The following is a 1,060,397-nucleotide window of genomic DNA, read 5'->3' as shown; positions in this document are numbered from 1 at the left end:
TTAATGACAAATATATGTATCTACTTATGATAATAATTTATTTCTAAATTCTAAATTATAATTTCTAGAAATTAAGTTTTAAGAACAAATATTTAGTAAAGTACTCTAATAATAAATGCTTATCTTAAAAATCTGCACATCTTTGCAGGGACTGTGATATCTATTGTAATTAAGAAATAACTTAGTACAATTAATTGGCGACTAATCTTGAATAGATTGTTGGGTGGCCTAACATAGATAAAAATGTTTTATAAAATAACTCACCTAGCAGGTATGGAACAAAAACGCTCCTAAGGGCCCGATTTACCAGTAGATATCCTACTAATTCAGTAATGAAGCAGATTCTCGTATATTATGCGGGCTCTTTCAGAGACTATTGTAAGTTATTGGGGACGCCTACTGTTGCTGGAAAGATGCAACCAACAAAATCAACCAACAATTTCTACTAATTTCTAATTATTGAGATTTTTATTTTTGGATTCCCTCATATTTTAGACCCATAACAGGGTTCAAGTTAAAATTGAAGAATTTAATTAATTTTGCGATAGTTATGAAATTCTTCAGAGGGACAAATTGCGTATCAAACCAGTATCCAGTAGAGTGAGTGAACGAAGTTTTCAAATCTTCTAGTCGGCACTAAAATCAGCCAGACGGAGCCCACCTAATGTGTCTAGAGGGCAAGCTTTGGCTGATCCTCGGTTTACGCGACCAGATGGATGAAAGGTAGGTACTTAGAGACATTGTCCATAACTTTTTGAAGCCCAATCAAAAACTTTGAAAGAGCAATTTATTTTTCTTATAAAATATTATAGAAACAAGAACTCAATCAACTCCTCAATATCAAGTTCTATGAGAATGCTGAATAAATTTGGTTGCGGATTACATATCTTTGCTATACAAATATTAAACGAATTATTCAGTTAATTTTTACATAGTATTTGTCATTTGTTCGTTCTTACCTTATTTTATTTTGGTTTTTTTACTTTATTTTATATTGTGTGTGCGCCTTATTGATGGTCTTTATGTTTATTGACCCACTTGCTCATAGAACTTGTGCAATAAATAAAATAGTTTTTAAGAATCCATTATTATTATACAGACTGGCACAATCAACTCCATAGAGTTTAACAGATCTTGAATATAGTTAAACCAAATCATAATTAAAACAATGTCTCTGTAAGATAAATTTTCACACATCTCCAAATGTTTATTAGATTATTTAAAGGCAAATCTACTGCCTTGAATAGCAGTAGATTATATATATATATATTAATAATTATTATTATTAATAATAATATATATTTTTTATTACTTTTTTTTTTTATGATTTAAGGCGCGTCAACATCTGAAGTTATTGGCGCCCGGAGCTTTTTTCAATGCAATGCCGGCTGTCTATCACTGAACAGTGAGCTGAAAGAAGCTCCTAGAAAGAGAAAACCTAAGGGTCAGCAGCTGGATTCGAACCCGGGATCTCCGCGTGGGAATCCAATACGCTAACCGCATAGCTAATCCCTTCCCTATTATATTCATTGTTTTAAATACCTTTTTAGTTAGAATTTTCAACACCTTATTTTATTTTTTAAATTAAATTTCTTATTTCAAACCAAAACCATGAAAATTACTGTGATTGAATTTTACAATATTATATATATAACAGACTGTTTACTGAGCTTGCATGCAACTCTTTACATTTTTTCTATGATGAATGACTGTGTTGGTAACAAGGTTGATTGTATGTACTTATTTCCTTTACTTGTACTTCTTTGCAGACTCTCTGAGATGTGTCTCGAAATAATTCAATAGACCTCTTCTCTCTTCTGAAACAGTTTAAAAAAAACTTGCTGGATGAAAATAATTTTGAATCAACTAACAAGAATTATAATATTCGTTTTATAAATGTTTAAAATTAAGGTTGTATAAGATACAAAGTTTTCGAATTAAATAGTACCGCGGAGGAAAGAGATTATTTGGTAATCAGTGTAGTGGACTCCTACACAAATATGCCGGTTTCAGTCCAGCGGCTGGCCTTAAATTTTCTCTTCTTAGTTACGTCTTACAGCTGTTGGTGGAAATAATCGTTTAATTTGAATTATAAAATGAAAGTGTGGAACTCGTCTGACGATCATTTGATCAAAGCGCTAAATGTATGAAAACAAAAACATGTAACACATTATTTTCTAATAAAACATTTATAATAAATAATAATACTTTATCTATGTTTATCTTATCTGTGTTTATCTAATCTTAATTGGTCATACCCCTTAAAACTGTTCATGCAAATGGATAATTAGTCAAAGGGAGAATTCTTGCATAAGTCACTACATCAAGGTAGGAAAGGGAATTATTAACTACACTTAACAAAAATTATGTTGTGTTAATAATAAGCACAGAAAACTTCGAACTTTTTACCAAAAATAAGTAACAAATAAAACATGCATCAGTACGAATGTAATAGCCAAATAAACTGAATCTCAATATAAGTTACCCTCTTTCACAGGCTTTTCCGAGTGAACCAGTTTTAGTGTTGGCACAAATAGTAGTAGGCATATAAGAGCAAAAAATTTCACGAACAATTTGAATATAACTAGTTTTAACAAAATTTTTCCCAACAATACAAGTATATCAAGTGAATGTGGAAATACAGAGGATGAAATCTGTGGCATTTCTTCAGTCGGTTGTTTGTAAAAGTAGTGTCCCTTCTTCTCGTGTGATAATTTCAACGCTTCTAAATAAGTGTCCGCTCGGCATGCCACGGCTACACACAAGATGATACCTGGTAATCTCACCAACATATCTGCAAAAGATAAATCCTTAATGTTAATTTTGTCATTAGAAATTGAGCGAGAAAGCCCTAATTTCAGGATGTTTTATAGGTTTTACTTTTTTAAAGTAAGACATTAATAGTTTTAAGTATTATGACTTTGGGCGAGTCCCTGTACTTCTATCTGACAGGAATGAAGGTTTTGTTTCGCTTGTAAAATATTACAGATGCTGTAAGGGTAACACATTTATTTCTAAATAGTCCATGTTTAATTTATTGGAATTAACAATAATCATGAAAAATTAACCCTTGACTGCATTCTGCAACTTACATGCTACATAATTTTGTCATAAGAGAGCCATCTATTGAATATTTTTCGAACTAAATTATGTACGTAGCTGGTATTTAACGATTAGCCTGTTTTCAAATTATGAAGTCTGGAGTCTCGTTCTAACGTGATTACTTTTTTAATAATAGATATTTGTTGCTTTATATTTTGATATTATTTGATTATTATTAATTACTTTTTCTTATAAAATTAATTTGATGAGACTTAAAGAAATTATAGCCCCAAATATGCAACATTATGCACGTATTTTATAAGTCTTAAAAATGTATCTCCAGCGAAATAAATTAAAAAAAAAACTCGATTTTCTTCTATGTACTGATTTTGCTATCCTTTGAATATGAAAAAGAACTTTTTGAAAATAAGTCTCTAGCAAGAGAAATTATTTATTTATTTATTTATTACTTGTTACAACTAGCAGTTTTACAAGAGAGTTGGGACTTCACAAAAGATAGTAAAAATATAATATACATTACGAAAAAATAGAAAAATTACACCTATAAAAAACAACCAATAGTGCAGCACAATGTATAAGAAAGATATCCTCTGGACACATCATTTGAAAAAGTTTAACTAAATCACAAATTTCTATATTGTCTAATTATTCATTCATAATAAAAGATCTCAACTTCAAGGAACCCAACACATAATACACAATGTCATTGATCTTGTCTGTACTGTCAAATGCGAACAAACTTACAATATCAAGGTTCATTGAAGGGAAATATTTTAGTATATACTGATCGCGTAGAGGTCCGTATACAGGGTGTTCAGCATAAGACTACGGTAACTTAGGGAGGCGATTCTGGGCATCATTTGCAACAAAAAATTCCATATAAACTATGGCTCGATTCGGCTCCGTTTTATAATATTTTTAATTTTGTTTTTTCAAGGTGTTACTACTTTTTAGCAAAAAGATGTCTATATTTCTCAAACTATAAAAGCTACAGCTATTTTAATAAGCTCATTAGAAAGAAGGTTAAATTTCCTTTTAAATAAGCTAATTTGTATTCCAAAATAATAATTATAAGTATTTTACTTTGTGGCCCAAACATAAGAAATAGCAAGTTTCTAATTTTTTCCAAAAACTTTGACTTCATTTTTCTCAAAAACATTTCATATGAAAAAACCGTGCACTATTCAGGAAAAACATCTACATACAATCACCTTTCGAACGGTATACAATAATTGGGTTTATGTTAAAAAGTGACGCAGAAATCTGTTATTAATTGCAAAAAAGTAGGCCTCAAAACAGCGTCTGCATTATGAAAGGAATTCACCTACCATAAGAATATAACTGATCAGAATCATCAAATCCAGTACGATTTTTTGCAAACGTGTAATTTAATAATTAATTAATTTAAGAACTATATTCAAAAATATAAAATTTACATTATAAACAATTCTTTTTTTCTTGAACTACTCAATAAACTTTTGGAATTAACAGGTTGTGAAGAGCTAATGAATAAGCCGAGAACTTACTTATCGCTCTAATCTCCAAGTTAAAAACTGACATGTTTTATCCTAATACGGCTTACCAAAACAAATAAATACAACAAGAAGAAATGATAGTTTAAAGTCTATATTTTCATTAGATATTTAGTTGTCATTTTGCTATCATTATGCCAACGTATTCAAATATTGAATATCGCGATATGTTATACATCTACGGTTTCGTAGATAGGAATAGTGGAGAAGCTAGGCGGGATTATTCTAGATGTTTTCCTGATAGGGTGTTCCGAACGCTTAGATGATCGTGGAGGTGTACTGGCGGTCCCGTTAAGTATTCCATCCACTATTATTTAATTTGGGGATCAGAGCGAGTAATAAGTTCATGGCTTATTCATTCACAATCTCCTGTGTTCGGCTTATTCATTAGCTCTTCACAACCTGTTAATTCCAAAAGTTTATTGAGTAGTTAAAAATGATGATTTATTCAAATTATTTGGCATATTTCTTTAATTAACTAAAGAATAACGCACAGATCTAAACTCGTTAAACGAAAATCCTTTCTTTTGAAATTGGTACCTAACACTCATTTAACATCATATTCATTTTTTTTCTTTTTATTTTATTTTATTATTTATAATGTAAATATTATATTTTTGAATATAGTTTTACTACATCCTTACTACATTTTTATGAGAAAGACGAAGTTGAACTACAATTCTATTTTTTGTAATTGATAAATTTGCTTTTAAATAAGTCTCTCCATCGCCCCAACAGACTATGCTTCTATAAATGTTACTGTAGCGGGAATTCAATACATTTTCAACCGCTAGGCTGTACCAGTGGTTCGACCATTTCTCAGTAACATCTTTATTAACATTTTGCACCAACTGAGGGTTAGTGGCATTCCACAACTCTTCAGAACCAATAGGACACAGATGGTTTTTAATTTGTAAAGCCCAAATTGTACGTATTGTATTTGTTGAGGCCACATTCACGAAGTTTATCAAAACAAATGCGGGGATACCTACTTGGGCTCATATGCAACAACTTGACCCACCAAGACATTTTTCTTTTAAAAATAGCAACTTTAAGTGGTTTACAGCCTGTTTCTATTAACACATAATGATAAGGCGTATTACGCGGCCACAACAGTAATGTTTTGAAAAAGTGCTGCAGTACCTTTTCCACCATTTCCAGATAGATATTGAATGGCCCATATTTCGGAGCAGTACAAAGTTATGGCAGACACTACGCTTTCTAAAAGTTTGAGTTTACATTCCCATGAACTATTCTTGCCTTTAATGAGAATTTGCTTTATTCTGCCTACTGCTTTGATAGGAGAAATTATGTATTATAACTTATAAAGTTATAAAAGAAAAAAATAGTTCAAAACTTATTACTCATTTGCCATCAGGAAACGTTTCGTGTAATACGGTTATATTCAAAATTTAAACTAGCCACTTTAAAGATTAGATTTGCAATTTCTTGTTTTTGGTTATTGCTATCGGAAACGGTTTTAACGAGGAGTTTCTTTTAATTTTGTGAGCACAATAAGTTCTTACAGTTTTATTTTATTTTAATTATAATTTTATCAGAAGTTTTTTTTGTTTAGAGGGGTTCTTGGAAGATCTGGTACCTCAAGCTTCTTTCATAATTAATAGTTTAATGCAGTAACTGGAAGATCTTCGAGTGCAGAATTTGCAACGGATAATAATAAGTTTTGTGGCTTAAATTTTCTCAAAAATTAAATTTAATGAAGAAATTATTAAAAAAAAAATGTTGAACAGTATTTATGTTTCTTGTAGTATGCATACTATTTGTTTGTGACTGGTACATCGCGACGGTGACAATATCAGACGAGACGACAAACAGTAGAACATTTTTTAACGTCTTAGATACATATTATTATCGGTTCGTGACTTGACGATTAAAAAAAATTCTTTTCTCTGCATTCGCAACAATCTAACTTGATTTCTTTACTATTCTCTCAATCCTACAAGACAAGGTAATGCTGCGATCGGTATATACGTAGTTTTTATTTTGAGTTTTTACAGGAATACCTGTTTTAAGAGCATTGAGAATGCAAAATTGGTTTTTAAAAATTTGGTCTGAAATAGAGTATGTTTGTTGGTGTCTGTTACTGCGTGCGTTCAGCAAAATTCAAAAAATAAAAATCGTATTGTTAAAATTTGATATTTATTTCACATGCCACGTTGCTAAATAGATTTTTTTTTTTTTAAAGGCTGTGAAGTTTTTTTTTTTATTTGATATATTAACTTGATATACTTATTGTGTACTTTTATTTGAATAGATTTTTACTCTTTTTTTTCTAAAATGATTTCAAATAAATGTTAAAACTTTGTACATACATCGCTTATTGTTAGTCTATTACTTTAATTTTAAATATTTTACCAGGAAACATAATTTATGCGGGTTTCTTAATGTGGAACACCGTTAAGCTCTCTAAAGTGTCTCTTCAGATTATTGTACTGATTTAACATAAGTATAATTTCTATGTGAACGAAAGATCTAACCGAAATTTAGAGTTGGAAAAATTTAAAGAGATTTTCTAAGTAGTACTCAAAAGAGTATTATCTGATCTTTTGGACATTTGCATGAGAATATTGAAGTCAACTATTTTATTATGTTTAACTATAATTTTAAGTTTAATTACATAATAGCAGTAAGAGAAGTTGGTCGTCTACATATCGCTTGTTAAATTTTCCGTGGAGCTTTTTTCATTTTGATAAAAACACTGATGTGCAGAGTAGTGATTTAATTTTAATATATATATTTTTTTTATACCATAATATGAAGTAAAATTTTGTTTTATTTTTAAATAAGTTCAATGATATAAGAAGAAACTTATCATACGCAAAGGGAATGCGGAAAAAATATGCAAAATTAAGAAACAAAAAGAGGATCTTGCTTAAATATTTGAAGTCGTCTACACAAAGATCAAGCGAAAATGTGTGAAATTGACGAAAGCAATTATTTTGAACTTATTGCATGCATTTCTGATTGTGATCCTAGTAATGTCAACATTGCTAACTCAGGTGAATAAATTAAAATATAAATAAAAAATATTTGACATTGATCTGCTCCAACAAAGTTAATGAACTCAAAAAGTACAATGATCCGGGAAATGAAATAACTCGTCAAAAAAAAGAAAAACAAAAAAATAAAAAACAATCCTTATCAGAGAACCTATAAAATATTGAAGTCAATAGAACATTTAATAATTTCTAATTATGAAAGAACTTTAAGAATAGCCGTAAAAGAAAGTCGTATGACGTACCATGAACTTATTTTTTTCTCATTTCACCAATTTAGAAGACATTAAAAATTACATTGTGTAAAATTAGGTGTTTACTGACCTGTCATGTTAGTAGGTACGCTGACGAAGGGTCACTGACAGTTTGCAGTCCTCATACACTCGGCAGTGCATACACTAGCCAGGCTTTTTTAAAAAAATTAATTATCATGCACACCGAGTATTTAGCCCGTCCTCAATCAATTGTTGAATAGTTTGTCTCTTTGGGTCAAGTGTTAATTCAACTAATTGCAGCATTATGTGAGGATAATCAGCTAAGAATCTAGTACGGAAAAAGACATTAATTCTAATAGAAACAAATTATTAAGTACATTATTTCTATGTAATTCAATCCTAATCTGTTAAGTAGAGCTAAGTATTAACTATAATAGGGTGTTAAAAATAATTGTTGCGAACAAACACAACAATTTTCCACAAAAAAGTTCAAAATCTTTCGATTTCTGCGGGCTAGAGTTTAAATTTGAAAACAAATTTTATTATAGGGCCGCGGCATTCCATCCTCCAACTTGCCCTTTTAAGGCTATATATTGTTCCATCACTTTGATTGCTATCACTGGCTTTTTCATTTTTCTTTATCGTCTAGACATGAGAGATTCCTTATAGAAAAATAGCTATAGAATTCTTATAGAATCATAGCTACAGAATAATACCACATTTAGTGCGTGTTACTTACTACCTACATATATGAATGTTCACTTTAAGTTCAGAAACGACTAACTTAATAATATTCCAATTCATGGATGTGTTCAGAAGATCAGGTTGGGGCAGCTACTCTTCCCCTAGAGTTCTTGACAAGGTAATCATGTCAATAATAAAACGAGAATAGAGAGCTGAAAAAAAGAAATTATCACTAAAGCGAAAACTAAAAATCTGTTTGTTATTGCTTAATTTTAAGCAAGTAAAAAGTGTTGAGGTGATAAAATTTACGATTAAATTCAAATCTGCGAGTATACTCATACAATATACCCATCAATTGCACTAAATTAACTACATGTGAAAGTTTCACTACCCAGAAATAGATTTTTAGGCATGCAACTTTTACACTTTATTTTCAATAACCTGGTAAATGATTTCAATTTGGGATAAAATTGTAAACAATTAAAGACAACGTTTATTACACAAAGGTCTAATTGGTAAACAAAATACTTTTTTAATGAAGATTTGACTCAGCAAAATAATCAACTCTTTTTTTAGTCTAGAATTTTATGTAAAAGCAGATCATTGAACCTAAAGTAAAAAAAAAAAAATTCTATGAATTACAAAAACCTGAACGGAATAAACGTCTTAAGTACAGGACGAATTGCAGGTTCGCATTAAACAGATATCTCCTACTTTGAAATCACCCATCGTTTGCAGCAAAACCATTATTTTGTGCACAAAAATTCAAATCTATTGGAATCTGTAATTAAATTAAATGTATAATATTTTTATTGTTGGTAGGGTTTAGGCAAACATAATTATAAGAGAAATGAATAAATACTAATGTGTAACAAAATTTATAAACTACTATGTTTATTAGCAACGCAATCCATACCAGTAATTAAGAAAAATAAACCACTCCTGAGCCAATTCCAATTCTTGGACATTCACTCCTTGAATTCCATATTTTCATAAAATCAGTTCATCAGAAGTAAGAACAGAATATTTTTCCGACTACACTGAAATTTCTTCTTTAAAACTGCTTAACACGTAGTAGATAGTGCGTACAAGAATATGAATTGTAATACTAATAAAGGAATACTTACTAGCATCCATATGTAAATAAAATTAGAAAATGTCGGATTTATATTGAGCAACTTGCCCAATTTTCGTGAATTCATTTTCGATCAAATAACAATATCTCTAACTTTTCTGCTCCCATATACATTAAAAATATAAATAAAAAAAATAAATGTAATGGGGAAACATTTTTACCTTTGTTTTTTGGGGGGGGATACAAAATTTTACTGCGTGATTTAATAATTGATGAAATACCTATGAGAGGAAAATTATGAAGACAAATTTTTATAGTACTTTTCATAGAAATAGTTACCAATAACTAAAATCGACCAACTACAGTGGCACATTGGAAGAGTGAAAATATCGACAATCTGTAGGCCAATAAAAATTCATTGAACTTTGTGATGATTTCGAGCTGATTATTCTTAAAGGCCATTTTTCCTGCTGATCTTAAAAGAGAATTCACTTTCTCTGGCGCCATGGGCAACTCTGTAATAGATTTTTGTTGAGTTCCTCTAGACATTATTTCAGTGATAAGTGTAATAATAATAGTAATTTTCTTACCCAACCCCTGGAACGCAGCCAGTATGGGATCATTATTATCATTTCGTATTAATCTTTTTTTGTTTGAATTAAAGCAACAATGCTATGGCAACAAAAAATGAGTGTAAGCAACTTCCAGCCAGTACTGGATGACACAAGTCAGAGAGAGAAATCTCTATTTGGGTCTGATATAGTATCGATTGCTCTGGAGAAAGTATAGTTTCTAAGCATTTTTCATGACTCCATACTATGAGCTGAACACTGAACTCTGATCAGTGCTAAATACCTCTTCACTGCATTGCATAGCGTAGCTGTTTGGCTACCAAAATGATTTTCTGTGAATTAATTTGCCTTAGGGTTGCCATTTAGTTACTTTTTGCAATTATCTTTAAAAAACATGTTATAGTTGACTCAGTTCAAAGGAAAATCAACAGAGAGCAATGTAAGCGCGGCAACATTCATTTTTATATTAAAACTCGAATATGATTCGGAGATTTTGCTATTACTTTTCTTATCATTTACTTGTTTTTATCGTGACATGTGCTTGAATTGTTACCGTGAAAACGCATTTGTGATGGTATTTCAAAGCCTCTAGATCTTTTAAATTTTGGATCAGAAGTTGTAAGCGAAATTGGATAGTTGTCTTGCACAAGAAGAGTGAGGCACTGATTGATGAAAATACCTCTTCTCTTACGAAAATACATCGGCCTTGTCGAGAATTAGGATACAACCAAACAAACATCCCTATAGTTTTGTTCCAGATATTTCTAAAAATATTGGAAAAAAACTTATTATTATTATCTTTTAGAATTTGTTTGTTTTCTATTTTTCTATTGTTTTTGAAACAATAGTAAATGAACTTTCGTCAGATACAAACAACTTACAGTTCAAAGAAATCGTTATAACGGTCAAATGTTATCACTGCTGTAATATTCTTACAGATGATTTGTATAACACTTAAAAATCCGACGGTCCCACCGCATGTATATTCGGTGAAAACACAAATTTGAAAATAAGTAAGAAAAGTAAACTCCCAATTATTGGAGCAAAAGTAAGTAAAGTAATGAACCAAATCAATTCCAATCCGGCAACCCGTCAGTAAGTCTGGGTCAGTAACTTACTATTATTACCCACGTGCCCTACAATAAATTGCCTTTAAAATCCACAATAATAAATAAATTATATCTGTCCAAACTCCTACTTAAAAGTTGGATATTAAAAATACACGTTTCTTAAGGATTAAGCTCTTAAACATTAATAAATACGCATCTCAATTTCTTATTAATTATTATTATTATTATTATTTTTTTAAAATTAATTTGAACAAATTTTTAGCACATATAAAAAATTTAAGAATCCATCTATTTTTGTATTTCGTATTTAAAGATTATTCCTTAATTAATAACATCATTTGCAAATACAGTTTTATACAAATTAAAAGATTCAAATGTAGGAATGTATTTTATTTTCTTTGTTAGTAACTTTCAATTTTATTTTTATTTACTTTTTTAGTTATCTTTTTTCTCTATAATCATAAAAATTTACAAGAAATTCAGATATCTACATTTTTTTTTTTTTTAGCACAGAGAAGAGAAATGCAATATTATTCAATTATTCTTTACAATATAAGTCATTAATTATTTAATGATTCCATCTAGTTTCTGCACTATTATTATTTTTATTTATTTATTCAAATTCATTTCAATCTAATTTGCAATCCCATTCCATTATAAACTGTTAAGTGAGTTACATAATTTCTATCATATTATTTAAATTAAAAAAATAAAAATAATTATATTTTGAATTTTGAACTGCCTTGCAGCCTATAAAAATGCGATAACGTAGGCGTTTAAATTATTTAAATTATGTTGGATTAAATAATTTAAAAAGACGACCTCAAAGATAGAAAAATAATCTATCAATTTAGATATTGGCAGGGATTCTAGATATCATTTATAAAATAAATAGCCAATTGGGGAAAATAAAAACATTCTTTAATTGAATTGAAATACTGTTCTTTTAAGACTATTTGCTAAATACTGTTCGTTTGAGACTATTAGCTAAATACTGTTCGTTTGATACTATTGGCATAATTATAAATAATAAAAAACTAACAATGTCCAACTGTTACTGAGAGTAAGAAATTTTATCCTTAATGTAACAGTTTCATATCTTATTTGTTCTAATGAGGCATAAATCAACATATTCATTCTAAGGAAAAGAATAGGAAGAAATTGCTCAATACTGTCCAATGTGATTTGGAATTCATACTGTTCACAGATTCAAAGTAACATGCAGCCTATGTATGCATATTTATAACAGGAATTTCAACACTTAAAAATTGTGAAAATGTTTGAACTTTTTATTCAAGTGTTAATCAATATCACCATATCTATGGACTAAATAATTCCCAAACCGCTTTGATCTGCAATGAAAATGTCACCCAACTCTTATTAAAAGAAAAGGCACTCTGAAAGAAAATGTCAGAAAATATCTGAATAGCAAAAATTACAATTGAAATTATCACTTTAGGGTTAAAATTTCTTTCTTATCTTGAATATATTTATTGAGTAACTAATTGAATAAAAAATAAACGAATTTTAGTTGACTAGTTCAAAGCAATTAAAACTGAATATTGATCTCAGAACCACGATCTGCACAGCCATCCCGGCTGGTATGAATACAAAGCAATTCTCTCACGTTCAGATTAAAAAATAATGACATGCACGAATAAAGATGCAACTTTTTAGCCTAATAATGGCTAAACAAACTCAACGCATCAAGACTGAACTGAAACAGCCAAGCATACTCCACTTGACACTATGAGAAGCGAACTAAACTGTTTTTGTACCTGACAAGATGCCAAAAAAATGTTTTGACTAAATGACTAATTCAATTTAATTAAAGTAATTGTGATTGCAAAATTTTATTTATAATATTCTATCCGACATTTAATACTATAGAAATTATGCAACAATCCAGTATTACATAAGTTCATTGGATTAGGGTGACCATAATTTTTTTTTTGTTTGGTGCAGTAAGAACCGCGATATTTTTGCAAAGAAAGCAAGACCAGAGGACATCTATCAGGAGTTCAGGGCAGGATAAAACTATCAAAAAAGTCCAATGAAATTTAAGTAAAGGTTCGTTAAAAGTTTATCTACTGAGGCTGAATATTTTCAAGAGAGTGAAGGGCAAAGAATATGTAGATTTATGGAATTGAAAAAAAAAAAAATAACTTGTATTCATTCATCATCAATGGTAGATTAATAAGGCAGTCAACCAAGTGTAGTGAGAGACGGAACCATAAGTGAATCGAAATGCCTATATCAAACTGATTAATCCATCTCTAAATATAGATGAAAGTACGAAAGCGGTCAAGGATACAATAAACAAGGCTTGATTGAGGACCTCTGAAGGAATGGTCCAATAATCAAAAAGTTGCAGTCAATAGACAAGTTCGCAGGACTTCAAGAGGAATTATTGGCACGAGAGCCTTCTATAATAATTACAGCCTAGTAATTATTGTACTACTGGTGACAGAAATAGTCTGGCATCAGCAAACCTTGGCATAAATGCTAGAGCTCTGGCTAGAAAGCGCCCGTTGTAATCCTCTTTCAAAGGAGACCCAAACTCACTAAAAAGCTGAAATAAATCAGTGTGAATAATTACTCATTCACAGACTCTTACTGCAATTATATTCCAAGCAATTTTCTTTTAAGCTCATTTATTTAATATACCTAATTTTTTTTAAAGTATATATTACTTTAGTAAATATTTCAAGAATAGTGCAATGCAATATTGTACCAGCTACTTTCATTAGTATCCAAACATTAATTGATTTTATTATTTAATAGTTACAATCTCATGAATGTTTTGATAATTCTAATTATCATTTTCAGCACTGAAAAAATGTAATTTTGAAATTCCCCCTTGCAAGTATTAAAATGTTTAAATAAACCTTATATTAATAAGTATATTTCGTATATTGAAAATGATATGTGTCACATCTTATATTAAATATTTTAATACAACTTTCAAATTATTGTATATTATATTTTTATTTTTTTCAAAAATAATTCTACCCTACAGATAGAAAAAAACAAAACTTTTTTTAACATTCAACTTGCAGAAATTGTTTTTGGTGAGTTCTAAGGGAATTTTGAATTTGATTACTACTTATGGTGAAGTTGCTTCCTTACCATATGAATTCATGATAGATCATAGCCTGAAATTTTCAAGTCAATTTCCATCCTCCTGAATATATTTTTTATTTTTTAGTGGTGTACACTTTTATGGTTTGTTTTAAGAACATTTTTAAATTTAGAATTGCATAAGAGAAAGTGATAAGTGTTTCTCACCCAGATTTCATTCCGATAAAATCTAAAACCATCACATTTCACAATCACCATTTAACAGTCATTCAACTTTGAACCTGAATGATCAATTCACTTGACGTCTAGCAGACTGCAGAAGTATTTTCAACCAACACTCAATCATAGAGAGAGAACAAAATGTAAGGAAACTAACTTGGGCAAATTTCAGAAATTATCTGTCTTACTGACATTACAGATAAGGTCACCCTATAATTTTTGTTTGTTTGTTTTTTTAATGGTTAAAAAATAACAGAAATATTGTACAGTACTTGTAATATATTTCTTATGGAGAATTATTCAAGCACTACCTACTTCAAAAGCATTACTTTTTTCCACTCTAAACGTAAGCAACAGGCAGTGCCCTCGCCAAGAAAAAAAATACATTACTTATTTTTTCAAATCGTAAAGACCAAGTTTATGAATGGTTGTAAAGTGTATTCTTTTAAGAAATGTGATATATGTAGCTATCTTTGGAATGACAGGATGAGCACAAAGTCCCCAAGTTTGAAGACAAACTTTAAACTTAATTTCTTACATCCAGTGAGGGCGAGCATTAGCGAAAATCATCGATATAGCATAAAGAAATTATTATTTATGTACACATTGGGTGTATGGAGTCGGTAACACCGGGCAATGGCAACCATCTAGGCGTGGGCGCTTGAACAATTTGTCCTGGCCTTCCACGAGTAGGAGATTGAGCGTTAGAACTATTCCCAAACAATCTTGCCAATTCGCAAGATATATTTAGCCTATTCCAGTTATATGTCGGTGTTCAGTCGAAAAAAGTAAAAACTTGAAAAGGCTTTAATTTTGAATAAAAAAAAAGAATTTTGTATTTTTAAAACAGTGTGGAGATTTTGTTTTAAACGCCGAGTAATTGTGGATACGAACCAGCTGGTAAGCTTCAAATCTCTTTCCTGTTTCTGTATGATTCTCAAACTGGTAGTGATTACACTCTTAGTGTTCTTGCAAATTAAGTAGGTTTCAGCTCCCAAAAATTGTCAATTCAGTGATGATAATCTCATTATAAAAACCTTATAAGTATTACTTCTAGTATGAAATATTTCTACACAAACTTAATAAAATAATAAGGTATATTGACATTTTCTTTTTTATTTTTTAGAGATAAATATTTAAAATCTATCTTTTGGAATATGTGGCCGGTATTTTTTAAATTATAATTTAGTAACCCTGCACCAAAGTTATATAAAATAATAGATGCGTAAGAAAAAAGAAAATTTATTATTCCTTTGTTGAGAGTTTCCTACTTTATAGCGCAGACACCTGGGACGACCCACAACAAGAAACAAAAGTTAAAAGACACTGTAAAGAAATTCTTTACAATGTGTGTGGTGCTTTAAGAAATCGAAGAGTGTTTTTGTGCTCACCCTTACACCTTGAAGTGATTAACATCTTTAAAAAAATAAAATCTTTAGATTTTAATAACACTAACAAAATAACGACGAAAATTAAAACAAATATAAAATTTTAATCCAGCACTGTCTTCAACTCTTATTAACGATGTATCATGCTTACTAGGAACATAATTATAGATTAAAAATCAATTAACACAGAGAGCCTTAAAAAATAGTTCCTTAACAAAATCAATTGACATTATCACTTAAGTTTCGTTACTTGAGGGAGAAAATGGAGTTGAAATTAACATAATATTCTTGAAGCTAACTAAAGAATTAAACTTTTTATCGACCAAATTTAGCCTTCATTGCACTGCATTTTAATTAAGTTTAAGGATTAGTCTAGTTCAGCACGCTGTTCTTGAACCGAAACAGCTCCGCGGGCTGAATTACCGCTACCATTTAGCTTTTCCCAATTGATATTGAAAATGATATACATTTAAAAAGAGAGAAGTCTTTATACATATAAATTAGTATATTAATGCAAAATTATTATTATTATTATTATTTGCATTAAAACGAGTAATATAGGAAGCGCCAACGAAGTTCTGATTAAATTGTCAAATTTATTCATTTTTACGATATATTTATACATTTAACTGTAGCGCGATAAGCTTCTCAGTGCATAACTCTGTAAACATGTTGATTGATTTAACTAGTACGCTTGATTATAAATTATAAATATTACTTGATAATACATGTTTCTTCCAATTTTTCTTCACTACATTGATTCATGTTGGGTAACTGCTCGCTGTGGATCACAAAACAGGTAGGGTATCTCACTTTGTGAAACTCATTGCTTTTTTTTTTCCAGCACTTTTGGGTACCCAAAAGACCTTCAAGTTACTTTTCTGAGTAAGGCCGGTAGCCTTGGATAATCAACCACTAAATGAAGAGATCCAACATAGCTTACTTTGAAGCCTTTAACACTGCTTGATTGTTCGAAAATATTCTCATCCCCAAAGCCTCTACTCCTCCTAGTAGCAGTGTTCAAAAATGCTAATGATCGCAGCCTGTAAAACCAACAGAGCTATAAATCTCTCATTTTTTAAACAATGAAGCCAAGCAGAGTATTGTTTTTCTGACAGTTCAGTTTCTCTGTCTGGAACTGTCATAGTCCTCCTTTACGATATTAAATACAGCGTTTGGATGTATATATCCATTTTTTTTAATAACAAATACCTTTAAAAACAGATCTCTTTCAATTTTTGTAAAAAAATTACTTTTAAATAAAAGCTACTTCAGATTCCTGGGCGCTCAGTGATCAGAGTACCTTATCGTTGATCCTAGGTTCTGAGGCATCTGCCACAATACCAGCGGAACCCATAGAATTGATTGTAACTTCCATTTGGTATTTCAACATTACGCTTTTCCGCGCAGTTTTTGACGATCAACCCTTATAAAATTGTGCTAGTGGACAGTTTTAATATAATCGACCGATTTAATGAAACCAGTTTGGATAAACAATTACCATGTAATTAATCCAATAAGGTAAACTCTTTAAAATCAATTTCGTTACAACATGTCTACTCGTATTTCAACAGTCTGACATCATTTCCTGAAACAACTGCCAATAAAAATGAATATATTTACTGATTCAAATAACCTTTTTATCTTCATTAAATTTCATTGTACGTATATTAAATTTGTATTTCATCTAAAAATAAATTATCTATTGAGATTTAATTTTTCTTAGGCCTACTTAATTAGTTTCTAAATTTTAAGTTTAAATAAGTGTGGCTACAATTTGGTATGACTTTTACTATTTATTTATTTAATAGAACAACCACACTTTATGTAGATTTTTAATTAATAGCTTTAAGAAGTTAATTGCAATAGACCAATTTTTGGTGGTACACTTAAGATAGTTAGTTTCATTCTAACAATTGATATGTTAATTTTTTAAAATTATTTTTTGCAGATCATATTTAAAATGCAAATGCAAATCTTCTTTTTACCAAACTATCTCTTTTAACAGCTGCTTAAAAATTAGATTCTTTTTTAGAAAAAGACACTTATAATTTCAATGGATTAAATACTATTAAAGGCCTCAAATTGTAGACTAATCAACCAATCACATAAATACTTGCTAAAAGCTTATATGCAGATATAAATTATCTAGTAAAAACAATAGTTGCAAGTAAAAATAAAATTGACAAATTAATAATATGTAAGATAAATTCGTTGCATTAATGGCTGTTTTTATAATGAATTCACAAGCGAATATTGCTTTTATTTATAAAAGATTTATTTTATTTGGTAAATTATGGTTCCCTTTGCATTGATTAAAACATATAGGGTGTTCCAAAAATCTTTAAAACATTTTCAAATTCATCATAAACGTTGAAAAAAATGTTAATTTTTTTAAGTACTGCAAATTTTTGACAATGAGTTTACATAGGAAATATACATTTTGAAGTCCTCGGAGTCAGAAAAAGTGATTTTTAGAAAATGATTGGATGTGTATGCCTGTGCATCTGAAAACTTCAAAAACTAAAAATCGCTTTACCGAAATACCAGTTTGTTTTTTCTCACTTCTTTGAGATTTTATTTAAAATGTTTTCGTATAAAAATACATGTTGATCTTTGAATTTTTAATTGCATAATTCTTTGAGAAACATTTTTGGACAATATGATGAGAGGGATGGGAAAGGCTCTCGTCTAACGTTCCACCTATGTAATATACGCTTTTACAAACTACAAAATGTTACAGGATAAAATATGTTTAAGAAATTTGAGTGAGAAGAAAATATTAAAGTTGGAACCTCAGGAATTGTAGTAAGAGGTTTACAGCACATTTTTATTGTTTTAAAATGTTTACTATTTCATTATGTGAATGAAAAATTAATATTCTTTGGGCAGAAAACTTTTATTGACGAGACTTCTTAACAGTTATATGTGTAAAATGCGATTAAGCCATTTGTAATATTTATTAATTTTTTTAACCCACCGGGCAGTCACGTTCATCCCTTTTTAATAATTTAGTAGCAGTTTATCTATTTTAACAGAGTTGGGCTGTAGCCTAAGTAACTCTCCAATAATCCTAACACAATATCCTAATAACGGACATATCAGAATATTTATTAATTTCCTGGCAGAAATATGTGGGAAACCATTTTTAGAAATAAAAATGATTAAAGAATTTTTATTAATAGAATTTATTAAAATACCTTTTAATTTTTTTTTTTTTTTCAATTAAAGCCATAAGATATATATATAAAATTAAAACTATGAAAGCAAAGATACGCTTGACAGGAATTGAACTAACTTTCTAATTACAAAAATATCAATGCATTTAGGTTTTCCATTGATAATTAGGCGTAAAACAAATCATTTTCCATTGTCGATGCGCGCCTCGCCTTTCCGAAAGCAAACAATGCGAGCCTTTGTGGCGGTGGGTTCGTATCCTTAGAGGGCATAATTAAAATTAACATCAGAAAAATCTGCATTTGTATATAGTTCATACTAAGTGTATTAGCCATGTATTCCCGACTTCTATCTATTTTAAAGGCAATACATTTTTGAAATTGCCAAAAGAATGTTTTATGAACCTATTGTATTTGTCCAATTAAAATCCCAAAATAACGGTAATTAAGAATTTGACATATAAATATACAACATATTTGTATTAATAAGCAATAAAAAATCAAATTTGTAATAATTTTGTAATAATAGTAGAGAAATTATCCATCATAAAGTTGTTTAATCTCAAAATGCATTCATCTGGAAATCGGCGTTTTACTTCATTCATTTGCAGTTTTATTATTTACATAAACAAATAAATAAATGACTTTGTTATCAAGGTATTCTAAATTCAAAATATGATTTTATACCTGTTCCATACGTATATCATCTTTACAGATAATTCTCGAATTGGGGTAGGTTTTGCTACATTTAATTTCTTACGGCAGAGTTGGTTGTTAGCGAGAAAAACATAAAGAATGATGATGGATGTCGAGAAAAACTTCCTTCGCAAGTTTTCTGTGTGCTCGAAATGTACACTTCAGTTGACAAAACGTATTGGTAGTTTGAGTCGCTAGGTTGGATTAAATCTCAGACAGGACAATGTAAGAGTTGACTCTTGCAACAATGTTGGTATCATTTAACAAAAAATCGATACATTACTTTTTGAAAGATGGCTCAAGAATCGTCTTGAAGAATCTGGCCTTATAATCAATTGAAACTACTCTTTCCATGAATAAATTGCTAAATATCGAAAGCTACGTTTATTCAGGCACACTTGCGTTTAACTAAGGTTAACGAGTCATGGAAGGAACGAGTCACTACCCAGCAAAATACATGAAAACTTTTGCGGAATTGATCTTTGCTTAGGCAGAGGCACGCCACAGATAAATTCCAGTTACGATTGCCCCGGAAGATTTTCGCCTTCCTCAGGCCACGAAAACTGGTCCGGAGTGTATAATTCTATAAACTTCTTCCTCTTTTTGCAACTCTTTATATACACAAAAAATACTGAATATTTGATCATTTGGGTAGATGATTGGCGAAGGCGAGTAGTATGCACTCCACCGCGTTCAAATCCCAAAATCCAAAATGAATCCTTATAAAATTCCGTAAAGGCTGTGTTGAATATAAAGTTGAAGAGATTATGGCCGAAGCTACTACAAATTGTTGTTCTCGAAATTCCTCTGAAATAGCAATAGACTTTCTCCAAAAGTTTCTTGTTTTTGAGTAAAAGTGTTAATTACGGTTTCAGTTCCAGATACACACCTTTTTCTCCACAGCGCCCAACTTCTTCCTCTTTTCTAAAGGTAGTGAACATTTCCCCCTTATTGCGAAACTATCTTGATTTTTGTATATAATAAGAGAAAAATTAATTTTTCTTACAATTACGAACAAGAAACATTACTCAAATTTAATTAATTCTATTAAAACCATTTCTGATTTAAAAGAATATTTGTGTCCCACTTTTTCATTATTTTGTTAGTGTCCCACAGTACCCTAGGGAAATGAATATAGATGATTAATTTGAATGTTAAGTTTTGTTTTTTTTTGCTCATAGAAAATTAGTTTTAGAACATTTTCTTGAGGAGGGGGTAAATTATAGACTTGTGCAATAAGTATTCCTGAATAAGTCTACTTAAAGATCAATTTTTATGTAACCAATTACATCAGAATACTTTTGAATTTTGAACACTATTCTTAGAAGATACACTGCGAGCTTCAAACGTATCTTCGTATCACATCAAAGCCACTCAAGAAAGCATACATTCTTGTCGGATCATTTGTCAGTTGTATAAAAACGAACTTTTAAGACATACAACACTAATAAAAGATTCAAAATATAAAATGGGAAAAAGAAAAGCTCGACAAGTCACCACCCACGTACACTTGAATATCAACAGGAAAGGTATTTTTGCTTTACTAAATTCCTCAAGAAAAAGAACATTTAGTACGTATTTTGTTTTTGTTTTTTGACGTGAGCATTCATTTAAGGCTTTCAGTGACTTAGCGGTAAAAAAAAGAGGATGTAATTTTATATAGATATATAATAATTTATTTAATTTAGAGCAATTTTATTTTAGAAAATGATATGGATCATTAAAAATACAGAAAATCTAAACCCTTAAAAATTAAATTTCGGCTCTTAGATTTGAATTTCTTATTATTTACAAGATATTTAATTAGCACAATAGCGATTTTTTATTTTAATTTTTTTAACATAGAAAATTAATACTGACCAAAACAGTTTTACCTTGGGAACTCAAAGTTTAAATGGACCTCTCTGCTTGGGGAATTTCTAAAATGAAATTTTTGCAACTTAAAAAAACATGAAACCTTTCATAGAATTATTGAAATTTTTATCACTTTATTAGAAATGCTTGATTATCATTGTATTGATTTATTATTTATAATAAAGAATAGATACCGATACAAATATTTGCTCTGTATCATTATTGGCAGTTATTCTTTCGAAAGAGTAGAGGTATTTATCATTTTGATTCATCCGGTTACACTGATGAATATTCAAGTATTAGATGGTTTTTTAAATGTTAAAATGAGAAGGCAGTCTAATATTGAGGAGTGCTTATCGTCCCTTGCAGAGGACAAAGGGCTTTCTGTTTTTGAAAGTTGAATTTTCTACACAACCTATCTGATCAAAATTAAAAAAGAGATAGGCCAAAAAAGATAATAACTTGGAAACTAAGGATTAGAGGAAAATGCAAGGAAAACAGTAGTCCCAAACTCCTAGGGGAAAGTGGTGACTAGGAATTCTTAAAAATCGAAAAACAGTAGCTTCTAAATAAATGTAAATACCTAGGAAATATTTTGACGAGTTGATTATGACATGGTCACGACAAATGGTATGGCTTGGGCCGGTAATAGATGCTAAGCTGCTTTACGACTGATCCTAAGAAATAAGAACATTTTCCGAAGCACTAAATGGATCATCTACTGCACAATTCAACGACCTGTTGTTCTGCATGGTGCAAAGACAACACACAAACCTATGCTAATGCAGATGAGTTATGTCTGAGTAGGTGAATGCAAGCACTAACTTACGAGCTAACTTTTGATCCTTAAGGAGCAAAAAAGTCCTTATCTTTGAGGAGGATTTGGGATCGAAAGAGAGCAGCAGTGGAGAAAAAAAGGCAATAGACTGCAAAAGAATAAAAGAAACCGTAATGTCGTTTTCTGCTTTTAGGGTTAAAACTTAAGATGACCCAAAAACAGAATGAGTTTCCAAGAATTTTAATTGTTTCTATATTGGTCAAGTAGTTTAAAAAATAATGAAAAAAATGTACAAAAATAATCTAAAAGTTTAAAAGACAGTGCTGGAAAGAACTAATTAACTAACATATTTTACATATAAAAATTTAAAAAAAATAAATTTAAATTTTAGAAAAACAAAACGTTTTGTTAAATTCTTAAAATCCCGAAAATCAGCAACAATACATAGAATAAAGCAATATTTTTCTCTATACTCTTACTAAATACGTTTTTTTTTGCTTTTTTTTAATAATAATTTTAGGCTACACTTGTGTTTTTTCATTCTATTAATCTAATTTTAATTTTTTATGACACATGGCATCACATAATAATAAAAAAAAGTACCTATTTTCTTTTAGAGCAATTATCCTTTGGAGTAAAAATTTCCCAAAGTATTAGCATTTTTTTTAAAACTTCTGCCTAGTTATTACAAAATAAAAATAATAATAATGATAATAATAATAGTAATAAAATAATAATAAATACGGACTCAATATTTGTTTATAGTTACAATTTTTAATTAAATATTTTTTCTTTAAGTAGAGAGAATATTAGTGCCTATATATTTTGTAATGAGGAAAAAACAAAGGAATGTATACTATTTCAGAAATATCAATTTTTTTTTTTTTTTAAATATAATACGTATGAAATTACGAAAATAGTTTTATTCCATTAAAAACTATGCCCTTAGATAAACTGAAAAACTAAAAAGATTATTACAGGAAATGTTAAATAAATGAAATGTATAGGAAATATTTGTAAAATTTCATTTTTAATTAGATTGTTCATTTGAAAAAATAAAATAAAATCAAAATATTAAAGAAGCTTTAATATCAGAACTATTTTAAAAATTTCCCTTTCTTAAAATCCTTACTCAAGGAATTTTACGATTTAGTAGAATGTTTATTTTTTTTATTTTCATACTAATATAAAAAAGTTGGCAATGAAAATTTTTAATTAATCTAAATAAAGTGATTGTTGGGGATATTTAACTATCACAGTTTGGATTAGGGTAGAGGGAGAAGAAAATTAAAACATTTAAAAAATGCCTAATTTATAAACTATAATGTAATCAGTCTGGATCCGGTATTATAGTAATAATTATTTTTTGTTTGTTTAATTTTCCTAAAAGTCCAGAAAAACACAACCCTCTACAAATTATTATTATTTCTATTTACTATTATTATTATAATATTATTATCATTATTTTAAATATATTTATTTAAGTATTAATTACGTTTATTGTTCCTCCCTGTACCCTTGTGTAAATGATGATAGTAGAGGCCATCTTTTATTATTTCATTTTTTTTCTTAGCTGTTGCAACGATTCCATGGTGTGGTGGCCTTTGTTTGTTTGTTTTTTTTTTCAAATTATGTTATGGCTACTCTAATATTAAAAAGAAATTATTTTGAGTATTTTATCAAGTTTATCGACCTTAATAAGATTCCTAACTATACTAGTCAAAAATCTGTCCCAAATAACATGGAAAAAAATAAATAAATAAAAACAACAGAAGAAAATAAAGTGTAAAATATTGATCAGTCAATAAAAGCAAATGATCATGACTAATCAATATTTATTTGCCATAGTTAGTTGACTAGTCATGTCAACACTATTTTTTTTATTTTTTAAGATCTATGCGAATTTTATTATTTATTATTTTTGTATCATCCCCCATCATTTTCTTATATTTATTATCACTCATTCCGAGCTAGACCATGGGCCGTTATTGGCTCGGCCAAATGTCTGCTCCTATTTGTACGATCATTTACGAAGAGAATCTTTTGACGAGGTTAGTGAAGTGGAAGCTGAAGATGGTTGATCAGTTGCCGTTTCACCATTAAGTACTCTTCTTCTTGAACCAGCAAGTTCTTCTACAGAAGTTGGAGTACCAGGTGCGCTTCGACCTTTTACCTTGCCAAGTGCTTTGTCTAGCCGATGTACGAATAGATCAACGTCTGATTTTTTCATACCAAGACCAGCGGCTGCTGTCAGATAGGGACATGGTGAGGTAGAATGATGTGCACCCCAACCTAAATCACAACAGGAAAATTAACAAAAGAGAAATAAGGTTTACTCTTCATCAATGAAAAGGTGATGAAAGCCACATTATTAATTAGTAAGTCACACCATGATTGTATTGTTTTAAAACTACATGGTGTAATTATAAAGTTTTTTTACGGAAAATATTTTTTGAAAAATAGAAAATAAAAAGTAGCGGAAATGTGGAAATTATTGAAAAAAGAGAAATAATATTTATTTTAAGTATTAAAAACGTTTGATGTCAAATAACACTCAATGGCAATTTGTAAAAAGGATATTCTATGTTAATATTAGCCTAAATTTAAAATGCAGCTGATCTAGAATCACAATTTTCTTTATCATTTTGAATCAAGTGTGCGTAATGAGGTAATCTTCTGGCAGCGTTTGCATGTACGAGTATTTCTATGCTAGTTACGGGACTCTCCTTTTTGTACTTGTCCTAAATTGGACCTACTTTCCCTCGAGATTGGCAAATTACTTGTAAAATTATAAAAATGTGAACTTTTATCTCACTTGATGAGGATCGCTTGGTCCACTGCTACAAGGAAAAGCACGCTCATTTTAGCCACTACTGCTCTTTCAATTAAAGTAAATCTTCCATTTTGCCCACATCAGAAAGATTTAAAACATAAGTATATTTGTATTCCAGATAATGCGAATAAAATATTCCCTTTCGGGTAATGCCAACACTTTTAGGTTTTGTTGGCTCATAAATTTAGAAAGTTTATCTACCTCACAATAACAGCAGCATTTCTTATAAGTAGCAGCTGCTGGGTCTAGACGTCATTCAAGTAATTTAATCATGATTGACCGCTCACAAGTCGTATGAGTGTTCAAACTAGATTTTTCTACGTTGAGGCGTCCAGTCGGTTCAAAGGTTTAATGGGGAGTAAAGTGGTCCAAAGAACATATAATGAATTTGAATAGTTCAAGTGAAGTTCCCTGAGCTGTAAACGAGGGTTTGATGTGGTATAGAAGTGTTCTCAAATTCTATTTTTGGGTACGAGTATTAGACCCCCCATTTGTAGAAATATACAGATAGTAAAATTTAAAAAAGGAGTTTTATGTGGAGGTTTTCCTGAATGTTTTGAGTAGAATACACAAGAGTATTCGTAATTAATGCAGCTTATAAATATTAAAACACAAGGAAAGTGCAGTTCTGTATCAACGCTCAACACGAGTATACGAGTAATACAGTTCTGTACTCAGTGCTGAGACTGCCTAAGCGAGGTTTCACTTGTAGTATGTTGTTAGGTTTATTATACTGGTTTGAATCTTTTTCTCAGGTAATACTGATTCCATTGGGGGATCTAAGGAGCTATGGAGTTTTAACTTTTCATCATGACTTTAAATTAATCATCTTGCTAGTTACTCATGTATTGATCACATTCGTGATCGTTCGAGTGATCACAGTCGTAGTCACAAGTGATGCTCGTTACTACACTCATCACTGATTACCGCGAGTAATGATTAATTTACGTATTAATCATCAGTCAGTGACCTGATTTAACAATTGCCCAATTCTCCTGGAGTGCATGACCGATCAAACACTGAGAACTAAGGTTCAGTTGAAAATATGGTTAGGTCTGCACTGCTGTATAATGCAATGATATTTAACGTAAGTGTAGTGCGACGGTTTGGCTATGAAAATACCACCGGACGCCTAGGCCCCTGCTTGAACTGGCTAGTACTTTTCCATCTAGGAAATTATTTGAAAGTTTACTTGTACAGATCTGTTTTTTACCTTCAAAATGGTATGATGCAACATCTTTATGCTCGGTGCCAGTGATGCAACGTGTTCCAGAGACATATCTAAGGAACAACATTGATCCTAGTAGAGTAACTCTCTTGTTATCACCTCCAGAATTTAGACTTGACAGAGTCATTGCTAAAAATGAATATCATTTGTTTCATGAAAGAATCGGAAAAGGATGAGCAACTGGAACTGATACACTTAGGATATTTGGATTGGTGCACTTCTTTTTTTTTCTCCAGGCGCATCGAAAACTTGGTCATTAGCACCGATTGGTGCACCAATGTTTTCAATTTTAAGCTATCAACTTTCTTGTTAAAGAAAAAATGACAAAAAAAGACACGCAAATTAGTAAAGTGCTCAACTTTATCAATTTTTTTGGGGGGGGGCCAAACTGCGGCTACTAAATACATAAAGCCGCTATTTTGAAGAGAAATATACATATTCATATAAGAGAAATATACATTTTATATAGAAAAAATATTCTTTAGAGGGTGAGCAAATTTCCTTTGCAGGCGAATTAAGCTTATTAAGCTTCAATAACTGGGCAATTCAAATCTCTCCTAATTTCTAATCCTCAAACTGTGTTACACTCTAAATCTAAAAAGCTTTTTGTGTTCTTCACATCAGCAAAAACAGAACCTTTATTTTTGGTGCATCATGCATTTAGGCAACATTTTAAAATGTTTCACCTGTCTCAAAATAATTCGTCGTTGCTTTCACGTTTGATAAACTGGTTCTAAATGAAGAGGAAAAAGTTCGGGAAGTCCACACCCCTCAAATGAAAATGCGCGATGAATTCTTGGAGTCTGCGTGATCATCCACGAAAACTCAAAAGCTGAAAAATCTAAGAAAGCTCAAATTTGGTATTTCGTTGCCACTGAGGACAAGACAGAATGGTTTTGGATAAAGTCGATCAACTGGAAGTATCACTTTGCTGAATACTTGAAAAATAAAATAAATTACCACAACGATTTTCTTTCGACTTGACGTACTGATTGCGAACATGTAGAGTATAACTTTTTTAAAAAAAATTTACCCAGGAATATTTATTCTTAGGGCACTTTTAGAGGGAAAGTTTTCAGCTACCTCCTAAAGTTCCATTTTAGTTTTATGAATAGGCTTAATAAAATATGTGATTTTATGAGTTGTAGTGAAATTTTCAAGATTTAGAAAATAATACAACCAAAAAGTGAAAATTTCCTGGTGTTTTTTCTACTTTCCGCGATTTTTCTCAAAACCCATACCAGATGATTTATTTGTACTCAGTACTTAAATGTATATGTAAGAGGCCATAAATTTTTATACTTTAATTTTGGAACACTTCCTCTGAAATGACATTTCATTGAACTGCACGGCACTATTACCATCAATTTAACAACGGGGAGAACGAAATGTAATCCTAAAATTAAGAGCTGGAAGAAAAACTTTTCGCCAGAAAATTGAAGTTCTTGAACATTTTTTGTTTTGTAAAAAAGCGCCGTCTACTCAGACGAAGGCCTATCATTTTTTTAAGAAATCATTTTAAATTACTTAAAGGATGGGTTCTGGGACGTCACACTTCTAATAAAAATTTTTTAAACCGAAATCTACCGCTCTCTCGTCAACATACTATCCCGGTGTTTGACCATCTGAGCACTTGTAACAAACCATTTATAAACTGTAACTAACAAAATCACGACAAAGATAATGAAACCTTTGAAAAGTGCAGTAATCCAAATTAAATAAAAATTACACACTAGTGGCATGAAAAAAGAGTAACATGAAACTTACCCATAGATATTGGATTATTTCTTGTATCAAGTATACGTTCTCCATGTTTGGCAGCAATTTTTCCAAGTTCTTCTTTCAGATATTTAAACATTTCTTTCCGTTCGTATATTAAATTTTTATAGCCATTACTTCCAAGGGAGAGTAAAGTCATGAACACATCGATTACAGGGCTTGCGGAGGCTCGTCCTGTAAAATAGAAAGCAAAATTTTCTAATATGATAGTTTCAGGGGAAACTATAAATATTGCAACAAAATTAGTAGTAGTAGAAAGCTTTATTTACATACAAAATATAAACATAAAATAAACTTACAAAATTTAAACTGTAAGCTTGCAAGGCATGGTATAGTAACCGTCTGCCAGGAGTTGTTATATTGAACTAAACTGAAGTTGATAAACTAAACTCAATAACTCAAATAAAAACAAAAAAAAAACTACAAGAGAAAGGAAAAGCTGCATAAAATGAACATAAACATAATTGATTAAGAGAAAATAACACAATAAATAAAGAGAAATAAGAACACTAAAAAAAAAAAAAAAAATAAATAAAACCCTAATTGAACAAAATTACATTGACTTCTTAATAATTAAACTTAGAAACGTTTTTTTTGCGGTCCCCGAGCGCTAGCTCATACCCGCTCTATATACCACCTCTACCGTTCAACTAAGCGTCCACGCAATGACCCCTCAATACACACAGATCTTGTCAACAAAACCAACAGCCACAAACAATTACCACAACAATAACAATAACAACAATATAGGGAATGGATTAGCTATGAGGCTAGCATACTGGACTCCCACGCGGAGGTCCCGGGTTCGAATCCAGCTGCTCACCCTTAGATTTTCTTTTCCTAGGAGCTTCTTACAGCTCACTGTCCGGTGATGGACAGTGTTGTCTGTAACGAGAGAACACTGTCCGGAGGCCGGCAGTGCACTGAAAAAAGCTCCGGGCGCCAATAACCTTAGATGTTGACGCGCCTTAAATCATAAAAATAATAATAATAATAATAACAATAGAAGTATTAACAACAATCACATAATTACAAATAAAATAAAACAAACACTCGCACACACCCAACACAAACTCGAAAAACATGCACAAACCAAACCCCCAACAACACGCTCCAGCCAACCAACCAGATCCACGACATCATCTGCCAACCACCGAGGTCATTCGCCTCTCAAAGGCCGCCTGCGCGAATTCGCGGAAAGCCGCATATGCCGACGCGTTCTCCAATAACAAGGGGAAAACGTCTCCAGCTACGCAGAACGGGAATCCCACCCTCCGCCACATAATACAGCGCAAATCATTATAAAGATCACATTGCGTAACAACGTGCTCCGCTGTCTCCGGATCTACACACTTAAACTCAGAAACCAAAAAAATCTCTACATCTACTGGCAACATTAACATATTTACATAGGCTGTCCCAGTCTTTTCCATTTAACGCATGATGCGTCCCAGCTTCCGCTCGATCAATCGATTTACACCTTAATAATTATTTATTATTTATATACCCATTTATCATTTTTTCTAACTGCTCTTTTAAATTTGGCGCCTCTAAATCAATAGACATCCCCACCATGTTTACTGTTTCTGTCCAGTATTTGTACAAAAGAAATATTGCGCTTTACAACCCCCTTTGCCACCATTGTGCAATATCTATTGTTACCATAATTCAATTTTCTCCGAACATAATCCACATGCAATTTAAACGTGTAAATATGAATTAGATTGTATGAGGTTTCTGAGTTTAAAATATAATTTGGTGTATAGTATGGCAGTTGTTATAATGTTTTCAGGAAAACCTCTGAAATTTTTCCAACACCTCGGAACTTTGATATCCCCACGCCTGTGCACCATAGCATAATATGCTTTTAACAGTTGCCTCGTATACCCTGGTTTTACAAGATAAGGGTATCTCTTGCTTCATAAAAATGAAATCATACATTGCAACGTCAGCTCACTATCTGCCTTTATTACTTAATCGTCGGCATATGCGAGCATATTAATTTGTTTACCCTCAAAGCTGATACCGCCACCCAATATACTAGACAGGTCGTTAATAAATAAATTAAACAAGTCTGGGCTTAAATTACCATCTTGTTTCACCCCCGTATTAGTTTTAAAGAATGGAATAACTCCATCTTTACACCAAACCACGGCCTCGGTGCTATCATATAAACTTTTTACAGCAGAAATAAATTTAGTGGACACACCTTCGCAGTATAGTTTATAGAAAAGAGCTCCCCTATCTATTGAATCAAATGCTGCCTGTAAATTTTTAAAAAAAGGTATATATCTTTTTATAGCCAATACTCCTACTTGTATTCAACTAAATTCGTCAAAGTGAAAATGTGATCAGCTGTGCTCCTCCCCTTTCTAAAGCCGCACTGCCCCTCACATAATATGTTATTATTTTCCATCGATTCACTTAACCTTTCCGCGAGAAGAGCCGTATATATTTTAGAGACTGAATCCATAAATACAATTCTCCTATAATTTTCTACTTTTTGACTGTCACCTTTTTTGTATAGTGGGAATATTATAGCCTTCTTAAAACAATTAGGAGCTCTACCCTGATTAAAAAATGAATTAAACAGATCGACTAAGATAATTTTAAAATTCTGTGAGGCATTTCTATAAAACTCATTTACTAAGCGGTCCAACCCCGGTGCTTTATTATCTTTAAATCTACTAAGTAAACGGTTAAGATCGCTCAAAGTAAAACATTTATCCAAATAGTCATTAATAAATAAGGGCTCAGCATAGTGTACTGGATCAGAATAAACAGGAATATTATATAAATCCTCAAAATGTTTGACCCATTCAGAGTTCTCAATATCAGCTGTACGCGTATAATGTTTATTTCTTATTACCTTGTTTACTTTTTGCCAAAAAGATTACAATCTTTACAGAGTTCAATCCCCACCAATATATGTCTATAATAATTTTTTTCTGTTAACTGCACATTGTTTTATATTCTTTTACCTCCTTTAAATATTTAACTTTAACCACTTCTGAATTTGATTCCCTAAACAAATTCAATAACTTGAATACTTTACTCCGTTTATTATTGTTTTCAAAATCAAACCATAAGGTTTATTTATATTTTACTTAATATTCTTTATAGGGTAGCTATTTTTAATTAAATTTTTTAAATCCTCAAAATCATGCAAACCTATTTCCTCTTTTTCCGTTACCCACTTATCAACTTCCCTCTCTAGATTTTGTTTATACAAATTTTTACAATCTCTTTCTCAAGGTAATTTAGGCAACAATTGGTTGCACGTAACTTTATTGTAATTTAAATTTATTTTTAATAACAGCTCAAGAGGCATATGGTCTGAATAACACTGTTGACCGACTCTAAAATCCGATACACTATCCATTATATGCCATGACACCGCACAGATGTCTATCACAGAGGCGCCGACTTTACCTACAAATGTTAACTCTCCGCATCTATCACCCTCCGATCTTCCATTCATTACTATAAGATTGTAACTCTCGAATAGCTCTAAAATAGTACGGCCTTCACTATTCAGTTTTACATCTTCAGAATTTCTTTTGACATTCAGATCTGGACTATTACTTAACTGCAGGTATTGTTCACCTAAATCTTGTTCTAATCCTATTCTCGCGTTACAGACACCGATTAATATAAAATTCAAATTGTTATAATCCAATATTATACTCTTTAACAAAAACTTACAGTTTAAAATGTTAAGTATAAGGGTTGATTAAACGCCAAAAGGTACACAAATCAGCAAGCACCCAACATTTCATTAATTCTTCATTAATATTTAAGTAATTTTACTGCATTAATATTCATTAATATTTTTTAGAATTTATTAGATGTCACATACCCTTATGCTGGCCATTTTCGTCTACAAAATATATGTTTCAAGTAGCACTGCAGATTGACTGTAATATCTAGTTATTTATAATAATCAAATTGTTAATTACTGGTTAAAAAGAAAAACGTTATAAAAAAAAAAAAAATTTTGAGTATAAACAATTCAAAATCTTTTTTAAAAAATGCTTCCACCAACATACATCAATGATTTTGTTTATTTTATTTATCTATTTTTATTTTTAAATAAAAATCGTCGGTTTAAGTTCATTCTTCGATTAAAGTAATTGTTATTTTATGTAGTAGTCAAACGTTTATAATAATAAATAATAATTATCTGGCTTTATCGCAAATAATATAGTTTTCTTCAATTAGATTCTCAATCTAGGTATTCATCCCACAGTGTTGTATACATGTAATATAAAATGAATAAGATATGCATATTTTTAGGACAGCTGATTATTCCAGTATTTTACTATAAGTAAAATTAGGGGGACTAAATTGAATTACAATTGAGAAATCAATAAATGTTGAATAATCTACTTGTTATAACTGTGTGTTATTTGTGCTCACGAATATTTCGGTAAGACGAATTCAAGACAGTAGCCGACTCGAACTTTGTCTTTTTCTACTTTAACATGCATGTACGAATATGTGATTTATCATAATTATAACAAAAAAATATTATAAATGAAGTGGCCAGCATAAGGGTCTGTGACATCTAATAAATTCTAAAAAATATTAATGAATATTAATGCAGTAAAATTACTTAAATATTAATGAAGAATTATTGAAATGTTGGGTGCTTGCTGATTTGTGTACCTTTTGGCGTTTAATCAACCCTTATACTTAACATTTTAAACTGTAAGTTTTTGTTAAAGAGATTTTTGTACCTTTTGGATAGATTTTCCTTTTTGTCTATTTTGCAAAGTTACATATCTGCTTTACAGATTTTTTTAAATTTGGAATTCTATCATTATACCCTGATAAAGTGTTAAGTCAGAACCGTAACTACTACTAGAGAGATCTTTTTAAAGAATGATTATAGTTGCGGTCCCCCAAACCATACTCAATAACAATTTTTTTTGAAAAAGCGTTTTGAATAACATAGGAAGGTATTTGTACGTTAATAGCAAAATTAAACTGCGATTTCAGTACTTCCTTTTAAGAGGAGTAAGAAAAATAAACTGCGATTGCAGTACTTCTAGGCAAAGAGGCAATGATTTTTTAATCGAACGACAATTCATTGATTTAAATCGGTTCACTCATTTAAAATTTAAACGATTACAGTACTTCCTCTTAGTAGGTGCAAGAGCATGATAGCACTTCACAGCCACGTAGAGGAGCTTTAACCACTTATTTGAGCTGAATTTTATCAAAATCGGACTAAGCGTTGTAGAAATATTGGTAATAATAGTTTTAGAAAGGGCCTTGCTTGGGTGGGGCAAACTCCCCTCCTTATGAGGCACAGCGTCGAGGCTTTTAAAGTGCAAATCTGTACAAAATTTCGATTCGAATGACACTTCATTCATGAAAATCGGTTCACGTGTCGATAATTTGAAACGATTGCTATACTTTCCCTTAACAAGTGTAAGAGCTGATCGTCGCTTTAATGTTACGTAGGGGAGCCCTAACTCTATCATCCTACCAAATTTTAACAAAATCGGGCCAAGATTTACAGAGTAATTAGTAATAATAATTTTGGAGGGGGCCTTACATAAAGGGGGCTAACTCCTCTCCCATTCGATGTACAGCGTCGAGACCCCCAAAAGGCACATCTACATAAAATTCCGAATCGAATGATACCTCATTCATGAAAATCGGTTCTCGCGTTTAGGCGCTACGTTGTTTACAAAAAAGGTAACAAGAACAAGAAGAACAAGAACAAGAACATTTTTTGAAAAAGCAGTTTTTGCTCATTTTCGGCAACTTTTTTCTCAAAACCTATAAGATCTAGGTTGTTGCAAAAAAATTACAGTTTTAAAGGAGGATTTGCCCTTTATTTTAAAGAAAATTTGGGGATTTTATCTTTTATAGAAAAAGAGAAAAAAATTGTCAAAGTTGGGTGTTTTTCAATGTTACGCTTTTTCGTGCAGTTTTTGATGATCAACCCTTATACAACTGTCCTACCGGACAGTTTTAATTATATAAATTTTCAAAATCAGTCATCCAATGATTTGGGTACATACTTACATGTATTTGATATATTCGCAGAATATAGACTAAGCCGAAATTAGATTTCATTGCAATAAAATTATACTCCTTAACAAAAACTTACAGTTTTAAAAGTTAAGTATAAGGGTTGATTAAACGCCAAAAGGTACACAAATCAGCAGTTCCCAACATTTCATTAATACTTCATTGATATAATTTAAGTAATTTTACTGCATTAACTTTTCCTTCACATTTTTTAGAATTTATTAGATGTCACAGACCCTTATGCTGGCCATTTTCGTCTACAAAATATTTACTCAAGTAGCACACCATTTAACTTAGATTGACTGTAATATCTATTTATCTATAATAATCAAACTATTAATCACAGGTGAAAAAGAAAACGTTATAAAAAATATAAAAAAAATAAGAGGCTAAAAAATTCATAAACTTTTTTTACATCAATGATTTTATGCATTTATTTTTATTTTTAAATAAAAATCATTGGTTTAAGTTCATTCTTCGATTAAAGTAATTGTTATTTTATGTTGTAGTCAAACGTTTGTAATAATAAGTAATAAATAATCTGGCTTTATCGCAAATAATATAGTTTTCTTCAATTACATTCTCAATCTAGGTGTTCTTCCCACAATGTTATATATATGTAATATAAAATAAAGAAAATAAAGATATGCATATTTTTAGGACAGCTAATTATTCCAGTATTTTACCATAAGTAAAATTAGGGGGACTAAATTAAATTACAATTGAGAAATGAGTAAATATTGTTGAATAATCTACTTGTTATTAAATGTATGTTATTTGTGCTCACGAATATTTCGGTAAGACGAATTTAAGACTGAAATATTGTTTTGAATCCTCCGTGATTGAAATTTAAAAAGTGGCCGACTCTAACTTTGTTTTTTTCTACTTTAACATGCATGTATATGTGACTACTCAGAATAATTCATCACTCATTTTATCATAATTATAATAAAAAAATATTATGAATGAACTGGCCAGCATAAGGGTCTGTGACATCTAATAAATTCTAAAAAATGTGAAGGAAAAGTTAATGCAGTAAAATTACTTAAATTATATCAATGAAGTATTAATGAAATGTTGGGAACTGCTGATTTGTGTACCTTTTGGCGTTTAATCAACCCTTATACTTAACTTTTAAAACTGTAAGTTTTTGTTAAGGAGATTTTTGTACCTTTTGGATAGATTTTCCTTTTTGTCTATTTGCAAAGTTACGTCTGCTTTACAGATTTTTTAAAATTTGGAATAAGCTATTCTATCATTATAACCTGATAAGGTGTTAAATCGGAACCGTAACTACCACTGGAGAGATCTTTTTAAAGAATGATTATAGTTGCGGTCCCCAAACCATCCTCAATAACCATTTTTTTGAGAAAGCGTTTTGAATAAAATAGGAAGGTATTTGTACGTAAATAGCAAAATTAAACTGCGATTTCAGTACTTCCTTTTAAGAGGAGCAAGAAAAATAAACTGCGATTACAGTACTTCTCCCTAAAAGGCAAAGATTTTGAATCGAACGACAATTCATTCATAATGTAAATAGGTTCACCCATTGATAATTTTAACGATTGCAGTACTTCCTCTTAGTAGGTGTAAGAGCATGATGGCACATCACAGCCACGTAGAGGAGCTTTAATTACTGCTTCGTGCTAAATTTTATCAAAATCGGACTAAGCGTTATAGAAATATTGGTAATAATAGATTTAGAAAGGGCTTTACTTGGGTGGGGCAAACTCCCCTCCTTATAAGGCACAGCGTCGAGACTTTTAAAGTACAAATCTGTACAAAATTTCGATTCGAATGACACTTCATTCATGAAAATCGGTTCACGCCTCGATAATTTGAAATGATTGCTATACTTCCTCTTAACAAGTGTAAGAGCAGATTGTCGCTTTAATGTTAGGTAGGGGAGCTCTAACCCTATCATCCTACCAAATTTTATCAAAATCGGGCCAAGATTTACAGAGTAATTAGTAATAATAATTTTGGAGGGGGCCTTACATAAAGGGGGCTAACTCCTCTCCCATTCGATGTACAGGGCCGAGACCCCCAAAAGGCACATCTACATAAAATTCCGAATCGAATGACACCTCATTCATGAAAATCGGTTCACGCGTTTAGGCGCTACGTTGTTTACAAAAAAGGTAACAAGAACAACAACAACAACAAGAAGAAGAAGAAGAAGAAGAAGAAGAACAAGAACAAGAACATTTTTTGAAAAAGCCGTTTTTGCTCATTTTCGGCAACTTTTTTCTCGAAACCTATTAGATCTGGGTGGTTGCAAAAAAATTACAGTTATAAAGGAGGATTTGCCCTATATTATAAAGAAAATTTGGGAATTTTATCTTTTATAGAAAAATAGAAAAAAATTGTCAAAGTTGGGTGTTTTTCAACGTTACACTTTTTCGTGCAGTTTTTGATGGTCAACCCTTATACAACTGTCCTACCGGACAGTTTTAATAAAATGTTTTAAATACATTGGTAAGTATCTTTGACTTTATCCGTCGTAACACGCATAATTATTGTACCCTGACCGGTTTCGGACTTTCATCCATCATTAGCCGTAATTGATAAGGTTAGTGTGGAGATTTTTTCACTTCAGTTGTCATCTCGCACTACCCTTGCTGACTAGTGCCAGGGATATAAAAAAAATTCGTGCTACGACGGACAGAATAAAAGATATTATCCAGCACTGCAGACCTAACCAAATTTTTAAAAATGACACACTTATTTGTGACGTTAAGTCAGAAGATGAGCCTTTAATAGATTTTCAATTTGTTAATTCTCCTTATAAAACCCTTTATAATTTTTTAAGATGATTTTCACGACTTAATAAAATATTAGAAATTCGTTACTTTTCCAATGGCTCTCTCAATGGTATCCAATGTTTCCTCTATGGACGACATTTCCCGATAAAGGAGCGTACACTGATCAACCTGCTCCTGTTCCTACTCCTTTTTCTACTAATGCATTACAAATTTGTCTTTTCTGGAAATGGTCTAAAATTGTACTTCGTTTTGTTTCATCGACTTTTGTTTTAATATTATAATTATAACTTTTACACACAATACTCCAAAAGAGTCTACCTGGATAGTTTCTAGATATTCTCTCTAGAAGTCCTTTATCAAAACCTGATATGATAGCACCACCGACAGGTACAAGCAAATTCTTATCAGTGCTTTGTACAAATGCGTCAACTCGACCTTTCCTGAAACAACACAACAATTACTTTCTCAATGAAATTTGGCCAGCCTAAAACAAATAAAAGCTCACGAATGGTATCGAAATTAACTCCTGTATGGATGATTGCTGTTTGAATATGACAAACAAATTTAAGGTCGGGCAATCATTCACACAGATTTCGGAATTCTTCAATTCTGTAGACGTGAACTAAGTGAACCATAACATTTAATTACTGCTGGGAAGGAGAGAAACCATTTTCGAAGTTGTTAGTTATTTGAGATCACTATTAAAAAAATAACATCATCCAATTAAATAGCCAACAAAATAACCAATTTAAATAAATTTCATTGCACTGTGAAAATTAAAATTTAATACTTCGTTTAGACTGTAGACGGACTAAGAATACAGTTTTGATCAAGTTGATTAAATGTAAGTACCGCTTTACTGAATTGGTATTACACCAATACCTATTTTTGACTTTCTCAAAAATAACAGAAATAATTTTCTTTAAATTTGTTATATTAAATGTAAATCTGAAACTTCGAAACAAATTTCCTAAATTCATTTTAGGAGGTTCTGGTGTAGAGGTGAAGTCGAGCTTCCCACAGTAGGAATTAGGTATGGTACGAAAAACTATGAATCTGAAGATTACTTTTTCCCAGAAGTGTGACTTATTGATACATCTTTTCAATTTTTGTTATTTTCCCAAATTCGGTAACAAGCAGTTTACTTGCTCTTTAATGTCTATTTTTCATGCGGGTTTTACAGGTAGGATCTTAGACGTATTTGGATTTTATTATTGTGTACCTACTTAATATTGAAGCTGATTAACATAAGCAAAAATACCAAGTTTGAAGGAAATTTTAAATTGGACTTTAAAAACTGCATTAAAATAAAATCATGTGAATGTTCACATAAATTTTAAAAAAATAATTTTCTAGCATGGGGTAGGGGTAGAAGTCCTTTCCTGCATTCCGATTTCGCCCATATTGTACTAGCTAAAAATAGACTATTAAAATTATACTGACTTTGCAGCTTCCTGAATCAGATGCATGAGACGAGCACTCTGTAAACCATATGCATTGTTGATCAGGTGAGGTACATTGTATCTGGAACACAATGCCGCTATCTGTTCAAGGGAGTCAGAAGCTCTGGGAGCAAAACATGAAGTTGTTGACAGTACGCATACAATATTATTGGACCCTAAGGTGGATAATTGAGTCTCAAATGCATTAACATCTGTTCGAAGTTCGTCTCCGCTCATTACCGGTTCAATAATTATTGGTTGGAGACCTGGAAACACAAATACAGTAAAACACTTGTTCAATACAGAAGAAATAAAGTTGCGTTTAGAATGAGTTTAATTTAGTAGAGTCCGCAACAGTTCATTACTTTGACTATGAACCTCGAGTCCGCATGAGCATTATTTATTTCTATCAAATAAAGGAGAAGGTTTTATCGCTTACAGAAAGATTAATTTTTTACTTCATTTTTTGCTTTGGAATAAGTTAAAAGTTTCCAAACAGAATTAAAAGTACCCTATTTGGTAACTTATGTTTAATAATAATTATTATTATTAATAATTAATGATAATATTAGCTAAGTTGAAAGGTCAACTTCAGGATAAGAAGGAACAACGGAGTCCTTCAGTTTTCTTATTTACACAACAATTAGCATTAATGGCTCGTTGTTAAAACAAAAATAAGTTTATTAATGTCCACTATAGTTTAAAATAAATATAAATATAAATACAATAAATTTTGTACACATTTTCGACAAAATAATTGGAAAACTAAAGCGAACATTGATGGGCAGTGAAAATTGTCAATAAATAATTGTTGTTGCTGCCTACTTGTATCTACCTTAAAATATCCTCAAACAACTTGAAGACAAAAAAGTGAGATGGGAGAAAAAAGGAAATCAAAAATCTTTCATTTAAACAAATTTTGTCATAATTGTGCAGAAAGAAAAAACTAATGGCTCTAATTTTCAATTTAAGTACTTATTCTTTGTATTTTCTAACATAACTGTGTAAAGATTAAGACTAGTGTGAAAGTTGAGGTATTCTTTTATTTCAAGTCTTTTTACGGTTTAAATAAAACATTAAAAATAATAATAAAAACAAAAGCGCTACTGGTCGTAGCAATCGCTGTACCACAATAATAACAACATATCAAGGGAAGGGTTTACAGTACAGTAGTTTACGTACTGGATTCGCTGAGATCTCGGATTCGAATCCAGCTGCCGACTCTTACATTTTCTCCTTTTAGGGACTTCTTACTTCTCACTGTCTGTGATATAAACAGTTTTGTATGTAACGTTAAATAAAAGAAGAAAAATAAAGAACAATACTGCATGTTACAGGTCGTATGAATGAGCCAATGTCTTTTGAAAACAGAGACAATCAAAAATTAGAAGATTTAAATAACTTTAAATGTAAAAGATTACATCAAATATTATCCGTGGCCTCAGAAGAGCAAGCCTATGAACAGCATTGCCCAATTTCTTAAATTCAAGGACTTATTCCATGATAATATTCGAAGCCAGTTGGAGACCACAATTTGATGCCATGCTACCTCTGAAAAGTTTCTAATCAAGATGTCATGTAGATGTTAGATGCATGGAGAGAAAGGTTTTCAGCCAAACCACTAAAAAAGTATATTTTGTCAACATTTGGTGTACAAAGGAAACTTATGCTTAGTGTGCATTTATTTGAGTCGGTAAGCTAGAGTTTGTCTGGGGACAATCTTAAAAAAAACCTAAGTAGTTGCACCCATCAAAGATCCTTTAGCTTGTTCATGTTGTTAGATTGGAATTAAAGAAAGGGAAATCAGGATCCCTGAAGAAGTGGCTAGCCACTTTTCTCAATGGGGTTGCCAGTCCTGTAACATCAGTTAATGTGCAAATTTACTATGTATGGTCAGCATACTAAGTACAAGACTCATGCCGGTGGCCGTCCTGCCGAGTTATTTACACCTGCCACAAACCAACAAATAATTTATTTTATTGGCATTTTGCAAAAATGAATTTCAACTTTTCAACATTTCATTTCATATCAGATGGAATTTTATTTATTTATTTTTTATTTTAAGGATGGACATGTTTTTAGCACCGTAAATTAAATATACATTAAGATGAAAATCATACCCATATTCTGTTGAAGTAATGTAAGTTATATAAATAGCTGACCTGCTGTAAGTATAGATTTGAAACAAGATTTTTGATCAATCCTCGACCATAGTACAAATTTCGCGCCAGGACGATCTTGTTTAATAGTCAGCATACAAAGTACAAGACTCATGCCAGTAGCCATTGGTACGAGGAAACATCCAGCCGAGTTATTTACACCTGTCACATATCAACAAAAAAATGAAAACAAAATAATTTGTTTTAATTGATATTTCGCAAAAATTAATTTAAGTCTCACATAGTTCGTAGAAAGAAGCACTGCGACCGAAAATGAGAGTATGGTGAGAAATATTTTAACGGTTTTCTTTTGGTTCAAGTATTACGATTAACTGGAACATATTCTTATAATGAATTTCACTGACTGTTCAAGCATCTTTAACGAAATTTGAGTTCAAAATAATGCGGCTCCATTTACAATCCAGGGATTCTGATTCAATTTTACTGTCATAATTTTTTCGGAAAATTTCTTCAAGTATCTTTTAACCGTTTTTAAGGATATAACTGAGAAACATATAGTGTAAAATAGCACTTCTTATGACCGTTTATTTTTCAAATTTGAAATTAAATATACATATATTTATGTAAACTCAAAAATCAAAAGAGGTTTTCCTAAGAGTTTCCAATCATAACTAGTTTGAGATAAGGTGTCCTATCCTGTCACCTATTCTTTTTAATTTGTTCTTAGAGAAGATTATTTGCGCCATCCGTACCAACCGCTGTAAATCCTTTTTTTAACGTAATGACAAAACATTTAGCTTATGTGGACATTGTTTTCTGCAAAAATCGCAGTTACAAACATTGGATAAAACCGCTGTTAAAATGCATTTGTTACATTCAAATGGTATAAGTTAAACGAAATTCCGGTGATAAGTCAATTTCGAAAATTTGACCTGATCGCAACACTCAGAAAAGTGTTGATGATTTGGTAGAAACCAAATCTAACAAAGGAATAAAATGTCTTGCTAATCAAATTAAAATAAAGTATATTAACCCATTAGCTTGATGGTGTCTAACAACAAGGCGTTCGCAAGCTTAGTCAGCAGAGATGAACCTGCAGCCTTCGGCTGTACTTCCCCTATATCTCCAGACCGTCCAATTCCGTGGCCTAATCTGTAATGTCTTCTTGCTACCAGTGCTAAAAAACAAGAAATAATATTAAAACATAAAAAAATCTGCACAACTTTATGTAAGTAGCAGAAATGAATAAATATTTTTTCACATTGGTTTACTCTAATGATTTAGATTTCAAATTTTGAAACATTTTTATCCAATATCCACACTAGGACGAAAAATAACTTGTTTTAGCGCTGCCCATACAATGTCACTCTACCCTTAAATGGATCTGCCTAAACGGTGATACTGAAAGATGATTTTCCAAGTGGGGACCAGATGTATCTTCCACCTCACAGACGACTCTAGAACCTAGAAGTTTTTGCCGTTAGCTGATCTTTCTGTGAAATGAAAGGTGGAAGGTATAAGAAAGCCCAAATAATTTATCCGGCCTAGAATGTGACAAAATCAATGACCATAGCAAAATGGGTGTGGCTATTAAATAACGAGACTGATGATGCTACAGAAGAACTATGCATGCGCCAAATCTTAACGACTGACAGCTGTGCAGCGCAAAGCCCTCTCTTTCGATCTGACTGACCGGAACCGTCGTTTGTGTAAGAGGTATTAGTTTCGTTTTGCCTAAAACATGATACTACACATATAGTAGAGCAACGAATTGTCGTGAAATTTCACATGGAACTTGGTAAAACCGCTCTGAAACTTATCTTTTATTAAAACAAGTTTATGGCGATGAATATTGCTACTGGAACTTATCTTTTATTAAGTTTATGGCGATGAATATTAATCACGTGCGCGAGTTTTTGAGTGGTTCAAGCGTTGCCAAGATGGCCGAGAAGACGTCGGAGATGATGACCGCCCGGGTCACCCTTCCACGTCCAAAACGGATAAAAATATCGATTATAATTAATCAACATTACTACCGTGATGTGCTTGCTCAACTCCGTAAAAGAGTAAGGAAAAAACGACCCAATTTGTGGGAAGAACAAGTCATGGGTTCTCCATCAAGACAACGCGCCGGCCCACACTGCATTGTCTGTCAAGACGTTTCTAGCCAAGTACAACATCCCAGTTTTAGGCCATCCGCTTTATTCGCCTGACTTGGCCCCATGTGATTTTTAGATAAAACAGATGTTCCCCAAAGTCAAATCTGCATTAAAAGAGACACGATTTCAGTCCGTTGAAGCTGTGAAAGAAAAAGCGGCACGCGTCATGCTGGGGCTCACAGAAAAAGACTTCCATCCAGCACGGTTTCTAACAATAGTAAATTCGCATGGAGCGTTGTAGGGATAAGGGAGGGGTGTATATTGAAGGTGATAATAACTAAATATGCACAAATTTAAAATGAAATGTTTTACAGCAATAGTCTCGTTATTTAAAAGCCACACCTCGAAGATTTGGTCTACCAGGGAATATTGAGTAGCCAAAAAAATTACGAGTCTACTGCAACCACTGTGTGGAGAAGAAATCTGTGAACATAAATTATCTACTTTTCTGTTTTCTTTTATTCTAAATCGTTTTATAACTTTCGAAATCTTCTCTCACTTCATTCAAAACACACAGATTTAAAAATAAATTTTGTTGTTTATTTTCATAAATTTTTCGAAGGGTTTGATTTGAAATGGGTTAAATAATTGTACACTAATTAAAGGTTTAGTTAATAATCAGGTGTTTTACGTGTTACCAGCTTATACCAGAGGTTCTAATGGGTGTAGCGATTTTGAAAATATATGTGATGTTATTTACAGCAATTTAATTAAATTAATTCTTATCGGGGATCTCAATGTAAGAATTGGGGACTCCCAGGTGATACCTGAGGAATCGATGGAAGGTAAATTTAAATTTAGTTTACTAGTCCGTCAAAAATGCGTGATGTGCAATGTACAAAACTAAGAGTTAAATATTTTGCTTTATTAAATCTGTTTTGAACCACGAATATTGACCTTATCAGACGTATGTATGTTATAACTAATAAAAAATATAAACAACTTAGTAAAAACAAAAAAAGAGAATATTAGGAAGAGATAAATAAAAAAAATTTTGCGATGTAAGGGATTCACTTAGTGTATATTGGTATTAGTATTATTAATGTATAATATACACTTAGTGTATATTAGAATGTAATGTAAATTATGCGATAAGTTTTGGCTGCTATTTTATTTTATATTGTAAATTTTTAAATAGAATTTGGTCAAGCAGATGGACTGTTTGTCCATGCTTTTGTGTAAATATGTTTTGTTGGTTATAAGATGATGTATATATTAATTCAAATAAAACACTTAATTATTATTATTATTATTATTAAAAATAAATAAATACAATTAACCAGTCCTAATTTACTGAGCATAGATCACTTCCAAATAATCCTAAATGGAAAAAGAACCTTAAAAATTATACAAAGAAACAAAATTTGTATTTAAAGAACTAAAAAAGCCGGTATAAAAAATAAAATAAATAAAAATAGGAAGAAGAAACTTATTTACTAGTCTATTACAAATTACAGAAAGCATGTGTTTTTCTCCCTTCATCCTCAACAATATTTTGTAATGAATTTGGGGAATATTGAGGTGCGGTCATATGACCTCAAAATTCCCCAAACTCATCAATTAACAACAAACGAAAACCAAAACCATCAATATTTTGCAATGATGACAACTATGATTACTAAAAGCTTCTAGTTATGTACTTCTTTTATCTTCAGTTTACTTGAGAATCAGCTCATACAAAGATCTGTGCGATTTAAAACTGGCCGAGTAGCATAAATCAATGATCGATTTTTAGTCACTCCTTTATTTTGCCCCTCGCTGCTTTCCGAGAAGACTTTCAACTTTGGATGCTAAACTTCGGACGGCAGCTGTAAAGGAGCTGAACCTCAATGCCTAAAACTTACAACCATATAGCTTACGAAAGCTGCCAAAGTAAGCCACATCATTAAGCCTCAGCACGCAGCCGCTTGCCAATTTCAAGGCTGAAAACTTACTTCAAAACTCGAGAGACCATCATCGATTCATTAAATAAATTATTATTGCAATTTATTTCGACAATCTGCTCAAACAAAATCACATCATACTAAGATGAAAAAGTGATGCAGTGCAAGTGGCAGAAATAAGACGGTTTCGTTCATTTTGATCTGGCTTGTAATGGTCGTACAAATTGAGCCAAACTCTACTTTCGACGAAAAACGTGCCCATAGTTTAGATTGAAATATTTTTCTCTTTCGTTAATCGATGTAATGGCAACTGCTATCTAAATTTTTATACACTAAAGTAGAAATTATATGTAAATGTTGGGAGATCAAATAAAAACACATTCAACTATTTCTGAATACTTTACAATGAAAACATGAAGATTTAGCATAGTCGGTAGGTCTCACACATTTGTGATTATCATTATTTAGCCCTAAGACGAAAGCAAATAAGAATTAAATTAAATATCTGCTAGGAAAGCTAATGAACGTAAATCAGGAATTTATGGGTACCACTTTTTCAAACGATTGGTTGATGGTATGCAACGTAGAGTTCGCACAGACCATAATTCAACTGACAAAAAGGGCCGGAAAAAATGGATACCAATAAATTTGATGGGAAAATGAAGATCCATCAATGTGGTTGCAATTTCATTAAAAGAGTCTGTGAATCCAATACTTGTCCTATAGTTACCTCAAAAATCAATGAACTTTGTGACGCATTTGGCATCTCATAGTAAGGCAGACAGAATAATTGAACTACTCAGTATACGCAAGGTAAACTAAACTACTCTGATTGAAACAGCTGAAAAGTTTTATTTCTAAAATATTTCGAACAAAATTATCTTGAATTAGCTACACGACGTAACCTATTTAACGATAAAGGTAGAACTTTTTTGGTGTACTACTTACTAAAATACTAAAAATCCCGTTAATATACATCGCTTGTGGTCCACACCCCTACCGAGCTTTACCCGTAGTAACTACTATTTAAATGTTTATAAAATGAAATATAGACTATACGTAAATGGAAAGTGTAAAATACAAACTCGTTTAACTATTTCTGAGAGTTTCTAATTAAAATTTTAATCGAAAAAGATGGAAAAGAATGCGCAAGGCTGCAATCGTCACGTTAAATTTACTCAGTAAAGGAAGGTTTAAATTCTGAGCTTTTCACTTACCCAGCTTTTACAGCTGATCTTATCCAGCTGGACAGATCTGGCACTTTCTGATTAGCCGACCTCTTCTGTTCCAAGGCACTTATTTCACTGGTTAAAAAAATTAAAAAACATAGAGGAGGTGAAAATGGAGTTATTGGAGTTTACAGCCTCCAAAGATGGTTCTTGATATAAGAAAGAAATGATATTGCAAACTCACAGTCAGGACAAAGTGACAGAAAATGATTCTCTACATTTCAAGGGGGAGCTAGAAAACAACTATTTTAAAACTGTATGGAGTACAAACCCCCAGGCTTTTGTTGTAAATAAAAAAAAACAAAATTGAGTACGATTTAGCAATTATCAATTAAATCCGATTGCAAATAAATCAGAGCTACGAAAAATCGCGCTTTATTAATAATTAAAAAAGAGCAAAAATCTTGTTTAATTAATTGTTTGCAAACTGGAAGAATGATTTTTCATCACCCAATAAAATAGTTTCATCTACTCTTACTACACTAACAAATCCTGAAGGCATTAATCTAACAATAATTCATAGGAGGTATTTTTTTTCATTTTGCATATACATTTATATTTCCCTCCTCAGTGAATATTTAATCGTAAAGTCTCCGGCTGAATGCAGCTGAAAGTTATAACAATTAAGATTAATGTTAGAATAAACAGATTTTACCTGACGCAAACCTAGCTTCTCTTTCTCCTACCCCGCAGTTACCAGGAAAATTATTACTATCCATCTGGGCTAGATCGGCCAAAAATAGTTCTATAGTAGCATCATCCCAACCCTCTTCTGGCCATTTTCTCTGCAATCAAATAATTTATTTGACAATAACAACAACCCTACTCTGTAAAGCCATGCAGCTTGCGGCGTGAATAAATTATTATTTATGTTTAATATCCTTATCAAAGGCAAGTGCCAGAATGATTTATGTGATTGCAACTGTAATAACAAAAAAACAATTAATAAAATAAATAGTTGTAATTGAGAGAGCGCTGATAGCAGAGGGGTGCCAAAACGGTGCAAAATTAACACTTATTTTGATACGCTTCACAATTATACAATATATTTTCGTTGTGTTATTAATCAAAATAAGGAAATGTAAAAATATTAAAATAAACAAGTCACAATAAATGTAAAAAAAAAGTACCAGAGTTCTCATATCGCAAACTGACGATTTCAGCGCAATCAAACAGCGTACAAGTTTTTTATTCCCCCATTTCTTCCAATCGTTATATTTATTATTATGAAATAGTTTTCGTTATCGTTTAATAAATTACCTAGAGTTTATTTAGGATGCCAATTACTGTTTTGTATATTTCCAGTGAAGATCTTTTTTTCTCTGCCTCTAGTTACATTCATGATTACGACTGTAAGAACAACAGAAGACATTGGTCCGTACAGCCGCCAAGGTGGCAAATAAATAGGAATTATAGCCAGGAACTCTGGATGTCAATAATATCATTCAATAACTTTATTTAAAAATAAATCTGCCTAACATCTTCTCGCTTCCAAGGTATAAAAACTCACTTCTTAATGAACCGAGACTGATCTGCTCAAGTTTATTATGTTCTTTTTTGTTGGATGGAAAAGAGCCAAGGCCAGTTAGTTTATTTTCATTTTGTACATATACAAATAAAATAAAATGTAGTTTATGTACTACAAAAAAAAAAATCAACTTCCAAATAAAATAATGAAAACGCACACGAATTTCACTTGCCAATTTAGTAACTACATTTTCTTGAAACTTACAATTTGCACTAAATAAAAAGTAGCTGATTTCAATATTGTTTAAGTTCACTTCATTGGAACCATTTTCTATTCATTATGTTTGGTTTCTGATTCCTTATTTCAATAGGATGAAAAAATAAATGCCAATTTCAATCGTGATATTTATTTATTGTGCCGAGCTTTCGACCTAGGGACTAGGTAATCTTCAGGGTTCATTGTCTACGATGACATTTTGCATGGTTACTGTTAAGTTGGTGAATTATGTGTTCATAAGCAGACAAGGCAGAAGATACATCTTGGAACATCAGGGAGCGTTTGAGGGGAGAAAGTGGTGTAGTTCAGGAAGTGGTGCCTTCTCCAAATGCCAGCTCCTTTATAGGGTTTTCTTGGAGTAGTGATCAGGTTTAGAAGGTCTTTACCTCATGTATAACTGATACAGTAGCCAAGCAACTCACTGAAGGACTTAAGATTTAAAAATAATGCCAAAAATGGAAACTGTGCATCATTGACAAAAACTGAAGCCTCATGTTCACTAAACGCAGGCCGTATATTACACGAACAAAAAATGAAACCTTGGGACCTAAGAAAATTATAATTAAATATTTGGGCATACTACTACTGGGCTCGAAACTCAACTTCACAGCACACAAAAATGATTCGAGAAGGTACCGGTGAAAAAACAATATGGCTCCTTTTTCCAATCCTCTTTCGAAATTCCAATAAGTTCTCCAGAAATAAATTCATGAGCTGCATAAAACAGTTATCAGTCCTGTACTATATTCTACGCCATTGCAACCAGGAGTTACACCACTAAATCCAACCTCTCCAAACACAAAATTACATAAAATAAATTCCTTCGCTCCGCTACAAACTATACTAAACCTGCATTCCTACCTCCACGACATTACGGATACCGCAAATATTGATGACTGCTTTAAACTGAGACTGATTAATTTTTGCCGGAGCTAGATAAAATTCAAACCCCTTCATTGTCAGAGCTTATCTTATAAAACGTAATTTTCATCTTTATTTTTTCAAAAGTCACGAGTATTTTATTACTGTATTTACTGGGTGTTTTCTATTTTTTCGAAAAATTTCGTTTTAAAAAAAAAAGTGGGTGGAGCATGTAACTCTGGTCACCCTGTATAAGTATTTGTACTTCACGTTTTAAAATATTTATATATGTATACAAGAAATAAATCTAATTCTTCAGTATCATAATTTTGTAAACAATATCTAAATGATGAGAAAGGAGTTAAAAAAACCAGAGGCATGAACAAATTTTGAAAATTGAAATTTTTGAAAAATAGGCGTAGTGTTGTTCATTTGAGTATTTCATTAAATAAATAGATTCGTGCAGGGACAACATAAATATTCTTAACAATAACCATTTTTAAAAAAGTGATAAAATTTAGAATAACATTAGATTTTACAATTAAGGATTGCTGAAATGGCCACTTTTCTCTAATTTTTACATCGCTAAACCTTTTATTTTTCTATAATAAAATATCCAGTAGAAAATGTATTCAGAATTTAATTTTTATTTTTGAGGGCGTTTACTAATAGTGAGTTTTCTAAATTTATTTGACGCAAAATTAGAAGTAAAACTTTCTTTTGAGGTAAACTGAGGTTTGTGTATGTGCGTATTAATTCAGAAAACACTTCTTTTTTTTATTCGTCTTTAAATATTTTTTCGGGTTGTAATTATAAGAAAATGTTTTTAAAATATCAAAATATATATTTTTATTTACTTTGCCCGGAATTCACATTTTACTATTTCTCAGCAGTTCTAGTTTAATCAACAAAATATTATCACAGTAATTGAGAACAGCCCTGAAATTGCATCGGAAAGTTCCTACATTCTTCCACAGTTTTCACCCTTTTCTCCCAAAAACAGCTTGACTCTCCTTTTATTTTAATTAGAGGAATCTATTATTTATTTTTTTTTAGAGGAATCTCAAAGTTGTTTTTTATTCACCCGTCTCAAATGTCGAGTGGATGGACAACATCAGTATTTTATATTAAACTTAACACTTCCCCCCTCGTGTCAGTAGTAAAGTAGTTTAGTTTCAGTAAGTCATCAGACTAAAGAAAAAATTGAAGGATTTGATTGCATTGACGCTCATAACACCTCAATCGTTTTTGATTCATGGGTTAGTTTCTTGGAGAGAAAATTTATTACTTCATTGATGTTAACTGTGAAGCGTAGGAGTTTTAAGGTTCCAAATCCAAGAAACCGAGTGAGTGAAAAAACAGCAAATCAAATGCTGGGGTCAGAAAAGGATTAAAAAAAAACTTCAATCTTATAAAAAAAAAATCAAGTTGTGATAGAAAATTTATATTTATTTAAAAAAAATAATCAATTATTGCTTACACGTCTCATTAAATGTAGAGTTTTAAAGAAATATGGCGATCAGAACAGTAAAATGGACTAAAATTCTATTCTCTGTTCTAATTTGGCTAATTTGTTGGTCACGTAGATAGCAGGAAATTATATACCAGGAAAATGGGGATAAATAACTGAATGAATGAAAGAAAAAAATATTACACCAAAATAAATTGTTTATTCAATAAAAATAAAATATGGGAATTTTAAAAACAAAACTGAAAAAAAATACGCGTATCATTACAACAAAAAATAAAAATTAACAAAATGAAATGAAAAACTTTTTTCATTTATCAATTTAAAAATGTACTTGTATGGCTTTAGCCACCTATATAAAATCAATACATGTAACAACACAAATCAGCAAGCTGCTGGTTTCGGGATGCTTTCAACACAGCTGGCCTGAAAAAAACTGACTATACGGTTAAAAAATAATACAAATTAATTCAAAGACAAAAAAATGAAAAATAAATTAAAATACAAAATAAAACGTAAATTTCTAACATTTAGGGGAACGCCTAAAGATAATTAGATCCATACTTCATCTATCCCTATAATGGTATAGGGATAGATAGGTAACAGATAGAGTCATGCGGCTCACAGAGAACAAATTCGAAGTCGATTTTCTTGATTAGTTTTAGTATTTTTAAAAAAAAATTTCGAACAAATTGGTGGAAGCCATGGGTAAACAATTTTTACTATCGTGCTCGATATATTGGAGTCGTTCTTGTGTCCAAACTTAAACTGAATTTTTAAAATTAGAAACGGATGTTAGATTTGAATTCTTTATCGATTCCAGCTAGAGCATTAACACTTTATTTTATGATATGGATTCAATGTGGGAATAGATCGCATCTATGTTGTCCAGAAATATTATAAACATTTTGGTGATTTAGAGAGACTACAGACACTCACACAAACGCGCATACAAGAGTGTAATAGATAAAATTTAGTATGTGCGATTGTTGCCTCTTTATTTCGATAAAAACTTAAGTCTATCTTAATTAAATAAATAACAGTTGGAGTTTTACTTCAGTTGAATGATGAAATAATAATTGCCGTCAATAACCTTAAATACTGACGCGCCTTAAATAAAATAAATAAATAAATATATTAATATTATTATTATACATTACTTAAATTTAATAATTATGAAGTAAATGGTATAAGGTGAAAGAGTGAAGTTGTTTTGATGTTGCTTTCTAGTGTTAGATTTAATATTTAAAATACTGGTTAACTAGCAATACGCATAAGTTCCTATTCATCCTATTCAGTTTTAATTCAGTATACATAAAAAATCTGTGGGCTACCTAAAAGCTTAAGAATTATTGGCCTTGAGTGTAGATGATTGAGGACTGGTTTTGTGAGAGCCTGTCTGCATCACTAATTAACTCTGGGAATATTCAGTTCTACTCTATCGAATGAATCATGTCCTGTGTACTGGTGCTGCATCTTCTACAATATCTTGTTTAAATAAGATCGGAAGAACAATTTCGATTGAAAGTTTTTAAAAAAATTCTGATGAACCTTTTAGTAATACTTTACTCCAGTTCTAACACTTTTTTCTCAAAGCTATATTTCTGTTATCCCCAGATACCTTTCCACTTTAATTCGTAACAGAACTATCCTTTTTTAAACCGATCATTTCTTGTTCTTCTATAGATGGAAGTATTATGATTGGCGGTTTCTTTAATAACGAACATTTTTGAAAATTGAAAAAAAAAGAAGATTTTAAAGTTACAAGAAGTATCTGATCTGTTATCACCTATAAGCAACCATCTCCAGATCGCTACAGTTAGTACAGTTAGTTAGATCGGTACCCAACATTTCATTCATGCTTCAGCCCTTAATTTCAGCCATTTAGAAACATTCAAAAAACACATAGAAACTATTAATGTCTAGAGATGTATCTGGGGATAACAGGAATCTAGCTCTGTGAAAAAAGTGTTAGAACTGGAGTAAAGTATTACTAAAAGGTTCATCAGAATTTTTTTAAAAACTTTCAATCGAAATCATTCTTAAAATCTTATTTAAAAAAGAATTTCAGAAGATTCTGCACCAGTTCCAGGATCATCCGATACAGTAAAACTGAATATTCCAAAAGTTTATTGATTGTAGCACTTGTAACTTGTGAACTATTTTACTTATTAACTATTTTACCATAGGAAATCAGTCAGTGTTGAAGTGGGTTATGATTCAATTTTATTTTATTTTTTAATATCTTAGTTTCTACCGTTCATACACTTGAGGAACCTATTTCATTATTCTTCTTATAACCTGGAACCATTTTTAAACCTCTTTTCCACAAATCAGAAGGTACCCAACATTTCATTCATGCTTCAGCCCTTAATTTCAGCCATTTAGAAACATTCAAAAAACATGTTTAATAAATTTTCATTGTTATTAATAATAGTTTAAACAATTCTTAAAAGCCTAGTGATCGCGGACAATGTGACTAGAAGAATTAATAGCAAGAAAAGAAGAGTAAAAAAGAATTACGACTAGCACTCCACACTTCTACCAGCGCTAGCCATCAGCGATGCTATAAGGATGAAACTCATTCCAGCGCCTAGTAAAGAGTACCGGGCTGAGTTGTAAGCGTGTAAATTCACCATCTTATCTCGTAGAGGTAGCCTGGATTATTTATCGTCGAAATCATGAATTCACCCTTCAAAACGAAAAGAAGGTAGGAGGAGAAAACCACAACATACCAGGCGAGTGATTATTAATTTTTACATAAAAATGTTAGTTTTTATCAATATATATTCAATAATACATATTTATTACTTGTTTAGAGTCTAATTCTAATTAATATAAGTAAACAGGCCGGATAAATGATTTAAAACGGAAAGGAAAGTACAGCATTTTGCATTCCAAATGGCATTACAAATACTCAGTGCCTCAGAGCACGAGAACTAAGAAGATATAAAACTATGCAAAATACATCTAGTGTGTAGACACTTTTCCGCTGATATGTCTTCTACTGGGAGTGTTCTGAAGTCTCTGTTAAAAGATTTGTGGTCTATGGTTTGTAAAATAATTATTTGCCAGTTTGCAGAAACTGGATGATCCCGAATTCTAGATTCAATAAAATATTTAAAAGGATCTACCTGTTCTATAAGCACTCTTATTAGATTTTCCCTTGATCTTTTAGAAGAAGCTGCCTGCTGTAAATAAGTAGACGGAATAAGCCTTTCTGCTAACGTAAAACTCTGACTGTTCATCCTTTCTCCACTTTGAAAAAGTTACTTCACAATTACAACATTTAATCACTAATAATTTACAAACCTGTAACAAGAAAAATACATCACAAAAATAAAACTGCGCAATTATTTCTATAAAAAAAACTTACTGAAAATTATAGACAGAAACCATAAGTTCTAAACTTTGATTCTATTTACGCCTAAGAAAGAGACTAGGGAAATCTCCCCCCTGACCTTCTCCAGGCTCTTATACATCCAACGTGTACCTCCAGGTAGTAACAGGATTTTATATGAAAAAAAAATTTTCGTCTTCCCACTTCGCACAACCCATTTTCTATGGCCCATTTGCTCATCTGAACTCAATGAACCGACGTGAAGCAAGTTTTGATCCGTTTTGAGCCGATCCGCGGTAGGAACAAAGACATTGAACCTCACGAGTACCTGATCCGGGCCTTCTGCATTTACACCGTCTATTTCCTTTCTGCGTTGCCCAAACATTATAAACAATAACCGTCAATTAGGCTGCAAGGTGAGATAAAGCGCAATGTATCGGTTATCCTGACTTCCAACAACCCCACAGCCTGGGTCACTCTTCGGATGTTAAAAACTCATTTTACAATAAACAAACAATCCAAAGAATTTCTACAAAGAGAGGTAGGTTTGTTTTGAAAGATTTCTGATGTTCATTATTCTCTACAAAGGACTAATTTCACTTTTCGAGGTCTTTATTGCCTTATATCTCTTCCTAGTCACATAAAAATTTAAAAGCAAAAATAAAATCAAACGTAGGTTGGAACTGTAGCACTAGACCTCGGCAAAGGAACAAGAAATTTGGAGAATGTTGTCAAACCTATTTCACAAATAACCGAAGTTTTTCTTCTTGTATCCCGGTGAGTCTTTTTTTATGTTAGATCATACTGCGAAATTTAATGTAAAGAAAAGCAAAAATTAGAGCCATTATTTAAAAGCAACACTTTGGCCACATAAATAAAGAATTGTGGTGTTATTTTATGAATGGTTATTTATTACTAGCAGAACTTACTACATACATACATCACTTACACGTAAAAACGTTGAATTTTGTATTGCCTTGAATTACTACCATTTATAATTTACACCACACTGTAAACAAACCAATAAATAAAAAATATAGAAATATTCAAAAATTCCAACACTTCCCAACCATTACAGAAGAAAACTGCACTGTTTTAACATTAGTAGAGGTTAGCACAGTGTTGTTCCACAGTTAGAGCAAACTCAAAACTTAGAAATCTATTCGCCCTTGTTGACAAGGTTAAGTCCATTCACATCACATTTATATTATTTATTTAAGTTTTGATTATTCATATATGCCAATATTAAAAGCTTAAAATTTTAAACAATACAATATTCTTATAACCCAACATGTAAATGCTGAAAATATTTTTTAAAAAGCCCTTAAAAATTTGAAGATTTTATTAAAGCAAAAAAAAAAAAGAAGACTTTACTCGACTTCCTCTACTTAAAATTATTTATTAAAATTTTGCAAGTTTTCTATTCAAACATAGTATTTTTACTGAAAGTTGCCATGCCATAAAACAGTTTTTACCTTGATCTCCACCCACAAAAATCAAATTTATTTGAAGAACATATTTCTTATGAAACGTTACAATCTTTCATTCATTAGAGGTTTTATGAATTTTTGAGGACCACTGAATAACTAGTAATTAAAAAATTCAATCAGAAACCTCGTTATTAATTCACATTTGTGAATTCACAAATGTGGCAGATAAAGTTAATACAGTAATGAATGAAATGTTTTTCTATATGATAGGCTTAAATTACTGGCAAACCGAAAAACCTACAAGAAAATTAGGGGAACAAGTGCTTTGGACCGATTTTTAAAGCACCGTATAAAGATTAGCAGTTCGACCACTGTTTATCATAATTTTTACTCACACATAGTTTTATGAAGATAGATAATATACATAGTTGTTCAGTGTGAAACTGCAAATGGTAGTTTCCGAATTTTTCATCTGTTGCTGTGGATGTAGTAAAGATTTGGAAAGACATAGTTCAAGCGAAAGAGTTGAGTGTGAGGAGTAAATTTACGTTTTTGTGGCTTCCAAGTGCCAAAGGACTCACAACGTAAACCAGAGATTGCATTGCAATCGGACAGTGTTTAAGAGACGTTTCCTCTACTCCTATCGCAGTCACCAAATAGACTGAAGGCACCAATGGCGGTATCCTTGAAGACTTTTTTGACCTGCCGTATCTTATAGGAAGACATAAGACCAGATATAGTAGTACTTAGCCAATGCCGAGTCAAGAACCTCGACCTGCTACCGGCGAGATCACTTGGAGGTATACCATTAACGTTGATTAGCAGAAACTACTGTAATGAACTTGTATGACGCATACTGGTCGTAAATAACTCGCTCTCCAGCCCAAAATCTCCGAGGGCTGCTGGTGAAACAGATATTTGCTCCAAGGCTAATAAAGGATTCCTGACAACCTCTAAAGAAATCCTCTATATCTGTCCAAATTTAGATAGCAAGCATCCTAGGCTTGAGCCTAGATAGTGATATCTAATTCTTAAAAAATAGTGCCTACTAACCTCATTGACACTGAAGTCACAAAAGTGAAGGAAGAAACTTGGGCATGAAGAGAACAGCTCCTTCCAGCAAATCTGAACCTAAGGCATTTCTACCTATCAGTGTGTCTTTCTTCTTAAAGAATAGAATTGTAAATTAGTAAAGGGATACATTACTTATGGACCTTTAACAACCAACCACCCCCATTCAAACCGATGTGCACAAATTGAATGAGGACTGCATCAATTAATAATTCTTAAACAGTTACAAGCAATTACTAGGAGTATAAACTGCCAGCTGAATTTTTAAGCAATTATAAACTGGTCAAATCATGTTAAGGTGCAGAATTCTCACTCGGAAATCCAAGACTGGGATCTAGCTGCTGACCCTTGTGCTCAAAACCACGCCAATTTTTGTCGTGGAATTTAAGTTGATAATTCTCCCACTCTTTGTGCAGGTGCAAAACCTGGCAATGTAATAGTTTTTTGGCTAGGAAGCGATATGGTCATACTAGCATCTATCTCGAGATGATTTCAAAGGTTCCACAGGTTTAGCATATGACAGTGTGACAAATACGTTAGTTGTTTTTTTTGCAGGATTTTATTCCTTCCAACAGGCTAACCTACGGCCGCTACTGCTATACCTAGGTATAACATTTGAATTTGTACTCCAGCGTATTTTAGCGAATAATGTAATACAAAAATTTGCATTCAAAAATCAGAAATATTTAAAAAGGGGATCCGCTTTTATTGTTGAAATCTATTAAACTACAATAAGCGTAAGCAAATAAATATTACTGATAAAAATGTTTGGACATAAATGAAATCTGTATCAAATAAATTGCAAAATTAATTAGGGTTTTTTTTACTGATCGATTTGTAAAGTGCAATGCATTCTGATGTTTAAGGATTTTATAAACTCCGTTATTTAGGTTAAGGCGGTTGAGAAGGTACACTTGTCAACTTAGAAATTTAGTACAGTTCGTTTCAGGTTTCTTAGATTGATTTCTGTTTGTATCGAAACATGGATGTGCCACTACTTTCAGAACAAGCTGTAAAAAAAAGAAAAACTATTATAGATGAGCAAACTCTTGATATTATCGAAGGAATTCGAGAATTACGGCTTTTCAACAAAAAGCTTCCAGATTTGGTAAGTGTTTACCTACATTAAGAAAACATTTAGTTAAAAAACAATCTTTTGCAAATAATTGTGTGAATAGAAGTAAATTAAAAGTTGGGTGAATGTCGCAAATGTTTGCAGTTCATATATAAATTGTTGAAGAATAAACAAAAAAACTTTTGGGCCTTTCGCTTTGATATCTAATGTCACAAAACTCACCCACTATCTATGATTGTTGTGGAGTTACTCTGGCATTACAACACAATTTATTTTCATTCATTCGCATATTCGTACTTCACAGAGCATAAGAACCACTGTTATTACCTCTTGGCTTACTCACTAAACTCTACGAAATCCCACACGTTAAATCCCTTTACGTTCAACAAGTTCCTAAACATCACAGGATTTTACTCCAAAATATACTCACAAAAAGGCACTGTTAACTCTTCCTGTGAGGCTCTTATGTCTCTTACAGATTGCTACCTCATAAGAAAAAAAGAAAGTTATTCTGTATAATGTTGAAAACAATTAAATAGTAGTGAAATTGAGTGTATTGAAAACAAGTTTAAGAAGGCAAAAAGAATAATGCCAATTATTATTCTCTTATGAGTTCATAAGCAGACAGGACAGAAGATACACCAACTTTATAGTAACAATGTAGAAATATTATATTGCCCTGTAGATGATTCTGTAAGTCGAAAGCTGGGCAAAATAATAAAAAAAATAATGTCTGAAATTGGCATCATTTTTTCTTCCTTCTGGATTAATAAATCAGTCACCTAAAACAATGAGCAAATTTTAAGTTATATTGTGCATGGGTGGAATTCGTGCGGATTTTTCACACCTTTGTGCTATGCCAGTAAAGATCAGTAACTTTTTAACAATCATTTTTGCAGATAAATGGCTCAATAAGAATTTCTGAACCAGTGCTTACTGAATTAAGTTTATTCTTAAATCGCAAATACGATTATATGGTTAAACAAACGAATATAGGTCACGATGATGAGGTAATTAAGAGTTTAGCTATATTGATCAATGCTTTAATTGATGGAAAACGCCTTGATGAAGTGTACTGTTATAAATTGGTTATGAACAATTTAGTTAAATTTCTTTCATTAACCGGTTTAAGTGATCATATTAAAGATTTAATAGCTAGTGTTTGTGAAACCTTTTTGGTTATTTCTATGGATTTTGTGATAGATAGTAGCATTTGTACATGCACGCTAAAGTATTTGTTATATTCAATAGTAGATGACACTAAAATAATTCACACCGAACATGTACTGAGGCTTTGGAAAATTAAGAACTTGATAAAAGATATTGATTTCACAAATAATAGTGATGAAGAGTTGAAGCATTTATTTTTTAAAGTATTAGTTAGGCCAAAGTTTGTAGATAATGAGGAAGGACAGATGATTGTATCATATGTATTGTTAAATCCAACAATCAGCTTAAAGAGTATGCAAACGAATATTTACAAAGTAGTGAATATGCTAAGCGAAAGTCAAGACGCAAGTGTATTCGGAGAAATATACTTCAATGCATGGAACCTGGCCGAACCTACTTTAAGAGAGGTAAGTTACAAATTTTATCTTTTTATGTTTTACTACGAAAGATAATTGTGTTTTCCCCTCATAATTCTCAAACATGTGCGTTAAGTTGGAGGCTTACCTTCGCTTTTTCAATGATTTTTTGCATATTGTTGATACCGCCGATCTGCCATACTTAAGCATTTGTGTGCACGCCGACTTGATGTCAAGTTACAGTGCACAATTTTTAGTTCTTTGACTTCTTATAATTTTCTCTTTGTCACTCGTTAGTGCCGCTGAAATGCTAAATTTCGGAGTTTGTGGTACCAAAAGGTTTTATCTGGAAAACGTTCCGCCCTCCAAGTAAATTTTTTCAAGCAGCCTAACCTGCATATGAATGATTAGTGTATCTTATTTTTAGCACTACACTTTAAAAGATACTGTTATATTCAGCATGAAACTTAATAAAGATGTTAGGTGAATAATATTGCAGCCAAAAGAATGAAATTTTACTAATTAGTAATAACTCGATCAATTTTGCGACCCAAACGCTGTAACTTAATAGATCGACGGCATAAAATCAACACTATCGATTTACAAAATATTTCCATAAAAATTGGTGGTAGTTGTCTTAGCCCTCGTATTTAATATTAGCTTCAGGAGAAACTATTTAGGAGGAATTTTGGCGTAACTGAGTGTTGGGAATAACTTTAATGGTGAAATTGATAGGAAACCTAGTACAAATTCTCATGGGTGGAAATAAGACTTCGCGCTTTTGGACCTAATCATAAATCTTAGCTAGATGTAACTACATTCCCAACCTCCTTATATACGTAGATATTTAGAAAATTTAATTGTAATCATTGCGGTAAGAGAAATACTTGCTAGTGTTTTCCAAGACTGGTATTGTTTAAAATTCTCAGTTTTATTTTTTATTTGTTAATAAATGTTTTTTACTTAACAAACAGCAGATTGAAAAAATTTGCATTCAAGACATGATGGAGAGAGTTTTAACAAGTGAGAGAGATGGCTTGAACATGACCTCCTGGGCGTCCAAAGTATTAACAGTTTTGTTTGCTCTACGTAAAAAGAACATATACAAGCTTAATATTACTCTAACTAAATTATACCAACCTTTCCTATGGCGCTATCTACAAGTTAGTATTTTTTATTATTTTTAAGCTTTTATTTATTAACGTTGTAAGGTGGTTGAGTCAAGTGCCCTAACCAGGGCTCAAATTACTTCCCGTAGTTACTTTTATATTTATAAACCTATTTCCTTTTTTTTCACAGAATCTTTTTCATCTCTACTTTATACTTTTTTTCCCCAGGGGTTTACTTAGATTTCCTAAAAACGCTGTAGCACTAGACCATTTTCATGATATTCCTGGAAAATCTGAATAATCGCATCATTTGAGGCCTGCTACTGTGTAAGAGAAATTAATACTGGCCACTCATGCCTTCTCAAGCCTTTTCGCCACCCCATTATTACTGTCACGACTGGTACTAATATTCGTGCGTTTAAACTGGGTAGCATAACACTTTTATGCATTAAATATATCACGTTCATCTTGTGTCTCATAATTTAGCTTTTCTTCACTGTGTCCTTTTTGGTTAAATCTATATTTTTTTTTTTTTTGTTCTTGATCACTTCCCGATCCAGCTTCTTCCACCAACTTTGGTTCTTTTGCCTAATTTTTATTTTATTTGAAAATTTACCAGTTACAGAAGACTTGCCTGGAGAATTCGAAAAAAAAAACTTGAAACTTTTATAATATTTTGAAGGCACGATGGTAGCCGAGCAGTTAGAGGTGTAAAGCTCAGATGTAGAATAGAATCGGTAAATTCTTTATTTAGTCTTATAGAAAACATTACAGGGGTTCTGTGCTTGCCAACTGCCACTCCCTCTTAATTAATAAGAAATTAAACCACATACCTCATGCAATCTAGTGTTTAGAAGGGTTTCTATTAAAAGCACTAATATGAGCTTCAACCCTCCTCTCATTGGCGTTGGAGCGTTGTAGAAAACCGGTAAAGCTATTATCTACGAAAAATGTTCTAGTGACGGTGCCATGTTAGGTGGGAATTTAGGGAAAATGGAGAAGTTGAAAAGTTGACCAATCAATTTAAAAATCTCTTATCTCTTCCTTAGGCCCAAACCTAAGGTGGTACAAGGAATAACTCTTCATTACTGTACACACACACACACACACACACACACACACACACACACACACACACACACACACACACACACACACCTCTTCCAAGCATTTATCATTAAAAATGAATGGACATCACTCAATTTTCTGACTTGATTGCTTTTTACTGGGTAGGTATTGGGTGTTGTATTGGGTATTGGGGTTAGGTATCCGGTGTTGGTCTAGTGATCAAGAGCATGGCTTTGTAAATGGGAGATCCCCTGTTCGAATCCCGCGTATAGCTACTTTTTATTTGTTAAAAAAAATGTTAATAGTTAAGCATGTGCTTTAGCCCCCGTCTCGATATTGGTAGATGGACATTAAGACCCGCCTGAATAAATAAACGATTACTTTACTTCTTTTTTTTTTTTATAAGGATAGCTGGACTCGTAACCAGATTTTCCGCGTGGCAGTCTGTTGCGCTAATTATTCTCTTCCCTATCTAATCCGTGGTTCTATTTTGACAAAGTTTTTTTTTTTTATCGCACTAACACTATACTTATATTGTTTACATTTTTTAATGACAATTGGTATTTACAGAGTAATATAAGTCATGAACGGTGCAATGCTGCAGAAGTTTTATGTGCGTCCTTTCCATTGATGGTGCCAGGTGAAGTGCGTGTAGTATTATCGTCGCTGAGAGAAAAGCAAGTTAGACTCATGTTTGATTTATTAGAAGACGCTTGCAGTAATGTCCGAATTATTGCTTTGAAGGTATGCTTCATTCTTATTGATTATAAAAGTTATTAAGTTGAATAAAAAAGACCCATTTTTCAATTAATAAAAGGTTATTTTTACAAAAACTATATAATTATAATCCATATTTATGTAGCCCACTGATTGCTGTAAAAAATCTCTGCCAGCTGTTGCATCCCTCTTTGATAACCCTCAATAGGTTTGAATTTAAAAAATGATATTTGCGGTAAAGTTATTAAATTTTCCCCTCAAAGAAAGTGTGTCATGGACCGTGAAACAAATGGTAGTTAGAGAAATCTGTATGGTGGATGTAAAAGAGGTTTAAAGCTATTCAACCATCACTGCGGGAACAGAGTTATTTCTTAATGGACGCTGCAAAACGCTGTGACTATTTAAAATTTGTGTATACTATCTAGCTATTGGCAGTAAAACTCCGAATTCTTAAAAGTTCATCGTGGTTGAATTCGTGTTGAATTCGCACATCGTCCATTTCTCAAACTACGACGCTGCTCAATCAGAAGTGTTTTAAACTGAAATTGTATTCAATTAATTGTATGTAACTAATTTTGTTTCAGGGGGTTTGCCAATGCTTAACTCATCGTATTGATTATTTTGGCGATGAACATGTGACCCAGTTTGTGGAAATTATTTTACAAAAATTGGCCTACGACAAAATACCTGAAGTACGAGCTGGCGTTTTTAATGGTATGGAAACTATGACCACGAAACCACAGTCAGCGATAATACTCATTAAAGAGTTGGCAAAAATGAGACAGCATATGCGAGATGAAAATGAAAAGGTTTTGTAAAACATTAGAAAATATTCTTTATATTAAATGCTTCTTGTAAAAAAAAATTGTCTTACTTCCAATATCTTGAAACTTCGTGCGTCTTAGCGCCTACTCTTAAAAGCAATGTATTGTTTGAAATTTTAGAATTGTGTACTTAAAATTGGGAATACATGTATTTACATCTCTTGAATAAGACTTCGTCATTTGGATGTTAGGAAGAGGTATTTCCTGAAAGGGCAAAGGCATGCAATTCAAAACCGAATACTTTACTATCTTAATGCTTACAAAAGTTTAGATTTTTTTATAGTTTATGAAAAATGTGTACCTTATCAGGATTTAATTACTTTAAAGCCTCGATCTCTTCTAGCTGTAAAACTAAATAGTGTTGTCATTGTAAATTGCATTCAGTGACGCTGCAAATATAACCCTCAAAATATTATGTTAATGTCTTAGAATCGTCCAGCAATATCGTTTTAACGCTGTTTTGGATTGATCCACAAAAATTATTTGTTTGCATATTTCAAATTTCTGAATTTTTAAAAGTTCATCGTGGTTGAATTCGCACATGGACCATTTCTCAAACTACGATGCTGCTCAGTCAGAAGTGTTGTTAGACTGCAATTAATTGTATGTTTATACCAGGAAGTGAATTTACATTTTAATTAGATAGTTTTCAAACAAGATCAAATAAATTGCGACAATCCTCAAATATCTGGCTGAATGTGATGCTGTCTTTAGAAAATTATTATTCTTTGAAATAGTCCGGAATATAGTCCGAAATAAATTGAATTGCATGCAGTCTATTTCCACGTGAACTTTTGGTTTTCGTTTTTTGGAAAGAGCGTAACTTTTGGATTTAACCACAACTCTAAACATCTGAGTGACCGTTGCATTTTAATAAATTTTGAGTTCATTTTAAATTGTTTCTAGACAAAATAAGGTGTAATTAGTAAAAGAAACTGATTAAAAAAGCAAGCGAAGACGGAAAAGTCTCAGATATTGGACTACTGGAATAGAGTACAAACTAAGAATTTTACTTATTTATTTATTTATTTTTTATACAAATAGGTGAGATCCTCATTCTTATCGTTTCTAATTAAAATGAAAGAAAACTTATCAATGCCATTCAATTTCTGGAAAATATTCCCACTACGTGAACAAATTTCTTTGTTAATCGTAAGTACTTTTTCTTTGTACTTATAATTAGTCATTCTTATAACGTTTTTAAATATTTTTTCTGGTTTGTAAAGTTTATTTAGTCAGAGCTCTGTGATCACTCTTGTCTATCATTTTGTTGAGAAAAAATTGCTGTTTTAAGGAACTCCAGTACTAATTTGATTCAAAGACAGTTTAGTGGTGATTGTTTTTAAGATTGTCTAAGCAATCTCCTTAGCCAAACGCGGATTCAAGGATACTAAGCGTTAAGTATACTAGACTACCACGCGAAAGGAATGAGTTCTAGTTCTGGCTATATTCAGATTTTTTCTTCTTAGGAGCTCATACAGCTCACTGAAAGGTGACAGGTAGTGTTGTCTGTAGTAAGAGAACGCTGACCAGTGGCCGACAATGCACTGAGAAGGCACGGGCCGTCAGTATTCTCTAATTGGATCTTTCTAACACACAGCTGAACTCAAGAAAGTGTCCTAACGTTAAGGCTAACAGTATTTCCGGGTACTGAACTGTAGTGGCTCCTGAGAGAAAATCTAATGAACAGTGTGGACTAGGACCCGGTCATCCACTGTTCTATCACTGAGCTACTTTATACCTCCTCAACAAGTATTATTAATTATTACCATTATTAGTTATTTTCATCATTTTTTTTTTTTTTCAGAATGATACGTCAGTCATAGCTAAGCTTGTAGCTAAATTTATTATTGATTTTTTTTATAATAAAAAACATTGTGAAGAAGTTATATTCAGCCGACTAGTAAAGTTAACAAATATCAATGTAAGAGCTCCCAGATTACTGTTCATTCATGCTGAAGGTTTAATCAATTCAGCTGATGCTTTTACGGTAAATATTGAATTAGTCACAATCAAGTTTTTAAAATCTGGTACGAAACACTTACACAACTTTCTCTTACTGCAATTGTTGCCCTGTAAATGAAAAGTTTTCTACAATTAAAAATACAAAAAAAAAACCTTTAGTTTCCTTTCACAGGTTTTCGATCAGCAGATTTTCGATTTTGAGATGACGAATTTTGAGACTTTCGAGTGTAGGCAGCTCATAATATAATAACAAAAAATCGCAGAAAGATTCGCAAAGATTCGAATTCGATATTTGGATTAGGTGCCACTATCTGGCCCGACAATAAATAACCGGTTGGACAAAATATATCAAGTGGTAGCGCCACTTTTCTGAATAGATCTTCCAGTTTTTCAAATCCGAGTTGAAAGATTATCAGTCCACTGCAAATGCAACCGTACAGAACGGTATTTTCCAGTTTTGTGTTATTTTCTATGAAGTTGTCAAAGTGGTTAATTTCTGCTTGTATAGCAGGTTATCACTTTGTTTTAAAACTTTTTCCAGGGAACATTGATTTTAGCGGGGCTTCTAAGGGAACGACGTCATGATTCCAATAGAAGTATTATTTTCTACATTAACGTGTAAAATGTAGAGTTCAACGTTCTTTTTTGTACAAATTTTCTTCAAGTAAGAAAATTGAATTCGGTAAAATGTGATAAAAGTAGTGCATGTGTCTTCACCAGATTTTATTCATTAAAATATTTATTTGCTTTTTAAATTATTATTTTACATTGTTTTAAAAGAAATATTGATTAAAACTATGTAATCATATCTTGAAATTTTCAAAAATAAAATTAATATTACAATTAATTACAAAGTACAACTTACTAATTTTTTCAAAAAATACTTTTCGTTTTCAGATAATTAGCTGTATTATAAACAAACTGTATGCACTGCATGGCACCCAGATTAAACAAGACACTGGTAATATCAATCCTGGCCAGAATTTAGAAGATGCGGATATAAAAAATATTTTTTCTAAATTAGGTGTTTTTATTTATATATTATTTGACATTTTTTAATTCTCTTCGTTCATTGGATTGTGGAATTTGATAAGGGATTGGGCGTTTTATGCAGGCATTTCGATTATATTTTTATTCAAAGTGAAAAACAATACATTTCACAACAGTGCGCCTCAGAAATTAAACATATTTTTGGTTCCTACAATATAATAATGTTTAAATACGAATCTAATTTAAAAAAAACTTTCTGAAGAGGTAATATAATTTAAGGGGATTAATTCATGCTATCCACTGGCAGAAGTTGCTAGTCTTGAACTGTCATATACAAATCTGATAAACCAGTCGACATTTTGATATATTTTTTAGTAGGGCGTTGCCCTTAGAACAAATAAAGACATTATTTTAATTAAACTTCAAGTATGAAATTTATTGTTCTGATCAAATTTATTATTTCATTATTTGTGTAAATTTGGCAAATTTCCTGTCGCGACGCGAGGTGCAAAAGAGGCATTCAGTGGGCTAAAAGAAGTCAATTGTGATGAGGCTGAAGTTGTCGCGCACTGTATTGTCTGGTATTTGCGTCTCTTCTGTGCAATAGTAGGGGCGAGTTGCGGCGCTTTTATTGCTTAAGACCTCGCAACTAGAGTTCAGGTCAGCGAATTGGCAATTAGAAGAATATTGAACGATGCTAGCTCAAGTTTATGGACACCTGCCAGTAGTGCAGAACTTCTTATTCTGACTTAAGTTTGCTTATTTAGACGAAGCAACCATGAAGAAGTATGTTTTTCAGAGATGAGATCCGGCTCTGTCTTAAGTCACCGGACTGACGCAAAATTTGAAAACCAGGAAGGAGGGATTGCCCTGAGAGTCTCTATAATATCCGATATTTCCTTTGTTTTTTGAAATTTTCTTCGTCAATTATTTTAAGGAGTGCTTTTGTTTAGAGGATGGTTGCTGATGTGCTATTTATGGCCGTACTGTTTTTTTTTTTTATTTATGCCGCTCTAGCAATATTGCCCAAATGTTTAGAAAGTAATGCAAAATTGGTCGGGCAGTCGTTAAAGTTAATTTTACAAGTATGTAAATTCTACATATATGTAATAATTAACTAAGTATTTAAATATTTAAGATTTTGTTTTTATTTTACATTTTTTTGTATGTTAATACTATATTCTTTTGTGTGCCTTATGCTTCACAAGTTATTTAATAAATAAATAAATAACTAGACATGTTTAGGCATTTTGTCCGTTAAGTTAACAACGCAGTTCACTAGTAGAAAACAAAATCCATATTTCTTAGTAGACCAGTGGTAGATATGTCCAAATCTTCAAGTTTACAATCTCTCGGGAAACGTTTATGTAGACACATAGAGTACACAGAGTACTCTTGACATTGCAAATCCTTTACTTTGTTAACCTGATTTTAACTGATTATAATTTATAAATTTCAGATGATGATAAAGATGTATTGCCTGCAAGCGAGGATATTGCTTGTCTCACTAATGAACCACGGTAAGAAGTTACTCTTGTTTTAAATGTATAATTAGAAAAAAATTAATAACTTTACTGCTCGTAATGTAAAGTATGCGATAATATGAATTTCAATTGCAACATAAGTTCTGGGATCCGCTGAATACGTAAAATGATTCTCCTTTCCGATGCTAAGGCTTCGGCGGAAATCTAACAGCCTGTTAGAAATGGGGCTAGTTACGAATTTTATTGTAAAATAAAAGTGTTGTCTAGTTAAAATAGTATGGGGTTTACAAACCAGCGTACGAAAGTACGTTTTTACTGGATGGATTTTCCAGTTTTTCACGATTACTTTGAAAATGCCACCAATGGCTTTTTTTAAAATTGTTTTTCCTTTGTTAACTATTTAACCATCTAAATTTATTCACGTTTTTTGAAACTTTTTCTAGAAAAAGTGTTTTTAGCTGGTTCTGTATCCTGGAGTAATTGGACGTGATTTCATGTGTTTTGGGGATTTGCTCTGACTGCTGGATCACAATGCAATTACTTCTCGCCCTCCTTGCGAGACAAACAATATTTCTTTTTGCTAAATATGTACGGGGTGGATTATTCCCCTAACTATATGTCTGAAGTTTATTTAAACTCTTTCGCAATAAGTGTTCACAATAATTTGATTTCACAGAATTATATCTGGATTGATTTTGTCAGCCTCTGCGTTGTTTGGAGTTTTCAAGAATAACTTGCTCAACAACGATCAGTATGAAGACAAGTTGTATGGTTTCTCATTACCGTTCATAAAAAGATTTATTCAGATGTATAAGGTACGGTACACAGTAGGCATGAAATTCAACACTTGCGGTGTACAACAGAATGAGAGGTTGTTTAAAAATATTCTTTGTGTTAGCAGGAATCGCAGATATACTATGCTGTTATGACTTATGCGTCGAATATTCCACTGGCCAAACTAGGGCCGACGTGCAACTTAGCAGAAAACTGTATGACTGAATTAAAACAGGTGACTACATTATGATACAATCTCTAACTTTTTCCTTTCTTTTGGACGGCCAATGTCCGGTCCAAGCAATTGCAAAATATTGGATAATAAAATTCTTCCCGTATTGCAGTACCCGCAAGTGCGACTTTAAAAAAAAGCTTTTTCGCGCTATCAATAATTTTCTTGACAGTTGCCAAAGGAATTACTTATTTGAACTTTGACAAAACTGTGTTGGCCTATTTGTTTGTATTTAAACTTTCTTAGAGAATATATTGTAGTTCTGGGAGATCTGTGAGTCATTTTTTTCAACAGAAATATTGTAATAGAAATGTATGATGTGGTCAACTAAATTTTGAAAACTAATTATAAGTTAAAAGAAAGTTAAATTACGTGAATTGTGATAAGGGAATGTTTTTACACCAGATTTTTCAATTTTTAAAAATTAAGGTGCATAGCATTTCTTTAAGATCGAGATATAACTTTGTAGTAATAAGGAAGAATATGACTTTGGTTTGTGGTTCCGTATAAGTTTAAAGTGGTTAACTGTAAAGGGTTTTAACTGACAATATATTCCTCGCAATAAATCTAAGCTATAGCTTGTACTTCAGTCACCACCAACGATATTTATGAGTGTTTCGCACTAGGTTTAATTTTAATTTTTTTCATGTTTTAGATAAATGAAAAAACACCAGTATACAGAATTCAAGCGCTTACTAATTGTTTGAGCTGTTGGGACCGAAATGAAGATTTGTTCAGTTTGATCATCAGCTGGTTAGACAATCCTTTGAAATGTAAAAACCTAAAATTATTGAAAACGGTAAGCTTCGTGGACTTCAAATTTTTGAGATTTAATGTTTTGCATTGTTCGTTTTTAATTTTATTAAGTTGATTTTGTCTTTCTGCTCGTAACAGGATATATTTTTTTCTCAGTTCGGACTAGATCGGAATATTTCAAGGCCTCCTCAATTAGACTAAAACTTTTTAACGAGTGTTGATGTGAACAATTGCCCAATTTTTTTCATTTTGCATTTTAGTTCAAATGGCTTGAACATATTCTTTAATACTTTGATTACTGTTTTTTCCCCCCAAATAATTACACAGGGTGACCAGAGTTATATGCTCCACCCACTTTTTTTTTTAACGGCGGGAAATTTCGAAAAAATAAAAAACACGTATTTAATCATTTTTAGTCTAGTTTATTTTCAGTGATTGACCCATTTTTTTAAACCCTTGTATCTCGAGATACAGCATCCAACTTTTGTTTTTCAAATGGAACATTATATTTTTTGTTTCATATTTTTATAGTATTTAAGCTCCTTAAAAAAACAAAAAAAAAGTTTTTGAAATCGGTTAGGTTTTTCAAAAGTTATGGTAATTTAAAATATGAAAAACAAATTTCAGTTTATTGTCAAAATTACGTTATTTTTTTCAAAGAATCTGTTCAAACTGGGCACAATCAACGGATAGGCAAGCCAAAACTTTAGATCCACACTCTGTTTGTAGCAGCACTTATGGTGGCAAAGTCTACATATAGGCACGCTAGAGTTATTCGACGTTCAGGTTGTTTTTTCTATTGTACAAACGTTTGGTGTGGAGTTTTAGGAAATCAACTAATCGGCCCATACTTCTACTGAGAGAACTTAACTTTTTTTTAAGAGACATTTTGCCAGTTCTGCTTGAAGATGTTCATCTACAACGTCGGCTAGATATGTATTTTCAACAAGATGGTTGCCCGGCACATAATGCGAGAGTGGTTCGAAGTTACCTGGACAGAAATTTCCATGAAAAGTGCTTAGGGACACATTGTCCCATCCAATGGCCACCTCGATCTCCGGACTTAACCCAAATGGACTATTTTTGGTAGGGATACCTAAAAAAATAAAGTGTACAGTAACCTTAATCCCGTGGCTTCAGTCGATGATCTGAAACGTCGAATAACTCTAGCGTGCCTATATGTAGACTTTGCCACCATAAGTGCTGTTACAAGCAAAGCGTGGGAGTCCAGAGTTTTGGCTTGCCTATCCGTTGGTTGTGCCCAGTTTGAACAGATTCTTTAAAAAAAATAAAGTAATTTTGACATTAATCTGAAATTTGTTTTTCATATTTTAAATTACCATAAATTTTGAAAAACCTAACCGAATTCAAAATTTTTTTTTTAGGAGCTCAAATACTATAAAAATATGCAACAAAAAATATAACGTTCCATTTGAAAAACAAAAGTTGGATGCTGTATCTCGAGATACAGGGGTTTAAAAAAATGGATCAATCACTGAAAATAAACTAGAAAAAATGATTAAATACGTGTTTTTTATTTTTTCGAAATTTCCCGCCGTTAAAAAAAAAAAGTGGGTGGAGCATATAACTCTGGTCACCCTGTATATTTATTTAAAACTAAAATACTTGATCTTTTTGTTGTTCTCCCTGATAATTACTTGATTGTTACTGAAGTAGTTGTGATCATCTACCTTGTGGTGTAGAGGTAATGTGATCAGTTTCTGAGGAGCGTTAATTAATGCATTACTTTATTTTTGTTCCTATAACATATGTGTTTTGTCGATTTTTTTTTTCTGATTAGCCTATCTATGTATTGGTTATTTATTAAAAATAATAAGTAAAGAAGTAAAGGTCGGACGAATCCGTGATGAATTACACCTCAACAGAACCAGAAAACGAACAACTTGACAAATTAACTTCATAATCCCTTGGGAATGTGGTATAGCTGTGACCCATTACATGTCCCAGTAATTCCGGCCACTCACTATCATCGCATTCTGTAGAAGCCCTCATCTAATGAGTTTTTAAAGAAATGTTAGAAAGTTTGTACATATGTTTTTCTAATAGCCTATTGGAGTCTGTATTATTATGCCTTTATTAAAATCTTTATTTTATCTTTCACTAGTTTATAAGTGGAAGCTAAAGGTGTCTTTAGACATCTTGTTCAGTTTTACTGCTGTTTCCCGTAAACTATCACTCATGGTGGCCAAAATCTGTTATTTTTATTCTAAGTTCCTATCACCACAAGTACATTCATGGAGCGAACATGAGTAGTAATCAATTTAACTAACTATAATATGAACAGAACCTATGGTATAAATACCATAAATAAATATTAATAAAAATACAATAAAATACAAAAATAAAATAAATACCATAAATAATAAGAACATAAGAAAATTACTGTTTGAAAATATCAGTGAAAAGCTTACCACAGTTAGTCGAAATACCTCAAGTGGTGGAGTTTAACTGTCAGCACTGACGAACTATTCTAAACTCAGGTAGGGATTATAGATCCTTTTACTTTTTTTGTTTCTAAGATTTCACAGGTTCATGAATCAGTGATATTATTTCGAATTATTAAGTCAGCATCAATGGGGTCTTAATTTCATTCAAAGACGTACATAAAAAATGGAAGCTTATTTTTGGGATGAATAAAATTGAAAAGAAGGAATTTCTGATTATTTTTACCAATCATTCAAACATATAATCGAAAATAATATATTTATAATAAAATCAGAAAATATAGTCGTGTAAGAATAATTGGTTACTATGACTAGTCGCTTCCAAACATGCAAATACTAATAATGTGATAATTTCCATAGTAATAAATGTTTTAACCCTTCTCGATGACAACAGTAAACTATGAATATTGGAAAAAATATTTATTTTTTCTGCTTCTAAGGCTAAAAGGAACATAATTGTAAACAAACAAGCAGACGCCACTTAACAATCTGACATGCTCCGTTTTACTAGATTTTCATTGAATTCAGTTAAGCTGCATCCTTAACTGGTAAAGCTTGTCTCGTTAATCTAGAAAAGCAATAAGTGGATGGGCGTTAAAGTAGGAAAAGTAGTTTGAAGAGGCGGTTGTAGATGGTAGCAAAAAAAAACTAGAGTAATTAGTGAACTAAGTACATACGTTTCATAAACTATCTTTATTTTACTCATCATTTTATTTAAAATGTTAAAATCTCCACCATCTAAATTGTTCAATAGTAATATATTGTCATGTATATTTTTTAATTCTAACTCTGTATCGTATATTCTAGGAAAGTTGTAAAACTGGCAATGCAAAAGGTTTTAAGCTTACAATTGCTCTTAGATTGTTAGACTGTATATTTGATGAGAGTTGCAGGCAGTACGAACTGAGTGTCTCTAGCTGTACATTATTCCATCTGCATTGTTGTTTGAATCAAGTAAAGGTAATTGTACAAATAATTAATAAAATATTTATAAATTTATTATTTTAGCTCTTACATTTAATATTATTCAACTGGCAAAAAACTGATATCTACGAAATATGAAGATGAAGCAATAAGTGACGCACTAGAAATTTTAAAGAAAAATGGCTATCCCAAATTATCATAACCAAAGTTAAAAAATATGGTATCAGCAAGTGAAAACACAACCCCCATCCATGAATGTTTGCTGTCTGTTTGATTAAAAGAAGTAGGAAGAGAGGCTTTTGGATAACGCTTAAAAGATAAGATTTTTTTTTTCATAAAGCGCATTCTCATCCATATACAAGCCATTTATACTGACACAATAAATGTCCGATTCCTCAAATCCTGACAAAACTTGTGTCTAAGGCTCATTCATTTCTTGTGTTTCCTCTGAAAGGAAACTTACAGACATATGAATGAACGCCCGGATTTGTAGGAAGTAATAATGAAGTAAACTTTTACAAAAGTATAAGTTAGAATTTTCGCCGAACCTTTCTTAATATTATTGAACCTTATTTCTTCGTACTATGTTATTAATGATTAGATATTAATTATTTAAAGACTTTAAATTGACCTAAAAGGATTTAGGCCCCGTAATTCCTATGGCCCCTATCGGACTAGGCGATCCTTATTATCCTTACGTCCCTTGATTTCCGGGCTGCTAGAAGAAAAAGGATCTTATTTTGGTTACTAGTTTTTGTCAGCATGATAAAGCAATCTCCTACTCGTCTTATATTGATTCATCTTTATAACATTTAGGTTATAAAGATGTGTGCCAAGATGTTAGTTTAGCTTAAATGTTTGCGAAGATTACAGCTGTGGATAATAACTACTGTTGTATGATCTCAGCATCACAAATGATTGCATCAAGCTCTCCCTGGAAGTTTAGTATCTACCTCACCTGGGGTTTTGTAGGTGTTAAAACATCTACATTTTGACTCTTCCATTCAGTTCCCATTTTTCCTTTCGTCTTGGAGCCGTCCTTGTGCGGCATAGAGTCGCCTTCTAAGCCTTTTTTCTCGTATGAGCATTTTCAGAGTTGGTCAAAGCTGAATTTACCAGGTCCTGGATTCTAACTCGAGACCTCCGGCTGGCCAGTCCAGCGTGCTACTCTTTCCTATTAAATTATAATTAACATTGTTAACAAATTCTTGCAGGAATTAATTGTGATACGTTCAAATGAGGGATCAGCAGTTTATAAAAGAATAGATCCAATTTTAAATCATTGTTATAAAACATTAATTACTGTACAGTGCTATGTTCCCACAACATGTTCACTTGATGAAACATCCTCAGAAGAAAAATCTTTTGTTGCACATCATCCAATTAAGGAACACGTTAAATGGTTAAAGAGGTAATGTGTAACTTATAATTATTTTATGTTGTTTGTTTCCATTTAAATATGCCACTTTACTCAAAATCGAAAAATAGTAGAGTTCAAATTTGATATTTCGGTTAGCTGCAAACAGAGGACGCCACAATAAGGTTTACATTTCACTGTAATGTATGACTTTACAAACTGTTTAATTTTGGTTATAATTATTAAATATGTTTCGTATGTTCGGAATTTGAAGGAAAATGTGTGAGTGTTCATATCAGATTGTTTTTCTTACAGTTACATAGCCAAGAGTTTTGACGTTCCAACGAAGAGTGTTAAGAACTGCATCAATTGTTTACCAATGAGTTGCTTGATCGTGTTTTTATCGATGGTAAAGAAGCATTTATTGATACAACAAATTGCGGACAATGAATATATCGAGGCTGTGGCAGATTTAGTATTGCATTGTCTAAATTTTGGTAATTTTTTTATTTATTTATTTTCTTTTTGATTATGCAGTTGAGTGGGAGTTGGTCGCCAGTGCGAGTTGGGAAGTAAACGGCCTCTACTTGTTTGAAAGAAAACAATACATTTTTAAATTTACTATTCTGGTACTAAATGCTAAAAATAGTAAGTTTTAGATTCAAAACTAATTCAATGTGTTAGGTACCTCAAAGTTGGAAAGGACAGTGTTCCGAACGTCTGGCGAAAAGGATCAAATATATTGTATATTCATATATTTTTGAAATCATAGAATCACATTTTAAAGTATTGCAAAGCATGTACTCTCGGCAACACAATCTAATCATAACTAATTGCTTTCGGGCATGAACGAAATTCAAACGAGGCGAACTAAGGCATCGATTAAAGCTCCCTGTTAAATTTAAATCAGTCGTTCCCTGCAGGAGGCTATGTATTAGCCATTTCTTCAGGATTCTCGGCATACATTGACCCACTAATACTCAATTCCATACCTTTAGGAAATGCTAAGGTAGTTTGAGCAGCTATAGCGAATCTACAGGCAAAATTCAGTTTTCTGAAGGGAATCTTTTAAGAAAGATTAAATTCTACTGTTTAAGAGAATATCTTTGGATAGATGAAGGTGTCCCGATTAAATGTCGTAGGATTTAGTATGAGTGGTAAAGGCTTGGGTATTTTGAACAGAATAGAAAGGACTTTTTCACAAAATTTTGCCGAAGGAGATGGGAAAGGTGAAAGACTACCTAAGTCAGTGTTGCTCTCAAGTATTTGAAGCTAAACGCGGATTGCAGGCTGCCTCTGGGAGTTGAGAATGAAGGATAAATCCTTGGCTCTCCGCCGGCCAGGCACCCCATAATATTTAAAATTGTTTTCCGCCGTATCTGCAAGAACTACAATATGAACATTTTCGCTCCTGTCCACTTCTATACAGTACAAGTTATTCAACGATTCTCTTAGAAAATTTGTCCCACTCCACGATTCGTTCTAGGAACCTTGATTTCCTTTTTCGTATTTTTAAAACTACACTATTCAAGTTCCAACTACTATTGCTCCACTCAAAATTATGAACTTCAGCTGCTGTACCCAAGTTCATATCACTGCTGTCGGCCTTTTTCAAATTCATTTCTCTACTTTTTTTTTTATATTTTTTCAACAGTGCCCCCTGCCTAACCATTGCAACACTAAAATGTTCTGCTACTCGAAGTACGTGTATTATTTCCGCTCCAAAATCGTGTTTGTGAAACACTCATCCTTTATTTTTTAATGAAATTCAAGATTTAATTTAACGGGAAAATGCTATACATCGTACGGACCAGGAACAACCAAATGAAAAGCATGTTGTGTCCTTGACCTGCACATCGAATCGCCAGCCGTCATTGACATAATTTAACTTCATTAACTGTTCCTAGACTTACGGAAACATTTTATTAAAATAGAGTGTAGATACTTGTTGCTGGAAGCTAGCGCAGAGCTGCTGAAGGATTTATCAGAACATTGTGAATTACACAACGACGGAAGTAAGCCGTTGCAGCCAACAAACGCACTGGATCAGTTGCTTACTAAAATATTGGCAGTGCTGAAGGAGGGGGACTTTACAGCTCAAACTTTGCTAAAATACTGTGAGGTATGTGTGGTTTTCAGTTTTACCTTCTGTTGCAACATCCTGTTCAGAGCACCCTTTTCCGACAAACCGTATCTCATTTTATCTTTCCTAACTCCAAGTCAACCTTAGTCTTCGCTCTTCGTTCTGCCCCTCGGTTCCCATCCCATCATTAATTTCAAGGATCCTTGCGACCTCTTTTCACTCTCAGACGTGGTCATACTCATTTCTATTTTCATTTGACCTTAAAATTCTTCTTAGTGAGCGAGGAGCTGACCCAAAACAAGTGGCAAAAAATATGGCACTACATGTCGATCAAATGACCAGAATACGGAAACTTGTTTATGGTCTGCTAAACAATTTTGCCACTTCAAATTTCAATCAATGGCATCAAAAGCTTTGGTAAAATTTGCATTATCTTTTCTATTGTTAATTACTTGTCAGTGAACTACGAGGTCATAGTAAAGATGTTGTCAGTGCACCTTCTATATTTGTGGAAATCGTTTTGGTTTTCACCTAGTGGGTTGCCATATTCTGCCAATTCGGATAATCTGTTACTCATGCATGTGTAAATAATATTGTCATGTGTTCATAAGGGTATATCTTACTAGGTTGAGAGGGATTGCCGTATGTTTGGTTGTAATATATATTTGTTTGTTTTGTGTAAATATTATAGCTTAAATAAACTTCCGAATTATGTAATTTTTTAGAATCATTTCATTAATTAAGTTTCATAAGTTTTTGACTGGAACATTGGATTCTTTATTTTTTATGTTATTTTCAGAACGTAGACAGAATGATGGACAGCTTATTTTCTTATCTTAAAACTACCACGTCCCGATGGGCTCCAGTAAATGATCAATTTAAAAAAACTTTAAGAATATATATGACAGCGGTTGTAGAGATGATACTAGTGAAAGAAGAAAGAAAGGTAAGCTTTTTATTTTTTTGCCCATACCTTGATACTTCTCTTGTGACAAGAACAGAAGCCCGCCAAGCTCCGGTGAGCAAGGGCCTAACCTAGATCCCACTTGTGGCGGAACCAGGCCAAGCCTCACCAGCGGAACCCATGATAAAGACGAGGCTCTGTGCTGGCGAAATCTAGTCATTAAGATAAATTGGTAGTCAATGAGGGCTACAACGCCTAAACGTAACGCTTCCAGGCCACACTACGTGAAAGGGTTGGTTGGTTGCCTAAACTCAGGAATAAGCAAAAGCTTTGCTGAAACGCATTTTATTGTGTTGTTTACTAAGCTTACTGAGAGTATAAAAATGATCTACGAGATATCAACTTCTTTAATTTCTTCTTTATTTGAAAGGAGGTGTCAGACTAAAATCGTTTTAGAAGAAAAATTCTTTACGATTAAAACTGGATAACGCTGCCAATGTTGAATGCATTCTACATATTGGCATAGAAAAACATCAGAAACGAATTCTTGTTGACTCTAAGTGTCCCTATGAAGTAGTCCCAAAGAAAATAAATTTTTGTCTCTAATTTCTCTTTTGCACCAGCCATACCAGTTCTCAGGATTTAAGCAAGTCAATTCACTTCTCATAATATGGCACATAATTTTTTCGAAGCGCAAGCAAGCTGTATTTTTTAAGAGACGTTGCCAAAGTTCCATTCGTCTGATGGTTGCATATTAAGGAGACAATATCTCAATATCTCTCAATTTTGTAGCTTTCTGTTTTTATGAAGAGTGGCTAACGATATTTTTTTTAAACGCCGGATAGTTCATTGATCAAGGACACATTTATCTTTGATTTCTTATTGAGAGTGCGTTTCTACTACGACTATATTTACTTTTTTTTTCTCCAGTAAGCCGCAAAGGTTTACTACTACTTTACTACTTGTACAATTAAGATACTGTCTTGGTTTTCTAAACAATGCTGAACATTGTATGAAGGGGACAAAATATTAATCTCTATTTTTAAGATAAATATAATGTCGTGATTGATAAAAGTTACAATCTGAATTATAATATAATATTACGATTACAAGTCTGAATCCACTTATGTGGATTGTATGGTCTATGGGACTCCTTTAGTTAAGACAAACTTTTTGTTTACATGAACTCTACATTAATTGAAAAAAAAAAAAAAAAAATTAAAAAAATAGATTTAAGTTGTAATTTCTGTTTCTTTACCAGATAATAAAACTCACTACGCAGACTAAACTTGAGAAACATCCGTTTGTAGCTACAACTATCATGAACTATTTATTAGGACACGAATTATTTGCCCCTCATGTCATTACAACAATAAATGATCTCATTACGGATCACAGAGAGGTAAAATTATTATCTACTCTAGAAGTGCTAATTTTTTGTTGATAGTTATCCTTAACTAATGTATAATGTTTTGAATCTAAAATAGGACGCATGGTTTGTACTTACCTGTTTAAGTCTGACATTTACTTTAGCACATTGTGCTACGAATAAATTTCCAAGGGATGAATATGAAACCTGTTTGGTGAACGCCAATCGCATTCTCGATGATATTAAGACACCAATCGCTTGCAGCTGTTCTTCAAAAGATTTGCCGCTTAGGTAAGAAAATATGTTAGAAGTTATTCTTATCGATTTTTATTTTTGCTTACTGTTTAAAAGAAAAAGTGTCTAATGTTTTCGCAGTTGAGGTTTTACTAGGAATTCCATTTTTAAGGTTAAATAAACTTTAACAAAAATCTGATGTGAAACACGACGAAAAGTAGTACTTTAAAGTTTAAAGAAAATTTTTGGAGCATGATTCCTTATTTAAAAACTCAAGTGTAACTTGAATGTGCGTGTCCGCGTGTGTACTTTGTAAATGAGCTTTGTGCGTTTGATTTTGCCTGTGGTTACGGTAAACTCAAATACAATTGCATACATCAACCAACTCTGCAGGTCCTAAATGAATTGTGTCTATCAGTGGTCTGTAGCTAATGCTTGGTTGACTATGGGAACGCCATCCGTGAAGAAGTGGCTATTACAGTACTTCATATAACAATTTATTAATTTTATTTATTAAATTAGACAGTTTTTTGAGTATAGGATTTGCCTTTGCATTTGGTTTTGGTTTTTTATTTTTGCGGCGAATGATATTTTTTTGTAGTTTCTAAATAAATTTTAATTGAGAGATTATTGTTTTACAGAGATGTCATTGAACATGGAAAAGACATTGTTAAGCAAATATTCCAACAGGTTGCAAGAAGTACAGGAAGCTGAAGTCCTACAGTGATGGCATGCATTTTATTGATATTAAATACTTGATTTTTTTATTTAATTTTATAAAATTAAACATAGTTTTTCCTATCCATGTACAGTTATATTTTATAAGTTAAAGTATTCGACCAAAGATAAGGCTGTGTCTTTCTAGGATTTTAGTATCTTTTTGTAAGGTACTTTGTGTTTAAAGTGACAATAAGTTTGGATTTTATTATTGGTTAAAGAAAACGTTTTTACATTTAACGATAAATATGTTCAAAAAAAATTAGACAGTTTTTTGAGTATAGGATTTGTCTTTGCTATTAGTATTTGGTTTTGGTTTTTTATTTTTGCGGCGAATGATATTTTCTTATTTCTAAATAAATTTTAATTGAGAGATTATTATTTTACAACGATGTTATTTATCGGTGAGTAAAGTAAACTTTTGGTGAGAATGTAAAAATATTTGAGTGTTGAATGTAAATTTTTCAAACCAGAATGTTATATTTTTTTAAAGGGGGGTTATAGAATTATTGCTAATTTCTTCCTAAAAAAAAATCCATGGGCAAAAACCCATTTCGGAAAATTTCACAAGATAGGTTTAATAAACTTTAACAAAAATCTGATGTGAACACGACGAAAAGTAGTACTTTAAAGTTTAAAGAAAATTTTTGGAGCATGATTCATTATTTAAAAACTCAAGTGTAACTTGAGTAAAAAATAAAACTGGTCCAGCGTTTTACAGGTTTTATAATTAGCATATTAGGCAATGTGCTACATTTTTGATTGTTAGTAAAAAATAAAAGTGGTTGACTCATAGAAAACAAAAAATTAAATTAAAAGTAAGTTAGCGTTGGTCTTGTTTTTATTTCTCACTATTATTATAAAATTATTAATAGTCGTAATGAATACATGAATGCGTAAATGAATACGTAATGAATACATACTTTTAGTGGTAAATTTGTTATTTACCATATTCTTAAAATGATAAAAAATGGCACTGCTTTTATATATATTTAAAATGTTACCAAAAAGACTAAATAATCTGTGATAACAAATAATATTGTAAGTAATTAAAATTTTTTATCCTTATTGTGTTCATCTATACTTAATTCATTGTTAAATAGGATAACTTGGAGCTCAGGGTATCATATATCACTATAAAATACTCTCGGGTGCAAAAAATAAATAAAAAAGAATCTCTATTTATTTGAAATATCGCCACAGTTGTCTCGCCTTAGAGAGTGATACGTGAGGAAAACGTTTAGGGGTCAAATATTTCTTTAACACTTACATAGTAAGGGCAATTTCAGAACTGATCTAGAAGTAGTCGGGTGTTCAGCGTCTGTTTGGTAATTGAAAGAAGGTTTAGGGCTCAAAGGATTTCTTTGTTTTGTTGCTCTATTCAAATGAGCAAACTCTTTAGGGAATGGTTTAATCTTTTGAAGAGTTTATTTTCTCATTACTTTTCCGCTTGTTTTTTTGCAACCGAGAGTAATTGTGACATCACAAAAAAATAAAATAAATAAATAAATAAATGAATTAAAAAATAGATAAGAAGAATATTTTCTTAGTTAAAACTTTTTTTTTTTAAGCAATTAATTTCAAATTCTCATTTTATAATCTTGTATTTAATGCTTTTGTTTTGCAGCATTTTTATATTTAAATTTTAAATAAATATTTGTTTTATATAAAAAAAAAAATGACTTTTTTAAAATTTTTGCATTACTTCTTTTTTAAGTTCAGGATGTGCCCCGATCTTATGTTAACGTTGGAATATTTTTTTTTAAACGTGTGAATTTTTCAATCGTTTAATAAAATGTCATTAAAAACCTGTGCCTTAATAGTTTGATACCTCCTATTGCAATCAATATAAGTTAAATGGAGTGCTACTCTTCACTTAACAAAAATATTTTATAAATTATGGCCAGGGCTTATGACAACTAATAAATTCCCAAAAGTATTAATGGAAATTTAATGCAGTAAAATTACTTAAAATATATCAATCGTTACTATAGTACATTGGATTCTTAACATATTTGTTTTTAATATTTTCTGTAAGGATACATGAAAACTTTGTTCACAGGCGAATGTTAATGTACTCAGAACATCCCAATTGTTAAATAAATCAGTTTAGAAAAAATAAGGGGAAAATTTTAATAAAACACATAAGCTTTTCCGAACATTTTCATAACTGACTGAAATTATGAGCGGAAGTTTGAAATCTTGGGCACTTGCTGATTTGTGTACCTTTTGTCGTTTAACTTACTTACTTACTTACTTATTCTCTTCCTCTTCTACCTTGCAGTGTAGAGGATTGCAAAAAAAGTTTCCATCCGTCCCTATCTCTGGCCATTGTCTTGGCTTTGTTGACTGTTATTCCAGTCCTATTAAGGCTCTCTGTCACATTGTCCGACCATGTCGTTCTTCTCCTTCCTCTCGGTCTCTTACCCGAACATCTGGCTTCATAGGCTCGTTTAGGATGTCTTGTGTCCTCCATTCTGTTCATATGTCCAAACCATCTTAGTTGGGTGCGCATAATCCGCTCCACCACTGCTTCGCAACCCAGATTACTCCTAATGGTAGTGTTCCTTACGCGGTCCCTTCTTGTTTTTCCCTCAACTCTCCGGGGTGAAGTCGGTTGCCTCCTCGTGGTGCCCCCTGGAGATTAGCTTAGGCTATGAGCCAAACAACCGACAACAGGTGCATCCTGACTGGATCAGAACAACGGATTGTCTCAGGTAGTAGGTGTTTGTTATCGTAAGCAACACTGAAGCACCAAGGTGAGTATAGACGCCTAAAGGAGGCAGCCCCTCCACTATGCTAGGGTATATGGGCCAATCCCCCATAAACCTGAAAATTTCTGATTAAAAGTAAGCAAAGAAAGACAAATACCGGATCCAAACAAATGGCTTGTCGTTTAATCAACCCTTATACTTAATTTTTTTTAAACTGTGAGGTGTTTTACCTTACTGGTAACATAAGGAATTAGTAATTTAAACTCTTGTCCAGTTTCATAAGTATTTAACAATTCATTTCTTACTATGAATAGTTTAAAATAAGTTACCGTTGTAGGAAAACAATATTAAAAAAATTAGTTAAGAGTTTGATGTCGATAATTAACAATAATGATCTATTATTGTATTACAATAACGTGTAAACACGAACCCTTGCGTGCACCCACTTACGCATGCACTTAACTAAACTTGTCCATTCGCTGATTTGGACTACTTTTAACTGAGCTCACGAAGGCCGATCACAGAAAATAACGTGCAGTGTTTTGATTCAGCGTGATCATTTCACTTGTACTGAATAATGTCTGATTATCCAAATTTCGATGAAGTATTTCATTAACCTGATACTACGTATTTCCGCTGTTTTGTTACATCAACATTTTGTTGAGGTAGTTGGAAAGCTGAGGAAGTAGTACTTGAACATTTTGTGAATTTCTCACATCCTGTATAAGTGTGTGAGTGTGTGGGTGTATGTACAGAGTAATCTCGTTTCTTGGTTTAGGAAGGGATATCTTAGTAGAGTTGAGTAGACTAAAGGGTCTACCTAACTTTCACAGCGCACATTTATTATAATTTTTGAGATAGCTAATTTTATCACTAAGGACATCGTGACATTTCAAACTAGGGAATGATTTAAAATTTATATTATTATATTGTAAAGTTTTTCCCAAAAAAACTTTACTTACACAACTAGTGCCTGCCACTAGTTATTAAATATGTGGGTTTGATTAACTAATAAAACTCGCTAAAGTTGTAAGTAATAACCTGATTTATTAACACGTTAACATTACTCACATTAACATTTACAAGCAACTAACGCTATTCATTACAATCACCATTTACAACAGTCACAACAGTTTACTGTTACTTACTCACTTCGTAACGCCACAAAACTGTTCCCCGACTGACCACTGGTCCGCACTGCACCGAATTGCACTAGTCTCAGCTACACTAACCCAGCTCTACTCATCAACTGACTAATTGCCCAACTAGCTACCACTGAAGCACTCCGCAACACTGACTCTCCAAGACTAACTCATAAACTTGACTAATAACTATAAACTCTAATAACTCCTTAAAACTTGCTTAAAAACTTAATTGAAACTTAATTGAAAACTCTTCTTAAAAACTCGATTAAAAACTGATTAAAACTGACTTCTCCAGCTGTGTCTGCCTCTTTTTAACTGCGTGCCTCCCTCCAACTGGGACTGCCCTCCTCCAACTCTCTGAGCATAAGTTTCCACGCCCTCCTGACGTTCATTGGCTGGAGAAAACATACTGCCACCACCTCAGCTGTGAGCCGCCTCCTCCCATTCTCCGTCTCTCTCCAACTCCGTCTGTCTCACTCTCACCTGTCAATCACAGGCTGGGAAACACATATGCCACCACCCCAACTGAGGCCTTTCTCTTAGCTGGCTTTTACACAGGTCACTAACTCCTTGAACAATCTAGCCCCTTTCCTTTCTAGTTCAAGTAAAGACCGGCCCTTTTGTCTACACAGTGGTGGCCTGTTACCGGCTTTAGTCGCTTAACCCCTAGAACAATCTAGGCCTTTCTTTTCTGCCACAATTAGATACCGCCCCTTTTGTTTATGCAGTGGCGGCCTGTTACTGACTTTGGTCGTTCAACCTCTAGAACAATCTAGGCCTTTCTTCTCCGCCCAGGTCAACTTCGTTACAATATTATTAATTAAAACTGTCTGGTAAGTCTTGATCGTCAAAAAACTGTACGGAAAAGCGTAACGTTGTTATACTCCCAACTTTAACGTATGAATAACAGAATCTATACAGAATTTTTAATTTACCACCAAGATCTGCTCCAGCAACAGCATAGACTGGCTTTTGCCCAGACCGTGCTTTATCAACACTGCAGTCAAGACAGGTAGTGGTACATTAATTAACACAGTTTCAATAGGATGAAAAAGTAAATGCCAATTTCATTCATGATTTTTATTTATTGTGCCGAGCTTTCTACCTAGGGGATAGGTCATCTTTAGGGCTTATTGTCTATGTGATATTTTTACATGGTTATTGTTAAGTTGGTATATCCTCTGTCTTGTCTGTTTATGAACTGTGGCTACAAGTGACAAGACAGAGGATATACCAACATTACAGTTAATTGTTCTTTTGTTTTAAATGATTTAAGGCGCGTAAACATCTGCCCCCTGGAGCTTTTTCCAGTGCCGGTCTCCGGACAGTGTTCTCTCGTTACAGACAACACTGTCCATAAACGGGCAGTGAACTGTAAGAAGCTTCTATGAAGAGGACATCTGAGGGCCAGCAGCTGGATTTGAACCCTTGATCTCTGCGTTAGAATCCAGTATTCGCTATCCATTGAGCTAATTTAATTCCTAACACTGCTTATTACTCACCTAACTATTTATCTTTAAATATTCAAATTATTACCCACCTAATTTGGCGATTCAACATGACTAAAAAAAAAGGTTTCTGTCTTTTAAGGAACGTATTCTTTTTTCATTTTCAATTGGTGGGGTTGTCAGAGCTTCCGCTTATGCCAAACGACTTCAGGCTCTCTTCGAGTTTTTAACTGCTTTTGACAAATCACTGAAAACTTGCGTCACAAAAGTGATAAACGAGATTAGTAATAGCACAGAATCTTCTCGGACTAGCTGGAAAAAAGTTGATGCCAGAAGTCAAATTACATAATTCAAGTTTCTGTTTATCAAGAAAAAGTGAAATATTTTGTATAGAGCTATTCTGGTGCTTTGCATTCAATTTGCATATGTATAAGCCGTTCGTTCCGGACTAAATCAAAGGCCTCACCAACAGCAAGCAGCAGCTTGGCTGATATTTTCTTTTTTGTATATATGTTTTATAGTATGAAGTGGTACTGTTGAATCCCTATTGGATCTTTAGATAATTTTTTAATACTTTAATCATCCGCTTCACAAATTATTTTTCGGATATTTAAAAAAAGGGGTTGAGTAAGCTAATGGATTAATTTACAGGAGGGCAAATTTGTTTTTTATAAGGTTTTGGTACCGCCGTATTAGAAGGTCAAATGTTAAACATGGTAATATTTACTTCATTCGATTAAGAAATCTCAATTACAACTGATAACATCTATAAGTAAGAAGTGCTTGAAAAAAAAGATAGTACATTACCTTTTTTTTCGTAAGAGTGTCTGATTTCTTTAATTTTCAGAAATAAATAGGTAAGCAGTTTTATAAATAATGTTTCAAACAGATCAGCAATGAATACTAGAAAAACTGTTTTGAATATAAATGATTAGTAGCCTACTTTCTGAGACCAGAAATTTACTTTTTATTTCATTTCTTAAAAGATTATATCTCCTAATTTAGATGATGTTAAGCTGATTCGCTTTTCTTTAAATGTTTTATTTTTCACTTTCAGAAGATGTACTTAGCGAAATATTTCTTGTGACACTAATTTATTTTTTCTGAGTAAATGCCCAAATTCAGGGCTCTCTTATATGCTCAATAAATATGTTCTATAATTTGGGCTGTAGTATTAAACCTAATTTCCAAATAGAAGGGAATCCTGCAGCAAAAGGATGCGTTGGTTAAGGAAGCTATTCTGCTTCTTTTTTTAAAATTTTTTAATTGCTATCCGTGAATACTATCACTTCTAGAAAATTCGTTTTATAATTTAGAAATTATTTGGTTTATTAAGTAGTGTTGAATGTTATATTGATTACTCCCAATGGGTGTGCCTCCTTAATATTTCTATTCTTTGGAATTAATGTGTTCTTTGAGGGGCGAGTTACCCCTAGCCAGCCAGTGCCGATTCATGCAATGAGAGAAATAAATCTACCTGAATGTTAGATTTTTATTGATCCTTATTTCTTTTTGACCAGCTTTTAAAGTCTGTTTTTGTCCTGAGCCACCTAATATTTGTGCCACTGTTTGCTAGAGTGATTTTTTAGTCGTATGTTTACCAGTATATCTTGTTCCATGAATGTCATGAGGGATAGATTTTGGCAGCTGTCTCCCTTTTAGAGCTCTAGGTAAATTAATCACGAAAAAATGACAGGAAAAGAAAGAGCTTACGAAGAAAATATTTATAACTGACGCGAGTACTAAAAATCTGTTATTGCTTGATATTGAAGGAAGTAAAGAGTGTGGTAGAATTTATGATTAAATTCATAACTCGTATGAATATACATTCGTCTTCTGCCCTGAGGTTACATTCTGTTTTGAACAACTTCTCGAAATTGTCCTGGTAAAAAGAAAAAAAATTATGGTAAGTTTAACGATACTATATTTATACAACCTCTTACTATTGCTGAAGTAACTCTAACGATGGTATCAATTCCGTAGTTCCTTAAGTTCGAAAAAGTGGTATTTAGAAAGTGATTTAGTTATGTTTAAAAAAAAATATATCCAAAAACCAGCAGAAAGCTGGAACTTAATAGTTCTATTGGGCCACAGCCGACTATAACGTAGCGATCGATAAAAAATGCTTCAAAGAACGTACCACTTTACAAAATTGATTTTTCACTTTTTTTCAGAGTTTCTCGATTTTCTATAACGATTTTCTTTAAACTAGGTATGCTTATTCTACTCATGTTAGTCTTCAACTCTTACTTTTTTTTTATTTAAAAATCTTTTATTGAAATTTATAACTGCAACAAGTAAATGTGGTACATGATAACTAATTATCAGGATTATTTGAGCGGAGAAGGCACCAAGTGGTGTCAGTCCATTATCGTGAACTCTGCTGTCACGATAAGAGTATCGTAGATCTGGAGGCCATCTTCTCTTCAATTACTTTGTAAAGCGGAAGAAGATAGATGGTGTTCGATTAAAGAATCAGAATGAGTAGCTGTAGAGGAATGAAATTTAAGAACACGAGTTTTCGCAAGATCTTTTATGAAACAGATTTTGAGGACATTATAGCTTGTGAAGTTTAACACAAACTTTTACTTGAAACATTTTTCCGTAAAATTTTATTAGGTACGTTTTCTGGTGGTGGTGGGTGGGTAAGTTTCCTTCTGAGCTTCCATTTCAGTATAATGTACGGTAGTGTGTCTTAATTAACATTTCGACCACCAATGTGTTCAGTATCTTTTTTTGCTTTTGTGTTCTTTTCGATATCCTATAATATTTGGCCAGTTTAATTATTATTTTTAATTTTCCTCTTTCTGTCTGATTAAGGAGGGTATACTAAGAGATATGCAAATAAAATATTAATTTTAAAACTAATAACAATTTGTCTCCCACCCACCAGATTCGGTATCCTTGACACCACACATTTAGATAATTTCTTAGAAACGTTAAGCGACTATAAAGGACAAATACACAAGTTAAACATGTAGTTGCTGTATAAGTTTACTTCATACAAAACTTGCTACAAATTAAAATTTATTTTTCTTTATGAGATTAATATACTAGAGCAGAAGCACACACATTTGCTCTGAGTACTTTCATTGTTCGTTTTATACTTAAGTGTAATTAGTCAGTATAATCTGGGAAATTCAATTCTTAATTCCAGAGAAACAAAAAAATCAACTGGATATGATAATTTATATCTAATATGATATTTATCTAATTCATAATTAGATATAATGAGTCTTAAAGTAAAGCAATATTTCAATAAAATTATTAAAGCAATTACAATAAAATTTTTGTGGCACGTGTCAAGGTTTGGATTCTATTATACTTCAAAGAAAATAAAATTTAAATTTGAGTAAGAAACTGGCGATTAACAGAAAATTGACGGTTTTATTAAGTAGCGTAAGGGCTTTATAAATCTCCCTAAGGTCTATTAGCACCACTTTAATTTGACACGTCTTTGGTGTTTCTAAAGAAATATTTAGAAGAATAGCTGGAAGTACAAGTAATAAATTTTAGAAACAACGCGGAAATTATTGGACAGGTATTTGATACCGCTTTGTTTTCGAAGGGTGGAGTTGCTAAATGTGCAGTTAAAATTAGAAGTTTTAAGATAATTCTGGAATCGGAAGTACCACTTTGTTGATCGGGTTTTCACTTTTCAAAAATTGTATCGGAATAGCTCCTACGATATTCTTCAATTTCAATTTCTATATAGCGTTCTGAGATGGGCAAAATTTTAATCAATTAAATTCCAATTGAATTAAAACAAAAATTAATTTTAATCATGATTAACAAATTTTTATCGGCCTTAATTAGTTGATTGAATTAAATTCACTTTTAATTTAATTGGAATTTAATCAATTAAAATTTTTAATCATAAAGAACAAGATTAAAATTAAATAATCAGAACTTAATTGATTGAATTGAATTCCAAATTTAGTTTTAATCGCTTTAGACGATAATTTTTTTAATTTAATCTAAATTTAAGTGATTAAATTTTTATAACCACAACTTTGCCAATGGTTGAAGCAGGATCAGGCCATTGCACCTTCATTCTATCTAGCTGGTGCCTCATCACTATCAATATAATCACTTTTCTAAAACTCGAAACCTTCATTCTAACAATCTAATGTCTCATCTATATCAATATAGACTTGGCACTTTCACTGTACCAATACGAGGCTATCAATTGTAGAAAGTGCTTGGAGAATCAGGAAAAACTTTTGAAATATCTTCTCTCTAACTATTGTTCCCTTCCCAATGATTCTTTCCAAACATTGTGAGGTTGACTCCCTTTATCCACATCTCAATATATTGTTGAAGAGAGTGCTTGAAGATTATGGCAATCCGGTCTTTGAAATAAGTTCTGATGACGTCTCTATTGCTGGAGCAATTGTTTGGTGGGGGCACCATGATCAATAGGATTTTTGTGATTATAATCTGTGAAACGCATAGCCATAATAGATAGTTTACTGGAGGAGTTACAAGTAATACTTTTAACTTGCAAAGTGATGCCAGCTCACTGAAAACACTGATAAATTAGGAATAAAACATATACTCTCTATCCGCATTGAGTAACCAAGTCTGTTCAAAAAGATGAAAAAGAAGGTTGCAGTTAAGTAGTGTTCGCCTACTTTATAAGTGGCAAGTCAATCCAGCGTTAGTTCAATACAACATGAAGTGAGAATTACTGTAATGTATGTATAAGACTAAAACAATTACTCACAAATTAACTGAGTAATGTAGTCTTACGTGAGATCTTTCTAATCCAGGAACGTCCTACAAAACGAGGTCCACCTGGGTGGTTATGCAAAGAAGAAAAATAAGTAGCTCAGTAACATGGTGATGTGTAGTAGATAGATTGACAAAATAATAGACCAATACATAAATAGGTTACATGTAATGCTATAAAAAAGTAAGTTAATATGAGTGTAGTAGGATGGTCCTATATAAGTCTAGTGAGTCATCAAAATTGTGTAATGTGAGTGTAGGATGGTCCTATATAAGTCTAGTGAGTCACCAACATGGTTAAATGTGAATGTAGAAACTGCATTTATGTTTACAGAAATTGCCACTAGAGTTCTCCACCGGATGGAGTATATAGTTAGCTTACAGCCTATGTAATGGCGGTTTACAAGTCTACAATATGCCAATTCCTCTTTTATATATTTCACGATTAAACAATAAAAATTCTCACGTTTTTTGTTTCTGTTATTGATAATCGTGTAAAACATAGAGTATTATTGTAAAAGAAATATTATTTATGGTATTTTTAAAGAGTTTTTTTTTCTTTCTTAATTCGAAAATTTATCGAATACCTATGGGAGAAATGTTGAAAAAAAGAAATTAAATTACTTATTTCATTGAAATTATTAGGTTTAAAGTATTGGCCAATCACAATGTAGTATGGTTGCAGGCTGTGGGCGGGTCATGCCCACGTCTAAGGTAACCACGCCCCGTCCAATGAAAACGATTCATGGCTAATCAAAGCGAATTAACAATGGTGCTTCCAATACCTTTTACTTATTTTCTCTTACTTTAATAACATTTTTTGTTATTTTAGAAATAATAATCTTAAATAAATACTAAAAAAAAAAAAATGCCAACAAATTATTAAAAAAAAAAAAATTATCATTCTCAATTTTCAAGAAATTTTTATTAAGTTAATATCGTTTTCGTCAATATTCGACAGTTTCACTTTACATTCTCATGAAAAGAATCTCGTATGAACACTCACATGACTTTTTGTTACCATAATTCACGAGTATAATTGAATTTTGTTGTAACTTAGAATTGCATAATACGTTCATAGAGAAAAGAGATCAAATTAATAATAATGTTGATAGGATGCGATACCTTCTCTCTGAACCAAACTATTAATTAAGAAACAATTACAAGTCAAACTGACATTTAAGCTTAAATACGCCATTAGTTCAGCTTCAAATGAATCTGTTTGACAAATTCATAGTAAATTACACAAATCGTGCAAGAGCCTTTCTTTAAAATTGCATTTCAGTGTATTGATTTTCTTTCTTCTTGGAAGTTTGTTTAGAAATTTAATAATTAAATACTTAGAAGTACTAAACCTTAAAATATGTTTACTAAATGGAAGTTTAGATAACCTTATTTAACCCCTAGTAAAATGATAAGATAAGATGGTCCTATGTAGGTCTAGTGAGGTCACCAACTCGGTTATATGTGAGTGTAAGGGTGGGCCTATCTTGGTTTAATAAATCGTAAGCTTGTGAAGTCCAAGTCTGAAGAAATTATCCAAATGCTTTTGTTGGAGATACACAGAAACGTGGTCCGAACCATTTGAAAAGTCTTATAGTGAATGATTGAATCAATTTTATTGACGATTGACATTAAATTAATTCGTTGATTAAAATTAAAGTTCAATTAAATTCTCAGATTTAATAATAATTTTTTTAGTTTGATTAACGATTAAATTTGAAATTTAGTTCACTAATTATTTGCCACATGATTAAAAGTACGATTAATTTCGCCCATTAAATTCTGATTAAAATTAAAAAAATTAATCAATTGAAAAATTTAATCAATTAAAAAATTTAAACAATTAAATCTATTATTAAATTGTATTTTTAATCAGTACCCATCTCTGATAGCGATTATTATATTGATTTTTTATTTTTATATAGTGATACATATTCTAAATGGAGTTCAGTTCTTCATAGATTTTGATACTGTTTTAGTTTCAGTCTTCTTGAAGCTGTAGGCTCGCCAAGGTGGTAGTGAGATGGCAGAGTGTGAAGGGTGAGGAAGAAGTTGTCTGTTAGTTTGGTCATGTGAGTGTGAACTGGCTTGAATGTCCAGTTCTCTGTGTATTTGTGGGTTCCCAGTAAACCATGGGGGCGTTCAGTCGCTATTCCATAGTACTTTATTTTGGAAAAGTCTGCAGGTCTTTTCGTGCAGTGTGTTGCTAGCTGTAATCTCCAGACTGGGCAGGCTGGATGTTAAAAGAGGTCTAAGGAGAGCGTCTTGTAGAGCAGTACAGTGCCAGCAGTGTTTAGAGCGGTGTGTTTCTGTTAATTAGTGGGTATAACTGTTTCACTCGCGTGTATGCTTGTTTTGTGTTGATGTGCAGTCTGCAGGTGAATTGTTTATCAAGGATTGCAAGCGTTCTTAATATTTTTGACCAGTTTTCTGATTTTCATCCATTATTAGACGTTAATATTAGTATCAATAAATCATACTTCTGTATATTTAAAGTTATATCTGTGAAACACGCCAGTTTTAAAAGCAATTTTTAAAAATATCACATTATTTGCCTGGTAATGTGGAGCGAAACTTATTTAAATGGGTTAAAAGAAGGAATATAATTAATTTCGAAATGAATCAGCCCAAACTGCAGTTTTTTTTTTTTCTGTAACTCAACCAGCTTACAAAACAACGCTCTGAGGAAGACAATAAATTTGTCGAAACGATGGCGAAAAGACGGAGTTGCTGTTTTTCATTTTGACCGAATCCTCGCTAGTTCAATCCTAAATACTACTTGCATTGTTAAGAAGTTTTTCTTTTAAAAAAAATTAATAAATGTAATTAAGCCTAGGTCTTGAGGATAATCTGGTTATGCTACTAAAATTAAAATAGCAACCAACCTTTTGCCAGGAATTCGTCGTCAAAATAAATAAAATCTTTATAAAAAAAACATTTCACATGAACTCTCAATAGTATAGTTCACAATATGGCAAAATTGATTTTAAAATCGCTTTAAAAAAAAAAGTTTTATTATCGTCTCTAGACCTGTTTTATTTACTAAAAGTTGGTTAGGATTCTAATTTTGGCCATGATTGCGTAAGCATGAATAGTTTTGGAGATTTTAAATAAGCACAATACTGCAATCAACATTTAGCTTAAGTTTGTAACAACAGTTCGGTGATCTTTCTCAGATCCTTTTTATAATCTATGCTCAAATCAGAGTTTTCTGACTCTAACTTTTTAACTTTTCAATAAAAAAGTTGTACCTCTCAATCACTTTCTCTCATTTTTTAAAAATAATAATTATATTTTTTCAAAAGAAACTTTCAGTATCCTTTATCATAATGATAAGATCTGCTACCATTAACCGATAAATTTTGGATAAGTAGCAATCATTGAAGTGGTTCCATATGCAGTTTCAATTGTGTTGAATAGATGCACCACTTAATGGCTGAGTGCCCTAAGCACAATGACTTTGAGTCTAATACTTTGGCAGTTCAATGCTTTGCACTTCTATTTATCTATATCAATAACATTATTGACATTATTATTGGTAGGGACTGGCCTGCACTTGCTGCCTATTTCGGAGGAAGGTCATCATTGAAGATCGCTAGTTATTAATGAGTTAGCTAAACAATAAAGTTTGATTATTAATTTCAGTTCACTTAAGTTTACTTATTTTATTAAATTTTTGCAGGAACACGCCTAACCATCTGAAGGCAAAAATCCTGCCCTTGTTGATAAATTTATTGTATTGTCTAGTATTTTATTTTAATTATGCTTATTATTACAATTTTATTAAAACTGTAAATGATAAGCTAACCTTTCATAAAAGGTTTTTGAAACATAATTCAAGTTCTGATTGTTCAGTCTTTTGTTTGTTTTATGGCATGAAGTACAAAGTTTTAGCAATTTTAAACGTAACTATAAGAAGCTGTATATTGCAGCTGAAGCTAGCAGTAAAATATGTATAGTTGAAATTAAATTAACCTTAGTGCTAACGATTCTAACTTTAATTATCAATTTAAACTTTAATTGTGGCAACCTTCATATCATATACATTTAGTATCTAAAACATATATCCGCAACATCTATAAAAATTTAAGGCAAGCGAACGACAAATTGCACAAATATTTTGAATTTTAAAAAGTGTAATTCATAACATTTATTTTTATTTCATTTGATACTGATATTTGGTCAGTCTTATGAACCAAATTGAAATAATCAAATAAAACAAACCATTCATTAAGCGGATGCTTGTTATAACTTGAGTATGTCTTCTTTAAAAATAATTTAATCACTTCTAATCTTAAACAAATAAAATTGAAATGTTTACCCACAAAACTAATGTATTAGATCCGCTTTTTAAATTCATGCAGTTAAATTCGAAACATTAGTTAACTACCCTCAAGGTAGAAATCTTCTACGTTATGGTAATACGAATGCATTAAAAACAAAAAATTATTTGCCTAATGCAAACAAAAGACAACCTGTAGCAATTCACTGCAGAAAAATTAACTGTTATGGACATAGAATTTTATATACATATGCTGTTTCTTAATATTAAAATCATTCGAAACACTACAAGGGTTTGGCCGACTAACTTACTACAAAAGCATTATACGAGGGTCGTTTGAAAAGTCCGTGCAAAGTCAGAGAGATAGCACCACTGGCGCGTATCGAGGTTATGTTTAGTTAGTAGCATCTCTTGGAAGAACACACACCAAGTTTCAGCCAGATCGGTCTATTTCTTTGTGTTTGGCATTCGTTTGAATCGAGGAATTCGAGTGATTTTCAAAAAATGGGCGAAAAAGAATTTCGTGTGTTGATTAAACACTATTTTATGAAAGGCAAAACGCCTCAGGAGACTAAAGAGAAGCTTGATAAACATTATGGTGACTCTGCACCTTCGATTAGAACAGTTTATAAGTGGTTTCAAAATTTTCGGAGTGGCCATATGGGCACAAGTGACACTGAACGTTCTGGACGCCCTGTTGAGGTTACTACTCCAGAAATCATTGATAAAATCCATGATATGGTGATGGATGACAGAAGAGTGAAGGTGCGTGAGATTGCTAGTGCTGTGGGCATCTCGAATGAACGGGTACATAATATTTTGCATCAACATTTGGACATGACAAAGCTATCCGCAAGATGGGTGCCGCGATTGCTCACGCTTGACCAAAAACGAAATCGTGTGAAGTGTTGCAAGGACGGTTTGCAGCTGTTCCAGAAGAATCCGCAGGACTTTAAGCGTCGTTTCGTCACTGTGGATGAAACATGGATACATCACTACACTCCTGAGACCAAAGAACAATCTAAACAATGGGTTACCAAGGGGGAATCTGCGCCAAAAAAGGCGAAGACCGTTCCTTCGGCCGGAAAGATTATGGCGACTGTCTTTTGGGATTCGCAAGGAATAATCCTCATCGACTATCTGGAAAAGGGTAAAACTATCACAGGTGCATATTATTCATCGTTATTGGACCGTTTGAAAACCGAGCTGCAAGAAAAACGCCCACGATTGGCCCACAAAAAAGTCCTTTTCCATCACGACAACGCACCAGCTCACACCTCAGCAGTTGTGGTCGCAAAATTAATGGAAATAGGGTTCCAACTCGTTTCACATCTCCCCTATTCTCCAGACTTGGCTCCCTCGGACTACTATTTGTTCCCCAATATGAAGAAATGGCTGGCGGGAAAAAGATTTTATTCAAACGAGGAGGTGATTGCAGAAACGAATGGCTATTTTTCAGACTTGGACAAATCCTATTATTCGGAAGGGATCAACAAACTAGAGCAGCGTTGGACGAAGTGTATAAGCCTATAAGGAGACTATGTTGAAAAATAAAAAAGGTTTACCCCAAAAAATTAAGTAGTTTTTATTTTTGCACGGACTTTTCAAACGACCCTCGTAAATCCCTAATTTGAAGCCCATGTGTATTGGAAATTGCCTAAAACCTTGGAAGAAGCCTAGACATTCGTTTACACATTTTTCCACCAACCTTTACCACCCGCGGAATTTCTAATTCTACATTACATTATGTTTGAGCAAACCACAAAGATTTCTTTTGGACTGCAAAACATGCATTTTCAAAATAACTGTGTGCACATATTTTAACTTACTAATGCGGTTATTTTTCGTTGCCATGGAATACTATTCTGTTTTACTAAACCAGAGATTTTTGCACTGGTGCTTCGGATTTCTCTCCATCAATGGTTTTGTTTGTGTTCATTTTCTTTTATTAAGGATGTGTACTCCACTAAAAGTAAAGTACGGTAAAGTAAAAAAAAAAAAGAAATGCCTATTTTTCAGGCAGGCTCTACGATCAGGTAGACCGTGGCGGACAGCCATAAATATTTATTATCCACCATTAAGTAAAGTCCAAGGCCTAGACCGAGAATCGAATCTAGTATAACAATACATCTTACCACTACGGGCATCGCCTCTAACCGTTCGACCACCGTGGCGCCCAAGAGTACTCTCCGTAAAGACGACTAAAATCGATCAATTGAAGCCTGTAGCACTCCCAGGTGATGAATCCTTTCACCCAGGTTTTCTAGGGAGGTTTTAGAAAGAGTGGAGGGAGCTGGCAGTTAGGAATCACCTCTCGCTGTACACCTACTAATCCTTCATCTTCAACACTTACACAGATATTTTGAAGAAGACTATCTTAAATTAAAAGAAGCTACAAGGATGTTTGGATAAGGTATATCTCCCTCTAACAACTAAAGACTAACCAGACACATCAAAGAAATCCTAGGAAGGAGTCGTCAGCCGGGTATACGAGGTGTGGCTATTAAATAACGAGATTATTTCTGTAAAACATTTTATTTTAAATTTATACATATTTCGTTATTACCACCTTCAATATACACCCCTCCTCTATCCCTACAACGCTCCATGCGAATTTACCATTGTTCGAAACAATGCTGGAAGTCTTTTTCTGCGAGCTCCTACATGACGCGTGCCGCTTTTTCTTTCACAGCTTCAACGGACTGAAATCGTGTTTCTTTTAATGCAGATTTGACTTTGGGGAACAGATAAAAGTCACATGGGGCCAGGTCAGGCGAATAAAGCGGATGGCCTAAAACTGGGATGTTGTACTTGGCTAGAAACGTCCTTGACAGACAATGCAGTGTGAGCCGGCGCGTTGTCTTGATGGAGAACGCGTGACTTGTTCTTCCACAAATCGGGTCGTTTTTTCTTTAATCTTTCACGGAGTTGAGTAAGCACCTCACGGTAGTAATGTTGATTAATTGTAATCGCTATTTTCATCCGTTTTGGGCATGGAAGGGCGACCCGGGCGGTCATCATCTCCGACGTCTTCTCGGCCATCTTGGAAACACTTGAACCACTCAAAAACTCGCGCATGTGATTAACATTCATCGCCATAAACTTCTTGTAATAAAAGATAAGTTTCAGTAGCGGTTTCACCAAGTTTCATGTGAAATTTCACGACAATTCGTTGCTCTGCTACTTGTGTAGTATATCATGTTTTCGGGCAAAACGAAACTAACACCTCTTACACAAACGACGGTTCCGGTCAGACAGATTTCTCTACAAACACGTGAGACGTTGCAATCGAAAGAGAAGGCTTTACGCTGCACAGCTGTCGGTCGTTAGGATTTGGCGCATGCATAGTTCTTCTGTAGCAGCATCAGTCTCGTTATTTAATAGCCACACCTCGTACATAGAGTACCGTGACATAGGGATTGCGGAACTTTGAGGTAACGCATTAGTAGAGGCATTGAATTCAACAATTTTACAAAAGGTTGACAGTACTATACATCAAACTGTCAATGTTGCGAGCTAAATTTTAGATATTAGCATGATTCTTTTTAAAAAACCAAACTCAATAAAAAAATTAATAATAATTTTTGCTTCACCCTTATAAATATTAAATGTAGTACATTCTTAATTAATTTAACTTACCTTCCAAGGTATGGAAACGCTACAGGTCCTGTTTTTAATTTCTGTTACTGTACTGTACTATACTTACTGTTAATCGTGCTAATTTTCGATTTTGAGTTTCATTCAGTTATATTATTTTTTACGAGAAACATCAATTTAATCCACATTGTGCTTTCTAAATTTAAAAGATAATCTTTACCATTTCATTTTTCAATGTCCAAAATTTTCATTGCACAGAGATAAATATTTAATTCAGTACATCTTGAAATACATATCTAAATTTACCGATCAAAGCACCTCATTAATTTTAAAGCATTTTGAAGAATGTGTGTATTGTAAGAATAACGAACTAATGGACTGTTTTCATTTTTACGTTAAATGTCCCCTTTTTGCCTCACAAAGAACACATTTTGTGCCCGAGTTGGTAAATGTAAATTCATCTTTTTTATTTGTTACCACAATGAAATCACTCTTAATTATCCAAGAGTGTGTTATTTTTTTTTATTTTTATTTTTTTTTTTATGCATAAGTTGTAACTTTTCTTTTATTTATTCTTAGTTCCTAGTTTTAGTTTAACCCAGAATTGTATACTCCTTAACAAAAACTTACAGTTTAAAAAGTTAAGTATAAGGGTTGATTAAACGCCAAAAGGTACACAAATCAGCAAGTACCCAACATTTCATTCAAGCTTAGTTGATATAATTTAAGTAATTTTGCTGCATTAACTTTTCCTTCACATTTTTTAGAATTTATTAGATGTCACAGACCCTTATGCTGGCCAGTTCGTTCATAATATTATTTGGTTATACTTATGATAAAATGTATATCTTCGTTTTTAAATAGGTACTTTATTTTAACTCTATTCCAAATAATTATTATTCTTCTGATTTATCTTTAATATGCCCTTTATTCTGAAGTTGTCACATCTTATACATGCATGTTAAAGTAGAAAAAGACAAAGTTAGAGTCGGCTACTGTTTAAATTTGAATCATGGAGGATTTAAAACAATATTTCAGACTTGAATTCGTCTAACCGAAATATTCGTGAGCACAAATAACACACAGTTAATAACAAGTAGATTATTCAACAATTATTCATTTCACAATTGTAATTTAATTTTACTTACAGTAAAATACTGGAATAATTATCTGTCCTAAAAGTATGCAATACTTATTTATTTTATATTACATAACATATATATAACATTGTGAGAAGAACAGCTACATTGAGAGTGTGATTGAAGAAAACTATATTATTTTCTATAAAGCCAGATAATTATTACCTATTATTATAAACGTTTGACTACTACATAAAGTAACAATTACTTTAATCGAAGAATGAACTTAAACAGACGATTTTTATTAAAAATAAAATAATCGAAATCATTGATGTATGTTGGTGTAAGCATTTTTTTAAAAAAGTTTTTAAATTTTGTAGCCTCGTAATTTTTTTTATTTTTTATAACGTTTTCTTTTTAACCTGTAATTAATAGTTTGATTATTATAGATTAATAGATATTACAGTCAATCTACAGTGCTACTTGAACAAATTTTTTGTAGATGAAAATGGCCAGCATAAGGTTCTGTGACATCTAATAAATTCTAAAAAATGTGAAGGAAAAGTTAATGCAGCAAAATTACTTAAATTATATCAACTAAGCTTGAATGAAATGTTGGGTACTTGCTGATTTGTGTACCTTTTGGCGTTTAATCAACCCTTATACTTAACTTTTTAAACTGTAAGTTTTTGTTAAGGAGATTTTTGTACCTTTTGGATAGATTTTCATTTTTGTCTATTTTGCTAAGTTACATATCTGCTTTACTGTTTTTTTTAAATTTGGAATAAGCAATTCTAACATTATAACCTGATAAGGTGTTAAATCGGAACCGTAACTACCACTGGAGAGATCTTTTTAAAGAATGATTATAGTTGCGGTCTCCAAACCATCCTCAATAACAATTTTTTTGAGAAAGCCTTTTTATATAAAATAGGAAGGTATTTGTACGTAAAAAGCAAATTTAAACTGCGATTTCAGACCTTCCTTTTAAGAGGAGTAAGAAAAATAAACGGGCGATTACAGTACTTCTCCCTAAAAGGCAAAGAGGCAAAGATTTTGAATCGAACGACAATTCATTAATGTAAATAGGTTCACCCATTGATAATTTTAACGATTTCAGTACTTCCTCTTAGTAGGTGTAAGAGCATGATGGCACTTCACAGCCATGTAGAGGAGCTTTAATCACTTCTTCGTGCTAAATTTTATCAAAATCGGACAAAGCGTTATAGAAATATTGGTAATAATAGTTTTAGAAACGGCCTTACTTGGGTGGGGCAAACTCCCCTCCATATGAGGCGTAGCGACGAGACTTTTAAAGTGCAAATCTGTACAAAATTTCGATTCGAATGACACTTCATTCATGAAAATCAGTTCACTTGTCGATAATTTGAAACGATTGCTATACTTCCCCTTAACTAGTGTAAGAGCAGATCGCCGCTTTAATGTTACGTAGGGGAGCCCTAACTCTATCATCCTACCAAATTTTATCAAAATCGGGCTAAGATTTACAGAGTAATTAGTAATAATAATTTTGAAGGGGGCCTTACATAAAGGGGGCTAACTCCTCTCTAATTCGGTGTACAGCGTCGAGACCCCCAAAAGGCACATCTACATAAAATTCCGAATCGAATGTCACCTCATTCATGAAAATCGGTTCTCGCGTTTAGGCGCTACGTAGTTTACAAAAAAGGTAACAACAACAACAACAACAACAACAAGAAGAAGAAGAAGAAGAAGAAGAACAACAACAATTTCTGAAAATGCCGTTTTTGCTCATTTTCGGCAACTTTTTTCTCAAAATCTATTAGGCCTGGGGGGTTGCAAAAAAATTACAGTTATAAAGGAGGGTTTGCCCTATATTTTAAAGAAAATTTGGGAATTTTATCTTTTATAGAAAAAGAGAAAAAAATTGTCAAAGTTGGGTGTTTTTTAACGTTACGCTTTTTCGTGCACTTTTTGACGATCAACCCTTATACAACTGTCCTACCGGACAGTTTTAATTATGTTTATTTGTTTATATATTAGAAAGAGAGGGAGAATGAGAAAGAAAAAATGAGATTATAATATTATATGGAATTTTCTATTATATTTATAAAAGTTATGTACTTATTCTTTATGTTTATAATTTATACAGTTTTAGTTTATTTCTTTTGTTGGGTCAAATTTCACTGTTATATACAATTGTATTTAAACAGTTATCAATAAATAATAATAATAATAATAATAATGAAATCACTCTTAAACAGTAAGCCTGGCAATTTATTTTTATTTACAATTCATTCATTAAAATTTAGAAATTTTCTATTTAATTGATAACCACAGTATTAATGAACTTTATCTAATCTAAATAAAAATTATTTAAAAATATATAATTTATAGTTTTTTAAGATATAATTATTATTTCTTTTTACTTTATTTTCTTTTGTTAACAGGGAAGTTAATTTAATTTTTGTTTATGAGAATTGTTTTTAGTTACTTCTAATTTTGTTCCATAATTTTGAACTTTCATAGGTATGTTTGGAAATGTAAATACGGGTCAATCCCACTGTTATATACAGAATTGTATCGGAACAGTGTTTAATAAATAAAAAAAAAAATTCAGTACATCTTAAATTACAATGCCAATAGTGACAAATTAGTTAACTTATTAAATATTGAAAATGAAACTCAGTTGAATAATATATTCTTATATACCATCAAATGTTTAAATCAAAGAAAATCTTGTTTAAGTTAATGTATTATTTCTGCAAGGAAGCCCCTATTTGGTTTTTCTTCCGAAATTTTTATTTCACCAAGGTAATAGCTGGTATTCTTCCAAAAATGTATGTTTTTTTTTTTTATGGTTTATATAATAAGAAGTTTATTATTTATTTAGTTTTTCATTTTATGATATAATTGGAATATTGTATTTATTTTCATTTTCTTTTACGTATAACACACTCCTTGCTTATAAGGCAAAATGTTCTTCAAAGCAATAAATAAAATAAAATAATAATAATAATAATAATAATTATTATTTTTTACATCCCTTGACTTCGAAAATATGGTTTTTCCTAAGTGATCTGTATCTTCGGTAACTAAAAAAATAGAGGGAAAAAAATTGAAATGTTAGAAAATTTAAATTTATAATTTCGTTTAGATGGTAACAAAGAATGCAATTGTAAAAGGTTAAAATTGGTTGTCCGAAATTACCACTTTTTTCATATTAATTGAATATTTTCTTCTTTTTTTAAATTTTTCGCAAACCGCACTAACGATTTGCTTTTAGCTTTATGTACTAATTGTATTTATGTAATTCCAAAACATTTATTTGAAACATTTACTGAGGAAAATTCGATTAAAGATACTTTTGAGAGGTGGTTGCGCTTTCCTCTAACGTGCCATTACAGTTAATTGTACTTTTTTTTAAAATGATTTAAGGCGCGACAATATCTGAGGTTATAGATTTCAAGGGTCCTCTTCTATGTTTAATTAAGAACCGATATCTCCTGACAATTGTAGACGAGTTTTCAAGGTTTCCTTTTGCCTTTTCCTGTAAAGATGTTACTTCATCCACAGTAATAGAATGTCTTCGTCAGTTATTCCACGTGTTTGGGATTCCTTTGTTACATACATTCGGCTAGGGGCTCATCATTAATATCTAACGAAATATGGAAGCGAGAATGGAAGCAATGTCAAGGGTTGTGAAATCAGTATTTATCACACGTGTCAAAGCGGTGCAAAAATAAGGTTAAAAGAAGTTGAAGCCTGCCTACCAAAGATGTTGCTTACTGAAGATGACCAACTAACAAGTTGGCTACAGAGCAAAGAGCAACAAAAATTCAAGTGTGGTGAGTAGTTATTACCAAAAGCAAAACTCTGAAAACCGAAAGCAATGAAGCTAGGGAAAAGGAAACCAAATAACGGAAGGTAAAAACGATTAAATCCATTCACCCTGGCAACCAATTCTACTTCATTTCGGATCTTCCGTCGCCGTCGCCTGGCTTTTGCGTCCACTTTTCTATAGCCTCAACTTTGCAAGGCTTGTCGAAAGCTCCTTACATAGCCTTATATTGCGAACTGGGAACAGATAGGCCTTTTGCTCCTTCTGCAGCCGAGTAGCCACAACTCGGGCTACTCCTTGAATGTAGCTGGTGAAATGGTTGTAGTAGATCTTTTTTTAGTTTAAGGAAGGTCTTCTCTTTATTTTTACACACAAAACATTAAACAAAGATGGGTTCTAGTGGCTATTTTAAAACCGATCAGGAATGCTGATAGATTTATCGTTATATGAACATTGTTTTATTTAGCTATATTGTTCTTTTGTTTGTTGAATGACTCTCGTATTCTGTATATACTACATGAACAAAATTTTTGGACTTGTAGTATCGTTGGCTATCGTAGAAGATCGTGAACTATCGGGCTAGCGGCCGGCCCTCCTGAATGGCAGCGTGCCGCCCCCGGCTGGCGCAGTGTGCCGCCAGTGGTCCGTATGCGCTTGCTCTTGTCTGCCGTACTTACACAAGATATTACGTTTTGATTTGTTTTCTTCTACATTTGGTTATTAGTTTTTTAAAATAATAATTAGAAAAATCAATAAAATAAAGCTTCGCGTCAATTCGGCCATAACGTAAATAAAATGTACAAATACATTTTGTAATTTTTATATAAATTTCGTTTATATTTAAAAAAAAAAATATAATAAATTATAAGTTTTAAGTAGAGAAAGAAGGAAAAAACAACGGAGGGTACAATTTAAACATTTAAGAGGAACAGAAATAAGTTTTCAAATTTAAGAACAAAACAAAAACACAATTTCAACAATGATAACTGCAACAACAGAAAATTGTTTACAGAATTTACACAGCAGGTATAGTCTTTTTTTCTTCTTTTAACTTTCATCTCATCTATCTTTGTACAAATTATCATTCTCTTCTGAAATTCTTTTTAATAATGATTTATTTTCTTATATTCTATTTTACACGTGTTAATAACAATAACAAACTTGATTTTCATGTAAAATGTTAAATATAACTTGGTAAATAAGTATTTACATTAAGTAAAATGCAAAATAAGGAAAGATAAACAAGACTGTTCTAGTGTGATAACTCATAGCATTCTCAGTGCCATTAATATTTACAATATTTTCCACAAACTTTTAAGTTTTACAAAAACTTAGTTGCTTATAAATTATATGAAGTAATATGGATTTACATGGCAAGAAAACCACTTGAGAAACGAGTTATGTTGATTCCCTTAGAACCTATTCAGAGTTATTTACTTATAAATCTTTTAAATAAAGCTGATAAATCTTTAAACAATAAACTGTAAAACTAGTCAAAAATTATAAATTAAGTAAAGTACCACATTCAAATTCAGAAAATGAGGGAAATTTTTCCAATAAAATTGTTAATTCCAGTGTGTGTAAACAAAAATGTAGTTATTGTGCCAAGATTATTGAATATCGTTTTAAGCTTTTTCCGAAACAATTATAAAATAAAATATATAAAAATTTTAACTTTTGCGCTACTTTTCCAGCTTTGCATTAAGCTTTTAATTAAGATGGCCACAAGACAACAACACTCCAAACACAGTGGTCTATTTCTAAAAAAAAAAAGCCCTTTTTCCGTATTCAATGGACTATAAAACTTGCAAAGGAAATACTTCCAATTTTGGAATGGTGAGAAAAAGTATAAATTACACAAAAGATAATTTTTTGAGTAAAAAAAATAAATAAAAAATCCCACTTATCATTTAATAACTTCAAATTAGAAAATTTTAGTTCTATTTTGATTCTTGTTTATAATACAGAAAGCCGACGCTATCGTTAAACCGAGAGCGTCTCGCTAACTATAAATCGAGAGCGTCTCGCTATCTATAAATCGAGAAAATTATGAATAAATCCAAAATTGATTTAGTAAAAAAAGAGTGGGCATGCAGGTTAATTGATTTTGACCGAAATATTACCACGTTCGGCTGGTGGTCAACTAAATGAAATCAACACTTTCAAATCTCAGCGGATTTTTTGTATTCCCATTTTTTTTTTTTTTTTGAGATATTTTGGACACTTACAAAGATTGATTTCTAAAATGAATAAAACTTTTTTGCCTTACTCAGCAAAGTGTATATTTTCGATGTAAACTCGAAATAGAGACTCTGAACGAATTGTAATACCTTTTTAGCGAGCGGTAATAAATTAGCAGGATCAACCTTAGTTTTAAAGGGAAGCCACCCCAAATTTGAGATTTCTGCTGCTACAATAAGAGAAACTGTTGTGACCATGTTATGATTCCTTTTAATGTCCTGTTTATTCAAAATAGGAAGATCCTACTTGAAAACCAGATAATATGTATTTTCAAATCAGTGGCGGATCTAGAATTTCCATTTTGGAAGGAGGATCAGCAAAACTAAGATCTGTCACTTCGATTCCTGATTCCCCTGAAGTTTTATTTAACGTTTAATTGGAACGATTTATATAGTAGATTGTCACCTCCGTCCACGACACCTAATTTGGTAACTGGACGAAATATCGGCCTGAGAAAGTACGTTTTACTTTACTAACAGAAGTGAGAAGTACAGTGATTTAAAATTTAATTCATCCACTTACAAGCTGCCGAAGTCATGAATCAATTAAAACTTAATTTTCACATTTTTTGGAACATTTAACTAACTTATGCGTTTATTTAGTACATTACCTACTAATATTAACCATATAAAATTTAGTCTGTCAATCAAAATTAACCAAAAAATAAAGTAACTAAAAAAATCCATTTCAGATAAAGGCGGCACTGTCTGATTTCGTGAATTTTACTAAATAGGGGGGCCCCAAGATAGATGTATGGAATTGGTTGGGCAATTTTACCATGTATATCGTGAAATTATTAGATTTAATTGATGCGCCACGGTAGCCGAACGGTTAAAGGCGAGACTGCAAAGCTAATATGTATTGTCGGTAATGGGTTCGATTCCCCAGTCAGTAGCTCTTGGATTTTATTTTAAGTTTAATATGAGAAATTTATAGCTAAGTATTTTTGCTAGTCGCCTCCATTCATGGCATCTAATTAAATGTAAAGCCTGTTTGAAATAATTAGGCATCACTTTACTTTTTTCTTTTTTTTATAGGATTTACATGTAACTTCTTGCGAAAGGTATAAGGAGTGCTTAAGTACTTTCGCTATTATTCTCGAGTGATGTAAAAATAACCCTTCAACAAGTGCCCAAGTCAATTTGAACTTGATAAACTCCCTTTTCTGTGGAATAAGTTACTTCTATGCAGCAAGCCTTACTTTTACGTCACTTGACCTAAAAAAAAAATGGAAAAGTAACTTAATCGCTTCTTATACCAAGCCGTTGTAGTAAAGAGTTTTTGCTAAAAACAAAAAAGTGTAAGTTCATGAACATGAGGATGAACAGCTAGCGGATAAAAGTTAAACAAAATAAATCTGGTGTGACCCGAACACCACTTTATGCTACTACTATTCTCAAAGTTCTAACTAAAATATTTTCTTCAAGATATCGAATATTTTAATCAAATTGAATTCATATTACTTTAGAAGGAAAACTATTCATCCAATTTCTCATAAAATTTGATTAAGAATTATTTCTGAGAAAAATGTTTCAAGTAAATGCGTTTGCGAGAGAATCGAAAGAATAAAAAATAACATCTGCGATCAATCGATTTTCGTCAAATTTAGCAATTAACTCTTTATAAGAGTATTTACTTTATTACAATATTTACCAGTACAGTAATTACACTTACTGTATAATTACAGGTGGGTAAGCTAATACAACAAACAGTAATGGCATTTTAAAGAATAGCCCTAACTACCCCTTATCGCTAAAGTGCCGTTAATCGATTTTTTTCCTTAGAAATATGTTTCAGAAAACGTGTGTGGTGACGAAACCGTGCATATTATTAATAATAAATTATTTCAATGAACAAAAAAGTGGAAAATGAGTGAGGAATTAGAAAAAAAAAATTATTTTCATTTTGCCCATTTTCCAAATGGGCTTATTTTCACATTATTATCAGCCTCAACATTTCCATCTTCTGAAGACCTAAATACATTTAATAATAATAATAATAATAGCTTTATTAGGTCAATTTAGGAAAATAAACAAAACATGAACATTAATAACATAAATATAATACTCTTGGTTATAAACCATCATGTATTTGCGGCCAAAACTCTATGTAGAAAATTTGACGCACAATTTCAATATTTGCCTCTTAATTAAGAAAATTATTGATTATATTGTTTACAAAGTCTAATAATATATTTTAAAGGATAAATTTACAATAACAGAAATAATTAAATGAATATATTTTGATACTAATCAATCCTCTTAATTTTGGATTAATTTATTTTCTTGTTCAAGTTTAAAAAGTTATTTAATCCATAATCGGAAAAGTTATTTCCAAAAAAAAAAAAAAAAAAAGAGCGTGTACAAACTATAATAAAGCACACGCCCATAATTTTAATATTTAAAATTTTCACTCTGAATTTATTATTTTTTAATAAATCGAGTAAAATAATAAAAATTTGATTTGATTATTTTGAAAAAGATTTCTTTTTAAGCCTTTTTGAATGCCACAATAAGAGGGATGTACTGTAATTATGTCAAATTCTCTAAATAGTTTTTCTCAAAAGTACACAGAATATGGGGGAAAAACAAATTTTAAGTGCACAGTCATTGTGCTAGCATGAGCATATCACAAACAATCAATAATCTCAATTATGGTATTCCATTTTAGTAAAATACTGTCTTTTTACTGAAATAACGAAATCCATCAACTTATGGAATTTATGCCGCAATTTTTGTTTACTTTTCGATGATTTTTTAAAAAAAATATACTGTTCCAAAAATTGTGCATTAAAGGCGTTTGTTACAATATTTGTTTTATTTGAGGGATGTCTTAGAAAATGATAAAATTACAAAGCAAAGTGTGCATCTAAAAGGTCATTCCTGATCAATCACCGCTTTTAACCTTCTTTTATATTCTATTTTACAAAGAAAATAACTTGATTTGCTTGATGATGCATGGTAAAATTAACAATGTTTAGTTTGGAATCTGTTAGTTTCAGTCTTAAATCGCCAGAAGCTCTACATTCAATTTATTTCTCTGCTTTGTTAAAATAGAATTAACCAGACTAAAAACAGATTCAACCACATACGAAATTGGGAATGCAATTTAAAAAGGGAAATGCCGCATTACAAAGTTTTGGATATTTTTGCATAATATTTATATTCGGCCAAAATTTTACTCATAGTTAAATTATTAAAAAGCATCTTCAAGATCAACTAATAATTCTATGACTTCATCTTGTAAATGACTGTCCATATTTTCTACTTAAGCAGAACGTAGTGCGATAATCTATGCGCAATTTGAAATCATCGTTTAATTTTTGGAGATAAATTTGTATATATCAATGTAGCATTGGAATGATTGTCGGATGAATAACTTAGTAGTAATAAATAACTACAGAAAATAAATAAATCTGGAACAAATAAGTAGAAAATAAGCGACCAATAGAATTCAAATAAAATACAAACCAAATAAATGCTAAGGAAGGAGATGTTGTGGGCGGCTCTTGCGATTCAATCAATTGAATACTTTAAGCTCCCTGTTTAACTACGAGGTTTTAAGCTCTGTATTATATACAGATAATATTAAAACCCTGAATTGAAATATCCTTGAAATGTATAACGTTTGGAACTAATAGTCATCTCAACTTTCCTTGCACTTGTAATTGCCGGGAAGCACCAATCCATTATGAAGCTTGTGGTTCTGATTTTGTCTTGTAATTTTTCAGATTTTTAATCGAAAAACCTGTAAAATTTCTTTGTATTTGACAAATTTATCTTCAAACTTAAAAGACTGAATTAAATGCTGGCCATATTATAAATAAAAAACGTTCAGTCAGGAATTTTACTACATCAGCGCACTCCGGCAGCAAGAAACTTACTTAAGTTTTTATCCTGAGAGTAATGTTACATAGCATTGGTACAGAATTTCTATTTTTAGTTTAACGCTGAAAATACTTGTTTTAATGTCCAAGGAATGGTTTTTATTTTGTCTCTTCACTGAAGAAAGTGGAACGTTGCACTGAAAGAATTGTTTTACCTAAAAGTTACTAGCCAAAAGAAAAGGTTTTCGCAAATGTAAACCAAGTATGCAATTTTGGTGGTGTTTTTTTAATTTACAGTTTGCTCAGTGTAAAGTTCTTGCGCAGTTTCTTTCCATTCTGTATTTAATAATGTTCATCAATTAGATTTTCTTGTCAATAAAAGTTTTTTGTATGATCTATAATTACGTTAAAAATATAATGTTTCACTAGTTACTCGGAAATATTTTTTTGTGGTATTCTGACTGCGGAAAAATGAGATAGTTTAATATTACGACATCTCATGCGCGCGCCGCTTCTCGAGCACTATATGAAATTATCTAATCGAATTTAGACGGTTTAATAAATATGTGCTTCTAAATTTCTATTATTGCATGCTAAATGCGTCTACTATCGTATAATTCGCAAATTTCAATCCTTTTTTTAAGAATACTGCGCAATAGTGCTTACATGCATTTCTTTCAAGCTGACATTACCGTTTAAATTATTACTCGCGTCAACAACACCTTATAATACCAAGGACGGACATGGTTTCCTTTATATAACCTCAACATTTTGTTATCTAGTAAAATTATCTCATTTCTCAGTTTTTGTACAAGAATTATCAATAGTGCAAAGAAAGTGAATAATCTGTGGTAGTAATTTGGCCACTGCACTAGTTTGCAGTCATATATATACATACATATATATATATAGAGTTTATATACATACATATATATATATATATATATATTACCGTGAAAGACCGAAATTGGAGAATGTCAAGATTCACTTGGTTAATGTTTCACCAAATGCGTCAGTGAAAGACCGAATATTTTGGTTTAAGTTTTGCAATAAATAAAATTTTATGATGTCAATCACATAATTAAGTTTATTATTGATTTAGAAATATATTTGTCACGTTCTTAAATCATACATTGTTATTAAAACATAAGATCTATGTCAAAATAGGAGGAAGCTTAAGTGGCACTCGTGTAAATAAACTGATGAACTTAAAACTAACAGTTTATTGAAAAAAGAAAATAATATCAATAATAAACTTAATTATATGATTGGCTTTATATAATCTTATTTATTGCAACAACTTAAACCAAATATTCGGTCTTACACGAAACGTCTATGTGAATCTCAACATTTACCGTGTGAATCTTGTACATTCTCCAATTTCGGTCTCTCACGTATATATATTAAATATTAAAACTGTCCGGTAAGACAGTTGTATAAGGGTTGATCGTCAAAAACTGCACGAAAAAGTGTAACGTTGAAAAACACCCAACTTTGACAATTTTTTTCTCTTTTTCTATAAAAGATAAAATTCCCAAATTTTCTTTAAATTATAGGACAAACCCTCCTTTATAACTGAAATTTTTTTGCAACAACATAGATGTAATAGGTTTCGAGAAAAAAGTTGCCGAAAATGAGCAAAAACGGCATTTTCAGAAATTGTTGTTCTTCTTCTTGTTGTTGTTACCTTTTTTGTAAACCGCGTACCGCCTAAACGCGTGAACCGATTTTCATGAATGAGGTGTCATTCGATTCGGAATTTTTTGTAGATGTGCCTTTTGGGGGTCTCGACGCTGTACATCGAATGGGAGAGGAGTTAGCCCCCTTTATGTAATAAGGCCCCCTCCAAAATTATTATTTCTAATAATTTCTCTGTAAATCTTGGCCCGATTTTGATAAAATTTGGTAGGATGATAGGGTTAGGGCTTCCCTATGTACCATTAAAGCGACGATCTGCTCTTACACTTGTTAAGAGGAAGTATAACAATCTTTCAAATTATCGAGACGTGAACCGATTTTCTTGAATAAAGTGTCATTCGAATCAAAATTTTGTACAGATTTGTACTTTAAAAGTCTCGACGCCATGCCTCATAAGGAGGGGAGTTTGCCCTACCCAAATAAGGCCCTTTCTAAAACTATTATTACCAATATTTCTATAAAGCTTAGTCCGATTTTGATAAAATTTAGCACGAAGAAGTGATTAAAGCTCCTCTACGTGGCTGTGAAGTGCCATCATGCTCTTACGCCTACCAACAGGAAGTACTGCAATCGTTAAAATTATCAATGAGTGAACCGATTTACATCAATGAATTGTCGTTCGATTCAAAATCTTTGCCTTTTAGGGAGAAGTACAGTAATCGCAGTTTATTTTTCTTGCTCCTCTTAAAAGGAAGTACTGAAATCGCAGTTTAATTTTGCTATTTACGTACAAATACCTTCCTATTTTATTCAAAACGCTTTCTCAAAAAAATTGTTATTGAGGATGGTTTGGGGACCGCAATTATAATCATTCTTTAAAAAGATCTCTCCAGTGGTAGTTACGGTTCCGATTTAACACCTTATCAGGTTATAATGATAGAATTGCTTATACCAAATTTTAAAAAAAATCTGTAAAGCAGATATGTAACTTTGCAAAATAGACAAAAAGAAAAATCTATCCAAAAGGTACAAAAATCTCCTTAACAAAAACTTACAGTTTAAAAAGTTAAGTATAAGGGTTGATTAAACGCCAAAAGGTACACAAATCAGCAAGTACCCATCATTTCATTTATACTTCATTGATATGATTTAAGTAATTTTACTGCATTAACTTTTCCTTCACATTTTTAGAATTTATTAGATGTCACAGACCCTTATGCTGGCCAGTTCATTCATAATATTTTTTTGTTATAATTATGATAAAATGAGTTCTGAATTATTCTGAGTAGTCACATATACATGCATGTTAAAGTAGAAAAAGACAAAGTCAGAGTCAGCCACTGTTTAAATTTGAATCACGAAGGATTTAAAACAATATTTCAGTCTTGAATTCGTCTTACCGAAATATTCGTGAGCACAAATAACACACAGTTAATAACAAGTAGATTATTCAACAATAATTATTCATTTCTCAATTGTAATTTAATTTAGTCCCCCTAATTTTACTTATAGTAAAATACTGGAATAATTAGCTGTCCTAAAAGTATGCAATACTTATTTATTTTATATTACATAACATATATATAACATTGTGGGAAGAACATCTAGATTGAGAATGTAATTGAAGAAAACTATATTATTTGCGATAAAGCCAGATAATTATTACCTATTATTATAAACGTTTGACTACTTCATAAAATAACAATTACTTTAATCAAAGAATGAACTTAAACCGACGATTTTTATTTAAAAATAAAAATAAATAAAATGAAATCATTGATGTATGTTGGTGTAAGCATTTTTTTAAAAAAAGTTTTTGAAATCTTTAGCCTAATTTTTTTTTTCTTTTTAACCTGTAATTAATAGTTTGATTATTATAGATAAATAGATATTACAATCTACAGTCTAGAACAAATATTTTGTAGATGAAAATGGCCAGCATAAGGGTCTGTGACATCTAATAAATTCTAAAAATGTGAAGGAAAAGTTAATGCAGTAAAATTACTTAAATCATATCAATGAAGTATAAATGAAATGATGGGTACTTGCTGATTTGTGTACCTTTTGGCGTTTAATCAACCCTTATACTTAACTTTTTAAACTGTAAGTTTTTGTTAAGGAGATATAGCATATGAAGAATGGTAGGTTTAAACTTCAGAGACCTTAGCTAAGATTGGAGATATTAAGGTTAAATAGTGTACCTTGGTTGGAGCGGCAAGGTGATGATGATGCTACGTGTTCTTTATGGATACAGGAGGGTCTCTATCACTTCCTGACTTTATGTCCGACTTTAGAGGAGCTACGACTCCGAATCCATGGGTAGTTCTAGTCTTTCTGGACTTTATATTGCTAATTTGCCAGGAGTGCCTGCAATTTAAGATATAAAATTACAAATGGAAAGCTTGAAATTTAACTACCTTTTATTTTTAATTTCAATAAATTTCATGATTTATTTTGTTCTTTTGTAGAAGTTTTAGAGTTTGGTTTGCTGCACTTTTTTTTTTATTTTTCATTGCACTTCAACCCTCATCTTCTTTGGAGTTACGTTCTTTTCTTTTTCTATCTAAAAGCCAACTCCTGCAGACAGCTATAAACTATAACTAATAACTAAAATTGTTAGTTGAAACATTTTAAAAGAAAAATTTGGTTAAAAGCTGTTCTGGAACAGAGGGATGATTAGGCTTGCCATCTAAAGTGCTATTAGTGTTATTGTAATAAGAACAAAATATGAGACTAATTTACCAAATTTCATGAAAACCGGCAGTCATTTTAACGAATAAATTTTTCGGTATTTTTAAGATTTTCTCGAACACGATTTCTGTATACATTTTTTAAAAAAAGCTTGTATAGAAATCATAAACATAAATGTTCTACACTTAATTAAAAGAAAATTCCCTGAATTTGATAAAGAGTCCTTAAAGAAAAGCGAACGAATAAAGTACTACTTTTAATTTAAAGTCCTCTATTACACTGATAAGGAAGGCTATATTTGTTGTTATAATGCCAAGTGTGGAGAAAATTCTTTAATCTTAAAAAACCTCTTTACTCCATAGATTGTGGACTTTTTTTTATTTTTTTAGATTTTCCCGGACAATGGTTGCTAGCATTTTTGGCAAACTTCATATGTACTTTACATTTAATTGTAATGTAAGTTAGATTCCTTTTAACGTTTTAGTGTTTTTGTTTTACAAACAATGCTAGTAAGAAGTATGTATAAATATTGTTCGGTCGCCTAGATAAAGAAACCCAACGATACATTATCTGTTCTCACTAAACACCATCTAGACTTACAACACGAATTTTTACTTTGGCAACACTTCCTTTACTTACAACGAACACCTACAGAAACAAACGTAACATATAAGAAATGATCCACATTAAACAACCAAAAAACATCCATTAACTTTAGGACAGATACGAGAATAACCTTTCAAATTTCTACAAAAACATTCTTCAAAAAGGTGCCTCAGATACAGAGAGCAGTTGATAAACTCCTGGCTAACCTGGCTTGCAAGCCAGAGGAGGCACCTTTGGAGGCACAGTACATGCTTCATAAGTTGAGTAAAGAACGTTATTTGATAAATTAAGGAATAAGTTTGATCCTTTACATGAAAGATATTGATCACTTAAATATGTGGCAGGAGGTTTCCAATATTTTTGGTAATTAAACGCAACTCTCCAAAAATTACCAAATAATTATTAAACCTTCTTGTTTGTAACAGATGTAAAATTAATTTTTAGCCATTTTGTGTATGCTTGAGAACATCTAAAGCTCTTAACATTTGATTTTTCTTAGAAAAATCACTCGGAAAACGACTTATTTCCTGATATTAAGAAAAATACTAGCTTTACTGCCTTGGCAATATTTTTAGTAGAAAGGGGATGAAAAATACATAAAAATGACCTATCGCGTGCTCTTCTTTCTCTTTAATAACAAGTTAAAAAAGTTTGAAATATGATTAATAAATACCAGATTTTGAAATGGCCTAGCACCTTTAATTTTGAAGATATCGAATTGCGGTTTCCGGTTTCTTTCATAACTTTTTATACTCTTTAAACCTGTGTACATGAAAATGGGGGTCAACTGCGAACCCTCACTTTTGGTCGCGCGTCAGCCGCGTATGCGGGCAGAAATCTAAAATCAAGTCACATATTCTGAAACTAGAGGTGACCGGCAACAAATTTTTCCTGTACCATTTTTCGCTCAGACCAACCGTTTAAGAATGAAATGCATTTGAGCCGTCTTAAAATGAACACCCTGTATAGTATACGTTTATTACAAACATAAGAACATTTTATAAAAATAGTAAACAAATTATAAATTACGTATAGTACTCATAAACAATTGCATAAATATCTACAATAATACTCGTACATTAAAAATAATAATTTTTATAAAATATTCCAAATATGTTCAGGATCTTTTGGTTGAGCTTTCTTTATTTCGTTGTCATCTGTTGAACGATGAGACCTCAACCAAATTTTTATTTTATTTATCTGGATTAAGTAATTGTTGCGGTGGACCATTCATTTTTATAAATAGGAGATTTGATAGATTTTCAATTAATATTCTATTTCTTTGTTCATTTAAAATAATATTCTTATTACTAAATCCTTGCTCGCACTCTGCTGAACTGCAAGGAATAGTATTTATATAGCGAATTAAAATTTGTAAATCTTCAGGAATTTCTTTGCCTCCATTATCAATATAATCTCTAAACGCATTGATACATCGTGTCGTTGATGTTATTAGATTAAATCTGGTGCATAACGACTCGATTTCATTTTCTCCATAGTCAGTTTCAATATCCGTCAGCCATTTTGTTGGATCTAATACTCAAAATTCATTTATTAAATTATTTTCTGTCATCATGCAATGCAATAATAACCACATACAAGACTTACATTTACATAACGACTCGATTTCATTTTCTCCATAGTCAGTTTCAATATCCGTCAGCCATTTTGTTGGATCTAATACTCAAAATTCATTTATTAAATTATTTTCTGTCATCATGCAATGCAATAATAACCACATACAAGACTTACATTTACATAACGACTCGATTTCATTTTCTCCATAGTCAGTTTCAATATCCGTCAGCCATTTTGTTGGATCTAATACTCAAAATTCATTTATTAAATTATTTTCTGTCATCATGCAATGCAATAATAACCACATACAAGACTTACATTTACATAACGACTCGATTTCATTTTCTCCATAGTCAGTTTCAATATCCGTCAGCCATTTTGTTGGATCTAATACTCAAAATTCATTTATTAAATTATTTTCTGTCATCATTCAATGCAATAATAACCACATACAAGACTTACATTTACATAACGACTCGATTTCATTTTCTCCATAGTCAGTTTCAATATCCGTCAGCCATTTTGTTGGATCTAATACTCAAAATTCATTTATTAAATTATTTTCTGTCATCATTCAATGCAATAATAACCACATACAAGACTTACATTTACATAACGACTCGATTTCATTTTCTCCATAGTCAGTTTCAATATCCGTCAGCCATTTTGTTGGATCTAATACTCAAAATTCATTTATTAAATTATTTTCTGTCATCATTCAATGCAATAATAACCACATACAAGACTTACATTTACATAACGACTCGATTTCATTTTCTCCATAGTCAGTTTCAATATCCGTCAGCCATTTTGTTGGATCTAATACTCAAAATTCATTTATTAAATTATTTTCTGTCATCATTCAATGCAATAATAACCACATACAAGACTTACATTTACATAACGACTCGATTTCATTTTCTCCATAGTCAGTTTCAATATCCGTCAGCCATTTTGTTGGATCTAATACTCAAAATTCATTTATTAAATTATTTTCTGTCATCATTCAATGCAATAATAACCACATACGAGATTTACATTTACATAAACTAGAGAATTCAGAGCTGGATCTGACCTCCAAGCGACCAGATGTAGAATATTGTATTCACGTAATTTTTTTATTTTATTTAATATATCAACCAATTTTCGTTAGAACAGAAATCATCTTTAGTTCCGGAACGCGTTCCTGTCCAAAAAAGAAGTACCGGAACGACGTTCCGGCTCGAAGACACCACTGGGTACATCATATCAACTTTCCGGACTTTGTGAGCGGACATCATACTAATATTCTTCTAGTTCACCATTCATTCTTTCTAGAAAGGTGGTCACAGACCCACTTCCATTTTAATCTTTTAGTTTAGTCCCTACGAATCTTCTTACTTCTGCTATTCTTATTCAATACTTCGCTCGCGAAGAAAAAGCACGCCAGTTCTCCATTGATTATTTCGTTACCAGAAGCTTGTCACAGAATTTCTTCATCCTAATAGAGGGTCGCAGCTGTGGCAATAAATCGTAGTCCTTACTTTAAACACTTATTTTACATTTATAAAAGTCAAAAGTCTAACAAACATAAACAGTTTACTATTTGGAGGGGTATTTTAAAGAAAACATAAAATCCTGCATTATTTTCCGGACAACCCAATAGCTTAACATATAACTCTACAAATTTATATTATAAGTCCAGTTAAAATATTTTTTATAATTGTCATTTTTTGTGTATTTTTCCTGTAGGTACATTTTAAATTTTCAACCGTTTCTCTAATTTCATTTATTATTATTATTTTAATTTTTATTTGCTCAGTTTGTATTTACATAAATGTTGTATTATTCCTTTGTACAGATCCTGAAGCATTCTTCGGCAATAAATTTGCCAAATCGTTAGTAAAAAGAAAAAAAAAAGTATCTACAAAATTTGACTACTTCTCAATATTCCCTAGGATAAAAAATATTGTTGTTTGAAGCAAAATTGTGAATTTAGTAGCTTAAGAGTAAATGAATGTCGTTTAGAATGTTCACAAGAGATATTTTTTTCAGTAGTGTTAACAGTAACTAACTAAAAATGAGATGTTCGGTCAACCAATCAAAGTGGAGCTTTGATAATTGGCCACTATTGGTGGGAAAAATATTTTACAGATCAGCCGTCAGCCAGATATAAACCAATGTTAGATAGAATTTTATTCATTAATTCTAATGTTATAAAATAAAAAAAATAATTTTTTTTTGTTGCGACAACTGCTGTTGCTTTTTTTTTTAAAAAAAATGTAAACAAATTTGTTGTACGTTGTTGCAGCGTTGTTTGTTTGTGGGAGACAAAGCGCTGAATCGATTTCGCTGTTTATTTTGTGTTTTTTTTTTGCTGACATAGTTCAAAAAGTCTTTTTACACGTATAGGAAGTCGAAAAAACGACCAATAAATTGATGATTTTACAACTCACAGATGCACCTTATGTTTAGATACCCAAGCCAATCAGCTTCTTTTTTTTTGGAGGGTAAAAATAATTATTTTCGCAGAAATAATGTTTAAAGCTTTAAATTAACGCTCCTAAATTTTGCATTATTAAGTAAATTTGGACTAATCGATATCAGGGGCACCATAAATGTTTTTACCAAAATTGGAAAAAATTTCTACATTTTTTGTAACTATCCCAAAGAGCCAGCTTCATTCATTTTATTTCTTAGAGTGAACCGTTAAAAAGTTGTTTTATTAATTAATTTATTTATTTGCAACTGTACAAAAGTATACATTTAGCAAAAGTGAAATACTAATAAACATTCGATTGTGCCACTGAGCTGGCTCAGTACCACAACCAGGATGACAGGATGAGAGAAACCAGCCAGCGCTGGAGCTCTCTCAACGCCGCTTTAGACGACGTGGAGGATTGTCAGGATGGGACGATGTGGATAGTGATTGAGCCAGAGGATTTGGGTGATCACAGAGAGTTTGCTGTGGAAATTTAGGAATCGGGTGTGGATTAACTCATTTACGTAGGGAATATTGAGATCATGATGGAGGGTGCGGTTGGAGACATAGAATGTGTGCGTTAACGATTCGGCGGAGGACTTTAGACTGGATAAGATTGGATAGGTTGGATGTTGGATGGTTTGGCGGAGCCTCACAATTCTGCTCCATATGTCCCCATATTGGTCGTAATAGTGTTTTGTAAAGTGTAAGTTTGTTTTGTACGTTCATGGAGGATTTTGGTCTAAGGAGTATCCTTAGTAGTCCGTAACGTCTGTTCAGTTCTTGTCTTTTAAGTCTTGTGTGAGGGTTCCCAGGTTAGACGGCTGTCTAGGTAGAGCCCTAGATAACGAACCTGTGTGGAAGTCGGTAAGTCAGTATTGTTAATAGTGGAGGGCAGGTCAGTCTTCGTAATGTGAATGTCACCTGTATACATTTGGTAGTGTTAAGTTTAATCCTCCATGTTCGGCACCAAGCTTCTATGAGCTCAAGGTGTTCTTGGACAATATTAGCGACTTGAAGAGGATCAGGGTGGGAAGATAGTATGGCGGTGTCATCGGCGTAGGTTGTGATTAAGGTTTGGGGATGGGTAGGGATGTCAGCAGTATAGGTGGTGTATAGGATCGGTCCAAGTATGCTGCCCTGTGGCACGCCAACCGTGTATTGCTTGAAGATCAGAGACCTCTCCACCGCATCTCACTCTGAGCGATCGGTAAGGTGGGATTGCAGGAGTAGGTAAAAAGGAGTGGGGGAGGAATTTTTTAAGTTTAAATAGTAGTCCTGGGTGCCAAACTCTGTCGAAAGCCTGGGCCACGTCGAGGAAGACATCCAGACAGTGTTAAAAAGTAATGTAGTTTTATTAAGTTGTTTAAATATGTGCATCAAAAAACGCTTGCACAACTAATTCGTACGATTTATGGTTTGCATTCTACAATGGTTACACTGTCTGGGACGGTCTCTTGACAGTGCTGATTTCTACACTGGCCAGGAATTTCCATCTGGATACTTTTGTGTACCGGTGTAGCTTTAAGGTTTAATAAAACTGTCCAATGTTAGTGAGAATTGAATATGGATTAATTATTCGGAGTTGGAATTAGAATCTTGAGGTCTAGGGGTTCGAATCCAGCTGCTAACACTTCGCCTTTCTGTACTGATGAGCTTCTTACAGCTCAATGTCCAGTGATGGACAGTGTTAACGAGTGAACACTGTCCTGAAGCCGGCAGTGCACAGAAAAATGTTCCGAGCATTTTGAAATGAAGAAAAAGTAAGTCAAAGCAATCAATAAGAATCTTTACTTTATTTATTTTTTAATTTAGGGCGCTAATTTTTTTTTGCTGACCATACCTCGATGTCTAATTTGAAGTTCATCAGTCCTCAAATTAAGAAAACAAATACCACATAAAATAAACAAAACGAGTTCAAATAGCAAGCGAAATTCTTCTTTTCGTTTTAACTTAATTTTTTACTTGAGAAATTAAGTTTTTTGTTTTTTTTATAACAAAAAAGAAATTATCTCCATGTGGAATGAAAGTCTGCCGGGCGCATGTTGCAAGCTAGTTTGGACCAGGCAGGTCCCTGATTATGGGCTATAAAGTTGAGGGTTATTACACAAAAGTTAATATTACTTTAGAAAATTCTAAAATTTAAGTACACAAGGCAAAACTTTTATGTTTTGGTTTTCATTGTAAACATAACTTACATTAAATACCCAAGTATCTAACTTAAAATTTCAAAACAAACTTTATTAAGTGGGTATGTCTCGAAAAGTAGAAATTCCAATATGAGCACCACTTTGCATTAAGTTTTTCTCTAAAGTATTTAACATAAACCTCAGATTCCTGGCCTAATTTTCGTGAAATCAATTTTCCTCAAGACAGAAATATTTTCTTGAATATAATGTGTTTTGTGTTAGTGGATCAGTGTTTGGAAGTTTATAGTAAATCGATGGAATCATAGAAATCGCTCAATTATGGACATTGTCAAACATATTCCATAGGAAAGTCTTATATAGGCAGTACTCATTTAGGTTGGATGAAATTCAGAATTAAAGCTGTCCAATAGGGACAGTTGTATGAAGGTTGATTGCCAATAATCATCTATAAACTAAGTAAGTCAATTTTTTTCAGCCAGGCTTTACGCCCAACAACCAAATTATGTGTCATGGACGGAGGTGACTAGCAAACATAATTTACTATGAAGTTTTCATATTAAACATTAAATAAAATCCAAGGCCTAGAGACCGGGAATCGAACCTAGTACCACAATACAATATTAGCTTAGTAGGCCAACGCTTCTAACCGCTCGGCTACCGTGGCGCCTCATCTATTTAATATAAATAAGATATTTTCTCATAATGTACCATTCAGAATGATGTGATTTTTGGGCGAGCTATTAGCGTAATACAAGATGAGTGTTATATTAAAATTTAAAGAAAAATTAATCGGAACAGTTTTTTGTTTTTCATAAAATTAAAGGAACAGAAGTGAAATAATAACTTTGTTAACCAAGCGAGGTTTATTGTTTTGTTTTCCTTGATTGCATACACGGTAGCATCAATGATAAACAACAGGCAAACAAGTACGTAAAGTAGTGGGGCTACAGATATAGACTCTTATTGATGGAGGGGGTGCCAATGACGCTGTTAAATGATTAAATGTCTTGAGAGTATATCCACTACAGAGAGTTTAGTATCATCACAAGACTTGTGTTTGTCGCCGTTTAAACGGAACATCAAAATGTTACTTCATCAGTAAATGCATTTAAAAAATATGTAGTTTTACTCAAAACTAGTCTTCTTACTGTAGAACGAACTGAAGCATGTTTAAAAGTCAACTGTTTTCATCTTCAAGTGCAAATAATTACACAAAACTATTAATTCATTATGATGGGCTAAGATTAATACATTTAAATTATTAACAAGGTGAGAATTTTGCTTCAAATTATTTTTTAAAAAATAAAATAAAATCTGAATTTATAAGCTAAAATTTAAACGTGTACTAAATAAAAATTGTTTAACGTTTAAAGAACAAATCTAATACCTTTTCATCACCTATTATTTTAATTAGTATTCAATAATACAGTTTCTATAGTTATTTAACAGTAAAAATGTACTAAGAAAACAAGTGAACTGAAAATGTTACAAATTGTTTAGTATGTGTGGTTCAGCCGCACCAGTTTTCTAATTCGTCTTCAAAAGGGCTATCCTACTGAAGTAATTAAAAGAAAAAAAAAAATACTGAAACGAGAAATTGAAGCTAAGATCCGTAAAAAGTTGAAGATATATATTTTTTTTTCTCGGGCTACTGTGAAGAGTTCGAAGACATCACATTCCAAGCATCATAACTTTTATGTTCGAGGTATAAAAGCAAACTTATGGGATACAGCCAGAAAACGGTACCATTAAAAATGATCCTATTGACCCATTTTTAAAACTCCGATGACCATCCAAGCAGCAATCAATTTTGATGAAAAACCCCAAAGGTAATTTGTCTTGAATTATGTTTTTGGTATGTGAACGGTTACTCTACTATTATTAATTCATCCACTGATGAAAAAAATAATCTAATTAATTTTTAATACTACTGGTATATACAAAACTTGGAATTTATCTGAGAAAATTTTAGTTCGTTATTGATTAAAACTATTTTGCTGTACTTGCAAAAAAAATAAATAGGTGAGGGGAAGTGGTGGTATTATTATTGCTATTAAAGAGAAATTGAAAATCTGAAATTAATAACGAAAGATGTCACTTTTACTAATTCCATTTATTTCAATCGTAATATGGTTAATTCATTGGAAGCGGGCAAAGAGTTTGATGTAATTATTGACAACAAGCAAAAACCATTTATATGACAAATTACAATATGATTCTAGTACTTTAATTTGTGCTAAATATGTCTAAATTTATTGGAAGCCGGGCAAAGAGTTTGATGTAATTATTGCCAACAAGTAAAAACCATTTATATGAGAAACTACTACATGATTCTCGTACTTTAATTTGTGCTAAATATGCCTAAATTTATTGGAAGCCGGGCAAAGAGTTTGATGTAATTATTGCCAACAAGTAAAAACCATTTATATGAGAAACTACTACATGATTCTCGTACTTTAATTTGTGCTAAATATGCCTAAATTTATTGGAAGCCGGGCAAAGAGTTTGATGTAATTATTGTCAACAAGTAAAAACCATTTATATGACAAACTACTACATGATTTTCGTACTTTAATTTGTGCTAAATATGCCTAAATTTATTGGAAGCCGGGCAAAGAGTTTGATGTAATTATTGTCAACAAGCAAAAACCATTTATATGACAAATTACAATATGATTCTAGTACTTTAATTTGTGCTAAATATGTCTAAATTTATTGGAAGCCGGGCAAAGAGTTTGATGTAATTATTGCCAACAAGTAAAAACCATTTATATGAGAAACTACTACATGATTCTCGTACTTTAATTTGTGCTAAATATGCCTAAATTTATTGGAAGCCGGGCAAAGAGTTTGATGTAATTATTGATAACAAGTAAAAATCATTTATATGACAAACTACTATATGATTTTCGTACTTTAATTTGTGCTAAATATGTCTAAATTTATTGGAAGTCGGACATAGAGTTTGATGTAATTATTGTCAACAAGTAAAAACCATTTATATGACAAACTACTACATGATTTTCGTACTTTAATTTGTGCTAAATATGTCTAAATTTATTAGAAGCCGGTTAAAGAGTTTGACGTAATTATTAACAAGTAAAAACCATCTATATGACAAACTACTGTATGATTCTTGTAATTTAATTTGCGCTGGCGATTTTAATTTTAAATTAGGAGAGCTAAATTCTTTGAACAGGAATTGCATCATGGGATCGTCTTTTAAAGGAATTAGGTTATCTAATAATCAGTTTGATAAATTTTCGAGGCAGAATGTTAGTAGAAATGTTAGAGCAAACTTTCTTATTTGTATTAAAAGGCCGCACCCCAGGAGATCGTTCCGCTAAACATGACTTATAACGGAAAAATTGTACTGTTATTGAGGCTCGTGTCATTGATTGATAAATTGGAGATAACAAATAACCCCTGATTTATCAGATAATCTTGCAGTCTTCAGTTCTTTATCATTAGCCCAGATAAATGCAATTAGTTTTAAATGAAGATAAAAATGTATCTATTTATATTCTCAGAGATCAGTGACATATAAATAATTCTTATTTTATGTTAAAAAAAGTTGTAATAAAATCTATTTTGACAGCATTAATAGTAATGAACTATATGCCAGTTTTGAATCAGCTGTATTAAATGCTTTGAATTCCCGCCTTCTATCTGTATTTTTGAAGGAGATATAAGGTGATAAAGTTTGGGAGTTTTACATCTCTTTCATATTTCGAATTGCTGTATCTCCTATCCTATTGGTGTGAACTAAGCGCAAATACAGGCAATTATAGTACTCATCTACCTCTACAATCGTGCACAATTCCCGCTTTCTATCTGTATTTTTGAAGGAGATATAAGGTGATAAAGTTTGGGAGTTTTACATCTCTTTCATATTTCGAATTGCTGTATCTCCTATCCTATTGGTGTGAACTATGCGCAAATACAGGCAATTATAGTACTCATCTACCTCTACAATCGTGCACAATTCCCGCTGTCTATCTGTATTTTTGAAGGAGATATAAGGTGATAAAGTTTGGGAGTTTTATATCTCTTTCATATTTCGAATTGCTGTATCTCCTATCCTATTGGTGTGAACTATGCGCAAATACAGGCAATTATAGTACTCATCTACCTCTACAATCGTGCACAATTCCCGCTTTCTATCTGTATTTTTGAAGGAGATATAAGGTGATAAAGTTTGGGAGTTTTACATCTCTTTCATATTTCGAATTGCTGTATCTCCTATCCTATTGGTGTGAACTATGCGCAAATACAGGCAATTATAGTACTCATCTACCTCTACAATCGTGCACAATTCCCGCTTTCTATCTGTATTTTTGAAGGAGATATAAGGTGATAAAGTTTGGGAGTTTTACATCTCTTTCATATTTCGAATTGCTGTATCTCCTATCCTATTGGTGTGAACTATGCGCAAATACAGGCAATTATAGTACTCATCTACCTCTACAATCGTGCACAATTCCCGCTTTCTATCTGTATTTTTGAAGGAGATATAAGGTGATAAAGTTTGGGAGTTTTACATCTCTTTCATATTTCGAATTGCTTTATCTCCTATCCTATTGGTGTGAACTATGCACAAATTTAGGCAATTATAGTACTCATCTACCTCTACAATGGAGCACAATTCCAGCTTTCTATCTGTATTTTTGAAGGAGATATAAGGTGATAAAGTTTGGGAGTTTTACATCTCTTTCATATTTCGAATTGCTTTATCTCCTATCCTATTGGTGTGAACTATGCACAAATTTAGGCAATTTTAGTACTCATCTACCCCTACAATCGTGCACAACTCCCGCTTTCTATCTGTATTTTTGAAGGAGATATAAGGTGATAAAGTTTGGGAGTTTTACATCTCTTTCATATTTCGAATTGCTGTATCTCCTATCCTATTGGATTCAACAATGCGCAAATATAGGCAATTATAGCACTCATCTACCTCTACAATCGTGCACAATTCCCGCTTTCTATCTGTATTTTTGAAAGATATATAAGGTGATAAAGTTTGGGAGTTTTACATCTCTTTCATATTTCGAATTGCTGTATCTCCTATCATATTGGATTCAACAATGCGCAAATATAGGCAATTATAGCACTCATCTACCTCTACAATCGTGCACAATTCCCGCTTTCTATCTGTATTTTTGAAGGAGATATAAGGTGATAAAGTTTGGGAGTTTTACATCTCTTTCATATTTCGAATTGCTGTATCTCCTATCCTATTGGTGTGAACTATGCACAAATTTAGGCAATTATAGTACTCATTTACATCTACGATTGTGCACAATTCCCGCTTTCTATCGGTAGTTTTGAAGGAGATATAAGGTGATAAAGTTTGGGAGTTTTACATCTCTTTCATATTTCGAATTGCTGTATCTCCTATCCTATTGGTGTGAACTATGCACAAATTTAGGCAATTATAGTACTCATCTACCTCTACAATCGTGCACAATTCCCGCCTTCTATTTGTATTTTTGAAGGAGATATAAGGTGATAAAGTTTGGGAGTTTTACATCTCTTTCATATTTCGAATTGCTTTATCTCCTATCCTATTGGTGTGAACTATGCACAAATTTAGGCAATTATAGTACTCATCTACCTCTACAATCGTGCACAATTCCCGCTTTCTATCTGTATTTTTGAAGGAAATATAAGGTGATAAATTTTGGGAGTTTTACATCTCTTTCATATTTCGAATTGCTGTATCTCCTATCCTATTGGTGTGAACTATGCACAAATTTAGGCAATTATAGTACTCATTTACATCTACGATTGTGCACAATTCCCGCTTTCTATCGGTAGTTTTGAAGGAGATATAAGGTGATAAAGGTTGGGAGTTTTACATCTCTTTCATATTTCGAATTGCTGTATCTCCTATCCTATTGGTGTGAACTATGCACAAATTTAGGCAATTATAGTACTCATCTACCTCTACAATGGAGCACAAATCCAGCTTTCTATCTGTATTTTTGAAGGAGATATAAGGTGATAAAGTTTGGGAGTTTTACATCTCTTTCATATTTCGAATTGCTGTATCTCCTATCCTATTGGATTCAACAATGCGCAAATATAGGCAATTATAGCACTCATCTACCTCTACAATCGTGCACAATTCCCGCTTTCTATCTGTATTTTTGAAGGAGATATAAGGTGATAAAGTTTGGGAGTTTTACATCTCTTTCATATTTCGAATTGCTGTATCTCCTATCCTATTGGATTCAACAATGCGCAAACATAGGCAATTATAGCACTCATCTACCTCTACAATCGTGCACAATTCCCGCTTTCTATCGGTAGTTTTGAAGGAGATATAAGGTGATAAAGTTTGGGAGTTTTACATCTCTTTCATATTTCGAATTGCTGTATCTCCTATCCTATTGGTGTGAACTATGCACAAATTTAGGCAATTATAGTACTCATCTACCTCTACAATCGTGCACAATTCCCGCCTTCTATTTGTATTTTTGAAGGAGATATAAGGTGATAAATTTTGGGAGTTTTACATCTCTTTCATATTTCGAATTGCTGTATCTCCTATCCTATTGGTGTGAACTATGCACAAATTTAGGCAATTATAGTACTCATTTACATCTACGATTGTGCACAATTCCCGCTTTCTATCGGTAGTTTTGAAGGAGATATAAGGTGATAAAGGTTGGGAGTTTTACATCTCTTTCATATTTCGAATTGCTGTATCTCCTATCCTATTGGTGTGAACTATGCACAAATTTAGGCAATTATAGTACTCATCTACCTCTACAATGGAGCACAATTCCAGCTTTCTATCTGTATTTTTGAAGGAGATATAAGGTGATAAAGTTTGGGAGTTTTACATCTCTTTCATATTTCGAATTGCTGTATCTCCTATCCTATTGGATTCAACAATGCGCAAATATAGGCAATTATAGCACTCATCTACCTCTACAATCGTGCACAATTCCCGCTTTCTATCTGTATTTTTGAAGGAGATATAAGGTGATAAAGTTTGGGAGTTTTACATCTCTTTCATATTTCGAATTGCTGTATCTCCTATCCTATTGGATTCAACAATGCGCAAACATAGGCAATTATAGCACTCATCTACCTCTACAATCGTGCACAATTCCCGCTTTCTATCTGTATTTTTGAAGGAGATATAAGGTGATAAAGTTTGGGAGTTTTACATCTCTTTCATATTTCGAATTGCTGTATCTCCTATCCTATTGGATTCAACAATGCGCAAATATAGGCAATTATAGCACTCATCTACCTCTACAATCGTGCACAATTCCCGCTTTCTATCTGTATTTTTGAAGGAGATATAAGGTGATAAAGTTTGGGAGTTTTACATCTCTTTCATATTTCGAATTGCTGTATTTCCTATCCTATTGGATTCAACAATGCGCAAATATAGGCAATTATAGCACTCATCTACCTCTACAATCGTGCACTATTCCCGCTTTCTATCTGTATTTTTGAAGGAGATATAAGGTGATAAAGTTTGGGAGTTTTACATCTCTTTCATATTTCGAATTGCTGTATCTCCTATCCTATTGGTGTGAACTATGCACAAATTTAGGCAATTATAGTACTCATCTACCTCTACAATCGTGTACAATTCCCGCCTTCTATCTGTATTTTTGAAGGAGATATAAGGTGATAAAGTTTGGGAGTTTTACATCTCTTTCATATTTCGAATTGCTTTATCTCCTATCCTATTGGTGTGAACTATGCACAAATTTAGGCAATTATAGTACTCATTTACATCTACGATTGTGCACAATTCCCGCTTTCTATCGGTAGTTTTGAAGGAGATATAAGGTGATAAAGTTTGGGAGTTTTACATCTCTTTCATATTTCGAATTGCTGTATCTCCTATCCTATTGGTGTGAACTATGCACAAATTTAGGCAATTATAGTACTCATCTACCTCTACAATCGTGCACAATTCCCGCCTTCTATTTGTATTTTTGAAGGAGATATAAGGTGATAAAGTTTGGGAGTTTTACATCTCTTTCATATTTCGAATTGCTTTATCTCCTATCCTATTGGTGTGAACCATGGGTATCCTCCTTAAATAATTTTATGGCAGGCTATATTCATCGTAATTTTACAAAAAAATTTATTATCTCCAAATGGAACTGATTGACTTACAGAATTAAAATAAACGTATTAATTAAAAATATATTTTTAAAACGCCTGTGGCATAAAAGAATAATTAACTAATTTGAGATAACTGGCAAATAAAGTTGTTAGCGCTTTGTGATTTACTTTTACCTGGGATTAGTTTTTGTTGAAAATGAAATTTTCCGTACATAGATTATGTTCAAAGTTGTCTTTTGAAAACCTGCATTTTCAATTACTTTGTGCAAATACGAGCATTGAGATCAACTTGCAAGATATAAGCGACAGAGCTGAGAAACTATGTCACTAATAATTTACATTTTATTTGACCATCTCCTAATTGTCATTATAATATTATCTATGTTTATATGTATGCATAATAATAAAAATCATAATAATAATTTTATTTTGAATTTTTATTGCAAAACGTTTTAGCCGGTGGACCATTGTAGCAAGATATTCATATAATTTAATAAGCGGCCCGCAGCCTTATAATGAATTCCCAAAGTGGCCTACAAGATTACTTTTGGTTGGCCACCCACTGATTTAAATTCGTAAGATTAAATGCACATATTTCCAAGTTCAGAATCATCTCTCAATTTAGATTAGCCTCCAACATTTATATAAGATTACTTTTTAATCGTACAAAATATTTTTTTAAGAATAGCAACTGTACCTACGGTTTTTCTGCAGAAAAACATAATCTAATCTATTTTTTGTTAAAATGTAATAATGTTACTTGAATTTTGTAAATACATATCAAAATGATAAATAGCAATTGGGACACAGATCAATTTAAAGTTGCCTGTATGTTAAATACGTATCACTTTAGTAGAGCTCCATTATGACTATAATAGCTTGAAATTAAAGAAGTAGTCGTTTCATTTCACATTATTATAAAGGGTGTTCATTTTAAGACGGCTCAAATGCATTTCATGCTTAAACGGTTAATCTGAGCAAAACATGGTAGAGGAAAAATTTGTTGCCCGTTACCTCTAGTTTCAGAATATGTGACTTGATTTTAGATTCCTGCCCGCATACGCGGCTGACGCGCGACCAAAACTGAGGGTTCGCAGTTGACCCCCCTTTTCATGTACACACTTTTAAAGAGCATAAAAAGTAATGAAAAAAAAACAGGAAACCGTAATTCGATATCTTCAAAATTACAGGCGCTAGGCCATTTCAAAATCCGGCATTTATTAATCATATTTCAATTTTTTAACTTGTTATCAAAGAGAAAGAAGAGCACGCGATAGGTCATTTTGATGTATTTTTTCATCCCCTTTCTACTAAAAATATTGCCAAGGCAGTAAAGCTAGTATTTTTCTTAATATCGGGAAATAAGTCGTTTTCCGAGTGATTTTTCTAAGAAAAATCAAATGTTAAGAGCTTCAGATGTTCTCAAGCATACACAAAATGGCTAAAAATGAATTTCACATCTGTTACAAACAAGGTTTAATAATTATTTGGTAATTTTGTGTGAGTTGCGTTTAATTACCAAAAAAATTGGAAACCTCCTGCCACATATTTAAGTGATCAATATCTTTTATGTAAAGGGTCAAACTTATTCCTTAATTTATCAAATAATGCACTTTACACAACTTGTGGAGCATGTTCAAAGGTGTCTCCTCTGGCTCGCAAGCCAGGTTAGCCAAGAGTTTATTAACTGCTCTCCGTATCTGAGGAGGGATTTTGAAGATATCAAATTGTGGTTTCCGGTTTCTTTCATAACTTTTTATACTCTTTGAAACTGTGTATATGGAAAACGGGGGTCAACTGCAAACCCTCACTTTTGATCGCGCGTCAGCCGCTTATGCGGGCAGGAATCTAAAATCAAGTCACATATTATGAAACTAGAGGTGACGGGCAACAAAATTTTTCCTCCTACCATTTTTTGCTCGGATTAACCGTTTAAGCATGAAATGCATTTGAGCCGTCTTAAAATGGAATACCCTTTATATTTTATTACAGGTATCTTAATTAATTTGTCTCACTCAAAACTGTGACATCATTGCTAGTGGTAAATGATGAACATAAACTGAAAATATATGTTTTTTTGATTATTTGTCTGAAATTAATGAGATTTTTAATCGATTGTTCTAGATTTTTTTTGGCCATTCTATAATATACATTATGTAACATAAATATGTTCAATATAATAATAACGCCATGATTTATATCTAACGATATTTATATTATAAACTTTTTCAATTTTATACAAAATAGTTTTTTTATTTTTGTTATATTAAGAGAATTTTGTTCTGGACCTATGTTCAAATAATGTTTTGTCAAACTCTTTTTATAAGACCAAGTCTTTATTAGCAAATAAATATAGTATATAGTAAATTATTTTTTTCCTTGCATCACTCTTGAAATTGTTATGTTTGTATTACAGCAACTCCTTACTAAAAGCCAACGTTTTAAACTTCATAAATAAGTAATAAGGGTAAAACATGTATACAGAATTCCAAATATGAACTGAAAATTAAATAAAGTGAGCGTGAATGATGAAGTATGAACTATTTTTATTATTATTTTTCTTTTTTAGAACTAATTGTAAATTTTAGGAAAAAGTTGAATTACAAAAAACGTCGGTATTCTTGAGCAGGGTCAAACCAGACTTCTTTTCACTTATAATTTTGTTTTGTGACAGATGATTACGATGTGCGGTTCAACAAGTCACAATAAATTTTGAATTTATTTATTTTAGTATTTATTTTCTCATTAGTTATATTTTATTGCAGGATATGTTGAGAACTGGTGACATGAGAACATTGAAACCGCCGGACCAAAAGGTAAGTGACTTTAAACACTGTTATCTTAAACTGAAATCTAATCGAACAGATTATATTATATTACGTATATATTATTATATTATAAAAATATGTTGAAATACATTATATTGGCTAGATTATGTTGAAAAATATTGGGAAACAATTCTCAAAATCTTTTTCTTATACGGGCGTTTTAAATAATATGAAAATAGCAAATCTATTTACGTATGACGTAGAATTCCTTGCCTTTTTTGTCAATCCAGCTACATTATAAGCCAAAATGTCCGGTCACCTAACATTTGTTGCGATAATTGCTATTCAACAGAGGGAAGAATGTCTATTGTTATCGATTCCTGATATTCTCACGTGTAGATGATTTAGGACGAATCTGAACGCGAAACGTTCTAAACTGGCCTGAACCTCTTAACATCAGTTTAAGTTCTGTTCTTCTTGCTTAGCGCTACTTTATCCCTTCTTACTTCTCTTCAGTGGAGCTGAAGGTGGTGAATCTGAGAGTAACCATTTCTTGTTTGAAGCTAGCCGAGAAATTGCAAATTTACGAGGGTCGTTTGAAAAGTCCGTGCAAAGTTAGTGAGATAGCACCACTGGCGCGTATCGAGGTTATGTTTAGTTAGTAGCTTCTCTTGGAAGAACACACACCAAGTTTCAGCCAGATCGGTCTATTTCTTTGTGTTTGGCATTCGTTTGAATCGAGGAAGTCGAGTGATTTTCAAAAAATGGACGAAAAAGAATTTCGTGTGTTGATTAAACACTATTTTATGAAAGGCAAAACGCCTCAGGAGACTAAAGAGAAGCTTGAAAAACATTATGGTGACTCTGCACCTTCGATTAGAACAGTTTATAAGTGGTTTCAAAATTTTCGGAGTGGCCATATGGACACAAGTGACGCTGAACGTTCTGGATGCCCTGTTGAGGTTACTACTCCAGAAATCATTGATAAAATCCATGATATGGTGATGGATGACAGAAGAGTGAAGTTGCGTGAGATTGCTAGTGCTGTGGGCATCTCGAATGAACGGGTACATAATATTTTGCATCAACATTTGGACATGACAAAGCTATCCGCAAGATGGGTGCCGCGATTGCTCACGCTTGACCAAAAACGAAATCGTGTGAAGTGTTGCAAGGACGGTTTGCAGCTGTTCCAGAAGAATCCGCAGGACTTTAAGCGTCGTTTCGTCACTGTGGATGAAACATGGATACATCACTACACTCCTGAGACCAAAGAACAATCTAAACAATGGGTTACCAAGGGGGAATCTGCGCCAAAAAAGGCGAAGACCGTTCCTTCGGCCGGAAAGATTATGGCGACTGTCTTTTGGGATTCGCAAGGAATAATCCTCTTCGACTATCTGGAAAAGGGTAAAACTATTACAGGTGCATATTATTCATCGTTATTGGACCGTTTGAAAACCGAGCTGCAAGAAAAACGCCCACGATTGGCCCACAAAAAAGTCCTTTTCCATCACGACAACGCACCAGCTCACACCTCAGCAGTTGTGGTCGCAAAATTAATGGAAATAGGGTTCCAACTCGTTTCACATCCCCCCTATTCTCCAGACTTGGCTCCCTCGGACTACTATTTGTTCCCCAATATGAAGAAATGGCTGGCGGGAAAAAGATTTTATTCAAACGAGGAGGTGATTGCAGAAACGAATGGCTATTTTTCAGACTTGGACAAATCCTCCTATTCGGAAGGGATCAACAAACTAGAGCAGCGTTGGACGAAGTGTATAAGCCTAAAAGGAGACTATGTTGAAAAATAAAAAAGGTTTACCCCAAAAAATTAAGTAGTTTTTATTTTTGCACGCACTTTTCAAACGACCCTCGTACCTTCCTTCCGGTTATCTCATAAACTGTGGCATCGATTTCCTACGTTCTTGAAGCACCTGCTTTGGAAAATCATCTACCATGAACATTTTAGTTTCTTTTAACTTGAAGACATTTTTCATTACCAACAGTTTTACAGTGAAACCTAAAATTATTAATCTATCCTTATTGCCTAACTTTCCTAGCCGTCTTAGACAAAAATCTAAGTCAGTAAAATCTACACTGGGCTCCAATTTTCGTCTTTTAATGAAATCAAAAACAAATTTTTCTAATGCCCAGTAAGTGGAATATATTCTTGCGAGACTCCGAATAAGACCATATTGCTTTTTCTTATCTCACGATCAAGTTTGCTTTACTTTGCTTATAACAGCTTAAACTTTACTGCCAATTAAAACCAGTTAAGCGTGGAATTTAGTTTTTAAAAAACCCACCACAGTGTGCGGAATTTAAAATCAGACAATACACTAAACAACCAAAAGTTTACAATAATCGTAATAGTCACTGCAAGCGACTTTTTCTGCAATCTCTGAGATTACCAGAGCATTCTGTGCTCATTCAAAAAAATCTTGCACCGCTTCACGTATGCATTGCTCCTAGTTAACTAGAGGGACGCAAGAGCTTTTACAAGGAAGAAGAAAAGAGCTTTGAATTCTGTGCAAAATGAAATCATGCTCGTAGGGAAGTCTGAACCTCTATCTAAGGTAAAAACGGCATTGCACAAGGGTTTTGAGAGCTTTTATTTGTGTGCGTAATTCCCTAATCTCTAATGCGGAGACCAAACATGTACCAACCACTTATCATTTTGGCTGGCTCCCACCGCAGTTCTATTGGTAAGATAAAGGAAACATCCCACCAAATAATATTCTTATTGTATTTGAGTAAAATTTCTAGTTTTTACAGTTAATGGCAATTTTATATTTTTGACAACGAGTATACACGTCGAACGCGCTGTAACAGAGATTTGGTTTGACGTGTATACGTACACGTCAAACACGCTTAACAGGTTGTGTTTTTTTATTTCTTTAACTGTTTTAAGACTGGAGTCTTCCAGATCCTTTTTTTAATCCAAGCGCAATTTTTTAAAAAGCCCCTCTAAATCGTTCATTTTCAATAAATGTATGCTTCACTAAGCTAATCTAACTAGTAAGATAAGTAATGAAACAGTGAAACAGTTTTGATAGAAATTCTGTTCTAATGCGAATACTTGCTAGTCGAGGTAGCGTTTGTAAACAGCCAGTTGACAAACAATTAGAGATCCAGGTAACTCCTTCTCTAATGTTCTTTACTTTTCTACTAATTAATTACTTCTTTAATTACTCAGCAATTAAAAGTCATATATTTTGAAAAATTATATTTCATTTAAAACTAACTAGACACGAAAGTATTATACTGAAAAATATTGAGTCAATTTGAATCAACTACACGTATTTGACAAATTTTTCAAACATTTTCATTAAAAAAACCACTCGGTTGAATTTCGTTCAAAATCCAAATAATTAAGGCACCACTTACATTGTCCAGTATATGGATAGTGTTGTCTCTAAAGAGAGTACTTTATCCCGTGGCCGGTGTGCCTTGAAAAGTCTCTGAGCGTCAGAGATTTTTTCAAAAATTAACATGGCTAAAAAAAAAATAATAAATGAAATAAAAGATGGCGATATTAAAATATGTTTTTAACATTTAATACAAAATATATTCATTTTTTAATGATAAAAGTACTATTATACATTATTTGATAAAATTTTGTTTTACAGGAACAAAAATAAAAAAAAAAAAATTATATAAAATTAAAAAAAAGCTTAGTTGTATCTCAAAAACAATGAGCTATTAAGGATATCGTAATCTCTTAGGGCTATGTTCTCATTTTCTAATTCTCTGCTGGGGTAGGCCGTCACAAGGGTGAAGCTACCACCGTGTAGAAGATGTGGTCGTTGTCTTTAAAAATTGATTAAGGAAATCATTGCGGCAGATTATCGAATAGAATGCGAAAACGATTACACTTTAGGTAGATTATGTTAGAATTAAGCATTTCTAGTTAGAAGACAAATCGTTGAAGCTTTGTTTAAGGTAAGACCTGACTTCTTTTTTATAAAACTGTACTTCGTGTCAATTGATTTTGCTTCAAACTTGAAATACTATACAGGGTGATCCATTTAAAACGCACCAATCGCTAATAACTTTTTAGGAAAACGGAATTTCGGAAAAAAACCCACTATGTAAACTATATGTTTTTTTGGGTCTAGTTTTCAAATTTTCCACTCCCGACGCTATATCTTTATTTCTGGCGGAGTTACGGCCAATAAACCGATTGGGGTTTCATAAAGACCAATGGTTTTAATCCCGCGTGTGCAGTCGTTCTTATTACTTCAAAAAACCATAATCCTTTTTTAAATGAAATGTAGTCATACGCGGGATTCGAATTAGGGATCTCCCATTTACAAAGCCACGCTCTTGACCACTAGACCAACACCCGCCCATCCCTAGCAAGATATTCTTACCGTAATCATAGGTCAAGAAGTCTTGCATACTGGGTGCATTAAAATGATGGGTGCTTTTATTTGATGATAAAACAAATTTATCCTGATTCGCCCACTTCCATTACATGGCTCTACATGTTTTAAAATCTTCAATTATCATTATTTTTTTACTTTGCGTCACCAATAACATTTTTTGCAGCCAGAGGACCTCCCCAAAACGTGTATTCCTGGTGGAAAATTAATATCGAAAAACGATCACGAATAGATAAAATTGTAACTTTGATCTTAAGTATCTCGACTAATATTAGGGATATCAAAACGGAGTTAACGTCATTTTTCACAGTTTTCTATGTAGTTTTCATAATTATTGTCAAAACCAGTGGTCCTTATGAAACCTTAATCAGGTTTTTGGCCGTAACTCCGCCAAAAATAAAGATACAGCATCGGGAGTGGAAAGTTTGAAAACTAGACCCAAAAAAACATATAGTTTACTTCGTGGGTTTTTTCGAAATTTCGCTTTCCTAAAAAGTTATTAGCGATTGGTGCGTTTTAAATGGATCACCCTGTATAACAATGATTTAGCATTATATGTTAAAAAAGTGTTATAAAAATCTAGCGTGAAAGATTTGGATCATTTTTCTTAATATTAAGTCCAATTATAAATGTATACATTTTCTCAGTGGAAATGTTTTAAATTAAAATGATCGGTTTTTATAGTGCAATCAGCATCCCGAGTTGAGATGAATTTCCTAAATTCTATTCAACTGTTTGGTTTTATTAGTAATTTCTTAAGCTCAGAATTCTGCTATATCTTAATAAATGCTACAGAATTCTAAGTAGGTTTGCTTAATAGTCAATTATAATGGGTTGGCAAATAAGTTCGTTCGGTTTTTATTTTGGTACAGATTCATTCCGATTTTCTATTTTTTTATTTTCGGCGCAAGCGCACAACTCGATTGTTCATTTGAAAGATTATGTTAAGCTTAATCTTTCTATGGATTTCGGTTTAACAAACATTACTATTGTGCTTACTGCGTAGCTGTAAAGATGAAAGAAAATAAAGTGCATTTTCGTCATATTTTGCTCTATTATTTTAAAAAGGGTAAACGAGCTGTAGAGGCTCATAAAAAGATATGCTGTGTACGAGGTGTGTTCAAAAAGTAACGGGAATTTTTAAATTTCGCGGGTTTGGAGAGTCTGATTGTATAAATTTTTTTTTTATTATGTTGGTACACATGTCCCTGAAGTACGATAAAATTTTCAGTAATATTCATTGTTTACTTCTTAAGTGGCAGCCGTTAAGGTTAGACGTGTTTTTCGAGCTTGGCGATTTTTGTTTGTTAAAAAAAATGGATCAAAGAATTTGTATTAAATTTTGCGTAAAAAATGAAATAAAGTGTAATAAAGTGTGTGAAATGTTAATAAAGGCATATGGTGAGTCTGCTATGAGTAAAACAAGGATTTACGAGTGGTATAAGCGTTTCCAAGATGGCCGCGAAAACGTTGAAGATGACGAACGACCTGGACGTCCAAGCACATCAACAACCGGTGAAAAAAGTGAAAGAAATGGTTATGAACGATCGCCGAATCACAATCAGAGAAGTCGCTGATGATGTTGCCATATCAATTGGCTCATGCCATGAAATTTTTTCGGATGTTTTGGGTATGAAACGTGTGGCAGCAAAATTTGTTCCAAAATTGTTGAATTTCGAACAAAAACAGCGGAGAATGGAAGTTGCTCAAGAGTCACTCAATGAAGTCGACAACGATGCGGATCTACTGAAACGTGTTATAACAGGTGACGAAACATGGGTTTACGGATATGATGTCGAAACTAAGGCTCAATCGTCCCAGTGGAGGCATTCTGGATCGCCAAGACCGAAAAAGGCTCGACAAGTGCGGTCGAATGTGAAGGTTATGCTCACTGTGTTCTTCGATTTTAATGGCATAGTGCATCATGAATTCTTGCCACAAGGTCAAACAATCAATAAGGAGTACTACCTACAAGTTCAACGCCGTTTGCGTGAAGCAATCCGAAAAAAACGCCCGGATTTGTGGCAAAACAATTCATGGATTTTGCACCACGATAATGCACCTGCTCACACTTCATTGCTTGTTCGTGAATTTTTGGCCAAAAACAAAACTTTAACGATGCCCCAGCCTCCATATTCGCCAGACATGGCTCCATGTGACTTTTTTCTATTTCCAAACATAAAGAGAACATTAAAAGGCCGTCGTTTTACAAGCATAGATGACATTAAAAGCGAATCGCTGAAAGAGCTGAAAGCTATCACAAAGATCGAGTTTCAGAAGTGTTTCGAGGATTGGAAAAAGCGCTGGCACAAGTGTATTGTATGCGAAGGGGACTACTTTGAAGCCGACAATATTAATGTAGATGAATAAATAAATATTTTTTTCAAAAAACGGAAATTCCCGTTACTTTTTGAACACACCTCGTATACGGTGATGATGCCTTAACAGAACGCATATGCTAAAAGTGGTTCCGTTCTGAAGATTTTGACATTAATGATGCGCCCCGCTCCGTAGGAGATTAATTCAGATGATGTCAATAGCGTAATCGATAAAGATTCATGCGAATCGGTGAGAGAGATAGCAACATCACTTAACATATCCCATACAAGCTCCAAAAATCATTTGCGCCGGCTGGGATACGTTTCTCGGCTCAATGTTTGGGTACCGCCATGAATTAACCGAGGCCAACTTAGCCACTCGCATATCCATTTGCGATTCGCTGCGGAAACGTCAATAAAACGACCCATTTTTAAAGAGGATGGTAACGGGAGATGAAAGATGGATCGTCTACGATAATGTAGTGCATAAAAGATCATGGAAGCAGTGCAGTGAGCTGCCGCAAACAAGCTAGAAGTAGGGAATTGCATCCGAAGAAGATATGAATCCGAAGAATCTATAGAAATGAAAAGGATACTCCATTAATGCGGCCCTTAGATCTCCAAGAGTATGATCATGATTCAGGACAACCTGTACTCTATCACCTTGTGGTAGACGTACCTGTAAATTAAAAAAGTAATGAATAAATTCAATATGCTTTTATTTACGATTAACTATCAGATATTTACCTACTGCTCTCATTAATACTAATTATGCTAGGAAACTAGAACAATTCTTTTGTCGCTCACTCCATTAATATAGAGAGAAAACATATTTCTCTGATACCTCTTAAAGATACCAAAATAAGTTTCAATTATTTTTTGAAATAAGTCATTTTTTTTTAGCCTATTGAGAATCAAACCCTCCAACAGGGGGCCATTTGTTTGTAACACCATGGGGCGCAACTAATCTGTGAGATTAATGACCCAATAGCTGTTAATTTCATCAAAAATGTTTTGAAAACGTATGAAAACTTTTAGTTTAAGTTTTTCTTTAAAAAAAAACTAGTAAAGTGGAACAGAACATTAATGTGAATAGAAAAATCAGTCATCCCTAATTTTGGGGTGCACATTTATGAATGAATGTGTGAGATGGTGTATTAGCAATATCCAAGAAATTTTTTTACGCATTGATGCCCGCCTATGTTCTCAGAAGAGCGAAAGAATGACCATGAACCATCTCCTAACGTTTCCTGTCGACGTTGTCACCAACTATACCAGGCAAACGCCATTTATGGCTCCTTCGTCTAACACTAAAAGTAGGTTTTTTCATCCGACAATTTGGTTACTTTATCCTGTACATACGCACTCAAAATCATCCGCATCTTGATCTTCTAACAATTAAAAAAAAAAAAAAAGCTTCTTTAGTGTCCGAATCCCCTTCTCTTTCTTCTATTCAATATTATTCAACAAAAGACACTCGTTGCAAAAATAGTCAATAAGTAAGAAAACTGTCTTTTAAATGATAATATGTACTTTGTAACAGTTTTTTGATAAGAAAACTTGAAAAATTTCAATACCCTAAGAGTAAGTCCATCGGGCGCAACTAATCTGACAGATTACGCGGACACTAAGTAACACCACATAACTCAGAGCAAAACACCGACAGGCCGTTCGGTTAGAAGAAGGTAAAAGAGGAAGCTACTGAGAGCCATGGCTCATTCTAAGAAATACCTGAGTTGCTATCAACAAGAAAATGCCCTCTTCATCTCACAGATTAAATGCGCCCGATGGAGGGTTAACACCAGCTAAAAAGGAAATCATGTTCGGACAGACCTAAAAGTCTGCTGCTGTGAATTCAATTAGATGAAATAATTTTCTACCACAGAAAAATTCAACAGCTCAAATGATAGGATATGTGAGCCCCGTTCTAAAGAAACACAGGGGAAATTAGTAGTAGAGTTGAACGAAGTAGTGCTGCACGAGACCGAGACGAGGCGAGACTTTATGTAGATCTCGCCTCGGTCTCGTCTCGGTCGCTCAAATCTCGGTCTCGTCGAGATATCTCGGTTTTTTGAATTTTTGTTTAAGTATTAAAAATAAAAAAAAAATGAACCCAATATCTGAGGCAATCAAAATGAATAAAAAAATGGTTTGCTATTAATAATCTTTTCAAAAATTGTTATTATTTTCTAATAATTATTTTTATTTATATATTGATATTGATATAACGTTGACATTTTAGAATGGTGGAAAACACATGAGAATTCCTTCAAACATTTGTCTAGAATGGCGAAAGATATTTTTAGTATCTGTACAACTTCAGTGCCATCTGAAAGATTATTTTTGCAAGCTACGATGATAATGACCAATAGAAGATCTTCTCTAACTTCTGACTCAGTAAAAGCTCTTTTATGTATCAATGCTTGGGCAAAGAGTAACTTAAAAACGAAAATTTGTGGCAATATTTTTTTAGATGCATAGATAGTCTTTTTTTTTCAAATTCACTAATTCTAAAATTCTAAAATATAATTCAAATAATATCAAAGTTCAAAGTATTAGATTATTAATAGTGAAATTTATGAAATTGAATGAATGAATGATATGAATAATGAAATTTAGTTAATTTATGTAAAAATTATGTAATTTGAAGTCAAATATATGTAGTATTATTGAACATAGAGTTATAATAAAATCGTATCTTTTATAATTAATCGGTACCGAGACCGAGACCGAGACCGAGATTTGTCTCGATTCTAGTGCAGCATTAGAACGAAGGCATCATCCCGAATTGTGTTATTGTTTTGGTAGGGCGGAAGTCATTCAGGTCACTGTTAGGGGACGATAGTAATCCGTTTTCGTTAAACAAAAGGGTTAATCCACATAATATTTATGTTTTTCGGTGCGCTGAATCCGAAAATTTCCTCCGTTTTATCAAAGGACCATCACGTTTTCTGACAATTTAGGTAACTATGCTAAATAAGGCAATATCTCACAATAAATGAGAAAAGTCTTATAAAATTATTATTTTTTTATTACAAATTTTTCATGTAAATCATTTTTTCAACTGGAATGAGCTCACTAACACACGCTGAAATCTAGTCTTCTTGCCTGTGAGGTTCTTGGTACATTTACGCTGGTGCCATCATTGCAATGCTTCATCTTCCCAGGTATCTTCTTCCCATCTCTTTAATGTCCTGGCAGAATCGTTCATCTTGTGTCTTCACTCACAACTCCCAAATTTTGAGAAAAGTTGTCAAAAAGAGGAATGGAAGGAAATGCATTTTCAAACTCATTAGGCAACCTAAATGCTTTCAGCATTCGTCCGACGAACCTTTTTGTAGTCCAAGATCTTTGTTATTGCCCAAAAAAATTTCTCTATGACCTCTTTAAAATGCAATTCACCCTTATTCTTGAGGATCCGTCATGCCATTAATGAACTCTTGATCAGCTATAAGCCTTCTAATGTCCTTGTTCCTTCAATTTTGCCTCCGAGAGAAGCCTTAAAACTTAGTGACTATGTATTTGAAGCAGTCTCCATCTCTTTTGGAGGTGTTTTTTGCTAATTGCATCATCAATCCCAATGGATTGATCAATCCCAATCAAAGTTACTCAGAGGACATTTTTTTGCTAATAGCATAACTTTTTTTCTTTGAGAGTTATATTTTTTTTGGCATTGTATATGTTGAATGCACTGATGTGAATTAATTAATAGTAATTTTGACTTCAAGTTAAAGCTGATCTCAAGTTAAATATGAAGAGCTTGGTGCAATAAAGGAGATCATCTACAGTTTTTTTAAAATTTTTAGTAGGGACAAAAAACTAAATATGCTTTAAGATGTATTCCTTATGTTGTGTCTGCTGTAAGGATTAGTTAATATATTGTGATGGGGGTCATTTGGGGCTCAATTTGAACTTTCTAAGGCATTTTTTAAGCTTGCTATAAGCAAAAGTTATTTTGCAGCTAACTCTTCTTTTTTGCACCAAAATCATAATTTTCAGTAAAACTTGAGTACATATTAAGTTACTTTAGTCAACAAGATTTCTTGTTTTTGAGCTTTTCAAGTGGCATTTTGTGTCTTGTCGAAGCGAATGTTAGATATATTATTATGCCTGTCAAAAAAAAAAAAATAAATAATAATATCTACCTAATATAAACATTAAATAAACCTAATATAAAAATTTTTGTTTGATTGATGGCGTCATCTTTTCTGTTTGGAGTAAAAGAAAGTTATCTGCAGTAACCTAGGTTAGAGAATAAGTAATTATAAACGAGTCTGCATAAAGACTCGTTTATGCACCAAAAGATGTAGAATTGAACATACTTTTAGGGGGCGCCACTAAACACATTTTCTGCAAAAAAAAAATGTAGATAACTCCTTTTTGCACCAAGCTCTTCAATTGTTACGCTTATGAAAGCTATTTTTAATTATTTGAGAAAGCAAAGTATTGAAAAAATAGGTCCCCTTTAAACAAAGAGCGTAGTATATTCAGGTTAATCAGAAATTTGGTGAAACTAGAGGGAAACTGCATCACAAGAAATGAATTTCACCAATGTAAAGAGAGGTAATAGAAACAACCACGGTTGAGGAGTTGGCTGAGGACAGGAATGAGAAGATTGGTGGAGTGGTTCTTCATCCTGTACAACCCGCTAAGAAGAAGAGTAATGCAACTTACGGCAACTAGTATACCCATGCTTAAGGATATTCAACTATGTAGGTCTTGTAAAGCAACAAAACCAGAACATCTCGAAAATTTGTTAATTATCACAATCACCTGAATATTTGTTGTTGGTAAAGACTCGTCTACTCTAACTGTTCTGGCCACTGGTGGGTGAATACTTCCCGCTCCTTGGTAGTGTTGCTCTTCAGTTGGTAGTGATTCGGTGCTAGAACATTAATAGACATTTTGTGTAATTTAAAGTATTATTTCGTTGAAAAGTAAAATATGGTAAATTGGCCTAATTTTTGTAAAGAACATGCGAGTAATTTGGCATGATCAATGCCTTGTAAACTTTCTGTGTAAAAGGCGTAGCAGGCACTTTTAGCAGTTTGAGCGACCATGCCATCCAGTATGCATGGGTATTGACCAAGGATAATGAGCGACTTCTAAATATTTGGGAAAGAAAGATTTTAAGAAGGATATTTGGTCCTGTAAAGGTAAATAATATTTGGAACATCAGAACTAACAATGAGCTTCGTGACTTTATATGGCGAACCAGATCTGGGTAAGTTTTATTAAAGCCGCCAGTTTAAGATGTTTAGGGCACGTAGAAAGGGATGCCCGAAACAAGAATGCCCCAAAAAAATTGTTATATGGAACTCCAGTTGGAAGAAGAAAAAGAGCACGTTCTCGCTTGAGATGGCTGGACGATGTCGAAACCGACATCAGAAGTCTTGGAGTCAGAAGATGGAGGCTCCGAGCTTTAGACAGGGACTAGTGAATGCCTTACAGGACCGTAACGCCCTATAGTAAGTAAGTAATAAAACAAATAACAAATAATACTTAGTAAGCACAAATAAATACACATAAGGCACCACAGGTACAATCGCTAATTTAAGGGACATAAGATAAGATTCTAATAGGGCGGCCCTTAAGGCCTACGCCACTGCGACCCCTTTGGATCTATTTTGGCTCCCCTCACTCTAAAGCTCGCCCTCCAGACCCGTCCGTTTATTCAGACTCTTAATTCTGGAGAGCGACTCTTGGGTAAAGGTTCTCAGGGTCTTGGTTTTTCCTCCCCGAGAAGTAACATCCTTAGCCCAGACAAGCCCCTCTCACTGACACAACACCTGCAGTGCCGTTTCCTCCTCTTCCTGACAGAACCTACAAAGGCTATCATCTGCCAGGCCCATGCGATGCATGTGTTTTCTGAGCCTGCAGTGGCCGGGTAAATTGGCCTACAATTATCCTTAAAGCCCCCACGGCCTTGACGGATTAAATCTGCAGTTAGCTTTGGCGAATAGCCCTTGATGAACTCCTTCGCCTGTCTCTGCCCTGTGGTGGCAAGTCACCACTCCTGAGATCTAGTCTGCACCCATAGTTTAATGGCCGCAGTCTTAAGACACTTGGAGACACCAAAATAGGGCTCCAGGCTAACGAAGTGTCCCACAGAGCCTTCTCGGGCCAATAAATCTGCCACTTCGTTTCCTTTATATCCTGGATGACCAGGTACCCTAACCAGAAAGACCTTATTATGGTCACTGATTTCCTTCAGGGCGCCCAGACAATCCCAAACCAGCCTTGAATTGACCTGGTATTTAAGGGACTTAGATTGCGTATTTCAGTTGAAAAATAAAATTAGAACATCTGGTACATCCTCATTGTTTCTAATAAGAGAAAATACTATCCTTTCAAATAATAGCACAGATTTACCTTCCTAATCTACGCCCAGTTCCAGGAAAATCAGTAGGCGCTGTTGGAGAAACATAATTTTCAAGTCTGTGGTCTTCTAGACTTACAAATATGGCTCCCCTTTGAGTCCGAGGAAATATTTCAGCTAATACATGTCTGAAAAAAGATATATAAGTTAAAAAAGAATAATAATAATATTACTATCTTTAAATATCACTAATGAGAAAACGAATTCAAAATTAGACTAACCCCTGCTGAACCCTCTCACGTAATTCGGTGTACGAGCGTAACGCACCGTTGTCCACGCTAAATCCATCGCGCCACATAGTGATGGCCACTTCGCTGAAACATGGTGGGTAGCCTGCGGCCATCGTATCAACAACTGGTGAAACAAAACATATGCTCTGTTATGAAACATTTAAAAATGACTCTCTAGCTGCAATTAAAACGCTGTAGCTTTCGGACAATGTTCAAAAAGATAAACGATTATATTAAGGATTCAAATTAGCTAGGAATCGGTCCAAATAAAAACAACAACTTCGTCTTTTTTTTTGTCAACGTTTCGACAAATACAGGGTGTCCCAAGCTATATGGATAACGACTTTTTCTCGGAAACTAAGATAGCTAGAAAAAAAACTAAAAAATACGTGTTCCCTTAGTTTTTTGTTAAAAATCCAAATTTAATTTGTAAATTTTTTTCGGTGCTTCCAGAAGCGAGATACAGGCACCAACTTCATTTTTTCAAATGGGGAGGTGGGGTTTTTATTTCAGAAATAGATTCCTCTATTTTTTTAAAGAAACATCTACTCGAAAGGTTTTTTTCTGTGAGCGATATTTTACAAGTTATGAATGAAAACATGATTCTTATAAGAAATGTCAAAATGATAATATTATAACGGTTTTTTGATTGAATAAGAAGAAAAGTACTATTTTATCATAAATTTTACTCCTCATTAATATTACAGATCATGCTCGAAATGGCCTCCACCATTAGAGATGCATAGACATGCACTTTCCTGCCCCTTACTGCCAAAGAAATAGATTCAGCTTTAACCGACTTACAGGCATCTATTATTCTCTGCTTTAGTTCATCTACAGATGCAATTCCGGCTTGATTCTGATACACCTAGATTTAGAAATGCTTTTAGATAAGCAGAAATAAGGAAAGAAAGAAAAAAGTTATGAATAATCACCTTGTTTTTCAGGTATCCCCAAAGGAAATAGTCCATAGGTGTCAAGTCCTGTGAGAGAGGTGGCTACTGAATAGCCCCCGTGTCGATATAACATGCCCATCAAATTGCCTATCGAGATATCTCTTTACATGCCTCATGGTATTATATCGACATGGGGGACGATTCAGTGGCCATCTCGTTCACCGGATTATTCATAACTTTTTTCTTTCTTTCCTTATTTCTGCTTATCTAAAAGCATTTCTAAATCTAGGTGCATCAGAATCAAGCCGGGTTGGCATCTGTAGATGAACTAAAGCAGAGAATAATAGATGCCTGTAACTCGGTTAAAGCCGAATGTACTTCTATGGCAGTAAGGGGCAATTGGCAGGAAAGTGCATGTCTATGCATCTCTAATTGTGGAGGCCATTTCGAGCATGATCTGCAATATTAATGAGGAGTAAAATTTATGATAAAATAGTACTTTTCTTCTTATTCAATCAAAAAACCGTTATAATATTATCATTTTGAAATTTCTTATAAGAATCATGTTTTCATTCATAACTTCTAAAATATCGCTCACAGAAAAAAACCGTTCCAGTAAATTTTTCTTTAAAAAAATAGAGGAATCTATTTCTGAAATAAAAACCGCACCTTCCTATTTGAAAAAATGAAGTTGGTGCCTGTACCTCGCTTCTGGAAGCACCGAAAAAAATTTACGAAGTAAATTTGGATTCCTAACAAAAAACTAAGGGAACACGTATTTTTTAGTTTTTTTCTAGCTATCTTAGTTTCCGAGAAAAAGTCGTTATCCATATAGCTTGGGACACCCTGTATATTGCCTTCTTCAGGGCGTGGCTATGCGGGTTGGTTGAGTTACAGAAAACGAGTTACTAAAACCAATGTACAGGGTGATCCATTTAAAACGCACCAATCGCTAATAACTTTTTAGGAAAGCGGAATTTAGAAAAAAACCCATGAAGTAAACTATATGTTTTTTTTGGTATAGTTTTCAAATTTTTCACTCCCGATGCTGTATCTTCATTTTTGGCGGAGTTACGGCCAAAAACCTGATTAAGGTTACATAAGAACCACTGGTTTTTGACAATGATTATGAAAACTACATAAAATACTGTGAAAAATGACTGTTGTTCATTATTTTTCGTGACTAATTCATAGTTTCAATAGGATGAAAAAATAATTGGCATTTCAGTCGAGATAATTTTTTTTACCGTGCTTTACACAACACAGAAAATCATCACACTTTCGATTTCCCAAAACACAAAGATACTTAAATCAGAAAACCAACACAACAAAAAAGGAAAGTGCTAGAAATGATATACTTACATATCTAAGACAGAAAACAGTTTAAATTTCAAAACAGACACGAACAATTTAAACAACATATACGCAAACTTACTACAAATTGCTTGACAATTGGCAACACTGACTTCCACACAACCTAACACATATCACACACAGGACTGATCACACCCAGCCCATGAACAGACAAGACACAAGACACCCGGTAATGTAAAAATATTACTTTGTAAACTAGGTAAATAATTTTTGTAAATTTCGTTACATTATACATATTCATTTTAATAGAATCATTGTTAACAATCTGTAAATATGTTCCACAGCCGTGAAGATGACCTAGTCCCTAGGTCGAAAGCTCGGCAAAATAAATTTATCTCGACTGAAATGGCAATTATTTTTTCATCCTAGTGAAAAATGACGTTAATCCCGTTTCGATATCCCTAATATTAGTTGAGATATTTAAGATCAAAGTTACAATTTTATCTATTCGTGAACGGTTTTCAATATTAATTTTCCACCAGAAATACACGTTTTGGGAGGTCCTCTGACTGCAAAGAATGTTATTGGTGATGCAAAGTGAAAAAATAATAATAATTGAAGATTTTAAAACATGTAGTGAATTGTAATGATTGTGTTAATAATCAAAGAATGCTTTGACACACGTTTAGTTTGATTTGCGTTTTACAGTTAGTTTTATAAGAATTTTTACTATTGTCACTTCATGTACTGTTACCTGAATATTGTAAATTCTAATAATTGTTCTCACTGTACTTTTAAGCGGAAATAAAATAATAATATTCTCTTTTTCTAGGAGCTTCTTACAGCTCACTGTCTGGTGATGGCCAGTATTGTCTAACGAGAGAACACTGTCCTGAGACCGACAGTTTACTGAAAAAAAGCTCTGGGCACTAATGATCTCAGAAATTGGACACGTCTTAGAATAAAAGAAATAAAAAAAATAATTGTAAATGCTAGAAATATACAGGGTGAACCAGTAAGTATTGTCCATAGGCCTACTGTGTGTAGTACATCTAAAGTGGAGTTCAATGACATATTGGCGAACTTCATATTTTCCACTGTTCTTAAACTTGCCTTATCTGTTAGACTTGGTCTTTCAAAATATTGGAAACTAAGCAAATTAACCTTCAATTATAAAAATAACACTTGTTTAAAATATTTCCTAACAATTTGTCAAATATTTCAGAGAGATCAGAAATAAATGTTTAAAGTGCAATTTTTAAACTTGGACATCCTTATTTTAAGACAATCTACTTTAAAATCTGACTACTGGTCCATCTAAAAGAGTTTTCAATATAAATTAAACAACTTGATAAACTAACACTGTTGAGTGCTCATGAACACGTTTTCTTGTAAAACAAACGTAATTTCTCGAACGAAGATAAAAGGAATCCTGGAAAATGATATACCGTTTGAAAGCCCATTTAGGCAAGGAAACTTTTATAAAAAGTGCCAGGCACCTAGGTCTGATAATGATCACATAAGGGCCTAATGAGTTTTCTTCAAAAATTTCGATTACTTTTATTTTTCCAGCATCCGGAAGAAGATTGAGGCTGTTTGGAGAATAACGTATGCTTTGAAATGGTGTCATTTTTTAGAGAATTTATCTGTCTTTTTAACCGTGTCATCAGAATCGAATTCGGACTATAACTTTCTGAGTAATAACATTTTTATTGGAAAAAAGTAATGTTTTTAGAAAAAAAAATTAAGTGGGCGTCACTTAAAAATAGTGGAAAATATGAAGTTGGCCAATACGTCATTGAACTCCACTTTAGATCTACTACACACAGTAGGCCTATGGACAATACTTACTGGTACACCCTGTATAAGGGAATAGTATTTACCGTAGGGTCCCTCAGGAGGATGATCATGTCCATGTGGTTCCTGAGTGACAACTTCTTCATCTTCACCCTCACTGTAAAACAAAGACTTTAATTAGATGAAATGGTAATAGCTAGCGCCAAGGCGACCTCAATGTGTCTAAGGAAACACCCACAATTACAGCACTATCTCCAGCCCAGTTAGTTTAATCTGAGTTAACAGATGTGAAGAGTCTCCTGAATTAGTATACCTTCCAGAAAAACTAAATTCTTAACTCCATCAAATCCTTCACGTTCACCCTGTGCAGTATTGTTTTCTCTTATTCCTGACAGGACACAGGGTACCTGTCCACAGTTGGTCCCTGCCTCAGTTCAAAGTTATTCCACATTCTTGTGTGGGTAGTTCGAATAAACTCCAGCGAATAGTTTTAATGAAATAATTTCCTTTTTCATGGTCAGGTTGTGCAATCACCATTCCTGCGACCAACTGAACTGAGCTGCTGACCCACATTCGCTTATAAGGCAATGCCACAAGGGTTAAGGTCTAATGAGATTTCAAACGAAAAACGTAGAAGCCTGTAGAAGACCAAGGGAGTGATACTAAAATTGGACGTATTCTTTTTGCATTTAAAAGTAAAAGCATTTAAAAAAACGATGCACAACCGGTTCTTGTAGATTCATGGTCTTCTTCCCTAAAAGCTGGGTGTAGTTACTGAAAAGCGATTGCAATTACTCGACCTGATTTCTTGTACGTAAGATCTCAAAAGAAACAGGAAAATGATAATTACAGATAAATAGACAGTGATTTCGATTGCCAGCAAGTTAAAAACTTATACCTTGAAGAAGGATTTACGTTGGGATTAAGGCGATTCAGGGGTAAACTTTGAGCGCTGTCGCTGGAACTAGTTTCCGGTTCCACGCTGGAGGATTCATCGCTATCTTCTCTGGCATTATTGGAATCTTGGAAGAAATCTCTACTTATAGACGGATTTCTTGGTGGCTCTATAGGAGGTTGAAGTCTGAACGTGCCGGCTCCTTCACGATATGTCGTAGATACTATCTGTAATAGTAAAATAACATCACGAATTACATAAATAACTGATGAATACAAACGATCTGATGTGTGATCAGTGATTGTCGAAACGATATAGCGAAAAAAATGCATCAGACATCAACTTACACTAAACGTTGGTTTCACCATTACAAAGGCGATTACAAATTAAATTATACTTTTAAGAAAAACATGTAATACCAACCCCAATACCGAAACTTCCAATATAAAATTATTAACAGAGATATAAAAACATTAATCATGTTCTTCACGTCATTAGTAATGGAATACACAGAAAAATAAACAATATTAAACTTTTCATAGTGATTATATCAAAATTGGATTCATTCTCTGAGATTGCGACTTGTTTTTGATTCTCATATTTCTTCCTGCAGTAAAACAACCATCAGACAATTGACCGGAAAATTTAATGTGAAAGTAAATATAATAATCTTCTGTCTATACCAATATCTATATTACGTATATGAATAATGATGTAAATATTGGTATGTTCAAAATCTTAAATCTCCGGAAGTTTTTTACCGATTGCTTTGCAATTTTGATAGTCAAGATTAATGCTTTCGACAACGGCATTACCATATGCCACTTTCCGCGTGTGCATATCAAGTACTGAATTTACTAGAAGAACGACCGACACTGGGATCTATTCATTAATGACACTTTCAACACGTCACATCTAAAACAAATTCGTGCATTGCTTACAAATCAACCTTCGTGTTCTAGAGTCGAGAAAAAAAATCAGACAATCTCTATATCTGACACAGACAATGGAACAACACAAAATATTTTATAACCACAAGCATTGTGAAGTTCAACATATTAGAAACGAGCGTTTTCTCTGCTCTATTCCATTTAACCAGACTGAGCCACAGCAACGCGTGGCCGTATGATAGAATACTAGGTGTGGCTATTAAATAACGAGACTGATGCTGCTACAGAAGAACTATGCATGCGCCAAATCCTAACGACCGCTTTAAGCTGTGCAGCGTAAAGCCTTCTCTTTCGATTGCAACGTCTCACGTGTTTGTAGAGAAATCTGTCTGACCGGGACCGTCATTTGTGTAAGAGGTGTTAGTTTCGTTACTACGGTGATACTTCACATGTAGTAGAGCAACGAATTGTCGTGAAATTTCACATGAATGTTGGTGAAACCGCTAGTGAAACTTATCTTTTATTAAAAGAAGTATATGGCGATGAATGTTTATCACGTGCGCGAGTTTTTGAGTGGTTCAAGCGTTTCCAAGATGGCCGAGAAGTGATGATGACCGCCCGGGTCGCCCTTCCACGTCCAAAATGGATGAAAATATCGATTATAATTAATCAACATTACTACCGTGAGGTGCTTGCTCAACTCCGTGAAAGAGTAAGGAAAAAACGACCCGATTTGTGGAAGAACAAGTCACGGGGTTCTCCATCAAGACAACGCACCGGCTCACACTGCATTGTCTGTCCAAGACAAGTACAACATCCCAGTTTTAGGCCATCCGCCTTATTCGCCTGACCTGGCCCCATGTGACTTTTATCTGTTTCCCCAAAGTCAAATCTGCATTAAAAAGAACACGATTTCAGTCCGTTGAAGCTGTGAAAGAAAATGCGGCCCGCGTCATGCAGGAGCTCACAGAAAAAGACTTCCAGTACTGTTTCGAACAATGGTAAATTCGCATGGAGCGTTGTAGGGATAGGGGAGGGGTGTATATTGAAGGTGATAATAACTAAATATGTATAAATTTTAAAATCAAATGTTTTACAGCAATAGTCTCTTTATCTAATAGCCACACCTCGTATAAATAATGAAATTAATGAGTATAAATCGAAAATTTATATTCTAGAATATATTTTGGGCTAGGGGAATTAAAAGAAACATGCATATACATACTTCAAGATTCCATAGTGCGGCCTCCAGGTAATACCTCCTGAAGCGCCTTAATTCAGCCAGGGGGTCCGCTGTTTCTGAAAATCCAATTATAAGTCTTCTTCAAGTTGATCTGATCTCATTTTAATAAATTATTTTGGATAACGAATTAAGTAACACCGGGCAGTCGAGAGAAGGGGAAATCTTAATCAGTGAAGTTTTTGTAGATCTTAATTTTAATTCATCTTATCTTTGCTTTCTTTAGTTCATCTTAATAGTCTTATTCTTATCTTATCTAATATCTTTGACACACGTTTAGTTTGATTTGCGTTTTGTTATTTGTTTTATAAGAATTTTTAACCTTGCTATTTTATGTACTGTTATCCCAATATTGTTTTTTTTTTTATTATTATTTATTTATTTATTTGCAACTGTACAAAATATACATCTAGCAAAAATGTAGTACAAAGAAACATTTGATTATGCCACAGAGAGATTATGTGGCTCAGTCCACAACCAGGATGACGGTATGAGAGAAACCAGCCAGCGCTGGAACTCTCTAGGAACTTATTGGGGGTTTAGGAGGCAATGAGGTCACGTGGCCAACGCCGCTTTAGACGACGTGGATAGTGATTGAGCCAGAGGATTTGGGGTGATCAGAGAGTTTGCTGTGGAAATTTCTGGAATCTGGAGTGGATTAATTCATTTACCTACGGAATATTGAGATCATGATGGAGGTTGGTGCGATTGGAGACATAGAATGGGCGCGTTAACGATTCGGTGGAGGACTTTAGACTGGAAAGATTGGATAGATTGGATGTTGGATTGTTTGACGGAGCCCCACAATTCTGCTCCATTGGTCTTAATAGTGTTTTGTACGTTCATGGAGGATTTCGGTCCAAGGAGTCTCCTTAGTAGTCCGTAGCGTCTGTTCAGTTCTTGTCTTTTAAGTCTTGTGTGAGGGTTCCCAGGTTAGACGGCTGTCTAGGTAGAACCCTAGATAACGAACCTGTGTGGAAGATCTCATATTGTAAATTCCTATCATTGTACTCCATTGCACTTTTAAGCGAAAATGAAATTATAATATTTTCTTTTTCTAAGAGCTTCTCACAGCTCACTGTCCGGTGATGGCCAGTATTGTCTAACGACAGAACACTGTCCAGAGGCCGACAGTTTACTGAAAAAAAGCTCCGGGCGCCAATGACCTCAGCAATTAGACGCGCCTTAAAATCAAAGAAATAAAAACAAATAATTATCAGTGCTAGAAATATATAATGGGAATAGTATTTACCGAAAGGTCCCTCAGGAGGTGGCTGAACATGGCTGTAATCCTCTTCTTCAGTATTATACGTATTGTATTCTCCATCACCCTGGCTGCAAAACAAAGACTTTAATTAGATGAAATGGTAATTGCTAACCCCAAGGCGACCTCAATGTGTCTAACTAAACACCCACAATTACAGCACTATCTCCAGCCCAGTTAGTTTAATCTGAATTAACAATTTGAAGAGTCTCCTGAATTAGTATACCTTCCAGAAAAACTAAATTCTTAACTCCATCAAATCCTTCACGTTCACCCTGTGCAGTATTGTTTTCTCTTATTCCTGACAGGACACAGGGTACCTGTCCACAGTTGGTCCCTGCCTCAGTTCAAAGTTATTCCACATTCTTGTGTGGATAGTTCGAATAAACTCCAGCGAATAGTTTTAATGAAATAATTTCCTTTTTCATAGTCAGGTTGTGCAATCACCATTCCTGCGACCAACTGAACTGAGCTGCTGACCCACATTCGCTTATAAGGCAATGCCACAAGGGTTAAGGTCTAATGAGATTTCAAACGAAAAACGTAGAAGCCTCCACGCTTCTAAGAAGACCAAGGAGTGATACTAAAATTTGACGTATTCTTTTTGCATTTAAAAGCAAAAGCTATTATCTGCGTGTCCGCAATTTGGGAACTAGAATATCAATATTTTTTTAAGCTCCTTTAAAGTAGAATGAATGGTCAAATCCATCGCCTAACTTCAAAAACGCAAAAAAAATCAGTAAATTAGCATATGAAGTTAACCAATTTAATGCATTTATTATTCTGAACATGGTAAGGACTCTATTAAAAATGCCACCGTTTTTTAGATTGAGATCATCGGTATAACAGAAGCTGCTGGCTGTTGGAGAAGTTGCAAGGCTAAGCGTTCTTGGCCATCTCATAATTTAGTTCTAAAATAATAAGGAAGGAATTAGCTCCGTGCTTAGTATACTGGATTCCCACCGCGGAGATTCCGGATTAGAATCAACCTGTGTGCCCTTAGATTTTTCAGTTCCTAGGAGGCACTTACAGTTCACTGACCCGTGATGGACAGTATTGTCTGTAACGAGAGAACACTGAACAGTGCACTGAAAAAAACTCAGGACACCAGTGAACTCCGATGGCGCCTTGAGTTTTACTATCTGGGAAATCAGGACGCATCAGTTGTAGTAAAAGGAGCCTGTCTAGGGTGTGGGTACCTGTTAACTCGAATGCGGTACTTCTTCCCTTAAAGAATGCTGGGAACAAGAGAACAACGCCGAACAAGATAGCACTGGGTGGACGATTGTCTGTTACTGTTGTATCTTACATACATTCAGACCGTTCGAGCACCCTGACTGGCTTAAAGTTCTAAATCTCGAAGGTTGAAATACTCGTACGTTGTCTATCGTAAATAAAGCTTTACCAGCGTTCCTAAACCGCACTCTCTACTCTAATTGTTATGATGCCAAGTAAAAATGAATCGTCACAGGCGCTGAATACTGGGGAATCAGCCAGGAATCAGCTAAAGGCAGAAATTATCCTCGGGGAGAACCATGCGAGGTGATCTCTTGCAGACGCTCAGGGAAGGATACTACAACGCCCACGACATGTTTGCCAGCAGTAAGATTCTAAAGATATCACCCATTGCTGCACCCATACCTGACGAATGCATTTTTTCACTAATGAATGGTTCACGATCACTTAAGGCAGAGTCTACAAGAAACTACACATCACAGTCTGGGGAATAATATTCTGACTTCCCAGTCAGACAAAAGAGAAGAAAGAGTAATTTTTTGGGGGGGCCAATAATCAGAACTGATGTCCGCGTTAACAGCTGCAGGCACAATGAAGCAGACCTCCCCAATGAGGGTCGTTCGACTCTATCTGAATGCTGCTTGAAGGGCGAACGCCTTGATGGGTAATATACAAAAATGTTGGGCAGCATTAATATTTACTAATGGGGCGCAATTAGCTTGACTACGCGAGAAAACATATTCTCAGAATCAGAAGTAACTCATGGCCATCCAAGACCAGGTTGGAGCCACAAAATATTACAGGACGATAGGATGTCGCCTAATGCCAAGGACTTCTTAGATGGATCTGTTTTCCTCCAGTCTAATGCTACTCTTAAAGGGAATAACTAAAATTGTACAACATCATAGAGGAGAACTGGCACAATATCTAGTGGCTGTCCTAGAACACTGAACCCTATTAGAAAGAACGATGCACAACCGGTCCTTGTAGATTCGTGGTCTTCTTCCCTGTAAGACTGAAGTATAGTGACTGAAAAGCGATTGCAATTACTCGACAATGATAATTACACGTAAATAGACAGAGATTTCTATTAACAGCACATTAAAAACTAATACCTTGAAGAAGGATTTTCGTTGGTATTAAGGCGATTCAGGGGTAAACTTGGAAGGCCGCCGCTGGAACTAGTATCTGGTTCCACGCTGGACTCATCGCTATCTTCGCTAGCTGGTTGTTGACCGCTAACAAACCCGGCTCCGTCACGATATGATCTTGACACAATCTGTAAAAGTAAAATTACATCACGAATTAGTTACATAAATAACTTTGATGAATACAAACGATCTGGTGTGTGATCAGTGATTGTCGAAACGATATAGCGAAAAAATGCATCAGACATCAACTTATACTGAACGTTGGTTTCACCATTACAAAGGCGATTACAAATTAAATTATACTTTTAAGAAAAACATGTAATACCAACCCTAATATCGAAACTTACAATATAAAAATTATATAACAGAGATATAAAAACATTAATCATGTTCTTCACGTCATTAGTAATGGAATACACAGAAAAATAAACAATATTAAACTTTTCATAGTGATTATATCAAAGTTGGATTCATTCTCTGAGATGGCGACTTGTTTCATTCTCATATTTCTTCCTGCAGTAAAACAACCATCAGTGAAAATAAATATAATATTTAACATAATATTATAATATGATATAATATAATGAAATTAATTAATAGAAATAGAAAATTTATATTCTAGAATATGAAATTTACACGAAACTGCTGAAGGAGGAAAAAAGATGCACCCATTTTGACCGAAAAATTTACAAATAATTTGCATTTTAATGAAATTGTATACTCTAGTCATACTTTACCCCATATATTCTTCCCAATACGAACCACTTTTTTACCAATTCAATTTTAGAATTTCAGCTGAACTCAGATGTAGTACCTCTAGAATTTAGCAACGTTTTGTTCGTAGAATTTTGTACAAATAAATAATTTGGTTGCAAAGTTATAGAATATTTACTACAGATTGATTTAAATTTGTTAATAAAGTGTTAGGGTCTTTTTACTTTCAATGCGCAAATAGCTTTTTGGTAAGAATATGGTAGATTGGTTGGCTATAAGTATGTAGTTCAGTTCTATCAGCTTTGTGACGCATAGATATTTGATTATACGAGTATTGTATGGCTGTAAGAAAAAATGTTAATGCAAAATAAATAAATAAATAATCATTAAAAATATATATAATTATTTAAAGATTATTCTTTTTAATTGAAATTGTATCATACGAACATTAAAATTTCATGAATACCAAATTTTTGTAGAAATAATTACAAAAATTGTAATTTGTAAATTAATCATATAATAAGCTCCATTCCAAAATTATATCCCTTAAACATTCTTTTAAAAACATTAGAAAAAAACAACCCCAAATTTGAGAAGAAAAAAAAATTTTTTTTTTTTTGTAAAAGAAACATGCATAATACATGCCTCTAGATTCCATAATGCAGACTCTAAATAATAACGTCTGAATCTTCTCAGTTCTACAGAATCATCTGTAGTTTCTGCAGAACTGCCGGAATTTGAATTTTGTCCAAGTTGATCCTGGTTCATTTTTAAATAAAATTTTATGGATTACGACCTGTAAGTAGCAACTCGGGTGCCAAGAGGAAAAGAGAAATTTTTGTAACCTCCACTTATTAACTCGAAAAAATTAATTGGATTGTAGAATATTAATCGATTAGTTTCAATTATCCAATTAGTATATTAGGTTTATCTATTTATATTTTTAAATATTTATTATCATTTAGATTTTAGATGAGTCTGTTCAATTACATATATGTATGTCAAACTTCACGATAAAAGTAGTACTAAAAAAATTTTATGTAGTGTATGTTTTCTTTAATTGATACAAATTAATAAATTGAATGATAAAATTTAATTCAAATTTTAAGATTAAAGTTTAAGCTTCTTAGTTTACAATTTTTAAGCAGTTATTACCCGAATATTATCATTCGGGAAATAAGAATGGCAATAAATTTCGATTTATTTATTTTTTAAAGGAAACTTCTTCTAAATGTTTAAACATAACAATGGTTAGGGCTAAAGACTTAGTAGAGTAATTTGTTTATTGTAAAAGAATGTTTTTTATTGAATAGAGTTCTTTGTGGTCCGCCGAACGTCTAGAGTTCAGTGCGGGCAATAAACAAAAAATTTAAAAACTAGTGTGCGCGGTGACACTAGGGTGAGAAATGCAGCGTACAAGCGTTGCACGAGTAAGGCCGCCCTGTAAACAAACGGCCGGCTTTTTTCATCTCTTTAAAAGTCAAATATTAAATTGTAATTTCAAAACGATTTCCCAAGAAAAGTCTAAAAATATTGTATGCATTTATAAATAATGCACACATGAGAAATACTTATTATCTTCTACATAAATAAAAATGTAAATGTTCGTTTGTTTAAAATATTAAATCTCCGAAAGTACTTCTATGATTGCTATGAAATTCTGACACAACATTGCATTCATTCGAATACGGGCGTGTTTTTATATGTATACCTATTAAAAAGATGTCTCACCTGTGACAGGTAAAAACATTACACGATATATTAAATATTTTACGATTCCATTTCAATGGAATTTTCATAATTTCAATGTGCAACAAATAGCCCCTGAATACACCGGCTACAAATGTTAACTGCTTTCTTCATGTTGCATTTACGAAAACACTGCTGTATTCGGAAGTGCCTACGTGCTACACGTGGAATGCGAGTAGAAAATCATTTGAATAACACAAACAAGGAGAGCAAGTCGACGGACAATCTGGCGCATATTTAAAGAAACAGCGATAGGCATACTCTGTACACCGTGCATATCCCAATCAAGAAGAATGCTTCTTTTTTAAATAAGCCCGGTCGGACGTCTTGCAACAATTGAGAATTTGTACAAACGTGTGTTATAAATAAGGAACGGATTTTTATGTATTTAAAAATGCCAAATATTTAATTAAAATATGCATTTATTTTCGTCAATTATGTGGAAAATATGTGATTTTCTTAAAATATTTTCTGGAATATTTAAGTAAAATGGACATTTTTTTTATGAAAATGGATTTTTTTTTTGGGGGGGGAAGTTATAATTATTTATACAAGAAAAGAATATTTTTACAATTTATAATAATTTATTAGGAACAAAATAATTTGTTTTTACAAGTTAAAATGATTTATACGACAAAGAACATTTTTACTATTTATAAAAAGATGTGTTAAATTTTCAATTTTGAAAACTTCACTCTTCGAAATTGTTTGCAACCACATGAAATTTCAAATGTTGGAACGTAAAGTGACGACGGTCTGGGCGTAAGATGGACTTGTAACGACTAAAAGATCGTTCAGCATCTACAGATGTTATAGGTGCCTTGCTGAAAGAAGTTATCTCGTTGTAAAGGGTACACGATGTTCTGAGGTGACTTCTGTTCCACTGATAATATCAGAAATCTGGCAGATGGTCTCCCACCCTTTGTTCTTGCTCAGTACTTCTACCAGTTTTGATCTGATCAGATCTTCCTTACTCCCAGGTATTCCTTCCACCTTTTCGATGACTTTTTTAACGTTGGACACGTTTTCTGTCAGTCGAACATTTTGGGACTCAAGTTGGGTAATGGCTTGTGCAAGAAATAAGCAATTGTCAGAAATGAATGCAAGGTCGTTCCTTAAATTTAGGTTTCTCGAATAAAGACTTGGCTGTATTTATCGCTACTACTTCGTCTTCGAGATGTGAAAGGACATTCTTGATTTTATTGTAGTTTTCATAGTAATACTGAGCTGTTTACTGTTAATACTGTAATGCTGAGCAACCAGTTGTTTGTTTGAGGCCGATGTTCGTGGCATTTCACCCAAAAAAGTATACACTAAGTGACCAAACGAAATGAATTGGACACTTCAACGAACGAGCTGAAAGAACAGACAACGTCAGACAACTTCAAAGAACTAACAAGTGCCCGTCACTGTTTAGCAGCATTCTGTGTAAATTACAATAACCATTGTACCCACTGTGATTCACAGCCCTACTGTCTGTGGTTCACAGTTCCTGTCAACCACCTCCCAATTATGAAAATATGCCCAAAATGAAAAATATGTACATATTTTGATTAAATATGTAGAAATATTTATTTATTTTAATCAAATATGTATAAATATGCGATAACATCCAAATATGTGGAAATATGTGAAATAAAAGTAGACTCAAACGGCTTAAAAAGTGTCAGTATGAATACTTCTAGTTGAAAAACGTCTGTAAATTGCCTAGAAAAAAATATGTAAATACATACGAATCCGTTCCCTAGTTATAAATAAAATAATACAATGTTATGAACAGGCACTAGAACAATGTATACACAAAAGGCCGGCTAGGGTCGCAAGTAGAGGTCAGGAAAAAAGGAAAATAAAAAATCATCATTTCCTCGAACATTTTATTTTTATGACGAGCGTATGTTATAAACATTTGGTCGGTTATTTTTTGATCCAGTAGTTCAGAAAATAGGGAAAAATACTCCACCTTGGCGGAGTATAGGTTGCAATACTTTGAGGGATGTGATCATTACAAACGAACAATGTTTAGAATTAGTCAATGGTAAAAACTGGTCTGCGCTCGCATCATTTATAAAGCACGCATATAAATTTAGACAAGAGAAGATCAGTGAGATTACCCTCTAGAAAGAATTGTATTGCCCGCTATTAATTCTAGGATCACTTTCCAACAATAGTTGTCTGAAGGAATTGCACTGAAATTATTTGTTCACAAGTATATTTATGCATGTAATGGAGGAGTTTGTTTATTAAGTTTCTTTGATTGTTATTTTGGGTTGTAAAAGCCTGTGTGGGCATAATAAAATTGCCAAACTATTAATTAAGTGAAAATAATTGGGTGATTAATAATTGTTTAATTTGAATTATAAAATTAAAGTATGGTACTCGCCTGACGATCATTCCATCAAGGCGCCAAATGTATGAAGAAAGAAAAACATGTAAACATTATTTTCCAATAAAACATTTATAATAATAATAACAGGGAAAAATACAAAATCATCATTAGTTTTGCTGGGATTTCCATAATTTCTGTTTCTAACATTGTACTTTAATGCCAATGTGTTTGGCATTCGTTTGAATCGAGGAAGTCGAGTGATTTTCAAAAAATGGACGAAAAAGAATTTCGTGTGTTGATTAAACACTACTTTATGAAAGGCAAAACGCCTCAGGAGACTAAAGAGAAGCTTGATAAACATTATGGTGACTCTGCACCTTCGATTAGAACAGTTTATAAGTGGTTTCAAAATTTTCGGAGTGGCCATATGTGCACAAGTGACGCTGAACGTTCTGGACGCCCTGTTGAGGTTACTACTCCAGAAATCATTGATAAAATCCATGATATGGTGATGGATGACAGAAGAGTGAAGGTGCGTTAGATTGCTAGTGCTGTGGGCATCTCGAATGAACGGGTACATAATATTTTGCATCAACATTTGGACATGACAAAGCTATCCGCAAGATTGGTGCCGCGATTGCTCACGCTTGACCAAAAACGAAATCGTGTGAAGTGTTGCAAGGACGGTTTGCAGCTGTTCCAGAAGAATCCGCAGGACTTTAAGCGTCGTTTCGTCACTGTGGATGAAACATGGATACATCACTACACTCCTGAGACCAAAGAACAATCTAAACAATGGGTTACCAAGGGGGAATCTGCGCCAAAAAAAAGCGAAGACCGTTCTTTCGGCCGGAAAGATTATGGCGACTGTCTTTTGGGATTCGCAAGGAATAATCCTCATCGACTATCTGGAAAAGGGTAAAACTATTACAGGTGCATATTATTCATCGTTATTGGACCGTTTGAAAACCGAGCTGCAAGAAAAACGCCCACGATTGGCCCACAAAAAAGTCCTTTTCCATCACGACAACGCACCAGCTCACACCTCAGCAGTTGTGATCGCAAAATTAATGGAAATAGGGTTCCAACTCGTTTCACATCCCCCCTATTCTCCAGACTTGGCTCCCTCGGACTACTATTTGTTCCCCAATATGAAGAAATGGCTGGCGGGAAAAAGATTTTATTCAAACGAGGAGGTGATTGCAGAAACGAATGGCTATTTTTCAGACTTGGACAAATCCTATTATTCGGAAGGGATGAACAAACTAGAGCAGCGTTGGACGAAGTGTATAAGCCTAAAAGGAGACTATGTTGAAAAATAAAAAAGGTTTACCCCAAAAAATTAAGTAGTTTTTATTTTTGCACGCACTTTTCAAACGACCCTCGTATAAGCCTCTATCTGAGCGGTTAGTGGCGAGACCTGCAAAGCTAATATGTATTGTGGTACTGGGTTCGATTCTCGGTCTAGGCCTTAATTTAATGTTAATTACGAGAAATTGTTGTGAAGTGAACCTCCGTGTACGATACCTAATTGGTAGTTGAACGTAAAGCCTACCTGAAAAAATAGGCATTACCTTTACTTTACCTTTGTTTTTTTGATAAGCCTCAAAAGGAATTCTTACGCTATATATATTTGACCTGAATGAGCGTCACTACCTTGGAAGTGCGTTATCATTATAGCAGATGAAAAGGTAGATGGAGGTGTACAAAAATTGGGCAACACCCTTCCATTTCAAAGGGTTGAAACAGTAATCTGTGAGTCATGTGGCGAACAGATTCAGGACAGGGTACTACCTAAGCATTCTCGCGATTTGTACCAGATTGTGTGAATCTCGATTAGAACATAATGGGCAAAGAACGTCTAGAAGGCTAAGAGAAGATAGATTTTCGTTAAATGGCAGTGACTGGCTTGCATTAATCAAAATATCGTATAACAGCCTACATTATATTAGATTAAATTATTTCTAGTTTATGGCCGTAAGTAATTTTGTACATCATATACCTCTGGCAAAAAGAAAAAAGTGTTCTGGTAAAGGCGGCGTTCACAGTGGTGAGAAAAAAAAAAATAAATAAAAGGAATATCAAAAGGGCTGCAAATCGCGGTAGCAGCTTTCCTCAAGATTTAGGAGTTGGTTTGGTATTCATGTATGCAGCTCGACTGTCAAGGCTAGCGTACCGCACCTTCTAACGCCTTCCATATTCACCACTAGCCAAGGTGTCTTCAAAATAATAAAACTAAAAAAAAATATAATATTAATACAATTCTCTTTCCTAAAGATAGATTTATTGCATTACTTTCTTTGGCTGCCATCATATCAAATTTTCACGTCTTGGGTTTTTTTTTAGCCGCCTAAAGGGAACAGAATGGACAGTTTTTCATGTCATACAAATAAGCTATGAAATATTTGATTCATTGAAATTTGAAAGGATCAAAGGGTTTCTTTTTACCACAGTTGACGTAAACAAATTCTTTTGAAACTTCTAATTTATACAGAAAAATAGCTGACTCAATAATATGCACGTTAAACTTACTATTTTTAATAAAATCGTTTCCACAAACTACTAAAAATTCTGTTTAATAAATGTCACTTCCGTTCTGCAATTTTCTTTAGGGTAAAGTCGGGTGAGATGGCCACCATTTTATTTGGAGGGTGCCTGCAAAATTTTGGTAAGGGCTAGGCTTACTTTATTATTATTTTTGGAAACCTCACACGCTCACAAACATAAGATAAGGTAAAAATTTCAGAAAAAACGCTAAGGGAAACATTTTTTTATTCTTACAAAAAATAATAGCAATTGGCCATCTATCCCCACTGGGCTGGGTGAGTTGGCCAATGTAGCTTCGGAGAGATGGCCACATATTGTAAATGAAATTGCATTAGTAAAACGTAAAAATAACAGAAAAAAATGAATGGTTACTTAATATTTACTTTTTTAAATCTTTTCAATAATATATATACATATTTTTTTATTAATTTTTTTCGGTATTTCGGTAATGACTATAAAGAGATGGGACAGATACAATACACTAATTACAATGTTAAACTTTGACAAAAGAGTAAATACAGTAGATATCGGGAAATTTCTTTTAATACAAAAACGTTAAACACAAAACATCGGAAAAACCAAAAACCCTTACGAACCCTTATATAGTTACAGAATTAGTAGTCAACATAATTGCCCAAAAAATGGAACAATATAAAACAATACACACAGATACCGCTACAGAAGTTTGGTTTTTCCGATGTTTTGTGTTTAACGTTTTTGTTAATTGTTAATATTGTTAACTGATTTTCTATGTTACTGATTCTATAAATTGTTTGTATTTTTGTATTTGTAATATCTAGGCCCTGAAGAAGACAATATATTTGTCGAAACGTTGGCGAGAAAAGACGAGTTCTTGTTTTTATTAGACCGATTCATCGCCAATTGTAAATCCTTACTTTAGCAATTTACGGTCACGAAACCAATATATTCAAAAAAATAAAAATAAAAAAGTAAAAATAATTGGCCATCTATCCCCACTGTTTGATGGCCATCTGTCCCGAATGCTAGGAAGAGATGGCCAACATGATAAACATAACTCAACGCGTACTTTTTGACAGTTTTAGAAGTTAGGATTCATTAATGTATACTGTACTTTCCTAATATGTAGAAAACCACACTAAATTTCGACACATACATTCGCTGCAGCGCGCAATATGCAACTATCATAAAATTTTTTGTTGAGGCGATAATGTTTTTATTCTCTGAGTTAATTAATAACGCTTTGACGCAGACTAAAATATACTCACTGTAGTCAGACATGAAGGTTCATCACTGGAGAGGTCACACAGCGCCGTCGGGTGACATTTCGGTTAAATTTCGGCTGTTGGCCATCTCTCCCGATTGTTTAACACCAGGTAGATGGGGTAGATAATTGTAGCAGAGAATTTAATTGTACTTTTGGCTGTACGATCTGGGCCAGTGAGATATCAGTGAAGTTTATGGAGAAAACATTATAAGGATTGTAGTTTGTACGGAAATGAGTTAATGCTTTTTAAGATGGCCGCACGTATCTTCATATTGTAGAACGAATTTTGGCGGTCCATTACTGGATATTTGGTGCAGAATGGACTAAATAAGAACAGACGCTTTACGATTTCATCATTATTAACACTGCATTGCCAATCCGAAGTCAATTTTGACTCCAACAAAAAAAAAATAGGAATGGTCTCTGTTTCCCCACATCTCATAGCTATCCCGAAATGCTCTTAGATTTGCTATCCCCACTCTTTCACCATTTGATAGTCACGAGCTGAAGATTGTGGAATTCTTAGTTTCCTTTTTGCGGATTAGTTTACTGGTATCATAAGAGTCATTTTGACTCCAGATTGGCGTTACACGTAAATATATCGGAGTCATTTCCACTCCTGATTGGCAATATAAGTAGATTTTCAGTTATTAACTTGACTCCAGATTATTGCCTAAATGCTTATTTGATAAATTTACATAATTTTCATAGAAAGTATCAAGGCACCAAAAAAAAAGCCTCTTTCTAGAATTGATTTTCTGTCCGAATTGCAGCAAAAACTTGTAGCGAATTGGGTAATTTCCGATCCATGTCAACAGCGGCACAGTAATTGAAAAAAATGAAAAAGTCCCTGATCAGAAGGCAGTCCAGTCAGGGTTCTAGAAAATACTGAAATTACTGTGATCCTAAGTTGAAGTTAATTCCTTCTGCGTGAAATGTTTTAAAGCCGATTTGTGGACAAAATTTGTTTTTTCGTCCTTAATTCCTATTCTTTCTCATCCTTTAATGCAAATTTTATTATTAAAATTGAAAAGACTCCACATTAGCAATAACTGACTAATTCGAGCATTGGCAATGAAGTGTTAAAAATGATAATTCTTTTAAAGAAAGTTAGGCGATTCCGATTGCTTTGCACATCACAGTTCGGAAACCATTGAGAATGCATTGCTATAGACTTGGGGATCGGCAACGTTTCTTACAAGTGAGTCTTCAGTCCATGAACAGATAAAGACAGAAGACACACCAACCCTGTAATGTAAAAATATTATTTGTAAACTAGCCGTGAAGATGACCTAGTCCCTAGGTCGAAAGCTCGGCAGAATAAATGTATCACGACTGAAATGGCAATTATTTTTTCATCCTAGATTAAGGTGCTTGGCTTTCATGTAAAAATAAAACTGTTACTAAAAGTATACTTGTTTTTCTTTTATTTACTCCCGAAATTGAGTAAAAACTAGTTTCAGGTTGAAAAATTTTCATGTAACTCGACTTTAACGATATAATTGACCCTAAAAATTAGGGTCAGATAAATGACAGTTCTTTTGTTTCGAATTTTGCTGAAAAAAAAATTAACTAAAAGTTATATATTTGCGAATAAGGGTACGTTCACAACGGAGCTGTGAGCATAGATGATAGCAGAGATGATAGGAGTGATGTATCAGCGCTTAAAGAAAAACATAGTACATTCGAATGTGAGCGTGCACAACGAAGTGACTCATACGCGCTGCTATAAACGAGCATAGATGATAGAATTAAATTTTTCATTTTTCTGCTAGCTGAACTCCAGTATCGAAGCTTCAAAATGGACTCGAAAAATTATTTAGTGCTGTCTTTACTCATTATTTTTGGTTATTATTTTATTATTTACTTTTAAACAATATTTTGTTTTTTAAATCGTGCTTACATTTATTTTCATGTGTATTTATTTGTTTTTTCTCAATAAAACCATTACCTCAGAGTTATCACTAGTTTTTCTTCTATGGTTATAGGATTTCCATGACAATTTTTCCGTTTTCTTAATTTTGACCTTATTTTTTCTAAAATTTAGACGAATATGGGTGGACCCATCCTCACATATTCAAAAAAACGATCCGGGTAATTTCTAAGTTCCGTATATAAATAGTGAAATTCGCCCAAAGTACTTCGTTTTTTATTTATGGGATGTACATGATATTTTCTAAAGCGGTTTTTCTTTAAAATATACCATTTCGTTGCTGCTGAACATAAAAACTCTTCTTCACTACTCGGACATGTTGCATGTATCACAGCTCCGTTGTGCACACTAATCAGCGATTATATTTTACTCTATCAGTTATCATCTCTGCTATCATCTATACTCACAGCTCCGTTGTGAACGTACCCTAAGGCGCCACGATAGACGAGCGGTTAGAGGCGAGACCTGTAAAGCTATTGTGTATTGGGATTACTGTGTTCGATTCTCCGGTCTAAAGGCCTTGGATTTTATTTAATGGTTTAAAAAAGAAATTCACAGTAAAGTATGTTTGCTAGTCGCCTCCGTCCAAGACAACTAATTGGTAGTTGGACGTAAAGCTTGCCTGAAAAAAAAAGGCAATTACTTTACTTACTTACTAATCTGCGGATAAAGTAAATCCAGTTCAAATATTAATCGTTGGAGCCTTTTTTTTAAAAAAGCAAAATTTTAAGTTGGGTAACCTCTTTTGGCACAAATAAATATCAAATTTGTTGTCTCCTCAGGGGATATTTTCTACAAAAATACAAAAAAAAAAGTCAAATTCGAAAATCTGGACAATTATAACACCTTCTCTTGCCAAGAAAAACAGGAATTCAAATTGATTTTTACTAAAAAGTAATAATTTCTCTTTTATATCCACACTAAATTCTTAGGTTATTCGCAATCGAGCTACTACATAGTCTGGTAAAACTTACTGGTAATTTGTATGACTAATTCGTCCGTAATTACAGTCAAGTTGAAGGCTAGGAATAATGGTCATTGTATTTAGTAGGAAACTACCTAACTAGTTCTAGTTTACCCAAATGCAATTTGTTCTTGTTTAACTAGTGTGATCCATAAGCAGCCTCCTTTTATAAATAAAGAATCTAATTGCATTTAAGTCTACATTTCCTATTTTTACTATTTGTTTTCCCCGATTAAAAAGGTTGTATACAGGGTGATCCATTTAAAACGCACCAATCGCTAATTACTTTTTTAGGAAAGCGGAATTTTGGGGGAAAAAAAACCCACGAAGTAAACTATATGTTTTTTGTCTAGTTTTCAAATTTTCCTCCCCTGATGCTGTATCTTCATTTTTAGCGGAGTTACGGCTAAAAACCTGATTAGGGTTTCATAAGGACCACTGGTTTTGACAATTGATTATGAAAACTACATAAAAAACGGTGAAAAATGACGTTGGTCCCGTTTCAATATCCCTAATATTAGTTGAAATATTTAAGGTCAATGTTACAATTTTATCTTAGATTAGATTAGATTGTACAAGACGGGCGGTTCCACCAAAAAAAAAGGGGAAGGAACGCAGGCAATCCTGATACCCATTGTTCCCCGCCCACCCCTCATCTCATGAGAGATACCGGGGTTTAAAAACAAATCCGGCTAAAAATTACCAGATGCTAATATAATAACCTAACAAAGTAGCAACAGGACACTAGGAAGCTTGACGACTCAATCGCCCAGTGCACTGAATAAACCTAGAAAGTTCTTTAAGATTACCAGATGCTACAATCTACGGTAGGGAGACATTTGACCTTCCGAATACGAGGAATCTAGTTTTAGAATAAACTGGGCACACCTCAACAAAGTGCCTCACAGTTTCATCGGACTCACCACAGCCAGCACAATTTGGCGACTGGATTAGGCCACATTTAAAAAGATGATATGCTAAATTCGCATGTCCACTCAACACCTGAACCAACTGGCGGATCCGGGACCTGCTAAAACCAACCATATCCGTTCTTGACAGGCCAAGGATTTCCTTAGCCTGGCGGCAGTCAGTTCGGGATCTCCACCGTTTCCGATGTTCTTTCAAAATCCACTGTTCCACCTCTGTTCTACAACGTCGATAGGATACAGGGATAATGGGCTGAGGAGTCATTGTTATCAACGCAGCTCTTTCCTTTGCTGTTTCATCAGCCAGTTCGTTACCTGGAATCCCAGAATGACCAGAAGACCAAGCAACCGAAACAGTATTCAAAGCTCCTAACAAATTGAGAGCAGCATGACAAGAATTGACCGAAATTTGGTTCCTACTAGGAGAGGCCAGAGCTTTAATTGCAGCCTGGCTATCCGTGAAGAACCTAACATCAGTGTCGGCAAATCCCTTCCAGCGGAGTAAAATAGCCGCCATCTCAATGGCAGCCAACTCCGCCTGAAAAACAGATGCATAATTACCAAGATCAAGGCAGGTGCGTTCCCATAGGAACCCAAACTGGGGTCTCCAGATGCAGAGACCAGCACCTGCCCTATCCATCAATGAACCATCCGTAAAAACAGAAATGGCGTTTGTTGATAACTCGACAGCCGAAGCACAAGCCTCCTCCCTCGCAAGTATCTGAACCCCATAATTCCTACTGAAGTCCAGAGTCGCAGGGATGAAGTCCCCCGGCATGGAGAGCACTGCAATATGCTTTTTATCCTCTCGAACCAGATCAGCATGACTAATAAGCCTGCCTTTCCGACCGAGAAGGTTCATAGATGCCCACGTGCCGACACTCTCAAGTCTACGAGCGGCCACAAAGCCTCCCCTCTAAGAAAAATATCCAAGGGAGGAAGCCGTAACATAAATTCCAAAGCGGCTACAATTTTATCTTACTCGTGATCGGTTTTCAATGTTAATTTTCCACCAGAAATACACGTTTCGGGAGGTCCTCTGACTGCAAAAAATGTTATTGGTGACGCAAAGTAAAAAAAAAAAAATAATTGAAATTTGTTTTATCATCAAATAACTTAAAGCAATCATCACATCATTTTAATGCACCCAGTATGCAAGACTTCTTGCCCTATGATTACGGTAAGAATATCTTGTCAGGGATGGGCGGGTGTTGGTCTAGTGGTCATGAGCGTGGTTTTGTAAGTGGGAGATCTCCAGTTCGAATCCCGCGGGTGCAGTCATTCACAATACTTAATACATCATAGCACTTTTTTTTTAAAGTAAAATGTAGTCATACGTCGTATTCTAACTGGGGACCTCCCACTTACAAAGCCACGCTCTAGATCATTAGACCCAACACCCTACGGACAGTTTTTGGATTTCCCCGTTTTACCCCTATACACTTTCTATATAAAAGAACCTCCGTCTAACGGACACTCTACATAGCGACCGCGGATATTGATTTTAGGGAACGGATTAAATGTTTCACCTCCCACCAACGATCACCTTATTCTTAAAAGTTCGTTTGACGCGGTGATAAAAAGAATTATCCCCTCTCAAGTTTTTGATTTTTTTTCTGGTTTTTCCTAAAGTTTCCTATATAAGCTCCATACATCTTGTACCATTTTAATCATTTTTCAATATTACTTTGGATGAACAATATTATTTTTTCCCGATATGTCTCTCAAACGAAAGTGGTTAACTCTAGAAGAGAAAATATAAATGTGTTGGAAGATTTTGCAAAAATCAAATCGGAGCCATCGTCAACTTGCCGAAAGGTTTGTTCTATTTTTCTAATAATAGATTATAGTATGATGATAATTTTACCATACATTATTATTGTTATGAATAAATGTGATGATTATTATAAAAATTATTAATTAACTCAATAATATGCAGTTTTTTGGATAATTAAGAAAAACTTGATGCATATCATATAGCTAAATAATTATGCAATTCTGCACTTTTTTAAATCTATTAATAATAAACAATTTTTAAATAGATGTTTGGAAAAAAACCCATATTTTCATTATGAAACTTGCCTACCTCCTTCTAACGGCCACCTCCAAACAGCGGCCACTTTGCTTTCCCCCGCCAGTGTCCGTTATTGAGAGGTTCGACTGTAGTTAATTTAGTTTATTTCTTGTTCATAGTAATAATAATAATTATAATATTAAATAAATAATCAATGATTAAGGAGTGCATTTTAGGTTTGTACGAGGGTCGTTTGAAAAGTCCGTGCAACGTCAGAGAGATAGCACTACTGGCGCGTATCGAGGTTATGTTTAGTTAGTAGCATCTCTTGGAAGAACACACACCAAGTTTCAGCCAGATCGGTCTATTTCTTTGTGTTTGGCATTCGTTTGAATCGAGGAAGTCGAGTGATTTTCAAAAAATGGACGAAAAAGAATTTCGAGTGTTGATTAAACACTACTTTATGAAAGGCAAAACGCCTCAGGAGACTAAAGAGAAGCTTGATAAACATTATGGTGACTCTGCACCTTCGATTAGAACAGTTTATAAGTGGTTTCAAAATTTTCGGAGTGGCCATATGGGCACAAGTGACGCTGAACGTTCTGAACGCCCTGTTGAGGTTACTACTCCAGAAATCATTGATAAAATCCATGATACGGTGATGGATGACAGAAGAGTAAAGGTGCGTGAGATTGCTAGTGCTGTGGGCATCTCGAATGAACGGGTACATAATATTTTGCATCAACATTTGGACATGACAAAGCTATCCGCAAGATGGGTGCCGCGATTGCTCACGCTTGACCAAAAACGAAATCGTGTGAAGTGTTGCAAGGACGGTTTGCAGCTGTTCCAGAAGAATCCGCAGGACTTTAAGCGTCGTTTCGTCACTGTGGATGAAACATGGATACATCACTACACTCCTGAGACCAAAGAACAATCTAAACAATGGGTTACCAAGGGGGAATCTGCGCCAAAAAAAGGCGAAACTATTACAGGTGCATATTATTCATCGTTATTGGACCGTTTGAAAACCGAGCTGCAAGAAAAACGCCCACGATTGGCCCACAAAAAAGTCCTTTTCCATCACGACAACGCACCAGCTCACACCTCAGCAGTTGTGGTCGCAAAATTAATGGAAATAGGGTTCCAACTCGTTTCACATCCCCCCTATTCTCCAGACTTGGCTCCCTCGGACTACTATTTGTTCCCCAATATGAAGAAATGGCTGGCGGGAAAAAGATTTTATTCAAACGAGGAGGTGATTGCAGAAACGAATGGCTATTTTTCAGACTTGGACAAATCCTATTATTCGGAAGGGATCAACAAACTAGAGCAGCGTTGGACGAAGTGTATAAGCCTAAAAGGAGACTATGTTGAAAAATAAAAAAGGTTTACCCCCAAAAATTAAGTAGTTTTTATTTTTGCACGGACTTTTCAAACGACCCTCGTATGTATTGGCTAACTAGAGACAGACGGACAGATTGTCCATTGTCCTATAAGTGTTATAATTTTTTTGTATCATTATATTTTTAATGTACTTATTTTTAATAAAACACTATTCTATTCTATTCTATTTCAATTATAACAGTTCAAAGCAAAATCAACAGTGATGAATACCAAACACGCTGCACTGATTTTTTGTTTAGAATGAACTACATTTGTCGGATTTTTTCGACACCTTTGTTGCTTTTAAATAACTCTCGATGGGATTCAAATGAATTAATGAAGATTTAATAATTATTAGTCCATTTCAAATATATCCAGGTTCGTTTTCTAACTAATCTTATACAAGTTAGGGAACTGTACTTAAAGTGAATTCAAGGTGAATGAACAAAATGAACAAGATGCGAAGGCATTTTCTTATTTGTTCAATATTTTTTTTTTTTTTTTGCAGTCGTTTCAATAATTTAGTGGACAAACTCTAAATATAGACAAAATGGCTACCCGCTGAAGGATGGGTAGGTGGTTCAATTTAGAATATTAGATTAACTGGAGCTTTAAAAGTAAAACTAATATTAGATATCTACTAAGATTAGTTAATGCTTAGATAGATTTTAATTCCATACAAATTAATTTTTTTAAAAGTTGATTTGCATTTAACAATAAATTAAATAACTGACATCCTGCTATTACCACTTTTATGTAACTTTTTGGTAACTTTTCAGTAATTACATTAATAATAATGATAAAAAAGTAAAGTAATTGCCTATTTTTTCAGGCAGGCTTAACGTCCAACTACCAAATTAGGTGTCATGGACGGAGGTGACTAGCAAACATACTTTATTGTAAATTTCTTTTTATTAACCTTTAAATAAAATCCAAGGCCCTAAAGACCGGGGAATCGAACCCAGTACCACAATACACATTAGCTTCGTAGGTCTCGCCTCTTAACCGCTCGGCTACCGTAGCGCCTAATAATAATGATAATTAAATATATTATTTTTCTGCAACTAATTTAATTTTAGGAATAATAATATCAGAAAAATATATCAACATGTAGTGAAATTGGTCAGAATCGTATATCAGTTGGGTAAACGCACAAAATGGCGGCGTAGATCTACCAAAGAACCATAAGTACTAAAAATAGAATTTCCAATAGCAGCAGCTAAGTTAATAGATTGAGATTGGTCGGCCATTTAGCTAGGATGGACAATGAGGAGATCCCAACTGTAAACTTCTGCAAAAGACAGCGGATCGAAAACTAAGGCCTTTGGCTAAAGATGGCAGGACGGTGTAGCCCAAGATATAAAGACTGTCTTCTGGTTCAGCTACTGGGTGGTAGCTGCCAACAAATAGAATCTGCATAGTAAGAGATACCATTTAATGGCGTACTAAAAGAACAAACTTAAAATTCATGTGGTACATTACAATAACTAAATTCTGTTATTACAAAGATTTAGCTATTTTAAACATTTCTAAAGAATCTACAACAAACAAAAATTAGGAGTTTAATTTCCGAACACTGTCAATATTTAGCAAATATTTTAATTTTGTTTCATTGTCGACAAGTATAAAATAGTTTTCTAGGAATTTTTGGCGTGAAATAGAATTACTCGAACAATAATTAAAAGCAAATAATGCAAGGGATCAACAATAAGGCCTTGGGCACACAGAAAGCGGTCTGTCGCTGCGGGCAGCGATCCAGCGGTCGTCGCGGCGGTCTGCGATATGAGGACGTCACACAGGACGCCATATCTTTGTTTGAGCGGTCCAGTATGGTCGTTTTCTTCTTGAGAAGTAGTAGTGCGTTTTCTTGTTCTTTATTTTAATTTTTATACAGAGTGTATACGGAGGAGTGGTCGAAACTTTGGGAGGTGATTCAGCAGCTCAAATGCAACAAAAAATATTCTATTCACTTTGGCCCGATTCTCAATAGTGTCCAAGATATTTGTATTTTTAACTTTTTCGACCATACTCGCGTTTTTCACCAAAAAACTTTTCTATCATCTGTCTTTGAGTAAATTGGTAATGAAAAGTCAGTTCGCAAAATCCCAGTTTTCTGCATTTACACCCCTCTGTTCAGGGTAGGGTTTTATTAAAAACCAAAAAAAAAAAAATCCATATGATCTTGAAGCTCAATAAATGCGCAACTTTTTCTGAAATTATGTGATTCCTTGATTCATTAACCATTGAGAAAATGCAGTTGAAAATTTTGACAAAAATCATCGAGAACGAATTTTTTAGACATTAAAGTAAATATTTCATTGTTATAAGAAACGTTTTGAGAATCTGGGTTACGCACATTTATAGGAAATTTATGGCGAAAAACGCGAATATCGACGGAAAAGTAGAAAAATGCAAATATCTTGGACACTATTGAGAATCGGGCCAAAGTGAAGAGAATATTTTTTGTTGCATTTGAGCTGCTGAGTCACCTCCTGAAGTTTCGACCACTCCTCCGCATACACCCTGTATATTGAGTATGAGCTCGGACGAAGAGCAACTCCTTCTGCTATTAGCTTTGCAAAGCAAAAAGAAGAAAAGACGAAGTTGGGAGCATGAAATTGATAACATGAAGATAGGTTTTTCTAGTATTTTCGTATGTCGCGAGAATGTAATAAAAAATGAGTAATAAAGTTTCTTAACATTGGAATCTTTAGGCGCCACGGTAGCCGAGCGGTAAAGCTAATATGTATTGTGGTACTGGGTTCGATTCCCGGTCTTAGGCCTTGGATTTTATTTAATGGTTAATAAAAGAAATTTATAGTAAAGTACGTTTGATAGTCGCCTCCGTCCACTGACACCTAATTGGTAGTTGGACGTTAAGCCCCGCCTGAAAAAATAGGCGATTACTTTACTTTTTTTTACTTTACATTGGAATCTTTATTTCGTACTTACTAGGTGGCAAGGCGAAATCTGTAATTTTTTGTACTACCAGATCGCTTGTCGTCGCGACAAAGACTATCCCACGGCGGTAGACCGCGTTCTGTTTGACAGAAATGATGCAGAATTGTGTACAATACAATTAGACCGCCTGACCGTTTCGGTCGGACATCGTTGCCCGCCGCGACAGACCGCTTTCTGTGTGCCCAAGGCCTTAGTTTCTGACAGAGCTGGCAGTCTTAGTCTGACATTAAAGTAAGGGCGCAACCGTTTAAAAATAGTTTTCATATATTATTACCGGCAAGCCTCAACTGACCAACAACTCTCGACTTATTAATATTAAGGCGGTACAACAATTAAGACGGAGGCTGGTAATAATTATAGTCTACTATTGATCTATAGATGGAACTAAATTTTGAATTTAATACTCTGTTAATATAACTCTGTTGGTTTTTTAGTGTTTGAATAAGAAAGTTAGTTATATTTTATGACATTCTTGCTAAGAATATCGAATTCTGTGTAAAGGTTCTACGCGTTGCAATATATCATCCTGATGACAGACTTTCTAAAGATAATCTGGTAAACCTTTTAGTAAACAAGTTGTTATCCTTTTTAGGTTATGACAATGGGAAACAGTCGAGCGAGGATTATCTGTATAGTTAGTATACAATATTAAAGAAATCTTGATTTCTGAAATTTGAAATTTGAAATTTTAATGGAAAGTGTCAAAATGAAACAGGAGCGCTCTTAGTAGAAGTGGCGGAGGTTATAAATTGCACTTAATTTGCCATTTGGTAATGGTCTCGACTGCAATATCTATTCTAGTGCAAAAATAACGTTGCGCTAGATACTATCTACTTCATAGATACAACCTCTACATTAATATTCCAGAGCGGTTGATCAATTATAAATGTAATTAAAACGTGCCATTGATATTCAAAGCTATCTCACACCCTAGAGCACAGAGTGGGATTTTAAAAGGAGGTCACTTGCTGCAGGATTATTTTCTACTACAGCTGGAAGAGCATCCCAAAACGGTCTAAGTTTTCTAAATTGAGGTCTCTGAGGACAAAAAGTGATGTAGTTCCCTTAAATTGTTTAACATCTTACTGCTCCTAACGGGAACTATTACGATTCTTCTAAATGTTTTGAGTTGAGATTTGTAGGCAACGTATTTTTTTTTGGTTTTTATCGGTCCTTCGAATAAGGAAAACCTGTTTTTAGCGCTTTAGAAGTTAAAATTCGATGTATAATTTAGGTGACAACAGAGGAAAGTCGTAGGGTCGAAAATCTAGACAATTCTATTCTAAATCTAAAAACATTAATTTGGCAAGGTGATAACACCAGTTGGCCGATTTAGACCAAAATCTAAAAATCTTCGCGTAAACAGTGAGATTAAGATTAAGATTAAAGACAGCGGGCCGGGGGACCTGTGCCCCATGGCACCGCAGCCAACAAGAGGTTTATTGTGCCTTCCTCTTTTTGGATATAGTAGACGAAACCTCCCCTACTAAAGAGGATGAGGTCTTTCCCTACTAGTTCTTTTTGCGCTACTGTCTTCTTTGGTCTCAAAGTTCCTAAGGTTTCATAGCGCATTCTAACAGCAGGTGAGAGGCCATTCCCTCCTCTTCCTGACACAATCTGCCCAACGGTTCCCAGCTAATAAGCCCCCACCTTAAATAGATGCTTCCTGAACCAATCATGTCCTGTGAAAAGGCCTGTAATCAAAGTAATCTGATTTCTACTCAAACACATGGTATCTTTGGCTCTCTGCAACATGGTCTTGCTATGTTTGACTCCCTGGACACATCACCCAGTTCTTTTCATGTTCTCTTCAGATCCACTTGCTGAAAAGCGCACGAACTGCATCCAGGGCAGGCTCCGGAGTATTGGCTCCATTCATGGGCTAGTTCATCGGCTGTCTCATTCCTCACATGATCTGGCACCCATTCCAACAGAGGAAAATCGTAGGTTCCGTTTTTGAGACAAAAAACTGAAAAAATTAATTTGGTAAAGTGATAATTCCTGTGGACCAATTTAGACCAAAATCGAAAACTCTTCACGTAAACAATAACTTCTAAGAAAAACTTTTTAGGGCTGCTTAGGGTTGCCAACTTTATAAAGTTCCAAAAAAAAGACACCCTAAAAAAAATTAGGTACATTCAGGGCCGTCGACAGGATTTTGGGGCCCGGGAATATACAGGGTGTTCAGCATAAGACTACCGTTACTTCCGGGGAGGCGATTCTGGGCATCATTTGCAACAAAAAATTCTATATAAACTATAGCTCTCGATTCGGCTCCGTTTTATAGATATTTTTAATTTTATGTTTTTTTCAAGGTATTACTACTTTTTAGCAAATAGTTGCCTATATTTCTCAAACTATTAAAGCTACAGCAATTTCAATAAGCTCATTAGAAAGAAGGTTAAATTTCCTTTTAAATAAGCTAATTTATATTCCAAAATAATAATATCAAGTATTTCACTTTGTGGCTCAAACATAAGAAATAGCAAGTTTCTATTTTTTCCAAAAAATTTCCGACTTCATTTTTCTCAAAAATATTATATAAGTTTAAAACGTGCACTATTCATGAAAAACATCTACATACAATCACCTTTCGAAAGGTATATCATGAATAGTGGTTATTTTAAAAATTGATGCAGAAATCTCGGATTAATTGCAAAAAAGTAGGGATTCACCTACCATAAGAATATAATTAATCAGAATCATCAAATCCTGTACCATTTTTTGCATTTTGTTCATCGATACATCAATAACCTGTTGACCTATTCAGTTCACTTGGAACAGAAAAACAACACGCCAAATGAAGAAGTCAGAACTTAAATCAAAAATACAGTAAAATAAATTAGATTTGTGTGAATAATATCTGAAAAAAGGACAAAAGGCGTCCTTTCCTAATTTAAGAAAAGGACAAGGACAACCAGGTATTGAAAAAGGACTGTCCTTTCCAAAAAAAAGGGGCAGTTGGCAACCCTAGGGCTGCTGTAAAGGAAAATAGATGTGAAAATTAATATAAGAGAAGAATGGAAAGGAAAATTAGATTTTTAGGGAAGAAATCTGTTGAGGTTATGTTGGAATTGATGGAGGTTACGTCGGTGTTAAATACGGCCCAAGACCTAGGTAATGATCCAATCTACCCATATCTTATTACCCAATTCTTGCGCCAATTATTTGATAAATATTATAGCCAACAATATTTCCCTCTTTATATCTCTTTCTCAGTATGATGTCGTCACAGGCGTACGTTTTTTTTCTCTTTCTTTTCTGTATTATTATTTCACCATCCGCTCTCCTAAAAGAGTAAATTGACAAAAGGTGAGCCTCTACTTCTCACTGAATCCAATGAAAACCACTTCGTTTTTCAACTTACTTTCTCCCCTTTGTATCGTTATTTCTGGTTATACCGAAAACGGTTCATTCGTTCTATTAGAATAAGCAAAGCCTTATCTCTTACTACGCTCTCAATATCGTTTTTTTTTAGCTCGCTTTTAAGTCGCCAAGGAGCTGAAAAAAGAAAAGAAAATATAATCAAATAGAAAACTCATCTGAGAGAATTCATTAAATAACTGAATCAATTTTGAGAGAAGAATCAGACGATTTTTAATTAAAGCAGTTTACTTAACACTAAACCTACCACGACCGGTCAATTGACCGTTTTTTAAATTTGATTTAAATTTTCTAATTACAGCGTTATCATACCGCCATTAAACTTCACGACTTTTCCTAAAATATGTATACAATTGTTTTTTTAATATTTACTTCTTTTCCTAATAGTTGATTTTTGAGAAAAATTTGTAGTCCGTCTTAACTACCGCGACCGGTCATTTGACCGGCTGAATATTTTCATTTTATTTACTTATTATTTAATTATTTAATATTTTATTTTATTTATTTTTGTAACAGAATTCTCTCGAAAATTCAATTTGATAATGCATTTATCGGATTAGTGTGCATGTGGTGCATATGAGGTGAAAAATGTACGATATTGCCCTTTTTACTGGAACAAAAATAGGGACGAGCATTCTTCTCAAACACTGTGAGCAGAAATGTATAGACGGAAATTTTCGAGGCTTATTCGAATGAATCAAAGAAATAATCGCTTACAAACCGATAAATTTGCTTTGATTTCTAAATTTTGGAACAAATTCGTAGAGAACAATCAAAACTGTTCTAACCAAGAGCATGGGCAAAAACCTTGCAGGTGGGTGGAGTCCGGGCGCTCAGTGGTATTCAAAGGCTAGCTTGCCTGAGTGTCACTGGTGCCATGAGGACCTCCCCTACTGCGGCCTTGGAGGTTTTGTTAAATCTGCCCCCACTGCACATATACATTCAAGGCGTTGCAAGGGCCGTTGTCGTTAGGCTTATGGAAGGACAAGCCCCTATTACCGTCAGGCATGGAGGAGCATATCAAGAGTTATATGAGGAGCTGGAGGCCGATTCTATTTTGGGCCTGCCTTCGGATTCTATGACTCCCAAATATAACTTCGACAAGCCGTTCAAAGTCTGTATTGGAGACCGGGAGGCTTGGAGACGTGGACCCCAAGTGGTGGGAGATTCAATGTGGTACACTGATGGCTCCAAGATGGAGGAGGGAGTGGGAGCGGGAGTGTACGGGGTGAAGCCGAAATGTAGCTTTTCGGTTAGCCTAGGGAAGCTAGCTACAGTTTTTCAGGCTGAGCTGGCTGCAATTAGGTTCTGTGCTACCGAGATTAACGGGCAAGGAATTATTAATTCTAAAGTCGTAATTTTCTCGGATAGTCAGGCTGCTCTACGGGCAATTAGTTCCTATCAGGTTAACTCAAAACTGGTTTGGGACTGTCTGGGTGTCCTGAAGGAAATTAGTGACCAAAATAAGGTCTTTCTGGTCTGGGTACCTGGTCATTCAGGACATAAGGGTAACGAAGCGGCAGATTTATTGGGCCGGGAAGGCTCTGCGAGATACTTCGTTAGCCCGGAGCCCTGTTTTGGGGTTCCGAAGTGTATTAAGACTGCGACCATTAACTTATGGGTGCAGAGTAGGTCTCAGGAGTGGTGGTCTGCCACCGCTGGGCAGAGACAGGCGAAGGAGTTTATTAAAGGCTATTCGCCGAGGCTGACTGCAGAATTAATCCGCCAAGGCCGTGGGGCTATTAGGATGATTGTAGGTCTATTAACTGGCCACTGCAGACTCAGAAAACACATGCATCGCATGGGCCTGGCAGATGATAGCCTCTGTAGGTTCTGTCAGGAAGAGGAGGAAACAGCACTGCACGTATTGTGCCAGTGTGAGGGGCTTGTTTGGCTAAGGATGTTACTTCTCGGGGAGGAAAAACCAAGGCCTGTGAGCTTTACCCAAGAGTCGCTCTCCAGCATTAAGAGTCTAATTAAAAGGACAGGTCTGGAGGGTGAGCTTTAAAGTTAGGGGAGCCACAATAGACCCAAAGGGGTCGCAGTGGCGTAGGCCCTGAGGCCACCCTAGTCCAATCTAATCTAATCTAACCAAGAGCATATATCTCTTCCAAGGACATTTGTTCCCAACAAAGTCAAGATGCAGATTTACTCAGTACATGCCCAAATAAACCGGACAAATTAGGTATCAAATCTTGGCTAGCGTTCGATGCAATAAAAGGCTTTCCATTTTTGGGAAAACTTGAAAGCAGAGAACCTTCAGTTCCGCTTGGGGGAGTTTGTCGCTCTGAAATTAGCAGAAATGTATACAGCTCGAGGAGGAAATATAACCGTGGAAAATCTCGGAGATGACCTCAACAAATAGTTCTCAATATCTAGACTTAGCCCCGGGATAAATGCATGGATTTTGTATCAAAAAAACTACCGGAAGTGAAATTTCAAGGCAAAATTTGTGTTACCATTGCAAAAGCATGACAAATATTAGTACACGAACAAGTGGTCGGAAAATAGCCAAATAAGATACTGCAAAGGCAATAAGACTAAAAAATGCTGTCTAAAACGTAAAAACTAAGTATGCGGGAAATTTGCAATTGAGAAGCCTATAATTATAAAAAATGATGCAAAAAAGAGTAAAATCTACGAGATTTATTTTTAAACAAAAGAAACTACGCTATTTTCATTGATAAATAATTATTATCTTCATTCTATAATAAGAAATTTAGGTAATTTTAAAGTCCGGTCATTTGACGCTCACGGTAGGAACAGTTAGGCTAAAATGTCGTTAGGTTTAATGTTAATTTACTTAAAGCAATTAAATTTCAATTTAAACGAAAAAAATATTGCTAAAAACTATTAAAGTAAAACTGCTGTTAACACAATTCGGTCAGTACACTATAGTCATCGTCTTCCATTATACTTTCTAAGGCAATCACTTTATTGCTCATTCCTTGTACATTCTGATGCATCACATCTTTTGTTAGAACTCTTTCGCCCATCTGTCCAGAGAATAAAAAAAGCGTTACCATTAAAAAGGCCAGACAGGGCAATCTTCAATATACACCCCTCCCTTATCCCCTAAAACGCTCCATGCGAATTTACCATTGAAACAGTGCTGGAAGTCTTTTTTCTGTGAGCTCCTGCATGACGCGTGACGCTTTTTCTTTCACAGCTTCAACGGACTGAAATCGTGTTCTTTTTAATGCAGATTTGACTTTGGGGGGGAACAGATAGAAAGTCACATGGGGCCAGGGTCAGGCGAATAAGGCGGATGGCCCAAAACTGGGATATTGTACTTGGCTAGAAACTTCTTGACAGACAATGTAGTATGAGCCGGCGCGTTGTCTTGATGGAGAACCCTGTGATTTGTTCTTCCACAAATCGGGTCGTTTTTTTTTTACTCTTTTCACGGAGTTGAGTAAGCACTTCACGGTAGTAATGTTGATTAATTATAATCGATATTTTCATCCGTTTTGGACGTGGAAGGTCATCATCTCCGACGTCTTCTCGGCCATCTTGGAAACGCTTGAACCACTCAAAAACTCGCGCACGTGATAAACATTCATCGCCATAAACTTCTTTTAATAAAAGATAAGTTTCACTAGCGGTTTCACCAAGATTCATGTGAAATTTCACGACAATTCGTTGCTCTACTACATGTGTAGTATCATGTTTTCGGCAAAACGAAATTAACACCTCTTACACAAACGACGGTTCTGGACAGACAGATTTCTCTACAAACACGTGAGACGCTGCAATCGAAAGAGAAGGCTTTACGCTGCACAGCTGTCGGTCGTTAGGATTTGGCGCATGCATGCATATTCTTCTGTAGCAGCATCAGTCTCGTTATTTAATAGCTACATCATCTCTAGTTCCGGAACGCGTTCCTGTCCAAAAAGGAAGTACCAGAAAGACGTTCCGGCTCGAAGACACCACTGACAGTTGCTACACATAGATTCTAGCTTAGTTTTAGCAAAATTCCTTCTTTGGAAATATTTAATAATGACTTTCAAAGCTTGACACCTTCATTCAATTTACCGACCATTCTTACTTTAATTTGGAGAACTTCCTATTTTCAAGTTCTTTCTTTTCTTGGTACCGTTTTGTTGAACCTCCTTTCCTTTGAAATTGATTCTTCCACTTCTATACATGAGGTTACCCATGTTGTTGTAGTCGAATATCTTTTTCTTCAGTAGAAGCCCGTTTAATGTTTTTTTAAAATTTTCATTTCGCAGATTAGTTGAATATTTTGAATGGAATAAATATTTATTTCGACAAATGTATACATAAAATAAATAATAAAGTGTAATGTATAATACATTTTAACCTTCATAACAAGTGAAGATCGAGAAAGGTTAAGTGAGCAGGATAGGAATGCAGGGAAAAAAGGAGAGGAAAAACCTGCAGCTGGTGTAGAAATTTAGAGGAGTATCTGTTTTAGTCTTTTGTAGAGAATAGAAGGATCTGTAGGAGCCTATGTCGCGGCAGAGAGGATCGGGATGGCAGTCTAGGATGGAAAGGAGTTTCAGCAGACGATTTTGGATATTGGAGTGTACGGGGGATAATGGACGCAGTCTCGTGGAGTGAATCAATTCTAGTGCGTCGTGGAGAGTCTGTTGCAAGTCTCAGAAATTTGTTCTTGTGTTGTCCTGGAGTTTCTTGATGTTGCTACTGAAAGTCCAGGCTCCAGGCGGAGCTGGCGTAGAGTAACAACGGCTTAATGACCCACTTTGTAGAGGAGGAGTTTGTTGGTCCACAGTCATTTTGGAGTCACGTGAGATTAGAGAGGAAATAATAGTCGTGTAGTCCAGTTTGCCTGAGTATACTTCGTCCTGAACGTGTGTAGTGAAAGTGTCAGTCTGTTAGTCCAAAGTTAGGCCTAGGTACTTACGTGGGTAGACCAAGGGATCAGAGAATTGTTGTGTCTAATTTGTCGGTTAAAGGAGGGTCACGCAGGTTAGTTTTTAAATACGAACCCCGCAGAGAGGTTATATTATCAGCCGAGCGGTTAGAGGAGAGACCCGTAAAGCTAATATGTATTGTGGTACTAGGGTTCGATTCCCCCGGTCTTAGGGCCTTGGATTTTATTTAATGTTTAATATGAGAACTTTATACGAGTAAATTATGTTTGTTAGTCACCTCCGTCCACGACACCTAATTGGTAGTTGGACTTGAAGCTCGCCTTAAAAAATAGGAGATTACTTTACTTTTTACTTTTTGGTCAGAATTATTAAAAAAAAAACACAGAACTTATTCATTCCTCAACCCTAACTTGTCACACTCTTGACATAAGCCAATATTGCTGATTTAGTCTTTTGTAGAGAATAGAAGGATCTGTAGGAGCCTATGTCGCGGCAGAGTGGATTGGGATGGCAGTCTAGGATGGAAAGGAGTTTCAGCAGACGATTTTTGATATAGGAGTGTACGGGGGATAATGGACGCAGTCTCGTGGAGTGAATCAATTCTAGTGCGTCGTGGACAAGGTTTTCTTTGCATGTCATTCTTTAGTCTTTTTATTTCCTTTAAGTACAAACAACAAGAAAAAACGAACTACAATATATCAATTATTCAAGACAACACTATGGTAATTACCGTCGGTGGAATCAATAAATACAGTTACCAAAAACAGAAAGCAAAGTACAGTTATCATAAAAAGAGAAAGCAAATTATTAATTCTGGTACAAAATTAATAAAAGTAAAGTAAAGTAATTGCCCATTTTTTCAGGCGGGCTTTACGTCCAACTATCAATTAGGTGTCGTAGACGGAAGCGACTAGCAAACATACTTTACTGTAAATTTCTTTTTATTGACCATTAACCTGTTAAGAGCGTTTGACGTGTATACACGTCAAACTAAATCTCTATTACAATGCGTTCGACGTGTATACTCGTTGTGAAAAATATAAAATTGCCATTAACTATAAAAACTCGAAATTTTAATCAAATACAATAAGAATATTATTTGGTGGGATGTTTCCTTTATCTTACCAATAGAACTGCTAAGTATTTTATACGGAGTTTGGTGTCAGCCAAATGATAAGTGGTTGGTACATGTTTGGTCTCCGCATTAGAGATTGGCAATTACACACACCAAATAGAAGCTCTCAACACTTGTGCAAGGCCGTTTTTACGTTAGTTAGAGGTTCAGAGCATGATTTCATTTTGCACAGAATTCAAAGCTCTTTACTTCCTTGTAAAAGCTCTTGCGTCCCTAGTTAACTAGAGCAATCCATACGTGAAGCGGTGCAAGATTTTGAAAGAGCACAGAATGCTCTGGTAATCTCAAGCCCCCAGAGATTGCAGAAAAAGTCGCTTGCAGTGACTATTATGACGTTGTAAACTTTTGGTTGTTTTGCCCTGCGTTCGACGTGTATACACGTCATTGTCTGATTTTAATTCCGCACACTGTGAGGGGGGGGGGTTACAACTAAATTCCGCGCTAAACTGGTTAAATAAAATCCAAGGCCTAGGACCGGGGAATCGAACCCAGTACCACTATACATATTAGCTTTACAGGTCTCTCCTCTAACCCGCTCGGCTACTGTGGCGCCTAACAAAATTAACATATCACTGGCAAAGGAAATCAGAATAAACTCAAAAAACTGTTTCCATTAAATCAGATGATATAAAATTATTAATAATAATTACTGCAATTAAACATAAATAATAATTATATAATACTGGGTAAAATTCTTTGCATGTTGTTTCATATCTAAATTCTGAAAATGTGTCAAAGTACCACTTATACTACTACAAAAAAAAAAAATTAAAAAACGTACTACTCATACACAACAGAGAAATACCGACCTCCACACAAGTACGCTACCTAGGACTGTATTTAGACAGTCGACTAACATGGAACCCCGTACACTAGACTGAAAAGAAGAACTCAACAGACGATACGGACAACTACGAAGAATGCTAAGGCGGAGGTCAGCCACAAACTGACTCTATACAAGACACTAGTAAGACCCATCTGGACCTACGGAGCTGAGCTGTGTGGCTCTGCAAAACCTTCCAACATCCAAAGAATCCAATCCTTCCAATCTAAAGTCCTTCGGCATATCGTCAAACGCTCCTTATTATGTTTCCAATTTAACCCTCCATACAGACCTCAATATCCCTTTTGACAATGACCTAATCCATTCTCGGCTTCCTTAATTTCCATAATAGCCTAACCATACATCCTAATCCCACAGCACAAGCCTTATCCACAACAACCCATCCCGACAATCCTCCATGACATTGGCCCCGCGACATTTTACCACTTTCCTAAACTTCCTTCCAACCTCTAGAGAATCCCAGCGTTGGCTGGGCCCCTCTCAGCATGCCTTCCCGATTGTGGCGCTGGATCCTCAGATTCAGCCTACTATCTGTGCATAACTAAATGAAGATCACATTTACTTGATGTATATTTATATGTACAGGCTGTAAATAAATAAATATATAGTACAGGGTGTACCAAGCTGTAAGGATAACGACTTTTTCTCGGAAACTAAGATAGCTAGAAAAAAAACTAAAAAATACGTGTTCCCTTAGTTTTTTGTTAAAAATCCAAATTTAATTTGTAAATTTTTTTCGGTGCTTCCAGAAGCGAGATACAGGCACCAACTTCATTTTTTTAAATGGGGAGGTGTGGTTTTTATTTAAGAAATAGATTCCTCTATTTTTTTAAAGAAAAATTTACTTGAACGGTTTTTTTCTGTGAGCGATATTTTACAAGTTATGAATGAAAACATGATTCTTATAAGAAATTTCAAAATGACAATATTATAACGGTTTTTTGATTGAATAAGAAGAAAAGTACTATTTTATTATAAATTTTACTCCTCATTAATATTACAGATCATGCTCGAAATGGCCTCCACCATTAGAGTTGCATAGACATGCTCTTTCCTGCCAATTGTCCCTTACTGTCAAAGAAATAGATTCGAATTTAACCGAGTTACAGTCATCTATTATTCTCTGCTTTAGTTCATCTACAGATGCAATCCCAGCTTGATTCTGATACACCTAGATTTAGAAATGCTTTTAGATAAGCAGAAATAAGGAAAGAAAGAAAAAAGTTATGAATAATCACCTTGTTTTTCAGGTATCCCCAATGGAAATAGTCCATAGGTGTCAAATCCGGTGAACGAGGTGGCCACTGAATAGCCCCCCGTGTCGATATAACACGCCCATCAAATTTCCTATCGAGATATCTCTTTAAATGCCTGATGGTGTTATATCGACACAAGGCATGATCTGTAATATTAATGAGAAGTAAAATTTATAATAAAATAGTACTTTTCTTCTTATTCAATCAAAAAACCGTTATAATATTTTATTTCTTTAAAAAAATAGAGGAATCTATTTCTTAAATAAAAACCGCACCTTCCCATTTGAAAAAATGAAGTTGGTGCCTGTATCTCGCTTCTGGAAGCACCGAAAAAAATTTACAAAGTAAATTTGGATTCTTAACAAAAAACTAAGGGAACACGTATTTTTTAGTTTTTTTCTAGCTATCTTAGTTTCCGAGAAAAAGTCGTTATCCATATAGCTTGGGACACCCTGTATATATATATATATATATATATATATATATAAAAAAGGAAGTATTTTCTTTTGCATGGAAATATAACATTGAGGCGCCATTTTGTAAGATTTAATTCACTTCCATACTTTAGACTGCAATTAGCATTATCAAATTGAAATAATTCTGAAACAGTATGGACGACAAAAACTTACTTGCGCTATAATTTTATATCTATTTATGGTGTTCTTAAATGTAGCTAAAGAAAGTAATACTCTTGCCAATTTTAACATTAGTATGGAAGTTTATTTAGAATTATATCTTTATTTAGTTCTAATGTATAACTTTAAACGATCTTCTTGAAGCCTGGAGGGCGATACAAATGTTACAAACTTTTATGTTTTAGTATATAAAGTTGGTAGGTAGAAAGCTAAAAGAAGTTGTAGAAGGCATATGTTGTAATAACAAGCCCCCAGGGGAGCCAGCTAAGACCGTGTAAGTTCGCTTTTTGAAGCTGCTTTACTCGTCGCAAGCGCACAGTTAGTAAGTCTACCGTTTGTGCTTTAAGAAAGTACATATATATATATATATATATATATATATATATATATATATATATATATATATATCGTAATCCTCTTGGGCTCCAGCGCATGCGTATCTCTCATCAATTACGACTCATACACTTCTACTAGCTCACCAACTTCTTATAACGATGTTAGTTACTGTACACGGCTCCCAGAAATAATCATTCCCTCTCCCACTGCCACCCATATTGTTATAAATAAGATTATATTGTTGTAAAGTTTAGAACAAATATATATACCCAAAAATTATTTTCAATATTACTATGAACAACCACAATTTGTGTAAATGAATTTTATTAAAACTTGATCATAATTTTGTTATAAGAAGTTTCATTTTAATTACAATAAAATATTACTGTTGGTAGGAAGATGATTTCACAGCTGATTTTATCCAAATTTAGAATTTAAATTTCAAATTTTATATTTATTGGTATTGAGTAAATTAAAGTAAAGTAATTGCCTATTTTTTTTTCAGGTGGGCTTTACGTCCAACTACCTAATTAGGTGTCGTGGACGGAGGCGACTAGCAAACATACTTTACTGTAAATTTCTTTTATTAACCATTAAATAAAAATCCAAGGCCTAGAGACCGGGGAATCGAACCCAGTACCACAATACATATTAGCTTTACAGTTCACGCCTCTAACCGCTCGGCTACCGTGGCGCCTTTATTAGTATTGAATTAGTGATCAATTCAATATTACATTAAAAAATGGCTTTTTAGAGGAAAGCCTAACCACATCCCTAAAAATTGCCTTTAATCGAATTTTCTTGAATTTGTTTTTAAAAAAATAAATGTAGATGTGCGCATAGTAATAGCAAAAAATCTTAAACTTTTTCGAAAATAACTAAAAAACTGAAAAAAAAATTTATTCATTTTTATTTCATTAACATAACATAAATATCGGCCAAAAAAAAAGAAATGCCAAATTTGGATTTTCTGCAAGGGAACGTTGTGGGCTTATTGGAGTAAAAAGTAAAGCAGGGCTTACACACTACCAATTAGGTATTGTGGACGGGGGCGGAAGCATATAATTTACTGCAAACAATATTTTTTTCACCTACTTACAAAGTCACGCTCATAACCATTAGACTAAACCAGCTACTTTATTGTGGGCTTATTATGACGCCCATATATGCATCAGTGGCTGGCCACTTTCTTAAATATAGGTCGATATAGTGCGCTAAGTGACAATTGTGTGGCTTTGAAGAGTGAACAGTAACGGTAACCCACATCCTTACGGGGAATGCCTGTGGTTTTGTTCAAAGCCGATAGCGGGTATTTTGGAGTGGAGTCAACACCAGAGGGGCAAGTTTTTAACTATAACCTTGATCTCTGATGGATTTTGAGAAGGTACTGTAACCGAGACTGGTAGGTTTAATGTAAAAAACAGTGTGAGGATTTAATGTGAGAGTTAGGGTTTTATAATGGTTAGGGTAGGGGCCTAGGATTTAAATAGGTCATCTGTTTCCAATAATATGGTGGCCAGTATCTCCACAGACGAACACAGACACGCTAGCTTCTCAATCCCTGGAATGCCTAGGCGGTTCCCAGAGTTGGCGAAGTGTATGTATACACTCACCCTTTGGATCAAATCACTTAGAAGTGCTTAGCGGAAAAGGGTAAATGGGACGCAAGGGAGATTATTCTTAACAACCGGCTCCGCTTTTATTTCAGAACTTACCTGAAGAGCTTGGTTACTTATGCTTTTAGCCATAAGTATTAGAAGATACTGCAAGCGTTGGTGGGCATGTTGTAGGTGCAGAGCTTTCTATGGAGCTGGGTAGTTACCTGGTAAGGAGTACGATACCCATAACTTGCCTAGAATCCTCTTTAGGAACATTTCTTCAGAATAGTTAAGGTAGGAAAGGTAGGAGGAATGTGTAAGTTACTGTAGTGAGAAAGTTACCTGTTGCTGTCAGCTCTCCTCTTCGAATCTCCCAAGAGTATTTTGGGAGGTTGTTACATCTCTAGTAGCGCTGAAGGGTCCCAAATTGTAAGCGCTTGAAAAAAAAACGGCGTTTCATTTGATGAAACCAATTTTTTCGATCTCTGAATCACAATAAACATATATCAAATAAAACGTGAGCGAAAACTCTTTTCTTTGTAAAACTCCCACTAGTAAGAGTTTCTCTGGAAGTTGACCTAAAATTTGCTTTGGATCAAGCAATTTGTAAGCCTCATGTTTGTAATTAAATTGTACTTGTCAATAGTAAAGATTATTTCAATTGAGTATAATCTAGGTTTGGCTTGATAAAGTATTGTGTCGTATCAAATAAATACCAGATTTAAGTCTTCACCGAGAGTAGAAGTTTTTAGTCCTCTGAATTTTTTAAAAAAATAATGTTTTCTGCGATAGTCTGCGTATGTGTACTTTTGAACACACGCAAAGGCTTATCACCTTTTTTTATTTTATTTTTATTTTTGGCGTTATTCCGGGAAAATGGATGATGACATTTGAGTGGGTGGACGGGGTCATGATGGCAGGTCGAAGTGATGAGGTAGATAAGTTCATCTGCTGAGTAATCATCCGGACGGTCACGTAGCTTTCGGTATATGCCCTCCACCAGTCCTACCCACCCGCGCATTTCTTCGCCATCGAATTTCCTCTACTATCTTCTCTTCCATTTGTCCAGTACATTAGGCGGTAACTCCCACACTACGTCTAAGGTTCGCCAAGGTAAGCTATGTGTAGTAGATAAAGCGGAAGGTTCAAGAACATGAGGAATTTGTAGATAGCAACATAAAATAATGTTTTACAGAACTAGACATTTTGAAATGCTTAAAATAACTACTCAGAAACTACTTACTAAAAATCTGGTGTGAACATGGCTGTCTCTTACAACCATTTTTTTTTTCTTACTTCATCACAGTGGGAACAGGCACATATAGAGAGAGAAAGAAATAGAGAGAAACCAGTTTCTAAAAATCTCTTTTTCTTACCCAAGGGGGCCTCCGCATGGTAAAAACCCAAAATTTAAAATTGAGTTAGAGAAAGTAAAAATCGCTGCAGATTCAAATTGATATTTAGTGTACATCCAACAGCAAATTCCACTGTAGCACGCCTAGTACAGACATTCCACTGTAGCACGGCTAGTGCAGACATTCTACTGTAGCACGGCTAGTACAGACATTCCACTGTAGCACGGCTAGTACAGACATTCCACTGTAGCACGGCTAGTACAGACATTCCACTGTAGCACGGCTAGTACAGACATTCCACTGTAGCACGGCTAGTACAGACATTCCACTGTAGCACGACTAGTACAGACATTCTACTGTAGCACGGCTAGTACAGACATTCCACTGTAGCACGCCTAGTACAGACATTCCACTGTAGCACGGCTAGTACAGACATTCCACTGTAGCACGCCTAGTACAGACATTCCACTGTAGCACGGCTAGTACAGACATTCCACTGTAGCACGTCTAGAACAGACATTCCATTATAGCACGGCTAGTTCAGACATTCCACTGTAGCATGCCTTGTCCAGACATTCTACTGTAGCACGCCTTGTACAGACATTCAACTGCAGCACGCCTAGAACAGACATTCCACTGTAGCACGGCTAGTACAGACATTCCACTGTAGCACGCCTAGTGCAGACATTCCACCGTTGCACGCCTAGTACAGACATTCTACTCTTGTACGGGCATGTTTTGTTAGAACGCCTAGTAATGTAATGCCTATTTCTTCAGGCGGGCTTTACGCCCAACTATCAATTAGGTATCGTAAAATGCTCGTCATGCAAAATTTTTACATTCGTTATTACTACTAGCTCTTTTAGTCTATTACTTATCGTTCGGTCTGCAGAAGTTGTGGAATCAGTCCGCTACGATAATTTAAGACCTTGAGACCATACCATTACATCGCACTGGATCACTTGCCTCTTACGATTTATCATTAAAGTGACTTTACATTGAAGCCATACAACGTTTAGTAAAAATTTGAAGAGAAAGAGTCGTTTGAGTAGTTCACACAAGGTCATTTTGTTTACCATTTCTTGAGGTACGCATAAGAGATCCAGCAAAAATATCTATAAAAAGAAATAACTCTCAATTCATTCCAGATATGCTTTTACCTTTTTGATGTGCTTTGACAATGTATTTAATGGATTTCCCCTATGACTTGTTCTAGCTGAAGCCAATAAATATTCAGAAAGACAGTGATACAGATGTCTGTTGAAATAGCAAGCTAGCTAGCTCTTACTTAAGAAGTTCAAACATCTTCTTGCAGATTCCTACAACTAGCTTAATTTGCATTTTCCTTCTAGTCAGCATTCTATCTCTCACAACTTCTACAAGAAAAGTCCATCATCTACTTTCTTTTACTTCAGTTAATACAGTTAGGAAATGTTTTTCAAATTGGAAATTTTCTTTTACTTAAAAATTGAATTAGTTTTTAACATTAGATAAATGATTGAAGAAAGAATAATGCCAATTTCAGTCTTGACTAAAAACATTATAAATCTACTTGTTTCTTTGTGAAATCATGAAGGTCACGAAGGCCACAGAAATTATAAGGGTAAAAGTTGCAAGCATGGAGCGGGTCAACTACCGTTTTTGTGCGAATCCTAAGTTTTGTTAATATTTAATTAAAGAAGTCGTGCGGGTCTACTAATTACTACATTATAATTCTATTTTTTTCAGGAGGGTTTTACGTCCAACTACCAAATTAGATGTCGTGGACGAAGGCGACTAGCAAACATATTTTTCTGTAAATTTATTTTATTAACCATTAAATAAAAATTTAAGGGCTATTGACCGGGGAATCGAACCCAGTACTGTGGTACATATTAGCTTTACAGTTCACGCCTCTAACCGCTCGGCTACCTTCCTACATTATAATTAAAGTAAGAGTGAAGGTGTGTTTCACAGCAGAATTTTGTAAGCAAAATTAAACGAGGTCTGTGTTTTACTTTCGTACTAATTAATGTTGAAAAATTAATCTTAATACAGTTTAATATATATATATATATATATTCAAAAAGATTAATAAAAAAATAATGAAAAAAACTAAATTCTTGTCTAAAGAAAATGAAGAATAAAAAAACAAATGAAGTGGGATTATTAGTTATGTGAGATAATGGAGGAATGCGGAGAATGAGTCCAGACTAAGTAAACGCCATGATCGTGGACGAAGCCTCCGGACAGAAGCCCCCCAGGTCTGTTACAGCATTCCTGATGGACCTTCTTTCTCTCTCGATCTCCAACAGCATGCTAATCTCACAATTAAGAATTCCACCATAACCGGTACGAAGTATATGGATCCTGCCTTCCTTATTTTAATCCCCCTCCAACCTCAGCCGTTTTAGTAGATTTTCTTTATTGTCACAGGATAAAATACTGAGAAGGTACAACTATATTTTTTTTTTAATTTGAAAACTTTCAAAATACAGTTTGTATCGGATTCTTTTGAATATGAAATCCTGCCATTTTGATACAATCTTATTAAAACTGGGTATAAAGAACATATACTTCGTTTATAACTTCAATTTTTTTTTGCAACACAGATCTAATATGGATTTTGAGAACAAAGTTGCCGAAAAAATTTGGCAAAAAACGGCATTTTCAGAAAAAGTTTTTGTTCTTCTTCTTCTTCTTGTTAACTGTTTTGTAAACAACGTAGCGCCTAAACGCTGCGTAAACCGATTTTCAAAAATGTACTTTATAAATGTGAACAAATAATGTCCAAATTAGGAGACCTGAACGGAGGCGACTAGCAAACATACTTTTTACTGTAAATTTCTTTTATTAATCATTAAATAAAATCCAAGGCCTAAGACCGGGAATCGGACCCTGTACCAGCAATACTTCTTAGCTTTGCAGGCCTCACCTCCAACCGCTCGGCTACCGTGGCACCAAGTAACTAGACTACTATTCGTTTAAAAGAAACATAAAGCTGGTTATTATTTTAGGCTCCATTAATGGCCAGTTGTCTTATAGAATACCATGAAGGAGAATAGCCTATTTAAAAAAAAAAAGCAATCTGACATGTTTGAACAGGCAAAGAAGAGACAGCTGTAAGGAGCGCTCGAAATATGACGAAGGACTAGATTGGAAGGATTCGGCTCCATAAGTCCAGATCAGTTTCAGAATTTGTACAGTTGTTTTGTACAGTTTAAGTTTTTCTACCACAGATAAATAAATTAATGGACATAAAATTATATAAATTGTAGTTTTAAGTAGTAACACTAGGGGCGCTAATGACCAAGGCAAGTCGATGAGCCAAAATAAAGATTACTTTAAGATTTTGTACTGTAGCCGAAGGTTTTTGGATTAAAAAGATTGGATGCGATAGAAATTGGAATACTTGCTTGAACCCCAAAAACTCGTATCCATAACTCCAGAGATTTTCTGAGTTGTAATAATTGTTCTTTTGTTGTTCAGGGAAACTTTTTTAATGGATTCCATGTATTGTAGTTTGTCCAGAGTCAGTATTATGGCAGCTTGGAGAAGATTGAAGATGACAGGGCGAAGAAGTGTAGACGTAATGTTTTCGCTGTTTTTATAGTCTTTTATTCGTCATTTTTTTAGCCCAGTCTTACGTATCGGATTTGATGATTCTGATCAGTTATATTCTTATGGTAGGTGAATTCCTTTCATAGTGCCGACGCTGTTTTGAGGCCTACTTTTGTGCAATTAATCACAGATTTCTGCATCAATTTTTAAAATAACCCCAATGTATTGTATACCTTTCGAAAGGTGATTGTATGTAGATGTTTTTCATGAGTAGAGCACGTTTTTTACATATATAATATTTTTTTGAGAAAAATGAAGTCAAAGTTTTTGAAAAAAAAAATAGAAACTTGCTATTCCTTATGTTTGGGCCACAAAGTAAAATACTTAATATTATTATTTTGAAATATTAATTAGCTTATTTAAAAGGAAATTTAACCTTCTTTCTAATGAGCTTATTGAAATTGCTGCAGCTATAATAGTTTGAGAAATATAGGCAATTGTTTGCTAAAAAGTAGTAGTACCTTGAAAAAACATAAAATTAAAAATATCTATAAAAGGGAGCCGAATCGAGGCATAGTTTATATAGAATTTTTTGTTGCAAATGATGCCCAGAATCGGCTCCCGAAGTAACCGGTAGTCTTATGCTGAACACCCTGTATATCCATTTCAATCCTGATAACCTATTAGACTCACCAGAGGATTCCTAGGGATCTGGAAGCCACCAGATTGGGATTAACTAAACTTCCGGATATTACGAAAAAGTAGGTTGGTTTTAAATTTGAATATTTCAATGGAATATGATAATCCCAGTGAAAGAAAGTAATGTGAGTTACATAAAAGAAGATTTTTAAAATATGGACCCTTAATTCGATTCTATCCTTTTGTGTAGGCTCGCCGAAGAAAGGATGAGCGATTCCTAAACTTTGATAACTTAATGTGTTTCAACAGTAGAAGAAAATAAACTAGCTGACAGTGTGATTATTTTTTGGGATGGAGCAAAAAAAGAGAGTAAAAGTTAATGAGAAAATAGAAATGTGCAGAATAAGAGCTAAGGTGGTAGATGGGGGCGGTGGACTGAAGGCGGAACTAGGGCAATTGTTGGGGGTGTTTAAGAAAGCGGCTGGTCATGCCAGCGGAAAGAAAGAGAAGTTCCTTGCTTTACTGACTGATTGATCCAAAATAATTACCTGGCAACACTTCAAACTCCAAAGAACCATCTACACCACGGTACAGTTTCTTGCAAAATATCTGATTCATCAGCTTCCTTTCTACTCCTTCAGGTAATGGGGATGTGGAATAGAATAGAAAAGAAATTTATTATTCTGGGACAATTGTCCCCTAAGAATAAATACAGGTACAAATAGAGGCCTTAATAGTTTGACCTGTGATTAAACAGAAAATAAATAAATAAATAAGTATTTACAAAAAGTGAAAATAAAAATAACAGCAGAAATTAAGGAAATAAATTAAAACAATTAGAATTTCGGAGGAAGCTGAATAGAAAGGAGATAACTGAATAGACGGGATTTAAAGATCGATAGGGGAGGAGCATGGCGGACAGATGATGGTGAGGAGTTCCAGAGAGAGGTAGCACGTATTTGTCAAAGGATGAGGTACGGTGAGAGGGAATATAGAGATCGGATGAGCGAGATCTGGTATTACGGGAATGTATCGAGGATTTAAACTTGAGGAGTTGAAAAATATAGGAAGGCCTTTGAGACTGGATGACTTGAAAAAGGAAAGAAGTCAAAGAATACTGGCGGCTATAGACAGGAAAAAGCCACTTCAACTCATCGTAGCAGTGCGTAATGCGAGAGTCTCTGGAAATGCTGAAAATAAATCTTATGAAGCAGTTCATGAGGCGCTTGAGCTTAGCTTCAATATCACCAGAAAGACCGCCTTACACTAAGGCAACCATAGTCAAAATGGAGGAGAAAACAAGAGTGGAAACTCAGGAGTTGCCGGGTCCTTAATTGGTGACGGGAACTATTAAACTGTTTCAGGATGTGGGTGGAGCGCCGAGAGATTTGGGAAACATGGTTTTTCCAGGAGAGGTTTTGGTCCAAAAGTGATACCGAGGTTCTTCACAGAGGAAGAATATTTTATTGGGATATCATAGAGGAAAAGATTAGAAAGAGGAGCCAATGATTTAAGGAGTGGGTTGGAGCCAATAACAATAGCTTTGGTCTTCTCTGCATTCAGAGTAAGCTTATTGTACTGCAATCCTCTCAAATTTATTAGATCGTAGAGTAAATACAAACTACATGCCGTTAAAGAAACCGTATTCGATATTATCGCAAAAAAAAAAAAAGAGGAATCAATTCAAATAATCGACACAAATAAATATAAATAGGTCAAACTAAATACGAACAAATAGATGCTGAAAAGGGCCGAAATGTCGAGGCAATATATAGTAGTTGAGTCTAATAATTCATGATAATAAGACTTTCTAATCTTAAACCAAATTTGAATTATCTGCATTGTTTTGGAGTTATTATGGACCAGAAAATGGCTGATGGACACACGCATAATTAAAGTAAAGTAATCGCCTATTTTTTCAGGCGGGGCTTAACGTCCAACTACCATTTACTAAGTGTCGCGGACGGAGGCGAATAACAAACCATTAAATAAAATCCAAGGCCAAGACCGGGAATCGAACCCAGTATCACAATGCATATTAGCTTTGCAGGTCTCGCCTCTTACCCGCTCGGCTACCGTGGCGCCTTCGTCTTCTGATAGTTTATTTTGATTTTCCATTTAGTGTAGTGTTTAGTCAGTTTCTATCGCAATAGTAAGTCTGTTGGTGATGGTGTCGATTCTCTATGATAAAGCCACGTCATCAGCGTACAAGGTAGTGAGAACTTATGTACGTAATGTACAGAATAGAACTTAAAAGAGAACATTGAGGAACGCCTGCTGCGATTGGTTAGAAATCATCTTACAGGTGTTTAATGTTTTAAGAAAAAGATAGTAATTTGGCAATTCTCTAAAAATACTAAATTATTAAATATGGATATTTACGGTCTGTTTTATTGCTGGTGCAACCCATTCCCCCATATCTGTTACGATTCGGAGCAATTACGCAAAGCCAAACTTGGTATTCATAAAATAAAGTCGAGGCTATGGTGTCTAACACGCCCCTACTGTCTGCTTTAATTGCCCGCACTCGGCACGGCTGGTGGTTATTGCTTTTCACTACTTTTTTTTTTGAAAAATCTAATGGCAAAGCGCACACTGCTTCTGCCAATCATTGATATTAATGATATTGATTAAATTATCTAATTATTAATCATTATGATCTCTCCCACATGAAGAATTAGTGTTAAAAATTACGTTCTTTTGTCTAACTATTTGATTGCAAAAGAATTTACATTATGCTCTTAAATTCTACTTATTTTCATTTGACTGTAAACCAACAAACTCCTCCTCTACAAAGTGGGTCATTAGGCCGATGTTGCTCTAAGCCTGCTCCTACTTGTAGTAGCAACATCAAGAAACTCCAGGACAACACAAGAAAAAATTCCTGAGACTCGCAACAGACTCTCCACGATGCACTAGAATTGACTCACTCCACGGAGACTGCATCCATTATCCCCTGTACACTCCTATATCCAAAATCGTCTGCTGAAACTCCTTTCCATCCTAGACTGCCATCCTAATCCACTCTGCCGCAACATAGCCTCCTACAGATCCTTCTATTCCTTACAGGACACAAAAGACTAAAACATATCCTTCTCTAACTTTCTACACTAACTGCAGGTTTTTCCTCTCCTTTTTTCCTTGCATCTTCTAGCCTTCCTATCCTAAGCTTATCGTGTACTATGTAATTAAGGTTCTAATGTAATTACACGTTGACACTTCTTGTTTGTAATTATTGTACATTTTAACAATAAACTTTATTTATCTATCTATATTTATTTTCAATTTTGAATTATAACTAACCGATTGCTTGCATTTCTGCAATGATGGTTCTGTTGATCGGAACTCTGTTATGTCGAAAACTTTCTGTGAGAATCTCTTAGAATAGAAAAGTCTTTATGTAAAGCGCTGCACCAATTTTGGTGCATGGGTAGAGGATAAAATGCACTTTAGTTTTTTTTTGTTTACCAAATTTAGTGTAAAAAAAATTACTTAAATTCCTCAATTCACTGTGCCACAAATTTCATCTCGTTAACCCGTTCTTAATAATTTGAAAACAATAAATTCTTTAGAATGTGGATTAGCGCTGTATGGTTAACATAATGGATTCCCACGCGGAGATCCTGGATTCGAAACCAGCTGCTGGCCCTTAGATGTTCATTTCCTAGGAGCTACTTACTTCTCACTGTCCGGTGATGGAGAGAACACTATCCGAAGGCCGGCAGTGCACTGAAAAAAGCTCCGGGCGCCAATATTATGCCTCTCAGATGTAGACGTGTCTTAAATTGCAAATTCTTTGGACAGAATCAAATAAATCTTAACACCGCCTTCTGTATAAATAAAATGTGATTGCAATAGATTATTTAAAAAGTATAAATAAAATCATCGCGACTATTAAAAAAAAAATAATAAAGATCACAAAAAAAAAATGGCGGTAAAAGTCCACAGATTTTTCTCCAGAAAGGAATTTTACTTTATTAAATTCCACTTAAATTGCACTTTGGAGAATGTCTGCTCCAATCTTCCTCTTCCCCAAGAGAGCTCTTAAATGAATTTAGCTAGAAAAAAAAAGTCTCATCAAAAATTATATTTTTACATGAATGGAAATTAGAAGGTTATTTTTTTAAGGAAAATGGTGACCATTCTCTGGACACTGGTTTACTGGTAGATTGTTAGGTCAGCAGAACTTAAAAATGTAAAAAAGCTCTGAAGATTCAAATTTCATATTTAGTATCTTTAACATTTGAACAGTTTTAATTTCTCGCCAAATATTTAAAACATTTATGGTTGTTAATTTTCTCCATATTTTGCGGTAGACCTGTTGTATAATTGACAGAGTTTCCCTTCGTTTTCATTGTTTGGTAAAGTCCAGAATTGAGGAATGTAGGAATTATGTAAGGTGGAAGTAAAATTTTTGTTGCATCTTTGGAAGTGTATTGTAGAAGATTGTAGTGGACAAGGTGAAAGTATTGTTAGTCCATATTAACATTTGGAATTCGTATTCTTAAATCTAGTGTTTACAAAAGTATATTTGCTTGCAAAAAGTGTTGGATATTATATTTTCTTTTATGGAAGGAGAGGGGGCACATTTTAACATCTCAGTTAAAATATGCCCCTACCGACCTGCAAGTTTGTGACTTTTTTCTGTACTTTAAGAAGAGCAACAAACCGAATATTTTGTTCAAACTTCCTAAACCCATCATCACTTCGAGTACAACATCCCGAACTAGATTTCAGTGGTTTGTAAGAGAAAGTAATGTATTAGTGAGAGAAATAACTGATAGAAGGTAGATTCAGAGTAAAGTAATATCATTTCTTTCTATTTTATATTGTGTTCAAAGCTACCCCCACCAGTGGGGCAGATATTAACATTTGACACAACATTTTTAAATTAAAAAAACATAGATATGTATGTAAAGTACCAACTGTTTATTGATATAGATCTGTTAAGAAGACTTGAAAGTTGTAGAAAACAAAATGAAAAGGTTTAATAATACGATTCTGGTGCACTCGGTAACAGAAAATGTAAATTCTGTTCTTATTTCGTCGGTAAACATTGATTAAAATAAGTAAAGTAATTGCCTATTTTTTCAGGCGGGGCTTTACGTCCAACTACCAATTAGGTGTCATGGACGGAGGCGACTAGCAAACATACTTTACTATAGATTTCTTTTATTAACCATTAAATAAAATCCAAGGCCTAAGGTCGGGGAATCGAACCCAGTACCACAAATACATATTATTTTTACAGGTCTTGCCATTAACCGCACAGCTAACGTGGCATCTATTTTCATTAAGAGCATTTATCAGCCTCTGAAGTTCATTTTAAATTTATACTTATCGCCTAATAAATATTCATATGTAAACAGAAGTCCAACTTTGAAGGAACTTGGTAGAATGAAAGCGCCATTTTAATAAAAACTTTTTTTTTTAGGTAGGAATTATTTCGAAAATGAAAATTTAAAAATCACTTCCGTTCTCGAGAGTATCTCAAAACTTTTTATTTCTGGTTGAAACTTAATATGGACTAGAAGTAAAAGAATCTAATAAAGTAAATGTATTTTTTCGTACTTTTCTATCAGTATTGAGGACTTGATACCATCATCGTTCATTGCAGTTAAAGTTTGGCCTACATCTTTGTGAGTTATTTCGTGTTATTTAGTTACTATTTGCATTAATCTTTTACCAAAAAAAAACATTTTCTGTTCGTCAAAGTTAAAAGGAAAATCAACAGAGAGCAATGTAAGCGCGACATCTTTACTTTTTATTTAGTTTGAATATTTTATTAAAGTATTTAAAAATGAAAGATATTTTTTTTCTAAGAAATGGTGAAATTTATCGTAATTGAATTTATATGTGTAGCCAAAAATAAAAATGGCTACAGCGCGCGTGTAGTCTTTATGAATTATGTGAATCTGTTAATATTCTTTTTTTGGTTATTTCGGAGATTTTCTATTGCTTTTGCTGCTTACAAATACTTAAATACTAAATTGCCGTAAAAACGTGTATGGGCAAGCTAAGTCTCTAGACCAGGGGTCGCCAAACTTTTTTGATCATGGACCACTATATAATTTTTCGAAATCTCCATCGACCCCCCATAAAAGTAATTTTAAGTTAATTAAAATCAAACTATCTATTAGGTAGGGTGAAGGGACCAGTAATTGACTGCTTAAGAAAAAATTCGAGTTTAAGGTAGAATAACTTCCGTTATTTTGGCTCCAGGTGTAGGTTGTAAAATTGTACCGCTCCAGTAGGATGTATTGTATTTTATTAATATTTTAAAAGCAGTAAATTCGATCTTTATGTCAACCAAAAATGATTTTATTTGTAAGTATGTCAATGACCCAGTAATTGACATACCGAATTTTCGGTGGAACCAGTGTTTGACATGGGGTGGGACCAGTAATTGACATACAAATATATTCATGAAACGACATAAGGTATGCATTCAAAATCACTTTTAAATCTAAATAAATCACCTAAATCACTTTTTTAATTGGATTTATAACAAAAATTAGTCTTATTCATAATTAATTACAATCAGTTTTTAAATAGGCAAACCTAAATAATCTAATATTTTTCAACATTACGCTTTTTTATGCAGTTTTTGACGACCAACCCTTACACAACTGTCCTACTGGACAGTTTTAATTAAGTCCCCAAGCCAAGACAGGTAATTTGAATAACAGCCCTTACTTTCAATAGTACCAAGGAGATATTAGCTAACATACTTGTTAGATCGTACACAATGTCTGTCGGCTCGCTTTTATCTCTTTCTCTCTACTCTTCCGCTCTCTTATCCTTCGTTTCCGCTAAATATTTTGTTACTTAAACCTCTTTTTGGGAATTTTTTTTTGGTTCTCACTTTACCAAACTCTCTACTTCCGATTAGACTATGTGGTCACATCCTTGTTTTATCCATTCCGCCTATAACGTTGCTACTGATGGCATCCACGCGTCTTTGGGTTCGAGTTGTTGGTGCTTTCTAGTGAACAAAATTTCTCCTACGCTTCCCTTCTTTTGGAGCGCTTCGCTAATATTTTCCACAATCTGTGCTGCCAGTGTCATTTGCTTCGAAACCAAACTATCTGAATGTAATTCATTCTTATTTTCTGCATCTAAACAGTATTTGATTGTTTATTATTACTGAGTTACCTCTTGGGCTCATTTATATATACACTGTGTGCACGTTAATCGCGTCCCGCCTCAGGTTGTAAGCATTCGCACTTACAACAGTAATAAATAAATGAAACATCAATGAAAAAAAAAACTAGATTAAAAAGTAAGTAATGTGTAACATCACAAAGTCACCAACTTCTCCACTTATGTTTAATTTCGCACCTGGTACTTCTCTTGAGGGAGCTTCATTTTTCCCCTGGCCGTTTTATTTGATGGAATTCTATGGTTCAGCCATTTCCTCCCTTTCTTCTTTGGCATGTGGCAAGGACCCAAAACTGAGGGAGAATGAGAGATTTTCAAACTGCGATAAGTGGGCGTCGTTTTTATCAGTCACGTTGGCCTCGTGAAACTGTTCGGCGATCTCGACTATTCCAGTTTGTTGTTCATACATTGCTGATCTCAACAGGATAATCATTCTGCATGCCCTCTTGAAATAAGGCGTACATTTGTTAATTCATTAATTTAAACATATTTTGTTGGAAGTTTTACTATTTATTTTATGTTGCCGATTTTTATCAATGATTTTATTTTACAATGTATTGAATTTTTAATTATAATAAAATTTATCAACCTATCTTATCATTTTCCCTGGAAGTCAATCACTGGTCTCAAACAAAAAAGCTGTAGGACTAGTAATTGACATACATGTCAATTACTGGGCAGATTGCCGTTTCAAGGACCAGTGATTGACAGCCCCATTTTAATGCTCAATGCTTCTTATAATTAAAAAAAAAACTACATAAATGAAATCTACAAGTAATACTAATTATAACAGAACATTGATAACCACACGAATATATGAACAAATAAACGAAAAATAAGAAAAAAGAAAAATTATTTTCTTATCAATCCTCCTTAGCAACGGCTTGTTTTTTCCTTGATTTTGAACTTTTAACACAAATAACCTTCCACTGATACCAAGGAACATTCCAAAAATTAATATTTTTCTGGAACTGCTGCCTAAAGGCTTCTCAATAACGAAATTGAAAGAATCACCACTAAAAACGGCTCATATCCCTTATAATACCAGTTTATATTTGGTATGTCAATTACTGGTGCCCAGTCAATTACTGGTCCCTTCACCCTACTGTGTTTATAAATTTATTTTATGAGTTTTAAACATTTATTAAAGTAATTTTATATTGTGTAACAATAGTTTTATGAAAAATATCTTAATGTTGAAATTTAAATACATTAATAATTAAATACATGTCCGGTAGGACAGTTGTATAAGGGTGGATCGTCAAAAACTGCACGAAAAAGCGTAACGTTGAAAAACACCCAACTTTGTCAATTTTATTTCTCTTTTTCTATAAAAGATAAAATTCCCAAATTTTCTTTATAATGTAGGGCAAATCCTCCTTTATAACTGTAATTTGTTCGTAATAACATAGATCTAATAGATTTCTAGGAATATTTATTAAATAATAAGTAATTATATATAAGTAAAGTAACTACAGTATTGCTTCTTAATTAATGAGATGGGTGTGCCTGGTGTTTCTTTGCAAGGTTCCCCTATATTGGATTCTAAATTGTTTTTCCTTCGACCCCCCTGGCTCAGATAGACCCCCTACTTTTGTTAAATAGTCCCCTGGGGGGTTCTATATAGACCACTTTGGCGACCTCTGCTCTAGACCTTTTTAAATTTTGGATTAGAAGTTGTCTGCAAAATTGGATAGTTGCCTTGCACAAGAAGGCACTGATTGATGAAAAAAAATGAAAATACGTTTTCTGTGTCAAGAATTAGGATACTTCAGACATCATGCTGGATCCAACAGTGAAATTTTGCTAGTAATAAAAGTGCAAATTAATACTCAACAGTATTATACATTATACATTTTACAATTTTTTTAATTTTAAATTATGAATAGGGTAAAGTAGGGTGAGATGGCCACCATTTTATTTGGAGGGTGCCTGCAAATTTTTGGTAAGGGCTAGGCTTACTTTATTATTATTTTTGGAAACCTCATACGCTCACCAACATAAGATAAGGAAAAAGTTTCAGAAAAAATGCTGAGGGAAACATTTTCTTATTCTTACAAAAAAAAAAAAAAAAAAAAAATAGCAGTTGGCCATCTATCCCCACTGGGTTGGGTGAGTTGGCCAGTGTAACTTGGGAGAGATGGCCACATATTGTAAATGAAATTGCACTAGTAAAACGTAAAAATAACAGAAAAAAATGAATGGTTACCTAATATTTACTTATTATTCTTCTTTTTAAATGCGCTTTTACCACAATTTCGGCAAGCGTATGCAAAAGAAGAGCAATTTTCGTGGAACCACTTCCGGCATATTATGCATTCCAAAGAATCTTTTTTTACTGGTCTTGTTGTAGCTTTCCCCATATCCTGTACATTCAGTTTTATCGATTTCTAAAATGGCATCACTTTCCACTTCAAATTCGATTCCTGTTTCGTCCTCTTCATCGGAACTTGCGTTTCCTTTTTTGGACAATCCTTTCTTTCAGAATTGTCTCTTTGGGGATGGTATTTCTTGTTGGTTTGGATTTCTTTGCTAATCTGTTTTTCACAATAGCAATGTACTCGGGAGAAGTTAATAAAGTGGGCAACAGACTTGGCTCGTTTTCTTGCAGAGACGACAGTTTGGGTGTGGGGTTAATACGATCTCAAATTTTCTTCAGTATAATTTCCGCGGATTTTGTTCTGTCTTTTATGCGTAATTGGCATTTTTCTGCAGTGAATTGGAAACTGAGCCAAACTATAACAGAAAAAAAGTAAAAATAATTGGCCATCTATCCCTACTGTTTGATGGCCATCTGTCCCGAATGCTAGAGAAAGATGGCCAACATGATAAACATAACTCAACGCGTACTTTTTGACAGTTTTAGAAGTTAGGATTCATTAATGTATACTGTACTTTCCTAATAAGTAGAAAACAATACTAAAATTTCGACACATACGTTCGCTGCAGCACGCAGTATGTAACTATCATAAATTTTTTTGCTGAGGCGATAATGTTTTTATCCTCTGAGTTAATTAATAACGCTTTGACGTAGACTAAAATGAACTCACTGTAGTCAGACATGAATGTTCATCGCTGGAGAGGTCACGCAGCGCGGTCGGACGACATTTCGGTTAAATTTCGGCTGTTGGCCAACTCTCCCGACTTTACCCTATTGCAGAATGGGTTATAACAAAAACCATGGATATCAAAAGAATGCATAATGTAGCTAGAGCATGAATTAAACTGTGGAGTTTTTATATTGAATATTTTTGAGTTAGTACAATGAGAATAGTTTTAAGAGAAGTTTGTGTAAATAAGTTAAATGTTGTTGCAGCGAAGAATAGATATGAAAGTTTATAGAATTTGTTTGCAAAAAAATGCAGGGAAAAAGTTAATTTATGATTCATCTTTCATTTATACTTTGCATAAAAAACCTACTTACGAGGACAGTTTGCCGAATAGAGTTTATAAACGTGCTAGAATGGGATGGAAATTCCAGTATATTAGAAAGCGCGTAATATTAAAGCAGGTTTAACCAAACTTTAAGTGGGATCGAAGAAAATGTATTTGTATTATTTCAAAAGATTAGGGGCAAAGCGAGAGGGGTGCTCGTGAGGCAACGAGTTAGAGCAGGGGACGACATCCTCTCTTCAACAACTCTTAAGATCAATACAACATCCCCCTTGTCCAACAACTTAAACTTTAATCATTTCACAAAACCACATCACTGTGATATTTAAATCGGCCATTTCCTGCCCTTCTCCGGCGGTACAAACTTCCCCTCTATTCTTTAACGTTGCTCAAACGAACCGGCTTACTCTTTAAAGCAATCATTACAATTTTACAAGTCAAATTTTACCCTTTAGACTTAAGATTATTTTTTACCTCCACCATAATGACTAGAGTTGCAAGTGCCCCTTGTGGAATACAAACGGCCTCCGCGGGTAGCGCTAGTACTGTTATGGATGATTCTTTTAATGTGCTGTATAACTTAAGTTATAAATATATCACTTAAATAATAAATAAAACATAACTACAGCAACTTAAGTAATAAATAAAACACAGCTACAGTAACTTAAGTATTAATAAGACATAGCTACAGCAACTTAAGTAATAAATAAGACATAGCTACAGCAACTTAAGTAATAAATAAAACACAGCTACAGCAACTTAAGTAATAAATAAAACACAGCTACAGTAACTTAAGTATTAATAAGACATAGCTACAGCAACTTAAGTAATAAATAAGACATAGCTACAGCAACTTAAGTAATAAATAAAACACAGCTACAGCAACTTAAGTAATAAATAAAACATAGCTACAGCAACTTAAGTAATAAATAAAACACAGCTACAGCAACTTAAGTAATAAATAAAACATGGCTACAGCAACTTAAGTAATAAATAAAACATAGCTACAGCAACTATTATCCAACCTACTATGACATTATCCATTACCTTCTATCTGTAGTCTATTATGTACCTGACATTATTCATTACCTACTATCTGTAGTCTATTATGTACCTGACATTATCCATTACCTACTATCTGTAGTCTATTATGTACCTGACATTTAGAAAGTATTTATTGGTCGATGGCATCTATCAGCTTCTCTACCCAAATCCTTCAGGCACTGTTCTCTGACATTCTGACTATATCACCTGCAGAAATCTCGTATACACTTACAGGCATCATCCATGGCAAGTTGATCATCATCCTTGGCAAGCTCATCTGCCAGCTCAGTACCGCAGTCTTCAATATATTTTTCTTTATTGATATAAAGAAGGCAAAATTTTCAGCAATTTGCCAGTCCTATTCCATACCTTGTTTTACTAAGAAAGAAGACAGAATCATAACTGAAATTGCCATTATTCGTACTTACTACTGGATTAATGAATCAGTCTCCAAAAACAATGAACTATACAATGATTTTTTTTTTATAATTTTAGGGTTTTGTTTATCATCTGGTGGTATTTAAGCGAAATATTAGATTTCAAATTTTCTGTTTACTGTTTTTGACTTTTGAGTTACTATAGAGACCATTTTGTGAAAAACCATTATAGGGAACCTCAGAAAACAAAAAAAAAAATCTGGTAAAAGCTCATTGGAGAGTGAGAAAAAACAAAATTATTTGAAGAAAAATAAATATTTGAAAAAGCCTCTCTAATTAATATCTTAGAATAGAAAAAATTGTGTGAGTAAAAACTGAATTTTGAAAGATTGGTTCACGATCGGAACACTAGCTCTTACAATCATTAAAAGAAAATAGAAAAAGGGAAATCAGATAGGGAAAAAAATCAAGAGAAAGGTTTGCTAGGGCCGGCGAGCAAAGAAAATATAAAGATAAAAAGAAATGGGGACCAAATATTTGCTCACCACCGTAATAAATGTGAAAGCAGCGTTTGTTTAGGTCTGGGGTATGCAACCTTCTCCTCCACTACAGCTAGTTGCTCTCCTAACTATCTACAACTCTGTATCAACATTATGTATTTGCTTTTATTATACCGTCCCTACTTTAACATATCTATATATTTTATTTACGCAATTCTCTATCAAGCATACCACTAGAGTAGCATGCGGACAAGCTTTGCCCGTTCTTAGAGATCTTGTTGGTTTCTCGTTCTGATGGTAAGACGAGGCCACCAAGTAACCCGCTATCTAGATCTCATTTATATGAACATGTAACTCTATTTGATCATTTGGGATTCATCTGTTCAAGAGTTCACTAATAATAATAATAATTTTAGTTTTTTTCGACCGTTGTTGATTGATTGATTTTGGGGAATATCGAGGTGCGGTCATAACTGTTGACATCAGTTATAACTAAGGAACGGATTTTTATGTATTTAAAAATGCCAAATATTTAATTAAAATATGCATTTATTTTCGTCAATTATGTGGAAAATATGTGATTTTCTTAAAATATTTTCTGGAATATTTAAGTAAAATGGACATTTTTTTTTATGAAAATGGAATTTTTTTTGGGGGGGGGGGGCAAGTTATAATTGTTTATACAAGAAAAGAACATTTTTACAATTTATAAAAAGATGTGTTAAATTTTCAATTTTGAAAACTTCACTCTTCGAAATTGTTTGCAACCACATGAAATTTCAAATGTTGGAACGTAAAGTGACGACGATCTGAGCGTAAGATAGACTTGTAACGACTAAAAGATCGTTCAACATCTACAGATGTTATAGGTGCCTTGCTGAAAGAAGTTTTCCAATAACTGCATTGGCAATATACCTGCCCTCAAGGTCAGTGGTTTCATCAATTGACACCCAAATCGGTCCATCTTTGATATGTTCTCGAATTTTGGTTAGTGTATCTTTATAGATATCTTCCAGGTAGTTTTTTCGCAGAGTGCTCTCGTCAGGCATTTTTTTTCCCAATATAGGTCTCTAAGAATCCTTTGAAATGAGGATTTTTAAGTTTGTGGAAAGGGATATCTGCTCTAACCAAAGCCCGACACAGATCTGTACTCAGAGTAGACTTACTTGATGATGGAGATGTAAGGAAGGCTTGATAGGACGTCCTCTCTTTCTTTCTGTTTTTATTCTCTATGTGCGATCCGGTGGCAATATGTTGGGTGACTTGGGAACGTTGAGAGCAAGAAACGCGCTTGTCACAAGCTGTGCAGTACAAAATGTCTCCATCACTTCGAAAAAGTTCTGCTGGAAACTCGCGAAGATATTTAGCAACCAGCTGTTTGTTAGAGGCCGATGTTCGTGGCATTTCACCCAAAAAAGAATACACTAAGTGACCGAACGAAATGAATTGGACACTTCAACGAACGAGCTGAAAGAACAGACAACGTCAGACAACTTCAAAGAACTAACAAGTGCCCGTCACTGTTTAGCAGCATTCTGTGTAAATTACAATAACCATTGTACCCACTGTGATTCACAGCCCTACAGTCTGTGGTTCACAGTTCCTGTCAACCACCTCCCAATTATGAAAATATGCCCAAAATGAAAAATATGAAAAAATATGTACATATTTTGATTAAATATGTAGAAATATTTATTTATTTTAATCAAATATGTATAAATATGCGATAGCATCCAAATATGTGGAAATATGTGAAATAAAAGTAGACTCAAACGGCTTAAAAAGTGTCAGTATGAATACTTCTAGTTGAAAAACGTCTGTAAATTGCCTAGAAAAAAATATGTAAATACATACGAATCCGTTCCCTAGTTATAACATAACAACAGTTATGATGATGTAGGTCAGCGTTTCCCAACCTGTGGTACGCGAAAAATAATCAATAATGGCGGACATAAAAAAATTAAATCTTAAAAATATCTTAGAAACGTTTTTTTCTATAATTCATAAAAATTATTTTAATTAATAATATTATTCAGTAAAGTTGTTAATATGTACAGTAATAAGGTTAGTCTGTCTCAAGATATACGAGAAAATATTTATTTAAACAGGATTAAAATTGTCTTTCATGGAGTATTTGCCCAAAATCGGAAAACACAAATGATAATTGGATTTCAAACCCCCTTCTATAAAAAAAATTTAGGAAAAGCTACATCATTATCGATAAAAGATAAAGAAAATTTAATAGAATTATCATGTGGCAGAACTTAAATGATAACTATGTGTAAAGATCTGCTTAAAGAGACTGGATTGTAATGAGTAAGCTCTATCCAAGCAACATTAAATTTCATTGGTACTTACAGGTAGTTGAATGCTTAAAAGAAATTAAATTAGAAGATTTGGGCACAAATATAATAATCCTAAAGAAGAACTTTGTAAATTAATTAATAATTTTGATGTACGCAATTTTTAATTATTTAAAAAAAGTTTTAAAACTAAGATCTTACTCTTTACAAAGTTTATAAAGTGAACATAAACTTGAACTCCTTTGTAACAGATACATTGTATCTCTATACAAATAAAGATGATAATAATAATAAAATAACACACTCGGAATAACAAATTTCACGAAATACAATCATTTTTACGAAGTGGTACAATTTAGCATGATGTACTACCAAGTGGTAGGCGAGCCTAAAAAGGTTGGGAAACGCTGATTGTAGCTCATCATTAAACTACGCAAACATTTTTTTACAATACCCTGAAGAAGGTAGTAAAATTACCGAAACGTTGGTATAAAGTAACAAAATTTTGTTTTTATTTATGACCGCACCACGATATTCCCCAAAATTTATTTATTAATAATTAAGTACAAAATACAAAATTGATACCTAAATAGGAACTGCGTGGCTTATTGCCGGCTGGAGCAGTTGGCTATTGTAAAAGAAAAATATGGAAACAAAATGCAAAAGACATAATTAAAGTTGTAGCACACTGATAATAAATAAATTAATCAAAATGGGTACTCGAATTCAAAGTAAACAGAATTAGGCTTTACTTTTTGACTTTAATTGTGTAGCAGCGAACCGAACATTTAAACTTCTATCAAAAGAACAAAATGAAGGAAAAAAAAACTTAATGAAAATAAAAATAAAAAGGCAATTAAGCTCTTTAAGTTTGCCGTTTGTAATCTCATCTCTTAAATTCCAGACATTCCTTATACGAGGGTCGTTTGAAAAGTCCGTGCAAAAATAAAAACTACTTAATTTTTTGGGGTAAACCTTTTTTATTTTTCAACATAGTCTCCTTTTAGGCTTATACACTTCGTCCAACGCTGCTCTAGTTTGTTGATCCCTTCCGAATAATAGGATTTGTCCAAGTCTGAAAAATAGCCATTCGTTTCTGCAATCACCTTCTCGTTTGAATAAAATCTTTTTCCCGCCAGCCATTTCTTCATATTGGGGAACAAATAGTAGTCCGAGGGAGCCAAGTCTGGAGAATAGGGGGGATGTGAAACGAGTTGGAACCCTATTTCCATTAATTTTGCGACCACAACTGCTGAGGTGTGAGCTGGTGCGTTGTCGTGATGGAAAAGGACTTTTTTGTGGGCCAATCGTGGGCGTTTTTCTTGCAGCTCGGTTTTCAAACGGTCCAATAACGATGAATAATGTGCACCTGTAATAGTTTTACCCTTTTCCCGATAGTCGATGAGGATTATTCCTTGCGAATCCCAAAAGACAGTCGCCATAATCTTTCCGGCCGAAGGAACGGTCTTCGCCTTTTTTGGCGCAGATTCCCCCTTGGTGACCCATTGTTTAGATTGTTCTTTGGTCTCAGGAGTGTAGTGATGTATCCATGTCTCATCCACAGTGACGAAACGACGCTTAAAGTCCTGCGGATTCTTTTGGAACAGCTGCAAACCGTCCTTGCAACACTTCACACGATTTCGTTTTTGGTCAAGCGTGAGCAATCGCGGCACCCATCTTGCGGATAGCTTTGTCATGTCCAAATGTTGATGCAAAATATTATGTACCCGTTCATTCGAGATGCCCACAGCAATAGCAATCTCACGCATCTTCATTCTTCTGTCATCCATCACCATATCATGGAGTTTATCAATGATTTCTGGAGTAGTAACCTCAACAGGGCGTCCAGAACGTTCAGCGTCACTTGTGCCCATATGGCCACTCCGAAAATTTTGAAACCACTTATAAACTGTTCTAATCGAAGGTGCAGAATCACCATAATGTTTATCAAGCTTCTCTTTAGTCTCCTGTGGCGTTTTGCCTTTCATAAAGTAGTGTTTAATCAACACACGAAATTCTTTTTCGTCCATTTTATTGAAAATCACTCGACTTCCTCGATTCAAACGAATGCCAAACACAAAGAAATAGACCGATCTGGCTGAAACTTGGTGTGTGTTCTTCCAAGAGATGCTACTAACTAAACATAACCTCGACACGCGTCAGTGGTGCTATCTCTCTGACTGCACGGACTTTTCAAACGACCCTCGTAAAGGTAAATAGCGGAAGATAAAATTGTAATGAATTTACAATGTAATGGCCGAAATGATAAGAGCAAACCGTGATCTTAAATAGGATAGTTCATATTGTGGTAACTACCGTAACATTTTTTGTGACATTTAAATTTCATGCACGTTAATCTATACGAAAATTAGTTTTAGCGGAGATGAAGGTAGACCTCCTTTCAAGTTACACTTCATTTTAGTAGACTAGCGACAACGGACAGCGAAATCTATGTGGTTCCGGTGTGGACTAAAGCTCAAGTAAATTTGGAATGAGAAAGCCGACCGAATGGCAAAGGAGGAGGTAATTGGATCATAATTAGACGATAGTGGTAACAGGTAACTTAAAATACAATAGAACGTACTCAACTCTGTCAAAATTTAATGAGAACAACGAATGCTAACTATAACAAAGCGAAAACAGTACAGTTTTATGGTAGATGTGCAAAAATCGATTCCAATTAAATTTTTTACAAATCCATTCAAACACGAGATCCTGTGAAATATTTTTCACTTTGCTCTTGTTTTTCCTACAGTCGCTGCCACAAAGAATATTGTCCAGGATGTTCATCACATACTGGCGTGATTAAAGCCGTTACAGTGTTGGTACCGACATATTTGTGGCTTAGGGACAAAGTGTGATCAAATATATTGCCTTCTTCAGGGCATGGCTATGCGGGTTGGTTGAGTTACAGAAAATTGACTTACAGTAACTTACAAGAAAAATGACGGAGTTGTTGTTTTTATTTGAACCGATTCCTCGCCAATTTTGAATCCTTAATATAATATTTTTACAGTCACTAAAACCAATATAAATTTAACAACTTCATTAATTATTCTTCTTCTTCTTCTTCTTGCAGATACCTTCAAATTCCGTGGCATCACGGTGCTTAGCAACGTGATAATAATTCTGATAATGACGTTTCGCAATAATTGATGCCCCAAACTTTTGAGGAAGGTGCGGCGGTCCATTTTGAAATTTCAACTTTTACGTTGAGCATTATTTTTATGTGATATACGCATTAATGCCTGACACATTAAGTAAGTGGTAAAAAATGGCCATGGGCCATCTATTTGTCTTCCTTCCTACAGAATAATTTGCACAAAGTTGGTCATTAGTATCTACCCCACCTTTGGTAGCATTGTAAAAAGTTATAATTTCGGGTTTATTTTTGTTCCCTGTTCCGCTGTCAATGGATTTATCGCTATACATTGTAGATAACAAAATTACTGCTCTTGATTTTTTGGGTACATAAGACACCATAGAAATTTTTTTTATGAACCCAAAAAGGTAGCTGTTCGCTTCCCTTGACTTGAGTGGCAGAAACGCAGTGGGGATTTCTGGCTTATTTTTCCTAAGAGTCCCAACAAAGGTTGAGAAATGAAGTAAGACTAAGAAATGAACGGCACACATTGTCACCTCGGGTCAAAACACTAAGAAATGAACCACACAAACTGTAACCTCGGGTCAAAATGGCTGGTTCGCGCCCGTACAGCAGGCAGCGGGAAAAAATCCTATGCCATCTCAATCAAAATACGTCAAAAAGAGATAAATAAAAATTTCGCTAGCCCAGCCCTTATAGATATTAAAATAGAAGACTTGAAAGTATGAGCTGGGTCAGTATGACCCGACGTGACGGCTGAAGGGCCATACAAATAAATAAAAAATAAGCTTTTTTCGAGCTATATACAAACCATAATGCAATGTACATTCAATTTCAGTTTAAACGTATAGTTAATTATAAACAGTATACTGTTAAAATTAAATATGACTCAAATGTTCGAAGTTAGAAGAAAATTAATGAATTTTGAGAATGTGTTGTTCGCTATCCTATTCTAAAACTATCTGCGAGTTAGGTGAAAAACGAAGGTTGGGCCTCCATAGCCCGCAGACAGTCTGTTCAACTCGTTAGACTCGTGTAAAGATAACAGAATTACTTTGATTAATTAAGTACAGACGCGTCTTCAAGTCAGGGTTCACTTTAATGAACCTGTCTATCTTGATTTGTTGCTAAATTGAGTAAAACTTTATTGTTATTTACGCTTAGTCTTATAAAGGAGAAGTATTGAATTTGTGCTAAATTTGCAAAAGTAAGTTTTCTCCAGCAAATAAATGTAGGGAAAAGAATATTGATTGCATATTAAATCCTTATTCTTATTAGGAAGAAAAAATATAAGGACCAGTAGCTGGATTCGAACCCGGGCTTTTTCTTTCCTTCTTCTTTTTCCATTGGTCTGGACTTTTTGATAGGACCTTATACAGATCTATAAATGTAGAAGATATAAAGGGTTGAAAATTTTTTGGGTCATGAAATTCTGTAAAATTGTGGCCGTTCAAGATCTCCCACTGTGAACCACGTATTGATATGAAATTTTGTTCTCTTATACACTTTGTTTTTCTCAATTATAGGCTATAGTTATTTTGTGCACAGATCTATAAATGTAGAAGATATAAAGGGTTGAAAATTTTTTGGGTCATGAAATTCTGTAAAATTTTGGCCGTTCAATATCCCCCACTGTGAACCACGTATTCGTATGGAATTTTGTTTTCTTATACACTTTGTTTTTCTCAATTATAAGCTATAGTTATTTTGTGCTCAGATCTATAAATGTAGAAGATATAAAGGGTTGAAAATTTTTTGGGTCATGAAATTCTGTAAAATTATGGCCATTCTATATCTCCCACTGTGAACCACGTATTCGTATGGAATTTTGTTCTCTTATACACTTTGTTTTTCTCAATTATAAGCTATAAGTTATTTTGTGCTCAGATCTATAAATGTAGAAGATATAAAGGGTTGAAAATTTTTTGGGTCATGAAATTCTGTAAAATTATGGCCATTCTTTATCTCCTACTGTGAACCACGTATTCGTATGGAATTTTGTTCTCTTATACACTTTGTTTTTCTCAATTATAAGCTATAGTTATTTTGTGCTCAGATTTATAAATGTAGAAGATATAAAGGGTTGAAAATTTTTTGGGTCATGAAATTCTGTAAAATTGTGGCCGTTCAAGATCTCCCACTGTGAACCACGTATTCGTATGGAATTTTGTTCTCTTATACACTTTGTTTTTCTCAATTATAAGCTATAGTTATTTTGTGCTCAGATTTATAAATGTAGAAGATATAAAGGGTTGAAAATTTTTTGGGTCATGAAATTCTGAAAAATTATGGCCATTCTATATCTCCCACTGTGAACCACGTATTCGTATGGAATTTTGTTCTATTATACACTTTAATTTTCTCAATTATAAGCTATAGTTATTTTGTGCTCACATCTATAAATGTAGAAGATATAAAGGGTTGAAAATTTTTTGGGTCATGAAATTCTGTAAAATTATGGCCATTCTTTATCTCCTACTGTGAACCACGTATTCGTATGGAATTTTGTTCTCTTATACACTTTGTTTTTCTCAATTATAAGCTATAGTTATTTTGTGCTCAGATTTATAAATGTAGAAGATATAAAGGGTTGAAAATTTTTTGGGTCATGAAATTCTGTAAAATTGTGGCCGTTCAAGATCTCCCACTGTGAACCACGTATAGATATGAAATTTTGTTCTCTTATACACTTTGTTTTTCTCAATTATAAGCTATAGTTATTTTGTGCACAGATCTATAAATGTAGAAGATATAAAGGGTTGAAAATTTTTTGGGTCATGAAATTCTGTAAAATTATGGCCATTCTATATCTCCCACTGTGAACCACGTATTCGTATGGAATTTTGTTCTCTTATACACTTTGTTTTTTTCAATTATAAGCTATAAGTTATTTTGTGCTCAGATCTATAAATGTAGAAGATATAAAAGGTTGAAAATTTTTTGGGTCATGAAAATTCTGTAAAATTATGGCCATTCTTTATCTCCTACTGTGAACCACGTATTCGTATGGAATTTTGTTCTCTTATACACTTTGTTTTTCTCAATTATAAGCTATAGTTATTTTGTGCTCAGATTTATAAATGTAGAAGATATAAAGGGTTGAAAATTTTTTGGGTCATGAAATTCTGAAAAATTATGGCCATTCTATATCTCCCACTGTGAACCACGTATTCGTATGGAATTTTGTTCTATTATACACTTTAATTTTCTCAATTATAAGCTATAGTTATTTTGTGCTCACATCTATAAATGTAGAAGATATAAAGGGTTGAAAATTTTTTGGGTCATGAAATTCTGTAAAATTATGGCCATTCTTTATCTCCTACTGTGAACCACGTATTCGTATGGAATTTTGTTCTCTTATACACTTTGTTTTTCTCAATTATAAGCTATAGTTATTTTGTGCTGAGATCTATAAATGTAGAAGATATAAAGGGTTGAAAATTTTTTGGGTCATGAAATTCTGTAAAATTATGGCCATTCTATATCTCCCACTGTGAACCACGTATTCGTATGGAATTTTGTTCTCTTATACACTTTGTTTTTCTCAATTATAAGCTATAAGTTATTTTGTGCTCAGATCTATAAATGTAGAAGATATAAAGGGTTGAAAATTTTTTGGGTCATGAAATTCTGTAAAATTATGGCCATTCTTTATCTCCTACTGTGAACCACGTATTCGTATGGAATTTTGTTCTCTTATACACTTTGTTTTTCTCAATTATAGGCTATAGTTATTTTGTGCACAGATCTATAAATGTAGAAGATATAAAGGGTTGAAAATTTTTTGGGTCGTTAAATTCTGTAAAATTGTGGCCGTTCAAGATCTCCCACTGTGAACCACGTATTGATATGAAACTTTGTTCTCTTATACACTTTGTTTTTCTCAATTATAGGCTATAGTTATTTTGTGCACAGATCTATAAATGTAGAAGATATAAAGGGTTGAAAATTTTTTGGGTCATGAAATTCTGTAAAATTTTGGCCGTTCAATATCCCCCACTGTGAACCACGTATTCGTATGGAATTTTGTTCTCTTATACACTTTGTTTTTCTCAATTATAAGCTATAGATTTTGTGCTCAGATCTGTAAATGTAGAAGAAATAAAGGATTGAAAAGTTTTTGGGTCATGAAATTCTGTAAAATTGTGGCCGTTTTATATCTCCTACTGTGAACCACGTATTCGTATGGAATTTTGTTCTCTTATACACTTTGTTTTTCTCAATTATAAGCTATAGTTATTTTGTGCTCAGATCTATAAATGTAGAAGATATAAAGGGTTGAAAATTTTTTGGGTCATGAAATTCTGTAAAATTATGGCCATTCTATATCTCCCACTGTGAACCACGTATTCGTATGGAATTTTGTTCTCTTATACACTTTGTTTTTCTCAATTATAAGCTATAAGTTATTTTGTGCTCAGATCTATAAATGTAGAAGATATAAAGGGTTGAAAATTTTTTGGGTCATGAAATTCTGTAAAATTATGGCCATTCTTTATCTCCTACTGTGAACCACGTATTCGTATGGAATTTTGTTCTCTTATACACTTTGTTTTTCTCAATTATAGGCTATAGTTATTTTGTGCACAGATCTATAAATGTAGAAGATATAAAGGGTTGAAAATTTTTTGGGTCGTTAAATTCTGTAAAATTGTGGCCGTTCAAGATCTCCCACTGTGAACCACGTATTGATATGAAACTTTGTTCTCTTATACACTTTGTTTTTCTCAATTATAGGCTATAGTTATTTTGTGCACAGATCTATAAATGTAGAAGATATAAAGGGTTGAAAATTTTTTGGGTCATGAAATTCTGTAAAATTTTGGCCGTTCAATATCCCCCACTGTGAACCACGTATTCGTATGGAATTTTGTTCTCTTATACACTTTGTTTTTCTCAATTATAAGCTATAGATTTTGTGCTCAGATCTGTAAATGTAGAAGAAATAAAGGATTGAAAAGTTTTTGGGTCATGAAATTCTGTAAAATTGTGGCCGTTTTATATCTCCTACTGTGAACCACGTATTCGTATGGAATTTTGTTCTCTTATACACTTTGTTTTTCTCAATTATAAGCTAAAGTTATTTTGTGCTCAGATCTATAAATGTAGAAGATATAAAGGGTTGATAATTTTTTGGTTCATGAAATTCTGTAAAATTATGGCCATCCTATATCTCCCACTGTGAACCACGTATTCGTATGGAATTTTGTTCTCTTATACACTTTGTTTTTCTCAATTATAAGCTATAGTTATTTTCTGCTCAGATTTATAAATGTAGAAGATATAAAGGGTTGAAAATTTTTTGGGTCATGAAATTCTGTAAAATTATGGCCATTCTATATCTCCCACTGTGAACCACGTATTCGTATGGAATTTTGTTCTCTTATACACTTTGTTTTTCTCAATTATAAGCTATAGTTATTTTGTGCTCAGATCTATAAATGTAGAAGATATAAAGGGTTGAAAATTTTTTGGGTCATGAAATTCTGTAAAATCATGGCCATTCTTTATCTCCTACTGTGAACCACGTATTCGTATGGAATTTTGTTCTCTTATACACTTTGTTTTTCTCAATTATAAGCTATAGTTATTTTGTGCTCGGATTTGTAAATGGAGAAGATATAAAGGGTTGAAAATTTTTTGGGTCGGGAAATTCTGTAAAATTGTCGCCGTTCAAGATCTCCCACTGTGAACCACGTATTGATATGAAATTTTGTGCTCTTATACACTTTGTTTTTCTCAATTATAAGCTATAGATTTTGTGCTGAGATCTGTAAATGTAGAAGATATAAAGGATTGAAAATTTTTTGGGTCATGAAATTCTGTAAAATTGTGGCCGTTTTATATCTCCTACTGTGAACCACGTATTCGTATGGAATTTTGTTCTCTTATACACTTTGTTTTTCTCAATTATAAGCTATAGTTATTTTGTGCTCAGATCTATAAATGTAGAAGATAAAAAGGGTTGAAAATTTTTTGGGTCATGAAATTCTGTAAAATTGTGGCCGTTTTATATCTCCTACTGTGAACCACGTATTCGTATGGAATTTTGTTCTCTTATACACTTTGTTTTTCTCAATTATAAGCTATAGTTATTTTGTGCTCAGATCTATAAATGTAGAAGATATAAAGGGTTGAATATTTTTTGGGTCATGAAATTCTGTAAAATTATGGCCATTCTTTATCTCCTACTGTGAACCACGTATTCGTATGGAATTTTGTTCTCTTATACACTTTGTTTTTCTCAATTATAAGCTATAGATTTTGTGCTGAGATCTGTAAATGTTGAAGATATAAAGGATTGAAAATTTTTTGGGTCATGAAATTCTGTAAAATTGTGGCCGTTTTATATCTCCTACTGTGAACCACGTATTCGTATGGAATTTTGTTCTCTTATACACTTTGTTTTTCTCAATTATAAGCTATAGTTATTTTGTGCTCAGATCTATAAATGTAGAAGATATAAAGGGTTGAATATTTTTTGGGTCATGAAATTCTGTAAAATTATGGCCATTCTTTATCTTCTACTGTGAACCACGTATTCGTATGGAATTTTGTTCTCTTATACACTTTGTTTTTCTCAATTATAAGCTATAGTTATTTTGTGCTCAGATCTATAAATGTAGAAGATATAAAGGGTTGAAAATTTTTTGGGTCATGAAATTCTGTAAAATTATGGCCATTCTATATCTCCCACTGTGAACCACGTATTCGTATGGAATTTTGTTCTCTTATACACTTTGTTTTTCTCAATTATAAGCTATAGTTATTTTGTGCTCAGATCTATAAATGTAGAAAATATAAAGGGTTGAAAATTTTTTGGGTCATGAAATTCTGTAAAATTATGGCCATTCTTTATCTCCTACTGTGAACCACGTATTCGTATGGAATTTTGTTCTCTTATACACTTTGTTTTTCTCAATTATAAGCTATAGTTATTTTGTGCTCAGATCTATAAATGTAGAAGATATAAAGGGTTGAAAATTTTTTGGGTCATGAAATTCTGTAAAATTATGGCCATTCTATATCTCCCACTGTGAACCACGTATTCGTATGGAATTTTGTTCTCTTGTACACTTTGTTTTTCTCAATTATAAGCTATAGTTATTTTGTGCTCAGATCTATAAATGTTGAAGATATAAAGGGTTGGAAATTTTTTGGGTCATGAAATTCTGTAAAATTATGGCCATTCTTTATCTCCTACTGTGAACCACGTATTCGTATGGAATTTTGTTCTCTTATACACTTTGTTTTTCTCAATTATAAGCTATAGTTATTTTGTGCTCAGATATATAAATGTAGAAGATATAAAGGGTTGAAAATTTTTTGGGTCATGAAATTCTGTAAAATTATGGCCATTCTATATCTCCCACTGTGAACCACGTATTCGTATGGAATTTTGTTCTCTTATACACTTTGTTTTTCTCAATTATAAGCTATAGTTATTTTCTGCTCAGATTTATAAATGTAGTTGATATAAGGGGTTGAAAATTTTTTGGGTCATAAAATTCTGTAAAATTATGGCCATTCTATATCTCCCACTGTGAACCACGTATTCGTATGGAATTTTGTTCTCTTATACACTTTGTTTTTCTCAATTATAAGCTATAGTTATTTTGTGCTCAGATCTATAAATGTAGAAGATATAAAGGGTTGAAAATTTTTTGGGTCATGAAATTCTGTAAAATTATGGCCATTCTTTATCTCCTACTGTGAACCACGTATTCGTATGGAATTTTGTTCTCTTATACACTTTGTTTTTCTCAATTATAAGCTATAGTTATTTTGTGCTCAGATATATAAATATAGAAGATATAAAGGGTTGAAAATTTTTTGGGTCATGAAATTCTGTAAAATTATGGCCATTCTATATCTCCCACTGTGAACCACGTATTCGTATGGAATTTTGTTCTCTTATACACTTTGTTTTTCTCAAATATAAGCTATAGTTATTTTGTGCTCAGATCAATAATTGTAGATGATATAAAGGGGTGAAAATTTTTTGGGTCATGAAATTCTGTAAAATTATGGCCATTCTATATCTCCCACTGTGAACCACGTATTCGTATGGAATTTTGTTCTCTTATACACTTTGTTTTTCTCAATTATAAGCTATAAGTTATTTTGTTCTCAGATCTATAAATGTAGAAGATATAAAGGGTTGAAAATTTTTTGGGTCATGAAATTCTGTAAAATTATGGCCATTCTTTATCTCCTACTGTGAACCACGTATTCGTATGGAATTTTGTTCTCTTATACACTTTGTTTTTCTCAATTATAAGCTATAGTTATTTTGTGCTCGGATTTGTAAATGTAGAAGATATAAAGGGTTAAAAATTTTTTGGGTCGTGAAATTCTGTAAAATTGTGGCCGTTCAAGATCTCCCACTGTGAACCACGTATTGATATGAAATTTTGTTCTCTTATACACTTTGTTTTTCTCAATTATAAGCTATAGATTTTGTGCTGAGATCTGTAAATGTAGAAGATATAAAGGATTGAAAATTTTTTGGGTCATGAAATTCTGTAAAATTGTGGCCGTTTTATATCTCCTACTGTGAACCACGTATTCGTATGGAATTTTGTTCTCTTATACACTTTGTTTTTCTCAATTATAAGCTATAGTTATTTTGTGCTCAGATCTATAAATGTAGAAGATATAAAGGGTTGAAAATTTTTTGGGTCATGAAATTCTGTAAAATTATGGCCATCCTATATCTCCCACTGTGAACCACGTATTCGTATGGAATTTTGTTCTCTTATACACTTTGTTTTTCTCAATTATAAGCTATAGTTATTTTGTGCTCAGATCTATAAACGTAGATGATATAAAGGGTTGAAAATTTTTTGGGTCATGAAATTCTGTAAAATTATGGCCATCCTATATCTACCACTGTGAACTACGTATTCGTATGGAATTTTGTTCTCTTATACACTTTGTTTTTCTCAATTATAAGCTATAGTTATTTTGTGCTCAGATCTATAAACGTAGAAGATATAAAGGGTTGAAAATTTTTTGGGTCATGAAATTCTGTAAAATTGTGGCCGTTTTATATCTCCTACTGTGAACCACGTATTCGTATGGAATTTTGTTCTCTTATACACTTTGTTTTTCTCAATTATAAGCTATAGTTATTTTGTGCTCAGATCTATAAATGTAGAAGATATAAAGGGTTGAAAATTTTTTGGGTCATGAAATTCTGTAAAATTATGGCCATCCTATATCTCCCACTGTGAACCACGTATTCGTATGGAATTTTGTTCTCTTATACACTTTGTTTTTCTCAATTATAAGCTATAGTTATTTTGTGCTCAGATCTATAAACGTAGATGATATAAAGGGTTGAAAATTTTTTGGGTCATGAAATTCTGTAAAATTATGGCCATCCTATATCTACCACTGTGAACTACGTATTCGTATGGAATTTTGTTCTCTTATACACTTTGTTTTTCTCAATTATAAGCTATAGTTATTTTGTGCTCAGATCTATAAACGTAGAAGATATAAAGGGTTGAAAATTTTTTGGGTCATGAAGTTCTGTAAAATTATGGCCGTTCAATATCTCTCTTGGACCTTATTGCTTGCTAGTATTCTGGCCATTATATTATTATTATTATTATGAAGAAGGGGTAACATATAGCTAAAAAATATATTTACTAAAAACATAATTAATCATTACGTGAAAACTTATAACCAAAAAGTTTCTTGAAAAACTGAAAAATGTAACTTTTCATCACTGCTAGACATCAATAACCGGGACTAGTGATGGTCTAGTGGTCAAGAGCTTGGCTTGGTAAGAGGGAGGTCGCCAGTTCGAATCCCGCGTATGACTACTTTTTATTTGCTAGAAAAAATTTGTTTACAGTGAGGTATGAGCTTCTGCACCCGTCTACAGTTACGAACGCTGTTCATACCGATAACCACCTGCATAGATAAGATGCTCGCAAATATGATATATACCCCTGGAATCAAGAGATGACAGACACACCCAGACTATACGTTATACGTGACACATTCTACTTTTAATTACTTTAAATTGTTGTACTTATTCCCCAGTGTTCCTTTCAAAATAAAGTTCTTTTTTAAAAAACGGACTTTCAGTCTTCTTAAACATAACTGGCGCCCGATTGCAGGAACAGCAATACTTCTTAACGTTTCGATCACTTATCCAAACTTTAAGTCGACCGTAGTATTTACCGCAACCCTTTAAAGTTACGACCAATTGTCCAGCTGAAGTGGAAGCAGTACCTACTACAGATTGCTGTCGAACAGTGTGGCCTATTGCCCCGCTAAACACCTAAAAGAAGACAACGTGTGACCAGTCGTCCCACGGAAAGGAAGCTGGAGAAATCAAGAACACAACAAAGCAACCCTTACACCTACTGGACCGACTCATCCGAAGACGAACTACCCCTCAAGCCTTCCAAGGAGCGTACTTCAAGGAGAGCGAAGTCTACGGTACGGTGGAAAGCTGCTACAACTACAGCACTTGCAGAACAACCAACAACAAGTGTTACTACAGCCACATCTCCAGGTAACTCAATTGACATAACTATCAACATGACGTCTTTACCACTAACTTACGATGTACTTAGATGCGTACCAGAGTACGACGGGAATAGCTATGAATTGTACCACTTTATAAACACTTGTGAAGAACTACTAAACACTTACTGTAAACCCAATATAAAAGAAAACGAGCATAACCACTGGTTACTTTTAAAAACCGCGTTAAACAAAATCAAAGGGCCAGCTAAGATAGTAGTCTATAACAACAATTGCCAAACTGTTAATGAAGTCATAGCTGCTCTAAGAAAGAATTTCGCAGACAACCGCACAGTACCCGACCTATTTTCTGAAATCAATAGCATGAAAGCTAAACCTAGGGAACATCCTCTAGAGTTTCTCAACAGGTTAGATGAAAAGAGAAATGTAATCTTGACTAGATACAGACTAGACGGAATTTCCGGGATAGTGCTAAATGAACTGACCAGACAATTAGATGCCCATCTCGTTAGAATATTCCTATACGGAATTCATCCCTCATTAGGTGCACATTTACAATCATTGCAATGCCAAGCATTGGATGATACACGATTAAAATTAATAAATGACTGTGGAATAATTTTAAGCCAATTAAAACTACCCAATACCCCTGAGAACAACACAGACACAATTACTAATAATCACCATAACAATCACAGACAAAAGAAACCATGGCGTCAGCCACACACTTATTCAAAAAACAATTACACCAGCCAACCATTTCATCGCTACAACCACTATTACCCTCCAAATTTGAATCATCATTCACCTCAAATACCTCAAATTACACATCCAAACTATAATCAGCTTACATATCCTCAAATTCAATTTAACCGACCTAACCCCTCTAACTTTCCTAGTAAACCTTTTAACCCTCATTCGCAGAATACCGTGTCAATGAAAACAGTTAGACCAAGACATGAACTAACCATTACGGAAATGAATCAAAAAAATGAAGTCAGCGAATTGAAAAAACAAATAGAAACACTAAACAAATCAGTATCACAATTAACGGAACATTTTTTAGAATTAGGAACACACCACCACCCACCAGACCCTTAACCTTTGAACTAAAATCCATTTCCAAGTCCTTACCCTACTTCCTAGATGAAAATGCACTCAAAAACCTCATAGACACAGGCTCACAAAAAAACTACATAAATCCAAACATCATCCCACCAAACACACAAAGACACAAAGAAAACTTTACTGTCAAAACCCCTACAGGAGAAGAAACCGGAACGGAATACATATTTTTAACTTTAGACAAGACCTTTCCTAATACTTTAGACTTACCTACTAAATTCTATGTCTTCCCCTTCTCTGACAGATACGACTTATTATTAGGTTACGAAACTCTTAAAGTTATTAACGCCACTATAGATTTTAAGGCTAGTGTTTTAAGGTATGATAATGGACATCGCAATTTATTGTTTAATATAAAAGATAAAATAAATGAAAAAGGTAATGATAAAATAAATAAAACAAAGAAAGTAAAAGAAAATATAAATTTAAAAAAGGGATTAAATATAATCGAAATAGAAGTAAAAAATAATAATTGTAAGATAGGTTTAATAGATAATTACGATTTAAAAAATGAGAAAGTAGAGTTAAAAAAGGGATTAATAAAAAATAATAAAGGCAAAGCAAAATGCTTAGTCTATGCCCACGAGGTCACGACCATTTGTCCTGAACCCATGGAGCTGGACGAAGTAGAGTCAGCCTATACTACCGATTCCGTGACCAATTGTCCCGATGAATTGGCAGAAGTAAAAAAGGAAATCCCCAAATTAATAAGAACCGACCACATGAATAAAGAGGAGAAAGTTAAGATAGAAAATTTAATAAAGGAATATCCAGAGATAATAAAAAGAGATAAGGATAAACTCACTAGTACCACCTTAATTAAACACAAAATTAATACTAAAGACGATACCCCCGTCTACACTAGAAACTATCGGCACCCCATAGCCTTTAAGGCAGATATACACAAAGAAATTGAGAAGTTGCTCGAAAATAAAATAATTCAAAACAGTAACTCCCCATATAATTCGCCCATTTGGGTAGTCCCAAAAAAACCTGACGCTTCAGGTAAACGAAAGATAAGAATGGTAATAGATTATCGTAAACTTAACGAAAAAACCATAGAAGACAAGTATCCTCTCCCAAACATAGAGGATCTATTCGGAAAAATAGGAAGAGCGACCTACTTCTCCGCTATAGATTTAGCATCTGGGTTCCACCAGATAGAAATGGATCCCGAATCAATACCCAAAACCGCTTTCAGTACGGAGTCCGGGCATTATGAATTCTTAAGAATGCCCTTCGGGTTGAAAAATGCACCTCCCACTTTTCAGAGAGCTATGAATCTCATTTTTGCCGACACCCCAAACGTCCTAGTATACATGGACGATATCATTGTGTTCTCCGACAACTTAACTGAACACTTAAAACATTTGCAAAAAGTATTCCAAAAATTAAAAGACAATAACTTAAAAATTCAATTAGACAAGACTGAATTTTTCAAAAAAGAACTACTCTATCTGGGACACATAATATCCAATAAAGGGATAGCTCCCAATCCCGACAAAGTAAGTACCATCAAAAATTTCCCCTTACCTAAAACCACAAAGCAAATTAAACAATTTCTCGGATTGACAGGATATTACAGAAAAATGATTAAAAATTACGCAAAAATTGCTAAACCATTAACCAACGCATTAAGACAAGACGGTAAAATAGACACAAAGGATCAGGAATACATAGACTCATTCAATACATTAAAAGAATACCTACAGAACTCCCCCATACTCCAACTACCAGATTTCCAGAAAGAGTTCCATTTAACCACTGACGCCTCCAATTTAGCATTAGGGGCAGTCCTTTCGCAAAATTTCGAGGGCAAGGATTTACCCATAGCCTACGCCTCGAGAACTCTAAATAAGGCTGAAGAAAGGCTGAGCACCATTGAGAAGGAGCTGTTAGCCATTGTTTGGTCTTGCAAACATTTCAGACCTTACTTGTACGGAAAAAAATTTACCATATATACTGACCATAAACCTCTTCAGTGGCTCCATAATATGAAAGAGCCCACGTCAAAACTCTTGAGATGGAAATGCACCTTATTGGATTATGAGTTCGACGTGAAATATATCCCAGGGAAAACCAATTTAGTAGCCGACGCCTTGTCGCGTATCCCCCAGGAGATATCCACCATAGACAACCCCCCTGAGGAAAGAAATTCTGAAAACCTCAGTGAAGTAAATCCTGAAGAAGTAATTGACCAATTTCTAAGAGAATATCCTCCCCAAATTGATAATGATAACAGCAGCCTCGCTACTGTACACTCCCAAGAGAGCTCATCCGAGCAAGTAACTCTCATGGACAAAGATAAAATATTAAATATAGAGCAACATCAAATACTAATAGAAAGGGGATCGCCAAATATACAAATAATAAAAGTATTTAATAAGAATAGAATAAAGTTAACTATAAGTAACATTAATATAGAGGACCAATTAAAAGAATTTGTCTTGCAATACTTACAACCAAAGACAACTTATGGAATATACTGTCAGACCTCAGAAATATTACAACAAGAGTACGACCATATCTTCCTTACGTTACAAACAATTATAACTAGAGACTTTTCTTCTATTAAACTGCGACGATACTATAAACTCCTAATAGACATTGAGGACAAACCTGAGCAATTAGAGACTATAGGAAATTATCACAATGGTAAAACTTATCATCGCGGTATATCCGAATCCTATGAACATATCCGCCGCCGATATTACTGGCCCGGCATGTTTAAGGATATATCTGACTTTATAAATCAGTGTCAAACCTGCCTAAAAGTGAAATACGACAGAAAGCCTATAAAAGCCCAATACCAAATTACACCAACCCCTAATAAACCTTTTGAGAAAATAGCCATAGACGTGTTCATTTTTAACTCTCAAAAGTTTTTAACCATAATAGATCTCTTCAGTAAAAAACTGACTGTGTACCCAATTAAAACCCATAACTCGATTGAAATTCAAGGCAAGCTTCAAACATATTTCTCACTGTTCCCATTACCCACAACAATTCAAATGGATAACGGGAAAGAGTTTCAAAACATCGGCATTAAGAATCTCTTGTCCCTCTATAACATTAATCCTTATTACACTACACCAGGTCATTCTCAGTCTCAAGGTACAATCGAAAGAGTACACTCTACCCTTATTGAATTATTAAACGCCATTCAAATAGAAAACAAAAATAATACAATTGGAAAAAACATGACACTAGCTGTCATAGCCTACAACAATAGCATAATCTCCAAATTAAAACTCACCCCTATGGAAGTGACGTTCGGTACTAACAACATCGCACCCCAAAACGTTCAGGTTAATATACTCGAAGAAAAGACGAGACAGTACCACCAAGACCTCGAGCTAATACACAAAATAATAAAAGATAATATCGAAAAGGAAAAGATCGAAAGAACCCAGAAATTAAACAAGACACGAGAACCTAACATAAACCTTCCCAAAACACTACACATAAAATCAACCAAACACAAGAAACATGTCCCCAAATACTTTCCAGTAAAACACAACCCATCAACCAAGATGGAAAAACTCAAAAACTCCAAAACTTGCAAAGAATTTAAAATCCATCCAAACAGGGTAAAGAGACCCAGAAAAGTAACAAAACCACTTTCTATTACAGGGAACCATGACCCCACACTTCAACCATCTACTAGTCGCGACCCTAACATTAGCTACTCTACTGACAGCTCACCAGATCATTGATCTAACCAAATCCAACGGAATTATTGCTTTACGAATACAGCCATCCTACATAATTAACAATACATACACCTACATACACAACATAAACATTGAAGAAATTAACGAAGAAATCAATCAAATAGAAAACAACCTAAACTTAATTAACCCCAAGAATAGAAATCCCCATTATATCAATATAATTAATTCTTTCATTCTATACTCTAAAGACAAATTGTCACATATATATTTAAATAAAATACCAAGACAAAAGCGTGGACTAATTAACGGACTGGGAACGGCAATTTCCTGGATAACCGGAAATATGGACGCAGATGATAAAGAAAGATACGATAAAATAATTAAACAAATAGCCAACAACGAATATTCCCTACAGCACAACGTACAAAATCAAATATCTATGAATCAGGACATTATAAACAAATTTAACGCCGACATAGACATCATACGCGCAAACAATAACAAAGCAAAGTTGTATTTGCAAATTCTTTCTAATGAGACCACAGCTGTGCAACTAGCTGAGCAATACAACTTCTATTTAATAAACTTGCAATTACTAATAAATAAGATAAACGACATAGATAACAGTATAGAGTTTTGTAAAACCAGTATAGTGCATTCCAGTATAATCACAAGGAGGGAACTTAGTAGAATAGTAAAGAAAACAGGTGTTCAATTTATAAGTGATGATCCAGAAATATTATGGCAAGTAGGCTCAGTCAGATGTGCCCTACATGATAATTTCATATCTTATTTTTTAGAACTCCCTTTATCTTCTGACTCATACGAAACAATATTCTTTTTATCCCATCCTTTTAAACATGGTACAGAAACCGCTGCAATTTATGCGCATCCCTCTATGGTCCTTAGAAAATATAATAATTTATATTATAGCAAAGATTGTATATTAATTAAGAATATATATTATTGTAAAAAGGCTAAAGAAATAAAAAATAATGAATGTATTGAAAATATATTGAAAAATAAAAACCATGATTGTAAAACTATTGTATTAGATAATACGAAACCATTTGTAAAATATGTTAATGTAATTAATAAATACTTGTTTTATAATTATGAAGACATTATGTTAAACATTAAGAATACAACTAACATTACAATCTACTCCAAGTATTGTTATCTTTTAGAATTAGACGAAAATGAATTTATTTATAATATCTCCCAACCATATACTTATTGGGAAAGTAAATTGTTAGACTTAGGTAGCATAAGTATAAATTATCCTTCTACTACTTCTAATTTTTCTTTTGATAATTTACACAAATTAAATTTAAAATCAAGACCCTTAGAGTTTCTAGAGGAACTGCCTATTGTAAACACGCACTCTATAATACTTTATGTAATAGTTGGTATAATCATAATTGTTTTATTATGTTACATGCTATCAAAAACCAATTTTTCCAAAAGACTTAGGAAAACCGACACAGCCACAGCAGTTGGTATAAAATTGGAAATACCATCCGGTACAACCCTCAACCCTTCGCCGAGGACGGCTTCATCTTAAGGAGGGAGGAGTTACGAACGCTGTTCATACCGATAACCACCTGCATAGATAAGATGCTCGCAAATATGATATATACCCCTGGAATCAAGAGATGACAGACACACCCAGACTATACGTTATACGTGACACATTCTACTTTTAATTACTTTAAATTGTTGTACTTATTCCCCAGTGTTCCTTTCAAAATAAAGTTCTTTTTTAAAAAACGGACTTTCAGTCTTCTTAAACATAACTTACGACAACTAAATTGGTTCTCAATATTAAAACATTTAAATAAAATCCATGGACACCAGACCGGGGAATCGAACCCAGTACCACAATACATAATAGCTTTGCAGGCCACTCCTTTAACCGCTCGGCTATCGTGGCGCCTTGTAGATGTAAATATATTTTATTTGTAACAGTAAATTCGATTAAAGGTTCCTAATGTTGAGTTTAAAGACAATTCCCCGCTGTGTAAAAAAATACCACCATAACGCAATCAATTTCCGCTTTATCGAAAATAGCTCCTAGATTTTACTATAAACTTTGTGTAGCCAATGTAGATATAAATTCATTAATTTTTCTTTTATTATTTTTCTAGAAAAAATATCGTATTTTTAGGGTAGTTATCTGAGCTGGGTTGGCGTAAACGTCTTTTTAAGGTTACATTTGAAGGTAATGTACGGTTACAAACTGTGTAATGTTGGTTAAGTATGACTCAAATGTTCGGATTTTCGAAATTTGCGAGTTAGAACCTTGAGAATAGCAGTAAGTGCAAGCCTCGTGAATGTTCACAACTGTTTTATATCGGTTTCGAATATTTTCAATTAAAGAACCCTCCCCCCCTCCAAAAAGTAAACGTATAAATTAAAATTAATGATGATATATGCATAAAACTGCATAAACCGTGGAAGTAATTTTTTAGCGAACGTTATAAAAATTCTGCAATAAATAGATCGAATTGCGAAAGAATTTCCATTTTGTTTTTGTATTAGTACATTTAAAATGAGATGGAGGACAATATAGTGGAGGCTCTAATTATAGTGACGTGATTCACATATTTAATGTAAACAAGCGAGCATGCTTGGCCGGCAGAGTTCTGCCAAGAAAGTACCGCTTGGCAGCCATGCCAAACTCCCTAATAGAATACTATTCCTAATAATCTCTACCATAATAAATAAAACATGCATTATTATTCCGAATAATTATTTCAGTTTAAACATTTAAATTAACGCTGAACAATATTGTAACCTAGTTTATTTGAAGTACAATGAATTGACAAGAGTTAGTTGCGTAAAATCCCCCTTTACTACTTTAATAAGGTTAACTACCTTAATAATTTCTAATATCAGTCATTAGAAGTCAGTAGAAGTCGATGCGCCGGACACAAAATAAAAATAAAAATAATAATAATAATAATAGTAATAATAGTTTTTTTTTTTTTTTGTTTTTTTTTTATAAGTGAGGAAAACCTTCATAAAGGTACCATACGCTCGGTTATGTGGGATTGCTACCCACTAAAAAACCTCACTTCCTCGATTTCCTGGATGGAACCAGCCCGGGACCGTTCATCACATTACTTCGGGCTGGACCAGGAACACTATACACTCCGTCATTTTTCCCTCATTTCAGCTGAAGTGTTCCTCTTCAGCTTTCTTCTTTTTTAAAATATCGCTGACGGTCTTGTCCACCTTAGTCCAGTTGGACTTCGCGGCTAACATTTTGCCCACGATATTCTCTGGGGTAATGCTCCCTATCTCCAACTCCAGTTCCATTCTTTGTTGGTCTCATCTCTTACACTCGAAAAAAGTGTGCCGTGCATCATCCTGAACATCCTTACAATAAACGCAGCAAGGGCTTTCCACTTTTCTCATGGTGTTCAGATACTTCCTGAAGCAGCCATGACCTGTTAGAAACTGAGTCAAGTAGAAATTTACTTGACCGTGTCTCCTAACATACCATCCCGCAATCCTGGGAATCAACAGTCTTGTCCATGCTGCTTTGTTACAGAATTCCCATTCTTCTTGCCACTTCTTCAGAGTGTCTTGTCTTGCCTCCATTTTAATTAGCCATCGGTTTTCTCCTATTCTTTCATATATGGCCTTTCGCTCCTGAGCGAGGAGGTAGATCGGGATAACCCCGGCCACTACCATAATTGCTTCTTCCGAAACTGTTCGGTAAGCGGAAGCTATCCGAAGGACTCCTCTTCGTTGCACTGCAGTCAGTCTCTTCCGGTAATATGCAGTGCTTAACCTGTCTGCCCACACTTCTGCCCCATATAGCATAATGGAGTGCACCACTGACATTAGCAGCTTCCTTTTGCAAGGTTGCGGCCCATTGCAGTTAGCCATTTAGCCGGCTTAATGCTGCTGACATTTTAGCGGCCTTCTCCACGCTTCTCTTAATTTGCTCAAAAAATTTGAGCTTGGTATCCAATGTCACTCCTAGATACTTCGCAGCGGGTTTAGTTTCCACTTCATACTGCCCCACTTTCAGTGTTACTGAAGTTTGAATACGCCTCGTCGTGAACAGTACTAATAATAGTAATAGTAATAGTAATAATAATAATAGTAATAATAATAATATTAGTAAGGGAAGGGATTAGCTATGAGGTTAGCATACTGGACTCCCACGCGGAGGTCCCGGGTTCGAATCCAGCAGCTGACCCTTAGATTTTCTCTTCCTAGGAGCTTCTTACAGCTCACTGTCCGGTGATGGACAGTGTTGTCTGTAACGAGAGAACACTGTCCGGAGGCCGGCAGTGCACTGGAAAAAGCTCCGGGCGCTAATGACCTCAGCTGTTGATGCGCCAAAAAAAAAAAAAAAAAAAAAAAAAAAAAAAAAAAAAAATAATATTAGTAATAGTAATAACATTAGTAATAATAATCATAATAATAATAATAATAGTAATAATAATATTAATTGTGTTTATTAAAGAACTATTTTCATACAAAGACAAAATATTCTTAAAGAGAATTCAAACTAAATTAACAAACATTCTTGTACGTATGTATTTGAAAAAGAAAACACACCTTATGCATGGACTTAGCCCTTCTGCCGAGTTAACTCTGTTTATGTAACATGGACTAAAACTATAGTACTAAACATATTCTTTTATTGTTAAAATTTGAAATGATCTAATAATAAAAATTGTTTTAAGTTTTCTGTTTTCCAAGCACTACACTCTGAGCTCCTGTAAAATCGGACATTCCCTAATGAAAATGGTTTATATCTTCAATCACTTCAAGATTATAGAAAGAACAAAAACGCTTATTTGCGTCCCTTTAAATTAAAATTAAACAATGCACCTCTCAGTTTCATTATTACATTAATACAATAAATTTCAAACTATTTGTATCATAGTCGTTCTTCCCAAAATCCAATACCAATTTTTTGTAAACACAAATGGTATTTATCGCTATTTGCTTTTCGTAGCAGACAACATCTCTAAATTCTGATTGTATTTTTAGCATGAATTCATTATTAGTTAATTTTATTTTATTTAGGTAAGCCAGTACAATAAACTGTAATGGCACGTTAGAGGAAAGCCTGACTAACTTTTTTTAAGTCGTAGGAGCTATTCAAAAAGAGCTAACCGAAAAATCAAACGTCGTTAAATAATGGCGATCTTGAAAAAAAACAAAAAAAAAAAACAATATGTTGTGCCTGATGAAAAACAAAAACGGCATCGAAAAAGCGTGCTAACTAGGTATCATGCGGTTATTTTACTAGTTTAACCGTACGCTTAGCAAATGCAATTTCTTGGCAACAGGTTGCACAAAACAAAAACAAAAACAATTTGCCAAGTTCAACAAAAGACAATTCTTGCAAGACTGGTCTAAGGAAACAATTGTGAATAAGATATAGCTGCTCCCACCTCATTTTGATTCTTTGTTTACACACCCACCTATCTACTCCGAATAAAATGCATCTATTACCAACCAATCTTGACCAACGGATAGTTCAAAAGATAAACATTCTCTTGTTTGAACAGCTACTGGTCAAGTATTGATATTGATTGAATATTGATTTTATGAAGTTGAATGATAAATAAATTTGAAATAATTAACTCGATTGTCTCTTCACTTATAAATGGAAAAGAGATAAGAAAAATTAGGAAGATATAGTAATTAGATTAAATAATATTATTTATAATAAAAACAAAACTGAACAAAAAATTAATTTTAATTAATTAAGGAACAAAATTCCTTTCAATTTGTTTTTTTTTTTTTGGCGCATCGACTACCGAGGTCATTAGCGCCTTTAATCCCTTTCAATATTGAGATAATTAATTTATCAGTCATTAATTATTCGCATTATTGAATTCATCTCCTAAGCGGCCTGTGTTACACTTCATTGGAGAGAGGTGAAATAAATAAAATACAAATAAGAATATAATGTATAATAATTAATAAAAATGTATAATAATTAATAAAAATGTATAATAATTAATAAAAATGTATAATAATTAATAAAAATGTATAATAATTAATAAAAATGTATAATAATTAATAAAAATGTATAATAATTAATAAAAATGTATAATAATTAATAAAAATGTATAATAATTAATAAAAATGTATAATAATTAATAAAAATGTATAATAATTAATAAAAATGTATAATAATTAATAAAAATGTATAATAATTAATAAAAATGTATAATAATTAATAAAAATGTATAATAATTAATAAAAATGTATAATAATTAATAAAAATGTATAATAATTAATACAAATGTATAATAATTAATACAAATGTATAATAATTAATACAAATGTATAATAATTAATACAAATGTATAATAATTAATACAAATGTATAATAATTAATACAAATGTATAATAATTAATACAAATGTATAATAATTAATACAAATGTATAATAATTAATACAAATGTATAATAATTAATACAAATGTATAATAATTAATACAAATGTATAATAATTAATACAAATGTATAATAATTAATACAAATGTATAATAATTAATACAAATGTATAATAATTAATACAAATGTATAATAATTAATACAAATGTATAATAATTAATACAAATGTATAATAATTAATACAAATGTATAATAATTAATACAAATGTATAATAATTAATACAAATGTATAATAATTAATACAAATGTATAATAATTAATACAAATGTATAATAATTAATACAAATGTATAATAATTAATACAAATGTATAATAATTAATACAAATGTATAATAATTAATACAAATGTATAATAATTAATACAAATGTATAATAATTAATACAAATGTATAATAATTAATACAAATGTATAATAATTAATAAAAATTTTAATTTTTTAAAGCGCGTCAAATTCTGTGGTTTTTGGCGCCCGCAGCTTTTTTTTTTTAGTGCACGGCCGGCCTTCGGACAGTGTTCTCACGTTACAGGATAACACTGTCGATTACCGGGCTGTGAGCTGTACGAAGCTCCTAGGAAGAGAGAAGAATCTAAGAGCTAGCAGCCCAATGAATAAGTGTTATTATTATTATTATTGTTACAGGATGACTTATTTTGTATAAAGAAACAAAAAATTTTGTATCAGAGGGTCGGTACTTGATCAGTCTGAAGAGTTAAACATTTCACTCAGCACTAAAGGTACGTTAGAACCATTACTGTTTCACAATACTAAAATATGATTTCATTTCGGGCAGTATAGCTTTCCGTAACTAACTTTAACTACACTCGGGCACCTTTACAATATTTAAACTTTTGTACGCACCTATTTAAAAAGACGCTTATACAGGGTGAACCAGTAAGTAATGTCCTTAGGCCTACTGTGTGTAGTATACATCTAAAGTGGAGTTCAATGACGTATTGGCCAATTTCATATTTTCCACTGTTCTTGAGTGACGTTACTTTAAATTTTTTTCTAAAATCATTACTTTTTTGCATTAAAATGTTATTACTCAGAAAGTTTTAGTCTAAATTCGATTCTGATGACACGGTTATAAAGACAGATACATTTTCTAACTATTGTCACCATTTTGAAGCATAAGTTATTCTCCAAACAGCCTCAATCTTCCTCCTGGATACTGGAAAAATAAAAAGTAACAGAAATTTTTAAGAAAACTCATTAGGCCCTTATGTGATCATTATCAGACCTAGGTGCTGGCACTTTTTATAAAAGTTTCCTTGTCTAATGGGCTTTCTAACGGTATATCATTTTCCAGGATTCCTTTTATCTTCGTATGAGAAATTACGTTTGTTTTGCAAGAAAACGTGTTCACGAGCACTCAATAGTGTTAGTTTATCAAGTTGTTTAATTCATTGAAAACTCTTTTAGATGGGCCAGTAGTCAGTTTTTGAAGTAGATTGCCTTAAAATAAGGAATTCAAAGGTTACAAATTGCACTTTAAACATTTACTTATGATCTCACTGAAACATTTGAGAAAATGTTAGGAAATATTTTTAATTAGTATTTAAACTGTCTTTTTGGCCGTGTCATCAGAATTGACTTCGGACTAAAACTTACTGAGTAATAACATTTTTATTGCGAAAAAGTAATGATTTTAGAAAAAAAAAATTAAAGTGACGTCACTGAAGAACAGTGGAAAATATGAAGTTGGCCAATACGTCTTTGAACTCCACTTCAGATGTACTACACACAGTAGGCCTATGGACATTACTTACTGGTTCACCCTGTATATTCTTTAGAACAAAGAAACCGTACCTAACGGAAGGGCCAAGTATTCGACCACCAGCCATGCGGTTTTACATATTATTCTGTCCAACCCTTTTAACTTCTCTGTGGAGCTATTCCACCAGATCAGATACAGAGAGCCATTTGAGAATGCAAATGTGCTTGCAAGCCAGAGCAGGCACCCTTTGAAGGCACATTACATGCTGCACAAGCTGTGTTAAGTGCATTACTTGATAAATTGAGGAATAAGTTTGAACATTTAAATATGTGGCAGGAGGTTTCCAATTTTTGTTGGTAATTAAACGCAACTCTCCCAAAATTACCAAAAAATAATTATACCTTCTTGTTTGAAACAGATGTAAAATTAATTTGTAGCCCTTTTGCCTATGCTTGTGAACATCTAAAGCTCTTAACATTTGATTATTGCTTAGAAAAATCACTCAATAAACTACTTATTTCCCGATATTAAGAAAAATACTAGCTTTACTGCCTTGGCAATATTTTTAGTAAAAAGGGGATGAAAAAATACATAAAAATAACCTATCGCGTGCTCTTCTTTCTCTTTGATAACAAGTTAAAAAAATTGAAATATGATTAATAAATATCAGATTTCTGAAATGGCCTAGCACCTTTAATTTTTGAAGATATCGAATTACGGTTTCCGGTTTCTTTTATAACGTTATACACTCTTTAAAACTGTGTACATGAAAATGGGGGGTCCTAACCCTTACTTTTGGACACGCGTCTGCCGCGTATGCGGGCAGGAATCTAAAATCAAGTCACATATTCTGAAACTAGCGGTGACGGGCAACAAATTGTACCTCTACCATTTTTTTTTGGCTCAGATTAACCGTTTAAGCAGAAATGCATCTGAGCTTAAAATGTAGATTAGATTAGATTAGATTAGACTAGGGTGGCCTCAAGGCCTACGCCACTGCGACCCCTTTGGATCTATTGTGGCTCCCCTCACTTTAAAGTTCACTCTCCAGACCTGTCCTTTTAATCAGACTCTTAATGCTGGAGAGCGACTCTTGGGTAAAGCTCACAGGCCTTGGCTTTTCCTCCCCGAGAAGTAACATCCTTAGCCACACGAGCCCCTCACACTGACACAACACGTGCAGTGCCGTTTCCTCCTCTTCCTGACAGAACCTACATAGGCTATCATCTGCCAGGCCCATGCGATGCATGTGTTTCCTGAGCCTACAGTGGCCAGTTAATGGGCCTACAATCATCCTTATAGCCCCACGGCCTTGACGGAGCTTAAAATGTAACACCTTGTATAATTTATAAAATAATTGCTTAAAATAAGTATCAAGTACACATGGTAATTGATAGGACTGAAATGCAAAAAAAATTGTATTTTCAGTATAAATTCAGTACCGAAAATTTGTGATGAAAAAGTCCCACTTTAGAATAATAAGATAAGGTTTCAACCCTGCTACCTAACCACCGTAGTTCATTTAATGAGGTTTTTCAATAAGTAAATTTTCAATTAATAATTAATTTAAGGAAACTAAGAGGCCGACGCGGTTGAGTGAACGCTGTGCCAGGTTTGCTTAACTTGAAACCAATATTAAGACGCATTTAATTCTAAGCTAGAGTTGGTTGAACTGCACTTATTTTGGTATGAGAAATTAAAACTTGAAGAGTCGCCGTTCTCAAATAAACTTTTTCAATAAATTCCTTTTTCTAATTAGTGAAGATGATAATGATAATCTTTAGGAAGAGATTAACTAAGTGGTAAGCGAACAATCCCGAAAACTGAACAGATTAAAATATCTTCTGTAACTTATTAGAGTTAGAAACAGTAAACAATAAAAAAGTTAGTCTTTGACTAAAAAATAGTATTTGAAAAAACAAAACAAGTAAACTATTCGAGATGCGAACGCATTAGTTTGGATCAGTACATTTAGAGAAACTAAAAAATTGAGTATTTAGAAGTAATTAAAATTTTTGAAAACTCATAATAAGTATTTGCGGTGCACTCTAAGCGGGAGTCGAACTCTAGCACCGCCCACAATGTATTGATCGCTTAGCATTTGCAACATCTGCCCGCTACCACACAGCCACTATTGTACTGTGTTTTAGTCTATAATTTATTGTGCCCAAAATATATAAATATTCGCATTAAAAGAAAATTATTCCATTAGAGCAGTTATTTTCATGGGTATGAAAGCTTTTTGTCTCTTTTTAGCGCTCACTTTTCAATCGATTCATTTTTTATCTATTTTTTTTTTCTTTTCACACAGTCTGAGTTACTTTGTTTACATCACTCTTCAGAAAGAACAGCCTCTCGAGGCTGGGCCAAACACCCACTTCCGCCAGGAAAAAGAATTCTGCCGCAAGACGTTCGTGACACTTCCTGGCAATTTTCTCAAGTTTTCAAATTACAAATTTACTTTAAAACTAGTAATTTGTAATTTTGTTTTATTTAAATTCAGGAAGAGGATGTTTATAATATTGTTATTTTATTCTATAATTAATTTTCATAATAAAAATTTTAAAAAAAGCCTTAGGCTTTACAAATTTCCAAATTTGAAAAAATCCACAGTCCCATAGTGACACTTTACAAAATAGATTTTTTAGCAAATTTTAGATTTACTCAAAAACGGCTTCGACTACATCCGTTGTTGAACTTTGGACAGTGATAACTAAGGAACGGATTTTTATGTATTTAAAAATACCAAATATTTAATTAAAATATGCATTTATTTTCGTCAATTATGTGGAAAATATGTGATTTTCTTAAAATATTTTCTGGAATATTTAAGTAAAATGGACATTTTTTTTTATGAAAATGGATTTTTTTTTGTGGGGGGGGGGCAAGTTATAATTATTTATACAAGAAAAAAACATTTTTACAATTTATAATAATTTATTAGGAACAAAATAATTTGTTTTTACAAGTTATAATGATTTATACAACAAAGAACTTTTTTACTATTTATAAAAAGATGTGTTAAATTTTCAATTTTGAAAACTTCACTCTTCGAAATTGTTTGCAACCACATGAAATTTCAAATGTTGGAACGTAAAGTGACGACGATCTGGGCGTAAGATGGACTTAGGCGTAACGACTAAAAGATCGTTCAACATCTACAGATGTTATAGGTGCCTTGCTGAAAGAAGTTATCTCGTTGGTTGTAAAGAGTACACGATGTTCTGAGGTGACTTCTGTTCCACTGATAATATCAGAAATCTGGCAGATGGTCTCCCACCCTTTGTTCTTGCTCAGTACTTTACCAGTTTTGATCTGATCAGATCTCCCTTATTCCCAGGTATTCCTTCCACCTTTTCGATGACTTTTTTAACGTTGGACACGTTTTCTGTCAGTCAAACATTTTGGGACTCAAGTTGGGTAATGGCTTGTGCAAGAAATACGCAATTGTCAGAAATGAATGCAAGGTCGTTCCTTAAATTAGGTTTCTCGAATAAAGACTTGGCTGTATTTATCGCTACTGCTTCGTCTTCGAGATGTGAAAGGACATTCTTGATTTTATTGTAGTTTTCATAGTAATACTGAGCTGCTTCCAGCCAAGTACCGCATCTTGTCAATATTGGTTCTGGTGGAAGGCACAAGTCTGGATAGAGATCTTTTAGCATTTTAATGCGACTTGGTGCTTTTAAGAACACTTTTTTAACCACTGTGATTCACAGCCCTACTGTCTGTGGTTCACAGTTCCTGTCAACCACCTCCCAATGATGAAAATATGCCCAAAATGAAAAATATGTACATATTTTGATTAAATATGTAGAAATATTTATTTATTTTAATCAAATATGTATAAATATGCGATAACATCCAAATATGTGAAATAAAAGTAGACTCAAACGGCTTAAAAAGTGTCAGTATGAATACTCCTAGTTGAAAAAGTCTGTAAATTGCCTAGAAAAAAATATGCAAATACATACGAATCCGTTCCCTAGTGATAACAAACATATAAAACTATAACTTTTATTTTGAACCTTTTTTTTTGGTCGAAAACTAAAAAAACGAGACTAATAAATCGATAACTACTATTATCGATTACCACTTAATAAATAAACAAAACGAAAAAATAAAATAAATTCAATTTGGTCTAAAACAAGATAACAAAATAATCTGAATATAAGTTTAGTAAGTTGTATATGCACCGTAACTCAAAAATAAATAATCTCATTGAGTTCAAATTTGATATTTCGCTGTGGTTCTCACTCGTTGGATGATACAATAAGGTTTTATTGGTCAAATTTGATCAACCTTAAGTTACACTATTCGAATTGGATTTTTCAGTTTTTTTTTAAATTTTTTGTTTTTAAACTTGTGCCGATGGTTTGTTTATACAGGGTGACCAGAGTTATATGCTCCACCCACTATATTTTTTTTTTAAACGGCGGGAAATTTCGAAAAAATAGAAAACACGTATTTAATTATTTTTAGTCTAGTTTATTTTTAGTGATTGACCCATTTTTTTAAACCCCATTATCTCGAGATACAGTATCGAACTTTTGTTTTTTTAAATGGAACGTTATGTTTTTATTTGTTCATATTTTTATAGAATTTGAGCTTCTAAATCGGTTAGGTTTTTCAAAAGTTATGGTAATTTAAAATATGAAAAACAAATTTCAGTTTACTGTCAAAATTCCCTTATTCTTAAACAAGATCTAGACAGGCTAGAGTTATTCGACGTCCCCGTGTCAATATAACACGCCCATCAAATTGCCACGTTCCAGATCTTCGACTGAAGCCACGGGATTAAGGTTACTGTACAATTTATTTTTTAGATATCCCCACAAAAAAATAGTCCATTGGGGTTATGTCCAGAGATCGAGGTGGCCATTGGATCTGACAATGAGTCCCGAAGTACTTTTCATAGAAATTTCTGTCCAGGTAACCTCGAACAACTCTCTCATTATGTGCCGGGCAACTATCTTGTTGAAAATACATATCTAGCCGACGTTGTAGAGGAACATCTTCAAGCAGAACTGGCAAAATGTCTCTTAAAAAAAAAGTTAGATACCTTGCACCAGTTAAGTTCTCTCTGTAGAAGTATGGGCCGATTAGTTCGATTTCCTAAAACTCCACACCAAACGTTTGTAGAAAAAAACAACCTGAACGTCGAATAGACTCTAGCCTGCCTAGATCTTGGCTTCGCCACCATACGTAAGTGCTGCTACTAGCAAAGTGTGGGAGTCCAGAGTTTTGGCTTGCCTATCCGTTGATTGTGTCCAGTCTGAATAGAATCTTTTAAAAAAATAACGTAATTTTGACAGTAAACTGAAATTTGTTTTTCATATTTTAAATTACCATAACTTTTGAAAAACCTAACCGATTTCCAAAATTTTTTTTTTGTTGTTTTTAGGAGCTCAAATACTACAAAAATATGCAACAAAAAATATAACGTTCCATTTAAAAAACAAAAGTTTGATACTGTATCTCGAGATACAAAGGTTTTTAAAAAAATGGGTCAATCACTAAAAATAAACTAGACTAAAAATAATTAAATACGTATTTTCTATTTTTCGAAATTTCCCGCCGTTTAAAACAAAAGTGGGTGGAGCATATAACTCCGGTCACCCTGTATATAGTTTTTGCATTTTCACTAAATTACAGTTTGATATTACAAATTCATTTAAAATAAAATTACTGTCCAAAGAATTACAAAACAATGTTCTAATTTCTGAATATGATTAGCATTTACACATTATACGAAAGATATCCTCTTCATCAGTATTACAAATTTTACAAACAGACTGGCCATCAAATTTAAATGTAGTTTTCCTAACACTAAGTTTTAATAATTAATATATTTGAAAGGAACAATAAGGTGAAAATAAGCCTGGCATAAACTGTTCATTAGGTAATAATAGATGTACAGTGACTCCCATTAATATTGGGACACCTATTACAAAAAGATTTAAAAGGAAAATGAAAACAACATACAAAAGTTTGGAATTTTTTTTTTTTTAAATTACATTAGCAACATCTGTGGAAATTATATATAAGTATAAATCGATGAAATTCCAAACTGTTAGGTAGCACTTTTTGAAAAAGTGTAAAATAAGGCTCTTAAAAATATTGGGACACCAGAAGTGCTAGAGTTTAAATGTTCAATATTTAAAATCTCCTACTATTTAATATTTGGTTGGTAATAATTTAATAATTGCTTTTTGACTTACAATAGCCCTCTAACGATCAGGCATAGGTGAAACAAGTTTTTGGTTAATTCAGGTGGTGTTTTTTTCCCATTCTTCCAGGAAACATCGTTTTAATTCATTTTTGTTAGATATTACTCGTTTACTTAAAGCACTAGCTAAATATTGCCATAAATCTTCAATGGGATTAAGACCTGGAGACTGCGGAGAGGTTTGGAATACTTTTGGGCAATTATATAACAGTCACTGGCGTATCACCCAAGCCGTAGGTTTGGGGTCGTTCTCTTGGTAGAATTTAAAAGACCCTAAAATACCCAATTTTTGGGCATTTTTTTTCAAATTATTTTTTAATATATTACTATAAACCATTTTGTCCATCACTCCATCAACAAACATTAATTCTCCAAATCCTGATGCGGACATCTAGCCCCAAACCATAACTGACCCACCTCCACCCGGAGGTGGAGCTTTAAAACCCTTTAAAGTTGGCTGTAAATTCTTCTTTACGAGTTCAGCATTCGCTTTCCTCCAGACCATATCCCTTCCATCTGGCTAAAAAATATTAAATTTTGATTCATCGCTAAAGTATATCATTCCAAAATTCATTATTTTCATTAAAATATTTTTCGGCAAATTTCACTCTCTTAACACGATTTATCTTACTGACAAAAGGATTCTTCCAGGCTACTCTACCATGATAGTCGAGTTTTCTTAGCACTCTCCGAACAGTTTCTGCTCCTTTTTTGCTCTCTGAACATGTCAAAAATTTCACATTGAAGTTTTGGAGCACTAAGTCGGTGATCTTTTTTAATTCTTTTAATATATAACGCTGCTCTCTCTCAGAGAGCAGTCGAGGACGGCCTTTTTGTGGGGTTGAAACAATTCTTTTTTCTTTTTGGTAACGCTGAATGATGTTCCACGCAGTAGATTTTTTAGGTCCGATCAGTTTTTCTGTCCCTCTAACACTTTTTTTTTTGTCTTTGTGCAAAGAAATTACAATTTTTCTTTGTTCAATCGTTGTATTTGTATTTTTGCGCGACATGTTACACCTGGCTTGATTTATATTAACTAATTTAATTATTAATTTCATATTGAATATATGCTTAAGGTAAATATTTACAAATTGTATAAATATTCGGGCAAAACCTTGGACAAACTATAAATTATAATAGTGTCCCAATATTTATGAGAGGTAGAATTTGCACTTATTATAATATATATATTTTTTTTAATCCACCAAAACATTTTTATGTACTTATTTAAATAGTTTTTATTTAATTAATAGTAGGGGAATCGCTGGAGTTAACGACAGTTAGGGGGTGCCCTCAGGGGGGGTTCTATCCCCGCTCCTTTGGTGTATGGTCGTAGATGAGTTACTTGAGGTGCTAGACCTTCGTGGGTTCTCGGTCCTTGGCTATGCAGATGATATTTCTGTAGTGGTCAGGGGTAGACATGAGACAATCGTGGCTGAACTCATGCAGGAAGCTCTCAAGGTTATAGAAAATTGGTGTAGAAGGGTAGAGCTTTCAGTGAACCCTTCTAAAACTACTCTGGTTCCCTTTACAAGGAGAAGGGACAAGGAGAGCTACAAAAACCTTCGATTTTTTGGTAAAACTCTGGATGTGTCGGGTGAGGTCAAGTATTTGGGCATTGTCCTGGATACCAGACTCACTTGGAAGGCGCAGATAGAGAGAGTTACATTAAGGGCTAAACAGGCCCTTTGTGGAATAACTAGAACCTGTGGGAAGACGTGGGGTCTTAGCCCAAAGATGACCCACTGGCTCTACACACGTACAGTCATACCTATCATCACGTACGGTTCAGTGGTGTGGTGGAGGAAGACTGAACAACAGACGGCAATTAAGGCTCTAGCAAGGGTGCAGAGACTGGCCTGTCTGATGATCACGGGGGCCTTTAGTAGCACCCCTACTGCGGCGCTGGAGGTACTTCTGGGGTTGGCTCCGCTTCAATATGTTATTCAGGCGGAGGCAAGGGCCAGTGCGTACAGAATGGCGAGCAATGGGCAATGGAGGCGTATAAGTTCCTGTATTGGCCATATGATTATTTCAGATAAGGTCGACCCTGGGCCGGTTATTGACATGGCAGGGGACAGTATCTGTCCTAAATACAGTTTCGAGACTCCTTTTCAGGTGTGTATTAAACCGAGGACTGAATGGAGGGTAAACTGGACGGATCAGTACCGGAAGGGAGGCATTTGGTTTACCGATGGCTCCAAGATGGACTGTGGGACTGGGTCTGGAGTGTATGGGGTCAAACCCGAGGTACTCATTGAGAGATCTCTTGGGAGATACGCCACAGTCTTCCAGGCCGAGGTTTTTGCTATTAAAATATGCGCTGAGGAAAACCTGCGGATGGAACCTAGAAATAGGGAGATTCGCATCTTTTCGGACAGCCAGGCTGCACTGAAGGCTCTCGTATCCTTCAGAATCACCTCTTCCCTGGTCTGGGAATGCAGGAAGGCCCTAGAACTACTGGCGCGGCACAACAAAGTTCGGTTGGAATGGGTGCCGGGTCATGTGGGTATTGAAGGGAATGAAAAAGCTGATTATCTGGCCAGGAATGGGGCTAACACTCCTTTCATCGGTCCAGAGCCTGTCCTGGGGATCACCAGGGGTTCGGTTCGCGCGGCTCTCAGAGATTGGATCTGGAGGGAGCACGAAAAGAACTGGGTGATGTGCCCTGGGGTTAAACACAGCAAGACCTTGATGCCTTGGCTGTGTAAGCAAAGATCCAAAGAGACCCTGTGTTTGGGCAGAAATCAGATTACTCTGATTACAGGCCTATTCACGGGGCACGGTAGGTTCAAGAAGCATCTGCGCAAGGTGGGGCTTATCAGCTCGGAGCCGTTGTGCAGATTATGTCAGGAAGAGGAGGAAACGGCCTCTCACCTGTTGTTCGATTGCGTTGCAATCGAACGTTTGCGCTATGAAACCTTTGGAACGTTGAGGCCGAAGGAGATAGTAGCGCAAAAAGAACTAGTAGGGAAAGTCCTTGACCTCTTTAGGAGGGGAGGGTTCGCCTACTAGAACTAAGAAGGGACTGGCACAATAAGTCTTCTGTGGCTGCGGTGCCTTGGGGCATGGGTCCCGTCCCGTCTACTATCTAATCTAATCTATCTAATTAATAGTAATTATAAAATGAAATGAATTTATAAAAATTTGAATAAATGGGTGCCACTTTTAATTTTCGTCAATTTTGAACTTCTGTATGTACTGTCCCAATATTAATGGGAGTCACTGTATATAATTATTATATGATGAGTTTTCTGCTCTATTGAGATCTAAATTGAATAAAATTTTTGTATATCTATCCAGAATAAAGGAACAATCAGATTTTTTTCAATTATAGAAGAGAATTGTTTTTTTTTTTTTTTTTTTTTTTTTGGCGCATCAACAGCTGAGGTTATTAGCGCCCGGAGCTTTTTCCAGTGCACTGCCGGCCTCCGGACAGTGTTCTCTCGTTACAGACAACACTGTCCATCATCGGACAGTGAGCTGTAAGAAGCTCCTAGGAAGTGAAAATCTAAGGGCTAGCTGCTGGATTCGAACCCGGGACCTCCGCGTGGGAGTCCAGTATGCTAACCTCATAGCTAATCCCTTCCCTGAAGAGAATTGTGATTATCAATTGTATTTGTAGAGGAGAAATGACTGTTGTTTTAATACAGTTGTATATTTTGGGAAGCCGAGTCACATTCATTTGATTTTAACAAAAATTTAAGAATTTGTTTTACAATAAAATGATGCAGTTGTGAGCTACCTGTATCTAATCGATGTTGTAGTTCGAATAGTTCTTTTATTTATTTGTTGACAGTAAAATATGTATTCCGCTCCCGTCCATGACGTTAAGCCCGCCAGAAAAATAGGCGATGAAATTTTTAGACCAAAAATCTATAACTTTTATTTAACCATCATTTTTCTAGGAGAATTCGTTTAAGTGTAATCTTTGTCTTTCCTAGGAAGTCTGATGAATATTTAGTTAAAAGCTTGAGAATTGTTGTAAGTGCAGGTCTTGTGAGGGTTCACAGCAGATTAAGGTAATAATAAAAAGATTGTCATGCAATAGGGAAGGGATTAGCTATGCGTTTTGGCTTCCCACGCGAAGGTTCCGGGATCGAATCCCAACTGCTGGCCCCTTAGATTTTCTCTTTTTCTAGGAACTTCTAACAGCTTACTGTCCGGTGATGGACAGTGTTGTCTGAAACGAGTGAATACTCTACGGAGGCCATTGAAAAACAAAAAAAAATTGTCATGAAATGATAACAGTTGTTGTTTGAAAATGATTTCATTGCATGACAGTGATTAATGCACACTTTTAGTGTAAAACATTGTCTAGAGATGTTACTAAAGCAAATAGAACAGAGCTCAAATTTACATACTTGCTTTTTCATAGCTCAAAACTTTACGGAGTGACCCTGCTGCAATAAATTTAATGACCCTGAACTAACTAATTCGTTAGGAAACAGGTAATACGGTGTCCAGCATGTTGCTACAATGGGTAGGGACCAGTATTCGAAATGCAACCAACATCTCGCTTAATTAAATGTCTACTCCTTCACTATAGTCCACTCATATTTCTTTATTCAAATCCAACTGTAGCCTAGTTGGCTTTTTGTTCGGGTAATTTGCATAAAACGCTTCTAAACAGTAACCCAGCAATGAGCGTAAAAGGTGGTTTTAACTTTATTACAAACTCTACAGTGAGTCACCCAGATCTACTAATATTAAACTTATTTTTTACTTTACCATATACTGGAAAATATTCTTCTAAGTCGAAGTATTGCGATAAAGTTTATTAACAGCCTAAACTTGCCTAAACTTACACCAGCAAAGGCTGAACGGCCATTAGGTTGATTGTAAGCCTTTTTTATTGGCCATTGTAGATTCAATAGTGCTAAACTTAGCGGTGGGAACTGTCAGAGAACAGAGTCTTTGCACGTTTTTGTCAAGGAGAAGATGAAACAGTTGTGAAGAGTTAGTTTGGCTTAGGATTGTGAATAGAAAAATCCACACCTTCATAGTTTGCCTAGAAGCTGCTCTATGGACTTTTCTAAGACTCCTTCTTGCTAGACTCACTAGTCCAAACTGACTGGACTGGCAGAGAGTGCTCTAACTAGCCACAACAGACCCTCTCTTGGCTTTCTGTCCACGTTGACGAGAGAATACTATCCGGAAGCAGGCAGTGCACTGAAAAAAAAAAAGCTCCTATATTTTGTGAAAAATCGATTTTATGTATTGAAAAGAAATCACCTTTTTGAGGGACCTCATCCTTGAAAAGGGAAATATGGGTACTTTTTTTAGGCGTAGGTGAAAACATAGGATGCTCCAATAATGTTTTGGTCAAAAACAGGTCTTCCAGAAGTAACTACTTGCTGTAGTGCGAGTCGGTGACGTTTCAAAATCTATTATGTTGAACGAAAATCCGAAACCGGTCGAAAATACAATAACTTCGGGAGGCGATTCTGGGCATCATTTGCAACAAAAAAAAAATCCATATAAAGCTATGGCTCGATTCGGCTCCATTTTATAGATATTTTTAATTTTATGTTTTTTTCAAGGTATTTCAACTTTTTAGCAACCAGTTGTCTATATTTCTCAAACTACTAAACCGTTTAGAGCGATTAATAAGTTTTTGGCTTATTCATTAGCTCTTCACAATCTGCTGATTCCAAAAGTTTATTTTGTAGTTCAAGAAAATCTGTGTTTTATTTACATTACGAGGGTCGTTTGAAAAGTCCGTGCAAAAATAAAAACTACTTAATTTTTTGGGGTAAACCTTTTTTATTTTTCAACATAGTCTCCTTTTAGACTTATACACTTCGTCCAACGCTGCTCTAGTTTGTTGATCCCTTCCGAATAATAGGATTTGTCCAAGTCTGAAAAATAGCCATTCGTTTCTGCAACCACCTCCTCGTTTGAATAAAATCTTTTTCCCGCCAGCCATTTCTTCATATTTGGGAACAAATAGTAGTCCGAGGGAGCCAAGTCTGGAGAATAGGGGGGATGTGAAACGAGTTAGAACCCTATTTCCATTAATTTTGCGACCACAACTGCTGAGGTGTGAGCTGGTGCGTTGTCGTGATGGAAAAGGACTTTTTTGTGGGCCAATCGTGGGCGTTTTTCTTGCAGCTCGGTTTTCAAACGGTCCAATAACGATGAATAATATGCACCTGTAATAGTTTTACCCTTTTCCAGATCCGGCCGAAGGAACGGTCTTCGCCTTTTTTGGCGCAGATTCCCCTTTGGTAACCCATTGTTTAGATTGTTCTTTGGTCTCAGGAGTGTAGTGATGTATCCATGTTTCATCCACAGTGACGAAACGACGCTTAAAGTCCTGCGGATTCTTCTGGAACAGCTGCAAACCGTCCTTGCAACACTTCACACGATTTCGTTTTTGGTCAAGCGTGAGCAATCGCGGCACCCATCTTGCGGACAGCTTTGTCATGTCCAAATGTTGATGCAAAATATTATGTACCCGTTCATTCGAGATGCCCACAGCACTAGCAATCTCACGCACCTTCACTCTTCTGTCATCCATCACCATATCATGGATTTTATCAATGATTTCTGGAGTAGTAACCTCAACAGGGCGTCCAGAACGTTCAGCGTCACTTGTGCCCATATGGCCACTCCGAAAATTTTGAAACCACTTATAAACTGTTCTAATCGAAGGTGCAGAGTCACCATAATGTTTATCAAGCTTCTCTTTAGTCTCCTGAGGCGTTTTGCCTTTCATAAAGTAGTGTTTAATCAACACACGAAATTCTTTTTCGTCCATTTTTTGAAAATCACTCGACTTCCTCGATTCAAACGAATGCCAAACACAAAGAAATAGACCGATCTGGCTGAAACTTGGTGTGTGTTCTTCCAAGAGAGCTACTAACTAAACATAACCTCGATACGCGCCAGTAGTGCTATCTCTCTGACTTTGCACGGACTTTTCAAACGACCCTCGTATTTAGCATAATTTTTTAATTAACTAAAGAATTGCACACAGATCTCGTTAAACTCGTTAAACGAAAATCCTTTCATTCGAAATTGGTACCTAACACTCATTTAAACTCATATACCATTTTCTTCTTTATATTTTATTTTATTATTTATAATGTAAATTTTATATTTTTGAATATAGTTCTTAAATAAATTAATTATTAAATTACACGTTTGTAAAAAATGGTTCTGAATATTTGATGTTTCTGATCAATTCTTTTCTTATTCCTTTCATAATGGCGACGCTGTTTTGACACCTATTTTTTTTTGCAATTAATCATAGATTTCTGCATCAATTGTTAAAATAACCACAGTTCATTGGTATAAATTTCGAAAGGTGTTTGTATGTTAGATGTTTTTCATGAGTAGTGCACGTTTTAAACTTATAATATTTTTAAGAAAAATGAAGTCAAAGTTTTTTGGAAAAAAATTAGAAACTTGCTATTTCTTATGTTTGGGCCACAAAGTGAACTACTTGATATTATTATTTTGAAATATAAATTAGCTTATTTAAAAGGAAATTTAACTTTATTGCTAATGAGCTTATTGAAATTGCTGTACCTTTAATAGTTTGAGAAATATAGACAAATGTTTGCTAAAAAGTAGTAATACCTTGAAAAAAACATAAAATTAAAAATATCTATAAAACGGAGCCGAATCGAGCCATAGTTTATATGGATTTTTTGGGTTTCAAATGATGCCCAGAATCACCTCCCGAAGTTTCGACCACCCCTCCATGTGTGGTCATAATAAACAAGATTTTGATAAATTTGCAAACGGGTAAATGCTCGTGCATCTCCTACCAAAACAGGTTTTCAGCAAAACCCCCACATACTTCTACAGAAACATGTAATTAATATTATTTTTTTAAAAAAAATATTCCAGAATTATGTTAACATCTGGTCTTTGGAAACAAATAACTAGAAGATAATTAAATTAATTGTAGAAACAGAGTGGAGATTACTAGAGAAGGTTGCTTTTGGTAGTTAGGACATCCCGTTTGGTGTTGATGCAAACGTCAAGACAGTGACTGCAGAGATAGGGATATCACTTCAGCGCGACATAAGATTTACGATTTGCCACAATATAATCACTAGGCGAATTACCCATTTGTTTGACGCCAAATTACTGCCATTTAATCATTATAGTCTTTTATGAACATGTATCGTAGTCTAGCGCTACTACTACTACTACGTAGCTCTACAGCCCTGGGCGGGCCTTGGCTTCCTTAATAATGCGACTCCAGACATCTCTATTGGCTGTTTTTGTCCTCCATCCTGACACTCCAAGGACTCTCATGTCCTTCTCAACATCATCAACGGTCGGCCAACTCTCTTCTTCATGCCTATGACGGTACCACGCAGCAGTCTGCTCGGCATTCTGTCTTCTGGCATTCTTGCAATATGGCCTAACCAGTCCAATCGTCGAGCCTTGATGAAACGGACCACATTCCCAGCCGCATATAGAGCATAAAGCTCACAGTTTTTTCTGGGTCTCCATGTGCGAGAAGTCGTGTCGAAAACTGGACCATAAATCCTCCTTAAGATCTTACGTTCGAAAACATTGAGACTATCTATCGTGGCAGATGTGAACGTCCATGTTTCAGCACCGTATGTAAGAACCGGCCTGATTAAGGTTTCTATAAAGCCTTATCTTCGAAGTGCTGGACAGATAGGAGGTCTTAAACAATTATAGGTTAGCGAAGTAAGCTCGGTTTGCAGACATTATTCTCCCATTCACTTCGTTTACCATTCTATTTCCCTCGTTTAGTTCAGACCCCAGGTAGGTGAAGCTTTTAACACGTTCCAACGTAAATCCTTCTACTTTCAATTCCTCGCAGCTTCACTCTGGGCTAGTGCTCATGTATTTTGTTTTGCATTCGTTAATACTTAGCCCCATCTTTTTATTCTCGTCATTTAGATTCCTAAATGTTTCCTTAAGTGCTGGGACACTGCGAGCTATCAGACAAATGTCGTCTGCATACGCACACATCTGACTGCATGATTGAAGGATGTTCCCGGAAATGTTCAGCCCCCGTACCACCCTATGAAGAGCCAGATTGAAGAGAACAGCTGAAAGAGCATCGCCCTGTCTCACTCCCGCCGAGATAGGAAACGTCCTGCTCAGCTTACCGCCAACTAGCACTCTTCCGTCATTATTGTCCATGGTCATGCTGATTAATCTAACCAATTTATGCGGGATCCGAAATTCCAATAGCGCTTCAATTAATTTCGATCTATCTACACTATCAAATGCTTGGCGATAGTCGATTAAGAGAATATGTAAATCAATTTTATATTCCCAGCACTTTTCAAACAGCTGCCGCATCACAAAGATCTAGTCTAGCGCTATTACTTTTTTAAAGAGTATATTAATTATCACTTTCATATTTAATAACTCATCAAAATTTCTCAGTATCATACCATTCATTAACGCGAAATAATGAGTGGGCAAAAAAGTCAATTAAAATTTATTTAGGGTCAAAAAAAGGCTTACCCCTTATTATTTGAATTAGGCTCTAATCAAAAGCACATAAAGAACTTAATTTTTTACTTCATATAACATGTAATATGAAAGGTTTTAGGAATTTAATGAAGTATGCAAAATTTATCGCTTATAATAATTAATTAATCTGAAAAATGTTAATATGTAAGATATTTCCGATGTTTGGTTTTAACTTTGCTTGCTAAGATATGGTATCGAGTGATGAGGATTCAAATATAGGTCTCTGGTAAAGCTGGACACCTCATTAACCGTCTAGACAGCTCATGCCATAGATGTGCAATGCGGTTTAAACCTATGGCTCAGTCAAATTGGGTAAAAGAAGGGGTAAATCTCGGAATAGAAGACAAAAAACTTGTATAAAAATCTTTGTTTACCATCAATTGCTCATTAAAAACTTCAATTGATTTCACTCTAATTGGTAAATATTAGACATTAATCCCTGCTATTTGGCAAAAGGTTTGTAGAAGAACGAGTTGAACGTTATGCAGCAAATTGTTTATCAAAGAAGAAGCTATAATGGAGGAAGGAGTTGAGGTTTGGGCTGGGATTAATTCAAGGGCTCGGAATGCCTTAACTTTTACAGGAGGATGGTCTTTAATAGCTGCTGTTTCTCTACAGATCATTTCTGTAGCGGCTGGTGTCCAATTTGCGCTACTTGTTTCGGACGAATTTTTTTGATTATTTACAACATTCTTTGCAACCATTCAGCTAAAATCTGTCTGTTAAATTTTTCAATTGGATATGGTGAGAGACCAGAATGTAGCCTAATAGCCCAGGCAAATTATTATTTAATATTGAAATGGAAGATGATAAGCTATAAACTTTGTTTAAATCTTTGTTTTGGCATTTTATAAGTTGATTCAAAAGACTCATAGAATCTCGTGTCTGCGACATTCCCGAAATCAGTGGTCAAAGGTCATGAAAATCGGTGTTTTGTAAATATCTTCTCTCCTTTGCTCTAAATGACAATTAAAGTTATTACAAAAGTTTTAGAGCATAAAATTCTCTACAAATTAGGTTCTATGCGATTTTTCATACAATGAACCGTTCTTGAGATAGAGTGCGAAGAGTGGGAGGCGCTTAGCCGTTTGGTCTACTGAGTAATTCAGTACATAGTACGTTCTATAAAGTTACAAAATATTATGATTATTAAGGAACCTTAGTTATCCTTAACTAATAAGATCTTAAATTTCTAAAAGTTCTCCACCGATTGCTTTGAAATTTTGTCACATCGTTGCATTCTGAATACGGGCTTGTTTTTATATACCTTTATATAAGCAACACACGCTATACTAAATATTTTACGATTCTATTTCAATGGAATGTTCATAATTTCAATGGGCAACAAATAGCCCTGAATCCACTGGTTACAATGTTAACTGCATTCTTCACGTTGCGTTTACGAAAACACTGCTGTATTCGGAAGTACCTACGTATTACACATGGAATGCGAGTAGAAAATCATTTGAACGACGCAAACGAGCAGAGCGAGTCGACGGACAACCTGGCACATATTTAAAGTAACTACGATAGACAGACTGTACACCGAGCATCCCAATCAAGATTAAAGCTTCTTTCTTAAATAAGAATTGAGAATTTGGACAAGCGTGTATTATAATAAAATAATACTTTTGTAAATACAGGCACTAGAGCAATGTATAAAATGTATACCGGACTATTGTCCGGCTAGGTCTCGCAAATAGAGGTTTAGGAAAAAAGGAAAATACAAAATCTTCATTAGTTTTGCTGGAATTTCCTCAATTTTGTTTTCGAACATTTTATTTTTATGATGACCGTATATTATAAACATTAGGTCGGCTGGTTTTGGTTGTAGTAGTTCAGAAAACAGGGAAAAATACCAAATCTTCATTCGTTTTGCTGGAATTTCCATAATTTCTTTCTAACATTGTACTTCAATGCCAACCGTATATTATACACATTAGGTCGGCTGGTTTTGGTTGTAGTAGTTCAGAAAATAGGGAAAAATACCAAATCTTCATTCGTTTTGCTGGAATTTCCATAATTTCTGTTTCTAACATTGTAATTTAATGTCAACCGTGTATTATACACATTAGGTCGGCTGGTTTTGGTTGTAGTAGTTCAGGAAACAGGGAAAAATACCAAATCTTCATTCGTATTGCTGGAATTTCCATAATTTCAGTTTCTAACATTGTAATTTAATGTCAACCGTGTATTATACACATTAGGTCGGCTGGTTTTGGTTGTAGTAGTTCAGAAAACAGGGAAAAATACCAGATCTTCATTCGTTTTGCTGGAATTTCCATAATTTCTGTTTCTAACATTGTACTTTAATGCTAACCGTATATTATACACATTAGGTCGGCTGGATTTGGGTCCAGTAGTTCAGAAAACCGAGAAAAATACCAAATCTTCATTCGTTTTGCTGGAATTTCCATAATTTCTATTTCTAACATTGTACTTTAATGTCAACCGTGTATTATACACATTAGGTCGGCTGGTTTTAGATCCAGTAGTTCAGAAAATCGAGAAAAATACCAAATCTTCATTCGTTTTGCTGCAATTTCCATAATTTCTGTTTCTAACATTGTACTTTAATGCCAACCGTATATTATACACATTAGGTCGGCTGGTTTTAGATCCAGTAGTTCAGAAAACCGAGAAAAATACCAAATCTTCATTCGTTTTGCTGGAATTTCCATAATTTCTGTTTCTAACATTGTACTTCAATGCCAACCGTATATTATACACATTAGGTCGGCTGGATTTGGGTCCAGTAGTTCAGAAAACTGAGAAAAATACAAAATCATCTTCAGTTTTGCTGGAATTTCCATAATTTCTGTTTCTAACATTGTACTTTATTACCAACCGTATATTATACACAGTAGGTCGGCTGGTTTTGGATGTAGTAGTTCAGAAAACCGAGAAAAATACCAAATCTTCATTCGTTTTGCTGGAATTTCCATAATTTCTGTTTCTAACATTGTACTTTAATGTAACCGTGTATTATACACATTAGGTCGGCTGGTTTTAGATCCAGTAGTTCAGAAAACCGAGAAAAATACCAAATCTTCATTCGTTTTGCTGGAATTTCCATAATTTCTGTTTCTAACATTGTACTTTAATGTCAACCGTGTATTATACACATTAGGTCGGCTGGTTTTCGTTGTAGTAGTTCAGAAAACCGAGAAAAATACCAAATCTTCATTCGTTTTGCTGGAATTTCCATAATTTCTGTTTCTAACATTGTACTTTAATGTAACCGTGTATTATACACATTAGGTCGGCTGGTTTTAGATCCAGTAGTTCAGAAAACCGAGAAAAATACCAAATCTTCATTCGTTTTGCTGGAATTTCCATAATTTCTGTTTCTAACATTGTACTTTAATGTCAACCGTGTATTATACACATTAGGTCGGCTGGTTTTCGTTGTAGTAGTTCAGAAAACCGAGAAAAATACCAAATCTTCATTCGTTTTGCTGGAATTTCCATAATTTCTGTTTCTAACATTGTACTTTAATGTCAACCGTGTATTATACACATTAGGTCGGCTGGTTTTAGATCCAGTAGTTCAGAAAACCGAGAAAAATACCAAATCTTCATTCGTTTTGCTGGAATTTCCATAATTTCTGTTTCTAACATTGTACTTTAATGCCAACCGTTTATTATACACATTAGGTCGGCTGGTTTTAGATCCAGTAGTTCAGAAAACCGAGAAAAATACCAAATCTTCATTCGTTTTGCTGGAATTTCCATAATTTCTGTTTCTAACATTGTACTTCAATGCCAACCGTATATTATACACATTAGGTCGGCTGGATTTGGGTCCAGTAGTTCAGAAAACCGAGAAAAATACCAAATCTTCATTCGTTTTGCTGGAATTTCCATAATTTCTGTTTCTAACATTGTACTTCAATGCCAACCGTATATTATACACATTAGGTCGGCTGGATTTGGGTCCAGTAGTTCAGAAAACTGAGAAAAATACAAAATCATCTTCAGTTTTGCTGGAATTTCCATAATTTCTGTTTCTAACATTGTACTTTATTACCAACCGTATATTATACACAGTAGGTCGGCTGGTTTTGGATGTAGTAGTTCAGAAAACCGAGAAAAATACCAAATCTTCATTCGTTTTGCTGGAATTTCCATAATTTCTGTTTCTAACATTGTACTTTAATGTAACCGTGTATTATACACATTAGGTCGGCTGGTTTTAGATCCAGTAGTTCAGAAAACCGAGAAAAATACCAAATCTTCATTCGTTTTGCTGGAATTTCCATAATTTCTGTTTCTAACATTGTACTTTAATGTCAACCGTGTATTATACACATTAGGTCGGCTGGTTTTAGATCCAGTAGTTCAGAAAACCGAGAAAAATACCAAATCTTCATTCGTTTTGCTGGAATTTCCATAATTTCTGTTTCTAACATTGTACTTTAATGCCAACCGTTTATTATACACATTAGGTCGGCTGGTTTTAGATCCAGTAGTTCAGAAAACCGAGAAAAATACCAAATCTTCATTCGTTTTGCTGGAATTTCCATAATTTCTGTTTCTAACATTGTACTTTATTACCAACCGTATATTATACACAGTAGGTCGGCTGGTTTTGGATGTAGTAGTTCAGAAAACCGAGAAAAATACCAAATCTTCATTCGTTTTGCTGGAATTTCCATAATTTCTGTTTCTAACATTGTACTTTATTACCAACCGTATATTATACACAGTAGGTCGGCTGGTTTTGGATGTAGTAGTTCAGAAAACCGAGAAAAATACCAAATCTTCATTCGTTTTGCTGGAATTTCCATAATTTCTGTTTCTAACATTGTACTTTAATGTAACCGTGTATTATACACATTAGGTCGGCTGGTTTTAGATCCAGTAGTTCAGAAAACCGAGAAAAATACCAAATCTTCATTCGTTTTGCTGGAATTTCCATAATTTCTGTTTCTAACATTGTACTTTAATGTCAACCGTGTATTATACACATTAGGTCGGCTGGTTTTCGTTGTAGTAGTTCAGAAAACCGAGAAAAATACCAAATCTTCATTCGTTTTGCTGGAATTTCCATAATTTCTGTTTCTAACATTGTACTTCAATGCCAACCGTATATTATACACATTAGGTCGGCTGGATTTGGGTCCAGTAGTTCAGAAAACCGAGAAAAATACCAAATCTTCATTCGTTTTGCTGGAATTTCCATAATTTCTGTTTCTAACATTGTACTTCAATGCCAACCGTATATTATACACATTAGGTCGGCTGGATTTGGGTCCAGTAGTTCAGAAAACTGAGAAAAATACAAAATCATCTTCAGTTTTGCTGGAATTTCCATAATTTCTGTTTCTAACATTGTACTTTATTACCAACCGTATATTATACACAGTAGGTCGGCTGGTTTTGGATGTAGTAGTTCAGAAAACCGAGAAAAATACCAAATCTTCATTCGTTTTGCTGGAATTTCCATAATTTCTGTTTCAAACATTGTACTTTAATGTAACCGTGTATTATACACATTAGGTCGGCTGGTTTTAGATCCAGTAGTTCAGAAAACCGAGAAAAATACCAAATCTTCATTCGTTTTGCTGGAATTTCCATAATTTCTGTTTCTAACATTGTACTTTAATGTCAACCGTGTATTATACACATTAGGTCGGCTGGTTTTAGATCCAGTAGTTCAGAAAACCGAGAAAAATACCAAATCTTCATTCGTTTTGCTGGAATTTCCATAATTTCTGTTTCTAACATTGTACTTTAATGCCAACCGTTTATTATACACATTAGGTCGGCTGGTTTTAGATCCAGTAGTTCAGAAAACCGAGAAAAATACCAAATCTTCATTCGTTTTGCTGGAATTTCCATAATTTCTGTTTCTAACATTGTACTTTATTACCAACCGTATATTATACACAGTAGGTCGGCTGGTTTTGGATGTAGTAGTTCAGAAAACCGAGAAAAATACCAAATCTTCATTCGTTTTGCTGTAATTTCCATAATTTCTGTTTCTAACATTGTACTTTATTACCAACCGTATATTATACACAGTAGGTCGGCTGGTTTTGGATGTAGTAGTTCAGAAAACCGAGAAAAATACCAAATCTTCATTCGTTTTGCTGGAATTTCCATAATTTCTGTTTCTAACATTGTACTTTAATGTAACCGTGTATTATACACATTAGGTCGGCTGGTTTTAGATCCAGTAGTTCAGAAAACCGAGAAAAATACCAAATCTTCATTCGTTTTGCTGGAATTTCCATAATTTCTGTTTCTAACATTGTACTTTAATGTCAACCGTGTATTATACACATTAGGTCGGCTGGTTTTCGTTGTAGTAGTTCAGAAAACCGAGAAAAATACCAAATCTTCATTCGTTTTGCTGGAATTTCCATAATTTCTGTTTCTAACATTGTACTTTAATGTCAACCGTGTATTATACACATTAGGTCGGCTGGTTTTAGATCCAGTAGTTCAGAAAACCGAGAAAAATACCAAATCTTCATTCGTTTTGCTGGAATTTCCATAATTTCTTTTTCTAACATTGTACTTTAATGCCAACCGTTTATTATACACATTAGGTCGGCTGGTTTTAGATCCAGTAGTTCAGAAAACCGAGAAAAATACCAAATCTTCATTCGTTTTGCTGGAATTTCCATAATTTCTGTTTCTAACATTGTACTTTAATGCCAACCGTATATTATAAACATTAGGTCGGCTGGTTTTAGATCCAGTAGTTCAGAAAACCGAGAAAAATACCAAATCTTCATTCGTTTTGCTGGAATTTCCATAATTTCTGTTTCTAACATTGTACTTTAATGCCAACCGTGTATTATACACATTAGGTCGGCTGGTTTTAGATCCAGTAGTTCAGAAAACCGAGAAAAATACCAAATCTTCATTCGTTTTGCTGAATTTCCATAATTTCTGTTTCTAACATTGTACTTTAATGCCAACCGTATATTATAAACATTAGGTCGGCTGGTTTTGGTTGTAGTAGTTCAGAAAACCGAGAAAAATACCAAATCTTCATTCGTTTTGCTGGAATTTCCATAATTTCTGTTTCTAACATTGTACTTTAATGCCAACCGTATATTATACACATTAGGTCGGCTGGTTTTGGTTGTAGTAGTTCAGAAAACAGGGAAAAATACAAAATCATCATTAGTTTTGCTGGAATTTTCATAATTTCTGTTTCTAACATTGTACTTTAATGCCAACCGTATATTAAAACTGTCCGGTTATATACAATTGGTTGGCTGGTTGTGGATGTAGTAGTTCGGAATAAAAGGAAAAATAAATAAAACCACTAATCGGTGGCCACTTTGTTTTACTTGTCCCTCAGTTTGTTATCTAGAACCGTCTTCGAAGTCATGCGGGTGTTCAAACTACGAGATTGTTAACTAGACATAAAACCGCAAGCAGTTACCGCACGTGTTGCCTACTTGGGGACATGGCTGCTGTAAACGCACTCCAATCTAGTTTAGGATATATAGTAGCATGGAGTAAAGATTCACAAAGTCACGTCCACTTCATATTTTATTTTTTATTCGCCATTGAGGAACTGTGGTGATAAACTGTGCTTGAATTATAGGCAATTCCTACTCTATACAGTGTGAAATCAAATTCCCATTATTTTTCATGAGACAGACCTGACTGTTTCCTCGTATAAATAACCGACATATAAATAATGCAAGAAACTATGGCGCCGTGATCTTATGAATTCTGTAAATTCACCACAAGTTGCAATTTTTTAAATTGTTCTCTTAATTTAATATATATTTTTTTTAATAACATTTTAGGTGAGTGGTGTTTATCTGGTTTTTAAAGGAGAGGAGTAAGCAGCCTTTGCTTAACCTCCCTTCCTTAAGGAAGGTATCGATTTGTATTTTCTTTTTTAGTTTTTACCGATCTTTCGAAAATAATTTTGAAGTGAACAAATAAAATGTTGAAGTTAACCACATTTAAGTGGAAGTTGTAATTTTCAAGAAAATGTAATTTCGTAACAAACTTTTTTTACTTCATAACGTTGGTTTCCAATTATAAATGTATACAGCTTTGACAGCCCCCCAAAAAGTACATCTACATTAAAATTCCAAAACGAATGACATCTCATTCAAGAAAATCGGTCAGCGCGTTTAGCCACTACGTTGTTTACAAAAAAGATAAAAAAACAATAAGAACAAGAACATTTTCTGAAAATGCTGTTTTTTTTACAATTTCGAGAAAAAACTCGAAATCTATTAGGTCTGGATTGTAGTGAAAAAATTACAATTATAAACGAGGATATGCTCTTTATTTTTAAAGAAAATTTGTGGAATTTTATCTTTTATAAAAAAAAAAAAAAATGGTCAAAGTTGGATGTTTTTCTACGTTACGCTTTTTCGTGACGATCAATCCTTATAAAACTGTCGTACCAGACTGTTTTAATTACTTAACCCTAATATCATTGTTATAAGGTCTTTTTACAAATATTTTCATTTAAGTTTTTCTGTTACAGGTAAATACATTTTTCATCTTAAGTATCGAAAGGTGTAAGGTATGTGCCATCTTTTACAGTAATATTGACCTTATTTCCTTCACTTACTCTAGTAAGAGAGGTTATTGTAATCGTTCAGGGTTTCCATTTTGAATTTAAACCAGAAATCTACGCTTGGTGGTCTCCTGAGTACGAAAAAGTAATTTTCACGAATTTGTGTATGTTTGTGATGTCTGTAACTCAAAAACGAAATTCCCCAGAAAAATGAAATTTAATATTTTGTTCAGGGTTTTGGTTAAAAATGTGTTAACTAGAAGTATTAGTTTATTGATCTGTTTTTATTATTTTTTTGGGTTAACTTTTTTGAAAACGGCTTTGACGATTTCCTTTAAATGTGAAGTACCACATTTATTTATGTACATCTGTAAATTTATTTAAAACATTTTTTAGGAAAGTTCGATTTGGGGGACATAGTAGCTCCTAGGATTTCCAGCAAACTTATCTGTATTACACTTTAAGCTGTACTCTAATCATTCTCTAGAAAATAGCTCCTAGGATTTCCAGCAAACCTATCTGTATTACACTTTAAGCTGTACTCTAATCGTTCTCTAGAAAATAGCTCCTAGGATTTCCACCAAACTTACCTGGATTACACTTTAAGCTGTACTCTAATCATTCTCTAGAAAATAGCTCCTAGGATTTCCACCAAACTTATCTGTATTACACTTTAAGCTGTACTCTAATCATTCTCTGGAAAATAGCTCCTAGGATTGCCACCAAACTTACCTGTATTACACTTTAAGCTGTACTCTAATCATTCTCTAGAAAAGAGCTCCTAGGATTTCCACCAAACTTATCTGTATTACACTTTAAGCTGTACTCTAATCATTCTCTAGAAAATAGCTCCTAGGATTTCCACCAAACATCTGTATTACACTTTAAGCTGTACTCTAATCATTCTCTGGAAAATATCTCCTAGGATTTCCACCAAACTTACCTGTATTACACTTTAAGCTGTACTCTAATCATTCTCTAGAAAATATCTCCTAGGATTTCCACCAAACTTACCTGTATTACACTTTTAGCTGTACTCTAATCATTCTCTAGAAAATATCTCCTAGGATTTCCACCAAACTTACCTGTATTACACTTTTAGCTGTACTCTAATCATTCTCTAGAAAATATCTCCTAGGATTTCCACCAAACTTACCTGTATTACACTTTTAGCTGTACTCTAATCATTCTCTAGAAAATAGCTTTAGAGCTGTTCTCGATAATGTGTATTGGTAGGTTTCCAGTTGTTTTTTGTGCTATACTGCTTTTTTAACTTTATAATGTTAGTAAGAATGAAATGCATTGAGAAAAAGAGGATGTCGTCCGTGTGCTCACATCATACTTTTTTATTGATTTACTGTTGTTTATTGAAATATTTATTGGGCCATATTTGTAGAGAAAGGAAAAAACTTGTCGCCATGTTATGTGGGAGTTGTTTAAGTTGTTTGTCTGAGTTGTTTCAAGTCAAAATAAAGACGTTTGCCTGATATATGAATATGCATATATTCCACTCTACTATTGGCTAATAGTTCTTAAAATTGTAGATAAATACCTTTTTGGTGCAATGTCTTCTCAGTGCCACAGAAAGCTGTTTGAACCAAAGAGTTCATCAAAAAACTGAAAAAAATAACAACTTGTGGTTTCTTCTTCTAATTGAGAGTAATTTTGAAAACCCTTGTACATGTCTCTGATATTAAGTGGTAGCTGTTTCGTGAAACCCAATTTAAATCATTTTTCGACCAATTTTTTGTTTTTGTTTTCCTGATCTCATTCAGATGAACGGTCGAATATGTATCGACTTATTTTGTAAATTGGTTTGGATTTTTACTCAGTCCTTCTCTTGTTAGTATTTGAACCATACAAATACGAGTAGCTACTTCTTTTTTTGACTGGTGAATTAAAAATTGGGAATTTTACGACATAATCTGCAAGGCAACGTGAATTAATATTTTGACACTAATCAAATTTAATGTGGGATTGTGGGTAATCATTAATCAAGCTTCACTCATGAATCCTTTTATATTAGTGTAACTATTCGAAAGTTAAGTAACATTTAATACAACTTCTGAGATGAATAAATCTATGAAATTAATTGGATGTCTGTTAATACCGGATCTTTTTATTATTATATTTTTTTTATTTTTACATTTTTTTTTATTTAAGGTGCGTCAACATTTGTGATAATTAGCATCCGGAGCTCTTTTTTTTGTCCATCAGTGAGCTGTAAGAAGCTCCCAGGAAAATAAAAATCTAAGAGAGCCAACAGCTGGATTTGAACCCGTGATCTCCGTGTTGGAATCCAGCATTCGCTAACCACTCGGCTAACCCTTTTTTAATTATTATCATTATTTTTAAATGCAACTAAACATTCAATTAAAATACAAAAGTTTGAAACATATTTTGTTATAATTTTGCTCATTGCTGTCAGAGAATTTTTTTTTTTTTTTTTAAATTTTATTTATTTAAGTTTATCGGCTTTAGATAAATTAACGATAGATATTAGCGAAAGTTTTAAGTTGAGAGTTTCATATCGGAGCCTTTTTGAGTGCACTGCCCGTCTTTGGATAGTTTTCTCTCGTTACACTGTCAATTACCGCAGTGAGATATTAGAAACTCCCTTGGTAGAGTAAAATCTAAAGGCAAGGTAGTATTTCGTGGATGTTACTCAGGATTTTAATTTTTTTAAAATTGTAATTACAAACATTATTTAATAATTTAAATCTAATTCCATCATGTTTGATATTGATTAAATTCCATTCTCTTAGCATGTTTTACTGATTAATTGTAAATTGGTTTATTGACGCAGTACAAACGCAATGCTCTGTATTAGCTAGAGCATTAATTAGTAGTCCAATTTACCTGTTTACATTCATCTCCTCATGATACCTACAGAACCAGGCACGCCCACTCCCTTACTGAACAGCATGTTTCTGCATGACCAAACACATACACACACACACACACTGCAGCATTCTACTTTCCCCCTCCTCCTTTTGGCAGAACATTTGTAATATAGAATACACTAAAACAAAGACTCCTCAAGATTCTAACACTAACTCCTCAAATTACCATACAGTGGCAACATACCAAGGCGATACAATTCGCTCAGTAAAGGGTAATATGAATCAAAGATGGCAGCTGATATGGATTAATATTCCAAATAATAAACTTGAGAGCAATCAAAAAACTCTGTGCGCTTCTGGTACAACAAGGAGAGATAGTCCGCTTTAGAATCAGCCAAATATGTACGAAAAGATGACAACGTTTACCTTATGGGTAGCGATCCAATTTCCTTCTGCAATACGTGCAACGTAGAATTAACAGTTAAATTATTCAATTAAGGATTCAAAATTGGCGAGGAATCGGTCCAAATAAAAAACAACTCGTCTTTTATGCCAACGTTTCGACAAATATATTGTCTTCTTCAGGGCCTGGATATTACAAATACAAAAATACAAACAATTTAGAGAATCAGTAATATAGAAAATCATAATAAATTCTTTATAATTATTGAAACTTACGTGGCTATGCAGGTTGGTTAAGTTACAGAAACTAAGAGCCAGAACTGGATAACAGGTATATCACGGTTCGCCTAGAACGATTTTAATTGAAAAGTTCACCAACATGAAAAATTTTTCTTTCTCCTTATTATTTGGGTCAAAACTAACCAAAATCAACTGGAAACCAAATCGGTTTACGTTGCGGAATTTTTTTTTTTTAATTTTTCAGGTCAAAAAACGGCTTTTTTTTTTGCATTGTTAAGCCTAATAAATGGAAAAACAATACAGTTTTTTGCAAAACTAATGCATGCATTTTGAAGCTGAGGGAATTTCCGACAGATTGATGTATTTTATAAATGATAAAAATGAAATTTCGACATTCAAAATCAATAAAAAAGACATTTTTGAGCAAAATAAGGCAAAAACAAGGGTTTCTCGCATTTCAAAGCTTACTTAACAAATAAATCATCGTTTTTTTGTGGAAGGGAATGGGACTTTTCAAAAATGAGAAAAATTCCTGCAAAATACAATATTTATACACTGGGAAAAGGGAAGTTTTCCAAGTCAAATTCATTTAATGAAACTTTTTGGATTAAAAGAGCCCAAATAAATTTTTATCGCATTGCAGGGCTTAGTAAATTCATGTCATTACCAAAATTCCCGTGTAAGTCCCGCTATATCTGCATATATATATATATATATTATATATACCTGTTCTCCACTTCTGGCTCTTAGTTTCTGTAACTCAACCAACCCGCATAGCCACGTAAGTTTCAATAATTATAAAGAATTTATTATGATTTTCTTTGTTACTGATTCTCTAAATTGTTTGTATTTTTGTATTTGTAATATCCAGGCCCTGAAGAAGGCGATATATTTGTCGAAACGTTGGCAAAAAGACGAGTTGTTGTTTTTATTTGGGCCGATTCCTCGCCAATTTTGAATCCTTAATTTAACGTTCAACGTACTGTCATGGAATGACCTTTCAACCAACGTAGTAGGCGTCAGAACGTAATGCCAACCTTTGAAAAGTAACTCTTCCCTCTAAATGAAGTGATCTATTTATTTATTTAAACATTAGTTTTAAGATTTAATGATTGAAGAATATTAAGTAATTTATTGGCGAGTGTGTAAGTATATTTAAGAGTGTTATACGATTCTATACTAGTCTGGTTTTGGATGTTGCACTTAGGAATTACCCATTCAACGTTGGAACTAGACTAGAAGGGCGTTTTTGCCCTTCTTTCATCGAATCAGGTTAAATTTTTTTTAGCACTTTTCTAAACTTGTCGTGTTTTAGGTTGTTAGAGATAAAACAAAAATACCTTTCTATCTCTCTAAAGTGGCCAGATTTTCGAGTTTAACATGGCGTTTTAGCAGGTCTACAATTGAATCAGAATGACTCTTTTAATAAGTTCTGGGGTTTTGGTGTTAGAGATAGAAATTACACTGTTACATACACTGTTGGTTTTGTACTTCAACCATCTTATCAGTGATCTTCTACATTGTTCTGGTTTTTGGTTGTTACAGATAGTAATTACCTTTATTATAGCTCCAACTTGGCAAGATTTTCCAAATTTTTACTTGGTGTTTTAGCATGTAACTCCGCCATAGCCGGTCCCAAGCCCGGTTGAGAGAGGAGAAGAGAACGCCACTTGAATGGACTAGAACGTCTAGACGTCTCAGGAAATAGAAAGGAGTGCTGGCTCCATTCCTGGCCAGTAGATCGGCTGTTTCATTCCCCTTAATCCCCACATGACCCGGCACTTTATTGTGCTGAGCCAGTAGTTCTAGGGCCTTTCTGCAATTCTAGGACCAGGGAAGAGGTAATTCTGAAGGAAACAATGGCCTTCAGTGCAGCTGCACAATCCGAAATGCAAATCTCCCTATTTCTGAGATTTATTCGCAGATTTTCCTCAGCTCAAGTTTTAATGGCAAAGACGTCGGCTTGAAAGACGGTAGCATATCTCCCAAGAGTTCTCTCAATGAGTACTCGTATCTCAGGTCCAGCTCCCATCCCGCAGGCCATCTTAGAGCCATCCGTAAACCACATGACTCCCTTCCGGCGACACTGTTCTGTCCAGTTTACCTTCCATTCAGTCCTCCATCTGAGGATCACCTGAAACGGAGTCTGCGAAACTGTATCTAGGACCAGACACTGTCCCCAACCATGTCTATGACCGGCAAAGGGTCGACCTTGTCTGTGATATTCATATATGTCCAATAGAGGAGCTAATGCGCCTTCATTGTCCATTTCTCGCTAGTCTGTACGCGCCAGCCCTTGCCGTCGCCTGAATTGGAAGTTGAAAATAAAATGTATCTTTTTATCGCCTATAACTAGGCGAGACTGACTCTTATTCAGTACTTGTCTATTTTTTGGATGCTAGAAATATAAATTACGGGCAACTCATTCTAACTTATGGTTAAGATTACAGAGGAATCAAATAAATAGATAAGTTCCTAATACAATAAGCGAAATGAAAAGCAGATCAGAATATAGCCATAGGGGAGTAATTGAAAGCTTTAGTGGAGATTAAAACGTGGAATTTGATAGAGATAGCGGTATAGTATGAATTTAATAAGGTCAAAGTGAGTATTTGCCATTAAAGGAACAAAACGTACAAAGCTAGTCTCGCTAAGAGCCTGCAAAATGAAACGATATTATTATTTATTCCGATATTTATATTCCTGCTGCAAAATTGACTAAAATTTAAATTATTTTTGCAGTAGTAAATAGTCAAGAATTTTGTGTCAATTTTTGCTATTCTTATAACCCATAAAATTTGTATCATTTCCTATTATAGCATGCTAACTTTATTTTTTTTTTAACAAAAAATTTAGCTTACTTTATTTTAATAAACGCGTTCTTTCCAGGGCCGACATACTTTGCTATTTATCAAGCCAAGAACATCCTCGACCTTTGATCAAATATGCCTGCCATGCCTGGAAGGTTAGATACAGTTGGATTAAACTTATTTTACAGTATATAATTGTAATTATTTTTATTTTAATTATTATATTTTTTACATTTTTCTAATTTAATTTTCTTTTTGTTAAACATGCAGTAACTCTTTGAATTTTTGTGTTTGGGATGAATTAGACCGGAATTCAAAATTTTTCCAGTGTTTTTTTGTGCATATAATTTTAAATTAAGACTACCCTGTCAATACAAAAATCCAGCACTGCTCTAGTAAATAGTTATTTGAGATTATAATCAATCTTTTTTGTGTCAATCTACGCCGGAATTCCGACTTATTCTAGTGTTTTTAAGCAAATAATTTGGGAAAAAGACGACCCTTTCTGTAACAATCAGCATTGCTCTAGTACAGTGATGGCGAACCTATGACCCACGGGTCAGACACTGACCCACAATTTTTAGGCAACCATTTGTTTGTTTACGCGGGTTGATTTAGATTTTCTAATTGGGGTGGATAATTTATATTCTATCTGTATTTTTTTTTTTGAATCACGCATTGCCACAAAAGCAATTTAGATGCTATCTATAACCTTCAGTTTGATCATTACAGTTCCAAAACGCAAATGACGACAAATGCTTTTGTAGTATTTGAAATAAAGCAAAAGTGTTTACAAAATATCAAATAAAATGTATAATTTTACTCATATTTTGTTTGTTTGAAAAAATCGACAACCCAAAGCAAATAACCATATTTAGATTTTTCTTCAGATAAAACACACTTTTGTAAAGTTTTGTTCAGTTATGTTTGTAAAAAGAGACTTCCATAGCACTTATTTCGTTCCGTTTTACCCGTTAAGCCAACTGAATTTTAAAGATGTTTAGTTTTGAAAATATTCAGTTTAAAATTTTTAAACTTAACTCTTGTGCAAATGGGCATTAGTGACCCAAGAGCTAGTACTAAAAAAAAAAATGAACAAAATTTGACCCACGTCTCAAAAAGTAGATGGTTATTTGATGCTAAAAATCACTCGTGAAATTATTGAAAATTACTTCAGTATTGATTCCTTTCTTAATTATTGGCTTTAACATTTTAAGGGGGGTTACAAATTTTGAATTTTTAGGTAAATTTGGCCTAATAGGCCTAATGAGTTTTCTTAAAAATTTCCATTACTTTTATTTTTCCAGTATTCGGAGGAATATTGAGGCTGTTAGGAGAATAACTTATGCTTCGAAATGGTGACAGTCTTTTAGAAAATTTATCTGTCTTTCTAACCGTGCCATTAGAATCGAATTCGGACTAAAACTTTCTGAGTAATAACATTTTTATTGCAAAAAAGTAATGATTTTAGAAAAAAATTTAAAGAGACGTCACTCAAGCATAGTGGAAAATATGAAGTTGGCCAATACGTCATTGAACTCCACTTTAGATGTACTACACACATTACTTACCCTTAATCCCCACATGACCCGGCACTTTATTGTGCTGAGCCAGTAGTTCTAGGGCCTTTCTGCAATTCTAGGACCAGGGAAGAGGTAATTCTGAAGGAAACAATGGCCTTCAGTGCAGCTGCACAATCCGAAAAGATGCAAATCTCCCTATTTCTGAGATTTATTCGCAGATTTTCCTCAGCTCAAGTTTTAATGGCAAAGACGTCGGCTTGAAAGACGGTAGCATATCTCCCAAGAGCTCTCTCAATGAGTACTCGTATCTCAGGTCCAGCTCCCATCCCGCAGGCCATCTCAGAGCCATCCGTAAACCACATGACTCCCTTCCGGCGACACTGTTCTGTCCAGTTTACCTTCCATTCAGTCCTCCATCTGAGGATCGCCTGAAACGGAGACTGCGAAACTGTATCTAGGACCACTATGGACATTACTTACTGGTTCATCCTGTATACCTAATGCATATAAAACACTGGGAATGTTGGAATTCTGGCCTAGATTGACCTAAAATCAGTGATTTTAATTTTAGAAAACCATTTATTAGAGCAGTGCTGAATTTTACAGACACTGTCATTTTTTTTTCAAATTATATTTGTAGTGTAAAATTGTATGATTTGGGATAGTTTACTATGGAGTGGACGGTTGGACAAACCCAACAGCAGCAGAGTGTTCTTCCACGACCTTCCTCCTGATTAATGAGGAGAGAGGAGGTAGTGAAAACCTCAACTGAGATGAACAATGGTTGGTTACCTTACAGATGGCGATCCGATTATCTTTTGCAATATATGCAACGTACAATTAACAGCACAACATACTGTCATGGTATGTCTTTCTAACCAACATAGAATGCATCACAACAATATATTAAGTAATCCCATGAAAAATGTCTCCTCTAACCTAAATGAAGTAATCAACATTTAATATTTAGAATTGAAATAGCGAGGATTCGGTCAAAATAAAATACACAACAACTCCGTCTTTATAGGCCAACGTTTCGACTAATTTATTGTCTTTCTCAGGACCTGGATATTACAAATAACACAACAATTAGACTATTGAAACACAGGAATAAAAATACATCTTATTAAAAAGCTATTAGAAATGATATTAATTACAATTCGTTGGAACTTACATGGTTTTGTGAGTTGTTTTAGTTACAGAAGAAAAATGAGAACCATAGAATGGTCCAAGTAAACCACGTAAATTTTAACAATTGTAATTGATATCATTTACATTACTGTGTGTTTAAATAGTCTAATTGTTGGGTTATTTATTTGTATCCAGGCCCAAAGGCCAACAGATTACATTCACCTTACGTGGACAAACTTGTCCCCCACTACTCATACACAACGGAAAAATAACGACCTCCACACAAGTCCGCTACCTAGGACTGTATTTAAACAGTCCACTTACATGGAACCCTCACACTGGACTGAAAAGACAAGAATTCAATAGACGATACGGACTATTACGAAGACTGCTATGGCGAAGATCAGCCACAAACTGACTCTATATAAGACCCTACTAACACCCATCTGGACCTACGGAGCTGTGGGGCTCTGCGAAACCATCCAACATCCAAAGAATCCAATCCTTTCAATCCAAAGTCCTTCGGCATATCGTCAAACGCTCCTTATTATGTATCCAATTTCAGCCCTTCATACAAGACCTCAATATCCCTTTTGTCAATGACCTAATACATTCTCGGCTTCCTTAATTTCCATAATAGCCTAACCATACATCCTAAGCCCACAGCACAAGCCATATCCACAACAACCCACCCCGACAGTCCTCCACGACGTTGGCCCCGCGACCTTTTACCAATTTCCTAAACTTCCTTCCAACCTCTAGAGAGTTCCAGCATTGGTTGGGGCCCCTCTCAGCATGCCTTCCCGATTGTTGGCGCTGGATCCTCCAGGATTCAGCCTACAATCTGTGCCTAACTGAATTAAGAACACATTTACTAGATGTACATGTACGAGGGTCGTTTGAAAAGTCCGTGCAAAAATAAAAACTACTTAATTTTTTGGGGTAAACCTTTTTTATTTTTCAACATAGTCTCCTTTTAGGCTTATACACTTCGTCCAACGCTGCTCTAGTTTGTTGATCCCTTCCGAATAATAGGATTTGTCCAAGTCTGAAAAATAGCCATTCGTTTCTGCAATCACCTCTTCGTTTGATTAAATTTTTTTTCCCGCCAGCCATTTCTTCATATTGGGGAACAAATAGTAGTCCGAGGGAGCCAAGTTTGGAGAATAGGGGGGATGTGAAACGAGTTGGAACCCTATTTCCATTAATTTTGCGACCACAACTGCTGAGGTGTGAGCTGGTGCGTTGTCGTGATGGAAAAGGACTTTTTTGTGGGCCAATCGTGGGCGTTTTTCTTGCAGCTCGGTTTTCAAACGGTCCAATAACGATGAATAATATGCACCTGTAATAGTTTTACCCTTTTCCAGATAGTCGATGAGGATTATTCCTTGCGAATCCCAAAAGACAGTCGCCATATCCTGCCGAAGGAACGGTCTTAGCCTTTTTTTGGCGCAGATTCCCCCTTGGTAACCCATTGTTTAGATTGTTCTTTGGTCTCAGGAGTGTAGTGATGTATCCATGTTTCATCCACAGTGACGAAACGACGCTTAAAGTCATGCGGATTCTTCTGGAACAGCTGCAAACCGTCCTTGCAACACTTCACACGATTTCGTTTTTGGTCAAGCGTGAGAAAATCACTCGACTTCCTCGATTCAAACGAATGCCAAACACAAAGATATAGACCGATCTGGCTGAAACTTGGTGTGTGTTCTTCCAAGAGATGCTACTAACTAAACATAACCTCGATACACGTCAGTAGTGCTATCTCTCTGACTTTGCACGGACTTTTCAAACGACCCTCGTATATGTACAGATTGTAAATAAATAATTAAAAATTAAAAAAAAAAAATATATATCGAGGCCCTGAGAAAGACATTGGACAAAGAAATTGGTCGAAACGTTGACGTAAAGACGGAGTTGTTGTTTTTTAATTTGACCGAATCCTCGCTAGTTTAAAGGATTAAATTAATAGGAACAAATTAATAGTTTACGGCCACTAAAAGATCATACAAATTTATGAAGTAATCAACTTTTTACAAGTCATTGGAATGTAAAACAGAACTTAGATAGTATTTTATACACTTATCTAATTTATTTATTTATCCATTTATTTATAATCCTAGCTTTTATTTTAAGATTTAGGGATTGAATAATATTAAGTATTAAATTCAAACCAATTGTTGGATATACATTTTTAATGAATACATTATGTGTTCAGAGTGAATGTATTTATTTGGAATGTAATTTATAGACGTGTATGTAAGTTTATGTAACGAATTTTAGGGCGCTACTTGTAATATTTTACCCTGATCTGGTTGTTGTACGATCTCGTATGTTGAGAGATAGAAATAATTCTTAAATCACCAAGGATATGTACTTTATTTTACATGATGTTCCTCAACTTGTTCCATCGAATCTTGGTGACAAAGTATGGACAAACCTGACTGAAACATCCAGCACTGCTCAAGTAATTGGTTATCTAACATTAAAGATTACTTTATTACGGTTAATCTGGGCCAGGATTCTAATTTTTTTTTTCAATTGTTTATGAAACAAATATTATGTAGAATGATTTCGTGCACTTTGTATAATCAAATAATGCTCAAATAAATGGTTATTAGAGATTAAAATAACTTTTTCAGACGATCTAGGCCAGTATTCCCAAATTTTTCCACTGCGTTTTAAGTATTACATTATACATTATGGACGACGTAGTCTGTAACAGCCATCCCTGCTCTAGTAATGGCTTACGTAAGATAAAAATTACCGTTTTTCGGTTAATCCTGGCCCAGGATACCGTCTCATTGCGCTGTATATTGAGCATGTTTTATACAATAAGAACAACCTAATCTGTAACATCCAGTCCTGCTGCATGAAAACATTTTGTAAGTCCATTACTATATCAAACTAAATTATATCTAGTAAACATCAGGTTTAAATAGTTGGCAACATGCGATTGGTTTAGACACTTAGGTATAAGTGAAAAAAAAGGGGCACGTATACTAGCCAATCAGAAAGAAGAGAGGGAAGGTTAGCCATAGCTCCATTGCAATCTGCCATTTTATTTATTATATTTAATGTACCAGGAAATAGAAAGAAATAGGAGTTCTTTTTCTTGTGTTTACAGATAAAGCCACTAGAGTGCTCTACTAACAAGACAAATTATAATAACCTATTGTTAAATTAAATTTATAACCTTTAATGAAATAATATTAATATTGTTTTATTTATTTCTTTAGATGTACCAGGGTAAAAGTAAGTTGACTTTTAATTATTAAACAAATTTTCCACTCTTTGGTAATATTTGCCGTTAAAAATTAAAAACAAAAAAGAATTCGAAATCATTTACTTGATAAAATGAACTTTTTTCGCAAAAATGCTATACAGAGTAAAGAGATAGATAATACAAACGGGTTCCACTAAATTTGGAAGTAAAAATAAAAGCTATAAAATAGAAATTTTCAGATAGTCAAATAGAATAATACAGGTTGTCTATGATTTACAGAAATAAGTGGTTTGAAAAATAAGCTGTCATTCTAGTCGAAACTTCCAACTTTATCCAGAGTTATGAAGCAAATAATTCATAGAAAATTTTATGTAATCTGTATCACGCAGTACAGCTCGTGTTATTGGTTACTTGAGATTAAATTCACTTTTTTGATGATGTAGGCCGAAATATTTACATTTCCCATTTATTTTTTTATTGATTTTATTTTTTTATTATTTATTTATTTATTTTTTTGGACATATATTCTGAAATGAAGACGACCACGTAACACCTAAATCTCCTCATGTAAGTGGCTATTTGAGATTAAAACATTACATGTCGTTCAATAAAGAACAAGAAATTCCATAGTTTTCATTGTTTCTGAAGCTTATAATATGAAATAATGTCGACTAAGTGGGCAAAATCCATAGCTGCTCCAGTAATGGATTACTTGAGATAAAAGTCACTTTTTTTTCAGTTAATCCAGGCCAGGATTCGGACTCATTCCGCAGTATATTGAGCATGTATATATTTTTTAAATAAGAACAATCTAGGCTGTAATATCCAGTTCTGCTACGATGAAAACGATTTTTTGCTTGTTTAAAATTACACCCTATCGCACGACATAGGCAGAAATTACGACTTTTTTTAAAGTGTTTTTGTTACACTTATCATGAAATAATAACAACCAAGTCTGGTAACAACCAGCCCAAATCTAGTAAATACGAGGGTTGTTTGAAAAGTCCGTGCAAAAATAAAAACTACTTAATTTTTTGGGGTAAACCTTTTTTATTTTTCAACATAGTCTCCTTTTAGGCTGATACACTTCGTCCAACGCTGCTCTAGTTTGTTGATCCCTTCCGAATCTGGAAGGATTTGTCGAAGTCTGAAAAATAGCCACTCGTTTCTGCAATCACCTCCTCGTTTGAATAAAATCTTTTTCCCGCCAGCCATTTCTTCATATTGGGGAACAAATAGTAGTCCGAGGGAGCCAAGTCTGGAGAATAGGGGGGATGTGAAACGAGTTGGAACCCTATTTCCATTAATTTTGCGACCACAACTGCTGAGGTGTGAGCTGGTGCGTTGTCGTGATGGAAAAGGACTTTTTTGTGGGCCAATCGTGGGCGTTTTTCTTGCAGCTCGGTTTTCAAACGGTCCAATAACGATGAATTATATGCACCTGTAATAGTTTTACCCTTTTCCAGATAGTCGATGAGGATTATTCCTTGCGAATCCCAAAAGACAGTCGCCATAATCTTTCCGGCCGAAGGAACGGTCTTCGCCTTTTTTGGCGCAGATTCCCCCTTGGTAACCCATTGTTTAGATTGTTCTTTGGTCTCAGGAGTGTAGTGATGTATCCATGTTTCATCCACAGTGACGAAACGACGCTTAAAGTCCTGCGGATTCTTCTGGAACAGCTGCAAACCGTCCTTGCAACACTTCACACGATCTCGTTTTTGGTCAAGCGTGAGCAATCGCGGCACCCATCTTGCGGATAGCTTTGTCATGTCCAAATGTTGATGCAAAATATTATGTACCCGTTCATTCGAGATGCCCACAGCACTAGCAATCTCACGCACCTTCACTCTTCTGTCATCCATCACCATATCATGGATTTTATCAATGATTTCTGGAGTAGTAACCTCAACAGGGCGTCCAGAACGTTCAGCGTCACTTGTGCCCATATGGCCACTCCGAAAATTTTGAAACCACTTATAAACTGTTCTAATCGATGGTGCAGAGTCACCATAATGTTTATCAATAGTCTCCAGAGGCGTTTTGCCTTTCATAAAGTAGTGTTAATCAACACACGAAATTCTTTTTCGTCCATTTTTTGAAAATCACTCGACTTCCTCGATTCAAACGAATGCCAAACACAAAGAAATAGACCGATCTGGCTGAAACTTGGAGTGTGTTCTTCCAAGAGATGCTACTAACTAAACATAACCTCGATACGCGCCAGTGGTGCTATCTCTTTGACTTTGCACGGACTTTTCAAACGACCCTCGTACTTATCCAAGATAGATAAACAAAAATCATGTTTCTTCTGTCAATCTAGTCAAGGTTTCTGATTTCTTATTTTTGAGCAAATATTATATAAAAAGGACGACGCAGTCTATATGATTCAGTCATCCTCAAATAAATGGATTTTACAACTAAAATCTAACTTTTTCGGTCTATTCAAGCTGGAATTATGACTTCTTCTTACGTTTGCTAGGCATATCTTATGAAATAAAAATTACCAAGAATGTAAAAATCAAGATCTGCTCATGTAATTGGTTATTTAAGATTGTAATCTAATATTTTGGTTAACTTAGATTAGGATTCTTAGAATAAAAATGACTCACGTCAGTAAATACAGAGCTGCTATAGTGAACGGTTATTTAAGTGCAAAAAAACTCATTTTTTTAGGATGACCAAGGCCAAAATTTCCGTTTTATAGAGTTTTTAAAGCATATACCATGAAGTGTGCACAAAGCCTGACTGTAAAATTCAGCCATGCTCAGGTAATTGGTTATCAAGGAAGTTTTGTATGCAGCCTGTATCATCTAGTACAGCTCACGTAAATGGTTATTCAGGATTAAGCTCGATTTTTTTGGGGAGATCACAATCGAAAATATGACTTTTAACCATAATTATTAGGAATTTATTATGAAATAAAGACAACGAAGTATGTAACATATCTGCTTATGCGAGTGCTAATTTAAAATTATAATCTTAAATTTAGACCAGATTTCCACAATTTCTGGCATTTATGAAGCTTATAAATTAATAATTAGTAAGAGTTTAAACCCTAGCGCTGCTCCAGCAATACAAATCATATTTTTTTTAGTTAATCTAAGCCAGGATTCCGACTTTTTCCAATATATTTTAAGCATACATTGTTAATTAAGGTCGAACGAGTCTTTAACACGTGGCCCTGCTCTAGTTATGGCGTACTGAAGACAGAAATCACACCTTTTTAGTTAATCTAGGCCAGGATTCCGACTTTTTCCAATATATTTTAAGCATACATTGTTAATTAAAGTCGAACGAGTCTTTAACATGTGGCCCTGCTCTAGTTATGGCGTACTGAAGACAGAAATCACACCTTTTTAGTTAATCTGGGCCTGGATTCCGACTTTTTCCAATTTATTTTAAGCATAGATTGTAAATTAAGGTCGAACGAGTTTTTAATATGTGGCCCTGCTCTAGTTATGGCGTACTGAAGACAGAAATCACACTTTTTTAGTTAATCTAGGCCAAGATTCCGACTTTTTCCAATATATTTTAAGCATACATTGTTAATTAAGGTCGAACGAGTCTTTAACATGTGGCCCTGCTCTAGTTATGGCGTACTGAAGACAGAAATCACACCTTTTTAGTTAATCTGGGCCTGGATTCCGACTTTTTCCAATTTATTTTAAGCATAGATTGTAAATTAAGGTCGAACGAGTTTTTAATATGTGGCCCTGCTCTAGTTATGGCGTACTGAACATAGAAATCACACTTTTTTGTTAATCTAGGCCAGGATTCCGACTTTTTCCAATATATTTTAAGCATAGATTGTAAATTAAGGTCGAACGAGTCATTAACATGTTGCCTTGCTCTAGTTATCGTATACTTGTGTTAAGAATCACACTTTTTTAGTTAATCTAGGCCAGGATTCCGACTTTTTCCAATATATTTTAAGCATAGATTATAAATTAAGGACGAACAAGTCTTTAACATGTCGCCTTGCTCTAGTTATCGTATACTTGTGTTAATAATCATTTTTTTTTAGTTAATTTGGGCCTGGATTCCGACTTTTCCAATATATTTTAAGCATAGATTGTAAATTAAGGTTGACCCAGTCTATAACACTCATTATGGTTCTATTATTGGCTTACATAAAATAAAAAAGACTTCTTTTCGGTTAATCAAGACCTGGATTTTGACTTTTTCCACTTTATTTTATGCATACATTATAAATTAAGATCGACTCAGTCTCTAACACTCATTGTGGTTCTATTATTGGCTTATATAAAATAAAAAAGACTCCGTTTAGGTTAACCAAGACCAGGTTTTCGACTTTTTCCACTTTATTTTATGCATACATTATGAATTTATAAATATTTTATAAATTTATAAATATTATAAATATTATTATGAAATATGATCAAACCTGATTGAAATATCCAGTCTTGCTCAGTTTATCTATGATTAAAATTAACACTATTTCTAGGCGCCAATAACCTTAGATGTTGACGCGCCTTAAATCATTAAAAAAAACAAAAAAAAAAAACACTATTTCTAGGCGAGGTTTCCGACTATTTCCATTGTTTATTAAGCAGATGTAGAAAGTTATACGCAGTCAGTAACATCCGGTTCAGCACAAGAAAATGATTTGAGAATTAAATAATTTTTTCAGCCTATCTAGGCCCGGAACACCCGCTCTTTCCGGTATCTTTTTGTTGTTAAGTTTGCATAATGAATTAGTTAAGTCTGCAAGCATCCAGTTCTGCTGATATAAGTGGTTATTTTAGATTACAATTTTATTTCTTCTGTCAATCTATTCAAGGATTCGCTAATTTTCTTTAGTTATTGAACTATTTATTGTGAAATAAGGACGTCCCAGCTTGTAATATCCAACGCTGCTCTTGTAGATACGTTTTTAGAAACCCAAAATCATTCTTTTTCGAACGATCAAAGCCGGAACCTCTATTTTTCCTTGGTTTTTCAATCATACATTATGAAACGAAGACATGACTAATTGTAATAACTAGAAATGCTCTAGTAATGGGTTTCTTTTGAGTTTAAAAATTACGCTTTTGAGATTAATATGGGCCAAGTTCCGAATGTTGTCCACAGTTTTCTGGGCATATATTAAACCAAGTCTGTAAATCCAGTAACTACTGTTTACGTATGTGGTCATGCGATATTACAGTCTTACTATTTCGGTCATTCAAGTTCAGGATTCCGATTTTTTTCGCGGTTCTGTTTTAAAGCGAAAATGTAACACAGGACGACGCAGTCTGCATCATTCAACCTTCCTCTAGTAAATTGTTATTTGAGCTTAAAAATCTTAATTTTTTCGGCCAATCTAGACAGGAATTCGAAATTTTCTAGGGTATTTTTTTTTTAAAGCATATGTTATACAAAAAAAGACGACACAGACTGTATCATCCAACCCTGCTGAATCAAATAGTATTATTAAGACTAAATCATCCCTTAATTTTGGAAGACCTAGGCCAGAATTATGACTTTTTTCCAATGATTTTTTTAGGCTTTACGTTATGAAGAAAGACGACCAAGTATGTAACATCTAGATCTACTCATGTAAGTCGTTATTTGATATTATAATACGAGGGTCGTTTGAAAAGTCCGTGCAAAAATAAAAACTACTTAATTTTTTGGAGTAAACCTTTTTTATTTTTCAACATAGTCTCCTTTTAGGCTTATACACTTCGTCCAACGCTGCTCTAGTTTGTTGATCCCTTCCGAATAATAGGATTTGTCCAAGTCTGAAAAATAGCCATTCGTTTCTGCAATCACCTCCTCGTTTGAATAAAATCTTTTTCCCGCCAGCCATTTCTTTATATTGGGGAACAAATAGTAGTCCGAGGGAGCCAAGTCTGGAGAATAGGGGGGATGTGAAACGAGTTGGAACCCTATTTCCATTAATTTTGCGACCACAACTGCTGAGGTGTGAGCTGGTGCGTTGTCGTGATGGAAAAGGACTTTTTTGTGGGCCAATCGTGGGCGTTTTTCTTGCAGCTCGGTTTTCAAACGGTCCAATAACGATGAATAATATGCACCTGTAATAGTTGACCCTTTGCCAGATAGTCGATGAGGATTATTCCTTGCGAATCCCAAAAGACAGTCGCTATAATCTTCGCCTTTTTTGGCGCAGATTCCCCCTTGGTAACCCATTGTTTAGATTGTTCTTTGGTCTCAGGAGTGTAGTGATGTATCCATGTTTCATCCACAGTGACGAAACGACGCTTAAAGTCCTGCGGATTCTTCTGGAACAGCTGCAAACCGTCCTCGCAACACTTCACACGATCTCGTTTTTGGTCAAGCGTGAGCAATCGCGGCACCCATCTTGCGGATAGCTTTGTCATGTCCAAATGTTGATGCAAAATATTATGTACCCGTTCATTAGAGATGCCCACAGCACTAGCAATCTCACGCACCTTCACTCTTCTGTCATCCATCACCATATCATGGATTTTATCAATGATTTCTGGAGTAGTAACCTCAACAGGGCGTCCAGAACGTTCAGCGTCACTTGTGCCCATATGGCCACTCCAAAAATTTTGAAACCACTTATAAACTGTTCTAATCGAAGGTGCAGAGTCACCATAATGTTTATATCAAGCTTCTCTTTAGTCTCCTGAGGCGTTTTGCCTTTCATAAAGTAGTGTTTAATCAACACACGAAATTCTTTTTCGTCCATTTTTTGAAAATCACTCGACTTCCTCGATTCAAACGAATGCCAAACACAAAGAAATAGACCGATCTGGCTGAAACTTGGTGTGTGTTCTTCCAAGAGATGCTACTAACTAAACATAACCTCGATACGCGCCAGTGGTGCTATCTCTCTGACTTTGCAAGGACTTTTCAAACGACCCTCGTATTATATTTCGTTCAAACTTGCAACTTACTAAGCGAATATTGTGTAGAAAGTTTAACATATTCTGTAACGTCTAGTATGGCACATGCAAATAGTTATTTGAAATTAAAATCACTTTTTCAGACAATGTCTGCTGGAATTCACACTTTTACCAGTGTTTTTTGGGTTTACACAATTAATTAAGGACAACCTTTTTGTAAAGTGTCTGACCCGCGGGTCATAGGTTTGCCATCACTGCTATAAAAAAAATTGTCAAAGTTGGGCATTTTTTAACGTTACATTATTTTGTGCATTTTTTTTAGCGTCCAACACTTATACAACTGGGACGTCCCAGTTTGTAATATCCAACTCTGCTCTTGTAGATAGTTATTAGGAACCCAAAATCATTTTTTTTCGAACGATCAAGGCCAGAACCTCTATTTTCCCTTGGTTTTTCAAGCCTAGATTATGTAATAAAAACGTGCCTGAAAACAACTGGAAATGCTCTAGAAATGGGTTCCTTATGTGTTTAAAAATCACTCTTTTGAGATTAATATGGCCAGGTTCCGAATTTTTTTCCATTCGATATCATTCAGCATTCGATATCATTCAACTTTATTCTAAGTAAATGGTTATTTGAGATTAAAATTCTTACTTTGTCGGCTCGCCTAGAACGGAAATTTGGACTTGGCCTGGGTTTTTGAAGCTTTCAATTCTTTTTTTTAATTTCGAAAAATCTTTCATACAAAGAGTTGGCTTAAATTAACAAATACAAATGATAAATAACAAGTGAAAATCAGGTACTATAAAAAAATAATTATTTGTTGCATTAGAAGTTAAAATAACTATTAATTGCATGTACATAAAATAATAGGCGAAGTTGATTAAAACTGAATCCTAGAAGAAACAAGCAAATACTAACAGTGCAATGTGAAGTATAATAGATCAAATAGTAAAATAAGGTGTGTTTAATATAAAACTAAAATTACTTTTTCTAATCGATTATTAAACACTTTTTTCTAAAAGCTGACTTAATATAATATTAATTATTCAACTTTTCTAAATATTTTTTTAATCAATAGTTCTTTTATTTTATTAATGTACGTAACTTAAATTTGGATCTATATAACTTTCTTTCTTGGTAATTCTAAAATTGGACAAATTTAAAGAAAATTTGGAAGATCAGTAGCTGCATTAAAATTACAAATACTACACATAATTTCAGAATTAAAAAGATAAATTTCAACTTTGGAAAATATTCTTTAGTTATTATAATGAAATAATCTTAACTGGCTAACTATTTCGCTGCCCTGAAATGCTTATTTTAAATTGTAGATATTTTTCCATAAAATCTAGAGAGCTTACTTTTCTATACAATGGGATATAACTGGAATGTGAAACTGAATTTGTATCTAGAGAGATAAGGCAGTTTTGCATTTTTTAAATTAAATTTAGAATTTCTCTACGTATTACTTACAGTCAGAGATATTATTATCTAGATTGTGTAAACTAGTTAATTTATTTTATTAGTTACCAGGCGCCACGGTAGCCGAGCGGTTAGAGGCGGAGACCTGTAAAGCTAATATGTATTGTGGTACTGGGTTCGATTCCCGGTCTGTAGGCCTCTTGGATTTTTATTTAATGGTTATTAAATGAAATTTCCAGTAAAGTACGTTTGCTAGTCGCCTCCGTCCATGTCACCTAATTTGGTAGTTGGACGTAAAGCCTGCCTGAAAAAATAGGCAATTACTTTACTTCATTACATTCATCCAATACTTGAATCATTTTGATTGAACAAAACATTGGACAAAAACAAATTATGCCTTCTTCATCTTTCCCTGAACTAAACCTTTTTAAAATCATTTTAAGTTCATTCGTAAAATGCCATCTTTTATAACATTTGAAACGTTCAAAGTTCTTTTTTGTCAATTTTAGACTTATTAAGCCTATTTTTTTTACATTCTTTTACTTTATGTCCAAGCTTAACACATAGTCTACAATTAAATTTGAATATCTGGTTCTTCGCATGGAAAGTCACAGTTTCTGCCTTTTATGCCTGCCTCGAAGTTTCCTTTTTTCTTCCTATCTTAATTTAGCAGCCTTGCCTTCACAATAGCCCTGCTCCCAGGTTCTCTTCTTGTAGTTCTTCCAGTGCTGCCACAACTTTAGGAGTAATATCCTGGCAAATCCAAGTATATGGAAAGTAGATAACTTCCTTTTCGCTTGGCTCCACCACACCAGCAGCTTTCAGCTTCATCGTCAAGACTTCGTCAAACCTTCTTTTAATTTTAGGCTTAAAATTTCTTTGATTTGGTAGTTGGAGGTTAAGTCCGTCTATAAAAATAGGCTTTACTTCACTTTATTAATTACCAAAAAATTTATCTCACAATCTGCAAAGCCTAATAATTTTTTTAAATGTAGGAGACAAATTTAATATAATTATTTTTTACTCCGAAAACCCTTAATATGCTAAGACAAACCATAGTACCATTTCTTAGCGGTCTTAGGCCAGCGGTTTTTGTATCCGAAGTTGAACGAGTGTTACCGAATTTGTTGAAGTTTCGTTTCTGCTGAGTTTTAAGTCCTGCACAGATATATCTATTTTTTTCGATTGCTCTGCTTTTCCCATCTCTGAATCGATAGCAGGCAGACACTCGCTTGATTCGATAAAAATTCGTTTAATCGAACTACCGGAGGCAATATTAAAATTAGAGGAACTCATATCTTTTATTGTTAATTTAACCTACGAAGGTATTGCATATTTACGGGCTTCGAAAAGTTGAGGTTACAGTTTCCTCGTTTGCAGCTCATCTTTTAAAAAGTCTTCAACTATTTTTAGATAGATTGGCCTTTTAATTTATAATTTATTTTTTAAAATGTATAATTTTATGTATAATTGTGTTAATCCTATAAAAACAGCCTGAGTTTTTATTTCATGTCGTATGCTTAGCCTTCTTACAAATTACTCAAACATAGATTCAATTTTTTGTTGAATTGTACGTACGAATTTTTCCAAATCCCAATAATTGTTGAACTCGTCAGAAATGCCAAATAATATTAAATTTCGTTTACGCGACTCTTGTTCCAAATGTTCAACTTTTTTTATTAAGTTTTGTATTTAGACATTAATACAACACACTTTCTTTGATATCAACTATTAAATTACTTTGTTTATTTGTGGATGTCACTTTTAGTTTCTTGTTTGAATTGTATTTAGAAATCCATGGCCTTTGAATCCATTTTGTGATGAAAATAATAGGAAATGACGTACAAGTTATTTCTAATCAAACACTTTCACTGAGTTGAGCAAGCACCTCACGGTAGTATTGTTGATTAATTATAATCCATATTTTCATCCGTTTTGGACGTGGAAGGGCGACCCAGGCGGTCATCAACACTTCTCGGCCGTCTTGGAAACGCTTGAACCACTCAAAAAACTTGCGCACGTGATAAACATTCATCGCCATAAACTTCTTTTAATAAAAGATAAGTTTCAGTAGCGGTTTTACCCAGTTTCATGTGAAATTTCACGACAATTCGTTGCTCTACTACAATGTGTAGTATCATGTTTACAGCAAAACAAAACTAACACCTCTTACACAAAACGACGGTTCCGGTCAGACAGATTTCTCTACAAACACGTGAGACGCTGCAATCGAAAGAGAAGGGCTTTACGCTGCACAGCTGTTGGCGCATGCATAGTTCTTCGTCGTAGCAGCATTAGTCTCGTTATTTAATAGCCACACCTCGTAATTCTTAACATCTTCTACCGCTCTTTTTTTTTTTTTTTAATTTATTTATTTTCACAACTGCAGAATAATTCTGCATCAAGTGAAGCTGATACAACATGATACATAGAATACATACATGAATACATGAGGGGAGAATTCACCCATTGGTGAAACTCCCAAAGTGGTACAGTTCACTATTGTACATTGGCTCTTACTTCATTTAGAAGATCGCGTGGCCACCTGCGCTTCAACCGCCTGGGAGGATTTCCTGGTAGAGTGGTAAGTTGAGCTACTAGAGGATTGGGATGTGAGGTGATTGATGTGTGGAATTTAAAGTAACGGGATCTTACAGCTTCAGAAACATAGGGAACAAGGAAATCTCGGTGCAAGGTATGATTGGAAACAAAGTAAGGAGCATTAGCGATTCTACGGAGAGTTTTTGACTGGAAGGATTGGATTCTGTAGATATTGGAAGCTTTGGCTGAGCCCCAAAGTTCCATTCCGTAAGTCCAGGCAGGTTTTAGTATCATAGTATAGATAAGTCGTTTATTCTGTAGAGAGAGTTTAGATCGCTTGTCAAGAAGCCTAGAGAGAAGTTTGTATCGTCTGTTCAGTTCTTTCCGTTTGAGTCTAGTATGTGGATTCCAGGTTAGGCGTTTGTCCATGAAGAGTCCTAGATACTTAACACAATCTGTTGTGGGAAGAGGAGTGAGGTTTAGGTAAACGGGTGGAAGGATAGTTCGCCTTAGGGAGAATGTAATGTAATTACATTTATTTTCATTAATTTTAATTCTCCATTTCTTTAGCCAAGGCTCAAGAGATTCTATATGGGATTGGAGGAAGCGGTAGGCAAGGACCGGGTCTTTATGAGGAGAGAGGATGGCCGTATCATCGGCATAAGTAAAAAGGAAGGTACGAGGATTGGTAGGAATATCAGCAGTGTATATGGTGTAGAGTACAGGCCCAAGGACACTTCCCTGGGGAACACCTGCTCGAACTGGTTAACAAGGAGAGTAGGAATTTCCACAGACGACACTAAATAAGCGTCCAGTAAGGTAAGATTGAAGGATGAGAAAATATGTAGTTGGTAGGATGCTCTTGAGTTTGGTTCTACCGCTCTAGGAGAACTATCAGAAACATGGGTTATAAATTTTGCAGTCTAAACTAGACATATTTTAGATTATATTTGGGGCTTGTGCTTTTTTAACTTCTTTAAATAGGTTAGCATAAAAGGGGCTCCTAAGTTCTGAGATGTGTATTGGGCTTAATTTCTACTGAGAGAATATCGCTGTAGATAGTCCCTTGTATAATTAATCTTCTTCAATTTAAAAAATTCTTGTTTGTAAAAGTTGCTTGAAAATCTAATAATTAAGGAGCTTCTTAATAAGAAACTTATAGAATTTCAAATTCGATAAATATTTGCAAGGAATTCAACCCTTCGAATTGTAGTTTTAATTCATTATTTCTTTCATTAGATTTATATTTTCATCTTTCAAACTATTAATATCTTATTGTGCTTTTTAAAATGTCAAGTACAATTAGTAAATCTTGAGATTGATAAAAAACTTTCAATTAAATAACAGTGTTAATCATTATTAATCAAAGTAAAAACACACAGAGCTATCGTATAGGTCTTACCTGTAACACGGTTCAAAGCCAACTGTGTTTTTTAAGCATACAGAAATTACGATAAAAACACTGTTCTGCTCTTATAATTGGTTATTTGAGACTATAATCTTATATTTTCTGTCAATCTATTCCAGAATTGCTTCATTTTCCAGCGTTTTTTGAATCACATATAATGAAATAAGAACGACCGAGTCTATAATATCGAACTCTGCTCTAATAGCTGGTTTTAGAAATTATAAAAAAATCATTCTTTTTAAATGCCAGAATCTCTATTTTTCAGTAGTTTTTGAAGCATACATTATGATGTAGGGTAAAGTCGGGTGAGATGGCCAATCGGGAGAGATGGCCAACAGCCGAAATGTCGTCCGACGGCGTTGCGTGACCTCTCCAGCGATGAACCTTCATGTCTGACTACAGTGAGTTCATTTTGGTCTACGTCAAAGCGTTATTAATTAACTCAGAGAATAAAAACATTATCGCCTCAACAAAAAATTTTATGATAGTTGCATATTGCGTGCTGCAGCGAATGTATGTGTCGAAATTTAGTGTGGTTTTCTACATATTAGGAAAGTACAGTATACATTAATGAATCCTAACTTCTAAAACTGTCAAAAAGTACGCGTTGAGTTATGTTTATCATGATGGCCATCTCTTCCATAGCATTCGGGACAGATGGCCATCAAACAGTGGGGATAGATGGCCAATTATTTTTACTTTTTTTCTGTTATAGTTTGGCTCAGTTTCCAATTCACTGCAGAAAAATGCCAATTACGCATAAAAGATAGAATACTAACCGCGGAAATTATACTGAAGAAAATTTGAGATCGTATTAACCTCACACCCAACTGTCGTCTCTGCAAGAAAACGAGCCAAGTCTGTTGTCACTTTATTAACTTCTCTCGAGCACATTGCTATTGTGAAAAACAGAGTTGCAAAGAAATCCAAAGCTATAGACGACCATATCTGTAATTTCCAGTTCTGCTCATATTAGGTAATTATTTGAGACTATAATCTTATAAATTTATAACAATTTATCACAGCATTCCCTTATTTTCCTTTAGTTTTTGAACCACTTATTATTATGAAATAAGAAGAAGAGTTTGCTCTTATCAGCTGGTTATCAGAAATCAAAAATCATTCTTTTTGGGACAATCAAGGCCGAAATTTCCATATTTTTCCATGGTTTTTCAAGCTATTATATAAAATAAACATAAGCCTTACTGTAAATATCCAGCCCTGCTCATTTAATTGGTTATCTAAGATTAAAAATTACTCTATTTCGGTCATTGTAGTTATGAATTCAAATTTTTTCTAAGATTTAATGAGCAAATAGTAAAATATAGGAATTTTTACGCAGTCTATAGTAGTTAGTAAAACTCATATAAATGATTATATAAGGCTAAACTCAATTTTTAGATGATCTAGGCCGAAATGATGACCTGTTCTGGTATTTTTTTAAGTTTTTATAATTAATTAAGTTCAACACTTTTGTAACATTAACCCATGTGCGACTAAATGGTAATTTAAGATTAAAATAAGTTTCTTTCAGACGATCTAGGCAAAAATTACAATCTATTTCAGTAATTTGAAGTCTTTATTTTAATATAAAGACGACCAAATTCATAACTGTGAGCTCTGCTTATGTAAATAGTTATTTGAGATTATCATCTTCCTTAATCAATCAATTAATACCAGCATTCCGTCTTTTTCTAGCGTTTTTAGGTTTTTATAATAAAATAAATACGACCAAGTCTGTAACATCCATTTCTAGTGTTTTTTTTTAAGACTATAATCTTATTTTTTTTCAGTCAATCTTTTCCAGGAATCCGATTTTTTCCACTGTTTTTAAGCATATGTGATTATTTAAGACTAATTCTGAAATATTCAAATTTGCTTATGTTTATCGTTTTGAGATATTATAATCTTTCTTTTTTGGTCAATCTAGGCAAGATTCCGACTTTTTTTTTAAGTTATTGTCTTATTTTTTATGCAATAAGTGCGACAACAGCAGTGCTCTAATGAATAGTTATTGGAGATTAAAAATCTCTCTACTTCGGTAATTCCAGGCCAGGGAATCCGATATTTTCCACTGTTTTATAAGCAATTGTTATGTAGGAACGACGATTCAGTCTGAAAGAACCAACCTAAGGAATAGTTTTATTGAGATCTACGCCCGAATTCCAACATGTTTCAGTATTTTTTTAAGCAAATATCTCAACGAAAGGACGTCCAAGTCTATAAAATCCAGCCCTTCTGTAGTAAATTGTAATTTGAGATTAAAATTACCTTCTTTTTTTATGGTTATCCCTAAAAAGTCGTTTAACTTTGATAGATGAGTGAACTACTAGCGGAATTTTATCTTAGTTTTAAACGGAAATATCGTCGCATTAAAGAAATATCAACTTATCTTCTTGATAAAAATAATTATTTTCCTTGTCATTCTATTCTCCCATTACTCTGTCCACTATCAAGCGAAATCAATTGTAATATATTTTATTTTGATGATAATTATTTTTTAGGCACTATTATATTTTTTATAAAATACCTACATTTTTTTTTTCTGAAATGAACTTTAAATAATTAAGAAAATCGCAGCATATGATAGGTTTATATATGATTGAAAAAAAGGGTCACGTGGACTAGCCAACCAGAAAGCAGAGAGAGAAAGTGAGTCTATAGCTGTATTGCAATTTGCCATTATATTTATGATATTGAATGTATCAGGAGATAAAAAGAAATAGGAGCTATTTTTGTGATTACAGAAACTATTACTAGATTGCTCTACCAACTAGACAAATATAATAACCTCCTGTTAAATTAAATTTATAACTTTAAATGTAAATAATATTAATTTTGATTTATTTATTTTTTTAGGTATACCAGGATAAAAGTAAGTGAACTTTTAATTATTAAAACAATTCCAAAAATTATAGGAAAATTAGAAAGTATCTCTTTATAAAAAAAATAAATTTTATTTATGACGCAAGACATAGAAAATCTATGACAATGTTTTCTGGAAATTTTCTTTTTAGTGATATTTACAGTTTGAAGTTGTGAAAATTTGAAAAAATGAGATGATGCACTGACATTTGCTAAATAAAATGCACTCTTTTTTGGCAAAATACTATACCTAAAAAAATTAAACTTTAAAAATCTCGACATAATAATCTATTAATTAATATAATTTCACCCAACAAACAGGAGAAGCCTCAAAAATAATCAAACCATTATTATTAATAAAACTACATCTACCAACTCGCTCATAAACGATATTCGCTAAAAAAAATTAACCAGAGAAACAAAGACAATGCCCAATTTTAATAAAACTAAAGAATCGCACGGCCGTTACATATTTAAAGAAAAAAATCCCGCTCAAAACCAACCCTTTATTAGCAACTGAAAAATGGCCAATCACCAATGATCTGACGTATACGCAAACAACTAACTATAAAAGAACCGTTAAATCTTTAACAGATTAAAAAACAAAAATAAAATTCATATACATAAAATAAAGAACTGTATTAGACTGTATAACCTCCTAATTTTAATAAAATATCAGCTAAAATTGCTATTCCGGAAATAGGAGCTTTTGGAAGAGAAGAAATACAAAGCTCTTGAAATTCAAAAAAGTATTGGAAAATTAGAAAGTGCCGGAATTAGGACTTTTCCAGTGATTATTAAGCAAATATTATGCAGAAAGGGCGCTCTAAGTCGGTAACATTCAGACCTGCTCTAGTAAATGGTTATTCAATATTAAAATCTTACTTTTTCAGACAATCTGAGCCGGAATTAGGACTTTTCCAGTGATTATTAAGCAAATATAATGCAGAAAGGGCGCTCTAAGTCTGTAACATTCAGACCTGCTCTAGTAAATGGTTATTCAATATTAAAATCTTACTTTTTCAGACAATCTGAGCCGGAATTAGGACTTTTCCAGTGATTATTAAGCAAATATTATGCAGAAAGGGCGCTCTAAGTCTGTAACATTAAGACCTGCTCTAGTAAATGGTTATTCAAGATTAAAATCTTACTTTTTCAGACAATCTGAGCCGGAATTAGGACTTTTCCAGTGATTATTAAGCAAATATAATGCAGAAAGGGCGCTCTAAGTCTGTAACATTCAGACCTAATCTAGTAAATGGTTATTCAATATTAAAATCTTACTTTTTCAGACAATCTGAGCCGGAATTAGGACTTTTCCAGTGATTATTAAGCAAATATAATGCAGAAAGGGCGCTCTAGTCTGTAACATTCAGACCTGCTCTAGTAAATGGTTATTCAAGATTAAAATCTTACTTTTTCAGACAATCTGAGCCGGAATTAGGACTTTTCCAGTGATTATTAAGCAAATATAATGCAGAAAGGGCGCTCTAAGTCTGTAACATTCAGACCTGCTCTAGTAAATGGTTATTCAAGATTAAAATCTTACTTTTTGGGATAATCTGAGCCGGAATTAGGACTTTTCCAGTGATTATTAAGCAAATATAATGCAGAAAGGGCGCTCTAAGTCTGTAACATTTAGACCTGCTCTAGTAAATGGTTATTCAATATTAAAATCTTACTTTTTGGGATAATCTGAGCCGGAATTAGGACTTTTCCAGTGATTATTAAGCAAATATAATGCAGAAAGGTCGCCCCAGTCTGTAACATTCAGACCTGCTCTAGTAAATGGTTATTCAATATTAAAATCTTACTTTTTCAGACAATCTGAGCCGGAATTAGGACTTTTCCAGTGATTATTAAGCAAATATTATGCAGAAAGGGCGCTCTAAGTCTGTAACATTCAGACCTGCTCTAGTAAATGGTTATTCAAGATTAAAATCTTACTTTTTCAGACAATCTGAGCCGGAATTAGGACTTTTCCAGTGATTATTAAGCAAATATAATGCAGAAAGGGCGCTCTAAGTCTGTAACATTCAGACCTGCTCTAGTAAATGGTTATTCAATATTAAAATCTTACTTTTTCAGACAATCTGAGCCGGAATTAGGACTTTTCCAGTGATTATTATTCAAATATTATGCAGAAAGGGCGCTCTAAGTCTGTAACATTCAGACCTGCTCTAGTAAATGGTTATTCAATATTAAAATCTTACTTTTTCAGACAATCTGAGCCGGAATTAGGACTTTTCCAGTGATTATTAAGCAAATATAATGCAGAAAGGGCGCTCTAGTCTGTAACATTCAGACCTGCTCTAGTAAATGGTTATTCAATATTAAAATCTTACTTTTTCAGACAATCTGAGCCGGAATTAGGACTTTTCCAGTGATTATTAAGCAAATATAATGCAGAAAGGGCGCTCTAGTCTGTAACATTCAGACCTGCTCTAGTAAATGGTTATTCAATATTAAAATCTTACTTTTTCAGACAATCTGAGCCGGAATTAGGACTTTTCCAGTGATTATTAAGCAAATATTATGCAGAAAGGGCGCTCTAGTCGGTAACATTCAGACCTGCTCTAGTAAATGGTTATTCAATATTAAAATCTTACTTTTTCAGACAATCTGAGCCGGAATTAGGACTTTTCCAGTGATTATTAAGCAAATATTATGCAGAAAGGGCGCTCTAAGTCTGTAACATTCAGACCTGCTCTAGTAAATGGTTATTCAATATTAAAATCTTACTTTTTCAGACAATCTGAGCCGGAATTAGGACTTTTCCAGTGATTATTAAGCAAATATTATGCAGAAAGGGCGCTCTAAGTCTGTAACATTCAGACCTCCTCTAGTAAATGGTTATTCAATATTAAAATCTTACTTTTTCAGACAATCTGAGCCGGAATTAGGACTTTTCCAGTGATTATTAAGCAAATATAATGCAGAAAGGGCGCTCTAAGTCTGTAACATTCAGACCTGCTCTAGTAAATGGTTATTCAATATTAAAATCTTACTTTTTCAGACAATCTGAGCCGGAATTAGGACTTTTCCAGTGATTATTAAGCAAATATTATGCAGAAAGGGCGCTCTAAGTCTGTAACATTCAGACCTGCTCTAGTAAATGGTTATTCAAGATTAAAATCTTACTTTTTCAGACAATCTGAGCCGGAATTAGGACTTTTCCAGTGATTATTAAGCAAATATAATGCAGAAAGGGCGCTCTAAGTCTGTAACATTCAGACCTGCTCTAGTAAATGGTTATTCAAGATTAAAATCTTACTTTTTGGGATAATCTGAGCCGGAATTAGGACTTTTCCAGTGATTATTAAGCAAATATAATGCAGAAAGGGCGCTCTAAGTCTGTAACATTTAGACCTGCTCTAGTAAATGGTTATTCAATATTAAAATCTTACTTTTTGGGATAATCTGAGCCGGAATTAGGACTTTTCCAGTGATTATTAAGCAAATATAATGCAGAAAGGTCGCCCCAGTCTGTAACATTCAGACCTGCTCTAGTAAATGGTTATTCAAGATGAAAAATTTGTTTTTTGGGATAATCTGAGCCGGAATTAGGACTTTTCCAGTGATTATTAAGCAAATATAATGCAGAAAGGTCGCCCCAGTCTGTAACATTCAGACCTGCTCTAGTAAATGGTTATTCAAGATGAAAAATTTGTTTTTTGGGATAATCTGAGCCGGAATTAGGACTTTTCCAGTGTTAAATAAATACATCTGGTTTACACTTATTCATTTTCATGAAAAATATACGAATTTTTAGTATTGGACGATTAGAAATGCTATTTCAGTGATTTAATAAAAAAGAGCTCTAGGGACAGAAAGTAAAATAGTGATTATGTAACAAGTATTTGTCGAAAGAGATCTGTTATTTTAATGAGCAATTAAAACAGTAAAAATTCATCAATCTTCTCAAGAGAAAAATTAAAAAAGATATAAATTCTTAATAATTATTAAAACTGTCCGGTAGGACAGTTGTATAAGGGTTGACCATCAAAAACTGCACGAAAAAGCGTAACGTTGAAAAACACCCAACTTTGACAATTTTTTTCTCTTTTTCTATAAAAGATACAATTCCCAAATTTTCTTTAAATCTTACTCCAAACCCTCCTTTATAACTGTAATTTTTTTGCAACCACCCAGATCTAATAGGTTTCGAGAAAAAAGTTGCCGAAAATGAGCAAAAACGGCTTTTTCAAAAAATGTTCTTGTTCTTGTTGTTCTGGTTGTTGTTACCTTTTTTGTAAACAACGTAGCGCCTAAACGCGCGAACCGATTTTCATGAATGAGGTGTCATTCGATACGGAATTTTATGTAGAGGTGCTTTTTGGGGGTCGCGATGCTGTACATCGAATGGGAGAGGAGTTAGCCCCCTTTATGTAAGGCCCCCTCCAAAATTATTATTACTAATTACTCTGTAAATCTTGGCTCGATTTTGATAAAATTAGGTAGGGTGATAGGGTTAGGGCTCCCCTACGTAACATTAAAGCGACGATCAGCTCTTACACTTTTTAAGGGGAAGTATAGCAATCGTTGCAAATTATCGACACGTGAACCGATTTTCATGAATGAAGTGTCATTCGAATCGAAATTTTGTACAGATTTGCACTTTAAAAGTCTCGAAGCCGTGCCTCATAAGGAGGGGAGTTTGCCCCACCCAAATAAGACTCTTTCTAAAACTATTATTACCAATATTTCTATAACGCTTAGTCCGATTTTGATAAAATTCAGCCCGAATATGTGGTTAAAGCTCCTCTACGTGGCTGTGAAGTGCCATCTTGCTCTTACACCTACTAAGAGAAAGTACTGAAATCGTTTAAATTATCAAAGAGTGAACCGATTTAAATCAATGAATTGTCGTTCAATTAAAAAATCTTTCCTCTTTGCCTTTTAGGGAGAAGGACTGCAATCGTAGTTTATTTTTCTTACTCCTCTTAAAAGGAAGTACTGAAATCGCAGTTTAATTTCGCTATTTACGTTCAAATACCTTCCTATTTTATTCATAACGCTTTTTCAAAAAAATTGTTATTGAGGATGGTTTGGGGGAACGCAACTATAATCATTCTATAAAAAGATCTCTCCAGTGGTAGTTACGGTTCCGACTTAACACCTTCTCAGGTTATAATGATAGAATTGCTTATTCCAAATTTTAAAAAAATCTGTAAAGAAGATATGTAACTTTGTAAAATAGACAAAAAGGAAAATCTATCCAAAAGGTACAAAAATCTCCTTAACAAAAACTTACAGTTTAAAATGTTAAGTATAAAGGTTGATTAAACGCCTTTTGTCGGTTTAAGTTCATTCTTCGATTAATGTAATTGTTATTAAAACTGTCCGGTAGGACAGTTGTATAAGGGTTGATCGTCAAAAAGTCCACGAAAAAGCGTAATGTTGAAAAACACCCAACTTTGACAATTTTTTTCTCTTTTTCTATAAAAGATAAAATTCTCAAATTTTCTTTAAAATATGGGGCAAATCCTCCTTTACGCCCGTAATTTTTTTGCAACAACATAGATATAACAGATTTCGAGAAAAAAGTTGCTGAAAATGAGCAAAAACGGCACTTTCAAAAATTGTTGTTGTTCTTGTTCTTCTTCTTGTTGTTGTTGTTGTTACCTTTTTTGTAAACTGCGTAGCGCCTAAACGCACGAACCGATTTTCATGAATGAGGTGTCATTCGATTCGCAATTGTAGATGCGCCTTTTGGGGGTCTCGACGCTGTACATCGAATGGGAGAGGGGTTAGCCCCCTTTATGTAAGGCCCCCTCTAAAATTATTATTACTAATTTCTCTGTAAATCTTGGCCCGATTTTGATAAAATTTGGTAGGATGATAGGGTTAGGGCTTCCCTACGTAACATTAAAGCGACGATCTGCTCTTACACTTGTTAAGAGGAAGTATAGCAATCATTTCAAATTATCGAGGCGTGAACCGATTTTCATGAATGAAGTGTCATTCGAATCGAAATTTTGTACAGATTTGTACTTTAAAAGTCTCGACGCAGTGCCTTATAAGGAGGGGAGTTTGCCCCATCCAAGTAAAGCCCTTTCTAAAAGTATTATTACCAATATTTCTATAACGCTTAGTCCGATTTTCATAAAATTTAGCACGAAGCAGTAATTAAAGCTCCTCTACGTGGCTGTGATGTGCCATCATGCTCTTACACCTACTAAGAGGAAGTACTGCAATCGTTAAAATTATCAATGGGCAAACCTATTTACATTATGAATGAATTGTGTTCGATTCAAAATCTTTGCCTTTTAGGGAGAAGTACTGTAATCGCAGTTTATTTTTCTTACTCCTCTTAAGAGGAAGTACTGAAATCACCGTTTAATTTTGCTTTTTACGTACAAATACCGTCCTATTTTATTCAAAACGCTTTCTCAAAAAAATTGTTATTGAGGATGGCAACTATAATCATTCTTTAAAAAGATCTCTCCAGTGGTAGTTATGGTTCCGACTTATCACCTTATCAGGTTATAATGATAGAATTGCTTATTCCAAATTGTAAAGCAGATATGTAACTTTGCAAAATAGACAAAAATGAAAATCTATCCAAAAGGTACAAAAATCTCTTTAACAAAAACTTACAGTTTAAAATGTTAAGTATAAGGGTTGATTAAACGCCAAAAGGTACACAAATCAGCGAGTACCCAACATTTCATTCATGCTTAGCTGATATAATTGAAGTAATTTTGCTGCATTAACTTTTTCTTCACATTTTTTTAGAAATTATTAGATGTCACAGACCCTTATGCTGGCCACATCATTCATAATATTATTTTGTTATAATTATGATAAAATGTATATTATATCTTCGTTTTTAAATAGGTACTTTATTTTAACTCCATTTCAAATTATTCTTTGGATTTATCTTTAATATGCCCTTTATTCTGAGTAGTCACATATACATTCATGTTAAAGTAGAGAAAAACAAAGTTAGAGTCAGCTACTGTTTAAATTTGAATCACGGATTTAACAGAATATTTCAGTCTTGAATTCGTCTTACCGAAATATTCGTGAGCACAAATAACTCACTGTTAATAACAAGTAGATTATTCAACAATTATTCATTTCTCAATAAATTGTAATTTAATTCAGTCTCCCTAATTTTACTTACAGTAAAATACTGGAATAATTAGCTGCCCTAAAAATATGCATATCTTATTTATTTTATATTATACAACATTGTGAGAAGAACAGCTACATTGAGAGTGTAATTGAAACTATATTATTTGCGATAAAGCCAGATAATTATTACCTATTATTATAAACGTTTGACTACTTCATAAAATAACAATTACTTTAATCGAAGAATGAACTTAAACCGATGATTTAAAAAAATAAATAAAATAAAATAAATAAATGAAATAAACAAAATCATTGATGTATGTTGATATAAGCATTTTTTAAATAAAGGTTTTGAATTTTTTAGCCTCATATTTTTATTTTTTATTTTTTATAACGTTTTTCTTTTTAACCTGTAATTAATAGTTTGATTATTATAAATAACTAGATATTACAGTCAATCTACAGTGCTACTTGAACAAATATTTTGTAGATGAAAATGGCCAGCATAAGGCAAAGTGACATCTAATAATTTCTAAAAAAATGTGAAGAAAAAGTTAATGCAGCAAAATTACTTAAATTATATCAGCTAAGCATGAATGAAATGTTGGGTACTCGCTGATTTGTGTACCTTTTGGCGTTTAATCAACCCTTATACTTAACATTTTAAACTGTAAGTTTTTGTTAAAGTTGTATGAAGTAGTCAATCGTTTATAATAATAGGTAATAATTATCTGGCTTTATCGCAAATAATATAGTTTTCTTCAATTACATTCTCAATCTAGGTATTCATACCACAATGTTGTATATATGTAATATAAAGTAAATAAGATATGCATATTTTTAGGACAGCTAATTATTCCAGGATTTTACTATAAGTAAAATTAGGGGGAATAAATTAAATTACAATTGAGAAATGAATAATTATTGTTGAATAATCTACTTGTTATTATCTGTGTATTATTTGTGCTCACGAATATTTCGGTAAGACGAATTCAAGACAGTAGCCTACTCTAACTTTGTCTTTTTCTACTTTAACATGCATGTACGTATATATGTGATTTATCATAATTATAACAAAAAAATATTATAAATGAAGTGGCCAGCATAAGGGTCTGTGACATCTAATAAATTCTAAAAAATAACTTATTAATGAAAATTAATGCAGTAGAATTACTTGACTATTAATGAAGTATTAATGAAATGTTGGGTACTCGCTGATTTGTGTACCTTTTGGCGTTTAATCAACCCTTATACTTAACATTTTAAACTGTAAGTTTTTGTTAAGGAGTAATTTTATTCAATTGTTCATAAGAAATATTTAATGACATGAATATTGCAAAGCATTCGGATTAAATCAAACTTTAGAGAACTTTATTTTTTGGTTAGTAGGTGAGACAAATGGACGTACAGACTACCCGATTAATGTTTGGATAAGTTACTGAATATACGAGTATAATACTAAGTTAACATTTTGGAGCTTTAAAATAAAAGATAAGCTTCAGTGGTGGTTTTGTTAAGTTTCACGACAATTCGTTGCTCTACTACATGTGCAGTATCATGTTTTCGGCAAAACGAAACTAACACCTCTTACACAAACGGACGGTTCCGGTCAGACAGATTTCTCTACAAAACACGTGAGACGCTGCAATCGAAAGAGAAGGCTTTACGCTGCACAGCTGTTGGTCGTTAGGATTTGGCACATGCATAGTTCTTCTGTAGCAGCATCAGTCTCGTTATTTAATAGCCACTCCTCGTATACCGGATTCTCGAACTTAGAGATCTCCGATCAAATCCAGCAGCTGGTTTTTAGATTTTTCAGTTCTTACGGTTCATTGTCCGGAGATGGATATACTGTAACTATGGAATGTTGTCCAGACGCCGGCAGTGCACTGAATAAAAGCCCCGGGTAACCAATCACCCGCAGATGTTGACGTGTCTTAAATTAATAATAAAATACTCAAGTAAAGAGGCGCTACAGTAGCCGAGCGGTTAGAGGCGAGACCTGTAAAGCTAATTTGTATTTGTGGTACTGGGTTCGATTCCCCGGTCTTAGGCCTTGGATTTTATTTAATGGTTAATATGAGAACTTTGTTGTAATGTATGTTTGCTAGTCGCCTCCGTACACGACACCTAATTGACCCGGTAAGAATGAAAGTGGCGTAAGTCCATTTTTTATTGAAATTAAGGTAACGACAGCTTTATATTCAACAACTGTTTTGTTTAGAGTGGCAATGCAGTAAGTTCTTAGTGCACTTATTGGCCATCAGGAGAAGCACAAAGTTTTAGTACTTAATCAAAAGCTCATACTGTTGAGAACGACAGTGGCGTAAGTCCACCAGATTGTTGTTTCTTTATGACTGTTTTCTTGGTGAACTTTATTGTCGTGTGGTGTTAATTAGTGAATTGTTATATGGTTTTAGTTAACTGAAAATTAAATATAAGCCTTAGTGTTGGTGTTATTAGTTAAATTTTAATTTGGATTTCTTTTTTTACTTTATTTACTTTCACAACTGCAGTATATTTCTGCAATAAGTGAAGCTGATACATACAACATGATAATAGATAAGTACATGAATAGCATGAGGGGAGAATCCACTCATTCCCAAAGAAAACTCCCAAAGAGGAGTGAACTTTGTGCACTGGCACTTACTTAATTTAGAAGATCGCGTGGCCACCTGCGCTTCAGCTGTCTAGGAGTATTTCCAGACAATGCAGTAAGTTGGGATACTAGTGGATTAGGATGTGAGGTGATTGATGTGTGGAATTTAATATAACGGGATCTTACAGCTTTTGAAACATAAGGAACAAGGAATTTCTCGGTGCAAGGTAGAGTTAGGGACATAGTAAGAAGCATTCGCGATTCTATGGAGTGTTTTTGACTGGAAGGATTGGATTTTGTAGATATTGGAAGCTTTAGCTGAGCTCCAAAGTTCCATTCCAGGAAGTCCAGGTGCAGGTTTCAGTATCATAGTGTAGATAAGTCATTTATTCTGTACTGGGAGTTTATATCGCTTTTCGAGAAGTCTAGAGAGAGAAGTTTGAATCGTCTATTCAGTTTATTGGGAGAGAGATGACTGTTGATTGAAGAGAATTGGTAGGATTAGTTGGAATCAGATTGTGTTGAAGACAGTTTTTTTTATTAGAATTGCAGTGCCTCCTATGGGCAGTATCATCAGGGTGATCAGTTCTGTGGATAGTGTAGTCGGGTATGTTGAAATAAGATCTGCTAGTAAAATGAGTCTCTGTGAAGAGTCTTCTGCATTTTGAAGCATTGGTTTATGAAATAAAACCCTTAAAATTGGTTTTAAATTCCGTTTTGCGCCAGATATGCTGAAAATGACAATGAAGTAAGTCACATTTTTGCATATTCTAAAATAATTTAAAATCCCATAGCATTCTAATATGCAACAAAAAATTTGATTCTATGTAATAATAATAAAAACAAAAGTAATAAAGCTATTTTTATTATCTGCATTTTTTTACAGAGCAAAACACAAAACTCATTTTATCACAAAACTGCTGAAAATGGACTTACGCCACTTTCATTCACACCGGATCAATTGGTAGTTGGACGTAAAGCCCCGTCTGAAAAAGTGGGCAATTACTTTACTTTATTGTGTAGAAGGCACTGCCTAGCCAAATTCGATTAATGCTTCTCAGAGCAGAATATTTGGTTTAACGAGGTGATTAGTTGAAAATAACCTTTAAAGTGTTTATTGTGTTCCTTATTCAGCTATTTACACTTTAATCCATTTATATATATATATAAAAAGAGTAGAAATAAAAGACTAAAACAAAACAAACTAGACAAACAAAATAGATAAAGAATCTTGATGTGCATGGTGGACAAGACGCAGACTTAATAAATACAACATGGGCAATACTAGCGGAGAATAGTTTGTCAACTCTCCAAATTGGACTGACGCCAGTTTTGTGTTATGCCGCTGCTAACAACAGACTCCAAGTATAGGGCACCAGGTTTGACGTATCACAGAACACCCGCACCAATGTCGCGCTTAGCAAAAGCACCACTGGGCGACATACAGTCCCATTACCTTTTCTAAACTACCAAATAAAACCTTCCAGTTTTGGTTTAGGAAACAGGTGATTGATGAGTTTCTGTTTCTTTGTTTACATTAAGGATCCCTCTAATATAAATCCTTACTTTTCCTGCAAATAAAGATGAAGTAACAGATGATTTTGGGAATATTGTGGTGCGGTCAATCAATAAATTCATACACAAATTTTTGTTATTACATCTCACCGTCAGTTATGATGATCTAGCTTAACGTTAAACTCCACAAATTTTACACTATCCTGAAGAAGGTAATAGATTTACCGAATCGTTGGTGAAATGAAACAAAATTTTTGTTTGAATTTAATGATTGACCGCACCTCAATATTCCCAAAACCGTTAATGGTTAAAAGTAGGTAGTTTTGCCGGCTGTCCTAATTCGTAGTTAATTAACCAAGGCCAAATCTTGTTATCACTCTGCATGATAATGAAAATTAATTCAGGATATTCTGATGAGCAATACTCCCGTTACACTATAATTTCCATTAAACCTTTAAAAAAATATATATACAGGGTGACCAGACTTACGAGTATATGCTCCACCCACTTTTTTTTTAAACGGCTGGAAATTTCGAAAAAATAAAAAACACGTATTTAATCATTTTTAGTCTAGTTTATTTTCAGTGATTGACCCATTTTTTTAAACCCCTGTATCTCGAGATAAAGCATCTAACTTTTTTTTTCAAATGGAACGTTATATTTTTTTTTGCATATTTTTATAGTATTTGAGCTCCTAAAAAAAACAAAAAAAAAATTTGAAATCGGTTAGGTTTTTCAAAAGTTATGGTAATTTAAAATATGAAAAACAAATTTCAGTTAATTGTCAAAATTACGTTATTTTTTTTAAAGAAACTGTTCAAACTGGGCACAATTAACGGACAGGCAAACCAAAACTCTGGACTTGTAGTAGCACTTATGGTGGCGAAGTCTCAAGATCTAGGCAAGCTAGAGTTATTCGACGTTCAGGTTGTTTTTTTTCTACAAACGTTTGATGTGGAGTTTTAGGAAATCGAACTAATCGGCCCATACTTCTACAGAGAGAACTTAACTGGTGCAAGGTTAACTTTTTTTAAGAGACATTTTGCCAGTTCTGCTTGAAGATGTTCCTCTACAACGTCGGCTAGATATGTACTTTTCAACAAGATGATTGCCCGGCACATAATGCGAGTTGTTAGAGGTTACCTGGACAGAAATTTCCATGAAAAGTGCTTAGGGGCTCATTGTCCGATCCAATGGCCACCCCCGTCACCGGACTTAACCCCAATGGACTATTTTTTGTGGGGATATCTAAAAAATAAAGTTTACAGTAACCTTAATCCCGTGGCTTCAGTCGAAAATCTGGAACGTCGAATAACTCTAGCCTGCCTAGATCTTGACTTTGCCACCATGAGTGCTGCTACAAACAGAGCGTGGGACTCCAGAGTTAAGAATCAAATTTGTGATGAATTACCGAATTTGGAGCAAAAATTAGCTGATCTGCAGTGCCATCTTATCGAATGGAGTTTTCTGTCTTTTAAGATTCACTCGGAAAACCGCTCTTACGATTCTATTTAAACATTGTATATTGATTACAAACACATAAAAAGCTACAACTTTGCTTGCCACATTTTTTCTGGAAATTTGGGTTGATTGCTTCTAAAATGAAAATTTGCAATTTGCAATTTCGTGACTAATAATTAGAGAGAGTTGTCTGACTGTTCGCAGCATACTTTTATCCAAAACATTTCGGTAAAATCATACCTAAATCTGAACTAAAGGTAGCCAGCCATCTTTGGCGGCCGGTAGCGATATTTCACTATCATTTATGCATTGAAATACTGCTTGCAAGGTATTACTGGCACTGGATTTGTGTACTGAGCCTTAGCGTTTGACGGCAAGTGAGCAGAATATCAAGTTAAAAGCTTCATAGGGATTTTTTTTAGTTTGAGAGATATATGAAAAGCGGTGCGCTCGCTTTGCCGGCTAGATTATTACAAAGAAGATAATGCTGTAAAGGCTTTTGAGGACAAAGTGATGATGTTCTCGATTTGGGCAAGGGTGCGAGATTAAAGGGTGTCTCGTATTGAACTCCAGTCTCCGCCGCAGAAGCAGAATTATAAGGTCTTTCGCTCATCTAATTGGGAGGATGGTAGAAAAGAGCATGCAGTCATTATTGCTGCTTCAAGTCTGGCATAGAGACGCTCTAACAAGCCATTCAAGGCTGCGCTCCCCGTTTCCACTAATTTCTAAGTAAGAGTTCTATCTTTTTGCTATCTATCTATTCACTAAACTATTCAACACGTCTATTTACTGGCTATTCTATTTATTTGCCCTCCAACAATAATTCCAAGTTCCTAACAACTTCACTTACCAGCTAGCACGTAGAGAATATCCCAGACCAGGGGTCGGCAACCTATTTCAAGTAGAGAGCCATTTCTCCTTAAATAATTTTAATAAATCTTACCAAGAGCCGCAAGGATGATAGTGTAAATAACTCTGTAGATCATTTGTATTCACAAATTATTATTTTATGATATTCAGTAATATTTAAATGTTTTATATATTTGAGCTGTTATTTTTGAAAGTGGTATAAGTTCATTTTTCCATGTATCGCGATATTTAAGGTTTTGCATCTTAATTCATTTAAAAATATTATATTTAAAAATATAAATAAAAAAATAACTGAAGTAGTAATAATAAAAAATAATTGCAATAAGAAAGTTGTTTTAATTATAATTATTAGAAATGGACTTACGAGGGTCGTTTGAAAAGTCCGTGCAAAGTCAGAGAGATAGCACCACTGGCGCGTATCGAGCTTATGTTTAGTTAGTAGCATCTCTTGGAAGAACACACACCAAGTTTCAGCCAGATCGGTCTATTTCTTTGTGTTTGGCATTCGTTTGAATCGAGGAAGTCGAGTGATTTTCAAAAAATGGACGAAAAAGTATTTCGTGTGTTGATTAAACACTACTTTATGAAAGGCAAAACGCCTGAGGAGACTAAAGAGAAGCATGATAAACATTATGGTGACTGATTAGAACAGTTTATAAGTGGTTTCAAAATTTTCGGAGTGGCCATATGGGCACAAGTGACGCTGAATGTTCTGGACGCCCTGTTGAGGTTACTACTCCAGAAATCATTGATAAAATCCATGATATGGTGATGGATGACAGAAGAGTGAAGGTGCGTGAGATTGCTAGTGCTGTGGGCATCTCGAATGAACGGGTACATAATATTTTGCATCAACATTTGGACATGACAAGGCTATCCGCAAGATGGGTGCCGCGATTGCTCACGCTTGACCAAAAACGAAATCGTGTGAAGTGTTGCAAGGACGGTTTGCAGCTGTTCCAGAAGAATCCGCAGGGCTTTAAGAGTCGTTTCGTCACTGTGGATGAAACATGGATACATCACTACACTCCTGAGACCAAAGAACAATCTAAACAATAGGTTACCAAGCGGGAATCTGCACCAAAAAGGCGAAGACCGTTCCTTCGGCCGGAAAGATTAAGGCGACTGTCTTTTGGGATTCGCAAGGAATAATCCTCATCGACTATCTGGAAAAGGGTAAAACTATTACAGGTGCATATTATTCATCGTTATTGGACCGTTTGAAAACCGAGCTGCAAGAAAAACGCCCACGATTGGCCCACAAAAAAGTCCTTTTCCATCACGACAACGCACCAGCTCACACCTCAGCAGTTGTGGTCGCAAAATTAATGGAAATAGGGTTCCAACTCGTTTCACATCCCCCCTATTCTCCAGACTTGGCTCCCTCGGACTACTATTTGTTCCCCAATATGAAGAAATGGCTGGCGGGAAAAAGATTTTATTCAAACGATGAGGTGATTGCAGAAACGAATGGCTATTTTTCAGACTTGGACAAATCCTATTATTCGGAAGGGATCAACAAACTAGAGCAGCGTTGGACGAAGTGTATAAGCCTAAAAGGAGACTATGTTGAAAAATAAAAAAGGTTTACCCCCAAAAATTAAGTAGTTTTTATTTTTGCACGGACTTTTCAAACGACCCTCGTATTCCATTTTCAAAAAAAAATATTTTTGTGATAACATTTTATAGTCAAAATTCTTTTGTTGACTTTATAAAAAAAATCGTACTCCATTGAACGTATGATTATAAATATGGAAAGAATGTGTCTATATCTTACTGAAATTACCATTAACTCATTTTTTAAAAATTGGACTTATACCACTTTCAAAAATAACAGCTCATTTATTTTCACATATTGCAAAGTAAATAAACAAATAAATAACAACTAAACCTGTGTTTGAATGAAAATGGCGGAGTCCTATATAATTACGTACTGTATTTTAATACAATTCTATTCAGTTTCAAACCTATCACATTTAAAATTCTTTTTGAAAGAATATCTTTACTTCAATAAATGAAATTTTCATTTGTTTCAATGAAATTGAAATATACAATATATTTTGGACAGGCTGAAGAGCCACACAATTTGGTTTAAAAGAGCCGCATGCGGCTCGCAAGCCGCGGGTTGCCAACCCCTGTCCTAGACTTATCTTTTTGTCAGGATTAAACACTTTGAGATCCTTATACGAAGTTGTAAAAAATAAAATGTTTTAGTTTCAAAGTAGGTTGCAGTTGGCAGAGAGGTTTGAGGTAGTATTGGATAACTACCCAGGTAATACATGGAAACATCAAACAAATAACTTATTGTCTACAGTTATGAGTAGTGGGCAAGAGGAATTTCTGTTCTTAGCTAAACATGTTCAGCATCATGAGCAATTTAATTCTCTGCAGTTTAATGTGTCCTTTATGTTTGAAAATTTAAGCTTGGAATGCAAAATATTGATTTTTAAAATACGCGGAGAAATGCTGAATCTAAATAATAAGCCATGGTTTACTGGAACATGCTCAATGTGCAATTTATATAAAATAGAAAATACATTTCATTTGATTGCCGAATGCCCCATTTTTTAATAACTACAGTTCCCGGTTTTTAGAATTCTTTGTCATGTTAAATGGAGGTAATTGGTTGAATTTAGCATTGTCTACTAAATACGCATTAATAGCAAAAATAATTACAGTTATAAAGGGGGGTTCGCCCTATATTTTAAAGAAAATTTGGGAATTTTATCTTTTATAGAAAAAGAGAAAAAAATTGTCAAAGTTGGGTGTTTTTCAACGTTATGCTTTTTCGCGCAGTTTTTGACGATCAACCCTTATACAACTGTCCTACCGGACACATTTTTAATACAGAGACATGTTAGTGGCAGAATTTAATTATTAAATAAATATATTTATTCATTATTATATTTATTTTATCAGGTTTCCATTTTTGAAAAAAATGAAGATAATGGTAATTATAGATAAAACTTAGTATGAACTTTTTATCTGTAAACAATTTAGAGTCACAAAGAATTCAGAATCCTAATATTTGGGAGATGGAAGTTTTAGCTCTTAACAATGTTGTAAATATGTTTAATTTGAAAATGGTGCAAGTCCATCTTAGGTTGAAATTATTTGACCGTACTGCAAAATTTAACTCCGGTTGCTGTATGGTGAAGCAAATGTGATGGTTTAACATCATGTCTTATCTATCTATCTTTGATATTAGTCATCGGTGATTGTACAATATTTCATAAAATTTATTATTATTTAATAATAATAAGTACATCTTAATTTTGTCTTTCGATAATAACACCAACATCCGGAAATTTTTAGTACTATTGGCAACACTGAAAAACTGTAATTGTATAACATTCGACTTATATTATCTGCTATCAAGTAAGTTGTGTTGTTTTGTGCTCGATGTACGAAAAAAGTTTCATTATTTGAAAATTAATAACGGATTGTGGTTTATTTTATAAAAAGAAAAAATGGCTGAAACCGATTACAACGGTAATTATAACTCTGACGCATCTGAAAGTGAATTTGGTAGGTAAAAAATATAAAATAGAAATACTTTTCTGGGTAATAACGCCATTTCAATAAAATCCTCATTTGCAAGTAATTTTATTTTGTTTGTAGAAATAAGACCCGATGACAATCGGTAATAAAAGAAGAATCTTGGAATCAGAATCTGAATACGACGGCAATTCGGACCAAAATGATTAAAAAAAAAGAAGAATACTTGAACTATTGATTAGTATTTTGTTTTTATTGTTAAAAAAAGACTGATACGACTGAAATATTATCCATTTAAATCAACGATTACAATAATTCATTAATTTTGAAAGTGAGGCAAGTCCATTTAGTTATAATAAATCTTTATTTTCCTTAGCCAGCACTATAAACACTATTGGATTATAAACTTACATTATCTAACACCACAAAATACAAAAAAATATGTCTATTAATATTTACCAATATTTTTAAATTTATTGAAACGCAAAACCTTAAATATCTCGAAATAACAAAAAATGGACTTGCCCCACTTTCAAAATAAACGGCACATATGTTAGAAATATTCTTTGTATTCAATTTCTTTTTAATAATAAAGCATATTTATTGACCTCTACAGTTGCGTTTCGACTTTTTTCAAGCTGAAAGCATTGCAAACTCTCAATTACAGCAGAGCAAGTGGCCCGAATTATTGCATTAGTTGAGGATGGACGGAGTCAGCGGTAAGCAGCACGAACGTTAGGGTTGCCTGAGACCACCGTCCATAGAGCCATCCATCGTTACCGGGAGACAGGCCTCTGCACTCGCAAACAAGGTTCGGATCGACCAAGAGCCACAGAAGCGCTTGATGACCGATTTATTAGAATTCACACTCTGAGAAATCGTACATCAACTGCTTCTGAAACAGCTCAAACACTGCTTACTGTTCGTGGAGTTTCAGTCAGTGCTGAAACTGTACGAAGATGGTTCGCTGAAATGAATTTACGCCCTAGGAAGCAAGCCACAGGACCATTGCTCAACGTAGCCCGTCTAGAGTTCGTTAGCGAACACCGCAACTGTCTGAGAACGATTGTAGAAACGTTCTCTATTCAGACGAGTCTCGTTTTGCTCTCTACGCACCTGATGGGAGGCAACGAGTTTACCGAAGGCCTGGGGAGCGCTACGCTCCGTGCAATATTTCTGGTAGACTACCATTCGGAGGTGGTTCAGTGATGGTGTGGGCTGGGATTTCTACGGGGGCTTAAACTGAGCTCCACGTGTTCAACAGGGCAATTTTGAATGTAGATTTGTATGTGAGGGAAATTTTGCAGCAATATGTGATACCCTATGCACCATTTATTGGGGAGAATTTTATTTTTATGCAAGATAATGCCCGACCACACACTGCCGCCTGTGTTGTTCAATATCTACAGGACACTAGCATTCGTGTTCTGAGATGACCAGCACGCAGCCCGGATTTAAATCCAATTGAACATCTTTGGGATGAGCTCGGTAGGCGATTAAGATGGAGTAATAATCCTCCCAGGAGCTTAGAAGAGTTGCGAGGTGCTCTGGTGGAGATATGGGAGGAATTAACATAAGATTTCGTGAGAAATTTAATAAGGAGTATGCCGAGGAGATTGGATGCAGTAATGCGAGCAATACACGTTACTAAAATTCTTTTTCACCTTTTTTAATCGGAAGAAATACATTTTTTTTTTTCAAACTCATTTTTTGCCGAGAAGTACTTTTTTGTTAAATTAAAGGTTTTCATTTCTTTTAGATCATTTCTTATTTTATTTTAGCCTTCCCGTAACTTTACACTTCTTATATTTGCTAACTAAAATAAAATGTAGAATAAAAAAGTTACAGAGAAAAAAAATAACGCATTTTTAAAGTGCGCCACTTTTTTTGTGGAGCAGTGTATGATAAAAACCAACCAAATATTTTTTCAATCATATAAAACCCTATAAAGTTGAATCAATCCTTTTGCCAAATTAAAACTTTTTAACCCACATTAAATTTTATCTTTCTTATAGTTTATGCAGAAAACTGAGAAGTATAAAAAAAATTATTAATTTACTCGTATGTCAATTTTTCCCGGAGTAGGGTTTTATTAAAATCCATATGGTCTTGGAGCGCAATAAATGCACAATTTTTCCTGTAATTGGGTGACTCCTTGATTCATTAATCATTGAAAAAAGTACAGTTGAAACTTTTAACAGAAATCATCGAGAACGAATTTTTTAGACATTAAAGTAAAAATTTCATTGTTTATAAGAAACATTTTAAGGCACTGGGTTAAGCAGATTTATAGGAAATTTAATGCTCTTTCATTTGGAATAAGCAGATTTGTTGTAGGATAAAGGATAGAAAAGTTACGGCCGTTTTTATGGTGAAAAACGCGAATATCGACGGAAAAGTTAAAAATGCAAATATCTTGGACACTATTGAGAATTAGGACAGAGTGAATAGAATATTTTTTGTTGCATTTGAGCTGCTGAATCACCTCCTTGAAGTTTCGCGACCACTCCTCCGTGTGCACCGTCGCTAGAAGTATCGCTAAAATGCAGTTTCGCTCTTAAAGCATCAATTTGAAGTTTACATATGAAGAAATAAGAGAAAGTGTGTTCACACCAGAATTGGTCGCTTATTAAAGTGAATGCGAATTATTTGTATAAATACTCATGTTAAGGAGAGAGACAGCAGAGTTTGTTTTGTTAGTTAAAACTGTATTTATTTGATTCTTTTTTTTGTTGTCGTAGATTGTAATAAGCAAATATGGGTGTAGTAGAGACAGATTGGGCTGGTGAAAGAACGATTTAAGTAAATATAAGTTATAGCAGAGGTATTATAACATTAGTTATTTAGTAACTCGGCCAAGTTTAGGTATTGTTTGAACACTTGTTTGGAATCATGAAGTTCCGGAAAGTAGAATGTCGTACTCCTCCAGCATTAATTCAGCCAGTTATTTTGTTAACTTATAACTAACAAGTTTATGGATGAATAATTCAGTCAGCCGGCTGCATGCTTTTCCCTTCATATCGCCAGTAGCGTAGCTTGGTTAATTCATCTTGGTAGACTGTTGCTGGTGGGGTGAATCATCTACTTTATATCAATAAAGTCCATTTCAAGACGGCTCAAATGCATTTCATGCTTAAACGGTTGATCTGAGTAAAAAATGGTAGAGGAAAAATTTTGTTGCCCGTCACCTCTAGTTTCAGAATATGTGACTTGATTTTAGATTTCTGCCCGCATACGCGGCTGACGCGCGACCAAAAGTGAGGGTTTGCGGTTGACCACCATTTTCATATACACAGTTTTAAAGTGTGTAAAAAGTTATGAAAGAAACCAGAAACCGCAATTCGATATCTTCAAAATTAAAGGTGCTAGGCCGTTTCAAAATCTGGTATTTATTAATCATATTCCAATTTTTTAACTTGTTATCAAAGAGAAAGAAGAGCACGCGATAGGTCCTTTTTATGTATTTTTTCATCCCCTTTCTACTAAAAATATTGCCAAGGCAGTAAAGCTAGTATTTTTCTTAATATCGGGAAATAAGACGTTTTCCGAGTGATTTTTCTAAGAAAAATCAAATGTTAAGAGCTTTAGATGTTCTCAAACATACACAAAATGGCAAAAAAATAATTTTACATCTGTTGCAAACAAGAAGGTTTAATCATTATTTGGTAATTTTGGGAGAGTTGGTTTAATTACCAAAAAAATTAGGAACCTCCTGCCACATATTTAAGTGATCAATATCTTTCATGTAAAGGATCAAACTTATTCCTTAATTTACCAAATAATGCACTTTACGCAGCTTGTGAATCATGTACTGTGCCTTTAAAGGTGCCTCCTCAGATACAGAGAGCAGTTGATAACCTCCTGGCTAACCTGAATTTTTAGTAGAAAGGGGATGAAAAAATACATAAAAATGACCTATCGCGTGCACTTCTTTCTCTTTGATAACAAGTTAAAAAATTGAAATATGATTAATAAATACCAGATTTTGAAACGGCCTAGCACCTTTAATTTTAAAGATATCGAATTGCGGTTTCCGGTTTCTTTCATAACTTTTTTTACTCTTTAAAACTGTGTATATGAAAATGGGGGACAACTGCAAACCCTAACTTTGTGCCATGTATATACTTCACCATTGAACATATACTTGGTCTCGGCCACATTGATTGTGAGACCCATATTCAGTGCTGCACACTGTAGGGCCACAAATTCATTTATTAAGGAAGATGAAGATCGCGTTATTATATCAAGGTCGTTCGCATAACCTAGGCAATTGCACTGACTTTAAAGATATTGTCCCTGTCGCCTGGATGCGCAAGTCCTTGATGACTTTTCCCAGGGCTAAATTGAATATCAGGCATGCCAGTGCGTCTCCTTGTCTTAGACCTTTGTTGGCCCTAAAGTCTGTTGAATGGTCGGTTTGCACACGCACTGTACAGTTGACTTCCTGCATAGTCATTTTAATGAGTAATTCTCATACTCTAATATAATTTCTTTCTTTTACGTAACTAGTCAAAGATGCTTAAAGTCGACATGTTGATTTTCAATTTTTAGATTGCACCAGAAATACTCTCTTTAAAGACCAATCAAATTCATGTTTCTGTATTCGTAAAGTACGGATACGTTTGTATTTGTGGGTACACTCCGCCTTAGAGTCTAAAGGTAGGCTAGGCCATCTGATAGCTGCATTCTATTAGTCTCATTCTATCTTAGGTCATCCAAACAGGCAGCCTGATTTATCAGCCATGCATAAAATAGTAATTAAAATAAATAAATATTCCGGAAAAATATTTTAGTCGCACGGATAGTCAAAATACGGTTTGAGTGCGCGATAAAGCACTAGCTACTGAATTAAACAAAATAATAACGAAGCTTTAGCATTAATGAAAAAAAAAAAATGTCAGCTGATATACCAAATCTGAAGAAAACTAGCGAGTTTTCGCTAGACTACTAATTCTGAAATTTATTATTGATTCACTAGTGATGCTAAAAGGAATAAAATAATTATTTTGAAATGTAGTTCAGTAGCAATTGAATATTCGCATTTTTCTATCAGATGAAAACCTATGTTACCCTTGAAGATATAGCAATCACTAGTTTGGGAAAGTTATTCTGCATGAAATACAACCCTATAAATCATGCTCGATACACGCTGAGCACAGAACTATAGTTACTCCGTGTTTAGTTCCAACACACCTGGGTCACAACTCCAGTATAATTCTATGCTGAATATCGTATATAAATTATAGATTCTATTTGTTTGTACTAAACTAAAATCAACAAATTAAATATAGAACTTTACACTATTCAAATTATTTTTGACCCATGAGATTTCTACTTTCTCATACGTAGTTGCAGCCGTACAGAGTTGTTATTATTGTTTTGTTTTTTTTGAGGTTGACGAAAAATTAGTTTTTTACCAAATTGGCCTGTAATTGCAGGCCGATCATTAGAGTGTGTGGTCAGCATGACTCAAAAAGTTAAAATCTTATTAATTTCAAATTTAGTTTTTGGTTTACCATTTTTGGACCCGACAATAAGTTCTTTGACAAAATCCATGCAGAGTGCCAACTAAAGAAGATGGTTCCATTAATTTTTTTAATAAAATCTAGCATGCGCATCGCATACATGGAGATTATGACATTTATTTCAGAAATTTTCTTAGAAAAATTCATTTAAGGGCTCTTGTACAATGAGGAGAACTGCGGGTGGTTGCATCTTAAAAGTACACTAACGAACAGTCAGGTAGATCGTATTCCAAGTACACACCAGAAGCCACCAAACATCAAAAGAAGTTCACATTCTCTTTAGAAAGCTGAAGATAAACGTCTGTGGCAAATCAACACCTACTCTTGAGTGCCTCACTACAATCTTAAGAGGTAAACCAGTATTCTATGGCTCTCAAGACAACGAAGACCACCAACAAAGAAAAGGACGTTAAATCCAACTAATGAATCCAAACTATTTGTCGCGTCTCTTATAGTTAATATACAGGGTGATCCATTTAAAACGCACCAATCGCTAATAACGTTTTAGGAAAGCGGAATTTCGAAAAAAACCACGAAGTAAACTATATGTTTTTTTTGGTCTAGTTTTCAAATTTTTCATCCCCGATGCTGTATCTTTATTTTTGGCGTAGTTACGGCTAAAAACCCGATCAAAGTTTCATAAGGACCACTGGTTTTGACAATGATTATGAAAACTACACAAAAACTGTGAAAAATGACATTAACTCCGTTTCGATATCTCTAATATTGGTTGAAATATTTAAGATCAAAGTTACAATTTTATCTATTCATGAACGGTTTTCGCTATTAATTTTCCACCAGAAATACACGTTTTGGGCGGTACTCTGACTGCAAAAAATATTATTGGAGACTCAAAGAACAAAAATAATTAGAATTGAAGATTTTAAAAAATGTAGTTTAATGTAATGGTTATGGGTGAGTCAGAATAAATTTGTTTTATCATCAAATGAAAGCAGCCATAACATCATGATAATGTATCCCGTATGCAAGACTTCTTGTCCTATGATTACGGTGCCAAGGAGGGGCGGATGTTGGTCTAGTGATTGAGAGCGTGGCTTTGTAAGTGGAAGGTCCCCAGTTCGAATCCCGCGTATAACTACACTTTATTAAAAAAAGTATTATGATTCTTTAAATAATAAGAATTATTATACGCGGTATTCGAACTGGGGATCTCCCACTTACAAAGCCACGCACTTGATCACTAGACCATCATCCGCCCATCCCTGGCAAGATATTCTTACCGTAATCATAGGTCAAGAAGTCTTGCATACTGGGTGCTTTAAAATGATGTGATGATTGCTTTTATTTGATGATAAAACAAATTTATTCTGACTCACCCATAACCATTACATTACACTACATGTTTTAAAATCTTCAATTCTTATTATTTTTGTTCTTTGAGTCTCAAATAATATTTTTTGTAGTCAGAGGACCTCCCCAAAACGTGTACTTCTGGTGGGAAATTAATATCGAAAACCGATCACGAATAGATAAAATTTTAAATTTGATCTTAAATATCTCAACTAATATTAGGGATATCAAAACGGGATTAACATCATTTTTCACAGTTTTGAAAAATGCAGTTGAAAATTTTGACAAAAATCATCGAGAACGAATTTTTTAGACATTAAAAGTAAAAATTTCATTGTTATAAGAAACGTTTTGAGGCTTTGTATTGAGCAAAATTTATAAGAAATTTAATGCTCTTTCGTTTGGAATAAGCAGATTTGTTTTGTAGGATAAAGGATAGAAAAGTTACGGCCATTTTTACGGTGGAAAACGCGAAATAGCCCTTACGATGAAAGCCTATCCATTTTTTTGTTAAGCCTTTAATCGAAGAGAAATTATAAATTTCGAGTTTCAGTAAATATTATTGGCGAGATAAAAATTGAAGAGATCAATGAAGAAAAAAAAAAATTGGCTAGCTGAGTGTGAGAGAAAAGTAAATTATGATGTTTGCCCCCTCACGTCCGTTAACGTCTTCAACAATCCATTAAGTCACCTGTTACGTCTTCAAACTTCAATCGACCAGCTGGGTTTGCCACCAGATCTGACCACACTTCAACAACCTAGCTTTTCTTATCTTCCTTTTCAGAATACTCACCCTTCACCAGTCTCTCAAGGCCAATATTGATGAATTTAGAATTATAGGAGGGGATTGTCGGGAACTTGGTTAAACCACGTGTCACTGTCATCAGTACCTTATCTCAACTGAATCATTACTTTTTTTTGGCAATGAAGAGTGAATGATGGTACCTAAAAGATAGGGTTTTAGCCAAATAAATCGTATATTGATCCAAAATTATTTAAATTTTCAACCAATTATTTCGATATATCCCTAGTTGAAGGGAAAATCCATTCGTCCTTCTTTTTGGGTAGTAAATATTCAATAACATTCCAATTAAGTCAGATCAGTTTTTATAAATCTTTCCACAAATAAAAGTTAAAATTTTACCTATGCCCCATTTTCATTTGGAATGTAATTAATGGCAGTAGAGTTCATGAACTAAGAAGTCCGTAAAATTAATAAAAATACAAGTAATGCTAAGTCTTTTCACTACAAATAGAAAACTTGCTAATTAATCAGATTTTGGGTGCGTTCCACTAAGCGCTCACCAACGATCAAAATGACCGCGGTCGTGGCGAAAATGTCACTAATGACGTCATTATTTTCGCTCACGCAAAGCTCACAACGCCCCCCCCCCCACCTTAAGAGCTGGGTCAAAGTGGGCGTTCAGAAATTTAGTGCAATTTTTTAATAAAAGCAAAGATGGCGACCGAAAAAATTATATCAGGTAAATGAATGTATTAATCTCATGTAATAAATAATAGAATGTGTTTCTCGAAAGTCAAAAAAAAAATTAATAAAGTGAAAAATTACTTATTCCTTTACATACTTTGATAGTTAATAATACGTGGCCTAAGTTTTCGCTTTTCACCATTGCGATTTTGTAAAATTGCATTCCACTCTTCATCGGAACTTGATGAAGAACTTTCTAAAGCATTATATCGTTGCATTAATAAATATCCTACTGTTGCCACAAAAGACATTTTAATTTTATTTAAACGTAAATTTTATAAATACTCCACGAAAATGTAATATAAAAAATTGAATTATATATATATTTTTAATATAAGTCAACTTTACCAATAATTAATAAAGGTGATTTGTTATGTTTACATGAACGGTTAAAACGCCCCATAGTGTCCATTCCACTTGAGTTTTCGATTGTAACGCTCGCAAGCAAGTGGAACGGGCAAAACCGCGCGGTCGTGAGCGTGATCGTTGTGAACGCCTAGTGGAACGCACCCTTTGTAGAGATTAGTTAGGTCGTTTTGATCTGGTTAGACTTTAAACATGCTGAATATTCCATTTTGTAAGTGTAAAACTTCGAAAATAGGGTTTATCTTTGCCGTGATCATAAAATAAAGAACTCTAGAACACGTTAGGGTCAAGGGTCTCAAACTCACCTTAGCCAGGTGCCGCTGGAGGTAGAGTCTGGGTGAGGCTGGACCACATCAGGTTTTCCAAAAGAAAAGCTCTTACAAAAACATTCCAATCTTTTTGGTCTAGTTTTCAAATTTTTTACCCCCGATGCTGTATCTTAATTTTTTGCGGAGTTACGTCCAAAAACCTGATTGAGGAAGGACCACTGGTTTTGACAATGATTCTAAGAACTACATAAAAAACTGTGAGAAATGACGTTGACCCGGTTTCAATATCCCTAATATTTGTCGAGATATTTAAGATCAAAGTTACAATTTTATCTACTCATGAACGGTTCTCAGTATTAATTTTCCACCAGAAATACACGTTTTGGGAGGTCCTTTGACTTTTGACTGCGAAAAATGTTATTTGTGACGCAAAGTAAAAAAATAATAATAATTGAAAATCTTAAAACAAGTAGTGTAATGTAATAGTTGTGGGTGAATCAGGATAAATTTGTTTTATCATCAAATAAAAGGAATCATCAAATCATTTTAATGCAACCAGTATGCAAGACTTCTTGACCTATGATTGTGGTAAGAATATCTTAGTGGTTCTTATGAAACCCCAATCAGGTGTTTGGCCGTAACTCCGCGAAAAATGAAGATACAGCCTCGGGGGTGAAAAATTTGAAAACTAGACCAAAAAAAACATATAGTTTACTTCATGGGTTTTTTCGAAATTCCGCATTTCTAAAAAGTTATTAGCGATTGGTGCGTTTTAAATGGATCACCCTGTATAAATTATATTCTCCAGTTACTTGACAGACACAGAAATATTTTTTTGTTGTACTTAAAATCCTTAAAAAAGTGATAATGATTAGATCTTTTGGTACTATTTTTTTTAGTAAGTGTAAGCGCGCGAAGGCGTCTACAACCTGATGCAGAGACGCGGGAATTTTAGTGAGTGTCCTTAGTTCGCAAGCTCCCCACTACCTCGCGAAGATTGGACACAAAAAATTGGGGTCGAGGACGTAAAACCCCCGCTGGGGCCGTAAACAGGGCAAAAATAAGAACACCGAAGCGGCAAAACCCTTATTCAGAGAAAAACACTGATTATGAATAATTGATGAATGTTTAAAGTATACAGGAAAGCGGTTGTTGTACCTTCTTCTTATCCATAGCAGACGAACAAGATACACTAATCTGGTAGCCTGGAAACAAATGAACTAAACACAACAGCGAAGGTTATAGAGGTTATAGATGTTTGGCGGTAACAAGAAATGAGAGTAAATGCGTGGGAAAATGGGTAAACGCGGTGGCGGGAAAGAAAAAAAACTCCAATAGAAAGCTGTGTACGACTGAACTATAATAGCTTGGTAAGAATCTAATAAGACTTACACATTTGGTGTTAAAACCTAAGAATAACAGTAGGAGAAAGTCGAGTTATTGTTTGTGACAGAATTTAATTTTTGGGTCACCGGAACTCGGGTCTAATACTTCCTTTTTTCCCTTTATTATTTAATTCGCAACTGCGTAATACATGGATGCATCAAGCGAATATGATAACGTATAAGTACATTATAAATGTGAAATAGAAAAAAAATAAAATAAAGTAATATGTAAAGTAAAAGCAAAATAAATAGGTAAATAAAATGAAATCACTTGTAGGGCTTGAACGAAGGCCATCCAACGATGACCATCATAAGTCGATTAAAGTAAAATACCGAATGGATTGAATACGAAGGATGTTCAGTTTATCTCTCGACCAGGTGATCGGGCGAGGCCATCGGCGCCTCTGTCTGCGAGGAGGATTTGACGGGAGTTTAGTGCAGGACAAGTTATGGTGTAGGTAAAGTTTGGAGGTGGAATTTGATTATAGCGGGACTGGGCAAGGTCAGAAACCAACGGGATTCGCAGGTCCGGTGTGGATGGTATGGTTGCTCACTTAGAAGGGTGCATCAGTGATGGTTCCAAGGATTTTTGGAGGATTTGGATACTGTTTAGGTTCGAACGCTTAGCTGTTCCGTACAGTTCATGACCGTAGGTCCAGATGGGAGCAAGTGGGTCTAAAACTATTAAAGTTGATTGAAATTGGAATCTTGTTATTCTTTGAATCATTTATACTCCAAGCGGGGTGATTAGCCCAGCGTTAGAGGCCCCGTTACCTCGGAACAACTGGTTTATTTCCTAGTCAGGAATATTTACCTAACTAGGTGAAACTTTAGGGACGGTAGCCCTAAAGTATGTACTGTAGATGACCTTGTCTGTAGTGAACGTGTTGTAGTATTAGTGTACAGTGTCCTGTTAAGATGAGGGTGCATGGTGTAATGAGCTGTGGTAACCCGTGGGGTAGCTACTCCCCAAGTGTTTGCATGCATCAGACACCCCTTGCCGGGACGACAGAATTGATAAAGAGGTGCTTAATCGGGTGGGTGTAGCCAATAAAGCCTATAGCCTGATCAGGAATACTGTAGTCGGTAAAAGAGAGGTCAGCAAAAAAGTGAAAATGACCGTCTTCAAGACCGTCTACTTGCCTCTTCTTCAGTGATGGGGCAGAATCGTGGACTATGCTGGATAAGCATGCAAGCCGGGTTACAGCTGCCGAAATGAGATTTCTCCGCCGGATCGAAGGAAAAACTAAGCGTGATAAAATTAGAAATGAAACAGTAAAGAGCAGCTTAGAGGAGTATCGGCAGTTGGGATGGTTTGGCCACGTCTGTTGAGAGAAGTGGAGAGGAGAAGATTAGGTGCTTGATGGAGGCCAAATCTTGAAGGCCGCAGACCAAGAGGCAGACCAAGATTGGGCTATTTGGATTACATCGGGCGATTGGCACGAAAGCGAGGTCAGACTAGGTCTTCTATCCAAAAATTGGCAAACAACAGGGAATACAACCGTTGGTCTTAGGGCCTAAGTTATTTAAAGCTCAACGCTGGAAGGCATAAAAGCATTAGACAAAGAAGAAGAAGAAATTGGAATACTGAATCAGCAAGGGTAGTGCGAGACGGTAATGGAAATGAAGTCGAAATCTCTACACAGAACTGATTAGATAGATAGATAAATAAATCTTTATTAAAAATATGTACAATAAATACAGCAGACATGAATGTGCCAATGAACAACACAATATAACCTTCATAACAATGGTATGGGGAAAGCTAAAGATGTGAAGAAACAGAATGCAGGGAAAAAGGAAGGAAAAACCTGCAGCTAGTGTGGAAAGTTAGAGAAGGATGTGTTTTAGTCTTTTGTGTCCTGTAGGGAATAGAAGAAGGATCAGTAGGAGGCTATTTCGTGGCAGAATGGATTAGGATGGCAGTCTAGGATGGAAACGAGTTTGAGCAGACGATTTGTGGATATAGGAGTGTACGGGGGATAATGGACGCAGTCTCGTGGAGTGAGTCGATTTTAGTACGGCGAGAAGAGTCTATTGCTAAGTCTGAGGAATTTGTTCTGTGTTGTCCTGGAGTTTCTTGATGCTACTACTACAAACACAGAACTGATTAATCTTCCTTTGATGGTAAATGAAAGTCTAAAATCCGTCGGGGATACAATAAACTACGACAGATATTAATTAGCCATATTACCATCCTTTGTGTCTATCATTGCTTGCACGTGGATGTTGCATCGATCTGATTAAGTTTAAAAGGTGATCTTAAGGATTATTTTCATTTACCTCCCTCAGAGTATGCCACAAGTACAGGGGAGTCCTTTGTAAAGCTGTAGTCTCTTCATTCGACTTGACCGTTCGTCCCATAGATGATAAATGAGGTTTACGAGGTGTGGCTATTAAATAACGAGACTGATACTGCTAAAGAAGAACTATGCATGCGCCAAATTCTAACGACCGACAGCTGTGCAGCGTAAAGCCTTCTCTTTCGATTGCAGCATCTCACGTGCTTGTAGAGAAATCTGTCTTACCGGAACCGTCGTTTGTGAAAGAGGTGTTACTTTCGTTTTGCCGAAAACATGATACTACACATGTAGTAGAGCAACGAATTGTCGTGAAAATTCGTTGAAACTTAGTAAAATCGCTACTGAAACTTATCTTTTAGTAAAAGAAGTTTATGGCAATGAATGTTTATCAAGTGCGCAAGTTTTTGTATGGTTCAAGCGTTTCCAAGATGGCCGAGAAGACGTCGGAGATGATGACCGCCCGGGTCGTTCTTCCACGTCCAAAAACGGATGAAAATATCGGTTATAATTAATCAACATTACTACCATGAGGTGCTTGCTCAACTCTGTGAAAGATTAAGGAAAAAAACGACTCGATTCGTGAAAGAACAAGTCATGGATTCTCCATCAAGACAACGCGCCGGCTCACGTTGACTTGTCTGTCAAGAACAGTTTATAGCCAAGTACAACATCCCAGTTTTAGGCCATCCGCCTTATTCGCCTGAGACCTGGCCCCATGTGACTTTTATCTGTTCCCCCAAAGTCAAATCTGCATTAAAAGGAACATGATTTCAGTCCGTTGAAGCTGTGAAAGAAAAAGCGGCACGCGTCATGCAGGAGCTGACAGAAAAAGACTTCCAGCACTGTTTCGAACAATGGTAAATTCGCATGGAGCGTTGTAGGGATAGGGGAGGGGTGTATTTATTTTTTTATTTATTTATTAATGTTTATTAACAGGAATATTTTTACATAGGTGTATATATACAATAATTTAACATTATTATTGCTTTGGATATTATCCGTCAGCAGAGTTGCAAATGCGAAGTTACATTTTAAGAATCAATATAAATATAATAATTAAAAATAATAATAAAAAACAAGAAAAAACACTTATTAAAGGAAAAAAAACTCTGTTTTTTGATGAATATTAATTATAATTAAATTCTCTAACTAATAGAGATCTATAATATAATGCCTCTTTCAAAAATCCGACTAAGGCAGTCCAGTTTTGGCCGTTCAGAAGGTTTAGCAGCTCATTTTCTGATAAGGAATATTTATTAAAATATCTATATCTATATGGCTTCAATATGGGACAAATAGCGATCAAGTGCTTTACATTTTCTATTTCCCTGCAGTTACAGAGAGAACAAAGCTGACATTCTTCTGGCCTAAATGGTCTATAATTTAAATTTAACAGCTCACACCGAGCCTTCAATATTAGCTTAACCTCATTTAATGGCCAACAATCTATATAACTAGAACGATTATAATCTAACAAGGGGTATAATCCATGCGAAACACCTTGCCTTGCATTTACCTCCGCATTAGCTCTTTCTTCCCGGTTTATGTTACCAATTAGTTCACCTATACTGGATTCCCAAACTGTCACTATAGTGTCACCATCTGCCTCTGTATTAATATTATATTGATTACACAAATTTTTCCAAATTTGACACCAGTATAAATTTCTTTTAATTACTTCTGTCGCAACAATTCGTGGCAGTCTGCAATTAGGCAAATTTAAGACCTTTGCTACATAATTTAAATGAAGTTTCAAAGTATACAAGTACATACTGGAAATCTTCAATTCCAAATTTAAAATGTAATTTGGCGCATTGCTTGGAAGCGCAAATAATTTTTTAAAAAAGAATCTTTGTAGTTTTTCCACTTGTTCGTACCTATTATACCCCCAAACTTGAGCAGCATAACACATGACAGTCCTGGATACTGCATTGAATACCTTCACCTTGGAGGAAAGAGGAACATTACTACCATGAGGTGCTTGCTCAACTCTGTGAAAGATTAAGGAAAAAAACGACTCGATTCGTGAAAGAACAAGTCATGGATTCTCCATCAAGACAACGCGCCGGCTCACATTGCATTGTCTGTCAAGAACAGTTTATAGCCAAGTACAACATCCCAGTTTTAGGCCATCCGCCTTATTCGCCTGAGACCTGGCCCCATGTGACTTTTATCTGTTCCCCCAAAGTCAAATCTGCATTAAAAGGAACATGATTTCAGTCCGTTGAAGCTGTGAAAGAAAAAGCGGCACGCGTCATGCAGGAGCTGACAGAAAAAGACTTCCAGCACTGTTTCGAACAATGGTAAATTCGCATGGAGCGTTGTAGGGATAGGGGAGGGGTGTATATTGAAGATGATAATAACTAAATATGTATAAATTTAAAATAAAATGTTTTATACGTAACAATAGTCTCGTTATTTAATAGCCACACCTCGTTTATTTGGAATAGAAGGTAAAAATTTAAGTTTGAACAGTTTTCAGACTATTTAAAACAATGTTTGTCGAATTAATTCAAGTATTGTCTTACAAAAACCCAAAATTCAATTTCAACAAGTGGTACAAATGGAATAACATCTTCTGAATGATTGTCCTGTACGTCCGACATCAGCTTATAAAGACTTCTCTTTAAAAATTAATAGAGTCTTATCCTGTGCATCTATTGCAGCCTAATCCTCAACTTCTTTTCTCTGCTATAGCTTCTCTGAAGCTGCAGCATATTGATAACATCTTCTCCAAACCCTCTCTCTAACGGCCATCCATAGGATCTCTGTCAGCCTAAGATTTAATCAGACTTCATTAAATTCCTAATTTCTTTCATATTACGTGTAATTTATTGTAAAAATAAGTAAAGTTCTTTATCTCCTTAACAAAAACTTACAGCTTTAAAAAGTTAATAGTACCCAACATTTCATTCATTCTTCTGCTCGTAATTTCAGCCATAGAGAAACATTCGAAATAGCAGGTGCTGAATGGAATTATTATAACAATTGATATCATTAAAGTAATTTTGCTGCATTATCTTTTCATTAATATTTTTTAGAATTTATTAGATTTAACAAACCCTTATGCTGGCCAGATTATTCATAATAATTTTTTGTTAAAATTACGATAAAATGTATATTTTCAGCAACTTTTTTCTCAAAATCTATTTAATCTATGTTGTTGCAAAAAGTTACAGTTATAAAGCAGGATTTGCCCTATATTTCAAAGAAAATTTGGGAATTTTATCTTTTGTAGAAAAATAGAAAAAAAATGGTAAAAGTTGGGTGTTTTTAAATGTTACGCTTTTTCGTGCAGTTTTTGACGATCAACCCTTTATACAACTGTCCTACCGGACAGTTTTAATGAACATTTAAATAGAAACCAATGCAATTAATAAGGAGTAGCCATTTTTATTTTTGCCTCTCAGTGTAGTACCGAAGCCAACTGACATCAATCAAAATTCGATATTCGCAGAAAATTTACCCTTTATAAATTTTTGCGGTAGAAAAAAAGTCATGTTTTACACCTGGTGTTCCAACCAACACTGTTGGCCCCTGATCAGTAATTAAAAAACAGGATACTTTACAAACAAGAAAGAATGCGGTTGTAAATAGTAGGTTGATAAATGTGAAACTCTTGTGGCTAAAGGTTGGTCGGTAGGTAACAGCCTGTTTGTAGCCACCAGGGTGGCTAGTCGGGTGGGCTACCTGGTCCTATACTCTGTATTTATCTCCTCTGGGGGATACTCATGTCCTTTACCATCTCCAACTAGAAAAAAACAAAAACAAAACACAGTTACCACAGATTTTTACTTTGCTCAACACCAAATCCTGTATTACAGTCCACTCCTTTCTCAAGCTAAAAGAAAGGCGAACCAAGGTTGGCTTTCGCCTGTGAAGAGCTACTGGCAATCAAATGATATGATGGGTATAACTACTTCTTTCAGCATCTTAACATTATAAAAACCCTAAAGAAAAACATTTCTTTTATATTGGTACTTTTTCTTGCAGTTTACAGATCAACCCTTATACAATTGTCCAGCAAAGCCAGTTTTAATTATTATTAAATCATAAACTAAATAATATCAATGTTAATGACATTATTTTAATGTGAATATTGACTCTGTGATTTTTTTTTTTGGCATTAAATAATAAATTAAAACTTTGCCGACACTGAATTGATTCGAAACGTAAGAAAAAAATGAAAGGTATTTTAGACTATACAGGGTGTACACGGAGCAGTGGTCGAAACTACGGGAGGTGATTCAGCAGCTCAAATGCAACAAAAAATATTCTATTCACTTTGGCCCAATTCTCAATAGTGTCCAAGATATTTGCATTTTTAACTTTTCCTTCGATATTCGCGTTTTTCACCATAAAAATGGCCGTAACTTTTTTGTCCTTTATCCTACAATAAATCTGCTTATTCCAAACGAAAGAGCATTAAATTTCCTATAAATCTACTTAACCCAGAGCCTCAAAACGTTTCTAATAACAATGAAATTTTTACTTTAATGTCTAAAAATTTCGTTCTCGACGATTTTTTGGTTAAAATTTTCAACTGTATTTTTCCAATGAATAATGAATCAAGGAGTCACCCAATAACAGAAAAAGTTGTGCATTTATTGAGCTTCAAGACCATTTGGTTGAGAACCATTTCGAAGCATAAGTTATTCTCCAAACAGCCTCAATCTTCCTCCGAATACTGGAAAAATAAAAGTAATCGAAATTTTTAAGAAAACTCATTAGGCCCTTACGTGATCATTATCAGACCTAGGTGTTGGCACTTTTTATAAAACCCCGAACAGAGGGGTGTAAATGCAGAAAACTGGGAAGTTTCGTAACGCGACTTTACACTGATATCAAATTATTAATTTACTCGTATGTCAATTTTTGGAGAAGGAACAAAAAGAAAATTAACCATTTTAGTTTTAAACAATTTAATACTACTAAAAATTTGCCACAATTCTTTCCCATTTCCTTGTTTGTACAATTCGAACACAATTTTGGTGGAGATTTTTGGATTTTAGCAATCGTAGCGTGCAAGTATTTACTATTTTTTACTGGATTCGGATCTTCATCCATCAACAGAAGTTGATTGAACAGTTAGCGGTAAAGAATTTGACTTCAACTGTCTCTTGTTAAATAATCATACAAAGGAAAGTAACTAAATGTCCAAAAAAAGCCTTGGAGAATTGGTTCGCATTTACCATAATTAATGCAACCATTTAGATCTACAACTCAGTCGCCACAGTAGCCGAACGGTTATAGGCAAGGCGCACAAAGCTAAGAAGTATTGTGGTACTGGGTTCGATTCCCCGGTCTAGTGCTTGGATTATATTTGATGGTTAATAAAAGGAATTTGCAGTAAAGTATGTTTGCTAGTCGCCTCCGTGCACGGCACCTAATTAGGTAGTTACTTAACTTCTAGATCAACATCTCTTCTTCTAAGATTTACCAGGAAAAGAGCATGTTCTGAAGTAGGGTGTGCTTATGCTCTTAAGTATTATTTTAGTCGAGACTGTGGTTTCATTATCTATATAACAATATTAAAGACGATTTAAATGTGTTATTAAAATGAGGAAAATAGAATTCCCTGAATTCATTCATTTTACTTTATCGCCATTTTTCTGTAAAACTAAAACTTTTTTATGCCATTTCTGTAAAACTAATTGAGCTAAATTAAGTATATTAAGAGGAGTTAGATCTAGATTTTCCTCTAATTTGCCAATTCTGAAAATTTTCTGGTTTTAATACCCAGCAATTTCCCCGTAGGGGGAAGTGGATTAGCTACTTCTTCAGGGAGCTTGGCGTCCCTGCGGGTATCCCAGTCTAACAACACTTCAACACTCACACTGGCACCCTTAACACTCACATACTACACTTAGGACCTGCAGAGGTAGTTGATGTGTGCAGCTACTTGGGTTTAGCAAACCCACAGGTGAACTCAAGCTCCCCACCACACACACACTCATTTACACCTTAACATTCACACTATACAGACGACTACACTCACTGCACGAACAAGGACACGCACTCGTCGAGAGACAGAGTATAAATATCTCTCCCTCGCGTGCCGTGGCGAGGCTTTGGGGCTAGGGTGGAAAAGAGGGTCCTGGATATTGAGGGAGACGTTGACCTGCGGGCAGCTTATCCCAACACATGTCTTTGGCCTCGGCTTCACCCGAGAGCTCCACCTGGAGGATACCCCTACTCCAGGAAATCGGCTAGGGACCCTGTCTCAGACAGGTTCCTAGGGGCAGGAAGGGGGCCGCGGGGACACGGGTCGGTACTATGTATGGGAACGTTGTCTTTCGCGGCACCGGGCTATATCGAGGTATGATGGTCCACCCGGATAGTAACCGGGTCCACTTGAGCGTCCGTGGAGGCGGGGCCACATACCTCGATGAATCGAAGATTTTGTTATGGATCAACAAAATTCTTTTTCAGGGCAATGCCCACCAACTAATCCACTACCCTCTCTTACCCAAATTTCCCAACTACCAATTCAATCCTCTCCAACTTTCCCCCCCTTTTCCTGTTCCAATTCCCCCACTGGATTGACAAACCCAATAATTAATGACTCTGGCGAGAATAAGGACTCACGTAACAGTCAAGTAATAGCTGAAGAACCGGCTAAAGGTGCAAAGACCATGCAACCTTACGAACCCTCTTCCCCGCCAAGGAAGAAAGTCAAGGGAGGCAACTCAATGAAGAAAAAACAAAGTACTCCATTTTTAGATTTAGAAGAAGACAACTGGGCCCGCTTCTTCATTATGAAAAAGAAAGAGGGTAATTTCACAACCAATTGTTCCTTCAAGTTGTGTACTTTAATAAAAAACAGTATTGGAAACGCAAAGAACGTAAAGATACTTGCCGATGGAACCATTTGCATTGAGGCTGCAACTCCCATCCAAGCAAGTGCAATATTAACCTTAAATAAAATAGGAGATATAGAAATAGAAATAGCCCCTCATAAGAAGTTAAATTCCTCACAAGGAGTAATCACATGTAAAGACTTTCTGCATAGCGATCTTGAAGACATCAAGGAAGGGCTAGCTTCAGAAGGAGTAATTGATGTTAGAAGAATTAAGCGGAGGCAAGGCGAATGTCTAGTTGATACCGCTTCCCTGGTGCTTACGTTTAATAAGCCAAAGCCACCATCAACAATTGAAGCAGCATTCTGCAAATTAAGGGTTCGCCCGTATATACCATCGCCTATGCATTACTATAGGTGTCAACGATTTGGACATACATCGCAAAGATGCAAAGCGGCAGAACAGCTATGTGTTTGTGGCAAAATATCTCATGACGGTGATTGTACGCCACCAATCTCCTGTGTGAACTGTGGGGGCGACCACACAGCAAAGTCAAATGGATGTCCAATACTGCAGAAAGAAAAAGAGATTCAGAAGGTTAAAACACTTCAACAGCTGTCCTATCCTGAGGCTAGGGTGCTTGTTGAAAGCAAATACTATGCTACTCCTGCGATAACATTTGCTAACAAATTAAAAACACCAGTCTTCCAATTTAAAGCGGCCTTATCCCCGGCCATAAGGGGAACTATCGATAATAAGGTGGGAGAATCCCCACCATCCTTAAATATCGCCCCTACCGGGGCTTTGTCAACCTCAAGGTTGATACAAAACACTCCAACAACTAGTGTTAATTCCTTAAATATCGTTAATCCCCAAAAACCCATCCCCTCTTCTGACGAGGGCTGGCGAGTTGTTAGCCCGCCACGTCGCTCCCAGAGGAGGAAAGATCAAAAGAAACTATCTTGTGTCACAAAGGTACAAGATAGTAAATCCAAAAGAAAAGCTGGAAGTCCTAGGGCCTCCACCTCCAATCACAACCTACGTCCCCTACGTCGACAATGGCAATTGCCTGGGACGGATGTAAATGTCTCTGACACTGAAGGTGGCGATATTTCTGATCGACCACCGAAATGTGAGGAATGACAGATAACCTAAAAGGTATATTATTTAAACACCCAAAAATGAATTTACACTTCTGTACTCCCAACTGTTGCTGTCACTCCTCCTGTATAAACGATCCTTATTGTATCCTAAAGGTCGTTTGCAAACTTAAATTCATCTTGTCTTATCCTAGATTTGTGAATGTAAATAGCAGGGTAAATATAAATACATTATTCCATTCCCAGCCGCAAGAACGACTTGTAAGAAGCAATTATTCTCCATCTGCTCCATGACACAGTCCGTTATTCAATGGAATATGCGTGGGTTTATAAATAACGGAGAAGGCCTGCGTCGAATGATTGCAGACTACAACCATTTGGAATATGTCTCCAAGAGACCAAATTGCGGCCAGGTCATTCCGCTAGGATTCCAGGATATATCATACATGGAAAAGAAATACAACCTGCACTAGATGGAAGAGCACACGGCGGTTTGGCTGTCTGTGTCAGAGAAAATACCCGCTCCCGAAGACTCCCACTTCAAACAAACTTGCAAGCAGTAGCTGTACGATTGGAAACACCAATGCTAATCACACTGGCAAATGTTTATTTACCAGATTCTTCTTGGCGAAAAAGTGAACTGGAGGCACTGCTTTCACAATTACCCTCGCCATTATTGTTGATGGGAGACTTTAATTCCCACAATACATTGTGGGGGTCAGCAAGAAATGATGCTAGGGGCAGGATTTTGGAAGGTATTTGATAACGCAAATTTAACCCTTCTCAACAACGGCGTAGGTACACGATTTAATGCTTACTCTGGCAGTTTTAGTGCCATAGACCTCAGTCTTGCTACACCGACATTGGCCACCCGCTTGTCATGGGATGTAGCAGAAGAATTATTTCATAGCGACCATTCCCCCATAATTGTAAAGAGCTGCACTTTTAGGTCCGAATTTATTGCCCCCAAAAAGTTTGATATTAAGAGAGCAAACTGGTCCGCTTTTTCTGCCGCAGTAGTTACATCTCCTCTCACAGGAAATCCTACTCTTGATACGGCCACATTAGAACAAGCGTTAACCCAAGCAGCAGAGGGTACCATTCCAAAAGTAGGCGGAAGAATCTCAAGACCTCCTGTCCCATGGTGGAACGCTGAATGCAAAATCGCTAACGCAGCGAAGAAACGGGCCTTTAATAAACTGAAGAGATACCCCACTCAAGAAAACCTTATAAACTTTAAAGTATTAAGAGCTAGAGAAAGGTCTATCATAAGAAGGGAAAAAAAGAAATCCCTTGCCTCATTTGTATCAGGAATTTCTACGGACACTACATTAAAGGAGGCATGGAATAAGATAAAAGCCATCTCTGGCCGACGAAGTATACCTACTATTCCCACTCTCTTAATAAATGATGAAGTTATCACAGAGCCACAGGAAGTTGTTGAAAACCTTGCTAGACACTTTTATCAAGTTTCAAGTACCCAAGCCTATCCAACTGCATTCGTCCATCAAAAACGAGAAATGGAGCTCCAGACACTAGATTTTAATACCACCTTCAGTGAAACATATAACGTCCCACTAACTATGTCAGAGCTCGAACACGCATTAAGGAAAACCAGAGATACAGCACCTGGCGTAGATAAAATTCCTTACGCGATGTTAAGAAATTTAAAAAGCCAAGGGAAAATGCATGTGCTTAATCTGTTTAATAGCATATGGGATACTGGACATTATCCCGACAGTTGGCGGGAATCGATTATTATCCCAATTCCTAAAGAAGGGAAAGACCCAAGCGACCCCACAAGCTACAGGCCTATATCCCTAACCAACTGCTTGAGCAAAGTCCTCGAAGCTGTAGTAAATTATAGGTTAGTCTACATCCTAGAAACCAAAGGACTTTACAGTAGGTACCAATCTGGATTCCGCAGGCACCATTCCACAATGGATCAATTAAGTCGGTTAGAAGCTTATGTCCAAAATGCTTTTATGCTTAAACAACACGTACTAGCCGTGTTTTTTGACATCGAAAAGGCGTTCGATACTACGTGGAGATATGCAATCCTGCGGAAGTGTCGGGACTGGGGCCTAAGAGGGAAACTGCCCAGATTCCTAGAGGGATTTCTGAAATCAAGAAGGTTTCGTGTGCGCTTAGGATCAGTTTTGTCTAGTCCTTATAGTTTAGAAAACGGGATTCCCCAGGGATCAGTCTTAAGTGTCATTTTGTTCCTAATTGCAATTAATTGTTTAGCAGAAATTGTTGAAGCACCCTTGCAAGTCTCTCTATATGTTGATGACCTTGTTATCTATCTATCTGGTGAGAACTTAGAAGACGTTGGGGCTGCGCTCCAGCAAGCCATAAACAGCCTAGCCATAGAAGCGTCCAGAAACGGTTTTAAGTTCTCGAGACAAAAAACGGTATGTCTTCATTTCTGTCGTCTAAGGCATGAACACAGAATACCAACCTTATACCTGAACAGCATGCCGATAAATTACAAAGAAAGTGTTCGTTATTTGGGCGTCGTATTCGATTCCAAATTAAACTGGCAAGATCATCTCGAGTCTACCTATATCAAAGCCAAAAAAACGCTAGAAATTCTGAAATTTCAAGGAAACTATAAATGGGGAACTGAACGGGAAATTTTAAAGCGCTTGTTTGTTTGCCTCACCCGCTCCAAATTAGATTATGGGTCCCAAATTTATAGCTCCGCTCGCAAATCACGGCTTAAGATAGTGGACAAAGTTTACAACGAAGGCATTAGATTGTACACTGGTGCCTTCCGAACTAGCCCCCTTCAAAGCCTTTATGTAGAGGCGGGAGTTCTCCCACCTCAAATTAGGAGAGAGCAGCTGACATTGACGTATTATGCTGGAATATGGGGGAAACCAACACATCCGTTGCATCCGACTTTATTTGAGAGCCCTTACGACCACCAATTTCAACAGCAGAGAACGCGGACGCGTCCTCTGGGCGTCAGAGCTAAAAGTGTACTAGAAGCGGAGAGGCTAGAAATTGGTCCAGTGGAGTCTTGGAGATATAGTTCTTTTCCCCCTTGGTTAATGAACTCTCCACGAATTAGGTTGGATCTGACAGCACATAAGAAAGAAGAAACTCCTCCCGTACTTTATAGGCAGAAACTCTTAGAAATTTTAAATTTCTATATGGATTACCGACCCATTTACACTGATGGCTCGAAGATATGCAACGGTGTAGGATGTGCCATCTACACTCAAGGAGTTACCGCCACGTGGACACTTCCCTACAGTATACACAGCCGAAATGTATGCCATCTGGCAAGCATTAAAAACGATATCTGAAAGAAAGTACTCTAAAGCCATGGTGCTGACAGACTCTCTCAGCGCAATAAAGGCCCTTCAGGATAGATTCTCTGACGACCCATTTATTATCCGTATCCATGAGACTGCATAATCTGAATACATGTGATAAAAAGGTAATCTTTGTATGGGTACCAGGTCATATAGGGGTGGCTGGAAACGAGAGAGCTGATGCAGCGGCCAAACAGGCTGCCTGCTCAAATGCAGATCTAGCCATCCCTGTCAGACCGGACGACGTAAAAACATTTGCAAAGTACTCCATGTTTAAAAAGTGGCAGTCCGAATGGGATCTCTTAAATGAGAAGTTGAAGCAAATTAAGCCACAAGTGCTTAATCAAATAGTAGAGAATTTCCCGCGTAGAGAGTCGGTAGTGCTCACCAGACTCAGAATTGGGCATACAAGAGTCACCCACGGATACCTGCTAGTGAACGGAAGAAAGCCGAAATGCCCACTATGTAGAGAGAGTCTGACCGTGATCCACATGTTAGAAGAGTGTCAGGCCCTTAAAGGAAAGAGACAAAGAACAGGGCTACCATGTAACTTGCGGGCAATTTTAAAAGAGGGTTCCCCTTATATAGGAAAACTGTTTGACTTTTTGAAGAGTAGTAACTTGTATAGTAAAATTTTGATCAGTTAGGTTAGGCTAGGTTAGGATATCTTAAGCGAGGAGTGGAATATCGAGTACACTCCTCCAGAGTGAATGTAGAAAGCGTGTATGTAATTAGTAAGAATGTATTTATTGGTATGAATGCACTTGCTGGTATAAATGTATTTATTAGTAAGAATGTATTTATTGATATGAGTGTATTTTCTAGTATGAATGTATCTTCTGGTATGAATGTATTTATTTAGTTAGTGCTTAGGTAGTGATTTCGTTAGCAATCCCCTGATACTAGTTAGAGAATGGCGCGAAACGTTGGGCTGACTTCTCCCCGTCGTCGGATGCGATGGTAAAGAGAGTAAGTCAAGACCATAATACCATACTTCCTTAGCTCCCTCCGCCTTTGACCATTCAAAGGCGTTGTTTCGGATGCTGGGTATTTTGGGCAAGCGCCATTCTAGCTCGAGTGGAAAATGAAAGAGTGTGAGGCGCTAATAACCTCGCAGTTGATGCGCCGGACAAAAAAAAAAAAAATACCCAGCAATTGTTATTGCCAATTTGCCAATTAATTATTTCCTTAAACTCAAACTTTAGTGGGTGCCGGTTCATCGTAGTTAATGAAATAATTAATCTGCTAGCCAGAAATGGAGCATGCATCGTATTTTTTGGGACCAGAACCTGTATGTTAGACTCTGTGCAAAAATACACTTAACGGCTTTGGAAAAGAGCACGCGGTAAATCCTGGAATACGAGGTCTGTAAATTAAGTAATGAGACTGATTTTTTTAATTTTTTTTATTGAAAAAGTATAACAATTCTATATTGTCACTTCAAAATAACTTCCTTCTGAAGCCACACAGCGCTGGAGACGTTTCTTCCACTCCTCATAGCAGTGCTCGAACTCCGATACTGGAATAGCCTTCAGCTGGTCGGTTACATCCGTTTGAATGTTTTCGACTGTCCCAAAATGAGTTCCCCCATTTTCTGGAACGTGTCATTACTGGTGACGAGTCTTGGGTGTTTGAGTACGACTCAGGAAACCAAGCGCCAGAGCATGGAATGGCACACTTCAACCTCTCCAACGGAATATATCCACGGAATCGTCCACAAAGAGTTTCTACCTTAAGGTCAAACGGTCACTCAACACTTTTACCGACAGGTTCTTGAAAAACTTCGAAAATGGGTCATTCGTGTGAGACCAAACATCAAGAACAAGAGGGTGTTGCGTTACGATAATGCTCCTTGTCACACTGCTATTTCAAAAAACGAGTTTTTGGCCAGTAAAAACATTCCTGTGGCTCCTCAGCCTCCTTATTCGCCTGACTTGCGTCCCTGTGACTTTTTTCTCTTCCCAAAGTCGAAAAATCACCTCAAGGAAACTCATTTTGGGACAGTCGAAAACATTCAAACGGCTGTAACCGACCAGCTGAAGGCTATTCCAGTATCGGAGTTCGAGCACTGCTATGAGGAGCGGAAGAAACGTCTCCAGTGCTGTGTGGCTTCAGAAGGAAGTTATTTTGAAGGTGACAATATAGAATTGTAATTCTTTTTGAATAATTTTTTTTAAAAAATCAGTCTCATTACTTAATTTACAGACCTCGTAGATCAAACACGGTAAAAGACATATCCAATCTGTTTAAAGTAAGGAACGAGTTAGGTTAGCAAGCAGGTGATTATTCTGGCATCTCGGTTCAAATCGCCCTTACCGAAGTGTTGAAAAATTAAATAATTTAGATATACGCAGTGAATAAGAGAATGAAAATGAAAACAAGCCCAGGCTGGCTAACCTGGCTTGCGAGCTAGAGGAGGCACCTTTGAAGACACCAGTACATGCTGCACAAGCTACGTAATGTGCATTATTTGATAAATTAAGGAATAAGTTTGAACCTTTAAATGTAAGACATTGATCACTTAAATATGTAGTAGAAGGTTCCTAACTTTTTTGGTAATTAAACGCAACTCTCCCAAAATTACCAAATAATTATTAAACCTTCTTGTTTGTCACAGATGTAAAATTAATTTTTAGCCATTTTGTGTATGCTTGAGAACATCTTACGCTCTTGACATTTGATTTTTCTTAGAAAAATCACTCGGAAAACGACTTATTTCCTGATATTAAGAAAAATACTAGCTTCACTGCCTTGACAATATTTTCAGTAGAAAGAGGATGATAAAATACATAAAAATGACCTATCGCGTGCTCTTCTTTCTCTTTGATAACAAGTTAAAAAATTGAAATATGATTAATAAATACCAGCTTTTAAAATGGCCTAGCACCTGTAATTTTGAAGATATCGAATTACGGTTTCCGGTTTCTTTCATAACTTTATATACTCTTTAAAACTGTATATATGAAAATGGGAGTCACCTGCAAACCCTCAATTTTGGTCGAGCGTCAGCCGCGTATGCTGGCAGGAATCTAAAATCAAGTCACATATTCTGAAACTAGAGGTGATGGGCAACAAAAGTTTTCCTCTACCATTTTTGGGCTTAGATCAACCGTTTAAGCATGAAATGCATTTGAGCCGTCTTAAAATGAACACCCTGTATAGCATGACAGAAAAAGAAATGGCATCAAAGCAAAATGTTAAATTACAGTGTTCTGCGATTTATTATTATTTGAGCCACCGTGTATACTTACTCATTCAAACTCAAATTTCGTCTAACTTTAGTTAATCAATTTTTTACTATAGTAGACTAAGAAAAAACAAAATATTAAGATAAATTCGTTTGTGTTTCAAACTAGATCAAACGAAAAAAAAAAATTGTGTTCTATGATTTACTAGATAATGTGGATATGCTAAAACTACGTAGAATACGATATGCTGTGAACGATGGGCCAAGTTGAAGCGGTCCTGGAAATGGTGATGATGACATATATAAGCTGGAGAAGTCTGGTTTTCCTTGGAGAATCGCAAGGTAATGTGGAAATGCAATGGCGTAGGTAGGTGGGTACACAATATTGTGGGTGCCTAAGGGCGGTTCCTTCTGCAGCGTGTTGTTGACAGGCACCATAGCGCCTCATCTTATTTTCTTTGACTTACCATCATCACATCCGCTCTAAATCCACATTTGGCCTCACAAATGGAAAAAAATAAAATCCGCAGATAATATTCTCATCATGATCACTTTTTATCAATTACTCCTTTCCCAATTTGTCAATAATAATTTTAATTTTTACTTACTGTTAATCTAGTAAGTAAAAGAAAGATTGTAATCCTTTCGAATTTTCGAAAAAATAGTTTTGATCGTCTACTGAGTTAAAGAAAAGAGTTTTTTTTTTTACAAATCGTTCTTTCTGTGTGGTCCATTTGTCTGTCTGTGATATGCATAATCCAAAAAACCATCTCAAGAACGAATATACAGGGTGTATACGGAGGAGTGGTCGAAACTTGGGGAGGTGATTTTATAGCTCAAATGCAACAAAAAATATTCTCTTCACTTTGGCCCGATTCTCAATAGTGTCCAAGATATTTGCATTTTTAACTTTTCCGTCGATATTCGTGTTTTTCACCATAAAAATGGCCGTAACTTTTCTATCCTTTATCCTACATCAAATCTGCTTATTCCAAACGAAAGAGCATCAAATTTCCTATAAATTTGCTTGGTATAGAGCCTCAAAACGATTCTTATAACAATGAAATTTTTACTTGAATGCCTAAAAATTTCGTTCTCGATGATTTTTGTTAAAATTTTCTACTGCATTTTCTCTATGGTTAATGAATCAAGGAATCACATAATTTCAGAAAAAGTTGCGCATTTATTGAGCTTCAAGACCATATGGATTTTTTTGATTTTTATAAAACCTTACCCCGAACAGAGGGGTGTAAATGCAGAAAAGTGGGATTTTGGGAACAGACTTTTCATTACTAATTTACTCATATGTGTAAGTTTTAAGAAATTAGCGGTAGATTTTTTTGTTTTAGACTAAGAGGTCTTCAGAACGGAGTATAATAAATTCCAAAACGATCGCAGTTCTTTTAACAGAATTAATTCAAAGTAGAAAAATGGTTATCACCATTTGTACCAAAACTTTTTATTCCGTAACAACTAAATTTCATTTACTTGACAGAACTAATAAAATAAACGTTGTGTTTAAGGGAGATAATATCTTATAAACGAATGAAGAATATAAGTAGACAACTTTGTTGCTTGTGGCGGTGCACCCGACTGAACTATTTAGACTAGTATTCAGGAATGATAACCATGCGAGACGTAATGGAAATATACATTAGGCTCATATTATAGGAAATATGACTGCACCTTGGCACATGTGCGCCTAACGTGTTGCAATGTGTTCCAGGCACCTCAAATACACACAATGTCACTACCCTCCAGATACTATTGGACCTCACTTAACTTACTCTCAGCCCTATCTAACCTCTAAAACTTACTCTAAACAGAACTTTTAGATATCCATACTACAGCCTAACAAAACAGAGAAACCAATATACGTAGATCGATTCAGGTTAGGAACTGAACGTTAGAAGTAAGCAAAAGTAACACATTGCAAGGCAATGCTTATTAACCTGGGCCCGTATGGCACCAAATAGGTGGTTATAGAGCCGCCATTAACCTTTATATATTTAATTGTAATTTCCTGTGAAGGGATTAGCTATGCGGTTAGCGAATACTGGATTCCAACGCGGAGATCCCAGGTTCGAATCCAGCTGCTGGCCCTTTAGATATTTTCTTTTCCTACGAGCTTCTTACAATTCACTGTCCGGTGATGCAAAGTGTTGTTTGTAACGAAAGAATACTGTCCGGAGGCCGGCAGTGCACTGAAAAAAAACCTACGGGCGCCAATAACCTCAGATGTTGACGCGCCTTAAATCAATTAACAAAAACAAATTGTAATTACCAGCTTGTAGAAATTGTATGTTCTTTAATTACCACTTTTTTTTTGACTTTTTGAGATTTTCAGGTGAATTTGTTGTTTTTTTTTTACTAAAAAGCAACAAATAATAGTTTCTTAATTGCTCTTAAACTCGGACTCGTGAGTCACCTGAGACCACGCTGAAATTAAGGCAGACCTACCAAACACCCAAACTGTTTCAAACACTAATTAACCGACGGGTTCCTCTGAAACCTCATTGTTCTAGTAAACCTATGCGATCAGTCCCGTTATTGATTTACGCCGTATGCACGGACGCTAGTAAAACTGCTATGAACGAGCTAGAAGTTTAAGAGAATTAAGTGCTACGTATCGCCTAGGGAGAAAATCAGAAAGAGCGAATTCACAGGGGGCTAGGAAGCCTACTGCAACCTAGAGGGTCTATTGTGGTATCCACTAATTAGAAGACCGACTACAGTTCTGTCTGACCAGACTCAGAAGTGGGTAAACTAAGAAGGCGTGGATTTCCCTCTACACAGACTGACACAAAACATGCAGTGCTGTTTCATCTTCTCCTTGACAGAACCTGCACAGAACGTCTTCTGCCTTACGTTTATTTCAGTCTTCAATGGCCAGTGGCAAGGCCTACGCTCAACCTAATGACTTCCTGGCCTTTATACAGTTATGCCGCAATAAATTCAGAACAATAGCTGCTTATAAACGTTTTCTTCTTCCTCTGGAAATGATATAAGCGACTTATTATGCCTCTATTCTTTGATGACCGCCATGACAATGCGATGCCGCTAAAGGGTTCAAGTCCTATGACACCTGCTCAGTGCCGTTCTTCCCCGGCCAAACGATCCGCCTGCTTACTTATTGATTGAAATCCTGTTATCGACCGTCGAGTAATCCAATGACCGGTATTCCCCATTCCCAGACGAGCGAGAACGCTCTCAAGTTCAACTTTTTGCCAACATTTTAATGCAGTTCTTCCTACATGGTTGGAGTAGGCTTCCAAATAAGGTCACATTTCAGTGTCATGAGCGTCACGAACAAAAGTACCACTTTTCTGAATCCGTTTTTTTCCACTTTCCTGAATCCGTTTTATCCACTTTCCTGAATCCGTTTTAACCACTTTCCTAAATCCGTTTTATCCACTTTCCTGAATTCGTATTTTCCACTTTCCTGAATCCGTTTTTCCACTTTCCTGAATCCGATTCTACAATTTTAAATCGACAACTTTTTTTTCACGAACTTTTTATAATATTGGTAAGAATTGAATAGGAATCAAATTTCAGGAGTTAAAAAAAGTTTTGTGAGAGTATAATCCATTTTTTTTTTAGCATATCATTGGAATCTTCATATATTTCTGGGATGAAGACCATAAAGCCTCTCTAGAAGCACCCGCAGCCTCTTCACAGTCAAGAAAAACTGAAGATGGCGTTCTTGAAAAGAAAATAAAACATTTTCCAATAGCACAGTCTTGATTTGAATAAAATGTAGCAATATTAGAATATAAATAATGTTTCAAGTTGAAATCCTAAATTAAGAAATCCTCTTAAAAGGAATTAATTTCCTGTGCGGTTTAGGGGTTACTTGTCTGTTGAAGCAATAAAATATAAACCTGGAAATACATAATTAATAAGGTCTGGCGTGTCTGGGGCGGCATTGAAGGCGGGAGGCTACAACTTTGCCTGCCCGCTCACTGGCTGCTCCGCTTTGATTGTGTTCACTCTCAACACTGTTTTAGTTTTGCTGGTTTTACCACTGGTGCCGACAGCCAGCTTTGTGATCCTGTCAAATCCTTTATTTAGTGTTCACAGCCAATATTTTCGGCTAGATAAAACTGAGAAAAAAACCTGCAGTTCAGTTAAGAGAGACGACTACTTGGACCGAACTACGTAGAGTACAAACGTACAAAAACTGACAGTCTACTACTAATATCTATAATTTTTTATTTATTAATTTATAATGATTTAAGGCACGTTAACATCTAAGGCTATTTCCATTGCACTGCCGGCCTTCGAAGAGTGTTCTCAGTGCAGACAATACTATCCATCACCGGACAGTAAGCTGTAAGAAGCTCCTAAAAAAAGAAAAAAATCTAAGGGCCAGCAGCTGGGATTCGAACTCGGGATCTCCGCGTGGGAATCACATACGCTAACCGCATATTATAATTATCTTAAATAAGTTATATTAATTATTATTTTTAACGCGTAAATATTGGGTGAATTGTAGTACCAATTAATTCAATGGATGGTTAAGGTTTTGGTCAAAATCGGTTTGCCAAAAGCACCACTTCCCTGAATCCGTTTTTTCCACTTTCCTGAATCCGTTTTTCCACTTTCCTGAATCAGTTTTTTTTCACTTTCCTGAATCCGTTTTATCCACTTTCCTGAATCAATTTTTTTTCGCTTTCCTGAATCCGTTTTTTCCACTTTCCTGAATCCGATTTTTTCCACTTTCCTGAATCCGTTTTTTCCACTTTCCGCTTTTTCAGTCATGTTTCAGTTTTTCTCTTAAATATTTCCTTCAACATCAACATCTAACATTGTTCCCTTGTTAAAGACCACACTGTCTATCAAAGAACAGTGAGCTGTATGATGCTCCTAGAAAGAAAAAATCTAAGAGAGCCAGCAGCTGGATTCGAACCCGTGATCTCCGCGTGGGAATCCAGTATTCGCTAGCCACTCAGCTAATCTGTTCTCTTACCTTCTGTAAATATATAGTACATATAATATGAATTCGTCCTTTTTTTTTGTTTATTGAAATTTTAATGAAAATATAATTACCCAGGTAAAATAACCACGCTGCGTTATTGACTGTAAATGTTGACGCTGGATCAGTGAGTTAAAAAAAATAAATGAAATGTTATGTTATTATTTATATAAATCAAGAACTTACAGATTTACTTAATCCGTCTGATCTACACAAAGCTGAAGATCTTTAGGGATTGGATTTAATAATCTTTCGTTGCAAAACAAAACTTGCTAAAATTGTTTGTTATTATTTATATAAATCTAGAAATTACAGATTTACTTAATCCGTCTGATCTACACAAAGCTGAAGATCTTTAGGGATTGGATTTAATAATCTTTCGTTGCAAAACAAAACTTGCTAAAATTGTTTGTTATTATTTATATAAATCTAGAAATTACAGATTTACTTAATCCGTCTGATCTAAACAAAGCTGAAGATCTTTAGGGATTGGATTTAATAATCTTTCGTTGCAAAACAAAACTTGCTAAAATTGTTTGTTATTATTTATATAAATCTAGAAATTACAGATTTACTTAATCCGTCTGATCTACACAAAGCTGAAGATCTTTAGGGATTGGATTTAATAATCTTTCGTTGCAAAACAAAACTTGCTAAAATTGTTTGTTATTATTTATATAAATCTAGAAATTACAGATTTACTTAATCCGTCTGATCTACACAAAGCTGAAGATCTTTAGGGATTGGATTTAATAATCTTTCGTTGCAAAACAAAACTTGCTAAAATTGTTTGTTATTATTTATATAAATATAGAAATTACAGATTTACTTAATCCGTCTGATCTAAACAAAGCTGAAGATCTTTAGGGATTGGATTTAATAATCTTTCGTTGCAAAACAAAACTTGCTAAAATTGTTTGTTATTATTTATATAAATCTAGAAATTACAGATTTACTTAATCCGTCTGATCTACACAAAGCTGAAGATCTTTAGGGATTGGATTTAATAATCTTTCGTTGCAAAACAAAACTTGCTAAAATTGTTTGTTATTATTTATATAAATCTAGAAATTACAGATTTACTTAATCCGTCTGATCTACACAAAGCTGAAGATCTTTAGGGATTGGATTTAATAATCTTTCGTTGCAAAACAAAACTTGCTAAAATTGTTTGTTATTATTTATATAAATATAGAAATTACAGATTTACTTAATCCGTCTGATCTAAACAAAGCTGAAGATCTTTAGGGATTGGATTTAATAATCTTTCGTTGCAAAACAAAACTTGCTAAAATTGTTTGTTATTATTTATATAAATCTAGAAATTACAGATTTACTTAATCCGTTAGTCTGATCTAAACAAATCTGAAGATGTTTAGTGATTGGATTTAATAATCTTTTGTTGCGAAACAAAACTTCACTTGCTAATACAATTTTAAATTCAGCTCTTATGTAAAACAGACAACACTACTATTTGCAAGCTCGACACAACACTTTACATATAGATATGTGGACTTGTAGGATAGAAAATAGTTTGATCAGGTTAGCAAGTTAATAGAATTATTCAGAAACGGTGAACGTCAATACTGCTGTTGTTTTTGTTTGCAAGGAATATTATACAATAGTTGAATATTGTATTCGATTTCCTGTCCTCTCGCTAAATCCTTTACTACATAATATTGTTTATTCAGACATTTCTAGGCTACAAGACATGTCTTATTGCATTCTCTTATTTTAATCTATACGAGGGTAAAAAAAAAAAAAATTAAACATGTCGCAACTTGCACTATCACAATTCACTTCATTAAATATTTGTTAAAGTTAAGTGTTTTTAAACGTTACGCTTATTTCTTGCAGCTTTTTAACGATCAACCGCTTATACAACTTAGTCTATCTTTTGAGACAAGTAACACCGCAGTATTAGAATTTCTTAAACGGAACTAACGATTTTCTCACGTGACACACGACACTGTCCGCCACCGGACAGTTAGCTATAAGAAGCTCCTAGGAAAAGAAAATTTAAGGGACAGCAGCTGGATTCGAACCCAGGATGGTTTAGCTTGAAATCCAGAAGAGCTAATCCACTTCCTGTGCAGCGTAAAGCCTTCTCTTTCGATTGCAGCATCTCACGTGTTTGTAGAGATTTCTGTCTGACCGGAACCGTCGTTTGTGTAAGAGGTGTTAGTTTCATTTTGCCGAAAACATGATACCTACACATGTAGTAGAGCAACGAATTGTCGTGAAATTTCACATCAAAACTTGGTAAAACTGATACTGAAACTTATCTTTTATTAAAAGAAGTTTATGGCGATGAATGTTAATCACGTGCGCAAGTTTTTTTGAGTGGTTCAAGCGTTTCCAAAATGGCCGAGAAGACCCGATTTGTGGAAGAACAAGTCATGAGTTCTTCATCAAGACAATGCGCCGGCTCACTCTGCTTCTGTCAAGACGTTTCTAGCCAAGTACAACATCCCAGTTTTAGGCCATCCGCCATTATTCGCCTGAACTAGCCCCATTTGACTTTTATCTGTGTTCCAAAGTCAAATCTGCATTAAAAGGAACACGGTTTCCATCCGTTGAAGTTGTGAAAGAAAAAGCGGTACGCGGCATGCAGGAGCTCACGGAAAAAGACTTCCAGCATTGTTTCGAACAATGGTAAATGGATAATAACTAAATAAATATAAGGTAAGTGGGGGGAAGATGCCAGTTGGGGGAAGATGCAAGTATCGTCAGATTTTGCATATCTACAACTGGATGACAGCGATTCCTACGTTAAAGTGTGTAGTAAACAACTGTGAATACCGTGCTTGTGAGTATTTCTGTTTATATCTAGTTTAATCGTCGTTAAACTGAAAATTCAACTCTTTGTACTTGGTGAGTACCCATGTTATAATATTTCGTTGTCGATACTTAAGGTTTGGTGACGGATTGACTAGATTAAACGTAATAATTCCGTGATATTTGTGTCGTGTACATCTTGGTGAGTACGTGTTAGCTTGAAACAACATGACTGAAGCCTTAGTACAAAAATAAACCTATGTGGCGTCTTCCTCCAGTGCTTGGAGTAAGATGCCACCTATTGAACTGTTTCAATTTCATATTGATTCTCATTCATTATTACATTATAATGATATATTTTATAATATAAAATCAATATAAAACAATTACTGACACACGAAATATAGTTTTTGTATAATACTTTAATATTATTAACCCTTGAGCGGTCACCTTATGTGAAGTGCCGTAAGCCGTCACCTCGGGTCATATTGACCCAGCATTAAAAACTATTAAATAAAAAGGAAAAACTAACTAATATCATGTTATAGGGAATAGAAATCAAAGACAAAACTTTTTGGCAGCAGGCCCTTAACAACTGGATCCATTCTAACCCGGGACGCAGAATCACCAGACTTCAATTTGGGTCTTTGCTGAGCGCCGCGTGGAATAGGGCAGCCACTGTTGGAAATGGCAGCGTGGGATTTTCTGCATGCGGAATTTAAACAAAAGATCCGCAAAAATTCCAGAACATGCTTATACCATTTCTGACAATATGAAAGAAAATTTGAATGCCACACAAGAAGTTAACGCACCTCTGGCAATAACTTCAACAAGCAGCAGCTTCTTTTGAAGAAATTAGTCCTATCCCCAGATTTTGAAACCCAAGCAAACTCGAAGAAAGAAACAAACTGCTGAAATCCTTACGACGGTGGAGAAACGGGAGTCATTGAGAAGAAAGGCTACTCTGCCGACAAAAAAGGGGGAAAAGTACTGCAGAAAAAGAAAAGGAAGGACAGTTCATCTTCAGCATCCTCCGCTCCCGATAATTTGGTAATGACCAGTGGTGAGAGTGACATTGAAGAGGAGGACGATGATTTTTGTATTGAGTGTAAAGGATATTTTTATGATAGGAAGGGCCCAAAATGCGAATGGCTTCAATGCATAACATGCAAGAGATGGCTACATGAAATTTGCAGCAAAGACAATTTGCATTGCAAAAAATGTTAAAAATTAACGAAAAAATGTCTTTTGTTCGGTGTTCCTTCCCCTCAGTGTTTAATGAGAATACTTTGCTATTTACCTAACATTAAATTTGTAATTTTTTCTTTCTCAATTTATATCTTAAGATATTGTTGCATCTTCCCCCGCATCAACTGGCATCTTCCCCACATGATGGGGGAAGATGCCAGTTTTGACAAATTTAATTCAAATGCATTTTTAATGGTTTTGCAATTAATCTAATATACTAATATATTGTAACGAAGTTGACCTGGGCGTAGAAGAAAGGCCTAGATTGTTCTAGGGGTTGAGCGATCAAAGTCAGTAACAGGCCGCCACTGCATAAACAAAAGGGCGGTATCTACCTGTGGCAAAGAAGAAAGGCCTAGATTGTTCTAGGGGTTAAGCGACCAAAGTCGGTATCAGGCCACCACTGTGTAGACAAAAGGGCCGGTCACTACCTGAACTAGAAAGGAAAGGGCTAGATTGTTCAAGGAGTTAGTGACCTGTGTAAAAGCCAGCTAAGAGAAAGGCCTCAGTTGGGGTGGTGGCATATGTGTTTTCCCAGCCAGTGATTGACAGGTAGGAGCGAGACAGAGAGTAGGAGGAGGGCGGCCCCAGCTGAGGTGGTAGCAGTATGTTTTCTCCAGCCAATGAACGTCAGGAGGGCGTGGAAACTTATGCTCAGAGAGTTGGAGGAGGGCAGTCCCAGTTGGAGGGAGACACGCAGTTAAAGGAGGCATACACAGCTGCAGAAGTCAGTTTTTAAGCAAGTTTTAAGGAGTTATTAGAGTTTATAGTTATTAGTCAAGTTTAGGAGTTAGTCTTGGAGAGTCAGTGTTGCGGAGTGCTTCAGTGGTAGCTAGTTGGGCAATTAGTCAGTTGATGAGTAGAGCTGTGTTAGTGTAGCTGAGACTAGTGCAATTCGGTGCAGTGCGGACCAGTGGTCAGTCGGGGAACAGTTTTGTGGCGTTACGAAGTGAGTAAGTAACAGTAAACTGTTGTGACTGTTGTAAATGGTGACTGTAATGAATAGCGTTAGTTGCTTGTAAATGTTAATGTGAGTAATGTTAACGTGTTAATAAATCAGGTTATTACTTACAACTTTAGCGAGTTTTATTATTTAAACAAACCCACATATTATTAAAATAACTAGTGGCAGGCACTAGTTGTGTAAGTAAAGTTATTTGGAAAAACTTTACAATATATATATATGTAATTAAAGAGTAAAAAACAACCTGGACGTTGATACATTTGGTGTTGTTTTTCGATAATCCTACAAAACGTTTCCTACAAAACGGGAATAAGTGTTAAGTGTGGCATCTTCCCCCCACTTACCTTAAATTTAAAATAAAATGTTTTATAGCAATAGTCTCGATATTTAATAGCCACACCTCGTAAGTTGGCGTACATGTATGTTGTATAGATTGTTCGTATCTGTTTTGAAATTTAAAAGTATTCTCAGCCTTTGATATGTAAATCATTTCTAGCATTTTCCTTTTTGTTGTGTGTTTGTTTCTGATTTTAGTATCTTTGTGTTTGGGAAATCGAAATTGTGATGATTTTCTGTGCTCTCTAAGAAAAATGCTGTGGTGTTCTTTTTCAGTTTTGTGTCATACAAGTGTTGGTACAGTCCATTTTTTTATAAATACAACGATTTTTCTGATGTACATTTTCTTTTTGTGACAGTCTCTGCATTCTATTTCATAGATTAGATCTGATTGTTTCACTTTATTTCATAGTGATCCGTCAGATACGAGAAAAATTGTCTTTTTTTGTGTTTTTTAGCGATTATTGTCTCCCTTAAGTTTTGTAGTCTACTTCGTTTGTAATCTATTTAATTTGTTGTTTAAGTTCAACCCCTAGAGGTGGCCTGTATTATTGGCAATTGTATAATAAATTATGTCTGAAATTTGTAATAATCTTTATCCTTAAAATAAATAAATCTACAGGGCGATCCATTTAAAACGCACCAATCGCTAATAACTTTTTAGGAAAGCGGAATTTCGAAAAAACCCACGAAGTAAACCATATGTTTATTTTTGTTCTAGTTTTCAAATTTTCCACCCCCGATGCTGTATCTTTATTTTTGGCGGAGTTACGGCCAAAAACCCGATCAAAGTTTCATAAGGACCACTGGTTTTGACAATGATTATGAAAACTACATAAAAACTGTGAAAAATTACATTAACTCCGTTTCGATATCCTTAATTCTAGTTTAGATATTTAAGATCAAAGTTACAATTTTATCTATTCGTGAACGGTTTTCTATTAATTTTCCACTAGAAATACACGTTTTGGGGAGGTCCTCTGACCGCAAAGAACAAAAAATAATAATAATTGAAGATTTATGACTACATTTTTACTTAAAAAAGTATTATGATGTACTAACTATTGTGAATGATTGCTCCCGCGGGATTCGAACTGGGGATCTTCCATTTACAAAACTACGCTCTTGACCAATATACGAACACCCGCCCATCAATGGCAAGATATTCTTATCTTAATCACAGTTCAAGAAGTCTTGCATACGGGATGCATTAAAATGATGTGATGATTGCTTTTATTTGATGATGAAATAAATTTATCCCTGATTCACCCACAACCATTACATGACACTACATGTTTTAAAATCTTCAATTATTATCATTTTTTTCACTTTGCGTCACCAATAACATTTTTTGCAGCCAGTGGACCTCCTTGATTTGATCTTAAATATCTCGACTAATATGAGGGATATCGAAATTAAGTTAACGTCATTTTTCACAGTTTTTTATGTAGTTTTTATAATCATTGTCAAAACCAGTGGTCCTTATGAAACTACAAACCGGTTTTTAGCCGTAACTCCGCCAAAAATAAAGATATAGCGTCGGGAGTAAAAATTTTAAAACTAGACCAAAAAAAAAACATATAGTTTACTTCGTGGGTTTTTTCGAAATTCCTCTTTCCTAAAAAGTTATTAGCGATTGGTGCGTTTTAAATGGATCGCCCTGTATATCTCATCAGTTAATACAAACCTTTTTTTTAATTTGAAGAATAAGTTGCAGAATGATATTCATTACTTTTTAGTAGCTAACTACACTTTATCGAATATTGAGTATCTCGTAATTTTATAGTTTTTTTTGAAATATGCTTAAAATGAATTTGTTTCTATGAAAAAAAAAAAAAATATATCCCCGTTACTCTAATAAGAGAAGTAAATAAAAAGTTATATCTCCTTTAAAAAATAAATTTGCTTTTTTTGATGAATGTTTTGTAAATAAAGTGAGATATAGCTCTAACGGGAGTCATATCTACGCGCTAGGGTGGCAAAGTACATTTGTGGCCGGTGAATACATGTGTGCTGCCCATATATAACTGGAATATATAGACTTTTATCGATGTATTCCACATACTGATGTGATATGTTTCTTTCATGAACCAAGTAGCTCTTGTATTTATTTTTATTTAATGTTTAACTCATCTTTTTAGTGATTTCTTACAATGGCTCTCTCTCTCTAGTAAAAAAAAAACCAAAGAAAAATAGAGAACACAAAAAGCGAGTAATTTATAACTGTTTCTTACACTGAGTAAAGGAAGTATTGAGACAGTAATTTCTTATTTTGGAGACATATTTCAAAAGAAGTTCATGCTTTGGAGGAAACCAAATCAATTTATAAATTTGCAATGGCTATTAAATATTATATGAACTTTTCCATCTCTAAGTAGATAGAAAAATACTGTCTTTTGTTTTTTCTTTTATACAAAAACATTACAGGGGTTCTGTATTATTATTATTATTTTTTTTTAAAGACAGAAATTAAAGAACAGACCATATTTATAAAAAACCAAAACAAAAAGTACAAACTATAGGTAAACAAAACTAAAATGAACTTTTGAAAAATGAAAATGAAGAAAATTATACTTAGTATTCTCATTTAATTAATTATGTTTAATGATGCCAAATCAGCCCAAACTTGGTAAATAATACGAGGGTCGTTTGAAAAGTCCGTGCAAAAATAAAAACTACTTAATTTTTTGGGGTAAACCTTTTTTATTTTTCAACATAGTCTCCTTTTAGGCTTATACACTACGTCCAACGCTGCTCTAGTTTGTTGATCCCTTCCGAATAATAGGATTTGTCCAAGTCTGAAAAATAGCCATTCGTTTCTGCAATCACCTCCTCGTTTGAATAAAATCTTTTTCCCGCCAGCCATTTCTTCATATTGGGGAACAAATAGTAGTCCGAGGGAGCCAAGTCTGGAGAATAGGGGGGTTGTGAAACGAGTTGGAACCCTATTTCCATTAATTTTGCGACCAAAACTGCTGAGGTGTGAGCTGGTGCGTTGTCGTGATGGAAAAGGACTTTTTTGTGGGCCAATCGTGGGCGTTTTTCTTGCAACTCGGTTTTCAAACGGTCCAATAACGATGAATAATATGCACCTGTAATAGTTTTACCCTTTTCCAGATAGTCGATGAGAATTATTCCTTGCGAATCCCAAAAGACAGTCGCCATAATCTTTCCGGCCGAAGGAACGGTCTTCGCTTTTTTTGGCGCAGATTCCCTCTTGGTAACCCATTGTTTAGATTGTTCTTTGGTCTCAGGAGTGTAGTGATGTATCCATGTTTCATCCACAGTGACGAAACGACGCTTAAAATCCTGCGGATTCTTCTGGAACAGCTGCAAACCGTCCTTGCAACACTTCACACGATTTCGTTTTTGGTCAAGCGTGAGCAATCGCGGCACCCATCTTGCGGATAGCTTTGTCATGTCCAAATGTTGATGCAAAATATTATGTACCCGTTCATTCGAGATGCCCACAGCACTAGCAATCTCACGCACCTTCACTCTTCTGTCATCCATCACCATATCATGGATTTTATCAATGATTTCTGGAGTAGTAACCTCAACAGGGCGTCCAGAACGTTCAGCGTCACTTGTGCCCATAGGCCACTCCGAAAATTTTGAAACCACTTATAAACTGTTCTAATCGAAGGTGCAGAGTCACCATAATGTTTATCAAGCTTCTCTTTAGTCTCCTGAGGCGTTTTGCCTTTCATAAAGTAGTGTTTAATCAACACACGAAATTCTTTTTCGTCCATTTTTTGAAAATCACTCGACTTCCTCGATCAAACGAATGCCAAACACAAAGAAATAGACCGATCTGGCTGAAACTTGGTGGGTGTTCTTCCAAGAGATGCTACTAACTAAACATAACCTCGATACGCGCCAGTGGTGCTATCTCTCTGACTTTGCACGGACTTTTCAAACGACCCCCGTACTGCAACCAGTACTACTGACGTATGTGAAATTGGCTGGGGTATCCGAAACACTTCTACCATTACACACAAACATTCCTCTAGTCTCCATTACATCAATAAGCTTGCTACCTCTGAAATTAATAATTTTTTTATCTAAGACAAATCTCTCCCCAGTAATATTGAGGCCTTCAAAAAAATCATTTTCAAAAGAATTTAAATTTCCTATGCGGCAGTTATAGTCTCCTCCCTAACATAACATATAATACTTGAATATTTCACTTCTAAATCAAACAAAACCCGATCAAGAGACTCAGTACCATATTCAATATCGGCTGTAGGTGGCCAATAGAAATTTCCTAAAATAAACTGCTTGTTATTTAAAGAAAAGAGAACTATAATATAAAGCTGGGTAATCTCGATAATTTCAACATCGTTAATAACATTTTGAATTAATACCAACAGTCCGCCGCTAGCGCGCCCTCGAGACTTAACATATCTCTGATAGCTTTACTACAAAACACATTATATCCGGTTAAGTAATTAGGTAATTTCACTTCATTCTAAGCCCAAGTTTCTGTTAAGCAAATTACATTTAATTTACAAAGCATCTATTAATAATAAACAATTTTTAAATAGATGTTTGGAAAAAAAACCCATATTTTTTCATTATGAAACTTGCCTACCTCCTTCTAACGACCACCTCCAAACAGCGTTTCCCCCGCCAGTGTCCGTTATTGAGAAGCTCGACTGTACTTTGAAGCAATCGAATACCAGTGATTGAATTGAGTCAAATATTGTTTAATTTATTTGTGAGTGATATAGTTGGTTATCTTTTTCACTGAGTGCATGTACTTGCATTTAATGAGAAAAATAATGCACTGTTACTAATGTTTATGGATATTCTGTTGATTATGTCTTATTTGTGAAGAGATTTACAATTTAAATTGCGTACATTAGGCAAATATGGTTAGTCGAATTCCATCGAGGTAAATGTTTGACTTAGAAAAGTACTTTTCCAAAAATGACGATCAATTACCCAAATTTAGATATGTTTCCCTCGAAGTAAGCCGATTAAAATTTTATCCGTCAAAGCACGAATGTTTGCTATATCCCTGAACGGTTTCGAACTTCAATCCATTTCCAGAGGTAGATTATTCAGTTTCGTACATAGATTTCAACTTCACTACTTATCTAAACTAAAATAAAACTATTTGGTAATTTTCAATTTCTCGATTTTTATCGTACGGAATTCTATGTATTTTAACACAATTTTAAACTACAACTTATCTCCTCAATTGAGTGAAATATAAACACTGGAGATGCCAATACTAAAGGAAATATAGAGAGTTGAAATTTACTGATATTTCATGTTGCCCAAACTTTGAGTCTTTACTTCTCGATTCATATCATACGAAATTCTATGTATTTTGGTACAATTATATGCAACAACTGCCTGTTTAGATAACATGAAAGATCAGTAAATTTCAACTCTCTTTTTTTTCTTTTGAATTGTATCTACAATGTTCATATTTCTCTCAATTGTTGAGGCAGTTGTTGCATATAATTGTGCCAAAATACATAGAATTTCGTATGATAGGAATTGAGATATAAAAGGACTCGATGTTTAGATAACATGAAAGATCAGTAAATTTCAACTCTCTGTATTTTCTTTTGAATTGTATCTACAATGTTCATATTTCTCTCAATTAGGGAGGCAGTTGTTACATATAATTGTGCCAAAATGCATAGAATTCCGTACGATAAGAATCGAGATATTAGGATTGAAATTTTAGGTAATTTCGAAGTTTTGTCTTATTTATGTTTGTTTATCTCATTTAGTGTTGTAACTATAATGGTCATATTTCTTTCAATTGAAGAGATATTTGTAGTAACTCAGTTAGTAATAAATGTAGCTCTGTTAATTATGTAATTTTTTGTGTAGCAGCTAAAAACCTTTTATTACTTATGATTTTCGTTTTAATTCCAACGGATTCGTTACAATCAATGAGTCCAGTCTGATCTGGAGTCTAGAATTTTACTCAGCGTAGAATGCGAATTTCCCGCTAGCGTTAGGTAGGTTGCCCATCCACCAGCACAAGCTGCCTGATCTAGTGAGAGTGTGTCTGATGTCCATAAGACTCGAATTTCAGTCCAGAACTTCCAAGGCAGATGAATGTACTTAGATTATCGACTGTTGATTATGAAGTTTATTGTGCTATTTACAGAAAAAATATGTTCTTCTGCTTTATTTTGGGAGACCTTTCGGTTTCGTAACTTCTTGATAGATGACACGTCTTCTTTTTGCGTCCACATCGCTTATAAAAATGCTTCATTGCCCATGTCCTCTTTTCAAAAAAGTTTGGCCATTTCTCCTCTAAAGATATCTCTCTTTAAAACAATGAATTTTTAGCCACCAGAATTTTGCTTTACACAATAAAGTTAGTTGTATGCAAAGTATGGTGGTGTGTGGTATGGTAGGCTAGCACGTAGAGTCGTAAGATAGCCATTATAGCAAGAAAACTTAGAGCAAGAGATAAAGGGTTTCCGCTTCTTGTGCGGACAGTCAATACTTAGTCTACAGCCTCCATTTGCCCACAGAGACCAACCTCCTCAAACATTTAACAATAGATTTATCCACTGCTTAAGTGAAATACTCAGGAAGTAAAAATCGAATGGCTATGGATTCTAAAAAGAAATGAAAAAGGCAGAAAATGGTTAGAAGTAATAATTAAGGAGACAAGTAATTGCTCTGTGAGAGATGCTACCCGCTGGATAAGTAATGTGCCCGTTATCTTTATAAGAAAATGGCCAGAGAAAATGGTACTAAAGGGCCCCAACTTTATTTCCTAATTTATGGATAAGTGCTACTAAATTTTAACTGCTAGCTGTTATATAATTTATGTAGGAATTTTACTGACGCTGAATAAGCGACTTTAGCGATTTCCGCTTTCTTGTAACTCGTAAATGGCTAGAATGGCGATTTGGAATTGAGTTTGCATCAATAATTATCGGATAACACTGAAGCGTAGTTCGTATAACTCATCCTCTCTTTACGAGGTCCAAGGTTTCTACCCACAGTAGCAACAACCAAATAAATTGGCGACTCAAGGTCATACCGCGCCTGTTAGATAACATTTTTTGTTTTATAATATTAGTCCTTTTGTTAATATATTTCATTTTCATATGTTAATGCATGCTTACCTTGTCTTGCTATACTAGCAATGTGCTTAAATTTTTTAAAATGCGTGTTAGGTGCCAGACAGAATGAAGAGTGTACCAAAGGTGGAAAAAGGACGCAGAGTATTCCTCTAGATCAGCGTTTCCCAACCTTTTTTTGCTCACGTACCACTTGGTAGTACATCGTGCTAAATTGTACCACTTCGTAAAAATGATTGTATTTCGTGAAATTTGTTATTCTGAGTTTGTTATTTTACTATTATTATCTTTATTTGTATAGAGATACAAACGTATCTGTTAAAAAGGAGTTCAAGTTCATGTTCACTTTATAAAGTATAAGATCTTAGCTATAAAACTTTTTTTAAATAATCAAAAATTACGTACATATTTTTCTCTTCAAAATTATTAATTAATTTACTTGTGCCCAAATCTTCTAAATTAATTTCTTTTAAGCATTCAACTACCTATAAGTACCAATTAAATTTAATGTTGCTTGGATAGAGCTTACTCATTACAATCAGTCTCTTTAAGCAGATCTTTTTTCATAGTTATCATTTAAGTTCTGTCACATTATAATTCTATTACATTTTCTTTATCTTTTATTGTTAATCAAGTAGCTTTTCCTAAATTTTCTTTATAGGAGGGGTTTGAAATCCAATTAACTTTTGTGATTTCGGGTTTTGGAAAATACTCCATGAAAGACAACTTTAATCCTGTTAAATGTGCTATTATATTTTCTCGTATATCTTGAGACCGACTAACCTTATTACTGTACATATTAACAATTTTACTATATAATATAATTAATTAAAATAATTTTTATGTATTATAGGAAAATACGTTTCTATGTTATTTTTATGATTTAATTTTTTTTGTTTTTTTATGTCCGCCATTATTGATTATTTTTCGCGTACCACCAACCAGCAACTCGCGTACCACAGGTTGGGAAACGCTGCTCTAGATTAATCCACTCCTTTTCTGTGAAGGGAAGTGGTGCGTCACGACCTCTTGAACTTCTTGTAGGAATAACCTCGTCTTTTATAAGGTCCATGATTTCCGTATTGTCTCTTTGCACGCAAGAAGACAGCAGTATTATGAAATACCCTATTATTATAATAAAAGGATGATCCAATCAAATCTGTTGATTATAGTTGAGAGAAGTTACTTTCTATTCATCAAGATCAAGCAATGCCCAAACAAATATAACGAGTGTGGATATCTTGAAAGAGGTTTTTTTACTTCCTTCAAATGTTCAATATTATTATTATTTTGTTTTATTGCTGAAGTCGTTTTACAATAATTCAACAGACAAACTCTAAAATTAGATTAAAAGGGTGCCTGCTGTGGTTTTGTAAGTTTAGAATTTAGGATACTGGGTCACCCTGAGCTTTAGAAATGTAAAAATTTACAGAATATCAACAAACTTTGTTGACTAACTTTTGTAAAAGTTGCACAGATGAGGTATGGTTCCACTTTTTATTATGTTCATTTCAGGAAACCTTTAAACATAAATACTTGAATAAATACTTATTCTCCATTGGCTTGACTGTTCAATACTAACTAGTAAAATATTGTGCTTGTTTGTCCAAAGCGCAAAAGTTCAGGTACATATTAAAATGGTTATTATAAATTTCAATTCAATTTTATATAAATTATTTTTACTGCTCATGGAAGATGTAGGTAATTTTGAAGTTAATTGGTTGCTCCTATTGTGTTCATAAGATTTGTGTATATTACACGAATCATTTTTCTGTAATTGATCTAATTTTAAAAGTTGTATTTAAAAAAATAAGAAGGTTGCTCTCAGATTATAGAACAGGAGTGCCCCAAATTTTATAAAATATTTACAAGATATTGCTAACCTATAATTTTCAATTTAAAATTTCATTAAATTAATACTAAATTACCCACTATTAAATTTCTGATATTAGATTGTTTTGTTAATATGCTAAATGTAAAAACGAAAACTAACTAATTGAGCATAATTGCAAAAATATGCATTGCATTAGTAATTTCAATTTGTACTTCCTTCTCGAAATTTACTACAATATTGTGCCTACTATTTAGTAATTGCAGGAAAAGTTTATTTTTATGTGCTTAACCTAACCTAACCTAACTTAACCTAACCTAACCTCACCTAACCTAACTTAACCTAACCTAACCTAACCTAACCTAACTTAACTTAACCTAACCTAACCTAACTTAACCTAACCTAACTTAACCTAACCTAACTTAACCTAACCTAACCTAACCTAACCTAACCTAACCTAACTTAACCTAACCTAACTATAATTTATTTTGTCTGTTACAGGTAAGTACATTTTTCATCTTAAGTATCCAAAGGTGTAAGGTATGTGCCATCTTTTACAGTAATATTGACCGTATTACCTTCTCTTACTCTAGTAAGAGAGGATATTGTAATCGTTCAGGGTTTCCATTTTGAATTTAAACCGGAAATCTACGCTTGGTAGTCCCCTGAATTAAAAAAAAAGTAATTTTCACGAATTTTTGTATATGTTTTCGGCGTCTGTATCCATCGTAACTAAAAAACAGAAATCGCGGAAAGCTGGTATTTGATATTTCGCTTAGATATATTTTCTCTCAAGGGGATATCGCAGGAAGTTTCTAGTTAAGATCCGTCTGCCGGAAATACTACATAACTGTTTATTTATTTATTTTTTAATTTTCTCAAATTCATTGCCTACGATTTTTTTAAAACTTAATGCACTCATTTTTATTTGTAAATCTACAACTTTTGTTACATTTTTTTCAGATAAATTCAATTAACGGCTTTTTTGTGAGGAAGGAATAGTTAGAAGTCAAACTATCATTAGTGCTAGTCGCCACAGTATCCGAGCGGTTAGAGGCGATACCTGTAAAGCTAATATGTATTGTGGTACTGGGTTCGATTCCCCGGTCTAGGCCATAGAATTTTATTTAATGGTTAATATAAGAATTCGTTTAGGGCAAGCTTTACGTCCAACTACCCAATTAGGTGTCATGGTCTGTGGCGACTAGCAAACATAATTTACTAAAAATTTCTCATATTAAACATTTAATAAAATTAAGGATTCAAGATTGGCGAGGAATCGGTCAAATAAAAACAACAACTCGTCTTTTTGCCAACGTTTCGACAAATATATTGCCTTCTTTAGGGCCTGGATATTACAAATACAAAAATACAAACAATTTAGAGAATCAGTTACAAAGAAAAATCATAAAAAATCAGTAATATAAAAATAAAAAATAAATAGTTAATAATTATAAAATTATAATAAAATAAAATATAAATAATTATAAAAAATTATTGTATTTTATGTTTTATTTCTATATTACTGATTTTTTTACTGATTTCCTTTGTTACTGATTCTCTAAATTGTTTGTATTTTTGTATTTATAATATCGAGGCCCTGAAGAAGGCAATATATTTGTCGAAATGTTGGCAAAAAGACGAGTTGTTGTTTTTATTTGGACCGATTTCTCGCCAATTTTGAATCCTTAATTGAATAATTTACGGTCACGAAACCTATATATTCATTTAATAAAATTCAAAGCCTAGATCCGGGAATCGAACCCAGTAACACAATACATAATTTAGCTTTGAAGGTCTTGCCTCTAACCTCTCAAAAGAATCGGTACGACAGTTTAGAGTAAAATTTGGTGTAACGTTTTCACTTGAAGGCAATGAAATGCCAAAAAAAAGGGCAGTGCACCTGAAAAAGCACCGGGAGCCAATAACTTCAGATTTGGACGCTCCTTAAATGAAAAAAAGATCGAGTACAAAAAACTTGAATTTTCAAGCCAATAAAGGTCAATAAAAACTCGGATATTAACCATTTTGTTTAAATGGTCTTTTTAAATAATTTGTTCTTTAAATGCTAATTAATTTGACGTAAAGATGTAGTCTTATTCAAGATCAATATTTCAAACTAAAAAGAGAAGCTTAAAACTTGTTTATTTCCTTGAGATACTAAATTAAGACAAAAATTTGACAGTATACGTTTTTTTCTCTTTTTTTTAGCGTCAATAGTGTTTAAATGAATTAGAAGTTTAGGCGTGTACATAGTCGAGTTTGTTGTTGTTGATTAGCTGTGTTGGTGTGCTAGTGTATAGTTTGAGAGAAATGTTGGCAGCCATAGAAGATCACAGCAGTGTTGGTGCAAGCCTTGGCTTGTCTATTCTCCACGCAGACTATGGGGGCCCCCCCTCACCACTTATTGTACGAGCGGCGAACTTAGCGCCGCTACATCACAGTAAAGACACACTAACGTCGATTGATTACTTAAGCACTTACTCATTCATGTTCTTCTCCTACAACACAAACTTTACAATAATTACTTAACTGTTTACTAATACTCTTAGCTATACTTGTTGGCCGTCCGACTAAATAACTTGTTATAAGATGGATAGGCCGTGGGGTTGAGAAATTACAGAGTTAAAAATATGGTGTGAACACTAACACAACTTTCTTCTCAAGGTTCACATATTTCCTTAGAAGTTTTTTAAATATTTGAGTTACATTTAATTTTAACTAACATTGTACCCATACATTGCACTGAAATGTAATCTTACAGTGAAGCCTAAATCACCCAGACAGTACTGTAAAATAATTTTTGTACAAAAATGATAAAATAGAAACTATAAATCAGTGTCCTTAAAAAGTTTACAGAAAAATCTAGCGAACTATTTTTGAGAAAATTTAGATACACACTCATTGTGTAAAAAAAAGTAGTTTCGGTAATCATTGTGTAAAAAGGTACTTCTGGTAATCATTGTTTAGAAAGGTAGGGTCGGTAATTATTGTGTAAAAAGGTACTTCTGGTATTCATTGTTTAGAAAGGTATGTTCGGTAATCATTGTGTAAAAAGGTACTACTGGTAATCATTGTATAGAAAGGTAGTTTCGGTAATCATTGTTTAAAAAGGTACTTCTGGTAATCATTGTATAGAAAGGTAGTTTCGGTAATCATTGTGTAAAAAGGTACTTTCTGGTAATCATTGTTTAAAAAGGTACTTCTAGTAATCATTGTATAGAAAGGTAGTTTCGGTAATCATTGTGTAGAAAGATACTTCTGGTAATCATTGTTTAAAAAGGTACTTCTGGTAATCATTGTTTAGAAAGGTAGGGTCGGTAATTATTGTGTAAAAAGGTACTTCTGGTATTCATTGTTTAGAAAGGTATGTTCGGTAATCATTGTGTAAAAAGGTACTACTGGTAATCATTGTATAGAAAGGTAGTTTCGGTAATCATTGTTTAAAAAGGTACTTCTGGTAATCATTGTATAGAAAGGTAGTTTCGGTAATCATTGTGTAAAAAGGTACATACTTCTGGTAATCATTGTATAGAAAGGTAGTTTCGGTAATCTTTGTGTAAAAAGGTACTTTCTGGTAATCATTGTTTAAAAAGGTACTTCTAGTAATCATTGTATAGAAAGGTAGTTTCGGTAATCATTGTGTAGAAAGATACTTCTGGTAATCATTGTTTAAAAAGGTACTTCTGGTAATCATTGTAGTACTCGCCAATTTTTTCAGGCGGGGCTTAACGTCCAACTACCAATTAGGTGTCGTGGACGGAGGCGACTAGCAACCATACTTTACTGTAAATTTCTTTTATTAACCATTAAATAAAATCCAAGGCCTAAGACCGAGAATCGAACACAGTACCACAATACATATTAGCTTGTCAGGTCTCGCCTCTAACCGCTCGGCTACTGTGGCGCCTTCGGTAATCATTGTATAGAAAGGTGGTTTCGGTAATCTTTGTGTAAAAAGGTATGTACTTTCTGGTAATCATTGTTTAAAAAGGTACTTCTGGTAATCATTGTATAGAAAGGTACTTCTGGTAATCATTGTGTAGAAAGATACTTCTGCTAACCATTGTGTAAAAAGGTACTTCTGGTAATCATTGTATAGAAAGGTAGTTTCTGTTGAGAAATTCTCTTCTGATACACACAGCATTCCTTAATCATACTCAAGAAATAGGACCTTGAAAAACACAAACCAAAATTAGCACTTTAAAGGGGATCTACTCATCCCCAAACTTAAAAGTACCTTAATCTAACTTTTTGGGAAAAATATTTCGAATAAAAGTTATAAATTTATATGATTCTATTCTATTAAAACTGTCCGGTAGGACAGTTGTATAAGGGTTGACCATCAAAAACTGCACGAAAAAGCGTAACGTTGGAAAACACCCAACTTTGACAATTTTTTTCTGTTTTTCTGTAAAAGATAAAATTCCCAAATTTTCTTTAAATCTTACTCCAAACCCTCCTTTATAACTGTAATTTTTTTGCAACCACCCAGATCTAATAGGTTTCGAGAAAAAAGTTGCCGAAAATGAGCAAAAACGGCTTTTTCAAAAAATGTTCTTGTTCTTGTTCTTGTTCTTGTTCTTGTTCTTGTTCTTCTTGTTGTTGTTGTTGTTGTTATTGTTGTTGTTCTTGTTGTTACCTTTTTTGTAAACAACGTAGCGCCTAAACGCGTGAACCGATTTTCATGAATGAGGTGTCATTCGATTCAATATTTTATGTAGATGTGCCTTTTGGGGGTCCCGACGCTGTACATCGAATGGGAGAGGAGTTAGCCCCCTTTATGTAAGGCCCCCTCCAAAATTATTATTACTAATTACTCTGTAAATCTTGGCCCGATTTTGATAAAATTTGGTAGGATGATAGGGTTAGGGCTCCCCTACGTAACATTAAAGCGGCGATCAGCTCTTACACTTGTTAAGGGGAAGTATAGCAATCGTTTCAAATTATCGACACGTGAACCGACCGAAGTGTCATTCGAATCGAAATTTCATACAGATTTGCACTTTAAAAGTCTCGACGCCATGCCTCATAAGGAGGGGAGTTTGCTCCACCCAAATAAGGCCCTTTCTAAAACTATTATTACCAATATTACTATAACGCTTAGTCCGATTTTGATAAAATTCAGCTCGAATAAGTGGTTAAAGCTCCTCTACGTTGCTGATTCTCTTGCTCCTACTAAGAGGAAGTACTGCAATCGTTTAAATTATCAATGAGTGAACCGATTTAAATCAATGAATTGTTCGATTAAAAAATCTTTGCCTCTTTGCCTTTTAGGGAGAAGTACTGCAATCCTAGTTTATTTTTCTTACTCCTCTTAAAAGGAAGTACTGAAATCGCAGTTTAATTTTGCTATTTACGTACAAATACCTTCCTATGTTATTCAAAACGCTTTCTCAAAAAAATTGTTATTGGGGATGGTTTGGGAGCCGCAACTACAATCATTCTTTAAAAAGATCTCTCCAGTGGTAGTTAACACCTTATCAGGTTATAATATAGAATTGCTTATTCCAAATTTTAAAAAAATCTGTAAAGCAGATATGTAACTTTGTAAAATAGACAAAAAGGAAAATCTATCCATAAGGTACAAAAATCTCCTTAACAAAAACTTACAGTTTAAAATGTTAAGTATAAGGGTTGATTAAACGCCAAAAGGTACACAAATCAGCGAGTACCCAACATTTCATTAATACTTCATTAATATTTAAGTAATTCTACTGCATTAATTTTCATTAATAAGTTATTTTTTTAGAATTTATTAGATATCACAGACCATTATGCTGGCCACTTCATTTATAATATTTTTTGTTATAATTATGATAAATCACATATATATGTACATGCACGTTAAAGTAAAGATAAAGTTAGAGTAGGCTACTGTCTTGAATTCGTCTTACCGAAATATTCGAGAGCACAATTAACACACAGTTAATAACAAGTAGATTATTAAACAATAATTATTCATTTCTCTATTGTAATTTAATTTAGTCCCCCTAATTTTACTTGTAGTAAAATACTGGAATAATTAGCTGTCCTAAAAAATATGTATATTTTATTTATTTTATATTACATATATACAACATTGTGGGAAGAACACCTAGATTGAGAATGTAATTGAAGAAAACTATATTATTTGCGATAAAGCCAGATAATTATTACCTATTATTATAAACGTTTGACTACTTCATACAATAACAATTACTTTAATCGAAGAATGAACTTAAACCGACGATTTTTATTTAAAAATAAAAATAAATAAATAAAATAAACAAAATCATTGATGTAAGTTGGTGTAAGTATTTTTTTAAACAAGGTTTTGAATTTTTTAGCCTCATATTTTTATTTTATTTTTTATAACGTTTTTCTTTTTAACCTGTAATTAATAGTTTGATTATTATAAATAACTAGATATTACAGTCAATCTACAGTGCTACTTGAACATATATTTTGTAGACGAAAATGGCCAGCATAAGGGTTTGTGATATCTAATAAATTCTAAAAAATAACTTATTAATGAAAATTAATGCAGTAGAATTACTTAAATATTAATGAAGTATTAATGAAATGTTGGGTACTCGCTGATTTGTGTACCTTTTGGCGTTTAATCAACCCTTATACTTAACATTTTAAACTGTAAGTTTTTGTTAAGGAGATACAAAGTGTAAATCAAAATTATACAACTTTTTTTTTGAAGTCAGAGAATCTAAAAAAAATTGAAAAATGTATTGAGTAGAGTGACAATTTCTGACAGAAGATTTTCTCCAAGTTTGGAAATTTAGTCCCATATTTGATTCTTAGTAATCTATAGCAGTTCTTTTTTACAGATTCAAGTTCTAACTTCACGGATAACAATTAGGAACTTTACAGAGAATCGATTACATTATCGATTTTTCAAAAAAAAATCGTCAAAGTGGGGTTGTTTTTCGACGGTTTTTTTTTTTTTTTTTTTTAGAGACTAAGGCGTCTACGTTGACAAGAAATAAGGACCATAGCATTTTATTAAATGAAGTAGGCGTGAACAGAATTAGCTTTAGTTAAATTAAATATTGTTCACCCGGTAGCTTAAATTACTTGCTAGGGGCTACATAAAAGAGATAATCTTTACTAATTAGCAAGTTAATTGTAAGGTAATTACAATTACAATATTTAGCTAGTATTGGTAGTTTAAACTGCTTGGTTATGGTTTAATTAAGTAGTGTTTGCTAGCACATGCAGAGGCGATACCATCCCAAAATATATCATCCTTGCGCCGCACTATCGCCATTGCAAACAATGCCTGACATCATATTCTCTCGCAATTTTTACCAACATTATTACCTCCACTTGCTCTGTAATGTATATCATCTATACATAATTCTTAAATCAAATCCCAAATCAAATATTTACCTAAAAACTATTTAAACACACTCAATTCTCTCTTATAAAATTATATACCTACTCTTAAAGCTGAAAGTAAAAAATGTAACACCAAAATTTAAATTTTAAGCAATTGAAGGCAAAACGGTAAGAGCCGCGACCCGTAAAGCTAGGACGTATTGTGGTTTTAGTGGGTTCGAATCCATTATCTTTCGATCGATTTTATTTAATGATACTATTGATTTCCGGACAGTGTTCTCTCGTTACAGACAATACGAGGTCTGGCTATTAAATAATGAGACTATTGCTATAAAACATTTTATCTTAAATTTATACATATTTAGTTATTATCACCTTCAATATACACCCCTCCCCTATCCCTACAACGCTCCATGCGAATTTACCATTGTTCGAAACAGTGCTGGCGAGTCTTTTTCTGTCAGCTCCTGCATGACGCGTGCCGCTTTTCCTTTCACAGCTTCAACGCACTGAAATCGTGTTCCTTTTAATGCAGATTTGACTTCGGGGGAACAGATAAAAGTCACATAGGGGCCAGGTCAGGCGAATAAGGCGGATGGCCTAAAACTGGGATGTTTGTATTTGGCTAAAAACGTCGTCTTAACAGACAATGCAATGTGAGCTGGCGCGTTGTCTTGATGGAGAACCCCGTGACTTGTTCTTCCACAAATCGGGTCTTTTTTTTCCTGACTCTTTCACGGAGTTGAGCAAGCTCCTCACGGTAGTAATGTTGATTAATTATAATCGATATTTTCATCCGTTTTGAACGTGGAAGAGCGACCCGGGCGGTCATCATCTCTTCTCGGTCATCTTGGAAACGCTTGAACCACTCAAAAATTTGCGCACGTGATTATCATTCGCATGATCGGACCTAACGCTCTGCAAGACTTTACTTAAACCCATCTGGATTAATGGATCAAAGCTGTGGGTCTTAGCTAAACCCTCCGATATCTTCCGCATCCGATCCCCTTAACAAAGACCTAAATATCCCTTTTGTCACTGAATCTATCCATTCACGATTCCTCAATTTCCATAGAAGCCTATCCTGCCATCCTTATTCCACAGCTTGAACTCTTTCCTCATCAACCCATCCTGATAATCCACTACGACATCTCGTGATCTCCAATCCTGGATAATTCCATTCACTAAAATTCCCGCGAGTGTCAACACTGGCTGATTTCTCTCTTCCAGTGTCCCTAAGGTTGCGTTAGAAATCGGCTATGCCGTTACAATGTAATTGTAGTTTACTCTGTTCACACTTAGCCTTATACAGATTGCAATTAACATATACAGTGTGTACCCGGAGGAGTGGTCGCAAAACTTCGGGAGGTGATTCAGCAGCTCAAATACAACAAGAAATATTCTATTCATTTTGGCCCGATTCTCAATGGTGTCCAAGATATTTGCATTTTTAACTTTTCCGTCGATATTCGCGTTTTTCACCATAAAAACGGCCGTAACTTTTCTATCCTTTATTCTACAACAAATCTGCTTATTCCAAACGAAAGAGCATCAAATTCGGGAGATGATTCAACAGCTCAAATGCAACAAAAAAATATTCTATTTACTCTGGTCTGATTCTCAGTAGTGTCCACGATATTTGTATTTTTAACTTTTCCGTCGATATTCGCGTTTTTCACCATAAAAACGGCCGTAACTTTTCTATCCTTTATCCTACAACAAATCTGCTTATACCAAACGAAAGAGCATTAAATTTCCGATGAATCCGCTTAACCCAGAGCCTCAAAAAGTTTCTTATAAACAACTAAATTTTTACTTTAATGTCTTAAAAAACTCATTCTCGACGATTTTTTGGTCAAAATTTTCAACTGTACTTTTTCATTGATTAATGAATCAAAGAGTCACTCAATTACAGAAAAAGTTGGGCATTTATTGAGCTTTAAGACCATTTGGAGTTTTTTGGTTTTTAATAAAACCCTACCCCGAACAGAGAGGGGTGTAAATGCAGAAAACTGGGATTTTGCGTAAACCAACTTTTCTCTGATATCAATTATTATTAATTTACTCAAATGTCAATTTTTGGAGAAGGAACAAAAAGAAAAGTAACCATTTTAGTTTTGAACAATTTTTATTAATGCTATATAAGTTAATGCATAAATTTAATACAATATGCAGCTGTAAGAGCCCTCTAAAATATTCGGTAGAGATTGCACTGCTTGCAAAAGTAAAAACAATAATCGAGTAATAACGGAATAGAAAAAAACTGTGCAGAGATGTCGTTATTTATTATTTACTATTGGAATTGGGGAACAAGGGATATTTACTTAATAATGGATGAGCAGATAGGATATTGGGCACAAGTGCATAATATTGGCTGAATATATATGTCTATAATTCAGGGCTGGAAGTGAATTTAGCTGGTGCGACTAACATGGGCATGTGACCGACCCATGAGCGTTGCCGACAGCTGCGACTCCTCCAAACCCACCCGATCCATCCTTACTCACACAACACAAAACCCCCCTAACGCTGTATATTCAAATCTCATGACGTAGCCTATCACTTATCACATTCTCTAGTAGTTTTTATTTTATATTTTACTTTAGCTAAGATTTTTTTTTTTCTTTTTCAGCTAGTTAATTTATTATATTTGTTTTATTTCTTGCATTGAAGGACTTTAATTGTAAAATAGTTTTTTTTTTTATCTTCTCTTACTGTTCCTAAAGATGCGTTAAGACAGGCGAGCAATCAACGTTTGTTAAGAAATTTTCTAGAAATGTGCCACATAGTCAAACAATACAACACAGTTAACTTTAGAACAGACACATCGAACTTAGTCAATTGCTATAATTTTATTATTAAAAAATAAAAAAGATATCCAACTTTTGTACATATTTGGTTTATATGTATTCCATATTTAGTATATAAGGGTTTTGGTGGGTGCCCTGAAGGAAATTAGTGACCAAAATAAGGTCTTTCTGGTCTGGGTACCTGGTCATTCAGGACATAAGGGTAACGAAGCGGCAGATTTATTGGCCCGGGAAGGCTCTGCGGGATACTTCGTTGGCCCGGAGCCCTGTTTTGGGGTTCCGAAGTGTGTTATGACTGCGACCATTAACTTATGGGTGCAGAGTAGGTCTCAGGAGTGGTGGCTTGCCACCACTGGGCAGAGACAGGCGAAGGAGTTTATTAAAGGCAATTCGCCGAGGCTGACTGCAGAATTAATCCGTCAAGGCCGTGGGGCTATCAGGATGTTTGTAGGCCTATTAACTGGCCACTGCAGACTCAGAAAACACATGCATCGCATGGGCCTGGCAGATGATAGCCTCTGTAGGTTCTGTCAGGAAGAGGAGGAAACGGCACTACACGTGTTGTGTCAGTGTGAGGGGCTCGCGTGGCTAAGGATGTTACTTCTCGGGGAGGAAAAACCAAGGCCTGTGAGCTTTACCCAAGAATCACTCTCCAGCATTAAGAGTCTAATTAAAAGGACAGGTCTGGAGGGTGAGCTTTAAAGTTAGGGGAGCCACAATAGACCCAAAGGGGTCGCAGTGGCGTAGGCCCTGGGGCCGCCCTAATCTAATCTAATCTAAGGGTTTTGGTTTTTCCCGTGTTGTCATTAATGTTTTTGTATTAAAAGAAATATCAAACATCTATTTTACTCTTTTGTTAAACTAAACATTGAAATTATTCTATTGTATCTGTCCCATCTCTTTTTAGTCATTACTAAAATTCCTTTACGAGTCTGTAAATTAAGTAATGAGACTGATTTTTTAATTTTTTTTATTCAAAAAGAATTACAATTCTATATTGTCACCTTCAAAATAACTTCCTTCTGAAGCCACACAGCGCTGGAGACGTTTCTTCCACTCCTCATAGCGGTGCTCGATCTCCGATACTGAAATAGCCTTCAGCTGGTCGGACCAATAATTTTCTTTCCAACTGTTTCATTATTTTAATAAGTCGCTTCCATTTTTCGCTTCTGATAAGTCACTTCCATTATTCTAATAAGTCGTGGCAGGAGGATTGAATTTATACCTATTTCCGAAAAGTGTAACCTAATTTACAAAGACATACCACCAATAATGCGTGGCCCCGTGAATAGGTACCTTTCATTGCGTTAAAAATAACGTTAGAAATAGAAAATAATGAATACATTGTAAACTAGGGAAGATTTTCCATTCTTGCCCTTTTTTCTGAACTTCATCTTCCAAAATGCTGCCGACCTAAGATGTATGATACAACCCTGGCTTGACAACGGAACTTTAGACGTAGAAAATACGAAAATTGTAGTAAAACAAGTAAAGATTCTTATACAGGGTGATCAGAGTTATATGCTCCACCCACTTTTTTTTTTAACAGCGGGAAATTTCGAAAAAATAAAAAACACGTATTTAATCATTTTTAGTCTAGTTTATTTTCAGTGATGGACCCATTTTTTTAAACCCCTGTATCTTGAGATACAGCATCCTACTTTTGTTTTTCAAATGGAACGTTATATTTTTTTTTGCATAGTATTTGAGCTCCTAAAAAAACAAAAAAATATTTTTGAAATCGGTTAGGTTCATCAAAATTTATGGTAATTTAAAATATGAAAAACAAATTTCAGTTTATTGTTAAAATTACCTTATTTTTTTTTTAAAGAAGCTGTTCAAACTGGGCACAATTAACGAATAGGCAAGCCAAAACTCTGGACTCCCACACTTTGCTTGTAGCAGCACTTACGGTGGCAAAGTCAAGATCTAGGCACGCCTAGAGTTATTCGACGTTTCAGATCATCGACTAAAGCCACTGGATTAAGGTTACTGTTGAAAATACATATACCATCTTGCTGAAAATACATATCTAGCCGACGTTGTAGAGGAACATCTTCAAGCAGAACTGGCAAAATGTCTCTTAAAAAAAGTTAGACACCTTGCACCAGTTAAGTTCTCTCTGTAGAAGTATGGGCCGATTAGTTCGATTTCCTAAAACTCCACACCAAACGTTTTTAGAAAAAACAACCTGAACGTCGAATAACTCTAGCCTGCCTAGAACTTGACTTTGCCACCATAAATGCTGCTCCAAGCAAAGCGTGGGAGTCCAGAGTTTTGGCTTGCCTATCCGTTGATTGTGCCCAATTTGAAAAGATTCTTTAAAAAAAATAACGTAATTTTGACAGTAAACTGAAATTTGTTTTTCATATTTTAAATTACCATAACTTTTGAAAATCTAACCGATTTCAAAAAAATGTTTTATTGTTTTTTTTAGGAGCTCAAATACTATAAAAATAGGCAAAAAAAATATAACGTTCCATTTGAAAAAACAAAGTTGGATGCTGTATCTCGAGATTCAGGGGTTTAAAAAAAATGGGTCAATAAAATAAACTAGACTAAAAATGATTAAATACGTAATTTTTATTTTTTCGAAATTTCCCGCCGTTTAAAAAAAAAGTGGGTGGAGCAATATAACTTTGGTCACTCTGTATTTACACTTTTTTTCTGAACCACTACACTTAGAACTACTTAGCGTAATGCGTCTGCAAAGGAGCTTGTAGATTATTAATGGAATTTAATGCATTATCTAACACATCTTCCTGTGCATAAATGCAAACTTCTTCTGCACTTGTTTTTTTTTCTCAAGTTTGGCCACATGACAAACATGTTACATCTTTTTTTTTGAGTTATGTCCTGGCCTCAAAATATTTACAGCAGTATTTTCTTCTCCCTGTAGTGCGAAGTTTTTTTAATACGTTGGCCATTTTATTATTAATTTTACAGCAATTAGCAGCCATATTTGATACTTCATGGCGAGTTGAAGCTGTGACAGCTGAAGGTTAAGCTGGATTTGCTTAGTTTCATTATGGAGTGTTTCATCTGCAAACAAAAATCCAGCTTTAGCCAATGTAATTTCCGTCTCATTCGCAATTTCCGTTTATATTCATTTCTTTAATTTCAATTTTGTTTCACTTAAAATTGCTTCTTTTCTAATAAGATTCATAATAATTCTTACTGTAAGCTGGATTCCACCATAACAGATTGAAAATGCAGTGTTGGACAATAAGTTCTAACGTCTCCAATTTCTTAAAAATTTCAGTCTATCAAACAATTCTCTGGCATAAATTCCAATCAATGTCTTATCGTGTCAAAACTAGTTGAGGCTCAGGAAACAACTGTTTTTGGTGTAAATTGTGGGGGAAAAAAGTACTTTTCCTCACGCGAGGCAGGGTTTGCACGCACGAGCGAGCGAAGCGAGGCGAGTGCAAGTGCAAATTGCCGAGTGTGAGGAAAATACTTGACACTCGAGTTAAATATTATATTTTTTCTGCAACCATTAGATTTATTAACTAAAAAAATTAAAAATTTCATTTTTACAGTCTACAAAAAGTAATTTATTTATTATAAACATTTATTGTTATATTACAATTATTTACATTACTTACGTATTTACATTACTTATTACATTTTCTGCTGTTTCTTTTATTGATGGAGGAGTGTTTTCTGAACAGGCATCACTAGAATCCATTTTAAATTTCTATAAGGTAACACTATAACCTTTTTAACTGTTATAATTAAAAATATCTAATTATTTATTAAAGTATTATTTTTATTTCTATATTCCTTTCAATTTTTATTTTATTTTTTAATATTCGTTTTTAATTATTTAGTTACGTTAAATAAGCTTATTAAAGTTTTACAGAAAATATTTATGTTAATAACAAAACTTCTTATATCAAGGAAGCACGATAAAGTTTTTCCACTCACTAGTGAGGAAAGTGACACTAATGGGAATTTTTCCCCACTAGTGTGGGAAGTTGGGCATTACACAGCTGATTTTAATTGAGTAATGAGAACTTCCCCACATGGTTGCAGAAAAACGTAATTTCTCATCCGAAGATAAAAGGAATCCTGGAAAAAGATATACCGTTTGAAAGCCCATTAAACAAGGAAACGTTTTATAAAAAACCTAGGTCTGATAATGATCACGTAAGGGCCTAATGAGTTTTCTTAAAAATTTCGATTACTTTTATTTTTCCAGCAATCGGAGGAAGGATTGAGGCTGTTTAGAGAATAATTTATGCTTCAAAATGGTATCAATTTGTAGAAAATTTATCTGTCTTTCTAACCGTGTCATCAGAATCGAATTCGGATTAAAATGTTCTGAGTTATAACATTTTTATTGAAAAAAAGTAATGATTTTAGAAAAAAAAAATTAAGGGACGTCACTCAAGAACAGTGGAAAATATGAAGTTGGCCAATACGTCATTGAACTCCACTTTAGATGTACTACACACCGTAGGCCTATGGACAATACTTACTGGTTCACCCTGTATACGAGGGTCGTTTGAAAAGTCCGTGCAAAAATAAAAACTACTTAATTTTGGGGGGTAAACCTTTTTTATTTTTCAACATAGTCTCCTTTTAGGCTTATACACTTCGTCCAACGCTGCTCTAGTTTGTTGATCCCTTCCGAATAATAGGATTTGTCCAAGTCTGAAAAATAGCCATTCGTTTCTGCAATCACCTCCTCGTTTGAATAAAATCTTTTTCCCGCCAGCCATTTCTTCATATTGGGGAACAAATAGTAGTCCGAGGGAGCCAAGTCTGGAGAATAGGGGGGATGTGAAACGAGTTGGAACCCTATTTCCATTAATTTTGCGACCACAACTGCTGAGGTGTGAGCTGGTGCGTTGTCGTGATGGAAAAGGACTTTTTTGTGGGCCAATCGTGGGCGTTTTTCTTGCAGCTCGGTTTTCAAACGGTCCGATAACGATTAATAATATGCACCTGTAATAGTTTTACCCTTTTCCAGATAGTCGATGAGGATTATTCCTTGCGAATCCCAAAAGACAGTCGCCTTAATCTTTCCGGCCGAAGGAACGGTCTTCGCTTTTTTTGGCGCAGATTCCCCCTTGGTAACCCATTGTTTAGATTGTTCTTTGGTCTCAGGAGTGTAGTGATGTATCCATGTTTCATCCACAGTGACGAAACGACGCTTAAAGTCCTGCGGATTCTTCTGGAACAGCTGCAAACCGTCCTTGCAACACTTCACACGATTTCGTTTTTGGTCAAGCGTGAGCAATCGCGGCACCCATCTTGCGGATAGCTTTGTCATGTCCAAATGTTGATGCAAAATATTATGTACCCGTTCATTCGAGATGCCCACAGCACTAGCAATCTCACGCACCTTCACTCTTCTGTCATCCATCACCATATCATGGATTTTATCAATGATTTCTGGAGTAGTGACCTCAACAGGGCGTCCAGAACGTTCAGCGTCACTTGTGCCCACATGGCCACTCCGAAAATTTTGAAACCACTTATAAACTGTTCTAATCGAAGGTGCAGAGTCACCATAATGTTTATCAAGCTTCTCTTTAGTCTCCTCAGGCGTTTTGCCTTTCATAAAGTAATGTTTAATCAACACACGAAATTCTTTTTCGTCCATTTTTTGAAAATCACTCGACTTCCTCGATTCAAACGAATGCCAAACACAAAGAAATAGACCGATCTGGCTGAAACTTGGTGTGAGTTCTTCCAAGAGATGCTACTAACTAAACATAACCTCGATACGCGCCAGTGGTGCTATCTCTCTGACTTTGCACGGACTTTTCAAACGACCCTCGTAGATACCTTTACTGAGGGTACCCCCCAATCAATCTCTTATTTACGTTATTTACATTATCTCCATATTTTTAATTAAAATATTTACTTTCTTATAATTAATTATTAATATTAGTTTATTAACCAGAACAGGAATGCTCACTTTTTTCACTATTACATTCACATTGACGTAACTTTTACTTAAATCATTTTGCGTTTTATCTTGCCCCACCTTTTACAATTTCGAAACATTGACACAATTTCAATATTGCCAATTTTTTTTGGGGCGCTGTGAGAAGATTGAACATAACTGTTTGTTGAAGATCAGTAATGGCATGTTTGCTAAGCACGCAATCTCGGCTAGCCATATGTATATCTCCACATCTGCCACGTCACAGCAACACACTTATTTTTATCTACGTCATATACACATATCTCAAAAGAATATGAATGTATTTTTATTTGAGAAACAAAATATTTATGTATTTAAAATATACTTTCTAAGAAAGAAATGCTAACTAATTTTAGATATTAAAAAAGAAATTATATATATATATACATCTATATATACAGAACAAGGCAACAATTTGTTGATGATGCAATCACTTGTTTAAGGTTGAAAGGGACGCCAGTTAGCGACAGCTTTGATGTGGTCGAGCTCTTCTAAGACACAAATAATAAAAACATTCTTTAGAAGTTCACAGACATATTTTAGCAATGAATCGTTTGCTCATTCAGCTATCTATCTCAGTGATTTATACAAAATAATGGGTTCGCAAATAAGTTCGTTCGGTTTTTGAGGGTGGAATAAATTAACTATTTTTTTGATACACAGAATAAATTTTAATCATTTATATATTGACCATTCTTATTGATAACTTCTTGCCATCTTTCCACCAACTTCATTATACCACGTTCGTAGAACGTCTCTGGCTTATCGACGAAAAACCAATCTAAATGTTTTTTGACAGTCCTCTCGTTATCGAAAATTTTTCTATTAATAGAGTTCTGCAACTATCAGAATAAATGATAATCAAAAGGTGCCAGGTTCAGTGAATACGGAGGATGAGGCAAAACATCTCAGCAGTTTATTCCGAGTGGTCAATGACGTATGCGGTCTGGCGTTGTCGTGGTGAGAGACGACACCTTTGCGATTTTTTCAATTCTGGACGTTTTGTGCGGATTGCATGGTCCAGTTTGGTTAACTGCGAACAGTAAGCGGTTGAATCAATTGTTTTGCCTGACGGTAACAACTCGTAATAGATGATACCTTTATAATCCTACCATACGGAGAGCATAATCTCCGTATCGGATGCAATTCCGCCTTCGAGCTTGTTTGCGGCGGCTCACAGCAGTGCTTACATGATCTTTTACGCACTACATTATCGTGGACGATCCATTTTTCATCTCCCGTTACCATCCGCTTTGAAAATGGGTCGTTTTCTTGACGTTTCCGCAGCGAATCGCAAATGGATATGCGAGTGGCTAAGTTAGCCTCGGTTACTTCATGGCGGTACCCAAACATTGAGCCGAGAAACGTATCCCAGCCGACGCTAATGCTTTTCAGCGCTTATATGGGATATATTAAGTGCTATTGCTATCTCTCTCACCGATTCGCATGGATCTTTATCGATTACGCCATTGTCATCCATCGGGCGACCGGAGCGGGGCGCATCATTAATGTCAAAATCTCCAGAACGGAATTTGGCAAACCACTTTTAGCATACGCGTTCTGTTAAGGCATCATCACCATATACACAACATATATTTTTACGAGCCTCTACAGCTCCTTTGCCTTATTTAAAATAATAGAGCAAAATATGGCGAAAATGCACTTTATTTTCTTCCATCTTTACAGCTACGCAGCAAGCACAATAGTAATGTTTGTTAAACCGAAATCCATAGAAAGGTTTCGCTTAACATAATCTTTCAAATGAGCAATCGAGTTGTGCGCTTGCGCCGAGAATAAAAAAAAAATCGGAATGAATCTATACCAAAATAAAAACCGAACGAACTTATTTGCCAACCCATTACAAAGCCATCTAGCTCTGCTTGTCCATCAATTTTTTTTTTTTTTTGAAGCATAATCCAATGTGAACCATCACATTAATTGCTCTTATTTCATTCAAAGTTAGAATTTCGGACATCTTTTTCTTACATTCAAAATTTTGAAGAGAGATTTTGAACCAGTGTTACGCGAACATTTTCGTGGCACTTCAAATCCTACAGTTCATCTCGGGTCACTTAATTACAGAGCTAGGATTTTCCATAAAAAGGCAGAAAAATGTTTACTCGCTAACGAGTTAAATTTTCGTTAACACGAAATTCTATTCCGTTTTTAATAAAGCCGAACTCTATCTTCCTTACATTGGAATAACCTTCTCCAATGATTTTTCATTCATGTAAAAGTAAGAAGTGAAGTAATCGCCAACTTTATTGGCCCGGGAAGGCTCTGCGGGACACTTCGTTGGCCCGGAGCCCTGTTTTGGGGTTCCGAAGTGTGTTAAGGCTGCGACCATTAACTTATGGGTGCAGAGTAGGTCTCAGGAGTGGTGGCTTGCCACCACTGGGCAGAGACAGGCGAAGGAGTTTATTAAAGGCTATTCGCCGAGGCTGACTGCAGAATTAATCCGTCAAGGCCGTGGGGCTATAAGGATGATTGTAGGCCTATTAACTGGCCACTGCAGGCTCAGAAAACACATACATCGCATGGGCCTGGCAGCCGATAGCCTCTGTAGGTTCTGTCAGGAAGAGGAGGAAACGGCACTGCACGTGTTGTGACAGTATGAAGGGCTCGGGCTCGTGTGGCTAAGGATGTTACTTCTCAGGGAAGGAAAAACCAAGGCCTGGTGAGCTTTACTCAGGAGTCGCTCTCCAGAATTAAGAGTCTGATTAAAAGGACAGGTCTGGAGGGTGAGCTTTAAAGTGAGGAGAGCCACAATAGATCCAAAGGGGTCGCAATGGCGTAGGCCTTGAGGCCGCCCTAGTCTAATCTAATCTAATCGCCAACTTTTTCATGCGGTTCTTAAAGTCCAATTATCAAAGTGTGGTGCCGTGGACAGAGGCAGATGGCAAACATACTTTACTATAAATTTCTCACATTAAACATTAAATAAAATCCAAAATCCTAGCCCGGGAATAGAACTGTTAACAGCAGTTGAATCTGTAGCTGCAATTCCACTTAACGTGTTGAAAGCCATCAAAGAGTGTACTCCAGATGGATTTAAAAAAAAAAAACTTGTGATCTTTCTCTGCTGAAGTGTCTGACCCGCCGGCAATACGTATATCTGTGTATCAGAGGAACGTGGTACCCTTAGAGGGATGTTTCACGATATTTTAGTTTCACCATGAATCCGCGAGAAAGTTTAAAAGTATGAATAAAAGCGATGCGTGCAACTCAAGAAGCGGCGAGAAGTGAGGGAAATGGCCCCACCAACGGCACCAGTACACAGCCACTGGCTCGCACCCAAAAGTGTTTTGGTAGATTGTCAGCCGCCTCTACTTGGCCAGTCAGTGGCCGGCCTCATACTTGCTATTATATTTAGTTTTGTGTGCATATTCGATTTGTAAATTCATTAATTTATGACAAAAAAAAAATAAATAATAATTAACGCGTTGCGCGATATTATCGCGCCTCGTGGTACTTCAAACAAAAAACAAAAACAAAAAAAAAATCGCAAGTCCCGCAAAGTCCTTGAGCTTTTTTAGCGCCAGTTACAATAAATATGGCCAATAAAAGTAAAGATATCTAAGTTAGTTTGTGTGCTATGGTCTTGCTGGCGATAATAGACGAAGTGTGGGGCGCAGCACGCCGACACTCTATAGCATGCTCAGCTGGTTTGTAAGTACTGTGTTTCTTACAACAAATAAAGAAATACGATTTATAAAATGAATTTCATGTCATGGCGACTCACAATAAATCCTATTACAGGGAAAAGAAAGAAAAAAAAAATTTATTCCTTGGAATAAATAATAAAATCAAATTTAGAAAAATAGATAAACTTTTTACTGCCTAAAGCGTACAGCTTATACAAGAGAGTTGTTTGTAAAAACAAATTTAACACAAATGACATTTCTTACAGAATAAATAAAGGAACAAACAATTTTTTTTTTTTTACTTTATTTACATCATTAAATACCGTAGAACACATTATAGAATTATAGATATTTATGCAAATTAATTGCAGGAAATTAGATACGCTTATAATTATTTCAAAAGAAATCTTTTATAAGTTTTATCAAAATAAAGTAAATAAACTCAAATGGCACATATAATTAAGGGAACAAACAATTTTTATTATTTACTTTCTTTACTTCATTAAATACCGTAGAAAACATTTTAGAATGATAGATATTTATACAGATTAATTGCAGGAAATTAGATATACAATACTTTATTGTATAAAACTTGCATCCGCTTTATAGAAGAATTATTTCAAAAGGAATCTTTATAACTTTTATCAAAATAAAGTAAATAAACTCAAATGGCACATATAATTAAGGGAACAAACAATTTTTATTATTTACTTTCTTTACTTCATTAAATACCGTAGAAGGCATTTTAGAATGATAGATATTTATACAGATCAAATGCAGGAAAACACGATAATATATTGCACTTTTTCATCTAAACCTAGTGTTGATTCTCACACGGCTTTTTCTCATACTTTAGAAGGAAGAACTCATAATCCCTCCTACTTTTTTTTCGGTTCACTTTTTAAAATAAATACATCATCACATCTCCGGAAAATTTTTATGGTAAACATAGTTGATTATTATTATTATTTAGTCAACATTTCATGGCCTACCACTTTGCTTAAAAGAGGTCCTAAAAACATAAAATCAATAAATTATTATAGCTTCGTTTTTTAACCGTCTTAGCCCGCATGTTTATTGTAACCTTAACCGGTTTCGGATATTCATCCATTGTCAGAGGTATTTTAATCAGTTTGGTGTACTGATATCAACTTTAATTAAGTTACCTTCTCGCACTGCACTACACTGACTCAGTCAGAAACTGGTGCTAAGATAAACATGCGTGCTAAGATAAAAAATCTTTGATCCAAAAATGGGGTCTAACCACGTTTATAAAATTAAAAATAGGCCACAGTACAGCAGAAATTTGTAATTCTTTTTTTCATTTTCAATTGGGGAAAAAAATATACGTAAATTTAAAAAATGGTGAATTATTAAGAAACAAAAATGATTAAAAATTAACAATGTTATTATTTGGAATTGACATTATAAAATCTATGTAAATATAGTAATGAGAAAGTTGAACGTGTTATTGTGTAATTAATGTGCTTACGCTGGTTTAATTTTCTTTAGCAATAACCTTAAAGTTTTCAGCATTTTTAGTCAAAAATGCTCATCTGGAAATCGAAGTCTTATTGGAATATATAAATAAATTCAAGGAATTTATTTACATCAACAACTACTGCTACAAAGCAATAAAATAAAAACAAAGTAAAATGAATGGCTCCTACCTTCGTAGGAGCCACGATAGCCGAGCGGTTAGTGGCGAGACCTGTAAAGCTGTAATAATACAGGATGTTCAGCATAAGACTACCGTTACTTCGGGAGGCGATACTGGGCATCATTTGCTACAAAAAAAAATCCATATAAACTACGGCTCGATTCGGCTCCGTTTTATAGATATTTTTAATTTTATGTTTTTTCAAGGTGTTACTACTTTTTAGCAAAAAGTTGCCTATATTTCTCAAACTATTAAAGCTACAGCAATTTCAATAAGCTCATTAGAAAGAAGGTTAAATTTCCTTTTAAATACGCTAATTTATATTCCAAAATAATAATATCAAGTATTTCACTTTGTGGCCCAAACATAAGAAATAGCAAGTTTCTAATTTTTTCCAAAAACTTTGACTTCATTTTTCTCAAAAATATTATGTATGTAAAAAACGTGCACTATTCATGAAAAACATCTACATACAATCACCATTCGAAAGGTATACAATGCATTGGGTTTATTTTAAAAATAGATGCAGAAATCTGTGATTAATTGCAAAAAAGTAGGCCTCAAAACAGCGTCGGCACTATGAAAGGAATTCACCTACCATAAGAATATAACTGATCAGAAACATCAAATCCAGTACGATTTTTTGCAAACGTGAAATTTAATAATTAATTTATTTAAGAACTATATTCAAAAATATAAAATTTACATTATAAAGAATAAAACAATAATAAAAAGAAGAAAATACTATATGAGTTTAAATGAGTGTTAGGTACCAATTTCGAATGAAAGGATTTTCGTTTAACGAGTTTAGATCTGTGTGTTATTCTTTAGTTAATTGAAGAAATATGCCAAATATGTGAATAAAACATAGATTTTCTTAACTATTCAATAAACTTTTGGAACTAGGCGGTTGTGAAGAGCTAATATAATAATATAGTGTACCAGTATACGGAATTTTTTTGTTGCAAATGATGCCCAGAATCGCCTCCCAAAGTAACCGGTAGTCTTATGCTGAACACCCTGTATATTGTGGTACTGGGTTCGACACCCTGGGCTTTAGGCCTTGGAATTTTTTCCATTAATCTTTTTTCTGGTACCTGGAGCTTATTTTATGAGGTAAGGCCGACTCAGTTTGTAACATTCAGCCCTGCTCTAGTAAATGATTATTTATGATTAAAAATCACTTTCTTCCGTGATCCTAGGCTGGAATTCTAACTTTTTCCACTGTTTTTGAGCTTATATTATGAGGTAAGGTCGACTCAGTTTGTAACATTCAGCCCTGCTCTAGTAAATGATTATTTATGATAAAAATCACTTTCTTCCGTGATCCTAGGCTGGAATTCTAACTTTTTCCCCTGTTTTTGAGCTTAAATTATGAGGTAAGGCCGACTCAGTTTGTAACATTCAGCCCTGCTCTAGTAAATGATTATTTATGATTAAAAATCACTTTCTTCCGTGATCCTAGGCTGGAATTCTAACTTTTTCCCCTGTTTTTGAGCTTAAATTATGAGGTAAGGCCGACTCAGTTTGTAACATTCAGCCCTGCTCTAGTAAATGATTATTTATGATAAAAATCACTTTCTTCCGTGATCCTAGGCTGGAATTCTAACTTTTTCCACTGTTTTTGAGCTTATATTATGAGGTAAGGTCGACTCAGTTTGTAACATTCAGCCCTGCTCTAGTAAATGATTATTTATGATAAAAATCACTTTCTTCCGTGATCCTAGGCTGGAATTCTAACTTTTTCCCCTGTTTTTGAGCTTAAATTATGAGGTAAGGCCGACTCAGTTTGTAACATTCAGCCCTGCTCTAGTAAATGATTATTTATGATTAAAAATCACTTTCTTCCGTGATCCTAGGCTGGAATTCTAACTTTTTCCCCTGTTTTTGAGCTTAAATTATGAGGTAAGGCCGACTCAGTTTGTAACATTCAGCCCTGCTCTAGTAAATGATTATTTATGATAAAAATCACTTTCTTCCGTGATCCTAGGCTGGAATTCTAACTTTTTCCACTGTTTTTGAGCTTATATTATGAGGTAAGGTCGACTCAGTTTGTAACATTCAGCCCTGCTCTAGTAAATGATTATTTATGATAAAAATCACTTTCTTCCGTGATCCTAGGCTGGAATTCTAACTTTTTCCACTGTTTTTGAGCTTATATTATGAGGTAAGGTCGACTCAGTTTGTAACATTCAGCCCTGCTCTAGTAAATGATTATTTATTATTAAAAATCACTTTCTTCCGTGATCCTAGGCCGGAATTCTGACTTTTTCCACTGTTTTTGAGCTTATATTATGAGGTAAGGTCGACTCAGTTTGTAACATTCAGCCCTGCTCTAGTAAATGATTATTTATGATAAAAATCACTTTCTTCCGTGATCCTAGGCCGGAATTCTGACTTTTTCCACTGTTTTTGAGCTTATATTATCAGGTAAGGTCGACTCAGTTTGTAACATTCAGCCCTGCTCTAGTAAATGATTATTTATTATTAAAAATCACTTTCTTCCGTGATCCTAGGCCGGAATTCTGACTTTTTCCACTGTTTTTGAGCTTATATTATGAGGTAAGGTCGACTTAGTCTGTAACATTCAGCCCTGCTCTAGTAAATGATTATTTATGATTAAAAATCACTTTCTTCCGTGATCCTAGGCTGGAATTCTAACTTTTTCCACTGTTTTTGAGCTTATATTATGAGGTAAGGTCGACTTAGTCTGTTACATTCAGCCCTGCTCTAGTAAATGATTATTTATGATTAAAAATCACTTTCTTCCGTGATCCTAGGCTGGAATTCTGACTTTTTCCACTGTTTTTGAGCTTAAATTATGAGGTAAGGCCGACTCAGTTTGTAACATTCAGCCCTGCTCTAGTAAATGATTATTTATGATTAAAAATCACTTTCTTCCGTGATCCTAGGCCGGAATTCTGACTTTTTCCACTGTTTTTGAGCTTATATTATGAGGTAAGGTCGACTTAGTCTGTAACATTCAGCCCTGCTCTAGTAAATGATTATTTATGATAAAAATCACTTTCTTCCGTGATCCTAGGCTGGAATTCTAACTTTTTCCACTGTTTTTGAGCTTATATTATGAGGTAAGGTCGACTCAGTTTGTAACATTCAGCCCTGCTCTAGTAAATGATTATTTATTATTAAAAATCACTTTCTTCCGTGATCCTAGGCCGGAATTCTGACTTTTTCCACTGTTTTTGAGCTTATATTATGAGGTAAGGTCGACTCAGTTTGTAACATTCAGCCCTGCTCTAGTAAATGATTATTTATTATTAAAAATCACTTTCTTCCGTGATCCTAGGCTGGAATTCTAACTTTTTCCACTGTTTTTGAGCTTATATTATGAGGTAAGGTCGACTCAGTTTGTAACATTCAGCCCTGCTCTAGTAAATGATTATTTATTATTAAAAATCACTTTCTTCCGTGATCCTAGGCCGGAATTCTAACTTTTTCCACTGTTTTTGAGCTTATATTATGAGGTAAGGTCGACTCAGTTTGTAACATTCAGCCCTGCTCTAGTAAATGATTATTTATGATTAAAAATCACTTTCTTCCGTGATCCTAGGCTGGAATTCTAACTTTTTCCACTGTTTTTGAGCTTATATTATGAGGTAAGGTCGACTCAGTTTGTAACATTCAGCCCTGCTCTAGTAAATGATTATTTATTATTAAAAATCACTTTCTTCCGTGATCCTAGGCTGGAATTCTAACTTTTTCCACTGTTTTTGAGCTTATATTATGAGGTAAGGTCGACTCAGTTTGTAACATTCAGCCCTGCTCTAGTAAATGATTATTTATTATTAAAAATCACTTTCTTCCGTGATCCTAGGCCGGAATTCTAACTTTTTCCACTGTTTTTGAGCTTATATTATGAGGTAAGGTCGACTCAGTTTGTAACATTCAGCCCTGCTCTAGTAAATGATTATTTATTATTAAAAATCACTTTCTTCCGTGATCCTAGGCCGGAATTCTAACTTTTTCCACTGTTTTTGAGCTTATATTATGAGGTAAGGTCGACTCAGTTTGTAACATTCAGCCCTGCTCTAGTAAATGATTATTTATGATTAAAAATCACTTTCTTCCGTGATCCTAGGCTGGAATTCTAACTTTTTCCACTGTTTTTGAGCTTATATTATGAGGTAAGGTCGACTCAGTTTGTAACATTCAGCCCTGCTCTAGTAAATGATTATTTATTATTAAAAATCACTTTCTTCCGTGATCCTAGGCTGGAATTCTAACTTTTTCCACTGTTTTTGAACTTATATTATGAGGTAAGGTCGACTCAGTTTGTAACATTCAGCCCTGCTCTAGTAAATGATTATTTATTATTAAAAATCACTTTCTTCCGTGATCCTAGGCTGGAATTCTAACTTTTTCCACTGTTTTTGAGCTTATATTATGAGGTAAGGTCGACTCAGTTTGTAACATTCAGCCCTGCTCTAGTAAATGATTATTTATTATTAAAAATCACTTTCTTCCGTGATCCTAGGCCGGAATTCTAACTTTTTCCACTGTTTTTGAGCTTATATTATGAGGTAAGGTCGACTCAGTTTGTAACATTCAGCCCTGCTCTAGTAAATGATTATTTATTATTAAAAATCACTTTCTTCCGTGATCCTAGGCCGGAATTCTAACTTTTTCCACTGTTTTTGAGCTTATATTATGAGGTAAGGTCGACTCAGTTTGTAACATTCAGCCCTGCTCTAGTAAATGATTATTTATTATTAAAAATCACTTTCTTCCGTGATCCTAGGCTGGAATTCTAACTTTTTCCACTGTTTTTGAGCTTATATTATCAGGTAAGGTCGACTTAGTCTGTAACATTCAGCCCTGCTCTAGTAAATGATTATTTATTATTAAAAATCACTTTCTTCCGTGATCCTAGGCCGGAATTCTGACTTTTTCCACTGTTTTTGAGCTTATATTATCAGGTAAGGTCGACTTAGTCTGTAACATTCAGCCCTGCTCTAGTAAATGATTATTTATGATTAAAAATCACTTTCTTCCGTGATCCTAGGCTGGAATTCTAACTTTTTCCACTGTTTTTGAGCTTATATTATGAGGTAAGGTCGACTTAGTCTGTAACATTCAGCCCTGCTCTAGTAAATGATTATTTATGATAAAAATCACTTTCTTCCGTGATCCTAGGCTGGAATTCTAACTTTTTCCACTGTTTTTGAGCTTATATTATGAGGTAAGGTCGACTCAGTTTGTAACATTCAGCCCTGCTCTAGTAAATGATTATTTATGATAAAAATCACTTTCTTCCGTGATCCTAGGCTGGAATTCTAACTTTTTCCACTGTTTTTGAGCTTATATTATGAGGTAAGGTCGACTCAGTTTGTAACATTCAGCCCTGCTCTAGTAAATGATTATTTATGATAAAAATCACTTTCTTCCGTGATCCTAGGCTGGAATTCTAACTTTTTCCACTGTTTTTGAGCTTATATTATGAGGTAAGGTCGACTCAGTTTGTAACATTCAGCCCTGCTCTAGTAAATGATTATTTATTATTAAAAATCACTTTCTTCCGTGATCCTAGGCCGGAATTCTGACTTTTTCCACTGTTTTTGAGCTTATATTATGAGGTAAGGTCGACTCAGTTTGTAACATTCAGCCCTGCTCTAGTAAATGATTATTTATGATAAAAATCACTTTCTTCCGTGATCCTAGGCCGGAATTCTGACTTTTTCCACTGTTTTTGAGCTTATATTATCAGGTAAGGTCGACTCAGTTTGTAACATTCAGCCCTGCTCTAGTAAATGATTATTTATTATTAAAAATCACTTTCTTCCGTGATCCTAGGCCGGAATTCTGACTTTTTCCACTGTTTTTGAGCTTATATTATGAGGTAAGGTCGACTTAGTCTGTAACATTCAGCCCTGCTCTAGTAAATGATTATTTATGATTAAAAATCACTTTCTTCCGTGATCCTAGGCTGGAATTCTAACTTTTTCCACTGTTTTTGAGCTTATATTATGAGGTAAGGTCGACTTAGTCTGTTACATTCAGCCCTGCTCTAGTAAATGATTATTTATGATTAAAAATCACTTTCTTCCGTGATCCTAGGCTGGAATTCTGACTTTTTCCACTGTTTTTGAGCTTAAATTATGAGGTAAGGCCGACTCAGTTTGTAACATTCAGCCCTGCTCTAGTAAATGATTATTTATGATTAAAAATCACTTTCTTCCGTGATCCTAGGCCGGAATTCTGACTTTTTCCACTGTTTTTGAGCTTATATTATGAGGTAAGGTCGACTTAGTCTGTAACATTCAGCCCTGCTCTAGTAAATGATTATTTATGATAAAAATCACTTTCTTCCGTGATCCTAGGCTGGAATTCTAACTTTTTCCACTGTTTTTGAGCTTATATTATGAGGTAAGGTCGACTCAGTTTGTAACATTCAGCCCTGCTCTAGTAAATGATTATTTATTATTAAAAATCACTTTCTTCCGTGATCCTAGGCCGGAATTCTGACTTTTTCCACTGTTTTTGAGCTTATATTATGAGGTAAGGTCGACTCAGTTTGTAACATTCAGCCCTGCTCTAGTAAATGATTATTTATTATTAAAAATCACTTTCTTCCGTGATCCTAGGCTGGAATTCTAACTTTTTCCACTGTTTTTGAGCTTATATTATGAGGTAAGGTCGACTCAGTTTGTAACATTCAGCCCTGCTCTAGTAAATGATTATTTATTATTAAAAATCACTTTCTTCCGTGATCCTAGGCCGGAATTCTAACTTTTTCCACTGTTTTTGAGCTTATATTATGAGGTAAGGTCGACTCAGTTTGTAACATTCAGCCCTGCTCTAGTAAATGATTATTTATGATTAAAAATCACTTTCTTCCGTGATCCTAGGCTGGAATTCTAACTTTTTCCACTGTTTTTGAGCTTATATTATGAGGTAAGGTCGACTCAGTTTGTAACATTCAGCCCTGCTCTAGTAAATGATTATTTATTATTAAAAATCACTTTCTTCCGTGATCCTAGGCTGGAATTCTAACTTTTTCCACTGTTTTTGAGCTTATATTATGAGGTAAGGTCGACTCAGTTTGTAACATTCAGCCCTGCTCTAGTAAATGATTATTTATTATTAAAAATCACTTTCTTCCGTGATCCTAGGCCGGAATTCTAACTTTTTCCACTGTTTTTGAGCTTATATTATGAGGTAAGGTCGACTCAGTTTGTAACATTCAGCCCTGCTCTAGTAAATGATTATTTATTATTAAAAATCACTTTCTTCCGTGATCCTAGGCCGGAATTCTAACTTTTTCCACTGTTTTTGAGCTTATATTATGAGGTAAGGTCGACTCAGTTTGTAACATTCAGCCCTGCTCTAGTAAATGATTATTTATGATTAAAAATCACTTTCTTCCGTGATCCTAGGCTGGAATTCTAACTTTTTCCACTGTTTTTGAGCTTATATTATGAGGTAAGGTCGACTCAGTTTGTAACATTCAGCCCTGCTCTAGTAAATGATTATTTATTATTAAAAATCACTTTCTTCCGTGATCCTAGGCTGGAATTCTAACTTTTTCCACTGTTTTTGAACTTATATTATGAGGTAAGGTCGACTCAGTTTGTAACATTCAGCCCTGCTCTAGTAAATGATTATTTATTATTAAAAATCACTTTCTTCCGTGATCCTAGGCTGGAATTCTAACTTTTTCCACTGTTTTTGAGCTTATATTATGAGGTAAGGTCGACTCAGTTTGTAACATTCAGCCCTGCTCTAGTAAATGATTATTTATTATTAAAAATCACTTTCTTCCGTGATCCTAGGCCGGAATTCTAACTTTTTCCACTGTTTTTGAGCTTATATTATGAGGTAAGGTCGACTCAGTTTGTAACATTCAGCCCTGCTCTAGTAAATGATTATTTATTATTAAAAATCACTTTCTTCCGTGATCCTAGGCCGGAATTCTAACTTTTTCCACTGTTTTTGAGCTTATATTATGAGGTAAGGTCGACTCAGTTTGTAACATTCAGCCCTGCTCTAGTAAATGATTATTTATTATTAAAAATCACTTTCTTCCGTGATCCTAGGCTGGAATTCTAACTTTTTCCACTGTTTTTGAGCTTATATTATCAGGTAAGGTCGACTTAGTCTGTAACATTCAGCCCTGCTCTAGTAAATGATTATTTATTATTAAAAATCACTTTCTTCCGTGATCCTAGGCCGGAATTCTGACTTTTTCCACTGTTTTTGAGCTTATATTATCAGGTAAGGTCGACTTAGTCTGTAACATTCAGCCCTGCTCTAGTAAATGATTATTTATGATTAAAAATCACTTTCTTCCGTGATCCTAGGCTGGAATTCTAACTTTTTCCACTGTTTTTGAGCTTATATTATGAGGTAAGGTCGACTTAGTCTGTAACATTCAGCCCTGCTCTAGTAAATGATTATTTATTATTAAAAATCACTTTCTTCCGTGATCCTAGGCCGGAATTCTAACTTTTTCCACTGTTTTTGAGCTTATATTATGAGGTAAGGTCGACTCAGTTTGTAACATTCAGCCCTGCTCTAGTAAATGATTATTTATTATTAAAAATCACTTTCTTCCGTGATCCTAGGCCGGAATTCTAACTTTTTCCACTGTTTTTGAGCTTATATTATGAGGTAAGGTCGACTCAGTTTGTAACATTCAGCCCTGCTCTAGTAAATGATTATTTATTATTAAAAATCACTTTCTTCCGTGATCCTAGGCTGGAATTCTAACTTTTTCCACTGTTTTTGAGCTTATATTATCAGGTAAGGTCGACTTAGTCTGTAACATTCAGCCCTGCTCTAGTAAATGATTATTTATTATTAAAAATCACTTTCTTCCGTGATCCTAGGCCGGAATTCTGACTTTTTCCACTGTTTTTGAGCTTATATTATCAGGTAAGGTCGACTTAGTCTGTAACATTCAGCCCTGCTCTAGTAAATGATTATTTATTATTAAAAATCACTTTCTTCCGTGATCCTAGGCTGGAATTCTAACTTTTTCCACTGTTTTTGAGCTTAAATTATGAGGTAAGGCCGACTCAGTTTGTAACATTCAGCCCTGCTCTAGTAAATGATTATTTATGATTAAAAATCACTTTCTTCCGTGATCCTAGGCCGGAATTCTGACTTTTTCCACTGTTTTTGAGCTTATATTATGAGGTAAGGTCGACTTAGTCTGTAACATTCAGCCCTGCTCTAGTAAATGATTATTTATGATAAAAATCACTTTCTTCCGTGATCCTAGGCTGGAATTCTAACTTTTTCCACTGTTTTTGAGCTTATATTATGAGGTAAGGTCGACTCAGTTTGTAACATTCAGCCCTGCTCTAGTAAATGATTATTTATTATTAAAAATCACTTTCTTCCGTGATCCTAGGCCGGAATTCTGACTTTTTCCACTGTTTTTGAGCTTATATTATGAGGTAAGGTCGACTCAGTTTGTAACATTCAGCCCTGCTCTAGTAAATGATTATTTATTATTAAAAATCACTTTCTTCCGTGATCCTAGGCTGGAATTCTAACTTTTTCCACTGTTTTTGAGCTTATATTATGAGGTAAGGTCGACTCAGTTTGTAACATTCAGCCCTGCTTTAGTAAATGATTATTTATTATTAAAAATCACTTTCTTCCGTGATCCTAGGCCGGAATTCTAACTTTTTCCACTGTTTTTGAGCTTATATTATGAGGTAAGGTCGACTCAGTTTGTAACATTCAGCCCTGCTCTAGTAAATGATTATTTATTATTAAAAATCACTTTCTTCCGTGATCCTAGGCTGGAATTCTAACTTTTTCCACTGTTTTTGAGCTTATATTATGAGGTAAGGTCGACTCAGTTTGTAACATTCAGCCCTGCTCTAGTAAATGATTATTTATTATTAAAAATCACTTTCTTCCGTGATCCTAGGCTGGAATTCTAACTTTTTCCACTGTTTTTGAGCTTATATTATGAGGTAAGGTCGACTCAGTTTGTAACATTCAGCCCTGCTCTAGTAAATGATTATTTATTATTAAAAATCACTTTCTTCCGTGATCCTAGGCCGGAATTCTAACTTTTTCCACTGTTTTTGAGCTTATATTATGAGGTAAGGTCGACTCAGTTTGTAACATTCAGCCCTGCTCTAGTAAATGATTATTTATTATTAAAAATCACTTTCTTCCGTGATCCTAGGCCGGAATTCTAACTTTTTCCACTGTTTTTGAGCTTATATTATGAGGTAAGGTCGACTCAGTTTGTAACATTCAGCCCTGCTCTAGTAAATGATTATTTATGATTAAAAATCACTTTCTTCCGTGATCCTAGGCTGGAATTCTAACTTTTTCCACTGTTTTTGAGCTTATATTATGAGGTAAGGTCGACTCAGTTTGTAACATTCAGCCCTGCTCTAGTAAATGATTATTTATTATTAAAAATCACTTTCTTCCGTGATCCTAGGCTGGAATTCTAACTTTTTCCACTGTTTTTGAACTTATATTATGAGGTAAGGTCGACTCAGTTTGTAACATTCAGCCCTGCTCTAGTAAATGATTATTTATTATTAAAAATCACTTTCTTCCGTGATCCTAGGCTGGAATTCTAACTTTTTCCACTGTTTTTGAGCTTATATTATGAGGTAAGGTCGACTCAGTTTGTAACATTCAGCCCTGCTCTAGTAAATGATTATTTATTATTAAAAATCACTTTCTTCCGTGATCCTAGGCCGGAATTCTAACTTTTTCCACTGTTTTTGAGCTTATATTATGAGGTAAGGTCGACTCAGTTTGTAACATTCAGCCCTGCTCTAGTAAATGATTATTTATTATTAAAAATCACTTTCTTCCGTGATCCTAGGCCGGAATTCTAACTTTTTCCACTGTTTTTGAGCTTATATTATGAGGTAAGGTCGACTCAGTTTGTAACATTCAGCCCTGCTCTAGTAAATGATTATTTATTATTAAAAATCACTTTCTTCCGTGATCCTAGGCTGGAATTCTAACTTTTTCCACTGTTTTTGAGCTTATATTATCAGGTAAGGTCGACTTAGTCTGTAACATTCAGCCCTGCTCTAGTAAATGATTATTTATTATTAAAAATCACTTTCTTCCGTGATCCTAGGCCGGAATTCTGACTTTTTCCACTGTTTTTGAGCTTATATTATCAGGTAAGGTCGACTTAGTCTGTAACATTCAGCCCTGCTCTAGTAAATGATTATTTATGATTAAAAATCACTTTCTTCCGTGATCCTAGGCTGGAATTCTAACTTTTTCCACTGTTTTTGAGCTTATATTATGAGGTAAGGTCGACTTAGTCTGTAACATTCAGCCCTGCTCTAGTAAATGATTATTTATTATTAAAAATCACTTTCTTCCGTGATCCTAGGCCGGAATTCTAACTTTTTCCACTGTTTTTGAGCTTATATTATGAGGTAAGGTCGACTCAGTTTGTAACATTCAGCCCTGCTCTAGTAAATGATTATTTATTATTAAAAATCACTTTCTTCCGTGATCCTAGGCCGGAATTCTAACTTTTTCCACTGTTTTTGAGCTTATATTATGAGGTAAGGTCGACTCAGTTTGTAACATTCAGCCCTGCTCTAGTAAATGATTATTTATTATTAAAAATCACTTTCTTCCGTGATCCTAGGCTGGAATTCTAACTTTTTCCACTGTTTTTGAGCTTATATTATCAGGTAAGGTCGACTTAGTCTGTAACATTCAGCCCTGCTCTAGTAAATGATTATTTATTATTAAAAATCACTTTCTTCCGTGATCCTAGGCCGGAATTCTGACTTTTTCCACTGTTTTTGAGCTTATATTATCAGGTAAGGTCGACTTAGTCTGTAACATTCAGCCCTGCTCTAGTAAATGATTATTTATTATTAAAAATCACTTTCTTCCGTGATCCTAGGCTGGAATTCTAACTTTTTCCACTGTTTTTGAGCTTATATTATGAGGTAAGGTCGACTTAGTCTGTTACATTCAGCCCTGCTCTAGTAAATGATTATTTATGATTAAAAATCACTTTCTTCCGTGATCCTAGGCTGGAATTCTAACTTTTTCCCCTGTTTTTGAGCTTAAATTATGAGGTAAGGCCGACTCAGTTTGTAACATTCAGCCCTGCTCTAGTAAATGATTATTTATGATAAAAATCACTTTCTTCCGTGATCCTAGGCCGGAATTCTGACTTTTTCCACTGTTTTTGAGCTTATATTATGAGGTAAGGCCGACTCAGTTTGTAACATTCAGCCCTGCTCTAGTAATTTGATATTAAAAATCCATTTTTCCAACGCAACGCCAAGATGTATTGCGGTACTGGGTTCGTTTCCCCGGTCTCAGGGCCTTGGATTTTATTTAATGGTTAAATAAAAGAAATTTACAGTAAAGTATGTTTGCTAGTCGCCTCCGTCCACGGCAGCTAGTTTGGTAGTTGGACGTAAAGCCAGAGAAAGCCGTCATTATAAAAAAAATTGTATATGCTTCGGATACCATTAGTGTCCTTCATCACTGTGAAGTGAATAAACAAGAAACTGAATATTCAATAAAATGATATAGATTCTTTTGAAAACATAATTAAAAAATAATTATGTTAAATAAATAAGTTTTATTTATATTTAGAGTGTAGAAAATGTTATTGTAAGTCGATGTAATGACGTTTTTGTTTTAATAAAGAATTGAATTCCATTTTTTAATCATTTTCTCTTTTATCTTTTTTTGTAATTTTTATTTTTTCATTTTTCTTGCACAATTTTCTGTTTTCTAAAGTGTATAAAGTGTTTCCAATTATAAATTTTGTTATTAATTTCCAAAAGTTCCTATAGAAAAGCCACTGATGGTATCCGAAACGTAGGGCACTTGTATTAAAAAAAATAATAAAATTATGGCTATGATTTTCTCTAGCAAATTGTCGAACACTGTTTCCCTTCTAATTAACCAGTTAATCGTGGAATTTAGTTTTTTAAAAAAAAAACCCACAGTGTGCGGAATTAAAATCAGACAATGACGTCTATACACGTCGAATACAGGGCAAAACAACCAAAAGTTTACAATAGTCGTAATAGTCACTGCAATCTCCGGGGGGCTTGAGATTACCAGAGCATTCTGTGCTCTTTCAAAATCTTGCACAGCTTCTTCACGCATGCATTGCTCTAGTTAACTAGAGGGACGCAAGAGCTTTTACAAGGAAGGAAAGTGCTTTTTGAATTCTATGCAAAATGAAATCATGCTCGTACTGTGAGGTCTGAATCTCTCTATTTAAAAGGTAAAAACGGGCATTGCACAAGGGTTGAGAGCTTCTATTTTTTGTGTGCGTAATTCCCCAATCTCTAATGCGGAGACCAAACATGTACCAACCACTTATCCTTTGGCTGACTCCCACCGCAGTTCTATTGGGTAAGATAAAGGAAATATCCCACCAAATAATATTCTTATTGTATTTTATTAAAATTTGTAGTTAATGGCTATTTTATATTCTTCACAACGAGTATACCACGTCGAACGCACCGTAACAGAGATTTGGTTTGACAAGTACACACGTCAAACACGCTTAACTGTTTAAAGACTTGAAAAAATACGACCCCTCTTCGCCCCCCAAAAAAACAGATTTTAAGGATCTTTTTTTTTTTTCAAAATTACACAAAACATGGTGAAAAACATAAATAATTAAAAAAATATTAATGGGCACAAATTTTATTATATTTTGGTTTTACTTTAATCTCAGCAATAATATTATTAGAAACATATTTACCCAAATTTTTTGATTATCATCTCCACCCAATGTACGAGTACATCAAAGCCTTTATCACTCGTGGACTTCTGTACCAACCAAGGAAGACGTTTTTGTGTGCCCGTTTTGTACCTGTGTTCGATTTTTTAATGAGTAAATGTATCTACTAAATTCGGTCGTGCCATGTTTTATTTATTAATTTATTTTTTAAACAATTGATTTATTTAGTTTAAAGAGAAATTTAATTTAATTTCCATAGTGTTGTGTAAGTGAGCCACCCAACGCAATTAATTACAGTTAGAGAAGTAGGAATCTATCTTTCAGAATCATGTTACTGTTAACATTATACTGCGCGCGATATTGAATTTCGAATTAAATTTAATTAAGCAAAATTCTAGGTCGGGATGTTTATTGTCGGGCGTCTAAACCTTTATTAACCCAGAACGTCCTAAGGCGACTGATCAAATATTCAAATTAAGCTTTAACCCAGGAATACTTGTAACTTGTTTTGAAGCCGTTCAATGCGAAATCATCTATTGTGAATAGGTTACGAATAGCCTATAGCGCCAAAATTTTTGTGGCACCACAGCCCGGCATCAGTACTTTCGGTCAAAATTAGTGCAACACCATGATTCTGCCAAAAATTTGCATGAAAACAGTGTTGCAAACATTGTCTGACATAAAAACCAGGACTTGATTGGTTAGAACTGTTTTATTAAAATAAGGAACTAACATGAATTTGTATGATCTTTTAGTGAACGTAAACTATTAATATTTCGGATTGAAATAGCGAGAATTCGGTCAAATTAAAATAAAATAATCAGCTCCATATTTACGCCAACGTTACGACAAATTTGTTGTCTTTCTCAGGACTTATGTGAGTTGGTTGTTACAGTAAACCAAAAATATAGTCTTTTATTTCTTTTTCTGGTTGATAAAATACGACGGAACAAACATGGTGTTAAATGTTATACCTATAACTGTTCATACCTAATATTAAGAACTTACGAGGTCTGTAAATTAAGTAATGAGACTGATTTTTTTAATTTTTTTTTATTCAAAAAGAATTACAATTCTATATTGTCACCTTCAAAATAACTTCCTTCTGAAGCCACACAGCGCTGGAGACGTTTCTTCCACTCCTCATAGCAGTGCTCGAACTCCGATACTGGAATAGCCTTCAGCTGGTCGGTTACAGCCGTTTGAATGAGTTCCCTTTAGGTGAAAATGCCCCCCCCCATTTTTCTGGAACGTGTCCATTACTGGTGACGAGTCTTGGGTGTTTGAGTACGACCCAGGAAACCAAGCGCCAGAGCATGGAGTGTGGCACACTTCAAACTCTCTAAGGCCCAAAAAAGCAAGGATGGCGAAGTCTGATTTGCTTTTTTCGATATCCACGGAATCGTCCACAAAGAGTTTCTACCTCAAGGTCAAACGGTCAATCAACACTTTTACCGAGAGGTTCTTTAAAAAACTTCGAAAAAGGGTCATTCGTGTGAGACCAAACATCAAGAACAAGTTGGGTGTTGCATCACGATAATGCTCCTTGTCACACAGCAATTTCAATAAACCAGAGTTTTTGGTCAGTTAAAACATTCCTGTGGCTCCTCAGTCTCCTTATTCGCCTGACTTGGGTCCTTGTGACTTTTTTCTCTTCCCGAAGTTGAAAAATCACCTCAAGGGAACTCATTTTGAGACAGTCGAAAACATTCAAACGGTTGTAACCGACCAGCTGAAGGCTATTCCAGTATCGGAGTTCGAGTACTGCTATGAGGAGTGGAAGAAACGTCTCCTGCGCTGTATGGTTTCAGTAGGAAGTTATTTTGAAGGTGACAATATAGAATTGTAATTCTTTTTGAATAAAAAAAATTAAAAAAATCAGTCTCATTACTTAATTTACAGATCTCGTACGTAATTTTGACTCTAAATTTTAAGTTAACAATAATTGAATCAATTTTTTTTTTCCTAAAACGTCACAATTGCTTTTGATCCAATAGCGGCTTTTTGTGCTGAAGGCGGAAATAATAATAGCTTTTGTTAACTAAGCATTGCAGGAATTGAAAGTCCGTACTGTGCGTGTTTGAAAACAAGTTTTGTATATCCTTAGTTAGAAGTTATAAAAATAGAACCCGTCATATTAATGCTGCCTGTAGCTCGCATACTAAATTAATAAAATCAATTGGAGCGAAGAATGATTCGGAAATGATTATAATCTGATGTCTCCAAGTGACTGCCTCCGACATGCTCATCAAGTTCGCCCCGATCTTAATTATTATTACAAACAAACTCATTACGCACACCGAGTTAATTTTAGTTTGACTCTCTACTGTCAATATTTCACCATATTCACTATTAGTTAAATTGTAATTATGCTATTGTTAGTGTATTAAATTGTAATTTCAAAACGCTTACACTTTAGGCCGTGTATTCTAAGATTTAGTTAAATTTGAATTAGCCTTAATCTTAGTTTAAACTAAAATTAATTTTCACAAAGTTAGTACAAAGAACAATCAAAGTTTAATTTAAATCAAAATTTAACCTTCCATTTCTTAGAGTTTAAACCTGGGATTAATATTGGATTAGTTTAATATTGGGAGTGAAGGTATCCGTATAAGAATTCCGTGTTAATCGGGAAATTAAGTTGCAATAAAGAAGTCATGATTCAATTCTAGTAGGGACCGGTAAAAAAGTTGCAAAAATAAATAAATACAAAATTTAGGGAATGACCTGAGGAATAGTGACCCAACATTTATTTTGAAAAATATTTGGTGCGAACACTAACAAATATTTCCTAATATTTTCTCAAATATTTCAGAGAGACCAGAAGTAAATGTTTAAAGTGCAATTTGTAACCTTTGAATTCCTTATTTTAAGACAATCTACTTTAAAAATTGACTACTGGTCCATCTAAAAGAGTTTTCAATGAATTAAACCAACTTGATAAACTAACACTGTTGAGTGCTCGTGAAAACGTTTTCTTGTAAAAACAAACATAATCCTGGAAAATGATATACCGTTTGAAAGCCCATTAGACAAGAAAACGTTTTATAAAAAGTGCCAGCACTCAGGTCTGATAATGATCACATAAGGGCCTAATGAGTTTTCTTAAAAATTTCGATTACTTTTATTTTTCCAGCAATCGGAGGAAGATTGAGGCTGTTTGGAGAATAACTTATGCTTCAAAATGGTGTCATTATTTAGAAAATTTATCTGTGTTTCTAACCGTGTCATCAGAATCGAATTCGGACTAAAACTTTCTAAGTAATAACATTTTTATTGCAAAAAAAGTAATGTTTTTAGAGAAAAAATATGAAGTTGGCCAATACGTCATTGAACTCCACTTTAGATGTACTGCACACAGTAGGCCTGTGGACAATACTTACTGATTCACCCTGTATAACGAAATAGAGTACGTATATCGGTACTGTAAATTGTTATTTCAGCTTAATCGATTATCTTCAAAATTGGATCTTTACTTACGCACTTGCCATAATCTCTTATAATTATTGAACAATTAATGTGACAGTGCATTGCACCTTAAATGACACTCTAAACGGAGAAAAGTGGGGGTTATTACGTCATTATTTGTCAATTTAAAAACAAAATTATCTTATGTAATACAGCTTATTTATTTTTGTAAGAATCTACCCAAAAATGGGTTTTAATTTTCTTAGTTTAACAATAACAATAAAGAAATTTAAGTTGATATAAATTTTTCTGTTTGTATACAGGGTGTACACGGATTTGAAACTTCAAGAGATAATTCAGCAGCTCAAATGCAACAAAAAATATTCTATTCACTTTGGCCTGATTCTCAATAGTGTCCAAGATATTTGCATTTTTAACTTTTCCGTCGATATTCGCGTTTTTCGCCATAAATACGTCCGTAACTTTTTTGAACAATTTTTGTAGCGATTTTAGGTAGGCACCTACCTATTGTATTATACTACTACTGTATTTTTTACTTCCCTTTTATTAAATAATAATTGTCCAAAACTAAAATGGTTACTTTTTTTTTGGTTCCTTCTCCAAAAATTGAAATTTGAGTAAATTAGTGGTGAAAAGTCGGTTACGCAAACTCCCAGTTTTCTGCATTTACACCCCTCTGTTCGGGGTAGGGTTTTATTAAAAACCAAAAAAAAATCCAAATGGTCTTGAAGCTCAATAAATGCACAACTTTTCCTGTAAATGGGTCACTCCTTGATTCATTAATCATTGAGAAAATACAGTTGAAAATTTTAACAGAAATCATCGAGAACGAATTTTGTAGACTTTAAAGTAAACATTTCATTGTTTATTAGAAACGTTTTGAGGCTCTGGGTTAAGCAGATTTATAGGAAATTTAATGCTCTTTCGTTTGGAATAAGCAGATTTGTTGTAGGATAAAGGATAGAAATGTTACGGCCATTTTTATGGTGAAAAACGCGAATATCAACGAAAAATGTTAAAAATACAAATATCTTGGACACTATTGAGAATCAGGCCAAAGTGAATAGAATATTTTTTGTTGCATTTGAGCTGCTGAATCACCTTTCGAAGTTTCGACTTCTTCTGCGTGTACACCCTGTATATTAATATTTAAACAAAAATTATTGTTAATGTCAGCCATAATTATGAGTGAAGTTGGCAATAATTGTTTTCTGATTTTGGTTCAATGATTCGGCCACCAAAAAATCTATGAACAATAATCTACAACAAAATAATTTTATCATTATAATTTAAGCAGTTTTCTGTGTTAATATTTAATATTGAATCAATTTTCCTGACTTATTGTGTTAGATGTTTTTATTTAAAATAAAAATGGCGCATTAAGTTCAACGGAATCTCTTATTATCTGGAATTAAACTTACGAGGGTCGTTTGAAAAGTCCGTGCAAAAATAAAAACTACTTAAGTTGGAACCCTATTTCCATTAATTTTGCGACCACAACTGCTGAGGTGTGAGCTGGTGCGTTGTCGTGATGGAAAAGGACTTTTCTGTGGGCCAATCGTGGGCGTTTTTCTTGCAGCTCGGTTTTCAAACGGTCCAATAACGATGAATAATATGCACCTGTAATAGTTTTACCCTTTTCCAGATAGTCGATGAGGATTATTCCTTGCGAATCCCAAAAGACAGTCGCCTTAATCTTTCCGGCCGAAGGAACGGTCTTAGCCTTTTTTTGCGCAGATTCCCCCTTGGTAACCCATTGTTTAGATTGTTCTTTGGTCTCAGGAGTGTAGTGATGTATCCATGTTTCATCCACAGTGACGAAACGACGCTTAAAGTCCTGCGGATTCTTCTGGAACAGCTGCAAACCGTCCTTGCAACACTTCACACGATTTCGTTTTTGGTCAAGCGTGAGCAATCGCGGCACCCATCTTGCGGATAGCTTTGTCATGTCCAAATGTTGATGCAAAATATTATGTACCCGTTCAATCGAGATACCCACAGCACTAGCAATCTCACGCACCTTCACTCTTCTGTCATCCATCACCATATCATGGATTTTATCAATGATTTCTGGAGTAGTAACCTCAAAAGGGCGTCCAGAACGTTCAGCGTCACTTGTGCCCATATGGCCACTCCGAAAATTTTGAAACCACTTATAAACTGTTCTAATCGAAGGTGCAGAGTCACCATAATGTTTATCAAGCTTCTCTTTAGTCTCCTGAGGCGTTTTGCCTTTCATAAAGTAGTGTTTAATCAACACACGAAATTCTTTTTCGTCCATTTTATGAAAATCACTCGACTTCCTCGATTCAAACGAATGCCAAACCCAAAGAAATAGACCGATCTGGCTGAAACTTGGTGTGTGTTCTTCCAAGAGATGCTACTAACTAAACATAACCTCGATACGCGCCAGTAGTGCTATCTCTCTGACTTTGCACGGACTTTTCAAACGACCCTCGTACAACATTTCATCCTTGTTTAATATTACTAGTATAAAGGAAGACGCAGACTGTCCCTGTTCTTTCATTCTGTTACCATTTTACCTGTGACTTCTTTCCACTCACGTCTGACATTATTACCGATTACCTGTTCAATAACTACAGCAATAAAGTATGAAATGTAGGGATACGTGGTAGGTGCCAATATGGCGGCAGACATATGGCGAAATTGTCCTGTACTTTAATTTTACAACTTCTATACTTTTTTATTTTTTATTTCTTGTTTTGATGACTTTTCTAGTTGCTTTCCCAGAGTCCAGGTGTAGTACTGCTTATCAGCAAGGAAAGAAATTAAAAATCTAGCACAATATATAAATATAATTAATTTGTATTAATAGGGAAACTGCATAAACTTATTTTCGGAGTTCGCAGCGAACACAACTCAAATTATTCCTTTTTGCCAAATATAAGCGCAGCCTGTGATTTATTTTCCTAATTAAAATCTTCCACAAAATCTTCTTACTCTCGTTAATGTTTATATAATCTAGTTACAACCTCCCTTTCTAACGATAACCTTCTAGTACTAAAAAGCAACTCCAGACAATATTTTGCCCTTTTTCTTCAAAAGATCAACCAATCTTTCTCTTTCTATAAATGCTTAAAGTTTTCTTTTGGTTTCGAACTTCTATTACGTGTTATCAAGTATTAAATGTCAGCATCAGTAAATAATGTTATTTTCCCTGAAAAGGTTTCCTACTAATTACAATTTTTTTTTATTTGTATTATTAATGGCTAGCCAAAATCTGAGCACAACTCTAGTTCTGTCTTTTTCAATTTGGATGTGCGAGTGTGTGATGATTATTCAGAATATAAAGCATAATGAAGATAAATCTCAAGAATAATTTGAAAAAAAAAAGAGTTAAATGAAGTGCCTATTTATAATATTTATAAAGATGTAATTTACATTTTATTATTATTTTATAAAAACAAAAAATTTATTACGAATGAAGTGGCCAGCATAAGGGTCTGTGACATCTAATAAGTTCTAAAAAATATTATTTATTTATTTATTTACAACCTGTAAATATACTTATACATCAAGTAAATGTGTTCTTAATTGGTTAGTCGCAGATTGTAGGCTGTATCCTACAACTGGATCCAGCGCCACAATTGGGAAGGCATGCTGATAGGGGCCCCAGCCAATGCCGGAACTCTCCAGAGGTTGGAAGGAAGTTTAGGAAATAGGTAAAAGGTCGCGGGGCCAACGTCGTGGAAGACTGTCGGGATAGGTTGTTGTGGATAAGACTTGTGCTGTGGGATAAGGATGTATGGTTAGGCTATTATGGAAATTAAAGAAGCCGAGAATGGATTAGGTCATTGACAAAAAGGATATTGAGGTCTGCGTGGAGGGTTAAATTGGATACATAATAAGGAGCGTTGACCATATGCCGAAGGACTTTAGATTGAAAGGATTGGATTCTTTGGATGTTGGATGGTTTCGCAGAGCCCCACAGCTCAGCTCCGTAGGTCCAGATGGGTCTTAGTAGTGTCTTGTATGGAGTCAGTTTGTTCTGTACGTTCATGGCTGATCTCCGCCCTAGCAGTCTTCGTAGTTGTCATGTAAGTTGACTGACTAAATACAGTCCCAGGTAGCGTACTTGTGTGGAGGTCGGTATTTCTCTGTTGTGTATGAGTAGTGGGAGACAAGTTTGTCTACGTAAGGTGAATGTAATCTGTTGGCATTTGTCTTCGTTTAGTCTAATTCTCCACTTTTTTGCACCAAGAGGAAATGAGTTCAAGGTGTTCTTGGACAAATGAGGAGGCTTCAGAAGGGTTGGAATTTGAGGATAATATTGCGGTATCGTCTGCATAGGTTGTAATTAAGGTATGTGGGTGCGTGGGGAACAGTGAACACTAGATATAGGTCTGGGCCAAGGATGCTTCCATGCGGGACTTAGCATCAGAGAATTCAATGCCACATCTAACCTTGAAGTAGCGATCTGTCAAATAGGATTGAAGGATTTAGTAATAAGAAATGGGAAGGAACTGCTTCAGCTTGTATAACAATCCTGGGTGCCACACCCTGTCAAAAGGCTGTGCTTCGTCCAGGAAGGCACCCAGACAGAAATCTCTAAAAAATAATAATGAAAATTTAATGCATTAAAATTCTTAAATGAAATCAATTCTTATTAAATTCCAAAAGTACAATGGATTTATACGTTTCGAATATCTTTTGTACGGATTCAAGATTTCTTAATATAAAAACTATTAATTACATATTTAAATTAAGTGTATCCCACTTTTTAAGGTTGTACCAGCACGGACCCTTTTTAAGATTTTGGAATTGCCCTCCATAACAAGGGAATTGCGCCTCCGTAGGGCGTAGGCCCAACGTTCGAAAACACTGGTTTTGCTTGTCCCATCACAAAACTGGGTTTTCACGGTGTTGAAGTATTTTTCACGGTAAAAATACTTTCGAAAAACTCCGAAATAACTAAAAACTATCATATACGAGTCTAAATGAGCATTACAGCCGTTAAGTTACAGATATAAAGTCAATTATAATAATAATAATTTTTTAAAAGAAATATATTTTATTTTACACTTTAATTGAACATCCAAAGTAGATTAGATTAGATTAGACTAGGGCGGCCTCAAGGCCTACGCCACTGCGACCCCTTTGGATCTATTGTGGCTCCCCTCACTCTAGAACTCGCCCTCCAGACCTGTCCTTTTCATCAGACTCTTAATTCTGTGAGAGCGACTCTTGGGTAAAGCTCACAGGCCTTGGTTTTTCCTCCCCGAGAAGTAACATCCTTAGCCACACGAGCCCCTCCACACTGACACAACACGTGCAGTGCAGTTTCCTCCTCTTCCTGACAGAACTTACAGAGGCTAGCCATCTGCCAGGCCCATGCGATGCATGTGTTTCCTGAGCCTGTAGTGGCCAGTTAATAGGCCTACAATCATCCTATCATCCTTATAGCCCCACACGGCCTTGACGGATTAATTCTGCAGTCAGCCTCGGCGAATAGCCTTTAATAAACTCCTTCGCCTGTCTCTGCCCAGTGGTGGCAAGCCACCACTCCTGAGACCTACTCTGCATCCATAAGTTAATGGTCGCAGTGTTAACACACTTCGGAACCCCAAAACAGGGCTCCGGGACAACGAAGTGTCCCGCAGAGCCTTCCCGGGCCAATAAATCTGCCGCTTCGTTAACCAATAATTTTTAAAAACTGTTTTAACTCATTTTTAAATCTTTTTCAAAAGCTATTGAATAGCGACAAGTTCGCGAAAATCCCAATACAAGGGAACTTGGATTACATTTTAAACGTGAGAACTAAGGCTCTAACCGGAAATAGGACTGGTTCTGGGGCCAAAAACAATCTTTCGATTTAAAATATATATATATATATATATATATATACGAGGGTCGTTTGAAAAGTCCGTGCAAAGACAGAGAGATAGCACTACTGGCGCGTATCGAGGTTATGTTTAGTTAGTAGCATCTCTTGGAAGAACACACACCAAGTTTCAGCCAGATCGGTCTATTTCTTTGTGTTTGGCATTCGTTTGAATCGAGGAAGTCGAGTGATTTTCAAAAAATGGACGTAAAAGAATTTCGTGTGTTGATTAAACACTACTTTATGAAAGGCAAAACGCCTCAGGAGACTAAAGAGAAGCTTGATAAACATTATGGTGACTCTGCACCTTCGATTAGAACAGTTTATAAGTAGTTTCAAAATTTTCTGAGTGGCCATATGGGCACAAGTGACGCCGAACGTTCTGGACGCCCTGTTGAGGTTACTACTCCAGAAATCATTGATAAAATCCATGATATGGTGATGGATGACAGAAGAGTGAAGGTGCGTGAGATTGCTAGCGCTGAGGGCATCTCGAATGAACGGGTACATAATATTTTGCATCAACATTTGGACATGACAAAGCTATACGCAAGATGGGTGCCGCGATTGCTCACGCTTGACCAAAAACGAAATCGTGTGAAGTGTTGCAAGGACGGTTTGCAGCTGTTCCAGAAAAATCCGCAGGACTTTAAGCGTCGTTTCGTCACTGTGGATGAAACATGGATACAACGCTACACTCCTGAGACCAAAGAACAATCTAAACAATGGGTTACCAAGGGGGAATCTGCGCTAAAAAAGGCGAAGACCGTTCCTTCGGCCGGAAAGATTATGGCGACTGTCTTTTGGGATTCGCAAGGAATAATCCTCATCGACTATCTGGAAAAGGGTAAAACTATTACAGGTGCATATTATTCATCGTTATTGGACCGTTTGAAAACCGAGCTGCAAGAAAAACGCCCACGGTTGGCCCACAAAAAAGTCCTTTTCCATCACGACAACGCACCAGCTCACACCTCAGCAGTTGTGGTCGCAAAATTAATGGAAATAGGGTTCCAACTCGTTTCACATCCCCCCTATTCTCCAGACTTGGCCCCCTCGGACTACTATTTGTTCCCCAACATGAAGAAATGGCTGGCGGGAAAAAAAAATTATTCAAACGAGGAGGTGATTGCAGAAACGAATGGCTATTTTTCAGACTTGGACAAATCCTATTATTCGGAAGGGATCAACAAACTAGAGCAACGTTGGACGAAGTGTATAAGCCTAAAAGGAGACTATGTTGAAAAATAAAAAAGGTTTACCCCAAAAAATTAAGTAGTTTTTATTTTTGCACGGACTTTTCAAACGACCCTCGTATATGTATGTATATTATTTGTTTATTTCTTTTAAAATATATTTTCTATCTCTTTCTCGGTTAGTGCGTATGATATTGGGATTACCCAGTGGCAAGTCTTAACTTTGACGAGTATAGGTCCCTACATTGACTTGCATGCCAGAAAAGCCCGCATTTTTTGCTCGCTACTGATTGTGACAGTTCAATTTTATATCGTTCATATACTTTCCATTCTTGACACACAGAAATAAAATAAAAGTATTATACCCGTTTGGATTTAGCAGGACAATTCGGCAGTGTCATCGGGTTGTATAGTGACATCACTAACTTTCGATAGAGTCTGTCACCCATGGTAGGACCTGCTATCACTTCTCAAAAATGTCCTATCACAAACCTATATTGAAAATATGGTTAGGTCAGTGGTGATGGTTAATATTTTTGACTTTAACCATTGTAGCAGACATGTTTACTGTATTCCTGACCGGTTTAAGACTCTCTCCCATCATCAGAGGTTAATTAACCTGTTTGGAGTTAACAATTTTACTTCAACTGTGCTTCCGTCTAACATTACCCTTGCTCACTTAATGTCAGGGAAGTTGCAAAGATTTTAAAAGTGATTTATTTAAAATTTAACGAAAAAGTAAACATTTTTGCAAAAATAGTTAAATAAAATTAGTGAAACCTCATCCTGGTTTAAAGATTTAGTTCGTTTAGTGCAAGTGCAATGTTTTAGAAAGAAGAAAGAAAATAAATTTATTATCCTGGGACTGTTGTCCCCTAAGAATAAAAACATGTACAATTTGAGGCCCTAATGGTTTTGGCCTCTATTTTAGATATTTATATACAAAAAATAAGTAAGTATTTACAAAAATAAGAAATAAAATTAAGGAAATAAATGAATTATTTCGGAGGAAGCTGGGTAGAAAGGAGATAATTGAACAGAAGGGATTTAAAGATGGAAAGGGTAGGAGCATGGCGGACAGATGAAGGTAAGGAGTTCCAGAGAGAGGTAGCGCGTATTAGGAAGGATTTGTCAAAGGATGAAGTACAGTGTGATGGAATGTAGAGGCCAGAGGATTTGAACTTGAAGAGTTGGCAAAAATAAGAATGGTCTTTGAGATTGGATAACTTGGAAGAAGGAATGTAGCCCAAAAAAATACTGGCTGCGGTAGACAAGGAAAAAGTCACTTCAACTCATCTTAGTAGTGCGAAATGCGAGAGTCTCTGGGGAATGCTGAAAATAAATCTTAAGAAGCAGTTCATGAGTGGCGCTTGAGTTTAGCTTCAATATCCACCAGAAAGACCGGGCCATACACTAAGCAACAATAGTCCGAAATGGGGGGAGAAAACAAGAGAGGAAACTCAGGAGTTGCCGGGTCCTTAATTGGTGACGGGAACTATTAAACTGCTTCAGGATGTGGATGGAGCGGCGAGAGATTTGGGAAACTTTTTTTTTCCAGGAGAGGTTTTGGTCAAAAGTGATGCCCGAGGTTCTTCACAGAGGAAGAATATTTTATTGGGATATCATAGAGGAAAAGATTAGGAAGAGGAGCCAATGATTTAAGGAGAGAGTTAGCGTTAATAACAATTGCTTTGGTCTTCTCTGCATTAGAATTGTAAAGTCGGAGTTTGTATTTTAAAACTATATACTTAATTATAAAACATTCATTATAAATGCACTAAACGTGCTGAACCCTTAAAAACAACGGGTTTCATTAATTTTACATTTTAATTTCATCATTTTTGTTCAAAAAGTTTTACGATTTAATAAAATTTCAAATAACCTACATTAACATCAAGTAACCTCCATCACACAGTGAGCAGGTGTAGTGCAAGCTGGTAACATATGTGAAGTCGAAATCTCCACCCCAAATTTGATTAACACTGCATTGCCAATGCTCGAAACTTAGTCAGTTATTGCCAATGTGGAGTCATATTTGACTCCATAATTTATTTTTATCTTTTTTTTTTATATTGATTTCAATTTTAATAATAAAATTTGCATTAAAGGAAGAGAAGGAATAGGAATTAAGAACGATAAAACAAATTTTGGCGCTGTCCACAAATCGGCTTTAACATTTCACGCAGAAGGAATTAACTTCAACTTAGGATCGCAGTAATTTCAGTATTTTCTAGAACCCTGACTGGACTGCCTTCTGATCAGGGACTTTTTCATTTTTTTCAATTACTGTGCCGCTGTTGACATGGATCGGAAATTACCCAATTCGCTGCTAGTTTTTGCTGCAATTCGGACAGAAAATCAATTCTAGAAAGAGCCTTTTTTTTGGTGCCTTGATACTTTCTATGAAAATTATGTAAATTTATCAAATAAGCATTTAGGCAATAATCTGGAGTCAAGTTAATAACAGAAAATCTACTTATATTGCCAACCAGGAGTAGAAATGACTCCGATATATTTACGTGTAATGCCAATCTGGAGTCAAAATGACTCTTATGATTCAAGTAAACTAATCTGCAAAAAGAAACTAAGAATTCCACGGTCTTCAGCTCGTGACTATCAAATGGTGAGAGAGTGGGGATAGCATATCTAAGAGCATTTCGGGATAGCTATGAGATGTGGGGAAACAGAGACCATTCCTATTTTTTTTGGAGTCAAACTGACTTCGGATTGGAAATGCAGAGTTAATCTGATGACGAAATCGGTCAGGATTGCAGTCGAATGTGAGCTCCGACAGGTAAAATAAAAGATTATTATCTAGCACTAAAGAAGCTAACCAAAAGAATCTAAAACTAAAGAACTAAAGAACGTAAGCAGGAAAAACTGAATCATACCTAGTTCATTTGCACTGGGAAATAATTGTTGTAAATCCATAAAAACTTTGAAAGAACACTTTAAACATTAGAGAACATGCCAAATATTGGAAGATTTATTTGGGTGAGGTTTGCTTAGCTGTGTTAGCCATGGCTCTGAATTGTCCGAGTTATAAAAGTTAATTTGGCCATTCATATTGTTTTTTGTGAATGGCTTTCTGTTTGTAAATTTCTTTTCTTTAGAAGATATCTCTATAATGTGTTGTCTTCCTTCCTGAATATATAACAGTGTCATTGTGTTTTTGATACTTCCAAGTTGGTGGCGTGTTTGATAAGGTTGCTTCGCGTAAGTTGAGACTGTTTTTGCTGTGTTTGTACGGTCTGATATGTTCTTTGATTTTTTTTCTCCCGTTCTAATGAGAGTTTGGACGTTTTTTGGTAAATACCACTTATGTCATAAAGGTTGTTTGTCTTCGGCATGTACCATATCCTATTACCTGATTCTTCGCAACTACGTCACTGACAGGTATTACCGTGTCACCTTTCTCTTTATTTCCTCTGCCTTCATCAGGTAGCCGCAGCTCATATTCCTCTACAGGTCCCTAGGCCGAATACTCTCGTACTTTTGCTGATAATATATCCAATCATTCTTTCCTCACATTTAGTTCCTGTCATTTCCTCCCTACAAGAACATCTTTATCTAGTGAAGAAATGGTGCCGGACAAAAGTAATACATTCCACTCTCCGAACACGGACATGTCTCTGCATCTACTTTATCAACACTGTGCCCCCTACAGACATCTTTGTAATGTACATTGACAAGAGGCTCATCTACAATCCCATGCACGATTCATTTGCCAAGAACTAATCGGTACAGAACTCTCTCCAGACTAATAATAATAATAATAAAATAATAATTGTGTTTATTCAGAAACTTATAAACAAACAAAGACAAAATATTTATCCTAACTATAAACAAAATAATCTAAAATTTCTTTAATTCAAAACAAAACACACTTCGAGCATAGACTTAGTCCGTCTGCAAGTTGACTCTACGAGGTGTGGCTATTAAATAACGAGACTGATGCTGCTACCGAAGAACTATGCATGCGCCAAATCCTAACGACCGACAGCTGTGCAGCGTAAAGCCTTCTCTTTCGAATGCAGCGTCTCACATGTTTGTAGAGAAATCTGTCTGACCGGAACCGACCGTTTGTGTAAGAGGTGTTAGTTTCGTTTTGCCAAAAACATGATACTACACATGTAGTAGAGCAACGAATTGTCGTGAAATTTCACATCAAAACTTGGTAAAACCGCTACTGAAACTTATCTTTTATTAAAAGAAGTTTATGGCGATGAATTTTAATCACTTGCGCAAGTTTTTGAGTGGTTCAAGCGTTTCCAAGATGGCCGAGAAGACGTCGGAGATGATGACCGCCTGAGGTGCTTGCTCAACTTCGTGAAAGAATAAGAAAAAAACGACCCGATTTGTTAAAGAACAAGTCACGTGGTTCTCCATCACATACAACTCGCCGGCTCACACTGCATTGTCTGTCTCAAGACGTTTCTAGCCAAGTACAAAACATCCCAGTTTTAGGCCATCCGCCTTATTCGCCTGAGACCTGGCCTCTCTCTAAAAGTGAGACTTTTATCTGTTCCCCCCAAAGTCAAATCTGCATTAAAAGGTACACGGATTTCAGTCCGTTGAAGCTGTGTATGAAATAGCGGCACGCATCATGCAGGTGCTAACAGAAAAAGACTCGCCAGCACTGTTTCGAACAATGGTAAATTCGCATGGAGCGTTGTAAAGATAGAGTAGAGGTGTATATTGAATGTGATAATAACTAAATATGTTTATATTTAAAATAAAGTGTTTTATAGCAATAGTCTCGTTATTTAATAGCCACACCTCGCAATTTACATGACCATAAACTACGAAACTTTGTAGAATCACTAAAGCACAGTACGAGGGTCGTTTGAAAAGTCCGTGCAAAGTCAGAGAGATAGCACCACTGGCGCGTATCGAGGTTATGTTTAGTTAGTAGCATCTCTTGGAAGAACACACACCAAGTTTCAGCCAGATCGGTCTATTTCTTTGTGTTTGGCATTCGTTTGAATCGAGGAAGTCGAGTGATTTTCAAAAAATGGACGAAAAAGAATTTCGTGTGTTGATTAAACACTACTTTATGAAAGGCAAAACGCCTCAGGAGACTAAAGAGAAGCTTGATAAACATTATGGTGACTCTGCACCTTCGATTAGAACAGTTTATAAGTGGTTTCAAAATTTTCGGAGTGGCCATATGGGCACAAGTGACGCTGAACGTTCTGGACGCCCTGTTGAGGTTACTACCCCAATCATTGATAAAATCCATGATATGGTGATGGATGACAGAAGAGTGAAGGTGCGTGAGATTGCTAGTGCTGTGGGCATCTCGAATGAATGGGTACATAATATTTTGCATCAACATTTGGACATGACAAAGCTATCCGCAAGATGGGTGCTGCGATTGCTCACGCTTGACCAAAAACGAAATCGTGTGAAGTGTTGCAAGGACGGTTTGCAGCTGTTCCAGAAGAATCCGCAGTACTTTAAGCGTCGCTTCGTCACTGTGGATGAAACATGGATACATCACTACACTCCTGAGACCAAAGAACAATATAAACAATGGGTTACCAAGGGGGAATCTGCGCCAAAAAAGGCGAAGACCGTTCCTTCCGCCGGAAAGATTATGGCGACTGTCTTTTGGGATTCGCAAGGAATAATCCTCATCGACTATCTGGAAAAGGGTAAAACTATTACAGGTGCATATTATTCATCGTTATTGGACCGTTTGAAAACCGAGCTGCAAGAAAAACGCCCACGATTGGCCCACAAAAAAGTCCTTTTCCATCAAGACAACGCACCAGCTCACACCTCAGCAGTTGTGGTCGCAAAATTAATGGAAATAGGGTTCCAACTCGTTTCACATCCCCCCTATTCTCCAGACTTGGCTCCCTCGGACTACTATTTGTTCCCCAATATGAAGAAATGGCTGGCGGGAAAAAGATTTTATTCAAACGAGGAGGTGATTGCAGAAACGAATGGCTATTTTTCAGACTTGGACAAATCCTATTATTCGGAAGGGATCAACAAACTAGAGCAGCGTTGGACGAAGTGTATAAGTCTAAAAGGAGACTATGTTGAAAAATAAAAAAGGTTTACCCCCAAAAATTAAGTAGTTTTTATTTTTGCACGGACTTTTCAAACGACCCTCGTATGTGCGCCAAATTTATAGAAAATTTTAAAAAAAAAAAACACTGTACAAGCGATTAATTAAACAGCCCTTCGGATTGGCTGATTTTGTTTGAAAAGCAGATGAACGAGATATCTAATTCGAAATTCCGGTGGTTTTTCGTTTTTGAGTTTTGCTGTCCACACATACATTTCACAGACTGAGAGATCAATGGGTAAAGACCACTTAGAGCACCTTTCATATAACCATTGAATGTTCAAACTATAAAAATGCACACAAAATGGATGGTTCTTACACTAGCAATTCAAAGAAAATAAATAAAATAATAAGAAAAAACTGAATATCATTTCCTTAATTTTATTCTGTGACCTCTGTCATGAATTCTATCCACCAAAAGAAAAGAAATATTTAAATAAAAATTACATTGCCGAAGACTACACTTGGGAAGCCGCTATAATACTTGGAACAATATTTATTGCTTTACGTGCAAGGAAATAGCCGTTGTGCAAAAACAATGTAGGGCCCCTGGTTGTCTATTTTCTTTATATAGTTTTTGTTGCCTACAGCTTTTGCATTTGTGTATAAGGGCTATAAATAAAAGGTGCTATGTATGGTAAAGGGTTGACTGCTTGCAAAAGCAATGTCTGCCTTCTGTTTTGCAGAATTAATACCGGATTCGCACGACTAACAATATATTTTCAACTCTTAGTATAATATTTATATATATTACATATAATTCGCAACATTATCTCACAAAACTTCGAGCTTTTATATTTTAATATTTACTTTCATATCTTTTTTTTTCTGTTCTTTGAAGTCAACAAGTTCTGGTGTTCAACGATTATACAACTGCCTTCTGTTGCAGTTTATGGAGTGCTTTTTGTTCCTTAAATAGCCATTGTTGATCCTTGGGAGAGAATGATTGTGAGATGTCATGAGTTGATAAATACGAAAGAAATAATTAATAAAATTATTAAATTCTAATCTGTTAACTAATGTAACACATGGGCTGAAAAGTCCCGGGCCTAACAAAGAAAACACGGTTATTTTTTTGTTCAAAATTAGCTTTATTCATCAACGTAATTTCCATCAAGAACAACGCAATCATTCCAGCGCCGCTCTAACATTTCTCAATACCACTTTTGTAGAACGATTTATCTTTTGCCTCAAAATAGGCCTCAGTTTCAGCGTTAACCTCTCAATTTCTTACCGGCGAGCATTTTTTTTTTTTTTAGGTCAGCGAACAGCCAGTAGTCGTTGGGAGCCAAATCCAAATACGGTGGATTTGGGAGCAATTCGAAGTTCAATTCATGTAGTTTTGATTGACTTGTGACACGGTGCGTTGTCTTGATGAAACAAAAATTTTTTCTTTGCCATATGCAAGGTCGTTTCTTTGCGATTTCGGCCTTCAAACGCTCCAATATTCACTGTTGATGGTATTTCCCTTCTCACGATAGTCGATGAATATTACACCACGCACATCCCAAAATACCGAGGCCATAACCTTTCCAGCCGATTGTTGTGCTTTGGACGAGGTTCACTCAGTTGGTGTCCACTCAGATGACGATCGTTTTGATTCCGGAGTGAAGTGATGGATCCATGTTTCTACCATTGTCACATATCGACGCAAAAATTCCGGTTTGTTACGTTTAAACATGGCCAAACACTGCTAAGAATCATCAACACGTTCTTGTTTTTTTGGTCAACAGTGAGCAGCAAACGCGGCACCCACTTTGAACAGTGCTTTCTCATAGTCAAATGCTCATTGCAATATAAAACCAACACGTTCTTTTAATATCTATACGATGTCAGCTAACTCACGCAACTTCACTTTTCGTTTTGTGGATTTTTTTGTTTTTTGTTTTTTGGTGTTATCGCGCCTTATTTGGGCGTCCACTGCGTTCTGCATCATTGGTGTCTCTACGACCACGTTTGAAGTCAGCAAACCAACGTTTTATTGTTGTTTCTGATGGAGCAGAGTCCCCATAACATTTTTCAAGCCATTGTTTCGCTGGAACGGTATTTTTTCCCCATCAAGAAGCAGTGTAAAATTAAAACACGAAATTGTTTTTGATCCATTGTTTTGAAAATAACAAAAGGAGCGTCACTCTTAGCACAATAACTCACAAACTAATGAATAGAATATAATGAAATTTTAACAGCTGTCTTTTGAAGGTTAGTACTGACTGAAAAAGAGGTGAATGCAATAAAACTAGCAATTTTATACGAGTATTTCAACCCCATTAGGTTAATTATATTTAGTTCTAGTTTATTTTAGGATGTACAGGAATATTAGTTCAAAGTACTGCACATCCAACTTCTAGTAGAGTAAATAGCCTCCTCGGACTTAGTATCAGTAAAGCCCAAGCAAATAGTAAACATAGAAATTATAATACTTTTGGTTTTGCCTACAATAAATATAATAGAAAACATTTAAAATTATTAATTCAGATTTAGATATGTATTGTAAAAGTTAGTTGATTTAAGGGATGTCACAATTATATTCCACACTCCCCCTCGTCGACAAGGTCGATGAAATAAGAGGGGATGTGTGGAAACAATTTTGCGGACCCAGGCTCCACCCTACCTTGTTAAGCAAGGTGTTGTGATTGGAAGCTATGGGTCTGCACATGTGTCATCCCAGCTCCAGTAGTATAAGGAAATAAGAAGAGCTAAGAAAGTGGGCGCTAATGACCAAGAAGTCGATGCGCCGAAAAAAAAAAAAAAAAAAAACTAGCGCCATCTATGTGTTAGGCCCGGGAATTTTTCAGTTATTTCACATTGAACCTTCATATTAGACTAAAACGAAATGAATTGAACCATAGGTACAGAATGTTAAAGAAACTATTAGACAAACGCTCCAAACTCACTTTACAAAACAAAAGACGAACTGTACAACACTCTGTACTATACTATACCTGGACTGCCAAACGCACAAATCTCAATCGCATTCAATTCTTACAATCCAAAATCCTACGGTACCATAGTCAATGCTCCATCATCCATGCCGACTTAAAAATTCCCTTCGTTTCCTCCGTTACCTAAAATTTCATACCAAACTATACCTCCTCATTAAAAATCCACTTATCCAAGCTCTCTCAGCTCCACTTTCCAAAAAATAAAACCCACCTAGACGCTGAGGGGAGAACTATTATACTTGAAACTGCAGACCTTGGCTTAGGAAAGATCCCGACGTTGAAATGTGTTCCTCTCTGTATCTATCAATACTCGCGAAGAGTTATACCATTTTCTGGGCGAGTGCCCTCTATTGGCAGAATTTCGGGTCCTCTTATTTCGGTAAGCAACCTCTTGCAAGGGGTGAAATTATTACTTCTTTTATACGTACAAGTAAATCCTCGTCCATTGATCCGCTATGTTCGACATGCTTGGAGAGTTAGGTACATCTGGATTATAGATACATCTTAGAAAATTGATATTTAAATATCATCTATTATTTTTATATGGTATTTATCATTTCGTATTTACTTATTTTGCTTTATCTATTATCATGTATTTTTCATTTATTTTTGTATTATTTATTTTGTACGAGTACATTTACTTTCTTATTTAATTTGCTACTAAAGTATTTTCCTCTTTTATGTTTTATAACAGCTCATTATTATGATTACTATTATTATTTTATATTCTTATTTTTTCAGGTCTAGTTTTGTTTGTTTAGTTAAGAAAGAGTTCCCTTTTCATCTTTAGTAAACTCTGGCAGACGGCTGCTTGTAGCCATAATATACTTTTTTCTTAAAAAACGATGTAGTGGAGAGGGGGGCACCTTTGAACAGTTTTAATTTCTCGCCAAATATTTAAAACATTTATGGTTGGTAATTTTCTCCATATGTTGTGGTAGACCTGTTGTATAATTGACAGAGTTTCCCTTCGTTTTCATTGTTTGGTAGAAGTCAGAATTGAGGAATGTTATATTTTGTAAGGTGGAAGTAAAATGTTTGTTGCAGCTTTGGAAGTGTATTGTGAAGATTGTAGTGGACAAGATATAAGTATTGTTAGTCCATATTAACATTTGGAATTCGTATTTTCAAATCTAGTATTTACAAAAGTCTATTTGCTTGCAAAAAAGTGTTGGATATTATATTTTCTTTTATGGAAGGAGAGGGGGAACATTTCAACATCTCAGTTAAAATGTGCAGGGGAGATAAAATGTCGATAGGGATCGACCTGCAAGTTTGTGACTTATTTTGTTTAATCACAGAGAAGGGGAAAGTGGTCCGAACCTACATTAAGAAGCGCAACAAACCTAATATTTTGTTCAAACTTCCTAAACCCATCATCACTTCAGGTACAACATCCCGAACTAGATTTCAGTGGTTTAAAAGAGAAAGTAATGTAGTAGTCGAGAGAAATAACTGATAGAAGATAGATTCAGAGTAAAGTAATATCATTTCTTTCTATTTTATATTGTGTTCAAAGCTACCCCACCTGATATTAACATTTGACACAAAAATTTTAAATTAAGAAAATATAGATATGCGTGTTAAAGTACCAACTGTTTATTAAAACTGTCCGGTAGGATTAAAACTGTCCGGTAGGACAGTTGTATAAGGGTTGATCGTCAAAAACTGCACGAAAAAGCGTAACGTTGAAAAACACCCAACTTTGACAATTTTTTTCTCTTTTTCTATAAAAGATAAAATTCCCAAATTTTCTTTAAAATATAGGGCAAACCCTCCTTTATAACTGTAATTTTTTTGCAACCCCCCAGACCTAATAGATTTTGAGAAAAAAGTTGCCGAAAATGAGCAAAAACGGCATTTTCAGAAATTGTTGTTGTTCTTCTTCTTCTTCTTGTTGTTGTTGTTGTTACCTTTTTTGTAAACTACGTAGCGCCTAAACGCGAGAACCGATTTTCATGAATGAGGTGACATTCGATTCGGAATTTTATGTAGATGTGCCTTTTGGGGGTCTCGACGCTGTACACCGAATGGGAGAGGAGTTAGCCTCCTTTATGTAAGGCCCCCTTCAAAATTATTATTACTAATTACTCTGTAAATCTTAGCCCGATTTTGATAAAATTTGGTAGGATGATAGAGTTAGGGCTCCCCTACGTAACATTAAAGCGGCGATCTGCTCTTACACTAGTTAAGGGGAAGTATAGCAATCGTTTCAAATTATCGACAAGTGAACTGATTTTCATGAATGAAGTGTCATTCGAATCGAAATTTTGTATAGATTTGCACTTTAAAAGTCTCGTCGCTATGCCTCATATGGAGGGGAGTTTGCCCCACCCAAGTAAGGCCGTTTCTAAAACTATTATTACCAATATTTCTATAACGCTTTGTCCGATTTTGATAAAATTTAGCACGAAGAAGTGATTAAAGCTCCTCTATATGGCTGTGAAGTGCCATCATGCTCTTACACCTACTAAGAGGAAGTACTGCAATCGTTAAAATTATCAATGGGTGAACCTATTTACATTAATGAATTGTCGTTCGATTAAAAATCTTTGCCTCTTTGCCTTTTATGGAGAAGTACTGTAATCGCCCGTTTATTTTTCTTACTTCTCTTAAAAGGAAGGTCTGAAATCGCAGTTTAAATTTGCTTTTTACGTACAAATACCTTCCTATTTTATATAAAAAGGCTTTCTCAAAAAAATTGTTATTGAGGATGGTTTGGGGACCGCAACTATAATCATTCTTTAAAAAGATCTCTCCAGTGGTAGTTACGGTTCCTACTTAACACCTTATCAGGTTATAATGATAGAATTGCTTATTCCAAATTTAAAAAAAACAGTAAAGCAGATATGTAACTTAGCAAAATAGACAAAAATGAAAATCTATCCAAAAGGTACAAAAATCTCCTTAACAAAAACTTACAGTTTAAAAAGTTAAGTATAAGGGTTGATTAAACGCCAAAAGGTACACAAATCAGCAAGTACCCAACATTTCATTCAAGCTTAGTTGATATAATTTAAGTAATTTTGCTGCATTAACTTTTCCTTCACATTTTTTAGAATTTATTAGATGTCACAGACCCTTATGCTGGCCAGTTATTCATAATATTTTTTCATTATAATTATGATAAAATGAGTTATGAATTATTCTGAGTAGTCATATACACATGCATGTTAAAGTAGAAAAAGACAAAGTTAGAGTCGGCCACTTATATTACATATATACAACATTGTGGGAAGAACACCTAGATTGAGAATGCAATTGAAGAAAACTATATTATTTGCGATAAAGCCAGATAATTATTACCTATTATTATAAACGTTTGACTACTACATAAAATAACAATTACTTTAATCGAAGAATGAACTTAAACCGACGATTTTTATTTAAAAATAAAAATAAAAAAATGAATAAAATAAAATCATTGATGTATGTTGGAGTAAACATTTTTTTAGAAAAGTTTTTGAACTTTTTACCCTCATACTTTTTTTCTTTTTAACCTGTAATTAATAGTTTGATTATTATAGATAAATAGATACGTATTACAATCTAGTCTACAGTCTTGAACAAATATTTTGTAGATGAAAATGGCCAGCATAAGGGTCTGTGACATATAGAAGAAGGTTCAGTTGGACAGTTGGACTAATTGGCAACGACATAGCGTTGAAATTAGACATTTTTTCCTGACCCTGCTGGTGAAGTCCTGTATTCATACAAAATGATCTTCTTTGTCTTGTTCCCCTAGGTTGTTGGATGAATTCCTTTTATTTCTTGAACCGTTAACGTACTGAATGTCATTTAACTTGAGTTTTTATATTACTTATATTTGTTCAAATTATTTGCAATTTTTAATTCCTATTTTGAATCTTTCAGCTCTTTGTTTCATTCTTTTCGCTCCCACCGTCAAAAATACAAGAATAGGCAGCGTTACATTTCCAATAGTTTCCCATTTTAGAATTAACTAAACGCCAACGCGTTTAGCACCCTGTGGCTCAGTCTGGTTAAATGGAATAGAGCAGAGAAAACGCTCTGTTTCTAATATGTTGAACTTCACAAGGCTTGTGGTTATATTTTGTGTTGTTCCATTGTCTGTGTCAGATATAGAGATTGTCCGATTTTTTTTTAGACTCTAGAACACGCAACATATAATTGTCCCATGTGAGCAGCTAGATCCGTATCTAGATCTAAACCTACACTATTCTAAAGATTGGCCCTGGAGCCTTTGTTGATGGTGATTACAAACGACAATGGAATTGGGCATTGCAGTTCTCTTAAATTGAAATAGCATATCTTTTTGGAATCATTGGAATGCGATGAACGAGGGACATCTTTTCACCATTGAAAGATCCTGTCCAGATTTTTGCTTCTACGAGACGTTACTCATTAATTTTTCTACTACAAACCGCTGTGCTGTTGCAAAGCTGCGGCTGGTTGATATTTCGGCAACATGATAATTGACTGGGAAGGGATTAGCTATGCAGTTAGCTTATTGGATTTCCACGCAAAGAATCCCAGCTGCTGGCCCTTAGGGTTTTCCTGTCCTAGGAGCTTCTTACAGCTTACTGTCCGGTGATGGACAGTGTTCTCTGTAACGAGATTAACACTGTCCGGAGGCCGGCAGTGCACTTAAAAAAAAAAATCTTCGGGTGCCAATAACCTCAGATATTGTCGCGCCTTAAAAAACATTTAAAAGAAAGATAATTGGCGTACGGATTTTCAATTACAGCACGTGTGGGGTGGCAACCCTGGCAGATCAAGTGAATTTAATAAAAATTCTGTTAGATAATAACCGTTTCCTCTGCTTCCACAATATTGTCGACAGACTTGTTTGTGATTGCTTCGTTTTGAATGTTAGACTAAATTTAGTTCTTAGCCGCAAAAATAGCTAGTTTACTCAGCCAATCGTGAGTCTTATGATTGGTTTGAATATTAGGAAATAGTTTTTCAACCAGTTCTTCTTATGACCTCATCGGAAACATTGAAATGGAATCGTAAAAGATTTAGTATAGCTTGTATTACTTTTACTACCAACTGATGGCGATGTTTTTACCTGTCACAGGTGAGACATACAGGGTGATCCATTTAAAACGCACCAATCGCTAATAACTTTTTAGGGAAGCGGAATTTCGAAAAAACCCACGAAGTAAACTATATGTTTTTTGGATTTGGTTTTCAAATTTTCTACCCCGGATGTTGTATCTTCATTTCTGGCGAAGTTACGGCCAAAAACCTGATTGAGGTTTCATAAGGACCACTGGTTTTGACAATGATTATGAAAACTACATAAAAAATTGTGAAAAATGACGTTGACCCGTTTCAAAATCCGTAATATTTGTCGAGATATTTAAGATCAAAGTTACAATTTTATCTATTCGTGAACGATTTTCAATATTAATTTTCCACCAGAAATACACGTTTTGGGAGGTCCTCTGGCTGCAAAAAATGTTATTGGTGACGCAAAGTAAAAAAATAATAATAATTGAAGATTTTAAAAAATGTAGTGTAATGTAATGGTTGTAGGAGAATCAGGATAAATTTGTTTTATCATCAAATAAAACATCATTTTAATGTACCCCTGTATGCAAGACTTCTTGACCTATGATTACGGTATGAATATCTTGCCAGGGATGGGCGGGTGTTGGACTAGTGGTCAAGAGCGTGGTTTTGTATGTGGGAGATTCCCAGTTCGAATCCCGCGTATGCAGTTAAACAACCATAATACTTGATATGTCCACGTTATGTGGTAGAAAGGAAACGAAGGTTTGACGATATATACAGGTATTTAGATGCACCATTTCGCTACGAAGACATTATATTCTCCACCAACATTTATGTGCTTAAGTCGATAGCAGAGCTAGCAATGAAATATGAATGTATTTAAAAGCTATAGCCGAATTAGAATGAATGGAAGAAAATGCTTAGAGAAGGATTACGTGATTTTAATTTTGGTTAAGCTATAAGGATGGCAGGAGCACAGAGTGCTGCTCCATCCATTAGCAGTAGTTTATGTAAATAGCAGTATATAGTAGAATGATGAATGTGTGAAGCGAATGTATTTGTAGGTAAGAATGGAGAGTGAGTGATATTCTAGTGATAAGCACCTAGACCAGGGGTCGGCAACCTATTTTAAGTAGAGAGCCATTTCACCTTAAATAATTTAAATAATTCTTACCAAGAGCCGCAAGGGTGATAGAGTGTAAACAACTCTGAAGATCATTTGTAATCACTAAGGAACGGATTTTTATGTATTTAAAAATGCCAAATATTTAATTAAAATATGCATTTATTTTCGTCAATTATGTGGAAAATATGTGATTTTCTTAAAATATTTTCTGGAATATTTAAGTAAAATGGACATTTTTTTTATGAAAATGGAATTTTTTTTGGGGGGGGGACAAGTTATAATTATTTATACAAGAAAAGAACATTTTTACAATTTATAATAATTTATTAGGAACAAAATAATTTGTTTTTACAAGTTATAATGATTTATACAACAAAGAACATTTTTACTATTTATAAAAAGATGTGTTAAATTTTCAATTTTGAAAACTTCACTCTTCGAAATTGTTTGCAACCACATGAAATTTCAAATGTTGGAACGTAAAGTGACGACGATCTGGGCGTAAGATGGACTTGTAACGACTAAAAGATCGTTCAACATCTACAGATGTTATAGGTGCCTTGCTGAAAGAAGTTATCTCGTTGGTTGTAAAGGGTACACGATGTTCTGAGGTGACTTCTGTTCCACTGATAATATCAGAAATCTGGCAGATGGTCTCCCACCCTTTGTTCTTGCTTAGTACTTCTACCAGTTTTGATCTTATTTTTTTAAAAATACCTTTAATAAATGGAGTTTTCATTCGTTTCAATAAAATTAAAATATACATTATATTTTGGGCAGGCTGAAGAGCCACACAATTGGGATAAAAGAGCCGTATGCGGCTCGCGAGCCACGGGTTGCCGACCCCTGACCTAGACGATGCTGGCTGTATGGCGGAAGCCAATGCCCCCCCCAAAAAAAAACCATAAAACCATTCGCGGGATTCGAATTCTTTTTCGAAATTCCGCTTTCCTAAAAAGTTATTTGCGATTGGTGCGTTTTAAATGGATTACCCTGTATGATAGGTATTTAAAAAACACGCCCGTATTCGAATGCAACGTCGGGTAAAAATTTCAAAACATTCGGTGAAGAACTTTCAGAGATTTAAGACTTTGAACAAACGAACATTTACATGAGGATGAAAAAATAATTGCCAATAAAGGTCATCTTCAGGGCTGTGGAACATGTTTTCAGATTGTTAACAATGATTCTATCGAAATGAATATGTATAATGTAACGAAATTTACAAAAATTATTTACCTAGTTTAGAAAGTAATACTATTACATTTCAGGGTTGGTGTGTCTTCTGTCTTGTCTGTTCATGGACTGAGTGTGATCGGTCTATGTGTAATATGTGTTAGGTTGTGTGGAAGTCAGTGTTGTCAATTGTCAAGTATTTTGTAGTAAGTTTATTGTATATGTTGTTTAAATTGTTCGTGTCTGTTTTGAAATTGTGGATTTCCACAGCCCTGAAGATGACCTAGTCCCTAGGTCAAAAGCTCGGCAAAATAAATTTTACTCGACTGAAATGGCAATTATTTTTTCATCCTATTGAAACTATGAATCAGTCACCAAAAAGAATGAGCAACAAGAACATTTACATTTTTATTTATGTAGATGGTTAGTGACTAATATAACACACAAAGCGAACTACAAATTATTGAATTATTTTTGTTTAATGGAAATCTTGTTTTAGTGTAATAATTCGGCCCATTATAGAATATAGTAAGTAAATAATAAAAAACGGAAGGAGTTTTGTTTTATGCTAGTGAAATTATTGTTTCCTGTGGTATTGAATTTTGTAATTTTAGAGAAAGTAAGAGATATTTATCAATAGAGAGTTGAGTTGAATTGCAGCGAAAGGGTTTGAGTGACTGCCGCCAGATCCTCAATTCCTTTAACAATGGAAGCCTCAGGAGTGGGCGATGAAGTACTCGTAGAAGCAAACACAAAGAGATAGCTTCCTTAAACAATTGTATAAATATTAATTGAATTCAAAGCCGTCTCAAACTCGTAACTCTGCCAATAGTCCTTCATAGTCTATCCTCTAAATCCAGTACGCCCTTTTTGAACACAAAAGCACACACCACCTGTAATGCGCTTATAAAATTCCACTTGCCTGCAAACTTTCTACATATAAATGGTAGGAAATTTCCCGTAACCAAGCCTTGCTAAGTAACTGGTAAAATTCATTTCTAAAACGCTTTATTTATACACCTACAGTTCTATTTTAGATTGAATAACTCAACAAGTTATTATGCAAATACCAAGTCATACACAGTGGATGTGAACTACCAGAAATTACTAAACTAGATATTATACTCACCAAATGTCTCTTTGATCAGTAATTCGCAACTAAACCTCATTGAGAAAGTATCAACTCCTTGTTTAGAACACTGTCTTCCCACGCGCTAAATCCTCCTGGGTGTAAAATCAGCCGCCTTACCATTCTAGCAACTACTATCCAATGACAGACAGTTTTGCTACATTTCGGTGTTGGTCTAACGGTGAAGAGCGTGGCTTTGTAATTGGGAGATCACCAGTTCGAATCCCGCTTATGGCAACTTTTAATTTGTTAGAAAAAAATTTGTTTATAGTAAAGTATGAGCTTCTGCCCCCTGTCCACGGCACCTAATTGGTAAGTTGGACGTTAAGCCCCGCCTATAAAAAAAAATAGGCGATTATTTTACATTTGAGCGGTGTGCCTTCAGCATGGCTAGAGCCAGCAGCTCACGTATAATCAATAAACATCCCGTTATCCTTAAATCATCTCTAGTTAGCCAAATCTGTAGCAAAGTTCCTCGTAAGCTTGGATATTCTCAAATTAATTGCGGTAGACCTATTCTTTTTCTGATCAGACCCATCCACAACGTAGATAAAGCATGGCGTAAGGATATATTCCAAAGATTCTTATTACCTACATCTCGCTCCACCCACAGTCTCAGTCGAAATAAATTTCACATAAAAAGGTCCATGTTCCGTGGAGGATACATTCCTACAGCTCACTGTCCGGCGATAGCAAGCGTTGTCTTTAAAGAGAGAACACTATCCGGAGGCCGAAATAAAAACTCCGGGCTCCAATGACCTTAGATTAAAAAAAAACAAACACATTTAGTTATTGTTAAAATGTTTTATAAGGACTATACAAGGGTGAACCAGTAAGTAAGTAATGTCCATAGACCTACTGTGTGTAGTACATCTAAAGTGGAGTTCAATGACGTATTGGCTATTACTTTCTATTAATTTTATTTTTCCAGCATCCGGAGGAAGATTGAGGCTGTTTGGAGAATAACTTATGCTTCAAAATGGTATCAATTTTTAGAAAATTTATCTGTCTTTTTAACCGTGTCATCAGAATCGAATTCGGACTAAAACTTTCTGAGTAATAACATTTTTATTGGAAAAAAGTACTGTAATTTAAAAGTGACGTCACTCAAGAACAGAGGAAAATATTAAGTTGGCCAATACGTCATTGAACCCACAGTAGGCCTATGGACATTACTTACTGGTTCACCGTGTATAAGGATCCTCGCTTTCAGACGTACTTTAAATATAATTTAAAAATAAGAACTATATCTCTATGTTCGAGAAGGTGAAATCATTCATATTACTTGGGATCTGAGCTTAACAGCGAGAACAGGATTGCACCCGAGGTAAATTGCGGGATCATGGCCAGATTCCGTGCCTATTTCGCCAATATTAAGCTATTCCGTTCTTCTCTATTGTCACGTAAAACCAAAATGAATTTATATAAAACATTGATTGAGGCCAATTGTGACATATTCCGCGAAAACCTGGACCCTTTGGGTGGCGACTGTGAATCAGTTAACAATATTTGAAAGGAAGATTTTAAGAAAGATATACGGTGCCACATTAGTGATGGGAGAGTGGAAGATAAGAACGAACAATGAGCTTTATGAGATGTATCAGGAAAATGACATAGTGCAATTCATAAAGGCGAGAAGAATTGAATGGTTGGGCCATGTGGTGCGAATGCCGGACAATCAGATGCAAAAAAAAAAATACTTTTCTCCAAAATGGAGGGTACAAGAGGTAGAGAGGGTGGCCAAGAAGGCGTTGGATGCAGGATGTGGAGGCAGATTTGCGAGAGCTGGATGTGACTGATTGGAAAAGGAAGGCGCTGGACAGAGAGAGGTGGTTCGAGGTTGTCAGGAAGGCCAAGGCTCGATCAGAGCTGTAGAGCTATTTAGTAAAGTAAGTAAAGTATATCTCCATGTAAGCAATCTGTACAGCACAGATGGGTGCTAAGGTAGCATGGGCGGCTCAGTTTGGAAATAAATTGAGGTCTGAAGAGGTATGAAGAGTAAGGGAGAGGGGGCACATTTGAACTGGGAGCACCTTTGAACAGGGGGCACCTTTGAGCAGTGGCACCTTTGAACAGGGGCACCTTTGAACAGGAGGCACCTTTGAGCAGTGGCACCTTTGAACAGGGGGCACCTTTGAACAGGAGGCACCTTTGAGCAGAGGCACCTTTGAACAGGGGCACCTTTGAACAGGGGCACCTTAGAAAAGTTTCAATTTCTCGCCAAATATTTAAAACATTTATGATTGGTAATTTTCTCCATATTTTGTGGTAGACCTGTTGTATAATTGACAGAGTTTCCCTTCGTTTTCATTGTTTGGTAAAGTCAGAATTGAGGAATGTTATATTTTGTAAGGTAGTAGTAAAATTTTTGTTGCAGCTTTGGAAGTGTATTGTGGAAGATTGTAGTGGACAAGGTGTAAGTATTGTTAGTCCATATTAACATTTGGAATTCGTATTCTTAAATATAGTATTTACAAAAGTCTATTTGCTTGCAAAAAGTGTTGGATATTATATTTTATTTTTTGGAAGGAGAGGGGGCACATTTCAACATCTCAGTTAAAATGTGCCCTACCGATCTGCAAGTTTGTGTCTTTTTTCTGTACTTTAAGAAGAGCAACAAACCGAATATTTTGTTCAAACTTCCTAAACCCATCATCACTTTGGGTACAACATCCCGAACTAGATTTCAGGGGTTTGTAAGAGAAAGTAATGTATTAGTGAGAGAAATAACTGATAGAAGGTAGATTCAGAGTAAAGTAATATCATTTCTTTCTATTTTGTATTGTGTTCAAAGCTACCCCACCAGTGGGGCAGATATTAACATTTGACACAAAAATTTTAAATTAAAAAAATATAGATATGTATGTAAAGTACCAACTGTTTATTGATATAGATCTGTTACAGAATACTTAAAAGTTGTAGAAAACAAAATAAAAAGGTTCAATAATACTGCTTCTGGGCACTCTGTAACAGAAAATGTAAATTCTGTTCAAATGTACCCCCTCAACCTTTATATTAAAAAGGAGCATTGACGTAGACCGACTATGGATTAGAACAACTGGATTCCCTGGAAGTAAGCAACTTCGAGGGACTCACACAATACCAGCTATGCAGGTCCCTGTGGAAGACAGTCCTCTCAGTTGACTCTTTGTTGTAAAGCAGTCTTTTCAGTTGGGCGTTGAGGGTACGAAGTTACCATATTATCGAGGAAATTGGACTTCTGTTAATTGAGCAGGGTATAGGATTTGTCGCTATAGAGTAAAACTTGTTCGCCCCTAGTTAGTTTACTTCATCAATACGAGCACTATTCAATTGTGGGATTAAATTTGGAGAAAAGTTACAGTAAAAGAGTAATTTTGAGGGAATTTGATGTTCTTGTCACCATCTTAAAATTATTTTTCCTAAAGGATGAAAATCTAGCATCAACCCCCAAGCTAGAAATAACTTTTTTTGCTAAAATTTAACAGATTAGTAACTAGCTAGAGAATGTAACTATAATTTAAGAAATCTATACCAAATTTTAAGTTCTATTCAAATGCATTTCAATTTAAATTTTTTTTGACGATTTATAACAATGCGAATGCTGCTGTATGATTAAAGATCTCTAAGAGTACAGCGTGCAATTAGCTTGTGTAAACAGATAAGATATAGGAAATTTGGAAAAAATTATACAAATCTTTAATTTTACGGCCTATGTCTTATTTTTCATTAGATTTTATAATCAACAATATTTTATTAAAAAAAGACAATCATACAGCTTTTTCTATCTGTAAATTCTTAACTTCATTAAACTTAATTGTAAAATGTCTACAAAGTTTTTCTAATCTTAGAAAACTGATTAAATGTTAGTTAACTTCAAAATTGTACAGATCCAATGTATTTAAACAAATTTGGGAGTAAATTGATGCCTTTATCTGTCCCAGAAAATTCTAATAAAAGTCAGTCTTTATAGTAAAATTGGTTTTTACTTGCACAATCATTGAACAATAATAGGGTAAACTCTTTCCCCTCAAATTTGCTTGTAAAATAAGTTTCCAAGAGAAAATTTCGAGCAAAATAGATACGTCCTCGCGTACTTAAGTATTTCAAGATCATGAGAAAAAGAAAAACGGTCGAAAAAGCAGCTGCATATTTCAAAATTTTAACGTTGTAGCAACTTATTTAATCTACTACGAATATAACATCATACAAGGTGATATTAGGCTACGAATCTATTTAGAAGTCCGTAAGATCTCTGTTGAAGACTAAAAAGCGATTGTGATGCTGTAAACATTGTGAGAAACGTCCCGGTGATACACAATCGGATCAAAGATTATGAGGGGAAAAAATAGGCCAAGAATTATTGATCCAGCATCACATGTTTTGGAAAATTGTGCGGTATCCCTCCAAGAAAATCGAGGACACGAGCTCATCAAAAACTTCTTCTTTTTCCAAGGTATTTCTCTAACCAGGGTTCTTTGCGCCAAGCATCCATCCTTCCCTATCCTGTGCATCGTTTTCGCATAGACCTTGCGCTATCATTACTTCTTCGAGTCAACTATTCATAGGTCTTCCTCTTCTTTGTCTACCAGCAGGTAGCCAGCAGCGCGTATCGCTCATGCGAAGAACATGCCAAAACCGACAAAACTAGGTTCAATATTTTTGTATTTGTTTTTACTTTTAATAATGTATCGCACCTGTATATCGCACCTCATACAAATCATAATAAAACCAAATCACTCGAAGGGCTGGAATGAAGGTCATCTAAAGATGTCGGTTAGTGCGAAATAAATGTATTGAATACGAAGGAACTCAGTATATCTTTCAATCAGGTACAAAGAGGATTTGACGGAAGGCTAGTTCAGGATAAGTTGAAAATTAAAGGATTATAACGCAGGTAAAGTTTGGAGTGGAATTTGATGTAGAGGGACTGGGCTAAGTCAGAAACAAATGAGATTCGCAGATCCGGTGTGGATGGTATGGTTGCTCACGTAGAAGGGTGCATCACAGTGATGTTTCGAAGGATTTGGGCTAGTTCTGGTACTCATTAACAATTTTTTAAGTGCATTAACGTCTGAAGTGGTTGGCGCGTTTACACTGCCAACAATGTTCACTCGCTACAGACAACAACACTGTCAGTTACCGGACATTAAGCTGCAAAAAGCACCTAGGAAGAGACAAATCTAAGGGGCCAGCAGATGGATTCGAACCCATGATCTCTGTCTTGGAATCCAGTATACGCTAACCACTCAGCTAGTTCTATTCCTCTCTCATTTACTATTAAAATAAAATTACTAGTATTAGCTACTGGCTACCTGCAAAGTTCTACATTGAACACTCCTGTAGATTTGTCTTCCTGTCTAGATGTCAATGTCCTTTGGCCACTCTTCAGTGATTGCTCATTATTTTGTCATTCATTCTTTTTAGTTTTTTGGTGTCTCTTTTACTTCTCTTTGTACCCTCTGTTAAACTCGTTCACGTTTTGCAATCCATCGTCTCCCAAAAGATGTTTTAATTAGTTTCCATTGCTGACTTTAGTGTTACAATGTACTTTTTCACTTTTTTTTTATCCAAGATGGAGTCATTGTTTTCAATAAAAAGTTTTACATTTCTACGCTGTTATCTTGCGTTTTATTGACTTTAGTTCTTTCCTAATTAAAAGTTATCTTTTCTCCTGTTAAGGCATTCGCTAGATTTCTATTTTCTGAACATCTACTTCCTTCAGGTTCTTTACAACTTCGTAATGTATGAATTACAATAGGATGAAAAATTAATGCCAGTTTCAGTCATTATAAACTTTATTATGCCGAGCTTTCTGACCTAGGGACTAGGTCATCTTCAGGGCTGTGGAACATATTTACAGTGTGTTATCAATTATATTACCAATTAATTACATTACAATGAATATGTATAATATAACGAAAATTTACAAAAATATTTATCTAATTTACAATATACTGTTTTACATCATTAGAGAGTTGGTGTGTCTTCTGTCTTGTCTGTTCATGTACTGAGTGTGATCGGTTTTATCTGTTTGGTTGTAAGAAAGTCAGTGTTGCCCCAATTGTCAAGTATTTTACAGTAAGTTGGCCGTATATGTTGTTTAAATTGTTGGTGTCTGTTTTGAAATTTAGACTGTTTTCTGTCTTAGACATGTATATCATTTCTAGCACTTTCCTTTTTTGTGTGTTGGTTTTCTGATTTAAGTAACTTTTGTGTTTGGGGAAATCGAAAGTGTGATGATTTTCTGTGCTGTGTAAGGAAAGTGCTGTGGTGTTCTTTTTTAGTTTCGCTGATGGCTAAGCCATATGACGACCTAGGTACACTTGGACATATCGGACCCACGGTTGCCGAGCGGTTAGAGGCGATACCTGTAAAGCTAATATGTATTGTGGTACTGGGTTCGATTCCTGGTCTGTAGGCCTTGGATTTTATTTAATGGTTAATAAGAAAATTAAGAAATTTATAGTAAAGATAGCTCAGATTAGGGTAGCCAGTACTAAGTATCCTAGGATTTTTCACAAAGGAATAAACCATGTATTTGTCCATGAAAGGGTTTGTTTTACTTGTGCTGACAGAAAAAGAGACAATATTATTTACTTCATGCTGGAATGTCCTTTCTACAATTCACTTAGAAAAAGATTATTAAATAGGTACATAAGCTCCATTAACTCTGACGTTTACACTAATTTACTCGATATTGACTTCAAAGATAAATTAAACAATTAGTTTTATTTCATTTCTGGCGCTCTAGATGAGAGGTACAGATTTGTAAGACTTATATGTATGTATTTTATTGTTTATAAACATGAAGTTATAACAGTGAGTTTGCTTACAGATTTAAAATAAATTTTCTTAACTTAAATGATTTTTTTAAGAAAAAATATAAATCATTAATTTTGCGCTCATCCTCTATTACAAGCAACCGTTCAATACTTCCCAATTTGGTGTCGTTCACAGATAAATATTTACTGATATGATCATTTCTAAACATTGAGAATAAAGGGCACTCCAGTATAAAATGTATAATGTCATTTGTCTGATTCAAATCACATAAATTACAAGGCTCTTCGCTATTGAATTTAAGGGCATCATTATTAATACTAATCTTGGAGATTTTCTTACTAGCCAGTCGCAGCTGAGCTAATAATCTTATTTTATTTATGTGTACATTGAATTCTAAATATTTCTCCGGCAGACCTAAACTGCTTACATTTCTATAGTATAGGTTAAAATTGGAATTAATGACTTTTTGTACGTCCATACTTATTTAATGATTTTTTAACTTTTCTACAGAGCTCTTTCTATTTTTTATTATTAATTCTAAATTTTGACTCGTCCAAACATCTTTGGCTCCTATTGCACAGAGAAACTTCCTAAGTTCACGAGCCCAATTAAACGGCATTGCAAGAGTATCGACTGTCTCTACTAATCTTAGATAGCATAATTTTTGCAACTGCCAATCAGCCATACTTAGCAGTTTAATCCACCAACCATACATTCTATTGAAAATTTTGCACAAAACATGAGTGCGGTTGGCTTCCAAGCGAACATAAGCATTAGGAGTATTGGGTGGTAATTGCAGCAGTAGTTTGAAAAACCTCAATTGACCGATCTCAATTAGATCTGGATACTGACAACCCCAAATTTCGGACATGTACAAAAGAATACTCTCCGACATCGCGTCAAATAAATAGCACTTAGTGTTCCATGCGTCCGATTTGCTTTTTCTAAGTAACTGCATAACTGATGCGTTGGCAATAGCATTTTTAGCAACGAAAGCCAAACTAGCCTGCCTAAAACTAGGGTATGAAGATATGGTGACCCCCAGATAGTTAAAACAGCTGCAGCGCTGGACAATCGTGTTCTCAAAGTAAAAATCCTTGATCTTTCTAGTAAGACTTATATTCAACAGCTATAAAGAAATTCCGCCGCCGAATCAAACTTGAGTTAATTTTTGTAAATATACCGTTTTCATTATTTTTTCTTTGTTTTTTTAAAGAAATAATTGTAACAAAGGTGATTTTAATTTTGTATTTCATACTTTTAGTTTGTATTTATCTTTTTAGTGGAAGTTGCAATTTCTTTTTATTGTTATCACTAGCAGAGGCTAAACTCTTGCTATAGAAATGTAAATATATTTCTTATAAGCAATCTCCTTTACAAAAACTTACAGTTTAAAAAGTTAAGTATAAGGGTTGATTAAGCACCAAAAGGTACACAAATCAGCAAGTATCCATCATTTCATTTATACTTCATTGATATTATTTAAGTAATTTTACTGCATTAACTTTTCCTTCACATTTTTAGAATTTATTAGATGTCACAGACCCTTATGCTGGCCATTTTCATCTACAAAATATTTTTTCAAGACTGTAGACTAGATTGTAATACGTATCTATTTATCTATAATAATCAAACTATTAATTACAGGTTAAAAAGAAAAAAAGTATGAGGGTAAAAAGTTCAAAAACTTTTCTAAAAAAATGTTTACTCCAACATACATCAATGATTTTATTTTATTCATTTTTTTATTTTTATTTTTAAATAAAAATCGTCGGTTTAAGTTCATTCTTCGATTAAAGTAATTGTTATTTTATGTAGTAGTCAAACGTTTATAATAATAGGTAATAATTATCTGGCTTTATCGCAAATAATATAGTTTTCTTCAATTGCATTCTCAATCTAGGTGTTCTTCCCACAATGTTGTATATATGTAATATAAGTGGCCGACTCTAACTTTGTCTTTTTCTACTTTAACATGCATGTGTATATGACTACTAAGAATAATTCATAACTCATTTTATCATAATTATAATGAAAAAATATTATGAATAACTGGCCAGCATAAGGGTCTGTTACATCTAATAAATTCTAAAAATGTAAAGGAAAAGTTAATGCAGTAAAATTACTTAAATAATATCAATGAAGTATAAATGAAATGATGGATACTTGCTGATTTGTGTACCTTTTGGTGTTTAATCAACCCTTATACTTAACTTTTTAAACTGTAAGTTTTTGTTAAGGAGATTTTTGTACCTTTTGGATAGATTTTTCTTTTTGTCTATTTTGCAAAGTTACATATCTGCTTTTTTGAGAAAGCGTTTTGAATAAAATAGGAAGGTATTTGTGCGTAAATAGCAAAAATTAAACTGCGATTTCAGTACTTCCTTTTAAGAGGAGCAAGAAAAATAAACTGCGATTACAGTACTTCTCCCTAAAAGGCAAAGAGGCAAAGATTTTGAATCGAACGACAATTCATTGATGTAAATCGGTTCACTCATTGATAATTTTAACGATTGCAGTACTTCCTCTTAGTAGGTGTAAGAGCATGATGGCACTTCACAGCCACGTAGAGGACCTTTAATCACTTCTTCGTGTTAAATTTTATCAAAATCGGACTAAGCGTTATAGAAATATTGGTAATAATAGTTTTAGAAAGGGCCTTATTTGGGTGAGGCAAACTCCCCTCCTTATGAGGCATAGCGACGAGACTTTTAAAGTGCAAATCTTTACAAAATTTCGATTCGAATGACACTTCATTCATGAAAATCGGTTCACGTCTCGATAATTTGAAACGATTGCTATACTTCCTCTTAACAAGTGTAAGAGCAGATCGTCGCTTCAATGTTATGTAGGGAAGCCCTAACTCTATCATCCTATCAAATTTTATCAAAATCAGGCCAAGATTTACAGAGAAATTAGAAATAATAATTTTTGAGGGGGCCTTACATAAAGGGGGCTAACTCCTCTCCCATTCGATGTACAGCGTCGAGACCCCCAAGAGGCACATCTACATAAAATTCCGACTCGAATGACACCTCATTCATGAAAATCGGTTCACGCGTTTAGGCGCTACGCAGTTTACAAAAAAGGTAACAACAACAAGAACAAGAACAAGAACAAGAATAAGAACAAGAACAAGAACAAGAACATTTTTTGAAAAAGCCGTTTTTGCTCATTTTCGGCAACTTTTTTTTAAAACTAATTAGATCTGGGTTGTTGCAAAAAAATTACAGTTATAAAGGAAGGTTCGGAGTAAGATTTAAAGAAAATTTGGGAATTTTATCTTTTATAGAAAAAGAGAAAAAAATTGTCAAAGTTGGGTGTTTTTCAACGTTACGCTTTTTCGTGCAGTTTTTGATGATCAACCCTTATACAACTGTCCTACCGGACAGTTTTAATAAAACAAATAAATAATAATAAAATATATTTTTTGTGACAGTCTTTACATTCAATTTCGTGTATAATATTTGATTGTTTGTCAGCAAAACTATCCAAAATTTTATAACCTGAAGGCCAAGAAAACGTTTCTCCACTTTTCGGTGATTTATCCCGTATTGAACGAATTCCGCATTTTGAAAGTTAGTTAAATTTTGAAGAATTTGTGTATTGCTTGAATAGAGAAGATTGGAGTCCATTCTGGTCAAATTTAGCAAACAATCTTGGTATTTACAGACATTTTTAAATTCCAGAGTTTAATTATTAGAAGTATGCATACATGAAGTGAGGTTGCTAATATAAAACGTTTAATTAAATGAAACTCTGCCACTTTAATTACATTTGTGCGTTTAATTTTTTGCTTTTTGTTGTTAAGGTTTGTTTAGGGCCGAGGGATTTAATCTGTAGAAAGCTATGTTTATTTCCGTTTGGTCCTTTATCCTTTTTAATCCTTGCAAAATACAATTTATTTCTTTTATATGTATTAATTATTCTTTTTGTAATTTGTAATTGCAGTTCAGATATTTAAGTGCGCCATCAAAGGCGTCGATGATTTCGTTGTTTTTTTTATTTCCATTTTCTCGTTAATTTTGAGCAACAAAAGCCAATCGCGCAATAAAATACCATGGATTGGTCAACGATTTTTTTTGATAGCATTCCCATCGTCTTATTTGTGGTGAACGTGAATTCAGTGCTGAGGCAACACTGCTAACTAGAAAGAGAAATCGTTTTGCATGTACAGTGACTCCCATTAATATTGGGACACCTATTACAAAATGATTTAAAAGGAAAATGAAAACAACATACAAAAGTTTGGATTATTTTTTTTTTTTTTTTAAATTACATTAGCAACATCTGTGGAAATTATATATAAGTATAAATCAAATTCCAAACTGTTAGGTAGTACTTTTTGAAAAAGTGTAAAATAAGGCTCTCAAAAATATTGGGACACCAGAAGTGCTAGAGTTTAAACGTTCAATATTAAAATCTCATACTATTTAATATTTGGTTGGTAATAATTTAATAATTGCTTTTTGACTTACAATAGCCCTCAAACGATCAGGCATAGGTGAAACAAGTTTTTGGTTAATTCAGGTGGTGTTTTTTTCCCATTCTTCCAGGAAACATCGTTTTAATTCATTTTTGTTAGATATTACTCGTTTTTCTTAAAGCACTAGCTAAATATTGCCATAATTGTTCAATGGGATTAGGATCTGGTGACTGCGGAGAGGTTTGGAAAACTTTTCGGCAATTATATAACAGTCACTGACGTATCACCCAAGCCGTAGGTTTGGGGTCGTTATCTTGGTAGAATTTAAAAGACCCTAAAATACCCAATTTTTTGGCACTTTTTCCAAATTATTTTTTAATATATTACTATAAACTATTTTGTCCAACATTCCATCAATAAACACTAATTCTCCAAATCCTGATGCGGACATCCAGCCCCAAACCATAACTGACCCACCTCCACCCGGAGGTGGAGCTTTAAAACCCTTTAATGTTGGCTGTAAATTCTTCTTTTCGAGCTTTCCTCCAGCCCATAACCCATCCATCTGACTGAAAAACATTAAATTTTGATTCATCGCTAGAGTATATGATTCCAAAAGTCACTATTTCCATTAAAACATTTTTCGGCAAATTTCACTCTCTTAGCACGATTTATCTTACTGACAAAAGGATTCTTCCAGGCTACTCTACCATGATAGTCGAGTTTTCTTAGCACTCTCCGAACAGTTTCTGCCCCTTTTTTGCTTTCTAAACATGTCAAAACTTTCACATTGAAGTTTTGGAGCACTAAGTCGGTGATCTTTTTTAATTCTTTTAATATATAACGCTGCTCTCTCTCAGAGAGCAGTTGAGGACGGCCTTTTTGTGGGGTTGAAACAATTCTTTTTTCTTTTTGGTAACGCTGAATGATGTTCCACGCAGTAGATGTTTTAGGTCCGATCAGTTTTTCTGTCTCTCTAACACTTTTTATTGTCTTTGGGCAAAGAAATTATAATATTTCTTTGTTCAATCGTTGTATTTGTATTTTTGCGCGACATGTTACACCTGGCTTGATTTATATAAACTAATTTAATTATTAATTTCATATTGAATATATGCTTAAGGTATATATTTACAAATTGTATAAATATTCGGGCAAAACCTTGGACAAACTATAAATTATAATAGTGTCCCAATATTTACTCCTTAACAAAAACTTACAGTTTAAAAAGTTAAGTATAAGGGTTGATTAAACGCCAAAAGGTACACAAATCAGCAAGTACCCAACATTTCATTAATACTTCATTGATATTATTTAAGTAATTTTACTGCATTAATTTTCATTAATATTTTTTAAGAATTTATTAGATGTCACATACCCTTATGCTGGCCATTTTCATCTACAAAATATTTGTTCAAGTAGCACACCATTTAACTTAGATTGACTGTAATATCTATTTATCTATAATAATCAAACTATTAATTACAGGTGAAAAAGAAAACGTTATAAAAAATAAAAAAATATGAGGCTAAAAAATTCATAAACTTTTTTAAAAATTGCTTACACCAACTTACATCAATGATTTTATTTATTTATTTTTATTTTTAAATAAAAATCGTCGGTTTAAGTTCATTCTTCGATTAAAGCAATTGTTATTTTATGTAGTAGTCAATCTGGCTTTATCGTAAATAGTATAGTTTTCTTCAATTACATTCTCAATCTAGGTGTTCTTCCCACAATGTTGTGTATATGTAATATAAAATAAATAAGATATGCATATTTTTAGGACAGCTAATTATTCCAGTATTTTACTATAAGTAAAATTAGGGGAACTAAATTAAATTACAATTGAGAAATGAATAAATAATGTTGAATAATCTACTTGTTATTAACTGTGTGTTATTTGTCCTCACGAATATTTCGGTAAGACGAATTCAAGACTGAATTATTGTTTTAAATCCTCCGTGATTCAAATTTAAACAGTAGCCGACTCTAAATTTGTCTTTTTCTAATTTAACATGCATGTATATGTGACAACTTCAGAATAAAGGGCACATTAAAGAGAAATCAGAAGAATAATTTGGAATAGAGTTAAAATAAAGTACCTATTTATACGAAGATATAATATACATTTTATCACAATTATAACTATTATGAATGAACTGGCCAGCATAAGGGTATGTGACATCTAATAAATTCTTAAAAAATATTAATGAAAATTAATGCAGTAAAATTACTTAAATAATATCAATGAAGTATTAATGAAATGTTGGGTACTTGCTGATTTGTGTACCTTTTGGCGTTTAATCAACCCTTATACTTAACTTTTTAAACTGTAAGTTTTTGTTAAGGAGATTTTTGTACCTTTTGGATAGATTTTCCTTTTTGTCTATTAGCAAAGTTACGTCTGCTTTACAGATTTTTTTAAAATTTGGAATAAGCTATTCTATCATTATAACCTGATAAGGTGTTAAATCGGAACCGTAACTACCACTGGAGAGATCTTTTTAAAGAATGGTTATAGTTGCGGTCCCCAAACCATCCTCAATAACCATTTTTTTGAGAAAGCGTTTTGAATAAAATAGGAAGGTATTTGTACGTAAATAGCAAAAATTAAACTGCGTTTTCAGTACTTCCTTTTAAGAGGAGCAAGAAAAATAAACTGCGATTACAGTACTTCTCCCTAAAAGGCAAAGATTTTGAATCGAACGACAATTCATTGATGTTAATAGGTTCACTCATTGATAATTTTAACGATTGCAGTACTTCCTCTTAGTAGGTGTAAGAGCATGATGGCACTTCACAGCCACGTAGAGGAGCTTTAATCACTTCTTCGTGCTAAATTTTATCAAAATCGGACTAAGCTTTGTAGAAATATTGGTAATAATAGTTTTAGAAAGGGCCTTATTTGGGTGGGGCGAACTCCCCTCCTTTTGAGGCATAGCGTCGAGACTTTTAAAGTGCAAATCTTTACAAAATTTCGATTCGAATGACACTTCATTCATGAAAATCGGTTCACGTCTCGATAATTTGAAACGATTGCTATACTTCCTCTTAACAAGTGTAAGAGCAGATCGTCGCTTCAATGTTATGTAGGGAAGCCCTAACTCTATCATCCTATCAAATTTTATCAAAATCAGGCCAAGATTTACAGAGAAATTAGAAATAATAATTTTTGAGGGGGCCTTACATAAAGGGGGCTAACTCCTCTCCCATTCGATGTACAGCGTCGAGACCCCCAAGAGGCACATCTACATAAAATTCCGACTCGAATGACACCTCATTCATGAAAATCGGTTCACGCGTTTAGGCGCTACGCAGTTTACAAAAAAGGTAACAACAACAAGAACAAGAACAAGAACAAGAATAAGAACAAGAACAAGAAGAACAAGAACAAGAACATTTTTTGAAAAAGTCGTTTTTGCTCATTTTTAGCAACTTTTTTCTCGAAACCTATTAGATCTGGGTGGTTGCAAAAAAATTACAGTTATAAAGGATGGTTTGGAGTAAGATTTAAAGAAAATTTGGGAATTTTATCTTTTATAGAAAAATAGAAAAAAATTGTCAAAGTTGGGTGTTTTTCAACGTTACACTTTTTCGTGCAGTTTTTGATGATCAACCCTTATACAACTGTCCTACCGGACAGTTTTAATGAGAGGTAGAATTTGCACTTATTATAATATATATATTTTTTAATCCACCAAAACATTTTTATGTACTTATTTAAATAGTTTTTATTTAATTAATAGTAATTATAAAATGAAATGAATTTATAAAAATTTGAATAAATGGGTGCCACTTTTAATTTTCGTCAATTTTTAACTTCTGTATGTACTGTCCCAATATTAATGGGAGTCACTGTATACTGAACGCGGGTGACTTACGGCTGTTTTTTTTTGAGTAAATTCGAGCCTGATATTAACAAAACTTGTTAAAATTCATCAAATTCTTCTCTCACATTAGATTAGTTTTAAAATTTAAATTGAAATGTTTTGTTTTAATTTGAATAAAAGTTTTTCTACATATTATTTACAAAAGTTGCGTTTTATTGCTCACATTAGGACAGTCTCATTTAAATTGTAAATTTGAACTCAGAAACAGGATAAAACTCATATGGCACGCTATAATTAAATTATAGTAATGAATGCGATTGTGATTTTTTAAGATGTGGTAAAGTTAAAAATTTTAGGGAGCGCTAGAAAATAAAATTGATTCTCAAAGTGGGGCGGTAGACGAAATGAATTTGAGAATTTCTGCTACAAAGCCGAGAATATTTCTGACGTATAAATTTAGTAGCAGACGAATTGTTAGTAAGAAATAAATAATTATTGTAATATTAACGTTAAGAATTGGGTAGAATGCTTAGCGTGTACTGTATTGCAAAGGTATATATATCCCTGGTTCGAATCTAACACCTCTGGCCCTTAGATTTTTCACTTCTGAGGATCTTCATTCAACAAACTGTTCTGTGATGTATAGTGTAACCTGTAACCAGGGCTGGATTTAGATGAAAAGTAGCCCTATGCTATTCCACTTATGAGGCCCTTTCACCTCCCATTTTTAAGTTAGTAAATTACATGAGAGATAATAAAATACATCACTACTGTGATATACAGGGTGAACCAGTAAGTAATGTCCACAGACCTACTGTGTGTAGTACATCTGAAGTGGAGTTCAATGACGTATTGGCCAACTTCATATTTTCCTCTGTTCTTGAGTGACATCACTTTAATTTTTTATTCTAAAAACATTACTTTTTTTCAATAAAAATGTCATTACTCAGAAAGTTTTAGTCCGAATTCGATTCTGATGACACGGTTAGAAAGACAGATAAATTTTGTAAAAATTGACACCATTTTTAAGCATAAGTTATTCTCCAAACAGCCTCAATCTTCCTCCGAATGCTGGAAAAATAAAAGTAATCGAATTTTTTAAGAAAACTCCCTTGTGATCATAATCAGATCTAGGTGCTGGCACTTTTTATAAAAAGTTTCCTTGCCTAAATGGGCTTTCAAACGGTTATATCATTTTCCAGGATTCCTTTTATCTTCGTATGAGAAATTACGTTTGTTTTGCAAGAAAACGTGTTCATGAGCACTCAACAGTGTTAGTTTATCAAGTTGTTTTATTCATTGAAAACTCTTTTAGATGGACCAGTAGTCAATTTTTAAAGTAGATTGTCTTAAAATAAGGATGTCCAAGGTTACAAATTGCACTTTAAACATTTACTTCTTTAACGTATTATATAATACGTTATGCTGTTCATGGAGTGTGACACTCAGTCCATGAACAGACAAGACAGAAGACACACCAACCCTGAAATGTAAAAATATTAATTTCTAAACTAGCCCTGAAGATGACCTAGTCCCTAGGTCGAAAGCTCGGCAAAATAAATTTTACTCGACTGAAATGGCCATTATTTTTTCATCCTATTGATAATATATTATGTTTTTAGAATAATGTAATTTTAATTTTGCTAACAATTTGAATGTAGGCCCCTCTTAATCTTGAGGCCCCAGGCTGAAGCCTAGTTAGCCTATAGGAAAATCTGGCCCTGCCTGTAACTGTGCTCATCACCGGACAGTACTCTGAGAAAAAAAAGGGTCGTGTATGTTCACATAGGGTTTTGCCCTTACTACTTTGGTCATGACAGTGCCACAAAATCAGTAAAAAAACTAAATCTGACAGATTTGACTCACAAAATTTACTGACATGGAAAAATATATGAAATATTATAAGCGTTGGATAGCGCCTAGATTCGCTACAATTCATCACATTCCTATATAAAGCGATAGCAATTTTTCTGCCCTCTTTCTCTTTCTCCAGAGGATTGGTTTTAGTAGCTTTGTAAGGATAACAAAGGTGAGCTAGACGAACTGAGTGGGTGTATGCACTGGCGCAATAAAGGTGCCACCTCTGAAATATACAATAAACCTGTATCCTGGCGGAGAAGTGTACTCCATTTTCTGTTACAGCTAACAATAGATACAGTCGCGCGTACAGACATTTCTATTGACGGCCATTGCTGGCCAGAAATCACTAACTCACACCAAAAATCGCTATTGCGAAATAACTATACCTTGCCGTGCCGCATTGCTCAGACAAATCTCTAGAAGTTTTACAATATAATGCTTCTATATTTTTTTTTTCAAAATAATTGCTTATTTTTGTGGAACGCATAATTGAATTTTATCAATGATATTTTTAGATCTTCTCAGTATAAAAAAAACTAATCTGGACTGACCACTCACACGATATTCTCTTTTTAATATTCTCAAGGTTCGAACTCACAAATTTTCTTCGAAACTCCAAAAGTTTCAGTCCTATACATTGATAGCTTCCTACCGGTTCGCGCGAACCCGTTTTTTAAAATTATGAAACCTTAGGTCAGTGATGGCGAACCTATGACCCGCGCAAGCTTTTTCACTGACCCACAAAATTGCTAGGCAACCATTTGTTTGTTTACGCGGGTTGATTTAGATTTTCTAATTGTGTGGATAATTTATAATTCTATCTGTATTTTTTTTGAATCACGCATTGCCACAAAGCAATTTAGATGCTATCTATAACCTTTAGTTTGATCATTACAGTTCTAAAACGTAAATGACGACAAATGCTTTTGTAGTATTTGAAATAAAGCAAAAGTGTTCACAAAATATCAAATAAAATGTATAATTTTACTCATAATTTGTTTGTTAAAAAAATCGACAACCCAAAGCAAATAACCATATTTAGATTTTTCTTCAGATAAAACACACTTTTGTAAGGTTTTGTTCAGTTATGTTTTTAAAAAAGAGACTTCCATAGCACTTTATTTCGTCCCGTTTTACCCGTTAAGCCAACTAAATTTTAAAGATGTTTAGTTTTGAAAATATTTAGTTTAAAATTTTTAAACTTAACTCTTGTGCAAATGGGCATTAGTGACCCAAGAGCTAGTACTGAAAAAAAAAAAAAATGAACAAAATTTGACCCACGTCTCAAAAAAGGTTCGCCATCCCTGTCTTAGGTTGTTAAAAATAAAATGAATTACTCTGACTGCGGTTTTTGAATCATGCGCCATGCTCTGTGCTGTGTTACAACTGTAGACTGCCTATGTGAGGGGGTAGCCGTAGAAAATTGCAACCTCCGCGTAATCTGTGTTGCAATAGTGTACACTGCAGTAGTCAGGGCGAAATATCGAAAAAACAAGAAATATCCCTAAGTTTTGTTTTCGACATATTATTTATCTTTCGCACTTGTTCGTAAGATTTCGTTTTTAAAAGGATAATTTGATTTTTATTTAGTTGAGTCGTTTGAAAAGTCCGTGCAAAAATAAAAACTACTTAATTTTTTGGGGTAAACCTTTTTTATTTTTAACATAGTCTCCTTTTAGGCTTATACACTTCTTCCAACGCTGCTCTAGTTTGTTGATCCCTTCCGAATAATAGGATTTGTCCAAGTCTGAAAAATAGCCATTCGTTTCTGCAATCACCTCCTCGTTTGAATAAAATCTTTTTCCCGCCAGCCATTTCTTCATATTGGGGAACAAATAGTAGTCCGAGGGAGCCAAGTCTGGAGAATAGGGGGGATGTGAAACGAGTTGGAACCCTATTTCCATTAATTTTGCGACCACAACTGCTGAGGTGTGAGCTGGTGCGTTGTCGTGATGGAAAAGGACTTTTTTGTGGGCCAATCGTGGGCGTTTTTCTTGCAGCTCGGTTTTCAAACGGTCCAATAACGATGAATAATATGCACCTGTAATAGTTTTACCCTTTGCCAGATAGTCGATGAGGATTATTCCTTGCGAATCCCAAAAGACAGTCGCTATAATCTTTCCGGCCGAAGGAACGGTCTTCGCCTTTTTTAGCGCAGATTCCCCCTTGATAACCCATTGTTTAGATTGTTCTTTGGTCTCAGGAGTGTAGTGATGTATCCATGTTTCATCCACAAGTGACGAAACGACGCTTAAAGTCCTGCGGATTCTTCTGGAACAGCTGCAAACCGTCCTTGCAACACTTCACACGATTTCGTTTTTGGTCAAGCGTGAGCAATCGCGGCACCCATCTTGCGGATAGCTTTGTCATGTCCAAATGTTGATGCAAAATATTATGTACCCGTTCATTCGAGATGCCCACAGCACTAGCAATCTCACGCACCTTCACTCTTCTGTCATCCATCACCATATCATGGATTTTATCAATGATTTCTGGAGTAGTAACCTCAACAGGGCGTCCAGAACGTTCAGCGTCACTTGTGCCCATATGGCCACTCCGAAAATTTTGAAACCACTTATAAACTGTTCTAATCGAAGGTGCAGAGTCACCATAATGTTTATCAAGCTTCTCTTTAGTCTCCTGAGGCGTTTCGCCTTTCATAAAGTAGTGTTTAATCAACACACGAAATTCTTTTTCGTCCATTTTATGAAAATCACTCGACTTCCTCGATTCAAACGAATGCCAAACACAAAGAAATAGACCGATCTGGCTGAAACTTGGTGTGTGTTCTTCCAAGAGATGCTACTAACTAAACATAACCTCGATACGCGCCAGTGGTGCTATCTCTCTGACTTTGCACGGACTTTTCAAACGACCCTCGTAGGGTACTTTATTGAAATTTTGCAATGTACTTTGTAAAAGATTGGTAAGGAATCATTCAGAATGTGACTCGTTTCTGTGAAGAAAATATCACTACTTATTACAAGTTATACTTAGTGCTTGATACAATTGTAATAGTTTAAGAAAATAAACCATAATTGATTTTCCCTAAGTGTTTTTCTTATTAAAATTTGAATTTGAACTCCATTTATGTATAAACCAATTGTGTTTTAAGCATTTTCTAAAATAAAATCACACGATTTCCTTCCACGAAATCTGAATTCCTCTCCTAGAAAATTTGTATCTTATTATCTCTGTTCCCTCGGCAGATACCATTCAATATCTCAACATTGTTCCTAGAGAAAACGATTCACTTTGACTCGAACGACTAGTACTTTACTAGTGATAACGAATGCTTCTCAAGTGACTAACTACAAGGCAAACCATCAAAACTGTTTCAAGAAATGACTGTACTAGTCATGCCTATCTAGGACTTTGCGAGTTTATAGTGTATGGTACATCAAAACTGTTTCAAGAAATGACTGTACTAGTCATGCCTATCTAGGACTTTGCGAGTTTATAGTGTATGGTACATTAAAACGTTGAAGCCTAAATATGTTCCAGTCCTTCTGATGAAATTACCTTCGAACAATGGAAATTAGAGACCCCAGCCAATCATCTCTTGTTAAATGAATTTGAACTACAATTATCAGTGGTTCTAAAACGGTATTTTTGTAATAAGATTTTATATTTTAATGATTTTTCTGGGCGCATCGACTATCGTGGCCATTAGCGCCCCTAATCAAATGATTTGTTGCTTGAAAAAATTGGTATTTGGCTTGGTAAGTGATTTGTTTTTCACTCTTAAATAATAAAGAATAGGTTCCTAGATATCATTTCGACATTAGGGAACCGGTTTCTAAATATTTAGGATGCAATCACTGGTGCTCCTTTCCAATTATAATTATTAACAACCATTATTCACTTTATAGCACCATGCATTGCACTAAAATGTAACCGTACAGGGAAGCCTAGCAGGGTCTCTCCTCAGGAGCAACCCTAAAAACAATTTTTTCTCGGAGCCACTTTCAAGTTCATCTCAAACTTTAGAAAGATGTAAAGGCTTTCGGTTATAGAATGTTCTTCAAACTCAACAATTTAGCTATACAGTGTGTTCCATTTTAAGACGGCTCAAATGCATTTCATGCTTAAACGGATGGTCTGAGCAAAAAAATGGTAGAGGAAAAATTTGTTGCCCTTCGCCTCTAGTTTCAGAATATGTGACTTGATTTTAGATTCCTGCCCGCATACGTGGCAGACGCGTGTCCAAAAGTAAAGGTTAGGATCCCCCATTTTCATGTACACAGTTTTGAAGAGTGTAAAATGTTATAAAAGAAACCGGAAACTGTAATTCGATATCTTCAAAAATTAAAGGTGCTGTGGCTATTAATTAACGAGACTATTGCTGTAAAACATTTTATTTTAAATTTATACATATTTAGTTATTATCACCTTCAATATACACCCCTCCCCTATCCCTACAACGCTCCATGCGAATTTACCATTGTTCGAAACAGTGCTGGAAGTCTTTTCCTGTGAGCTCCTGCAAGACGCGTGCCGCTTTTTCTTTCACAACTTCAACGGACTGAAATCGTGTCCCTTTTAATGCAGATTTGACTTTAGGGGAACAGATAAAAGTCACATGGGGCCAGGGTCAGGCGAATAAGGCCTAAAACTGGTATGTTGTACATGGCTAGAAACGTCTTGACAGACAATTGATCCATGACTTGTTTTTCCACAAATTGGGTCGTTTTTTCCTTACTCATTCACGAAGTTGAGCAAGCACCTCAACGGTAGTAATGTTGATTAATTATAATCCATATTTTCATCCGTTTTGGACGTGGTAGGGCGACCCAGGCGGTCATCACCTCCGACGTCTTCTCGGCCATCTTGGAAACGCTTGAACCACTCAAAAACTTGCGCACGTGATTCAACATTCATCGCCATAAACTTATTTTAATAAAAGATAAGTTTCAGTAGCGGTTTCACCAAGTTTCATGTAAAATTTCACGACAATTCGTTGCTCTACTACATGTGTAGTATCCATGTTTTCGGGCAAAACGAAACTAACACCTCTTACACAAACGGACGGTTCCGGTCAGACAGATTTCTCTACAAAAGACGTGAGACGCTGCACAATCGAAAGAGAAGGCTTTACGCGGCACAGCTGTCGGTCGTTAAGATTTGTCGCATGCATAGTTCTTTTGTAGCAGCATCAGTCTCGTCATTTAATAGCCACACCTCGTACAATTTGAGAAGTTAATCTTAGCAATAAATATAAATGGTAGACGTTTCTTTTTTGGACTTAGCATGCAAAGTTAAAAGTAAATCATTGGGGGCAATTTTTGATAAAATCGCGTGAAATAACTGAAAAATCCATTTTGATGGATTTTTGATTAAAAAAAGGAAATACTCCGTGGACGAAATACAATTTTTTTGTTTCTTAAAGAGCGAAGATAGAAACATTTCTGACCTCTGTTAGTTCAATTTGGTAGATCTGATAGGATGGTCTTGCGAGAATATAAATAGACACGGCAGTACTAGCCGATTGGAGACATCTCCGTGCTCCAGTTGGGTCGAATCTCGTCAGGCAATTCGGTCCGGCGTAAACACCTAACACCTGGCAATCCTCTCTCACTAAATGAATCTCTTTTATTACATCTTATCTCGCCATTTCTACTCACTTTTTATTTTTACTTTTTCCTTCTTTTTCCACTGACTGGTTGACTGTGTTACGATAGTGTCCAACTTTGACTTTGAAGAATTACTTTTCTTTGGAAATCCAAGCTTTTGTGTTCCTCGAAAAAGGATTCTTTTTTTAAAATAAATTGGGTCTATGCGTTATGTATCCCATTTTAACTTCAATTAAACATCAAATCAGTGTAAAAATTACAATTTAATATTTAGTTTAAGAGGATCACGATGATGTGACCTTTATTTTAAAAGCTGACAAGTAGAACTAATATTTTTCTCCCATGATTTGGAGCGCGTCAACATCAGAGGTTGTTGGCATCACCGGACAGTGAGCTGTAAGAAGCTCCTAGGAAGAGAAAAATTTAAGGGCTCAGCAGCTAGATTCGAACCCAGGATCTTTGCATGGAAATCTAATACGCTAATCGCAAAGCTAATTCTCTCCCTAAAACTGGAACTAATATTTCACGGAATAGTTATTTTTTTTTTTTAATTTTTACAGATTCCGGAAATATCCGGAAACACAGAACTGAAGAACTGAAAGTGTTCTCATAAGCGCATTTTTGATCCTTTTGGTACTTTTTTTGGTTGACTTGAACCTATGGTGGCACCTAACCAAATCAGATTTTTAATACGGTTATAAAGATGGACAAACGCTTGCACTGTTTTCATATGGATCGAAAGAAATTAGAAAATGAAATTACAATTTTACAAACTTGACTTAATCTTACAAGCCAGAATATTTGAAGAAGATTTTTGGAAATATGTCAACCGAGTAAAATATCCCAGTATCACCAAATGTAGCGCGAATATAGCTATTCTTTTTTCGGATCTACATACCTATGCGAATCGCCATTTTCATACTTGAAACTAACGAAGACTAAACAACGTTCTGTCCTGACTGATTCCCATACTGAAGACTCATTATTATTATCACCATTGTCAGGATATACACCTGATTATGATTCCTTGGTTAGAGGACATGCTAACTCAGTCTTCCCATTAATGTTAAAGCAACAAAGTAAATTCTAAATCTGTCTTTATCTGTAGCTACTTTGAATTAATAAATATTGAAATCAAACTGTGCATTTTTATAACAACTTTTTCATATTTACGAACAAATAGTGAAAAGTAAAGTAATCGCCTATTTTTCAGGCGGGGCTTAACGTCTAACTACCAATTAGGTGTCGTGGACGGAAGCGACTAGCAAACATACTTTACTATAAATTTCTTAATTTTCTTATTAACCATTAAATAAAATCCAAGGCCTACAGACCAGGAATCGAACCCAGTACCACAATACATATTAGCTTTACAGGTATCGCCTCTAACCGCTCGGCAACCGTGGGTCCGATATGTTCAAGTGTACCTAGGTCGTTATATGGCTTAGCTATCAGCGAAAAATCTCAAGTTATGTCTAAGGACAAACTAGAAGCCCAATACGAACAAATAGTACAACCTATACATTGCAGTTGATAAAAAAATTAAATTGCATTTTAAGTTTATCTTGAAAAAGTTTCGGAAAATAGAATATTTTAGGTAACGCTTGTACGGGAATGCTGCTATCAAAAGTTGGGCCTGGAAATTTATTTTCTTCATGAGCCTATATCTCTAAAACTTAATAAGTGATTTAAAAAATAATATATTTTGCTTATCTACCCATAGCTCGCTGGAATGCACCTTATACTACAACACAGTGTATAAACATAGTATGCATTTCATACCCCTTCTTCACTCCTTAGACTACGCCTAACGAGGTCTGTAAATTAAGTAATGAGACTGATTTTTTTAAATATTTTTATTCAAAAAGAATTACAATTCTATATTGTCACCTTCAAAATAACTTCCTTCTGAAGCCACACAGCGCTGGAGACGTTACTTCCACTCCTCATAGCAGTGCTCGAACTCCGATACTGGAATAGCCTTCAGCTGGTCGATGAATGTTATCGACTGTCCCAAAATGAGTTCCCTTGAGGTGATTTTTCAACTTCGTGAAGAGAAAAAAGTCACAAGGACTCAAGTCAGGCGAATAAGAAGGCTGAGTAGCCACAGGAATGTTTTTACTGGCCAAAAACTCTGGTTTATTGAAATTGCTGTGTGACAAGGTGCATTATCTGTGATGCAACACCCACTTGTTCTTGATGTTTGGTCTTACACGAATGACCCCTTTTTCGTAGTTCTTCAAGAACCACAAAGAGTTTCTACCTCAAGGTCAAACGGTCAATTAACACATTTACCGAGTGGTTCTTGAAAAAAAACTTCGAAAAAGGGCCATTCGTGTGAGACCAAACATCAAAAACAAGTGGGTGTTGCATCACAGAAAATGCTCCTTGTCACACAGTAATTTCAATAAACCAGAGTTTTTGGCCAGTAAAAAACCATTCCTGTGGCTCCTCAGCCTCCTTATTCGCCTCACTTCGAGTCTTTGTGACTTTTTTTTTTCTCTTCCCGAAGTTGAAAAATCACCTGAAGGGAACTCATTTTTTGGGACAGTCGAAAACAATCAACCGACCAGCTGAAGGCTAATCCAGTATCGGAGTTCGAGCACTGCTATGAGGAGTGGAAGAAACGTCTCCAGCGCTGTGTGGCTTCAGAAGGAAGTTACTTTGAAGGTGACAATATAGAATTGTAATTCTTTTTTAATTAAAAAATTTAATAAAAATCAGTCTCATTACTTAATTTACAGACGGACCTCGTACGACAACAAGTCGATCGCGACACACTTTTAAGATAAAAAGTAAATCTTATATACAGAAAAGGCACTAGACCAACATTCACCCCCTGACATTTGACTTGATCGCAATTATTTAGGAAAAAACAGTAGGTAAAGTTAAAAAAAATTAATTTCATAACAGGAAGTTTCAATATCGGAAGTTAATGATTAAAGCACTGTTTCCGTCAGGTAGAATTTCTTTTTTAGGTTGTGTGGGCGTGGTAAAGAGGGGTTAAATGATTACGGTGTGAGTGTGTGTGTGGTGGAAACAGTCCGAATAGAAATAAATGATCTTGTGAGAGAGAAATAGAGATAGAATGATGTTGATGTATATAAATATATATATAGGTACACGTGTATGCGTATGTAGATGTGTAATATTTAATGATGGTGTGCGTTGTAGATAATTTAGTAGAGTCTTTGTTGTCTGTGACCACCGTCTACGCACCGGCTCTACATCCCCCTGGCACGCCATACCTGACTACCATATAACTCCACAGACTGGTAGTTGGCATTTGCGTCCATGTAGCACGCACTCTAGTCTATATTTAGCGCATGTCTACCGATTATTCACTATATCTGATACTAATATACAAACTATTATTGTTTTATAAAATTTTATTATAAATAAAACAAGTACCATTGTATTATTTAGTCGGTGCGATTGCGCTCTACCAAATCTGCCACAACCAATCATTTAGCATTCCAAAATTTTAATGGAAATCTTCTATAGAATATACACATCACTTTTGCTTGCTGCTACGAGGGTCGTTTGAAAAGTTCGTGCAAAGTCAGAGAGATAGCACTACTGGCGCGTATCGAGGTTATGTTTAGTTAGTAGCATCTCTTGGAAGAACACACACCAAGTTTCAGCCAGATCGGTCTATTTCTTCGTGTTTGGCAATCGTTTGAATCGAGGAAGTCGAGTGATTTTCAAAAAATGGACGAAAAAGAATTTCGTGTGTTGATTAAACACTACTTTATGAAAGGCGAAACGCCTCAGGAGACTAAAGAGAAGCTTGATAAACATTATGGTGACTCTGCACCTTTGATTAGAACAGTTTATAAGTGGTTTCAAAATTTTCGGAGGGGCCATATGGGCAGAAGTGACGCTGAACGTTCTGGACGCCCTGTTGAGGTTACTACTCCAGAAATCATTGATAAAATCCATGATATGGTGATGGATGACAGAAGAGTGAAGGTGCGTGAGATTGCTAGTGCTGTGGGCATCTCGAATGAACGGGTACATAATATTTTGCATCAACATTTGGACATGACAAAGCTATCCGCAAGATGGGTGCCGCGATTGCTCACGCTTGACCAAAAACGAAATCGTGTGAAGTGTTACAAGGACGGTTTGCAGCTGTTCCAGAAGAATCCGCAGGACTTTAAGCGTCGTTTCGTCACTGTGGATGAAACATGGATACATCACTACACTCCTGAGACCAAAGAACAATCTAAACAATGGGTTACCAAGGGGGAATCTGCGCCAAAAAAGGCGAAGACCGTTCCTTCGGCCGGAAAGATTATGGCGACTGTCTTTTAGGATTCGCAAGGAATAATCCTCATCGACTATCTGGAAAAGGGTAAAACTATTTTTTTTTTTTTTTTTTTTTTTTTTTTTTTTTTTTTTTTTTTTTTTTTTGCCGGCGCATCGACGTCTATGGCCATTAGCGCCCACCACACATTTTCTCTTTTCTCATAAAAAGGCCACTAGAGCTGGGAGGTAAAACTATTACAGGTGCATATTATTCATCGTTATTGGACCGTTTGAAAACCGAGCTGCAAGAGAAACGCCCACGATTGGCCCACAAAAAAGTCCTTTTCCATCACGACCACGCACCAGCTCACACCTCAGCAGTTGTGGTCGCAAAATTAATGGAAATAGGGTTCCAACTCGTTTCACATCACCCCTATTCTCCAGACTTGGCTCCCTCGGACTACTATTTGTTCCCCAATATGAAGAAATGGCTGGCGGGAAAAAGATTTTATTCAAACGAGGAGGTGATTGCAGAAACGAATGGCTATTTTTCAGACTTGGACAAATCCTATTATTCGGAAGGGATCAACAAACTAGAGCAGCGTTGGACGAAGTGTGTAAGCCTAAAAGGAGACTATGTTGAAAAATAAAAAAGGTTTTCCCCAAAAAATTAAGTAGTTTTTATTTTTGCACGGACTTTTCAAACGACCCTCGTATGTTTACAATGCTAATGAAGCGCAAAAAAAGAACCAAATATTCGGTCTTCACGAAATGTTTATGGTTTTGAAAAGAACTTATTTTCCTCCACAAAGGACACTCTCACTAGCGACCACCTCCATTTAAGGACAGTTTTTGGATTTCCCCGTTTTACCCCTATACACTTTCTATATAAAAGAACCTCCGTCTAACGGACACTCTACATAACGACCGCGGATATTGATTTTAGGGAACGGATTATATGTTTCACCTCCCACCAACGGCCAACTTATAATTAAAAGTTCCTTTGACGCGGTGATCAAAAGTAATTATCCCCTCTCAAATTTTTGATTTTTTTTCTGGTTTTTCCTAAAGTTTCCTATATAAGCTCCATACATCTTGTACCATTTTAATCATTTTTCAATATTATTTTGGACGAACAATATTATTTTTTCCCGATATGTCTCTCAAACGAAAGTGGTTAACTCTAGAAGAGAAAATAAATGTGTTGGAAGATTTTGCAAAAACTAAATCGAGCCATAGTCAACTTGCCGAAAGGTTTGTTCTATTTTTCTAATAATAGATGATAGTATGATGATAATTTTACCATAAATTATTATTGTTATGAATAAATGTGATGATTATTATAAAAATTGTTATAAAAATGATTAATTAAGTCAATAATATGTAGTTTTTTGATAATTTTTTTGGATAATTAAGAAAAACTTGATGCATATCATGTAGCTAAATAATTATGCAATTATGTACGTTTTTAAATCTATTAATAATAAACAATTTTTAAATAGATGTTTGGAAAAAAACCCATATTTTTTCATTATGAAACTGGCCTACCTCCTTCTAACGGCCACCTCCAAACAGCGGCCACTTTGCTTTGAGAGGTTCGACTGTATTCATAAATAATTGCCCATTTTTTCAAGCGAGCTTTACGTCCAACTACCAAATTAGGTGCCGTGCACAGAGGCGACTAGCAAACATACTTTACTGTAAATTTCTTTTATTAACCATTAAATAAAATCCAAGGCCTAGAGACCGGGGAATCGAACCCAGTACCACATCACATATTAGCTTCGCAGGTATCACCTCTTACCGCTCGGCTACTGTGGCGCCTTTTATAAATCAATAAAAATATCCTATATATAAGAAATTTAGACTAGAAGCTATTTTCGACAAAATCTCAAAAAAAACAAACAAACAAACGTGAACAACCCATTGAGTAAAAATTTACTTCAGGTTCAGAAACTTTCTTAGGGTTCAGAAACTTTGACAACACATTATCATTCTAGAGATAGGAACGTACATCGTAAAAATAGAAATATGGCACTTCAGCGGAAATCTTCTAATCTTCTATCTCAGAGGTATCCTTAATCAAATCTTGCGGAAACGATGTTGCTAGGCACAAGTTGTACATGTATATGTTCGTAAACGTCGCACGATGTTTCAGTAAAATTGTAGAAGTTGTTTTTGAGAAAATAAAATAAAAAAAAAGAAGAAAATTGAATCTAACGGTGCTTCCGTTCGACTGATGTAGTGCATAATAATAAAAACAAGGCGCCACGTTAGCCGAGCGGTTAGAGGCGAGACCTGCGAAGCTAATATGTATTGTGGTACTGGGTTCGATTCCCGGTCTTAGGCCTTGGATTTTTTTTAATGGTTAATAAAAGAAATTTACAGTAAAGTATGTTTCCTAGTCGCCTCCGTCCACAAATTGGTAGTTGGACGTTAAGCCCCGCCTGAAAAAATAGGCAATTACTTTACTTTAATAATAAAAACATAATGCGCATTCAGAACAGGTTCTGAATCAAGCTGACGTGAAATACTCTTACCAGTTTCTCTTACTGTTATATAATTTCGCATATAATAATAATAATATAAAAGAAGCGATTAGCCAAGTGGTTAGCAGTGGCTTCCAACGCTGAGGGTTCAAATCCAGCGGATGTCCCTCAGATTTCCCCCTTCCTAGTAGCTTCTTATAGCTCACTGTGTTGGACGGTGTAGCCTGTAACGAGAGAACTGTGTTCAAAGGCGGCCAGTACACTGAGAAACGCTACGGGCGCCAATAACTATAGGTTAATAAATGCCTTTGTTAAACAAAAGATAAACTGTAAAATATATTTATTTGCAATTACTGTTCATTATTTTTGGTGACTGATTCATTGTTTCAATAGGATGAAAATAATTACTGCCAATTTCAGTCATACTTATTTATTTACAATAGTGTTTAAAATAAAATTAATAATAGGCGCCACGGTAGCCGAGCGGTTAGAGGCGAGACCTCTGGGTTCGATTCCCGGGTCTTAGGCCTTGGATTTTATTTAATGAATGAAAAAAAAAGGCAATTACTTTACTTTTCTTTAATCAACCTACCAATAATGGGTTTCTTTATGATTTAACAACACAAACATAAATGTCCAGTAATAGAAAGTATAATTAAATATGGGTAAAGTTTTGTTTTTAGCGTACTCGCAGAGTGGGTACTATGAGGTAAAGTAATCGCCATTTGGGGGGGGGCGGAGCTTAACGTCCAACTACCAATTAGATGTCGAGGACGGAGGCGGAAGCTCATACTTTACTGTAAACAATTTTTGTTCTAACAAATAAAAAGTAGTCATACGCGGTATTCGAACTGGGGATCTCCCACTTACAAAGCAATGTTACTGACCACTAGACCAACACTAGCCCGGGATATTGACGATAAACTTGTTTAGCAGTGATGAAAAGTTACATTTTTCAGTTTTTCAAGAAACTTTTTGGTTATATGTTTTCATATATAACCAAATTATGTTAGCTATATGCTAAAACTTCATAATAATTATAATAATAAAGGGAAGGGATTAGCTATGAGGTTAGCGTACTGGTCTCCCACGCGGAGGTCACGGGTTCGAATCCAGCTGCTGACCCTTAGATTTTCTCTTCCTAGGAGCTTCTTACAGCTCACTGCCGGTGATGGACAGTATCGTCTGTAATAAGAGAACACTGTCCGGAGGCCGGCAGTGCACTGAAAAAAGCTCCGGGCGCCAACAACCCTAGGTGTATAATAATATAATGGCCAGAATAGTGGCAAGCAATAAAGTGCCAGTTTGCAGGAAAAAAAAATATTTAGGATTTAGGGTATTTTCTATGAAGAAATTGATCTTAAGTGTATAAGACGATAATAAGACCAATGGTTTCACAAATGCCAGCTAAATTTTAAATGAAGGTGTTCAGTGACGTATATGGTACAAATGCTTAACTGAGGCGATTGTCCGATGAAGAAGGCTTCTTAACAGTCATTATAAAAATGATAGTTGCAGGCGATTGGGACAAGTGGAAAGGCTGGAGATAATGAGATCTCCCCAAGCGCATACTGCAAAATCGAGATCAGGGAGGTGCCTGACGTCGCTAGAGATGGATAGTAGTTTTGGAGGAAGATTTGAGAAGATAGAAGAGAGAAAGTAAAGGTCAAGAGCAGGAGATAAGGATAAGAGGCCAAGGATCATTAAAGAGGCCAAGGTCCTTTCAAAAAGGCCAGACCAATGGAAAAAGGAAATTCTTTAATATTGTCTAATGAAGTAGTTCCCTTGTTTTATTAATCAGCACATATTTTTAGCTTTTCTGCGGCTCTAGCTGAGCCAAATTATTTAAAACTTTTCCAAAATGGCATCCATTAAAGTCGGGTGAAAAATATTCGATTCAATTTAGAAAAATTAAAAGTAATGTATTTTTGTCTTTTTTAATTCAAGGCGGGTTTTAACCTAATTAGGTGTCGTGGGTGGAGACGACTAGCAAACTTACTTTAATACAAAACTCCTTTTTATTAACTTATTAAATAAAATCCAAAAGACCAGAAATCGAACCTACTACCAACAATACACATATTTGCTTTGCGGGCCTCACCTCTATTTTATCCGTCATAGCACGCATGTATTATTGTGTCGCTGACCGGTTTTAGACTGTCATACATCATTAAAGAAGGGTAGCTTTAAACGATAAAAAGATTTAGATTTCCCTTACCTTACCGTCTCAGGCTATGCTTGCTGACTGTGTAAAGGAGGTTACATGGTATGTACGAGGTGTGGCTATTAAATGACGAGACTGATGCTGCTACAGAAGAACTATGCATGCGCCAAATCCGAACGATCGACAGCTGTGCAGCGTAAAGCCTTCTCTTTCGATTATTGCGTCTCACGTGTTTTGTAGAGAAATCTATCTTACCGGAATCGTCGCTTATGTAAGAGGTGTTAGTTTCGTTTTGCCGAAAACATGATACTACACATGTTGTGGAGCAACGAATTGTCGTGAAATTTCACATGAAACTGGGTAAAACTGCTACTGAAACTTATCTTTTAGTAAAAGAAGTTTATAGCGATGAATATTAATCGCGTGCGCCAGTTTTTTGAGTGGTTCAAGCGTTTCCAAGATGGCCGAGAATACGTCGGAGATGATGACCGCCCGGATCGCCCTTCCACGTCCAAAACGGATGAAAATTTCGATTATAATTAATCAACATTACTACCGTGAGCTGCTTGCTCAACTCCATGAAAGAGTAAGGAAAAAAAACAACCCGATTTGTGGAAGAACAAGTCACGGGGTTCTCCATCAAGACAACGGCGCCGGCTCACACTGCATTGTCTGGTCAAGACGTTTCTAGCCAAGTACAACATCCCAGTTTTAGGCCATCCGCCCTTATTCGCCTGACCCTGGCCCCATCTGACTTTTATCTGTTCCCCCAAAGTCAAATCTGCATTAAAAGGAACACGATTTCAGTTCGTTTGAAGCTGTGAAAGAAAAAGCGGCACGCGTCGTGCAGGAGCTCACAGAAAAAGACTTTCAGCACTGTTTCGAACAATGTTAAATTCGCATGGAGCGCTATAGGGATAGGGGAGGGGTGTATATTGAAGGTGATAATAACTAAATATGTATACATTTAAAATAAAATGTTTTACAGCAGTAGTCTCGTTATTTAATAGCCACACCTCGTGTGTTATTCATAATTTTAATGAATCGTTTCTGTTAGTAAATTTCTGGTTCTTTCGAAGATATCTCTATAATGCGTTCTCTTCATTCCTGTTAATAGATAGATTTAACGACAGATAAAATAAAAGATATTATCTAGCACTAAGAGCCTAATCAAATTTTTATAACCTAGTATTATTTAAGAGTTGTAAAATGGAAGTTTTGAGAACGTAAGCAGGAAAAACTGAATCTTACCTAGTTCATTTGCACTGGGAAATAATTGTTTTAAATAAGTAAAAACTTTGAAAGAACACTTTAAACATTAGAGAACATGCCAAATATTGGAAGATTTATTTGGGTGAGGTTTGCTTAGCTGTGTTTGAATGACTCTGAATTGTCCGAGTTATAAAAGTTAATTTGGCCATTCATATTGTTTTTTGTGAATGGCTTTCTGTTCGTAAATTTCTATTCTTTCGAAGATATCTCTATAATGTGTTGTCTTCCTTCCTGAATATATAACAGTGTCATTGTGTTTTTGATACTTCCAAGTTGGTGGCTGTGTTTGATAAGGTGGTTCGCGTAAGTTGATACTGATTTTGCTGTGTTTGTACGGTCTGATGCGTTCTTTGATTTTTTTTCTCCCGTTCTGAAGAGAGTTTAGACGTTTTTTAGTGAATACCACTTATGTCATAAAGGTTGTTTGTCTTCGGCATGTACCATATCCTATTACCTTATTCTTTGCAGCTACGTCACATACAGGTATTACCGTGTCTGGTAATGGGCTGGCTTCACCTATCCCCGTAGGTAGTCGCAGCTCATATTCCTCTGCACGTCCCCTAGACCAAATATTTTTGCTGATAATATTCTTTCAATCTTTCCTCGCATGTCTTTCATAATTATAGACCGAGAAATATCTATTATTTTATTATTTAAGGCGCTCAAAAAAACTGAGGTTATTGGCGCCCGCAGCTTTTTATAGTGCCCTGCCGGCCTCAGAACAGTGTCCTCTCGTTACAGACACCGGACAGTGAGCTGTAAGAAGCTCCTAGGAAAAGAGAAAATCTAAGGGCAAGCAGCTGGATTCGATCCTGGGATCTCCGCGTGGTTATTCAATACGCTAACCGCATAGCTAACGCATAGCCTTTCACGTGAATCTTCGGTCTAGATCAGAGGTGGGCAATCTTTTTCTGTAAAGGGCCACATAGGGATATTGGTTTATTACCGAGGGCCGCAAAAGATTATTGGTTTATTACCGAGGGCCGCAAAAGGTTATTGGTTTATTACCGAGGGCCGCAGTATATATATATACATTTCTTTTTAAATTTATTTCGGGTTCTTTTTATTAATTGTTTTTATCTATTTATAATATAGATTATTAATTAAAATGAAATTTATTAACAAATCAACAAAAAAACGGCATTAGTTACTTCTATGAAATTGCTTCATATCTTCCTTCATCATTTTTTCTATTAAAAGCCAGACGAAATAAAAATAATGCGATTGCATTCACATTATATATCACTATAAAATAAATAACTAGAGAAGAAGCGAAAATCCGTAGCTTTGACGGCGACAACACGCTTTGTGTCGGTGTGAAAATGGCGTACTACGTAAAAGTCGAGTGATCATACAAAGAAAGAACGCGGATTACTAATATAAGATTTGAACGCTGAGACAATAATTGTACTAGCGAAAATTACCAAACTTTATTAACATCAAATTTGAAATATTATATTATTTAAATTTTTATTATTTGCCGTTTTGTGCCGCGGGCCGCAGGAAAATGTTAAAAGGGCCGCAAGTGGGCCGCGGGCCGCACTTTGCCCACCCCTGGTTTAGATAATATTTCCAAAATTTGCTTAATAATATTTAGCTGAATGCACTGTACAAAACAAGGTAATGACGTTTGCCATATTTTACGAACTCTGTGCATTGTCAGTGGAAATAGTAAATGTTCCATATTTAAGTTGAAGCGCTTAAAAATTTTCTAAACAAGATTTTCTTATAAATTTTTATTTTCGCTGTTCCTTTCATTGCATTCATATGCAACAATGTATAAGCAAATTTCCTTGCATTCCTTCACGACTTAGTTATTGTAAATAGATTCTATATTTACCACACTCATTCTAAATGCCAACTTTGAATATTTGCTTTACTAATTCTTCTTTGAACAATAAACTACAGTAATAAATCATTGCAATTTAGTAAGGTTTATTTGGGGGATTTATTTGCTCTCTTCTCTCAGCAGAGAGCGAAGTGTGCGAATCAACTAGGGAATGCTTAAAGGAACACATAATGTTTTAAGGTGCACTGAACACAGAAACCCATTGGGTTCATAGGATTAAATTTTTAAAATGAAACCCAATAAATTATTATTATTTAACTGCCTCTAATGGGTGTCATGGTTGGCATTCCCTGATCCTTTTGATCAAATTTTCGAAGACTTTTCCGAAGTCACTTGGCACTATTTCAACGACAACACGTTGGGTTTTTGTTTTGTGTACAGCAGTTGTTCAATGTACCATAGAATTTTCAAAACCAAAAATATGGCCAGATCTGGGCGCCGAAATAATGTCACCATTTCTGGAATCGCACAATCAGGGTGTAAACACGTTTTCATTACAAATCGATGGATTCTCTGGCTCCGTGCCATATGGCACCGCCATATTCAGTTTTAATTACACCTCCAACCTCTATTCCGAAAAACCATTGATTTGTAAAAAGTTTTCTAACTGGTATGATTTAAAAAGTCATTAGGGCCGACATTATATTCCATAATTAATCACAATATTTATATTTAATAAATCAATATTAAGTGTTTATTTTAAAATTAGATCCAGCGAACAAGATGGGCCACTCTATATTGCTAGGCATTGAAAATGGAGTGATTACATAGTCCAATTGCAAACTGGATCTCTTTGAAGGCAGCGTTGGTTCTTGACTAATCGCCAAGTGTATGTTAAAAAGTGTAGGGGATGGTGATTGTATGAGCGATAATGGAGCGCGCTACAATTTACCTGTTTGTTCATGGAATTAATCGCCAAGAGTGCAAAGTATAGGGGATGGTGATTGTATGAGCTCGCTACAATTGGCCTGTTTGTTCTTGGAAATCGCCAAGAGTGCAAGGTACAGGGGATGGTGATTGTATGAGCTCGCTACAATTGGCCTGTTTGTTCTTGGAAATCGCCAAGAGTGCAAAGTATAGGGGATGTTGACTGTATGAGCACGCTACAATTGGCCTATTTGTTCTTGGAATTAATTGCCAAGAGTGCAAAGTATAGGGGATGGTGATTGTATGAGCTCTCTACAATTTGCCTGTTTGTTCTTGGAAATCGCCGAGTGCAAAGTATAGGGGATAGTGATTGTATGAGCACGCTACAATTGGCCTGTTTGTTCATGGAATTAATCGCCAAGAGTGCAAAGTATAGGGGATGGTGATTGTATGAGCTCTCTACAATTGGCCTGTTTGTTCTTGGAAATCGCCGAGTGCAAAGTATAGGGGATAGTGATTGTATGAGCACGCTACAATTGGCCTGTTTGTTCATGGAATTAATCGCCAAGAGTGCAAAGTATAGGGGATGGTGATTGTATGAGCTCTCTACAATTGGCCTGTTTGTTCTTGGAAATCGCCGAGTGCAAAGTATAGGGGATAGTGATTGTATGAGCATGCTACAATTGGCCTGTTTGTTCATGGAATTAATCGCCAAGAGTGCAAAGTATAGGGGATGGTGATTGTATGAGCACGCTACAATTGGCTTGTTTGTTCATGGAATTAATCGCCAAGGTAATATTACGCAGGCTACAATTTGCCGGTCAGTTTGACAACTACTTTGGCAGGCATCTGTAATTACCATGTAATGGCCTTGGATTTTTTGCATGTGTTGTTAAACTAGAATACCTGCAGTGACTCTTCTTACACAGGGCACATTGTCAGGTTATTAAATAGTTATAACCTACACCCGACATCAAAGTTAAACATCCTGCGTCTGTTCTAATTATGTTGAAAAGACACTTCACGGATAGTCATGTATACAGGGTGACCAGAGTTGTATGCTCCACCCACTTTTCTTTTAAACGGCGGGAGATTTCGAAAAAATAAGAAACACGTATTTCATTTTTAGTCTAGTTTATTTTCAGTGATTGACCCATTTTTTAAAACCCCTGTATCTCGAGATACAGCACCCAACTTTGTTTTTATTTTTTTTGCATATTTTTATAGTATTTGAGCTCCTAAAATAAACACAAAATTTTGAAATCGGTTAGGTTTTTCAAAAGTTATGGAATTTAAAATATGAAAAACAAATTTCAGTTTATTGTCAAACAAAACTCTGGACTCCCACGCTTTGCTTGTAGCAGCACTTATGGTGGCAAAGTCAAGATCTAGGCAGGCTAGAGTTATTCGACGTTCCAGATCTTCGACTGAAGCCACGGGTTTAAGGTTAAGATAAGATTAAATAAGGGCGGCCACAAGGCCTACGCCACTGCGACCCCTTTGGATCTATTGTGGCTCCCCGACTTTTAGAGCTCACCCTCCAGACCCGTCCGTTTAATTAGACTCTTAATTCTGGAGAGTGACTCCTGGGTAAAGCTCTCAGGCCTTGGTTTTTCCTCCCCGAGAAGTAACATCCTTAGCCATACAAGGGTTTAAGGTTACTGTACACTTAGATTTTTTTAGATATCCCCACACAAAATAGTCCATTGGGGTTAAGTCCGGAGATCGAGGTGGCCATTGAATCGGACATTGGATTTGGAGCTAAATCCAAAGAGTATGGATTCATAATCCATTCATCCGACTTTACCAGTTTCCCTACGTCCAAAATATCGATCAAATGGCTTCGACAGCACCGCCAAATGAGCTACACGATTCCTTCACTGACACTGGCAATCAAACTTGACGATTCATCATTATCAACTATTTCTTCAAGTGATGAAAAATTTGAAAAAAAAATTGTCATTTTTCACTCGCCGGCTCCATAGAGATAGCTTGTCTTTGAATACATCTAGCTTTTCATAGCATAATATTTATATTCTTGCCTTGAAGCGATAAACAGGTTATTCTACTTGAACACGTAGTATGGTGATCTGCTAACATAAAATCATGTATAATAACAATCCAAGATGTGAAATATACTCAATAAATCGAAAACATATGAGATTGTCAATGAATATCTTAATCAAGAGAAATAAAAATATGAAACATTTGAATAATAATAATATCCTATTATACTCTTCTACAAGAGGGTCTGATATGTTCACGTACACCTTTATATTGTAACGAAGTTGACCTGGGCAGGAAAGAAAGGCCTAGATTGTTCTAGGGGTTGAGCGACCAAAGTCGGTAACATGCCACCACTGTGTAAACAAAAGGGCCGGTCTCTACCTGAGGAGAAAAGAAAGGCCTAGATTGTTCTAGGGGTTAAGCGACCAAAGTCGGTAACAGGCCGACACTGTGTAAACAAAAGACCGGTCTCTACCTGAGCCAGAGGAGAAAGGAAAGGGCTGGTTTGTTCAGGGAGTTTAGTGACCGTAGCCTGTAACGGACCACCGCTGTGTAAAAGCCAGCTAAGAGAAAGGCCTCAGTTGGGGTGGTGGCATATGTGTTTTCCCAGCCAGTGATTGACAGGTGAGAGTGAGACAGACGGAGTTGGAGAGAGACAGAGAGTTGGAGGAGAGCGGCCACAGCTGAGGTGGTGGCAGTATGTGTTTTCCAGCCAATGAGCGGCAGGTGGGAGCAAGACAGGCGGAGTTGGAGTGTGACTGAGATTTGGAGGAGGCGGCCCCAGTTGGGGTGGCGGCAGCATGTGTTTTCCTCAGCCAGTGACCGGCCGGTGGGCGTAACACAGACGGAGTGGGGCAGTCGCAGTTAAAAGGAGGCAGACACAGCTGGAGAAGTCAGTTTTTAATCGAGTTCTAAGAGTTTTACAATCTTGTACTTTCTAGTCAGTCAGTGAGTTTTGGAGTTAGTCTTGGAGAGTCAGTGTTGAGACATAGTTAGAGAGAGTCAGTGTTGTGGAGTGCTTCAGTGGTAGCTAGTTGGGCAATTAGTCAGTTGATGAGTAGAGCTGTGTTAGTGCAGCTGAGACTAGTGCAATTCGGTGCAGTGCGGACCAGGGGCTAGTCGTGGAACAGTTTTGTGGCGTTACGTAGTGAGTAAGTAACAGTAAACTGTTGTGACTGTTGTAAATGGTGACTGTAATGAATAGCGTTAGTTGCTAGTAAATGTTCATGTTAGTTAATGTTAATGTGTGAATAAATCAGGTTATTACTTACAACTTTAGCGAGTTTTATTATTTATCAAACCCACATACTATTAAATTAACTAGTGGCAGGCATTAGTTATAGTTGTGAAGTTTTTAGTAAAAGGAGAAAAACTTTACAATATTGATGTCCTAAATGGACGGATTCTTTGAAACGTTGGTATTCATTTGTACTTCGTATGAAGCAAAAACTACATAATTCGTAATTATAGTTATACTCTTCTACATTCCTTGATTGCTCTCATGAGAAGCAGTGTTCGCTTTCTGGTTTTGGGTGGTGATTTGCTAAAACCAATCAATTACCTTCTTCAGGCCTAAAGTTTATGATGGGGCTTTTGTTGGCATCACTGCTCTACCCTTCACCACCTAGATATCTAGTATTACTGTTATGCTCACAAATACCAAAATACAATAAAGAGGAACGTTGCAAATCCATGGTTAAAATTTATTCATTTTAAAAAACATTCAATAAAAAGACTCGGTAATTAAGAGAGATAAATGGGAACGCATATCTCTAGCTAGCTCGTTCGATATCGAACCTGTTGGATTAGTTTTATACAGTGAATACCACATCAAAGCGTGCGGCGTATTTGGACACATTAGCCAGCTGCCTAACTAGTACCTCACTGGAAAGTTATACCGACATAAAAGTAATATTAATTGGAATGAAATGAAGTTAGAGATTAGTTCATTACCATGGCAACCCTCTCAGCCACCACCGGATATATTTGTTACGATTTCCATAAAACGAAAGACTCAATGAACATTAAATCACACTGAATTGGAACCATACAATGCAGCCAACATGAACCTGTTCTCCAAGAACTACCCTAAAACAGATTCTCTGTAAAAATTAATGGCCAATTTGTTTAGTTAGGGCTTAACATCCAACTACCAAATTAGGTGTCGTGGACGGGGGCGGAAGCTCATACTTTACTACAAACAATTTTTCCTGACAAATCAAAATTAGTCATACGCGGGATTCGACTTGATGTTATTTATGGTTAGTATAAACAATTGCCTAAGCGATGATATAGCCTGAATCCTGTTTTCCGAGTCCTGCATTCAATGCAGGCTTATTGAGCCTTTTTCCTGAAGTAGTCCTTTGCTATCCTTTAATGGATCCCATGACCACTTCAAAAAAACAATGTAATTTATAACCACCTAAATACATTGTCAATGAACAATAAAACAGGGTGATCCATTTAAAACGCACCAATCGCTAATAACTTTTTAGGAAAGCGGAAATCCGGAAAACCCATTAAATAAACTATGTTTTTTTTATCTAGTTTTCAAATTTTCCATTCCCGATGCTGTAACTTCATTTTTGGCGGAGTTACGGTCAAAAAACCATTTGGGGTTTTTAATGACCACTGATTTTGACAATGATTATGAAAACTACATAAAAAATTGTGAAAAATGACGTTGATCTTGTTTCGATATCCATAATATTTGTCGAGATATTTAAGATCAAAATTACAATTTTATCTTATTGTCTTTCGGTTGCTTTTATTTGATTATAAAACAAATTTATCCTGATTCGCCCACAACCATTACATTACACTACATTCTTTAAAATCTTCAATTATTATTATTTTGGTTCTTTAACATTTTCAGCAGACAGAGGACCTCCCCAAAACGTGTATTTCTGGTGGAAAATTAATATTGAAAACCGGTCACGAATAAGATAAAATGGTAACATTGACCTTAAATATCTCAACTAATATTAGAGATAACGAAACAGGGTCAACGTCATTTTGCACAATGTTTTATGTAGTTTTCATAATCACTGTCAAAACCAGTGGTCCTTATGTAATCTTGATCAGTTTTTTAGCCGTAACTCCGCCAAAAATGAAGATACAGCATCGGGGGTGGTAAATTTGAGTACTAGTGCAAAAAAAGCATATTGTTTATTTAATAGGTTTTTCCGGATTTCCGCCTTCCTAAAAGGTTATTAGAGAATTGGTGCGTTTTAAATGGATCACCATGTATGTGTACGTATATTTATTGGGGTATCAAAAACTCGATCTTAGTACAATAAACTTAAAAGTGATGAAAAATATTCAACCTTCAAACACAAGATGGTGTATATGTACAGAACCCAATCTCTAATTTTCGTTACTGTATAAAGAAATCAGAAATAACTTTGGCACTGTATGGTCTCCATTGGATTTGATCCAAAAAAAATTTTAGGCAACATTCGGTAACATTGGTAACATTCTAGGCATAGGATATATTAACTCTCTAAAATCTGGAAGCGTAGGAACTTTCCGAACACGCCTCCAATGTTCGTCAGCTGCTCTAAGAATGGCTCTCCGAAATGAATAAAAAGAGAGCCCAGAGCTTACAAGGTAGTTCTAGGAAGTGAGAAGAGCTGGTAGCCGGATATAATCTACCTAATTGGGATATATCCTTCTTCACTGCCCTGAAATTTACTGAGAAGGTCATCGCTCTCCAAAACATACTTCCGCCTCAGGAAGATCCAGCAGTTATGGATCTTTCTTTCCTTGCCAAAACACCGCACACCAACGCTTACGAGTGGTTATATCCTTTTCAATGTCTGGTAACAACCAAGACTAGCCAGGGGAAGTTACAGACAGAGAGTAGTAGGGTAAAGTAGGGTGAGATGGCCACCATTTTATTTGGAGGGTGCCTACAAATTTTTGGTAAGGGCTAGGCTTACTTTATTATTATTTTTGGAAACCTCATACGCTCACCAACATAAGAAAAGGAAAAAATTTCAGAAAAAACGCTAAGGGAAACATTTTTTTATTCTTACAAAAAAAAAATAGCAGTTGGCCATCTATCCCCACTGGGTTGGGTGAGTTGGCCAGTGTAACTTGGGAGAGATGGCCACATATTGTAAATGAAATTGCACTAGTAAAACGTAAAAATAACAGAAAAAAATTAATGGTTACCTAATATTTACTTATTATTCTTCTTTTTAAATGCGCTTTTACTACAATTTCGGTAAGCGTATGCAAAAGAAGAGCAATTTTCGTGGAACCACTTCCGGCATATTATGCATTCCAAAGAATCTTTTTTTTCTGGTCTTGTTGTAGCTTTCCCCATATCCTGTACATTCAGTTTCATCGATTTCTAAAATGGCATCACTTTCCACTTCAAATTCGATTCCTGTTTCATCCTCTTCAACTTGGGGAAGGTGAGCGTATTCTTTTTCGGACAATTCTTTCTTTCAGAATTGTCTCTTTGGGGATGGTATTTCTTGTTGGTTTGGATTTCTTTGCTAATCTGTTTTTCACAACAGCAATGTGCTCGAGAGAAGTTAATAAAGTGGGCAACAGACTTGGCTCGTTTTCTTGCAGAGACGACAGTTTGGGTGTGGGGTTAATACGATCTCAAATTTTCTTCAGTATAATTTCCGCGGTTAGTGTTCTGTCTTTTATGCGTAACTGGCATTTTTCTACAGTGAATTGGAAACTGAGCGAAACTATAACAAAAAAAAAAAGTAAAAATAATTAGCCATCTATCCGTACTGTTTGATGGCCATCTGTCCCGAATGCTAGGAAGAGATGTCCGTCATGATAAACATAACTCAACGCATACTTTTTGACAGTTTTAGAAGTTAGGATTCATTAATGTATACTGTACTTTCCTAATATGTAAAAAACAACACTAAAACGACACATACATTCGCTGCAGCACGCAATATGCAACTATCATAAAATTTTTTGTTGAGACGATAATGTTTTTATTCTCTGAGTTAATTAATAACGCTTTGACGCAGACCAAAATGAACTCATTGTAGTCAAACATGAAGGTTCATCACTGGAGAGGTCACGCAACGCCGTCGAACGACATTTCGGCTGTTGGCCATCTCACCCGATTGGCCATCTCACCCGACTTTACCCTATTTGCCTGGGGCGCATCCTATGGAGAGCTGGAAATAGATTTTCCCTGATGCTTTTTGTCACTGAAGGGAGATGAAAATTCGTCTATCCTTAGCCAAGGATTGCCAGAATGTGAAAAAAATGGAGAATTCTTTGCATAAATTCAGTGATACAATGGTTAATGAAGCGAACTCATTGATTTCTAGCAGTATCTAGTTGCTGAGAATAGGATTTAAAGATATGTAATAATAAATAATTTCGATTAAAGCTAATAAAACTAGATTACACTAATAAAAAGTAAATAGACTTAGCAAAGAGATTGTTGCAATTCAGTACAATCATTCGCAAAAGTTGAATTTCCAGAGAAATATAGATGTTTGGGCGTGGAGTGTACTCGAGAGGGTGGAATATGGAGCGGTGAGTTTATATTGGCCGTGTTTGAATTCAAACCTGGCCGAGTTCTAACGCCCAAAATTTACATAGGAAACATGAATCAATTAATTCTACCACCGGTACTGCTATGTAGCCAACGTGTATAAATGTACGCGTGTGTAGCGCTTTGATTTCCTTCCTAAATCTCCTTCTCCTCTGGCTCTTTCAATTTATTTCCCTCTGTGTTCATTCTGTAAAATACAAACATTAAATCTCTCTTAATTACTAGCTGTATCTTTCTGAAATTACTCAAATAACTTCTTTTTTTTCTACTTCAACCTGTCAGACACTATTGCTTTCTTTTACTAGGCTTGAAAAAGTTTAAAACTGACTCAAAATTTCTACTTAAGATTCGGAGCTATAAGCATCTTCAGATGTGCACAAATCTAGTATAAACACACATACGATCTTCTCATGCCGCAGTAAACGTAATAATTTACAATTTGTCCTTAAAAAATTAATAATAATTGGTTATTTTTATTTATAAATAAAAAAAAATTCTTTAATTTTTTATGCGGAGCTCAGCTGTGGGGCGAAACCATCCAACATCCTAAGAATCCAATCCTTTCAATCTAAAGTCCTTCGGCATATGGTCAACGCTCCTTATTATGTATCCAATTTAACCCTCCATACAGACCTCAAAATTCTTTTTGTCAATGACCTAATCCATTCTAGACTTCCTTAATTTCCATAATAGCCTAACCATGTATCCTAATCCCACAGCACAAGCCTTATCCCGACAGTCCTCCACGACGTTGCCCCCGCGACCTTTTACCAATTTCCTAAACTTCCTTCCAACCTCTAGAGAGTTCCAGCATTGGCTGGGGCCCCCCTCAGCATGCCTTCCCGATTGTGGCGCTTGATCCTCCAGGATTCAACCTACAATCTGTGCATAACTAAATGAAGATCACATTTACTTGATGTACATGTATATGTACAGGTTGTAAATTAAAAAAAAAATTATGATTTAAGGCGCCTCAACATCTGAAGTTATTGACGCCCAGAGCTTTTTTCAGCGTACTGCCGGCCTCCAGACAGTGTTCTCTCGTTACAGACCACACTGTCCATCACCGGACAAAAATCAATTTACCAAAATGAAACTTCCGGCCATCAAATTTACTTCAAATTTTGGATTTTTTGTTACATATTTAATACTTATTCATACTTAATGGGTGATAATACCGTACATGGTACTAAAATAACACATTAGAGGAAAGCTCAACTACCAATCATACGCAAAAGTGTTATAAATCGAATTCTGAATCGAATCATGCCAGCTTTTTTTTTTCCAACTCAGTCGAGGTCTCTATTTGCCTACACTCTAGCAGAGGAAGGAGCAGCAATCCTTGCGATTGGGCTTTTAAAAAAAGAGTTATGACAGGAGAGAAAATCCCAGAAAAGCATCGATCTGAGACAATAGGAGGTCTATTTAAAATTAGCTCAGGATGGAGGGAAGAGTAGGAAACCCAAAGGAACATCGCTTTGGGACAACTACGCATGCGCCAAATCCAAATGCATGCGACCGACAACTGTGCAGCGTAAAGCCTTCTCTTTCGATTGCAGCGCCTCACGTATTTGTAGAGAAATCTGTCTGACCGGAACCGTCGTTTGTGTAAGAGGTGTTAGTTTCGTTTTACCGAAAACATGATACTACACATGTAGTGGAGCAACGAATGGTGGTGAAATTTCACATCAAAACTTGATAAAACCGCTACTGAAACTTATCTTTTATTAAAAGAGGTTTATACTGATGAATGTTTAATACGTGCGCAAGTTTTTTGAGTGGTTCAAGCGTTTCCAAGATGGCCGAGAAGACTTTCGGAGATGATGACCACCCAGGTCGCCCTTCCACGTCCAAAACGGATGAAAATATCGATTATAATTAATCAACATTACTACCGGTGAGGTGCTTGCTCAACTCCGTGAAAGAGTAAGGAAAAAAACGACCCGATTTGTGGAAGAAACTCACACTGCTTTGTCTGTCAAGACGTTTCTAGCCAAGTACAACATCCAAGTTTTAGGCTATCCGCCTTATTCGCCTGACCTGGCCACCATGTGACTTGTTCCCCCAAAGTCAAATCTGCGTTAAAAGAAACACGATTTCAATCCTTTGAAGCTGTGAAAGAAAAAGTGGCACGCGTCATGCAGGAGCTGAGAGAAAAAGACTTCCAGCACTGTTTCGAACAATTGTAAATTCGCATGGAGCGTTGTAGGGATAGAGGAGGGGTGTATATTGAAGGTGGTAATAACTAAAATATGTATAAATTTAAAATAAAATGTTTGACAGCAATAGTCTCGTTATTTAATAGCCACACCTCGTATTGACCGTAAAAATATTATTTTAAGGATTCAAATTGGCGAGGAATCGGTCCAAATAAAAACAACTCGTCTTTTTGCCAACGTTTCGACAAATATATTGCCTTCTTCAAGACGTGGCTATGCAGGTTGTTTTCTCTAACTCAACTAACCCGCATAGCCGCGCCTTTTTTTAAATAATCTTGAAAGAATCAAATACTTATTAAAGTATCAAGTAGTTTGAGCAAATTTTGATTGCTAAAAGTTACAGTTTGAATTCAGTCCCATGAATTTTGAAGTTTCAGCTTCTCTACAATTATTTACTCTCTTTTATTTTACTGCAATTTGAGAAGTTTGTAATCGTGCAGATTATAGAATTTGACTTCTCCCGAAAATATTTGATTTGAAATCCCCTGAATCCGAAAAAGGTTTTTTTTATTATTGGTTGGTATATGTCGGTCTGTCTGTCCGTGAAGTGGGTGGTCCGCATAACTCAAAAACGAAAAATCACCCTCCTCCCAAAATTTGATAAATTCTGGTTCAGCACCCAACCAACTCTTTTTTGGTAAAATATCAGCTCTTTACAAAAATGATTTATCAGTTGGAAAAAAAAAAGCTGGTATGATTCGATTCAGAATTCGATTTATAACACTTTTGAGTATGATTGGTAGTTGAGCTTTCCTCTAAAGTGTTATTTTAGTACCATGTACGGTATTATCACTCATTAAATATGAATAAGTATTAAATATGTAACAAAAAATCCAAAATTTGAAGTAAATTTGATGGCCGGAAGTTTCATTTTGGTAAATTGATTTTTGTCCGGTGATGGACAGTGTGGTCTGTAACGAGAGAACACTGTCTGGAGGCCGGCAGTACGCTGAAAAAAGCTCTGGGCGTCAATAACTTCAGATGTTGAGGCGCCTTAAATCATAATTATTTTTTTTTATTTACAACCTGTACATATACATATACATCAAGTAAATGTGATCTTCATTTAGTTATGCACAGATTGTAGACTGAATCCGGGAGGATCCAGCGCCACAATCGGGAAGGCATGCTGAGAGGGGCCCCAACCAATGCTGGAACTCTCTATAGGTTGGAAGGAAGTTTAGGAAATAGGTAAAAGGTCGCGGGGCCAAAGTCGTGGAGGACTGTCGGGATAAGGCTTGTGCTGTGGGATTAGGATGCATGGTTAGGCTATTATGGAAATTAAGGAAGTCTAGAATGGATTAGGTCATTGACAAAAGGAATTTTGAGGTCTGTACGGAGGGTTAAATTGGATACATAATAAGGAGCGTTACCATATGCCGAAGGACTTTAGATTGAAAGGATTGGATTCTTAGGATGTTGGATGGTTTCGCCCCACAGCTCAGCTCCGCATAAAAAATTAAAGAATTTTTTTTATTTATAAATAAAAATAACCAATTAATATTAATTTTTTAAGGACAAATTGTAAATTATTACGTTTACTGCGGCATGAGAAGATGGTATGTGTGTTTATACCAGATTTGTCCACATCTGAAGATGCCTATAGCTCCGAATCTTAAGTAGAAATTTTGTAAGACGATACTTTGGTCAAGTTTGAATACAAAGGGGCAATCAAGGACTGCTCCCAAGCTGAATGGAAAAGATGGTAGTTTTTCAATTCAATAAATAAATAAAATGAAATAAATAAATAAAAATCAACCTACTCTCCAAAGAATGTATTCACAAGTAGATTTTCAAATACATTGATTCAAATTAGTTTGAACACGATTTGTATCGGTAAGAATGTATTGTAATGCTTACACGGTTGAGTTGGTACGACTGATTGCATTGTTCGGCCGACATGCAGCGCCTCATACCTCCTTTACAGATTTATTCCACAAGTTACATATTCTATCTGTTTGCTGCTCTTACCAACTTTGACTCGACAACTCTCGCCATTCATTCAAATTTCTGATTGAGTTTTTGACTTGGAAGAATAAATTTTGAGTAGTTCTTACTGCTTTTATAAAGGATAATTCCCTTTCCCTTCCTCAGGAATACAACTTCATTATTTCCTTCGTCTTCCTTAAGGAATAAAATAGCGGGACGGGATCTGTGCCCCACGGCAGCCACAAGAGACCTATTTGTGCCAGCCCCATCTTAGATCTAGTAGACGAACCCGCCCCTGCTAAAGATATTGAAGGCTTTCCCTACTAGTTCTTTTTGCGCTACTATCTCCTTTGGTCTCAAAGATCCAAAGGTTTCATAGCGTAATCGCTCGACTTCCCTCTCTTCCTGACCATAATCTGCACAATGATTCCGAGCTAATAAGCCCCCACCTTGAATAGATACTTCCTAAACCTACCAGGCCTTGTGAATAGCCCTGTGATCAGAGTAATCTGATTTCTACCCAAGCACAGAGCCTCTTCGGCTCTTTGCTTACACAGCCTAAGGCATCATAGTCTTGTTGTTTGGGAATCCCGGTTTGATTTCTGATACACCTAGATTTAGAAATGCTTTTAGATAAGCAGAAATAAGGAAAGAAAGAAAAAAGTTATGAATAATCACCTTGTTTTTCAGGTATCCCTAAAGGAAATAGTCCTTAGGTGTCAAATCCGGTGAACGAGGTGGCCACTGAATCGTCCCCCGTGTGAAATTTTTATACAGGGTGTATACGGAGGAGTGGTCGAAACTTCGGGAGGTGATTCAGCAGCTCAAATGCAACAAAAAATATTCTATTCACTTTGGCCCGATTCTCAATAGTGTCCAAGATACAGTAAAAGCTCTGTATTCGCGGGGTATATGTTCCATAAATTTGCCGCGAATACAGAAACCGTGAATACGGAATGGTAATTTATATGGGATTATAGGGGATACGTTCCTAGCTGACAAAATAAAAAAAAACAAATTCATAAAAAAATCAATTTAATTGAAGTTTTTGACATTTTGATTAATTATCTTAAGGCTTAGGCAATGGTTTGAAGAATTTTGTAATTTTCTCTTGCTTGGCAGTTTTTAAAAGCTTTTGTTTGCAGTCAAAGTTTGAACTTGCCACTACAACTACCATCAGGTTCTTTAAAATGAGCGTAAAGATACTTTGCCTTCTCCCGGACCATTGGACCACTCAGGGGCACCCTTTTTTGGTTGCGGTCTTCGATCCATAATGACAACGCCACTTCCATTTTTTCTATTGCTGGATCACGAACAATTTTCGCTGACAGTGAAGTTGAAGCTACAGACGATCTTATTTTATCTTCGGATTTTTTTATCGATCGTACAGTTGATTCGTTGACATTGAATGCGCGTGATATGGATGCAAATGACTCTCCAAGGCGTAAATGATCAAGCATTTCTATTTTCACTTTTAGCGGTAACAGATATTTTTCGTGTCGAAACTCGTTTCTCATTTTTTTTTTAGTTGACATTATAAATTAGAAAAAGAGCGGTAGAGACGTGTTACTCGATCACAATTTTTGTAACGAATGCGAAAGACGAAACAATAGAACACGCAAAGCGGCTTTTACCATAGAACGGAACAGCAACATTTAAAAATATACTTTATTCATCGAGTAATAAGGTTGTTTTCATTCTGTGCGTTTACATTCTCAAAAACACCGATCGCGGCGAAGGCGGCTTATGTCAAAGTCCTCGGCGATATCATTTAACAACATACTTTAGGCAAAGTTGTAATAAGATCTATTTTACTTTTTTTATTAGTCCATTTGACGGCATTTACAAAGGATATTGGGTTGGATACCTATTGGAATCCTTTTATTATCATAGTGTACTTCCGCGAATATCCGCGAATATAGGAATTTGGTCGCATTTTTTTAATCCGCGAATAGTGAAAACGCGAATGAAGGAAGCGCGAATAAGGAGCTTTTACTGTATTTGCATTTTTTAACTTTTCCGTCGATATTCGCGTTTTTCGCCATAAAAACGGCCGTAACTATTTTATCCTTTATCTTACAACAAATCTGCTTATTCCAAACGAAAGAGCATTAAATTTCCTATAAATCTGCTTGGTACAGAGCCTCAAAACGATTCTTATAACAATGAAATTTTTACTTGAATGTCTAAAAAATTCGTTCTCGATGATTTCTGTTAAAATTTTCAACTGCATTTTCTCAATTATTAATGAATCAAGGAATCACATAATTTCAGAAAAAGTTGCGCATTTATTGAGCTTCAAGATCATATGGATTTTTTTGGTTTTTAATAAAACCCTACCCCGAACAGAGGGGTGTAAATGCAGAAAACTGGGATTTTGCGTAACCGACTTTTCACCACTAATTTACTCAAATGTCAATTTTTGGAGAAGGAACCAAAAGAAAAGTAACCATTTTAGTTTAGAACAATTATTATTTAATAAAACGGAAGTAAAAAATAAAGTTTCGACCACTCCTCCGTATACACCCTGTATACTAAAATATAAGTTTGAAAATTAAAAAAAAAATGATAAGAATAAGAACAAAATGATTTCATTGGTAACTAGGGTCATCTTAGGGCAAAGGTCTCTCCTTGTTTCTTCCATGCTGTTTTATTTTGAGTCACTCTACTCCACAGTACCCCACAAATTTTTTTTTTAAATCATCCTTCTATCTCAAGAACTGTCTTCCTCTTTGTCCTTGTTCTGTCTAATGGTATCCATTCTGTTACTCTCCACGTGTCCAGCCCAATTCTATTACAAGCAATAAAGCCGCTTCTACTACATCAGTCATTCCAATTTTCCTTCTGATTTCGGAGTTCCTAATTTTCTGAGCTCTTTGAACACCCAACATGCTCCTTTCCATCGCACTCCGAGAAGCTCTAAATTACGTACCATTGACCAGCTTCATGCATTAAATATGATTATAGGTAAAACCAGAGAGTACCAGATGAAAATTTATATGGCCTTCATTGCTACAAAAAAAGCTTTTGATTTGGTCAATCACTCGTTTTTAATCAAAAACCTGATAATGCAGGAAGTTGATGGGAATGTTGTTCAGGTGATCTAGAGTTGGTATAAGAGTAGTGTAGCAAGGATAGTTTTGGACAAAACTGGGCCGGATTTTCCTGTTAATCGCGTTATAGGAGACACCAACTGGGATTCGGTTCTAAAAAGAGAAAAACTATCTTTTATGGTGTAACATTTTCATCAATTTTCAACATCAAAACCTTAAATAGTTGGCAAATAAGTCCGTTCGGTTTTTGAGGGTGAAATAAAACTCTTGTGTATAATAGACATATAATTTATTTTAATCTTCAATATATTCACCATTATTTAGTATAACTTGTTCCCATCTTTCGACCAACTGCATAATGCCACGTTCATAGAACGTCTGGGGTTTATTGTCAAAAAACTGATCCAAAGTGGTTTTTGATGTCCTGTTCGTTTTGGAATTGCTTTCCATCCATGGAGTTCTGCGGAGGCCGGAATAAGTAGTAGTCACTTGGAGCTAGGTCAGGTGAATACGGAGGTCCCATCCAAAGCTTAATTATAAACTGCTCCACAAAAAAAAGTGGCGCACTTTGAAAAAAGCGTTAATTTTTTGTTTTATCACATTTTGGGGAAAGATTATTAGTTTTAATTATTTTCATAAACTGTCAGGGAACAATTAATCGAATCAAGGTCCTAAGTTTCACGTAAATAGAGAAGCAATTCCTCGTTTAATCCCATTCGGTCTTTTTGTGTAAACAACAACATGAACTTTACCTCAACAGTAAATAAATTTATTGACCTCTGCAGTTACGTTTCGACTTTTTTCAAGCTGAAAGCATTGCAAACTCTGAATTACAGCAGAGCAAGTGGCCCGTATTATTGCATTAGTTGAGGATGGACGGAGTCAGCGGTACGCAGCTCGAACGTTAGGGTTGCCTGAGACCACCGTCCGTAGAGCCATCCATTGTTACCAGGAGACAGGCCTCTGCACTCGCAGACAAGGTTCGGGTCGACCAAGAGCCACAGAAGCACTTGATGACCGATTTATCAGAATTCACACTCTAAGAAATCGTACATCAACTGCTTCTGAAACAGTTCAAACACTGCTTACTGTTCGTGGAGTTTCACTCAGTGCCGAAACCGTATGAAGAAGGTTTGCTGAAATGAATTTACGCTCTAGGAAGCAAGCCACGGGACCATTGCTCACCGTAGACCATCGGAGAGCCCATCTAGAGTTCGCTAGGGAACACCGCAACTGGTCTGAGGACGATTGGAGAAACGTTCTCACTTCAGACGAGTCCTGTTTTGCTCTCTATGCACCTGATGGGTTTACCCAGTTTACCGAAGGCCTGGGGAGCGCTACGCTCCGTGCAATATTTCTGGTAGACTACCATTCGGAGGTGGTTCAGTGCTGGTGATGGTTGGGATTTCTATGGAGGCTAAGACTGAGCTCCACGTGTTCAACAGGGCAATCTTGAATGCAGATTTGTATGTGAGGGAAATTTTGCAGCAATATGTGATGCCCTATGCACCATTTATTGGGGAGAATTTTATTTTTATGCGAGATAATGCCCGACCACACACTGCCGCCTGTGTTGTTCAATATCTACAGGACACTAGCATTCGTGTTTTGAGGTGGCCAGCACGCAGCCCGCATTTAAATCCAATTGAACATCTTTGGGATGAGCTGGGTAGGTGATTAAGATGGAGAAATAATCCTCCCAGGAGCTTAGAAGAGTTGCGAGGTGCTCTGGTGGAGATATGGGAGGAATTAACACAAGATTTCGTGAGAAATTTAATAAGGAGTATTTAATGCCGAGGAGATTGGATGCAGTATTGCGAGCAATACACGTTACTAAAATTCTTTTTCTCTTTTTTGAATCGGAAGAAATACATTTTTTTTCTAAACTCATATTTTGCCGAGAAGTACGTTTTTGTTAAATTAAAGGTTTTCATTTCTTTTAGATCATTTTTTATTTTATTTTAGCCCTCCCGTAACTTTATACTTCTTATATTTGCTAACTAAAATAAAATGTAGAACAAAAAAGTTACAGAGAATAAAAAATAATGCATTTTTAAAGTGCGCCACTTTTTTTTTGTGGAGCAGTGTATATTGCGAGTGAGCAACGAGGTGTGGGGCCTTGCGTTGTCTTGGTGGAAAACAACACCCTTTCGATTTGCCAGTTCTGGGCGCTTTTTTCTAATTTATTGATCCAACTTTGTTGATTGCGAACAGTATAGAGTTGAATCAATTGTTTGTCCTGATGTCAATAACACCCTTGAAATCCCACCAAATGGAAAGCATTTTGGATGCAATCCGGGTTTTGACGTTCTTCTAGATGTCTCACTTCTTGATCCCCAAGAATGCTGACCTCATTATCGTACAGTATCCACTTTTCATCTCCTGTTACCAACCATTTCAAAAATTGGTCGATTTGTTGCCGTTTCCGGATTGAATCACAAACAGAAATGCGTGTTGCCAAGTTGGCTTCGGTTAGAGAGTGGAGGTACCCAAGCATCAAGCCTGGAAACGTAGACGAGTTTGTGTAAATGGTTTTCTACACTTGTGTGCGACACATCTAGGGCCATAGCAATTTCTCGCACTGTTTGGGTGGGATTTTGATCAACAATAGCCTTAACATTGCTCGTGTCAATTTCTTGTGGGCGACCAGACCGTGGAGCGTCATTGATGTCAAAATTTCCTAAACGAAATTTGGCAAACCAATTTTGACAGGTGCGTTCGGTTAAGGAATCATCCCCATAAACACTGCAAATTTTGTTATGGGCTTCTGCAGCACGGTTACCTTTTTTTAAAATAATTCAGCAAAATATGCGGATAATGAATGATATCCTTTTCCATGTTCACGGTGCAATAGCAATCACAATACTGAGCTAACTTAAACAAGAATTTGCAGAAATGTTTGTTGACATATAACAAACAGAGTAAAAAATCCACCTTAGGGATTAATTCATCAGATAAGAAGTGGATCGTAACGACAAGTTCCACTGCACTTCCGATGGGTTTAGGTTTTAAAACATCTCATCATTAGAGATTGTTTGCTCTTGCTTTGCAAATCTTTAAAAATTTCTTGGTAGGCAGATAAGATTGAAAATTGCTATTTTGAAGATTTCTTTTAAATGTTTCCGCTCTCTCTGGCAGAGGATCGTTCTCCCAAAAAATAAGTAAGATTCCAACTGGTTCGCCATCGCCAAATATTTTTCTAAAACTTTAAGAGTGAAGTTTTTGGTTTCTACATTGTAAAGATCTTTAGAATTATTATCTTCAATCGATAATGTTTCGAATATAACTGTCACAAAAATCTGCTTCGTTTTTTCCATTTTCTGTAACTAATTCTAGAATATCATTTCAGGTGGGTGACTAAGGGGAGTCGCCATATATTTCCTAAAACGCGTTGTAGGAGGCCTAACAGTATTTAATTTGACCTTGAACTTCCGAAATTTGGAGAAAAGTTGTGAGTTAGAAAATTGTGTCTGTTCACAACCAGAAATTTAGTTTTTTTGTTTTTTGTTATGCCGTCACACAAATACTTGTACATATCATGAAAATCGGTTCACGTGTCGATAATTTGAAATGATTTCTACACTTCCCTTTAACAAGTGTAAGAGCAGATCGTCGCTTTAATGTTAAGTAGGGAAGCCCTAATCCTATCATACTACCAAATTTTATCAAAATTGGGCCAAGATTTACAGAGTAATTAGTAAAAATAATTTTGGAGGGAGCCTTACATAAAGGGAGCTAACTCCTCTCCCATTCGATAGACAGCGTCGAGACCCCCCAAAAGGCACATCTACACAAAATTCCGAATCGAATGACTACTCATTCATGAGAATCGGTTCACGCGTTTAGGCGCTACGTTGTTTACAAAAAAAGGTAACAAGAAGACCAAGAACAATTTCTGAAAATGCCGTTTTTGCTCATTTTCAGCAACTTTTTTCTCAAAATCTATCAAATCTAGGTTGTTGCAAAAAAATTACAGTCATATAGGAGGATTTGCCCTATAATTTAAAGAAAATTTGGGAATTTTATCTTTTATAGAAAAATAGAAAAAAATTGTCAAAGTTGGGTGTTTTTCAACGTTACACTTTTTCGTGCAGTTTTTGACGATCAACCCTTATACAACTGTCCTACCGGACAGTTTTATTCAACTAGTGTTAACTATTTTGTTTTTTTGGAGCTAGCGGTCCAGAAAACGAATATTACTGAATATAAACCTTATAAGGAATATTCAAGCCCAATGCCAAACACTAAGCTGTATAGTAATTGAGAACAGTATGACGCATATATCTTGGCAAAAATTCCAAATGTAAAGGTACATTTGATTATAATAACTAAGTAAACTTCTAAAGTAATAGACAATGAGTAGGTATTTTACACCTTTGTTATTTATTAAATATTAACCAGCTTTTATTAAATGGAATCCAAGATAAAAAAGGTTGCGTAGCCTTTTTAACAATGTATTAGATGTTACATTTTGCAAAAGATTGTTATAAATAAAAAATCAAGTATTTGCACAGCATACACGTACATACATACGAGCGCATCCTTTTGGGCCAATGGGAGTGAAACTGCTGGTTTTTCTTGACTTTTCATGCAGCGCACGGCTAACCGACGTTTACACAAGTCTAGATTGAATCGTTACAATTGCCTGGGCTTTTAACAAAACCTTCAGAGAGTCATTCGCCTCTCTACACCTGGGCTAATTCACCTAGAATACTCGTTCTTTTTTCTAATGCTTTCCAATAAGTATTGCGTTTCTGCCAAAATTTTGGAAATTTACTTTTACAAAATTTTGAAATTGTACAGTGTTATTAAAAAATAAAATTTAAACACCTCTTTCTCTTACTTAAGCAAATTTACGTATTAAACTTAAAAACAGTTCACGTAATAAGATTATCTCGAAATTATTAATTATCGACCTAAACAAGGTAAGTTTTATTTGTTACTAAGGCTCTGAATCACGCCAAAACAAAACAATTAGCTAACCACTTGATAAGAAAATTAGCAGATACTAATATGAAGACTGTGAAGGTTTTACCAATCCTAGTTGCTAGCAAGTCGCCACTTGCGCACCACGTCTAAAAGACAAAATAAGAAAGATGAACCTTCTAAGCAGCATGAGTCAGTCTTCTGTCGTACATCACATCGTCCTATTCCGGCTTATTGTGAGTAAAATTCCATCATAACACCTCTGATCTTTATGTCTGTTGAAGTTTTGTTACTTTTAAAACCTCCTATACTTTGATAATTTTGCAATTTAATTTACACTTTTAGTATTTTAATAATCAAACTGACCATTAAAAGCTCCTAAATTCTTAATAGAATAATATGAGTTTGATCATCGCTCGAAAAAAACTTGCTGATTTGTGAACCTTTTGTCATTTAATCAACCCTTATACTTAATTTTTTAAACTGTAAGTTTTTTTTTAAGGAGAAAGAATAATAGAATAGAATACATTTTATATTGTACGATCTTACTTCGTTGCACAGTTTAATTATCTTTTATTTTACTTACCTAATGTACTGCATTTTATTTTTTTAAATTAACTGCAGTAAACTTGTAGCTACTTTAAACTAGTTATTAAGCTGTACAACACAAAAAACAATGTATCTGAACTCCAGTCGCTCTTAAAACCAATTTTAATTTGGCTAGTCCATCAGTTTTTACTAATTCAATACAAAAGTTTAACGGTAGTTAGGTCAATACGTAATACAGTAAAAGCTCTTTTATCCGGCATTCCAACATCCGGAACGTTCTATTAACCGGCAAATTTTCAACTAGCTACGTACTCATAAAAAATGTGTTGAAATGGCTTTTGTTATACAGTAATTGTTATTACACGATTTGATTGTTTGGAAATACAGAAATGTAGACTATTTTAGTGATTGTTTTTGAATTGGCTTTGTTATTAAGTAGGCTATCTAATATTTGTTTGATTACATCACCCGGCACGTAGAAGAAGTAGACACAAGTGAAATAAATCCAATAGAAGAGATGGTTAGCTGCATTAAAAATTCTTCCAACTTCAAATCATTTAAGGGATGTTTCTCAAAACGATATTGAAGAGTGGGTACATGCGTGTGAAAACATAGACGTTTCACACAATGTAACTGATGAAGATTTAATAAGGGTAATCACAGAAGAAAAAACAGCTGACAGTGAATCATCAGATGAAGAAATAGTTCAAGAAAAATTAAACGTTTCATGGAGTAGTGCTGCAGATGCTTTTACAACGCTGCTAACGTTTGTTTGAAGGTGAGAAATGTTACTCGGCTCAGGAAGTTTTGCAACTGCATATGCTTCATTCAAAATTTGTTGAAAAGCGATCATCGCGTATCAAACAGTCAGATATCCGCGATTATTTTAAAAATCATTAAAACATAACTCTTAATGTACTATTATATTTAATTAATTTATATTAATTTCTTGTACACTCAATTTTAATGTAGTACTGTATCTAACAATATGGTAGGGCCTACTTTATTAGAACATAAAACCCATGTACAGTTCTGTATTTCACTGAGAAATGTTAAAGAATCATATTTTACATCTAATTTACGTGCGCCGAAATTAGCGTTCTATTATCCGGAGATTTTCGATATCCGGCAACATGTCGACCCCGAGGGTGCCGGATATTAGAGCTTTTACTGTACCTATGTACGTTAAATTAATTATAAGGGATATGAGTTCCTGTAATGTTAATATTGCTTTCGGTAGTGTTCGATTAAACGATTTTCGTAGAACTTACTGCCAATCTGAAGGGGAAGTCTACCTGCTATGAGATGCCCAATAGTCACAGCGCAAACGAAACTTTAGCAATTTGGACACAACACTCATTCAACAACTTCGGATATAGAAGGAGACTGTGTGATAAAAGCAGCGATAAAATGCCTTAACTTTGATTTGTAGCAGTCCTATGGTTTGTTTTGGTGTACTTAGGGTCTTCGGAGCAAAAAAAATGATATTGAATTTGCCTCCTACATTTACAAAATTGAACCTTTTGTTTGTTATACGAAATCTTTTTTTTTTTTGAAAGAAAAGATTTAGCAGATTACGAGAGTATATTCCTAGATTACCAACTACCGTGCATACCTGCAACCAGAGAGGCGTCTGTTGGTAGATCAGGAGGCCAATTCTATGCTGAGGGCCTAGCAAAGACCAAGTTAGGCGTAAAGTATTTCAGTTTCTTTGTCCTTACCGTAGATAATGTTATAGATTATTTAAATGTGAAAAACTGGCGCTCTCTTGTTAATTTTTATAGAACTAGGTACAGCCCCAGAAAGAAATTACATATTAAATTATGTGTTTTGGGTCTTCTTGTATAAGTGTAGGATATTTGCATTAGAAGTTTTGCAAGTTTATTTTAATTCAAAACTGATTATTTATTTATAATTTATACATAATTTTTTGCATTAGAAGTATTGCAAATTTATTTTAATTCAAAACTGATTATTTATTTATAATTTATACATAATTTTTTGCATTAGAAGTATTGCAAATTTATTTCAATTCAAAACTGATTATTTATTTATAATTTATACATAATTTTTTGCATTAGAAGTATTGCAAATTTATTTCAATTCAAAACTGATTATTTATTTATAATTTATACATAATTTTTTGCATTAGAAGTATTGCAAATTTATTTTAATTCAAAACTGATTATTTATTTATAATTTATACATAATTTTTTGCATTAGAAGTATTGCAAATTTATTTCAATTCAAAACTGATTATTTATTTATAATTTATACATAATTTTTTGCATTAGAAGTATTGCAAATTTATTTCAATTCAAAACTGATTATTTATTTATAATTTATACATAATTTTTTGCATTAGAAGTATTGCAAATTTATTTCAATTCAAAACTGATTATTTATTTATAATTTATACATAATTTTTTGCATTAGAAGTATTGCAAATTTATTTTAATTCAAAACTGATTATTTATTTATAATTTATATATAATTTTTTTGTGTTAAAAAGTTTCATTTTATACTAATGAAGTACACTGACTATAATTTCATTATATTAATACGTCATTTATAGACTACTGACTGACTAATGGCCAAGTAATTTATCTTTATTTCAATTTTTATGGAAAGGGTGGATAAAGTATACTATTTATCTGCTTTATGAATTTAAATAGTAATTGTTTGGTTCTCCTCAACACACTCACTTCTTCATCATAGTTCTCTCCTCTTTCTTCTTCTTCATCATCATCCTCTCTTTCTCTTTCTTCTTCTTCATCATTTTCCTCTCCCTCTCTTTCTTCTTCTTCATCATCATCCTCCCTTTCTCTTTCTTCTTCTTCATCATCGTCTTCTCCTTCTCTTTCATCTTCTTCATCATTTTCCTCTCCCTCTCTTTCTTCTTCTTCATCATCATTCTCCCTTTCTCTTTCTTCTTCTTCATCATCGTCTTCTCCTTCTCTTTCATCTTCTTCATCATTTTCCTCTCCCTCTCTTTCTTCTTCTTCATCATCATCCTCCCTTTCTCTTTCTTCTTCTTCATCATCGTCTTCTCCTTCTCTTTCATCTTCTTCATCATTTTCCTCTCCTTCTCTTTCTTCTTCTTCATCATCATTCTCCCTTTCTCTTTCTTCTTCTTCATCATCGTCTTCTTCTTCTCTTTCATCTTCTTCATCAACGTCCTCTTCTTCTCTTTCTTCTTCTTCATCATTTTCCTCTTCTTCTCTTTCTTCTTCTTCATCAACGTCCTCTTCTTCTCTTTCATCATCTTCATCATTATCTTCTTCATTATTTTCATCATTTTGTTTTACTTCTTTCTCCTCTTCTTCTTCTGGAACAGTTAAAACAAAAACACAGTTAGTAACTACTTCAATGTTATACATGTTCGTACATGTCCACGTTAAAACAGTGGTTTCTAAATTTACTGTATCGTTGCCCTCTACTTAATCACAATAAATAGATGCACCCCTTGCATTTTTTTATTCAACAATTTAATCTCTAAGTACTATTATACAGGGTGATGCACTTAAAACGCACCAATCGCTAATTACTTTTTAGGAAAGCGGAAATCTGGAAAAACCTATTAAAAAATAAACTATACGTTTTTTGATCTAGTTTTCAAATTTTCCACCCACGATGCTGTATCTTTATTTTTGGCGAAGTTACGGGTAAAAAACTGATCAAGGTTTCATAAGGACCACTGGTTTTGACAATGATTATGAAAACTACATAAAAAAATTGTAAAAAATGACGTTAACCCCGTTTCGATATCCCTAATATTTGTCGAGATATTTAAGATCAAACTTACAATTTTTATCTTATTCGTGATCGGTTTTCAATATTAATTTTCCACCAGTAATACACGTTTTGGGGAGGACCTCTGACTACAAAAAAATGTTATTTGTGACGCAAAGAACAAAAATAATAATAATTGAAGATTTTAAAGCATGTAGTGTAATGTAATGGTTGTGGGTGAATCAGGATAAATTTGTTTTATCATCAAATAAAAGCAACCATCACATTATTTTAATGTACCTCGTATGCAAGACTTCTTGACCTATGATTACGGTAAGAATATCTTGCCAGGATGTTTGTCTAGTGATCGAGAGCGTGGTTTTGTAAGTGAGAGATCCCCAGTTCGAATCCCTCGTGTGCATTCATTCATAATACTTTTTTTTAAAAAAATAAATTGTAGTCATACGCGGAATATTATAAAATTTTAACTTTGATCTTAAATATCTCGATAAATATTAGGGATATTAAAACTTGGTTTTAAAGACCCTATTTTGAACCATATTTCCTTCAGGGCACCCAGACAGTCCTAAACCAGCCTTGAATCGACCTGGTAAGAACCGATAGCTCGCAGAGCCGCCTGGCTATCCGAGAAAATCACGACCTTAGAATTAGTTATTCCTCGTCCAACAATCTCTGCAGCACAGAACCTAATTGCAACTAGCTTAGCCTGAAAAACCGTAGCTAGTTTTCCTAGGCTAACCGAAAACCTACATTTCGGCTTAATCCTGTACACTCCCGGCCGCTACTTTAAGTTCATCCCCAAATAGCTTCTACATCCCTAGAGTTCTTAGGTCTCATTGGAGCTTCATCCATCTCAATTATTGTTGCTACCTCATCGTAGATATTCGCCCATTTTGCGAGTGAGTTTAAACCACACGCACAGACCAATTCACTTAAAAGCATTTTTTAGCTTCACGTACTTTTTTTAACTGTTAACTCCATTTTAATACTTTAGAAGACCGCAATACAAGTATAAGAGACAATGAGCTGACTGGAGCATAAAAGATTTGGTACATAGGGACCTACAATGCTTTGCATTTAGCTATAGAAGCGGTAGCAGCTAATGAACAACATGACTCACGAAGTATTGTGGCACCCATTTTGCTTATTAGACAGTCCAAAAAACTTCTGGCTCGAGTCCAGTTTAGCAGTCACGCTAAATAGTGGAGATAAATATTTTTATACAACTGAAATATGAAACAATGGTCGAGTATTTTTAAAAATATATTTGTTAAATATATAATCCTATATCCTTGTAATACAAATATTTTTAACTAACTTGAAAACTAATTAATAAAAATTAAAAGTTTATAAAAATAAAATCTAATATAAAACTCACATAATGCTTCTTCTCTATTGTTTTGTCTTGTAATTGACAAAGTTGCCTACAAAATTGTAGTTTAGAATGGGTTTGTGGGTTTCTTTTTTGGTGGTGCCTGAGCAACATCACCGATAAGTGCGCCTCTAAGGCTACTTCTGGACCAAACGAACTAGAATTTAGAGCAAAAAGCAAGAACTGTATCCGTTATTCGTTTGGTATAAACAGTAATCATTTGGTTGTTCCTAGAACTTTCAAAGCTGAGAACGTTCTTACAAAAACCCAAACTTTGTACTAAAATAATAATTTTCTGTTAAATTTCTAAATTATGCACACAAAAAATATGTAATTCTTAACCAAAAAAATTTTTTTTTTTGACGTGAATACGTCTTTAAATTTGCTATCATATGGAGGCAATCCAAAAAACCTAATGATAACAAAATCGGGGGATAAAGTTTGGCATTATAGTTTCGAATCTATCGTCTACATCAAAAATTAAATTAGACCACTGGATAGCTAAAGGATCAAAGAATTCATTACGATAAGCGAGGACTGTGACGCATCGCGCGCGGTGGAAGAGGAAGCGCCGCCATTTTGAGATCATTTTGCTGCGTATCGAGATTTGCAATTAGTATAACTTTTGAATCGGAGAAGCTGCAATGTTCGCTTAAGTTTTAATCGTCAGCTGTCGTCACAGTCTATCGATTGTATATAAAACATTAGTGTAAAATATTGACAGTGAATATAATAAGGTGTGAGAATAAAAAAATATCAAAAATATATAATGTCGGCCTATACGCGTCGAAAAGCCAAAACCAAATACAGAGATCATATACGGTTGGAAAGGGCTTCTCAAGAACAATCTAATGGTAATAATAAAACACCATATGACCGAGTCAAGCTGTGCCGGGAAAGTAAAAGAATGAATGCGGCCGAGCGGATCAACGACGGTGTCAGTACATCTGCAGCTGGGGCGGTTGAAATTATGCAAGTGGATGATGAAATCGCTTCTACATCGACAACGGACTGTATAGGCATAGATTGTGTTCGATCGTCGATTATGAAGACACATTGGGCAGCAGCTAGTGCACGTTTCACTACGACGTTTGTCAACAATCCATTCGGACATAAGTGTGATGTGTGTGATCGTCTATGGTTTCTGCGCTCATTGAAGCTAACAAAAGAAAAAACACTTACCGCTGCTTAATAATACTTTCCCTGAAGAGCCAGCAGTATTTTATATAAGAAATATAACCCGTTATGTAAACGTATTCACGTACAACACACGGCCGTGTCCATGACACAGCCACAGATTTTTGCCTTTTTTTGGCATTGGCTTACGCCATACAGCCAGCATCGTCTATGTATACAGCCAGCATCGTCGTCTAGGTGCTTATCACTAGAATATCACTCACTCTCCATTCTTACTTATAAATACATTCGCTTCACACATTCATCCCTCCACTATATTCATGAAAATCGGTTCGCGCGTTTAGGCGCTACGTTGTTTACAAAAAAGGTAACAAGAAGAAGAAGAACAAGAACAACAACAACAAGGACATTTTCTGAAAATGCCGTTTTTGCCCATTTTCAGAAACGTATTTCTCGAAATCTATTTAATCTATGTTGCAAAAAAATTAGGGTCATAAAGGAGGAGTTGCCCTATATTTTAAAGAAAATTTGGGAATTTTATATTTTATAGAAAAATTGAAAAAAAATTGTCGAAGTTGGGTGTTTTTCAACGTTACGCTTTTTCGTGCAGTTTTTGATGATCAACCCTTATACAAATATCTCCTTAACAAAAACTTACAGTTTTAAAAGTTAAGTATAAGGGTTGATTAAACGCCAAAAGGTACACAAATCAGCTAGTACCCAACATTTCATTCATGCTTAGTTCATATAATTTAAGTAATTTTGCTGCATTAACTTTTCCTTCACATTTTTTAGAATTTATTAGATATCACAGACCCTTATGCTGGCCATATTTATCTACAAAATATTTGTTCAAGTAGCACTGTAGATTGACTTTAATATCTATTAATATTAATCTATAATAATCAAACTATTAATTACAGGTTAAAAAATTCAAAAACTTTTTGAAAAAATGCTTACATCAACATACATCAATGATTTTGTTTATTTTATTGATTTATTTTATTTTATTTTTTTTTTTAAATCGTCTGTTTAAGTTCATTCTTCGATTAAAGTAATTGTTATTTTATGTAGTAGCCAAACGTTTATAATTAAAGGTAATAATTATCTGGCTTTATCGCAAATAATATGGTTTTCTTCAATTACATTCTCAATCTAGGTGTTCTTCCCACAATGTTGTATACATGTAATATAAAATAAATGAGATATGCATACGTTTAGGACATCTAATTATTCCAGTATTTTACTATAAGTAAAATTAGGGGGTCTAAATTAAATTACAATTGAGAAATGAATAAATAATGTTGAATAATCTACTTGTTATTAACTGTGTGTTATTTGTGCTCACGAATATTTCGGTAAGACGAATTCAAGACTGAAATATTCTTTTAAATCCGTGATTCAAATTTAAACAGTAGCCGACTCTAACTTTGTCTTTTTCTACTTTTGCATATATCGTATATATGTGACATCTCAGAATAAAGGGCAAATTAAAGCTAAATCCGAAGAATAATTCGGAATAGAGTTAAAATAAAGTACCTATTTAAAAACGGATATAATATACATCTTATCATAATTATAACAAAATAATATTATGAATGAACTGGCCAGCATAAGGGTCTGTGATATCTAATAAATTCTAAAAAATGTGAAGGAAAAGTTAATGCAGCAAAATTACTTAAATTATATGAACTAAGCATGAATGAAATGTTGGGTACTAGCTGATTTGTGTACCTTTTGGCGTTTAATCAACCCTTATACTTAACTTTTAAAACTGTAAGTTTTTGTTAAGGAGATTTTTGTACCTTTTGGATAGATTTTCATTTTTGTCTATTTTGCGAAGTTACATATCTGCTTTACAGATTTGTTTAAAATTTGGAATAAGCAATTCTATCATTATAACCTGAAAAGGTGTTAAGTCGGAACTGTAACTACCACTGGAGAGATCTTTATAAAGAATGATTATAGTTGCCATCCTCAATAACAATTTTTTTGAGAAAGCGTTTTGAATAAAATAGGAAGGTATTTGTACGTAACTAGCAAAATTAAACTGCGATTTCAGTACTTCCTTTTAAGAGGAGTAAGAAAAACAAACTGCGAATACAGTACTTCTCCCAAAAAGGCAAAGAGGCAAAGATTTTGAATCGAACGACAATTCATTGATGTAAATCGGTTCACCCATTGATAATTTTAACAGTTGCAAGACTTCCTCTTAGTAGGTGTAAGAGCATGATGGCACTTCACTGCCACGTAGAGGACCTTTAATCACTTCTTCGTGCTAAATTTTATCAAAATCGGACTAAGCGTTATGGAAATATTGGTAATAATAGTTTTAGAAAGGGCTTTACTTGGGTGGGGCAAACTCCCCTCCTTATGAGGCGTAGCGTCGAGACTTTTAAAATGCAAATCTGTACAAAATTTCGATTCGAATGACACTTTATTCATGAAAATCAGTTCACGTGTCGATAATTTGAAACGATTGCTATACTTCCTCTTAACAAGTGTAAGATTAGATCGTCGCTTTAATGTTATGTAGGGGAGCCCTAACCCTATCACCCTACCAAATTTTATCAAAATCGGGCCAAGATTTACAGAGTAATTAGTAATAATAATTTTGGAGGGGGCTTACATAAAGGGGGCTAACTCCTCTCCCATTCGATGTACAGCGACGAGACCCCCAAAAGGCACATCTACATAAAATTCCGAATCGAATGACACCTCATTCATGAAAATCGGTTCACGCGTTTAGGCGCTACGCAGTTTACAAAAAAGGTAACAACAACAACAACAACAACAACAACAACAACAACAACAACAACAACAACAACAACAACAACAACAACAACAACAACAACAACAACAAGAACAAGAACAACAACAATTTTTGAAAATGCCGTTTTTGCACATTTTCGGCAACTTTTTTCTCAAAATCTATCAGATCTAGGTTGTTGCAAAAAAATTACAGTTATAAAGAAGGGTTTGCCCTATAATTTAAAGAAAATTTGGGAATTTTATCTTTTATAGAAAAAGAGAAAAAAATTGTCAAAGTTGGGTGTTTTTCAACGTTACGCTTTTTCCATGATCAACCCTTATACAACTGTCCTACCGGACAGTTTTAATTTACATAAACCTTACAACTAATGGATGGATCAGTACTCTATATTCCTGCTATCCTTATAGCTTAACCGAAATTAAAATCACGTAATCCTTCTCTAATCATTTTCTTGCATTCATTCTATAACTTTTAAATACATTCATATTTCATTGCTAGCTCTGCTATAGATTTAAGCACATGGATGTTGGTGGAGAATATTATGTCTTCGTAGCAAAATGGTGCATCCTAAATACCTGTATAAGTCGTCAAACATAACCTTTCTACTACTTAACGTGGACATATCCATTATTATATGTTTGAAATACTCCTCCTCATCGCAATCTACGCAATCTACGATTTTGTTGATCCTGTGAAGGAACACACCGCGTGGTTCGCTCTCAGCCTGCTTATTGTCGTAACAACTCATTTATTAGTGGCAGTTCCCTTAAACCATGGTTATCTAGGTAACTGATCTACCATAGTTTTATAGAATCTCCCTTTATTACCATTACTGTAATCTATCGGCCATTTTTGTAGTGCTGTTTTAGCAATTGTACACTTGATAACCAAACTTGAACAAAAATTTTACTATTTTTTTAAAACGTTTAATGCTATATTATAATTGTAATTACAATTTTGTAAGTTACTGGCAATTTTGTGTGTGCAGGGAGACAGCGCAATAGCCGATAGCCAGGCTGGGCACGTGAAAGAAGTGCCCGTTACTTCGGTAAGTATTAATCATGTTCACAACTTATTACCATTACTATGTTACTATCTGCTATTAAAAAGTATAGTAATCTGCCTATTTTTTTGTTCAGCCGTCCAACTAACAATTAGTTACTAACAATAATTTCTAACAGATAAAAAGTAGTTGTACGCGTAATTCGAACTGGGGATCTCCCACTTAGAAATCCACTGTCTAGATACTAAACCTTAACATACAGGACAAGATTAGATGTAACAATATAAACAAAAATATTACTATTATTAAAATACAGTAGAACCTCGATTAACCGGGCTGACCTCCGGCTATACCCACCCCCGGAAAACTGAAATCCCGGTTAAACCGAATACACAGTATTACATTTTTGAAACGCCAGAGCCAACCAGTTGACGCTTTGAATTTACCTTCCAAGCCGAGTTGTTCATGGAAAAACTTTGCTCTTTCGCTGTCAGAATTTCGCCGTTGATTGGAGTCCCCACTGGACCATTCCTGATTGAACCACTCCCGTAATACTTTATCAAGATCCTTCCAAGTCGAAGTTTTCATCGACTTCTACTTCTTGAAAGCTTTCGGAGAACTGGACGCGGAAACAAAGTCGAGAATTTTCTCTTCGATAGATAAACAAATACGTTTATGTTTAGCACCAGTTTTCTTAACGGATTCCATTCCGTAAGTGAAATAAAAATTCGACAAAAAAGGCAAACCGAAAGATGTTTTCTGTAGGACGAACTTATTAACACTGAAGACTAGCTTGAGATTAGGCTGCTCTCTGGGAAGATTAAAATAATGCCGGTAATTGTCCATAAAAATATTACATACGAGGGTCGTTTGAAAAGTCCGTGCAAAGTCAGAGAGATAGCACCACTGGCGCGTATCGAGGTTATGTTTAGTTAGTAGCATTTCTTGGAAGAACACACACCAAGTTTCAGCCAGATCGGTCTATTTCATTGTGTTTGGCATTCGTTTGAATCGTGGAAGTCGAGTGATTTTCAAAAAATGGACGAAAAAGAATTTCGTGTGTTGATTAAACACTACTTTATGAAAGGCAAAACGCCTTAGGAGACTAAAGAGAAGCTTGATAAACATTATGGTGACTCTGCACCTTCGATTAGAACAGTTTATAAGTGGTTTCAAAATTTTCGGAGTGGCCATATGGGCACAAGTGACGCTGAAAGTTCTGGACGCCCTGTTGAGGTTACTACTCCAGAAATCATTGATAAAATCCATGATATGGTGATGGATGACAGAAGAGTGAAGGTGCGTGAGATTGCTAGTGCTGTGGGCATCTCGAATGAACGGGTACATAATATTTTGCATCAACATTTGGACATGACAAAGCTATCCGCAAGATGGGTGCTGCGATTGCTCACGCTTGACCAAAAACGAAATCGTGTGAAGTGTTGCAAGGATGGTTTGCAGCTGTTCCAGAAGAATCCGCAGGACTTTAAGCGTCGTTTCGTCACTGTAGATGAAACATGGATACATCACTACACTCCTGAGACCTAAGAACAATCTAAACAATGGGTTACCAAGGGGGAATCTGCGCCAAAAAAGGCGAAGACCGTTCCTTCGGCCGGAAAGATTATGGCGACTGTCTTTTGGGATTCGCAAGAAATAATCCTCATCGACTAACTGGAAAAGGGTAAAACTATTACAGGTGCATATTATTCATCGTTATTGGACCGTTTGAAAACCGAGCTGCAAGAAAAACGCCCACGATTGGCCCACAAAAAAGTCCTTTTCCATCACGACAACGCACCAGCTCACACCTCAGCAGTTGTGGTCGCAAAATTAATGGAAATAGGGTTCCAACTCGTTTCACATCCCCCCCTATTCTCCAGACTTGGCTCCCTCGGACTACTATTTGTTCCCCAATATGAAGAAATGGCTGGCGGGAAAAAGATTTTATTCAAACGAGGAGTTGATTGCAGAAACGAATGGCTATTTTTCAGACTTGGACAAATCCTATTATTCGGAAGGGATCAACAAACTAGACCAGCGTTGGACGAAGTGTATAAGCCTAAAAGGAGACTATGTTGAAAAATAAAAAAGGTTTACCCTAAAAAATTAAGTAGTTTTTATTTTTGCACGGACTTTTCAAACGACCCTCGTATAACCGTTGAAGTTGAAAATCAACCATTTACGACACGTAAATCCCAAAAAATTCAGTACTAATTGCACCATATTTTGGGGTTTTTACGTACATACATACATAATGACCCTACAAGAAAATCAGGTATAAAAGAGTTGCTACCACGCCCTACAATTATGTTACATCGGAAGACACAAAACATTTTCCTGTCGCCACCGAAAATTAATTTTTCTTTCGGCGCCGATCCAAGGTGTTCTTATGATGACTCAACATGATCCCGGTTAATCCGAATCCCGGTTAACCGAGGGCCGGTTAATCGAGGTTGCACTGTAGTATAAGCGCTGAAGATGGCGTAGTCCCTAGGTCAAAAGCTTGGCAAAAAAATGAAAAAAAATTATGAAAGAAATTGACAATATTCATTCTTCTTTTTGCATCTTCAACTTTTAGTTGAAACAGTTGGAAAGGGAATGAGTAGTTTTCGTCTAAAGTTCCATTTTAGTATAATGTACGGTGCTATCGTATTCTTTATTTTGGTAAGGAAAGTCAAAATTATTGCTAAAATGGCATTTTAACCCCCCAAAAATGGCTATTAGGACTATCTCAAAACCTTGCAAAATACATTGCATACATAAAATTTATAGGACTTACTTCTAATAGCTTTCTAGAATAGTCTGATTTTTAGATTAATCTCTGTTCTCGCACAGAGCTTGTAACCTTCCCTGCATGTAAGGTTACACTTCAGTGTACTGATTATATCTCAAAATAAGTATGAGTGTTCAGAGCAGTTTTTTTTTTTTTTATAATTGGAGTACATCGGAAAACTTGTATTTTCGTTGACAAAACAAGTTAGAAATGCCATAAAGATCATTATTAGCATGATTAAGTTATTAAAATAGATACAAAATGCTCGAATATTAAAGCATTTTCAAATAGTATATTTTTCCCCAGACAGTGCTCAATCAATATTAATCAGAAAATTATTGGAAATACAGGAAAATCTTGTTTCTAGGTATTTCCCACAGTTGAGGGTATTAATTCCTATGACCTAGAATGAACTGTGTAGGGGTAACGCCATGGAAACGTGGGTGTGTAGAGAAGTACTGCGCTAGGATATGAATGGATCCAGCGCGCACCGAATCTGGATCTAAAATTGCTTCAATCCATCTATAATTTCCTGAAATCAATTATGGCTCACAAATATTACTCTTATTATTTATTTTCACATTATTATTGTTAAATGAAGGTATGAAATTGTTTAGTGCTTAAGTTAAGCGACTTGTTTTAACAATATGAGTGAGTTATTTTGTGTTTGAATTATTGATTGGTGAGATTGAGTTCTGTGCTCTTGGTAATTCTCGCCTAAGAGAGAGAGAGAAAACACTATTCACTTAATGGCAGAACGCTATATCCAGAGATAGAGTTTTGTGGGTATTCTCCTAATTTGGTAATTGAAAGATGCAGATATTTTTGTTACTTAGGACAGTTATTGGTTTCGTACAATTTTAAATAATACACGGTATTATTATCAAAATGGCGTATATAGGGACCAGAGTTATATGCTCCACCCACTTTTTTTTTTAATGGCAGCAAATTTCGAAAAAATAAAAAACACGTATTTAATCATTTTTAGTCTAGTTTATTTTCAGTGATTGACCCATTTTTTTAAACCCCTGTATCTCGAGATACAGCATCCAACTTTGTTTTTCCAAATGGAACGTTATATTTTTTTTTGCATATTTTTATAGTATTTGAGCTCTTAAAAAAACAAAAAAAAATGTTTTGAAATCGGTTAGGTTTTTCAAAAGTTATGGTAATTTAAAATATGAAACAAAAAATTCAGTTTATTGTCAAAATTACGTTATTTTTTTTAAAGAATCTGTTCAAACTGGGCACAACCAACGGATAGGCAAGCCAAAACTCTGGACTCACACGCTTTGCTTGTAGCAGCACTTATGGTGGCAAAGTCAAGATCTAGGCAGGCTAGAGTTATTCGACGTTTACAGTATACAGTAACCTTAATCCCGTGGCTTCATACAAGCACAAAAATGCAAATTTTTTTTAGGACCTCAGGAGCCTTAAAAGAAAAAAAAACTCCTGATCAGTAGAAATTAGAGAATAGAATTAGACATAAATGCATTCTGAAATAAACTTAAATGAAAATATTAACAGCAATTACTGCTAATTGAAATTATACAGGGTGACCAAAGTTATATGCTCCACCCACTTTTTTTTTTAACGGCGGGAAATTTCGAAAAAATAAAAAACACGTATTTAATCATTTTTAGTCTAGTTTATTTTCAGTGATCGACCCATTTTTTTAAACCAATGTATCTCGAAATTCAGCATTCAGTCAAGATCTAGGCAGGCTAGAGTTATTCGACATTTCAGATCATCTACTGAAGCCACGGGATTGTAAACGTCGAATAACTCTAGCCTGCCTAGATCTTGACTTTGCCACCATAAGTGCTGCTACAAGCAAAGCGTGTGAGTCCAGAGTTTTGGCTTGCCTATCCATTGATTGTGCCCAGTTTGAACAGATTCTTTAAAAAAAATAACGTAATTTTGACAATAAACTGAATTCAGAATCCGGCATCGGGAGGAAGATTGTGGCTGTTTGGAGAATAACTTATGCTTCGAAATGGTGTCAATTTTTAGAAAATTTATCTGTCTTTCTAACCGTGTCATCAGAATTGAATTCGGACTAAAAATTTCTGAGTAATAACATTTTTATTGGAAAAAAGTAATGATTTTAGAAAAAAATATTTAGTGACGTCACTCAAGAACAATGGAAAATATGAAGTTGGCCAATACGTCATAGAACTCCACTTTAGATGTACTACACACAGTAGGCCTATTGACATTACTTACTGGTTCACCCTGTATAGTTGGTAAAACTGTACATTACACTGAAATATAACCTTACACAGGAACCTATCCCAATCAATATATGAAGTAAACAGTGAAGCCTAGCAGCTATACTCAAGAAGTGAAATTTACTAATTGAATCTCCTATTTCTGCAAGAGTGTGTTTTGCTTACGGCTTTTTTAAATATTACATTCAGTCATTGTAATTTAAACTTTGAAAGTTGATAGTTTTTTTAAACCTTTAAAGACAAAACGTTGAAACTATAGTAAGTGAGAAAGTTAGTTGTAAGCAGTAATAGAATTAAACTGGTTTTTATTTCATCGGTCTGATTCCATTTTATAGATGATGAACAACTAGTTTTAATAACTAAATAGTGTTGATCTAATTAATCGTAAATAATATAATAATGTTAATAGAAACGATATAATTATTATTATAAGTGTTGTGATTGATTTTAATGCAATGATATCTTTATCAATTATGTAATATATAATTATGCTAGATATGGGGCGGGTGTTGGTCTAGTGGTCAAGAGCGTGGCTTGTAGGAGATCACCGGTTCGAATCCCGCGTATGACTACTTTTTATTTATAAAAAAAAATTGTTTATAGTAAAGTATGAGCTTCTGCCCCCTGTCCATGACACCTAATTGGTAGTTGGACGTTAAGCCCCGCCTGAAAAAATAGGCGATTACTTTTCTTGCGGAGGTAGGCTGTAAGTCTAGGTTGGTTCATGTACCTGAGGGTCAGCATGCAATCGTCTAATTAAGGAGAATCAGGGAAATGGTTATGAAAGTGTCCCCATTTAATTTAATCCATAGTTTAAAGCAATAAGTTTCTTGCAGCTACAAAATCCGGTATAACTTTTTTTATCAATTCAGAAAGTTTAAATGGTTCCCTTCCTTCAAGATGGGCAATTAATTTAACAATTTACAAGAAGTGATAATGATTTATTTAAAAAATTAAAAAAAAAAAAACATTTTTACTCACTTTATAAATAAATAAAATACAGTATTTTGGTTCTGCCCCTGCAAGGAAATTGTATTACGAGAATTTTCAGATCTCTTGGATTTAGCGTAATTCGACGAGAGTGCTTTGATTTGATGTCATGAGTTATGGTCCAAAATATTTTATCTTTCTAATTCATTTTATTTATTTATTGTTTTTCTTAATAGTTGGCAGCAATGCTTTTATGGCAAAATTTTAAAATTTTATTATACAGGGTGTTCATTTTAAGACGGCTCAAATGCATTTCATGCTTAAACGGTTAATTTGAGCAAAAAATGGTAGAGGAAAAATTTGTTGCCTGTCACCTCTAGTTTCAGAAAATGTGACTTGATTTTAGATTCCTGCCTACATACGCGGTTGACGCGCGTCCAAAAGTAAGCGTTCGCAGTTGATCCCCATTTTCATATACACCGTTTTAAAGAGTATAAAAAGTTATGAAAGAAACCGGAAACCGCAATTCGATATCTTTAAAATTAAAGGTGCTAGGCTAATTCAAAATCTGATATTTATTAATCATATTTCAATTTTTTAACTTGTCAAAGAGAAAGAAGAGCACGTGATCATTTTTATGTATTTTTTCATCCCCTTTCTACTAAAAATATTGCCAAGGCAGTAAAGCTAGTATTTTTCTTAATATCGGGAAATAAGTCGTTTTCCGAGTGATTTTTCTAAGAAAAATCAAATGTTAAGAGCTTTAGATGTTCTCAAGCATACACAAAATGGCTAAAAATTAATTTTACATCTGTTGCAAACAAGAAGGTTTAATAATTTTTAGGTAATTTTGGGAGAGTTGCGTTTAATTACCAAAAAAAATTGGAAACCTCCTGCCACATATTTAAGTGATCAATATCTTTCATGTAAAGGATCAAACTTATTCCTTAATTTATCAAATAATGCACTTCACTCAACTTGTGTAGCATGTACTGTGCCTTCAAAGGTGCCTCTTCAGATTCAGAGACCAGTTGAAACCTGGCTAACCTGGCTTGCGTGCCAGAGGAGCGAGGAGCTTGCGAACCGCGTATGCTGGCAGGAATCTAAAATCAAGTCACATATTCTGAAACTAGAGGTGACGGGCAACAAAATTTTTCCTCTACCATTTTTTGCTCAGATTAACCGTATGAAATGCATTTGAGCCGTCTTAAAATGAGCACCCTGTATACAAACATGTTTTGGAGATTGTCTACAAAAGAAATTAGGTTTTATTGTGTACGTGATCAGTTTGAGTGTTAGTGAGCAGAAAAAATCCCTTCACCAAAAAAAAGTGGATTTAAATTTCTTTGGTAAATCTATAAGTTGATTCAAACAAATCAATTATCTTTTTTGTAAGCGGATGCCTCTGGATTTGTGTTCAATCCAAGCCACAAACAATTCTATATTTCATCTAACTTGCACGCAACAAAGTTTTTTGGTTTATTAAATGAAAATACATTTTGAAAAAGTATTCTATTCTGTTCTACTGAAGAAGATGAATGAATTCCTTCTGACAAAGATTTTTTTAATTTCATTTTTTGATAAAAATACTAATTTTTAGTTGCCAATGTGTTCTGTTCTACGACTACAATAGATTTATTGAACTCTACGTATAATAATAACATAATGCTTGAATGTATTTCAAGCACAAATATTTAATTATAAATTTAATCAAATTTACTAGCGATGATTCATTTGTGGTAAGATTGGGTATAATGATTAGGAATGTGATTATAGATGTAACATGGTTGTCGGCCAGCGAGAAAATGATAAAGAAGTTAAAACAAAAACATTTTGAAACAGCTAGTGAAAAGTGTAGATAAAAGTGTTAAACGGAGAAGATTTGTTTAAACGTGTTCCCTAGGCGATTGTTGATTTCCCATGGGTGTATCTTCGCTTTCATCCCCAGGCTGCTTAGATGACCGACCGTACTCATCATTCCCAGGCCACTAACCCACGGACCCCCTCACAGATCCAGATACAATCCCTACTGCCAAGGTATTGTTCAAATTTTCATTATTCCATTCTAAGAGGAAATATATAAAATGTGCCAGCAAAAAATTAGAAATCATCTTGTGTACACTCTCTTCACTTACGGCTCTTACTGCAATTATTACAATTATAATTGATAAACAGATGCTAATAACCATTTTCTAAATATCGATAAAACATATAGTGAACACATACCAATTTCTCTTACCATTGCTATACTCTGCACCACTTTAAGACAGCCTACTTTAAAATTGCCTACTGGTCCATCTAAAAGAGTTTTCAGTGAATTAAACAACTTGATAACTAACACTCTTGAGTGCTCGTGAACACGTTTTCTTGTAAAACAAACGTAATTTCTCATACGAAGATAAAAGGAATCCTGGAAAATGATATGCCGTTGGAAAGCCCATTTAAACAAGGAAACTTTTATAAAAAGTGCCAGCACCTAGGTCTGATAATGATCACATAAGGGCCGAATGAGTTTTCTTAAAAATTTCGATTACTTTTATTTTTCCAGCATCCGGAGGAAGATTGTGGCTGTTTGGAGAATAACTTATGCTTCGAAATGGTATCAATTTTTAGAAAATTTAACTGCCTTTCTATCCGTGTCATCATAATCGAATTCGGACTAAACATTTCTGAGTAATAACATTTTTATTGGAAAAAAGTAGTGATTTTAGAAAAAAATATTAAAGTGACGTCACTCAAGAAGAGTGGAAAATATGAAGTTGGCCAATACGTCATTGAACTCCACTTTAGATGTACTACACACAGTAGGCCTATGGACAATACTTACTGGTTCACCCTGTATAATTTGTGTGAGGATTAATTTTTAGTCTAATATTCGGAGTTTGAAGAAACTTTTAAAATTGGGAATGGGGGCAAAATTAAAATGTCGTGTTATGTTAAGAGTATTTGAATTTTTCTGTAAATTAAAATACGCAAAAAAACACCTACAAAGTATAAATTTTAGAGTAACTGCGTTTTATATAAAGGATAGTTGACAAAAGTTTCTATTCTACTGATAAGAAGTTTTGCCCACGTTCAAAGGAATTCTTTTGCAACTGCCTCTAGAATTGTAGGAAACACAATGAAGTCTTATCTTGTAAAGTAGCATTTACCTGTATGTTGATATTCTTCCTACTTTAGTATTTCAGTTTCGTAATCAAATATATTATTAACCTTGAATTACCCTATAGAAGCCTATAGTGCTGCCTAAAATAGTGGCCTTTTACTAGCGAGCCTAACTTATTAATTCTTCCCCAAAACCAAAATTTTGCATACTTAGCTTGACAAAATGTTACAATAAATACAACATACCTACAAGCAGTGTTTTGGGCCATAATGGCGAATCTATGACACGCAAACTCATTTTGGGCGACACGCATCGACAGAGAATAAAAAATTATTACAGTCGAACCTCTCAATAACGGACACTTTACGAGGGAAAGCAAAGTGGCCGCTATTTGGAGGTGGTCGTTAGAAGGAGGTAGGCAAGTTTCATAATGAAAAAATATGGGTTATTTGTTCCAAACATCTATTTAAAAATTGTTTATTATTAATAGATTTAAAAACGTGCATAATTGCATAATCATTTAGCTATATGATATGTATCAAATTTTTCTCAATTATCCAAAAAATTTATCAAAAATCTATATATTATTGACTAATTTGTATAATAATCATCACATTTATTTATAACAATAATAATTTATGGTAAAATTATCATCATACTAAAAAATAATACATATATACTTTTAAATAATACTTGAGCGATTTTTGGAGTACTTTAAAGAAATTACGGTATTTTTTTTTTTAGGCGCATCGATTGCCTTGGTCATTAGCGCCCTACGATATTTATTGAGCATAAGGATCTGGCAAACTTTCTTAGGCAATTTAATACATTTTTTGTTTCTACTATGGTTGCAAATATCCAAATATAATGAATATTTCTATATGTGACACGGCACCAGAGTAAATTTAGGGTTTATCAAAAATTTTGATAAAGTAACAGTTACGTTACTTTACAATTACATTACTTTTCAATTACGTTATTTTACAATTACGTACGTTACTTTTTAAAGAATTTTTATCAAACTGCGAATTTTAACGATAAATTTAACACCTCTTAATAGTATGCGAGTGGTTAGTCCGTACATTACATTGAAATGAAACATTAGAATGAAATGTATACATATATAAAATATATCGTTCATTACTCGTAAGAAAGGAACACTCGTGGCACAGTTGCAGTTCTAAATGTTATTTCAATAAAGTAAAGTAATATTATATTTTTTCAGGCGGGACTAAACATCAAACTACCAAATTAGGAGTCTAGGACTGGAATGGAAACACATACTTTACTATGAACAATTTTTTTTAAACAAATAAAAAGTGGTCACACGCGGGATTCGAACTGGGGATCTGCTGCACACAAAGCGACGCTCTTGACCACTAGACCAACACCCATCCCTACTAAATTGCAATACATCTCTTGTATTACTATGGCGCCACGGTAGCCGAGCGGTTAGAGGTGAGACCTGAAAAGCTAATATGTATTGTGGTTAGTGGGTTCAATTCCCCGGTCCTAGGGCCTTGGATTTTATTTAATAGTTAATTAAAAGCCACGCCTAGCACAAAAGATTCACCATTACTGGTTTTTTTTTTTTTTAAGAGGGGTTGAAATGCAACTTACGCACATAGTGCCGGACTCCCTCGCGGCCTACCGGCTAAAACACCCCCCCCCCCCCCCCCCCAGGCCTAGCCCGGATTCGCTATGATGTCAGCATTACATCAGGCTAGGCCTCAGTCCTGCCCCAATTCAAGGGTTCCTGCTCAAATGGTGTTCCATGTCCCTTTTTTTAGAGACGAGTACTTCTCTTGCAAAACTAGCCACTAGCGACCAATTAGTCCTGCAAGAAAGCATCGTCTCCACCAACATCTCAGGAGTCAACCACCCGATTATCAACTCCAAATCTCTTCTGGGGCGACCCCACCTTTCACACACAAAAAATGTGTGGTAGGCATCGTCTATCACTGCTGAACAACACATGCAATCCTCTTGTGCCTCCTTACCCATCCTCTTGAGGTATGCTCTAAAAAGACCATGCCCACTCAAGAGTTGGGTAAGGAAGAAGTCTACTTCTCCGAACGACCGCCTTATCCAGATACTAATATCTCTGATAAGCCTGGCGGTCCATCAGCCACGCGACTCCTCGTACCAAGCAGCTTGCCATTCCAGCACGGTACGGGAACGCTCCTCCCTGGACACGGCTTCTTTATTCATTTCCTGCCTCCTTTCATAAAGCCTGTTACGCTCTCCAGCTAAGAGAGCAATAGGGATAACCCCAGCAATTACCATAATTGCCGGCTCGGATACAGTGCGGTATGCCGAGGCAATTCGCAGTGCACCGAGCCTCTGTACCCTGGCTAGCCTTTTTTCTATACGCCGCTTTATTTAGAGCGTCCGCCCACACCCCCGCCCCATAAAGGAGTGTGGAGTGGATGACGCTCATCAATACTCGACGGGTGCTTGCTCGCGGGCCTCCCACGTTGGCCATTAGCCTCCCCAGCAGTGCAACATTCTTCGCAGCCTTGTCCGCGGCCTGCTGAATGTGCAAATCGAAGTTTAGCCTCCTATCCACCGTCAATCCCAGGTATTTCACGGAGTTTCCAGAGATCACCTCCTCCTCACCAACACACCATTAGATGTCGGTCGGGATCCTTTTCTCCGTTAAAACGACTACCTCCGTTTTGGCCAACGCCAGAGAAATACCATGTTCGGCCATCCACCTATTTACCACCTGAGCTTTATCCGTGTCACGAGCAGCAATTAACGCCGCGACATCATCTGTGTAGCCCATTAACACAGTCTCCTCAGGCATATCTTGTCTGAGTAGACTGTCGTACGCTACGTTCCATAAATCTGGGCCCAATATTGAGTTCTATTCTACAACCCCGGAACCACAGGGGGGTGCCATCACTGGTTTAGTGAGTCCATAATAATAATAATAATATTAATATTACTAATAATAATAATACTTTATTTACAAGGTAAATAAAAAAAGAAATATATAAATAAGTATTTTACGACATGGATAAATCCGTCTGGCGGAATTAGACATGCACATACCATAAAAATGTAAACAGATATAAAAAGCAAAGAAAGAAATATATAAAAGTACAGACAAACTGGTGCGAAAAATAAAATACATTCCTTTGAATTTAAATTTATTAATAAAAGAAAAATTTATACAAGCTATTAAGCGACAAGAGAAAGAAAAAAAGTAAATACATAAATGAAGTGAAACCAGAAGAAAACGCTAGAGCTAAAAGCAGAATGAATAAAACTTAATTTGTTAATTATTGAAGAGTTGTTCAAATTGATAGCGGTATTGCCATACATGGCGAGCAAAAGATATAATGCGGTTAACAATTCTCAATTTGGAGATAAAAAGAAAACCTAAATCTGGTTTAGTGAGTACAAATTGTTGTAAAGAAAACGTTAGAACCGTCGCCAAATAACTGTAAAACTCTTCAGTAAAATGACACCTTAAGTTAGCTGATTTTCCCCAAATTTGGGAACTTTTATGTATTTAATTCTTACGAATATTTTACAGACAATTAGGCCGTATTTTGCGCTAATATATCCCGTTAAAGCGATGCCTCTTTCTTCTATTTTCCTTAAAAGTTTTCTTTTTAGAATTTTCCTTAAAAGCCGTTTTCTAGAAAAAAAAAAACGACCAAAATTCCGCCAAATTTATTTTGTAAAGTCGCATTTCTAATTGTAGTAGAATTTATCCAAAAGCTTATTATCTGGCTCAATAGTGGAAACCAAATTAGGTTTTATGTTTTAGAAAGGGCCTTACTTGCGTGGGGCAGACTCCCCTCCTTATGAGGCACAGCTTTGAGATTTTTAAAATGTAAATTTATACCAAATTTCTATTCGAATGACACTTAATTCATGAAAATCGGTTTACGCGTCGATAATTTGAAACGATTACCAAGTTCCCCTTATCAGGTGTAAGAGCAGAACATCGCTCTAACCCTTTCATTCTGCCAAATTTTATCAAAATCGGGCCAAGATATAGAGAGTTATTAGTAGGGAACGGATTCGTATGTATTTACATATTTTTTCTAGGCAATTTACAGACGTTTTTCAACTAGAAGTATTCATACTGACACTTTTTAAGCCGTTTGAGTCCACTTTTATTTCACATATTTCCACATATTTGGATGTTATCGCATATTTATACATATTTGATTAAAATAAATAAATATTTCTACATATTTAATCAAAATATGCACATATTTTTTCACATTTTTCATTTTGGGCATATTTTCATAATTGGGAGGTGGTTGACAGGAACTGTGAACCACAGACTGCAGGGCTGTGAATCACAGTGGGTACAATGGTTATTGTAATTAACACAGAATGCTGCTAAACAGTGACAGGCACTTGTTAGTTTTTTGAAGTTGTCTGACGTTGTCTGTTCTTTCAGCTCGTTCGTTGAAGTGACTAATTCATTTCGTTCGGTCACTTAGTGTATTCTTTTTTGGGTGAAATGCCACGAACATCGGCCTCAAACAAACAACTGGTTGCTAAATATCTTCGCGAGTTTCCAGCAGAACTTTTTCGAAGTGATGGAGACATTTTGTACTGCACAGCTTGTGACAAGCGCGTTTCTTGCTCTCAACGTTCCCAAGTCACCCAACATATTGCCACCGGATCGCACATAGAGAATAAAAACAGAAAGAAAGAGAGGACGTCCTATCAAGCCTTCCTTACATCTCCATCATCAAGTAAGTCTACTCTGAGTACAGATCTGTGTCGGGCTTTGGTTAGAGCAGATATCCCTTTCCACAAACTTAAAAATCCTCATTTCAAAGGATTTTAGTCGTTACAAGTCCATCTTACGCCCAGATCGTCGTCACTTTACGTTCCAACATTTGAAATTTCATGTGGTTGCAAACAATTTCGAAGAGTGAAGTTTTCAAAATTGAAAATTTAACACATTTTTTATAAATAGTAAAAATGTTCTTTGTTGTATAATTCATAATAACTTGTAAAAACAAATTATTTTGTTCCTAATAAATTATTATAAATTGTAAAAATGTTCTTTTCTTGTATAAATAATTATAACTTGCCCCCCCCAAAAAAAAATTCCATTTTCATAAAAAAAAATGTCGATTTTACTTAAATATTCCAGAAAATATTTTAAGAAAATCACATATTTTCCACATAATTGACGAAAATAAATGCATATTTTAATTAAATATTTGGCATTTTTAAATACATAAAAATCCGTTCCTTAGTTATTAGTAATAATAATAATTTAGGTGAAGGCCTTACATAAATGGGGCTTACTCCTCACCCACTCGATGTACAGCGTCGAGACCCACAAAAGGCACATCTACATAAAATTCCGAATCGAATGATACCTCATTTATAAAAATCGGTTTGCGCGTTTAGGCGCTACGTTGTTTACAAAAAAAGGTTACAACAACAAAAACAAGAACAAGACCAATTTTTGAATTGAAAAAGCCGTTTTTGCTCATTTTCAGCAACTTTTTTTCTCAAAATCTATCAGATCTGGGTTGTTGGAAGAAAATTAGAGTTATAATAGAGGATTTGCCCTACATTATATAGAAAATTTAGTAATTTTATCTTTTATAGGAAAAGAGAAAGAAAATTGTCAAATTTGGGGTTTTTTGAACGTTACGCTTTTTCGTGCAATTTTTGACGATCAACCCTTATACAACTGTCCTACCGGACAGTTTTAATTTGAAGTATTTAAATTTTTAGTTAAAAGTTTTGTTTTCGAGTTATGCTGACTACTCACACACAAATACAGACTAATTTGTAAAAAAAAAACAACACTTTTTTGGGTCTCGGTGGATTTCGAAATGGATTTAAACTGCTGCATGAAAAAGTCGTGAGAGTGGTTCATATAAGTTTTTTGGATATTTATTTTGTATTAGAAATATCTTAAACTTGTTAAATTTTTTCCTTTTTATATTTATTGTATAGTATGTATAATATAATAATAATAATAATAATAATAAAAAATATCATTTGTAAATTGGCTAGCTCAATACAGTTTAATTGTTCATAATACCAATATTATATTAATATAATAAAGAAAGTGACCACGAGTCTAGGAGCCTAGTTAAATACACACAAATAGTTTGCAAACAAATGAAAGAGTTCTCTCCTGTCGAGCTCCTGTACAGTTATGTTCTCCTAATAGAAATCCCAATTTTTATAGATTTGAGGAAGTTTTCATTTTGTTTTTTGTTTTCATTTATTTATTTATTTAAATACTCCTTTTGTAAGAGGAATTAATGCGATCATTTTCAATTTTATAAAAGGAGTATTTTATTTTTATTCAATTTATAAATTTTACCCATACATTTTAGGAACCCTTTTTAATCTCACATGTAATATGTTCTTTTTTTTGGTTATATGTCGGTGTATGTAATGTACGAGTACTCCAATCATGTACTTTACTGCATATTATTTAAAGAATATTGAAAGCATAGAAAATGTTTTAACTAGGGACGGCACAATTTTTCTCTACAGAAGGTTCTGCACTGTACTGCAGTTTAGTAGCTCGGTATAACTTACATTTTATAAGAATTGCCCTAAAATCGATTTTTTGCCGAGGAAAATGTTAAAAGCTGTAGAACTAGTTGTGCTTAAGAAATACACGAAGATTCAAATAGATCTCACAAAACTGAACATTTGATTTAGTAAACTGGCTTTTATGTTTGATTTTGTCCAAAACCGATAAATGCTTAATGTTGGATCTCATGCTGGTACCCTTAACATCAAATTTAAATTTCCAACTATTGATTACTTCAATTAAAAAAAATATATGTATACTTCTTCCCACACAGCTGTCTCTAATGTAGAAGCACGAATTGTTTTACTATTACAAATCTTATTACCAGCAAAACGGTAGGCATCCGCGCCAATACAACGATAACATTTTTTTTGAGACTTGCCATATCTACACCTGCTAAAGATGAAGTAAGCAATATAACAAAAGCAAATAATTTCTTCATCTCCATATGGACCTCATATTGTGTTTGTCCTTACTCAAAACGGGCTGGATTAAGAGGGAATAAGCGTCTAAACAATTCTGTTTGCTGGCAGTAAATTTAAGTACTTTGCCTATATTTATTTTTAATTGGTTAAAAAGTAAAACAAACAATTGGTGCGAACACTCACCCAAATCGCTGCAATATTTAAGGTTTTAACTCAACAAATTTGTTTAAACTTCGAACATTAGCGTCATATTTACGAGGGTCGTTTGAAAAATCCGTGCAAAAATAAAAACTACTTAATTTTTTGGGGTAAACCTTTTTTATTTTTCAACATAGTCTCCTTTTAGGCTTATACACTTCGTCCAACGCTGCTCTAGTTTGTTGATCCCTTCCGAATAATAGGATTTGTCCAAGTCTGAAAAATAGCCATTCGTTTCTGCAATCACCTCCTCGTTTGAACAAAATCTTTTTCCCGTCAGCCATTTCTTCATATTGGGGAACAAATAGTAGTCCGTGGGAGCCAAGTCTGGAGAATAGGGGGGATGTGAAACGAGTTGGAACCCTATTTCCATTAATTTTGCGACCACAACTGCTGAGGTGTGAGCTGGTGCGTTGTCGTGATGGAAAAGGACTTTTTTGTGGGCCAATCGTGGGCGTTTTTCTTGCAGCTCGGTTTTCAAACGGCCCAATAACGATGAATAATATGCACCTGTAATAGTTTTACCCCTTTCCAGATAGTCGATGAGGATTATTCCTTGCGAATCTTAAAAGACAGTCGCCATAAATCTTTCCGGCCGAAGGAACGGTCTTCGCCTTTTTTGGCGCAGATTCCCCCTTGGCAATCCATTGTTTACGAGTAGATTGTTCTTTGGTCTCAGGAGTGTAGTGATGTATCCATGTTTCATCCACAGTGACGAAACGACGCTTAAAGTCCTGCGGATTCTTCCGGAACAGCTGCAAACCGTCCTTGCAACACTTCACACGATTTCGTTTTTGGTCAAGCGTGAGCAATCGCGGCACCCATCTTGCGGATAGCTTTGTCATGTCCAAATGTTGATGCAAAATATTATGTACCCGTTCATTCGAGATGCCCACAGCACTAGCAATCTCACGCACCTTCACTCTTCTGTCATCCATCACCATATCATGGATTTTATCAATGATTTCTGGAGTAGTAACCTCAACAGGGCGTCCAGAACGTTCAGCGTCACTTGTGCCCATATGGCCACTCCGAAAATTTTGAAACCACTTATAAACTGTTCTAATCGAAGGTCAGAGTCACCATAATGTTTATCAATAGTCTCCTGAGGCGTTTTGCCTTTCATAAAGTAGTGTTTAATCAACACACGAAATTATTTTTCGTCCATTTTTTGAAAATCACTCGACTTCCTCGATTCAAACGAATGCCAAACACAAAGAAATAGACCGATCTGGCTGAAACTTGGTGTGTGTTCTTCCAAGAGATGCTACTAACTAAACATAACCTCGATACGCGCCAGTAGTGCTATCTCTCTGACTTTGCACGGACTTTTCAAACGACCCTCGTAATTATTTACTAACATTATCCAGATTTTTAACTGTACATTTCACTGAAATATAACCTTAAAGAAACCTTTTCTCTTGACATTTTTATTAGCATTTTTATTTGAGCAATTGAGTCCAGTGTTTGCTCATGATTAGCTAAGATATAAGTAAAGTAATGCCTATTTTTTCAGCCAGGTTTTACGTGCAACTACCAAATTAGATATCGTGGACGGAGGTGACTAGCAAACATACTTTACTGTTATATGAATTACTCATATTAATCATTAAATAAAATCTAAAGCGTATGGACCGGGAATCGAACCCAGTACTACAATACTTCATAACTTTACATGCCTCTCCTCTAACCGCTCGGCTACTGTGGCGCCTTCCCTGTATATATATATATTTTTTGATTAGTAGGCATTAGTTTACTTTTTCAAGATAGTTGCAGGAAGATGAGGTGGCCCGTAGGAGTATGAATGTGAGGGTGGTAGCATATTAGAAGAGATGGGCAAAGAGATCAGGTGGGCTGCACGGAGGTTATGCCATTGTTGCCAGCGTGTCAAAGCGCTTGGCAGTGTCGCGTTGGCAGCTAACCAATTCAGCGCCTTCCACACGCTAACTCCACTCTTATTTTATAGCCACTTGTCCGTAACGAGGATGTTTTCTGAGAATCTGCCACTACTGCTATAAAATCTTTTACGGCTCTAACCGTTTTATTTTATTTATTTATTTTTTTTTTTATCTCGTTTAATTAATTGATCAGTTATGTTTGCTCTTTATTGCAATCAAGTATGTACGTACACAACAAAGATCTCTTAATTTCTTTTACGAGGATCTAAATTTAGTATAAATTTCTTTACAATTTTTACTAAGTCAGTTGCTTTATTATAGACTCTAAAAATAAATTGGGAATTCTGTAAACATTGTTTTATAGACTTAAGTTTTAAATTGTAATGTAGTCAGATTTTAATCCAAATAATTTTTTCTTATTTATTTATTTTAATAAAGACTTTTCTGGGTCCATCTTCAGGATTCATTATTAGTTTCTGATCATCTAACCATGTCTCCTAATATTTTTATTATGTAACCGACAGTTTAACCCTCCATGGAACGCATTTAATCTGTGAGATGAAGAGGGCATTTTCTTGTTGACAGCAACTCAGGTATCTCTTTGAATGAGCCATGGCCCTCAGTAGCTTCCTCTTTTACCTTCTTCTAACCGAACGTCCTCTCAGTATTAAGTGGTCTTACTTAGCGTCCGCGTAATCTGTCTCAGATTAGTTGCGCCCGATGGTCTTATTCTTTGGGTATTGAAATTTTTCAAGTTTCCTTATCAAAAAACTGTTACAAAGTACATATTATCATTTAAAATACTGTTTTCTACTTATTGACTATTTTTGCAACGAGTGTCTTTTGTTGATTATTGAATAGAAGAAAGAGAAGGGACAATCTCACTAGCGACCACCTCCATTTACGGACAGTTTTTGGATTTCCCCGTTTTACCCCTATACATTTTCTATAGTATAAAAGAACCTCCGTCTAACGGACACTCTACATAGCGACCGCGGACATTCATTTTGGGGAACGGATTATATGTTTCACCTCCCACCAACGACCACCTTATTATTAAAAGTTCGTTTGACGCGGTGATCAAAAGAATTATCCCCTCTCAAGTTTTTGTATTTTTTTCTGGTTTTTCCTAAAGTTTCCTATATAAACTCATAGTACCATTTTAATCATTTTTCAATATTACTTTGGATGAACAATATTATTTTTTCCCGATATGTCTCTCAAACGAAAGCGAGTTAACTCTAGAAGAGAAAATAAATGTGTTAGAAGATTTTGTAAAAACCAAATCGAGCCATCGTCAACTTGCCGAAAGGTTTGTTCTATTTTTCTAATAATAGATGATAGTTTGATGATAATTTTACCATAAATTATTATTGTTATGAATAAATGTGATGATTATTATAAAAATTATTAATTAAGTCAATAATATGTAGTTTTTTGATAAATTTTTTGGATAATTAAGAAAAATTTGATGCATATCATATAGCTAAATAATTATGCAATTATGTACGTTTTTAAATCTATTAATAATAAACAATTTTTAAATAGATGTTTGGGGAAAAATACCATATTTTTTCATTATGAAACTTGCCTACCTCCTTCTAACGGCCACCTCCAAACAGCAGCCACTTTGCTTTCCCCCGCCAGTGCCCGTTATTGAGAGGTTCGACTGTATATTTTATTCCTAAGTTTTTACTGTGTGAATTTCAAATAACGGCTATTTTGAACCTTGCATTTTATTCATGTTCCTAAAACGTACTTCATATTCTACGGTTTTACAAACTAAATATTGTAAGTGAGTTTTAAATATGTTTAAAATAAAAATAATTGAATAAGAAATTTTAAGTTAGAATAAAATATATAGGTTTAGAAGTTATGATGTATGAAGACAGAGGAAATCCTAGCAGGGTTGCTACCAGATAGTTTAGATTCACATCATGTTTTACATCCACCAGTGACACGTTTACACAAAACTTTTGTAATCTCAGCGTTATTTACATTTCACCGGTATTCACAGATCTTAGTGTGACTAAAGTATATTCCTACGAGATTCCAAATTTCTAGCAAGAAACCAACTTTTAGAAGGCAATTTGGATTTTTATTTTATCATTTTTTAAAAATATAAAAAAGATTTCTACTTTCTGGAATAGTAAAGCTGGGAAGAACGCCATCCAATCTTTTGTTTTCATTTGGATGTTGATGATGATTTGTAAATCAAACAAAGACACACGTACAAATAAAAATGCATTTCCATGCAATGAAAAAAAAGCAGATTTCATTCTGCCATTTTTATTTGGATTTTACTTGACCAATATTATAAATTTTAATGAAAGAGGATAACTCCATCCTGAGGTATTAAGAGAAAGAAGAAATGATGGCATCCTCAACTTGATTGGTTCCCCCATACTTTCTGGAGGACCTGAAGAAGAAACTGGATTTAAATTAGCAATCATCTTCTTTTAATTTAAGAAATTTGCTACAAAATATCTAGGGCGATTATTAGAGAAGAAACCGTATGTTGGGCATAGCTCTGGAGATACTTAGATCCTCAATGAATTGGATTTATCCATCTGTGATTGCTGCAGGATGCGTGGCAACCAAGGTTTGCGCTTGCAGCCTTCAAGAAGAACAGATACAGGGAAAATAATAAACAAAATTGATGAAAGTCTAAGGACAAGATGGCCTAAAAGAAGAACTATTTCAATCATCAAACAAAAGGACGCAGCGTGCTAAATATAATTACAAGAAATGCAACATGTATGCATAAATTATACAGGGTGAACCAGTAAGTATTGTCCATAGGCCTACTGTGTGTAGTACATCTAAAGTGGAGTTCAATGACGTATTGGCCAACTTCATATTTTCCTCTGTTCTTGAGTGACGTCATTTAAAATTTTTTTTTCTAAAATAATTACTTTTTCCAATAAAAATGTTATTACTCAGAAAGTTTTAGTCTGAATTCGATTCTGATGACACGGTTAGAAAGACAGAAAAATTTTCTAAAAATTGAGTACCATTTCGAAGCATAAGTTATTCTCCAAACAGTCTCAATCTTCCTCCGAATGCTGGAAAAATAAAAGTAATCGAAATTTTTAAGAAAACTCATTAGGCCCTTACGTGATCATTATCAGACCTAGATGCTGGCACTTTTTATAAAAAGTTTCCTTGTCTAATGGGCTTTTAAATGGTATATCATTTCCCAGGATTCCTTTTATCTTTGTATGAGAAATTACGTTTGTTTTACAAAAAAACGTGTTCACGAGCACTCAACTGTGTTAGTTTATCTAGTTGTTTAATTCATTGAAAACTCTTTTAGATGGACCAGTAGTCAATTTTTAAAGTAGATTGTCTTAAAATAAGGAAGTCAAAGGTTACAAATTGCACTTTCAAAAATAAATAAATTAATTAAAAAAAAAAGGTTAAGGTTTATTCACATTCTCTTCTTTTTCAACAGGGTAGTTGTGTGTGAAATTGTAATTTGGAGTAAGTACATATGAATTTTTGTTTATAAAAATAGTACTTGTTTAAAATATTTCCTAACATTTTCTCAAATATTTCAGAGAGACCAGAAGTAAATGTTTAAAGTGCAATTTGACCTTTGACTTTCTTATTTTAAGACAATCTACATTAAAAATTGACTACTGGTCCATCTAAAAGAGTTTTCAATGAATTAAAACAACTGGATAAACAAACACTGTTCAGTGCTCGTGAACACGTTTTCTTGTAAAACAAACGTAATTTCTCGTTCTCGTTCAAAGATAAAAGGAATTCTGGAAAATGATATACCGTTAGAAAGCCCATTAAACAAGGAAACTTTTATAAAAAGTGCCAGCACCTAGGTCTGATAATGATCACATAAGGGCCTAATGAGTTTTCTTAAAAATTTCGATTACTTTTATTTTTCCAGCATTCGGAGGAAGATTGAGGCTGTTTGGAGAATAACTTATGCTTCGAAATGGTACTCAATTTTTAGAAAATTTATCTGTCTTTCTAACCGTGTCATCAGAATCGAATTTGGAGTAAAACTTTCTGAGTAATAACATTTTTATTGGAAAAAAGTAATTATTTTAGAAAAAAAAAAATTAAAGTGACGTTACTCAAGAACAGAGGAAAATATGAAGTTGGCCAATACGTCATTGAACTCCACTTTAGATATACTACACACAGTAGGCCTATGGACAATACTTACTGGTTCACCCTGTATAATGAAGGACTATGCAATTATCAGTCATAAAAAATAGACTAGGGCAAGTTAGAAGATATCGCTCATCAGTCTTGTACTTTGAAATTTGTATTAGTAATAATATAATAGAAAAAAACGGTCAAAGTCGGATGTTGTTGAACGTTACCGCTTTTTCGGGCAGTTTTATTTGACAACCATCCCTACTGGACAGTTTTAAATAAGGGAATATAATTTTTAATCCTTTATATTTGTGGCTAAGACAAATAAATTAAATTTTTTACAAAAAGAACAGCTTAAACATTAAAAATAAGTTTTCTACCTTTAACTTTTTCTTTGTCTGCAGAAGCATGGGCAGAAGTTTCCTTCGATAGACTGTCTAACAGTTCCATTATAGGCTCGGCATATCTTTAAAAAATAACAAAACTAATAAAAAAGAAAATAATAAAGTGGCACCTAAATAATTGAACATTAAAAAATTATTACAACTACTTAACTAGAAAAAACCTTATTTCATTAAGGTTAAGATTTACGAATGTAACATATTTTTAAAAAATACTTTAAACTAAATTAAAAAACACGTTCATAAATTTTAAATTTATAAAATAAAGACCGTATTTGTTTAAATTCTAGTTACTTACCTGCATCCTAAAAAGTGAACGTTAGCCGAGCAGTGAGATAATGTAATCAGTCTATTTAAAGGGATTTTATCCCTATTAGCTATAAGAAATGCCTTTCTTAATTCCCATACTTCTTTCATTTCATTCTGATTCCTAAATTTGTCAATATCCCAGTTCTTACTATTCGACATTTTAGAAATTTTAGTTTCTCCAAGTCTTTAGCAACCGAACTATGGACTAACACTGGAATGAGAAGAGAAATAAAACCAATCAGCTTATGATACTAAAAAAACCTTTCTAATCGATTATTTAACTAAAATCGATGTTTTGTATTGAATAGTTTTTTTTCTTGCACTTATAAATAAATTGTTACATTACCGAGCCAACTTGATAAAAGCTGTAAAAGATTATTCTAAAATCTATATAAATAAAAATGTAAATTGTTCAAAGTCTTAAATCTCCGAAAATCCTTCTCCGATTGCTGCGAAATTTTGACACAACGTTGCATTCGAATACGGGCGTGTTTTTATATACTTATTATAGATGTCGCACATGAGACGGGCGAAAAAACATTCTTTTTTTTTTAAAAAAAAGTCATCAGTTGGACATAAATGCAACACACGTTATAAAAAATATTTTACGATTTCCAAAATTCCGATTGCATTGTTAAATTGAATGTTCATAGTTTACAATGTGCAACAAATAGCCCTGAATCCACCGGCTACAATGTTAACTGTTTTCTTCACGTTGCGTTTGCCGAAAATAGTGCTGTATTTGGAAGTGCCTACGTATTACAAATGGAACGCGAGTAGAAAATCATTTGAATGACCACAAACGAGGAGAGCAAGTTGACGGACAACCTGGCACATATTTAAAGAAACTACGATAGACAGACTGTACACCGTGCACATCCCATTCAAGATGAATGCTTCTTTCTTCACATGATGTGTTGGTAAATATGGCCGGTCCAACGTCTTCCAGCAATTGAGAATTTGGACAACGACCTTAACACATGCCACTTTCCGCAGTGCATGTCAAGCTCTGGAATTTATTGGAGAACGACCAACAATGCATTAATGACGCGTGCAACACGTAAAATCTAAATCAAATTCGTGCATTGTTTGCAATCATACTGAAATATAAATCACACAAGGCTGAAGATATTTTCCGTCGAATATGCAATCAAAATTCCAATATGAGTGTGGATTTCACAGCTAAAATCTACAACGAAGCGATGATAATGATTTAAAATTTGTGCTAAGAAATCGCGAACAATTGGATTTCAAACCCCCTTTTATAAAGAAAATTTAGGAAAATCTACATCATTATCGATAAAAGATAAAGAAAATTTAATAGAAGTATCATGTGACAGAACTTAAATGATAACTATGTAAAAATCTGCTTAAAGAGACTGATTGTAATGAGTGAGCTCTATCCAAGCAACATTAAATTTAATTGGTACTTACAAGTAGTTGAATGGTTTAAAATAAATTAATTTAGAAGATTTGGGCACAAGTAAATTAATTAATAATTTTGAAGAGAAAAATATGTACGCAATTTTTAATTATTTAAAAAAAGTTTTAAAACTGGGTTCTTACACTTTACAAAGTTTATAAAGTGAACATGAACTTGAACTCTTTGTAACAGATACATTTGTATCTCTATACAAATAAAGATAATAATAATACAATAACACACTAAGAATAACAAATTTCACGAAATACAATCATTTTTACGAAGTGATACAATTTAGCATGATGTACTACCAAGTGGTAAACAACAGCATAATAAACTGGGCGAGTTTCAGGCGGGGTTTCGGAAGACATATTCAACTGTGGACAATATATTCACTCTAATGAGCATTATTAAGATTGTGCTGAGTCATAAGCGGCAGAAGCTGTTTGCGTTTTTTATTGATCTCTCGGCGGCGTTTGATCGCTAGATCGCTTTGCTCTTTTTTATAAGTTGTCCCGATTGGGTGTGTCGTCCAAAATCACAAGTATTCTGAAAAGTTACTACACGGATACTAGTGCGACAGTCTGGTGTCGTGGGGGAGTTTCTGAAAACTTTCGGACAGGCATGGGAGTTAAACAGGGCTGTCTGCTTAGTCCCCTCCTATTTTCCTTCTTTCTAAACGATTTGTCAGACTGTATGAAAGGTGGCATCACTATACAAGGCACCAAGATCAATATGCTCGCGTACGCGGACGATATTGTTATTTTCTCCACGGACCGATTGGAACTTCAGGCCATGATACGATCGTTCGAGAATTATTGTCAAACGTGGAATTTGGTGGTTAACTTGAGTAAGTCGCAGGTAGTGGTTTTTAGGAATGGAGGCAGACCGGGTAGCAATGAAAAGTGGTACTTTGAAAATCAGAAAATAAAAGTGTCTAACTCATACAAATATTTAGGTATGACTTTGACTTCCAACTTGTCATTAAACGCTCACTTTAAGGAAAGAATTGAACATTCTAAGTTTGCAATTAACGCCTTTAATAAAATACTCTTTAACAAAAATATTGCTTTTTCTTCAAAGTTGCATATCTTTAATGCAGTTTCAAGGTCAATTATCTGTTATGCCGCACAACTGTGGGGAAATAAAATGTACCAGGTTCTGGAAATATGCCTCCGAAGTTTTGTCAAGAAATGCTTCAATCTACCGTTGAATACGCCTGATTTCATTATATATCTAGAGACAGAAATTCTACCTATATTTATGTACACCATTAAAATACATTTGAAATATGTTCATAGATGTTTTCAGCTTGCACCAACCAGATACCCATGTATACTTGTGAATGAAATAATTAAAAGGAAAGTATTTTGGTATAATGACTGGCAACAATTATGCAAAATGTATGATATAGATTTTGATTCATTTGTAAAAAAAGAATTTAATATAAATGATATAACTGATAAAATGCAAAGCAAAATAGTAAATTCTTTTAAGTTAAAATCAGTAAATAGTCAAAATCATACATTGTATAAATATTTGGAGAAAAACAATTATATTTATAGCAATATTGACAGCCAGGCGGCAGGTTGGATCATTAAAACTAGGGGAGAATTGTTGTACCTGAATAGATACCGTATGGGTGACTCTATAAAACTCTGTTCTTTGTGCAATAGAAGGGATAATGAAGATGTGTACCATTTCGTCTGTATTTGCCCTATACTAAGAGAGTTTCGCCTACGGTACTTTGGTGCAGAAAAATTATCTTATGTTGAATTTCTGGAGTATCTTAACGGTAAAGACTGGCGCCCATTGATAAATTACTGTAAATCAGCGTGGAATTACAGATATGAACTCATACAAGAATTTAATTACACTTGATTATTATCTTGTCATCTTAGTTTTTTTAATATTGCTCTTATTATAGTTTATAATTGTATGTAGTTTTATTTGCAAGAATTTTTTGTTTGTTTATTTCTTCTTTTTTGTTCTGTTTTGTTTTTTAATTAATGTATACATTTATTTAATTTGAATTATGGCAACTCCTCGGACGGTCCATGAGACCACGAGTAAGCCGGTTGAAATTTTTATTTATAATTTATGTAAATTGAAAATGTATTTTCTTCAATAAACCTATTATTATTATTATTACTACCAAGTGGTAAGCGAGCCAAAAATGGTTGAGAAACGCTGAGCTAGTTCATTAATAATAATATTAATAATAATAATTTGACTATTTTAATTTGTGTATTTCCTCGCTAGACGGAATGTGAAAGTTAATTTGAGGGCATCATGCCTAATTTGACTGTCCACTTTTTTAAACAGTTAACATTTTACAGTTTTTATTGTGGCTCTCTTTGGTACTGCATAGTTTGAAATTATTAAGTAGAAAAACCATTCAAAGTATTTAATAATGAAACCCAAAATAATGAACATGGCCACACCAACTTAACTGTTAACAGTAATTTTTATAGCCTATACATATTTTACCTAAACTCAGCCACATATTCGTGGAAAATATTTCCGTCATTTTCCCCAAAATGTTTCTTATAAAAATGTTTTCAACTTTAAATTAAGTTAAAAAATAAGGTTCGCCGTGTTGGGTCTTTTATTTTATAGTCAGCAAGTGTAGTTTGAGATGGAGTCAGTTGGTGAAGTCAAAAGGACAGTCCTTATTTAACACCTGGTTGTCCTTGTCCTTTCTTAAATTAGGAAAGGACGCCTTTTGTCCTTTTTTTCAGATATTATTCACACAAATTTAATTTATTTTCTTGCATTTTTGATTCAAGTTCTGACTTCTGAGACTTCTTCATTTGGTGTGTTGTTTTTCTGTTCTATCTGAACTGAATAGGTCAACAGGTTATTGATGTAACGATGAACAAAATGCAAAAAATGGTACTGGATTTGATGATTCTGATCAATTATATTCTTATGGTAGGTGAATTCCTTTCATAATGCCGACGCTGTTTTGAGGCCTCCTTTTTTGCAATTAATCACAGATTTCTGCATCAATTTTTAAAATAACCACTATTCATGGTATATCTTTCGAAAGGTGTTTGTATTTAGATGTTTTTCATGAATAGTGCACGTTTTAAACTTATATAATATTTTTGAGAAAAATGAAGCCAAAGTTTGATGGAAAAAATTAGAAACTTGCTATTTCTTATGTTTGGGCCACAAAGTGAAATACTTATTATTATTTTGAAACATAAATTAGCTTATTTAAAAGGAAATTTAACCTTCTTTCTAATGAGCTTATTGAAATTGCTTTAGCTTTAATAGTTTGAGAAATATAGACAAATGTTTGCTAAAAAGTAGTAATACCTTGAAAAAATAGAACATTAAAAATATCTATAAAATGGAGCAGAATCGAGCCATAGTTTATATGGATTTTTGTTGTTGCAAATGATGCCCAGAATCACTTCCCGGATGTAACGGTAGTCTTAATGCTGAACATCCCAGGCCCCAAAATCCTGTCGACGGCCCTGAATGTACCTAATTTTTTTTTTAGGGTGTCCTTTTTTTTGGAGAGTTGGCAACCCTATAATACACTGCATTTTTGATCATGCTAAAGATTCCACGGTAAATATTGGCAACATTTTCGAGATTCCAAATTCGTATTTAATTTTGTGAACCTTAAATGCAACTAAAGAATAAAATTGTTGAAAGTTTTTTTTTTTTGGAAACGGATCCAACAATTTACTTTTAACATCGCATATCTATTAATTTCTTAACATTAGATTATTTTTTTTTTTAAATTTCAGTTTAATAATTGCCTATTTTTAAGTGTTTGAACCATTATGAGGACTCAAAACCGTAATTTGAAAAAAAAAAAATACTGACCCAATCACTGGTCTTCAAAGCAGTTAGGGAAAATATCAATTTCTATTCCTTACAATGTTTTATTGTATTTAAAATAATATTATTAAGTCTCATTGAACCTAGCTATGGTCTTATTTTGGCAAACAGCCAAATAATATCTTGGTATTAAGCCAAAAAATTGTGAAATGCAAATCTCTATCGTGATTCCAGAACTGGTAAGCTATTTTGCCAGGACTTAAACTTCTTTTTATTTATCTATTTATCTATTCGTTTGGGTATTTGTAAAAATAAGTATTGCAATAAATAAAGAATGAATATGGTGCCATAGAGATATTTGGAATGCAGATAAAAGTGCACTGAACCAAATGACGTTATTATGCGTAATTAGCTGCATTGCATATTAGATCGTATTTCAATGAGATACAAGTTTTAATGGAAGGCATAAAACATTAATAACAAACAAATAATTTTCATTTACATTTTAATGAACTAAAATTTTACAGATTTCTTTTTTTTATCAACAACTTAGATTGGCTAGCACCAAATTTTTTTGAAACAAAATTAAAACGTTTCCGTCTGAAAATAGTTTTTTGAAAAGATTAATGTGTGTACGGTAATCAACAGGCAGATTGCGTTTATTCAAAATTATTTTGTTTAACTTAAGTAATTTCCTAAACATTTTTTCGCAGCCGTTTTCCAACCGTGCAGGGCCGACCGCCTCCACATCGTCCTCCATGTCCCTCTCAGCCATCTCAGATTTGTATGAGGATGCCCGTACAATGCTCTCTTTGGGTGACCCTATATTTTCCATCCGGTGTATGTGTCCCAATCATCGCAGTCTTCCAGCTTTTACGCAAGACACAATATCAGACTTCCCCCAAAAAAACAAATCAGCCACTTCTTAGTTCGTCCTGAGATTCTGAAGCCTTCCTCTGTCCTCGCAGGTCCAAATATTCTCCTCAATATTTTACTTTCCCTCCTGCGTAACCCTTGCTCAACTACTCGTTTCAGAAACCCACGTTTCTGAGCTGTAGGTGACAACCAGCCTGAGCACTGTCTTAAGAAGCCTTATTATTCTCGCTGCTCTTGACACATTTCTATTTCTAAACACCGCTTGAAGAGCCCATAAACAATTATTTCCAACAGCCATTTGTTCAGACTTTAACCTTTTTTCCTTTTGCGAAATCATATTATTCAAAGTCAATTAGATGATCTTGCTACGCTCTAGCCAGCCACAGCCTAATCGATATTATGAGAAAGGATTGCTAAATCATTAGCTTAGGTGGATAGGATTGTATCTGGGAATAATCAGCCGTGTTTGTGGACACTTCTTTGGGTAACTCCAGCCTCTCTATTGGCTGGATTTCGGTGTACATTGAGCCCTGACCAATCTGAAAATACATCGATCATCGAGGTTAGATGCAAGGCTAAAATAATAAGTATTAGGAATGGTTCGCTTTTGAACACTTGTTCAGCATTCCGGGATGGCATATCCTGTCGAAGGATTGAACAACGGCCAAGAGTAGGAGTAATTAGGCATTACCATTATCACTACCATACACTAAACATGGTATTTAGTACAAAAACCCAACCACACCACCTTTCCCTCGAAAAATCCATTAATGAAATCTCCATTTAAAAAAAGTTGCTCAAACGATAACTCTGACACCTCAAATGATAACTCTTGACACCTCAAACGATAACTCTGACACCTCAAACGATAATTCTGACACCTCAAACGATAACTCGTGACACCTCAAACGATAACTCGTGACACCTCAAACGATAACTCGTGACACCTCAGACGATAACTCGTGACACCTCAAACGATAACTCTTGACACCTCAAACGATAACTCGTGACACCTCAAACGATAACTCGTGACACCTCAAACGATAACTCTGACACCTCAAACGAATATTTCAGGCGAAGACACGAAAACGTAAATTGCGCATTTTGCAGCTTTTCCTTTTAAGGAAATTAAGAGGTAATGAAAATTTATTTTTAATGAACACAACTAATTTGCATTCTCTTAGAGCCTGCATTTGTAAATTTAGATGGCATTTGAATTGCTACCTTCCCGAGTAGTGCTGAAGTACAAAGCTAACTTTAATTAAAACAATTTTAATCTTCTCAAAACAGAAAAAAAACACACAAAATAAATAAATAAAATGAATTTATACAACATAAATACATATATAACTATAATTAATTCTAGAACCTTCTAACTGGTTACGCGACTAAAAATAAACTGTGATGAAATGGAATCTTGGAGTGCACCTGTTTTTCCGTTTGAGACGTTTGGTGTCTATTAATTCAAAAATAGTTGAAAAAAGAGAGAATAAAATAAAATGAATTTATTACTAAAATGTTATTTCATAAATGGTTCAGTCGTAATATTTCACAATTTATAAAAAAATATATATAATTTTTTCCTTTTTGTTAGACTTTCTCTTACTTCTTGTCGTAGGAAAAAGAGAATATTGCAATCGTGCCTTGTTTTTGAAGTTAAATTTTTCAAGGAAATGTCTTAAATGACTTGAGTGAGGGAACAGTTATTTTTGATTAGTACGGAAGTGAGTCGTGACGAGCGTGAAGGAAGTGTTGTTACGAGTAATAATAATAATAGTAATAATATTGTATAAATATTACACAAAAATAAATTTTACAAATACAAGAAACATAAACAACCAGAAATAAAGTAAACAAGGGTTGTTTATGTAACATTGGCAAACAATTTCAATTACAAAGCGATATTTTGAATTGTCTAATTAAACTTAACTATCTATAAATACATTTTGTTTTTTATTAAATATTAACTATACTAAATTGTAAAGATATTTTAATTTACAGAAACAGTAATGGTTATGCTTTAATTAAGTTTCTTTACTTTTATTGCTTAAATTAAAGTAGGGTAAAGTCGGGTGAGATGGCCAACAGCCGAAATTTAACCGAAATGTCGTCCGACGGCGCTGTTCATGTCTGACTATAGAGAGTATATTTTGGTCTGCGTCAAAGCGTTATTAATTAACTCAGAGGATAAAAACATTATCGCCTCAGCAAAAAATTTTATGATAGTTACATACTGCGTGCTGTAGCGAATGTTGTACGTGTCGAAATTTTAGTGTTGTTTTTTACATATTAGGTAAATACAATATACATTAATTAATCCTATCCTCTAAAACTGTCAAAAAATTATGCGTTGAGTTATGTTTATCATGTTGGCCATCTCTCTCTAGCATTCGGGATAGATGGCCATACCAACAGTAGGGATAGATGGCCAATTATTTTTACTTTTTTATTTTTATTTTTTTGAATATATTGGTTTCGAGACCGTAAATTGCTAAAGTAAGGATTTACAATTGGCGATGAATCGGTCTAATAAAAACAAGAACTCGTCTTTTTCGCCTACGTCTCGACAAATTATTGCCTTCTTCAGGGCATGGATATTACAAATACAAAAATACAAACAATTTAGAGAATCAGTAACTTAGAAAATCAGTTAACAAAATTAACAATTAACAAAAACGTTAAACACAAAACATTGGAAAAACCAAATTTTTGTAGCGGTATCTGTGTGTATTGTTTTATAGTGTTCCATTTTTTGGGCAATTTTGTTTACTACTAATTCTGTATCTACTCGTATATAAGGGTTCGTAAGGGTTTTTTGTTTTTCCGGTGTTTTGTGTTTAACGTTTTTGTATTAAAAGAAATTTCCCGATATCTACTGTATTTACTCTTTTGTCAAAGTTTAACATTGTAATTAGTCTATTGTATCTGTCCCATCTCTTTATAGTCATTACCGAAATACCGAAAAAAATTAATAAAATAAATATATACATATATATTTATATTATTGAAAATATTAAGTAACCATTCATTTTTTGTCTGCTATTTTTAAGTTTTACTAGTGCAATTTCATTTACAATATGTGGCCATCTCTCCCAAGTTGCACTGGCCAACTCACCCAACCCAGTGGGGATAGATGGCCAACTGCTATTTTTTTTTTTTTTTTTTTTTTTTTTTTTTTGTAAGAATAAAAAAATGTTTCCCTTAGCATTTTTTCTGAAACTTTTTCCTTATCTTATGTTTGTGAGCGTATGAGGTTTCCAAAAATAATAAAGTAAGCCTAGCCCTTACCAAAAATTTGCAGGCACCCTCCAAATAAAATGGTGGCCATCTCACCCGACTTTACCCTAACCCAGGGGTCGGCAACCCGCGGCTCGCGAGCCGGATGCGGCTCTTTTATCCAAATTGTGTGGCTCTTCAGCCTGTCCAAAATATATTGTGTATTTTCATTTTATTGAAACAAATTAAAAGTTCATTTATTAAAGATATGTTTTCAAAAATAATTATAAATGTGATTGGTTGGAAATTGAATAGAATTATATTAAAATAAAGTACGTAATTATATAAGACTTACGTTCAAACACAGGTTTAGTTATTATTTATTTGTATATTTATTTACGAGGGTCGTTTGAAAAGTCCGTGCAAAGTCAGAGAGATAGCACTACTGGCGCGTATCGAGGTTATGTTTAGTTAGTAGCATCTCTTGGAAGAACACACACCAAGTTTCAGCCAGATCGGTCTATTTCTCTATGTTTGGCATTCGTTTGAATCGAGGAAGTCGAGTGATTTTCAAAAAATGGACGAAAAAGAATTTCGTGTGTTGATTAAACAATACTTTATGAAAGGCAAAACGCCTCAGGAGACTAAAGAGAAGCTTGATAAACATTATGGTGACTCTGCACCTTCGATTAGAACAGTTTATAAGTGTTTTCAAAATTTTCGGAGTGGCCATATGGGCACAAGTGACGCTGAACGTTCTGGACGCCCTGTTGAGGTTACTACTCCAGAAATCATTGATAAAATCCATGATATGGTGATGGATGACAGAAGAGTGAAGGTGCGTGAGATTGCTAGTGCTGTGGGCATCTCGAATGAACGGGTACATAATATTTTGCATCAACATTTGGACATGACAAAGTTATCCCCAAGATGGGTGCCGCGATTGCTCACGCTTGACCAAAAACGAAATCGTGTGAAGTGTTGCAAGGACGGTTTGCAGCTGTTCCAGAAGAATCCGCAGGACTTTAAGCGTCGTTTCGTCACTGTGGATGAAACATGGATACATCACTACACTCCTGAGACCAAAGAACAATCTAAACAATGGGTTACCAAGGGGGAATCTGCGCCAAAAAAAGGCGAAGACCGTTCCTTCGGCCGGAAAGATTATGGCGACTGTCTTTTGGGATTCGCAAGGAATAATCCTCATCGACTATCTGGAAAAGGGTAAAACTATTACAGGTGCATATTATTCATCGTTATTGGACCGTTTGAAAACCGAGCTGTAAGAAAAACGCCCACGATTGGCCCACAAAAAAGTCCTTTTCCATCACGACAACGCACCAGCTCACACCTCAGCAGTTGTGGTCGCAAAATTAATGGAAATAGGGTTCCAACTCGTTTCACATCCCCCCTATTCTCCAGACTTGGCTCCCTCGGACTACTATTTGTTCCCCAATATGAAGAAATGGCTGGCGGGAAAAATATTTTATTCAAACGAGGAGGTGATTGCAGAAACGAATGGCTATTTTTCAGACTTGGACAAATCCTATTATTCGGAAGGGATCAACAAACTAGAGCAGCGTTGGACGAAGTGTATAAGCCTAAAAGGAGACTATGTTGAAAAATAAAAAAGGTTCACCTCAAAAAATTAAGTAGTTTTTATTTTTGCACGGACTTTTCAAACGACCCTCGTATTTTGTAATATGTAAAAATAAATGTATTAAAACTGTCCAGTAGGACAGTTGTATAAGGGTTGATCGTCAAAAACTGCCCGACAAAGTATAACTTTGAAAAACACCCAACTTTGACAATTTTTTTCTCTTTTCCTATAAAAGATAAAATTCCCAAATTTTCTTTATATAGTAGGGCAAATCCTCCTTTATAACTATATAAAACATTTATAATATGGTATTGAATATCATAAAACAATAATTAGTGAATACAAATGATCTACAGAGTTTTTTTACATTTTCATCTTTGCGGCTCTTGGTAAGATTTTTTAAAATTATTAAAGGAGAAATGGCTCTCTACGTGAAATAGGTTGCCGACCCCTGCCCTACACTGAATTGTTAAGATATTTTAATTTACAGAAACAGTAATGGTTATGCTTTAATAATTAAGTTTCTTTACTTCTATTGTTTATATTAAAGTATTTAAAACCCTAGTTTTGTGTGCTCATCAAAGAGGAATTCAAATATTTAAGTAATTGTAATCAATTATGAGTTTACTGTGCCCCCAGAACATTTATTCCAGAGTACTGGAGAGTCTGCCTCTCCAGACTATGTTCTCTCGTTACAGGCAACACTTTCCCATTACCCCTGGACAAGTGGAGCTGTGAAGATGTTCCTTGGAAGAGAAAATCTACGGTGCCAACAGCTGTTACTTTTAATCAAAACTTTTTCCTCAAGATGTTATTAAATAAGCCCGTTAGAGGCGGAGTATTCAAAGATATTAATCCATATGCACGCCTCTAAATTATTAAACCAGAATAATTTATTAGTCTTTCAGCTTTTATTATATAGTATAAGGAAAATTTTAAGCATTAATTTTATTCAGTGTTTGGAGAGAATGCTGGTCAGTTTTTTTTTAAAAAGAATTTTATCGCTAACGTCTCCTACGATTTTATTTAAACTTTGTTTAGTTAATTAATTAAACAAAATATAAATTATTTAATTTAGTTAATTATTTAATTAAGTTAATTAACTAAACAAAATTTTTAATTAAAAACACAAGAAATTCTATAAATTTTACTGGATTATTATTATTTAATATTTAAGGATAATTTACGGCGAGTTTTGTCCTCCTATCAGCTTTACCTTTACAATTCCGACATTGAAAAGTTGCGTTTTTCAGAATATAATACTATATATACAGGGTGAACCAGTAAGTATTGTCCATAGGCCTACTGTGTGTAGTACATCTGAAGTGGAGTTCAATGACGTATTGGCCAACTTCATATTTTCCACTGTTCTCGAGTGACGTCACTTTAAATTTTTTTTTAAATCATTACTTTTTTCCAATAAAAATGTTATTTCTCAGAAAGTTTTAGTCTGAATTCGATTCTGATGACACGGTTAGAAAGACAGATAAATTTTCTAAAAATTGAGTACCATTTCGAAGCATAAGTTATTCTCCAAACAGCCTCAATCTTCCTCCTGGATACTGGAAAAATAAAAGTAATCGAAATTTTTAAGAAAACACATTAGGCCCTTACGAGATCATTATCAGACCTAGGTGCTGGCACTTTTTATAAAAAGTTTCCGTGTTTAATGGGCTTTCAAACGGTATATCATTTTCCAGGATTCCTTTTATCTTCGTATGAGAAATTACGTTCGTTTTGCAAGAAAACGTGTTCACGAGCACTCAACTGTGTTAGTTTATCAAGTGGTTTCAATTCATTGAAAACTCTTTTAGATGGACCAGTGGTCAATTTTTAAAGTAAGCTGTCTTAAAATAGGGAAGTCAAAGGTTAAAAATTGCACTTAATTTTGCTAACAATTGGAATGTAGGCCCCTCTTGATCTTGAGGCCCTAGGCTGAAGCCTAGTAAAAATCAGGCCCTGACTTGTATTATTGGTATCACTTTGGACCAAAACCTTTCTTGGAAAAACCATGTTTCTTAAATCTCTCGCCGTTCCATCCACATCCTGAAGCAGTTTAATAGACTATGGTTGCTGAATGGCCGGTCTTTCTGGTGGATATTGAAGCTAAGCTCAAGCGCCTCTCATGAATTGCTTCATAAGATTTATTTTCAGCGTTTTCAGAGACTCCCGCATTTCGCACTGCTACGATGAGTTGAAGTGGCTTTTTCCTGTCAGTATTTTTTGGCTTCTTTCCTTTTTCAAGTCATCCAGTCTCAAAGGCCATCCTATATTTTCCCAACTCTTCCAAGTTCAAATCCTCGATCCATTCCCGTAATACTAGATCTCGTTCCTCTGATCTCTATATTCCCTTACACCGTACTTCATCCTTTGACAAATCCTTCCTAATACGTGCTTACCTCTCTCTGGAACTCCTTGCCATCATCTGTTCGCCATGCTCCTACCCTATCCATCTTTAAATCCCGTCTATTCAGTTATCTCCTTTCTATTCAGCTTCCTCCGAAATTCTAATTGTTTTAATTTATTTCCTTAATTTCTGCTGTTATTTTTATTTTCACTTTTTGTAAATATTTATTTATTTATTTTCTGTATAATCACAGGCCAAACTGTTAAGGCCTCTATTTGTACCTGTGTTTATTCTTAGGGGACAATTGTCCCAGAATAATAAATTTCTTTTCTATTCTATTCTATTGTACCCAAACTCCTTTATATTTGGGGCAAAGCCCCGGTTGCAAATAAATAAATAAATACTGGATTATTTCTATAGTAAGGATTAGATAGATAGATACCTTCTAATAGTTGTAAGAATTTAATTTGACCTTAAACGTACGGAATTTGGAGAATATTTTGGGAATTAGAACCTTGAGAATAGGAATTAAGATGGAGTCATGTGGGTGTTTCAAGCAGATTTATTTTTTCTTTTATTTTTCAAAAAAGTGGTTGAAGAAATCAACCATTTTGTTTTTTACCCATCGAAACAGGCATGTTTTTTCATATTTATATTTTTTGAACCTATTTCGGATTGTATCTGTCATCAGAGATTGAATAATCAGGTTTTCATTTGAAATTTATTTTAAAATTGTTTAAATTATTAATTTTTCATTTGGAGATTCTCTCAGAAATAGCTCCAAACGATTTGTTTTTAAACCCTATTATAAAGATAATAAACCCTAGAATAAAGATTCTACTAATATTGATATACAACATTTATTTGTAAAAGTTTGCCAGGTAAATTGGAATAAGGAAAGTTGTATGAAATGGAGGCGTTGGGTACCTTTTCCTTTAACTACTTTCTCAGTATAATGTACGTTCTTGTGTCTCATATATTATTAAAGAGAAATTGCACTACTGAAAGTAGCACTTTGCTGATTGAATTTATTACTTTTATTTTATTTTTTTATTTTCTAGTGAGATTGTTCAGTAAGTGGCACTATAGCTTGAATTTAAATAATCTTTGTTTTTCAGTGCTTATAAATAGGATATTGCTTTTATCTATTGAACATTTCAGTATAATGTACAGTTTTTTACAAACTTTATAATGTTTAAAAAGTGAATATACGAGGTGTGTTCAAAAAGTAACGGGAATTTTTAAATTTCGCGGGTTTGGAGAGTCTGATTGTAAATTTTTTTTTTTTATTATGTTGGTACACATGCCCCTGAAGTACGATAAAATTTTCAGTAATATTCATTGTTTACTTCTTAAGTGGCAGCCGTTAAGGTTAGACGTGTTTTTCGAGCTTGGCGATTTTTGTTTGTTAAACAAAATGGATCAAAGAATTTGTATTAAATTTTGCGTAAAAAATGAAATAAAGTGTGTGAAATGTTAATAAAGGCATATGGTGAGTCTGCTATGAGTAAAACAAGGATTTACGAGTGGTATAAGCGTTTCCAAGATGGCCGCGAAAACGTTGAAGATGACGAACGACCTGGACGTCCAAGCACATCAACAACCGATGAAAACGTGAAAAAAGTGAAAGAAATGGTTATGAACGATCGCCGAATCACAATCAGAGAAGTCGCTGATGATGTTGCCATATCAATTGGCTCATGCCATGAAATTTTTTCGGATGTTTTGGGTATGAAACGTGTGGCAGCAAAATTTGTTCCAAAATTGTTGAATTTCGAACAAAAACAGCGGAGAATGGAAGTTGCTCAAGAGTCACTCAATGAAGTCGACAACGATGCGGATCTACTGAAACGTGTTATAACAGGTGACGAAACATGGGTTTACGGATATGTTGTCGAAACTAAGGCTCAATCGTCCCAGTGGAGGCATTCTGGATCGCCAAGACCGAAAAAGGCTCGACAAGTGCGGTCGAATGTGAAGGTTATGCTCACTGTGTTCTTCGATTTTAATGGCATAGTGCATCATGAATTCTTGCCACAAGGTCAAACAATCAATAAGGAGTACTACCTACAAGTTCAACGCCGTTTGCGTGAAGCAATCCGAAAAAAACGCCCGGATTTGTGGCAAAACAATTCATGGATTTTGCACCACGATAATGCACCTGCTCACACTTCATTGCTTGTTCGTGAATTTTTGGCCAAAAACAAAACTTTAACGATGCCACAGCCTCCATATTCGCCAGACATGGCTCCATGTGACTTTTTTCTATTTCCAAACATAAAGAGAACATTAAAAGGCCGTCGTTTTACAAGCATAGATGACATTAAAAGCGAATCGCTGAAAGAGCTGAAAGCTATCACAAAGATCGAGTTTCAGAAGTGTTTCGAGGATTGGAAAAAGCGCTGGCACAAGTGTATTGTATGCGAAGGGGACTACTTTGAAGGCGACAATATTAATGTAGATGAACAAATAAATATTTTTTTCAAAAAAAGAAAATTCCCGTTACTTTTTGAACACACCTCGTACGTACAGGGCGTCCCGAGTTATATGCTCCACCCAATTTTATTTTTTTTAAACGGCGGGAAATTTCGAAAAAATAAAAAAACACGCATTTAATCATTTTTAGTCTAGTTTATTGTCAGTAATTGACCCATTTTTTTAGACCCCAATATCCCGAGAACGTTATGTTTTTTTTTTGTATATTTTTATAGAATTTGAGCTCCTAAATCGGTTAGGTTTTTCAAAAGTTATGGTAATTTAAAATATGAAAAACAAATTTAAGTTTAATGTCAAAATTACCTTATTTTTTTTTTAAAGAAGCTGTTCAAACTGGGCACCATCAACGGATAGGCAAGCCAAAACTCTGGACTCCCACGGCTCTGTTTGTAGCAGCACTTATGGTGGCAAAGTCAAAATCTAGGTTGCTTTTTCTACTTAACGTTTGGTGTGGAGTTTTAGGAAATCGAACTAATCGGCCCATACTTCTACAGAGAGAACTTAACTGGTGCAAGGTATCTAACTTTTTTTTAAGAGACATTTTGCCAGTTCTGCTTGAAGATGTTCCTCTACAACGTCGGCTAGATATGTATTTTCAACAAGATGGTTGCCCGGCACATAATGCGAGAGTGGTTCGAGGTTACATGGACAGAAATTTCCATGAAAAGTACTTAGGGACTCATTGTCCCATCCAATGGCCACCTCGATCTCTGGACTTAACCCCAATGGACTATTTTTTTGTGGGGGATATCTAAAAAATAAAGTTTACAGTAACCTTAATCCCGTGGCTTTAGTCGATGATCTGAAACGTCGAATAATTCTAGACTGCCTAGATCTTGACTTTGCCACCATAAGTGCTGCTACAAACAGAGCCGTGGGAGTCCAGAGTTTTGGCTTGCCTATCCGTTGATGGTGCCCAGTTTGAACAGCTTCTTTAAAAAAAAATAAGGTAATTTTGAGATTAAACTGAAATTTGTTTTTCATTTTTTAAATTACCATAACTTTTGAAAAACCTAACCGATTTCAAAAAATATATATATTTGTTTTTTTTAGGAGGTCAAATACTATAATAATATGCAACAAAAAATATAGTTCCATTTGAAAAAAAAAGTTGAATGCTGTATATCGGGATGTTGGGGTCTAAAAAAATTGGTCAATCACTGAAAATAAACTAGACTAAAAATGATTAAATACGTGTTTTCTATTTTTTCGAAATTTCCAACCGTTTACACAAAAAAGTGGGCGGAGCATATAACTCTGGTCACCCTGTACATATGTATATTTTTTTTAAATTCAATAATTTACTGACAGGGAAGGGATTAGCTATACGGATAGCGTATTGGATTCCCACGCGGAGGTCCCAGTTTCAAAATCCATCTAGCTGGGCCCTTAGATTTTTCACTTCCTTAAGAGCTTCTTACAGCTCCACTGTCCCGGTGATGGACAGTATTGTCTGTAACGAGAGAACACTGTCCGGAGGCCGGCCGTACACTGAAAAAAGCTCCGGGTGCCAATAACCTTAGATGTTGACGCACCTTAAATCATAAAAATAAATAAATAAATAATAATCATAATAATAAAGCTTTATTGACACCTTTTACAGAGAAAAAGCCTCTTCTTTTGGAGGATTAAGAGTTCGAATTGTACAGTTCAATTTAATGAAATTCAAAAGAATGCAAAGTAATGAGAAAAAACAGCAAGCCATTAAAATATATTAAATGAACGGTTAAATAAGCAAAAGTTAGAAAAAATAGGCTACATAATTTATAACAAAAAATAACTAAAATATTTCTTTCTTATGCGTTAATAAATTTTAACTTCTACAACTCAAAATAATTTTTCATAACTTTCGTACATACAACTCTGCTATCTCTGCTATCTCCTGCTGTGGTCCACCGCCGGCAACCTACTCTAACTGCCATCTCATCTCTCCACCTCACTACCTGAAGGCCTCTTCATCTCTTCCGATTTCTTGGCGTCTTCTCAGAACTTCTCTCTTTGCCCACCTTTTATCCACCATTAGAACCACATGACCTGCCCATTTCCACTTAAATCGATGGGCCTCCAATTCTAAATCCTGCATTTTCCCAAATTTTCTTCGTTCGTCAACAATACTTATCTTTTCCTGCCTTTTTACTCCTAACATAATCTTCAAGATTTTATTTTGGGTTATTCGAAGCCCATTGAAAAAGTATTTGGTGAGGGTCGAGGTCTGGCATCCAACAGACTTACCAGACTTGTTACCGACAGACTAACAAAATTCTGCACTAAGTAGAGAATTAAAGTAAATCGCGATAAGACTAACGCTATACTCTTCATCAAACGTAGACCGTCCTTTAACCGACAAATTAGACAACAATTCTCTGATCCCGTGGCCTACCCACGTTAAGTACCTAGGCCTAACTTTGGACTAACAAACTGACTTTCACTACACACGTTTAGGACAAAGTAAACTCAGGCAAACTGGACTACACGATTATTATTTCCTCTCTACTCTCACGTGACTCCAAAATGACTGTAGACCAACAAACTCCTCCTCTAAAAAAGTGGGTCATCAGGCCGATATTGCTCTACGCCTGCACCGCCTGGAGCCTGGACTTGTAGTAACAACATCAAGAAACTCCAGGACAACGCAAAACAAATTTCTGAGACTCGCAACAGATTCTCCACGACGCACTAGAATTGACTCACTCCACGAGACTGCGTCCATTATCCCTGGTACACACTTATATCCTAAAAGTCCTTTCCATTCTAGACTGTCATCCTAATCCACTCTGCCGCGGACATAGCCTCCTACAGATCCTTGTATCCCCCTATAGACACAAAAGAATAAAACAGATACTCCTCTAACTCTACACTAGCTGCAGGTTTTTCCTCTCCCTTTTTCCCTGCATTCCTATCCTATTCACTTAACCTTTCTCATTCCTCACTTGTTATGAAGGTTAGAATGTATTATACATTATACTTCTGTAATTATTTTATGTATATATTTATAGAAATAAATATTTATTCATTCATTAAGAGATTTTTTGTCCTAAATAATTGAAATCTTCTACAAATTCTAGTTCCTCTCATTCGACAGTAAAACAATAATAATAATTAGTGATAATAATAATTTATAGAGTAGTACGTCAATGTAAAAGTTGTGGGAGTATTTACACCAGAATTATTTGTACTCATTGTTTAGATATTTTCTTGCGTAATTTATAAACTCAGATGTATTTATTGTGATCAAAGCAAGCCCTTTGTAAAGAATTCTTTTTTCGTTGTCAAGTAAAAATGATTGATTAGTGATTAAAGTTGTAAAAACGTAAAGCGTATTTTTTTTTTAGAAGGGGCTAACATCCAACTACCAATCAAGTATCGCAGACGGATACGGAAGCCCATACTATAGTATAGACAATTTTTTCTAACAAATAAAAAGTTGCCAAACGCTGGATTCGAACTGGCGATCTCTCTCTTACTAGGCCAAGCTCTCGACCACTAGACCAACCCTGGGACCCGATTTAATGATTCTTTGCTCGCAATTATCCAAACAATTTTATCTTAACTTTACATGTACACTACTGGAAATGTTAGTATATCACTCTTATTAGAAATATTTATCTTAGAGAATTATCGCATACCTAATATTATTATTATTTATAATCCGTTTTTTTCGAACCGCGTCTCGGATCTTTTGTATTGTGTATGTCGGCATTTTGAAAGGGCTAGTAAACTGTCTTTTGTTGATTTTTCTGAACTTTTTCCATTTTATATTGGAATTGTACAGTTACTTATTTTTCTTTGTGTATATTAGATTATTTATTTATATTCTCCCTTTTGGATTCCGCCACTTAATAATTATAATCTGATTTTTTTTTTTTTTTTTTTTTAAACAATATTCACAGTGAAATGTGTTGTTATTTGTAGCAAGGTGAACTAGAATTTGGTATTAAACTTTACCAATTAGGTCAATTAGAGTTGATAAATTCCATGAAAGAGAAAATGTTTTACACGTTTGCAATACAAAACTCATACTAGCAATAAGTGAAAAATAAATATTCTATAAATAATATTCAGCAAAACGGTAATTCCATTCTAAATAGGTTTTTACTATGCAAATTCAATTTACCTTGGAAATAGCTTTTTAATAGTCATTTATAGCGGTGCTTCTTAAACTATGGGTCACGAGAGAGTTTTTGGGAGTTGCGGAAATATATTGTGAACTGATAAATTAATTCACTTATTTTAGTAGCAAGTAAATAGAAATTTTTTTTGTGGTTTTCTTCAATAACTTGCGAACGATCAGCAAGTAGTGGGGACATAATATATTTTAGTGATCCTATTAAAGATACCATGCAAATGAAGTACAGTCGAACCTCTCAATAACGGACACTGGCGGGGGAAAGCAAAGTGGCCGCTGTTTGGAGGTGGCCGTTAGAAGGAGGTAGGCAAGTTTCGTAATGAAAAAATATGGTTTTTTTTCCAAACATCTATTTAAAAATTGTCTATTATTAATAGATTTAAAAACGTACATAATTGCATAATTATTTAGCTATATGATATGCAATTATCCAAAAAATTTATCAAAAAACTACATATTATTGACTGAATTAATAATTTTTATACAACTTTTATAATAATCATCACATTTATTCATAACAATAATAATTTATGGTAAAATTATCATCATACTATCATCTATTATTAGAAAAATGGAACAAACCTTCCGGCAAGTTGACGATGACTCCGATTTGATTTTTGCAAAATCTTCTAACACATTTATATTTTCTCTTCTAGAGTTAACCACTTTCGTTTGAGAGACATATCGGAAAAAATAATATTGTTCGTCCAAAGTTGTATTGAATAATGATTAAAATGGTACAAGATGTATGGAGCTTATATAGGAAACTTTAGGAAAAACCAGAAAAAAACAAAAAACTTGAGAGGGGATAATTATTTTTTTTTCACCGCGTCAAACGAACTTTTAATAATAAGGTGGTCGTTGGTGGGAGGTGAAACATATAATCCGTTCCCCAAAATCAATGTCCCGCAGTCGCTATGTAGAGTGGACCGTTAGACGGAGGTTCTTTTATTCAAGAAAGTGTATAGGGGTAAAACGGGGAAATCCAAAAACTGTCCGTAAATGGAGGTGGTCGCTAGTGAGAGTGTCCTTTATGGGAGGTTCGACTGTATAAGTTTGTTGTTCTGTGAAAGTACATTTTTTAATGGAGTATAGGTTTCGCCCAATTGTGCAGTGTCCATCAATTTTTCAAATACATGGTAAATACAAAAGTTCTACGTTTCATACAAATTAAAAACATCCTTACTTATTTACGATTTATTTTAGTTGAATTTGTACTCTAAAATTGACAAGTGGCAAAATCAAGCTAAGAAATGTGAATCCGAAAAAGAGGAAATCAAAGCGACTTCGAGTACATCGGGAAATATATCGAAAATACAAGAAAAGAGCCATTCGTCCAAAATGAAAAGAACATATGTTACAATGAATCATTTCTGCAACACAAGTTTACTTCTAATAATTAACACGATAAACAGCAACCAGCAATGGATAAGTCTTAAATTTGAATTTCCTAAGAAAAGTTTAGCAACTTTTTGGATTGGAGTTAAAAAATAATATCCAACAATCTCTGACGAAGCATCTGTACGTTCATTTGCCATTTGCCACCAAATAACTTATCCATTGCAATTTTTTTAAAATAAAATGTAGTCATACGCGGGATTCGAACTGGGGACCTCCCACTTACAAAGCCACGCTCTTGATCACTAGACCAACACCCTGGTAAGATATTCTTACCGTAATCATTGGTTAAGAAGGCTTGCATACTGGGTGCATTAAAATGATGCGATGGTTGCTTTTATTTAATGATCAAACAAATTTATCCTGACTCATCCACAACCATTACATTCTCTACATTCTATAAAATCTTCAATTATTATTATTTTTGTTCTTTGCGTCACCAATAACATTTTTTGCAGTCAGAGGACCTCCCAAAACGTGTATTTCTGGTGGAAAATTAATATTGAAAACCGTTCGCGAATAAGATAAAAATTGTAAGTTTGATCTTAAATATCTCAACTAATATTAGGGATATCGAAACGGGGTTAACGTCATTTTTCACAGTTTTTTATGTAGTTTTAATAATCATTGTCAAAACCAGTGGTCCTAATGAAACCCAAATCGGGTTTTTGGCAGCAGCTCCGCCAAAAATGAAGATACAGCATCGGCGGTAAAAAATTTGAAAACTAGACCAAAAAAAACATATAGTTTATCTAATGGGTTTTTTCGAAATTCCGCTTTCATGAAAAGTTATTAGCGATTGGTGCGTTTTAAATGGATCGCCCTGTATAATGAAGTTTAAGAGATAGTTACAAACAAGAATGATTGTAATGTAACAAATTGTAGCTCGAAATTCTAAAAAATAAATAAGTTAATAGAGGAAAAAAAGAGCTCTCGTTACAGCATTTATAGAGCGTATTAATGTGTTATAAAAAGTAATGTTAAATTGTTTTTATATAGTATATGTATACATAAAGAAGTAATGAGGCGGAGGATAATTGAGTAATTATCTTTGAAAGTTGATTGGAGTTTGTGTACAAGTTCTAGATAGTTGGGGAAACGCTTATGACAAAACGTAATGTTCGCTAGCAACCAGGGACGAACAAAGTTGACCGACCATTAAACTATGATTTAGTTTAAACGACGTCCCAAGAAAGTTTGTTGTCCATGATTCGGATTACTTCACCTGGCTCTGTATCTCTTGCCAGATCTTTATGTGCCGCTTCATTTATTGACGTTTTGCCATTTCTAGTTGACTGTAGTATTCCTTTACCCCATTTAATTTCATTCGGTTCTTTCTACTCCCATTAGCTAGAAATTGTCCAAGTTTTCTGATTATTAAATTATTATTCTGATTAGATTCTGATAGTTAGCTGTAAGAAGAAAAAAAAAAATCTAAGGGCCAGCAGCTGGATTCGAACCCGTGATTTCCGCGTTTGAATCCATAAATATGCTAACCACTGAGCTAATCCCAGCTCTACTTGCAGTTCCATGGCCCTTGCTGCAGGCGAATGATCATAAAAGTAAATAAACCAATCAGTAAAACTGCGTTGCTTGCAGTTACTTTACTTGTTACGTTACAATTACAATTACGTTACTTTACAATTATGTTATTTTGCAATTACTTTACATTACAATTACGTTACTTTACAATTACATTACTTTACAATTACGTTACTTTACAATTACGTTTCTTTACAATTACGTTACTTTACAATTACGTTACTTTGCAATTACGTTACTTTACAATTACGTTTCTTTACAATTACCTTACTTTACAATTACCTTACTTTACAATTACGTTACTTTACAATTATGTTACTTTACAATTACGTTACTTTACAATTACGTTACTTTACGTTACATTACAATTACGTTACAATACAATTACGTTACTTTACAATTGCGTTACTTTACAGTTGCGTCACTTTACAATTACGTTACTTTAAAATTACAGTTGCGTTACTTTTTAAAGAATTTTTATCAAACTGAGTTTTAACGATAAATTTAACTCTTCTTAATAGTATGCGAATGGTTAGTCCGTACATTACATTGAAATGAAACAGAATGAAATATATATACTCGTATATTTCACTTCTCTACTCGTAAGAAAGGAACACTCGTGGCAAAGTTGCAGTTCTAAATGTTATTTCAGTAAAGTAAAGTAATCTTATATTTTTTCAGGCGGGGCTTAACATCAAACTACCAAATTAGGAGGCGTGGACTGGGGTGGAAACACATACTTTACTATAAACAATTTTTTAATAAATAAAAAGTGGTCACACGCGGGATTCGAACTGGGGATCTCCCACTCACAAAGCCACGCTCTTGACCACTAGACCAACACCCGCCCCCTACTAATTGCAATACATCTCTTGTATTATTATGGCGCCACGATAGCCGAGCGGTTAGAAAGCGAGACCTGTAAAGCTAATATGTACGAGGTGTGTTCAAAAAGTAACGGGAATTTTCGTTTTTTGAAAAAAATATTTATTTATTCATCTACATTAATATTGTCGCCTTCAAAGTAGTCCCCTTCGCATACAATACACTTGTGCCAGCGCTTTTTCCAATCCTCGAAACACTTCTGAAACTCGATCTTTGTGATAGCTTTCAGCTCTTTCAGCGATTCGCTTTTAATGTCATCTATGCTTGTAAAACGACGGCCTTTTAATGTTCTCTTTATGTTTGGAAATAGAAAAAAGTCACATGGAGCCATGTCTGGCGAATATGGAGGCTGGGGCATCGTTAAAGTTTTGTTTTTGGCCAAAAATTCACGAACAAGCAATGAAGTGTGAGCAGGTGCATTATCGTGGTGCAAAATCCATGAATTGTTTTGCCACAAATCCGGGCGTTTTTTTCGGATTGCTTCACGCAAACGGCGTGAAAAAATTTACAATCAGACTCTCCAAACCCGCGAAATTTAAAAATTCCCGTTACTTTTTGAACACACCTCGTATTGTGGTACCTGGATTCGATTCCCGGTCTTAGGACCATGGATTTTATTTAATGGTTAATAAAAGAAGTTTACAGTTAAGTTTACAGTTTATGTTTACTACTTGCCTCTGTCCATGACACCCAATCGGTAGTTGGACGTTAAAGCCTGCCTAAAAAAAAATAGGCATTACTTCTTTTTTTTTAACATTTCAAAGAAAATTGGTTTAGAGGATTGAAGGCTTTTCTCTAAAGTTCCATTTTAGTAAATGTTGGTCCTGTCACTTCCATACAAATAAGAAAGTTTGGTGTATTGCTTAATTTCAGAGGTACATGAAAATTGTTCAATCGGTAGTGTCAATTTTATAAATGGATATTTCACATTTTAGTTTCTCTTTAACATCATCTCATTTACTAAGGACAAGAGTAAAGCTTTATCTAGCGTGTGGGGTGTTTATTCCATATTGTAGGATATCAAAAGTAAGTGGGTCATATTGCAAAGTAGAAGTAAAGACTTGAACTCTGAAAGTAGTACCAACACCTCGCCAAAACCAATCTGATAATTCATCAGCTTCCTTACTGGTTAAAATGCCGGATTCTTCTAAAAATTAGAATTTTTTTTGAAATGAATCTTTATCCAGAAATAATTTGAAAAAGGGCAAGAGAGATATGATTCGGCTTACCTCTATGGCAGGGGTGTCAAACCCAATTAAAGCACGAGCCATTTGGTGCTACAGGCAAGATTCACGCGGGCCACATCACATTTACAAATTTAATTATATAGGTATGATTCATAACATCACAACACATATTGCTTTAGTAATCTAGAAGAACTGGAAACTTATTCCGGCCATAGAAGCAGCTGACAGAGACAGAAAAAGTAGAAAATAGGAAGAACTGGAAGCTAATTCAGTGTTTTTCCCTTGAATTTTACCTTTCATTTTCCAAATGAAGGCCACCCTTTATGTTTACTTTAGCCCTGGCCATAGAAGCAGCTGACAGAGACAGAAAAAGCAGAAAACAGGAAGAACTGGAAGCTAATTCAGTGTTTTCTCTTGAATTTTACCTTTCATTTTCCAAATGAAGGCCACCCTTTATGTTTACTTTAGCCCTGGCCATAGAAGCAGCTGACAGAGACAGAAAAAGCAGAAAACAGGAAGAACTGGAAGCTAATTCAGTGTTTTCTCTTGAATTTTACCTTTCATTTTTTAAATGAAGTCTGCCCTTTAGGTTTACTTTAGCCCTGGCCATAGAAGCAGCTGATGGGCACAAAAAGTAGAAATCTAGACCAGATGTGTCAAACTCATTTAATAGACGAGCAATTAGGTGAAACAGGCAAGATTCACGCTAGCCTCATTTAATTTACAAATTTGATTCATCCAACACTAAACTTTATAATTATGTTTAGTTTAGTTTCTTTCATTTTATCCATCGTAGAGCGCATGTTTATTGCGTCTCTGACAAGTTTCAGACTTTTATCAGGAATAGACTAAAACGTTTGGTGTTGAGATGACTTCAGTATGTGTAGTGCGAAACGGAAACGTAAGTGAAGTCGAAATCTCAATACCATACTAATTAGTCTACCTCTGATGGTGGATGAAGTCCTTAAGTGGTCAGGGATACAATAAACATGCGTGCCTATGACGGATAAAATCGAAAATATTATCTAGTACTGCCAACCTAACCACACTTTAGATTAATTAATAACAAAGTAGTGATTATTTATGTTTATTAAAAAAAGCCTAATTATTGTTTTTTTCGGACGCCAGTTTTACAGTTAAAATTCAAAGATTGAATGCTATATGTATAACTTTATAATTATACAGAATTCGGAAGTCATTCGAATTTTTCGCTTCAGAATATTGTCTTTTACCTTTTTCTTTTAAATAATGGTGCAGAGAAAAGAAAACTCCTATAGAAAGAGTTGAGGGAAAAATATAACCAGGTGATGCCCGTAGAACAGAATGGGATAGTATTTTTATGGGAGGATATTATACGTGGATGTTGTAAAAGTTGGCAATAGTGTGCGTTTCTAGAAGAATAAATAACCTTAGTAGGTAACTGAAACGGAAACCGGAAGTATGGAGTAAAGTTGGAACGTTAGGAAGGAGATAGAAGGGTAGGAGTGAATGTGATTTCCTTGTATTTACTGCCATGGCGTCCACAGTACTGTAACACGCCAGGATGTGAGGAATAAAAAGGATAAAGCAATTTTAGCATTCAAAATAAATGTAAAAAAAAAGGAAAAAATCTAATCTGAAACACTGAAACGACTTTTCTCATTGCAATTCTTACGACTGTAAGTGATGAGAATTTACTACCATTGGCATTGCGTGGAATTTTTACATGAGGAATTCAGAGAAAATTGTGATTTCACATTTAGTTTATACAGGGTGAACCAGTAAGTATTGTCCATAGGGCTACTGTGTGTAGTACATCTAATGTGGAGTTCAAAGACGTATTGGCCAACTTAATATTTTCCACAGTTCTTGAGTGACGTCACTTTTAAATTACATTACTTTTTTTGCAATAAAAATGTTATTACTCAGAAAGTTTTAGTCCGAATTCGATTCTAATGACACGGTTAGAAAGACTGTCTTAAAATAGGGAATTTGTAACCTTTGACTTCCTTATTTTAAGATAATCTACTTTGAAATTGACTAATGGTCCATCTAAAAGAGTTTTCAATTAAACAACTTGATAAACTAACACTGTTGAGTGCTCGTGAACACGTTTTCTTGTCAAACAAACGTAATTTCTCTTAAGAAGATAAAAGGAATCCTGGAAAATGATATACCGTTTGAAAGCCCATTAGACAAGGAAACTTTTATAAAAAGTGTCAGCACATAGGTCTGATAATGATCACGTAAGGGCCTAATGTGTTTTCTTAAAAAATTCGATTACTTTTATTTTACCAGCATTCGGAGGAAGATTGAGGCTGTTTGGAGAATAACTTATGCTTCAAAATGGTGTCAATTTTTAGAAAATTTATCTGTCTTTCTAACCGTGTCATCAGAATCGAATTCGGACTAAAAATTTCTGAGTAATAACATTTTTATTGCAAAAAAAGTAATGTAATTTAAAAGTGACGTCGCTCAAGAACAGTGGAAAATATGAAGTTGGCCAATACGTCTTTGAACTCCACTTTAAATGTACTACACACTGTAGCCTACGGACAATACTTACTGGTTCACCCTGTATAAGATGTTACATAAAAATTGTCAAAAAATACATCAAATACAATAATGCCACGATAGCCGAGCGGTTAGAAGCGTAGCCGGCAAAACTAAGGAAGTATTAGTGGTACTGGGTTCGATTCCCGGACTTCTAAGCCTTGGATTTTTAATTAATGTTTAATATGGGATTACTATATTCTGTTAGTATGTTTGCAAAGTATGTTTGCTAGTCCTCACCGTCCGCGTCGCCTAATTAGGTAGTTTAGACTTAAAGCCTGTCAAGTATAAGTTTAAGTATATAAGTATAATTTTTATTTGTTTTCAGGGTACTACCCTATTAAAACTGTCCGGTAGGACAGTTGTATAAGGGTTGACCATCAAAAACTGCACGAAAAAGTGTAACGTTGAAAAACACCCAACTTTGACAATTTTTTTCTATTTTTCTATAAAAGATAAAATTCCCAAATTTTCTTTATAATATAGGGCAAATCCTCCTTTATAACTGTAATTTTTTTGCAACCACCCAGATCTAATAGGTTTCGAGAAAAAAGTTGCCGAAAATGAGCAAAAACGGCTTTTTCAAAAAATGTTCTTGTTCTTGTTCTTCTTCTTCTTCTTCTTGTTGTTGTTGTTCTTGTTACCTTTTTTGTAAACAACGTAGCGCCTAAACGCGTGAACCGATTTTCATGAATGAGGTGTCATTCGATTCGGAATTTTATGTAGATGTGCCTTTTGGGGGTCTCGGCCCTGTACATCGCATGGGAGAGGAGTTAGCCCCCTTTATGTAAGGCCCCCTCCAAAATTTTTTTTTTTTTTTTTTTTTTTTTTTTTTTTTTTTTTTTTTTTTTTTGCGCATCAACAGCTGAGGTCATTAGCGCCCGGAGCTTTTTCCAGTGCACTGCCGGCCTCCGGACAGTGTTCTCTCGTTACAGACAACACTGTCCATCACCGGACAGTGAGCTGTAAGAAGCTCCTAGGAAGAGAAAATCTAAGGGTCAGCTGCTGGATTCGAACCCGGGACCTCCGCGTGGGAGTCCAGTATGCTAACCTCATAGCTAATCCCTTCCCTCCAAAATTATTATTACTAATTACTCTGTGAATCTTGGCCCGATTTTGAAAAAATTTGGTAGGATGATAGGGTTAGGGCTCCCCTACCTAACAATAAAGCGACGATCTGCTCTTACACTTGTTAAGGGGAAGTATAGCAATCGTTTCAAATTATCGACACGTGAACCGATTTTCATGAATGAAGTGTCATTCGAATCGAAATTTTGTACAGATTTGTACTTTAAAAGTCTCGACGCTATGCCTCATAAGGAGGGGAGTTCGCCCCACCCAAATAAGGCCCTTTCTAAAACTATTATTACCAATATTTCTACAAAGCTTAGTCCGATTTTGATAAAATTTAGCTCAAATAAGTGGTTAAAGCTCCTCTACGTGGCTGTGAAGTGCCATCATGCTCTTACACCTACTAAGAGGAAGTACTGCAATCGTTAAAATTATCAATGAGTGAACCGATTTACATCAATGAATTGTCGTTCGATTCAAAATCTTTGCCTTTTAGGGAGAAGTACTGTAATCGCAGTTTATTTTTCTTGCTCCTCTTAAAAGGAAGTACTGAAATCGCAGTTTAATTTTGCTATTTACGTACAAATACCTTCCTATTTTATTCAAAACGCTTTCTCAAAAAAATGGTTATTGAGGATGGTTTGGGGACCGCAACTATAATCATTCTTTAAAAAGATCTCTCCAGTGGTAGTTACGGTTCCGATTTAACACCTTATCAGGTTATAATGATAGAATAGCTTATTCCAAATTTTAAAAAAATCTGTAAAGCAGACGTAACTTTGCAAATAGACAAAAAGGAAAATCTATCCAAAAGGTACAAAAATCTCCTTAACAAAAACTTACAGTTTTAAAAGTTAAGTATAAGGGTTGATTAAACGCCAAAAGGTACACAAATCAGCAGTTTCCAACATTTCATTAATACTTCATTGATATAATTTAAGTAATTTTACTGCATTAACTTTTCCTTCACATTTTTTAGAATTTATTAGATGTCACAGACCCTTATGCTGGCCAGTTCATTCATAATATTTTTTTATTATAATTATGATGAAATGAGTGATGAATTATTCTGAGTAGTCACATATACATGCATGTTAAAATAGAAAAAAACAAAGTTAGAGTCGGCCACTTTTTAAATTTCAATCACGGAGGATTCAAAACAATATTTCAGTCTTAAATTCGTCTTACCGAAATATTCGTGAGCACAAATAACATACATTTAATAACAAGTAGATTATTCAACAATATTTACTCATTTCTCAATTGTAATTTAATTTAGTCCCCCTAATTTTACTTATGGTAAAATACTGGAATAATTAGCTGTCCTAAAAATATGCATATCTTTATTTTCTTTATTTTATATTACATATATATAACATTGTGGGAAGAACACCTAGATTGAGAATGTAATTGAAGAAAACTATATTATTTGCGATAAAGCCAGATTATTTATTACTTATTATTACAAACGTTTGACTACAACATAAAATAACAATTACTTTAATCGAAGAATGAACTTAAACCAATGATTTTTATTTAAAAATAAAAATAAATGCATAAAATCATTGATGTAAAAAAAGTTTATGAATTTTTTAGCCTCTTATTTTTTTTATATTTTTTATAACGTTTTCTTTTTCACCTGTGATTAATAGTTTGATTATTATAGATAAATAGATATTACAGTCAATCTAAGTTAAATGGTGTGCTACTTGAGTAAATATTTTGTAGACGAAAATGGCCAGCATAAGGGTCTGTGACATCTAATAAATTCTAAAAAATGTGAAGGAAAAGTTAATGCAGTAAAATTACTTAAATTATATCAATGAAGTATTAATGAAATGTTGGAAACTGCTGATTTGTGTACCTTTTGGCGTTTAATCAACCCTTATACTTAACTTTTAAAACTGTAAGTTTTTGTTAAGGAGTACAAATGGAGTATTGGTACAAAATTATTACATAACATAAAATAAACTATTGCAAAACTTCCCCTTAGTAAATGTAGGAGCAGAACGTCGCTTTAATGTTACGTAGGGGAGCCCTAACTCTTTCATCCTACCAAATTTCATCAAAATCGGGCCAAGATTTACAGAGTTATTAGTAATAATAATTTTGGAGGGGACCTTACGTAAATGGGGCTAACTCCTCTCCCATCTAATGTACAGCGTCGAGATCCCCAAAAGGCACAGCTACATAAAATTCCGAATCGAATGACACCTCATTCATGAAAATCGGTTTACGCGTTTAGGCGCTACGTTGTTTACAAAAAAGGTAAGTAACAACAAGAAGAACAAGAACATTTTCTGAAAATACCGTTTTTTCTCATTTTCGGCAACTTTTTTCTCGAAATCTATTAAATCTGGGTTGTTGCAAAAAATTACAGTTATAAAGGAGGATTTGCACTATATTTTAAAGAAAATTTGGGAATTTTATCTTTTATAGAAAAAGAGAAAAAAATTGTCAAAGTTGGGTGTTTTTCAACGTTACGCTTTTTCGTGCAGTTTTTGAAGGTCAATCGTTACACAACTGTCCTACCGGACAGTTTTAATAAGTGAAACTAAAAATGAAATTATTTCTTATAAAAGATAAAAAACTAAAGGCAAAATAAACAAAATAAAAGACAAAATACACAAAATAAAAGACAACTAAAAGAACTAAAATTTATAAAGAAAAATAACAAAATGCTCTTTATTTTTCAATATTAATAATAAATTTTCTAATCTTTAATGCAGAGACCACAAAATAATACAAGTCATTAAATTTAGTGAGACTGTCTATTAAAACTGTCCGGTAGGACAGTTGTATAAGGGTTGATCGTCAAAAAGTGCACGAAAAAGCATAACGTTGAAAACACCCAACTTTGACCATTTTTTTCTCTTTTTCTACAAAAGATAAAATTCCCAAATTTTCTTTAAAATATAGGGCAAACCCTCCTTTATATAACTAAATAAATTAAGTAAATTTTCCTCGTTATCGTGCTCAACTTTAATAAATTCTGCTAAATATTCGTTCCTGGTAGATCCTAAATGATGGACGTACCAACAGAAAGTGATATACAAGTGTCTGGGGCACCTAAATTGCAGCAGTTACAGTGATTGTCCACATTGAATCTGAAAAGACTGCCTTTAAAGATCGCACGACAGTTAACAGGATGCCCCAGCCTCAGTTGACTTGACTTACAATCCTCTGCTTCAAAATACTACCTCTATATTCTAATAAATAACATTCTCTTTTACCCAAGTTACTGACTTTCATAGGAAACTTTCATTTTATATAGATAAAGGATGAAAATTAGAGTTTAAAGCAGAAGATATTTCAACTGAGAGATTGTGGTTTCTTACTTTTTCCAAAACATTAGAAATTTCCTTAGTCTGGCCTGTCAACAAACTATGAACTATTGTGAATTTAAATAGGCAAACAATATTTAAAATTTGATGAAAATTCGGTTAGAATTTTTCTGAATGGTTTTTAAAATTTATTTATGTTTTTATGATACATCTAAAGAGAAAAGTGTAATATTAAACAACTTAGTCAAAATTTTAAATTTAAAGAAAATTTAATTAAGTAGGCTATGGTAAAGTCTTGAATGGTGAAAATACAGTTTTGAAAATTTGATAACGATTACAATACTTCTGTATACTGGGTGTAAGAGAGAGTATAAATCTATTGTAACAGTTTGAGATAAATGCAGTTAGAAAAGTGTTTAAAACTTATTGATAATAATAATAATGATAATAATGGTGTTTAATCAAGGGGGCAATGGGGCTTACTAGTTTGGGGCGAGTGAGGCAAATACATATGGCGGCCCGTAATAACAACCCACAGCCGCATCTCAAGATAGGGGGCGACACAGCACCCAGTTGCCCGCCAGTGGCCTCACAAACTTAATGATTTACAACGGCTCTTTAGATTAAGTGCTGCACTCCGAAAAGCAATTCTGCCATGACTACGACTCGTAGTTTAACCAAGCTAGCAGACCTTTATAATCACCCATCTGTATAGTACTTTATATTAACGGTATCGTTTGATGATTCAATTTCATTTTTAACCATTATATGCGAGCTATTTTTTTTTTTTTTTTTTTTATAATCTCCACAGAAGTACCTAGACAGGGAAGGGATTAGCTATGAGGTTAGCATACTGGACTCCCACGCGGAGGTCCCGGGTTCGAATCCAGCAGCTGACCCTTAGATTTTCTCTTCCTAGGAGCTTCTTACAGCTCACTGTCCGGTGATGGACAGTGTTGTCTGTAACGAGAGAACACTGTCCGGAGGCCGGCAGTGCACTGGAAAAAGCTCCGGGCGCTAATGACCTCAGCTGTTGATGCGCCAAAAAAAAAAAAAGGTACCTAGAACTGTATTTAGACAGTCGACTTACATGGAACCCCCACACTAGACTGAAAAGACAAGAACTAAATAGACGATATGGACTTTTACGAAGACTGTTAGGGCGAAGATCAGTCACAAACTGGCTCCTATACAAGACACTAAAAAGACCCATCTGGGCCAACGGAGCTGTGAGGCTCTGCGAAGCCATCCAACATCCAAAGATTCCAATTTAGGATACTTATTCTTGTATTTAGACAGTCGACTTACATGGAATTCACTAGACTGAAAAGACAAGAACTAAATAGACGATACGGACAATTATGAAGACTGTTAGGGCGAAGATCAGCCACAAACTGGCTCTATACAAGACACTACAAAGACCCATCTGAGCCTACGGAGCTGTGGAGCTCTGCGAAACCATCCAACATCCAAAGTATCCAATCCTTTCAATCTAAAGTCCTTCGGCATGTCGTCAAACGCTCCTTATTATGTATCCAATTTAACCCTCTATATAAGATCTCAGTATCCCTTTTGTCAATGACCTAATACATTCTCGGCTTGCCTTAATTTCCATCATAGACTAACCATACATCCTAATCCCAACAGCACAAGCACAAGGACGACGATGGTCCCGAGACCTTTTATCATATTCCTAACCTTCCAAAGCATAGGCTGGCCCCTCTCAACATGCCTCCTCGATTGTGGCACTGGATCCACCAGGATTCAGCAACCAATCTGTGCTTAACTTGATATAGACCACATTTTTCATGATATAGATATGTACAGATTGTAAATAAATAAATAATTATAAGCTAAATCTTTGTATTCACTCGCAGACAATAGCCCTACCAGGCCATTTCTTTCAGCGTCAGACTGATGCAAGACATTGAGGGACTACTTTAAATGAAAGAGGTAGTGGCAGAAGTACCGCTACAGGATACGTCAAGCTAACCATCTTTCCCTCCAACAAGCGCCATGAATCCACTGTTCTTTATATTTTTCTTTATTTAACAGCAAATATATTAGTGCGAAGTTCCTTTTAAACTTTTGCCAAATAGGAAAGCTCTAGATAATCCTTATATCGATACACAATTCTGTTCACCGAACCACCTATGTTACTTCCCTATCCAGTGGAAATCTGATTCCTAAACCTAATAAATCTCATCTTAAAACAGCTTATCGTCCAATAAGCCTTCATCTCCTAATGAGCAAAATTCTAGAGACTGCTTTTTAAACGATAGTACCCTACTCTTCATTCTCGAAGTATCTTACCTCAGCATCAATTTGGATGCCGTGAGTTTCATTCAACAGTTCATCAGTGTTCACCGCTTACTAGATTATATCGATCTCCTTTCTTCAATGAATGTACCATAGTATTTGCCTTTCTCGATGTTTTGCTCAAAACATTCGATCGAATTTGGCATCCAGGCTTACTGTGATAACTCCTATTTATTTAACCTTAACGTTTTACCTTTCTAACTACCATTTTTGTATTAACTACGGAACAGACAATTCTTCATTTCACCCTGAGAAGGGATGCTTTCATATTTTATTCTTAATATTCACTTCAGTCCATTCGCAGACGACATAGCCATTCTCTCTCCGCATTTCTGTCCACATCTAAACTCTCCATTCCATATCAAACGTTTGTCTATATACAGTCTACGGAATCGTTCGTTACCAATGCAAGGACCTGCAGTTCTGTCAGACAGAATAAAAATGTAAGACCTGAAGAAGCTTAAGATTGGAAACAATTGAAAGTTTAATCAATATTAATAGATTAAACAAATCAACTTAACCAATACTTTTATTTAAATTTAGATAAAAATTGCCTCTTTTATTCTAAAACGTAACATTGCCGAGCTAGTCTCCTAACTTTTCGGCTAAATAATATTTGTTTAACTTCATAAAATAATCTTATTTTATAACATAGAATTGTAAATAAATTGGTATTTCTTAAACTGATTTGTTTTTTACAGAAACCAAAGCGCCGCATTAAATTGGTAGAGATATTTGCGACTACATTATATCTTATACTCTGTCAAAGCTTCCCCACTTGTCAACACTTTCAGTGGCCTGCCGGTTTCCGGATAGTGTTCTTTCGTTACAGACGAAGCTCCTAGGAAAAGAGAAAATCTAAGAGCCAGCAGCTGGATTCGAACCCGGGGATCTCCGCCTAGGAATCCAATACGGTAACCGCATAGCTAATCCCATCTTTTAGGAACTGAAATTTCCATTGGTTATAAAGAATGTACAATATTTATTTAGTAAATATTACATTTTAATGTGGAATTCCTTTCAATTATAATAATATTAAAAAGTGAATTAATGGAAGACTTGAAAAGAAATTTCAGAGCATCCTAGATTCACAAATTTTACATTTACTTCCTTTTGTCTTGGATTTGACCATATCAACGATACCGATCTAACTAGCATCTGTAATTAGTAGTAGAAACCAGCCTAATCACCCCCAAATTACTGTAGGTCCGAGCTTGTCAATACGTGTCCATTGTGCAAACACAGTTTCGATAGGAAGATGGAATTCATAGCAAGCTCTCCAGTATGGCGAGAACACCGACATTGATGCTTGAACCCTTTTTAAATTCAATTAAAGAAGAAAAACTGACAAATACTTGAACGGTTGGAGTAATTTTGTTCGGCAGATCTCTCTAATTGCAATCGAATTAAATTTTAAACAAATTCTTCTTTGTTGGCTATTTGCTTAAAGTACACATTTTTGTCATACTTACTTTTTTAACATTATTTACTACTAAGCATTTATTTTGTATTTCGTGTTACTTTTTATTTATGTTCTTTCAAAAGTTTATGCAGTTTAAAACGTGACCTTAGTAAAGTTCTATTTATTTTTCTTCTAGTAATATTTCAACTTAGTAAATATTAGAAAAGTCAACATGGCGGGCAGACTAAATTCAAGTCTTAACATGTTATTTCATGCACATAAGCTTGTATTATTTAAAGCATTGCAATTATTATTATATACATGTGAGTATCATTTAATAATAATATGTCATAAGAGTTTTTTATCTACGCTCAGTAGTCTGGGCGTAAAAGAAAAGTATGTATAATATTAAAGTGGACTATGTTTTTTACAACAAATTCTACGTTTCAAAAATATGTAATTATGTAGAGATTGATATGAGAAAAGCAAGTGCAGCGTTCACTCTAGTTTTTTTTGTACGGTTTGCTTTTTTTTTTTTTTGGCGGGCTTTAATGTTTTCAAAATGCGATTTCCTGCAAAATCAAAGAGAATAATGACAATAAAATCCGGATCAAAGCTACTAATTTAGCACTTAATTGATGCTAAATGTCCGCCATATCCGTATTTTTTTTGTTGTTATTGTGGGAAGGCCCCAGCTAAATATGGATAATTTGGAATGTTTATTAAAATGTAACATCCTACAAATTATTTCTTGTATAACCACTTACAAAATGCAATATAATTAATGGAAATTACAAGTTATTTATTAATTTGTAGTATCAAATCGTTTTATTAAAACTGTCCGGTAGGACAGTTGTATAAGGGTTGATCGTCAAAAACTGCACGAAAAAGCGTAACGTTGAAAAACACCCAACTTTGACAATTTTTTTCTCTTTTTCTATAAGAGAAAATCCCCAAATTTTCTTTATAATGTAGGGCAAATCCTCCTTTACAACTGTAATTTCGTTGCAACAACATAGATTAAATAGATTTCGAGAAATACGTATCTGAAAATGAGCAAAAACGGCATTTTCATGATTAGTTCTTGTTTTTTTTTTTTTTTTTCTGGCGCATCGACTGCTGAGGTCATTAGCGCCCCTAATCGTTGTAAGCTTTTCTCTTTTTTTATCCACTCGAGCTGGGTCGGCATGAGTTTGCTTTGGGCTTCTACATACTGCACCTTGCGGAGCAAGGTAGGGTGGAGCCCAGGTATGTTGGTGTATATATCCCACTCATCCCCTCTTATCTCATCGATCCAGTCGACGAGGGGGAGAGTGGGATATATTTGTGCCTTCCCTTATTTACACAAACTAAAGATATTAAAGCAAGACCAAAAGTATGCAAAACAAAATTTATTAACAAATATAACTAATTACTAAACCTAATCTACCATAAGGAGGCTATTTCCTTAGATCTATGATAATGTGCAGTACTTTTAACAAATTTTCCTGCACATTCTAAAATAAACTTAATTTAAAACTTAACCTAGGGGGGTTGAATTACTTTTATAAAATTTCTTTCAACCCCGTACTGTGATGTATCCTAAACATTCATACAACTTACTTGCTAATAAATACTTGTACTCAAATAAATACATTCACGCCAATAAATACATTCACGCCAATAAATACATTCACGCCAATAAATACATTCACACCATTAAATACATTCACGCTAAAAAATACATTCACGCTAATAAATACATTCACGCTAATAAATACATTCACGCTAATAAATACAATCGCACCACATTTCACCCAAGGGGAAAGTACTCGATATTCCTTTCCCCTCTAAAAGAACTAAACTATAAACTAACCTAATTCTTAACCTAGATTTTACAATATAAATTAATATGTTTTAAATATGTAAATAGCCTCCTTATGTAAGGAGAACCCTCTTCAAGAATCGCGCGCTTGTCATGTGGCAGGCCTGCTCTTTCTCTTTGGCTACGCAGTGCCTGATACCCTTCCAGTACGTGCGACACTGTCAGCCTTTCTCGGCATCGGGGGCACCTCGGCCTTCTTTCGGCGATTAGGAGGTACCCATGTGTCACACGTGTATGTCCAATCCTTAGCCTTGTCAAAATCACAGATTCGTGCCGCGGGTAGTTCTCGACTGTAGCATTCAGAACACGTGGTTTTATTTCTTTCCGTTTTTCGTTTGTGTGGTCCCACTGCCCTTGCCATTTACTTCTCATTATAAGTTTCATATACACTTTTAGGTCAGTGGGACGCACAGGGATAACTTCCTCAGTAGATGTAGAGGCGGCGCGTTTGGCCGCCTCGTCCGCTCGTTCATTACCGGACACACCAATGAGGCCCGGGACCCAAGCGAACGTCACCCTTTGACCACGTGAACGCAATTCAGGATAAGTTCTTGTTCTTGTTCTTCTTGTTCTTGTTCTTGTTCTTGTTCTTCTTGTTACATTTTTTGTAAACAACGTAACGCCTATGTCTGTTCATGAACTAACAGAAGACACATCAACCCTGTAATGTAAAATATTACTTTGTAAACTAGCCCTGAAGATGACCTAGTCCCTAGGTCGAAAGCTTGGCAGAATAAATGTATCACGACTGAAATGGCAATTATTTTTTCATCCTATTGAAACTATGAATCAGTCACTAAAAATAATGAACAGTAAAGTACGAGTATGTTTGCTAGTCGCCTCCGTCCAAGACACCAAATTAGTAGTTTGACGTTAAGCCTGCCTGAAAAAATAGGCAATTACTTTACTTTTTGTAAGGAAAATAAAACATTGCAATATTAAACCTCCATCGGGCGCATTTAATCTGTGAGATGAAGAGGGCATTTTCTTGTTGATAGCAACTCAGGTATTTCTTAGAATGAGCCATGGTCCTCAGTAGCTTACTCTTTTACCTTCTTCTAACCAAATGGCCTGTCGGTATTTTACTCTTAGTTATGTGGTGTTACTTAGTGTCCGCGTAATCTGTCAGATTAGATGCCCCCGATGGTCTTATTCTTTGGGTGTTGAAATTTTTCAACTTTTCTTATCAAAACACTGTTACAAAGTACATATTATCATTTGAAAGACAGTTTTCTTGCTTATTGACTATTTTTGCAACGAGTGTCTTTTGTTGAATATTGAATAGAAGAAAGAGAAGGGGATTCGGACACTAAAGAAGCTTTTTTTTAATTGTTAAAAGATCAAGATGCGGATGAATTTGAGTGCGCATGTACAGGATAAAGTAACCAAATTGTCGGATGAAAAAACCTACTTTTAGTGTTAGACGAGGGAGCCATAAATGGCGTTTGCCTGGTATAGTTGGTGACAACCTCGACAGAAACGTAAGGAGATGGTTTATGGTCATTCTTTCGCTCTTCTGAGAACATAGGCGGGCATCAATGCGTAAAAAAATTTCTTGTATAATGCTAATAAACCATCTCACACATTCATTCATAAATGTGCACCTCAAAATTAGGGATGACTGATTTTTCTATTCACATTAATGTTCTGTTCCACTTTACTAGTTTTTTTTTAAAGAAAAACTTGAAACTAAAAGTTTTCATACGTTTTCAAAACATTTTTGATGAAATTAACAGCTATTGGGTCATTAATCTCACAGATTAGTTGCGCCCCATGGTGTTACAAACATATTGCACCCGATGGAGAGTTAAATTCGTAACATATACGGGACTAACTCCTCTTGCATATACTCGTTTCGGCTGTAAGATAACACACGATCGATATATTACTCCTATCTACAATAAAATTCACAAATCGAATGACACCTTATCAATGAAAATCGATTCTCGCGTTTAAACGCAACGTTGTTTATTAAAAACTTTTGCCCATTTTTTGCTTTTCCGAAAATATACTAAATTCACGTTTTTGTAAAACAGAATATATATATACTTATTAACAAGTATCTGCCATTTATTTTAAAATTAGGGAATTTTAATTTTTACAGGGAAAAATGGTAAAATTTTTGATGTTTTTTAAACATAACGCCTTTTTTTTGCGCAGTTTTTAAATATCAATCTTATAGGATAGTTTTAATTAACCAGAATTAATTATTGTTAATCTAAATTAAGTTATTCTTACTGTAAATTAAACAAATATCTAACTTTATAATGTAAATGTTTAGGTAATTAGACGCTACTCATCAATATAAACAAGCGTGTTTACTGGTCGCAAGGTTCCAGGCGTCTTAGTTGTTTATTAGATGATTCAATTGTTTCTTGTTGGCCACACAGCATTATCATATTTTCATCCGATTTAACTGTGTCAACTGTTCAGTTCAGTTACCGGCAGCTTTCCTTTGTCCATTAACGTTCTCTGCAATAATTAATCAATTTCAAAAAGTGAAATCTATCTAAAACTAATGATTCGTTAAGTTTTTTAATTTTTAACGCGTGTTACTTACTAATATTGCAAGAATTTTGGTTTTTTTGGTTTAGTGTAAAGCAATGAACAAATCTCCAAATAAGGTAGGATTTTATTATGCATGAAGTTTTTTTTTTATTACAATAAAGTATAGAAATATTATTTACGCGTAATAAATAAGGGAAAAACAATAGAATTAATTTAGAGGTTACGGTATACTGGATTCCAACACGATTTTATCTACTGGCCGTTACAGAGGACCCTTCGAATTCAATTTCAAAAGTTTGGCACCCTAGTACATAATGTTTAATTGTACCACATCGTAAAAATGATGGTATTTCGTGAAATTTGTTATTCCGAGTATGTTATAGTATTATTATTATCTTTATTTGTATAGAGATACAATGTATCTGTTACAAAAGAGTTCATGTTCACTTTATAAACTTAGTAAAGTGTAAGAACTTAGTTTTAAAACTTTTTAAAAATAATTATCCTATTATATTTTCTTGAAAAGTAATAAATTTATATAAATATTGTTGACCAACATTTTGTAATAAATTTTGAGAATTCCAAAATTTATTAAACACAATATTATTTATTTTATTTAAATCAGTTAATTGCAAATGTTCCCTGTACCTGTCTAAAATTGTAGATATACTAGGTTTGTGATATAAGCATTCCAATGAGCCCAAATCTTCTAAATTAATTTCTTTTAAGCATTCAACTACCTGTAAGTACCAATTAAATTTAATGTTGCTTGGATAGAGCTTACTCATTACAGTCTCTTTAAGCAGATTTTTACATAGTTATCATTTAAGCTCTGTCACATGATAATTCTATTTTTTTTTTTTTTTTGGGCGCATCGACTGCTGAGGTTATTAGCGCCCCTCATCATTTTAACATTCTCTCTTCTTTTAACCACTCGAGCTGGGTCGGCACGCGATTCCTTCGGGCTTCCACATACTGCACCTTGCCCAGCAAGGTAGGGTGGAGCCCAGGTATGTTGGAGTATGTATCCCACTCATCCCCTCTTATCTCATCGATCCAGTTGACGAGGGGGAGAGTGGAATACATCCGTGCCTTCCCCTATCTACATCAACTAAAGATATCAAAGCAAGACCAAAAGTGTTATCATTACCGAATATAACTAAGTACTAAACCTAATCTACCATAAGGAGGCTATTTTTCTTAGAACTATGATAATGTGCAGTACTTTTAACAAATTTTCCTGCACATTCTAAAATAAACTTAGTCTAAAAATTAACCTAGGGGGGTTGAAATACTTTTATAAAATTTCTTTCAACCCCGTACTGTGATCTATCCTAAACATTCATACAACTTTCTTGCCGATAAATACATTCGCGCCAATAAATACATTCGCGCCAATAAATACATTCACGCTAATAAATACATTCACACCAATAAATACATTCGCGCCAATAAATACATTCACGCTAATAAATACATTCACGCTAATAAATACATTCACACCACATTTCACACAAGGGGAAAGTACTCGATATTCCTTTCCCCTTTAAAAGAACTAAACCATAAACTAAGCTAACTCTTAACCTAGATTTTACAATATAAATTAATATCCTTTAAATATGTAAATAGCCTCCTTATGTAAGGAGAACCCTCATCAAGAATAGCGCGCTTGTCATGTGGCAGGCCTGCTCTTTCTCTTTGGCTACGCAGTGCCTGACACCCTTCCAACACGTGCGACACTGTCAGCCTTTCTCGGCATCGTGGGCACCTCGGCCTTCTTTCGGCAATGAGGAGGTACCCATGTGTCACACGTGTATGTCCAATCCTTAGCCTTGTCAAGATCACAGATTCGTGCCGCGGGTAGTTCTCTACTGTAGCATTCAAAACACGTGGTTTTATTTCCCTTAATTTTTCGTTTGTGCGGTCCCACTGCCCTTGCCATTTAGTTCTTATTAAAAGTTTCATATATACTTTTAGGTCAGTGGGGCGCACAGAGATGACTGATAATTCTATTAAATTTTCTTTATCTTTTATCGATGATGATGTAGCTTTTCCTAAATTTTCTTTATAGAAGGGGGTTTGAAATCAAATTAATCATTTGGGTTTTCGGGTTTTTGGAAAATACTTCACGAAAGACAATTTTAATCCTTGATAAATTTGCTGTTATATTTTCTCGTATATCTTGAGACAGACTAACCTTATTACTGTACATATTAATAACTTAACTGTATAATATTATTAATTAAAATAATTTTTATAAATTATTGGAAAAAAACGTTTCTATGATATTTTTATGCTTTAATTTTTTATGCCCGCCATTATTGATCACTTTTCGTGTACCACCAACCAGCAACTCGCGTACCACAGGTTGGGAAACGCTGTCCTAGAAGGTTATTACAGAAAACACTGTCCATCACTGGATACTGTTGTCTGTAACGAGAGAACCACATTCCTTGTTGACGCGCTTTAACTTAAAATCAATAATAATAATAATAGTTATTATTATTACTTTGTCATTTACATTTTATACAACCAAATAAACACTTTAAAATAAGTGTTGTTAAACGTTTAGCAAAATTTATTTACAACTAAACTTTGTAGCACAAATTAATGACTATGAAAATAAAATGTCCCATCTAATGATGTAATCATTGCAGTAAAAATGGTGCAAGTATATTCTGGGCCTCAATGTGTAGGCGTAGGAACGTTCCAGTTATCTGCCTGTTTCTAAGCTACATATAATTCAAAGATATCCATTTTTAAAATTAAATACTGAAAATAATATGTCTGTTGTTTGTATATACATATATTATTTTCACAATGGCTAATTTGGCAAAGTTTGCTATATCAGCTTGGCACCGTCTTGCGTTCTACGTAACAATAGGAAATATCTATACCACTCGCTATACTCCTTTCTTTAATTATATTCATTTCTTTAATATAAATTATTTGTAGCGAATCTGGTTTAGATACTCGCATGACTTTGTATTACAATTGTTAAACGTGTTTAAGATTTCATAATGATCTGATGAATGGAGAGCAAGAAATTGAAACCTAAATTAACAACTTTTGTTTTTTACAGTTACATTAACTTACTTATGTTAACACTATCTGCCTCATTACGTTTCACTTAAAATAAATTAATTATGTCAAGGGATAATAAATAGCAAAAATCAATTAAAGTAAAGCACGGTCCATGCTGTAAGATTCATTTTTCTTATTATTGTTTAACCTCTCTTGGCACGTATAAAATATTTTACTGTACACAATAGCAAAAGGAAAAGCTGTCTTGATTATTCATAATCGGTAATATTAGAGTAAAATAATAATTCTAACATGATCCGGCAATTACTTTAGGTGTTGATGAGTCAATAATTGACACACACAACAATGGCGTACTACATACAGTGACTCCCATTAATATTGGGACAGTACATACAGAAGTTAAAAATTGACGAAAATTCAAAGTGGCACCCATTTATTCAAATTTTTATAAATTCATTTCATTTTATAATAACTATTAATTAAATAAAAACTATTTAAATAAGTACATAAAAATGTTTTGGTAGATTAAAAAAAATATATATAATAATAAGAGCAAATTCTACCTCTCATAAATATTGGGACACTATTATAATTTATAGTTTGTCCAAGGTTTTGCCCGAATATTTATACAATTTGTAAATATATACCTTAAGCATACATATATTCAATATGAAATTAATAATTAAATTAGTTTATATAAATCAAGCCAGGTGTAACATGTCGCGCAAAAATACAAATACAACGATTGAACAAAGAAAAATTGTAATTTCTTTGCCCAAAGACAATAAAAAGTGTTAGAGAGACAGAAAAACTGATCGGACCTAAAACATCTACTGTGTGGAACATCATTCAGCGTTACCAAAAAGAAAAAAGAATTGTTTCAACCCCACAAAAAGGCCGTCCTCAACTGCTCTCTGAGAGAGAGCAGCGTTATATATTAAAAGAATTAAAAAAGATCACCGACTTAGTGCTCCAAAACTTCTATGTGAAATTTTTGACATGTTCAGAGAGCAAAAAAGGAGCAGAAACAGTTCGGAGAGTGCTAAGAAAACTCGACTATCATGGTAGAGTAGCCTGGAAGAATCTTTTTGTCAGTAAGATAAATAGTGTTAAGAGATTGAAATTTGCCGAAAAATATTCCAATGTAAATAGTGACTTTTGGAATGATATACTCTAGCGATGAATCAAAATTTAATGTTTTCCAGTCAGATGGAAGGGTTATGGTCTGGAGGAAAGCGAATGCTGAACTCGAAAAGAAGAATTTACAGCCAACTTTAAAGGGTTTTAAAGCTGCACCACCGGGTGGAGGTGGGTCAGTTCTGGTTTGGGGCTGGATGTCCGCATCAGGATTTGGAGAATTAGTATTTATTGATGGAATGATACACAAAATGGTTTATAGTAATATATTAAAATATAATTTGAAAAAAGTGCCCAAACATTTGGTATTTTAGGGTCTTCTAAATTCTACCAAGATAACGACCCCAAACCTACGGCTTGGGTGATACGTCAGTGACTGTTATACAATTGCCCAAAAGTATTCCAAACCTCTCCGCAGTCACCAGATCTTAATCCCATTGAACATTTATGGCAATATTTAGCCAGTGCTTTAAGAAAAACGAATAATATTTAACAAAAATGAATTAAAACGATGTTTCCTGGAAGAATGGGAAAAAAACACCACCTGAATTAACCAAAAACTTGTTTCACCTATGCCTGCTCGTTTGAGGGCTATTGTAAGTCAAAAAGCAATTATTAAATTATTACCAACCAATTATTAAATAGTAGGAGATTTTAATATTGAACGTTTAAACTCTAGCACTTCTGGTGTCCCAATATTTTTGAGAGTCTTATTTTACACTTTTTCAAAAAGTGCTACCTAACAGTTTGGAATTTCATCGATTTATACTTATATATAATTTCTACAGATGTTGCTAATGTAATTTAAAAAAAAAAAAATTCCAAACTTTTGTATGTTGTTTTCATTTTCCTTTTAAATCATTTTGTAAAAGGTGTCCCAATATTAATGGGAGTCACTGTATATTTTATTTTAATTTTGTTGTGACAAAGTGAAGACAGATTAAAATTTTTTTAAAAAAATATTAGCTTGGCTGTGATTTAATGGAAGCAGCCTGGCATTTTAAATATCAATATAAATTGCGTTTTAGTGACCTAAAATATTATATTAAGGATTCAAATTAGCGAGGAATCGGTCCAAATAAAATCAACAACTCGTCTTTTTGCCAACGTCTCGACAAATATATCGCCTTCTTCAGGACCTGGGATATTACAAATAAAACAATTTAGAGAATTGAAACGCAGTGATACAAAAATAAAGTTTCAATAATTATAAAAAATTTATTGTATTTGACAATATTTATTTATTTTTGTATCACTGCGTTTCAATTCTCTAAATTGTTTTATTTGTAATATCCAGGTCCTGAAGAAGGCGATATATTTGTCAAAACGTTGGCAAAAAGACGAGTTGTTGATTTTATTTGGACCGATTCCTCGCCAATTTGAATCCTTAATATTTTAAATATCCATTTTTTTTTTATTATCTGTAACATCATATCAAGTTGATATAAAAAGTAAAGTAAAGTCATTGCCTATTTTATCAGGCTGGACGGAGGCAACTAGCAAACATACTTTACTGTAAATTTTTTTTATTAACCATTAAATAAAATCCAAGGCCCTAAGACCGGGGGAATCGAACCCAGTACACCACAATACATATTAGCTTTACAGGTCTCGCCTCTAACCCGCTCGGCTACCGTGGCGCCTTATCAAGTTAATATAATCAAGAACATTTTGATTTAACAAAATCTTTTAGAGATATGCGTTTCGAAAATGGTGGCTGATACCAAATAATTTGGTGTTTGAAGTCTAAAATATGATTTATGTTTTTACAGGGCTTACACAGAAATGATATTCTTATATTGAGGCAAGATTATTATTTTGTATTTTGAGAATCGTCCAACATCTAAAGCTATTAAATGCTCGGTGCTTTTTTTTCAGTGCACTGGACCGTGTTCTCTGGATATACTCGTATACAACACTGCCCACTTTTGATCGTCGTATTTTAAGAGAAATGTCATTCGTCTTACTTTTTAAGAGGCAGTATATTTTAAAAACATTTCTGACTAAATAAAGTATTTTGAAAATGAAACCACTTTCGGTAGAGACGGGAAATTCTTCCTTTTGAGACCAGTTTTAAGCTTTCAACGAATAAAATTAAAATTTAATTACATGTTTAAATCTCCTTAACAAAAACTTACAGTTTAAAAAGTTAAGTATAAGGTTTGATTAAACGCCAAAAGGTACACAAATCAGAAGTACCCAACATTTCATTAGTACTTCATTGATATTATTTAAGTAATTTTACTGCATTAATTTTCATTAACATTTTTTAGAATTATTAGATGTCACAGACCCTTATGCTGGCCATTTTCATCTACAATATATTTGTTCAAGTAGCACACCATTTAACTTAAATTGATTGACTGTAATATCTTTTTATCTATATATATGCATTTTAATAAAATTTGCATACTTTTTAGGACAGCTAATTATTCCAGCATTTTACTATAAGTAAAATTAAGGGTACTAAATTAAATTAAAATTGAGAAATGAATAATTATTGTTGAATAATCTACTTGTTAGTAACTGTGTGTTATCTGTGCTCACGAATATTTCGGTGAGACGAATTCAAGACTGAAATATTGTTTTAGATCCTCCGTGATTCAAATTTTTTAAACAGTAGCCGACTCTAACTTTGTCTTTTTCTACTTTAACAAGCATGAATATGTGTCAGAATAAAGGGCACATTAAAGAGAAATCATAAGAATAATTTGGAATAGAGTTAAAATAAAGTACCTATTTAATAACGAAGATATAATATACATTTTATAACAATTATAACAAAAAAATATTATAAATGAAGTGGCCAGCATAAGGGTCTGTGACATCTAATAATTCTAAAAAATGTTAATGAAAATTAATGCAGTAAAATTACTTAAATAATATCAATGAAGTACTAATGAAATGTTGGGTACTTCTGATTTGTGTACCTTTTGGCGTTTAATCAACCCTTATACTTAACATTTTAAACTGTAAGTTTTTGTTAAGGAGATTTTTGTACTTTTTGGATAGATTTTCCTTTTTGTCCATTTTGTATAGTTACATATCTGCTTTACAGATTTTTTTAAAATTTGGAATAAGCAATACTATCATTATAACCTGATAAGGTGTTAAGTCGGAACCGTAACTACCACTGAAGAGATCTTTTTAAAGAATGATTATAGTTGCGGTCCACAAACCATCCTCAATAACAATTTTTTTGAAAAAGCGTTTTGAATAAAATAGGAAGGTATTTGTACGTAAATAGAAAAATTAAACTGCGATTTCAGTACTTCCTTTTAAGAGGAGTAAGAAAAATAAACTGCGAATACAGACAAAGATTTTGAATCGAACGGCAATTCATTGATGTAAATCGGTTCACTCATTGATTATTTTAACGATTGCAGTACTTCCTCTTGGTAGGAGTAAGAGCATGATGGCACTTCACAGCCACGTAGAGGAGCTTTTACCGCTTCTTCGTGCTAAATTTTATCAAAATCGGACTAAGGGTTATAGAAATATTGGTAATAGTTTTAGAAAGGGCCTTATTTGGGTGAGGCAAACTCCTCTCCTTATAAGGCACAGCATCGAGACTTTCAAAGTGCAAATCTGTACAAAATATTACGTAGGGGAGCCCTAACCCTATCATCCTACCAAATTTTATCAAAATCGGGCCGAGATTTACAGAGTAATTAGTAATAATAATTTTGGAGGGGGCCTTACATAAAGGGGGCTAACTCCGCGCCCATTTGATGTACAGCGTCGAGACCCCCAAAAGGCACATCTACATAAAATTCCGAATCGAATGACACCTCATTCATGAAAATTGGTTCACGCGTTTAGGCGCTACGTTGTTTACAAAAAAGGTAACAAGAAGAACAAGAACAACAAGAAGAACAAGAACAAGAACATTTTCTGAAAATGCCGTTTTTGCTCATTTTTGGCAACTTTTTTCTCGATACCTATTAGATGTGGGTTGTTGCAAAAAAATTACAGCTATAAAGGAGGGTTTGCCCCATATTTTAAAGAAAATTTGGGAATTTTATCTTTTGTAGAAAAAGAGAAAAAAATTGTCAAAGTTGGGTGTTTTTCAACGTTACGCTTTTTCGTGCAGTTTTTGATGGTCAACCCTTATACAACTGTCCTACCGGACAGTTTTAATTCCAAATTATTCTTCTGATTTATCTTTAATATGCCCTTTATTCTGAAGTTGTCACATCTTATACATGCATGTTAAAGTAGAAAAAGACAAAGTTAGAGTCGGCTACTGTTTAAATTTGAATCACGGAGGATTTAAAACAATATTTCAGACTTGAATTCGTCTTACCGAAATATTCGTGAGCACAAATAACACACAGTTAATAACAAGTAGATTATTCAACAACAATTATTCATTTCTCAATTGTAATTTAATTTTACTTATAGTAAAATACTGGAATAATTAGCTGTCCTAAAAGTATGCAATACTTATTTATTTTATATTACATAACATATATATAACATTGTGAGAAGAACAGCTACATTGGGAGTGTGATTGAAGAAAACTATATTATTTGCGATAAAGCCAGATAATTATTACCTATTATTATAAACGTTTGACTACTACATAAAATAACAATTACTTTAATCGAAGAATGAACTTAAACAGACGATTTTTATTAAAAATAAAATAATCGAAATCATTGATGTATGTTGGTGTAAGCATTTTTTTTAAAAAAGTTTTTAAATTTTGTAGCCTCGTAATTTTTTTTATTTTTTATAATGTTTTCTTTTTAACCTGTAATTAATAGTTTGATTATTATAGATTAATAGATATTAAAGTCAATCTACAGTGCTACTTGAACAAATATTTTGTAGATGAAAATGGCCAGCATAAGGGTCTGTGACATCTAATAAATTCTAAAAAATGTGAAGGAAAAGTTAATGCAGCAAAATTACTTAAATTATATCAACTAAGCTTGAATGAAATGTTGGGTACTTGCTGATTTGTGTACCTTTTGGCGTTTAATCAACCCTTATACTTAACTTTTTAAACTGTAAGTTTTTGTTAAGGAGATTTTTGTACCTTTTGGATAGATTTTCATTTTTGTCTATTTTGCTAAGTTACATATCTGCTTTACTGTTTTTTTTAAATTTGGAATAAGCAATTCTATCATTATAACCTGATAAGTTGTTAAGTAGGAACCGTAACTACCACTGGAGAGATCTTTTTAAAGAATGATTATAGTTGCGGTCCCCAAACCATCCTCAATAACAATTTTTTTGAGAAAGCCTTTTTATATAAAATAGGAAGGTATTTGTACGTAAAAAGCAAATTTAAACTGCGATTTCAGACCTTCCTTTTAAGAGGAGTAAGAAAAATAAACGGGCGATTACAGTACTTCTCCCTAAAAGGCAAAGAGGCAAAGATTTTGAATCGAACGACAATTCATTAATGTAAATAGGTTCACCCATTGATAATTTTAACGATTGCAGTACTTCCTCTTAGTAGGTGTAAGAGCATGATGGCACTTCACAGCCACGTAGAGGAGCTTTAACCACTTATTTGAGCTAAATTTTATCAAAATCGGACTAAGCTTTGTAGAAATATTGGTAATAATAGTTTTAGAAACGGCCTTACTTGGGTGGGGCAAACTCCCCTCCATATGAGGCATAGCGACGAGACTTTTAAAGTGCAAATCTGTACAAAATTTCGATTCGAATGAAACTTCATTCATGAAAATCAGTTCACGTGTCGATAATTTGAAACGATTGCTATACTTCCCCTTAACTAGTGTAAGAGCAGATCGTCGCTTTAATGTTACATAGGGGAGCCCTAACCCCCATCATCCTACCAAATTTTATCAAAATCGGGCTAAGATTTACAGAGTAATTAGTAATAATAATTTTGAAGGGGGCCTTACATAAAGGGGGCTAACTCCTCTCCCATTCGGTGTACAGCGTCGAGACCCCCAAAAGGTACATCTACATAAAATTCCGAATCGAATGACACCTCATTCATGAAAATCGGTTCACGCGTTTAGGCGCTACGTTGTTTACAAAAAAGGTAACAACAAGAAGAAGAAGAACAACAACAATTTCTGAAAATGCCGTTTTTGCTCATTTTCGGCAACTTTTTTCTCGAAATCTATTAGGTCTGGGTGGTTGCAAAAAAATTACAGTTATAAAGGAGGGTTTGCCCTATATTTTAAAGAAAATTTGGGAACTTTATCTTTTATAGATAAAGAGAAAAAAATTGTCAAAGTTGGGTGTTTTTTAACGTTACGCTTTTTCGTGCACTTTTTGACGATCAACCCTTATACAACTGTCCTACCGGACAGTTTTAATACTTAAATATGTTTCCAGTTGCTTAGACCGTAATTATTGGCGAGTGTGGTCAAAGTAAAATTTTGATATCCAACTGTAGCCAGGGGTAACAAATAAATGGCAGCTAATTTTCTGCAATAATTTTTCAATAATTGGACAGCTTTGATTTTGAAGACAGTTTTGTATATTTTTCTTTATCTCTGTGGCCATTGAACTTGTTATCACTCAAAGCCTCTTTCACCGCACTAAACAGATACACAAATCAGAGGTTCAGTGCTATAAAATGGGTAAGGTGAGGAAATTTGCCTCATTAGCTTTCTGCATCAGTGCCATTACGAGGAATCGAGCGTTGTCTTGAAGAAGAAGCACGTCCTTTACGCTGCTATCGCAGACATTTCCTCGTCAGCTCAAGCTGGACTTAGTTTTCAATCAAACTAAGTTCAAACTGTGTAAGTCATCGATCTTTTCTTGGATAAGTGAATCTACACGAGAATGCAACGCAGTAGTCGATACTGCAACCGGACTTCTGCTCGCCGCTTTTAAACTTTTACTAAAACACACGTAAAAACATGGCCCGGTTCATGCAACTACGAGGGTTGGCTGAAAAGTAATGCACACATGCTTGCCGAGCGCGAACGAAGAGCTTAAAAAAGCGCGCGAGGTGGCATTTGGAAGTTACATTTCCCCTTGTTACGTATGCGCTGTTTGAACTCGCTGCGTTCAGCCAGTGTATTTTTAGACGCCGAAGTATGGACAAGTGTACTGGTGCTATGTCACTGCGAGATAAATAGCGTCCATCATTACGACCCAGAAGAGAAAAGGCAGAGCACTGAATATCGACATGCGTCTTCACCTCGGCCGAAAAAGTTTAAAACACACAACCGTCCGCAAAAAAAAAAAAAATCTTCTGACTGTGTTTTGGGATGCTCACCAAGTTTATGTGACCAATTTTCCTGGATCCAGGGGCAACGGTAAATTCTTCTCGGTACGTACAGACTCTAAGAAAACTCCGACGTCGAGATTGTCGTGTTAGAGACAGCTTGGCACCAATAATCTTGCAACATGACAACGCTCGTCCTCACACCTCGCGCGGCGAAACTGCAGAGGCTCTGGGAAAACTGAAGTTTGAACCAATTCCACACCCTCCTTATTCCCCAGATCTTGGTCCATGCGATTTTTATTTGTTCCCTCTACTCAAGAGAGACCTCAAGGGTAATCACTACTCCTCAGACGATGAGGTGAAGGCTGTCAATTCCTGGATTCAAGAAAAGTCAAAAGAATTCTTCAGTGCCGAAATGAAAAAACTAGTTTCATGTTGGGAGAAATGTACTAGCGTTAATGGTGACTCCATTGAAAAGTAATACATAATTGTGAAGCTTAAGAATTGCACTTTAATATACTTTCTGTCCGAACTTGATAACACTTTTCTTTCCCCCTCTCCTAGCATGTGTGCATTACTTTTCAGCCAACCCTTGTACTGTCGTATTTTTTGCTCAACCGAGAAAATATTTCTGACGGATATGGTCACTTTCTGAAAGTAGAAATCGAATCACTGAACACTGTTCTTCAAAAAAGCACTTTCCGGCATTTAGAGTAAGATTTGTGGTAATGCACTAGACCAGGGATCGGCAGCCTATCTAAAATATCGTATATGTATTGCATATTTTAATTTTATTGAAAGAAATGAAAATTTCACTTATTAAAGATATTTTTCATTAATAATTTTAAATGTGATAGGTTTGAAATTGAATAGAATTATTCAATATTAAAATAAGGTACGTAATTATATATGGCAAAACTGCCGCCTGTTCATTCGTTTATTAATTATTTATTTGTTTATTTACTTCGTAATATATAAAAATAAATATATAAAACATTTAAATGTTATTGAATATCATAAAATAATAATTTGTGAATACAAATGATCTACAGAGTTGTTTACACTATCATCCTTGCGGCTCTTGGTAAGATTTATTAAAATTATTTAAGGAGAAGTGGTTCTCTACTTAAAATAAGTTGCCTTTCCCCTGGTCTATACGATAATGTGGAGGTCTGGATTCTAACAACTGGCTAATTCTAGCTTTTCTTTTTCTAACTGCTTTTGGCAGCCCAGGTGATGGATTTTTTTTTTGCCTGTAACGACAAAACATTCCCTAAAGGCCGGCAATGATCTGAAAAGATTCTGGATTCCAAAGAATGATTGAACAAAAAAGTGTAATTTTAAAAAAAAGTCCAAAGTACAGAATTTACAATTTCAGTTACAGAGTGCACCAGAATCGTATTATTGAACCTTTTTATTTTGTTTTCTACAACTTTCAAGTCTTCTTAACAGATCTATATCAATAAACAGTTGGTACTTTACATACATATCTATATTTTTTTAATTTGAAAATTTTTGTGTCAAATGTTAATATCTGCCCCCACTGGTGGGGTAGCTTTGAACACAATATAAAATAGAAAGAAATGATATTACTTTACTCTGAATCTACCTTCTATCAGCTATTTCTCTCGACTACTACATTACTTTCTCTTTTAAATCACTGAAATCTAGTTCGGGATGTTGTACCCGAAGTGATGGATTTAGGAAGTTTGAACAAAATATTCCCCCTCCTTCCATAATAGAAAATATAATATCCAACACTTTTTTTGCAAGCAAATAGACTTTTGTAAATACTAGATTTAAAAATACGAATTCCAAATGTTAATATGGACTAACAATACTTACACCTTGTCCACTACAATCTTCCACAACACACTTCCAAAGCTGCAACAAACATTTTACTTCCACCTTACTAAATATAACATTCCTCAATTCTGGACTTTACCAAACAATGAAAACGAACGGAAACTCTGTCAATTATACAACAGGTCTACCGCAAAATATGGAGAAAATTAACAACCATAAATGTTTTAAATATTTAGCGAGAAATTAAAAACTGTTCAAAGGTGCCCTCTGTTCAAAGGTGCCCCCTGTTCAAAAGTGCCCCATCTCCCCTACTTACTTTTTCTTGTTTTTCCTATAAAAATTTCCCAAATTTCCTTTGAAATAAAGAGCATCACCTTGAAGTCAGATAGATGGCCGATATTCCTCATAACCACTCTGTAGTTTTGCTTTTTGGCGAATCCATTTATTGTTTTCATTATTACCTCTTATTGTAGCCACGGACAGTTTTGACAACCAATCTACTAAAAAATCCAAGAAAAATTATCCAAATTCGTGCTGATTAACCATAGCGTATCCACCTTCGTCCACGACTTAAGACAAAATTCTGTTTTTTCATTCGAGATTTTAAATCTGTTTGAAATGGGTAGAACTGAAGGCATATTTCTAAGGCAGCTGTCGGACTGTAAATTAGCAGAGTAACGAGATGTCAGACTTGAAGTGGTGGGGTTTCTCTTGAAATGAGCGACGGTTTTGAAATAGTTTAGCCATACCCAACATTTTTTTATGACAGACTGACTGTGAGCGCTTGTTAGCGGTTTTAATTAAATACAGCGCTGACTGAGATCCGTTTCTGAATGTTTAGTTGCAATCTTACAGCAAATAGCAACTAGTAATCTTCCACAGAACTGTTGCACCGTGGTTTTGATCGTTCTGATCCGAACTAAATCTGAATCTGGTTTGAACACTCACACTACTCTATACCGTAACATACGTAATCCAATCTTCTTTAAACTAATATTTTTTATTTTCTCTCATCCTATTGTAATGGTACAGAATTTCAATTTTGAATTTTATGTTTGAGTACGGTGAAGGTGTTTTTATAAATTTCTTTCTCACCAGGTCTCAATCGCACGCGCGTGAGAATGAGTGTTATGTGACGTAATACCAAAAAGAAAAATCTTAGAAATAGTTACTATTAATTCTAAGGTCGTAATTTTCTCGGATAGTCAGGCTGCTCTACGAGCTATCAGTTCCTACTACGTCAATTCAAAGCCTGGTTTGGGACTGTCTGGGTCAGGGATGGCGAACCTTTTTGAGACATGGGTCAAATTTTGTTCATTTTTATTTTTTAATACTAGCTCTTGGGTCACTAATGCCCATTTGCACAATTTTAAACGGAATATTTTCAAAACTAAACATCTTTAAAATTCAGTTGGCTTAACGGGTAAAACGGGACGAAACAAGTGCTGTGGAAGTCCCTTTTCTACAAACATAACTGAACAAAACCTTACAAAAGTGTGTTTTATCTGAAGAAAAATCTAAATATGGTTATTTGCTTTGGGTTGTCGATTTTTTCAAACAAACAAAATATGAGTAAAATTATACATTTTATTTGATATTTTGTAAACACTTTTTGCTTTATTTCAAATACTACAAAAGCATTTGTCGTCATTCGCGTTTTAGAACTGAAACGATCAAACTAAAGGTTATAGATAGCATCTAAATTGCTTTTGTGTCATTGATTAAAAAAAAATACAGATAGAATATAAATTATCCACACAATTAGAAAATCTAAATCAACCCGCTTAAACAAACAAATGGTTGCCTAGCAATTGTGGGTCAGTAAAAAAGCTTGCGCAGGTCATTGTCTGACCTGCGGATCATAGGTTCGCCATCACTGGTCTAGGTGTCCTGAACGAAATTAGTGACTAAAATAAGGTCTTTCTGGATTGGATACCTGGTCATTCAGGACATAAGGGGGGAACGAAGTGGCAGATTTATTGGCCCGGAAAGGCTCTGCGGGACACTTCGTTGTCCTGGAGCCCTGTTTTGGGGTTTCGAGGTGTGTTAAGTCTGCGGCCATTAACTTATTGGGTGCAGAGTAGGTCTCAAGAATAGTGGCTCAACACCACTAGGCAGAGACAGGCGAAGGAGTTCATTAAAGGCTATTCTGCAGAATTAATCCGTCAAGGCCGTGTGGGGCTATAAGGATGATTGTAGGCCTATTAATCAGGCCACTGCAGGCTCAGGAAACACATGTATCGCATGGGCCTGGCAGATGATAGCCTTTGTAGGTTCTGTCAGGAAGAGGAGGAGGAAACGGCACTGCACGTGTTGTGTCAGTGTGAGGGGCTCGTGTGGCTAAGGATGTTACTTCTCGGGGAGCGAAAAAACCAAGGCCTGTAAGCTTTACCCAGGAGTCGCTTTCCCAGAATTAAGAGTCTGATTAAAAGGACAGGTCTGGAGGGTGAGCTTTAGAGTGAGGGGAGCCACAATAGATCCAAAGGGGTCGCAGTGGCGTAGGCCTTAAGGGCCGTCCTAGTCTAATCTAATCTAATGTAATTTTATTTTACTTTTTGTGCATTGGTACAACTCCCAGCTGTATAAATCAATACATAATATTTGAAATTTATTCCAGATTCATACAAAGAACGTCAATAAGGTTCTCGCTAAGATCGGGTCAACCAAAAATGCCTTTAAAAAAATAAAAATGATTTAAGGCGCGTCAAACATCTAAGGTTATTGAGCTTTTTTCAGTGCTCCGGATAGTGTTCTCTCGTTACAGACAACACTGTCCATCAACGAGCAGTGAGCAGTAAGAAGCTACAAGGAAGAGAAAATCTAGAAGGCAGCAGCTGGATTCGAACCCGAGACCTCCGCATGGAAATCCAATACGCTAACCGCATAGCTAATTCCTTCCATACCGGAAAGGCTATTATTGCTAAAATACTTTACTAATTATTTGATTATAAAACATCTTTACAAATACTCAATTAAAGAGATGTGACCGGTCAGGGGAAAGGGACGGTATCCTTGCGGGCGCCAGATAGCCGAAGCTATCAGAGACGATATCCCTAACCAGCCTCAAAAGAAAAATACCCTTAAGGGTGCCTCTGGCGGGATAGCTCACTGGTGAGAGGAGGGAGGGTCCTGGAGACAATGCCCTGGGCGATAGGGAGTAAAATAAAATTCTCTCTTGTGCTTAATGAACCAAACGACAAAATACCTTTAATTAAGGAAAATAATCATACAAAAGGAAAACTTATACTAGATACAAAATAATAATAAAAAGATAGAACTCACAGACGATAGATAACATAAGCAGGCACTGGCCAGGCCGAACGCACGGTAGAGAATGAATTTTTTTTATTTTTATTTTGGAATCTTGGCTGTAAACAGCACCTGGTCTTGCAGTCCAAAGTGCAAATTTATATTATGTAGCAGCTCCTGCCTCCTACGACTATTTTTCGGTTACAGAGACTACAATTGATTATAATTTAGAAATGAATTATTATTATAAGTAGTTATTTATTTGTTATTATCTGTGTAATTTGTGCTCTCGTATTCTATTGTAAGACGAACTGAAGGTCATCAGAGGTAGATGAATCACTATTGAGTCAAGAATTCAAATACACTTGCATTGTTATCTCGCACTTGCCGACGGTTTTAGAATTGCTTAACACATTTTCAGAAGTTTGAGATCTAAGTAAAGTAATTCCAACTTAGGTAACTTCAATATTAATTTATCATAATAAACATTAAATAAAATCCAAGATCTAGATCGGGAATCGAACCACAATACTTATTAGCTCTGCGAGCCCCCGCATTTCTGACCGCTCGGCTACCGTGGCGCCTGACTCTCTAAATTAAAAACAATTTATCGAATCTTAGATTGTGACGAACGAATTTTCTGACTGGATACTGGACAATAACTGAACATTTAAATATTATAAAGTTTTTCAGTTTAAAATTGCAGATCGATTAAAGTGCGCCTTAATTTTCCGACAACTCCCGGGATTAGCCGTAAAGGCTAGTCTTCAGAGTCTTAATACTGTAAGTGATCACAACTAGAGTGGACAACTGTACGAATGCAGGAGGCTGCTGCAAAATGCCAGTTTTTGGTATAATATTAATATTTTGTTTGGGTTTAATTTAGTCGTACAGCGTATAAGTTCAATTTTGTTTATTAAAGCAGCATATTTAAGCTGAAATTTAGTTGGTAATAAAAGATAAATAAAAGCCCTGTTTTCTGTTAAAAAAAAAATTTATTTCAGCTCAAATGTAGCTTCGCCACTGCGCGTACATTCCATTTTATAAAATTATCATCATTACCAAAAAATCCATATTTGAAGAACTAGTACCGGAACTAGCCGTGGCCAAAATTGTTGTAAAATTACTAAATACAAAAATATTTTCTTTTATTGTCTAATGACGTGTTTTGTATCTAGACAACCCAAGCTGGCTACAATCCCATTACTTCTGGACATAGGCCCAAATTTTTAACCCAATTGCCTAACCCTTCATTTTTACTATTCAATCCAAATACAGTAAATACTTTTAATCTAAAAGAGTTGCCAAACTTTTTGAATCATCTATCGCCTTAAGTATTTGGAACTTTTGTCTCATAAAAACCTTTACATACTTTCAATAAGTTTACATAATTAAATAGTTTATTCTGAAAAAGGCAGTTTCAGGCTTACCGCTCGGTGATGGGACAGTGTTGTCGGTAACAACAGAACACTTTCCGGAGGCCGGTAGGGCACCGAAAAAAAGTTCCGGGCGCCAATAACCTTAGATGTTGATGCGCCTTAAATAATAATTTTTTTTAAAAAAATAGTCTTTCCTAAAAATATGCCTATCTTTTGTAAAAATATGCGTATATTTTTGAAGGAGATATAAGGTGATAAAGTTTGAAAGTTTTGCAATTCCTTCATACTTCGAATTGCTGTATCTCCTATCCTATTGGTTTTATCTCTGCGAAAATATGTACAATTCTAGTTCTCGTTTACCTCTAAAATTGTGCAAAATAACAGCTTTCTATCGCTATTAATAAATGAGATATAAGAAGATAAATTTAGGGTTCTTTGTATTGGCTTCATATTTCGAATTGCTGTATCTCCTATCCTATTGGTTTTATCTCTGCGAAAATATGTACAATTCTAGTCCTCGTTTACCTCTAAAATTATGCAAAATTGCAGCTTTCTATCGCTATTAATAAAAGAGATATAAGAAGATAAATTTAGGGTTTTTTGTATTAGCTTCATATTTCGTATTGCTGTATCTCCTATCCTATTGGTTTTATCTCTGCGAAAATATGTACAATTCTAGTTCTCGTTTACCTCTAAAATTGTGCAAAATTGCAGCTTTCTATCGCTATTAATAAATGAGATATAAGAAGATAAATTTATGGTTTTTTGTATTAGCTACATATTTGGAATTGCTGTATCTCCTATCCTATTGGTTTTATCTCTGCGAAAATATGTACAATTCTAGTTCTCGTTTACCTCTAAAATTGTGCAAAATAACAGCTTTCTATCGCTATTAATAAATGAGATATAAGAAGATAAATTTATGGTTTTTTGTATTAGCTACATATTTGGAATTGCTGTATCTCCTATCCTATTGGTTTTATCTCTGCGAAAATATGTACAATTCTAGTTCTCGTTTACCTCTAAAATTGTGCAAAATAACAGCTTTCTATCGCTATTAATAAATGAGATATAAGAAGATAAATTTATGGTTTTTTGTATTAGCTACATATTTCGAATTGCTGTATCTCCTATCCTATTGGTTTTATCTCTGCGAAAATATGTACAATTCTAGTTCTCGTTTACCTCTAAAATTGTGCAAAATAACAGCTTTCTATCGCTATTAATAAATGAGATATAAGAAGATAAATTTATGGTTTTTTGTATTAGCTACATATTTCGAATTGCTGTATCTCCTATCCTATTGGTTTTATCTCTGCGAAAATATGTACAATTCTAGTTCTCGTTTACCTCTAAAATTGTGCAAAATAACAGCTTTCTATCGCTATTAATAAATGAGATATAAGAAGATAAATTTAGGGTTTTTTGTATTAGCTTCATAATTCGAATTGCTGTATCTCCTATCCTATTGGTTTTATCTCTGCGAAAATATGTACAATTCTAGTTCTCGTTTACCTCTAAAATTGTGCAAAATAACAGCTTTCTATCGCTATTAATAAATGAGATATAAGAAGATAAATTTAGGGTTTTTTGTATTAGCTACATATTTCGAATTGCTGTATCTCCTATCCTATTGGTTTTATCTCTGCGAAAATATGTACAATTCTAGTTCTCGTTTACCTCTAAAATTGTGCAAAATAACAGCTTTCTATCGCTATTAATAAATGAGATATAAGAAGATAAATTTAGGGTTTTTTGTATTAGCTACATATTTGGAATTGCTGTATCTCCTATCCTATTGGTTTTATCTCTGCGAAAATATGTACAATTCTAGTTCTCGTTTACCTCTAAAATTGTGCAAAATAACAGCTTTCTATCGCTATTAATAAATGAGATATAAGAAGATAAATTTAGGGTTTTTTGTATTAGCTACATATTTGGAATTGCTGTATCTCCTATCCTATTGGTTTTATCTCTGCGAAAATATGTACAATTCTAGTTCTCGTTTACCTCTAAAATTGTGCAAAATAACAGCTTTCTATCGCTATTAATAAATGAGATATAAGAAGATAAATTTATGGTTTTTTGTATTAGCTACATATTTCGAATTGCTGTATCTCCTATCCTATTGGTTTTATCTCTGCGAAAATATGTACAATTCTAGTTCTCGTTTACCTCTAAAATTGTGCAAAATAACAGCTTTCTATCGCTATTAATAAATGAGATATAAGAAGATAAATTTAGGGTTTTTTGTATTAGCTTCATAATTCGAATTGCTGTATCTCCTATCCTATTGGTTTTATCTCTGCGAAAATATGTACAATTCTAGTTCTCGTTTACCTCTAAAATTGTGCAAAATAACAGCTTTCTATCGCTATTAATAAATGAGATATAAGAAGATAAATTTAGGGTTTTTTGTATTAGCTACATATTTCGAATTGCTGTATCTCCTATCCTATTGGTTTTATCTCTGCGAAAATATGTACAATTCTAGTTCTCGTTTACCTCTAAAATTGTGCAAAATAACAGCTTTCTATCGCTATTAATAAATGAGATATAAGAAGATAAATTTAGGGTTTTTTGTATTAGCTACATATTTCGAATTGCTGTATCTCCTATCCTATTGGTTTTATCTCTGCGAAAATATGTACAATTCTAGTTCTCGTTTACCTCTAAAATTGTGCAAAATAACAGCTTTCTATCGCTATTAATAAATGAGATATAAGAAGATAAATTTAGGGTTCTTTGTATTGGCTTCATATTTCGAATTGCTGTATCTCCTATCCTATTGGTTTTATCTCTGCGAAAATATGTACAATTCTAGTCCTCGTTTACCTCTAAAATTATGCAAAATTGCAGCTTTCTATCGCTATTAATAAATGAGATATAAGAAGATAAATTTAGGGTTTTTTGTATTAGCTTCATATTTCGTATTGCTGTATCTCCTATCCTATTGGTTTTATCTCTGCGAAAATATGTACAATTCTAGTCCTCGTTTACCTCTAAAATTGTGCAAAATTGCAGCTTTCTATCGCTATTAATAAATGAGATATAAGAAGATAAATTTATGGTTTTTTGTATTAGCTACATATTTGGAATTGCTGTATCTCCTATCCTATTGGTTTTATCTCTGCGAAAATATGTACAATTCTAGTTCTCGTTTACCTCTAAAATTGTGCAAAATAACAGCTTTCTATCGCTATTAATAAATGAGATATAAGAAGATAAATTTATGGTTTTTTGTATTAGCTACATATTTGGAATTGCTGTATCTCCTATCCTATTGGTTTTATCTCTGCGAAAATATGTACAATTCTAGTTCTCGTTTACCTCTAAAATTGTGCAAAATAACAGCTTTCTATCGCTATTAATAAATGAGATATAAGAAGATAAATTTATGGTTTTTTGTATTAGCTTCATAATTCGAATTGCTGTATCTCCTATCCTATTGGTTTTATCTCTGCGAAAATATGTACAATTCTAGTTCTCGTTTACCTCTAAAATTGTGCAAAATAACAGCTTTCTATCGCTATTAATAAAGGAGATATAAGAAGATAAATTTAGGGTTTTTTGTATTAGCTACATATTTCGAATTGCTGTATCTCCTATCCTATTGGTTTTATCTCTGCGAAAATATGTACAATTCTAGTTCTCGTTTACCTCTAAAATTGTGCAAAATAACAGCTTTCTATCGCTATTAATAAATGAGATATAAGAAGATAAATTTAGGGTTTTTTGTATTAGCTACATATTTCGAATTGCTGTATCTCCTATCCTATTGGTTTTATCTCTGCGAAAATATGTACAATTCTAGTTCTCGTTTACCTCTAAAATTGTGCAAAATAACAGCTTTCTATCGCTATTAATAAATGAGATATAAGAAGATAAATTTAGGGTTCTTTGTATTGGCTTCATATTTCGAATTGCTGTATCTCCTATCCTATTGGTTTTATCTCTGCGAAAATATGTACAATTCTAGTTCTCGTTTACCTCTAAAATTGTGCAAAATAACAGCTTTCTATCGCTATTAATAAATGAGATATAAGAAGATAAATTTATGGTTTTTTGTATTAGCTACATATTTGGAATTGCTGTATCTCCTATCCTATTGGTTTTATCTCTGCGAAAATATGTACAATTCTAGTTCTCGTTTACCTCTAAAATTGTGCAAAATAACAGCTTTCTATCGCTATTAATAAATGAGATATAAGAAGATAAATTTATGGTTTTTTGTATTAGCTACATATTTGGAATTGCTGTATCTCCTATCCTATTGGTTTTATCTCTGCGAAAATATGTACAATTCTAGTTCTCGTTTACCTCTAAAATTGTGCAAAATAACAGCTTTCTATCGCTATTAATAAATGAGATATAAGAAGATAAATTTATGGTTTTTTGTATTAGCTACATATTTGGAATTGCTGTATCTCCTATCCTATTGGTTTTATCTCTGCGAAAATATGTACAATTCTAGTTCTCGTTTACCTCTAAAATTGTGCAAAATAACAGCTTTCTATCGCTATTAATAAATGAGATATAAGAAGATAAATTTATGGTTTTTTGTATTAGCTACATATTTGGAATTGCTGTATCTCCTATCCTATTGGTTTTATCTCTGCGAAAATATGTACAATTCTAGTTCTCGTTTACCTCTAAAATTGTGCAAAATAACAGCTTTCTATCGCTATTAATAAATGAGATATAAGAAGATAAATTTATGGTTTTTTGTATTAGCTACATATTTGGAATTGCTGTATCTCCTATCCTATTGGTTTTATCTCTGCGAAAATATGTACAATTCTAGTTCTCGTTTACCTCTAAAATTGTGCAAAATAACAGCTTTCTATCGCTATTAATAAATGAGATATAAGAAGATAAATTTAGGGTTTTTTGTATTAGCTTCATAATTCGAATTGCTGTATCTCCTATCCTATTGGTTTTATCTCTGCGAAAATATGTACAATTCTAGTTCTCGTTTACCTCTAAAATTGTGCAAAATTGCAGCTTTCTATCGCTATTAATAAATGAGATATAAGAAGATAAATTTAGGGTTTTTTGTATTAGCTTCATAATTCGAATTGCTGTATCTCCTATCCTATTGGTTTTATCTCTGCGAAAATATGTACAATTCTAGTTCTCGTTTACCTCTAAAATTGTGCAAAATTGCAGCTTTCTATCGCTATTAATAAATGAGATACAAGAAGATAAATTTATGGTTTTTTGTATTAGCTACATATTTGGAATTGCTGTATCTCCTATCCTATTGGTTTTATCTCTGCGAAAATATGTACAATTCTAGTTCTCGTTTACCTCTAAAATTGTGCAAAATAACAGCTTTCTATCGCTATTAATAAATGAGATATAAGAAGATAAATTTATGGTTTTTTGTATTAGCTACATATTTCGAATTGCTGTATCTCCTATCCTATTGGTTTTATCTCTGCGAAAATATGTACAATTCTAGTTCTCGTTTACCTCTAAAATTGTGCAAAATAACAGCTTTCTATCGCTATTAATAAATGAGATATAAGAAGATAAATTTAGGGTTTTTTGTATTAGCTTCATAATTCGAATTGCTGTATCTCCTATTCTATTGGTTTTATCTCTGCGAAAATATGTACAATTCTAGTTCTCGTTTACCTCTAAAATTGTGCAAAATAACAGCTTTCTATCGCTATTAATAAATGAGATATAAGAAGATAAATTTAGGGTTTTTTGTATTAGCTACATATTTCGAATTGCTGTATCTCCTATCCTATTGGTTTTATCTCTGCGAAAATATGTACAATTCTAGTTCTCGTTTACCTCTAAAATTGTGCAAAATACCAGCTTTCTATCGCTATTAATAAATGAGATATAAGAAGATAAATTTAGGGTTTTTTGTATTAGCTACATATTTCGAATTGCTGTATCTCCTATCCTATTGGTTTTATCTCTGCGAAAATATGTACAATTCTAGTTCTCGTTTACCTCTAAAATTGTGCAAAATAACAGCTTTCTATCGCTATTAATAAATGAGATATAAGAAGATAAATTTAGGGTTCTTTGTATTGGCTTCATATTTCGAATTGCTGAATCTCCTATCCTATTGGTTTTATCTCTGCGAAAATATGTACAATTCTAGTCCTCGTTTACCTCTAAAATTGTGCAAAATAACAGCTTTCTATCGCTATTAATAAATGAGATATAAGAAGATAAATTTAGGGTTTTTTGTATTAGCTTCATAATTCGAATTGCTGTATCTCCTATCCTATTGGTTTTATCTCTGCGAAAATATGTACAATTCTAGTTCACGTTTACCTCTAAAATTGTGCAAAATAACAGCTTTCTATCGCTATTAATAAATGAGATATAAGAAGATAAATTTAGGGTTTTTTGTATTAGCTACATATTTCGAATTGCTGTATCTCCTATCCTATTGGTTTTATCTCTGCGAAAATATGTACAATTCTAGTTCTCGTTTACCTCTAAAATTGTGCAAAATAACAGCTTTCTATCGCTATTAATAAATGAGATATAAGAAGATAAATTTAGGGTTCTTTGTATTGGCTTCATATTTCGAATTGCTGTATCTCCTATCCTATTGGTTTTATCTCTGCGAAAATATGTACAATTCTAGTCCTCGTTTACCTCTAAAATTATGCAAAATTGCAGCTTTCTATCGCTATTAATAAATGAGATATAAGAAGATAAATTTAGGGTTTTTTGTATTAGCTTCATATTTCGTATTGCTGTATCTCCTATCCTATTGGTTTTATCTCTGCGAAAATATGTACAATTCTAGTTCTCGTTTACCTCTAAAATTGTGCAAAATTGCAGCTTTCTATCGCTATTAATAAATGAGATATAAGAAGATAAATTTATGGTTTTTTGTATTAGCTACATATTTGGAATTGCTGTATCTCCTATCCTATTGGTTTTATCTCTGCGAAAATATGTACAATTCTAGTTCTCGTTTACCTCTAAAATTGTGCAAAATAACAGCTTTCTATCGCTATTAATAAATGAGATATAAGAAGATAAATTTATGGTTTTTTGTATTAGCTACATATTTCGAATTGCTGTATCTCCTATCCTATTGGTTTTATCTCTGCGAAAATATGTACAATTCTAGTTCTCGTTTACCTCTAAAATTGTGCAAAATAACAGCTTTCTATCGCTATTAATAAATGAGATATAAGAAGATAAATTTAGGGTTTTTTGTATTAGCTTCATAATTCGAATTGCTGTATCTCCTATCCTATTGGTTTTATCTCTGCGAAAATATGTACAATTCTAGTTCTCGTTTACCTCTAAAATTGTGCAAAATAACAGCTTTCTATCGCTATTAATAAATGAGATATAAGAAGATAAATTTAGGGTTTTTTGTATTAGCTACATATTTCGAATTGCTGTATCTCCTATCCTATTGGTTTTATCTCTGCGAAAATATGTACAATTCTAGTTCTCGTTTACCTCTAAAATTGTGCAAAATAACAGCTTTCTATCGCTATTAATAAATGAGATATAAGAAGATAAATTTAGGGTTTTTTGTATTAGCTACATATTTCGAATTGCTGTATCTCCTATCCTATTGGTTTTATCTCTGCGAAAATATGTACAATTCTAGTTCTCGTTTACCTCTAAAATTGTGCAAAATAACAGCTTTCTATCGCTATTAATAAATGAGATATAAGAAGATAAATTTAGGGTTCTTTGTATTGGCTTCATATTTCGAATTGCTGTATCTCCTATCCTATTGGTTTTATCTCTGCGAAAATATGTACAATTCTAGTCCTCGTTTACCTCTAAAATTGTGCAAAATAACAGCTTTCTATCGCTATTAATAAATGAGATATAAGAAGATAAATTTCGGGTTTTTTGTATTAGCTTCATAATTCGAATTGCTGTATCTCCTATCCTATTGGTTTTATCTCTGCGAAAATATGTACAATTCTAGTTCTCGATTACCTCTAAAATTGTGCAAAATAACAGCTTTCTATCGCTATTAATAAATGAGATATAAGAAGATAAATTTAGGGTTTTTTGTATTAGCTACATATTTCGAATTGCTGTATCTCCTATCCTATTGGTTTTATCTCTGCGAAAATATGTACAATTCTAGTTCTCGTTTACCTCTAAAATTGTGCAAAATAACAGCTTTCTATCGCTATTAATAAATGAGATATAAGAAGATAAATTTAGGGTTTTTTGTATTAGCTACATATTTCGAATTGCTGTATCTCCTATCCTATTGGTTTTATCTCTGCGAAAATATGTACAATTCTAGTTCTCGTTTACCTCTAAAATTGTGCAAAATAACAGCTTTCTATCGCTATTAATAAATGAGATATAAGAAGATAAATTTTGGGTTTTTTGTATTAGCTACATATTTGGAATTGCTGTATCTCCTATCCTATTGGTTTTATCTCTGCGAAAATATGTACAATTCTAGTTCTCGTTTACCTCTAAAATTGTGCAAAATAACAGCTTTCTATCGCTATTAATAAATGAGATATAAGAAGATAAATTTAGGGTTCTTTGTATTGGCTTCATATTTCGAATTGCTGTATCTCCTATCCTATTGGTTTTATCTCTGCGAAAATATGTACAATTCTAGTCCTCGTTTACCTCTAAAATTATGCAAAATTGCAGCTTTCTATCGCTATTAATAAATGAGATATAAGAAGATAAATTTAGGGTTTTTTGTATTAGCTTCATATTTCGTATTGCTGTATCTCCTATCCTATTGGTTTTATCTCTGCGAAAATATGTACAATTCTAGTTCTCGTTTACCTCTAAAATTGTGCAAAATTGCAGCTTTCTATCGCTATTAATAAATGAGATATAAGAAGATAAATTTATGGTTTTTTGTATTAGCTACATATTTGGAATTGCTGTATCTCCTATCCTATTGGTTTTATCTCTGCGAAAATATGTACAATTCTAGTTCTCGTTTACCTCTAAAATTGTGCAAAATAACAGCTTTCTATCGCTATTAATAAATGAGATATAAGAAGATAAATTTAGGGTTTTTTGTATTAGCTTCATAATTCGAATTGCTGTATCTCCTATCCTATTGGTTTTATCTCTGCGAAAATATGTACAATTCTAGTTCTCGTTTACCTCTAAAATTGTGCAAAATAACAGCTTTCTATCGCTATTAATAAATGAGATATAAGAAGATAAATTTATGGTTTTTTGTATTAGCTACATATTTCGAATTGCTGTATCTCCTATCCTATTGGTTTTATCTCTGCGAAAATATGTACAATTCTAGTTCTCGTTTACCTCTAAAATTGTGCAAAATAACAGCTTTCTATCGCTATTAATAAATGAGATATAAGAAGATAAATTTAGGGTTTTTTGTATTAGCTTCATAATTCGAATTGCTGTATCTCCTATCCTATTGGTTTTATCTCTGCGAAAATATGTACAATTCTAGTTCTCGTTTACCTCTAAAATTGTGCAAAATAACAGCTTTCTATCGCTATTAATAAATGAGATATAAGAAGATAAATTTAGGGTTTTTTGTATTAGCTACATATTTCGAATTGCTGTATCTCCTATCCTATTGGTTTTATCTCTGCGAAAATATGTACAATTCTAGTTCTCGTTTACCTCTAAAATTGTGCAAAATAACAGCTTTCTATCGCTATTAATAAATGAGATATAAGAAGATAAATTTATGGTTTTTTGTATTAGCTACATATTTGGAATTGCTGTATCTCCTATCCTATTGGTTTTATCTCTGCGAAAATATGTACAATTCTAGTCCTCGTTTACCTCTAAAATTGTGCAAAATAACAGCTTTCTATCGCTATTAATAAATGAGATATAAGAAGATAAATTTAGGGTTTTTTGTATTAGCTTCATAATTCGAATTGCTGTATCTCCTATCCTATTGGTTTTATCTCTGCGAAAATATGTACAATTCTAGTTCTCGATTACCTCTAAAATTGTGCAAAATAACAGCTTTCTATCGCTATTAATAAATGAGATATAAGAAGATAAATTTAGGGTTTTTTGTATAAGCTACATATTTCGAATTGCTGTATCTCCTATCCTATTGGTTTTATCTCTGCGAAAATATGTACAATTCTAGTTCTCGTTTACCTCTAAAATTGTGCAAAATAACAGCTTTCTATCGCTATTAATAAATGAGATATAAGAAGATAAATTTAGGGTTTTTTGTATTAGCTACATATTTCGAATTGCTGTATCTCCTATCCTATTGGTTTTATCTCTGCGAAAATATGTACAATTCTAGTTCTCGTTTACCTCTAAAATTGTGCAAAATAACAGCTTTCTATCGCTATTAATAAATGAGATATAAGAAGATAAATTTTGGGTTTTTTGTATTAGCTACATATTTGGAATTGCTGTATCTCCTATCCTATTGGTTTTATCTCTGCGAAAATATGTACAATTCTAGTTCTCGTTTACCTCTAAAATTGTGCAAAATAACAGCTTTCTATCGCTATTAATAAATGAGATATAAGAAGATAAATTTAGGGTTCTTTGTATTGGCTTCATATTTCGAATTGCTGTATCTCCTATCCTATTGGTTTTATCTCTGCGAAAATATGTACAATTCTAGTCCTCGTTTACCTCTAAAATTATGCAAAATTGCAGCTTTCTATCGCTATTAATAAATGAGATATAAGAAGATAAATTTAGGGTTTTTTGTATTAGCTTCATATTTCGTATTGCTGTATCTCCTATCCTATTGGTTTTATCTCTGCGAAAATATGTACAATTCTAGTTCTCGTTTACCTCTAAAATTGTGCAAAATTGCAGCTTTCTATCGCTATTAATAAATGAGATATAAGAAGATAAATTTATGGTTTTTTGTATTAGCTACATATTTGGAATTGCTGTATCTCCTATCCTATTGGTTTTATCTCTGCGAAAATATGTACAATTCTAGTTCTCGTTTACCTCTAAAATTGTGCAAAATAACAGCTTTCTATCGCTATTAATAAATGAGATATAAGAAGATAAATTTAGGGTTTTTTGTATTAGCTTCATAATTCGAATTGCTGTATCTCCTATCCTATTGGTTTTATCTCTGCGAAAATATGTACAATTCTAGTTCTCGTTTACCTCTAAAATTGTGCAAAATAACAGCTTTCTATCGCTATTAATAAATGAGATATAAGAAGATAAATTTATGGTTTTTTGTATTAGCTACATATTTCGAATTGCTGTATCTCCTATCCTATTGGTTTTATCTCTGCGAAAATATGTACAATTCTAGTTCTCGTTTACCTCTAAAATTGTGCAAAATAACAGCTTTCTATCGCTATTAATAAATGAGATATAAGAAGATAAATTTAGGGTTTTTTGTATTAGCTTCATAATTCGAATTGCTGTATCTCCTATCCTATTGGTTTTATCTCTGCGAAAATATGTACAATTCTAGTTCTCGTTTACCTCTAAAATTGTGCAAAATAACAGCTTTCTATCGCTATTAATAAATGAGATATAAGAAGATAAATTTAGGGTTTTTTGTATTAGCTACATATTTCGAATTGCTGTATCTCCTATCCTATTGGTTTTATCTCTGCGAAAATATGTACAATTCTAGTTCTCGTTTACCTCTAAAATTGTGCAAAATAACAGCTTTCTATCGCTATTAATAAATGAGATATAAGAAGATAAATTTATGGTTTTTTGTATTAGCTACATATTTGGAATTGCTGTATCTCCTATCCTATTGGTTTTATCTCTGCGAAAATATGTACAATTCTAGTTCTCGTTTACCTCTAAAATTGTGCAAAATAACAGCTTTCTATCGCTATTAATAAATGAGATATAAGAAGATAAATTTATGGTTTTTTGTATTAGCTACATATTTCGAATTGCTGTATCTCCTATCCTATTGGTTTTATCTCTGCGAAAATATGTACAATTCTAGTTCTCGTTTACCTCTAAAATTGTGCAAAATAACAGCTTTCTATCGCTATTAATAAATGAGATATAAGAAGATAAATTTAGGGTTTTTTGTATTAGCTTCATAATTCGAATTGCTGTATCTCCTATCCTATTGGTTTTATCTCTGCGAAAATATGTACAATTCTAGTTCTCGTTTACCTCTAAAATTGTGCAAAATAACAGCTTTCTATCGCTATTAATAAATGAGATATAAGAAGATAAATTTAGGGTTTTTTGTATTAGCTTCATAATTCGAATTGCTGTATCTCCTATCCTATTGGTTTTATCTCTGCGAAAATATGTACAATTCTAGTTCTCGTTTACCTCTAAAATTGTGCAAAATAACAGCTTTCTATCGCTATTAATAAATGAGATATAAGAAGATAAATTTATGGTTTTTTGTATTAGCTACATATTTCGAATTGCTGTATCTCCTATCCTATTGGTTTTATCTCTGCGAAAATATGTACAATTCTAGTTCTCGTTTACCTCTAAAATTGTGCAAAATAACAGCTTTCTATCGCTATTAATAAATGAGATATAAGAAGATAAATTTAGGGTTTTTTGTATTAGCTTCATAATTCGAATTGCTGTATCTCCTATCCTATTGGTTTTATCTCTGCGAAAATATGTACAATTCTAGTTCTCGTTTACCTCTAAAATTGTGCAAAATAACAGCTTTCTATCGCTATTAATAAATGAGATATAAGAAGATAAATTTAGGGTTTTTTGTATTAGCTACATATTTCGAATTGCTGTATCTCCTATCCTATTGGTTTTATCTCTGCGAAAATATGTACAATTCTAGTTCTCGTTTACCTCTAAAATTGTGCAAAATAACAGCTTTCTATCGCTATTAATAAATGAGATATAAGAAGATAAATTTATGGTTTTTTGTATTAGCTACATATTTGGAATTGCTGTATCTCCTATCCTATTGGTTTTATCTCTGCGAAAATATGTACAATTCTAGTTCTCGTTTACCTCTAAAATTGTGCAAAATAACAGCTTTCTATCGCTATTAATAAATGAGATATAAGAAGATAAATTTATGGTTTTTTGTATTAGCTACATATTTCGAATTGCTGTATCTCCTATCCTATTGGTTTTATCTCTGCGAAAATATGTACAATTCTAGTTCTCGTTTACCTCTAAAATTGTGCAAAATAACAGCTTTCTATCGCTATTAATAAATGAGATATAAGAAGATAAATTTAGGGTTTTTTGTATTAGCTTCATAATTCGAATTGCTGTATCTCCTATCCTATTGGTTTTATCTCTGCGAAAATATGTACAATTCTAGTTCTCGTTTACCTCTAAAATTGTGCAAAATAACAGCTTTCTATCGCTATTAATAAATGAGATATAAGAAGATAAATTTAGGGTTTTTTGTATTAGCTTCATAATTCGAATTGCTGTATCTCCTATCCTATTGGTTTTATCTCTGCGAAAATATGTACAATTCTAGTTCTCGTTTACCTCTAAAATTGTGCAAAATTGCAGCTTTCTATCGCTATTAATAAATGAGATATAAGAAGATAAATTTAGGGTTTTTTGTATTAGCTTCATAATTCGAATTGCTGTATCTCCTATCCTATTGGTTTTATCTCTGCGAAAATATGTACAATTCTAGTTCTCGTTTACCTCTAAAATTGTGCAAAATTGCAGCTTTTTATCGCTATTAATAAATGAGATATAAGAAGATAAATTTAGGGTTTTTTGTATTAGCTTCATAATTCGAATTGCTGTATCTCCTATCCTATTGGTTTTATCTCTGCGAAAATATGTACAATTCTAGTTCTCGTTTACCTCTAAAATTGTGCAAAATTGCAGCTTTCTATCGCTATTAATAAATGAGATATAAGAAGATAAATTTAGGGTTTTTTGTATTTGCTTCATAATTCGAATTGCTGTATCTCCTATCCTATTGGTTTTATCTCTGCGAAAATATGTACAATGCTAGTTCTCGTTTACCTCTAAAATTGTGCAAAATTGCAGCTTTCTATCGCTATTAATAAATGAGATATAAGAAGATAAATTTAGGGTTTTTTGAATTAGCTTCATATTTCGAATTGCTGTATCTCCTATCCTATTGGTTTTATCTCTGCGAAAATATGTACAATTCTAGTTCTCGTTTACCTCTAAAATTGTGCAAAATTGCAGCTTTCTATCGCTATTAATAAATGAGATATAAGAAGATAAATTTAGGGTTTTTTGTATTAGCTTCATTATTCGAATTGCTGTATCTCCTATCCTATTGGTTTTATCTCTGCGAAAATATGTACAATTCTAGTTCTCGTTTACCTCTAAAATTGTGCAAAATTGCAGCTTTCTATCGCTATTAATAAATGAGATATAAGAAGATGAATTTAGGGTTTTTTGTATTAGCTTCATAATTCGAATTGCTGTATCTCCTATCCTATTGGTTTTATCTCTGCGAAAATATGTACAATGCTAGTTCTCGTTTACCTCTAAAATTGTGCAAAATTGCAGCTTTCTATCGCTATTAATAAATGAGATATAAGAAGATAAATTTAGGGTTTTTTGAATTAGCTTCATATTTCGAATTGCTGTATCTCCTATCCTATTGGTTTTATCTCTGCGAAAATATGTACAATTCTAGTTCTCGTTTACCTCTAAAATTGTGCAAAATTGCAGCTTTCTATCGCTATTAATAAATGAGATATAAGAAGATAAATTTAGGGTTTTTTGTATTAGCTTCATAATTCGAATTGCTGTATCTCCTATCCTATTGGTTTTATCTCTGCGAAAATATGTACAATTCTAGTTCTCGTTTACCTCTAAAATTGTGCAAAATTGCAGCTTTCTATCGCTATTAATAAATGAGATATAAGAAGATAAATTTAGGGTTTTTTGAATTAGCTTCATATTTCGAATTGCTGTATCTCCTATCCTATTGGTTTTATCTCTGCGAAAATATGTACAATTCTAGTTCTCGTTTACCTCTAAAATTGTGCAAAATTGCAGCTTTCTATCGCTATTAATAAATGAGATATAAGAAGATAAATTTAGGGTTTTTTGTATTAGCTTCATAATTCGAATTGCTGTATCTCCTATCCTATTGCTTTTATCTCTGCGAAAATATGTACAATTCTAGTTCTCGTTTACCTCTAAAATTGTGCAAAATAACAGCTTTCTATCGCTATTAATAAATGAGATATAAGAAGATAAATTTAGGGTTCTTTGTATTGGCTTCATATTTCGAATTGCTGTATCTCCTATCCTATTGGTTTTATCTCTGCGAAAATATGTACAATTCTAGTCCTCGTTTACCTCTAAAATTATGCAAAATTGCAGCTTTCTATCGCTATTAATAAATGAGATATAAGAAGATAAATTTAGGGTTTTTGTATTAGCTTCATATTTCGTATTGCTGTATCTCCTATCCTATTGGTTTTATCTCTGCGAAAATATGTACAATTCTAGTTCTCGTTTACCTCTAAAATTGTGCAAAATTGCAGCTTTCTATCGCTATTAATAAATGGGATATAAGAAGATAAATTTATGGTTTTTTGTATTAGCTACATATTTGGAATTGCTGTATCTCCTATCCTATTGGTTTTATCTCTGCGAAAATATGTACAATTCTAGTTCTCGTTTACCTCTAAAATTGTGCAAAATAACAGCTTTCTATCGCTATTAATAAATGAGATATAAGAAGATAAATTTAGGGTTTTTTGTATTAGCTACATATTTCGAATTGCTGTATCTCCTATCCTATTGGTTTTATCTCTGCGAAAATATGTACAATTCTAGTTCTCGTTTACCTCTAAAATAGTGCAAAATAACAGCTTTCTATCGCTATTAATAAATGAGATATAAGAAGATAAATTTATGGTTTTTTGTATTAGCTACATATTTGGAATTGCTGTATCTCCTATCCTATTGGTTTTATCTCTGCGAAAATATGTACAATTCTAGTTCTCGTTTACCTCTAAAATTGTGCAAAATAACAGCTTTCTATCGCTATTAATAAATGAGATATAAGAAGATAAATTTATGGTTTTTTGTATTAGCTACATATTTCGAATTGCTGTATCTCCTATCCTATTGGTTTTATCTCTGCGAAAATATGTACAATTCTAGTTCTCGTTTACCTCTAAAATTGTGCAAAATTGCAGCTTTCTATCGCTATTAATAAATGAGATATAAGAAGATAAATTTAGGGTTTTTTGTATTAGCTTCATATTTGGAATTGCTGTATCTCCTATCCTATTGGTTTTATCTCTGCGAAAATATGTACAATTCTAGTTCTCGTTTACCTCTAAAATTGTGCAAAATAACAGCTTTCTATCGCTATTAATAAATGAGATATAAGAAGATAAATTTTGGGTTCTTTGTATTGACTTCATATTTCGAATTGCTGTATCTCCTATCCTATTGGTTTTATCTCTGCGAAAATATGTACAATTCTAGTTCTCGTTTACCTCTAAAATTGTGCAAAATTGCAGCTTTCTATCGCTGTTAATAAATGAGATATAAGAAGATAAATTTAGGGTTTTTTGTATTAGCTTCATATTTCGAATTGCTGTATCTCCTATCCTATTGGTTTTATCTCTGCGAAAATATGTACAATTCTAGTCCTCGTTTACCTCTAAAATTATGCAAAATTGCAGCTTTCTATCGCTATTAATAAATGAGATATAAGAAGATAAATTTAGGGTTTTTTGTATTAGCTTCATATTTCGTATTGCTGTATCTCCTATCCTATTGGTTTTATCTCTGCGAAAATATGTACAATTCTAGTTCTCGTTTACCTCTAAAATTGTGCAAAATTGCAGCTTTCTATCGCTATTAATAAATGAGATATAAGAAGATAAATTTAGGGTTTTTTGTATTAGCTTCATATTTGGAATTGCTGTATCTCCTATCCTATTGGTTTTATCTCTGCGAAAATATGTACAATTCTAGTTCTCGTTTACCTCTAAAATTGTGCAAAATTGCAGCTTTCTATCGCTATTAATAAATGAGATATAAGAAGATAAATTTAGGGTTTTTTGTATTGACTTCATATTTCGAATTGCTGTATCTCCTATCCTATTGGTTTTATCTCTGCGAAAATATGTACAATTCTAGTTCTCGTTTACCTCTAAAATTGTGCAAAATTGCAGCTTTCTATCGCTATTAATAAATGAGATATAAGAAGATAAATTTAGGGTTTTTTGTATTAGCTACATATTTCGAATTGCTGTATCTCCTATCCTATTGGTTTTATCTCTGCGAAAATATGTACAATTCTAGTTCTCGTTTACCTCTAAAATTATGCAAAATTGCAGCTTTCTATCGCTATTAATAAATGAGATATAAGAAGATAAATTTAGGGTTTTTTGTATTAGCTTCATATTTCGTATTGCTGTATCTCCTATCCTATTGGTTTTATCTCTGCGAAAATATGTACAATTCTAGTTCTCGTTTACCTCTAAAATTGTGCAAAATTGCAGCTTTCTATCTCAATTAATAAGAAAGGTATGTTGATAAAGTTTTGCATTATTTTTGCTGCTGATTTAGGATCTCATGCTAAGCTTTTGGACGTCCAGAAATTGATTACATCAATTGATCAACTTAATCACTTTATAGAGATTTTCATAATAATAGCTCTTAAGATTCTTTTTCCAATTAGGAATACTTGACTAGTATACCAAATGAATGCAAACTTCAAATGGTATTTAAATTACTATATTCTTAGCGGCTATACGGGTGAATAAATATTAATAACTTATCGAAGTTATATTAAGAATTTAATCCAAACGATTTGCTCATTTTCGCTAAAGAGGTTTACAGTTTCTAGTAATGTTAAACTAAGACGTTACTGGAGGCAAGGTGAATCGATTTAGCGTGGTAAGCGGCTATGCAGATCATTAAGGTGAAAGACACCTGGCGGTCGGGCAAATTGTGCCGGCAGCAGGTGTAAGTAAGAGCTTTGTTCTGTGCCAGGCCAGCACATAAAGTAACATTACTGGCCTCTTCTTACTTCTACAATGATATAAATTTGACTGCCAGTATTTACAAGTGATAGCAGCAGCACGCTGTCGGCAGTTTGTAATAAAACTATCTCCTCACTTAGGGTAAATATATTAGTTAAAGTAGAGCCATCAGTTCTAAACAATTCTCTCTGAGATAACTACTTAAATTTTTGTAAGAGAAATGCTGCTATCCTGTTAAAATTTCAACACTGTTGTAGTAGTTCTTGGGTAAAATTTATACTCATAAAGAGAGAAAAAATGTTGTAGTAACAACAGAGAATGCTCGTTAATTTTTCAGAAAAAGAGATCTAGTGTGAATACACACGACTTTTACAGCTCTACTCAAATTTCAGATTCATTAATATTTCCTCCGAAGGTAAAAAAAAAACCTAATGATAACAAAATCGGGGGATACAGTTTGGCATTATATTTTCGAATCTATCGGTCTACATCCAAAATTAAATTAGACCACCGGATAACTAAAGGATCAAAGAATTCATTACGATAAGCGAGGACTGTGATGCATCGCGCGCGGTTGAGGGGGAAGCGCCGCAATTTTGAGATCATTTTGCTGCGTATCGAGATTTGCAATTAGTATAACTTTTGACTCGGAGAAGCTACGATGTTCGTTTAAGTTTTAATCTCGGCTGTCTTCACAATCTATCGATTGTATATAAAACATTAGTATAAAATAGTGACAGTGAATATAATATAAGGTGTTATATTAAAAAAATATTATCAAAAATATATAATGTCGGCCTATACGCGTCGAAAAGCCAAAACCAAATACAGAGATCGTATACGGTTGGAAAGGGCTTCTCAAGAACAATCGAATGGTAATAATAAAACACCATATGACCGAGTCTAATAGATGTGTTGGGAACGTAAAAGAATGAATGCGGCCGAGCGGATCAACGACGGTGTCAGTACATCTGCAGCTGGGGCGGTTGAAATTATGCAAGTGGATGATGTTATCGCTTCTACATCGACAACGGACTGTATAGGCATAGATTGTGTTCGATCGTCGATTTGTTTCCTTGATTTCATCCTAAATACATAAATAAAAAAATTTTATATAAAAAATATAACCCGTTAGGTAAACGTATTCACGTACAACACACGGCCGTGTCCATGACACAGCCACACGTTAATTTTTTTTTTTCTAGGGTTCTCCACAACCCGTGGTTCCGTTCAGCCATCGCTGGTAAATGCCTTCTTCCAAGCGACACGAACCTCTGCCTGTTCCTCTGTCTGACCATATCCCGGCCATCATCTCCTTCACCTGGTCCCTCCACCCACTTCTAGGGTCTTCCTCTCTTCCTCCGGCCGTCCACCTCGCTATCCATCACCACCTTAGGCAATCTCTCTCTCTGGACCCATTCTCCTCACATGTCCATACCAAGTGAGTGCCTTAGCCTCTCTAATCTCCAGGACGTTTCTCTCCACTCCCATCCTTTCCCTGATATTAACATTCCTCACTTTGTCGCGCCTCGAACATCCTGCAGATCTCCTCCAAAAATCCATTTCTACTGTTAGGTATCTCTCGCGCTGTCTTCTGTTCAAGACCCATGTTTCTGCGGCATACAATAGGATACTTTGGAGAATTGATGTACAGATCAGCCTCTTGGTTCTGGGTACCAAATTTCCGCTCCATAGCACAATGTTCAATAGGCCTATTACTTTTTTCCCCTCCCTCATTCTCCTCTCTACTTCCTGCGGGGAGGAACCATCCTTTTCTACTATTGACCCAAGGTATTTAAAATGATCCACTCTTTTAATGCGTCTACCTTATAAAAGAATAGGAATTAAGAACGAAAAAACAAATTTTGTCCACAAATCGGCGCAGAAGGAATTAACTTCAACTTAGGATCGCAGTAATTTCAGTATTTTCTAGAACCCTGACTGGACTGCCTTCTGATCAGGGACTTTTACATTTTTTTCAATTACTGTGCCGCTGTTTACATGGATCGGAAATTACCCAATTCGCTGCTATTTTTTGCTGCAATTCGGGCAGAAAATCAATTCTAGAAAGAGCCTTTTTTTTGGTGCCTTGATACTTTCTATGAAAATTATGTAAATTTATCAAATAAGCATTTAGGCAATAATCTGGAGTCAAGTTAATAACAGAAAATCTACTTATATTGCCAACCAGGAGTAGAAATGACTCCGATATATTGACGTGTAACACCAATCTGGAGTCAAAATGACTCTTACGATTCAAGTAAACTAATCTGCAAAAAGAAACTAAGAATTCCACGGTCTTCAGCTCGTGGCTATCAAATGGTGAGAGAGTGGGGATAGCATATCTAAGACCATTTTGGGATAGCTATGAAATGTGGGGAAACAGAGACCATTCCTATTTTTATTTTTATTTTTTGAGGCAAAATTGACTTCGGATTGGCAGTGCAGTGTTAAAGACCTGGAGCTGAATTCATGGCGATAAATAGACGGAGGTTGAACCACGGTGCGGGATTTATCTATACAAAAATTAATGTGAAACAGACGCTAAATTGTAATTGATGAAATATGGAAGATGATATTAGATTACACAGTGATGGAATGCCCAAAATATGAAAAGAAACAAACTTTTCTATAAAATAAACGGAAGGTTTCAAGTGGGATGACACTGTTATCTATGTCACAATGTAGGGTTCCCCCTAACCCATCTTGTATGTACTCTCTGTTTATATTTTCTGTTCATAGTGTGGTTGCATCTTATGTTTATGTTTTGCGTTGGGTATACAAGCGAGCGAGGAATATCGAGTGTTCCACTTCAACATTACCAATGCTGTCATGATAGTTAGGTATAAATGAATCACGTTAGGTTCTTTAGTCTTACGATGCGCGTGTATTTAATGGTATGAATGTTGGTAGGTTAGTTTCGAGGGTGAAGAATATTTGAACCAGTGAGAACGACAGTGGCGAAAGTCCACCAGATTGTTTGTTTCTTTATGACTGTTTTCTTGGTGAAGTTTATTGTCTTGCGGTGTTAATTAGTAAATTGTTATATGGTTTTAGTTAACTAAAAATTAAAAATAAGCCTTAGTGTTGCTGTTATTAGTTTTTTACTTTCACAATTGCAGTATATTTCTGCAATAAGTGAAGCTGATACATACAACAAGATAATAGATAAGTACATGAATAGCATGAGGGGAGAATTCACTCATTCCCAAAGAAAACTCCCAAAGAGGAGTGAACTTTGTGCACTGGCACTTACTTTCATTTAGAAGATCGCGTGGCCACCTGCGCTTCAGCCGTCTTGGAGTATTTCCAGGCAATGCAGTAAGTTTTGGATACTAGTGGATTAGGATGCGAGGTGATTGATGTGTGGAATTTAATATAACGGGATCTTACAGCTTTTGAAACATAAGGAACAAGGAAATCTCGGTGCAAGGTAGAGTTAGGGACATTGTAAGGAGCATTAGCGGATTCGACGGAGTGTTTTTGACTGGAAGGATTGGATTTTGTAGATATTGGAAGCTTTGGCTGAGTCCCAAAGTTCCATTCAGTAAGTCCAGGCAGGTTTCAGTATCATAGAGTAGATAAGTCATTTATTCGGTAGTGAGAGTTTAGATCGCTTGACGAGAAGTCTAGAGAGAAGTTTGAATCGTCCGTTCAGTTTATTGGGAGAGAGATAACTGTTGATTGAAGAGAATTGGTAGGATTAGTTGGGATCAGATTGTGTTGAAGACAGTTTTTTTATTAGAATTGCAGTGCCCCTATGGGCAGTATCATCAGGGTGATCAGTTCTGTGGATAGTGTAGTCGGTGATGTTGAAATAAGATCTGCTAGTAAAATGAGTCTCTGTGATGAGTCTTCTGCATTTTGAAGCGCATTGGTTTATGGAATAAAACCCTTAAAATTGGTTTCAAATGCCATTTTGTTTAACCTTGCGCCAGATATGCTGAGAATGACAATGAAGTCAGTCACATTTTTGCATATTCTAAAATAATTTAAAATTTAGAATGGAAGATTTGCGAGGAATCGGTCAAATAAAACAACTCGTCTCTTTGCCAACGTTTCGACAAATATATAGTCCTCTTCAGGGCCTGGATATTACAAATACAAAATATATTGCCAGGATTGTGACAGTTGTTATATAGGCCAGATAAGTCAGTATCTCAAGGCAAGGTTGTACCAGCATCAGTATGATTATAAGACAAAAAAAGACGACAATTCCACCGCGCTACTTAGACAGCACAATGACAACAAACCCAATTTTGACTTTCAGAAAGTGACAGTACTCGATAGGGGAAAAAACCAGTATAAGCGAAATTTTCTTGAAATGTGCCACATAGTAAAACAGAACAACACAGTTAACTTTAGGACAGACACGTCGAATTTGGCCAACTGCTACAATTTTATCATTAAAAAATAAATAGATATCCAAATTTTGTACATAATTATTGCTGGGTTTGTTTAAATTTACTTCAAATCTTTTGGTTATTTGTTATTTAGTGCCTAAGGGTTATTTGGTTTCTCCTGTGTTTTGTGTTTAACTGTTTTTGTTGATTAAAGAAATTTCCCAATATTTATTGTATTTACTCTTTTGTTGTAATTAGTCTATTGTATCTGTCCAATTGTAATTACCAAAATTCCCGTGTAAGTCCCGCTATATCTGTATATATATACCTGCTTCTCCATTTCTGGCTCTCAGTTTCTGTAACTCAACCAACCCGCAGAGCCACGTAAGTTTTCAATAATTATAAAGAATTTAGTGTATTTTACTGTTTATTTTTGTATTACTGATTTTTACTGTTTTTTCTATGTTACTGACTCTGTAAATTGTATTGTATTTGTAATATCCAGGCCCTGAAGAGGACAATATATTTGTCGAAACGTTGGCAAAGAGACGAGTTGTTTTATTTGACCGATTCCTCGCAAATCTTCCATCCTAAGTTTAACAATTTGCGGTCACGAAAACTGTATATTAATAATTTAAAATCCCATTACATTCTAATATGCAACAAAAAATTTGATTCTATGTAATAATAATAAAGACAAAAACAATAAAGCTATTTTTATTATCTGCATTTTTTTATAGAGCAAAACACAAAACTCGTTTTATCACAAAACTGCTGAAAATGGACTTACGCCACTTTCATTCACACCGGATCAATTTGTTCGGTTCTATCAGCCTAATTGCCAATGAGTTTAGAATGTATTTCCGACGAAACAAAATCCAAAGTTTTAAAACCACTTTATTTGGCTTTGTAGGTAGGTAGAATTTAGGCATGGGTTATACTTGCGAAAGCAGATATTTATATGTGTCTTTAGAAATTTATTTCTCTACGGTCTATTTAATCTACAGTTACTTGGATGTGAAATAATACTGAATACCTCGGGGAAATGTTCAGAACCACTGGCTCATTTCCTCTCTACTGGTTGCAGTATTTGTCCTAGAAGGCTAATTCACCTCTGGGACCTCACGGATATATAAACCAGTTCGTTTTCTAACTTATATTTGACAAAGAAGAAGAACCAACGCGTTTTAAAGAAAACTTACCTCTCTAATTTTTCTTGCTTTTTAAAACTGTATACTTTTCATTTATAACTAAAGACCTTTGAATGTAATATGTAACAATATATGTGCCGTTTATTTTGAAAGTGGGGCAAGTCCATTTTTTGTTATTTCGAGATATTTAAGGTTTTGCGTTTCAATAAATTTAAAAATATTGGTAAATATTAATAGACATATTTTTTGTATTTTGTGGTGTTAGATAATGTAAGTTTATAATCCAATAGTGCTTATAGTGCTGGCTAAGAAAAATAAAGATTTATTATAACTAAATGGACTTGCCTCACGTTCAAAATTAATGAATTATTGTAATCGTTGATTTAAATGGATAATATTTCAGTCGTATCAGTCTTTTTTTAACAATAAAAACAAAATACTAATCAATAGTTCAACTATTCTTCTTCTTTTTGAATCATTTTGGTCCGAATTGCCTTCGTATTCAGATTCTGATTCCAAGATTCTTCTTTTATTACCGATTGTCGTGGGTCTTATTTCTACAAACATAATAAAATTACTTGCAAAAGAGGATTTCATTGAAATGGCGTTATTACCCAGAAAAGTATTTTTATTTTATTTTTGTTACCTACCAAATTCACTTTCAGATGCGTCAGAGTTATAATTACCGTTGTAATCGGTTTCAGCCATTTTTTCTTTTTATAAAATAAACCACAATCCGCTATTAATTTTCAAATAATGAAACTTTTTTCGTACACCGAGCACAAAACAACACAACTTACTTGACAGTCGATAATATAAGTCGAATGTTATACAATTCACAGTTTTTCAGAGCCAATAGTACTAAAATTTCCCGATGTTGGTGTTATTATCGAAACACAAAATTAAGATGTACTTATTATTATTAAATAATAATAAATTTTATGAAATATTGTACAATCACCGATGACTAATATCAAAGATAGATAGATAAGACATGATGTTAAACCATCACATTTGCTCCACTATACAGCAACCGGAGTTAAATTTTGCTGTACGGTCAAATAATTTAAACCTAAGATGGACTTGCACCATTTTCAAATTAAACATATTTACAATATTGTTAAGAGCTAAAACTTCCATCTCACAAATATTAGGATTCTGAATTCTTTGTGGCTCTAAATTGTTTACAGATAAAAAGTTCATACTAAGTTTTATCTATAATTACCATTAACTTCATTTTTTTCAAAAATGGACTTGCTCCACTTTCAAACTAAAAGGCTCATATGTAAACAGAAAGAATATGGCCAATTTCAGTCATTATTTTGCCGACCTTTCAACCTAGGGACTAGGTCATCTTCAGGGCTTATTGACAGTATAATACTTTTACATTGTTATTATCAAGTTAGTGTATCTTCTGTCCCGTGGAAAGTGCTATGGTGTTCTTTCCTTAAATAGCACAGAAAATCATCACACTTTCGATTTCCCATGTACAAAGATACTTAAATCAGAAACAAACGCACAAATAAAAAAGATTGTAATAGAAATGATTTGCATATCAAAGACTGAGAATAGTTTAAATTTTAAAACTGACACGAATAATCTAATTAATATTACGCCATCTTACTACAAAACATCAATCATTTTTTGACAGTTGGCAACACTGTCCTCTTCAAATATGTAAACCGATCACTCTCAGTTCATAAGCAGACAGGATAGAAGATACAATAACCATGTAGAAATATTAAATTGCCAATAAGTCGTGAAGATGAACTAGTTTTTAGGTCGAAAGCTCGGCAAAATTATTAAAAAAATAACAGAAATTCGCAATATTCTTTCTTGTATCTGAATCAACCACCAAAAATAATGAAAGATAATATAATGCTTTATTTATTTATTTTTAATCGGAAATAGTTCTTCAGCTGAACGCAGTGGGAACTGGTGCTTAAAAAATTTGGAGTTTACTGCCTCAAAAATAACCAAGATTCTGTTTTTGCACTGCTATTCGCTAACAATAAGACATTATTATATTAAGGTGAGCCTTTTAGGCTCCATCGAACTTTTTCAACGTACCCTAATTCAAAGAGTAAATCCATTCGTCTTTATCAAGATAATGGCTCTTTCTATAGAATGAATTGTCAAAGCCTTATCCAGGAATCCAATCCAACAAATATATGACTTTTTCTTTAGATATAAATCACTTCATCAGCTTTTAAAGTCATACAAAACTCTTTTATAAGTATTATTGTATTTGTAACTCAAACTTATGAGTCCACTCTCAGCTGAAGTCTAAGCCAAATTGAAATAATCCTCTTTTAATCAGATATTTAAGAATAAACTAAATAAATATTATAATTATCAAATACAAATTGGAAATTCATACCAGTTGAATATAGACACAAATCTGGTCTGAAAACTAACGACTTTTTCCCATCGCAGCTTACGCAATTAAAACTAATGTTCATAATAACACTTCTGGAGTGTTTAGAATTTGTCTAAAGCAGCGTTTCCCAACCTTTTTTTGGTTCGGGTACCACTTGGTAGTACATCATGTTAAATTCTACCACTTGGTAAAAATGATGGTATTTCTTTAAATTTAGATATTCCGAGTGTGCTATTTTATTATTATTATCTTTATTTGTATACAGATACAAATGTATCTGTTACAAAGGAGTTCAAGTTCATGTTCACTTTATAAACGTTGTAAAGTGTAAGATCTTAGCTTTAAAACCATTAAAAATTGCATACATATTTTTCTCTTCAAAATTATTAATTAATTTACAAAGTTCTTCTTTAGGCAGGTGATAAACAGGTGAATTAATGTTTCCGGCTCGTTCTTATTACACAATAAACAATGATCTTTGGGGTTTGATTGTACAAAATTACATTATTGATTTTCAAATTTAATAACATAAGGGCCACCCAATCTTATTTCAGAAAGAATTCTTATAACTTGAAAAGAAATAAATTTTTATAAATATTGTTGGCCAACATTTTGTGATAAATTTTGAGAATTCCAAAATTTATTAAACACAATATTATTTACTTTATTTAAATCAGTTAATTGCAAATGTTCCCTGTACCTGTCTAAAATTGTAGATATACTAGGTTTGTGATATAAGCATTCTAATGAGCCCAAGTCTTCTAAATTAATTTCTTTTAAGCATTCAACTACCTGTAAGTACCAATTAAATTTAATGTTGCTTGGATAGAGCTTACTCATTACAATCAGTCTCTTTAAGGTGATCTTTACACATAGTTATGATTCAAGTTCTGTCACATGATAATTCTATTAAATTTTCTTTATCTTTTATCGATAATGATGTAGATTTTCCTAACTTTTCTTTATAGAAGGGTGGTTTGAAATCCAATTGTTCGCGATTTCTAAGCACAAATTTTAAATCATTATCATCGCTTCGTTGTAGATTTTAGCTGTGAAATCCATACTCATATTGGAATTTTGATTGCATATTCGACGGAAAATATCTTCAGCCTTGTGTGATTTATATTTCAGTATGATTGCAAACAATGCACGAATTTGATTTAGATTTTACGTGTTGCACGCGTCATTAATGCATTGTTGGTCGTTCTCCAATAAATTCCAGAGCTTGACATGCACTGCGGAAAGTGGCATGTGTTAAGGTCGTTGTCCAAATTCTCAATTGCTGGAAGACGTTGGACCGGCCATATTTACCAACACATCATGCGAAGAAAGAAGCATCCATTTAAGTTCTGTCTCATGATAATTCTATTAAATTTTCTTTATCTTTTATCGATGATGATGTAGCTTTTCCTAAATTTTCTTTATAGAAGGGGGGTTTGAAATCCCATTATCATTTGTGTTTTCGGATTTTGGGAAAATACTCCATGAAAGACAATTTTCATCCTGTGATATGTGCTATTATGTTTTCTCGTATATCTTGAGACAGACTAACCTTCTTACTGTACGTATTAACAACTTTACTGAATAATATTATTAATTAAAATAATTTTTATGAATTATAGGAAAAAAAAAAAACGTTTCTATGATATTTTTATGCTAGAATATTTTATGTCCACCATTATAGATTATTTTTCGTGTACCACCAACCAGCAACTCGCGTACCACAGGTTGGGAAACGCTGCTCTAAAAGCATATTTTCGGTTCTGATAGTAGCAGCTAAATTATATAGAAAAATTGCTAAATTACTGTGATTTTCCGCTTTTAAGTTGTGCTAAACCACTTGACACACAGTCAGTCAAAAACATTTCTGTAAAATATAATAGTAAAGAGACAGAATTAAATGGATTCAAACCAGATTATTTTTTATAACATCCCTTATACGAAGATATGAATTATTAAATTTTATGTAACATTCTGTTTGTTCGTGTAGAGCTAATTTAATTAAATTATTTAACTTGTTTTTAATATATTATTTAATTTTAATTTAGTTTCATCTCTGTTTATTATATATTCAGGCATGCCTGATACATTTATATTACGCTATTATTTATTTACAACAGTAATTATTCTAGGGCGAATATATCCCGAATGGAACTGTTCTCTGCAGCAATACCTCTCTCATGCTTGGCTCAGTTTGGATACAATGAATAAGTTAGACCTTGAATATTGTAATAAGAGATAGTCTAGTGAGTGTGGTACCCAGATATTTTAAATTAAAACGGTATTTATTTTCCCTCAGTCTTCATAGTCCTGGATTGGTCTCGTTAAGTCACTTTTCTTGCAATAAAATTTATCCTTTATCAAAAAAATGTTTCCACATTTTATTGGATAATGCCTCTAAAATTTAGCGTAGGTTTTATATAGTAAGGACCGCGTTTCTGTTCTCTAAGTTCGTGTACAAATTTCTGTTTCGTTACAGCCACTGGTGAGGGCCGATATCTTGTGCCTAAAAGTTTTGCAAGTGGAAAGAGATCAGAGTTTTCTAGAGTAATGTGCGCCGCGGCTCCTCGGAGCGCCGCGTTGCCTTCATAAGGGCGCCGCGAAATATTCAATTCGAGCGAAAGATTTTTGGATATCAGTAAAAAAGGAATGTCCACTGGTTAGTGGTAAAGCTCTACGAATATTAATTCTATTTGCAACATCCTATTGGTGCGAAGCTGGGTTTTCGACGGTCGCGGTAATAAAATGTAAATATCGCTCGAAAATTAACGTTGAACAAGAAATGAGGGTAGCCATATCCAATTTTATTGCGAGATTTGAGAAGCTGTGTAGTGAACATCAAGCCCGTCTAACCCATTAATAATTTTAATGATCTTTATCATCAATGGGCGTTCAATAAATTGTTTGTGAATTTAAACTTCGAGTTTAATTTATTTTCGAACTAACCTAACCACATGGTGGTTGTCCCGTCTCCATATGGATATTACCGAAACAGTTAAAATTAGATATTTTATATTATCCCAAGGAAAATAGTAAGTATCTGTTTTTAATTTTTCACTGTTAAATGGGTAATCGCTTTTGAAAAGGAAAGTTTCCCAATTTTCAAGAAAGTCAAAAATTTAGGGAAAAAAATCTTATGAAAGGCGCCGCGGAAAAAAAATTCGATTATTTAGGGAACCGCAAACCGAAATAGATTGGGAACCTCTGGCGTTAGCGTATTGGATTCCCATGCGGAGATCCCGGGTTCGAATCCAGCTGCTGTCCCTTAGTTTTTTTTTCTCTTTCTAGAAGCTTCCTACAGCTCACTGTCCTGTGATGGGCAGTGTTGTTAGTAACAAGAGAACACTGTCCGGAGTCCGGTAGTGTGCTGAAAAAAAGCACCGGGTGCCAATAACCTCAGATAATGACGCGCCTTCTTTAAACTTTAAAAAAAAATAAGAACAAGATGTACGAGTCTTCCTGGAATTCACGACAATTTTGTTGCTCTCTGTAAAATGCGACATATCCACTACCGGGTTGTATGGTAGCCCTGTACTAGATTCATTTTCAGTAGAGTAGCTTGGTTATTTATCTCTGGGCAGGATGAATTTCCAATGTTACCAACTTCAAGAAAAACCTCCAAAATTATCCTTATTTTAATACCTTCCAAGTTCTCGTAACAATTAGAGGACTATAAGTCTTTTGAGTTCCATCAGTAAATTTTCCGAAAGAGTCTTGTTAACAATAGATACGAGGGTCGTTTGAAAAGTCCGTGCAAAGTCAGAGAGATAGCACTACTGGCGCGTATCGAGGTTATGTTTAGTTAGTAGCATCTCTTGGAAGAACACACACCAAGTTTCAGCCAGATCGGTCTATTTCTTTGTGTTTGGCATTCGTTTGAATCGAGGAAGTCGAGTGATTTTCAAAAAATGGACGAAAAAGAATTTCGTGTGTTGATTAAACACTACTTTATGAAAGGCAAAACGCCTCAGGAGACTAAAGAGAAGCTTGATAAACATTATGGTGACTCTGCACCTTCGATTAGAACAGTTTATAAGTGGTTTCAAAATTTTCGGAGTGGCCATATGGGCACAAGTGACGCTGAACGTTCTGGACGCCCTGTTGAGGTTACTACTCCAGAAATCATTGATAAAATCCATGATATGGTGATGGATGACAGAAGAGTGAAGGTGCGTGAGATTGCTAGTGCTGTGGGCATCTCGAATGAACGGGTACATAATATTTTGCATCAACATTTGGACATGACAAAGCTATCCGCAAGATGGGTGCCGCGATTGCTCACGCTTGACCAAAAACGAAATCGTGTGAAGTGTTGCAAGGACGGTTTGCAGCTGTTCCAGAAGAATCCGCAGGACTTTAAGCGTCGTTTCGTTACTGTGGATGAAACATGTATACATCACTACACTCCTGAAACCAATGAACAATCTAAACAATGGGTTACCAAGGGGGAATCTGCGCCAAAAAAGGCGAAGACCGTTCCTTCGGCCGGAAAGATTATGGCGACTGTCTTTTGGGATTCGCAAGGAATAATCCTCATCGACTATCTGGAAAAGGGTAAAACTATTACAGGTGCATATTATTCATCGTTATTGGACCGTTTGAAAACCGAGCTGCAAGAAAAACGCCCACGATTGGCCCACAAAAAAGTCCTTTTCCATCACGACAACGCACCAGCTCACACCTCAGCAGTTGTGGTCGCAAAATTAATGGAAATAGGGTTCCAACTCGTTTCACATCCCCCCTATTCTCCAGACTTGGCTCCCTCGTACTACTATTTGTTCCCCAATATGAAGAAATGGCTGGCGGGAAAAAGATTTTATTCAAACGAGGAGGTGATTGCAGAAACGAATGGCTATTTTTCAGACTTGGACAAATCCTATTATTCGGAAGGGATCAACAAACTAGAGCAGCGTTGGACGAAGTGTATAAGCCTAAAAGGAGACTATGTTGAAAAATAAAAAAAGTTTACCCCAAAAAATTAAGTAGTTTTTATTTTTGCACGGACTTTTCAAACGACCCTCGTAAGAGCTTCGAAATTAACAGTATCATCAGATATGAGCAGCTCTGGTTTGTTCACCACTGCCCAGATAACCAGGACAGTTGACGATATAACAGCTCCTTTCCATTATACAGATGTATATTCAGACGGCTTCTGATACAGTCTGACAAAATGGCCTGATCTCTTATTAACTGATTAACTATAATTTCCCTCTCTACTTCATAAAAATGGTTTAATCCTACTCGAAAAACCAAAAATTCCGTGTCTCCATGAACTCCATCCCCTCTGAACTTCATAGAATTGCTGCTGCTAGTTCCAAAGAGTTCAATCATCGGTCTGATGCTATTTGTTGTCTACTTCAACACGCTTGTTTGTAGCAAAGCTAGAGGTATCTACAGGGTGATCCATTTAAAACGCACCAATCGCTAATAACTTTTTAGGAAAACGGAAATCCAGAAAAAACCATTAAATAAACTAAATGTTTCCTTTGGTTTAGTTTTCAAATTTTCCACCCACGATGCTGTATCTTCATTTTTGGCGGAGTTACGACCCAAAAACTGATCGGGGTTTCATAAGGACCACTGGTTTTGACAATGATTATGAAAACTGCATGAAAAATTGTGGAAAATGACATTGACCTCGTTTCGATATCCCTAATATTAGTCGAGATATTTAAGATCAAAGTTACAATTTTATCTATTCGTGAACGATTTTCGATATTAATTTTCCACCAGAAATGCACGTTTTGGGAGGCCCTCTGATTGCAAATATTTGTGACGCAAAGAAAAAAAATAATAATAATTGAAGATTTTAAAGAATGTAATGTAATGTAATGGGTTGTAGGTGAATTAGGATAAATTTGTTTTATCATCAAATTAAAGCAACTATCACGTCATTTTAATGCAAGACTTCTTGATCTATGATTGCAGTAAGAATATCTTGCCAGGGTGTTGGTCTAATGATCAAGAGCGTGGCTTTGTAAGTGGGAGATATCCAGTTCGAATCCCGTGTCATAATACTTTTATTAAATAAAATGTAGTCATACGTGGAATATGATAAAATTGTAACGTATGATCTTAAATATCTCAACAAATATTAGGGATATTAAAACGGGATCAACGCCATTTTTCACAATTTTGTATATAGTTTGGATAATCATTGTCAAAACCAGTGGTACTTATGAAACCTTAATCGGGTTTTTGGCCGTAACTCTGCCAAAAATGAGGATACAGCATCGGGAGTGGAAAATTTGAAAACTAAACCAAAAAAAAAACATATAGTTTATTCAATGGGTTTTCCCGGATTTCCGCTTTCCTAAAAAGTTATTAGCGATTGGTGCGTTTTAAATGGATCACCATAGATAGCGATAAAAGCAATTTTTACAAGTTGTTTTTTGTTTCAAAAAAATATTCTTGGTAAGCACAGCTTTGGAACCGGAAGTGAAGCTGCGCCATTATTCATTTTCAAGTTCAGGAAAGTTCCGGCAAAACACTATCCCAAAAATTGTACGGGCCGGAAGTATATCCAGCCTGTGGAGAGTCTGTTCCGTTATATAAGTAACTTTTATTCAATTTAATATTAATATGTTTTGGCTATTATTAACCATAGCGTGCTAACGATTCAGTATAGATTGAGCAGTTTGCAAATTTAGCAACTTAGTTGATCTTGTTAGTTATGCGGCTTCTAACAGTTCCTAAATTAGTATAGCAAAGTATCTTGCTAATAGTGGCTTTGACCCGTACACCAAACAATATTCCTTCATACCTCCCAGCTGAATTCAGCCCTTTTAGTAATTACAAACCTCAGATAGCTAAGATATAGCTATAACATCATCGTCCTGCAATCAATCAATCAAGAGTTGTGATAAATCTATAGATTCTATCATGTAGTCTCATCACATTAGTGGTAGGGTGGTAATGTGATTGTCAAATTATCGAAATGAAGTTGTCAAATATGTTTTGAAGGGAATTAAATAAAGATAATGTGATTTTTATTTTTAAATTTGAAAGATGTATGCGCTATATTTGTACGAGTACAAATTATTATAATATCGTACAATAGTATTCGTGAAAAATACTATAGTTTTGAAGAAATATTGGGTTATCCGGAAAATAATGCAGGATTATGGTTTTAAAAGAAAAAAATAGAAATTAATGATTTATAACTGTTTTTATTAATCAAAATAGTCTCCATTACTTTCTATACATTTCTGGCAACGTGTGGGTAACTTCTCCATACCCTCTGTATAGAATTTGGAATCCTAAGAATTTATAAATTCAGAAAACGCATTTTCTAATGTTGTTTGGTCAATAAATTTTTTATTTTGTAAATAGCGGTCGTCCTGGTGTCTAAAAAAAAAATGGTAATCAGTAGGCGAGAGGTCCGGTGAGTAGGGCGGGTGTGGCAGAATCTCATAGCCAAGCTCTAACAATTTTCGGGAAGTCAAACGTGAGATATGTGGACGCGAGCGTTGTCATGCAAAACAGAATGGGGCCCCTTTCGATTGACTAAAGATGGCTTCATTATTGCCAATTTTTCTGGTGCATTACGTCAATTTGGTTACAATACGATTCGGCATTGATGGTTTCTGCCAGGATTCAAGAAGCTGTAATGAATCAGACCAAATTAAGCCCACCAAACATACCTTTTTTTGATGATTTGGGCGCTTTGAAAAATGTCGTGCTGCTTCCCCTTTGTCAAGCCACTGTCCCAGAGCGTCTGCTGTTGTCGTAGAGGATCCACTTTTCATCGCAAGTCACAATACTGGACAACGAAAAGGATCGCTGCTGTTTCGGGCAAAGAAGTGCAGCACAAATTTACATACCGCTGATCTTTTTGGAGGCAACCCAACTTTCAAGCTTTTTCACCTTCCCAATCGCCTTGAGATGGTCATCGAGACGGTTGATTTGCTGACTTCAAGTTTCCCTGCCAGTTCTGGAACAGTTGTTGCTGGGTTTTTCTTCCACCAAAGCTCGGAGAACAACAGTCATCAAGGGCAGAACTTCTTCCATGGCCTTCTTTGTCTTCAAAGGCTCAAGTATCCCTCTCGAAATCTCTGGAACCACCGTTGAACTGTGCACTCACTTATACTACCTTCACCCCAGACATCGTTGATATTTCTGGCCGTTTGGGCCCCGTTGCGGCCGAGTTTGAACTCGTAAAACCAAATTATGCGAAAATCACGCTTTGACATCTTAGTTGAAGACTGAATTATTTCCAAGTTGCAAAATGTTACAGAGGTAATTAAACATTTTTGTTTGAAAGAGGATTAATAAGTGTTTACATTTATAAAAGTCAAAAGCCCAACAACAAACAGGGTATTGTTTGGAGGTGCATTTTAAAGAAAACATAAAATCCTGCATTATTTACCGGATAATCTAATGGTATTTTATTTAATACTGGTACATTATAATTTGGAAGAATTTTTTATTATATTTAGAACGTTACTCAAGGAAAAACGTATTTTGGGAGAATTACCGACTTGTTGCTCTTCTATTTAAGATATTCTCCATTCCATTCATTCCGTAGCAACCCCAGTTGATGAATCCATTCACCCAAGCTCCCTAGGGAACTTGCAGAAAGAGCGGCGTGAGCCGGCAGTCAGAGATATTCTTCCCTAGCATTGCCCTTTAAGATATTATGAAGAAGGCTCCCTAAAATCTGAAGAAACTGGTTAGTTACTGATTCCAATCTAGTTTCACTATCAAGGTAGCGCCAAGCAAAGGAAGTGTACAGAATTTTGTGATAACTACTCCCAGATGTCAACACATTCGTTTTATTTAGTCTCCAAAGAGGTTATACAGGTATCCTCCTCTATCAACGGTTATAAAGTACTGTCAACGTTTAGACAGTAACAGTCATAAAAAAGGTTTTTATACAGTAACATCAGGGTCACAATGTTTGACGCAAAATCGATTACAAAATTTTAATGCTAAATAGAGATTGGCAATATTTGGCAGTTCAAGGAGGACATATTAATATGTTAAACTTAACAGTGCAGTAACAGAGCTTATTGCAGCATGCTACAATAGCATCTGTACCCACTCGAAGTGCTACTTTACCAGTCCTAACTCTACCTATTGTTTTTTATTAGTTGTCCAACGTTATTACACCAAATAAACCAGTTTAGTGCCCCGTTTAGTGAAATGCTCTTTCAAGTACAAGTATTATTGTTTACAAAAATATATTTCAAATAAACATAAGAAGGGTGATTTAAATGATGTAAAAAATTATAGAGCTATTTCCTTCATAGATGTTGAAGCAAAGTTATTTTCTGGGCTACTCTTGAACAGATTGTGTTGTTGGCTCGATAATCATAGTATAATTAATGAATTTCAGGCAGGATTTAGAGCAGGATATGGCACAGTGGATAATGTCTTCAATCTTGTCAATATAGTACAGTGGAAACTTAAAATCGATAAGCAGAAAAAAGTCTATCTTTTTTTTGTGGATTTTAGGTCAGCTTTTGACTTGGTGCCAAGAAACTTGTTGTTTTATAAATTATCGATGTTAGGCTTGTCCAATAAGTTTATTAATATTATCAGAAGGTTGTATGAAGGCAATCGGGTGGCAGTCTGGGGTAGAGATAATATCTCCGAGTTTTTTCCCTCATCGTCAGGGGTAAAACAAGGATGTCTACTTTCTCCGACCCTTTTCTCTATTTATCTTAATGATTTGTGTCAGGAAATCGGAGGTGGCATACATTTTGGCAATATAAATGTTCCCGTGCTGAAATATGCCGATGATATTGTGCTGCTGGCTGATGACCCTGTAGTATTACAGAATATGATCAACGCACTAAACAACTACTGCAAAATGTGGGGTTTGGTAGTCAACCTGGACAAATCCAAAATAATGATTTGTAGGGGGAGGGGAGGTAGACATTCCAAGTTGGAAAAGTGGAATTATGAGGGGGTGGATATTGAAATTGTTGGTAACTATAAATATCTGGGTGTCAACTTAACACCATCCCTGACGTTTGATCTGCATTTAAAAGAAAAATTGAGTACGGCGAAATTTGCGATCAATTGCAACTGGAATAAGTTGTTTAATAACCCAAAAATCTCCTTCCAGCCAAAATTAAAAGTGTTTTACGCGACGGCGCGCACAGTAATGTGCTATGCTGCTCAGATTTGGGGATATAAACGATATGACACGTTGGAGAAGTTGCAGAGGTTTTTTATAAAAAAGTTATTCAGACTACCTGGTAATACATCAAATTATATCATTAACTTAGAGTCAGGATTACATACAATGTTTACTTTCACGCTGAAATTACATCTGAAATATATTTTGAAAGTTCTCAAACTCCCGGACCACAGACTACCCAAAATAATAGCCAAACAAGTAATTGCCAATAAAGTTCTATGGTGGGAAGAATGTGTAAAAATAGGCTCCCAGTTGCAGACACCATACTCCCAAATGGAAAAGTTGCTAACTGGGGAAACCTCGTTGGATACTTTTATTTCGGTAGTGCAACAACAAGAGAAAGAGTGTCGCGTACTAGAATGGGACAATTTCATAAACTGTATCCCAGACTGCTATACGGGGTAGATTATGTCCGTAACAGGACATTTTCTGAGGCACAACTTCTCATGCAGGCCAGATCTGAATCGCTATACCTTAACTACAGGCCTTTTGGTACAGAGTCTGGGCAAGAGTGTACCCTGTGCAATTTATATGAGATGGAAGACATTTTCCACTTTATTGGGATATGCCCCATCCTGGCCCCTTATAGATTGCAATATCTGGGAGGAAAAAAGTTAACACAGGAAGACGTCATTCTTTTTCTTAATGGGAAAAATTGGGACAACTTGTATAGATATTTAAAGGCAGCTTTACTGTATAGAAGACTAATTATGGAGGAATTTCAATGAATAGTTAATTTATTTTTTGGTTAATTTCATAAATTATTTTGCTGTAACTTAGTACCGAGGATGAATTATTTTGTTGTTTTCGTTGTAGCAACTCGGCAGACGGATTTTTTTATCCATGCTGAAAAGTGTTATTTCTTTTATTTTTTTTTTTCACTTTTATTTAATCTGTGTATCATTTAATGTAAATAAAACACTATTATTATTATATTTCAAATAAAAGTGAAAGGTTTTTTTTTCTTTTTTTAATTTAAGGCGCGTCAACATCTGAGGTCATTAGCGCCCAAAGCTTTCCACCATTAGAGAGACCTCCTATTATTTGCTAAGTTTTCTTAACCCTTGAGCCGTCACCTTTCATAAAGTGCCATAAGCCGTCACCTCGGGTCATATTGACCCAGCATTAAAAACTATTAAATAAAAAGGACAAACTAACTAATATCATGTTACAGGGAATAGAAATCGAAGACAAAACATTTATTTATACTTTAATAAAACAGAAATACAAATTGAAATAAAATCAATAACATAAAGATGTAATTTCTAAATGAGGTGCTGCTTAGCAGGTAATGAAAAACAGAGAAAATATTTACACTTTACAATTAAAATTAAAACAGTTAATTAATTACAATTATTTCTACAGTTAGTGCAAATAGTTACTGAGTGTATCTTACATATGTAATTTTTACAGGTACTGCAAAAAGTAGGATATTTATTGTCCCTTGTACTAGGGCATATGTGGCATCTTCTTCGTTTTTTAGAGTTAGGAATGTCTTCTCCATTTGTTGCAAACGGAAGAATTGTTGCGCTTTCTTCTTGCAGATACATCTTGATCCTCACCTTCAAATTTCGTGGGATCACGGTGCTCAGCGACCGTCTGATAATGACGTTGCGCAATAATTGATGCCCCAAACTTTTGAGGAAGGTGCGGTCGGTCCATTTTGAAATTTATATTTTTACGTTGAGCATTATTTTTATATGTGATACACGCATTAATGCCTGACACATTAAGTAAGTGGTAAAAAATGGCCATGGGCCATCCTATTTGTTTTTCTTCCTACAGAATAATTTGCACAAAGTTGGTCATCAGTGTGTACCCCTCCTTTGGTAGCATTGTAAAAAGTTATAATTTCGGGTTTATTTTTGTTCCCTGTTCCGCTGTCAATGGATTTATCGCTATGCATTGTAGATAACAAAATTACTGCTCTTGATTTTTTGGGTACATAAGACACCATAGCAATTTTCTTTGTGAACCCAAAAAGGTAGCTGTTCGCTTCCCTTGACTTGTGTAGCAGAAATGCAGTGGGGATTTTTGGCTTATTTTTCCTAAGAGTCCCAACAAAGATTGAGAAATGAACGGCACAAACTGTCACCTCGCGTCAAAATGTCTGGTTCGCGCACGTACAGCAGGCAGCGGGAAAAAATCCTATGCCATCTCAATCAAAATACGTCAAAAAGAGATAAAAAAAATTTCGCAAGCCCAGCTCTTATAGATATTAAAATAGAAGACTTGAAAGTATGAGCTGGATCAATATGACCCGACGAGACGGCTGAAGGGTTAACGGGCAAAAAAACAGATTCGACTTCAACTGAGTTATATGCGTCTATTATTGATTGAGTTAATAATGTAATTTCAGTTCAATTCTTATAAAAACCAGTGTTTTGAAACAGTATACGGGTAAGTATGGAGGAACAGTAAAAGCTACTCAAGAGATGGGAGAAGTGGCTGATAACTACTCCCTGGAGCTGCATGAACGCCCTCATTGCTCCAAGTAGATATTCCCCAAAGTAACTACCCTAAGAGAATTCTATGACTTTCTCTTCAGAGAGGAGAGTCTCGGTAGTCTGGTAAAATCTCTTTGGTTTCCTATGCACCCCTACCCGCAGAAACCATCTCCAGATATTTTAAAATTGCCCACAAGTTATAAAAGGGTTGGATCCAAAGGCCCTTCCAAACCTAGTGACCGCCCAGCCACCAAGGTTTAGGGAGCCAACAGATTTAAAGACTCTTGGACCTTCTCACTCATTTTCCAAATGGACTTATTCTGCCCACCAAAGAAGACCTGGTGACTATCCTAGGTTCTAGCCTCTGTAGGTTCTGTCAGAAAGAGGAGGAAAGGGCACTGCACGTGTTGTGTCAGTGTGAGCGGCTCGTGTAGCTAAGGATGTTACTTCTTGGGGAGGAAAAACCAAGGCCTGTGAGCTTTACTCAAGAGTCACTCTCCAGCATTAAGAGTCTGATTAAAAGGACAGGTCTGGAGGGTGAGCTTTAAAGTAAGAGGAGCCACAATAGATCCAAAGGGGTCGCAGTGGCGTCGGCCTTGAGGCCGCCCTAGTCTAATCTAATCCTAGGCTCTGGCAGATTGAAATTAACATCCTTCCTTTCCTGCTACAAGTCCTGCTACCGAAATTTGCGAAGACTTCTTTTGATAGAGAACAAAAGCGTTTACAAGCCAGAGTTGAGTCGGGTTACAATCACAATCCTTTGTGTCATCAGTCCTTTGGCCACGAATAAGATGACGCTTTGGTTTGTGCTAGCGAATTGCTGGGAAGAAAGAAGAGCAGTAGTCTGCTTATATCATCTTGCTTCCTAGGCTAGATGCTCATTCCCTTTTATATGTTCTCCGGGTGTTCTATTCATCATTTCTTTTGCTGAGCTCTCAGTAAGACGGAGAAATATGAGGTGGCTGGATTGCCATTAATACGGCGACAGTAAAAGTCCTCATACAGACTTCTTTGGCCTGCTTCTAGAAGCAGATGCCTCTAAGAGACAGAGATCGGATTTATCCTCCGTTGGTACATGTAATTATGAAAACACGACGAAGCAAAAGTCCATGATATTCATATACCAGAATTGTGTTTTATAGTCTCTACCATTACATTTAACTCGTTATAAGGACGGACAGATGCCAAATAGCTCTCTTTCTAGTGAAAATGTAACGAAGGTATGAGAAATAAATTGTTTTAATCTCCTTTCGAGAATAGCTGCAAAGCGGTGCTCTGTGGACCGGAAGTGTGCAACTGTGTCGGCTGAGACAGTGTTTCGAATTAGCTCTACTCCAGTGACCCTCTGAAACTCTGTGCCTGCCAACTCTCCCGTAATTATTAGAGCAGAAGTTACAATATTTAAAATCTCTCTGAATCCTAACTTTAATTTACGATTTTATTTAAAAGATTAAACGGATCCTGAATGCCTGATTATTTTTATAGATACGACTTCCTTACTTCCGCAGTTATTTTAAGGGAAAAAATGTATAAAATATTCAAACTGAATTTTTGTCCTTGATTACTAATTTTGTGTTCCTCGTTGTTTGTAAAAAAAAGTCTGGAGTGAACACGGTCGCTTAGTGCAAATTATTACAATTCTAAAATTTGCTGACTTTTTGAAAACTCAACTAAAAATGCATACTATAATTTGTACCATTCACTGCACAATTCGATTAACTCCTCAAAAACACTATAAAGTGGAGAAATACGATGAAATAATGTACTTTGTTTTTTTTTATAATTCCGTGTATAATATAAATTCAAATAAATTTACCGTTATCATTCAGCGCCTGCTACATGAATTTGAGTTGAATTATTGCAACGATTTACATTAAGAGCACGAAGTTAATGAAAATGGCTACTGAAATAAATTATTTACAGTCTAGCCTCCTATAAAGGACACTCTCACTAGCGACCACCTCCATTTACGGACAGTGTTTGGATTTCCCCGTTTTACCTCTATACACTTTCTATATAAAAGAACCTCCGTCTAACGGACACTCTACATAGCGACCGCGGACATTGATTTTGGGGAACGGATTATATGTTTCACCTCCCACCAACGACCAACTTATTATTAAAAGTTCGTTTTTTTTCTGGTTTTTCCTAAAGTTTCCTATATAAGCTCCATACATCTTGAACCATTTTAATCATTTTTCAATATTACTTTGGACGAGCAATATTATTTTTTCCGATATGTCTCTCAAACGAAAGTGGTTAACTCTAGAAGAGAAAATAAATGTGTTGGAAGATTTTGCAAAAATCAAATCGGAGCCATCGTCAACTTGCCGAAAGGTTTGTTCTATTTTTCTAATAATAGATGATAGTATGATGATAATTTTACCATAAATTATTATTGTTATGAATAAATGTGATGATTATTATAAAAATTGTTAAATAAGTCAATAATATGTAGTTTTTTCATAATTTTTTTGGATAATTAAGAAAAATTTGATGTATTTAATATAGCTAAATAATTATGCGTTCTTAAATCTAACAATAATAAACAATTTTTAAATAGATGTTTTGAAAAAAAACCCATATTTTTTCATTATGAAACTTGCCTACCTCCTTCTAACGACCACCTCCAAACAGCGGCCACTTTGCTTTTCCCCGCCAGTGACCGTTATTGAGAGGTTCGACTGTATTATTTAATGGCCAAAAAACAATCGTTTACTGGTGTTAATCTTCATTATTTGGGAAATTTATTATAAATATAAAAAGCTATGACTGAACGAAGTGCTTTGACACATAAATTTAAGATATTTCAAAAAGGTGGAGTTAATCGATTTGTACAGTGAACGGCTCAAATACGTTGAGGATAACAGTTGTACTGATTTAGTGGCATGGTCTCCGATTCTCAGATAATCCTTAGGCACCTGCCTAATTTCTTTCTTCAGCTTTACCTAGGTTTTAAATCGCTTTTCCTTTTACCTACTCGGCGATCACTATCTTATACATCCTCCAGCCTGGGTTAACCGGTAATTTATACAGTGATCCTGAGGATTTGTCCCTGTAGATCTAAAGGCTTTTTTTTCTTCAATATTACGAGTGGGTCTAACCTTGCCTCAGATCTTGTCCGATTTAAAATGGTCTCGGTCAACGCATTTTGTATTTGACCGCTTGATCACTGCAGGTTAAACCAATCAGCCTCATTAACGTCTATGATACTCTAAGAGTTTCTAGATCTACTTAACACAACATTGCTAATGCTCGAACTTAGTCAGTTATTGCTAATGTGGAGTCATATTGACTCCATAATTTATTTTTTATATTTTTTTTTACATTGATTTCAATTTTAATAATAAAATTTGCATTAAATGATGAGAAAGAATAGGAATTAAGAACGGAAAACAAATTTTGGCGCTGGCCACAAATCGGCTTTAACATTTCACTCAGAAGGAATTAACTTCAACTTAGGATCGCAGTAATTTCAGTATTTTCTAGAATCCTGATTCACTGCCTTCTGATCAGGGATTTTTTCATTTTTTTCAATTACTGTGCCGCTGTTGACATGGATTGGAAATTACCCAATTCGCTACAAGTTTTTGCTGCAATTCGGGCAGAAAATCAATTCTAGAAAGAGCCTTTTTTTGTGCCTTGATACTTTCTATGAAAATTGTGTAAATTCATCAAATAAGCGTTTAGGCAATAATCTGGACTCAAGATAATAACAGAAAATCTACTTATACTACCAATCCATGAGTCGAAATGACTCCGATATATTTAGGTGTAACACCAATCTGGAGTCAAAATGACTCTTATGATTCAAGTAAACTAATCTGCAAAAAGATACTAAGAACTCCACGGTCTTCAGCTCGTGACTATCAAATGGTGAAAGAGTAGGGATAGCATATCTAAGACCATTTTGGGATAGCTATGAGATGTGGGGAAACAGAGACCATTCCTATTCTTTTTTATTTTTTTTTGGAGTCAAAATTGACTTCGGATTGGCAATGCAGTGTTAATACTTACTTTCGTTTAGTACTGTCTTAGGCTTGTTTGAACGAACATTATATTGGCAGCTCTTTGGTGGTGGATAGCGTATCTGGCAATCGTAACTCCAAATTGATAATAAGGGTAGTTTGGACGGAAATTGTCGGTCTCATCCATATGAGAATTTTTGTATACTATAATGTGAACGTCTCGTATAATTGCCACACTTGTGTTCATCTTCTTATGTAGGCACACCACCAATTTACACCAATGATACATTAAAAATGCAAAGTTAGAAAAAAAATAAAATAAATATATCAAATGGAAGTTTAATAATAGGAGTAAGTGAAAGCGGTGCGATACCAGAATTTTTCAAGATAACCAGCGTGAAGTATTAAAGAAGATCCGCAGGTTAGTGACTTTAATAATGTAGGCAGTGGTTAAGTGCTGTCATAAACTGTTGGCAACCATGAAGGGCCGCAGTTTAGGAGATAGTATTAAAGACTACGGGGGGGGCCACAGTGTGTACTGGTGTGAAGGTAGTATTTGTGGTTTCAAAGTGGTTTTTAGCTGAGTGTAAGTGGATGGTGTAGCTAAATTTTACTGTCACCAGAAAAAGTAAAAGTATAAAAAAAAAAAAAAAAAATAGTCTGAAATTTTAATAATTCTGGCTTACAGGAGCTGGTGAAGAGAACCGCTAGAGACCTTGTTGGCAAGGCAATTAAACAAACTTCTATAGTATGGTTTACATTAAAAAAGTTTCGACAGAAAACCTAACCTGGGAAAATGTAGCCTACCACCCGTGGTCTACGTATTGGGCGTCTACTTTCGACTCTTCGGTGGCCAAAACCCGGTTACTAATGTTCCAAAACTTTGCCCCCACCTTTCACCAGTTAAAAAGCAAGAATTAATTAAGTATAATTAATGGAAAGTACTAAATTTAAAAATGAAAACTTTTCGTATGTTCCCAGCATTTTTTCCTTCTTCATTTTTTTTAATTATATTCCGTTTAATTAAATAAAAACTGATTATTTTTTACTCCTAGCTGAACCTCAGAAAAGTCTGTCAACCCCAAGTGCCTCAACTTAGGAACTTAACTAAGTTTTACTTCCAATAACTGCCCTCACAAGGAGAGCCCCCTAAGCAGCGATCTGTCCTAAATTTTAATTCAAAAAAACAAACATTTTTTTAAATATTTATTTATTTATTTAAAACCTGTACATATACATCAAGTAAATGTGTTCTTAATTGAGTTAGGCACAGATTTTAGGTTGAATCCTAGTGGATCCAGCGCCACAATTGGGAAGGCATGCTGAGAGGGGCCCCAGCCAATGCTGGAACTCTCTAGAGCAGCGTTTCCCAACCTTTTATTTGTAGTACCACTTCGTAAAAATGATTGTATTTCGTGTAAATTTGTTATTCCGAGAGTGTTATTTTATTATTATAATCTTTATTTGTATAGAGATACAATGTACGACAAAGAAGTTCAAGTTCATGTTCACTTTATAAACTTCGTAGTGTAAGATCTTACTTTTAATTTTTTTTTTTAATTAAATATAATGTTGCTTGGATAGAGCTTACTCGTTACAATCAGTCTCTTTAAGCAGATTTTTACATAGTTATCATTTAAGTTCTGTCACATGATAATTCTATTAAATTTTCTTTATCTTTTATTGATAATGATGTAGCTTTTCCTAAATTTTCTTTATAGAAAGGGTTTGAAATCCAATTATCATTTGTGTTTTCGGGTTTTGGAAATTACTCCATGAAAGACAATTTTAATCCTGTTAAATGTGCTATTATATTTTCTCGTATATCTCGAGACAGACTTACTTTATTCCTGTACATATTAACAACTTCACTGTACTCTATCTACTATATTTAAAATTAATAATTTTTATGAATTATAGAAAAAAAACTGATATTTTTATGATTTAATTTTTTTAAATTTTTTGATGTCCGCCATTATTGATTATTTTTCGCGTACCACCAACCAGCAACTCGCGTACCACAGGTTGGGAAACGCTGCTCTAGAGGTTGGAAGGAAGTTTAGGAAATTGGTAAAAGGTAGCGGGGCCAACGTCTTTTCAGACGTCGTGGAGGACTGTCGGGAAGAGTTGTTGTGGATAAGGCTTGTGCTGTGGGATTAGAATGTATGTTTAGGCTATTATGGAAATTAAGGAAGCCGAGAATGGATTAGGTCATTGACAAAAGGGATATTGAGGTCTTGTATGAAGGGCTGAAATTGGATACATAATAAGGAGCGTTTGACCATATGCCGAAGGACTTTATTTATTGAAAGGATTGGATTCTTTGGATGTTGGAAGGTTTCGCAGAGCCCCACATCTCAGCTCCGCAGGTCTAGATGGGTCTTAGTAGTGTCTTGTATAGAGTCAAGTTTGTTCTGTACGTTCATGGCTGATCTCCGCCATAGCAGTCTTCGTAGTTGTCCGTATCGTCTATTGAGTTCTTGCCTTTAAAAAAAAATAGTGTAAACAATTTCAACCAAGTAAATTTCACAGTATTATGGGTTCCCCACTTAAAAGACAAGCAATGGACGAAACGTGCTAAACTGCTTTACAGACTTCTTGGACGACGCTCCAAATTACCCATTGAACTCAAACGCTTAATATACAACACTATCCCTCAAACCTATGTGGATTTACGGACTAGAGCTGTGGGGTTCAGCCAAACCTACAAAACATACGAACTGTACAGGACATTTCAATCAAAGCTACTCCGACAGATAGCTGACGCTCCTTTCTACGTGACTAGATTGTAGATTGTATTAAAATGGCGGTTCCACCAAAAAGGGGAAAGAACGCAGGCAATTCAAAATGCCCGTTGTTCCCCGCCCAACCCTCATCTCCTGAGAGATACCGGGGCTTCAAGACCAACAAAACCGTCTAAGAGTTTCTGGATAGCTGAACAATGAACTAATGAAGTAGTGACAGCATACTAGGGAGCATGGCGACTCAATCGCCCAGTGCACTGAATAAACCTAGAAAGTTCGTTAAGATTACCAAATGCCACAATCTCCGGTAGGGAGACATTTGACCTTCCGAAGACGAGAAATCTAGTTTTAAACGGGACACACCTCTACAAAGTGACCCACAGTCTCATTGGACACCCCCACAGCCAGCGCAAATTGGCGACTGGGTAAGGCCGCATTTGAAAAGATGGTACGCTAAAGTCGCATGTCCAACACAACACCTGAGCCAACTGGCGGATCCGGGGCCTGCTAAAACCAACTATAGCCGTTTTTGATAGGCCAAGAATTTCTTTAACCTGACGGCAGTCAGCTCGGAATCTCCACCGTTTCCGATGTTACTTCAAAATCCACTGCACCACCTCAGTTCTACAAACTAACTTCACTCTTCACAACGACCTCAACATCCCCTTTGTACATCAATCCGCCAAGATTAAATAACAAAAATTCCATACTGCTCTCTCTCCACTTGCTCCAATGCTCTTGTACTGTCTCTCGCCTCCTCTGACAATCCTCCTAACAATCCACCTCGCAGACTGAATCGCAAGTGGCCCCGCGACTTCCTTGAGGTCTGAAGACCTAAAGATATTAATAAAAAAGTATTGTGGGTTAAATATTGTTGAAAAATATGGCAAAATGGGAATCAGAACGTTAGAGTATAGTGAACACAGGCAAAGATTCATCGCGCACGTGATTAACATTCATCGCCATAAACTTCTTTTAATAAAAGGTAAGTTTCAGTAGCGGTTTTACCAAGTATCATGTGAAATTTCACGACAGTTCGTTGCTCTACTACATGTGTAGTAATAATGTTTTCGGCAAAACGAAACTAACACCTCTTTACACAAACGACGGTTCCGGTCAGACAGATTTCTCTACAAACACGTGAGACGCTGCAATCGAAAGAGAAGGCTTTATGCTGCACAGCTGTTGGTTGTTAGGATTTGGCGCATGCATAGTTCTTCTGTAGTAGCATCATTCTCGTTATTTAATAGCCACACCTCGTATTCCTTCTAAAATGATTCATAACTCAAATATGTCGGAGTTTGCAGAAAAATTTGTGAGTTTAGAACTTTAAGAATATAAAGTTGTTAGAAAAAGTGCTGGAGGGGTTCAGATTTTTTTTTGGTTTATTTATTTATTTTGTCTTCGCATTAATCTGCCAAGTCCAAGTGTTGCTCACACATTTGTTTAACACAATTGTGTAAATATTTCTACCGGTGTTCATGTACGTCAGCGTTTCCCAACCTGTGGTACGCGAGTTGCTGGTTGGTGATAGACAAAAATAATCAATAATGGCGGACATAAAAAATAAATAAAAAAATTAAATCATAAAAATTATTTTAATTAATAATATTATACAGTAAAGTTGTTAATATGTACAGTAATAAGGTTAGTCTGTCTCAAGATATAAGAGAAAATATAATAGCACATTTAACAAGGATCAAAATTGTCTTTCATGGAGTATTTTCCCAAAACCCGAAAACACAAATGATAATTTGGTTTCAAACCCCTTCTAGAATTAGAATTGCTCATTAGAATGCTTTTATCACAAACCTAATATTTCTATAAATGCCAAAAATTTTCTGAAATATGTGATTCCTTGATTCATTAATCATTGAAAAAATGCAGTTGAAAATTTAAACAGAAGTCATCGAGAACGATTTTTTTAGACTTTATAGTAAAAATTTTATGGTCTATAAGAAACGTTTTGAAGCTCTGGATTAAACAGATTTATAGGAAATTTAATGCTCTTTCGCTTGAAATAAGCAGATTTGTTGTAGGATAAAGGATAGAAAAGTTACGGCCGTTTTTATGGTGAAAAACGTGAATATCGATGGAAAAGTTTAAAATGCAAATATCTTGGACACTATTGAGAATCGGGCCAAAATGAATAGAACATTTTCTGTTGCATTTGAGCTGCTGAATCACCTCCCGAAGTTTCAAACCTCTCCTCCGTGTACACCCTACTGGGGCATATACTTATGGGGCTAACTCCTCACCCATTCATTGTAAATCGTCGAGACCCCCCAAAAAAAGCACATCAACATGAAATTTTGAATCGAATGACACCTCATTCATGAAAATCGGTTTACGCGTTAGGCGCGCAAGAATCAGAACAACAAGAACAAGACCAATTTTTGAAAAAGCCGTTTTTGCTCATTTTCAACAACTTTTTTCTCAAAATCTATTAGATATGGGTTGTTGCGAAAAAATTACAGTTATAAAGGAGGATTTGCCCTATATTATAAAGAAAATTTGGGAATTTTATCTTTTATAGAAAAAGAGAAAAAAATTGTCAAAGTTGGGTGTTTTTCAACGTTACGCTTTTTCGTGCACTTTTTGACGATCAACCCTTATACTCGTACAACTGTTCTACCGGACAGTTTTAATAATTTTAGACATTATTTAATAAATTTAGGGATTCTCAAAATTTATTACAAAATGTTGGTCAACAATATTTAGATAAATTAATTTGTTTTCAAGTTATAAGAATTCTTTCTGAAATAAGATTGGGTGGCCCTTATGCTATTAAATTTGAAAATCAATAATGTAATTTTGCATAATCAAACCCAAAGATCATCATTTAATGTGTAATAAGAACGAGCCGGAAACATTAATTTTTTACATAATTAATAATTATTAATTAATAATAATTAATTGTTTATATGTTTAATTAACAACAAATATCAGCTGCCCAGTCTATGAAAGTTTTAGAATCCCACTCCATATAAACAAATATAATAATCCTAAAGAAGAACTTTGTAAATTAATTAATAATTTTGAAGAGAAAAATATGTACGCAATTTTTAATTATTTAAAAAAAGTGTTAAAACTAAGATCTTACACTTTACAAAGTTTATAAAGTGAACATGAACTCCTTTGTAACAGATACATTGTATCTCTATACAAATAAAGATAATAATAATAAAATAGCACACTCGGAATAACAAATTTCACGAAATACCATCATTTTTACGATGTGGTATACATGATGTACTACCAAGTGGTACGCAAGCCAAAAAAAGGACAGTTGTACGCAATCAACCGCCCTTACAATCTCCTTGAATAGTAAAAAAGATCTGAATTTTTAAAAAAATTAAATATATACACAGGGAATATGAGTTATAAAAATTAAAGATGAACAATTGGGAAATTAGTGAAGTTGACATTGAGAAGAGGAAGCTAGTAATTTACTGGGCTGGTTCATTGCAGCTCCATTGTGATGTGAGGCTGTGACAGAGCTATCTGCCGGCGCCGGAAGTCCTGCAGGCCACCTGTCATCTTCCTCTCCGCGTCCTTTGTCCTTCAATCGCATCCTACTACCTACTAATTTAATTTGTCCCACTTCGTTATCAAATGAAGCCAACCCAGTTCCCCTACATTCTGTTTAACAAAGCCAATTTCCATAGTTGATTGTAGTTTTCAGATAATACTTTTTATAAATATCTTAATAAGTCATTAACATTTTTTTAACTTTTAACTTTTTAACTTATTAAATTTTTCTTTTTCTTTTACTTTGTAATAAAACATTTTGGGATCGTTTTTTTTCGATTTTTGGATGAATTGAGACTTTGCTGTATTGGTGTAATCACTTCGAAAATATGTACACTTATACCACTCCTTTACCTGTACAATAACGCACAATCCCAGCTTTCTATCTGTATTTTTGAAGGAAATATAAGGTGATAAAGTTTGAGTGTTTTACATTTCCTTCATATTTCGAATTGCTGTATCTCCTATCCTATTGTTATAATCTACACGGAAATATAGGCAATTATAGTACTAGTTTATCTCTACAATTGTGTACAATTCCCGCTTTCTATCGGTAGTTTTGAAGGAGATATAAGGTGATAAAGTTTGGGAGTTTTACATTTCCTTCATATTTCGAATTGCTGTATCTCCTATCCTATTGTTATAATCTACACGGAAATATAGGCAATTATAGTACTAGTTTATCTCTACAATTGTGTACAATTCCCGCTTTCTATCGGTAGTTTTGAAGGAGATATAAGGTGATAAAGTTTGGGAGTTTTACATTTCCTTCATATTTCGAATTGCTGTATCTCCTATCCTATTGTTATAATCTACACGGAAATATAGGCAATTATAGTACTAGTTTATCTCTACAATTGTGTACAATTCCCGCTTTCTATCGGTAGTTTTGAAGGAGATATAAGGTGATAAAGTTTGGGAGTTTTACATTTCCTTCATATTTCGAATTGCTGTATCTCCTATCCTATTGTTATAATCTACACGGAAATATAGGCAATTATAGTACTAGTTTATCTCTACAATTGTGTACAATTCCCGCTTTCTATCGGTAGTTTTGAAGGAGATATAAGGTGATAAAGTTTGGGAGTTTTACATTTCCTTCATATTTCGAATTGCAGTAACTCCTGTCCTTTTAACCTTAATCTCCGCGAAAATAGGTACAGTTTTAGCACTCCTTTACCTCTACAATTACGCACAATTCCATCTTTCTGTCTGTTTTTTTTTAAGGAGATATAAGGTGATAAAGTTTAAGAGTTTTACATTTCCTTCATATTTCGAATTGCTGTAACTTCTGTCCTATTAACGAAATACATTCAAGCATTATTATAGAGTTCAATAAATCTATTGTAGTCGTAGAAGGCGGTCACAGTAGCCGAGCAGTTAGAGGCGAGACCTGTAAAGCTAAATATGTATTGTGGTTACTGGGTTCGATTCCCCGATCTTATTAGACCTTGGATTTTATTTAATGGTTAATAAAAGAAATTTACAGTAAAGTATGTTTGCTAGTCGCCTCTGTCCACGACACCTAATTTAGTATTTGGACGTAAAGCTCGCCTGAAAAGATAGGCATCGCTTTACCTTTTTTTCTTTTGACTGGAGAATGTATTCATTAATTGTCACTTTAGGTCAGCCGATTACCTTTAAATTTGTAAATTTAGTACTGAATTTGATTCCTATTAACATTAGATAGGTCAACCAAACAGACAGTCGAATTAACACAGTAGTGGCACTTCAGATTAATATTTGTTCACCAATTCCGGGAAATGAAATTTGACAGAATAGATTTCAATTTTTTTTTTTGCTTGTGTGATTTTTTATAGAATCGATTTTACGTTGACTCTATGGTTTTTTTGGATATTTGAGTTTGGTTTTACTTTAAATTGTGTTTAAGGGAGCCAAGCAGAGGGGCATTTTCTTGAGTATATTTGCTGTTAAGTGGAAATATTATATAACTTTTGTTAAACAAAAACATTGTATTACTAATTATTGTTTGTACAAGTTACGAAATTAGTTTTTAATGGCTACCGCCTCGAAAAATCCCATCAAGCCGTTTACTAAAACAAGCATTAAACTGTTTTTAAATTTTTGTTTTAGTGCTTAGGGGAGGGGAAACAATAATAATAATAGTAATAATAATAATAATAATAATAATAATAATAACAAGAGTCCTTGACCGAAAGAGCTGGGTTAAGCGGGTACAGCGCTTTTCAATGGGGACAGAAAAATACAACTCTTTCAAATGAATCCTATTGATCGAATTCTACGCATGCGCGTCCAATGTAGCTCAAATGTAACTTTATTGCTCTGAAAAATAGTCTTGTTTACAATAAAAGGGTCGTTTTATTTTTATTTTATTTATTCTAAGAATGAGCTGGTATATATGTATATATTTGTTCACATAATACATTTTTAAGAATGGCAGAAAATTCTGTAAATATTTTTTAGTAAATGAAAATTTCTTATTATTTAATCACTTTACGAGGGTCGTTTGAAAAGTCCGTGCAAAAATAAAAACTACTTAATTTTTTGGGGTAAACCTTTTTTATTTTTCAACATAGTCTCCTTTTAGGCTGATACACTTCGTCCAACGCTGCTCTAGTTTGTTGATCCCTTCCGAATAATAGGATTTGTCCAAGTCTGAAAAATAGCCATTCGTTTCTGCAATCACCTCATCGTTTGAATAAAATCTTTTTCCCGCCAGCCATTTCTTCATATTGGGAAACAAATAGTAGTCCGAGGGAGCCAAGTCTGGAGAATAGGGGGAATGTGAAACGAGTTGGAACCCTATTTCCATTAATTTTGCGACCACAACTGCTGAGGTGTGAGCTGGTGCGTTGTCGTGATGGAAAAGGACTTTTTTGTGGGCCAATCGTGGGCGTTTTTCTTGCAGCTCGGTTTTCAAACGGTCCAATAACGATGAATAATATGCACCTGTAATAGTTTTACCCTTTTCCAGATAGTCGATGAGGATTATTCCTTGCGAATCCCAAAAGACAGTCGCCATAATCTTACCGGCCGAAGGAACGGTCTTCGCCTTTTTTGGCGCAGATTCCCCCTTGGTAACCCATTGTTTAGATTGTTCTTTGGTCTCAGGAGTGTAGTGATGTATCCATGTTTCATCCACAGTGACGATACGACGCTTAAAGTCCTGCGGATTCTTCTGGAACAGCTGCAAACCGTCCTTGCAACACTTCACACGATTTCGTTTTTGATCAAGCGTGAGCAATCGCGGCACCCATCTTGCGGATAGCTTTGTCATGTCCAAATGTTGATGCAAAATACGTATTATGTGCCAGTTCATTCGAGATGCCCACAGCACTAGCAATCTCACGCACCTTCAGTCTTGTGTCATCCATCACCATATCATGGATTTTATCAATGATTTCTGGAGTAGTAACTCAACAGGGCGTCCAGAACGTTCAGCGTCACTTGTGCCCATATGGCCACTCCGAAAATTTTGAAACCACTTATAAACTGTTCTAATCGAAGGTGCAGAGTCACCATAATGTTTATCAAGCTTCTCTTTAGTCTCCTGAGGCGTTTTGCCTTTCATAAAGTAGTGTTTAATCAACACACGAAATTCTTTTTCGTCCATTTTTTGAAAATCACTCGACTTCCTCGATTCAAACGAATGCCAAACACAAAGAAATAGACCGATCTGGCTGAAACTTGGTGTTTGTTCTTCCAAGAAATGATACTAACTAAACATAACCTCGATACGCGCCAGTGGTGCTATCTCTCTGACTTTGCACGGACTTTTCAAACGACCCTCGTACATTAAAGACCCCGTTTTCTTAAATTAGAAAAAAAAGCTGAAAACCTAAAAATATATTTTTGTAAATCCTATTCAGTTAAATGCGCTTTCGGCCAGACAATTTCATTCTAATTTGAACTTGTATACACAAATTTATTCGTTACTAATATTTAAAATTTGGATGTACCATACATTAAACTCAATATACCCAAGTTTCGACTCGCCAAAAAATACCCTTAAAATAAAAATTATAAAACTACTCCATGCGTGGTTTAACCAAGTTCAAATAAAATCGTTTTCGAGATAACTCTCAAATAAGATATACGAGGTGTGGCTATTAAATAACGAGACTATTGCTGTAAAACATTTTATTTTAAATTTAAACATATTTAGTTATTATCACCTTCAATATACACCCCTCCCCTATCACTACAACGCTCTATGCGAATTTACCATCGTTCGAAACAATGCTGGAAGTCTTTTCAGTTCCTTTTAATACAGATTTGACTTTGGGGGAACAGATAAAAGTTACATGGGGCCAGGTTAGGCGAATAAGGCAGATGTTGTACTTGGCTAGAAACGTCATGACAGACAATGCAGTGTGAGCTGGCGCGTTGTCTTGATGGAGAACCCATGACTAAAAATATTAATAAAAAAGTATTGTGGGTTAAATATTGTTGAAAAATATGGCAAAATGGGAATCAGAACGTTAGAGTATAGTGAACACAGGCAAAGATTCATCGCGCACGTGATTAACATTCATCGCCATAAACTTCTTTTAATAAAAGGTAAGTTTCAGTAGCGGTTTTACCAAGTATCATGTGAAATTTCACGACAATTCGTTGCTCTACTACATGTGTAGTAATCATGTTTTCGGCAAAACGAAACTAATAACTCTTACACAAAACGACGGTTCCGGTCAGACAGATTTCTCTACAAACACGTGAGACGCTGCAATCGAAAGAGAAGTTCTTTACGCTGCACAGCTGTCGGTCGTTAGGATTTGGCGCATGCATAGTTCTTCTGTAGTAGCATCAGTCTCGTTATTTACTAGCCACACCTCGTATATAAACCTGATAATCAAAATTAAAATTTCAAGCGTTTTATTTTCTTTTAGAGTTACGCTTACAAACTGACAGACCTATTTGTAAAAAAACCATCTTTCGACTTAGCAGAACCTCAAAACCAATATTGCCCGTGAAAACTAGATATCGAAAATTCGACATATTAGCAGTACGTTCTCTTACTGAATTTAATAAGTGGAAGTGAACATTACAGGAAATTTAAACTTTATTATACACCATATTGTTTATCGTTTTTGGTGACTGCATTTTAATAAATCCAAAAAGAAGAAAAATGGTTCTCAATTTCAGTCATAATATTATTATTATTGCCAAGCTTTCGACCTAGGGACTAAGTCATGAAACGTATTTTACAGAGCCAAATTATAGTACAGATTAATTTAATTTAAAAAATATATCACCTTAGTTCGTCCTTAGGTTGCAAGCTTGGCCAAAAACAAGTACGAAATTATGGATGAAATTGGCAATAATCTCTTTGTTTTCCACATTCAATGAATTCAATTTTGATATCAGTTTTTTCACAACTGAACTAATAGATCTTATAAATGAAATAATTATTCTATTTTTGTTAATTACGGTAACTGCAGGTCGACTTACAGATCGAATTAATAACGAAATTAACTTTATCTGGGTTTATTTTCTTGTTTTTGTTTATACTTAATTTTAGTTTTATCGAAGTAAATGCAGTTTATTACAGTTTTATGCTTATTTCCTTAAGTTAAAAATTTGTTATTTTTGTAACTGAAGGTCGACTTACAGATCGAGTTAATAAAGAAATTAACATTATCTGGGTTTATTTTCTTGTTTTTGTTTATACTTAATTTTAGTTTTATCGAAGTAAATGCAGTTTATTACAGTTTTATGCTTATTTCCTTAAGTTAAAAATTTATTATTTTTGTAACTGCAGGTCGACTTACAGATCGAGTTAATAAAGAAATTAACTTTATCTTGGTTTATTTGATTTATTTTATTGTTTTTGTTTATACTTAATTTTAGTTTTATCGAAGTAAATGCAGTTTATTACAGTTTTATGCTTATTTCCTTAAGTTAAAAATTTGTTATTTTTGTAACTGAAGGTCGACTTACAGATCGAGTTAATAAAGAAATTAACATTATCTGGGTTTATTTTCTTGTTTTTGTTTATACTTAATTTTAGTTTTATCGAAGTAAATGCAGTTTATTACAGTTTTATGCTTATTTCCTTAAGTTAAAAATTTATTATTTTTGTAACTGCAGGTCGACTTACAGATCGAGTTAATAAAGAAATTAACTTTATCTTGGTTTATTTGATTTATTTTATTGTTTTTGTTTATACTTAATTTTAGTTTTATCGAAGTAAATGCAGTTTATTACAGTTTTATGCTTATTTCCTTAAGTTAAAAATTTGTTATTTTTGTAACTGAAGGTCGACTTACAGATCGAGTTAATAAAGAAATTAACATTATCTGGGTTTATTTTCTTGTTTTTGTTTATACTTAATTTTAGTTTTATCGAAGTAAATGCAGTTTATTACAGTTTTATGCTTATTTCCTTAAGTTAAAAATTTATTATTTTTGTAACTGCAGGTCGACTTACAGATCGAGTTAATAAAGAAATTAACTTTATCTTGGTTTATTTGATTTATTTTATTGTTTTTGTTTATACTTAATTTTAGTTTTATCGAAGTAAATGCAGTTTATTACAGTTTTATGCTTATTTCCTTAAGTTAAAAATTTGTTATTTTTGTAACTGAAGGTCGACTTACAGATCGAGTTAATAAAGAAATTAACATTATCTGGGTTTATTTTCTTGTTTTTGTTTATACTTAATTTTAGTTTTATCGAAGTAAATGCAGTTTATTACAGTTTTATGCTTATTTCCTTAAGTTAAAAATTTATTATTTTTGTAACTGCAGGTCGACTTACAGATCGAGTTAATAAAGAAATTAACTTTATCTTGGTTTATTTGATTTATTTTATTGTTTTTGTTTATACTTAATTTTAGTTTTATCGAAGTAAATGCAGTTTATTACAGTTTTATGCTTATTTCCTTAAGTTAAAAATTTATTATTTTTGTAACTGCAGGTCGACTTACAGATCGAGTTAATAAAGAAATTAACTTTATCTTGGTTTATTTGATTTATTTTATTGTTTTTGTTTATACTTAATTTTAGTTTTATCGAAGTAAGTGCAGTTTATTACAGTTTTATGCTTATTTCCTTAAGTTAAAAATTTGTTATTTTTGTAACTGCAGGTCGACTTACAGATCGAATTAATAAAATAAAGAAATTAACATTATCTGGGTTTATTTTCTTGTTTTTGTTTATACTTAAGTTTTGTTTTATCGAAATAAAAGAGTTTATTAAAATTTTATGCTTATTTCCTTAAGTTGGAAATTTGTTATTTTTGTAATTGCTGGTCGACTTACAGATCGAATTAATGAAGAATTTTTCTTTATCTTGGTTTACTTTATTGTTTTTGTTTATACTTGATTTTAGTTTTATCTAATTCATGGCAGTTTATTGCAATTTTATGCTTCTTACCTTAAGTTAGCGTCAAGGCCGTGGGGCTATAAGGATGATTGTAGGCCTATTAACTGGCCACTGCTGGCTCAGAAAACACATGCATCGCATGGGCCTGGCAGGTGATAGCCTTTGCAGGTTCTGTCAGGAAGAGGAGGAGGAAACGGCACTGCACGTGTAGTGTCAGTGTGAGGGGCTTGTGTGGCTAAGGATGTTATTTCTCAAGGAGGAAAAACCAAGGCCTGTGAGCTTTACCCAAGAGTCGCTTTTAAAACTGGTTGAGAGCTTTTTCAGTGCAATGCCGGCCTGCAGGTCAGTGATCTATTGTCACAAGATAACGCTGTCAATCCTCGGACAGTGAGCTGTAAGAAGCTCATAAAAAAATAAAAATCTAAGAGAGCCGGCTGCTGGATTTGAACCCGGGATCCCCGCGTGGGAATCCAGTACTGTAAACACTTAAATATGGTCAAGACTGGGGATAGGACAAACGGATGTGATGCTATACAATTGAACAAGAGTAACGGTTGGTGCTAATAATTTATGGTTACAACCATATTCGGACCCTTGGTTCCGAAGGAAGTTCTAAACCTTTCCGATCAGTTTGAGAATGGGTAATAACTATGTTCTTGGATTTATCTCTTGGATATAAATCGAGTTTGCAAATTCCCAGTATAATACAGTGTACAATATGGATGGAGCCATCAGTTCTCTAAGCTAGGTCACAGAATTATTTCCTACGGAAAATCATTTTCGAGAAAGTTAAATTTATTTCTCAAATCCGATAATCTTCAGATAACTTACTAAGGGTTTTGTATTGCTGACAGTTATTATACAATTAGCTGTAGTGAAATATGTGTTCAGTGTATAAGACAATTAGAAAATTTAAATCATATTTTACGCTTGTGTCCATCCTTAATCCAATTTGTCAAGCCAGATCGTTTTACCTGCAAAATTCTTGTTGTTCTATTTTGTTAAGCGATATTTAGGGATTTAAGTGAAATTGAATAACATCAAATAGTACTTTTTACACGCATTTATTGTTGCTTAGTTAAGCAATTAATCAGTGTTTGCTTAAATTGAACTACATCTACTACTAATTTTCACACGCAATTACTGTTAATGTTTAGTTAAGCGATTAATCAGTGTTTGCTTAAATTGAACTACATCTACTACTAATTTTCACACGCAATTACTGTTAATGTTTAGTTAAGCGATTAATCAGTGTTTGCTTAAATTGAACTACATCTACTACTAATTGTCACACGCAATTACTGTTAATGTTTAGTTAAGCGATTAATCAGTGTTTGCTTAAATTGAACTACATCTACTACTAATTGTCACACGCAATTACTGTTAATGTTTAGTTTAGCGATTAATCAGTGTTTGCTTAAATTGAACTACATCTACTACTAATTTTCACACGCAATTACTGTTAATGTTTAGTTAAGCGATTAATCAGTGTTTGCTTAAATTGAACTACATCTACTACTAATTGTCACACGCAATTACTGTTAATGTTTAGTTTAGCGATTAATCAGTGTTTGCTTAAATTGAACTACATCTACTACTAAATTTCACACGCAGTTACTGTTAAAGTTTAGTTAAGCGATTAATCAGTGTTTACTTAAATTGAACAACATCTACTACTAATTTTTACACGCAATTGCTGTTAAAGTTTAGTTAAGCAATTAATCAGTGTTTGCTTAAATTGAACAACATCTACTACTAAATTTCACACGCAATAATTACTGTTAAAGTTTAGTTAAGCGATTAATCAGTGTTTGCTTAAATTGAACAACATCTACTACTAAATTTCACACGCAGTTACTGTTAAAGTTTAGTTTAGCGATTAATCAGTGTTTACTTAAATTGAACAACATCTACTACTAATTTTTACACGCAATTACTGTTGAAGTTTAGTTAAGCGATTAATCAGTGTTTTCTTAAACTAAACTACATCTACTACTAATTTTTACATGCAATTACTGTTGAAGTTTAGTTAAGCGATTAATCAGTGTTTTCTTAAACTAAACTACATCTACTACTAATTTTTACATGCAATTACTGTTACCTCGCTTCGCTCGCTCGTGCGTGCAAACCCTGTCTCGTGTGAGGAAAAGTACTACTTTCCACACTGGTTAAATAAATAACTATTACCACTGTGATGTTCCATTTTCCACAATGTGCAGTTCGATCAGCTCTATTATTTGTGAAAAAAAATATTACAGTACTTTTAAAACATAAATAAAGTACTATATACTATACTTTATTTGAAGAAACTTTTTATACCGGACATAAGATTTTTCAGAATAGATTTCTCCGTTCGTTCCCGACCGTGATAAATGGGATTCGTGACAGCCAGCGAATGGTTTCTAAGCGCTCATTATAAAAAAGAAAGAAAAGTGATTTACAGTTGATTTCCTTCGCTGAATGAAAAATATTAAAAAAGGCTGAATTTTAATAATGGTTGATAAATGGATGCAAAAAAGGGTTTATGGGTGCGCAATTCTATTCTAGTCTAAATTATGTTTATAAAGTGGTTATACTTGGGTGGTCAAATTAAACAAAATGAAATCATTTAATTGAACTGAGATGGCAACTATTTGAACAATTCGCTTATTGTTACTGGCTCTGGACAAGCTTTTAATGCTGCAAAAAATTTACATAAAATAATGGAATTCTCTCCATTCGCTCCACCCAGTAACCTCTATCTAGGGGCTTTATAATCAACGAAAATCATCTCATTTAAATTGACTTCGGGGAGCTAGTTATAGAAAGAAGCCAATTGAGATATATATATTTTTTTATTAATATATCTTACTTAGTGCGTCCACAATGTGTTTTTTAGGTTTACTATTTCAAACTAGGAATCCACTCACACGACCTACTCGTGTTTCCGTTAAATTTACTAAAAAGTTGTTGACTTCCAGATTTTACATTTTCACATGAAGATCCCCAGGCCTTGGGCCCAAGTGTCCTTGGGCCTGTACTCTAACCCAGGGGTCCCCAAACTTTTTACACAGGGGGCCAGTTCACTGTCTCTCAGACCGCCGTTGGAGGGCCGGACTATAAAAGAAACTATTTTAAAGTAAAAAAAAAACCAAAACGGGAACAAATAGAATATTTCAAATAAAGAACAAGTAAATTTAAATCAACAAACTGCCCAGTATTTCTGTGGGAATTATGGACCTGCTTTTTGGCTAATGAGATGGTCAATGTCCGGTTTAGTTATGAGTGCTTTGCCTTTCTTCCTACTTCTGGCTGTTGATTTTACACTGTCTTCGGAGCCGTGACGCGTGCATCCCGCGCGTCATCGGAAGTAGTACTGTACATGAGCGACACAGCGCTTTGTGGTACCGCCACACATATAGTGCTCCTCTCACTGACCACCAATGAAAGAGATGTCCCTTCTGGAAATGCGGCGGGGGCCGGATAAATGTCCACAGCGGGCCGCATGTGTAGTTTGGGGACCCCTGCTTTAGAGGTTTGAGCATTTAGTTGAACTACACAGTTCGATGCCATAGATCCAGGCGGGTTTTAAATACTTACATAAATAAGTATTTTGTTGTCGAGTAGTCTTTTCAGTTTGTCGGAATCGTCTGTTGAGTTCAGTTCTCAAAGACGGGAGAGAAAAGTGATGCATCTAAGAATGAAGATAATATGTCTCGTTCACTTTTATAGCTAATTTTATTGAAGCATTTTTCTATGGACTGAAGATTTTTGAGCGCTATTAATGGATCTTGGTTGGTAGATAAAATGATAGTAACATCCAGGATAAGGGAAGAAGAGTAATCTCAGTACGTGTTAGTGTGACTGAAGAGTAAATTTTGTACTGAACGGGGCCCTAGAATACTGCCTGGAGGAACTGCAACTGCACCAACTTTTGTGCATACTCTAAAGATTCACCATAAGAAGAAGTCTTAATTTGGTATCTCGCTGTTAGGAGCTGGAATTTGACTTTTAAGAGGTTAATCTAAGATGGCTTCCTGGCAGGTTCTGTTTGATAAAACTAAATAAAGATGAAACTTATCAATAATTACTGGTTTGAAAGCATTAAACCAGTCATGGTTTGCACCGAAGCTTAGATCTTAATGTTCAAAGTATAAAGAGCAAACTGGATGCACGAACTTTTGGATGGATTTGTGGAAGTTCATGGTGAGCTTTTATGGTTATAACCTGAAGGCAAAGAAAACGTTTCTCCAGTTTATGGTCATTTTTCCGCATTTTGAACGTTCGTTAAATTTTGAAGCATTTGTGTATTGTCTGAATAGGGAAGATTGGAGTCCAGTCTGTCCAGTGCATGCACCATATGCACTGCTGATATTCCTACCAAGTCTCATATCTTCCTTTTTACTTATGCCGATGATACGGCAATCCTATGTCCTGATAAAGACCCGGTCCTTGCCTATCGCTCCCTTCAATCCCATACAGAATCTCTCGAGCCTTGGCTAAAGAAATGGAGAATCAAAATCAATGAAAACAAATGTAATTACATTACATTCTCCCTGAGGCGAACTACAACCTCTTCCAACAACAGATTGTGTTAAGTACCTAGGACTCTTCATGGACAAACGCCTAACCTGGAATCCCACATACTAGACTTAAACGGGAAAGAATTAAACAGACGAATCAAACTTCTCTCTAGACTTCTCGACAAACGATCTAAACTCTCACTACAAAATAAACGACTTATCTACACTATGTCGCAAAATTACTTGAATTTCATACCTCAATGTCTTTTTTGATTGAAAGAATGCCAAACAAGTATTGAGCCTCATGCTGGAGACACAGTGGAGCGGCTAACAAAGCGGCGATGATAGTTGCTTCAAATCAAAGGGACTGACGAGGAGCGAGCAAACAGTCGCATGCACATAGTGACAAGTTTAGTCGCGTTACTCTTTTCGACGAGACATGATGGAGGAATTATTTCTATACAAAAATTCTTCCTTGAAAATTTGGTATTTACAGCAGCTTAGCAGAAGGGACTGCAGTGTTCATGATATAAACAGGACTAGACATGAACATGGTGAATTCCATCACTTGTGCCAACAACTTCGGGAGCATCCTGGCAAGTTTCATTCGTATTTTCGAATGTCTATTTCGACATTTAACCAGTGTTGAAGGCATGTTAATCAAGAAAAGGACAAATTTCAATGTTAACCCCATTAATCCTGTCCCATTTCTTATCCAACACAAATCGGTTGTGATGTAGAAGATCCTTTTGGCCTTACAGAGGTTTCTTTAAAGAAAAACTACACCAATAAATGCAGCAATATCCATTTTAACCTTTGAAAATTAAGCGCGATGAAAGCGAAGAAATCAAACATGTCACAACGCGTTGCTCTACTCTCTCTCTTGGTAGCATTGCTCTATCTTCGCTTTGCTTCCCACTATGCGCGGTCCCATACGATAACTTGTGTTTGTTTTCACCGCTTTGCTCTTCGCTATCATCGCCGCTTTGCTCGCTGCTCCACTATGTTTCCAGTCTCACAGAGAGACATGTTTACAAAATGATTCAATATAGTATTAGGATTAAAAAGATACCAATAACAACAACATTGGAATTAACAGAGTGGTGCAAGAAAGCCCAATAAACATTTACTAATTAAAAACAGTCATTTTTTTTTAAATCACCCTAATATTTATTAATGAAAGTCTGCAAATTACACTGAAATGGGAAAAAGCCCGAACAACCACATCGATTACAAGTTGTAGAACTACTTGTCTGTAATATGTAGTGGAGAGGGGGCACATTTGAACAGAATTTACAATTTCAGTTACAGAGTGCGCACAGAATCGTATTATTGAACCTTTTTATTTTGTTTTCTACAACTTTCAAGTCTTCTTAACAGATTGCGTTGCAATCGAACGTTTGCGCTATGAAACCTTTGGAACGTTGAGGCCGAAGGAGATAGTAGCGCAAAAAGAACTAGTAGGGAAGGTCCTCAACCTCTTTAGGAGGGGAGGGTTCGCTTACTAGAACTAAGAAGGGGCTGGCACAATAAGTCTTTTGTGGCTGCAGTGCCATGGGGCATAGGTCCCGTCCCGTCTACCATCTTATCTTAACAGATCTATATCAATAAACAGTTGGTACTTTACGTAAATATCTATATTTTTTAAATCTAAAAATGTTGTTTCAAATGTTAATATCTTTGAACACAATATAAAATAGAAAGAAATGATATTACTTTACTCTGAATCTACCTTCTATCAGTTATTTCTCTCACTACTACATTACTTTCTCTTTTAAACCACTGAAATCTAGTTTGGGATGTTGTACCCGAAGTGATGGATTTAGGAAGTTTGAACAAAATATTCGGTTTGTTGCGCTTCTTAATGTAGCTTCGGACCACTTTCCCCTTCTCTGCGATTAAACCAAAAAAAAAGGAAGGAAGGAACCAAAAGGAGGGGGAATGTGCCCCCTCTCCTTCCATAAAAGAAAATATAATATCCAACACTTTTTTTTTGCAAGCAAATAGACTTTTGTAAATACTTGATTTAAAAATACGAATTCCAAATGTTAATATGGACTAACAATACTTACACCTTGTCCACTACAATCTTCACTATACACTTCCAAAGCTGCAACAAAAATTTTTACTACTACCTTACAAAATATAACATTCCTCAATTCTGACTTTACCAAACAATGAAAACGAAGGGAAACTCTGTCAATTATACAACAGGTCTACCACAACATATGGAGAAAATTACCAATCATAAATGTTTTAAATATTTGGCGAGAAATTAAAACTGTTCAAAGGTGCCTCCTCTCACCTATACCAAGGTTAAAAGAAATAATTTAAATATTCATACCTTTCCAATTAGCTATATATTTGTGGCGACTTTTTTTAAATTGCAATTTTAATGATTTTTGCAGTAAGAGAAAGTGCAGCTGCAATATTTTTTTTGTTACTTTGCTTTCCCTTTACTTGATCTAGTTGTAAGAGTTAATGCTATAGTTAAGTAACTGCTAAGTACACGGGTTCTAAGTACAAAGATACTTTCTCTAAACGTTCGCTTTAATGGATACCTAAATCTCCGTTATCTTCGCTTGATGCTGGCCAACATAATCCTTTAGAATGTACACTAAGTCCTTCTATTACTTACCTAATGACTTCTACATGTTCATCTAACGTTTTAGTCCTTCTTAAGCACATTGTTGACTTGGTAATAATGTTAATTTAGTTTTATTATTTGTTTTCTATCATTTGTTTTGTACTTTTTCAAGATGATTTAAATGTATTCAATTAGGTTCATTAGTGTTACCATCAAATTCTAGCAACGTTTAGGGCAGGCACGTAATGAATTTACGAGGCCAGGCGATTAATTTTCCAGTAATAGCTATTCAACTTCCATGGATTGGTCGAATGGATTCCCGATAATTCTTTATTTCTTTAAAAAGATTCCATTATAATGATTTACAACTTTTGTACTCGTCTGTACTTGATATACGACGTGTGGCTATTAAATAACGAGACTGATGCTGCTTCAGAAGAACTATGCATGCGCCAAATCCTAACGACCAACAGCTCTGCAGCGTAAGAGGTGTTAGTTTCGTTTTGCCGAAAACATGATACTACACATTGTAGTAGAGCAACGAATTGTCGAGAAATTTCACATGAAATTTGGTAAAACCGCTACTGAAACTTATCTTTTATTAAAAGAAGTTTATGGTGATGAATGTTAATCACGTGCGCTACTTTTTGTGTGGTTCAAGCGTTTCCAAGATGGCCGAGAAGACGTCGGAGATGATGACGGCCCGGGTCGCCATTCCACGTCCAAAACGGATGAAAATATCGATTATAATTAATCAACATTACTACCGTGAGGTGCTTGCTTAACTCCGTGAAAGAGTAAGGAATAAAAACGACCCGATTTGTGGAAGAAGAAGTCACGGGGTTCTACGCGCCAGCTCACACTGCATTGTCTGTCAAGACGTTTCTAGCCAAGTACAAACATCCCAGTTTTAGGCCATCAGCCGTATTCGCCTGACCTGGCCCCATGTGACTTTTTGATCTGTTCCCCCAAAGTCAAATCTACATTAAAAGGAACACGGATTTCAGTCCGTTGAAGCTGTGAAAGAAAAAGCGGCACGTGTCATGCAGTAGCTGACAGAAAAAGACTTCCAGCACTGTTTCGAACAATGGTAAATTCGCATAGAGCGTTGTAGGGATAGGGGAGGGGTGTATATTGAAGGTGATAATAACTAAATATGTATAAATTTAAAATAAAATGTTTTACAGCAATTGTCTCGTTATTTAATAGCCACACCTCGTAAACTGTTTGATGTTTAGTGGCGATGTAAAACTTGGATGCAATTCAAGTGGAATAAGTGAGAAAAACAAAGGGAATATTTTTCTGTTTTCTCTGCTCGCTATGAGGGGAGTTTTTCGGTAGTTCTAGAGTTCACACAATGACTAAACGAAATTTAAGCAGTATCTTCAGATGTTCAGAAAGCAGTTTGAGATAGATATTTTTTTTTCAAAAAAAATTGTAAACGATCTCAAGAAAGAAGAGACTAAACATTTTTTAAAATAGGGCTGCTATAAACATGGGCGCGCTCAGAGGGTTTTGGGGTTAATCCTGATCCCCGAACTGTATAAAAAAATTAAAGTTTTCGTATAATTAGCTTAAAAAATTATATTTTGCATAATTTTAATGTAGACCAACACATATGATTGGAAATATTGCACCTCATAGTTCATATTAAATGGCTAAACTTATTCTAGCTCCATCTTGCTAGTTGCCTTCTATACATGATTCTTTAAAGAAGAAAGAAAATAAATTTATTATCCTGGGACTGTTGTCCCCTAAGAATAAACACAGGTACAATTGGAGGCCCTATTGGTTTGGCCTGTATTTATATACAAAAAATAAGCAAGTATTTACAAAAGTAATAATAGAAATTAAGGAAATAAATGAATTCATGTCTGAGGAAGCTGGGTAGAAAGGAGATAATTGAAAAGAAGGGATTTAAAGATGGAAAGGGTAGGAGCATGGCGGACAGATGAAGGATGAAGGAGTTCCAGAGAGAGGTAGCGCGTATTAGGAAGGATTTGTCAAAGGATGAAGAACGGTGTGAGGGAATATAGAGACCAGAGGATTTGAACTTGAAGATTTGGAAAATATAAGATGGCCTTTGAGATAGGATGACTTGGAAGAAGAAATGAAGCCCAAAAAATACTGGCTGGTGGTAGACAGGGGAAAAGTCACTTCAACTCATCGTAGTAGCGCGAAATGCGAGAGTCTCTGGGGGAATGCTGAAAATAAATCTTACGAAGCAGTTCATGAGAGGTGCTTGAGTTTAGCTTCAATATCCACCAGAATCTAAAACTCTTTAATCTAGAGTTTTTAGATTCCAGGGGAGGTTAGCTATTCCCTGTTTCATCGTTTTACCAGAGATCTGTTTTAGCACTTTGTAGAAGGAGCACCTCTGTAGTCTTCTTTGATCAACAGTTTAAAAAGTTATGAATAAGGGTTGATTAAACGCCAAAAGGTACACAAATCAGCAAGTACCCAACATTTCATAAATTCTTCATTAATATTTAAGTAATTTTACTGCATTAATTTTCATTAATATTTTTTAGAATTTATTAGATGTCACAGACCCTTATGCTTTTTAAACTGTAAGTTTTTGTTAAGGAGATTTTTGTACCTTTTGGATAGATTTTCCTTTTTGTCTATTTTGCAAAGTTACATATCTCTTTTACTGATTTTTTTTAAATTTGGAATAAGCAATTCTATCATTATAACCTGATAAGGTGTTAAATCGGAACCGTAACTACCACTGGAGAGATCTTTTTAAAGAATGATTATAGTTGCGGTCCCCAAACCATCCTCAATAACATTTTTTTTGAGAAAGCGTTTTGAATAAACGTATATAATAAAGGTATTTGTACGTAAAAAGCAAAATTAAACTGCGATTTCAGTACTTCCTTTAAAGAGGAGTAAGAAAAATATACTGTGATTACAGTACTTCTCCCTAAAAGGCAAAGAGGCAAAGATTTTGAATCGAACGACAATTCATTAATTGATAATTTTAACGATTGCAGTACTTCCTCTTAGTAGGTGTAAGAGCATGATGGCACTTTACAGCCACGTAGAGGCGCTTTAATCACTTCTTCATGCTAAATTGTATCAAAATCGGACTAAGCGTTATAGAAATATTGGTAATAATAGTTTTAGAAAGGGTCTTACTTGGGGTGGGGCAAACTCCCCTTCTTATGAGGCACGGCACGAGACTTTTAAAGTGCAAATCTGTACAAAATTTCGATTCGAATGACCCTTCATTCATGCAAATCGGTCCACTTGTCAATAATTTGAAACGATTGCTATACTTCCCCTTAACTAGTGTAAGGGCAGATTGTCGCTTTAATGTTACGTAGGGGAGTCCTAACCCTATCATCCTACCAAATTTTATCAAAATCGGGCCAAGATTTACTGAGTAATTAGTAATAATAATTTTGGATGTGGCCTTTCATCAAGGGGGCTAACTCCTCTCCCATTTGATGTACAGCGCCGAGACCCCCAAAAGGCACATCTACAGAAAATTCCAAATCGAATGATAACTCATTCATGAAAATCGGTTCGCGCGTTTAGGCGCTACGTAGTTTACAAAATAGGTAACAACAACAACAACAACAACAACAACAACAACAACAAGAACATTTTTTGAAAAAGCGGTTTTTGCTCATTTTTGGCAACTTTTTTCTCGAAACCTATTAGATCTGGGTTGTTGCAAAAAAATTACAGTCATAAAGGAGGGTTTGCCCAATAATTTAAAGAAAATTTGGGAATTTTATCTTTTATAGAAAAAGAGAAAAAAATTGTCAAAGTTGGGTGTTTTTCAACGTTACGCTTTTTCGTGCAGTTTTTGACGATCAACCCTTATACAGCTGTCCTACCGGACAGTTTTAATAAGCCCTAAAGATGACCTAGTCCCTAGGTTGAAAGTTCGGCAAAAAAAATAAATAAAAGGTCATGACTGAAATTGACAACAATCTTTCTTCTTTTTATTTGTATCGTAAATATTTGTGAAGCAGGGTATTCGCACCTGCTATCAGAAATTAATTAATTAAGGTAAAATGTGATCAAGAAATGGCTAATACAAGTTGAGCTGTACATTTTGGTAAACGAGCCAATGTGTAGACAGGACTGAGTCAAGTTTACCAACTTCTAGAGCGAAGCCGGCTCATAAAGTTGAGAACCTTCAATAAGGTTAATTGTTCATTAATATAATTGTTTAAATAAGGAGCGGGACAATGCTTCTTTCAGTTGTAAGCATTAAATATAGAAGTTATGTAATCATAAACAACTTCTTGAAACTCACAGCATATCACCAAAGATTCTTTCTCGCTTCTAATTCATCTTTTATTGGATTGCCCTGAGGCTGATTTTGGTACCTACGAGTTATTATCACCTTCAATATACACCCCTCCCCTATCCCTACAACGCTCCATGCGGATTTACCATTGTTCGAAACAGTGCTGGAAGTCTTTTTCTGTGAGCTCCTGCATGACACGTGCCACTTTTTCCCATTCACAGCTTCAACGGACTGAAATCGTATTTCTTTTAATGTAGATTTGTCTTTGGGGGAACAGATAAAAGTCACAAGGGGGCCAGGGTCAGGCGAATAAGGCGGATGGCCTAAAACTGGGATGTTTGTACTTGACTAGAAACTGTTCTTGACAGACAATGCAGTGTGAGCCGGCGCGTTGTCTTGATGGGAGAACCCATGACTGGTTCTTCACACAAATCGGGTCGTTTTTTTCCTTACTCTTTCACGGAGTTGAGCAAGCACCTCACGGTAGTAATGTTAATTAATAATAATCGATATTTTCAACCGTTTTGGATGTGGAAGGGCGACCCGGGTGGTCATCATCTCCGACGTCTTCTCGGCCATCTTGGAAACGCTTGAACCACTCAAAAAAACTTGCGCACGTGATAAACATTCAGCGCCATAAACTTCTTTTAATAAAAGATAAGATTCAGTAGCGGTTTTACCAAGTTTTGATGTGAAATTCCACGACAATTCGTTGCTCTACTACATGTGTAGTATCATGTTTACGGCAAAACGAAACTAACACCTCCTTACACAAACGACGGTTCTGGTCAGACAGGTTTCTCTACAAACACGTGAGACGCTGCAATCGAAAGTGAAGGCTTTACGCTGCACAGCTGTCGGTCGTTAGGATTTGGCGCATGCATAGTTCTTCAGTAGCAGCATCAGTCTCGTTATTTAATAGCCACACCTTGTACCTGGTATGGTGGGAATGGCCACCACAGATGGGTTGAATTGATGGCCTCCTATACTGAAGACTAAGCCTAACTAGTGGGTGAACTAACCATTTTTGAGTTGTTAAGTAATTTGACGATGAAAAATCAATGCGAACATTTGCTCGCGGTACATTCCCTTTTCTGTAATTCTTACTTAGAAATAAATAAGAAGTTTAATAATATTTAAATATTGAATATGGTAATCAGTTTAAAGAAAAGTTGCTTTAGAAATCTTACAGATGGTATTAGCATCAGATTAGAGCTGACTGACTCTTTAGCAGCTGACAGCCAGCTCTAGCCAATATTTCACGTTCACCAACTCCATACTAATAAATATCTCTCTTTCTAATATTTAAATTAAATTGAATCATCATTTATATTAATATTAAAAAATAACACCCATATGACTTTCTATTCATCGAGGCCTACACATACAGGAAAGTTAATATTTTATTTATATAACTGGTTTAACGTATACAGTTAGAGGTGGGCCTCGAAATGGAATACATAATTATTAAAAAGAAGAAGATATACGAGGGTCGTTTGAAAAGTCCGTGCAAAATCAGAGAGATAGCACCACTGGCGCGTATCGAGGTTATGTTTAGTTAGTAACATCTCTTGGAAGAACACACACCAAGTTTCAGCCAGATCGGTCTATTTCTTTGTGTTTGGCATTCGTTTGAATCGAGGAAGTCGAGTGATCTGCAGCTGTTCCAGAAGAATCCGCAGGACTTTAAGCGTCGTTTCGTCACTGTGGATGAAACATGGATACATCACTACACTCCTGAGACCAAAGAACAATCTAAACAATGGGTTACCAAGGGGGAATCTGCGCCAAAAAAGGCGAAGACCGTTCCTTCGGCCGGAAAGATTATGGCGACTGTCTTTTGGGATTCGCAAGGAATAATCCTCATCGACCAGCTGGAAAAGGGTAAAACTATTACAGGTGCATATTATTCATCGTTATTGGACCGTTTGAAAACCGAGCTGCAAGAAAAACACCCACGATTGGCCCACAAAAAAGTCCTTTTCCATCACGACAACGCACCAGCTCACACCTCAGCAGTTGTGGTCGCAAAATTAATGGAAATAGGGTTCCAACTCGTTTCACATCCCCCCTATTCTCCAGACTTGGCTCCCTCGGACTACTATTTGTTCCCCAATATGAAGAAATGGCTGGCGGGAAAAAGATTTTATTCAAACGAGGAGGTGATTGCAGAAACGAATGGCTATTTTTCAGACTTGGACAAATCCTATTATTCGGAAGGGATCAACAAACTGGAGCAGCGTTGGATGAAGTGTATAAGCCTAAAAGGAGACTATGTTGAAAAATAAAAAAGGTTTACCCCAAAAAATTAAGTAGTTTTTATTTTTGCACGGACTTTTCAAACGACCCTCGTAGAATGTCCCAAAATGAGTTCCCTTGAGGTGATTTTTCAACTTCGGGAAGAGAAAGAAAGTGTTTGAGTATGACCCAGAAACCAAGCGCCAGAGCATGGAATGGCACGCTTCAACTCTCCAAGGCCCAAAAAAGCAAGGATGGCGAAGTCGAAGATCAAATGCATGCAGATTTGCTTTTTTTCGATATCCACGGAATCGTGCACAAAGAGTTTCTACCTCAAGGTCAAAACGGTCAATCAACACTTTTACCGAGAGGTTCTTGAAAAAAAACTTCGAAAAAGGGTCATTCGTGTGAGACCAAACATCAAAAACAAGTGGGTGTTGCATCACAGATCATGCTCCTTGTCACACAGTAATTTCAATAAACCAGAATTTTTGGCCAGTAAAAACCATTCCTGTGGCTCCTCAGCCTCCTTGTTCGCCTGGACTTGAGTCCATGTGACTTTTTTTTTCTCTTCCCGAAGTTGAAAAATCACCTCAAGGGAACTCATTTTTTGGGACAGTCGAAAACATCCAAACGGCTGTAACCGACCAGCTGAAGGCTATTCCAGTATCGGAGTTCGAGCACTGCTATGAGGAGTGGAAGAAACGTCTCCAGCGCTGTGTGGCTTCAGAAGAAAGTTATTTTAAAGGTGACAATATAGAATTGAAATTCTTTTTGAATAAAACAATTTAAAAAAATCAGTCTCATTACTTAATTTACAGACCTCGTATATTATACAAATATTTTTAAACAAATTTTAAGTTTTATTATTTAAGGAAATAAACATTTTTATTGCATAATACTTCTTTATCTAAGTAAAATTAACATATTATTGGGAAAACAATAAATAATTAATGTGTAATTAGTATTCCCATAATGATATGCACTGCCATGTGTCACACTGTACTCATCATGCCAGTTCAATATTAACTGGCCGTAATGGTGCTTTGATGATGGCAATAGAGTTACATCAGTAATGATGGCTCCCATCAATATCACATGTCGCTAAACCCTCTACTCTCTGGATCTTTGTCTAAAAACAATCTTAATTAAAATTAATATACATTAATTGTGCTAGTAATTGGTAACTAGAGAATCTTGTTTCACAATAACCGCAGAACGTGTACTCTTTATTGTGTCTATACAAAGTTACAAAAGTTGTTGGAATTATTTTTTAAACAAGGAAATGGGAAAGAATTGTGGCAAATTTTTTAGTTTCTAGACAAGAATTGTTCGTGTAACTTCTCTCCCATTTGATGTACGAAGTGTGGCTATTAAATAACGTGACTATTGCTGTAAAACATTTTATTTTAAATTTATACATATTTAGTTATTATCACCTTCAATATTCACCCCTCCCCTATCCCTACAACGAAACCATGCTGGAAGTCTTTTTTCTGTGAGCTCCTGCATGACGCGTGCCGCTTTTTCTTTCACAGCTTCAACGCACTGAAATCGTGTTCCTTTTAACGCAGATTTGACTTTGGGGAGAACAGATAAAAGCCACATGGGGCCAGGTCAGGCCTAAAACTGGGATGTTGTACTTGGCTAGAAACGTCTTGACAGACAATGCAGTGTGAGTCGGCGCCGTTGTCTTGATGGAGAACCCCGTGACTTGTTCTTCCACAAATTGGGTCGTTTTTTTCCTTACTCTTTCACGGAGTTAACCCCTTAACGTGCACGCTCGAGTTAACTCGAGCGCGCTAAACTGGCCAAACTGTTCACACTCGAGATAATTCGAGCGGCGTTGCACTTTATGCTACTATAATTTTTCACTCTCGAATATAATCGAGAATTGAAAATAATGTGAAAGCAAAGAAAAGCAATCGTTTTATAGATATTTATCATTTACATGGGACTGTAAGCTATAACACTTACTTATTCAAATATAAAAAATAGCGGTTTTTTCAAAAAAACTGTGCATTAAGGGGTTAAACAAGCACCTCACGGTAGTAATGTTGATTAATTATAATCGATATTTTCATCCGTTTTGGACGTGGAAGGGCGATCCGGGTGGTCATCATCTCCGACGTCTTCTCGGCCATCTTGGAAACGCTTGAACCACTCAAAAAAACTTGCGCACGTGATAAACATTCATCGCCATAAACTTCTTTTAATAAAAGATAAGTTTCAGTAGCGGTTTTATCAAGTTTTGATGTGAAATTCCGCGACAATTCGTTGCTCTACTACATGTGTAGTATCATGTTTTCGGCAAAACGAAACTAACACCTCTTACACAAAACGACGGTTCCGGTCAGACAGATTTCTCTACAAACACGTGAGACGCTGCACAGCTGTCGGTAGTTAGGATTTGGCGCATGCATAGTTTTTCTGTAGCAGCATCAGTCTCGTTATTTAATAGCCACTCCTCGTTCAGTGTCGTGACTTCCAAAAGGCACTATCTACATGAAATTCCGAATCGAATGATATCTCATTCATGAAAATCGGTTCGCGGATTTAGACGCTACGTTGTTTACAATCAAGGTAACAAGGTAACAAGAAGAAGATGAACAACAACAAGAACAGTTTCTGAAAATGCCGTTTTTGCTCATTTTCAGCAACTTTTTTCTCGAAATCTATTTATTCTATGTTGTTGTAACAAAATTACAGTTATAAAGAAGGATTTGCCCTAAATTTTAAAAGAAATTTGAGAATTTTATCTTTTATAGAAAAAGAGAAAAAAATTGTCAAAGTTGGATGTTTTTCAACGTTACGCTTTCTCGTGCACTTTTTGACAATCAACCCTTACACAACTGTCCTACCGGACAGTTTTAATATTGCAAGTTTTTGATACAGTCATTAAGAATTGTATTAGACCTAAGTTCCCATAAATCTTCATCAACTTTTAGGACTATTTGAATGGGACCATAATATGAATGGAATAATTCAACAAAATATATTATTTAAATGAAGCGTATATGCATGAGTTTTTGTGAAAGTCCACGAAACTTCTCTATCTAGAAAACTTGTCTAAAATCGGACTGAAGCTTAGTCTGTGAGTCTGGAAGTAAACTAATACTTCCAAAAAAGCGTATGAAAAAGATGGATACAATCATGAATTTCGTTAAACTCTGGTAAAGTTAATGTGGGTATTATTAAAAACCGTAAATATATCTAGCTGGGGGATATCTCGCCAGGTAGAGCGAGGCGTACGGAGCGTATAGTCGAGTTATAATGGATGGCTCGGCCGCATGGCTGTATATCAGTTCTGGCCCACGCTGAGCTGTAATTAAGTTTCTAAGCCGTCGCAGCACATTCTAACGTCTTAAAAATTTCGCCATTATGATAAATTTACCTTCAGACTCCTAAATTAAGTGTTAATCTCCTGGTAAACACTCATATTTATTTGTTTTGTGAAATCGCATACAAAGAATTGAGCTAATGAATACACAAGGAAACTAATACTTCCAAAAAAGCGTATGCAAAAAAAAATAAATAAATAAAATTAGAAATTTAAATTTAAAAATGTAGAATAAGTACAAAATGAAACTTTCAATAAATAAATACCTAAAAAAACTAAAAATATAACTGAATGAACTATAAGATTACATTAAATTGGTAAAGTAAAATGAAATCAATACAGTTGTGCTTTTCTTCTCAGTCATTCTTTTAAATAAATAAAAGCATAATTCATAATAAATTTATCATCTGAACCTAACAGAGAGTACATACAAAAAGAACATCTTTCTAAATACGAGATTTAGAAATCTTTCTAAATCGTACTTCTGTCTAATTGAGTAATACTTACTTACTCTAGGGCAGGGATGGCGAACCTTTTTGAGACGTGGGTCAAATTTTGTTCATTTTTTTTTAGTACTAGCTCTTGGGTCACTAATGCCCATTTGCACAAGAGTTAAGTTTAAAAATTTTAAACTGAATATTTTCAAAAATAAAGATCTTTAAAATTCAGTTGGCTTAACGGGTAAAACGGGACGAAACAAGTGCTATGGAAGTCCCTTTTCTACAAACATAACTGAACAAAACCTTACAAAAGTGTGTGTTTTATCTGAAGAAAAATCTAAATATGGTTATTTGCTTTGGGTTGTCGATTTTTTTTTTAACAGACAAAATATGAGTAAAATTATACATTTTATTTGATATTTTGTAAACACTTTTGCTTTATTTCAAATACTACAAAAGCATTTGTCGTCATTTGCGTTTTAGAAGTGTAATGATCAAACTATAGGTTATAGATAGCATCTAAATTGCTTTTGTGTCAATGCGTGATTGAAAAAAAAAATACAGATAGAATATAAATTATCGCACACAATTAGAAAATCTAAATCAACCCGCGTAAACAAACAAATGGTTGCCTAGCAATTGTGGGTCAGTGAAAAAGCTTGCGCGGGTCATAGGTTCGCCATCACTGCTCTAAGGCTATAACTGTCCATGAAGGACCCGAGCCTCAGCCACTGCAGTTCTCCACCTATCTCTGTCTCTTGCCGACGTTCTCCATCTCTGCTGACCAAGGGCTTCCAAATCTTCCTGTACGTCGCTCAACCATCCTAGTCGAGGCCTTTTTCCACCAGGGTGTCCATATAGAGCTTTCCTGGGACCTCTCGTCTCCTCCATTCGAGTGCAAATGTCCCAGTCATCGTAGCGTTGTAGAAAGATTAGTAATAATAGATTTAGGGAGGGTCCAACCTGCGTGGGACAAACTCCTGTCCTTACGATTCACAGCATCAAGACTTCTAAAATGCAAATCTATCTAAAACTTCGAAATAAAAGACCATTCATTAATGAAAATAGGTTCACGCGGTGATAATTTGAAACGATTGCCATACTACCCTTATCGTCACCAGGCTCACCGTACAGTTCAACGACTTCTCGATTCGTCCTGATTTTTTATAGCCATCTTGCGTCCTTACAAGTCCGAAAATCCTTCTTAATACTTTTCTCTTTCCCACCTGCACAACCTTTAGTCGTCCGCTTTGGTTAATACCCATGCTTCCGAACTGTAGGTAGTGTGGTATATTATTATCTTTATATAGCTCAGAACAAGCATTTTCTTTTAAAAGACTGGCTGCAGCGCCCAGAGACATCTGTTACCGGCTGCGATTCTCTCACATAGATCTTCCCTAACACTGTTATTAGAGGTTAAAACTGCTCCCAAAAGTATTTAATTTCTTTCCCCCCTTCAAAAGAGTATTCTCCCACCCGTAAATTGAGCAATACACTGGACAAGTAAACAATATATGTGGCAAATCTTCCATACACTTACAAATCACAAAATTAACAAAAACGTTTTGGATTAAATTATGTACTTATTGTTACTGATGTTTAATGAAATACTGTATTGACCTGAACTTCTTAATAGCTCAAAAACACTCATATTTTTCTATACTACAATTATTACAATTGTAACTGTCAAATTTTCTTTTTCTCTCATTCTGGCCCTACAAAAGTTTTACATTTTCAAATTTACTTCCGTTTAAGTATACACAATTCGTCAGATAATTGAATGAGTGACTTCAGATGATCCGCAAGGCTTTGGCTGCTATTTGGCCATATGTGAAGTTCAAATTCTCTTGTATAGCGGACGTCCTGCCCTTCAACCTGCTGCGACCTCTCAGAAATCAGAGATTGTGTGGTAAATCGTTTAGAGCCAGCTTGCATCCTAAACGTAACTGGTCGTGGATCTTCACCTAGTTCCCATTTTGACTTTGCCTTAAGTCTAAGGTCAGAGAACACCACCCACAGGTTATGGGAAGGTTGAACCTATATTTGTGGAGGAATTATGCAGGCAGAGATTTTTTTTAAGGCTTTGGAGTTCTTAAGGAAATATAGAAATCCAGATGGGCTACTTCCAGAAAAGAACGGTACACGCTTTGAACTGTTTCTGAAGCTGTTACGCTCCTTGCAGAATTTCTTTAAGCTGTAGCGCGTTTAGTAAATGGACATCTTTCTATCTCAATGGCACTACAACCCAGTTAGTTGGGTCCTGGCCTCCTCGATCTTACTCCGCCAGTCGTCCCTCTCTCTTGCAGCCACCATCCAGTTCCTAGTACGCAATAGCTGTCTGGCATCCTGCGTCACACTGTCAAACCATCTCAGCATTGGTCTCCCAACTCTCCTTTTGCGGACATAGGACTCTTCCTGTAGAAGCTTGTACGAGATCTCTTTGTGGACCATTCTTGCGACATGTCCAGCCCATCTAAGCCTGATTAGCTTAATTAACGCTATAATATTCGCGGCTCTTTCATCAGAGCATACAGCTCTCTGTTTGTTCTCACGTATTGTGGGCTGAAGATCTTACTCAGTATTTTCCTTTCGAATACTAAAAAGGCGTTATACATCTGCTTTCGTGATTGTCCAGGTTTCAGAGGCATACACCAGGACAGGGCGTACAAGAGTTTTAATATAAATTCTTAGCTTGGGTTGCCCTGTCCAACAACTTACTTCTCATGTGCCTATAAAGGCCGAAGTAGCACTTATTCGCGGATATGATCTTCCTGCTGATCTCGTTCGAGACGTCACTACTATTTGTAGTTAAACGAGAAATGGCACGATGTGGGTTTAATGATCGTGAGACCGGCGAACACAGTATTTTTTTTTTATTGTCACTCACATGAAGACCAGGTTTTAATGTAAGCCCTAACCAATGGCAGCCATCCTTTCGTTGCCTCAGTAAGTTTGCATCGGCGGCTTTGACGAGAAGAATGGCAAATAATTGGTTAGATTAAATGGAATATGACTGATTGGATTAAATTTAGTTTATTGTTTGCATGTGGGACGTTTGGGGTTTAACACAGAGTTCAGGTTTTAGGATTTTAGTATTAGGTGTTTTATAGGCTCCCCTGTAATATAGAATCCACACAGGGGTCCATTAGGGGAGTATTGGTTGAAGCTTTTCTATTTACTCGCATTTATTGCCACTTCTCTTCGACGTGTTACTGTCCAAATTTGATATTCCTTTTTGTTGCTAAACTTGAGTTTTAATATTTTAATTTGGATAAGAAATGTTTGACTAAAATTGTGAACAAATTTAATTCTATCTAAAAGTGTATTCTATCTATGAATTTACGCCAAAGTGAGGAGTGAACATTAAAAAAAATAAAATAAAGATACTAGCTCCCCCACTTTTGGGGCTAAAAAAGGATGCAATACGTAGCCCCAGTATCCCTACCCATGCACCATTCATTATTTACAGTCTCTCCTCCCTAATCTCTGGGATTTATTGAACAAACATTTATTTAAGTACAATAGTATCGACGGTAAACTCTTTTTTCAAATTTTACAGCCAACTGTAAAACTCTGGTGTGTATTGTTATCATCTTTCCGTCGCTGCAATAATTTAATTTGGTTAACAATAATTATTAGATTAAAAAAGTCAATTTTTTTTTATTGAGGTTTAATGAACATTAAGTCTGGATAATGTTAGTAAACAGTTAAATATAATTATTTATTTATGTTGGTTTTATTAGTACATAAAACAATCTTTCCTGAGAGCTGAAAAACACCGAACATATTGCCATTCCTAACTGCTTTCTAAATACCTGCAGTTGTCAGTATATAAGTAAAGTGAACCAACCCTATCTTTACAATATCTTGGCTGTAAAAAAAGCCTTATTCTCTTCGTTCTGTTCCAGTCTCGCCAAGAAATAAGGTACCTTTTTTAAGGCCACAGTTTCATTGTTCGTTCTCTTATAATTAATTGGACATAATTTACAGAATATAAGATTCTAATAGGGCGGCTCTTAAGGCCTACGCCACTGCGACCCCTTTGGATCTATTGGGGCTCCCAGCCACACTCTAGAGCTCGCCCACCAGAACCCGTCCATTTAAATCAGACTCTTAATTCTGGAGAGCAACTCTTGGGTAGGTAAAGCTCACCGGCCTTGGTTATTCCTCCCAGAGAAGTAACATCCTTAGCTAGGACGAGCCCCTCCACACTGACACAACACGTGCAGTGCCGTTTCCTCCTCCTCTTCCTGACAGATGCATGTGTTTTCTGAGCCTGCAGTGGCCCGGTCAATAGGCCTATACAATTTTCCTTATAGCCCCATACGGCCTTGACGGATTAATTCTGCATTCAGCCTCGGCGAATAGCTCGTTATGAACTCCTTCGCCTGTCTCTGCCCTGTGGTGGCAAGCCACCACTCTTGAGACCTAGTCAGCACCCATAGTTAAATGGCTGCAGTCTTAAGACACTTGGAGACCCCAAAATAGGGCTCCAGGCCAACGAAGTGTCCCGCAGAGCCTTCCCTGGCCAATAAATCTGCCGGTTCGTTTCCCTTATGTCCTGATAATTTACAGAAGTAATTAGTAAGAAAAAAAGTAAAAAATTAGCTACAAACGCAACTCGAACTGCTGAACTCCATTTATAAGTCCGCACTTACAACCACTATTTATAAACCAACTACCGAAAAAGTTGAATAATGGTGGGTTAAATTGTGTATTATAATTAGATCAGTCTGATTAATTATATTCCGTTCGAGTACCTACAGTCTAATCTCATTAATTATTCCACACATCATTTTACCATAGCAAAAATTACATGTTATCTGTTAATATCTATTATTAAATTGCACTGTCATTTTATTTAATAATTACTAATCTTTTACGCCATATTATGCAAATTTTTAGCGATTTTTGACGTAGCAATTAAAATTAATTCCACTACTAAGTGGAAGCGACTACGCTTCCAAATGCACTGCTGTGGAGGGGATATTTAAATTAAGTGGTTCCGAAATTTGTTTTTCCATGTGTCTGAATTGAAAACTAAGAATTAATGTGATCACACAGAGGGCTTACTCTTAAATCACAGATGAGGGTGATTCCATAGCGGAGTCATCAGTGGTCTTCGTATTAAGATCGTAGTTTCAGTCGGCGAAACATCTGTGCATCAATAAAATGCTGACATCCTGCGTAGGGAGAGGGAATTTCTCAAAGAAATTGTTGGAGAATTGAAGGAGGAAATAGATTTTGGTTTTTGATTGAAGAGAAGTGCTGTTTGGAAATTTTATAGTGAGTACAGTAATTGGTAAAATCAAATTGACGCAAGATCATTTAACACTCGAAGTGTCCGAAGAATGGGACTATAGATGGAATCTGGGACTGTGTAGGAATCAATATATTCCCAAATATATAGTGATATGAAATTTTATTGCTTTCAAGTTACCACCATAGCAAGGGGGTGAGAATACAAAGCTGATAACTTAAACATTATAAAAAATATTAATTTGACAATGAATTAGTACTGGGTTCTTTGAAATGCTGTAAAATATTTTAATTTAATAAAAATACATATTGGTATCAGAAACCTTATTAGACAATATAATGGAAATCTTCAGCCTCTTAACATATAGATAAATAACAGTAATTATAACGATGCGAGGTTTGACTATTAAATAACGTGACTGATGATGCTACAAAAAAACTATGCATGCGCCAAATCCTAACGACCGACAGCTGCGCAGCGTCTCATGTGCTTGTAGAGAAATCTGTCTGACCGGAACCGTCGCTTGTGTAATTTCGTTTTGCCGAAAACATGACACTACACATGCAGTAGAGCAACGAATTGTCATGAAATTTCACATCAAAACTTGATAAAACCATTACTGAAACTTATCTGTTATTAAAAGAAGTTTAAGGCGATGAAATTTAATCACGTGCGCAAGTTTTTTTGAGTGGTTCAAGCGTTTCCAAGAAGGCCGAAAAGACGTCGGAGATGATAACCGCCCGGATCGCTCTTCCACGTCCAAAACGGGTGAAAATATCGATTATAATTAATCAACATTACTACCGTGAGGTGCTTGCTCAACTCCGTGAAAAAGAAAGGAAAAAACGACCCGATTTGTGGAAGAACAAGTCACGGGGTTCTCCATCAAGACAACGCGCCGGCTCACATTGCATTGTCTGTCAAGACGTTTCTAGCCAAGAACAACATCCCAGTATTAGGCCATCCGCCTTATTCGCCTAAACTGGCCCCATGTGACTTTTATCTGTTCCCCTAAAGTCAAATCTACATTAAAAGAAGTACGATTTCTGTCCGTTGAAGCTGTGAAAGAATATGCGGCCCGCGTCATGCAGGAGCTCTCAGAAAAAGACTTCCAGCACTGTTTCGAACAATGGTAAATTCGCATGGAGCGTTGTAGGGATAGAGGAGGGGTGTATATTGAAGGTGAAGGTACTAAATATGTATAAATTTAAAATAAAATGTTTTACAGCAATAGTCTCGTTATTTAATAGCCACACCTCCTATTTTGAAGAAGTGGATGTTAAGCCAGAGGATAATTCAGACACAAAAGAGTCAACAATAGTACATGTTTAAGCCCTACAATAATATCGACCTTAATCTTAATCGCTCGATAGTATATTTACAAATATTGTTGGCTTTGATATCATCTAAGCACAATAATTTTTCAAATTGGACTAAGTTAAAAACCTGCTCTTGAAAATGAAATAGTAAGAATTTATTTCTCAGCAAATCTAAAATTTTAAATTCTGTAAAGAAATGACAAAGATCGTCCTTAGAACTAGCTTCATTACACAATTTAAATTGGCTTTCAGGAAAAAAATTGTATTTCAGTCCATTAATATTCCCAAATATATTATGTTATTTTGAGAAAAATTGGTCAATAAGTTTCAATCCAATAATCTAGATTTTAATTAAGTGGTCAACCAATTAGTGCAAAATTTTTGTATTTTTAAAAAACGTTACAAAGTTTACCTCGATAAGTACTTTACGCCAATTTTAGTAGTACTAAAAAGTAAACTAAACTTGCAGTTGATTGATTTTGAAACCAAATCTTATTGTGGCATCCCTTGTTAATACCCTAATTAGCCAATTTGAGCTTTCTTGTTATTTTACATTTGTTGAGTTTTGGTGGTTAGATCACACATGCAGATCAGTTAGTAAAAGTAAGTAAGTAAAGTAAAGTAATCGCCTATTTTTTCAGGCGGGGCTTAACGTCCAACTACCAACTAGGTGTCGTGGACGGAGGCGACTAGCAAACATACTTTACTGTAAATTTCTTTTATTAACCATTAAATAAAATCCAAGGTCTAAGACCGGGGAATCGAACCCAGTACCACAATACATACGTATATTAGCTTTACACGTCTTGCCTCTAACCACTCGGCTACCGTGGCGCCTAAAGATCAGTTAGTAAAAAAACCATTTCTTCGGACTTATGCTACCTTAAAACGGGTATTTCTTGGTAAAAACTCAAAAATCTAAAATTTGCTCGAAGTAAGAGAAAATAAAAAGTTTAATTCAAAAATAAAACTTTTAATTCAGTGTACCGAATTTGAATTTTGGATAGAATATTTAATAAGTATTGCGAATAACTCTTAATACTTGAGCAACACAATGGATTTGTCGAAACGTTGGTGTAAAGATGGAGTTTTTTAACATACGAGGGTCGTTTGAAAAGTCCGTGCAAAAATAAAAACTACTTAATTTTTTGGGGTAAACCTTTTTTATTTTTCAACGTAGTCTCCTTTTAGGCTTATACACTTCGTCCAACGCTGCTCTAGTTTGTTGATCCCTTCCGAATAATAGGATTTGTCCAAGTCTGAAAAATAGCCATTCGTTTCTGCAATCACCTCCTCGATTGAATAAAATCTTTTTCCCGCCAGCCATTTCTTCATATTGGGGAACAAATAGTAGTCCGAGGGAGCCAAGTCTGGAGAATAGGGGGGATGTGAAACGAGTTGGAACCCTATTTCCATTAATTTTGCGACCACAACTGCTGAGGTGTGAGCTGGTGCGTTGTCGTGATGGAAAAGGACTTTTTTGTGGGCCAATCGTGGGCGTTTTTCTTGCAGCTCGGTTTTCAAACGGTCCAATAACGATGAATAATATGCACCTGCTACCCTTTTCCAGATAGTCGATGAGGATTATTCCTTGCGAATCCAAAAGGACAGTCGCCATAATCTTTCCGGCCGAAGGAAGGTCTTCGCCTTTTTTTGGCGCAGATTCCCCCTTGGTAACTCATTGCTTAGATTGTTCTTTGGTCTCAGGAGTGTAGTGATGTATCCATGTTTCATCCACAGTGACGAAACGACGCTTAAAGTCCTGCGGATTCTTCTGGAACAGCTGCAAATCGTCCTTGCAACACTTCACACGATTTCGTTTTAGGTCAAGCGTGAGCAATCGCGACACCCATCTTGCGGATAGCTTTGTCATGTCCAAATGTTGATGCAAAATATTATGTACCCGTTCATTCGAGATGCCCACAGCACTAGCAATCTCACGCACCTTCACTCTTCTGTCATCCATCACCATATCATGGATTTTATCAATGATTTCTGGAGTAGTAACCTCAACAGGGCGTCCAGAACGTTCAGCGTCACTTGTGCCCATATGGTCACTCCGAAAATTTTGAAACCACTTATAAACTGTTCTAATCGAAGGTGCAGAGTCACCATAATGTTTATCAAGCTTCTCTTTAGTCTCCTGAGGCGTTTTGCCTTTCATAAAGTAGTGTTTAATCAACACACGAAATTCTTTTTCGTCCATTTTTTGAAAATCACTCGACTTCCTTGATTCAAACGAATGCCAAACACAAAGAAATAGACCGATCTGGCTGAAACTTGGTGTGTGTTCTTCCAAGAGATGCTACTAACTAAACATAACCTCGACACGCACCAGTAGTGCTATCTCTCTGACTTTGCACGGACTTTTCAAACGACCCTCGTATTTAGGATTAAATTAGCGATGATTCGGTCAAAATTAATAAAACACAGCAACTCCGTCTTTATGCTAACGTTTTCTAATAGCTTTTTACAAGGTGTAATGTATTTTCATTCCTGTGTAGTCTAATTGTTGTGTTATTTATTAGTAATAACCAGGCCTTGAGGAAGACAATAAATTTGTCGAAACTTTAGCGCATAAAGATGGAGTTATTGCTTTTTAATTTGACCAAATCTTAGCTAGTTTTAATCCTAAATGTTAATAGTTTACGGTCACTAAAATAAAATACGAATTCGTATAAAAATTATATTAAGTAGATATGTTTTGAAGTACTTAATGGCAAAGATGTGAGCAACAAACCCACTAATAGGATGAAAAAATAATTGCCATTTCAGTCGTGATACATGTATTCTGCCGAGCTTTCGACCTAGGGACTAGGGTCATCTTCACGGCTGTGGAACATGTTTACAGATTGTTAACAATGATTCTATTAAAATGAATATGTATAATGTAAAGAAATTTACAAAAATTATTTACCTAGTTTACAAAGTAATATTTTTACATTTCAGGGTTGGTGTGTCTTCTATCTTGTCTGTTCATGGACTGAGTGTGATCGGTCCTATGTGTGATACGAGGGTCGTTTGAAAAGTCCGTGCAAAGTCAGAGAGATAGCACCACTGGCGCGTATCGAGGTTATGTTTAGTTAGTAGCATCTCTTGGAAGAACACACACCAAGTTTCAGCCAGATCGGTCTATTTCTTTGTGTTTGGCATTCGTTTGATTCGAGGAAGACGAGTGATTTGCAGCTGTTCCAGAAGAATCCGCAGGACTTTAAGCGTCGTTTCGTCACTGTGGATGAAACATGGATACATCACTACACTCCTGAGACCAAAGAAAAATCTAAACAATGGGTTACCAAGGGGGAATCTGCGCCAAAAAAGGCGAAGACCGTTCCTTCGGCCGGAAAGATTATGGCGACTGTCTTTTGGGATTCGCAAGGAATAATCCTCATCGACTATCTGGAAAAGGGTAAAACTATTACAGGTGCATATTATTCATCGTTATTGGACCGTTTGAAAACCGAGCTGCAAGAAAAACGCCCACGATTGGCCCACAAAAAAGTCCTTTTCCATCACGACAACGCACCAGCTCACACCTCAGCAGTTGTGGTCGCAAAATTAATGGAAATAGGGTTCCAACTCGTTTCACATCCCCCCTATTCTCCAGACTTGGCTCCCTCGGACTACTATTTGTTCCCCAATATGAAGAAATGGCTGGCGGGAGAAAGATTTTATTCAAACGAGGAGGTGATTGCAGAAACGAATGGCTATTTTTCATACTTGGACAAATCCTATTATTCGGAAGGGATCAACAAACTAGAGCAGCGTTGGACGAAGTGTATAAGCCTAAAAGGAGACTATGTTGAAAAATAGAAAAGGTTTACCCCAAAAAATTAAGTAGTTTTTATTTTTGCACGGACTTTTCAAACGACCCTCGTATGTGTTAGGTTGTATGGAAGTCAGTGTTGCCGATTGTTTCAAGTATTTTGTAGTAAGTTTGCGTATATGTTGTTTAAATTGTTCGTGTCTGTTTTGAAATTTAAACTGTCTTTCCTTTTTTTGTGTGTTGGTTTCTGATTTAAGTATCTTTTGTGTTTGGGAAATCGAAATTGTGATGATTTTCTGTGCTGTGCTGTGTGTGAAAGCTCGCCAGAATAAATGTATCACGACTGAAATGGCAATTATTTTTTCATCCTATTGAAACTATGAATCAGTCACCAGAAATAATGAACAACAAACTCACTAATGTTCTTTGTTCACCTCGATGTACAAGTCTTTGTTCGCTTTATTAGCAGAAAAGAAATTTATATTACGGATTTCAATTTCTTTTTCAAATAAAGGACTTTCATTATTATTAATAGAGGCTACAAAACAGTATATATTACACATTGATTGAAGCAACCATATTTTCTTTATTCCAAACAATAGAGCCGAGTAATTAAGTTGAATTGTAAAACTGTATGAATGCAAATTTTCCCATTAATTAACTTTACTGTAAACTTTATAAACAAAAAAAAATAATAATATTAATAATAATTTTCAGTAATTTAGTTAGCACGCCTACATTAACAATAAGAATGGTACATTAAAAAGTTGGGTAGAATTATTTTGAAGCCATTGTTAAAGAATTCCTTTTAAAAGTTGAGATAGTACGTAAATATTTAAAAGGGCGCTTTGTCTCCAGTTGTACCAACTGTACACCAACTTCCACCTCAAAATAACTCCCCTAATTATAGAATTTACAAAAAAAGTTAGAATAAAGATTTTTTTTTTTTAAATTTACAACAATAGTAAAATAAATGGCAACCAATTGTGGAATAGAGATGTATGATTGTGCCTTCAATTGAGATTTCAAAATGTGGTGTGAACATACATTTTTTGGACCCTTTTTTCAACAGAATTCCAAGGGCTTTATTGTTTCAAATCCTGAGTCACAAAATTATTTAACTTTTATTTATTTATTTTTACCGAGTTTTGCCCCAACAAATCTTAGCTTTGCAAGTCTCGCGTCTGACCGTTTGGCTACCGTGATGCCTATCACTAACATTATACAGATTGTAAAACGTAGTGGTGAGAAGGGGCACATTTGAACAGAATTTACATTTTCAGTTACAGAGTGCACCAGAATCGTATTATTGAACCTTTTTATTTTGTATTCTACAACTTCCAAGTCTTCTTAACAGATCTATATCAATAAACAGTTGGTACTTTACATACGAGGGGGTACCCAAAAATAACTGGAATTGCGTTGCCGCGCAGGAGCTTATGTAGTACGCATTTCTGCCGCTAGACGTGTATAGCGCAATTCCTTGCCAGTTCAGTCCTGCCTGTGTTGTCTGCCTGGCTTGTTCTGTTCATCTGCAGTGATTGTTTTTACCAGCGCTGTTTTGTTCTTTTTTTCGTTTTTTATGATGGCAAGTTTAAGTGAACAACGTGCAGCTGTGAAATTTTGTTTTCTACTCGACAAAAATGCTGCTGAAAGTGTTTTAATGTTGAAAACAGCTTACAAAGATGACGCTATGGGAAAAACTCAAGTATACGAGTGGTTTACTCGGTTTAAAAATGGCGACATGTCGATTGATGACAAACCTCGTTCTGGACGTCCATCAACTGCCCGAATCGACGAAAATGTTGAAAAAATTCGAGAGCTGGTGTTCACAGACCGTCAACAGACAATTGATCAACTGTCAGAGAGTAGTGGGTTATCTTGGAGCTCGGTTCAGCGAATTTTAACGGAAGATTTGGGGATGAAAAGGGTTGCTGCCAAGTTTGTTCCTCGAGTTCTGACTGACAATCAAAAAGAACATCGAGTTGAAACATGTCGTGCTTTGAAACAACAGCTTGAAACTGATCCAGACTTACTGTCAAAGGTCATTACTGGTGATGAGTCATGGTGCTATGGTTATGACCCAGAAACAAAGCAACAGTCGAGCCAATGGAAGACGTCATCTTCACCCCGACCAAAAAAATGTCGTCAAGTCAAGTCAAACATCAAAACAATGCTGATTTGCTTTTTTGATGCCAAAGGCGTAGTCCATTCAGAGTTTGTCCCCCCAGGTCAGACCGTCAATCAAACCTTGTATTTGGAAGTTTTGAAAAGATTGCGCAATAGTGTTCGCCAAAAAAGACCCGATTTGTGGCAAACAGGAGACTGGTTCTTCCACCACGACAATGCACCTGCACACACAGCCATCTCTGTTACACAGTTTTTGGCTAAAAATGGCATGGTTCCGCTGCACCACGCACCTTACTCGCCTGACCTGGCTCCGTGCGACTTTTTCTTATTTCCACGCATGAAAAAGGGCATGAAAGGTCACCGATTTGACAACATTGAAGAGGTCAAGAAAAAAACGAAGAAGGAGCTGTCAGCCATTTCTAAAGATGACTACAAAAAATGTTTCGAACAGTGGAAGCACCGGTGGGGCAAATGTATTAGTTGTAATGGAGAGTATTTTGAAGGGGATAAGGTTGTTCTGTAAAAAATTTGTAAATAAATAGCTTTTAAAAAATAATTCCGGTTTTTTTTGGGTACCCCCTCGTACATATCTATTTTTTTTTAATTTAAAATTTTTGTGTCAAATGTTAATATCAGGTGGGGTAGCTTTGAACACAATATAAAATAGAAAGAAATGATATTACTTTACTCTGAATCTACCTTCTATCAGCTATTTCTCTCATTACTACGTTACTTTCTCTTTTAAACCACTGAAATCTAGTTCGGGATGTTGTACGCAAAGTGATGGGTTTACGAAGTTTGAACAAAAATATTTGGTTTGTTGCACTTCTTAATGTAGCTTCGGACCACTTTCCCCTTCTCTGGGATTAAACCAAAAAAAAAGTCACAAACTTGCAGGTCGGTAGGGCGGCACATTTTAACTGTGATGTTGAAATGTGGCCCCTCTCCTTCCATAAAAGAAAATATAATATCCAACACTTTTTTGCAAGCAAATAGACTTTTGTAAATACTAGATTTAAAAATACGAATTCCAAATCATAATATGGACTAACAATACTTACAAACTTGTCCACTACAAATCTTCCACAACACACTTCCCAAAGCTGCAACAAAAATTTTTACTTCCACCTTACTAAATAAACCATTCCTCAATTCTGACTTTACCAACAATGAAAACGAAGGGAAACTCTGTCAATTATTAGGTCTACCACAAAATATGGAGAAAATTACCAATCATAAATTTTTTAAATATTTGGCGAGAAATTAAAACTGTTCAAATGTGGCCCTCCTCTCCCCAACATTACACTGTTTTTAGCAACATATTGTAGTAAACATCGGTGATGGTTTACAAGTAATTAGTTATTTTATTTCATTAAAATACGCATTATTGTTAACTGTACTGCATCTACTCCTTTTATGAAAATGTTAATAATGTCATTAATCTAATAATAAAAATAATAAAATATTTATTGCTTATAAGTAAGGAACGGATTTTTATGTATTTAAAAACGCCAAATATTTAATTAAAATATGCATTTATTTTCGTCAATTATGTGGAAAATATGTGATTTTCTTAAAATATTTTCTGGAATATTTAAGTAAAATGCACATTTTTTTTTATGAAAATGAATTTTTTTGGGGGGGGCAAGTTATAATTTTTTTTTACAAGAAAAGAACATTTTTACAATTTATAATAATTTATTAGGAACAAGTTATAATGATTTATACAACAAAGAGCAACTTATAAAAAGATGTGTTAAATTTTCAATTTTGAAAACTTCACTCTTCGAAATTGTTTGCAACCACATGAAATTTCAAATGTTGGAACGTAAAGTTACGACGATCTGGGCGTAAGATAGACTTGTAACGACTAAAATCCTTTGAAATGAGGATTTTTAAGTTTGTGGAAAGGGATATCTGCTCAAACCAAAGCCCGACACAGATTTGTACTCAGAGTAGACTTACTTGATGATGGAGATGTAAGGAAGGCTTGATAGGACGTCCTCTCTTTCTTTCTGTTTTTATTCTCTATGTGCGATCCGGTGGCAATATGTTGGGTGACTTGGGAACGTTGAGAGCAAGAAACGTGCTTGTCACAAGCTGTGCAGTACAAAATGTCTCCATCACTTCGAAAAAGTTCTGCTGGAAACTCGCGAAGATATTTAGCAACCAGTTGTTTGTTTGAGGCCGATGTTCATGGGATTTCACCCAAAAAAGTATACACTAAGTGACCGAACGAAATGAATTGGACACTTCAACGAACGAGCTGAAAGAACAGACAACGTCAGACAACTTCAAAGAACTAACAAGTGCCCGTCACTGTTTAGCAGCATTCTGTGTAAATTACAATAACCATTGTACCCACTGTGATTCACAGCCCTACAGTCTGTGGTTCACAGTTCCTGTCAACCACCTCCCAATTATGAAAATATGCCCAAAATGAAAAATATGTACATATTTTGATTAAATATGTAGAAATATTTATTTATTTTAATCAAATATGTATAAATATGCGATAACATCCAATTATGTGGAAATATGTGAAATAAAAGTAGACTCAAACGGCTTAAAAAGTGTCAGTATGAATACTTCTAGTTGAAAAACGTCTGTAAATTGCCTAGAAAAAAATATGTAAATACATACGAATCCGTTCCCTACTTATAAGGTTACAAGACGCTTTAGCAAGGAGATTGCGTTTAAAAATCTTTTATAGTTGTAAATTAAATTTCAACTTTTCGGTAAAAGGAATAACTTACCAGTACCATAACTTATAAATATAACTGAAATATAGACTTTAATAAATATTAAATAACTAAATAAATACTACTGGCTAAGAGAGCTAAGAGATATTGTTTTATTACAAATCTCATTCGGCACATTTATACAGGGTGTTCATTTTAAGACGGCTCAGATGCATTTCATGCTTAAACGGTAAATCTGAGCAAAAAATGGTAGGAGGAAAAATTTTGTTGCCCGTCACCTCTAGTTTCAGAATATGTGACTTGATTTTAGATTCCTGCTTGCATACGCGGCAGACGCGCGATCAAAAGTAAGAGTTTGCAGTTGACCCCCATTTTCATATACACAGTTTTAAAGAGTATAAAAAGTTATAAAAGAAACCGGAAACCGCAATTCGATATCTTCAAAATTAAAGGTGCTAAGCCATTTCAAAATCTGGTATTTATTAATCATATTTCAATTTTTTAACTTGTTATCAAAGAGAAAGAAGTGCACGCGATAGGTCATTTTTATGTATTTTTTCATCCCCTTTCTACTAAAAATATTGCCAAGGCAGTAAAGCTAGTATTTTTTTTAATATCGGGGAAATAAGTCGTTTTCCGAGTGATTTTTCTAAGAAAAATCAAATGTTAAGAGCTTTAGATGTTCTCAAACATACACAAAATGGCTAAAAATTAATTTTACATCTGTTACAAACAAGAAGGTTTAATAATTATTTGGTAATTTTGGGAGAGTTGCGTTTAATTACAAAAAAAAATTGGAAACCTCCTGCCACATATTTAAGTGATCAATATCTTTCAATTAAAGGATGAAACTTATTCCTTAATTTAACAAATAATGCACTTTACTCAACTTGTGAAGCATGTACAGTGCCTCCTCAGATACAGAGAGCAGTTGATAATCTTCAGGCTAACCTGGCTTGCGAGCCAGAGGAGGCACCTTATTCTGAAACTAGAGGTGACTGGCAACAAATTTTTCCTCTACCATTTTTTGCTCAGATCAACCGTTTAAGCATGAAATTCTTTTGAGCCGACTTAAAATGAACACCCTGTATATTAAATACAGTTAAAAGCAATCTGTTCATTAAGTAATAATATGAGCTATTCATTAATAATGAATGAACGCAACTTAAAAGCTCCGATAGTGTAATAATATAAATCATTAACTTTCGCCAAATTATCCATAGTAAGAAGTTGAGCAAGAACATAATTGGTATCCTCTATATATTTATCAATATAATGTTTTCTGAGTGAGCTGCAAATTGGACAATACAAATAGAAATGATTTAAATCTTGTTCTTTCTTCATATTATTTTTACTAAAGTACCATACTTAACATATTCTTAACCAGATCAGAATCACGTTCAATTTGGGTACTAATATCGATTCCAATAAGAGAAAACTGATTTGAGATTTGATAGTAGCAATTATATTCCTCCGAACCAATTTTATTCTCATGCAATTGTTTCAATCGCATAAGACAGATTTTTGGATATCTAGAATACAGGCATTTTAAGGTTAGTTGACAAATAGTTAATAATTTTTGAGAATATGTTAGCAGTTAATGGTACACTCCCAGTTTCTGTCAATTACAAGGTAATTAGGGGTATTGCATGGTAGAAAGAGAATTCTTCTTAAATATGTTACATGGTGAATACTTTCTCAACTTGTGTCCAGATATCTAAGTGACCAGATTTCTGAACCATACAATGCAGTTGCACCTGCTATGGAATTAAATTGCATCCCAGCTATTTGGTTTACCTGAATATTAATATTTTATTGATAACAGAAGTTGCATTGAAACCTCTATTTTTTTAACTGCTTAACAGTTATAGCAAATTTCCCGGTCGAACTCAACGGAATAACCAGGTATGTGAAGTGGTTTAATCAATTACGGTTCCCTTATAATAGATTGTCAGAGGGTCCGATATGTTCACGTACATCTTTATGTTAATGTCTTAATAGACAGAAACTGAAACTCTGGTATTCATTTGTACTTCTATTAGAGACAAATTTTATCAAAATCGGGCTAAGAATTATAGAGTAGTTACAATTTTGAAGGGGGCCTCACATACACGGGGCTAACTCCTCACCCAATAGATTTACAGCGTCGTGACCGCCCCCCCAAAGGGACATCTACATAAAATTCCGAATCGAATGACACTTCATTCATTAAAATCGCTTCGCGCGTTTAGGCGCTACGTTGTTTACAAAAAAGGTAACAAGAAGAAGAAGAAGATTTACTGAAAATGCTGTTTTTGCACATTTTCAGCAACGTATTTCACGAAATCTATTTAATCAATGTTGTTACATAAAACAAAAATTACAGTTATAAAGGAGGATTTGCCCTATATTTTAAAGAAAATTTGGGAATTTTATCTTTTATAGAAAATGAGAAAAAAATTGTCAAAGTTGGGGTGTTTTTTCAACGTTACGCTTTTTCGTGCAGTTTTCGACGATCAACCCTAATACAACTGTCCTACCGGACAGTTTTAATATTGTAATATGCGAGAGTAAATACAGCTAGAAGTGCATTTAGTGTGCATCCGCTTCTTGGCCTAATTAATCATTAATGACTGGCGAAATTTTGGTCGTAGTTTTAATTCTATCGATGATTTTACTTGAATTTACTTGCATATCTAAAAATTGCATTTTTGTTACAGGTAAGTAATGGTTCACTTTACACGAAACTACGTCGTTACTACTTTTAACTGTAAGTAAATTTATAGTTAGTTATTTTTTGGTAAACAAATTATGGGGCAAAACTGGCAGGAAAATGCTCGTGGAACATTTTCACAAAAGTTAAATCTGGTTAAACGTCCTACTAATGCTACTGTAGGGCGCTCACCAATCGACATACTGCGCTTTCGTTGCATTTAAACTGGTTTAACAATATCACTACTTCGAGTCACAGATCACTGCCTGAAAGGCGATGCACATGTTCGACAAACATGGAGGATCTAATCATTTCATTGGCGCAGCTTCCTTTCCTATGGAACCGCATCTGTTTTCAAAAATTGGAATCACTGAGATAAATTCTGCAAGTGCTCTTTTTAAGTTTATTTACCTAAATAAGATTCATATTTATAGCATTTAGTGACCCTGCATATGTGTTCATTGATTATTTGTTTTTATGTGAAATGAATTTTTGGTTACTTGAAAATTATGTATTTATGGCGTCTGCTTGAAGTGGTAAGAAAAAAGGGAATTTTTCCAATAGACCTGAGTAACCGAAATATGAGCCTAAACTCTTGTCTAAATGCAAATTTTCTGTATGCGAGCGGATAGATTTTTCTCTGACTTGAATTGTGGAAATGGGGTGTGGAAAAGTTGTAACCCCCTCTCTTATGAGAAAGGAAGAAAAGAAAAACATTATTTTTCCTTTTTCTTATTTTCTAAAGAGTCTTTTATTTATTTATTTATTTTTTCTTACATTATGGTAAATTTTCTGTAAGCGCGATTTAATGGAAATCTTAACATTGTCACTGCTTTATCAACTCTTCATCTTTCCAAAAATTAAAATACGATCTTCATACAGAAAATTTGCAATGAAAAATTGATGTGCATCTACACATTTCAAAGAAAGTAGTAGCAACCATTTTCCAGTTAATCGCAACTTCAAAGAAAAACAGAAAAATGCGGAAAACTCAAACGATTTCTCTTATTACAATCCTCGGACACTTCTTAATCTCAAACACATAATCAAAATTTTTAATTTTAAAACTTATTTAATACATGATAAAATTACGCAACCTGAAAAAATGAACATTACCCTTAATTGATACTTTTAAGTACTCCTATGTCCCTCAATTTCTGTGTGTTTGGTAATTATAAAGTTCAGAATCGCGGAGAAATAGTTGTTACTTGCACTTAACCAGTTAAGCATTGAGCCTTCGGTGCGTTCGACGTGGTATACTCGTTGTGAAAAATATAAAATTGCCATTACCTACAAAAAAAACTCGAAATTTTAATAAAATACAATAAGAATATTATTTGATGGGCTGTTTCCTTTATCTTACCAATAGAACTGTGGTAGGAGCCAGCCAAAATGATAAGTGGTTGGTACATGTTTTGGTCTCCGCATTAGAGATTGGGGAATTACGCACACCAATAGAAGCTCTCAAGCCTTGTGCAATGCCATTTTAACCGCTTAGTTAGAGGTTCAGGACCTCAGTACGAGCACGATTTCATTTTGCACAGAATTCAAAGCACTTTTCTTCCGTGTAAAAGCACTTGCGTCCCTCTAGTTAACTAGATGTATGCATACGTGAAGCGGTGCCAAGATTTTGAATGAGCACAGAATGCATTGGAAATCTCAAGCCTCCAGAGATTGCAGAAAAAGTCGCCACGGTAGCCGAGCGGTTAGAGGCGAGGCCCGCATAGCTTAGATGTATTGTTAGTTTAGCAGGATCGAATCCCCTGTTCTATTCCTTACATTTTATTTAATAGTTAATAAAAGGGATTTGCAGTAAAGTACTTTGGCTAGTCGCCTCCGTTCTTGGCACTTAATTTGGTTGTTGGATTTAAAACTCGGCTGAAAAAAAATAGGTATTTCTTTACACATTGTTGTAATACATTTGACATCCACCACCTGGGGCAATTCAGGCTTTATCCCTAGGCTTCTCTTAATCTACCTTTGATAGTTCAAACTGTATCCTTCATCGTAGCCGTCCACAAAAACTCTCGTACTTCTCAAACTTAAGTTCAAGAGCATCTTCCGTCCCTTTCTGCTCACATACGTTTGTCCTCAACAACTTCTCCTGCTGCATCTCCCTCACTCTCTTTGCCCCTTCTTCCATAGATTCTTTGATTTCATCCTTTTTCTTGTGCTTGTAGAATATTTGACCCGGTGAGAATGAAAGTGTCGTTAAGTCCATTTTTTATTGAAATCAAGGTAACAACAGCTTTATATTCTACAACAACTGTTTTGTTTAGAGTGGCAATGCAGTAAGTTCTTAGTGCACTTATTGGCCATCAGGAGAAGCACAAAGTTTTAGTACTTAATCAAAAGCTCATACTGTTGAGAATGACAGTGGCGTAAGTCCACCAGATTGTTTGTTTCTTTATGACTGTTTTCTTGGTGAAGTTTATTGTCGTGTGGTGTTAATTAGTGAATTGTTATATGGTTTTAGTTAACTGAAAATTAAATATAAGCCTTAGTGTTGGTGTTATTAGTTAAATTTTAATTTGGATTTTTTTTTTCACTTTATTTACTTTCACAACTGCAATATATTTCTGCAATAAGTGAAGCTGATACATACAACATGATAATAGATAAGTACATGAATAGCATGAGGGGAGAATTCACTCATTCCCAAAGAAAACTCCCAAAGAGGAGTTCACTATTGTGCACTGGCACTTACTTCATTTAGAAGATCGCGTGGCTACCTGCGCTTCAGTCGTCTTGGAGTATTTCCAGACAATGCAGCAAGTTGGGTTACAAGTGGATTAGGATGTGAGGTGACTGATGTGTTGAATTTAATACAACAGGATCTTACAGCTTTTGAAACATAAGGAACAAGGAAAATCTCGGTGCAAGGTAGAGTTAGGGACATTGTAAGGAGCATTTGCGATTCGACGGAGTGTTTTTGACTGGAAGGATTGGATTCTTGTAGATATTGGAAGCTTTGGCTGAGCCCCAAAGTTCCATTCCATAAGTCCAGGCAGGTTTCAGTATCGTAGTGAAGATAAGCCATTTATTCTGTAGTGAGAGTTCACATCGCTTGTCGAGAAGTCTAGAGAGAGAAGTTTGAATCGTCTGTTCAGTTTTTTGGGAGAGAGATGACTGTTGACTGAAGAGAATTGGTAGGATTAGTTGGGATCAGATTGTGTTGAAGACAGTTTTTTTATTAGAATTGCAGTGCCTCCTATGGGCAGTATCATCAGGGTGATCAGTTCTGTGGATAGTGTAGTCGGTTATGTTGAAATAAGATCTGCTAGTAAAATGAGTCTCTGTGATGAGTCTTCTGCATTTTGAAGCATTGGTTTATGGAATAAAACCCTTAAAATTGGTTTTCACCTCATTCTCACCGGGTCATTTATGGGCAAGAATCTTGAGGATAATATTAAGAGAAAGAGGTATGAGATTTACTACAGATTTTTTAGTTTTTTGTTTTTCTTTTACTTTGCAAATGGAAAATTTAGGGTATCGCTGGGGGAGCGGACAGCTAATATTCATTTGACCGCACCTCAAATTTGATTTAGCCAAATTAACATGTAGATTCCTTTGGTACATGTTTGGCTCAACATGGTTTTCTTGTGTTTCTTCTTAGAGTATATTTTATATAGTTTTTGTGAAAAAGTATTATATCAGATTTATTATTACCATGTTTTATTTATTATTATTTGTTATTCATTTGATTATAACCAATAGTTTGATTTAATTTCGTAAGAGCGCTTTAGATAAATTCTTCTAAATGGAGACCAATTAGGCAACTATTTTGAGTACAAATTTTAACTTCTCCGTCAATGGCGGTCAGTAAATAAGCACATTCATAATAGCCATGATTATGTAAACCTAAAGTTTGACGATTTGAAGTGGTTGGTTAGACTTAGTGGGGGGAATTATTGGCGTTGAACAAGGTCCCTTGGCTTATGAAGGATCCAGAGACTGAGATTTGTCCTTTGTTCTCGCCTGAGGATCCTGAGGATCTTTTTCATTTTCTTATTGCCTGTCCAACATTGTCCAACTTCCGTACAGAATATTTTGGTTCTAATATTTCACCACACCAAATTGCGAATCTTCTCTGTTCGGTAAACTGTCAAAAAGTTATTTATTTTGGTAAAAAAAGCGTAGTGTTTTAGATATAAACAAATTACCTCCACTTAAATTGTATCAACCGTGATTATTATTTGTGTATTATATTTAATTATTTTTTATGGGATATGATTCATTATTTATTTATTTATTTTTTCATTATTTAAAAGTACTATTATTTAATTTAATCATGCGGCAGCTCCAGCAGACGGCTTGTAGCCATGCTATTTCTGTATTGTATGTAAAAGGGTTATTTTATGTTTTTACCGAATAAAGAATTATATACAGGGTGAACCAGTAAGTATTGTCCATAGGCCTACCGTGTGTAGCCCCTTATCTGTTAGACTTGGTTTCAAAATTTTCTATTGTACCATAACACTGTTGAGTGCTCGTGAACACGTTTTCTGGTAAAACAAACGTAATTTCTCATACGAAGATAAAAGGAATCCTGGAAAATGATATACCGTTTGAAAGCCCATTTAAACAAGGAAACTTTTATAAAAAGTGCCAGCACCTAGGTCTGATAATGATCACGTAAGGGCCTAATGAGTTTTCTTAAAAATTTCGATTACTTTTATTTTTTCCAGTATCCAGGAGGAAGATTGAGGCTGTTTGGAGAATAACTTATGCTTCAAAATGGTGTCAATTTTTAGAAAATTTATCTGTCTTTCTAATCGTGTCATCAGAATCGAATTGGGACTAAAACGTTCTGAGTAATGACATTTTTATTGGGAAAAAGTAATGATTTTAGAAAAAAAAAATTTAAAGCAACATCAGTCAAGAACAGTGGAAAATATGAAGTTGGCCAATACGTCATTGAACTCCACTTTAGATGTTCTACTGACAGTAGGCCTATGGGCATTACTTACTGGTTCACCCTATATACTCGTATAAGAGCCATTGTTAAAGTAACGAAGTTTGAAGTTTAAAGTTCAGTTTGAAGTTCAAAGAACCCAGTCCTTCGTCTAATTGCCAACGTACCATACGAGCCTCCAATTCGAGCCTCGTATGCTTCTAATTTGATGCTAGAATCCTCCTTTCTAGAATTTTCTAAAAAATAATAAAAAGAATCAAAATTGAAATTTTCATCACCTCCAGCAGCAAGGTCCCCGTGAGTGTATATCAGGCCCAGTTTTTTTTAAGCTAACATATTTTAGCAGTGCTGCAAAAATTGTTGAAGCAAAATACTAGCAATTCCAGTACTAGAAAAGATAAAGTCCAACGGATAGAAACGTACGGGCGCCATTTGTCAAAGATAAGTGAGTCAAAGCAAGTTATTCTGCAGAGCTTCCTGTACAAATACTAGCGCACATAGGCTCACAGTTATCATACTCACTTCCGCTTTGCCAAGTGTAACGCTACCAAAACCACTTTTTCGATGCAGCCAGGCCAACGTAGAAATGGGTAGTAAACGATCCGTTCGGCCATCTTTCAACTTCATTTCTATCAAAACGCCAACTGGCTTCGCACCCGTTCCTGCTCGTACGTACAGCGCTCACGTACAAAAAACATTTGCCAACTGATAACCAACTCATTTGTCACACACATCATTCTTTTGTAAAATAAAAATGAAAAAGCACACAAATCTGGTAGGAACTGTAAAAAGCCTTTCTCTTTCTACAATTTACGTAATCAAATGTTATTGGAAACGTACAGTCGGTTTTAAAGAGTTAATGTCTTCATTACGAGGTGTGGCTATAAAATAACGATACAATTGCTGTAAAACATTTTATTTTAAATTTATACATATTTAGTTATTATCACCTTCAATATACACCCCTCCTCTATCCCTACAACGCTCCATGCGAATTTACCATTGTTCGAAACAGTGCTGGAAGTCTTTTTCTTGCTGCGTGCCGCTTTTTCTTTCACAGCTTCAACGGACTGAAATCCGTGTTCCTTTTAATGCAGATTTGACTTTGGGGAACAGATAAAAGACACACGGGGGGCCAGGGGTCAGGCGAATAAGGCGGATGGTCTAAAACTGGGATGTTTGTACTTGGCTAGAAACGTCGTCTTGACAGACAATGCGGTTGTCTTGATGGAGAACCCCGTGACTTGTTCTTCCACAAATCGGGTACGTTTTTTTCCTTACTCTTTCACGGAGTTGAGCAAGCATCTCACGGTAGTAATGTTAATTAATATAATTGATATTTTCATCCGTTTTGGACGTGGAAGGGCGACACGGGCGGACATCATCTCCGATGTCTTCTCGGCCATCTTGGAAACGCTTGAACCACTCAAAAAACTCGCGCAGGTGATTCAACATTCATCGCCATAAACTTCTTTTAGTAAAAGATAAGTTTCAGTAGCGGTTTTACCAAGTTTTGATGTGAAATTTCACAATTCGTTGCTCTACGTACATGTGTAGTATCATGTTTTCGGCAAAACGAAACTAACACCTCTTACACAAACGGACGGTTCCGGTCAGACAGATTTCTCTACAAAACACGTTAGACGCTGCAATCGAAAGAGAAGGCTTTACGCTGCACAGCTGTCGGTCGTTAGGATTTGGCGCATGCATAGTTCTTCTGTAGCAGCATCAGTCTCGTTATTTAATAGCCACACCTCATATAAATGGTTTGAGGAAATGTGAAGGCCAACTGCTGGATTCAGCTGGTTTTCTACAATTGATCTAATTTTAAAAGGAGTATTTAAAAAAAAAAAAAAACCATCAATATTGCGTGGAATATGTCACAGCATCATGATGATGTTGGACCAGTAAGAAGCTGGCTTTCAGATTACACAACAGGAGTGTCCCAAATTTTATCAAATAAATATAAGATGTTGCTAACCTATAATTTTTCTAACTTCGTTTAATGAAAATTTAGTGTACTATTACTTAGCGATTGCCAGATAATAATAATAATAATAAATTTCTAGAACATTATAAATGTAAATTTGTTGAAATTTTATCGCAAAATTAAATATTATTATCAGTAAGGTAAAGTTAGAGCTAGATACTTTAAGCTATGCCAAAATGTAATTCTTGAAAAATTCCATTATTTTCGTTAAAGCTATTAAAAGCGTAAACATTATTAAAAGTATATTGAAACTTTGATGGAAAGCTCGAAGCTTATCGTGAAAGCGACCTTCATACACCTTGAAGGCGTGCCATAAATGTTAAGTCAAGCGCAAATATGTTCATGCATGAACAGGCACAGTGATGAGGCCAATTTGGTTGCGTGCATGTGCCTTACAAATAATTAGATAAGCTAAACGACTAAAAAGACTACTTTTATTTAAGGGTCCAATCTTTTAGGATTTCTGTCTTAAGGTTATTGTAGTCAGATCAAGTTTTGCGAAATTATCACATACGCTCACTTACACAAGGCCTTATAAATATTTTTGCAACCTTCTACAGTAACTTTCCCAAATCTCTCGCCGTTCCATCCATATCCTAAAGCAGTTTAATAGTTCCCGTCACCTTTTTCCAATTAAGACCTGGCAACTCCTAGTTTCCTCTCTTATATTACCCCATTTCGACTATGGTTGTTTAGTGTATGGCGCTCTTTCTGGTGGATATTGAAGCTAAGCTCAAGCGCCTCATGAACTGCTTCATAAGATTTATTTTCAGCATTCCCCAGAGACTCTCGCATTTCGCACTGCTACGATGAGTTGAAGTGGCTTTTTCCTGTCGGTAGCCGCCAGTATTCTTTGGCTTCTTTCCTTTTTCAAGTCATCCAGTCTCAAAGGCCTTCCTATATTTTTCAACTCCTTTAAATCCTCGGTACATTCCCGTAATACCAGATCTCGCTCATCTGATCTCTATATTCCCTCACACCGTACCTCATCCTTTGACAAGTCCTTCCTAATACGTGCTACCTCTCTCTGGAACTCCTTACCATCATCTGTCCGCCATGCTCCTATCTATCTTTAAATCCCGTCTATTCAGTTATCTCCCTTTCTATTCAGCTTCCTCCGAAATTCTAATTGTTTTAATTTATTTCCTTAATTTCTGCTGTTATTTTGATTTTCACTTTTTGTAAATACTTATTTATTTATTTATTTTCTGTTTAAACACAGGCCAAACTATTAAGGCCTCTATTTGTACCTGTATTTATTCTTAGGGAACAATTGTACCAGAATAATAAATTTCTTTTCTATTCTATTCTATTCTAACTATAATTTCAATTAGGTTTATAATAACAAAAGTCTAAAGTAGACCACGCGAAACTTTTTTGTTTGCATTTAAGGCGCGTCAACATCTGAGGTTATTGGCGCCAGGTGCATTTTTCAGTGCACTGCCGGCCTCCAAACAGTATTTCTAGTCAAAGTTAAGTTATTATTTAGTTGAGATTAATGGCTGGAGTGAAATTTCAGCGTGAAGTGCCACATCTAAACAGGGCTGGTTTATATTGTAAAGTTTCTGTCCTTTTACAAAGAACTTTAACTGCAACTAGTGACTGCCACTAGTTAATATTTTAATATGTGGGTTTGATAAATAATAAAACTCGCTAAACTTATAAGTGGTCTGATTTATTAACACATTAACATTACTATCATTAACATTTACTAGCAACTAACGCTATTCATTACAGTTACCATTTACAACAGTCACAATAGTTTACTGTTACTTACTCACTACGTAACGCCACAAAACTGTTCCACGACTGGTCACTGGTCCGCACTGCACTGAATTGCGCTAGACTCAACTGTGTCTCCCAAACTGCGACTCAAAAACTGACTGACTACCCAACTGGTTAACTCTGAAGCACTCCGCAATACTGACTCTCTCAAACTGTAACTACTCCAACTGTGTCTCCCTCACTCCAACTGCGACTGCCCCACTCCAACTCCGACTGTCTCACTCCCACCTGCGACTCACTGACCGGGAAAACACACACTGCCCCCACCACAACTGGGACCGCTCCCTTGGACCGTTATAGGCTTCGGTCACTAAACTCCTAGAACACAGTCTAGCCCTTTCTCCTCTGGCTCAGGTCAAATCTGGCTATTTTGTTTATACAGTGGTAGACCGTTATAAACTTCGGTCGCTCAACTCTCAGAACAATCTAGGCCTTTCTCCTCTGGCTCAGGTTCAACTTCGTTACATTATTAATGAAAGCTGCGACCGAATACACTGTTTTAATTTTTCAAATAGAATGTTTGGTACTAAAAAAAAAAAAATAATAATTAGATTCTTTCATTAAAATTACTTTAGTCTGTAATTACAAAATGACAGAAAGCTTTTGAAAGCCAGTGCAAATCGACCTGCCTCTGCTTTCATGTAGAAGAGCTGTTTAAATACTTTTCGACTTTTTTTTTAAAGGCGCGTCAACATTTGAGGTTTTTTTTGGCACTAGGTGCATTTTTCAGTGCACTACCGGCCTCTGTACAGTGTTCTCTCATTGCAGAAAGAATTTTCCATCACTGGACAGTGAGCTGTAAATAGAAGCTCCTAGGAAGAGAAAAAAAGCTAAGGCGCCAGCAGCTGGATTCGAACCAGTGATCTACGCGCTGGAAACCAGTATTCGCTAACCACTCAGCTAAACCTTCCACTCCTCTGACTATTATTCTCAAGTTTCTTGTAAAACACACTATTTTTCAAAACTCTGCATTTTTGAAAGATATTTACTTCTTACGAACATTATTCAATTTTAATACAAACATCTGAAATCATACTTAAGAGGAATGTAACTTGCTCCAGAATTGCGTTAAATAGAATATTCCTCACCAAATGATTAATTAAAATAAAAGTTTTACATCTATGAGACCAACTTGAAGTTTGGAGGCATGTCCATCTTTGAGACATTTTCGAGTAAATCCCCAGAAAAAGAAAAAACTCTTACAGTAAAATGCGCCACGGTAGCCGACAGGTTAGAGGCGAGACCTGTAAAGCTAATATATGTATTGTGGTACTGGGTTCGATTCCCGGTCTTAGGCCTTGGATTTTATTTAATGGTTAATAAAAGTAATCTACAGTAAAGTATGTTTGCTAGTCGCCTCCGTCCACGACACCTAATTGGTAAGTTGGCCGTAAAGCCCACCTGAAAAAAAAATAGGCAATTACTTTACTTTACATGTTCAAGCAATTGAACTGGTTGTTTACTCGTAAATGGATTCAGACAAGAATGAAGTTAGCTCTGACAGTGTAAGCAGTATAATGTTATTTACTAGACACATCAACTGATTCAGTTAGGTAACTGCGGGTTTGTGTTGAAGCGAATGAAGAATTGTTCAACAATAATTAATGAGCTTCGCTGCAGCTGACTCACAGATCTTTCACTGTAACCACTTTTAAAAACATAATGCGCATTCCAACAGGTATTTTATTTCTACAAAATATTCTAAATCAAGCTGGCGTGAAATACTCGTACCAGTTTCTCTTACTGTTATATAATTTCGCAAATAATAATAGTATGAAAAAGTAAATGCCAGTTTCAGTCGTGATACATTTATTCTGCCGAGCTTTCGACCTAGGGACTAGGTCATCTTCAGGACTGTGGAACATATTTACAGATTGTTAACAATGATTCTATTAAAATGAATATGTATAATGTAACGAAATTTACAAAAATTATTTACCTAGTTTACAAAGTAATATTTTTACATTACAAGGTTGGTGTGTCTTCTGTCTTGTCTTGCTCACGGACTGAGTGTGATCGGTCCTATGTGTGATATGTGTTAGGTCGTGTGGAAGTCAGTGTTGCCAATTGTCAAGTATTTTGTAGTAAGTTTGCGTATATGTTGTTTAAATTGATCGTGTCTGTTTTGAAATTTAAACTGTTTTCTGTCTTAGATATGTATATCATTTCTAGCACTTTCCTTTTTTGTGTGTTGGTTTCTGATTTAAGTATCTTTGTGTTTGGGAAATCTAAAGTGTGATGATTTTCTGTGCTGTGTATTTTTTCATCCTATTGAAACTATTTATCAGTCACCAAAAATAATGAACAGCTAATAATAATAATAATAATAATAATAATAATATAACAGAAGCGATTAACCAAGTGGTTTGAAAAGTCCGTGCAAAGTCAGAGAGATAGCACCACTGGCGCGTATCGAGGTTATGTTTAGTTAGTAGCATCTCTTGGAAGAACACACACCAAGTTTCAGCCAGATCGGTCTATTTCTTTGTGTTTGGCATTCGTTTGAATCGAGGAAGTCGAGTGATTTTCAAAAAATGGACGAAAAAGAATTTCGTGTGTGGATTAAACACTACTTTATGAAAGGCAAAACGCCTCAGGAGACTAAAGAGAAGCTTGATAAACATTATGGTGACTCTGCACCTTTGATTAGAACAGTTTATAAGTGGTTTCAAAATTTTCGGAGTGGCCATATGGGCAGAAGTGACGCTGAACGTTCTGGACGCCCTGTTGAGGTTACTACTCCAGAAATCATTGATAAAATCCATGATATGGTGATGGATGACAGAAGAGTGAAGGTGCGTGAGATTGCTAGTGCTGTGGGCATCTCGAATGAACGGGTACATAATATTTTGCATCAACATTTAGACATGACAAAGCTATCCGCAAGATGGGTGCCGCGATTGCTCACGCTTGACCAAAAACGAAATCGTGTGAAGTGTTGTAAGGACGGTTTGCAGCTGTTCCAGAAGAATCCGCAGGACTTTAAGCGTCGTTTCGTCACTGTGCATGAAACATGGATACATCACTACACTTCTGAGACCAAAGAACAATCTAAACAATGGGTTACCAAGGGGGAATCTGCGCCAAAAAAGGCGAAGACCGTTCCTTCGGCCGGAAAGATTATGGCGACTGTCTTTTGGGATTCGCAAGGAATAATCCTCATCGACTATCTGGAAAAGGGTAAAACTATTACAGGTGCATATTATTCATCGTTATTGGACCGTTTGAAAACCGAGCTACAAGAAAAACGCCCACGATTGGCCCACAAAAAAGTCCTTTTCCATCACGACAACGCACCAGCTCACACCTCAGCAGTTGTGGTCGCAAAATTAATGGAAATAGGGTTCCAACTCGTTTCACATCCCCCCATATTCTCCAGACTTGGCTCCCTCGGACTACTATTTGTTCCCCAATATGAAGAAATGGCTGGCGGGAAAAAGATTTTATTCAAACGAGGAGGTGATTGCAGAAACGAATGGCTATTTTTCAGACTTGGACAAATCCTATTATTCGGAAGGGATTCGTTGGACGAAGTGTATAAGCCTAAAAGGAGACTATGTTGAAAAATAAAAAAGGTTTACCCCCCAAAATTAAGTAGTTTTTATTTTTGCACGGACTTTTCAAACGACCCTCGTATTACAAATACAAAACAATTTACAGAGTCAGTAACATAGAAAAAACCCGCATGGAAATCGGGGAACACCATTGAACAATTTTTCACCAAAACAAAGAGCAAAACAGACAAACTATCCAACATAATTTACAAAATAAATTGCCAGGATTGTGACAGTTGTTATATAGGCCAGACAAGTCAGTATCTCAAGGCAAGGGTGTACCAGCATCAGTATGATTATAAGACAAAGAAAGACGACAATTCCACCGCGCTACTTAGACAGCACATTGACAACAAACCCAATTTTGACTTTCAGAATGTGACAGTACTCGATAGGGGAAAAAACCAGTATAAGCGAAATTTGCTTGAAATGTGCCACATAGTAAAACAGAACAACACAGTTAACTTTAGGACAGACACGTCGAATTTAGCCAACTGCTACAATTTTATCATTAAAAAATAAATAGATATCCAAATTTTGTACATAATTATTGCTGGGTTTGTTTAAATTGACTTCAAATCTTTTGGTTATTTGTTATTTAGTGCATAAGGGTTATTTGGTTTCTCCTGTGTTTTGTGTTTAACTGTTTTTGTTGATTAAAGAAATTTCCCAATATTTATTGTATTTACTCTTTTGCTGTAACTAGTCTATTGTATCTGTCCAATTGTAATTACCAAAATTCCCGTGTAAGTCCCGCTATATCTGTATAAGGTAAGTGGGGGGAAGATGCCACACTTAACACTTATTTCCGTTTTGTAGGAAACTGGGTTATCGAAAAACAACACCAAATGTATCAACGTCCAGGTTGTTTTTTACTCTTTAATTACATATATATATTAGTATATTTAATTAAATGCAAAACCGATAAAAATGCATTTGAATGAAATTTGTCAAAACTGGCATCTTCCCCCATAATACGGGGAAGATGCCAGTTGATGCGGGGGAAGATGCAACAATATCTTAAGATATAAATTGAGAAAGAAAAAATTTCAAATTTAATGTTAGGTAAATAGCAAAGTATTCTCATTAAACACTGAGGGGAAGGAACACCGAACAAAAGACATTTTTTGTTTAATTTTTAACATTTTTTGCAATGCAAATTGTCTTTGCTGCAAATTTCATGTAGCCATCTCTTGCATGTTATGCATTGAAGCCAATCGCATTTTGGGCCCTTCCTATCATAAAAATATCCTTTACACTCAATACAAAAATCATCGTCCTCCTCTTTAATGTCGCTCTCACCACTGGTCATTACCAAATTATCGGGAGCGGAGGATGCTGAAGATGAACTGTCCGTCCTTCCTTTTCTTTTTCTGCAGTACTTTTCCCCCTTTGTTTATCGGCAGAGTAGCCTTTCTTCTCAATGCCTCCCGTTTCTCCACCGTCGTAAGGACTTCAGCAGTTTGTTTCTTTCTTCGAGTTTGCTTGGGTTTCTGAAATCTGGGGATAGGGCTAATTTCTTCAAAAGAAGTGATGGCACCGCTACTGCTTGTTGAAGCTATTGCCAGAGGTGCGTTAACTTCTCGTGTGACATTCAAATTTTCTTTCATATTGTCAGAAATGGTATAAGCATGTTCTGGAATTTTTTGCGGATCGTATGGATAAATTCCGCATGCAGAAAATCCCACGCTGCCATTTCCAACAGTGGCTGCCCTATTCCACGCGGCGCTCAGCAAAGACCCAAATTGAAGTCTGGTGATTCTGCGTCTGGGTTATTAAGGGCCTGCTGCCAAAAAGTTTTGTCTTTGATTTCTTTTCCCTATAACATGATATTAGTTAGTTTTCCTTTTTATTTAATAGTTTTTAATGCTGGGTCAATATGACCCGAGGTGACGGCTTATGGCACTTCACATAAGGTGACGGCTCAAGGGTTAATAATATTAATGTATTATACAAAAACTATATTTCGTGTGTCAGTAATTGTTTTATATTGATTTTATATTATAAAATATATCATTATAATGTAATAATGAACGAGAATCAATATGAAATTGAAACACTTCAATAGGTGGCATCTTACCCCAAGCACTGGAGGAAGACGCCACATAGGTTTATTTTTGTACTAAGGCTTCAGTCATGTTGTTTCAAGCTAACACGTACTCACCAAGATGCACACAACACAAATATCACGGAATTATTACGTTTAATCTAGTCAATCCATCACCAAACCTTAAGTATCGACAACGAAATATTATAACATGAGTACTCACCAAGTTCAAAGAGTTGAATTTTCAGTTTAACGATTAAACTAGATATAAATAGAAATACTCACAATCACGGTATTCACAGTTGTTTACTACACACTTTAATGTAGGAATCGCTGTCATCCAGTTGTAGATATGCAAAATATGACGATACTTGCATCTTCCCCCAACTAGCATCTTCCCCCCACTTACCTTATATATATCGTACCTGCTTCTCCATTTCTGGCTCTTAGTTTTTGTAACTCAACCAACCCGCAGAGCCACGTAAGTTTCAATAATTATAAAGAATTTAGTGTATTTTACTGTTTATTTTTGTATTACTGATTTTTATTGTTTTTTCTATGTTACTGACTCTGTAAATTGTTTTGTACATTTGTAATATCCAGGCCCTGAAGAGGACAATATATTTGTCGAAACGTTGGCAAAAAGACGAGTTGTTTTATTTGACCGATTCCTCGCAAATCTTCCATCCTAAGTTTATAATTAATTATTATTATTGTTTTAATTATTATTCTAAATATAAACATAGATAATATAATAATGGCAATTATGAGATGGTCGAATAATATTTAATTATCGAGATATTTGTTTCTCAACTCTTTCACTTATCTCTTGCAAGTCGATCTCATTGCGCGTATTTGCACAACGTAGTTGCTGTTACCAGTTTAGTTCGAGCGAGATTAACGATAAACATGTCACTGCCGTAGGAGAAAAAAATTGCACATTAAAAAATAAAGTAAATTTTTAAAAAAAAACTTCAAAGCTTTATATTTTATTGTGTTTCATTACCTTAATGCATTTAAGGATTAAGATGATGATTTTGGGATTGTGGTTGAAATGGAGCCCCTAGAAGAGTGTGATGCTGTTATTCCAGTGATATCCTCGTAGTTGGTAGGTTGAGACCGCTATAATGGGGTGACATTAATCAGAGAAGATTAACACGTTCAATGGGGTACCACTGAATAGTTCATCTATCGTAGTATTATGGGCGCGCTAGGGCTCGTTACGGCGCTTCATGTCGCATTTACCCGGTAATAAGGTTGCACACGCACTTCAAATTTACAAACGCACATCCTCCTTCTCACGACCATCTTTCTTACCAATCCTAACTGTGCTTCCATCTTGCTGTACGGTTGGAAATTAAAGTAAATCGATATTAAATGAAATCTGGCTTAAATAAAGGCCTATATTTGTGTATAAATCCTAAATATTAGTTCTTATAATTTGCACAGTGCTTAATTTACAAAATACTGATTTTTCTATTAAGTTGTCCGAAAAATAATGCAGGATTATAGTTTTAAAAGAAAAAATACAAATTAATGATTTATAACTGTTTTTATTAATCAAAATAGTCTCCATTACTTTCTATACATTTCTGGCAACGTGTGGGTAACTTCTCCATACCCTCTGTATAGAATTTGGAATCCTAAGAATTTATAAATTCAGAAAACGCATTTTCTAACGTTCTTTGGTCAATAAATTTTTTTATTTTGTAAATAGCGGTCGTCCTGGTGTCTAAAAAAAAAATGGTAATCAGTAGGCGAGAGGTCCAGTGAGTAGGGCGGGTGTGGCAGAGTCTCATAGCCAAGCTCCAACAATTTTCGGGAAGTCAAACGTGAGATATGTGGACGCGAGCGTTGTCATGCAAAACAGAATGGGGCCCCTTTCGATTGGCTAAAAATGGTTTCATTATTGCCAATTTCTGATGCATTACTTCAATTTGGTTACAATACGATTCGGCATTGATGGTTTCGCCAGGATTCAAGAAGCTGTAATGAATCAGACCAAATGAAGCCCACCAAAAACAGTAACCATCACCCCTTTTATTGATGATTTGGGGGGCTTTAGAAAATGTCGTGCTGCTTCTCCTTTGTCAAGCCACTGTCCAGAGCGTCTGCTGTTGTCGTAGTGGATCCATTTTTCATTGCAAGTCGCAATTCTGGACAGAAAAAAATCGCTGTTGTTTCGGCAAAGAAGTGCAGCACAAATTTCAAACCGCTGATCTTTTTGGCGGTCGTTTAATGTTTGAAGAAACCCAACTTTCAAGCTTTTTCACCTTCCCAATCGCCTTGAGATGGTCATCGACGGTTGATTTGCTGAATTCGAGTTTCCCTGCCAGTTCTGGAACAGTTGTTCTGGGATTTTCTTCCATCAAAGCTCGGAGGACATCGTCGTCAAGGGCAGAACTTCTTCCACGGCATTCTTTGTCTTCAAAGGCTCAAGTCTTTGGAACCGCCGTTGAACAGTGCACTCACATATACTACCTTCACCCCAGACATCGTTGATATTTCTGGCCGTTTGGGTCCCGTTCCGGCCGAGTTTGAACTCGTAAAACAAAATTATGCGAAAATCACGCTTAGTGAATACTGAATTATTTCCAAGTAGCAAAATGTTACAGAGGTGAACAAACATTTTTGTTTGAAAGAGGATTAATAAGTGTTTACATTTATAAAAGTCAAAAGTCCAAAAAACATAAACAGTTTACTGATTTGGAGGGGTACTTTAAAGAAAACATAAAATCCTGCATTATTTTCCGGACAACCCAATAGTTTTAAAAGTGTGTTATATGCCTTGTTTTTCTGTGTATAAAAAAAAAAAATACTTATATGCACGCTCTTACAACTACGAGGTGTGTTCAAAAAGTAACGGGAATTTTTAAATTTCGCGGGTTTGGAGAGTCTGATTGTAAAATTTTTTTTTATTATGTTGGTACACATGCCCCTGAAGTACGATAAAATTTTCAGTAATATTCATTGTTTACTTCTTAAGTGGCAGCCGTTAAGGTTAGACGTGTTTTTCGAGCTTGGCGATTTTTGTTTGTTAAAAAAAATGGATCAAAGAATTTGTATTAAATTTTGCGTAAAAAATGAAATAAAGTGTGTGAAATGTTAATAAAGGCATATGGTGAGTCTGCTATGAGTAAAACAAGGATTTACGAGTGGTATAAGCGTTTCCAAGATGGCCGCGAAAACGTTGAAGATGACGAACGACCTGGACGTCCAAGCACATCAACAACCGATGAAAACGTGAAAAAAGTGAAAGAAATGGTTATGAACGATCGCCGAATCACAATCAGAGAAGTCGCTGATGATGTTGCCATATCAATTGGCTCATGCCATGAAATTTTTTCGGATGTTTTGGGTATGAAACGTGTGGCAGCAAAATTTGTTCCAAAATTGTTGAATTTCGAACAAAAACAGCGGAGAATGGAAGTTGCTCAAGAGTCACTCAATGAAGTCGACAACGATGCGGATCTACTGAAACGTGTTATAACAGGTGACGAAACATGGGTTTACGGATATGATGTCGAAACTAAGGCTCAATCGTCCCAGTGGAGGCATTCTGGATCGCCAAGACCGAAAAAGGCTCGACAAGTGCGGTCGAATGTGAAGGTTATGCTCACTGTGTTCTTCGATTTTAATGGCATAGTGCATCATGAATTCTTGCCACAAGATCAAACAATCAATAAGGAGTACTACCTACAAGTTCAACGCCGTTTGCGTGAAGCAATCCGAAAAAACGCCCGGATTTGTGGCAAAACAATTCATGGATTTTGCACCACGATAATGCACCTGCTCACACTTCATTGCTTGTTCGTGAATTTATGGCCAAAAACAAAACTTTAACGATGCCCCAGCCTCCATATTCGCCAGACATGGCTCCATGTGACTTTTTTCTATTTCCAAACATAAAGAGAACATTAAAAGGCCGTCGTTTTACAAGCATAGATGACATTAAAAGCGAATCGCTGAAAGAGCTGAAAGCTATCACAAAGATCGAGTTTCAGAAGTGTTTCGAGGATTGGAAAAAGCGCTGGCACAAGTGTATTGTATGCGAAGGGGACTACTTTGAAGACGACAATATTAATGTAGATGAATAAATAAATATTTTTTTCAAAAAACGAAAATTCCCGTTACTTTTTGAACACACCTCGTATACTGGAATAGTGAGTGTGTTAGATTCACACTCTGTATATTCAGCTTTTGGGCCATACATTTAGCTTCTGAGGAGCTACTTACAGCTCACTTTCCGGTAATAGGCAGTATGGTCAGTATTGAAAGAACACCGTTCAGAGGCTGGCAGACAGTAATGGCATCCTAAATTTTTAGAAACCGGTTCCATAATGTCGAAGTGATATCTAGGAACCTATTCTTTATTATTTAAGAGTGAAAAACAAATCACTTACCTAGCCTCACAAAAATACCAATTTTTTTCTCACAACTTATCATTTAATTAGGGGCGCTAATAACCTCGGTGGTCGATGCGCCAAAAAAAAAAAAAATCATCAAAATATAGAATAGAATAGATTAGATTAAATTAGGGCGGCCTCAAGGCCTACGCCACTGCGACCCCTTTGGATACATTGTGGCTCCCCAATTTTAGAGCTCGCTTTCCAGACCCGTCCGTTTAATCAGACTCTTAATTCTGGAGAGCGACTCTTGGGTAAAGCTCACAGGCCTTGGTTTTTCGCTCCCCGAGAAGTAACTTCCTTAGCCATACAAGCCCCTCACACTGACACAACACATGCAGAGTGCCGTTTCCTCTTCTTCCTGACAGAACCTGCAAAGGCTAGCCATCTGCCAGGCCCATGCGATGCATGTGTTTTCTGAGCCTGCAGTGGCCTGTTAATAGTCCTACAATTATCCTTATAGCCCCACACGGCCTTGACGGATTAATTCTGCGGTCAGCCTTGGCGAATAGTCTCTAATGAACTCCTTCATCTGTCTCTGCCCAGTGGTGGCAAACAACCACTCCTGAGCCCTGCTCTGCACCCATAAGTTAATGGCCGCAGACTTAACACATTTCGAAACCACAAAACAGGGATCCAGGCCAACTAAGTGTCCCGCAGAGCCTTCCTGGGCCAATAAATCTGCCACTTCGAGGTATCATTAAAATATAAAATCTTATTACCAATAGATGATTGAGAGGGGTCTCTAATTTCCAACTTAAACCAAAATTTTTAATAAAATTATAGTGGGAAAGCATGACTTTAAACCGAAACTAAATCTCACGAGCAAGAGCGAAAGATGGCGAATACAAAACTAACCTGTACATTTACATGAAATATTCCTAGATTTTTACAAATTTTTATTTATTTACTTACTTATCTACATAGGCATACAGGCATTAATAAACTGCTCCACAAAAAAAGTGGCGCACTTTGAAAAAAGCGTTTATTTTTTGTTTTATCACATTTTGGAGAAAGATTATTAGTTTTAATTATTTTCATAAACTGTCAGGGAACAATTAATCTAATCAAGGTCCAAAGTTTCTTGTAAATAGAGAAGCAATTCCTCGTTTAATCCCCTTCGGTCTTTTTGTGTAAACAACAACGTGAACTTTACCACAACAGTAAATAAATTTATTGACCTCTACAGTTGCGTTTCGACTTTTTTCAAGCTGAAAGCATTGCAAACTCTCAATTACAGCAGAGCAAGTGGCCCGAATTATTGCATTAGTTGAGGATGGACGGAGTCAGCGGTAAGCAGCACGAACGTTAGGGTTGCCTGAGACCACCGTCCATAGAGCCATCCATCGTTACCGGGAGACAGGCCTCTGCACTCGCAGACAAGGTTCGGGTCGACCAAGAGCCACAGAAGCACTTGATGACCGATTTATTAGAATTCACACTCTGAGAAATCGTACATCAACTGCTTCTGAAACAGCTCAAACACTGCTTACTGTTCGTGGAGTTTCAGTCAGTGCCGAAACTGTACGAAGAAGGTTCGCTGAAATGAATTTACGCTCTAGAAAGCAAGCCATAGGACCATTGCTCACCGTAGATCATCGGAGAGCCCGTCTAGAGTTCGCTAGGGAACACCGCAACTGGTCTGAGAACGATTGGAGAAACGTTCTCTCTTCAGACAAGTCCCGTTTTGCTCTCTATGCACCTGATGGGAGGCGACGAGTTTACCGAAGGCCTGGGAAGCGCTACGCTCCGTGCAATATTTCTGGTAGATTACCATTCGGAGGTGGTTCAGTGATGGTGTGGGCTGGGATTTCTATGGAGGCTAAGACTGAGCCCCACGTGTTCAACAGGGCAATCTTGAATGCAGATTTGTATGTGAGGGAAATTTCGCAGCAATATGTGATACCCTATGCACCATTTATTGGGGAGAATTTTATTTTTATGCAAGATAATGCCCGACCACACACTGCCGCCTGTGTTGTTCAATATCTACAGGACACTAGCATTCGTGTTTTGAGGTGGCCAGCACGCAGCCCGGATTTAAATCCAATTGAACAACTTTGGGATGAGCTGGGTAGGCGATTAAGATGGAGTAATAATCCTCCCAGGAGCTTAGAAGAGTTGCGAGGTGCTCTGGTGGAGATATGGGAGGAATTAACACAAGATTTCGTGGGAAATTTAATAAGGAGTATGCCGAGGAGATTGGATGCAGTATTGCGAGCAATACACGTTACTAAAATTCTTTTTCTCCTTTTTTAATCGGAAGAAATACATTTTTTTTTTCAAACTCATTTTTTGCCGAGAAGTACTTTTTTGTTAAATTAAAGGTTTTCATTTCTTTTAGATCATTTTTTATTGTATTTTAGCCTTCCCGTAACTTTATACTTCTTATATTTGCTAACTAAAATAAAATGTAGAACAAAAAAGTTACAGAGAATAAAAAATAATGCATTTTTAAAGTGCGCCACTTTTTTTTGTGGAGCAGTGTATATTGCAAGGTTAACACGATACATAATATATTATAGTTTTACTTCAAGATTTATGTATTCTATTGAATTTACAAAATATATTTGTAACCTAGGGATATTTATTGTTTTTTGGATATTTCGCCCTAACCACAAGCTCTGCAGTGTACACTATTGCAACACAGATTACGCGGTGGTTGCAATTTTCTACGGCTACCCCCCCCCCCCCCCACATAGGCAGTCTACAGTGCAACACTTCACACTGCAACACTGCACAGGGCATTGCGCACGATTCAAAACTGATGTTAGAGTAATTCATTTATTTTTAATAACCGGTTCCTTAAGGTTTCATAATTTTTAAAAAAAAAAAAAACGGTAGGATGCCATCACTGCCGGCAGGGACCTGATAAAAGCTTCGGGCGCCACTAACCTCAGATGTTAACGCGCCTTAAATTATACTGACAAAAAATACTAGATCTAAGTAATACAATATTTTTTTTATTTCCAAATATTTATGTATATTTAACTTTTACTAACATCTTGTAGATAGGAAGGAAGAATATTGACCCTTTTATTCATTTTTTGGTTTTTCATTTTTGACAAGCTTTCGACCTAGGGACCAGGTCATTTTCAAGGCTTTATGCTATTAACAACTATAATCTTTTTTTTGGGGGGCGCCACGGTAGCCGAGCGGTTAGAGGCGAGACCTGCGAAGCTAATATGTATTGTGGTACTGGGTTCGATTCCCGGTCTTAGGCCTTGGATTTTTTTTAATGGTTAATAAAAGATATTTACAGTAAAGTATATTTGCTAGTCGCCTCCGTCCACGACACCTAATTGGGTAGTTTGACGTTAAGCCCTGCCTGAAAAAATAGGCGATTACTTTACTTTACTTACTTATAATCTTTTTTAATAATGTTTATGTTAAGTATCTTAACAGGCAGGACATAAGGCACTCTAACCTTACATGTAACAAATCGTCAAAAGCCCTGAAGTCCCTAGTCCCTAAGGTCGAAAGCTTGGCGAAAATAAAAATAAAAAATTGACTGAATTTAGCAATATTATTTCTTCCTTTATGCAAACCTCGAGAGCGCAGTCGCGTGGAGAAGGACAAATCCAGTTTAGCAATCACAGCTTCCCAACGTGCAGTGATTTTAAATATCTAGGGTCACTTGTTACAAACAATAATGACATAATCGCAGAAATAAAGGCGAGAATAGCGACAGGAAACAGATGCCTCTTCGCTATTCAAAAGGTTTTGCGGTTTAAGGATTTGTCCCGCAAGGCTAAGATAAATAACGTATAAAACAATAATCAGACCCATCGTCACATACGCTAGCGAAACCTGGGTGCTCAGCAAAGAAAGTGAAAAGATACTCGGAGTTTAGGAAAGAAAAATATTATGAAAGATATTTAGCTCGAAGTGCGAGAATGGCGACTGGAAAATCAGAAAGAACCATGAATTGATGGAATTGTTTGGAGAACCAGACATAGTCGCCCAAATAAAGAAGGGGAGATTGAGATGGTTGGGACACGTGAAGCCTGCGGGAAGGGTGCTCCGAAAACTGTTAAAAGAAAACCCAGGAGGCAGAAGAATTCGAGAGCGTCCTCGACTTAGATGGCTGGATGATGTGGAGGAAGACCTTCGTCGGGCTGGAGTAAGAAGATGGCGCCTTAAGGCCGCAGACCGGAACGAATGGGCACAACTTGTTGAGGACGTCCAGGTCCTACTTTAAGGACTGTTGCACCAGATAGTAACTAAGTAAGTATTTCTTCCTTTTGAATTAATGAATCAGTCACCAAAAACGGTAAACAATGCTGTACAATTATCACGGTGATAACACTGCACATTACACCTAAATGACACATTAGAATTCCCATAAAAAAAATAATTTATTCAAATAAATGTAATTGAGCTACATGATTTTAATGTATGTGTAACGGTAAAAATAGAATGAGTAGAATTATGTACGAGACCATTTTTACCACATTTACCACAAAATATGTATATGTACAAAATCAATCGTATCACCATATTGTACATTCAAGGTACATTTAGGTACCAATTTATGAACACATTTATTTTTACCTAATGTTCTTGCTAAATGTGCATAATCTACAGTTGTGGATGTTTAAAACCAATTAGAATACAAGCGTAGTTTAGATTATGTTCAAATATCGTGTTTTGTTTCAAATTTTTCTACCATCAGTCCATATTTAATCTTTAACTAGTCGAGTTTGTCATAGTCGTGTGGGGTCTAGCAGAGATTCCAATATAAAGATTGAAAAATATTGCAGTTAGAGATAATAAAATTGAATGAAACTATTAAAATCGTATAATTGAAAAATTGAAACGAAAATAACTACAGTTAGTTGGCCGGGTGTTGGTATAGTAATGTAAGTGGGTAGTCTCCAGTTCGAATCCCGGCATCTGTCCATGGCACTTGATTGGCTGTTACACGTTAAGCCTTCTCTTTCCCAAAAATGCCCTTTTTGAGGAAATCTTAAACTGAAAAATTGTTTTTGGAAGTAGTACAGTCCGGTAGACTGGTTTTTTGATACTCAAAATCTGCATTATTGCACTATTTTCTCTTAAAACCAGTTAAGCGTGGAATTTAGTTTAAAGAAAAGAAAAAAAAAACAGTGTGCGGAATTAAAATCAGACAATGGACGTGTATACACGTCGAACGCAGGGCAAAACAACTAAAATTTTACAATAGTCGTAATAGTCACTGCAAACGACTTTTCCTCCGGGGAGCATTCTGTGCTCATTCAAAATCTTGCACCGCTTTCAGGTATGCATTGCTCTAGTTAACTAGAGGGACGCAAGAGCTTTTACAAGGAAGAAAATAGCTTTGAATTCTGTGCAAAATGAAATCATGCTCGTACTGAGGTCTGAATCTCTCTATCTAAGGTAAAAACGGCATTGCACAAGGGTTGAGAGCTTCTATTTGTATGCGTAATTCCCCAATCTCTAATGCGGAGACCAAACATGTACCAACGACTTGTCATTTGGCTGACTCCCACCACCTTCCTCCGTATAAAATACTTGGCAGTTCTATTGGTAAGATAAAGGAAACATCCCACCAAATAATATTCTTATTGTATTTTATTAAAATTACGAGTTTTTATAGTTAATGGCAATTTTATATTTTTCACAATCAGTATACACGTCGAACGCACCGTAACAGAGATTCGGTTAGACGTATATACGCGCTTAACTGGTTAATAGAATAAGACAAAGTAAAAATGCATAGATGTTCCCTTAGATTTATAAACTGCACCTAATATTAATTGCGGCAAAATGAAGTATATAAGATTAGCACCTATTAAATGAAAATTTAAAGCGGCGGTTGGAAGTATTTCAATAAGAAAGCAATGGGAATAACGTCGGGTGGCTTGCCGTTGTGGTGGTGGCTACTGTGTCGCTGTACAGGAGCCTCCGCTCATTCAAATCATTAATATTTAAGACATCAGACCAGCCCAAGCAAGCTGAGTAAAGTTAATAATTCATGAAGGACTAAGCTGTGTACTGGGTAAGTTGCGGATCTGTGCAAACCCCCTTACTCTTGCTTGAATAATTTAATTAGGCAGGTGGCTCTTGAACTGGTGCTTCGCCTTTCCAGCAAGGCCAAACTTAAGCAAGAGAGAAAAAAAACAAAAGCACGTCAGTTCTTTAGCACATTCAACTTACTTTTCTTCAGAAATTATTATTAGATTATTTACATCTAATACTAGACAATGAAACCAAAATCAATGAATATCCATATAAGAGCAATTGTATTTTGATTGGATAAATGGCACACCAAGTCAAAAAAATTCCTTGAATTTTCCACTGTTTATTGAACTTTTATTAGGAATTAAGCACTTCCCAGTCTGTAACATACAGCCTGGCTCTTGTTTTGGTGAATCTAGGCCAGAATTCCGACTTTTTCCACAGTTTTTTGAACTTTTATTAGGAATTAAGCACTTCCCAGTCTGTAACATACAGCCTTGTTCTAGTTTTGGTGAATCTAGGCCAGAATTCCGACTTTTTCCACAGTTTTTTGAACTTATATTATGAATTAGGCACGTCCCTGTCTGTAGCATACAGCCTTGCTCTTGTTTTGGTGAATCTAGGCAGGAATTCTGACTTTTTCCACAGTTTTTTGAACTTTTATTAGGAATTAAGCACTTCCCAGTCTGTAACATACAGCCTGGCTCTTGTTTTGGTGAATCTAGGCCAGAATTCCGACTTTTTCCACAGTTTTTTGAACTTATATTATGAATTAGGCACGTCCCTGTCTGTAGCATACAGCCTTGCTCTTGTTTTGGTGAATCTAGGCAGGAATTCTGACTTTTTCCACAGTTTTTTGAACTTTTATTAGGAATTAAGCACTTCCCAGTCTGTAACATACAGCCTTGTTCTAGTTTTGGTGAATCTAGGCCAGAATTCCGACTTTTTCCACAGTTTTTTGAACTTATATTATGAATTAGGCACGTCCCTGTCTGTAGCATACAGCCTTGCTCTTGTTTTGGTGAATCTAGGCAGGAATTCTGACTTTTTCCACAGTTTTTTGAACTTTTATTAGGAATTAAGCACTTCCCAGTCTGTAACATACAGCCTGGCTCTTGTTTTGGTGAATCTAGGCCAGAATTCCGACTTTTTCCACAGTTTTTTGAACTTATATTATGAATTAGGCACGTCCCTGTCTGTAGCATACAGCCTTGCTCTTGTTTTGGTGAATCTAGGCAGGAATTCTGACTTTTTCCACAGTTTTTTGAACTTTTATTAGGAATTAAGCACTTCCCAGTCTGTAACATACAGCCTGGCTCTTGTTTTGGTGAATCTAGGCCAGAATTCCGACTTTTTCCACAGTTTTTTGAACTTATATTATGAATTAGGCACGTCCCTGTCTGTAGCATACAGCCTTGCTCTTGTTTTGGTGAATCTAGGCAGGAATTCTGACTTTTTCCACAGTTTTTTGAACTTTTATTAGGAATTAAGCACTTCCCAGTCTGTAACATACAGCCTTGCTCTAGTTTTGGTGAATCTAGGCCAGAATTCCGACTTTTTCCACAGTTTTTTGAACTTATATTATGAATTAGGCACGTCCCTGTCTGTAGCATACAGCCTTGCTCTTGTTTTGGTGAATCTAGGCAGGAATTCTGACTTTTTCCACAGTTTTTTGAACTTTTATTAGGAATTAAGCACTTCCCAGTCTGTAACATACAGCCTGGCTCTTGTTTTGGTGAATCTAGGCCAGAATTCCGACTTTTTCCACAGTTTTTTGAACTTATATTATGAATTAGGCACGTCCCTGTCTGTAGCATACAGCCTTGCTCTTGTTTTGGTGAATCTAGGCAGGAATTCTGACTTTTTCCACAGTTTTTTGAACTTTTATTAGGAATTAAGCACTTCCCAGTCTGTAACATACAGCCTGGCTCTTGTTTTGGTGAATCTAGGCCAGAATTCCGACTTTTTCCAGTTTTTTGAACTTTTATTAGGAATTAAGCACTTCCCAGTCTGTAACATACAGCCTTGTTCTAGTTTTGGTGAATCTAGGCCAGAATTCCGACTTTTTCCACAGTTTTTTGAACTTATATTAGGAATTAAGCACGACCCTGTCTGTAGCATACAGCCTTGCTCTTGTTTTGGTGAATCTAGGCAGGAATTCTGACTTTTTCCACAGTTTTTTGAACTTTTATTAGGAATTAAGCACTTCCCAGTCTGTGACTTACAGCCTTGTACTTGTTTTGGTGAATCTAGGCCAGAATTCCGACTTTTTCCACAGTTTTTTGAACTTATATTATGAATTAGGCACGTCCCTGTCTGTAGCATACAGCCTTGCTCTTGTTTTGGTGAATCTAGGCAGGAATTCTGACTTTTTCCACAGTTTTTTGAACTTTTATTAGGAATTAAGCACTTCCCAGTCTGTAACATACAGCCTGGCTCTTGTTTTGGTGAATCTAGGCCAGAATTCCGACTTTTTCCACAGTTTTTTGAACTTATATTATGAATTAGGCACGTCCCTGTCTGTAGCATACAGCCTTGCTCTTGTTTTGGTGAATCTAGGCAGGAATTCTGACTTTTTCCACAGTTTTTTGAACTTTTATTAGGAATTAAGCACTTCCCAGTCTGTAACATACAGCCTGGCTCTTGTTTTGGTGAATCTAGGCCAGAATTCCGACTTTTTCCACAGTTTTTTGAACTTATATTATGAATTAGGCACGTCCCTGTCTGTAGCATACAGCCTTGCTCTTGTTTTGGTGAATCTAGGCAGGAATTCTGACTTTTTCCACAGTTTTTTGAACTTTTATTAGGAATTAAGCACTTCCCAGTCTGTAACATACAGCCTTGTTCTAGTTTTGGTGAATCTAGGCCAGAATTCCGACTTTTTCCACAGTTTTTTGAACTTATATTATGAATTAGGCACGTCCCTGTCTGTAGCATACAGCCTTGCTCTTGTTTTGGTGAATCTAGGCAGGAATTCTGACTTTTTCCACAGTTTTTTGAACTTTTATTAGGAATTAAGCACTTCCCAGTCTGTAACATACAGCCTGGCTCTTGTTTTGGTGAATCTAGGCCAGAATTCCGACTTTTTCCACAGTTTTTTGAACTTTTATTAGGAATTGAGCACTTCCCAGTCTGTAACATACAGCCTGGCTCTTGTTTTGGTGAATCTAGGCCAGAATTCCGACTTTTTCCACAGTTTTTTGAACTTTTATTAGGAATTAAGCACTTCCCAGTCTGTAACATACAGCCTGGCTCTTGTTTTGGTGAATCTAGGCAGGAATTCTGACTTTTTCCACAGTTTTTTGAACTTATATCAGGAATTAAACACTTCCCAGTCTGTAACATACAGCCTTGCTCTTGTTTTGGTGAATCTAGGCCAGAATTCCGACTTTTTCCACAGTTTTTTGAACTTTTATTAGGAATTAAGCACTTCCCAGTCTGTGACTTACAGCCTTGTACTTGTTTTGGTGAATCTAGGCCGGAATTCTGACTTTTTTCTCAGTTTTTTTGAACTTATGTTAGGAATTAAGCACGACCCAATCTGTAACATACAGCCTTGCTCTAGATAATAGTTATTTGTGATTTAAAAAAGTCACTTTTTGTCGGCTTACCAATGCTGGATTTCTGTTTTTTCTACAACAATTGTCGATATCTGCGCTGCCGAGTCTAGTTAGTGAAGCCCTCGCTAATTGCAAACCATAAATCGCACATATTAGCTTTGCAGGTATCGCCTCTAACCGCTCGGCTACCATTCGGCATGTTATGCTGAAATGAGGGGTGTATGTTGAAAATGAAAATAATGTTGTAAAAACCGGAACTCAGATACCATTTTGTAAAAACCGGAACTCAGATACCATTTTGTAAAAACCGGAACTCAGATACCATTTTGTAAAAACCGGAACTCAGATACCATTTTGTAAAAACCGTCGATTCGTTAAATATTTTAATGATGGGCTTTCTATTTTTTATAAAAGTGCAAAAGAATAAAATCATATATAATGTCTAAACGGAATTTCTAGTAAGAATAAAACAGTATACCAGAAGTGCAACTGTACAGAATGGTAAGAGATGTTGTATTTAGTAAAATACTCGTACCGCCATTGAAGACAAAAGCGAACCAAGTTGGTAGACCTGGCCTGATTCACTAATTATTCTCTCGGCTAGTTTGCAAACATTGAAAACATGCTGCTAGTCGTGCTTACGTCTTGCCATAGCATGCGTACGCATGTTCCTTGACGATTCTACATACCACGATTAATTCAACCTCCGGAACTTTCAATTCAAAGCGATGAAAACAGCCCTCTCTGCTGCTAGTCAATTTAGTTTTTTTTTTTTTTTCTTTTTGATGTAAAATCCTTTTTATATTCAAACCTAATTAATATAAAATTCTACAGACTGTATTCATTGCTGGCATCCATTAATGTCCTTATTTTGTTTTTTTTAAAGCCTATTCGTACATTAGGCTCATACCTACCTTCTAACGATCTCAAAATGTTTTCCACGTAAGCAGTAAAAATGTATAACTTACTTCCTCATTTACATACTAGCGGAGTTATTATCGACATAAATGCTTATTCGATACCCACAACAAATAATTGCGTTTACAAGTACAACACATGCGGTAACTACGACCGATTTTCTCCTACACATTAAGTATAACACATTTTACTGTAATTTACCTTTTTGCCATATTCCCTTTATCTTGAATTGCCGTTAGTCCCTACTGTAGGATTATAAATTATCTCTTGATTATAAGTTTATTTGATGGTGGCCATTAAATCAAGTAATATTCTGTTCTACCTTTATTTCTACCTGTCTAAAACTCATGATTACCCGGCCAGCTTTCAATATCTTTCCTTTAATGTGTAAATGTGTACTCAATATTTATATTCAATAATTATTTCATAAATTATAGTTATAGACAGGAATTTTCGGAGCTTGGGTAGAATATAAACGTTTTAGGGCCCCTCTTTAGATTAGAGCATGGGTGTCAAGCTCACATAAAACGGGCTACTTGGTGCTACAGGCCACATCACATTTACAAATCTTGTTAAATTTATATTCTGAAATGAGGATTCAGGAATACGGATAGGATAATTAAAACACTATACAGGGTGAACCAGTAAGTATTGTCCATAGGCCTACTATGTGTAGTACATCTAAAGTGGACTTCAATGACGTATTGGCCAACTTCATATTTTCCACTGTTCTTGAGTGACGTCACTTTAATTTTTTTTTTTTTTAAACATTACTTTTTTCCAATAAAAATGTTATTACTCAGAAAGTTTTAGTCCGAATTCGATTCTGATGACACGGTTAGAGAGACAGATAAATTTTCTAAAAATTGATACCATTTTGAAGCATAAGTTATTCTCCAAACAGCCTCACTCTTCCTAATTCATTATTAATTTCTCACATGAAGTTAAAAGGAATCCTGGAAAATGATATACCGTTTGAAAGCCCATTAAGGCAACGAAACTTTTATAAAAAAAATGCCAGCACCTAGGTCTGGATAATGATCACATAAGGGCCTAATGAGTTTTCTTCAAAAATTTCGATTACTTTTATTTTCCCAGTATCCAGGAGGAAGATTGAGGCTGTTTGGAGAATAACTTATGCTTCGAAATGGTATCAATTTTTAGAAAATGTATCTGTCTTTCTAACCGTGTCATCAGAATCGAATTCGGACTAAAACTTTCTGAGTAATAACATTTTTATTGGAAAAAAGTAATGATTTAAAAAAAAAAAAATTAAAGTGACGTCACTCAAGAACAGTGGAAAATATGAAGTTGGCCACTACGTCATTGAACTCCACTTTAGATGTACTACACGCAGTAGGCCTGTGGACAATACTTACTGGTTCACCCTGTATAGTAATTGCTTTTATTTAAACATTTATTCTATTTAATATATTCATAAAACTAGAATTCTTCTTTTTTACCTGAAACTTGGCCAGCGCTTTCCTCGTACTAGTTTTCCGATAACTGGATTCAAAGGCTGAGAACAGACAATTTTCATTAAGGCAGATAGATGTTTATCAGTCAATCTTGATCTGTATGCCGTTTTATTTAATTCTATAGACGGAAATAGTTTCTCCCAAAATAACATGAAATAGGTACAGCAAACTTTAGGGTAAATCTCACATAAATAAGAATATATTTTGAGAATTCCTATTTCTGCATATTTGTCTTTTAAAACAGAATCATTCTGAAATACTACTGGAAATGGCAGACGTTTCGCTTCCAAAAGTCACCCAGCGCGTTTATACACTCCCGCAGGCCACCAGGTAAGGCACTGGGGTCCACGTGTACACTCTTCTTCAGCAGCTGAAAAGGATTAACAAGGGAATTGTGGGTAAGGATTTGTCTGGATCTCTCCAAAAGCGCTATTTTCTTCGTATCCATTTTTTTTTCTATTTTTCTATCAATTTATTTAAGAACATCTTGGGGCCACAAAAAGTTACCTCAGGAGCCGTCAGTTTGGCACCTCTGGGCTAGGGAACATACAGGGTGGGGCAAAAGGTATGAAAGAATGTAAAACAAAAACAATTCAACTTACAGAAATTATGTTTATATTGTTTAATTCAGTACAGAATCTAGTTTTTTACATTAAGTTTGAAAGATGATATCACGTAGGTGGCGGCCGTCAGCCGCGATACACTCTTGAAGGCGAATTCTGAAGTTTTCAACCGCTCTTCTGCACATTTCGATGGGTATTCTGATTCTGTCCTTTATGGGGGTACATAAAGGAAAAAGTTTTTAAACATCGTCCACATACCCAGGAAGAACTTAAGGACAGATAAGTATATAGGCAAGGCTTTCCAATGATAGGGATCAGAAGTTTGAATATTGCATAAGTGCGTGGTACCCGAAAATAGTCAAAGTTAGGTTCATATTTTTAAAACTGTAAAGTAAGAATGCTTCTAACTGTGCTTTAGTGCTTTGTGGATTGTTTTGCTCTTCAAACTGACAGACAACTTTCAGTCACTAATTTTTGCAAGTGTTTTTATTTGAATTAAGTCCTCCTATTGTATAATATTGATTAAAATTATTCATTGGCAGAAATGATTTTACATTGCGTACGTATTAGTTATTATTTAAAGATTAACACTCCAACTGGGTATCGTCGAGTCTCAAATTTGACCAGCGCGTTTTTCTTTTGTGTGGCATTTAGTAGGAATTAACTATAAACATCTCCCCTTCTCTGAATTCTCCTCTTTCATCCTCACCAACAATCGACCTGACAAATCAGTCGTTCTTCGAGCAGTGCAAGTAAATAAAATATAGGTTTTGAGTCAAATTTGAAACCGACAATACCATTTTCGTTATAACTTTTTTTCTTAATAGTTTTTATTTTTAAGTTTTGGAGTTGGTTTTCTGTTCTATTTTTCAATATTATTCTACCGAATTAAATATTATACAGTAAATATTACATAATATTTAATATTATTGCTGATTCTGTTCAGTTAAGCTGGTCCATGAACTAGGAAAGCTAAATTTGACTTACTCGGGGACATTACGAAAAAAATAAAAAAGAAAACCCCTCTTAAATACGAGAGTCGTTTGAAAAGTCCGTGCAAAAATAAAAACTACTTAATTTTTTGGGGTAAACCTTTTTTATTTTTCAACATAGTCTCCTTTTAGGCTTATACACTTCGTCCAACGCTGCTCTAGTTTGTTGATCCCTTCCGAATAATAGGATTTGTCCAAGTCTGAAAAATAGCCATTCGTTTCTGCAATCACCTCCTCGTTTGAATAAAATCTTTTTCCCGCCAGCCATTTCTTCATATTGGGGAACAAATAGTAGTCCGAGGGAGCCAAGTCTGGAGAATAGGGGGGATGTGAAACGAGTTGGAACCCTATTTCCATTAATTTTGCGACCACAACTGCTGAGGTGTGAGCTGGTGCGTTGTCGTGATGGAAAAGGACTTTTTTGTGGGCCAATCGTGGGCGTTTTTCTTGCAGCTCGGTTTTCAAACGGTCCAATAACGATGAATAATATGCACCAGTAATAGTTTTACCCTTTTCCAGATAGTCGATGAGGATTATTCCTTGCGAAACCCAAAAGACAGTCGCCATAATCTTTCCGGCCGAAGGAACGGTCTTCGCCTTTTTTGGCGCAGATTCCCCCTTGGTAACCCATTGTTTAGATTGTTCTTTGGTCTCAGGAGTGTAGTGATGTATCCATGTTTCATCCACAGTGACGAAACGACGCTTAAAGTCCTGCGGATTCTTCTGGAACAGCTGCAAACCGTCCTTACACGATTTCGTTTTTGGTCAAGCGTGAGCAATCGCGGCACCCATCTTGCGGATAGCTTTGTCATGTCCAAATGTTGATGCAAAATATTATGTACCCGTTCATTCGAGATGCCCACAGCACTAGCAATCTCACGCACCTTCACTCTTCTGTCATCCATCACCATATCATGGATTTTATCAATGATTTCTGGAGTAGTAACCTCAACAGGGCGTCCAGAACGTTCAGCGTCACTTGTGCCCATATGGCCACTCCGAAAATGTTGAAACCACTAATAAACTGTTCTAATCGAAGGTGCAGAGTCACCATAATGTTTATCAAGCTTTTCTTTAGTCTCCTGAGGCGTTTTGCCTTTCATAAAGTAGTGTTTAATCAACACACGAAATTCTTTTTCGTCCATTTTATGAAAATCACTCGACTTCCTCGATTCAAACGAATGCCAAACACAAAGAAATCGACCGATCTGGCTGAAACTTGGTGTGTGTTCTTCCAAAAGATGCTACTAACTAAACATAACCTCGATACGCGCCAGTAGTGCTATCTCTCTGACTTTGCACGAACTTTACAAACGACCCTCGTAATTCCAAATAAAAAAAACTACCGTCGGAACTTCATTGTTTGTCTTTACTGGCAACAAAACGGTGGTTTTTTGCACCAGAAACAAAACAAGTATGTTATACTCGCATCATGATAATTAGGTACTTGCAGAATTATGGAAAAAATGCAACTTTTGCATTTTTTAACTTTTTTTTTTTGGTTTTCTTAATCTTATGAAACAAATTTAACAAAATATTCATTATTTTCGTTAGCTAAATAAATTTTCTAACAAAAACTAAATCGATTTTAATTATATCAGTGACATTTTAAAAGTAATGTGCATTTAAAGTTTCGGGTCAAGGCTGAGTCGACGATACCAGTTGAAGTTGAGATTTTGAGGATACCAGTTAAGGGTTAATATTTGTTTTAAGTATGATTTTTTTTTTTTTGTAACATTTCACAACTGCTCAATTAAGTGTCACACTGCCTTCATGAGACATTAATTATTTAAAAATATTAAAACTGTCCGGTAGGACAGTTGTATAAGGGTTGACCATCAAAAACTGCACGAAAAAGCGTAACGTTGAAAAACACCCAACTTTGACAATTTTTTTCTCTTTTTCTATAAAAGATAAAATTCCCAAATTTTCTTTAAATCTTACTCCAAACCCTCGTTTATAACTGTAATTTTTTTCGCAACCACCCAGATCTAATATGTTTCGAGAAAAAAGTTGCCGAAAATGAGCAAAAACGGCTTTTTCAAAAAATGTTCTTGTTCTTGTTCTTGTTCTTGTTACATTTTTTGTAAACAACGTAGCGCCTAAACGCGTGAACCGATTTTCATGAATGAGGTGTCATTCGATTCGGAATTTTATGTAGATGTGCCTTTTGGGGGTCTCGATCCTGTACATCGAATGGGAGAGGAATTAGCCCCCTTAATGTAAGGCCCCCTTCAAAATTATTATTACTAATTACTCTGTAAATCTTGGCCCGATTTTGATAAAATTTGGTAGGATAATAGGGTTAGGGCTGCCCTACGTAACATTAAGCGGCGATCAGCTCTTACACTTGTTAAGGGGAAGTATAGCAATCGTTTCAAATTATCGACACGTGAACCGATTTTCATGAATGAAGTGTCATTCAAATTGAAATTTTGTACAGATTTACACTTTAAAAGTCTCGACGCAGTGTCTCATAAGGAGGGGAGTTCGCCCCACCCAAATAAGGCCCTTTCTAAAACTATTATTACCAATATTTCTATAACGGTTAGCCCGATTTTGATAAAATTCAGCTCGAATAAGTGGTTAAAGCTCCTCTACGTTGCTGATTCTCTTGCTCCTACTAAGAGGAAGTACTGCAATTGTTTAAATTATCAATGAGTGAACCGATTTAAATCAATGAATTGTTCGATTAAAAAATCTTTGCCTCTTTGCCTTTAAGGGAGAAGTACTGCAATCCTAGTTTATTTTTCTTACTCCTCTTAAAAGGAAGTACTGAAATCGCAGTTTAATTTTGCTATTTACGTACAAATACCTTCCTATGTTATTCAAAACGCTTTCTCAAAAAAATTGTTATTGAGGATGGTTTGGGAGCCGCAACTACAATCATTCTTTAAAAAGATCTCTCCAGTGGTAGTTAACACCTTATCAGGTTATAATGATAGAATTGCTTATTCCAAATTTTAAAAAAATCTGTAAAGCAGATATGTAACTTTGTAAAATAGACAAAAAGGAAAATCTATCCAAAAGGTACAAAAATCTCCTTAACAAAAACTTAGTTTAAAATGTTAAGTATAAGGGTTGATTAAACGCCAAAAGGAACACAAATCAGCGAGTACCCAACATTTCATTAATACTTCATTAATATTTAAGTAATTCTACTGCATTAATTTTTATTAATAAGTTATTTTTTAGAATTTATTAGATATCACAGACCCTTATGCTGGCCACTTCATTTATATTATTTTTTTGTTATAATTATGATAAATCACATATACGTACATGCATGTTAAAGTAAAGATAAAGTTAGAGTAGGCTACTGTCTTGGATTGGTCTTACCGAAATATTCGTGAGCACAATTAACACACAGTTAATAACAAGTAGATTATTAAACAATAATTATTCATTTCTCTATTGTAATTTAATTTAGTCCCCCTAATTTTACTTATAGTAAAATACTGGAATAATTAGCTGTCCTAAATATATGCATATCTTATTTACTTTATCCTTAACAAAAACTTACAGTTTTAAAAGTTAAGTATAAGGGTTGATTAAACGCCAAAAGGTACACAAATCAGCAGTTCCCAACATTTCATTAATACTTCATTGATATAATTTAAGTAATTTTACTGCATTAACTTTTCCTTCACATTTTTTAGAATTTATTAGATGTCACAGACCCTTATGCTGGCCATTTTCGTCTACAAAATATTTACTCAAGTAGCACACCATTTAACTTAGATTGACTGTAATATCTATTTATCTATAATAATCAAACTATTAATCACAGGTGAAAAAGAAAACGTTATAAAAAATATAAAAAAAATAAGAGGCTAAAAAATTCATAAACTTTTTTTACATCAATGATTTTATGCATTTATTTTTATTTTTAAATAAAAATCATTGGTTTAAGTTCATTCTTCGATTAAAGTAATTGTTATTTTATGTTGTAGTCAAACGTTTGTAATAAGTAATAAATAATCTGGCTTTATCGCAAATAATATAGTTTTCTTCAATTACATTCTCAATCTAGGTGTTCTTCCCACAATGTTATATATATGTAATATAAAATAAAGAAAATAAAGATATGCATATTTTTAGGACAGCTAATTATTCCAGTATTTTACCATAAGTAAAATTAGGGGGACTAAATTAAATTACAATTGAGAAATGAGTAAATATTGTTGAATAATCTACTTGTTATTAAATGTATGTTATTTGTGCTCACGAATATTTCGGTAAGACGAATTTAAGACTGAAATATTGTTTTGAATCCTCCGTGATTGAAATTTAAAAAGTGGCCGACTCTTTGTTTTTTTCTACTTTAACATGCATGTATATGTGACTACTCAGAATAATTCATCACTCATTTTATCATAATTATAATAAAAAAATATTATGAATGAACTGGCCAGCATAAGGGTCTGTGACATCTAATAAATTCTAAAAAATGTGAAGGAAAAGTTAATGCAGTAAAATTACTTAAATTATATCAATGAAGTATTAATGAAATGTTGGGAACTGCTGATTTGTGTACCTTTTGGCGTTTAATCAACCCTTATACTTAACTTTTAAAACTGTAAGTTTTTGTTAAGGAGATTTTTGTACCTTTTGGATAGATTTTCCTTTTTGTCTATTTGCAAAGTTACGTCTGCTTTACAGATTTTTTAAAATTTGGAATAAGCTATTCTATCATTATAACCTGATAAGGTGTTAAATCGGAACCGTAACTACCACTGGAGAGATCTTTTTAAAGAATGATTATAGTTGCGGTCCCCAAACCATCCTCAATAACCATTTTTTTGAGAAAGCGTTTTGAATAAAATAGGAAGGTATTTGTACGTAAATAGCAAAATTAAACTGCGATTTCAGTACTTCCTTTTAAGAGGAGCAAGAAAAATAAACTGCGATTACAGTACTTCTCCCTAAAAGGCAAAGATTTTGAATCGAACGACAATTCATTGATGTAAATCGGTTCACTCATTGATAATTTTAACGATTGCAGTACTTCCTCTTAGTAGGTGTAAGAGCATGATGGCACTTCACAGCCACGTAGAGGAGCTTTAACCACTTATTTGAGCTAAATTTTATCAAAATCGGACTAAGCTTTGTAGAAATATTGGTAATAATAGTTTTAGAAAGGGCCTTATTTGGGTGGGGCGAACTCCCCTCCTTATGAGGCATAGCGTCGAGACTTTTAAAGTACAAATCTGTACAAAATTTCGATTCGAATGACACTTCATTCATGAAAATCGGTTCACGTGTCGATAATTTGAAACGATTGCTATACTTCCCCTTAACAAGTGTAAGAGCAGATCGTCGCTTTATTGTTAGGTAGGGGAGCCCTAACCCTATCATCCTACCAAATTTTATCAAAATCAGGCCAAGATTTACAGAGTAATTAGTAATAATAATTTTGGAGGGGGCCTTACATAAAGGGGGCTAACTCCTCTCCCATTAGATGTACAGCGTGGAGACCCCCAAAAGGCACATCTACATAAAATTCCGAATCGAATGACACCTCATTCATGAAAATCGGTTCACGCGTTTAGGCGCTACGTTGTTTACAAAAAAGGTAACAAGAACAACAAGAAGAAGAAGAAGAAGAAGAAGAAGAAGAACAAGAACAAGAACATTTTTTGAAAAAGCCGTTTTTGCTCATTTTCGGCAACTTTTTTCTCGAAACCTATTAGATCTGGGTGGTTGCAAAAAAATTACAGTTATAAAAGAGGATTTGCCCTATATTATAAAGAAAATTTGGGAATTTTATCTTTTATAGAAAAATAGAAAAAAATTGTCAAAGTTGGGTGTTTTTCAACGTTACACTTTTTCGTGCAGTTTTTGATGGTCAACCCTTATACAACTGTCCTACCGGACAGTTTTAATATTACATATATACAACATTGTGGGAAGAACACCTAGATGGAGAATGTAATTGAAGAAAACTATATTATTTGCGATAAAGCCAGATAATTATTACCTATTATTACAAACGTTTGACTACTACATAAAATAACAATTGCTTTAATCGAAGAATGAACTTAAACCGACGATTTTTATTTAAGAAATAAAAATAAATAAATAAAATAAACAAAATCATAGATGTATGTTGGTGTAAGCATTTTTTTAAACAAGGTTTTGAATTTTTTAGCCTCATATTTTTATTTTATTTTTTATAACGTTTTTCTTTTTAACCTGTAATTAATAGTTTGAATATTACAAAATAACTAGATATTACAGCCAATCTACAGTGCTACTTGAACATATATTTTGTAGACGAAAATGGCCAGCATAAGGGTCTGTGATATCTAATAAATTCTAAAAAATAACTTATTAATGAAAATTAATGCAGTAGAATTACTTAAATATCAATGAAGTATTCATGAAATGTTGGGTACTGCTGATTTGTGTACCTTTTGGCGTTTAATCAACCCTTATACTTAACATTTTAAACTGTAAGTTTTTGTTAAGTAAATAAATTTATTTGCTTTTTTTAAAAATACAATTTTTATAAAAGCTGCAGTCTAGCCTAAGTTTAATAGTCAATAATCCTACAAGATACAAAGAAACCACAAATAAACAAATTAATTCTAATATACAAAACAAAAAAGTATTCTTTTAATTAATTACTAATTATCTATATATTACACTATATACAGTAATGTCGAGCAGAATTATAGCCAACGTTGGAGTTCTTCTTTTATTATTATACATTTTTTTGTGAACACAGCAACAGATTTTAATTGTTTTTCACTTACACAATTTAAGAGGCGATCTAACTGGTCTAAAAGACAATAATTATAAGGCAAAATATACTGGCCAATGTACTTTGTTCTGAAACTACTGAAGAATTTACATTCAATCAGAAAGTGGGCGACTGTGTCTCGCAAATTTTCTGAGCAAAGCTTGCAGTTAATTTCAGGATTGAATTTGTAAATTTTATTTTTTAAAATAATCCGTGGAAATATTTCATTGGCTACTCTAATCTGTGAAAGAATTTTAGCAAACTCAAACTCTGCATTTAACCTTAAATACGATTCATCATCATGAAAACTACTGATAAATCTGATGTAGCTGTTATATCTACAATTATAGATTTTATTAATGTCAGTACTAATCAAGTGCAACTTATATGCATTAATTAAGTTCTTTTTACACTTTTTCACCTGATTAAAGTTGTTAGACATCCATAAATCTGAAGCTCCAATTTTTTCAAGTGAACACAAAAGAGAATTATTTAAAAATATAAAAAATTACTACATCCCAAAATATTACATTAAATACGCAAGTCTTCACATTTCATCACACAATCCCTGTGATAAACAAATGTTGCTACCGTTATAAAATAGTCTAGACTTGTTTTATAATTCAGGATATCACTGTATATAATGACTAAAAGCAATGCGAATCCAAGCATTTAAGCGAGTTTTTGTAAAAAAGATATTTTCTGGCATTGTGACGTTCATTAGTCCGGCTGACCATGACTATTTTGTTCTTTCACAGAAAAAGCTACACCGCACGAAACACCAGGAAACAATAAAAAAACGAGGGAAAAAGCTTGACAAATTGGAGTGCAGAAGGAGAGAGACCAAAGTTTCAGAGTTGGTAAATGTCAGCATAGGACCCCTCGCAACTCCCTATTACCGGACAAACTCCTCATTACTGCAATTTCCGCAGTTTCTACTCATCACACTAGAGACTTTCGTATTTCCATATTTAAAGACAAACCACATTTATCCATTCTTTCACAAATCATTTCTTGTATTTATAATATGTATTTTTTTACATAGAATTCTTTACATTCTATTAAATTTAATATTATTTCTATTTTACTTAGAAAGTTTACTAAATCTACTATTTCGCCAACGGCTCCTACGGTTTTATTTCAACTTTGTATAATGATAAATTCTTTTTAAGGAATAATTTTTCCTTAAATTCGAATAAGGATACTTCTGTAAAAATTAGTGGTTAGATTCCTTCTAAAATGATAACAATTAGAATTAGAAACGGGACGGAACCCATGCCCCACGGCACCGCAGCCACAAGACTTCCCCTTTATTAGATCTAGTAGACGAAACCCTACTAAAGAGGTTGAGGACTTTCCCTATTAGTTCTTTTTTGCGCTACGATCTCCTTTGGTCTCAAGGTTTCAAAGATTTCATAGCGCGACCTCTCGATTGCCACACAATTGTACAATTGGTGAGTGGCCAATTACTACTCTTCCTGACCACAATCTGCACAACGGTTCCGAGCTAATAAGCCCCATCTATTACAGATGCTTCCTGAACCAACCATTCCCTGTGAATAGGCCAGTAATCAGAGTGATCTGATTTCTACCCAAACACAGGATATCTTTGCCTCTCTGCTAACACAGCCAAGGCATCATAGTCTTGCTGTGTTTGACCACCCCAGGACACATCACCCAGTTCTTTTCATGTTCTCTTCAGATCCAATCTTTGGATCCCCGCTTAAACTGCGATCCCCAGGACAGGCTCTGGGCCAATGAATGGAGAACAGTTGATCAGCTGTCTCATTCCCCTCATGACCCGGTACCCATTCCAGCCAAACTTTATTGTGCCGAGCCAGTAGTTCTAGAGCCTATCTACATTCCCAGACCAGGAAAGAGGTAATTCTGAAGGAAACAATGGCCTTCAGCGCAGCTTGGCTGGCCGAAAAGATGCAGATCTCTCTATTTCTATGATCCATTCGCAGATTTTCCTCATCTCATATTTTAATCGCTAAAAGCTCCGCCTGGAAGATGGTGGCGTATCCCCCAAGAGATTTTGATTTCTCAATGAGCACATCGGGTTTAACCCATACTCTCCAGCCCATAGGTTTGGTTTGGTTGAGTTGGGTTAAGTTAGGTTAGGTTAGGTCAGGTTAGGTTAGGTTAGGTTAGGTTAGGTTAGGTTAGGTTAGGTTAGGTTAGGTAAGGTGAGGTGAGATGAGGTTAAGTTAGGTGATGTCAGGTGAGGTTAGGTCAGGTTAGGTTAGGTTAGGTTGGGTTAGGTTGGGTTAGGTTAGGTTAGGTTAGGTTAGTTTAGTTTAGTTTAGTTTAGTTTAGTTTAGTTTAGTTTAGTTTAGGTTAGGTTAGGTTAGGCTAGGCTAGGCTGGGCTAGGCTAGGTTAAATTAGGTTAGGTTAGGTTAGGTTAGGTTAGTTTAGTTTAGTTTAGTTTAGTTTAGTTTAGTTTAGTTTAGTTTAGGTTAGGCTAGGCTAGGCTAGGCTAAATTAGGTTAGGATAGTTAAGGTTAAATAATGTGATGTTCAAATTTCAAATTTTTCCTCTGGTTTTCCTCAGCACATATTTTAATCGCTAAAAGCTCCGCCTGAATGACGGTGGGGTATCCCCCAAGAGATTTTGATTTCTCAATGAGTACCTCGGGTTTCACCCCATACTCTCCAGCCCTAGTCCTGCAGGCCATCTTGGATCCATCGGTAAACCAAATGTCTCCCTTCCGGCTCTGTTCCTTCTAAAATGATAACAATAAAATGTGACACAAACGTTCAGGTTTTCAGAGACCAGATTCACACCAGATCTATTTCTCTTGCCCTTTCTCTTTCTGTAACTACAATTCCGACTCCATCAGACCCATACGATGTAGGATGACCTAATAGCCGTCCTAGAGTAATTAGTAAGTTAGTCGGGTAGCTGCTAATAATCACCTTTTACCACACTGACAAAAACGTTTTGGCGGTACTACTAAATATGGTTCTGGTTGCGTGAAAACTAACCCACAAAGAGATAGACCTTATTTTGGCCAACATGTCAGTATTACTAAACAGTCACATACCCAGCTTTTGAATAGACTTGCAAAGCCGCCTGGCTATCCGTCTTAAATGACTACCCATTGGAATTGATTGTTCCTCGTCTTTATGGTCTGGACAGGACAAAGGAAAGCTCGGACTAAAAAAATTTTTTAATTAACCTATCTATATTCTCTGGCACCTACTTCTTTCTTCATCTTGGAGCCGTCATTGTAGCACATAGAGTTGCCCCTGACACTGAAGCTCCGCGTTTCCAAGCCTGTCAGTCCCGTATAATAAAAATGAGACGTTGCTGGATTTTGGAGAGAAAAAATGTTATTTGGATTGAAAATTTTACACTAAATTACTACCAAGTGAACGATATTCGGAGAAGTCCTTTACTGATATAAAATTGAAAATTCTTCTGGCTAAAGTCTATATCCAGCTAAATTATCCAAATAACGCTACTAGTTTTCTCAGAGATTTGAGCTCTTTCTGTATCGGTATTCCTTCATCTCTACGTAGAAGGCTATTTCAGTGTGATTTAAGGTTTAGCCAACTGTTTCACTTTAAGGGACAACATTCTTAAAGAAATCTGTTAACTGGAGATATTATTTTTAGCAAGAGTTGGCAACTTTCTTTTTAAAGTACGGAGAAAATTATTTAACCCTTCAGTGCGTACAGTTTAAATTTTGTAGGAAGACCAAAAATTTGTTATATTCTGAAATATTGTTTTTTCTTTACTAAATAGATGAATTTAAGATAATACGTGCATAAACAATTTACAAAATTTTTGTATTTAACTTTTAATTGAGGGTTGTACAACTTAAGCACAAGCCATCACTCAAAGAATGCTAGAACGATCTTTCATTTAAGACTTGAAATCGGCAAATCAAAATTCAAAATAAGAAAAATATGAAAAGATCAATAAAAAAAGCGACAGACACCTTAAATTTAGCGTTTAAATTAGAATAGCCGTGAATTATAAGTGACAAGTTGGGCTGATCACTCTTTTATTTGAAAGTGTCAAACGGTGACATATTGCCGCTAAGTTTTTTTTTTTGAAGTGCCTCTAACTTTTGGTAGACCAAGTCCAGCCAGCAAAGTTGAACTGTCACGGTCCCTACTCTTTATTAAGTGCTGGTATTAACCACCCATCAAGTCTTATAGACCTACTTCTTTTACTTCTATTTTTACTTTCGATGTCTTCCCATTGACAGAGATGGAGATTATTTATTTTATTTTTTTTTTTTAATTATTTTGACAATGACTTTTTCTTTCTTCATTTTACTCCTATCGTGCCAACTTTTCGACATGAAAATTCATGTTGAAGGTCACCCGAATGAAACAATCTGGTGTGAACAACTCACATGACTTTCTCTTACTACAATAATCAATTATTCTGTTTTAAAAAAAACTAATGAACCTCATCCACAAAAAGGTGGAGGTGGTCGAAATAGAGTCTGGGAAAGACTTAGCCTCTCCAAGACAGAAACGTCCACAAACTCTAGGATTCCCGTCCAATGGAACAAATATTGTATTTTCTCCGAGGAAAATCCAGGCGAGTAGAAACGTCCAAAGTAAAAACCGAAGATAGGAGAGAATTAAGAAGGAATGCTTCATCAAATTCTTCCTTGCTAAGCAGTGAAGATAAAAGATGTGGAGAGTATGGACGCAGAAACTCTTTAAAAAAATTAGTTGCTGAATTATGAATGAAAGGCCTAAATTCTGCTGTGGAATATTCGCGGATTTTATCGAAATTTATTGTAGAAGTTCGAAAATTACTGGAAAATAGATACGAGTATAATCCTCTATATTCAGTACTCCATTCAATGTATACAGGGTGTTCATTTTAAGACGGCTCAAATGCATTTCATGCTTAAACGGTTAATCTGAGCAAAAAATGGTAGAGGAAAAGATTTGTTGCCCGTCACCTCTTCTAGTTTCAGAATATGTGATTTGATTTTAGATTCCTGCCCGCATACGCGGCTAACGCGCGACCAAAAGTGAGGGTTTGCAGTTGACCCCCATTTTCATATACACAGTTTTAAAGAGTGTAAGAAGTTATGAAAGAAAGCGGAAACCGCTCTGGATCCAAAGCCAGGTTAGCCAGGAGGTTATCAACTGCTCTCTATATCTGAGGAGGCACCTTTGAAGACACAGTAAATGCTTTACAAGTTGAGTGAAGTGCATTATTTGATAAATTAAGGAATAAGTTTGATCCTTTACATGAAAGATATTGATCACTTAAATATGTGGCAGGAGGTTTCCAATTAGTTTGGTAATTAAACGCAACTCTCCCAAAATTACCAAATAATTATTAAACCTTCTTGTTTGAAACAGATGTAAAATTATTTTTTAGCCATTTTGTGTATGCTTGAGAACATCTAAAGCTCTTAACATTTGATTTTTCTTAGAAAAATCACTCGGAAAACGACTTATTTCCCGATATTAAGAAAAATACTAGCTTTACTGCCTTGGCAATATTTTTAGTAGAAAGGGGATGAAAAAATACATAAAAATGACCTATCGCGTGCTCTTCTTTCTCTTTGATAACAAGTTAAAAAAATTGAAATATGATTAATAAATATCAGATTTTGAAATGGCTTAGCACCTTTAATTTTGAAGATATTGATTTGCGGTTTCCGGTTTCTTTTATAACTTTTTATACTCTTTAAAACTGTGTATATGAAAATAGGGCTCAACTGCAAACCCTTCCTTTTGGTCGCGCGTCAGCCGCGTATGCGGGCAGGAATCTAAAATCAAGTTACATATTCTGAAACTAGAGGTGACGGGCAACAAATTTTTCCTCTACCATTTTTTGCTCAGATTAACCATTTAAGCATGAAATGCATTTGAGCTGTTTTAAAATGAACAACCTGTGTAAAAATATATTCATTAGGATGTATGTATTTATTAGAATGTATGTATTTATTAGGATGAATGTATTTATTAGGATGAATGTAATGAAATTTGTATTAAACTTTTGTATAGTGAGAACAAGCACAAAAAATTTACAACTTTTATTTAGAATTTTTTTTTCCAAAAATTTGTCAAAATTACTTCTGCGAGATTGTGACGAGTAGATTACCTTCTATTGTGATAACAATGTAGTTAAACTTTAACGTTTTCAGTTTTAGTAGACAAATCTGTGAATTTGTACTTTCCTTATTTGCTTCGTGCCCGTCATCAATTGAATACTGTGGAATTACGATGGGAACAATGTTTCCGTTGCTTGTAATTTGAGTTGTTGTGAATAGCCGCCGCATACTATTATATATTCAAACCGTGGATTGCATTTGTGCGCTGCTGTATTGTTGATTCCCATTCATTAGTGCAGATTGCACCATTTACTTGTACTCAATGAAATTCTATTCCTTTTTCATTGAAGGCAAGTTTTGCTTGTTTGACAGATTTCTAGCATTTAATTCTGCCGAATCACTCACACAAGTCTCTTTACTAATTAATCACACATGACTTACAAAATTACAATGATCAGCGTTTTCATTACACAAGTTTCTTTACAGCTAAATACAAAAGTATTTGCGTAGCATTTTTAAACGTTTTAAATACTGTCTTTTTAAGAAATTAGTCCCTCAAGGTGAATCAGTACACAATTCAGGAAAATTTTAGCATTTTTAATAATATATTCAGATTTACATTTTTATGTTTATAACAATAATAAAATGTTTATTAATTCAAAAAATAATACAGTAATATAAAACATAAAAACAAAACACAAATGATGCATGGATTTTACTCCGTCTGCATGAATTGCAATAAAATTAAAAATGTTAACCAAAAAATTATAATATTTAAATTAAAAACATAAAATTCTTTTTGAACTATTGTAAAAGTAAATTTTATAACTAATACAAATATAATTTAGTACAAATGAAGAAGAAACAAAAGATTAAATCCTTTTAAATTAATACAGAGAAAAGAGGTTAATAATCCCACTTTTCTAACAGCCAAGTTCTATATCTGGATGCATCTCTTAGAAATGGACACAGATTATTCCAGTTTTTTCCATTTAAGTACTCAGAAAGTTCTATATCTGTGAGCACCTTTCTATTAAGATTAAGTCTATAAGAAGACAAAGTAGGGCAGACTGCGAATAGGAGCAAAGCTGAGAATCGTCATTATTAAAATGTTTATATTTTAAGTTTAGCGCTTCACATCTGGCCTTTACGAGGGTCGTTTGAAAAGTCCGTGCAAAGTCAGAGAGATAGCACTACTGGCGCGTATCGAGGTTATGTTTAGTTAGTAGCGTCTCTTGGAAGAACACACACCAAGTTTCAGCCAGATCAGTCTATTTCTTTGTGTTTGGCATTCGTTTGAATCGAGGAAGTCGAGTGATTTTCAAAAAATGGACGAAAAAGAATTTCGTGTGTTGATTAAACACTACTTTATGAAAGGCAAAACGCCTGAGGAGACTTAAGAGATGCTTGATAAACATTATGGTGACTCTGCACCTTCGATTAGAACAGTTTATAAGTGGTTTCAAAATTTTCGGAGTGGCCATATGGGCACAAGTGACGCTGAACGTTCTGGACGCCCTGTTGAGGTTACTACTCCAGAAATCATTGATAAAATCCATGATATGGTGATGGATGACAGAAGAGTGAAGGTGCGTGAGATTGCTAGTGCTGTGGGCATCTCGAATGAACGGGTACATAATATTTTGCATCAACATTTGGACATGACAAAGCTATCCGCAAGATGGGTGCCGCGATTGCTCACGCTTGACCAAAAACGAAATCGTGTGAAGTGTTGCAAGGACGGTTTGCAGCTGTTCCAGAAGAATCCGCAGGACTTTAAGCGTCGTTTCGTCACTGTGGATGAAACATGGATACTCCTGAGACCAAAGAACAATCTAAACAATGGGTTACCAAGGGGGAATCTGCGCCAAAAAAGGCGAAGACCGTTCCTTCGGCCGGAAAGATTATGGCGACTGTCTTTTGGGATTCGCAAGGAATAATCCTCATCGACTATCTGGAAAAGGGTAAAACTATTACAGGTGCATATTATTCATCGTTATTGGACCGTTTGAAAACCGAGCTGCAAGAAAAACGCCCACGATTGGCCCACAAAAAAGTCCTTTTCCATCACGACAACGCACCAGCTCACACCTCAGCAGTTGTGGTCGCAAAATTAATGGAAATAGGGTTCCAACTCGTTTCACATTCCCCCTATTCTCCAGACTTGGCTCCCTCCGACTACTATTTGTTCCCCAATATGAAGAAATGGCTGGCGGGAAAAAGATTTTATTCAAACGAGGAGGTGATTGCAGAAACAAATGGCTATTTTTCAGACTTGGACAAACCCTATTATTCGGAAGGGATCAACAAACTAGAGCAGCGTTGGACGAAGTGTATAAGCCTAAAAGGAGACTATGTTGAAAAATAAAAAAGGTTTACCCCAAAAAATTAAGTAGTTTTTATTTTTGCACGGACTTTTCAAACGACCCTCGTAAAATGAGCTTTGCATCACTAAATGAAAGTGTGCTGATATAATTACAGTCATAGTTCAAATTCGAATAAAACCTGTACAGCTTATCTGGCTTTACATTCAACACTTAATTTATCATTACGTTCTATTTGAGAAATTAAACTATTTAAACTGGATTGCCAAACCTCCAAACAGTTAGAATCAAGATTTACCGCAGGAAATTGAAACTGTGCACACAATAGCTTCCAATCATTAAACCAATATAAATTTTTAGAGATTACTTTCGCGGCTATTATTCTAGACAATCTACATTCTGGCAACTTAAATAATTTTAATATATAATTGAAATGTAACTTCAGAGTGTAGATAAACATACTAGACATACCAATCTCTAAATTTAGCACATAGGCGTATTGGGAGGTAAAGAGAATAACTTTTTGAGGAAAAACCTCTGAAGTTTCTCAACAGTTTCATATCGGTTAAACCCCCTGGACCTGGGCTGCATTTATATTTATAGTTATAAAGTAAAAGTTTATTATTTCAGACGGGGCTTAACGGCCAATCAGGTGTCGTTCGGATTAGGTGATTGATAAATGGGATCTGTAGACAATGGATTGCGCTTGCTAGAACCTTATAACTTCAGTCCGTAAATCCAAATTGTTCTTTTTTAGAGTAGATTGTAGAGCAGTGTCTAGTCTTGTATGTTGGTTCTAGGTGAAGCGTGAATTGCTAGGTACTTTCCATACCTAGGTATTTCGTTGTAACGACGGCCCATAAGAACTTAAGGAGCTCTGATAGCACTTCTCATGTGAAGGTTATTCTTCATTCTTCCTCTACAAAACCAATGTTCAAGGGGTTGTATAGATTAATGTGTGCTTTGGATTGAATAGAGATGCGGAAGAGAATTGCTGTAAGTAAAGGATACGAATATGGGTTGGAACATTGAAAGTTAAGATAAAGAAGAAAAAAAAAAATTTAAAGGACCAAGGATACTTCCTTGCTAAGGAACTTCAGCTGCTAAAGGATAGCACACTCAAGCCCAAATATCGATGCGAGAGATAATACTTGAGGGACAAGTTATAAGTGGTATGACAAAAGATGTTCTTAAGCTTTTACAGTAAAACCCGGGTCCTTCATATTTTCTCAATCACAAGAATTTGGTGGAACAAAACTTTCTCTGTCAACTGTACTTAAGGTTTCTCACAAATCTACTTCAGGCTCCAAAATATTTGACTCATACTTAAGTATTATCAATATTATACAGTTTGTGGAACCGTACATTACATTCAATGTAAACTAACAGGGAAAATCTATCCAATCTTTGTCAGAAACTACTCGAATTTTTCAAGACATGTAAATTACACTATAATAGCACTTCAGAACCAGCTGAACATCTTAAATAAGTAAAAAAGTAAGTAAAGTAATTGCCTATTTTTTCAGGCGGGCTTTACGTCCAATTACTAATTGTGTGTCGTGGACGAAGGCAACCAACTAACATACTTTACTGTAAATTTCTTTTATTAACCATTAACCAGTTACGCGTGGAATTTAGTTTTTTAAAAAAAAACCCACAGTGTGCGGAATTAAAATCAGACACAGTAGTCAGTTATTGGTCTAGCACAATTAGGAGACGGTAGCACATACTATTAACAAATACTGTTCTAACAAATCAAAAGTAGCTTTTACGCAGAATTCGAACTGGATTTCTACTACTCACAAATCCACGCAACATAAACCAAAATACACTTTTAGTAAATTTGATGATACTTCATCAATGTTATTCACAACGAGGAATAGAGTAAACATTTCCCCACGATGACATTGCCCTATAAGTTGTCACCTGTCTAGAAGCTACCTGTCATTTCAGCCATCGTCTAGGATTTCCTGGGTTGTGTAGGGAATGGATCTGAATTATAGTAATACAGATTTACAGCCAGTAAAAGCGTTTTAGGATTACCTGAATACAAAGTTTGCTTATGAACACTCATATGACTGTCTCTATATACTCAACTTAAACTTAAGAACTTTACATTTTTCAAATTCAATTTTTAAATTGATCGTTACACGGAAATAAAATTTTTAACCTAACCTTTAACCCTCTTCAGAATGTCCTAAAAAGAGTTTTGCTCGAAGAATTACAAGCTAACATGATCCTAGATATAGGAAATAGGCATGATGAAATTCTATAAAATTTTCTTTATCTTTTATCGATAATGATGTAGTTTTTCCTAAATTTTCTTTATAGAAGGGGGTTTAATCCCCAATTAACATTTGTGTTTCCGGCTTTTGGGAAAATACTCCATGAAAGACAATTTTAATCCTTGATAAATTTGCCATTATATTTTCTCATATATCTTGAGACAGACTAACCTTATTGTTGTGCATATTAGCAACTTTACTGTATAATATTATTAATTACAATAATTTTTATGAATTATAGAAAAAAAAAGCTTCTATAATATTTTTATTACTTTTATTTTTATGTCCGCCATTATTGATTATTTTTCGTGTACCACTAACCAGCAACTCGTGTACCACAGGTTGGGAAACGTTGTTCTAGCAAATCTTCTGTTTTCAGGTACTTTACTGTTTACTAACTCGCTGAATTTTAACTGGTTAATTTAGGTAAACTAATTAATAGTTTACCTTAATTACTCAGTTAAAATTCAGCGAGTTAGAAAAAAAAAAAGACTGATCAATTAGCTTGTAATGATTGCAGAAGAAATTAGAGAAGGTAAAAAAAACGGAGTGTGGCTATGTTAGAGCTTGGAGTATTTAATGGTAGATATAAGAATAAAGTTTTAAAGAGTAACTTGTTATTAAGGCAAGCTGGGTTCTGTAGGAATGTGGAAGAGGTAAAAGAGCCAGCGAGGAGAGAGCGACTTAATGGCCAGCCCTTCTCCTGATGGGCTCTCAGCCAAGTCCATACCCGAGCCGCTAATGTCCGTCTAATGCCCACTCCACCTAGTTAGTTTTTATAAAAAGAAAAAAACGATAGCTAGAGAGAAATAGGAGAAACATTTTGTTCCATCTTAACACACACAGCCAGTAATCGTGGCAAACTTGCGAAGTAGAGTTTTCGCCTAAAATACTTGCTGCATAATCCTCTTTTTTAAAGAAAAAAACATTTATTACCAAATTTACAGCTGTTTCTCAGCCCGCTGAACCAACAATCAGCACACGGCATGAAATACAATGATATCATTCAGTGCTACCAATCCACACTATTTTATTATACTCTAGCCCAGCGTTTCCTAACCTGTGGTACGCGAGTTGCTGGTACACGAAAAATAATCAATAATAGTGGAAATAAAAAATATTTATAAAAATTAAATCATAGAAACGTTTTTTCCTATAATTGATAAAAGTTAAATAATATTATACAGTAAAGTTGTTAATACAGTCGAGCCTCCTACGTATAAAGGACACTCTCACTAGCGACCACCTCCATTTACGGACAGTTTTTGGATTTCCCCGTTTTACCACCATACACTTTCTGTATAAAAGAACCTCCGTCTAACGGACACTCTACATAGCGACCGTAGACATTGATTTTGGGGAACGGATTAAATGTTTCACCTCCCACCAACGACCACCTTATTATTAAAAGTTCGTTTGACACGGTGATCAAAAGAATTATCCCCTCACAAGTTTTTCTTTTTTTCTGGTTTTTCCTAAAGTTTCCTATATAAGCTCCATACATCTTGTACCATTTTAATCATTTTTCTATATAACTTTGGACGAACAATATTATTTTTTCCCTATATGTCTCTCAAACGAAAGTGGTGAACGTGTTGGAAGATTTTGCAAAAACCAAATCGAGCCATTGTCAACTTATCGAAAGGTTTCTTCTATTTTTCTAATAATAGATGATAGTATGATGATAATTTTACCTTAAATTATTATTGTTATGAATAAATATGATGATTATTATAAAAATTGTTATAGAAATTATTAATTAATTCAATATGTAGTTTTTTGATAAATGTTTTGGATAATTAAGAAAAATTTGATGCATATCATGTAGCTAAATAATTATGCAATTATGAACGTTTTTAAATCTATATAAACAATTTTTAAATAGATGTTTGGAAAAAAAACATATTTTTTCATTATGAAACTTGCCTACCTCCTTCTAACGACCACCTCCAAACAGCGGCCACTTTGCTTTCCCCCGCCAGTGTACGTTATTGAGAGGTTCGACCGTATGTACAGTAATAAGGTTAGTCTGTCTCCAGATATACGAGCAAATATTATAGCACATTTATCAAGGATTAAAATTGTCTTTCGTGGTGTATTTTCCAAAACCCGAAAACACAAATGATAATTGGATTTCAAACCCCCTTCTAGAATTAGAATTGCTCATTAGAATGCTTTTATCACAAACCTAATATTTCTATAATAAAACAGGGAACATTTGCATTTAACTTATTTAAAATGAAGTAAATAACATTATGTTCGATGTACGTGTATTTTGAAATTCACAAAAATTTATTATAAAATGTTGGTCAAGATAAATTCATTTCTTATCAAGTTATAAGAATTGTTTTTGAAATAAGATTTGGGTGGCCCTTATGCTATTAAATTTGAAAATCAATAATGTAATTTTGTACAATCAAACCCCAAAGATCATTGTTTAATGCGTAATAATAGCGAGCCGGAAACATTAATTGTTTATCAGCTGCCCAGACTATGAAAATTTTAGAATCCCAAATAAAATAATCCTAAAGAAGAATTTTGTAAATTAATTAATAATTTTGAAGAGAAAAATATGTACGCAATTTTTAATTATTTAAAAAAAAGTTTTAAAACTAAGATCTTATACATTACAAAGTTTATAAAGTGAACATGAACTTGAACTCTTTGTAACAGATACATTGTATCTCTATACAAATAAAGATAATAATAATAAAATAGCACACTCGGAATAACAAATTTACACGAAGTGGTACAATTTAGCCAAAAAATAGGTTGGGGAAACGCTGCTCTAGCCAATCACTACATTATTTTACTACAGATACTAAAAGAGATTGTTTGTCCACCGTTGCCTCAATCGACGTGCGGATTATCTCGAATGTGTGCTAGAGAAAACTGATGGATTAAAGTATTTTGTTGCTGTGCGAGAAGGGTGTGGAATTGGTGATAACGCGTTCGGATTAGGTGATTGATAAATGGGATCTGTAGACAATGGATTGCGCTTGCTAGAACCTTATAACTTCAGTCCGTAAATCCAAATTGTTCTTTTTTAGAGTAGATTGTAGAGCAGTGTCTAGTCTTGTATGTTGGTTCTAGGTGAAGCGTGAATTGCTAGGTACTTTCCATTTTATTTGGAGGGTGCCTGCAAATTTTTGGTAAGGGCTAGGCTTACTTTATTATTATTTTTGGAAACCTCATACGCTCGCAAACATAAGATAAGGAAAAAATTTTGTACAAAAAAAAATAGCAGTTGGCCATCTATCCCCACTGGGTTGGGTGAGTTGGCCAATGTAACTTGGGAGACATGGCCACATATTGTAAATGAAATTGCACTAGTAAAACACAGAAAACAATAAATGGTTACTTTATATTTTCAATAATATATACATACATATATATATTTTTGTATATTTTGTTTATTAATTCTTTAGGTATTTCGGTAATGACTATAAAGAGATGGGACAGATACAATAGACCAATTACAATGTTAAACTTTGACAAAAGAGTAAATACAGTAGATACTGGGAAATTTCTTTTAATACAAAAACGTTAAACACAAAACATCGGAAAAACCAAAAATCCTTACGAACCCTTATATACGAGTAGATACAGAATTAGTTGTCAACATAATTGCCCAAAAAATGGAACACTATAAAACAATACACACAGATGCCGCTACAAAAGTTTGGTTTTTCCAATGTTTTGTGTTTAACGTTTTTGTTAATTAAAACTGTCCGGTAGGACAGTTGTATAAGGGTTGACCATCAAAAACTGCACGAAAAAGTGTAACGTTGAAAAACACCCAACTTTGACAATTTTTTTCTATTTTTCTATAAAAGATAAAATTCCCAAATTTTCTTTATAATATAGGGCAAATCCTCCTTTATAACTGTAATTTTTTTGCAACCACCCAGATCTAATAGGTTTCGAGAAAAAAGTTGCCGAAAATGAGCAAAAACGGCTTTTTCAAAAAATGTTCTTGTTCTTGTTCTTCTTGTTGTTGTTGTTCTTCTTGTTCTTCTTGTTACCTTTTTTGTAAACAACGTAGCGCCTAAACGCGTGAACCGATTTTCATGAATGACGTGTCATTCGATTCGGAATTTTATGTAGATGTGCCTTTTGGGGGTCTCCACGCTGTACATCTAATGGGAGAGGAGTTAGCCCCCTTTATGTAAGGCCCCCTCCAAAATTATTATTACTAATTACTCTGTAAATCTTGGCCCGATTTTGATAAAATTTGGTAGGATGATAGGGTTAGGGCTCCCCTACGTAACAATAAAGCGACGATCTGCTCTTACACTTGTTAAGGGGAAGTATAGCAGTCGTTTCAAATTATCGACACGTGAACCGATTTTCATGAATGAAGTGTCATTCGAATCGAAATTTTGTACAGATTTGTACTTTAAAAGTCTCGACGCTATGCTTCATAAGGAGGGGAGTTCGCCCCACCCAAATAAGGCCCTTTCTAAAACTATTATTACCAATATTTCTACAAAGCTTAGTCCGATTTTGATAAAATTTAGCTCAAATAAGTGGTTAAAGCTCCTCTACGTGGCTGTGAAGTGCCATCATGCTTTTACACCTACTAAGAGGAAGTACTGCAATCGTTAAAATTATCAATGAGTGAACCGATTTACATCAATGAATTGTCGTTCGATTCAAAATCTTTGCCTTTTAAGGAGAAGTACTGTAATCGCAGTTTATTTTTCTTGCTCCTCTTAAAAGGAAGTACTGAAATCGCAGTTTAATTTTGCTATTTACGTACAAATACCTTCCTATTTTATTCAAAACGCTTTCTCAAAAAAATGGTTATTGAGGATGGTTTGGGGACCGCAACTATAATCATTCTTTAAAAAGATCTCTCCAGTGGTAGTTACGGTTCCGATTTAACACCTTATCAGGTTATAATGATAGAATAGCTTATTCCAAATTTTAAAAAATCTGTAAAGCAGACGTAACTTTGCAAATAGACAAAAAGGAAAATCTATCCAAAAGGTACAAAAATCTCCTTAACAAAAACTTACAGTTTTAAAAGTTAAGTATAAGGGTTGATTAAACGCCAAAAGGTACACAAATCAGCAGTTTCCAACATTTCATTAATACTTCATTGATATAATTTAAGTAATTTTACTGCATTAACTTTTCCTTCACATTTTTTAGAATTTATTAGATGTCACAGACCCTTATGCTGGCCAGTTCATTCATAATATTTTTTTATTATAATTATGATAAAATGAGTGATGAATTATTCTGAGTAGTCACATATACATGCATGTTAAAGTAGAAAAAAACAAAGTTAGAGTCGGCCACTTTTTAAATTTCAATCACGGAGGATTCAAAACAATATTTCAGTCTTAAATTCGTCTTACCGAAATATTCGTGAGCACAAATAACATACATTTAATAACAAGTAGATTATTCAACAATATTTACTCATTTCTCAATTGTAATTTAATTTAGTCCCCCTAATTTTACTTATGGTAAAATACTGGAATAATTAGCTGTCCTAAAAATATGCATATCTTTATTTTCTTTATTTTATATTACATATATATAACATTGTGGGAAGAACACCTAGATTGAGAATGTAATTGAAGAAAACTATATTATTTGCGATAAAGCCAGATTATTTATTACTTATTATTACAAACGTTTGACTACAACATAAAATAACAATTACTTTAATCGAAGAATGAACTTAAACCAATGATTTTTATTTAAAAATAAAAATAAATGCATAAAATCATTGATGTAAAAAAAGTTTATGAATTTTTTAGCCTCTTATTTTTTTTATATTTTTTATAACGTTTTCTTTTTCACCTGTGATTAATAGTTTGATTATTATAGATAAATAGATATTACAGTCAATCTAAGTTAAATGGTGTGCTACTTGAGTAAATATTTTGTAGACGAAAATGGCCAGCATAAGGGTCTGTGACATCTAATAAATTCTAAAAAATGTGAAGGAAAAGTTAATGCAGTAAAATTACTTAAATTATATCAATGAAGTATTAATGAAATGTTGGGAACTGCTGATTTGTGTACCTTTTGGCGTTTAATCAACCCTTATACTTAACTTTTAAAACTGTAAGTTTTTGTTAAGGAGATTGTTAATATTGTTAACTGATTTTCTATATTACTGATTCTATAAATTGTTTGTATTTTTGTATTTGTAATATCCAGGCCCTGAAGAAGCCAATATATTTATCGAAACGTTGGCAAAAAGACGAGTTCTTGTTTTTATTAGACCGATTCATCGCCAATTCTAAATCCTTACTTTAGCAATTTACGGTCACGAAACCAATATATTCAAAAAAAATAAAAATAAAAAAGTAAAAATAATTGGCCATCTATCCCTACTGTTTGATGGCCATCTGTCCCGAATGCTAGAGAGAGATGGCCAACATGATAAACATAACTCAACGCATAATTTTTTGACAGTTTTAGAGGATAGGATTAATTAATGTATATTGTATTTACCTAATATGTAGAAAACAACACTAAAATTTCGACACATACATTCGCTACAGCACGCAGTATGTAACTATCATAAAAATTTTTGTTGAGACGATAATGTTTTTTATTCTCTGAGTTAATTAATAACGCTTTGACGCAGACCAAAATATACTCTCTGTAGTCAGACGTTCATCACTTGAGAGGTCACGCAGCGCCCTCGGACGACATTTCGGTTAAATTTCGGCTGTTGGCCATCTCACCCGACTTTACCCTATTTCGTTGTAACGACGGCCCATAAGAACTTAAGGAGCACTGTTAGCACTTCTCATGTGAAGGTTATTCTTCATTCTTCTTCTACAAAACCAATGTTCAAGGGGTTGTATAGATTAATGTGTGCTTTGGATTGAATAGAGATGCGGAAGAGAATTGCTGTAAGTAAAGGATACGAATATGGGTTGGAACATTGAAAGTTAAGATAAAGAAAAAAAAAATAAAGGAATAAGGATACTTCCCTGCTAAGGAACTTCAGCTGCTAAAGGATAGCACACTCAAGCCCAAATATCGATGCGAGAGATAATACTTGAGGGACAAGTTATAAGTGGTATGACAAAAGATGTTCTTAAGCTTTTACAGTAAAACCCGGGTCCTTCATATTTTCTCAATCACAAGAATTTGGTGGAACAAAACTTTCTCTGTCAACTGTACTTAAGGTTTCTCACAAATCTACTTCAGGCTCCAAAATATTTGACTCATACTTAAGTATTATCAATATTATACAGTTCGTGGAACCGTACATTACATTCAATGTAAACTAACAGGGAAAATCTATCCAATCATTATCAGAAACTATTCGTATTTTTCAAGGCATGTAAATTACACTATAATAGCACTTCAGAACCAGCTGAACATCTTAAATAAGTAAAAAAGTAAGTAAAGTAATTGCCTACTTTTTTTCAGGCGGGCTTTACGTCCAATTACCAATTATGTGTCGTGGACGAAGGCAACTAACTAACATACTTTACTGTAAATTTCTTTTATTAACCATTAACCAGTTAAGCGTGGAATTTAGTTTTAAAAACCTCCCCAGTGTGCGGAATTAAAATCGAGACAATGACGTCTATACACGTCGAACACAGGGCAAGACAACCAAAAGTTTACAATAGTCGTAATAGTCACTGCAATCTCCGGGGGGCTTGAGATTACCAGAGCATTCTGTGCTCATTCAAAATCTTGCACCGTCTTCACGTATGCATTGCCTCTAGTTAACTAGAGGGACGCAAGAGCTTTTACAAGGAAGAAAAGAGCTTTTTGAATTCTGTGCAAAATGAAATCATGCTCGTACTGTGAGGTCTGAATCTCTATCTAAGGTAAAAACGGCATTGCACAAGGATTGAGAGCTTCTATTTGTGTGCCTAATTCCCAATTTCTAATGCGGAGACCAAACATGTACCAACCACTTATCATTTAGCTGACTCCTAACAACCCTTTCCGTATAAAATACTTGGCAGTTCTATTGTTAAGATAAAGAAAACATCCCACCAAATAATATTCTTATTGTATTTTATTAAAATTTCGAGTTTTTTGTAGATAATGGCAATTTTATATTTTTCACAACGAGTATACACGTCGAACGCACCGTAACAGAGATTTGGTTTGACGTGTATACACCTCAAACACGCTTAACTGGTTAAATAAAATCCAAGGTCTAAGAACAGGGAATCGAACCCAGTACCACGGTACATACTCCTATTAGCTTTAAAGGTCTCGCCTCTAACCGCTCGGCTACCGTGGCGTAAAGGTAAATATTTTCGGTAGACAAATATAACCTAGAGAATTTTCTGAGTAACGTATCGACCCACCGCTTTTCTCAGAACTTGTGGTAACTAACTGCACCAAAATGCATCGGCCAAAGAAGGTTGATTACGGAGATTACGTGTTTTTTTTTCTTAAAGATTTTGGAATCTAGTATTTAACAGTATAGAACGCTAGAAATGCAATCTAAACTAAATCAAATATAAAACAAAACTTAGAATACAAACTGAGTTAACATACCAACTAAATCAGATAAGCAGTCAACGCTTCTAAAGTTTACAAGTCCTGGTTAAGTAAAATAGAGGACAAACTAAAATTGGATTATGGATTAAGCCAGTTTGAGCAAACTGAACTATGTAACTGGCGGTATGGCCAATTATTGCACGGCATTCCAACTTATGTAGATATCAGCTGGATCAGTAATGGTAAGCAGCTTGCGTCTGTCCAATGGTAATAACTTATCCCACTAAACCAAACAACTATAAATTGCTGCAACGCTGTTTAATTTGATTATAAATTAGAATACGACAATATGCCTGACTGAACAAGCTGTCCACAGCCTCATTTATCTAGTTTCCAGTGGGTTAGGTGAAAATAAAAAAAAATGCTGTTATTATTACAATAATATTTGATCAATTTCTTACTTCTCTTAAAAGAAATGAAGGAACTCATACATATTCTTAGTACGACAGGTAACATGAAGTATTGCTTTGGTATTATATCAAGTTTTCACTGGCCATATTCGATTTTAAGACCCCCGGTAACATTAAAGTTTTTTTTTTACACATAGATCTGTTTGAGAAGTGTAAGTCAGCTCAATTATTTGAGATTTTCTAATCACTGGCACCTAATATTTCTCTGAAAATCTGTATCCATATTGTGCATAGGTTGAACTTACAACTTTGTATTCAATTATTTTTCTTAGGGAATTCGATTAAGGGCATTTCTTGGCGAGTGGCATGATTGGGCATATCTCTAACGTGCCGGATTTGATAACTTTTTTTTGGGGGGGGGCGCGTACTACGGCGCGTAATAGGTTATTGACGAAGTTTCCTCAGTGTTCTTTCGTTACACCGGACAGTGAGCTGTAAGAAGCTCCTGGATTGGAACACGTGATCTCCGCATTGGAATCCAGTATACGCTAACCACTCGGCTTATTTTTTTTCATTATTACCTATTAAAAAATAAATTAGGCTTAAATATGTACCCGAAATTTTAAAGTTAAAGAAAATTTACTGACTACATTTGCGTTAGATCCTTTCTAACATCCTGTTCCAGAGGCTCTTGCCGTTTGCAGAACGAGAGATCGGTAAATATCAGTGTGGCTTCCGTAGAGGAAAGTCAACAATTGACCTGATCTTCTCCCTGAGAATGACGCTCGAAAAGGCTGCGGAATACAACTTTAAAACACACCACCTGTTTATAGATTTTCAATCCGCATATGACAGTATTGATAGATAACAGCTTTACAGCGCCATGATGAAAATGAATATCCCTGCTAAGCTAGTCCACCTCATAAGGATGACAATGTGTTTAGGCAGAGTGTTTTGTGCGCGTGCAAACAGATCTGGCGGAAAATTTTTTGCCAAATAAGGAACTGCGACAAGGGGATACCCTAACCTGCCTCTTTTATTTAACTTGGCGTTGGAGAAGGCTGTGAGGGACTCTGGTTTTCAAGCTAGTGGTACGCTACTAAATAAGACTGTCCAGCTGCTTGCATACGCTGACGATATCGATATTATAGCAAGATCGATGAATGCCATGAAAGAAGCCTTCCTGGCACTAGAAATGGCAGCCAGAAGGTTAGGCTTGGTAGTTAATGAAGCCAAGACAAAATGTTTGCATACGGGATATAGCTCTACCATCCAGGAGCAGCAGCTGACCATTGCGCACTATAAATTCGAGAGGGTTAACGAGTTTGGCTATCTAGGGTCCCTAGTTAGTGGTGAGAATGAAGAAAGCCTAGAAATTAAAAGAAGAATTATGGCCGCAAATAGGTGCTATTTTGGCCTAGTAAAGTATGAGTACATTAAAAGCAAGCTTATCTCCCGCAGCGCGAAAATTGAAATGTACAAGACGTTGATCCGGCCAGTGCTTATATACGGCTCCGAAGCATGGACCATGTCAAAAGTAGATGAGCGGTCCTTGGAGGTATTCGAGTGGAAGGTTCTCCGTAGAATTTATGGCCCTGTACGTGATGGACAGAACTGGAGAATCAGCAAAAAACCGGGAGGTATATACTTTGTTCAAGGAACCGGATATCGCCAAAATTATAAAACTCGGAAGACTGCGATGGGCAGGGCACGTGGCAAGGATGGGGGATGAAGAAATACCCAAAAAAAAGTTATGGATGGTAGCGAACAAGGTCCCAGGAGGGTAGGCAGACCAAGAACGCGATGGCAGGATTGTGTGGCAAGAGATGCTTTGGCATTGCTTGGATTCCGTAACTGGAGGGCGGCTGCGCAGGAAAGAGATGCCTGGCGGGCACGTCTTGAGGAGGCCAAGACTCTTCATGAGTTGTAGCGCCATTTAAGAAGAAGACATTTGCGTTAGTTTAGTTTTTGAGATAATGGGATAACTTGACCTCACACGCAGATCAACTATTTCCTAAAAACCCCCTTTTTTTTTAACTCAGGGAACTGAAAAGAATATTAACGGTGTAAAGTTCAATGATTTGACGAGATTGCAGGAATAAGAAATGGAATGCAAAAAGGAAAATTCAATCATCTTTATCGTGCCTAATATTACAGAAGTCGGCCTAATATTGGAATAACTAGTTATTATTAGTAATAATTTTATTGTAGATGGGCCTCACATGTGTGAAACTAGTTCCCTTGTATGTACGAGGATGGTTTGAAAAGTTCTCGGAATCACCACTAGATGTCAGTGCTAGAGCAACGAGGTTCCCGCGCAATAATCACACATCCTTTGTGAGTGAACAGTGGCGCGTCAGTGCTCTTGCTGCAGGAGAGTGGTAGTGACGACACTTTGTTGTTGTTCCCGCGTAGTGATTTGTGACAATGGAAAAAACTGAGATTCGAGCAGTGATTAAGTACTTTGTAAAGAAAGGTATGAAAGCAAAGGAAATTCATGCCGACTTTCAGAACACACTAGGGGACTCTGCTCCTACATATTCAACTGTTGCCAAGTGGACCAGCGAGTTTAAATTTGGTCGGGAGAGCTTAGATGATGATCCGCGTAGTGGACGGCCAAAAAGTGCTACGACCCCAGAATTTATCGCAAAAGGTCATGGAGGATCGTCGACTGAAAGTGCGAGAGATTGCTGAAGCTGTAGGGATGTCATCTGAACGGGTATATCACATTTTAACCGAAGAATTGTGAATAACAAATTATCCGCCAGATGGGTGCCGCGGCTCTTGACATTGGACCATAAACGCACCAGATTGGAAATGTCCGAACAAAGTCTGGCCCGTTTTCAGCGCAACCAACAAGATTTTTTGCGCCGGTATGTGATTACAGATGAAACTTGAGTCCACTACTATACCCCAGAGACAAAACAGCAGTCAAAGCAGTGGAAACATGCTGAGTCACCGCCACCAAAGAAAGCAAATCCAGCGAGCAACGCATTTTATTCGTTAAAATCGGTTCACGCTTCGAATCCGTTTCACGATTGATATACTCGTATCTCCTCTTACTAAAGTGAAACGCCAGAACATGCGCTTCGAAGTTACCTAAGAAATCAGAATTCTTTTTTATGTTTTTTTTATAAAGATTAGCTCGTGATTATCGTACGGGATTCTCTTGCGGGTATCCCGGATTCGAATCCAACTGCTGGCCCTTAGATTAGCATTTACTAGGAGCTACTTCTTATTTGCTCACTGTCAGGTAATGGACAGTGTTTTTCTGTAACGAGAGATCACTGTCAGTAAGACGGCACTGCATTAAGAAAATGGTCCAGGTTCCAATTATCACAGTTGCTGACGCGCTGTACATAAAAATAATAATAATTTTTGATAACTATCACTTAATAATAATGTGACTAACTGCTCTCCTACAGTGAGTAAAAACCTCAAAAATGCACACATATTGGGTCTCCCGAAAAATAATGCAGGATAATGGTTTTAAAAGAAAAAAAAAATAGAAATTAATGATTTATAGCTGTTTTATTAATCAAAATAGTCTCCATTACTTTCTATACATTTCTGGCAACGAGTGGGTAACTTCTCCATACCCTCTTTATAGAATTTGGAATCCTTAGAATTTATAAATTCAGAAAACGCATTTTCTAATGTTCTTTGGTCAATAATGTTTTTATTTTGTAAATAGCGGTCCAGGTGTCTAAAAAAAAATTAGTAATCAGTAGGCGAGAAGTCCAAGTGAGTAGGGCGGGTGTGGCAGAGTCTCATAGCCAAGCTCCAACAATTTTCTGGAAGTCAAACGTGAGATACGATGAGATACTCGTATGTGGCCGAGCGTTGTCATGCAAAACAGAATGGGTCCCCTGTCGATTGGATGAAGATGGCTTCATTATTACCAATTTCTGATGCATTACGTCAAATTTGGTTACAATACGATTCGGCATTGATGGTTTCTGCCAGGATTCAAGAAGCTGTAATGAATCAGACCAAATGAAGCCCACCAAACAGTAACCATCAACTATTTTTGATGATTTGGGGGCTTTGGAAAATGTCGTGCTGCTTCTCCTTTGTCAAGCCACTGTCCCAGAGCGTCTGCTGTTGTCATAGAGGATCCACTTTTCATCGCAAGTCACAATACTGGACAGAAAAGGATCGCTGCTGTTTCGGGCAAAGAAGTGCAGCACAAATTTCATATCGCTGATCTTTTTTGGCGGTCGTTTAATGTGTGAGGAAACCCAACTTTCAAGCTTTTTCACCTTCCCAATCGCCTTCGAGATGGTCATCGACGGTTGATTTGCTGACTTCAAGTTTTCCTGCCAGTTCTCGAACAGTTGTTCTGGGGATTTTCTTCCACCAAAGCTCGAAGAACAACAGCCATCAAGGGCAGAACTTCTTCCACGGCCTTCTTTGTCTTTAAAGGCTCAAGTCTCCCTCTAGAAATCTTTGGAACCACCATTAAACAGTCTCACTCACTTCACCCCAGACATCGTTGATATTTCTGGCTGTTTGGGCCCTGTTCCGGCCGAGTTTGAACTCGTAAAACAAAAATTATGCGAAAATCACGCTTTGACGTCTTAGTTGAAGACTGAATTATTTCTAAGTAGCAAAATGTTACAGAGGTAATAAACATTTTTGTTTGAAAGAGGATTAATAAGTGTTTACATTTATAAAAGTCAAAAGTCCAACAAACATAAACAGTTTACTATTTGGGGGGATATTTTAAAGAAAACATAAAATCCTGCATTATTTTCCGGACAACCCAATACATCAAATTTTGAAACTTACGATATTTCAATAGTAAAAATCGGTTTCCGCTTCTGGCCGCTACTTTTTTACAAAACAAATGTAACAATATCTGAAAACGCGGTTTTATCTATGTTATTGCGTTTAATCAGACGTGCAAATAAGTACCACTTCCTCTTTTATAAGAAAATTTGGAATATTTATTATAGAAATAGAGGACAAAATTCAATTACAAGGCTACAAACATATATTCAAGAGAAATTGAATTTTTCAAACTGCAGTAGCCGCTGTTAGCACAGTATTGAGAGGTAATAATGGGGCAAGTTAAGCTAGGAGATTTAATGATTGCACCAATGAAATGATGAAATGGAAAATCAACTGTAATAACTTAATTATGACTGATTATTTAGTTGAGATTAATGGCAGCCTTAGTTGGAATGAAATTTCAGCGTGAACAGCCACATCTAAACAGGGCTGGTTTTATATTAATGAAAGCTGCGACCGAATACACTGTTTTAATTTTTCAAATAGAATGTTTGGTACCAAAAAAAAAAATAATAATAATTAGATTCTTTCATTAAAATTACTTTAGTCTGTAATTACAAAATGACAGAAAGCTTTTGAAAGCCAGCGCAAATCGACCTGCCTCTGCTTTCATGTAGAAGAGCTGTTTAAATACTTTTCGACTTTTTTTTTAAAGGCGCGTCAACATTTGAGGTTTTTTTGGCACTAGGTGCATTTTTCAGTGCACTACCGGCCTCTGTACAGTGTTCTCTCATTGCAGAAAGAATTTTCCATCACTGGACAGTGAGCTGTAAATAAAAGCTCCTAGGAAGAGAAAAAAAGCTAAGGCGCCAGCAGCTGGATTCGAACCAGTGATCTACGCGCTGGAAACCAGTATTCGCTAACCACTCAGCTAAACCTTCCACTCCTCTGACTATTATTCTCAAGTTTCTAATAAAGCACACTATTTTCAAAACTCTGCATTTTTGAAAGATATTTACTTCTTACGAACATTATTCAATTTTAATACAAACATCTGAAATATCGGAAATTACACCTTCGAGTGGGTGGATAATTTTATTTATCTAGGCACGCAGGTGAATTCCGACAACAACGTGCACAGTGAGATTAATAGAAGAATACTGCTGGCTAACAGGACATACTTTGGTTTGTAACATCATTTTAGAAGTCAGTTACTCTCCAGGTCGACTAAGATAAGGCTTTATAAGACCCTTATCCGACCCGTCTTAACGTACGCCTCAGAGTGCTGGGTCACCACCAAAAATGACGAGCTTGTCCTCCTTAGGTTCGAAAGAAAAATTCTTCGAAGGATCTATGGAGCCATTTTGGATGGCGAAACATGGAGACGGAGAAGTAATGCAGAACTAAAGAGTTTGTACAGGGACGTCGACGTGGTGAGTGTGGTGAAGCTTGGACGGCTTCGTTGGGAGGACACGTAGCCAGAATGAATCCCGAGGAAACACCACATAAGATAATAAAAGAAAATATATATGGCACACGACGAGTGGGCAGACCGAGGTCGCGATGGTGTTTCGAAGGCTTCAAGAACTCTCCTCGGTGTCCGAAACTGGATAGTGGCAGCATTGGACCTGGACAACTGGCAAACTTTGATAGAGGAGGCCAAGATTCGCGCAAGCGAGTTTGTAGTGCCAGTTAAGAAACATCTGAAATCACACTTTAGAGAGATTTAATAGAATATGAACAATTGTTGGAATTTTTTGAAAATAAATTTTTGAATATCCCTTCAAATCCAGTATTAGTTTCAACTTCCTCACCGCCATCATAAATTTCAATTATTAATTTTCACCACTAGCAAATCTCCTTTAAATTTTATTAAAATGGCCTCTATCTCTAAATTGATAAAGTAATTTTCGCATAATAATACTCATATACAAGTAGAAAGAAGAATAATTGTGGTTTACAATATTTTAAAGTAAATTTCTAATATTACTGTTATTATCATATCTGAATAATATATTATATATATTATATTATTATATATTATATATAACAGATAATATGGTGAAAATTCCAATTGCAATACCAGTATCTACATTTACCCTTGGGAAAAACCTTTGCCATATCCAGCGCTTTAATTATCAATTTTAATGGACCCTTTTATAATCTAATTCAAATATTCTGTCACATTCTTAGAAAATAAATTACTTTTTAACTACTTAAAATTAAAGCTTTAAATTGTAAGCTTACCAAAGTTTCGATTAACTTAATATTTCGGTATTTAGAAGTTCATTATTAACTTTATTCATTCTCTTGCCACTCATAAAGGGAAAGTATTGCATTCTCATCGTTTTAAAAGGACGATCCATGGCTTTTGTATCATTTCTTATATTAAATTAAATTTAAAAAATACTAGCAATAAAGTACGAGGTGTGTTCAAAAAGTAACGGGAATTTTTAAATTTCGCGGGTTTGGAGAGTCTGATTGTAAAATTTTTTTTTTTATTATGTTGGTACACATGCCCCTGAAGTACGATAAAATTTTCAGTAATATTCATTGTTTACTTCTTAAGTGGCAGCCGTTAAGGTTAGACGTGTTTTTCGAGCTTGGCGATTTTTGTTTGTTAAAAAAAATGGATCAAAGAATTTGTATTAAATTTTGCGTAAAAAATGAAATAAAGTGTGTGAAATGTTAATAAAGGCATATGGTGAGTCTGCTATGAGTAAAACAAGGATTTACGAGTGGTATAAGCGTTTCCAAGATGGCCGCGAAAACGTTGAAGATGACGAACGACCTGGACGTCCAAGCACATCAACAACCGATGAAAACGTGAAAAAAGTGAAAGAAATGGTTATGAACGATCGCCGAATCACAATCAGAGAAGTCGCTGATGATGTTGCCATATCAATTGGCTCATGCCATGAAAGTTCTTCGATTTTAATGGCATAGTGCATCATGAATTCTTGCCACAAGGTCAAACAATCAATAAGGAGTACTACCTACAAGTTCAACGCCGTTTGCGTGAAGCAATCCGAAAAAAACGCCCGGATTTGTGGCAAAACAATTCATGGATTTTGCACCACGATAATGCACCTGCTCACACTTCATTGCTTGTTCGTGAATTTTTGGCCAAAAACAAAACTTTAACGATGCCCCAGCCTCCATATTCGCCAGACATGGCTCCATGTGACTTTTTTCTATTTCCAAACATAAAGAGAACATTAAAAGGCCGTCGTTTTACAAGCATAGATGAAATTAAAAGCGAATCGCTGAAAGAGCTGAAAGCTATCACAAAGATCGAGTTTCAGAAGTGTTTCGAGGATTGGAAAAAGCGCTGGCACAAGTGTATTGTATGCGAAGGGGGCTACTTTGAAGGCGACAATATTAATGTAGATGAATAAATAAATATTTTTTTCAAAAAACGAAAATTCCCGTTACTTTTTGAACACACCTCGTACATCTACCTTTACAGATCTCCTTCACAAAAACCTGCAGTCTAAAAAGTTAAGTATGACGGGTTGTTTAAACGACAAAAGGGTTAGAGGCGAGATTTGTAAAGGTAATATGCATTGTGGTACTGGGTTCGATTCCCGGTCTCTAGGCCTTGGATTTTATTTAATGGTTTAATAAAAGAAATTTGAAGTAAAGTACGTTTGCTAGTCGCCTCCGTCCACGATACCTAATTTGGTAGTTGGACGTAAAGCCCGTCTGAAAAATAAAATAATATACAGGGTGATCCATTTAAAACGCACCAATCGCTAATAACTTTTTAGGAAAGCGGAATTTCGGAAAAAACTCACGAAGTAAACTATGTTTTTTTTGGTCTAGTTTTAAAATTTTCCACCCCCGTATACTGTCATTCTTATTACTTAAAAAAATCATAATCCTTTTTTTAATAAACTATAGACATACGCGGGATTCGAACTGGGGATCTCCCTCTTACAAAACCACGCTCTTGACCACTAGACCAACACTTTGCTAAGATATTCTTACCGTAATCACAGGTCAAGAAGTCTTGCATACTAGGTGCATTAAAATGATGGGATGATTGCTTTTATTTGATGATAAAACGAATTTATCCTGATTCACCCACAACCATTACATTACACTACATGTTTTAAAATCTTCAATTATTTTTTTTTTTTACACTTTGCGTCACCAATAACATTTTTTCGCAGTCAGAGGACCTCCCCAAAACGTGTATTTCTGGTGGGAAATTAATATTGAAAACCGATCACGAATAAGATAAAATTGTAACTTTGATCTTAAATATGTCGACTAATATTAGGGATTTCGGAAACAGAGATAACGTCATTTTTCACAGTGTTTTATGTAGTTTTCATAATCATTGTCAAAACTAGTAGGCCTTATAAAACCCTAATTAGGTTTTTGGCCGTAACTCCGCCAAAAATGAAGATACAGCATCGGGGATGGAAAATTTGAAAACTAGACCGAAAAAAACATATAGTTTACTTCGTGGGTTTTTTCGAAATTTTGCTTTCCTAAAAAATTATTAGCGATTGGTGCGTTTTAAATGGATCGCCCTGTAGATTTCAAAGCCATTGCACCTTCACCAAAACAGGACAAGGGAGTAGAAGGAAGAAGATGATTTCCAAGACGCACTAGTTAGTGTAGTGTATGCGCGATGCCCTAGATATGTTGTAAAAAGCGATTCCAAGGGGAATTTAATGCAGAAGTACAGAGAGAAGTGCCACTGTAAGAATGCACATCGTACATAACATTGTATAATGACAATGAATTCTGGCCAGCAAGGTTCTCAACATAGAGTTGTAATAGATGGTACCATCTTCAGTCATAAGAATGCTCTCAAAGAGAGCTACAGTAAACAAAATTGACCACGTAACTATAACATAGATGGACGACAAAGGACAAATCTTTTAGATGTTAGATCGTATCGAAGAAGCAATATTGATTGGCCATTACTGGTTTTTAGCTGAGTTAGGGTGCTAAATTGCAAAAAGAGTTAAAGAAAAAGGAAGAAATAGAACATTAAAAAGTATAACGTGCAACAATTGAAGGAAGAAGCCATAAAGTGAATGAGCTTTGTTGTAAAATTAGTAATGGAAATAAAAAATGGTCAAATAGACAATGAAACTTAACTGAGAGTAGGAAATGTTGTAGAAGAAACGGTAGGTCTAATAAGACAAGGGAAGAGAAATAAACGATTTGACCGTGAGTACAAGTGACAAAACGAGAGAACGATAATTATTAGAGGATAGGTCTTCCAAAGCAGCCAGGAATGTATACAGGGTGAACCAGTAAAGTAATGTCCATAGACCTACTGTTTGTAGTAACTACATCTAAAGTGGACTTCAAAGACGTATTGGCCAACTTCATATTTTCCACTGTTCTAGAGTGACGTCACTTTATTTTTTTTCTACTAAAAACATTACTTTTTTTCCAATAAAAATGTTATTACTCAGAAAGTTTTAGTCCGAATTCGATTCTGATGACACGGTTAGAAAGATAGATAAATTTTCTAAAAATTGATACCATTTTGAAGCATAAGTTATTCTCCAAACAGCCTCAATCTTCCTCCTGGATACTGGAAAAATAAAAGTAATCGAAATTTTTAAGAAAACTCATTAGGCCCTTATGTGATCATTATCAGACCTAGGTACTAGACTTTTTAATAAAGTTTCCTTGTCTGATGGGCTTTCAAAAGGTATATCATTTTCCAGGATTCCTTTTTATCTTCGTAAGAGAAATTACGTTTGTTTTACAAGAAAACGTGTCCACGAGCACTCAACAGTGTTAGTTTATCTAGTTGTTTAATTCATTGAAAACTCTTTTAGATGGACCAGTAGTCAATTTTTAATGTAGATTGTCTTAAAATAAGAAAGTCAAAGGTTACAAATTGCACTTTAAACATTTACTTCTGATCTCTCTGAAATATTTGAGAAAATGTTAGGAAATATTTCAAAACAAGTGCTATTTTTATAATCGAAGGTTAATTTTCTTAGTTTCAAATAGGGTATAATAGAAAATTTTGAAAAAGCAAGTCTAACAGATTAGGGAAGTTTATTTATAAGATACCTAGTTGTATTGGTTAATTCTAGATTCCGATATAAGGATTATCTGTTAGTGGGTTCAAAGGGTTGTTAAGTCTTATTCACATTCTTATCTTTTTCAAAAGTGCAGTTAAGTGTGTAATTGTAATTTGCAGTAAATACGAACTATATGAATTTTTGTTTTGAAAGTGAGAATTCGTACGACGAAGATGAGGAAGCCATAGAGAATCTTACAACAATGAGGCATCTGGAACAGATGAAATAGCCAGGAGAACTATTAATGTATGCTGCAAAAGAATATAAAAGTCATTCACAAAAGTTTACTGGATCTACTAGGATATAATATGGTTCTATGAATCGAACGACAACTAATTCATGATAATCTGTTCACGCGTTTAGGGTGCCACTTTAAACAACCAGGAACCATTTCTCAAAATACTGTTCCTGACTATTTTTGGCAACGTTTCCCTTAAAATTTATTTGACCTACGTTGCTGCCAAAAATATTACACTTATAAACGGGGGATATGCCCTTTACTTTAATGAAAAATTGGGTGATTTATCTTATGTAAAAGAAAGAATCTGTTGCCATTCTTTGCAGTTTTTTCACTATCAATCCTTAATGCAACTGTCTTATCGAACCGTTTTAATAATTATGATCGTACAATACACTGAAATGGTATTTTAAAATGGAACCTTATAACCCCATATCTCACCCAAAACTACCTCCGAATCCAGTTCTTCCATATCAGTATACAGGGTGTCCCAAGCTATATGGATAACGACTTTTTCTCGGAAACTAAGATAGCTAGAAAAAAACTAAAAAATACGTGTCCCCTTAGTTTTTTGTTAAAAATCCAAATTTAATTTGTAAATTTTTTTTCGGTGCTTCCAGAAGTGAGATACAGGCACCAACTTCATTTTTTTTTCAAATGGGGAGGTGCGGTTTTCATTTCAGAAATAGACTCCTCTATTTTTTTTAAAGAAAAATTTACACGAACGGTTTTTCTATGTGAGCGATATTTTACAAGTTATGAATGAAAACATGATTCTTATAAGAAATGTCAAAATGATAATATTATAACGGTTTTTTGATTGAATAAGAAGAAAAGTACTATTTTATTATAAATTTCTTATGAATATGCGTTATTATGAATCGCTCCCGTGTCAATATAACACGCCCATTAAATTGCCACGTTCCAGATCTTCGACTGAAGCCACAGGATTAAGGTGACTGTACACTTTATTTTTTTAGATATTCCCACAAAAAAAGTCCGGAGATCGAGGTGGCCATTGGATCGGGCAATTAGTTCCTAGGTACTTTTCATCGAAATTCCTCTCCAGGTACAACAACAATGTGTTGAACAACTCTCGCATTAAGTGCCGGGCAACCATCTTGTTGAAAATGCATATTTAGCCCCGACGTTGTAGAGGAACATCTTCAAGCAGAACTGGCAAAATGCCTCTTGCACCAGTCAAGTTCTCTCTGTAGAAGTATGGGCCGATTAGTTCGATTTCCTAAAACTCCACACCAAACGTTTGTAGAAAAAAAAACAACCTGAACGTCGAATAACTTTAGCCTGCCTTGATCTTGACTTTGCCACCATAAGTGCTGCTACAAACAGAGCGTGGGAGTCCAGAGTTTTGGCTTGCCTATCCGTTGATGGTGCCCATTTTGAACAGCTTCTTTAAAAAAAAAAAATAAGGTAATTTTGACAATATACTGAAATTTGTTTTTCATATTTTAAATTACCAAAACTTTTGAAAAACCTAACCGAATTCAAAAAATTTTTTGTTGTTGTTTTTAGGAGCTCAAATACTAAAGGGTGACCCAGTGAAAATGACCACATTTATTTCTTTAATAACAACAAAAGTTTTATAGATATAAAAGTAACAAAAACATCTTTGAAAAGTAGAAACATGGGAGATTATTTGTGGAATATTACATCCTTCAAATGATGACCGTTCTGGGCTTTACATTCTTCCAATCGTTTAACGAAGTTTTTGAATACTTTCTTCAGCATGGAAGCCGAAATTTTTGCGAATTCGGCTCTAATCCTCGATTTTAAATCCTCTAGATCACAGGGCTTGGTTTCATAAACACGACTTTTCAAATACCCCCACAGAAAAAAAATCTGGAACCGTCCAATCTGGCGAGCGAGGCGGCCAAGCGAAATCTGAAGAACGTGACAATAAACGAATTCCAAACGTTTCTTTCAACAACGCAAGTGTAAGAGCGGCGGTGTGACAAGTTGCCCCGTCTTGCTGGAAGAACCAGGTTCGATTCAAACGACGTTTGCGGCGGAGTTGGGGGATGAGGAACAAGTTTAACATCTCCCTGTACCTCTCTCCATTGACGGTTCCGTCAAAAAAATACGGTCCGATAATTCCCCACGACGCTACACCGGCCCATACTGTAACTCGTTGGCCATGTAACGGTTTTTCTGGAATGAATTGGGGATTACCACTTGCCCAGTACCGAAAGTTTTGTTTATTTACCGATCCAGAGAGTTCGAAATGAGCTTCATCGCTCATTAAAAGATTATTTAAATCAATCTCACCATCGTCCAATTTCTTTGACATGTTTTCGGCGAAAAGTAATCTCTGTCGGTAATCAGTTTCTTTCAACTCTTGAGTGATCATCAACTTATATGGATGGTGGTTCAAGTCTGAGGTAGAATTCGACGCACAGATTTCCTTGATAACTTTAAAGAAGCTGCGTGACGGCGAGCGGAACGAGTTGGACTAATTTTTATTGCTTGGCAAACTTTTCCGATGTTTTCCGGTGTACGAACTGTTGTTTTGGCACCTGGATGAATCTTATCAGTCGTCTTGCCACTTTCACGGAAGTTTTCAACCCACCTGAGGATCGATTTTCGCGTAGGAACAGATTCATTACTTTTAACTTTGAACTGTTTACGAAACGCTCTATGAACTTTCACAACCGATTTATCTCGAAAATACGCTTCTACACAAAATGCTCGTTCTTTTGCAGTGTAACGTTCCATGATTACTAAAATGTTGATAACAGGAATCTCCCAGGTTTCTACTAACCATAGAGCGCGCGTTCGTCCCTGTAGCAGTGTTACCACCACAGTTATTCAAAAAAGAAATGTGGTCATTTTCACTGGGTCACCCTGTACAAAAATATGCCAAAAAAAATATAATGTTCCATTTAAAAAAAGAAAGTTGGATGCTGTATCTCGAGATACAGGGGTTTAACAAAATGGGACGATCACTGAAAATAAACTAGTCTAAAAATGATTAAATACGTGTTTTCTGTTTTTTTCGAAATCTCCCGCCGTTTAAAAAAAAGTGGGTGTAGCATATAACTCTTTGCATTGGTGTTCTAATTTTTACTCACCGAACTAAGAGTAACAACTATGGTTTAAGAAAGAAGACTGGCTGGCGAACATAGCTGGTGTATAATTAAAGTACGGAAGCTAGAGTTTACCGTGTAATATGTACCTTGACGGAAGGATTTGATCAGCAGATAAGTTGCGTATCTGTTTGAGGCTGTGAACATTATTTACTCTCTTATTGATTAGTTTGTCCAAGTGTAGCTAACACATAGCCCGCGGCTAGCAGTATTACTCTCACAACAACACCAACTCCTTGGCTTTATCAACACATTCTATCTCGCATTTTCCGTCCTTGCTTTCACTGATTACAGCCAGCATTTTGCCATTCTGTCAAAATTGATTTTCATCGCAGTAAGGTCAAATTTCATTTTCTAATTGGGGACTACCTGTTACTAAATTTGGGTCAAATTCTTTTTTCTAACAGTAAATCAACATTCAGGGTAAAATTTTGTTGGTTTAGTGTTTGAACTGTTGAATTACACTGCCATAACTTTTAATGAACTTTGCGTCCAAAAATTGAACAAACCAATTTTGCCCTTTAAAAAGCCAAATAAATAAATAAATTTTGATGATTATTATTATTATAGTTAATTTATTACCATCTCCTCAATACCTCCAAATCCTAACGACCGACAGCTGTGCAGCGTAAAGCCTCTGTCCTGTATTCTTGTCCTGATTGTCAAGACTTTTATTGTGGGCTACTTCTAGCTACTCTCTGTGGATTTGTACATTCCGTTTGTACCATGGTGTGTACCCAAAACGATACGTTTCATTTTATTTTGTGAAAACTATTAAATAAATGAATACTATTATTCATTGTAGTCTGCATCTGCATGTGCAGCCAGCGAAAGTCGGTACAGATCAGAGAATAGAAATACTAAGCAAATTAACCTTCGATTATAAAAACAGCACTTGTTCAAAATATTTCCTAAGATTTTCTCAAATATTTCAGAGAGATCAGAAGTAAATGTTTAAAGTGCAATTTGTAACCTTTGACTTCCTTATTTTAAGACAGCCTACTTTAAAAATTGACTAGGTCCATCTAAAAGAGTTTTCAATGAATTAAAACAACTTGATAACTAACACGGTTGAGTGCTCGTGAACACGTTTTCTTGTAAAAACAAACGTAATTTCTCATATGAAGATAAAAAGAATCCTGGAAAATGATTTACCGTTAGAAAGCCCACATTAGACAAGGAAACTTTTATAAAAAGTGCCAGCATCTAGGTCTGATAATGATCACATAAGGGCCTAATGAGTTTTCTTCAAAAATTTCCGATTACTTTTATTTTTCCAGCATCCGGAGGAAGTTAGAGGCTGTTTGAAGAAGTAACTTATGCTTCAAAATGGTACCAATTTTTAGAAAATTTATCTGTCTTTCTAACCGTGTCATCAGAATCGAATTTGGACTAAAACTTTCTGAGTTATAACATTTTAATCGCAAAAAAAAGTAATGATTTTAGAAAAAAAAATTTAAAGTGACGTCACTCAAGAACAGTGGAAAATATGAAATTGGCCAATACGTCTTTGAACTCCACTTTAGATGTACTACACACAGTAGGTCTATGGACATTACTTTCTGGTACACCCTGTACATAAAAGAGTCTAGACCAGGGGTGTCAAACTTAATTAAAATACGGTTTTTATGAAACAGGGCCAAATTCTGTAATGAGGATTCAGGAATATGGATAAGATAAATAAATCATTATATAATTGTTTTTATATAAACATTTATTTTATTTAATGAATTAATAAAACTGAAATTATTCTTTTTTTAACTCGAAACTAGCCAGCGCTTTCCTCGTACTAGTTTTCCGATATCTTGAATTCAGAGACTTGAGAACAAACAATCTTCATTAAGGCAGATAGATGTTTATCAGTCAATCTTGATCTGTATGCCAAAAAGAAAAAAGGAACTTTCCTACTCCGTCTTCGTAACAACAGCTCGAGGGACTTAGTGGGTGTAGTTGAACGTGATGGAAACAACTTACACGGGAGTGTCCACTCCCGAGCTGTTTTTTACTTATAACCAAAGACATACGAGGGTCGTTTGAAAAGTCCGTGCAAAAATAAAAACTACTTAATTTTTTGGGGTAAACCTTTTTTATTTTTCAACATAGTCTCCTTTTAGGCTTATACACTTCGTCCAACGCTGCTCTAGTTTGTTGATCCCTTCCGAATAATAGGATTTGTCCAAGTATGAAAAATAGCCATTCGTTTCTGCAATCACCTCCTCGTTTGAATAAAATCTTTTTCTCGCCAGCCATTTCTTCATATTGGGGAACAAATAGTAGTCCGAAGGAGCCAAGTCTGGAGAATAGAGGGGATGTGAAACGAATTGGAACCCTATTTCCATTAATTTTGCGACAACAACTGCTGAGGTGTGAGCTGGTGCGTTGTCGTGATGGAAAAGGACTTTTTTGTGGGCCAATCGTGGGCGTTTTTCTTGCAGCTCGGTTTTCAAACGGTCCAATAACGATGAATAATATGCACCTGTAATAGTTTTACCCTTTTCCAGATAGTCGATGAGGATTATTCCTTGCGAATCTCAAAAGACAGTCGCCATAATCTTTCTTCGCATTTTTTGGCGCAGATTCCCCCTTGGTAACCCATTGTTTAGATTGTTCTTTGGTCTCAGGAGTGTAGTGATGTATCCATGTTTCATCCACAGTGACGAAACGACGCTTAATGTCCTGCGGATTCTTCTAGAACAGCTGCAAACCGTCCTTGCAACAATTCACACGATTTCGTTTTTGGTCAAGCGTGAGCAATCGCGGCACCCATCTTGCGGATAGCTTTGTCATGTCCAAATGTTCATGCAAAATATTATGTACCCGTTCATTCGAGATGCCCACAGCACTAGCAATCTCACGCACCTTCACTCTTCTGTCATCCATCACCATATCATGGATTTTATCAATGATTTCTGGAGTAGTAACCTCAACAGGGCGTCCAGAACGTTCAGCGTCACTTGTGCCCATATGGCCACTCCGAAAATTTTGAAACCACTAATAAACTGTTCTAATCGAAGGTGCAGAGTCACCATAATGTTTATCAAGCTTCTCTTTAGTCTCCTCAGGCGTTTTGCCTTTCATAAAGTAGTGTTTAATCAACACACGAAATTCTTTTTCGTCCATTTTATGAAAATCACTCGACTTCCTCGATTCAAACGAATGCCAAACACAAAGAAATAGACCGATCTGGCTGAAACTTGGTGTGTGTTCTTCCAAGAGATGCTACTAACTAAACATAACCTCGATACGCGCCAGTGGTGCTATCTCTCTGACTTTGCACGGACTTTTCAAACGACCCTCGTAGTTTCTCGTTAGATATTTTTCTCTGTAGAAACAGCGTCTGATGAGCTAACTGCAAAGGAAATAAAGTCTGTAGGAAATAAATAAATAAAATACTATTAATCTAAACGGATTTGGAAATTGGTCAAAAGAATGGACTAATTGCAATCAATTATCTGAACAGATTCCCAAGAAATAGGAAGATACATTGGAGCACAAAGAGAAACAGCCAAGATTGAATTGTTTCGAGAAAAAAAAATATCGCAGGTATTAACGTAGCAAGCAAACAGTGCGCTGAACAAAAAAGAAAAGACACAAGCAAAGGGAAGATTGGACTGGCTAAAAGGCGCTCGTTAGAGTAACTTCTAAACCGTATCTGCTCCATTCCCCAGCATCCGCTGCAATTGATTTATCTTAAAAGAAATGAAAATTGATTTTGCCTCGCACATAACATCACATACAATATTGAGGTAGTATTAAAGCTTAAATAACATTTATAGAGTTACTTCTCAATCGGTCTTCCTTTGCTTATTGCTGCTAGTTAAAGCATTCATTACGATCACGTTCTGAATTGGGTTTATAATGCAGATAATTATGGGATATACATTAACACTAAACCTACCGCCATTTAAGCATAACTGTTCCTACCGTGAGCGGACAAATGACCGGACTTTAAAATTACTTAAATTTCTTATTATAGACTGAGTATAATAATTATTTAACAATGAAAAAGCATAGTTTCTTTTGTTTAAAAATAAATATTGTAGATTTTACTCTTTTTTGCGTCATTTTTTATAATTATAGGCTTCTCAATTGCACATTTCCCGCATACGTATTTCTTTACAGTTTAGACAGCATTTTTTAGTCTTATTGCCTTTGCGGTATCTTATTTGGCTATTTTTCGACCACTAGTTCGTGTACTAATATTTTTCATGCTTTTGCAATGGTAATAAAAAGTTTTGCCTTGAAATTTCACTTCCGGTAGTTTTTTTTTATACAAAATCCATGTACTTTTCCCCGCCAAGTCTAGGATGTTAAAAACTATTTGTTGAGACCATCTGCGAAATTTTCCACGAGCTGTATACATTTCTGTTAATTTCAGAGCGATCAACTCCCCAAGCGGAAGTGAAGGTTTCTCTGCTTTCACGTTTTCCCAAAAATGGAAAGCCTTTTATTGCATCGAACACTAGCCAAGATTTGATACCAAATTTATCCGGTTTATTTGGCATGTACTGAGTAAATGCATCTTGACTTTGTTGGGAACAAATGTCCTTGGAAGAGATATATGCCCTTGGTTAGAACAGTTTTGACTGTTCTCTACGAATTTGTTCCATTTAGAAATCAAAGCAAATTTATCGGTTTGTAAACGATGATTTCTTTGATCCAATCGAATGAAACCTCATAATTTCCGTCTATACATTTCTGCTCACAGTGTTTGAGGAGAATGCTCGTCCCTATTTTTTGTTCCATAGAAAAGGGCAATATCGTTCATTTTTTGGCCTCATATGCACCACATGCAAACAATAATCCGATAAATGCATTAACAAATTGAGTTTTCGAGAGAATTCTGTTACAAATAAATAAATAAATAAAATAAAATATTAAAATAAGTAAATAAAATGAAAATATTCCGCCGATCAATTGACCGGTTGCGGTAGTTAAGACAGACTACAAATTTTTCTCAAAAATCAAATATTAGGAAAAGAAGTGAATATTAAAAAAACAATTGTAAACATATTTTAGGAAAAGTCGTGAAGTTTAATGGGCGGTATGATACCGCTGTAATTAGAAAATTTAAACCAAATTTTAAAAACTGTCAATTGACCAGGTCGTGGTAGGTTTAGTGATAAATGAAACTTGTAGTAAACACTTTTACCACTATCTCTAATCACAATATATGCAACTGAATTTCCTTAAAAGTCACAGTAAGAAGAGAGAATAATGCCAATTTAGGGAAGAAGTCCTAGTGCCTAGGGCAGGGATGGCGAACCTTTTTGAGACATGGGTCAAATTTTGTTCATTTTTTCTTTAGTACTAGCTCTTGGGTCACTAATGCCCATTTGCACAAGAGTTAAGTTTAAAAATTTTAAACTGAATATTTTCAAAACTAAACATCTTTAAAATTCAGTTGGCTTAACGGGTAAAACGGGACGAAACAAATGCTATGGAAGTCTATTTTTACAAACATAACTGAACTGCAACCTTACAAAAGTGTGTTTTATCTGAAGAAAAATCTAAATATGGTTATTTGCTTTGGGTTGTCAATTTTTTTAACAAACAAATTATGAGTAAAATTATACATTTTATTTGATATTTTGTAAACAATTTTGCTTTATTTCAAATACTACAAAAGCATTTGTCGTCATTTACGTTTTAGAACTGTAATGATCAAACTAAAGGTTATAGATAGCATTTAAATTGCTTTTGTGTCAATGCGTGATTGAAAAAAATACAGATAGAATATAAATTATCCACACAATTATCAAAAATCAACCTATCTAACCGAAAATCTAAATCTACCCGCGTAAACAAACAAATGGTTGCCTAGCAATTGTGTGGGTCAGCGAAAAAGCTTGCGCGGGTCAGTGTCTAACCCGTGGGTCATAGGTTCGCCATCACTGGCCTAGGTCGAAAGCTCGGCAAATAATAATAATAATAATGATTGAAGTTAGCATTATTCTTACTTCTTACTGGTTTAATAAATCAGACACCAAAAACATAACAATACTTAAAAGGGAAGGGATTAGCTATGAGGTTAGCATACTGGACTCCCACGCGGAGGTCCCGGGTTCGAATCCAGCAGCTGACCCTTAGATTTTCTCTTCCTAGGAGCTTCTTACAACTCACTGTCCGGTGATGGACAGTGTTGTCTGTAACGAGAGAACACTGTCCGGAGGCCGGCAGTGCACTGGAAAAAGCTCCGGGCGCTAATGACCTCAGCTGTTGATGCGCCAAAAAAAAAAAAAAAAAAAAAAAAAAAAAAAAAAAAAAAATACTTAAAACTTACAAACAAAAACTGACTGGTTTATGTAAAGGTGCTGTCAGCTTTTGATTTTAATTTTCTTTATTTAGTTAGTTTAAATTTAAATATACTTCTTCCATTATACCAAAATTTCTCACAAATCTGTAAAGTATTACATTGTATTATTTAAAACTATCCAGTATGACAGTTGTGTACGAGAAAGCAGAACGTTGAAAAACAACCAACTTTGACAATTTTTTTCTCTTTTTCTAAAAAAGATAGAATTACCAAATTTTCTCCATAATTTAATTATTTATTTTATTGCTTTTGAGAGTCAAGTTTCTTTTGGAGTTTCATTGCAATGGAGTTGACATAATGCAACCATTTTTACAAACATTGTGCGTACAATATATACAGGGCGTTCATTTTAAGACGGCTTAAATGCATTTCATGCTTAAACGGCTGATCTGAGCTAAAAATGGTAGAGGAAAAATTTGTTGCCCGTCACCTCTAGTTTCTGAATATGGGACTTGATTTTAGTTAGATTCCTGCCCGCATCTAACGATATTTTTAATTTTATGTTTTTTCAAGGTATTAATACTTTTTAGCAAACAATTGCCTATATTTCTCAAACTATTGAAGCTACAGCAATTTGCAATAAGCTCATTAGAAAGAAGGTTAATTTCCTTTTAAATAAGTTAATTGGTATTCCAAAATAATAATATTAAGTATTTTACTTTGTGGCCCAAACATAAGAAATAGCAAGTTTCTAATTTTTTTCCCAAAAACTTTGACTTCATTTTTCTCAAAAATATTATACAGGGTGGAACCGGATAAGTGACGAAAATTTTTTCTGTTAAACTACATTCAAAATGTAGTACAACGCCGCCTGAACGAGTGTCCTATCTCTATCTGTTAGAGAGTTATGATTTTTTCAGGTTTTTCTAGACTAAACCCGACCTTACGTCATAAAAACACTATTTCTCATCTTGTGCCTCACTTATTTACATTTTTCACCTCATTTTCGGATTCAGCATTAAATTTTCTATAATAATAGATCAATTTCTTAGTTATTTAACTTTAATCAGATTTCGTCCAGGCGGCGTTGTACTACATTTTGAATGTAGTTTAACAGAAAAAATTTTTCGTCACTTGTCCGGTTCCACCCTGTATATGTAAAAAACGTGCAATATTCATGAAAAACATCTACATACAATCACCTTTCGAAAGATATAAAATGTTATTGGGGTTATGTTAAAAATTGGTGCAGAAATCTGTGATTAATTGCAAAAAAGTAGGCCTCAAAACAGCGTCGCCATTATGAAAGGAATTCACCTACCATAAGATTATAATTGATCAGAATCAACAAATCCGGTACGATTTTTTGCAATCAATTCTAAGATTAACACTTCATATATGGATTCTTTTTGTTATGATATTGCCACTTACTTTGTTAGGTATTTGAAGTGAGGACAGAAGACAGACCAACTTTTAATGACAACAATGTAAAAAAATATAATTGTTAAAGAGCATAATCCCTGAAAATGACGTAGTCCCTAGGTCGAAAGCTTGGCAAAAAATAAATAAAAAAATCTTTGTGTACTCTGGTTGATTTTTAGTAGTTTAATCTTTTATATTTTAAACCGTTTCTTCACTAAGAACAAAGAAAATAACCAAAGCAAATATTATCTCCTTAACAAAAACTTACAGTTTAAAATGTTAAGTATAAGGGTTGATTAAACGCCAAAAGGTACACAAATCAGCAAGTACCCAATATATCATTAATACTTCATTGATATCATTTAAGTAATTTTTCTGCATTAACTTGTCATTAATATTTTTTAGAATTTATTAGATGTCACAGACCCTTATGCTGGCCATTTTCATCTATAAAAAATTTGTTCAAGTAGCACACCATTTAACTTAGATTGATTGACTGTATTATTTATTATTAATCTGGCTTTATCGCAAATAATATAGTTTTCTTCAATTAAAGTTTCAATCTAGGTATTCTCCCCACAATGTTGTATATATGTAATACAAAATAAATTAAATATGCATATTTTTAGTTAATTATTCCAGTATTTTACTATAAGTAAAATTAGGGGGACTAAAGTAAATTACAATTGAGAAATGAATAATTATTGGTGATTAATCTACTTGCTGTCAACTGTGTGTTATTTGTGTTCACGAATATTTTGTTAAGACGACTTCAAGACTGAAATATTGTTTTAGATCCTCCGTGATTCAAATTTAAACAGTAGCCGACTCTATCTTTGTCTTTTTCTACTTTAGCATGCATGTGTATGTGACTACTCAGAATAAAGGGCATATTAAAGAGAAATCAGAAGAATAATTTGGAGTAGAGTTAAAATAAAGTACCTATTTAATAACGAAGATATATTATACATTTTATCACAATTATAACAAAAAAATATTATGAATGAACTGGCCAGCATAAGGGTCTGTGACATCTAATAAATTCTAAAAAATATTAATGACAAGTTAATGCAGTAAAATTACTTAAATGATATCAATGAAGTATTAATGATATATTGGGTACTTGCTGATTTGTGTACCTTTTGGCGTTTAATCAACCCTTATACTTAACATTTTAAACTGTAAGTTTTTGTTAAGGAGATTTTTGTATCTTTTGGATAGATTTTCCTTTTTGTCTATTTTACAAAGTTACATATCTGCTTTACAGATTTTTTTAAAATTTGGAATAAGCAATTCTATCATTATAACCTGATAAGGTGTTACGTCGGAACCGTAACTACCACTGGAGAGATCTTTTTAAAAAATGATTATAGTAGCGGTCCCCAAACCATCCTCAATAACAATTATTTTGAAAAAGCGTTTTGAATAAAATAGGAAGGTAAATATGTACAAAATTTCGATTCGAATGACACTTCATTCATGAAAATCGGTTCACGTATCGATAATTTGAAACGATTGCTATACTTCCCCTTAACAAGTGTAAGAGCAGATCGTCGCTTTATTGTTACGTAGGGGAGCCCTAACACTATCATCCTACCAAATTTTATCAAAATCGGGCCAAGATTTACAGAGTAATTAGTAATAATAATTTTGGAGGGGACCTTACATAAAGGAGGCTAACTCCTCTCCCATTCGATGTACAGCGTCGAGACCCCCAAAAGGCACATCTACATAAAAATTCCGAATCGAATGACACCTCATTCATGAAAATCGGTTCGCGCGTTTAGGCGCTACGTTGTTTACAAAAAAGGTAACAAGAAGAAGAAGAAGAAGAAGAAGAACATTTTTTGAAAAAGCGGTTTTTACTCATTTTCGGCAACTTTTTTCTCAAAACCTATTAGATATGAGTTGTTGCAAAAAAATTACAGTTATAAAGGAGGGTTTGCCCTTTATTTTAAAGGAAATTTGAGAATTTTATCTTTTATAGAAAAAGAGAAAAAAATTGTCAAAGTTGGGTGTTTTTCAGCGTTACGCTTTTTCGTGCACTTTTTGACGATCAACCCTTATACAACTGTCCTACCGGACAGTTTTAATACGAGTTCTACATGTAATACATACATATTACGCACAGTCAAAGATTCTAACCTCCAATCAATTACAGAACAAACACAAATAAGTTATGCCAAATGTACACCAATATAATCAAAACTCAATCAGGAAGTAAGTGGCTAGCCGCCATTATCTGATTTTAATCAAAACAGTGTAGATAACCTCTATATAGATCGTACAGCTGTCGTATCTAGCGAATTTCGATACTATATCAGCCACTGATGAAGGTACACACTTTAACGGTTAATTTTCCCTACACGAGAAAATTTCAAAGCTTCCATCATAGATTTATCAAGCATTCATTGCTTTTGCTTAGGGCAATTCCGGAAACATAAAAACTAAAGATAATATTTTGACTTCCTTTCGCTGGTTAAGGAATATATTGCGTTAGAGCTCAAATTTGTGTCTACAAAAATTAAACTTTTTTACCAGAAACATCAGAAATTTGTTTCCTTTTAATCACAAAAAGCTGGAAGTTTAAATGTAAAATTAAGCTAACCTGGGTGGTATTTGACTTTTAACGATAAAAACTCATCAACCAAATATGCCATTTTTTTTTGAGATTTGAAACATTTTTTGGAGATTTACTTGGCAGGTGGCTCCAAAGATATTTTCATAAACATTAGTCACTTTTATGGTACACTTGCAGAACAGTATTATACTCGTAAACATTTTCGCATACAAAATTTTGGATTAAGAACAAATGATGTTAGGTTGACTTATCTCTAAGCAACTAATCTAGTAGTCTATACAATCCTCAGTCTTACTTGTTGCTGTTAAGATAAACAAAATGAGTTGCTATTTCTCAGTTTGAAAAATTTCATTAGAATAATTTAACGAAAATATTTCGCGTATGACTACATTTTATTTTAAAAAAAGTATTATGATGTATTAAGTATCATGAATGACTGCATACGCGGGATTCGAACTGGTGATCTCTCACTTACAAACCCACGCTCTTGACCACTAGACCAACATCCTGGCAAGATATTCATACCGTAATCATAGGTCAAGAAGTCTTGCATACGGGGGTACATTAACTTGATGTGATGGTTGCTTTTATTTGATGATAAAACAAATTTATCCTGATTCTCCCATAACCATTACATTACATTTTTTTTAAATCTTCTTTCTTTGCGTCACCAATAACATTTTTTGCAGCCAGAGGACCTCCCAAAACGTGTATTTCTGGTGGAAAATTAATATCGAAAACCGTTCACGAATAGATAAAATTGTAACTTTGATCCTAAATATCTCAACAAATATTAAAGATATCGAAACGGGGCAACGTCATTTTTAATGTAGTTTTCATAATCATTGTCAAAACCAGTGGTCCTTATGAAATCCCGATCACGTTTTCGGCTGTAACTCCGCCAAAAATGAGGATACAGCATTGAGGGTGGAAAATTTGAAAACTAGACCAAAAAAACATACAGTTTATTCAATGGGTTTTTCCGGATTTCCGCTTTCCTAAAAAGTTATTAGCGATTGGTGCGTTTTAAATAGATCACCCTGTATAATATTTAGTTAGATTAAATTTTGAAACTGAATTTCTAAACTCAGTGAAATGCAATAGACCGAAATTGCCATTTTACTGAATAGAATTTTCTGTACGAGGTGTGGCTATTAAATAACGAGACTGATGCTGCTACAGAAGAACTATGCATACGCCAAATCTTAACGACCGACAGCTGTGCAGCGTAAAGCCTTCTCTTTCGATTGCAGCGTCTCACGTGTTTGTAGAGAAATCTGTCTGACCGGAACCATCATTTGTGTAAGAGGTGTTACATTCGTTTTGCCGAAAACATGATACACTACACATGTAGTAGAGCAACGAATTGTCGTGAAATTTCACATGAAAATGGGTAAAACCGCTACTGAAACTTATCTTTTATTAAAAGAAGTTTATGGCGATGAATGTTTATCACGTGCGCGAGTTTTTGAGTGGTTCAAGCGTTTCCAAGATGGCCGAGAAGTGATGATGACCGCCCGGGTCGCCCTTCCACGTCCAAAATGGATGAAAATATCGATTATAATTAATCAACATTACTACCGTGAGGTGCTTGCTCAACTCCGTGAAAGAGTAAGGAAAAAACGACCCGATTTGTGGAAGAACAAGTCATGGGGTTCTCCATCAAGACAACGCGCCGGCTCACACTGCATTGTCTGTCAAGACGTTTCTAGCCAAGTACAACATCCCAGTTTTTGGCCATCCGCCTTATTCGCTTGGCCTGGCCCCATGTGACTTTTTGATCTGTTCCCCCAAAGTCAAATCTGCTTTAAAAGGAACAGGATTTCAGTCCGTTGAAGCTGTGAAAGAAAAAGCGGCACGCGTCATGCAGGAGCTCACAGAAAAAGACTTCCAGCACTGTTTCGAACAATGGTAAATTCGCATGGAGCGTTGTAGGGATAGAGGAGAGGTGTATATCGAAGTTGATAATAACTAAATATGTATAAATTTAAAATAAAGTGTTTTACAGCAATTGTATCGTTATTTAATGGCCACACCTTCTATTTTAAACGTTTTCCACTTTAAATAACTTTGAATACCAACACATCAATCTACAACTTCTTTTAGAAATCCCACTATGAGAAGAGATGGATACGCTCCTTCTAAAGTGATAACTAAGGAACGGATTTTTATGTATTTAAAAATGCCAAATATTTAATTAAAATATGCATTTATTTTCGTCAATTATGTGGAAAATATGTGATTTTCTTAAAATATTTTCTGGAATATTTAAGTAAAATGGACATTTTTTTTATGAACATGGAATTTTTTTTGGGGGGGGGGCAAGTTATAATTATTTATACAAGAAAAGAATATTTTTACAATTTATAATAATTTATTAGGAACAAAATAATTTGTTTTTACAAGTTATAATGATTTATACAACAAAGAACTTTTTTACTATTTATAAAAAGATGTGTTAAATTTTCAATTTTGAAAACTTCACTCTTCGAAATTGTTTGCAACCACATGAAATTTCAAATGTTGGAACGTAAAGTGACGACGATCTGGGCGTAAGATGGACTTGTAACGACTAAAAGATCGTTCAACATCTACAGATGTTATAGGTGCCTTGCTGAAAGAAGTTGTAAAGGGTACACGATGTTCTGAGGTGACTTCTGTTCCACTGATAATATCAGAAATCTGGCAGATGGTCTCCCACCCTTTGTTCTTGCTCAGTACTTCTACCAGTTTTGATCTGATCAGATCTCCCTTACTCCCAGGTATTCCTTCCAATGGCTTGTGCAAGAAATACGCAATTGTCAGAAATGAATGCAAGGTCATTCCTTAAATTAGGTTTCTCGAATAAAGACTTGGCTGTATTTATCGCTACTGCTTCGTCTTCGAGATGTGAAAGGACATTCTTGATTTTATTGTAGTTTTCATAGTAATACTGAGCTGCTTCCAGCCAAGTACCCCATCTTGTCAATATTGGTTCTGGTGGAAGGCACAAGTCTGGATAGAGATCTTTTAGCATTTTAATGCGACTTGGTGCTTTTAAGAACACTTTTTTAACCACTGTGATTCACAGTCTGTGGTTCACAGTTCCTGTCAACCACCTCCCAATTATGAAAATATGCCCAAAATGAAAAATATGAAAAATATGTACATATTTTGATTAAATATGTAGAAATATTTATTTATTTTAATCAAATATGTATAAATATGCGATAACATCCAAATATGTGGAAATATGTGAAATAAAAGTAGGCTCAAACGGCTTAAAGAGGTCAGTATGAATACTTCTAGTTGAAAAACGTCTGTAAATTGCCTAGAAAAAAATATGTAAATACATACGAATCCGTTCCCTAGTGATAACAATTAAACATGACTCCCAACGTTCGGCGTTTGAGGAAAATATGTGAATTAGAAGTTCGAGAATAGTAGTCAGAGAACGTCCTTAGTGTGTTCATGCTTGATTTTGTAAAATGTGCATCGCAGGATTTGATTTACTATTTGTGCATGGTATCTGACGCTAATATGCACTATCAATTGCCACATTTGAACTTTGAACAAAGTTTTGAATCCAAAGGGTAGCTGAAAGTAAAAAATGTTACTCAGCTCTTGAAACTACTTATAAATGAAGACTACACAGGAAGAACTTAAGTCCATTTTATAGATTTTTCAGGAGAACAACTTTAAAGTTCGAAACGTTACAGTTTCAATGTTTATTGAAAAATGCTTTTGTAATTTATACAGTGCATTGAATGGACCATTCTTTAGTATTCCTTAAAAGTATCAAACAAATATTTTATAAAAATTGGGGCTGTCTGTCTGTCTGTTTGTCTGTATGTCTATATTCCAGTTTCTTAGTATAACCCTCGAATCAGATTGTGAAAATAAGAATATAATGTAATATAGAGATCATATTTCACTATATAAACTACCATTGCAACTCCCACGACAAAATTCTATTCGTCTGCGAGTCTAGTCATCCATCATACAGGGTGTTCATGACTAATTGAGTTTCAGAAAATAATAATATTGTTTACAAATTTTCTAATTTTATTTTTGAATGAACTTATGTAAATTATAATATATAAATTTCATAAAACCAGGCCAAAAAAATTTAATACAGCTTAGAAATCCACACCAGCAGGACTACAACTCTTTCTGTCCGTGTTTTGGATGGACTTCACCCGTTTTTCTCAGTGTTTACCATACATATTCATCTGGCTATAACTCTTGAGACTAAAACCATTACATTCAACCTAAGTTGACCCAACTGAAAGTTTGTGTGATGAACTACATAGGGTGCGTTCCACTAAGCGCTCACAACGATCAAAATATACTTTCAGCCGTTCCACCGATGACGAACGCGGTCGTTGTGGTCGTGGCGAAAACGTCACTAATGACGTCACTATTTTCGCTCACGCGAAGCTCACAACGCCTCCACCTTAAGAGCTGAGTCGAAGTGGGCGTTCAGAAATTTAGTACAATTTTTAAAAGAAAAGATGGCGACCGATAAAATTATATCATGTAAATGAAAGTACGAGTATCTCATGTAAATAATTGAATGTGTTTCTCGAAAGTCTAAAAAAAATAATAAAATGAAAAATTACTTATCCCGTTACATACTAAATCACTGAATAACGACCAATTACACTTTGATAGTTAATTATACGTGGCCTAAGTTTTCGCTTTTCACTATTGCGATTTTGTAAAATTGCATTCCATTTTTCATCGGAACCAGATGAAGAACTTTCTAAAGCATTATTACGTTGCATTAATAAATATCCTACTGTTGCCACAAAAGACATTTTAATTTTATTTAAACGTAAATTTTATAAATACTTCACTAAAATGTAATATAAAAATTGAATTATATATATATTTTTAATGAATATATAGTTTTCGTGACCGCAAATTGTTAAACTTAGGATGGAAGGCAGACGCGTCGAATTTAGCCAACTGCTACAATTTTATCATTAAAAAATAAATAGATATCCAAATTTTGTACATAATTATTGCTTAATTATTTTAAATTGACTTCAAATCTTTTGTTTATTTGTTATTTAGTGCCTAAGGGTTATTTGGTTTCTCCTGTGTTTTGTGTTTGACGGTTTTTGTTGATTAAAGAAATTTCCCAATATTTATTGTATTTACTCTTTTGCTGTAACTAGTCTATTGTATCTGTCCAATTGTAATTACCAAAATTCCCGTGTAAATCCCGCTATATCTGTATATTTATACCTGCTTCTCCATTTCTGGCTCTTAGTTTCTGTAACTCAACCAACCCGCATAGCCACGTAAGTTTCAATAATTATAAAGAATTTAGTGTATTTTACTGTTTATTTTTGTATTACTGATTTTTACTGTTTTTTCTATGTTACTGACTCTGTAAATTGTTTTGTATTTGTAATATCCAGGCCCTGAAGAGGACAATATATTTGTCGAAACGTTGGCAAAGAGACGAGTTGTTTTATTTGACCGATTCCTCGCAAATCTTCCATCCTATATTTTTAATATAAGTGAACTTTACCAATAATTAATAAAGTTTATAATAACTGCTTATAAACGGGGTTAAAATTGAAAAAAACAACCTCTTCAAGCTTCTGACTTCTTTTCGAGGTCGCCATTCGTAGTGTTTACATGAACGGTTAAAACGCCCCATAGTGTCCATTCCAATTGAGTTTTCGATTGTAACGCTCGCAAGCAAGTGGAACGGGGCAAAACCGCGCGGTCGTGAGCGTGATCATTGTGAGCGCTTAGTGGAACGCGCCCATAATGATGCCAAAAAACCTCATTTTCCTCAAAAATTGGACTTAAACCCCTTTTTTTCCGTGTTATTTTCAAATATTATTGAATGAGGAGCTAGTGTTGGTGTAGTGGTCAAGAGCGTGGCTTTGTTAGTGGGAGATTCCCCAGTTCGATTCCCCGGTCTAGGCCTTGGAATTTATTTAATGGTTAATCAAAGAACTGTACAGTAAATTTTGTTTGCTAGTCGCCTCTGTCCACGACACCTAATTTGGTAGTTGGACGTTAAGTCCTGCCTTAAAAAATAGGCGATTACTTTACTTTACTTTATTATTGAATGATTTTATCAAATTAATGAGTCACTGTTGTTAGCTGGGTAACAAATGAAATATTATTATTTTCCTTTTTTGGAAATAATATCATAATTTAGGGCGGACAAGTATTCTGAGTACAATACCTAGTTGTTAGCACAATGAAAACAATGATGGCAAAATGGTATGGGGCGGATAGTAGTGTGAGGATTGTAAAGGTTAGGAGGAAGCTGTTTGTTGAAGGGGACGGCATGAAGAGGCGGCCAACTATGTGAAGAAGTACTGTCTTCTTCAGTTCATGCACGCGCGCACGGCCACGCACACGGCGTACATGGCGCGCGAGAGGCGGTTAGTGTTATTGATCAGCAGCGCCCTTTCTGGCCGGCTTTGGACTCTCCGCCCGCGACGCGCGCTGGGTCGTCACGTCAAGTAGGGGGCCGGGACGCGCAGGTCGCATTATACTCCCAACTTGCTTACACACCAACCATCTACCAATTTCATGCACCTACACACCTAAACCGTACCTCCGCCGCGCCGCTACCCCCGCTGCACGTCCAAAAAATAGAGAGCTCCGACCGCTTTGAATACTTCTCACGCATACACTTGTATCGTGGGGCTTTCTAGCCCAACTCAATCCATGGCTAACTTCATTCTCTATCTTTATGTTCCTATCTTCAGAATTTTCTACCCACATTTTTAGCATTTTCTGACCGTATTCAGGTTGGAAAAGAAAAAATCTACTGTATAATTTGTATCCCTATGTTTTTCAGTAAAAATAACAAAGAGAATGCAAAAGCAAACTCATGAACTGAATAAATGAAAAACAACTATACCATCAAGTTCGACAATTTTTAACTTTTTCTCAGTTTACAACTGTAAAAGTTGAAGAGGAAATATTGCAAACAAATTTTTGTCTGTCGAGAATTCGAAACAGAAAAAATGGTATTCACATGTGGATCAGAGTTAGTAAAGTTAGTAGTGGTCAACATAACTCAAAAAGACAAAACCCAAAAATTGCAAAAACTAAAAGTTTGCTATTTAGTTTAAGTTTCGTTAATACAGGGTGAACCATTAGGTATTGTCCATAGGCCTATTGTGTGTAGTGCATCTAAAGTGGAGTTCAATGACGTATTGGATAAACTTCATATTTTCTACTGTTCTTGAGTGACGTCACTTTAATTTTTTTTTTTCTAAAATCATTACTTTTTTTCAATAAAACGTTTTCTTGCAAAACAAACGTAATTTCTCATATCTTCATAAAAGGAATCCTGAAAAATGATATACCGTTTGAAAGCCCATTAAACAAGGAAACTTTAATAAAAAGTGCCAGCACCTAGGGTCTGATAATGATCACATAAGGGGCCTAATGAGTTTTCTTCAAAAATTTTCGATTACTTTTATTTTTCCAGCATTCGGAGAAAGAATGTGGCTGTTTGGAGAATAACTTATGCTTTGAAATGGTATCAATTTTTAGAAAATTTCTCTGTCTGTCTAACCGTGTCATCAGAATCGAATTCGGACTAAAACTTTCTGAGTAATAACATTTTTATTGCAAAAAAAGTAATGTAATTTAAAAGTGACGTCGCTCAAGAACAGTGGAAAATATGTAGTTGGCCAATACGTCATTGAACTCCACTTTAGATGTACTACACACAGTAGGCCTACGGACAATACTTACTGGTACACCCTGTATATATCCAAAAACAAAAATTATTAATATTATAAACAAAATTACAATTTTTGACTAAAATCAGTCAACCAAAGGGTCATTTTTTAGCGAATAGATTTTACATTTAAGTGGTTTGTTCTTGGAAAAAAAAAAAATCTCTATTCCCAAATTTTCTTTACAATATAGGACAAATCCTCCTTTATAACAGTAATTTTTTTGCAACAACCTAGATCTAATAGATTTTGAGAAAAAAGATGCTGAAAATGAGCAAAAACGGCTTTTTCAAAAAATGTTCTTGTTCTTGTTCTTCTTGTTGTTGTTGTTCTTGTTACCTTTTTTGTAAACAACGTAGCGCCTAAACGCGCGAACCGATTTTCATGAATGAGGTGTCATTCGATACGGAATTTTATGTAGATGTGCATTTTGGGGGTCTCGAAGCTGTACACCGAATGGGAAAGGAGTTAGCCCCCTTTATGTAAGGCCCCCTCCAAAGTTATTATTACTAATTACTCTGTAAATCTTGGCCCGATTTTGATAAAATTTGGGAAGATGATAGAGTTAGGGCTCCCCTACGTAACATTAAAGCGGCGATCAGCTCTTACACTTGTTAAGGGAAAGTATAGCGATCGTTTCAAATTATCGACACGTGAACCGATTTTCATGAATGAAGTGTCATTCGAATCGAAATTTTGTACAGATTTGCACTTTAAAAGCCTCGACGCTGTGCCTCATAAGGAGGGGAGTTTGCCCCACCCAAGTAAGGCCCTTTCTAAAACTATTATTACCAATATTTCTATAACACTTAGTCCAATTTTGATAAAATTCAGCTCAAATGAGTGGTTAAAGCTCCTCTACGTGGCTGTGAAGTGCCATCATGCTCTTACTCCTACTAAGAGGAAGTACTGCAATCGTTAAAAATTATCAATGAGTGAACCGATTTACATTAATAAATTGTCGTTCGATTCAAAATCTTTGTCTCTTTACTTTTTAGGGAGAAATACTGTATTCGCAGTTTATTTTTCTTACTCCTCTTAAAAAGAAGTACTGAAATCGCAGTTTAATTTTGCTATTTACGTACAAATACCTTCCTATGTTATTCAAAACGCTTTTTCAAAAAAATTGTTATTGAGGATGGTTTGGCGTTTGTTCCGACGTAACACCTTATCATATTATAATGATAGAATTGTTTATTCCAAATTTTAATAAAATCTGTAAAGGAGATATGTAACTTTGCAAAACAGACAAAAAGGAAAATCTATCCAAAAGGTACAAAAATCTCCTTAACAAAAACTTACAGTTTCAAATGTTAAGTATAAGGGTTGATTAAACGCCAAAAGGTACACAAATCAGCGAGTACCCAACATTTCATTAATTCTTCATTAATATTTACGTAATTTTACTGCATTAATTTTCATTAATATTTTTTAGAATTTATTAGATGTCACAGACCCTTATGCTGGCCAGTTCATTTATAATATTTTTTTCTTATAATTATGATAAATCACATATACGTACATGCATGTTAAAGTAGAAAAAGACAAAGTTAGAGTCGGCTACTGTCTTGAATTCGTCTTACCGAAATATTCGTGAGCACAAATAACACACAGTTATAACAAGTAGATTATTCAACAATTATTGATTTCTCAATTGTAATTTAATTTAGTCCCCCTAATTTTACTTATAGTAAAATACTGGAATAATTAGCTGCCCTAAAAATATGCATATCTTATTTACTTTATATTACATATATACAACATTGTGGGAAGAACACCTAGATGGAGAATGTAATTGAAGAAAACTATATTATTTGCGATAAAGCCAGATAATTATTACCTATTATTATAAACGTTTGACTACTACATAAAATAACAATTACTTTAATCAAAGAATGAACTTTAACCGACGATTTTTATTTAAAAATAAAAATAAATAAATAAAATAAACAAAATCATTGATGTATGTTGGTGTAAGTTTTTTATAAAAAAAAGTTTTGAATTTTTTAGCCTCATAATTTTTTTTTATTTTTTATAACGTTTTTCTTTTTAACCTGTAATTAATAGTTTGATTATTATAAATAACTAGATATTACAGTCAATCTACAAAGCTACTTGAACATATATTTTGTAGACGAAAATGGCCAGCATAAGGGTCTGTGACATCTAATAAATTCTAAAAAATATTAATGAAAATTAATGCAGTAAAATTACGTAAATATTAATGAAGAATTAATGAAATGTTGGGTGCTTGCTGATTTGTGTACCTTTTAGCGTTTAATCAACCCTTATACTTAACATTTGAAACTGTAAGTTTTTGTTAAGGAGATAATGACAAATTTTATTGCATGTAGGAAAAATTACAACTTTTACAAAAAGTTTTATTTAAAATTACAGACAAAAGTTACAAAATACTAATTTGCAATATCTTTTAGTGACCTTAAACTATTAATATTTCGGATTGAAATAGCGAGGATTCGGTCAAAATAAAAAACAGTAACTCGAGTCTTTATGCCAACATTTCAACAAATTTATTGTCTTGCTCAGGGCTAGGTATTACCAATATGTTACATAACATAATTAGACTATTGAAAGAAAGGAACGAAAGTACATGACTTCTTATTATACGGAGTTGCTGTTTTTTGACCGAATCCTTGCTAGTTTAATCACTAAATACGTTACAAAATAACGCACTGTGATTTTGAAATTAATCAATCATAAATGAGGCCCCATGATAGCCGAGCGGTTAGAGGCGAGACCTGTAAAGCTATTGGGTTATCCGGAAAATAATACAGGATTATGGTTTTAAAAGAAAAAAAATAGAAATTAATGATTTATAACTGTTTTATTAATCAAAATAGCCTCCATTACTTTCTATACATTTCTGGCAACGTGTGGGTAACTTCTCCATACCCTCTGTATAGAATTTGGAATCCTAAGAATTTATAAATTCAGAAAACGCATTTTCTAATGTTGTTTGGTCAATAATGTTTTTATTTTGTAAATAGCGGTCCATAGGATTCAAGAAGCTGTACCAAACAGTAACCATCACCCCTTTTTTTTGATGATTTGGGGGCTTTAGAAAATGTCTGCTTCACCTTTGTCAAGGCCACTGTCCAGAGCGTCTGCTGTAGTCGTAGAGGATCCACTTTTCATCGCAAGTCACAATTCTGGACTTGAAAAGGATCGCTGCTGTTTCGGGCAAAGAAGTGCAGCACAAATTTCATACCGCTGATCTTTTTTGGTGGTCGTTTAATGTGTGAGGAAACCCAACTTTCAAGCTTTTCCACCTTCCCCAATCGCCTTGAGATGGTCATCTAGATGGTTGATTTGCTGACTTCGAGTTTCCCTGCCAGTTTCTGGAACAGTTGTTGCTGGGATTTTCTTCCACCAAAGCTCGGAGAACAACATTCATCAAGGGCAAAACTTCTTCCCACGGCCTTCTTCGTCTTCAAAGGCTCAAGTCTCCCTTTGAATCATCGTTGAACCACAGTGCACTCACTTATACTGCCTTCGCTCCAGACATCGTTGATATTTCGGGCCGTTTGGGCCCCCGTTCCGGCCGAGTTTGAACGCGTAAAACAAAATTATGCGAAAATCACGCTTTGACATCTTAGTTGAAGACTGAATTATTTTCAAGTAGCAAAATGTTACATTTTTGTTTGAAAGAGAATTAATAAGTGTTTACATTTATAAAAGTCAAAAGTCCAACAAACATAAACAGTTTACTATTTGGGGGGATATTTTAAAGAAAACATAAAATCCTGCATTATTTTCCGGACAACCCAATAATATGTATTGTGGTATTGGGTTCGATTCCCGGTCTTTAGGCCTAGGATTTTATTTAATGGTTAATTATAAGAAATTTACAGTAAAGTATGTTTGCTAGGCGCCTCCGTGCACGGCACTTAATTGGGTAGTTGGATGAAGCCCGCCTGCAAAAAATAGGCAATTACTTTACTTTACTTTTACTTTAATCAATCATAAATGGAAAATATAATTTAAGACAATTAAATTGATTAAAAAGAAAACAATTCGCATATATGCGGAAAAGTTACTGAACTAAGTATTCTTAGGGATTTTCTTTTTAAGCCTTTTTCCCCTTTCACCTTGATCTTCGATTTTCCTTTTTCTGTTTTTCTTTTAGCAAAATACAAATGGTTTAGAACAGTATAAAACAAATTAATTCTCAATGCCAACATTAGAAACTTACTAAATATGTAACCAAAATTTCGAAATAGAGAAAAATTTGCTATTCAAAAGTGGATTTTACTCTACAGATTTTTGTAGTTTTTAGCATTCATCTTTTTTTCGAAAATGATACCTTTAATGTAAACATGTGTAATAAATTTGGAAGTTAACAAATTTTTAATACAAGTCGTAAGTTTCAAAAATCCTAATTTAATTTGGTAAGTCGTTAGCAGGTTGAACAGAGATTAAAAACCATTTTTAAACCCAAAGAGCCATTTATTGTGATTTTTTTTTTTCCTAATGTTGGCAAGCCTACCCCAGTGGTGGTGAATTCAAGAAACTACCTCATAAATCTTTTACCCCTACTATGAAGAATAAGTTTCTCTGAAATATGTTTCCATAGTGACTAGAAGTATCTTTTCGCGGAAGGATTTCTGAGATAAATCAATAACTATTTCTACATTTATTTTTCCTTTAATTCATCGCACAATTTTCTATTGATTGTTAGATTTTTTTGAATTATTTCAAATTCTAATTCTATTTTTTGTACCGTTTAATGTTTATTTGCATCTTTGGACTACATATAACAAGAGGCGTGTTTTTTAAGTAACTACTGTTTTGAAATTCGGCCGCTGGAGTGCTGCGGTCAGCGTTTGGTGCATGCGCACTGTGTACCTACATCGTTCAGAGAGAAATAAGACGCTATCACGGTAACATTAGACCGTATTTACGTTTTATTTGTGAGAATCTAAACCGATTGTGATTCGTTTTTTTAGCACTAAATTTGTTAAAAGCCGGGTGAAATTAATTGTGAGATCAGGTGAAGTTTATGGAGCAGTGTAATGGTTGGGAAATGAGTTAAAGCTTTTAAAGAAGGCCGCACGAAGGCGGAACTTCAGTTATTACTGAGTTTTGGACTTTTATCTATAATCAGAGGTATATTAATCAGTTTGTTGTAGAGATTTCGTCTTCACTTAATACAATAAACAAGCGTGCTACGTCAGATCAAATTAGCTATATTATCCAGTTCTACGGGCCTAACATTTTATTTTATAGTATTTTTTGTATTGATGCTGTTGGTTATTTGTGCAAGTTGGTCATTAATATAATGTGAATTCACTTATATTCACTTAATGCCAACATTGATCACGATAGCAGTACTTTCTTTAACAAGTAACAAGTGAAAGTAAGAAGCGGTAATGGTTACCATTTGTTGTAGGACAGAAAGTATAGGAATTGTGGTCGAAGTTCAGCAAATGGTTTGGCCTCTATCCTAGAACTAGTTAATGCAGAGTGTTTAACTACATTGGCCACTTAGACCCCTAAACTATTGTCCGTATAATTTTATTTATTAAACCAAACCACACTATCAGACCACTTCAAATAGTTCATTTCATTAAACACTTGTGGTAAACGGATTTCACTTTAATCGATTCATAATCTGGCCCAACAAGAATTGTGGTTAATGAAGTGAAATTATGTTACTTACACTTAGTCCATAGTTAGAAAAGTAGCATAGTTATTTTAATTATATTATTCTGGAACTGGCATGAATTTTCAATTCCATATTTGTAAAACTTCTCTTAACAAACTCCACTGAGTATCAGAGTTATTATCCGGCTATTTTGAGGATAGATGACGATCGAAACCAGAAGTGGTCAATTCTAAACTCTGATCAGTTCTTAACCGAATCAATAATTGGTTACAATAAAGCTCACTTTATCCTGGGTGCTAGAGCATACGGGTTCCTAGCAAATCTCTTCGGGGAGCCACAGGAGCTGCCCAGAATTGTGATTTAAAAAAAAAAAAAATCAATCTTCAAATCCTGGGTTCGCAGCAAATTTATTTTACCAAGGTCGTCTGGTGGTGTATACCACTGGTCGGAGACTAGGGAAATGGTTCTTTCGGGTTCTCTCGCTAAAAGAAATTTCTTAAAAATTTTAATTTAGCCCCCAAAAAAATCAAAATTATTATATTATTAAATATTTTTAAAAATTTCTTGCCAGTAATACGGGAAATCGATCGTTCATTAGAAATCGTTTTTGAAAAGTAAATATATCAATTATCCTTAACGAAAGATTACTAGTAGATCTTTTAGTAATATCTGGCTGAAACTTGGTGTATGTTCTTCCAAGAGATGCTACTAACTAAACATAACCTCGATACGCGCCAGTAGTGCTATCTCTCTGACTTTGCACGGACTTTTCAAACGACCCTCGTACAGGGTGATCCATTTAAAACGCACCAATCGCGAATAACTTTTTAGAAAAGCGGAATTTCGAAAAAAAACGTACGAAGTAAACTATATGTTTTTTTTTTGTCTAGTTTTCAAATTTTCCAACCCCGATGTTGTATCATCATTTTTGGCGGAGTTACGGGCAAAAACCTAATTAAAGTTTCATAAGGACCACTGTTTTTGACAATGTTTATGAAAACTGCATAAAAAATTGTGAAAAATGACGTTAACCACGTTTTGATATCCTTAATATTTGTCGAGATATTTAAGATCAAAGTTACAATTTTATCTATTCGTGATCGGTTTTCGATATTAATTTTCCACCAGAAATACACGTTTTGGGAGGTCCTCTGACTGCAAAAAATGTTATTGGTGACGCAAAGAACAAAAATAATAAGAATTGTAGATTTTAAAGAATGTAGACTAATGTAATGGTAGTGGGTGAATCAGGATAAATTTGTTTTATCATCAAATAAAGGTATCCACCTTTATTCTTGACCTATGATTGCGGTAAGAATATCTTGCCGTTTATATGTATATTAGTTCAAAATAAAGTATTTAAACTCTACTTCATCGCCCCGAAAACTCACGAAGGTAGCCGAAGTTATCAAAATAATTATTCCAACCAGAGTGGTGAACTGCGCAAGTGCAGAAGGCGGCGAAAAGCTCCAGCCTGTGATGTTGAACTTTTAGGATTCTTTTATTCGTATAGCACGCATTACAAAGTTTTTAAACCACGAGGAAACTGTCCCGCAACTTCTTCTTCAATAGAAATTACCACCATTTTTACTAAAAGTATTTTTCAGCGAGTTATGCAATGTTTTCGATAATATTCTTTCTACTATCTCTGAACATAGCATTCCACTTTTCATACATTTAACCCACGTAACTTATTAAACTTGTTTGTCAAACGTTTCATTATGCATTTATGCCCTCATCAGTTGGAAATGTACAATTTGAGAAGAGTAAAGACCCATTTGACGGAGTTTTTATTGTTTTTTTTTTTTTTTTTGGCGCATCGACGTCTGTGGCCATTAGCGCCTGCTCACAGTTTCTTTTCTCACATGAAGGCCACTAGAGCTGGGATGGTACCCTATTGTCCTATCCGGCTGCCACACACATATCTTGCTCAGCAAGGCAGGGTGGAGCCTAGGCAAACGGAAGCAGACCGCGCTCCCCTCTTACATCATCGGTCTAGCCGACGAGAGGGAATGCGATTTGGCCGATGGTACCATCCCTTATTTTCATAAGCTGACGTTTATCCAAAATTCAAGCAATTAAAAGTACTTTGGGTTTTGCTTTAACTATTAATAAACAAAATTGTAACGATTTATATAATAATACATAATAATATACAAATACATTATATATGACATATGTAATAACGCTTAATCTAGATTATGTACATAGTCTATTCTAAGGAGGCTATTTCGTAGAATCTAACTCAAGTGTGCAGTACTTTTAACAAATGTTCCTGCACACTCTAAAAGTGACCTAATCCTAAATGAATTTAAATCTAAGGGGGGTTGAAATACTTTTATAAATTTCTTTCAACCCCGAATTAAAAAAAAAACTAAATCTAACATTCATACCAACATTCTCGCAATAAATACACGTACACTGATAAAATCATTCATGCCAATAAATACATTCACGCTAATAAATACATTCACGCCAATAAATACTTTCATGCCAATAAATACATTCACGCCAATAAATACTTTCATGTCAATAAATACACTCACGCTATTAAAAAAAACATACTACTCATTCACACAAGGGGAAAGTACTCGATATTCCTTTCCCCTTTATAAGAACTAAACTATAAGCTAACCTAATCTATACCTAAATTTTATTATAATAATTTATATTTTTTAAGAAATCAAATAGCCTCCTTACATAAGGAGAACCCTCTTGGAGAATTGCGCGCTGGTCATGTGGCAGACCTGCTGTTTCTCTCTGTGTTCGCAGTGCCTGACACCCTTCCAACACGTGCGACACTGTCAGCCTTTCTCGGCATCTCGGGCACCTCGGCCTTCTTTCGGCAATGAGGAGGTACCCATGTGTCACACGTGTATGCCCAATCCTTAGCCTCGTTAAAATTACAGATTCATGCCGCGGGTAGTTCTCGACTTTAGCATTTCGCACACATGGTTTAAATTCTTTAAGTTTTTCGTCAATATTATCCCACTGACTTTGCCACTTGTTATTTATAATATTTTTCATATATATTTGTAAGTCAGTGGGCCGAACAAGGATGGTATGGCTAGTTTGTGTAGAGGCTGCTCGTTTTGCAGCCTCGTCCGCCCTTTCATTTCCGGACACGCCAATGTGGCCCGGCACCCAGGCGAACACCACCCTTCGACCATGTGTGCTTAGCTCGGACAATAAATAGTATATCTTCATGACCATTGTCGAGAATCTATCCCGGAGAGCCATTATTGCACTTAAGGAGTCGGTAAGTATTAATGCTTTTGTGCAATAATTTCTTTTAATGAACTCTATGGCCTGGCAAATAGCATAAATCTCAGCCGTGTACACGGTCGCAAAATGCGGGAGTGTCCAACTGAGGGTGACTCCCTCCGTGTACAAGGCACTTCCAACTCCGTCGTTTACCTTCGAGCCGTCTGTAAAGATCGGTCGGTAGTCATAATAAAAGTTTAAAAGCTCTAGAAGTCTTTGTCTGTAAACGACGGGTGGTGTTTCATCTTTTTTAAATATTGCCAGGTCCATGCGGACGCATGCGGAAGGTAATGTCCATGGTGGGGAAGGCGAGAAGCCCCAATCCATCACCGAACACAATTGCACTCCTTCCATGTCTAAGAGCTCTTTGGCCCGAACCCCGAGTGGGCGCGTCCGCGAGCGTTGTCTTCTAAATTCATCTTCATGTGGGCTCTCAAATATGGCAGGAAACAAAGTATGAAAACGTTTTCCCCATATTCCGGCAATGTAGGTCAGGGTGAGCTGCTCTCTCCTCAGCTGAGGAGGATGCATCCCTGACTCCACATAGAGGCTTTGCAAAGGACTAGTCCGGAAGGCGCCTGTGAATAATCTAATTCCTTCGTTGTAAATTCTATCTAATAATTTCAGGCGAGACTTGCGCGCAGAACTATACACTGGGGCTCCATATTCTAACTTGGAACGGGTTAAGGAAATAAAAATACTTTTCAAGATTTCCCGCTCCGTCCCCCATTTGTATCTTCCAAGGAACTTCAATAAATCGAGGGTTCTCCTTGCTTTAGCGCTAATGTAATCAATGTGATCCTGCCAGGTCAACCTACTATCAAATACGAGGCCCAGGAAACGGACACTTTCTTTATAGCGGATCGGTGTGCCATCTAGTACCAGTGTCGGAGGATTACAGTTCCGTCTTAGGCGACAAAAATGAAGGCACACGGTCTTAGTTTCAGAGAATTTAAATCCGTTCCTAGATGCCTCTTCAGCCACTCTCTCTACAGCCTGCTGTAGGGTTTCCCCGACCTCATCGATATCACTACCTGATAAATAAATAGCGAGGTCGTCAACATATAAGGATACTTGTAGTGGGTCACCTACAACTTCAGCAAGGCTGTTTACCGCTATCGTGAACAACGTAACGCTCAATACCGACCCCTGAGGTATGCCATTTTGTAGTTCATGTGGGTCCGAAAGGACCGACCCCAGTCGCACTCGGAACCTTCGCAGTTCTAAGAAGCTACGGAGGAACCTCGGCAATCTCCCTCTCAGTCCCCACTCGTGACACTTCCGCAGAATCGCATATCTCCACGTCGTATCATAGGCCTTCTCGAGATCGAAGAACACGGCCAGCACGTGTTCTCTACGCATAAAAGCGTTTTGCACATAGATCTCGAGGCGGCTCATCTGATCCAACGTGGAACGATATCTGCGAAATCCCGCCTGATACTGGCTGTAAAGTCCTCTCGTTTCTAACAAATACACTAGTCTATAATTAATTATAGACTCAAGGACCTTACTTAAGGAGGTGGTCAACGAAATAGGTCTGTAACTGGAGGGGTTACTAGGGTCTTTTCCTTCCTTTGGGATCGGTATAATAATAGCGTCCCGCCAACCATCAGGGTGTTGGCCGGTATCCCATATGCTGTTATACAATTGGAGGAGGCCTACCTTCCCATTTATGTCCATATTTCTGATCATTGCATATGGGATCCCATCCACTCCTGGGGCAGAGTCTTTACATTTCTGTAAGGCATTGTCTAATTCGTGCATGGTTAGCGGTTCATTGTATGTTTCATTGATAGCGGCATCAAAATCGAGTGGCTGTTGCTCCACGTCACCTTTTCGCCGAAGGAATTCCGCCGAATAGCTCCCCGAGCCAGACACTTGAGAAAAATGCCTAGCCAAGGCCTCAGCGACCTCCTCTGCCTCGGTGACGACGACATCATTTATTTTTAAGACTGGTATCGACGGGGTTTTACGTCCACCAGAGAGGGCTCTTATCTTACTCCACACCTCTTTCAACGTCGATGTTGAGGAGATTTTTGACAAGTATGAGGTGAGAGTTTCCTTTTTTTCATGTCTAATTATACGCCTCTCCCTGGCTCTTAATCTTTTGAAGTTTATAAGATTTCCCTCCGTCGGATGTCTTTTGAATCTGTTTAAGGCCCGCTTTTTTGCTGCATTAGCTGCCCGACATTCCGAAGTCCACCAGGGGACAGGGGGTCTAGTGACCTTCCCGCCCACCCTAGGAATAGTGGAGCTAGCTGCAAGAGTCAATCCTTTAGTAAACAAATTTGTATCAAGGTTGACATCCCCTGTAAGGGGTGGTATCAACACTTTGGCAGCATAAGCAGACCAATTTGCTCTTTTGATGTCGTATCTCCAGGGCATAACGTATTCTGACCTGGAGATGGAGCTTGCTACTAATATTGGAAAATGATCACTGTGGTATAATTCTTCTAGTGTGGTCCATTCAAGTCTAATTGCAATTGTGGGAGTTGCCACACTCAGGTCAATTGCACTGAATCCTCCTGAGTGTGCATTAAAATGAGTTACTTCACCACTGTTGAGGAGCATCAGGTTAGCGTTGTCTATAATCTCCTCAAGAGCTCTACCTCTAGCGTCAGTTCTGACGGAACCCCACCAGGTGCTGTGACAATTAAAGTCACCCATTAGCAGCACCGGTGCAGGGAGTTGCGAGAGTAGATTCTCCAGGTCACCTCTTCGCCAATAGATATCTGGTAGGTAAATACTAACTAAAGTGACCTGCAGTGGTGTAGCTAGGCGCACGGCAACGGCTTGTAAATTAGTTTGAAGAGGTAGCCGCCTGCTGGAGATATTTTCCCTTACACAGACGGCAACTCCGCCATGCGCCCTCCCACCGGGGGCTGGTTGCACTTCTTTACTGTAAACAGTGTACCCAGGGATTCTTATGATTTGTCCTGGGCGAATCTTGGTTTCTTGGAGGCACAACCCGAATGGTCGGTGTTCTCCTACAATTCTGCGCAAACCTTCCATGTTGTTTTTGAAACCCCGCATGTTCCATTGAAGAATGGACTCATACATTTAAGTATTATTAGTAGCCTGACCTGGCAGGAATATTCTATATACTAAGGATAGACTATTTACAAGAATAACAATACATTTGATAAAAGTCTTAAGATAATACATGTTAAAATATTTTGTAGATAAATACCGAATTGGAAGAGCTATATACTTCATTTTGCTGACTCGTAGTCAGTGCCACAATCGTCCCCAGTTTTACCCCTGGGCAGACCCTTTTTCTTTCTTCTTGGAAGGAGGGAAGAGGTGCTTTCACCACCTTCCGATTCCGAAGGATCCATGTCTGTCTCTATCAATTCTCTTTGCTGTTTTGGAAGGCTAACAACAAGCTGAGAGGACGCTTGTTGCTCTAATGTTTTAGTTTTCCCCCTTGTCTTTAAAGGGGGTGGCAAAGAGTGTTTTGCTGTTTTCTTTTTGGGGGAGCGTTTTGGTGGATTTACCACCTTCCACTCCCCATCAGAGGGATTCATTTTTTCCGGTGGGCGTGATCCCACCTTTAAGTCACTCCCGCTAGTAGCGGGAATGTTTTCTGGTGGTCTTTCAACCACCAGCACCCCTAACGGGGCGTTTTGGATTGGTGGTGGGATTACTCCCACCTTTGAAGAGTCTCTCCCCACAAATGGGGAGAGCCTCTGGGGTGGTGGGATTTCTCCCACCTTGATGATAGAATCCTTTAAGGCCGAGGAAGGGCCATTTATTTGATCTATTCGGGTCTTTGCAGGGGCTACGATTGAGTGTGGCACTGGTAGGGGCGCCCTCATCTTTTCTGCATAGGATATTTCTTTTGTCGCATACGATTTGCTTTCCACTATTGCCCTAGCTTCAAGGTAGGGCAAGTTTTGCAAAGTCTTTATTTTTTGTATTTCTTTTTCTCTTGCTAAAGTTGGGCACCCCGATGATCTGGCAGTATGTTCTCCGCCACAGTTCACGCATGTAATTGGTGCAATCTCCTTCATGAATAGATTTACCACAAATGCACACCGGTTCTGCAGCCTTACATCTCATAGCAGTGTGACCAAACTTTTGACATTTAAAGCACCTCATTGGCGAGGGTATGTATGGGCGCACTTTTAATTTATAGAAGGCTGCATCTACCATTTGCGGCGGCTGCGGACGATCGAAAGTGAGGACCAATGAGGCGGTATCCACTAGGGACCCTTCTTGCCTCCTCTTTATTCTCCTCACTTCTATAACTCCTTGGTCGGCTAGCCCTTCTTTTATGTCCTCTATGCTACTATTGAGAAAGTCCCTGCAAGTTATCACTCCTTGCGAAGTATTTAAACGTTTATGGGGACCAGCTTCCAATTCGGTATCCATATATTTTTGTAGGTTTAAGATAGCTCTAACTTGGTTACGATTATCCGCTTCAATACAGATTGAACCATCATTAAGTTTTCTGATACTCTTAGTCTTACCCAAAGTACTTTTAATAAACTTATGAAGCTTAAAGGAACATTCGTTTGAAAATGTTCCTTCCTTCTTTTTCAAAACAAAAAATCTTCCCCACTTGTCTTCATCTAAATTAATAAATTTAAAACCTGATTCACTTACCTTCCTGTGGCCACCCTTGGCTTTCTTCCTTGGCGGGGAAGAAGGGCTATAGGGTTGCAGTGTAATCTGCTCCCTAGTTGTCGATATTCCTAAATCGGTGTCCATGTCCATGCCGAGTTTTCCGCCGTTAGTATCCATCGTAGGGGGTTGAGGGTTAGGGAGTTGGAGATTATTGGTAGTGGGAACGGTGAGGATTTGGGATGATGTAGGTAAGAGGAAAGGATTGGGATTCGTGGGGTGAAGGGAGGTAGTTGGTGGGCTAGGCCCGAAAAAGGTTGATTGATTATCCATAATAATCAACGAAGATTCATCAGAGCACGTGATCCCGCCTCCACGGACGCTCAATTGGATCCGGTTACTATCCGGATGGATCATCACACCCCAATATAGACCGGTGCCGCGGAAGACAACGTTCCGGTACCAGGTACCGACCCGTGCCCCCGCGACCCCCTTCCTACCACTAGGAACCTGTCTGAGACAGTGTTCCCTAGCCGATTTCCTGAAGTAGGGGTATCCTCCAGGTGGAGCTCTCGGGTGAAACCGAGGCCGAAGACATGTGTTGGGGTAAGAAGCCCGCAGGTCGACGTCTCCCTCAATGCCCAGGATCCTCTTTTCCACCCTAGCCCCAAAGCCTCGCCACGGCACGCGAGGGAGAGATATTTATACTCTGACTCTCGACGAGTGCGTGTCCTTGTTCGTGCAGTGTGTGTAGTCGTCTGTAAAGTGTGAGTGTTTAGGTGTAAATGAGTGTGTGTGGTGGGGAGCTCGAGTTTACCTGTGGGTTCGCTAAACCCAAGTAGCTGCACACATCAACTACCTCTGTAGGCCCTAAGTGTAGTGTGTGAGTGTTAAGGGGTGTTAGTGTAAGTGTTGAAATGTTGTTAGACTGGGATACCCGCAGGGACGCCAAGCTCCCTGAAGAAGTGGCTAGTCCACTTCCCCCTACGGGGAGTTTTTATTGTTATGGTTGGTTACAATCAGGTGATGGTAAAAAGTTATCGCTCTAGCGCAGCCTAACTTCTGAGCAGCTACAAAATCCTTAAGACGTTGAGTTCTGAAATATAACAAAGAATAGCGATATGACAACCAAAGAATCTTGCAAATAGTGACTTCAGAAGAATGGAACTTATCAAGAAGACGACATCTGAAGATGCTGTGATTGATTGAAAATTACTGAGCTGTTTTAAGTTTTAAATAAAGGATTTGTTCAATTCAGCGTTGACAATCATTTCTTGTAATAGGGAAAGAATTGGCATGATTTCAGGTCCAGTGTTTGATCTCATGTTCATCGTGAATAAAAGAAAATTTAAATTTGGTAAAGAAAAAACTAGGACGAGTTGACCTTTAAGTTTTTTTAATTTGGTATAGAGGCATTGCTTTCACATCACCGAACAAAAGGGGTTTAATACGACACTACACTTATTTTTTTTATTTATTTCTAAAGAACTATTTAATGTTATTTTTTCCTCATATTTCTTATTCTTTCAAACTACATGTTTTTGGAAATAAATAGCTAGAAGTTAATATACACTGAGCGGCCAAAAAAGTGGCCACCCTTAAAAAAAATGTATTTTACCTTTCGTTATAGCAAAAATAAAATATTTTTAACATGCTGTTGTATACTTATGTGGCCGAGGGATATAGTCCAGTAGACAAGCTATTTTTTTTTCACCGCTCGAAGGTACACGTAACTTGGTGGTCCTGAAAAGGCCCAGTTACAAAAAATATATCGGCACACGAATCGCTTATGCGCTCCCCAGCGGGGAAACCACACAGTTGAGTGGCCCTGGAAAAGGCCGATCTCAATGTTGGTTAAGGTGAATGCGCCACTCTGAGAATAGCTTGAACACAGCGCGAGCCCACAGAAAAAGTAAAGTGAGAGGCCCTGAAAAGGGCCGTAAGCTAATACCAGGCAACCGGCTTTGGGAGCCCCGGCAGTGTGGCCAGCACCCCGATAAATACCGGTACTAATTGGCCTGGTCTTCGCACGTATCTCACACTGTGGTAGCGCTGGTGATTCTGCTTGCCTCTGCAGCTGGTGTACTAATGCGGCTCTGTGTACTGCACTTTCTTCTTTCTTCAATATATATGTGTCAAGTGTTCGATATTTTTTTCTGGTCCGGTACAGTGAAATTCTTTGGCTGGTACAGAGATCCAGGTGGTTTTTAAAAGTAAGGCCGTCAGCAACCTTCGAGCTAGTGTAGCTATTGTTGATGTTTCCAAGTTGAAAAATTTTCTTAGACTGATGCAGACACGGCCAATTCTGCCCTTTATATAGCAAAGCCGACCGTGCCGCGCACTGGCGTCGCGACTGCGTCGCTCTCTCTGTACCGTCCAAAGAACCAAACTGCCATTCCAGAGTCTTGAGGAAGACTTTTAAAATTGGCTATTTGCGTCTTTTTCTTATTTATTTTTATTTAGTAAAAAACATATACAGGGTGTCCCAAGCTATATGGATAACGACTTTTTCTCGGAAACTAAGATAGCTAGAAAAAAACTAAAAAATACGTGTTCCCTTAGTTTTTTGTTAGGAATCCAAATTTAATTTGTAAATTTTTTTCGGTGCTTCCAGAAGCGAGATACAGGCACCAACTTCATTTTTTCAAATGGGAAGGTGCGGTTTTTATTTCAGAAATAGATTCCTCTATTTTTTTTAAAGAAAAATTTACTTGGACGGTTTTTTTCTGTGAGCGATATTTCAGAAGTTATGAATGAAAACATGATTCTTATAAGAAATGTCAAAATAATAATATAACGGTTTTTTGATAGAATAAGAAGAAAAGTACTATTTTATTATAAATTTTACTCCTCATTAATATTATAGATCATGCTCGAACTGGCCTCCACCATTAGAGATGCCTAGACATGCTCTTTCCTGCCAATTTTCCCTTACTGCCAAAGAAATAGATTCGGCTTTAACCGAGTTACGGGCATCTATTATTCTCTGTTTTAGTTCATCTACAGATGCCAACCCGGCTTGATTCTGATGCACCTAGATTTAGAAATGCTTCTAGGTAAGCAGAAATAAGGAAAGAAAGAAAAAAGTTATGAATAATCACCTTGTTTTTCAGGTATCCTCAAAGGAAATAGTCCATAGGTGTCAAGTCCTGTGAGAGAGGTGGCCACTGAATATCCCCCGTGTCGATATAACACCATCAGGCATGTAAAGAGATATCTCGACAGGCTATTTGATTGGCGTGTTATATCAACTCGGGGGGCGATTCAGTGGCCACCTCGTTCACCGGATTTGACACCTATGGACTATTTCCTTTAGGGATACCTGAAAAACAAGGTGATTATTCATAACTTTTTTCTTTCTTTCCTTATTTCTGCTTACCTAGAAGCATTTCTAAATGTAGGTGCATCAGAATCAAGCTGGGTTGGCATCTGTAGATGAGCTAAAGCGAAGAATAATAGATGCCTGTAACTCGGTTAAAGCCGAATCTATTTCTTTGGCAGTAAGGGACAATTGGCAGGAAAGAGCATGTCTATGCATCTGTAATGGTGGAGGCCATTTCGAGCATGATCTGTAATATTAATGAGGAGTAAAATTTATAATAAAATAGTACTTTTCTTCTTATTCTATCAAAAAACCGTTATAATATTATCTTTTTGGCATTTCTTATAAGAATCATGTTTTCATTCATAACTTGTAAAATATCGCTCACAGAAAAAAACCGTGTAAGTAAATTTTTCTTTAAAAAAATAGAGGAATCTATTTCTGAAATAAAAACCGCACCTTCCCATTTGAAAAAATAAAGTTGGTGCCTGTATCTCGCTTCTGAAAGCACCGAAAAAAAATTACAAATTAAATTTGGATTCCTAACAAAAAACTAAGGGAACACGTATTTTTTAGTTTTTTTCTAGCTATCTTAGTTTCCGAGAAAAAGTCGTTATCCATATAGCTTGGGACACCCTGTATACATATAAAAATACATTTCTTCTATTTACAAAAATTATGTAGCTGTTCAATTATATAGCAAAGTAAAGTTGGGGTTCCAACACATGCATTGTTGATAAACGTATGGTAGGTTAAAGAAATGATAAGGAAATTCAAAATAGGGAAATAAAGAAATATGGTAAAAACAAAAACAAAATAACACAAACAAATCACTAGTCCACCGTTTGTTTGTAAAAACTTTGATCTCGAATCCTTAAAATTCACAGTGATGTGGTTTGGACCAGTATTAATTTGAAGCTCGGACTGAATTAATTTTTATAGAGTGGGCTACATAGACGACATTCTTTCTTAGGCTGTTGTACCATTCGTACCATACTTTGGCGAGGAATTTTCATTTTTTGCACGATAATGTACGGCCTCATACAGCAAAGATTGTTTCTCGCTACTTGGAAAACGCTTTAATCCGATGTTTAGAGTGGGGCCCAGCATGTAGGTCCAGATCTAAAGCCTATTGCAAATCTATGGGATGAGTTTTCCAAGACGAATTATGAGAGCAGATTCGCTTCAGGAGTTAAGAGTTGCACTAGCAGAAGAATATGAAAATATCCCTCAGGAAATTATTCAAAATCCTATAAGGTCAATGCCCCGTCGAATGCAAGCCTTAATAAACGCAAGAGGAGAAAACACATCCTATTAATTGGAGAATTAACATTTTGTCAATTTCAAATTACTTAATAATTTTTCTTTTTTTTAAATACCCTCTGTTATTATTTACTTTGAATATTCTTAAGTATGTTACAAGTGGCCCGTTATTTATTCTAAAAGTATGTGAAGACGTTCATAAGAAATTGATTGGAAATAAGAACACATACTGTAGGGTGGCCACTTATTTTGCCTCTCAGTGTATATATGAGCCGTTTATTTTGAAAGTGAGGCAAGTCCATTTTTGAAAAAAAAAATGAAGATAATGGTAATTATAGATAAAACTTAGTATGATCTTTTTATCTGTAAACAATTAAGAGTCACAAAGAATTCAGAATCCTAATATTTGGGAGATAGAAGTTTTAGCTCTTAACAATATTGTAAATATGTTTAATTTGAAAATGGTGCAAGTCCATCTTAGGTTGAAATTATTTAACCGTACTGCAAAATTTAACTCCGGTTGCTGTATGGTGAAGCAAATGTGATGGTTTAACATCATGTCTTATCTATCTTTCTTTGATATTGATAATTGGTGATTGTATGACAATATTTCATAAAATTTATTATTATTTAATAATAATAAGTACATCTTAATTTTGCGTTTCGATAATAACACCAACATCCGGAAATTTTAGTACTATTGGCAACACTGAAAAACTGTAATGGTATAACATTCGACTTATATTATATCGGCTATCAAGTTAGTTGTATTGTTTTGTGCTCGATGTACGATAAAAGTTTCATTATTTGAAAATAAATAACGGATTGTGGTTTATTTTATAAAAAGAAAAAATGGCTGAAACCGATTACAACGGTAATTATAACTCTGATGCATCTGAAAGTGAATTTGGTAGGTAACAAAAATAGAAATACTTTTCTGGGTAATAACGCCATTTCAATAAAATCCTCATTTGCAAGTAATTTTATTATGTTTGTAGAAATAAGACCCACGACAATCGGTAATAAAAGAAGAATCTTGGAATCAGAATCTGAATACGAAGGCAATTCGGACCAAAATGATTCAAAAAAAGAAGAAGAATAGTTGAACTATTGATTAGTATTTTGTTAAATATGAACTATTATCCATTTAAATCAACGATTACAATAATTCAATAATTTTGAAAGTGAGGCAAGTCCATTTAGTTATAATAAAACCTTTATTTTCTTAGCCAGCACTATAAACACTATTGGATTATAAACTTACATTATCTAACACCACAAAATACAAAAAATATGTCTATTAATATTTACCAATATTTTTAAATTTATTGAAACCCAAAACCTTAAATATCTCGAAATAACAAAAAATGGACTTGCCCCACTTTCAAAATAAACGTCACATATATCTTATATATCTTAGCTGCGAAGAAGTAATTAATTGAGAAGAAAGCTTAGGGAATTGTGGTACTCCTTTTGAAGGTCAAAACAAGTTTTAACCAGTTTAATTTGCTGAGAAAGAATTACTCTTAGGGAGTTCACTGATTCACTAATTTGCACAGAAGTTCCAATTATCTTAGGAGGTGTTAATTTTTTAATGTGAGTTAGTAAAACATACTGTGTCTTTCTAGAGTTAATAGAATCGAGTTTTTTGTTTCCAAACATACAACACATTTAGGGCATTTTGTATTAAATCCAAAAGAGTACGAGGTGTGGCTATTAACTAACGAGACTATTGCTATAAAACATTTTATTTTAAATTTATACATATTTAGTTATTATCACCTTCAATATACACCACTCCCCTATCCCTACAACGCTCCATGCGAATTTACCATTGTTCGAAACAGTGCTGGAAGTCTTTTTTCTGTGAGCTCCTGCATGACGCGTGCCGCTTTTTCTTTCACAACTTCAACGGACTGAAATCGTGTTCCTTTTAATGCAGATTTGACTTTAGGGGAACAGATAAAAGTCACATGGGGGCCAGGTCAGGCGAATAAGGCCGGATGGCCTAAAACTGGGATGTTTGCACTTGGCTAGAAACATCTTGGACAGACAATGCAGTGTGAGCCGGGCGCGTTGTCTTGATGGAGAACCCCGTGACTTGTTCTTCCACAAATTGGGTCGTTTTTTTCCTCTTACTCTTTCACAGAGTTCAGCAAGCACCTCACGGTAGTAATGTTGATTAATTATAATCGATATTTTTTATCCGTTTTGGACGTTGAAGGGCGACCCGGGTGGTCATCATTTCCGACATTCATAAACATTCATCGCCATAAACTTCTTTTAATAAAAGATAAGTTTCAGTAGCGGTTTTACCAAGTTTTGATGTAAAATTTCACGATAATTCGTTGCTCTACTACATGTGTAGTATCATGTTTTCGGCAAAACGAAACTAACACCTCTTACACAAACGACGGTTCCCCGGTCAGACAGATTTCTCTACAAACACGTGAAGCGCTGCAATCGAAAGAGAAGGCTTTACGCTGCACAGCTGACGGTCTTTAGGATTTGGCGCATGCATAGTTCTTCTGTAGCAGCATCAGTCTTGTTATTTAATAGCCACACCTTGTACCTGGTATGGTGGGAATGGCCACCACAGATGGGTTGAATTGATGGCCTCCTATACTGAAGACTAAGCCCAACTAGTGGGTAAACTAACCATTTTTGAGTTGTTAAGTAACGACCCTCGTATTCAGACTGTGTATTCCTTATCAAGAAAATCCAGATGGATTCAACCTTGTTAAAGTTTATTCCAAAAACTGACACAAACTTTGGAAGAGTAACATTCGCCTAGAAGACAGCCCTGCTCCGTTTGTACGTTGTCCATTACTAAAAGCATGGACAAATTTACTTTGAAGTAAAGGTAAAAATTGGATGACACTACATTGATATACATAGTGGGAGTTGCGAGTTCTAGTCATGATTTAGGAATGGGTTCCACCGGTATCTTACAAACTATCTCTAACTTCTCCTTGAACTTAGAACGGCAGATAGACCAGGCCAAACTCTTAAATTCCTCATGGCATTCTAAAAATATTTTTTCCATACAAATTTTTCACATTAAAAAAATATATCTGGTGAAAATACTCAATTTTCTCTGACTCTTAAGGTTCTAACTCATAAATTGTCTTCCATCAGTAATATTTATATTTCATCCTTATCAACAATTAAGGGGCGGGTGTTGGTTTAGTGGTCAAGAGTGTGGCTTTGTAAGTGGGAGATCCCCATTTTGAATCCCGCCCCGCGTATGACCACTTTTTATTTGTTAGAAAAAATTGTTTTTGGTAAAGTATGAGCTTCCGCCCCCGTCCACTGACACCAAATTGGTGTTTGAACGTTAAGCCCCGCCTGAACAAAATAGGCGATTACTTTACTTTTTGATCAACATTATAAAAACATTACACTCTGGGCCGGATTTAGATGAAAAGAGGCCCTAGGCTATTCCACTTATGAGGCCCTTTCACCTCCCAGTTTTAAGTTTGTAAATTACCTGAGAGATAATAAAATACATCACTACATTGATACATCACTAAAACAGTGTTTTAGGGTTCACTGTTTTTAGAATAGTGTAATTTTAATTTTGCTAACAATTTGAATGCAGGCTCCTCTTGATCTTGAGGCCCTAGGCTGAAGCCTAGTTAGCCTATAGGAAAATCCGGCCCTGATTACACTGAATCGTTACAGAGAACCTATTCACAGAATAAGAGACTCATAAGGATATCAGTACCTAAGTTTGTTTTTAGATAATAAATCTTTATTATTAATAAGTACAATAAATATAAACATGAAGTGCTAGTGAACAATACAATATAACCTTCTTAACAATGGTATGGGGAAAGCTTAGGATGTAAAGGATACAGAATGCAGGTAAAAAGGAAGGAAAAACTGCAGATAGTGTAGAAAGTTAGAGAAGGATATGTTTTAGTCTTTTGTGTCCTGTAGGGAATAGAAGGATCTGTAGGAGGCTATGTCGCGGCAGAGTGGATTAGGATGGCAGTCTAGGATGGAAAGAAGTTTCAGCAGGCGGTTTTGGATATAGGAGTGTATGGAGGATAATGGATGCAGTCTCGTGACTTCTAGTGCATCGTGGAGAGTCTGTCGCTAAGTCTGAGAAATTTCTTCTTGTGTTGTCCTGGAGTTTATTGATGTTACTACTTTACAGGTCAGACTCCTGGTGTAGCTGGCGTAGTAGAGGTAACATCGTCCTGATGACCACTTTATAGAGGAGCAGTTTGTTCTGTAACAGTCATCTGCAAGTCTCGAGAGAGTTAAGGAAATGGTAGTCGTGAAGACAGTTTGCCCACGATTCACTTTCTCCTGAACGTGTGCAGAGAAGATCAGTTTGTTGTCCAAAGTTAAGCCTAGGTACTTGACGTGGTTAGACCACGGGGTCGAGAGTATTGTTAGGTCTAATTTGGCGGTCAAGATGAGGTATACGTTTGGAATATTTTGCCAGGATGTTGGTCTAGTGGTCAAGAGCGTGGCTTTGTAAGTGGGAGTTCCCCAGTTCAAATCTCGTGTATGCAGTCATTCATAATACTTAATATATCATAATACTTTTTTTAATAAAATACAGTCATAAGCGGGATTCGAACTGGGGATCTCCCACTTACAAAGCCACGCTCTTGACCACTAGAGCAACATCCGCCCCTCCATGGCAAGATATTCTTACCGTAATCATAGGTCAAGAAGTCTTCCATATGGGGGTACATTAAAATGATGTGATGATTGCTCTTATTTTATGATAAAACAAATTTATCCTGATTCTCCCACAACCATTACATTGCACTAAATTTTTTTTTTAAATCTTCAATTATTATTATTTTTGTTCTTTGCGTCACAAATTACATTTTTGTCGTCAGAGGACCTCCCAAAACTTGTATTTCTGGTGGAAAATTAATACTGAAAACCGTTCACGAATAGATAAAATTGTAATTTTGATCTTAAATATCTCGACTAATAAAAAGGATATTGAAACGGGGTTAACGTCATTTTTCATGGTTTTTGATCAGTTTTTTGGCCGTAACTCCGCCAAAAATGAAGGTACAGCACTGGGAGTGCAAAAATTAAAAAACTAGATAAAAAAAACATATAGTTTACTTCGTGGGTTTTTCCGGATTTCCGCTTTCCTAAAAAGTTATTAGCAATTGGTGCGTTTTAAATGGATCACCCTGTATACATATACAAACACACACCAAATTGTAAAAACCACGTTTTAGGTCACAAAGGACCTCTAAAATTATATTTTTTTCTGAAAACCCGCAATCGATAATCTGCGCAATACCTTCCCTCAGTTGTAAATTATAAGAAAGCAAAAAGATAGGCTCATATCGATGCAGTTAGTGTCTCAAATTTAGTATAAAACAGTCACAGTGAAATAAAAGTAAAAATTCAATTGAAGCAAAAAGTTATTATACAAAAATGTGCCAAAACTGTAATGATGGCATTACATTTTGGTACAATGATCGCCTTTTGTTTTAATTCTCTCTTTATCCCTAGAGAAGGCTATCCATCTTATTATTTAGGCCAAACTTGAAGTCCTGATGGATTCTCATGGGGTTCGACATTACATTATGTGGCAGCCTGCCTAAACTTCATACTTCTAACTTCTCTTGCAGTTTCTCTTGGCATTAAGCCTTCCACAACCAGATGACTAATATCTAATCAAGTGGCCCTGTATAAATCTCGAACTATTGGGTTGTCCGGAAAATAATGCAGGATTATGGTTTTAAAAGAAAAAAAATAGAAATTAATGATTTATAACTGTTTTTATTAATCATACTAGTCTCCATTACTTTCTATACATTTCTGGCAACGTGTGGGTAACTTTTCCATACCCTCTTTATAGAATTTGGAATCCTTAGAATTTATAAATTCAGAAAACGCATTTTCCAATGTTGTTTGGTCAATAAATTTTTTATTTTGTAAATAGCGGTCGTCCTGGTGTCTAAAAAAAAAAATGGTAATCAGTAGGCGAGAGGTCCGGTGAGTAGGGCGGGTGTGGCAGAGTCTCATAGCCAAGCTCCAACAATTTTCGGGAAGTCAAACGTGAGATATGTGGCCGAGCGTTGTCATGCAAAACAGAATGGGTCCCCTGTCGATTGGCTGAAGATGGCTTCATTATTACCAATTTCTGATGCATTACGTCAAATTTGGTTACAATACGATTCGGCATTGATGGTTTCTGCCAGGATTCAAGAAGCTGTAATGAATCAGACCAAATGAAGCCCACCAAAAACAGTAACCATCACCCCTTTTATTGATGATTTGGGGGGCTTTAGAAAATGTCGTGCTGCTTCTCCTTTGTCAAGGTCACTGTCCAGAGCGTCTGCTGTAGTCGTAGAGGATCCACTTTTCATCGCAAGTCACAATTCTGGACTTGAAAAGGATCGCTGCTGTTTCGGGCAAAGAAGTGCAGCACAAATTTCATACCGCTAATCTTTTTTGGCGGTCGTTTAATTTGTGAGTAGCTTTTTCACCTTCCCCAATCGCCTTGAGATGGTCATCGACAGTTGATTTGCTGACTTCGAGTTTCCCTGCCAGTTCTCGAACAGTTGTTCTTGGATTTTCTTTCACCAAAGCTCGGAGAACATCCTCATCAAAGACAAAACTTCTTACAGAAATCAGCAAGTACCAAACATTTCATTCATACTTCTAGTATCATATTTTTTAGAATGTATTAGATGTCACAGACCCTTGGGCTGGGCCTTTTATCACCCATAAATATTTTTCTGCTAGAATAATAAAAGATGTATCTTATCATCATCATAGTATTAAAAAGGCACTTCATTTTAACTCTATTCCAAATTATTCTTGTGATTTATCTTTATTCTGAATAAACATCACATTCACTCGCATATTAAGGAAGAAAAAGGGAATGTTGGAGTTGGTCTATTACTGTTGTAATTTGAATTACGGAGTTAAAACGAAATTTCAGTCTTGAATTCGTCTAAAGTGAGCACAAATTACATAGTTAGTAACAAATGAATAATAATTGTAATGTAGCTCTTTAATTGAGTACTTGTTGTAAAGAAGTGTTATAACTAGGGAACGGTTCGTATGTATTTACATATTTTTTTCTAGGCAATTTACAGATGTTTTTCAACTAGAAGTATTCATACTGACACTTTTTAAGCCGTTTGAGTCTACTTTTATTTCACATATTTCCACATATTTGGATGTTATCGCATATTTATACATATTTCATTAAAATAAATAAATATTTCTACATATTTAATCAAAATATGTCCATATTTTTCATTTTGGGCATATTTTCGTAATTGGGAGGTGGTTGACAGGAACTGTGAACCACAGACTGTGAATCACAGTGGTTAAAAAAGTGTTCTTAAAAGCACCAAGTCGCATTAAAATGCTAAAAGATCTCTATCCAGACTTGTGCCTTCCACCAGAACCAATATTGACAAGATGGGGTACTTGGCTGGAAGCAGCTCAGTATTACTATGAAAAGTACAATAAAATCAAGAATGTCCTTTCACATCTCGAAGACGAAGCAGTAGCGATAAATACAGCCAAGTCTTTATTCGAGAAACCTAATTTAAGGAACGACCTTGCATTCATTTCTGACAATTGCGTATTTCTTGCACAAGCCATTACCCAACTTGAGTCCCAAAATGTTCGACTGACAGAAAACGTGTCCAACGTTAAAAAAGTCATCGAAAAGGTGGAAGGAATACTTGGGAGTAAGGGAGATCTGATCAGATCAAAACTGGTAGAAGTACTGAGCAAGAACAAAGGATGGGAGACCATCTGCCAGATTTCTGATATTATCAGTGGAACAGAAGTCACCTCAGAACATCGTGTACCCTTTACAACTTCTTTCAGCAAGGCACCTATAACATCTGTAGATGTTGAACGATCTTTTAGTCGTTACAAGTCCATCTTACGCCCAGATCGTCGTCACTTTACGTTCCAACATTTGAAATTTCATGTGGTTGCAAACAATTTCGAAGAGTGAAGTTTTCAAAATTGAAAATTTAACACATCTTTTTATAAATAGTAAAAATGTTCTTTGTTGTATAAATCATTATAACTTGTAAAAACAAATTATTTTGTTCCTAATAAATTATTATAAATTGTAAAAATGTTCTTTTCTTGTATAAATAATTATAAGTTGCCCCCCCCCCCCAAAAAAAAAATTCCATTTTCATAAAAAAATGCCCATTTTACTTAAATATTCCAGAAAATATTTTAAGAAAATCACATATTTTCCACATAATTGACGAAAATAAATGCATATTTTAATTAAATATTTGGCATTTTTAAATACATAAAAATCCGTTCCTTAGTTATAACCAACTAAAAATATGCATATCTACTTTATGTTACATATTAGTATATAACATTGTGGGGAGAACACCTAGGTTAACAATGTAATTGATGAAAACTACATTAATATTTAATATTAACAAACTAGATTAATTATTAATTACATATTATTAATAATGCTTGACTACTGCATAAAGTAAAGTACCCAATCAGTTTAATTGAACAATGAACTTAAACCGACGATTTTTACTTCCTTCTGCTGCGCTTAACTTCACCTTAAATCAGATGTCAAAAACAAAATAAAATCGGTATATACGTTGGTACATGCATTTTTAATTTTCAACGTCAAAACAATTATATTTTTCATCGAACTTCCGTTTTTTTTTTGTTTAATTTCATAAGAAGTAGCATTCATTGCAGTTGACTGCAACCAAATAAAAGGAATCTCTCCTTAAACTTATCTTTCTTAACTCTATAATTACCGGGTGTACATTGCTGCTGGTCTTAGAATTTGTGATGGTTGAAGTACAGTATTCTATCATGGAACCCATAACAACAAAAATATCCAATCTTGCGGACAATAGCCACTGTGGTTTGCGGTGGCTAAGCCTTGTATAGAATCTAAATATCCAATCAGAACTTTCTTCAGTTAGCTGACACATCTAAATCACAAAATAATTTGTAAAAGTATGTTTTTGACGTAAATACGTCTTTAAATTTGCTATCATATAGAGGCAATCCAAAAAAAACCTAATGATAACAAAATCGGGGGATACAGTTTGGCATTATAGTTTCGAATCTATCAGTCTACATCCAAAATTAAATTAGACCACTGGATAGCTAAAGGATCAAAGAATTCATTACGATAAGCAAGGACTGTGACTGCGTGCGGTGGAGGGGGAAGCGCCGCCATTTTGAGATCATTTTGCTGCGTATCGAGATTTGCAATTAGTATAACTTTTGACTCGGAGAAGCTACGATGTTCGTTTAAGTTTTAATCGTCAGCTGTCGTCACAGTCTATCGATTGTATATAAAACATTAGTGTAAAATAGTGACAGTGAATATAATAAGGTGTTAGAATAAAAAAATATTATCAAAAATATATAATGTCGGCCTATACGCCGTCGAAAAGCCAAAACCAAATACAGAGATCGTATACGGTTGGAAAGGGCTTCTCAAGAACAATCGAATGGTAATTAATAATAAATGACCGAGTCAAGCTGTGCCGGGAACGTAAAGGAATGAATGCGGGCCGAGCGGATCAACGACGGTGTCAGTACATCTGCAGCTGGGACGGTTGAAATTATGCAAGTGGATGATGAAATCGCTTCTACATCGACAACGGACTGTATAGGCATAGATTGTGTTCGATCGTCGATTATGAAGACACATTGGTGCAAGACAGCTAGTACACGTTTCACTACGACGTTTGTCAACGATCCATTCGGACATAAGTGTGATGTGTCTGATCGTCTATGGTTTCTGCGCTCATTGAAGCTAACAAAAGAAAAACACTTACCGCTGCTTAATAATACTTTCCCTGAAGAGCCAGTATTTTATATAAGAAATATAACCCGTTATGTAAAACGTATTTACGTACAACACACGGGCGTGTCCATGACACAGCCACAGTTTTTTTGGGTGGGCTTCAGGGGACAATTAAAGAATCGCGACTAGCAGAATCACAAATAAAACTTTTATTGGTATGTTATTCACAAACTGAGAACATTTATATACAGGCTAACTTCTCTTAACGTACAATACTAATAATCATAGACTAATCTTGACTGCTCTCTGACTAAACTTTTACAAATCTCTATATTCATAATTGCATGTCCTTATATATTAATTACAGTTTACATTGAGTATCGCATAGATACCAATAATCTTAAATAGTTCATATTCCCATAGATCTAACTTATTGTTACATATTTACAATGATAGCTTTGCGATAGATATCGTATCTTCAAGAGAAAGGTACATTCTCTTTTATTTTCGGCGAAAGGCAGGGTGACGTCATAACTTCTCCCTTCCGAAGCTCTAAAGTCCTCTGAAGATTCTTATGATGGTGAAGGTGCCCATTTGATATCCAACTCAGGTGCACTTGGAGGTACTAGGTGTCGGAGTTGTATGGCTTCGGCATGTTGCCCTTCTGAGATTTGCATTTTACTTTTGATATATGGCATACAAATTGACATAACATTAAATAGTAATAAATAGCTTATGATGGCGATTAATATTTTTATAGTAATGTTTACATCAAATAGTACAAAATCGTTTAGTTTCTCTAAGTTAATTTCTGTTAGATTCACATTTTTCAATTCTTGAAAAGTTACATTATAAGGTATAATTTCTTTTATTTCTGCAGAGAAATTTATAGGATCAGCATCGATCGAAGATTTTATTACATTAGGATATTCTATCATTATTTAATTTTACTATAGCCACTCTAGGTAGGAAAGCGAAATGTACATCGGTATTGTTCTTTATGCTTATTCTAGAATGATTGAATGATAGGTAAGCGTTAATGTCAGGAATATATTTTATGAAAGTTTTTAAATTTACGCTTATGGTTTTACAATAATTTAAGCTGCCTTTTGATAATATTTGGAGCTTACACATATCTGTAACTTTAACAGGTTTAGTACAATAATAGTTCTTGTTAACATGAATGCATGCAGCTTTATAGTAAGTATTATTAACAATGTGTATCAGTTGATTTAAATTATGCACACTTACATATTTCTGATTTATTAGATTTGGTGTGGATAGTAAGTACATAGTTTGGTGAGATTTCGCCTTCTTTGGAATAGAAACAAAATAATAGGCAGAACAGAACAACTTTGCGGGTTTCCCTTAACTAGTGTCCATTTTAATAGCGACAGTATTTTGGTCAGCATCTGAAACGGAATTGTATACTTTCCTTTGTCTTTGAACATCGTCTTTATGTACTTTGATTAGTTTATTTTTGCTGGTAACGTCTTTAAATTGTACAACTGGTTTGTATTTATTTACGTCCTTTGTTTTAGCGCGTTTTCTACAGTAAGTAACGTCCGGTATTTCGGGATCTTCCCGTTCTTCATTGAGAGTTTTCGTTCGCGTTTCTTTTTCTGTCATGATTTTATTTCTTGTTAGTTTATGTAGTAAGTCAAGTTCGTTTCTATGTTTATTTATTAGTTCTGTCTGTAGGATGTCGTCGTAGTAGCTTATGTCGTTGTTTTTTATCCCAAATGTAATTTCGTTCGGTGTCATTTTTAAGTTTTGGTTTATAGTGTTGTTAAATGCGTGTGTAGCTAAGTGTAGTTGTTTCTCTAACGATTCGCCTTTGTACGTGTTTTGCAAAGTCCTAAGCAATTCGATGAGTGTAGAGTGTGCTCTGTTGAGATGTCCTAGTGAGTTTGAGTGATTTGGTGTAGTGTATTGTTCTTGTATACTATACAACTTTAGAAGTTCTTTTACGATATTGTTGTTGTATTCTTTGCCATTGTCCATTATGATTTCTACGGGGGTGGGAAATATTGATAGGTATTCAATAATTTTACATTGGCAATGTTTATAGCATTAATTTGTTTTGTTAGTTTGCATGTTAGTCGTTTAGAGAACGTGTCCGTAATGGTAATTATGTATTTTTGTTTAAAATGTAGGGTACATTCTCTTTTATTTTCGGCGAAAGGCAGGGTGACGTCATAACTGACCCCAAAAAGAATATTTCTTGTAAAACCTAAATTTTGAAAATATAAACGATAAATTAAAAGAATGAAAAGAAGTACTACAATAGTAACTTGTTTAATAGTTTGTTAATATATAATTTAAAAAAATCATGGACCAGAATAGTTTATCTAAAATAAATCCAACCATTTAGCGTAAGCGAGCACAGTGTAATTTAATATTGCAAATAAAGGACAAATTTATACAATAAAATTTGTGAAAAGAGTTCGTTGGAAGAAAACAGTCTTTTTACTAACTTGAGAAGAACTGAATTAGATTAAAATGATTTTGGCAACTTTAAAAGAGTTCCATCAGAAAACGATGGCAGGGACGGAATGGAATAAAACTTTTGAAAATTAAATTCCTCTTTCTCTGAAATTGTAAATTATAAAGAGAGAGAAGGATCCTCTAGCTGCTATATTTTTCAAACTTAATTAAATCACTAAGTAACAAAAGAAAAATAAATCTTAATTTATCATCACTTTGAGAGAAAAATATTACTTCATTGTAGATTTTCTATTTTAAGTATATCTTTATGTTATTCTACAAATGTAGTTATTCGAAATTGAAGTCTACACTGTGTGTAAGAAAACAATATTATGCGAACACTCAAAGTGGCTTTTATTTCTACTATTTTCAAAGCCTAAAAAGAATTCCATTTCTTACTAAATTGGATTGGGTTAACAACAATGAAATTAATTTGTTTCAATATCAGTTCACTATTAAAAAAAAAGTTATTTGGTTTTCACTATAAGTTTTATGCAGTAAAAGTTATTTTGTTTCACTGTATGTTTACTTTAAACAAGTGTTTGGCTTCACTATATTTTCACTATAAGTTATTTGATTTCACTATATGTTTACTGTGATAAAAGTTATTTGGCATCACTATAGGTTCTCTGTAATAATAATAATAGTAATATTTATTGCTTTTAAAAAGTGAACAACTTATAAATTGTGTTTAAATACACACAGAAAAATAATATAAAGCATACAAAACTAAAAATAACTAATAAATCATAAATCAGTATTAATGAAGTGAAAATTATAATGATTGAATGAACATAAAGCGTCTACATAAAATCAGTAGACAGGAAAAAGGAAAATTACTTTCAACAAACATTACTACAAAACTAAAGAAAACATTTTTTATATAAACATCAAATAATAACGAATTTACCCACATAAACATACATACGAGGGTCGTTTGAAAAGTCCGTGCAAAAATAAAAACTACTTAATTTTTTGGGGTAAACCTTTTTTATTTTTCAACATAGTCTCCTTTTAGGCTTATACACTTCGTCCAACGCTGCTCTAGTTTGTTGATCCCTTCCGAATAATAGGATTTTTCCAAGTCTGAAAAATAGCCATTCGTTTCTGCAATCACCTCCTCGTTTGAATAAAATCTTTTTCCCGCCAGCCATTTCTTCAAATTGGGGAACAAATAGTAGTCCGAGGGAGCCAAGTCTGGAGAATAGGGGGGATGTGAAACGAGTTGGAATCCTATTTCCATTAATTTTACGACCACAACTGCTGAGGTGTGAGCTGGTGCGTTGTCGTGATGGAAAAGGACTTTTTTGTGGGCCAATCGTGGGCGTTTTTCTTGCAGCTCGGTTTTCAAACGGTCCAATAACGATGAATAATATGCACCTGTAATAGTTTTACCCTTTTCCAGATAGTCGATGAGGATTATTCCTTGCGAATCCCAAAAGACAGTCGGCATAATCTTTCCGGCCGAAGGAACGGTCTTCGCCTTTTTTGGCGCAGATTCCCCCTTGGTAACCCATTGTTTAGATTGTTCTTTGGTCTCAGTAGTGTAGTGATGTATCCATGTTTCATCCACAGTGACGAAACGACGCTTAAAGTCCTGCGGATTCTTCTGGTACAGCTGCAAACCGTCCTTGCAACACTTTACACGATTTCGTTTTTGGTCAAGCGTGAGCAATCGCGGCACCCATCTTGCGGATAGCTTTGTCATGTCCAAATGTTGATGCAAAATATTATGTACCCGTTCATTCGAGATGCCCACAGCACTAGCAATCTCACGCACCTTCACTCTTCTGTCATCCATCACCATATTATGGATTTTATCAATGATTTCTGGAGTAGTAACCTTAACAGGGCGTCCAGAACGTTCAGCGTCACTTGTGCCCATATGGCCACTCCGAAAATTTTGAAACCACTTATAAACTGTTTTAATCGAAGGTGCAGAGTCACCATAATGTTTATCAAGCTTCTCTTTAGTCTCCTGAGGCGTTTTGCCTTTCATAAAGTAGTGTTTAATCAACACACGAAATTCTTTTTCGTCCATTTTTTGCAAATCACTCGACTTCCTCGATTCAAACGAATGCCAAACACAAAGAAATAGACCGATCTGGCTGAAACTTGGTGTGTGTTCTTCCAAGAGATGCTACTAACTAAACATAACCTCGATACGCGCCAGTAGTGCTATCTCTCTGACTTTGCACGGACTTTTCAAACGACCGTCCTATCTATTACATCTAGGTTGTTGCGAAAAAATTACAGTTATAAAGAAGGATTTGCCCTATATTTTAAAGACAACTTGTGAATTTTATCTTTTACAGAAAAAGAGCAAAAAATTGTCAAAAATTGTTACGCTTTTTCGTGCAGTTTTTGAAGATCAACCCATATACAACTGTCCTACTGGATAGTTTTAATATGAATGTATATCAATAATAGTGATAAATTAGATATTACGGAATAAAGTACACATCTATATCAGACGAAAACTTCAAAATAAAAATCAATTACTGTTGTATAATTTATATTTTAAGCTATTCGCAACAAAAAGATATATATTATTAATTCTACTCAGACTTACAGAGGATGCCAAATTTTTTAAATTTGAGATTATGAACTCTTAATGCAAGAGAAAGTAATGCAATCAATATTTGTGCTGAGAAAAACCTGCGAATGGATCTTAGAAATTGGGAGATCTGCATCTTTTCGGACAGCCAGGCTGCACTGAAGGCCCTTTCATCCTTCAGAACTACCTCTTCCCCGGTTTGGGAATCTAAGAAGGCCGTGGAACAACTGGCCCTCCACAATAAAGTTCGGCTGGAATGGATGCTGGGTCATGTGGGGATTAAGAAGAATGAAATAGCTGATCTACTGGCCCAGGAATGGAGCTAACACGCCTTTCATTGGCCAGGAACCTGTCCTGGGTATCACCAAGGGTGTGCAGTTCGTGCAGCTCTCAGAGATTGGATCTGGAGAGAACATAAAAAAAACTAGGTGATGTGCCCTGGGGGGGGGGGGTCATACATAGCAAGACTATGATGCCTTGGCTGTGTAAACAAAGAATGGAAGAGACTCTGTGCTTTTGCAGAAAGCAGATTACTCTGATCACAGGCCTATTCACAGAGCGTGGTAAGTTCAGGAAGCATCTGTAATAGGTGGGGCTTGTTAGCTCGAAACCGTTGTGCAGATTGTGGTCAGGAAGAGGAGTAAACGGCTTCTCACCAGCTGTACGATTGCGCTATGAAACCTTTGGAACTTTGAGACCAAAGGAGATGGTAGCGCAAATAGAACTAGTAGGGAAAGTCCTCAACCTCTTTACTAGGGGAGGTTTCGTCTACTAGTTCCAAAGGAAAGCCTCTTTTGGCTGCGATGTCGGGGTCGTAGATCCCGTCTCTTTTCTAATCTAATCTAAGAGAAACTAATTGTATAGTGAAAATTTATAATTTTGAAGTCAACTAGTTTTTAAGAACACATTCTTGATTAAGATTTGTTTTTTATATGCATTTTCAAATGCACATTACAGGTTAATCTAAACAAAAATTTGTTTATGTAAATTATGTTGAGATAAACTCGTGTAAAGGCTGCATAGAACAGATGTTATCAATGTAGAGGTGATCTCAATGTAAATCCCATTTAAAAAATTTAACACATATTGCAATACTTGCTATTAATCAGTTAAAAAGAACCTTGAAGCGCTCAGAATGGCTAATTGATGACATTCTATTTCATAGGGTGTGACCACAACGAGCAGTGGACATGCGGTTTACCTATACGGACCAGCTAGTTCGCTAACCTCGGATGAGGAGCTTCCCGAAGGTACGCCATTAGCTATTGCGTACTCCGCACCAGATGTGCTGGCTGATCCCTCCATCGATGTACTGCTTGGTGCATCTAATGATGGTAAGTTTGACATTTATTTCAATTTTATGTATACAGGGTGACCAAGAGTTATATGCTCCACCCACTTTTTTTTTTAACGGCGGGAAATTTCGAAAAAATAAAAAACCCTTATTTAATCATTTTTAGTCTAGTTTATTTTCAGTGATTGATTGAAAAAAAAAACAAAAAAAAGCTTTTTTTAAGTCGGTTAGGTTTTTCAAAAGTTATGGTAATTTAAAATATGAAAAACAAATTTCAGTTTAATCTCAAAATTACCTAATTTTTTTTTTAAAGAAGCTGTTCAAATTGGGCACCATCAACGGATAGGCAAGCCAAAACTCTGGACTCCCACGCTCTGTTTGTAGCAGCTCTTATGGTGCCGAAGTCAAGATCTAGGCAGGCTAGAGTTATTCGACGTTCAGGTTGTTTTTTTCTACAAACGTTTGGTGTGGAGTTTTAGGAAATCGAACTAATCGGCCCATACTTCTACAGAGAGAACTTATCTGGTGCAAGGTATCGTAACTTTTTTTTTTAAAGACATTTTGCCAGTTCTGCTTGAAAATGTTCATCGGCACATAATGCGAGAGTTGTTTGACGTTACCTGGGCAGAAATTTCCATGGAAAGTGCCTGGAACTCATTGGTTCGATCCAATGGCCACCTCGATCTCCGGATTTAACCCCAATGGACTATTTTTTGTGCGGATATCTAAAAAATAAAGTGTACAGTAACCTTAATCCCGTGGCTTCAGTCGATGATCTGAAACGTTGAATAACTCTAGCCTGCCTAGATCTTGTCTTTGCCACCATAAGTGCTGCTACAAACAGAGCGTGGGAGTCCAGTGTTTTGGCTTGCCTATCCGTTGATGGTGCCCATCCGTTGACAGTATTTTGAAAATAGTGTTGTCACCAATAATTTTATAATAGTACACTAGGGAAGTAACCACTTGAGAAATAGGCTTATACAGGGTGTTCATTTTAAGACGGCTCAAATGCATTTCATTCTTAAACGGTTAATCTGAGCAAAAAATGGTAGAGGAAAAATTTGTTGCCCGTCGCCTCTAGTTTCAGAATATGTGACTTGATTTTAGATTCCTGCCCGCATACGCCTCCGCAGATACAGAGAGCAATTGAGCCAGAGGAGGCACCTTTGAAGGCACAGTAGATGCTGAACAAGCTGCTTAAACTGCATTATTTGATAAATTAAGGAATAAGTTTGATCCTTTAAATGAAAGATATTGATCACTTAAATATGTGGCAGGAGTTTCCAATTTTATTGGTAATTAAACGCAACTCTCCCAAAATTACCAAATAATTATTAAACCTTCTTGTTGGTACCAGATGTAAAATTATTTTTTAGCCATTTTGTGTATGCTTGAGAACTTCTAAAGCTCTTAACATTTGATTTTTCTTAGAAAAATCACTCAGAAAACGGCTTATTTCCCGATATTAAAAAAAATACTTCCTTGGCAATATTTTCAGTAGAAAGGGGATGAAAAAATACATAAAAATGACCTATCGCGAGCACTTATTTCTCTTTGATAACAAGTTAAAAAATTGAAATATGATTAATAAATATAAGATTTTGAAAAAGGCTAGCACCTTTAGTTTTGAAGATATCGAATTGCGGTTTCCGGTTTCTTTCATAACTTTTTATGCTCCTTAAAACTGTGTAAATGAAAATGCGGGTCAACAGCGAACCCTCACTTTTGGTCGCGCGTCAGCCGTATGTAGGCAGGAATCTAAAATCAAGTCATATATTCTGAAACTAGTGGTGACGGGCAACAAATTTTTCCTCTACCATTTTTTGGCTCAGATCAAGCGATTAAGCATGAAATGCATTTGAGCCGTCTTAAAATGAACACCCTGTGTATGAGGCTAATAGGCGTTGGTGGACGGTGTAGTGCAGACTGGCCCTCAAATTTTAACGATATTATCGCTAACTGCAAAAATCGATTAGCTCCATAAAACAAAAAGTGGTGAAATGCGGTGAGATAAAATCAGATATTGACGATAGCGATTACTTTTTCCACACAGTAGATTCTTAAACTAGGAATATTTTTTCCTCAAGTTTTTCAACAATTACTATCAACTATTTCCTTAACAATTTAAACGTTTCCACATTTTCATGTCTACTTCTTTTCTATGGCTAAATAAAAATCTAAACTAGCCCCTCTATTCTTAGCTTGAAAGCTGTCTACGTCCAAAGGATACCCCAGTTCTTTACAATGCAGTTTATCCTTCTTTCCTACTATTTTTGCCTGTCTATTTACCACAATAATCAAGACTAGTCTTAAGACTATTTGAAATGCAAATTGGAAAATTTAAACTTTAACGAATGAGTTAAACGAATTTAATTTAAACCAACCAATTGTAAAATAGTTTGGATCAAGTATTCAGCTAGAGAAATTCTTGCTATTTACATTAGGAAGTGGCCGCAGCAATGATGGGCTAGGGTTTAGACGGGGCTTTCCACTTCCAAACCCTTCTGGACAGAATAAGGGTACGAGGCTTAGTAGAGGGAGATTCAATCTGATTAAGAGTTGCGGACGCAAAGTTTATTGTAGAGTACGCTTGGTCCTAGGTCAACAGAGTGGTGAAAAGCTGTCCCCCATTGCGATGCTTTCAAACAATCCTCTGCGTTCTGTTGTTGATCCAACCGAGGAGTCACATATGTTGTTTCTATTTAAGTACTCGTATGTTAACAGTAACAAACCTTATACTTGTCACTTATTTTTTTTAGTTTCATGAGCTATGACTTCGATAAAGAAGTATGATGTATGTTTTAAAGGCAAATTGTGTGGATGTTGATTATGTTGAATTTAGGATTAACCACGTGCGTTTTGTAATCAATTTAACTGTTCACAAGAGTGGAATCCACATACCGCTACTTAAACTGAATTATTTTTATTCATTTATGACGAATTCTTTTTAATTTAATCCATTAGAAGTAAAAAATTATGTTATTTGTAATATAAAAGAGTTGCACTGTTGCTCTGGTCGAGTGAACATCGTTCTCTATGTGTATATCTGTTTTTCAGTAAAAACCCTATCCTGCTCGGATTTGAACAGTGAAAATTGGTGTAAAGTTAGAGTGTTGTACTTAGAGTGCGGGGTGGAAATTTGAGAAAATTTCATCGAACAGTTTGTTATTTATTTTAAGTTGAAAATTAACATTTTATTAAATTTGATATAACTTTGGCGAGATTTATGTGAAGGCGTGGTCAGGGTGGGGATACGGCTTGGATAGGAGTTACCCCCGCCAGGTAATTACTGTTTATTAAAGGTAAATATTAAAAGTGAACTTATCCACAAAACTCGGCACCATCGCAGAATAATCTGCCTGCTGTCAGTCAATAATATTTGTTTTTCTTTCACTTATTTAATCTGTGAAGATGGCTGATTTAGAAAAGATTTTCAGCGCAATCAGTTCATTAAAAATGAGTGTTGATGACAACATAAAAAAAACCGACGAAATTAAAAATATGTTGGTTGAAACAAATAAAAAGTTCGACTTAATGGAAAAGGAGATAACAACGATAAAAAAAGAGTGTACCGAACTAAAAAAGTTAAATAAGAGACAGAGTATAAAAGTAAAATTACTAGAAAAAGAAGCTCGAGCAAAAAATTTGGTGTTGTACGGTTTAAAGATCGAGTCCGATAATATGAAGGATGTGTTATCAGAAATTGTACAAGTATTTAATTCTAAATTAGAAGTCAGTTGTTTGGAATCTGACATTACTTATATTCGTAAGCTGGGAAACAGTCCTAATAAGCCCACTTTGTTGATTAGATTTGAAAGTGAAAAAAAAAGAAACGAGATTTTGTATAAGAGATTTAGTTTAAAAGGAACAAATTTGGTTGTAACGGAGGACTTCCCCAAAGAAATTAGAGAAGAAAGAAGAGTTTTATATAAATATTATCAACTGGCTAGAGAAAAAGGTGAAGATACGAAGATGCGTTACGATTATGTTGTTGTCAACTCAAATAAATTTTTCTATGAAGATATAGTGAACGCCAGCGGGGCTACCAAAACATCGCAGAAGAAGAAAAAAATAACGCCAAAAAAAAGATCTACAAGGAAAAGGAGTAGTGAAAAGGAAACATCGCAGACAGAAGACTCCAGCCGCCCCTCTACGCCGAGAACTAGCCAATTAATTCAATGGTTGAACACACCAGATCGAAACAAACTAGAGCAGGTATTGAAAAAAGTAAAAACGTCAAGGGATAGGCCTATTTCGGAATAGCAACTAACACCTCATTATCCAAAAAATAGAAAGCATGAAAAGAGTAATGCAACTGAACAGTATTCCAAAACAATATTTCTAAAGGTAGCGTTTCTTAACATAAACGGCTTTAATAATATGTTTAACTTAGATAAAACGGAATGTATAGAATTTCAGTCATTCGATGTTATCTGTTTGTCAGAAAGTTGGTTAATTAATGAGCCCAAACCCCTGACATATTTGCAAAATTATAATTTAATTACAGCCAGCGCAATAAAGGAAAAATCTAAAGGTCGCCCAAGCGGAGGCCTAATGATTTATATTAAGAAAGAATTCAAATGTGAAGTATTAGAGATCTCCCTCTTTTGGATATTTATAAAAGTTATGTTGGGTAACTCTGAAATGATAATAGGTAGCGTCTATTTCAGACCAAGCGATAACATCGAATATGTATTGGAAATGTTTTACGATAGCTTGCTACAAATTAGTGACAAATTTTCCGATTTAGAAATATTTATCGGTGGGGACTTTAATTGTAGAGTAGGGGAACTGGACAATGATGACATATATGTTTTCGAAAATTCCGAATTGTATGCTAATAGGTGTTCATGTGACTTAATTGAAAACAAAAGAGGTTCAGAATTAATGAATACTATGAAAATGTTTGGATTTTACTTGATTAATGGTAGAAGTTTAAGCGATCGTGAAGGAAATTTTACGTTCATAGGCGCTAATGGGTGCAGTACCATAGACTTAATTTGGGCTAACTGTCAGGGAGTATATAAAATTAAAGATATGATTGTATCACACTCTATTGTTATATCCGACCATCTTGCCTGCATTCTATTTATTGATGATATAAGTGCATCACCTGTATTTGATGACATTGCTTTAAAAAAGAATACTATAGAGGGTACTAAACAATTGTTGGAATGGAGTGACGATAGTTTAAAAGTGTATATTAGCTCCTTCCCTAACTTAAACGAGTTTGAAAATCTGTCGACGGAGGAAATGTGTAACGCTTTGATTCAAAATATTAAACAGGCGGCTGATAACTTAAATCTGGTGAAAACAAAAACAAGCTATAATAAAGGGTTCCAGAAAAATCGGTATAATAAAGTGTGGTTTAATTCAGAATGTCAAAAGGCTAAACTGCGAATGAAACGGTCACTAAAATTATTCAAAAAAAATAAATTCGATAACAACGTTAAATCGGCATTTTTGCAAAATAAAAGGGAATTTAAGTTGATAATCGCAGAAACAAAAAAAAAATATTATTATGATCTGAATTTAAAATTACTAAATACAAATAATAGTAAAGAATTCTGGACTGTAGTATCGAAACATAAATATTCAAACAGGGCAAATAATAATAAAATAGAACTGAGTGATTGGAATAAATACTTTCGGAGTTTGTACCCAGATAAACATATAGCCGATTTCAGGGTTTTGGATGTAACACACCCATTTTTCGATGTACATTTCAGTAAAAATGAAATAATAAATGGTTTGAAACAATTTAAAGACAAAAAAACGCCTGGCCCGGACGGGTTACCTATAGAATTCTTAAAGAATTTGCCGTTACACTGTATAATTTTTATTAGGAATTTGTTTAATAAAATTTTAGATACCGAGAAAATCCCTGAAACGTGGGGTAATAGTTATAGAATTCAATTATTTAAAAAGGGAGACCCTGAAAACCCAGAAAATTATAGAGGAATTACACTAATGAACAATCTGACTAAATTATTTACACGAGCTCTAAGTAATCGATTGGTCGATTGGTTAGAATACGGAAATCCGCTCACACAGACTCAAAATGGTTTTCGAAGGGGAAGGAGTTGTAGGGATAGCATTTTTTCTTTGTCGTCATTAATTTGTATTAATCTGAGGCATAAAAAGAGAAAATTATATTGTACGTTCGTCGACTTTGAGAAGGCTTTCGATTCGCTAGAAAGAAATATACTGTGGCGAAAACTATATAATTACGGCGTCAGTAGAAAATTTATTCAAATTCTGGTTAGTCTTTATAATAATATGCACACTAAGATTAGAAGGGAAAACGAATTCAGTGAGTCATTCTTTATAAGTAAAGGAGTTTTACAAGGCGACACAATATCACCGTATTTATTCTCGATATTTATCAGCGATCTCGAGGTCTTTTTCGGAGAAAACGGATGTGCAGGCGTTAATATCGATAACAAGAATAGTATCTCAGTCTTACTTTATGCTGACGATATTGTGCTTTTATCAGATACGCCTATAGAGGCTCAAAGAAAAATTAACGTACTAACAAAGTATTGTGTAATTAACTCACTTAAAGTTAATATTAAAAAAACTAAAATGATAATTTTTCAGAAAAAAGGAAGAAGAAAAGATGAGCAATTTATTTATGACAAGAATGCTAAAATAGAAATTGTGAAGTCCTTCTCTTATCTGGGTGTTAAATTCAGTAATTCGGGGGTATTTCTAAATGCATGTAAAATGGCGTCTAACAAATGTTTAGCCGCGATTGCATCTGTCAGACAAATTTTAATAAGCACAAAATGCACTTCTTGGGAAGCTAAGATGCTCTTATATAATAACATTGTAAAAAACAACTTACTTTATGGTAGTGAAATTTGGGCGCTTAGATATTTTGATTGTATAGAACAAACGCAAGTAAAATTCCTTAAACAGCTGTTAGGTGTTCCTTTAACAACCCCAGGGTATATGCTGCGTACAGAGTGTAATGTATTGAAACTAAGTGCTAGTGTACTTAAGAGAGCTATCGACTGGTGGTGTACTTTGTTATCAATGCCTAATTATAGAATAGAAAAGCAGTGTTATAGCAGATTGGTGGAGTTAGACTCATCTGTTAATAACGATGTCAATTATAATTGGGTCAGCCAAATTAAACATATTCTTGGTGATTTGGGCTGTGAGTGGTTGTGGATGGAACAGTGCCCACAAACAGTTAAACAATTCAGGCAGCAATTAATAGAAAAGTTTAATGAAACAATCAGGCAAGATGATCGGGATAGGATTCAAACTTCCTCCTATAATGGAACATTTAAAAATATTAAATTAAACATTAATAGGCCCAGTGACTATTTGCTTTTCAACGGTGTACCATTTGTAAAAATTTCACTAATTTGTCAATTAAGAATGATTAACGAAAAAAGAATTAGTTTATATTATAACCATAATAGACACTGTTGGAACGCAGACGATATTTGTACAATGTGTAATACACTGGAGGAAGAGAGTTTAGGACACTTTCTGTTCAATTGTCCGCTTTATAGCGCTCTAAGGAAGCTGTATGTTGACAAATATACACAGAATGGCGATAAAAGTGTTCAACTTACACACCTACTCACAATTAAAAATGCCCAACAGGTAAACGACATTTTCAGTTACTGTTCAGCTGCACTTAAGTTAAGAGCTTTTATTTTCAACGAGTAATATTACGAATTATTATCAAAAAAACGAAAAAAAAAAAAAAAAAAAAAAATTTGGTTTGTTTATTTCAATATATAGTTTTATTTTTATACCTAATAAAAAGAAGAGATTGTTTTCATTTTTATTCTTTATATTTCTTTTGTATACTTATTATGTCTTGTTTATTCAGATTAATCAAGTGTAATTGTACGTGCAACTCCCACTGTATACCGAATGGTTGTAACAGTTGTATATAAATAAATAAAAAAAATTTGTAATATAAAACACAACTATTTGCAAGAAAATGACTAATAAAATATAAAATGAAGTGTTAGCACTTACAAGACCTTTTCTTACAGTTCTAAATCCCAAATTAACTTCAGTTTAAGTAATATTTAAGCCGTTCGCTGTACAAATCGATTAACTCCACTTTTTGAAGTATCTCAAATTTGAATGGAAAAGTAAGGGAGAGGGGGCACATTTTACAGAATTTACATTTTCTGCTCACAGAGTGCACCAGAATCGTATTATTGAACCTTTTTATTTTGTTTTCTACAACTTTCAAGTCTTCTTAACAGATCTATATCAATAACAGTTGGTACTTTACATACATATCTATATTTTTTTAATTTAAAAATGTTGTGTCAAATGTTAATATCTGCCCCCACTGGTGGGGTAGCTTTGAACACAATATAAAATAGAAAGAAATGATATTACTTTACTCTGAATCTACCTTCTATCAGTTATTTCTCTCACTACTACATTACTTTCTCTTTTAAACCACTGAAATCTAGTTCGGGATGTTGTACCCGAAGTGTGATGGGTTTAGGAATTTGAACAAAATATTCGGTTTGTTACGCTTCTTAATGTAGCTTCGGACCACTTTCCCCTTCTCTGGGATTAAACCCAAAAAAAAGTCACAAACTTGCAGGTCGGTAGGGCACATTTTAACTGTGATGTTGAAATGTGCCCCCTCTCCTTCCATAAAAGAAAATATAATATCCAACACTTTTTTGCAAGCAAATAGACTTTTGTAAATACTTGATTTAAAAATACGAATTCCAAATGTTAATATGGACTAACAATACTTACACCTTGTCCACTACAATCTTCTACAATACACTTCAAAAGCTGCAACAAAAATTTTACTTCTACCTTACAAAATATAACATTCCTCAATTCTGACTTTACCAAACGATGAAAATGAAGGAAAACTCTGTCAGAATTATACAACAGGTCTACCACCAAATATGGAGAAAATTACCAATCATAAATGTTTTAAATATCCCGTACTTGGTACAGACATAGTTTTTTGTATTTATAATAAAGTTCCCAAATAATAAAGATTAACACCAGTAAGCGACAAAACTTTTTTGACCATTGAATAATAAATAATTTATTTCAGAAGCCATTTTGATTAACTCCGTGTTCTAATAATCATTCAACAATCATTGCAATAATTCAACTCAAATTCAGTAGCAGGCGCTGAATGATAACGTAAAAATTTATTTGAATTTATATTATAAATGGAATTTTTAGAAAACAATGTACATTATTTCATAGTTTCATTATTTTAATTAAAAAAATTAAGTAGCAATAATACGCTGTAGTTGACTACAATTGTTGTGCAACTTATTTTAATGACATAATGGAGGTTTTTTTTTTCATCAAAGTTAATTAATTAATAATAATTAAAAAATAAAATGGTTATTTTCTTTTTGTTACTTCTCCAAAAATTGATTAGTTTTGATTTATTAATTATTAACTTTGAAGAAAAAACCTCCATTATGTCATTAATGATCAGTTACACAAGCAATTGTTGTCAAGTAACTAAAAATTTGTCACAATTCTTTCCCACTTCCTTGTTTGAATAGTTCGAACGATTTTTGTAGCAATTTTAACTAGGCACCTCCCTATTGTACTTTACTCGTATTACTACTGCGTTTTATTGCTACTTTATTTTTTACTTCCGTTTTATTAAATAATAATTGTGAAAAACTAAAATGGTTACTTTTCTTTTTGTTCCTTCTCCAAAAATTGACATACGAGTGAATTAATAATTTGATATCAGTGAAAAGTCGGTTACGCAACATCCCAGTTTTCTGCATTTACACCCCTCTGTTCGGGATAGGGTTTTATTAAAAACCAAAAAAATCCATATGGTCTTAAAACTCAATAAATGCGCAACTTTTTCTGAAATTGGTTGACTCCTTGATTCATTAATCATTGAAAAAATGCAGTTGAAAATTTTAACGGAAGTCATCGAGAACGAATTTTTTAGACATTAAAGTAAAAATTTCATTGTTATAAAAAATGTTTTTGTTTTGAAGCTCTAGATTAAGCAGATTTATAGGAAATTTAATGCTCTTTCGTTTGAAATAAGCAGATTTGTTGTAGGATAAAAGATAGAAAAGTTACAACAGTATTTATGGTGAAAAACGCGAATATCGACGGAAAAGTTAAAAATGCAAATATGTTGGACACTATTGAGAATCGGGCCAAAGTGAAGAGAATATTTTTTGATGTTCATTATTTTTGGTGACTGATTCATAGTTTCACTAGGATGAAAAAATAATTGCCATTTCAGTCGTAATACATTTATTCTGTCGAGCTTTCGATCTAGGGACTAGGTCATATTTAGGGCTGTGGAACATATTTACAGATTGTTAACAATGATTCTATTAAAATGAATATGTATAATATAACGAAATTTACAAAAATTATTTACCTAAATATTACTTTGTAATAATATTTTAGTATAAACAGGACCACCATATGTTACCTCGGTGGTCCAAACCTTGGATTTAACTTTGCATAACGCACTATTTGCCTCTTATCGGAAATGGTAGGTAATAGAATGAAGTTCTCATTTTAGCTGATTTAGATCTTTAGGAGAAGATTGGTGTAGTTGGATGATGAGACCAGCAAGGGGGATGATGTGACATCTGTCCGGAATTGCAACTTCTCCGACTTGTCCATACAGGTGGCGCCCATTTGACCTGTCTAATGTTCAGCCAACCTCCGTATCATTTGCTGCCAGATATTAACTGCCGCCTTCTTTCTAAACTCATCCAACTCAATATCTGAACCTCAGCTAAACTGTTATACTTACTTTTATATTAAATGATACATCCAAAAGTTTTTGAAACTCTAGCCAATCCACGCTTACTTGGGTATTAACAGAGGAAAAATAAAGAAAGTAAGATGGAAGTTTAATAAGTTAGAAGCCATCTAACTTCTGGAGGTGTAATCAATAATTTTCATAGCTTTAGTGTGAACATGCACGATTTTCTCTTATTTTATTAACTAAAACTTCATTGTTTTTATTAATTGCTAATAAAAATTAATACCTCTGTGCCATCTTTAAATAATTCCGTCATTAACTTTATTTTCAAGTAAGAAAAACTATGATGGACCGACGACTGTATCGTGAACAAAAACAAATTTTCCTCTTATTAATTCTACAATGAATTCTGCTTCGGCGGTACATATACTAATAATAATAATAATAATAGTAAGGCGCCACAGGGAAGGGATTAGCTATGAGGTTAGCATACTGGACTCCCACGCGGAGGTCCCGGGTTCGAATCCAGCAGCTGACCCTTAGATTTTCTCTTCCTAGGAGCTTCTTACAGCTCACTGTCCGGTGATGGACAGTGTTGTCTGTAACGAGAGAACACTGTCCGGAGGCCGGCAGTTCACTAAAAAAAGCTCCGGGCGCCAATAACCTTAGATGTTGACGCGCCTTAAATCATAATAAAAAAAATAAAAATAAAAAATAAGGCGCCACGATAGCCGAGCGGTTAGAGGCGAGACCTGTAAAGCTAATATGTATTGTGGTACTGGGTTCGATTCCTGGTCTGTAGGCCTTGGATTTTATTTAATGGTTAATAAAAAAAATTTACAGTAAAGTATGTTTGCTAGTCGCCTCCGTCCACGACACCTAATTAGTAGTTGGACGTTAAGCCCCGCCTGAAAAAATAGGCAATTACTTTACTTTACTTTACTTAGTAATAATAATCATAATAATTATAGTAATAATAATAATAAATCAGTGGCCGAATAATAGGGGAAGAATTTAAAAGTTACATTTAATAGAATAAATAAACTAAAAAGTTATGTACTGTGAAAATAGTTATAGTAGTCTTAAAAATTTGCTTATTCAGCGCTGCTTGTGGACAAATTAAGCCATCAAAGACTGAACATTGTGCATATTCAGCGTAATCATTACTAACTTTCTGTAATTAATACAGGAGCTCTACAGAACTTTTATCTTCTGCAGCAGATAATTAAAGTACCTGAGATTATAATCTATTTTAATTTATTCGTATTGGTTTCATATAAATTATCACGCAAATGTCCCAGAAATTTAGCATCACTTTTAAACGTAACTGGCTAGTAAAGGTTACTCAGTGTATGTAAAGCCGTTAACTTTTAAAAAATTTTAAATAATCACGTTTTTAGTCACTTGAAATTATTTCCTCAATGTGTAGTTCAAATGCAGATGCAGTTATGACCAACTTTTTCTATTAAAGTAAATGATTTATATTTGTGAAGCAGTTATACGAAGGTCGTTTAAAAAGTCCGTGCAAAAATAAAAACTGCTTAATTTTTGGGGGTAAACCTTTTTTATTTTTCAACATAGTCTCCTTTTAGGCTTATACACTTCGTCCAACGCTAATCTACTTTGTTGATCTCTTCCGAATAATAGGATTTGTCCAAGTCTGAAAAATAGCCATTCGTTTCTGCAATCACCTCATCGTTTGAATAAAATCTTTTTCCCGCCAGCCATTTCTTCATATTGGGGAACAAATAGTAGTCCGAGGGAGCCAAGTCTGGAGAATAGGGGGGATGTGAAACGAGTTGGAACCCTATTTCCATTAATTTTGCGACCACAACTGCTGAGGTGTGAGCTGGTGCGTTGTCGTGATGGAAAAGGACTTTTTTGTGGGCGTTTTTCTTGCAGCTCGGTTTTCAAACGGTCCAATAACGATGAATAATATGCACCTGTAATAGTTTTACCCTTTTCCAGATAGTCGATGAGGATTATTCCTTGCGAATCCCAAAAGACAGTCGCCATAATCTTTCCAGCCGAAGGAACGGTCTTCGCCTTTTTTGGCGCAGATTCCCCCTTGGTAACCCATTGTTTAGATTGTTCTTTGGTCTCAGGAGTGTAGTGATGTATCCATGTTTCATCCACAGTGACGAAACGACGCTTAAAGTCCTGCGGATTCTTCTGGAACAGCTGCAAAACGTCCTTGCAACACTTCACACGATTTCGTTTTTGGTCAAGCGTGAACAATCGCGGCACCCATCTTGCGGATAGCTTTGTCATGTCCAAATGTTGATGCAAAATATTATGTACCCGTTCATTCGAGATGCCCACAGCACTAGCAATCTCACGCACCTTCACTCTTCTGTCATCCATCACCATATCATGGATTTTATCAATGATTTCTGGAGTAGTAACCTCAACAGGGCGTCCAGAACGTTCAGCGTCACTTGTGCCCATATGGCCACTCCGAAAATTTTGAAACCACTTATAAACTGTTCTAATCGAAGGTGCAGAGTCACCATAATGTTTATCAAGCTTCTCTTTAGTCTCCTGAGGCGTTTTGCCTTTCATAAAGTAGTGTTTAATCAACACACGAAATTCTTTTTCGTCCATTTTTTGAAAATCACTCGACTTCCTCGATTCAAACGAATGCCAAACACAAAGAAATAGACCGATCTGGCTGAAACTTGGTGTGTGTTCTTCCAAGAGACGCTACTAATTAAACATAACCTCGATACGCGCCAGTAGTGCTATCTCTCTCTGACTTTGCACGGACTTTTCAAACGACCCTCGTACATGTATGGTAATTAGTGGTAACCGAATGAGCATTTTTGTTTTTTAATTAAACTTAAAAAACCCAAAAAATTATATAATAAGTACAGTTTTATAATGTGCAATAAGTATAAGTAAAGTACAATGTTTGTAGGCATTGTCAAGTGCTTTGAAGCTGCTTCAGTAAGCCTGTTCTGGTTTGAATGGTTTAATAGATTAATTTGCTTAATGCAGAAAACTGGGATTTTGCGTAACCGACTTTTCACTACTAATTTACTCAAATGTCAATTTTTGGAGAAGGAACAAAAAGAAAAGTAACCATTTTAGTTTTGGACAATTATTATTTAATAAAACGGAAGTAAAAAATAAAGTAGCAATCGGTTACGCAAAATCCCAGTTTTCTGCATTTACACCCCTCTGTTCGGGGTAGGGTTTTATTAAAAACCAAAAAAATCCATATGGTCTTGAAGCTCAATAAATGTGCAACTTTTCCTGAAATTATGTGACTTCTTGAATCATTTATCATTGAAAAAATGCAGTTTAAAATTTTAACAGAAATCATCGAGAACGAATTTTTTAGACATTAAAGTAAAAATGTCATTGTTATAAAAACGTTTTGAGGCTCGGTATTGAGCAAATTTACAGGAAATTTAATGCTCTTTCGTTTGGAATAAGCAGATTTGTTGTAGGATAAAAGACAAAAAGGTTACGGTCGTTTTTATGGTGAAATACGCGAACATCGACGGAATAGTTAAAAATGCAAATATCTTGGACTCCATTGAGAATCGGGCCAACGTGAAGAGAATATTTTTTGTTGCATTTGAGCTGCTGAATCACCTCCCAAAGTTTCGACCACTCCTCCGTATACACCCTGTATTCTTCTACCTCCTTATACAGGCAGGGTGATCCATTTAAAACGCACCAATCGCTAATAATTTTTTAGGAAAGCGGAAATCCGGAAAAATTCATTGAGTAAACTCTATGTTTTTTTTTTTTGGTCTAGTTATCAAATTTTCTACTCCTGATGCTGTATCTTCATTTTTGGCGGAGTTACGGCGAAAAAACTGATCAAGATTTCATAAGGACCACTGGTTTTGTCAATGATTATGAAAACTAAATAAGAAACTGTGAAAAATGACGTTAACCCCATTTCGATATCCCTAATATTTGTCGAGATATTTAAGATCAAAGTTACAATTTTATCTTATTGTCTTTCAGTTGCTTTTATTTGATGATAAAACAAATTTATCCTGATTCGCCCACAACCATTACATTGCAATACATTTTTTAAAAATCTTCAATTATTATTTTTTTTGTTCTTGGCGTCACCAATAACATTTTTTTTGCAGTCAGAGGACCTCCCAAAATGTGTATTTCTGGTGGAAAATTAATACAAAAAACCGATCACGTAAAACCAGTGGTCCTTATGAAACCTAGTTTATTTAATGGGTTTTTCCAGATTTCCGTTTTCCTAAAAAGTTATTAGCGATTGGTGCGTTTTAAATGGATCACCCTGTATACCTATTGAACTGGTCCACCACTCTTTTACACACACAAACTCTCTCAGAGTGTGTAAGTGTGAATTGATGTGTTTATGTGTGTGTCAATGCATCTAGGTTTTTTGTAAACTTCTAATATAAATTACACACAGTAAGATTTACAACTTAATTTTCTTTTTTCATCATTTTACCAGTAAAAATCGTTTCAGACTAGTTCTTAGGATGGGGTTGTTTGTTACGGTAATTTTTTTAGCTTAATGAACGTTTAGTGTAATGCAGTGTATAACATTGATAAGAATTAATACACCTCAAATGTTCTAAGTTTGCAGTAAATAAGTTAGAACCTTATGAATAGGGAACGGATTCGTATGTATTTACATATTAAAACTGTCCGGTAGGACAGTTGTATAAGGGTTGACCATCAAAAACTGCACGAAAAAGCGTAACGTTGAAAAACACCCAACTTTGACAATTTTTTGCTATTTTTCTATAAAAGATAAAATTCCCAAATTTTCTTTAAATCTTACTCCGAACCCTCCTTTATAACTGTAATTTTTTTGCAACCACCCAGATCTAATAGGTTTCGAGAAAAAAGTTGCCGAAAATGAGCAAAAACGGCTTTTTCAAAAAATGTTCTTGTTCTTGTTCTTGTTGTTGTTGTTGTTGTTGTTGTTGTTCTTCTTCTTCTTCTTGTTACCTTTTTTGTAAACAACGTAGCGCCTAAACGCGCGAACCGATTTTCATGAATGAGGTGTCATTCGATTCGGAATTTTATGTAGATGTGCCTTTTGGGGGTCTCGACGCTGTACATCGAATGGGAGAGGAGTTAGCCCCCTTTATGTAAGGCCCCCTCCAAAATTATTATTACTAATAACTCTGTAAATCTTGACCCGATTTTGATAGAATTTGGTAGGATGATAGAGTTAGGGCTCCCCTACGTAACAATAAAGCGACGATCTGCTCTTACACTTGTTAAGGGGAAGTATAGCAATCGTTTCAAATTATCGACACGTGAACCGATATTCATGAATGAAGTGTCATTCGAATCGAAATTTTGTACAGATTTGCACTTTAAAAGTCTCGACGCTATGCCTCATAAGGAGGGAAGTTTGCCCCACCCAAATAAGGCCCTTTCTAAAACTATTATTACCAATATTTCTATAACGCTTAGTCCGATTTTGATAAAATTTAGCACGAAAAAGTGATGAAAGCTCCTCTACGTGGCTGTGAAGTGCCATCATGCTCTTACACCTACTAAGAGAAGTACTGCAATCGTTAAAATTATCAATGAGTGAACCGATTTACATCAATGAATTGTCGTTCGATTCAAAATCTTTGCCTTTTAGGGAGAAGTACTGTAATCGCAGTTTATTTTTTTTGCTCCTCTTAAAAGGAAGTACTGAAATCGCAGTTTAATTTTGCTATTTACGTACCTTCCTATTTTATTCAAAACGCTTTCTAAAAAAAATTGTTATTGAGGATGGTTTGGGGACCGCAACTATAATCATTCTTTAAAAAGATCTCTCCAGTGGTAGTTACGGTTCCGATTTAACACCTTATCAGGTTATAATGATAGAATAGCTTATTCCAAATTTTAAAAAATCTGTAAAGCAGACGTAACTTTGCAAATAGACAAAAAGGAAAATCTATCCAAAAGGTACAAAAATCTCCTTAACAAAAACTTACAGTTTTAAAAGTTAAGTATAAGGGTTGATTAAACGCCAAAAGGTACACAAATCAGCAGTTCCCAACATTTCATTAATACTTCATTGATATAATTTAAGTAATTTTACTGCATTAACTTTTCCTTCACATTTTTTAGAATTTATTAGATGTCACAGACCCTTATGCTGGCCAGTTCATTCATAATATTATTTTGTTACAATTATGATAAAATGTATATTATATCTTCGTAATTAAACAGGTTTTTATTTTAACTCTATTCCAAATTATTCTTCTGATTTCTCTTTAATGTGCCCTTTATTCTGAGTAGTCACATATACATGCATGTTAAAGTAGAAAAAGACTAAGTTAGAGTCGGCTACTGTTTAAATTTGAATCACAGAGGATTCAAAACAATATTTCAGTCTTGAATTCGTCTTACCGAAATATTCGTGAGCACAAATAACATACAGTTAATAACAAGTAGATTATTCAACAATATTTACTCATTTCTCAATTGTAATTTAATTTAGTCCCCCTAATTTTACTTATGGTAAAATACTGGAATAATTAGCTGTCCTAAAAATATGCATATCTTTATTTTCTTTATTTTATATTAAAACTGTCCGGTAGGACATATATATAACATTGTGGGAAGAACACCTAGATTGAGAATGTAATTGAAGAAAACTATATTATTTGCGATAAAGCCAGATAATTTATTACCTATTATTATAAACGATTGACTACTACTAAAGTAACAATTACTTTAATCGAAGAATGAACTTAAACCAATGATTTTTATTTAAAAATAAAAATAAATAAATAAAATCATTGATGTATGTTGGTGTAAGCATTTTTTAAAAAAGTTTATGAATTTTTTAGCCTCATATTTTTTTAATCTTTTTTATAACGTTTTCTTTTTCACCTGTGATTAATAGTTTGATTATTATAGATAAATAGATATTACAGTCAATCTAAGTTAAATGGTGTGCTACTTGAGTAAATATTTTGTAGACGAAAATGGCCAGCATAAGGGTCTGTGACATCTAATAAATTCTAAAAAATGTGAAGGAAAAGTTAATGCAGTAAAATTACTTAAATTATATCAATGAAGTATTAATGAAATGTTGGGAACTGCTGATTTGTGTACCTTTTGGCGTTTAATCAACCCTTATACTTAACTTTTAAAACTGTAAGTTTTTGTTAAGGAGATTTTTTTCTAGGCAATTTACAGATGTTTTTCAACTAGAAGTCATACTGACACTTTTTAAGCCGTTTGAGTCTACTTTTATTTCACATATTTCCACATATTTGGATGTTATCGCATATTTATACATATTTGATTAAAATAAATAAATATTTCTACATATTTAATCAAAATATGTCCATATTTTTCATTTTGGGCATATTTTCATAATTGGGAGGTGGTTGACAGGAACTGTGAACCACAGACTGTGAATCACAGTGGTTAAAAAAGTGTTTTTAAAAGCACCAAGTCGCATTAAAATGCTAAAAGATCTCTATCCAGACTTGTGTCTTCCACCAGAACCAATATTGACAAGATGGGGTACTTGGCTGGAAGCAGCTCAGTATTACTATGAAAACTACAATAAAATCAAGAATGTCCTTTCACATCTCGAAGACGAAGCAGTAGCGATAAATACAGCCAAGTCTTTATTCGAGAAACCTAATTTATGGAACGACCTTGCATTCATTTCTGACAATTGCGTATTTCTTGCACAAGCCATTACCCAACTTGAGTCCCAAAATGTTCGACTGACAGAAAACGTGTCCAACGTTAAAAAAGTCATCGAAAAGGTGGAAGGAATACCTGGGAGTAAGGGAGATCTGATCAGATCAAAACTGGTAGAAGTACTGAGCAAGAACAAAGGGTGGGAGACCATCTGCCAGATTTCTGATATTATCAGTGGAACAGAAGTCACCTCAGAACATCGTGTACCCTTTACAACTTCTTTCAGCAAGGCACCTATAACATCTGTAGATGTTGAACGATCTTTTAGTCGTTATAAGTCCATCTTACGCCCAGATCGTCGTCACTTTACGTTCCAACATTTGAAATTTCATGTGGTTGCAAACAATTTCGAAGAGTGAAGTTTTCAAAATTGAAATCTTTTTATAAATAGTGAAAATGTTCTTTGTTGTATAAATCATTATAACTTGTAAAAACAAATTATTTTGTTCCTAATAAATTATTATAAATTGTAAAAATATTCTTTTCTTGTATAAATAATTATAACTTGCCCCCCCCCCAAAAAAATCTATTTTCATAAAAAAAAATGTCCATTTTACTTAAATATTCCAGAAAATATTTTAAGAAAATCACATATTTTCCACATAATTGACGAAAATAAATGCATATTTTAATTAAATATTTGGCATTTTTAAATACATAAAAATCCGTTCCTTACTTATGAATATTAGTAAATAGTATGCACATGGTTTTGTTTAAAGTTTGAGTAGAAACAATAATATATTTGACATATATTGAGTGTATAGTTCTATATACTTACTAATTAAGTATTAACAAATTATTGGGTGAATTAATTAATTATTATTGGGTAAAAAGTATGGTTTTGTTTTTTCAAGGTGGTGGTTGCCGCACAATCAGAACTGAAGCGGATGTTGATTTGGGAGTGGATTTAATTGGTAAGTTATTCTAAATACATTCATAATTATTGTGAAGTCTTTTATTTCCTCTTAATCCTAATAAGATTCTCCAGGGATGGACTGAATTTTAATTATAAATTTTTAGGATTAAACTAGCGAGGATTCGGTCATAATAAAAAACAACAACTCCTTCTTTACAGCCAACGTTTCGACAAATTTATTGTCTTCCTCAGGGCCTGGATATTACAAATAAATGACACAATAATTAGACTATTGAAACACAGGAATAGAAAAAATACATAATATCTTATTTAAAAAAAACTATTAGAACTGATATCAGTTACAATTTGCTTGGTTTTGCGAGTTGGTTGAGTTACAGAAGAAAACTGAGAACCATAGAATGGAGAACAGGTATACGAGGTGTGGCTATTAAATAACGAGACTACTGCTGTAAAACATTTTATTTTAAATTTATACATATTTAGTTATTATCACCTTCAATATACACCTCTCCCCTATCCCTACAACGCTCCATGCGAATTTACCATTGTTCGAAACAGTGCTGGCGAGTCTTTTTCTATGAGCTCCTGCATGATGCGTGCCGCTTTTTCTTTCACAACTTCAACGGACTGAAATCCTGTTCCTTTTAATGCAGATTTGACTTTGGGGGAACAGATCAAAAAGTCACATGGGGCCAGGCCAGGCGAATAAGGTGGATGGCCTAAAACTGGGATGTTGTACTTGGCTAGAAAAGTCTTGACAGACAATGCAGAGTGAGCCGGGCGCGTTGTCTTGATGGAGAACCCCATGACTTGTTCTTCCACAAATCGGGTCGTTTTTTCCTTACTCTTTTCACGGAGTTGAGCAAGCACCTCACGGTAGTAATGTTGATTAATTATAATCGATAGTTTCATCCGTTTTGGATGTGGAAGAGCGACCCGGGCGGTCATCATCTCCGACGTCTTCTCGGCCATCTTGGAAACGCTTGAACCTCTCAAAAACTCGCGCACGTGATAACCATTCATCGCCATAAACTTCTTTTAATAAAATATAAGTTTCAGTAGCGGTTTTATCAAGTTTTGATGTGAAATTTCACGACAATTCGTTGCTCTCCTACATGTGTAGTATCATGTTTTCAGCAAAACGAAACTAACACCTCTTACACAAACGACGGTTCCGGTCAAACAGATTTCTCTACAAACACGCTGCAATCGAAAGAGAAGTCTTTACGCTGCACAGCTGTCGGTCGTTAGGATTTGGCGCTTGCATAGTTCTTCTGTAGCAGCATCAGTCTCGTTATTTAATAGCCACACCTCGTATATCCAAGTATAACCATGTAAATTTTTAACGATTGTAATTTATATCATTTCCTACAGTTTTGTAATGGGGATGTTATGTATTTTTATTCCTGTGTTTCAATAGTCTAATTGTGTGTAATGAATTTGTAGTAGCCAGGCCCTGAGGTAGACAATAAATTTGTCAAAATGTTGGCGAATAAAGACAGAGTTGTTATTTATTTTGACCGAATCCTCGCTATTTCAATTCTAAAAATTAATAGTTTTACGATCTTTAATAGATAATAAAGATAATTATGAAAAATCTTGATATCTATTTCTTCAAACTTTAAAGTATTAAACTGAGTTTCACGACCAGCTATGTGGAATGGAACAATATTTCTTTTATTTAGGCAATTACTTTTACAGTATTGAGAGAGTAGGTTAAGATAGTTTTGTGTTTGTTGCCAAGAGGAAGACAATATTACTGATCGAACGCATTTAATAGCTTAAATAGATCTTTATTTTTATTCATATTAATACCAGAACGACCGTGGGAATTAAAATGTTCCAGAATATTAGAAATTTATAGAATAAATAACAGAGACCTTAGGACTTCTTCTTGATGTACTCTCATGGTTTTAGGTATTTCTTTGGAAGTGTATCTTCTTTCATTAGTAAGAATTTGGATTATTTTCTCTCTCACGTCCAGACAGTACAACCTATTCCATAATAAATTATGGATTAAAGAATCGAATGCTCTTTATAGGTCTACGAATTATTTCTTTATTTTTATTTCTTTCCACTTAAATTGAATGTTTAGTGCTAATATAAGCTTGAAAATAGTGCCGCTAGTTTTACTGAATGTTCACCCAGATAAATTAACCAGCTACCTAATGAGTATTTGTTGTGCAGACTTGTCGGGACACCAAAACTTGATATTCCAATTAGGTACTACCAATTCATCTAACCCAAAGGTTTCGGATTTATTTCATCAGCATCTTAAGCTGTTTTTTTTCACCACACACCACTCCGGGAGGAGCTTTTTTACAATTTTAAAGCACGAAACCCAACATCACCCTCAAACTCTCTAGAGAATATAAGAGAATCTAAGAAAAATGGAATGAAGCTAACAGCTATGCGAGCTATAATAATAAGGTTCTCTATTGTAAATCGTCTAATGTTCTGTAAGCTTTTGGTTAACTCGTTTGGTTGATAACCAGAAGCTTAGTATGGCTATGAGGATGATTGGGCTATCACAGGCAAGTCCCAGCCGGCATAGATTCGCCAATCTATCAACAGCGGACAGCAGTTCAACGCATGTCTGGAAGAATCTTAAATCGTCGTGCTCTCGTGATGGCTGATATATGGAGCGATGTCTTTCTATTAGAGAAGAAAAGCTTACAATAACCAGAGTAGGTACTCATTATGTCTTCTAACCCTACTCTGACTAGCAGACCTACTCTGACTTAAAAGTCATGGACTACTGCGCAAGTACAGCAGAATTCTTTAACGTTCAGGCTATTCATACACCACGTAATCCAAAATGCATTTTTTGAGCTAAAATGCAAAAATTTATTAAAGGCTATTAAAAGCAAGCTTCTCTTTATATGGAAAATATTTTTAGGTGGGTTCAGTCTTGGAGCTAGTTACGCCATTGTAAATACTTATCTTTTGGATAAGATGAGTGAATCATTTTTTAGTACCTATAAATAATAATGCTAATATATATATATCAGATTTTGTCGTTCTAAGTAGTTTTTAATACGCAGAGCTAACATTTAGGAAATTTATGGCAGTTTCATGGTGACAATATGGCCTGGTTGTAACAGTCGGATATCATTTTCTCTTCGGCAAGTTATCCTTCGCCATCATGGCTCTTCACGTATCGACAATGACTCTTAAAGTTCCTTTCAACAATGATAAATAACTATTAATCCTCTATGAAGCACTTCTTACTGCTGGCTATAGCGGCTGCTAATTGCTGTTGAAAGTAACACTGACTCCTTACCAAAAACTTCTTCGAGCAATAGCGTGCTAGGTAGGATTATTGTAGAATTTATTTAAACGTTTATAGTATAAAAACCAGTTTATAATATAAAAATATTTTATCAGCTGGAGTTTTCTTTCTATACTACGTAAGAAGTATTGCGATCGGATAAGTTTTCGATTTCGAGTTCCTCCAGAAATATCACTATACTAATTTCATACAAGTACAAAGTACAGCAATCGCCTATTTTTTGGGGGGCGGGGCTTAACGTCTAACTACCAATTAGGTGTGGTAGACGAGGGCGGAAGCTCATACTTAACTATAAAATTTTTTTTCTAACAAATAATGAAAACTATAAATTAAATCATCATAAATAAATAGCCAATATATTTTAACTTTTCAACAAGAACTCTTTAACTAGAATATTGCGATACCAGTTATAGAGCTAACTTATCTTTACAATTGGGTGAAGAAATCATTGCATTCTGAAGAATAGGAAAAGAGTTATAAAGGTTTGAAATAAGAAGGAATTTGTAAACCTCCAGAATTTAACCTTCAATATCTCATATTTACTATTATCACTAAAACAGTGTGATTTGTACCAGTTATAAAGCTAACTTATCTTTACAATTGGGTGAAGAAATCATTAAATTCTGAAGAATAGGAAGCGAGTTATAGAGGTTTGAAATATAAAGGAATTTGTAAACTTCCAGAATTTAACCTTCCATATCTCGTTAACTATTATCACTAAAACAGTGTGATTTATACCACTTATAAAGCTAACTTATCTTTACAATTGGGTGAAGAAATCATTGCATTCTGAAGAATAGGAAGCGAGTTATAGAGGTTTGAAATATGAAGGAATTTGTAAACTTCCAGAATTTAACCTTCCATATCTCGTTAACTATTATCACTAAAACAGTGTGATTTGTACCAGTTATAGAGATAACTTATCTTTACAATTGGGTGAAGAAATCATTGCATTCTGAAGAATAGGAAGAGAGTTATAGAGGTTTGAAATATGAAAGGATTTGTGAACCTCCAGAATTCAACCTTCAATATCTCATATTTACTATTATCACTAAAACAGTGTGATTTGTACCAGTTATAAAGCTAACTTATCTTTACAATTGGGTGAAGAAATCATTAAATTCTGAAGAATAGGAAGCGAGTTATAGAGGTTTAAAATATGAAGGAATTTGTAAACTTCCAGAATTTAACCTTCCATATCTCGTTAACTATTATCACTAAAACAGTGTGATTTATACCACTTATAAAGCTAACTTATCTTTACAATTGGGTGAAGAAATCATTAAATTCTGAAGAATAGGAAGCGAGTTATAGAGGTTTGAAATATGAAGGAATTTGTAAACTTCCAGAATTTAACCTTCCATATCTCGTTAACTATTATCACTAAAACAGTGTGATTTGTACCAGTTATAAAGCTAACTTATCTTTACAATTGGGTGAAGAAATCATTGCATTCTGAAGAATAGGAAAAGAGTTATAAAGGTTTGAAATATGAAGGAATTTGTAAACCTCCAGAATTTAACCTTCCATATCTCATTAACTATTATCACTAAAACATTGCGATTTGTACCAGTTATAAAGCTAACTTATCTTTACAATTGGGTGAAGAAATCATTAAATTCTGAAGAATAGGAAGCGAGTTATAGAGGTTTGAAATATGAAGGAATTTGTAAACTTCCAGAATTTAACCTTCCATATCTCGTTAACTATTATCACTAAAACAGTGTGATTTGTACCAGTTATAAAGCTAACTTATCTTTACAATTGGGTGAAGAAATCATTGCATTCTGAAGAATAGGAAAAGAGTTATAAAGGTTTGAAATATGAAGGAATTTGTAAACTTCCAGAATTTAACCTTCCATATCTCGTTAACTATTATCACTAAAACAGTGTGATTAGTACCAGTTATAAAGCTAACTTATCTTTACAATTGGGTGAAGAAATCATTGCTTTCTGAAGAATAAGAAAAGAGTTATAAAGGTTTGAAATAAGAAGGAATTTGTAAACCTCCAGAATTTAACCTTCCATATCTCGTTAACTATTATCACTAAAACATTGCGATTTGTACCAGTTATAAAGCTAACTTATCTTTACAATTGGGTGAAGAAATCATTGCATTCTGAAGAATAGGAAAAGAGTTATAAAGGTTTGAAATATGAAGGAATTTGTAAACTTCCAGAATTTAACCTTCCATATCTCATTAACTATTATCACTAAAACATTGCGATTTGTACCAGTTATAAAGCTAACTTATCTTTACAATTGGGTGAAGAAATCATTGCATTCTGAAGAATAGGAAAAGAGTTATAAAGCTAACTTATCTTTACAATTGGGTGAAGAAATCATTGCTTTCTGAAGAATAAGAAAAGAGTTATAAAGGTTTGAAATAAGAAGGAATTTGTAAACCTCCAGAATTTAACCTTCCATATCTCGTTAACTATTATCACTAAAACATTGCGATTTGTACCAGTTATAAAGCTAACTTATCTTTACAATTGGGTGAAGAAATCATTGCATTCTGAAGAATAGGAAAAGAGTTATAAAGGTTTGAAATATGAAGGAATTTGTAAACTTCCAGAATTTAACCTTCCATATCTCATTAACTATTATCACTAAAACATTGCGATTTGTACCAGTTATAAAGCTAACTTATCTTTACAATTGGGTGAAGAAATCATTGCATTCTGAAGAATAGGAAAAGAGTTATAAAGGTTTGAAATATGAAGGAATTTGTAAACTTCCAGAATTTAACCTTCCATATCTCGTTAACTATTATCACTAAAACAGTGTGATTTGTACCAGTTATAAAGCTAACTTATCTTTACAATTGGGTGAAGAAATCATTGCATTCTGAAGAATAGGAAAAGAGTTATAAAGGTTTGAAATATGAAGGAATTTGTAAACTTCCAGAATTTAACCTTCCACATCTCGTTAACTATTATCACTAAAACAGTGTGATTTGTACCAGTTATAAAGCTAACTTATCTTTACAATTGGGTGAAGAAATCATTGCATTCTGAAGAATAGGAAAAGAGTTATAAAGCTAACTTATCTTTACAATTGGGTGAAGAAATCATTGCATTCTGAAGAATAGGAAAAGAGTTATAAAGGTTTGAAATATGAAGGAATTTGTAAACTTCCAGAATTTAACCTTCCATATCTCATTAACTATTATCACTAAAACATTGCGATTTGTACCAGTTATAAAGCTAACTTATCTTTACAATTGGGTGAAGAAATCATTGCATTCTGAAGAATAGGAAAAGAGTTATAAAGGTTTGAAATATGAAGGAATTTGTAAACTTCCAGAATTTAACCTTCCATATCTCATTAACTATTATCACTAAAACATTGCGATTTGTACCAGTTATAAAGCTAACTTATCTTTACAATTGGGTGAAGAAATCATTGCATTCTGAAGAATAGGAAAAGAGTTATAAAGGTTTGAAATATGAAGGAATTTGTAAACTTCCAGAATTTAACCTTCCATATCTCATTAACTATTATCACTAAAACATTGCGATTTGTACCAGTTATAAAGCTAACTTATCTTTACAATTGGGTGAAGAAATCATTGCATTCTGAAGAATAGGAAAAGAGTTATAAAGGTTTGAAATATGAAGGAATTTGTAAACTTCCAGAATTTAACCTTCCATATCTCATTAACTATTATCACTAAAACAGTGTGATTTGTACCAGTTATAAAGCTAACTTATCTGTACAATTGGGTGAAGAAATCATTGCATTCTGAAGAATAGGAAAAGAGTTATAAAGGTTTGAAATATGAAGGAATTTGTAAACTTCCAGAATTTAACCTTCCATATCTCGTTAACTATTATCACTAAAACAGTGTGATTAGTACCAGTTATAAAGCTAACTTATCTTTACAATTGGGTGAAGAAATCATTGCATTCTGAAGAATAAGAAAAGAGTTATAAAGGTTTGAAATAAGAAGGAATTTGTAAACCTCCAGAATTTAACCTTCCATATCTCGTTAACTATTATCACTAAAACATTGCGATTTGTACCAGTTATAAAGCTAACTTATCTTTACAATTGGGTGAAGAAATCATTGCATTCTGAAGAATAGGAAAAGAGTTATAAAGGTTTGAAATATGAAGGAATTTGTAAACTTCCAGAATTTAACCTTCCATATCTCATTAACTATTATCACTAAAACATTGCGATTTGTACCAGTTATAAAGCTAACTTATCTTTACAATTGGGTGAAGAAATCATTGCATTCTGAAGAATAGGAAAAGAGTTATAAAGGTTTGAAATATGAAGGAATTTGTAAACTTCCAGAATTTAACCTTCCATATCTCATTAACTATTATCACTAAAACATTGCGATTTGTACCAGTTATAAAGCTAACTTATCTTTACAATTGGGTGAAGAAATCATTGCATTCTGAAGAATAGGAAAAGAGTTATAAAGGTTTGAAATATGAAGGAATTTGTAAACCTCCAGAATTTAACCTTCCATATCTCATTAACTATTATCACTAAAACATTGCGATTTGTACCAGTTATAAAGCTAACTTATCTTTACAATTGGGTGAAGAAATCATTAAATTCTGAAGAATAGGAAGCGAGTTATAGAGGTTTGAAATATGAAGGAATTTGTAAACTTCCAGAATTTAACCTTCCATATCTCGTTAACTATTATCACTAAAACAGTGTGATTTGTACCAGTTATAAAGCTAACTTATCTTTACAATTGGGTGAAGAAATCATTGCATTCTGAAGAATAGGAAAAGAGTTATAAAGGTTTGAAATATGAAGGAATTTGTAAACTTCCAGAATTTAACCTTCCATATCTCGTTAACTATTATCACTAAAACAGTGTGATTAGTACCAGTTATAAAGCTAACTTATCTTTACAATTGGGTGAAGAAATCATTGCATTCTGAAGAATAAGAAAAGAGTTATAAAGGTTTGAAATAAGAAGGAATTTGTAAACCTCCAGAATTTAACCTTCCATATCTCGTTAACTATTATCACTAAAACATTGCGATTTGTACCAGTTATAAAGCTAACTTATCTTTACAATTGGGTGAAGAAATCATTGCATTCTGAAGAATAGGAAAAGAGTTATAAAGGTTTGAAATATGAAGGAATTTGTAAACTTCCAGAATTTAACCTTCCATATCTCATTAACTATTATCACTAAAACATTGCGATTTGTACCAGTTATAAAGCTAACTTATCTTTACAATTGGGTGAAGAAATCATTGCATTCTGAAGAATAGGAAAAGAGTTATAAAGGTTTGAAATATGAAGGAATTTGTAAACTTCCAGAATTTAACCTTCCATATCTCATTAACTATTATCACTAAAACATTGCGATTTGTACCAGTTATAAAGCTAACTTATCTTTACAATTGGGTGAAGAAATCATTGCATTCTGAAGAATAGGAAAAGAGTTATAAAGGTTTGAAATATGAAGGAATTTGTAAACTTCCAGAATTTAACCTTCCATATCTCATTAACTATTATCACTAAAACATTGCGATTTGTACCAGTTATAAAGCTAACTTATCTTTACAATTGGGTGAAGAAATCATTGCATTCTGAAGAATAGGAAAAGAGTTATAAAGGTTTGAAATATGAAGGAATTTGTAAACTTCCAGAATTTAACCTTCCATATCTCGTTAACTATTATCACTAAAACAGTGTGATTTGTACCAGTTATAAAGCTAACTTATCTTTACAATTGGGTGAAGAAATCATTGCATTCTGAAGAATAGGAAAAGAGTTATAAAGGTTTGAAATATGAAGGAATTTGTAAACTTCCAGAATTTAACCTTCCACATCTCGTTAACTATTATCACTAAAACAGTGTGATTTGTACCAGTTATAAAGCTAACTTATCTTTACAATTGGGTGAAGAAATCATTGCATTCTGAAGAATAGGAAAAGAGTTATAAAGCTAACTTATCTTTACAATTGGGTGAAGAAATCATTGCATTCTGAAGAATAGGAAAAGAGTTATAAAGGTTTGAAATATGAAGGAATTTGTAAACTTCCAGAATTTAACCTTCCATATCTCATTAACTATTATCACTAAAACATTGCGATTTGTACCAGTTATAAAGCTAACTTATCTTTACAATTGGGTGAAGAAATCATTGCATTCTGAAGAATAGGAAAAGAGTTATAAAGGTTTGAAATATGAAGGAATTTGTAAACTTCCAGAATTTAACCTTCCATATCTCATTAACTATTATCACTAAAACATTGCGATTTGTACCAGTTATAAAGCTAACTTATCTTTACAATTGGGTGAAGAAATCATTGCATTCTGAAGAATAGGAAAAGAGTTATAAAGGTTTGAAATATGAAGGAATTTGTAAACTTCCAGAATTTAACCTTCCATATCTCATTAACTATTATCACTAAAACATTGCGATTTGTACCAGTTATAAAGCTAACTTATCTTTACAATTGGGTGAAGAAATCATTGCATTCTGAAGAATAGGAAAAGAGTTATAAAGGTTTGAAATATGAAGGAATTTGTAAACTTCCAGAATTTAACCTTCCATATCTCATTAACTATTATCACTAAAACAGTGTGATTTGTACCAGTTATAAAGCTAACTTATCTGTACAATTGGGTGAAGAAATCATTGCATTCTGAAGAATAGGAAAAGAGTTATAAAGGTTTGAAATATGAAGGAATTTGTAAACTTCCAGAATTTAACCTTCCATATCTCGTTAACTATTATCACTAAAACAGTGTGATTAGTACCAGTTATAAAGCTAACTTATCTTTACAATTGGGTGAAGAAATCATTGCATTCTGAAGAATAAGAAAAGAGTTATAAAGGTTTGAAATAAGAAGGAATTTGTAAACCTCCAGAATTTAACCTTCCATATCTCGTTAACTATTATCACTAAAACATTGCGATTTGTACCAGTTATAAAGCTAACTTATCTTTACAATTGGGTGAAGAAATCATTGCATTCTGAAGAATAGGAAAAGAGTTATAAAGGTTTGAAATATGAAGGAATTTGTAAACTTCCAGAATTTAACCTTCCATATCTCATTAACTATTATCACTAAAACATTGCGATTTGTACCAGTTATAAAGCTAACTTATCTTTACAATTGGGTGAAGAAATCATTGCATTCTGAAGAATAGGAAAAGAGTTATAAAGGTTTGAAATATGAAGGAATTTGTAAACTTCCAGAATTTAACCTTCCATATCTCATTAACTATTATCACTAAAACATTGCGATTTGTACCAGTTATAAAGCTAACTTATCTTTACAATTGGGTGAAAAAATCATTGCATTCTGAAGAATAGGAAAAGAGTTATAAAGGTTTGAAATATGAAGGAATTTGTAAACTTCCAGAATTTAACCTTCCATATCTCATAACTATTATCACTAAAACATTGCGATTTGTACCAGTTATAAAGCTAACTTATCTTTACAATTGGGTGAAGAAATCATTGCATTCTGAAGAATAGGAAAAGAGTTATAAAGGTTTGAAATATGAAGGAATTTGTAAACTTCCAGAATTTAACCTTCCATATCTCATTAACTATTATCACTAAAACATTGCGATTTGTACCAGTTATAAAGCTAACTTATCTTTACAATTGGGTGAAGAAATCATTGCATTCTGAAGAATAGGAAAAGAGTTATAAAGGTTTGAAATATGAAGGAATTTGTAAACTTCCAGAATTTAACCTTCCATACCTCATTAACTATTATCACTAAAACATTGCGATTTGTACCAGTTATAAAGCTAACTCATCTTTACAATTGGGTGAAGAAATCATTGCATTCTGAAGAATAGGAAAAGAGTTATAAAGGTTTGAAATATGAAGGAATTTGTAAACTTCCAGAATTTAACCTTCCATATCTCATTAACTATTATCACTAAAACATTGCGATTTGTACCAGTTATAATGCTAACTTATCTTTACAATTGGGTGAAGAAATCATTAAATTCTGAAGAATAGGAAGCGAGTTATAGAGGTTTGAAATATGAAGGAATTTGTAAACTTCCAGAATTTAACCTTTTATATCTCGTTAACTATTATCACTAAAACAGTGTGATTAGTACCAGTTATAAAGCTAACTTATCTTTACAATTGGGTGAAGAAATCATTAAATTCTGAAGAATAGGAAGCGAGTTATAGAGGTTTGAAATATGAAGGAATTTGTAAACTTCCAGAATTTAACCTTCCATATCTCGTTAACTATTATCACTAAAACATTGCGATTTGTACCAGTTATAAAGCTAACTTATCTTTACAATTGGGTGAAGAAATCATTAAATTCTGAAGAATAGGAAGCGAGTTATAGAGGTTTGAAATATGAAGGAATTTGTAAACTTCCAGAATTTAACCTTCCATATCTCGTTAACTATTATCACTAAAACATTGCGATTTGTACCAGTTATAAAGCTAACTTATCTTTACAATTGGGTGAAGAAATCATTGCATTCTGAAGAATAGGAAAAGAGTTATAAAGGTTTGAAATATGAAGGAATTTGTAAACTTCCAGAATTTAACCTTCCATATCTCATTAACTATTATCACTAAAACATTGCGATTTGTACCAGTTATAAAGCTAACTTATCTTTACAATTGGGTGAAGAAATCATTGCATTCTGAAGAATAGGAAAAGAGTTATAAAGGTTTGAAATATGAAGGAATTTGTAAAGTTCCAGAATTTAACCTTCCATATCTCATTAACTATTATCACTAAAACATTGCGATTTGTACCAGTTATAAAGCTAACTTATCTTTACAATTGGGTGAAGAAATCATTAAATTCTGAAGAATAGGAAGCGAGTTATAGAGGTTTGAAATATGAAGGAATTTGTAAACTTCCAGAATTTAACCTTCCATATCTCGTTAACTATTATCACTAAAACAGTGTGATTAGTACCAGTTATAAAGCTAACTTATCTTTACAATTGGGTGAAGAAATCATTGCATTCTGAAGAATAAGAAAAGAGTTATAAAGGTTTGAAATAAGAAGGAATTTGTAAACCTCCAGAATTTAACCTTCCATATCTCGTTAACTATTATCACTAAAACATTGCGATTTGTACCAGTTATAAAGCTAACTTATCTTTACAATTGGGTGAAGAAATCATTAAATTCTGAAGAATAGGAAGCGAGTTATAGAGGTTTGAAATATGAAGGAATTTGTAAACTTCCAGAATTTAACCTTCCATATCTCGTTAACTATTATCACTAAAACATTGCGATTTGTACCAGTTATAAAGCTAACTTATCTTTACAATTGGGTGAAGAAATCATTGCATTCTGAAGAATAGGAAAAGAGTTATAAAGGTTTGAAATATGAAGGAATTTATAAAATTCCAGAATTTAACCTTCCATATCTCATTAACTATTATCACTAAAACATTGCGATTTGTACCAGTTATAAAGCTAACTTATCTTTACAATTGGGTGAAGAAATCATTGCATTCTGAAGAATAGGAAAAGAGTTATAAAGGTTTGAAATATGAAGGAATTTGTAAACTTCCAGAATTTAACCTTCCATATCTCGTTAACTATTATCACTAAAACAGTGTGATTTGTACCAGTTATAAAGCTAACTTATCTTTACAATTGGGTGAAGAAATCATTGCATTCTGAAGAATAGGAAAAGAGTTATAAAGGTTTGAAATATGAAGGAATTTGTAAACTTCCAGAATTTAACCTTCCACATCTCGTTAACTATTATCACTAAAACAGTGTGATTTGTACCAGTTATAAAGCTAACTTATCTTTACAATTGGGTGAAGAAATCATTGCATTCTGAAGAATAGGAAAAGAGTTATAAAGCTAACTTATCTTTACAATTGGGTGAAGAAATCATTGCATTCTGAAGAATAGGAAAAGAGTTATAAAGGTTTGAAATATGAAGGAATTTGTAAACTTCCAGAATTTAACCTTCCATATCTCTATAACTATTATCACTAAAACATTGCGATTTGTACCAGTTATAAAGCTAACTTATCTTTACAATTGGGTGAAGAAATCATTGCATTCTGAAGAATAGGAAAAGAGTTATAAAGGTTTGAAATATGAAGGAATTTGTAAACTTCCAGAATTTAACCTTCCATATCTCATTAACTATTATCACTAAAACAGTGTGATTTGTACCAGTTATAAAGCTAACTTATCTGTACAATTGGGTGAAGAAATCATTGCATTCTGAAGAATAGGAAAAGAGTTATAAAGGTTTGAAATATGAAGGAATTTGTAAACTTCCAGAATTTAACCTTCCATATCTCGTTAACTATTATCACTAAAACAGTGTGATTAGTACCAGTTATAAAGCTAACTTATCTTTACAATTGGGTGAAGAAATCATTGCATTCTGAAGAATAAGAAAAGAGTTATAAAGGTTTGAAATAAGAAGGAATTTGTAAACCTCCAGAATTTAACCTTCCATATCTCGTTAACTATTATCACTAAAACATTGCGATTTGTACCAGTTATAAAGCTAACTTATCTTTACAATTGGGTGAAGAAATCATTGCATTCTGAAGAATAGGAAAAGAGTTATAAAGGTTTGAAATATGAAGGAATTTGTAAACTTCCAGAATTTAACCTTCCATATCTCATTAACTATTATCACTAAAACATTGCGATTTGTACCAGTTATAAAGCTAACTTATCTTTACAATTGGGTGAAGAAATCATTGCATTCTGAAGAATAGGAAAAGAGTTATAAAGGTTTGAAATATGAAGGAATTTGTAAACTTCCAGAATTTAACCTTCCATATCTCATTAACTATTATCACTAAAACATTGCGATTTGTACCAGTTATAAAGCTAACTTATCTTTACAATTGGGTGAAGAAATCATTGCATTCTGAAGAATAGGAAAAGAGTTATAAAGGTTTGAAATATGAAGGAATTTGTAAACTTCCAGAATTTAACCTTCCATATCTCATTAACTATTATCACTAAAACAGTGTGATTTGTACCAGTTATAAAGCTAACTTATCTGTACAATTGGGTGAAGAAATCATTGCATTCTGAAGAATAGGAAAAGAGTTATAAAGGTTTGAAATATGAAGGAATTTGTAAACTTCCAGAATTTAACCTTCCATATCTCGTTAACTATTATCACTAAAACAGTGTGATTAGTACCAGTTATAAAGCTAACTTATCTTTACAATTGGGTGAAGAAATCATTGCATTCTGAAGAATAAGAAAAGAGTTATAAAGGTTTGAAATAAGAAGGAATTTGTAAACCTCCAGAATTTAACCTTCCATAACTCGTTAACTATTATCACTAAAACATTGCGATTTGTACCAGTTATAAAGCTAACTTATCTTTACAATTGGGTGAAGAAATCATTGCATTCTGAAGAATAGGAAAAGAGTTATAAAGGTTTGAAATATGAAGGAATTTGTAAACTTCCAGAATTTAACCTTCCATATCTCATTAACTATTATCACTAAAACATTGCGATTTGTACCAGTTATAAAGCTAACTTATCTTTACAATTGGGTGAAGAAATCATTGCATTCTGAAGAATAGGAAAAGAGTTATAAAGGTTTGAAATATGAAGGAATTTGTAAACTTCCAGAATTTAACCTTCCATATCTCATTAACTATTATCACTAAAACATTGCGATTTGTACCAGTTATAAAGCTAACTTATCTTTACAATTGGGTGAAGAAATCATTGCATTCTGAAGAATAGGAAAAGAGTTATAAAGGTTTGAAATATGAAGGAATTTGTAAACTTCCAGAATTTAACCTTCCATATCTCATTAACTATTATCACTAAAACATTGCGATTTGTACCAGTTATAAAGCTAACTTATCTTTACAATTGGGTGAAGAAATCATTGCATTCTGAAGAATAGGAAAAGAGTTATAAAGGTTTGAAATATGAAGGAATTTGTAAACTTCCAGAATTTAACCTTCCATATCTCATTAACTATTATCACTAAAACATTGCGATTTGTACCAGTTATAAAGCTAACTTATCTTTACAATTGGGTGAAGAAATCATTGCATTCTGAAGAATAGGAAAAGAGTTATAAAGGTTTGAAATATGAAGGAATTTGTAAACTTCCAGAATTTAACCTTCCATATCTCATTAACTATTATCACTAAAACATTGCGATTTGTACCAGTTATAAAGCTAACTTATCTTTACAATTGGGTGAAGAAATCATTGCATTCTGAAGAATAGGAAAAGAGTTATAAAGGTTTGAAATATGAAGGAATTTGTAAACTTCCAGAATTTAACCTTCCATACCTCATTAACTATTATCACTAAAACATTGCGATTTGTACCAGTTATAAAGCTAACTCATCTTTACAATTGGGTGAAGAAATCATTGCATTCTGAAGAATAGGAAAAGAGTTATAAAGGTTTGAAATATGAAGGAATTTGTAAACTTCCAGAATTTAACCTTCCATATCTCATTAACTATTATCACTAAAACATTGCGATTTGTACCAGTTATAAAGCTAACTTATCTTTACAATTGGGTGAAGAAATCATTAAATTCTGAAGAATAGGAAGCGAGTTATAGAGGTTTGAAATATGAAGGAATTTGTAAACTTCCAGAATTTAACCTTTTATATCTCGTTAACTATTATCACTAAAACAGTGTGATTAGTACCAGTTATAAAGCTAACTTATCTTTACAATTGGGTGAAGAAATCATTAAATTCTGAAGAATAGGAAGCGAGTTATAGAGGTTTGAAATATGAAGGAATTTGTAAACTTCCAGAATTTAACCTTCCATATCTCGTTAACTATTATCACTAAAACATTGCGATTTGTACCAGTTATAAAGCTAACTTATCTTTACAATTGGGTGAAGAAATCATTAAATTCTGAAGAATAGGAAGCGAGTTATAGAGGTTTGAAATATGAAGGAATTTGTAAACTTCCAGAATTTAACCTTCCATATCTCGTTAACTATTATCACTAAAACATTGCGATTTGTACCAGTTATAAAGCTAACTTATCTTTACAATTGGGTGAAGAAATCATTGCATTCTGAAGAATAGGAAAAGAGTTATAAAGGTTTGAAATATGAAGGAATTTGTAAACTTCCAGAATTTAACCTTCCATATCTCATTAACTATTATCACTAAAACATTGCGATTTGTACCAGTTATAAAGCTAACTTATCTTTACAATTGGGTGAAGAAATCATTGCATTCTGAAGAATAGGAAAAGAGTTATAAAGGTTTGAAATATGAAGGAATTTGTAAAGTTCCAGAATTTAACCTTCCATATCTCATTAACTATTATCACTAAAACATTGCGATTTGTACCAGTTATAAAGCTAACTTATCTTTACAATTGGGTGAAGAAATCATTAAATTCTGAAGAATAGGAAGCGAGTTATAGAGGTTTGAAATATGAAGGAATTTGTAAACTTCCAGAATTTAACCTTCCATATCTCGTTAACTATTATCACTAAAACAGTGTGATTAGTACCAGTTATAAAGCTAACTTATCTTTACAATTGGGTGAAGAAATCATTGCATTCTGAAGAATAAGAAAAGAGTTATAAAGGTTTGAAATAAGAAGGAATTTGTAAACCTCCAGAATTTAACCTTCCATATCTCGTTAACTATTATCACTAAAACATTGCGATTTGTACCAGTTATAAAGCTAACTTATCTTTACAATTGGGTGAAGAAATCATTAAATTCTGAAGAATAGGAAGCGAGTTATAGAGGTTTGAAATATGAAGGAATTTGTAAACTTCCAGAATTTAACCTTCCATATCTCGTTAACTATTATCACTAAAACATTGCGATTTGTACCAGTTATAAAGCTAACTTATCTTTACAATTGGGTGAAGAAATCATTGCATTCTGAAGAATAGGAAAAGAGTTATAAAGGTTTGAAATATGAAGGAATTTGTAAACTTCCAGAATTTAACCTTCCATATCTCATTAACTATTATCACTAAAACATTGCGATTTGTACCAGTTATAAAGCTAACTTATCTTTACAATTGGGTGAAGAAATCCTTGCATTCTGAAGAATAGGAAAAGAGTTATAAAGGTTTGAAATATGAAGGAATTTGTAAACTTCCAGAATTTAACCTTCCATATCTCATTAACTATTATCACTAAAACATTGCGATTTGTACCAGTTATAAAGCTAACTTATCTTTACAATTGGGTGAAGAAATCATTGCATTCTGAAGAATAGGAAAAGAGTTATAAAGGTTTGAAATATGAAGGAATTTGTAAACTTCCAGAATTTAACCTTCCATATCTCATTAACTATTATCACTAAAACATTGCGATTTGTACCAGTTATAAAGCTAACTTATCTTTACAATTGGGTGAAGAAATCATTGCATTCTGAAGAATAGGAAAAGAGTTATAAAGGTTTGAAATATGAAGGAATTTGTAAACTTCCAGAATTTAACCTTCCATATCTCATTAACTATTATCACTAAAACATTGCGATTTGTACCAGTTATAAAGCTAACTTATCTTTACAATTGGGTGAAGAAATCATTGCATTCTGAAGAATAGGAAAAGAGTTATAAAGGTTTGAAATATGAAGGAATTTGTAAACTTCCAGAATTTAACCTTCCATATCTCATTAACTATTATCACTAAAACATTGCGATTTGTACCAGTTATAAAGCTAACTTATCTTTACAATTGGGTGAAGAAATCATTGCATTCTGAAGAATAGGAAAAGAGTTATAAAGGTTTGAAATATGAAGGAATTTGTAAACTTCCAGAATTTAACCTTCCATATCTCATTAACTATTATCACTAAAACATTGCGATTTGTACCAGTTATAAAGCTAACTTATCTTTACAATTGGGTGAAGAAATCATTAAATTCTGAAGAATAGGAAGCGAGTTATAGAGGTTTGAAATATAAATGAATTTGTAAACTTCCAGAATTTAACCTTCCATATCTCGTTAACTATTATCACTAAAACAGTGTGATTAGTACCAGTTATAAAGCTAACTTATCTTTACAATTGGGTGAAGAAATCATTGCATTCTGAAGAATAAGAAAAGAGTTATAAAGGTTTGAAATAAGAAGGAATTTGTAAACCTCCAGAATTTAACCTTCCATATCTCGTTAACTATTATCACTAAAACATTGCGATTTGTACCAGTTATAAAGCTAACTTATCTTTACAATTGGGTGAAGAAATCATTGCATTCTGAAGAATAGGAAAAGAGTTATAAAGGTTTGAAATATGAAGGAATTTGTAAACTTCCAGAATTTAACCTTCCATATCTCATTAACTATTATCACTAAACCATTGCGATTTGTACCAGTTATAAAGCTAACTTATCTTTACAATTGGGTGAAGAAATCATTAAATTCTGAAGAATAGGAAGCGAGTTATAGAGGTTTGAAATATGAATGAATTTGTAAACTTCCAGAATTTAACCTTCCATATCTCGTTAACTATTATCACTAAAACAGTGTGATTAGTACCAGTTATAAAGCTAACTTATCTTTACAATTGGGTGAAGAAATCATTGCATTCTGAAGAATAAGAAAAGAGTTATAAAGGTTTGAAATAAGAAGGAATTTGTAAACCTCCAGAATTTAACCTTCCATATCTCGTTAACTATTATCACTAAAACATTGCGATTTGTACCAGTTATAAAGCTAACTTATCTTTACAATTGGGTGAAGAAATCATTGCATTCTGAAGAATAGGAAAAGAGTTATAAAGGTTTGAAATATGAAGGAATTTGTAAACCTCCAGAATTTAACCTTCCATATCTCATTAACTATTATCACTAAAACATTGTTATTTATACCAGTTATAGATCTACCTTTTCTCTACATTTGGGACATAAAATCATTAAAATCGGAAGAATAGGAAGAGAGTTATAGAGGTTTGAATTATGAAGGAATTTGTAAACCTCCAGAATTTAACCTTCCATATCTCATTAACTATTTTTTTTTTTTTTTTTTTTTTTTTTTTTTTTTTTTTTTTTTTTTTTTTTTGGCGCATCGACTGCCTTGGCCATTAGCGCCCACTAATAATGTTCTTTTCACTTTCCAAATACTACTCGAGCTGGGATGACACGTGTGCAGACCCATAGCTTCCAAACACTACACCTTGCTTAGCAAGGTCGGGTGGAGCCTGGGTCCGCAAGATTGTCTCCACACATCCCCTCTTATTTCATCGACATTGTCGACGAGGGGGAGTGTGGAACATCATTGTGCCATCCCTTAAATAAACTAAATTTTACAATACATAACTAAATCTGAATTAATAATTTTAGATGTTTTCTATTATATTTATTGTAGGCAAAACCAAAAGTATTATAATTTCTATGTTTACTATTTGCTTGGGCTTTGCTAATACTAAGTCCGAGGAGGCTATTTACTCTACTAGCAGTTGGATGTGCAGTACTTTGAACTAATATTCCTGCACATCCCAAAATAAACTAGAACTAAATATAATTAACCTAATGGGGTTGAAATACTCGTATAAAATTTCTTTCAACCCCGAGATAAAAAACCTAACCTAAACATACATACGACTTTCTCGCCAATAAATACGTTTACGCCAATAAATACATTCACGCCAATAAATACATTTGTGCCAATAAATACATTCACGCCAATAAATACATTCATGCCAATAAATACATTCTCACCTTAATATAATACACTCATCCTAAGCATTCACACTAGGGGAAAGTACTCGATATTCCTTTCCCCTTTAAAAGAACTAACCTATAAACTAACCTAATCACTAACCTAAATTTTAAAATATAAATTAATTTGTTTTAGATACGTAAATAGCCTCCTGATGTAAGGAGAACCCTCTTGAAGGATAACGCGCTTGTCATGTGGCAGGCCTGCTGTTTCTCTCTGTGTTCGCAGTGCCTGACACCCTTCCAACACGTGCGACACTGTCAGCCTTTCTCGGCATCGCGGGCACCTCGGCCTTCTTTCGGCAATGAGGAGGTACCCATGTGTCAGACGTGTATGACCAATCCTTAGCCTTGTTAGAATCACTGATTCATGCCGCGGGTAATTCTCGACTTTGGCATTTAGCACACGTGGCCTTATATCTTTTAGTTTTTCATTAGTGTTGTCCCACTGAACTTGCCACTTTCTATTTATAATAAGTTTCATATAGGCTTGTAAATCAGTAGGACGTACAGGGATGACATCTTCAGAGGTAGTAGAGGCAGCTTGTTTAGCAGCCTGATCTGCTCTTTCGTTGCCGGACACACCTATGTGTCCTGGCCCCCAGACGAATGTCACCCCTTGGCCACGTGCACGAAGATCAAAAAGTAATTTTAAAATAGTGACGACCATTGGGTCCGTCGAGAATTGATCCCGGAGAGCCATTATCGCACTTAACGAATCAGTCAGTACCAACGATTTATTATAATCTTTATCTTTTATTAGCTTTAGGGCCTGGCAAAGTGCATACGCCTCTGCCGTGTACACCGACGCGTAATAAGGGAGTGTCCAACTAAGGGTAACTCCATCGGTGTACACAGCGCTACCAACACCGTTGTCTGTTTTGGACCCGTCCGTAAAGACAGGTCTAGAATCATAATAAACACTCATTAATTCTAATAATCTTTGTCTATAGACAACGGGCGGTGTATCATCTTTTTTAAATATTGCCAGGTCCATGCGGACGCGCGCAGAGGGCAGTATACATGGAGGGTGGGGTGCAAAGCCCCAACCCATAACTTCTCCTAATTCTATACCCTCTGCAGCTAAGATTTCCTTAGCTCGGATACTAAGGGGTCGCGTCCGCGAGCGTTGGTAACGAAATTCTTCATCGTGTAGGCTCTCGAATATGGTAGGGAATAAGGTAAGAAACCGCTTCCCCCATATTCCGGCGGTGTAAGTCAGGGTAATCTGCTCTCTTCTTAACTGAGGAGGCAACATCCCCGATTCCACATAAAGACTCTGTAGAGGACTGGTCCGGAAGGCGCCTGTAAATAATCTAATACCTTCATTATAAACTCTGTCTAATAGCGCCAGGCGTGACTTGCGCGCAGAACTGTAAACGGGGGCTCCATATTCAAGTTTGGAGCGGGTAAGACAAATGAAGATACGTTTCAAGATCTCCCGCTCAGTTCCCCATTTGTAACTTCCAAGAAATTTCAAGATATCGAGGGTTCTCCTTGCTTTTGTAGAAGTGTATTCGATATGCTCCTGCCAGGATAGCTTACTATCAAAAATGAGGCCCAGGAAACGAACGCTATCTTTATAATGAATTGGTGTGCCATCCAAAATCAGTGTTGGAGGGGCATGATCATGCCTCAAGCGGCAAAAATGTAGGCACACCGTTTTAAGTTTTGAAAATTTAAATCCGTTCCTGGAAGCCTCTGCAGCCACCCTGTCAACTGCCTGTTGTAGCGATTCTCCAACTTCGCAAAGATCCCTTCCTGATAAATAAATTGCCAAATCATCAACATATAAAGAAATTTGAAGCGGATCTGCTACAACATCGGCTAGACTATTTATCGCCATTGTAAACAATGTAACACTTAATACCGATCCCTGAGGTATTCCATTTTCTAAGACGTGTGGGTCCGAAAGGACCGACCCCAGGCGTACTCGGAACCTTCGCGACTCTAAAAAGCCACGAAGGAACCTCGGCATGTTCCCTCTCAAACCCCAATCATGACACTTCCGCAGGATCGCATGTCTCCACGTGGTGTCATAGGCCTTCTCGAGGTCGAAGAACACGGCCAGAACGTGCTCCCTACGCATAAATGCGTTTTGTACGTAGACCTCAAGGTGGCTCATCTGATCCAACGTGGAACGATACCTGCGAAATCCCGCTTGATGCTGGCTGTAAAGTCCTCTTGTTTCTAACACATATACTAATCTATAGTTGACCATAGATTCGAGGACCTTACTCAAGCAGGTGGTCAATGATATGGGCCTATAGCTAGAGGGGTCACTAGGGTCTTTTCCTTCTTTAGGGATCGGTATAATTATCGCTTCCCGCCAACCATCAGGGTATTGTCCGGTCTCCCATATGCTGTTATATAATTTTAGCAGGTTTACCTTTCCAGTTATGTTCAAGTTTTTTAACATAGCATATGGGATTCCATCCACTCCTGGAGTTGTATTCTTGCATTTCTTTAAAGCGTTTTCTAGTTCTTGCATGGTCAGCGGAGCGTTGTAGGATTCATCAATGGCGATTTCAAAGTCGAGTGGCTGCTGCTCCACGTCACCTTTTCGCCGTAGGAAGTCTGCAGGGTAATTTTGTGAGCTGGACACTTGTGCAAAGTGCCCAGCCAATACTTCTGCTACTTCTTTTGGCTCGGTGACGACGACATCATTACGTTTTAGAACTGGTATCGATGGATATTTGCTACCACCAGAAAGGGCTCTTATTTTATCCCACACCTCTTTTAGCGTCGACGATGTGGAAATCGTCGATACGTATGAGGTGAGAGTTTCCTTTTTTAAATGCCTTATTAAACGCCTCTCCCTGGCTCTTAGTCTTTTAAAGCTAATTAAATTTTCTTCCGTCGGATACCTTTTAAATCTGTTAAAGGCCTGCTTTTTTGCTATGTTGGCAGCCTTGCATTCCGGGGTCCACCAGGGAACGGGGAGTCTTGCGACTTTCCCGCCAATCCTAGGAATGGTACCTTCGGCTGCTCGCACCAACGATCTTGTAAGCCTTTTTGCATCAAGGGTGGCATCCCCTGTAAGAGGTGGAGTCACCACATTGTTGGAATAAGCAGGCCAATTTGCATTTTTGATGTCGTATCTCCAGGGTATCACAAAGGGCGCCCTGGAGATGGAGCTTGATAGTAAGATTGGGAAGTGGTCACTGTGATATAGTTCATCGAGTGTGGTCCATCTTAAGCGAACTGCAATGGTAGGAGTAGCAACACTCAGGTCAATTGCGCTAAAGCCTCCCGAGTGTGCGTTAAAATGTGTAGCTTCACCACTGTTGAGGAACATCAGATTAGAATTGTCTATAATCTCCTCAAGAGCTCTACCTCGTGCATCAGTTCTAGCTGAACCCCATAAAGTGTTGTGAGAGTTAAAGTCTCCCAACAGCAACACTGGGGCAGGCAGCTGCGAGAGTAGATTCTCCAGATCACTTCTTCGCCAGAATATGTCTGGCAAGTAAATACTGGCTAATGTGATCTGCAGTGGTGTAGACAGGCGCACGGCAACAGCTTGCAAATTAGTTTGGAGAGGTAGCCGCTGGCTGGGTATATTATCCCGTACACAGACGGCCACTCCGCCGCGCGCCCTCCCTCCTGGGGCAGGTTGCACCTCTTTGCTGTATACTTTGTATCTGGGGATTCGAATGGATTGCCCCGGTCTAATCTTAGTTTCCTGGAGGCACAACCCGAATGGTCGGTGTTCCGCCACCATTCGGCGTAACCCTTCCACATTACTCATATAGCCCCGCATATTCCATTGCATGATAGACTCACACATTTTGGTAGTTCGATGTGACCACACGTGGCAGGAACATTCTAAATGAATTCGTTGTGTTTACTAAGTTTTGAGTATTAAGATACATGGATGCTGAAGAGAGAATCATGATCACTTGTCTAATCAGTGGCACACTTGTCTCGAGGCTTGCCTTTAGGCCAGCCCTTTTTTCTTCTTCTTGGGGGGTGGTCGGAAATGTTACCACCCTCCGATTCAGAGGCCTCAATATCCGTCCCCATTAGCTGCCATTGCTGCTTGGGGGAATGAGCAATTTGGCCGGAAGACATTTGCTCTTTATTCGATTTGATGCTCTTCCCCCTTATTCCTACTGGATAAGGAGGTGGCATCTTTAAGCTTAAACGCTTCCTCCTGGTAGAGTATTTAGGTGGACTTACCACCTTCCACTCCCCTTCGGAGGAAGTCTTGTTTTTAGGTGGTTGTTGAACCACCTTTGAATCACTTCCACTAGTAGTGGGAGTGATTGATGGTAGCCTTTCGGCTACCGATGCCCCATGAGGGGCATTTTGTTTTGGTGGTGGGATTTCTCCCACCTTTATAATGGTCCCCTTTAAAGTAGGGGAGGAGGTAGACGGTGGGATTTCTCCCAAGTCAGTAATAGCTCCCCTTGAGGCCGGAGAGGGGCCATTTTTTAAATGCCCCTGTGGGTTCGCAGGGGCTGAAAGAATGTGTGCCACTGTCAGGGGTGTCCTCATTTTATCTGCGTAAGAAGTTTCTTTCGTAACATAAGATCTGCTTTCAACTATAGCTCTTGCCTCATGGTAGGGCAATTGCTGTAATGTTTTTACTTTTTGAATTTCTTTCTCTTTTATTAAAATTGGACACCCCGAGGATCTGGCATTATGATCTCCGCCACAGTTTACACATTTTATTGGTGGAGTGCATTCGCCCTCATGTTTCGGCTTTCCGCACACGCATACCGCTTCGGTGGCCTTGCATTTCATGGAGGTGTGTCCGAACCTCTGGCATTGAAAACATCTCATAGGAGATGGGACATAAGGGCGTACTTTCAATTTATAGAATGCAGCTTCTACCATTTGTGGCGGTCTCGGGCGGTCGAATGTGAGGACAAGGGAGGCGGTATCCACTAAGGAACCATCCTGCCTCCGCTTAATCCTCCTCACCTCTATTACGCCCTGATCGGCCAGACCCTCTTTAATGTCTTCCAGCTCACTGTTTAAAAAATCCCGACAAGTGATCACTCCCTGGGAAGTGTTTAGACGCTTGTGTGGGCCCGCTTCTACTTCAGCATCCATATATTTTTGCAAATTCAAAATGGCCCTTATTTGGGAGCGGTTATCCGCTTCAACACAAATTGAGCCATCGCCAAGCTTTCTTATACTTTTGGTTTTGCCGAGTGCACTTTTCAAAAACTTGTGTATTTTGAAGGAACATTCGTTGGAGAATGAACCTTCTTTCTTCCTGAGTACAAAAAATCTTCCCCAATTATCAGCTTCAAAGTCAACAAATTTAAAAATTTCATTACCTCTCTGGTTGCCGCCCTTGGCTTTCTTCCTTGGCGGGGAAGAAGGGCAAAAGGGTTGCAAAGTAACCTGCATCCCCGTCGTTGAAACGTCCATCGAATTGTCCTGGTCCATGCCGTGTCGAGATCCTGAAAAACAGATTGGATTGATGTGGGATGGGGGAGTAGGATTGGGAGTTGTATTGGAGTTTGGGTGAGGGAGAAGGTAGTTAGGATTGTGGGCAGGGTTAAATGGTGGGCTAGGCCCGGTAGAATTAATATGTATATCCATGATAGACATATAAATTCATCGAAGTACGTGGTCCCGCCTCCTCGGACGCTCAAATGGACCCGGTTACTATCCGGGTGGACCATCGCACTTCGACATAGACCGGTGCCGCGGAAGACAACGTTCCGGTACCAGGTACCGACCCGTGCCCCCGCGACCCCCTTCCTACCCCTAGGAACCTGTCTGAGACAGTGTTCCCTAGCCGATTTCCTAAAGTAGGGGTATCCTCCAGGTGGAGCTCTCGGGTGAAGCCGAGGCCAAAGACATGTGTTGGGATAAGCTGCCCGCAGGTCAACGTCTCCCTCAATGCCCAGGATCCTCTTTTCCACCCTAGCCCCAAAGCCTCGCCACGGCACGCGAGGGAGAGATATTTATACTCTGACTCTCGACGAGTGCGTATCCTTGTTCGTGCAGTGTGTGTAGTCGTCTGTATAGTGTGAATGTTAAGGTGTAAATGAGTGTGTGTGGTGGGGAGCTCGAGTTTACCTGTGGGTTCGCTAAACCCAAGTAGCTGCACACATCAACTACCTCTGCAGGTCCTAAGTGTAGTATGTGAGTGTTAAGGGGTGTCAGTGTGAGTGTTGAAGTGTTGTTAGACTGGGATACCCGCAGGGACGCCAAGCTCCCTGAAGAAGTGGCTAGTCCACTCCCCCCTACGGGGTCTCATTAACTATTATCACCAAAACAGTGTGATTTATACCACTTATAAAGCTAACTTATCTTTACAATTGGTTGAAGAAATCATTGAATTCTGAAGAATAGGAAGAGAGTTATAGAGGTTGGAAATTTGAAAGAATTTGAAAACTTCCAGAATTTAACCTGCAATATCTCATTAACTATTATCACTAAAACATTGCGATTTATACCAGTTATAGATCTCAATTGGGAAAAGAAATCATTAAAATCGGAAGAATAGGCAGAGAGTTGTTTAAAATTTGAAGGAATTTGAAAACCTCCAGAATTTAATCTGCAATATCTCAATAACAATTTTCACTAAATCATTGCGATTTATACCAGGTATATATCTAACTTTTCTCTACAATTGGGAAAAGAAATCATTATAATCGGAAGAATAGGAAGAGAGTTATAGTGGTTTGAAATTTGATTGAATTCTAAAACCTGCAATATTTAACCTTCTATATCTCATTAACTATTACTAATAGAGAGATATGAACATAATTACGTCTCATGAAGGCAATGTTACACCTAATTTGGTAGAAGTGAAATGATTAAAAAAATATCATACTTAAAAACAAATATTCACGTTAAAATATTAACTAATACGCAATGTAAAATCATTTCTGCCCATGATTTTTAAAAATATTTTACTGATGGAGGACTTAATTCAAATAACCCCGCAAGTATTTGTGAGTTAGGCTCTTTGTCAGTCTGAAGAGTAAAACAATCCACAAAGCAATAAAGCTCAGTTAGAAGCATTATTATTTCACAGTATTTAAACTTCTGATCCCTATCATTGGAAAGGCTGGCCCTCAATATATTCCTTAGCCCAGGGGTGCCAATCTGACGGCAATTTTTGTTAGGGCATAATGAGGTCGGCTGAGAGTAGCTAGCCTACATTAGTGTCAATTCGGTTTATATTATATATATATGCAGTAATGTAAACTAGGCTGTGTTACAGAAAAATGAGATTTTAAATTTCGAAGTTTAAAATGTATAAGTTAGGGTCTCGAAAATTGAATAAAAAAGATAGTTAAATATTTATTATTCCTTTACAAATATAGGACAGTAATAATAATGAGGTAAGAGTGTATACAAACCGGTCTAAATATGAAGCCACATTTAGATTCAGCGAGCAAGCAAGTCGATGTAAGCTTTATACTAATGTAGGTATATCGAAGCAGAATACTAAAGAAACAAGTTTGTTACAGACCAACAAGTCTGAACTTATTCAAGTTTGAGTTAAGTTTCGAACCCAGCGCTAGTTAATAGGTTGGCTTATCTTATTTCCTTTTGGAATCTACTATAATTTATATAAGTAACTCTGATCGGTGAAAGTTTAACTAAAGTGCACATTCCTCAATATAAGTTTTCACTGTGTTAGTTATTAAGTTTAATTTAAATGGCATGATTAAACTAGCAAACAGAATATGGATGGCAATATTCAAAGAAATTGTAAACTTTATGAATAGTAGTTCATTGACAGGTACGTAGTCTAGAATGTATTTCCGTTTGGTGAGTAACCTAAGAAAAAGTAGTCTTTGTGCGTTTTCTACAACTATCTAGGAGGTAAATTGATCATGCAATTTTTACAAGATGGGCTACCTAGGGATTGCAAAAATTGTAAGCTCTTTAACGTGCGATAACCATTTAACATAACTTAAGAACGAGTGAAATGCTTAACTGTAGAGAAACTCTCTTATAGGCGCCACGGTAGCCGAGTGGTTAGAGGCGAGTGCTGTAAAACTAATATGTATTGTGGTACTGGGTTCGATTCCCGGTTCTTAGGTCTTGGATTTTATTTAATGGTTAATTATAAGAAATTTACAGTAAAGTATGTTTGCTAGTCGCCTCAGTTCACGACACCTAATTGGGTAGTTGGACGTAAAGCCCGCCTGCAAAAAATAGGCTGTTACTTTACTTTACTTTACTTAGAGAAACTCTTATAAGATTTTAAGTTAGAAGAGAAATCTAAGTAAAATTTTTCATTTTATTGAATGAAAAACGAACAATTTTTTGTGTATACATTTTTTGGATAAAGTAAAGTAAAGTAATTGCCTATTTTTTCAGCCGGGCTTTACGTCCAACTGCCAATTATGTGTCGTGGACAGAGGCGACTAACAAGTATACTTTGCTGTAAATTTCTTTTATTAACCATTAAATAAAATCTAAAGCCTAAGACCGGGAATCGAACCTAGTAACCACAATACACATTAGCTTTACAGGTCTCGCTTCTAACCGCTCGGCTACCATTGCTGACACCATTTATAATGTAAGGTACACAAATCAGCAAGTACCCAACATTTCATTAATATTTAAGTAATTCTACTGCATTAATTTTCATTAATAAGTTATTTTTTAGAATTTATTAGATGTCACAGACCCTTATGCTGGCCACTTCATTCATAATATTTTTTTGTTATAATTATGATAAATCACATATACGTACATGCATGTTAAAGTAGAAAAAGACAAAGTTAGAGTAGGCTACTGTCTTGAATTCGTCTTACCGAAATATTCGTGAACACAAATAACACACAGTTATAACAAGTAGATTATTCAACAACAATTATTGTAAACGTTTGTTTACCTATTATTATAAACGTTTGACTACTTCATAAAATAACAATTACTTTAATCGAAGAATGAACTTAAACCGACGATTATTATTTAAAAATAAAAATAAATAAATAAAATAAACAAAATCATTGATGAATGTTGGTGTAAGCATTTTCTAAAAAAGGTTTTGAATTTTTTAGCCTCATATTTTTTTTTTTATATTTTTTATAACGTTTTTCTTTTAAACCTGTAATTAGTAGTTTGATTATTATAAATAACTAGATATTACAGTCAATCTACAGTGCTACTTGAACATATATTTTGTAGACGAAAATGGCCAGCATAAGGGTCTGTGACATCTAATAAATTCTAAAAAATAACTTATTAATGAAAATTAATGCAGTAGAATTACTTAAATATTAATGAAATGTTGGGTACTTGCTGATTTGTGTACCTTTTGGCTTTTAATCTACCCTTATACTTAACATTTTAAACTGTAAGTTTTTGTTAAGGAGATTTTAATACCTTTTGGATAGATTTTCCTTTTTGTCTATTTGGAATGTTACATATCTGCTTTACAGATTTTTTTAAAATTTGGAATAAGCAATTCTATCATTATAACCTGTTAAGGTGTTAAGTCGGAACCATAACTACCACTGGAGAGATCTTTTTAAAGATTGATTATAGTTGCGGTGCCCCAAACCATCCTCAATAAAATTTTTTTGAAAAAGCGTTTTGAATAATATAGGAAGGTATTTGTACGTAAATAGCAAAATTAAACTGCGATTTCAGTACTTCCTTTTAAGAGGAGTAAGAAAAATAAATTGCGATTGCAGTACTTCTCCCTAAAAGGCAAAGAGGCAAAGATTTTTTAATCGACAATTCATTGATTTAAATCGGTTCACTCATTGATAATTTAAACGATTGCAGTACTTCCTCTTAGTAGATGCAAGACCATGATAGCACTTCACAGCAACGTAGAGGAGCTTTAACCACTTATTCGAGCTGAATTTTATCAAAATCGGGCTAACCGTTATAGAAATATTGGTAATAATAGTTTTAGAAAGGGCCTTATTTGGGTGGGGCGAACTCCCCTCCTTATGAGACACTGCGTCGAGACTTTTAAAGTGTAAATCTGTACAAAATTTCAATTCGAATCACACTTCATTCATGAAAATCGGTTCACGTGTCGATAATTTGAAACGATTGCTATACTTCCCCTTAACAAGTGTAAGAGCTGATCGCCGCTTTAATGTTACGTAGGGCAGCCCTAACCCTATCATCCTACCAAATTTTATCAAAATCGGGCCAAGATTTACAGAGTAATTAGTAATAATAATTTTGGAGGGGGCCTTACATTAAGGGGGTTAACTCCTCTCCCATTCGATGTACAGGGTCGATACTCCCAAAAGGCACATCTACATAAAATTCCGAATCGAATGACGCCTCATTCATGAAAATCGGTTCACGCGTTTAGGCGCTACGTTGTTTACAAAAAAGGTAACAAGAACAAGAACAAGAACATTTTTTGAAAAAGCCGTTTTTGCTCATTTTCGGCAACTTTTTTCTCGAAAACTATTAGATCTGGGTTGTTGCAAAAAAATCACATCTATAAAGGAGGGTTTGCCCTTTATTTTAAAGAAAATTTGGGAATTTTATCTTTTGTAGAAAAAGAGAAAAAAATTGTCAAAGTTGGGTGTTTTTCGACGTTACGCTTTTTCGTGCACTTTTTGTCGATCAACCCTTATACAACTGTCCTACCGGACAGTTTTAATGATGGATAAATTTCCCATCAAGTTTTTTTAACGAGAACTTGAGAGCAGATATTTTATTTTATTTTTTTAATGAAGAAAGATGGAGTTTCCATTCAAAGTACCATTTTCTACTTTACCATATTTCACAAATAAAATCAAAAATAAGTGCTTACACATCAATTAAGCAAGACTGACGAATTACCAAAATTGACGAATGAACTGGGTACCAGATAGGGACATAACATTAATTAGCTTTTCATTACAAAATGGCCGTTTGATTAAAACGCACATTTTTTACCGACAACTCTCGAAGTTAGCCGAATAGCTAACCATCAGCCCTCTATCAAATGATAATCACAACTAGTGTGGAGAACTGCGCAAATGTGAAAAGCGCCAGTCTTTAGCGTAATTCTTGAACAGTCCGACTTCTTTTATTCGTAATTAAAAATTTTTTTTTAAAAAATAACCAATCATGCATTTATTTGATGAAATGCAGGTGTTTATAAAAATGACTTAATTAATGCAATATATATTTTTGTTTTTTAATTGGTTGAGTGAGCTCTAAAGGGCAGCTACGCCATTAGTACTTTCCTATGCCATTTAAATACATTACATTTGTCTTAAATACACTTAAAATTAGCCCATTTCCTCTCAAACAGTCAACCGTTGTGGGTTATTATTTTTTTAAAAAATGCATTATTTTTTTGGATGTCAATAAAACTGTTTCTCCTTAGTTCTTCTACTTAATTCACACGGTTTTATATTATGGAACCGCTAGCTGGGTATTGAACCAAGGTTCTTACGCTCCAAAGTAGACAACATTTAGGTCCACTCAGCTAGATACGAGCTATTTTTCTATTTTTTTACTCCATTAATCAACATGCTGCGCGTTGACAAGCTAACTCATCTGACGGCCTTTAAACGGAATTTATATTCGTACAGTGAACTGTAACATGATTAATGTAGCCACAACTTGAGAAAAAAAGAAAAAAATGTGTCGTACATAAGTTGCCTAATACCAGTATCAATGTATTTTAAACCCTATTCTTACTTGCTTCGTTTTATGTAGAGATACTTGACTTTTAAAAGAGAAAATCTAACATATTATTATCTTAGAATTAGAGATTTTATTAAATGAAATTGCTAAATACTCGTACTATGGCAACTCGCCGTTGTAGTACGATTGTGAAACTCCAGCTGTACTTTACCATTTTGGTTATAAAAATAAATATAACTGAAATTAAATCTTCACCTCCTCCAATCTCGATTAGTTAAATTTCCCAGCGTTCATTCTTTGATAAATGGTACGCTAAACAGCAATAAACACCCCTTATAACTGTCAATTTAAAAATAGTTCAAAATCTCTCAAAAAATAATTTTAACTCGTTAAATGATGCATGCGCCAAATCCTAACGACCGACAGCTGTGCAGCGTAAAGCCTTCTGTTTCGATTGGAACGTCTCACGTGTTTGTAGAGAAATCTGTCTGACCGGAACCGTCGTTTGGGTAAGAGGTGTTAGTTTCGTTTTGCCGAAAACATGTAGTAGAGCAACGAATTGTCGTGAAATTTCACATGAAACTGGGTAAAACCGCTACTGAATCTTATCTTTTATTTAAAAATGTTTATAGCGATGAATGTTTATCACGTGCGCAAGTTTTTTTTGAGTGGTTCAAGCGTTTCCAAGATCGCCGAGAAGACGTCGGAGATGATGACCACCCGGGTCGCCCTTCCACGATCCAAAACGGATGAAAATATCGATTATAATTAATCAATATTACTAAACGTGAGGTGCTTCCTCAACACTGTGAAAGAGTAAGGAAAAAACGACCCGATTTGTGGAAGAACAAGTCACGGGGTTCTCCAAGACAACGTGCCGGCTTACACTGCATTGTCTGTCAAGACGTTTCTAGCCAAGTACAACATCCCAGTTTTAGGCCATATTCGCCTTATTCGCCTCACCTGGCCCCATGTGACTTTTATCTGTTCCCCAAAGTCAAATCTGCATTAAAAGGAACAGGATTTCAGTCCGTTGAAGCTGTGAAAGAAAAAGCGGCACGCATCGTGCAGGAGCTGACAGAAAAAGACTTCCAGCACTGTTTCGAACAATGGTAAATTCGCATGGAGCGCTATAGGGATAGGGGTGGGGGTGTATATTCAAGGTGATGATAACTAAATATGTATAAATTTAAAATAAAATGTTTTACAGCAATAGTCTCATTATTTAATAGCCACACCTCGTATCATTTCAACAGTATCGAACTTGCGCAGAATTTACCAACCCTTTTTTTTACAGAGAATACCTAGAACTTGTTAAAAACTAGCTAATAAATGAGATCAGTTCGATCAGCACAGTTTCATTGATCAACCAAAAAAAGTGTTCATTTTCTTCCCAAAGTTTATTTGCTGTTAAGGAACACATACGAGGGTCGTTTCAAAAGTCCGTGCAAAGTCAGAGAGATAGCACTACTGGCGCGTATCGAGGTTATGTTTAGTTAGTAGCATCTCTTGGAAGAACACACACCAAGTTTCAGCCAGATCGGTCTATTTCTTTGTGTTTGGCATTCGTTTGAATCGAGGAAGTCGAGTGATTTTCAAAAAATGGACGAAAAAGAATTTCGTGTGTTGATTAAACACTACTTTATGAAAGGCAAAACGCCTCAGGAGACTAAAGAGAAGCTTGATAAACATTATGGTGACTCTGCACCTTCGATTAGAACAGTTTATAAGTGGTTTCAAAATTTTCGGAGTGGCCATATGGGCACAAGTGACGCTGAACGTTCTGGACGCCCTGTTGAGGTTACTACTCCAGAAATCATTGATAAAATCCATGATATGGTGATGGATGACAGAAGAGTGAAGGTGCGTGAGATTGCTAGTGCTGTGGGCATCTCGAATGAACGGGTACATAATATTTTGCATCAACATTTGGACATGACAAAGCTATCCGCAAGATGGGTGCCGCGATTGTTCACGCTTGACCAAAAACGAAATCGTGTGAAGTGTTGCAAGGACGGTTTGCAGCTGTTCCAGAAGAATCCGCAGGACTTTAAGCGTCGTTTCGTCACTGTGGATGAAACATGGATACATCACTACACTCCTGAGACCAAAGAACAATCTAAACAATGGGTTACCAAGGGGGAATCTGCGCCAAAAAAGGCGAAGACCGTTCCTTCGGCCGGAAAGATTATGGCGACTGTCTTTTGGGATTCGCAAGGAATAATCCTTATCGACTATCTGGAAAAGGGTAAAACTATTACAGGTGCATATTATTCATCGTTATTGGACCGTTTGAAAACCGAGCTGCTAGAAAACCGCCCACGATTGGCCCACAAAAAAGTCCTTTTCCATCACGACAACGCACCAGCTCACACCTCAGCAGTTGTAGTCGCAAAATTAATGGAAATAGGGTTCCAACTCGTTTCACATCCCCCCTATTCTCCAGACTTGGCTCTCTCGGAGTACTATTTGTTCCCCAATATGAAGAAATGGCTGGCGGGAAAAAGATTTTATTCAAACGAGGAGGTGATTGCAGAAACGAATGGCTATTTTTCAGACTTGGACAAATCCTATTATTCGGAAGGGATCAACAAACTAGAGCAGCGTTGGACGAAGTGTATAAGCCTAAAAGGAGACTATGTTGAAAAATAAAAAAGGTTTACCCCAAAAAATTAAGTAGTTTTTATTTTTGCACGGACTTTTCAAACGACTCTCGTATTTGTTAAAATTCTTAATTACTTTTGTATAAAAAAATAAAACAAAAAACAAGTTTATCCGTACAGAGGGACGTATTGGCCAACTTCACATTTTCCACTGTTCTTGAGTGATGTCACTTTTAAATTACATTACTTTTTTTGCAATAAAAATGGTTATTACTCAGAAACTTTTAGTCCGAATTCAATTTTGAAGACACGATTAGAGAGACAGATAAATTTTCTAAAAATTAATACCATTTTGAAGCATAAGTTATTCTCTAAACAGCCTCAATCTTCCTCCGAATGCTGGAAAAATAAAAGTAATCGAAATTTTTAAGAAAACTCATTAGACCCTTATGTAATCATAATCAGACCTAGGTGCTGGCACTTTTTGTAAAAGTTTCCTTACCTTAATGGGCTTTCTAACGGTATATCATTTTCCAGGATTCCTTTTTATCTTCGTACGAGAAATTACGTTTGTTTTGCAAGAAAAAAAGTGTTCACGAGCACACAACAGTGTTAGCTTATCAAGTTGTTCAATTCATTGAAAACTCTTTTAGATGGACCAGTAGTCAATTTTTAAAGTAGATGGTCTTAAAATAAGGAAGTCAAAGGTACAAATTGCACTTTAAATAATTACTTCTGATCTCTCTGTAAATATTTGTGAAAATGTTAGGAAATATTTTAAACATGTCGGAATCATTGCTTAATTTAAAAGATACATTATATATTTGAGAAACCGTAATTCAGTAATTCAATCGTTTCATATAAATATTTTATAAATTTTACTAAAAATAAATTAATGTACCGTTTCAGCCTCCTCAATACAGATCTAACATTACTATACAACTTCCCTCTTTACAATTGCCACAAAATTTTCATACACTCAATTGATATTCAGACCGACTTCTCTCAGAAAAAAAGACGAAGTTAGAAAAAGAAGAAATAGGAGTTTGCCTTGTGACTGGCAGTGCCGCCTGTGTAAATAAGAGATGACGCCTCTTGCATCCCAAATAAACTCTATGATTTTAAACAGTATTTCCAGGTTCCTTTTTTTGTTTTTTTCTAGTGTGTTTGTTTTCCTGTGAATGCACTTGTCACTATTCTTCTGTATAAGCGTATGTAAGGTGGATTTTTTTAAGAGAATCCAAAATACTCGTACTACCGGAAACACCCACTTTAAATGATAGCCATCTTGAAAAAGCCTTTTTAAGGTTCATATCTTTACTATTAAATTTTTGAACATTCAACTAGCAAATTTAGGTGTGATGGCAAACTTTACTAAAAATTCCTCATATTTTTATTTTATTTATTTATAATTTCTGTAGCCTTTTGGCTCTACAAATGGCTACAGTGCAGATTGTTACAAAATGGTAAAGAAAAATTCAATAAGAGATAAACTTTTCAATAAACAAACTAATAAGCGTTTTAACAAACTAATAAATGGTAATAAACTTCTTAAACAATTAAATGAAATCAATACTTGAGCGTAAGTTTAAACTAAACTCAAAAAATAAGTTTATAACAGCTGTAAATTAAGCAATTCCTTTTTTCCAAATTATGATTATAATAAGGTCAATAGCATCCATTATTATTATTATTATTATTATTATTATTTATTATTTATTATTAAATATAAATAGATATATAAATATTTTCTTTATTTATTGCTATTATTTCCTGTTACTGCTATTTTATTTTTTACATGTTCTGTTCATGTACTCATCGATTGATCTTACTTTAAACATGTTTTACAAATAAAAATACACGATTTAATTGTTGCAAATCTTGAACACATAATATTGATTCCAAATCATTGCTATATTTCTGTAAATAGACAGACCGTAAATCTTTATATACAGTGTGTTCATTTTAAGACGGCTCAAATGCATTTCATGCTTAAACGGTTGGTCTGAGCGAAAAATGGTAGAGGAAAAATTTGTTGCCCGTCGCCTCTAGTTTTAGAATATGAGACTTGATTTTAGATTCCTGCCCGCATACGCGGCTGACGCGCGACCAAAAGTGAGGGTTCGCGGTTGACCTTCATTTTCATATACACCGTTTTAAAGAGTATAAAAAGTTATGAAAGAAACCGGAAACCGCAATTCGATATCTTCAAAATTAAAGGTGCTAGGCCATTTCAAAATCTGGTATTTTTAATCATATTTCAATTTTTTAACTTGTTATCAAAGAGAAAGAAGAGCACGTGATAGGTCATTTTTATGTATTTTTTCATCCCCTTTCTACTGAAAATATTGCCAAGGCAATAAAGCTAGTATTTTTCTTAATATCGGGAAATAAGTCGTTTTCGGAGTTATTTTTCTTAGAAAAATCAAATGTTAAGAGCTTTAGATGTTCTCAAGCATACATAAAATGGCTAAAAATTAATTTTACATCTGTTACAAACAAGAAGGTTTGATAATTATTTGGTAATTTTTGGAGAGTTGCGTTTAATTACCAAAAAATTGGAAACCTCCTGCCCCATAACGTCTGGTGCCTACTCTGGCTCGCAAGCCAGGTTAGCCAGGAGGTTATCAGCTGCTCTCTGTATCTGAGGAGGCACCTTTGAAGGCACAGTACATGCTTCACAAGTTGAGTAAAGTGCATTATTTGATAAATTAAGGAATAAGTTTAATCCTTTACATGAAAGATATTGATCACTTAAATATGTGGCAGGAGGTTTCCAATTAGTTTGGTAATTAAACGCAACTCTCCCAAAATTACCAAATAATTATTAAACCTTCTTGTTTGAAACAGATGTAAAATTATTTTTTAGCCATTTTGTGTATGCTTGAGAACATCTAAAGCTCTTAACATTTGATTTTTCTTAGAAAAATCACTTGGAAAACGACTTATTTCCCGATATTAAGAAAAAATACTAGTTTTACTGCCTTGGCAATATTTTTAGTAGAAAGAGGATGAAAAAATACATCAAAATGACCTATCGCGTGCTCTTCTTTCTCTTTGATAACAAGTTAAAAAATGAAATATGTTTAATAACTACCAGATTTTGAAGTGGCCTAGCACCTTTAATTTTGAAGATATCGAATTGCGGTTTCCGGTTTCTTTCATAACTTTTTATACTCTTTAAAACTGTGTATATGAAAATGGGGGTCAACTGCGAACCCTCACTTATGGTCGCGCGTCAGCCGCGTATGCGGGCAGGAATCTAAAATCAAGTCACATATTCTGAAACTAGAGGTGACAGGCACTAAATTTTTCCTCTACCATTTTTTGCTCAGATCAACCGTTTAAGCATGAAATGCATTTGAGCCGTCTTATAATGAACACCCTGTGTAGGACAATTTAGTAGTATACGAGTATGTTCAACGGTTCCACATTCGTTGCAATTGCATATGGTATATAAATCCTGTACATTTAACAGTGTAGACCAGAGGTCGCCGGCGAGGTCTTATATAAATCCCCCAGGAGTTTAAATAACGAGACTATTGCTGTAAAACATTTTATTTTAAATTTATACATATTTAGTTATTATCACCTTCAATATACACCCCTACCCGATCCCTACAACGCTCCATGCGAATTTACCATTGTTCGAAACAGTGCTGGAAGTCTTTTTCTGTGAGCTCCTGCATGACGCTTTTTCTTTCACAGCTTCAACGGTCTGAAATCGTGTTCCTTTTAATGCAGATTTGACTTTTGGGGGAACAGATAAAAGTCAAATGGGGCCAGGGTCAGGCGAATAAGGCGGATGGCCTAAAACTGGGATGTTGTACTTGGCTAGAAACGTCTTGACAGACAATGCAGTGTAAGCCGGCACGTTGTCTTGATGGAGAACCCCGTGACTTGTTCTTCCACAAATCGGGTCGTTTTTTCCTTACTCTTTCACGGAGTTGAGCAAGCACCTCACGGTAGTATTGTTGATTAATTATAATCGATATTTTCATCCGTTTTGGATTGTGGAAGGGCGACCCGGGTGGTCATCATCTCCGACGTCTTCTCGGCCATCTTGGAAACGCTTGAACCACTCAAAAACTTGCGCACGTGATTAACATTCATCGCCATAAACTTCTTTTAATGAAAGATAAGTTTCAGTAGCGGTTTTACCAAGTTTCATGTGAAATTTCACGAGAATTCTTTGCTCTACTACATGTGTAGTATCGTGTTTTCGGCAAAACGAAACTAACACCTCTTTTGTTTACAAACGACGGTCCGGTCAGACAGATTTCTCTACAAACACGTGAGACGCTGCAATCGAAAGAGAAGGCTTTACTTTGCACAGCTGTCTTCTGTAGCAGCATCAGTCTCGTTATTTAATAGCCACACCTCGTACTTTACTTATTTATAATTACTTATTAGTTAATAAATATTAAGGTATTTTTCATAAAACTATTGTTGCACAATGTAAAATTACTTTAATAAATGTACAAACACAGTACCTAATAGATAGTTTTATTTTAATTAAATGAAAATTACTTTGATGGGGTTTGATGGAGATTTCAAAAAATTATATAGGAGTCCATGATCAAAAAAATTTGATTTTACCCCTATACACTTTCTATAGTATAAAAGAACCTCCGTCTAACGGACACTCTTCATAACGACCGCAGATAGGGTCGGATTTTAGGGAACGGATTAAATGTTTCACCTCCCACCAATGACCACCTTATTATTAAAAGTTCGTTTGGACGCGGTGATCAAAATAATTATCCCCTCTCAAGTTTTTTGTTTTTTTCTAGTTTTTCCTAAAGTTTCCTATATAAGCTCAATACATCTTGTACCATTTTAATCATTTTTCAATATTACTTTGGACGAACTATATTATTTTTTCCCGATATGTCTCTCAAACGAAAGTGAGTTAACTCTAGAGAAAATAAATGTGTTGGAAGATTTTGTAAAAACCAAATCGAGCCATCGTCAACTTGCCGAAAGGTTTGTTCTATTTTTCTAATAATAGATGATAGTATGATGATAATTTTACCATAAATTATTAAAACTGTCCGGTAGGACAGTTGTATAAGGGTTGACCATCAAAAACTGCACGAAAAAGTGTAACGTTGAAAAACACCCAACTTTGACAATTTTTTTCTATTTTTCTATAAAAGATAAAATTCCCAAATTTTCTTTACAATATAGGGCAAATCCTCCTTTATAACTGTAATTTTTTTGCAACCACCCAGATCTAATAGGTTTCGAGAAAAAAGTTGCCGAAAATGAGCAAAAACGGCTTTTTCAAAAAATGTTCTTCTTCTTCTTCTTCTTCTTCTTCTTGTTGTTGTTCTTGTTACCTTTTTTGTAAACAACGTAGCGCCTAAACGCGTGAACCGATTTTCATGAATGAGGTGTCATTCGATTCGGAATTTTATGTAGATGTGCCTTTTGGGGGTCTCGGCCCTGTACATCGAATGGGAGAGGAGTTAGCCCCCTTTATGTAAGGCCCCCTCCAAAATTATTATTACTAATTACTCTGTAAATCTTGGCCCGATTTTGATAAAATTTGGTAGGATGATAGGGTTAGGGCTCCCCTACCTAACAATAAAAGCGACGATCTGCTCTTACACTTGTTAAGGGGAAGTATAGCAATCGTTTCAAATTATCGACACGTGAACCGATTTTCATGAATGAAGTGTCATTCGAATTGAAATTTTGTACAGATTTACACTTTAAAAGTCTCGACGCTATGCCTCATAAGGAGGGGAGTTCGCCCCACCCAAATAAGGCCCTTTCTAAAACTATTATTACCAATATTTCTACAAAGCTTAGTCCGATTTTGATAAAATTTAGCTCAAATAAAGTGGTTAAAGCTCCTCTACGTGGCTGTGAAGTGCCATCATGCTCTTACACCTACTAAGAGGAAGTACTGCAATCGTTAAAATTATCAATGAGTGAACCGATTTACATCAATGAATTGTCGTTCGATTCAAAATCTTTGCCTTTTAGGGAGAAGTACTGTAATCGCAGTTTATTTTTCTTGCTCCTCTTAAAAGGAAGTACTGAAATCGCAGTTTAATTTTGCTATTTACGTACAAATACCTTCCTATTTTATTCAAAACGCTTTCTCAAAAAAATTGTTATTGAGGATGGTTTGGGGACCGCAACTATAATCATTCTTTAAAAAGATCTCTCCAGTGGTAGTTACGGTTCCGATTTAACACCTTATCAGGTTATAATGATAGAATAGCTTATTCCAAATTTTAAAAAATCTGTAAAGCAGACGTAACTTTGCAAATAGACAAAAAGGAAAATCTATCCAAAAGGTACAAAAATCTCCTTAACAAAAACTTACAGTTTTAAAAGTTAAGTATAAGGGTTGGTAACGCCAAAAGGTACACAAATCAGCAGTTCCCAACATTTTATTAATACTTCATTGATATAATTTAAGTAATTTTACTGCATTAACTTTTCCTTCACATTTTTTAGAATTTATTAGATGTCACAGACCCTTATGCTGGCCAGTTCATTCATAATATTTTTTTATTATAATTATGATAAAATGAGTGATGAATTATTCTGAGTAGTCACATATACATGCATGTTAAAGTAGAAAAAAACAAAGTTAGAGTCGGCCACTTTTTAAATTTCAATCACGGAGGATTCAAAACAATATTTCAGTCTTAAATTCGTCTTACCGAAATATTCGTGAGCACAAATAACATACATTTAATAACAAGTAGAATATTCAACAATATTTACTCATTTCTCAATTGTAATTTAATTTAGTCCCCCTAATTTTACTTATGGTAAAATACTGGAATAATTAGCTGTCCTAAAAATATGCATATCTTTATTTTCTTTATTTTATATTACATATATATAACATTGTGGGAAGAACACCTAGATTGAGAATGTAATTGAAGAAAACTATATTATTTGCGATAAAGCCAGATTATTTATTACTTATTATTACAAACGTTTGACTACAACATAAAATAACAATTACTTTAATCGAAGAATGAACTTAAACCAATGATTTTTATTTAAAAATAAAAATAAATGCATAAAATCATTGATGTAAAAAAAGTTTATGGATTTTTTAGCCTCTTATTTTTTTTATATTTTTTATAACGTTTTCTTTTTCACCTGTGATTAATAGTTTGATTATTATAGATAAATAGATATTACAGTCAATCTAAGTTAAATGGTGTGCTACTTGAGTAAATATTTTGTAGACGAAAATGGCCAGCATAAGGGTCTGTGACATCTAATAAATTCTAAAAAATGTGAAGGAAAAGTTAATGCAGTAAAATTACTTATATTATATCAATGAAGTATTAATGAAATGTTGGGAACTGCTGATTTGTGTACCTTTTGGCGTTTAATCAACCCTTATACTTAACTTTTAAAACTATAAGTTTTTGTTAAGGTTATTGTAATGAATAAATATGATGATCATTAAATTATTAATTAGGTCAATAATATGTAGTTTTTTGATAAATTTTTTGGATAATTAAGAAAAATTTGATGCATATCATATAGCTAAATAATTATGCAATTATGTACGTTTTTAAATCTATTAATAATAAACAATTTTTAAATAGATGTTTGGAACAAAACCCATATTTTTTCATTATGAAACTTGCCTACCTCCTTCTAACGACCACCTCCAAACAGCGGCCGCTTTGCTTTCCCCCCCAGTGTCCGTTATTGAGAGGTTCGACTGTAGTAATGGCACGTTCCAGAAACTATCTATAACTTAATATGAGAAAATTTTAATACCTCAAATTTGCATTTTTCGCAATCCTTTGCTTTTGAGATTAAAACAAACACACGCACACATCTAGACAAATTTGTAAAAATCTCGTTTTTGGATTCTGGGGGACCACAAAACGGATATTTTTTTATGTGAAAACTCAAAATGAACACGATTACAATACTTCCTTGTTATTATAGTTGAATAGAAGGTGAAAGTAAAAATGGAATATTTTGGTTTTTTAATTTAAAATTATGTAGAATCAAGAGTTATTACGAGACAGAGATCCCATACCACTCTTGGTTCTGCGCCAATTCATCTCATCATGGTAATTATTGCCACAGCTATAATGAACATTCACCAGTGATTGTGTTGCTTCCTTAAATACCGACAAAATTTTAGGCGCTTTGGCCTGAGCCCAAGTTGTGTTACACTTTTAGAATTATTATATAAATTTATGTCACTTTATTATACTATAGTAAACCATAATAAATGGGTTATTTAGGGTGATACTACAAATTTTATTTTTTTTTTATCTGTGACAATATAATATTTAAAAATTTTTAAAGCTAACCTAATCTAACCAAATTAAATTACATTCAATAAATATCGAAAAATTGTCGAATATATGCTTGTTGCAGTTTTGTGTTTATGTGCAGTCTACAGGTGAGTTGTGAAACAAGGATTACGGCCAAGGTAGCGCACTCCTTCATCCTTTTCTTTCCAGGGAGTTTCCTGTGGTTTTTGAGTTTTAATTGGCGTAGGTCCTTCATTCTGGAACCTACGAAGGATGTTGCTTGTGTTTTAGAAGGATTGTGGCTTTAGCTTCCATCTTTGGAACCAGTTTGATACTACGTCCACAAGATGTTTGTAAGGCAGTAATTGGTCTACGTACATACTTCTGCGTGGAGGAATCTGAGCAGTATAGATTGAAGATTAGGAGACTCATGATTGCCGCTTGGAGGAGTTCCGCGAGAATCTGTTATCAAAAAATAATAAGAATTTGTAACTACATTACACAGAAATAAAAGAAATGTGCACTCCTTAAGAAACTCTGATAAGTAACTCCCAATTTTTGCAGTTCTAGTTTAACCTTTGTTTTCAGTCTAGAACGTACAATTTTTCAACGTACTTCAAGGTACTACCAATATATTTCATTAAATCTCGCCGTAAAATTTTTTTCCCATTTCTAACGATTCCCAACAATTCCAATATTGTATAATTTAATTTAATAACAATTTTATGTTACCTTATGTCTTTATCATGTTTCCATTGTAACCTCTTAATTCCTATTTATGCAAAAACTATTTTTATTTTAGACAAAAAAAGAACTTGTAACAAATTTTCTCAGTAAAAACCGAGACAAACGAACCTGAAGCCATTTCCATAGTTTTCCAAGGTGTATCGTAAAGGGCAATAGTTTGGGTTTTATTTTCAGAATCAGTTCTTGTTAACATTTGACGATACTATTGTACGAGGGTCGTTTGAAAAGTCCGTGCAAAAATAAAAACTACTTAATTTTTTGGGGTAAACCTTTTTTATTTTTCAACATAGTCTCCTTTTAGGCTTATACACTTCGTCCAACGCTGCTCTAGTTTTTTGATCCCTTCCGAATAATAGGATTTGTCCAAGTCTGAAAAATAGCCATTCGTTTCTGCAATCACCTCCTCGTTTGAATAAAATCTTTTTCCCGCCAGCCATTTCTTCATATTGGGGAACAAATAGTACTCCGAGAGAGCCAAGTCTGGAGAATAGTGGGGATGTGAAACGAGTTGGAACCCTATTTCCATTAATTTTGCGACCACAACTGCTGAGGTGAGAGCTGGTGCGTTGTCGTTATGGAAAAGGACTTTTTTGTGGGCCAATCGTGGGCGTTTTTCTTGCAGCTCGGTTTTCAAACGGTCCAATAACGATGAATAATATGCACCTGTAATAGTTTTACCCTTTTCCAGATAGTCGATGAGGATTATTCCTTGCGAATCCCAAAATACAGTCGCCATAATCTTTCCGGCCGAAGGAACGGTCTTCGCCTTTTTTGGCGCAGATTCCCCCTTGGTAACCCATTGTTTAGATTGTTCTTTGGTCTCAGGAGTGTAGTGATGTATCCATGTTTCATCCACAGTGACGAAACGACGCTTAAAGTCCTGCGGATTCTTCTGGAACAGCTGCAAACCGTCCTTGCAACACTTCACACGATTTCGTTTTTGGTCAAGCGTGAGCAATCGCGGCACCCATCTTGCGGATAGCTTTGTCATGTCCAAATGTTGATGCAAAATATTATGTACCCGTTCATTCGAGATGCCCACAGCACTAGCAATCTCACGCACCTTCACTCTTCTGTCATCCATCACCATATCATGGATTTTATCAATGATTTCTGGAGTAGTAACCTCAACAGGGCGTCCAGAACTTTCAGCGTCACTTGTACCCATATGGCCACTCCGAAAATTTTGTAACCACTTATAAACTGTTCTAATCGAAGGTGCAGAGTCACCATAATGTTTATCAAGCTTCTCTTTAGTCTCCTGAGGCGTTTTGGCTTTCATAAAGTAGAGTTTAATCAACACACGAAATTCTTTTTCGTCCATTTTTTGAAAATCACTCGACTTCCTCGATTCAAACGAATGCCAAACACAAAGAAATAGACCGATCTGGCTGAAACTTGGTGTGTGTTCTTCCAAGAGATGCTACTAACTAAACATAACCTCGATACGCGCCAGTGGTGCTATCTCTCTGACTTTGCACGGACTTTTCAAACGACCCTCGTATATAACCATTTTTGTTGGCCATATGCACATTCAATTTTAATTACATTTTTTTCTTTTTCTTTTAACAAAATTTTTTTTTTAAGATGCCTATTATTTGCATTATTGGAGTATGTTTAAGTATAGCCCTTTATAAACTAAAACTTAAACTTTAAATGTATATAAAATATTTTGTGGAACACTTGCTCCATATTCACTAAATTTTATTACAATTTCTACTAAGAAGTAGTTATACATAATACATTATACATTATACATTCCGTTTTTTAAAAACATAAAAACATGATACTCCTTAGACGCTCCTTAGACCTCTTTTTACATCCAGCCTGCCCAGTCTGGATTACAGCTAGCAACACACTGACCGAAAAGACCTGCAGACTGCACATCAACACAAAACTGCAACAAGCATACACTCGAATGAAACAGTTATATCCACTAATTAACAGAAACACACCGCTCTAAACACTGCTGCACTGTACTGCTCTACAAGGCGCTCCTTAGACCTCTTTTAACATACAGCCTGTCCAGTCTGGAGATTACAGGCTAGCAACACACTGACGATAAGAACTGCAGACTTTTCCAAAATAAAGTACTACGAATAGCCACTGAACGTTCCCATGGTTTACTAGGAATCCTCAAATACACAGAGACATCCAAGCCATTCACACTCACATGACCAAACTAACGGACAATTTCTTTCCCACCCATCTTCATTATCACCTCGGCGAGCCTTCAGCCTCAAAGAAGTATCAAAACGGAGGCGACTAGCAAACTTACTTTACTATAAAGTTCTCATATTAAACGTTAAATAAAATCCAAGGCCTAGAAGACCGGGCGTCGAACCTACTAACCTGCAATAGCATCTTAGCTTTGCGGGTCTAGTCTCTTAACCGCTCGGCTACCGTGGCGCCTGTAGTATCAAGACTGTCTCAAAGCCTATGAAGAACTTAACTTCATTTAAAATATGATATCACTGAAGCCCATAATTAATTTGTAAATATAATAATATTTCATTATAAATAGTATTGATTTATAAATATGGCAAAAACAAACAGTTTAACATATTTTTAATTGACAGTATATTGTTTAATGAATGGGCGAACAATTAATCTATTTAATTAGATTAAGTACAATCTATCCTTTGACGCGCATACTTTTATCTGGTTGAGTGTATCGTACAAACGAGCCTCTCTGTACTTCAATAATTAATTTGGTTTGTCTGTTAACAACGCATACAATGTTCAAACGCACCAATCAATTTGAATTGTATGATAATTATTTGCTTGTTAAATAGAATGCATTAGATTCAATTTGTAATTATCTTGTCATTTCCGGACGCATGGTTTTAGAAATTGTTACTGCCATCACAGGGTTATTTAAAAAAGTTATTTTAAAATTATAATTCAGGCTTAAGCCTAAAAATGTCAAATCCACAGAGAAAAAAAATAATTATACTTTCTTCTCTCAAGGCTATTCTCAAGATAACTTAAATTTTTTATTCAAACTTCTAATATTTGAGTTAGATTTCATTCTTACCAACATTATAAAAGTTGGCAAAACTGTACATTACTCTAAAATATAACCTTACTAGAAAATCTGAAGATCGTGGTGGCCATTGTATGGGACAATGAGTCCCTAAGCACTTTTTATAGAAATTTCTGTCCAGGTCACCTCGAACAACTCTCGCATTATGTGCTGGGCTTGTTGAAAATACATGCCTTGTTGAAAATACATATCTAGCCGACGTTGTAGAGGAACATCTTCAAGCAGAAGTGGCAAAATGTCTCTTAAAAAAAGTTAGATACCTTGCACCAGCTAAGTTCTCTCTGTAGAAGTATGGGCCGATTAGTTCGATTTCCTAAAACTCCACACCATGTAGAGAAAAAAACTCTAGCCTGCCTAGATCTTGACTTCGCCACCATAAGTGCTGCTACAAACAAAGCGTGGGAGTCCAGAGTTTTGGCTTGCCTATCCGTTGATTGTGCCTATTTTGAACAGATTCTTTAAAAAAAAATAACGTAATTTTGACAATAAACTGAAATTTGTTTTTCATATTTTAAATTACCATAACTTTAGAAAAACCTAACCGATTTCAAAAAAAATTTTTTAGTAGCTCAAATACTATAAAAATATGCAAAGAAAAATATAACGTGTAAATTTGAAAAAACAAAGTTGGATGCTGTATCTCGAGATACAGGGGTTTAAAAAAATGGGTCAATCACTAGACTAAACTAGACTAAAAATGTTTAAATACGTGTTTTTTATTTTTTCGAAATTTCCCGCCGTTAAAAAAAAAAAGTGGGTGGAGTACATAACTCTGGTCGTCCTGTAAATTTCGAGAAAAATCTGAACAACACCAACGACTTAGAGTAGAAATACGAGGTGTGGATATTAAATAACGAGACTATAGCTATAAAACATTTTATTTTAAATTTATACATATTTAGTTATTATCACCTTCAATATACACCCCTCCCCTATCACTACAACGCTCCATGCGAATTTACCATTGTTCGAAACAGTGCTGGAAGTCTTTATCTGTGAGCTCCGGCATGACGCGTGCCGCTTTTTCTTTCACAGCTTCAACGGACTGAAATCCGTGTTCCTTTTAATACAGATTTGACTTTGGGGGAACAGATAAAAGTCACATGGGGCCGCCAGGTCAGGCGAATAAGGCGGATGGCCTAAAACTGGGATGTTTGTACTTGGCTAGAAACGTCTTGACACAATGCAGTGTGAGCCGGCGCGTTGTCTTGATGGAGAACCCCGTGACTTGTTCTTCCACAAATCGGGTCGTTTTTTCCTTACTCTTTCACGGAGTTGAGCAAGCACCTCACGGTAGTAATGTTGATTAATTATAATCTATATTTTCATAGTATTTTCTGTAGCAGCATCAGTCTCGTTATTTAATAGCCACGGCTAAAACCTTAACTACCACTGAACGTACTTTCAAACTTAAACAGTAATAATTGTAAACGTGCACTTACTGTATGCAGCATATTGTAATTTGTAAGTCATAAACCAACTGCCTGGAAAGTTAAAAGGTATTGTTCTTATTTAAAGCTGGACATAACACTTTTATTGCGTTAAAAGTCATTCAAATAAATAGAGAGCAGTTTTTGTATGTCTGACTACGCTGAGCGCCTATTTCCTCATTCATTTACGTCACTAGATAAGTGTCCCGTGATACTTTTTGGTCATTACACATGTTGTCTGTACATAAAATTAAATTTGAACTCTATGTAATACATTCTCAAATCTGTTATCAGGTGGCAGTTCAGGAGGGAGTGGTTTCGAACTTTTTGACTCACAGAGTGGGCAAGATTTAACACTTTCACCGCAGACGTTCACCAGCTCCACAGAAGCGTTCATCAATGACAATTCCAACAGCCTTGGAGTTCCTTGTCCTGACAATGATACTGGTAAATAAAAAAATTTAAAAAACTTATTCTTACAAGAACATCGTAAAAAATATTTTTAAAAAAAAATTACAGAAGCTTTTTTTAACAGAATTTTGGCCTTTTAGTGGGCCAACCACTTCTTCAGGGATCTTGGTGACCCCTGCGGGTTTCCCAGCCTAACAAAGTAAAGCACAGGAGTGAAACATCAAAATTAATTAGCAAATATATCCAATAATTCGCTATAAAAATGTAATTAAAACTGTCCAGTATGTAAGCGAAACGTCGTAAAACACCAAACTTTGAATTTTTTTTTCTATTTTCTTTATAATATAGGGCGAATCCTCCTTTATACTCGTAACTGTAATTGTTTCGCAACAACCCAGATTTAACCAGTTAAGCGTGGAATTTAGTTTTTTCAAAAAAAAAAAACACAGTGTGCGGAATTAAAATCAGACAATGGCGTGTACACATGTCGAACGCAGGGCAAAACAACCAAAAGTTTACAATAGTCGTAATAGTCACTGCAAGCGACTTTTTCTGCAATCTCTGGGGTTTCAGATTACAGAACATTCTGTGCTCATTCAAAATCTTGCACCGCTTTCACGTATGCATTGCACTAGTTAACTAGAGGGACGCAAGAGCTTTTACAAGGAAGAAAAGAGCTTTTTGAATTCTGTGCAAAATGAAATCATGCTCTTACTGAGATTTGAATCTCTATCTAAGGTAAAAACGGCATTGCACAAGGATTGAGAGCTTCTATTTGTGTGCGTAATTCCCCAATCTCTAATGCGGAGACCAAACATGTACCAACCACTAATCATTTGGCAGACTCCCACCGCAGTTCTATTGGTAAGATAAAGGAAACATCCCACCAAATAATATTCTTATTGTATTTTATTAAAATTTCGAGTTTTTATAGTTAATGGCAATTTCATATTTTTCACGAGTATACACGTCGAACGCACCGTAACAGAGATTTGGTTTAACGTGTATACATGTCAAACGCGCTTAACTAGTTAATAGATTTCGAGAAAAAAGTTGCCGAAAATGAGCAAAAACGACATTTTCCAAAATTGTTCTTGTTCTTCTTCTAGTTACAATACTTTTTTTTAAAGTAAACAACGTAGCGCCTAAACGCGTGGATCGATCTACATGAATAAGGCGTCATTCGATTCGGAATTTTGTATAGATGTACATTTTGGGGGTATCATTATTTAGGAAATTCCAACTCTGAGTCAAGATTAAATAGCTTAACGCTCCTTTACCTGTGTAGGAATATTAAACCTATTTGTTGCCTTCATATTAAATATAATTCTTTAATCTTAAAATTGAACGTAGGTTCTCACTATCTACTAGATTCCCTGACATGGGCATCGTCAGAGCGGCGGTAGGTTAGTGAAGCTGCATTCCCTCCTCCAGAGCTCCATTCTAAATGACATAATAGTAATACATATCGTAATAATAATAATAATAATAATAACAATAATAATAATATTAATATTTTAAACCTGTGTGACTTAGAATAGTGTTGAGCTGTTAGAATTTATTAAATTCGTAAGCCATACCAAATACCCAAATATACGCCAAAATATTTTGCTCTTGGCAACACTGAACCTGTACCACACGAGCAAATAATTGCATTAATTTAGAAGAAGTAACTGTTCAGATTTGAAACTAACCTACCGCCCTGAAGATGCCTGTGTCAAGGAATCTTTTAATGTTAAAGAATTGTGTTTATTGATTGAAGTAAAACGGAAATAAAGACTTCGCAAGAGAAATCACGCATTTTTTGGGGGGGCCAGAAACCTGTATGGATATCTTGATACATCCTGCACCATCCTGCACGTGAAGTAGACGTCTCAAGGAGTAATCGAAGTGAAGGTTGTCCCCTTCGATTCTATAGAAATGGTGGAATATTGGCGGTGAGGTTTTGCGGGTAAATTATGGTTTGCAGCTTGAGAATACAGCTATATTTCAGCACGTGTTATGGGATGCGATATAATGGGAAGTTTGGGGCAATGCTCATCAGTTCATTAGTAAGATAAAAAAAAAAATAGAAGTAGAATTGGAACTTTGGCAGAAAATAAGATAAGGGGAAGAAGAACTAAAAGACATTTTCATCTCCCACAGCTTAGAGAAAACTGAATCTCTCTTTCTGGCGACAAAAAAACGCTCTGCTGAGAGCCCAATTATTTGCCCAACCACAAAATACTCACATACAAAAATAAAAGAATGCTTAAGATGTTTATTTTCCGTATTTTTACGAAATAATTAACTCAAAGCGTGTGACGAAGGTAAACACTTCCTGGGGCAGGTTTTACGTTAAAAACTAGATAATTTATTCAGTTTCTCGTTTATAAAAGTTGTGATGAATATTTGTATAAATAAAAAAATTCTATGAAGAAACATAAACTGTAAATATTTGTCATTTTTATAATGTCAAGGGCTACTTCATATTTCTACAGATATCAAAAAAAAAGTAACCTCTCACTTTAAATAAAAGCAACTGTAAACAAGCCATTTCACTTGGTGGAACCTTCCTTGTCTGAATAGCATAAAGATGAAAAAAAAAATTATCTCTTACTAGAGAATAGTAAATGTTAAACACAATTTATCAAGTAAATTTATTATGTTCTCATGATAAATTGCCGGAAGTGAGTGAATGCAAAGTGTTGCTTCATTTCTCAAACTTCCATTTCCTTTTACTACTAATAAATTGTCTGGAAACAATGTTACCTGCAATAAAATATTCAATGTGCGGCTATTATTAAAATCATTTGGAAATAGAATAGATTTAGTTAGCTTTTTAAGGCACGGTAGGTCCAAAAAAACATCTCCACAACAGCCAAAATAGGTGGGTTCAGGCCTTCTAGAAAGACTTTTAATACGAGCAAAGGAATCGTATCTTAAGCCTCGTCAGATTGTACAATAATTGTTAGTCTGTGGTGTGATGCGTCTACAATTTGGAGTTGATAAGGGACACAATACGCAAATCTTAAAAATATTATAGTTAAAAAACAGTTTGATTAAATGACAAAATGTACACAAATCAGGGAACTACCCAACATTTCATACATAGTTCAGCTCGTAATTTCAATTTGTTGTAATTTTTGTAGGTTTAAAGAAAGTATATTAAATAAAACAATTTTTAACAATCTTCCTTTGATTGTCTACCAATTTCATGGCAACAATTAAGTTAATGTAACATCCCAACCAATCAAAATAGATCATCCAGGAATATCTGCGGTAAAGGTAACACAGTTTGCTGTCTGAAAAACTCTTCTATCTGACTATATACATCGCTTTAATCTATTAATGCCAATTAGACTTAATGGGTGACTACGTATTGCTTTAAATAGTTTCATAAACGTATTACTGGTAAATGCGTTGCTTGAATACATAGCTCAGTAAACTAATGGCCATTTAGTTTACTCGCTAACTTAAATGCAGTTAGGTAAATCGAAGGTTACAGACTTAATTTCAGATTGCATTAAAGTCAACGCAGTAATGGTTCTAATGTATTGAATGAACTCTAAAATGTGCTGTTAGTGGAGTAAACGTGCCTAGAACTCACCTAACTTTCTTATTGCAAATATTAAAATCCTAAATATATAATATATTTTATTTATTTATTTATTTATTTATATAATTTTATTATAGAACATGTATTTACAAAAAGGAACATATTTTGACACATACTACGAATATTTTTCGTTGTGGTGGGATTTTATTTTAATATATATGTTTATGGCAACCTGTATAAAAAATCATCAGTCAAAGCGAGAACAGAGTAAACTACAATTACATGATGCGAAAAACGGCCCGGCATAGCCGATTTCCTAACGTAACCGTAGGGACACTGGAAGAGAGAAATCAGCCAGTGTTAACACTCTCGGAAATTTTAGTGAATGGAATTATCCAGAATTGGAGATTACGAGATGTCGTGGTGGATTATCAGGATTGGTTGATGAGGAAAGAGTTTTGAGCTGTTGTATTGGGATGGCAGGATAGGCTTCTATGGAAATTGAGGAATCGTGAATGGATAGATTCAGTAACAAAAGGGATATTTAGGACTTTGTGAAGGATGAGGTTAGAGACATAGTAGGGAGGCATTAACAACACGAAGGAAGACTTTTGATTGGAAGGATTGGATGCGGGAGATATTGGTGGGTTTGGCTGAGCCCCGCAGCTTTGATCCATAAGTCCAGATGGGTTTAAGTAACATCTTGTAGAGGGTTAGTTAGGTGTGCTTAGATTAGATTTAGGTCCGGTCATGCGGCGGTGGGATTCTATTCTGTTCTACTAAAGGCAGAGGTTATGCACTGGTGCTTCGGATTCCCGTCCATCAATGGTTTCTTGTATATTTTCTTTATTACGGAGGTGTTCCGCACTGAGACCAAAATAGATCTATTGAGCCCTACACTCATCCTATCGCAACCCCAGGTAATTTAAATAAAAATCATTTTCAAATAAAAATAAACGTATCCAAAAATGTACGAGGGTCGTTTAAAAAGTCCATCCAAAAATAAAAACTACTTAATTTTTGGGGGTAAACCTTTTTTATTTTTCAACATAGTCTCCTTTTAGGCTTATACACTTCGTCCAACGCTGCTCTAGTTAGTTGATCCCTTCCGAATAATAGGATTTGCCCAAGTCTGAAAAATAGCCATTCGTTTCTGCAATCACCTCCTCGTTTGAATAAAATCTTTTTCTCGCCAGCCATTTCTTCATATTGGGGAACAAATAGTAGTCCGAGGGAGCCAAGTCTGGAGAATAGGGGGGATGTGAAACGAGTTGGAACCCTATTTCCATTAATTTTGCGACCACAACTGCTGAGGTGTGAGCTGGTGCGTTGTCGTGATGGAAAAGGACTTTTTTGTGGGCCAATCGTGGGCGTTTTTCTTGCAGCTCGGTTTTCAAACGGTCCAATAACGATGAATAATATGCACCTGTAATAGTTTTACCCTTTTCCAGATAGTCGATGAGGATTATTCCTTGCGAATCCCAAAAGACAGTCGCCATAATCTTTCCGGCCGAAGGAACGGTCTTCGCCTTTTTTGGCGCAGATTCCCCCTTGGTAACCCATTGTTTAGATTGTTCTTTGGTCTCAGGAGTGTAGTGATGTATCCATGTTTCATCCACAGTGACGAAAGACGCTTAAAGTCCTGCGGATTCTTCTAGAACAGCTGCAAACCGTCCTTGCAACACTTCACACGATTTCGTTTTTGGTCAAGCGTGAGCAATCGCGGCACCCATCTTGCGGATAGCTTTGTCATGTCCAAATGTTGATGCAAAATATTATGTACCCGTTCATTCGAGATGCCCACAGCACTAGCAATCTCACACACCTTCACTCTTCTGTCATCCATCACCATATCATGGATTTTATCAATGATTTCTGGAGTAGTAACCTCAACAGGGCGTCCAGAATGTTCAGCGTCACTTGTGCCCATATGGCCACTCCGGAAATTTTGAAACCACTTATAAACTGTTCTAATCGAAGGTGCAGAGTCACCATAATGTTTATCAAGCTTCTCTTTAGTCTCCTGAGGCGTTTTGCCTTTCATAAAGTAGTGTTTAATCAACACACGAAATTCTTTTTCGTCCATTTTTTGAAAATCACTCGACTTCCTCGATTCAAACGAATGCCAAACACAAAGAAATAGACCGATATGGCTGAAACTTGGTGTGTGTTCTTCCAAGAGATGCTACTAACTAAACATAACCTCGATACGCGCCAGTAGTGCTATCTCTCTGACTTTGCACGGACTTTTCAAACGACCCTCGTATAAACTAGTGATCCAACTTAGAGAGGTGGGAAAAAGCTGGAAAATATATTCAACGAAGTGAGGCGCCACGATAGCCGAGCGGTTAGAAGCGTGACCTGCAAAGCTAATATGTATTTGTGGTACTGGGGTTCGATTCCCCGGTCTAAGCCTTTAGATTTTTGTTTAATGTTTAATACGAGAATTTTATAGTAAGGTGTATTTACTAGTCGCTTCTGTCCACGGCATTTAATTAATTAGTAGTTGGACATTAATAGGCATTACTTTACTTTTTTGTTTTATTCAATGAAGTGGCTCTTCCGATAAGTTTTTAATGTCGAAAGTTAATTGAAATCTTCAATCAAATACCGTATTTGACTTTATATCAGTAACAATCCATTTTTTATTTATGTTTCTTTAAACTGTGTGCTGATTGTACATACATAGATCTAAAGCTTTTAATTGAAACATTTTTTCCTGGATTATTCGATTCTGGATCAAAAGATGAATACACTCCTCTGAAATAATAATTTTATATAATGTACAGTTATATTTTGAATTTTTTTATTATGCCGACCTTCAACCTAGGGACTAGGTCATCTTCAGGACTAATTGTCAATGTAATATTTTACATCATTAATATTAATTAATTGTCCATGAGCAGACAAGACAGAAGACACACCAGCCCTTTAATGATGTAAAATATTACATTGACAATTAGTCCTGAAGATGACCTAGTTCCTAGGTCGAAAGCTCGGTGTAATAAAAAATCTGTGGCTGTGTCATAGACACGGCCGTGTGTTGTACGTGAATACGTTTACATAACGGGTTATATTTCTTATATAAAATACTGGCTCTTCAGGGAAAGTATTATTAAGCAGCGGTAAGTGTTTTTTCTTTTGTTAGCTTCAATGAGCGCAGAAACCATATGACGATCACACACATCACACTTATGTCCGGTATGGATTGTTGACAAACGTCGTAGTGAAACGTGTACTAGCACAATCTATGCCTATACAGTCCGTTGTCGATGTAGAAGCGATTTCTTCATCCACTCGCATAATTTCAACCGCCCCAGCTGTAGATGTACTGACACCGTCGTTGATCCGCTCGGCCACATTCATTCTTTTACTTTCCCGGCACAGCTTGACTCGGTCATTTATTATTACCATTCGATTGTTCTTGAGAAGCCCTTTCCAACCGTATACGATCTCTGTATTTGGTTTTGGCTTTTCGACGCGTATAGGCCGACATTATATATTTTTGATATTTTTTTTATTCAAACACCTTATTATATTCACTGTCACTATTTTACACTAAAGTTTTATATACAATCGATAGATTGTGACGACAGCTGACGATTAAAACTTAAGCGAACATCGCAGCTTCTCTGAGTTAAAAGTTATACTAATTGCAAATCTCGATACGCAGCAAAATGATCTCAAAATGGCGGCGCTTCCCCTTCCACCGCACGCAGTCACAGTCCTTGCTTATCGTAATGAATTCTTTGATCCTTTAGCTATCCAGTGGTCTAATTTAATTTTGGATGTAGACGATAGATTCGAAACTATAATGCCAAACTGTATCCCCCGATTTTGTTATTAGGTTTTTTGGATTGCCTCCATATGATAGCAAATTTAAAGACGTATTCACGTCAAAAATTCAAAATATGACTGAAATTGGCATTTATTTTATCATCCTATTGAATCAGTCACCAAAAATAATGAACAGTAATGTTTTAAACAGTTATATTTCAGTTTAATGTTCAGTTTTATACACGTATGATATTGGAACGAATTAAATAAAACATTGAGAGTTAAAACTGTAGCTAGTAAACAGTAATAACAGCAAATCGTGTGAATGTATCGCTAGATATACACTCTTTTTCTGTTAACAAATACCTTTTTTTTTATAATTCGTATTTTTAATTTTAGAAATAACATCAATTGAAACGATTGACATTTGTGCAGTTGGCAGCACGGAGGAAGAAAAAGCAGCAGATTCAAGCAAGCTGACGGTGCGTAGGGCGGCCAGACCTAAGGCTCTTTCGCCCAATAGACAAGGACCTCAGCAATGTCAGGTAATGTTCTTAATCTTGTTAAATATATATTATATAGCTATAAATACTAATGCTGATGGCCGAGCGGTTAAAGGCGAAGACCGCAAAGCACAATTGTATTGTAGGTAATGGGTACAGATTCCTGGTCTTGGCTTAAAATTTTATTCAATGTTTAAATTTAAAAACTTTTATAGTAAAGCAGATCAGCTATCTGATCCGAACGTAAACCCTGTCTGAAACAGTACAAATTACTATACAACAGTGTGAAATTTTAATCTGATGTGCCTGTACTAATTTTGAAACCACTTATAAACTGTTCTAATCGAAGGTGCAGAGTCACCATAATGTTTATCAAGCTTCTCTTTAGTCTCCTGAGGCGTTTTGCCTTTCATAAAGTAGTGTTTAATCAACACACGAAATTCTTTTTCGTCCATTTTTTGAAAATCACTCGACTTCCTCGATTCAAACGAATGCCAAACACAAAGAAATAGACCGATCTGGCTGAAACTTGGTGTGTGTTCTTCCAAGAGATGCTACTAACTAAACATAACCTCGATACTCGCCAGTGGTGCTATCTCTCTGACTTTGCTCGGACTTTTCAAACGACCCTCGTAAAAACTTGGATGATAAAAATATCAAAATAATCAAAAAGCAGCGCAAATATATGCAGTAATAAAATGAAATTATGTGTATGTACTGATTTGTAATATGGTTATTGGCCGATTACAAATTTTCATATTTGGAAAACTTAATAAAAATATTTAAACTGTTTACATAGTTATAAATCACGGGACTATGGCGGTTTATTTGCTGATTTATTAGTTCTGAATCCATATTCGAAATTGAATAAGATTTTTCTTTTCACTGTTAGATCCTCGGAAATAAGATTTATTTTGAGTTCCTTAAGTCTATTTTCCGTTATTTCCCCCCCCCATCTAAATGTAAATTTTTATTTATTTTCTTTTATAACGCATTTTTCAAGTTGTTTCTTGAGATTATTTGTATAAAGTGGAAGAAATATATTCTAATTAAGTTTTATCATGCTATTCTATTATTTTATTTATTTTTTTAACATCTAGCTAATAATAATATTTTCATGTTTTCTGATTATTATTATTTCTTTTATTAAACTTGGTAAATATAATAATGGTTTGAATCTATATAGCACTTTATTTTGTTCTGTACAATTAATGTTATGTCACTTGCACTCCTGCTTGAAGGTATATGACCTTAACACTAGAAAGACTGGAACTTAGTATATACCTATATTGCCCAAAAGCAGTCAAAATGACTTCTTTGTGAAAGAATAACTATGGCGCAAAGAAATTTATTTAAAATTGATTTTAAATATTCTTTTATATTATTTACAGTTATATAACATGTTTTTAGTAAATATTAAACATTAAAGTAAATTTGCTTCAATTGGGAAAAAAAAGAAAAGTATTCTATGCATTTTTAGTTGTGCATTTTTTGCAAATACAAGTGGACATTTTTTCTTGAGTACATTTTACGCAAACATACTTTTTACATTTTTCACAAATATTATTTGTTTCTTTACTGTGGCAAAGTCATATTTGACAAATTCTGCGATTGTTAGGGTGGATTGCAGTTGATGATGTTGCAGCTGGCCTTTGTGGGTCCTCAGGTTCTGGTAAAAATTTTTGCCATGCATTTCTATATACAGTGGAAAGCTGTTCTGCCAATTGAAACAAGAACACTTTTCGTGGTATTTGTATTTACTTTGTAAAGGATCCAATGTTTTGCCCCGTAAGCTCCACGAGCATAAAAAATCCCAATAAATACACGCATTTCCGGTAATGATGTGGTCCAATCATGCAACGAAATTCGGTGACCTTCTTCTTCTGTGCACATTCTTATATGCTTCGTAATATGATTATCTACTACCTACGAAAATGCACTGATAATATATTATCTGCCATAATATTTATTTTTGAGTAGCTTGTTGGCCCTTACACATCCTTGAAAATACAAGTAGATGGTAATCTTTCAGGAATACCTCCTTCTTCAAATTTTGACCACACAATATCAGCAGACAACAGTATCAGATGGTAATCAGCAGCTCTTTCGATCTCCTGAAAGGTGTTTTCAGTTTCTTCATCAGTGTCTGAAATAATTCGCATGCTACACCTTTTACTGGGCATATTGATGACATTTTCATTTTCATCATTAGTGGTCGATTCTTCATCGCCATCTTCAGTTTTAGATGCTTCATTTTGAATGTAAACCGTTTCATCTTCAGATGATAGTTCAGAACTTATTGCATTTGATTCTGTATCGGAGCACTCTTCTAGAGAGTCCAGAATTCACCAATGTTCCTTAGTTTTCTCATAAATAAATCACTTTTATTCGACTTTTCTTTTATGAATTTAGGGCGCAAATGATATAAACATAAACAATTGTAGATACCTTGGTAGAACAAAAATCACTGCATAGAGATAAGAATAACAACTACTTTTGGCTTACAGAGCAACTGCAACTTATGTAGTGCACGTTGAAATCTACAATTTATCATGTACCTCTATGTTATCATGTAACGGGTATTGAAATGAAAAATATTATTTCAATACAGGGCCAGACTGGTCATATGAGAAATTTGCTGAATTCAAAAATAAAAGTAATTTAATTATGTCAAATTTCCTAAGCAGTCAAAATGACTGCTTTTGGGCAATCTAGGTATAACACCACATATATCAGAAATAAAGAGGGGGGGAGGTAAATGCAACTTTTAATAAATGCATTTATATCATCTATAAAAAGTCAGAAAATTCTAAGAAATTATATCATTTCAAATATAATTTTTTTTTAAACTGAAATTAAAAAGCAGTCAAAATGACTTCTTTGGGCAATCTAGTGTTAAGGAAAAATGAATAAAATATGTATCATTAAAAATAATCGTTTATGGGCTATACGTATAAGGGTATACAGGGTGACCAGAGTTATATGCTCCACCCACTTTTTTTTTTTAACGGCGAGAAATTTCGAAAAAATAAAAAACACGTATTTAATCATTTTTAGTCTAGTTTATTTTCAGTGATAGACCCATTTTTTTAAACCCCAGTATCTCGAAATACAGCATCCAACTTTTGTTTTTCAAATGGAACGTTATATTTTTTGTTGCATATTTTTGTAGTATTTGAGCTCCTAAAAACAACAAAAAAAAAGTTTTTGAAATCGGTTAGGTTTTTCAAAAGTTATGGTAATTTAAAATATGAAAAACAAATTTCAGTTTACTGTCAAAATTACGTTATTTTTTTTAAAAGAATCTATTCAAACTGGGCACAACCAACGGATAGGCAAGCCAAAACTCTGGACTCCCACGCTCTGTTTGTACCGGCACTTATGGTGGCGTAGTCAAGATCAAGGCAGGCTAGAAGTATTCGACGTTCAGGTTGTTTTTTCTACAAACGTTTGGTGTGGAGTTATAGGAAATCAACTAATCGGCCCATACATCTACAGAGAGAACTTAACTGGTGAAAGGTATCCAACTTTTGTTTAAGAGACATTTTGCCAGTTCTGCTTGAAGATGTTCCTCTACAACGTCGGCTAGATGTATTTTCAACAAGATGGTTGCCCGGCACATAATGCGAGAGTGGTTCGAGGTTACCTGGACAGAAATTTCCATGAAAAGTGCTTAGGGACTCATTGTCCCATCCAAAGGCCACCTCGATCTTAACCCCAATAGACTATATTTTGTGGGGATACCTAAAAAAATAAAGTGTAATAAAAAAATAAAGCCCGTGGCTTCAGTCGATGATCTGAAACGTCGAATAACTCTAGCCTGCCTAGATCTTGACTACGCCACCATAAGTGCCGGTACAAACAGAGCGTGGGAGTCCAGAGTTTTGGGTTGCCTATCCGTTGGTTGTGCCCAGTTTGAATAGATTCTTTAAAAAAAAATAACGTAATTTTGAAGTAAACTGAAATTTGTTTTTCATATTTTAAATTACCATAACTTTTGAAAAACCTAACCGATTTCAAAAAATTTTTTTGTGTTTTTTTTAGGAGCTCAAATGCTATAAAAATATGGGGAAAAAACAAAAGTTGGATGCTGTATCTCGAGATACAGGGGTTTTAAAAAATGGGTCAATCACTGAAAATAAACTAGACTAAAAATGATTAAATACATGTTTTTTATTTTTTCAGAATTTCCTGCCGTTTAAAAAAAAAGTGGGTGGAGCATATAACTTTTGCCACCCTGTATATATAAAGCATGTACACGTAAAATATAAAATAAAATAGAATAAAATAGCTGTAATTTCGAATAGTTTGCATCTAATTCAAACTTCTATTTAATTTATCTATCTAATTTCATTTGCATAAGTTATAGAAATAAAATATTATTTATTGTAATTTCACAATAAAGTTATAAAAACAATGATTAAATATAATAATCATTTATAATGTTGGAACAATTTAAAAAAATTACAAGCTAAATTGAAAAGCATAATTTCCTTTTAAAATTAAAGTTCTATTGAGGTCAGACTTCTTGAAAAACTTGAAAACTGCAGCGGTTCTAGAATGTTTGACTGCGAGTAAATGTCGTACGGCTGCCTAAACGTAAAAATATATTAAAACAAACAGATTATGCAGCTAACTGCAGTTTAGCCCTACTTGCTCAGCTTAGTAGTGAAAATGAAGATAATAATGTAACAGTTGAAGTTAAAACTGTTAAAAAAAAAAATATCTCCAATATTTCTGCAAAGTACTGCAGAACATTTATAAAAATACAGTAAGATTTTTCTAGATTTTATTCTAAGAAGTTTTGATAAAACATTTTAAAACTAAGCATAACTGAAATTCATTAAAATCTCTAACTTTTGACATAACTCAATCCCGAAATCTCCCAAAATTTTATGATAGTGAAAATGTCAACTATTATACCTCCTACAACTACTAAGTTCACTGATAATGATACAAATTTAATCGTAATTATAAGAGGTACATACATCTTATTCTGTTACTGATCAAGAATTGTTGGTAGCTCCAAAAGAATTAAACTTACTCGTGAAACATTTATTTATTTATTTATTTATTTTTTTGGCGCATCAACAGCTGAGGTCATTAGCGCCCGGAGCTTTTTCCAGTGCACTGCCGGCCTCCGGACAGTGTTCTCTCGTTACAGACAACACTGTCCATCACCGGACAGTGAGCTGTAAGAAGCTCCTAGGAAGAGAAAATCTAAGGGTCAGCTGCTGGATTCGAACCCGGGACCTCCGCGTGGGAGTCCAGTATGCTAACCTCATAGCTAATCCCTTCCCTGAAACATTTATTGAGTTGGTAAAAATGACCAACAACACTTTATTCAGTAAACATTGATAAAAATTATCAAGGCTGGAAATATTTTTATTTTTATTTATTTATTTAATTTTTACAACTAACTTAACCCATATACGGTATACAGTTGGAGATAGACCTCAACAAATACAAAAAATAAATAAGTAAAAGTTCTACATAATTAATAAAAATAAGAAAAAATAATGAAATTTAAATTCTAACTTAAACAAGTAGTCTCATAAGGCAAAAGGTAAACAAAAATACTCAATGGTTCCAACAAAACGAAAAAAATAAATAAATAAATAAGAAATACAAATAAGAAATGCTTCATTGACCTGAATAAATAACAAAAAAAAAATTCTGATCTTCCTATTTTAAGAATAAATAAACTCAAGATAACCTAGTAAAAAACTAATAATAATAATAATAATAACAAAAATATAAATATAAAAGGCAAGAATAGTAAAAAAATAAATAAATGAATTAGAATAACTCTACATACTAACAAAAAATACTTCTTAATTTAAAAATATTTAGACAGAAAACAAAAACATCATTCAACTTACTGAGATGACCTGGCTCCGTAAAAGACAGAAAATTTACAAAGATGTCATCACAATTGTCCACAGCACCACAATATTTCTGAACAAGTGGATCTCTAAAAGATGAAAGAGTAGTAGGACACCTTGCGATGGCATGAGCAATGTCATCAGGTTCATATCAAGGATGGAAATATTTTAATTAAACCACAAGTAAATTTAAATTGAAATACAAATTGTAAACTGGAGCCTCGCTGTATTAAATATGCAGGTGATAATTTATTTAGCGAATGTGCTTGTAAAAAACGCCTAAATATGTAAATTGCTGAAAAAACACATTGTATTTACTGCCAACAGATTAAAATGCAGTCACTACTCATTTAATAGACATAATGTTTACTAAACCGAAAAATAAAAATATAAACATAATGCAGAAGTTTTAATAAAACACAAAAACAAATAAAAAAAAATACAGGGAAATAAATAAACCAAGAAAACTTTAAAGATCAACACAAGAATGGAGTTACACTTTTGTTGTTAAAGACGGCTCCAATATTGATATTGGTGTTTTATGACAATGTACAGCCTGGATGGCCTAGTTTTTGGCACTTGAAATAACTAATAACAATGTTTTTACTCCTTTTTACTTCTGCCATTGAACTCGGTTGTAGGCTATTGCCTTAACAATAAGAATATCTTTGATAGGTGGTGCTCTTGCCAAAAATAATTGCAAAAACTGGCAACCTACTAGAATTTTCCGTTTCTCTTTTATAAAACTGATGGAATTTAACTATAGCCACCCCTTGTTTAGCCAGATCTTCTTTCACTTCCCCAGCGGTTGTAGAATGTAATTATTTTTGGACATAATTCAGTTCTAGATGTGTACGAATAGAAATTCTATACTAGCTTTTGCTATGTGTTCTTTAAAGAATTTGTGATCCTGCAGATTTTGTGTATGTTAATAATTAATGTATTTTCCTTGTGTTTGAATTCAATTTAACAATTCACAAAAAAAAGAAATACCAGGTTTTCTTATGACCGAAATAATTTTTAACAGTCAATACGACGGTCTTAGTATTTTTTGACGGTGTATTTTATTTATATAAATATAAATAATTACTTATATTATATATATTATACTTATTTTTGATAAATGACGACTATATACTAATAATTAGAATAAAGCAAAAAGTTGATAGAACAATGACACATTAGAGTGAACTTTATGGTGTCCAAAGGCCAACTGTATCTATCACTCGTATTTTCACTTCAAAATAGGAAACTGGCTAGAAGCTGCAACAACATATTTCACTTGGATATTGCCATGGAACTTGACAGAACTTGAAAGTTAGCGGCCAATATACCTCAACTGGGCAAGTAGCACTTTCAAGGGTTTTTTTTTCCTCTTCAAAATCCCTTCTGTAAGGATTTTTAACATTTTTTTTTTTTTTTTTGAAAGCAGCTGCTACGATTATGTTTAAAAAATATTTCATTTTCTTCCCAAAAGTTATAGTTAAATAACTTTTTATTTTGCTTGGACTATTCTATTAAAAAGCACTGTGGGCAAGAAGGATGGATTGGCTTATTCTTAAGAGCCATATCAGAGTAATGTATGGATTTATCTAATATTAAATATTGATAAAGATTAAATATTTTTCTAAATTTTTGAATGTAAAAGAACAATTGCTAATCGGAGTGCCAATTAACTGCTTTTTTTAAAAAATTTTAGGGTTCCTTTTTCTAAATGGTGTCAATCAAGTGAACATTCTAATATTAAAATCAATTATCTTTTTAGTACAAATTGTAAATTTCAAACAATTTTAATTACGTAAAATGTGTTTAGATAAAGTCGGATTGTTAGCACCAGATTTTTTTAAAATTTAGAAAAATAAAGACAGAAGAAATAAGTTTTAGAGAAGTCAATTTAAGAGACTCGGGTGTATTTATAATGTTGAAACAAATAGAAGAGCAACGTTCATTAAGTAGACAAGCTCGGAGACCATCATTGCTTGTCATTAGCCTCTTTTCCAAAGAGTTAAGCTTACAACTAAAACTGCCAGCTAACTTAGTTTAAAAAGCAGTTTGCTTAAAATGAAAATAATGGTAAAACATTGCAGTGGTAAACTAATTATCTTAACTTGCTTCTAAAAAGTAAAATTCGGACTTCATTTAAAAAGTTAATAAAAAAAAAATCTTTTATAAATTGCTTGTTTCTTGTCAGTTTTCAATTGTTTAAAAAAAAAAGAAATTCCACTTGCTTGGAAATTATAATGAAGAGGCGCTTTTGCTAACAGAAATCTAATTATATCCTTTCAAAGTTCTCTGCAATTGATTGGATTGGTATAGAATAGAATTAGTAATAACCTGGGTGGAATAGCAAGTGTGTTTTGATTGCTAAACCCTCAATTAAAAATTAAATGCACAATTTTGCAATATTTCATTAAAAGATTGTTTCAAACACAGAATATAACAACGGTTTAATTAAATTGATCATTTTTTAGTTGTAATTTAGGAAACCTAATATTATTAAACTTACTGAAAAAGTGTTAAATTTTTGTAAAGAATAAAATATTTAATGGTCAATTCATGTCAATTCTGAGATTTTTAAAAAATGAAAAAAAAGTTTTTTGGCGTGATTATTTTTTTCTAATAAAAGTATTTTTCTTTGTTAAACTGGTTTGGACTTTATTTAAAATTTGGATTTGATAAAATTGTAAAGAGAACAAAATTCCTTAATTTAGTTTATTGTTAAACATCTGATTATGGGAGGATTATTTCATTGGTGTTGATTTCGGCTTGGTCTGTCCATAAATTAGTGTTATTAGTTACGAACAACTATAGTGCAGGGTTTTATCTGAGTTTAGGCAGAACAATCTAGGTAAGACTAACGATACTTATAGTAAGAAATATCGGGGTTTCCAGCGGGACTTCCTCGAGAGGCAATCATGAGTTTCCTCAATCATGAGACTCTTCAATCTATACTGCTCAGACATTCCAGAACCTTCCTCCACGACTACGTACGCAGATGGTACATGATAGCCTCCTTCGACATTAACCAATACATTACTGACTTACAAATATCTGTAGACTTAGTACCAAACTGGTTTCAAAGATGGAAATCTAATAAAACAGAAGCAAATTTTCGCTCTTCGTTGGTTCCAGAATGAAGACCAATGTTAAAACTCAACAACTCAGGAAATTCCCTAGAAACAAAATGATCAAGGAGTGCGCTACCTTGGCCGTAATCGTTGACACTTCTGGAGACTTCACATAAACTGTACTGCTCGTTAGACCTCTTTTAACATCCAGCCTGACCAGTCTGGATTACAGCTAGCAACACACTGTAGCCTGCAGACTGCACATCAACACAAAACTGCAACAAGCATACACTCGACTGAAACAGTTATACCCACTAATTAAAAGAAACACACCGCTCTAAACACTGCTGCACTGTACTGCTCTATAAGACGCTCCTTAGACCTCTTTTAACATACAGCCGGCCCAGTCTGGAGATTACAGCTAGCAGCACACTGACGAAAAGACCTGCAGATTTTTCCAAAATAAAGTACTACGAATATCCACTGAACGCCCGCATGGTTTACTGGGAACCCACAAATACACAAAGAACTGGAAATTCAAGCCATTCACACTCACATGATCAAACTATCGGACAACTTCTTCCTCACCCTTCATACTCTACCATCTACAACCACCTTGGCAAGCCTAAAGCCCCAAGAAGTCTGAAACCAAGACTGTATCAAGATCTATGTAGAACTGAACTCCGTTTGAAATATGTATCTCTACGTCTAAATCTCTTAGCGAGTTGGCCCCATAAATCATTATAATAGTAATTCATATATTTGCTTACCGGGCTTAGACTGAGTAGCAACTTTAGATTGCGAATTATAATTATGCCGAATTTTGAGGCATTTCATGTCACAAGAAAAGCAGTGGCGTGGTTCTCAAAGGAGAGCTCTCAACTTGATAAAATTATTGAAAAATATCATAATACTTTAACAATTGTTCTATGAGAGTTCCTTTGCTGTTTCCGTGGGTTACGGTAGATTTCTTTTTCCCTGAAATGTCAAATTAATATGCGATATGAATTGAATTTAATATGTGCAGTTCATACAAGATTTAAAAAAAAAATTAATTCACTGAGAAAAGAGTAAACATTTCAAAATATAGGCTTTTTCTAATACTTGGGCTCGCATTGGATATTGGATTAATTTCCAGTGAAGGCCCTTTGAAGGTTACGGTTTTGTGGCTTTCACAAAGGAAATGCTTGTTGCTCTGTGTTAAGTAATAATTAATCATACATCGTTATGTATTGTGTGAATTAGGCATTCAAATGCTCTATGCTCAGCTATTGTCCTAAAACTCAATAAAGCATTTTCCGCCAAGTATAGTATAATTTTAACCCAACCAACAAAATTAGTAAATAATACAATACAATAAAAGGAGAAGCTTTTTATCGACTGAATTTAATATGATTAGCTATACTATTATTGTTTCCTAAAAAACTAAAATGTTCATTAATATTGTTCACAGATATGTTCAAAGGTGTTTGGAAATGCTTCTGCATTGGCTAAACATAAACTAACGCACAGCGATGAAAGAAAGTACGTATGCGGCATGTGTGGGAAAGCCTTCAAGAGACAGGACCATCTGTGAGTTGTTTTTATTCAATTATTTACTTTGGAAGTCCTTTTAATTTTAGATTAAATTTGCGTAAAAGGCTGTGCGATTAAAAAAAAAAAATACATTTACGGAAACTCCGCTAAATAATTGTTTTATTTATTTTTTTTTTTTAATGTAAGACGCGTCAACAAGACTGCAGTTATTGGCACCCGGAGCTTTTTCCAGTGCACTACTAGCCACCGGATAGTGTTCTCTCTTTACAGACAACACCGAACAATGAACTCACTTCTTACAACTGCTACTAGGAAGAGAAAATCTAAAGCTAGTAGCTGGATTCAAATCCGGGATCTCCGTTTGGGAATCCAATATGCTAACCGCATAGCTAATCTCTATTATTTGTTTTGTTATAATTAATACAAGCTAGTGCGTGTGTTCATTTTCATTTTGACGCTGGGCTAGCCTTTGTGTACCAATTGTATTCTCTTCGCACTTCTCCTTTTAAAGCATATCATCAGGTGTCCATCTTTCCGTTGGTAAAAGACCAAGAGGCAAATGCTTACCTGACTAAACTATACTTAAGACTCTTCTCAGTAATCTTCCATGGGTAAAAACTTCCATTCTACATACGAACTATAAATGACCCTCTAAGCCCTATCCCATTCATCCTGCCAATTTTTATCAAAATCGGGCAAAGATTTACGGTAATAATAATTTTGGAAGGGGCCTAACATAAATGGGGCTAACTCCTTTCCCATTCGATGTACAGCATCAAGACCCCCAAAAGGCACATCTACATGAAATTCCAAATCGAATGACATCTGATTCATGAAAATCGGTTCGCGCGTTTAGGCACTATGTTGTTTACAAAAAAGTTAAGCAACATTTTTTTGAAAATGCCGTTTTTGCCTATTTTTGGCATCGTTTTTCTCAAAAACTAATTAATCTATGTTATTGCAAAAAAAAAAAAAAATACGGTTATAAATAAGGATGTGCCCCTAATTTTACAGAAAATTTGGGAATTTTAACGTTTATAGGAAAAGAGAAAAAAATTGTCAAAGTTGGGTGTTTTTCAACGTTACGCTTTTTCGTGCAGTTTTTGACGATCAACCCTTATACAACTGTCCTACCGGACAGTTTTAATCTATTATTTAAGAAGTAAATATACTAAAATTTTCTTTAACAAAATCTAGTATAGGAAGATACAAGAAAACGTATTATTTCGTTGTTGAGAGAGTATTCTTCTCTATGGTACGGTGACTTGGACGGACACTCTGAAAACAAAGCAGCTGAAATGGAGAAGATCCGTTAGAAAAACTAGATTAGATAGAGTAAAAAAAAAGAAAAAATAATGAAAAAGATGGGGTGTAAAGAGCTACAGTTCAACAAGGTAAACTATAAAATAGCTAAGATGGTATAAAAGTTGAGCTCGAGGAGATGGCCTAAGGAAGTGTCAGATTGCTGCCCCAGGAGAGAAAGAAGTAAGGTTTCACGAGGCAGCAGTAGAGAAGATGGTTTGGGAAAGGAAATTACTTGTCGAGTTTTGAAGGATTACGACTGACCAGATATATAGACAAACAGAAAATTGTTGTTTTTGATTGAAATCTGTAACCCAGTTATATTTATAAGGTAGAAACCGGATAAAATAAAAACTAAATTTCTCTGTAAATCAATGTAACGGATACTGTATCACCAGCAGAAGGTTCATATTTCATATTTCGTGGACGTACGTTCAAAAAATCTTACCATAAGGTGTGCATTTATTTGAAAGTAACCTTCCTAAAATAAATATAATACATCCCACTTAAGTGGCCTTATTCCTGATACAACGCTGCAGTGCGTGCATCAATTTTTATTTTTTATTTGCACAAAAGAACCATTTTGGTTTACGTCAGCCATGTAATTATTATTAACAAAATAAATGAACTAAAAGAATGAAAAACTTAACAACTCAAAAACAAATTTACAAAGAAAATATCTAATAAATAACTTTACATGAAATATCTAAAAATTTGATAAATTACAGAATAACTGCTCCAAATAAGGCTATGAACTGCCAACGCTTCACTTTCTTTTATTACTATGTAACAAATTACCATAATACAATAATGATATAAAATAATAATACAAAACTGAACGCTGTATATAAATAAATAAATAAAATTAATAATAATAAGGGAAAGGATTAGCTATGGGGTTAACGCACTGGATTCCCTTGCGGATCCAGCTGCTGGCCCACATATCTTTTGTTTCTATGAGCTTCTTCACGGTACGGTGATGGACAGGGTTTTCTAACGAGAGTACAGTATCTGGAGGCCGACAGTGCATTGGAAAAAGATACAGACGGCAAAAATGTCAGAACTTATTTAAATGTGAAATTAAATAAAATTTAAAAAACATCTACGTTTCTGGAATCAATATATTATATATAAATTATATATAAACAGACAATTGGTACACCAAGTTTCAAGAATTAGCTAGTCGATTTATCTTCATTGTTTTTTATTTACCTTGTTTATAACAGAAATGGCCATATGCTGACGCATCGCAACAAGAAACCATACGAATGTAAGGCAGACGGTTGTGGGAAATCTTATTGCGATGCGAGATCATTACGCCGGCACACGGAGAATCACCATGCAAGCAGTTCTCCAGGCGCAGTACCATCCAGCACCACGCCCTCTCCAGCTGGTACCAGCGGAACTGGTGCAGATTCACCGCCAAGTTGCATACAATATGCTCCCAGACCAACATCACCAAAGTTGAAAAGCACTAAACAGACTGCAGTAACTACGGGTTCTGTACAGTTGCAACAGAATGCGGCCACAAAGCAATCACAACCTGTATCACAGCTGCAGCAGTTATTGGCTACTGATCCGTCACAATCCTCCTTATCTTCTAACAATAAGGTAATTCCTTTTCAGTTTGCTTGGAATTGTAAACAATCCAAAGGTAATCATAGAAAGACATCACTTTAAGTTGATGGCTGACATTATATTTATGCTCCACATTATTCGTACAGCAATACATTTCTGATGTTCTTATGCCCAAAACATGAATGTAGACGATTCTTTATTCATGTACCAAATGGCGAACAAATTAATGAGACATAATAGTCCAACTTATCGATTGAGGGAGATTGTGTATTTGTTGGGCGCCAATATAATTGGAATTCTCAAAGTACACCCAAAATTTAATAATCAAAGATGTTGATCAAACTATTTCTTCTAATTTCTATAATTACGCTCGAACTATTAAAATACTGGGTCTTGCTAAGTCCTGCTCATGTCTAAATTGTCCTGTGCTATTCAATTCAATCTTTTCTACTGAGAGTCATGTCTAAAAATAGGTTAGTTTCTCTGCGTGAGGCGTAAAAGGGCAATTTTCGGCGAATCGTGATTGCCACGTCTGTCTAGCAGCTTCTTAACATATCGTACATTTAAGATAAAATCAAATAGAGATAGTGCAATTAACTCTTCATAATTATGCTATGTGACATATCTTTTGATTAACTGGCTATCTTGTGAAGTGAGTCTGTATGCTATGTGACATATGTTTTGATTAACTGGCTATCTTGTGAAGTGAGACTGTATGCTGTTAGCTCGCATGCTTTGCGACATATCTATTGATTAAGTGGCTGTCTTGTGAAGTGAGTCTGTATGCTGTTAACTCGTAAGCTATGTGACATATCTTTTGATTAACTAGCTATCTTGTGACGTGAATCTGTATGCTTTTAGCTCGTATGCTATGTGTCGTATCTTTTGATTTCCTTCTGGCGTGGATCTATGATAGCCTAGAGAATGTTTAAACGTATATGGTACCTAGGACAATCGTGGTGAGGCAGCTAATAACGTCTCTTGGAGCTAACTGATTGATTCATGGCGTTTCTCCAAGTTAGGACGTTACTACTGACGATCTGAAAATATATTATGGCATGCGACTAGAACTGCTGTGGCGGAAGGAGGTTAGCCGTTGTGTAGCTGGTCGGTGGTAAAGATATACTGAATTATGCTGGTGCCTTTGCAAGCATATAGAATTAAGCGATGTCTCTTATGACAGTCTCACTGTCTGAGATAACCGTGATGAGGCTTTTAATTTGAAGTATGATGTAGTTGATTATCTATCTGCTTTTTGGCATAAGTTTAGAACAGTTGTGGCGTGAGGAGGTTAGCTGGTATCATGACATAACTTAAGGTATTACTACGTGTATTGATTCGAGTTTGGCCATTGCGTGGCTGTCGATAGTACGTAGAGCATCTTTTAAGTACCCTAATGCCTATGACGGCTATTATGTGACGGCTCTTGCCATTATCTGATTGTGTATCCAGTGTATTTGTTGTGAGTCCGGTAGCGTGATGTATCCTAACCTTTCTATTATCACCTGGAGTAACTTTTATTGTTACCCGTAGTATCTTTTCACATCTTGTGATGCAAATAGCATTGGTGTAGTTACATATCTCGAGATTTTGGTTATATTTGTGAAATGATAATATTTTTTTTTACAGACATCTCCCAGTATGTCTAAAACTGTTCCAACCAGTAGTAAACCAGTTGAATGCAATTTATGTCATCGTAAATTTAAAAATGTACCTGCACTAAACGGCCATATGAGGCTACATGGTGGTTATTTTAAAAAGGTAATTTGATCTACAAAAAAATTTTTTTAATTGAAAAATAATTAGCAAAATTTTATTTTTATTTATCACGTTTGAAACAAATAAAAATGAGCAATCCTTTTTTCTTTCCCAGCGAAAACAAGAACTTTTAAAATTACTACTTACAAATTATAATACTCTTTTGCATTATATACTTTAAGGAGTCTGATTCAAAAAAATGCGAAAAGAAGGAAGTTAGTGGGCCACCATTGCAAACGGCCAGCATCAGTGTGAGGGCACTAATCGAGGAGAAGATTATACAGAAGCGAATCACGACCAGCACGGCTCAGAGTTCCCAACATCTACCTCCAACACTCTCAATCATGGGTAACATCTTACACTAATCATTTGCTGTTTTATTATTATTATTTTACTTTTCCTCTCTGTCAACACGAACCAAATGACTTATTTCACTTTTTAATGAATTGCCCGGCCTCATCGTCAAACAGAGCTAAATATTTAGAAAAACATTTTTCTGCAACCCCAGACTACGATAAATTTATTTCATTATTAAGTTTTTCTATTAATACGTCGGAAGAGAAAATAAAGGATACATACTTGTTTTGTACCGAAAGTTTTAAATTAAGAAATTCTTTATTATCTTAATGTTATTGGTTTATTATTGTAACTTCAAGAAATCTCCTGTCTCTCTCTTTCTCTTTATTTGTAATTCTGCTTTTTTGCTTGTTTTTTTTTTACTTGTTTTAATTGATGTAAGTACTACTACGAGGTGTGTTCAAAAAGTAACGGGAATTTTTAAATTTCGCGGGTTTGGAGAGTCTGATTGTAAAATTTTTTTTTTTATTATGTTGGTGCACATGCCCCTGAAGTACGATAAAATTTTCAGTAATATTCATTGTTTACTTCTTAAGTGGCAGCCGTTAAGGTTAGACGTGTTTTTCGAGCTTGGCGATTTTTGTTTGTTAAAAAAAATGGATCAAAGAATTTGTATTAAATTTTGCGTAAAAAATGAAATAAAGTGTAATAAAGTGTGTGAAATGTTAATAAAGGCATATGGTGAGTCTGCTATGAGTAAAACAAGGATTTACGAGTGGTATAAGCGTTTCCAAGATGGCCGCGAAAACGTTGAAGATGACGAACGACCTGGACGTCCAAGCACATCAACAACCGATGAAAACGTGAAAAAAGTGAAAGAAATGGTTATGAACGATCGCCGAATCACAATCAGAGAAGTCGCTGATGATGTTGCCATATCAATTGGCTCATGCCATGAAATTTTTTCGGATGTTTTGGGTATGAAACGTGTGGCAGCAAAATTTGTTCCAAAATTGTTGAATTTCGAACAAAAACAGCGGAGAATGGAAGTTGCTCAAGAGTCACTCAATGAAGTCGACAACGATGCGGATCTACTGAAACGTGTTATAACAGGTGACGAAACATGGGTTTACGGATATGATGTCGAAACTAAGGCTCAATCGTCCCAGTGGAGGCATTCTGGATCGCCAAGACCGAAAAAGGCTCGACAAGTGCTGTCGAATGTGAAGGTTATGCTCACTGTGTTCTTCGATTTTAATGGCATAGTGCATCATGAATTCTTGCCACAAGGTCAAACAATCAATAAGGAGTACTACCTACAAGTTCAACGCCGTTTGCGTGAAGCAATCCGAAAAAAACGCCCGGATTTGTGGCAAAACAATTCATGGATTTTGCACCACGATAATGCACCTGCTCACACTTCATTGCTTGTTCGTGAATTTTTGGCCAAAAACAAAACTTTAACGATGCCCCAGCCTCCATATTCGCCAGACATGGCTCCATGTGACTTTTTTCTATTTCCAAACATAAAGAGAACATTAAAAGGCCGTCGTTTTACAAGCATAGATGACATTAAAAGCGAATCGCTGAAAGAGCTGAAAGCTATCACAAAGATCGAGTTTCAGAAGTGTTTCGAGGATTGGAAAAAGCGCTGGCACAAGTGTATTGTATGCGAAGGGGACTACTTTGAAGGCGACAATATTAATGTAGATGAATAAATAAATATTTTTTCAAAAAACGAAAATTCCGGTTACTTTTTGAACACACCTCGTATTTTGTTAGGCAAAGAAAGTGTTTTAATTCCAATTTATTTTTATTTTTACTTTAATTAATTTTGTAGTAATGATGAGAAATGCATTATTTTATGTAATCTTCCACATGTAGCCAACTCCCTCTGTATGCCTAACGGCATAAACAGAGTAAATAAATAAATTATTTTACTTTCATTTGCCTGTCAAAAGAGCAAATAAAGCATCGTGTGAATTTTAAAATTTCGTTTTCTTTTCCAGGAAATAAATTTTGAGATCCTTTGAATGAAAAAAAAGGATTTTTTTTTTTTTAAATTTTCTCTTTGTGTATTTGTAGTCAGGATAACTAAAAAATAAAAAATAAAAAAATTGCCGAAAGTTCAAAATTGATAAATGGAGTTGATCTGATCAAAAAACACTATCATAAGCTTCTTGGTGCTAATTTTATTTTCGATGCACCAAAAAAACTTTTACTATCTAGATTAATAAAGTAGAAGCGCCATTTTATTACTCGATTTATCAGTTTTTTTTGCTTTTTTTTTTAAACTACACTAACGATTTTTTATTTTTTAACTTCTTGTACTCACTGTACATAGATCTTTAGGAACCGATGGATGACTAAATTTGAACTTAGAGGTATTTTTGTTCAAAATTTCTCTCCATTTGCATTTATCTTTAAAAAAAATTTTCGATTGTTATAGAAACGCCAGTCAGAAGATTTGGTGGTAAAAATACAACGGAACCATTGGCCGTGAAAATATCTTCATTCGTAGTCCCTTCTTTACCATCTGGAGGTATTGGTACACTCAATTCAGAAAAAGTGGTGATTAAAACTGAAGAAGGGATCAAAGTGGAACATATAAAAGTGGACGGAGGTTTGAAGGTGAAAACTGTAAAAGTGGACAGCAGTGGTAAGATAGAAGGCAGCATGCAGACGGAAGTGCCGGTGAAGTCGGACTCCTCACAAGCCAGCGTGTCCTCCATTGTAACTACGCCACAACTTACCACCAGGGCTATTCACGACCATCCTATCATTTTAAAAAAAGTTTCTAAACCAATAACCAAAAGGACCACATCAGATCCGGGATCAAACCATCAAGAAATAAATGATGGGTAAGAACTTCAAAAATAATCTGGAGTTAAATAAGAAAAATTACAGGTCTATGGAAGGTATTAGGCTGAGTGTGGTTAGTCTCTACTGGATCCTAACGCGGAGAACCCGGGTTCGAATCCAGCTGCTAGACCTTTGATTTTCTCTTTTTAGAAAATTCTTACAACATCCGGTGATGTACAATGTTTTCTTTAACGAGAGAACACTTCTAAAGGCTGACAGCGCACTGAAAAAAAAAGCACCAGGCGCCAACAACCGCAGAAGATGACGCGCCTTAGCAAAAAAAAAAAAAGAAAGTAGACTTCAGCAAAAGACTATAGAACTTTAGAACTGCCAGTTCTGCAGTTACTCTGTAAGTACTTGGTAGCTGGATTTGACTCGACAGCTCCCCTTAAAAGTCTCAGCAACATCAAACAATGCGTCCCTGAAACTTTCATTTATTTTTAAAGTTGTATCTCAATTTTTAAATTTTCGATATTCCACGTCTTGCCCAACTGTTCAAGAATATTTTTCCCGTTCTTTTCATATTGAAGTTTAACGTTTGAGTACGGGTGTGTGCCCTCATCAGTGGCTGATATGAACCAAAGATTTGCCACTTGAATGGAGTATGGTGATTAGCATCATGTGACTGTATTGTTAAATGAGACAATACGAAAAACATTAATAAAAGTATGAAGAATATTGCTTTTACATTCAACGCCACAACATTTAATCATAGATTCAATAGCAATAACACAAGATTATGCACAAAGAAAATTTTTATTTATTTATTTATTCATTCGTCCTTAAGGCCTGAGCCTTTTATAAACGGAGTTTCAATAAACAAATTACATACATAATATAATAATTAAATTAAATGATAAAACTTGATAATAAAAGTAAAATAAAAACAATATCATTAATGAAATTAAAATAAACAAACAAAAAGTAATAAAAATAGTAAAATAGTATTTATAGATTCTGTCTAAAGGAAACAAAAAAAATATAAAACCTTTTTAAAACACAAAAACAAAACTTTAACACCTGAAATTATTCGTTTAGTAAAAATGATCTTAACTTTAATACATTAAACACGTAATTATATACAATAAGTAATTTTGATTTTTCGCAACTGTACATTAGTTCCAATAGATCTCTTTGTACCTCAGTGGGCAGATTACTTTTAAAATAATGAATCCTTATGGAGGCATATAGAGGACAAACAGCAAACAGATGCAAGAAATCCTCTTCTACGTGCATATCACAAACTGTGCACAACAATTTACAATTTATAAAATGAATGGATTTCTGTAAAGATATTTTGATAAAATATTTATTAGAATTTCGCATCTGAGCAATCAACCTAGTTACGCTGAAGGGTTGTCTAACATTAATATACTCTTGAGGTACTCCAGCCAAGAGTGGTAGGCTATTGTAAATATCACTAAACCGGGAATATTCAAGTGATTGCCTGTCCAACTGGAGCAAATTAGTATGCAGTTTTGAAACTATTTCTCCAGCAGAAAGTCCATTGAGATCAGACGCTTCAAAAGAAACACCATATTTGCCCAACAAAACTCTCAACTGAAGAAACCAGTTATATTTCATGCACAAAGAAAATAAAAAATATATATATATATTACAGAGTTACACTTGATCAAAGGTTCTACTTCAATGAATGACAGGGCAAACACTTATACCTGAAAACAAATAAATAATTAAAAAGAAAGAGAAATTAGCACAAATTTTATTCTCATTTTCACAAAACATTCGACCAGGGACAGGTAATCTACAGAGCATTTACGCATTAGTTAACGTTGCACAATGGTTTTGCAGGCATTTGCAGGTAGATACACAGTTTTTTTTAACTCACTGGTAAAAAAAACAAACAAAATATGCTAAAGAACCACTTATCCAAACCAATGTGCGATTTTAATTAATTACCATACGCCATGAAGATGATTTAGCCCAAAAGCTTGGCAAATAAAAAAAAAAATAAGACTGAAATTGGCAATAATTTCTCTTTCCTTTTAGTTGAATAAATCAGTCTCCAAAAAAAATATAATACTCTGCAAAATGTATAATATAAGCAGTAACCACAGAATCAAAACGCAATTAAAAACGGACTGGCACCAGCCACTATTACAGACAACAGATTGTAACCATAGCAGAAAATAATCTCCAGATAAATTATACTCCACTCACAAAGCACAACTTCGTATCAAACAGCCACTGATGAGTGCACACATCCGTGCCGAAACATTTGGAATAGAGAAAGCTGGCTTTTTAAAGCTCTATTCCCAACAGACCATAGTTCAAAATGCATAAAATAATTAAAAGAAAAGATCATCAAATAGTCAACAAAGACAAATTCATGGCTGTATAAATTCAGTTAAATGTAGTACAACAAATAACAAACAACCAATTATTCAGCAACATAAAACACAATAAAAAAACTGCTGCAACTGTCTTTCATTTAAGATTATAATAAATAAAATACGATTCAATGACAGAGATCCAGAAATCAACTTAATAATATAGTGCTATGTTTTTGTTTAGAGCTCAAGCAATACAGAATGCAATACAGGGAGAAACTTATTCGATAGGTGTTTATAGTGAAGATGGTGGATATTTTTCGCCAACAATTCAAGATGACATGTTTCAACATGTACAGTCAGTGCAAGAATCAATGCTGCTTCAAGGTGTTGATCCAGCACAATTAGTTGATTCCATTCAGGTAAGCATTATTAATATTTTCACAGCTTGTAATTTTTTTTTGCCCCCACTTTTACTTCTTCTCCATGCTCTGCGGAAATTTTAACTTTTTCTTATTGCGCTTATTGAAAAACCTACTTAGCATCTGTCACAAAACTTTTCTCTTGGTCTATGGTCATCATTTAGCCAGGCAAGACTAGATCATCAAAATTATTAGACCATCATACTTACAGCGCACAGCATTCTTCTTCTAGGGTCATTCTTCCTAAGTATTCTTCTATCTTGTTACTTTCATTGCGTTAAAAAGGTCGCATTCCCGCAAGTGATCGTAAAGCTCTTCATTGTTGCGGAGCATCCATTTTTCTATTCGAATGGGTGGGCCATAAAATTTCCGCAACAATTTTCTTACATGAAGAACCATTTACAGGATTCTTTCACAGTCTTAAGCGACTGCGATTGGATCGTCTTAATATTATTTCTTTATGTTTTTTTGGCTGTTCCGTGTGCTTTATTCAATGCAAACTCATCGGTTTCCAGTTTGTTTCGATCTTCGCCATGATTGATCTCTAACTTCTGCTCATCAGCATATTTGCCTAGTATTTAATTAAGTCCACCGCCTAGAAAAGCTTGTTGCCCGAATCTAATTCCTCCTCATGGCCTACCCGATTTGTGGCTTTCTCCAATACTAGTAACTCTACGAGTACGCAGAAAGCAGGCCTACGTCGGGTAGAAATGTGCGTGACCAGTGTTGGTCTACAGCTGTATTGAATAATGGAAAGGACATTTTGCATAGCCGCATTCCATCTGGAAGTTAATCTGCAGGATGCTTTGAACTTTGATCTTTGAGAAGTAATTAATCTCCTCCATTTTGGGTTGGTTTTCCTTCCTAGAACATTTAAGGTTTTGTTTTTCTTTAAGTAGCATTTTAACAGCCCAGTGAGTGTTTGGGAAGTATAAAGACTGTTCCTTTTCTCAGATCAATCTCTACAACCTTGACTTATCTTATTTTTAGTTTCTTTAAACAGTAAATAGCTCGTCATTTATTTTCAGGCCGCAGGTCTTCAGGATATTGGAGCTATTGAAAATTATCACAGTCCTACAGAAAGCCTGCCAAGTCCTGAAACCTTTCCAAATCACCAAGATTTACAAAGTGTTTTGGATTCACCGTTGCCAGTCAGTTTAGCCGATTTCGCCTCGTTACCTTCACCATCGTTTACTTATCCTACGCCGCCGGCTAGTCATGAAGGACAATCGCCATCTTTTCCAAATCTAGTATCTCAGGGTAATGCTTCACCACTTTCAGCTGCTTTTTACACATCACCTATGTCAAGTTCAGCTGCAGTTGAGGCTGCGTTAAATGAGGTAAGTTAGTTATGTTGCCCTAAATGAGCGTCATAGTCTATATTTTAAAATCTGAGGTAAAAAGATCGAGAACTAACTAAAGAGGTCGAGGGCGGGATTAAGTTGGTGTGTAACTGCACAACCAAAGCCCTGGCTCAAATCCTGGTAGCGATATATTAAATTTTCTCGCCCCAGAACTTCTACAGCTAAATATCCAGTGGTAAGAACAGTTCTCAAAACAAGGCTTTTCAAGATTCATTCAACAGAAGAGTTAAAACGTTAAATTTATTTTTTTAAATTCTTTCAAATAATCTCCAGTTGTTTCACCACGAAGAGCTCTGACAATGTATTCTGTTAATAAAACAAAACACTAACGTCTTTAATATCGCACCAATGGACCAGTGAGATAAATAAATTGTTTGATCATTCAAAAACATGGCCTAAGTTCACTTCTTTTGCAATTAAGGAGGCAGATCAGGATTGGCACCACTCCTAACTTACTGGCCCTATCTCTAATCAACAGAAAGTACTCCTACAGCTGTGGGAGTTTAAGATTATTTTTCAAAGACCTTAGTGTTTTGCATCTAGCCGCCAAGGCTTGAACAAAGTGTAAGATGTGTCTTCTACGTGCTTACAGGTATTACCTGAGCATGGCTACCCTTCCCCGCCACCTCACTCACCGCTCTCGTCCACGCCCGTCCCGTCACCACTGTCTCTCCCGGCCTCATCCACTTCACCGCTATCCCATCCCAGTTTAACCTCACAGATGATGCCAAACTCAGACGATCCATTGCTGTCATCAGCGCCTAAAGATTTTGGCGCTAGGAAGAGAGTGGATATTCACGGAGTGAAAGTGGTTCATCAGACTACGAATACAGTAGCCGGCATGGAAGTGCCAAGCAGCGGGCAAGGTGGTGTGACCGGTATTGTTCTGGATAGAAATGGTGAACTCAAGTTGATACAGACTTCTTGTTTCCAATCTATCTTAAGTGGAACCGTATTCGTCAACACTAAAGCCAAATTAGAACCAACAATTCTCAGTAAGTAATATTTGCTTCACTCTTGTTTTTTTTAATGTATTTATTAGATACAAAAATTAAAAATTTTAAAGGTTAGATCATTATAACATGTGTTTACTTCACGTAATATAATAATGATATGTCCACGTTATGGTAGAAAGGAAACGAATGTTTGACGACATATACAAGTATTTAGATGCACCATTTCGCTACGAAGACATAATATTCTCCACCAACATCTATGTGCTTAAGTCTATAGCAAAGCTAGCAATGAAATATGAATGTATTTAAAAGTTATAGAATGAATGCAAGAAAATGATTACAGAAGGAGTACGTGATTTTAATTTCGGTTAAGCTATAAGGATGGCAGGAATATAGAGTACTGATCCATCCATTAGTTGTAGTTTATGTAAATAGTTGTATAGAGTAGAGGGATGAATGAGTGAAGCGAATTTATTTATAAGTAAGAATGGAGAGTGAGTGATATTCTAGTGATAAGCACCTAGACGATGCTGGCTGTATGGCGGAAGCCAATTCCAAAAAAAAAGGCAAAAAATAAAAATAAAATAACGTGTGTCTATTACTTTTGCTGAAGAAAAATTTAAACCCATTCACAAAATTGCCTCTAGTTAATACTCGCAATATATGTTTGCCCAAAATCGAGCCTAGAGGAAATAGCCTTGTTCCTAAACTTTCGGTAACACAATTTTCAAATTAAATCAAAATAACTGCTAACAGCACAGTGACCCTGACAGCATATAGAAGATAATCACGTGATCTTCACATAAACGGTACTCCACAAAAGAATATTGACACATCATTTGATTTGTGCTAATAATATTTCACAAGATACGTATGATCCATGTTTTGAAAACTGTGTATTCATTTTTATTTGAGTGCTTTAATAAGTGCTAAAGAGTCTGGGCTTTGTAAATGTTTATGTATTGCAGTTTAAAAAGTCAAGCGTAATGGTTGATTAAAGTCTATAGAATTTATGAAAACATTGTTCAGAGCTGATGATAAAGCACTTGGAAAGCCCCAATAGTTATAAAAGAAATCATTTAAGAAAATTGGGGGAACAATTTTATTTAAGCAAATTTAAATAAAGTTCGTACGTTGCTATCTGGAGACAAATTATTAGGTTCGCTGAGCATGAACATATTCTGCATGTGCATATAGATAACTCAAGAAATATAAAGTAGAAAGTCAAACATAGTATTATTAGTTTTGACGGTTCAAATTTTAGTACTTCTAAGACCACTGATTGCGCTGCAAATTACTAATTTTATTTAATGTTTTCCATATTTGAAAATATACAGGGTGACCAAAGTTATATGCTCCACCCACTTTTTTTTTAAACGGCGGGAAATTTCGAAAAAATAAAAAACACGTATTTAATCATTTTTAGTCTAGTTTATTTTCAGTGATTGAGCCAATTTTTTAAACCCCAGTATCTCGAGATACAGCATCCAACTTTTGTTTTTCAAATGGAACATTATATTTTTTTTTTGCATATTTTTATAGTATTTGAGCTCCTAAAATAAACAAAAAAAATTTTTTTGAAATCGGTTAGGTTTTTCAAAAGTTATGGTAATTTAAAATATGAAAAAAAAAATTTCACTTTATTGTCAAAATTACGTTATTTTTTTTAAAGAATCTGTTTAAAGTGGGCACAATCAACGGATAGGCAAGCCAAAACTCTGAACTCCCACGCTCTGCTTGTAGCAACACTTATGGTGGCGAAGTCATGATCCGGGCAGGCTAGAGTTATTCGACGTTCAGGTTGTTTTTTCTACAAACATTTGGTGTGGAGATTTAAGAAATCGAGTAATCGGCTCATACTTCTACAGAGAGAACTTAGCTGGTGCAAGGTATCTAACTTTTTTTAAGAGACATTTTGCCACTTCTGCTTGAAGATGTTCCGCTACAATGTCGGCTAGATATGTATTTTCAACAAGATGGTTGCCCGGCACATAATGCGAGAGTTGTTCGAGGTTACCTGGACAGAAATTTCCATGAAAAGTGGTTAGGAACTCATTGTCCCATCCAATGGCCACCTCGATCTCTGGACTTAACCCCAATGGACTATTTTTTGTGGGGATATCTAAAAAATAATGTGTACTGTAATCTTAATCCCATGGCTTTAGTCGATGGTCTGAAACATCGAATAACTCTAGTCTGCCTAGATCTTGACTTCGCCACGATAAGTGCTGCTACAAGCAAAGCGTGGGAGTCCAGAGTTTTGGCTTGCCTATCCGTTGATTGTGCCCAGTTTGAATAGATTCTTTAAAAAAAATAACGTAATTTTGACAGTAAACTGAATTTTTTTTTTTTCATATTTTAAATTACCATAACTTTTGAAAAACCTAACCGATTTCAAAAAAAAATTTTTTTGTTTATTTTAGGAGCTCAAATACTATAAAAATATGCAAAAAAAATATAACGTTCCATTTGAAAAACAAAAGTTGGATGCTGTATCTCGAGATACAGGGGTTTAAAAAAATGGCTCAATCACTGGAAATAAACTAGACTAAAAATGATTAAATACGTGTTTTTTATTTTTTCGAAATTTCCCGCCGTTAAAAAAAAAAGTGGGTGGAGCATATAACTTTGGTCACCCTGTATATATTTTTCATTTACAATTTTTGTATATCTAGATTCTGTCTTTGAACTAGATAGATCTCGATTTTAAAGTGGATTAGTACGTACCTGAAAAATTAATTTCAAATAACACTGATTGTTTACTCCAGGCTGCTCCACTACATTACCAAGTGTCACTGAAGAATGCATTATTTTTATTCGTTATAAATAATACATAAATATTGTTTTCTTTCATATTCGCTCTTTTTTTGTTAATTTTGATTTTCTTTTTCTCTTTGTATAATTGCAAAATATATAAAGAGTAAAAGATAAAAAAAATTCAAGAAACCAACACATTAATACATTTTCTTGCAGGTACAGGTGAAAATGGCCCAAGAATAGTAAAGACACTGGCTATACCCAGCAAAACATTGCTCACTAAACCAAAATCAGGAAACGTTGAAAGTTCAAAAGAGGACATGGAAGATGACGTTTTCTTGAGCCCTACGTGAGTATCTTGGTTATTTTAAGCCATTCGCTGTGAAAGCTGTGGCTGTTTTAATACTGTATCAATAAAACAGACATAGTGTTACAAATCATTGGATACTATTAAACTAAGACATAATTGCGATACTCAAGTATTCAGTAAAAATTTTTTTTTTTTTAATATTTTCGCCATGCCAAGAGATCTCGCTATCATTATTAGCGAGGCACTTATCAAGTTATTCTTTATCATTAAGTTAAGCATAACAAAATTGGAACTGTTTAAAACAAATTCAAATGAAAATAGAAAGCAGTTAGTAGCGACCTCAAAAATAATCATTTTAAACACATTTTTATTGCAGATAATTATAAGCGAGACATTATCAGAATGAGAGCAGTGCCAAGTTAGAAATATGTCTCCAGAATCCTATTAAGTTTAAGTTAGGGCTTAGAATTATGTATGGCTTTTAAATTACCAGTTCAGTTTATATGTAGCATTAAGGATACAATTGAAAGAGTAATATTAAAGATACTTTATTATCTTAAAGAATGTACAATAAAATATGCAAACCAGCTCGTGGACAATATTTCCATTAAGTCCATCTATTTTATTCTTATCTGTAACTTTATTCAGTTTTCAATTTGCACTGAATTCGCTTTCTATTTTTTATGAAAAATTATCATGGCAACAGCACTTGAATGAAACTTTTATTAAAGCCAAGATAACTTTTGGCCCAATGAAATTTTTAAGTTATTACAAATAGGGAATGGAAATGGATCAAATAGTGAAAAGAATATTTATGAAAACTCGCTCAAAATTTGAATATGGGGCTTCGGTCTTTAACTATGCGGAAAATCACGCCTGTAATAGATATAGAGTATACAACGAAGAACTTAATGACAGGCGCCTTCCGAAAAAGTCCAGTACAAAGCCTTTATGTAGTCTGAGAATGCTACCGCCTAATCTTAGAAGGGGAACTTACCATTTATTACAGAAAATTTGATGTCATGTAACATGGTAGGTTGATTTTGTTGTAATTTTCTTGTACAGCGCACCGTCCAGTCCAGTAAAGAATAGCCGCAAGAGGCCGAGATTAGATTGTGCTACTCCACCGAGCCGGCCCTACGAAAGCAGACTAAGAGTGGCCCGCAGTAGGCACTCTTCGGAGCGGCACCTGCTCTTTACCCCGCCGCCTATTTTGCCTCCCACTCGGCACGGCCAGGGCCTCTACTGGCAGGCAGTCACCACCTGGCCCTCTTCCACAACCTCTCTTAAAGGTAAGCTATGTACATCTTCATTACTATTGTCCATCATGTGTGCACAGGAGTTACGTTCTACGCTATCCAAACCGTTATGAGCTCATTTGCTTCCTTGGAGGTATAATTTTCATAAAGTACTTAGAAAACTATAGTTTCCACTTGTTAGCATGGATTAGTGTGGGTGAGATGGTTAGCTAGATCTTAACTGAGGGTTTTTCAGCTAAAACCAAATAATTTTACACATCAACTGTTTCTGCAGATCCTTTGGGTATTATGTGAGTGTTGATGACAGTTATTGAAACTATCAGGTTACCTACAGCGACCCAAATTTTCAAAATATTTGTTTAATCTCCTTCCACCTACCGAAATTTATAGTACTTTTTTTTAACCTACAAGAAAGAGAGAGGTTCAGATTACGTTTTGCATCTTTTTATTGCTCAAGAGTGTATTAAATACGTAATAATCCTTTTGTAAAATAACTAGAACTAGCTTGTGTTTTTTTTTCCTTCAATTTTGATCAAATGATTGAAAAGGATCAACAGTACTTTTTCTAAATTTAAAATATTTTCCTATTTCATTAAGATTGTGGCTTGGATGACGGTGGCCAGGAAATAGGCAGCGCTCCAGAATGTGATACCTCGCCTCATATTAACCTCGGTACTCAGTACCAAGTACAAGTACCTCCTTGGAGTCGCCCACACGAACGAGGCAGAGATACATCCACAAGGGAACACCTTCTATGGGATCCAACAACTTCTAAGAACATCAGTGATACAGAAGGTAATGGTTAAAATTCTCTTAATTCAATGTTCTCGTTATTGTGCTACACTTACTGCCTTACTTAACCAAGTTCTACGAAATCCCAACGTCATCTCATCCGCAGGGGGTTACGTAGGTTGGTTGGTAGTCGTGGATATCTATTTTTATTATTATTATTATTTAAGGCGCGTCAACATCTAAGGTTATTGGCGCCGTGGATATCTATTATTCTTAAGCTCCCTTTCCTTCCAAGAACTTCCCAACAGTTCCGATATTTTTATAAAGCTACGGTTAGAGATCAAAAGAGATCTCACTTGATGTACCAAACGTAATCTACAGAATTTGGCAGGCCTAATCAGGGAATTTGTCTCATGGAATCGTAAAATGGAAAATGAAAGGCAATTCCACCTGCAACACTTGGAATATATCTAGGATCTAAAACAGAGTTGGATTGTTTAGAATCGTTCAGGAAATATATTCGCGTCCCTCTGCCTCCCCTCTGAACCTTCCCAGGAGAGAAACTGGTAGGCCTAGTTTTATCAGTTACCTTTTTGGTTTACTCCACCTGATCAGGTAACGTGTAAACTAGAGGTATCCTTCCTTGTTGCACTGTCCGCTAAGTTTGCAGAAGAGTCGTAGAAATTCCGTGAAGGGGATCTGAATTGTCCTTGACATGTCAACCATATCATGATGACCAACCCTTACACAACCGTCCTACCAGACATTCTTGTCGCCAACATGCAATTCAGCAATGGAGAAGTGTTTTTTTTTTTTTTTTCTGAATGAGTGCCGATGTGCCTTTATTACCAAACCGACGCGGAAGGGTTTAGAAAAATTTTATTATTCGGAATGGAATAATAGCAAAAATATTGAGCTAACCAACAGGCGATTCTCATCCTATTCAAAAGAGTACCACATGAGCTTAGTGCTTTAATAACGATGGAGGATCATAAGCCGATCCGACTGTAACTCTGCTCTCTTATATAAAAATTCGTTTCATCGGTAAAAATTTAAATCCTTATTAGTAATTACTGCACCTAAAAATTATGAGTTACACTGTTCTTGTTTGCAGTTGACATGTATCTGGAATTTGCGTGCTGCGCAGCCGTACCAGGAGGGGGCCGCAATAAAGAATATGCTCTACATTTGTTACATCTTTGCCATGGAAAAATCCATGTAAGTATTAATTATTTGTTTTACGAAATGTATTAAAAGTTATTAAGTTTACTGAAGCTTCTGTTTTACAAATTTAGGATGCAATGCTACGCCTAATGCAACCAACACCATTTCTACCAGTCGGCCATCCACTCCTTAGTTTTGACTATCCAGATAGTGAACGATGGAGTCCAAGTGAAATGGATCTGTTTCAACAAGCACTTATCAAATATGATAAGGATTTTCTAGCCATTTCACAAGAGGTATCACTGTTTTTTCATCATTGCATTTCATAATTTGTAATTTTTTGGTTTATTTTCTATACTCTGAGATAATATTTAATCTAAAATAGAAGTGATGTGACCCACCAGCAAAACTTTTTGTGAAAAAAATTGAAAAAAATACCCACTTGTAAGAAACGTTATGGACCACTTGTTAAAAAGAAGATTGCGATATTGTAGTTCGGTTTTTAGCTGGCAGATCGCAGAGGAATTGATTGGAAGTTGTTGATCTAAAGTTTATTTTGGCTAGACCTCTCCTAGAGTGAACAACTAGCTTGTACCCACCTCTCATTTTAGAATTACCAAATTCTTTAGAACGTCGCATTGAAAGTAGAACAGTAAATAGTTCTGAATAAACCCTTTAATGAGAACTTTAATTTAATAGTTTTCTTCTTCTCACAAATCATAAAAAATAGAAATCATAGGACTTATATATTGTAGAATTTTCTTTCTATTTGAAAATTACAAACTACAACTAGGGACTGCCACTAGTTGTTAAGTAGGTTCGTAAATGATAAAACACGCTAAATTGTAACAAACTTGATTTATTACACAGCACAGTAAATAAAATTTACTAACACGACTATTGAGGTTTTATCTCCTCCCAAGAGATGGTGCCAAAGTCACTTCGTTGCAAAATATATATATAATTTATATCCTGATATATGTAAATATTTATCCTGTTCCTTTAAACTAAAAATAATCTTTTTAAATTTTTTTTTTTTTTCTACTTTATGGAAGCACAAAATTTGTATTTGTAATGGAAACTCAATTTTAAAAATTTCACCGCACTTTGTATGAGTAATTCGATACACTTTACTAATTTGGCCACCCTTTTAATTTTAAAATATTTCAAAATTCTTTTTACAGATTGGAACCAAGTCAACGAAACAATGTGTACAGTTCTATTATATCTGGAAGAAGGTTTGCCCAGAAGAATATAAAAGGCTGAGGTTGGTAAGACGTAGATTCAGAGAAGCTGAAAAGGAATCAGAAAGCTTAAAAGCCGAACTACCTGTATGTATCAATTCCTAGTTGATCTTTTATTGCAAATTTTCTTACTTTATCTTTTCAGTTCTTAGTCAACCGTGAGGGTTTTAGTTTATCCTAAAACAAAACTTTATTTGGTCAAATTCGTTTTGATTAGTCCGATAGATTTTCCTCTTTCTAAATACCTAAAGAACCATTTCAAATTCTAATTTTATAATATTAATTTGTTTCCGATTATAGACAAACGACGCAGACCTAGTTTCTACAAGTTCTGAAAGCCGTCTATTCGTTTGTGAATATGCGGATTGTTCAGCTGTAAGTATAGATGTATTTTTCGATTAATTTTGGTGATTTTCTTTTCTTTTCACAAAACAGTTCTGGCACGTAGTTCTGTTAATTTATCACTACGACTCTCAGTATGTAACTATAGCGCGTGAACCGCCACTTCTTTTTTCTGTTCAGAAATACAGAAAGTAAAGCATAATGAAAATGCTCAACTAGACCATGATTTGGATGTCAGCTTATCTTTTTAAAAAATCGATTGTGTCTACAAAAAAATAGTGGCATACTATGAGAAATGAATTTACTGGAAAAATTTATAAAAAAAAATTCTGGTTGATGAAAGAAGACTAAAAGTATATTATTTACGTTTTATATATTCCTACTCGATAGATTTCCATTGAACTTTGAACTTCACTGCAAAATAGAAATTACTCAAAAACATTTCAGCTTTTAGCAAGGAAAGGCTCGGCCACTCTCCTCCTATAAAACTAAAAAAAAAAAAAGAAGAAGAAATTTAAGAACTTGTTACTAAAAACTTCTATAACCTCCCTGTAATACAGACTGGGTATCAGTGAGGAGGCATCCTACAGCTATCAGAAAGATGGTTTACAACAAACATTGTCATTGAGCTATACTTTAAACATTATCACAAAATTCATGAAAGGCAATACGAGGGTCGTTTGAAAAGTCCGTGCAAAAATAAAAACTACTTAATTTTTTGGGGTAAACCTTTTTTATTTTTCAACATAGTCTCCTTTTAGGCTTATACACTTCGTCCAACGCTGCTCTAGTTTGTTGATCCCTTCCGAATAATAGGATTTGTCCAAGTCTGAAAAATAGCCATTCGTTTCTGCAATCACCTCCTCGTTTGAATAAAATCTTTTTCCCGCCAGCCATTTCTTCATATTAGGGAACAAATAGTAGTCCGAGAGAGCCAAGTCTGGAGAATAGGGGGGATGTGAAACGAGTTGGAACCTTATTTCCATTAATTTTGCGACCACAACTGCTGAGGTGTGAGCTGGTGCGTTGTCGTGATGGAAAAGGACTTTTTTGTGGGCCAATCGTGGGCGTTTTTCTTGCAGCTCGGTTTTCAAACGGTCCAATAACGATGAATAATATGCACCTGTAATAGTTTTACCCTTTTCCAGATAGTCGATGAGGATTATTCCTTGCGAATCCCAAAAGACAGTCGCCATAATCTTTCCGGCCGAAGGAACGGTCTTCGCCTTTTTTGGCGCAGATTCCCCCTCGGTAACCCATTGTTTAGATTGTTCTTTGGTCTCAGGAGTGTAGTGATGTATCCATGTTTCATCCACAGTGACGAAACGACGCTTAAAGTCCTGCGGATTCTTCTGGAACAGCTGCAAACCGTCCTTGCAACACTTCACACGATTTCGTTTTTGGTCAAGCGTGAGCAATCGCGGCACCTATCTTGCGGATAGCTTTGTCATGTCCAAATGTTGATGCAAAATATTATGTACCCGTTCATTCGAGATGCCCACAGCACTAGCAATCTCACGCACCTTCACTCTTCTGTCATCCATCACCATATCATGGATTTTATCAATGATTTCTGGAGTAGTAACCTCAACAGGGCGTCCAGAACGTTCAGCGTCACTTGTGCCCGTATGGCCACTCCGAAAATTTTGAAACCACTTGTAAACTGTTCTAATCGAAGGTGCAGAGTCACCATAATGTTTATCAAGCTTCTCTTTAGTCTCCTGAGGCGTTTTGCCTTTCATAAAGTAGTGTTTAATCAACACACGAAATTCTTTTTCGTCCATTTTTTGAAAATCACTCGACTTCCTCGATTCAAACGAATGCCAAACACAAAGAAATAGACCGATCTGGCTGAAACTTGGTGTGTGTTCTTCCAAGAGATGTTACTAACTAAACATAACCTCGATACGCGCCAGTAGTGCTATCTCTCTGACTTTGCACGGACTTTTCAAACGACCCTCGTACATATTTGGCATTGAAAAACATTTTTTCCTTTATTCGCCCGTTATTTGCCAACAATTGCCAATGTTGGTGGAAAAACCAACGCTATATTTCTAAATTTAGATTCATTACTTTTAGCACGTTTCTGCGGTCTTCTGCCACTTATTTCTTTTCCATAATATGAATATTCTCGAAAGCAGTTGAACTTGCTTTTACTGTAAGTTTCTAATTCCTGAACTTATTTTAAATACACATCTTTATATATTTTTACGCACATAATTTATTATTTACATGAGCTAATTAGTTTGTTTTGTATGTTGATTTAGAGCTTCAACTCTAGAGCTGCTCTGAACGGCCACATCCGTATACATGTTGGAGGTGGAGCTGGAGGTCGCGCTTCCACTCCCGACCACAAGAGACATAATAGTCATAATTCAGCGGGGTTGGAGTCAATGGAGGAATTTCCCTGCAAGATCTGTGGGAAGTAAGTGGAAACTCAGAGAGCCAGTCCCTGTTGGGCCCAGGTCAGCGACTACGGTCGGTCTTCTGTGTGGCCGCCCCTCAGCCTCTGTACTCATTGCCACTAGTGTACTCTCGCGAGGAAAAGCTAAATTTGTAAAACTGTCAATAAAATAATTGCAACTTAAAACAAAAACTGTACAAAATGAAAATAACACATATTCAGAACAATCTGTTCAAATTAAAATACCTACCAAAAGCTTTTATGATCTTCGAACAAAACAATTCTCTATACTAAAAATAACAGCTTAAAAATCGGATGTCATTGCCTATAATAATTTTTAATATAGATTAACTCTTCTGTATTCAGGTGAACAGAACTATACGCTAGTCACACTAATGAATTCATTAATTTAAAAAAATATCTGGTGAGAACACACACAGCTTTCTCATAGCACAATTCTTAAAGTTCGAAATACGCTTTAAACTTTTACTACACCGTGCTTACATTCACTATTATATTGGGAACTATCACAAAATTACACTTCTGAGAGTAGTTGATGCACTGGGAACCCCCAAAAAATTGATGTTCTCTGAGAAGAGTAAGCGTTTTAAAATTTTTCGTATCTAATGAAAAATGCATTTTACAAACTATATCTCCATTTTCTGAAACCGTATAAAAAAAAAAACTTTGACATCAGTCTATATCCACCCTTTTATCATAAAGTTGAAAACTGTATCTGTCTCTAAGTACTACCAGCATTTCATGAAGAGTTTTCTACCTTTTCTGACTCAATAATATTATTGGAAATGACTAATGGTGCGCAAATTATTTTTTAAATCAGCTAATTGTAAAAATTATTTCGTATAATCGAAATAAATAACATTACCGAGCACAAAGAAAATGATTTCTCTATAAAATTCCGAATGAAGAATAAATATCTCTTATTTTTTTTAAAGAATCTAACTGGGCGGCAGGATTTAAAAAAAAAAAATCATTTAAAGAAAAAGATAAGATTTTGCCGCTTAAAATTTCTAACATCATTTAAGTATGCATTAGTTTAATGTAATGGTATTGAGAGAAAACTCTATAATTAAAAGCGAAAGCTAGATTTGTAAGTCCTTAAAATTAGGTGTTTTTTTCGCAAAGCATTTTTTCTGTTTTTTTTTTTAAAGACATACAGTCAAATGAAAACATATAGCCAGGTAAATTTATGCCTCATCTATGAACCAAACTTTTTCTACTGGAAACCAAACCAATAACTTTTTCGAACGTAAAAGTCTTGAATTGAAATAACAGATAAAATGAAAACTATTTTCTATTCTAATGACGCAATTATTTTCACACAATTTTTTTTTTTTTTTTTTTTAAATAGCCTTCCCATACAAACGTTCGTTCCCACCTTCCCCCGGCCCGCAATAAGTTTTTCATTGTGAAATGCTGTGTAGTGCTAACAGATATTTTGCTGTATAATAAACTAAATGTGGGCTTACTTCTAGGGAAATTATGGCTGCACCACAATGATCTCAGTTGAGAAACTAATAGTCATAAAATCCAAAAAAAATACAGTCCATCAGTTTTCAGGTAGCGCTTTTCCTCTGTTGAAATTTTCAATTGATTTACTTTTTGACGAATAACAGAAAAAAAGAAAGAAAATAACCCAAAACGAGAGGAAAAATCAATGTTTTTTAAAGGACAAAAATTGGTATGGCTGTGTCCACTGCTTTAGAGCAATCGCAGACGCGTTCAGACTCGCGCTCTGCATGCCCTTGCCCTGTAGATTTTTTTTTTTTTTTATTTGGATCAAGAAGACAAAAGACAGAAATGTTAAAATTCTTGAAAATGATATTTTACCCACTTAGATTTTCTTTTAGAGTTAAAAATATTTTTTTAAAAAAAATCAGAAACATTTAGGTTTCTAAGTGAACAAGTGCTTACATAAGTTAAATAAAAAAAAAAAAATGATTTGAAAACACCATGAAATTAACATAGAGATTCAATTTTTTTCAAAAATAAAAACTATTGAACGCAGACTTGTTTATGGGAATTTATTTATAGAAAAATTACCGTTTTTCTAATTAAAAACATTTCGTTTATTGTGCTTTTCATAATATTTTATTAAAATATACTGATTGACAGCTGAAAGGCCTGTTGGTGGATCCCTTGCTAAAGGAATGCTTTATATTTTAATAATAATAAAATAAAATACTCCTGTAGTCCAGATTTAACATTGTCAGGTTTTGAATTTCTTTAATCTGGACTGGACTAATCAGGAGCCATAAAAGAAGTTGTATACCATGAAGTATTCAATTATTGTGATGGAAGTATATGGCCAAGGGTTATCATTTTAGCACAAAAATTGTTTGAGATGGATCAAAACTGGATTGCGCTTGACCATTATTAAGGTTATTCTAATTGCTGGAAATAAAATTTAGAATTTATAGAGTGTTCACCAAAAAAAAAATTCTCGTAAAGCTACATTTTATTAGTTGCCTTAAGCCTGGCTTACTTTCTAAGGTTTATGACTACTATTAAATACATATTTTGAACCAAAGCCATGCAGTTCACTGAACAAATGCCTTTTTATTTTACTCAGATTAGTATTAATAAATAATTATAAAGTTATTAATTAACAAGTAATAGTAATACACCCTTACAGTGTATTTTTCCTCGATGAAGTAAGTGTTAATACATTTATCGTGAGACGTAAATTGTCTAAAAATCTCACAATGGGACTATTCACTTGAACGTGAAGTATAGTACATATAGAAACGCTCCATGAAATATAAATATAATATAGATCTTGATAATTTGGTTGGGTCCGTATTGCTTAGTAATATCGTTTATTTGATTTTGTTGAATCATTCATGCGTGCTTCGTCGGATAATATCAACGATATAATATCATGTTCGGAAAAACGGATGTTTGTGGATGAGTTTTTAATTTCTTTAGGTAGAAAAGAGTAATTTTTTATATTCATCCCATTAAAAAATCTAATCAAGGTTGGTCTCTCTCTGGTGTGAAATCACGTTGGGATGATTTCTGAATTAAATACTGTAAGCACATGTTTGGTTTCGTACTTATAATTATTATTTGTTTTAAATGCTGATTACTATATAAGCATGTATTGTCCTAACCATTTTGTAAATAAATCGCATGTTAACTCATAAAGTTATTAATTAACAAGTAATAGTAAACAAGCAACTATCTCTATTTGGTCTGCATTACACCATAGAAGTTCTTTGGCAAAGGTGTTTTATCAAAGTTGGTTATTACCCACTTAGTTTCTTTCTTTAGTTTCTTTAATAAGAATGTGTCTCTCTTATTACATCACATAAAAGATTTAAAAAATTACGTGTAAGCAAACAATTATTGAAGTGTACCTTTCAGTTTGTTAGTGCTTGTATACATAGTCTAGCTTTACATATGTCAAATATATTTTTTCATTCTGATTGAGAACAGAAGGAAGAAAAAGAAACGTTGATGTAGTACTGTAGGTAGCTCTTTTTAATTTAAAAATATTCTTCAGAACTACATCAATCAACTGCTTAAGGAACTGCTTAAGGTGGACTTACAGAAAATGCGTTTGCGAAACCCATCCTTAACTGAAGAAAACAATAGTCACCGAGCGATTTCTCTCCATTGAATGGAGCTGTTATCTAACCTATCAGAATGTGTAATACCTTTTAGGTCATAGGAAGCTATGATGGTCAAAAACGTTTCTCAAATTTTTTATGTAGAAAATCATTTTTAAAAAATTCAAATTCTTTACAATAGTGAAGTCTTGAGCCCTTTCAACGTTATCAATCACGTTTCTTGACAAACATCTTTCATAAAAGATCTATGACAAAGAACTGTAACATTGTGATGCCTGCCTACCATAGCTATTTCTGTGTGGGTTCCAATTTTCCTAATTTTATGGTATAGCCATTCTTCCTCGCCAGTTGGACTTTTATGTTAGTTAGTCATGACTAGAATAAGTCATGCAGCGTGGTATAATAACCCGTTGAGAAGAGATTAGCTGAGCTTAAAACTTGAAATTAGAAATTCTCCAGGTTCGGTTATGGTTTCCTAAACAATGAAATTAGGGTACAAGAGAAATACATTTTTTAAAAAGAAGGTGCTATTGCTTGCGCAAACATACAGAATATGTAGAACCCGCGGCAAATTCTCTAAATCAGAGCCTTTTTTTCAACGGTTAGTCTAAAGTATAGTAAAAGCCTATGTCTTCAAGGGGGGCTTTACATCCAGAACCTAATGGTTTTGTTAGTTGCTCAGAAGTACTGGCAGTTGGTTCATTATTGTGGGCAGCTTTTATAATTTAAAATATAATGTGCCTTATTGGCACTTGTCTCTGAGCAGAAAGTTCAAAGCGTGCATCATAAGTGCACATCAGGCTTTCTCAATTCAGAAGAAGTGGGGTTACAAGATCCGTGGCAAGCAGAAAGACTACCACAAACTCACTTCAATTGAGTGAAAATTAGTCGCCTCCGTCCACTACACGTAGTAAATGGTAGTTGGACGTTAAGCCCCGCCTGAAAAAATTGGCGATTACTTTACTTTGAGTGAAAATTGATACTATGTCTGGCAGTATACGGCAAGTTTTCTCTAGGAAAGTATGCCATAAATTGACGAGGACAAGCGGTCCAGTCCCCTTAAGGGGTTCTATCGTTGTTAAGTTTCCCTCAAGGGCGTCTATCGTTGTTAAGTTTCCCTTAAAGGGTTATATCGTCGTAAAGTAAAGGCCTGCAAATCGATAAAGTTTGTAACTCAGAACAGGATGAAAATCTGAAAATTGGTGGTGAAAACATCTTTTCTGGTGAATCCATTGGTATTGGTTGCCGAAGCATTAAATAAATTAAGTAAAGGATTAAGTAGGGCCATTATCAAAAAAGGCCATAATATTCTTGTTAATTTTTATGCCTTGCTCTTAATTCGGGATGAGTATTATTTCTCTTAGACACTTCCTCTTTCATCTTTAGACATCCTTAATATATATTTAATTTCCTGATCGTTTTCGTGAAGATCTTCCATGTCCCCGCTTCCAGATAACAATTTTTGAGCAATTCGTTCACTTTATTAGTGATATTAGCCGCTGTGTCTCTGCTGGAGGTACAGTAAATTTTTCATTAATCTCGGTAGTTAGTTTCCAGCTTAAGGATGGCTAAGACGATTGTTGTTGGGATCATTGCTGTACTATTTTACTAATGCAGATTGGCTCAGGAAGTCCAAATCTAGCAATAGATATTTCGAATGATTTTTTATTTTAATTGTTTTGAATACTTCACTTTTGGTTGCCAAATAACAGTTTCATTCCAACATAAGTTTTATTTTATATTTTTAACTGTAACTTTTTAAAGGCGGGGCTAAGAATTTTTGTGTCAAAATTAAAGATAGACTTTCCTTCTATTTATTTTTGCCCTCAGAAATTACTTGGAGCCTTTATTTTTATAAATACTATATTTTAATTTCTTTTCTTTTTTTTAACTATGAACATTACTAGAATATTGGTTCACAAATTCTCTTTACAGAATTTTCAACAAAGTAAAAAGTAGAAGCGCACATATGAAATCACATCGCGCTTCAGACGGTGAGGCCCGTAAAGGTGCTAAAGTGGAAACGGTGAACAAAGATTCCAGCACAGATAGCAATATAACGGCCCGCAGTGTCTCGACTGTCTCTTCATCTTCCATTGCACTCCTAAGACATCCCTGCGACCGCTAATTTTGAATTAAACCACAGGTATTAAAAATATTCTGTTTTATTGGTTCAGTTATCATTAGATTATTTGATTTATAATATTTGCTTGATTAGATATTATTAGATGATGGGTTCCATAACTATTTTCAGAGTTTCAAGTAGGCTCCTTCGGGCAAACATAAGAAACTAGCATCACTTTGTTAATAAAAAAGTTCAATAGTTTTTACTTTCTCTTATATCTCGTATTTTCTTTTCTATTTATGTTGTCAAAATTAAACATACTTGGACTCCCAGTGCATTTAAATTATGCTTTATTTATTTAATGCTTTGTAACAGTTAATGCTTTTTTTTGGTACCTTCTGGGTTTCTGTTCTGGGTTGTTGTATAATCGTTTTTATACTATTTAAAGTACTTAATTAGAAATTGGGGTTATTTTACTAATCAATCGAAAGTTGTCATTGAAATAGTTTCTTTAACTTTATGTTTTTAATTTTGCGACCCTGTTATCGCTTTTTGGGTTAAATTATTAAACAACGAACTAGTATAAACTAGCTTTAGCGAAAGTTGCCATATTCTTGTAGGGTAATAATGTACTTTAAGCACTGTAAAATGGAACTAAAGGACACTAATATCATGTTATTACAGGTAGTGCTCGCTAGCTGCTCAGGTATTCAACCAACCATGGACTAGAGAATTAATTTTTTAATTTTCCTTTTTCTTTTTTTAATTTTTAAACTTTAAAATTATAATTTAAGAAAAAATTAAAGAAACGAAATATTTATAACTTTCACTTCTTTAAAATTATGAATAATTAGTTTTTAAAAAACTCAAATGAGTGATGTAAATATTTTATTCAGGAATTATTTTTGTTTTTAGATAGACAATTTCAAATATCAATGTCATTTGTATAAACTAATTATTTCAACGAATGTTAAAACAGCCTAGTTTAAATAATATATATACTTCTTTACTCCGGCTCGAACGTAAAAAAATGAAAAATTAAAAAAAACTTTTTTGATGTTGGTGTTCATAATAACAATCTATATTTTTATAATAATTTTATTAATAACTGTTAAATTATTCCAAAAAGAAAGAAAGACAAAGTAATATATATATTTTCGTCCTTTACATTAAAAATAAAATAAATTAAAAAAGAAAAAATTATAGTTATAAACCAATAAAAACAAAGAATGGTAGCAACCATTTTTGTTTTCATTAAATTTGATTGCTATAATTTTTAACAATTTTTTTAAAAAGTAAAATACATATATATTTTTTTTTTTAAATAAAAATAGGTTGTGTAAGCTTAAATGGAGAAATATATGTTTACCAGTATTATATTTATTATCTTAGATATCAGCCATAATTTTGTGTTTTCTCTTAGTTCGATTTTGTGTTTATTATGTTTTGAACAAATTGGTAAACTAATGTGAAAAATATAACAATTTTCATAATCATTTCGTCAATTTCTTAAGTGTAAAAAAAAGAATTAATATACTTATATATATTAATTAAATATATATATATGTATTAAATATGTAAGATCCCTTGTCAATATAGATGATTTGGAGATTTGTGGTTTGTGCAAAAAATAAAACAAAAACCAATAAATAAATTATCTTTTAGGCTAACCCTAAGAAAACTCAACTTTAAATGGGATTACTTTCTGTTCAAATCATCAGGTTATCTCATTGGCACTAAATTTATTATCTTCTCTTAAAAATTGGTATTTAGATGTTCTTCAAAAACGTAAAAAAAAAAATTTCCAGATTTTTTACGGTTATCATCTGGATTTGTCTGGAAAATTCTGGACACATTCCAATTTCGGGAAATGAGGAGGTATAATAGGTTGGTGGCAAAATTAATCTTTCTAATCTCTTTCCTTTTTATTAGTTCCAAACCTACTGTTTGACCCGTGCCCTTAAGGACTTACAGTTTCTTGGTGAACTACCTTTCAGACGGAGGATTATCGAATATATAACTCACCATCAAAAGGGATTGGTATCTGCTCGGAGAGTCTGGGCTACGCTGAAGGCACTCAATTTTTGTTTTCCTCAAACTTGGTGCTGTAATGTTCTGAGAAACTAGAAGAATTATATTTTAACAAGCATGTTCTTCTAATCTGAGGGGCCAAGACATGAGGGGTTTTTAGGGAGTAAGGAGAGGAGATTGAAATTTCCATCGGTTTGGGCTCAATGATAACCAGAATGTAGAGTGTGTATGTTAAAGAGGCATTTAGGCTCATACCCTTCTATTGCAGTACCCCACCAAAAGATGGTGAGTTTCAAAAATATAATTCCGTTTTTGACACCTTGTTTGCCATCATAATTATTAAAACAGCATTATGGGCAATGGCCGTACATATCTATGGGAGACATCAAACCGTCGGTGGCAACCCAGGATAATAAACAGAAGTAAGATATATTTATTTACATAAAATACTCTTTACTAAAAAATATTTTCTCTGCACAGGCCATTTTCTCCCCCCAAAAAAATTTAAAAAAATTCTTTAGCATCTGTACTGTTCAATTAAAGTGTTGTGCAATTATATATTTATGTATGTATATAGATATAACAATCAAAATTGAATTATATATGTATACATAGATATTTATATACTTTAGATAAATGGAGAAAACTTGTTTCAATTGTTTCCTCGTGTATAGTCAATTATCGTCATATTAAGGCTCATATTTTAGTTGTTGCTGTTAGTTGGCTGTTTTCTTGAGGAAAATAAAATGGTTGTCATAGCCATAAGTTAAAAAAGAAAATATTAATAAATAATAGCTCTTCTAAAGAGAATTATTTGTTTTTTTTTTTAATAAAGAATTATTTACTGTACATTTAAAATGCAGAAAAAGAAAAAGAAAATATGGTTGAAATGCTCAAAAAATGAAATATAAAAGAAAATGTTTTATATCTTTAATTATTAATGTAATTAAATATAAAATACAAAAATTAAATCAATGTTTTAATAAACATTTTTAAAAATGTAGTTAAGGTATGAAAAATACAAATTAATTAATTGTAATTTAATATACTTTTCTGTATTATGGGATCCTTGTGAAAAATGGAACTCCAAACTTTTATTCAAACGTATTTTTGAAAATAGAATTTAATGTGCCAATGTGTTTTCCTTTTTATTTTCTAATGAATTGTAGCAACTTGTTTCATTAGTAGGGTCTATTTAGGAAAGAGGGACACTTTTAACAGGGCTGGGTTTGTCGATTTTGATTTAGCTTGCCTTAGTAAGAAAAATAATTTAGAGTTTAATCAATTTAAAATTAAATATTCAGTTAAAATTAAATAAACTAACCAATCAAGGCCTACGAAAAACGAAGAAAAAATAAATAGTGTGAAACACATAAGACTTTCGTTTACTGTAATTATTACTATTCCATTTGAAAATTTTTCCACTACTACAGAATTTTACTGTATGTGTATAGTTATTCCTTTATCTACCTACGATAGATACGACTTCTCTTATGAGGAGTAAGTGAAAATTAAATTCTTTTACTTAAACTGTAATTAACTTAACCTACATGCTATATTCAACATCACACACACTAGTCTCAATTTTATTTATAATCGCCGTTGCGAGATTTTTGAGCTAAGTGAAGACATTTTTTGTGGTAATTAAAGATTTTTATTTTGGAGCCATTTAGGGAAATGGTTTAATTGTAAATCTTGTTGAGTGGTTAGTTTTCGTCCCCTTTGAAGTAGCATATTTCTAATCTATCTAGGTGAACCAATTATTGTTCTTAAAATTTGTTTTACAATATACCTGTATGCGTTTTATATTTATTGAAACAGCTCTTCTTCACAGTGGGTATTGCAGGTTAATATTGGCCAAATCAGCAAGGTACAATAGTTTTCCACTTTCAGATTTTAATTTAGATTTTCGGTTCAAATGGACAGCTGCTACAAATAAGCTATCTAGCATAAGCTAGATCCAGTATTACTGTTAATAAGTTTTTACCAGAATAGAAGTCGAACCACAGGCAATCCAAGGTACTTATTAGTCTCATCTTTAGTCTCACATGACATGTATTCGGTGCATCCTTATTAGTAGCGAGGCAATCCAAGGTACTTATTAGGCGAGTAGTCATCTTGAAGAAAAAAAACGTGGTTTCCCACTTATTTTAGGTAAACAGGAGCTTCTATTCGGACAACTATGAGGTTATTTTTTAATTGCTTACTTACTTGAACTTTTGTAATGCGACGGTTATTTTTTCATTTTTACAAATAAAGCTGTATGTTCAACACTCTCGGCAGTTACTAAAACAGAAATTTGGAGATTGTTATACAAGTAGATATTGAAGAGAATCGTCCAAGCCACTATATTAGAAATCCAGCTTCTCCTTTAGAAATATTTATTATGTACTGAGACAAATGATCATGTGCAGTTTAGTAGCCCTATGAAAAAACCTTATCAAAGTTCTAGAACTAGATGTTAAAAACCTCCGTATGTTGCTAAACCTCAGAATGTCTGCTGAGTTCATGCATGCTTATTAACCATTGATCACTAGAATCTAGATCTAAATTTAAGAAACCTCTATAGTCAAACTGAAAGTACGGAATGTGTTTTTTTTTTCAATTGAAGACGCGTCAACATCTGAGATTACTGGTGCCCGGAGTACTAAGCAAATCCTCTTCCTATTTGTTGTTACTATCAAGATGCTTTTTAATTTTCTTTATTAAATTAGGTGCTTAAGTATAATGTAGGAAATAACCATCACAGATTTTTTTTTAATTTTTCGATTCTATAGATGTAATTTCAGCTAGTGATTTTGTAACTATGCAAGCTCAGTTCAAAAAACAGTCTTGGTTGTTGTTTTCTACTTCATTCTGTTCGTCAGAAAATTTCAAACACAATTTTTTTTCAAAGTAAGTACTTAGCATAGGATAAACAAGTTTTCTTTGCTAGCCACACTTACAATGTCTGAAAAAAAAAAATTTCTTTAAATTTTCTAATTCATCTCAGAGCAGTATGAGAAAGTAAAGAAATGTTACAAATGTAAAGTGGAAAGAAGGAAACAGTTTTCAATTTAAAATAGATTTGAATATGTATATATTATTTCATTCTAATTGGAAAGCTGAATTCAAATTTATGTTAAAAATTTTTAATTTAGCAAACTAATTTTTTTTTTTTTTTTTGTAGAAAAAATTACAAAATAAAAAATTATCGCGATATTGAAGCCATAAGTCATGTGATTGCACGGACACATATAAACTTTTTTAAAAAAATAAATATTGAATTGTTTTAAATATTAATTTTATCTTAATAAAACATGGTCGTATGGTGAATATTTTATTGTTTCCAGCGTATGGAAACGATGGATCTACAGGATTGAGTGAAGTTAAACGTTCGCTGTTACTTTCACAGTATACCTACCAGGCAGTATATTATGTTGTTATACAAAATATCTTGGGAAAAAAAAATCATAGAAACATGTAAAAAAAAAGTAATAAAGATCAGTAAAATTATTATATGACGTGGTAAACATATTGAGTTTAAACTTAGAGAGAAAATCCCTGAAGAATTGGAGGAAAAATTGCGAGTGAAGGGATTTCTCACTGGTTCTTAAATTTTTGTGCCCGATGATTTTGGTCGATATAAAATCCATATCCGAAGACCGGCAATGCACTGAGAAGGTTCCGGACGCCAATCTAACCTGTAAACCTTGAGGAATTTTTATTTTGTAAACCTCGAGGAATTCATTCGATTGGTAAATATTTTGAGGTTCTTTAATTTATTCATTCATAGCTCTCAACAAATTGGTATAACTCAGTAATATCAATTCAAAGTACCAATATTAGGAGAGAAAATTTGAAGCTGTGAAAGTAGGAGATAAAATTGCGATACAGTTGGTTTACCACCCAAGTATTTCAAGGAGCACTAGTGTGTTTCATCAAGGATTTTAACACTGTGATAGCCTAATGTGAAAATAATTCAGAATGTTTAGATAAGACAGTTGCTGTTAAGACTCTCTTATTAGGATGGACGACGCTGGAAACCTGGCACGAGGCAGGTTATCACGTGAACTTTCTCTGTTATCATCACACTGCGAACACAGTCTAATATGTCTGATTTTTTTAAGGGCATTCTGTTGTAGCAAAATATTGCTTACTTGAGGAATAGGAGTAATATAAGACTTTTGTGGTCTCGCGGTTGTGAGCAGTGGATTATAACTTCATTCAAAACTGGACACTTTTTGGCACTTAAATGCAAAAATTATGAATAAATAAGGCCCGTAAATATTTTTTAAAATTTTTTTAAAGTAAGCTAAGAAAGAATATAAATTAAGGCTAGCAAACTTATCGATCGATCCAGTCCAAACCTTCTAACCGGCCAAATTTATAAATGTTAGTTGAATATATTATAAATATATATTAAAGAAACATTTTTTATTGTTTTTGTTTTAAATTTATCTTAAAAAAAAGTAGATGTTACGTGGACGAGAAGCAACAGATGAATGGTGTGACAGTGCCTTTATTGGTGGTTGATACACAATACTAATAACAAGTACTAAACTTAAACAGGCACTAAAAAATAATTTTCTGAGCAGTTTATCTGTTGTGGAATTAAGCAATAGATATTTTAAGCCCCTTTTTTTAGATGTAGTATTGTTAAATTAAAAACAAAATGAAAAATTATAAAATATCAATTATTGTAAATTTTTCATTGTTTATATTTAAGATAAAACGGAAACGATTTGGAGGGGTAATGTCATTTAATTAAAACAATATTAATTACACCCTCTCTCTCACTTTTTACTCTGTGTTGTGATAATTGATAATAGTGAACTTTTTAAATGTAATGTTTAAAATTCCCTTAGCAGAAAGGGCATGTGAAATAGGACAGATGTCCAGTAATTCGCTAATGAAACGGTTCCACTGTAATACATGTTTATAAAGTACAAAGAATTTGACTTTGTCATATAATATATCAATCTTAAACTTGTCTCTTTGTATTCTTTTTTTTTATGGGCATATAAATATTCAATGTAGTATGTTACAAAAAAAGTTGAAAAATTCACATTACTTTCTTTACTGAAATTTTTAAAGTTTTAACTGGCACAACTTCTTTAAAACTGTAAACTTTTTATTAAATTTTAGTTTGGCTTCAAAATTCATTACGGAATCATTATGTCCCAGCCCGGAGTTTTGCCATGTGCCATATTCGGACCTTGCTTCTTTATTTCTTCACTTACCAAAAAAATGTAAATCATATTGGTGTCATGAGTATGGAGCAAGGTTTTTTTTTTTGTTTTTTTTACATCATAGTACGTGAAAGCCAAAATTAAATTTAATCAAATGTTATGAGCATATGAGTTTGCAGAAAGGTACTGGGCTGAGCTTAACAGCACGTTTTATTATGAAAATCCATATAATTTTGTAGTCCTTTAATATGTTAAAATTTCAAAACAAAAGAAGAAATAGTAAACTAAAACTTAGAGAATCGCAGAAACTGGAACAGATATGAGTGTTTCATACCAGTTATTTTTTTTTCAAACAAACTGAATAAAAATTTACGTTCAATATTTAGTATAATACAAACTGTGATGTATTCGGTATTTAAATAATTTTGTTTACAGTGTTCTTTTCATTAGCGAATTTCTTTCATCTGAAATGAAAATAAATAATATTTAAACAAAAATATATATTTTCAGGCCGCCATGGGTCTGTGGATAAAATCAATTTCAGGAATGACAATCCTTTTTATTTATTAAATTTATTTTCCAAAAAAATAATAATTAGGAAAGAAAATTTGATTACATTGCCCATTTGTATGAGGGTCACTTCCTTTTATAAGAAGAAAACTATATCTGTATACATACTTGTTATACTTAAATGTTTGTTATATTAGATGAAGCTGTTGGTAGTTACTTAGAGTTCAATAAAAAAAATTAAAAAAAAAAAAAAAAAAAAAAAAAAAAAAATGACTGCATCGCAGTATGTTACAGTATTGTTACCCTGGTGCTGGACAAATACTCAAAAACGAAACAACTAAATTTATTTATGTAATTTTTATTTTTAAGTGATTTATTTCTTTTATTGACTATTGTATAAGGATTTGGATATTTTTTTTTTTCTTTCTTTCTAGGAAGGATTTAATGCGCAAGTGGTTGTCTACAGCCCTACTTTGCTTTGGTTTTACTCTTACTTTACTGGGCCAAGTTAAAGTATTGTGTCAGTGTTATCCTAAATTAATTATAATTTCACAGCAAATAATTTTTAAGAAAAACTTTTTTGACAGTGAATTATTCTGAATTCTACAAGCTTTAGTGCAAAATTCTAATTGTAAATTAAGTTATCGAAGAAGTTTTTGAAGCTACTCACTTGGCGTCGAGAATTGTTCTGGTGGACTTGGAGTTCATCTGGTAGACTCAGACTGTATTTTCCGTAGCTCCTGACATTTGAGCTCATCCCAGTGCATTAGCCTTTTTTTTCTTGCCGTAACATTCTTAGACTTCAGATCTTGCAGTTTCTTATTCTAAAAGGGTTTATTATTTATATGTCTTAATTATCTCCTTACAGTTTAAAAAGTTAAGTGCAAGAGTTGATTTAACGACAAAAGGTACACAAATTGTGTGTAACACAATTCAGCAAGTACCCAACATTTCATTCATAAATCAATCCATTATGTCAGCCAATTAAAATCGTTCAAATAAGCTTATGTGCTTTATTTAAATTCGTTTCAAATCTTTTCCCCCATTTTACGGATACATGAACTATTAGGGCTATCCATAGATACATATACTTTAACTTTGGTTTTAGACAATGTTTTCATGAATCCTACATAAGATATGAAAAACACATATACTCTACTCTTAAACTTTTATAATAAGTGATATCATTTAAGAAACTTTACAACATTAAATTTTTAATAATATTTTTTAGAATTTATTTATCGCAGACCCTTATACTGGCCATTTTCTTCTACATTTTTTTTTTCATTGAAGATAAGCCACACCATTTAACTTAGATTGATAATTATTTTTGATAAATTTAAATCACAGGAATAATTTGGAATAGAATGCCTGCTTATTGCTATTTATGAAGATGTAATTTAAATTGTATCATTATTTTTGATACAATAGCCATAATAAGGGCCTGTGACATCTAAAAAATTCTAAAAAAATAATGAAAATTTAATGCTGTAAAATTACTTAAATGATATCAATTGTTACACAAATTTCCAAAATTATGTAAGATTTGTGAAAACATTGTTCAAAGCCGAAGTTAAAGTACTCAGAAAGCCCCAACAGTATTAGTATAAGATCAAAAAAAATTATTAATAAAACACAAGCTTTTTCGAACGTTTCTAACTGGCTGAAATTGTGAATTAAAGTATGAATGAAAAGTTGGCTACTTGCTGTTTTTTTGCACGTTTTTGTCGTTTAATCATCCCTTGTACTTAACTTCTTAAACTGTAAGTTTGTGATAAGAAGATTTTCGTTCCATTCGGATAGATTCCTTTTGTTTCTGGTTGGGACAAATTTTATATACCTAGTGATGCATAAATATTCGGATATCGGTAATAATTAGGCTAATTAATGCAGGGTATAGAAGGTTAGAATTTTTTTAATAATGTCTTGTGGTTCTAGACACCCACGCACATTTACATTTGTCTTCAATGTTACGTATTTTCCAGAATCATAAAGCCTATTTATTTTTCTTGTATACTTTAAAATGAAAGTAATAAATAAATATTTCTATTACCATCTTTCTAACTTTAGTAATAATTGATAAAACCGTTTTCTTAAAAAGTCTGACCTTCAAATGTCCATCTTTAAAGTTATACATCCGGTTTACAGATTTTTTTAACATTTAGAATAAGTTATACTTTCAATGTAACTTGACATTGTATAGGCGGCGGAACTGTAAGTACTGGAAAGGTATATTAAAAAAAAAATGCTAAAGTTGCTGCTCCTACAGAACTCCTAAAAAAAATATACTTATAGGGAAAACGTTTCAAATAAGTGGAACGTATTTGTAGGTAAATAGCTCTTTAGTATAAGAAAATTGCTAAAAGTTAACTATAATTGTGGGAAGAAGATACATTGAGAGAGAAAAATTCTTAAAAGTTAAAGGTTAAAAAAAATTGGTACCATGATTGTAGGAAGAAAATGCATGCTGTGGGAAATTTTTAAAGAAAATTTAGGAGAAGAATTAGGCTAAAAGTATTATGGAAGTGGTACCAAGTTAGTGGGAAGAAGGTGAAGTACAACTGTTAAAAGTACGAAGTTTGTGGTAGATGGAGGCTGAGAATTTATTTGAAAGACAAGCAATTGAATATGTCAATGTATTCAGTATTTCTAATTGGTGCCACAGGACTCTAACCCATAGGATCACTGTCCATTCTGGCAACAAAGATTTGGGGGGGCTGTGACCTTCGCAGATGTATTGTGCCCGCCTCCAACACCTGGAATCTAAATCTTCTCTATATACAACTATGCTGCCTATCAGGAGGTTACGTTTTCTCCACCTGCCCATAGAATCTGCAGGCGCTGATGCGTTTCAGGCACAGCTTTGCTTTTTCAAGTGTCTTTTACCAATGTCATTTGAGAAGATCCGTTAGCATGAGCAGCTTATTTTTACTTAGACAAGCCTAAAATCTCTTCTAGTCATTATTGCCGAGTAAAGCTCTGCTAACAGCCTCTCCTTCTTGAGCACCTCTTTAAGGCTCCGCTCGCTAATCCCAATGAAGGGTTCAGGCCCCATAAAGGGGCTTTACAGAGCTTTACCTCGTCAAGGTGTACGCCTCTTCATTTCCCATCACGCCGAGACCTGCTCTCAAATTAGGGTATCTCAATTTTTTGTCTCCACTTCATTGAGTTCGCTACTAAGTGTCATACCATTTTTTGCTAATAGCACATGAGCTCAGCGCTTTAATGGTTGCCTGGTTATCGGAAGGAATTACTATCAATATATCAATGATTACTATTTTAGGGAAGGGATTAGCTATGCAGTAAGCGTATTGGATTCCCACGCGGAGGTCCCGGGTTTGAATCCAGCTACTGGCCCTTAGATTTTCAGACTTTTCAGTGATGGACAGAGTTATCTGTAACGAGAGAACACAGTCCAGAGGCAGGTAGCGCCCTTAAAAAAAGCTCCAGGCGCCAATAACCTCAGATGTTGACGCCTCCTCTCGACCACAAGGTGGGGAGTAGAAAAATCGAGAATTACCTCTTTCTAATCTGTGGGACAAGTCCTCAAGACTCCCATCGTGAACAAACGAACCAGACGTTGGACATTCTTGAGACAGGTGCACTAGTCTTGTACAAGGAATCAGATTCTCTAAAATTATTTAATGACTCCAGAGTGTAGATATGATAAAGAGTATAGACAATATTTCCAACACAATGTTGTCAAGACTACAGTATTCTCAGGACATGCACAAGGGGAACTATTATCCTAAATTCCACAGTTCTTGAAGGCCTGTTCTAGAGTTATTTCTGTCATCAATTCGTTTGCACTTAAAGGTTGAACAGGAATGTAGCTTAGAAAGAGGTCATGCACTAATCCTGTATTGTGGGGTTTAAACCAACAAGAAGTAATAACTAAAATCCTGTACAGTAAAATTAACTGTCAATGATAGATGACAAAAAAGTAGATTCTATATAAATTAATAAGCAAGCATTATTGCTTATAATGCAATATAAGCATTATAACTTATGTTAGCAATCATATTACCGTAATTCACCATTTGTCTACTATCTTGAAAGCGTTGTACGAATTTCACGCTGCCGAAATTGTATAGAATTAAAGATTCAATTTCCACTTTCTCTTACTACTAGTAGGAGAAAGTATTGCAATCCTACAAATTTGCATTTTGAGTTTTCTAGAAATATTTGTTTTGAAATCTCTTGAGTTCAAAATGATACGCTACTTCCCTTACATGCTTCACGTATTCCAGAATATCCATCAAAACAATTTTCTGGCTATAAAGCATTTCTATACAATTTATTTCTCGTTCGGTGCCAGTGTAACAAGATAAAACCCAGTTAAACGCTAGATGTTTATATAATCACCTGTGTTACATTAATAGTTTTAATTATTCTTGTGGTAGGGAACAAGCTCTATCCTATCCAGTCTCCTTTCGGTACATTGCACCTAAGTTTAACTAAAAAACATCAGGCTAATTTTTTGATTTTACAAAAAAAAAAAAGTTGAAGAAAACGTTTGTTCTACACACGATTTAACAAAAACGTGCTTCTCTTAAAATCAAATTTTGCGTGGGGAAAAAAATTCTAAAAGTATTATTGCCCTTTATATGAGAATAAGTGTTAAATAAAGGCAAGTCAATTTTTTCTGGTGGGCTTTTCGTTCAACTAACTACCTAAGATAGTTAGGGTACGAAATTTAAATAAATCAGCTTGAATGGATTCAAAGAAAATTGCAAAAAAAAATTGATCAGAAACTTTGCACATGCTTTAATGTTTATTCTTCAAACTCAGGATTTAGACAGTAAATTAGCCCCTAATTAATTCTGTAATGGGATAGTACCAACTTCGCACTAAATCAGCGAACTTTAAAACGTTAATTTCATGTAAAAACGCAAAATCGAAAATTTAGAAGCTCTCAATACTTCCTTAAAGCGAGAAACAAGTAAAAATAAATAAACGCACATTCCTAAATGATAGATTTACAACTAAAATGGTGTCAGACGAGATGGTATCTAACAGAATATCCAAGTTTTTGGACATAAAAATTTCCAAAAATTTGTTAGACCACAAAACTTGCCAGTAGTAAGAGAAAAGGAAATGAATGCAGGGCTTGCTTTATGGAAAGAGAACAAAGTGTAAGCTTGGCGCATTTATCCACTCCTAACCTTTGTGATGTTTCATGAGCTTACGTTAACTTCCTCTTCAAATTTTATAGTGTGGTGTAAATTATGTAAGAAATTTAAAAAAAAAAAATGAATACATAAAAAGTAAAAAAACAAAAAATAGGTATTAAATTTAAAAAATGTTAAAAAAAAAATAATAATTTGATTATAATTCCCTTAACTTTTTGCTTAATGTGACTCTGTGCCTAGGAACTTCATCTCGTGCCAAAGAACATTCTCAAAAATAAATAAATAAAATATATTAAAATAAATAAAGAATACACTTGACCTGATCTCATTGCTTGTGTATCTGCATTGGAATACAAATAAATAAAAGATTTGCTCCTTTTTGTATATATTGGAATAACTTAGAAAGTTCTGAATGGTTCATGTGATTTTTATTGAATTAAAACAAAGGATTTAAAAACTAAATAATAATAATAATAATATTCGGCCTACTGCCAGTAAACTTCACAAAAATCAAATTTATCAAAGAAATGGCAAAAAAAAAGTTTTGTTTTCTTTTAGTGCCAGAAAAATAAATAAATAAATTAGCAAGTACCGTCGTCATGCATTTTGTATATACTATATGTGTGTAGTTGTAACTTGAAGTTTCTTTCTTAATTTTTCTTCCTTTGTTTTTTCTTGAATTTACATTGTATTTCTGTTTGTTTGTAGGAAAGAAAATCAAGGAATTTATGCTATGGGCAAAAGGAATTTAAGTTGTAGTGAAAATTTTGTTTTACAATTAATTTTCAATATTCAAATTTTCGGACTTACATTTATGTATTATTAAAATTATTTTACAAACCTTTCTTACTCCAAAAATTTTCCGTTAAAATTTGCGAATAATTTTCTCTTGTTACAATTCACAAAATAGTAATAACCCAGATAATTCGTTTCAATATTTGCATGGTGGTTACAAATCATTATTACCCTTTCTTAATTAATAACTTTTTAAGAATATGACTTCCCAGAATCAGTATTCCTGAGAAATGAAAAGCCTATACCCGTTCTCCTAAAACCACTCTAAAATGAATTCTTCCTCAAATTGTTTTAAGTAAAATTACAAAGATCAAAGAAAATCGTTGGGACCTATTTTCAATAAGTGAAAAAAAAATGTTTGTATTTCCCAAAAACTTACCGAATAATAGCCTAATGTAATACCTAATTTTCTTTCGCCATTAATCTAGGGCTGTATCCCTATTCAGGCTGCGTTCTATAGATTCAGCAATCAATGTTCTAAGAGATGTTTTGCTTCCAGGTCAAAACTGCTGTTAAATGAGAAGCAAGTGAAAGCCAGCTTTCACTCCAACCTTTGTTAAATGTTGCTGCAGTTAATTGTGGCACAAAGTAATTCAAAAACCTTTCGTGCCATACTTGCCATAATGTCCTTCCGAGGGGTTTTGAACTGAATCTTGATTGCTAACAGATCTGCACTGTTCATGTTTATTTTCTTTCGTTAAATATTATTGCCTTGCATTCATGCTTAAGTTTGGCTACCGCCATAAGGTCGCATCCTGCTTATGGCAATTTATCAATTTTCACACTGGGTAACGTAGTAACCTGGTACTACTAACAACAAAAATAATATGAACTTGAAAAAATATACTTCCAGTTTTTCTAATTTAGAAATTTGGAAACGAATTATATGATTATAATCATTATGAAAAAGTAAACATCGTAGAATGTATTGAATTGGCACTTGAATTGAATTGGAGAAAAATTTAATATCACTCACTATCACCATAAATCCAAGTTGAAAAGTTCTATCCTGGATAATCTGCGCGTACGTAAGGCCCAAAAAAAGTCCTTTCGGGATATAAGACCCCAAAACTAAAAACTCGATTCTCAAAAAAAAATAAACCAAATGTCAAAGTTGCCTATGATTTCTTAAAATGACCTTCATGACTTTCTCTTGCCTATAAATTCTAAATTTATATTACCCCACCAATTTTTTTGTATAAATGTTTTTGTAGAAGACCGAAAAACAAGCATTTTCTGAGATTATTTAATTTCAAAAACTGGATATCATCATTTCTTTAAATCATGAAGTTCACCTGCAGTATATTCCAGATCTAATAGAAAAAATGTTATAGTTGGTCGCTTGGCGTACAATCTCTACTGAGATATTCTCTATGGATTACTAAAATGGATTTTATTGATAGATTGTGTTTTCCAAAATTATGAATGAATGTATCATATTCATCATGAAAATTGCCCTAAAACATATTCCTTATAAATTAAATTATTTTATCTCAGATAGTTACAACTTGACAATTTGCTCAAAATATAATATCTCTTAGTATATTATTATTTACATTTTAACTTTATATTTTCACTACAACTTAATTGAAAAATACAATTTTTCAAAAACTTCCTACAATTTAAAATGTTTGATAATTAGATTAAAAACTTATTTTTATTCTTGTGTAAGTTTTTAATTTAAAAAAAAAAAAAAGTAGATTTCTCTGATAAAAGGGTACCTATTGACAAAAATTTCTACTGTTCTCATATTCCCTTGATTTAGGGAATTAGTTGTTACACTTTCCATGTATAAAAAACAAATAAAAATAAAATAAAAAATAAAAAAGATGTAAAATTAATTTTATCCAATTCAATATTTTTCAATTTATAAGGGTGTGCATGAGTGTTTGCCATAAAATACATAAGTTAAAACTAGAAAGGCTTTCCATTTATTTATATCCAACTTTTTTTTTTTTTTTTTTACGGAAATGTTATTTCACTGGGGCATTCCGAATTTCCACTCAAGCATTTAATTTATAATTAGCACTAAACTAATTGCCTACAAAATTTTGATTCTTTTTTTTAATACCAGTACACATCGTATTATGATTTAGTTGGACATACACTAAAACATAAGATAAGATAAGATTAGATAATAGTCGGGACGGGACCTAGCCCCACGGCACCGCAGCCACAAAAGACTTATTGTGCCAGCCCCTTCTTAGTTCTAGTAAGCGAACCCTCCCCTCCTAAAGAGGTTGAGGACTTTCCCTACTAGTTCTTTTTGCGCTACTATCTCCTTCGGCCTCAACGTTCCAAAGGTTTCATAGCGCAAACGTTCGATTGCAACGCAATCGAACAACAGGTGAGAGGCCGTTTCCTCCTCTTCCTGACATAATCTGCACAATGGTTCCGAGCTAATAAGCCCCACCTTGTGCAGATGCTTCCTGAACCTACCGTGCCCCGTGAATAGGCCTGTAATCAAAGTAATCTGATTTCTACCCAAACAAGGGTCTCTTTGGTTCATTGCTTACACTGCCAAGGCATCATGGTCTTGCTGTGTTTAACTCCAGGACACATCACCCAGTTCTTTTCGTGCTCCCTCCAGATCCAATCTCTGAGAGCCGCACGAACCGAACCCCTGGTGATCCCCAGGACAGGCTCCGGACCGATGAAAGGAGTGTTAGCTCCATTTCTGGCCAGATGATCAGCTTTTTCATTCCCTTCAATACCCACATGACCCGGCACCCATTCCAACCGAACTTTGTTGTGCCGCGCCAGTAGTTCTAGGGCCTTCCTGCATTCCCAAAACAGGGAAGAGGTCATTCTAAAGGATTCAAGAGCCTTCAGTGCAGCCTGGCTGTCCGAAAAGATACGAATCTCCCTATTTCTAGGTTCCATCCGCAGGTTTTCCTCAGCACATATTTAAATAGCAAAAACCTAGGCCTGGAAGACTGTGGCGTATCTCCCAAGAGATCTCTCAATGAGTACCTCGGGATTAACCCCATACACTCCAGACCCAGTTCCACAGTCCATCTTGGAGCCATCGGTAAACCAAATGCCTCCCTTCCGGTACTGGTCCGTCCAGTTCACCCTCCATTCAGTCCTCGGTTTAATACACACCTGAAAAGGAGTCTCGAAACTGTATTTAGGACAGATACTGTCCCCTGCCATGTCAATAACCGGCCCAGGGTCGACCTTATCTGAAATACTCATATGGCCAATGTAGGAGCTGATACGCCTCCATTGCCCATTGCTCGCCATTATTACATATTATTACCATAGATTACACTAAAACATAGTTAAATTCATTACTGACCTATTCATAAATAAAAAAAATCTGTTTTTAATCACTCAAACGATGTTCACTTTCTACATTCTCAAAAATGTTACTACCATTAATTCTTCATATTTTCAGCACACTCAAAATTTTATTAATTCATTTAATTTTCGTTAATCTTATAAACGTGATTAATTAGTGCATTTAGACTTAAACTTATCTGTATACAATAACCTAAACTCCCTCTCCACCAACAGTTTTCTTCATTTAATCGAATTTTCCGAGAAAAATGTTTCAATTAAAGGTTACCTTAGCAGATCTATATTTACGCATTAAATGTGTCCTGTTTTAGAAAACTCGTTTGAGCTGTATTTCAGAAAATCTCAAAAAAGTAGAATAACTAACTAGCAAAGAGACAGTTATGTTATCACAAACCCGAACTGTATTTATGGGTCTCTATTAGAATAAGAAAACCTCAATTTATATCGTGAAAACTGCAGTAAAAGAAAGTTGATAGAGTTTCACACCATATTTGTGTTGCATACGCAATGGGGCTGAGTAGTGTTTCACTAAGTTTTTTCCGTTTATCATCAAAAATAATTTCATTAGAAATTATTCCCGAACTAGATTTTTCGGTAACATAGTACTCGCCATCATCGCAAGATAAGCAATAAAAAGATTTGGACATGTTACAAATGAAAAAAAGAAAGAATTAAAATTAACATTTCAGTAATAAAAATATATTTATATAAATGTTATACAATAAAATATTCAATCATTTCGTTCTTTTAGATACATAATTATAAATTACTGAAAAATCTTTTTCATTTAAGCCACTCTTACACATAGCATCATACATTTCGAAAGTTTTTTTTCCAATTTCTAAAGCTAAGCCAAGATTTTTTCCAGCTTTATTTGCTATTCCTAGATCTTTTAGTATCATCTGAGCTGCAAATCCAGCCTGTAACAGTTAATTGATAAATTATTGAAAAAATATAATAACAGACGTAAAGAGTGGGTCTGGTTCTTATAAGTGGAGTCCAAGAACTATAAATAAAAGAAAACCTTTTTTTAAAAAATGAATGGAGGATGCTACTCTCCTAATCATTTGACAACCCTCTTTCTCTCCAACCGCTTTTAATTTTATTTTCTCATGGCCTCCAGAAAATTTTGATCAATTCTTGTATTTTTCTTGTGCCTCTCTAACATCTAAGTTCATTGTCGCCTATAGTTTACTCAGTGCCTTCTTCCGGAAGTGTTTTCTCGCTACAGACAACACTGGATTTAAACCAGCAACCACCGGCTTATTACGTCCACCTCTTTACCATTTTTTTAAGTTGATCCCTAGTAAGAAAGATCAGATTATACCTAATAAATGGGACTAGTCAAATAAATTATCGTTTTTATGAATTTGAAGTAATACTTTATTTTAAAAAAGTAGAATTTTTTTTCATGGGATACAGCTTTAATATTAGCAATAAACTTGTAATTTTTTGATTAAAAAAATTTCCGTACAAAAACTTCTTTTTTCACTCGACCCATAACTACTGTAATTTTTTTTTTTAAACCTCTGAATTTTTATATAAAATATTGAGTCAGATAAGCCAATATGGTACGAATAAGCGAGAGAAGCTCCGAAAGTTAAAATCAAGTTCTCTACAACAAAGCGTCGAAAATAAAATCTACCGGGAGTAATATTGGATGAACTAAAAAGGGAATATGACTAATTCTGAATTCCTCAAAAAATTTCTACAACAGTCCTAAGGCCTCAAGAAATTTCAATAAAGAAGTTAGTTAGGTATTCTTGATCAAGAAGTTCGATAGTGTCTTAAACAGTCACAATTTCAAATCATCATCCAAAGTGAAGTTTCTATTACAGCAAGATAACATCATGCATCTGTAATGAAATGAGTAAAAACATGAATGCTATAAATGATAAGAGACTGCGGGATACAAGTTTCAGAATGAGAGATTAGAATAGACTTGGCCAATCTAGGCACCCTATCCATACAAGAGCTATGAATTTACATTTTCTAGATCAATTTTGTCTTTTTATTTATCTACCCTGCTAACAATTTCGGTCTCACATTAATCAGAATGTATTATAAATTAAAATAAACAGAAAACCTATTTTTCATTTTTTTCCCTTAAAATACCCCTTTAGCGCTCTGCTGTTCATACAGTGATAGAGCAGCCTTGCTGGACTAATTCAGTTTAAACTAATGAACTTTACTGCCAGCCTCCGGTCTTGATTTCCATCCACCATTCCTGTGACTGTCGGTTCATCAATGCTTTGACAGCTGCATTAAGATTCTTTTTTACTGGTTAATATACTGAAGCGCATAATAACATTTGACCATGATGAGATTCCAGATTCATTAAATGCAACACATTAAAAGCGCAACCATTCGTTTCTTTACTCATTTATTCCCTTTATATAGAATATATATTTAAAAGAATACCTTGTATTCATGAGAACTTGGAACAATAGGCAAAATACCAGGAACTGGATTATATTTTGATGATGACCAACACTGTCCAGAACTTGCATTTATTACTTCTGTCAATACTTTTGGATCCAATCCTAATGCCACACCAATAGCCAATGCTTCACAAAGACCAGCCATAGTGACGCCCAATATGAGATTGTTGCAAACTTTAGCAACTTGACCGGAACCAATGCCTCCACAATGATACAATGTTGTTCCCATCGCTTTTAGCACTGGTTCAGCACGGTTCATTACTTTCGTATCACCGCCAACCATAAATGTCAGTGTGCCACTTTCAGCAGCCAATATACCTTGAAAAAAATAATAATAATAATAATAATAATAATATATAAATATATACAAAAATATTATAAATAAATAAATATTATAAATTAAACAAATAATATAAATACAAGCATCCTTTACCGCCTTAATGGTGTAAGGCTATACTAAATACAAATAGCAAAATTGAACAAACAAAAATTCACTTTTCATTCTACATAAGGTAGATACACTGTACGATGACAGAATTAGTAAATGCTAGTGATTTCCAATCATACAAGTTCTTAATCCCTTTGCATAGTTGATCTAATTTATAGAGATGCATAGCTAAAAGGCGTATATGAAGTTTAAATAATACGCTGGAGCCATTTCAGAGAAAATTTCGAAAAAACTATCATGAAGAGGTACTTCTGGAACCTAAAAAAATTTCTTAATATATGTAACAGAAATTAAAAATTACAGACATGACCAGGCTTATACAGACAAGCATATACATATGTACAAAAAAAAACAGGCATAGCTTGCTTCGTACGGATTTAGAGAGGAAAGACCGTTTAGAAGAATCTAGTGTTAAACCCATGGCTTTCAAGTACTTCAATTATTTACAAACCTGCATGAAACTTACTTTCATAAAACTTTTTATAAAAGAGCATCAAAAGTCTCAGAAGAGGGACAAAGGATCACCAATTTCGTCACAATTTAAATATGATCTCAACTTTATATAAGAAATCGTCTAAAAGGAAAGCTGCTTAAGTGTAAAATGTGGTATAAAAAGCCCACAATTTACAGATAAAACGATCTAAAATAAATAGACACATAAAGAGTTAAAAAGAATATCCTTGAAGTGCGTAACTGGAAAAGTTATTCCTACTTTTCAGACGGGCGAACTCCAGTTACCATATTAAGTGTTAGTAGCGCATACATTACTACTAACTTTTGCAAACTCATATGCTCAGCAGCTATTCATGTGTTTCAAACTAGAGACCTCCCACTTAATAATCCACACTCATAAACACTACACCTAACCGTCCCAAAATAGCCCAGTCTACAAATGGTGTGTACAAGAAGGTAGTGGTAACAACTCTAAACTACTATGATAGTTTTGGTTTTCGACCGTTGTTTATTGATGATTTTGGGAGTCTTGAGGTGCGGCCAATCAATAAATTCGAACATAAATTTTGTTTCATTTCACTAACGTTCCGGTAAATCTATTACCATCTTCAGGGTAGTGTAAAATTTGTGGAGTTACCCTTTAAGCTACATCATCATAACTATTGCTGGGAGGTACTAATTATCGTCTCTTGATGTGTATGATTTAATTAAAAGTTTCAGTTGGTAAGTAACTAGGGACCTTAGCTAACCAGCAATACACAAAATAAGAAGCACAACTAGTCCTGGTGTCGGATTGTCATTAGAAAGCTAGGAAATGGTACAGCACTATCTAAGTCAGATGCCCGTTTGGTCGCTCAACTTGGGTTAGGCTTAGGGTACGTTCACAACGGAGCTGTGAGCGTAGATGATAGCAGAGATGATAACTGATAGAGTAAAATATAATCGCTGATTAGTGTGCACAACGGAGCTGTGATACATGCAACATGACGAGTAGAGAAGAAGAGTTTTTATGTTCAGCAGCAACGAAATGGTATATTTTAAAAAAAAAAGATGTAGAAAATATCATGTACATCCCATAAATAAAAAAACGAAGTACTTTGGGTGAATTTCACCATTTATATAAGGAACTTAGAAATTACCCGGATCGTTTTTTTGAATATGTGAGGATGGGTCCACCCACATTTGACTAAATTTTAGAAAAAAAAAATTAAGAAAACGTAGGAAAAATTGTCATGGAAATCCTATAACTATAGAAGAAAAACTAGTGATTACTCTTAGGTAAGTAATGGTTTGATTGAAAAAAAAACAACAAATAAATACATATGAAAATAAATGTAAGCACGATTTAAAAAACAAAATATTGTTTAAAAATAAATAATAAAATAATAACCAAAAATAATGAGTAAAGTCAGCACTAAATAATTTTTCTACGTCCATTTTGAAGCTCCGATACTGGAGTTCAGCTAGCAGAAAAATGAAAAATTCAATTCTATCATCTATACTCGTTTATACCAGCGCGTATGAGACACTAGTCGAAGCTTCGTTGTGCACGCTCACATAAGAATGTACTAGGTTATTCTATAAGCGCTGATGCATCACTGCTATCATCTCCGCTATCATCTATGCTCACAGCTCCGTTGGGAACGTACCCTAAGTGATGGACTTCAAATCAATCAAGAACCAACACGCTCAAAATGTCCAATTCTTTCAATTTTTATTGATTTTGTTAAGCAAATCTACTAAGTTATTCATACATTTAATATTAAGAATACAATTTTTCTTAGTTACTTGCAGTCAATATTGATTCGTATTAGCCAACGAATTATTAAACAAATGTGCTCAGTTTCAGTTTCAATTTGAATTTCCTTTTGTCCGTTTGTGGAAATTTCAAAGTTAAAATATTCATCAGCTTTAAAAATTATTTCAAAAATCTATGGTTTTTTTCCTTTGCGTTTTTGTTTCGCCAAAATAATTTTTACTTTCTCATACACCACTACTACTTTAAGAAGAGAAGGAATTGTAATCGTGCAGATTTTCGATATTGAGTTTTCACTGGCTAAATCCGTTTTGAGGTCCTCTGGGTCAGGAACAGCAATTTTAACAAAAAGATCTGTGTGTATGCAAGTGTATGTTCCATCGTAAATAAAAAACAAAAATCGCAGAAAGTTCAAAATTAATATTTAGCATAGGTTCCAACAGAGGGTAGCATTATAAGATTTTGTTCAAAATAGGAGAAGTGGACGAATAACTTTACTGATAGGCTATTTCGATTTTTTTTACTAAATCGAAAATAGCTTCTCCGATTGGTCTTTAAATTTGTGATAATTGTACCTATTTCGAGCTATAACTTTTACCTGAAACATTTTTTAATGAAAATTCGATTAATTCGCACTTAATGTTATGTATAATATTTAATTGGTATGTTTTATATATATGTATGTATACATGCTCGTGTCCAAAATTAACAAAACAAAAATTGATCCAAAATAAATTATTAATTTTTTACCTGAGAAAATTTAAATTGTTAAATTAACCAAGTGTGCGATTTTTCAACTAATTTGTGAGTCTTTAAATATCAGTGCGCGCAATATGGGAAATTTTAAGAACAAGTACGCGCGTTACCGGTACGCATCGGTTGAATCTCATCATTGGTTCATTTATTTGAAAGGGTATAACATGAAGTAATAGCTGCCTTAATAGAATGCAGGCAAACTTTGTAAGCTGTTTGTGAAGTGGGCTCGTAGTGTAATTAGTTTTATCACAAAAATATGTCTCAGTCGTCCTCAGGAGACTAAACGTATTATATAAAGTTGATTTCGGACATTTTTGTGACCACAAGATTTGTCCTAATAAAAGTAAAGAAATAACGGTTTATAGGCAATTATAAAGTATTAAAACGCAACCAAAAGGTTAATAACAACAAGCTCTCCTCTCAGGAATAGTACCTTAGTCTGGTGCTGATATTTATTCATACCATTTTACTCAAAGTAAATATGCATTACTAAGAAGTCTTTAACTCTGTCATTCTAGTGTACACATCATTTTACCGTACATTGTTGGAGAATTTAAAAAAAAAAAAAAAAAAAAAAAAAAAAAAAAAAAAAAAAAAAAAAAAAAACTACCTGTGCAGAAGTTGAAAAAATCATTAATAACAAATGTCTTAATAGAGTTTTATTATACAGTTTAAACATTAGCAAACCTCCTGATACTGGTGCATCAATGAAAGAAACGCCCACTTCTTTAAATTTAGCCTCTAAATCTTGTGCGACTGTGTGCTCAACAGTGCTGCTATCTATGACCAGAGAACGAGGCTTAAAGGAACTAAAATTAAAAAAAAAAAATGTGAGGTAGTAACTCACACATCTAGCTATTAACAATCCAATTGATAAATTTTGAAATAACAGTGTATTTTACAGCAAGGCCAATGAGCTAGCAAACACGCCATACAAACCAATGTTTTACAGAACTAAAATAGAAAAGTACTTACGAAATGACTTGAGGTGTGTACAATGACATAACATCTGCTCCAGTGGGAATCATAGTTATTACACAGTCGACGCTGCTTACTAATTTTCTGGGATCATCAGCGCACTTTGCTCCTTCTTTTTCAAATTGAGTTAAACTTTCCTTACTCTTATCATATACAGTTACATCAAATCCCTTTAAAAAGATGTTATTTGTTAAGTTTTATTATTAGGGAATCATTTACAATAATAACCATCTAAATCATCAATCACTATATTCAAAATAAACTGAACTGTTAAAATGTAAAAATTACAGATTAATTACGAGTGAAATTACATTTGCTCTAATACCAAGGCTCGCATTGCCTGGGGACAAACACAGCAAGAGGGTTATGCCCTTGTTGTGCAAACAAAGTACTAAAGTGGCTCTAGGTTTGGGCAGGAATCAGATCACTCTGATTACAGGCCTATTCACAGGGCACGGAAGGTTCAGAAAGCACCTGCACAGCATAGGGCTTATTAGCTCGGAACCATTGTGCAGATTGTGCCAGGAGGAGGAGGAAACGGCCTCTCACCTGTTGTTCGATTGCGTTGCAATTGAGAGACTATGCTAAGACATCTTTGGAACTAAAGAGGCAAAAGGAGATAATATCGCAGAAGGAACTAGTAGGGAAAGCTCTCGACCTTTTTAGAAGGGGAGGTTTCACCTATTAGACTTAAGGGGAAGGCACAATAAGCCTCTTGTGGCTGCGGTGCCGTGGGGACAGGGTCCCGCCCCGTCATTTTAAAATCTAAAATCTAAAGGCTCGCATTAGCTTCAGAAAACCAATCATAATGCTCCTAAGTCAATATATTCATTTGTACCCCACTTCTATAGAAACGTGACTCTACAACTGAAAGCATGAACTGGACATAGTTTTGCCATAGTAATCTTATTCCAGCGGAAACACATCCCGTAACACTTAACAAATAAGTTTCTTTTAATTTCGCCATCTCAACACACATAGTAAGCAGTTTGCATCAGTCTCCTGTCTACCAGCGATAAATTGTGTAGGTGCTCTTAATCCGCTTGAAAAACAACCTACCATCATTATCTTCTACGACCAACCATTAACTAGTTCCGATTCAGAAACTGCCTTTACATTGAGGTAACCACGTTGTAGTTACTTCCATCAACTCTCTTTAGCTGATGGTAACATTGCCCGAGAGTTTTTCATCAAGGCCTTTTTTTCAAGTACCTACTTATTAGTTATTCTTTTCCTACAATTCCACTCACCACGATTTGTTTCGACCCGCGGATTTTGGTTTGTTCCTTTTTTTTCGCAGAAAAAATAGAACTTCACCGAAGTTAAAATTGTAGAACCCATGATGAAGCTTACCTCCCACATTCTACTGATGTGACAGTCAACCAGCGGTATTTATATTGTTATGTCACACCCAACAACAATATGGAAGAATCTTTCATAAATGTGTAGATAATTCTCCATGGTTTTGCCTACTATTTTGCTTCGTTAGTTCATGTTGCCAGTTTCATTATTGCTCTTAGGTCTTCAAGTATTTGGTCTTTTCTTCTTTAATTTGCGTGCAGTATTTGTTCACAGCTCCTTGAAATTCTTTCCAAGTTACAGTCTCTCCAGAACTCTAAATTACCCGAAATAAATTTCTTAGGGAAGGGAAGAGATGCGGTTAGCGTATTGAATTCCCACGCGGAGGTCCCGGGTTCGAATCCAGCTGCTGGCCACTAGATTTTCTCTTCCTAAGAGCTTCTTACAGCTCACTGTCCGGTGATGGACAGTGTTGTCTGTAACGAGAGAACACAGTCCGGTGTCCGGCAGTGCTCAGAAAAAAGCTTCGGGCGCCAATAACCTCAGATTTTGATGCACTTTAAATCATTTAAAAAAATAAATAAATACTGTTGTTCGATAAATAAATAAATAAATAAATAAATTTCTTCGCTTTGCTATAAACTTTCCTCGCTACACCCACATTTCCTCCAACATGAATTACTTTAAAGTGCTTTAGTATGGACGCTACACTGCAGGAGTTTAGTGTCATTTCTCTTCTACTAGTAAATCTCTTGGACATAAAATTTAGAAGCGTTCAACCTTACAGTTCGATTTCGCATACCCTATAGTATTTAATATTGATGTAAAGATGAGTTTCATACACTGTAAAGGAAGCATTTGAGTAATTTTTACTAGTAATAGAAGATTTTTATCTAATTTGATTTTCCAAATGTTGGACCACGATTCCAGAGGTAAAAGATAATTCTGTAAATTAAGTAAGTAATATCACTGGATTTTTTTTATGGGAAAATTTTTAATTTATATACGCAACTAGACTAAAGAGAGTACATTGAAGACAGGGTGGCTTAAATAAGGCAAATCTATATATTGTGGATGCCGACTAATGTTTATACAAACAATTTGTTTTGATTTAAAATCTTTTATGAAAACGAAAAACGAAGTGTAAAATGAAAAATAATTTTGAGGATTCCGAGAATGCTAGAGGCGGCTGCGCCTTTGCGCGAAGTTTTACACAAACACAGCAGTAAAACGCATTAAGTGTAATAAGTTTTTTAAATCTTTACAGTGCTATATTCATCTGTAATACAGTAAACGAAAATCTGTTTCTATAGTTATTATATTTAGCACTTGAGTATTGGCAAAACGACCTCCTGCGAAGAGAAGGTAGACCAAATAGTAGTTAAATAAATAAACTGTACAAATTAAAAATTAAAGATAATAGGATTACTTCCTTATCTTTATCTATTTTTCAAAACTATCTGACTGATAGTATTGTTTAAAATTAGTACTGATTAGATAAAATGAAAGGATTGCTTTCAAAAATATTTTTTTCTAATACATCTACCTTGAACTTAAGATAAGTGGAGATATGGTATTTGTTTATTCATTTTTAAAGAGGCAATTTTGTCAGTTCATTGTTAAATCATGGACAGAAAACAGTCGTATTTACTTCTTTAACCGTGATAATGCTGTTTATTTTGATGTCAAAAAGACCTGCGAAAATTTCCTTGGTTTGCCGTGGCTACTATTTACATCAATAAAAGGTCTTTTTTTCGAACTAATCCCGATTTAGGATCTCTCTGTTAAACGACGTCGCGAAGTGGTCTTTAAAGCACCAACAGAGGAAATCCTTTTGTAGCACTCTTTCTTTCATCCATCTCGACGATAGTGAAGAATGATTAGAAATTTGGAGCACTAGTGAACCACAGTTTCTCTATTTAACTAACGGAATTCCGCATAATTATAAAGTGTCACGAAATAAAGTGTAAGTGACCTAGTTTTTTTTTTTATAAATCAATAGTATAAATCAATATGAATTTTTATGATCAATAATTAAAAAAAATAATAATAATAATTAGGGATTTTCACTTATTTAAGAGAAATACATGGGAGTAAATAAACTGAAAATTGTTACACGTGGTAGGGTCCTTATATGCTGAATAATTAGTTGAACTTTCTCCGTTATAGAATGCTTTTATTCTTTAATGCATGTTATTCGCATTATTAATTCTCCAGTATAGTATGCTTTCATTCATCAATGCATGTTTTTCGCATTATTAATTCTCCAGTATAGTATGCTTTCATTCATTAATGCATGTTTTTCGTATTATTAATTCTTCTGAGGTTCCAAAGGTTCGTTAATGTATTTTCCTTTCACTAACAAAAGTCTCTAGCACAATACTACTGATTGTGTGAGAGAAGTAACTATGTGTATGCATGGAGAAATCTAATGCGAACACTAACAAGATATTATCTGATTTATAAATATGTTTCATATTTTGAATTTTTACAACTATTAGTTGGCTTCACAATTATATAAGATCACTGCAAAACGTGACGTCCCCAGCTCTCCCTAGAACCTCTTAAAATCAATATTCTCTAGTAACAGTTTCAAACAAAATTGTAAGGTCTACACATACGTGAACCTACTATACAAAGTTCAAAGAAAACCGTTATTGCTTTCATCTAGACAAAATCCAATAAATATTTCATGACACAGAGAGAAAAAGAAATTGTGAACACTAAATACTAATGTAAAGAAACTTATCAGTATTTTTTTTGGAACGAAATAGAGAAGATTAGCGTGGTCCCTGCGCAAGGATGACACTCAAAATAGTGGGACATCCCACATCTTTAAAGCGCCACGGTAGCCGAGCAGTTAGAGACGAGTTCTGCCAAGCTAGTATGTGTTATGGTACTGGGTACGTTCCGGGCCTAGGCTTTGGATTTTATTTAATGTTTAGTATGAGAACTATGAAAGATATTGGGCTGCCAGACCGAAAATGGCTTAACGCCTTTGTCGTGGGATAAGGAAAAAAAAAAAGTAAGAGAACTTGGAAGTAAAGTATGTTTCGCTCCGTCCATGATACTTAATTGGAAGTTGGTCGTAAAGCCCGCCTGAAAAAATAGGCATTACTTTATTTATTTTACTTTTATCAGTAATGCTTGAAATTTTGGTCGTGAAAAGCGATTTTAATAGAATTTCCGCGGGAAAGAGACATTTGGGCTTCTGTCAAAGGCATTATTTCTGGAAAATCTACCTATTTACCGCCTTTATATCATCAGTTATACATGAATCTTGTTAATTGAATATGTCGCTGACAAAATACTGTTGATGTTTAACCAACTCGATATTCGAGCAACTTTTTCAATTCACAGGATTTAATATTAAATTGACCGTACATAGGTGGTAAACATGCAGAAATGGTACCTCTGATAAAAGCCCAAATGTCTCTTTCCCACAGAAATTCTATTAAAATCACTGCTCACGAACAAAATTACAATCAATACTAGTAAACTCCTTTGCATTAGTATTTTAAAGTAATACTTAATTTAAGGAGTTCAACTCGATTGACATTCGCTGAAAACTGCAAAAAAATATTATTCAGAAAAATTCGCACTTACGAAAATACAGTTTTCCTAGACAAATATTTGAAATACAAATTATAGATAAACATGTACGCAAATTTAAAGATAGTCGTAGGAGTTATTTTCGAGAAAACCTCCAAACTGAAAAATCCTATCCTAGAATTCTGGCATTCCGAATGACCAATATTGTCAAAAACAGTTACAGTTTAATTAGAACTATCTAATTGTAACACAACCTCAAGTCGTGATATTCATGCATAATCTATTTTCGAGGAGAGAACATTGTAAGATGAAATTTAATTTTGGGGCACTGTATTTTGATTTTTCTGACAGATGAAACCTGCCGACAGGATAAGTAGTATAAGATTGGTTGAAAAAATTAGGAATTTAAACGAAACAAAAAATAATACGTAGACTAAATAAATAAACTGCAAGGAAAAAGGGGTTAATTTCATTGAAAAATTATTACAATATTTTTTTTTAAGTGCGTCAATATTTGAGAGATCAGTGGCGCCCTAGAAAAAATATCCATTCTCTTCATTACATGACCACAGCTAGTAGTCCTGAACACTCTCATCTCCTAAAATTCGGTCGATACTCCCAGATAATTAGTGAATAAGATTAACACAGTGAAAAAAAAGACAATGTCAAGAAGATAGAAAGATAAAAAATAGCTAATTATAAACTGTTTGTATACAAACAACTGTTTGTGTTGCTAATGAATATAATTAGATTAAAATTTAAGGCCACATGAGATAACTCATATTAACACACTCGTATTTATAAGCTTAGACAACATTTGAAAAAAAACAATTCATTTTTCTTTTTAAAACAATAAGAATGTTGGACTAATATCAGCTGAACTGTTATCAGAATCAATTTTAAACAAATCAGTCCTTCAAACTTATTTAAATGAATTTGCTCTTATGTTCAAAATTACATAATCAATTTAAGTGAAATAACTATAAAATTTTTACCTTTTTTATGAGATTTTTGCACATTCTAAAACCCATATTGCCCAAACCGACGAAACCAATACTAGAAATTTTTTGATTTGCTAGAAAAAAAATAAAAATCAAATAAATAAAAGAAATAAAATAAAAACTTAACATAATTTGGTTTCAAATCTCACGACTACTTGACGCAATACTCAGTTATCTAATTTTCTTTAAAAAAATTTAATTTATCAGCATGAATCTGCATTTTTTTTTTGCTTTTTCCCAACTCAACCTCTCTCTCACAAACACTTGAATCTTGAATTTTAGTTCGTAGTTTTTACATACTAGTTATTTATGCTTTACTGAATGTTTCTTATTAGGTACCACTCTTACTTTCGGTTTATGACTGTACCTCTAACGACAGGATCTATGCTAATTAAAAAATGCTAGAGAATCTATAAATTTAGACAATTTTGTCACTTCTTATCCAGTTAAGCGCGGAATTTAATTTTAAAAACCTCCGACAGTGTGCGGAATTAAAATCAGACAATAACGTGTATACACGTCGAACGTAGGGCAAAAACAACTAAAAGTTTACAACGTCATAATAGTCACTGCAAGCCCTTTTTCTGCAATCTCTGGGGGCTTGAGATTACAGAGCATTCTGTGCTCATTCAAAAATCTTGCGTATGCATTGCTCTAGTTAACTAGAGGGGCGCAAGAGCTTTTACAAGGAAGAAAAGAGCTTTGAATTCTGTGCAAAATGAAATCATGCTCTACTGAGGTCTGAACCTCTCTATCTAAGGTAAAAACAGCATTACACAAGGGTAGAGAGCTTCTATTTGTGTGCGTAATTCCCAATCTCTAATGCGGAGACCAAACATGTACCAACCACTTATCATTTGGCTGGCTCCCACCACCTCCCTCCGTATAAATACTCGGCAGTTCTATTGGTAAGATAAAGGAAACATCCCGCCAAATAATATTTTTATTGTATTTTATTAAAATTTCGAGTTTTTATCGTTAATGGCAATTTTATATTTTTCACAATGAGTATACGCGTCGAACGCACCGTAACAGAGATTTGGTTTGACGTGTATAAACGTCAAACGCGCTTAACTGGTTAAAAAAAGGACCAAAACACCGCTTTTAAAATGAAAAAAAGCAGAGAGGAAAACTCAGTTTTTATATGGCCTACCAAACTGAGCCACAAGATTTAGTAAAATGATAGCGTTAGCCTTAGAAGTGTGATGATTCGCACAGGGCGACTACACCTATAAGTAGGCTTACCATAATTACGAAGAGCCAAACCGGGACGCAAAATTATTAAGAACTGAAAACACATTAATAAATGGGCGCGGGGAACGATCGGCCGGGGTGTCGGTGTTGTTCAAGTTTGACCGGGACGCCGGGACAGGGATCTCAAACCGGGACTATCCCGATCAAACCGGATACAATGAATCTCACTAAACTATAAACTGCAACATTGGGCATCTGCATAGTTCCAGAAGCTACCGAAGCATTTCCCATCAAGCAAGCCCATCGGGTTTATTTAGACAATCCGAATAAACAAGAATAGAAAAGTTACATATGTTCAACAAGCTGTAGTGTGCCTAATGATATTAAGAAAAAGCGGTGCTGTGTTAATGCTGGTACATAGCGTACTCGATAGTTGTGATTGTGTGATTACAGCTAATAATTACTATTACACATGTTAGAACATGCACACTCCGTTTTCGCTGAAAAATATAAATCTTTGTTTAACTGAACAAGATACTCCTTCAACAAGACAATGTCTAATAGAAAGCAATTTTCTCAGAAAATTTCAATTTCAATGGTATTCCAACGGAACCTATAATGGTACCGCCAACATAAAGTTAAGTTTTTTTCAATTTTTCTAAATTCAATTTAGGTGGATCACAAAAGCACATATTTTGTCTGGTATTTTGTTAAAATGTTTTTCAGTGAAAAATGGGTCAGCACTAATTTGGTCAGTGTGAGAGCTGAGTATATGGTTTTATACTACACCAATTGGTGCAAAGAAAACAAGCGAAGATTTTCACTCTCTCTTAGTCCTGGAAAAAGAAAGAATTTCCTTACACGTTTTCAGGCCCTTTGAGTAGGCTAACGTGATTTTATTAGTGTGCATTGCCTAACATAAAAGTAGTTAACCATAACAGGAACAATTACCAGTGCCAATTCAATTTCAAAAAATTTGAAACCACGAAGTACTGAAATATTCTTATTAATATTTCATAACAGGTTTGTATCGTAAATATGGTGGATGTGGGTCTAATGTCCCCTTCTCTCGCAGATAAAAGAATTTCCCCGAGGAAATGATTTTGTTTGATAGATCTACATGTAAGAAAGGTGTGCATAAGCTAATCGTAAGAGCATTTTCGAAAAAATGGCAACAACTGATAAATCTATAAAATGTAGTGGCAATGCCGGTTGCCTGAACTTGACAAAAACCATGGTTACTCTAATCACCAAACTATCCAATTAAAAATTATCTACGAATTTTAGTTTTTGTTCTAGTTTAGATACCACACAAACACCGCTCAGAAAAAATTTATTTCACAGGGGAAAGGTGCCGTTTCAAGGTAACGTATATATTCGTTTAAAATGCAAAACGAAAATTAATACGAATGCCATAATTCCCTTCTCTTTTTTTTAGGAGTGAAAAAATTAAAAACTTCCAATGTCACTGGTGAAAGTGAGAAAAATATTATAATGCGCAAAATTTTAATTTATTTACGACTAATTTGTACTTGTAAAATACCAGACGCTCACGCTCCTTTAACTACATGACTGCCAAAGCCTCATTCCTCATTACGACAAAGCAATGTTTTACACCCCAATTACTTTCTGAAGAAAGCAATAAGACCATTTATATCTATATTTACAGAATAATGGTAAATCTAAAGTTAACTGATGTTTAAACAAATTTTTTAAATTAAAGAATATGCTTACCTTCTGTAGAGAAAAATCTAGCATGGCAATTATTCAATCTAATAGTCCGTAGCATGAACATGATTCTACACGATGTTACAGAAAAAGTAAGATTAAAATAATAATAATATGGATTAGGTCTCTTATGGGCTGTGGTACGACAGAGGTTATCTAGCGAATTACAGTGACTTTAGGAAGTAAGGAAGGTAACTCTAACTACAGGTACACAATTCTGCAGTTTATATCATACGATTAACTTACGTAACAGCTCCCATTAACGACGCATTTTAAAAAAAAAAGTTAAATAATTCTTACCTATTTATTACTTACTTATGTAATAAATAACAATAAAATTTACGTAAACATATTTTACTATATAATATTCATTTAAACATTATTCTACACAACTATCTGTACATTTGTGTAACATATGTATAACTGGTAATCATTCTAAAACACGTCACTTGTTCAATAAAAATAGCTTAAAAAATTAAAATTAAAAATAATTACTAATTCCATCATGTCTCTGTATGTAAACAAAAAATTAGGTAACTAGGTAACAAATATCGAATCAACAAAACATATTCGATATAATCGAATTACAAGGTATCGAACAAATAATTTTTGTAGTGGGGATTTATAACACTCAATTATAATCTGCCATACCGTTTTTTTTTTTTTTTTGCAATGAACTCAATGCAAATCAAATAAAACTACTCAAGTAGGCTGACCTTGAATTGGGAAGCGAGCTGTGTCTGGTAGCGTCTATTTCTTGACGTAACTAATTCAACAATTGAAGAATTGGAGGGGGCGCGTTTGATTCAATTTATTATGAGTTAGTGTTGTGGATGAGGAACACACAATAAAAATACACCATTTATTTAATTTGTATATTACAATTTCTGCACTTAGTAATTTTATAGAAAATATAATTTAAGCGATTTGGCTATGATGCGTGGTTAACTTTCGAAGCTTGAAGAGAATTAATAAAAAGCATGAAATTTAAGTTCATCTAAGCACACATTTAAACAAACAAAAAAAAAGATAAAAAAATGCCATCTGAGTACATCAAGCCTTCAGCCGTCTTCTCGAACAGGTAGATCCACCACACAATCGAAATTCTTCAACCCATTTCTGTGCTGTCCTCTACTTCCCTTTAGTTACCACGGGTACCAATTTATAATTTTCTTAGTCCATTTATTATCTCGCGTTTTGGCTATATGAACTTGGCTGTTCCAATTTATTAGCAAGATTATTTGCTCAATTTTTGTAGGTTGTTTTAGAAGAAGCATGTTTAAATAAAAAAAGGTTTCGATTATGTTTTCGCAATATCTAAAAAAAAATGGCACTCCTTTACTTCTTAAATATACAGTAAGTACATATACGTAGAGTCTAAAAATCTTTGAAGAGATTTACAATTCAGTGAAAAGCCATTTCTTTCAAACAGACAATTTTAGTAACTTATTTTTAATGGTCGTTATTTTCCATTTGGTAAAATTACATTAGAACTCCCGAAATACTTTCTCCAAGGAATGTCTTCAAAATTTATTCTCCTAGGAAAATGATTTGAATAAAAGTTTTAGATCCTAAAAATAGAAAAAAAAGTAAGAGACATCTATCGGGAAAATGTGAAAGTGGAGAAGCTACATTTCCAGTGAGAAATTTTACTCACCAAGTTACGGTTGGCCACACGGTGCTACATATTTAACTTAAATAATTTTGAATTTCCAGTGATTTTTAATTTTTGAGCTACGTTATTCATAAACGTAGTTATATAAGAATGGAGAGGATGTTGTTTGAGCTATGAACTTATTAGAGCACATAGGTTCCAAATTTCAAATAACAGGCTGAGGAACTGCCCATTGATCGGGGCAATGGCGGTTTTGATGATGTTCCTTTCAGAATAAGTCATCCGGCGAACTGACTGATACCCAAGTTACTCTGGATTCATTGAAAATAGAGATAAAAGTATTTCTACTTTTAATAAATGCTAGAAAAAGGTTGTCTCGACTCGCTGAGTTGTTGGATTGGACGGTTCATTTCTTCTGAGTGAGAGCTCATTAGGGTCTTGCTGGGAATGAAATGGCCTATCAACTGGCGAAAAAAGCTGTAAACGTGCTAACTAAATCAGCTAAGATCAAATAACAGTCATATATAAATTCGCACTTCCAATCCAGAAGTATAGCTGAATACTATAATGCTCCCAATACTTCAAAAGAGATACGCAGACCCTCAATGCTAGTAACTCGACAGTCTTGATCAATCATTTACACTTCCATTTCTCGATAAGTTAAGCGTAAACATGGTAAAGAATATGTTAAGAGAGCCGGTGGTTTGCAACTTGAGAAAACTTGAGATCTTCTCCTGAGGTAAATTATCAACATTTTTCTAGCTATTGACTTCGATTGCCTACTTCAATTTTAAAATAAAACGATATTAAAATTTATTGTCCATATCTTTATTTTTCAGTTTTATGATTAATGGATCATTATTTAATTTTATTAATCCTTTTTGTGTAATTCGTTTTTTACTTTTTCTTAAACATTTTAAATAATTTAAAATAATTGCCACTCTTTATTTTCTTTTAATTTTCATATTTTAAATCGCCTTCTTTGAAAAATATTTCAACCAAAAATATATAATGCTTTTAATGTAATATTCCAATATCTCTGTAATTCCATGTGTGAAATATGATGCGCACTGTAAATGTACTCGAATCAAGAAGCAATTGAGGGGCACAACACCCACGCATACACTGTCTCACTTCTAATAACCATTTTTCGGGCCCTGCATTCTGAAAACGTGTATTTTGGAGTAAACTTAGTATCAAAAACTTACACGATCATATTCTTTACCCCTTTTCAATAACAAGTAAAAGTAAAATAAATCTGATAGCTAGGTTAAAGCAATTTGAAACCACAGCACTCAATATTTTAGCCATTTTAGCGTAACAACTGTGCTTCAAACAAGAAAAGAAAAAAAAAGAAGATTATTATCTTTTTACTCCAGACTCACTAGGAAAGCACATCTATATAAAATAACACTAAAGGAAAAACAGGCTCTTTGTGGTATTACTAAAACCTGTAGGAAGACATGGGGTTTACGCCCCAAGATGACTCACTGACTCTACACACGTACAGTCATCACCTACGGTGCGGTAGTGTGGTAGAGGAAGATTGATTAACAGACGGCCAGCAAGGCTCTGCCAGGGGGCAGATTACGTTGATTACGGGGGTCTTTAGCAGTGCCCCTACTGGTTGGGAATCACCAAGGGTGCAGTTCGTGTGGCCCCGAGACTGGATCTGGAGAGAACATGAAAAGAACTTAGTGAGTGTCCTGGCGTCGAACACAGCAAGACTATGATGCCTTGGTTGTGTAAACAAAGAGCCAAAGTGACTCTGTGCTTGGGTAGAAATCAGATTACTCTGATCACAGGTCTATTCACAGGGTATATGGGCAGTCATCACTTGAGCGAGCGCAACTGACGGATAGACATGCGAAAAAGTACGAGATGTTCTCAATCCTAAGAAACTGGTCAGATTGGAGTGGTTGCTTTCCGCCTATTAACTTGCCACACCTGCTGTCAAACCCACCAGTGCTGAATCGGAACCTCCAGCTCAAATGTCTGTGTCAGGAAGGTAGCATGGTCAAAAGACCACAACTATTCTTGCAAAGTGCTGGCTGTAACTAGAACCAAGCAGTATCGCCACGCACTATAACTAGATGGTACCAATGTCTTGACTTCTGTTCCTCATACTTTCGCTCTCCCTAATGTGTAAAATAAAAATTAACCTTTAAATGTAAAACCTAAAAAAAAAAATTGTTCAATCACTTTTATATATTTATGTGAGTATACACATATAAAAAAAAAGTTCGTGTTTTAACATCTAAAAGCAAACAAAAATCTCGTAGCTCGCTTGATAGATTTACACTAACTTTTCAGAAATTTTTGCAGCCCTAAATTCCATAAAACTATCAATATATGTGAAATCCAAAATGTTTTCATAAAAAAATGGAGATAACATAAAATGATTAAGAATGCTATTTAAAGTAAACAAATAAATAACGATTCTCTAAAGATTCACTTAAATTTCAGCGAAGTCGTGTTCGCGGTTGAAAGAGATTGAACTTGGTGACAAATAGCTAATGCCAAAAAAAGTTTTGAGCTATCTGTCATTTTTCGTTATTGAGAGATTATGTTCACAATAAGCACACAGATACTCATACTACTCGTAGACAAAAAAAAAGGAATATTTTTAATTAAAAAATATACACATAAAGTAATCATTGATATTTTAATTAAAATGTAACGAAATAAATCTATTACTTGTATTTAGCAGTGGTCGTCTATAAAAATTATTACAAAAAAGTTTGATAATCTTTATATAATTCAAAAATAAATACAATATGAAAAATAGAAACTTAACGAGCTAATTCTTTTTATGAAGGGCTAAAGAGTGTTTTAGTGAAAACTGGAAATGAATAATTCAATTATTGCATTCCGTACAATGGATTGTAGACATCTTTGATTTTAACAATCACAAAAAAAAATATTTTCTTTTAATTTTGACAAGTTTCGAATTTCCTCCATCTACATAGTTTGCTTCATCCAACATGTAAATGTATTATTATTTGTCCCTCCCTGCGGACTAAAGTCCGTCTGGGAATTCAAACCTACCCCAATAAAAACAATACAAAAGTATAAACCCTAAGGGGAAACCGTCTAAACTCTTCCACCATCAAGTAGTTTAGACAAATGGTCCTAAACCTAACCTCCTCATAGTCATGGCCCAAAAATTCGACGTAAGGTAAATGATGTTTCCTCTTTTAACTCGAACATTAAAAATGGGATCTAGTATGAGCTCACTACAAAAAGTTCGGCTCCTTTAACCACATGACTTGGTAAGAGTTGTCTGTGAAAAGCACAGAAACATCTTATTAAAACGCATGTGGAAATGAAAAAAATGAAAATGAATACGATAACGGTGAGAAAACTATTAAATTATTTATAATAATGAAATGTTGTTCGAAGAGAGAAATAAATAAATATATCCAGAAAAACAATGTTGTAAGAAAAAAACAAGAAAAACGGTTTTTAATTAATTACTTGTATTTGGAGAGTTACGATACCTTTCGATATCCAAGTTCTAATGAACCTATATTGCTACCCGAGTGTAACAGTTGCTACAGAGTGTGTGCATTTTTTTGGTTTAAAGTATATGTATTGACCACGGAAGCCCAAGACTGGCACGCTATAAAATTGATTTAGATTCCGAGTTGGTGGTCTCTTGGATTCTTCAATGAGTCTAACGAAATTTTGCTGCCTTTATACACGCCTAGGGTATTCGGTTCTTCAGTCAAGATCTTAGCTAAGCTTTGTGTGGCGCTTAGTAACAAATGCTTCTGCTTGGATATTTGAGCAGTTTTGAGCTAGTTTGTATGGTTTCGAATCCTGTATTTCACTCAGTTTAAGCATGTCAATGCCCTTCTAATAACACCTCGCAACTTTTGCTCCTGCTTGTAGAAGTGCAATTTCAATATGCAAACACGTATTTTTTGAATGGCACTAACTTTTTGTACGAAGAATAATAGAATAAACTCTTTCTCTTCTTTAGGGAGAGCAAAAACCAAAACCAAAAAACAGTATACGTTTATGTAAGTGAATGCGTGTGCGATGGTGAGCTGGAGTTCGCCTTGGATTCGCTAAATCCTAATAGTAGCACACTATTATTTTATCAAGCATTTTGAAGATCCTACGTATATTTTTCAACATAATCTATTCTTCACCAAAGCACTGTGATTAGTAGTATGCCCAATTTACATATGATATATGTCATAATGTTTTAGAAACGTGTAAATAACAACTGCCAGACTTCTATCTCGAAGAAAATTCCGTTTCCAAGGAGAATATTTCAAGATGTAAAAGCACGAGAATCCATTCGGACCAACATAAGGCGAATAGAGAGAACTTCTGTTTTTTCGGTGAGAAATTTCGGGAGAATTCGAGCTCTGTGTGGGAGAGAGTTGTTCTGTTCGAGGATGTAGTTTTCCACCAGCTTAGATATATTTTCGCAATTGCAGACAACTGCTGTATTGCAAGGATGGCTGTGTAACATTCACTGGTAACTTACCAGTGGTAAGAGATTATGTTCTAGAGAGAGGTTAGGAGAAAATAACGCCATTCTGGTACTGTAAAAGTGAATAAATAATTTTCTTTGTAGATGCCCACTTAGGATATTTTGGGTGTTGGAAAGTCTAAAAATGTCTATTGCTTTAAGTGTTATTTAGTCTCGAAATCGGAAAAAGTAATCCATACCTCTGTTTTCTCCCAGAAACCCAGTTGAGGTAAAACTTATATGATTACGCTCAGTTATTCTCATTACAACTACAAAATTTTCACTATAAAACACTTCCTCAAAGGAACTTAACATTTTTCTCACATCTGATGGGTTTGTTGTATGCCAAGGCCGGCATCCTAAACCCTACTATCACAGTTGCATGCAATCCTCTTTTGCAGCACAGAAATAATGTATGCATTACATGTGAACTACAACTATAATTCGAAATAGGTCAAGATTAAAAAATAAGATTTTAAATCTCGGTATAATAGCTAAAGTGTTGTGGATCCAACTACCTATTCGAAAGAATGTAAAATCTTTATTGCTTTTTTTATGCAGAAATTTTTACTATATTGTTACTTAGAATTCGTTGACAACAAAGGAATAGTATTAAAACTAAATAATAATTAACTATTTAAAAAACACATAGAAATAAATTTTAAGATGAAATTCAGAAATTTGTTCAAGTGTAAGTTGTAAATAGTTTAGTAGATAACAAGCAATTTTTAATTCTTGATATAAATTGTTATGTTTTCTTTTTAGTTTATAAAATTCAAATTGAGCACGGTATTGCACACATAAATTTTATTGTTATGCATAGTTTTACATTACATCCTAAATAGAAGCTTCAAACAAAAAAACTTCACACATTCATTTCCTCCATTACTTTCAAACACCCAGGTGTTAAGAGGGATCATTTTTAAACATCACCTCATTACCATCTTGCATTAACATCTTTTACAAGTTCAACTTATCAGCCTGCAAATCCGTGCGCTGAGAATTGATTAGGATGTTTTGAGCGATACAAAGAAATAAAAGCAACAAAGAACCGTCAACAGTAAATAAAAGAAAAAAGTAGATAGTGGTGAAATGCGAAATTTTCAACCACATCATATAGCGCACATTGTTTTTTAATTTTTGCAATTATAGTCATGATGAAACGTGTAGTTTTAGAAATTGTTTGATATGATCGTAATAATGTAAGCGTAAGCTAACCATTTCTGGCATTTCGCGAATAGCAGAAAATGCCTCACTTTCTGTTTCTAATAATATGATCATTACAATTACAACAACTACAGCTGCTGCAAAAAAAGACGGCCAGAACACTCGCATAAACTTGAATTTAGAAGACGTCACCACCTGAAAGCAAAAACAAAACTTTTACCAACATATGACAATTTATTATATTTGTTCAAGCACCAAGGTAAAAAACACCTAGAAATCCATCAAACTGATAAAAATCACCTTAGGAAAAAATAAGCACTGAATTGACTCACCTTAAAACAGAAATGATGAACACCAATCACTTGGCATAAATATTTGATTTTATGGGAAACGTCCAAGCATACCAATCTTAAACTTAAGGATAAGTTTAACTTAGCAGCTCCCTGAAAACCTCCTATGAGTGCTTTTCGTGTGAATGAGCAAATAAAAATGTGCATAAATTTAGCAGATCTGATAAGAGGAGCTTGAAAAAAAAGAACGCGGTGACGAAGGATGTGCATGTTGTGTAAGATCAAAACAATACAGATTACCATATAATAAAAAAGCTTCTTTTGAAGTCAGAAAAAAATAATAAAGACAAAAGAGCAAGGGTTAAACCGCTTCACTCAAATTAACGCTAAATATGAGGAGAATCATGAATGAATCCCTTAAGGACTGAGCAGTATATGCACTCAAAATACCAAGTTGAAAGTAAATACAAGTAAAAGGTGAAAACTAAGAGGAAAAAAGTCAGTAAAATCACACTTACGTTCGAGGGTTTTGATCAAAACCCAGTTTTGGAAGCGATGATAGAAGAACATAAACGTACCAACTTAGCTTTTTGCGAATTTGTGCATATTTTGTTTACAACCCAAAAACATACGGTTGTATGTAAATGGTGGGTTCACCATTTACTAAAAATATTTTCTTTCACATTTATAACATTGAAAACCTCAGGAAAATATCAATTCTGTAGAAAAAGTTTTTGTATTTGTTCGGGTTAAATTAGCATTTAAACTGCGTTAAACATAGCAGTCTCTAAAAACTCACTGGACAAGCTTCCTAAATGAACTTTTGTTTAAGCGAATAATGAACATTTGGAGATAAATGTTTGTCATTTTAGTTAAATTAACAATAAAAAAATCGGTGAAGACGAATATTCGGTTAAACTTTTTTTTTTAAAAAAAAAAAATCCTAGTATCAGACCCTATAATGATTTCTAATCGGAATAAGATGAAGCAGTTAGTAAGTTTTCGTTTTTTTACTACTTTATTATATTCGTAAAAACAGTTTTCAATTTTTTCTTTGCAGTTGGTTAAACGCCTGTTATACTCTTCCCATGAGTTTATTACTATTTTTATACTTACATTCTTCGGAAGTGTAGGTGGTATGGATGTAGACGTCACAGTAGTTCTAGTCGCATGATGAGATGGTGAAGGAGGCGGCGCTTGGCTGACATTAATGGATGACAGTGGCACAGGCGGAGGCAACGGCGGAGCATTAACAAACGGTGTTCCATGATGAGTGGACAAAGCCGACCCTCTAACACGGCTAACCCGGCTTAACTGAGATTCAGAATAGGAATGTCCTAGTGTTTCTTGTACATAATATTCTGGAAAATTACACCGTACATCGCTACCTGTAAGGCATGTTTATAAATTTAGTTCAATAAATAATAATAGGTTGGAGCTGGCTCTTAGATTTTCTCTTCCAAGCAGCTTCTAACAGCTCACTGAACAGTGATGGTCTGTTGTCTGTAACAAAAGGACACTGTCTGGAGGCTGATGGTACACTGAAAAATATCTCCGAGCGCCAATAACCTCAGATGTTGACGCGCCATCAATTATATAAAAATAATAATATTAATAGGGTGGCGAAACCGTTTTCCTAACAAAAGAAGTTCCATCGATCCATCTTTAGAAACAATCCACTACAACCATGATACTTCAAACATCTTTAGGTTCTTTACAGTATTTCTATTCAAGTAATCTTAAATATCAGTATATCAGACTCAAAAATCAGTACATTAAACTAAAAAATGTTTTGACAACCAAGATGACTGCATTTTACTATATATTTATTAATAACTTTACGTTACATTGGAGAAAGTGCACTGAGTGAAACAGAAAGTGAAAATATTCTTGATCAGCATATCTCAGCACTGGATTTACTATTTTTGCTATTTAAGGAGCATCAAAATCTGTCATTCATTGGCACTTGAAGGCTTGCAATACCAATCAGGGGAGGTTGTTTTATGGACAACATTGTCCCTTACCACAAAGAGAAGGGCAAGGAACTGGATTCGAAACCGGAATCTCCATGAGGGAGTCCAGTGCAACAGATTGCGGATGGACCAATAGTCCAAAAAAGAAGGTAATTCAATAAGTGTGCGCATGTGGACTAGGTAGGAAATCCCATCACGAATTAAATCATTCAGTTCTAACGCATTTTTTTTTCATTGGTAGTAATAAGATAGATTGTGCTGAAAAAATAGTCATGCATTATCCACCTTGATCAATCGTAAAAAAAAAAATAATAATAATAAAAAATAACGCTTAGACACAAATTTACTTTTAAGAATTGAAAAACAAAGATTGTTGCCAATAAAATGTGCCTACACTATCTGTAGTCAACGTTTATGTCAGCTGTTCAATTACGCTTACACGCTTACTTTGCAAAAGAAAATGAAATAAATTCACCGGAATTAAAATTGGAGAGCAGGAATTATTAGATTTCGAAATCAAGCAACGGCATCAGCGAGGGATCCAAGAACTGGGAAATATATGGCTTAACACAATCACAACATTTTGAACATTAATAAAAAATGCAATAAAAAAAGGTGTTAAATTAAAGTGTTATTGATAAAATTTTCCATTTTGAAAGTGCAAGAAAATGACATATTAGCATTGAGGAAGGCTGCGGCTGCACTGGCAGGCCAAGAGTCCTGCTTTCAAGTCCAGGCAGTGCTATCCTTACAATTCCCGGAGGCCCTCAACAGTCTGATAATGGATAGTAATTGTAACGACAGAATAATGTCGAAAGCAGGGCAGATCAACGAAAATTCCAAATATTAATTACAGAATACTTACTGTGTACATTAGAAGACTTTTCTTTACTTTCACCTTCTATGTAAAGTAAATCAATATCAGTAACGAGAGGCGAGTCATTCAGTTGCTGTTGCATACATAAATCTGAAAATTAAATATTAATCTCAATTGCTAATTGTAGATCATTTAAGTTATTTAAACTACTCTAATAAGAGTAGTTTAAATAACATATAATAGTATAGAGGGTAAACCTTTCTGAATTAGAGTGTATAAAACCCCGAAAATACAGGTTTTAATATCTTCGAAAAAATCTGGTGTAAAACAATCAACACTTTTTCTTACCGCACTCGTTATATTAATGATAAATTTCTTAAAGCGCTTAGTTCCTAGTTAAGCAGTCAACCACGCTCTTGCAATTACACTTGCAAGTTCTGGAGATTTAGTGACGTTGATGGCAAAAACACTTGCAATCAACGTCACTGACTCTCCAGAACTCATTTAAATGGTTTTTTTTCCCCTAGGAAAATTGCAAATAAATGTGACATTATGTTTGCAAGGAAAGGTGCCAGATAGCCGAGCGGTTAAAAGCAAGACCAGAAAAGCTAATATGTATTTGTGGCACTGGGTTCAATTTGCGGTATAGGCAGGCCTTAGATTTTACATTAAAAATCTCTGTTCTTGAAAAACCATAAACTACTTTGTGTTTTACGAACAGGAATTATAGTATCTACTTAAGAGAATCTGTACTTAAACTAGTTAACCATTAACGCAAAATATACATACTGAAAGCTGCACATGATTAATGTAAGGAATTTTAAAGCAAATTTTCTTGGACATAATGGTTTTTATGGAAAAGTAGAAATATGGTTCAACGGGAATGTGAATAGATTACATGGAAAGGATCTGTTTGATTTCTGTGGTTTGAAAAAATAAATAATGATCACGGTAGGAGAGGGAAAGATTTTAAAGATGAATATTAGAGAAAAGTGTTGTCTTCTAAATAATGGTTTGTGAGGAAAAGCTGTGGTAAAACGGGGAAATATGGTGGTATAAAAGAGAAAGTGGGGTCGCTAAAACATCATTTTCGTATTCAGTAAACTTCTAAACATGTATTTCTGATAAAAACTTAATTTCGAAAATTGGGCCCGATCGCAATACTTCCTCTTACCAACAGTCAGAGAAAGTAAAATTGCATTAAATTTCAAAACATAAAAAGACAAATAAAATTACTAATGAAATATTCGCTATACCCAGATCACTGTTGATCGGCGTGACTGGAGTGTCAGGAACACTACTTGCTTTCACTCGAAGACTGTTGGATCTGGAGATAGGTTGATGGCTATCACGGCTTTCTTCCAGTACTTCTTTCTCCACTCTTCCTGAATATCGAAATTTTCCACCAAATGAGAAAATACTTCCACCGGTAATAACAGATGGAATAGAGGAACTCGAAGGTAGCCTGTAACAGGAACATACTGGTTTAATTTTTTCATTTGAATGTCTGAAAAAAAATATATAATTTTAAAATTATCAACATTTTTATAAACTTATTTTAGAAAAAAATGTTTAGCATACAAGTCCAGAAATGGTGGAAGTTATATGGTGTCGAGTGAAAAATCCCTTTGCATAAGGTAAGATCAATGATAATTATTTGCGGATTTGAGTATAGAGCGATTAAAAATAAAAGACCTTTAAACTCTAAAGAAAATCAAACGTCTTTCTCTTATTATTTTAATCTCAATATTTTACAAATATCCACGAAATTGGAAAGGTAAACCTCCAAATTCTAAGTGCTGAAGAAGGACTGCTCTGACTCCTGTGTACTAGAAGAAACAACTCTAGTCGTTTTAATTCTAAATGCTTATACGACAATCACTTCAATTTGAAATATTTTTTCGATAAAAAAAGAAAAGAAAAAAAAGAATTGCAAGGAAGGTTGTAGGAAGCACAGATAGAGTTGTACTTAATTGGTAGTGAGTAGTGCCGCATTCAGTTAAATTGACTGGCACTATTCTCTAATGCTAGGCTCAAATCTATGTTGTGTGGTAACATAAACATTCATAAACATTTGAATTTTAGAAGAAATTTTTTCAACTATATTTTTTATTATTAAGTGTGTTCCAAACTATTTTTTTTAAATCAGTGCAAAAATTTATTAACACATGCACATTTTATGTACTATCTTACATAAATACAGGGCGCATCGCTCTTCTGTAAAGATCGAATCATGAGAAAATTACAACATATACAATGTTGAAAGAAAGGGCATTATGTTTCACTTACGTAAAAAACAACATTTGTTCGATTGCACATCTCCAAACATGCCTGCAGGCACTTACAGTCGGACACTTGAACCCAACAGTATGCTTTTTCTGAAACAATTTAATTGAAAATAATTTTATAATTTCACTATCGTGTAATTTTCTTTTTCTTCTCCTTTAATAGTAATAATAATAATAGTAATAATAATAATAATAATAATGCACATACCTTGGATCTTGCATCCTTGCAGCGTCATAAATAATCACTAACATTAGGTTAATCAGTCTAAAATTATTAATAATCTAAAAATTAGTATAAATTTTTACATAAATGTAATTAAAACAGTTAGTTTAAATCTGTTTATTTATTGATTAGATAAATTGAATTGAATATTGGGTAAATCTTTACAATAGCCCACGGAGGTGTGGCCTAATATCGAAGTGATTCTGATTCGCTGTTAACATATAACCCGCCAAATTCAAATGTAAATATAAAAATATTTCTTTATTTTATATTTACATTTAAATCTGGCGGGTTATATGGTAACGCGAATCAGAATCACTTCGAATTATTAATTCAAGATTGAAAATTTTATTTATTTAACACCCCCCTTTTTGTGGGGGCTTTGCCCCCACGCCCCCTGATCTATTTTTTTATTTTTATGGGGGCTTTGCCCCCACACCCCCCTCACTACCCAACTAATCCACACACAACTCTAATTTGTAATTCAGACACATGAAAAACAAAACAAAAGAAGCCTACCTTATTCAATGCAATCCCTATCCTTCTGTTAGTACACTTTATTTACTCCCTTAAATAATGCTCTCATTTGATCGCCCATGGAAGAATGACTCCTTTTCATACTTAACACACTTCGGACCTACATATCTATTACTAATGAAACCAACACTCATTCAAAATTTTGAAACTTTCATCTCTCCATCTTCACTCAGACATTCATGCTTTAAATAAAAGAAAAACTGTAGATTTTAAACGTTCATGATTTATGAACTTTAAAAAAAAACGCACCTAAAGTTACACACTGGACACCGGCGGGAACTGATAATACGTTGGAAAGGAAGCAGTTACTAAGTGTGAGTGTACTGCGCATGCTCACTAAAAATAAATAGGCAAGAAATTCAAAAAAATTATATACAGCACATTAGCGGGAAGTTGAGAAATTTAAAAAGAATATATTGAACATTGGCGGGAAGTAGTTTAAAAAGTCAACGGTAAGTGTGCTGTACTGCGCATGCGCTTAAAATAAATAGGCCACACCTCCGTGGGCTATTGTAAAGATCAACCGAATATTGTAACGTACAGCAAGAAAACAATTGTTTTCAGTTTTAAATAGGGAGGTGAATCCTTCTAAATTTACATAAATAAAACACTTCTCTTACTTCAATTATAACAAAACTTAAGTGACAAGGTTTCTTTCTCAATGAACTTTACTATACTTTCAGATACACTTAACTAATAAAGATATCCACAGCACAATAGTTAATACGATGTTTAGGTTCCCGAATCTGGTGGACAATTACAGTTCTACCAACTTTAACACCAGAAAGGTATGGTTTCAATAGTAGAATAATAATAGCCTTAAATAATTTTGTTTTATTCATCTTTTAAATAAAATGGTTGCATATTAAACGAGCAGTAGAATTCAATGTTAAAGGTAAACAGTATATGAGGAATGTGGCCAATGCCAAGGTACTACATGACTGATCAAGGATTGTTATGTTCCTGTTAATGAAAATAAAATGCCGTTACTCGAGACACTTTATGAAGGACAAAAAGTATTGCAGAAAATTATACTATGGTAAATTGAAGGAAACGGAGCGAGCCTATTTTATGAGTGAAAAACTTGCGACAGTGAAATCACTAAATCATTCTTTAGGAAGCCTGCACGCAACATTCTTTTGCAATAATACGATAGTAGCCAACACTCGATGGAGCAGGTTGGTTACCTTAAACCAGAGGTCGCCAAGTGGTCTACATAGACCCCCAGAGGTCTATTTAACAAAAGTAGGGGTCCATCTGAGCCAGGGGTCGATTGGGAGGTCGAAGGAAAAACTATTTTGAACCCAATATAGCGAACCTTGCAAAGAAACACCAGACACAACATCTCATTAATTAAGGAGCAATACTGTAGTTAGATTAGATTATATTAGATTAAATTAGGGTGGCCTCAAGGCCTACGCCACCGCGACCCCTATGGATCTATTGTGGCTGTAGTTGCTTTACTTATTCATAATTACTTATTATTTAATAAATATTAAGGTATTTAAAATTCAACATTAAAATAGTTTTCATGAAACTATTTTTACACAATGTAAAATTACTTTAATAAATGTTTAAAATCATAAACACATAAATAAATGTACAAACACAGTACCTAATAGATAGTTTTATTTTAATTAACTGAGAATTACTTTTATGGGGGTCGATGGAGATTTCGAAAAATTATATAGGGGTTCATGATCAAAAATGTTTGGCGACCCCTGCCTTAAACTTCTAGAGGGAAGATCCAAACCATTGGCAGCCAGGAGATACCAAATTTTATCATGAAGATTACCTAAAATTTCTAAGAAATTTTTGCTAAGCAAAATTATATTTTAAACTTTATATTTCTAAGGCTTTAAAAGGTTGGAAAGAAGGTTTCAAAAAAAGATTAGATGTGTGGAACTAAATGTTTATAAGAAATGTGCTATTCGCAAAGTTAGGTTAGCAAAAACCACAACAATTTCTCGAAAATTAGATAGTCTTCAGGTTGGTGAGCTGAAGAAGATTCAGTTTACAAAATCTGGTATTGTAGAAAGAATGGATAAAACATTTACAGAAGCAGAAAGAGGCATATTTGGTTAAATTTCAATGGTTGGTATTAAAATTGTCAACCATCCCATACATAGCACGATTTTGTGTGATGCAGAACCAGTTTGTTACTAAAAAAACAAAATACAGTTTAATGCGAATTTATAACTACTATACAGAGTTTAATTTTAATTATGCCCTTCCAAACTCACTAATTCCCCTCAACACAATTATATGTTGGCCTTCTATTTAACTTACATTCTTTCACATTAGCGTAACACTGAATTTATTTCTTAATTACATTAAGTAAATATAAAAACTAATAAAATTCATTAAGCGTACCTCGCGATAAATAAGATGTATTATAAACATTTTCCCCTCAAATTTAAGTTTATGCACTTCATTCCATTTGAAATGGTGAAGTTTACATATACCTTGGAATGTAAGTATACCTTGATAATTGATTCCCAGATATAAGTGATTACCTTTATGGTCCTAAAAACAAATATATAAAGATATATAACTGGATAACCAACTTAAAATATCATTAATATGTGAAATCCGAGAATTCATCATAATTATTATAATAAGATTTTATTAAACTTACTTTGACTGGATGAGGATCTACCCCATAAGTATCTAGAGCCATTGCTTTGCGTAAGAAACCATTCTCGGCCGCAACAGGATCTAATCCTTTCATTTCCATCTGATGAACTTCCATGATCTTTTCTTCTATTTGTTGGGTTTGTTTTAAGAGCAACTTGATTGTGGCAATATAATTATCTCCATGCTCATTTTCATCATAGTCGCCAAATTCAGCTGTAAAATAATGATTCTTTCCAAAATCAAAAATCATGTGTGAAATTCTTATATGACTTTCTCTTAATAAAACTGACTGTAATATTCCAAGTAATATGTTTCAAATAGAAGTGGTAGGCATATTTTGTTTAGTATTTAAACAATTAAAAAACAAAAAAAGAGTTAATTTCAAGGTCAAATAATTTCAGTAGAAGGAATAAATCCGAACGACACAAAATATGCTGTGCAGCTGATTTTTAGAGGTTTCTTGCCCATAAGACCGTTATAAAGTATAAATACCTATTATGATCGGGGCCGGATTTTCCTATAGGCTAACTAGGCTTCCGCCTAGAGCCTCAAGACCAAGATATTATACATTAACATTTAATATATTGATATATATCATAGTAGTGATGTATTTCATTATCTCTCATGTAATTTACAAACTTATAAATGGGAGGTGAAAGGGCCTCATAAGTGGAATAGCTTTGGGCCTCTTTTCATCTAAATCCGGCCCTGATTATGATGGTAACAAAACCATTACGGTATCGATAGTTAAAGTAAGTATGCTATTGGTGCAGTAATTACGCATGATTTCACCACTCTAGATACAGCTACTCAGATTAAAAAAGAATGATGAATAGTACTTAATGTTTAATTAACTGATTTTAGAAAAAGTTCGTGCTACCATTCCATGTGGACATATTCTGGTAAATCTTATGATTTAAAATGTAGAGAATGTGTCATATCTACAGCTTATTTTAAAATTTAGTAAATACACCAAGTTTGAAGAGATTAGTTACTTTAATCAACTTACTTTGAATAATATAAGCGGCCAGATGAGTCGATTCACTTGGCGAACAGTATAGTCTTCCATGAACTAAATCTCTCTTTAATTGAAGAAAAATATGGTATCTTGTGACTTGGTCTTTTAGTTTGAACGGATCTGGTGGATAAAACTTTACTCGAAAATTGAATAAAATAGGATCCATATCTGAAACATTTTAAAACATGAATATAAAACATTAAACAAACGAACAAAAAAACTGTCTTTTACTGAAAGAAATTGCTTTAAGACATTGTGTAAATTTGTAAAGGCTCGGCTGACGCCCAGAGGCTCTCATTGTTTCAAGAAATCGGAGTCATAAAAAAAGTATATACATAGAAAACTGAATAATCGCAATAATGAAATCACATTTCTATTTGACGGATTTCTTTTAAAATTTTAGTAAACACATACTAAAACATACATACACATACTAAAAACTAAAATTTCGCTAAAAACTTTCATATTCAGAGGATCTCAAAACATGTACCCCCAATGGAAACTAATTTTGAAAATGTGAAACTTCCCCTTAGCAGGAGTAGGAAAGGAGTCTTAGAACGTTGGTTAAAAGTTCTAGATACTATTCTTTTGAAATTTGTAAGTTAAGCCAGCTTGGCAGACGGACTGCGGTCCATGTCATATAAACAGAATGTTGTTTTTTATTATTCTGTAGATACATATCTAGAATATAATTTTTTTTTTTTCTTTGGCGCATCGACTTCTTGGTCATTAGAATTTTCTTATTATTACTATTCTTTTTAATATCATTATTTTGGGGATAAAGTAGATAGCTTGTTATCTGGAGGACATATGAAATGGCAAAGAAAGTAAAAGAAGTAAAAAGCCGGGGTACAGATCCAAGAGACGAAATGCAAATGGAAGTCTCATAAGTACAGACCTACAGATTAACTAAGGATAAATCTATTCTCCTAAAGGGAAGGAAAATGTAATATGAATTAGTACTAAATGGCGAAATAAGTTGCATAAGATTATATAAACTACTCAAAAGTTACTAAAGAATTTATAAATAACATCGAAAATAATTTACTGCGCAATGTTTTGATGTTTATCTCGTTATTTTGGAATTCAATATTTGTTTATATAAAGGAATTAATGCACTTCTTAGTCGTCAAAAGGTTAATTCATTTTGATAAACGACAAAAACAAACATTGCTAATTTTGCCCTTTAAAATGATTCAGTATTCTAATGCATTTGAATGTGAATAGACATTTTTTTTTTCTCAATTTAGTTTTCATCATGCAAAGAAGACCTCTATGTGATAAAAGGACAAATTTAATTGTCCAGTTTCATTTCCAGGGCCTTTCTCAGCTTGAAATTGCAATTGCTTTGAACGTTGCACCAAGTGTTGTTTGCGATTTGGAACTGCACACCTGTGGTGGGAATTTGGAAGAACCACTCGAAAGAGAAGGCCGCCTAGTGAGGAGAAATACCCGCAGAAACCCTTTTTTGACCGCCCAAAAGTTACAAAATCGTCTTTTTAAATCCTCTGGGATTCAAGTATCTGATCAAACGATTAGAAATCAAAAGATTGAGAGAGGTTGGTTTACATTCGTATCGCCTTCTCAGAAGGCCTACTTTGGACATTCGGCACAGAAGAGCAAGATTGGAGTGGGTAAATACTAGGCTGAGGGAGAACCAAAATTGGGAATTAGGATTGTTTAGTGACGAGTCAAGATTCTGTTTATCGAGTGTTAGCACACGTTTGCGAGTATGGAGAAGGCTAAAGCAAAACTTTTATTTAAACAAAATATAACTCTTTCTGTCTTTTTTTTATATTTTTATTGCGATTCCTTAGCAACTTTTGAGTAGTTTCTACGAACGAACTGTGCGGTTATAAAAGATATAGAACATCATAAGCGTCAATGAATAATTGATGAAGAGTTAATTACTGGTACTCAAAATTACAAAAACAAAACTAAGCATAATTTACCTTTGATTTGTTTTATCACAGTTTTAGAGAGATCAAGCCAGTGCTGAAAATATTGAGCAAGAAATTTTATTTAAGTCACTTTAAAAACATTCCTAGTAACTTTAGTTAATAAATAAAAATGACTGTCCTATCACTAAGAATTAAACCAGTTAATCTAAGACAATACTATAAGAAGTACATATTTATTCACAACACTGTATATAGTAAAGATTTTTAATCACACCCTTTGTTTGGCTGCATCAACATATCTTAGTCCAAAATAATCCTTTTCACTAAGATTAAGCTGCTGACAAACATGATCCAGCAAATTTTTTCCTTTGTCAGTGTTCTGAAAAAAAGATACAATCTACTTGAAGATGTTTCAATGATGTTAATAAATTATATCAAATATCAAAAGAGAGGTGGTAAAATGAAATCAAAGTGAACACAATACTGAAATTAGTGTAAAAAAGTTGGAACAGAAAACAACTTTGTCAAAATAGGGCACTTTTCTAATGTTCTCTGTCCAAATAGCATATTTAAGACGTACTGGATAAGAATTAGAAAGTTCAGCTTCGGCTCCCCTAAACTCCATGTACCTCGCGAAAAAGTTTGGATATCTTGTAGCAGATCTAAAGCGTTCTCGAGTCGTCTGTAGGATTTTGAAAGGTCATTGAACCTCGTTTATACTCACTCATTTTTTCTGCTTCCTCCACCTGACCTGATCTGAACCTCCACTTTTTTTCCACGGCTCCCTATAAAGTTGCAAATCTCTTATTTGGACTGAATTTAATAAATCGCTTGGTTAGTTTACCAACTCAAAAGATATTAGCCTACTTACAACTCCGCTTGGATCTGGAGAGAACATGAAAAGTACTGGGTGATGCTTCCTGGGGTCAAACACAGCAAGAGGGTTTTGCCCTTGTTGTGCAAACAAAGAACCAAAGTGACTCTAGGTTTGGGCAGGAATCAGAGCACTCTGATTACAGGCCTATTCACAGGGCACGGAAGGTTCAGGAAGCACCTGCACAAGGTAGGGCTTATTAGCTGGAAACCGATGGGCAGATTGTGCCAGGAAGAGAAAGAAACGGCCTCTCACCTGTTATTCGATTGCTTTGCAATCGAGAGACTGCGCTACGAAATCTTTGATACCTTGAGACCAGAGGAGAGTATAGCGCAGAAGGAACTGGTAGGGAAAGCCCTCAACCTTCTTAGAAGGGGAGGTTTCACCTACTAGACTTAAGGGAAGGCACAATAAGCCTCTTGGTGACTGCGGTGCCGTGGGGCAAGGGTCCCGTCCCGTCGTGAAATCTAATCTACAACTCCGCTTGGACAGACTACACGCACATAAGATAACTCATTGTAACGTTTAACAAATGCTATTGGATAACACAGAGCTTGCTCACCCTCCAGAATGATAATTAACAATAAAACAGTATCTCTTCATTAAAAGAAACTGTTAATAAAGAGATAATATTATAATAACTTTTGTATTAATGTAAACTAAAGAATTCACGGTCTCATTTCTCTCTAACTTCCTTAAAACAAAAATAGAATTACAAGTTTTTCGAAGTAATGAAAAAAAACATAAGTGATGTGAATAAAAATAAAATAGAAAATTAATAGACAGTCATTAAACCGATGTATCTGTAGTAAGATATTTCTATCTATCGCCTACGAGTATGTAATGCTTAATGAACTTAAAAATTGATCGAATAAATCCCATACTTAACTATTTACTTACATGTATTTCGCACTCTAAAACGTCTGTATCTTCTAAAAGTCGTACGGTGCATTTATAACCTACGTTGATGTCACTTTTGCTACCAAACTTAAACATTTTATACTCTCATTAAAGTCAAAATCACTAAAAGCCGATGTAGAATCATAAATGCTTTTGGAATACATTAACTAGAAGTTTCTGGAAAAAAAGGTTAAGTAATTTCTTCTAAATATGTTTAGAGACTTAAACTGACTAAAGTTTAATTGTAGCATATAAAGAAATGTTATTAATTAAATATTTTAAATTTACATTATTTATAAAAGTAACCAGAAAACAACAAAACCTTCCTCTTAATGTAATGTCCACACAGTTTGAACGTCAGTTTTACCGCAACATTCTTCACATAATTAATATGTATAAATGAGAATTTTTCTCTCCTTCTACACCTAATCTTATAAGACAAACATTATTAATGAATAATTTTATCATAGGTGACTTCTTTAATCATCATAGTGACAAGCATTTCATTACAAGAAATATTTAATCCGAAAGGGGGTTCTTCACCTCCCAATGTACTGCCTTTATTCCAGAGATTAATATTCAGATTTAATTTATTTAAGCCTGTAATTTTTTTTATTGAAACAATTAATACAAATATCTCTTGGTTCAAGAGTTTAAATTAGTTTACAGCAAAGATATTCTAAAATGAGCAAAATTGACTGATCTTTTTTTTGTCTCTATTAAGAACAGTTATTGTAGTAATGCTTTTATTTGATAAATTTAAAGGCAATATCTTTTATTTGAACATTTTTCTAGGAAATTTTGATTAGGAGCACTTTTGGGAAGCGTACAGATAAATTTCTCTCTAAAGTACTATTTCTTTATATCGTACTGTCTTGTCCCGTGTAAAATATTAATAAAAATCAAATGTTTGACTAAATTTTCAAATTTGAAAAAATCGGTTATCAGAAAGTGATAATTCACAAAATAGATTTTTCAATATGTTGAGATTCAGTAGAAAACAACTCTTCCATTGCATTTAAACTTTTTTTTTTTTTTTGAGAAGGATATTTCTGGTGAAGGGATGAATCGATTTTCCCTAATTTGGCATTTTTGTAATATGCGACAGTTTCTTGAATACGGACGTTAAAAAGCGTCATATGTCTTAGTAAGTTCAAAGGAAATTTTTAACCAGAAGTACCTCTTTATTAAATGGATTGTTCACTTTTTTGGGATTATCTCCAAAGTGGCTCATGAAACGTTTTGTAAGCTTCATACCTACACATAGATATATAACTTCTACTTTAATAATTTAAAAAAAATATAAATATTAAGGATAATTAGTAGAGAGAGAGGTTGGGATAGAATTCCCTTAAAATATTTTTAGTTTGAAGATGATTTCTGAAATAGAACCTAGAAAATAGTAGGAATAGATAGTCGTTTGAGAATTCATAACGGATTTGTTTGTTTTTGTTTTGTTTCGTTTATTTTTGACTTAAGAAAAAAACAACTCATAGGTATCCATCCATAAACTCTGACAATGCGTTTATTGCTGTTGTAGCAAAAACATTCGCAAGTGTTTCCTGATCAGTTCCGTGGTGTTAAATAACGTCCATTTACAATTAAACTTAGAGAATGGCGATTTCATAACTGACAAAAATGCACAGTTTACTTTTTCATTCTTCTACTGCTACTAAATGGTGCTACAGCCCTGGTTGGGCCTGGGCCTCCTCCAGAGTGAATAATAGTTTTATAAACTGAAGCTCAAGACTTTTAGTTTTATTCAGTGCAACAGGCATCGGCTCCTTGAGTCCCAAGTCCATTAATTTTGTTGAGAGTTAGTATTGAGTGCTGAGTGTGTTCACATCTAACTTATTTACACCTTAGTTTTTTCTATTTTACTCTAGTTTTTTGAAACTTTATTTTATACTAACTGTTGTAGTTTTCTTTTATCTTTTTAGTTGTAGAATTGATTTTTTGATTGCAGTTGAACTTAATTTGAAAAAGAGTGTTTTTTGTCGCATTTTTTTTTCCAACTTAGTACACTAGTTTCATTAAATGTTCGAACATTTGAACCAGTCTGGAGTGGGGAGCTATTTCTCTCTCACTTTCGCATTTCACTCCTCTCGTTCTCCAACTGTGCTGCGACCTGCTACTTATTTTTTCAACTACTGTTTTTACACATTCGCCATAATTTTTGGAATTTATATAACTGAATAATTAGGAATGGCTTCGACATTTTCATTTTATTAGAAAAATTTATTGAAGAGAATAATTTCAGCGTTTAAGAGAAGTATTTTGTTAATAACAAGTTATGCTGGATCCCTGCTTTTAGATCTGCTAAATTTGGCAGGGCAATAGGTGGTCAATTGTATACCATTAGGTCTACGTTTTATGACAAATGCGTCAAATTTTCTGTACTACACGGTTTTAATTTAATTTCTATTAATAATATTGTAATTATAACTCGGAAGTATTTATATTACCTCTGTATATGAATTGTAACTATTGGGAAGACAATTTTAATGATCTATGTATTTTTTTAGTTTCATCTCAAATTTATATTAATCTGCATTTCAGATATATTATTATTTATTAATCTTCCGCATCATCGATTTTCCCGAATTGTAGAGTTGGAAACAGTTAAAAAAGTATTTTTGTTTAAACATTGGTTGTCTTTGGCAGAAAAATACTCTTGCGAGTTCAACCCTGGATTGGATAGTTTGGATAAATGGCAAGGTCAGTTATCGGTCATAGTGCAATGTTTGAGATCGAGGCTTTATGAGGACTCTGTACAGAGAGTTTTTGCGGTTTTCTTTGTATAAAGAAGTCGGATATTCTTTACACGTTCTAAATTTAGAGTCTAGCATCACGGATATTTCACTCAAGTTGGTTTTCTAAACTGCGTTGCGAGTTATTACATTTAAAATATAACCCTTGGTTTGAAAGAGAATCTAGTTGCTGCTCTTTGTGTATTCTTCACGTGAAGGAGGATGTATTCCACTTTTTGAGGGTATGACTTTCTGAGTTTAGATATCTCTATTTAGGTGAAAAAACTTTATCAAAGAATCAGCTGGTTCAATTTCTTAATGGTCACAATTTTGTAAGCCTTGTTAAATTTGCACAGCAATCTTGGCTTTATCGCCATAATTTAGTTAAAAAATTTAATTTTAATCAGTAATTTTTTTATTTATTTTTTTATAACTTATCCATGTTCCTATACATATATTATTTGATTTTACTTTTAATTTAAGTAATTATTAAAATTAGAGTCTAGAATTAGAATTATTATCCTAATTTCTATTTTTGTATTAGTTTACTTTTATTTCTCATTTTGTATTTTCTTTTCTCCTCTCTTTTCTTTCTTTTACCTGTTATTTTTATTTTACTTTTTTTAATTTATTTTAGTTATTATCATTAACTACAACATTTTAATTGTAAAATAATATTAAATATGTTTGTATTATTATGTCTTACTCTTTTATTAAATGTAATCTGTAAGATAGATTTACTTTTTTTCTGTTTGTATTTTTATTTCTTCTATCTCCCCCTCAACATCAACCTCCGGCAGACGTTTTGCTAAGCCGCAGATTGTATAGAAATACATTACTTTTGATTCATATCAGATTTTTCCTTTATTAAGGGTTTTAAAATAAAATAAAATAATTTCGTCCAAATTAAATGCATTTGTTTATTTCAATTTAAAATAAACTTACATATTATGGAAGAACAGCATTTTCTTTGTATTTTTATCTATGAACCATACAGACACTTCATAATATATATATATTTCTTTGTATATATATTATTATTATATACTTTTTAAATGTGCATATGACAAAACAAAAGTTATCGCTACAATTAAATATTGGACTAAAGAATGTTTCGAACGAAATTTATGTCCACTCAGCTCAGTTACATACATGTTTAGTTTTGTTTTCCTTTCTACAGGAATATATATATTCCTATTTTATCCTTTATTATTTTTTTTTTATAATACATAGCATATTTGAGGTATTTTGTTGAAGTTACAATTTATATTTTATTTTGTTCTGAATTTTATTTTATTTGTTAAATTTAAAGCCGTTTACATATAAGAAAAAATTTGCTTGACGAAAAAATAATTCTACCATTTATATACAACTGTACAGTTTTAATACTTTGTGTTAGCGGTTATATTTTATTTTTTAGTTTTTGTATTTTTTATGTATTTCATTTTTATTCTTTAAAGTTTGACAGTTTATTATTTATTTATTTTTTAAAGTCACTTTTTAGGAATGTTATTTATATATATATAAATCTTTAAACTGTCATTCGAAAACATTTTATAAGATATTTTTATTGATACGTACGTTCCAAGTACTTCTTCACTTTATACACCAATAAATTTCATCTTATCTTTTTTTTAAAAAATATTTAACAAAATATATATATATATATAAATAATTTTTTAGTTAACTTTAAAAATATCATTATATTAGTAAAAATAAAAATGCCTGTGAATAACAAAAAATAATTAATAAAATAAAGGATCCGAAGATAAAATGAGTCATCTCTATACAACCTTAAACCAGAGCTGAATAATTTTTTAAATTTGGCATTTTGTTTACTAAATAAATTCATGCATTAATTTAAATAAAATGAACTTAAATATTTAGCCGCAGAAAATAAATATACTTAAATATTTTTATGAGATGAAGAATTACTTTATTTAATAAATAATGTATAATGTGAAGGCTGTCCGTGCAGCAATTAAAATACTAATTGTCATTTTCAACAAATACATTAATGTATACATGATATAATTCTCATTGCTGGTTGACTGCAGCTGACTGTATGAAAGGACACATACTTGTTCCTTATAAAGGTTGCGAAGTTTTTAATCATCTTCGTAGATTGTATTATCAAGATTCTAATTATAACGAATAAGAGTGGGGTTCTTACAAGAACAAGAAAGGAAAGTTTGGGGAATTTGGGAAAGAAAATTTTGGCCTAATAACTGAAAGCAGTGAATTCCTAAAAAAAAAGGAGGAAATTATATTTGCACAAATAGTAGGTAAACATAATTTGTGGCAAGCTAGACCGAAATGGCTAAGGAATTCGGAAAAAATGTGAGAGAAAAGACTGCCCAGACGGCTTCTCGATGGTAAGCCAAAAAGAAGTGCGCAGGATATCTAAACCACTATACACACGATTCGTACGAGGTAGGCGTGAGGTGATGGAGACGCCTAGCCGTAAAAGGAAATCAGATAAAATGAAGGTTTGGTATATTTTGGACGTTAGTGCCTAAATTAACTGATAATGTTTCACTTACATTTTAGTGTGATGTAGATACTGAAAGTGGAAGTCGAACAAGTGGTTCACAAACCAAATAAAACAATCTTTAAAGACCGACGATTTATCTGAAATAAAGAAACAAGCATGTATTTCAGGATGAATTGTCGAATATATTCAAAATCTCATCCAAAACATTTTTTTTTTTTTTCTTGTTTCAGGGTTTAGGATTGATAAGTGTTGAACTTGTTCTTAACAACAATAAAAGAAATTAATGATAAATGTCTGGAAGGTGAAAGTAAACTAGCCACTCCTTCTGGGATCTTTTTGTCTCTAGAAGTATCCTGGCATAACAACACTAATAACCCTTACACCGACATGTTCACAATATAAATAGAGACCTGAAGAGGAGGTTGATACATGCAACTATTTGGATTTTGTGGTGCTCCTAGAAGTTTAGTGTATACTTAGTTACTAGTAAAAGTAAAGTAATCGCGTGACGTTTCAGGTGGGGTTTAACGTCCAACTACCAATTAGGTGCCGAAGACGGGGGTGGAAGCACATACTTTACTATAAATAATTTTTGTTAACAAATTAACAGTAGTCACACGCGGGATTCGATCTGGGGATTTCCCACTTACCACGCTGTTGACCAACACCCACCACACTTGTTAGTAGTAATAAAGGCACATTGATGTTTTAGAGAGGGCACGGCTTCTTGCCAATCAAACATAATGAAACATGGCTGAACTGGTTCCTCCATTTTGACTTTAAAATATCTCTGGTTAAAGCAAAACAAAATATTTCTTTAATGAGACAACGCAAGGCCATCAAATCACCTCGAAGATTTGACTTTTGAGCTTCTCTCTCAACCAGCTCACAACAGCCGAGTCCCTGCACCATCTAATTATCACCTCTTCTGCGCCAGGCCCTCTATTAATCTCGTAAAAAATTTTAAATAGGAAGCAATAAAAAGAGGATGTTTAAAAATGTGTTCTTCAAAGCATTTTCGCATTGTTGGTTTTCAGAAAAGTTCTAGCTGTCAAAAATAATGACCAAAGACAAGAAGGCATTGGAAAGAAGGGTATTGACACAAGAATGGTTAGGCCCTGATTATCAACACCCTGTTATTTCTAGAACGTCTCTAAATCAGAATAAAAGTAAGTGGTTTCATCACTTGGGTGCACGGTGGCTTGAGAGATCTGTTCTGCAACAGTGAAGAGCACAATAAATCTATTTTGGTAACAGTGCAGAACACCCCTAAAAAATAAAAATAAAAACCTGTTTTTGAAATTGTAACATGATGCACTTCACAGACGTTTTTAACCAAAATAAATAAATACAATAAGTTAGGTGTAGCGATAGTGTTATTTTGGATCTGCTTCGTTAGACATATGTTCCACAAATCTTGAAATTTAACGTTTTCCAGAGCTTTTATCGTATTATTCACTTTCCCAAGTTGGGATATTTATCTTAGTTAAAGATTTATTCTTATAAATTAAAATGTAACGTTACGCTAATGATCATGGCAGTCGATGCACAAAAATAAAAAAAAATAAAATCAACGTTAATCCCTTTACACTTAGTGGCCCATTTTCTCAACAATACGGATCCTTTTCGCTTAAATTATTTGAACATATTGAAAAAGAATACTTATATTTTTAATTTCAAGCTTACAAAATGATTACCTATGTACGATGAAAACAAATATTTCACCTTCAAAACGAAACAAAAATAAACATTAATGTAAATAAATTTACCTTCATTCTAACTCATTGATGAATAACAACCACTATTATTATTCGTGTTTAATTAGATAGTTACTCGTTAGAATTGTAACTACATTATAACTTCTCTGTTTTTTTTTTTAATATTTTTTTTATTTATTTTTTTTAAATAACTATGTTTGATCCTAAAAATACAAGATAACAACTTTTTCATTTTATAAAATGTCATTTTTAACAAATGTAACTCATATGAAAAATAAGTAGCGTACACATTTTTTTTAACAGTTAACTTGTGTTTTTTAACAATTTGTATTTTATTTTTTACAATCGAAAACAAAATTATATATATATAATTTATATATATATATAAATTTTCAAATAATCTTGTATTTCCATTATACAATCACTAATTTTTCTGTAAATATGTTATTTACATTATTTCCGAAGGCTTGCTTTTTTATTTATTTTTTAAAATATATTGAGTGAACTAATAATTTAAATAAATAATACATTTGTTGTTATATAATGCAGTTTTGTATGTTTATAATTTTGTCAGGCACAGCAAGTAGTGTCTAGTTAATATTTGTAAATATTGATTCTTTTTAATTATTGGCTTGTTTAAGAATTGTTGGCTATTGGCCTAGAAATGAAGTAATTTACTTTAAACTTACTTTCTCTTTAATAAGACATAAACTTTATACAATTTTTAAAAGACATAAAAAAAACGAACTCTAACCCAACGTTCTTTTAACTGAACTATTATACTTTTAATTCTCTGATAACTAAGTGAAAAGAGAAAATCTCGTAAAAAAAAAAAAAAAAAAAAAAAAAAAAAGTAGTATGCGGATTGGGATTAGAAAATTCTGCCTGATAAAAAAGCTTCCTCTGACTTCTCCCAAATTGAACTTATACAAACACTTCCCTCGCTCTTCTTCTCTTATCCGTTTTAACCGAACAATCAGATTCTTCGAAACTCAAAAAGAAAAAAAAAAAATTCAAGTGTTTTAAATAAAAAATATAACTCAGTGCCTTAACAAAAAATATAGTATATATAACTCCCTCTCTATGTAGATAAGCGACGGTTCCAGGAGTCAGGTACAAACTTTTTCTTCGTATCTTTACCCATTTGAGGTCAAAACTTCACAATTCTTAAACAAATAATAATTCAACTGGCAATATGATTAGTTGACACATATATTTTATTTTTTTAAACTAAAAGAATATATATTCATTTTGTGACTAACAATTAATTAAAAAGACAAAATTAATACAATTTTTACAAATTTCAGAGTTACAAAGCTCCATGGATATTTTTCTCATTTTATTAGCAGCAGAAGAATAATTCCCACAACCTACTTTCACTGGTAGGAGGACTGGATATGGAAAACTGGAGAAGATTCTACTCTCTTTATTACATTTATTCTAAAGCTTTATTGCATTCCATATTCCCACTGTACAGATTTTTGAAATAATTTAAAAACTTGGAGAGTAGAACCTACCTTCACTTAGGAAGTTCACAGACTGAGAGATTACTGTTTATCACTTGAGATATTTCTTGACTCTTATTATGCCAGATGTAAACAGCAGAATATTATATTTTTTATGAAGATTGGTAAAAAGACTATAAGATCCCAGCTTCATTTGACTGTTGAAACAATTTGACTATTGGAACATCGTCAGTGTTAGGAAATGGTGGTGTAACATTTAAGACAAGCCCCCTTCCCTTTAAAGCATCGCTCACTTTTTAGAACAAAAATGGATAAAAATAATTAATAATCGTACTGGTGGAGGTGTAATGTGCTTTATTGTTCAATTTTATTATTCGTCCGCGAGGGGTGGGAGGAACATCGCGCCCTACGCTATCCGCACATCTAGAAAAAGTAATCAGCATCCAGTAACCATTCGACATGGTTACCTACAGGAACTCTGATGAACAGAATTGAAATGGTCTGGTTAGAATTGTGTTGTCTACAGGGACGGCCATATCTCAGGAGTTTACCTTGTTGTATGTGAGGTCATACTTATCAGAAAACAATAAAAATAATGAGTAATTTTAGTAATTAATTTTAATGTTGCGATTTGTACGATAAATTTACTTTGTTTGCTTCCATTTCGCTCGCAAGATGCTCACTTAATCTGAAGTAATGTAAATTTGAAAAGGTTATTACATTTGAATAAACAACTCCTGAAAACTCAAAGTCGAAAAGCTACGCTAATGTACTAGTCCTTCTTTCGAAAGATAAGTTGAGAAAGAAAAATTATTTGGATAAAGATGAATTTAAATTTGATACCTGATACATAGTTAAAGATATATACAATTTAAACTCTAATCTAATACCGTATTACATTGTTAGGTTAAGCGGCCCCATTTTAGGAACTATCCCATACCATTCGAACGCTAACGGCGGCCCTGCATACAAGTGCTCATGGACTAAACAAAATTTTTAAGTACTTATTTTTTGCTTAAAAATGTTAAGAGGTAAGTAAGAGTGGAAGTTATTTCCAACTTTTAAAATTGCAATTTTCTAAAATTTCAAACCGTAAGATGATACTTTTATAATTACTTCAATAATGAACAAGAAAAGGAAGTCATCTAAAATTTAACATTCTTTTGATTAGTGCATTTACAATTTTCTTTAGCTCTAACTCTATAAAACACTCAAAATCTGTTGAGGTTCTGACCATGGATTATTAAAATAACTTTTTTATCGCAATGACAATAGTATGGAATTACTTCCTAAATTATGGCCAGATCAACGTGTACACCCCTTATAAGTGCGAAACAATAAGTTGTTCTGAACTACCGGTCTCTTCCATCCAAATAAACAAAATTTCTTAGTAAAATGTTTAGTAGCTAAACGGAAGTTTGAGTTTTCTGCAAGTGTCCGTATTTGAGATTTTTTTTCCACAAAACGCACTCATAAAATTTTTGATTTAAAAAAAAAACTGTTTCCGTATTTTTCCCCAAAACATTATATTATATTTCTTAAGAAAACTTTTACTTTTTGAAACGATTGCAAAGTTTCCTTCTAAAATTTTGCAGCACGATATTTAAAACAGCAGAAAAAAAATAATAATAAAAATAAAAAACCTGGAAGCTTTATATAATTTTTAATAATTAACAATTTAGAAATGTACAATCACTTTGAGGATCCCAAGGATCCCCCCATAAATGGCAAAATAAAAAAAAATTTTTTTTTTAAGTACAAGCAATTTTAATGTATATATATCTGAATCTTAATTTTATCTAATTGGTTTTTTTCTAAACCTTTTTCTCCAGAATGAAATGTAATAAGTTTCAGTTATGAATTATAAAAACAATAGGTACAATAATCAAAAAATGAGAACTATACAGGGATGTATTGTCGTCAGCTACTTTGTATACAGTATACACATGGTTGTAATTTTCAGCTGTGTACAAACATATTTTTATACAGTAACTTTACGATTTTTATTTTCCTTTAATTTTTTTCTCTTAAATTTAAAACATATTTAAGGCCCAAGACAATGTTTCATTTTATTTATATGTCTTTTTTACTTTTTTTTTTTTTTTAATCTACTATTTATTATATTTTGCATTATGTATCTTACATATACCAGTTAGTTGTAGTCACTCTCAACTTGTAGTAGGTAGGTTTTCTTCATCCCTGCACTCAATATCAACCTGTCGCATTAAAATAGTAGACAAAATTAATTAATTCAAAATATTAAGAGGGGAAAATTTGTTGTATAACACTTACATCGCTTTCTCTAATTGGAATAACAATGGTGTAACAAAAGCCTATGCGTTCTTCGCTTTACAATTCAAAGATTCGTGATTTACTCATCTATTAAGCTTACTCAAGGGAGCAAAATCCGATTTCTACCTCCTCATGGTGCCTCCAACCCCTGATAACTGCTCGTAAGAGCAGGCTAATAGAGAAGGTATGAGGTCTTGCCCCTTAGCGGGGATTGAGGTCATTTTCAATCTCAAACCTATCCATCTTGCTGAGAGGTGCATAAAGAATTTTACTATCAAATAATCTTAGAAAGATGTTTGGGGGATAGGAATGGAGGGTTCGGCGCTATGGAGCAAGATATCCAAATTGCTGCTCCCGACTCTATTCCCAAAAATTCCTGAGCCCAATCCAAAGTCATGCGACCAATGAATAGATGACACAATGGTACCGGAAGCTCTTTCAGAGATAGTATTCGTTTTCAGTTAGTTGGCCTACCCAGAAAGGGTGGCTGGTGAAGGAGGATACCCTCTCTTGGGAAGGGTGTTGAAATCAGCCCACTCTGTCGGCTCCACTCTCTTCCTGGGTTTCCCAGAAGAGCCTGGATAGTATCTAGGTGTTAAGGTACAATATATCATCCCTGGAAATTGTGGTAGGAGTCTAACCTAGAGTGGTTATGACAATCTACTATAAATTTCTGGGATTTTCTAGATAGCCTATCTCTTTTAATAATCTTTCTCTTTTAATTTGGGAAAATTTCACATCTATGCTAGCTTAGTGGAGAGGGATATTGGGATCACCCTACTGTCTTTGCTTTCTTTCTAGAAGTTTTTTTTTTTGTAGAGGTTGGTTCCCTTTCTTTTGATATGAGAGAGACATCTTTATAACATAAGGATAGCGTTAAGGGTGTGGAGTGGGTGGAGGGCAACCGCTCCTCTTGCAGGGCCAGAGTAGTTTACAGAGTAAGAGAGGAATGAACCTTTTCTAAAATCTTTTCGGTGGAGTTTCCTTCAAAATATTTAGAGATGTCAATAGGGAGAGACTCTAGGGGGCAGCTTTCCCTTGCTGCTTGCAGTCACCCACATCGTCCCCCCCCCCCGAACGTCTCTCTTGAGTATCTGGGTGTCTTTTTTATAACCGGAAAAAAACTTTGCACTAGTGAAGGCAAAATAGATCTAATTAAAGGTCGTCGAGCAAAACAGTCTCTAAAAAAAAGCTTACTCGTTGAAATCCATGCGATTTTATAATACTCGTCCCTATCTCATGCCTCAAGCCAACAATTTGATGCCCTTCCAATCATTAGAGGGTAAACATCTACAAACATCCAACTGCACTGCCTCCTTACTGGAGAAATTTTTTTACCAAGTAAAAAGTGGGACATAGAGTGGAAGCAGTGGTTACCAGAGAGTACAAGGACAGGAGTAGATGCGCTCAAATTTCAAAATCTTCGATTACTACGCGTTCTTGTTCATAAAATCTTCACGATTGGCGACCTAATTTACTCAATAGTATCTTAATCAGTCAATGGCGTTAGGAAAATATATCCACTGAAAATGAAAACAATAAATTCCGCAAAGAGACTATTGCAGACTTCGCAAGATAAAAGTTGTCGCAATATGGCAAAAAGCGTTATAAAGGATAAGCTGTTAATAGCCTCCCTACCACTGGACTAAAAGGTCTTGTTGACATGTTAGCTAGGGATCTATATTTGCTGGACAATTTTAATGACGTAAATTGCGTCGTTAAAACGCCTTGTAAAAGGGAAACTAAACGCTAAACTCTACAAAAAAAAAAAAATGCTAAAACAATTTGCAAACGAGCACCGATCGCTTGCCAGTTGTACAGGACATCATGCATCTTACACCTTAAGTTTCAAGACTGATTATTTTCAAAATAGTTTTTAGGCATATACAATTTTTTGTCAGACAGTTATGTTCGTTCTGTTCGTTTATGTTTTCCAATTAGTCAACGTAATTGAAACATATTTCTTTTAGATTTCTTATGAGATATTGTAGATGATGATAAAAGAAGAAAGAATTTTTTTATAATCTTAGCAGTTATGATGCCTGTTATGTTACAGTTGTAACCATAAAGTAGTATTTTGTTTCAGATTTTCTTACTGCCCGGGAGATAACTGTAGAAAATACCCATTTATCTCATAACTGGTTGTTTAGGCTGCGATAAAATGGGCTTCAGGACTTCCGAACGAAACAGGTTGTGAAGGTCATTGTCCAATTTTGTGTGTGTGAGTGCCGCAGTGATTCAAGTAAGGGTCAAGATTTTTGTCCTAGGCACAAATAAAATGTTTTTACGGTGGTTGCATGAGCCCGTAAGGACTTAAGAGGCCATAAGCATGGACGTTTCCCACATATTATAATGCTCTCAATCTTATAAATGTAGAAACATAAGCAGACGAATTTATTGCAGCAGTGTGACGCATGTTTTTAATATATAGAAACAACATGGGTAACTACGACAAGAAGTAATCGTAATTGGTGAGAACATATTGAGTTTATTAAACTAGTGGAATAAAGTCAGCTTTTCTAGTGAAGAAGCTTCAAAGCCCTCTCTCACAAATCTGATGTTTACAAACAAATATTACATTTACATTTATGGTCGGTAGACTTTTTCTTATCTCATTCTATACGAAGTCTAAGGGTAACATATCTTTGATCAGCTTACTGTCCAACGTTGAATTCAAAAACTGGTGATAAGACCTTAGAAAGAAAGAGGTTTAGACCGGCCAAGATATAACCGTGGACTTAACGAGTAAGTTGTATTCAGCTAATACTAATCATGCAGAGCTGTAAGTATCTATGTACTTCATTAACCGTCATCTTGATACTGTGGGAATGGCAAAATATAGAGATGTAAATTAATGCTGCTTGAACTCAAAGTCAAGCGACATTTCTGGTTAATGAAAGTGGGCAAGTTGAGAGAACGTCAATAATGGATCTAAGAAGAGAGAATACAATCATGATTTTGTTCTCGATGGTCTTTTAATGAATTTCGAGCCTTTACTGCCAACAAATAAACAAAATGTACTACAAAATTACTCAGCTTTTGCCAATCGAACGGACGTTTTACAGCAGCAAAATAAAACCAGTTACACACGCCCCTACATCAAAAGTAAAAATTGGTAGCACTGAACTTCTTTAATATATATCCTATAGACCAGTCCTAGCTTCAGTCGACATACATTCTTTTCGATTATAATTTTGTAATTTATTCTTGAAACTAAAACGAGTTTCACTTTATGCTGCGGTGAGTTGTTTTATTGCCCATCCCTGCCACTGAGAGTGAGATTGGCTGTGTAAAGATGAAAAATGATTGCTAAATACATTAAAACAAATACATCATTAACAAAAATAGAATAAATGTGTTTAAGGGGAAAAGAGGCTTCTGGGGCAGTCATGTGACATAGCCTTGGGTTCACATACAAATATTTGGCTACTTAAGCACCCCGATAAGTGAGTCCACTACGTTCAAACCCTGCTTCTGTATAAATCTATTACAAAATATCCATTTCAGATATAGAACTGAATAAAGACTGGTCTGAAGGTACAGGATACTGAAATATCGGCAGAACTTTACTAGCAATTCTGTATGGTTCCAACAAGCGGTCACAAGGTCGCACCAGAATCTCCTTAGTAACTCCAACTAATGTAAATGAATTTGATGATTGAATGAATGAATTACTTATTTAAGAATAATTGGCTTATCGGTTTTGGATTAGGAACATAAAGTAAAACAGTTTTTTCGATCCAGGTGTTTTTATCTTCTTTCTTGTGGATTAGACAGAGTATTGTTATCTGATCAACCTGGACCTAAGGAAAACAAAAAAAAAATCTGCGAATTTGGAAAAGTGCCAGGAAAATAATAAAGGCGTAGGAACCTTTTGGATACTAAGGCTGTACTCAAGATATTGAGGTATTGGAGCTCAAATAGTGAGTGAATGGTCTTTCTCAGAGGAAAACTGGGTGAGGGTCTTCTGGGTCTGTATAAAAGGTTTTGAATCTGTGGTTGCCATCACGAAGTAATTTTGCGGCAGATACTAAAATTAGAGAAATACTGGAGAAATTCGAAAGGATGATACCACGCTAAAAGATCAGGAAGGTGCCAACTATATTTTTTACCTTTTTACGTTTGTTACCTAGATAGATGCGATTGACTTTTGGTAGGGTGGCTGACTGGGTACTTTTGGGAGCCTTTCTAATTTGCTATGAAGAGTCATACTTTCAAGGGAATGCTTGAGGAATTACAGCTCAGGGATATATTGCACCCACCAATAGACGTTTGTTTTTTTAAGATTTAGCAAGATTTGTTTAGATTAGCAATTTCTGGTAAATATATGTATTGGTTTAGAAAGTAATCTTCTATTTATTATTATTTTTTTTAAATGAGAGTTTAACGTACGAATTAGATGTCGTGGATGGATGCGTAAGCACATACGAGTACTTCACTATAAACTTTTTTTTAACAAATAAAAGAAGCTATAAGATGGATTCGGACTACGCTAAGCCACGCTTCAATTCCTTTTGCTTTAACACAGCTATGAGCTAAGTTGTACTTAAATTTGCGATGCAATGAAAAATTAAGATTTTTTTTTTAAAGTTAATGCTAGTAATATATACCCATAACTTTTTGATATCAAGTTATGTTACATCCAGTTAAGAATCACTTTAAAAAAAAAAAAAAATCCAGATAGTTTGTTACCTTCTTACAAAATTCAATGTATTGCAAACACAAAGTGTACATTTGAAATCAACATTAACCGTTTAAGTTTGAATTTATGTCCTGTGATAGTTTGTTTAGCGTTTGTGAACCCCCCACAACTCATCCACCCTAGCGTAGGGGTAGTGAAACCCCACCACTCATCCACTCTAGCCAGAGGGAGAGGTTCAGCCCCCTTGGCACACAGAGAAGGGAGGCTCGACGAAGGTATATAAGAAGAAGAGGAAAGTCGAATAATATATTCGAGATTCGAGATTCAACGGGGATTCAATTCAGTGATAGATCATATTGATATTGCGTTACATATTCAGTTCGAAGGTTCTGCTCAAAGTCTTACACTTCAGTTGTACACATCGTTTAGCCACGTCAGTCAGTCTGTTCGGTTCTTGTGTAAAGTATACAGTCCTTGGCAGTCAGTCACATACAAATATAATATCTTATACCGATACTAAAAGTGTTATTTATCAGTCAACATCAACAAACAACTCCCTCAACAACCATTACAATAGTAAGTAGGTTCTCTAGAAATATGTGTGTTGTTTCTGAACATAAAATAATTTATTGTGGATACATCTAGCTCCCCTTGAATTAGTTCATCAGTATTCCCAAGGTGATTCGTAGCACTTTATTTTGGAAAAATTACAGCTTATTCGTTGCATACGGGGCAAGCGCAAGTCAGTAAAGGTCAGAGTCTAGAGCAACAGAGTATTTGTCGGTTAATGACAGATGTCTGAGGTTAATGGTCTGGCCGCCTGAGAGTTTGCTAGGACTGTCTCAATTTCAGTGTACCTTTAGTCTTAATTAAGAGTAACTAAAAATTATTTCTACGAAAATGTACAATAGCTTTTCGGTAATAGGTCCTCTATTTGGCGTTTTCCGTTATAAGCATAAAAAGCAGGCTCAGACTGATGTTGTCATGCTTTAAGTACTTTATATCAGCTTTTATTTTATCTTATTGTTTATTTTTAATAATTATTATGGTTTGAGTAAAAAATAGGATAAAAAGTTAATTTACAATTGATAAGTACCCTAAAATAAAGGTAAATTTCATGGGATTTTCACACAATATTTCTTTCTCTTTACTGAATCTTTTTTGTTAAGACAACACTTGAAGGCAGCACGCGCAGACGTAATTTAATTTTGTGTAAAATGTTCCACGGATACTAAAAGCGGTTGCCAAACACTGGTCTAATCATTTAGCACTTAAATAGGATTATGACCGCACTTCCTATCTGACAAGACAAAATAGCTGTTTTCAAAAAATAATCATTTGGCGATATGAACATAAGCTATGACGACAATAAAAGTTATTATTCCGTATTGAAGGCACAACCACGAATTGATTTAAACAAAGTGTTTAATTTAAATTATTATTTTAAAATCAATTTAACTACATACAGTTATTTACTTTACCCACGGGTCTTAAAATAAAAAACAATTCTCCATTTATGACTGATAAGCCAATAATTCTTAAACAAATATTTATCCTGCGCCCAAGAAGATTACTTAACAACTACTTTTTGGATTTTTTGTTTTTTGAAGAAACCTGACCTTTCTGTTGCATAACTAAGACAGATTCAGTGATGGGCGATGAGCCCAAATCTTCTAGTAACTTTCTAGATCTAGTCGGCATATCTGGCAGCAAAGGCATGGCATGAGGGGCACTGTAGTCAGTGATAGGTGAGAAGTCAGACAGTCGTTCATACACACCTGCCAACAGTTCATTTAAGTCAAGCCCTATCATTAACATAATTTTCCACATTCTTTTTTTTTTTATATAGTTTATTAATATATTAATTTTTACAGCCAACACAAAAATCCTTACATACCCACATGCAGAGCCAGTTTTTTTATTCTGCATTACACCAGAGTAAAACCTTTAAATTATTTTAAAAACACAAATGATAGACAGTTCTATCTGTACCACATTAAACCATTTAATACTGAAAACCTCTTTGTGTTTAGAAGCCGGGTAGCAAGAACTTGGTGTATGACCGTTTTCCTGTTGCACGAGTTTTATGGCCCTTAAAACCCAATAATATGATTCTGATGTTCATAAACCCAATAAATAATTATCTTTGCCTATGTTCGTTCTTATATTGTATGTTCCCTTCCATTACTCTCTTCCTTTTTTTAGGTATTTTAGAAATGCAATTTACCAAATGTACCTTAACAAATTAGTTATTTTAAGTTATACCGAAAAAACGCACAAGTGCTAAGCTTACGTGTAAGACAAGTTTACAAAAAAAAGTAAAGAAATTTTCCAGACACGGCTAAAAATTATGAGTTATTATAGGAGAGAAAAATATAATGTACATAAAACTATAGTGAAGCAGACGTAAAAATTCGGGAACCTATTGGACGGTATAAATTTGAGAATGAATCAGAATTAGGATCGAAACGTTATTGATAAAAAAGTTAGCAGGGGTGGGGATTTTTGGAGGCAAATTATTGAAAAATTTGGAGAGATTGCCAGAGAGAGACCAGCACTGCGCAACTTGTTTAATTCAGAAAGATTTAGCTATCTAAGAGGCAAAAACTCGAAAGTACAGACTGGGAGAATTGGACGTTCCAGACTGTTTCATTTCAGTAAAAGCCGGGGTCCAGTATCTAATGCTACTCCTTGTGAAATCGAAGGGGAAACGTCACAGATAAGTTAACTTCCCGGCATTGATGTCAAAAATGTTCAGTACGTCTTGGGGAAAAAAAAAAACCATTTCAAGGTGGGAGGCTGCCATAAATCTGATAGTGTTTAATAACACTGATAGCAGCGAGCTTCATGCAATGGGAAAGGTAAAAAGGTAAATTTGATAGTGCCAGCTAAGCGGATACTTGGCAACTTCTTTTAAACAACCAACCGTGATGGGCTTCTAAAAGAGAATACTGCAAAATTCGAGACATGTGGTCGATGGTTGAATCGTAGTCAGATTGTGTTTCCGGATGGTACCAGAAAGGAAACGGATAAATTGAAATTGATATTGTTATAACGAGTCTTTTGTTTTCAAACTTAAGGCGCATTGACAACCTGAGTAATTTTCAGAGTTCTGCCAGCCATTGGGTAGTCTTCTCTCGTTACGAATATACTGTCCATTCTGGGATACTGAGCTTGTAGAATAGTAAGAGACTCCTGGGAAGAGAAAAAATCTAGGGGCCAACAGCTGGATTTATTCTTACTGGGTATAACGAGAAAATTCTGCACGAATTTGTTGTTGATGGATTTTCCATGAATTGCGGTCTGTACAACTAACAACTAAATTGATTGTCCTCAAGAATGATTAGCGATATCCAACAAACAAGTTCGACCTATTCTCAGCCATTCACATACTATCAAACTGAAGAAAAAAAATGAAGAATAGATTTAGCTTCATCCAACGACCGTTTTTTAAGTCCGTAGCAACTATCTTTACGAGGGAAAAAATGTAATAACTTATTTAATTGATAATGGACAGCTAGTGATTCCAAACCCAAGAAATAATAGGGATCAACAGCTGGCAGAGAGAAATGGCTTGTAACAGTGTATTGCAATGGCTATACCTTGAAAATGGTAACAAATTCATAAAAGTCAACAACGTTTTTTTGTTGAGATAAGGTCTTCTTTTAACCACTTCACTAAATTTGTGTTTAAGAAAAAGTAAACAAACAAAAAAAACTACTTTTTTTTAATATCATTTATCCTGAAATTTCATTACCTGATGTATAATCATCCGTTCGGAAAGTTGATGCAATTCTATCCATTGACCTATCTTCTGCGGTTCTATGATTAGAATAATCGCCAAGTTGTTGACTGCCTATCAGATCATCTATAGATTTCAGTACGCTGGACATGGCATAATCGCCGGTCAGTGATGAATTATTCCGTAATGGTGCATAACCTGATAAATAAAAGATTTTACATTACACGTGCCAAAAATGGTAAATGACTGGAACAAAGTGAAATATAAAAGAGAAGATTTCTTCGTTTCTTTAGGAAATTGAGGTCCATGCGGTTATTCCAGAATGTTAGTAATGTTTAAACTGAGAGTCGCAACTTTATCACAACATACATATAACCAGTATTAGCGAATTATGTGCACAGCTATACAGGTCAAAATTAACTAAAAGCAAACTATAGCAAATGTAACAGATTTGTCTAGTTTTAGTTTGAAATATCTTGTTCACCGCTCTCACAATCACGCAACAGAAAGAAAGAGTGCATTTGATAAAAAATTATTACGATCCCCACAGTGCCTAAACATAACTTTCAGAGATCAACAGAGGTTGAAACTAGAAATGAAATGGTTTAAAACAAAATTATATTACCTAATTCAGCACTTTCACGTAATCTCGCTAATCGTAACAATTCTTCATGTAACCTAGCGTTTTCTTCAATTTGTTGCCGTCTTCTTGCTATTTCAGCTTTTATTTTTGCCTTTTTTTGCTCTCTAGATAAGCTATCATCCTCTTCATCAGAACCATACGGTGACGGTTGCCAAGATCGCGGCCTGTGACCTTTAAAAAATCCTCTCCTTCCAATTTCCAAACCATCGCTGTACCTACGCATCTCGTACCTATTTATTTTTTTGTTTTTTAATATAATATTTTAAAATTAATAAATCTTACAGACTGTTAAGTATATTAAAGAAAGTACACACATCAAAAGAATCTAAGGAATAAGAAATCAAGAATTATTTATGTTTAAACAAATCTTAATGTCGTATTTTATTAGATTGTAAATTCACAAAAATGGATAGAAACTCCATTCAATGCGAAGCATTCATTGGTGGAGAGAAAAATCTTCAGAGTTAGACTGTGGTTCTACTATGTTGTGTTTAATTAATGTTCTGTAATAAAGAGAATTAATTGTATGCCAATTTTGATGTTTGTTTTTTTTCACTCGGCTAATTTAGGATGATTCCGAAAACGTGGGACAACATGGAATACATGGGTATCATAACAATACTTTTACGTAATTAACATTTTTTGAAACCAAAATAATCAGTAAACTAAGTAATGTGAAATATAAAATCGTGTACATTTCTGGTGTATTTTTGGTCATCGAAATTAGGAGTTTATTTGATGATGGCAATGAGTAAAACCGCGTCTATATTTATAATTGTTTATTTTTGAAACATTTTATAGGGATGAAATTGGTAGTACCGGAGTTTCTTACTCATGTGATCCCTTTTATATGGAGTGTTAAACGAATACTATTGGCACGCAGAAAAAGAAAATGAACGAGGGAAGAATTCGTTAAAAATACATAAAATATTTTACAGGATTATTTACTTATCCACAGATGGACTCTGATTACAAATACAATTTAATCATAAATTTAATTGATTAAACTTTTTAACTGATTAATTTTTTTTTTTATTTTAATCAAAATTTTAAATATATACTTATATAAATATATGTATTTATAATCATAAGAAAATTAATTATTGAACTAAATTTCAAATTTAATCGTTAATTAAATTGATTTAATCACTCACTATAAGACTTTTCAAATAATGGTTCAGACCACGTTTTGGCGAGGCCACCTTTCTGAGTATCTCCAACAAAAACTTTTCGATTAATTTTGTCAGACTTGGATACAAAAGCATACGATTCACTAAACCAAGATAGTTCCACCCTCATATTCAAATTTAACCGTGTTGGTGACTCACTAGACCTACATAGGACCATCTTATCCTCTCATTTTACGAGGAGTTAAATCAGGTTTCCTAAACTCCCATTTAGATTTTTTAAGCTTTTACTTCCTCTAAGTATTTAGTTATTAAATTTCTAACCAAACGTTCAAGATGAAAGAAAACCAATACACCGAAAGTACAATTTTAAAGAAAGGCTTTTGCACGTTTTCTGTAATTTAATATGAATTTGTCAAACAGATTCATTTGAAGCTGAACTAATGGCGTACTTAAGCTTAAATGTAAGTTTGACTTGTAATTGTTTCTTAATTAATAGTTTGGTTTAGAGAGAACGTGTCGCATCCTATCAACATTATTATTAATTTGATCTCTTTTTTCTTTTTATTATGCAATTCTAAGTTACAACAAAATTCAATTATACTCGTGAATAATGGTAAGAAAAAGTCGTTTGAGTGTTCATACGAGTTCCATTTCATGAGAAAGTAAAATGAAAGTGTCGAATATTGGCGAAAACTATTCGAAAACGATCTTAACTTAATAAAACATTTCTTTAAATAATTTGTTAGCAATTTTTCTTAGTATTTACTTAAGATTAATATGATTTCTAAAATAACAAAAATGTTATTAAAATAAGAGAAAACAATAAAAGATTTAGAAAAATAAGTGAAAGGTGTTAAAGCACCATTGTTAATATGCTTTGACCAGCCATGAATCGTTTTTATTGGACGGGGCGTGGTTACTCTAGACGTGGGCATGACCCGCATATTACATTGTGATTGGCCAATACTTTAAACCTAATAATTTCAATGAAATAAGTAATTCAATTTCTTTTTTCAACATTTCTCCCATAGGTATTTGACAAACTTTCGAATTAAACAAGAAAAAAAAATCCCTTTAAAAATACGATAAATAATATTTCTTTTGGTATAATACTCTATGTTTTACCCAATTATCGTTAACAGAAACAAAAAAACTTGAGAATTTTTATTGTTTAATCGTGAAATAGATAAAAGAGGAATGGGCGTATTGTAGATTTGTAAGCCGCCATTACAGAGGCTGTAAGCTTACTTTATACTCCATCAAGTGGAGAACTCTAGTGGCAATTTCTGTAAACATATATGCAGTTTTTACATTCACATTTAACCATGTTGACGACTCACTAGACTTATATAGCACAAATCATAGATTCATATTTAATTTATTTTTTACTGCATTACGTGTAACCTATTTATGTATTAGTCAATTATTTTGACAATCTATCTACTACACATCTTCATGTTAGTTAAAGAAGTAATTTGAGCTACTTCTTTTTCACCTTAGCTATTCTACTCTGGCGAAATCTCGTTTTGTAGGACATTCCAGGATTAGAAAGATCTCACGTAAGGCTACATTATTCAGTTGATTTGTAATTGTTTAAGTCTTATGCATACATTACAGTATCTCACTTAATGTTACAGTGAACCAACCTTGGAATGACTTGCCACTTATAAAGTCGGCGAATACTACTTTAATGTAACCTTTTTCATTTTTTTTAACCGACTTGGTCACTTAATGCGGATAGAGAGGATGTGTTTTATTTTTCATTTACCGTGAGCTGGTAACACTTTGCAAATTAAAAGTACTACTTGTTGTTCTTCCAGGAAACTGTCTATTTCTGATAGATATTGAAACGTTTTTCGTAATTAAACAAGCACTTTCTACAATTGATGGCGCCGAGCACCAATGATGGTGTCGAGTTCCAGAAAAGTGATAATATTGACGAAGTTCTGCCTGCTAAACAGAATGAAGGTGCATTGGCCCGAAAATTAAAAAATTTAATCGTCTTTTAATTCAATCAATTAAAATTCTGGTTATTTAATTTTAATCTTAATTTATTTTTTTGTTAAAAATTTTAATTGATTAAATTCCAATTAAATTAAAAATGAATTTAATTCAATCAACTAATTTTGGTCGATTAAATTTTGTAATTTTAATCATATTAAAATTAATTTTTTTTCAATTCAATTGGAATTTAATTGATTAAATTTTTGCCCACCTCCGTACTTAATTATGGTGAGAGATATTAATGGGTGTTGATTATTTTGATGTTGGTACTTCAGATACTAAATCAACAATCTCACCTCATCGTATCACTGTGTATTTCCTTATCGAGAACACTACTGATGGCCGTCTCCCTGAGGGCTCCTCCAGCTACAGCGTAGGAATTCAGGTACGGATGTTGACTACTTTCCCAATCACCTAATTTTCCACCGTCGATAGATTCATATTCAAAAGATTTATATGGCGGACATAAACTGGGGTGTGAGGAACCATATAAACCCTGCTAACACATTTAAATCTTATTATATGACAATAAATCGTATGTCTTGTTTTTGAAAACATAATTCTGAAGCGTATAGAATGAGCTAATAATATTTAATTCTGTCTCCAGAAGTGAGATTTGTTATTGGGCTCAAATTTGGGGAAATTCAATTTATAAGAACGTTGAGTGAGAGCCTTTTACTATTATTTTTTATGTAGAAATATTTTGTTTGCCAACAATTAAACCGAATTGTATATTATACTTAGAAAACTCTTCAACCAATTTTTTTTACACACATTCAAGATACACTTGAATACATTATGCCTGGAACTCCTATCACTCGATATTCCTACTTTCTGGCGAAAAGGACAATGGAAGAGCATTTCGCACAAAATTAATAAATTTGTACGAGAAAACCGTAAAACACAAATATGTACTTAAAAAAAATCAGCAAAGCTACACTTTAGGTTAATCAGATTAGAATGAAACTTTTTTGATGCAACCATCTCCTGATGGCTTCTATACTAAATATTCAATTTTAACTTTAGGTAACTTTCTTCTTTTTTTTTTTTTAATTTGTGCTCTCAAATAAAATACCATTAGAATGTAAATGCAAGTGGTTTTCAATTCACTGAGTCCGAGACTTTATGCTGTGCATTCATGAAGAATATATGAATCATGAAAACCACCTGGGAAATCATGCATGGTCAAATGCACTGAGACCCACTTGAGGCACAGTATTTAACTTATTATAAAAACAAACACAAAGGATCATTTACTTGGAATAGCGCTCTATTGTACTGTACATCGTTTCCATTTTTCATTTGGCTCATTTCTAATAATATTTTTGGATCAGAGAGTTGCCTTCTGTGGGTTCTCACTTTCCTTGTCCTGCCCAGACCCGAGTACACCATCTTGCGTTGCATTTCTAATCTGTTCAAAATAACATATAGAAATATGTTTTAAAAACAAACAAACAAAAGTTTTAAAGATGACGATTTAATTGGCGAACTTAAAATTAAAAAACTGAAGAATTTTAACGCATTACGAGACCATTTCAAATAGCCAGTTTAATTGTTAGTTTGATGTCCAGCTGACAGATTACTAGCAACCATAACCGAGCCTTACAATATTGGTAATTTTACTAATGAAAAAATGTATGAATACCGAAACCACGCGTGCTCATTAAATTGAATATGCGAAATCGAAGGGAAAGATATCCTTAGTAATGACAAGAGCCTGAAGAGAGGCTAGTTCAGAGCGGCCAGCATGTGTCATTGAAAGATGTCGACCAAAAATACACCATTTACCATTATCTTCTCCATACTATGAAAAACGGTAAAATGTAAATGAAATAAAAAAAACAAACATTTGTATCACTTTTTCTAACTTAAGGCTTTTGGATCTCTTAAGAGCCATACTCAGTCCTTATTAAAGACTGTGAAGAAAACCGAAACTAATTTACAACTTACGATTCTTTGAGACAGTAAATTTGCAATACTATGTTTGTTGTATTATAGTAAATATTATATTATAATTATATATGCTTATATTTATTAAATATATTATAGTTGGAAAATTTACAAAAGTTCATTTACCACAAACAGAGAGAGATAATTGCACGATATCTTGAATCGGTCATGGAATGAAAGATAATATTCATTCTAAATCAATTTTTTCATTTAAAATCTTGTAAATTCTCCTAATTTCTTCGTTAATCATTATGTTTATAACAAGAAAAAGTAACAAAAAAAAAATTATATATATATATATATATAATTTACTAACCTGTTCTTTGGATTCTGCAGAACGTCTTGGTTCCTCTGTAATAGTCTATCGGCTTCCCATTCCAAATGATTAAGTCTATTGATTCCTCTACGTTCCGTGATAGGCACTTTGATATCCCCTACTAAATGTTCCTTGTGTATTGAACAAATATAAACATTACAATACATTTAATTTATAAAATACATATCAGATTATATATTTAGTTGAGTGCTAAATATAATAACTGATTTCAAGAAAGTGATTTCCTATTCTTGGGAAGCTAGAGTTTGTGGTGGTAAACTGGAGTTGGCCAGTGGGTCGCTAAACCCAAACAGTTGCACACATCAACTGGTCATGAGAATACTGTGTAAATGTTAAGGAAGTCATGGAAGGTGTTGTTAGGCTACGTAATCCACAGGGCTGCCAAAATGTCTGGATGGACTAGTTGCTAGTCCACCTCCTCCTACGATGGCCACAAAGGTCACCTTAAAGGTGGGTTGGATTGGACTGACACTAACACCTCCTTGGGAAGTCTGACATATCAAGCGCCATTAATTATTATTATTATTTATGATTTAAGGCACGTCAACAACTGAGTGTTTTCTCGTTACAGACAACCTTTCCATCATCGGACAGCGAGCTGTAAGAAGCTCTTAGAAAGAGAAATTCTAAGGGTCAGCAGCTGGATTCAAACCGGGTCCTCCGCGTGGGAATTCAATACGCTAACCGTATTGCTAATCCCTTCCCTATTATTAATTATTATTATCTAGAGCATTTCATCCCCTAAATGATCCTACAGCCTTTCTGATTAGGCCATCCATAAAATAGTGGGTGACTTCTCGACGGTTGGCAGACGAAGTTTTTGTCAAAGGTTGTTCGCCTGATCATTCTTGTCCAAATAAATGTTATCCTAATCATTATTATTCTTTGGGGAGAGGGGAATTAACTACTCCAAAAATATTGTATGTTCTAAAAAAAATTACTGTTTGAACAAAACTGGAGCAATTAATTTTAATAAAATTTAATTCTTAAATAATTATAAATACCTGCTTACTATATGTATTGTCTGATGTCTTGTATGTACTAAGTAAATGCCTCAAATCTGGAGGCAGACAGGAAGCTATCTCTGAATCTCTACTGTAATCCAGGCAAATTCCACTGCTACTAACTACGCTAGAACCTGCACAAAGAGTTTTCTTGTTTTAATACCTTTCTTTTTTTCTGAATATATTCAGTCATCCCTTAAGTTCAAAGATAATTTTGCAAAATTAAATATTTTCACGCTACAAGTGGCATCAAAGAATTAAGCAGAAATAAATTAAACAAGATTAAAAAAAAGTTTTAGTCCAAGTGTGCCCAATTTGTTTAAGTCTTAATAATTCATTATTTAACACTATTGTATTTCAACCCCTTCGGGTTAATTTTATTTAGTTTTAATTTATTTTAGAGTGTGCAGGAATATTAGTTCAAAGTATTGCACATTACAGAGGGGATATGAAGACACCCTTGCATACCTAAGTTCCACCCTTTTTTTGGGCATATTAGTCCAAATGCAGTCTCTTTTTTTTACATTAGTCAACCCTGTATACGCAGGATTATTAGCGTCCCTATGTTTGTCGTCTTCATAAACCAGTTGCCATTTGGGTCAACCTGTTTAACTTCCACATAAGCCTCCTTGCCCCGCAAGGTAGATGATGATAGCTTTTCCATTATTATTATGATTATTGTATTTAAGGCGCGTCAACATCTGAGGTTATTGGCGCTCGGAGCTTTATTCAGTGCACTAACGGCCTTTGGACACTGTCCATCACCAAACAGTGATCTGTAAGGACTCCTAGGAAAAGAAAATCTAAGGGCCAACAGCTGGATTCGAACACGTGATCTCCGCGTTGGAATCTAGTATTCGCTCATTATTATTATTTTTAAATTAAAGTTGGATGATTTTTCTTTTATTTTATTTATTTTGTACTGCACCTTAGCAACCCATGTTATGAATAATTAGTATTCTTAAATCATTTGTATGTACGTGAAATAACTGAAAATGTTTTTATTTACCTTGAAGAAGTCCCAGAGCAGAACCGGGTCTGGGAATATCAGGTCCATAGCTGTTCACTTTCCTTAGATTAGTTTCCGAAGAGCTAGGTCGCTGTAGCATTAAATTTGATGTTGAAATTTTATAACTACCATCTGAATATTGTCTAAGCGGTGAGTACGGCCTGCTAAACAATGATAAGTAGATTATTAACAAAAATTGAACACCAATTGTACATTGAGTTCAAAGAAAATCAATTTACACCAGCTAGAAAAATAATTTGTAAGACGTATGAAGATGGATGGAAACCGGTCTACCGGATTACTAAGATACTTTAATATTAAATACGCAAATAATAATATCCACTAGAATAATAATATCTTTTATTTATTTTTTTATTTTTTCCCGGCGCGTCGTTGTTAGTTGATTTAATATATGATGTTTCAGGCTTTCACTTCAATCGAAAGTATAACAAAAGTACCTCTTTATTGAATAAATCTTTATTAACCACAGTACTACTACAAATAAATATGTTTTGTTACATGGCAAAATTGTTAAATAACGCTCAACTATTATTTTAATTTCAGCTCTAATTGCCTCACCGTTCGTGTTGGCTATCAATTATTTCCAAGAATGAAGTAAATTTTTAATAAAAACGAAGGAAATAAAGAGTGGTTCGCAAAGGTTTTTAATGTATTTATTTTATCATTATTTTAAATTACTAAATTTCACATAAGAATAAAAAAAACTGCTTAAAGTTTGAAATACCTGAATTTATCATGACTTTTACATTTAACTCTATCCTTCTTTTTTACATTTTGCAATGTGACAGCCTCCTGGTCGGACGGTATAGAAGGCAATTTTCTTCTAGTTCTAAGTGATTTCTGTGAATCAGTTTCACTCATTGTGTCTGAAGAATCGCCGCCATCTTTAGCACCTCTAGGTGTACTTACTGGTGTACTTTGTGGTGTACCCATTGGTGTTATACCTATAACAGAATATTTACCAATTTAATAGAATTGTCTTGTCTTTTCTATCGTCTTTTCGAAATTAATGGGAATAAAAAAAAGAAGATAAAAACACTTTTGTTTCTAAATTTAAAATACAATCAGACGCAAAGATTAGCTAGGCCCACTTAGATTACTAAGATACTTTAATATTAAATACGCAAATAATAACAGTAATAAAAAAATAGAATACATTAATTTGAACATGATTGTTAATATTAACACATGGTAATTCGATAATGATAATGGACGAGCTCAGTGGGTTGTCGGCAACATGCTGATTAGGAGTCCGGTTAAAGCTGAAGCAAGAAGATTCTGTGCATTTTAAAAACATTTCTCAGACTCCATATCCATTACTGGACAGTGTTTTTGAAGGTGACGTCATTTATTGATGGTCCTCGGACCAGATCCACTTAGTGGAGTTTGTGTTAAAGAAGGAAACACTCTTACTTCTCATGACAGTTTAGGAAGTGAGGAGAACAGACTCAAGGTGGAACATAATGAAGGTAAAGCTGTTTAGCTTAAACTTATGCCCGATTTGGTCGGACTGCTGTGGGTCTTATGGAAAAGTTCTAGGTTTATTCCTGTTCTAGGTTGCAGTAGATTTGAACAAAACTGGAGGGGGCTTTACTGCATCATCCCCTTGTACGTATTTATAGTTTACATATACTCGAATATTCATTTTAAGTATTGAAGTCTATGTTGGGTTTTTCGCTTCCTTAATAGAAAATTTTGGTTTATTTTGCAATCGTGAGACCATCATGATATTTTAATAAATACTAATTATTGCTAATTTCTTTAATAAATTATTTGTCAGAGGCATACTGTTAATTCGATTATCCAGTCTAACTACTTCCCTAATTTCAGCGTTAAGCCAAATTTAACGTTAAAAACAGCATTAATATGTGTTTCTTTTAAATAATAATTTTCTTGTCATTAATTCCTCTGATTATCATGTCGAAATATCAATAATTATTTTGTGGGCTCTTTCCGATTTCTATTACTCGAAAACATTAATGAAATGCAACCACAAATATTTGACTAACCACTATTAACAAACTGATGGGTGGTTGTACTGGTTATATTCGGTGGAGAGGTGGCCGGGATAAGTCGGTGTGAGGCTTTGTTGTCACTGGAAACGACCTGCACTGCGAGGCAAGGCTGGCTGAGCAGCTGGGCAGCTACCATCTGCTGTATGGTCACTCCGCCACTTCCCTGACCAACCACTGACCAACCCGTCGCATCCTTCTTCTGCACCTATCCACAAAATCAACACCAAGTAACATCCAAATAAAGTACACATTTTAGTAGAAATACGGATGCTTAGCTAAGATTTAAAAGTAAGAAAAATAAAATAAATTTTGTGAAATAATCACACAACTATCTCTTAAAACAATTTTCAAAATTAAATCTAAATAAGTTTTTTTAATCTGCGAAAATTTTATTTACTTTTTGTAGGCTTTAATGTTTTATAGGTTCTCTTCAGAGAATTATTGTGATATTTTGAGAGATGCATGATAGTTACCTGCAATAATCTTGAAATCAGTTTTCATTAAAAGAATTTTAAACAGAAGCATTATGAAGTTATTTGCTACGAAAACTAAATAACAAATCTGATGTTAGCACTCAAAAAATTAGCTTAACGCCATTTAGTTATCAAAATTCTTTCAAACTTGGAATTTGTACTAAACTCCCCCCCCCCCCTTGGAACCCAAATAAAATAATTTTCTAGAAGTTTCAGCATACTCTCACTTTTAGTGAAATAACATTCTTTCAACTCAGGGTGTCGCCAACACAGTAGCTTACAGGACTTTAAAGCCTACATTTTTTAATTGAAAATAAGAATTAGTTTGGTCGAAATTGAAGATTAGAAACGTCTCACAGTAACTCTATACACTGGGACAAGATAAACGCACATTTCCCATTTAGCGTGATTGAGCGTGAGCAGAACCTTATTTTCAGTATCTAAATTAGCAGTAATTTTCCGTTCACACAAGTGTCAATGAAATTTAAGTTAATATGCGCAAAGAAAACTTAGAGAACTAAAGGGTTAATTTTATTTCAATTTAGCGTTTTCAGTGTTACTTTTCTTTTTGTTCAATCAAAAGCGCTTTTATGCCTTGAATATTTTATTTGATTGGGTAACTGTCTATAATAATATAATTTTATTAGATTTAGTTCGTTTATTTGCTAGTCTTTCCATAGATAGATTTGCGTATTAAGTTTAAGATATCCTCTTGTCTACAGAATATGTAGGTACGGTTTTTTTTCAGTATTTTAGAGAGTGCAATTTTATTTTAATAGTTATGTAAAATTTGAAGTGTAAATTAAGTAAAAGAACGTAAATCCGGGTAAAATAAAAAAAGAAAATAATATAGTATAATACAAAAAATATTTTGATTTGCACCTTTTAGATGAAATTCTAACTTTAAACATTCCCCTAAACCCAAGTTGATCGATTTTTATTCACGCGCGCGCACACACACAATTTCTAAAACCTTTTATTTGGTACTTAAAACTTCTATGTTCATACCTGAACTTGTTTCTGTGGATCGTTGGTGGAATGTGGAAGCGATCGTTTTACTTTCTTCAAATGTTGAGCCTGGTGCTGCAGTTGCATGTGCTGTTGATACATAAGCTGTTGCTGTTGTGTAAGATGTTGTCCAAACATAAGACCCTGTAGTGGTGTCTTTGTAGTCTGTAATACAGCCTGTTTCTGTTGTTCAACCTCTTCATATTCTTGTTGCGCTCTTTGCTGTTGCAAACTGACTACTTGCTGTTGTTGCTGTTGCATCATCATCTGTTGCACCTGTTGCAGATGATGTTGATGCTGTTGCTGTTGAACTAATTCAAGTTGTATTTGTGCTTGTTGTTGTTGCAGTTGAACTTGTTGCAACTGTGCTTGATGTTTTTGCATTTGTTGCAACTGTTGTTGATGAAGATGTTGTTGCTGTTGTTGTTGTTGCAGCTGTTGCTGTTGCTGTTGATGACTTTGTTCTTGCGTTAGTTGGTCATAACCATGCATTGATTCGTGACGTTGGCCCATCTGCTCTCTTTGATTACATTTCAAGTCACCTTGTATCGATTCTGGTTTCATTGGTGGTTTATGCGAGGATGAAAAATGATCAGTTCTGTAGAATCCACTTTTATTTTGATGCATTTGTTCATTAGGCCAGACAGAACCATGTAAATGATCAAGTACATTTTGTTGATAATTTGGTGGATTTAATTCAGAAGCGAACGACTGGTTATCGTTTCCCTTGTCTTCAGGAAACTGCGCCGGTGGCGAAGGATTGCTCAAACCTAAAACGAATAAAATGAAATATTAAGAACTATACATTAAATTATTTATACATTCAAACTATAATATAGTACATAAGTTTTAAACGTTCCGAAAATTAACCTACAAGGTACCAGGTAGGTAGAACCCACTTAAGATTTGTTAGATATTTTAATATTAAAACACAAGTAATTAAAAGGCAACATCAAAAATTTGTAAATTAATGTTACTATTTACACCATAGTTGGTTAATAAAACTATATTACAATTAATTGTTGAAAATAAGTGAAAAATAGGGGTCATCAGTTGTTTCTTCACAATTATTACTAAGAATAAAACATCTATACATAACTTAATGCAGTTTACATACATACTTTTTGTATATATGTTTCTCTATTGAGGGCTAAGATGAGAATCGCAGAGCAAAACTGTGCATTAGATAGCAGCATAAACAATGTTGTAAACTAACTCGTTCACTTAATCTCTTCTTACATGAATATTCTCGATTATTTTACCGTGAATGTCTATTACAATCTTGAGTATATTGTAGCACTTATATAAGGACAATGTTCCTTGGGTCCGTCTGGTCTCGAGCATGGTAAATGGAGAGTTAAATAAGAGGTTGAATCATTTTCTAAAACAACCGAAACAACTAAATTAAAAAAATAAAAAACAAAAACCTATTGTGAATATAAGCATACATCTGTTAGGCACGTTAGAAGGCTGCTGCTTTTTTTACTTGGTATTTCCCCAAAATCTATTTCGCTAGGAGAAGGTTTATAATAAACATAAATAAATTATTTTAAACAATATCACTAAATAATCTTGAAAAACTGTCAATTCCTTTCATCTAAACAAATATAACAAATTTGACTTTCCAGTGTCTTTCTTTTTTTTTTTAAAGATATTTTGTACTCACACACGCTAAATCTTTTTTCTATAATCGTGGGACCTCATAACTAAAACGTTATATCCGAGTATTAAACAATCTGGTGTAAACAAATATAATTCTATTAATGCCCCAAAATTATATTATAATGTTATGTATATTATTATAATCAGAGTTCCATCAAAATCAAAAATAGAAAATTGAAAATATAATTTATGAAAGTAACAAGCACTTTGGAGTAAAAGCTTCAGATTTTCAATTTAATGTGACTGCATTTGTGTGTTTCGTGTTATGTTATTTGAGCTAACTCAAAAATACAAAATCCCAAAAAGTTGGTGTTTTATATTTGGTTTAGGTACCACCAAAGGAGCCTTTGGGACAAAATTGATTTATCGTAACTCCCGTTTTATTCAACAGATTTTTCTGGTTTGGATTTTTTCCAAAAATAGCTCAATGATTTTGTCTGTTCACTTGTATACTACTTTGCAGGAAATTTCATTTTACGGAGTATTGAGGAAGAGATGACGTTAAATTCTAATTTAAAGTATCATTTGAGTAATTGCACGAGACCACCTCATAAAAATGAATTGTGAATTTCAAATTTTAGGCAAACGGTTGTTCGAATGGTTTAGATTTTTCAATTATTGGGATTTTCTTTGAATTTTAAATACACACTACATACATGAAGGTCAAAGGTGCCATGAATTCAGGTTTGGGTGACTTGATCGGCTAGGATGGTAGAACTGACCTAAGGTATTAAATCGGGTAAATATAGCAAACAAAGCCTACAGACTCATAGTAACCCTTGGACAATAAAAGAGAAATAAGCAAAAAAGTGTAAGTGATGACGTAGGTGTAGAGGTACCTCAATGCGGAATCGGGAAACATGTTTAATAAACATGTGATACATGTACGAAATGATATTTCTTCATCGCGTTTTAGGAAAAAAAAAAGCGCGATAAAACAAGGAAACGATAAGGAAGAAAAAGTTGGAATTCAACATTCTGCATACATGTAGAATCAGCAGTTGAAACAGTCTGACCAAGTGTATAGAAGAAATGAAGAGGAAACTAAGTTGAAAGATATTAAATCGGAAGAGGCAGACTGAAAATGGTCTGTCTGGAATATACTTAGCAATTGACACTGAAAGCAAATATGTAAGTCATCCTTTTCAAGAAAGATCCAAGGTAGTGAAGGCTTGGTTTGACACTCAAAAGCATAAAAGTTTTCGAAGAATAATAACTTTCAAATAATTATTGTATATAGAGCTAGTTAGATATTTATTACATCAAGAAAGAACTGTGCGATTTATGTAACAGTTTTAAGGTACAAATTATTTTAAGAAAATCCTCAACTTTGTTTAACAGGAAAGTTAATACTTTTAAAAACTTTTAATACGTAAAAGTGTTACGAAGAAAAAGTGGCTGAAATGATAAGTGGGAAAAATAGGATTTGTTTAAGTTTCTTATTGTAAAAAGTCGGTTGCATGTATTAAAGAGGATAATCATAATAATAATGCTGATTATATTTCTGGTGCCGAAACTTTTGAAATTAGCTAATTTCTTATGTGTATTTTTTTTAAGTCGATTTCTTTTTTTAGTTCTCAATGACATTCTAAGGCGATTACTAAAAGTCATTGTGTTAACTTCCTTTGGATTTTGTGTATATCTTCCACAACTTTAAATTTGTATAAAACGTTTGCATAGAGCCCTGCGCTGAGTAGGAAATAGAAAAACTAAAGAATAACAAAATTAGACTGAAAACACTTTATTGTAATGATTTTATACCATTTAAATAACAATATATTTTTTAATTTAATACTTCAAATTTAAATTTTCCTTAAATATTAAACTAATTCTGTACTTACCTTTACATCTGAACTGACTTTTTCCATTTATCACAAAATTTAAATCAAAACAAATCACTACAAGAAATTAAAAAAAAAAGTTTTAGATTTAATAGATAAATTTCTACAACCTATCTGAAAATGAAATTAAAAAAAGGAATAAGCATTTCTAAATTAAATAAGATCCATAAATAAATAGGAAAGGGTCGACTTCCAGTGTTAAAATTTCATGCTCTCATCAATTCATTGTTTATCTAAACTGTTAATTTTTTAGGGTTTTTCAACTGTTAAAAAAAAATTCAAATATTTTTAATCATAGAACTAGATGTTAAGTAAACGTGCTTAAAAAAGAAATTAACGCAGCATTCTTATATGATTTCACTAGTCTTACTTCATCAATATTAACGACACATGTAATAATAACAGAATTTAGGACCTAAAGAATAATACCCAGTGCTCTGCTGAAGTCGGCTAGCATGCCACTGATTGTACCGACAGTTTGCTTTTGATTGTGTATATTATTTTGGTTTGCAGCCAATTTATCACTATCACCGTTCTCTTCAATCTGTATGCATAAAACATTAAAAAATTAGAAAAGGAAAAATATTTTTTACAATTACTTTATGGTTCTAATGAGTTTACAACTTTCTCTTAACTCTATAAAAAGAAATTATTAATTTTTTCATTTCCTTGGAATAAGTATCTCACGCAAAAATATCTATTACATAAGGATGCATGATCAGTAAGACCACCCATTAATCTTAATTTCTGTTATTATAGTTTTACTTAAAGCGAAAAAGTGTTCTTCGATTTTAGACCAAGTTTGGACTCTCTACTTTATGTGGATGATGTTATCCTCCATCTTAGAAAATAGGCTATAAAAAAAAAATATGGCAATGTCTTTCCGAGTCTCATGACTGCAGAGAGTCTACGACAAGATATAATGGAGACAACTGGTTGGCCTTATTTAATACTGTTTTTGTAAGTTCGATAGTTGAAATACATTAATTCCTCATTGTACTGGTTCGTCAGGAGACATAAGATCATTTGAAAGGCCATACGGAATAACAAGACGAAAAAAAAAACAAGTTAGAACAACGCCGTAATGAACTTAAACTAGCACCTAACGACGAAGCTTTTCGCCTGCTTCTGGCTTGAGGTTTCCTAGGACTTACCATGTACCCACTCTTTTGATGGCTGCCCTAAAGAGACATATTGCAATGTCACAAATAGGGCTCCACAGCATCCCTCTCCGACCGAACGTGTCTTTCTACAAGAAGGTTCCAAGAATCGTGAGCTTAGCCCGGCGGAGTTTTGACTTTGCGCACAAGAACTGAGGAAAGGTTTAGTGATGGATGTGAACCATGGGTGATATATTTCTTTTTGCACTATTTTGTCAGAGGAAGTTGGACAAGGTTGCCTTCGGGAAAAGTGCCACCCTCTTCCATGCCCTTGTGGATCGTGGATCTCTCTGAAGAAGTGGATTAACCACTTCCCCTGTTATTAGAGTTAAGAAAAAGTCTTGCACTTCACAGCGGATATTTCTTTCTTTAACACATTATATATTTTGGAAACAACTTACTGGGTCAAATCGGTGCTCATTGGAGTCACTTGCTGATACCATGGTACTGTTGAGGTCATTGTTCCTGAGGAATAAGTCACATTATAATAAGATCTCAATTTTTACTTTATTCTAAAAATAAAGTATTAAGCAATACCATATGTACTTATACAGAGTGGACCAAAAAGTGATCATTAGATTGTAAGTTTGCGGACTTTTTCCTTTTTATATTACGGTAGTACCACGGTAGATACTATTTTTTTTAGTACCTAGGGCTCTACTTAGACGGACGTCTAAGCGAAACTATCACCCAAGAAAAGAACTAAACAGAAGTTACAGACAACTCATGAGACTAGGACCTAAATCCACCCGGATATACTTTTCTTTACAAATTGGTCTTTCTCTCTGTATGTATCTGTCTGGCTGGGTGTGTCTACATGAATTTCTGGAGGCAGTTCTGGCGAGGGAATTCTCTCTAGTGTCACTTCATTGTAATGTTTGGTTTCGCAAACTGTAGTGTTTATAAGAATTATATATGTTCTTAACTCCGAGTTTGAATAAAATTTGTAAGTTAGAATTTTGGAATAGCAGTAAGAAAAAGACGTGTACGTTCACAACAGATTTTTTTTTTTTGTTAGTAACACGCATATCTATTGCTTACCTGAATACCATTTTACCATAGGTAAGATCTTCTGCATTTTCTATGTTTGTGTTGTAGTTAGGCGACTTGTTGAACATATTATTATGATGCGGATTGTCATGTACATTACTCATTGGGGAGCTATGCAGCGCAGTATGTTCAGCGTGAACATTGCCGTAAGTCTCGGTATGAGTGTTACCACGCATGCTTCCTTGCAGTTTGTGTATAGTACTACTACCATTCGGTTTCCTAACGTCTTCTTTACCTGAAACTTTAAAAAAAAAAATTACAGTAAATATAAAAAATTCTTTAAATATGTAAATTGTTTTATTTTTCAAAATCTATTTGGAAAAAGAAATAAGAAATTATAAGAGAAATCACAGAGACACGGGAGATCTGCTTTTCTCAAGATTTGTTTATCTCAGCTGAAGGAAAAAAAAGAAGTGGTAGACGCAGCACAGTCAACAAAATGATTTTAAGGAGATCCATGATACATTAAAAGCAATTGAAGCAAGCAATAATCGTTAATGTAAATGTGTTGGTTTTATCCAGCAATAAAAAAACAAACAAAATCCAACATAAAAACATATAAAGTTATATTCCTCTTCGCTGAAATTAACTCCTCTCTGGGCACAGGCTGTAAGGCTGTAACTTACAGTAGTAAGGCAACTGTTTTATTTCTTCCTAAAGTGAAAAAAAGCTCATGACTCCAATTTAAAGCATAGTTATATAATAATAGTTACATATTTTACAGCATAGTTATTATATTTTCTCCCACAAAGAAAATTTGTCACACCCTGAAATGAAATGTCGAATGGTGCTATGTCTGGGCTGTAAAAAAATTCAATGCAATCAAGTTCTTCAATTCCTATTTTTGTCTTGACTGGAGGTGGGTTGGTTGGAGCGTTTTCTTGATGATAAATAACTTGTTTTTGACTGACCTAACTGGACATTGCAGTGCATTTTTTTAGTAAATTCTATCAAATTTATTCTATTTTATTATTATTACTGTTGGTACTATTATAAAAAAACAAAACAAAAAAAAACATCGGAATACAAGGATAGATTTTGTGGCGTATTATCCCTTCACATTTCCAGGCCTTGGCTGATCAACGGTCCTAGAAAAACATCTCAGTATTCCGACAGTATATGTACTTTTCATCACACGTCATTATTCTTGTATATTCAATCTTTTAGCGACTATTGATTTGAAAACTCATACACACTATTTTACATCTCCTTTTAATGAAGATCCTTTTATGAAGCTAACGGAACTTTAGACGCAGCCAGTTCTTTGGCATGCCCTCAAATACTTGTGGCTAGATTTAACTCGACCACTTCTTTACAGCTTTAGGACGGACCACTTAAAATGGATTATTTTGCAAGCAAAAACTGCAGTTTCTAAATATGAAAATAATATATCACGTTCCTAGGAGCTTCTCACATGTCTAGTGATTTGACGAGAGAAAAAGAGAACATTGTCTGGAGACCAGCCATGCACTAAAAAAGCTCCGGGCCCCAATAATCTCAGATGTTGACGCGCTTTAAATTAACAAAACAAAATATCGCTTTTGGGAACAACTAACTTATGAGATGGATTTTAAAGTCTATAGAACTTCTTTGGTAGAAAACTGTAAATTCTTATATACACCCCATCGTTTGGTTCAGGTATTTTCGTTTAGCATTGTGAGGAGAAAGAAGTTAAAAATTTACAGATAAAAAGTCTGAATCTGCAAAATCATAATTTCTACTTTTGCCACTAAATGGCCTTTGCTACCAAAACTACTAAACTTGAAATTGTAAAGTTGCTTACTTCTAATAGAATGTTGAGAATTGTTTAATAACGGCTGCGACATGAAGTTGTTATTAGTCAAATGTTGATTTGAAGGTCCTAAAGTATTATAATGACTATCATCTTTCTTCAACATTTGTGCTAAACAAATATTGTAAAATTATAAAAATGAGTAGATTTATTTTATAAAAATAAAATAAATATAAAGGCATATATTAACATTTTATGTGGACCAGATCGCGATTTTGATTTCTTGTGAGTTTAATCCTTGTTTAGAACTATCTAAAAATTAAAATAGATGACACCAAATCTATGTTGGTATTTTATGCTGAATGGCTAAGGTTCTGTTGCCAGTTATTTAAAAAGTATCGCCAAGATGTCAAACATAGTGACTGTGGAGATGTAGAAACTTAGGAACATTTATGCTTTAAATGCAAATTTTAAGAGGAAGCTTAGTAAAACGTGTTGGAACTTAGATTTGAGAAATGAGTCTTCAAACGTAGGTTTGACATTGAATAGCTATTCACTGAAAATGCGAGATCTTTGTAAGCTAAGTACTCGGGGCAATTTTTAGCTTAGAAGTTAGCGAAATAAAGAATTTTTATTTTAACTGAATTTATTTTAAGTTTAGAAATCATTTAAATAAAAAGTTTACATCCAGCAAGGCGTCTTTTTCTTAAGCTCGTCACGCCATCTGAAGTGGGACTGGACATTTCATCTTCTTCTTCAGGAATGGTGTAAACTTCACCAGGAGAATGCTCATATATATTTTCTTTAACCTTCAGATCATCCTTTGGCGGAGTCATAATAATCTGTTCTGGCGGTGATGGCGAGCCTCCACGGCCTGTGTAATGGCCGTCCTCCAGCAATGCCAATTCTGAGTCACCATTTTCACCCATCTGGTTTATTAAATAAAATTAACAAATTTTTGAATGAAATCAAAGTAAAAAAAAAAAAAAGAAAAGAAAAGCGCCACTTCTTACCACAATGAAAGGAAAAGGAAAGGAAAAACTAGAATAATATGAGCTGTCAACTTTCATGGAGAATCTTTGAGAAAACAAGGAACATCGACGCCCATGCATTATTATATTTTGCTGTCTTATCACTCAAAAACATCTTAAAAACGATGTTTTTAAAATCATCAGGAAGACAGTAACAATCTTTCCTATCACCAGTCTTTCGGCACCATTTATAATAGGATCTAGGTTACCGATAACTTTTTTCTTCCGGGAAATTTCCAGGAATACCAAGTTGGAAATTTGGCTTCCTGAATTCCTCAAAAACACTCCTCCAGTCAACTAATTAAAAAATTCCAAGGATTCATGATTGGAGACTGGAAACTACTCTTGAGGAAATGGGTACCCAACCTTTAGATCAGAGAATGCTGAGCTTGAGGTATCGGTAAGAAAAGGTTTTCGTCAAGGAAGAAACTTGTCCCCTCACCTATAGTGTCGTCTGTCATTGCCATGAAGTGCTCGTTTGTGATTTTCACTAGGCTAAGGAAAAGAGAGGGATTCAAAGCACCATCAATTTCAGAGGTCCTCCTAGTTTGGTTAATGAAAAATTAAATTGGCAACAATACACTGAAATGGAATACGCCAAGCAATTAGAACTTTTTCGTCTTAGGCAAAACGTTAAACTGCATCCTAGGAGGGCAAATATCACAAATAGTGAAGGCTATTTGTGTAGGGGAAGGAAAACTCCAAAATATAACCACGGGTAGGCCAGGCTATGTAAGGCGCGGTGAAACCGGCTGGTCTAGAAGAGGGAAACTCTGATATGAAATGAACTGGTCCTTCAGGTAGGGGGTTGAGTGCGGAGCTAGTAACCCAGCCTCATAAAACACCATTTACCACGAATCCTACACGAGAGGCCTTGACCCCACGCGGGCGGTTGCGCCATGTATCATGATGAGTTAAAACTTTCTGGAAGTGCCTATGGGTAGTAGTGTAAGTTGGGAACTGGGTTCGAGCGAAATGAACTCGCTGTCAAAGATGCTAATTAGGCGTAGGATCACCTATGCAGCTGATATTTGGTGGTCTGGATACAGAAGAACAATAAATTCCTCGGAAAGATACCGAGATTTAGAGTTGATCCTGAGCTTTCATACTGTGCAACAATATGGCACCCTCATGAGCCATGAAGATCACACCTACGACATGGCAAATGAAAACGTTATTCAACATGACCATGATCTTTGGATGTTGTCGTTCAGCGTAAAGCTATAAAGTCTTCTTTGAGGATTAATGAAATGGGCGTTCTACAAATATATACATCTTTGTTACCCTGGTTAGGTCAGGCGAAGGGTTTGTCCTCTTGAGGACCTTTCAGCTGCCATTCAGATGCGAAAAACTTAATGTCAATTCCTTCGCTTTCAGGTAGCAGTATAAAAAATAATAGCTTGCATTTCTTAGGTTGGAGAGGATAATACGAATTCAAGGTACTTGAATTAGTAGACGCCACGCCTATATATATATTTCCATTGGGCGTTTCGGCTTAATACGGCCATTTTTAGCATCTTTGGTCTATAATTAATTTGATTAAGCACCAAGGCAATATCTCTGTTGCCTCCTGTGAACCTAGCCACTAAAGCGAACTACTGCATTTTTAGCAAAATTTAAAAATTAAAAACAATATAGTATGGTTATTTACAAAATAATAATTTTAAAAACTATAAATGAAAAAGAAAAGGGAAGACTTTACAAAAAGTTAATTCAAAATCTATAACTATATCTATAACAAAGTCTATATAGACCAATACATCATAATATAAGTAAGATCAAACTAAATTACAGTCCAACAGATGCTGAAGATTGTATAATTGGGCTAAAAAGACCTTTGAAAATGTATAGGAGTTGCGTCTAATAATTTAAGAACTTCGGAAAAAAATAATAGCATTGAAATCTGCACAATCGCCAGCAAAGTCCGTTTATATACTTGCGACGCTCAATCGTCGCAGTTTAATGGCAACTACAGTAGATCTAAAATTCAACCATTGTACACGCGCTAATCCCCCTATCACAACTTTAAACCCAAATACGTAACAATCCTTGCCGAACACTGCAGACTACACGAATGTTTTAAGTTAGCGATACATATGGCTTACTTTTCTAAGGTGATTAGTAGAACTCTGATTGTGATGACTGTAACTATCCTGTCTCATCAAACCAAATTCTTTTCTTAATGTTATGGGTGAAGAAGGGTTTTCCACTTGTGGATGTACTTCTTGTTTGATTTGTACATTTTCCATTCTTTGTTTCAAATTTGCCATGTTATGATATGCTTCTAAATTCTGTTGCTCCAGTTTTTGTTCAGCTTCCGAAACTGGTAACGACTGAAGTTTACTATCCATTGAAGATTGTTGGAAAGTAACCACATCGTTCTAGGAAAAAAAATCTGGGGTCAAACAATAGCAAACTTTATACGATTAGATAGAAATATAAATTAGAATGTTTTATTTATAAATAATAATTACAATTCTAGTAAGAAGAAAGCTTTACATCTCCATGACATGGTCAATTAGATCGTCCAAAACGAAGTCAAACTTCACCACTAATTAAATTATATTAAACAAATTATAAAAAACAAAAATGTAAAACTTATAAATCAATCTAATAGTAATAATAGTTTTATGTATGTATACAGAACTAAAAATTTAATTCTGTTACTAAAATATTCCTATACAATAAAGCATATTCAACCAACAAAGCTAGATCGTAAATCTGTTCAATTGAAGAATTCTGGTTCGTAATAAAAGGTTTTTTAAGACCTTTATAATTGTACTGTAGCTCTGAATTTTAGAGGACCTGGAGACCCCTACAAGTTTCACTCCATATCTTAATATCAGTCTTAAATTAATTTGGAGATTGCCTGTTGTAAGTCGCTTCGGAGTTCGGTCCAAGTAGGTATCAGTTGACTTTAATTTCTGTTTGATTGTTGTCGGATTTTTTTTTTTTTTTTTTTAACGTGATCAGCACTTTAAATATTGGGCGTACTGTCTACAAGTGGGAACAATTCCAACAATAAGTTAAATTACAAAGCGAGCACAGACTAATGTTCCAGGCTTAAGTTACACTCGTACTTCAAAACGTGTGTCTCAGGTAAGAACTAAAAATTAAAATTTTTTCACGAAAATATTCCGTGTGGCTTAACTAAAAAAAATAAAATAAAAAAGAATCTTACGTGTTGCTGTTGCAGTTGTTGTTGTAGTTGCTGTTGTTGCAGTTGTTGCTGTTGATGCAATTGTTGTTGCTGTTGTTGTAATTGTTGCTGCTGTTGCAGTTGTTGCTGCTGTTGCAGTTGTTGTTGTTGCTGATGTTGTTGTTGCTGTGAGAGCTGTTGTTGCTGTGAGAGTTGTTGTTGCTGGCTGTTACTATACCCAACATTGTTACTGTATCCTTGCTTAACCTGAGACGACATTCCTTGATTATTTCCAAAACATTTCTGACCTATTTGATTAGAATGACTGTTAGCGCAGGCTTGTTGTTGCTGAGAATGTGCCATACTTGGATTTACACCTAATACTGGCTGTGAGTGAGACACTTGCGTTACCTAAAGGAAAATTTATACATTGACTATTAATTACTAATGATTTACCGCTTCTATCTTATAAATTTAATCATCATTTTTTTAAATTATTTTAATCATACGCCCGGATGCAAAAAATAATATTTTTTTAAACACAAAAATTCACTTCTAACAATGTAAATTATACAACATTTTAAATTTAAAAAATTAACGCCACGTATGTGAGGAAGGAATTAGCTCAATGGATTCCGGGAGAACGGAGCTCCCGGGTCTGAATCCAGCTGCGGGCCCTTAGATTTTTTAGGAGCTTCTTACAGCTCATTGTGCGGTGATGGACTGTGTTTGCACTAAAAAAAGCTCCGGTAGCCAATGAAATCAGATGCTAACGCGTCTTAAATAAAGCAATAAAAATTAAAATTAAAAATAATACACCTATGGTAGAGTTAGCAGTTACTAATTACTGGCCTATCTTGTTAATTGGGTCCACATAGAGATGGGCAGTGAGTCAGTCTTTCCTCTTCCCTTGAACTAATCACTCTCAATCTCATCAAAAAATTTCCAAAATAATTGTTAAAGAAAAACATTTCTAATATTGACGATAATCTAAAGCGACGCTCATTGTGTACAAGTTGTGTACAAGACTAATTATTACGAACACAGTGAAACTTGGGTCTTGATAAAAGAAAATGAATGAATACTAGGATTTGGGGATCGGTATAAATGCCAAACCGATGAAGCTAATCTAATCTCTTAAAATAAATTAAAAAAGGTAGGCTCAAGTGGCTAGGTCATGTGAAATAGATGGAGGCATTGAGATTTGAGATACTCCAGGCGCATGCTGTAACGTATTCTAGGAGGAGCCAGAAAACAGGAAGATTTGCTGAGGTGGATAACGGATTACACTTTGAGATAGTTGGGAACGATCCCTAAAGCCTGAATCCTCCAACCTGGAGCCGCACTGATGATCAGAAGCTCGCTTGCCTTGGCTCTGGTTGTTGTGAATTGTTATTAGAGAGCACAATGGACCCACATGCATGTATAGGGCAGTCCCGAGAGCTCTCGCTCTAGGTAAGGTTATAATATAGTATATTTCTTAAAGTTTTAAGAAAAGCCGTGCCATTACTTTCCAGAAAATTCCAAAGCTAAAAAACAAATCCTTAAAAACGCCCTATGGTGTTCTGGCGTGTAATTCTGAGAAACGTTTGTGATAGTACTTCCACACCAACTCCACACAAAATTTATTTCCTAGGAAAATGTTTGATAAATTTTGGAGCCGTTTGGTGTAAAAACTGAAAACATCCACTCAGTAAAGTCGCATTTCTAAACGATAAATTTCGACAGAAATCATATATTGGATTGCAACATGATATACAGGGTGTTCAGCATAAGACTACGGTAACTTCGGGAGGCGATTCTGGGCATCATTTGCAACAAAAAATTCCATATAAACTATGGCTCGATTCGGCTCCGTTTTACAGATATTTTTAATTTTATGTTTTTTCAAGGTGTTACTACTTTTTAGCAAAAAGATGTCTATATTTCTCAAACTATTAAAGCTACAGCTATTTTAATAAGCTCACTAGAAAGAAGGTTAAATTTCCTTTTAAATAAGCTAATTTGTATTCTAAAATTATAATATTAAGTATTTTACTTTGTGGCCCAAACATAAGAAATAGCAAGTTTCTAATTTTTTCCAAAAACTTTGACTTCATTTTTCTCAAAAAAATTTCATATGAAAAAACCGTGCACTATTCAGGAAAAACATCTACATACGATCACCTTTCGAACGGTATACAATAATTAAGGTTATGTTAAAAACTGACGCAGAAATCTGTGATTAATTGCAAAAAAGTAGGCCTCAAAACAGCGTCGGCATTATGAAAGGAATTCACCTACCATAAGAATATAACTGATCAGAATCATCAAATCCAGTACGATTTTTTGCAAACGTGTAAATTAATAATTAATTAATTTAAGAACTATATTCAAAAATAAATTTACATTATAAATAATAAAATAAAAAGAAGAAAAATGAATATGATGTTAAATGAGTGTTAGGTACCAATTTCAAAAAAAAGGATTTTCGTTTAACGAGTTTAGATCTGTGAGTTATTCTGTAGCTAATTAAAGGAATATGCCAAATAATGTGAATAAATCATCATTTTGAACTACTCAATAAACTTTTGGAATTAACAGGTTGTGAAGAGCAAATGAATAAGCCGAACACAGGAGATTGTGGAGAGCTAATGAACTTATTACTCGCTCTGATCCCCAAATTAAATAATAGTGGATGGAATATTTCACCGGACCGCCAGTACATCTCCACGATCGTCTTAGCGTTCGGAACACCCTTTCAGGAAAATATCTAGAATACTCCCGCCTAGCTTCTCCACTATTCCAATCTACGAAACCGTAGATGTATAACATATCGCGATATTCAATATTCGAATTCGTTGGCATAATGACAGCAAAATGACAACTAAATATCTAATGAAAATGTAGACTTTAAACTATCTTTTCTTCTTGTGTATTTATTTGTTTTTGTAAGCCGTATTAGGATAAAACATGTCAGTTTTTAACTTGGAGATTAGAGCGATAAGTAAGTTCTCGGCTTATTCATTAATTATTAAATTACACGTTTGCAAAAAATCGTACTGGATTTGATGATTCTGATCAGTTATATTCTTATGGTAGGTGAATTCCTTTCATAATGCCGACGCTGTTTTGAGGCCTACTTTTTTGCAATTAATGACAGATTTCTGCATCAATTTTTAACATAACCCCAATTATTGTATACCGTTCGAAAGGTGATCGTATGTAGATGTTTTTCCTGAATAGTGCACGGTTTTTTCATATGAAATGTTTTTGAGAAAAATGAAGTCAAAGTTTTTGGAAAAAATTAGAAACTTGCTATTTCTTATGTTTGGGCCACAAAGTAAAATACTTAATATTATTATTTTAGAATACAAATTAGCTTATTTAAAAGGAAATTTAACCTTCTTTCTAGTGAGCTTATTAAAATAGCTGTAGCTTTAATAGTTTGAGAAATATAGACATCTTTTTGCTAAAAAGTAGTAACACCTTGAAAAAACATAAAATTAAAAATATCTATAAAACGGAGCCGAATCGAGCCATAGTTTATATGGAATTTTTTGTTGCAAATGATGCCCAGAATCGCCTCCCGAAGGCCGTAGTCTTATGCTGAACACCCTGTATAAAGAAATTCTAAGTTAATGCTTATTTTGATAAAACGTTTTTGAAAAATTAAATTTATATCACCTTAGATTTAAAATAAAAATAAATAATTTAACCTGTGAAAGACTGTGGTTTTCTGGGAATGCTTGCTTATTCTGCTGGTAGCCATTAGATGTGTTAAAAGGCTGTTGTGTTGATCTTAAACTTTCAAAACTACTCTGCTGGCGATCACCGAGCATTTGCTGTTGCTGTTGGTTCATGTAGTGTTGATGTTGTTGCATATTGTCATATATGTTCACACCTTGTCTATCCAAACTGTTGCTTTCATTCACTCTGAACTGGTTTTGCTCCATACTAGGCCTGAAAATTGGCATAAACAATAGTATATGAGACTAATGTAATACTTTATAAAGTAGGGTTTATACTCCCCTTTAAAAAAAAAGAAGCCAAAACAGTCCCTACGCTTGATTTATTCGAAATTCAAAACGTTACGAATCACCCAGGATCCATCGTCATTTACATTAAAATCTACGGAGGAAAAACAAATTAAATCGGGAACAACTTAAAAATCTATTGACCATAAGCCTACTTTAATTATATAAAAATAAGTATCTATTTTCAATGAAAACAGATCATACTTGTACTTGAAAAGTGCTCAAATTTTTGAACTTCAAATTTCATTCAAGCTAAAATAGTTTATTTAAAAGAAACTACCAGAAATTTATTTAAAACCAAGTTTTCTACATAAAGTCTCTCTATAAACCATAAAACATTTTTTTTGTAATTTAAATGAAACTTTAGATTTTAAAGCTTTTGCTAGTTTAGTTTGCTTTTCTTCCGTAGAATTATTTAAAGCTGAGGATAGGATCCTGAAAAATCCGAAACGTCAAAAATTTTGAACAAATTAATTAAAATGTAGAGACTGTTTTGGCTTTTTTAGGGTTTACACCCTTTTGTACAATCTTTCGTAAATACAAAAATCTTCAAACTTTTTCAAGCTTTATTTATGGTTTATTTAGGTTTAATTTTGGATTTACGTTATCTATTAGGTTTAGTCAAAATAAAAAATTGGATTGCACAGCAAAGTTCGCATTGAATAATGAAAATCTTTCATAAAATTAATATAACTTCTTCATACAGTCATGGCAACATTTTTTTGTTAGAGCATAACGTCAAACTACCGATTAGGTGATGACACCACGAGGACGGGGATGAAGCATTTACTTTACTATTAACATTTCTTATAAAGTTCTTCAAATTCTGTAAACTGTTTTATTTTGCTCGAAAGGCAAGACACTAAAAACTGGCTGCATTGAGCTGAAATCTACTAAATAATACTGTTCAACAATTTGGAAAATGTTATAGCGTTGATAACGGTTTTTTGGTCATCACTTCAACCTATTTTACCACTTCTGCTTTTCTAAGGTTTCGTTCATTGGTTGGAGAATAGGAAATGAGTTTTTCAAGGAAATTAATGCATAATTATTTTTTTTTAAATTATTAAAGTTTGCATTAGTTAAGGAAGTGCAGGCATTGCAAATCTCTTATGAACCAAGAAACAAAAGGGGTGAAAATGGTGAAAATAAGCAATTCTATTAAATTGTGGATTACAAGTTTCTTGAACGTTTTCATATTGAATTGTCGTTATTCATAAATGTATATGTTCTTGGGTAATGCCTTCTACAACAAAATAGTTTCTCAAATTAATTCAATATTTTGAGTAGTTTGTAAGTTCTTTCTTTGTAAAGTTGAAGAAGTTATTGGTGGAAGAGAATTTTACTTTGAGGCCAAAACATATGTTGGATGAGATTACTAGATACAAATGAGATTATTAGATACAGGATTTTTTTATAATAATTTTAAATAATCCACCATATAACATATTGATTTTTTAATCATCACCATTACATAAAAGGTTATTAAAGCCTGTTTGAAGATAAAAAAGCGAGTAGTGCAAATACAGCAAGAAAAACTCTGCACATGATTAAAAACAGGGCGTAGCAGATTTCAATTCCAAAGAGATATTAAAAGAGCGTTGTAGGAAGTAGAAAGTTTATACTACGAAGAAAATATGTTGCCTGTTTTAAAAGTAAAATGAAGGATATGCCAATATTCTTTAAAAGTAGTCGAAGGATAAGTTATAATAATAAGTATGCTTTTCGGTTGCACTGAACAGCATACTGAAATCCTTTTTTAACAAATACATTTCATTTTTGAGATAAATTACCTTCATCTTTAAAATCTGAATTCAAATATCACTTATGTTCAACAAGCGCTGATTTTTAGGAGTTCTGGGACAGTTGGAAAAAGTTGGAACAAAAGTGTTGTTTATTAACTGTATGATATTAAAGACAACTGATCATAATTATTTAAGTAGAATGTAGAACTGAAGAGTACTTAAACTGACAGAAGACACACCAAATATATATATATACAGGGTGATCCTTACCTCCGACGGTCATGGACCAGTGAGGTATGTCTACAAGAATGTAGACGGATTATTATTATTATATTATTATTATTATTACAGGGTGATCCATTTAAAACGCACCAATCGCTAATATCCCTATATTTGTCGAGATATTTAAGATCAAAGTTACAATTTTATCAACTCGTGAACGGTTTTCAATATTAATTTTTCACCAGAAATACACGTTTTGGGTGGTCCTCTGGCAGCAAAAAATGTTATTTGTGACTCAAAGAAAATTATAAAAATAATTGAAGATTTTAAAAAATGTAGTGTAATGTAATGGTTGAGAATAAGGATAAATTTGTTTTATCGTCAAATAAAAGCACATATTACATATCACATCATTTTAATGCATGACTTCTTAACCTATGGTTACGGTATACCAGAATCTTTTTGTCACTCCCATTTACACCTACGCTTTAATATCAAATTTTCTACTTAAATTTATTGGTTTTTAGTTACGATGGATTCAAATCCATATGAACAAACACACATACGAGTCTATGCGCCAATTCTGAGGCATCCTATTGCAAGGTGTCCAGATTGATTGATTAGTCATTGATCTTTTTTTTTATAATTATTTTTTATTTTAAATAAGCACTTAATTTAATGGCCGAATTTCTGGTATAACCCACAGAATGGAAGCCACACGAAGGCGTTCTTCTCTGATGTAGTTGCTACATAGGCTGGTATCCTACATAACCATAACCGAATCCTTGAGCTGCCTTCGAAAACTGAGTGTAATTTATAAGACAATTAATTCGTAGGTAATAATTAATAGACGATCCATTTTGTTCGTGTGACAATACAACAGAGCATGTGCAAACTTGGAAACACACAATCCTAAAGTGAGTACACTTAGAGCATAAAGGACCATTACCTATTCAGGATTTGAGTTCAACAAGAAATCCTCTGGGCATTAAAGAACTTATTTTTTGGTATCAACTCCCTTAAGTGAACAGTTTGTGAAAGAAATCGTTATAAATAATACTATTTATTTTTATTCAGAATTATATATGATTGGTATTAATCATTTAAAAGACATTGTGAACGTAAGAAATTTCTTTTTTACACATTTATTTTATCATTTGTTACATAATTTGACACTGCCTGTTACATAAATGTGAGGGTTGTCCAATGCAACAATCCAAGATAAGACAAGAAGGGGGCTGTTTGTCCAATAAGAACGATTCAAATTTATTCAATGACGCAAATGAAAATGTGTCCTCCCTCTTATTCTGCCCATTCCGTGTTACACTTCAAAGAATCTAATGGTAATTCCTGTTACAGAAGATATTGCGTCATCTTGTGGGCCTGTTGAGATTTTATTAACCTTTTACCGCAATCAATACAATAAATATCTTTTCATTTTTAATTACTAAGATAACTTGCCATATTGCTAAACACAGTGTTCTAATTGAATTTTTTCATCGGAAAGGGGCGAGGTGCTGACAGTTCCTAAGGAATCATATCTCAAATGCCCAAAATCCAAGACTGCATTTCTTATTTCCAATTCCAACGTCCACTGTGATATCCTATATCTTCCAGGACTAGGCCTTCCTTTACTTTTGCTTTCCTGTGGGTTAAAATTAACCATCTTCTCAAGTTATCTCTATCCACTCATCCACATAAAATGGCTGTGCATTTCAAGGTCTGTGTTTCGACAGAATACAAAATTTTGTTTTACACGTATTCGGATTTCCTAACGAGAAAAGTGCCATTAATTGACGATCCTTCGGCTTCTTCTTCAGGAATCCATTTTAAAGCCTATCAGTTTGTTTTCTCTTTTCTTAGTTAAGTCTTCAAAGTTTCTATCGTGAAGAGGTGATTTTTTCTAAACATACATGGAACCAGCCTTCTTTTAACATCCATGTGAATCTTTAAACTTCAAAGTACTGAGTTAAATAATTTGATGACATGTTTTACTCTACAATTTCTTTTGAACATCCAATCCAAAAGTTCTGGTTGTGATATCCAGGCGCCTAGATACTATAATCGGTACACGGATGTAAACATCAATAATCCTCGAACAAAGTCAGTGAAAAGCTTCCTTCAGCATGTACTGAATTTTGAACTTTTTGACCTCTAAGCCCCATTCCGAGTAGCAGCTTCTTCATAATATTTGCTATGTCATCCTCATCTCCAGCTACAACAACTTGATCGTCCGCAAACTGCGACTATTTCCTCCCCCTATGTCACAATTTCTCCTCCTCAAAAATAAAATACTTCCTGTTTCCTCAAAGTAGAGAAAGTTGGAGTAAAAAAATAAAATGAAACAAACAAACAAAACTAACTAACTGTGCTAGAAGTGGAGCAAGGAACGTTATCAGTGATGGAAGGAAACAGAACTGTGAGGTTGCAGGATAGCACGGGAACTAGAGTTTGGTATTTATCACCTGCTTTGGGACGACTCTGTCATATTTTATAGAAAAAAAAAAGTCTGAACATATACAAACACAACCTTCTCTTAAAAATTTACTTCAGTCTTCGAATTTATATTGGTTACTCGTTTTAAAATTATATTCCGGTAATCTATACCGAATGCAAAACTATGGGAACTTGGAATTTAGCATTTAAATATACGTAGTTACAAATAAAAAAACAAAATAAAATCGTCATATGTTATTTAAAAAAAAATAGTCATATGTAAAAATTAAATGAGTAGTTGTTGAGTAATTTAGTCGAAATTAGCTTCACAGCGGCGGATTTGTAATTCTTGGGCGACCAGTTCTTAAACACTGCATCTACTTCCGCAAGCAATAACACACATTGTCCGGATCGGAGCTAGTGCCGTTTAGCACAATCTCCATTGCTTATTTGTCGTTTCTGCGTTGGTTTCATACATGAAAAACTATAGCTACAGAGATTTCCGAACAGATCTCAACCATCCCATTGAGTGTTACAACGGTTTCATACATGGGAAACACTGCTGTACTTAATAACACTGGCAATCACTGGGTAGGTAATGTTTGCAATGAAGAAAATGTAATTAACACAGTTTGGAATTTTCCACAATAAGAACTAGATGCAATTGCACTTTTCACCGTACTTTTTACAGCAGCCATTGCGTTAAGAAGAAGAACTGCATTGTTTTCATGTACATCGGATTCAGAAAATTCTAGCCAATGTGTGGAGTTTGGAAGCTGCAAATGATTGCCAAAGATCAAGAAATCTTAAGAACTATTCTGTGGAATGACCACTACTGTTGAAATAAACGCGAGTTACTGTTGTAACAGTTATTCGAATACACTATTGCCAATCGCCTATCAATTGTTCTAGTTAAATGTTTAAAATACTTCAAAAAGTGGAGAATCTAACCTAATGACATCAAAACAGGGCAGATTTTATTCACCGTAGAAGACCGGTGGTCAACCATACTATTAAAATAAATGGTTCCCCTCTACCATTAAAAAAGAAGTTAAATACTTAGGCTTAACATGATACCCCAAACTAACCTATACAAAGCAAGTGAACTATGTATGTAATAGGGCGCTAGGCGTTAAGAGCAATCTGTTCTGTTTGCTGAATAGAAACACAACCTTGGATTTCCGAAATAAGAAATTAATATATTATAATTACATTGGGCCGAGACTCCCGTATGCAGCTTTTGTCTGGTCTCACACTGGTGCTACCAATTATAATATAATGCAGAGAGTACACAATAAATGCCTACTATGTATTACCTTCTAGAAAAATTTGTCACTACTTGACATAAGTCTTTACCCTCATATAGCAAGCATTGTAAATTACAATATAAGTTTTCTTGGTCACAAGAAATATAAACATAAGAGGTTCAAACATATTCTGTTGTAACTACCTACTACTAAGCCAAGGATATTTATTAATAATTTTTCATTAATATGTAAATATGTTATCCTTTAATCTATTCTAAATAGTAGTTGCGTGTATATATGCGCCAAGCTTGGGACCTCAATTTTACTATATTCTTATTTTTTTGTACATATGTAAACAAACGATTGTAGATAAAAAAATAATGGAATTGTGAGTAAAAGATTTGATAAAAATTCTTCGGCTGCCAACAAAATTCTTAAGAATATATACTATGATGGTACGTGTTTGAGTGATTCGTAGGTGTCAAGCTTGCGTATGTTGTAAAGAAGTACACATTTCAATCACATTGCAATCAAGAGTAGCAAAAAAAAAAAATAATAACAATTATTAATGAATGTGGTTTGGTTTTCATTATTAAATAGGTATAAATGTTTAATTATCTAAATAAAACTTTTATCTGTTGTAGTTCTGTTATTGATTGAATTAGGATCTATTTTCAGTTAAAAGTTTTAGATAGATAAAAAGACTTCTTCAAAAGTTCCTACAGTTTTTTTTTATATTCTTTACAAATTGTATTGTTTATCATAATAAAACAATATTTTTGAGGAAAACGTGACTTCCCAACTTTCGGTGAAAATCTAGACCTAACTAATTTCAGAAGTGACCTAGTTGTCAATCCAAATTGGAATTTTGGCAACTAATACTAGCCGGCTTTAATTCGAAAAATCTATTGTAATGATACTAGAATACAATTAGCACTTCTATGTTTTATATTAATAGAGTGCAAGAATTTTGGTACAGAGTTACCCCAATCAATATTACCAATAACGTTTCATAGGAATCAACAAAAAAAAAGTAATAAAGGCTATAGATGAAAATCATATCTAAAAAGATCCATAAACAGCATCCAGCTCACCAGAAAAAATGGAAATAAGACAATTCAAAGACGCCCAATCATGAAGATTGCTGAAAAGAAACTGTTTTTAACAGTAAATTTTCTCCAAAGCATTATTGGCTCAGTGAAAGAAAGGGGACAATTTGGTAAAGATGAAGGAAAAAGGAGTTATCCGGACTGTTTAGACAAACCGACGTCATGTGCCGGGGGTTCCCAACTTGAGGGGGGTCACTGGAAAATTTCTGAAAAAAATTAGGGGCTACGCTTCAATTTCCTTTCCCGCCCAAGTGGAACAACAACCCTTTAGACTTTGTTCAGGATCGTTTGTCTCATACCTGATGATTCGATCAATTATAAGAGCTCTTTTCAATTCTTTTAGAAACGCCATTACGTCTGAATACTGTATAGATATAATAGGATTTTAATTTTAAGAAATGAGTTAAAAATTCCTGAATGGGTACTGGGTCTAGTCGATAGAAACTGCCGTTAGAAAACATTCAAAACTGTCGCCTTATAACTCCAGTATCATTTTAAAGATTTACAAAGTAATTCCAGGCTAGTTATTTGATGGAATCTGGCAGACTTATTCACTATTAAAATCAAAAAAGTACTGGTGTTCAACAACATTTCATCCGTTTTTCTTTGCTTTAGTGGTGAAACGTTAAAGGAGTATGACTCAGGTTGGTCCCCCTATTTAATCGATAAAGAAAAAGTTGTGCTACATAATAATGCAAGACTACACTCTTCACCGTTAGACTGCATCAAAAATTAATGAGTTGGAGTTTGAACTAAAGACCTCAACCTGCTTACAGAGATCCAGACCTCGTTCTTTCGGTGTACCATTTATACCGATCCACGGCTCTTATTTTTGCTAAGTAATGACTTTCATTACAGAAAAGATGGTAAAAAACAAGTTGTATTGAATTATTTGCCTCTAAAGAGAAATGGAATTACTGTCACAAAGTGGATTCTTTAAACTAAAACAGCCAGAAACACAAAAACTGGTTACTTTCTAGTATATGGATTATTGAAGACCAAGGAGGTCTTTCAAGGCCATAAATAGTTAAGTAGTTACATTGTAAAAGTGGATCTTGAAAGGTAGCCGGCGGCTAGTGTCGTCTACAATTCTATAAGTTTTTATTTTTATTTTTTTGAAAACAGGTGAAACAATTAGTGCAAAGAGATATAAAGTAAACCACAAAATATACCTGATATTAAGGCAACTGCAGCCGGCATTAGTTATCAGAAAAGTGCATGATAACGTCTGCCCACAGGTTTCACAAATCACTATTCAAAAAATTGAAAGGAGTTGATTTGAGCCGATGCTTCTCTGCTCACAAGTCATACCAACAGATTATCTTTCAAGCAACTAGATAACTTTCATTATGGTAGAACTTTTACCAGTGAAGACTTGATAAAAACGACATTCTTCCATGGTTCCCATAAAATTTACGAAAATAATAAAGTGATTACTTTTATTTAAGAAAGAGTGAAATCTTTTTTTAAACATCCCACTTTTTCGTACTCCGAGGATTCCAAAACACAATTCCACAGACAACCCAAAATAAAAAAATCAGCACAATTACAGTACCTTCTCTAACTCTGTAGAGTAAGAGAAAACATAAATAAAAATGAATTTGACTAAAAACCAAAAAAACATCCGAAACGTCCAACAATAAAGATAAATGTAAAATTAATCTAAACAAAGGGATACCAACAGCGAAATTATATAAACCACTTCGTCTAAAAAAAAATGTAAACAATATCGAGAAAAGTTTATTCGTTATTCGAATCCTTCGAATAATGCAGAAACAATAAATAATTACATATTTGAGAATACTATTAGATAAATTATTAGTTAGCCATTAATCGCGCAAATACAGTAATAACTGATTAGCTATTAGTAAATATGTAATTCATTATTCTGCAACTAAAAACAAAATTGTTTATAAGTTATTATAATAACTTAATTAGTTGCACAGAGTAAATAAATCTGAATTGGTTACAGAAATTCAATAGTATAATAATTTATTTAAAGTTCTATTACTGGTTTTTTTGGGCCTTGTTTTTCAGAGAAAACTGTTTTTAATGAGTTAGAGGTCAATAAGTCATGCTAGTATGTTATTTTTATTTTTTTTTTTTTACAGTAAAAATTCTCCACCTATAGAAGATAATTATTGATTTTTTGTTTGTTTGTCTTATAAATGCATTATATATAACTGAAAATCTATACGGTTGAATTTAAATAGTTGATGAGTGCAACAATCATAGATAGATTTCCGTCGTTTAACAGTCACAATCAACAGGTACAGTGTTGTCCAAAACTAGTTGCTCGGCGCTTTTTTCACTGTTATTATATCAATTATGAATTTTAAATTTGACTATTTTAAGACACTACATAATTTCATTACAAAATTACTGATTTAAAATTATTGATTTTAACCAAATGCGATTGATTGTCTTTTTTAACTTACCAATTTACGATAAACTTACAATTTTTTTTTTGCCAAAGAAATTTTTTTTTTCTCTCAGTTTTATATACATTCGCTATAATAAAAACAGCACTTTAACGAATTAGCAAAACGAGGGAAGGGATTAGCTATGCGGTTAGCGTACTGGACTCCCACGCGGAGTTCCCGGGTCCGAATCCAGCTACTGACCCTTAGATTTTCTCTTCCTAGGAGCTTCTTACAGCTCACTTTTTATTTATTATTTATATTTTATTATTATTTTACCTATTTCTTTTTCTTTCAAGGAGTATTAAGAATTGTCCGTAGAGAGACGGTGAACTCCATTCTTAGTTTATACTATTATGTAACCTTTTTGTCATTATACATATGTTATTTATTATTATAGCAATTTATTTGTGTAAATGCAGGAATAATTTTATTTGTTTTTCTTTGAAGATTGTTAATTAAATTTAATTTACAAAACAGAAAACCATTTTATTTGTTTTTCTTTGAAGATTGTTAATTAAATTTAATTTACAAAACAGAACACCATGTAATAAGTAAGTTTACTAAAATACAGTTATTTATTTATCTTATCTAATTTTTGTTAGAATGTTAATAATAAAGAATATGCTTCCTCGTCACCCAATTGCTACTTGGACTTCAAGCCCCATCACTGTTACTACCTATCGACCATTACTACTATATTTAACTTTACGTTTAAAACTACTTTTCGTGTTCTCTCTCATGCACCCACTCACACGACCACCAATTTGAATAGATTTATTTGTGAGTAGCTGTGAAGCCTACAGCACGATACAACTGCGATCAAAATGCTTTGCTGTTGCTGCCCTTTAAGTTTCAGTGTTTGTGTTCATTGATTGTAGTCATTTGTAAAGGTAAAAACGTGTATTTAAGTGTGCGTGTTTGTTGTTCAGTTAGATTTTAGCTGTGGGTTCGCTAAACCCAAGCAGTAGTACTCATCAATAACCACACTCTTCACAGGTTGTGCATATTGTGAGATTATTATGGATGTCACTGTAAGTGTTTTTTTTTAGGCTAGGATATTCGCAGGTTTACTAAGATTCCAGAAGAAATGGTAAACACAATTCTTCCTACAGTGATTAAGCTCTTACACTGCTTATTTTTGGGCTAAGTTATACCATTCAGGGAACTTAAGTTTATTTTTGTTTACAAATTAAATAACAATAAAATTTTACAAGGATAAGAAAATAAGGCTATTAATCTAGGAACTTCTTCATTTATAGTATTTTCCAAGCAGTTGCAACCAAAGAAACATTCACCAGGCAACCCAGGTTAACACGCATATTTTATTCTAAGTACCATGTAATCAAAAATAGTTTTAATATAGTTTTAAATTGTAATCAAAACCCACATTTAATGCTAATGTATAAGCCCTGAAAATGACCTTCCCCTAAGTAGCAAGCTTAGTAAAACTGAAATCGGCTGTGATTTCTTGCATGGATTAGCCCCAAAAAATAGTAATAATAAATAAATAATTCGCCATAATTACTTTTTTTAAAACAAGGTTTAGAAGATACAAATAAAAGAAGCGCATCATACAGCAGTGGCAGAAAGCAAAATAAAAAATTTCAGTGTACTGTGTTCGATTTAACCCCCCAAAAAATTAATAAAAATGCGCTTGTTTGCTTGCTTCACTCAAAAAACAAAAAATAGCAAAAACTAAAGAACGTTTAGAAAAGCTATTGTAAGATGAAGACTACATCTTCGGCAGGATTTGAAATAGATCATAAAATAATTATGATTATTTTAGAATGTTCTTCTTAAGTTAGAGCGATTGTTTCCATATTTTAGTTAGTTTCAACTTCATTAGAGTTATATTTGTATTAATCTCCCTTCCATATTACTGCAATAGATATGAGTTTAAAGAATTTGAAAAATCATAAAGTTAAAAAAAAGTTCATGTACTCACTGAATTTTTGGTGTCTTGTCTATTTCTTTTGCTTTGGCCATAACGTTTTGTATAAGCATTCTCTCTTCGGCACTTAAATGACTTAAATCAAGATGTGGTTCTTCGGGGCCTGAAAAAATGTTGAAAAGTCACTTTTTCCTGCACAAAAATATGTAAAATAATACGGTAATAAATAGTTTATGAAATTTATATGATATATTAAAATTTAAAACTCGACGAATAATTTTAGAAATGAGAAATAAAGATTAAAATTTTTGAAATAATCTTAAATATGTAGAAAATTACTAAATGAGCTTTTATACTGTAAATAGGCTATGGTTTTTATTCCATGTTCAACATAACTAAACTTATTGAGAATTAAAACTAAATTTTAACATGTCCACAATGTCTCTAGAGAATTTCAAAAACCAAAATCTTACTAATAAAACGAGAATTTTCATTTAGAATAAAAATAATGGATTAAACCAAAACTATCTTTAAGAGATTTCAGCTGAATCTGACTTCCTAAATAAATGTATTGATTGGCCGACTCAAAAATCTGTTTAATTTTTTTCTCCAATAAGATAATAATAATTTTTGGGTCACCTGAGAGAGACGTAAGTCTCCATTTTAACAGGGACTAATTTAGTTATACAAAGATAGCTATTGCAGCTAGATCGAGTTCATCAGAATAAAGTGTATGCAGCTTATTTATTGACCATTTCTTTTTAATTTATTTTATTTATTTATTTATTTTTGTGTACTGCAATCTGGTTTGTCGAATGTAGGTCTTAAAAACTCCTATATGCCCAACATTTTGTGCACGGGTAGGGGCCTACATCAGTGGTTGATATGAGAAGTGCAGAAGAATATGATCCATGTGTGGACCTGTCCTCTGTTGCGGTTTTTTTTTTTTTGGCATTGGCTTCCGCCATACAGCCAGCATCGTCTAGGTGCTTATCACTAGAATATCTGTTGCGGTTACTATCAGGTAATTGTTATCGCAGCTGATACTAAAATGTTTACTGTCTTGTACATTAAGTTAGTCTTTTTGGTGTTTGATTTTAATTTTCGTGTGATATGTTTTTTCTTTAGTTATTTTGTGCCGCAAATGAAATACTGTTGCGATATAATAACAGAGTATTATAAACCACATGGATTAAACTTCTTCCTACATACTCGTATTATAAACCATAGCTGAGCACACATCCTTTCCAGTATTTACGGCATATTGAAAGACTATTTTAAGATCAGCATCAAAAAATTTTAAAACGTTAAAGAAGTATACGGAAGAAGAAACAGATGTAAAAGAAAGGGAAGATTTTACCAAAGTAAAAAATTGAAAGGGATTCATGATTTTGCTTTTCATTCCAAATTCAGCACTTCTAGCAGCGGTTGTAAAATTCGGGAAGGTTCAGTTATTAATTTATGAACAATGTATTTATTGCAACTATCAACACCCACAAAAATAATTAATGAATTAGCTGTATTCGTCCTCTGAAGAGAAAAATTTAATAAAAAAATTGTTGTAATGCACGAGATGGAACGGCAAAGGCATAATTCATTTAGAGCCGCATTCTGTCCTACTTATGTAGCTAGAACAAATAATTATCTCCCGTTTTGGATGAAAAATGTTTCTCTTTGGATATTAGAAAAAAAAAAAAATAGTACCTAGTGCAGCTTCAAGCAAGGTCCGTAAATGATACGATAAACTCCGCAGTTACTGAAGATTTAATTATAACCTGCTTCACCCAGCTTACAGCCAAGGTGGCACCTTCTAATTACCACTTTTTCCTCTTTATTGTCCACTTTCACCTGGTAAACAATTAATAAATGCTGAGGTAGGGGAAAACAGGATGTTTTTGTACCTTTTTTGCCTCTAAAGATAGAACCTGGTGCCAGAAGGGCATCGAATTGTTAGCCCACAATAGTTGAAGTAATAGAGATAATATATTTCTAGGAGTAAGCTTAGCTAGGTGAGAAAACAAACTATTTTAACAAACCAGTAGTAGGGATAGTAATGCTAAAAACCACTCTGATAGTTACTGTTGTTTATGCATTTTCAATAAATACGAAATAAAACAATCAGTATCATTATTATTATTTTTTAATTGAGGAACTTTAAGTTTTGTTTGCTTCCCTGCTATTGAGTATATAAGACTTTCTAAAGACAGAATTCAGACCCTACTTAGAGCGACTCCCTGATGGGTATAAAACTAAGAATAAAGTGGCGTCGTTGCTACTTTGATTAACATGAATAGAAACTGAATATTGGATCTAATTCAGGAATTAATTAATTCTAAGTAAACTTGCACCATTTACTTGACTTAATTGTAAACAGAAAACGTTCCAGCAGCCTTGATGATATAATTCACTACTCAGTAAAAGAAAAAAAAAAACTTGGAGAAGATATTTTTTGAAAGGTTTTTATTTTCTGACTACTCCTCATATCTAATTGATAGGTGAAACAATTAAATCTAAAAACACTTTTCTGGTTTCTAAAAATTTGTTTTTTGAAATTTTCTAAAGACATTTATGAACATAATTAATTTCCTAAAGAGCAATTATTCTTTAAAAATTGAAAATATTTAGATACATAGGTGGCTACCGCATGGAACTTTTAAAAAGTAAAGAATCAAAAATAAAAATTGCAAAATAAATCAAATAATTGATAAAAAAAACAAATCAGCAATTTTTTTGTATAAACATTTTTATCTTACCTGCGTGTTCAATAGTTATACATATATAATATCATCTCACCTTTAAAATCAAACATTGCATGCTGTTTTCTTAAATATAGCGCACGTTTAAAAATAAATTTATTTAAATTAGGATTTCTCAAATAAAAAGACAAATAAATGGTTTTGTTACATGTTCCGTAAAATTGACGTTCAGTTTTAAATATATTTCTTAGAGTTTGTAATTGCCTGAACTTTTATTTTTGTTTATTTAATATTACATATTTTATTAACGATCCTCAATATCAGTAAAAATATCATGTGAGGTTGCGTGAAAATTAACAAGAAAATATATTTTTTTGAAACACTCTCATGCAACTAGGAGCGTGATTATAATGTTCCCAGAATACAGCACTATTCATGAAGCCAAAATATATCGTTAAGCCATCAAATGAAGTCAGTATTATTAGTTCTAAGACCACTTAAGCTTCGCATTCCCAAATAAGATCTCGGGGAGAACATTTTTATAAAGGCTTCTGCCTGAAATGAAAGTAATGGATGGCTGGTTAGCCAGTTACAAGAAAAGCACTGCTAGTAGTTTCATTTATTTGTTTATTGGTCTGTGTATTAAGGAACGAGTCCTACCTACCCTAGCCCCGTTGGGTTTTTTTCCTTGTTATTGGCCTCCTGAGCTTAGCGAATCAGCCACCCGTTGGATTCGTACAGCTATCTTACCAAAAAACAAAAACATTAACACAAGCCAAGTAACGAGTAAAACATCCAGTCCATTGACTTGAATCACTTAAGATTCAGAGCAGTCTGAACAAATCAATTTAAGAGCCCAAGCTCGTCCACCGTATATTCCACATGTTCCGACCAAATATTATGAATCTCATCTCTTCACAACTCAATCCAAGTGGGTCCATTTTTTTCAGTAACACCACAAAAGGGATTTAGTTTGAACCCTATAAGAAAGAGTTGCCCGGACCTTCCTTAAATTGCAGGATTCCATTGACAATCACCCTGGAAAACTAATTTGGAACTTTCTATAACATTACCTGGCGTATTGTAAATCCGCCCACTAGTTTGAGCTCCAGTGCGGCTTGTCAAAGCCTTGATTGTAGCCTATCATAAAATATTCTGATCTCTTTATAAACTCAAGTTTCACCTCCAACTGGCAGCAATGATCTTAACCTGGATAACTATGGGAGGTTTTACATTGTTTTAGCACCACCTCAGTAAACCTTCTACCGCTAAAAACTATATGTAACAAAACTATTCTTTGGTTAATACAATTAATGTCATCTTCAAGAAGTTATTTGTATAATTATTTTTTGAGATATCCTAATCATAAAAACTTTACAGTAATAATTTTTTAATAAGATTTGCTCTGTTTTTTATATGATTAGCTAAAACACTTTTAATAGAAAACTAAATCGGCTTATAAATAAAAGCTAAAGAAGTACAACTCTAACTACAATTACTCTGCCTAGTGTAAGGTGTCCGCACTATTTACTAAAAATAAAGTAATAAAATTAAAACACAATGAACAGGCAGAAACAAATCCATTATTTCATTTCACTTTTACAGCAAAAATTCTATAACTAATTTTTAATTACACAAAGTAAAAAAATTAAAAATAAAAGGTGACACAAAGTTTTAAGATAATAATAAAAAAAAATATATTTTGATATTTTAATAATGTCAATTTTTTTATTTACTCATCCAAAAAACTATCTTCTTTTTCCTAAGCTTTTCTTTATCTCCTATCTTGAAATTGAAACAAAAACTATTCTATAACTTCTGCTGTGATCGCTGTAGAAAACATTGCTTATGAAATAAAACTTAACTCTCATCTTCTTAAATTCACTGAATGGCCATGGTTTCTCAGATTACTATTTGCTGAAACTGTTGTTTATTTCTTAGATCCATGAATATCTCAAAAAAACTTCTTGTTTCTTTCACATCTATTTTTTTATTTTTTATGTATTTTTTGTTTCAAAATATCACTAATTAAATTAGGTATCACTTTATTTAAATTCAGCTTCAATAGAAAACATAAGACACACTTTAGAACTGAATTAAAAAAAAAAAAAACTCTCCCTAATAATTCCCTTGAACATAGTTTTTCAACAAGACCAAAAGACTTAGTTAAATCCTTCGAATTGGTATTTCAAGTAAAGTTTCTATAATCCTATATTTTACTTTCTAAAAATGATATTTTTTCTTAGTTTATATTGAATTTTACACCTGGGCACAGTGCAATAAAGGATAAATGACAGAAATAGTCAGTTGGGTTAAAAAAGAAGAGAAAAAAAACAATTATTCTCCTCATTCCCTTGAAGAGAGGCTGCATTAAGCTTGCCTAATGTACAATGCTTAACTGCCTTTGTATTTGCGGCGAATGTTTCAGAGATGATATTGGAGTGATGTAATAAGTTAAAATGAAACTTGAAAACAACGGGTGTACTTAGTTTGTTTTAAGGTTTTACTTTATACTAATGGAGTCTTGGTATAGATGTAGTCATTTTGGAAACAGTACAGTAATACTTTTCATTTGGAATTGTTATATATTGTGTACGTACTTTGTTAGTCAGTGAAGCTGACAGCGGTGGTAACAATATTTACCTTCGGTTTGCTTCTTAAGTCTATTACGTGGAGTCTGTATATGTTTTTGGATAGAAACAGTAATTAATATTGTATACATTATTCACTAAAATGAGAATCAAGTGAAAGGACTTAGATTACATCATAGGAATGTCAAGTTATGATTTGATTTGATAAAGATACATATATTGTGATTTGTTCAAGTTTCGATTTAATCTCAATTTCCTGCTCGGCAATTCGAATGCTTGTAGATTTTGGCAAGCTAAGAATCTGTATCAAAAGTAAAAGTTATTGAATGAAACAAGTCAAACAACATATTCTAATTCTACTCCACAGACGGAGTACTTTCAAATTGGACCGAGACCAATACCAAGGTACAACCAGATTCAGATCCTGGAATGCCAAAGAAGGTACAGCATGCATTTTTCTAGGAGGTGACTGACGGAAGCGAAAACTGAGCGCAATATGGTCTTATTTCCCTAAACCAATCTCCAATAACTATTGACCGTGCGGATCCACACCTAGAAACAGCCTTCCGATCTGTCTGGAATATCAAAAGATATCTATGAGTTCCAAATCCTCCAAGCATTCTTGAGAGAATAGCTCTTCTAAACACAATAAACTTAGTATTGGCGAATCCGACACACTGGTAGCTGTTTCCAGATCCCAACTCCTTCAATTCTAACAATTATGGCTAACCCTACCTAATGTTAATTCTCAAGAAGAAAAGAAACTAAGTGTTACCCCTCACTAATTCCTTTTATAAGCTTTGTTTCATCCAAATTGACAATTTTTTCAATTACATTAAAACTTTATCATCTAATTTGAACTTTTTAAATAAAATTAAAACTTTTTTAATTAAAATTCCATGAAATTTAATTTAACATTATTCAGATTTCTACAAAATGTAATGTTGTTGTAGCCTAATTCAATATGTTTCAATTTAATTAAACGTTATTTCGATTAAATTAAAAATTAATTAATTTCAATAAAATTAGTTTTTTCTAACAAATTTTATTTTGTAATATTTATTTGAAATTTTACATATGAAAAAAAGTTTTAGTTTTAAAATAATGATAAAGGTCGGTAAAAAAGAGAATAGAAGCACCCACTGAAATCCTATGCGAAATATTAGTTAAGGCAGAGGACATTGCTGTTTTGAGCCTTCAAGGCAGATTCCCAGGTATGATATTGATGAGCAGGAGGGTTAGCGTAGGTGAACAGCTTTGATGAGCGTTTTCAACAAATTGAAATTAACCGTTTTTCAACCTAATTGAACCTTATTTCAAACAAATTTAAACCTATATCAACAAAATTAAATCTTTCTTCAATGAAAGATTGAACCTCTTTCAGCCAAATTAAACTTTGTTTTTATCAAAACAATATAAATCGAACCAATCCATTAAACCATATTAAATCAAGTACATTAAATTAAACCTAGACCGCAATCAATTTGCATTGAAAAAGCAATCTAGTGCAAACAGTGGATTAAGATTTCAATAAAAATCAGGGCAAAGGAAATGAAAATGTTGCAATAAATCATTCCAAATGTATGATACCTAATTGTATGGATTTCAGCAGTAACCACAGTGGAATATATAGTGCGTGCCACAATTTTTAGAAAGTAAAAATACAGTAAGCCTATTACAGAATGGAAATAAATACGTACACACTCTTTACAGAAATATCCCAGGTTAAAAAAAAATATAATAAATATAAATTTAAAAATAAAACTGGAAAAATTTGAGGTTTTAAGGAAGGAAAGAAGTCAATAATGGGTTAATAGTTCATTCATCCTTTATAGATTATGTAAAAAATATATGCATACAACCTCTTCCTACATATGAAAAATAATGTGTAGGCGATTTTATGAACGTTACAATCAGTGTAACACCAAAGAGTTAGTATCCTAATGTTCTCGGAATAGGACATTAGTTACCGACACAATGCTCTTTGTGAAACTATAGAACGATACTAAGGATTTCGCAAGGCTTAAAAAAAGACAAGAAGCAGAAGGTGTAAAAATGTTTCCAAACGCTGAAGACGCGTAGATCACGATTCCAAACTGCTTCTTTCGCAAGTTCTATTTGTTGATGCCCTCACTGAAGAAGGTTGATTGAAACAGGAGATCGTAAATAATCAACTGACGGAAATCTGCCAGAACATGGTCAGTCCCAGGTAGAAATCTTTTGCATATTTTGAAGGAGGCAGGTCGGGATTCTGCTGATTATAGTTTATTTCTCCATCGTTGCTCTGTCCAAACTATCAAACTCAAGTAAGATTATTCGGATTTACTCACAGTTTCCGAGGTCCCTAATTTTCTTCAGCGTTCTTTGTACAGTCAATTCGCTCACTTGGACTCTGAACTATTTAAAATTATTTTTACAGAAATGTATCGCCAAAACTTCTACTGTTCTATTTAATGATCTTAAACCTTTTTTATTATTGTCCCTTTACATTTACGAACTGTACGAAGAAGATTGAACATAACTGGTTTGACTTCACGGATTTCAATGGTTCCAGAACTACTCATTCACCATCGAATATCAAGGCATAAATCTTGGACATTTGGACAAAACAACAACAGAAAAGCTTCTATTTCTTGGTTGAGTCCCGGCCAACCTTCAGCCTACCAGTTAGTCGCGAGAGCGTTTGGAGGTCAGGAAAGATTTTTAACCTCTGCTCTTTTTCCACTCATTCCAAGGCGGGTCCAATGTAGATAATGACAATATCAAAATAAGAAGTATGAACGTTTTTGCCCTTCAAATTTTATATGCCAAAAACAAAAGAACAGACAACATGATCTAAGCGCTGATGAAATTAAAAAATTATTTCAGTTTCACATCATATTCTGAAGCGTCTCTAAAGAATGATTTTTCAATGTAGTACAATATTAATAAAACCGTTTTTTGAAAAATAATGATTAGTTCAGGATTATTTGAAACATTAATTTTTGGAAATTGTTTTGGTATGTAATAGCTTTGATGGTAGCTGATTTTATTTGTTTGTTGCTCTTCAAACATAAATGTAACTGATTATCTGATTACAATTTGATTATTTTGAATAATTTCCAATAAATGTTCCATTTTGAGAAATGTATTAATTTTTTTTAGCTAAATCTCCTGAATTTATTCTTTCAACTAAAGGTAAACATTATCTGGGTCAGTAAATAATGATTTTATATTCTGACCTTCATCCTCAAAATATAATCCTGAAGTATAAACGTGGTCAATAGATATATTTAATTTGCATAATTTTAGGTTTGATAGTTAAAATAATAATAACAAAATTATCCACAAAATATGTTTTTCTCAATATTATGTGTGAGATTATTTTTTTGTAATAATTAAAATAGTAAAAATTAATAGTAAAAAAAAAAAACGAAAAAATAATGATTATTTATTACCTCTGAAATTTTTCTGCAAAGGTGGTTGCATTTGTGGCCTAGTCGGCCTTGGATATGCCATTTGTTGTAATTTTGGTTGAGTTGATTGCTGATGTTGATAAACTGGCATCCTAGGAGGTCCGATATGCGATGGATTTGTCGCTCTGGCAGGCGATTGTGTAGTAGGAGCCGTTCTATTCGCAGGTGGCTGTTGCTGTTGGTTGTCCTCACCCATTAGGGTGTTCAACATTTTACTAGCAAATGAAAACATTGTGCTAGTTTTCTTTAAATAAATTTATATAAATTTTTTAAATAATTCAAACAAAACCAAATCAATTATCACTAGTTTTTTTCTTTTTGCTTTAAATATCTAAGAGATTACATTGCGAATACATGACCCCCGGTGCACTATATCACATGAAACGATCAAACCCATAAGCCCTTTTCTTCCTACTCACCACCTTGTATGTTCGCGCGAATCGATACAATAGTATCAGTGGAAAATAAAGCGCAAGCGCGCTCCTTACTCCCCCAATTTTACTATAAACTTTTTTTTTTTAAATTCCAATCAAAATTTACCAATTCATTTGCATTTCTGTAAATAAATACAATTCTTGCCTTTTCATTCTTAATTATTAAGAATGAAATTTAGACAAAAGAAATCAGAATGTAACTGTTCAACTATTTGGGGGTTTCATATCATTCAATAATATTTTGGAGGGGGGCATCGACATATAAGACTATTAGGGCCATCATTCAGTCATTATTGAGAAGACTGTCATCAGTTTAAAAACAGCTGATTGACAACTATAAATGTAATTAACCTCAAAGTATAATCCTGAAGTATAAACGTGGTCAATAGATAAAATATTTTATTTGCATATTTTAGGTTTGATAGTTAAAATAAAAATAATAAAATTATCCACAAAATATTTTAATATTCACTTTTTTCTCAAACTTTAGTGAGTGGTGTTGATTTTATTAAAATAACTATCATTTTCGTTTTCTTAAAGCCCAAACTCTGTCGATAAAACAATCCAATGGAAAAAAATTCAATAACTAATATTTGTATCACTGCTGACTGTGAGTCCTATACTGGAACCAAGCACGAAACAGAAGAATGAGTGCTAATATAGCATAAAAACAGCTATACGCATAGTCGCAATAGACGAATCAACTTTCCGAAAGAAACGATAACTGAGCATTAGTTAAGTTTTTCAATTCAATACGACCATTTGATATATTCGACATGCTCCTCTTCTTTCCGAAGACAGCAAGTCTACGCAGATTCATATTCAAGCCGAATAAGTAGAAAGCTGGAGTGTTAAATGCTGCATATACGAATAAGAGGTTGACACAACACGCCAACCTTCTGTAGTGTTTATGAACGTTCTGGCTTTATCTAATCTTTGTGAGTGCAATGCAGAAAAAAAAAAAAAAATTGCAAGACAGAAGCTGTAATGCACGCTGCAAAATATCTCAGTTGACAACTAATAATAGTTGTTCGATCCCCGAATAAGTTTAAATTTAAAGATGTTCGCGCCCTCTTGCTGGTGAGTCGTCCACGCCCGGACTGTTGGCAAGAATGTGTGAAAGAAGAGGGGATCCAGCTCGAGCTGAGAGCTTTCCCTGTCACTCCGTCAAGTGGAGTCTCGTGGCAGTCACGTCAGGCCCTACTGTAGTCGAGCGTCTATATTACCACGTGGTCAGGACATAATAGGCAGGGTCCATGCCAGCAATTTTCCCAGGTGTCAGCATATGAATTAATTATAAAAAGAAATAAATTTGTATGTCATTCCCAAGTCAGATGCCAGCGTCTGTCGGTGTCTCAATTATAGAAGACCAAGTTAGTCTGTGTTTTAACTATAAAGAACACAAAACTGTAAGTCTTAATAATTATGTTTCCGGTCTAGACCCTTTATTGTATGGATGTATACTAATTGTAAATGGAAAATTATTTTGTTTGACCGATCTCTGTTTATTTCTGAGTTTTGGTGGCGTCCCCCACCCCTTTAACCAGCTCTCCCATATTAATTTATTAATATCCTCCTTATGACAGGATTTTTCAATAGTAATAAGTAAATCATTACTGGATTCCGACGCGGAGATCACGGGTTCGATTCCAGCTGCTGGCCCTTATATTTTTCCAAATATAGAAATAGTCGAAAAGCAAATGTTATTGAAGGAACAAAACTAAGATTGTAATCAAATAAATAAGAACCAAAAGAAGTAACATTCTTTAGATAGAAAAGTTTTTAACAATATAAAAATATCAATTATTTTTATAAAACTTAAAAAGAAAGGATCTTTAATTTTAGATTTTAATTTAGCTACATTAAAAGAAAAAATATTCTACTTTTTCACAGAATCTGAAGTCGAATAAGGCTGATGTAGGCTGACAAAGTCTTCTCAAGACGAAGTGCTAGTTTGCCAGATGAAGTTGCTATTTGTACCATCTGAAAACGTTGATGATCCTAAAACACCGCTTGAAGAATTGACTAGCACATCAGTCAGGAATTGAGAAAGATCAACACCAAAAATCCCATTAAGCTTCTTTACCACAGAATCATGGTCATATCTTAATCCCTCAATTAGAGCCGATTCAAATATGTTAGCAGCTCTAACACAGGGACCCTCTCTCACTTAGACCACATACGCTGCTACACACTCAATATTTCTCTTGTACCCAGTAAACTTAATATGTCTTTTTCTTACATCAATAGCATAACCAATATTCACAATAAATCCATCCTTTTAAGCTTTAACAGGTCTTGGAACTAACAACTTGTCTGAAGAGATCATTAAACGCCTGTGAGATAGTCCTATTCTACCCAAAGGGAACTCATGTAAGGTGTATCCATTTTATTATTTGGTATTGTGATAAACATATTAAAGACAATTTATTACTTTTTGTTTTATCGTCCTTTGTGTTCTGGTTCCTACTGGAGAAATAGAGACTATGCCACACTGATGTAATATTTAGTCATTAACTGAAACACAATTAAGTCTCCTACTGGAAAAGTAGGCGGGGATGATGTGAAAAATCCAAGATTTTTCTGAAGAGGCAGGGCATTGCAACTTGAGGAAGCAGGCAGTTGCGAAACTGTAGGAAATGTGACCATGGGACGATTCCAACTTCTCCATTCCAATTTCTTGGAGAATTGGCGTTTTACGCTCGTAAACGATTCCTAATATTTGACGTTCGGAGCCGAACTGGCGGTCGAATCCTCGTACGCCCTGCCTTCCGTTCTAACTGCTAATGGGCGAATCAGTGAGCTCAATTGTTGTCTACGTTCATGTTGTAAGCTCCCGATTCCAGATTAGATTAGATTGTATACATAATATTTAAACCCCCCAAAAAAATTTAGTTTAAACAAATTTACCATTAAAACTGTCCGGTAGAACAATTGTAAGTAGTTAGATCGTCAAAAACTGCATGAAAATGCATAATTTTGAAAAACACTCTACTTTGACAATTTTTTCCTTTGCGTTTTCCCCCAACTTTGAAATGACTGTAAATGATCACATCAACAAAAGTGACCAATTCCTTCTTAAACGAACAGAACATAAACGATTTAATTTCTCTATTATCAATTTTGAAAATATTTGGTTGCACCTAACTACTTTAAAGTAAATCTAAATACATTACTATCGAATGATATCGATAGATAGGTAGTACAATCATGTAAAAGCTGTTGTCGTGGCAAGTTTTGAATGCCGGGATGTTGACTTATTGTCGTGCTAAGTTTAATAATGAATTGATCTCTTTATTATAGCATTATCTCAATAAATTTACAATGGGTCAGTAAGATTAATGTATTACATAAAGCTAGCCTTCATAAATTGGTTAATGTTTTTCTAGATACTTGAGAATTTGTCAATTTTTCCTTAGTTCATGACTGAATTGACAATCAAGAGCTTCTGTTAATATGAAACCCTTAAAATTTTTTATTTGTATGTGTATTAGATGTTATTTGTGTGAGTTTATAACTTCTTGCGATACGGGTTTATATTGACACTGACATTAAGTTTTGGAGGTATCATTTGCTTAATGTCGTGTTCATCAGTTAAATTAATGTCTTTGTATTAATAGTAGTTTTATTTACCTATTTAAATACACTATTCAGTAGCAAAGTATTTTTAGGAGTTTAAATATTAGTTCTTAGAAAGAAATTTTAGTTTAACCACAGTTTTCATAAAACACAAAAGGACCATTCAGGATTCTGCCATTTGCGAATTGTTCTAAGAGTTAATAATAATAATAATCTTATTATAAAATTTGTAATTTGTTGCAGGTAATGACCCTAGAAAAACGTGTCTTTTTGCATTTGCTCTATCGGCGCTAGTGTTTTGTGTAATGCAAATGAATAGGAGGTGGTTTATTTCGTCGCAATATCATACGATTTTTGGAGGATACGTAGGGTCCTTGCTGTTTTCGTTACTTTTAACAGTATCCTTTATATTCATTTACTTGATTGTGAAAGTTCCCAAAATCTGGTGTCAGTGCTACTTCAATTTTCAGGGGTTTCTAAGAAAGCATCTCATGTGTACTGAAATACTTAAGAAGTTGTATGTGGTCTTTATCGAGATTTTTTTTTTTTTCACTGACTACAATCTTATTATACGCTGATATTGAAATTTGAGTGAATCCTATTGAATTTTGCTATTTACATACAAATATCTTTCTATATTATTTAAAACGTTTTCTCAAAAAAATTATTTTTGAGGATTCTATGGGGACACTAGACTATAAGCATTCTTAAAAAGATCTCTACGGTTAAGGGTATAATGGGGTTAAATTAACCCTCATACTAAACTTTTTAAACTAAGTTTTTGTTAAGGAGATAGTTAATAAGATGTAGAAGAATAAATTTTGGAGGTTTTCATATTCATCAAACTTAAAACCTTTATATCTCTCTTCGTATTGTTCAGTTTTCAATGAATTCTTTACTGAATTGTAGAGCAAAGTTAACTCTATAACTGGTATAAGTTGCAATGTTCTAGTTTTAACAGAACTATTGTACTCGTACATGAAGTAGCCAGCATAAGGGCCTGTGACATCTATTAAATTCTCAAAAATATTAATGAAAAGTTACTGCAGTAAAATTACTCGAATGATATCAATGAAGTATTAATGATATGTTTGGTACTTGCTGATTTGTGTACTTAATAGCGTTTAATCAACCCTTATTCTCAACTTTTTAAACTGTAAGTTTTTGTTAATTTTATACTACACCTTCATTCACATCCAGTACACGTAAGATACACTAATATTGTAAAATAATGTATTATTTTCCTAAATGTGTTTGAACAGGCTGTTGGAAATGTAGAATTTGTTATGTTTGGACCCAGATTTCAATCAAAACTATTTCCTGAAGGTAAGTATGTTTTCTTGCATATCTTCTTTTACTGCACTTAAGAATTGCGGTTGTCTCGAGCATTTACGGGATGTACACGTGTCCGCTCAGTATGAAAAAAAAATCAGCGAATGGTCTGTATGTTTATGTGTGAAACAGAGTTTAGTATAAGGGTGAATGATTATGAATCAGGTGAGCCATATTCCTCGACTCTGCAGCCAAATATTGTGCCCTCATTGCGTGTCTAATACGTGAAACCTCTGGTATTTACAAGGGGAAAAAGTTTACCCAGTACTTTTTTCGACTTAACTCCGGTCTCAATATTGCTGTCTTAACAATTGCTACACAATCAAGTATGAAATGAGAACACTTTCTCCTCCTCGTTCTGTGCATAGGTGTTCTAGGTGGATATCCCCGCACTGTGGATATGCTCTGAAAGAAGGGCAATTACCATATAATCTGCTAAATTGGATCGCATAAAGGCCATATCACTTGTGAGATTCTCAGGAATAGCCTTACCAAACTTTATTTAGTGTTCCTTCAATTCTCTTACTGCATGTTATTTTTTCTTACTTTCTTTTTAATGCGAATAGGTAAAATAAAATTAGAATTATTTCATAACAACCAAACCAGCATAATTGCAAAAAAAAAAAAAAAATGAAAAACTATTTAAATTCGCACTAGTTGAAGAAAACCTTGATATGTTAAGTTATATGGCAATAGGATATCCCTATTCCTCAAAAAGGTTTTTGTTTGCAGATGACCTAAAAACTTGGTCTTTCTGTTAATTCGATCCGGATCCCAATATTTCCTCTTAGCTGTAAAAGAAAATACAAGCATTTTTTAAACTTATTCAGTTTTTTTTCTTGTTGCTTTCAGTAAGCATATGCCTTTTACTAGCCATGACAACTTGCGGAATGGTCCATCGTGTTTGCACCACTGCATGGTAAGTTTTTTTTATTATTATTAATTTCACTAATTTACAGTAAAACACAATGTTCTAAATTCAATTGCACATTCCCTGCATTTTTCTGAACTGGGAATTTTTTTGTTAGTGTGAATATTCTTAGCAGTTTGAGATGCTATCCGAACCTCCGATTAGAATCTTTACTGGGGATTATCGACACGCCTATCCCAGAAAACACACTATATATTTGTAGTTATTTTATTGATCATATAATTTGATATACATATTAAATTTGTTTTATTCTTTTTCAGTTTTCTATTTTCTATGATTAGTCTGTTTTATATAAACAAGATTTCTAAGCAGGCGTATCCAGTTCCAACCAGTACAATAACAGCCAACAAAAAAAAGAAATAATATTCCTAAAATTCTACCAGTTGCAAATTAGTTTCACTTGTTTTTGAAACAATTTTTGTTTATATTATTATGGAATTTAAAATTAATTTGAAAAATCCATGAAATTATGTTTTTGATTAGTTTTAAACGCTAAGATTGTTGTATCAATTGACTTTCATTTAATTAAAGAAGTAATTAAGAAAAACAAAATCTGGGAAATAAACTCTGTTCAATAGCGATTTTCTTTAACATCACTAAATTAAAAATTTCTTAAAAAAGAATAAAGCTTGTAAATATAACAGTGTTATAAATTATTTTAAAAATACCCATTTTCAGTTTATAAATAATTAAAAGATTATACATCAGTGTTGCAACAACTCATCTTAGCGCAATGCTAGCAAAGCCTCCCAGCCTCCCTGATGGTTTATTATTAAAACATAATAATTATCAATTATATTTAAAATCCTCGTCTCTTAAGAACTTCAACTCTCCCCTCTCTGAATCTTCACAATTTTTCTGTTTTGCAAATTGATAACAAATTTATATTCTTATTAACTTAAGTGGTTGATGACTGATTAGTTTCGGCCAATTTTAGAGTACTAGTAAACCTTCGACTGTTTTTGGGTGTGACGGTTTATAAGTCAATAAATTTTAGATTAGCTTTGAGATTCAGGCCAGCAGCTGGATTCGAACCCGTGATCTCCACTTTGGAATCCACTAGTTGTACTTGTTCCTCTTCATATTTATTTTAACTCAACTCTTCCATAAATACATTTTGATTTAAAATAAACTTAATGTTCAGAGATTCACCCACATTGAAGTTTTACTTTTTTTAAAAACATTGTCTTCACTTTTGAAAAACCAGTTTCTTGTCTGATGTTGCAGTACCTGTCAAAATCTTTTGAAAACTTGATTTGATTTTTCCTTATTTCTCAATGGCACTTCACTTTTTTACTTCCGCCTTAAAATCCTCAAATTTTCTATTAGCTGGCTCTTAATAAGTTTATTCATCATACTATAATTAATTTTTATTTTCCGTTTCAACTTTCATTAGGGCCTCCTTTTATCTTGTCGCATCAGAGATTGCCATATTCAATAAAGGTCCCAATACATCCAATGCAACCACATCCAAGGTTTTGACGGGAAGGCCAATTATACGTAGAACACTCTTAACAGTGTTGTTTCAATTATGTAAGCATGTATTACAATCTATTACGCAGTTTTCGATTGGAAAATCAAATTCAGATTAAGGGGAAAAAATAATAATAGGATCTGCTTAAAATTTAAGAAAATGAAGAGCCGTTTATGATAAAATTGCAAACATCGAAAAATCAATTCTTAAAACTACGTTTTGGGACTCAAGAAAACTACTTACGCTTACAAGTAGTAAGAGAAAGTATAATAGAGCAATAACTCCTACTTCTTTACCTCCTGATCACATTATCATTTTATTTATTCGACATACTTATTTCTCAGAGAATTCCAAAGTAAGTTCTATATAAAATCAAGTCAATCTAGTTAATGAACTAACAAATTAAGATTATGATGCCTATGGGCAGTTCGCTGAAGGAAGTCAATTCCATTTCTTGCAATCTTGTGAAAGAGGTTATGGTCAAGTATTCCCCATGTACTAATAGTAAAAGAAAAATAAATATTCTGAATTAATAAAAACATAATTTTTTATTTGAATGAGTAAATGTTATAAAAACTTTAACTGATTCAAACAATAAACACAAAAGCAATTCTTGAACTTTGATTACTTTCACTCCCAAGTTATGTATAGGTATTTTTCAATTTTCACTAGATTAGGTGAAATAAATAATTAAACATGTACAATTTGACTATTTTGATTTGTTAAATTAACCCAAAAAATAAAGTAAGTTAATAGTGTTGTTAAATACTTTTAATCAGTCTTAAACGTTGGAAAATGGTAAACTTAGTGGAACGATAAAATCTGGCTTGTAAATTCTGAAAATAAAAAAAAATTATTAGCAATTATTGAATTTTTACACAAAGAATAAAAAAAAAAAAAATTTGTAAATTTCTTTTACTGAACTTTAGAGAAAATCTAAAGACAATAAATACAACAGGTTTACAAATAAGCTAACAAATCTGGCCCCAATACTAGATCACGAATCTCTCAAGGTTCATCAACCGGAAAAAAGTAAAAATTTATAAATTCTCACATGAATAGAAATAAAATAAGACTAAGGAATTTTACTAACGAATATGGTGAATATGGATGTCCGATAACCAACAACTGGTGGCGTTTAATACGTAATCTCCACATTGCTTTGTGATAACCTCTTGCATCTAGGTCCCAAATTTTAAAACACTGAAAATCATATGAATTTCACAATCAGTAAAAAAATATGCTCCGCTATATATTACACTTAAAGCAATAAGGATATGTTGAAATAGAAGCACGTTAATAACACAAGAATGCTTTTAAGGAATCAATTTCAAAAATTATAAAAATAATTAGTGCTGATATCGTGAGAGCTCAGCGCTTTAATAACGACTTTACTATCCTCGTGTTTCTGGTATTTTCTATTGCATTAATTTACGCCTGGAAGACGCTGAGAAACAAGTATTGCCTATGGAATCCACTATCTGATCAAAAAACCCTGCTGCAGGTTTTTCCTCCTTTTTCCCTGCATTCCAATCCTCCTCACCAAACTTTTCTCTTATTTACTTAGCTAAGAAGGTTGAAATGTTTTTTTTTTATATATACATTTATACTTCTTTATTTATTTTATGTATTGTATATATTTTTTATAATAAATATTTATTATTCTATTCAAAAAAACCCTACAGCTCGAGTTTTAGAGATCTTGCTTCATCCACTAGTAAATTTTCTTTACGGCAATTAAAAGGTAAGTAACTATGTCACTTATTAATAAATGTTGACTCTTAAACTTATTAATGAACATAGGGTGCAGCATAACATGTATACTCACTTTTGCTACCTGCAACCACGTGTCAAAATCCTTTGAATTATTCATTTTTATGAATAAAATAAGTACACTCTCAGAAGTTTGTTGCTAAAAAGAAAAAAAAAATTAACAGAAATAATGTTCAAGTACGAGGGTCAATTTAAGAAAAGTCAAATAATTATAGTTTTATTGCACTGTATTAAATAAATCTAATAACATTTAAGCATTCAGATCAGCCATGTTGAAATTGAGGGTAAATTGAGCTGCAAACTAATTTCTGTTTTCCAAAATGTGTGTCGAGAAAGAAATAAAAGTTTGAAAGACCTTCAAGGGTTAGCGCCAGACATCAGGAAAGAAGCACCCTCAAAGATTAATTGAAAAGAGAATCGGCGGAGTATCTGTGATTCTGATGGTTCTACGATAGACAGGAAGAAACTGACCTATAGAAGATGTTTTGCTGCATGCATGTATGCTGTTCTATGGCTAAAAGGGTTATGAAATCAGGGATCCAGGCTGAGATCAAAACTTCCAGGGAAGTTTGAACTGGGCTGCAAAAATAAAAGTGATCCAGATATTTTTTATTTAAAGATAGCAAATAGCTAATGAATTTGAATTTAATGATTTATTTCCTTTATGATATAAAGAACGGCAGAGATATTGTAATGCTAAAATTGGTTATAAACAACCGTACTGTATTGCTAAAACAGCGGGGTTATCAAGAAGTAATTTTGGAATAGAAAAATTGGAGAAAGAGGGGCTTGGATCACTTATGGGTCACGGGTATCTGCAGACTACAAGATGTATCAAAGGAATTAGGCAAGAGCATAATCTCTCTTCGCGTTTTGCGACATGTGAGCCAGTTTGGCACATTAACTTTCTATAATTTACTGTAACTTGATGCTACAGAAGAGAACAAAAATTTTAGTGCGGGTTAGTCCTAAGCAAAACTCAGTGTGATATTCGAAAAGTTTCAAACATTGTGCAAGGCATGCGTTGCCCAGTAGTTATAACAATCCTTTCCTATACATCCATATTTTACGTCGTCTTCACTACATTTTTCAGCTTCTCTCGGTCTTCATATAGTTGTGTAAAAGATTATGTAATAATACATAGAGTATCTTTATAAGCATATATTTTTAAATAAATAAGAAAAAGCTAATATACCTTGATTTTATTTGGTATAAAATTGTCATCGCATGGCGAAATGGAGTGATTTAAAAATGTTCCACTTCTTAATATGCTATGGATTAGATCTTCATATTTATGTTTGATCACACTGAAAAGTAATAAGATTTAGGCATAATAATAATCTTATATGGTAAGTCTCTGTAAAATTTTAATATACATACATTAATTATATGCTCCAGTACTGGCAGCTAATAAGCAGGATCTATACAATTCAAAAATATCCCATTTAATTTTGTACTTAATGAGTACAAAAAAAAGTCTCAATTCAAAAATTTCATTTTTAATTTTGTAATCTATCTACAGAACTTTCAAAAATATTTATACTTTCTTCCAAATATGATCTGCTGATGATAATACTGGTATCACGTGTAGATGAGTCAGAATGAATTATTTTTTAAAAGGCTATCCAGAACGATTGTTACGACTTTTTAAAAAGTTTAGTTCCCCTCAGGTATGAAATGTTCCAAAAGAATGGAAGAAACATCTTTGATCAAGAATGTTCTTTCAGTTAGCCAAAGTGTCAGATGATATAGGTACTTTGGGAAATAAGGACTTTCGAGGTTGGCCTAAAAAACAGTCACTTTTCTCAATTTATTGGTCTCGTACCTGCTCTTGACCTATCTTTGGGCACATGTCTACCTACAGTAAAATGGACGATTTTACGTAATTACTACAAAAGAGCTCGAGGCTTATCGGCAAACTAAAATGCAGATTGCGATACGGACTGGATTGGAAAAAAAATATCATAATCATGATAGCATAAAAAAAGTGATCAGTTTTGCAATTTAGCGAGTTTTTCGGAGCAATAATTTGAAAATTAATGTAACTTTTTTATTCTTTAATTTTTGCATTGTTTTAAGACTTAGATGTGGACGCATACAAATAGCTTTGTTTAACAAAAAAAAGCCCTACCTTACAGGATATTGTGCTTTAATGAGAAAACTCCATATAATGCGGCTCAAATCAGACACTTTTGGAGAATATGTGAAATAGAGGAAAAACCCCACTCATCGCATGACGGGTTGTGTGTGGTTTAATGAAATTAGGTTACCGTCTTCGGTATGAACAGGAAGTCGATAGAAAAGCTTAGGCTGTTTTCTTTTTAAGGTAACAGCTGTCGATTATTTCGGTATGCTGTACATCTGAGATGGTTCCAATCCATTTCATCTTGAGATGATGTGAGAAGATATTTGGGGAGGGGGGGGGGGTGGATAACGTAGAGTTTAACCTCTCGCGAACGATAACAATCCTCTGACCAAATATCAGCTGCTTCACAAAAAAAAAATTTCAGTTCAATAGATGGGTTTTTTAAACTTAGTAAGTTCAAGTTGAGGGCTTTCTGGAACTCTAATGGTGATATTTATCTCAAATTCGTTCTTGATGGTCTTTCTATGAATTCCAAACAATAACTACATCTAATACATTCAAGAACAGCTCAGCGTCGACCAGTTTTGATTAATCGAAAACAAGTTTACATTAAGAAGTATAATATACATCGGCATACATCTCCAATCAGACTAAAAAAAACAACTTAATGATATTGAACTTCTTTTACACCCACATATGTACTTCATCCCATTCATATTTATTTGGATTTTATTATTCTCTACTTGTCCAAGGCATTGGGAGGGGGGTTAAAAATTATCGAAGTTAAATAAATAAATTAGGAACATATAAACAATAAACCTTTCAATATTATGAAGTTTGGCATGAGGTTGTGTGTTGAATGAATGAGTTTTGAAATAGCGATCCTGGAAGTAGGAATTCATATTTATTCCAGACGCACCAAAATGAAATGTACGAGATACTTCTGGTATGACACATTCACGTCCTTTCCGTATTTCAGACATTCTCATCCACATATCCCAATCCCACATCTAAATTCAACAAAAATTAACAATTTTATAACAGCAGGGAAATAGATTAATAAAAATCTGTTGAGGAAAACAAATTGACTTTCCGTAAGTGCGGCCAATGTTAATGTTCCATCTTACATTTTTTTTTCAAATTTTCAAATCAAATCGCAAGTTTGAAAAGAATTAAAAGTTTAATTCTTTAGAAGAATTAGAAGTTTAATAAAAAGAAGAGTCCCTTTCGGGAAAATGACAAGTATCAGTAAAAAAATATATTAGTAAAGGTTAATAGGTCAACCGATTTTCTTTGAATTCGAAATTTTCAGATCAAACTTGTTTCTTATTCTGGGAATTAGATCAGACCTTTATTTTGAAATCGCATTAGAAATACATCCACCCCTAACCTATTGAAAACCGGATTCTCAGAAAAATGTTAGAAATGAGAAGTATATGTTCCAAGTTCGAAGAAACTTTTTCAAGCAATTTTTTAGGGAATGAAAAAATCTACTTAAGGTACTTCCGTTCAGCTGTTTTTGCCCAAAATCCTAATGTCGGCATCCACAGCAACTTTTACACAAATAATAAAATTTCTTTCCGCGATTTTCTATCTTGACCACACACACACATATACACTCTCTCTCTCTCACACACACACAGACTAATTTCTAGGAACCACTTTAGAGTTCTCAGGAGATTTCAACCGTGCATTTCCAGCGAAAATTCAAATCCGATAAAAAGTAAGATGCAACATTTCCTTTTACCTGCACTAAGAAAAAGTATAAAGGCAATCGTAAGAATATTTTACTTACCTTCTCTGGAGTAGGCCATTTTGCTTCAAGTTCATTTTTATAAAGTATCCTACTGAGGAGCCAACCGAGTCCCGGCATGGTTTCTACCCGAAGAAGAGTGGATACATTTGAACTAGTTTCCTCATAACCAAGATCATTCCAAGCAGATATACAATAAATACTAGAGTCCATTTCTAATAATTTCACAGTTTGGCTGAAATAACTGAAAGTACAACGCATATTACTTTCTCTCGGAATAAATGAAGAGAGACGAGCCAAACGACTCACAGCCACTGCTATCTAAATAAATTAAAATTCTCCAGATTAACCAAAAATAACCAGTGGCAGAACACATGCAAGCGCTATGCTCAGAAGCAAGACAAATTTATCTGACTGGAATAATTACAATTCTAATTTAAAAATTTTCTTACATCTAAATATAAAAATTGATAAAAATAGGTAGTAGGGGTTGTAGTTAAATGTTTCTGGCAAAGATTAATGATTGCCTTGTCAGCTCTGTTGTATGTCCTACCTTGAACTTGTACGACACTCTCACTTGAACAGATATCGCAGATGCCCCAGCACTTTCCTCCCCCCCCTAATATCATGAAAACGTTTTACACAATATCCTACATTTATTATCTAAAAAACTAGGAACCGGTAGAACCCTTTGCTAAAATAATAATTTTTACAATTGTTTTTCTTCAATCTCAAAATACAATTAAAGCTTTTAATGCAGCTTTCAATAAGAAACCGGTGGTAGTTTTATTTATTGTACTGGCACATAATAATACGGAATTCTCTGAGAATCCTAGTGACAAACACTCATCCAACTTCTTCTACAGCGATTTAGTAATCCATAACTGTTCATTAAAATTAAAGAATTCAATTTTAATACACTAATAATAAATACACATATTAAATAAAATTGATAGGCACTTATATGTATGAATAATTTATATCCGCAGTTCTAACAAAATAAGTTCCGGCATTTTTCGAAATTCTTGAAAAACTGGAAAAAAAAAATCTGTAACAATAATATCAAACAAAAAACAATATGAGCTTTCTGTGATTTTTTTTTTTTTTATAAACACAGACACCCAAACCATTCGCTACGAACATTTTTTATTTTAGCGGACTCGGATCAAGTATTTTTAGTAAAAACTCCAATTAAAATTTTCTACGATCGCAATACTCGAGTTAAACAGTTCAAACAGAGAAAGAAAAACAGTAAATTCGCATTTCTATTTGCTTCAAATTCTGAGTTACGTTGAAGTTTAATAAATGATATTTTTTTAAATCATACAAATTTTATTACTTGCCTAAAAAAATCTTCAGATACATCCAAATCTTCTTCCACCACGATAATATAATCGGCATGTGGGAACATGTTGAAAGCAGCAGAAAAAGAAGCTTTATAATGTTGAGAGATACGTGAATTTTTATAACCAATTGGTGTATGCTGAATACCGCGCAGACCAAGCAATCGTGTCACTTCTAAAGGCTCTTCAAAATATCCATCAATGAAGACTGTTATCATTTCTTTGCGAGCACCACGAGCTGAGAGAAGAGAGCGCAGTGTTCTGAAATAAAAAGCAATGAGTGACGAACACTCATCCAACTTCCTCTACTGCAATATAGTAATCCATAACTGTTCATTAAAATTAGAAGCGTCCCACCATATGATTGTAAGCGGTGAAGATGGCAGATATAAGTTCCTTGTTAATACTGGTAATATTGCCTAATAGTGATTCTATTTCGATTCCTCCCTTGAACTCGTAAAGAAATTGAAGATATATCGAAAGAAAAACACAGCATTTCCGGCGCTAATTCAATTTCTATAATAATTTGATATATTTTAAAACATTCTCTTCAAAGAGGAAAGTAAAAATCGGGGTAAATACAGAAATTTTTCTTACTGGGATTCCCTAAGAAGAAGTGAAGGCACTGCGGCCTCTGGCCAATGTTTTCGTTACCGTCAACTCTGTACACCACCAAACCACCGGAAAGAGAAAATCTACGTGCAGCTGTACCCGAACTCGTGGGGCGGAAGTACCCTCATATTTTACTATTAATATTTTTACTAACCAATGTAAATTAGCAACCCGCGCGTGATTCGAACTGAGGATCTTACACTAATTAATCCACGCTTCATAACCAGTTCACCAACAACTGCCCCACCTCCCTTGTCTGTTTATTATTGAAAATCGATTGGGGCGAAGTCCTTTGTTACCAAAACAGCTCCCGCATTTGTTAATGAGCCTTATGGTGATTCGTGGTTTCGGGATGATTATATATAAAATAAGACATACATACGTATACACATATACTCTCACCAATTTCTAAAAAGGACTTTTCGAGGTCACTGACCACAAAAACATATATTTCCGGTGAAAACTCAAATCCGAACATCTCACGAACACAGCAAGTGCTTCCTCTTAATGGGTGTAATAAAGTAAAGAGTTGGAAATATTTTAGTTTTAGGATAGAGTGATATAAAACTGTTACCTGTACAGATAATGAGGTCTATTGCTGGCTATGACAACTACGGGCACATTTAGCACATTATTATTTTCCACCTGAAAAATAAAAATCTGATGTGAAACATTCACACGACTCTTCCGATAAGTAATTTAGTTCTTAATGCCAAAATTTTCCTCGAAGTACAGCCGCTCCTATTAAAAATCTAGGGTATACGGTAGATTTTCACGTACATTACAGGTAAACTATTCCAAGTTGTTAGGTATAAGGACAGATGCACTTCAGCTGTCAAAGAAATTCCCTACGGGTCTAATTCTGGAACAACCCGTACCTTTGATCCCAGTTAACTATCCAATTTTAGTTAGTTAACCATCGCTCTTATTGAAATTGAGGAAGAATCTTCATGTGAGAGTTTCAGCTTTATGAACATAATTTTGAACTTCTATTCAGGATAATTTTAAACTCAAATTTGTGAGAATTCATTTCATATTTAAAAGTCTGTTATCTGTTCTTCTTTCCACTCTGAAAACCTCATCCGTCTTCCTTAATACGGACCGTTATGGCTCTCAATCACTTTTTCTTAACAAAACATCAGAGTTGTTTTTTCCTTTTTCCAGGAGCCTCCCATTACATTGTCAAATGTGGCGATCTTTTGGCTCACTCTTTTAACAGAACCAAACCCTGCAGTTTTTTTTGTGCATGACATTTCTATTATTATTATCTTTATCGTTTTGATATAATTTTGGATCTGTTATCTCTTGTAGCTCGTTTCGATTTATTCAGAAATGTCGAACCGAGTGGAGAGTAAAAGGTTAAGTTGCTAACCTTCCAGAGAATTAGGATGAGAAGTGTAGCTGTGCAGTATGCGAAATTATGACGATGCAGAGGAAAAAATGTAGGATGTATTTAAATAAGGTTTACCGGTTCAGGATTAAAACTGAGCGGTGCTGGATCATCGCAACTGCAGACACTTCCATATCCTTCGATTCTATTACAAAACTGCAATCTTCTATTGTTTTCTTCAGTGTCTGGCCATGGACAAATGCTTCCTATAAAATGATCAAATTTATTATTAAAAGCTGCAAAATTCACAGCGCATATTGCACAGCACTTAGTACTTACTATCAAGTGGTATTAATGGAACTTGAACCGTGAGTATAACAGATGCGCCCCAAGAACTAAATGCAGGACTTTTAGAATATGATTCACCATGGACTTTGCCACCTTTTTGAACAACCATTGCCCACATATCACGCCAAGATAGACCTTGTGCGTGGCGTGAACCCAATCTAGTCAGAACAGATCTGGCTCCTCCTTTTAACTGATAAGTGCCTTCATCCTAAATCCAAAACCAAAAATTTAAAAAAACAAGAAACTAATGTAATATTTGAACAAATGCAAAAACCATAAAATCTTATCAAGCAAAAATAGAAGCATAAACTGTACATTCCCAAATACACTTAAACCAAAAATTAGATACAAAGGAGTGTATAAAAAAATTATCGTTTTTATAATTAAAAAAGTCATTACTTCTGTCTATACTTCTGTTGTTTACAAACAAATAGATCGTCTAAAACAATGTCAGCAATTACCAGTCTTTTTGTTACCTTTAAGACAACAATGGTCACACACTCCTTCGTGGAAAACCAAAAGCCCAGTCTTAGCTTCATTTGACACCTTTGGTTTCGATTACTAAATACGTAAGAACTTCACCAAAGTTGAAACTGAAGTACAATATCAGCCAGGGATCGCATATACGGTTTATACAGTAATAAAATTATCCAAACATTCATAAAAAGGTCATACAAAAAATGGACGATTCGTTAGTCTATTGTTTGTTATTTAGCCCTTAAGAATTGGAGTCATGGCTATTCTAGTATGCACTACGAGAACGAGATGAAGAAAAAGATCTTTAATTGGCGGGAGAAGAGAAGAGGTTTCATGTTAAAATCACACTAGGCCTTAAATTTGAGAATGGCCGAAATGGGTATCAACTTGAAATAGCGCCATGAATTTGGAAACCGTTTAGAAACTGTAGCACATTTCTAAAAGTGAATACCAAAATTCCCAAAATGTAAAAAACTGTTTATACGCTAATAAACGACAAAACTCTACAAAAAATTCTATTTAATGTAAGCAGATTTTCATCATAAGCAAGAATATTTTTATTTACTAAGCCACCACCATTCACCAATTCAAAGAACATAAACTTCACCCAACATTACAGCCAAGAAGCAAACTGCACCGTTGAAGGCCTAAATAAATAATCTTGTATAACTCACCTCAAAATATCTTTTAAAGATTATCATCCCGGAAAATATAAGCTTCAATCCAATAATAATTCTTTTCCTTAAATGATAACTAACAGCATTGTTCTGCCTTTTTATTATAAATTATAATAAAATATATTTACTGATATTTCACTTAAGCGTAATTAAAATATGAAATTTGAATTTAATATCGCTTTTTAACCCTTGGGGCATATTTTCAGTTCTGATTTCTTCATTTTATTCTAAGCCAATTCAAAAATGTTGTTGGATCCACTGTTAAAAGAGAAATACATTTTTGGAGAACATCAAAGAAATATTCTAGATTTCTAAGTTAGTGCTTCTAATAGTATTTAACTCTTCATCAGCTCTGTGAAATGTAAGGAATTTATAATAGATTTATTGAATTAATGACGGAAGGGATTAGCTGAGAGGTTGGCTTACTGCATTCTCACACAGAAAACCCGGGTTCGAATCCAGTGGCTGACTGTTAGATTTTCTTTTCCTATAAGCTTCATACAGCTATCCGATGATGGAAAGTGTTATGTATAATAATAGAAAACTGTTTGGAAACCGGCAGTGCACTGAAAAAACTCCAGACGCCAGCGACCTCAGATTTCAACGCGCCGTAAATTAAAAAAAAAAAAAATTATTTTTAACAATTACAATATGAAACTACTTAAGCTAATCAATCAAGCTTTATTGAGCACCTCTTAATGCAAGTCGTCAATCACTTGCAAAGGCCCACAAATATTTTATATTATTTTTTTTTTCAGACTATTTGCAAAGGGTTTTTAAGGACTGTTGCACCTTTAAGATTAATTATGTTTTAAATTTATAACCATTCATATTATGTTGTCATTCCGCATTACAATATTTGGATCATAAACTTTAATTCAGCAGTACATCCTCAAATCGATAAAGCCATTATTCAAGGTAACATAAACAGCTAATTCATCTCAGCTTTAAACTTCAAATTACTTGCGGAAATGTGATTCTATGGGTTGAAACTGAAACTACACTGACTGTTATTGCTGGAAAAAGCTTATAATATATTATGTTTAATTCAAATTTTATAACAATTATATAATTTAAGTTTTAATTTAATAAGTAATTCTAACTGCATTAAATTTTCATTTATCTTACTTAGAATTTATTAGATGACCCTTATGCTAGTCATTTTATCTACTAAATATTTGTTAAGTAAAGTGTAGCACGCATTTAACTTTGATTGTAATAGGAAGTATTAAACTATTCTTGCACAACTTTAAAAAAAAGCTAATAAAAAAATTCTAGTGATGTTAATAATAAAAATTAATTAATTAATTAAATTAATGTAAACATGAAGATGGTTCTACACGCCAACGCACTTAAACATTTGACATAAATGTCCTAGATTTCCCAGAAACATAGATCCAATTAATTTGTTTATGCTTTCCAATGAAATTAATAGATCAACATTTCTTTAATTATCATTCTAACATTTAAAATAATCGATAATGCCGTTTTTCAGAAAGTTCCAAATCTTTAAAAGTCTATTCTTTAAAGTTGCATACCTGGTTTACAGATTTTCTTAATATGGAGTAACCAAAATTTTCATTATAACTTGATATTGGCACCGGTGGAACTTCGAATACCAATGGAGAGATTGTTTAAAAGCAGTAAAAAGAAATTTAAAGAAACTCATTGTGATACCATTTTTAGAAATCGCCAAAAGAGTAAAAAATATTTTATTAAAGTGGAATTTTGGTGGATTAATTTTAAGCAAAACAAATGTTACGGAGGTATCAAATGTACATACCTTGATCGAAAAAATCACTATTCTTCCATCAGATATCATGTTTAAAAACAAAGCCATCGCTTCGTCTTCGTGCAATGAGTAAGTATCAAATAGCCTTTGTGACATTACACTTCCAGACGCTTGATTAAGTACAACAATGTGCATTCCTCTTCCTTCGCCTTTTTCACCATCTTCAACAATCTAGAGAGGAAAAGCTGATAAGTCAAAAACCAACACCTCCCAATCACACTTTCCCTAAAATCTAAAATGTTTCTAATGGAAAAGATTTATCTCCTGATTTATCTTATTAGATGAAAATGGCATCTGAACATCTTGTCAATCGTCTATCAAAGATAATCAGTATTTAAACACAAGAATCTTGCAATCGCTACACAGGACCTATATCTTCGCGACTATTTTTGTACACTATCGCTAATAGGATGGTTATACAAATTGGACAAGACTTCAATTTAGCCGATAATATCCAATACTGGTCTAAGAGAAAATTTCTTCCCTGAGCAAAATAATAAAAACTTATTAGAGATGGAAAATCTCTCTATCAATTTAGCTCCACTCTAATTAAGAAGAAAGTCAAATAATAGCAACATTATTAAAGACTTTACATTAAAACTCCGTAATTTTTTTTTTTCAGTAGATAGTAAATTTGTACAAAATCTAAAAAAATATAAAACTTTTACTTTAAATTTATATTTACATATAGTTACTCCACAGTTTCGGCAATAATTTAATTATTCTTGATTTTATTGAACACTCAGCACTATTGCATACTGAGATCAATTCTAAGTCGATTTCTTTGGTTCGGTTTAATATTTACTATTACAGAAAACGTTTGTGCAAAAAAAAAATAAAATGAAAGCAGTTAGATGTTCACGCACTAGGTGATAAGTAAAGAGAAAAAGAGAAGTCGCTCATTACAATCAAAGTTGCTTACTACAAAATGAGTGCTTACCGTTGCTCCATCCACAGTAACTGTCACCCTGGATTGGCTAGATAGTACTTCAATAGAAAGAGACGCTGGGGTTGAATCAACCTGTGCGTTATAATCACCTCTGCCAAACAGTTCATCCATATGTTCACCACCAAAATCACTTGCTATTAAAACAAGAACTGATAAGCTGAAGCGGTCAATGAAAATCACTGAGAGAAGAAATATTAAAACTGCCTTAATTATAAGAGCTGCCGCAAATACTGCAGCCATTAAAAATATGAGAAAAACTATTATCATTTGGAAATTACCAGTAAAACTTTTCAAGAAAATTGAACACGTTCACCTAACATCTTATGCAAGTTTTAAATTTCCTTCAATCAAGCAAACAATATTTCATGCCGTTGTTGAGTGGTGTCCGGTTGCTCTTGTAACAAGAAATATAAGTGTTTAGCTAGTACATCTGAAGGCTCATGGGAGCTATAATTAAAGCACTACGCTTACTTTAGCGAAGGTAATATTGCTAATGTTGGAACCACTTCCAATACATGGTGGAGACGTTTTATCACGGGAGTTATGAGACTATACCCACTTTGGTGATGGAGATACAAGTACTACAGAGTTACTATTTTTGTTGAAGAACACTTCAATATAAATATGGTGATAGGAGTAGCCATGAAGAGTTTTTTGAGAGTTACTTGCAAGAGAGAGGAGGAAGTTTCGAGAAGACATTTAATCATAACAGTAAAGGGTTAACCAAGTGGAAAAATCCTGGACTAATATTGGATATAACAATAAGAGATGAGAAGATTTCACCAATAAATGTTACATTTCCAAAGACAGACATTCCAAAGAAACGGAGCTTAATTTTTTGTAATCGGAGGCGGTGTGATCTGTGGAATCACAGATGATTCCAGGCAGGAGCTCACGGGATACCAGGGGAAGTAGTCTGAATCCAAGAATGGTGCAAGCAGAATTTTGGTACAGAACTGCAGTTTACCAGACGGAGTTACATAGAATAACAGAAAGATGTGAGGCGCTGAGAAGGATCCAGAACAATGTTGTGTAGATAATGATATTTGATGGTCAAGTAGTTATATCACAGCTAAATCTAGCCGGGATTCTAAGCACAACGCTTTACCCGCCTTGCTGGGAAGGAAGATCAGAATTTTTAAAAAATCCTTGGACTTCCGAGAATAAGAAGCGATGCAAGAGCTGATGAACTAGGAATGAAAGGATCTGCATTTAATTCGGTAGATCCGAACCTCTCATGACAATTTCGAAGCAATATAGTGACGGGATTGACTAAAGACTGAGGAAACATAGTGGTGAGAGGCTGTAGACAGGCTAAGAGAGTTATAGAAAGAATTATTCTGGACACTACTAGGTCAAAAGAAGTTCTGATGATGGAGATAACTGGGTACACTCCTGCGGTTGGTCAGCTGAATCCCATAGGAATGAAGACAAACTACATTTAGTTTGAGAACGGGAGCAAGAAACCGTGTAGCACTATTCGGGTAAGTTGTAGTATATTTGGTAGCAGCTAGATATTAAGAAAGCATCTGGGGCAGATGAAGGTCAATATCTTCGAATATTGCAAAAGTTCCTACGACTGCTGTATGGGCATTGTCAATACGAACCACACAAGGTCACCTGAACGTCACGGCCAGTGAAAGCAAGGATTTCCGTACTTACTTTTTAAGAAATAAACTAGAACTCAGTGGATTTATCCAGAGGATGAAGTTTTTAAAAACTCTAAAAAACTGATTTTACGCCACCTAGTAAAAAGTTATTCCAAGGATAAATTTTCCTCTTATTGAAGGATAAAAAAAATGCATACAATAAGCATTTAAAGCTTTACTTACAAAGTGGATAACTAGACTTCAAATACAATGTAGCTTTGATATCCCTAATAAACTTTTGTAACATTTTTTTGCGAGGGGTTAGATAATCGAACTAAGTGAACTAACTTACCGATTTTATTCAGTTCTGCTTTTAGCCTCTGACTTGTGTCCAAAATAAAAACCATATTAATACCAATGGTTATTATAAGTACAACGACCAGTAGTGACTGAAAGAAATAACAATGTAACGAAAATTATCTGGCAACACTCTTACAATTTTCTTATATTTTCAGTTAATTTTTAACTTACCTGAAAAATACGACTAAAAAAACGACTTTTATGAAAAAAATGCGAAGACAATCTAGAATTTTTGGATAATTTTACATCTCTTTTGGGTATAAAGGGCTCAGCCCTTGGATTAGGCTGCCAGAAGTCCATTCCATAAGATTTTATTACTGAAGAATCATCGTTTAGCTCGTAATCAGAGCATCATTATAACCTGTTCTAAGAATTAAACAAATACTGAAGTTTAAATACATTTCTTTTCAACATGAGGCCGGATTATAAATAAATAAATAAAAAGAGAAATGAAGCGGAGTAACAAATATACTTAGCAACGAACTAACAACCTACTCCTACTGTTCATTGAAGGTAATTTCCAGGTTATAAAACAAACCACAGAATATTAAATTCACCTACCACCTGCCTACCAGACGTTTTATAGGGGTTCTTCTAGGAAATTAGAAAATACTAAAAGCCGTAGAGATCAAATTCAAGAGTTTTTGAGGAAACGTCTGTAAATCGGAAATACAAGTATTAAAAATCTAATAATAATGTAAAATTCAAATTAAAAAAAAATTAGTGTTCCTTCATGAAATGAACTTTATGTTATTCAAAGTTTAGGTAATTCGTTTTATTAAAACTAGAAACAGAATTAATAAAATATTACTTTATATGTAGGTTAAATCATTATTATTATTGTTACAAACATTTTTTTCCTGGTTGATGGGATTTCACTTCTTTATGCTAGGCTATCCTAAATGATGGAAGAAATAAAGAAAACTTCATAAACAGACTAGGTGTTAAATCTTTAATTAAAGCCGTTTGAGGTTATTATGAACCAACACTAGCTCAGCTAAATGTTAATTAATATCTAGGTGGAAATGAAGGGCAGTTCAACATTAGTTTCTGAAGGTAATGCCGAATTTTCCCCCCAAAAAAATGATCCAAGGAAAATTTTTGAAATAATCTTATAGACTAACATGTAATACATATACATATGTACACATACGTGAGGTTTAAAACAATAAGTCCATCAAGTTGGACTAGGCGCCACCGAATTTATATATTTTTTATACATCGTTTGTGCCATCGATCTGCTAAATTTCATCGTTTATGGTTAATTAAAAAATCATTTCTATTTGGGTACTGCTGGTAAAGTCCGAAGCAATGCCTTATAAATAGCAACTTAAGGTATATTTCTATCTTGCTAGTCAGTAACTTGATTTTACTGGCAGAAAGCTTGCAATGCACTCAGACATCCTTGACAGATTTATAAATTCTTGAAAGAATGCACTACTTTAGATGGGCATGCACATAATTATTAAACATAATAAAAACTTTTTATATTCTTGAAGTTTGAAGGTAATAATTGTTAAAGATAATAACCTACCTATCTAGTTTGAATCATTTCAAATGAATCGATACTCTGAACTTTATCGAATTAATTCATTTTTGCTTTCTCATTCCCATTTTCTGCAAAAATTTTGACGCTAATCATGGAAAGATAATTGTGTGAAATACATACAACTTTCTCATACTGCAATCATAGCAGTTCTAAGTTTTTACATTTTCTAGCAGCTAATTGTAAAAGTGAATATCACATGAACATAAGCAGTGAGAATTGAAATAACTGGCAAAGATTTCAGATTAGTTTCATCTGGAAGGTAGTGAGCGACCATTGCCTTCATTCCTTTTTGAACTTGTAAACAAACCAGACCACTTATAATTCTAGAACTCTTCCAAAATAATTTTTCCACAGAAAATTTGCAATTTCAGGTTTCGCAATTAGTATCTTAAGTTTGGAAAAAATCGTTGCAGTATTTTCGAGACTTTAAATTCCATCAATTGATCCGTAAGAGGTTTGACTTGGTGGAGTTTATGATTTAGAAATCTAGATTTCCATACGCCTAAGTCCAGCTTCTCTTTTCCGTCCCAATCTCCTTGCTTTCTCAGTGTTTCCCGAAGTTCTCTTCCCAATTCAGACTTGATCTATCCTTCCTCAGCTGCTATTTGTACAGATTCATCCACACAATGTACTGGTACCAGCTGATTCTACAATATCTCCACAATATGTTCCGCAGACGCTTAAGGTTCCTTTACTTATAGTGTACACTTCAAATTGTACAGAATATTTCACATACCATTTAGGCATACTGTACATTATTAAAACTGTCCAGTAGGGCACTTCCTGGATAAGGGCTGAACGTCAAAAACTGCAAGAAAAAGCATAACCTTGAAAAACAATTTGGCGGCTAAACGCTTGCACCAATTTTCATGAATGAGGAGTCATTCTATTCGAAATTTCATGTAGATATGCCTTTTGGGAGTCTCGATACCGCACATTCTATGAGAAAAGAGTTAGCCCCATGTGTAAGGCCCCCCCCTTTAAAACAATTATTTACTGATAACTCTGTAAATCTTAGCCCGAATTTGATAAAATTTCGTACGATGAAAGGGTTAAGGCTTTCCTACGTTATCCTGCTCTTACACTTACTAAAGGGAAGTACTGCAATCTTTTCAAATTATCGAAACGTGAACTGATTTTTATGAATAAACTGTCATTTGACGCAGCGCATCTTTAAGAGGAGAGTTGGCCCCAAGCGAGTAAGGCCCCCTCTTGAAGTATTAATACTAATAACAGTAAATCTTAGCCCGATTTTGATAAAGTTTGGCAGAAAAAATGCTGAAATTACGAGCTGACGTATGAATGAAATGTTGAATACTTGCTGATTTATGTATTTTTTTTGTCGTTTAATCAACCCTTTTACTTGACTAACTTGGATATTAAGTTTTTCTTGAGGATTACGTCCATAGGCATAAGAGGAACATATCTTTTGGGTCACAAATGGTATTCTGATCATCCTAGAGGCCACCTCTCCACTGAAATAGTTCGTACAGTTAGATACCCTGCATATCTATAATCTGTTCAGAGTAGTTTTTTAACCAGAAAAAAGGTAAACAAACATTCTGTTCCATAAAATTACACTTATCCCTTAAAACGGTTTTTTTGCAATGTTTTTAGTTTTCATTTATTGCCGATAGTTCGCATTGTCGTCGGAGCCATTTTTTCGTACTCTGGGAACCTTAAAACGGATATTTCTGATGAAAATTCAAATATGAGATTTACACGATCTGCACTCCTCTTTCTCACGTATTGTACGAGAAAGTGCAAGGCGTTTTTTTTGAGTAAGTACCATTTTGAAATTTAAAAAAAAACAAGTATACTTTTATTCACAATTTTATTTTTACATGAAATCCGTACCTTAAACTACTTTTATACATCATTGCCACTAAATTAAGGCACTTATCATATCGTACAACCAGCTTTTGAATCCCATCCTCATGCCGAAGTATGCCGCCTGATTTGACAACCACTGCAACACTGTCATTTTGACCTCATCACCAACGTCGTGGCGCTGACCACCCAGATGCATCTTCAAATGCAGAAACAAGTGGTAATCACTGGTTAGAGTCTGTTTTCTTTCACTTTTTCCATGAACTTCACTGATCTAACAATGGATTTCCGCTGCTTACACATTTTAGAAGTCGAATGTTTCCGCAATAGCGTCCGGTTACTTCCTGATAGATGTAGGTAAACAGCGCGCATGCGCAAAATACCGACCGCAGCGCTGCAATCGCCGAGATTTTAAAATGTACTAATAACGCTTCGTGAATATGTTTTAATGGACATGATCTACGAATAAATTTTCTGGTGGAAATTTTATTAACCTAAGAAGAATCAGATTTTATTTTGGTTTAATATAACTTTAGCAGTAGTGTTCACCATATAAGAAAAATTTGAATTTCTGAACTATTTGTATCATTGTATGTTCCATAAAAATGGTTGATGTTACAAGACATAACTTCGAAAATATTTTACCACAGGTTGAAAGTGGTTTAAACGAGTGTTCATATATTTCTCTAGATTGCGAATTTTCTTATCTTCCTTCCGATTCTTTTGAAAGAAGGTAAGTAGATGAGATAAAATATGAAAATGTTTATGAAAATATAAATTCTGTTCTTAAAGCTATCCTGATAAAATTTAATTTTTTTAACTTGGATATTTAGTATTACTTTAATAGTCTGAATATTATCATTGAAAGTTTACCAAGGCAGGCGCAGGCATAAGACTTATTTTTCCTTAAATATCTTTTAAATTGTTTTCTATGCCCTAATCAAAATGAAGCGAATAGCGGTTACATAATCTATTCATGATCGGTAGAATGTATATGTGCTAACTGTATCGATGTTTTGAATTTAAAACCAGTATTTCGAAAATTGGATTCAGAAGTATGCAAACAGTAGCAGTTGGCTCTGGCAAAAAAAAAATTTAATGGTTGACTTTTCGGACACCATTGGTATTAGTAACCATCCATTTTCCTACCACCGCAAACCAGTTCCTGAAAAAAAAAACACTTCGATTTTAGCTGAAGCATTTAAGCTATAAACTATTATAAGTTTTAACATCATTTGTGATATTGCAGGCAAAGAAAAGGTTTACTTATTTATTTTTTTTTTCAGTTTTTTTGATGATGGCAAGGAAAGTTATTTGAAGATAAGAGATAATCTACACAATACGGTTATTCTGAAAATTGGCTTGTCACTGTTTACACTTAACGAAGATTCAAGGGAGTACAATGCAAATGTTTACAGATTTCATTTAGTCCCAAGACCTTTTGGACCTATACAAACAAAACTCTTTTTTCAATCTACCAATCTCCATTTTTTATGCTGCACCAAATTTGATTATAATAAGGTACGTAAATTTCTATTTTTAATTATTTAAATCACTTCAATATTAAAGACATTGGCGCCGCCAGAGTCTTCCGAACTCTGCCGCCCTCTGTTCGATGTCCTTTCTCTCCTTACAGCCGGACACTTCCATTATCGAACAGTGATCTGTAAAAGGCTTAATAACAAGAGCAAATCTAATAGCAGACAGCAGGGAAGGGATTAGCTGTGAGGTTAGCATACTGGACTCCCACGCGGAGGTCCCGGGTTCGAATCCAGCTGCTGGCCCTTAGATTTTCTCTTTCTAGGAGCTTCTTACAGCTCACTGTCTGGTGATGGACAGTGTTGTCTGTAACGAGAGAACACTGTCCGGAGGCCGGCAGTGCACTGAAAAAGCTCCGGGCGCCAATAACCTTGACGCGCCTTAAATCATTAAAAAAAAAAAAAAAGACAGCTAGCCTCGAACCCGGCTTGGGGTCATAAGGCCTCATTTCGAATTCCCATCACATTATCTAGTTATCATTGGTAGAGAATGTGTGATGGCAATTTCTCTCGAGTTAAAAAAAATATAAACTTTTAATTACTGTCATAGAATATATTAAATCTAATTTTTTTTTTCTTTCGGCGCATCAACATCTTGGTCATTAGCGCCCACTATCATAGTTCTTCTTATTTCCAAATACTACTCGAGCTGGGATGACACGTGTAGACCCACAGCTTCCAATCACTACACCTTGCTTAACAAGGTAGGGTGGAGCCTGGGTCTGCAAGATTTTCTCCACACATCCCCTCTTATTTCATCGACGTTGTCGACGAGGGGGAGAGTGGAATATTAAATCTAATTATTATCTTTTCAGTTTTCTTTAAAATTTCTCATATTTTATTTACATTATTCTTTCTATAATAAAGTCGTTTAAAAACTTTTATAATTTTTTAGTGCTTTTATGAAGGGATTCCATTTTTAAATGAGGCACAGGCAAGATTAGTTAAAAGAATGTTGACAGATAGAAGTCTTATAAATACGATAAGCAAGTCATTGGATTACAAAGATTTAGCCAATGCTACAGCTCATCAGTCAGAAGTTTTAGTATGGCTGACTGCTAGTCCGTATAATGACACTTACGAAATACATGTTGAAACAGATAACCCAAGCTATCGTTATTTCCTCCATCATGAAATCAGAAGGAGATTTAAGGAAACATGGACATTTAACGCTGAAGATAATAGATTGGTACGTACTTTTATTGACGTTTCAAAAAAAAAAAAAAATCATCTTCAGATGAACACTGAATGCGTAAAGCACAATATAAATCCATTCTTTCCAACAAAAAAATGAATATCTGTTTAATAAATACATGTAGAAGATAAGTTAGTTTCTAGACGTTACCGTATTGTACTGTAGGTTTTTGTAACTTATCCCATCGCTTGAAAATGTTCAATGTTTTTACCACAACTTTTTAATCACAATATTCACTCAAAAAGATTTTTTTGTGCATCAAATTCAAACACTTTACAGACCAATATCTCTATCTAAGTGAAAAAAAGAAATGCAGGTTGAGAGAATGCACAGATATAATTAAAGTAATAGTTAAAAGAATACAATATATCCTAATATACACAAAACAAAATGAATAACTGAACTATTCCAAACAGAGAAAATGTAAAAAGTTACAGAAAAATTGAACAAAAGACAGTTTACTCAAGTCCTTTGATAATACCTAAACACGCGTGCCTTGACAATGACATAGTTCGAACAAGACTGTCGGCGGTTTGTTACTGTTAGCACAATAATAGATGGGAGGTTGAACTCTAAGATATGGCGTATGCATGTAAACAAGGTTATTTGTACACAAAGGCTTTGCCACTAACACTTTCATAGCCAGAACGTCTTCAGAACTTAAAACAGAATGTAACATAGTATTTCTATTGAATCCCCCATAGAAAACCACTCTGAAATGAAATTAATTTCAGTGTGTGGAATTTTTTTTTTTTTTTGTGGCAAAACTTTGCATGCCACAAATTTTAATCCATCGTAGGAAGCGTGTTTATTGTATCACTGACCAGTTTCGGACTTACATACATCATCAGAGATAATAGATTGATTAATCAGTTTGTTGTAGAGATTTTGACTTCACTTAACCACTTAAGTTACCTTCTCGCATGTGTAGTGCAGTGAAGTTTATTCTTCACTTTTAAGTCTATTGAAAATCTGTGGACGTTTATTTTTAAGTATTGAGTACATTTTTATTTGCAATGTTTGTTTTCGATTTATTTCATCTTATTTTTATTTGTTCTTGTGAAAATTATTGATTTCTTTTATTGCTAGTTATATTATTATTCATTTTTATTTTTAAGTTGCCTCTACAGTTATTATTATGTTTACTATTTCCATTTTAATTATGATTATTATTTTATCATTTCAACTTTTGTAAATTAATCTATTAATGTAACTCGGAACCCCTGTAATGTGTATAATACCAGGCCTGTCTAAAAAGTATCCGACCTTTGGTATTCCCTCGCAAAATAAAGACTTTTGCGCGGCGCCACTGTACTCAGTAATGGAAGACACCTCCATGCGCATGTGTGAATTTTGTCACTGCCTGTGGGTCGCTGAGTGAGAGTGAGGTGCCACACAACGTGTTCGTCGGATTACCGATTCTCTCAAGATGACTGAAACATCAAATTTTGTCAAAAGCTTGGTGATTCTCAAAGCGAAACAATTCGTAAGATTCAGCAGGTGTTTGGAGACGAAGCGATGGGTGTAACACAAATTAAGGAGTGGTTCAACCGTTTCAAAAATGGCCGCACATTGAGAGTGACCAGCGTTCTGGTAGGCCCCAGACTGCTCAGAGTGCATCCGTTGTTGAGACTGTGCGAAATTTGGTGATGGCAGATCGTCGCTTGACCGTGCGGGAGATTGCCCAAGAGGTTGGAGTTGGTGCAACTTCAAAACGGAGGTCCTTTTGTTCCGGTGACAACAACTTGGTCACTCTCCGCTGATGTGCGGCCATTTTTGAAGCGGTTGAACCACTCTTTAATTTGTGTTTCACCCATCGCTTCGTCTCCAAACACCTGCTGAATCTTACGAATTGTTTCGCTTTGAGAATCACCAAGCTTTTGGCAAAATTTGATGCAGTCCCTTTGCTCAACACGTTCAGTCATCTTGAGAGAATCAGTAATCCGACGAACACGTTGTGTAGCACCTCACTCAGCAACCCACAGGCAGCGACTGACGCGCTGGAAGGCGGTGACAAAATTCACACAAGCGCATGAAGGTGTCTTCCTTTACTGAGTACAGTGGCGCCGCGCTATCGTCTTTATTTTGCGAGGGAATAATAAAGGTCGGATACTTTTTAGACAGTCCTCGTATATACACTAAATGCAGAATATTATCTATCTATATAGTTTATTCTTCACACAATGAAAATCCGAAACCAGTCAGAAATAAGAAAGACAAGCTTACTTTGGACGGATAACATCAATGAACTTAGATTTCTGATAGTCATATTTATTCAACCGTTCCATAATATCTTGTCCGATTAAACTTTTTGTTTCGCAAAAATTGCGACATTACGACTTTGTATGATGCGATTCCGCTTAAGTTTGTTAAAACTATTTTCATTATTTGTTTATAGCAAATTATTTTAATATTTTCTGTACTCTCACACAGAATAATGTGAATACAATTTTTAGGAAAGCTGTTGTTCTAAAAGTATTTTTTTTTAGAGTTATAGATTATACACATTATACAAACAGAATAGTTAAATGGGATATTGGTTTGGTGGAGGCATTGTTATTTTTTTTTTTTTAAATCTTTTAATCCAATTCTCACTTGTGCTTCGTTTTATGAAGTGAATTATATAAATTATATTGTTCTTTAGATCATCGTAAAACGTGTAACCAAAGAAGATAGAAAAATTCATGAATTAAATATTGATGATCCCGCAAGTTCTAAAAATCTTATTGGGTCACTGCTTGGATTTTCGAAAATCTTTAAATTATTAATGAGAAGTAAGAAACCTTTAGTTGGACATGACTTATTTTTGGATCTACTAGTAATGTATAATCAATTTTATCAAGATTTACCACGTAAGTTTCATATTATTGTATTTTTATTAAACTGTATAATTTTAAGAATTTACCTAGTTAGGGCGGTCCTACAGTCGCACATTCCTTATAATGTTAATTACAACAAGTGAGTTTTTAATACTTTTGGAAGCATTAAGTGTTTTCTAACGAGAAAACGTTTTCAGAGGCGGCAGTGTAAGTGGCTCCAGTCGCCAGTAACTTCAGATGTTGATGTGGCATTAAACAAAACAAAAATAATAATAATATAAAATTTTTTTTTTTAAACCCATACCAAGAAAATATTTGGGTTTATTCAAGATAAATTCCTAATTTTTGAAATTTTCTGATAGAATATGTATATCTAGTTAAATCACACGAGAAATTAGATTATTATAATACATTTGAAGGGAGCGCTCTAATTAGAATTGTACAGAGTTACCAATCTTAGAATTGAGCCACCTACCAAAAACACCTTAAAAATCAGTTTCTAATGTAATGTAGATGCTTTTATTATTAGGTACTTTAAGTTTTTCATAAACCATTTAATGAATCGCTATCTCTTTTCGACCTCCGGCATTTCGGTGCACTTGAAAAACCAATGTTTTCAGAGTGAGGGGGGAATCGAAAATTTAAGACTACATTAATTAGGTAGACGCCACGGTAGCCGAGCGGATAGAGGCGAGGCCCTTAAAGCTAGGATGTATTGTGGTTCTGAGTTCCATTCCTGGTCCAAAACTTGGATTTTATTTAATGTTTATTAAAAAGAATTTGCTGTAAAGTATGATTGCTAGTCATCTCCGTCCACTACACCTAATTTGGTAATTTGAATGTAAAAGTCTGCCTGAAAAAATAGGCGTTACTTTACTTTTCCATTTTTTACATTACTTTGGTTTTCTCTTCTAGAATATTATTCCATTTAATATAATTATTTAATCTTTGGCTTTTCTTAAATTGAAATAAATTGTTTGTTATCTTAAAGCCACAATTTTCATAGAATCCAGGTAAATAATTATTTCTGGGAAAAATTACAAATGCAGGTGATAAGTTCTCATATGTGAATAATTTTACTTCAAGATATTGGCATCTTTTTTGTGAAAGTTGTGAAAAACCATCAATGCAGAGAGGTTTTGTCAATAAATTGACGAAATGTATTGGAAATTACGTAAGATAGAACGTTTATAACTGAGGACGAGGCAAAACCTGCCTTCGTCGAATTCATTGAATGCCGAGAACTGATATTAGGTTTAGAACACATTGACTTGTTTCTTATTGACACAGATGTGCTTATGCTTATGGCGCTTATTTCGAATTAATTGAATGTGTATACTCGTTATTTTTGAAGACTATGGAATCCACAAAAAATTACTTCCATTTTTATCATTTTAATGTTTCGTATGCCAACAATGTGGTAAATTTTTTGCTCGATCGCGTCTGGATGTGTTCACTTATAGACATAACTATCCACCTCTAAACAGTAATGGTGATAAACTGGTTACATTGTCTTATTTTTGTTTTTATTTTTTATTTTTGTAATTGAGGTAGATTTTTGTTTTTGTTTCAGTTTGCTATGATTCTTATAAAAGCTCACTTAACGAATTTTTCCCTCATATTTATGATGTTAAACAAATGGTTTTTGATATCCAAAACTTACTGAACAAAGGTTATAAAACTATTAAATAGAACTTTATTTTATTCTTCATTGTTACCAAATTTTTCAAATAATTAATTAATTTTTCTATTTTAGTTTTGGTGTTCGATGCATCACTTGGAAATGTATATGAATTATTAAAAGATGAACATGTTGTTATGTACCAACCATTTGTTAATTTAGCACCTGGAGATTATGATAAAGGTATATTGTAAATTTGTTCATTTTAAGATTTTTAAATTACTAAATAAAATCAGTGTTATCAGTGGAATACGTACATAAGGCCTTGTGCTTTATCTTGTTTAACTCTTCAAATGTCAAAAATGAAGTTAATCCATGAGTTTCGACAAAGAATTTTCACACATATAAGAGATTAGATTAGATTTAGATTTCAGAGGCGGGACGGGACCCATGCCCCATGGCACCGCAGCCACAAGAGGCTTATTGTGCCTTCCCCTTTAAGTCTTTTAGATGAAACCTCACCTTCTTAAAAGGTTGAGGACTTTCCCTACCAGTTCCTTCTGCGCTACAATCTCCTTTGGCCTCAAAGTTCCAAAGATTCTCGATTGCCTAGAGAACTAGATAGTTCTAGATAGAGAATCTAGATTTTATTAATACTAAAATAGAATAGAATACTAAAATTATACATATAATTACAGTTTAAAAAGTTAAGTATAAGGGTTGATTAAACGCCAAAAGGTACACAAATCAGCAAGTACCCAACATTTCATTAATACTTCATTGATATTATTTTAGTAATTTTACCGCATTAATTTTCATTAATATTTTTTAAGAATTTATTAGATGTCACATACCCTTATGCTGGCCATTTTCATCTACAAAATATTTGTTCAAGTAGCACACCATTTAACTTAGATTGACTGTAATATCTATTTATCTATAATAATCAAACTATTAATTACAGGTGAAAAAGGAAACGTTATAAAAAATAAAAAAATATGAGGCTAAAAAATTCATAAACTTTTTTAAAAATTGCTCACACCAACATACATCAATGATTTTGTTTATTTATTTTTATTTTTAAATAAAAATCGTCGGTTTAAGTTCATTCTTCGATTAAAGTAATTGTTATTTTATGAAGTAGTCAATCTGGCTTTATCGTAAATAATATAGTTTTCTTCAATTACATTCTCCATCTAGGTGTTCTTCCCACAATGTTGTGTATATGTAATATAAAATAAATAAGATATGCATATTTTTAGGACAGCTAATTATTCCAGTATTTTACTATAAGTAAAATTAGGGGAACTAAATTAAATTACAATTGAGAAATGAATAAATAATGTTGAATAATCTACTTGTTATTAACTGTGTGTTATTTGTCCTCACGAATATTTCGGCAAGACGAATTCAAGACTGAAATATTGTTTTAAATCCTCCGTGATTCAAATTTAAACAGCAGCCGACTCTAAATTTGTCTTTTTCTAATTTAACATGCATGTATATGTGACAACTTCAGAATAAAGGGCACATTAAAGAGAAATCAGAAGAATAATTTGGAATAGAGTTAAAATAAAGTACCTATTTATACGAAGATATAATATACATTTTATCACAATTATAACTATTATGAATGAACTGGCCAGCATAAGGGTCTGTGACATCTAATAAATTCTTAAAAAATAGTAATGAAAATTAATGCGGTAAAATTACTAAAATAATATCAATGAAGTATTAATGAAATGTTGGGTACTTGCTGATTTGTGTACCTTTTGGCGTTTAATCAACCCTTATACTTAACTTTTTAAACTGTAAGTTTTTGTTAAGGAGATTTTTGTACCTTTTGGATAGATTTTCCTTTTTGTCTATTAGCAAAGTTACGTCTGCTTTACAGATTTTTTTAAAATTTGGAATAAGCTATTCTATCATTATAACCTGATAAGGTGTTAAATCGGAACCGTAACTACCACTGGAGAGATCTTTTTAAAGAATGGTTATAGTTGCGGTCCCCAAACCATCCTCAATAACCATTTTTTTGAGAAAGCGTTTTGAATAAAATAGGAAGGTATTTGTACGTAAATAGCAAAATTAAACTGCGATTTCAGTACTTCCTTTTAAGAGGAGCAAGAAAAATAAACTGCGATTACAGTACTTCTCCCTAAAAGGCAAAGATTTTGAATCGAACGACAATTCATTGATGTAAATCGGTTCACTCATTGATAATTTTAACGATTGCAGTACTTCCTCTTAGTAGGTGTAAGAGCATGATGGCACTTCACAGCCACGTAGAGGAGCTTTAATCACTTCTTCGTGCTAAATTTTATCAAAATCGGACTAAGCTTTGTAGAAATATTGGTAATAATAGTTTTAGAAAGGGCCTTATTTGGGTGGGGCGAACTCCCCTTCTTATGAGGCATAGCGTCGAGACTTTTAAAGTACAAATCTGTACAAAATTTCGATTCGAATGACACTTCATTCATGAAAATCGGTTCACGTGTCGATAATTTGAAACAATTGCTATACTTCCCCTTAACAAGTGTAAGAGCAGATCGTCGCTTTATTGTTAGGTAGGGGAGCCCTAACCCTATCATCCTACCAAATTTTATCAAAATCGGGCCAAGATTTACAGAGTAATTAGTAATAATAATTTTGGAGGGGGCCTTACATAAAGGGGGCTAACTCCCCTCCCATTCGATGTACAGGGCCGAGACCCCCAAAAGGCACATCTACATAAAATTCCGAATCGAATGACACCTCATTCCTGAAAATCGGTTCACGCGTTTAGGCGCTACGTTGTTTACAAAAAAGGTAACAAGAAGAAGAAGAACAAGAAGAACAAGAACAAGAACATTTTTTGAAAAAGTCGTTTTTGCTCATTTTTAGCAACTTTTTTCTCGAAACCTATTAGATCTGGGTGGTTGCAAAAAAATTACAGTTATAAAGGATGGTTTGGAGTAAGATTTAAAGAAAATTTGGGAATTTTATCTTTTATAGAAAAATAGAAAAAAATTGTCAAAGTTGGGTGTTTTTCAACGTTACACTTTTTCGTGCAGTTTTTGATGGTCAACCCTTATACAACTGTCCTACCGGACAGTTTTAATAATCTAGAATTTGGATGACATTCTCTCTAATCTTAAAACAGAATTTCGGAGTGCAATGGTTGAGAGGGTAAAAGAGTCCAGATTCCATTGTTTATATAAAGATCTAATGCTGGATCCAGCTGGCAGGCGCTACATAAGTGATGTGAATAACTTGAACTTCATAAGAGTGATCTTTAAATTACGTGGGCAATTAATCTCTCTTAATAACAATGTAATTAGATGAGAGCATCAGAGATTATGTGCACTGTGTAATAGAGAAGAACAGGAGGATCGAAAATTGGAAAAAAAATGGCATTTTCAGAAAATGTTCTTGTTACCTTTTTCTTATGTAAACAATGTAGCGCCTAAACACGTGAACCGATTTTCATAGCTAATAAATGTGAACATCCGACTACACAGCTATAGAAAATTGCTTTGATTATTTAAATATGTGCCATCTTCGAGTAATGCTTGAGGTGGAATTAAATTGAGCGAACGGATTTTAGTTGCGATATTGCATGAAGCAAATAAAATAAAGATTTTTGTTTTCAAGAAAATTAAAGCTTTTAAAAACTTGTTTTTTAATTATCTCATTCTAAGGAAAAGTACAAACGGAATTCACCTTGCAATACTTCGCAGGGTACATGTATCCTCTTGCTAGATGATTTTGAAATTCTTAAATGTTGTTAAAAATTTAGAGAAATATTAGCTAGGAGATAATTTTCTTAGGGTTGATTGTCAGTGTTTTCTTAAATGTTCTGCTCCCACAATTTGTTATTTCCCAGTTTTTATTTCTAATCATACAGAACAGAATTTTAGTAGTCGCAAGTGAGAAACATTATTATTATTTAACATAAATATATTTTTTTGTTAGATGAACAGCGCCTACATGATGCAGGATGGAATTCTTATTTTACTGGGGTTTGTTTTATTAAGCTAGGATACTACTTAATAAATTCCCAAAATAGGTAAGTCTACGTATAAATGAAATATTTATTTGCTTGTTTTAAAATTTTGCCCAATGTTTAAGACCTCTTGATAGAACTGGAGTTTCTATAGAACTGCTGATATTACAGTGTCTTTAGTTCGTGCAGAATAAGAAGATAACTGTTTCAACTTTCCTTCAAATTGGAGAGGCTTCAAAGGAAATAAGCATTCTTTAAAATATAAATTAAAAAGTAAATTTAAGCAATATGTAAGCCATAGGTCTTTTAAGAAAGATATGTGCTTAAAAAAAGGAGGATTTAAACTAATCATTCATTGAACATTAAACATTGTTTAATTTTGATTTTTCAATTCTTCACAAATCTTGTTATTGTTTCACATTTCAGAGACAGTTCATTGAGGTTCCTAACTTTCAAAGAATGCATGAATTCATTGTCTTTCTTGGAGAACAAGATTAGTTTAGCAAGTGCCAAAATCAATTGTATAGTAAGTTTCTACTTTAGTTTTTGAGTTGCCTTTTAAAAGAGGGACCTGTTTGTTATTTGAGTTATTCGTAATATTGTAACTTGTATATTTTTAGGCTCAACATTAAAATTGCCCGGTAGGACAGTTGTATAAGGGTTATTAAGTATAAGTTTTAATAAGTATAAATGCTAATACTTATTTTTATAAATAATATATAAATTACATGCTCTTAGATATTCATTAAAGTTAAGATCATGTAGCATTAAAAGATCTAGTGTGCTTACTTGTGAAAAATGTGATTTCAAGTATATTAGGACAAAACTGTGAACTTATCAGCTTGAGTACATATTCATTAAATCATAATAAATATGTTCGTTTCCTCCATTACCATCGCTTGTGTGTAAATATATTTCTGATCTTCTGATGTTTAAAGCGTAAATTGAATTCATAACTTATTTTAAATTTGGGAGTAGAGCAGACCCTTCTCCACAATTCGGTATAGAATTAATTAAAATCGGAACAATACGAAGAGAGACATAAAGGTTTAAAATTTGAACGATTTACAACACCTCCAAAACTTAACCTTCTATATATCAATAACTAGTGCATCTAAAACATTGCTATTTATACAAGTTCTAGAGCAGACTTTCCTCTACCATTCGGTAGAAATTTCATTCAAATCTGATTAATGCGAAGAGAGCTATAGATGTTTTAAATTTGAACTATTTACAAAACCTACAAAATTTTTTAAGCCCTACATTTTTTAAAACCTACAGTTTTAATTTACATTGTGTGCACACTCATCGCAGGATATAAGCATTCGTGTTGACAGATAGTTTATATGAAATCCAGTTAGAAGTAATTACATTAATAATAAATTGTTTCTCTATACAGAATTTAAGCGGAAAAGATCCACCTTCAACCCGGCCACCGATATTACATGTATGTTGGAAAAGTGGAAAGAAAATGAGTGAGGTATTGCCTATAAGATTTATAATGCGTAAAGCTTAGCTAAATATATGTATATATTATTAACATTGGCATGTACAAAAATTATAATTAAAATATATTATTAATTGCAGATTGCTACTTTATTTAATGAATATTCAATTATTCATAAAAAAGAATGCTCTAGTAATTCCATGTTGATAGCTACATCAAATTATGGATGGTATTACCAAACTGAAATTCTTTACTTACTAATGTTGGTTAATATTATTAATAACTTTTATTCTATGATTTCAGTTATAAAAATATTTTGAGAGATTTTAAGCAGAACAGAGATATAAAAGTGGAAAGGTACTCGCAGTTATGGCATCTCATAGGTTCAAAAATGGCTATATGGTAAGAAATCTTTTTTTTTTTTTTTTACTGAGAAATCCTGAAATAGCTTAAGAGAGCAGTAATAATAAAGAGATATTTAAATAATATTAATTGGGAGAGCTGAACTGAAAGGAATACTGCCTCTATTTCCTGAAAAGAATAGTTTGGGATAGCAAACTGAAAGGTAATATTTAGACTAATAATTAGTATTAAAACGGGAATCTAAAGGGTTGGTGAACGCTCCCAACGCTCAGAAATACCAAAAGATTAGACAATAAAATTTTCTTATATTTACAATTAAGACAATAGTACAAAAACATACGATAATGAGGACTAGGCCAGGAAAGAATAATTAAACGACTTACAATTTTTTCCCTTCATAGTTACAATTAGTATGTACTCAACTTTAAGTTACAAAATTTGTTCTCTTGCAATTAAACCAGAAATTAATACTTAGACAATTTGACATGGACTTAGCCGCGGACTGACACTGTTCATTCTCTTTACTAATCACTCAATGACGCATTTAGACATTGACTTAGGGAGACAAAAGGGGAGAATGGCCAGTAAAATTATATTAAAGCCTCATACGGTAAACAGGACAGTGGGACCTACATCGGCTGTGACTGAAAGTTATTGTGATTTGTGATCACAAACTGGACTTGGCGGTAATAGCGGACTATCGCAAGCGAACGCCGCTTGGATTGGACTCTCTCCTTCTTTTATAAAGTTCTACTAACTATTTAGGCATGGGCAAACTGCATGCAAGATGGTGCAAAACAACTTCAAATTCAAACCTCTCTTCGGGATCCGAACATTTACGATATTAAGTTTCTTTCTAGGTTATGTATTAGTACAATATTATTTGACCTCCTCCCAAAAATATATGCAAAACATCAACAAATATGTAAAATATAAAGTTTATTGAAACTCTATTAATAAAAACTCTAAGAATAGTATAACATAAAGTGAAATGATTGGTTCGCTGAAGTACTTCAAAACAAACATTAGAACATGCATTGTTGTCTATTAATTTTGGCTTTAGTTCATTACTATCACTTCAAATAGTCTTAATCGTTGAAAAAGTAATTCAATTGAGAATTCCTGAAAAAGCCACACAATTTATTAATTTTTATATGATCAATTTTTTACTGAAAAATGAATCCTTTTTAAATATTGATTTTTTTTATATATATAATTATGAATGGCTAATTTTGTTTGTTTTAGCGTTGGTATATTACTAATATTACCTTTTGGCTGGACATTATGGTACACTCGCCAATCTTGGTTTGCGAAGCGATAAGATTGATTGAATTAGCTTATTGTGGATATTATTTTATGCATATATGTTCAACATTTGCTTAGATGCCATTAAAACGTAATTGATAATGTTTGCAGTCAAAATATTTTTCTATTATTTTTTTGTATATTCATTTTAAATCTCAATAAATGTTAAATTTGTAATGTTTTTTTGTTTTAATAATTTAATGAAGAAACAATTTAATGGTTAGTTATTTGACCAAGACGGAATTAGAGTGATAGTAATACGAAAGAAGGTAAAACATTTTTAGCGTTGTAATCAAATAAAATTTTGTAACGCCGATATGTCCTTCATGAAGCTTACCCAATATTTCACCTCTATATTTGGAAGGTACTATTAATCGATTGTTAATAAATATTATTCCCTCGGAGCTAACAACAATATCATGTCTCATATTGTAAAACTTTTGTAATTCTGAGTTCAACCCTTTGCTATCGTTTGGCCAGCCATGAAAATAAAATTCTATAATATTTTTTAACGTATCATCGGCCTTAGTGGCTTCTGCAAAATCTCTGCTCTTATTATGGGACAATGTTATATTTGGGCTAACTGTTACAGTGTGAACTAATTCATTTAAGAATTCATCATCATCATTCACATTTTGTGGGCTAAATCTGGACAGGGTATCTGATATATTCATCGATTTACCCGGAATATATTTTAGATTTATTTTATACTTTAACAACTTTAGTCTTATTCTTTGCAATCTCGCCGAAGGGATAGAAGCGATGGGCTTCTGCATTAACGACACCAAAGGTTTGTGATCCGTAAATATTTCAATATTAATTCTACCATAAATATAGTGATGGAATTTTTTAGTAGCAAATAGGATAGCTAAAAACTCTTTTTCAATCTGAGCAAAATTTGTCTCCGCCTTGGTTAAAGATCGCGAAGCGAAACAAATAGGTTTACCTAATTGCATTAGGCAACAACCTAACCCGGTTCCAGAAGCATCACACTAATGATACGGGTTCCTTCTCATCAAAATTTTTTAACGTAGGCACGTCTAAAATTGTTTTCTTTATTTTATTCAAAGTTTCAGTATGATATGGCAACCACTGCCAAATTATATTTTTTCTCAACAATTCACGTAATGGTGCTGTTAAGTTGGCTAGGTTAGGGATAAATTTTCTTAAATAATTGATAGTGCTTAGAATTTTCTGTAAATCTTTTACATTGGATGGTTCTTTCATATTCTGAATGGCCAGAATATGTTCTTTGCAAGGTTTCATACCCGCTTTGCTAAAAATATGACCGAAGTACTGCACTTCTGGTACTTTAAATTGTAATTTATTTTATTAAATTTTACATTTTGCTCCTTGGCTCGAGATATCACTTTATTTAATATTTGGTCATGCTCTTTTTCTGAGTTGGCATAGATTAAAATGTCATCAAAATAAATTATTATTCCCTCAATTTCACTAAAAATTTGAGCATTTCTTTTTTGAAAAATCTCAGGAGCACAACACAACCCAAATGGTAATCTTCTAAATTTATAGCACCCGAAAGGCGTTGAAAATGTAAACTGCTGGATTGTCTATCTAAATTAATATGATAAAACCCGTCCTTTAGGTCCAAAACAGAAAATATACTTGCCCCTGAAAGTTTAGCAGATATTTCCTCATTCACTAGGAATTCTTTTTTACATCGCGTTGATCTATTATAATAATCTCCCACTTTATTCCGATATTTAGACAGAAATTCTGTAAACCCCTTCACTACTTCCGGTCTTAATAATGACTGTTTTATAGGAATCTTAGACCTAAGAATTCTAGATTGTAATAGTTGAGCAGGTGCCCACTTACTACTGTGAGGAGCGGACAAGCGAGTGGTGGGGCGGAGAAGACTTGGAGTGGAGTGGGGATGGGACATCACAGCGAGAAGAGAGGCAGTGTGGCCTGTGGACTCCACAGTGTGGAGCGGATAAGGCATGTAATAAGAGGGAGTAGCGCTCTATTACCTGCCGCGTGTCTCTAGCCAGCTGTGGTGTCTGAACTGAACTGAGCGACCGACTGACAGACCTGAGCCGATAGTGAAGGTGGAATTTCTTAACTTACAGTTAATATTTTATGTTTAATAAAAGGTTTCTTTAATTTTAATTTTGTGTTTCCTTTAGAACCCACTTCCGTTCCCGACCTTACAAATGGTGACAGGTGTGAGGGTATAACATTAAAAAAATAAAGTAAAATTAAATAATAATAATAATATTTTTATATGTAAAAAAAAAAAAAAAAAATTATGTAGGTATGCATGTATTGTATATAATAACGAGAATGATAGTCATGTATAGTCTATGTATTAAAACTGTCCGGTAGGACAGTTGTATAAGGATTGATCGTCAAAAAGTGCACGAAAAAGCGTAACGTTAAAAAACACCCAACTTTGACAATTTTTTTCTCTTTTTCTATAAAAGATAAAATTCCCAAATTTTCTTTAAAATATAGGGCAAACCCTCCTTTATAACTGTAATTTTTTTGCAACCCCCCAGACCTAATAGATTTCGAGAAAAAAGTCGCCGAAAATGAGCAAAAACGGCATTTTCAGAAATTGTTCTTCTTCTTCTTCTTCTTCTTCTTCTTCTTCTTCTTCTTGTTGTTGTTGTTGTTACCTTTTTTGTAAACTACGTAGCGCCTAAACGCAAGAACCGATTTTCATGAATGAGGTGACATTCGATTCGGAATTTTATGTAGATGTGCCTTTTGGGGGTCTCGACGCTGTACACCGAATTAGAGAGGAGTTAGCCCCCTGTATGTAAGGCCCCCTTCAAAATTATTATTACTAATTACTCTGTAAATCTTAGCCCGATTTTGATAAAATTTGGTAGGATGATAGAGTTAGGGCTCCCCTACGTAACATTAAAGCGGCGATCTGCTCTTACACTAGTTAAGGGGAAGTATAGCAATCGTTTCAAATTATCGACAAGTGAACTGATTTTCATGAATGAAGTGTCATTCGAATCGAAATTTTGTACAGATTTGCACTTTAAAAGTCTCGTCGCTACGCCTTATATGGAGGGGAGTTTGCCCCACCCAAGTAAGGCCGTTTCTAAAACTATTATTACCAATATTTCTATAACGCTTTGTCCGATTTTGATAAAATTTAGCACGAAGAAGTGATTAAAGCTCCTCTACATGGCTGTGAAGTGCCATCATGCTCTTACACCTACTAAGAGGAAGTACTGAAATCGTTAAAATTATCAATGGGTGAAACTATTTACATTAATGAATTGTCGTTCGATTCAAAATCTTTGCCTCTTTGCCTTTTAGGGAGAAGTACTGTAATCGCCCGTTTATTTTTCTTACTCCTCTTAAAAGGAAGGTCTGAAATCGCAGTTTAAATTTGCTTTTTACGTACAAATACCTTCCTATTTTATATAAAAAGGCTTTCTTAAAAAAATTGTTATTGAGGATGGTTTGGGGACCGCAACTATAATCATTCTTTAAAAAGATCTCTCCAGTGGTAGTTACGGTTCCTACTTAACACCTTATCAGGTTATAATGATAGAATTGCTTATTCCAAATTTAAAAAAAACAGTAAAGCAGATATGTAACTTAGCAAAAAAGACAAAAATGAAAATCTTTCCAAAAGGTACAAAAATCTCCTTAACAAAAACTTACAGTTTAAAATGTTAAGTATAAGGGTTGATTAAACGCCAAAAGGTACACAAATCAGCAAGTACCCAACATTTCATTCAAGCTTAGTTGATATAATTTAAGTAATTTTGCTGCATTAACTTTTCCTTCACATTTTTTAGAATTTATTAGATGTCACAGACCCTTATGCTGGCCATTTTCATCTACAAAAAATTTGTTCAAGTAGCACTGTAGATTGACTGTAATATCTATTAATCTATAATAATCAAACTATTAATTACAGGTTAAAAAGAAAACGTTATAAAAAATAAAAAAAAATACGAGGCTACAAAATTTAAAAACTTTTTTAAAAAAATGCTCATATCAACATACATCAATGATTTCGATTATTTTATTTTTAATAAAAATCGTCTGTTTAAGTTCATTCTTCGATTAAAGTAATTGTTATTTTATGTAGTAGTCAAACGTTTATAATAATAGGTAATAATTATCTGGCTTTATCGCAAATAATATAGTTTTCTTCAATCACACTCTCAATGTAGCTGTTCTTCTCACAATGTTATATATATGTTATGTAATATAAAATAAATAAGTATTGCATACTTTTAGGACAGCTAATTATTCCAGTATTTTACTGTAAGTAAAATTAAATTACAATTGAGAAATGAATAATTGTTGTTGAATAATCTACTTGTTATTAACTGTGTGTTATTTGTGCTCACGAATATTTCGGTAAGACGAATTCAAGTCTGAAATATTGTTTTAAATCCTCCGTGATTCAAATTTAAACAGTAGCCGACTCTAACTTTGTCTTTTTCTACTTTAACATGCATGTATAAGATGTGACAACTTCAGAATAAAGGGCATATTAAAGATAAATCAGAAGAATAATTTGGAATAGAGTTAAAATAAAGTACCTATTTAAAAACGAAGATATAATATACATTTTATCATAATTATAACCAAATAATATTATGAACGAACTGGCCAGCATAAGGGTCTGTGACATCTAATAAATTCTAAAAAATGTGAAGGAAAAGTTAATGCAGCAAAATTACTTAAATTATATCAACTAAGCTTGAATGAAATGTTGGGTACTTGCTGATTTGTGTACCTTTTGGCGTTTAATCAACCCTTATACTTAACATTTTAAACTGTAAGTTTTTGTTAAGGAGATAGTATATGTATGTGTTTACGTGATTAAAAGTTATTTAGTTTATTTTCTGTTTTATTTACCTTTTCGTTTATGTGAGTAACAGTCATTCAGTTTATTTTCATTTATGTTTATGCATTTAACAGTCATTTAGTTTATTTTCTGTTTTATTTACATTTACGAGTGGAGCAAAAGATTCGTTCTTTTACTAAGTATATTAAGTAGTATTACAACCTAGTAGTAGGGATTGTGTATTACTGGATGAAGTTGGTATAGGAACGTGCGCTTCTCCAGTGGAACGACCTTGAGAGCGCTCGCGCGATAACTCATTAACGAAGGCTCCTTCACGCGTTTTGAAAATTTTCCCAGTTTCCGAGAGGTGGAATATTATTTTCCTAGGCTATTTTTCTATTTTAAATTTTCAAAAAAAAAACACTGGTGAAAGTATTTACTGATAGGCCAGGGGGTGTAAAGGGGTAGTGTAGGGGCCCGTTGGAACCAGCTCGACGAGCTCTCTGAACAGGTAATCCTTTTCAAACCGGGTATCATGGACGGAGAAATCGAAAAATTAAAAGCGGAGGTGGCCAGATTAACGAAACAGGTGCAAACGTTAAGTGTAGCCTCAACATCTTCCCGCGATAGCTCTATACAGGCGAGCCAGGTTGTTAGAAAGGAACTGGGACTGCAGTCTTTAATCCAACCTTGGAGCGGAGGAGAGGGAGAGGATGATGTTGATACTTTCCTGCAGCACTTGGACATGGTGGCGGTCACCGGAGGATGGAGCGAACAGGAGAAAATGTTAATCTGTCGTTCAAAATTAACCGGAGCCGCGAAGGCTTGCATAACGGCTCATCTGGAATTATTAAAACCCACGGCCCAATTCCAAGAGTATACCACCATACTCCGTCAACGGTTTGAAGGGTTCTCGACTCCGGAACAGCGATTACTACAATTGAATTCCATAGAACAGCTATCGGGGGAGAAAGTACGCGATTACGCGGATCGATGCCGTAGAGTGGGAGAGCAGGCGACCCCCAAATCCAGCTCAGCCGAGGAAGCAACATGGATAAGGGGACATTTCGACAGGGTGGTGACGGCGGCATTTATCAAGGGACTGAAACCTGAGGTTCGCCGACAACTCCAATTTGACCCCCCCTCCAGCTTCCAGGAAGCGGTGAACAAGGCTTCTAGAGTGGAGCAGGCGTTGACTGATGACCCGACCAGCAAAGATGTCTGGGCCATACGACAGGAAAGAGTCGGGGGTGGGCGCTCTTCACAGAAATCGGGGTCCTCGAGTGTTCTATGCTACCGATGCCACCAAAAGGGCCATATCGCTAAGGACTGCTCTCGACCAAATGTAGTACCGGGACTGGGGAACCGGAGATCACTTCGGCTTCCCACCCCGGGAGTTTGCTTCGTGTGTGGCTCCACCACTCATTTCGCACGAGCCTGTCCAAGGCGCGCCACCCGAGCGGTGACTGTAGGTGAGGAGGCGAAATCGCCAATGATCCCAAAAGCCGGGGGCTCGACGGAAGCCCCGCCGTCGTAGGCCCAACCAATAAAGGGGTCGCCTATATAATCCCGAGTGTCACTTCGACCCAAGAGAGGGGACTAATACAAAAGGTGGAAATCGGAGGAGTACACCGGAAGTTGCTAATAGACAGTGGGTCGGAGATATCGATATTGAAGAAACCTATAGCGGGCTATCCAATACATCCTTCTAGAGTGGTGGCCTCAGGGATCACGGGTGCTCCGATAAATCTCCAAGGCGAGCAGGAGTTAGAGTGCCGAGTACACCCCCTTACTTTCTCACACAGATTTGTGATCGCCGATGTGATATCTCGGGCGGATGGAATAATGGGTTGGGATCTTTTAAGCAAGGTGGGCTTTGTGATCGATGCTGCTCAAGGGCAGCTGGTTATAAAGGGGGTTGCAAATGTGAGCCATGGACGAAAAGAGGGAGACATTGTTGAGAGAGCGGAACTAAGGGTGACCGGTCCCAACCCGGAAGTGAGCCAAGTCCAAGCCGTGACGAAAACTGTAATACCGCCCTTTAGCGAAGTCATGGTCGAGGGGAAATTGAAACAGCACCGATATAGGGATGTGCTTGTGGAGCCTATAGCCCAACCTCAGCACGGAATACGGGTTGCACGTAGTCTTAATAGACAGGAGGGACGAAGGCTGTGGGTTAGGATGGTGAACCTCACTGGAGGGAACGTCGTAGTAGCGAAAGGTCAACATCTTGGGTTAGCGGAGGCGGTAAACACACAGGGCGGATCGGGGGAGAATGAAATAGAAGGAAGGGCCTCGGTCAGAGTTCAAGGAATAGAGATGGAGGTACTCGAGCAAGAAAAGTTGATAGAGGTGTGCCTAGAACGACTATCTCACTTAAGTGGCGAGGAAAGGGCCGGTATTTTGGATGTCCTCAAAAGGCACATTGGCCTATTCGGCCCTCCTGGGAAGGAAGGATGCCGAGCGGGGGTGTACCACAAAATAAGAACCACCGAAGAGGGCCCAGTCGTAAAGAGACCCTACCGGGTACCTTTCCACCAGCGTGACGTGTTCGCTGACCATATTCGGGATATGTTGGAGGGGGATGTCATTTGTCCTTCGACAAGCCCATGGTCTGCGCCTGTGGTGTTGGTCGAGAAGAAATGTGAGGATGGTTCTCCTCCCAAATACCGGTTTTGTACCGATTTTAGGGGGTTGAACAAAATTACCAAAACAGATGCCTACCCTCTACCTCTTATCGTCGAAACCTTGGAACGACTGGGCCGGAGTAAGTATTTTTCAACGCTCGACCTAACTAGTGGGTACCATCAAATTCCAATCTGGCCCGAGGATCGGGAGAAGACAGCCTTTACGACTGCCGGGGGACATTACGAGTATAAGAAAATGGCCTTTGGGCTGGTCAACGCGCCCGCGACGTTTCAACGTCTGATGGACCAGCTGCTGGCAGAGATAAAGGGAGAAGAGTGCCTAGTATATTTAGATGATATTATCATCTACAGCGCCACCATAGAGGAACACTGCCAGCGATTAGAACGGGTGTTGGTACGGTTGGAGAATGCAAATTTGCGAGTCAACCTGAACAAATGTACCTTTGCGCAGCAAGAAGTGCGTTATCTGGGGCACCTGGTCACGGCAGAGGGGGTTAAACCAGATCCGGGCAAAGTGGAGGCGGTTGCTAATTACCCAGTCCCACAAAACTCAAAGGAGTTGAAAGCCTTTCTGGGCCTGTGCGGATACTACCGGCGTTTTGTGAGGCGATTTGCCGATTTAGCAAAACCACTGACCCAATTACTGAGAAAGGAGGTGACCTTCCAATGGGGGGAAAGTCAACAACAATCCTTTCAATCGCTGAAAGAAGCATTGTGTTCGACCGCTGTTCTCATCTATCCGGATTTCAGAGACCCTTTTATGTTGTCTACCGATGCATCTGGCGTTGCTTTGGGGGCGGTCTTGTCCCAGATGAGAGAAGGGCACGAGAGGCCTATTGCCTATGCCAGTCGCCAGCTTAGTGCTGCGGAACGAAATTACTCCACCACGGAGAGAGAGCTCCTGGCGGTGGTGTGGGCGACGGCTCAATTTCGCTGCTATCTTCTGGGACGCCGGTTCACCTTAGTTACAGACCATTCCGCGCTGCGTTGGATGCTCCACCTCAAAGATCCGTCAGCCAGGTTGACGCGTTGGTCTCTCCGGCTGGCAGAATTTACGTATGAGGTTGTGCATAAACCGGGGGTGAAACATGCTAACGCGGATGCACTCAGTAGAACAATTCGGGCGGTAGAGACGACTCGCGGGGACCGCGTAAGCGGATGGCGTGCAGCTCAGAGGCGCGATGAGTGGTGTCGAGCGATGGTGGGAGTGGAACGAATACAGACAGCAAAGAATGGACTGCTGTATCGGGCCAGAGAAGAGGGCGATCGCTCAACTTGGCAAGTGTTAGTTCCGAAAAGTAAAAGAGTATTGGTGATCTCTCATTGCCACGGAACCGCTTGGTCCGGGCATCCGGGGGTGAAACGCACGATACAGAGGGTCCAAGCGAAATTTTACTGGCCTCAGATGAGTGGCGATGTAAAACAGTACGTAAGAGAATGTAGAGTCTGCCAAGAAAGAAAAACCCCAGCTGGATTGCGAGTCCCTCTAGCGGAGGTACCGGGAGCCTCTCGCCCCTTTGAGCAGGTTTCCCTTGACATTGTGGGACCTTTGCCTAGTACGGCGGCCGGTAATCGCTATTTGCTGACCATGGTCGACTGGTTCTCTAGATATGCCGAAGCCGTGCCCCTGAAAGAATAGTCGGCAGAGGAGACCGCTCGAGCCTTTGTGGATACTCTGATTCTCCGGCATGGAGCTTCGGAGAGAGTGCTCACAGACCAGGGACGGAACTTCACCTCGGAATTATTTCGCGTTGTTTGTAAGCGGTTAGGAATAAGAAAATTACAAACAACTGCCTACCACCCTGAGGGAAATGGCTGAGTGGAAAGGCTACACCGAACGTTGACGGACTCACTGGCCTGTATAGTAAGACGTGATGGGAGGGACTGGGATCGGTGGGTGCCCTACGCCCTGATGGCGTACCGAACCACTCCTCATTCGTCCATAGGCTACTCGCCCCATTTCTTGATCCATGGGAGAGATCTCCGGCAGCCGTTTGAGTGCGAGCTAGATGCCAATGAAGGTCCAAATGGCGTGGCGGAATTCATCCGGCAGATACAAAAAAAATTGGGGGAGGCCTACCAGCATGCCAAAGATATGGACTCGCGGACAAGAAGAGAACGAGCGAGAACTCACGATCGGGGGAAAAGGGTGCGGAGTTTCTACGTAGGTGATAAAGTTTATCTCTATGAACCAGCGGTACCGGTAGGTCATGCGCGAAATTTTAGGCACCCTTGGACAGGACCGCACAGTATATTGGCTCGAATATCCCCAGTAAATTATGAGTTAATTCTCTCCTCGGGAGGGCGATATGTTGTCCATGTGAATAGACTTAAGCCGGCCGAGACGAGAGTTCCTTCTCTCAATAGCCTCAATAGAAAAGAGATGGATGGAGAAGAATTCGAGCTAGGAGGTTCCAGGGGGGTTGAGGGTGGAAGTGAAGGTGAGGGAATTGACATAGAGAGCTCGGAGGTAACCGGGGACGAGGGGGAGGCCAGTCCCAGTTCCGAAGATGAGGGATCAGTAGAGGAACTTACAGTGGTGGACGATCCCACGAGAGATCCAACCTGGTCTCCAGGCCAGGAAGAGTGGGACCAAACGGAAGCGGCCGAAGTGTCGAGGTTACCTTGTACCCTCAGATGCCATTCGCGTCGCGTGGAGGAGCCGGATAAAGCCGCAGAAAATAAGGAGGGGGGATCCCCAAACCGATGGGAATGGGTTAATACTCGCCCCCGATTCCAGAACCGGACCCAAAAGTATTCAGCAAATGAGTCCGGGGAGAATGAATAACGAGAAAACTAGATCGATAGGGAACTAATGCAGTAGGTGGTGAGAGACCACTAACCCCAGTTATGGAAACAAAACTAATTTTGATCTGAAGTTAGGACTAGACACTGACAGAGGCTGAGTGCGGAGTGCTGGTGGTGGAGAGTTGCGAGCGGGCGAGTGCCCCCCCCCCCTTATGACCTACAAAAGATCCGCACCTAATAGGGGCCTTATGAAGAATTCACTATCTCCTAAAATAAAGCCAAGTAGCAGCCCTAGCCTGGTGGAGGGCGTGGAGATAGCCGAGTGGAAAATGGTCGACAGTGAGGCAAACGCTCGAAGAATTGCTATTGTTGAAAACTGCTTTGGAAGTTCCGGCCTTAGGACCTTAGGAAGAGTCTTAGTTGGAGATGGAGTTCTTACCAAAAATATGTAGGAGGAAGCCTAATGCTAGACAGTTCTTCCTTTTAACGACATCCTCGTCTGTGGGAATATTATAATCAATAAGAAAATCGAAGACATCATTGGCGTAAATGTGGCGATGTGGTTTGCGGCCCGTGTCCCGATTGGCTGAAAAGTGAAAACAGGAAAAGTGAAGCTTTCAGGAGAAGCCTCACTTTTTTAAAAGGGGGAGCAGATGTGAGGAGCGGACAAGCGAGTGGTGGGGCGGAGAAGACTTGGAGTGGAGTGGGGATGGGACATCACAGCGAGAAGAGAGGCAGTGTGGCCTGTGGAGCGGATAAGGCATGTAATAAGAGGGAGTAGCGCTCTATTTCCTGCCGCGTGTCTCCAGCCAGTGTCTGAACTGAACTGAGCGACCGACTGACAGATAGTGAAGGTGGAATTTCTTAACTTACAGTTAATATTTTATGTTTAATAAAAGGTTTCTTTAATTTTAATTTTGTGTTTCCTTTAGAACCCACTTCCGTTCCCGACCTTACACTACCAAGAATAGGGGTTACCCTATATTGCAAAAGGGCAGCGTCAAGGTCATAATTTTGAGATTTACATTTTTTAAGAATTTTCTTAGAAATCTGTACACCCATCTCGGCCATTCCATTTGACCGCGGATATCTAGGGCTGGAATATTGGAATTGAAAATTCCAATCCCTTGCAAAATCCTTACACATGTTTGAGCCAAATGGCATATTATCAGCTACTACTAGCTCGGGTATACCAAACGTAGCAAAGATATTTTTTAACGTATCATCGGCAAAATCTCTGCTCTTATTATGGGACAATGTTATATTTGGGCTAACTGTTATAGTGTGAACTAATTCATTTAAGAATTCATCATCATCATTCACATTTTGTGGGCTAAATCTGGACAGGGTATCTGATATCAGGGAGCCGTTAATTCCACATGAAGTGCCTGATTATCCGTTTTTAAAGGTTGGAGTTGACTTGTTGGATTTTGGAGTAGAATCTTATCTTGTGCTATTCGACTATTATTCCAAATGGCTAGAATTGAGGCGAATAAAATCGAAAGACTCAAGCCAAATAATAAAATGTTTAAAAAATATCTAGAAGCCCATCGCTTCTATCCCTTCGGCGAGATTGCAAAGAATAAGACTTAAGTTGTTAAAGTATAAAATAAATCTAAAATATATTCCGGGTAAATCGATGAATATATCAGATACCCTGTCCAGATTTAAATCATTAATTTCATCATTTTCTAATTCATTTACAAACTCTACTTTTTTATTTTTGAAACACCCGATTTTAAAATGATTAATTTTTTTTACATAAAATGCATTTTTTGCCGAAAGCTGGACAGTTATATTGTGAATGAACAGATCCACATTTTTTACATTTATAATTATTCCGATAATTAAAATTATTAAATTTATTATTATTACATTTGTAATTATCTTTTTTATTATAGTTACCCACTTTCTCTTTCGTCTTATTCAGTTGCTTCCTATTTACAATTCTGTCGACTTCCGATGGTTTCATTTCGGCTGCCTGTTCTCTGCTCAAGGCCGTAGTCCTCCCCAACTCAATGGCTCTGTCCAAGGTAAGCTCCTTTTCCTGCAGATACTTCTCCCTCAGTTGGTTATCTTGTACACCCTGCACAATCCGGTCCAATAGAAGTCTGTCTGCCAACGCTCCATAGTCACAATCTTTTACTAGCTTCTTCAGTTCAGTGACAAAATCATCAAAGGTTTCCTACTTGCCCTCTTCAAATTGGAAAGTATTATAAAGTTCCTTACCCTTTTCTCCGATCAAGTTGAGTAATATGGCCGTAGCACGTCCAACTGTTGTTTTAGTCTCTGTGAATCCCGCTGCTTTTAGAAAAATTTCTAGATCACTTCGAAACCTCTTCCAATTTTCCAATAAGTTTCCCTCCAAACTTAGTGGAGCCGGTGGTACAAAACAGCTCATAGCCATCTTCTTCTTTCTTATCGTTTAATAAAATTATTTTTATTCTTTTGAATTATAACTAACCGGCACTATTAATTATTATTATTATTAATTAATTATTAATATTATAATTAACCGACACTATTAATAATTTTTTTTTTTATACCAGTTCCGAATCCGACTGCGCCATGTTATATTATGTTATTATACTGCAAATATATAAACAAAATTCTTTCACCTACACATTTAGCAAAATTAATAACCACAATATTCTTTTATTTATTTTATTAAAATAATAAATACAAAATACAAAATTGATACATTATAGGAAGTGCGAGGAAAGAGATTAGCTGAATGCATACTGAAAACTGGAAAGACTCCGCCCACGACACTTAAGTTGACCTAAAATAAAATTGGCATTACTTTACCTCACTTGTTTTTTATTCGTTGACAGAATTGAAAGATATGTAGCTTTGCTACTTAATTGATCTCTTTTTTGTCAATTGGTGGCTTGCATATTCTGTTTAGAACTTCTGAATCTATTTCTCTGTCTCTTGCTATTAGCAAACCCAAATATTTAATATGGTCAAACAGTTTGAGCAATCAAGCTGGATTACTTATCTGTATGGTTGAAACTATTAATTACGTATATTTTTCTTACTTTTAATCTTTTGTTTTATTTTTTTTTTTGGGTAAAAGTCTCTGTGCTCAATTGGTATCCTGTTAAACTGAATTGAAAGACGTGTTCAACGTCCAAAAATTTAATGAATTAAGTAAAGAGTCCAGCAAATAAAATTGGGATTAAAAGAAATAATAAAAACTTCATGCATAAATCACGTAAAATTTTCTTGATTTATTTGTTTATTTTTAAAGGTCATATCAATTACTATAACGTATTTATAATAAAGAAGATTGAAATTCTATTTATCTCTCA

General features: G+C 34.4%; 11 protein-coding genes, 1 long non-coding RNA gene and 1 other non-coding gene across 39 annotated transcripts; 6 read left to right on the top strand and 7 right to left on the bottom strand.

Annotated features, from left to right (window-relative positions):
* Positions 1-22,663: 22,663 nt before the first annotated feature.
* SecS (Sec synthetase) lies at positions 22,664-54,456 on the bottom strand. Of its 2 annotated transcripts, none has more exons than XM_074138002.1 (10): positions 54,257-54,456; positions 53,111-53,288; positions 46,559-46,688; positions 41,666-41,809; positions 40,675-40,833; positions 38,514-38,778; positions 37,389-37,510; positions 28,249-28,434; positions 26,467-26,610; positions 22,664-24,712 (listed from the first exon to the last, which is right to left on the bottom strand). In XM_074138002.1, exons 2-10 carry the CDS (start codon positions 53,222-53,224, stop codon positions 24,444-24,446), a joined length of 1,533 nt encoding a protein of 510 aa, XP_073994103.1. In that variant the 5' UTR covers positions 53,225-53,288; positions 54,257-54,456; the 3' UTR covers positions 22,664-24,443. The 2 variants fall into 2 exon arrangements, with proteins under 2 accessions (XP_073994103.1, XP_073994101.1); XM_074138000.1 differs by having other exon boundaries at positions 54,266-54,455.
* A 1,843-nt stretch (positions 54,457-56,299) lies between these two features.
* On the top strand, positions 56,300-80,067 carry LOC141459207 (condensin-2 complex subunit G2-like). Of its 4 annotated transcripts, XM_074137988.1 has the most exons (21): positions 56,300-56,423; positions 56,767-56,925; positions 57,792-58,469; positions 59,393-59,581; positions 61,166-61,339; positions 61,897-62,121; positions 63,181-63,288; positions 63,944-64,126; positions 64,999-65,125; positions 66,551-66,611; positions 67,252-67,390; positions 67,477-67,584; positions 68,237-68,380; positions 71,610-71,762; positions 72,941-73,137; positions 73,399-73,580; positions 75,018-75,205; positions 75,966-76,112; positions 77,332-77,472; positions 77,558-77,730; positions 78,315-80,067. In XM_074137988.1, the coding sequence occupies exons 2-21, from the start codon at positions 56,800-56,802 to the stop codon at positions 78,385-78,387; spliced, it is 3,516 nt and encodes a 1,171-aa protein (XP_073994089.1). In that variant the 5' UTR covers positions 56,300-56,423; positions 56,767-56,799; the 3' UTR covers positions 78,388-80,067. The 4 variants fall into 4 exon arrangements, with proteins under 4 accessions (XP_073994089.1, XP_073994088.1, XP_073994090.1 ...); XM_074137987.1 differs by lacking the exon at positions 56,300-56,423 and having other exon boundaries at positions 56,700-56,925; XM_074137989.1 differs by lacking the exons at positions 56,300-56,423; positions 75,966-76,112; positions 77,332-77,472; positions 77,558-77,730; positions 78,315-80,067 and adding an exon at positions 75,443-75,715 and having other exon boundaries at positions 56,700-56,925.
* A 21,783-nt stretch (positions 80,068-101,850) lies between these two features.
* LOC141459325 (uncharacterized) lies at positions 101,851-900,991 on the top strand. 10 transcript variants are annotated; one of them, XM_074138276.1, is made up of 28 exons: positions 119,427-119,672; positions 120,063-120,232; positions 129,269-129,319; positions 263,554-263,629; positions 284,424-284,439; positions 476,313-476,372; positions 772,607-772,775; positions 791,996-792,055; positions 839,863-840,015; positions 847,694-847,839; positions 858,204-858,322; positions 860,815-861,199; positions 862,796-862,927; positions 863,107-863,272; positions 865,671-866,082; positions 868,619-868,796; positions 869,825-870,136; positions 870,753-871,155; positions 874,090-874,222; positions 875,249-875,475; positions 876,040-876,237; positions 877,289-877,392; positions 877,470-877,634; positions 878,523-878,669; positions 878,883-878,957; positions 881,192-881,349; positions 886,857-887,067; positions 887,671-900,991. In XM_074138276.1, the coding sequence occupies exons 4-27, from the start codon at positions 263,610-263,612 to the stop codon at positions 887,047-887,049; spliced, it is 4,131 nt and encodes a 1,376-aa protein (XP_073994377.1). In that variant the 5' UTR covers positions 119,427-119,672; positions 120,063-120,232; positions 129,269-129,319; positions 263,554-263,609; the 3' UTR covers positions 887,050-887,067; positions 887,671-900,991. The 10 variants fall into 10 exon arrangements, 9 of the variants coding, with proteins under 9 accessions (XP_073994381.1, XP_073994375.1, XP_073994376.1 ...); XR_012461442.1 differs by lacking the exons at positions 119,427-119,672; positions 120,063-120,232; positions 887,671-900,991 and adding exons at positions 101,851-102,238; positions 882,825-882,909 and having other exon boundaries at positions 886,857-886,944; XM_074138280.1 differs by lacking the exons at positions 119,427-119,672; positions 120,063-120,232 and adding an exon at positions 101,851-102,238 and having other exon boundaries at positions 847,730-847,839.
* LOC141459385 (uncharacterized) lies at positions 132,850-154,751 on the bottom strand. The gene is made up of 11 exons (XM_074138420.1): positions 154,629-154,751; positions 153,234-153,397; positions 150,871-150,953; positions 149,604-149,677; positions 147,492-147,715; positions 146,680-146,750; positions 142,578-142,710; positions 142,350-142,484; positions 140,751-140,862; positions 136,574-136,656; positions 132,850-133,084 (listed from the first exon to the last, which is right to left on the bottom strand). Exons 1-11 carry the CDS (start codon positions 154,749-154,751, stop codon positions 132,949-132,951), a joined length of 1,338 nt encoding a protein of 445 aa, XP_073994521.1. The 3' UTR covers positions 132,850-132,948.
* On the bottom strand, positions 468,747-556,070 carry LOC141459329 (uncharacterized). Of its 2 annotated transcripts, XM_074138289.1 has the most exons (4): positions 555,583-556,070; positions 499,263-499,484; positions 498,944-499,029; positions 468,747-469,617 (listed from the first exon to the last, which is right to left on the bottom strand). In XM_074138289.1, the coding sequence occupies exons 2-4, from the start codon at positions 499,430-499,432 to the stop codon at positions 468,911-468,913; spliced, it is 963 nt and encodes a 320-aa protein (XP_073994390.1). In that variant the 5' UTR covers positions 499,433-499,484; positions 555,583-556,070; the 3' UTR covers positions 468,747-468,910. The 2 variants fall into 2 exon arrangements, with proteins under 2 accessions (XP_073994390.1, XP_073994391.1); XM_074138290.1 differs by lacking the exon at positions 499,263-499,484 and having other exon boundaries at positions 468,748-469,617; positions 555,583-556,068.
* Positions 900,992-904,605: 3,614 nt separating the features above from the next.
* LOC141459330 (probable 3-hydroxyisobutyrate dehydrogenase, mitochondrial) lies at positions 904,606-919,789 on the bottom strand. The gene is made up of 6 exons (XM_074138291.1): positions 919,541-919,789; positions 916,607-916,686; positions 910,758-910,930; positions 910,470-910,591; positions 906,350-906,687; positions 904,606-904,848 (listed from the first exon to the last, which is right to left on the bottom strand). The coding sequence occupies exons 1-6, from the start codon at positions 919,599-919,601 to the stop codon at positions 904,663-904,665; spliced, it is 960 nt and encodes a 319-aa protein (XP_073994392.1). The 5' UTR covers positions 919,602-919,789; the 3' UTR covers positions 904,606-904,662.
* LOC141459331 (uncharacterized) lies at positions 913,652-935,259 on the top strand. The gene is made up of 4 exons (XR_012461443.1): positions 913,652-914,025; positions 931,143-931,519; positions 933,614-933,718; positions 933,826-935,259. It is a non-coding gene; the product is annotated as an uncharacterized lncRNA (long non-coding RNA).
* Positions 914,795-914,896, top strand: LOC141459595 (U6 spliceosomal RNA). Its single transcript, XR_012461523.1, has one exon. It is a non-coding gene; the product is annotated as a U6 spliceosomal RNA (small nuclear RNA).
* Frmd5 (FERM domain containing) lies at positions 923,796-940,640 on the bottom strand. Of its 5 annotated transcripts, XM_074138285.1 has the most exons (13): positions 940,549-940,640; positions 940,261-940,437; positions 938,761-938,865; positions 938,538-938,580; positions 936,577-936,753; positions 935,569-935,780; positions 935,304-935,456; positions 932,379-932,393; positions 932,172-932,260; positions 931,139-931,347; positions 929,931-930,032; positions 928,209-928,480; positions 923,796-926,997 (listed from the first exon to the last, which is right to left on the bottom strand). In XM_074138285.1, the coding sequence occupies exons 2-13, from the start codon at positions 940,354-940,356 to the stop codon at positions 926,788-926,790; spliced, it is 1,683 nt and encodes a 560-aa protein (XP_073994386.1). In that variant the 5' UTR covers positions 940,357-940,437; positions 940,549-940,640; the 3' UTR covers positions 923,796-926,787. The 5 variants fall into 5 exon arrangements, with proteins under 5 accessions (XP_073994386.1, XP_073994385.1, XP_073994388.1 ...); XM_074138284.1 differs by having other exon boundaries at positions 940,261-940,593; XM_074138287.1 differs by having other exon boundaries at positions 928,209-928,453; positions 940,261-940,593.
* A 3,265-nt stretch (positions 940,641-943,905) lies between these two features.
* On the bottom strand, positions 943,906-1,006,855 carry LOC141459509 (uncharacterized). 7 transcript variants are annotated; one of them, XM_074138664.1, is made up of 22 exons: positions 1,006,387-1,006,855; positions 997,717-997,825; positions 986,272-986,515; positions 982,616-982,984; positions 981,540-981,815; positions 979,089-979,332; positions 978,455-978,574; positions 976,663-976,912; positions 976,023-976,086; positions 974,891-975,005; positions 970,959-971,728; positions 969,472-969,682; positions 968,187-968,406; positions 967,442-967,605; positions 966,433-966,566; positions 965,408-965,538; positions 964,399-964,552; positions 963,438-963,640; positions 959,990-960,237; positions 959,380-959,562; positions 957,242-957,400; positions 943,906-950,904 (listed from the first exon to the last, which is right to left on the bottom strand). In XM_074138664.1, the coding sequence occupies exons 1-22, from the start codon at positions 1,006,634-1,006,636 to the stop codon at positions 950,900-950,902; spliced, it is 4,623 nt and encodes a 1,540-aa protein (XP_073994765.1). In that variant the 5' UTR covers positions 1,006,637-1,006,855; the 3' UTR covers positions 943,906-950,899. The 7 variants fall into 7 exon arrangements, with proteins under 7 accessions (XP_073994765.1, XP_073994767.1, XP_073994769.1 ...); XM_074138666.1 differs by having other exon boundaries at positions 963,438-963,637; XM_074138668.1 differs by having other exon boundaries at positions 965,408-965,528; positions 966,441-966,566.
* Positions 1,006,856-1,010,008: 3,153 nt separating this feature from the next.
* Positions 1,010,009-1,013,321, top strand: LOC141459512 (protein KRTCAP2 homolog). The gene is made up of 5 exons (XM_074138676.1): positions 1,010,009-1,010,166; positions 1,010,661-1,010,815; positions 1,011,680-1,011,743; positions 1,012,602-1,012,668; positions 1,012,941-1,013,321. The coding sequence occupies exons 1-5, from the start codon at positions 1,010,163-1,010,165 to the stop codon at positions 1,013,041-1,013,043; spliced, it is 393 nt and encodes a 130-aa protein (XP_073994777.1). The 5' UTR covers positions 1,010,009-1,010,162; the 3' UTR covers positions 1,013,044-1,013,321.
* Positions 1,013,322-1,014,683: 1,362 nt separating this feature from the next.
* LOC141459510 (protein O-linked-mannose beta-1,2-N-acetylglucosaminyltransferase 1-like) lies at positions 1,014,684-1,030,767 on the bottom strand. 3 transcript variants are annotated; one of them, XM_074138673.1, is made up of 15 exons: positions 1,030,397-1,030,767; positions 1,029,415-1,029,604; positions 1,029,236-1,029,332; positions 1,027,286-1,027,428; positions 1,026,337-1,026,516; positions 1,023,391-1,023,607; positions 1,023,190-1,023,317; positions 1,022,296-1,022,366; positions 1,021,110-1,021,370; positions 1,019,809-1,020,010; positions 1,018,833-1,019,023; positions 1,017,123-1,017,234; positions 1,015,983-1,016,066; positions 1,015,248-1,015,357; positions 1,014,684-1,014,990 (listed from the first exon to the last, which is right to left on the bottom strand). In XM_074138673.1, the coding sequence occupies exons 2-15, from the start codon at positions 1,029,541-1,029,543 to the stop codon at positions 1,014,936-1,014,938; spliced, it is 1,980 nt and encodes a 659-aa protein (XP_073994774.1). In that variant the 5' UTR covers positions 1,029,544-1,029,604; positions 1,030,397-1,030,767; the 3' UTR covers positions 1,014,684-1,014,935. The 3 variants fall into 3 exon arrangements, 2 of the variants coding, with proteins under 2 accessions (XP_073994774.1, XP_073994773.1); XM_074138672.1 differs by lacking the exon at positions 1,030,397-1,030,767 and having other exon boundaries at positions 1,029,415-1,029,799; XR_012461504.1 differs by lacking the exons at positions 1,014,684-1,014,990; positions 1,015,248-1,015,357; positions 1,030,397-1,030,767 and adding an exon at positions 1,017,308-1,017,348 and having other exon boundaries at positions 1,016,007-1,016,066; positions 1,029,415-1,029,806.
* A 2,303-nt stretch (positions 1,030,768-1,033,070) lies between these two features.
* On the top strand, positions 1,033,071-1,046,937 carry LOC141459511 (pre-piRNA 3'-exonuclease trimmer-like). The gene is made up of 12 exons (XM_074138674.1): positions 1,033,071-1,033,355; positions 1,033,909-1,034,143; positions 1,035,056-1,035,349; positions 1,038,000-1,038,207; positions 1,039,748-1,039,846; positions 1,039,931-1,040,038; positions 1,043,750-1,043,843; positions 1,044,207-1,044,306; positions 1,045,180-1,045,260; positions 1,045,368-1,045,456; positions 1,045,531-1,045,629; positions 1,046,836-1,046,937. Exons 1-12 carry the CDS (start codon positions 1,033,228-1,033,230, stop codon positions 1,046,909-1,046,911), a joined length of 1,611 nt encoding a protein of 536 aa, XP_073994775.1. The 5' UTR covers positions 1,033,071-1,033,227; the 3' UTR covers positions 1,046,912-1,046,937.
* The last annotated feature ends 13,460 nt before the right edge of the window (positions 1,046,938-1,060,397 follow it).

The sequence above is a fragment of the Rhodnius prolixus genome, unplaced genomic scaffold (assembly GCF_049639745.1).
Source record: "Rhodnius prolixus isolate KJV_2025 unplaced genomic scaffold, Rpr scaffold_11, whole genome shotgun sequence".
Classification (NCBI taxonomy): domain Eukaryota; kingdom Metazoa; phylum Arthropoda; class Insecta; order Hemiptera; family Reduviidae; genus Rhodnius; species Rhodnius prolixus.
This window is presented reverse-complemented; position numbering and strand designations above follow the sequence as displayed.

What these genes read in the sequence shown, in the direction of transcription:
- SecS (XM_074138002.1), bottom strand. Translation starts at nt 53,224, where the DNA reads ATGAACAGTCAGAGTTTTACGTTAGCAGAAAGGCTTATTCCGTCTACT. An exon ending in TAAGAGTGCTTATAGAACAG is followed by an intron (nt 46,689 to 53,110) that starts GTAGATCCTTTT and finishes ATTTGATTGCAG; the next exon opens with AGAAAATGGCCAGAAGAGGG. An exon ending in CAAATCTATACTTACAGCAG is followed by an intron (nt 38,779 to 40,674) that starts GTCAGCTATTTA and finishes TTGTGTTTCCAG; the next exon opens with GTCTCCAACCAATAATTATT.
- LOC141459207 (XM_074137988.1), top strand. Translation starts at nt 56,800, where the DNA reads ATGGATGTGCCACTACTTTCAGAACAAGCTGTAAAAAAAAGAAAAACT. An exon ending in ATTCAGCTGATGCTTTTACG is followed by an intron (nt 64,127 to 64,998) that starts GTAAATATTGAA and finishes TTTCGTTTTCAG; the next exon opens with ATAATTAGCTGTATTATAAA. An exon ending in GTATGACTGAATTAAAACAG is followed by an intron (nt 67,585 to 68,236) that starts GTGACTACATTA and finishes TTCATGTTTTAG; the next exon opens with ATAAATGAAAAAACACCAGT.
- LOC141459385 (XM_074138420.1), bottom strand. Translation starts at nt 154,751, where the DNA reads ATGAACCAGGATCAACTTGGACAAAATTCAAATTCCGGCAGTTCTGCA. An exon ending in ACCTCCTGAGGGACCTTTCG is followed by an intron (nt 149,678 to 150,870) that starts GTAAATACTATT and finishes TTGGATTTTCAG; the next exon opens with AAACAGCGGACCCCCTGGCT. An exon ending in CTAAGGGCCGCATTAATGGA is followed by an intron (nt 133,085 to 136,573) that starts GTATCCTTTTCA and finishes CAATTTTTAAAG; the next exon opens with ACAACGACCACATCTTCTAC.
- LOC141459325 (XM_074138274.1), top strand. Translation starts at nt 263,610, where the DNA reads ATGCCTGCCATGCCTGGAAG. An exon ending in TTTGCCATGGAAAAATCCAT is followed by an intron (nt 877,393 to 877,469) that starts GTAAGTATTAAT and finishes TTACAAATTTAG; the next exon opens with GATGCAATGCTACGCCTAAT. An exon ending in GCTTAAAAGCCGAACTACCT is followed by an intron (nt 878,670 to 878,882) that starts GTATGTATCAAT and finishes TTCCGATTATAG; the next exon opens with ACAAACGACGCAGACCTAGT.
- LOC141459329 (XM_074138289.1), bottom strand. Translation starts at nt 499,432, where the DNA reads ATGTCGAATAGTAAGAACTGGGATATTGACAAATTTAGGAATCAGAAT. An exon ending in GTTCACTTTTTAGGATGCAG is followed by an intron (nt 499,030 to 499,262) that starts GTAAGTAACTAG and finishes TATTTTTTAAAG; the next exon opens with ATATGCCGAGCCTATAATGG. An exon ending in AGACAAAGAAAAAGTTAAAG is followed by an intron (nt 469,618 to 498,943) that starts GTAGAAAACTTA and finishes TAACTGTTCCAG; the next exon opens with AAGAAGAAGAGGAGAAAGAA.
- LOC141459330 (XM_074138291.1), bottom strand. Translation starts at nt 919,601, where the DNA reads ATGTTCATGCTACGGACTATTAGATTGAATAATTGCCATGCTAGATTT. An exon ending in TAGATTTTTCTCTACAGAAG is followed by an intron (nt 916,687 to 919,540) that starts GTAAGCATATTC and finishes TTTTTTTTCTAG; the next exon opens with CAAATCAAAAAATTTCTAGT. An exon ending in TGATGCACCAGTATCAGGAG is followed by an intron (nt 906,688 to 910,469) that starts GTTTGCTAATGT and finishes ATTTTTTTCAAG; the next exon opens with GTATATTGGCTGCTGAAAGT.
- Frmd5 (XM_074138285.1), bottom strand. Translation starts at nt 940,356, where the DNA reads ATGTTTAAGTTTGGTAGCAAAAGTGACATCAACGTAGGTTATAAATGC. An exon ending in TGTGATAAAACAAATCAAAG is followed by an intron (nt 936,754 to 938,537) that starts GTAAATTATGCT and finishes AAAATGTTTCAG; the next exon opens with ATATGGATCCTATTTTATTC. An exon ending in GCCGATCAACAGTGATCTGG is followed by an intron (nt 930,033 to 931,138) that starts GTATAGCGAATA and finishes TTTAATTTTCAG; the next exon opens with ATTTATGTATGCAACAGCAA.
- LOC141459509 (XM_074138664.1), bottom strand. Translation starts at nt 1,006,636, where the DNA reads ATGTTTTCATTTGCTAGTAAAATGTTGAACACCCTAATGGGTGAGGAC. An exon ending in GACAAGACACCAAAAATTCA is followed by an intron (nt 986,516 to 997,716) that starts GTGAGTACATGA and finishes GCCAATTTTCAG; the next exon opens with GCCTAGTATGGAGCAAAACC. An exon ending in ACAATACATATAGTAAGCAG is followed by an intron (nt 965,539 to 966,432) that starts GTATTTATAATT and finishes TCAATACACAAG; the next exon opens with GAACATTTAGTAGGGGATAT.
- LOC141459512 (XM_074138676.1), top strand. An exon ending in TGTTTTCGTTACTTTTAACA is followed by an intron (nt 1,010,816 to 1,011,679) that starts GTATCCTTTATA and finishes GTGTTTGAACAG; the next exon opens with GCTGTTGGAAATGTAGAATT. An exon ending in ATCAAAACTATTTCCTGAAG is followed by an intron (nt 1,011,744 to 1,012,601) that starts GTAAGTATGTTT and finishes TGTTGCTTTCAG; the next exon opens with TAAGCATATGCCTTTTACTA.
- LOC141459510 (XM_074138673.1), bottom strand. Translation starts at nt 1,029,543, where the DNA reads ATGGACTTCTGGCAGCCTAATCCAAGGGCTGAGCCCTTTATACCCAAA. An exon ending in AGCAGAACTGAATAAAATCG is followed by an intron (nt 1,027,429 to 1,029,235) that starts GTAAGTTAGTTC and finishes TTGTTTTAATAG; the next exon opens with CAAGTGATTTTGGTGGTGAA. An exon ending in TTACTGTGGATGGAGCAACG is followed by an intron (nt 1,026,517 to 1,027,285) that starts GTAAGCACTCAT and finishes TTTCCTCTCTAG; the next exon opens with ATTGTTGAAGATGGTGAAAA.
- LOC141459511 (XM_074138674.1), top strand. Translation starts at nt 1,033,228, where the DNA reads ATGGTTGATGTTACAAGACATAACTTCGAAAATATTTTACCACAGGTT. An exon ending in CCAAAACTTACTGAACAAAG is followed by an intron (nt 1,039,847 to 1,039,930) that starts GTTATAAAACTA and finishes TTTCTATTTTAG; the next exon opens with TTTTGGTGTTCGATGCATCA. An exon ending in TTAATAAATTCCCAAAATAG is followed by an intron (nt 1,043,844 to 1,044,206) that starts GTAAGTCTACGT and finishes TTCACATTTCAG; the next exon opens with AGACAGTTCATTGAGGTTCC.